The sequence below is a fragment of the Tamandua tetradactyla genome, chromosome 1, assembly GCF_023851605.1.
Source record: "Tamandua tetradactyla isolate mTamTet1 chromosome 1, mTamTet1.pri, whole genome shotgun sequence".
Taxonomy (NCBI): domain Eukaryota; kingdom Metazoa; phylum Chordata; class Mammalia; order Pilosa; family Myrmecophagidae; genus Tamandua; species Tamandua tetradactyla.
Window position 1 is genome coordinate 107,805,776 of NC_135327.1, and position 1,033,860 is coordinate 108,839,635.

The 1,033,860-nt window shown below is 36.0% G+C and overlaps 3 protein-coding genes, 2 long non-coding RNA genes, 1 other non-coding gene and 5 pseudogenes across 6 annotated transcripts; 6 read left to right on the forward strand and 5 right to left on the reverse strand.

Moving 5' to 3' along the window:
• The first annotated feature begins 16,849 nt into the window (after positions 1 to 16,849).
• On the forward strand, positions 16,850 to 384,961 carry CRPPA (CDP-L-ribitol pyrophosphorylase A). Its single transcript, XM_077157926.1, has 12 exons — positions 16,850 to 17,085; positions 32,602 to 32,878; positions 64,464 to 64,613; positions 136,922 to 137,026; positions 151,216 to 151,261; positions 184,082 to 184,176; positions 209,954 to 210,046; positions 210,524 to 210,616; positions 254,209 to 254,340; positions 260,690 to 260,718; positions 262,066 to 262,134; positions 384,846 to 384,961. The coding sequence occupies exons 1-12, from the start codon at positions 16,850 to 16,852 to the stop codon at positions 384,853 to 384,855; spliced, it is 1,335 nt and encodes a 444-aa protein (XP_077014041.1). The 3' UTR covers positions 384,856 to 384,961.
• LOC143678916 (zinc finger protein 667-like) lies at positions 165,537 to 170,629 on the forward strand (annotated as a pseudogene).
• Positions 170,705 to 174,750, forward strand: LOC143678929 (uncharacterized; annotated as a pseudogene).
• Positions 250,710 to 251,939, reverse strand: LOC143678942 (FUN14 domain-containing protein 2 pseudogene; annotated as a pseudogene).
• A 2,711-nt stretch (positions 384,962 to 387,672) lies between the features above and the next one.
• LOC143651704 (uncharacterized) lies at positions 387,673 to 504,171 on the reverse strand. The gene is made up of 3 exons (XR_013160161.1): positions 503,908 to 504,171; positions 393,355 to 393,707; positions 387,673 to 390,518 (listed from the first exon to the last, which is right to left on the reverse strand). It is a non-coding gene; the product is annotated as an uncharacterized LOC143651704 (long non-coding RNA).
• Positions 504,172 to 632,058: 127,887 nt separating this feature from the next.
• Positions 632,059 to 635,152, reverse strand: LOC143681146 (E3 SUMO-protein ligase PIAS2 pseudogene; annotated as a pseudogene).
• Positions 635,153 to 796,878: 161,726 nt separating this feature from the next.
• On the reverse strand, positions 796,879 to 796,985 carry LOC143652539 (U6 spliceosomal RNA). The gene has a single exon (XR_013160749.1). It is a non-coding gene; the product is annotated as a U6 spliceosomal RNA (small nuclear RNA).
• A 49,031-nt stretch (positions 796,986 to 846,016) lies between these two features.
• Positions 846,017 to 874,481, forward strand: LOC143651707 (uncharacterized). Its single transcript, XR_013160162.1, has 3 exons — positions 846,017 to 846,223; positions 873,802 to 873,961; positions 874,304 to 874,481. It is a non-coding gene; the product is annotated as an uncharacterized LOC143651707 (long non-coding RNA).
• A 7,695-nt stretch (positions 874,482 to 882,176) lies between these two features.
• MEOX2 (mesenchyme homeobox 2) lies at positions 882,177 to 957,058 on the forward strand. The gene is made up of 3 exons (XM_077122438.1): positions 882,177 to 883,025; positions 942,108 to 942,280; positions 955,659 to 957,058. The coding sequence occupies exons 1-3, from the start codon at positions 882,512 to 882,514 to the stop codon at positions 955,881 to 955,883; spliced, it is 912 nt and encodes a 303-aa protein (XP_076978553.1). The 5' UTR covers positions 882,177 to 882,511; the 3' UTR covers positions 955,884 to 957,058.
• Positions 901,161 to 907,856, forward strand: LOC143678954 (dynein axonemal assembly factor 4-like). The gene is given in 6 exon segments (XM_077155769.1): positions 901,161 to 901,230; positions 904,653 to 904,925; positions 904,993 to 905,089; positions 905,091 to 905,136; positions 905,138 to 905,305; positions 905,307 to 907,856. Coding segments are annotated over 6 exon segments (1,329 nt in total). The 3' UTR covers positions 905,982 to 907,856.
• A 33,935-nt stretch (positions 957,059 to 990,993) lies between the features above and the next one.
• On the reverse strand, positions 990,994 to 1,011,916 carry LOC143681151 (uncharacterized; annotated as a pseudogene).
• Between the last annotated feature and the right edge of the window lie 21,944 nt (positions 1,011,917 to 1,033,860).

Consider the following 1,033,860-nt stretch of genomic DNA (forward strand, 5'->3'; position numbering starts at 1 on the left):
CTGGAATTTTCTTTTTAGGAAGCTTTTGAATGACTGATTCAATTTCTTTACTTGTGATTGGTTTGTTGAGGTCATCTATTTCTTCTTGAGTCAAAGTTTGTTGTTCATGTCTTTCCAGGAACCCATCCATTTCATCTAAATTGTTGTATTTATTAGCGTAAAGTTGTTCATAGTATCCTGTTATTACCTCCTTTATTTCTGTGAGGTCAGTGGTTATGTCTCCTCTTCCATTTCTGATCTTATTTATTTCCATCCTCTCTCTTCTTCTTTTTGTCAATCTTGCTCAGGGCCCATCAATCTTATTGATTTTCTCATAGAACCAACTTCTGGTCTTATTGATTTTCTCTATTGTTTTCATGTTTTCAATTTCATTTATTTCTGCTCTAATCTTTGTTATTTCTTTCCTTTTGCTTGCTTTGGGGTTAGTTTGCTGTTCTTTCTCCAGTTCTTCCAAGTGGACAGTTAATTCCTGCATTTTTGCCTTTTCTTCTTTTCTGATATAGGCATTTAGGGCAATAAATTTCCCTCTTCGCACTGCCTTTGCTGCGTCCTATAGGTTTTGATATGTTGTGTTTTCGTTTCATTCACCTCGAGGTATTTACTAATTTCTCTTGCAATTTCTTCTTTGACCCACTCGTTGTTTAAGAGTGTGTTGTTGAGCCTCCACGTATTTGTGAATTTTCTGGCACTCCGTCTATTATTGATTTCCAACTTCATTCCTTTATGATCCGAGAAAGTGTTGTGTATGATTTCAATCTTTTTAAATTTGTTGAGACTTGCTTTGTGACCCAGCATATGGTCTATCTTTGAGAATGATCCATGAGCACTTGAGAAAAAGGTGTATCCTGCTGTTGTGGGGTGTAATGTCCTATAAATGTCTGTAAAGTCTAGCTCATTTATTGTAATATTCAGATTCTCTATTTCTTTATTGATCCTCTGTTTAGATGTTCTGTCCACTGATGAGAGTGGTGAATTGAAGTCTCCAACTATTATGGTATATGTGTCTATTTCCCTTTTCAGTGTTTGCAGTGTATTCCTCATGTATTTTGGGGCATTCTGGTTTGGTGCATAAATATTTATGATTGTTATGTCTTCTTGTTTAATTGTTCCTTTTATTAGTAGATAGTGTCCTTCTTTGTCTCTTTTAACTGCTTTACATTTGAAGTCTAATTTGTTGGATATTAGTATAGCTACTCCTGCTCTTTTCTGGTTGTTATTTGCATGAAATATCTTTTCCCAACCTTTCACTTTCAACCTATGTTTATCTTTGGGTCTAAGATGTGTTTCCTGTAGACAGCATATAGAAGGATCCTGTTTTTTAATCCATTCTGCCAGTCTATGTCTTTTGATTGGGGAATTCAGTCCATTAACATTTAGTGTTATTACTGTTTGGATGATATTTTCCTCTACCATTTTGCCTTTTGTATTGTATATATCATATCTAATTTTCCTTCTTTCTACACTCTTCTCCATACCTCTCTTTTCTGTCTTTTCATATCCGACTCTAGTGCTCCCTTTAGTATTTCTTGCAGAGCTGGTCTCTTGGTCACAAATTCTCTCAGTGACTTTTTGTCTGAGAATGTTTTAATTTCTCCCTCATTTTTGAAGGATAATTTTGCTGGATATAGGAGTCTTGGTTGGCAGTTTTTCTCTTCTAGTAATTTAAATATATTATTCCACTGTCTTCTAGCTTCCATGGTTTCTGCTGAGAAATCTACACATAGTCTTATTGAGTTTCCCTTGTATGTGATGGATTGTTTTTCTGTTGCTGCTTTCAAGATCCTCTCTTTCTCTTTGACCTCTGACATTCTAACTAATAAGTGTCTTGGAGAATGCCTATTTGGGTCTATTCTCTTTGGGGTGCGCTGCACTTCTTGGATCTGTAATTTTAGGTCTTTCATAAGAGTTGGGAAATTTTCAGTGATAATTTCTTCCATTAGTTTTTTCTGCTCCTTTTCCCTTCTCTTCTCCTTCTGGGATACCCACAACACGTATATTTGTGCGGTTCATATTGTCCTTGAGTTCCCTGATACCCTGTTCAAATTTTTCCATTCTTTTCCCGATAGTTTCTGTTTCTTTTTGGAATTCAGATGTTCCATCCTCCAATTCACTAATTCCAGCTTCTGTCTCTTTAAATCTACCATTGTAAGTATCTACTGTTTTTTCCAGCTTTTCTACTTTGTCCTTCACTCCCATAAGTTCTGTGACTTGTTTTTTCAGTTTTTATATTTCTTCTTTTTGTTCAGCCCATGTCTTCTTCATGTCCTCCCTCAATTTATCAGTTTGGTTCTTGAAGAGGCTTTCCATTTCTGTTCATATGTTCAGCATTAGTTGTCTCAGCTCCTGTATCTCATTTGAACTATTGGTTTGTTCCTTTGACTGGGCCATATTTTCAATTTTCTGTGCGTGATCCGTTATCTTCTTCTGGCGTCTGGGCATTTAATCAGATTTCCCTGGGTGTAAGACCCCGCAGGTTGAAAGATTTTTCTATGAAATTTCTGGGCTCTGTTTTTCTTATCCTGCCCAGTAGGTGGCACTGGTGGCGCTCATCTGTCTGCGGGTCCCACCAGTAAAAGATGCTGTGGCCCCTTTAACTTTGGAAAACTCTCGCTGTAGGGGGGGTGTCACCAGCCGAAGCGGCTTGGGGGAGTGCCAATCTGAATCTCCCAGCTGGCCCGGGGATCCATGCGCGGGGAGGGTCGCCGGCCTCCGTGGCTTGGGGGAACGCCTGTCCAAATTTCCCAGCTGGCCTGGGGCGCCAAGCGTGGTGGGGGGGCGCCAGCCGCTGCGGCTTGGGGAAGTTTCTATCCACCGTTCCCAGCCGGACCAGGAAGTCACGTGTTTGGAAGGGACCCCGGTCGCCGTTCTCCGCGGCTAGGGGTTCTCCGATCCAATTCACCCAGCTGCTCCGGGGGGCCACGCGTGGGGGGGGGACGCCAGCCGCCGCGGCTTGAGGGGACCGCCTGTCCAATTCTCCCAGCCGGCCTGGGAAGGAGGGAGGGAGGGACTCCGGCCGCCTGCCACCCCGGCCTGGGGAAGCCCGTGCCCCTCGGCGATCTCACCGGAGCGGGTTCTCCCAGCTAGTCAGCCGTTCCAGAATGGGGTACGCTGTCTTCTTGATCTCTGTCGTGTCTCTGGGAGCTGTTCTGAATCGTTTCTACTTCTCTAGTAGCTGTTCTGGAGGAGGAACTAAGACCCATGTGTCTTACTAAGCCGCCATCTTCTCTGGAAGTCGAGATTATTTTCTAATCTTCAAATTCATTATTTAATTTCTGAAAGTAAATAGAATGGTTTCTGGAACAGTTAATTTTTAAAAATTCACTCTATAACTTCTCTGGTTTGTGTGTAAAATAATTTCTTGGGGTTATGTGTTTGGAAGAAAGATATTGGTCTAAAGAAATGCACATCTTTGTGAATGGATGTATTTATGTTCAAACACAAAATAACTGTTTTTTCTTTCCCTCAAAGATGAAATTAAAGTCCTTGGAAAAAGAATTTAGATCATCCTGGATTTTAAAAAGAAGACTCATCATTCATATAAATATCTAAAACATAAATATGCATACACAAACATGGGAGAGAAACTGAAATGTAATTTGAATATGAGGGTTGCTTAAAACACTGGAAAAGCATTCAGCACAAACTCAAGTGTTTTCAATCTTTCTTAAATGAAGGGCTTTGAGAAAATCTGCAGGATTAAATCAATTAACGATTGATTGAATACCTCAACATTTTGAATACACATATTCTTCATGTCCATGGATTGTTTAATTCCTTCATGAACAAGTATTTATTGATCACCCAGGATATAATGGGCACTGTGCTGGCATGGGAGATATTGTGGAGTCAAAGTCCTTGTCTGCACAGAGCTTTCATTATGAGACAAATCCCGACAAAGGATCACCATTATGGACAAACTCAAAGGATCACCAGTAGAGAACAGAGCACAAAAATTGCCTTGCTGACTAACTGCCAAACATCCAACACTTCTGTGGGTGGCAGGTTGATTGCCTAGACAGGTATAAATCAAGCATTCTCTCCAATTCATGCTTTGCCTTTTTACTGATAAAAAGTGCTTGGGGGGACACAAGTTGGTACTGGTTAGAGCCCCTCAAACACCACCACCTTTTTGCTGAAGAACAAAGGCGGTCTTGAAACAGAAGGCCACCCGTCCTTAATACACTTCCCGCCCCGAACTCACAGGCAAAGCATTGTGTTAGACAATAAAGGGAATGCAACAAAAGCAAAAAACAGGAACTTCCCTTAAAGTTGAGTATAATTTAGCAGATGATGGTATAACCACAAAAAATAATAACCAGTGTTAGTATAGAGTTTTCTTCAGAGTTCATGACAAACTTTCATATATGTATTTCACATAAATTTTATTCTGAAAACAACCATGTGTGGTAGACAAGAAGATAATACTATGCCTAATTCATAGAGGAAAGAGACCGAGCTCAGCAAAAATGAGCAACTTTTCCAAAATGTCATAGTGGCAGGGGTGGAGCAAAACTTAACTTAGTTCTCACTTATGAACTTATGCTCTCCACCACATCTTGTTCTTTTCCATGAGAATGATAATGATATATAGCTCCTCATTCATTCACTGAATGTTTTCTATTTGCCAGCCACCATGAAGTGCTACTGATACAAAAATGAACTGCCATCTGCTCTCAAGGTGTTTATACACATTTAAATAGCATGGTATAGCTTACAAAACTTTTTTCACAAAAATGATACAATCATCACTACATTCTAGGCAATATACTATTATTAGTTCTCATTTGCAGATGAGGAAACAGAGGCTTAGAGGAATTTAATACCTCACTTAAGTGAGTTACTTAAGGTCATGAAGATAATTGGGTCCCAGGAAGATTAACTTATTAATTATTAAAGTGAGTACAAAACTGTAGAACATTGGCTCCAAACTTTGTTGGACATGTTTCTCTCACTAAAAACTTTTGAGCAAGCACTGGCAACATACAATAATTTTTTTTTTAAGTAGTATACATGTGCTATTATATAAATGTGCTAAATACTTCACAAGACTCACAAAAATTAAAATAATAAATTTCAAATGAAAAATAAATACAAATAGAAGATCTAATATTACTTACTATACCATAATAGATTTGGTGCATACCCTTAAATGTGGTGCATACACATTTTCTTTTCTTTGATAAGCACTTGTATAATAGACCGTGAATTTTAAACAAACATTAAAATGGGAACAATGTAGGTGGGTGATATAATGAAGATGATACTTGCATTGGGTTGTGGGTATCTGTTACATTATGAGTGAAAAATCAGCAATCTAGAAAAATCTGAGCTTTGGACTCCAATCTTGAAAGTCTCCATGGAATCCATGAGAAACGCAAGTTTTTCATACTCACATTTACGAGTTTGCTTCTGGATTGCACTTCTTAGCTTTTTTGAAACCAATCATCAAAAAGCTTGAATGCAAAAAATTGTAAACAAGAAAATTTTGAAAATGAATGTCTGTTCCATGTGCACAAAAAGGACACTTAGACTTTTATTTCATTCATGTGACAATCACACAAAATTCAATTAAAAAGGGAGTCTTTGAAATTTGGTAACATTTTATTTCAATTTCCAAATAGCTATTAATATAATTTTTGCTGTTGCAATAATCACACCACTCGATCAACACATTTAGTTTCCATTCATGGAGTAGAGATAATTTCCCTCCCAATAATGAATTTAGTTGAGCTCCATTTTAATTATTTCTAATTTGTACAAATTCCCTCTTCACAAAAAACATTTTCCAACTCAAATTTAGGGTAATACTGAAATTCAATTTTTTATATGTTAGCTCAATAAATAGTTCTTATTAGAAAAACCAAGCACATTGTAGTCCATCTTTTCTTTGAGGGACCTAAAACACGTAATTGGATTTGTATAATCATTTTACAAAAAGTACCAAATCTAACACAGGCACATGTGTGTGCCCACAATCACTTACACCCAAAAAAACCACCCCTTGTCTTCCAAAATTAGTTGACAAACAATGGAATACTAAACAAAACTATCCCTTGTGTTACCTGACTTCAGGAGGCAAAATTCACAGCATATTTTTTGTGTATCATTCCTCGTGCCTCCTAGAATTTTGCAACATGGTAGCACTGGTCCTTGAATATTAAGTAAGGACAAATGATTGGGGAAATGAAAATATGGTGTTTGCAAGAGGTAATGTTTCATTATTATATTAAGGATCTTTGAAAATGAATGGGACATAGTTAAGAACTTTAAAATAGCTTTCCAAAGTCCAACAAAAAAGACAATTAGAAATTGAATCACTATGCAATTTTGGGAATATTTCATCATAAATAGGGAGTGCAAGTTCAATTTATTAACTTATATTGCATTTTCAGTCAATAATTGTTATGGCTTATATAAATATTTTTTGAAGTAACATAGCCAGAAAATGTTGAAATCGAGGCAGAAAATGAAAATAGAAGTATTTGGAGAAAATAATTAATTTGTATTATGTGATGATGAAGTAAGAACTGACATTCAAGATAAAAATAAGTCTTAATTTCTGAAGCCTTCTTCAATTACCTTATCATTTCTCCAGGAATATTTGCTCTAGGAGATATTGCTCATTGTTCATTGAAGAAGATAGTGTATTGTAATATTTTGCCAAAAGATGCATTGAAGAATTGAACCTCGCTTTGCAGGATATTAAAAATGAATTGGGAAAAAAATGAATTGGAAACACTGTCTCTTCCTTAGGAGGTAATATAGATCAGACACATGGGGGACCATGGCCCATAACTTACTTCCTTTGCCAAGACACTAATTTTAGGATCCATATCAGTCAAAGGAAGGCAATGCTAGTCTTTGTTTCAGAAAGCAGTTGTGAGACCTGAAAGAATTACTGATGTGAAGTACAAAACACTGTGTCTCAGTTTTTCTGAAGTGTTATGGCAAATAAAGCACAATGGTTGGCTTAAACAACAGGAATTTATTGGCGCACTGTTTCAGAGGCTAGCAGGCTTGCTTCCTCTGGGTTTGGTAGTGTGCTAGCAGGTTGGCAATTTTTGGGTTCCTTGGCTTTCCTGTCACATGGCAATGTCTGTTCCTGTTTTTCTTCTGGGTTCCTGCTGACTTTTGGCTTCCAGTCCCTCCCCATGATTTTTTTCTTACCATGGCTTCCTGTTTCCTTCTCTTTTCTGGTCTCCAGTAATTAGGATTAAGATTCAATCTCATTCAGTTAGGCCACACCTGAACTAAAAATTACGTCTTCAAGAGATCCTGTTTACAAAGGATTATACCCACAGGAATATAGATTAAGATTGAGAACATGTCTAAAGCGGTGTGCCTAATTCAATCTCCCACACAATACATTGTGTGGTACATAATACAAATCAGCCATAATTATTTAACAAGCCTTTATCCCCCCAGAGTAGAAATAGACTTATCCTTTGATTCAGTGCTCAACCCACCATGCAGTACTGCCCTCCATTTCCCCTGATTGATTATAAAACTAGGCCAGTTTCTGTCTTTGCATATAATCTAGCATGGTAACTACTAACAGACATGCTCCTTAGAATGCATATTCAAGCTCCAGACTCTGAGATTTCAGTACCTTCAGCTGAAAAAATCCCACAGATGATTCTAACGTGTAGCCTTGTTGAGAACTACTAATTTAGGTTATGTGCCGAAAAGGACCAGAACCTGCTTCCTATCTCCAAAAGTTCAAGTTTATCATGATAAAGCTGCTTGTGGCATAGTTTTTGCTGCTATTACTATATGGGCTTTCTTTACTGCCACTTACAGTAGATTCAGATGCTGAAATATACCAGGCAATGGCAAAAGTCAATGTGATCCCCAACCCTACTCCATCTGACTTCTCCCATCTGTTAGTGGTTTCTTCCACTGTTTCCTGGCCTGACACATTTACTTATTTCTTCAGAGGATGTGTAACAGAAGAAGGTTCCTACAAAACAGGACTCAGTTCAGTTCTAGTTCCAAGGTATGAGTAATCAATTAAAAGTTCAAATGTGGCATACCTGTTTTCAAATGAGAAGACTAACTCAGACAAACAAGGTTGTTGAAGCAGGACCCTATGGACATACGAATTAGGGAAAATACACTATTTCTCCCCACTGATACCATCTGTGGGTTTTGTTAAAAGCTGACAACCAGGTTGTTTTCTGTTAAAGCAAATTTGTGTATCACCAATAAATATTTGGCTCTTTGGTTCCCTTTCCGAAATGGTACAGAGTTTCAGAAATCCCTCGTTGGCTCAGTCTGTAACTGTAGGAGGAGGGTAAAGCCGATATCACTTTGTAAAATTTGCTCTTTTTAGAATAAGTGACCACAACATATTGTAATACTCAGAGCTTACAATTTTCAGCTTTGAGGTAATAGAAGCTACTTTCCAAATTGTTCATAGACTTTCGAAGGGCTTAACAGCATTTTCATCTTTGTTAATGCAAATATTTCCTCCTTTTTAATTTTTTTTATTTTAAATTGACCATCATGAAAAATAGTTTGAACTCTGATTAAAGTTAAATTTAACATGTATGATATAGTAAAAGATTGAAAAAAGAATACCCCAATAATAAAAACTCTCAGTGATGCCATTTCTCCATTTAATAAAGTGCCAGCCCACACAGTGTGGTTCTGAGGAGGGCTCATTTACAAGTGAGACCAAAAGGTTGTCACATCTTGGAAATCAGTTCTTGTTATATCACTTAGAATATGTAACAGTATGGTCTTCAGTAACAGAAGCAATTTCTTAAACATATATTCTCTTTCTTTGTTAATATTTCAACCCCAGTTTTGGCTTTTATGATGTAAAGAAGAGGGTTTTTGTCAGTTATTGATGGCTTTAAGCGAATAATGTATAGAAACAAATGATCCCCCAAAGCAGATTGGGCCATGCCAGTTCCCTTGTATTTCCTTGTCCTTTTCCTCTCTTTGGAGAAAGCCAAGGGAATAACCCTTTGAGTCCTATGCCCTACTAGTGGCCAGGAATCTGTGGAGACTGTGTCCCCTCAGTAGATGTTCTTGCTGTCATCTAAAGATGTGCAGATACCCAAACTGTTTGCTAGATGGCTGTAGATGATTGTTTGTAAGGATGGTCATTACAAGTCCTCCCTTCCCTGTAAGTACATGCCATTCCCATCAGGATGAGGCCTACTTTTCCTCCTCATGAATCTGGACTAGCCTCATAATTTCCTTTGACCAATGATGGAATGATACAAAAGTGACACTGGCCCAGTTCTGGGCATAGAACTTAAGAGACCTGGCAGAATCTGCTTTTGCTCTTTTAGAACCCATTTACCATGTTAAGAAGTCCAGGATATCTTGCTGGAGAATAAGGTCACATGGATAAGTACTAAGATACCTCAGCCAACAGCCAGCACCAGGACCCCAGACCTATGAGTAAGTCCATCTTAGACGCCTCTCAAGCTCCAATTGAACTGCCCCAGCTGACCCCAAGTGAGAGAGATGAGCTATTGACTATGAGCCCTACCCAAATTCCTGATCTAAAGAATGGCAAGCAATAAAATTGCATTGTTTTAAGCCACTGAGTGTTGAAATGGTTTGTTATGCAGCAACAGACCACTGAAAAAGTTATAGAACAATATAGTTCTTGTTCTCCAGAAGCTTAATCTGATTTAGCAATTATATGATACATTTACCTTTGGCCACCCACTCAAAAAAAAAAAGAATAGTAAGTGGTTGTTCTGCTTTGTTTTTATTTTGTAAGTAGATTGTTATTAAGGTTAGTCTCTCATTGGCCTCATGTTTAAGGGTGTATTTCTTGGCTTCTTGATATTATTTCTAGGTTTTGGGAATTTCCAGGTTAGAATATCACTCTGTGAGATTATGGAACTGATATTTATGGAAATGGAATTGTTTCAAAAGGGTGTAACATATTGAACTAATATCTGTTGTTATTCCTCAGGATAAAAGAGATGATCACATTTTCCTTGAGAGCCAGCTTTAGTAGGGGCAGGAGGACATAGTGTCATAATGTTCTTGAGCTGGCTCAGATCGTACCAGCAGTGCTGATAAGGACGGGAAATAAGCAAAGGCCAGGCTATGAAACATCTCAGGGTAACTCAGGTCTTACACGTCACAGGAGTGACACTTACAGACAGTCAAGTGGTAACATCCTGTTTCTATGTGATTAATGCTTTCAGAACAGTTTTCTAGCCAATTAAGCAGAGATCAGCCTTTGGTGACTCCACCCTAGCCAGTCAAACTGGAGTTCTGTTCCATCCTGTGCCAAAGAGACAGGAAATTTCAAATGGGAGCCAATCATATGGATGACCTAGGTCAATGGAGTAGAGTCGGGGAAGAGGGCTGCCAGGATTTGGGTATATCCCACGAACCATAATGCAGTTCTTCTAGGCAGTGAGACAGATTTGGAAAGCAACTCACTCATGAGGTGGCACTTCCTGTCCTGGTCAGGACTGACAGGACTAAGTTCACCAGCAAAAACCATAAATGACTCTTTTTCAGCAGAACTGATGTTGAGACACCCAATTTAGAAGAACGGTGGGGAGAAAAGAAAAAGGCTCAGGAAGGCCAGGGACCAGGAGTACCAAAGATAAGTATAATGAGATTTGAATATTTGCCCAGAATAAATGTTTACTAGTTTTGGGCATTTTTTTGTTATATTATAGCAGTGAGTAACCACAGATTTTTATGAAATTGAGAGAGAGTAATTGCTGAAGAAAGATTTGGCAAAAGGTGAAGTTTTTCCTTTATCGTTCGTTAAGCTCTTGAGTTCTTTTAAGGAATAAACAATTAGATAGGTGGAAAGGAATAAGAAGTTGGGGTGAGGAGGGCCAGCACAAACCTAAAATAACTTTTTTCTTTTGGAAATAGTTTTGAGCATCCTAATTTTTCCCAAGACAAAGTGTAATTTGATCTCCTTGCATTTAAGTTTATAGTCATTGGTAAGTTTAACATTGCTTCACTTACTTATTCATTTTTTCATTTATGTCTTAAGCCAATTAGTGGTAGTCATGATCACAAATGGAAGTACTTATTTCTATTCACATACGGCACAAACAACACAGTGACCTTATTTCTTCTTTGCATCTGCCACAATTCACTTCTACATGGAACATTGTCTTTTTGTCACCACTAAGTGCTTTTTGTCCAAACCAATTTGGCTCTTTGCTCTCCTAACTGGATCACAGAGTGCCTGCCCAAACTCTACATAATCTTTTTTTTCTTTTTCTTTTGGCTAGCTCAGTGAGTGCTCCATGCGAGAGGACAATGAGACACTCTTCTTCAAAAATTGAAAGCTTGTTCATATCTTTTGCACTTCACTAGAGACTATTCTCAGCGTCTCATTCTTCTCTTTTTCCTTCCTATCCTAGCTTCCCCTCTCCAAATCCCGACTTCACCATAGTCCTGGCTTTGAATTTCCTGGGAGAATTTTCCTCTTAAAGCCCATTTTTACCCCTATTAATTTTGTTTTAGTAATGAGTTAAGTAAGGTTATAATGTATAAGAATGTCTGTGGCCAATGTTTTTCCTTGCAGAAATAGCAAATCCCTTCTTTTTCTAGCTGCTGCTCTTTGGTGATTCCAGATTTCCTCCTTCTATGAATTATGAAGACTGGCCATCACCAATTTCAGACCATTCATTTGCTTCCCAAACAAATCTTTCCCTTATTGCCCCTTGTTCTAGTTTGCTAGCTGCCAGAACTATAACAGAAATGGAATGGCTTTTAAAAAGGAGAATTTAATAGGTTGCCAGTTTACAGTTCTAAGGCTGAGAAAATGTCCCAATTAAAATGAGTCTATAGAAATGTCCAATCTAAGGTATCCAGGGAAAGATACCTTGGCTCAAGAAGGCCGATGACGTTCAATGTTTCTCTCTCAAGTGGAAGGGCACATGGTAAACACAGAGTTTCTCTCTCATCTGGAAAGGCATATGGTGAACACAGTCAGGGTTTCAATCTCATCTGGAAGGGCACATGGTGAACACGGCATCATCTGCTAGCTTCTTCTCCTGGCTTCCTGTTTCATGAAACTCCCCTGGAGGCATTTTCCTTCTTCATCTCCAAAGGTTGCTGGCTGGTGGACTCTGCTTCTTGTAGCTGTGTCGTTCTGCTCTGGTCTCTCTGAATCTCTCTTTCTTCAAAATGTTTCCTCTTTTATAGGATTCCAGTAAACTAATTAAGACCTACCCAAATGAGTGGAGACATGTCTCCATCTAATCCAGTTTAACAACCACTCTTGATTAAATCACATCGCCAGGGAGATGATCTAATTACAGTTTCAAACATACAATACTGAATGAGGATTAAAAGAAACAGCAGCGGGCGGGCCGCGGTGGCTCAGCGGGCAAAGTGCTTGCCTGCTATGCCGGAGGACCTCGGTTCGATTCCCGGCCCCAGCCCATGTAACAAAAACGGAGAAACAGAATACAATAAAACAAGAAAATGTTTAAAAATGTTTCCCTTTCTTCCTTCCTTCCTTCCTTCTATCCTTCCTTCCTTCTCTCTGTCTTTCCTTTAAAAAAAAAAAAAAAAAAAAAAAAAAAAAGAAACAGCAGCCTTTACAAAATGGGATTAGGATTAAAATATGGCTTTTCTAGGGTACATACGTCATTTCAAACCAGCACACCCCTTATGTATTGTTTCTGGAGTTACATATGGGGCATCCCTCAAATGAACTGTATGCACTAGTTCCAGATGTAGAGCAGGGTTTCAGGCAACAATTTCAATTCAATTTAAGCTGATGTCAAGGATATTGTTTTTAGTGGCTCTCAGAAAGGTTGCTGAATTATTAAATAATAGGTCTGCAGAAATTAAATAATAGGCCTGCAGAAATATGGTTCTTCACCTTCCCTTCCATCTTTCATTTCTGGCACTCTTCCCTTGTGTTTCCCTCCTTATGAATTCACGAGGAAATAAAACAGGCTGTCATATGCAGAAATAAAACAGGATTTCTCATGCAATTTTTACATGGCATGTTTGCTTTAAGTTCTGAAATTAAATGCACTGAACTGGGATATAATTCATTTAAATTCAGTGTTTATTAAGTTTTGTCTACACTTACATTAGAGTCACTTAAGAAGGTCTATTACAATGCAGATTTCTGGGTCCTACTCCAGACATACTGAATCATAATTTCTGACAGCAGGTGCCAGGAAAAAAAATGTTATAAATACTATATACACACACACAAAATATTCAGTTCCCCCAGATGATTCTTATGAAATGTTAAACTACAGAATCACTAATTATGTCAAATTTATCATTCAGCCCTAAAGCTAAATATTCATCATTGTTCCTTTTTTCAGCCACACAGGAAAAACAAAACAATGTAGACAGTTGAGAGTTGGTAATTAACTTTGCAAGAAAGAGTGAGAAATGAAAGATTTTAAGCTTGTCATAGGATGCTGTTTAGTTTGAACTATCCACAGAAAGACCTCAGTTTTGTGTGTCGTCTTAGGTATGAAAATGAGTTAAAGATCAGAGTTTAATAAACTGTACCATTTATACAAGATCACAATTGCAAAACAGAAGTTAGAATTCATTAGGTGAGAAATTCTGAATTGCTGTCCCATGGTAGAGCAATAATTTATTTAGATTTTGATTTCAACAGAATAGAACCATTTAATCATTCATTAGTGTTTGTGAGCCACACCCCAGCTAACCTCTAGAAATGCTATTAAAACAATAAGTATGGTTGGGAAGGAGAGAATGACTAACAGTACTAATTATACTTGAATTAACACAGGAAATATTTCTCCTTCACTAGCCTAAATAGGTCTAAAATTCCATAATAATAAAAATAATAGTAATAGTAGTAGTAATAATAATAATTCTCCAAAATAAATCTTTTAGGGAACACCAACAGGTGAAAACTAAAAAAATGCAAGGTTCCAGGCCTTTCAGATAAAAAGATAACACTTCCATTTAATGTAAACTTCCATATATGTTACAAATTTAAAGACAAAGTGAGGTTACAAAACTGTGGCGTGCATTTAACAAAGCTATGCATTAAACATTCACAATACAATGCAACACATTTTGTTATTCAGAATGCAATGAAAGGGTTTATCAGAAAAATTCATACTGCATTGAGGGTGGTAGGGTCTGGTAATAGGACATGAGTAAAGTTAAATGAGCAATGTTTTCTTTCCTCAATAACATCAATGTACCTTTGTTTGCAGATAATAGTCAAGAGGTAAATTTGAGTCTTTTCCTGAGTGTGAAGCTGTATGTACTAATTTCCTGTTGCTGCTGCAACAAATTACCTCAAATTTAGTGGCTTTAAAAAATACAAATTTATTATCTTACAGTTATGGAGGTCCATATATGAAAATGGGTTTGCAGTGCTGCTTTCTTTCTGGAGGTTGTAGGAGAGAACCCATTTCCCTGCTTTTTCAGTTTCTAGAGGCTGCCCAATTTCCTTGGCTTGTGGTCCTACTTCTCTCTTTTAAGGGCCCTTGTGATTACACTGAGCCCACCCAGATACTTCAGGATAATCTCCTCTCCTGAAATCTTTAACTGAATGATATCTACAAAGTCTCTTCAGCCATGCAAGGTAGTACAGTCACAGATTCTGGAGATTTCAGTGTGGGCATCTTTGGGAAGTTCTAATTCTGTTTATCACAGAAGCCCAGACTAAAACCCACACCAACCTCACTGTGCACACCTTGCATTGTAATATAGCTGGAATTTGTTTTTTCGAAGTCCTTCCAACTGATTTCTTAGGATGGTTATGACCAACCCATCCCAGAGGATCTATTTTCTTGGGTCTGCACATTCACATGTCTGTTGTAGAGATGTTCTCATTGTGTCTACTGTAACTTGGTATAAAGTAACATGGGAAACCACATCTTTTACCCAAAGGATGCATAACATAGAACTAATTATATCTATAAGAAAAAGACGCACAGAGGAAAATGTTACGTCTCATACTTTACATATGAATATGTTGTAGTCTGTTATTTTTCAGTTCAAGTTGGTTAGACATTATTTAAGTCAGTATGTTCGATCTAAGATTCATAGGGAACAGAGCAAAATCAATGTATTTGTTAAAAAACAAAACCAAATCAATAAACTAAATTATATTATGGCAAAAATGTGTCAAGGTTTAATGATGTAAGTTAATATAATAAGCAATTTTGTATTGCTACATGTAACATATAGCAATTAATATAAGAAGATCTTTATTACTATGTTCTTTTTTGCTCAAGACTAAGAAAATGAAGACTAAGTATGGCTTTAACTTCACCTGCAGATAAAAAGGAGAGTTTAAAAAATCATAATTAATAGAAATAATAATTTCTATTTGTCCTTTGCCCTCACAGGTAGACTCATTTATCTATGAGGTTAGTCAAGAGACATTAATAGGTCTCCTATAGGCCAGACATGGGCCAGTTTGTAGTGCTATAATGTCAAGTATAAAATGAGGTCTAGTGTTCAGCTAATTCACTGACATGGCAAATTTCAACTAGCAAACAAGCTAAGCATTACTTAGAATAAAAGTAATAAAAGAAAAACCCAAAGTGCTTTTGATAATACAAACTAAATGATAAAAATAGGATAAGAGCAGAAAATTTGTATTTTAATTTTGCATACTTCAAACTGAAAAATAGGTAAATATATGGAAATTGGGAAATTATAAGCAGATAATATTTTTAATGCTTATAGGATTAAAAAATGAATCTTATATTAAACATTGATGGGTGAAGACTGAGAACTAAGAATTAGCATACATTTAGTTATATGTATTTTAATTAATTTATTCAATCAGCATTTCATTTAATAAGAATTTATTGAGCCTCTCATATTTCTGGGAGGGGGGGCGGGCACACAAAGTAAACCAAAAAAGGAAAAGCAAGGCCCCTTTCTTATGGAGGCCACAATCCGAAGACCCAATACAGGAGTACACTAGCATTCCAAATACTTCCGTCTATTTTCATGGTAAACACTGTCAACAAGGCTAGCAGGAAGTCAGGGCAAGGTGTGCTTGGGGCCTGGAATTCAACTCTGGTTGTACTTCTGCCCCAGGGCCTTAGGTGGCTCTGCCCTTCAGCTGTGAGATCTTTCACAAGTTAGTTCAATTCTCTAACCCCATTTCCTCCTCTGTAAAGTAAACGCTAACAGTTGGTTGTCGTCTGGATTTATTCAGCCCAGGTCTCGGCAATTACTAGTATTAGTGCTCTGGCTCTTTGGTTCCGAAACGTGCCCGCTCACTATAATCACCTGGGGGTCACTTATCAGAACAACTGAATCCCCTTCTGCGAGGGCGGGAGGAGGGCACCGGCCCTTGGTGAGCTGCCCAGGTGGTTCCACCGTGCACACGGGTCTGGAAATCACCGCACTCGGACTTAAGAGATGTCTCCCAGTAAAACTAGTTCCTCTACCTGTGCTTAGAGAGGTGGGACCCCAGGCACCTGCAGCTTACTTGAAGCCCGGGAAGGCTGCATACCCCCCCCCCCGCCCCCCCGCCCCGGCTCCCGTCCGAGATCTGGAGTCCAAACCTGCTTCAAATATCTATGGGCGGTGGGGGTAGGAGGTGGCCGACCTCGTGCCAAGGTTACGACACCCTGAGATATTCAGGCATGCTGATACCCTCCGCTGCGGCGACTGCGTGCCCGCCTCAGGGCAAGTGAGGGCCGGTCGGGTCCTCCCGGGGCGCAAGGCTGCTGCCCGCCGCGGGTGAGCCCTGCGGCCTCGGCTGCGGCCCCGAGCGTCTGCGCGGCGCCGGCGCGGCTCTGCCTGTCCGCCCTGCGCCCTCCCCTCCGCGTTCCGTCTCCCGAGGCCCCGACTGCGGCGCGAGCGGCCGCTGGGAGCGCGGGTCCTGAGCGAGCAGGCCCGCCCGCCGCCCGCCGCCATGGAGTCCGGGCCCTCGGGGCCTGGGCCTTGCGTGCGCGGCTCTGGCCGGGCGGCCTCGGTGTCGCCCTCGCCCTCGAGCGGGGCTTCGGCCGGGCGCGGGTGCTGCTCCGCGGCGGTGGCAGCCGTCCTGCCAGCGGGAGGGTGCGGGGAGCGGATGGGCGTCCCCACCCCGAAGCAGTTCTATCCGGTCCTGGAGAGGCCGCTCATCAGCTACACGCTGCAGGCGCTGGAGAGGTAACGCGGCGCCCCGCCCCCGCCCTGCCGGCCTCGGCCGGCGCAGTCTCTGCTCCGGTTGCCCCAACTCCCGGGACTGCTGGCCGCACCCCGCAGGGGTCCCCGCGGCAGATTGGATCCCCTTCCTCTCAGCATTTCCGAGCCGGGCAGCCCTGGTTCTTTGAAAGACGGGTCTGGAAACCGGAGCCGTCCTCCAGGCCCAAATCCCCATGTGGGGACAGGCGGGAAGGGGCGCAGGCCTGGGGGATGGGACAGGCGGGAAGGGGCTCTGGAATCTTGAGGGTCTGGCGCAGGCCTAGGGGTTCCGCCCCCACGCGGCCTTCTGAGGCCTCGGGAGGAGGTGCTGAGAACCTCACTCTCTTTTACTATGAGTTTTACATCTAGTTTATGAGTTTGGGTCATTCATTTCATCCATTCATCCGCAAACACATTGAACACCTCGTATGGTACAGACTAGGTGGAGCAGAATTTAATTCAAACCTTTTAAGAGTGGAAACAGACATACACGCTTTTGATTCTGGTATTGAGGTCTGTACATCATGTGTTGAAAGAAAAGGGACTGTTTCATTGGGGAGTTAAAGAGTGGGGTGTGAGGACTAGGGAGCAGTAGTGAGGGGCTAAGGCGGTGAAAAGACACTAATTAGTTAATTTTGTTTCGATTTTAGAACCCAGTAATTTGGTAGCAGGATTACAGAGGTGCACACTGGTGTTGTAAGGTGTTAAAACTTCATTTGCACGTCAGTGGGGGAGCTGTGATGGGATGTTCAATAAACCTTGAATTGAAATGAACACTTTGTATTTCAAGATAGGTGGCGTCCTTCAGCTTGGCCTTTGGCTAATCTAATGAAGACCTGGCGAGTAGTCCAAGGAAGCTAGCTGTTGTCTAGAAAGCAGCTTCCTCCCCCACTCTACATATATCCCAGAAATGACGAGCTCAAGTTGTTTCTTGTATGATTTTTTTTACTTTCTGATTACTGGCCTTTGGAAAATGGAAGTTAAACCATAATCACCCTTGATTTTCGTTTTGTGATTGGGTCAGTGGTTACATTAAAAAGGCCTACCAACATTGAAACAGTTCCAGTTGCTCTTTTCTCTCACTTCTGTCTTCCACTCTCTGGGTACTGGGGGATCGTTGAAACCACTATATGAATCATGCACCACAGTAATCCCATATTGTAGACATGTTGACAACATAGTTCATGTATGCAGGTACTCCTGTGGGACACAACGTCTCTTTGCCAGCAGAATCTTCTACATAGTGATTAGATATAGGGGATTGCAGTAATTTTCACATTTAACCTTCTCTCCCCATGAAAAACTTCTGAATTAATTTGCATTTTTGCCTCTCATTAATTTTTGAGGCAGCCTGAGATAGTTAGGTACTAAAAAAAAATCACTTCTAAAGTAAAAGTATTTTGGAAAGGCTTTGTTTATGGAAGAAAGGCGAGAATACTTTTTCCGTTTTTAGATAATTGGTAGCAGCAATCATAAAATCTTAACTAATAGCAATAGTGATCAAAACCTACATTCTGAAATATGTCATGGCTCATTATCTTCACTACTATAATGCCTGAAGAATCATAGGGAATATGATTATAGTTCAGGTATGTCTCAGGAAATCTTTGGAAACCCTGCATTATAGGTATGTATGGGTGCTTTTTGGCCTTTTGCCAGTTGAAACCCTCACCCTTTTAGTAAAAAATGGATTCCACAGGCCATTGATAGTTTTCCTATTGCGTGGTGCCAGAGGCCTAGTTCATTTCATCCCCAAAGATAAATTAGGCAAGTTAAAACAAAGAAAGGAAAGGAAATGGAAACAAAATGTTCTGTAAAAATCTAACTTTTCACTCTCTGTGCTAGAGGATGTTAGTTTTTCTTGCCCAAGTAGGAACTGTATGTCCAGAATTTGAGTTCAGACAAAGCTCATTTTTTGTGTTCCTGGTACGCAGGGGATTTTCTTTGTTTAGGTTTTTGCCATCTCATAGAGGGCTGTGAAATCAATGTGAGTAATCTCTTGTTTTTAATTACTACTAACTTGGAAACTAAAGACACTCATTGAAGAATAATAACCCTTCTGGGTTTATTTGTGTCTTTTGGAATTTTGGATGTTTCATTATATTTCCAAGGAATTAATTAGGGCCTAGGAAAGAGAAGGGGGTCATCCCTGAATGTTGGCTCCGAACTCTTACATTGGAAGAGAAACTTGATCAGTTTTGCTTCTAGGTTATACATTGCCATTTAAACATGTGTTTATTTCCACTCATTTGCTCACGTAGTCAAGAATAAAAACATCGAGCCATTCAAGGGAAAAATGAAGGAGGGAGGAGGGGAGCACTTAAGAGACATCTACAAAACTCTGGAAGATAGAAAGGAGATAGAGAAGTGGTAAAGATTTAGTAGTCCCGAGAAAGCTGATCTATGAGGTTTTAGATAGAAGAGCTGAGAAGGAGCAAGTTGTTTGGAATCGCAGAATCTTAGAAAAGTTCAGGAATTAGTGGCACCATGTACCTCTGAAGGTGGGGGTGGCTGAAGAGCTGAAAAAAGACCGAAAGCTTCAAAGGGAACAATTAGAGCCCAGGTCGTCTTAGAACACTGGAGGCTTATTCTATGGTTTGGAACCAGCACAGTTAATGGCCAGAGTGTGGTACTCTGGAAATAGGAGGATTAAGAAAGAGAAACTGCATTTTGGGATGGTGAGATCCTCAGCTCCTAAGGTAGATGACTCAAGGGAGTTTTTTACTCTTCAATCAACGTGCTACATGTGAAAGTAGCTAGTCTTATTATCAAGAAATTGGAGGAGATGTTGAAAGAAAACTCATTTCATGAATTGACTGGGACTTCATGTTGTTTGTCCATTTTTTTCCTTTTGGTGAAATTGGGAAATTACAGGTTTTTCTAGTTTAGCCAGTTCTACTTGTGCTTTATAACATTTACTAGAAAAAATGATTATCAATTTAAATGAGATTCAAGTATATCTCTGTACCCTGACAAATCTGAGACTTGGTGGCTGAAGGTGCCATCCGGGAAAATGAAGCCTCAAAAGTCTATCAAAATTAGGCTGTATTTGTATATGTATTACAATTATCTGTCTTGTGTATATTTGTAGATGTATATGTATATATGTATCTATGTTTATATGTCTTTATTTTTAAGATTATGCAACTGATAATTAAGATTTGTGCATTATGGGTGTAAATGAAAGGATTAGATGACAACTAATTTCTCAGCCATACTGAGAGCAAGGTCCTTTCAGAAACTAGCTAAAAATGGTGTTTCTAGGATTTTGAATGTTTCATTTTGGCCTTTTAGAGGGAAGTGATATATAAATTATTGAACCACAGCTTATAATTTGGAGAATTTTAATTTTATTTTACTGAAGAGTAAACTGAGGTCAGGGGTATTTGTCTATTAGATAACCATTATTACTTTATGACCTGAGTTTTAAAAGGACATGTCGCTCTGTTCTAGTTTGCTAGCTGTTGGAATGCAATATACCAAAAACGGAATGGCTTTTAACAAGGGGAATTTAATAAGTTGCAAGTTTACAGTTCTAAGGCTGAGAAAATGTCCCAATTAAAACAAGTCTATAGAAATGTCCAATCAAAGGCATCCAGGGGAAGATACCTTGGTTCAAGAGGGCCGATGAAGTTCAGGGTCTCTCTCTCAAGTGAGATGGCACATGGCGAACACAGTCAGGGCTTCTCTCTCGGCTAGAAGGGCATATGGTGAATATGGCGTCATCTGCTAGCTTTCTCTCCTGGCTTCCGGTTTCATGAAGCTCCCAGGGAGGCGTTTTCCTTCTTCATCTCCAAAGGTCGCTGGCTGGTGGACTCTCTGCTTCGTGGTGCTGCAGCATTCTCTGCTCTCTCTGAATCTCTCTGAATCTCTTTTATAGGACTTCAGAAACTAATCAAGACCCACTCAAATGGGTGGAGACATGTCATCCCCAATCCAGTTTAACAACCACTCTTGACTAAATCACATCATTCAGGGAGATAATCTCATTACAGTTTCAAACATACAGTATTGAATAGAGATTATTCTACCTTTATGAAATGGGATTTATATTAAAACATGGCTTTTCTTAGGGGACATACTTCCTTTCAAACCAGCACACGCTCCAAGAGCAGAAATCATGTGACCGTATTATTGACAGGGACATAAAGCTTTGGCCATTAAATTGTAGAATGAGTTCACAATTGATCAACTCATGTATCTAAATTTTACTCTTAAAAAATGTGTTCTACGTGTCTGAAGTGGCGAGTAAAAATCTGTCCCAGGAATCTACCTTATGGTTTTAAAATATCAAAGGAATGAATGTATCAATAAGGAGGGTTGGTTGACCTGAAATAGCTAAAAAACAGTTGGAAATGACAAAAAGCAAAAGAGAGCCAACTTTGACCACGATTATTCAAAGTGCTTAGCAGGAGGGGAAGAGTGTTCTTCTGGCAATAGATTTGAACAAATCTGCCTGGGTCTTCCTCATAGTTCAGGAGGTTTCTTCAAATTTTCTTAGGTGAAGGAAATGCTTAAAACAAGTCATTCCTTTTTTATGGTTCCATGCATACCCAAAACCTTCTTATAATTTGGCTTCCCATATGACTCTTCTGCAGGAAGATGTGCTATCCTATTGATAGAAGCATTCCAGTCATTGTGATAGTAGTGTATATTATTCCATATCAGTATGTTGGCATCCTAGTTCATGTTTCAGTTTTAATTCGTGTTGATGTGTGTGAGTTAGTCTCTTTGAATCTAACTCCAGATGAATAAAAAAACAAATCAGTTTTGTAGGTTTGTACATGCTTATGTTATGGAAACTGAATCTTGTGAGTGCATTGCTTTCTTGGCTTGGTGTTGGAAAAATAAATGGAGCAATTTATTTTTAAATTTTAAAAATTAGAAAAAGACAATTGCATAGGTCTCCATGGTATGTGTTTCAGTGTATTAATTTATGGCTTAATTTTCCTGCATTGTTTTCCCCTTTGTCTTCAATTGCTGTTTTTTTCTAATTAAAAAAAATTGTTCTACTTTTTCTTCTGAAAACCATTGCAAATTCTTTTTCAATAGTTCGGACTAGCTGAAAACCATTGCAAATTCTTTTTCAATAGTTCAATATATTTTTCAATAGACTAGAAATAAATATATAAATATCAGTCCAGACAAGAAATGTTGATGACATAAAGTTAGCTAATGATAGTGGCAATGATATAGGGAAGACAAGAAATATTTAGCGGTAGAATTGACAGGTCTTTGTGATTAATGTAAGGATTCAGAAAGAGAAAGGTGTTTAGGATGTTTTGTATTGAGTGTTAGGACAGTAGATGAAATTGACTTACAGATAGGTTAGTCTTAAGGCATCATTAATAAAAGAGTCATGTTCTAGTTAAGGGAAGAAGAAGGCCTATGTTCTACTTTGCTAGCTGCCAGAATGCAACACACCAGAGATAGATTGGCTTTTAATAAAAGGGGATTTATTTCATTAGTTCTTCAGAGGAAAGGCAGCTAACTTTCATCTGAGGTTCTTTCTTACGTGGGAAGGCACAGGGTGATCTCTGCTGGCCTTCTCTCCAGGCCTCTGGTTCCAGCAGCTTTCCCTGGGGTGATTTTTTTCCGCACCTCCAAAGGCCTGGGCTAAGCTGTGAGTGCTGAGATGAGGTATGCTGAGCTGCTTGGGCTGTGCTATGTTGAGCTCTCTGATTTAAGCACCAGCCAATTAAATCAAACATCATTCATTGCAGCAGGTACGCCTCTTAGCCAACTGCAGATGTAATGAGCAACAGATGAGGTTCATGTACCATTGGCTTATGTCCACAGCAACAGAACTAGGCATGTTCACCTGGCCAAGTTGACAACTGAATCTAACTACCACATGTCCACCCTTTGTCAACTTGGCAACTACATGCATCACCTTAAATAATATTAAGGTGCAAATAATTCTCCTGGCTGTGGACCTATGAATCTCAAAACAAGTTATCTGGAGCCAATATGCAAAGGAGGACATTCATAGGATGCAGGTTTTCATTTCCATAGGGAGAAATTGGAAGGAACACAGGGGTCACAAGACCCAAACAGTTCGGACCTGCAGGGCAAACACCATTGGATTCAAAGTCTGAAAGTCATTTATCCTTTAGCTTTAGAAAGTGGCAGTCCCACCCTTTCCAAGGGCCTATGCAGTGGCCTGCCTCTTTCTGAATCAACCTCGGGGAACATTGAGGAGACCACTTTTTTCTTGGCTCCACTCTCTCCAGGCATTGGGACCACATCTGGGCTCTCTGTCATTTCCGGGGCACACGCTCAACCCCTCCAGGTGGTGGCAGCCAGGCTCTCGCCAGTCCTCCAAGGAGCATGCTGTACCTTCTCCAAGGCCTGAGGCTACACAACTCTTCCACTGCAACAAGGTGGGAGATTCATCCTTGCCCTTTAGGGTAAACTCACCCTCTCCATGTATACAGGTGGGTTCACTCTCCTAGCTGAGGTTTTTGGCTTCAGACCTGTGCTTCCATGGTTCTCACTCTGCAAACTCCAATTTGTCCCTTTTGTGTCCCCTTTGTCCAGATTGGCAGTGGTTCTGTTTATACCAACAGTCTCTTCAAGCACTCCAGGACTTCTCCATTATTCTCTTCACAGTTCCTCAAAAATCTTCCCCTTATCCATTTAAAAAGCCATTCCAACATATTTGGTATTTGCAAACTGCAGCAGCACACTGCTCTCCCGTACTAAATCTGTTCTAGTTTGCTGGCTGCCAGAATGCAACACACCAGAGACAGATTGGCTTTTAATAAAAGGGGATTTATTTCATTAGTTCTTCAGAGGAAAGGCAGCTGGCTTTCAACTGAGGTTCTTTCTTATGCGGAAAGGTACAGGGTGATCTCTGCTGGCCTTCTCTCCAGGCCTCTGGGTTCCAGCAACTTTCCCTGGGGTGATTTCTTTCTGCACCTCCAAAGGCCTCGGCTGAGCTGTGAGTGCTGAGATGAGGTATGCTGAGCTGCTTGGGCTGTGCTATGTTGAGCTCTCTCATTTAAGCACCAGCCAATTAAATCAAACATCATTCATTGCAACAGGCACGCCTCTTAGCCAACTGCAGATATAATGAGCAACAGATGAGGTTCATGTATCATTGGCTCATGTCCACAGCAACAGAACTAGGTACCTTCACCTGGCCAAGTTGACAACTTCATGGACCAGCATAAGGAGACTAGAGAATCAGGAACTATCCCTTTTTAAGTTTTTTTTTTTAAATTTTTTATTGTGAAATATAAGAGATGTACAAAACAATAAATTTCCAAGTACACTTTTTTTAACAAGTAGTTATAGGACAGATTTTAAAGTTTAGTATCAGTTACAGTTCCACAGTTTTTCACTTTTTCTTCTAGCTAATTCAAGACACTGGAGACCAACAGAAATATCTGTATAATGATTCAGTAGTCATACTCATTTGTTAAATCCTATCTTCTCTGTTATATTCCTCCTTCTTTTCAAATAACATATACATATATAAAAGCAATAAATGTCAAACTACATCACAATAATTAGTTGTAGAACAGATTTCAAGAGTTTAGTTATGGGTTACAATTCCACAATTTTAGGTTTTTATTTCTAGCTGCTCTAAGATACTGGAGACTAAAGAAATATCAGTATGATGATTCAGCACTTGTGCTCATTTGTCAAGCCTGACCTCTGTATTACTCCACCATGACCTTTGATTGTTCTCCCAGTCTTTAGGGGAATTTTGGCTATGCCCATTCTAACTTTTCATGTTGGTAGGGGCTGTCAATAATATGGAATAGGGGGATGGAACTAGTTGATGTTCTGGAAGGGCTGGCTCCTTTTGCATTTTAGGACGTATCTGATCCAAGGACCCATTTGGAGGTTGTAGGATTCTGGAAAGTTACCCTAGTCCATGGAACTTTTGTGGAATCTTATATAATGCCCTAGGTATTCTTTAGGATTGTCAGGAATGGTTTTGGTTGGGGTTTGGCAAGTTACAATAGGTAGCAGTATCTAACTGAAGCATATGTAAGAATGATCTCCAGTGTAGCCTCTCGACTCTATTTGAACTCTCTCAGCCACTGATACCTTATTTGTTACACTCCTTTTCTCCCTTTTGGTCAGGGTGGTAGTGTTGATCCCATGGTGCCAGGGCCAGACTCATCCCTGGGTGTTATCTCCCACACTGCCAGGGAGACTTTCAACCCTGTATGTCATGTCCCATGTAGGGGGGAGGGCAATGGTTTCACTTGCAGAGTTGAGCTTAAAGAGAGAAATACTACATCTGAGCAACCAAGGAGGTACTCCAGAGGTGACTCTTAAGCATACCTATAGGTAGGCTGAAGTTCTCTACTACATACATAAGCTTCATGCTTCACAAGAACAAGCCTCGAGATCAAAGACTTGGCCTATTGATTTGGGTGTTCCTAATATTTGGCACAGTATCTGAGTGTTTCCCTAATGGTAAAGTTTAATAGTTCCAGATTTTTTCTCCCATCCCTCAAGGGGCTTTGCCAATACTTTTTAATTATCTGCCTAATATACTCCGGGATGTATCCAGGCATGATATTAAGTATACAGGATTACAGGCCCTCATTCCGATTCTGGGTTCCCTGTATTTGGATTGTTTAAATGATCTATCCAGACAGGTTGGCAGCTCCATATTTTGCTACTAAAATATCAGGGTGGGAATGGAGATATGGCATTCTACAAATTGTGGCCAAAGTGTAATTCAGAGGCCAGATTTCCATGAAGGCTGTGATGGAAGGGAGCAGCTGTCATAGCCTTCAGGGCCAAACTTCTTCAGCCTGGCTAAGGACACTTTAGAGGTATTAGTATGGCTTGCATGTCCATCTGTTCTTTAATGTTCTGTTTTCAGCATATCTTATTAAACTGATCCGAGTATTCCTGTTAGCAGTAGTTATGCTACTCTGAAAAAATAACATCTGAGATATATTTCTTCCTCAAAATGTCTGTAGATGTAATGAGGCTTAGGGGTAGCTTTGTATTTGCCTGTGGAATGTGCTAGGAAGGAAACACTCAGGACAACCTGATAGAATCGTGTTGAGCTACAGGAGTTAATGGACTTAGCTGCAGTGAAAGAGGTAGACCAGATGAATTTATTCAGCAAATATTTGTTCATTAGGTACTGTGTGAGGTACTTAAGGTCTTTTTCCATCCATGATTCTATATTGCTTAATTTTGATACTGTGAATGTCTTTGAATTCTATGACTAGAAAAGAATTTGAGTAAGTCATTTGAAATATAAACGGTACTTATAGAGGTTTGTGGATATTAGAGTATTCTGGGTTGCTGAACAAAATAGAATGATGAGTCTGTTATCTTTTGTGAGTGGTCTAAAAACAGTTTCCAAACTTTTTTTTTTTATTGTAACCTGTGATAAGAGATATTTGAAAGAAAATTTCATGAAAACAATGCTATCCTTCTTACGTGCTATGTATTCTAATTTTTGTGTTCAGTTTATTTCTATTTCATTTACTAAAAACTCTTGATATAAACTTACTAAACTGATTTAATGGCATATTAATGAACTCTGAAATCTTCAGTTTGAGAAGCAATTGCAGTTTGAGAAACACTGGTTTAAATCACTGGTTTCACTTAGAGCCACATACAGTTTTTTAAAATCATCTAAGGTCGCAGGTATTATTTGCATCTACCTAGACTGCTCTCTATTTTATAGAGTGTAGAAAATTGTTTTATAGCTATTTTAAGGCATATCAGTAATACTGGGATTTACCTTTGGGGGTTCATTCATTAATTCATACAACAAATATTTGAATGGCTGTTCTGTGCCAAACAATATCCAATCATCTTTCTTCCTCTTAATTCTTCTGTATTTTAGGATTTCATTCAATGTATATTTTCATTAGAAATAGCAGCATTATAGCTTTAAAATTTGTTTTTAAGTGACTTTTTTCTGATGAAATATACTATTAAAAGGGACAAGTGAATAATTTAGGGTAAAAATTAATCTCCTGCATTAGTGATTTAGTTGGGCATTTACTGTGGAAATTCATGAAGAACACCCAAATGAGAATAAGCAAAGACTATTTATTCAGTGCTTTCTATAACAAGGGGGTCAGTTACCATCACTTGCCTTTGGCAGAGACTCAAGGCTGGCAGAGGAGGAGGAGTGCTTTATTAAGGAAGACTTCTGGTATTCTCTATTTGGAGGCTGTTGGCCTGGAGAAACTGGAGGTGGGCCAATTAGAAGGGGGAACATTCTGTCATTGGTTAGGGGATCATATTTGGCTCTCTTTGATTGGTCCTAAATTACAAGTGTTAAAAACTGAGAGAAGCAGTCAGTTATTGATTCAGCCCAGGCTATTTTAAGCAAATTGTTACAGGGATTGTAGTTTAGATGCCTGTACTGGTGGTTGTAGATAATAGTTTGGTTTTCTGGAATGGTTGCTTAGATTGTGGGTCAGAGTTCTAGTTTTATATGTTGTTGGCCCTTGTCTGTTTTTTTTTTTTTTTTTTTAATTCAGTCTCTCGGTACTTATGACTTCTCTATTGAAAACTGAATGTGATATCAAATTAATATACAGCTGAATATTTTTTACAAGTAACCGTTCCTCTTAAATTGATGTGATGGTTAGATATTGCAGGCAAAATGCTCTACACAGTTCATGACACCTAACAAACATTCCATACATGTTAACTGTTGTTTCACCTGCTATTATTAAAAGCTTTTAAATACTGGGTCCTGGAGTGTAGTCTTTGTTTTCTATGAATTGGCAGCCTAGTAGGGGAAATGGAAAATTAAACAGTGTGATGATTGATGAGACAGAATACTATGGAATAGAAAGCAGGGATGTGGCACAAAGAATGGCGGTCAGGAAAAGCTTCCTGGAAGAGGCCACAGGTGAACTGAGAGCTGAAGAACAAATAGTATTTAGCCAGGAGTAAGTGGGGATAGGGAAAGAGATAAAGTTGGGACTGTGTTAAATGACAAAGAAAGCAGCATATGCAAAGTGATGCACTTTGCTAGTAGGCTGAGATTAGGTCTTGAAGGAGTTTGTTCTAGAGTTTACAGCATATGCCATTACATTTGCACTTGAGGAAGACCATATGGAAGTGGTGAAAATGGATTGTGTAGGGGTAAAATGTGAAGCAGGAGACTAGATAATTGTCTGGTATAATCATTTAGGGCCAGAGGACTGCCTGGATTATTGCCATGGCAGTGGAGACAAAACATGGGGGAAAACCCACATTTAGGAGGGCCTGAAGAACTGCCACTTGTTACTTACTAAGGACTTTGCTTAAGTATAGTGCTGTAAATTCTACCAACTGTTAAATTTGCAATGAAAGAGTTGGGGGATGGTGGCCTACAAAACAAAGAGCAGCTCACATTCCATTTAATTCCAGAATCCTTTTTATTGCCTGTAAAGATTACTACATATTTTGTTATTTGGAATTCTGTGAGTATTATTGCATTGTTTTTGTTTGCTTGTGATTGAAGTCCCCAGGGGTTGGATAAAACATAAAAGTAATTCTGGCCTTCAAGGGGTCTTAGAATTTAGACATAGGAATAAAGAAATAAAGAAATAAAAATAAAGAAATAAAACTGCCAACAAAACCACACTGCATAGGGGAAGCTATTTTCATTAAAATTTTTTTTCTCATTGTTAGTCATTAATGAGTAGCTAACTAGCTATGAGGAGAGCTTCTTTTGTTGTCATATTCCTTGAGGCTATGCTTTGTTGTGAAATGTTACACTGCTCCTGGTAGGTGAGATGGACCATGGTCATTTATTCATTCAACAGATATTTATTGAGCACCTACTAGGTATTAGGTGTAAAGCAATAGACAGAGTACACATTGTCCTTGCTATCATGGAGCCTACAATTTAGATGAAATAAAGTAGAACAATGAATTTTCATGACGGAAAAGGGTAAAAATATGCTTTCTATTTCATGTCCTTTAGTAATTAAGATGATGATGTAGAAAAATAAAGTATAATGTATTTATATATTCAGCTATCTTTCTGATTTGTTTCCCATGTTATATAGGAGTCTGTCTATAGGTGGTTAAGAACATGGACACCAGAACTAAACTGCCTGGATTTAAGTCCCAGCTTTGTCACTTATGAGCTGTAAAACCCTGGGAAACCATTTTGTGCCTCAGTTTTCCTACATATAAAAAGGGGTAATTGAATCAAATTCATGGTTTGTTGTGAGGATTATATGAGTTAGAAAATGAAAAATGTTTAAAACATAGTATGAGCTTAATTATTGTTACCTATTGCTACTTTATATATGTGGCACTTGGTTTATTTTGTGACTCTTTCCTACTGACTCATATAGATTATTTGCCTCTTTAATAATCTCGTAAATCCCATTTTAAAACTCCATCTGATAGACTACTGTTCTAGTTTGCTAGCTGCTGGAATGCAATATACCAGAAACAGAATGGCTTTTAAAAACGGGAATTTAATAAGTTGCTAGTTTATAGTTCTAAGGCTGAGAAAATGTCCCAATTAAAACAAGTGTATAGAAATGTCCAATCAAAGGCATCCAGGGAAAGATACCTTGGTTCAAGAAGGCCAATGAAGCTCAGGGTTTCTCTCTCAAGTGAGAAGTCACATAGTGAACACAGTCAGGGCTTGTCTCTCAGCTGGAAGGGCACATGCGAACATGGTGTCATTTGCTAGCTCCTCTCCTGGCTTCTGGTTTCATGAAGCTCCCCGGGAGGCATTTTCCTTCTTCATCTCCAAATGTTACTGGCTCATGGATACTATGCTTTGTGGTGCTGCAGCATTCTCTGGTCTCTCTGAATCTCTCATTCTCCAAAATATTTCCTCTTTTATAGGACTCCAGTAAACTAATGAGTGTAGACACATCTCCCCTAATCCATTTGACAACCACTCTTGCTTAGGTTACATCTCCAGGGAGATGATCTAATTACATACAGTATTGAATAGGGATTATTCTGCCTCTACAAAATGGGATTTTGATTAAAACAAGGCTTTTCTAGGGTACATACATCCTTTCAAACCAGCACAGCTACCATCGTTGTTTTGTCAAGACTATATGCAGCAGCCTCCTACCTAATCTCTCTGTATCCTTACTTCCCTACCCAATCCATTCTCTACCTTATAGCCAGAATAAAATTTATATTCTTGTATTATTCCCCCACTGCTACTTTAACAAATTATCACAAACTTGGTAGTCTGAAACAACAAATATTTATTATCTTGAAGTTCTGTAGTCAGGAGTCCAGAATCAGTTTCATTGAGCTAAAATTAAGTGTTGCATTTCTTCTGGAGGTTCTAGAGGGGATTCCATTTCCTTGCCTTTTCTAGCTTCCAGAAGCTGTCCTCATTTCTTGGATTATGGACCTGGATCACTCTGACCTAAGCCCCCATCCTTACATTTCCTTCTCTCACCGTCTAGCCTCTCTGTTATAAAGACCACCATGATTTTGTTAGATCCACTTGGATAATCCAGGATACCTTTTCCATCTCAAGATCCTTAACATAATTATATCTGTACAATCCTTTTGCCAAATATAGTAACATATTTTTGGGTTTCAGGAATTTGGATGTGAACATCTTCTGGGGTCCATTATTTTCTACCTACCAGGGCTCTCATGTTGTCATAGAACAGTGCCTAGAACATGGTGAGGGTGGGGAGTAATTTTTTTTTTAATGGAAAGATAATTCTGTGCTTAAAGCCTTTTCTCTTGCTTCCAGTTGTTATTAGGGTTAAAGGCTAAGACCCCTATCATGGCTCGCCTAGTTCTCCAGTCTCTTCTTGGGCATCTCTCCCCTTTGTTCATAGATCTCCAGGTCCACTTCCTTCTAGGCCCTGAGGACCTTGCTGTGATTTCTCCTGGGACTATCCCTCTCTTCCTCCAAACCTCTTTGTCTGCTTACCTGCCACTCACCTCTTAGATCTCAGTGCAGACTCCACTTTCTTACTGAATGTCATCTTGGTCTGTTTCATGTTGGTTGGGTACTCCACATACATGCTCTCCTGGATCCTGCTTAAAATCGAAGGCAGTTTTCCTATAAAGTAGTTCTTGGTTTTGTTCACCAGTTTAGTATTTTGATAGTCACAAGCAGAATAGGGTGTTGACTTGTGATAAGGGTTTATTTAAAATAGTAGGTAGGAGATTAACTATCGACTGAAGAAACCAATTGTTAATTTTCATGTTTCAGTAAAGAAAGTAGATAGTACTTTTTTATTATTCAGTAGTTTTCAGGTCGGTCTTCCATCTCTTGAAAAATGTGTTCAAGCAATTGAAACACAGGGAGCCCAAAATAAGAAAGAAGCCCTTTAATCCTATATAGCCTAATGCAATGCCTGGATACATCCTAGAGTATACTAAGCAGATAATCAAAAAGTATTGGCAAAGTCCCTTGAGGGATGGAAGAAAAAAATGTGGAACTACTAAACTTTACCATCAGGAAATCTGATACTGTGTCAAACTTTAGGGAAACTCAAATCAATAGGCCACGCCCTTGATCTTGAGGCTTACTCTTGTGAGGCTTATGTAGGTAGCTGAGAAGCTTAGCCTACCTATTGGTATGCCAAAGAGTTACTTCTGGAGGACCTCTTTTGATGCTCAGATGTGGCCTTACTCTCTCTTAGCCCAATTCTGCAAGTGAAATCATTGCCCTCCCCTGTACATGGGACATGACAGGTGTGAGAATCTCCCTGGTGGCATGGGAGATGACTCCCAGGAATCAATCCGGTCCTGGCACCATGGGATCAATTATTCTATTCTGACCAAAAGGGGGAAAATAAGTGTAACTAATAAAGTATCAGTGGCAGAGAGAGTTCAAATATAGTTAAGAGGCTACTCTGGAGGTTGCTCTTACATAAGCTTCGATTAGACCTTGCTACCTATCATAAACCTGCCAAACCCCAACTAGGACCATTCCAGCCAATCCTAAAGAACACCTAGGGCAATATATAAGATTCCACAAGGGTTCCATGCACTAGAGTACTTTCCAGAAACCTACAACCTCCAGATGGGTCCCTGGATCAGATAAGTCCTGAAACTAGAGGCTCCAGCCTCTCCAGAACATCAGATTGTTCCATCTCACTATCCCATATTAGTGACAGCCCCTTCCAACAATTAGCTTTTGGAATTCAAAAGTGCTTTGAGTTATTCCTATTCCATTAAGGAAAATTACTTTAAAAAATTACTTTTAAAAATCATATTCCTATTATATTCTTGCAATCTCCTGATTAGTGTTCTCATTGTTCAAATTTAACTTTTAAATCAGAAATATTTGGGATATATATATTGAAATGCTCAATCAATCTATACATAGAGTGTGAAGAGCATCTACATCTATATATAGGGTGAAATACTGTTTTTTAATTTTTTCATCAGCTGGAACCCTAAAGCATAAAACTTATTTAGTTATAATTTTTAGTGTCTAGCTCCCTATGTAGATATACTGGTATTTACTAGAAATTCAGTTTTTTATTAGCTTAACTTTATATGTTGTCTGTGATTCAATTTATATGAAATGTATATATATTTTCCTTTTAGAGTATGTTGGATAAAGAACATTGTTGTGGCAGTAACTGAAGAGAACATGGAAGCAATGGAGGGTATTATCCAGAGGTACCAGCATAAAGACATCTCACTAGTTGAAGCTGGAGTAACCCGCCATAGGTCAATTTTCAATGGACTAAAAGCACTTGCAGGAGATAAGCCCAACTCTAAGCTCTCTAAGCCAGAAGTAGTGATTATCCATGATGCTGTAAGACCATTTGTTGAGGAAGATGACCTCCTTAAAGTTGTCACAGCTGCTAAAGAGCATGGGGTAAGTGTTTATACGTCTAAGAATGGTTAAAATAAATACTATTCATTTGCTGAATTTTTATGGATTTTTATTTAAAAGTCAAATTACTTAAAATAGGCATTATAATTTGTTTTAGGAAGTATCTAGTATTATAGATTGTGAAACTGTTCTGAAATATGTCTTTTGCTTTAGTCATTTATTGTAATATAATATGAGCTATTTGGAGAAGAATATAGTAATGATATCATCAGAATATTTTTATGAATGGAACCTTAATTAGTAAAATTAAATATGTAATATTTCAGTTTGCTACAGCTGCCAGAATGTGATATACCAAAAGTGGGATGGCTTTTGCAGTAGGGATTTATTACTTCACAAATTTACAGTTCTAAGCCATGAAAATGTCCGTATTAAGACATCAAGAGGAGGATACCATCTCTGAGGAGAGGCTGCTGGCATCTGGGGTTCCTCTGTTCCATGAGAAGGCATGAGGCTGGCATGTGCTGCTTCTTTGCTCCTGGGTTCTTTTGCTTTCAGCTTTTGATTCCAGTGGCTTTCTTTCTGAGCATGAGTGGGTCTTCTGTTAGCATGTCCAGGACATTTCTCTCTAAGCTCTCTCTTTCTGTGTTTCTGTCTTTTATCCTCTCATAAAAAGCTTCAATAAAGGATTAAGACCTACCTTGAATTGGGTAGATCACATTGCAATTTAATCAACCTATCCAAACGATGCCATCCACAATATGTGTGCACCCACAGGAATGGATTAAAAGAGAATGGCCTTTTCTGGGGTACGTAACAGCTTCAAACCAGCACATGCAGTTATCCGAACATTGTCTAAGTGATATCTCCGAAGTCACTTTGTGGTCACATTTTGTGTTGTGAATTTTCAGAGGTGTTTTATTTACTAGTGCGAACAACCATAAAATATTTTGGCATACCTTATAGTGAATCACCTTGAGAGGACAACAAAATAAACATAGGATTAAAAAACACCTATTGTACCTTCTTGAATGTGATTTTTTTTATATTACCAGGTAAAATTCTATAAATAACATAATAGATACTAGTTTGCAATTTAAAATTTAGATTTAGTGAGAAAAACTTATTGCATTGGGTGGTATAGTATAATATAAATGGGTTGTAGAATGACAGAACTAGGCCGATATCAGTTTTTATAAATACTAATGGCATGGTGTTTTCCATTTCCTCAACCTCTTTTGGCTTATTTTCCTTAATTGTATAAATATATAAACCAGTATTTACTTTATAAGGTTTTTAAGATTGGAAATTATGAATGTTAACTATGTAGTAGAATGTTAAGTATATTAAAACACCTAAACAAAATAATTCCCCTTAAGGATTTCAGGGCAATGGAAGGAGCCATCTAAACCTTCCTAGCCATCTGGGTTACCAGAAAGCTATAAATATCCATCTGGGAAAGGTAGCCTATGATTTTTCTATAATTATCCATGTGGATTTGGATTTTCATAGTCTGGAAATTGTCACTTTGTTTACATATGACTTCTAAATGGTCTTTTTATGTAGTGAAAATAGTGATCCAGGAATCATTAGTGATTATCAAACCTTTCTCCTGGCTCTTGTACTTCTGTGACTATTGGCTTTTTTCTCTTCTCTTGGTTCCTCAGTTGTGGTAGAGGTAGAGCCATCTGTTACAGGGTAGAGAAAAGGAATGAAGGAGCAAAAGCTTGATAACTTGTGGGAATTTGAGTAGAATTTTACAAAATTGAAAGAATTCCTAGAGGAAACTGTAATTTGGGTAGATATTTGGAAATCCTAATACATAATATATTACCCCCCAAATTGTGACTATTTGTCCATGTTAACTTTTGGGAAACTCTATCACTCAAACTCACTATATGTTCTAGTTTGCTAGCTGTTAAAATGCAATATAACAGAAATGGAATGGCTTATAAAAAAGGGAATTTAATAAGTTGCTAATTTATAGTTCTAAAGCCGAGAAAATATCCCAATTAAACCAAGTCTATAAAAATATACAAATTAAGGCACCAACAAGAGGTTCCCTTCACTCAAGAAAGGCCGATGAAGTTCAGGGTTTCTCTGTCAACTGGAAGGCACCTACCTGGCAAACATGGAGACGTCCACTACCTTCTTTGGGCCTCTTCGTGAAGCTCCCATAAGGGCATATACCTTCTTCTTCTCCAAAGGTCTCTAGTGGCATGGGTTCCCTGCTGTTCTAAAGCTTCGCCAAAATGCTTCCTCTTTAAAGGATTCCAGTAAACTAATCAAGACCCACTTGGAATGAGTGAAGTCACATCTCCCTCTATTCAAGCATTCATACCCACAAGTGGGTGAGTCACATCTCTGTAGAGATAACCCAGTCAAGTTTCCAACCTATAGTACTGACTAGGATTAGAAGAAATGGTTGCTCCCAAAAGATTGATTAGGGTTAAAACATGGTTTTTCTAGGGTACATAAATCCTTTCAAACCAGCACACTATAGTAATCACAAATCCTTAAAATTTTTTGTTGTTGAGCATTATATTCAAGAGAGAGTATTTTCAAGAGATTGCCCATAAGTAATTTTTTTTTTGGTAGTATGTCTGAAAAGGCAAGAGAGGCTTTTCTCATACTCCACTTAATATTGCTAAGGATACCGTTTTCTTTTTACATGTGATTTAACAAAACATTAAAATGTACAGTATTTACTTATTGCTTTATTAATGTTTGTTACAGATTTGTGGGAATTCCTATATCTGATTTTTTAAAATGTTAATCAGAATATAATTTGTAGGATTCAATCATATTATGTATCTTAAAACTAACATAACATAAAATCTGTGAAACTTTCTGATTAGACTAAGAAACTGGTTCAAGCAAAATCTTGTTTTGACATAAATGTCAGAAATCTGGTCTCTTCAAGAAATATTGCTTTGTTTTTGATGGTGTTAAGTGATAATTTTCTTAAAGTAAAACATGAATTTCAGACGGATAGTAAATGAGCATATGTTAAAGATTTTATTTAACTGAATAATTAGGGAACCAGGCAGATGTTACAGTGGTTCAAAATTTAATGCAAGTATAGTTTCTTCATGACTCAGGTATAGCTTGAGGTAACATCTGAAAGCAGGGACATGAGCAGATATTTTCACACTGATATTTATAGTGGCATATTTACAATTGCTAAAAGAAGGAAGCAACCCAAGTGCCCATCAACAAATGAATAGATAAACAAAATGTAGTGTATACATATGATGGATTATTATTCAGCAGTTATAAGGAATGAAGTCCTAAAGCATGTGACAACATGGATGAACCTTGAGGACATTATGTTAAGTGAAATAAGTCAGACACGAAACGACAAATATTTTATGATCTCATTGATATGATCTATAATAATGATACGTAGACTCATAGACATAAAATATAGAAAATAGATTACCAGGATAAAGAATGAGACTACAGACTGGGGAGCATTTGCTTAATATGTGCAGAATGTTTAGAGTGAACTGAAACATTTGGAAATGGACAGACCTGGTGGTAGCATGGTACTGTGAGAATAATTAGCAGTGCTGAATGATGTGTGAGTGTAGTGGAAAGGGGAAGTTTAGAGTCATATATGTCACCGGAAGGAAAGTTGGGGGTTAAAACGTGGGAATGTGTAACACAATGAATATTGTGGTGCACAATGTCCATGATTAACTGTACAAATATAAAAAGTTCTTTCATGAACTGGAGGAGACGTATGACACTATTATAAGAAGTTAATAATAAGTACATTTTCCCTGTATACCCGTCTGTTGCAAACTATGGAGTATAGTTAATAGTAATATTTTAATACTCTTTCATCAACAGTAACAAATGTGCCACAATAATATGGGGGCATAAACAGCATGGGAGGAGTAGGGTTTTCTTTTTTCTTTTTATTTGTTTTCTGGAGTAATGAAAATGTTCTAAATTTGATCATGGGGCTGAATGCAGAACTATGGTATAACACTGTGAACCTGTGATTATATACTTTGGATGGTTTCTATGCTGTGTGAATGTATCTCAATAAAATTTCTTTAAGAATTAAAAGAAAGAAAAAAAAAGTGAATGCAGAGGATCATAAATTTATATGCAATATAGAAATGTTGAAATAAATTCACAACTAAGCCAAACTAGTTTTTTTCCTATGGGGGGGTTCAGTTGAACCTACAGTAGACAAAGTTTATCTGCAGGAATATATCAGGCAGGAATTATGTTGCATTGCTATGTTATCTACAATTTGCAGAGTTGTAAAAGAACTTTGGTCCTGATTTAAGTTCTGACTCTAAGAAGCAATTTTGTTCATGACAAAGCAATGAGTTTTGATTATTTAGTGGACCATTTTTTACTTATTTTGACAGTGATTTAAATGTCCAGGGTAGCTGCTGGGCTGCCATAGAATGAGATAAACTTTGATCTGTTTCTGATGATGACAAGGCTACAGTGTAAAAAGCTTTTTCTTTTGCTTATTTTATTTTCAACTACTTACCATTGTATATCTTTTCCAAGAATTATCTTTCAAATGAATTTGGGGCAGGGGTAGGTCAAGGGGAGATGATTATATTTTGGGATTAAATTAATTAAAATTTATTACATATTCAATAATAATGTTCCTGACTATATTAGAATTAAAGTAAAATAGTACTATCTAATGTCCAGGAATCAAAGTTTAGTTTGTAAAAAAGGAGGCTTCCCTATTCATTTTTTGGTGCATATTCTCTTTTAATGGTGCATTGGAGAAATAGAATAATTTGGACAGAGGCTTTTCTAAAATACTTATGTTGCTATATTTGATAAACTGATTAATATAGTCTTCATTTAATCTATTTGTCAAAAAAGAAGATTGAAAGTACTGTAAAATTGTGAACTATTTAAAATCTCCTAATTGCCAATCATTAGTGTTCTAGTTTGCTAGCTGCTGGAATGCAACATACCGGAGACAGACTGGCTTTTTAAAAGTTTTTAAAAATTTTTTTAATTTTATTTTTTATTTTTTACATGGGCAGGCACCGGGAATCGAACCCGGGTCCTCTGGCATAGTAGGCAAGCACTCTTGCCTGCTGAGCCACCATGGCCCACCCGACAGATTGGCTTTTAATAAAAGGGGATTTATTTCATTAGTTCTTCAGAGGAAAGACAGATAACTTTCAACTGAGGCTCTTTCTTACGCGGAAAGGCACAGGGTGATGTCTGCTGGCCTTCTCTCCAGGCCTCTGGGTTCCAACAACTTTCCCTGGGGTGATTTCTTTCTTTATCTCCAAAGGCCTGGGCTGAGCTACAAGTGCTGAGATGAGATATACTGAGCTGCTTAGGCTGTGCTACATTGAACTCTCAGATTTAAGCACTAGCCAATTAAATCAAACATCATTCATTGCAGCAGGCACGCCTCTTAGCGGACTGCAGATGTGATGAGCAACAGATGAGGTTCATGTATCATTGGCTCATGTCCACAGCAACAGAACTAGGCACCTTCACCTGGCCAAGTTGACAACTGAATCTAAATGCCACAATCAGCTTTGAAGATACTGTTCTATAAACATTTATTTTTTTTTTTATTTTTTCTTTTTTTTCTTTCTTTTTCTTTTTTTTATTAATTAAAAAAAGAACAAAACAATTAGAAATCATTCCAATCTACATGTACAATCAGTAATTCTTAATAACATCACATAGTTGCATATTCATCATTTCTTAGTACATTTGCATCGATTTAGAAAAAGAAATAAAAAGACAACAGAATAAGAATTAAAACAATAATAGGAAGAAAAAGAAAAACAAAAACAAAAACAAAAACAAAAAACCTATACCTCACATGCAGCTTCATTCAGTGTTTTAACATAATTGCATTACAATTGGGTAGTATTGTGCTGTCCATTTCTGAGTTTTTATATCCAGTCCCATTGTACAGTCTGTATCCCTTCAGCTCCAATTATCCCTTCTCTTTTTTTTTTTTTTTTTTTAATTAACGGAAAAAAAGAAATTAACCCAACATTTAGGGATCATACCATTCTACATATGCAATCATTAATTCTTAACATCATCACATAGATGCATGATCATCATTTCTTAGTACATATGCATTGGTTTAGAAGAACTAGCAACATAACTGAAAAAGATATAGAATGTTAATATAGAGAAAAAAATAAAAGTAACAGTAGTAAAATCAAAACAAAACAAAACAAAACAAAACAAAAACCTATAGCTCAGATGCAGCTTCATTCAGTGTTTTAACATGATTTCTTTACAATTAGGTATTATTGTGCTGTCCATTTTTGAGTTTTTGTATCTAGTCCTGTTGCACAGTCTGTATCCCTTCAGCTTCAATTACCCATTGTCTTACCCTGTTTCTAACTCCTGCTGAACTCTGTTACCAATGACATATTTCAAGTTTATTCTCGAATGTCCGTTCACATCAGTGGGACCATACAGTATTTGTCCTTTAGTTTTTGGCTGGATTCACTCAGCATAATATTCTCTAGGTCCATCCATGTTATTACATGGTTCATAAGTTTATCTTGTCTTAAAGCTGCATAATATTCCATCGTATGTATATACCACAGTTTGTTTAGCCACTCTTCTGTTGATGGAGATTTTGGCTGTTTCCAACTCTTTGCAATTGTAAATAATGCTGCTATAAACATTGGTGTGCAAATGTCCGTTTGTGTCTTTGCCCTTAAGTCCTTTGAGTAGATACCTAGCAATGGTATTGCTGGGTCGTATGGCAATTCTATATTCAGTTTTTTGAGGAACCGCCAAACTGCCTTCCACAGTGGTTGCACCCTTTGACATTCCCACCAACAGTGGATAAGTGTGCCTCTTTCTCCGCATCCTCTCCAGCACTTGTCATTTTCTGTTTTCTTGATAATGGCCATTCTGGTGGGTGTGAGATGATATCTCATTGTGGTTTTGATTTGCATTTCTCTAATGGCCAGGGACATTGAGCATCTCTTCATGTGCCTCTTGGCCATCCGTATTTCCTCTTCTGAGAGGTGTCTGTTCAAGTCTTTTTCCCATTTTGTAATTGGGTTGGCTGTCTTTTTGTTGTTGAGATGAACAATCTCTTTATAAATTCTGGATACTAGACCTTTATCTGATATATCATTTCCAAATATTGTCTCCCATTGTGAAAGCTGTCTTTCTACTTTCTTGATGAAGTTCTTTGATGCACAAAAGTGTTTAATTCTGAGGAGTTCCCATTTATTTATTTCCTTCTTCAGTGCTCTTGCTTTAGGTTTAAGGTCCATAAAACCGCCTCCAGTTGTAAGATCCATAAGATATCTCCCAACATTTTCCTCTAACTGTTTTATGGTCTTAGACCTAATGTTTAGATCTTTGATCCATTTTGAGTTAACTTTTGTATAGGGTGTGAGAGATGGGTCTTCTTTCATTCTTTTGCACATGGATATCCAGTACTCTAGGCACCATTTATTGAAGAGACTGCTCTGTCCCAGGTGAGTTGGCTTGACTGCCTTATCAAAGATCAAATGTCCATAGATGAGAGGGTCTATATCTGAGCACTCTATTCGATTCCATTGGTCGATATATCTATCTTTATGCCAATACCATGCTGTTTTGACCACTGTGGCTTCATAATATGCCTTAAAGTCAGGCAGCGCGAGACCTCCAGCTTCGTTTTTTTTCCTCAAGATGTTTTTAGCAATTCGGGGCACCCTGCCCTTCCAGATAAATTTGCTTATTGTTTTTTCTATTTCTGAAAAATAAGTTGTTGGGATTTTGATTGGTATTGCATTGAATCTGTAAATCAATTTAGGTAGGACTGACATCTTAACTATGTTTAGTCTTCCAATCCATGAACACGGTATGCCCTTCCATCTATTTAGGTCTTCTGTGATTTCTTTTAGCAGTTTTTTGTAGTTTTCTTTATATAGGTTTTTTGTCTCTTTAGTTAAATTTATTCCTAGGTATTTTATTCTTTTAGTTGCAATTGTAAATGGGATTCGTTTCTTGATTTCCCCCTCAGCTTGTTCATTACTAGTGTATAGAAATGCTACAGATTTTTGAATGTTGATCTTGTAACCTGCTACTTTGCTGTACTCATTTATTAGCTCTAGTAGTTTTGTTGTGGATTTTTCCGGGTTTTCGACGTATAGTATCATATCGTCTGCAAACAGTGATAGTTTTACTTCTTCCTTTCCAATTTTGATGCCTTGTATTTCTTTTTCTTGTCTAATTGCTCTGGCTAGAACCTCCAACACAATGTTGAATAATAGTGGTGATAGTGGACATCCTTGTCTTGTTCCTGATCTTAGGGGGAAAGTTTTCAATTTTTCCCCATTGAGGATGATATTAGCTGTGGGTTTTTCATATATTCCCTCTATCATTTTAAGGAAGTTCCCTTGTATTCCTATCTTTTGAAGTGTTTTCAACAGGAAAGGATGTTGAATCTTGTCGAATGCCTTCTCTGCATCAATTGAGATGATCATGTGATTTTTCTGCTTTGATTTGTTGATATGGTGTATTACATTAATTGATTTTCTTATGTTGAACCATCCTTGCATACCTGGGATGAATCCTACTTGGTCATGATGTATAATTCTTTTAATATGTTGTTGGATACGATTTGCTAGAATTTTATTGAGGATTTTTGCATCTGTATTCATTAGAGAGATTGGTCTGTAGTTTTCTTTTTTTGTAATATCTTTGCCTGGTTTTGGTATGAGGGTGATGTTGGCTTCATAGAATGAATTAGGCAGTTTTCCCTCCACTTCGATTTTTTTGAAGAGTTTGAGGAGAATTGGTACAAATTCTTTCTGGAACGTTTGGTAGAATTCACATGTGAAGCCATCTGGTCCTGGACTTTTCTTTTTAGGAAGCTTTTGAATGACTAATTCAATTTCTTTACTTGTGATTGGTTTGTTGAGGTCATCTATGTCTTCTTGAGTCAAAGTTGGTTGTTCATGTCTTTCCAGGAACCCGTCCATTTCATCTAAATTGTTGTATTTATTGGAGTAAAGTTGTTCATAGTATCCTGTTATTACCTCCTTTATTTCTGTGAGGTCAGTAGTTCTGTCTCCTCTTCCATTTCTGATCTTATTTATTTGCATCTTCTCTCTTCTTCTTTTTGTCAATCTTAATAGGGGCCCATCAATCTTATTGATTTTCTCATAGAACCAACTTCTGGTCTTATTAATTTTCTCTACTGTTTTCGTATTTTCAATTTCATTTATTTCTGCTCTGATCTTTGTTATTTCTTTCCTTTTGCTTGCTTTGGGATTAGTTTGCTGTTCTTTCTCCAGTTCTTCCAAGTGGATAGTTAATTCCTGCATTTTTGCCTTTTCTTCTTTTCTGATATAGGCATTTAGGGCAATAAATTTCCCTCTTAGCACTGCCTTTGCTGCGTCCCATTAGTTTTGATATGTTGTGTTTTCATTTTCATTCGCCTCGAGGTATTTACTAATTTCTCTTGCAATTTCTTCTTTGACCCACTCGTTGTTTAAGAGTGTGTTGTTGAGCCTCCAGGTATTTGTGAATTTTCTGGCATTCCGCCTATTATTGACTTCTAACTTCATTCCTTTATGATCCAAGAAAGTGTTGTGTATGATTTCAATCTGTTTAAATTTGTTAAGACTTGCTTTGTGACCCAGCATATGGTCTATCTTTGAGAATGATCCATGAGCACTTGAGAAAAAGGTGTATCCTGCTGTTGTGGGATGTAATGTCCTATAAATGTCTGTTAAGTCTAGCTCCTTTATAGTAATATTCAGATTCTCTATTTCTTTATTGATCCTCTGTCTAGATGTTCTGTCCATTGATGAGAGTGGGGTATTGAAGTCTCCAACTATTATGGTATTTGTGTCTATTTCCCTTTTCAGTGTTTGCAGTGTATTCCTCATGTATTTTGGGGCATTCTGGTTCGGTACATAAATATTTATGATTGTTATGTCTTCTTGTTTAATTGTTCCTTTTATTAGTATATAGTGTCCTTCTTTGTCTCTTTTAACTGTTTTACATTTGAAGTCTAACTTGTTGGATATTAGTATAGCCACTCCTGCTCTTTTCTGGTTGTTATTTGCATGAAATATCTTTTCCCAACCTTTCACTTTCAACCTATGTTTATCTTTGGGTCTAAGATGTGTTTCCTGTAGACAGCATATAGAAGGATCCTGTTTTTTAATCCATTCTGCCAATCTATGTCTTTTGATTGGGGAATTCAGTCCATTAACATTTAGTGTTATTACTGTTTGGATAATATTTTCCTCTGCCATTTTGCCTTTTGTATTATATATATCATATCTGACTTTCCTTCTTTCTACACTCTTCTCCATACCTCTCTCTTCTGTCTTTTCGGTTCTGACTCTAGTGCTCCCTTTAGTATTTCTTGCAGAGCTGGTCTCTTGGTCACAAATTCTCTCAGTGACTTTTTGTCTGAGAATGTTTTAATTTCTCCCTCATTTTTGAAGGACAATTTTGCTGGATATAGGAGTCTTGGTTGGCAGTTTTTCTCTTTTAGTAATTTAAATATATCATCCCACTGTCTTCTAGCCTCCATGGTTTCTGCTGAGAAATCTACACATAGTCTTATTGGGTTTCCCTTGTATGTGATGGATTGTTTTTCTCTTGCTGCTTTCAAGATCCTCTCTTTTTCTCTTTGACCTCTGACATTCTAACTAGTAAGTGTCTTGGAGAACGCCTATTTGGGTCTAATCTCTTTGGGGTGCGCTGCACTTCTTGGATCTGTAATTTTAGGTCTTTCATAAGAGTTGGGAAATTTTCAGTGATAATTTCTTCCATTAGTTTTTCTCCTCCTTTTCCCTTCTCTTCTCCTTCTGGGACACCCACAACACGTATATTTGTGCGGTTCATATTGTCCTTGAGTTCCCTGATACCCTGTTCAAATTTTTCCATTCTTTTCCCGATAGTTTCTGTTTGTTTTTGGAATTCAGATGTTCCATCCTCCAAATCACTAATTCTATCTTCTGTCTCTTTGAATCTATCATTGTAGGTATCCATTGTTTTTTCTATCTTTTCTACTTTGTCCTTCACTTCCATAAGTTCTGTGATTTGTTTTTTCAGTTTTTCTATTTCTTCTTTATCTTCAGCCCATGTCTTCTTCATGTCCTCCCTCAATTTATCGATTTCGTTTTTGAAGAGGTTTTCCATTTCTGTTCGTATATTTAGCATTAGTTGTCTCAGCTCCTGTATCTCATTTGAACTATTGGTTTGTTCCTTTGACTGGGCCATATTTTCAATTATTTGAGCGTGATCCGTTATCATCTGTTGGCGTCTGCGCATTTAGACAGATTTCCCTGGGTATTGGATCCAAAAGTTTGGAAGATTTTTCTGTGAAATCTCTGGGTTCTGTTTTTCTTATCCTGCCCAGTAGGTGGCACTCGTGGCACACGTTTGTCTGCGGGTCCCACCAGTAAAAGGTACTGTGGGACCTTAAACTTTGGAAAACTCTCGACGTCCGGGGGGTTTGCTAGCCGAAGCGGCTTGAGCCGGCCCGGGGTCCGAACGTAGGGAGGGTTGCTGGTCGCCGCAGCCTGGGAAAGAGCCCGTCCGAATTTCCTAGTCGGCCCTGGGCGACAAGCGTGGTGGGAGGGCACCAGCGGCAGCGGCCCGCCCGAGAGAGTGCACGTTCCCCGGGAGTCACGGGTTTGGAAGGGGCCTCCCCCACCCGTCACCGTTCTCCGCGGCCTGGGGATTTCCGATCCAATTCTCTCAGTTGGTCCGGGGGGCTGCGCGTGGTGTGGGCGCCAGCCGCCTTGGTTTCAGGGGCCCGCCTCTCCAATTCTCCCAGCCGGCCCGGGAAGGGGGAAGGGAATAACTCCGGCCGCTTCCCGCCCCGCCCGGTGAGGCCCGCGCGCCTCGGCGATCTCACCCGAGCTGCTTCTCTCAGCCAGCCAGCCGTTCCAGGATGGGGTACGCTGTCTTTTTTATCTCTGTTGTGGCTTTGGGCGCTTTCTGTATCGTTTCTACTCCCCTAGTAGCTGTCCTGGAGAAGAAACTAAGATCCGCGCGTCTTACTAAGCCGCCATCTTCCAGGAAGTCCTCAATAAATGTTTTTCTATAAACATTTATTAAGGAGTCTTTTACTAAAGACAATTCAGCTAACTGAAATTGTAATTATATGGTCAGAGTATTTCTGTTGTACACTGTCAGAATTAGCTTGGATGCAATGCCTAAAGAGGACTGCATGTTAGTACCTGCTGTATGGATGGATCATAAGTATTGTTCAGTTTTTCTTTTTAAGCTAAACAGTAGAAGTGAGGTTTGGTATTCCACACTTTGTGATTTATATCTGTGCATTTATTTGCGAAAATACTCTGATAGATTAGCCTGACAGGCAAGTAACATTGTGGGGCTGAGTTGTTAAACTTAAATTCAGTGTTTATTAGGTAGGCTAATACCCAAGAAGACTGTTGCATTTGATAACTTGGTAATGAAGCTTCATATAGTTAACTTCCCACAGAGCTGTATTTCAGAGGCAGCTAACCAGCCTTGTTTATTGTCATAATTTTGATACTCTGAATTTCAGAAAATTCCAGTTGCATCCTGGAGTATTCATTACATTTTGTTTCTGACCAGAGGTCTGTGACTGTGGAACACAGCAATAGGGCACATGCCTGTTAGCATTAGAATCTTTCTTCTCTATGTATTTACTGAAGATGGCTATGTGAGTGATAGAGGAAAGAAAGGAGAGCAAAAAAGCTATTTCCACTTGTGATTCCTTTTCAAGGCCTATTGTTGTAGGATCTCTGTAGTTAATTTTTACCTTGTGCTTTCAAGTCTCTTCATAGTGTACCACTTTTGAATTGATCTTTTGATTTTCATATGCAAAGTTCTAATTCTTGGATTTATAAATCCTACCATAATGACATCTTCAATAAATGATGGTTTCTGCTCTTGAAAAGCTAGTTTTCAGTAGTCAAGATAGGAGCCCACAAATACGGGTTTTAGAAGCCTTTTTCTTTTCCCAATAAATATTTAAAGCATGCAGAGAAAAGTATAACACATCTAGGTATAAAGAATAACAATAAATTATTGTTGTTGTCCAATAAATTGAATACCTCCATGTCTATCACTTGGAATAAAAAATGGAACATTACCAACAACTTTAAAAGTATGTTCCCTCCTGTTTCTTTCCTAGCTGCTAAACCAAAACCACACAATCAGTTGGCTTAATAACAGAAATTTGAATCATGGTTTCAAGTCTTGTTTCCTCCTGAGGTCAATATGTTCTCGCTGGCCAATAGTCTTTGGGTTTCCTTGGCTTTTCCATCACATGGTAATGCACATAGTGGTTTCTTCTGCTTCTTTTCTGCATTCCATTGACTTCCAGCTTCTGGTCATCCCTGTCTGGGCACACCTTAGTTAATAACATCTTGAAAGGCCCTGTTTACCAATGAGTTTACACCCACAGGACCAGGTGTGAAGACCTGATTCAATCTCCAGCACCTCCACAATCTGTTTCCTCTTCACAGATGGGTAAACATAACCTTGAACTTTGTTTTTATCGTTCTCTTGCTCTTCTTTTTAGTTTTGTCACATATATCCTGTCATGGTCAGGTTCATGTGTCAACTTGGCCCAGTGGTGGTGCCTTTTTGTCTGGTTGGGCAAGAGCTGGCCTGTCGTGATGAAGACATTTCCTAGAATTAAATCAGGATCAACTCGGCTACATCCACAGCTGATTCCATTTGTAATCAGCCAAGGGGTGTGTCTTCTGCATGACTGATGCCTAAGCTAATCATTGGAAGCCTTTTAAGGAGGATTCAGAAGAGACAGGCTCTCTTCCTGCTTTGGCCCGTGAGCCCCTCCTGTGGAGTTCATCCAGACTTTCCATTGGAATTGTCAGCTTCACAGCATGCCCTGTGGATTTTGGATTCTGCATTCCCATGGTTATAAATTTTATATTTGTGAGTGTTTCCTGTTGATTCTGTTTCCCTAGAGAACCCTAACTAATACAACTTGGTACCAGGAGTGGTTCCTAAGAAACAGAATCTTAAAAATGGGTTTTTATGAGTAGTTTTCTACTCTAACGGACTCAAAGGCACTAAGGACTCTGATTCCCATAATCAGAATGACATTCCCAATCCATGGAGTGTGTTGGCAAAATAAATTGTCAAATTATCACCATTCAGTTCTCCTAATGCTTCGTGTGTATGAAGCCAGGCTCTGGGGGATAATGTTTTTGACACTTTTACGGAGTTTTGTGGAAATAAGAGGTATAGAGATGTTGGCTGGTTGTTGTTAGAGACCCTGGATACATTAAGGAGTGAAAGGGATAGGCTTAAGATTTCAAACCAGAAGCTTAAGCACTGTCTGACAGATGTAGAAGTTTCTATGAGTATCCTGAAGGAAGATCTTATTTCCTGCAGAAGTAGACTTGAGATCTCTGAAAATCAGACTCAGAATCGTATTGTTAGAGTAGCAATTTTACAATTTAAACTAAAATCTCTATGTTGCATGGTGTCTGCTGTTAAAGTGAGGGCATTGATTGGAAAGGAGTGGGACCCTGAAAAATGGGATGGTGACATATGGATTGATAATGATGTCTGAGGTGAGGTTGAAACCCTAGGTCATGCTGAGTCTTCTATAGATAACCCTGTAATAGTCTGCCCTGAGGATATAGCTGCCCCACCTCCAGCCTGCCTTGAAGAGTTGGCCACCCAACTGCCTCCTGAAGGGATTAGCCCTAGAGTGATCAATCCTGTTTCACCAGATGAAACTGCAAATGAATGCCCTGAAGCAAATGGCTTGAAAAATATTTCTAATTCTTTTCATGACCCACCCCCACCACCCCTCATTTCTTCCAGATGTATAACTAGACTAAAGTCCCAACAGGCCCCTAATGGTGAGGTACAAAGTATCACACATGAGGAGGTATGTTATACTCCAAAAGAACTGTGTGAGTTTTCCAATTTATTTAGACAGAAATCGGGGGAGTATGTGTGGCAATAGATTTTAAGGGTGTGGGATAATGGTGGGAGGAATATAAGGCTGGATCAGACTGAATTTATTGATATGGGCCCACTAAGCAGAGATTCTGCATTCAGGGTTATAGCTCGAGGGGTTAGAAAAGGTATTAACAGTTTGTTTGGGTGGTTGGTTGAAACATGGTTCAAAAGGTGGCTGACATTACCTGATGTTGAAATGCCAGAACTGCCCTGGTATAATGTAGATGAGGGGATCCAGAGGCTTAGAGAAATTGGAATGTTATAGTGGATTTATGATGCAAAGCCTGCTCTTACCCCCCAAGAATGTCCGGAGGATGCACCTTTTACCAGAACAGTGAGAAATAAATTTGTTGGACTAGCACCATCATTCCTGAAGAACTCTGTAGTTGCACTTCTATGTAGGTCAGATATTACTGTAAGAATTTCTGTCACTGAGTTGGAACCTTTAAACACAATGGGGATGACTGAATCCTGAGTTGGCAGAAGCTAGGTGGCAGCACTTAATCGCCAAAGACAGGTTAGATGTGGCTGTTATAATAGACAGCAAACTCAAAGCAAGAGTCAAACTTATATGACACAGAGATTTGTGACATTGTCTAGTAAATCATGGGGTACCTAGAAATACAATAGATGGCCAGTCTACTAAATTCTTGTTTGAGCTATATAAACAAAAGAGTTCTAGGTCAAGTGAACAGAAGTCTAACCTGAATTACAAAAACACAGAGTCGTGGCCCCTTAATCAATTTCCAGACTTGAGACATTAGCCCCTTGAATGAAGGGGAAGCCAGGTCCCTTTGGAGGAGAACCCTGTTATACTTCCGCAAATTTATACTGTTAATCTTTCTCCAAGCCTTCCTCAAGGAGACCAATGGCCTCTCACCAGAGTAACCATGCATTGGGGGAAAGGAAATGAACAGATGTTTGGGGGTTATTAGACACTGGTTCAGAAGTGACATTAATTCCAGGGGACCCAAAATGTCACTCTGGACCACCAGTCAGAGTGGGGGCTTATGGAGGCCAGGTGATCAATGGAGTTTTAGCTCAGGTCCATCTCACAGTAGGTCCACTGGACCCCCAGACCCATTCTGTAGTTATTTCCCTAGTTCCAGAATGTATAATTGAAATAGACATACTGAGTAACTGGCAGAATCCCCACATTGGATCTCTAACTCGTGCAGTGAGGGCTATTATGGTGGGAAAGGCCAAGTGGAAGCCACTAGAACTGCCCCTACCTAGCAAAATAGTAGATCAGAAGCAATACCGGATTCCTGGAGGGATTGCAGAGATTACTGCCACTCTTAGGGACTTGAAGGATGCGGGAGTGGTGATTCCTACCACATCCCCATTCAGCTCTCCTGTTTGGCCTGTGCAGAAAACAGATGGGTCTTGGAGGATGGCAGTGGATTATCGTAAGCTCAACCAGGTGGTAACTCCAATTGCAGCTGCTGTTCCAGATGTGGTATCATTACTTGAGCAAATCAATAAATTCCCTGGTACCTGGTATGCAGGTATTGATCTGGCAAATGTTTTTTTCTCAATAGCTCTTAGTAAGGACCACCAGAAACAGTTTGCTATCAGCTGGCAAGGTCAGCAATATACTTTCACTGTCCTACCTCAGGGGTATATCAACTCTCCAGCCCTATGTCATAATCTTGTCCGCAGGAGCATTGATCATTTTTCCCTCCCACAAGACATCACACTGGTCCATTATATTGATGATATCATGTTGATTGTACCTAGTGAGCAAGAAGAAGACTTACTGATAAGGCATTTGCATGTCAGAGGATGGGAGATAAATCCTACAAAAATACAGGGGCCTTCCACCTCAGTGAAATTTCTTGGTGTCCAGTGGTGTGGGGCATGTCGAGATATCCCTTCTAAGGTGAAGGGTAAGTTGCTGTATCAGGCCCCTCCTATGACTAAAAAAGAGGCACAATGCCTAGTTGGTGTCTTTGTATTTTGGCAACAATATATTCCTCATTTGGGTGTGGCCCATTTATTGAGTGAACAGAAAAGCTGCAAATTTTGAGTGGGGATCTGAACAAGAGGAGGCTCTGTGACAGGTCTAGGCTGCTGTGCAAGGTGCTCTGCCACTTGGGCCATATGATCCAGCAGATCCAATGGTGCTGGAAGTGTCAGTGGCAAATAGAGGTGCTATTTAGAGCCTTTGGCAGGTCCCTATAGGAGAATCACAACACATACCCTTAGGATTTTGGAGCAAAGCCTTACCAACTGCTGCAGATAACTACTTTCCTTTTGAGAAACAGCTTTTGGCCTGCTACTGGGCCTTAGTAGAGACTGAGCACTTAACCATGGGCCACCAAGTTACCATGAGACCTGAGTTGCCTATCATGAGCTGGGTGTTGTCTGACTCACCAAGCCATAAAGTTGGGCATGTGCAGCAGCATTGTATTGTAAAATGAAATGGAAATGGTATATGTGAGATAGGGCCAGAGCAGGTCCTGAAGGTACAAGTAAGTTACATGAGAAGGTATCCCAAATGCCCATGGGTTCCAGTCCTTTCACAGTACCTTCTCTTTCCCCAGACCAGAGCTAAGGCCTCTTGGGGAGTTCCTTACAGTAAATTGACTGAGGAAGAAAAAACTTGGGCCTGGTTTATAGATGGTTCAGCACAATATGCAGGTACTACCCGAAAGTGGACAGCAGCAGCACTACAACCCCTTTCTGGGGTGTCCTTGAGGGACAGTGGTGAGGGGAAATCCTCCCAGTGGGCAGAACTTCAAGCAGTGCATCTGGTTGTTCATTTAACTTGGAAGGAGAACTGGCCAGAGGTGTGTTTATATACTGAGTCGTGGGCTGTTGCTAATGGTTTGGCTGGATGGTCAGGGACTTGGGAAGACCGTAATTGGAAAATAGCTGACAGAGAGGTCTGGGGAAGAAGTATGTGGGTAGACCTTTCTGAGTGGGTTAAAAACATGAAGATATTTGTGTCCCATGTGAGTGCACTCCAGAGGGTGACTTCAGCAGAGGAAGGTTTTAATAATCAAGTGGATAAGATGACCCATTCTGTGGATACCAGTCAGTTTCTTTCCCCAGAAACTGTCATCGCCCAATGGGCTCATGAACAAAGTGGTCATGGTAGTAGGGATGGAGGTTATGCATGGGCTCAGTGACATGGACTTCTACTCACCAAGGCTGACTTGGCTATAGCTACTACTGAGTACCCAATCTGCCAGCAGCAGAGACCTACACTCCGCTCCTGATATGGCACCATTCCCTGAGGTGACCAGCCAGCTATTTGGTGGCAGGTTGATTACATTGGACCACTCCCTTCATGGAAGGGGTGGTGATTTGTTCTAACTGGAATAGACACATACTCTGGATGTGGGTTTGCTTTCCCCGCGTGCAATGCTTCTGCCAAAACTACCATCCATAGGCTTACAGAATGCCTTATCCATCATCATGGTATACCACACAGCAGAAGACACTTCACAGCAAATGACATGCGGGAATGGGCACATGCTCATCATATTCTCTAGTCTTACCATGTTCCCCATCATCCAGAAGCAGCTAGATTGATAGAATGGTGGAATGGCCTTTGAAAACTCAATTACGATGTCAACTAGGTGGAAATACCTTGAAGGGCTGGGGTAATGCTCTCCAGGAAGCTGTATAGTGCTCTGAATCAGCATCCGCTGTATGCTGCTGTTTTCCCCTAGCCACAATACATGGGTGCAGGAAACAGGGGCTGGAAATGGAAGTGGTACCACTCACTATTACCCCTAGTGACCACTAGGAAAATTTTTGCTGCCTTCCCCTGTGACCCTGACCTCTGCTGATCTACAGGTTTTGGTTCCAAAAGGGGGAGTGCTTCCACCAGGAGAAACAACAATGATTCCGTTGAACTGGAGTCTAAGACTGCCACCTGGTCACTTTGAGCTACTCATGCCCCTGGATCAACAAGCCAAGAAGGGAATTACATTATTGGCTGGGGTGATTGACCTTGACTATCAGGGGGAAGTAGAACTGCAAGTACATAATGGAGGTAAAGAAGAGTTTTTCTTGGAATATAGGAGATCCCCTAGTGTGTCTTTTAGTACTACCATGCCCTGTGATTAAAGTCAATGGAAAACTGCAACAACCCAGTCCTGGCAGGACTACCAATGGCTCTGAAACTTCGTAAATGAATGTTTGGGTCACCCCACCAGGCAAAGAACCACAGCCAGCTGAAGTGCTTGCTGAGGGTAAAGGGAACATGGAATGGGTAGTGGAAGAAGGTAGTGATAAATATGAACTATGACCACGTGATCAGTTACAGAAACGAGGACTGTAATGCTGTTTTGTCCATGTTATACAGTTTAACTTGTAAGATATGAAGTTTAAGAATGAATATTACCCAAGGACTTGCACCCTATTCTGGAGAGATTTAATGTGTTTCCAGTTATATGCAGGACAGTTGCGTGTTGTTCGTTGACAGAAAACAATGTGTGTTTTATTGTTTTTTTTGATTTAGAAATTCGGTATGGTTTAAGGTGATATGTATGTGATTTATTTAGAAATTCGGTATGCCAAGTTGACAAGGGGTTTACTGTCATAGTCAGGTTCATGTGTCAACTTGTCCAAGTGGTGGTGCCTGTTTGTCTGGTTGGGCAAGTGCTGACCTGTCTGTTGAGATGAGGACATTTCATAGAATTAAATCATGATCATGGTAGCTGCATCCACAGCTGATTCCATTTGTAATCAGCCAACGGGTGTGTCTTCTGCAATGAGTGATGCTTAAGCTAATCACTGGAAGCCTTTTAAGGAGAATTCAGAAAAGACAGGCTCTCTTCCTACCTCGGTTGTCAAGCCTCTCCTGTGGAGTTTGTCCAGATCCTCCATCAGAATTGTCAGTTTCACAGCCTGCCCTGTGGATTCTGGACTCTGCATTCCCACAGTTACGTGAGACAGTTTTATAAATTTTATATTTGTGAGTGTTTCCTGTTGATTCTGTTTCTCTAGAGAATCCTAACTAATACATATTCCTAAAGAATATATTGTTTCTCTTTGTATGATTTCTGACTTGTGCTTTGTTTATTCTTTGTCATCAGCTTTTTTTGTACACTATGTTTTGGGAAAATGTATGCATGTGAATCTGTGCAGCTATAGTTCATTCATTATCACTGCTGTATATATCACAATTAAATTATTTTATAGTTGTTAGACATTTGATTTCTAGTTTCTTACAGTGCAGTGCAAACATTGCTAGTGTGGACATGACTATCCATGTCTTCTGGTATACATATGCAAGAATTTCTATAGAGTCATGGTATATGCAGGTCATCAGCTTACCATATATCCAGATTTTAGGCTATGAAAGGAACTTGAATATCCCTCTGAGATGGAAAGCCATTGGGAGATTTAAAATAGAGGAGAGACACAACCTGACTTGCAATGAACGTGACCACTCTTACTTCCTTGTGAAGAAGACAGTATAGAAAGACAACAGTGAAGAAGAGAGACCAAATGGGAGGCTATCAAGTTGGTCTGGGAGAGGGAGGAAGGTGACATGGATTCAGATTATAGAAGAGGAGACTGTGAGAAGTGGATATGCTTGGCATATTTTGAAGGAAAAGCTGAAGGTACTTGTTGATATTTTGGATGTGGATTATGAGAGGGTTGGAGGATTCAGGGTATTTTGACAGCAATAACTGGAAGAATAGGATTGACATTTACGTAAATGGAGACTATAGAAAGAGCAGGTTTCTGGCGTGCAGAGTGGGTGAAACCAAAACTTCGTGTGTATTTTGAAATAGTGTGCATTAAAATGAATGGAGATGTCAAATAGGCATTTGAATGTATAAATTCAGGGAAAAATTCTGGGCTGGATATATAAATTTTAAAGTTCATATGTTGATGTTATTTGAAATCATGCGACTTATAGAAGTCACCTATGGAATTAGGGTAAATAGAGGAAAAGTCTGTATCAGAGCTGTGGAATATTTCATCATTTAGAGTTTGAGAAAATAAGTACAATACAGAGTATGGGAAGATGAGGAGGGTTTGTTTGAGGGTGGTTTCTGGAAGCCAAGTGAGAACTGACTGAAGAAGGCTAAGAACTGTTCATTGGATTTAGCAATGTGGGGTCATTGTCGATCTTGATAAATCCATTGCTGTACAGTTGTAGAGACAAAATCCTGATTGAAGTGGGAGGAGAGAAGAATTAGAGATATGGAGTAGTACAGACAATTCTTTCAAAGAGTTTTGCTTTTGAAGTCATGTGGAGAAATTTGGTATTAACTGCAGGAAGATGTATGATCCCACATTCTCTCTCCTTTTGTTGTAGCAGCTTTATTAAATATAATTGTATATATAATTACATACAGTTTTTCATGTCTATAGTTTTGCCTGTTGTGTAGATATGTCATATAAATGGAATCGTATAATATGTGCTCTTTTGTGACTGATTTCTTTTGCTCAGCATAATGTTTTCAAGATTAATACATGTTGTAGCATGTATCAATACTTGGTTTATTTTTATTGCCAAATATATTCCATGATACGGACATACCAGATGAGTTAGTCTGTAAGCTGCTGGAATGTAGTTTACCAGAAATGGAACAGCTTTTAAAGAGTGTCCAAATTAAGGTACCAACAAGTTGTTGAAAATGGGATGGTATGTGGACAAAATGCAAACAATGCAAACTAGGGTCTGTAGTTAACAGTAACATTGTAATATGCATCCATTAATGTAAAAAAGGCAATATACCAAAGATAAAAGACAATAAGAGGGGATATAAGGGAGAAGTATCGGATTTTTTGTATTGTTGTTCTTTTTTCCTTTTTATTTTTTATTCTTCATTTTTTCCCCTCTTCTTTCACTGTGGAAAAATGGAAAGGTCCTCATATCAATTGTGTTGGTGAATGTATAATATGTGATTGTATCAGGAACCACTGATTGCTTAATTAAGATGGATTGTAGGGTGTGCAAATAAAACTGTTAAACACAAGAAACAGAAAGATACAAGTGCTGCAGAAAATGTAGAGAGAGAGATTTCCTATTCACTATTGGTAGGGAAGTAGAATGGTGCAGCCCTTCTGGAGGGCTGTGTGGTGGTTCCACAGGAGGCTAAGTACAGGATTGCCATATGATCCTGCAGCCCCATTATTGGGTGTATATTTGAGATAACTAAAGGCAGGAACACGAATGGACATCTGTGCACTGGTGTTTATGGCGGCAGTATTCACAATTTGCAATGGATGGAAGTGGCATAAGGGTACATCAACTGATAAAGGGCAGGGTAAACTGTAGTGTATACCTACAAAGGAATATTGAGTGGGAGCAAAAAGAAATGAAGTTGTGAGGCATGCCACTAGGTGAATGAACATTGAGAACAGTATGTTGAGTGAAATAAGCTGGAAAAAAAAAGACAAATATTAATAACATCGCTAATATGGACTAACTATAATGTGCAAACTCTAAAGAATTGACTATCATAGGTTATCACGGAAAGACTTATTGTAAAGATTCCTAGGTTGTAAACTCTTACAGCAGTCACATCTGTTCATGTGTTATAACTGTTATTTCCAAATTCTGAGATGCAGAGCTCTTGTGTAGAACTTGGTCATTCCCTTGAACTTTGGGTATCTCTGTGACACCTGAAACTCAGTGCTAGAGTTTTGCAGCTATGAATGTCAGCATTACCTCATACAGCAATAACTGAAAAACAGGTTACATTTCAATCAGGGATATGAATGATGCTGACCTAGTCAGGGTTAAGATAAATCAGACTAAAGGGTAAAGGATGGTATTGCCTGTGTTTTAAACTTCAACTTCTGTGTGAGACCAAAGGAAGAGATGTTTATTTGGTGCAAAATTTATATTTTCTGTAGCACACCATAATTATATGGAACCTTTAATAGGGAGTGCGATCTTGTTAGTGTGTACAGCTTAGTGTGATGCCCCAATAGAGTAATCTGGGTGGAATGTAGAAAAGTATTAGCAAAGTCCCCTAGAAGGACTGGGGAAAAATGTGGAAATACTAAGCTCCCCTACCTGGGGAATTCCCAATATTCTTACAAGCAATGAGTACTACCAATTGAAGAGGCCAAGCCCTTGATATTCGGGCGTGCCCTTATGAAACTTTACCCTGCAAAAAAGAAGCTAAGCCTACATATGATGATGCCTAAGAGTCACCCCCAGAGAACCTCTTTTGTTGTTCAGATGCAGCCTCTCTCTGTAAGCCAACTCTGCAGGTAAATTCATGTGCCTCCCCACTGCATGGGACATGACTCCCAGTGGTGCAAATCTCCCTGGCAATGTGGGATAGGACTCCTGGGAGTGTAAATCTCCCTGGCAACATGGGATGTGGCCCTGGGGGATGAGTCTGAACCTGGCATCATGGGTTTGAGAAAGCCTTCTTGACAAAAAAGGAGAAGAGAAATGAAACAAAGTTTCAGTGGTTTAGAGATTTCAAATAGAGTCAAAAGGTCATTTGGGAGTTCATTCTTATACATTCTATAGATATCCCTTTTTAGTTTTCAGCTCATTTTTTTCACAGTGAAAGAAGAGGGAGAAAAATGAAGAATAAAAAGTAAAATAAAAAGGAAAAGAATAACAAAACAAAGAATCCGATGCTTCTCCCTTATATCCCCTCTTGTTGACGTTTATCTTTGGTATATTGCCTTTTTTACATTAATGGATGCATATTGCAATGTTACTGTTAACTATAGACCCAAGTTTGCATTGTTTGTATTTTTTCCATATACCGTCCCATTTTCAACACTTTGTGATGTTGACATTTATTTGTTCTTCCCCATGTAAAAAACATTCTTATATTTGTACATTTAATCACCATCATTTTCCACTCTAGATTCCACTAAATTATACAGTCCTAGTCTTTATCTCTTATTTTCCTTCTGCTGTCATATCTGCCCCTAGCCTTCTTCTTTCAACCATAGACACACTCAGACTTGTTTGTGTACTTACACTATTGTGCTACCATCTTGTAGTATTGTGGTATCTATTTATGGATCTTAACAATCTTATTGCACATTTTGTGCTGCTTCAGCATCAAACCAATCTCTACTCTCTGTCTGCTGATAACCTACCTCTTTTCTCCACTTTAACTCTCAAAATTCATTCATTAATGTTAGTTCATATTGATTAAGAGCACATAGTATTTGCCCTTTAGTTTTTGGCTAATTTCACTCAACGTAATGTCCTCAAATTTCATCCATGTTGTTGCATGCATCATGACTGTATTCTGTACCCTTACTTATAGTCTTCATTTCTACACTCTTCTCCAAACCTTTTTCTATCTTGTCTTGTTCCATCTGCCTGTAGTGTTCCCTTTAGTATTTCTTATAGAGCGGGTGTCTTGTTCACAAACTCAGTGTCTGTCTGAAAATATTTTATACTCTCCCTCATTTTTTGGCGGGGCAGGGGGGTGCATGGTCTGGGAATTGAACCCAGGTCTCCCACATGAAAGGTGAGCATTTTCCCTCTGAGCCACTCCCTCATTTTTTCAGGACAGTTTTGCTTGATATAGAACTCCTGGTTGGTAGTTTTTCTCTTTCCGTATCTTAAATATATCTTTCATGCCTTCTCACCTTCATGGTTTCTGCTAAGAAATCTGCACATAGTCTTCTCTTGTATGTGATGGATCACTTTTCTCTTGCCGCTTTCAGCATTCTCTTTTTTTCTTTGACATTTGACAATCTGATTAGTAAGTGTCTTGGAGCAGGTCTTTTCTTATCCATTCTGTTTGGGGCATGTTGTGCTTCTTGGATCTGTAATTTTATGTCTTTCATAAGAGATGGGAAATTTTCAGTGATTATTTCTTCCATTATTCTTTCTGCCCCTTTTCCCTTTTCTTCTCCTTCTGAGACACCCAAAACAAGTACATTCATAAGCTTCCTGTTGGCATTTAACTTCTTGAGACACTGCTCATATTTTTCCATTCTTTTCCCTATCTGTTCTTTTGTGTGAAGGATTTCAGATATCCTGTCCTCTAGTACACTCCTCCTTTCTTCTGCCTCTTCAAATCTGCTGTTGTAAATATCCACTCTCTTTTTCATCTCTTCAGTTGTTCCTTCATTCCCATAAGTTCTGCCATGTATTTTGTCTAACTTTTAAGTTCTTTTTTGTGGTTGCTCAATTCCTTCTTTATGTCTTTTATCTCTTTTGCCATATCTTCCCTCAACTTATTGATTTTATATTTGATTTCATTTAGTGTGTTCATTTTAACATATTTAATTAGTTGTCTCAATTTCTGTATTGGCGTTTGAAGTTTTAGTTTGTATCTTTCACTGGGCCATATGTTTGTTTTTCCTAATATGACTCATAATTTTTTACTGGTGTCTAGGCATCTGATTTCCTTGAATAGTTTATTCTGGAGGACGTTTTCACTCAACCATGGTTTTTCTATTGGTTGGTGTGGTAGTTAGATTCAGGTGTCAATGTGACCAGGTGAAGGTGCCTGGTTATATTGCTGTGGACATGAGCCGCTGGCATGTGAACCTCATCTGTTGCTCATTACATCTGCAGTCGGCTAGGAGGCGTGCCTGCTGCATGAATGATGTTTGATTTAATTGGCTGGTGCTTAAATGAGAGAGCTTGACATAGCATAGCCCAAGCAGCTCTACATTTTCAGGCAGTTCCCTCCAGCCTCTCTGCTAAGCCTTAAGTAAAAAAGGTGATATCTATTTAATGCGTAAGAATAACCTCCAGGATAAACTCTCAACTCTGTTTGGAATCTCTCAGTCATTGACACTTTATTTTGTCTCATTTCTCTCTTCCCCCTTTCGGTCAGGAAGGTTTTCTCAATCCCTTGATGCTGAGTCCCAGCTCATTCTAGGATTTCTGTCCTACATTGCCAAGGAGGTGCACACCCCTAGGAGTCATGTCCCACGTAGGGAGGGGAAAGGCAGTGAGTTTGCTTCTCATGTTGGCAGAGAGAGAGAGGCCATATCTGAGCAATAAAAGAGGTTCTCTTGGGGGTGACTCGTAGGCCCAATTTAAGTAGGTGTAGCCTATCCTTGTGGGATTAAGTTTCATCTGAACAAACCCCAAGATTGGAGGCTCAGCCTCTTGCTTTGGTTGTCCCCACTGCTTGTGAGAATATGAAGAATCGTCCACTTGGGGAAGTTGAATTTCCCCCTTGCTCACCATTCTTCCAAGGGGACTTTGCAAATACTTTTTTATTCCCTGTTCAAATCCTTCTGGGATTTATTAAGGCATCAGTCTGGACAAACCTACAAAATCTCATGCCCCTCTCAAGGTTCCAAGCACTTATGGTGTTCAGTTAAACTGTCCACATAAGTTATATTGGGAAATGCACTAGTCTAAATATAAATTTTGTACCAGATATTTAGTTTCTTAAAAAAATAATTTCCGGCTTTTTAATATTTTCTCTTTGTTGAAACATTGTGTCATATTTTACTTCTTTAATTATTACTTGCTTTAGTTCTTTGAAAATATGTATAATAGTTGATTTGAATTATTTGATAAATTTAATATCTGGGCCCTCTCACAGGCATTTTTTTATTGCCTGTATATCTCCCTGTGAAATATACAGGCAATTTCTTTGTTTTCTTGTCTCATGTTTTTTTTTTGTTGTTGTTGAAAACAGTACCTTTCAGATAATACATTTTATCAACCCTAGATGTTGATTCTCTCTCCCACCTCCTCAGGCCTTGTTGTTCTTTGCTCATTTATTTGTTTGTGACTTGGCTAGTCTATTTTAGTGAATTTTCTTTCTTCTGTTGTGTGTAGCCCATGATGTTGCTCCTGAGAGGTCCGTCTTGGTATGTGGACAGTCACCCTGAATGATAGTCACTATAGTAGTATTCTCTGACTATCTTACTGTCACACTGTCTGCCTCTTTTCTTATCAAACATAGCTGCTAAACTCTACTAATGTCTGATTTGTTGCTCTTTTTTTTTCATTGACCGTCCTTTGGGCTATAAATTATTCCATAGTCTGATCTAATTAAATTCCTGCTTCTTTGTAGGTTATTTGTTTATTTATTTCTAAACTTTTTTTTATTGTATAATATAACATACATACAAAGAAAAGAAAGAAAAAAATAGTTTTCAAAGCACTCTTCAACAAGTAACTGTAGGACAGATCCCAGAATTTGTCATTGGCTACCATATCATCATCTCAGATTTTTCATTCTTATTGCTCCAGACTATAGGAGGCTAGAAGGAATAAATATATTTTTATCATCACAGTCGACTTTTTTCTTTTTTGTGAAAAATAATATATATATACAAAAAAAGCAGTAAATTTCAGTGTACTGTACAACAATTAGTTGTAGAACAGATTTCAGAGTTTGGTATGGGTTACTATTCCACAATTTTAAGTTTTTACTTCTAGCTGCTCTAAGATACTGGAGACTAAAAGAAATATCAATATAATGATTCAGCAATTATTCTCATTTGTTAAACCCAACCTTCTCTATATAACCCCACCATCAACTTTGATCTTTCTCCTACTCTTTAGGGGTATTTGAGCTATGCCCATTCTAACTTTTTCTTGCTTGAAGGGGCTGTTAATAATATGGGTTAGGGATATGGAACTAGCTGATGTTTTGGAGAGGCTGGCCACTCTGCATTTCAGGACTTATCTGGTCCAGGGACCCATGTGGAGGTTGTAGGTTTCTGGAAAGTTATTCTAGTGCATGGAACCTTGGTAGAATCTTATGTATTACCTTAGGTGTTCTTTAGGATTGACTGGAATGGTTTTGGTTGGTGTTTGACAAGTTATGATAAGTAGCAATGCCTAACTAAAACTTGCATAAGAGTCAGCTCCAGAGTAGCCTCTTGACTCTATTTGAACTCTCTTAGCGACTGGTATCTTAATTGTTACACTTCTTTTCTCCCTTTTGGTCAGGATGGTATTGTTGTTCTCATGGTGGCAGGGCCAGACTCATCCCTGGGAGTCATCTCCCATGCCACCAGAAAGACTTTCACCCCTGAATGCTATGTCCTATGTAGGAGAAGGGCAATGATTTCACTTGCAGAGTTGGGCTTAGGGAGAGAGTAAGGCCATATCTGAGCAACAAAAGAGGTCCTTCAGAAATAACTCTTAGGCATACCTATAGGTAGGCTAAGCTTCTCTGCTACCTACATAAGCTTCACGAGAGTAAGCCTCAGGATCAAGGGCTTGGCCATTGATTTGAGTGTCCCTAATGTTTGACACACTACCAGGGGTTTCCCTGGTGGTAAAATTTAATAGTTCAATAATTTTTCTGCCATCCCTCAAGGGACTTTGCCAATACTTTTTGATTATCTGCTTAATATACTCTGGGATGTATCTAGGCATTGCATTAAACTATATAGTGTTAAGTTAGGGCCTTATTCTTACTCTGGGCTCCCTGTGTTTCAGTTGTTTAAATGAGGTATGCAGACAGGTTGAGTTAGATTATGTGCTACAGAAAATTTAGTTTCCGGACAAAATAAATCTTTCTTTCTTTGGTGTCAAAGAGTAAGTGAGTTTTAAAAATATAGACAATGTCTTCCTTATCCATGTGTTCTGAATTACCTTAATTTCAACCTGGTTGGCTTTGTTCTTATATCTAAATACCAGGTTATACATATATAAAAGAGCCTCTCAAAATCCAGAAATAACAATTACTGCTCCAGACTAAATCTGATGTTCTGGAGAGGTTGGCCCCTCTGCATTTCAGGACTTATCTGGTCCAGGGACCCATCTGGAGGTTGTAGGTTTCTGGACAGTCTAGGCTCCTGTTTTCTTATAAGCATTTTCTGAATGAGACCATACAATATTTGCTCTTCTGTTTCTGGCTTATTTTGTGTTGGGGTTATTTTTGGGGTTTATCCTTGAGTTTTGTTCTGATCCCCGGAGGCCTTTTTGAGCTGTTACTACTGTTCCTGGTTCCTTGCTGACCTAGTTTATCTTCTTAGTTTCATGAAGTTACCAGCCTCCTCTTAATTGCTTACCACATAACTCTGTTGCCTTTGGAGTGCCCTTAATCTTGAGCTTCCCCACATTCTGTTTCAAATTGAGTTCACTTGGGAAGAGCTTCATAGCATTTTGACCTTAGAGTCTTGTCTTAACTCCGGTAGCTCTCTGTATTACTACTTGGTGTTCTACTTATTTTGGAGTGACATCCTGGTTTATTAGCAGGGTTTTTTCTTGCCTCTTCTGGTCTGGAACCTCTGCCACATGAGTGAGCTGGGTTAAGTATAATCAACACCCCAGTATTTTTGGCCTACTGTCTCTAATTTGGTGTTCCATTCTATGGATGGGGGTTTGGTGACAATAGAGCCCCCTCTTGGGCACAGTCACTTGAAAGTTATCCTCTGTAACAAGGAACTGGGGTGGGGATGGAGAATGCTGGCAGCTGTCCAGGAAGATATTGCAGCCTATCACTGTGAGCTGGAAGGTGAGGGAGTCCCATTTTCTTGGTTATAGCACCCAGAGTGCAGTTTCAGTCATGTGTGGCTAGATGGGGAGAATAAGGGAGGGAGTTAGTCCTGGATCAAGTACAATAAATGGTCACTATTCTCACTGAAATTTAGTAGATTTTCTTGAATTAATGTTTCTTCCTTTGATTAATGCTCTTAGGACATTTTTCAGAGACTTAAGTGTTTTTTAAACATTTTTTTTTTACCAGTTTTTTTTTTTTGCTAGGGAGAGAGCCTATAGAGCTCTTCAGTCTGCGGATTTGGAAATTTCATGTTCTTTATTAAATATTTACTTCATGGCCTGGAATAGGGTCCAAATAGTGTCTATAACTAGTTGTAATGGAAATGTAATCATTTTTCTCTCTTAAACAATGTGTGTATATGTGTTTCTTTCCTCTCATGTTCTATCCCCAATTGATGGACGCTGGGATTGACCATTTGGATTTGATCCTTCCCCATTCTTTTACCTACTTGACATCACTCCCTCCCTAATCCTAACCATAACCCTAACCCCTGGTGTCTCCTTATTTTGAATTTTTATGCCTGGTGTGCTGGATTGAAACTGTTGTATAACCCAGAAAAGTCATGTCCTTTAATCCTGATTTAATATTATAGAGTGGAACCACTTGATTAGGTTGTTTCCATGGAGATGCAACACACTCATTTGTGGGTGTGACCTTTTGATTAGATGGAGATGTGATCCTGCCCATTTAAAGTGGATCTTGGTTAGTTTACTGGAGTCTTTTCAAAGGGGAAATATTTTGGAGAAGCCTCAGATGCAGATGCTGACATGGACGTTTGGAAATGCAGGAGCCCCAGGAGATGCCAGGAGCTGAGAGAGCTGATAACTAGAGCTGACACAGACACAGACATTTAGAGATACTTGGATTACCAACAGAGAGAGCAGATGCTTAGACATGAATGTTTGGAAATGCATTGCCCATCAGATGTCACCACGTGCCATCCCATGAGATGGCAAGCCAGAACCCAGAGTTTTGCTCCAGGGAACCCAAGTGAAGGCTGAGAGATGCTTAGAGAGGAATCCACTGGAATCAGAAGCTGGAAAGCAATGGAACCAGGAACAAGGACCAGCAGATGTTAGCCATATGCCTTCCCATGTGATAGACATTGGCCTTTCTTTGGAGTTAAAGTATTGGTCTCTGGATGCCCAGTTCAGACATTTTTAAAGCCTTAGAATCAAAACTTATAACCTAATGAATCCCCTTTATAAAAGCCATTCAATTTCTGGTATATTGCATTCTGACAGCACTAGCTAAGGAAAACACCCAGGCTCCTAATTTTTACTTGAACTACTGGAAATGATAGTTTGTAAACTGTCTCCTTGGCTCTTACATTAGCTTTGATTTTCAGCCAGCCCCTTGGACTTTGTAAACTAGTTTGTGTGTTGCCTGTCTTCCTCAGATGTTTGTCTCCTCAAGATCACATTGTATTTGGGTGTTATCTTCATGTGCTGCAATCCCCATCTAACAATCATGTAAAAGAAAGCACATTCTTGAGTCAATATGATAAGAATTTCTTTAACTGCCTCCCAGAAGACCCATATTTTAATCCAACATCACAAAGGCAGCTGGTTGATATTGACCTGGAAGACTGCATTACAATGAGACTCCATTAAAGATAAAGGGAAAAACTGTCAGGCATGGAAGTTTCTCTTTTTATAAAGTTTAAATGCATCTATTAATGAGACAAAGCTTTCATGAGAGCCATCAAAATTAATGGACATTTTGCCTAAGGGAGTGTTTCATGGAGGCTATGTTTGAAGAGAACTCTTTTTCACAGCAATTAGAGTAAGACATAAATTGTATTTTGTATCATTGTTGAGTCTTTTTTTGGGGTCTTAGGGACTATGTCTGTTTCCTTAATTAATAAGTAAATGAAATCTTCTGAAGGCACATTAATTAGTACATGTCAATATGCAATGCCTCATGACTATTTCATAATAGTCTTTTTTTTCCTCTTTCCCTCTTCAGGGAATACCCAGTTGTACTTCAGCATCCTTCTTTAGTCTGTGATGAAAAGTTTTGAACCTATGATGAAAAAGATAAAAGAATTATTCCCAACTCTTAGTATATGTAACTATAATACAATGTGGTGGTTGTATTTTTTTTTTCACCTGAAATGTTTTGATTTGTGAACCCAACACAGTTTCAAACATTTCCTTGAGATGACTTTTTTTTGAAGCTATGAATAAGATCTTTGAAATTGATATAAAGTTCAGAGTTTTCTTGAAAGTATTCTCTAGGTAAAGAAATATGTTACTTATGCCTCTTTTTCATTTGTTTTTTAGGCAGCAGGAGCAATTCGACCTCTTGTATCTACTGTTCTCTGTCCATCTACTGATGGTTGCTTAGACCACTCACTAGATCGTGCCAAACACAGAGCAAGTGAAATGCCACAGGCTTTTCTATTTGATGTGATCTATAAAGCATATCAACAAGTAAGTGTTCAGGCTTTTGAAAAAGTTGCTGTATTGGGGATTCCCAAGACTAACCTCACATTTGGAGATTTGCTAGTCATGGGAGCAAACTATAGTTGTACTCACAAACGAGATCTGCTACAGTGAAGTAATAAGGGGTGTGCAGTTGGATCATAAAGGAAAAATACACACATGGAGTCTGGAAGAATCGATGTGCTGGCTTCCTTATCTCTTCTCCCTCCCAGGAAAAAGTCACATATTTCACACTTTCCCCTAGCAATGAAAATGCAACTTTGTTGATATTTCTGTCCAGTGAAACCCATTAGAAATTCGGTGTTCAAGGTCTTTGTTGGCTTTTGAATTAGTTTCTGTATTGGTCAGGGTTCTCTGGAGAAACAGAACCAACAAGAGATACCTATAAGTATGAGATTTATAAAGGTGTCTCAAGCAACCGTGGGAATGAAAGAGTCTAGAATCCACAGGGCAGGTTGTGAAACCAGCAGCTCCAATGAAGGGTCTGGATGAACTCCACAGGAGAGGCTTACTGGCTGAAGAAGCAGTGAAAAAGTCTTCAGCTGCTTGAATTATCTCATTGGTGGGAGACCGTGCCTGAGGTGACTCAGATGTAATCAGCCACAGATGCAATCTATTGACTGATGATTTAATACACCAGCCTTCCAGTTTTCAACCAGTCATAAAATATTCTTGCAGCAACATTAGGCCAGTGCTTGCCTGACCAGACAACTGGGCATCATCATTTGGCCAAGCTGACACCAGAGCCTAACCATTACAGTCCACCCCTTGCCAACTTGGCAGCTATACAGGTTACCTTGGAGCACACTTAAATTCCAAATTGAACACAATAACAGACATATATGTTTCACCTAACAGTGCTCAGCTGTCCTGCATACAACTGGAAGCATCCTATATCTCTTCAGAACAGGGTGCAAATCCTTAGGTAACATTCACTCTTAAACTTCATATCCTATGAATATGTACTATACTATATATACATATATATATAAAATGCTGCATTTTCATGCATGTATCACATATATATACATATATACATATACTATAACATGAACAGTACAACTTATGTCATATGATAAAAGGAAAATAAGATATTTGCTATGTACAAATGCGGACATATTCATAATAAAACAATTTTTTGTATGAATATTTGGAGGAAATATTCATACAATCACACTCCTCATTTCTGTAACTGGTCATGTGGTCATAGTTCATATTTATCACTACCTTCTTCTACTACCCAATCCTATGTTCCCTTAAACCTCAGTAAGCACTTCAGCTGGCCATGATTCTTTGCCAGGTAGGGTGACCCAGACCTTCATTCCTGAAATTTCTGGGCCATTGGTAGTCTTGCCTGGATTGGGTTGCTGCAGTTTTCCTTTGACCTTAATGGTAGTACTAAGAGATGCCCTAGGGGCTCTCCTGTATTCCAGGAAAATTCTTCTTACCTCCACTGGGTAGTTGCTATCCTATTTCTACTTGATAGTCAGCATCAATTACCCCAGACAACACAGTAATACCTTTTCACGCCTATTGATTTAGTGGCATGAAGCCCAAAGTAGCCAGGTGGCCGTCTTAACTTCCAGTTCAGTGGAATCATTGTTGTGTCTCCTGGTAGGAGCACTCCTCCTTTTTGGAACTTAGACCTGTAGACCAGTTGAACTTAAGGGACAGGAAGTAAAAATTTTCCTGATGGATTACTAGCAGTGATGGTGAGTGGTACCACTCCCATTTCCACCCCTCGATTCCTGGACCCATGAATCCTGAGTATGGGAGAAATAGCACTGCATAGTAGATGCTGATTCAGAGCATACACAGCTCCTGGATAACATTGCCCCAGCCCTGCAAGGTATTGTCGCCTAGTTGGTGCTATAATTGGGTCTTCAAAAGGGCTTTCCACCTTTCTATCAACCTGGCTGTGTCTGGATGATGGGAAACATGGTACAACCAGAGAATTCCATCAGCATATGCCCATTCCCACACTTCATTTGCTGTGAAGTGGGTTACTTGATCAGAAGCAATACTGTATGGAATACCATGATGTAAGATAAATCCACAGATGATAGTTTTGTGGAAGCATTGCATGCAGGGAAGGCAAACTCATATCGAGAGTGTGTGTCTGTTCCAGTTAGAACAAATTGCTGTCCCTTCCATGATGAAAGTTGTCCAGTGTAATCAACCTGCCACTAAGTAGCAAAGCTAATCTCCTTGGGGAATGGTGCCATATCAGGGATTGAGTGTGGGTCTCTACTGCTGGCAGATTGGGCACTCAGCAGTTGCTATAGCCAGGTGAGTGTGGGTGAGTGGAGTGCATGTTGCTGAGCCCATGCCTAACCTCCTTCCCTACCACCACACTCACTTTGTTCATGAGCCCATTGAGCAATGGTAGGAGTGGCTGAGGAAAGAAGATGACTTGTATCTGCAGGACTGATTATCTTATCTACCTGATTGTTAAAACCTTCCTCTGCTTAAGTCACCCTCTGGTGAACATTCACATGGGACAGAAATATCTTCATGTTCTTTGCCCACTCAGAAAGGTCTATGCATATACTTTCTGCCCAGACCTCACCAATTTTCTAGTTATACTCCTATTAAGTCCCTGACCATCCAGCCAAACCATTAGCAACAGCCCATGAGTCAGTATACAAACATACCTCTGGCCAATTCTCCTTCCAAGCAAAATGAACAACATGGTACAGTGCTCGAGTTCTGCCCACTGGGAGTATTAACCCTCACCAGTGTCCTTTAATGACATCCCAGAAAAGGATTGTAGTGCTGCAACTGTCTACTTTTGGGGATGGACCCTGCATATCATGCAGAACCATCTGTAAACCGGGCCCAAATTTTCTCTTCCTCAGTAAACTGACTGTAAGGAGCTCTCCAAGAGGCTGTAGCTATGGTCTGGGAGAGAAAAGGTAACATGGCAGGAGTGGAGGCCATGGGCATTTGGGCCACTTCCTTATGTAACTTACTTGTGCCTTAAAGACCCAACTTTAAGTGGTTTAGATAATACCTAGCTCATGATAGGCAACTCAGGTCTCACTGTAACTTGGTGGCCCATGGTTAAGTGTTCTGTCTCTACTAAGGTCCAATAGGAGGCTAAACTCTCCTTCTCAAAAGGAGAGTAGTTATCAGCAGTGGATGGTAAGGCTTTGCTCCAAAATCCTGATTGTCCGCCTTGTGATTCTCCTATAGGGGCCTGCCAAAGGCTGCAAACAGCATCCCTGTTTGCCACTGACACTTCCAGCATGATTGTATCTGCTGGATCATATGGCCCAAGTGGCAGAGCAACTTGCACAGCAGCCTGGGCATGTTTCAGAGCCTCCCCCCTCAAAATTAGCAGCTTTTCTGGTCACTCAGTAAATGGTCTGTAGCAGCACACCCAAGTGAATAGTATGTTTTCTCCAGAATCAAAGGATGCCAGGCAGGCATTGTGCCTCTTTTTTGGTCATAGAAGGGGCCAGATGCAACAGCTTATCCTTTACCTTAGAAGGAAAATCTCAACATGCCCCACACCACTGGACACCTAGAAATTTCACTGAGGTGGAAGGCCCCTGTGTTTTTATTGGATTTATCTCCCATCCCCTGACATGCAAATGCTTTATCTATAGTCTAGAGTAGTTTCTATTACTTACTTGTTATGTCCAATCAACATGATGTCATCAATATAATGGGCTGGCGTGATGTCCTTTGGGAAGGTGAAATGATCAAGGTCCCTGTGGACTAGATTGTGACATAGGGTTAGAGAGTTGCTATATCCCTGAGGCAGGACAGTGAAGGTATACTGCTGACCTTGCCAGTTGAATGCAAACTGTTTCTGGTGGCCCTTACTGACAGCTATTGAGAAAAAGCATTTGCCAGATCATTGACTGCATAGCAGGTTCCAGGCGATTTATGAATTTGCTCAAGCAGCGATACCACATGTGAAACAAGAGCTGCAATTGTAGTCACCACCTGGTTAAGGTTACGATAATCCACTGCCATCTTCCAAGATCCATCTGTTTGCTGCACAGGACAAAGGGGAGAGTTGAATGGGGATGTAGTGGGTATCACCACCCCTGAATCCTTCATATCCTTCAGAGTGGTGCTAATATCTAAAATCCTTCCAGGAATCTGTTATTGCTTTTTGATCCACTATTTTACTAGACAGTGGTAGTTCTAGTGGCTTCTGCTTGGCTTTTCCTATCTTAATAGCCCTCACTCCATGAGTCAGAAAACCAATATGAGAATTCTACCAGTTGCTGAGTATATCGATTCCAATTATGCATTCTGGAACCTGAGAAGTGACCACAGAATGGTTGCAGGGACCCACTGGACCCACTGTGACATGGATCTGGGCTAAAACTCCATTTATCACCTGACCTCCATAAGCCCCTCTTCTGACTGGTGGATCAGAGTGACGTTTTGGGTCTCCTGAAATTAGTGTAACTCTGAAGGATACTAGTTTTGAGCCAGTGTCTAATAATCCCTGAAATATTTTATCATTTCCTTTTCCCCTGTTCGCAGTCACTCTGGTTAAAGGCCGTGAGTCTCCTTGGGGAAGGCTGGGAGGAAGGTTAACAGTGTAAATTTTTGGCATGTAAAAGGGTCCTTCCCCAAGGGTACCTGGCCTTCCCCTCATTCATGGGTTTGTGAACTGTCTCAAGTCTGGGAGTTGATTAAGATGCCCTGACTCTCTGTTTTTGTAATTCAAAGTAGACTTCTGTTCTCTTGATCTAGGACTCTTCTGCCTATACAGCTCAAATAAGAATTTAGTAGACTGCCCATCTGTTTTACTTCTAGATACCCCATGATCTATTAGCCAACATCAGAAGTCTCTGTAAGTCAGATTATTTTTTTGCTGCTTTGAGTCTGTTGTCCATTATGATGGTCACACCCACCTTGTCTATGGTGATTAACTGTCACCATTTGGATTCTGCCAACTCGGAATCTGATCATTCCTATTGTGTTTAAGGATTCCAGCTCAGTGACAGCAGTTCCCACAGTAATATTTGAGCTACAGAGAAAGGCAACTACTGAGCTTTTCAGGGATGATGGAGCTAGTTTCACAAATTTTTACTCAAGGTTCTGGTAAAAGCAGTGTCCTCTGAACATTCCTGGGGTGTTTGAGCAGGTCTTCCATGATAAATCCACTCTAAGATCCAATCTCTCTAAACCTCTGTGTCCCCTCATCTGCATTATACCCAGGACAGTTCTGACATTTCAACCTCAGGTAATGTCAGCCACCTTTTGATCTGTGTTTCACCCAGCTCTCCAAACAATTAATGCCCTTTCTAACCCCTTGAACTACATCATTGAATGCAGAATCTTTGCTTATGGAGCCCATATCAATAAATTCAGCTTAATCCAACTTTATATTCCTTTTGCCATTATCCCATCACTTTAATATTCATTCCCGTACATATTCCCTGGATTTCTGTCTATATAGATTGGAAAACTCATGCAGTTATTTTGAAGTATAGCATACCTCCTCATGGGTCACCCCTTGTACCTCACCTTTTGTAGTCTATTGGGATTTCAGTCTCGTTATAGGTGTTGAAGAAAAGAGGGGTGATGGGGGTGGGTCATGAAAATAAATATAAGTGTCTAATTTCATCTAATGAAACAGCATTTGTAGCTCCAGACAGAGGAGTGAGGGCTGTGTCCCCAAGAGAGGTGGTTATAGGGTTAGCAGGTACTGAAGGGTTAATCTTTTTTTTTAAATTAATTTTTGATTTTTTAAAAAAATTCCAATAAACACCAAACAAACAAACATTCTTAACTTTTGATTGTTCCATTCTACATATATAATCAGTAATTCACAATATCATCACATAGTTGCATATTCATCATCATGATCATATTTTGGAGCATTTGCATCTATTCAGAAAAAGAAATAAAAAGAAAACAGAAAAAAATTCATATATACCATACCCCTTACCCCTCCCCTTCATTGATCACTAGCATTTTAGTCTAAATTTATTTTAACATTTGTTCCCCCTATTATTTATTTTTATTCCATATGCTTTACTCGTCTGTTGATAAGGTAGATAAAAGGAGCATCAGACACAAGGTTTTCACAGTCACACAGTCACATTGTGAGAGCTATATCATTATACAATCATCTTCAAGAAACATGGCTACTGGAACACAGTTCTACATTTTCAGGTAGTTCTCTCCAGCCTCTCCATTACATCTTGACTAACAAGGTGATATCTATTTAATGCATAAGAATAACCTCCAGGATAACCTCTTGGCTCTGTTTGGAATCTCTCAGCCATTGACACTTTATTTTGTCTCATTTCTCTCTTCCCCCTTTTGGTCGAGAAGGTTTTCTCAATCCCTTGATGCTGAGTCTCAGCTCATTCTAGGGGTTTTATCAACCTTTGATGCTGAGTCTCAGCTCATTCTAGGATTTCTGTCTCATGTTGCTGGGAAGGTCCACATCCCTGGGAGTCATGTCCCATGTATACAGGGGGAGGGTGGTGAGTTTGCATGTTGTGTTGACTGGAGAGAGAGACCACATCTGAGCAACAAAAGAGGTTCTCTTGGGGGTGACTCTTAGGCTTAATTTTAAGTAGGCTTGACCTATCCTATGTGGGGTTAAGTTTCATATGAACAAACCCCAAGATTGGGGGCTCAGCCTAAAGCTTTGGTTGTCCCCACTGCTTGTGAGAATATCAAGAATTCCACTTGGGGAAGTTGAATTTCCCCCTTTCTCACCATTCCCTGAAGGGGACTTTACAAATACTTTTTTATTCATGAAGGTTTAATCTTGTTAGGTGAGGTTGGGTGGCAGATTCATCTTGTCAGACTGTAGGATGGGAAGCTCTTTCCTCAGGGCAGTCCATTACAGGTCTATCTAGGAAAGGCTCACTAGATTCCAGGGATTCCATCTCTCCATCACCATCATTATTAAGCCATATACCCCCACCCCAAGTTTCAGGATCTCATTCTTTTCCTATCAAAGCCCTGATTTTAACAGCAGATACCCTGAAAGACTGAGATTGTAGTTTATGTTGTAAATCTGCTCATCACACAGTGAGGCTCAGTGTCTGCTTTTCACAGATATCAAGTCTGTGACCACAGGAAGTGATTTTCTTTCAGGACAAACATGGAAACTTTTACATCATCCATATGGCACTTAAGTTGCAAATTTGAAACCTTCAGCTCTTCCCTTTCCCTCGTCACTATCTAGCGTATCGAACAACAACCAGACGACATCATTATATGTCTTAATTTGACAAAAGTGTCAAAATACTCTTACCCAGAGCCTTGCCTTCCATAATTGTACAATTAGCAAAATCTAATGGTGATATTTTGAGTATCTCTTTTGCGAACTCATGCCATGGGCTGTCAGTGCCATCTTGATTATTGGAAACAGATTCGTTAGTGCCTCTGAGTCTAATCAGAGCAGGAAACGAATTGTAAAACCCCATTTTTAAGATTCTGTTTCTCAGTAACCACTCCCAGTACCAAGCTGTATTAATCAGCATTCTCTAGAACCAACAGGAGATATCTATAAATATGAGTTTTATAAAGGTGTTTCACACATTCATGGGGATGGAAGAGTCTTAAATCCATAGGGCAAGCTGTGAAGCTGGCATCTCCTATGAAGGGTCTGGATGAATGCTACAGGAGAGACCTGCTGGCTGCAGAAGTAGTAAAATGTCTCTCTTCTTCCTTAAATGCTTTCACTTGATTGGATTATCGCATTGGTTGGAGACATGCTTGAGTTAATCACAGATGTAATTAGCAACAGATGTGATCAACTGACTGATGATTTAATATACCAGCTTTCTGGTTTATCAACCAGGCACGAAATATCCATGCAGCACCAGTCAGGCCAGTGCTTTCCTGACCAGACAATTGGGCAACATCACTTGGCCAAGTTGACACCAGAATTTAATAGTCTCAGTTTCCCAGCTGCTAAAACAAATACTATGCTTTGCAGTGGGCTGGCTTAGCAATGGAATTTATCAACTTTTGGTTTCAGAGACTAGAAGGCTTTCTTCCTCCTAGGGTTAGTAGCTTTTGGCTAGCCGGCAGTCTTTGGGGGTTCCTTGGCTTTTCCATCACATAGTAATGTACACTGTGGTGTAATTTACTCTTCCTGGGTCTGTTGACTTCCAGCTTCTGGCTGTTCCCACGGCTTCTTCTCCTTGTGTAGTTTCCTCTACTTATAAGGACTTCAGCCATATTAGACTATGTCTAGTTAGACTCAGAGGTACCCTCACTTGATTGGAATACATTTTGAAAGGTCCTGTTTACAAATGTGTTCACACCAAAAGACCAGGGGTTGAGACCTGAACATACCTGTTGTAGGGGATGCAATTCAATCCTCAACAGTCTACTCTCAGTATACATGCAAAATACATTCATTCTATCACAATATCCCAAAAGCCTTAAGTCATTTCAATAAGGAGGCTAAGTATTCTTACTGAATTGATACTTCAGTATATATGACGAAGACTCACTGGAACTGGCTATAGACGTGGCCCATCCAGGGGCAAAATTCCCTTTTGTCTTTGGAGCCTAGAAAACAAATTCTCTGCTTCCAATGCACAAAGACAGTTTTCCACTGCAGAAGGGAAGAGTTAGAGGAAAAACAGAGATTATGGGTCTCAAGTCTGAAATCCAGCAGGGTAACCATCGTTAGAACTCAAGGTCTGAGAGTTATCTGTGGTTTGTTTCTTTGTTCTCCAGGCCTGATGGAGCAGTAGCCCTACCCCTTTCAGTGCTTGCACAGTGGCCATGCTGTCCCCAACATTGAAATGTAGGTCTCACCCTCTCCCAGCTTTGGGATGATGGTCAGGCTGTTTGTAAACTTTGGTACACAGACAGGCCTGACCATCTCTGAGCAATGGGGAGGCAGCACTCACACTGAATAACAGGGCACAAGGCCCACCCTTTCCAAGTGTAGGGGTAGACCCACCCTTTCTACACATATGCTGGCCTTGTTCTCTTGGTCCAAGGATATCTGTTCAATCCAGATCTTTATTTCTATGGTTCTGCTCTTGAAGTCATTCTTTCACTGTGTCTCTTTTTTGTCACTTTCACTCCACACTGGCAGTGGTTCCTCTCATACAAAGTTTGCAAAATCCTTGTTAGTTTTGCTTGTAGTTTAAGCAGGTTAGACAATACAACTTTCCGTAGATCCTTCCTGGGTAACTACATTTCCAGTCCTGACTTCTGGAGCTGTTTTTGGTCTAGTCTCAGGGCCCACCATCTGGATAGGTTTAGAATTTTCCAAACCATAGTTGCTGGTTTCTTTGTGCATAACAGTTTACTCTTCAGTTTGTCACTTTCCACTCTCATTACACTATAAACTACAAGGAGAAACCAGACTTCACCTTCCATACTTAGCTTGGAAATCTAGTTAAATATCCAAGTTCGTTGCATTCAAATTCTGCCTTCCATCCAATATGAGAACACAATTTTGTCAAGATCTTTGCCACTTTAAAAATAAGGATCACCTTTTTTTCAATTTTCAATGACATTTTCATCATTTCCTTCCAAGATCTCATTGAAGTACCCTTTTTTGCATGTGAAACAAATAAAAAAAAATGCAGTTTTATTCAGTGTTGTAGTTTTTCTTTTAATTCCCACCTGTCATTATTTATTTATTAGAGAAGATGTGGATTTACAGAACAATAACGCATAAAATACAGGATTCCCATATACCACCCCACCACCAACACCTTGCATTGATGGGGAACATTTGTTAAAACTGACGATAGCACATTTTTATAATTGTTGTATTATTCAGAGTCCATGACTTAACCTCAAGTTGACTGTTTATGTAGTGTAGTTCCATGGATTTTAAAACAAAAATGTATTCTGTCATGTATAAAATCTAACATTTCTTCTTTTAATCATATTTAGATATATATTTCAGTGCTGTTCATTGCATTCACAATATCGTGTTACCACCACCATCATCCATTACCAGAACATTTCCGTCATTCCAAATAGGGAGTCCGCACATGTTAAGCCTTAATGTCCCATTCTTTATCCCTACCGCATTCCCCGGTAACCAGTATTCTAGATTCTGACTCTTTGAGTGCTTATTCTACTTATTTCAAGTCAGTGAGATCATACAATATCTGTCCTTTTGTATATTACTTATTTCATTCAACATAATACCTTTAAGTTTCATCTGTGTTGTCATGTGTCTCTCATTCCTTTTTATGGCTCAATAATATACCTTTGTACAAATATACCACAATTTATTTTTCTACTCATCAGTCGATGGGCTCGGAGGTTGCTTCCATCTTTTGGCAATTATGAATAATGCTACTGTGAACATTGGTGTGCAAATATCTGTTTGAGTCCCTGGTTTCAACTTTTTTGGGTATATACCTAGTAGTAGGATTGCTGGTTCATATGGTAGTTGTATATTTAGTTTTCTGAGAAACTACCAAGCTCTCTTTCACAGGGGATGCATTATTTTACATTCCCTCCAAGCTATGAATGACTGTTCCTGTTTCTCCACATCCTCTCCAACACTTTAAATTAAAAATTTAAAATTAAGGCAACAAGGAAAAAAATCTACAAATTTAGATAGCAAAAGTTCTTAAATTCTAAGCATTAAACACTAACTTAGATACCATTTGATTAGCTGTCATAACTGAATATCTCAAACTATCAGGTAGAAAGTTCTTAAAAATATCCACATTGCTATAATAATGATCGATGTTGCTAAATATTTTCCTTATTTCAGGAAAATATGAAGGTACAGATATTTTTACAATTAACATATGAAATGTTAACCCCTAAAATAAGCTTAGTTAGCTTATCCATAGGGATATTTTAAAAAATTTCATCATGATCTGTGGTAACAACCCCCCTCTCATTTCTGATTCTGTTTGTTTGTGTCCTCTCTCTTTTCTCCTTTGTTAGTCTAGCTAGGGAACCATCAATTTTATTGATTTAGTTTTGTTAATTTTTTCTATTATTTTATTGCTCTCCAGTTTGTTTCTGCTTAAGTCTTTATTATTTCTCTTCTTTTGGTTGCTTTGGGGTTAGTTTGCTGTTCTTTCTCTAAATTCTCCAGGTGAGCGGTTAAATCCTCAAGCTTTGCTTGTTCTTGCTTTTTTAATATAGGCATTTAGGGCAATAATTCCCTCTCAGCACTGCCTTTAGTTTTGATATGTTGTATTCTCAATATCATTCATCTCCAGATATTTCCGGATTTCTCCAGCAATTTCTTCCTTGCCCCACTGATTATTAAGAGTGTGTTGTTTAATCTCCATATATTTGCGAAAGCTGTGATTCTTTGGTGATTATTAATTTCTAACTTTATCCCATTGTGGTCATAGAAAATGCTTTGGATAATTTCAATTTTATTAAATTTATAGAGACGCAGTTTATGTCCCAATATGATCTAGCCTGGATAATGTTCCATGTGCGCTACAGAAGAATGTATATCCTGGTGTTTGGGGATGTAATGATCTATATATGCCTATTAAGTCTAATTCATTTATCTTGTTATTTAGGTTCTCTATTTCCTTGTTGATCCTCTATGTGGTTGTTCTATCTATAGCAGAGAGTGGTGTATTGAAGTCTCTCACTATTACTGTTGATATGTCTATAGCTCCCTTCAGTTTTTCCAATATGTGCCTCACGTACTTTGGAGCTCCTTGATTGGGAGCATATACATTTATGATTGTTATTTCTTGCTGGTGAACTGTCCCTTTTATTAATATGTAGTGTCTGTCTTTGTCTCTTATGGCATCTTTACATTTAAAGTTTTGCCTTTAAATGTAAAGATACATTACATCTGTTTTGCCTGCTATTAGCATAGCTACTCCTGCTTTCTTCTGTTACAGCTTGCATAGAGGATCTTTTTCTGTCTTTTCACTTTTAGGCTGTGTCCTTGAGTATAAAATGAGTGTCTTGTAAACAGCATATAAATGGATTATGTTTTTTGTTCCAGTCTGTCAATCTGTATCTTTTAATTAGTGAGTTTAGTCCATTAACATTCAAAGTAATTAAAAAGTTCTTGACTCTACCATTTTGTCCTTTAGTTTTTATTTGTCGATACGTGCATTATTTTCCTTCTCTCTCTTTTCCTTTAAGTTACCTTTACTCATATTCTTCAATTCTGTGGCCTTCTCCAGACCTCCCTCTCCTGTCTTTTTTTATCAGCTGACAGGGCTCCCTTTAATATTTCTTGTAGGGCTCATCTCTTGTTGACTAGTTCTCAGTCTTTATCTTTGTAGATTTTAATCTCTCAGTTTTGAAGGATAACTTGGTTGGATCAAAAATTCTTGGTTGAAAGCCTTTCTCATTCAGTATCTTAAACATATACCACTGCCTTCTTGTTTCCGTGGTGCCAGCTGAGTAGTCTGAAATCAGTTTTCCCTCGTACGTAGTAGGTTGCTTTTCTCATCCTGCTTTCAGGACTTTCTGTTTCTCTTCAACACCTGACAATCTGATTAGTATGTGTCTTGGAGTGGGCCTGTTTGGATTTATTCCATTTAGAGTGTGCTGGGCCTCTTTGATTTGCATATTCATGTCTTTTATGAGGGTTGGGATGTTTTCTCCAATTATATCTTCAACTAACCTTCCCAACGCTTTACACTTCTCTTCTCTTTCTGGGACACCAATAATTCTCATATGTGCATGCTTCTTATTATCCATCATTTCCCTAAGATCCAGTTGCATTTTTCCCCATCTTTCTTGCCATTTATTCTTTTGTGCACTCTAGTTCTATTGTTCTATCTTCTGGCTCACTTATTCTTCCTTCTACTTCTTTGAATCTGTTATCATGTGTCTCCAGTATATTTTTTATTTGGTTTACTGTATCTTTCATCTCTGTGAGATCTGCCATTTTTCTATTTAACCTCCTGAACCCCGGACATACTGGGAGTGAAGTTAGGCTGGTTCCCACCAGAGGGAGAGAAAATTTAAGAGAAAAAAATATAAATGAAATGGAAAAATAAGAAGTAATATGTGAAATAAAGATAGAAAATAAAATTATAATAATATAAAATATCTATAAAATTCAAAAATTAATGAAAAGGATAATTATATTAGTAATAAAAATGTATAAAAAGAATATGTCTTAAAAGGGGAGAGTGTTAAGAAAAAAAATAAAAGAAAAATAAGGACCTAGGCAGATAGGAAGTTAGCTTGCCTGCATGAACCCCTTTTACCCAACAGGCTCCTCCTTCCTCAAGCTCTCCCCTCTGTTTGGTGCAGTCGATCTGCACTTACCGCATCTGGCCCTCAGAGGGTGCTTGAGGCTCCTCCTTCAGCTCCGCCCCTCCTGGCCAAAGGTAGTTGGGCTCAGAAGAGGGTTTGTTCAGCGGGGCTGCTGCTCAGCAGGGCGCTGTTCAGAAGAGGGGCTGCTCAGCAGAGGGACTGCTCAGCAGGCGGGCTGTTCAGCCATGGGGGGCTCCTCAGCCATGAGGGCTGCTCAGCCATGAGTCATTGCTCTGCCAAGGGGCAGCCTGCAGGGAGGTCTCTGCCACGGGGTCTAGGGAGCTGACCAGTGCGTGGCAGTCAGCTGATCCGCATCACTGATGGGCCTGCCAGACATTGCAACTGCAACTGGCTGGCTATTCCTGCAACAGACCCGGTGATCACTCCCCTCACCTAAGGCCTGCCCGAAGGTTGACAATGGCCTGCCTCTGGGCTCCCACATGGGTTTTGTCCACTGCAACCATGAGGAAAGGTTTCCCCAGCCCGCAGCTCTGGAGGCTGGAGCAGAGGAGGGTCAGTTCCTCCCTATTGCAACTCCCCTGTGCACCGCAACCCACCCGGTGGAAATCCCGTCAACCGACCCATTGCTCTCCCCTGATCCTCCTTCCCCAAACTACCCAAAGACCCTCCCCAAAACTACCTAAGACCTGCAGACCTGGACATGTTCTCCCCATCTCCTGTTTTGTTTTCACGAAGCAACAGTGAACTTGCTCCACTCGGCTCTGCCATCTTCTGCGAAATCTATAATAAATTTTAAGATTAGAAAGTGTGTGTCCTCCAACTTTATTCTTCTTTTTCAAGATGACTTTAGCTATTCAGGGCCTCTTACTCTCTTGGGTAAATTTGATGATTGGCTTTTCTGTTTTTACAAAGAAAGTTGTTTGAATCTTGATTGGGATTGCATTGAATCTGTAAATTGCTTTTGGTAGTATTGATATCTTAATGATATTTATTCTTCCAATCAATGAACATGGCATGTCCTTCCATTTATTTAGGTCCTATTTGATTTCTTTTCGCAATGTTTTGTAATTTACTGTGTACTAGTCCTTTATATCCTTGGTTAGATTCCTTCCTATATATTTTTCTTTTAGTTGCTATTGTCAATGGAATTTTGTTCTTGATACTTTCTTCTGACTGTTCATTGCTTATATGTAGAAAACACTAATGATTTTTGTGTGTTGATCTTTTATCCTGCACTTTGATGAATTCATTTATTAGCTCTAGGAATTTGTTGTGGATTTTTAGGATTTTCTGCATATAGGATCATATCTACATAGGGAACCTATTACTGCTTACTTTCAAATTTGGATGCCTTTAATTTCTTCTTCTTGCCTAATTGTTCTGGAAAGAACTTCCAGTACAATGTTGAATAAAGTGATGCAGCAGACATTCTTTTCTTGTTCCTGATACAGGGAAAGCTTTCAGTCTCCATTAATAGGATGTTAGCGTGGACTATTCATATATGCCCTTTAGTATGTTGAGGAGGTTTTCTTCATTTCCTCGTGTTCTAAGTGTTTTTTTTAATCAGTTAAGGGTGCTGTATTTTGTCAAATGCTTTTTCTGCATGAATTGAGATGATCATGTGGTTTTTTCTCTTTCATTTCATTCATGTGATTTATTACAGTAATTGATTTTCTTATGGTGAGCCACTCTTGCATACCTGGGATAAATCCCACTTGTTCATGGTGTATAATTCTTTTATTATGCTGTTGAATTTAGTTTGCTTGTATTTCATTGAATTTTTGCATCTATTTTCCTAAGAGGTTTTGGTTTGTAAGCTTCTTTTCTTGTTTCTTTATCTAGCGTTAGTATGTGGGTGATAGTGGCCTCATAGAATGAATTATATACTGTTTCCTCCTCTTTTTTGAATGAGTTTGAGCAGGATTGGTGTTAATTCTTCTTTGAGCTCTTGGTAAAGTCCACTTGTGAAGCCATCGGTTCTGGGAGAGTATGAAAAACTCTGTAGATTCGTTTTCCTTATGTAGTGTGGATAGTAAGTTGTACTTAGTGTTGAAAGTGTAGAGAACAATACTACCGATTTTTTTCATACTCTCCCCCTAGTTCACACTTGTTCTTTGGGAACTGTTTCTCAACAAGATAGACACATCTATCTTTCCTGTGTTAGACAGCTTTTTAAAATATGTAATGTGGGTTCAATTCAATTGCAAGTGTCCCTAAGAACAAGAGAAGACAAACAAAAGATGAGACAAAGAGAGGACACAGCCTCAAAGACTAGAGAGAGGCATACCAAAAGCTAAGAGTGGTTACTTCCTTTCTGTGGTTAGGTCTGAGTTCATGGCATTGCACTGACAAAATATGATCTTGGGAAATTTTTGTTTTGGTCTGGAAGATTACTGGAAATCTCTTTTATGTTTGTGTTTTTCTGGTTAGAATGTTATAGGTGGAGAATGGAATGCATGGGAAGAGAAATACAATAGAAACGGCTATTCTGTAATAAATTGTAGGCAAAGGGGCATCTTGGAGTTGTCAGGGCTGTTTTTTGATTCATCTTTTAAAATCTTGATCTCATTTTCACAGAATATAGGCAAGAAAGGCTGACTTTTTGAGTTAGTAGAAATGAATTGAGAGACATAGTTTCTCTGCTTGAGCTTTTACTGCAAGACTCTGTATCTCAAATTAGGTACTGACTTTGGGAGGACAAGCAGTAGAGCTCAGGAGTTTTAGGAATTTTTGATAAGTTGCTCAGATGGACACTGAGGAATTATAACTAACTGACAGTAATCAAACTCCAGACTTTCCACATGACAAGAGCTGGTGGACACAGTACCCAGGCAGTCCTTGGATGTTCTGCTCTTCCACAGATGACAGAGACATGATGGTAGTACCTGTGATTATATGCACTAGTGATGAGTCTATATGGCAAGAGCTGGTGGACACTAGTACCCAGGCAGTCCTCTGACGTTCTGCTCTTCCAAGGACGACAGAGACGTGATGGTAGTACTTGTGATTGCAATCTTTAACTTTCATATGCACTGATGATGAGATGATACTATTGGGGGAAGAAAGAAAGTTCAAAATAAGGAAATTTTCCCTTTAATCCTTTAAGTTATAGTTTCCCTTTAATCCTTTAAGTTATAGTTTAGTCTAGAATCAGATGAAGGAATAGGTTAAATTTTGATTACGTTTAGTCCTACTGATTTTTAAGTTAACTTGTATAATGTATGCATTAGCATGTGGGTGGTTGTTTAGCACTTTATAATCAAACCAAACTGATTCCTAGGCCATCTAAGAATTTCAGCTAAGCATATTTGCATTTCTTTTACTTTCATAAAATTATAGAATGATGGGAAAAGTATGGCGAGATACTTTGAAGACATTTTTTATTATGAAAGTATGTGGATATTAAAATAATTCAGACAGCTGATTTTATTTTTTATTGAGAAATGTTCACATGCATACATTCCACATGTGATGTGTAATCAGTGGCTCACAATATCATTACATAGTTGTATATTCATCACCATGATCATTTTTTAGAACATTTGCATCACTCCAGAAAAAGAAATAAAAAAGAAAAAAGAAAAAACTCATATATACCCTACACCTTACCCCTTCCTCTCATTGATCACTAGTGTGACCATCCACCCAGTTTATTTTACACTTTGTCCCCCCCTATTATTTATTTATTTATTTATCCATATTTTTACACAACTCTCCATACCCTGGATATAAGGAGCATCATACACAAGGTTTTCACAATCACACAGTCCCATTGTAAACGTTATATCTCTACACAGTTGTCTTCAATAATCTAGGCTACTGGATCACAGCTCAACAGTTTCAAGTACTTTCCTCCAGCCACTCCAATGCACCATAGACTAAAAAGGGATATCTACATAATGCATGAGAATAACCTGCAGGATAACCTCTTGACTCTGTTTGAAATTTCTCAGCCACTGACACTTTATTTTGTCTCATTTCTCCCTTCTCTGTTTTGGTGAAGAAGGCTTTCTCAGTCTCTTGATGCTGGGTCCCGACTCATCCTGGGATTTCTGTCCCACCTTGCCAGGGAGATTTACACCCCTGGGAGTCCTGTCCCACTTAGGAGGGAGGGCACAGACACTTGATTTTATTCATAACCATTCTAATATACTGTGTTTTTTCTTTTAAGCAGATGAAATATTTTTTTCCATTCTATGCCTGGATTTTATGCTATTCATTTGTGGTGAGTGTTGCTGTGTCAGTTTGGTTAAACTGGGAACTATACTTCTGGACTAGATGATTGAGATCTGGAAGGCTGAAATGAAGCAGAAACAATTTTTCTCCAAATGTCTTTTCACTGTCTGATGGAATGGCCAATAGACACAGAGGTGTCGGGGTTCTACCTGTCTTCACTTTCATAAGTACCTCATTTAGCACATCTTCCTGACTGCTAGCTCTGCTGACCAAAAGTAGTTCTGGGCTCATCACTAGACACTGGGCTGGGGACACACGATGGTGGTAGCTAGACAGAGGAAACTGTTTCCCACAGACCTACCTTGTCCTTGCTTTGGTGGGTGGGTGTGCTTTGCTTCACAGATTGCCTAGTGACTTCTCTGATCCTTCAACCTTCCCTTCTAGGTCTCATCTTTTTTACCTCCTCCCACAATTGTATAGGGTCTAACTCCTGTAATCCCTTGTCACATATAGTCCATAGTGGCCCTGGTCCATAGAGTGATGTATCATATAATTAAATTGTGGAATTATGAATAACCATTGTGTCCATTTAGGTGTTGTATGAGCAGCTCTTATTTGCTTTTTGCCATTGCTAAATATTTTCTCTGTATGGAAAAGAATACATTTTTAAAGGATACATATGTCTTTCATAAGGTTATAATTTTCAGTGGTGACAACTGGAAGTCCTTATATATTAAATATAATTGGTTAACACCTTTTGCTTTTTATTGCTAACCCAGAAGGAACCACATCTTAAGCATAAAGACCACTTCCCAGGGAAAATTCAGTAGCCTTTAGAGGAAGATAACAGAATCCATAATCTCTAAAACATGTCATCTACAGTGGTCAGGGTAGAGTTAAAATTAAATATTCAAAAAAAGTAGGATAAAATGACCCATGTTAATAAAATACTCAGTTAATAGAGACAGACCCAGATGTCAGAAAGAGTCTAGGACTTTAAGATAAGTCTGATAAATATTTTGAAGCACCTACTAGAAGAACTGGCTATAAGGGTAAGCGATGAGGAATTTTAAGGCAATTATGGAAAGTATAAGAAAAAATCAAATAGAAATCTTAGAAGAATATGACATGCCAGATAAAAATATTTTGACTGGATTGACTGTAATTAAGAGCAGACTGGAGGATGGACCAGTGAATTTGAAGATAGGTTGGGTTCCAGAAGACCGAGGTGGGAGCTGTCAGCATTGCTTCTGTTGTGCTTTATTGGTCAAAGCAGTGAGATACCAGTCCATGTTTAAGGAGAGGGAAAACAAGTCCCTAAACCCTGCAAAGAATTGTGGCTATCTTTAGTTCACCGCAATCACCATGTTGTAAGAACAAGAAATTTGAAATCAGCTCAGAGTTTCTGCTGCTGCTTAACAATAGTTTAGTAATTTGCTATACTTCTCCTGTGTCTTGAGTTTTTGTTCATGAAAGAGGATAACATCTTCCTTCCTGGGTTGTTTGGAGGGAAGTATATATGCCTAGGATACAGTAGAAAATTAAATAAAGTGACATTTAATTATGAGTAATTCTATTTTTATTTGGTTCAATATTATAAACCTAGTAAACATGCAAATATTTGTAGATAATTATATAAACTTAATTTTTTCTTTGTTTCATAATTTTGAAATAGATTTGAAAGTAACATAGAATTTTCTATCCTATGAAACTTTGTTCCTATCTGATTCCAATTATTCTTTGTTTTTCTAGTATGGATAGGGTATATATGTTATTAAACCAGTATGGTATTATCAACATGTGACTATGGTGGAATCATTGATCTTTGAAAATTATTAGAAACTCATTCAAGGGTTTTAGTGTGTCTAGAGGTCATCACGGGCAACACAGGTCATTATAATGTAACTCAGTACAAGAGCCTCAAACTACTGAAACGAGCCATGATTCCTGTGAGTGTTACCTTTGCTGGGCCAGTTTGCCCTGCCACTCTGCATTGCCTCCCTGCCCTGCCATGCTGCCATGCTGCCATCCAAACCCCCTCCTACCAACCTGTTCCCCAAGTAAAGTAGGGGCTAGAAGCAATGAGGACATAATGGGGATGAGAATGTAATATAGTCAATGAGTATAGAACTGATGGAATGGTGTGGTTAAGATATATTAGAAATTATAGTGGTAAAGACATTTGACAGATGACTCACTATAGGATATTTTAAAATATGTTCAAGAAGAGACAATTACTTTTGAAGAGATTTTAGACTTACTGCTAGTGAAAAACTCCAGGAGGTTTATTTCAAAGGCACCTGGCTTTTATGTTCTAAGCTCCAGTCATAGTTGATCCTTTAGCTTACAGAAATAAAAAAAAAAATTCATGAATCACAACATATTTGTATTCAGCGACAGTGCTTTCTTTCCTTAAAATAATTTATAAGTAACAACTGGATTTTAAAATGTAATTTTCACTGAACAAAAGGGGTAAGTGCCTATTATATGTTTTACAGCTACTTGTCCTTTACGTTGATTGTGGTTGCGATTTGTGCATCTTTTATATGTAAGCTTCAACTTTGAGCAGGCTTTTTCATCTGTTTCTGATTGCTGTGTGAGCTGGGAGTTGGAAAAAAGTGGGATTGAAAGAGAGGAGTGCACACGTCTTTTTAAGGCGAGTAGGCCTCTTGAAACTGTGATCTAAAATGTCTTCTTGGCCTGCCCCAAGGATACATTTCCTTCACTAAATTAATATGGAAGTTCTCTTTCATGTGAGGGAAAAGGGAAACTAATTCATTGTACACCCATTCTTAGGAAGGCATGCGATGTTCCTAATAAATGGTAGATGATAATCCCATTTTGCAGATAAGAAATCAAAGTACTTGCACATGGTGAGTATCTATTAGTTGGCAAAAACAAGATAAAAACTGAAGTCTAATTACGTAGCAATTATGTTTCCTGAAATTAATTCTTACAATGATATGCATTATTTTAAATACATTTTCAATAATGTTTGTCTGTAAAAATTATAATTTGCAGATATTTTGTAATCCTTATGATAAAATCTGATAATCCTAGATGAATAGATTATAGAGAATATTTTCTTAGCTGGTTAGTTGGGATTATATTCAACAATTCATTTTTATTAGCATATTTGTTTTTCCTTTTATTTATGCAATTTTCATTTTTCTGATTTAACTTTGTGGTTTACCCTAATGGTGAGTATGTTTTTGATACACCTGCCTTAGGGAAATACATGCATTTGAATATAAGGAGTAAATAGGATGATGAACTCCATATTTTCTGATGACTCTAAAGAGGTTCAAGAAACACCTTTAAAAGTTATGTGTTTAATAATACTAAGTTCCTTTCTTGGAAACATACCCTTTTCTTAGCCATAATAGTTTTTTAGGTAATAAGAGAACTGCCAAGGAAAAATCTTATATATACATTTCTAAGAATAGCTAAAAATACTAAACTGCTTTGACCAGATTTTTTGTTTTTCTTTTCCCTTAAAGTAATATCAAATGTCTTTTTAAATTAAAAGAAAAAAAAGTTAAAAGAGTAAATCTCCAAAGCCTTTTTAGCTGGCAAATATAGGTTACATCATTTATGTGTTACAGTTTTTGTGTCCCCTACCACAAAATCTTAAATGAAATTAAGAGTATCAGGAAGTCACATGGACTTTTTCCTTTCACTGGAGATAGGCTATCTTACCTAATACATACTTGATTCTAATGGATCGTGGAATACATAAATGCCTATTGTTTTCAACTATATTATTGATCATCCTATTATATCATGTCCTGCTTGTATACAAAGCACTATAGCATTATGTGGAAAATAGCTGAACAATGCATTGGGTACTGAATTTTAAATAAATTTTAGGTGTTTATTCTTACCATGACTGCATTAATACAGATCAAAGAATATTTTAAATTCAGTTTTATTCTAAAAGGAACATTATTACTATTGTATTCTCTTTGTATCATCCATCCAAAAGGATGTTGTCATATTATATACTTTTTTTTTTCTTTTTCATGGGCAGGCACCGGGAATCGAACCCGGGTCCTCTGGCATGGCAGGCAAGAACTTTGCCTGCTGAGCCACTGTGGCCTGCCCATATTATATACTTTTAATGTAATCTGGCAGTAATATGTTCTTTTCAGCAAGACATTTCTGTAAAAACTGATTTTAATTTAAAAAGTGCTTAATATAATTTAAATTATTCCTTTTTTTTTTATATTTTTCTGGGGTTGCTACTTCCTTCTTGACTCTATTTTCTGGAAGATAAAGCAGTGACATTATTTAAAGTGGTATTAAGGCTTAGTAGCATTCAGTGCAATTTGTACTCTGGTAAAGTAGATCCTGACTGAGGCAATAATAGTCTGGAAACAAATAAGACTCTCTCGTGATTTTTAAAAACACACATCCGTAAGTGCTAGACTAGAAAGAAATAGGACAAGGATTTACTATTTGTGCTATTGTTGGCAGACTTAAGTCAAGTAAGGGAAAGGAGGATATCACAGTGACATAAGAGCCACAGCATTTTGAAATTAGAGTGGTTGGGTTTTATTGTTGGTTCTTGCACTTACCATGTGACTTTATGCAGGTTCTTTAACTTGGCCATCTCAGTATCCCGTTCTGTTAAATAGGGCTCAAAGTATCTAATCCATAGGGTGGAAAGTTTGCATGCATTAACCCAAGTAAAATGCTTAGTACAGTGTTTGATATTAGAAGTATTGTCAGTTATTATTATGTACTAATATTCTCCAAAACTGTATGGCATAAGAATCACTTTTACTTGCTCACCTGTCTAGCTGTGGATTGCTGAATATTCAATGATCTGGACTGCTGGATGGCTGTCCCTAAGGCTGCAGGTCTAGCTGTGCTTGACTCCTCAGCATCCTTGAGCACAGGTGCTTAGGTGTGCTCTGTGCACATTTCTTCTGATCCTAGGCTCAGCATCCATGAACACAAGTGTCTAGGTCTTCTCTGTGTGCATTTCTTCTGGATCCATGGCTGAAGGGGCAAGAACTGCTTGGGGGAAGTCCTCACAGCATTGGCAGAGGGAAAGGAGAACAGGTGGAAAGATGTGCTTCCTTGTAAGGAACTGGCCTGAAACTGATGTGCTTTTATTTCTTCTCATGTTCCATTAGCTAGAAAAAGCTATGTGACCCAGATAACTTTAGTAGAATAAGTCCACTTCCTGACCGTGGCAAGAATGTGGATTCTACTAAAGAAAGTGAAAAAATATGGCCAATAATGTAGTCTACTACAGTAGTCAATAACTATTAGCTAATTCTTATTCTTTTATTATGCTTAATTTCCTTTTTTATTCTTTTCCTCTTCCTCTTACTGTGAACTTTCTGGCATGAGCAAAATAAGTGCTGACCTTGTAACATTCTGTGGTTTTAGCAGCATTATAAATCCAACTGACTGCTTTTCTGTTCCTCTGATGAACCATACTCTTTGCCTTATAGTCTAGTTTAATTTCATCTTTTAAGTCTCAGCTTAAATGTCGGCTCCTTTGGATTTTGCTTTTTTTTTTTTTAATTTTACTTTTTTAAATACAAAAAAAAAACACCAAATAAATACCAACATTCCTATTTTGATCATTCCGTTCTACATATATAATCAGTAATTCACAATATCATCACATAGTTGCATATTCATCATTGTGATCATTTCTTGGAACATTTGCATCTATTCAGAAAAAAAAAGTAAAAACAGAAAAAAAAATTATACATGCCATACCCCTTACCCCTCCCTTTCATTGATCACTAGCATTTCAAACTAAATTTATTTTAGCATTTATTTAAATAAATAAATATTAGTTATTTTTATTCCATATGTTTTACTTGTCTGTTGACAAGGTAGATAAAAGGAGCATCAGACACAAGGTTTTCACAATCACATAGTCACATTGTGAATGCTATATCATTATATAGTCATCTTTAAGAAACATGGGTACTGGAACACAGCTCTATATTTTCAGGCAGTTCCCTTCAGCCTCTCTATTACATCTTGACTAACAAGGTGATATCTATTTGATGTATAAGAATAACCTTCAGGATAACCTCTCGACTGTTTGGAATCTCTCAGCCATTGACACTTTGTCTCATTTCACTCTTCCCCCTTTTGGTCCAGAAGGTTTTCTCAATCCCCTGATGCTGAGTCTCAGCTCATTCTAGGATTTCTGTCCCAAATTGCCAGGAAGGTTCCACATCCCTGGGAGTCATGTCCCATGTAGAAAGGGAAAGGGTGGTGAGTTTGCTTGTTGTGTTGACTGGAGAGAGAGGCCACATCTGAGCATCAAAAGAGGCTCTCTTGGGGGTGACTCTTAGGCCTAATTTTAAGTAGGCTTGACCTATGCTTTGTGGGGTTAAGTTTCTTGTGAACAAAGCCAAGACCATCTTTGCTTTTTTTTTATTATTATTATTAATGGAAAGAAAGAAAAAAAAAAGAAATTAACACAACGTTTAGAAATCATACCGTTCTACATATGCACTCAGTAATTCTTAACATCATCACATAGATGCATGATCATCGTTTCTTAGTACATTTGCATCAGTTTAGAGGAACTAGCAACACAACAGAAAAAGATATAAAATGTTAATATAGAGAAAAGAAATAAAAGTAGTAATAATAGTAAAAAACAAATAAAAAAAAAACCCTATAGCTCAGATGCAGCTTCATTCAGTGTTTTAACATGATTACTTTACAATTAGGTATTATTGTGCTGTCCATTTTTGAGTTTTTGTATCTAATCCTGTTGCACAGTCTGTATCCCTTCCGCTCCAATTACCCATTATCTTACCCTGTTTCTAACTCCTGCTGAACTCTGTTACCAATGACGTATTTCAAGTTTATTCTCGAATGTCTGTTCACATCAGTGGGACCATACAGTATTTGTCCTTTAGTTTTTGGCTGGACTCACTCAGCATAATATTCTCTAGGTCCATCCATGTTATTACATGCTTCATAAGTTTATCTTGTCTTAAAGCTGCATAATATTCCATCGTATGTATATACCACAGTTTATTTAGCCATTCTTCTGTTGATGGACATTTTGGCTGTTTCCATCTCTTTGCAATTGTAAATAACGCTGCTATAAACATTGGTGTGCAAATGTCCGTTTGTGTCTTTGCCCTTAAGTCCTTTGAGTAGATACCCAGCAATGGTATTGCTGGGTCATATGGCAATTCTATATTCAGCTTTTTGAGGAACCACCAAACTGCCTTCCACAGTGGTTGCACCATTTGACATTCCCACCAACAGTCGATAAGTGTGCCTCTTTCTCCACATCCTCTCCATCACTTGTCATTTTCTGTTTTGTTGATAATGGCCATTCTGGTGGGTGTGAGATGATATCTCATTGTGGTTTTGATTTCATCTTTGCTTTTTGAGCTAGCTTCCTCTCACTTCTTTTCTAAACTTCTTATGTATTTCCTTCATAGTGCTTGTTTATATCTGTAATTACCTAGGTGATTAGTTTGTTTACTTTATCCCCCTTTTAACATGAAGTCCAAATAGGCAGGGTCTTTGTATTGTTCACAGTTTTATCCTCAGTGCCAAGCATGGTGCATAGCATATAATAGGTATTCAATAAATATTTGTAAAATGAGTGAATGAATTTTGATAATGATAAATGGCCACTACACATTTCATACCTTATAAGAAATAATTTGGAAGAAATCATGGAAATAGATTTATATTTTTAGTTAAAACTGATTATCTTCTCTAGATAGTCTCATCCTAATGTGGTACTTTATTGTAATCATTTATTAAATGATATAGCACTTACACATGCTTTTGAAGGACTTTATAGGATAAATAGTGTTTAGATATGAAATTGAATTTAACAATGAATAAACAAAAGGTTTTATACTCAGTGAGGTAGAAGAGTAAAGGAAATAATTTTTACTCTGGAAGAAAAAAACTGAGTAAATATTACAGGTCCAGCAGTAGTTTGCTTAAACTTTTAAAGAGTGAATTTCTGATATATAAAATTCCAGCTATTTTGTAATTTTATAGGGTATGCCATATATAATTTTTAAAAGCTAAAATTATTTTAGCCTAAAAATCCAGTTTTTTTTTCCTTGAAAAAACAAGATTTGGCAATATTGGTTTCGTAAGTCCTTCATGGGAAAGATAATTGAATATGAATGATGGTTGTCCCTGTCATATACTGTGCTTTCTCTTTTACCACTGCTCTACCTTTTTTCTGTATCTTCCAACCATTTGATTCATTTATATAACTCCTACAGGCTTTCAAATTTGTGACCACTAATTATGAGATAAGTAATACATATGTGAAGATGCTTTCTTACCTATAAACTTCCATTAAACGTACTATTATATTTTCTGTATGCCTGTATTTAGAGGGTAGCCATGTTTTTCTGTTCATTCCTTTGAATTAGTGATCTTCGTATATTTATTTACAGACAAGACTATTTATCTACTAGACAAGATATTTGGAGACTTTATTCCTGAAAAGAAAATATCTAGAATGTTGCTCCATTAGTTACTTATATTAGATATTAGTGTTTTGGACATAAAAATTTAAATGGCAAAAACTCAGGTAATTATATTTACCCTAAAGAATGTGCCCTGCTGTTTTTCCTTTGATACTGTAGTGTTTAATCCTTTCCCATCTTTTAATTACTTGAGACCATGTGTCAACATTACTTTAGAAAGATAATCACACCACTTATATCCTGCTGTCTTTTTGAACTTTCCTGTTTTTGCTTATTTCTGCTAATCAGAAAGCTCTTACTCCTTGGTTTACAGGAGACAGTTGCCTAGGAGAGTGATGGCAGATACTCCCTGGGCCATAGAATGCCACAGAATCATGATAGTTATGCTGTTTTTCAACAATTCTTAGTCAAGTAAGCATTTTTTTTTGCAGCCCAAGGAGAAGCCAGTACTGTGCCTCACAGAATATTATTGTTTTAGAATGACGTGAATTACTTTGAAGTGGCTACTCCCAGAAATAACAAATTTCATTTCTTTAATTCCACTTTTTTTTTTTTTGCAAAATAAGGATAAATTATGACAAAATAGCCTGATATGTACCTACTACTTTATAAGTAACCAATTTGGCTAAAAGACAAAATCAACTCAAAATGTTTACTTGTTGAATGAGATAGGGAGTCTGAATCTGGTATATTCAACATTTTAGGGGTGTTGATGTTTTCTTTGACACTGTAGTGTTTAAATTAAAGGTAGCTTAGGTCTTCCTTATCTACCTATATAATTTGCCTCAGCACTTGTTACAGCAGATATTGAAAAAGAGAAATGATATCTACTTGCTTGGGTGTTGAGAATATAGGACAGTGTAATACCAATTATTTCTTCTCCCATTCTTTTACCTGTATTCCCAGATAAATATTTCCTGAACCAAACATTCTTCCTCTGCTCTGGTTTACGGTTTATATTTAGTGTTTAAAGCTCGATGAATGGCTCCCTCTTCCCTATTTTTTCGGTCCTGGGAATGAATTAGTGAAGTAGGTTTGGTTTCAAGCAGGCTTCTGTCTGTAATAGCAGCCACACTCGGACCCTCCAGCAGGGGCTCATATGTCAGAGCTACGGCAGACACTCCCTAGGCCCGTCTTCTTTCGTAATCCGTCACGTCTCTGCTCTGTTACCTAGCCATCTCTCTCTCCACAGTCCCTCACTTTTTGACTTCACTCGTATTGTACTGCAGCCAGAATTGGGGCTTATCTTTTACTTTTTTCCTAAGACCAGTTTGAAGAATGGGGAGCTACTAATTTGATGGTTATAGTTAACAATTTAACTAATAATGGTTGAACCTAATAATCCACCTAATCTACCCTAATATTCTGTCTGATTTACTTAATAATTCAACAAGTAAATAATGATTGAATAGTTCAACTGTTTTAAGTTGCCTAGGGTGATGAGTTTAAATACATAAGAAATTTCATGGCTAGGTTGTGCTCTCTAATACAAAAGTATTTCAGCATCATAATATATTTGAGACAAAAAGGATTATGTGAATCTTATATTATTTACCTCCTATTTTATAATCACAAAGGTAATTTAAGAAAAACCCTGTAAAAAGTTCTATCTCTTGCTCATGTATGGTTTTATAATTCAAGGGAAATGTTTTAAAAGAGTGTGAATCAGTTAGCACGAGAAGTTATTTTTGGCAAATTTTCAGAATTACCATGTTTCCATTGTCAATGGTAATAGAATACTGTTAGATTGGGCTTTACATCAAAAACCAGAGGAAAGACTCTGAACCTTTAAATCAAAAGTGGTTTTTTTAGTTTCATCTGGGAGAAAAAACTCAAACATACTATAGTCATGTATCTTTTGAAAAACTAACATTTTATTTTGTGATCAAATATCATTGTTTAAGATGGGACTAAAACAAAAGAAGAAAATTAAAATCAGCTATGAAACTTGCCACTTAGAGATAACTACTGATAGTTTTTGTTTTATGTTTTCCAGTCTTTTTTGCTTTCTATCTTGCTCTCTCTTTCTTTCTATTTAGGGAGATAGAGTTTTTACAAATTGGGTTCATATTTTAGTGATTATAGTCAACCATCCACTTTTGTGTGTTTGACTCTTGTATATATGACATCGACACCCCTAATATGCTTAATATACCAGATTCAGACTCACTACCTCATTCAACAAGTAAACAATTTGAATTGATTTTGCCTTTTAGCCAAATTGGTTACTTATAAAGAAGTAAGTTTATATCAGGCTATTTTGTCATGATTTATCTTTATTTTGTAAAAAAAAAAAAAGTGGAATTAAGGGAAGGAAATTTGTTATTTCTGGGGGAAAAAAGAGTAGGTCACAAATTAAATGGGGAGAACAGATCACTAACTGCTAAAAGCCACATATCATGTGTTTCAATCTGACACAGTACTTAAGCCAGTTAATGTATTCAAATGTGAAGAAAAACAGTCTTTTTAAAAAAGTACAAAATATAGGAATTAAAATCAAAGTTTATATCTATACAGAAATCTCTCTATCCTCAACATGTAATTTATTTTCATTGAAATGCAATTCACATGCCATGAAATTCACCGTTTTAAAGTGGCTTTTAGTGAGTTCGCCATGTTATGCAACCATCATCTGTATGTAATTTCAGAACATTTTATCATCTGCAAATGAAATAATATATCCACTAACAGTCACTCCCCATTCCCCCTCCCCCTGCCCTTGGGAAGCACTAATAATACTTTGTCTCTATAGATTCATGAATTCTAGACATTTAACATAAATGGAATTATACAATATGTTGCCTTTTGTTCCTGTCTTGAACTCAGTAAATTTTTTTTGTAGGTACTTATTTTTAGTTCTTTTGAGCATATACTTAAGACTGGAATTGTAGGCTGGTATGGTAATTGTATGTTTAATTTTTTGAGGAACCACCAGTTTGTTTTCCAAGCTGCTGTATCGCTTTCCATCTCGGCCAACATGTACTGAGTGTTTGAATTTCTCCAGATATTCTGCAACAATTATTGTTAGTGTTTTTTATTATAACTATCCTAGTGGAGGTGAGGTGGTATTTCACTGTGATTTTGATTCACATTTTCTTTTAACTTTTTTTATTAATTAAAAAAAATTAACAAACAAAGCATTAAGATATCATTCCATTCTACATATATAATCAGTAATTCTTAATATCATCACATAGTTGCATATTCATCATTTCTTAGAACATTTGCATCGATTTAGAAAAAGAAATAAAAAGACAACAGAAAAAGAAATAAAATGATAATAGAGAAAAAAAAAATTATACATACCATACCCCTTACCCCTTGCTTTCATTTACCACTAGCATTTCAAACTAAATTTATTTTAACATTTGTTCCCCTATTATTTATTTTTATTCCATATGTTCTACTCTTCTGTTGATATAGTAGCTAAAAGGAGTATCAGACACAAGGTTTTCACATTCACAGAGTCTCATTGTGAAAGCTATATCATTGTTCAATCATCATCAAGAAACATGGCTACTGGAACACAGCTCTACATTTTCAGGCAATTCTCTCCAGCCTCTCCGCTACATCTTGAACAACAAAGTGATATCTACTTAATGCATAAGAATAACCTCCAGGATAACCTCTTGACTCTGTTTGGAATCTCTCAGCCATTGACACTTTGCCTCATTTCACTCTTCCCCCTTTGGTCGAGAAGGTTCTCTCAATCCCTTGATGTTAATTCTCAGCTCATTCTAGGGTTTTTCTCAGTCTCTTGATGCTAAGTCTGAGCTCATTCCAGGATCTCTGTCCCACGTTACCAGGAAGGTCCACACCCCTGGGAGTCATGTCCCATACAGAGAGGGGTAGGGTGGTGAGACTGCTCGTCATGTTGACTGGAGAGAGAGGCCACATCTGAGCCACAAAAGAGGCTCTCTTGGGGGTGACTCTTAGGCCTAAATTTTAAGTAGACTTGACCTATTCTTTGTGGGGTTAAGTTTCATATGAACAACCCCCAAGACTGGGGGCTCAGCCTATAGCTTTGGTTGTCCACACTGCTTGTGAGAATATCAAGAATTCAACTTGGGGAAGTTGAATTTCTCCCCACTTTCACCATTCCCCGAAGGGGGCTTGCAAATACTTTTCCAACACTGATCAAATCACCCTGGGATTCATCGGGGCATCACTCTGGACAAACCAGCAAAATTTCATGTCCTACCTGAGATTCCAAGTACTTATGACATTCAATCAAACTATTTACATGAATTATATTAGGAAATGCTCTAGTCAAAATATAAATTTTGTAACAAACATTTTTTGCTTTAGTCTCACACATAAGGTGACATTTTAAAGTATTAATTATCATCTATTTCAGCACCCTGCAATAATGACATTCCTTTGTTCTTCCTCATGCAAAAACATTTTTAAAATTTGTACATTGTACATTTCACTATTATTATACACTCTAGGCATTCCTAGACTATACCATCTCAATCTTTACCATCTATCTTTCTTTCTGATTTCATTTATGTCTCCAGCCCTCCTCCCTCTATCATTCTCACATGCAGCTTCATTCAGTGTTTTAACAAAATTACATTACAGTTAGGTAGTATTGTGCTGTCCATTTCTGAGTTTTTGTATCCAGTCCTGTTGCACAGTCTGTATCCCTTCAGCTCCAATTACCCATTATCTTATCCTATTTCTATCTCTGGATTGTCTCTGTTACCAATGACATATTCCAAGTTTATTCACTAATGTCAGTTCATATCAGTGAGACCATACAGTATTTGTCCTTTAGATTTTGACTAGTCTTACTCAGCATAATGTTCTCAAGGTCCATCCATATTGTTACATACTTCATAAGTTTATTCTGTCTTAAAGCTGCATAATATTCCATCGTATGTATATACCACAGTTTGTTTAGCCACTCGTCTGTTGATGGACATTTTGGCTGCTTCCATCTCCTTGCAATTGTAAATAATGCTGCTATAAACATTGGTGTGCAAATGTCCGTTTGTGTCTTTGCCCTTAAGTCCTCTGAGTAGATTCCCAGCAATGGTATTGCTGGTTCATATGGCAATTCTATATTCAGCTTTTTGAGGAACCGCCAAACTGCCTTCCACAGTAGTTACACCATTTGACATTCCTACCAGCAGTGAATAAGTGTGCATCTTTCTCCACATCCTCTCCAGCACTTGTCATTTTCTGTTTTGTTGATAATGGCCATTCTGGTGGGTGTGAGATGATATCTCATTGTGGTTTTGATTTGCATTTCTCTAATGGTCAGGGACGTTGAGCATCTCTTCATGTGCCTTTTGGCCATTTGTATTTCCTCTTCTGGTAGGTGTCTGTTCAAGTCTTTTTCCCATTTTGTAATTGGGTTGGCTGTCTTTTTGTTGTTGAGTTGAACAATCTCTTTATAAATTCTGGATACTAGACCTTTATCTGATATGTCATTTCCAAATATTGTCTCCCATTGTGTAGGCTGTCTTTTTACTTTCTTACTGTCTTTTTACTTTACTTTACTTTACAAGTTCTTTGATGCACAAAAGTGTTTAATTTTGAGGAGTTCCCATTTCTTTCTTTCTTTCTTCAGTGCTCTTGCTTTGGGTGTAAGGTCTATAAAACTGCCTCCAATTATAAGATTTATAAGATATTTCCCTATATTTTCCTCTAACTGTTTTATGGTCTTAGACCTAATGTTTAGATCTTTGATCCATTTTGAGTTAACTTTTGTATATGGTGTAAAATACTGGTCCACTTTCATTCTTTTGCATATGGATATCCAGTTCTCTAGGCACCATTTATTGAAGAGGTCAGGTGAGTTGGCTTGACTGCCTTATCAAAGATCAAATGTCCATAGATGAGAGGGTCTATATCTGAGCACTCTATTCGATTCCATTGGTCAATATATCTATCTTTATGCCAATACCATGCTGTTTTGACCACTGTGGCTTCATAATATGCCTTAAAGTCAGGCAGTGTGAGACCTCCAGCTTCGTTTTTTTTCCTCAAGATGTTTTTAGCAATTCAAAGCACCCTGACCTTCCAGATAAATTTGCTTATTGTTTTTTCTATTTGTGAAAGGTAAGTTGTTGGGCTTTTGATTGGTATTGCATTGAATCTGTAAATCAATTTAGGTAGAATTGACATCTTAACTATATTTAATCTTCCAATCCATGAACACGGCATGCCCTTCCATCTATTTAGGTCTTCTGTGATTTCTTTTAACAGTTTCTTGTAGTTTTCTTTGTATAGGTCTTTTGTCTCTTTAGTTAAATTTATTCCTAAGTATTTTATTCTTTTGGTTGCAATTGTAAATGGAATTCGTTTCTTGATTTCCCCCTCAGCTTGTTCATTGCTAGTATATAGAAACGTTACAGATTTTTGAAGGTTGATCTTGTAACCTGCCACTTTGCTGTACTCGTTTATTAGCTCTAGTAGTTTTGTTGTGAATTTTTCAGGGTTTTCGACGTATAGTATCATATCATCTGCAAACAGTGATAGTTTTACTTCTTCCTTTCCAATTTTGATGCCTTGTATTTCTTTTTCTTGTCTAATTGCTCTGGCTAAAACTTCCAACACGATTTTGAATAGCAGTGGTGATAGTGGACATCCTTGTCTTGTTCCTGATCTTGGGGGAAAGTTTTCATTTTTTCCCCATTGAGGATGATATTAGCTGTGAGTTTTTCATATATTCCCTTTATCATTTTAAGGAAGTTCCCTTTTATTCCTATCCTTTGAAGTGTTTTCAACAGGAAAGGATGTTGAATCTTGTCAAATACCTTCTTTGCATCAATTGAGATGATCATGTGATTTTTCTGCTTTGATTTGTTGATATGGTGTATTACATTAATTGATTTTCTTATGTTGAACCATCCTTGCATACCTGGGATGAATCCTACTTGGTCATGATGTTTAATTCTTTTAATGTGTTGCTGGATTCGATTTGCTAGAATTTTGTTGAGGATTTTTGCATCTATATTCATTAGAGAGATTGGTCTGTAGTTTTCTTTTTTTGTAATATCTTTGCCTGGTTTTGGTATGAGGGTGATGTTGGCTTCATAGAATGAATTAGGTAGCTTTCTCTCCCCTTCAATTTTTTTGAAGAGTTTGAGCAGTGTTGGTACTAATTCTTTCTTGAATGTTTGGTAGAATTCACATGTGAAGCTGTCTGGTCCTTGACTTTTCTTTTTGGGAAGCTTTTGAATGACTGATTCAATTTCTTTACTTGTGATTGGTTTGTTGAGATCATCTATTTCTTCTTGAGTCAAAGTTGGTTGTTCATGCCTTTCTAGGAACTTGTCCATTTCATCTACATTGTTGTATTTATTAGCGTAAAGTTGTTCATAGTATCCTGTTATTACCTCCTTTATTTCTGTGAGGTCAGTGGTTATGTCTCCTCTTCCATTTCTGATCTTATTTATTTGCATCCTCTTTCTTCTTCTCTTTGTCAATTTTGCTAAGGGCCCATCAAGCTTACTGATTTTCTCATAAAACCAACTTCGGGTTTTATTGATTTTCTCTATTGTTTTCATGTTCTCAATTTCATTTATTTCTGCTCTACTCTTTGTTATTTCTTTCCTTTTGCTTGCTTTGGGTTAGTTTGTTGTTCTTTCTCCAGTTCTTCCAAGTGGACAGTTAATTCCCGAATTTTTGCCATTCTTCTTTTTTGATAGAGGCATTTAGGGCAATCAATTTCCCTCGTAGCACTGCCTTTGCTGCACCCCATAAGTTTTGATATGTTGTGTTTTCATTTTCATTCAGCTTGAGATATTTACTGATTTCTCTTGTAATTTCTTCCTTGACCCACTGGTTGTTTAAGAGTGTTTTGTTGAGCCTCCATGTATTTGTGAATTTTCTGGCACTCTGCCTATTATTGATTTCCAACTTCATTCCTTTATGATCCGAGAAAGTGTTGTGTATGATTTCAATCTTTTTAAATTTGTTGAGATTTGCTTTGTGACCCAGCATATGGTCTATCTTTGAGAATGATCCATGAGCACTTGAGAAAAAGATGTATCCTGCTGTTGTGGGGTGTAATGTCCTATAAATGTCTGTTAAGTCTAGCTCATTTATTGTAATATTCAAATTCTCTGTTTCTTAATTGATCCTCTGTCTAGATGTTCTGTCCATTGATGAGAGTGGGGAATTGAAGTCTCCAACCATTATGGTAGATGTGTCTATTTCCCTTTTCAGTGTTTGCAGTGTTTATCTCACGTATTTTGGGGCATTCTGGTTCGGTGCATAAATATATATGATTGTTATGTCTTCTTGTTGAATTGTTCCTTTTATTAGTACATAGTATCCTCCTTTGTCTCTTTTAACTGTTTTGCATTTGATGTCTAATTTGTTGGATATTAGTATAGCTACTCCTGCTCTTTTCTGGTTGTTATTTATATGAGATATCTTTTCCCAACCTTTCACTTTCAACCTATGTTTGTCTTTGGGTCTAAGATGTGTTTTCTGTAGACAGCATATAGAAGGATCCTGTTTTTTAATCCATTCTGCCAGTGTATGTCTTTTGGTTGGGGAGTTCAATCCATTAACATTTAGTGTTATTACTGTTTGGGTAGTACTTTCCTCTACCATTTTGCCTTTTGTATTTTATATGTCATATCTAATTTTCCTTCTTTCTACGCTCTTCTCCACACCTCTCTCTTCTGTCTTTTCATATCTGTCTCTAGTGCTCCCTTTAGTATTTCTTGCAGAGCTGGTCTCTTGTTCATAAATTCTCTCAGTGACTTTTTGTCTGAAAATGTTTTAATTTCTCCCTCATTTTTGAAGGACAATTTTGCTGGGTATAGAATTCTTGGTTGGCAATTTTTCTGTTTTAGTAATTTAAATATATCATCCCACTGTCTTCTTGCTTCTATGGTTTCTGCTGAGAAATCTACACATGGTCTTATTGGGTTTCCCTGTATGTGATGGATTGTTTTTCTCTTGCTGCTTTCAAGGTCCTCTCTTTCTCTTTGACCTCTGACATTCTGACTAGTAAGTGTCTTAGAGAATGTCTATTTGGATCTATTTTCTTTGGGGTGCACTGCACTTCTTGGATCTGTAATTTTAGGTCTTTCATAAGAGTTGGGAAATTTTCAGTGATAATTTCTTCCATTAGTTTTTCTCCTCCTTTTCCCTTCTCTTCTCCTTCCGGACACCCACAACACGTATATTTGTGCGCTTCATATTATCATTCAATTCCCTGAGTCCCTGCTCCTATTTTTCTATTCTTTTCCCTATAGTTTCTGTTTCTTTTTGTATTTCAAATGTTCTGTCCTCCAGTTCACTAATCCTAACCTCTGTCTCTTGAAATCTACCATTGTAGGTTTCCATTGTTTTTTTTCATCTCTTCTGCTGTATCTTTCATTCCCATAAGTTCTGTGATTTGTTTTTACACACTTTCCATTTCTTCTTTTTGTTCATTCCTTGCCTTCTTCATGTCCTCCCTCAATTTATCTATTTGGTTTTTGATGAGGTTTTCCATTTCTGTTTTTATATTCTGAATTAGTTGTTTCAGCTCCTGTATCTCATTTGAACTATTGGTTTGTTCCTTTGACTGGGCCATATCTTCAATTTTCCTGGTGTGATTTGTTATTTTTTTGGTGGTGTCTAGACATTTAATTACCTTAGTTAGTTTATTCTGAAGATTGCTTTCACTTATCTTACCTAGGGTTTTCTTTCTAGATGAGTTTGTTGTCTATCTGTTCTTTGACCTTCAGTTCAGCTTTTTCTGGGCCTCTAACTTAAGTTTTGTTTAACAGAGGGTAATTTTTCAGTTCTTGTTTTCTTGTTTCTTATCCTGCTTGTAAGGTCCCTTTTCCCTCCCCACCCTTAGGAGGGTCTACATAGGTATTATAGACTCCAGCAGGTTTTCCCGGACTAAACTGGCCTCCTATCAGGGGGAAGGAGTCACCTGCATCAGTTTTCCCTGAGGGTGAGACCCAGCAGGTTGAAAGACTTTCCTGTGAAGTCTCTGGGCTCTGTTTTTCTTATCTTGCCCAGTATGTGGCACTTGTCTGCCTGTGGGTCCCACCAGCAAAAGATGTTGTGGCTCCTTTTACTTTGGAAGGCTCTCCCTGCTCGGGGCGTGGTGGAGACAGAGGAGAGTTTGTAGGTTGGCTTTAATGGCTTCAAATTGCCTAGCCCTGGGGTCTGAATTCCTTGAGAGAGGGATTCCATCTAAGTTGGGCTTCACCCCTCCCCTGGGGAAGGCACAGGTGGGAGACAGCCCTGAAAGCAGTCTGTTTCTGCCTATGCCTGGGGCAGTTGCTTCCCGAGTAGTCCCACCGCTGAATCCAGAGGCAGCCAAGCCTACATAGAAACAGCCACAAAAACCTCCGTTTCATCCCCTTTCCTCTTTTTCAGTTAGCCCAATAAGTGACCTCCACCTTGACCAGTTTCGCCTGAGCTGGGGGCGTATTTCTAGTAGTCAGAAGTTGTTTATTAATGCCACAGTTGATGTTTGGTTGGACTCAGTCCCTGCTACTGTTAGAGTCTCTTTCCTTTCCCTCCAGGAAGCTGCCTGTGGGGGAGGGGCGCCAGGCGCTGGCTGCAATAGCTTGGGGCACTCATGGTTCCGGAGAGTTACAGCCGGTCCAGCTGGTCCAGACTGGGGTATGCTGTGTGTCTGGTCACTATCGTGGCTCCGTGAGCTGTTCTGTACTGTTTCTGGTTATTTAGTAGTTGTTCTGGAGGACGAACTAAAATGTGCACATTGCTAAGCCGGCATCTTGGCCCCTTAGATTCACATTTTCTTAATGGTTACTGATGTTGAGCATTGTTGATGTGCATACTCTCCATTTGTATAGCTTTTTTTTGAGAAATGTATATTCATATTTTTTGCCCATTAAAAATGTGTTTTTATTCTTGAGTTATAGAGGTTCTTTATATATTCTGGCTACTAGACCATTATCAGATATATTATTTACAAATATTTTCTCCCTTTCTATAGGTTGTCTTTTAATTTTCTTTATAATATCCTTTGAAGCATAGAAGTTTTTAATTTGATGAAGTCCAATTTATTCTTTCTCTTTTGCTTCTTGTTCTTTTGGTACCATATCTCAGAAATCACCATTCAAGCTAAGGATCTAAAGTTTTACTCCTATGTTTTCTTGTAAGAATTTTGTAGTTTTAGTGCTTACATTTTGGTCTTTGGTATTTTTAGAGATGTGTTGCATATGGTGTAAATTAGGGATCAGACTTCATTATTTTGCATGTGTATATCCAGTTGGGTTAGCACCATTTGTTGAAAAGGCCATTCTTTCCCAATTCAGTTGTCTTGTTACACTTGTTAAAAATCAATTGACTATACATATAGGGATTTATTTATAGGCTTTCATTGTGTTTCATTGATGTACATATCCTGTCTTTATCCCAATACCAAACTACCTTAATTACTTTAACTTTTTGTAGTATACTTTGAAATAAGGAAGTTTGAACCCTCAACCTTTGTTCTTGTCTCTCAGGATTGCTTTGGCTATACTGTGTCCTGGAATTTTCACATGAATTAGGATTAGTTTGTTAATTTTTGCAAAGTGCCAGCTGGAAGTTGCAAGTAAGGATTGCAGCAAATCTATATAGATCAATTTGGAGAATGTTAGTATATTAACAGTATTGTTTTATAATTCATGAGTATGAGATGTATTTAAACTTTAGGTTCTCTTTCATTTCTTTAAATGATGTTTTGTAGTTTTCAGTTTGAAAATCTTGCAATTATTTTGTTAAATTTACTCCTGTGTATTTTTTATGCTATTATAAATGGATTTTTTTTCTGATTTCATGTTTAGATTGTTCATTGCTAGTATTTAGAAATACAATTTAGAAATCAGTTGTACTGATCTTGTATACTACAGTGTTGCTGAATTTGTTTATTAGTTGTAATAGTTTTCAGTAACTTCCCCCGGATTTTCTATGTAAAAGATAATGTATCTCTTAATAGAGATACTTTTACTTCTTTTCCAGTTTGAATGCATTTTATTTATTTATTTTTGCCCAATTCCTCTAACTAGAACTCTCGGTATAACATAAAGTAGAGGAGGCAAGAGCAGACATCATTTTCCTGTTCCTAATTAGAGGAAAGCATTTGTCTTTATAATAAAAAAAAGCTGTGGTTTATTTTTTGTTGTTTCAGATAACGTCAGTTAGGATGTAAAAGTTCCATTCTGTTCTGAATTTCTTGAATATTTTTTATCAAACTATGATATTGGATTTGTCAAATGCCTTGTCTGTGATTATTGAAATGATGATGTAATTTTTGTCTGTTCCATTAATTTGATGTGTGTTGTCTTGTTTGAGTTTTAGACATCAAACCAACCTTGCATTCCTTGGGTAATGGCGTTTAAACTTTTTATGTGTTTCAGGATTTGGTTTGCTATTATTTTGTGCATGATTTTTTTCTCTATTCATAAGGGATATTGAGCTATAGTTTTATCTTATTATGATATCTTTGCCTGGTTTTGGTTTCAGGACAATACCAATACCAGTTGCAGAGAATCCAATAGAAGAATTCCCTGTTCTGATTTTTGGAAGAGCTTGTGAAGGATTGGTACTAAGTTCTCTTTAAACATTAGTAGAATTCACTGATGAAATCATCTAGACCTGAGCTTTCTTTGTGAATAATTTTAAAAATTTCTTTTTCTTTTTTTGTGTAATTGGTCTACTCAGAATTTCTATTTATCCTCTCTTCTGTTTTGAAAGCTTGTATCTTTCTAGGAATTTGTCCATTTCATCTAAGGTATCCAATTTGTTGGCATAGAGTTGTTCATAGTGTTCCGTTATAATCCTTTTTATTTCCATAAGATATAATCCTATTTCATTTTCATTCCTGATTTTTGTAGCTGAATCTTCTCCCTTTTGTATTTATTTTCTTGGTCAGCCTAAATAAAGTTTTGTCAATGTTTTGATCTTTTCAAAAAAACCAGCTTTTGGTTTCATAGATTTTCTGTATTATCTATTTAATTTATTTCTGTTCTAATCTTTATTATATTATTCTTTTTGCTTATTGTGTGTCTTTTGCTCTTTTCCTAGTTTAAGATGGAAATTTAGGATATTGCTTTCAGATTTCTCTTCTTTTTTGGTTAATGCAGTCTGAAGCTATATATTTCCCTCTAAGTAGTTCTTTAGCTACATCTCATAATTTTTCTTTTTATTCATTCAAATTAGATTTTGTTTTTCCTAGTGATTTCTTCTTTGACCCTTTTGCTATATAGGAGTGTGAATTTTCAAAATTAATTTCTAATCATTCCATTGTAGTCAGAGAACTTACTTAATATGTTTTGAGTTCTTTTTTTTAATTTATTGAGACTTGTTTATGGCCTAACACTAGATTTATCTTGGAGAATGTTCCCAGCAGGTAGTTCATCCTGTAGAATGTTTCATGTGCACTTGATAAGAATGTATATTCTTTTGTTGTTGGGTATGGTGTTTTATAATTGTCTGTTAGGGGCAGTTGTCTTATAGTGTTATTCACGACTTCTGTTTCCTCACTGATCTTCTTTCTATTTTTGTATCAATGTCAAATGTGAGTTTTTGATGTCTCTAGTTGTTAGTGTTGAACTATCTGTCTGTTAATTTTTGCTTTATGTATTTTGGGGTTCTGGAATTAGGTACAAATGTTTTTATAATTGCTGTATTTTTTGTTCAACCTATCTGTGTATTTGAAACTAAAGGCTGTCTTTTATAGATAACATATATTTGGGTCCTGTTTGTTGATATGTTCTGCCAACTTTACTCTTATTTGGTAAGTTTAATCCATATACACTTAATGTAATTAATGATTAAGTTAGAGTTTGTCAGCCATTTGTTTAATATGTATCTTCTATCTCTATGTGTTCTATACTTCCTTCATCTTCTTTTTTAATAGACATTTTCTAATATGACATGATTCCCTTGCTGTTTCTTTTATTATATATTTAAAAATTATTTTATTAATGGTTGTCCTGAGATATCAGTTAATATTTTAATTTATAGCAACCTACTTTGTATTAATACAAACTTAATTTCAATATTTTACAAAAATTTTCTCCTGTGTAATTTCCATTCCTTTACCTCTCCTTTTTGCTGTTATTGGCACATACAATTTGCACCTTTATATATTAGTATGCCCTTCATTACTTGTTTAAAATTTTTACTCTGTTCAATTGTCTTTTAAATCAGATAGGAGAAAAATGGCTTAGAAACAAAAATAGATTTATACAGTCTTTTATGTTTACATTTATTGTCACCTTTACTGTGCTATTTATTTCTTCATATGGATTTGACTTACAGTCTAGTGTCCTTTCATTTCAGCTCCAAGGACAGCCTTTAGTATTTTTAGGGGCAGACATGCTAGTGATACATTCTCTTAGTTTTTGCTTACCTGGGAATGTCTTAATTTCTTCTTCAATTTTAAAGGATTATTTTGCTGGCCATAGAATTCTTGGTTGATGGTCATTTTCTTTAAACACTATTTCTATATTCTTCTCCTATCTTCTGACCTTCATGGTTTCTGATGAGAAATCAGCTCTTAATCTTTTTGAAACCCTTTATATATTATGAGTCATTTCCTTCCTGCTTTTGCACCCAGTAACATCTCTCCTCTTAGTTTCATACAGAAATTCAAGTTTTAAATTTGGACAATATCATTCCTTACACTGTATTCTGATATACCTTAGATCTATCCAGATCAGCTTCATTCATATCTCTTCTCAAAGGCTTATCACTTTTTCATTTTAAACAGTTCCAATGTGGATTACTGCTGACTTTCATAGCTTCAGAGCTCTAACTCTAAGTCTCAGATGTCACATAAATACCTAAGTTTTGGGAATGACCATGTTACATACAATAGCTCAGTATCTCAGAATTTAGAATTAACAGTTACGCCTCCTGAGTATATGTGACTGCTGTAAAAGTTTGCAATCTAGGACCCTTTACAATAGGTTCCAACCTGATAACCCATATCCTTGCCTTGAGTTCATTGAGTTTTTATATTATGGTTAATCCAGGTGATTGAAGAATGATAATATTTGTCTTTTTGTTCCAGACATTTCATTCAACATACAGTCCTTAAGGTTCATTCACCTAGATGCATGCTTCACAACTTCATTCCTTCTTGTGGCCATTCAGTGGTCCATTGTATATATACACCACGATTCCCCATTCCATTCCTAAGTTGTGGTACCCTTAGGCCATCTCCATTCATTGTGGATCAGGAACGCTGCTGCCATAAACACCAGTGTGCACATGTCCATTTGTGTCCCACTCTCAGTTCCTCCAGGGTTGCAGGATCATATGGCAGCTCCACCCCTAGCCTCCTGTGGAACCATCACATTGCCCTCCAGAGGGGCTGTACCTCTCAGCTTCCCTACCAACAGTGAATAGGTACATCTCTTTCTCCAAATTATGTCTAGCACTTGTTTCTCTCTGTTCATTTTTAAACAGTTTATGCACACATCATGCAATCCAGTTTACGTGTATAGACATGCCTTTGTCACCATACTCTATCTGAAGACATTTCCTTTTCTTCCAAAAAAGAATCCATACCCTTCCCCCATGCCCCCACCTGTTGACATTTAGTTTTGGCATAATGTGTTTTTTACATTCACTGGAAGCATAATACAATGCTACTGTACTATAGACCCTAGCTTGCATTGATTGTAGTTTTTCCTATATACCAGCTTTAGTAGCTTGGGTTCTCTAGAGAAACAGAATCAGCAGGAGGTAGTGTAAATATAAAAGTTATACATGTGTCTCATGCAACTTTGGGTTTGTAAGGATCAAGGTCTGCAGGGCAGGCCATAAGCTGGCAGCTCCAGTAAAGGTCCTCAGCGAACTCTCAGGAGAGGCTGGCTGGCTGAAGCAGAAAGAAGAGTTATTGTCTCTTCTGAATCTTCCTTAAATAGATTAAGCATCACTCATTGCAGAAGACACTTACCTCAGCTAATTGCAGATATAATCAGCTGTGAATGCAGCCAACATGGTCATAATTTAAATCCATGAAATGTCCTTATAGCAAAAGACAGGCCAGTGCTTGCCCAAAAACCAGGCACCACCACCTGGCCAAGTTGACACATGAATCGGACCATTGCACCATCTGTTTTCAGCACCCTTCAATGTTGGCATTCATTTGTTCTCCCTCATGCAAAAACATTTTAAAATTTGTCATTTAATCACCATCATTGTCCACTCTAGACCTTCCTAAATTATACTGTCTCAGTCTTTATCCTATGTCTTTTCTTCTGGTTTCTTATGTATCCCCAGCCTTTCTCCTTCTATCATATTGCCTTTAGCTTCATTCAGGGTACTTATATTGTTGTGCTACCATCAGATAGTGTTGTGCTATCCATTTCTGAATTTTTATAATCAGTCCTTTTGCACAATTTGTACTCCTTCAGCACTAATTGCCCAATTTCTACCCTATTTTTATCTCCTGATAACCTGTATCCTTAACTTCAATTCTCCCAGTTCTCTCATTAATGTTAGTTCGCATTAGTGAGACCGTAGAGAATTTGTCCTTTTGTTTCTTGCTAATTTCACTCAGCATGATGTCCTCAAGGTCTAGCTATGTTGTTACATACTTTAAGACTTTATTCTGTCTTATAGTTGTGTAACATTCCATCATATGTATATACCACAGTTTGTTTAGCCACTCATCCATTGGTGGACATTTGGGCTGTTTCCATCTCTTGGCAATTGTAAATAATGCTGCTGTAAACATTGGTGTGCAAATGTCCATTTGTGTCCTTGCCTTCATGTCCTCTGAATGTATACCTAGCAATGGGATTGCTGAGTCATATGGCAATTCTATACTTAGCTTCCTGAAGAACCACCAAACTGCCTTCTAGAGCAGTTGTACCATTTTATATTAGCACCAACAACGGATAAGCATGCCTCTTTCTCCATATCCTCTCCAGCACTTGCTGTTTTCTTTTCTTTTTTTGATCATGGCCGTTCAAGTGGGTGTCAGATGATTTCTCACTGTGGTTTTGATTTGCATTTCCCTAATAACCAGTGAAGTTGAGCATCTTTTCATGTGCCTTTTAGCCATTTGTGTTCCATCTTCTGTGAAGTGTCTGTTCATATCTTTTGTACATTTTTTGGGTCCATTTTTTTAAATTGGGTTTTGTCTTTTTCTTGTTGAGTTGAAGAATCTCTTTATATATTCTGGATGCTAAACTCTTATCTGATATGTGGTTTCCAAATATTGTCTCCCATTGTGTAGGTTGCCTTTTTTCCTTTCTTGACAAAGTTCTTTGATGCACAAAGTGTTTAATTATGAGGAGTTCCCATTTCTTTCTTTCTTTTTCACTGCTCATGTCTTGTGTATAAGGTCTAGCAAACTCTCTACTATTACAAGTTTATAATTTCCCTATATTTTCTTCTAAAAGTATTATGGTCTTAGCTCTAATGTTTAGGCCTTTGATCCATTTTGAATTAATTTTTGTATAGAGTGTGAGATGTGGATCCTCTTTCATTCTTTTGCATATGAATATCCAGTTCTCTAAGCACCGTTTATTGAAGAGGCTGCCTTGTCCCAGGTGGTTTGGCTTGACCGCCTTATCAAAGATCATTTGTCCATAGATGAGAGTGTCTATATCTAAACACTCTGTTTAGTTCCCGTCAGTATATCTATCTTTATGCCAGTACCATGCTGTTTTGACCACTGTAGCTTCATAATATGCTTTAAAGTCAGGTAGTGTGAAACCTCAAGATATTTTTAGCTATTTGAGGGCCTTTTACCTTCCGCATAATTTGGTTATTGGTTTTTCTATCTCTACAAAGTAAGTTTTTGGGATTTCAATTGGTATTGCATCGAATCTATAAATCAGTTTAGGTAGAATTGACATCTTAACTATATTTAGTCTTTAAATCTATGAACACAGTAAGCCCTTCCATTTATTTAGGTTTTCCATGATTTCTTTTAGCAGTTTCTTGTAGTTTTCTTTGCATAGGTCTTTTGTATCCTTAGTTAAATATATTCTTAAATATTTGATTCTTTTGGTTGGTATTGTAAATGGATTTTTTTTCTTGATTTCCTCCTCAGATTGCTCATTACTAGTTTATAGAAACAGTACTAATTTTTGACTGTTAATATTGTACCTTGCCACTTTTCTGTACCCATTTATTAGCTCTCGTAGCTTTGCTGCAGATTTTTTTCAGGATTTTCGACATATAGTATTATATCACCTGCAAACAGTGTGAGTTTTACTTCTTCCTTTCCGATATGGATGCCTTTTATTTCTTTTTCTTGTCTAATTGCTCTGGATAGAACTTCCAGCGCAGTGTTGAATAACAATGGTGATCGTGGGCATCCTTGTCTTGTTTCTGATCTTAGAGGGAAAGCCTTCAGTCTTTCCCCATTGAATATGATGTTAGCTGTGGGTTTTTCATATGTTCCCTTTATCATGTTGAGGAAATTCCCTTCTATTCCTATCCTTTAAAGCATTTTCATCAAGAAAGGATGTTGAATTTTGTCAAATGCCTTTTCTACATCAATCGAGATGTTCATGTGGATTTTCTGCTTTGATTCGTTGATATATGGTTTATTATGTTAATTGATTTTCTTATGTTGAACCATCCTTGCATACCTGGAATCAATCCTACTTGGTCATGGTGTACAGTTATTTTAATGAGCTGCTGGATTTGATTTGCAAGTATTTTGCTGAGGAGTTTTGCATCTATATTTGTTAGAGATTGTTCTCTAATTTTCTTTTCTTGTAGCATCTTTGCCTGGCTTTGGTATTAGGTTGATGATGGCTTCATAGAATGAGTTAGGTAGCTTTCCCTCCTCTTCATTTTTTTCCCCCATTATTTATTTATTTATTTATTTATTTTTAAGTATTTGACCAGGATTGGTGCTAATTCTTTCTTGAATGCTTGATAGAATTCACATGTGAGGCCATCTGGTCCTGAACTTTTCTTTTTTTGGGAGCTTCTTTATGACTGATTCAATCTCTTTACTTGTGATTGGTTTGTTGAGGTCGTTTATTTCCTCTTGAGTCACTGTTTTGTGTTCATGTCTTTCTAGGAAATTGTCCATTTCATCTACAACTGTCTATTTATTAGCATATAGTTGCTCTAATTACCTCCTTTATTTTGGCAGGGTAGTTGTTATGTCTCCTCTTCTATTTCTGATTTTATTTATTTGCATCGTCTCTCTCTCTCTCTCTCTTTTGTCAGCCTAGCTAGGGGTCCATCAATTTTATTAATTTTCTTAAAGAACCACCTTCTGGTTTTGTGGATTTTCTTAATTATTTTCATGTTCTCAATTTCATTTATTTCTGCTCTAAGCTTTGTTGTTTCTTTCCTTTCATTTGCTTTGGGATTAGCTTTCTGTTCTTTCTCTAGTTTTCCAAGTGAACAGTTAATTCCTCTATTTTTGTTCTTTCTTCTTTTTTAATACAGGTGTTTAAGGCAAAAATTTTCTTCTTAGCACTGCCTTTGCTGCAACCATAAATTTTGATGTGTTGTGTTTTCATTTGCCTCTAGATAGTTACTGATTTTTCCTCCCTTGACCCAGTGGTTGTTTAAGAGTGTGTTGTTTAACCTCCATATACTTGTGAATTTTATAGTCCTCTGCCTGTTATTGGTGTCCAACTTTATTTCATTATGATCCAGGAAAGTGGTTTGTATGATGTCAATTTTTAAGAATTTATTGAGACTTGCTTTGTGACCCAGCAGATGGTCTATCCTTGAGAATAATCCATGAGCACTTGAGAAAAATGAGTATCTTGCTGTTGTGGGGTGTAATGTTCTGTAAATGTTTGTTAAGTGTAGTTTATTTATTGTATTGTTCAAATTCTCTGTTTATTGATCCTCTGTCTAGATGTTCTATTCATTTATAAGAGTGGGGAATTGAAATCTCCAACTATTATGGCGGAGGTGTTGATTTCTTCATTCAGTGTTGTCAGTGTTTACTTATGTACTTTGGAGCATTCTGGCACAGTGCATAAATATTTGTGATTGTTATGTCTTCTTGTTGAATTGTTCTTTTATTAATACATAGTATCCTTCTTTGCCTCTTTTAATTGTTTTACATTTGAAGTCTAATTTGTCAGATATTATTATAGCTATTCCTGCTGTTTTTTGATCATTGTTTGCATGAAATATCTTTTCCCAATCTTTCACTTTCAACCTATTTTTGTCCTTGAGTCTGTTCTGTTATTAATAGCATATAGATGGGTTCTGTTTTTAATCCATTCTGCCAGTCTGTGTCTTTTGATTGGAGAGTTTAATACATTAACATTTAGTGTTAGTACTGTAAGGCAGTACTTTCTTCTGCCATTTTGTGTTTTGGATTTTATATGTCATATCTAATTTTCCTTCTCTTTTTACCTTTACTGATAGTCCTCATTTCTACACTGTCCTCCAGACCTTTCTTCCTGCCTTTTCTTATCTGCCTGTAGTGCCCCCCTTTAGTATTTCTTGCAGAGCCAGCTCTTGGTCACAAGTTCTCTCAGTGATTGTTTGTTTGAAAATGTTTTAATCTCCTCCTCATTTTGAAGGATAATTTTGTTGGATATAGACTTCTTGGTCGGCAGTTTTTCTCATTTAGAATCTTAAATATATCGTACCACTGCCTTCTCACCTCTATGATTTCTGCTGAGAAACCACACATAATCTGATTGAGCTTCCCTGGCATGTGGTGGATTGCTTTTCTCTTGCTGCTCTCAGAATTCTCTTTCTCTTCAATATCTGACTCTCTGATTAGTAAGTGTCTTGGAGTATGTCTATTTGGATCTATTCTGTTTTGAGTATGCTGTAGTTCTTGGATATGTAATTTTATGTCTTTCATAAGAGGTGGGAAATTTTCAGTGATTATTTCCTCCTTTAGTCTTTCTCCTCCTTTTCTGTTCTCTTCTCTTTCTAGGACACCCACAACATATATGTTCATGTGCTTCATGTTGTCATTCAATTCCCTGAGATCCTGCTCTTATTTTTACATTCTTTCCCTTACATTTTCTTTTGTGTGTCAGATTTCAGATGTCCAGTCCACTACTTTACTAATCCTTTCTTCTGCCTCTTCAAATCTATTGTTGTGGGTTTCCATTGTGTTTTTCATCTTTTCTATTGTGCCTTTCATTTCCGTAAGTTCTGTGTTTGTCTTTTCAAACTTTTGCTTTCTTCTTTTTGTTTGCTCAATGTCTTCTTTATATCCTCCCTCTACTCACTGATTTGATTTTTGGTGAGATTTCCATGTCTGCTTGAACATTCTTAATTAGTTTTTTCAACTCTTAGTATCTCATTTGAATTATTGGTTTGCTCCTTTGACTGGGCCATATCTTTGATTTTCCTACTGTGACTCAATTTTTTTGCTGTCATCTAGGCATTTGATTTCCTTACTTAGTTTATGCTGGAGGTTGTTTTTACTCTTTTACCTAGGATTTTCTTGCTGGATGACTTTGTTGTCTGTCTGTTCTTTGACATTAAGTTCAACTTATTCTAGACTTCTAGCATAGGCTCTGTTTAACTGATCAGAATTTTTCAGTTCTTGTTTTTCTGTTTCTTGTCCCCTGCGTATATGGAGCCTTTTTTTTTTTTTTTTTGAGGAGGGCCTCCTCAGATATTATTGACCCCAATTAGATTTCCCCAAACCAGACTGGCCTCCTCTCAGGAGAAAAGAGTCACTAGCATCAGTTTTCCCTGAGGTTGAGATCTAGCAAGTTGACAGACTTTCCTATGAAGTCTCTAGACTCATTACTTTTCCTCTCCTGCCTGGCATGTGGCTCTGCCTGTGGCTTTCTACCAACATAAAGTGATATGGTGCCTTTAATTTCAGCAGACTCTCCCTACTGGGGGTGTGGTTGAGACAGAGGTGAGGTTGTAGACTGGCCATATTGCTTCAGTATTCCAGTCCCTGGGGCCTGTATTCCTTGAAGGAGGGATTCCACTTGAGCAGGACCCTACCTTTCTATTGGGGAAGATACAGCGGTCAGGGAATTAACGCCTTTCACCTGACTAGTTACTTGGTCTCTCAAACAAGCTTAATTCTGCCTGGCCTGGGGCAGTGCTGGAACCTGAGAAGACTTCCATTTCTATCTAATGAGCTATTAAGGAGTAGAGAAAAAGCTGAAGAAAAGGTTCAGAGTGGAAGTGGCTCCTTGGTTTTGTCAATCAAGAGCACACGTTGATATGTAGGTCTGTGTATCTCCAGGCTCTATGTGCCTCCTTTTCTTGGGGTCCAGCCCTTTCATAGTATTTTGTGCTTTCCGACTCAAAAAGCTTCTCTGTTTTTTTGTTTGTTTGTTTGTTTTCTGTCAGCCCATCCTCCTCTCTGCTGGGGCAAAACCTCCTAGTACTTTTAGTGCTTATTCCAGATTTATTTGTGCCGGGGTCCTATTTTCAATAGTCACAATTTGTTAATTCCACAAATAGTGCTTGTTTGAGCTAAACCCTTGCTACTTGTAAAGTCTGTTTTCTTTCCTCTTGGGGAAACAGCCTGCTGTGACTGTGGGGTAGAGATGCTGGCCTCCGTGACTTGGGGGACTTACAATTCTGTGTGGGTCTCACCCGGTCCACCTGGTTTAGACTGGTGTATGCTGAGTATCCAGTCACTGATATTGCCCCAGCTTTTATTCTGTACTGTTCCTGGCTATTTACTAGCTACTCTGGAGGTCGAACTAAATTCCACTAAGTTGCCATACCTGCACCCCTCCCTCCACTCCTTGGCACCCCATAATTAAATTTTGACCTGGAATGAGTTGGGCAATTTTTCATTCCTCAGAAACGGAAAAATGAAAGGAAGAAGTGACATTTCTTTGAGTTATGTGATAGAAGTTTGCTGTGATATATTGTTATTTTTTTTAGGAAAAAATGGGATAAAATTAAAATGTGACAAATATGAACTGGATTGTCTTAACCTCAGGCACTGATTTCCACTCCAGTATAACATGGTTAGGTCTCAAGAGTCAAACTCTTATGGGCGTGCTTGCAAAGTAGAAACATTGTCAAATTTTTGAAGGAAAGACCTTGTAGGCTACAGGACAAATTTACTTGGTTGATAACTAGCAAGTTGTCAAGGCCTGAGTTATTTCTAAGGCTTTGCTGCTTTCTTTATGATAAATCTTATTTTTTCTCTACGTACCTGCTTAATCTATGATTTCTATTTCCCTGTAACTTCTGTTTTAGTTTGGCATACCCTTCTGTTTCTAAGGAGAGTACATGGCTTTTATGATTTGAATTTCCCATCTGAAGAATTATTTAAGTTAATTCTAGTTAAAATTTTTTGTAGATGGAACCTGGAATTTGCTTTCTTTTCTTAGCCAAATCACTCAGATTATAAACCATTGACTCTATGATGGATTGGCTGCCCAGGAGTTAGTTCTGGAAGCACAACCCAACCCGCAGTCTTTGGAGTTGGGGTGGGGAGGGTAGAAAAGACAGAAAATTATTCAAGGTAGGTGCAGCCTTATCCCTGACCTTGGCCTGGGCATTTCCTATTTTAAAAAGGGTGAGGTCAGGGGAGTCCTCCAATATCTATAGAATACTCAACTTTTTAACATTTCAAGTATACTATCTCATTTGATGATGTTCTAATCATGGAACAAAAGCAGATAAATTCAGCAAAAATTGAAAACGGAAAGTTTTCAGACACATTTGCATTGGGGTAAAAATTGAGAGATGAAATAAAATTCTCAGTGCTTTTGCAATTATGCTGTTGTATCATTATACATAGGATAATGAGGTTTAGCAGTTGGTTGTAGAAGAGCATACTTGTGTTCCAGGTCTTATTAACAGGGACTCAGGATTTATTTCCCTCCATCTGTACTAAAGGGCAACTGTCCTCAAAGTGGAAATGGCCAGGATAGTGTATGAACAGAAGGGTCTTGTTGCTGTCTAAGTGCATTGAGTGCTAATGCCCAAGGATACATGTTAAAAGCACAGAGGAGTTGTTATTTGCAAATGGCTTGTTCTCTTCATCCATGGCAGTATCCATAGTGCATACAGAAAAGTCACTCACCTCTCTCAGGCTATGTATTTACTTGTTTTATAGTTGATGAAAACAAATGAAATAATTATAACTCTTCATTGCTCAAGAATCTTAAATTTCTCAGGATAGGATTGTCTTAGTTTCCAGGCTGCTATACAAATACCTCCCAATGGCTTGGTTAAACAACAGAATTTGTCTTACGGTTTTAGAGGCTGGAAAGCTTAGTTCCTCCTGGAGTTGGTAGCATTCTGGCTGGCTGGCAGTCCTTGGGGTTTCTTGACTTTCTCATCAAATGGCAGTGCACTCTCTTTTCTCTTTTGGGTTCCATTCACTTCTGGATTCTTCTTCCTCCCTATTGTTTTTCCCTGTGGCCTTTTCTGTAGGGCCTCCAGTGTTAGTATTAACATCTATCCTGATTCAGTTGGCTGTACTAAAAATAACAGCTTCAGAAGGTCCTATTTGTGATTGGGCTCATGCACACAGAAGTGGATTAACATTACACACCTTTTCTCCCTGGGGTACGTAATTCAATTTACCATGAGGATATTACCTATTACAGAAGAAATTCTTTGTATTAGTTTGTTAAGCTGCTGGAATGTAATATACCAGATATGGAACAGCTTTTAAATGGGGAATTTAAGAAGTTACAAGTTTACAGTTCTGAGGCCATAAATACATCTACATCCTAACTAAGGCATCAGAGAAAGATACCTTCACTCAAGGAAGGGTGATCTGGGAAGGCAGGTGGCTGGAGTCTGCTCGTCGGCATTCCTAGTTCCATTGCTTCCAGCTTTTGTAGCCAGTGGTTTCCTCTCTAAGCATCTTTGGGCCTTCAGTTAACTGCTCTGGGACAAAACCCTGGGTTTCATCTCTAGCTTAGCATCTGCTAGGGCTGGAGATTTCTTCTCTTCAGTTTCTGGCTGTTGCTTAGTGCCTGGGCTATTTCTGTCTCAGTCGCCAAACGTGTACATAGGCTCTGTGGTTTCCTCAAAGGGTTTCCCCTTCTAAAGGACTCCATAAGGTAATCAAGACCCACCTTGAGTTGGTGGTGTCACATCTCCATCTAATCAGAAGGCCACACCCTTCTGTGTGTGTGATGATTAGGCATGTCACGTCTCTGTGTAGAGAATCTAATCAGAAGTTTCCTCCCTGAAGTATTGAATTAGGATTAAAAGAAATGGCTGTTCTCCACAAGATTGGATCAGGATTAAAACATGGCTTTTCTGTAATGCATACTAGTTTCAAACTGGCACATGCTTCAATCCAGGTTTTCCTGGCTAAGCCCCAAGTGTTCCCATGTGATCATTATTTATTCATGCTGAATAGTTCCTCACTAGTCTAGAATTGTCTGTACAATAGAGTTCATCCTGACCAGTGAGAGCACGTAAGCCTTAGACCATTCACTGCCTGGAATGATTTTGTGTGTGCGTGTGTATATGTGTGTGTGATATAGCATTATCATGTATGATATATATTTGATTTAAATGTGAGTAATGTGTTTAATTTTATGTCCTCATCATCCAGTTTATGAGGTGGTACTTTACCAGTACCTTATTTGATGTTCTCTGTTTGCCCCTTCCTGTTTGTGTTCCTGTTCCTGATTGTCTCTTACTCATTATTGTCCTAAATTTTGTGATAATTTCCTTGCTATTCTCTATAGTTTTATCAGATATGTAGATGTTCCTAAAATATTATTTAGATTTGCTTGGTTTTGAATGTTTTTATGAAAATCATATTGGAAATATTTTTCTGTGACTTGTATTTTTGCACAACATTTCTGAGATTCACTTATCATTGCATATATTTGTAGTTCATTACTTCTCATTGAATCACATTAATATGCTGTAGATTATTCATGGAATTCTTTCCAATTTTTGGCTGATTTCCAGCAATTCTTCCAACAATTATGTAAGTTCTCTGTTGATACACAAATGGCTTGAATCAAATCATTCAAAAATGCAGTAGTGTAATGGCAATCAATTTATGCTCGTTATTTGTGGCTTCAGCTGATTTAAGATGTGTTTGACTAGGCAGTTCTGCTTGCACTATGGGTGTGGGTCTGTAAATAGGCTGGCAGCTCTGTTCCCTGTGTTTTTTGTCTCTTTTTACCAACAGGCAATCAGGCATGGTGTTCTCATGGATTGGACAGTGTTATAAGAGGTAAAAACATCTACGTCTCTTAAGGCCTGGATTGGGAACCTGGTGGTCTGTTGTTTCTGCCTCATTCTATTAGCCAAAGGAGATCACATGACCGAGTTTAAAATTAAGATATGGGGAAGTATGAGGAACTGTAAAGTTCTATGACACAGTAAATGGATATAAGGAAAAGTTGGAACCCCAAATGCTTTATATTACAGTTCATCCTCTTAGCTGCAATTATTCTTGCGCTTTTCATATTTAAATATGCTCATACCCATCCCAGGACTGCTCCCCCTCTCAAATTCTCTTCATCTTATTATATATTCAAGGTCAAATGTGTCATGATCTACATCAGTACTAAAGTAATAACTCTTTATCTAGATAATTGTGAATTAAAAATCAAGTTATCTGTTCTTTAAACACTCAGTATGTAATTGTTGAACTAGGGTAGAATAACCAATAAACCAGTAAATAACCATAAAATAACCCAGTAAATAATCAGAATTGGAGGCAATACCAGTCACTGGTCCATAGAAATTTTGAAATCTTGTCAGGGTCCCTTATCCTGAGGGTCGCAATTGTTCCTTAATTAATTCTCCATGGGATTGGCTTCCCAGTCTGTTTTGCTTTTGTCTCTTCTCTTTGAAACACATCATCCTTGGCCATTTGTGAAAAGGAAATTGGAAAATGTACCAATAAGCCAATTTTTTACAATACTTCCTATCTGAGGAAAGATGAGGGATCAGAGATCTGTTTCTATTTCAGACATCTCAATCCCTTTAATTCCAGGCTGGAAAAACTTTTTCCAATAGAGATCTTTCAAAAACTTTGTAAGTTTTCAATGTATTTAATTCCTGTCCAGTCCATGTGCCAGGAGCCATATCCACATTTCTTTGATGCATTCCTCATTCTCTTTGTTTTATTTTCAAATTCTAATGTCTCAGGCTGCTTGATGCTATGCAGTTAAGTTTTCTATAGGCCCTTTTGTTCAAACATTACCTTATTTTTTTCTCAGAGTTTTTAGGTATAAGAGAATTACTGCAGTATTCTTGTTTTGTTCTCTGACAAGGCCTTGGATTTCATCTGTTCCCTCTCTTTTTTTCTATTTGAGAATCTATTTTCTTAGATGATGGGTGATGAGAATTTTATTTTCCAACCTGTCAAATTCTGGGTTCTCTATGTTTTTTTTTTTTTTCTCCTGATTTGTGCTTACAACTGCCAAATTCTTTTCTAAGCTCTTCTCATTTGTGTAGTACTTTAACATAATCATTTAAAGATGCCATTCTTTCTGGAAACCATTTCCTCAAGTTCATAAATTGTTTAGGTAAATTTTTAATCGACCAAGTTACTACAGGTCCTTCCAATTTTGTGCCAGTACACAGAGGTCTTTTTTTTTTTTTTTCTTTGCTTCCTAATGCCATCTTCCAAAGTCAATACTAGGTATTTTGAATTTCTTTTGTAAGGGGCATGTTTTAGTTTGCTAGGCTGATGAAAGCAGATACCATGAAATACCAGATGTGCATTTTATGCATTGGCTTTAACAATGGGATTTTGTTAGCTTACAAGCTTAGAGTTTTGAGGCTATGAAAATGTCTAAATCAAGGTGTCATCAAGGCAGTGCTTTCTTCCTGAGGTTTGGCTGCCAGCAATCATGGACATATGGTGGCATCTGTTGATCTTTCCCTTCTTCTCAGGGTTTTGCTATGTTCAGTTTCTTGCTTTCCTGGCTTCTCTTTCTCTTTGTATTCATCCTGTTTATAAAGGACTCCAAATAGAGGATTAAGATGCTCCCTGAATGAGGTGGGTCACACTTTAACTGAAGTAGCCTCATCAAAGGATCCTACTTACAATGGGCCCACTCCCACCGGAATAGATTGACCTTAAGAATGTGCTTTTCTGGGGTACATACAGTTTCAAACCACCACAGGGCATTATCTTGTATTTAAGATTTCTAGGTATAGTGTCCATACCTGTTTACTATTGCTACAAAAATGCTATGTAACAAACAATTCAAACTCAGTGGTTTAACACCACAATCATGTATTCTCATGGATCTGCCAGGATAGCTTTGTTTCTCCCTACAGATATGCAGGTTGGTTGGGGAGGCTCTCCTCCACTTATCTTTCCAGTCAGGACATCATCTTCTTATGGAGAATATCAGAGGCATAAGAGAATGAGTGGAAACATGAGAGGACACTTAAATTCTAAATTTGGAACTGGCATAAATCTACTCCTCCTCATTGTATTGGTTAGGCAAGTCATAAACTGAATCCGAAGTCAAAGGGATAATCCAATCAGCTGAAGACTTTTGAGGGAGAAGGGAAACTTTTTCACTGCTTCTTCAGCCAGGAAGCCTCTCCTGTGGAGTTCATCCAGAACTTTTCATCAGAGCTCCCAGCCTGTCCTGTGGATTCTGGATTCTTCCATTCCCTTGCTTGCATGAAACCCCTTTATAAATCTCATATTTACAGAACTCTCCTGCTGGTTCTGTTTCTCTAGTGAACCCTGACTAATACACTGGTTATAGGTGGTACAGATAACTTTGTTAAGTTAGTGACTTTTTAAAACTTTTTTTCTAGGGTATTTTTGATGATAAAAGTTTCTTGATTTAAATATAGTTTATTAGTCATTTCTTGGCTAAGAAATTCTTTCCTACTCTGAAATTAGAAAAATATTCCTTACATGTTTTCTATAAAGTTTTTGAGTATGGTTTGAGGTATAGATCACTTATTTTCATACTGATAGTCAATTTTACCAGGATCATTCATAGGATAGTTCCTCAATTTTCCAATTATCTGTAATTGCAGCTGTGTAATTCATCAAGCATTCATAAAGACATATTTTTTCTGATTATTCTGTTCCATGTGATAAAATATTAAATAGTTAATATATTATTTGAATAAAACACTTCCTCTTGCCTGACTGTTTTTCAAGAGTAATAATGAATTTTCTTTCCTTATTCATTATTTAAATTTTAGAACTAGTTAATCAGGTCTCATGAAAAGCATGCTGGGATTTTATTTAATTTGCAGTTGATCTGTAGCTCAATTTAGGAAGAACTGGTATCTTAAGATATTGGATTTATGTATCAGTGATTATAATATCTTTCATTATTTAGGTTTTTACTTATGTCTATTTAAAGTTTTATGAATTTCTCTCCAAACATCTTATACCTAGGAAATTTTTTCTTTTTTGTTGCAATTGTAAATGGTGTTTTTATTTTATAATCAGATTTCCTGAGACATGTTACGTGTAGTAAAATTCACTCTTTTTAGTGTTTGATAAGTGTTGACAAATGTATATAGTTGTGTAACTGCTGCCACAATCAACATAAAGAATATTTCCTTTACCCTCCAAACTTCCTTTGTGCCCCTTTGCAATAAATTCCCTTCCCCCACCTCTAGCCCCAGGCAATCATTGATCTGTTACCTATCTCTATATTTTCCATTTTCTAGAATGTCATATAACTGGAATCTTATACATTAAGTCTTTTGTGTCTGGCTTTTTACACCAAAGCCCAATGATTTGGGGATTCATCCATGTTGCAAGTATTAGTCTTAGTTTCATTTTATTGCAGAGTAGTATTTCATTGTACCACAGTTTATCCATTCATCAATTGATGGACATTTGAATTGTTTCTAGGTTTTTGACAGTTACACATAAATGTATGTTTTAATTTCTTTAGTATAAATATATAAAGTGCTACTACTGCGTTTATTGATAAGTGTATATTTAACTTCATAAGGAACTCCCAAAATGGTTTCCATTTTGCATTCTCATCAGAAATGTATGAGAATTTCGTTTGCTTCACATCCTCACTAACGCTTTGTATTGTCAGTTTTTTCTTTTTTTGTGATCCTGAGATTCTTTGTATGATTTCAAAACTATTAAATTAAGATTTTATTTGTGGATTAACATATGGTCTATCATTGAAAATGTTCCAGTGCACTTGAGAAGAGTGTGTATTCTCCTATTGCATAGAGGGTTCTATATATTCATTAGTTCTAGTTGTTTAATAATGTTGATCAACTGCTCTAGTTCTTTATTGAGTTTCTGTTCAAATGTCCTATCAGTGATTAAAAATAGTGCATTGAGCTTTTTAATTGTGAAATATAACATATATACAAACAAAATAAATTTCCAAGTACATTTTAACAAGTATTTATAGAACTATTTTAAAGTTTGGTATGGGTTACAGTTCCACGATTTTTTTTTTCTTCTAGCTGCTCAAAGGTATTGGAGACCCAAAGAAGTATCAGTATAATGATTCAGCAGTCATGCTCATTTGTTAAATCCTGTCTTCTCTGTTATATTTCTTTTTTGTGATGAAAATAACATATATAAAAAAGCAATATATTTCAAAGCACATCACAAAATTAATTGTACAACAGATTTCAGAGATTTTAGGTTTGTACTTCTAGCTTCTCTAAGATACTAGAGACTAAAAGAAACATCAATATAATGATTCAGCAATCATATTCATTTTTTAAACCTTACTTTCTCAGTTTAACTCCACCATCACCTTTGATCTTTCTCCCATTCTTTAGGGGTGTTGGGCTATGCCCATTCTAACTTTTCTATGTTGGAAGGGGCTGTCAATAATATGGGATAGGGGGATTAAACTAGTTGATTTGATGTTCTAGAGAGGCTGGCATCTCTGCATTTCAGGATTTTTCTGGTCCAGGGATCTGTCTGGAGGTTGTAGGATTCTGGAAAGTTACCCTAGTGCATGGAAACTTTGTAGAATCTTATATAATAAATACCCTAGGTGTTCTTTCAGATTGGCAGGAATGATTTTGGATTGGCAGGAATGGTTTTGGTTGGGGTTTGGCAAGCTATGATAGGTGGCAGTGTCTAACTGAGGCTTGCATAAGAGTGACCTTGAGAATAGCCTCTTGACTCTATTTGAACTCTCTCAGCCGCTGATACTTTATTCATTATATTCTTTTCTCCCTTTTGGTCAGGGTGATATTGTTGATCCCATGGTACAAGGGCCAGGCTCATTCCTGGGAGTCATCTCCTAGTTACCAGGGAGACTTTCACCCTTGGATGTCATGGCCCACATAAGGGGGTGGGCAATGATTCCACTTGCAGAGTTAGGTGTAGAGAGAAAGAGGCCACATCTGAGCAACAGAAGAGGTCCTCCTGAAGTAAATTTTAGACTTCTCCACATACATAAGCTTCATAAAAGCAGGCCTCCAGATCAAGGGCTTTGCCTATTGATTTGGTTGTCTGTAATGTTTGACACAGTATCCAGAGTTTCGCCAGTGATAAAGTTTAATAGTTTCATATTTTTTCCCCATCCCTGAGGGGACTTTGCCAATACTTTTTGGTTATTTGCTTAACATACTCTGGGATATTTCCAGGCATTACATTAAGCTGTACAGGATTAAAGGCCCTCATTCTTATGCTGGGATTCCTGTGTTTCAATTGTTTAAATGATCTAACCAGATAGGTTAGATTTTGTGCTACAGAAAATTTAGATTCTGGACAAAATAAACCTTTCTCCTTTGGTTTCAAAGAGTAGATGAACTTCTAAAGTACAGACAATGCCTTCCTTATACCTGTATTCTGAATTACCTTAATCCTGCCTGATTGGCTATCTCTAATTACCATGTTATACATATATAAAACAGCCTCTCAAAATCCAGAAATAACAATTACTGCTCCAAACTAAATGTGACTATTATAAGAGTTTAAAATTTAGGCCCCTGTTTTCTTATAAGTATTTTCTAAATGAGACCATACAATATTTGATCTTTTGTTTCTGGCTTATTTTGTTTCACTAAATGTCCCACAGGTTCATTTACAACGTTGCATGCATTGCAGCTTTGTTCCTTTTTGTAGCAGCACAATATTTGATCATATGTTTACACCATCATTTGCCAATCTACCTCTCAGTCAGTGCATCCTTCAGCCATCTCCATTCATTGGGCATCATGTATAATGTCCAAAGTTGACAGTCCATCAGCACTGTCAATTTTAGATAATTTCATTGTTTCCAAGAAAAGGTAACCAGTAAGCTCACCCTTACCAAATAGAAAATCCACACTTCCCTTTAATTTTTGTCCTGCCCCCTGGTATTGCTCTGATACTGTTGATGTTTTCCTGTTAAACCTAGCCCATAGCATGCAATGGCAGTTTTTCCCCTATACCCTGAAATTACACACTCTTTATACAAGATTCATACCTTTGTAGTAGTTCATGCAAGAACATATTTATATTTGTATTGTTAATTGGTAGGACACATGGGTCTATACAACCCCTTTGTATCGTGTTCACCATCAATGTGGTAATATTACCTATAGACTCACTAGTGAAGCACCTTCACATCTATCTATTCCCTTATATTTAAGGTCAACCTCATTAGCTAACTGTTCACCCATCTCTAGCCTCTGTGTAACTCTAGGTTCCCTATATTCTGTATTATAAGCCTCTGATTTTACCTTTAACATGGTCATGAAAGTGGAATCATACAGTAACTATCCTTTTGTGTCTGGCTTATTTCATTCAGTATTATGTCTCCAAGGCTTATCCATCTTGTCATGTGCTTCAGGGTCTCATTTCATCTTACAGCTGCATAATATTCCATCGTATGTATATATCACATTTTGTTAGCCCACTCTTCTATTGGGCACATGGATTGTTTCCATCTTTTGGCAATTGTGAGTAATGCTGCTATGAATATTGGTGGGAAGATGTCTGTTTGCATCACTGCTTTCGGCTCCTCTGGGTATATACTGAGTAGTGATATTGCCGGGTCATAGGGCAACTCCATATTTAATTTTCTGAGGAACTGCAAGACTGTCTTCCATAGTGGCTTTACCATTAAACATTTCCACCGGCAGTACATAAGTGTCCCAATTTCTCCATATCCTCTCCAACATTTGTAGTTCCTGTTTGTTTAATAGCAGTCATTCTTATAGGTATGAGGTGATATCTCATTGTAGTCTTGATCTGCATTTCCCTTATAGCTAATGAAAATGATCATCTATGTGCTTTAGAGCCATCTGTATTTGCTTTTCAGAAAAATGCCTATTCAGGTCTTTAGCCCATTTTAACTGGGTTGTTTGTTCTTTTGTTGTTGAGTCATATAATTTCTTTATACATGATATCAAGCCTTTATCCGATGTGTGATTTCCAGATGTTTTCTCCCATTGGATTGGCTGCCTCTTCACTTTTTTGACAAAGTCTTTTGAGGCACTAAAGCATTTGATTTTGAGGTGTTTCAGTTATCTAATTTTTTTATTTTGTTGCTTGTGCTTTGGGTATAAAGTTTAAGAAGCTACCTCTTATTACTAGGTCCTGAAGATGTTTCCCTACATTTTCTTCTAGGAGCTTTATTTTACTGGTTCTTGTGTTTAGTTGCTTAATCCACTTTGAGTTAATTTTTATATAGGATATAAGGTAAGGGTCCTCTTTCATTCTCTTGGCTATTGATATCCAGTTCTCCCATGTCCATTTATTGAAAAGACTATTTTGTCCCAATTCAGTGGATTTGGGGGACTTGTTGAAGATCAGTTGACCATAGATTTGGTGATTTATTTCTGTGCTTTCTATTCAATTCCGTTGGTTAGTACCATCCTGTTTTGACCACTCTGGCATTATAATAGGAAGTGTTTATCCTCCCACTTCATTATTTTTTTTAGAATACTTTTAGTTATTCAGGGTCTCTTTCCATTCCAGATGAATTTGGTAGGTCTTCAAAGTTGGTTATTGGAATTTTGCTTGGTACTGCTTTGAATCGGTAAATCAGTTTGGGTAGAATTGACATCTTAACTACATTTGACCTTCCTATCCATAAGTAGGGAATGTCTTTCCGCCTATTTAGATCTTCTTTGATTTTCTTTTTTTTTTGCGTGCTGTATGATGGGCATCACATTTCATTCTTTTTCCTTGTGACTGTCCCATTATTATAGCACTTCTTTGATGTCTTTTGGCATTGTTACAAGTCCTTTACATCCCTAGGTAAGTTCATTCCCAGATACTTGATTCTTTTAGTTGCTATGTTGAGTGGATTTTTTCCCTTTAATTGACTCCTCAGTTAGGTTGCTGCCTGTGTATAGAAACATTACTGATTTTTGAATATTAATTTTATATCCCACCACCCTGCTGAATTTCTTTATTGTAAGCTCAAATAACTTTTTTTATAGATTTTTCAGGATTTTCCAAGTATAGTATCATGTCATCTGCAAATAATGAAAGTTTTATTTCTTCTTTCCAACTTGGATGCCTTTTATTTATTTTTCCTGCCTCATTGCTCTGACTAAAACTTCTGTGTATAATGTGGAATTATAGTGGTGACAGAGGACCTCCCTGACTCATTCCCAGTCTTAGGGGGAGGCTTTCAGTCTCTCACCATTGAATATGATGCTGGCTATGGCTGTGGAGGAAGTTACCTTTGATTTCTATCTTTTGAAGTGGTTTTTTATCAGAAAAGAATGTTGAATTTTGTCAAATGCTTTTTCATCATCAGTCGGTATGATCATGTGATTTTTCCATTTTGATTTGTTAATGTGCTGTATTACATTAGTGGATTTCTTGTGTTGCACCATCTTTGCATTCCTGATATAAACCCCACTTGGTTGTGGTGTATACTTCTTTTAATATGTTGTTGGATTCAATCTGCTAATATTTTGTTGAGGATATTTGCATCTCTGTTCATTAGGGAGATTGGCCTTTAGTTTTCTTTTCTCATAACATCTTTACCCAGTTTTGGCATTAAAGTGATTTAAGTTTCATAAAATGAGTTTAGGTAGGCTTCCTGTTTCCTCAATTTTTTTTGAAAAGTTCGAGCAGGATTGGTGTTTGTTCTTTTTGGAATGTTTGATAAAAGTCCCCTGTGAAGCTGTCTGGCCTTGGGTTTTTCTTTGCAGGAATATTTTTAATGACTGATTGAATCTCTTTACTTGTGATTGGTTTGCTGATATCTTTTATTTTTTCTTGAGTCAAAGTAGCTTGTCATGTGTTTCCAGGAAATTGTCTGTTTCATCTAAATTGTCTAGTTTGTTGGAATATAGTTGTTTATAGTACCCTCTTATGATTTTTTTTTTTATTTCTTCAGGGTCTGTGGTAATGACTTCCCCTTTCATCTCTGATTTTGTTTATTTGCATCCTCTCTCTTTTACTTTGTCAGCATTGCTAGTGGTCCGTTGATTTTATTGATTTTTCTCAAAGAACCAACTTTTGGTTTTATTGATTCTTTCTATTGTTCTTTTGTTCTCCCATTTATTTAACTCTGCTTTAATCTGTTATCTCCGTTCTTCTAATTGCTTTGAGGTTAGTTTGCTGTTCTTTCTCTAGTTCTTCTAGGTGAGCAGTGAAGTCTTCAATTTGTTCTTCTTTTCTTTTTTCTTCTTCTTTTTTAATATAGGCATTTAGGACAATATAGTTCCCTCTCGGTACAGATTTTGCCATATCCCGTAAGTTCTGATATATTGTGCTCTCGTTTTCATTCATCGCCAGATAGCAATTGATTTTTCTAGCAATTTCTTCTTTGACTTACTGGTTGTTTGAGTGTGAAAGTTCTAATTCTGGTGGTTTTTGATTTCCAGCTTCATTCCATTGTGAATGAAGTACTTTGAATAACTTCAGTGTTTTTAAATTTATAAAAAACTGTTTTGTGCTCCAGCCTATGGTCTGTCCTGGAGAATGTTCCATGAGTACTAGAAAAGAATATATATCCTGGTGTTTTGGGATATAATGACCTATATATGTCTGTTAGATCTAATTTATTTATTAGATTGTTTAAGTTCTTTATTTCCTTGTTGATCCTCTGTTTGATTGTTCTGTTAGAGGAGAGTGGTGTATTGTAGACTCCTACTAATATTATTGGAACATCTGTCATTCCTTTTAGTTTTGCCAAAGTTTGTCTCATGTACTTTGGAGCTCCTTGATTGGAAGCATAGACATTTATGATTGTTATTTCTTTTTGGTGAATTGTCCCTTTTATTAATATATAGTGTCCTTCTTTGTCCCTTATGATGTCTTTGCATTTAAAGTCTATTTTGCCTGATATTAGTATAGTTACTCCTGCTTTCTTTTAGTTATAGCTTGTATGGAACATATTTTTCATCCTTTCACTTTCAGTCTGTTTGTATCCTTGTGACTAAGATGAGTCTCTTATAAGCAGCGTATAGTTGGATTATATTTCTTAATCAATTCTGCCAGTCTGTATCTTTAAATTGATATGCTTAGTCTGTTAACATTCAACGTTATTACCATAAAGGCATTTCTTGAATCTATCATCTTATCCTTTGGATTTTATTTTTCAGATCTGTATATTCATTTCCCTCTTTCTGTTTATTCCTTAAGTTACCCTTGCTGGTACCCTTCAATTCTGTCCCCTCCTCCAGACCTCCCTCTCCTGTCTTTTGTTTTCTTATAAGGCTGTTCTCTTGTTGATATACTCTCTCAGCATTTGTTTGTTTGTGAAAATTTTAATTTCTCCCTCAGTTTTGAAGGGAAATTTGGCTGGGTACAGAATTCTCAGCTGGTAGTCTTTCTCTTTCAGGATCTTAAATATATCATATCACTGCCTTCTCACCTCCATAGTGCCAGTTGAGTAGTCCAAACTCAGTTTTATGTGCTTTCCCTGGTAGGTAGTAGATTTTTTTTCTCTTGCTTTCAGATTTTCTGCTTATCTTCAGCATGTGACACACTGATTATTATATGTCTTGGGAAAGGCCTATTTGGATTTATGCTACTTGGAGTTTGTTTGGCTTCTTTGATTTGCATATTTATGTCTTTTATATGGGTTGGGAAGTTTTCCGCCATTATATCCTCCATTGATCTTCCTACCCTGTACTCTTCTCCTTCTGGTAAACCAATGATTCCTATATCTGTGCTCTTTGTTTTGTCCATCATTTCCCTGAGATACATTCCAAATTTTTCTGTCTTTTTGTCATTTGCTCTTTTGTGTATTCCAAATCAGTAGTCCTGTCCTCTAGCTCGCTTATTCTTTATTTTGCCTCTTAAAATCTGCTTTTGTGTATCTCTAGTATATTTTAAATTTGGTTTACAGTATCTTTAATCTCTGTGATGGTTGCTATTTTTTAATTCTTTCAAATTCCTCTTCATGCCCTTCTAGTATCTTCTTAATCTCCTTTATGTCATTAGCCATCCCATTTATTTTATTTAGTAGAGTTATATGAAAATCTTTAATTAATTCTTCCAAAGTCTGTGTCTCCTCTGGTGTTTTAATTTGTTCCTTAGTCTGGACAGTATCTATCTGCATCTTGATCTGCTTTAGTGATCTTCTGTTGCCTTTGAGACATGTAAATATCTTGATAGGGTTACTTTGGAGGTTGATTTGTTCTGTAGTCTAAAGCTTTGTATTTGCAGGATGCGTGTGAAGCAGGATGTGGAGTGTGGGGAGGGGCACAACAGTGCAGTGATGGGTTGCCGTGCAGGTATAGGTACTGGTTGGGGATTCTACACTGGTCTTGTGAGTGTGGGGCATGGGACTCAGGGTTGTGGAGGTGAGGTGTGGGGACTGTGGAGGCGGGGTGCAGCTCGGGCAGGGCTTGAAGTGCAGGGGCAGGGTGTGGTGTGGGGACACAGAGGTAGGGCATAGTGGGAGGCAGATGGAGGGGTGTGGATCCATGGGGGTTTGGCGTTGGCAGGATGTGGTTGGTGTGTGGAGTGAGGGTATTGTGGGTATCAGGGTGTGGGTATGGTGCACAGAGGTCGGGATACAGGGAGGGTAGGTTGCAGGTGTGTCCTTGTGCAGAAGGAGGTGTCTTGGGGGCCCGGATGTGGATGTGCGATTGTGTAGGGGGGTGCATAGGATGCAGGGTTTGTGGGACGTGGGTTGGGCAGGTGATGTCAGGTGGGCAGGGCCCTGGTGTGGGTATACAGGTGCAGGGATGTGGGGGAGCAGTGAATGCGTGTGCAGGGCAGGGGCTACATGCCACAGATGTGCACTTGAACACCTGCCAGGTTAGGTAGCAGACAGGGTGTGCGTGTGTTTGGGGCAGTGGGGTGGGGTGTAGGGTCAAGAGGTCAGTGCATGGATGTGTGGGTACCTGGTGGGGAGGATGTGGCTGTGTAGGTGGGGCTGGGGGGTGTAGCCCTTGTGTGTACGTGTGCAGAACTTAGGGGAGTGGGGCTGGCTTGCGCCTGTGTGAGCTGGAGGCCAATGATGTATTTAGAAGTGTGTTTTTAAACTTCTTAATGATTTATGCTTTTTAAAAATGATCTTTTTTTGCTACTGATATATTTCTGACACATTTCTGACACAGTGTTCAGAGAATGCGTTTTATGTAGTGTCAATTATTTGAAATTTGTTGTGTTGTGTTTTATGGCCTAGAATATGATCAGTTTCCAAAACATTCCATATAATTTATTATGTAGTTGTTAGATATACTATTGTATGCTTTCCTTAGATCAAGCTTGTTAATGTCTTAGTCACATCTTTTATTTCCTCAGTAGTTTTTTTTGTCTGCTGCTCTGATAAGTACTTAAAGAGGTGCTAAAATTTTCTCTGACCTGATAGTAGATTTATTAATTGTTACTTGTAGCTTGAGATTTTTTTCATTATATATTTTGAAGCTCTTATTAGGTCCTTTCTGTTCATTTTCCTGACCAGCGTACTCTTTTATCAATATGTGATGGTCTTCTTTTTCTTTAGCAAAGCTTTAGTCTTAAAGTCTGTTTTTCTTTATTATTATTGATATAGTTGTAACAGCTTTCCTTTGGGTAGTGTATGCCCCAATGGCCTAGTATTTAGGCAGATTTAATTTCTGCTTCCTTGGTTACAACTTATGTAATGACTGAAGGGCTTAAGCTGTGGAGATCAAGGAAGAGATGTTTATTAAGCTGAGAAGACCCAGAATTTCATAGATAATGTTTTAGTAGAGTTATGCTGGAGTAACCAGATTGTTAAGTGAAAGATGTTCAAGAAAAATTTGAGCATATATGAAATATGAGAACTGTAGAGAAGACAGTAAGCCTTACTTACTATTAATGAGTCAGTAGGAGGGAAAACATTCCAGTGAAATTCTTGGTTTTTAATAGTGTTTGACAATATTTGATAGTAAAGGCCAGCAGAAATGGCTAAAAATGCGTTTTTAGAATTATGGTGAAATTAATTTTTCTCTGTTATTTTTCTCAAATTGTTTGGATGCAGAAAAATAAACATCATTTTTCGATGGTGTCTGATCAACAGACATGGATGGTGTTTGTCTTTTAGTTCATATTGTATTTTGGTTTGGGCTTGCAAAAATTTGAACAAATGATATATATTTTTTTCAACTGAAAGATGTTTAAAAGCCTCATATGAATCCATTTCCATTTAAACCATGCAAATGTTTGTACACAAAGAATTCTTGTCCTTAGCCAGATCATTTGTACTTTATTACCTGAAAAGTGGGGTTGCATCTATATTATCAGCCTCATGTGGCTTAATCTGGGGTTGTTTATTTGCTGCTCAAATGATCTGATATATATTTATTTGCTGCTCAAATGATCTGATATATATATATATTAAGAAAAAAGCTGCCTACATCACTGTCTTTCATGCAATTCTACAATGCAGTGCATAATTCAAACAGTGTAAATGTATGCAAAATGCTTTAAGTTTGAATTTTGAATGATAAATTGAATGCAGGTGTTCATTGTTTACATAATTGCAGGATAGCCTATTTTGTTTCTACTTGAAACATTCCTAGTATGAATCTGTAATTGCACAGTGGGAAACTTGTGCATACATGCCTTTGATTTAGTTTTACTCTAATGCATATATTGTTCTTTGTTGGGCAAAGTTCCCAGGTTACCTTGCGGAAATAATATTGTGAATGATGTTAAGGCTGGAAGGATGTATAAACACATTATTTGTAGCTGTGGACTATTGATGATTTCTATAAAACAATGGTTCCGAATGTTTTTCTGTTATAAACTCTGAAAGTTGTGGCATCCCTTCCCGGAAAAATAATCACATGCACAAAAATATGTTCATTTACTTCATTCATGTTAACAAATCTGCCACATTGTCATGTATTGTTTATGGGGATATAAAATAATACCACCTTTATGGTAGACAATTTGGAATTTAAAAAAATTTAGCAAATTAGAATGTACATTCTCCTATTTCTGAGCAAAGAACATTTATCTAATTTTGTTCTCTAGTCAGTCCTCATTAAAGCTACTAAATAGCAGTTAAAAACAAAATATATCCAGAAGAAATAGCAAAACAAACAAATAAACAACAACAAACAATAGGAAACTGTAAAACAGTTGAATGAGTGTTAACTGACTTAGCAGATATGAGAAAGCTGAATTTTTAGTGAGTAATGGGAAAAGCTAAGATTTAAAATTTCCGGTACTGTAGAATTCTCAAAATGTTGAGGACCAGGCAGCATCACTTACCTCTGGCACTGGGTAAAGGAGATAAATAGGATTAGTTGACAGCTGTTTCAAGAGCAGCTGATCTCTAAATCTCTTTCTCAACTTTATGACCACAGGCCTCCCACCCCTACAGAGGCAGAAGTCAGGGTGGGAGTTATGAAGCATCTTCTATGGCCTGGAAAGACATCAGGAGCAGTTGAGGCCTGAAGAGCCTTGCCTGAAAACAGGAACACCACCCTTAAAACATTCTTCTGAGTGGGGAAGCCCATGATTTCTCTACCTCAGTTGCCCAAATCTTATCAGCTTGGCCTTGCCTCCAGGCCAGAGACTGGAAGAATTTTGTTCTGGGTATCTGTCCATTCCAAGTAAAAGAAATAAAAATACTAACCTCAGAGGTTTTCCATGGACATCCCAACTTGATCACCCTCAAGTGAAGCTCATGGTGACAAACCCCACCCCCTACAGTGTTAGTTTATTAGCTTTTTAATCTCCTATTCTTAAAATGAGTTGTCAACAAGCATTACCACACCATATGAGGAATGCTTTTAACATGAAAGACAGAGATCAAAACACAGAGAAATGAGCAATGTAGAGGAAGCAGAGATCATGTGGGGAAAGGAAAACTTTTAAAAAGTTATTATCATCACAGAGAAAGATATTGCATGCTTGAAACAAGAACAAGAATGCTGAAAATAAAGAGAACATTTAGAGAATAAAAATAATGTTGGGTTGCAAATAAATTTGAGGAAATCTTCCCCAAATGACAAGAAGATGGAGAACAGGAAAGAAGAGAAAATTAGAAGACCAGTCAAAGAGAGCCAATATTCAAATAACAAAATCTTTAAAAAGAGAGAAGGAGGAAAATAGAGGGGAGGAAATAGCAAAGAAATAATGCAACAAAAAAAGTTAAACATTTTTTACTTCCTATATTCCTTTTCTCTGAAAGTTGTTTTAGGATTTGTTGCTCAAAAATGAGGGGCTCAGTTAAGAAAGAAGATACAGTAGAATACAGGAGATAAACCATGACAGGGATGGGGGGAACCACCAGGTTTGTGGTATAGGGAGTTCTTAGGATGATAGCTATTTGTCTGGCAGAGTGAACAATCAGCCCATATTGAAAGAGTTTAGGGAACTCTAGAGGTGCATATTTCAGGAATAAGAAATTGGAGAGATGCCTTATATATAAATATCTTAAGAGTAGATGTAGATAAATAGTAAAGTGTTGGGGGTTGAATGAGTCATAAGTATATAGAAAAACTAAATGCATAAAAGATAATTTCTAATTCCAAGGAAAACAGAGTTGTACAGGAAAAGGAAACATAATGATATATGACTCAGCTGTGAGTAGCCTTTGCATGGTCAGTGCTAATAATGATCTAACCAAAATTTTGGTTTTGGAGTGATGGGGAATGGGAAATGTTAGTGTGTGTTGTGAGATGGGAAGGGAAAAGGACCTAACTTTTCATCTTTTATATACATAATGTCTAAATTAGAAAAATCAAGAGGCAGCATCACTAGCTTGCTGTTTTGAGCTATGGTATGATATGATAAATTATTGATCCCAGTTCTTCAGTCCTCTGAAGCAATATTATACTTCCACATATTTGCCATGGCCTCATGGTGAGTGGGGTATTTTTCCTGCTTCTTGACTTTGGATCTGGCCACCTGACTTGCTTTGGACGTTGGGATTTTAGCAGATGTTTAGGCAGAAAGTTAAAGTGTGCTGTGCTTCTTGTGCTTCTAGTATTGCCATAAGAAAAGCATACCCTGGTTGGTCTGTTCCTCCAGCTTGGGGGTGGGGGGGTGAATAGGGTGAAGGTGGGGGTGGGGGAGGGAGGGGAGGAAAGTGTAACATAACCTTGCAGTTTGATGCAGTTATCTCCCATCCTCCTATGGTGTAAGTGAGAAATGAAAGTTTATTGCTATACACCACTGAGATTTTTGTGCTAATTTGTTGTTCTGCAAAAGTTGACTGCTATAGATACACATAAATACTGGAATCATCAGTTGAAAGAAATAAAAATGATTGCTTTTGGTGAAAATGAAGTGGAGTGAAGGCTAAGGTGAATTGTTTCACATAATTCTTACAGGGATATTTGGTTCTGTAAATCATGTACATGTTTAACTGATAAAAATATGAACTAAAAATTAGGAAAATGAGAAAGCGGATTATATGATTTATTTGTGGTTGGGATTTGTAAAGGATCTAGTGGATGAACAAAGAGGCAAGGAAGTTGGGTGTTAGTAATAAAATTCTTCATGCCGACAATAATAGTGTCCTGGTTGATAAGGGCAGTCTAAGGACGTGGAGGTTTTCCAGTCAGGAGAAAATGGAGATTTCAGAGGGTGGGAGGCCTCAGTGAGCTAAAAGGACCATTCTGTTCATTGACTGGGTTATGGACATGAAGGATTTTAGAGGAGTCACTGATAGAAATGAAGTCAAGTTTTCTGGTTTTATTGTCAATTTTCATAATGAATGAAGGTAATAAACAAACTGTTAGAGTATTTGAAAGGTTGTGCACATAGACCTTGAATTTAGTGACTATGATGTCAGTATTTGGGGTATAAAAAATGATTCATGGGCGGGCCACGGTGGCTTAGCAGACAGAGTTCTCGCCTGCCATGCCAGAGACCTGGGTTTGATTTCTGGTGAATGCCCACCCTCCACCCCCCCCCCCCCCAAAAAAGATTCATGCACCTAAAATTGCAATTTGTGAAGTAGTGAAATGAATGATAGCATTAATGAAAGGGGGAAGATTGTGTCAGGTGTTGTGAATTTTGAAAGCATAGAGGGTTTTGCACACAGGAGGAAGAGCAATGGGGATCTGAAAAGCTAGCTAACCTTGCCTTTGAGCCCTGCGAATAGACCGGCTGGGAAAAGGAGCAGGCACCACTGGAGAATGACGCAAGGCAGAGGAAGTGGAGAACCTAGTAGTTAGTGAATTTGTACATACTGCAGTGTAACCGAAAGGACAGAGAAGGATGTTTGCAGTAGGATAGTGATCCATAACAAAGGGCTGAACAGTATGGGCAAGTATTTTCCATGTTATTATTTATCTTGTTTCACATTAAATATTCACTTAGTTTTGCTATTACATAGAAAAAACAAAAAAGCAATATACACGTAATAAAAAGGCTTCAACTACGTGTGATTTGGTTAGGAAACACTTTTTAAAATGCGAAGATGTATCCATTATTCCAATTATCATAGTTAAGAAATAGTTATATTAGAAGATTTTTTTAATATGCTATCTTTATTCTTCCAATTTTTTCCTAAAGGAAACTAGGTGTAAGGGAAAACAGAAGGAGAAGATGGTGTACCTAGCTACCCCCAATATCCCTTCAGAGAAAATAGAACTCTATATAACTATGAAATGTTAGCTTGCTTCTAACTACTTTTTTTTACCCCATGCACTTACAAATGTTCTTACGAATTTACTTCCATAAAGCTGATGATAAAGAGAAGAAATGGAAATTTAAATACATACATATATATATATATCTTTTATAAGTATCCACCATGTAGTTATTAGCTAAATGATAGTCTTGTTCCTTGAGAAGCTACTCCAGTCTAAGGGTAATGATGATAATCAGTATTAACATTTATTCAGCACCTACTATAAGCCAATCATCTGTGCTATGTATGCTTGCTATGCCTTTTCATGATTAATCTTCAGGAAAAAATCTTGAGGCAGGCTCACTAATACTTTCTTTTCCCATGTGAGAGAAAATAGGCCTAGAAATGCTGCTCCAGACAGTCTGAATCTAGAGTCTGCAGTCTTTTGCTGTGGTTTCCCTTCTCTTATCCAATTGTTAATTCTGAAAAATTACAAATGCATGGAAACGTTGTACCAATTTATCCTTTATCCACATTTATTGAATGTTACTATTTTGCTGTGTTCTGTTTATTTATATCAGTATAGATATATATATATAAAGTTATTTTTGCAAAATCTTTTGTAAGTTGTAGAGAAATGTATCTACATTACACTTATATTCTATCAGGGATCAGATACTGCATTTGACTACTGTATTGCTTCAGTTTTTGCAATCTAAAAAACTCTTCCTACTGTTTTTTTGTTTTATTGGAGGAGTTGTAGGTTTACAGAAAAATTATGCATAAAATACAGAGTTCCCATATATTGCCCTCTTATTATCATCTTATTATCATTAAGTGTTCTTAATGTGGAACACTTGTTGCAAAAATTGGTGACAGGACATTTTTATAATTGTGCTATTAGCTGTAGTTCATGGTTCACCTTACGGTTCACTGTTGTACAGTTTTATGGATTTTTTTTGGGTAATCTTTTTCTAGCAATGTATTATACAACCCCAAATTTCCCTTTTTTACTACATTCACTTATATATTTCAGTACTGTCAATTATATTCACACTGATGTACTACCATTACCACCATCCATTTCAAAATATTTGATTCAGACAGTTCCTGCTTGTTTTAGTAGTTGTTCTGGCTTTGTGAGTGCCTTTGAGACTTTCCAGGCAAGTGTTAGATATCTTGCCTCTAGAAAGAATCAGGGGAAGAAAGATGTTATTGCTAGGAGTCTGTGGGATTTAACCATGTGTTAAAGTGCAACTCTGCTTACTGTGCTAAAACTGTGGCTCATACTGGAGGTGCAAAGTACAGATTTATTAAATCTCATCTCTACTTATTTGACTGAAACCACTACTGATAGTACTATATTAAAAAAGAAAATATCAGGGAAAATGTTATATTACATAGTATATCAGAATAGCAGATATTAAACTGGGACTGTTTGGTCAATTTTGGACTCTGTGTATATTTGATGATTATGTTCTCCTGCTCATTAATTTCACAAACCATTATAGTTAGGATTTTTATAGCCTTCAATGAAAACAAATAACTTTGGCAAAGGTGCTAAATGTCATATTCATGGAACTAGTCTTGCCTTCCTCCAATCTTCCTTACAAGGATATGCTTTTCTAAAATGCTAACCTCTCTACTGCTCAAAAACTCAGTGGTTCTTCACCACCCATATTAACCATAGTTATTTTAAATTCCCTTCTGATAATTCTAGCCTCTGGTTCTTCTCATCTGGTTCAGTTGATAGGGACCTTCAGGGTCTGGCCTCTGACTATGGATTCACTCCAAATAATCTACTGTTTACTTCCTCTTCTGTACGTGCCAGCTGATTCAAACTTCTGCAACTGCATGGCACTTTTTGCCTTAAAGGTCCCTTCTCTCAATTTTATTAAGTCTTTAAAACAGAGATTTCCTCTGATAGACCTCTCATGCTTCACATAGAATTAAATGTTCCTCTACGGAGCTACCTCCGACGTTCCTCTTGTACTGTGTTTATCATAGCCTATTGCAAAATATTTGTTACAGATCAGCCACCTCTTCTAGACTTGATTCCCTTGAGGACACAGTATATGTCTTATTTATCTTTATATGCTGGGTACTTAATACATGGCTTAAACATGAAAGGCACTTGGCATTACTCAATTATGTTATATTATCGTTCAGTTGTTTGATGGTTCTGCCTTAAAATGTTTAAAAATGTTTATATTTTACTAAATGTATGAGAGGCCTTTAAAATTTTTTTGTCACAAAGAAAGATGAATATTTTCCATGTTTAGGATCAATCAATGTCTTTTAAAATGATATATTGATATTTTAAATATTAAGTGAATGATTACTTTGACCTGAGGATGTCTTGATATAAATAAAATAAGGGATTAGGGTTTTATAGACATGTATTTGTTCAATCAAGAGTTCTGAGAAGGTAATCCTCAGCCATTCCTTCAGGCATTTTATAAGTATATCTGGAAAAGTAGCTTATGAATAAAGGGAATAAAGTATTATATTTAGTTGATACTTGATACTATTGAGTAAGCTCACACTCTTACAATTATCGTAACATCCTCTTATTATTTTTTTTCTTTTATTTCTAGGCCGTACACCATAAGGAAGATTATTCTATAACTTAGTCATTGATTAAATAGTTTGCGGGTTATCTAGTCTCTTCTTTTTTCCTATTTACAGGTGATTATGAAACAAAAAATTTATTTTTATTAAAATGTTATCAAATGCTTATTAAACTGTTTATTAAGTTTGTTATCTCTTAATCCCTTTTTTTTTTTCCTTCACCAACCAGTGTAGTGACTATGACTTGGACTTTGGAACAGAGTGTTTGCAGTTAGCTCTAAAATATTGTCAGACAAAAGCCAAACTAGTGGAAGGATCACCTGACCTTTGGAAGGTAAGGGAGAGGTTTTTTTGCTCTGGTTGTGGTCTGTGTTTATATGTTATTTTTAAAGATACAGCTCTGAACACACAAAGACTTTCCAGATACTTTAGAAAATGGAAAAGTAGTTAGAAAATATTTGGTTTAATATTGAAAGAGTTAATGTTTCCAGGAAGAAGGTATATGTGTGTGTGTGTGTGTGTGTGTGCACATGTACTTGTGCATGTGTATCATACATTATAAAGACTAGAACATTTAAAGGAAGTAAATGGGGTTTCTTGAGTCATGAAAGTATGCTGTCATTTGTATTGCTTGATTTAAAAATGTCACTTTGTGATAATTTATTCAAACATTGCATTTCAGCTCAGAAGATTTATCTATCTAATTTTGTCTTGTTCTCTTTAAGTATATTTATTTTTTACTTTATTGCCTTATACTCAGTTGGATTCAGGCTATAACTCAGCTTTCCACAATAGCAGTTCCTTGTAGACCCCTAGGGCTGTAGTACCAACTGGACTTGGTTTAAACAATTTCTGCCATGGTGTGACCTTGTGGGGTAGGTAACTGATACCCCCTACCCTGGGTCTCACAAAGAAATGGAGATGGAAAACCTCTTTCTTATGGAAGGGATGGAGATACTATGTCAAGCAAGGTAGTGACACTGTCATACTATAGCTTCGTATTGAAGCAGGAATGCTTAGAATGATTTCCGTTGTTTGCTTAGGTAGAATTGTGTTGAATTGAACAGTATATTCCAAAACATAATTGTAAGGCTCCTGTGTGATTTGGAAATAAGTATTGTTGATTTAGAAATATTGGGCATATTCTCCTGAAACCTTTATAAAACATCCAGCTAAATCAGATTAGTAAGGACTCATTCTATCTCTATGACTTTATGAATCCATAAGCAAATTCCTCTTTGATTTCAAAACAAACAGAAAGCCCTATGACTTAATTAGGTATTCTGCATGGTATTTATGGGCTTTGGTAAATGCTAAGATCATCTCAGACATACTGAAAGTGTGGAGTTCTAATATTATAAAATATTGACATGGCTGGATTTTCAGGCCTTCTCTGGTGGAGAAAATTCATGCAATGGTATTGCTCCTTTAAGGCTGTCTGGATATTATCATCCTGGCAGGCAGATATTTTATTCATTTTGATTATTATTTTCTATATATGGCTCAGATGGTGATACATTCATTGTGAGGATTCTGGTAATTACTCACTTGATGTTTGTTAAAGAGCCTGTCCCACATCATTGTAGACCTCCTTTTGCCTGCCTGACCTAATCTGAAGGCTGCCTGAAAAAAGTAGAAGCTCTGAGATATTGCATTGCTGCTAACATGCCAGCCTTCTCTGGTCTCATTTATTGATATCTTTGAGCATGTGATTATTTGCCTCTTGCGGGTTTTCCGAACCTTCTTCAAGCTTGTACAGTGCTCTGAGATCCGCAGATAAAAGACCTGAAAGCAATGCATTGCCCATTGAATTTTCTACTCTATCTTCACACATTTATTTCAGTTTCTTTTGGTATAATGTTTGTGTTTTGCTACAAGAGAGTGTTTAGTCCTCAGACTTTTCTTAGCTTTCTGATTCCTTTCTATGTGAACAATTGTTGCTGCATTGTTGCAATGAATGCCTTTCCAGTGTCTCTCAGTTCCTTGGTCAATCCGTTCATAGGTGCCATGGGAAGACACACTCTTTCAGGCCCGAAGGGATCAACAGTTTAGTGTCACTTCCAAAATTGGGGCCCTAAACTTCAGAATGAAATTTGAACAATGATAAACCTCAAAGGGATCTTGGACTCTAAAAGGCCCTCATAATACAGTGGGCTGGGCAAAATATCTTGCAATTGCTAGTTAAAGGATTTTGTTCAGTACTACTTTTCTTCTGTTTTGGAAGTTAAAATTATTTTGAGTGCAAATATTGTAACTGTTTCAGGCTATTTCCTTCTTGTACTCACCATCCTCTTAACTGTTTATTTAGCTCCTGTTGATGACATTGTGTGAATTGAGTTTTGCATAGACATCTAATTTAATTAATTTTATGATCTTTCTTTCAGTATAGAAAATATTTGAATTGCTGTCTAAACCAAAATAATGGAATCTACACTTGAAAATAGTCTTATAGTTTTATACTATAAGTTTTATTCCAAAGATGCTGCCATATTTTATTCTGATCTGAAAAAAAAATTATTTAGTACAATTATGCTAAAAGTGATATTGGGCCTGGAAGGCCAGGGTCAAATAGCTTGAACATAATTCATAAATGAGACGTATATAGTGAAAGGCACATTTGGACACTGGCAGGAGATATTAGATTACTGCAAAACCCTAAGACAGGATCTGGAATATAGAGCAGGATACCTTTCTCTGTCCCTATGAAATCGTGGAGCTCATCGCACGGTGATGTGGGAATGACTAGGACAGCTGATGACCTATTTCAGGAGGGGTTTCATTTTATAGCGTTATATACTTAAAAAAAAAAGTGAGTGCAAAAAATAAACATTCAATACTGAAGATACCCTTCCTGGACTTGCTTGTATGGGTTCCAGAGGAAACACCAGTTTTGTTTTGTTTTGTTAACTGGTGCACACAGTGGGGAACTCTCCCTGATTGACCACAGACCTGGAGGACTGCCAGCATGGCTTCGGGGGGTAGATCAACTCTCCTGTCTCCCTGAGAGTCGTTCCAGGGCAGACATTAGTAAACAGACTATTATTTCAGAGATATTTCATGTAATCTTCGTAAGAACTTCAGTTCCTTTAATTTATAGGTTTATCTTATTTTTAATGCAATATATTTTAAATATTCAGCTTAATATCTGACTACTGTTCAGATATAATTTAATAGACTTATTTCTGAGTATTAAAACTGTCTTCAAAGAATAGATATTTATAAAATATTTATAACCAATTTCAAAAAAGTTCAACAGCTATCTCCCATTGTTTGAAAATACTTCCTTATGAGGAATTTCTAAAGTATTTCAGTCATTACAGTATTATTGCAAAGACTTATTTTGGGGAACTTTTTAACTTTTTTATTGTATAGCATAACATATATACAAAGCAAAGAAATAAAAAAGCAGTAGTTTTCAAAGTACTCTTCAACACATAGTTACAAGACAGATCCCAGGGTTTGTCATGGGCTACCATATGTTCCTCTTAGATTTTTCCTTCTAGCTGCTCCTGAATATAGGAGGCTAGAAGGCTTAAATATTTTTTTTATATCAAAATCAACTTTTTTCCTTCTTTTTTTTTGTGAAAAATAGCGTATATACAAAAAAGCAATAAATTTCAATGCACAGCACCACAATTAGTTGTAGAACATATTTCAGCATTTGACATGGGTTACAATTCTACAATTTTAGGTTTTCACTTCTAACTGCTGTGAGATACTGGAGACTAAAAGAGATTTATCAATTTAATGATTAAACATTCATGCTCATTTGTTAAATCCTCTCTTCACTGTATAACTCCACCATCACCTTTGATCTTTCCATCCCTCTCTTTAGGGGTGTTTGGACTATCTTTTCATATTGGAAGGGTCTGTCACTAATAGGGGATAGGGAGGTGGAGCTATTTGACGTTCTGGAGAGGCTGGGCCCTCTAGGACTTATCTGGACCAGGGACCCATCTGGAGGTTGTAGGTTTCTGGAAAGTTACTCTAGTGCATGGAACCCTTGTGGAATCTTATATATTGCTCTAGGTGTTCTTTAAGATTGGCTGGAATGCTCCTGGTTGGGGTTTGGCAGGTTATGATAGGTAGCAAGGTCTAACTGAAGGTTGCATAAGTGCAACCTTCAGAGTAGCCTCTCGATTCTATTTAAACTCCCTCTGCCACTAATACTTCGTTAGTTACACTTCTTTCCCCCCCTTTTGGTCAGGATGGAATTATTGATCCTGTGGTGCCAGGACTGGATTCATCCCTGGGAAGCATCTCCCACGTTGCCAGGGAGACTTTCACCCCTGGATGTCATATCCCATGTAGGGGGGAGGACAGTGATTTCACTTGCAGAGTTGGGCTTAGAGAGACTGAGGCCACATCTGAGCAACAAAAGAAGTCCTAACTCTTAGGCTTATAACTATAGATAGTCTAAGCTTCTCTGCTACCTATATAGTCTAAGCTTCAAACAAGAGTAAGCCTCCTGATCGAGGGCATGGCGTATTGATTTGGGTGTCCCTAAAGTTTGACACAGTATCTGGGGATTCCCTGATGGTAAGATTTAATAATTCCATATTCTTTCTCCTATCCCTCAAGGGATTTTGCCAATACTTTTTGATTATCAGCTTACTGTACTCTAGGATGTATTTAGGTATTACACTAATCTATATCGGATTAAAGGACTTAATCTGGGCTCCCTGTGTTTCGGTTGTTCAAATGAGCTATACAGATAGGTTGAGTTAGATTATGTGCTACAGAAAATTTGAGTTCCATACCAAATAAACCTTTCTCCTTTTCATCTCAAAGAGTATGTGTGATTCTAAAATATATACACTGTCTTCCACACCCCTGTGTTCTGAAAATACTTTCATATTTTGGGGGACTTTTTGATGGGGAAAACAGTTATTTAGATCAAAGTGTTCTAGCATCTTTGTTCAAAAACAAAAGAAACAAAACAGTTTCAATATTTGGTTTTTAATAACTATTCATGATGTTCTGAGATGAAAGATGGGAGAACCTTTAGGACAGTCTTAGTTAACATATGTAAGGTGGTGGCCAACTGGACTTGGCTCTGAAAATCTGTTGTTTTACTATATTATGTCCCAACACTGAGAGAACAACAGAATGTAGGTGTGATAGTCTAATGGGAACATACCTGGAGATAGCTGAAGGAGTCCAGGCTTGGGAGGGAGGAGAATTGACTACCTCTGTGGTTCTGAGCTGGTTTTCTCTTTTGTTGAGTATTTTTTTAGTTAGGTGCTTTACCCAGATGAAGTATTGCTCAGGAGCCCAATTGAACAAAATAGATAAAAATTGAGCTGAACTGTGTGAGACTTGGAGCCTCAGCTGCATAGAATACCACAACCTATTTTCACTTGGCTGCTGAGACTCTAAGGAGCACAGTTTAAAAACAGATAAATTAGAGGATCATGGTTATCATTTACCATTATCGGGTTATGTTTTTTTTTAAGGCAATTATTTTTCATAAAAGGGTATTGTGCAAGGTCAAAGGGAAACAACAGATCATGCTGACAGAAGAAAATCAACTTCAAATTTATTAGGGTGAATTTTTTTTTTAATGAAAAGAGGGAAAGTACAATTTATGTTACTGTAAAAGTTTGACAGAAAAAAATAACATCAATCCAGAATTACATTTTCCTGTCATATTCCTTTTGAAGTATAACTATTTTGTTTAGAAAAAAATAAAGCTATTTTTAAACATACATTAAAAGTTGGTTAGAAACATTTTCTGTAGTTTATTTTTATTAAATTAGTGTTTGTTGAGAAGTATAGTTGGAAGCATTCAAAAGGCTTTGTGTAAAAGACCAAAAATCAAAGCTGCCTTAGTCTGTGCATGGTAGGAATCCAACAGCTTATAGGATGAAGTCAGCAGAAGAAAAATAATTTTGGTCTTTCTTTTTCATACAATTATTTATGTAATATTAGAGAAGAACATGCTTTTAGGTAATAGAAGCATGCATTTTATTCATAAGACTGACTCCTACTCAAAAATCTTGTCTTGTAAGTGTGCACAGAAAGGTGTTTTTTGTGTTTGAGACAGATTTTTTTTTATTTAATTTTTTGAGACTGATTTTTAAATACCTTTAAAAGACCATCATTAAGATCTGTTTGAAAAAAATAGGATAAGATGCTTTTATAATTGGTATGTATAGTATGAACCTTTGTGTATCTGTTTTCTGTTCTTTTTTTCCAGATAATATGGGAGTTGCATTGTGAAAGTCACTAGTTTTGGTTTGAGCATGTGCTTGTTGGAGAGATAATGTAGTGATAACACATTCGATTTTAATAGCTTGATGAATGTGGGAGCAGCTTTCCATCTCTCTTACAAGTTAGCTGCTACTTGGATTCTGGATTGTAAGGTGTAGTTCTGGACCAGGATTTACCTGTCAGATAAAGGTCTAACAGAGGAATCTATTTTGGGTACAAGTGAATTGGGCCAATCAAACTGAACAAAACTACAGAATCCAGTTATGAGCTAATCTGGAGGGAAAAAATATCCAATTTATTGACACAGAAATGTAATAAACGAGGTGAAGATTTCTCATAGAGGGTTTTAGACCATTTGTATCATATTCACCGGGGTACTTGAATGATAAACGCCTAAGATCTTACAGTACTCATTCATACTGTTTCATTTTTTACTACTTCATTCAGTTCTGTGATTTAGTAGAACTAGTCTGTAAGGCAAGGTACCGGACATGTTCACATAAGAGCTCACTGGATGGAGCCCAAGAAGCCCTTTCCATAAGATAAACTCAAACCATAGTAGGTTACATTACAAGGAGCAGTTTACAATTACAAGAGGGCTGAATGTGCTCAAGAAAAATTTATCACCGTTCTTCTGCACATGGTGGTACCCTACAGGCACTTTCCATCTTATAAGGTGCAGGTTTTCCTTTTTGGGTGCAAACAGATATATTTAATTCAGAAGGAAATTCCTCTTAATGTGAATTGATCTTTGAGAATTATCATATTTTAAATAAAAATGCAACTTGGATATTTTTGTTATACAGACATGTCCTTCTTTCTTTCCTTCTACCCCTTGTTTTAGTTTGTTAAACTGCTAGAATGCAATAAACCAGAAATGGAATGGCTTTTAAAAAGAGAATTTATTAAGTTGCAAGTTTACAATTCTAGGCCTATAAAAATGTTCACACTAAGACATCCAGGTAAATATACCTTAATTCAAGGAAGGCTGATTGGTCTGGAACACCTCTGTCAGCTGGGAAGTCACTTGACATCTGCTGGTCCCTTGCTCCTGGGCTCCATTGCTTTCAGCCTCTGTTCCTGTGGGGGTTCCTCACTTTATTTATTTATTTATTTGTTTATTTATTAATTAAAAAAAATTAACTAACACCACATTTAGAAATCATTCCATTCTACATATGCAATCGGTAATTCTTAATATCATCACATAGATGTATGATCATCATTTCTTAGTACATTTGCATCGATTTAGAAAAAGAAATAGAAAGACAACAGAAAAAGAAATAAAATGATAATATAGAGAAAAAATAAAAAATACAAAAATATATATAAAAACAAACAAACAAACAAACAAAAAACTATAGCTCAGATGCAGCTTCATTCAGTGTTTTAACATAATTACATTACAATTAGGTAGTATTGTGCTGTCCATTTTTGAGTTTTTGTACCTAGTCCTGTTGCACAGTCTGTATCCTTTCAGCTCCAATTGCCCATTATCTTACCCTGTTTCTAACTCCTGATGGTCTCTGTTACCAATGACATATTCCAAGTTTATTCTCTAAATCAGTTCAGATCAGTGGGACCATACAGTATTTGTCCTTTAGTTTTTGGCTAGTCTTACTCAGCATAATGTTCTCTAGGTCCATCCATGTTATTACATGCTTCATAAGTTTATTCTGTCTTAAAGCTGCATAATATTTCATCATATGTATATACCACAGTTTGTTTAGCCACTCGTCTGTTGATGGAGATTTTGGCTGTTTCCATCTCTTTGCAATTGTAAATAATGCTGCTATAAACATTGGTGTGCAAATGTCCGTTTGTGTCTTTGCCCTTAAGTCCTTTGAGTAAATACCTAGCAGTGGTATTGCTGGGTCGTATGGCAATTCTATATTCAGTTTTTTGAGGAACCGCCAAACTGCCTTCCACAGTTGTTGCACCATTTCACATTTTCACCAACAGTGGATAAGTGTGCCTCTTTCTCCGCATCCTCTCCAGCACTTGTCATTTTCTGTTTTGTTGATAATGGCCATTCTGGTGGGTGTGAGATGATATCTCATTGTGGTTTTGATTTGCATTTCTCTAATGGCCAGGGACATTGAGCATCTCTTCATGTGCCTTTTGGCCATTTGTATTTCTTCTTCTGAGAGGTGTCTGTTCAAGTCTTTTTCCCATTTTGTAATTGGGTTGGCTGTCTTTTTGTTGTTGAGTTGAACAATCTCTTTATAAATTCTGGATACTAGACCTTTATCTGATATGTCATTTCCAAATATTGTCTCCCATTGTGTAGGCTGTCTTTCTACTTTCTTGATGAAGTTCTTTGATGCACAAAAGTGTTTAATTTTGAGGAGCTCCCATTTCTTTCTTTCTTTCTTCAGTGCTCTTGCTTTAGGTTTAAGGTCCATAAAACCGACTCCAATTGTAAGTTTCATAAGATATCTCCCTACATTTTCCTCTAACTGTTTTATGGTCTTAGGCCTAATGTTTAGATCTGTGATCCATTTTGAGTTAACTTTTGTATAGGGTGTGAGACGAGTCCTCTTTCATTCTTTTGCGTATGGATATCCAGTTCTCTAGGCACCATTTATTGAAGAGACTGTTCTGTCCCAGGTGAATTGGCTTGACTGCCTTATCAAAGATCAAATGTCCATAGATGAGAGGGTCTATATCCGAGCACTCTATTCGATTCCATTGGTCGATATATCTATCTTTATGCCAATACCATGCTGTTTTGACTACTGTGGCTTCATAATATGCCTTAAAGTCCGGCTGCTTGAGACCTCCAGCTTCGTTTTTTTTCCTCAAGATACTTTTAGCAATTTGGGGCACCCTGCCTTTCCAGATGAATTTGCTTATTGGTTTTTCTATTTCTGAAAAGTAAGTTGTTGGGATTTTGATTGGTATTGCATTGAATCTGTAAATCAATTTAGGTAGAATTGACATCTTAACTATATTTAGTCTTCCAATCCATGAACACGGTATGCCCTTCCATCTATTTAGGTCTTCTGTGATTTCTTTTAACAGTGTTTTGTAGTTTTCTTTGTATAGGTCTTTTGTCTTTTTAGTTAAATTTATTCCTAAGTACTTTATTCTTTTAGTTGCAATTGTAAATGGAATTCGTTTCTTGATTTCCCCCTCAGCTTGTTCATTGCTAGTGTATAGAAATGCTACAGATTTTTGAAGGTTGATCTTGTAACCTGCTACTTTGCTGTACTCATTTATTAGCTCTAGTAATTTTGTTGTGGATTTTTCTGGGTTTTCAACGTATAGTATCATATCGTCTGCAAACAGTGATAGTTTTACTTCTTCCTTTCCAATTTTGATGCCTTGTATTTCTTTTTCTTGTCTAATTGCTCTTGCTAGAACCTCCAACTCAATGTTGAGTAATAGTGGTGATAATAGGCATCCTTGTCTTGTTCCTGATCTTAGGGGGAAAGTTTTCAATTTTTCCCCATTGAGGATGATATTTGCTGTGGGTTTTTCATATATTCCCTCTATCATTTTAAGGAAGTTCCCTTGTATTCCTATCTTTTGAAGTGTTTTCAACAGGAAAGGATGTTGAGTCTTGTCAAATGCCTTCTCTGCATCAATTGAGATGATCATGTGGTTTTTCTGCTTTGATTTGTTGATATGGTGTATTACATTAATTGATTTTCTTATGTTGAACCATCCTTGCATACCTGGGATAAATCCTACTTGGTCATGATGTATAATTCTTTTAATGTGTTGCTGGATTCGATTTGTTAGAATTTTGTTGAGGATTTTTGCATCTATATTCATTAGAGAGATTGGTCTGTAGTTTTCTTTTTTTGTAATATCTTTGTCTGGTTTTGGTATGAGGGTGATGTTGGCTTCATAGAATGAATTAGGTAGCTTTCCCTCTGCTTCGATTTTTTGAAGAGTTTGAGGAGAGTTGGTACTAATTCTTTCTGGAATGTTTGATAAAATTCACATGTAAAGCCGTCTGGTCCTGGACTTTTCTTTTTAGGAAGCTTTTGAATGACTGATTCAATTTCTTTACTTGTGATTGGTTTGTTGAGGTCGTCTGTTTCTTCTTGAGTCAAAGTTGGTTGCTCATGTCTTTCCAGGAACCCGTCCATTTCATCTAAATTGTTGTATTTATTAGCGTAAAGTTGTTCATAGTATCCTGTTATTACCTCCTTTATTTCTGTGAGGTCAGTGGTTATGTCTCCTCTTCCATTTCTGATCTTATTTATTTCCGTCTTCTCTCTTCTTCTTTTGTCAATCTTGCTCAGGGCCCATCAATCTTATTGATTTTCTCATAGAACCAACTTCTGGTCTTATTGATTTTCTCTATTGTTTTCATGTTCTCAATTTCATTTATTTCTGCTGTAATCTTTGTTATTTCTTTCCTTTTGCTTGCTTTAGGGTCAGTTTGCTGTTCTTTCTCCAGTTCTTCCAAGTGGACAGTTAATTCCTGAATTTTTGCCCTTTCTTCTTTTCTGATATAGGCATTTAGGGCAATCAATTTCCCTCTTAGCACTGCCTTTGCTGCGTCCCATAGGTTTTGATATGTTGTGTTTTCATTTTCATTTGCCTTGAAATATTTACTTGAGTTATTTACTAATTTCTCTTCTAATTTCTTCCTTGACCCACTCGTTGTTTAAGAGTGTGTTGTTGAGCCTCTACGTATTTGTGGATTTTCTGGCCCTCTGCCTATTATTGATTTCCAACTTCATTCCTTTGTGATCCGAGAAAGAGTTGTGTATGATTTCAGTCTTTTTAAATTTGTTGAGACTTTCTTTGTGACCCAGCATATGGTCTATCTTTGAGAATGATCCATGAGCACTTGAGAAAAAGGTGTATCCTGCTTTGTGGGGTGTAATGTCCTATAAATGTCTGTTAAGTCTAGCTCATTTATTGTAATATTCAAGTTCTCTGTTTCTTTATTGATCCTCTGTCTAGGTGTTCTGTCCATTGATGAGAGTGGCGAATTGAAGTCTCCAACTATTATGTTAGATGTGTCTATTCCCCTTTTCAGTGATTGCAGTGTATTCCTCATGTATTTTGGGGCATTTTGATTTGGTGCATAGATATTTATGATTGTTATGTCTTCTTGTTTAATTGTTCCTTTTATTAGTAGATAGTATCCTTCTTTGTCTCTTTTAACTGTTTTACATTTGAAGTCTAATTTGTTGGATATTAGTATAGCTATTCCTGCTCTTTTCTGGTTGTTATTTGCATGAAATATCTTTTCCCAACCTTTCACTTTCAACCTATGTTTGTCTTTGGGTCTAAGATGTGTTTCCTGTAGACAGCCTATAGAAGGATCCTGTTTTTTAAACCATTCTGCCAGTCTATGTCTTTTGATTGGGGAATTCAGTCCATTAACATTTAGTGTTATTACTGTTTGGGTAATACTTTCCTCTACCATTTTGCCTTTTGTATTATATGTGTCATATTTGATTTTCCTTCTTTCTACACTCTTCTCCATACCTCTCTCTTCTGTCTTTTCATATCTGACTCTAGTGCTCCCTTTAGTATTTCTTGCAGAGCTGGTCTCTTGGTCACAAATTCTCTCAGTGACTTTTTGTCTGAAAATATTTTAATTTCTCCTTCATTTTTGAAGGATAATTTTGCTGGATATAGGAGTCTTGGTTGGCAGTTTTTCTCTTTTAGTAATTTAAATATATCATCCCACTGTCTTCTATGTTCCATGATTTCTGTTGAGAAATCTCCACATAGTCTTATTGGGTTTCCCTTGTATGTGATGGATTGTTTTTCTGTTGCTGCTTTCAAGATCCTCTCTTTCTCTTTGACCTCTGACATTCTAACTAGTAAGTGTCTTGGAGAACGCCGATTTGGGTCTATTCTCTTTGGGGTTTGCTGCACTTCTTGGATTTGTAATTTTAGGTCTTTCATAAGAGTTGGGAAATTTTCAGTGATAATTTCTTCCATTAGTTTTTCTCCCCCTTTTCCTTCTCTGCTCCTTCTGGAACACCCACAACACATATATTTGTGCGCTTCATATTATCATTCTATTCCCTGAGCCCCTGCTCAAATTTTTCCATTCTTTTCCCTATAGTTTCTGTTTCTTTTTGGAAATCAGATGTGCCATCCTCCAGTTCACTAATTCTATCCTCTGTCTCTTTAATTCTACCATTGTAGGTTTCCATTGTTTTTTTCATCCCTTCTACTGTTTTTTTCAATCCCATAAGTTCTGTGATTTGTTTTTTCAGACTTTCCATTTCTTCTTTTTGTTGATCCCATGCCTTCTTTATGTCCTCCCTCAGTTTATCGATTTGGTTTTTGAAGAGGTTTTCCATTTCTGTTCATATATTCAGAATTAGTTGTCTCAGCTCCTGTATCTCATTTGAGCAATTGGTTTGTTCCTTTGACTGGGCCATATCTTCAATTTTCCTGGTGTGATTTGTTATTTTTTGCTGGCGTCTGGGCATTTAATCAGATTTCCCTGAGTGTGGGACCCAGCAGGTCGAAAGACTTTCCTGTGAAGTCTCTGGGCTCTGTTTTTCTTATCCTTCCCAGTATGTGGTGCTTGTCTGTCTGCGGGTCCCTCCAGCAAAAGATGTAGTGGCTCCTTTAACTTTGGAAGACTCTTGCTGCTGGGTGTGTGGTGGAGACAGAGGAAAGGTTGTAGGTTGGTTTTAATGGCTTCAAATTGTGAAGTCCTGGGATCTGAGTTCCTTGAGAGAGGGATTCCACCTTATTTTCGTTTCACCCCTCCCGCGGGGAAGGTTCAGGTGGTAGAGAGCCACAAAAGCAGCCTGTTTCTGCGTTTGGGGTAGTTGTAACCTATGTAATCCCAGCGCTGAGCCCAGAGGCAATGAAGCCTCCATAGAAACAGCCGCAGAAGGCTCTGTTTTGCCCCCTTTCCTCTTTTTCAGTTAGCCCAATCGGCGACTTCCGCCTTGATCAGTTTCGCCTGAGCTGAGGGCCTATTTTTAGTAGTCAGAAGTTGTTTCTTAATGCCACTATTGGTGTTAGGTTGGGCTCAGTCTCTACTTCTGTTGGAGACTCTTTCCTTTCCCTCCATGAAGTCGCCTGTCGGGGAGGGTCGCCGGCCGCTGCAGCTTGGGGAACCGCTGTTCCGATGATCCCAGCCGGCCTGGGAAGCCGCATGTGTGGAAGGCGCTGAGGTCGCCGGAAACTGCGGCTTGGGGAACCGCTGTTCCGAGGCTACCAGCCGGCCTGGGAAGCTGCGTGTGCGGGAGGGTCGCTGGCCGCCACGGCTTGGGGAACCGTCAGTCCAAGGTTTCCAGCTGGCCCGGGAAGCCGCGTGTGTGGAAGAGGCTCCGGTCGCCGTGGCTTGGGGAACCTGATCCAAAGCTCCCAGCCGGCCTGGGCAGGAGGGAGGGAGGGGCTCCGGCCGTCAGCTGCCTTGGCCCAGGGAAGTGCGTGCCTCTTGGGGACCTCACCGCAGCGGAGTTTCTTAGCCGGTCCAGCCGTTCCGGAATGGGGTACGCTGTGTGTCTGGTTTCTGTCATGGCTCCAGGAGCTGTTCTGGTTCCTCACTTTGCTTCTCTGGGGCAGGCCTTCATCTCATGGCTTCTCTTGGCTCTCTCCAGGTTCTGGCTTGTTTAACATCTCACAGCAATGTCACCTGGGCTCCAAGTATCACCAAACATCTGTGCCTCTGTTCTGTGAAGCAGCTGTTCTCCAGTCATGTACATCTGCTCTCTCTGTTGGCTCTACTCTCTCCAAAATGTTTTCTCTTTTAAAGGACTCCAGTAAGCTAATCAAGACCCATCTGGAATGGGTGAAGCCACATCCCCATGAAGATAATTTAATAAACAATTTCTAACCTACAGTATTGATTTAGGATCAAAAGAAACTGCTGCCCCCAAAAGATTGAGTCAGAATTAAAGCATGGCTTTTCTAGGAGTATATAATACTTTTAAGCCAGCACACCCCTTCAGCCCCTACCTCTTATCTTTCCCCTTTCTCTCCTTTCCTTCCCTCCTCTCTCCTTTCCTACCTTACTTTGCTTTTTCCTTCACATAAAATCTTACTATTAAGTAATAGTGTTTTCAGTTTTATTTAAACACTACCACGTATTCTTTGATTATAATATTTCAGTCATTTCAATAACAAGTAACCTCTACTAATATTATAGTGTATTTAAAAATTTTGAAACAAATAAATCTTAAGCCATTTATAGAAATAGAATATATTTTTTCTTGTGAATTTTCTGATGTTGTAATTTATGGATTGTCCGTATTATGCGTTTATAGTTTCTCCAAAATCAAGAGTTTTCTTGGGGTCATTATTTTATTGTTTACACATTCCTTTCTATTCTCTGAAGTCTAATGAAGTTTATCTCTCTTTTAGGTGACCTACAAGCGAGATCTGTATGCAGCTGAATCAATTATTAAGGGTATGTTTGTCCTTGTGACTATCAGTTCCTGTTTCAAAAATTCTCATGACATTTTAAATCCCAGCAATCTCAGAGATATGAACGCCTATAGGCCAACAAGGTCTATGATTTGTTTTTTGAAAATAATTAAATTTTAATTTGCTTTTCCTGCCTGTGAAATATCACTTACTATAATTTATATCACGCTTTTTTTTAATTTAGAAAGAAAATACTATGAAATGGTCATGCAGTTTGTTATATTGAGAAAAGTATGGGACATTGATACTGCTAGAAAGGAAACAGTGAAAATTGATATTTTAATACATTTGTAAAGGTATTATATTATTTCATTTTTACTGTTAAGAGGGCTGTCCTCTACCTCCTAATATGGTCTTATCAGAAGTTCCTGATTAGATATCATCTTATCTTCTATATGAAAACATTTTTTCCCAAATTCAAGCAGTTTATTTTTTTTATTTTTTCAATTCCTTTGCAATTCTGTCAATGATTCCAACTTGTTTTTGTCGTTTTGGATATTACATGTGTGATAACCCATTTCCTGTTCTTTTTTGTTTCATTAACTTGTAAGAATATAGCTAACCAGAGGCCGTTTATTTAATAATCAACAGGATTCAGTACTGTGTTCAACACTATGCTAGGATTTTAATGAAGATGCATAAGGGACATGCATTCCGGATTCTTGCACCCTCTATCTTTTAAATCTGGGTTTCTCAAGCATGGCACTGTTGATATTTTAAGCTGGATAATTCTTTATTTTGGGGGACTGTTTTATGCATTGTAGGATATCTAGCAGCGTCCCTGGTCTATACTCACTGAACGATAGAAGCACTTCCTCCACTTCAGTTTAACAACCAAAAATATTTCCTGACATTGCTAAATATCCCTTAGGGGACAAAATTGCCCCTGGTTGAGAACCCTTGTTTTAAATAAATGGTCCAAGCAAAGATCAGTGTTTTTACTCCCAAGCAAGCAGAGTATAATACTTTACAATGTTAGTGACTGACTCCTTTGAGAATAGATTAAATGCAGAGTAGTTTGCTCTGGTTTTGATTAGGAAGTGAACTTTAAATTCTTTGACTGAAGTTGAAAAGTGCTGAATTTGAATTCTGAATGTATTAGTTTATTTTAAAATTTTGGGAAGACCTATTTAATGATCACCTGGCTTCACATTCAGAAAACTGAAATCTTTTCTCTCATGACGTTCTGTTTTCTGTTTACCCCAAAGTCTTTGTCCTTTGAGCATTAAGGACATAGTTTAAAAAAATAGTTCAAATGTTTCAAACTATTAATGTACTGTCATTGGTGTGTCTTTGTGTGTAAACAGATCATTTATAGCTATAAATCAACATTTTAACACATGTACATATCAGCTAGGCAGTGTGTAGACATTACTCTAGAGAAGTTGGCTAAATTATGATGTGGTTGTTTAAATTCTCAACATAAGGAAATATAAAACTCAGTTCATTTTCTTTACAAAGTCATATCCATATTACCTATTAAAAATGAAAGTGATCTATTTTGTCACTGGTTGATCAGTGGTTCAAATGAGGATTCTACGTATTTCAATATTGTGCCTACATATCATCAGAGGAGACGTCTTATATTGTAAAAACCTATATTTGCTTTACATTGTAATTACTATAGTGTTGGAAACTTTGTAGAGATTGCTTTATTTTTCCTTTAATTTTAATATTTAGGTAACATAGGTTCTAGGATGCATTTTTATTCTCAGGGAAAATAATCTCTGTGGCTGGAATTAAGCAGCAAATGATTTAGATCGACAGTGTCAAAGAGTATCTTTACCCTTTAGCATTTGTATTTCTAACAAGTACCTAGGAGATTCTTATGGTCAAAAACTACAGTTAAGGCCTAGACTTGCAGACCTATGACCATCTGAGAGCTTCAATGCAGAATCTCAGGCCTCACCCTAAACCTTGTAGGTCAGAATTGTATTTTAACGAGAACCCTGGCTGTGTAGTTCAAGAACCACTTCTCTAGACTGCCCATCGTAATCTTCTGTAGGTCATTTCTAAAGAATATGTTGCATTAAGAGCTTGAGTCTTATTGTGCTCTACCAGCTTCAAATGCTTGTTTTTGCACCTAGATTACTACCTTCCTTCATGATTTGAACTAAATGCTATCTCTGAGGCTGTTAGTAGAAATACTTCTGGAATTAGGAAAAAGAAGATTCTAGGCTATAAGAAAAAATTCTTATGGTACATAATATAAAAAATATTATGGTACATAATAACTGGACTAATAGGTATCTGAGCTTTCCATTCACTCATTTGCCTTTTCCTAGTAAATGTTAAAGTTATTTTACTAGGTGGTACTACTACTGTTCAGGGGTTTTTTTGGTACTTACTTTGTGCTCCACTGTTTGAAGTATTTTATGTTTATTGACTCAATTCTCTAAGAACTCAATGATATTCTTATGGAATATTCAAGGATTCTAAGCAAATATCGATTTGAGAAAGATAGAAAGTAATTTCTTAACCACAGCTGTCAACTTTAGGTAGCTTACCTATTTATAACTCTTCTCCCTTTTTTCCTTAAGCAGAACCAGAGATTTTTCAGATTCTTTTATCTGAAACATTTGGCCTGTATGTGTTTTGAAATTTGGAGTAGTTTGTATTTCTGGAGATACTACAGAGTCTATCATTCTTATGTTATATCACCATCAGGATTTGGGACTTCTCCACATAATGAAACTTATAATGCATGTACATCTATGCTTAATGGAATAGTAGACTGTAGAACCTCTAGCTAGTTCAGGTCAGTACTGATTTTGGCATTGAATATATGAAGACTGATTTTCTGGGGGTGTGGTATGGAGTTCAGAGCATTTTTGATTTCAGCATCATCTATAAAGTGGTGTGGACCTGTTTCAGATTGTAATTTAGTAAAGGCAGGAAGGAGGTCTATTCTTGTTTTCTTTTGTGCCCTCTAACATTGAGTTGAATTGAATTGTATGATATATTAAAGGGAGTATATATATATTTTTTCCTCTAGATTCTAGTGGCCTTAATTAATGGGAACTGGTGGCCCTTCCCTCTCACCCTCCCTGCTTCCAGCAAATGCTTATTGAGATTCAGTGTATCTATTCCTATTTCATATATTTTTAAAATAGATATTGTATAACATTTGGAAGTACTTTTGTCAAGGTTTAAAACAGGCATATAGTGTATGCCAGATGCATACATATTATCTCTTTTACTCCTTATAATGTGCTGTAAGGTAGATATCATTATTCGCATTTTGCAGGAGGGAAACTTGAGACTTAGGTTTGATACCTCCCTCTGAGTCACACAGTTAGTATGAGTGAGCAATATCCACTATTTAAATACAGGTCTGCCTTGTCCTTAAGTGTGACTCCGCTGTGGGGTTCGGCCGCTTTGTCCAGCTGAATTATAACTGCTGCCCATGCTGACTATTAAAGTGGGTACTGGGTTCAGTCTCTCTCCTTTAGTGGGTATACCACCAGACTTCTAAAATTCTGCCTGCCCAGTTCTGATTCATTTGGGCTAGAAACTGTGTGCTCAGTTAGCCTGATGAAAAATGATTCTGAAATTAAGAGTGAAGATTTTTTTTTTTTTTTTTTTTATTTTTTTTATTTTTTATTAACGGAAAAAAAAAAAGAAATTAACACAACATTTAGAAATCATACCATTCTACATATGCACTCAGTAATTCTTAACATCATCACATAGATGCATGATCATTGTTTCTTAGTACATTTGCATCGGTTTAGAGGAACTAGCAACACAACAGAAAAAGATATAAAATGTTAATATAAAGAAAAGAAATAAAAGTAGTAGTAATAGTAAAAAACAACAACAACAAACAAACCAACAAGCAAACAAAAACAAAAAAAACCCTATAGCTCAGATGCAGCTTCATTCAGTATTTTAACATGATTACTTTACAATTAGGTATTATTGTGCTGTCCATTTTTGAGTTTTTGTATCTAGTCCTGTTGCACAGTCTGTATCCCTTCAGCTTCAATTACCCATTGTCTTACCCTGTTTCTAGCTCCTGCTGAACTCTGTTACCAATGACATATTTCAAGTTTATTCTCGAATGTCCGTTCACATCAGTGGGACCATACAGTATTTGTCCTTTAGTTTTTGGCTGGATTCACTCAGCATAATATTCTCTAGGTCCATCCATGTTATTACATGGTTCATAAGTTTATCTTGTCTTAAAGCTGCATAATATTCCATCGTATGTATATACCACAGTTTGTTTAGCCACTCTTCTGTTGATGGACATTTTGGCTGTTTCCATCTCTTTGCAATTGTAAATAACGCTGCTATAAACATTGGTGTGCAAATGTCCGTTTGTGTCTTTGCCCTTAAGTCCTTTGAGTAGATACCTAGCAATGGTATTGCTGGGTCGTATGGCAATTCTATATTCAGCTTTTTGAGGAACCGCCAAACTGCCTTCCACAGTGGTTGCACCATTTGACATTCCCACCAACAGTGGATAAGTGTGCCTCTTTCTCCGCATCCTCTCCAGCACTTGTCATTTTCTGTTTTGTTGATAATGGCCATTCTGGTGGGTGTGAGATGATATCTCATTGTGGTTTTGATTTGCATTTCTCTAATGGCCAGGGACATTGAGCATCTCTTCATGTGCCTCTTGGCCATCCGTATTTCTTCTTCTGGTAGGTGTCTGTTTAAGTCTTTTTCCCATTTTGTAATTGGGTTGGCTGTCTTTTTGTTGTTGAGTTGAATAATCTCTTTATAAATTCTGGATACTAGACCTTTATCTGATATGTCGTTTCCATATATTGTCTCCCATTGTGTAGGCTGTCTTTCTACTTTCTTGATGAAGTTCTCTGATGCACAAAAGTGTTTAATTTTGAGGAGCTCCCATTTATTTATTTCCTTCTTCAGTGTTCTTGCTTTAGGTTTAAGGTCCATAAAACCACCTCCAGTTGTAAGATCCATAAGATATCTCCCAACATTTTCCTCTATCTGTTTTATGGTCTTAGACCTAATGTTTAGATCTTTGATCCATTTTGAGTTAACTTTTGTATAGGGTGTGAGAGATGGGTCTTTTTTCATTCTTTTGCATATGGATATCCAGTTCTCTAGGCACCATTTATTGAAGAGACTGCTCTGTCCCAGGTGAGTTGGCTTGACTGCCTTATCAAAGATCAAATGTCCATAGATGAGAGGGTCTATATCTGAGCACTCTATTCGATTCCATTGGTCGATATATCTATCTTTATGCCAATACCATGCTGTTTTGACCACTGTGGCTTCATAGTATGCCTTAAAGTCAGGCAGCGCGAGACCTCCAGCTTCGTTTTTTTTCCTCAAGATGTTTTTAGCAATTCGGGGCACCCTGCCCTTCCAGATAAATTTGCTTATTGGTTTTTCTATTTCTGAAAAATAAGTTGTTGGGATTTTGATTGGTATTGCATTGAATCTGTAAATCAATTTAGGTAGGATTGACATCTTAACTATATTTAGTCTTCCAATCCATGAACACGGTATGCCCTTCCATCTATTTAGGTCTTCTGTGATTTCTTTTAACAATTTTTTGTAGTTTTCTTTATATAGGTTTTTTGTCTCTTTGGTTAAATTTATTCCTAGGTATTTTATTCTTTTAGTTGCGATTGTAAATGGGATTCATTTCTTGATTTCCGCCTCAGCTTGTTCATTACTAGTGTATAGAAAAGCTACAGATTTTTGAATGTTGATCTTGTAGCCTGCTACTTTGCTGTACTCATTTATTAGCTCTATTAATTTTGTTGTGGATTTTTCTGGGTTTTCGACGTATAGTATCATATCGTCTGCAAACAGTGATAGTTTTACTTCTTCCTTTCCTATTTTGATGCCTTGTATTTCTTTTTCTTGCCTAATTGCTCTGGCTAGAACTTCCAACACAATGTTGAATAATAGTGGTGATAGTGGACATCCTTGTCTTGTTCCTGATCTTAGGGGGAAAGTTTTCAATTTTTCCCCATTGAGGATGATATTAGCTGTGGGTTTTTCATATATTCCCTCTATCATTTTAAGGAAGTTCCCTTGTATTCCTATCTTTTGAAGTGTTTTCAGCAGGAAAGGATGTTGAATCTTGTCAAATGCCTTCTCTGCATCAATTGAGATGATCATGTGATTTTTCTGCTTTGATTTGTTGATATGGTGTATTACATTAATTGATTTTCTTATGTTGAACCATCCTTGCATACCTGGGATGAATCCTACTTGGTCATGATGTATAATTCTTTTAATGTGTTGTTGGATACGATTTGCTAGAATTTTATTGAGGATTTTTGCATCTGTATTCATTAGAGAGATTGGTCTGTAGTTTTCTTTTTTTGTAATATCTTTGCCTGGTTTTGGTATGAGGGTGATGTTGGCTTCATAGAATGGATTAGGTAGTTTTCCCTCCACTTCGATTATGTTGAAGAGTTTGAGGAGAGTAGGTACTAATTCTTTCTGGAATGTTTGATAGAATTCACATGTGAAGCCGTCTGGTCCTGGACTTTTCTTTTTAGGGAGCTTTGAATAACTAATTCAATCTCTTTACTTGTGATTGGTTTGTTGAGGTCATCTATTTCTTCTTGAGTCAAAGTTGGTTGTTCATGTCTTTCCAGGAACCTGTCCATTTCTTCTAAATTGTTGTATTTATTAGCGTAAAGTTGTTCATAGTATCCTGTTATTACCTCCTTTATTTCTGTGAGGTCAGTAGTTATGTCTCCTCTTTCATTTCTAATCTTATTTATTTGCATCCTCTCTCTTCTTCTTTTTGTCAATCTTGCTAAGGGCCCATCAATCTTGTTGATTTTCTCATAGAACCAACTTCTGGTCTTATTGATTTTCTCTATTGTTTTCATGTTTTCAATTTCATTTATTTCTGCTCTAACCTTTGTTATTTCTTTCCTTTTGCTTGCTTTGGGATTAGTTTGCTGTTCTTTCTCCAGTTCTTCCAAGTGGACAGTTAATTCCTGCATTTTTGCCTTTTCTTCTTTTCTGATAAAGGCATTTAGGGCAATAAATTTCCCTCTTAGCACTGCCTTTGCTGCGTCCCATAAGTTTTGATATGTTGTATCTTCATTTTCATTTGCCTCTAGGTATTTACTAATTTCTCTTGCAATTTCTTCTTTGACCCACTTGTTGTTTAAGAGTGTGTTGTTGAGCCTCCATGTATTTATGAATTTTATGGCCCTCCGCCTATTATTGATTTCCAACTTCATTCCTTTATGATCTGAGAAAGTGTTGTGTATGATTTCAATATTTTTAAATTTGTTAAGACTTGCTTTGTGACCCAGCATATGGTCTATCTTTGAGAATGATCCATGAGCACTTGAAAAAAAGGTGTATCCTGCTGTTGTGGGATGTAATGTCCTATAAATGTCTGTTAAGTCAAGTTCATTTATAGTAATATTCAGGTTCTCTATTTCTTTATTGATCCTCTGTGTAGATGTTCTGTCCATTGATGAGAGTGGTGAATTGAAGTCTCCAACTATTATGGTATATGTGTCTATTTCCCTCTTCAGTGTTTGCAGTGTATTCCTCACGTATTTTGGGGCATTCTGGTTCGGTGTGTAAATATTTATGATTGTTATGTCTTCTTGCTTAATTGTTCCTTTTAATAGTATATAGTGTCCTTCTTTGTCTCTTTTAACTGTTTTACATTTGAAGTCTAATTTGTTGGATATTAGTATAGCCACTCCTGCTCTTTTCTGGTTGTTGTTTGCATGAAATATCTTTTCCCAACCTTTCACTTTCAACCTATATTTATCTTTGGGTCTAAGATGTGTTTCCTGTAGACAGCATATAGAAGGATCCTGTTTTTTAATCCATTCTGCCAGTCTATGTCTTTTAATTGGGGAATTCATTCCATTGACATTTAGAGTTATTACTGTTTGGATAATATTTTCCTCTACCATTTTGCCTTTTGTATTATATATATCATATCTGATTTTCCTTCTTTCTACACTTTTCTCCATGTCTCTCTCTTCTGTCTTTTTGTATCTGACTCTAGTGCTTCCTTTAGTATTTCTTGCAGAGCTGGTCTCTTGGTCACAAATTCTCTTAGTGACTTTTTGTCTGAGAATGTTTTAATTTCTCCCTCATTTTTGAAGGACAATTTTGCTGGATATAGGAGTCTTGGCTGGCAGTTTTTCTCTTTTAGTAACTTAAATATATCATCCCACTGTCTTCTAGCTTCCATGGTTTCTGCTGAGAAATCTACACATAGTCTTATTGGGTTTCCCTTGTATGTGACGGATTGTTTTTCTCTCGCTGCCTTCAAGATCCTCTCTTTCTCTTTGACCTCTGACATTCTAACTAGTAAGTGTCTTGGGGAACGCCTATTTGTGTCTAATCTCTTTGGGGTGCGCTGCACTTCTTGGATCTGTAATTTTAGGTCTTTCATAAGAGTTGGGAAATTTTCAGTGATAATTTCTTCCATTAGTTTTTCTCCTCCTTTTCCCTTCTCTTCTCCTTCTGGGATACCCACTACACGTATATTTGTACGGTTCACATTGTCCTTGAGTTCCCTGATACCTTGTTCAAATTTTTCCATTCTTTTCCGGATAGTTTCTGTTTCTTTTTGGAATTCAGATGTTTCATCCTCCAAATCACTAATTCTATCTTCTGTTTCTTTAAATCTGTCATTGTAGGTATCCATTGTTTTTTCCATCTTTTCTACTTTATCTTTCACTTCCATAAGTTCTGTGATTTGTTTTTTCAGTTTTTCTATTTCTTCTTTATGTTCAGCCCATGTCTTCTTCATGTCCTCCCTCAATTTATCGATTTCATTTTTGAAGAGGTTTTCCATTTCTGTTCGTATATTCAGCATTAGTTGTTTCAGCTCCTGTATCTCATTTGAACTATTGGTTTCTTCGTTTGACTGGGCCATATGTTCAATTTTCTGAGCGTGATCCGTTATCTTCTGCTGGCGTCTGGGCATTTAGTCAGATTTCCCCGGGTGTTCGACCCCACAGGTTGAAAGATTTTTCTGTGCAATCTCTGGGTTCTGTTCTTCCTATCCTGCCCAGTAGGTGGCGCTCGTGGCACACGCCTGTCTGTGGGTTCCACCAGCGAAAGTTGCTGTGGGTCCCTCAACTCTGGAAAACTCTCGCCGTAGGGGAGGTTCGGCAACCTAAGCGTCTTGGAAGAATGCCAGCCGGCCCGGGGTTCCAAACGTGGGGAGGGTCGCCGGCCGTCGCAGCACAGGAGAGCGTCCGGCCAAATTAGCCAGTCGGCGCGGGGCACCAAGCGTGGCGGGAGGGCGCCAGCTGTCGCAGCCCGGGAGAGTACACTGTTCCCAGCCGACGGGGGAGTCACGTGTTTGGAGGGATCCCCCGGTCACTGTTCTCCGCAGTCTGGGGGTTTCCGACCCAACTATCTCAGTTGTTCCGGGGGGCCTCGTGTGGTGGGGGCACCAGCCGCCGCGGCCTAAGGGGACCGCCTGTCCAATTCTACCAGCTGGCCCAGGAAGGTGGAAGGGAGTGACTCCGGTCGCTTGTCGTCCCACCCAGGAAAGCCCGTGCCCCTTGGTGATCTCACCGGAGCTGGTTCTCCCAGATAGTCAGCCGTTCCAGGATGGGGTCCGCTGTCCCTTTGATCTCCGTCGTGGCTCCGGGAGCTGCTCTGTATTATCTCCACTCCCCCAGTAGCTGTTCTGGAGGAGGAAAGGTGAGGGCGGCAAGGCTGTCGAGGCTGGTGGCGGAGGAGCACGGTGAAGGCGGGGGAAGAGGGCACCGTGGTGGTTGGAGAGCAGCCGGAGCAGGAGGGGGAAGAGAGGGGAGAAGGAGGTCGGGCGGCTCGGCTGCTGCGGGGCTTGGGCGCCGCGCGGCGGGCCGGCGGAGAAAGAGAGGGGAGAAGGAGGTCGGGTGGCTCGGCTGCTGCGGGGCTTGGGCGCCGCGCGGCGGGCCGGCGGAGAAAGAGAGGGGAGAAGGAGGTCGGGCGGCTCGGCTGCTGCGGGGTTTGGGCGCCGCGCCAAGAGTGAAGATTTGATCTTGCAATGCTTTTTTTTTTTCTTAACATATATAGTATAGTCTCCTATTCTTGGTATTTATGATGAACTATTTGATAATAGGAAACATGCAGAAAGTAGTATTATTTTCATTTGTCTTTCATATGGTTATCTCCACTAATAAAGTGTAGTTAGCCACAAATTTACTGTTTTAACATCAGAAAACAAAAACATTTTTTTTTTTTTGCTTTTTAAAATATTCTAATTGAGAAATCTTCACACACATACATGATGTACGATCAGTAACTCACCATATCATCACATAGTCGTGTATTCATCACCATGATCAGTTTTAGAACATTTACATCACTGTAGAAAAAGAAATAAAAAGTAAAAGGAAAAACTCATACATCCCATACCCCTTACTTCTCCCTTTCATTGGCCACTAGCACTTCAATCTACCCATTTTTTTTACCCCGTATCCCCCACTATTATTTATTTTTTTATCCTTATTTTTTTTACTCATCTGTTCATACCCTGGATAAAAAGAGCATCAGACACAAGATTCACAATCACACGTCACATAGTAAAAGCTATATAGTTATACAGTCATCTTCAAGAATCAAAGCTACTGGAACACAGTTCAACAGTTTCAGGTACTCCCTCCAGCCACTCTAATACACCATAAACTAAAAAGGAATATCTATATAATGCATAAGAATAACCTCCCTCCAGGATAACCGCTTGACTCTGTTAGAAATCTCTCAGCCACTGAAACTTTATTAACAAAACATTCTTAACATTACTTTTTATAAGGCCTATAGTTGGATTTGATTATTGTTCTATATTGTTTCCTCTGAGTGAAATTTAAAACAAATTTTTCTAGGAAGTCATGTGGTTAATTGGTGACAAGACACAGAGCTGACTGATAAGTTTGCAAACATCCACTTAACAAAGAAGTATTGTGCTTTTGCCACATAATTGGTTCTGCATGCTCAGACCTACCCAAACTATTAAGTGCTTACTTTTCTAGATTTTATATAAGCCATACAAATAGTTCCCAAACTACACTTGATCCAATATGCTGACCATATCTGGGCAAAAAAATCAATCTTCTAAAATTTTCTAAGAAGCTCAAGTTCCTATGGAATTTCTGCATTAAAGTTTACATTTATTTTCTGCCATCGTCCATCAGATCTTTTAAAACATTCTGTTTTGTGCCTAAAAACTGTTTAAAAAATAATTTTATTTTATTCTTTCCTGGTTATGATTGTACAAGTCCAAGCTTATGCTATAAAAAGATTCATGGTGCCGCTTTACATATGGTGATTTATATAAAAATGGAAAAACAAAATAGTCAAAATTGCAAGTGATTTCTGTTTTAACCATCTTTCAAACCCATATTAATGTTCATATAAATATCCATGTCTTTTTACAAACATTAAATAATACTTTCTATCTGTTAAACACATTTCATTTTAAAGGAAATAATTGATTTGTCTGAAATAATGTCTATTATAGGTTCAAAAATTTAGATTTTTTTTTTAGGAATACATTTTTCTTGAATGTTAGCAGTACAGGTGGATTTTTTTTTAGTTTTAAGTATTTATGAGTGGTCAAGTGATAATTTCCATAAGGCTTTTTTGTTTTTTTTTAATATATTTTTGTGGTTGTTAAGTATGCTAAGAGGAAAGCAGTTGAATTTTTTTATGCTTATACATTGAGAGAAGCTGAATATACTTTTCAATTGAGTCTGACTAAAAGGAGCAAAATAAAATCATATATGAGTAAAATTAGTTCATTTTTCTTGAGAATTAAGAAGACTTATGCTAGTGTTGTTTCATGCATATGAAGAGAGAAATGCCTTAATTTCTCAGTGATCTTTAACTTCTTTACTTAAAATCATGGCATTGAAAGTGCAAAATCTTTTTGTGTCAAGTTGAAATATGAGCAACTTTAAATCAGGTTTTCTCTGTCTACAACTGGACAATGTTCTGCATCTGTGGCATGTTCTCATCAGATTTTTCTTGTTAATGTAATGGCACCATATATGTTATTAACCATGCCTTTTTGGACAATTCACAGTGACAGCAAATGGACAATTCACAGTGACAGCTAAGATTTACTTAGAAATGTTAAATTTTGATGATTTGTCTTTTGACTATGATACTTCATTTTCCAAATTTTCACATTAATATAACTTGTTTGTGCATAATATAGTTTTTGTTCTTCACTCTCTTGAAAATAGTACTGTGACTGTATCTTATGTGGATTTGTAAGGACATTTGCGTCAAGCTTTAATTAATAAGAATAGGAAGACTGCAATACGATTTAATAGTGCTTTGGTTTTCTTGGAATCTTACTGTAAAAAAAAATCTCAATGGGCAAGTTAAATGTTTGGGTCAAGATTAGGGAAAGTAGAGTTTACTTTTTTGTTTAATTTTATAATTTCCTTCACTTGTTATTAGTAAAATAGTAATTCAAGCTGAAGCAAGTAACCCTGTCTTGTTCAAGTTTTCTAAGGTCACAGTGAGGTATTAAGCAACTGGCTAAATAAGATTTGATAACAGACAAAGCCAGCTAGTTATACTTCACTCTGATGTAGGTAGAAGAAAATCCAGAAATGACCCTTATGCCCAAAGCAATAGTATAGTACATTTTGTTAATGAGTCAGTAACCTTTGAAAATTGCCTTTCTTGTAAATTTATTTCTCAACTGTCTGAGAAAGAATATATGCATTGAAAGGCAAAAAAAAAAAAAATACAGCATCTTTACTTGGAAAATAGTTAATATGTACACATGTAAAAACGTGCAGAAGACAAGATGTCACATGTCTGCTCTTGCTTCTAGTTTTAAGGTAGGAAACTTCATCCTGTATTCAATGACTCATTTAAAAATGTGGTTAAGATCTGATAATATAAGACATCTTAAAAAAAATCTGCTTATATATCACTGCCCTCTAGTTGAAACATGCACAGTTAACAATAGAGTTAGTGTCTCTGAAGCCCATCTTGACCATTTTTAAGTTGGTATGCATATCTAGCATCTGGTTTCCTTACAGGTCTTTGTTTACAGTCCCTGTTGTCCACTTGTCCTGCAATCATAGCTTCTTGGCCGCTTTTCTTTTATTTTACTGCTTGTCTTCACTTTTCCCCCTGTTCTGAGAGTTTTCTCTTTAAAGCTGTTCAGAGAAACCTTAGGCATCTTTCTGTCGATGATACTGGACCAGGTACTTTAAGGTTCAACAATGTTGAGTGTCTTCAGTGCCACTTTAAAATATTTTGTCTGCCTTCTTATTGCTCAAATAACATTCTACTCTTTTTTGGAATGGTGCTTTCCAGATAAATGTTGGCATCATAATGGAGTCACACTGGAAAACTTGTTTTTTAATCTGAAAGCTGTATCAAAAATGCATAACATTCAGGAAGAGCTGTGCATTTACTTACTATTAAAAACATTTCACTTTACAAAAATATCTATTGTGTCAGACAAAAAATAGACTCAAGGATTTTTTGATGAAGGAACTCAGTGGAAGAGGGGAAGATAATGTTCACACTTTGAACAGATGAGAGCATGTGACATCCTTTGGATTTATACATTATTTACGTAAGACCACTAAAACTAGCTCAAGAAGTCAACAGTGGACATTGAGACCCAATAGAAGAATATCATGGTGCTGAATGCTTCTGTGATGTTTACGTTCTGGTGTGAACTTGGCCATAGTAATGATGCCCTGTTGTCTCTGCACAGGCAAGCACTGGCCTGACCATTGCTGCAGTGGCTGGCTGATAAACCAGAAGGCTGATGTATTAAATCATCAGTCAATTGATTGCATCTGTGGCTGATTACATCCACAGTCAGGAAGTGTTTCCTCACCAATGAGATAATCCAGTCAGCTGAAGGCTTTTAAGGAAGAAGACAGACATTTTTTACTGCTTCTTCCATCAACAAGCCTCTCCTGTGGAGTTCCCTGTGGAGTTCTTCTAGACCCTTGATTGAAGCTGCTAACTTCACAGCCTGCGCTGTGGTTTTAACTTTTCCATTCTCAAGCTTATGTGAGACACCTTTATAAATCTCACATTTACAGCTATCTCCTGTTGGTTTTGCTTCTCTAAAGAACCCTAACTAATACAACTTCCAAGAAAATTGAAGGCAGGTCTCTGGATTGTTTGTCCACTTGCTTATGGAAGTAGCCTAGTATTTAGGTTTATTTGTCTCTCCTGCATAGTAATTGAAAGTTCATAGTAAAGTACAATCCCATCTGAGTACTCATAAGTCTCTGGTGATGCTGGATTTATAGAGACATATTTCCAGATTCTTCTGGCTCCTCATTAACATGACAGAAGGTTTGTCATATGGTAAAATGAAGCTGTATACATTAGAAATTTCATATTAGTGTTTTATGGATTTAAATAAAAAGATGCCAAATTGCATCTATTTTCTAACCCATGAAGGAAGACTATATACTTTATGTGCACCAAGAAATCCAATGCTCAAGAAAAGAAGAGGAGCTTTTGAAAGATGAGCATATTTTCTCCTTATTCATAAATGTTCAGATTTATACATTATAACTGCTATTGACTGTGAAGAACTTAATTTAGAATAACTGGGATTGAACATTTATGAAAACACATTGTATATGAATACATGTGGTTAAACCTTGTATCTCACCAATAATGACTAAGTTTTGCATGGCAAAGAGTATTCAACCAGAGGATTGAAAGCACTGAATAAATTCCATTGTGCTTACAATTTGATTGAAACATGAGAGAGTTTCAAAGGAGTCTGACAGATGGAGATGCATTAGATTCAAAACTTTGACATTGAAGATATTATGCTAGGCGTTCTTTGATGTACCCTCCAGGGAAGATGGCTGGAATTCTGATAGCATTCTTGTTTCTCTGTCACCATCAATTCCTTGAAGAACAAATACATACAGAGTCAGAGGAGCATCTTCTTGAAAGAGGCTCCATGCATTTTCTTATTTTCTTCACTTGGAACCCGTAGTACATAGCTAAAGTATTGAAGACTCCTAAATAAAAAGACAACTGAGCTTCTGAGAGGTTGTTTCCTTCTCTGTTAATATCCATATATGCTTCAATGAATGATTTGTTTTGCTATGTGGAAACTGTTGTTTTCTGTAGTATATTGTGGACAGGGAAGGAGACAAGACATTTATGTTTTAACTTCTGAGTACCCAAGCATCTTATTTGGGGTTCTGTCATAGAGTAATCTTAACTCATACCTGATTAAGATGAGTATGTAGATGAGCGAGCTTCTTAGTATGATTTGTGATGATTTTGAAATTTAAGTTCGGTTGTCCTTACTATTTTGGTATACTATAGATAATGTTGTTCTTTTAGATTAAGCAGCTGTTGACCAAAATATGGTTTTATTTGTGATTAGAGAATTATATAACAAGTGTTTCATTGATTCTAAGATGTGATTTGTAAGAAGCAATATTATTTGTATGTACCAATAAGATAGGAAAAAAAAATTGCCAAATAAACTACTGTGTAACACTTTATTTTCATTTGGAAGTTTTACCTGGCATATGAAAATACAGGATAATTTAAACCCACACAGGAAAACTTAAATAGATGCTAGTGCTGAGATAACACAAATAGATATTGGATTATCTGACAAAAACAATAAAGCTGTGATCATAAGAACGCTACAGTAAGGGGAAACACTCTTGAAATGAAAGATAGAATGTCTCAACAAAAAAATAGAAAATATAAAGAAGGATAAATGGAAATTTGAGGATTGAACAAAAACAGTAAATATTTACTGGATAGGCTTAACAGCATAACACAGATGACAAAAAAGTGGTAGTGATCTTGAAAATAGACTGATAAAAAATTTTTCAGTGTGGATGACAGTGTGAAAAAGTGAATAAAAACAAATAAAAAACCTCAGCACTTGTGGAACAGTAACAAAAGGGCTAACATTTGGGTCATCTGTTTCTGAGAAGAAGAGGAAAAAGAGTGAATCACAAAAAAGGATGAAAACTTCCTAAACTTGGCAAAGGCATAAATCTACAGATTCAACAATTCCAGTGAACCCCAACAAAATAAACCAAGGAAATCTGCACTTAGGCACCTCATAATCGAATTTAAGTAAACATGAACCAAATAGCCAGAAGGAAATGATTCATTAGTTATGATGGGCCAGTAATTTGAATGACTGAAGATTTCTTATCAGAAACCAAGGAGGCCAGAAGAAAGTAGAAAAAGATTTTTTTCTTAGTTTATTTTTTTGTTTTTATTTTTTAATTGATGAACCAAAACAACATACAAACATGAACATTTTTAACATATGAACATTCCATATTTGGTGTACAATCAATGACTTACAATATCATCACATAGTTGTGCATTCATCACCATGGTCATTTCCCAGAACACTTGCATCACTCCAGAAAAAGAAATAAAAAGAAATAAAAAGAAAAAAAGAAAAAACTAATACATGCGTTACCCCTCACCCCACCCTTTCATTGACCACTGGTATTTTCTTCTACCCAATATATTTTAACCTTTGTTTCCCCTATTTTTTTCTATATACCACTTCCTTTCATTGATCACTTGTATTCAGTCTACTCAATTTGTTTTAACGTTTGTTCCCTTTATTATTTATATATTTTTAATTCATATTTTTTACTCATCTGTCCATACCATAGATAAAAGGAGCATCAGACACAAGGATTTCAAATTACATAGTCACACTGAGAAAGCTATATCATTATACATTTATCTTCAAGAAACATGGCTACTGGAACACAGCTCTACAGTTTCAGGCACTTCCCTCTAGCCTCTCTAATACACGTTAAACTAAAAAGGAGATGTATGTATAATGTGTAAGAATAACCTTCAGGATAACCTCTTGACTCTGTTTGAAATGTCTCAGCAGCTGACACGTTATTTTGTCTCCTTTCTCTTTTTCCCCTTTCAGTCGAGAAAGTTTTATCAGTCCCTGGGGATGCTGAGTCCCAGCTCATTCTAGGATTTCTATCCCAAGTTGCCAGGGAGGTTTACATCCCTGAGAAAAAGATGCTTAAAGTCCTGAAAAAAAGAATAAAAAAACCCTATTAACCCAGTATTTTCAATCCAGTTTAAATACCCTTTAGGAACAAGCATGAAATAATCTCATTCTCAGGTGAAGAGAAACCAAGAGAATCCATTGCCGGAATATGTCCTTTAAAAGAATGGCTAAAGAAAGCTCTTTAGATAGAAGGGAAATGATGATATAAAAAATCTGGGATCAATAGAAAATGAAGGAAGAGCAACAGAATTAATAAATATCTGAGTAAATGGAATAGACCTATAATCTTGGCTTTTTAAAACTATAATTGACAGTTCAAAGCAAAAATGATAACATTATCTGTTGATATTTTCTTTGTATTGAGATAACGTAGAAAACAATGTAAGTGGGTGAGGAAGTTACGTGGTGACACAATTTATGTTTTTCACTTACAGTGGTGAAATATTGATTGTATGTAGAGTGTAACAGATTAGATATGTATAATGTAGCGCCTAGAAAAATCACTGAGAATTATATGAAGATATATATTAAAAATGTAAGAAATAAAATTTTAAAAAGGTTTAAATAAACCAAAAGAAGGTAAGAAAGGTGAAACAGGAACAGAAAATAGGAGAAAACACAAAACAAATATTAGTTGACCTAAACCTATCACTTCAGTAATTATATTAATTGTGAATGGTTTCCAGTACATCAAATTAAAGATGAGGACTTTCAGAATGGATAATAAAATATGTCCCAACTATATGCTATCTATAAGAGATAGATTTCCAATATAATGATATAAGTAGATTAAAAACAAATGGGTAACTGTGCAGCTGCAATTGTGGGCATTGTGGGGTCAGGTCCTGGAGGCCAGAGTGCTGAATTCCTTGGAGGAAATTATTTTGTGGACAAGAATCGTGCTTCGCAAATTTGGCATGTGTGGCTAGATGCCATCAGCATGACAAACTAGAGGATGAACATAATTCAGCTTCCTGGAGCAATCAGTTTTACTTGAGGAATAGGAAGAAAAAAGCCATGCCCCTTCACCTATCTGTACTCTGCCTTGTTCCAAATATGGAGGAGCTTCAAGGGGGAGGAGAGAAAGCCTGCTGCATGGGAGGAACCCAAGTCTAAGGCACCAGAGACATTTGGAGATGTGGCCATCTACTTCTCCCAGGAGGAGTGGGAGTGGCTGAGCCCCATTCATAAGGACTTCTATGAAGATGTCATGTTGGAGAACTACCGGAACTTGGTCTCACTTGGATTTTCTCTTCGGAGGCCAAATGTGATCACTGTATTGGAGAAAGAGAAGGCTACCTGAATGGTGGGGCCAGTGAGAAGGCACTGAGGCCCTGGCTTCATTTTTCTAGCACAGAAAAACAGAAACATTTAATTTGTTGATGTCTTTCAGACTCATGGTCTAAGTTTGAGAATAAGAAATTACCTCCAAATCAATTCAACAAATCTGGGTAAAGTATTCAGCAGAAACCAATTTCTGCACAACAATTTCCCACAGGAAAAAGGGCCTGCAAAAGAAGTTCAGTCTTAATAAAATTGAAGAAAGGGCATTCATAGAAGAAATGTTTAAAATGTAATGATTGTGGGAAAATCTTTGGTGGAAACTTATCTCTAAAACTTCATCAGAACTTTCATACTGAAGAGAAGTCTCATGAGTGCAGTTATTGTGGAAAAGCCTTCATATGAAACTTATCCCTTGTTCTTCATCAAATAATTCATTCAGCAAAGAAGAGCCATGAATGTGATAAATGTGGAAAGCTTCAATCAAAGAACAACACTTATTCTACATGAGAAAATTCATGATGAAAATAAACCTTTGACTGTGAGATGCCAATGAGTCAGGGCCCATTTCTTAGTACACACCACAAAATTCCCATTGTTGAGAAGGTCCACCAGTATAGAAAATGTGGGAAAGCCTTCAATCTAATGTCATCCTTTTTGCTTCATAAGATAATTCATAATGGAAAGAAAATCCATTAATGCAATAAATGTGGGAGAGGCTTCAATGAGAAATCAGTCCTTGTTATATATAAAAGAATTCATAGAGGAAAGAAAACTCAGGATATTGAGAAAGTCTTAAGTAAGACTCAACAGCAGAGAAGTCACATGTTAGAGTCCTTACAAATGTAGAAAATCCTTTGGTAGAATTTCATCCCTTATGCTTTATCAGAGAGGCCACACTTTAGAGAAACTCTATAAATGTGATAAATGTAAGGAGGTCTTCAGACTGCTTTCAACCGTTTTTCTACATCTAAGAATTCATAATGATAAGAAACAATACAAATGTGGGCAGGCCATGGTGGCTCAGCAGGCAAGAATGCTCGCCTGCCATGCCAGAGGACCCGGGTTTGATTCCTGGAGCCTACCCATGTAAAAAAAAAAAAAAAAAAAAAAAAAAAAAAGAAACAATACAAATGTAATAAATGTGTGAAGGTCTGTAATTGGCATTTGTTCCTTATTCAACATCAGAAAATTCATACAAAGAAAAGGAAACTCTTTGGATGTAAGGAATGGGGGGAAGATGTCTTCTGGAGTTGCAAACTGTAAAATACATCAGAACGTTCATTTTGGGGAGGAACCTTTCAAATGCAATAAATGTAATAAAATTTTTGGCTGCCAATCATCTCTTATTGAACATCGGAAAATTCATACTGGAGGAAAACCCTATCAGTGTGAGAAATGTGGGAAGGCCTTTGGTCACTGACTATCCCTTACTCAACGTTGGAGAATTCATACCGAAGCTAGACCTTATGAAAGTGACCAGTGTGGGAAGGCTTTCAGCCAGAGTGCATATCTTGCCCAACATGAAAGAATTCACACTGGAGAAAAACCATATATATGCAAAACATGTGGGAATCCTTTAGTCAGTCCACATCCCTTATTCTGCATGAAAGAAGTCATCCTGGAGAGAAGCCCTATGAATGTAATGAATATGGGGAGGCATTAGGCAGTGGCTCAGACCTTATTCGACATCAGAGAAGTCATTCTTCAGAGAAACCCTATGAATGTAGTAAATGCAGAAAGGCATATAATCAGAGCTCATCCCTTATTTGATATCAGAATACACATTCTGAAGAAAAAGTCTAAGATTGTTTCAAATCTGAAAAGTGAAGGGTGATAACTACCAAAGAAGCAGCAACAGAGGGTTTGAAAAATGTGTTTGTCTGTAGCACATTTTGTATATATGGGATCATTTAATGATAAATGGTTCCATTTTGAAAGCCAAAGAGCAAAAGTTATTTGTGACTTTTGACCTGAGGATTTGAAGTCAACTGAGGCAGTGACCTTATCACAGGTCTTTAGTTTCAAAGCAACAAGCTCAGAGAATTGGATCAGTTTCCATGATGGAAGACCATTCTTCATTTCATAAGATTCACGATATTCTACTTTCTGTGCAGTTTTAAAGATACTTCTTTAGTCATATGCAACAAAATGGAATTGTGAAGTCTATTTTGTGGACAACCTTTGAACCTGATTTAAGCTCTTATGAAGAAAGAGTCAGGGTCTATTCTTCAGAATTAGAACTATCAAATGTAAGGGAATTCCTGGTCAGCAGGGTGTCACTTCCTGCTGCAAAAACTTGGGGGTGATAATAAAGAACAATTTTTAAGCAGATGAAGATGTCACTAATAATGGTGTGGAGCAATAGTCATTACTCTATGGGCTACGGGCTCCATGGATCTGAAGATCTATGATTTTCGTGGTGTGGAAATCTAGCTGGCTGAGACAGGCCATTTGGAAAGGAAACAGGATTTGCTGAAGAATGAGAAACTTCAGTGCAGGGTGAAAACTAATTCAGTTATTACTTCATTTTAAAGTAAATTTTCTAAATTTATGTGAGTGAACATCGGTATTTTCATGTAAGGGCATTGGCGTGGAATAAATGAATTATAAAATGAAAAAAACACAACAGATGGGTAAAATCATATATACTATGCACTTATTAATCAAAATAAAGCTAGAGTGGTTATTTTAATATCAGACATAGGAGACTTCAGAACATCAAAAATTATCTAAGATAGAGATATTACTTAATAATAAAAGGGTCAATTCACCAAAAAGGCATAACAGTCCCAAATATGTATGCATCTAACCAGTTCATCAAAATACACTTAGTAAAAACTGAAGGAAACAAAAAGAGAAATAGAGAATCCGAAATCATAGGTAGAGACTTAAACACTTCTCTCTTAGTATTCAATAAAAGGTCAGCAAGGATATAAATTGAACAGTACCATCAATCAACTTGATCTAACTGACATTTATATAGCACTCCATTCAAGTGCACCCGGAACTTTCTCTAAGACAAATTATATCCTGCATAATAAAGTAAACATTAAAAATTTCAAAAGAATTGAAATTATGCAAAGTGTGTTCTCTGACCATAATGAATTAAGCTAAGAAATCAATAAAAGGATGATAACAAATCTTCAAACATTTGAAAATTAAACAACATACCTTTCAATAACCTATGGGTCATTGAAGAAGTCTTGAGGGAAATTAGAAAATATTTTTTACTGAAATAAAATAAAATACAATATATCAAAATTTGTAGAATGCTGCTAAAACAGTAGAGGGAAATTTATGGCATTAATTACTTGTATTAAAATGAAGAAAGGGGTAGTACCGTAGTGACTCAGTGGCAGAGTTCTTACCTGCCATGCCGGAGACCTGGGTTAAATTCCCAGTGCCTGCCCATGTTAAAAAAAAAAAGAAAATTTTCAAATCAATGATGTAAGTTTCCACCTTGAAAAAAACTAGAAAAAGAGGAACAAAATAAACCCAAAGAAGGAAAGATAACCAGAAAGAAAAGTTAAGAGCGAAAATCAAGGAAATTATAACCAAAAATATTAGTAAAAATAAAACTAAAGCTGGCTCTTTTAAAATATTGACACAATTGATAAACTATAGTAAGACTGATGAAAAAAGAGAAAAGGTTCTTAATATTAGTAATGAAAGAGGTGGTGTCATTACAGATCCTTTAAGCCTTAACATTATGATAAGAGAATATGACAACTCTACACACTTAAACTGACAATTTTCATGAAATGGATCAATCCTGTGGAACTACAAAGTACAAATTATCAAATTTTACGTAATGTGAATCAGATAACCTTAGTAGTTTTAATTATTAAAGAAATTGAATTCATGTTTAAAAAACCTCCAGAAGAAGACATTTTCATGTCCAAATAGTTTCACTCCTGAATATTACTAGATGTTTAAAGATGAAATAACACTCATTTACATAACTTCCAGAAGTAAGAAGAGGATACTTTTTCTACCAGTTTCCTGAGGCCACTATTACCTTTAACACACAAATTGAACAAAGATCTTACAAGAAATATTACTAATGAAAATAATATTGGCAAATCAAATTAAAACTGGTTGAAATACCACCACACACCTATCAGAATGGTTAAAATAAAAAATACTGACAGTATCAAGTGCTGTTGAATATGTAGAGCAAATAGAACTGCCATGTATTAATGGTGAGAATGTAAAATGGTACAGCTGCACTCGAACATAGTTTTACAGTTTCTTATAAAATTGAACAGATGCTTACCATATGATCCAATGAGCTCATTCCTGGGCATTTACCCTAGAGAAATTAATATATATGTTCATATAGCAAACTGTATGCAGTTGTTTATAGCAGCTCTTGTCATAATTATTGAAAACTGTAAACAATCCAAATATCCTTCAATAGGTGAATTGGTAAACAAAATGTGGTACATCCATACAATGGAATGCTATTCAGACTTAACAAATTAATGAACACACAAATAAGTTAGGCGAATTCCAAAGAAATTACACTGAGTAGTAGAAGCTGGTCTCAAAAGATTATATTTTGATTCCATTCAATTGACATTTTGTATATTGTTGTGGTGGTTACACAAATCTGTTTTATGTATTAAAGTTCTTGGAATCAATCACACACACACACACACACACACACAAAGAATAGAGAGAGAGAGGGAAAGAAGGGCTTATTGGCCACCTGTCAGGAAGTATGGCAAGATGCCACCCTTGTTTCAGAGATCTCTTACAGAGGAAACGTGGGTGTTTTAATCAATGAAATATGTGATTAAATACTGACATTTGCCAATTATTACTTTGAAACGGCGAAAGAGCATTTATTCTCCCTGTCCCCCAGTAATGTCATTTTTTTCTTATATTCTTACATGCTTCACATTTGGAAGGCAAAAGTGTGTACTGGAAACTGCATAGAATCCTGGTTACTCCATAAGTGTGTGAGAATATAATTTCACTTCAATGAAATAGGTAGAAAAACTTGTAAATTGGATGCTGAGTTGGGAAATTGACTATATTGTTTTTAGATCCTGGCAATATGTAGACTCTAGAATAGGCTCCTATGTTTGAATCCTGGCTCCTCAGCTTACTAGCTGTGTGATTCTAAGGGAATTGTTGAAATCCTCTTCTGTAAAGAGAACCTAATAATTGTGCTTGCTTCAGAAGATTTTGGTTAGGATTTAATGAGTTAATATATATTTACTATAATGAAGAATAATATTACTTGTTAGTTATCCAGTAACAAGTAATCCAATAATTTGGTTAAGTTGCTGTATACCTCAATTCTTTTTTACTTAAAGAAGGTTAATAATATTTACTAACTACCTATTAATAACATTGCATTGATTAATTAGAATTTAAAGTCCTCTATAAAGTAAGTTTTTAAAGTTTATAGCCTTTTAAATAAAAGCATTTTGCTTTTATTGTTGCTATTTCATGTTTTTAGTATTTTTTCTCTTGTTGCAAGTTAATTTTAAAAATTCCCTCTATTGTTTTAATGATATTTTATATCTCTCTGTGATGTATTTGAAATCTTATTTTGTCCTTTGATAATTTCAGAATGAATAGAAGAAATACAGATGAGATGAACTGTATACTTCCAGATATATTTTCTTTTGTTTTTTCCTTAAATATTTTAAAATCATTTATTGTAAAATAAGCCACAGATGGAGAAAACCAAGCCAAACCAAATCATAGCTTAAAAAATGATATGCATATCTGGTAATATAACTCAGATCAAGATGTACAACTTTGCCACCCACCCAGAAACCCTTTCCTGTACCTTTTCTCAATTATGACCTCTTCCTTCTCAAAAGTAATAGACATTCTAATTTTATAGCAATCATCCTCAAATTTCTTTAGAACCTTATTGTTCAGATGTGTATCCTTCAACACTGTAGTTTACTCATGATCATTTTTTAAATGACAGTTTAAATGTCATTTAATTTATATGTTCACTATCATATTATTTTTCTTACAATTTATCTTTTATAGAACCCAGCCAATTTGGTCTGTAGATTGTCTCCTAATTTGGATTTTATGAGTGCATAGTGTTTTGTATGTTTATGTATGTTTTTCCGTCCTCTACAAATTGAGAGGTGGATCCAGAGCTTGATTAGTCTTAGTTTCGTCTTTAAGGCAAGACTAAATGTGGCAGGTTTTTTCATCAGGAGATTCCTAATGTCTAGTTATCTTTTATTTTATCATGTACAGATATTTTAATTCACTGGGATTGCAAAATCATGATATCCTAATTGTATCAATTGGTTTTTATATATTGGATGAGATACTTTCACACAAAACACTTTCCTTAATCTACTATTTTGTTGCCCAATGGTATAGTTCATATAGGAAAGAAATAATTTTTCATTATTTTTGTCAGTTTTCAACTTAATGAACTGATAGCTTATCTTCTAAAAGCACAGATTATTATGATTTATTATAAATTAAATAATTTGATAGATTTTTTATTCAGTGCAATTATTATTTAAGTTCATTTTTTACTCTTAAAGTATTATGTGTTATGTTTAAATTTGTCTCACTTCTAACTTAGTCTGCATTTCTGAAATAATTTTTTTCCTTTTAGTTAATAATTCTTTCTTGAGTTCTGGTACCTAATTTCTGATACCAGAATTATAATTTACACAGCTAAACTATATTGTTTTTTCATGTCTTGTATCATTACCTTAATGTCTTGTAGCCGAGTTTGGAATACTAAGTTACAGTTCTGACCACTTGGATAGACATATCTTTCTGACATCCTTTCATTGTTCGTAGAGGTGTTATTCTGCTTCTTATTCTTTTTTTCATCTTCTAATAACTATTTATGGAATTTCACACTGATGCTTTTTCCATTGCTCATTTTTTGTGCTAAATTGATTTTCTTGACTCTTCAGAAGGAAACAGTTTCAGGATAGCCCTCTTCTATTGTTTTCTTATAGTGTCTATAAAAATGGCAGCTTAGTACTGAGATTTCCTGGTCCTGTTCCCTTCTCCCACTTCAATGTGGGCCTCCTCTTTCTTTTGACTTAATTATCTCTGTCCTGTTTAATTTTGATTAAATTTCAGTTTCTCCTCTGGTTGAACTCTGTGCTAGAAGAGGACCCTGACATGCCAATTTTGAGAATACTCAGTTCCTTAGTTCCATCACATTTAACCAAATGCTCTCTTCAGTGACCCCACACAAGGCTATTTGAGTGAGTAAAACCTTTCCAGTTACATCTGCTGTTTTCAAGTTGCCCTACTCTGATTTTTGGTGAATATGTATCTTGGCTAATTTGGGATCCTGCTAATACCAGGTTGGTCAGACACCCCATTACTTTACTTTTCTTCTATTTCTTCCTGCTCCGATATTGTTATATCAGGTCTTGCATCTTTTTTTGGTTCTTTGTCTTAATTTGGCTGTATTTTGGGTGTTATGAAGATACTTGTAAGCTGTTTGTTGGAAATGCTGTTCATGTCTGTTTGAATTTTCTTTCTAGTTGTTCTATTTTTATGTGGGAATTCTTGTAGATTAAAAGCTGTGCCTGTACTGCGGTGGCCACCTTTCTAGAATTCCTTTTTCTTCTATTTTTAATGAAATTGTTTTCTAAGCATTTATATTGAATAGTGTGCAAATTAATTGAAGTTTTCTATTTAAAACTTTCTGTTAATCATGTCATCTTTATATGCAGAATTTATGTTCTTACTTCCATATGGGAGCAAGTAACTGTATATTTATGTATAGCTATATATTATCAAATGGAATTAAGGAGAAAATGTGTGTGTGTGTGTGTGTTGCATTAAGGTTCAGAAAAATATGATTCTGAAATTTTGCTAAAGCTTAGTAAACTTGGAAGTGATAGTTTTAAGGCAGATCTTATTCTTTATTTTTTTTTCCTTTAGAGAATGTAGATTTAAGAGAAATATTTTAGATAGGTTTTTTGATAGTTATACTTATGTTTTTATATTTAAAGTTATTTAGTTTGAAAGAAAGTGGCCACATAATTTTATTCCTTTCTCTGAAATTGACTTTTCTGGTATAATTTCTAGGTCTCTCTTCCTAGATATTTAGTTTCTTCCTTATATTCAGGTTTAAAAAAAATACTATTCTGCATTCTGTTTTAGAGAATTAGACAATCTTTTTAATTTAATGATATTAATATTTATTCTACAAGATGAAGTGCAGGAATGTGTCTTATTCATGACTGTAGCATAGAGACTTTATTGGTGCCCTGCGCCAAAGCTTATGAGCGGTGGTGTGAAATTATAATTTGAGAAGTGTAGAAATTTGGGACCTTGTGGGAGAGAAAGGCAAATTAATAATATAATACAATGTAAAAACTATGATAAAAATTAATTCAATATGCTGAATACTGTTTGAGTGAAAATATGGGTTAGGGTGCTTACTTCACGCAGGTATAGTTTAGACAGCTCAGGTTAACAAATCATGATTATGTGACTTTGGGCAATTTATATAACCTCTGTGAGACTCTGCTCATCTATAAAATGGCGAGAATTACCCTTATTCCTTGTTTGTGTGTGTGTGTGATTTTTAAGTAAAATAATGTATGTAAGTGTCTATTCCAGTAAACAACAAAGATGGTATTAGACCTTACCAGTGTGGATTGAGTGCTAAATAATCAGAACATATTCACTGATATCAGAATGATTGCGGCCTCTAAGGAACTGGCCTGGCTTTATTGGTACTAACTAACTCCCTGAACATCAGCCCCATGATTGACCTCTTTAGGGTTTCAGTACATGTAGATTTGTTTCCTTTTCTGAAACCCTACGCTGTAGGGCCTTTCCCCAGGATCTTTCACACTCAGTAGTGTAGTGATTGTGTCCGGATATAAGGAGAACACTGGGTATGTGCATATGCATGCATGAGAAAACTCTTCATGTATCAGAATTAAAGGTTTGCAGATGTGGGGTGTATTGTAGTTTAAAAAATCTTACCTCCCTGATGTTTTCCCCCACACCCATCAAAATACATCAAAACACTGGTCTATGTTCATTAAAGTAGATGATACTTATGGATGTCCTTATTGAAGAATTAGACAAGGAAGTAAAATGGCACCGCAGGCAGGGAAAGCATGTACATTAGTCCAAAGATCGTGTATTCAGGGAGCTGCAGGTTGTGTGGTCCAGCTGAAGAGTGAGGTGTGAGGCCCGGGATTGTCGGTAATCATGTATTGCCTCATATGGCATAAAGAAGTTGGGAATCCTGTGAAGAATTTATGAATATTAGTTCAGTAAAGTAAAATCAAGTTGCACATTATTTATTATTGGCCTATTTATTAATTACTTACAATTGTGCACAAAACTTGACTGCTTAGAAGTTCTCAGACATGGGGATAAGGTATTAACTGATAATATTGGACTTAATGATTACAGTTTTTTTTTTTAATGAAACTTGTAGACTTCAAGTCATGTTCCTGTTTGAATTTTCTCTCCATCAAGCCATGTTGAGCTGTGTGTCATTTAGATTCTTTAGATGAGTGAAATGTTATTCAGTGTAAATCAGAAAAGATAAATTAAAATGCTTTTATGGGGGGCTACCCTGCTGACATTTTATTTCACAATATTTCATTATGTGCTATGAGGTATTTATATAGGAATCTTTTAAAAATAAAATCTTAAAAATTGGGTAATGTTTAAAACTAAAATTCAGAGGCTATTATATTAATATGACATTGACAGATTAGATATTATTTAAAATTGGTTTCAATGTTTTTTTAATTTTTCCTTAGGTCTATTTTGGGAGAGAAAAATGACTAGATTCTGTGTTAGAGTTTTTAGTATTCTGGGAAGTAAAATGATTTTATGGTCTGCCTAGTGTTGTTTTTGCTTTTATTTTAACCTCAAAATTTCTAAGAAGTGCTTTATTAATAGTTAGAATGGCAGATTAAAAATCCTAGTATTTCATTTTTGTTTTGATTTCATCATTATCTCCAAGGAAATTATTAAATGCTTTGTTTACTTTGAAAAAAAAATGAACATGATTAATCATATTATGTTTGAAAAGAGTTTTGTTCTTCAGGAAAAAAATAATTTTAAATATGTTGTGTATCTCCCTCCCTCCCCAGGATAGATTGAAAGATATGTTAGTCAGTGTTCTCCAGAGAAACAGAACAGAAAGGATATATGAGATTTATTATAGGAAAATATCTAATGCTACCATCGTGGCTGGCAAGTCTGAATTCCATAGGAAAGGCTGCAAGCTGTTGTATAAACTCTGACAAAAGGCTGCAAGCTGCTGTAAACTCTGAATTCTCCAGGGGAAATGTGCTGTCTGGAATAGAGGAAAAGAAATGACCTTTTCTGGCTTCTAAAAGCCTCAGTTTTGGCTTTTAAGGCCTCCAACTGTTTGGATGAGGAGATTCCCCACATTGCTGAGGGCAGTCTCCTCTTTTGATTATTGATGGCAAGCAGCAGTGGATGCAATCTACTGATTATTAATGCAACTCCATCTGCAAAATACCTTTGCAGTAGCAGTTAGGCCTGTGCCTAATCAAACAACTGAGCAGCACAACCTAGCTAAGTTAACACATGAAATTGTCCATCACAGGGTTGTTAGTGTAACTGTGGTTTTGAGGATGTTCAGTTTATTTGAACCCTATTCCTATAGTGTCATTCTGTCCTATTCTGGACCTCTAGATATCAGTGCATAGAACAAGTATACTCATTGCTACTGTCTCTTTTGATGAAGATCTTAACATTAATGTAAATTAACATTCCATTTCACTTTAGGAGTAGAGAGATCAGTAGATTATCAGTGCTTGGTTGTGGAATTATTAATAGCAGTCAACTTCAGCATTGACCCAGGGGACAGACTAAGATATAAGCAATGAAAGAACCAGAGAATATTCATTTTAGTTTTAGAGGAATTCAAGGGTAAAAACATAGGACTGTTACTCAAGATGTGTAATCCATTTTATACATGATAACTGCATATTTTGGTGAAGCTTTGAAATTTGCAAAAAAGGTTAGTGGATTAAGTTGATATGGATTGTTTACCAAATCCTGAACTATTAAGACCATGAGGGACATTTGAAGTTGGAGATGTTATATTAGTCAGGATTCTCCAGGGAAACACAATGAACAGGATGGATATATACAGATTATAAAAATTGTATAAAATTTAATAATTACATATATATTTAAATATTATGAGATTTATTATAGGAATGGGCCATTTGGCCAAGGGATCGGCTTGTCTGAATTACGTAAGGCACACCACAAATTGGGAGCTGTTGTGAATGAAGGGTTTGATTAATTCCCCTGGAGAAACTGGCTGGCTGAAATAGAGATGGAAATTCTCCTTTTTGACTGCTGAAATTCTCAGTTCTCCCTTGATAGCCTTTAACTGATTGGAGGAGACTTCTCTCATTGCTGAAGGTGATCTCCTTTGCTGGTTTTAGATGTCATCAGCCACAGCTGCAGTTACCTGACTAAGTCCATGAAATGCCCTCACAGTAATGATCAGAACAGTATTTCATTGACCAAAACCTGGATACCATAACCTAACCAAGATGACATATGAACTTACCCATGACAGATGTGTATTAAGAATCTTAATTTCTATTCTTGTCTAGTGACTACTACTACCACAATAATTCTGTCAATATTTATTATTTACTTGTGCCTGGCACCATACGCAACTTTATACCTATTAACATATTTAATACTCATTAAAATCCCATAATGTCAGGTCTTTTATTGTTTCTATATCTCCTGCCTTTCTTTTAGATATATTTATAAACTTCTTACAGAAAATTTGACTTTGCATAGAAATTGATCTTTGGTCTGTCTCTCTTCTTATTTTACACACGGGTCTTGAATATACTACTTTTAGCATTTGTTCAGAATATGAATTGAATTTGTATAAAATTTAAAAGTTATATTTGCCTCAATTATTTCACAAGTATTATTGAATGCCTATGAAGTTCCTTATCTGTTATTGATAAATATAGATTGCATTTCCTTTTCTGATAAGTGTTTTACAATGTTAGGGAAGGCATGGATAAACTGTAAAACCCTTATAAGCCAGACAGATGGGAGTAGCAGTTGGGTGGATTTCAGTTTCTTTAATAGTTTTATATCAGAAATATTGAATTTCCTGACTGTGTAATGGGTGACTCAATACATCTTTCTCACTAAGCTCACAATCTTTCAACTACCACAGTTGAGGAAGAGAGTGTGAAAACAGCAAAATTATCCCAAAAGAGTTTTTAAATTGGGTGGGTGGGATTAATTAGCTATGGTAGGCAATTTTTGTTTTAGAGCGGAAACCTTTTATAATGTCCACGTTATGGAAAGTCAGTCCATTTACTAAACGGAGGTTTTCGAACTGCTTCCACAATAACTACTTCTGAAGCTTCATGGAAACAACAGACTAGAATTTTGTTGGGTGGGTTTTAGGCATATGTATTTGAACATATGAAAGCTGTTAAAATAATGCAGTTTAGGATCTCACAACTTTATTGTGCGATTCATGAATCAGACAGCAACCCATTCAGAAAGGAGAAGAGAATTCCACTGAGGGAGTGTAAAGGAGGAGCTTATATAGGGCAAATGGGGAAGCAGGTGAGGAAGCGTTCTGATTGGCTGACAGTATGTTTCTGGGTCTTTTACAGTGAGGAGCAGATAAATATTGATCACTATAGTGTGCTTGTCCATACTGATAAGCTGTTTCTACTGGACCAAAACTGCTTTTATCATCAGGTGGTGTTTATAAGTAACCCTAAAGGGTGTATTTCATTTGTTCAGAAAGCCCCTGCAGGTCAGTTGATTTTGTCTTCTGGAAAAGCTCTTCCCAGAAAGGTGCTTTCTGCTGGCAATGCCCAATGAAGGCGGGCATTTTATTTTACCTAACAGAAGAAATAACATCAATCTTACCCACTTTTTCAGAGAATAAGAAAAGAGAGAGCACTTCCAAATTCATTATGTCAGGACAGGAAATATAAGGTTAGCATACATAATTATATTTTTTATATATTAACAAGTAAATGAAATTAAATATATCAATTTATGGTAGCATGAAAAACCACATATATAGGTATAAATCTAAAGAAAACTGTAGAAGGACTCTATACTGAAGACTACAGAGTGTTATTGAAACTAAGAAAGACCTCAAATGGAGTATAATAAATGGGGCTTGATATTTTCTCCCAAATCCCATCAGATTTTTGTGAGTGTGTGTGGAAATTGATTGTTAAATTTGTATGGCAATGCAAAGATTCCTAAATGAAATAATTTTATATTTAAAATATCTGAAACATGGCATAAGAAAAATGCCTGTCAGATTTTTAATTGCTTCATTTTATTTGTTTTTCAGTTTTGGAGGATGGTAGTAATGGGCCCATTATAAATTATCTTATTACTATTGATTTATGTTATGTTGAGTCTGGAATTATATAAAGAAGGATTTATGATGAAACAATAAAGGAGAAATCCACAGCATATATCATGTTTTATTTTTAAAAATTGTTCTTAATTTTATGTATTATTTTACAAATATGCCAAAATGATTGTGGTATCATCACATTAATTGTTGTATTTAGTAAATTATATTGTATTTACACATTAAAATTTTTGATCATTATAATTTATTATTTTGCATGAAACATTTGGAAAACCAACTGGTGTTTTGCCGGGATATTGCAAGCCCAGATTTCTCTACATATTTAATTCCACTCTGCAAATATTTGAATTAGCTTTATTCTCAAAATCCATGCTTGTGTGATATTATCCTCTGATTAAGACTTGCGTATCTTGTATGCAAGACAGCAAGGGATCCCCTGGTCTCACCCACTGCGAGTAACACCTTATTGTTCACTACTACATCATTTCATCGTTTTCAAGTAATTCTCTTGTCTCTTGGTGATAATGTTTTCATGTCCATACTTTTCTGACCTCAATACATTTTAAAATTTTGTTTCTTTGTCTTATCTGTCTTAATGTCTTCTAAAAATCAAACAATCTCAAATGAGCATTTTGTATTTGAAGAGAACCCATTTAATTATTTTCATTGTGGTAATAGTCCATCAAGCAGAAATTTAATTGTATTGAAGTGATTAAATTTAAAGAAATGCCAAGGAAAATACCACAGTTAGCTAGAGCATAAGGTAGCACAGTCAGTGTGCCCATAGGAGACATCCAGTTGTCTATAAGAAGAATTTGCCTGGAGGTGGGATTCTAGGAGGCTTTTAGTAAATGCGGAAGGGTTGAATTGGTGAGCCAAATAGTTGTCACCTCACTTAATTACTTCCTTCCCAATATGTCCTGTTATTGCTTATTCTGTAGTTTGCTCAATGGCCAGGTTACCAACTCACAAGATGTTTAATACCTGATTATGATTTGGGTGGTGAAAAGAGGCAAGGGCATCACCGTGAGCAGGCCAGGCTGGTCCTCTTGGCCTGAAGTCAAGAGCTCACTGTCTTTGTTCAGTCGTTTTGAACAACCTGTGAATGTAGGTTTAGCATACTAGAACTTTGTTCTGTGTTCTGTTTGAAACTTAAAATTCTTATTTTTTTCTTTTTATCTCAGAAAGGATTTCACAACAGATTTGTGTAGTTACAGTCACAAAAAAAGATGAAGAACTTACAGGTCTTCTTGAAGAAATGCTAACAAATGAAATAGATGTAAGTATTCAAAGACTGAATTTTATAAATATTATTATCTTTATAGTATAAAGATATCTTCCTTGAGAAAGGCATAAACAATTATTTAAACCTATTTTTTAAAAAATGATTTTGACTTGAAATCCTTTGGTTTGCAAATACCTATGAAAAAATATACTTCACCCCCTTCTCTATTTCTCTTCTTGTTTTTCTTCCCATCTCCAGGCCAACTTCTATAGTTCCTTTAAGATTTAGAGTCAGCCTGACTTTCTTTTTTTTTCCCCAGCATGGACAAGTTTTATTGGCAGATGGTGAAAGAGGGTTAGAAAAGGATCTGGGAATGGCTCTTCTCTAAGGGAGGGCCCTGTTACTGGTCCCTGGGGAGGGAGCTCTCAACTGGACTGTTGAGCCTCTGGGCCCCATATGCTCTGAAAAACACCTTCTGGGCTGGAAGGCACCTCACTGTACAGGGCAAAAGGGAACAGCACACTGGAAGGAGAATGAGCTGTGCCTTTCCCCCTGGCTGCTTGGGTCCTGTCAGTTGTTCACTTAGATCCTTCAAGAGGAAGACTTGATAGCTTGGAGTAGTGGTACTAGGGTTCTGAGCTACCTAACTCTCCTCATGCCTTGTTTCTTTTTCCCCAAGTGATTAGCCAGATTGGGCCTTGTTAGTGGCCCAGCTCAACCCAAAATGAGTAGTCCCCATAGCATTTTAGCCACGTTTGTGGACTGCAGGCCCTCAGAAGCTGCTGAGATCACTGTGGGCTCTATCTAACCAAAAAGGCCATTTCTAGACTCATGGAAATTGGCCTAAGATGCAGACATTGGAGCTACTGCCCCTGATACATGGGCTTTCTAGACTAAGACTGGCATTATCTTTAGGGCTGTAGTGCCCAGCACATGCTAGATGCTTAGCAAAATTTGTTGAATAGATGAATAAAAGAGAGATTGAGGAGGGAGGGTGGGAGGGATGGAGGGATACATATGGTGGTAAGAGATAGGACAATCATGATATTAAAGAGGTGAATATATGCGCCTTTATTTTTCCCCTTTTCTGAATTGAGCAACTTTACAGCTAAATTTGTATTTAATATAGGGCCAAGGAGATAGAAGAAGCAGTAATAAGTGTGAGAGATTCTGTAGGCATTATTTACAACTCTTTTACCACCAAGGCCCTTTATTATTTTATTTTTATATGACCATGTTTGGAAATATTTTGTTTTCCCATCTGATTTTATTACATTATAATTACTTTTCTTGTTTATATAAAAACATGTAACTGCCAATCATAGCTTATGATCAATATTTGATGACTTGTCAGCAACATACTTGATATAATTCTAGTCAAAAGCAGAAAGAAAATGTTCATTTTAGTTAACTTTAATTTTAACATGATAGCACAGTAGGAGGAGAATAGGCTCTGACATCACGCTGTCTGGGCTTGGTTGTTGGCTTTACTGCCTGATTTCCTCCTCTGTGAATTGAAAATAATAATGTCTACATTGTAGAGTTGTTGGGAGGGTTGAATAAAATAATACATTTAAAGTGCCTAAAAATCAATACTGTATTAAATACATGCACTGTTTCCTGAAATATGTACAATGGTATGAACCATAGTCTCTGGGATAAGGTCCTAGAGTCTAAGATTTTAAACAAGCTCCATCAGGTGGTTTTGATGGCAGTTTGTACCAAATTCTACCAGTAGCATATGGAGCAACAGTTCAAAGCTGGAAAGATCACAGCCATCTCAGCTGTCTCCTAGGCAGAAAATTATAGTATTATTTTCTGTATTTCTTTTATCCACCAACTTTCTAGGCATTTCCCTCCATTACTGCAAATTTTAGTACTTTGTCTGCTTTTTGTCTCGTCTATTTAAGAATCTCCCCATGAGTTCCAATTTCACTCCTGTATCTGGCAGAATATTTATGTGGAGGCAGCCTCTCCTGTGTGACCCACCGATGTACCCCTCTACCTTAGAAACAGTGTTCTAACCTTGATTAAGCTCATTCATGCCTTATTTAATCATGCAGATGCCAGTAAGAGAGGACACTGAAGCAGTGTTTCTGGGACTTTGTCCCTCAACCAACTCTAGTTTTGGAAAGCTGGTTTCTGTGTATTGCTGAGAACTGAACTGTTGGATTCTGTGTGGCTAATTCCTTGATTGGTCTTCCCATAATTTGACAGATCCTGTAGGAGTCTGTTTAGTTATAATTATTATGTTAATTCACTTATTGTTGCTTTTTTCATGTATCGTTTTAGGAATGGAATGATATAGGATTTAGGGGTGCACTCAAAGGTATATTCCTGTCCCAACTCTGCCTTCATCCTCAGGGTTACATTGCTCACATGTGTAATTTATTCATCACCCTGGTCCTTTAGTTCTTTGTCTTTTTCATTTACTGTGAACTTTATTTTTCAGTGTGCTTCATCTACCTACCTTTGGGTCCACTTTGGATCTTGCCATCATTTTAACCATGCTGCAAAATAAATATGAAGTCTGTTTCTCACCTTCTGGCTGCCATCCTTTTATCACTTCATATCTTTTATTCACATATTTACTACATATGTTTCAATCTTCTCTCTCCTTTTTAGCCTCTTTTTATGTACATCCTTCCATATCTGCCTTAGACTCCATGATCCATCACTTTAATCACTCTTTTACTAGTATCTTCAACTCCGCTGTCCTTCCACTACACCCATTTAGTAAAACTCCATCCATGAATCAGTCTAACTTTCACTTCACTGAGCCCATACTCAATTTTCAAACTGGTGGAGAAAATTATACAACAATGCAGATTGTTGCCAATAAAAAATGCTGGTCCCCTTGCTCTAATGAGCACTAAATGTTTTAAAGCAACCATAGCATGATTTCATAGCCAGTGCCCCATTCTCCTCAGTGGATATTTTAAACTTCTCACTGTCCTCACACATATATTGGGGCCCAGAAGCAGGCCTCTGACTGTTGGCAGAGCCACGTCAGAATAACCTTGGAGGCACAGCCCCTTGGTCTCCTGTGAAATGAGGTCCAGCCTATATGCACCTTATCTAATCCGGCTTACTGTGAGAAAGTTCTGCCTCTGCCATTTCAGGCAGGTTAGTGCTCACTCTGCTCTCAAGGATGCTGACTCTGGAGCCCAAAGAGAGCTATATAGAAAACATTCTGATAAGTAATAAACAGTTCCTGGGACCAAACTTTGTAGCTTTGCAGGCATGACAGATATTTAAAATAATCTTGCTTTGTTACACTCCCTAAAGCAGTTCCCATATAAGAGCACAATAAATATGTGCATGTCAGTTTATTCGGGACTCTTGCTCCTGATGACCTTGAGTCCCCTGACCCCACTTAACTAACTTTTTGTGTCTGTCATTTCTTAATCCTGCATGGTGCCCCTTCTTCTCCCTTGTTCCCTAGGGAAATCCTGCCAACACATGTAACCCAGGGTTTCTGTTGACAGTTTGGGCTGGAAAATTCTTTGCTATGGTAGGGTATTCTATAAATTGTGGGATGTTTAGCTGCATTCTTGGACAATTGCGGCAACCAAAAATATCTCCAGACATTGCTAAATGCCACCTGGGATGGGGCAAAATCACTGGCTAGTTGAGAACCACTGGTTTATCCCTACCACTTTTCCCTTTACCTTAGCTATGGTCTTATCTCCAACCTAACTGAGTAATTATAAACTTCATATGGGAATGTCCCTATCTTCCTGACACCAAACCTTTGAACAATCTTGCACCTGTAGCCATTCTTTTATTAAAACTCATCCCTTCCCTGAACTTGAATTCCCTTCCCTCCTCTTTTCCCATTCCTTCTCCCTTCCTTCAGCATTCTAAAATATTCACGTTCCTTTCATTTAAACAACAGCAAAACAAAACAGAACAAACAAAAACCTCTCTAAATCCAAGTTTACTCTGTAGCCGATCTTCTTTAGAATAACCTACCTTCACACTCCTCAGTATATTGCAATCTGACTTCTACCCAACTCTTCCATTAGAACTTTTCTGTAGGTCCTTGGTGATCTCCCTTTTGAGAAATCCACAGGATATTTATCAATACTTACCTTATTTGATTTATTGCAGAACTTGACTCTCTTGTCTAATGCTTTCTTCTAGAGAGAATCTAAATGCATTTGTTCCATTAACATTTTGCTCTATCTTTTTTGGGATTCCTCTTCTCAGTTTCTTCTGCAGGTTTCCATTTATATGTTCTAGGTTCTGTGCATAGGTAAATGGATTTCTCTGAAATATCTGGGAGATGTTTTCCTTGTTCATGGCTTCATGTATCATCTGTTTGCTATAGACAAAAATCATTCTCTAGCTCAGATCACTCTCCTGTGTTTCAGGTTTGTATATTCAACTAGATGTCACTTTAGAGCATTCAACTTAATTGTCAGTATGTTACACCCACTGTTTTGCTTTGTTAAAGCTGCCAGAGTACAATATACCAGAAATGGATTGGCTTTTACAAAGGGGATTTACTAGATAACAAATTTCTTGTTCTAAGGCCATGAAATGTCCAAATTAAGGCATCAACAAGATGATACCTAAAACTCTGAAGAAAGTCTGATGCAGCTGGTGGACACTTCTGTCTACTGGGAAAGCACATGATTGGCATCTGCTGGTCCTTGCTCCTGGTTGGTTGCCTTCAGCTTCTGATTCCAGCGGCTTTCTCACTATGTTCTGGGTCTTAGCATTTCTGGGGCAAGCACTGGACTTTATCTCTTAGTTTAGCATCTCTCATGGTGTTTTTCTGTCTCCATGCATCTGTGCTTTCTCCAAAATCTCTCCCTCTTAAGTGACTCCAGTAAGGGGATTAAGCCCTGCCTTGAATAAGTAGGGTCACATCTCTCTGGAAACTTCCTAATCAAGAGGTCCCACGCAACAATGGGTCAGCCTATACAAGACTGGATTAAAAGAACATGGTTTTTCTCGGGGTACAGAATAGCTTCAAACTAGCACACCCATAAACTCTTATTTCATAGAGCCCTTCTCCATCTCTTAGGTTTTCAGTATCTTGGAATGTTTATCATTTACCTAGTTTTCTAAGCTACTTATTTTTGACTCATTCTCTTTCTGACTTATTCTCCAACTCTCTCCCCAAACAAATAAAATTCCCAGACATTTAAATTCTATCTAAAATATTGTTTGAACATGTTTTCTCTTTATCATCACTACTACTATGCTAGGCACCACCACCTCTTGTCTAGATTACTGTAAAAGTCTACTAATTGATTTCCAGCCTCCAGTCATAACCTTCAAATCCATTCTTCATGTGGCTGTTAAAATGATCATCCTAAATTCTATGTCTTATCATGTTACTCCCCCACTCAATCCTGCTCTTTGGCTTCCAAATTGCTCCTAAATTAATATCCAAATTCCTTGCTATGTCTTTTAAAATCTCTCGTTACTAATACTACTAATAAAAATAAAAAACATGGCAATAATAATAGTCAAACAATTTTAGAAGAAATGAGTGTACTAAAGACAACCTTTTCATATCATTTTACTATAAATATTTTAATATTTATTTCTAAGAAAAGTTTCCTCTTTTAAAATATAACCAAAGATACCATGATCAAACCCCAGTATATCAACACTGATTCCTTCATGTAATCAAATGTCCAGCACTATTCAGTTTTATGCAATTTTTCTATAGTTTTTTTCCCCCAGGTTTGTTTGAATCAGCATACCAACATTGTCCATGAATTGCTGTTGGTTAGTATGCTTCTTTAGTCTTTGTTAACAGCTTTTTCACCTTTTTTTTTTTTTTTTTGTGAAAGATACAGGGTTATTTGTCCTATAGCATTGACCACAGTAAAGTGTTACTTACCGTGTTATCCCTGTATTTCCTGTGAATTTGTATTTAGATTTAGAGTTCAGACAAACACGAAATGCTTTGTGTTCTACCATTTTTACTGCTTAGAGCTTTTGTCTTGCTTTAAAATGAACATATAAAAAGAATGTAGTCACTGTTTTTGAAATCCAGGGACCTGTAGGGCAGATCACTGTGGATGTAGAGCTGCTCATCATACCATGGGGAGATGTTTTATGACCTGAAGTGTTTCCTGTTGAAATTAGAGGAAGAGTGTAGGTAAGTTTATTTTAATTATGTGTGCTAGAATTTTAAGACATACTTCAGGGCTGAACTGAATTACTCAAACTGATGTTAAGCAATGCATAAAACACAAGAATGAGGTTGCTAAAAGTAAAACTCCCTGTACCGCCATCCCCATACGCATGCACATTTCACTGAAACTTAAATTACCAGGTTTTATTATCAGACTTGTTACATTTCCTCGTCAAATTATTAAAGAGTTTGAAGTACTTCACAGAACCCACCTACTTCCGATACAGTGATTTACAGAGATAAATCAGGGTGGTAGACAGTGATGGAAGAGAACTCTCAATTTCTTTCCTACTCTCAAGAAATGTTTAAAATACTGGGGAGATGTGTTCAGTCTTTATTAATTCCTTAATTCACCAGTTTATTTAGCAAATAATTATTAAATCCTATCATGATGTAGTTACTGGATATAGGAAATTGAATTAAAGAAGTATAGCTCTCTGTCCTTAAGCACCATAATGTCCAGTTGGAGTTAAAACAGTAAATACAAACAAATATAAAAAGATGAATGATTATGAATTGTGATAATTAATCTATGTAAGAAGGCCATGGAAAATATTTAGATGGGGAGGACAGTTGTAGTGCGTAAAAATCTACTGGCAGATGTGACATTTAGTTAAGCCTAAAAGGGTAATCAGGAGTTATTTATTTAGGGAAAAATCCAGAAAGAATGGTTTGTGAAAGACATAAAAAGCTTTGTACAGAAGTTGTAAGTCTTCTCAAATTGGAATGAAGTGTGTGGGTGGAGGTGGAGTGGTGGGAGGTGAGGATAAAAATGGAAGCAGGCCCAGATGCAACCATTATTACTACAACTACTATTGTTGTTATTATTATTTACTTATATTTGTGCGAAGATTTAAATGAAATAATAGAAGGCTTTTCGCTGAAGATAATATAACTCAATTTGCCTTTGTAAAAATATCAAGCTGGCTGCTGCTTCTTAAAGGAAAATTCTATAGAAGCATGTAGTATTTAATGTTTTTATTTATAACATTATCCCTAAAATCACATAAGCATGTTAAAGTCAATTTTCCATTCTATTATAAAAGAAATGGGGCTGAAGAATGCTGATCAATACACTAAACAAACAGGAACTTTATGGGCTTTTCATATATTTTGCTTATCCACTCCTTCCTGTTTCCTTGAACACATAATTTAATCATTGTTTTGTGTAATTACAAATGCCAAGCAGGATATAACTGAAAATCGTTTGTTTTTCTGGGTATTAGGCATGCCTTGGTTTTGTTGAGGCTATTCTCTGGGATGTAGTTTATTTTTCCTTATTACCCTCAAGATTATATCCAGTTTATGCCTCTATGCCTTTTGTTACAAATCAAAATAAATTCAATATATGACATATTAGTCCAACAGAACATCAAAAATAGCAAATGAAGAGGGAAAGCTGAAATAAAAGAAATAAAACATTAAACCATAGTAGCATCCTAAGACCTGTATAAAATCAGGTTGATTTATATGTATTTTGGTGCATTTTTTAAAACTTTTTTTATTGTATGGTATAACAAATATACAAAGCAAAGAAATAGAAAAGCAATAGTTTTCAAAGCACTCTTCAATCAGGGGTTACAGGATAGATCCCAGATTTTGTCATGGGCTACCATACAATCCTCTCATATTTTTCCTTCTAGCTACTCCAGAATAGAGGAGGCTAGAGGGCTTGAATATTTTTTTATCATCACAATCGACTTTTTTTGTGAAAAATAGCATATACAAAAAAGCTATGAATTTCAAAGCACAGCACCACAATTAGTTGTAGAACATATTTCAGATTTTGACATGGGTTACAATTTCACAATTTTAGATATTTACTTCTGGCTGCTCTAAAATACAGGAGACTAAAAGAGATATCCATTTAATGATTCAGCATTCATATTCATTTGTTAAATCCTATCTTCTATGTATAACTCCATCATCACGTTTGATTATTCCATACTTCTCTTTAGGGTTAATTTGGGCTATGACAATTCTAAATTTTTGCTATTGGAAGGGTCTGTCACTAATACAGGGTACGGAGATGGAACATCTGATGTTCTGGAGAGGCTGGGCTAGATTTCAGGACTTACCTAGACCAGGGACCCATCTGTAGGATGTAGGTTTCTGGAAACTTACTGTAGTGCTTGAAACCCTTGTAGAATCTTATATATTGCCCTAGGTGTTCTTTAGGATTGGCTGGAATGGACCTGGTTGGGGGTTGGCAGGTTATGATGGGTAGCAAGTTCTAACTGAAGCTTGCATAAGATCAACCTCCAGAGTAGCCTGTTGACTCCATTTGAACTCTCTCTGCTACTGATACTTTATTAATTACACTTCTTTTCCCCTTTTTGGTTAGGATGTAATTGTTGATTCCATGGTGCCAGGTCAGGATTTATCCCTGGGAGTCCTCTCCCACGTCGCCAGGGAGACTTTCACCCCTAGATGTCATGTCCCACACAGAGGGAGGGCAATGATTTCACTTGCAAACTTGGGCTTAGAGAGAACAGAGGCCACATCAGAGCAACCACAGAGGTCCTCTGTTGTTAACGGAAGTAACTCTTAGGCATTTTCATAGGTAGTCTAAGCTTCTCCACTACCTACATAAACTTCACAAGAGTAAGCCTCATGATTGAGGGTGTGGCATATTGATTTGGGTATCCCTAAAGTTTGACATAGTATCAGAGGATTCCCTGATGGTAAGGATTAGTGGTTCCATATTCTTTCTCCCCTCACTTAGGGGACTTTGCCAGTACTTTTCAGTTATCTGCTTAATATACTCTAGGATGTTTCCAGGCATTACAATAATCTATACAAGATTAAAGGACCTCTTTCTTACTCTGTGCTTCCTGTGTTTCATTTCTTCAAATGAGCTATACAGATAGATTGAATTAGATTATGCACTATGGAGAATTTCAGTTCCAGATAAAATAAACCTTTCTTCCATTGGTCTCAAAGAGTATGTGTGGTTCTAAAATATAGACAGTGTCTTCTTTACCCTTATGTTCTGAGTTACTTTAACCCTAACCTGTTTGGCTTCATTCGTATCTCTTAAATATCAGGTTATATATATAAAACAGCTTCTCAAAATCCAGAAATATTAATCACTCCGAACTTAATGTAAGCACTTAATGTGCTTACAATCTAGACCCCTGTTTTCTTGTAAGCATGTTCTAAAGATTACCATACCATAATTGTTCTTTTGTTTCTGGCTTATTTTGTCTCACCAAATGCCTCGCATGTTCATTCACATAGTTGCATGCCTCACAACTTTGTTCCTTTTTGTAGCAGCACAACCTTTGTTCATAAATATACACCATTGTTTGCCAATCCACTTCTCCGACAGTGCATCCTTCAGTTAAGTGCATTCATCGTGCATCATGGAGAAGGCCATGATGCATTTGGTTTGTTTCCATCTTTTGGCAATTGTGAATAATTCTGCTATGAACATCAGTGTTCAAATTCCTGTTTGTGTCTTTGCTTTCAGCTCTTCTGTGTGTGTGTGTATATATATATATATATATACCAAGTAGTGCTATTGCTGGGTCACAGGGCAACTAGATATTTAGTTTCTGAAGGAACCGCCAAACTGTCTTCCATAATGGCTGCACCATTATACATTCCCACCAGCAGTGCACAAGTGTCCCAGTTTCTCCACATCCTCTCCAACATCTATAGTTTCCTGTTTGTTTTAATAGCAGCCATTCTTATAGGTGTGAGGTGGTATCTCATTGTAGTCTTGATCTTCATTTCCCTTATAGCCAATGAAAATGAGCATCTCTTCATGTGCTTTTGAACCATCTATATTTGCTCTTCGGAAAAATGCCTATTCATATCTTTAGCCCATTTTATAATTGGGTTGTTTGTTCTTTTGTCTTTGAGTTGTATGATTTCTCCAGGAATTTGTCCATTTCATCTAAGTTGTTTAGTTTGTTGGCATATAGTTGCTCTTAATATCCTCTTATGATTTCTTTTATTCCTTCATGGTCTGTGGTAACACATCCTTTCTATTTCTGATTTTGTTTATTTGCATCCTCTCTCTTTTTCTTTGTCAGTCTTGCTAGTGGCCCATCAATTTTATTGATTTTCTCAAAGAACCAACTTTTGGTTTTATTGATTCTTTCTGTTCTTTTTTTCTCCCATTCTTTTATTTATGCTTTAGTCTTTGTTATTTCTCTTCTCCTATTTGCTTTGGGGTTAGTTTGCTGTTACTTCTCAAGTTCCTCCATGTTTATTGGTAAGTCCTTGATTTTTGTCTTTCTTGTTTTTAAGTATAGTTTTAGGGCAATGAATTTCCTTCTCAGCTCTGTCTTTGCTGCATCTTATAAGTTCTGATAAGTTGTATTCTCATTTTCATTCATCTCCAGATAGCTACTGATTTCTTGGTGTATGTTTATAACATAATATTTTAGCTAGAAGCTATAGGATTTTTCATGTTTTGAAGCTGAGCACTTTTAAGTTATTTTTACTCTAGGTCCTGTGACTCTGAGCAGAGCCAACAGCAATTCATTCAGGTAGACCATGTCGGGTATGTGTATGTGTGTGAGTGTGTACAAGACTACTGGAAACTAGCTGAAGACAATTCCATTAAATTTATTTGGCGTATTAGCCAGGTTTCCTGGTCAGTTTACTAGAGGTAAAAGTAGAATATCAATTATTGGACCACTCTAGTTGCTCAAGATGGTATTATATTCATGCTTTATTTAAAAAAGTTAAAAGTTTGTAATTGTATTTGGTTGTCATGTTTTTATAATGTGATTATTAATGAGGGAGGTAGGGTAATCTTCCCTAAATGCTACTTTCTTTACTTTTTCTGTGTGTATCTTCACCTTTTATGACTGTATATATTCTGGAGAAATTGGGACCTGTTGAAATAATTACTTTTCCTAAAGAAACCAGATGTTTAGTTCGTAAAAAATTTTCTGCCTCCTTGTCCACTTAGGAATGAGGTCCTTGCTCTCAAGTTCTAGACCAAAGAGTCAAAACAGAAACATGCTAAAAAAAAAAAAAAAAAACAGAACTGCCAACAACGTGGGCATATATTAAAAAAAAAATGCATCCTACCTCTAATTCAGGAAATTAATTGATTTTACACAAGTGATAAATATGCACAGAAGGAAAATCCTTATAAAAAGTTGGGAAGTTGGTATTTTGCCATGTCAATTATATTTATCAACCTTCAAGTGTTGATTTTAATGAACATGTATATGCAACTTGCTTTTATTTTTTAAATTGAGATGAGTTGTAGAGCTTATTCAGTGATTTTACCTTATTTTAAATTTTTCCTCAGGTTATAGATATGTAATATTTTAAAAATTTCATTTTATGATTATTATGTTTTTCATAATAATTGAGTTTCAACTCTTTTCATGCAGTATAATTCTGCTTTGCAAAACCATAAAAGTAGATTATTCAGTTGTTTTGGTGGCTTAGCTAAATATTGGCCTAGGTTTTTCTTTGTTCTAAGGAAACTGGAAAAAAATATTTCCCTCTGAGCTATGGTCAGAATAATTATCCATGACATCTTGTTACCCCAAAACTTGTTCTCCAAAATGTATAACTAAGATGTCTATAACATCTCCTCTTCTTTCTCTTTCTTGCATTGATACTTTATACTTCTAATGAATGTTCAGTGCATGTGAGTGAAACAAAGTCTATAGAGCTTAGTTTTTTTAAAGATCTTCCACAATCTATACTGAACATTTCTCTGTTGTGTTAATTTTGTTGTGGTCTGACATATTGTCTTGTTCATGCCTTGAAAATATGTAGTTTTCTACAGCCCTTTTTGCACTTATCATTTTTGTTGATTGTATACCTTCCCTACTTATAAATTTTGTTTTGTTTAAACTTAGTTTAATATTACTTTTTCATAAAGATGTCTTCATTTTTCTGGTTCTTGGATCTAAACTATTCCCTGTCAGTAGTGCCATTCTGTATGTCCTACTTCTTATTGTTTCTTATTCTTCTTATATCTCTTTTGCCACCTTATATCACTGGTCTATTGCAGGCTGCTGTGTAGATAGTTGAAACTCAATAAATAGTTGTGGTTAATGGTGATAAGATGATGAGTACCCAAGCTTCTAGAATACTACAAGCCAAGCACATTTGTGGAGATGAAGAGGCAGCTGCTGGCATACATCAGTCATGTGAATAGTTGAAAAGAGCTTAAAATACAGAATACATCCAAGAAGCTCTGATTGATTTTCCAACTAAGAAGAAAGAACTGTTTTCACACGTGTAGGAAGAAGAGCAGATAGCAGATGTTGCAGAGATTAGGTGAAGTGGAGTCAGCAAAAGTGATGAAGGTGGTGTCCAGCAGCTACTGTCAGGAAAGGAGATGGACAGTGCTGGAAGGTGAGCTGTGCAAATGGCGAATAACGATGAGATAAAGAAGATCCATAAGCAACATTTCAAAGTTTATTCTTTAGACTCTGTAATAAAATTCTGTTTTGAGATCTGAATCTACCTTTCCATATTGTCTAGAAATGTACTCCTTTAAAGATATCATGAGTATATACATGTTCATACACTTCTGAAGCAAGTCACATGATAGTGTTTTCATTTTTGCTTGAAATGTGAATCCCCCTGGGCATTTTCTAAACATTTTAGACCTATAGGTCAAACAATGTATTTTCAGTAAGTTACCTATATATAACTTATAATAGAAAGTTATATAGGATAGAAATTTTATATGTAAATATAGCAAGTATATTTCTTATTTCAGAATAAAATTAATTAACAAAAAATAGTTCATTTACCATGTAGGGTTTGAAAAATTACAATGCCAGTATTTAGATTGTACAAGTAATTGAGGTGATATTGGAAAAAACCTTAAAAATTCATCTAGCAATATGGAGCTGTTCATATATTTATAATATATATTTATAGCTGATTGTTTTCTTCTTGTTTATTTTCTAATTTAAAATTAGACTATAAAAACTAGGCAGAGAAGAAATAGAGCTTATTTAGCTGAAAATCTGTTTTTAAAATGTATCTCATCTTATTTAGCTGAAAATCTGTTTTTAAAATGTATCTCATCTAACCATTTTGAACACACCTGTCACATTTGTGTACAACGTCATGCCGTTTATAAAAGTACTATCTTATTTGATAAAGTATAAGTTTACCTTTTAGCATTTCTATTGTAAAAGGAATAGCTATATCCAAAGCCTTACAATTACTAGAATATTATTGTTCCTGTTGTTGGTCATTGGTTCGTGAGTAAATGAATAGATGATGAAGACCAAAAGCTAGGACTTTCCTTCTAACTCAAGATTTCACCTCAGTAACACTATTGACATTGGGGTAGAGATGTTCTTTGTTGTGGGAACCTGTGCACTGTAGGAGATTTAGTGGCATCTCTTTTATCTACCCCTCATCCACTTGTGACAATCAAAAACGTCTCTTGACATTTAAAAATTTCCCCTGGGGGCAAAGTTGCTCTCAGGAACTGAGTATTGAACCTGTTTTGTTTCATGTATGCTTACAATTTTACAGTGGCTTACAGCAGGATTATGTATACTTATAATTTCAAACGAATGCACAGCTAAATGTAGTAAGATATTTTTAGGCTTTAATGAACTTTTAAATAATTTCTAAAGTGTTTGGAAATGATGTTGTTGGTGTGAATTGTTACTAATGATTTCAAATTAATGACATTTTGACTAGAATATAATTTGTTATACATACTCTATGCATATTTATATAGAGAAGAGTGGCTAATTATTCTGCATATCTGGACAATGTTTATATTGGAAAAAATTTTGTAAATGAAAATCAAATTATGTTATGCAGTAAAGTTGGTAAGAATTTGAGAGAAAAAAGTTATAATGAATTCTTTAATTTTAGTCTCTCATGTTTGTAGTCTTATTGATACATGCCATAAAGATATGGGTAATTTATCTTAGATAAGACAGACAATAACTTTGGTACAGTCAAAGTTACATTTGTCTGCTGATTACTAGATGCAGGCACACTCCTCAGTAAATATAACTACTTAGATATTGTTTTAAATAAAGCAATTTGTTTATGGCCACTTTCCAATTTTCAACTTAAATGTTTTATATGTTACTACAAAAAATAGAAAGATTATATTATTGTACCTTTTTAGCATGTCATCTTTTGTCATTAGCTGGATAATATCTCCAAAATGTGCCTGCCAAACATGATTTATATGAACTAATGCTAGTCAGTTGTCATTACTACAAAATTGTCCATTAGTTTTACAGTAATAATAATCTGTATTATACTCAACAGAATGATAAACTTGGTCAGATTTGTATTTGGTAGTTTAACATTTTTTTTTTACACTATCATCCAGGTTTGTAATGCAGGCATTATCTGTATGGTAAAGTGGGAGCCTTGAATTCTTTGTGATAGGTGCACAGAGATTTGTTAGGATTAGGGTCTCATTTTCCATTCACAACCCTTGTGATTTTGCATCTGAACAATAGTTGGCCTTCAAAGAGAATCTTAATTGTGAGGGAGAGGGATGCAAAAAGGCAGACTGTTTTTAAGGTAGAACTACCACAACAAAACTACAGGAATATTCCCACAGTAGTACTACCACACCACTTCGGTTCAGTATTGGCTTAGTGTCATGGTTCAGAATTACAGGGCTCTTCTCCAGGATCAAATCTGAGGATTTGAGTTGGAAGATACTTCCTCGATACTTTCTTCCCTGTCTGGGACCTCCTAAAATGATCAGAGTTAGGAGATTGTGTATATGAACAATTATGATTTTTAATAATTAAAAGATTTTATCCTGATTAATTGTTTGTCCTGAGTTGACTGTGAGACCTGTTGTGCTGCTCACATCTAAGGATCTTTTGACTTTTATGACAACATAATGGTCCTGTGGAGTAGCACTGACGCACAATGTGCTTTAGAGTTTAAGTTATCGACCTGGGGTGTAACAGATGTGAGTCTGACTACTAGTTTTGATCCCTTACAGGCTGCATGATCTTGAACAGGTTACTAAAACTTCTGTGTCCCAATTTTCGTATTCATAACGTGAGATAATGATAATGCTTACATATGCGTAGAGATGCTGCATTATTTCAAGTGTTATGCACAGCTTCTGGCAATTGGTAAATGTTAAAAGTTTCATTTCAAGGTGGAAGTTAAATGAGGAATGAAAGGAATAATAAGAGTAAACACTTAATATAGCACCGTGTGTGAGGACGTCTCATATATATTCAAGCAAATAAAATGAATAACCTGAGATTACATGCATTAGACTTTCCAAAACAGTTATTATTGGGGACGTTCACAGCCATAGGAGCAGGGACAATCCTGCTGCATTATGCAACCATGCAAAAGGATCTTTAGGGCCAAATGTTACACTCCAGTCTTCATGCTGTGGGGCTCTTAAGCTGCATACTTAGGAGGGGCTTGACTTCCTACTGTGATAAGGGGCTGGATCCAGCAACAGTGCAACATGGACAACCTTGGATCCAGCGTTCTGCTTGCTTGACATTTATGGCTGGAAGTGTAACAAGCTCTCTTTTTCTATAATCTGCAGGCTGGGATCTAGATATTGTGGTGGCAGTTTATGAAGTGGATGACTGCTAGTATGATTGACTGGCTCAACATTTATGGTTGGGAGCTCATAGTTTATGGTAGACTATTAACTTTATTTATTTATTATCTCAACATTCTACCAAGAGTGAATGCCTTAAAGATTCCCTGTAGGGTGCCAGGAGCCTGGCCTACAGTGATGAAGACTTAGAAAAATTAACCCTTAACTGTCATAAATTAACATGGTTAATTCTCATATCAGTTCTATGAAATATTTGTTTTCTGAGTCACAGGAGTTAAGTAACATTCAAAGTCACCTGGTAAGTATGATATAGACCTGGATTCAAACTCAGGAAGTATAGCTCTGGAGTGTATCATTTTAACTAGAAAAAAGAGCTTAAAAGCTAATTGAAAATATAAAATAGATTATAGCAAACTCTCAGTGACAAAGCCTCCACAAAATTCTAAAAGTAGTCATGAAGTCAATGGTAGTTGGTAATTCATGATTTGAAAACTGAATGCTTGTTAAAAGAGCATTCCAAATGAAAATTACTGGAAAGGGAGCTGGAGAGGCTCTGGGCTCTCACCCTGTGACTGAAGGCTAGTGCCCCCAGATCCAGCACCCAGGGCTGGAGGCACCTGCATTGATGCAGTAGCTGGCGCACTGCTTTCCTGGCCTTCACATGGCCTCAGCTGTAGTCACAGAAGAAGCCCTTCTTCAAAAATTTGGATTTGAAGTATAGAAAGAATTTTAGTTGTTAGTGTGTCTACAGAGTGAAAGAAAAATGCATCTGATTCTCTCTTGTATACCCATATTAGTGCCATTGTTTGAATGGGAGGGAGGTGAAAATTTGGCTGATTTAGATTCAGAAAATGATCCAGTCAACATGTTCCATAAAAAGGTGGTTGGATTTTCAGGAACTCAGTTTTGAACTCTTAACTCATGGGACTTAAATCACAACTTTTCAGCTTTAGTAAAACTTTAACCCTGCTTTAAATATTATTTTGAATATGCAAATGGTTGGATTTAGGTAATAGTAAATCTTGCCTATATTCTTGCTTGTTGTGATGTAAGGAAAATAGTTTTTGTTTATTTCTTTAATTTTACTGGAGATGTCGGAAGTTTGTTTTAAAGTTTGTTTAAATGTTATTTGAGCCAAAATATTTACAGAACAAATTCTGTTAGTAGATTGTGCCATTTGTTGTGCTTGAGTGTGGAAGCATTAGGAATGACAGCATCAGATGATGCCATAGAGTGTTCTCATAAACAAGCTAATAGCATTTTCTACTGTGGTCTTTGTATTAAAGGTGTCAAGGAATCCTTTGCTCTATTTAGGTAAAATCCAAGTTTGTTTTCTCCAGCATGGAAAATATTGTTTGTTTCTGCTTGGGAGAAAAGCAGTACACCTGAATGAAAGAATTAGACTGAAGAGAAAACAGTCATTGAAGAAGTCTCATTTCAAGAAGGAAAGAATTGAAGGTTGCTTTTCTTTAAAGGATACAAAAAAGCTAATATTTAACTATTATCTTTTTATAAAGATAATAATTATATAATATTTAATTGTTATCTTTTATAAAGATATTTTGTGCATTGCTGCCTTAGTCTGTGGGCATTAGCTAATAAATGAGTTCATATTCATATTGGAATTTTTAATTTAATAATTGAGCAAATATATTTTAGTAATAACAGAAACACAGCAATAATAATTAACATTATGATTCAGGCAGTACACTTTTTGCACACACATCACGTATATATAAGAGCTTATGTTATCTTTATTCCTTTACTGTTAAAAATTAAGTTTAAGAAATATACCATAATTTTTATAAAGAAACAAAAACATATTGAGGTCGATTTTGGCTGAAGTCCTAACAGGGAAGAATGAGCCTAGAGATGTAATAACAAAGGAAAATGGCTTTAGGGTATAAAGATATTTGTGTTGAAAAGTGAAGTTGAATGTTTAGGGTTTGAATAGGTAGGGTATAAGAAGATTATAGAGTACCTTAATGCCAAATTAACGTGTTTTTATTTAATCTACTAGGAACTACACATACATAAATATAAAATTTATGTGATATATATGTGTATACATGATATACATTATATATGTAATTGCATGTTTAATTAGAAAAATGAAAGAAGGTCTGCTTTAGGAATAATAATCTTAAAATACCCATAGTGCTTGGAGAATGCCTTTTTGTTTTTTCTTTTCTTTTAGAATATATGATATACAAGTAAGGTAAAAATAACCCCTTGAAATATTTAAAAGTAATAGTGGCAGCCAGGAAAATATAATTCAGTGAGGATCATGCATGAAATCTCCCTTCTCTAGTACTTAAAAAAACTGAACTTTTTTGCTATTAAAAAATAGTAAGTCAAGCAAACAAAATTATTAGCAATCAAACAAGGAAACAAGGCCCAACTTCATATATGTTTCAAAAAGTAATACTCAAAATAGAAACAAACATGATCACCTGTCTCATCATGTCTTTTAAAGTCGACCCATGGATCCCCAGACATCATAAGGGTATGAAAGGCGATTCATAAAATCCAGAGAATTCTCACATTTTCAGTTGAGAGGGAATACTGAGGGGCTAAATGAAGCCCAGTGAAAAATCAGAGAAAATCCCTCAAGAGGAGAAATCCCCACAATTCTCTGCAGTATCTCAGCAAAGGCAGAAAAAACTAATAGTCCCCTTCATTTTTGCTCTCCAACTCTTAGGAAATAATTCCGAAATTATACATTTTTTCCCCAAAATAAATAAGCATAGTATACATAAAGCAGGTTAGATAAATGTGGAAAATATATTGAGACTCCACCACCCACCCTTCCCTCCCCACACAAAAAAATCCTCATACCTATTTGTTCTGTAGAAGTCAGTAAGAATCTGAAGTTAGAAAGGTGAAATCTCAAAGATGACATCCCAGGAGATTAAAGTGTGGCTGAGGAGCCTAAAACCACATTAAGACAAGGTCAGCACCATTATAGAACTAAATACATTATAAATAGGGATAGACTGCGACAAGTCAGGTTACTATGAGAGAGAGAAGCTTTCAGGAAAATTTGAGAAAGAACAATGAATGTAAAGCCATGTTCTGATTAAGCTTTTGTGTTTCCTTGTAAAGAATTCTTCAGGCAAGGACTTAGGAACAAAAATCAAAGCTAGCAAAAACACACATAAGTATACAAGTAAATTTGGATAAAGAGGAATATTCTGGCCAGCCTCTTGCATCTACATAATATTCTCTGCCTAAAAATAATGAAGAAGGGTCAGCTAACTTCTGAGTAAAATAAAGTAAAACTAAGAATTTTACCACCAGTCAAATTGTTATTTAGTTATAAAGACAAAGGAAGACATTCTCAAATATGAAAGGACTCAAGAAATGTAACATATGTGAGTACTTTTTTGAGACACTTGATTGATGTAAAATCTACCCATAAAATGGTGAATTCAGAAGTCCTAGTATACCAAGCAGTGGGTAGTGTACAATATTTGAAGACTGTGGAACAATGGCTACAAATCTGTGAAGGAACTTTTGTACTCAGATAAACTGCTGTTTGGATATAAGCAAAAATTCAGGGAACGAAAATGTTGAGCCCTTTATAAGAAAACTACTTGCTGGTGAAGTTCAACCAATAGAGCAGTGAATTAAGATGATGAATATAGAAATGGAGAATTGTGGTAAAAAGTCAATTTCCTTGAATTTAGATATGTTATGTCTAAATTGTGTGTTATGGCCACAGACTAGAATGCAAATCTAGTCAGCCTTGTCAGTGAAATTAATGATTGTTGAAAGCTAACCTGTGGTAGAAGTTAAAACATGTTTATTTTCTTCTCTCTCATAAAGTCAGTTGATACTGACTAAAAAATGAAATTGATTGTCATTAAAAGTTCAGTATCCCTCTTGTTCATGGTATTTTTTCTTAACCTAGAGCAACATTTAGAAACTAGTTGAACTCACTGGAAGTGAAGAATTATCTGAATGTCTTTAGTTTCACTACATTTCTTTTTCTTTTGCTAAAATTAAATATAGCGTATTTATTGTGGACCTCATTTTTATAAAACTCATTTATTCTTTCATTTATCTGTCCTTTTGTGCTGATAGCTAAATTAATGTATTATTCATAGATAGTTGCCTGGAATGATGCATATTTGATATTCAAGGTAATTTATCCTGTTGGGGCATTTTGGGGTGATTTTTTAAATATTTGTTTAAAATTGTCTATTATGCGTTAATTTAAAGAATATATACAATTTTTTTGAAACAAGATACTTTTCTTTAAAATTTAACCATGTCAAATTTTTAAAAGTCTATTTGTTAAATACTTGCTGGTAATAGATATGCTACTGTTCCTGTTCTCAAGGGTCCCATAACTTGTCTTCAAAAGTTTTTCCTATTATTTTTAAACTTAAAGATCAATAAGAATATCCCTCATGTTCTCATTCTAGAACTTTATATTTGTGCAAAAAGAAATTTTAATATTATTTTTCCAGAATTCATAATTCGTTCATAAGCATTTGTTGAAGTTATGATATGATTGCCTTGTTTCATGTCTGTCAAGTCAGAAATTGGCAGGGGTAGCTGTATTAATATCAGATAAAATTGACTTTAAGTGTAAAGATGTCATAAGAGACAAGGAAGGACAGTATATATTAATAAAAGGGATAATTCACCAAGAAGAAATAAAAATCATAAATGCTTATGCTCCCACTCAAGGAGCTCCAAAATACATGTGCCAAATCATGGCTAAGTTCAAGAGGGAGCAATTGACATTTCTCAATAATAGTGGGACATTTCAATATATCACTCTCTCCTGTCAATAGGACAACTGGACAGAGGATCAATAAGGAAATAGAGAATTTAAACAATGTGATACTTGTTTAAAGTTCTTACTAATATATGTATATAGATCATTACACCCTAAAATACCAGGATATACATTCTTCTCTAGTTCTTACAGAGCATTATCTAGTATAGATCATATGCAGGGACACAAATCAGGTCTTTATAAATTTAATAAGTTTGAAATTATTTGAAATACTCTCTGACCACAATGGAATTAAGTTGGAAATTAACAATCATCAAAGAACTAGAACTTTTACAAATATATGGAGATTAAACAGTGTACTTTTAAACAATCAGTAGGTCAAAGAAGTTGTTAGAGAAATTGGCAAATATCTGGAGATGAATGAAAATGAAATTATAACATATCAGAACTTGTGATATGTGGCAAAGGCAGCACTGAGAGGATATTTATCATCCTAAATGCCTACAATAAAAAAAGAAGAATGAGCAAAAATAGAGGACCTGACTGCCCACCCAGAGGAACTAGAGAAAGAACAGCAGACTAACCCCAAAGAAAATAGAAGAGAAATAAAATTTAAAGCAGAAATAAATGAACTGGAGAACAACAACAACAACAACAACAACAACAACAACAAACAATAAAATCAACCAAACTAAAAGTTGATTCTTTGAGAAAATCATAAAATCGGTGGGCCGCTAGCTAGATTGACTAATTAAAAGAGAGAGAGAGAGAGAGAGAGAGAGAGAGAGAGGGTGCAAATAAACAAAATTAGAAATGAGAAGGGAGCTGTTACTATGGATCCTGAAGAAATTGTAAAAATCATAAGATACTGTGATAACTGTATGCCAACAAGCTACACAACTTAGATGAAATGAACAAATATCTAAAACATAAGTTACCAGCAGTGTCTCAAGAAGAAATTGAAGATCTTAACAAACTAATTATAAGTGAAGAGATTCATTTAGTTATTAAATATCTTCCTACAAAGAAAAGTCCAGGGCCAGATGGCTTCACAGGGGAATTTTATCAAACATTCCAAAAAGAACTGATACCAATTCTGTGCAAACTTTCTCAAAAAATTGAGGAAAAAACATCATTACTTAACTCATTTTAGGAAGCTAATATCACTTTAATACCAAAACTTGAGAGATGTTACAAGAAAGGAGAATTACAAACCAGTTTCCCTAATGAACAGATGTAAAAATTCTCAATAAAATTGTTGTGAATCCAATCCAACAATACATTAAAAGAATCATACATCATGACCAAGTGGGATTTATACCAAGAATGCAAAGCTGATTCAACATATGAAAATCAATTAATGAAATACAGCATATTAATAAATTCATTGGGAAAAATCATATGATTGTATTGATTGATGCTGAGAAAGTATATGACAAAATTATGCATCCTTTTCTAGACAGGAATTGTAGGAAACTTCTTCAACATCATAAAGGGCATATATGAAAAATTCATACCAGCATCATTCTTAGCAGTAATAGATTCAAAGCATTTCCCTTAAGATTGAGAATGAAACAGGGATGCCATTGTCAGCACTATTATTCAACATTGTACTAGAAGTCTTACCTAGAGTGATTTAGTATGGAGAGACAAATGAAAGGCATCCAAATAGGTAAGAGAGAAGTAAAACTTTCATGATTCACAGATGACATGATCCTGTACTTGGATAATCCTGAGAAATCCACAACAAAGATAACTTGAGTTAATAAGCAAGTTTAGTATAGTGGCAGGATATAAGATAAATGTACAAAAACCAGAACTGTTTCTACATACAAATAATTATTTCAATACGGAGACAATTAAGAAAAAAAATCCATTCAAAATAGCCACTAAAAGAATCAAGTATTTAGGAATAAGCTTAGCCAGGGAAGTAGAGGACCTGTACACAGAAAACCACAAAATAGTGTTTAAAGATATTAAAGAATATCTAAACAGATTGAAAGCTATTCCATGCTCATGGATAGGAAGGTTTAATGTTAAGATGCCAGTCCTACCTCAGTTGATCTATGGATACAATGCAATACCAGTAAAAATTGCAACAACTTATTTGAAGTCTTGGAAAAGCTAGTTATCAAATTCATTTGAAGGAAACGAAACCTCTGATAGCTAAAGATATTCTGAAAAAGAAGGAGGATTAACACTTCCTGACTTTAAAGATTACTACAAAGCCACAGCCTTCAAAACAGCATGGTGTTGGCACAAAGATAGAAGTATTGAACAGTGGAACTGATTTGAGAGTGTGGAGATTGACCACCCAATTTACAGTCAAGTGATTTTTGGCAAGACTCCTAAATCTGAATTGGGACAGAATAGTCTTTTCAACAAATGGGCTTGGGAAAACTGGATATCAATAGTCAAAAGAATGAAAAAGGACCCATATCTTATACTTTATACAAAAATTAACTCAAAATGGATTAAATATCTAAATATAAGAGCTAATACTATAAAACTCCTAGAAGAAAACTTAGGGAAACAGCTTCAAGACCTAGTAATAGGAGGTAGTTTCCTGAACCTTACACCCAATGCACAAGCAACAATAAAAAATTGATAAATGGGAGCTCCTCAGAATCAAAAGCTACTGTGCCACAAAGGATTTTGTCAAAAAGGTAGGGACAGCCAACTCAATGGGAAAAAATATTTGAAAACCATACATCAGATAAAGGTTTGATAACCCATCTACATGAAGAAATCATATAATTAGACAAGGGTTTGAAAACAAATGAACAAACAACCCAATTATAAAATGGGTAAAGGATATGAATAGACTTTTTTTTGGAAGAGCAAAGACAAATGGCTAAAAAGCATGAGTTGCTCATTCTCTTTAGCTATAAGGGACATGCAAATTAAAATTACAATGAGATATCTTACACCTGTAAGAATGGCTGTCATTAAACAAGCAGGAAACTACAAATGTTGAAGAGGGAATGGAGAAATTGGAACACTTAATCACTGCTGGTGGGACTGTATAAATATACAGCAATTATAGAAGACAGTTTGGTGGTTCCTCAAAAAACTGAACATCAAGTTGCCCATATGACCCAACAATACCACTCACTACTTGGTATATACCCAGAAGAGCTGAAAGAAGTGACATGGACAGACATTTGCACACTGATGTTCATAGCAGCACTATTTAAAATTGCTAAAGGATGGAAGCAATCCAAGTGCCCATCAACAGATGAGTGAATAAACAAAATGTGGTATATGTATACAATGGATATTATACAGCACAGCAGTAAGACAAAATGAGGTCCTGAAGCATATGACAGGGTGGGTGAACCTTGAGAACATAAGCCTCAGTGAAATAAGCCAGGCACAAAAAGCTAGATATTGTATAATCTCACTATTATGACTCTGATAAAGATGACAATGTCAAGGCTCAGGTGAGTCGAATGAGTTGCTCTGAATAATAGACCAAGAAGTGATCAGCTCCCATACGGAAAGTAAACATGACTTCCTCTAATATTTTGCTCTAGTATGACTTGGATGAAGATTTTGGGGACGGATGGGAAATGTGGTGCTCTCTTGCCCACATTACCCTCCCTCCTTATCCCTTTTTCTCTCCTTCTTTTCTCCCTTCTCCTTTCCTCCTTTTTTCTCTCTCTCTCTTTTTCTTCCCTCCTTCCCTAAAGAAAAGAGGTTGGCTAGGGTCTAAGATTTTACTTTACTTTCAAGCAAATAAGTTACCCCAATGCAGTTTCATAGATACTGGCAGAAGAAATGAGATTACTGGGTTAGTAAAGACAATTTATTATTCACTAAAATGGCAGTAGTCAGAGTAACAAGGTAACACTTGTTCTCAGAGGCACAATTCTCACAAAGTGATGCTATCAGAGTCGGGTATTGTCAGGTAGTGAAGCACATGAAAGAAGAGGAATCCTTTAGTTAGAAAACCTTAGTCTTATAGAGAGACACATCTCCCCATTCTGTCCTCAGAAGAGAGACATTATTACTTTGGAATGTTGTACAGATCTGCTTTCAGAAGAGAAATGTCTCTGTGGTTACTATCTGGAATATAAACAGATCTTTTCCAGAAAGGAACAAATCTCTCTTTCCAATACTGTCGGTCATGAGAACTTCACTGAAAAGACAGTCTAAATCAAATTAGCAATTGATGCCTTTGAAAAAGTGTAGAAATATGAGGAACCTATGAAGAGTTGTCTCTCCAAAATATCTAGACAATGTGACTCTTTGAATAAACTTAATGTTTTACAACTGAGATCTGTTTTCTTCACTATTTTAGTTTCAGTTTATGGCCGATAAATAATGAAGGTTTTTATTTTTATTTTTTTAAATTGTATTCTGTTTGAATTTTTAGCTTAGTTAAGAACTTTAAATGGAAATAAAATTTTTAAATTTCATGAGAGAACTAATTTCTACCTCAAAACTATTAAGACTTTAAAATCTCATTTTCTGATAATTTGTTTAAATTATATAAAATTAAGCTACTGATTAGAAAATCTATTAGAGGTAGATAATTTGAATTTTACTTCAGAGAAAGCATTGTATTCTAGAATTGTGAATTCTAACGTATTCTGTATTCAGTGCCAGCATGAACCACTAAAATGCGAGTCCGTGTGGAATTATGATAGCAGAGATATCACTATGGCAGGTTGTTTTAGTTAAGTTTTTCTCATGTTGTTAAAAGGAGAAAATGGATCTAAGTTTATTAGAATATTAAACTACATGGAATAAAAACCTTATTAAGAGAGTTTGTATAATATATGTACCATTCCATCTAAATCTAGTCTGGAACTACATTATAATAACAGTCTACTTTGGAGGTGTCTCCTTCATTTCTTTTGTCTTATTATTTTCCCATTTCAAGTCTTCTTTGTCTCTCACTTATATTATTATGACAATTCCTTATTGCTCCCCTGATTCTGGTTATTCTAGGCTTCATAAATGTACTATATTTTACTATAATATTTAAGTTGTTTCCACAATCCTGCAACAATACTTGTCTATCCTACCTTTTTAATCATGTTCCTTCATGATTTCCTAGGATACAGTCTTTGTACAACAGATAACAGACCACTTGTGGTTTTAAAAATATCCTGTATCTTTTCTACGTAGTTTCTTTTATTTAGAAATGGTTTCTTACATCTCTGCTTGTTAAAATGATATACATGCTGCATGGCCTAATTCAAATGTCATTTTCTTGGTGGTCTGATAAACTTCAGCCCAAGTTAATTTTTAATATGTGGACCCGTGGCTCTCTATGGCATACTTATAGCAATTATATGCTTCTTTGTAACAAAGGTGTTTGTGTTCATGTTTGATCTTTCTATTTAATTTGTAACCTCTTTATCCTGTTTATTTTTTTTTCTCCTAGGATGTCAAAGTCACATCTGGGGCTCTGTTTGATGCTGGCAGAGATCTTCAACAAATCATCCTAGAGCAGTGCTACAATTTTGTTTGTGTAAATGTAAGTAGTAAATACAATTGATTGGAAGCACATGAGGACTCATATAAATATAATATGGAAGAGAACTAATTTTTCTTGTTTGAATATTTGAATTTAAATTTAAATATTTGAGTTAAGATTTTGATAAATGGGTTTTGTTATTCGATACTTTTTGGAAATTTTAATTTTTTGTCTTTTGAAATAGGGAAGTACCATTTTCTAACAAGTTAATTTCTGAAATGAGAAAAAAGTGATGTTTCTTTTGGTAATATTTTCAATTTTCTGTTTCAAACCTTTTATGAAATAAATGAGACAACAAGTTCAACATAACTAATAAGTCAAATTTTAATATTTACAACCACAGGTTACCCTTTAAAATTGTTTAAAAAGTTAAAAATTAAGATTAGATAAATATTTTTACTTTTATGTAAATTCTTTCCATTTTCTCCTTCAATTAACTTTCAAATCCTTCTGTTTTTTTTTTTTCTGGACATTTAGGTTATGAACTTTGATATTCAAGAAACACAGAAGTTATTAAGTATGCTTCAAGAGAGTAATCTTTCCATTTTATACCCCATTGTTGTTGTTTTGGTAAGTGAATTAATCCAGTTTTCTAGTCAGGCTTAGGCTTTCTTTCTTGTAACTCAATGTTTTCTATTTAACAAAATTTTATGCAATTGAGGACATTGACTCAAATTAAAACAAGAAACTCTGCTTGACTTTGTGGATTCTTGAGTTTAATGTCTTGCTATGACTGTTGACTGCTTATTCTAATAAGTACAATCATTTAGCTAAACTGACAGGTTTAGAAAACAATTTAATTCAACCTAGCACCAATTTCATTTATTTTTCTCCATTGAGTCACAAATTATGTGGTAAGTTGATTAACTGGGCAATGTGAAAAGAACTTTATTTAGCATGTTACCAGGATGCCATTGGATGAGAAATCCAGAAGTTGAAAACACTTTGAGGAAAAAATGTGATGGTAGAAAATATATTCTTGAATTGTTTCATCTTCTCTGTTCTATGGACAGCAAACGTAGAAAGAGCAACAGATTAAAGAGAACTTCCAGAAGTGTGGCTTATGAAAATTTTGAGAGACCTTTTATGTGAAAGAGTAAAAATATATGTTTGGTAAATAATTTTTGGATTGGCCTATCAATGTGTACATTAGAATAGAATATCAGAGTGCAAAGCCACAGAGGGATAGCATTAGACCAAGCTTACCAAAGTAGCTGAGGAGTAGGATCTGTGGTCTGTAGCATTTTGCTATAGAAAAGAGGTTCAGAGCAGTTGCCAAGTTTCTAAAGCTCAGAGTCATGTCATGGTTTGGCAATGTAATTCTTGTTAGGTGATGTAATGGATAAAGGATAAACTAAAGATAATGATTTGCATTCTAAATAAGTAATTATAAACTGAACAGTGCAAGCAGAAACAAATTAGCAGAAACTGAGGTTTGTTTAATTATTTCATTGGCCTACTGTATTTGCTTATAAGGTAAGGATGGATCTCTTGGGATCAGTTGGTTTAGGGAACCCAAGGCCCACATATGACAGATATATAAAGGCTTTCATTGAAGTGTTCAGGAATAGTATGGAATGTCAGATGCTGGGAAGGCTGTCAGACTCTAGAATAGACACAGGTTCAGAATTCTGTTTTTGGACATCTACAACTCTCTCCACATTTACTATCTTGGAAATCTCATTAATCCCGTGGTTCCAGACATTATTCTAGTGCAATATTATAGTGAAAAGAAGAGCTTTGAAATTGGAAGACCTTGGTTCTTGGTTCAAGAAGTTACCTAACTTCTTGGAGGTTTGGTTTCCTCATTTTAGAGATAAGGATAATAACCGTACTTCCTGAAGTTGTTGCAAGGATTAAAATATGTGAATATAAAGTACATAGCACAGTGCTGGGCTTCTTGGTATGTGTGTAGTGTGAGTTTGTTTTCTTAGTCCCCTTCTTTCCACCATGGATGAGATGATTCAAAGTTTGCTTCCCTTGACCTAATCAGATTCCTGAGCTTCAGTCCTGTATTTTCTAACATTCTCTTAGGTACTTCCATCTGAGAACCTTTCCATTTTCTTTAACTCAGTTTATCAGACCTGTCTCAAAAGCACATTTCCATCAGTTGACTTCTGTTAATGATGACACAATTATGGCAGGAACCTAGGCTGGAATCTGTGTCATCTTTGATTTCTCCTTCTATATCTCCTCTTTTGTCTTTCTTCAGAAAACACACACACACACACACACACACACACACACACACACACACACACACGCCTAATCCAGTTAGTTTTTAAATTGTTAGTTCTTTTTCATTGCTGCTGTTATATCTCAACCTGACTTATGTACTGCTTGTTTAAATATTTGATTTTAGAATTCTGTTGGCTTCTGTTGAGTTCTACTTCATGTCTCAGTGACTTTGCAAGCTTTCTTTGGCTTTCTTATGTTTTGCATCAAACTAAGGTGAAAGATGGACAGTCTTGGGTGGTGCAGCGGTGGCTCAGTGGCAGAATTCTCGCCCTCCATGCTGGAGACCCGAGTTTGATTCCCGGAGCCTGCCCATGCCAAAAAAAAAAAGATGGATAGTCTTATAGTTAGATACATCTCCCAAAAAACTAACTTGAGAGTAGTGTTTAAGTCTACATTGTAAAGTTTTTATTTTAAATTGGAGGCTTGCCAATCCATATTTTAAAATTTAATATTTGTATACCTATTATCTTCTCCTTGTATATGGAGAACCTTATAGGAAAATGCCACTAAAACATATCTAGAATCTATATTTCAAGCTGGAGCAAATCACAGCAATGGTGGCTTCTTGGATTGAGAGGCAAGTATATAGTCTCTGAATTGCTGAATGGACATGTAAATGTGAATATGGTTGACTAGGCTTTGTCCTTTCATCATTCTGAAACCATTCTCCCTGAAAATAGCCTAAAGAAAAACAGTCTTTGCATTTAGTTTTCCTGTGATTAAAAATTTGGGAGAATTATTCAACTCTTCCCAAAATTAATAGATGTATGAAAAATGTTATAATAATATCTAAATAAAGTGAAATAAAAGAGAACAAATTTGATTCTATTTATCTGGGATTCATTTGACTTTATTAAGAGGAAATGTATGCACACATACTTGTGGTAGTATGTGTATAAGTAAGAATACACATGCAGGCGTATACATAGGCATGTACTTGGAAAGATGGACCAGGCAGTTCAAAGGCCATCTTGTTTCTACCTGAATTACTTTGCTGTAAGGATAAAGCAAGAAAAAGAAAGGCCCTTTATCATGGGGATTTTTATTTTAATAAGGCTCTTGTTAAACAATGTTAACTTCTGAGAAAAATGTTCATGGGGAGGGAGTCTATTCATTTGCTTCATTAAACAGGTAGGTTTTATTCATCAGAAAATATATTTCAAAGGAATATTAAACTCCGAGAAAAATACATCCATTTTTCATTTGGGGCTATGTGAGTCAATATTTTCTGAATGCATTTATTATCAGTATTTAAAGGCCTGTTATATTTTAACTGAGATGTAGTATAGAGTTCCTTTTTCCTATGCATAGGTTTATTAACTTCTGAGATTTTTAATTCATCTGAAGAGAGGAGGGCTTATTAGTAATCAACCAGAAGCAAAGTAAAATTGTAATTATGTCCCGTGGAAGGAAGGTGGATTAGGGGGTTGTCAGGTTTTTTTCAACTGAGAGACTATCTTATCTAATTAAGATTGTCTTTTGCAGTGTCCTCACGTTTCACTCCACAAGAATGAATATTCGGAAGAAAGTTGTGCAGAGGGTCAGTTTAGCTGGGGAGTTTCGTTGTTGAAAACGTTGGACTAGGTCCTAAATGGTGTACACTGTTGTTAAGGCCTTCAAAGTGTGGATGAAGCCTACATCTGGTTGTATCATATATTCTCAAACAGATATAGAAAATATCCACAAGCTTTTCTTTAACTGTCTTTCAACAGTTCCTTGAAAGGGAAATGAAACTTTTCTCATCATGTGGAATGTCTGTCCTTGCATAGAGCTAATCACTAAAGAAATGAACAGTTAATGGTGCTGATTTCTTGGTGCATGGATATTTAGCATAATTAAATTTTATTTCAGTTCTGCAGGGGTCTTGTATACCAGAAGACCAACTTCTCCCTGGCTTTTGAAAAAAAGTGAAAGGTGTTAGTAAATATTCAATGTAAGAGGATTTTTTTAGGTAAAATTACCTGGAACTGGTAAGAGACTACTTAAAATGAATCCACGAAAATGAGGGAACAAAATTTCACAATAAAGAGTAGTAAATTTGGCTACTTGTTAAAAAACTAAAATTTTTATAGAAATTTATTTTGTCTTCTGTTTGAAAATGTTTAGATTATATGTGCAAATTGAACTTTTTTTGCATAATCTTGTGGGTATTAATATATTATTTTGTGGCATGCTTCATTTTAAGCGGTTATTTTTTTGAAAAAATAGTTTTTGACATTTTCAGTTATGTAATAAGACCCTTAATGAATCCTTTGATAATCACAATAGTCTTTTAGACCATCTAACTGGTTATCATTCTTACTTATTTATTTTTCTGTTTTTGTTAATCTTATTTTGCCAAATTCTCACAATGGCATTGAGTATGATTTAAGGATTTACCAATATCACTTTGATCAACTTAATGAAAGTCTTGTGTTTTGCTGGATGTAACTATATTTCTTTTTAGTTATATTGAATGATCAGAATTTTATAAGTTTCTACAATCAGCTAGAGACTTACTGATGGCAGTGTTGACTATTTGAGCTGAAACTGATGTCAGCATTAACGTGGGCAGAGATGGTTGGATGAGTTTGTTTTATAAAAGTTATGTGTGTGGGGCAGTGCAACGGTGGCTCAGTGGCAGAGTTCTTGCCTGCTGAACTGGAGACCTGAGTTGATTCCCAGAGCCTGCCCATGCATCCCGACCCCCCGACCCCAAATTGAGAGTTATATGTGTGTGAGTGTTGGATGACATTTTTTATTCTATGAATCTTGTAACTGTGATCACCCGGATAACACATATTTAGATAGCAAACATACCTTGTATTAGGAAAATACTCCCTAATTGGAAGAAAAAAAATTTCTCTTTTCTATTAGCAACTGATCAGTATAAAGCAATTTAAAAATTTATATTTGATTTTTTACAAGAAACGTCTTAAAAGCTTTCTTTTATAAAACTGAAATTGCATGGGAATCACATTGGAGATCCCTCCTCAGATCTGATTTCGAACTTACCTATTGTTAGTCTATCATATAAGTTATCATGGGGCTACGTTTTTATCCTGAGTTGACTGAAGTTATTGTTGATCAGCTCTTTGAGATTGGGGGAGGTTGTAATTTTGGGTCTAGTACTGCTACCGGCCTTTTCAGGCTGCATCTCAAGAGGATTATCTGCATGTTTTTTCTGGAGCCACTGGCATGTCTAATTCACTATTTTCTGCTCTTATCCTGTGTTTTATTTTCCACTACTTAAGTGAAGAGGAACAAATACTTAGAGAAATAATGTATTATATGTGTTGGAACACTAAAAGATAAAGTTCTAATATTTCTGATGGAAAGAGTACTCGTAATCAAGCATAATCCTTAACCTAAATTAGTAAAACCCAAAGGTGCTAAGAGTCTGAATTGTAGATTTAGTTCCTTGCTTAGAAATTAATAATCGGAGTGCTCTTTTTTCCCCATTGATGGAGAAGAAAGATTCCAGGAGGCAAAACTAACTGGGGCTGCTTCCACACTGAGATTATGAAAAACCAAGTATACAACCCTCAAAAAACAATCACCCAGTCCCAAAAAGTCAATAGGTAATCTAATTTATTTGCATCTAGCAAAGTTTCCATAAGTCACCCTTTGTACTACAATCAGACAAGATAGTGGACTCTGTATTTTTCAGTGAGCATAAATGATATATATATATATATAATGATTAAAAGTGGGAAGATCTTGTCAACAAATCTAGCTAGAAGTTAAAAATTGAGGAAAAAACACTTCAATTTACTTGATAAAATAGTTTATCACCTTTTCCAAAGCAAAATAATTTTACTGTAAATATCTGGATAATTCCACTAGTTTTTTACTTCCCTCTGCCTACATAGACAATCATTTTACTAATGCTTTATGAGAGATATGAATCTTTTCATGAATTTACTTTAGCAAAAAATATAAATTACCAAATGGATTTTTAATGTATTGAAAAACATAGATAAACTTTCAAAAGTGCCTGATTTAGTTACCATGAAGTAGTTTATTGATGTAACAGATCTTAATATATGATCTTTCAAATACTTTAAAATGTTTAATATTTGAACATGTCAGCAAATAAAAAAATAGAAAACTATCATCCATTGACACTTGATACTCGCACATCTGGGGAAACTGTCACAGAGATGTAAATTGTTTCCAGAAGGTTTCACAGCTTCCCAGTGGCAGAGCCAGGAACAGAATCAATCCAATATGCTTGTATCATATACATTTTTTACTTTTAGTCTTTCATGAATGTATTAAATAATAATATGGAAAAATATTTAAAATGTCCATTTACAAACATGTGTATTTAATATTCCTTCCTAATAAAGAATAAATGACATTTGGAAAAGCATAGTGATACTTTCCTTAAAAGGCTAATGACTTCTTTAGCTTCACAGGGTATTGAGCCCTTACTGAATTTCCTATAAAGATCTGTAGTCCTGTTAAAATTCTTAGCAGATCTTAGACATGTATTTGAGTCACCTTTTACTTAACTGCTTGTTCTACTCCTTTCCTCTTGTTAACCCTATTATTACTAGAGGAAAAAAAATGCGTTTTCAAGGCACAAATTTTTATAAAAGAAACAGAAGGAAACTGACTATTTGAGTTCTCAGTGTCCCTATATTGAATTTAGTTTTTGCACTCTATATGTTTCAGGACCTTAGCTTATTTGTACTTATTTTCAGTTGGGTAGTGTGTACATGTGTGTGTGTTTAATAGACAATGGATGACCTAGGACATAGATCCAAGACTCTTTCTCTTCTAGGTTTAACCTTATTATTATTACTATAAACTCATGGATACTTTTAGCTTTTCCTTTAGAAAATTATAACTTCATTACATATTGAATTTCTTTGTTTTCATGTAAGATATATTAAAACTTTCTCTTTATAGACAGGGTTGTACATAACTTCAGTAGCATGGACATATAACTGGTGATGTGTAAGAAATGATTATCATAGGATGTACCTTCCTTGTATTCATTCTTTTAATGGGTAAAGGGTATTTATTATCAGATAGAATGCTGTTCTAATGAATTATGCAAATGAAAGGAATTCCAGAGGACTTTTTACAAAGTTTTATGAATAAATTTTTCTTAATTATAAGCAGGGTTTAGAATTGCTGTGTATTTTCCTATCAAATTATTTACGCAGTTTGGTCAGATCAGCAAAGTTATCCATGGTGAATTTATTTGCCAGTGCTATTCTAGTCAATCAGTTTTTTTAAATTTAGCTATAAGTATACAGGAGGCAAAATTAATAAAAATAGCATTCTTTTTTTGGCAGCTTAGCTGAGTAGTGTTTTTGGTTATTCTGTTTTTCGAAAGATGCCTGGAAATTTCTCACTGGGTTATTTGTGATACCAAATTCTATTTTCAAATAATGGAAATAACATAGCTCAGATATGTTATAATATTTCTTTATAAAGATGAAACCACATACATTTTCGGTATAATTTATTGTTTAAAATTACATGTTGAATGATATATTACAGGATTAATAATAAATCAATAGAATTCAAATAAGATAATGTAAATGTCTAAGCCTACCTTGTCATGAAGATGGTATGGTAAGGATGCTGAAGCACAGTCAGGGTTCAGGGTACAGGTGCTGGGGGGTGCCAAGTAAGTGTCTGTTAACCCAGTGAAGTTACTTCATGTTTCTGATGACATTTATATGGCTTGTTTCTAAAAATATTTTCAATATTAGAATATATTGTGATGTCTTTTTGCTTTTGTGTATTGATTCCTTCTGCATGTATTTGTATATGGATATCATAGAGCAATGATGCATTCTGGTTCAGATTATGGCAATCATGTTAAATATGAATCGAGTGGCATTCTTATTTTGAAGCCTTTTTGAGACCTTTCTGCACTTTACTTTTTATTCCAAGATTTAAAAAAAATGTTTTCTCTTAGATTTGTTCCTTTCTTATTTATACTAGTCTTTATTTATCTAGTCTTATTTATATGGTCCAGTTTTAATTAAAGTATAGAGCTTCCCTTTTTACATTTCATTCTTCTTTTATCTACCTCTTCTTTTAACAACAGTTGCAAAATGAATTAATCAATTAATTTTTATCCACGAAGAATCTATCCTTCCATGTCCAGCTTAAGGTTTTACCTTCTGGAATGTCCAACTCATTTAAAACTTTCTTTAGGTACCAATCTAGTTAGTACCTTACATTGTTCTATCCTAGTCTCTGTACTGTTAATTGCTTAATATAGATGTATATAACATATTAAGAATCTGTGTGACAAGTACCATCACATACATGTAGCGTATTTAAATTTTTTTTTTTTTTTTTTTAGCTGTATCTTACCTTAGAAGAGTGAGGTGTTAAATATAGGCTAATTTTCCAGATAATTTTACCTTAGTCTGTTAAACAAGAAAATAATTGTTTTGCTATTTTGGTTTTCAAAAATGAGGGTTTCCATTCAGATGAGCTTAATTAAATGATCAGGGTTAGGCTGGAAGTGTTCTGGTGGCTGGGAGTTTCTGCGATCCCCAGTTGCTTTCTCTTCTACTTCTTTCCTTACCTACTACCCTCCACCCAAGGTTAGAACTTTTAGCCTGGGCTGGAAGATTAAGAGAAAACTATTTAAGGAAGTGAGAGAAAGTTGGACTGTGGAAATCTGAGCAGGGTCAGTGAGGACCAGGAGGAGTGGAAAGAAGAGCATTTTTACATGGGTAGAAGAGCAATACATAGAGTGGTCAGACTAGACCAGCCAGCGTGTCTGAAGTAGAGGGTGAATTGTACATCAGGTAGATGGAGGCTGACACCTGGTCAGTTCTGAGATCAAGGCAGACCTGAGTTTGAACTCTATAGAGCAGTGCTGCTCCATTGAAATTCATATAAAATATACATTTGACCTATCATTCTGGTTGCTGCATAGAGAACATATTAAAGTGAGCAGGGAGAGTCCTCTATGCGTTTGGCTTACTCAGGAGACATCTACAATAGTCCAAGAAACAATGGTGGTGTCTAGGGCCAGGTAGTTTTAGTGTGAATGGAGAGAAATATCTGAATTCAAGACATATTTAAGAGGTTGAAGTGCTAAAAAGTGGCATTTGATTAAATGAAAGGAGGAAGTTCCACCTCCACTTTTGTCTTAGAAAAGTGAGATAAGGAGCATGAGAGTAGAATCTTTTTGATTTGTTTGTTTCTGAAGGTAGACTGGGAGGCGGTTACCTTACATTTGTCGGCAGGTTATGATCAGAAGGATTTCATTCATAATAAAAAACTTTCTCTTTGTTTCTGTGTATGTGTGTGTTTATACAGAGCAACTCTTATCCTAAAGCATACTTGGAAAGGCAAATTAACTTCTCTAAGACTTCCTTAATATTTGAATTTTAATAGAATTCCAGATATAGGCAAAAATGAAAACTGTAACTTCCATATTACAATGCCTTTCCCCAGTCTTATATAGTGTCTACATAATAGATCATGTTTTTTTTTTAAATTTTTTTATTAATTAAAAAAAATTGACAAAACATTATGATATTCCATTCTACATATACAATCAGTAATTCTTAATATCATCACATAGTTGCATATTCATCATTTCTAGAACATTTGCATCGATTTAGAAAAAAATAAAAAAGACGACAGAAAAAGAAATAGAACGATAACAGAAAAGATTATACATGCCATACCCCTTACCCCTCGCTTTCATTTACCACTAGCACTTCAGACTAAATTTATTTTTAACATTTGTTCCCCCTATTATTTATTTATTTATTAATTAAAAAAAAATTAACCCAACATTTAGAAATCATTCCATTCTACATATGCAATCAGTAATTCTTAATATCATCACATAGATGTATGATCATCATTTCTTAGTACATTTGCATCGGTTTAGGAAAAGAACTAGCAATACAACAGAAAAAGATATAAAATGATAATATAGAGAAAAATAATAATAATAAAATATATATATAAAAACACAAACAAACAAACAAACAAACAAAAAACTATAGCTCAGATGCAGCTTCATTCAGTGTTTTAACAAAATTACATTACAATTAGGTAGAATTGTGCTGTCCATTTTAGAGTTTTTGTATCTAGTCCTGTTTCCCAGTCTGTATCCCTTCAGATCCAATTACCCATTATCTTACCCTGTTTCTAACTCCTGCTGGTCTCTGTTACCAATGACATATTCCAAGTTTATTCTCGAATGTCGGTTCACATCAGTGGGACCATACAGTATTTGTCCTTTAGTTTTTGGCTAGACTCACTCAGCATAATGTTCTCTAGGTCCATCCATGTTATTACATGCTTCATAAGTTTATTCTGTCTTAAAGCTGCATAACATTCCATTGTATGTATATACCATAGTTTGTTTAGCCACTTGTCTGTTGATGGACATTTTGGCTGCTTCCATCTCTTTGCAATTGTAAGTAATGCTGCTATAAACATTGGTGTGCAGATGTCCGTTTGTGTCTTTGCCCTCAAGTCCTTTGAGTAGATACCTAGCAATGGTATTGCTGGGTCGTATGGCAATTCTATATTCAGTTTTTTGAGGAACCGCCAAACTGCCTTCCACAGTGGTTGCACCATTTGACATTCCCACCAACGGTGGATAAGTGTGCCTCTTTCTCCGCATCCTCTCCAGCACTTGTCATTTTCTGTTTTGTTGATAATGGCCATTCTGGTGGGTGTGAGATGATATATCATTGTGGTTTTGATTTGCACTTATCTAATGGCCAGGGACATTGAGCATCTCTTCATGTGCCTTTTGGCCATTTGTATTTCCTCTTCTGATAGGTGTCTGTTCAAGTCTTTTTCCCATTTTGTAATTGGGTTGGCTGTCTTTTTGTTGTTGAGTTGAACAATCTCTTTATAAATTCTGGATACTAGACCTTTATCTGATATGTCATTTCCAAATATTGTCTCCCATTGTGTAGGCTGTCTTTCTACTTTCTTGATGAAGTTTTTTGATGCACAAAAGTGTTTAATTTTGAGGAGCTCCCATTTATTTCTTTCTTTCTTCAGTGCTCTTGCTTTAGGTTTAAGGTCCATAAAACTGCCTCCAATTGTAAGTTTCATAAGATATCTCCCTACATTTTCCTCTAACTGTTTTATGGTCTTAGACCTAATGTTTAGATCTTTGATCCATTTTGAGTTAACTTTTGTATAGGGTGTGAGATACGGGTCCTCTTTCATTCTTTTGCATATGGATACCCAGTTCTCTAGGCACCCTTTATTGAAGAGACTGTTCTGTCCCAGGTGAGTTGGCTTGACTGCCTTATCAAAAATCAAATGTACATAGATGAGAGGGTCTATATCTGAGCACTTTATTCGATTCCATTGGTCGATATATCTATCTTTATGCCAATACCATGCTGTTTTGACCACTGTGGCTTCATAATATGCCTTAAAGTCCAGCAGCTTGAGACCTCCAGCTTCGTTTTTTTTCCTCAAATACTTTTAGCAATTCGGGGCACCCTGCCCTTCCAGATAAATTTGCTTATTGGTTTTTCTGTTTCCGAAAAATAAGTTCTTGGGATTTTGATTGGTATTGCATTGAATCTGTACATCAATTTAGGTAGGATTGACATCTTAACTATATTTAGTCTTCTAGTCCATGAACATGGTATGCCCTTCCATCTATTTAAGTATTCTGTGATTTCTTTTAACAGTGTTTTGTAGTTTTCTTTGTATAGGTTTTTTATCTCTTTAGTTAAATTTATTCCTAGGTATTTTATTCTTTTAGTTGCAATTGTAAATGGAATTTGTTTCTTGATTTCCCCCTCAGCTTGTTCATTGCTGGTGTATAGAAATGCTACAGATTTTTGAATGTTGATCTTGTAACCTGCTACTTTGCTGTACTCATTTATTAGCTCCAGTAGTTTTGTTGTGGATTTTTCCGGGTTTTCGACGTATAGTATCATATCGTCTGCAAACAGTGATAGTTTTACTTCTTCCTTTCCAATTTTGATGCCTTGTATTTCTTTTTCTTGTCTAATTGCTCTGGCTAGAACCTCCAACACGATGTTGAATAATAGTGGTGATAATGGACATCCTTGTCTTGTTCCTGATCTTAGAGGGAAAGTTTTCAATTTTTCCCCATTGAGGATGATATTAGCTGTGGGTTTTTCATATATTCCCTCTATCATTTTAAGGAAGTTCCCTTGTATTCCTATCTTTTGAAGTGTTTTCAACAGGAAAGAATGTTGAATCTTGTCAAATGCCTTCTCTGCATCAATTGAGATGATCATGTGATTTTTCTGCTTTGATTTGTTGATATGGTGTAATACATTAATTGATTTTCTTATGTTGAACCATCCTTGCATACCTGGGATGAATCCTACTTGGTCATGATGTATAATTCTTTTAATGTGTTGTTGGATTCAATTTGCTAGAATTTTGTTGAGGATTTTTGCATCTATATTCATTAGAGCGATTGGTCTGTAGTTTTCTTTTTTTGTAATATCTTTGCCTGGTTTTGGTATGAGGGTGATGTTGGCTTCATAGAATGAATTAGGTAGCTTTCCCTCCACGTCGATTGTTTTGAAGAGTTTTTTGAGCAGAGTTGGTACTAATTCTTTCTTGAATGTTTGGTAGAATTCACATGTGAAGCCGTCTGGTCCTGGACTTTTCTTTTTGGGAAGCTTTTGAATGACTGATTCAATTTCTTTACTTGTGATTGGTTTGTTGAGGTCATCTGTTTCTTCTTGAGTCAAAGTTGGTTGTTCATGCCTTTCCAGGAACCCGTCCATTTCATCTAAATTGTTGTATTTATTAGCGTAAAGTTGTTCATAGTATCCTGTTATTACCTCCTTTATTTCTGTGAGGTCAGTGGTTATGTCTGCTCTTCCATTTCTGATCCTATTTATTTGCGTCCTCTCTCTTCTTCTTTTTGTCAATCTTGCTAAGGGCCCATCAATCTTATTGATTTTCTCATAGAACCAACTTCTGGTCTTATTGATTTTCTCTATTGTTTTCATGTTCTCAATTTCATTTATTTCTGCTCTACTCTTTGTTATTTCTTTCCTTTTGCTTGCTTTGGGATTAGTTTGCTGTTCTTTCTCCAGTTCTTCCAAGTGGACAGTTAATTCCCAAATTTTTGCCCTTTCTTCTTTTCTGATGTAGGCATTTAGGGCAATAAATTTCCCTCTTAGCACTGCCTTTGCTGCGTCCCATAGGTTTTGATATGTTGTGTTTTTGTTTTCATTCGCCTTGAGATATTTACTAATTTCTCTTGCAATTTCTTACTTGACCCACTCGTTGTTTAAGAGTGTGTTGTTGAGAGCATGACAAGAGAGAAAGCCATGAGATTCTGAGAGAGCAGAGAATGACATAACTAGGAGAATCAGAGAGTCCACCAGCCAGCGACCTTTGGAGATGAAGAAGGAAAACGCCTCCCAGGGAACTTCATCAAACAGGAGGCCAGAAGACAAAGCTCACAGTTAACGCTGTGTTTGCCATGTGCCTTTCCAGATGAGAGAGAAACCCTGCCTCTGTTCACCACGTGCCTTCCTAGTTGACAGAGAAATCCTGAACTATATCAGCCTTCTTGAACCAAGGTATCTTTCCCTGGATGCCTTAGATTGGACATGTGTACTGACTGGTTTTAACTGGAACATTTTCTTGGCCTTAAAACTGTGAACTAGCAACTTATTCAATTCCCCTTTGAAAAGCCATTCTGTTTCTGGTATATTGCATTCCCGCAGCTAGCAAATTAGAACAGAAGTGCTTGACAGAGAAGGCCTAGAATGTTTGAAGAAACTGTTGGTAGAAATGTGGACTCCGAAGAAACCGTTGATGAGGCCTTAGACAGAAAGGAGGCATGCGTGTTACCGCAAACTGCAAAGAAGGCAATCCTTGTTTTAAAACAGCAGATAATCTGGTAAAATTGACCAGTGGCTTTGGTTGGAAGGCATATTTTCAAAGGCATGAACTTGGAAATTTAGCAGAAGAGCTCTGCAAATTCAATGTGGAAAGTGCAGTCTGGTTTCTCCTCGCAGCTTACAGGGAATGTGACAGGAAAGAGATCAGATGAGAACTGAACTCTTGGGTACAAAGAAACCAGAAACTGAGGCTCTGGAAGATTCTGGGCTTCCAGGAGGGGAGAACCCAGAGAATAGTGCCCCACATGAGGTTTTAACCAAACATGGAACCAGTCAGCCATCATCTCAGAGAAAGCCAAGACCGGACACGGAGTTATCCAGGAAGGATTTGTGGAAATTCCTTATGTCTGATGGGCATGATCCAAGGCTACTGCATCAAAAGCCAAGGACAGTGTTGTGGGACCTGTATAGACAGAGCCCCTGCCGGTTTGGACTGGGGGGCTAAGAGAAGGGACAACCTGGAGGAAAAATAACTTCAGAGGCAAAGCCATGGAGGCTGAGGATCCGTAGGCAAGAAGCGTTGGGCCATCTCTCCCTCAATCAACAGGACAAGCAAACTCACTGTCCTCCCCCTCTCTACGTGGGACATGACTCCCAGGGGTATGAACCTTTCTGGCAATGTGAGACAGAAATCCTAGAATGAGCTGGGACTTGGCACCAGGAGATTGAAAAACTTCTCAACCGAGAGGGGGAAGAGAGAAATGAGACAAAGTATCAATGGCTGAGAGATTCCAAACAGACTTGAAAGGTTATCCTGGAGGTTATTCTTACCCATTAAACACCTATCACTTTGAACAGAGAGGCTGGAGGGAACTGCCTAAAAATGTAGAGCTGTGTTCCAGTAGCCATGTTGCTTGAACATGACTGTATAATGATACAGCTTTCACACGTGACTGTGCGATCGTCAAAACCTTGTGTCTGATGCTTCTTTCATCTACCTTATGGACAGATGAGTAAAACATATGAATTAAAAATAAATAAATAATAGGAGGAACAAATGCCAAAATAAATTGAGTAGATCGAAATGCTAGTGATCAATGAATGGGAAGGGTGGGGGTATGGTATGTATGAAATATTTTTTCTGTTTTCTTCCTGTTTCGTTTTCTGAATTGATGTAAATGTTCTAAGAAATGATCATGATGAATAGACAACTACGTGATGAAAAAAATGATCTTGTAGTTTGGCTGGATGTATTAATTAAGAAAAAGATCCTCAGGCCAGGAAAAAAAAAAAAAAAAGAGTGTGTTGTTGAGCCTCCACGTATTTGTGAATTTTCTGGCACTCCGCCTATTATTGAATTCCAACTTCATTCCTTTATGATCCGAGAAAGTATTGTGTATGATTTCAATCTTTTTAAATTTGTTAAGACTTGCTTTGTGACCCAGTATATGGTCTATCTTTGAGAATGATCCATGAGCCCTTGAGAAAAAGGTGTATCCTGCTGTTGTGGGGTGTAATGTCCTATAAATGTCTGTTAAGTCTAGCTTATTTATTTTAATATTCAAATTCTCTATTTCTTTATTGATCCTCTGTCTAGATGTTCTGTCCATTGATGAGAGTGGCGAATTGAAGTCTCCAACTATTATGGTATATGTGTCTATTTCCCTTTTCAGTATTTGCAGTGTTTGCCTCACGTATTTTGGGGCATTCTGGTTCGGTGCATAAATATTTATGATTGTTATGTCTTCTTGTTTAATTGTTCCTTTTATTAGTAGATAGTGTCCTTCTTTGTCTCTTTTAACTGTTTTACATTTGAAGTCTAATTTGTTGGATATTAGTATAGCTACTCCTGCTGTTTTCTGGTTGTTATTTGCATGAAATATCTTCTCCCAACCTTTCACTTTCAACCTATGTTTATCTTTGGGTCTAAGATGTGTTTCCTGTAGACAGCATATAGAAGGATCCTGTTTTTTAATCCATTCTGCCAGTCTATGTCTTTTGATTGGGGAATTCAGTCCATTGACATTTAGTGTTATTACTGTTTGGGTAATACTTTCCTCTACCATTTTGCCTTTTGTATTATATATATCATATCTAATTTTCCTTCTTTCTACACTCTTTTCCATACCTCTCTCTTCTGTCTTTTCGTATCCGACTGTAGTGCTCCCTTTAGTATTTCTTGCAGAGCTGGTCTCTTGGTCACAAATTCTCTCAGTGACTTTTTGTCTGAGAATGTTTTAATTTCTCCCTCATTTTTGAAGGACAATTTTGCTGGATATAGGAGTCTTGGTTGGCAGTTTTTCTCTTTTAGTAATTTAAATATATCATCCCCCTGTCTTCTAGCCTCCATGGTTTCTGCTGAGAAATCTACACATAGTCTTATTGGGTTTCCCTTGTATGTGATGGATTGTTTTTCTCTTGCTGCTTTCAAGATCCTCTCTTTCTCTTTGACCTCTGACATTCTAACTAGTAAGTTTCTTGGAGAACGCCTATTTGGGTCTGTTCTCTTTGGGGTGCACTGCACTTCTTGAATTGAATCTGTAATTTTAGGTCTTTCATAAGAGTTGGGAAATTTTCAGTGATAATTTCTTCCATTAGTTTTTCTCCTCCTTTTCCCTTCTCTTCTCCTTCTGGGACACCCACAACACGTATATTTGTGCGCTTCATATTATCATTCAGTTCCCTGATCCCCTGCTCAAATTTTTCCATTCTTTTCCCTATAGTTTCTGTTTCTTTTTGGAAATCAGATGTTCCATCCTCCAGTTCACTAATTCTATCTTCTGTCCCTTTAAATCTACCATTGTAGGTATCCATTGTTTTTTCCATCTTTTCTACTTTGTCCTTCAATCCCATAAGTTCTGTGATTTGTTTTTTCAGACTTTCTATTTCTTCTTTTTGTTCAGCCCATGTCTTCTTCATGTCCTCCCTCAATTTATTGATTTGGTTTTTGAAGAGGTTTTCCATTTCTGTTCGTATATTCAGAATTAGTTGTCTCAGCTCCTGTATCTCATTTGAACTATTGCTTTGTTCCTTTGACTGGGCCATATCTTCAATTTTCCTAGCGTGATCCATTATTTTCTGCTGGCGCCTGGGCATTTAATTAGATTTCCCTGGGTTTGGGACCCAGCAGGTTGAAAGATTTTCCTGTGAAATCTCTGGGCTCTGTTTTTCTTATCCTGCCCAGTATGTGGCGCTCATGGCGCTCATCTGTCTGCGCGTCCCACCAATAAAAGATGCTGTGGCTCCTTTAACTTTGGAAACTCTCGCTGTGGGGGAGGGTCGCCAGCCGAAGCGGCTTGGGGGAGTGCCGGTCCAAATCTCCCAGCTAGCCCGGGAATCCGCGCTTGGGGGGGGCGCCGGCCTCCGTGGCTTGGGAGAGTGCCGGTCCAAATCTCCCAGCTGGCCTGGGAAGCCAAGCGTGGCATGGGGCGCCGGCCGCCGCGGCTTGTGGGAGTGCCAATCCAACGTTCCCAGCCGGACCGGGAAGCCATGTGTGTGGAAGGGACCCCGGTTGCCGGTCTACGCGGCTTGGAGGACCTCCCATCCAATTCTCCCAGCCGGCCTGGGAGGCTGCGTGTTGGGGGTGCGCCGGCCGCCACGGCTTGAGAGGACCACCTGTCCAATTCTCCCAGCCAGCCTGGAAGGCCGCGCGTGGGGGGGGTGCCGGCCACCGTGGCTTGAGGGGATTGCCTGTCTAATTCTCCCAGCCAGCCCGGGAAGGAGTGAAGGAGGGACTCCAGCCACCAGCCGCCCCGGCCCGGGGAAGCGCGCACCCCTCGGGTATCTCACTGCAGCAGATTCTCCCTGCCGGTTCAGCCATTCCAGAATGGGGTACGCTGTCTTTTTGGTCTCTGTCATGGCTCTGGGAGCTGTTCTGTACCGTTTCTATTTATTTAGTAGCTGTTCTGGAGGAGGAACTAAGACCTGCGCGTCTTACTAAGCCGCCATGTTCTCCGGAAGTCCCCTAGATCATGTTTTTAATGCAATCTCTTCTGTAGTTACACTTCATGCTCTGGGGAAAGAAAAAATAAACAAACTTGTCCATAGATTGAATCATTAGCAGAGAAGGTGGGGAAAATGTACCAGGTCTAAGAGCTCTTCTCTTGAGATAAAAATCTATAGCTACGTAAATATAGATTACTTTTGTAGTTGTCTGGGAAGTTTGAACTGTTCTTTTATTGAAAGTGTAGAAAGATGGTGGAATCCTTGCAAAAAATCCTCTTGATCTAAATGTGGTTTGGCTTGCACGCTGTTTGCAACAAGTTTATGTGTGACTGTTTTGAAATGTATTATGATTCAGGCAGCAGGTTTTATTTTATGGGATTCTGAAACTTATGTGCATTGTATTAAATCCCTGGGATACTTGATTTCCTGATTCCTGATAAGGTGGAATGCAGCAAGTGCTGTCAGAATACTCCTAGCGGTAGGAGCTTTGGAGACCTCTTATCTGGAAATGACAGCGGTGGTTAAAGTCACCTGCCTGTCTTCTGTGATTACTCTGAGTACTATTTCCATTTCTAGAATTTGTTAAAAGGCAACTGTAAAATTCTATGTTTAGGATAGTGACTGGGTTCTGAGTGTTCTCTTCAACCAATGAGAATCCAGCTGTGATTTTGTGCCTGTTCGCTTGGACCCATTTCTCACTCTTCCCATTTGTCAGAAATGGAACTCCCACTACATTTATAGTCCTCAGAACTTACCACACTTTCTAACAGATGTGATTAGTATAATTATGCTAATGTTAGTAATAACAGGCACTTTTGAAATAATGAGTCCCTATTCTTTTCCTTTTATGTAAATGATCCCATTTAACCCTCAGAACAGTCTTGAGAGTTAATATAGATACTCTTATCCCCAGTTCAAGAGTAAATTTAGTGTTTGCTTTACTTTTTACCACATAATACTAATGAGTAATGTCAGTGCTTGCCCTTTTAAAGAATTAGAAATCTAGATTGTTAGAGGGGAAAAGAAGCTTAGAAATCATTTAATAGAATGCTCTCATTTTTCAAGGGATAATCCAGGCCACTTTCTTTGCCTGAATTTAAGATAATTCCTTTATATCAGGGTTGAAAAACTTTTTTTTCAAGCTGGGTAGTAAATATTTTTTAGACTTTATGGGCCATATGGCTTCTGTTGCAGCTAGTCAACTTTGCTGTTGTAGTGCAAAAGCAACCAGAGGCAGTACGTAAAATAATGGGGATGGCTGTGTCTTAATAAAAATTTATTTACAACAGGCAACAGGTCAGATTTGGCCTATAGACCGTTTGATTACCCCTGGTTAGATTTTCAGTCCTAAATGAAGTATTTGTCCTGTTACTGTGGTGGTTAGAAACTGCATGTACCCCAGAAAAGCATGTTTTTAAATGTTAATCCATTCCTATGGGTTGGATCCATTGTAAGTAAACTAAGATCTTGATGTAGCTACTTCAATTAAATTGTCACCCACCTCATTCAGGATGGGTCTTAATCTTCTTACTGGAGTCCTTTATAAACAGAATGAAATTCAGATAAAGAGAGAGAAAGCCATGGAATCAGGAAGCTGAAATCATTAAAACTCAAAAGAGAAGGGAGAGACCAGCAGATGCCACATGTGTCTTGTCATGTGGCAGAGGAGTCCAGAATCTCCACGGCCAGTCTTCAGTAAGAAAGCATCATCCTGATGATGTCTTGATTTGGACTTTTTCACGACCTCAAGACTGTAAGCCTGTGAGCAAATAAATTCCCATTGTTAAGAGCCAACCCATTTCATGGTATCTGCTTTAAGCAGCTTAGTAAACAAAAACAGTTGCTAAGTACCCATACCTAAAATATCTGTTAGAAATTTCTGAAGAAGGCATATACTCTCTGGTCATTAAGTCTCATGATTTAAGATATAATTTACCTGCCAATTTCTGTGTTCTTATCTCTAGGTTGCATCATTTCTGTAAATTTTGAGGGAATGTCTAAATGCTTGCAGTTTAAACATTTTGAGTTCAACATCTTTCGTCTAACAAACTTCCCTTCTAACTGCTCTCCTTTGTTTCAGTTTTGATCTCATCATATCATCTGTTATGTTGCTATTTGCAAATTTACCAAGGTACTCTCCTTATTAAAACTTATCAGAGGCCCCATCTCCTACTGTATAAAGCTTTCTTTCCTTATAAAGCCAGTCTTTAGTCTGACTCTTGTTCAATATGTCTCATCTCTCTCATTTTCTCACTGAGCAGTTTGCCATCTGATAATATAAGTATTAAATATTGTGTGTTCAAACTACTCCTTGTAGTTTGACATACGCATCATGTTACCTGATACTTTTGTACCCATGAGTTTCTCTACCTGAAACATCATTTTCCTGTTGTTTTCTTGAGTCCTACTACCCTTAAAATTTGGCATCCTTCTCTATTACCCTGATGCTTGTAGTATATCACCTTTTCCGATTCTGAATATGTAGCTATTCAGAAATTTTATTTACTTGAACTTCCCCTGATGTTCCTGATCATATTATCTCCATCCTACCTTATTCCAATGCTGCCCATCACTACTAGATGCTTTGTGATAACTGGCCATAATAAAGTGGGAGAATAAACAGAAATTATGTCTTAACTAATAGCTATATTCTGTGAAGGAGAATAATACCATTAGTTCTACCTGAGTTTTTCGGCCATTATTTATAGTGTATGAACATAAACTTTACAAATTTTAATATCTTGTTTTTATCTCATTCTCCTTAACTTTTAATTTCCCATTTTGTTTTTTAGGAAAGTAAATTTTATATTTATTTTATAATCCTAACTGTATGATGTATAGAAGTCTGTTTTTAATTTACTATGAAACATATATTTTTTAATAGGAAGTATATCTTGTCTTAATAAATGACTTCCTAAGTCTTATTTTAAATTATTTTCTGTATTTACCTGCAAAAGCAGCAACCATCTTTAAACTTTAAGATTGAAAAATATTTCTCAAGCCTAAAAGTGACTGAACTTTTGTCTTAAAATATGAATTTAAAGGGTGATATTCAACATTTTTTTGAAAGAGAAGCCCTTGCTTTGGTCCTCAGAATAAATTCTGAATGTACCACTGTATGTTAAGCAAATAAAAATTGTATTTATGAGCAGTAACTTAATTTTTATGTTCATAATCTTGCATTTGTTTATACATTCAATTAGTAAGAAATATTAGATTATTTTGATGAAGAAAAATGTTTGAAATCAAGGATTATGATGATAGTTGGAGTGTTTCCGAGTTTGTTTTTTGTTTTTATTTGTGTTATATGGTAAATTGATTGACTTATTAAATAATTGTTATATTAATAATTAGAAAATTGTTTTTTCTTGTACTTTATCGTCTTCAATTAAATAGAGTCAGGGGCCTGAAAAGTGATCAGATTTATCTCCTTCCAAAATAGAATTATTAATAATTATAATAGAATATGCCCTTGTCATAAATATAAAATCAAAAGTTGCTTTCAAATCCCCAGAATGCTAAGATTAGTATATCAACAGAATGTAATATTTCACTCATTTATTAGCTGTTGCTTAATTTACCATTCCACTATAATGAAAACATGTGCCAAACAGATGTTCCTTAGCTCTACCTATCTGCTAAATCTGAGGTCAGCACACATGTGCCATGATGGTATACTCCATTTTACCATTTTATTTGTGCTGACAAGCACAGGCCTGAATTAAAAAAACAAACAAACAAAAAAGACCATTGCAGTACTACAGTTTAATTAATGATATACTTATTATATTTTATGTTCATAAATACTGTATTAATGTTAATGCACTGATTGTCTCTAATGCCTTGAAATTCATAATAAATTAAGTGCCTTTTTGTCACTAGAAAGTGTATTAAAATAAAATGGAAGTCAAATATTTTGAGAATCTTATAACTCTTTCTATTGATAAAACTCTAAACTATGGCTATGAAAATGGCATAGTTGTTTAGTAGTTAGCAAAACTCTAGTCATGGGAATTTGAATTTGGGTGGAGGAAATTTTGGCATGGAATAGCTGTCCTCTGTGATATGGAAAATTTAATTAGAAAGCAGATAGAAAGTACTCAGATTTTAGGAAGCTCAGGAGAGGAGGGTGGGATAGAGAATGAGAATTTCAGGTAAAGATGTCTACGCCTCTTTTGAAATTTTATCTATAGCCTTCCTAGCATCTGGCTTAGCACTGGGAACTTCAGTATTACATACATTTACTTGTTCAGATTTTGAGCTAACTACATTTTGATACACTATGCGCTGACATGCTCTCAATAACATTTTTTATGTTGAATAGAACTTGGGTTCAGCTGACAGGCTGAGTTGTCCAATAGAATATAACTGGCATACAAGCCAACCATTTAGTGTCTTAAGTTTTGCCATCTTTGCCTTACTGGCATAGTTAAATCTTTTTTTTTTTTTTTTTAGCATGGGCTGGCACTGGGAATTGAACCCGGGTCTCTGGCATGGCAGGTGACACAGTTAAATTTTTTTATTGCATTTTGCTGTTATTTTATACACAGGAGAAAAAGAAAAAGCAGGGTGCAGATTTCTAATGATATATGTTATACAAATTGAATAGAGTTGAACCAAAATGTCATCATTTGGGTGCAAAAAGTATAAATCTTTATTTTCAATTGGATGCTTATGAAGAAAAAGAACAGTCTCAACTTTGTATGAAATTCCATTATCACGTTAATTGAAGGGTGAGGATTTTACATGACTTAGCTCTTTGAGGTGGAATGCTATGCTAAGTTTGATTAATTTTAGCATGATTTATCTTTTCCATCCTTTATTTGTTTCTTAATATTTTAAGTGCCCCTCTTGTAGGAATATGGATCTTAACATATATTTGTCTTGGTATATTAGTCAATATGACAAACTCTGCCTTTTAATTAGGGTATTTAGATATTTACAGTATCTTTGATTGTTGATATGGTTAAATTTGAGTCTATTTGCTCTTTGATTTTGGTTTGCCCCATCTGTTCTTTTGTTGTATTTTCCCTATTTTTCTCCCTTTTGTTTTATTTGTATAATTTTATGCTTCCATTTTATTTGCTTTGTTGGCTTATTAGTTGTAACTTTGTTATTGTACAAGTTGTTTTAGAGTTTAGGATGCACATCTATACCTTTTCAAAGTATGCCTGTAAGTGATATTTTACCACTTCACATACACTCTTAAAGCTTACAATTCCATGTTTCCTTTCCTCCTGTCCTTTGGACTATTGATATTATACATTTTACTTCCTTGCATGTTATAAAGCCACAATACATTATTATTATTTGTTTAAATAGCCAATATCATTTAAAAACATTTAAGGAATAAGAAAAAACTTAATATATTTACCTTGGTAGTTATCACTTCTAGTCTTCTTCATTCTTTTGTGTGGTCTGTTTTACCATCTGGTATCATTTTCCTTCTGCTTAAATGACTCCTTTAACAAATCTTGTAATATGAATCTGCTGGTGATGAATTCTTTCAGCTTTTGCATGTCTGAAAACTATTTTTTTTTAAAGATATTTTTGTTGGGTATAGAATTCTAGATTGACAGGTTTTTTTTTCAAGTTAGTACTTTAAAGTTGCTGTTCCAGTCCCCTTCTCTTTTTTTAAAAATTAGGGCAGTTTTTTATAGGTTTATAGAAAAATCATGTGGAATCCAGTCTATTCTTGCTTGTATTTTTTCTGGTGAGAAATCTGTTTCATTCTTATGTTTGCTCCTGTATGGAAGGTCTTTTGTTATATGTCTTAATATAAGGTGTTAATTTTAATTACTAGATTTGAGCCTTTTATAGTGTGGCTTTCTTCTTTCTTACTTTTTTTTATCATTGGGATTTGTTGAGTTTCTTGAATATGTTGGTTTATAGTTGTCATCAAATTTAGAAAAAAATTTTGGCCTTTGTTTCTTCATATATTTTTTCAGTTCCCTCTCCAATTCTCATCAGGTTATCAAATTTCATGTACATTTAGTTGCTTGAAGTTGTTCCCAGCTCAGTGTTGCTGCATTCTTTCAACCTTTCTTTTAACTGCTCTGTGCTTCTTCATTTTGGAGAATTTCTACTTCTGTATCTTCATGGTCACTTCTTCATGCCTTTAATCTGATCTGCCTTTAGTCATATGCAGTACATTTTTCTTTTTAGACATTTTAGTTTTCATCTCTTGAGGTTTGATTTGGGTTCTGTTTAAATCATCTATATCTCTACTTTTAAACATATGGGATACAGTTATAATGCAGTTTTAATCTTATCTGCTAATTTTGACCTCTGTTTCAGTTCTGGGTCAGTTTCTAGTGATGTATTTTTCCTTATTATGGACCTTATCTTCCTTCTTCTTTGTATGCTTAGTAATTTGGGGGGAGGTGTATGTTTTTGTTGATATGTAGATTTGTAGTTTTTGTCCAATTTTTAAAATTGTCAGCCATTATTAGATATTTTTTGTGCCTCCCTACACATCTCATTGGGATTCCACTTACACATATATTAGACTGTTTGAAGTTGATCCACATCTCAACTGATACTCTGCTTATTTCTTTTTTAAAGTCTTTATCTCTCATTGTTTCATTTTTATATAGTTTCTTTTTGCTGTGTCGTCAAGTTTACTAATCTTTATTTCAGCACTGTCTAATGTGTTAATCCTCTCCAGATAATATATATATATATATATATATATATATATATATTCTCACATGTTATAGTTTTCATCTCTAGAAGTCAGATTTAGGTCAATTTCACATTTTCCTTTTTCTTTGTATAATTAGTCTAGTCTTTCCTATTGTTTTTCAAACAATTGGAATACAGTTACAATAATTATCTTAATACCTTCCTTTGCTAAATCTAATCTCTGTGCCAGTTCTGGGTTGAGTTTGATTTACTAATTTTTCTCCTCATTGTTTTCTTGCCTTTTTTTTTTTTCTATTTGATAATTTTTCATCAGCTGCTATGTATTTCTTCTGAGACATAGTAAATTGGAAACAGTTTAATTCTTTCAAGTCTTGCTTTTATGATTTTTAGGCAGGACTAGAATAATGTTTAGTATAGGACTAATTATTCCCCACATCCGAGGCAAACCCATTTTAATTGTCTACCTTGAGACCTGTGAATTATGAAGACTTCCAATCTGCCTCGTTGCTACCACCACTATTTCTGAACCTGTGTATGCATCAGTTACTGTTCCATATTATCCTTTTGGGTAGTTCTTTCCTAAGACTTGTGTACTTTCCTCACATGCATGTACTGTTTCATTTTTCCTTTATTTTTTTAATTTTTATTTTTATTTTTTATTTTTATTTTTTTATTAATGGAAAGAAAAAAAAAAGAAATTAACACAACATTTAGAAATCATACCATTCTACATATGCACTCAGTAATTCTTAACATCATCACATAGATGTATGATCATCGTTTCTTAGTACATTTGCATCGGTTTAGAGGAACTAGCAACACAACAGAAAAAGATATAAAATGTTAATATAAAGAAAAGAAATAAAAGTAATAATAATAGTAAAAAACAACAACAAACAAACAAACAAACAAGCAAACAAAAACAAAAAAAACCCTATAGCTCAGATGCAGCTTCATTCAGTGTTTTAACATGATTACTTTACAATTAGGTATTATTGTGCTGTCCATTTTTGAGTTTTTGTATCTAGTTCTGTTGCACAGTCTGTATCCCTTCAGCTTCAATTACCCATTATCTTACCCTGTTTCTAACTCCTGCTGGTCTCTGTTACCAATGATATATTCCAAGCTGATTCTCGAATGTCGGTTCACATCAGTGGGACCATACAGTATTTGTCCTTTAGTTTTTGGCTGGATTCACTCAGCATAATGTTCTCTAGGTCCATCCATGAAAAGTACTCTGTTGAATACTGGGGGGACACTCTGAAGATTTCCAGATTTCTTGTTACAGGCAGTACTCTCCACTCTTAGTACTCTGCCTGTGAACTCTCCCTAGACTTTCAACTTTGTCTCTTAACTCAGGGAGCTGAATCCTGGAACTCCCCCTGCTCTGTGGCCTGGAAACTGTTTAAAGCACTGAGAAGAGGCAGATGTACAGCTCACCTCATCTGTTTCCTGTCTCTCAGAGATCACCGTCCTTCATTGCCTGATATATAAAGTCTTTAAAACCACTGCTTCATACAGTTAAATTCCTTGTTGTTCCAGATGGAAGGGTAACTCTGATCCATTACTCACTTTTGGCCAGAAACAGAAGTGGTGCCCCTGTCAATTTTGAATGTGTTTTATTTTCACCTATTTAACATCATCCACCTTTTCAGGAATACATTTTATAAGTAATAAAACTCTATAGTCTTGACCTCTGTTTTAGCTCGGACTCTATATAATTTAACCACACCAGATATAATTTTTCATAGCTAGATATTAAGTTGTAACTTTTATTCAGGGATTAAAATTACTTTTTAATCTAGACACATAAATTATGACCAGTAAAAATTGATGGGCTATTTGAGCAACAATTATGTAAACTTCTTTTTTCTAGATTAGCACTGTGCTTAAGGACTTTCAGCAATGATTGAAATGTTCTATTTCTGTGCTCTCAGTTGTAGTAGTTACTAGCTAGCTACCTGTGGCTTTGAACACTTGTCATGTAGCTACTGCAACAGAGAAACTCATTTTTTTTTTATATTTAATTTTAATATATTAAATTTGAATTTAAATAGCTGCATATGGCTTCTGGCTACTTGAGTGGAAAATGTAGTTGTAGATTATATTTTATTTGGCTATCCATTATATGGGTCAGTTCTATTTCATGATGTAGCTTCATGAGAAAAGGAAAAAAAGAGAAAAGTTTCTTTTAGAAATAAAATGTTGTTAGCATTTTATTTTTTTTAATTTTTTTTTTTCAATGTACATGTACAATCAGTAATTCTTAATAACATCACATAGTTGCATATTCATCATTTCTTAGTACATTTGCATCGATTTAGAAAAAGAAATAAAAAGACAACAGAATAAGAATTAAAACAATAATAGAAAGAAAAAAAAAACAAAAAAAACAAAAACAAAAAACCTATACCTCACATGCAGCTTCATTCAGTGTTTTAACATAATTGCATTACAATTGGGTAGTATTGTGCTGTCCATTTCTGAGTTTTTATATCCAGTCCCGTTGTACAGTCTGTATCCCTTCATCTCCAATTATCCCTTCTCTTTTTTTTTTTTTTTTAATTAACAGAAAAAAAGAAATTAACCCAACATTTAGAGATCATACCATTCTACACATGCAATCATTAATTCTTAACATCATCACATAGCTGCATGATCATCATTTCTTAGTACATTTGCATTGGTTTAGAAGAACTAGCAACATAACCGAAAAAGATATAGAATGTTAATATAGAGAAAAAAATAAAAGTAATAATAGTAAAATCAAAACAAAACAACACAAAACAAAACAAAAACTTATAGCTCAGATGCAGCTTCATTCAGTGTTTTAACATGATTACTTTACAATTAGGTATTATTGTGCTGTCCATTTTTGAGTTTTTGTATCTAGTCCTGTTGCACAGTCTGTATCCCTTCAGCTTCAATTACCCATTGTCTTACCCTGTTTCTAGCTCCTGCTGAACTCTGTTACCAATGACATATTTCAAGTTTATTCTCGAATGTCCGTTCACATCAGTGGGACCATACAGTATTTGTCCTTTAGTTTTTGGCTGGATTCACTCAGCATAATATTCTCTAGGTCCATCCATGTTATTACATGGTTCATAAGTTTATCTTGTCTTAAAGCTGCATAATATTCCATCGTATGTATATACCACAGTTTGTTTAGCCACTCTTCTGTTGATGGAGATTTTGGCTGTTTCCATCTCTTTGCAATTGTAAATAATGCTGCTATAAACATTGGTGTGCAAATGTCCGTTTGTGTCTTTGCCCTTAAGTCCTTTGAGTAGATACCTAGCAATGGTATTGCTGGGTCGTATGGCAATTCTATATTCAGCTTTTTGAGGAACCGCCAAACTGCCTTCCACAGTGGTTGCACCCTTTGACATTCCCACCAACAGTGGATAAGTGTGCCTCTTTCTCCGCATCCTCTCCAGCACTTGTCATTTTCTGTTTTGTTGATAATGGCCATTCTGGTGGGTGTGAGATGATATCTCATTGTGGTTTTGATTTGCATTTCTCTAATGGCCAGGGACATTGAGCATTTCTTCATGTGCCTTTTGGCCATCCGTATTTCCTCTTCTGAGAGGTGTCTGTTCAAGTCTTTTTCCCATTTTGTAATTGGGTTGGCTGTCTTTTTGTTGTTGAGATGAACAATCTCTTTATAAATTCTGGATACTAGACCTTTATCTGATATATCATTTCCAAATATTGTCTCCCATTGTGAAGGCTGTCTTTCTACTTTCTTGATGAAGTTCTTTGATGCACAAAAGTGTTTAATTTTGAGGAGTTCCCATTTATTTATTTCCTTCTTCAGTGCTCTTGCTTTAGGTTTAAGGTCCATAAAACCTCCTCCAGTTTGAAGATCCATAAGATATCTCCCTACATTTTCCTCTAACTGTTTTATGGTCTTAGACCTAATGTTTAGATCTTTGATCCATTTTGAGTTAACTTTTGTATAGGGTGTGAGAGATGGGTCTTCTTTCATTCTTTTGCATATGGATATCCAGTTCTCTAGGCACCATTTATTGAAGAGACTGTTCTGTCCCAGGTGAGTTGGCTTGACTGCCTTATCAAAGATCAAATGTCCATAGATGAGAGGGTCTATATCTGAGCACTCTATTCGATTCCATTGGTCGATATATCTATCTTTATGCCAATACCATGCTGTTTTGACCACTGTGGCTTCATAATATGCCTTAAAGTCAGGCAGCGCGAGACCTCCAGCTTTGTTTTTTTTCCTCAAGATGTTTTTAGCAATTCGGGGCACCCTGCCCTTCCAGATAAATTTGCTTATTGGTTTTTCTATTTCTGAAAAATAAGTTGTTGGGATTTTGATTGGTATTGCATTGAATCTGTAAATCAATTTAGGTAGGATTGACATCTTAACTATATTTAGTCTTCCAATCCATGAACACGGTATGCCCTTCCATCTATTTAGGTCTTCTGTGATTTCTTTTAGCAGTTTTTTGTAGTTTTCTTTATATAGGTTTTTTGTCTCTTTAGTTAAATTTATTCCTAGGTATTTTATTCTTTTAGTTGCAATTGTGAATGGGATTCGTTTCTTGATTTCCCCCTCAGCTTGTTCCTTACTAGTGTATAGAAATGCTACAGATTTTTGAATGTTGATCTTGTAACCTGCTACTTTGCTGTACTCATTTATTAGCTCCAGTAGTTTTGTTGTGGATTTTTCCGGGTTTTCGACGTATAGTATCATATCGTCTGCAAACAGTGATAGTTTTACTTCTTCCTTTCCAATTTTGATGCCTTGTATTTCTTTTTCTTGTCTAATTGCTCTGGCTAGAACCTCCAACACAATGTTGAATAATAGTGGTGATAGTGGACATCCTTGTCTTGTTCCTGATCTTAGGGGGAAAGTTTTCAATTTTTCCCCATTGAGGATGATATTAGCTGTGGGTTTTTCATATATTCCCTCTATCATTTTAAGGAAGTTCCCTTGTATTCCTATCTTTTGAAGTGTTTTCAACAGGAAAGGATGTTGAATCTTGTCGAATGCCTTCTCTGCATCAATTGAGATGATCATGTGATTTTTCTGCTTTGATTTGTTGATATGGTGTATTACATTAATTGATTTTCTTATGTTGAACCATCCTTGCATACCTGGGATGAATCCTACTTGGTCATGATGTATAATTCTTTTAATGTGTTGTTGGATACGATTTGCTAGAATTTTATTGAGGATTTTTGCATCTGTATTCATTAGAGAGATTGGTCTGTAGTTTTCTTTTTTTGTAATATCTTTGCCTGGTTTTGGTATGAGGGTGATGTTGGCTTCATAGAATGAATTAGGTAGTTTTCCCTCCACTTCGATTTTTTTGAAGAGTTTGAAGAGAATTGGTACTAATTCTTTCTGGAACGTTTGGTAGAATTCACATGTGAAGCCATCTGGTCCTGGACTTTTCTTTTTAGGAAGCTTTTGAATGACTAATTCAATTTCTTTACTTGTGATTGGTTTGTTGAGGTCATCTATGTCTTCTTGAGTCAAAGTTGGTTGTTCATGTCTTTCCAGGAACCCGTCCATTTCCTCTAAATTGTTGTATTTATTAGCGTAAAGTTGTTCATAGTATCCTGTTATTACCTCCTTTATTTCTGTGAGGTCAGTAGTTATGTCTCCTCTTCCATTTCTGATCTTATTTATTTGCATCCTCTCTCTTCTTCTTTTTGTCAATCTTGCTAAGGGCCCATCAATCTTATTGATTTTCTCATAGAACCAACTTCTGGCCTTATTGATTTTCTCTATTGTTTTCATGTTTTCAATTTCATTTATTTGTGCTCTAATCTTTGTTATTTCTTTCCTTTTGCTTGCTTTGGGGTTAGCTTGCTGTTCTTTCTCCAGTTCTTCCAAATGGATAGTTAATTCCTGAATTTTTGCCTTTTCTTCTTTTCTGATATAGGCATTTAGAGCAATAAATTTCCCTCTTAGCACTGCCTTTGCTGCGTCCCATAAGTTTTGATATGTTGTGTTTTCATTTTCATTCGCCTCGAGGTATTTGCTAATTTCTCTTGCAATTTCTTCTTTGACCCAGTCGTTGTTTAGGAGTGTGTTGTTGAGCCTCCACGTATTTGTGAATTTTCTGGCACTCTGCCTATTATTGATTTCCAACATCATTCCTTTATGGTCCGAGAAAGTGTTGTGTAAGATTTCAATCTTTTTAAATTTGTTAAGACTTGCTTTGTGACCCAGCATATGGTCTATCTTTGAGAATGATCCATGAGCACTTGAGAAAAAGGTGTATCCTGCTGTTGTGGGATGTAATGTCCTATAAATGTCTATTAAGTCTAGTTCATTTATAGTAATATTCAGATTCTCTATTTCTTTGTTGATCCTCTGTCTAGATGTTCTGTCCCTTGATGAGAGTGGTGAGTTAAAGTCTCCAACTATTATGGTATATGAGTCTATTTCCCTTTTCAGTGTTTGCAGTATATTCCTCACGTATTTTGGGGCATTCTGATTCGGTGCGTAAATATTTATGATTGTTATGTCTTCTTGTTTAATTGTTCCTTTTATTAGTATATAGTGTCCTTCTTTGTCTCTTTTAACTGTTTTACATTTGAAGTCTAATTTGTTGGATATTAGTATAGCCACTCCTGCTCTTTTCTGGTTGTTATTTGCATGAAATATCTTTTCCCAACCTTTCACTTTCAACCTATGTTTATCTTTGGGTCTAAGATGTGTTTCCTGTAGACAGCATATCGAAGGATCCTGTTTTTTAATCCATTCTGCCAATCTATGTCTTTTGATTGGGGAATTCAGTCCATTGACATTTAGTGTTATTACTGTTTGGATAATATTTTCCTCTAACATTTTGCCTTTTGTATTATATATATCATATCTGATTTTCCTTCTTTCTACACTCTTTTCCATATCTCTCTCTTCTGTCTTTTTGTATCTGACTCTAGTGCTCCCTTTAGTATTTCTTGCAGAGCTGGTCTCTTGGTCACAAATTCTTTCAGTGACTTTTTGTCTGAGAATGTTTTAATTTCTCCCTCATTTTTGAAGGATAATTTTGCTGGATATAGGAGTCTTGGTTGGCAGTTTTTCTCTTTTAGTAATTTAAATATATCATCCCACTGTCTTCTAGCTTCCATGGTTTCTGCTGAGAAATCTACACAAAGTCTTATTGGGTTTCCCTTGTATGTAATGGATTGTTTTTCTCTTGCTGCTTTCAAGATCTTCTCTTTCTCTTTGACCTCTGACAGTCTAACTAGTAAGTGTCTTGGAGAACGCCTATTTGGGTCTAATCTCTTTGGGGTGCGCTGCACTTCTTGGATCTGTAATTTTAGGTCTTTCATAAGAGTTGGGAAATTTTCAGTGAAAATTTCTTCCATTAGTTTTTCTCCTCCTTTTCCCTTCTCTTCTCCTTCTGGGACACCCACAACACGTATATTTGTGCGGTTCATATTGTCCTTGAGTTCCCTGATACCCTGTTCAAATTTTTCCATTCTTTTCCCGATAGTTTCTGTTTCTTTTTGGGATTCAGATGTTCCATCCTCCAAATCACTAATTCTATCTTCTGTCTCTTTAAATCTATCATTGTAGCTATCCTTTATTTTTTCTATGTTTGCTACTTTATCCTTCACTTCCATAAGTTCTGCGATTTGTTTTTTCAGTTTTTCTATTTCTTCTTTATGTTCAGCCCATGTCCTCTTCATGTCCTCCCTCAATTTATCGATTTCATTTTTGAAGAGGTTTTCCATTTCTGTTCGTATATTCAGGATTAGTTGTCTCAGCTCTTGTGTCTCATTTGAGCTATTGGTTTGTTCCTTTGACTGGGCCATATTCTCAATCTTTTGAGCGTGGACAGTTATCTTCTGCTGCTGGCGTCTGGGCATTTATTCAGATTTCTCTTGGTGTTGGACCCAGCAAGGTTGTAATATTTTTCTGTGAAATCTCTGGGTTCTGTTTTTCTTATCCTGCCCAGTAGGTGGCGCTCGTGGCACACGTTTGTCTGCGGGTCCCACCAGTAAAAGGTGCTGTGGGACCTTAAACTTTGGAAAACTCTCGCCGTCCGGGGGGTTCGCTAGCCGAAACGGCTTGAGCCGGCCCGGGGTCCGAACGCAGGGAGGGTTGCTGGTCGCCGCAGCCAGGGAAAGAGCCCGTCCGAATTTCCTAGTCGGCCTTGGGCAACAAGCGTGGCGGGAGGGCGCCAGTGGCAGCGGCCCGCCCGAGAGAGTGCACGTTCCCCGGGAGTCACGGGTTTGGAAGGGGCCTCCCCCACCCGTCACCGTTCTCCGCGGCCTGGGAATTTCCGATCCAATTCTCTCAGTTGGTCCGGGGGCTGCGCGTGGTGTGGGCGCCAGCCGTCTTTGTTTCAGGGGACCGCCTCTCCAATTCTCCCAGCCGGCCCGGGAAGGGGGAAGGGAGTAACTCCGGCCGCTTGCCACCCCGCCCGGTAAGGCCCGCGCGCCTCGGCGATCTCACCCGAGCTGCTTCTCTCAGCCAGCCAGCCGTTCCAGGATGGGGTACGCTGTCTTTTTTATCTCTGTTGTGGCTTTGGGCGCTTTCTGTATCGTTTCTACTCCCCTAGTAGGTGTCCTGGAGAAGAAACTAAGATCCGCGCGTCTTACTAAGCCGCCATCTTCCAGGAAGTCCTTTAGCATTTTATTTTGATAAAAAATAGTTCAATAAGGCAAAATACCAGTGATCTCCAATTTGTAATTGGGAGCAGTCTCATGGACATTTTTGGTACTGTACTTTTCTCTAATTACTGTTTCAATATTCACTTAAGTTATAATTTTTAATATCATGGATAATTATATGAGTCTAATATTAAATAATTCAGAAGACATTGATTCTATGTGTGTATTATTATTGGTTGTTTGATTATGAATTTACTATGGTCAAAGGAACCTGATATTTTTAAATGCTATGAGATGATTAATTCCTAAAATTATTAAATAATTATTAATTACTGAGATTATTAAATGATGTGGTATACCTAAGAGAAGGCACAGAATTATGGAAGCTACTCTAATATGACTTACATACAGAGTATACCAGCATTTCAGTCCTCTTGGTCATGTTTATGAATGCTTTTTGTTTTCTGTAAATATTCAAGATGCCTCATGTTCTCAAAATCTTTTCTTGTTTTGGCGTTTGAAACATATTAAAATATATTTTTTAAAAATTTACTTGCAAATGGTACAAAAACAGAATCAATTCCTCAATAATAATTATAATAATTTTTTTGTCAGTAATAAATTTTGTCATGTAAAATAAAACTTGACATGTCATTAAAATATATCAAGGTGATATACTAAAGCCCGTGAGGTTTTGAAGAATCACATATCTGCTTTTTTGTAACTTCTTACTTTGATCATTTATGTTCTTCAACAGTGCATCTCAAAGAAAAATAAATAAATAAAAGAAGGTAGAGTTATGTTTTAAGCAATGTTAGCTAAACAAATCAGTACCTCATATTAATCATTGTAATTACTTTATACTTCTGATTCTAAAATTTTTTATAGCTGTTCCAGATGTTAAGTTAATTGTAGATGTATGTAATCCTTAAGATAATTATACCATAATACAATAGTGGCAAAGTTATGTTCTTTTAGGGGAGCACCATCATGTGAAATCATCTGAAGAAATGCTTATTTTATGATTTTTTTAAATATTCTTTTTAAATAATGTTAAGATTTTTATTTTTATTTCAAAATTCAAAGTTCTATTTCCATTACTTTGATTTTTTAAATAACTTGAAACAAAACATGTATGCAAATTTACCATTTGTACCACTATGAAAATCATTTACCTTTTAATTTGAATTATTAGAAACATTATATAAATCTTTTGTATGGTTAATATTTTAAGGAAAAAGTAATATTTATTTTATTCACTACCTTTTGTTTTGTTAAACACTATTTTCAAAATTTTATTTTCATCCTTCTAGGTTGGCAGACATTTTATTTCATGGAGCTTTGTAAATGAGTTGTTAGTATTTTGTCTGAATTTCCACCATAGCCTGCAGCTTTTAATTAGCTTCTATTCATCAGAATTATGAGTTGACACTCATGATGACATAGATTTAAACTTGTTGTACAATAAAGTGGTTCAATTTTAGAAGCTTGTTTTTCTTGTGAAAAATAGAATTCATTAACTTAAAGAATAATGTAATTTTCATTAATAGAATCCATATAATTCATAGATAGTTGAAGTGAGATGAAAGTTTCTAAAGTTCTTTTTTAAATCCTTAAGGTAGTTATTTTGATCACCTTAATATTGGTCAGTTCCATCAGTTATTAGATTCCCCTCATATTTCTGCTAAATGTGGCATTTTGAAGATGATGAACATGAATTTATACGATTTGCTTTTCAATTCACATAGTGAATGATTTTGCAGTATCTATTATGTTAGATTCAGAGAACCTCTGGTTTATCTACAAATTTTAACTCAATAAAGTTTGAGTTTGACCATTACCAGAACTTTCATTTTGAACATCTTCCCTTTCACTTTGGTGGGCATTATTTGGGTAGATATTTAAGCTTCATAAATGAACTTTCTTCTTATTTGAATAAACAGAGTCTTTTTTTCCCTCATGCCATAAATCCTGACACTCTACTCCTGTTCTTATATTCCTGTGAAAATGAACTCTGGAATAAGATTGAAGTGTTAATTGTGTGGTTGTGGAATATTTCTGTTGTTTTAAGTGATTTTTTGCCCTGTATTTAATTATTGCCCTTTAGTTAAAGTACCTGTTCTCAAAGACAAGTCAAAATCACATTGTAAAATATAAAAAATTAGAATTCAGCTGGGACTAGGATTACGTTTAATGGTTAATTACTATACAAATGTGAAGCATGTGTAAAACTGAATGTAGAAGGCACACGAGGCACAGAGGAACCTTTTTCAACCCCTTGGTGCCAGGAACCTCTCCCACACAACAAAGCGATGAAGTTTATACACATGTTAAATGCTTAAGTAATTTACCAGTTTATGAGAATAAATCTGCTACCTTTTATTAAAATGAAGCTAAACATTTGGGGATGGGTGGGTAGGAACATATCTTCATCTTTTTATATGTATAAATGAGGAAGAGCTTTTAGAAATGGCATGTTAAATGGGAAATACTACTTTTACTGTGATTTCCATCTAGCAAATTTGTGAGCAGTTCAGAAAGATATCAAAGAATATCTACTTGATATAGCTATAACCAAATCTATAGAACTCAAGCTAATGAAACATTTTGCTACATTTTAATGTATGCTAGGCTGTCCAGGCTGTGTTTGCTTTATTAAGGCAAAGCATTTACATTTCTCCTGAGTTCTCAAGACCATTTTCAGCCCTCTACTATAGTTGTATAAACCTGTCCTGTCTTGTAAAAATGAAAATTGATTGTGTTTTCGTACCAATTGCACTTTTTCCTGGAACTCATAAGTAATTGTATTTTAGAGTTTAAAATTAGTAGCACTATGTAAAGTATATGCTTAAGTGTCATGGTATTAGAAAGAATATCTGCTGGAGGTGATCTTCATTTTTCATCATGTCATCAGCCTTTCACAACTGGTAAAAGAAAATTCTGAGAATTCTACTTTTTTAAGCTTGATTTTTTTTCTTCCAGATTATATGTTTCATAAGGTCATGATTTATATCTGTGTTTAATGGTTAATTATATCAACTTGTGTAATGCTTAGCACATAGTAAGTATTCAGGAAAAAGACCTATAATATTTCTCCTATCTCCTGCTACTTCATTTCTTAAAGTTTCTGTAAAGTAGCTTTAATGAGTTAGCATATTTTGGAGAAATAAGACAGTCTATAAATGATAGATAGCTTGCCTCGAACTCACTTTTATGTATTTCTTTAATTCCTGAACAGCATTAGCATACTGAATGTTTTTTAGTGCTATTAATTTTTTTTCCAGGAAGTATGATGTGTTTTTATCTTATAGATTTATGGCTGAAGTGAAAAACATCTAGTCCCTTTTAGACATCTCATGACTTGGTAAAAACTCTAGAAAATCATGTACCATGACCTGTAGTTCAACCTAGAGAGTTGCTGCAACACGTGTTTTTATGAGAAAAATTAGCCTCTATATTATTGGTCAATAAGTAATTATGTCCATATAACATAGAAGTGGCATGAAGTCGTATACAACTTTTCTTAGCTAAAGAATAGTTAGAAAAACTGAAATAGAATTACAGCCTCCAGAAAGAAAGGAAAAAGACTTCAACCTGACTGCTACCAGAAGCAGAAGCCTTATGGCACTGTCTTAGGAAAATTGAAAAAGAACACCTTGCAACCAGTGCTGACTTCCTAGAGCCCCACCTCCTGGCAGCTGTGATTTCTCCCATGCAAACCTTAGTGACAGCTTCATAGTGCAGAGTTCCATTTCCAGTTGTCTCAGTATCCATTGTTCCTTCTCCAGTTAGAGTGTTACTGGCATTTTCAATCTGCTGTTGTGTGTGTGTGCATGTGCATTTTATATATACGTGGAGGCTCTAATTACAAATTACAGAGGTCTTGTGTGAATTGCCCCCTGTTCTGTTTTTTCCAAAAGTCCCTTTCCCTTTATTTTATTATTATTATTTTTGTGGTGCATGGTCTGGGAATTGAACCTAGATCTCCTGCATGAAAGGCAAGCATTCTACCACTGAACCACCCATGCACCTGTTTTATTTTATTTGTTTATTTATTTATTTGTGGCATGGGCAGGCTCCGGGAACTGGCATGGCAGGTGAGAACTCTGCCATTGAGCCACCATTGCCCAACCTGCTTTATTTTTAATGTGAGATTTCATAGCACTTAAAATTTGTCAAGAAAAGTTTGTCTTATAGTAAACAAGAAATATCTGCCTGTGTATGTGCCTATTTAGATCTATAGTAAGGCTTCCCAGGTTGCGTATTGCAAAACTCACATAAACCGTGATGGGAATTGTGGTCCTTGGAGGTTAAGGTCTCTTAAGTAACATAGGTAATGACACAGATAAAAAGTTAAATCATGCTGAGAACCTTTTAACTGCCAACAGCAGTGTTGTCCCCCGTTCACTGGTGTGGAGGTGTGCAGTCATCTGGCAGCGTGGGTTTAGGTGACGGTCTGAGGTGCAGTGTTCTTTCCACTCTTAGCCAATCCAATTTCTGATATTCCTTGAGTTAGGAGAATAAGCATGGTTCTTTTTACTGTCTGCAAACCCACTGTCTTTTATAAACTACCAGCAATTTTAGGTTGAACTAGAGAATTCAAACTCATAAAAACTAATGGGCCTTCAAGGCACTAGTTACCTACCTTTGTGAAAGGATATAGGGCAGAAAACATGGTGGGGCAAAAATGGACATGTCTCTTCAGTTGGCCCTCCCACATTAGTATTGGGTTCTTTTTGTTTCTTTGTTTTGTTTTGTTTTTTTCAGCAAACATTCAGTGAATGCTGTGCTGTAGAGGTTTTCTTTTTTTAAAAAAATATATATATATTCTGGATAATAAATATTTTCATATATTCTGGATACTATCCTGTTGATACAGGATTTTCAAGCATTTTCTCTGTTTTTGTGGACTGTCTTTATTCTTTATTGATAGTGTCCTTTGAAACACAAAAGTTTTGAATTTCTAATGTATCTATTTTTTTGTTTCTTGTTCTTTTTGGTATCAAATTTAAGAAACTATTGGTGAATCCAAGGTTATAACAATTTATATCTAAGTTTTCTTTTAGAGTTTTATTTTTTAGCTCTCATATTTAGGTCTTTGATACATTCTGAATTAATTTTTTGTATATGCTGTGGAGTAGGTGTTCAAACCTATTCTTTTGCATGTGGATGTCTAGTTGTCCTACTGCTGTTTGTTGAAGAGACTGTTTCCCCCATTGAACTGTCTTGACACCCTTGTGAACAATCAAGTGACCATAAATGTAAGGGTTTATATCTGGATTCTCAATTCTATTCAGTTGATCTGTGTGTCTATCCTTATGCCCATACCACACTGTCTTGATTACTTAAGTTTTGTAGTAATTTTTTTCTCCTTATTGTCTATTTTAATATTGTTACTTGTGTTACATTCTTTTATTTTAAGTTTTAAAATATGAATGACTGTTTTCAATACCCTGCAATATTGATATTCCTTTGTTCTTCCTTATGCAAAAACATTTTTTAATTTGTACATTTAGTCACTATCATTGTATATTCTAGACATTCCTAGATTTTACCATCTCTGTCTTTATCATCTATCTTTCCTTCTGGTTTCATATGTACCCCCAGTCCTCCTGCCTCTATCATTCTCATATTCAGCTTCATTCAGTGTACCTACATTATTGTGCTACAATCAGGTAGTATTGAGCTATCCATTTCTGAATTTTTACAATCAGTCCTGTTGCACTGGTGTTCTTTTTGTGTATCCTCCAGTTCCCATGGCAGCTCAGGGTTGAGGGAAGGAGGCCACATACAGTGGTGAGTGATAGATCCTTTATTTATTTATTTTTTGCTATATGGCATGGTCACATTTCATTTTTTTTCCATATGAGTATCCCGTTATTTCAGCACCATTTGTTGAATTTTATTTTGTTTTGTTTTGTTTGTTTTTTGAGGGGGGATGTGCATGGACTGGAAATTGAACCTGGGTTTCCTGCATGGCAGGCAAGAATTCTACCATGAACTACCCTTGCACTCTTGATAGATCCTTTTATGGAAAGCACAAGCTCCAAATAACCATTTTCTTTTTTTTTTTTGATAATGGAAAATATTTATTTCTTATGTACGCTTTCTTAGTTCTGAATGCCTGAATGCTATACATGTGAAATATCATGCTAACAGAATACAAAAATACTGAAATTGGTACAAGGAGCTATGGCTACCCCTAATGTGTCGACAAGGGAAAAAGAGTACTTTAAATTTCAAAGCTTAAATCCTTTTCCATGAAATAGAAACCTGAGAGCTTCTACATCGCTACCTAAATTCACTTGTTTTGCCATTAATAAATCACTTTTGAAATAGCCATGAAGGTCATTATCCTGTGTGGTGGAAAACATCCTGTGGACAGTATCTTTATGCCTTAAATGATTCCCTAAGTTTGTCCATTTCACAATGTATTTCTATGGGCTGCCATCTTAAAGACCTTCCCACCAAATACAAGATCTTCAGCACAGCACTCACCTCAGCACGGGTTCATTCTATTTCCAAATTTTTCAATAATAGTGCTCATGTTGTCATTTTTGTTAGGATAATAATAACAGATGTGAATAGTTTTCTTTCTGTAGTCTAAAATCAACCAGTAAAGAATAAAATAGACACAGATAAACCAAAATATTTCATCCTTAAAAGCAAGTGTATTCAGTTCCTTTCCATGCAACCCATAATGATAAGGTATTTATATGCTTGCTGTTTCTTTTTCCAAATAAACAATTTGGGACAACCTTTGAGGATACATTCATCTTCTATAATGAGCCATCATATGATGTGTTCTGATAAGTATCTTATATGGGGAAGAAAGAAACATTCTTGCTGACCTACAAATTAATTAGGTAGGGAGTGTATGGTGATGTCCATTGTCTCTTCCATCACCATCAAGCTCAAGTTAGGGCCATAATACTTAGGTTATATGGAAAGATACCTACAGAAAACCATTCACATCTGCCACTTCAGGGAGGACGGCATGAGGGAAGAAGAGGAGGAGAAGGAGGAGGAGACTCAATTTCTTATTATGAAGTATAGAGGCTGCTGGCTGGAAGAACACAACTGACTTTCTGATGAATGATAGAAGAAAAACAAAAAAAAAATAAGAACAATGCAAATAAAGTCATCCTCCTTAGGATGCTGTATTAGTTAGGGTTCTCTAGAGAAACAGAATCAACAGGGAACACTTGCAAATATGAAATTTATTAAAGTGTCTCACTTGACTGCGGGAATGCAGAGTCCAAAATCTGCAGAGCAGGCTGCGAAGCTGACGATTCCGATGGAGGGTCTGGCCGAACTCCACAGGAGAGGCTCACCAGCTGAAACAGGAAGAACCTGTCTCTTCTGAATCCTCCTTATAAGGCTTTCAGTGATTAGATTAAGCATTACTCATTGCAGAAAACACACCCCTTTGACTGATTACAAATGGAATCAGCTGTGGATGCAGCTGACATGATCATGATTTAATTCTATGAAATGTCCTCATTGCAACAGACAAGCCAGCACTTGCCCAACCACCACTTGGCCAAGTTGACACATGAACCTGACCATGACAGATGCCAAGCAGAAAGCCTCCAAAAATCCCCCCAATCATAAGCATATTCTTTTTCACAAATGTTGCCACCTCCTCAGCTTTGCTTTTGACTTCAGGAGGTATTTGGTTGTGCTTAGGGATTTTCAGCTGCTCTGTGGCATTTTTCATGTCCTTCTCTCCTCACTGCCAGTCAACTTTAAAGTGTACGCGGTATGGTTTACAAGTTGAAGAAGAAAAAAATCCACCTCCCAAGCCGTTGTAGCCAACTTTCCAACTTCCTGGAATATGAAACCTGTGCACCACCAAATGACACCTCCAGTTCACAGCTGGGTCACCACACCATTCTTTTCAGCAGAGACTCTGGATTCCTGTCCCAACAGCTTGGCCACCATGGCTGTTTTTAGCTAAGCCCGCAAGGTCCAGTGATTCAAAATTTCCTTGACTTGATGCAGCCGTTTCAGTGAGCTGGTCTTGGTGAGGACACCCTCACAGGCGCGGCCGCCAAGACCTGTGATGAGTTACCCTTTGGCTGCCGAGGCCTGTGACGAGTCACCCTGTAGCTGCCATTCCAGCACCTTTATCTCTTGCAACAGCATGTGGGCCTTTAGCTTCCAGGGCCCAGCCAGAGGAGCCCCTGGTTACAAATTAAACCACACTCAGGAAGGCGTTTACAGATTTTCCTGTCTAGCTCTGGTTCACCAGTCAAATTATTCTTACCATGAGTGGTATTGCCTGGTAAAATAGCTGGAATTCCACTTTTATGAGATTTTCCGGGGATACAGAGGTAGGAGAAGATGAACTAACACAAGGTAATAGTGTCTGTTCTTTAGAACTTTATCAAATGGAAGGACGTGAAAATGTTTTCTGTTTTGCATCTTCTGAACATTTTTAGCTTTTTTTCTGCTGTCTGTTCTTTTGTTTTCTTTATGTAGCTCTATGTGTATCTTTGATTAACTGTATTTAATAGAAAGTTCCCAGAAATAGTTCATTGAATATATAATAAGTTAATATGCAATACAAATCATCATATGATCTTCTTTAAAATGGATGTAATGTATTTACTTTTCCCAGGAAGAGAATTCAGTGTGACTAGTGAAAAATACCACCTCATTTCCACGGGAAATAGACCAAACATAATGCATTTTTGGATGGGTGTTTTATTTGTAGTGGCTATTCATATTGATGATCAATGAAGGATAGGTATAAGTGCAAGAATATGAGGATGGGATATATTTTTAAATGTTTCTAGTTAAGAAATACATATAATTGGACAATTTATAATTCTTAGGGGTTTGTTTTTAAATTTGGTATTGTAGGAGAATCCACATATTTCTGAGTAATTAATATTGTCTGCCTTTAGATTTCATAATTTTTTTAAATATTCAATTTTATTAAAAATGTATTCAATTGTGTGGTTGTAACATATATATAGCATAAAATTTCCCATTTTGATGACTTATATGTGTACATGAAATATGTGATACAAGTCTGTTAATTACCATTCTAGTTTGCTAGCTGCTGGAATGCAGTATACCAGAAACAGGATGGCTTTTAAAAATGTGAATTTAATAAGTTGCTAGTTTACAGTTCTAAGGCTGAGAAAATGTCCCAATTAAAACAAGTCTATAGAAATGTCCAATCTAAGGCATCCAGGGAAAGATACCTTGGTTCAAGAAAGCCCATGATGTTCAGGGTTTCTCTCTCAGGTGGAAAAGCGCATGGCGAACACAGAGTTCCTCTCTCATCTGGAAGGGCACGTGGCGAACACAGCCATGTGCTAGCTTCCTCTCCTGGCTTCCTGTTTCATGAAGCTCCCAGGAGGGATTTCCCTTCTTCATCTCCAAAGGTCACTGGTTGGCTGGTGGACTCTGCTTCTCATGGCTGTGTCATTCTGCTCTGCTCTCTCTGAATCTCTCTTTCTCCAAAATGTTTCCTCTTTTATAGGATTCCAGTAAACTAATCAAGACACACCCAAATGGGTGGAGACAGGCCTCCACCTAATCCAGTCTAACAACCACTCTTGATTAAATTACATCTCCAGGGGGATGATATAATTACAATTTCAAACATACAATGCTGAATAGGGATTAGAAGAAATGGCTGCCTTTGTAACATGGGATTAGGATTAAAACATGGCTTTTGTAGGGTACATACATCATTTCAAGCCAGCACAATTAGATTCACAATATTGTGCTACCATCACCACCATCCATTTACCAAAATGTTTTTATTAAATTCTGTGCCTATTACGCAGTAACTACTCATTCCTACCCCACTGTTCCCTCACTCTCGGTCCCTGGTATTCTGTAATATATTTTCTGTTTCACAACTTCATTCTTTTTATAGCTGAATAATATTCCATTGTGTGTATGTACCATATTTTGAATAATTCACTGTTGATGGACTCTTGGATTGCTTATACTTTTGGCTGTTGTGAATAATGTTTCTGTGAATATTGGTGTCCAGCTATCACTTTTCACTTCTTTGGGGTATTTACCTAGAAGTGAAAATGCTGGTTCATTTTATAATTCTGTGTTTAACTTTCTGAGAACATTAACATTTTAAGTTTAACTATTTTTGTGATTTATGTCTTACATAACCCATAGAAGAAGAAAACTGTTGTAACACCTCAAATATTTGGAAAAATGAGGAAAGAATACCCTAAGATATTTTAAATTTAACTTAAAAATTATGTTTAAAAATGAATCATTTCATTTTTTCAAGAGAAAACCCTATTTAGCAGTTAAAATCATTCTGTATGGGCAGGCCATGGTGGCCCAGCAAGATGAGTTCTCGCCTGCCATGCTGGAGACCTGGGTTTGATTCCCAGTGTCTGCCCATGTTAAAAAAAAAAAAAGCTAGTCATTCTATGTAAGTGGCCCCTGGGATTTCTTTCAGGAATAGATCATTATTTATTAGAGTGTCAAATCTTACTTATTTTGAAAAAAGTTCTAAAAATATTTTACTTATTTAAGTAGTCATTCCCCTTGGATTTTATTTATATTGTTAGATTCTTAACATCTAAAAATATACATTTCTATGTATCCTAGTTACATACTGTAAATTATAAATTAAGTTGAATAAATTGCTGAAATTATATATTCTTTATGTATTTCGCTGCATCAATTGTAATAGAATATCAGCATTTTATATTTTTCAAAATTGTGTGCTCAGTGTTTACTACATCTGTATATAAAAAAGTTGATTCACTGATCTTATTAAATATTTATAACCTGAAAAGCTTAACCAAAAAGCAATACAAGTTGATTAAAATTTGCGATATTATAAATATATGTGATTTGAGCTTCTTTAATATTGTTTTTTTAAAGGTAAGCTGAGGGTTATGGTATTTTAACTCTGGTCTTTATGTTATTTTACAGGTGCATTTTTTTGATCATAAATCAATACCTTTTGGTCAGAAAATGGAAAACCAAGTATGGATCAGGGAATTTGCAATGGAAGTAAAAAAAAGAAATATTTTATTGTATGGCCTTCTCATACATTTTCCACAGGTATGTAATATGTTGGTCTCTTTAGATTATAGGTTCTGTAGACTACAATATTAATGGTAAGAACCTGATTTTGTTAAAAGTAAGGAATATTAATATTAAGGAAATTTCTGGCTGAAAGTTACTGATCTGTTCATGTGTTATAGAAGATAGAACCTCTTGACTTGGGGAAAAATAAACAAGTAAATGTTTTGGTTAGGAATAAAAAGATCAGAAATTGGCAAATCTTCATACTAAGTACAGTTTGTAGCCCCCATAGGGGGTTGGCAGATTTAGCAAATAAAAGGCACCCAGTTAAATTCGAGTTAGAGATAAACAGCAATGTTTTTAGCACAAATATGTCTCAAATTTGGTATTTGAAATTTGAAATTCAAATACAATTGAGTGCCCTGTATTTTAACTGGCAGCCCTAAGTCTATGGTTTCTTGGCCACTTGTAAAATTTGAAATTGATAGATCATTTTATTAGGTAAAAAATTGATTGTTAGTATCTTTTTTTTCCTAATATGTTATTTTAACCATTTGAAAGCAGCGTCTGGCATTCAGATAACAAAAGTAGTGCCTGACATTCAGATAACAAAAAGGCATAGTTCATAACTTGAGAAAACAATTTTGTCTTTAATAGCAACCAGTTAGTTAATCTGGTAACAAAATGAGTTAGCATTATAAATTCTTTGTGCAGAGAAACAAGCCATTTGGAGGGACTATTAGAGAAGACAGGTTTGCCCTTTGTACATGGGTAGCTTTTATCAGATTTGCAGACTGTTTTGTAGTTTCACAGAGGAACCACACGGAACCAAGCAAGTTAAGCAGTCAACTGCTTTTCTAATTGTCAGTAATAAAGTAATTTGGTAATGACTGTCTAGGCCATGGCAGGTATTTAAAACTATATATGAGTGATGAATCACAGACATTGTTTATGAAATATTTAAGGTACAAGCATATTCTCAGGTTAGTAATTAAGAACAAGGCAGGTTTTAGTTTCTTTAGATCATGGAATTGTAAAATGTTACAATTGAATTCAGTATTATCAAGACCCAAAGACATACAATATACCTTCCCAAGGACAGATAACAGTTCAAGTAAGATCACGAACTGAGGTCTGTATCCTAGGTCAGGAATCTTTCCTCTTCAATAGATTGTCTTTTTTTATGGTTGTATTCTAGGCAATTATGGTAGAAAAAAAAATTGAGTTCTTTTCCTGTGCCATGCAATGGAGTCGTGAGCATCCTATTGGTACCATGTTGTGCAGATATAAAATAGAGTTTACTGAGGGAAATCTCAATTGCGTAAAAGGGGTAGACACACACACAATTCCTGCGACTCTCATTGTCCAATGACTTAGATAAAGCAAAGATTGTTTGCATGTACTGTAGCTGACATTCCAGTAGAGTAGAGTGCTAGGTAAAATATAGGATGCCCAGGTACATTTGAATTTCAGATAACATGAACAATTTTTTACATATATGTACATCCCAAATATTTCATGGAGGTATACTTATATTAAAAATTGTTATCTGAAATTCAAATTTAACTGGGCATCCCGTGGTTTTTTGGGATAAAACTACATATTTATGGGAGAAAGTACAGTGAATATCTGTGTGGCTCTGTCTGTACCTGCGAAAGCTCCCTGATTAGAAACATAGCCTTGAAGGAAAGGAGGAGCCTTTGGAACTCACGGGCCAGTATCAGGCCATTCTAACTCTGCTAAGCCAGCTATGTAAGCTACCAAAATGAGGAAGAGATGAGCCTGCATGGTCTTTAAGATTTATCTCTCATCATTTTAAGAAGCAAATGGTAGCTTCATTAGGTATTCTTTGTTTCTTCTTAAAAATATAATAATAAAGATGTTTCAAATGGGCTTACTTTTGGCCTCAGATGCAGGGGTGTGAGTTGACTCTTACACTAACACTCTGCCTCTGATATTCTGTCTGATGCTTCATTCTAACTAAAATGGCATTTTCCAAAAGACTCATCGAGTATGCCATTGAAAACGAGGCTACAGTTAAGAAGTTTGGAAACATCAATGAATGGAATTTACCAGACTACTTTAATGAAGGACTTCTCACAAATCCTTAACCTGCTAAAGAGCGTTTCACATCTCCATTTGTGGGAAAGTGTATGCCATTTCCCATTTGTTCCTGTAACTCTTTAACCATGAGACCTTAGAAGAAACTCCTGAAAACACTTCTCACAAATATATTCTAAGAAACTGCTACTTTATAGAGTCAGTCTTTTTATACTTCAGTATGAGTTTTTCCATTTAGATGGATTGTTATTTTCAGTATTGAGTGCCTTCTTGCCCAGAATTCTGTCAGCAGTAAGTATATTTAAGCTGTAGGAAGTGAAGCTTCTGTTCATTGTCTGGTACAAAAGACTGATGCATTAATAGATTGTGCATTTGTGCTTTCCACAGTCCTGTGAGTTGAACTTTCCAGTTGTATTCACACACTGGGCTTTATTTCATTAAATCTAATTCTTCTTTTCTATAATAGCCATTAGTGTGTTTTCCTAGATACTTATTCTGCATCCTTTTAAATCTCTAATCATTGTGAAGACTTTCTAGAATTTTAACCATCCTTCATAAGATGTAGTATCAAGAGCTTCTTCTCTGGATATATGTTCAGTTTGTTGATTGTGCCTACTTGGAAGAATGCTTATCTCGAACTGCTGTTAGTATACATGCTATACATGTAGTTTCTATCTTAAAGGTCTGCCTTGTTTTATATGTGATATTTCTTTTAAGGTAGATGGTCTTTGATTGTATTTGGCCATGCCTTCATAGTGTTGACTTATATGAAGTTTATAGTTATATAGAATTACTTAAGCCTTTTCACATATTTAGTACACTATGCTGTTAAGTATTTGTTCATGTGGACTTCTTTTAGGCACAAGTGCAGAACTTTCTAACTGTGCTTATTGAATTTAAACATACTTGTTTCTTTTCCTGTTGTTTAACTCTTTTGTTATCTAGAATATGGCTTACAATTAATTAGCCCTAATTTCTAGCTTCATACGCTTTATGAATTGGGCATTTCTATATTTTTATGTACCTTTGGGGAGAATTTATTTAGAAAAGACTAATAACTAATCTTCTTCATATTTGTAATTATTCTGGTGATCAGTTCATTTTTAGTCTCTGACAATTCAGTGACAAATACATTTAACTGTATGATCTTTAAGTTTGGTTTCTCCATATTTTCTTTAACAATATTATACGAGATTTTGCTAAATTCTTTGCTCAATTCAAGATAAGCCCTATAAATAGCCACTTTTTCCCCCCAGATAACAGAGATCATTTGCTTTAATTATTGAATATACTTGGTTCCGTACCATTATCAATGTGGGAAAGCACTGATTGTTTTTTTCCAAAATTGATTTTAAAATAGTCTGGTGGCTTCGAAAGGCATACTAGTAATTTAAAATAACCTCCTTGGAGGTAGCTTAAATTAGACTCATATGTCAACAATAGGGTGGTATATAGGAACTCTATATTTTGTGCACAATTTTTCTGTAAACCTAAAACTCCTTTAAAAAAATTAGCCTCATAAATCATGTTATAGGATTAACCATTTATATAGTATAATTTTTTAACTTTATTATACAGTGCTCAGTTTCTCATGTAAATGAATGAGAAAAATCTTAAAATGTATGCTTTAGACTAGAAGTGCAACATAAATAAAGTTTGCCTTCACAATTTGTTGAATAAATTCATATCAGGTGCTATCCCTTTTTCTAAAATAACCATACAATCATAACTAGAGATAATAAAAACTAGGTGTACTAGGTGGAATAGTGATCCCTCAACTTCATGTCCACCAGAACTTTGTACTGGCATATACTTTCCTTTCAGTTATTTCCCCATTAAAAGTTATTTTAGACTTAGGTATTTGCCTTTCCTGCGTATTTTACAGGGAGAGTAAAAATATTTAAAAATTCAAAGGCATAATTCTTTAAATACAAGTTATGATAACTCTTCAACTCTGGAATGGGCTGATTCAGAAGTAATCAGTAGAGGGTTGAAAACCATCAGAGGTGCCAGTCCAGGGTGGGAAATGATCAGGAGTAGCAAAGCTGGCAAGCAGAAGATGACTGAGAGCAATATTCAACATAGGCTTTGAACACCATTGCTGGCTTTTTATTTCTTGGAAACATGCAGGATGTAGTGGGAATGCTAGTTTCATTTAAAAAGATCAGCCCATATGAGATACCTTATTCAAAATTGAAATCTATTTTCATATAAAGAAACAAGTTTGCCTTATGCTGTGTTAAGTCCCTACAAATTGATCATCATGGGAGGAGAAGGATCTTGAATTTTTGTGAATATATTTGGGAAGTCAGTGGTTTTGAAAATTGGTGGAAAGGCATCTTCTTCCAATGTCCTGATGATGAGAAAAAAAATCCTGTCTTGTTGCTTTATCTATTCTTTAGTCCTAAGGAAGTTTTCTGTTAAACCCATGCATTTTATATGCTCAGAGCTTTAGAGGTACAAGCACATAGTTTCAGGGTTAAAGTATTTCCCATAACAATTATAATTGATTGTTTCTTCCATTGAATTAGTGGCAATTTCCTTCAATTTGAAGAACTAGCTAAATGACCTTGGACACGTGATATAAGTTTTCCTGACCCTGGATTCTCCATTTGTAAAATGTGTAAGTCAGTTCTATATTAAAGCCTCTTTGGGATGGAGAAGATAGAGAAATAGAAGTTGCCCAAGCTGATGATGCCTTCATTCATCTCTCATTCTTTGACAGTGGAAACTCCACAACTGAGCCTGCTTTTTTCCCTTTCTTTCCTCTACATATGTGACCACAAATTTTGTCTGTACTATTATTTCCTTTTTTTATTGAGAAAAGAAAAACTATTACAGTTCAGAGAGGGAACTGCACTTTACTCAGATACTTTAATGAAGTAGAAGATAAGGTGACAACTAGCATCCATCACAGTAAGGCTAAGGAAAACATTAAGCCTTTCACTATAGCAGGGCTCGTGTACCCTTTTTACTCTATCATTTTCTCTTTCTTCCTTCTTCTCCCCTGAGCTGTCATTCCAATGGCTTTGATAGAGTGAGAAATATGACTTTTAAAAGCAGAGTTTGGCTCAATGAGTATTTTCACACAATAGGATCAGTGGAAAGGACTACACTGTTGGGAAAACTATAAAAATCAAGCCCTGGAACAGTGAGGGGGTGAGGTGGAGGAGCTCCACACTTCCCCCTGCTCCTGAATGTTGCTTTCTCTTTTTCTCATACAATTGTAGATCTGGAAGGCACTCAAAAAGGAATAAAGTTACCAAAGCAGGTCTGTAGATTTTTAAAAAATCATTATTTGTAAAAAAAAAAAAATCATGCAAATTATTTTGCAGACCTCCAAAATAGGTTATGGAATGATGAAATATGTCTTTTTTGGTAAAAACATTACATTAGATAAAGCTGTAAGAATTGATCTTCATCACAAGTTGTAAACCAAATCTTTCTATTTAAAGAGATCAATACATTTGTCTTTCTCTATTATAGGTTTTTTTAAGGCTTTATGTGTGCTTTAAAGTACACCTAGTAACATTCTTGACTATGAATCTTCTTTTAATTACCTTAGGTAAACTCATAACGAAGCATTTAAAAATTATGTGAGCAAGACCTAACTGAATGCCTTTGTGCCAAAAGTCCTTAAAGAATAAGATAAAACTAGTAGCAATCTTTCCATCTGAAATGGGCCCCATTTACTGTATGTGTCCTCTAAACATATACAAGTGTGCATATTCAGTTGGAGAATAAATGGGTATATGGTATCAAGTAGGAGAGCATGTATTTCTTTTTTAGTGATGTTGGAGGAGATTCAGTCTAGACACTTGACTTCATACAGTGAGCAATTCTTTGAAATTTGAGCATTATTTACCGAACCTAATACATCCTGTGACACGGAATCATGTGGCATGTGCAGCAAACATGTAACACCAATCTGTTAATGGAGGCCCATCATACCCAGTTCATGCTAACCAGGCTCTTTTTTTAATGTGGAAATGTTTATGACACTAAATACTTTTCACTTGAAACATTGTTTTGAGTTTTATTGTTTAGACTTAGACATTCTTTGGGAAAATATGAAGTTTCAGAAAACAATGTCTCTTTAAAATTGTGTAGGTTGGAAAAACAAAGCTATTTTATACTTCTGCCACCCATCTCTCCTCATCCCCCCCCCCCCTTTTTTTGGTGTGCTGTATGGCAGGGTCATATTTCATTCTTTTTTTCATTCTTTTTCTATGTAAGTATCCTGTTACTGCGGCACCACTCATTGGAATTTTGTTTGTTTTTCTGTTTGTTTTTGTTGTGTTTTTTGTTTGTTTGTTTGGGCCAGGAATTCAAGCCAGGTCTCCCATATGGCAGGTGAGAATTCTATCACTGAACTATCCTCACACCCCATCCCTTCATTCCTTTTTTAATGAAAGAAACAACTTTATATGTGTAATGAAGAGAAGCATACACTAATTTCATGGAATTGCCATGGAAAATTTTTAATAAATAAATTTATTTTGCATATATATTAGTTCAAACAGTATAATACTGCATAACAAACTAGCTGAAAACTTAGTGACTTAAAACTACATTTATTATCTCTCAGCCTCTCTGGTTCAGAAAACCAGACATGACTTGGTTGGGGGCTCTACTCTGGGTCTCTTAGAAGCTAGCAGCCATCACCAGGCTCTTCTGGGAATGGCCTGCTCCTTTGGTCATTCATCTGGTTAGTGCCATGACTCATCTCCTCCTGGGCTGTTGCACTGTGGCTTTAGTTCTTCATCAACCGTTGGCTGGAGGCTTTTCTCTGTTCTTTGTGGTGTGGGCTTCTCCATAAATCTTCTCACATCATCAGACAAGCAAGCAAGTGGCAGAAGAGAGTGCCTTCAGGAGGAGAGACTCTCAAGACAGATGTCGCAGGCTTTGCCACATACCTTCATTTTATTCTAGGCATTAGAAGCAAGTCACTAGGTTCCACCCACACTCAAGGAAAGTAATTACACAGGGCATGAATACCAGGGTGTGGGGGTCATTGGGAGACATGTCATGTACTGTCTACCATAGTAAAACCAGCAGTGCTGACATTGTAGACTAAATGCTATATTTCTTCCTCCCCACCCCCATCACATAAGTAGGGCTAAAAGTGAAAAACATACACACAGAATATTATATGCATATATATATGCACATATACATATATGTATGTGTATATATATATTTTTTTCTGGGCAGTAGCTGGAGGAGGTATAGCAGGGCAGTGTAGAGCCAAAGAAGAGGGAACTTATTTTGCGTTATCTGTACAATTGTTTGTAAAGAATTTGATTTGAGTCATATTCATATCAACCACATGAGTGCAATTAGTGTCTTATTTTCTGATTTTTAGTTTTATTGAGGAGGGGAATTATAAGAATGAGTGCAGATATGTGGACAGAATATTAAAGTAGGCATTTTCAGCTGTATCTTTCAGTTTTTGATCTTCTACTATCTGTGTCAGTCAAGTCACTTAAATTTATGTCTATGTACTGCATTATAAAATGTCCATATTCTTTTAGATACTAACCTTAAATTAAAAAAAAAACAATTTTCAGTTTAAATCATGCATTTAAAAAATAAATTCTCAAAAGACATAGCTCATTATACAGTGTTTTAGTTTCATATGCTTTAACCTAAAAGTTTGCATTTTAAACTTCCTTTCAAATCTTTCCATTCACTTCCAAGCTTGTTCACCCAGTTATTTTCTGTATGTCAGAAGCCTATTCAGTACTCCACCTGTATTGGACACCAGGGGTGAGTACAAACTTCAAACAAGGTTTCATTCCTCTTGAAACTTATAGCCTCATAGATGATACATTTTAGTAACTTGGCATATGTTTTAAATACAATTCCCAAGACTGGGTTATATATAGATATTCTCTTTCTTTTTCTGTCAACTTTTTAAGATGAATTAGCTGTAGAGGGTTTTCTTTAATAAAGGTGGCTAGACAATGGTCATTGAAAGAGTTCAGAGGAGAGCGGGCTTGGCTTGTTAACTCCACTTGCCAAGCCATGTCACCCAATAAATAGCAACTACTGTGTGGCATGTAGAGATCTATAGTACTTTTATTATATAATAATGCTATCCTGAAGAATTTTTATAAGAAGTTGTGAGAAAAGATCAGAATGAGAAAGTCATTACAAAGTGGGAAAATTAATGCATTATCTTGAAGTTATTGAGCTATGTATTAGCACATTTTGTGTATCTAATGTATCATAACATTTCCAATTACATATGTAGTTGGATTTCATTGCATAACTATTAACCGAGCAAAAACAGTGAAAGTAGTTTTAAATATATAGTATAGAATATTGGGAATTCTTTTAATAGACTTAGGACAAAATATCATTAAATTGGCAGATATATACAAAACCAAGATATTGTAATAATCAAAGTAATGAATTACTTAAACATACTTAGTATTATCCCTTATCTATTATTTATTTTAAATAAATTCATAGCACAATAATAAGAAATATATGTCATGAGCATTACACATTACATTTACTTATTTGGAAGTTGTCAGTTGTTTTTAAATCCTCTGTTCCTGTCCCTAAGTCTACCACATATTTTATCATTTGTCTTCTATTTTGCTCTTTCTTTTCCAACATGCCCTCACTTCCCAATGTCTACAGAAGGATGTGATATTCAAATGCATTTTAATATTAAAGACCACATGTATCCTTTGACATGGATATAGTGTCAAGAGAGAAAACAGTTTTTTGTCTTTCTTGTTTTGTTTTATTTTATGTGTATAAGACTTCATCACTGTCCCAATCATGTCATAACAGAACATAACATTTTGATGCTATTTTAATTCTCCTTTATCTTATAATTATGGGTTATATTAATTTGGGAAGACATGTTTATAGGTCTGTTATATTATTCCAATTCAGGATAGTATATGCAGTATTACAAAATAATTGTTATAAAATTGTGATATTGCATTTGAGAAGGTTGAACCTCATTTTGTTAAATGCATTTAACCTAGAAAGTTTTCGGAAGAGTTTACAGAAGGCAGAGTTTCTATAGCCATATGCTATAGCAAGTCAAGAGGATGAGAACTAACCAGAAGCCAGAGAATCTGACATCTGGGTTTCTACTGGTAATCTTCAAGGAAGATATTTTTGTGAACTTAAGACATGGAAAAATATCACTGGGTGTTGTCTGATTTCCTTTAAACTCTTTCCCTAGTAAAACTCCTGCTCTATTACTAATGTCAATGAAAAATTGAAAATAGGATTTAAGTTCAATTTTTGTTCAATTTCTGCTGTTTAATAGTAAAATATAGGTACCACAAACAGGTTGGTGGACAAAACTGAGTAATTAGTTCCTGGAAAACTGAGAATTTTCTAATGTATATGGCATCATTCCAGCCCTTTGAAATAAAATGTGTTATATATATATATATATATATATATACTGCTTGCAGCGGTTTTATATAGACTTTCTTTAAATAGCATTTAAAGGAGGGGAATATCTTTCTCTTTTTATTTCATTTTATGGAACACTAATTCTCCAAACTGCAGAAGCAGCTGTACAAAGAGGTTTAAAACTGTAGGGTTTAACTGAATCAAGTAGAGAATAGCATACACATACTGGGGGACTTGAAAGGTTGTAGCAGGCTGGGAAGTGAAACTAGATAGGAGAAATGTGGAGGTAAAATGATTGTTTTAGGATTTGAAAACAAATTTTCAAACTGTTCCAAGTTTGAAATATTGGGGGCCTGTTGGTGGCCTATTGGCTCTTGAATATTATGTTATTGAAATCAAGGATAACTGATTTCCAAAATCAGGTGCTATCTAAGGGCCGATTTCCTTATATATTGTTCTCCATGTTTAGTGCTTAGAAAAAATAATCAGTTAAAAAATTAGAAATGTGTTCATTGTCTCTTTCGAGAATCCTATCAGCATTTATGATTATGATCACAATGGAAATATAAAGGTACCATCTCCATTGAGAATCAGAGAAAAATGAGTGTTGTTTGGTGTGTAGGTTTGTCTATTAAAAAATGATGTGGTTTATTAGTTTTACGTCTACTTCATTACTCAATTTTGACAAGTGGTAAGGAAATATATTTTAATTAAGTTTCAGCATCCTCTTAGTGAGTATGGAGTGACAGTTATAAACCAATACTATTAGAAAATGAATTGGTTCAATAACAAACATCCACAGTAACTTCTATTGGAATCATGTGTTTTAAGGACAGAACAACACAGGTGTCATACAAAGACTCCATCATTCTTAATATACCTATCTCATTGTTTATATTTTGCATGTTTTTAATGACTCCATCATGCAATAACCCTATATCAAGAAGAATATAAGGGATTACCTTTAAAAGGAGTACCACAGTTTTTTCAACTAAAATTTTATACAGTAACCTTTTGATTTTTTGCTGTTTTTTTTTTTCCAAAACTTACAGCTCCAAATGTGTATTTATGCCCCAAAGGCTTCAAATTATTAAAATTAACAACTAGGCCACAGATCTTATGTATGAACACATTGTTCAAAAAAGGGGTTCAGGAATACAAAAAAAAATAAATGCTTACTTTTCAGCATGTTTAATTTTTTAAATTGTTTATCAGAAAGACATTTTTATTAGAATTCTTTAAATTAAGATGTAAAGTAAGGAAGTTTAACTCTTTGTTCATAGACTTGCAAGCTACAATTGAGGGAATGAAATGTATTAAACTAGGGACCACTAAGTTAATCTATATACTGCTCCTTGGTATGTCCTTACATTCAGTTTGCAGGTTTGAGCCAATTTTGCACTCCATTCTTATTATAAAGTGAGGTAGCAAAAATAACATTTTGTGCCTCTAGTGAGAATATGCTGTTGTGAAAAGATGCCAATTACCAAATACCAAACTAAATACAGAATTCTGTTGTTTCATATATGAATATATACATTTGTGGTTTTATAATGCCACCTGCATTATACTATGTATCTTCCGTTTCTTGTGGAAAGTCAGGTTGTTTCTTGCTTGTCTGCTGCTTAAGTATCTTAGGTAGATTGACCCCATCTGCTTAGTTTTGAATTTTAAGTAAAATTAATGAGTTTTACTAAATATAGTAGGATTCAAATTTAATTGTGCCTTATTCTCCACCACCTAATCCCTTTTTCCCTTTATTAAACTCCTGACTTCATATTTAAGATGTTTTGATGCAATTAAAGGATATGGGCTCTTCAGGTAGGGTGATCTTTTTTTTTTTTCTTTTTGATTTAAGAAAGCTCAGCTTTAGTACAGACTTACTATTTTCCTGACCCTCATAAAAAGAAATACATGAAGGGCCTAATTAAGAGGTTGATACAAATCTGGTTACAAAATTCTCACGTCAGATTGTACAGAGGAAAGGCTTGATCCATAAATATAACTTTTTAGATGAAAAGCTTATATAATTTTTCCAAAATAGCCTGCTCAAAGAGCAGAAATTAAAACTTCAGTAACAAATTTTTCTGAACCTTGATAGCAATTTCAATAATGAAGACACTGTGTTTAGCCTAAAATTTACCAGTTTAAGCAACTGTGTAAACACAGTTTGAGAGGGTGGGCCACGGTGGCTCAGCAGGCAAGAATGCTTGCTTACCATGCCAGAGAACCTGGGTTCGATTCCCGGTGCCTGGCCATGTTAAAAAAAAAAAAAAAAGGAAAGAAAAAAAAACACAGTTTGAGGAGGGGAGTTTAGTAGTTTCAACCAATGGCTTGGCCAATATAATTTCAGAATGACTTATTTATGTATTCTAAAATCATGTCTTCTGTATTGTGGTTTCTGTTTTACTCATAAACTGAGCCATGAAAACAACATGAAGAGAACACAGATTTTCTCCCCAAACATACTTTCTCAGTCAAATAAAGAACAGCTAAATGCTTTCTTTCTATGCTTTTATTTCAGTTTTTGAGTATGTACATGCATTCACATGACTAAAAATACAAATAGTGTAAATATATTCACAAGAAGAAATCTCCCACAGACATACAATATTATTAGTCTCATGTATTTTTCTACAGCTGCTTTAAATGTATACATACTAGTGCATAATTATTCCAATTTACATAATTTTTAAACCCAAAGTATGGCATACTATATATAACCTCCGAATTATACTTTTATACTTTTAAAGTATATTGTGCATTTTAAAATATTAGTACCTAGAAACTTCCTCACTTCTTGTTATTGCATAGTATTCCATTTATGTATGGGACAAGGCTATGTGAAATAGTCCCTTAAAATTGGTGATGTTGATTGTTTCTAGTATTTTACTTTTAAACATTGCTATAATAAATAAACTTTATATGTATCTTTTCTCATTTGTGGCATATATCTGAGGTACAATTGAAGTGGAATTGCTAGGTGAAAAGGAATGTGCATTTGTAAATTTGGTAGCTGTTGCCAAATTGCCCTCCATAGAAATTATACCAAACTATATCCCACCTGTTATATCTGAGTGCCAGTTTCCCCACCCTTGCCAGACTAGCAGGAAAAAAAAAGTATATCTGAGGTTTTAATTTGCATTCCTATTATGTGTGAGGTTGAATAACTGTTCATATATTTAATGGCCATTTGTATTTTATTTTCTGTGAATTTTCATTGGTGATTTTTACCTTTTTGTATTAGGTGGTTGATTTTTCTCAGAACAATTTTTAGGATATATATATATATATTTATTTATTTATTCACACATATACATACATGCACACAGTTAAGACACATACTAAGAAATTAGTCCTTTATCTTCAATATATTTTATACTTTTTCTTGTTTATCATTTTTCTTTTTAATGTGTTATGATGATTGTTGCCATGCAAAACATTTTAATATTTGTAAATCCAAATTTATCATTAAACTGTCCTCCAAGAGATTTGGATTTTGCATCAAAATTTGAAAGTCCCTCTCTATTCGAGATTAAAAAATAATTCTCCCATGATGTTCTAGCCATTCAGTGTGTCACTTTTTACCTTTATGACTAGGATTCATTTGGAATTTTTCCAGTATACGATCAATTATTTTCCCTATAGGTAGTCAATTTTCCCAACACCTCTTTACAAGATAATGAAACTTTTCTACATTGATTTGAGGTGGCATTTTATCATATAATGAATACCTTCATATATTTTTATTTCTGTATAGACGTTTGCTATTTCTCATTTATGTGCATATTTATTCTTGCTCCATTACAATGTTTTAATTGGGTTATGATATGTTACAATATATATTAGACTACCGCTTACCCTTTTTTTGTAAGAATTTTTTTCTAATCAGGAATGTTGGTTAGATTATTTTATAGCTTTACAACATTTCTTAATTTTTTGGTATCTTTAATTCCTAAGTATATTCCTTTTTGATTTTGGGTGATTATTCTTTTAACATATTGTTTTAGTTTGCCCTAGCTGACAAAATGCAATATACCAAAAATGGTTGGCTTTTACAATGGAGATTTATTAACTTACAAGTTTACAGTTCTGAGGTTGTGAAATAGCCCAAATCGAGCTATCAACAGGTGATGCTTTCTCTCCAAAGACCAGCTAGTGGCAGTCTGGGACTCATCTGTTCCTTGTCAAGGCACGTGGCTGGTGTTTACTGGTCCTCCCCTCTTGGGTTTTCTTGCTCTCAGTTTCTGGCTGCTTATCTCTCAGCTTCTCTTTGTGCTTCTCTGAATTTCATCTCTTACATAAGTGGCAGCCACCTTAGGATATCTTAAGATAACTTATCAGTCAACTAAGCTGTTTTGCAAAAAAATTCAAAATAAAATCACAAGACTTTTTAAAAAAATGTAAGAAGCATGTACATTTAAATTCCTAGTATTGTGAAAGCTCAATAAATTGGCATATCATCAATTCCCTAAAACAACAATGCAAACCACAAAGACACCTGGGGCATACCTCAACTGAAATCACCTAATCAAAAGGTCTCACCCAATATAGGTCCACACCACAGGAATGGATTATCTCTAAAGCATGATTTTTTCTGGGGTACATACAGCTTCAAACCATCACATATACTATTGAGTGTTATTCACTAGCTTCTTTAATACTCAGATGCCTTTATCTGTTTCATATGCTGTTTGGTCTATAGTATTTGGGGTCGGGTTGCATGAGTGTATGTTTAATTCTGTTTCATTGTTGACTTGAATTTATTGAGTATTTTCTTGTACCTACCGATACATCTCTAGAAAGCAAGCTGGAAGATATATGCAGTTGAACATTTTAATATCTGAATATTGTAAAAATTATTACAATGCAAAATTTCTATCATATGCATCATCATATTTAATTGAGCAATACTTTGAGTAATTAATATCATTACTATAGTATTTTATGGGTGAAGCAAGAGGCTCAGAGTTGTTAATTAGCCTGTTCAATTCACACAGTGTGCCATAAAGCCAGAGTACAGGCCTATTACAGAAAGAAATTTTAACAAGAAGGGGTCTGTTAAGAATAAATAATTCTCCCATAATATTTAGTCCTCACTGTGTTTGTCCTGTTTCTGCATGTGTGAAGACTTCTTAAAATGAATGCAGAGATTTCTAATATGATGAGTTTAGGATGTTGTTGCCAATTTTTCTGTTTTTCTGTACCTTGATGTCACTTTAAAGGAGAAAGGAGGCATATTAGCATGGCCTTTCACTATCTTCAACCAATAGTTTTTCTGATATTTGTTGATTTCATTAATTTAATGTCCTGTAGTCTCATTTCTCTAATGTCTTGATTCTTGCAGGAAAAGACTTTACCTTCCTCCTTAAGTTATCTCTTAGAAGGATGATGAGCTCTTAGATACCTCTAAACAACTCTATTTACTCTTTTTCTATTTTATATATTCATTATTCTGCTTATTCCTATTGTAAAGTTTTCCTCAAAGCATCATGGCTGAGTATAACTTAAAAATGTCTATTCATTTTTAAAAAGAAGTTCAAAGAAAATCGAGTTTTTACTTGTATTTTGGGTCCTTGATATTAAATTTAAGCATTGCTTTATGCAGGGAAAATGGATTTATTTCCTTGGTTATTATTGGAATTAGTTTTTTATTTTCTGTTTCTGGGGGAGGAAATGTACTCATTCTGTACATTAATAACTTAAACTCATTAAATGTTGTGTTTTTCTTCATCTCCTCTTCTTTCAGCTTAAAAGATGCAAGCTAATCATTTTAATTAAATTATTTTGCAACAAATTTGATTTCTAAATGTGTATGTGTTGAAATTATTTGTCTGCATTCTTGGATAGAGTTAGCATAAGAATAGTGATAGAAAAAAGTTTAGGAAAAAAAGCAGAAACAAATGACCAAGAATAAGATCCCTTTTTGATTTTCAGCCCTAACTCTTTTTGTTTGTTTGTTTTCATTTTAATTTATTCTGTGTAGTTTAAAGTGAAAGTTAAAACATCACACAGACAAACCACAAAAGCTTTAGATATAGTACTAAGTGTTTTAAAGCAAAAACAAGGGAGAGGTAAATGATCATTTTACAAACATTCCTCATCTCTCATTTACATCTTGTTACACAAAGATATTATTAACACACACAAGTCTAATTCTTTATCAAGATAAGTAACAAGATAACAATGCATTATAGCACAGCATAGAATGTTTCCTTTAAGAAATTCCAGTAGCACTATTTGTTGAATGCTTATGCTTAGGACTGACTTGGAGGGTAAATGTTAAAACATTCTTCATTAAAAAGGCAATACATGGACACTAACAAATGGGAAATATAACTTTTATTAGTATAAAATAAAATGCTACTCTTTACGCTTTAAGTTAAAAACTGTAGGACACTTTAAAAGTAGATGATAAAGGTGCTTTAATTCTAGGGCCTTTGACAAAGCACTACTTTACGAGTTGTTTGAAAGTCTATAACCTTTGTGTACTGCTTATTGGCTTTTTTGGGAGGTGGGGTGAGGTGTGGAGGGGTGCACAGGCCAGAATCAAGGCCGGGTCTCCTGCCTGGCAAGCAAGAAGCTCATCGTCAGTATTAACTCTTGATGAATCTTGAGCAAAACTTTTTTTGATATCTGGGTACTGAATGTTTCTGTTTCAGGTTTCTGCATGTTTTCTCACATTATCATGTGAGCATTCATTGTCTTTGTGGTTTGCATTGTTGCTTTAGGGAATTGATGATATGCCAATTTATTGAGCTTTCACAATACTAGGAATTTAAATGCACGTGCTTCTTACATTTTTTTAAAAAGTCTTGTGATTTTATTTTGATTTTTTTTGCAAAACAGCTTAGTTGACTGATAAGTTATCTTAAGATATCCTAAGGTGGCTGCCACTTGAATAATTTTATGTGCCTAGGAATCACATTAGGCATCAACTTACATATTTAATTTAATTTATATATGCAGAATCCTTTTACAATTGCCTAAATATTTAGAATTTGTAAAATCTGCATGCCCTGCAGAAAATATTTAATTTAGGTCATGAATATAGTATTTATAGATGATCATTTAAAATGCTAATATTATTATTAAATAATATTCCAATGTAAAAATATTTGAAATACTATATTTTAGATTTAACATTTCCAGTTTCTAGTGTAAGAGAATGCCCTACAAGTTCTATAACATTTAACAACGTATAATTATGCTGAAGCATGAATTTGAATCACTTTAAGAAATGTCTCTTATTGAATGTGCAAGCCTAGCCAGTTTGCTTTTGCATATGAACTCATGTGAGGTGTTATAAATTCATTTGTAGGAAAAAGTGTCCATAGAAGGAAAGCTAGCTGCTAATACTTCTTTTGGAAATTTACAAATCTTAAGATGATGATTTTGGAAAAAGTTTGAGTGGGATGTCAGATTGATCAATGGCTTACGCCAGTGAAATTTATGGAATTCTAGAACTAGACACACTATTAGTGAATCTGCCATAGTGAATTCTCTAGCCAGTGCAAAAACACTTATTGAAGTGAAAGAGAAGCCTTTACTGAGTTTAAAGAGAAGATAAGTTATGGTTTGAACCATATGCATAGGAAAAATGCACTTGTACATGGAAATGTGATGCAGGAGAATTTTATTTTAATGTTAATAAAAGTGATTTTAGTTTTTGTTGATGAAACTAGTAGAAGACGTAAGAACATCAGTTAAATGCTTACTTGTTTTATTGGGAAATTTTATGCTATGATGCTCTTCTGGGTTAAAAAAAAAAGCTGAAGTTTTGGACATTATCAAAGCCACTGCTGTACATTAGAAATAATTCAATTGAAAAATGCTAATTTTCAATAGAAAGTAAAATATTCTTAATTTGATATCTAAAGATCTGAAGAAGAAAAGCTTTCCTGAATTGTAATTTTGTTTTTTTTTTTCATAATAAGTAACACTAAGAGATGTAGGTATCTCCTTTTTTAATTTAACTTTTTGAGGGAAAATATATTCACATGACTTTAAATGAAATTGTATACAATGATACTCACTAGTAAGTCTCCTGCCACTGTGCTCCCGACAGCCTAGTCCCTACCCCCACCTCAACAGTAGCCTCTGTTATTCCCAGGTGTGTGATTTAATTTCATAACTAGATCTTCCTTTCTGTGCCCTCAAGCTCTCTTTAAATTCACAATGGTGTATTCATGATGTAGGTGTGTCACATCATATTTACCTTATAATGTTTGACCTGGGGTTGGCTAGGTTTTTTACTTTTTTCATAAGGGTTTCCCAACTGTGTTGTCAGATGAACAAAGTGCCTGTTGTGTTTCACTAAAACCTAATTTTCTGCATTTGCATTATCAACAAGATGGGCTTTTTCTGTATATTAAAACAATACATATTATTATAAGTTATAGAAAGACACATTACTATGGAAATAGTAGCAAAACCCTAAGAGTAATCTAGGTGGCTTCCATATCTCTGCTCTTCAAAGAAAATGAAACAGTGATTGCTGCTTTTGAGACAAAAAATTTGATGTGAGGGGAACAGATCTTCCCACCTGATTTTGGCTATAATTGAATCCTGGAATTCCGGAGTCTGAAAGCAGAGTGACTGCAAAATACTCAGGTTTGCGCCTCTAAAAATCAGAAATTCAGTCAGCCACATTATTTGGAAAACCACCACATTTGTCCTGAAAGTTCTTGTGTCAGCATCTGCAGCATTTCTTCTGCCATTCTAGTTTAAGATAGTCCATTAACATTCATCACATATCTTATTTTCTTCTTTTGTAAATACCTATTTAAGTGAAGCTGCTAAAGTAAGAGTATTTGCTAAAATCAGCAGTTCATAGCAGTTCTGTGCCACGCACTTTCATGTACACTCTCATTGAAACTTCAGAGCAATCCTGTAAAGCAGATGTTAATAACTCTACCATATACAGGTAAGGAATCCACACCCAGAAGTTGAGGTAATTTCTCACATCAGAAACCACTAAATAGCTGAGCTGGATTTTGATCCTAAATGGACTGCCATGCTCAAGGACATGCTCAGTGAGGATTCAGTAAACAGCTTTTTCAATTAAAACAAAATGTTTTTTTACATGTGTGTGTGCATATGTACAAGTATATATGTATGTGCATATGTAAGTATATATGTATACATATTCATATGTATACACATACATACATACAAAATATGAAAGTCATGTTACATTTTTGCATACACATACATGCATACAAATATGAAAGCCATGTTACATTTAGTGCAAATTGTACATGAAAAAGCCATGTACATTTTGCATGTTACATTTTACTTGGAAGTGCTGATTTATTTTAAAAATCCAGTTAGTTTATATTTTCATTTAACAGCATTTGGCATATGGGAGACAATTGGATGAAATAGTCTGGAAGTGCATAACACCAGGTTTAAATGAAATATTATAAGAACTGTATTATTGTCAAAGCCAGTGAGGTAACCAGGTAAATAAGTATTATTTAAATGCATAAATTTATATAGAATTGGTATGTTATTTTTGTGAGATTATTCTCCAATACTCTCATATTTCTACACATCTTGTGAGAGAAGTACTGACTACCTATGTTATGGGCTTGTTTCATGTATATTTGTATAACCCACAACCTTGGAAGATACGGTGTTCACTCTGGACAGAAGGTATATTTATTTGCTGTCCAATATAATAAAGATAATATTTCTCTTCATGGAAAAGTTTGGGTAGGATTCCATGCAGCCTCTTTTAAAAGATTGAGGCTTCAAATGTTTGGAGTTCCTTAAGTGTGATGCCAACCTACTACATGAGTAGAACCATCTAGACCTCCTTGTTTCACCCCCTTAGATTTGGGGTCACATCTCATGAGAACATAAAGCTCTTGCTGACTACTGTGATGGGAGTAGTGAAATCTTTTGTCTCTGACCCAGAAGTCTTGTATCTTTTGCCAGCATCCAGGAAAATGTTAAAAGTTAGCTTATTAGTAACAATGTAGAGTAAAATCTCAAACCCTTCACAGTTCTTGACAGTCATTAAATAACTTATTTTGTTTTCATGTTAACTGGCTCAGAATACCTAAATAATATGTTCTATTTATTTTAATAAAGACCTTAAACTGTTTCTGTTTCTTTCTTCAATATAACATTTTGAGTAACAGCACCTATGACTTTATGAATCAGGTTCTTCAAAGAAAAAGAACCATTAGGGTGTGTGTGTGTGTGTGTGTGTGTGTGTGTGTGTGTACATTCAGAAACTTATTTTATGGCTCATGTGATTCTAGGACTGGCAAGTCCAAAATCTGTAGAGCATGCTGGTAGGTTGGAAACTTTCCTTCACTTTCATGCTGACTGTAACCCATTGGAGGAGTCCTGCCCACATTTTTGAGAGTAATCTCCTTTGTTTAAAGTAAACTGATTATAAATGATAACATCTATAAAAATAGATTCACAGCAACATTTAGGTTAGTGTTTGATTAAATAAGTGGATACTTTTAGCCTAGCCAAGTTAACCAACCATCACATTTGCTTTTCCCTGCTTTCTGGCCTCAAAAGCTTCTTATCCCTAAGAGAATATTTGACATCTTTTCAAAGATTGCTGGCAAAAACACTCATCCCCGGTCAAAGAAAGAGATATTTTCTATTATAGAAGATAAGGAAAACAGGTGGGTAAGAATGAGAGAGTTTGTTAGAAACTAAGTGACTTTTCAGAAGTTTATTTTTCTTGCTCATTTTTATTTGTTGAGTGTTCTTCCAAGCATCATCACTTTTTATTCAATTTTCTGACTGAAAGAGTTTTATTTTATGATCTGGTCTCCTCACTTTGGCTAGTTGGGATGGAATGCTACCAGGCATGGGAGTTGGAAGAACCTTTCCTTGGTTAGGAGATGTGGAAGAGGGATGAACCAAAGGAATCATGGGCATGGTTAAGTTTGTAAACCAAGAAACTTTTAGTTCCTTCTGGTGAGTGAAAGCAAGAAATGGAGCGAAAGCGTAGAGTCTGACCCATAGTTTGGCAAGACTTACTGTGCAGTATTTATTTTTTAATGAGGGGGGTTGGTGGTGCATGGTTATAGAGGGCTTGGAGAGCTGTACCTAGAGAGTGATTCCCCAATACAAAGTCATGCCAAAAGAAGAAGATTTTTTATAACAGGGAATCCACTGCCTGGCTCCATGGTGGGAAGGAAGATGCTAGGGTTGTTTTTTTGGTCATGGGCAAAAAGGGTTTTGACCACTGTACTTCCTCAGACCCTTTATTCTGGCTAGAGTGATGCTAAGCATGCCACAAATTTTGCTCAGCATCATTCTAAAAGTAGGGCTGAAGCCTTACCCTGCTCTTCTGGGAAGTGTTGCTCAGTGCAAATGGAATTGGCACTGGCTGTGGCATTATCAAGACCCAGGTAGATCGTTTCCTGGTCTGGGCTGCCTTCTTTGCCACGGAGATCTTTTGGGTAGAGACATATTTTCTGAAAGTTTTCTCTTTTCTGATACATGTAGTAACCTTTGTGTTGATAGAAAGATTGTAGCTCTATGACATGTTACTAACATGACATGATTAAAAGCTTTATAACCAAATTTAGGAAATGCTTAAGAAGTAAAGGGGTGTTGTTAAACATTATAAGGGAGCTTGAGTCTTGAAAAATAAGTACTAACAGACGTATTGAATTCTAGAGACCCATATATATGAGAGAAGAGTGTCTCTTTGGGGATGAAGTCGGAGCAATTTGGAAAACACCCTTCCTTGAGACCGTTTGCTTGGGCAGGGTAGGCTCTGTGTCCTAGAAAGAGCCAGTATGAGAGTGAGCTGCTCACCCATTTGTGGAAGCCTGTATGCATGTGTGTATCTCCCAGTCTTTTAGGACATTTGGATCAAAATCCCTCTATCCTCAGCTGAATCTGAAAGGTGTGATAGGATTCTTCCATGGCTAAGAGAAGGATTCCAGAGTAACTTAACTTAGTGTTCTCTCTGTTCCTTTCTACTTACTCTAGCTCCTCATCTGCTTGCTAATGATTTTTTTTTTTTTTTTTTGTCCTGGGTGAAAAGGATTTTAATTTCACCCACAAGGCTCAAAATGATGATCCTGGTAAAATGTTACCGTCGATATATTTCCATTTTACAGAATGGAAATATAGAGAATGTTCTGAATTTGCGGAGAGAGATGGGAGAGTCTTGCTGAAGTGAGGAAAACAATGCCATATGAATTGGCCCCGTTCACATGGAGTTGATGAACACACAGAGCAGAAGTGCCCTAAGGTATTTTTGTTCTGTAGTGTACAACAGCAGTGTGACTTTATCGGATTTATTAAGACTTTTTTTTTTTAAACAAAACTGATATTTAGCTCCTTTTATATTTATGGGATTTATACTTGAACATTTATTCAGTTTCTTCCTGAGCTTATTTAAACAGTAACTTAAAATACAGTGGAATTATTATCATGCAGTTTGTATTTTTTAACCTATGGGTATTGCATGGTTGAGTTCATCTGTGTATCACCAATTGGAAATGTAGAGTTGTATATTGAAGCAGGTGTAATTTAGAAGTAAAATAACTTTTTCTACATGCAATATGTAGAATATTAGTTCTGTAAGTTTTTAATAAGTATTTCATGAAAAATTCCCATAATTAACTTACTTGGAGAAATAGTAGGTTTCTTTATAAGGGCTATATAGAAAAATCAATTTTATTTTATATCCTAACAAAAAAATTGAAGTTAAACAACAATATCACGTTTATAGTACAATACTATGAGAAAACACAAATACTTAAGAATATAAATTTACAGAAGTGTTCAAGATTTCTATGCTTAAAACTACAAAATATTAATGAGAGAAATTAAGTAACACCTAAATAAATGAAAATATTTTACACGTTCGTGGATTTACAAAATGAGTTCTCTACCAGAGCTATAATTCAGTACAATCCTGTTGAAAATCCCAACAAGCATTTATATTTGAAAATGATTGGTTGATTCTTGAATGTATGTGGAATTATCATGGATCTAGAATAGCTGTGATTGTTTTTTAAAAAAATAACAGTTGTATGAGTCACATTAATATATTTAAAGACTTTTACAGCCACAGATGCAAGACCATGTGGAATTGGTATAAGGATAAATAAATAGAGGACGCAACAAAATAGAGAGTCTAGTAATAGATGCATATTTGTATGGTCAGTTGATTTTTTGAACAACTTTATTGAGATAAAATTCATATACCACATAATTCATCCACTTAATATATACAGTTCAATGGCTTTTAGTTTGCCACCATCACACTGTCAATTTTAAAACATTTTTGAAAAGATATCTTGTACTTTTAGCTGTCAACCTTCACTCCTTATTTCCCCCGCATCTTAAGCAACCACTAATCTACTTTCTGTCTCTATAGATTTCCATGTTCTGGGCTTTTATATTAATGGAATCATACAATATAATATGTGGTAATTTTTGATTGGCTCTTTTCATTTAACATAATGTTTTCCTGATTCATGCATGTTGTAACATGCATCAGAACTTCATTCTTTTTATGGTTGAATAACATTCTATTTTGTTTATCCTTTCATCAGTGATGGGCTTTTGGGGTGTTTCAACCTTTTGGCAATTATGACTACTGCTGCTATGATGATTCATGCACAAGCTTCTGTGAGGCATAGGTTTTCATTTCTCTTGGGTAAATGTCTGAGAGTAGAATTGTTGGATCATAGGTAACTTTGTTTTATCACTTAAAGAACTGTCATACTGTTTTGGAGATACAGCAGTGTATCACCATCACTTGTAACTGTTCTTTTTGATAGGCAATTAATTTTTGACAACAGTAAAAAAAGGAAAGAATTTTTAGCAAGTTGTGTTAAAACAATTGGAAATATGAATGAGAAAACATTGAGTTTCAACCCCTATCTTTCACCCTAAGTAAAAATAAATTCAACATGATCAGAAAAATTAAAAGTATGAAGAAACCATAGAACCCTAAAAGTACAATGTGATATCGTTTTTACCTACCAGGAAATGAAAATTAAAAGGCTGACAATACCAAATATTAGTGAATATGTGGAGCAGTTAGAACGCTAACAGATTGATTGTGGGAGTGCAATTTGGTACACTTAAACTATTTGCTTACTTTATTTTTAGTATAACTAATATACATGAGTAAACAAATTGTAGCATATTGATACAACAGTACTACCCAGCAATAGAAATGAAACTACAGTTACACACAACAATAAAGTTGAATTTCAAGAACGTTGAGCAATAGGAGCCATTTACAAAAGAGTACATACTCTATGATTCCTATTATATGAAGTTCTAGAATAGACAAAACTATTCTCTGGTAATAGAAATCAAGGCAATGTAAAGGTATAAGAGAAAACCTTCAGGGCTGAGGGGATGGCATAATTTTTAAGTGAAAAGTGAAATACTTTTCACTTAAAATCTGTACATTTTGTAGCATTTGAATAATGCCACAAGAAATTGTTTCCTTAAGGCATGATTTATCACACTGTATATGTTGCCTTTGCCTCTCTAGGAAAGCATGTCACTAGCATTGTTTCCAAAATTTAGGTGGCCTTACAATGCTATGATTGTGGGAAATCTTGCAGATTTCAGTTGAGATACCAGAAGCATTATAGGCAAAAAAGCATTGTTCATTGAAGTAGGACGGTTTAGAGTTTGTAATCAAAGCACATAAGCCATCTTTTTTTTTTTTTAAACCATCATCACCAACCATTATCAGAAACATAGGCCATTTTTACTAGCCATGCTCACAACTAGCAGTCATGTCAGTGAAATGAACAAGGTCATTTTCACTAATGTCCATGGCTGAGGAGAGCCTTGCTTCTCACCTTCTTCACCTGGACCATCCCTCATGGAGGAATTATACGTATAGATACATAAATTTCAGGACAATGATTCGATCATATTTACTAGTGGGAGATTCTCTTGATCCTCAAGATACTCGAAAAGATTTCATCTCTTTCATACAGATGAAGGATCAGAAATACCTAGATGGTATGATTTATCTAAGGTTTAATCTTTTAAAAATATTTGCTGTGGTAAGCATTATTTTATAAGCTTGGAAGCCATTATTGAACAAGGTACACAGAATCATTGCAGTGTGGAGCTTGCGTTGTATTGGATGGGAGACAGTAAAAATAATACAAAAGAAACTATATAGCAAGTTCAAAAATGACAAAAAGAGGCAAGTACTAGGGGGCAAAATGAAGTGAATCAAAGTAAAGAGGAGTTGAGAGTCACAGTTTATCTCATTGGGAAGGTAGCATTTAAGCAGAGGGGTGAAGGAGCTGAGCGAGGGAGCCTTGTTCCCACCTTGGAGGGTGAAGCTGGAAGCGCAGTCAACTCCAGTACGAGCCCCATGGCCTGATAACTAGTACTGCAACCCTCCTCTTAACTAGTTCTTTACTCTTTCAACCAACCAATAAGTATTGAGCATGGTCTCTTTGCCAATCTGTGCTGAGCAGTGGGATAAAACAATAAAAATACAAGCAGTGCCCAGAAAATCCTTAGTTCCTGCTCTTTTCACGATAGGAATGATTCCTAAACCAGGAGCCCTAAAGCCATTACAGGGGTCTTCAAGTCTGCTTTTCTCTTAGTATTTTCTATAGACAACAAATAACTATATTTTCAAATATATATGGATGTTTTAATTGAAAAGATAATTTAAAGGCATTGCTAAATTAATAATTATTGCTATGAGTTATTCCACTGATACATACTGCAACTTCAGCTATAATCATTCTGGGTGGTACAGTCCATGAACGATTCTAAAGTTATAAAGGATCCTCAGTCTTACAAGTGTTGGTAAAACCTCTGCTGTAGACTATGAGATAATCAGATGGAGTTGGTTCTGAAGGCTATACTAAAATTTGCAATTTCTAAAGAGAGAGACTGAAACTTTTCAAGTAGGGGAATAGCATGATCAGACCTGTGTTTTTCAAAAGATTTCTTTTCATTGCCAGTTATACAGTGGAAGCCAAATGGAATAAATCTACTGAGGAATGCTTACTATTTATTATAGTTACTTGATTCATTTTGTAACCTATGATCCAAGCTGCTCTTTTTTCCTATTGCTCAAAACAGCTTCAAGTCCCAATTGTTCTGCATAATACATTCTGTAAAGCAGTATTTCCAAGTTAGAGGTGTTTTTTATTAAGTCAACAATTTGAAATAGATTTCTAGCTTAGCCCTGCCTAGACAACTTGATATGAAACATTGACCACAATTAAAACAGATGCAGTGAGGTTCTGTGCACATGCTAGCAGATGGGCATCTGGTTTATGTGTCTGCAAACTGCTTTGACGTTTATGTTCCAGTGAACTTTCATTCTAGCCTCATGTTTGAAAGGCTAGTCTTCAGTATTTGAAGTTACTTGCTTTTCAATTTGGTTTTTATCGACCACAGTGAACCAAGGAATCATTGTATGAGAGAGATTGAAATATATATTTGCCATCTGTAGTCTTCCACTGATAATTAATATTGAATTGTTTTAAAATAGAGATACACATACTTTTGAAGATAATCAAGGGAGAGAAAGATGGAAATCAGAATATTCAAACTTTATTTTTTTATTTCCTTATTATTATTATTTTTTTTTACCTTTTTTTGCTGTATGGTATACATATATACAAAGCAAAGAAAACTTGGTTACAAGATAGACCCCTGTAGTCATGGTAGTCATGGACTACCATACAGTCCTCTCATATTTTTCCTTCTAGCTAATGCAGAATATAGGAAGGTAGAGGGCTTAAATGCTTTTTTATCATCACAATCGACTTTTTTTTCCCCTTAACAATAGCATATATACAAAAAACTGTAAGTTTCAAAGCACAGCACCACAATTAGTTTTAGAATGTATTTCGGGCTTTGACATGGGTTACAATTTCACAATTTAAATACTGGAGACTAAAAGAGATATCAGTTTAATGATTCAGCATTCATATTAATTTATTGAGTCCTATGTTCTATGTATAATTCTACCATCACCTTTTATCTTTCCATATGTCACTTTGGGGTTGTTTGGGCTATGGCAATTCTAAATTTTTGATATTAGAAGGGTGTGTCACTAATATGGGGTAGGGAGATGGAACTATCTGATGTTCTGGAGAGCTGGCTAGGTTTCAGGACTTACCTGGATCAGGGACCCATCTGGAAGTTGTAGGTTTCTGGAAAGTTACTCTAGTGCCTGGAACCCTTGAGGAATCTTATCTATTTCCCTAGGTGTTTTTTAGGATTGGCTGAAATGGTCCTGGTTGGGGGTTGACAGGTTATGATAGGTAGCAAGGTTTACCTAAAGCTTCTGTAAGAGCAATCTCCAGAATAGCCTCTCGACTCTATTTGAACTCTCTCTGCCACTGATACTTTATTAATTCACTTCTTTTCCTCCTTTTGGTCAGGATGGAATTGTTGATCCCTCGGTGCCAGGTCAGTATTCATCCCAGGGAGTCCTCTCCCACATCACCAGGGAGACTTTTACCACTGGATATCATGTCCCACGTTACCACTGGATATCATGTCCCACGTAGAGGGGAGGGCAATGATTTCACTTGCAGAGCTGGGCTTAGAGACACTGAGGCCACATCTGAGCAACAACACAGGTCCTCCAGAAGTAACTCTTAGGCATAGCCTGTAGGTAGTCTAAGCTTTTCCACTACTTACATAAGCTTCACAAGAATAAGCCTATGATTGAGGGCATGGCCTTTTGATTTGGGTATCCCTAAAGTTTGACACAGTATCAGGAAATTCCCTGATGTTAAGGTTTAGTAGTTCCATATTCTTTCTCCTCTCCTTCAGGGGACTTTATCAATACTTTTTGATTATTTGCTTAATATACTCTAGGATATTTCCAGGCATTACAATAATCTATACAAGATTAAAGGACCTCTTTCTTATTCTGTGCTTCCTGTGTTTCATTTGTTCAAATGAGCTATACAGATAGGTTGATTTGGTTAGGCACTACAGAAAATTTCAATTCCAGGTCAAATAACCCTTTTCTCCAGTGGTCTCAAAGGGTATGTGTGGTTCTAAAATATAGGCATTGTCTTTCTTACCCCTATGTTCTGAATTACTTTAACCTCAACCTGTTTGGCTTCATTCTTATCTCTAAATATCAGATTATATATATAAAACAGCCTCTCAAAATCCAGAAATAATAATCACCACTTTAGACTTAATGTGTCTGCTCTAAAAGCTTTCAATCTAGGCCCCTGTTTTCTTATAAGCATTTTCTAAAGGTTACCATACCATTGTTGTTTTTTTGTTTCTGGCTTATTTCGTCTCACCAAATGTCTCACAATTGTTCATTCAAATCGTTGCATGCCTCACAACATTGTTCATTTTTGTAGAAACACAACCTTCGTTCATAAGTATACACCATCATTTGCCAATTTACTTCTCCATCAGTGCATCCTTCAGCCACCTGCATTCATCGAGCATCATGAATAGTGCCCAAAGTCACACAGTTCATCAACATTCTCAGTTTTAGACACTTTCATTGTTCCCAAAAGTCAGAAAACCAATTAACACACCCTCACCAAGCAGGAAGTCTAAACCTCCTCTTAACTTTTGTCCCTCATCCTGTTATTTATCTCTGCTGTTGCTGTGGTAGTGCTGATGGTTTCCTTTTGAACATAGCTCATAGCCTGCAATAGCAGTTTACCCCCTGCACTTAAACACTGTTTATACAAGAATCATATCTTTGAAGTAATTCTTACGAGAACTCATTCATATTTCTAGCTTATAGTCAGTGGGACATGTAGGTCTGTACAATCTCTTTCAATCTTGTTCATCTTCAATATGCTCATATTACTTATAGACCCACTAGAGAATCACCTGCACTCCTATTGTTCCCTTACATTGGAGTTCAACACCATTAGCTAACGTTTCACCCATCTCTAGCTTCAATGTATCTCTAAGGCCCCTATATTCTATATTATAAGAATATACCTTTATACTGGTCATAAAAGCGGAATCATGCAGTATCTGTCCTTTTATGTCTGGTTAACTTCTCTTAGTATTGTATCCTCAAGGCTCATCTCTCTTGTCATGTGATTCAGGACATCATTTTATCTTACTGCTGCATAATATTCCATCATATGTATATACCACATTTTGCTGATCCATTCATCAGTTGACAGGTATTTGGTTTGTTTCCATCTTTTGGCGATTATGAATAATGCTGCTATGAAGATTGGTGTGCAAATGTCTGTTTGTGTTGTTGCTTTCAGCTCTTCTGGGTATATACCAAAATAGTACTATTGCTGGGTCATAGGGCAACTCGATATTTAGTATCCTAAGAAATGACCAAACAGTCTTCCACAGAGGCTGCAACATTATACATTCCCATCAGCACTGCATAAGTGTCGCAGTTTCTCCATATCCTCTCTGACATTTATAGTTTTCCTGTTTGTTTAATAGCAGTCATTCTTATGTGTGAGGTGGTATCTCATTGTAGTCATGATCTTCATTTCCCTTCTGGCAGTGAAGATGAGCATTTCTTAGTGTGCTTTTGAGCCATCTGTATTTGTGCTTCAGAAAAATGCCTGTTCATATCTTTAGCCCATTTGTCCTTTTGTTGTTGAGTTGTGTGATTTTATATATATAGGAAATCAAACTTTTGTCTGATATGTGATTTCCAAATATTTTCTCCCATTGACTTGGCTGCCTCTTCACCTTTTTGACAAAATTTTTTGAGGTGCAGAAGCATTTGATTTTGAGGAATTCCTATTTATCTATTTTTTCTTTTGTGCTGTGGGTGTAAAGTTTAGGAAGCTACCTGGTGTTCCTCGGTCTTGAAGATGTTTCCCTACATTTTCTTCTAGAAGCTTTATGATGCTGGTTCTTATATTAAGGTGTTTGATCCACTTTGAGTTAATTTTTATATAGGGTGTAAGATAGAGGTTGACTTTCATTCTCTTGGATACTGATATCCAGTTCTTCCATGCCCAATTATTGAAAAGACTATTTTGTCCCAGTTCAGAGGGTTAGGGGACCTTGTCAAAAATCAGTTGACCATATTTGGTGGTCTGTTTCTGCACTCTCAATTTGATTCCATTGGTCAATGCTTCTTTCTTTGTGTCATATACCATGCTGTTTTGACCACTGTGGCTTTATAATAGGTTTTCAAGTCAGGGAGTGTTAATCCTCCCACTCCGTTCTTCTTTTTTAGGATGCTTTTAGCTATTCGGGGTCTCTTTCCCTTCCAGATGAATTTGGTAGTAAACTTCTCCAAATCTTCAATGTAGACTGTTGGAATTTTGATTGGTACTGTTTTGAATCTGTTGAACAACTAGGGGAGAACTGACATCTTAACTATATTTAGCCTTCCTATCCATGAGCAGGGAATGTCTTTCCACCTATTTGATCTCCTTTGATTTCTTTTAGCAATGTTATGTAGTTTTCTGTGCACAAGTCCTTTACATCCCTAGTTAAGTTCATTCCTAAGTATTTGATTCTTTTCATTGCTATTTTGAATGGAATTTTTTCCTTAACTGACTCCTCAGCTACCTCACTGCTTGTGAATTGTGAAATTGTTACTGATTTTTGCACATAGATTTTATATCTCACCACCTTGCTGAATTTGTTTATTAGCTCAAGTAACTTTGCTGTAGATTTCTCAGGATCTTCCAAGTATAGTGTCATATCCTCTGCAAACAATGAGAGTTTTACTTCTTCCTTTCCAGTTTGGATGCCTTTTATTTATTTGTCCTGCCTGATTGCTCTAGCTAGAACTTCTAGCCCATTGCCGAATAATAGTGATGACAGTGAGCATCTTTATCTTGTACCTGATCTTAGGGAGAAGGCTTTCAGTCTTTCTCCTTTGAGTATGATGCTGGCTATTGGTTTTTCATATATTCCCTTTATCATATTGAGGTAGTTACCTGTGATTCCTATCTTTTGGAGTGTTTTTATCGGAAGAGGATGCTGAATTTTGTTGAATGCTTTTTCAGCATCCATCAAGATGATCATGTTATTTTTCCCTTTTGATTTGTTAATGTACTGTTAATTCTTTTAATGTGCTGTTGGATTCAATTTGCTAATATTTTATTGAGAATTTTTGCATCTATGTCCATTAGGGAGATTGGCCTGTAGTTTTCTTTTCTTATAGTATCTTTACCTGGTTTTGGTATTAAAACAATATTAGGTTCATAAGATGAATTAGATAGAGTTCCTTTTTCCTCAATTTTTTGGAGAAGTTTGAGCAGGATTGGTTAGTTCTTTCTGGAATGTTTGATAACATTCCCCTGTGAAGCCATCTGGGCATTTCTTTGCAGAAAGATTTTTGATGACTGATTGAATCTCTTTGCCTGTGATTAGTTTGAGATCTTCTATTTCTTCCTGAGTCAGTGCAGCTTGTTTGTGTGTCTCCAGGAATTTGTCCTTTTCATCTAAGTTGTCTAGTTTGTTGGCATGTAGTTGTTCATAGTATCCTCTTATGACTTCTTTTATTTCTTCATGGTCTGTGGTAACACACCCCTTCTCACTTCTGATTTTGTTATTTGCATCCTCTCTCTTTTTTTCTTTGTTAGTTGTGCTAATGGCCCATCAATTTTACTGATTTTTGCAAACAACCAACTTTTGGTTTTATTGATTCTTTCTGTTGCTCTTTGTTTTTCCATTCATTTATCTCTGCTTTAATCCTTGTTATTTCTCTTCTCCTATTTGCTTTGGGGTTAGTTTGCTGTTCTTTCTCAAGTTCCTCCAGGTTTTATGAAGTCCTCAGTTTTTGCTCTTTCTTGTTTTTTAATAAGGGCATTTAAGGTAATAAATTACCCTCTCAGCACAACCTTTGCCACTTCCCATAAGTTTTCATAAGTTTTATTCTCAGTTTCATTCCTCTACAGAGAGCTACTGATTTCTCTAGCAATTTTTCTTTGATCCACTGGAGTTTAAGAGTATGTTATTTAATCTGCATGTATTTGTGAATGTTCTCATTCTTTGGTGGTTATTGAATAGATCCAACTTCATCCCATTGTGATCAGAGAAAGTGCTTTGAATAATTTCATAATTTTTATATTTATAAAGACCTGTTTTGTGCCCCGGCATATGACCTATACTGGAAAATATCCCATGAGCATTAGAGAAGAATGTATAATCTTGTGCTTTGGGGTGCAATGACCTATATATGTCTGTTATATAGACATATATATAGGTCTAATTCATTTATGAAGTTAACTTCTCTATTTCCTTGTTGATCTTCTATCTGTTTGTTCTATAGAGGAGAGTGGTGTATTGATGTCTTGATATCTCCTAGTATTATTGTTGAAACATCTGTCACTCCCTTCAGTTTTGCCAATGTCTTTCCATGTACTTTGGAGCTCCTTGATTGGGAGCTTAAACATTTATGATTGCTATATCTTCTTGGTGAATTGATACTTTAATTAGTATATAGTGTCCTTCTTTGTCTCTTATGATGTCTTTACATTTAAAATCTATTTTGTCTGATATTAGTATAGCTACTCCTGCTTTCTTTTGGTTACAAATTGTATGGAAAATCTTTTTTCCACCCTTTCACTTTCAGTCTCTTTGTATCCTTGTATCTAAGATGAGTCTCTTATAAGTAGTATATAGTTGAACTATGTTCTTAATCCATTCTACAAATTTGTATCTTTTAATTGGTAAGTTTAGTCTGTTAACATTCAAGTTATTACTGAAAAGGCATTTTTTGATTCCACCATATTATCTTTTTTATTTGTTTATAAAGATCTGTATATTCTTTTCCCTCTTTCTCTTTGTATTCTTTAAATTACCCTTAGTGGTAATTTACTCGATGCCATCTTCCAGACCTCCCTCTCCTATCTTTTTTTTTCAGCTGCCACAACTCCTTTTAGTATTTCTTGTAGGGCTGATCTCTTTTTGACAAATTCTTTCAGAACTTCTTTGCCTGTTAAAGCTTTAATCTCTCCATCAGTTTTGAAGGACAGTTTGGCTGGGTACAGAATTCTTGACTGGAAATGTTTCTCTTTCTGGATCTTGAATATATCATACCTCTGTGTTCTTGCCTCCAGGGTGCTAGTCGAGTAGTCTGAACTCAGTCTTATTTGATTTCCCTTGTATGTAGTAGATTTCCCTTTTATGTAGTAGATCTTTTTTGCCATTTGCTGTTTGGAGTCTTTGAAGTCAATTATCCTGTGCTCCATATCACTTATTCTTTCTGCTGTCTCTTCAAATCTGGTGTTGTGTGCCTTTAGTATGTTTTTTATTTGGTCAACAGCTTTTTTAATCTCTGTGATTTCTGCTATTTTTCAATTTATTCTTTAAAATTCCTCTTTGTGCTCTTCAACTGTGCCTTGATCTCTTTTAAGTCATTTGCTGTCACACTTATTTTATTAAGTAGAGTTGTATGAACATCTTTGATAATTTGTTCCAATGTCTGTGTCTCCTCTGGTGTTTTAATTTGGTCATTAGGTAGGGCTATATCTGTCTGTATTGCAATATGCTTACTGATCTTCTGCTGTCTTCATTGTATGTAAATATCTTGATTGATTTACTTTGGGAGTTGATTTCTTTCAGTAGTCTAAGGCCTTGTGTTTGTGAGATGGTTGCACAGCAGGGAGCATGGCATGGGGTGGAGCACTAAGTATGTGCTCCATACTTAGTATGGGGCAGGTATGGGTGCAGGTTGGATATGTTATGCCAATGTTTTGTGAATGTGGACACCAAGAGGCCAGGGAGGATGTAGTTGTGTGGGTACACCGGTCTGGGGGACGTAACGCTGGTGTGCACTGGTCTAAGGCACGGGGCCCTTTGTGTGCATGCGTAGAGCTGTGGCAGCAGGTCGGCGTTATGCCATTGTGGATTGGGGCCAGATGTGACCTGGCTGCACAGGTCAGCCAGCACTTCCTCAGAGCTGGGATGTGAGGCTGAGAGCTGTGCCCATGCACGGGAGCTAAATGATGTGATTGGTGGCCCATGTGCATTCGTCAGCCTGGGAGTGCCGCAAAGGGATGCAATGAGCTCAGGGAGGGTGGGGTGAGGGTGTGCAACACTATGGGTGGGGGTGGGGGTGGGGGTAACCTAGGTATGGAATTTAGTGTCCACAACCTTATGCACTGGCAGCAGCCTGCAGGGAACAGGGAGTGGGAGGTAGTGCTTGGGAGTGGTGCAGGAGAGGTGGGTTATGCTGCACTTGGGGTTGGGGTGTGGGGCAGGTATGTGCACTGGGTCTGTTGGGGTTGGGGTGCCTATAGTGTGAGGAATGGGATTGGGTGATGGGGTTCAGGTGTGTGGGGTGAGTTGCTGGACATGGGGCTGTGTTGGTGAGGGTAGCACACCCAAGGAACGTGGCCTGGCTTACTTCCTAGTTCCCTGTTCCCTTCCATGCACTCCTGTGGGCTCCATGGCTCGGTGCCTGGCTCCAGCTTTCTGCCTCTCAGTTCCTCGTCTTCTGCAACCAGGGCTGCTGTATGTGGTGCAGAAGTCTCTCCCAGGTCTTCCGCACTCCCAAATTGCCACCTCAGTCGCCCTTCTGTCTGTCTCATAAGTTTTTTGTGTAGCAGGACTAATTTTGAGCCACTCTAGTCAGCCATCTTCCTGGAAGTCTCCTCAGCATATTCAAATTTGACAGTCTAAAACATTTACAGGTTTTTGCAAACAATTTTCCAAGATTGCAATTTAGCTTGCACACTTGCACTTGGGTTTCTACATAATGAGTTCTGTATTCTACTCCTTTTCAGTATTTCCTTCCATTCTGGAGAGCCATTCCTCCATGTTGGCTGCTGGTCTCAGACTGATTTCTTCACATTAACTAACTAAATGCATACTCTTGATGAATTAGCTTAGAATATGTTAATTTGATCTTTGATGTTGCTGTCAGGCACACTATCAATATGCAGTTGTCGCAGTTATTTGCATTTGTGTTTAATACAACCTTTGTGGTACTAGCAACATGATGAATATTCATCTTTTGGCAGGATTTATGCCCTTGGCGTTGCTGCTGATTCATATTTTCCATGCATGTGGGTATGTGGTAACTCTTGCTTGAACAGCTAGATGTTTGCTTGCTAATGCTTCCCACTTGCCGGATGGTAAATATGCAGCTGTAAGTTTATAGAAAATATTGTAATCTGGGTAGAAGTTAATGTACATTTTGAATTTTCCTTGTATACTTTTTATCTCTGTGAATATGAAATGAGATTCGGCCACAACAAAATGGCTTTCCTGTGCCTAATTTGGTCCTGGGAGCCCTGAGGTTAATATATTTCCATTGACTTTATTCTTCCTTTAGGGATATCTGCCCTCAATTACTGGTTGTTAGTGAGGTTAAGGTGATAGTCTTGGCTACACTCATGCTGAGATTAACTCTATTCCTTCTGACCTATATCTGCCAAAACAAAGAAACTGGAAATATTGAAATCTGTTTAAGGTGTTTCATATGTGTCCCTCGACCAGGGCCTCTGAAGATGCTGAATGATGTTGCAACATGGTAGGGTTCTCATGGAACCAGTCATTCACCCTGTATTTTAGATCTCGTTTCTTTTTTTCTTTTTTTGTTATTTTCATTATAGGACCTGAATAAATGGTCCTAAGGAATTATTTAATTCCTGTCTATCCCAAATCTCCTTAGAACTACTGAGTTATGTGTGTACTTACCAAGTTGCAGTCATATTTCTCTTTATATTGAACCTTAAATGTTTTTGTTAAGTTTTGTGTATCTGTAGTTCCTGCATGGCATCTTTAATTGTGCTGAACGCAATTGACACTTGTTGCTTGTTGAACGATTGCCTTGTATTTTTTAAGGTTACCAAAAAAATTGAATAGTTGAAATATTAAAAAAATACTTTCAATAAGCAGAAAATGTTTGATACTCATTAATTATGTAATATCATATGTGGAGGCTCAGACTTGTTAGTGATTAATCATGCCAATCCTTTTTCCCATACTGGCAGAGTTAGATTATGAAGAGGCACTTAACATAACCCTGACCAATCTGACATAAAAAGAATTCTGCCGGAGGCTTATTTGAAAGTTTCCTTGATTGTGAAAAAGAAACAAAAACTGAAGGTCTCCTTTCTTTAGCTGTACACCATGTGGTAAGATGTGATTTCAGAAACCACTGCTGCCATCTTGCTGCCAGCCATGCCAATGGAGCCAACATTAGGGATGGCACAGCAGGGAGAGAGAGAGAGAACATGGGATGTTGGCGAAATAGTTGAGCTGCAAGATGATCACCTTAGAATGTATTCTATGTCTGACTTCTGTAAAGTGATCTAATGGATTTCCTTTTTGTATAATCTTATTTAAATAAGGAATATTTGTTTCCTGCAACCTAATGCAAACATTCTTTCTGGTACAGCATTTGGTATCAGGACTGAGATACTTCCAAGAAAAGATTCTAAAAGTAAACTTTCATTAGTGGAGGAGGTAGGAAGGAGAGCAGTTCCAGAACCTTTTGCCTATAGGAGACTGAAATTTTCATACTCTTAGACCAGATCTCAAGAAACTCCCTAATTGTGGTGACAAGTTTGTGGAGTTGATTAGATGGAGATGCACTGGAAGCATCTTGGTCTTATGAGAAATTTATATCCAAAGAAACAACAAGCCTGGTAACAGCTTGTAACCCATAAGGCAAGCTCCCAGGATTTTTAGCTCTTTGAGGAGATGACCTCGTAAGTATAAGTGCATGGCTCCCTGAAAAGGCATTCTGCACATACTTCTCTCAATGTGGCCATAAGAAAATTGAAAAAGGTGGGTCTTTCCAAAAGCAGAATCATGGGTTTCCATGAACATAGTCCCTTCCCAAATGTGGAAATCAGTACTTTCTGGTTTAGGAGTATAGGATATGAGGGTACAGTGGACCAGTGATTACTTTGTATTGATTTCAGAAATTTTATTGTTGCTACTTTGGACTCCATCCTTAATTGGTGTGTAAATGTGAGAAACTAAGTATCTTATAATTGAGATAGTGCTTTGATAGAATTGATTTTATATTATATACATCCAAACTGATATAATTTGGACCTGTTGGAGAAAATGGCTCTTATCTGGATACTCTGTACATAGAGTTTGATGCAGTGACCAGGTGGGACTTTCGGTAGTCTCTTTTTCAGGAAGGGTTTGATGCATGTTCATCCTGTGGTCAGTTCTGAAAGTGTATGAGTGGCAACAAGGCTGTGTGTAGAATTTGTATAACTAGAGGAGGTGATAACATTTTGTGCTGCATCCAAAGCAGTGATGTGTCCCTTTTTCTTTCCTGACAGGACCCAGAGTTTGTTCAGCTCTCTATACCTGTGACATAGTCATGTGCCTAAGGGAAAGCCAAAAGATATTCCTTTGTTCCAGAGATGGAATAATTGGTCAAATAATCCCACCTCCCTTGCTATTGATTGGTTCAGGATATAACTGAATTTTGGCCATTGGAATGCAAGAAGACGTTTATAGAGGCTTCTGGGAAATATTTTTCTCACTTTTAAGAGAAGCCCAAGGGAAATCATTCTCTCTTGCATTAGCTATGAGCAGGGAAATCCACATTGCTTTTATATTATAAAAAAACACTGGCCTTAAGAATAAGCTGACACTACAGACAGAAGCACTAAATATTGGAGTGAACCCGGATCTGTGAGATGTGGAGCTGGTGTTCTGGCTATAAAGCTCTTGAGACCCCTGTGTTTGGAATTCCTGCAATATGAGATAATAAATACCCTCATCCTTTAAGCCAGTTTGAGCCAGCCATTGTGATTTAGGAATTTCTGTTACTGGAAGCTCAGAGGTCTTTACTGATTCAGACTTTCATTGAGTATTTAGAGAAAGTAGCTTAAAAAAACCTAAAGGCAGTTTTATTATTGTGTTGACTCAAAGTCACTGGCACAGTCCATACATGTACACTAAGCAAGGATAAAGATATGTCATCAGACCTTTCTTTGTCTTTTTTTTTATCTCGAGGTAAAGCAGTGTGCAGAAAGTAGAGGGACTTAGGGTAGATAGAAGATGCCCAAAAGGGGAGGAGGAAGACAAAGTGGGAATCGAGAAGCTAGGGATGGTACTTCACTAATAAAACTTGGTTTTAAAAAAACAAATAAATATAATTCAATGAGCACGAGTTTCCTTTTCTTAAAATGAGAGGTTTGGATTAGGTGCTCTGTGCAGCCCCTTTTAGCTCCAGTGTTCCAACATTTTTTTGGTTAAGTTAACAGTGGAGTTTTGCCTTGGATTATTTATAAAATGCTTCATTTATTTTACACTTTGTTACAAAGAAACTTTGTTCCCAATAGACCACTTTATAGGGGATGTTACTGAAATGGTGTTTGTGAGTTGTAGCAACAATCAGTATTTTTGTAATTTTTAAATCATTTTTCTGTTTAAAAAAGAATTTCACTAGGGCTTGTTTACCTAATAGTCCTCATTCCACCCCAAATTCCTAATAAACCTTTTTGTATCTTATAGATGTTGCTAATTAAAATTATTTCAAGTATACAATAGTTGATAAAATTCTCTAGAATAAAGTATTTTTGTAGTTATCCCTATTAATGTTGCTTAACACTAATTCATTGACCAATTATAGAAGAATCTGAAAACTATATTTCAGCCAGATTCCAAGAGATATTTTATGAAGCAAATAAAAAGCATGGATCACATATGTTTGTGTGTATTGTTCAATGGTACCATCTCTTATAGCAACTGAACATTAGGTTTACAGACTAGGAAATAAATATTGATGATAATCACTGTTAACCTTGCTCTCTTGCTCATTAGAGATTAACTGCATTGTTTATGTCTATGTATATTAATTGTATGTGAAAAACTGTGTAATTTATTTTCTAAAAAACAGGAATGTTTGATTTAAGAAATGATTTATTTTTGTTAAAAATATAGTCAGTGCATTTTTAAAGTTTTTTTTGACAGTTGACAATTTTGTATTTCTAATATTTATAGATGCTTTTATTTCTTATTATAAAAGTATCTCAAAGCTGTGGTATGTGTGCAGGAAAATATTTACACATAGGTTGTAGAATATCAGTATCATATCTTCACGATAATTTAATATATTTACGGTGTTTTTTGTTGTTGTTATTGAAAAGGTGCTCCCTTTTTAACAAAGGGAATGTCATTTTGAAAGAATGTCCTCTGACAGCAAGGTTTGGATAAATTTGCAGTGAAAACATCAATTTCATGTTGCTTGTTTTGCATTCTTTTTTGTTTGCTTTGGTGCTGTGTATACTGCATATATGTTTTGTTTATGCTCTGAAGTTGGAGATCTGGTACATAAATCATATGAAGAGTAACAAATTCAACAGTTTGTCCTGTTTAACATCGTGTATAGTCTTCCACCAGTAAAAATGGATGTGATAAGAACTATTGAATAATAAGATGGATCCTATTATTTTATTAAACATTTTAAATGGATATTGATTATGGTTATGAATATATTTTAAATTCATTTGGAAGGTAAGTATGTTTTTAAAGATCTATAATTAGAATACAATGATTTTTTTCTTTTCTAAGAAAAAGTTCATTTTAAATTTAAACATAACATATTCTTAAAAATAGTTCCCTCATGCCTCAACTTCATTCTGTATAAAATATAAATCAAAACATGTTCAATCATATAATCTTTTCTTAAGTTTTCTTAGAATTAGAATTAATTGGAATTTCTGTGTCTTGACTTTAGTGGAGATCAAAATACACTGAGGTTTGCTTATAAAGGTTTTAAGTTTGTGTAATAATTTTTTCAACAAAAATTGTATTTGCAATTACAATGTAAGGTATTCTAATCATTTTGTATCACATCTCTTTCCAATTCTTAGAAATCACAAAAGATTTTCCTTTTTGCATCAAACTACAGAAATGACATTTGTGGCAGTTTAAGAACACAAAGCCAACTTTTTAAATCACATTTTCCAGGGAAAATATCAGTTTTATAATTTTTTTTTTTATCTTTTATAAGACATGTTTAGATATAACTCCAGTAAGTAATACAACATTTTATTAGGGGAGTTCAAGTATACCATTCAGTGGGATTATTTACACTCACAATGTTGCTGTACCTTCACCACCATCCTTTACTGTAACTTTCCCTTTATTCCCAAAAGAAGCCCCACGCACATTTTGAATTAACTTGCCATTGCCCCTGCTCTCTATACCTGGTAACCTGTACTCTACTTTCTGTCTCTATGGATTTGCATATTCTCTGACATTTTCTTTGTGTGTATATGGGGCTTAAATTTTACATCCTAAATCTATAACAATCTCATTTACTTTGCTGTCAATCTAACAACTTCTATAGCATACATAAATTATGTATCTATATCCCTCTTTCCTACCATTATGTAGTTCTAGTCATAAGTTGCATATTTATACATTATGAGTTCTAAACCATTGATTTATCATTACATTTTATGTATTTGACTTTGTCCTATAGATCCTGTAGGAAATAAACTGAGTTACAAATCAAACATATAATAGCACTTGTTTACAATATTTCATGTGAAATATTGTAATCTTTATGGGAGATATTTTTTAAGGATTTTTTTATTGGACAACTATAGGTTTATAGAAAAATTATGCATTAAATAAAAAAGTTCACATATACCACTCAGTTATATTTCCTTCTGTGGGTTCAGTTAACTGTCTAGTGAGTTTTCCTTTTGACCTGCAGAACTCCCTTTAGTGCTTCTTATAGGACCAGTCTAGTGGTAACAACATCCATCAGCTTTTGTTTATACAGGAATGTCTTAATCCCCCCCTCATTTATTTATTTGTTAAAATTTTTGTTTTAGTAACATATAAACAACCTAAAATTTCTCCTTTTAAACATATTCACATATATAATTAGTGCTGTTAATTACATTCACAATGTTGTACTGCCATCACTGCCATCCATTCCCAAAACTCTATACATTTTAAGCAGTAATTCCCATTTCCTTATCCCTACCCCATCCCCTGATTAACTCATATTTTGTTTATTCTCATTGTTTGCTTATTCTGATTGTTTCAAACCAGTGAGATCATATGATATTTGTTCATTTGTGTCTGCCTTATTTTACTCAACATGATACTTTTTAGATTCATTCATGTTGCTTCATGTACCAGAACATCATTCCTTTTTATGACTCAATAATGCTCTATCCTATAGACCACATTTTATTTATCTATTGGTTTATGGATGGTTGGGTTGCCTCCATCATTAAGCAATTGTAAATAATGCTGCTAGTACTAGCGATACGTAAATATCTGTTTGATTTCCTGCTTTCAATTCCTCTGGGTATATATCTAGTAGTAGTAGTAGTATTTCCTGTTCCTATGGTAATTCTGTACTTCACTTCCTGAGGAACTGCCAAACTGTCTTCCACAGCGGCTGTACTATTTTACATTTCCACCAGCAGTGAATGAGTATTCATATTTTCCCACACCCTCTCCACCATTTGAATTTTTTTTTTAATAGTAGCCATTCTCGTGAGTGTGAAATGATACCTACTTTTGGTTGTGATTTGCATTTGTTTAATAGTTAATGATTTTGAGCATCTTTTTATATATATTTTGTCCATTCATGTGTTCTTTTTGGAAAAATATCCATTCAGGTCTCTTGCTCATTTTTTAATAGGATTGTTTGACTTTTTGTTGTTGACTTGGAGGATTTCTGTATATATTCTGAATATTAAACCCTTACCGAATATGTATTTCCAAATACTTTTTTCCATGGAGTAGGTTGTCTTCTTACTTTCATAATAAAGTTCTTTGAGGTACAGAAGATTTTAATTTTGATTAGGTCCTATTATCTATTTTTTCTTTCATTGCTTGTGCTATGGGTGTATAGACTAAGAAACCATTGCCTAAAACAAGATCTTGAAGATGCTTTCTTATGTTCTTTTCTAGGAGTTCTGTAGTCTTCTTTTTTTTTTTTTTTTTTTTTTTTACATGGGCAGGCACTGAGAATCGAACCCACATCCTCTGGCATGGCAGGCAAGCATTCTTGCCTGCTGAGCCACTGTGGCCCACCCTGTAGTCTTCATTCTTAATTTAGGTGTTTGATCCATTATGAATTAATTTTCATGTATGGTATGAGATAGCAGTCCTCTTTCATTTTTTTGGACTCAAATCTCCCAGCACCATTTGTGGAAGAGACTGTTCTTTCCCAATTGAGTGGATTTTGTGGCCTTGTCAAAAATCAATTGGCCATTAGTGTAAGGGTCTATTTCTGAACTTTCAGTTCTATTCCATTGGTCTGTATATTCATTTTGTGCTAGTACCATGCTAGGTTTTTTTTTATTTGTTTGTTTGTTTTAGTACCATGCTGTTTTGATCAGTGAAGCTTTGTAATAAGTTTTAAAGTTAGGAAATGAGTCCTCTAATTTCCTTCTTCCTTTTCAAGATGGTTTTGGCTATTCAGGACTCATTACCCTTCTAAGTAAATTTGATGTTCACTTTTATGTTTCTTCAAACAAGGTTGTTGGAATTTTGATTGGAATTGGACTGAATCTGTAGATTGTTTTGGTTGGAACCTTGCTGATTTTTTTAAAAGATGGTTTTACTGGATATAGACTTCTTGATTAGCAATTTTTTTCTTTCAGCACTTTAAATAAGTCTTCCCACTGCCTTCTTGCCTCTGATTTCCTATGAGAAATGGATACTTAAACTTTTTGAGGCTGCCTTGTATGTGAAACACTGCTTCTTTCTTGCAGCTTTGGGGATTTTTTCCTTGTTTTTGGAATTTTGCAATTTGATTATAACATGGAACAGTATGAGACTATTTGGGTTTATCCTGTTTAGAGTTCATTGAACATCTTAGATGTTTATATTTATGTATTTCATTAAATTTAGGAAGTTTTCTGCCATTATGTCTTTGAATAATCTCTCTGCCCCTTTCTCTTTTCCTTCTGCTTTTGGGATTATTATAAAGCACATATTGTTAGCTTTATGGTCTCCCTTAGGTTCCTCAAGATCTATTCACTTTTCTTTTGTTCTGTCCTCTTTCTGCTCCTCAGACTAGATGATTTCCATTGTATTATCTTCAAGTTCACTTATTTTTCTGCTAGCTCCAATCTGCTGTTGAACCCTTTTAGGGAATTTTTAATTTCTGTTACTGTGGTCTTCAACTTTGGTTCTTTTTGATAATTTCCATCTCTTTTCTGATATTTTCTTTGCATTCATCTAGCATTTTCTTGATTTCCTTTAATTCTTTGTCCATGCTTTCTTTTAGCTCCCTAAGCAGTTTAGGACCCATATTTAAAGTCTTAGTCTGGAATTTCCCATATCTGATCCTTCTTATTGATGGTTTCTAATGCTTTAAGCTTCTTCTTTACCTAGGCCATCATTTCCTATTTCCCTGTATGTTTTGTAATCTTTTGTTGATACCAAGACATTTTGATAATTTAGTGTTATCACTGGAATTTAGCTTCTGTTCCTTGTGATTGTATCCAACTAGTATTATGACAGAGCTTTCCTTGAATGCCAGTAACTAACTGAAATAAAAATAAAGAAGGGGAAAAAGAAAACATCTTTCCAGTCTTTTCAGGGTGACCTATGTGAGTGCTCTCCTTTAGGTCTTCTTCATACAATGAATTCAGGGAATAGCTCCCAACCAAAGCATAGGGAGCTATTCTGTGCATGGTTCTTATCTTGAGTATGTACCTGGTAACCCTAGGAATTTCCTTATTTACATGTTTAATTCTAAATATGTAGGCATTTTCAACATATGTCTCAGTTGTTGATTTTGTTTTATGATTCTACTATAGTCAATGAACATACTTTGTATGATTTCAATTCTTTTAAATTACTTAAAGTTAGTTTTAGGAGACAAGATATGGTCTATTTATGTGTATGTAAAAGAATGTGTTTTCTGCTGTAGTTTGGTGGAGTGTTCTGTAAGTGCCAGTTAGGCCAAGATGGATGAGTATGTTGTTCAGGACCTCTGTGTCCTTGCACATCCTCTATTTGTTTTACCAGTTGGTTACTCAGTAATTTTAATGCTTGCTGGGGCAATTGTGGCTTTGTCTATATTTCCATTCAGTTCTATCAGTTTTTGCTTCATGTATTTTCAAGTGCTGTTGTTAGGTGCTCACATTTAGGATAGGCAGTATCTTTCTTTGTCAATTGAAAGAAAGACTTTTTATCATTATGTAAGACTCCTCTTTATCCCTGGTAATTTTCTTTGTTCTGAAGACTTCTTTTTCTAAAATTAATATTGCCACTTAAATTTTCTTTTGATTAGTGTTTTGATTGTTTGATTTTTTATCATTTTACTTTTTAGCCTACTGATATTTTATTTAATATGTGTTTCTTGTGGACAGCATGTTTTATATTGCTTTGCTTTTTTATTTCAAGCTGACAATTTCTGCTTTTTTATAAGGTGTGTTTGGATCATTGCATTTATTGTAATTATTGACATGTTTAGATATAGATCTATCATTTTATAATTAGTTTTATGATTGCCCACTGTTTTTCATTCTTTATTGGTTTTTATTTTTATAGTTTATTTTTATTGATTAGTTTATTGCAATGTACATACCTAAACATTATAGTCTACTTAAATTTAACATTTTATTATTTGAATTGAAATGTAGAAACTTTACTACCATATAGGTCCCTTTACCCTTCCCTCTTTATGTCATAATTGTCATATGTATTACATGTATGTACATTGAAACCCAGCCAATACTATTATAAATTTTGCTTTTTACAGTAATTCAGATTTTTTAAAACCTAAGAGGATAAAAATAGTCTATTAAATTTTCCCAGATATTTACTAGTTATTTTGCTCTGCCTCCATTCCTGATTTCCAAATTCTCTTCCTGATGAACCTCCTTTAGTATTTCTTTTATAGCAGGTCTGCTTGCAAAGAATTTCTCTTAGTTTTTACTCATATGACCATTTTGTTATTTTGCCTTCATTCCTGGAGGATATTTTTACTAGATATAGAATTCTAGGTTGACAGTTATTTTCTATCATCACTTTAAGAATTTTATTGTATAATAATATACAATAAATATATAAAATATATTATATATAATATATTATTTTATTATATAAAATATAATATAAAATTATATTTTATTGTTAATTTTGTTTATTTTATAGTCAAACTATATATTATAGTTTGACTTCTGTGGTTTCTATTAAGAAATCTGAAGTCATTCAAATCATTATCCTCCTATAGATAATGTATTGTTTTTCCATGGCCACTTTTAAGATCCTTTTTTCCTTTTAGCTCTTTAATTAATGATGCATATAGCCATACTTTTCTTTGAGTTTGTCCTGTTTGGGGCTTTCTGGGCTTCTTGAAGCTGTAAATTTAAGCTTCTCACCAAATTTTGGAAATTGTAATTTCCTAAAATATTTTTTTTCTTACCAATTTCTTTTTGAGTCTTTATGGATAAGGATGTAAGATATTTTGTTTTATATTTTTTTGAGGGTCTATTCAGTTATTTTCAGTCATTTTTCTCTCTTTTGCTCATATTTGATTATTTTTATTGGTTTATCTTGGCATTCACTGTCTTTTTCCTCCTGTATTCATTCTGCTGTTGAGCTCATTCAGCCCATATTTCAGTTCTTGTATTTCATATTATTAAGTTCTAAAATTTCTCTGTATTTCTTTTTTTATAAATTGTATTTCCTTTGCTGAGAATGTCAATTATTCTATTCAGTTCAAGAATTTTATTGTTATTTTATGTGATATGATTGTTAAATCTGTTTAAAAGTCTTTGATAATTCCACCACCTAGGTCACTTTGAAGTTGGTGTCTATTGATTATCTTTTCACTTAAGAGTTGAGATTTTTCTGTTTTCTTGTACGCTAGATAAATTTTTTTTTTTGTAATCTGGGAATTTGAATATTATGAGAGTCTGAATTCTGTTAAAATCCTATAAATAATGTTGAATTTTTTGTTTTAACAGGCAATCCATACAGTTATGTTGAGATTACAGATTCTGTCTTAGCTCCTGTGAGTTGTGGTTTTAATGACAGTTTAGATTGTAAAGACTTTCAGTGGTATTTGGATGCCCCGCATGTGTGCCATCAGTGCCAATGTGTGGCCTGAGCAGTGATCTATATCACCCGTCAGTTCTTAGATCTTTGCAGTATTAAATTAGGTCAGTTCTATACATGTGTTTTCAGAGTTGAGCTGGGATGCCATATGTGGGTTTAGGGGCTCCCTTTTCTTCTGCTTTATTTCCTCTATGCTTTCCCTTCTGTTTTCTGGTTCCGAGGGACTTCTTGTATGAATTTATAGCAATAGAAGACTGAAGATTTAGAATTGTTGATAAATTTGAAGAAATCATTATAAAAAAATTCAAATGAAATTTGTATACACATATTATAACCAAATTCTTGATGATATACCCATTAAAGACTGCATTTGATTTTTTAAATGTTATTGAGAAAAACACCCCCCTCGAATTGGTAAGCTCATGTTGTCAATAATGAGAATTATTTAAAAATTTTAATATTTAAAAAATATTTTAATAGTTGCTTTTAAAGCAAAATCTCGTTTTGGACTGTATTTTAGATATGAGTCATATTATTGCTTTGGATGTTGTCAGAGTTTGGACGCATTGGGTTTGAGCAGAAAAAGTTCAACAAGTTTTACGTCCAAAATGACTCAAAGGTAAAACAATTTCCCTAGTAATTAAAAAAATTTTTTTCATTGGGCATATTTTTCTGCCCAAAGAACATCATTAGAATCCTTTTCTCTTAATATGATGACGCTTTGAGAGGCAGAACTTGAGGTTACTCACTGAAAAGAAAGTATAGATCCTAGTATCTTCAGGATACACATGATGTACAACCCCACCCATCTCTAGTCACAGTTCTTTGTAAGAGAAAAAAGTTGGTAATTTAGGATTCCATCATTCCCACAATAAGTAGGTCTTTTAGCTATAGCTCCTAAATCACCCCACCATTTTATGAAACGCACATGACCTGCATCTTCAATGGGAGAGACACTTTCCACCTAATTTCATATAAAAACTTAGATCTAAAAAAAAATACAAAAATCATTGTGCTTCTGCATTCCAAAGGAAACTATTTCAAGTTTTCCTTTTTCTTCATTTCATATCTTTAAACATTTAAAACATTTACATAATCATAATGATTTAAAACATTGTTTTCTCATTATTGCCACTTTGTAGTGGCAGTAGGGAAACAAGGAATGTACTTGCTTTTTATTTGATTTAAGAAAAATAAAATAATAAATATAATTGAAAAGGAGTGGCAAGCTTCCATTAAAAAAAAACTAGAGAATTTCATGTGGAAATTCTGTGCTGAAACAAATTGTGCTCATAATTCATTGGTCCTTTGGTGGGTGTAGGTGCAAGGGATAAGATGAAGAAAGGTATAAATTTTGGTATCTGGTATTTTTATTTTCAATGAGATGAAGAGGGAATTAGAACAATGCAGGTACTTAGAATAGGTGGTTGTTCTCTTGGACTTTCATATCTTTTTAAACAATATATATGAAAATATTGAAAATGGAAACGTGTTAATTGAAACAAATAATATATCAGGAAATTGTGCCTTTTTATTCTACTGTCAATGTTTTTTTTTTTTTTTTTTTTTTTTACATGGGCAGGCACTGGGAATCGAACCTGGGTCCTCGGGCATGGCAGGCAAGCACTCTTACCTTCTGAGCCACCGTGGCCCATCCTCTACTGTCAGTGTTTTACTAATTTTAAATTAAAATACTTTTTGAGTACTGTGATTTGGGGTTATATTATGCTCAAAATCAGTTTAAGGCTTCTATATAGCAAGCTTTTAAATTATTCCAGTTTTTAAACTTTCTTTTATGTATGCACACAGATTCAATTCATTAACTTTCTTGTTGAATCTTTGCCTCTGAGAAACATTTTCACTAGTTTCCAGGGACTGCCTGAAAATGCAGCACATTTCCACTGAGCCATATGAGCATGTAACTATGAAGAATTTCCAGATGTTGCTTGAAAAATAGCCATAAAAATTACCTCCTGTTCTCTCAGTTGGAAACCTTAGGTATACCTTCTAATCAGATAAAAAATGTGTGGAAATGTTTTACAGTTTAGTTGCTTTACCCCCAAGAAGTAGGATAAAAATTATGTTATGTTTTCCTTTGATTTTAAATAAAGCTTTTTGCTAAATGATGTAAAGGTTACTTTGAGGTCCTGTTTGCAGTGTATTCAATTTAAAGATATAATTCTTCTAAATAATTTAAAATCCACTGACTTCTCTTTAAAGAATTTCATTTAAACCTCCATGCTTTACATTTTTAAAATTAACTGTTATGCCATTGAAATATTTTGGTTGGTGGGGTATCTTATTTCAAAAAAATCAGATCAGAACTGGGTACAAACGTTTACCTTCCTATAATTCTGTATTACTTTGAGCATCAAATTCTCTATCTTTAAAAGAAGAAGATTGGACTAGAGAGTCAAAATCTAAGATTTCTTCAGGAAAAGTTGTCATTTATAGAACCCAATCTGAAAGAAAGATTTTGTGTTTAATTATGGAGTTACCAAAAATAGTTCATTTAATACTTTTTCACTGTGACTAGCCATAAAAGACAGGTGACTTCTGTTTTATTGATTCTCTTTTAAAAAATATTTTATTGAGAAGGCTTCACAAACATACAGTCTGTACATGTTATATAATCAGCGGCTCACAATACCATCATATAGTTTTGTATTCATCACCATGATCATTTTTAGAAAATTCACATCACTTCAGAAAAAGAAATAAAAAGAAAAAAGGAAAAACTCATATATCCCATACACCTTACCCTTCTCTTGCATTGACCACTAGTATTTCAATCTAGTCAATTTTTTATCCTTTATTCATACCCCCATTATCTATTTATTTTTTATCATTTTTTTTAAACTTATCAGTCCATACCCTGGATAAAAGGAGTATCAAACACAGATTTTCACAATCACAAGGTCACATTGTAAAAGCTATGTTGTTATGTAATTGTCTTCAAGAATCAAGGCTACTGGAACACAGCTCAACAGTTTCAGGTATTTCCCTCTAGCCACTCCAATACACCATAAACTAAAAAGGGATATCTTTGTATTGCATAAGAATAGCCTCCAGGATAACCTCTCAACTCTGTTTGAGATCTCTCAGCCACTCAAACTTTGTCTCATATCTCTTTTCCCCCTTTTGGTCAAGAAGGCTTTCTCAATCCCTTGATGCTGGGTCCCAACTCATCCTGGGATTTCTATCTCACATTGCCAGGGAGATTTATAGCTCTGGGAGTCATGTCTCACATAGAGTGGAGGGTAGTGAGTTCCACCTGTCAACTTGGCTTAGAGAGAGAGGCCACATCTGAGCAACAAAAGAGGTTTTCTGGGGGGTGACTCTTAGGCATAATTATCAGTAGGCTTGGCTTTTCCTTTGCAGGAATAAGTTTCAGAGGAGTGAACTCCAAAATCAAGGGCTCAGCCTATTAATTGTTTGTCTCCACTGCTTGCGAGAATATCAAGAATTCTCCAAATGGGAAGGGTGAATATTTCCTCCTTTCTCCCCAGTCCCCTAAGAGCACGTTGCAAATACTTTTTTATTCTCTGTCCAGATTACTCTGGGATGTATCGAGGCATCACCCTAACATGTACAAACCAACAAGATCTCATGCCCTATTTAAGATTCCGTGTATGGTGTTCAGTTAAACTGACCATACAAGTTAAGTTAGGCAATGTGCTACCCAAATTATAAATTTTTTTTGTATGCTGTATGATGGGATCACATTTCATTATTTTTCCATGTGAATTTCCTGTTGCTGCACCATTATTTGTTAAATTTTTGTTTGTTTTTGTTTTTATTGCTTGTTTTTTTGATTTTGGGTAAGTGCATGGACCAGGAACAAAACCCGGGTCTCCCATATGGCAGGTGAGAATTCTACCACTGATGTATCCTTGTAGCCCCCCCCCCCAAAAATTATAAATTTTGTACCAAATAAACATCTCTTCCTTTGCTCTCACACAGAAGTTGAAGTTTTAAAATATGGATGTTATCATCCTTTATCCTGTATTCTGATTTACATTAGTCCTATCCAGATCAGCTTCATTCATATCTCTAGTAAACATCTGATCACTTTTTCAACTTTTTTAACAGTTGCTGTATAGGATAATGCTGACTTTGATAGCTTCAGAGCTCTGAGTCTCAGGTGTCACATAAATACCTGAAGTTTCTGGGAACGTCCAGGTTACTTACAAACATCTCAGTTTCTCAGAATTTAGAAATAACAGAACTCCAGAATATATGTGGCTGTTCTAAGAGCTTGCATATTGATTGGCTCTTGGTTGTAGTGAATCCTTTAACAAGGTTGGCAAGCTACTTTCCATAGGCCAAATCTGCCTATTGTCTATTTTTTTTAGCTTAAGTTATCTTGGAATACAGCTTCAGTCTATCACTGCTTTCATGCTGCAAGGACAGAGTTGAATAATTGTGACAGAATACATACAACACACAAAGTAAAAAAATTCACTATCTGTCCCTTTGCAGAAAATTTTTGCTGACCCCTCCTTCATAAGATGAAATTTGTCAGTCTTGACCTTTGCACTTTCCCCCTATACTTGAGGTTATGGTGTAACTCAGTTTCAGTTTTCCGAGTTACATCAGGATGATGGTATCAAGCATTTATTTGCACTGAAAGCATATTTTAAATGTATCATTGATAGTACTCTTAAGAATTTAAGCCTTTGCTGTTGTTGCTATATTCAGAGGTGTGTTTTTTACTGCATGTGATTTTATGTTTTTACCATCGGAAAAATTTCCAGCTTAATAATCAGCCCATTTTGCCTTATTTTTGTTGATTACAATCCTTGTGTTCAAATTGGAAACTCCATTTAAATATTCATTTCTTAATACTTATATGTACTTCATCTATTTACATTATATTTATCTTCACAAATTGTATGTTCAGAGGGGTACGACGGTAAGTGGCAGAATTCTCACCTGCCGTGCAGGAGACTTGTTCAGTTCCCAGCCCATGCACTTTCCAGACAAACAAAGAAACCACAATTGTGTATTTAGAGAAAAACAATTTTTGTTTACTGCTTTTTGCAATTTTATTTTATAAGATAATATAATTTTCTTATAAAGATGAATTAATGGGTGTTTATAGTAGAAGTATCATAACTTGGGAATTCTCAGAGATATTCTAACACACTTACATCCTTTTTTTTTTTTTGCATGGACAGGCACCAGGAATCGAACCCAGGTCTCTGGCACAGCAGACGAGCACTCTGCCTGCTGAGCCACCGTGGCCCACCCACTTGCATCCTTTTTAAAATATTATGTAATAGTGAAGAAATAACGTTTTGATTGAACTAAACATTATCTAGATTTTAATATTTTTTTAAGAAATATTTTTATTGAGAAATCTTCTCACATATACAGTCCTACCACATATAGAATACATATTTGCATATTCATTGCCATGATCATTTTCAGAACATTTGCGTCACTCCAGAAAAATAAATAAAAAGACGAAACTCATTCATCCTATATCCTTTGCCCCCCTCTCATCGATCACCAGTATTTTAATCTACCTAATTTTTACCATTCATCCCCCTATTATTTATTATCCTTATATATATGTGTTTTACTCATCTGTCTGTACCCTGGATTAAGAGAGTATTAGACACAAGGTTTTCACAATTACATGGTCACATGGTAAAATCTATATAGTTATACAGTCATCTTCAAGAATCAAACCTACTAAAACACAATTTGACAGTTACAGGTACGTCCCTCTAGTTGCTCCAATACACCTTAAATTAAAGAGGGTTATCTATGTAATGCGTAAGAATAACCTTCAGGGTAACCTCTTGATAATTTGAAATCTCTCAGCCACTGAAACTTTATTTTGTCTATTTTCTCTCATCCCCCTTTTGGTCAAGAAGCCTTTCTAAATACAATGGAGCTGGATCCTGGCTCATCTCTGTGAGTCAAGACCCATGTTGCTAGGGACATTTACACCCCTGGAAGTCATGTCCCATGTAGGGGGTGGAGGGCAGTGAGTTCACCTGCCAAGTTGGTTTTGAGAGAGAGGGCACATCTGAGCAACAAAAGAGGTTCCCTGGGGGTGACTCTTAGGCATAATTATCAGTAGGCTTAGCTTCTCCTTTTCAGGAATTACCTTCATAGGGGCAAATCCGAAGTTTGAGGGTGCAGCCTATTGGACTGGTTGTTCCCACTGTTTGTGAGAATATCAAGAATTTCCATGCACTAGGGTAACTTTCCAAAACCTACAACCTCAGGATGGGTCCCTGGGCCAGATAAGTCCTGAAATGCAGAGGGGCCAGCTTTTCCAGAACATCAACTGGTTCCATCCACCTTTGCCATATTATCGACAGCCTCTTCCAAAATGAAAAATTTAGAATGGCCATAGTGCAGGGAGACATTGTAGAATCTTATATAATGCCCTAAGTATTCATTATCAGACTATGTGTTTATTCAGTACTTAAAATATTAGCACCCCTGTTTAAAAAAAATAAAAAACTGTATAGAAATGACTCATGCACCCAAATTCCGTCTTTTCAAAACTCTTATTCTTGGCCTAAAGTACTGTCACTGCAAAAGAAGTCTCCTTGCACACTTCCTATATTATGGGAAGACCTGATCTCTGCTCCTAACCACCTTTTTGCCCGTAGCCATTCTTTCCTTATGGCATATGGCCCACTGCTTCTAACTTTTCCCACTGTTGAGGCTGGAGCAAACCTCTGCAGCTCCTTGACAGTCACTCTTGCCCCATGCGCTGCATACTGACTTCTGGAAAACGAGCTCCAGGCTCCCTAGAGTGTTACCCTGCTCATACCTCCTTGTGTGGGGAAGTTCCCCAGTGTCTCTACTACCTTATCTCTGGTGGGAGAGGATTTGGGAAAGATTCCTTTTAATTACCAAGGTAAGGGTGTAGGAGGTTGATGAACAGCCATACTCTGCCAGTTTGGGGAGGGAGGTAGAGAAAGCATTATTTGTAACCTGGGATGAAAGAGTTGGGAATGAAATAACATTTCAATAGGTAAGGAAAACAAAACAAAACAAAACTCGTGTGCTAGTATCCTAGTTAACCTTTATTATGTGTTTAAATAAGCTATTTGAAAACATACCGTGATTAGCAAAAGGGTTTGGATGAAGGTGGCCATGCCTGACGATAAGCAAATGTACTTAACATGAATGTGTTATGACCCTTACAGTGTATATAAGATATAAGACCCACTGATAGACAGCATTGTTTCTGACAGAAAATGCATCCCTTCTTCTCAACAGTTGTTTTTGGGAAAATACTTTTAGATTAGACTCAGTTACTGAATTGGAAGAGTAATATTAAAATCAACAAGAAATTCTTTAAGCAAAAATTGTGTAAGAGAGACAAGTAATATAAAAGGATAGTAAATATATTTCCTTGTGTAAATTTTAATATGAATTAGGTTTTTTAATAACAAATGGCCAGTGCTGACTTACATAAAATGTCAAAGTAATATTTTAAACATTTTTCAATGTTGTACAGGTGCTTTTTGAAATACAGTAGTGAGATATTTAAAAAAAGAACATATGAATATCCTATACCCCTTATCCACCCCCCCGATTTTTTCCTTATTTCTTACCTATCTGTACACTGGATAAAGGAAATGTCAGTCACAAGGTTTTCACAATCACATTGTCCCAGTGTAAAAGGTAAATAGTTACACAATTGTCTTCAAGAATCAAGGCTACTGGAATACAGTTCAACAGTTCCAGGAACTTCCTTCTAGCTACTCCGATACACCATAAACTAAAAAGGAATATCTTTATAATGCATAAGAATAACCTCCAGGATAACCTCTTGACTCTATTTAAAATTTCTCAGCCACTGAAAATTTACTTTGTCTCATTTCTCTCTTTCCCCTTTTGGTCAAGAAGTTTTTCTCAATTCCACAATACCTGTGTCAGGCTTGTCCTCAGGAGTCAGATCCCATGTTGCCAGGGAGAGTTAACCCCCTGGGAGTCAAGTCCCATGTTGGGAGGAGGCCAGTGAGTTTACCTGTTGTTCTAGTTTGCTAGCTGCCAGAATGCAACACACCAGAGACAGACTGGCTTTTACTAAAACGGGATTTATTTTGTTAGTTCTTCAGAGGAAAGGCAGCTAAGTTTCATCTGAGCTTCTTTTTGACGTGGGAAGTCTCAACCTGTTTGGCTTCATTCTTATCTCTAAATATCAGATTATATATATAAAACAGCCTCTCAAAATCCAGAATAATAATCACCACTTAGACTTAATGTGTCTGCTCTAAAATCTTACAGTCTAGGCCCCTGTTTTCTTATAAGCATTTTCTAAAGGTTACCATAGCATTGTTGTTTTTTTGTTTCTGGCTTGTTTTGTCTCACCAAATGTCCCACATGTTCATTCACATCATTGCATGCCTCACGACACTGTTCCTTTTTGTTGCAGCACCACCTTCATTCATAAGTATTCACCACCATTTGCTAATCTACTTCTCCATCAGTGCATACTTCAGCCACCTGCCTTCTTTGGGCATCATAGAGAGAGCCCAAAGTCCATAGTATATCAACATTCTCAATTTTAGATAATTTCATTGTTCCCACGAGACAGAAAGCCAATAAACACACCCTCGCCAAGTAGGGAATCTAAACCGCCTCTTAACTATTGTCCCTCACCAAATTATTTACCTCTGCTGTTGCTGTGATAGTGCTGATGGTTTCCTCTTGAACATAGCTCACAGCATGCCATAGCAGTTTTCCTGTATGCGGGACTTAAACATTCCGTTTATACAAGAATCATATTTTTGAAGTAATTCTTACGGGAACTCATTCATTTTTCTAGTATGAATCATTGGGACACGTAGGTCTATAGAACCCCTTTCAATCTTGTTAATCTTCAATATGGTAATATTACTTATAGACCCACAAAGAATCACCTTCACTCCTATCTATACCCTTACATTGGAGTTCAACCTGATTAGCTAATGGTTCACCCATCTCTAGCTTCTCTGTATCTCGGTGTCCCCTATCTTCTGTATTATAAGCCTCTGATTATACTTTTATGCTGGTCATAAAAGTGGAATCATACAGTATCTATCCTTTTGTATCTGGCTAAGTTCATTCAGCATTATGTCCTCAAGGTTCATCCATCTTGTCATGTGCTTCAGGACGTCACTTTGTCTTACTGCTGCATAATATTCCATCATATGTATGTATCACATTTTGTTGATCCACTCAGCTGTTGAAGGGCATTTGGTCTGTTTCCATCTTTTGGCGATTATGAATAATTCTGCTATGAACATCGGTGTGCAAATGTTGTTTGTGTCATTGCTTTCAGCTCTTTGGGTATATACCAGGTAGTGCTATTGCTGGGTCATAGGACAACTCGATATTTAGTTTCCTAAGAACCGCCAAACCTTCCATAGAGGCTGCACCATTATACATTCCCACCAGCAAGTGCATAAGTGTCCCAGTTTCTCCATGTCCTCTCCAACTTTTATAGTTTACTGTTTGTTTAATAGCAGCCATTCTTTTAGTTGCGAGGTGGTATCTCATTGTAGTCATGATCTTCATTTCCCTTCTGGCAGTGAAAATGAGCATTTCTTCATATGCTTTTCAGCCATCTGTATTTGCTCTTCAGAAAAATGCCTGTTCATATCTTTAACCCATTTGTTTTTTTAAGGTTGAGTTGTCTGATTTCTTTGTATATACAGGAAATGAAGCCTTTGTCTGATATGTGATTTCCAGATATTTTCTCCCATTGACTTGGCTGCCTCTTCACCTTTTTGACAAAATCTTTTGAGGTGCAGAAGCATTTAATGTTGAAGAATTCCCATTTACCTATTTTTCATTTATTGCTTGTGCTTTGGGTGTAAAGTTTAGGAAGCTACCCCATATTACTAGGTCTTGAAAATGTTTCCCTATGTTTTCTTCTAGAAGCCTTATGGTGCTAGTTCTTGTATTTAAGTGTTCTACTTTGAGTTAATTTTTGTGTAGAGTGTAATTTAGGGGTCCTATTTCATTCTCTTGGCTATTGGTATCCAGTTCTTCTATGCCCAATTATTGAAAAGACTATTTTGCCCCAGTTCAGAGGATTTGGGGGCCTTGTTAAAAATCAGTTGACCATAGATTTGGTGGCTTATTTCTGCACTTTTGATTTGATTCCATTAGTCAGTTCTTCTGTCTTTGTGCCAGTACCATGCTATTTTGACCACCATGGCTTTATAATAGGTTTTAAAGTCAGAGAGTGTTAATTCTCCCGCTTTGTTCTTCATTTCTAGGATGCTTTTAGCTATTCGGGGTCTCTTACCCATCCAGATTAATTTGATAGTAAGCTTTTCCAAATATTCAATGTAGGCTATTGGAATTTTGATTGGTACTGGTTTGATTCTGTAGAACAACTTGGAGAGAACTAACATCTTAACTATATTTAGCCTTCCTATCCATGAGCAGAGAATGTCTTTCCACCTATTTAGATCTCCTTTGATTTCTTTTAGCAATGTTATGTAGTTTTCTGTGCACAAGTCCTTTACATCCCTAGTTATGGTTCATTCCTAAGTATTTGATTCTTTTAGTTGCCATTTTGAATGGAATTTTTTCCTTAACTGACTCCTCAGCTACCTAATTGCTTGTGTATTGTGAAATTGTTACTGATTTTTGCACATAGATTTTATATCCCATCACCTTGCTGAATTTGTTTATTAGCTCAAATAACTTTGCTGTAGATTTCTCAGGATCATACAAGTATAGTATCATATCCTCTGCAAACAATTAGAGTTTTACTTCTTCTTTTCCAGTTTGGATGCCTTTTATTTCTTTGTCCTGCCTGATTGCTCTAGCTAGAACTTCTAGCCCATTGCTGAATAATAGTGGTGACATTGGGCATCCTTGTCTTGTACCTGATCTTAGGGAGAAGGCTTTCAGTCTTTCTCCTTTGAGTATGATGCTGGCTATTGGTTTTTCATATATTCCCTTTATCATATTGAGGTAGTTACCTGTGATTCCTATCTTTTGAAGTGTTTTTATCAGAAAAGGATGCTGAATTTTGTTGAATGCTTTTTCAGCATCCATCTAGAGGATCATGTGATTTTTCCCCTTTGATTTGTTAATGTGTGCTATATTACATTAATTGAGTTTCTTGTGTTGAACCATCCTTGCATTCCTGGTGTAAACCCCACTTGGTTATCATGTGTAATTCTTTTAATGTGCTGTTGGACTCGATTTGCTAATATTTTATTGAGAATTTTTGCATCTGTGTTCATTAGGGAGATTGGCCTGTAGTTTTCCTTTCTTATAGCATCTTTACCTGGTTTTGATATTAAAATGATATTTAGCTTCATAAGATGAGTTAGACAGAGTTCCTTTTTCCTCAATATTTTTGACAGAGTTTGATAAGGATTGGTGTTAGTTCTTTCTGGAATGTTTGTTAAAATTCCCCTGTGAAGCCATCTCACCCTAGGCTTTTCTTTGTAGGAAGATTTTTTTTTTTTTTTTTTTTTTTTTTTTTTTTTAAAGGAAAGACAGAGAGAAGGAAGGAAGGATAGAAGGAAGGAAGAAAGGGAAACATTTTTAAACATTTTCTTGTTTTATTGTATTCTGTTTCTCCGTTTTTGTTACATGGGCTGGGGCCGGGAATCGAACCGAGGTCCTCCGGCATAGCAGGCAAGCACTTTGCCCGCTGAGCCACCGCGGCCCGCCCTGTAGGAAGATTTTTGATGACCTATTGAATCTCTTTACTTATGCTGATTTGTTGAGATCTTCTGTTTCTTCCTGAGTCAGTGTAGTTTGTTCATGTGTCTCCAAGAATTTGTCCATTTCACCTAAGTTGTCTAGTTTGTTGGCATATAGTTGTTCATAGTATCCTCTTATGATTTCTTTTATTTCTTCAGGGTCTGTACTAACACACCCCTTCTCATTACTGATTTTGTTTATTTGCATCCTCCCTCTTTTTTTCTTTGTTAGTCATGCTAGTGGCCCATGAATTTTATTGATTTTCTCAAAGAACCAACTTTCAGTTTTATTGATTCTTTCTATTGTTTTTTGTTCTCCCATTCATTTATCTCTGCTTTAATCTTTGTTATTTCTCTTCTCCTGTTTGCTTTGGGTTAGTTTGCTGTTCTTTCTCAAGTTCCTCCAGGTTTGCTGTGAAGTCCTTAATTTTTACTCTTCCTTGTCTTTTAATATAAGCATTTAAGGCAATAAATTTCCCTCTCAGCACAGCTTTTGCCACATCCCATAAGTTCTCACAAGTTGTATTCTCATTTTCATTCCTCTCCAAATAGCTGCTGATTTCTCTAGCAGTTTCTTCTTTGACCCACCTGTAGTTTATGAGTGTGTTATTTAATCTGCATATATTTGTGAATGTTCTTGTTCTTTGGTGGTTATTGAGACCAGCTTCATCCCATTTTGATCAGAGAAAGTGCTGCAAAAAAATTCAATATTTTTGTATTTATAAAGACCTGTTTTGTGCCCCAGCATAGGATCTATCCTGGAAAATGTCCCATGAGCGCTAGAGAAGAATGTATAACCTTGTGCTTTGGGGTGCGGTGATCTATGTCTGTTAGATCTAATTCGTTTATGAAGTTATTTAACTTCTCTATTTCCTTGTTCTTCTGTCTGGTTGTTCTATCTATAGACGAGAGTGGTGTACTGATGTCTTGCTGTCTCCAGTATTATTGTCGAAACATCTGTCACTCCCTTAGTTTTGCCAGTGTCTGTCTCATGTACTTTGGAGCTCCTTGATTGGGAGCATAAACACTTATGATTGTTATATCTTCTCGGTGAATTAATACTTTAATTAGTATGTAGTGTCTATCTTTGTCTCTTATGATGTCTTTACATTTAAAGTCTATTTTGTCTGAAATTAGTATAGCTACTCCTGCTTTCTTTTGGTTACAAATTGTGTGGAAAATCTTTTTACATCCTTTTACTTTCAGTCTATTTGTATCCTTTTATCTAAGATGAGTCTCTTGTAGGTAGCATATACCTGGACTATGTACCTTAATCCATTCTACCAATTTGTATTTTTTAGTTGGTAAGTTTAGTCTGTTAACATTTGAGTTATTACTGAAAAGGTGTTTCTTGATTCCACCATCTTTTCTTTTTTATTTATTTATAAAGATCAGTATGTTCTTTTCCCTCTTTCTCTTTGTATTCTTTAAATTACCCTTAGTGGTACTCTTCAATTCTGTGCCCTCCTCCAGACCTCCCTCTCCTGTCTTTTTTTTTTCAGCTGCCACAACTTCTTTTAGTATTTCTTGTAGGGCTGGTCTTGTTGACAAATTCTTTCAGGACTTCTTTGCCTGTGACCACTTTAATCTCTCCATCAGTTTTGAAGGACAGTTTGGATACAGAATTCTTGGCTGGAAGTCTTTCTCTTTTTGGATCTTGAATATATCGTACCTCTGCCTTCTAGCCTCCAGGGTGCTAGTTGAGTAGTCTGAACTCAATCTTAATTTGATTTCCCTTGTATGTAGTAGATTGTTTTTCTCTTGCTGCTTTCAGGATTTTCTGCGTCTCTTCAGCATTTGAAAGACTGATTAATATGTGCTTTGGGGAAGGCCTATTTGGATTTATTCTGTTTGGAGTTCTTTCAGCTTCTTTGACTTGTATATTTATGTCCTTTATGAAGGTTGGGAAGTTTCCTCCCATTATATCCTCAACTACTCTTCCTAGCCCTTTAATCCTCTCTTCTCCTTTTTGGATACCAATGATTTTATATTTGTGCTCTGTGTTTTTGTCTGTCATTTCCCAGAGTTCCCATTTAGTTTTTTCCATCTTTTTGCTATTTGCTGTTTGGAGTTTTCGAAGTCAATTTTCCTGCCCTCCATATCACTTATTCTTTCTTCTATCTCTTCAAATCTGGTATAGTGTGCCTTTAGTATGTTTTTTATTTGGTCAATAGCTTCTTTAATCTCTGTGATTTCTGCTATTTTTCTATTCATTCTTTCAAACTTCTCTTTGTGCTCTTCTACTGTGTCTTGATGTCCTTTATGTCATTTGCTATCCCATTAATTAAGTAAGTAGAGTTGTATGAACATCTTTAATTAGTTGTTTCAATGTCTGTGTCTCCTCTGGTGTTTTAATTTGGTTATTAGGCAGGGCTATATCTGTCTGCATTGTGATATGTGTAGTGATCTTCTGCTGTCTTCATTGCATGTAAATATCTTGATTGATTAACTTTGGGAGTTAATTTTCTTCAGTAGTTTAAGGCTTGTGTTTGAAGAATGATTGTACAGAGGGAGCAGGCATGGGGTGGAGCGCTCAGTATCATGATTTGTTTCAGGGTAGGTATGGGCACAGGTTGGGGATGTTACACTGATGCTTGTGAACTTGGGCACCCAGCAGCCAGGGAGGATGTAGCTGTGTGGGTGCGTAACCCTGGTGTGTGCTGGTCTAAAGCACAGGACCCTTTGTGTGTATGCATAGAGCTCTGGCAGCAGGTTAGTGTTACACCTTCATGGATTGCAGGCAGATGTGACATTGCTGTGCAGGTTGACACTTTCTTAGAGCTGGGAATTGAGGCTGAGGGTTGTGTGCATGCGCAGTTCCAGAACTGCTGTAAAGTGCAGTTCCCAGAGGTGAATGAAACAATTGATGTCCCATGCGCATGTCTGGGCCTGAGAGTGCCATAAAGGGATGCACTGAACTCAGGGAGGGCAGAGTGAGCCTGTGTGATACTATGGGCTGGGGGTGATGGTAACCTTGGTATGGAATTTAGTGCCCGCAACCTTTATGTACTGGCAACAGCCTGCAAAGAACATGGATGGGGGGATAGTGTTTGGGATTATGCAGGAGAGATTTGGGTTGCACTTGGGGTGGGGTGTGTGGCAGTTATGTGCACTGTGGGCTAATGGGGTAGGGGCGCCTGGGATGTAGGGAATGAGAAAGGGTGATGGGGTTCAGGTATGTTGGGTGTGGGGTGAGGCATCAGTCACACGGCTGCGCTTGTGAGGGTAATGCATCCAAGGAACATGGCCTGGTTTACTTCCTAGTCCTGCACTCCAGTCTGTGCACTCCTGCGGGCTCCGTGCCTCTGCACCAGGCTCCAGCTTTCTGTCTTTCCATTCCTTGGCATCTGCTACCAGGGCTGCTGCATGTGGTGCAGAAGGCTCTCCCAGGTCACCCCCAATCCCAAATTGCTGCCTCAGTTGCCCAACTGTCCCTTCTCTAATTTTTCTTTTGAGCAGGGCTAATCTCGAGCCACTCCAGTCTGCCATCTTCCTAGAAACCTGAGTATGTAGTATATCTCCTCATTTTTGAATGAACAGTTTTGCCAGTTATAGATTTCTTGGTTGGCAATTTTTCTTTCTTTCTTTTCTTAAATATATCATACCACTGCCTTCTCACCTCCATGATTTCTCTTGAGAAATCCATACACAGTCCTATTTCTTGTATGTGATGATCTCTTTTCTCTTTCTGCTTTCACAATTCTCTCTTTGTCTTTGATATTTGACACTCTGATTAGTAAATGTCTTGGACTAGGTCTATTTGGATCTATCTGTTTGTAGCGTGCTGTGCTTCTTGGATCTGTAATTTTACATCTTTTGGAAGAGATAGGAAATTTTCAGTGATTATTTCCTCTAGTATTCTTTCTGCCCCTTTTTCCTTCTCTTCTCCTTCTGGGGCACCCATAAAACATATATTTGTGCACTTTATATTGTCATTCAGTTCCCTGAGACCCTGCTCATATTTTTCCATTCTTTTCCTTATTTGTTCTTTTGCATGTAGAATTTCAGATGTTCTGTCCTCTAGTTCACTGATCCTTTTTTTTCTCCCTCTTCAAACCTGCTTTTGTAATTCTCCATTGTGTTTTTCATCTTTTCTATTGTGTGACTCATTCCCATAAGCTCTGGCATTTGTCTTTTCAAATTTGCATGTCTTCTTTATGGTCACCCAATGTCTTCTTTATATCCTTCATCTCTTTTACCATGTATTCCATCAAATCATTGATTGGATTTTTAAATTTATTTACATGCTTATTTGAACACCTTTAATTACTGGTTTTAACTCCTGTATCTCATTTAAAGTGTTAGTTTTTTCCTTTGATTACCTTCTCAGATTTCTCATTAGTAGTCTATGAAAGTACTACTGATATTTGCATTTGATCTTGTACCCTGCTACTTTGCTGAATTTAGTAGCTCTAGTGGTGGTGGTGTACATTTTTCAGGGGTTTCTGCATACAGGATCATGTCAACTGTGAATAGGGAAACTTTTACTTCTTGCTTTCCAATTTTAATGATTTTATTTCTTTTCCTTACCTAATTGCTCTAGCTAGAATGTCCAGTACTATGTCAAATAACAGTAGTGATAATGGGCATTCTTGTCTTATACCAAATCTTAGAGGGAAAGCTTTCAGTCTTTCACCATTGAAGTTAGCTTTGGGTTTTTCATATATGCCATTTATCATATTGAGGAAGTTTACCTCTACTTCTATTCTCTTAAGTGTTTTTATTAATAAGTAATACTGAATTTTGTCAAATGCCTTTTCTGAGTCAACTCATATGATTATGTGTTTTTACACCTTCATTTTATTGATATGATGTGATTTTCTTATATTGAAACACCCTTGCTTACCTGGGATGAAACCCACTTGTTCAAGTTTGCTACCTGCCAGAATGCATTATACCAGAAACAGAATGGCTTTTAAGGAGAGGAATTTAATAAGTTGCTAGTTTACAGTTTTAAGGCTGAGAAAATGTCCAAATTAAAGCAAGTCTATAGAAATGTCCAAGCTAAGGCATCCAGGAAAAGATACCTTGGTTCAAGAAGGCCAGTGAAGTGCAGGGTTTCTCTCTCAAGTGAGAAGGCACATGGCAAACACAGTCTAAGTTTCTCTCTCATCTGGAAAGGCACATGGTGAACACTGTCAGGGTTCCTTTTTCATCTGGAAGGGCACATGGCAAACACGACATCATCTTCTAGCTTCTCTTGGCTTCCTGTTTCATGAAGTTCCCCGGGAGACATTTTCCTTCTTCATCTCCAAAGGTCACTTGTTGGTGGACCCTGCTTGTTGTGGCTATGTAGCTCTGCTCTGCTCTCTCTGAAACTCTCATTCTCCAAACTGTTTCCTCTTTTATAGGACTTCAGAAACTAATCAAGACCCACCCAGATGGGTGGAGACACACCTCTACCTAATCCATCTTAACAACCACTCTTGATTAAATCACATCTCCAGGGAGATGACCTAATTACACTTTCAAACATACAATACTGAATAGGGATTAGAAGACATGGCTGGCTTTACAAAATGGGATTAGGATTAGAACATGGATTTTCTAGGGTACATACATGATTTCAAACCAGCACACCACTTGATCTTTGTGTATTATTCTTTTATATTGTGCTCTGGGATTTGATTTGTAAGTATTTTGTTTAGGATTTTTGCATCTATATTCATTATAGAAAATGATCTGTAGTTCTCTTTTCTTGTATCTTTATCTGGCTTTGGTATTAGAGTGATGTTGGCCTCACAGAATGAGTTAGGTAATGTTCTCTCCACATCAATATTTCAGAAGAGTTTCAGAAGAATAGCTATATTCTTCTTAGAATGATTGGTAGAATTCACCTGTGAAACCATCTGGTTCTGGGCTTTTCTTTCTTGGGAGAATTTTGATGACTTTTTCAATCTTTTTGCTTGTAATTGATCTGTTGAAGTCTTCCATTTCTTGTAGAATCAGTATAGTTGTTCATATATTTCTGGGAATTTGTCTGTTTCATCCAGGTTATCTAATTTCTTGGCATATAGTTGTTTATAGCATCCTCTTATAATACTTTTTATTTCTGTGGGGTCAGTAATAATGTGCCCTCTCTCATTTCTCATTTTATTTATTTGCATCTTCCCTCATTTTTTCTTTCTTAGCCTTCCTAAGGGTTTTTCAATTTTATTAATCTTTTCTAAGAAGTTACTTTGGTTTTATTAATTCTCAGTATTGTGTTTTCATTATTTATTTATTTATTTTCTGCTTTATTCTTCACTATTTGTTTCCTTCTGCTTATGGTCGGGTTAATTTGCTGTTCTTTTTTTGGATTGTCCGAATGAGGTTTTTCATTTCAGCTTGTTCTTCTTTTTTAATGTAATCATATAGTGTTATAAATTTCCTTCTTAGCATGGCCTTTGCTGCATCTGTAAGTTTTGATGCATTGTGTTCTCATTTTAATTTGTCTCAAGATACTTATTTCCCTTTCAGTTTCTTCGGCCTACTGATTGTTTGAGTGTTATGTAACTTTCATCTATTCATGGATTTTCCAAATCTCTGCCTGTTATTGATTTCCAGGTTCTGGTCTGAGAAGATGCTTTATATGGTTTCAGTCTTTCTAAAGTTATTGAGATTTTTTTGTGACCCAACATGTGGTCTATCCTGGAGAATGGTCCATGAGCACTTGAGAAGAATGCATATCCTGCCCTTTTCTTGTGCAGTGTTCTGTTTGTCTGTTAGCTCTAGTTCATTTATCATATTATTCAAGTTCTCTGTTTCCTTATTCATCTACTGTCTTGATGCGTTGTACATTGATGAGAGTGATACTTTGAAGTCTACAATTATTATTGTAGAAGTTCCTATTCCTCTCTTTGGTTTGGCCCATGTTAGCCTCATACATTTTGGGGCACTCTGGTTCCGTGCATAAATATTTATGATTTTTTATTTCTCCTTGGTGGATTGCCCCTTTTACTAATATATAGCATTCTTCTTCATCTCTTATAGCAGTTTTGATTTAATTTTTTCAAATATTAGTATAGATATCTTTGTTCTTTTTTTTTGTTACTGTTTGTGTGGAATATATGTCCGGTCTTTCGTCTTCCACCTCTGTGTGTCCTTGTGCATAAGGTGAATATATTATAGAATGCACATAGGTATCATAGATATGTCATACTGCTTTTACCCATTCTGTCAATATGTTTCTGTTGGAGAATTTAATCCATTAACAATCAGTGTTCATACTCTAAAGGCAGTACTTACTTCAACCAATTTGTCCTTATTTATTTATTTATTTTTGTATGCTGTATTGCGAGGTCACATGTCATTCTTTTTCCATGTGAGTATCCTATTATTGTGGCACCATTTGTTGAATTTTTGCTTGTTTGGTTTTTTGTTTATTTTTTGAGGAGGTGCATGGGCCAGGAATTCAATAGAGGTCTCCCGTGTGTCAGGCTAGAATTCTACCACTGAACTACCCTCACACCCCTGTCCTTTGGTTTTTATATGTCATCTCTTATTTTTGTCTCTCTTTTAATTACCTTCACTGATAACTGATCATCTTTATGTCTACACTCTCCTGCAAGCTTCTTTCTCCTCTCTTTTCCTTTCAGGCTGCACAACTACCTTTAGTATTTCTTGAAGTGGGGTTCTCTGGTTGATAAACTCTCTCAGTTTCTGTTTATCTGGCAATATTATAAACTCTTCCTCTTTTGAAGGACAGTTTTGTCAGATAGAGAATTCCTGGCTGTAATTTTTCTTTTTTCAGTACCTTTAATATATCATACCTCTGCCTTCTCACTTGCATAGTTGCTGATAAGAAATCGGCATTTAATCTTATTGCATTTCCTTTTTATGTGATGAATTGTTTTTCTCTTGTTGCTTTCAGGATTACCTTTATCTTTGGCATTTGACATTCTGTTTAGTGTCTCAGAGTAAATGTATTAAGGTTTATTTTGTTTGGCATATGTATTGCTTCTTGGACACGTGTATGTATATCTTTAACAAGACTTGGTAAATTTTTAGTCATTATTATCTCAAATGTTCTTTGTCTCCCTTTTGCCTCCTCTTCTCCTGAGAAACCCATACTGCATATGTTTGTGCACTTTCTGCTGTCATTCACTTCCCTGAGATGCTGCTCAATATTTTCCTTTCTTTTCTGTATTTCTTCTTCTTCTTTTTGTCCCCTTTCCCTTTTCTTCTTCTTCTTGGGACCCATGACACATATGTTTGCATACTTTCTGCTGTCACTCATATCCCTGAGATACTGCTCAATTTTTTTCTATTATTTTTTCTATCTGTTCTTCTAACTGTATAATTTTGATTGTCCTGTCTAGCTTGCTGATTGTTCTGCCTGCTCAATTTGCTGTTATATACCTCTAACATATTTTTAATATCTCTTATTCCTTTCATTCCTATAATTTCTGTTATGTTTCTTTTTATATTTTCAAATTGTTCTTTATGCTCACACATTATCTTCTTAATATCCTTTGTCTCTTTATGTATATTTTCCTCCATCTTCTTGAATTGATCTAGTATATTTGTTTGAACACCTTTGATTAGTTGTTCCAACTTCTGAGTTTCCGCTGAAGTTTTAATTGGTAGCCTTGACTGAGCTCAGTCTTTCTGTTCCTAGTATGGCTTGTGATTTTTTGCTATTTAGACATTTGATTCGCTTGATGGGTTAACTCCGAAGATCCTTTTCTCCCTTTTGTGTGAAGTTTTATTTTATTGTCTGTTGGCTTTGTAGTAAGGCTCTTCTGTAATGTTTTGTCTAATTCATTCTATACTATTAGAATAGCTCATGTTTAACTGTTCATATTTTCTCATCTGATTCTTTCCATGGGTATATGGTGCAATTTTTAATGTTTCACTTTTTGTACAATTGTTTCACCTCCAGGAGAGATCTTCCTTTTCTCTTTTCCTCCTTTGGGAATCTTTATCTGTTCTGTTTTTTTTGTATGTGGAATTTTCTCCCCAGCTCCTATGATTTGTTTAGTTTTTCACCCTACTCAGTGCCCTGTTTTCCTTACACTTCTCAGTTCTGGAACCTATCCTATCTTACAGCAGTTCAGTTTAACCCTACCTACCCACCCCTTCCCTTTTTTTTTTTTTTTTTTTTTCCTTCTGTGAGGCTTCCCTCCCTCTGGTTTCTTTCCCATAGTGCATCCCCTTCAGGGAGCCAGATGGGGTCATTTCGGAAATTTCATTCACTTCAGGGAAGTCTGTTTTACGTTTAGGTGTTCCAATCTAGAGAACTGGAACTAGATTGGTCACATCAGTTCTTAGCAGCTTTTCTATAGTCTTCTCTCCCTCACTTCTCCCACCCCCCAAAAGCCCTTTTGTATGGAGCTCCCTGTTACTATTCAAAACAGCCTCATTTCCTGATATTCACAGAAGTCAATGATGTGACACCAGGATTTTGAGAAGAGAAAGAATTTATTGCAAGTAGCTTAGTATGTAGATAGGAGGTAAACCTCAGATCTGTTTCCCTGAGTAGAAGTATTCCATTTGGGGAAAGTGGCCTTAAGGGAGTGGCTAAGGATAGGGTGAAATGATGTGGGATAATGGGCAGGCTAAATTGGACCATGCTGTTCCAAATCATCCTATTTCATACATTGCATGTTCAAAAATGGCGGCTTAGCACGATCACTGGGTGTGGTTTCTACTTTTGTAATTAGGGAAATGTGACTTTAGGTCTGGGCTTCTCCTGACTGCACATGTCCTAGTTGATAGAGCATGTTAGAACCGGCTTGAGAAGGTGCAGCAAAGGGAGGGGCACCATATCTTTTCTTGTGGTGAAGCAAGCTTCTTCTAAATAAACATAAGGAGTTGGGAGCTCAAACAAAGGAAATGGAAACTTCAGCAAACCAGTGTGGGGCTATGTTATAGCAAAAGTAAGTTGTTTGGCAGTGTTTTCAATTCCATACTGGGTCTCTATGCACTTAGGTCCCTATGCCTGAATATGCATTGCATTCTAACTCTTTGCTGTGATTTGGTAAACAGTCTCTGTCTGTGGAAAGAGGGACCTGGGGCCATGCTGCCTCTGTGTGGTTCCCAAGTCTCATGGGACCAAGTGAGGTGGAGGGGAAATGGGAACTGATCAGTGGTAGAGGATAGACCTCTCCTACCTGAGATTTTTCTGTACCTTTGAGTCAACATTTGTGGAGTCATTCTTCAGTCTCTACTGTCCTCCAAAGTTCAAAGCAAATGCCATTTTCCTTTATCTCTGGGGAGGCTTTTTCATGGGATGTTTATGTTTCCATATTGATTATGTCACTCCCTGGGATTGTTACTGAAAAATAGTGGGTGCCCAACAAGACCATGCTTTTAGTGTCCTCAAAATTAGTCAGAAGAATTTTAACTAGGTACAGTAGACAGCAAGGAGACTTGGAGGGTCTTGAGTATGCCAATATGTTTTTAACTGGCTACTAGTGGAGTTGTAAGATCTACTTTCCTTATGATCTGTTAAAAGTAGTTAAGCTACAGCAGAAACATTAGAGATATTTATGCAGCTCTCTACTAATGCTGTAAAAAAAAAGAACTCATTTAAATAGAAATGTTTATCCATTGCATCCTTTTTTTCCAAGACGCTACAAATGAAAATAGGCAATACTGGTATACCAAAGCCTGCTAAGTATTTAGAAACACAGGTTTAACTTTGTGTACGAACAAGGACATAGTAACATTGGAGAGGCAATGAATGAAGGAAGGAGCCTTAAAAATGTTCATATTTAGACAGCATGAGATCAGGGAAATTCTGCTCCTTCTTCCAATTAAATGAAAGTTAAAATAAGCTTTTGGAGCTATTGAAATTAAGGAAAAGTAAAGATAAAATAGCTAGACCCTCATGACCTGGTTCAACTTGAAGATGTTACAATGTGAAGACCAAGCAGTCGAATCTGTTAGCCTATGAATGGTCCTGCAGGTGCACCTGGCCGGGGCTCTACAGACGTGTATGTAGTGAGGTTTGTCAACAAGATTTACACTTTCCATGAGGTTTGAGCATTGATAGATTTTTGTAGCAGTGAAAATGTAGAATGGCTGGGGGAGAAAGGAAAAAATGAGCTGGAAGAGAGTAATTATGGCATTTTCAAAACCTCATTCTAAATATTTTATAAGGAAAAGGCTATTTTTGAATTTGCAATTTCATATGGGTTCCATCTGACAAAATGATCATAAGGAATTTAGTTAATGGGTGACTTCTCACGTGTGGTGGTCTCATACGTAGATTGCTGCTGGGGCCTATATTGTCTTATGTTCTTTGACAACAAGAATGTGTTTATGGTATTGATCTAGTTCCTGGAACTGATGGTGGCTGAACATATTTTTAAAATGTGACTGCTTTTTCCCAGATGTCAAAAATTGAATATTCAGGATTAGTGCATAAGACAAATTAAAATATATTAAGCTCCTAGTATGATTACTAGTTAATGGGTATACTCTAAACAGATCATTTAATCTTTCAGGGTTTCTCCTTTATTGTATATAATGATAAATAATAAATTAGGTCTTTCTTAAAATTTAAAATATCCACAATTGTTGGGTTTTTCTTGGAGAGTGATGCGTGGAGAAGAGTTGTACATCTCAATTTTGGGCAAGACAATGTATAAGAAAATAGACTCATAAGATTATTCTAAAGAAAAGTTACTTCCAGAAGTTTGCTAGAGCAGTAGAAAAGGTGTAGCCCAAATCCCATGGTTTCTACAAATAAAACTCTAGCACTGTTATACAAATTATTTTAATAATGCTAGCCTTGAAATGCATGCTAAATTTCTGAATCCAAAAATATGAGCTATATTTTAATAGACTTATAAAAGTCAGTATGTAGATAAATGTTCTGTTGAATTATATTCAAGAAAAAGATATAAAGTAGACATAGCTTGCCATAAACCCCTCCACCCCAAACTAAAGAGAAGACTATCCCATCACTGGGATAGATATTTGAGTGCTGAATTTGCATTTGGATCCCTGTCCCTATAATTCACTAAGGGCAGGCATGATTAAGAGTTTCTGCTTTGGAGTCTGACAGGCTTGCATTCAAATCATTGCTCAACTCAAGTTATTGGTTTAGACTCTCCATGCTCTCAGTTTCCTTATCTGATAAAAAAAGTTTAATCATAGGAATGGTCTAATAATTAAATGAGATAATGTGTATATAGAGATGAAGTGAGGCACAACAAAGTAAATATGACTAAAATTCTCTGCCTTTGTGCAAAGTACATAATTTCTTTGAGTGTGAATTTCTTAATTTGTAAAATGAGAATAATACAGTCTCACAGTCTACTTCATATGGACTCCTGTTGAAGATTTAGTTCAAAAGCATGTTGGAAATAGTTGCCAAGGAGGAATCAAGGATGATACCCACATGTTTTAGTCCCCTAGGTGCCCACACATATTGTGCAGAGGGGTGGATTAAGGAATGGGAATTCAGTGGTTCATGATTTTGAAGCCAGGAAAAAGTCCAAATCTAGGCGTCATCAAGATGATGCTTTCTCTCCAAAGACTGTAGTGTTTATGGACTGGCTGCTGGCAACCCGTAATCTCTGGCTCTTCTCACTGGGGAATATACCTGGCAGCCTCTCCTGACCTCTGCCTTCTCTTCTGGGGCCTTTGGATGTTCGGCTTCTGACTGCTCCCTCTGTGACTTTTCTCCCTCTGTTTGAATTTGATTCTGTTTATAAGGAACTCCAGTAATAAGATTAAGAACCATCCTGATTGAGGTGGGCCATATTTTAACTGAAGTAACCTCAACTGAAGTGACCTCATCAAAAGGTCCTATTTACAATGGGTTCACTCCCACAGGAATGGATTAAGCTTAAGAAAATGTTTTTCTGGGGTTCATATAGCTCCAGAGCACGTGACGATGTTTCTAACTGGACCTCTGGTAGACGATGGGATTCTTCATTACAATCCTGACACATGGAGGCAATCAATTTGAAATGGAAGTGGTTCTAGAGCAACAAAGCTAGTTTGAAAGTCACATGGAAGACACATACTGTCACTCGTCTCTTTCAGCATAATGTAACTAGAATTTCCGCCTTGTCATAGTTCACACTTGTCATGGAAGACATGTTATCATTTTCCCTGCTACCATTCATTTGTATATGATATTTTAAATGTACTTCGTGATTACTACCCTTTCTTCCTGAGTCAGGGCAAACAGCTGTCTCCACTTGTGACTAGCCTATGGACCCAGCTTTGTGGTGGTCTAATTGGTTGAATTTGGGAGTGGCCTGAGTGATCCAGACATTCTGGGCAATTCATATTTTTGAATTGAAGTGAATGTTATGCATTTAAACTGATTTATTTCCTCTAAATAAATGGGTTTGTGTCCATTATCATCAATTCATAGTTTCCACAAACACGATTTTTCCCTTGAAAAGGTTGAAACTGCCTTTATATTTGAATTTGCATTTTATTTAAATCATATTTGTGTGAATGAAATAGAAGTAGAAACATATTTCCTTACAGGTTGATCATGTTTCATTGAATGTATTTGGCTAGGAGCTTGTTTAGGCGGTTGCACTTGAGGCTTCTTGTTGACCAGAGGCTTTTATATATGCAGGCACTAGCCAGTCATTTGGTTCACATTACTAGACAGTCACTTATATTTAGTAGAGGTAGCCAGTAGTGAGATGAAGATCCAAAGGCTAGGAAGCAGTGTAGCTAAGGCTTCATAGTGTAAACTTGAAGCTAGACTTTGGAGCTATGTGATGATGGAGCCTTAGCATGATAGTATTGAACTAGGGAAAACTCTGAACACCACACGAGAAAGCAGCAAAGCCACTGAGAAGTGAAGAAGAGTTATTGCTGTGGCAGACTCGGAGGACTTCTGTCCAAAGTCTGAGCCCCAAATATCCTTTGTCTCCAGATTATATAGGCGGGAGTTACTATGGGAATAGATGGGGGAGGGGGAGTGTTAAGCAGAACTTGTAGGGTGGGAGTTACTATGGGGGTGGATGAGGGCAGTGCTATAAACCCTGGCTCTTAGCTGATTTCTTTTGTCTGGAATGCAGGCATGCATGGGCATGCCTGGAAACAACTAAGTAGATGCAGCAGACATTTTGTTTCACTACCTCTTTCAGAAAGCATGTTTTTACACATTAATGAAAGTATACGAATTCATCAAGTCATTTTAGTAAGGAAATACAGCAATAATTCTGAGACCACACTTATGAACTACCTCAGTCAGTATTGATAACCATTCCCATGAAAGCTTAGAGACCACATTATCTTGTTCAGTGGCTGTGCCGCCAGCTAGCATTGCAGGGCCATGGGCAGCCTATGTAAATCTCTCTGTGCTTTTCTTTCCACATCTTTGAGATCATAATAATAATAACACTACTTTCTCATAGGTTTGTTGTGAGGATTAAATGTGTTAACATGTTAAATGTTTAAAACTATCCCTCATAAAGGGCAAAGAGTTAAAGAAATAGTATCTGTTATTACTGTTGTAATTATCATTATCATGACACGAATGCCAGCATTATCAATGTATAGGTAATTGAAACCATAAGATTTGATATAGTGTTCCCAGTAGACAGTGTAGAGGGAGAAGAGAAGACAACCTGTGACAAAATCACGAGGAAGACAATATTTCAGGGATGGGCAGAGGATTGAATACTCTCTGAGATGTAACCAGAGAAGAGGAAAACCAGGAAGGGTTATATTGTAGAAACCAAGGAAAAAGGGTATTTCAAGAAAAAAGAATTGATTAACATTACCAAATACCAAAAAAAAAAAAAAACAACCCACAAAAACAGAAAGAAAAGGCAGGTTGCTACATTTCACGCCTCAAACAGCACCATAGCTTGTCATCTATGTAAATAGAGCCCCCTGCCCCTTATTCATATATTACAAGGTGAAGGACATACTAAAGTTGACAGTGCAGATGATTTTCAGATTCTCAAAAGATGTTAAGTAAGATAAGTATTTAAAGGATTCATTTGCTCAATTCAGAATATTATTGATGTCAGGTCTCAGAAAACAAGATTTGACATACAAAATGGATTCTGTGGCATGGGGACCCCTACAGTTTCTCTGCCTCAGCAGCTCCTCTGACAGGACCTGATGTTCCAGCAAGATAGTGAGAACAAACATGCCAACACCCCACCCGTCAGAGGCCAGAGCCGATAACTATGAGCGTGAAGTTATGATCTGCACCAGCTTGACACCTCCCGGTGATACCTGCAGCTGCGTGTTACCCCCACCCCTCTTAGTGCGTTTTTTTCCCTTTAAAACCACAAGCTGTCAGAAAGGGAGCTGGAGCCATTTTTCCTTTCCTTTCACTGGCAGATTTTGCTGGCTCCCACCTGCCTGTTCTCCCCTTGCTCTCATTCTGTTGCTTACTATTCTAGGAATGAAACACACCAAAGACAGATTGGCTTTTAATAAAAGGGAATTTATTTTGTTAGTTCTTCAGAGGAAAGGCAGCTAACTTTCATCTGAGGTTCTTTCTTACATGGGAAAGCTCAGGGTAATCTCTGCTGGCCTTCTCTCCAGACTTCTGGGTTCCAACAACTTTCCGTGGGGTGATTCCTTTCTGCATCTCCAAAGGCCTGGGCTGAGCTGCGAGTGCTGAGATGAGGTATACCGAGCTGCTTGGGCTGTGCTACATTGAGCGCTCTCATTTAAGCACCAGCCAATTAACTCAGACATCATTCATTGCAGCAGGCATGCCTCCTAGCCGACTGCAGATGTAATCAGCAACAGATAAGGTTCATGTACCATTGACTCATGTCTGCAATAACAAAACTATGTGCCTTCACCTGGCCAAGTTGACAGCTGAATCTAACTACCACATGTCCACCCCTTGTCAACTTGGCAACTACATGCATCACCTTAAACAATATTAAGGAGCAAAAAATTCTCTTCTAGCTGTGGACCTATGAATCTCAAAACAAGTTATCTGGTGCCAATATGCAAAGGAGGATATTCACAGGATACAGGTTTTCATTTCCATAGGGAGGGATTGGAAGAAACACACATGTAAAACCTGCAGGGCAAGTGCCATTGGATTTCAAAGTCTGAAAGTCATTTATCCTTCGTCTTTAGAAAGTGGCAGTCCCACCCTTTCCAAGGGCCTATGCAGTGGCCTGCCTCTTTCTGAATCAACCTCGGGGAACATCAAGGAGACCACCTTTTTCTCAGCTTCATTCTCTCCAGGCACCAGTGCCACCCCTGAGCTCTCTGCCATTTCAGGGACACACACTCAATCCCTCCATGTGGTGGCAGCCAGGCTCTCCCTAGTCCCCAGGGAGCGTGCTGTAACTTCTCCAAGGCCTGAGGCTGCACGACTCTTCCATTGCAATAAAGTGGGAAACTCATCCTAGCCCTTTAGGGTAAACTCACCCTCTCCATGTATATGGGTGGGTCCACTCTCCTGGCTGAGGTTTCTTGGCTTCAGACCCGAGCCTCCATGGTTCTCACTCTGAAAACTCCAATTTGCCCCTTGTGTCCCCCTTTGTCCAGATTGGCAGTGGTTCTTTTTATACCAACAGTGTCTTCAAGCACTCCAGGACTTCTCCATCATTCTCTTCATGGTTCCTCAAAAGTCTTCCCCTTAGCCATCAAAAAAACCGTTCCAGTATATCTGGTATTTGCAAACCGCAGCAGCACCCCACTCTCCAGTACCAAATCTGTTCCAGTTTGCTAGCTGCCGGAATGCAACATACCAGAGATGGATGGGCTTTTAATAAAAGGGGATTTATTTTTGTTAGTTCTTCAGAGGAAAGGCAGCTAACTTTCATCCAAGGTTCCTTCTTATGTGAGAAGGCCCTGGGTAATCTCTGCTGGCCTTCTCTCCAGGCCTCTGGGTTCCAGCAACTTTCCCTGGGTTGATTCCTTTCTGTATTTCCACAGGCCTGGGCTGAGCTGTGAGTGCTGAGATGAGGTATGCCAAACTGCTTGGGCTGTGCTATGTTGAGCTCTCTCATTTAAGCACCAGCCAATTAACTCAAACATCATTCATTGCAGCAGGCACACCTCCTAGCTGAAGGAGGTGTAATCAGCAATTGATGGGGTTCACATACCATTAACTCATGTCCGCAGCAACAAAACTAGGTGCCTTCACCTGGCCACGTTGACGACTGAATCTAACTACCACACTTACTCTTTAGCAATAAACCTGTTAAGCTTTAACTTGCTGTCTCATGTGGAATCCTTAAGGACCCTATGCCTAATAGTTGTAAAGGGGAAAAATGGTGACTTGACAAGAGCTATTATAATGTAACTGTCAGGTAGAAACCAAATAACAGTAAATTGAAGTCAGATTCAGAGCTAAGAAATTTGAGGACAGAGAGATGATGCCTGTAAAAAAGGGGAAACAGAAAGTAGGAGCTAAAAAGAGTTCTTGTCTGATGGCTAGCATTTTTTCTTTGAAATAAAAAGATGAAAGCTTTACATCATTTAAGGAAAATGATATAAAAAACAATTCTCCATACAGGAAGTATTGTGTGCTCCTTTATATACTTTATAAAATTTTATCATAATAGAGCCAATCTTGGACCCATTCAATTGTGGTTTCTTATTTAAAAAGCAATAGGCTCTCATCATTTCTTATGCTAATGTAAATCTTTAAGTGCCCAGGACATATTGTTACATGACTTTAGCATGGCAGTGTTCATTGATAACTATCTCCAGGAAGCAAAAGTCTGTTTTACAAAAGGAAGCCAGATTATTGAGGACCATTAGAACAATACCAGAGATGATGGTATAGAGCTCACAATTTTTTTTTTTCACTGAGTAAACAAGATTTGAAAATGCCAGGAAACAGTGATTCAGAAAGTAACTCTCTTCACCTGTTTATTTGTAATCCTAAAGCTCTTTCTCTTTTTATATTTTCCTAAAGAAAAACCGGTTCTCTTAATAATAGACCTTTTTTTTAATGAGGGCCTCTTTGACAATAAACATAGAAGAGAAATGTCACAGTATTCATTTCTATATTAAGTTATAAATCTGTTTGATTGAGGCAAACCAGAACTTTTTATGTTGAATGTAGTTAACTTGAAAATTAGCAGAAACAAGACCTTAAATAATAATTCTACCTTGTATTTACACTCATAGTTCTTTCTTCTAAGGAGCTGGAATTGCTTTAATAAATAAATAATCCATATTTTACAAAAGAAACTGGCAGTCTTCTTAGTTGTGTTTAATGATTCAGAAGTTATATTAAAACTTCAAAAAAAAATTTAATGTAACCCAACAATTTATAGAAAGTATCAACCTGGTGGGATTTGCACCAGATGGTTCTTTTTTTAGTATCTTTGCATTCCTCTTTCTATAGGGCCTCATAACAGGAAATTTTATCATGTCCATTCTGCATAAAAGTTGATTTATCTTTTTTAGCAAATCACTTACAAACAGATACACCGTTAACTTTTTTTAATATCAAATTTTATAGAGTTTGGTATCCAACAGCTTTTGTAGTTTGGAGGATGTTTCTTCTCATTATAAATATTAATATCCACTAGATTTTAAATATCTTTTTTGAGGATTTAACAAAATTGGATAAAAATGTAATTTGTATAGGAATATACAAAAATTTGCAGTTTTCTAATGCCTGATACTGTATCATTTCAGGTAAAGGGGTAAATGGCTTAACAATATTCAGAAATTCAGTATTTTCAAAGTGAGGTTTTAGGTAATGGGTAGCTACTGATGAAGGTCAAACCATAGAGTAATGTGTTCGTATTTGCTTTATAGAAAGATAGCTCTAAGAACTATTTCGTGGGTGAATTGAGGGAAATGAGAGTAGAGAGAGAGCATGAGCAGAAGGAAGCAAAGCCAGTCCAGAGGTAAGTGAGTCTGAGACTCAGCAGGAGTGATGGGGAAGGAGAGTACAGAGTGGAATCAAGGGTCATTTAGAAGTAGAATTGACAGGTCTCAGAGAGTGAGAGTCCAGTGGAGAGTGAGTAGTCTAATGTGACTCAGATTTCAGGCTTGCTATCAGGGTCAGTGGTGGAGGTATTGTGTGAAACCAGAAATGAGGTTCTGCAAGAGCCTCCAGAAATGTTAAGTGGAAACAGGGGCTGCAAGCCTCCGGGAAGGTTACGTGGAAACACAACAAACCGGGATCAAGGCTCTGAAGTTACAGAAAGTAGGTTTTATTAGTCTATGGCCATAGGGCTTAGCCAAGTAGGCTCTGAAAGTCTGAGCCCCAAACAGGGGCTGACACAAGGTTTGTATAGATAAGATGGCTCGTTAGAGGTAGGGTATTCCTAATATGGCAACTGGCAATGTCTGAAGATGATAGGCTGCATGCCTGCGATCAGAACAGGAAGGATTGCAAAGCTGAGTTTACAGAAGCAGATGAGTGGTTATGGGGGAGGGGCTCCTATGGAAGCCTCTAATCTTTGCTTAGTTGCGCTTTCAGCTTTCCTTGGGGCTGGGAGATTTTCCAAAGAGGGAGTAGCTTGAGTAAACAAAGAGGGGTGAGGGGCCTTCTTGCTGCTGTGGGGGGGGCGGGCTGCCTGCTACAGAGGTATTAACTAGAATAGGGACTGGAAGAGAGGGAGCAGCCAGAAGGAAGAGCTGACAAATGTTTTATTTGAAATATTTATTTAATTTATGATTTTACTAGTATTATTACAATAATGTTCAGAATGTCTTGGTTTTGCCTTAATAAATAGAGATTTATTGCAGAATTGAATTGTTTATTTATAGAGTCTTTTCCCAACTCTTTATGATCTTCCAGGTACTTTCATGAACTTTAGTTGTTTTTCTTCTTCATTATCTTCAAATCAGAATAACAAGAATAAGCTTATGAATTTCACTTCTTGGCTCTTTGGAAAAAAAACTACTTGTGCTCCTAAAGATTTCCCAATACCTCAAAAGTAACAGAAATATTTTTTTCTCTTTCTGAGACGCTCCCTGCCAAGCAGTCCTTCAAGCAGTCCTTTCTGAGACTGCTTGAAAATACTAAATGACCTGGAAGGCACAAGCGATTAGATTTCAAATAGTTTACTTAATGAAAGGTTTTCCAAATGTAGTTGTTACAAATGGGAGTGGTTTTTGAATCACTAAACATCTATTCTGTGTGGCATAAAACACAGATCAAATTGGCATTATTTTAATAAAAAATTAAATTATACAACACTTGAAGAAAGTATATTTTTGCTTGATGTTTTATTCCAGTATTGCTGCTCTTTCTGCCTAGTCTTTATTATAATGGTGGAAGTTGGAGAGTTCACAATTAGGTGGAGGTAATGTCACTTAGAATAAAAATAGTCATTAGTACATAGAAACACAATTTATCTTTCTGAAGAAAAATTAATTTCTCAGAGGTTCAGTGTCCGGCGCTGTTCCGTCTGGCTTCCGATTATCCCCGCCGCCGAGGGAGGGAAGGAAAAGGAAACAGGCACGGACACAATACTCACAGTCGATTCGAGTGCTAATCTTTACTGGGGTTAAGCTTTCATTATCTATAACTTTCCCCGACCGGGTGAATACATCCCGCGGGGGAGCGACCTCTGTGCGGCCGTCAGGCACGGCTCCTTGTGGGTCGTCTCCTCTCCCCGTCCGGGTAACGCCTTTATATACAAAATCCAAACCCAATGGGCTAACGCCACGTATACAAGGGTGATTGGTAGACAGGGTTGGCGGGCGCGTACGTCATACACGGAGGCAGGATGCGGGCGCCATCTTGGCTCACTCGATGGGCGGGGGGAACTCTAGGGCAGGCTGCGGCGTGTCCACTAGGCCAAACCCGGAAAGCGGCTCTCTACATCTCCCCCTTTTTGTTTTTATAAGAGGCATGGTCCGTAGACTGTATTCTTGTACCCAGTGTCTCTATTGATGATGGTGCTCCCGTGGGCCTGAGTGGCTCACAACATAGTTTGGTGCTTTGGGGAGTCTGGACTAGGCTCGCGTCATCACACGACGGAGCCTCTGGCACCGACCAGAATGCTCACCTCATATAGAGACCGGAGAGTCCGTGAACTGGATACCACGTGACTCCTCCCTGCAGTGCTCTGCCTTGCAACTGGGTCAAGCGGGGATCCTGAGAGCGACAGCCAGGGCAACGAAAGCGCTGCGGAGGCCTCGGTGCAATGGCTAGAGCCAAGTCCAGTCTGGCCAGGACTGTGACCGCGGCTCCACCGTCGAGGCGGCTAGGCGCGCAAAATTAACAGCCTCTGGCGTCTGCTATATACGGGTAGTGGCCAGGGAGTCCGCAACAAACCTTGCCGACAAGAGCTTTGCCCCAGGTGATTCAGATGAGCCATCCATCTGGGAGGGATGCACACAGGTATTCGAATGGGATGACATAGCTAACATAAATCTGGACCTTGGAGGTGAAGGGGTTAGTAAAGGCGTGACGACATTGGACGAGGTCAGCTCACTGAGCTCCCTCTGAGTAGTTCAGCAAGGGCTTGATGGAGTAGGCGTGAGGGTCGGTGGACCAAACCCACCAGTCATCACCTAGGCGGCGCGGGCGAGGCGAGGACATGCACCGGTGCCACTGAAACTCCTGCATCGTGGTTACCTGAAAAAGGTCATGCTCACATGGGGGGAAGAGGGGGTCGGGAGCGTCCCAGTCTTCAGCACACGAACACACGACGGGTCGGAACCCTGTAAGATTGAGGCATCGCTTCGTCTCGTTTTTTTCCAGTAAGCCTTGACAAGAAAGGGAAAGATCGGTCGCATTGAGGAACTCAAGCAGCACACCTGAAGGCACACGACCACAACCTGTAGGACAAGTCTGGTTAGACCGAGTGGAACAGTTAGCAATGGAGAGGTTGGCAAAAGAGAAAATGAGTGTATCATCGGTAAGCGGAAAGGTCTCATTAAAGGTGAAAATTGACACGTTGCGACTAAAACCCATATGAGTAAGACCGGGCGTATAGGTGTGTGTATAGAATCGGGGGGACATGGGGGAACCCTGTCTGATTCTGGGCGTGGGCGCCCTTGCCCAGTAACATGTCGGCATTCCATCCACCACGCCTTACTGCCGCGTTTCTTGCTGCCTGCTCTTCTGCTAATTCCTCAAACCACGCCTTCCAGTCGATATATCGACCTGGGGGCAAGCAGGCGCGAGCAAGCTGATATATGTCTGCAGGCGTATGGTGTAGGGCAGAGAGGTTCTCGACCATGTTTAGGGTAAAAGGGGCATTTGGGCCGTATTGGTGAACAGCCTGTCTTAATTCTTTCAGAACCTTATAATCATAACCCTCATATTGATTATTACCGGAGGGATTGATAATGACTGGGTACATGGCGGCTGGCTGACTAGCGCTCAGTGCGCTAAAGGGATTCCATTTCCAGAAATGCCTCCTTCTGCCAACCAACGGTGGATGATCTTGGGGGCCTGCGTACGCGGGCGGCGCAGGTAGGCAGAGCGGCCCCTCCTCCGACCAGCACTCGGGGAATTCCGGGTTCCCTTCCGGGTTTTGTAACCGAGGGTCATGGAGGTTACCCGAGCCGGCCACTAGGGGGAGTCCGCTGCGGGGATCAAAGGCGGAGGCATTAAAACTCCTCCCCGGAAGCTTTCGCGCGGTTGTGGGCGCTGGTGGGGCAGAGGGCTGTGAGGGCTTCTCTAGATCAATCAGTGGGGGCTCATCTGGTCCTTCGCTCTCACAATGCTCTGACTCTGAGTCAGAAGTATCTGAGCTAGCATCCGGCTCCAGTGGCTTGCCCTTACACGAGCCGCCCGTGGAGGATGCTGACCGGGACTCTCGTAATGCTTCTCGGGCTTGTTCTAAGACAAGGGTCGGACCGAGGCCCGTCGTGGCCTCTGCCTCAAGACACGCGCGGACGGTTTCCCATATGGGGACTAAGATTGGGTCCATGCATAAGCCCGTCCTACGCGCCCGATCAATATCGTGACCGAGCTTTATCCAACAAGACAAGGTAAGACCTCCGGTGTGCTTAAACCAGGGAGCAAAGGTGGCTACATCCTCAAGAAATCGCAGGAGGGAGCTTTTTCGCACTAAAATGCCTCTCTGCTTCAACAGTGTCTTCAAGGGAGATAATAGGGGTGAACTTTCAGACTGCCCTATTCTTGCAGTCGGCGCTAGCTTCAAGCGTGCTCGATGACGTCTATCGAGCCCTTTCCCCGGGGCGGCCTGAGAACCCACGGGCCCTAACCCTCACGTAATAAAAAGCACTCACCCCTTCACGGTGATCAGGCGCGAAGGCCGGCCGGAGTCCGTGCACGGTGCTGGAAAAGGTTCCCCGTACGGGCCACCACTTGTCCGGCGCTGTTCCGTCTGGCTTCCGATTATCCCCGCCGCCGAGGGAGGGAAGGAAAAGGAAACAGGCACGGACACAATACTCACAGTCGATTCGAGTGCTAATCTTTACTGGGGTTAAGCTTTCATTATCTATAACTTTCCCCGACCGGGTGAATACATCCCGCGGGGGAGCGACCTCTGTGCGGCCGTCAGGCACGGCTCCTTGTGGGTCGTCTCCTCTCCCCGTCCGGGTAACGCCTTTATATACAAAATCCAAACCCAATGGGCTAACGCCACGTATACAAGGGTGATTGGTAGACAGGGTTGGCGGGCGCGTACGTCATACACGGAGGCAGGATGCGGGCGCCATCTTGGCTCACTCGATGGGCGGGGGGAACTCTAGGGCAGGCTGCGGCGTGTCCACTAGGCCAAACCCGGAAAGCGGCTCTCTACAGTTCAGGTTCTTCTTCTCCATAATAGACATTATCATTTAAAAGAGAGAAGACTATTTGAGAACACGATAAGTTGATGTGATATTGAGTTAATCTTGTATGCTACCTGCCTACTACCTATGATGTGCTGAACAAGCAAAGTTCCTTTGTGTGAGTGAGAAAAGGTTTAGAAAATATGACTTGGTAAATATTTATGTCTGTACATCTGTTTACTTACAGTTTGCTTTGATTTATACAATAAATACAGCTGAAAGTTGTCTAAATGAAGTTTCTGAATTTAAAAAATAGTAAATTATATGTCTCAGGGGTCAGCATACTTTTTCTGTAAAGGGACTAAGATCATAACTAGTGTAAAAACTTCACAGGCCACATACAGTCTCTGTTGCATGTTCTTTTTTCCTTTTTTTACCAACCTTTAAAATATATATAATATATATAAAAATATAAAAAACATTCTTAGTTCACAGGCTATATAAAAGCTGGTCATACAGGAAGATTTGGCCCATAGATCATAGTTTGCTGAACACTGATTTATATTGATATAGTAAATAATAGTTAAAATAATGCATAGGTTTTATATACACACACACTCACACACACACACACATAACTGATGAAAAGACGTTGTAGAAAAATCTTTCTGATAGTCAGACCTTTAATAGTTAATCTATTGGATAAACCAAAATGCACTGTTAGTTTTACTTAAAGCTAAGTGTTAAGTCAAAACCAGGCAACCACCAGTGAAGTGCTGCGCTGCCCTGATTATTTTGGTAATCTGTGTAATCCCAATTAAATGCAACATAGTACGTAAAGAGTATATATGCAGAATTTAGGCTGAAGAACTTTGATTATGTTTCTGAAAATTACATTGAACTTTCTAGTAAACAGGGAATAATTTAAAACTGAAAAGTCATTGAAAATAAAAAAATGAACCTAGTCCATATTTCTGCAGCTATTTGGAAGAAAACTCTATAATTACCAAGATTTTTATTGAGTTATTAATATTGAGGCTACATGGATATAAATAGCACTCTTAGAGGCCAAAATAGTGTTTTTTTTATCATGTATTCCCACTTTGGTTCATATATTTAACCTGATTTAGGAAAAGTCAGTTTCCTTCTTCTTTTCTGAGTCTACAAATAGTTCATATAGATTTTGAATTAATATGTAGAAAATTATCTTAAATTGAAAACTAACTAAAAGCTTCAGAAACCATCTTTAAATAATCATATCTATAACCATAAACCAAGACCATGCCTTTCATTTGATATACCAAGGACAGAATCAATGAGATGAATTAGTAACTACTTTATTTGCAAATATGGAAAGAAAATAGCTATTAAAGTACATTCTGCTGTGTTTAATCCCACTTTCACGACATTTCAATCCTAATAATGCCAAGTCATTTTATAAATATATATTGAAAGTAATTAAAGATCTTGTAAACAATGGTAATGTCACTTTTAATTCATGGTAAGGCAAATGAATTATTTGTCCAGTGGAAGTCCAGTTTAACATTTGTAAACTCTCACGGGGAGGTAGTTATTGATTATATGAAACTATTATGATTCTAAAGAAATACTTTTGATTGTTTTCTCCTTTTAAAATAATGTCAAATTTATATTATGTATTTTATAAACTATAAAATACAGTTCATAGAAGATAAACTATATATAGCTTATCTATATAACTACATAAACTAAATCTTATAAAATACCACTAACTTTTGCATTTTGTTTTTATGTGTATCAAATCAATGCCTCACATATTTGGTTATTCTATGAAGTTTTCTCCCACTTGTTTCTTGACTAAGATATAAAATATTTCTCTATTTGTATATATATATATAAGATAAAACTTGTATGGTTTAAGATAGTTCTATCATATTTTCTTACTCTGAAAATATTGAGTGTTTTTGTTATTACTGTTAGTAACTTATTCAGCACATTTATATTGGTTAATATCATAACCATTCTTCTATATTTGTGGTGATTTTAAAATTATTTAGGAGGAATAGAGTACTGATTCTTTTCCTGCTATTTTGAATTTCTTCAGAATCTCAAATGCTCTCAAGAATTCATGTTGGATATTAATTTCTTAGTATTTTAGAATGAAATATTTTCACTTATTCATTAAATGATAATGTTTTCTTACCAGGAGTCATTTAATATGTTGTACATAATTTCAACCCACTCTTAAATATGTCTTAGAATATTTATGGCAATTCTCCACAATATTCTCTACTCTTATTTGCCTAGAACAAAACTTATGTTCAAAAATATTTCATTGCTTATATCATGTCATTGATAAAATCAGTCTTTTTATATTGTCATAAAGCAATTACAGTATAATCACAATATATTATGAACAGGAAGATGAGATAAAATATATATAGTATTGTTTCCAATTGTTAAAGAATGTGTGTATATGTATATGAACATATAAATATGCCACATACAGGATAAACATGCTTCAAAATGTCTTGGCAAGAAAGGATTTTATTGATTATTTTACATTTTAGTACTTTTAAAATATTTCCTTAGCTTTCTACCATGAATATGTATGTGTATAATTAGATAAGTATCATAGCACTGTATATAACTAAAATGTTAGCCACTGACTATAACATGGAACAGGCAAATAGTAGTTCTGCTCCCCTGTGAACAATATGCCTTTATTTTCAAATTTATAATTGCTTCTTCAGTTAAAATCTCATCTTAGACCAAATTTCCTTTACGTGATTATTTCAAACAGTTTTGAGCCTGAGGCCAACAGCAAACCCATTCTTTTTCAAAAAGGATCCCTTTTCTCAGTTTACTAATTGATTTCGGTAACCTGGTAGTTTCAGGCAATGGTTTCTGTTTTTTTTTTTTTTTTTGAAGCTCCTTTATCTTATACTTTTCATGAACCAAAATATTATCTGCCCAGGCAGAAACAATAAGTCAGCAAATAGATGACTTGTCTTTGGCTTAGTCTAGCATTTAATCACAATGCCCTCTGCATTTCCTTTGTCTCATTTGTGCTGTTCTACCAGTGAACCCTTCTGGGTGTCTTAACAGAATTCTAATAGGCAACTATTTTTCAATTTTTAAAAAACGTAGTAATTGGAAAACAGCACCTTTAGTGTATTCTCTAATATAGTGCTCACTCAGTAAATGTTCATGACTGAGTGCTTTAAATCATTCATATATATTTTTTATAGTGTTGTTCTTTTAATTCTAAAATCAACAAAGTAGAATGTCCTTCTTTTTCTATACCAGATTTTTAATGTGAGGTGAAAGGAGTCATTAAGAGTTGGGGCTTATACTTAGGGCCATGGTATTCCTTCGTATTCAATCCCAACGTCTAGCCTCTTTAACAGTGGAAATTTATGACAGTTATTACTTTGCTGTCCTCTGCTGGGTAGCCATTCTATTAATCTTAAGGGTTTTCTCCTTAAGATGGGGGTGGGGGGGAGTGGAAGGTTGTTTTTTTTTTTTTATTAATTAAAAAATAAAGAAACAAAATAAAACATACATAATCAGTAATTCACAATATCATCACTTAGTTGCATATTCACCATTTCTTAGAACATTTACATTAATTCAGAAAAAGAAATAAAAAGACAATAGAAAAAGAAATAAAACGAACACAGGAAAGAAAAAAAAAAAGATTATACCTACCATACCCCTTACCCCTCACTTTCATTGATCACTAGCATTTAAACTAAATTTATTTTAGCATTTGTTCCCCCTATTATTTATTTTTATTCCATATGTTCTACTCCTTTGTTGACAAGGTAGATAAAAGGAGCATCAGACACAAGGTTTTCACAATCACACAGTCACATTGCGACAGCTGTATCATTATTCAATCATCCTCAAGAAACATGGCTACTGGAACACAGCTCTACATTTTCAGGCAGTTCCTTCCAGCCTCTCCATTACATCTTGAATAACAATATGATATTTTTTTGATGCATAAGAATAACCTCCAGGATAACCTCTCGACTCTGTTTGGAATCTCTCATCCATTGACACTTTGTTTCATTTCCCTCTTCTCCCTTTTGGTCGAGAAGGTTTTCTCAATCCCTTGATGCTAAGTCTCAGCTTGTTCTAGGATTTCTCTCAATCCCATGATGCTGAGTCTCCGTTCATTCCAAAATCTCTGTCCCACATTGCCAGGAAGGTCCACACCCCTGGGAGTCATGTCCCACATAGAGAGGGGTAGGGTGGTGAGACTGCTCATTGTGTTGGCTAGAGAGAGGGGCCACATCTGAGCAACAAAAGAGGCTCTCTTGGGGGTGACTCTTAGGCCTAAATTTTAAGTAGACTTGACCTATCCTTTGCGGGGTTAAGTTTCATATCAACAAACCCCAAGACTGGGGGCTCTGCCTATAGCTTTGGTTGTCCACACTGCTTGTGAGAATATCAAGAATTCAACTTGGGGAAGTTGAATTTCTCCCCGTTCTCACCACTCCCCGAAGGGGGCTTTGCAGATACTTTTCCACTCACTGATTGAATCACTCTGGGATTCATCGGGGCATCACTCTGAACAAACCAGCAAAATCTCATGTCCTACCTGAGATTCCAAGTACTTATGGCATTCAATCAAACTATCTACGTAAGTTATATTAGGAAATGCAGTAGTCAAAATATAAATTTTCTAACTAATAAACATTTTTTGCTTTAGTCTCACACAGAAGGTGACATTTTAAAATATTAATTACCATCTATTTTTAGTACCCAGCAATAATGGCATTCCTTTGTTCTTCCTCATGCAAAAACATTTTTAAAATTGTACCTTGTACATTTCACTATTATTATACACTCTAGGCATTCCTAGATCGTACCATCTCAACCTTTAACATCTATCTTTCTTTCTGATTTCATTTATGTCCCCAGCCCTCCTCCCTCTATCATTCTCACATGCAGCTTCATTCAGTGTTTTAACATAATTATATTACAGTTAGGTAATATTGTGCTGTCCATTTCTGAGTTTTTGTATCCAGTCCTGTTGCACAGTCTGTATCCCTTCAGCTCCAATTACCCAATATCTTACCCTATTTCTATCTCCTGATGGTCTCTGTTATGAACAAAATATTCCAAGTTGGGAGGTTGTTTTAATGGTTAAGATAGATTTAAAAAATTTTAGTGTAGAAATAAATTTATTAGTCCTAAATTGAGGGAAAATAAAACTATTAAATAAGTCTTAGTTCCCTAATTTTTCAATTGAAATTGTGTATTATAGGGGTTTTGATAAATCTGTCATTAAAAATAATTTTGCACATTTGGTTAAAATCTTTAGTGTAATATAAAAGTAAAAGGTTTTAAGTAGTTATGGCACAAAAACACTATGATTATTTCAAATAGAAAGCTCCAGTTTTATTGTATGTATAATGTGGAATGGGGTAAAATGAGCTTCTAGTTCTACTTGACGTATCTGTGTATAGGAGGCTAAATGATAGCTTCTGTGGATTACATAAATGTAGTTAGAATTTAACTGTAATTTTTAGGGATTCAATTTGTTGGCTACCCAGGGAACGATTTCAGTTTATGGATGCTACATATCTATATAAATAAATTGTTGTTTTGCTTGAATGTAACCAATGTGCTTTTCTAAATTTAGAAGAAGTGAAGAGTGTGAGGTGTGGGCTCAATACCAAACACACTACTGTGCACATAGTCATGCAGTGTTGTTTATCAGAGTTTCTAGGATCTTGTATTAGTTTCCTAGGGCTGCTGCAACAAAGTTGCACAAATTCCTTGGCTTAAAACCAACAGAAATTGATTCAATCACATGTCTGGTGGCTGGGTGTCCAAAATCAACATGTCGGCAGGGTCATGGTCCCTCTGAAGGGTAAAGAGAAGAATCACCCCTTGGTCTTCTCTAGCTTCTGCTGGTTGGTGGCCATCCTTGGTGTCCTTTGGCTTGTAGCTGCCTCACTCCAAATTTGTGTATGGCCTTCTTCCTGCTATGCTTCTCTGAGTCTCTGTCCAAATCTCCCTCTCCTTTCACTTATATATACACCAGTCATTGAATTCAGGACCCACCCTAATTCAGCAAGAACTCATCATAACTTGATTGCATCTGCAAAGACCCTATTTTCAAATAAGACCACATTCACAGGTACCAGGAGTCAGGATTTGAACATATCTTTTTCGGGGACACAGTTCAACCCACTAAAGACCCTAATGAGAAATTACTGGTAATGGCATGACAAGAACATATGCATATTTTCTATGTATTCTTGCAGAATGCTGCTCTGGATATTGTGTTCCATAATACTATAATAAGCTTGGGCTGCCTTTCTATGCTGTGTCAGGATAAAGTGCAAATGTTTCTACTTTTTCACTGTTTACATCCTTTACATTATGTGTGTCCTTGACCAGAATGTGCTTGGCCTGCTTACACACAGCTTCTCTAGAAAGCACTTAAAAATATAGATTCCTGGATTTCATCCCAGGTGAATTTGAGACAACCCAGTTCCTTCTGGAGCACCAGTGACTTTGTGAATCAAACCGTATGTTATCATAAGTTTTTAAATCCCATGTTTGTTCTTCTAAAATTTGGTTGTATGTGATATTAGCATTATATCCTGCTATTGATTTCCCTATGTTAGATTATATTACAATTGCAATGGTCCTTACTAAATGCTGCTTACAACAATAAAGAGGCTTCATGAAGGTTAAAGAGTTTTCATCCTTTCTGAAGATTAAGTGGAAATGAAATGAAATGGAGAAATTTTAAAGCTTGGGAACAGTTACTTTCAATTTAAATTTTAGACTGTAGTGATCCTTAACACACAATATTCTTTTTCTGGGTAAAATTGTTTTCAAGCCTAAAGGGTACATTAAGTTGTTTCAAAAGCTGAATTGAGAGAGTTTTATGTTTGTTTACCACTTGAGGTTGTTTTCTCTGTCCATGAAATGAAACATTTGCCATAGACCTTAGGTATGGTTTATTGCTTATTGGCTTGTTTTACTGTGTAGTATATCAACTAGTTTTATTGTATTGGGCAGGATTGTTTATTTAAGAGAGTCTTCAAGGGCATTTAACAAATATTAGTTGACAAGGATGAAAAAAAAAAAAGCCGTGTCCTTACTCTCCATGTCTGCATTAGTACCCTCTCCTAGGCCATGGTGTTACATATTAGGAAAGCAGAAATAAGAACGGTGGTTACTTCCAGAAAAGTCCTAATTCATTGCTTGCCAGCCATTTTCTACTGGACTAAACCTACTTAACCTGGGCCACATATTTATTATCATCTGATTTAAGTTTTTCTAGACTCAAACATGCTTTAATTCTGAGAAGAGCCACCCCTCATTATCATGCACAAACAAAATTTCTTGCAACTTTTGTATTAACACCATTAACTACTACAGAGAAAAATCTCTATACGTATTACAGAGTAGCTTATGGATTTATGTATAAGATTTCATTTTCCCCTCTCCTTAAAACTCTATATCTTGTCTTGCTGTTGGCTTACTTCTCTTATGATGGGAAATTAATCTATTGTTACTATAATGATTGCTTCAAATGTCAGTCACTGCTGAAATAGATTGTAATGGTCTTTGAAGGAGAGCCTTGTGCTTTGTAACTTCTTTAGGATACATGGCAATTGAAATGAACATTATCTATCCATAGAATAATAATTCCTATATAGTTACCCATAGTATACTACTTTTACTTTTTTTTTTTTTTCGTGGACAGGCACCAGGAATTAAACCCAGGTCTCCGGCATGGCAGCCAAGAACTCTGCCTGCTAAGTCACTGTGGCCCACCCTTTTACTTTTTAATCACAGTCAAAATATTTCCCACCAGCCAAGATTTGTAATATCTTACTATTATAGAGAGAAAAAGAATCAAGTTCAATGAAAATGAAAATTACAATGAAAACAGATTCTTCTTAGTTTCTGTGTAGATTATATTTTTAAAGGAAAAATACATTATGTCCGATATATTGAAAATATAAATATATTTCATAACTTAAAAGGTACTATGTAAGAAATGTCATTGGGAGAGATTAGATGTTTACCTAAATAATTGTTATATGAAGTACATAAAGGGTGAGTGGACTTGACAAGATTGAGGACAGGAAAAGACACAGATCATTTCTGCTTGGGGTGGTTGAGAAATGCTCCATGGACTCTGTAGCAGATTCAAATGCACAAAAAGTGAAAATCTGACAGCACAAGTTAAAAGAATGAGGGCAGGAACTAAGCTAAGTCATCAATGTATTATTTATTGCTAAAGGTGCTAAAGAGTCTGGCAGGTAGTTGGCACTTGAGAAATATTTGTGAAATATGACTGAATGCTGAATTTTACCTAAAGCAAAATCTAAATAATGAGAGTAGTAGGAGATTTTTTTTACATACATTTAATTTTAATAATCCATGACATCCCCCACTGGGACCTGTGATTGGCACAGGGAATGAGGCAGGTATGTTTCTACCTTCAAAGAGCTTAGAGTACAACTTATTTTAGGTAAGAAGAATATATATTTTATTTTTCTCAAGAGAGAAGTTCTGGTCCTTGATTGATTCTTTTTTTTTTTTCTTTTTTTTTTTTTTATTAATTAAAAAAAGAATTAACAAAACAATTAGAAATCATTCCAATCTACATGTACAATCAGTAATTCTTAATAACATCACATAGTTGCATATTCATCATTTCTTAGTACATTTGCATCGATTTAGAAAAAGAAATAAAAAGACAACAGAATAAGAATTAAAACAATAATAGAAAGAAAAAAAAACAAAAAAAACAAAAACAAAAAAACCTATACCTCACATGCAGCTTCATTCAGTGTTTTAACATAATTGCATTACAATTGGGTAGTATTGTGCTGTCCATTTCTGAGTTTTTATATCCAGTCCCGTTGTACAGTCTGTATCCCTTCATCTCCAATTATCCCTTCTCTTTTTTTTTTTTTTTTTAATTAACGGAAAAAAAGAAATTAACCCAACATTTAGAGATCATACCATTCTACACATGCAATCATTAATTCTTAACATCATCACATAGATGCATGATCATCATTTCTTAGTACATTTGCATTGGTTTAGAAGAACTAGCAACATAACCGAAAAAGATATAGAATGTTAATATAGAGAAAAAAATAAAAGTAATAATAGTAAAATCAAAACAAAACAAAACAAAACAAAACAAAAACCTATAGCTCAGATGCAGCTTCATTCAGTGTTTTAACATGATTACTTTACAATTAGGTATTATTGTGCTGTCCATTTTTGAGTTTTTGTATCTAGTCCTGTTGCACAGTCTGTATCCCTTCAGCTTCAATTACCCATTGTCTTACCCTGTTTCTACCTCCTGCTGAACTCTGTTACCAATGACATATTTCAAGTTTATTCTCGAATGTCCGTTCACATCAGTGGGACCATACAGTATTTGTCCTTTAGTTTTTGGCTGGATTCACTCAGCATAATATTCTCTAGGTCCATCCATGTTATTACATGGTTCATAAGTTTATCTTGTCTTAAAGCTGCATAATATTCCATCGTATGTATATACCACAGTTTGTTTAGCCACTCTTCTGTTGATGGAGATTTTGGCTGTTTCCATCTCTTTGCAATTGTAAATAATGCTGCTATAACCATTGGTGTGCAAATGTCCGTTTGTGTCTTTGCCCTTAAGTCCTTTGAGTAGATACCTAGCAATGGTATTGCTGGGTCGTATGGCAATTCTATATTCAGCTTTTTGAGGAACCGCCAAACTGCCTTCCACAGTGGTTGCACCCTTTGACATTCCCACCAACAGTGGATAAGTGTGCCTCTTTCTCGGCATCCTCTCCAGCACTTGTCATTTTCTGTTTTGTTGATAATGGCCATTCTGGTGGGTGTGAGATGATATCTCATTGTGGTTTTGATTTGCATTTCTCTAATGGCCAGGGACATTGAGCATCTCTTCATGTGCCTCTTGGCCATCCGTATTTCCTCTTCTGAGAGGTGTCTGTTCAAGTCTTTTTCCCATTTTGTAATTGGGTTGGCTGTCTTTTTGTTGTTGAGATGAACAATCTCTTTATAAATTCTGGATACTAGACCTTTATCTGATATATCATTTCCAAATATTGTCTCCCATTGTGAAGGCTGTCTTTCTACTTTCTTGATGAAGTTCTTTGATGCACAAAAGTGTTTAATTTTGAGGAGTTCCCATTTGTTTATTTCCTTCTTCAGTGCTCTTGCTTTAGGTTTAAGGTCCATAAAACCGCCTCCAGTTGTAAGATCCATAAGATATCTCCCAACATTTTCCTCTAACTGTTTTATGGTCTTAAACCTAATGTTTAGATCTTTGATCCATTTTGAGTTAACTTTTGTATAGGGTGTGAGAGATGGGTCTTTTGCATATGGATATCCAGTTCTTTAGGCACCATTTATTGAAGAGACTGCTCTGTCCCAGGTGAGTTGGCTTGACTGCCTTATCAAAGATCAAATGTCCATAGATGAGAGGGTCTATATCTGAGCACTCTATTCGATTCCATTGGTCGATATATCTATCTTTATGCCAATACCATGCTGTTTTGACCACTGTGGCTTCATAATATGCCTTAAAGTCAGGCAGCGCGAGACCTCCAGCTTCGTTTTTTTTCCTCAAGATGTTTTTAGCAATTCGGGGCACCCTGCCCTTCCAGATAAATTTGCTTATTGGTTTTTCTATTTCTGAAAAATAAGTTGTTGGGATTTTGATTGGTATTGCATTGAATCTGTAAATCAATTTAGGTAGGATTGACATCTTAACTATATTTAGTCTTCCAATCCATGAACACGGTATGCCCTTCCATCTATTTAGGTCTTCTGTGATTTCTTTTAGCAGTTTTTTGTAGTTTTCTTTATATAGGTTTTTTGTCTCTTTAGTTAAATTTATTCCTAGGTATTTTATTCTTTTAGTTGCAATTGTAAATGGGATTCGTTTCTTGATTTCCCCCTCAGCTTGTTCATTACTAGGGTATAGAAATGCTACAGATTTTTGAATGTTGATCTTGTAACCTGCTACTTTGCTGTACTCATTTATTAGCTCTAGTAGTTTTGTTGTGGATTTTTCCGGGTTTTCGACGTATAGTATCATATCGTCTGCAAACAGTGATAGTTTTACTTCTTCCTTTCCAATTTTGATGCCTTGTATTTCTTTTTCTTGTCTAATTGCTCTGGCTAGAACCTCCAACACAATGTTGAATAATAGTGGTGATAGTGGACATCCTTGTCTTGATCCTGATCTTGGGAAAGTTTTCAATTTTTCCCCATTGAGGATGATATTAGCTGTGGGTTTTTCATATATTCCCTCTATCATTTTAAGGAAGTTCCCTTGTATTCCTATCTTTTGAAGTGTTTTCAACAGGAAAGGATGTTGAATCTTGTCGAATGCCTTCTCTGCATCAATTGAGATGATCATGTGATTTTTCTGCTTTGATTTGTTGATATGGTGTATTACATTAATTGATTTTCTTATGTTGAACCATCCTTGCATACCTGGGATGAATCCTACTTGGTCATGATGTATAATTCTTTTAATGTGTTGTTGGATACGATTTGCTAGAATTTTATTGAGGATTTTTGCATCTGTATTCATTAGAGAGATTGGTCTGTAGTTTTCTTTTTTAGTAATATCTTTGCCTGGTTTTGGTATGAGGGTGATGTTGGCTTCATAGAATGAATTAGGTAGTTTTCCCTCCACTTCGATTATGTTGAAGAGTTTGAAGAGAATTGGTACTAATTCTTTCTGGAACGTTTGGTAGAATTCACATGTGAAGCCATCTGGTCCTGGACTTTTCTTTTTAGGAAGCTTTTGAATGACTAATTCAATTTCTTTACTTGTGATTGGTTTGTTGAGGTCATCTATGTCTTCTTGAGTCAAAGTTGGTTGTTCATGTCTTTCCAGGAACCCGTCCATTTCCTCTAAATTGTTGTATTTATTAGCGTAAAGTTGTTCATAGTATCCTGTTATTACCTCCTTTATTTCTGTGAGGTCAGTAGTTAAGTCTCCTCTTCCATTTCTGATCTTATTTATTTGCATCCTCTCTCTTCTTCTTTTTGTCAATCTTGCTAAGGGCCCATCAATCTTATTGATTTTCTCATAGAACCAACTTCTGGCCTTATTGATTTTCTCTATTGTTTTCATGTTTTCAATTTCATTTATTTGTGCTCTAATCTTTGTTATTTCTTTCCTTTTGCTTGCTTTGGGGTTAGCTTGCTGTTCTTACTCCAGTTCTTCCAAATGGATAGTTAATTCCTGAATTTTTGCCTTTTCTTCTTTTCTGATATAGGCGTTTAGAGCAATAAATTTCCCTCTTAGCACTGACTTTGCTGCGTCCCATAAGTTTTGATATGTTGTGTTTTCATTTTCATTCGCCTCGAGGTATTTGCTAATTTCTCTTGCAATTTCTTCTTTGACCCAGTCGTTGTTTAGGAGTGTGTTGTTGAGCCTCCACGTATTTGTGAATTTTCTGGCACTCTGCCTATTATTGATTTCCAACATCATTCCTTTATGGTCCGAGAAAGTGTTGTGTAAGATTTCAATCTTTTTAAATTTGTTAAGACTTGCTTTGTGACCCAGCATATGGTCTATCTTTGAGAATGATCCATGAGCACTTGAGAAAAAGGTGTATCCTGCTGTTGTGGGATGTAATGTCCTATAAATGTCTATTAAGTCTAGTTCATTTATAGTAATATTCAGATTCTCTATTTCTTTGTTGATCCTCTGTCTAGATGTTCTGTCCCTTGATGAGAGTGGTGAGTTGAAGTCTCCAACTATTATGGTATATGAGTCTATTTCCCTTTTCAGTGTTTGCAGTATATTCCTCACGTATTTTGGGGCATTCTGATTCGGTGCGTAAATATTTATGATTGTTATGTCTTCTTGTTTAATTGTTCCTTTTATTAGTATATAGTGTCCTTCTTTGTCTCTTTTAACTGTTTTACATTTGAAGTCTAATTTGTTGGATATTAGTATAGCCACTCCTGCTCTTTTCTGGTTGTTATTTGCATGAAATATCTTTTCCCAACCTTTCACTTTCAACCTATGTTTATCTTTGGGTCTAAGATGTGTTTCCTGTAGACAGCATATAGAAGGATCCTGTTTTTTAATCCATTCTGCCAATCTATGTCTTTTGATTGGGGAATTCAGTCCATTGACATTTAGTGTTATTACTGTTTGGATAATATTTTCCTCTAACATTTTGCCTTTTGTATTATATATATCATATCTGATTTTCCTTCTTTCTACACTCTTCTCCATACCTCTCTCTTCTGTCTTTTTGTATCTGACTCTAGTGCTCCCTTTAGTATTTCTTGCAGAGCTGGTCTCTTGGTCACAAATTCTTTCAGTGACTTTTTGTCTGAGAATGTTTTAATTTCTCCCTCATTTTTGAAGGATAATTTTGCTGGATATAGGAGTCTTGGTTGGCAGTTTTTCTCTTTTAGTATTTTAAATATATCATCCCACTGTCTTCTAGCTTCCATGGTTTCTGCTGAGAAATCTACACAAAGTCTTATTGGGTTTCCCTTGTATGTAATGGATTGTTTTTCTCTTGCTGCTTTCAAGATCTTCTCTTTCTCTTTGACCTCTGACATTCTAACTAGTAAGTGTCTTGGAGAACGCCTATTGGGGTCTAATCTCTTTGGGGTGCGCTGCACTTCTTGGATCTGTAATTTTAGGTCTTTCATAAGAGTTGGGAAATTTTCAGTGAAAATTTCTTCCATTAGTTTTTCTCCTCCTTTTCCCTTCTCTTCTCCTTCTGGGACACCCACAACACGTATATTTGTGCGGTTCATATTGTCCTTGAGTTCCCTGATACCCTGTTCAAATTTCTCCATTCTTTTCCCTATAGTTTCTGTTTCTTTTTGGAATTCAGATGTTCCATCCTCCAAGTCACTAATTCTATCTTCTGTCTCTTTAAATCTATCATTGTAACTATCCATAATTTTTTCTATGTTTGCTACTTTATCCTTCACTTCCATAAGTTCTGCGATTTGTTTTTTCAGTTTTTCTATTTCTTCTTTATGTTCAGCCCATGTCCTCTTCATGTCCTCCCTCAATTTATCGATTTCATTTTTGAAGAGGTTTTCCATTTCTGTTCGTATATTCAGGATTAGTTGTCTCAGCTCTTGTGTCTCATTTGAGCTATTGGTTTGTTCCTTTGACTGAGCCATATTCTCAATCTTTTGAGCGTGGACAGTTATCTTCTGCTGCTGGCATCTGGGCATTTATTCAGATTTCTCTTGGTGTTGGACCCAGCAAGGTTGTAATATTTTTCTGTGAAATCTCTGGGTTCTGTTTTTCTTATCCTGCCCAGTAGGTGGCGCTCGTGGCACACGTTTGTCTGCGGGTCCCACCAGTAAAAGGTGCTGTGGGACCTTAAACTTTGGAAAACTCTCGCCGTCCTGGGGGTTCGCTAGCTGAAACGGCTTGAGCCGGCCCGGGGTCCGAACGCAGGGAGGGTTGCTGGTCGCCGCAGCCAGGGAAAGAGCCCGTCCGAATTTCCTAGTCAGCCCTGGGCAACAAGCATGGCGGGAGGGCGCCAGCGGCAGCGGTCCGCCCGAGAGAGTGCACGTTCCCCGGGAGTCACGGGTTTGGAAGGGGCCTCCCCCACCCGTCACCGTTCTCCGCGGCCTGGGGGTTTCCGATCCAATTCTCTCAGTTGGTCCGGGGGCTGCGCGTGGTGTGGGCGCCAGCCGTCTTTGTTTCAGGGGACCGCCTCTCCAATTCTCCCAGCCGGCCCGGGAAGGGGGAAGGGAGTAACTCCGGCCGCTTGCCACCCCACCCGGTAAGGCCCGCGCGCCTCGGCGATCTCACCCGAGCTGCTTCTCTCAGCCAGCCAGCTGTTCCAGGATGGGGTACGCTGTCTTTTTTATCTCTGTTGTGGGTTTGGGCGCTTTCTGTATCGTTTCTACTCCCCTAGTAGGTGTCCTGGAGAAGAAACTAAGATCCGCGCGTCTTACTAAGCCGCCATCTTCCAGGAAGTCTCTTGATTGATTCTTGTACGCAGATTTTTTAGCAACTGTTGCATAGATAGCAGTGATCTCATGAAGACCATGCAGCGTAGAGAGATATGCAGAGAAATGTGGGCAAGTGTGATTGGGAAGATAAAACTGAGTATTGTTATAACCACACATTTATATTAGGCTACTGACAGAGGTTTCATCTGACAACATGAATCATTGGGCATTTATAAAATGTCATAGAGGTGGGAGGAATGTAACATGTTGGATGAAATGCTTTTATGGGCCCAGGGAGTTTGCCTCTTTGTAAGGTAGGGGGAGAATGAGGAGTTTGCCTCTTTGTAAGGTAGGGAGAGAATAACTCTTGTGAGGTCATCTGAGTTTTAGCATTTCAAGTATGATGATAATAAAGTTCATTGGGTTCTATTAAAATTTATATGATAGTAAGCTATGCTCAAGATTTTATTATACTAAGATACATAAGGCCTTTTCCCTCAATTTCCTATAAACAAATCTTTTACTACTTTAGTTGTTATTTGAAGCCCTTAGCAAGGGACCATTTTTTCACTACAGGTGGCTTTGATGATAAACACAGACACTGATGGCAACTTATAAGTATGTGGCTATCTGGGTAGACAGAATAGAGCTCGCTGCCCCCAGTGTCCACATCCTATTCCCTGGAACCTGTAAATACATTACCCTAAATGGCAAAGGGGAATTAAGATTTCAGGTGGAATTAAGACTGTTAATCATCTAACTTTAAGATTGGGAGATTATCCTAGATTATTAGGGTGGGCCCAATGTAGTCACAAGCATCCTTAAAAGTAGAAAAGGGAGGCAGAAGAGTAGGAGTGATGAAACATGTGAAAGACTCTTCCAGCTATTGCTAGCTGTGAAGATGAAAGGGGTCACGAGCCAACGAATGTGGACAGTCTCTAGAAGCAGGAAACAGGTACTTAGAGTCCTGAGCCCAATGAAACCCTTCTTGGATTGCTGGCCTACAGAACTGTAAAATAATAACTTTGTAGTAGTTTGCTACAGCAGCAAATAGAAAACTAATACTTAAATGTTCACTACTGATAAGGATAGTATATAAGTTCTTGTTAGGTGTTTGAAACAAACATTGTATTAAACAGAGTTGTAGAATAGGAATTCTGTAGAACACATTGTCAAAATTATTAGAATTTAATCTTTTAAAATTAAGTCACTATTTTGTTGCTTTTTGGAGTAGGAGTATGTATAATTTTATATAAAAGCCTTAGGGTACTTTAGATGAAAATAAATTTAGAGATTAAGCAAGAACAATTTTAATCAAAGGTGAAATAAGGTGTTTTAGTTTGTAATGCAATATACCAGAAATGGAATGGCTTTTAAAAAGGAAGTTACAAGTTTACAGTTGTAAGTCCATGAAAATGTCCAAACTAAGGCATTTGGGGAAAGATACCTAGATTCAAGAAAGGCTGATGGGTCCAGAAGACCTCTGTTAGATGGAAAGGCACTTGGCGACTTCTCCTGGGTTCTCGTTTCATAAGGATTCCCTGGGGATGTTCTCCTTCTGCATCTCCAGAGACCTCTGGCTGCGTGTGCTCTCTCAGCTCTGAAGTTTTTCCGAAATGGTTCCCTTAAAGGGCTCCAGTGAGCAACCCCATCTTGAATGAGTGGAGACACATCTCCACAGAAACCATCTAATCAAAAGTTAGCACCCATAATTGGGTGGGTCACATTTCCACGGAAACAATTAGAAAGATCCTACCTAGCCATTTTGAATGAGGATTAGAGAACTTGGTTTTTCTGGGGTGCACAGCAGATTCAAACTGGCACATAAATTTGGAAACATAACTCAGGGATTCCAAAGGGAGCTATACATAATTCTAAATGTTATTATGGAATTAAAAATATATATCTCAAATGTGGGAAATCATGTCTGTAGGTCATGATCTTGATGAAAAGATTTCCCCAACCATTTGAATAGTTTTGAAGTTCCTAAAACTCACAGTACAGTGTGTGTATGTATGCATACGTGTGTGTGTGTGTGTGTGTGTGTGTGTATTTCAGCAAAATCTGAATCATTTTCTCTGGGTTGTAAATAGTACCATAAGCCCAGGAACCTTTGGTTCCATTTTGGTACCAAGGGCACATCTCTTACATAAGAGATTAAGTGAATATATGTTTTTTTTACAATTTGAAACAAAGTATCTGCAAAATGCATTTTGATTCTTAGATCAAATGTGTAGTTAACTTTTCAAGAATTTTAAGGGCCCTCTAATGAAGCCTGTCTTTGAAGAACTGTCAGCTGAGTATCTTTTCAGAAAGTTTACATACCTTTGAAAAGCTTTAATTTTGCCTTTTATCCCAAAACATCCAATACGTCTCATGGAGCATTATTTGGAAAATGCTGTCACAGAAATTAGCACATGAGGAAACTGAAGCTTAGGGAGTTTGTGGCATGTTGATGGGGAAGGAGCTCACTGAACTTTTATACTTAATGAAATCTACAATTCATTTCTTTCTTTCTTTCTTTGCATTTTGTAGACAAAGAACCTGAGAGGTTTATTAAACATTTTAGATTTTAGAAACATTTCCTTGTATCGTTTTACTTGTATAACTTCCTTTTTCTTTCTTATTTACTCTTATTATAATATACAACTGGATTCTAGCTAACCTATTTTCAAAAATGTTCTCTAGTGTAAGTTATGTCTGAAATCACTTACTTTAAGAGTACATCCTAAAATTTTACCGGGCTATATTTGAAAATCATAACTCAGATGAGGTTCAAATGTTCTACCCATTTCACGCAATGATATGTATATATTAGAAATTTAATTCAATTCGGTATGTAAAGTCTCCCAGACATGATTATGTATCAGCCACCAAATCAGTTTCCCCTGGTTACAAATAGTATCATAATGACACCTCCCAGGAACTGTCAGTTCCATTTGGACATTAGAGGCTGTGCTCGTTTGAAAGGAAGTATGCCCCCTAAGAAAAGCCATGTTTTAATATAAATCCCATTTCATAAAGGTAGAATAATCTATTCAATACTGTATGTTTGAAACTGTGATGAGATCATCTCCCTGGAGATGTAATTTAGTCAAGAGTGGTTGTTAAACTGGATTAGGGGATGATGTGTCTCCACCCATTTGAGTGGGTCTTGATTAGTTTCTGAAGTCCTATAAAAGAGGAAACATTTTGGAGAATGAGAGATTCAGAGAGATTCAGAGAGAGCAGAATGACATAGCCATGAGAAGCAGAGTCCACCAGCCAGCGACTTTTGGAGATGAAGAAGGAAAATGCCTCCCAGGGAGCTTCACGAAACAGGAAGCCAGGAGAAGATGCTAGCAGATGATGCCGTATTCGCCATGTGCCCTTCCAGATGAGAGAGAAACCCTGACTGTGTTCACCATGTGCCTTTCCAGATGAGAGAGAAACCCTGAACTTCATCGGCCTTCTTGAACCAAGGTATCTTTCCCTGGATGCCTTAGATTGGACATTTCTGTAGACTTGTTTTAACTGGGACATTTTCTCAGACTTAGAACTGTAATCTAGCAACTCATTAAATTCCCCTTTTAAAAGCCATTCTGTTTCTGGTATATTGCATTCTAGCAGCTAGCAAACTAGAACAGAGGCCAACACCTTGAAGACCCGGTTTTGCCTGGGACAGCACTTAGTCTTTATGTTTTAGCTCGTTTGATCCTTACAATAAATCCATATGAGAGTTATCACCCCGGTTTTATAGATGAGGAACCTATAGCATAAATAGACTCCCCTATTTATTAAGGGAACCACTGTTCTGCTAGTTACCTGAGTACCTCCAATAACATCACTGATAATTCACCCTTGCCTACAACCAGTAACTAAATGCTTGTAATTCTAATTCTTCTGTTTTTTTCTTGCATTTCATACTTCCTTTCTCTGTTGTTATTGTGACTACCATAATTCAGGTTCAGCTGGGATAGTTTCCTAGTGGTCCTTCTAGCAGTATCTTTTCTGAAAGTGGTCCTATCTCCCACAGCTAAAATATCAGACCAAGTTTCCGGATACCAGTGCCCTTGCCATTGCCACCATATTGTGCTGCCAGGAAGAGAGAATGATGCTAAATACTTTATTCTTTACACGTGGTTCCAGAAACCCATGGCTAATTATGCCCACATCAGGGAGAACAGACTAGTAAGATTCCTTTGATCAGCTGAGTGGCCATCATTGGAGGATTCCTTTGGATTGAGCAGCAGTTGCATCTAAGCAACTTTGTTGCTTCTCTTCAGGTAATCATGAACTGGTCTCCAGGGACAAGCACTTTCATACCTTAAGCAGATCTCATAGTTCATAGTTTTTTTTCCTACTATACTTTTCTGGCCCTATATTTCCATTGACACTAGCATTGAAGTTGTTGTGAAATAGAAGTTTGTCGTTCCCTCGGTGTGTTATGACAGAAGTTTTCCTGATTGATGGAAATTTTCACCTTCTAAATACCTGGAAGCATACATTTCAATTTCTTTTACTTTCAAGTGTATCACTCCTAGAGAGTAAAGCCCTCTGCAATGAGTTGTTTGTTTTTTGTTTTAGTTCTAAGTCAGGTTGCTGACGGTGGTGGTATTGGTAGAAATGATTACAACATGTTTACTTTGTGTGTGCTGCTTCCCATGTGCCAAGCACTATTCTTGTTACTTTTCAAACATTAACTCAGTAAATTATAAAACATAGAATATCTTTTCCTTTTCTAATTATTTTTGAAAATTCTAATAATTTTCAAATTATTTTTCTTCTGTGAGCTTTAAATACAGTGTGAAACTGCCAAGCCTACCTGGTTACAAATATTTCCTTTAATTGATTTTTTCATTGATATATTTCAGGCATTTATTATTCATCCTTAAATCACCTTGATGAAATTTTATTACATATTTTTAATTGTACATGAGTAAACCAAATTATAGGCGAGGTAGGGTTTAGATTCATTACTTTTTGCTCTGATACTTTTGTGATGCATTAATGTGCTAGAAATCTAGAAGTGCTTAAAACCTCATTAGAATTTAACACAGGTTATACTTTAAATTATATATAATTGTTGAGGAGATGTATACAAATATATATTCATAATGTAGATGTTACATAATGTAGATGTTTCAATATTAAATATTTTAATATTACTACTACTTAACACATACTATAGATGGAATTCTCTAACAAAAAATGTTAGAGAATAAATACAATCCTAGTAAAACTCATATCACAGATTTTACTTTACTTCAAGAAATAGCGATTGTTTTGCTCAAAATCAAAAAGTTTTATCAGAATTTTACATTTAAATTTTACATTTTAAATTAATGCAGTCTCTTTAATATAATATAGAACTTTAAACCTTTTCACATTGAAATGAGTGTTTAAGTTGAGTATTCAAACGTGGTAGATAATACATGCAAATTTTGTACTCAGTGGAAATCTAGGTTTGCCTTAAATTCACTCATGCAAATTGTCACTGGATTTTTTTCTTATCATGCAATCTCAAATGTAGTTAAAAAATCTTCCTAACTCTCTTAAGAATTACTAGCCTGAGGATAAAATTATAGTTAAAGGTAGAATACATATAGTGTTCTGTATGCCCTTTATAATGAAATGTTTAAATATTTATCTTTACATAGCTTACTTAAATCTCTTGTGTTTAATAGTTCAGATTTGTTATTCTTTGTAGAAAACTATATCAAAAGTTTTATACTTCCATTAGCTCATTTAGGGTCTATTTTATTAGCTCATTCACATAATTTAAAGAAGAAAAATATGAAAAAAGTTAGTTCTTTCTATTTTGTATAAAATTCAGGTGTCCAGTTCCAATTTACTACTTTTTAAATGTATAATTAAAGCCTATATGTCAAATATTTTACTTTTTAATGGTATATAATGTGGTCTTCTTTTTCTCATTAATAGTAAAGTAAAATACAGAGGCTTTGCATGAGCTCTGCTGTTGTAGCACAAAAGCAGCTATAGACGAATTGTAAATGAATGGATGGTTATTTTCCAATGATTCTTTAGTTAAAAAAAAAAAATGAGAAGGAGTCTCAATTTGGTCTGGAGACTGTCGTTTGCCAGTCCCTGGACTAGGATAACAGGAAAGATGCAGGAAACAGGATGCTCATTGGAAAAGTAGGGAGGACCAACCAAGGAAAGACTTTTAACCTTAGGTGTACTGATGTGCAGAATGGTCTGTATTGGTTCATTTTTCCTGGGAAAGGATTCATACTTCCCCTTAGTGCCTGAAACATAGGAGGTACTTATACATATTAATTTAAAAAGTATATGAATGAATTCTCAGCAGTTCATGAACCCCCAATTTTAAGAACCATTCTGTTCATAAAAGTAGCAGAAATGTTTTAATCAAATTATTCTGGATTTTTGAAACAGATATATAGAAGAAGCTGGAATATTTTTGATGCCCACTGAGCTTTTCATTTCCCAAAGATTCAAAACTCATGAAAGTTTCACAGTGAGTTAGAAAGGGTGTTCTAGATAAACCTGAAAGAATTACATAAAGGCTGTGGTTTTCAAGCTTTGCTTTACAGAAAAAATTGACAGATTGTCTTTGGAGCTTCTGTACATGGACAGTGGTCCATAGAGGGAAAGTTTACCTGCTGCCCCTCTACCCTAGTTCTTCAACTGGGACCATTCAACTTTATGATTTTTTTTAATATCTTGGTATAGTAATTTTCATGAATAAAGTATACAAGACTAAACTTATTTAAAAAAATAATATAAATTGATAAAATAAATATGGTACTTAAATTTCTTTTTACTCTAGTCTATATAGTATCCATTTGAACATATTTTAGCAAAAACAGTAATTATATGTGCCTTTTTCTTTTTTTACAAGTAATCATAATGGTGGCAAAATTATAATAGTCTTAAATTCAGTTATGTCTGTGGGAATCAAGACTGACTGGACCACAAGTCTATTGACCGCAGCCCTGCTCTGCATTTGCACCAGGTCATCTGCCCTGGAAAGGCAGTAAAACTCTGCATGGTTAACTCTGGAATGTCAAAGCAGAAAATTATGCCATGAGTCTAAGTTAGGAATATTTAAGTTATGTTTACTCTTAAGTTATATGTCAGATTTCCAGTCTTGGTAAACAAAAGAGATGCATTTCCTGTTCCTTCCTACCTGTTTTGATAATTTTTTGTTGAGTTCCTATTGTATGCAAGGTACCAGGGCTCTGAAGGCAAATATAGTCTAGTTGCAAGAAAAACAGAAAAAATATCCAATTAATATTAATTTTCATATCATAATTTAATTTAAAATATTTTAATATTACTATTTAACACAAAAAATCATTGTATAAAGGGTTTTAACTTTTTTCCCCAATAATGTAAAGTAATACAAAGTATAAAATGAAGCAGTGATAAAATGAAGCACTGATTTTAAGAATTATCCTCATAAAATGTTACATTTGATTAGACTTCTCATTTAAACCTTAAAAAAATTCTAGTGTGGACCAGGCAAGTTCAGGGGTAAATAGGTCAGGTTTTGTTGTCTCTGTTTTGCAGATGAAAACAGGAAAATTTAAAATCAGAGCAGCTAAATGAGTTACTCAATATCATAATGTTCTTGATTGGAATGGAATGTCAATTTCCTCATCGTTGTATACTTTTCAGTTCTCTACACTGCCTCTTCCTCAGTGCTGATTTCATGGCTTTTTTATATGAATGAGCTATTCATAAAGAGAGTAAATAGGACCTTTGACATGGTTAATAGATATTTTAATGATTCTTCCTTTCTCCCTTTGGTCAAAGTACAAGACAATTAAAAAAAAAAGAATTCACTATTTTTTCTAATAATTCCCTAATATATGAACATTTTTACATCACTAAAACAGTTTAGTAGAGTCACCAACTTATATTTTTCCTTGTGTTTATGTTTTGGAGCTTATGTGGGATTTTAGTTTTAATAAGTTCACACCTCATTGATGGTAGATAAAACGGAGCATAAGTTAATACAGATAAATACAGACTTCAGTATAATTTGGATAACCTTATGATGTTTAATTAAAAGTCTTTAAATGACTAAAAAGTTCCTGGTTAATTGTTTTTGAAGGCACTTCAAACTTATTTCCTATATTTCTCAAACTACACTCAAGAACAATTTCAACTTCTTGCCTCTACCCAACATTACCTTTGTCAGTTCTGCTTTTTCATAGCCAAATCCTTTTTTTTTTTAGATATTCTAGAAATTTAAACTATAAATGATTGTCCTACCTGAAAGATTATTACTTAAAGTGGCAAATAAACAGCAGACATTCTCTAGAAATGATGATCTTGTTTTACATAAATATCTTCAGCTATAAACAGTTCAGTTAGTGAAATATGTCAACTATATATGAATGGTTGATGTAGTTTATGTTCTGTTCACTTTGCTGATTTTCACAGTATGCTGGTTTTATTGCGGTCTTAATATTTATGTATCTATATTTTGTCACTTCAAAAATGCATAGAGAGTATGGTGTAAAAATATTTTCCCTACAGAATGTTTTCTTGCACTTTTAATAAATCATTACTAGATTAATGTGTACTCAATGCCCATATTTTATGCAAGTTTCTCAGATTGTAATTGCAAGCAGGCACAATACAATTCATCATGGGTTGTTTGTATACTGCGGACAATATGGTAATGAAAAAGCAAAGGTCATAGCTATCTTTAATTCTTGTTCAGAATTATTTTTTTTAGGTCTATTTTCATGATACTTTCTGTATGTAATGCTTATAGAAAAAAAATAGAACCACCAAAACAGTGGATATTCTAATGAATAACTCAAGCATATGATCAATCTAGAAGAAAGGAAAATTAAAGCTCTGGTGGGAGTAAGATGTTTGACAATTGAATTTTAATATTATTTAGTATCCTTAATCATATAGTAAGAAAGGGAAATTTAATGTAGCTGTCTCTGAAATTCAGCCCTCTTTTGGGTGTTTAGTTTTGAATACTATTTTCTTTGGTACAATTATCATTGAATTGTAAGCTCTTTTAAGAATACATAAGTATACGGAATAAAGATCAAAAGTCTCCTTTCATTCACTTATTCCACTCCTTTCCCAGTGGTTAACCATATTCAAAATGGATGAAACTCACATCGCTAGAGTTAAGGCTCTCAATTCTTTCTGAAAATGGATCTTGATCCTGTTGTCTGTAATGCATTGTGTCAAAAAATTACCTTGTTCTAAATTCAAGGCCTAAAGAGCAGCAATCTTGGATATAGGGAATACTTTTAGCAATCATAACCTAGATACAAATTTTAAAATATGATGTATATGCATGTGTATCTAATTTTTATATATATGTATATACACACACACATATATATGTATTATGCACATTTTTTCCCTAATTTCCCTTACCCTCCTCTCACTCAACCCCATCAAACACTGGATACCCATTTTCCTCAATGAAACTGTTTCTGAGAAGGGCTGATGTTCCATCAATTTGATGCAATAAAGACAGTTCTAAAAGAACCCATAGAAAATAAAAAGGTTTGTCTCCAACACTAAACTATGATTTCCATAAGAATAAAGGCCTTATGTTGCTTAGAAATTGTTTGCATTCGTTTTACTCTATTTCAGGATGTACATATTTGAAGTAAGACTGGCTGGTAATTGGGTGTTTCTTGACCTTCAGAAAGGATAGAACATAGAGTCACAAAAAGAAGATTATTTTAAAATTCAGTTGGATTGGATTTACAACTCAGGGCCATCACCTATTTGCTCTGTACACTTGGATGAGACACTTAGCTCTTCTAAAGTCTTATTTTTCTCATATGTAAAGCTAAGTTAGTATTCATAGCATGTATATTAAGTGTATTAAATATATGTCTATTTAAAACACTTGTTGTAAACGAGTGCAAGAAATCTTAGTTCAGATTACACCTAAGTATCTTGAATGGATTCTTATACTTTTCTAATATCAATTTCTGATTTATAGTAAAAGATTTAATACTCAATTTTATACTTATGTGCCCATGGTGAATTATGAATTTCATTTGTCATTTAATCTACTCTTCTACATTAATTGGTTTCAAGTATCACATAAGTCCTTTTTTATCTATGAAGATAAAATTGAAAAATTATTAAAAAATAAGTCTAAGAGTATGAGAATTTAAGAGACAGAAAAAGAGCCAAGTGAAAAGAAAGCAATATGCTTCTCAACTGTTGTTCCTGAGAAGATGTGAGTGCTTCCATCTGCCATGGACATAGAAGGAAAAATGGTGCATAAATACATTATAAAAGGCACTGTAAGAGTTTTCATGTTTCAGAGATAAACAGATAATCATTACCATATACATGTTAAAAATAATATGGAAATAGTTTTTCATGGGAGATTAACAAACAACTGAAGCCAGAAATGTTTGTGGTTGCTCACATGGAAATGGCTTCATTAGATGAATGTACTGACTGGGCAAGAAGTAGTCAGTAATTTGTGTAAGCTGTTACTTTCAAAGTTCAAAATACTGAATAGGGTGGTTCTGATTTCAGATAAAGCTACATATGTTTGTAGAAATATCATGTCTCTTTTGGATTTTGAACCATTTATGAGGCAGCATTATTATTTTTAATGGAAGAGAATAGCCTTCCCTTTCGCCTTATTATCCAAGTGTAATTCTCCTATACACTTGCTTAAGTGTTCAAACAATCTTGTGGATCGCACAAGGGACAGGAGAATTATTTCTGGTGGTCTTTGAGTCTGTAATTGCTGCCAGCTGAGGAAATGAAATTCCAAATAATTGAAGATACTTTCACAAATAACTCCATAACTACAATACATAAAGCTCAATATGTATAGCTTATATAATAACATCCTACCTAGCCACAAAATATTCTAGGGCTAGTCACAATGAGGTCTTCACAAAGGTACATCTTAACCTTTTGCTTGACATTGTATTTGTTAAGGTTTATTAAAAACTTCTGTCTGTGTATTTGAAATTATGCTTGTTTAAAAAACCTTTTGCATATTTTTCTGTTTTGTTACAATCTGTTCAAAGACCTCATAACAAAAATGATAAAAACATGATAATCCAAAAGGTAGAAAATCTTCCATCTTTTCCCAATACTCACTAAGGTATAGTGAAATAATATGGTTTTGAAATATTGGCCAAGGGCTCTTAATGCTATTTATTTTTAAATAGTGTATTTTACTTTATGGAAATCCAATATAAAAACCCCGGCTTGAAAACAGGTATATTAAAATTATTCTTTACTTTTCAGAAATGTTTCATACAGTGCTCACTTAAATTGTATCCCCTAAATACGGGACTTCTCATAATGCCTTTGCTTTATGGTTTAATTGTGTGCAACATTTTAGTAATATTTCTAATATTTGATAAGGGAAAAATTGCATGTGATCTGGCTATAATTTAATAATAATTACAAAAGTAAGACTTAGAAATATGGGGATTGCCCATATTCTCAGACTTTTTTGGATCGTTTACTCCTATTTTTGTTTCTGCCATTAAACTTCAAAAAGGTTCTTGCAATTATTGATTACTGTTCTCCCTAGACTTAGGTTTAATAGAAAGAAATAACCCCAACATTTCTTTTCACCCTACCCCTAACTTCATTAAAGTATATACTCCCTTCTCTTATTTTCCATTTTTGATTAGTATTTTCCCCTTACTCTGACTAGAAAGTTACTCTTAATTCTGATCTTCTCCCTCAAGCTTTTTTCATTATTATGCATGTGAGACCTGCCTGCTTCAATCCTGTCCTTATCACTCTAGTCAAGCTCCTCACCCTACCTCTAAAATAATTGCTTTTTCTACCTCTAACCCTTTGGTTCTCAACCAGAGCGTTGCTCCCCAGGGGATATTTAATAATATCTGGAGACATTTTGAGTTGTCACAACTGGGGAGGGGGTACTATTTACATCTAATGAGTAGAGACCAAAGATGATAAATACCATACAGTGCAAAGCTCAGCCACCTATGACAAAGAATTATCTAGTCCAAAGGGATGATAATGCTGAGATTGAGAAGCCCTGCTCTAATCCCTCTTCAAACATTTTCTCCTCCAGATTATTCTTTTCAAAATATTATTTTGTCATAAATCATCTGATGAGGCATCTTCAGGGGTATTATCTTGAATTATCTAAATCTGCTTGACTGGTTTTCAGATCTTGCACAACTAATCTAACCCAGTCCTGTTGCAGTTTGGCCTTCTGCAGCCTTTGTTAGTCAGGGTGTTGTCTTCAGTCATCCGAGCATGGCAGTTCAGTGCATCTCCTGCATTCCCTCTTCTGTGGAGTTCCTCTCATTCTGACGTCCTTCCTCAAGTCTCAGAAGTCTCAGCTGCCCATTGTAGGATGGTACTCTTCCATGTATTTGTCATCATCTGTAACCTATATATTACTCATTAATGATTTATTTCCTCATTTCTGTTCCCTTGTCATTTAAAATTATTTTTAACAATGAAACCTATTTTGCAAGATATTTAGAATGGAGTGGATTCTGTTTTAACATGATCATGAGACATGGTCTTGAAAAGTTGAGTGAGAAGCATCGATCTCCTTGATTTTCTGCTTGTATCCTAAGAAGTCTTTAAGGCATTGCCAGAGAGCTTTAGAATGTTATTCCGTGTATTATTCTTTAATTTGGAGGTATATTTTTGCCATAAAAATCTTTAGAAAATATTGCTCTCTTTAGGTCAAAAACTACCAGTTAATACTTTTGTATTTCTCTTAGCTCCCTAAATATGCATAATAGATGTTTAGTAACTGTATGAATGGAATAACATGACTAAGTCATCAAAAATGTAACAGGAAGCAAAGTAAACAGAGAACAGAATCTTATCCAGGGCAGAAGATACATAGTGTAAAAGGGGTGCATAGTTAAATGGTTGTCCTTTCTCTAAAAATTCACTTAAATTAATAAAAAAAAAAAGTAAAAGCAGAGGTGATATCTTCTATCCTGAAAATAGGAAACATCCTCAAATTAAAACCCAAACTCCTAGGTATACCTTCCAGATATTAAGCAGTTTGGACCTAATTTTAAAAATATAGAGATTTGTTACTTATCTTCCATAACTAAATGTGCTCCTTGGCAGTATGCAAAGGGAGAAGAAAAGGTTCTAGGGATCCTCTTAATTACTGCAACTTGGCATGATGGGTCAGTGTTGGGAGGATGTGGCTTGCCCTTTGGAAATCCTTTCCTCAATTTAGGAATAGACAGTGCAGGACAGAAGCAAGGATTTGCAGTCATGACATTTTTCTTTTTATCAAGTTGTTTAATTCTGTTGTAAGGATTAAATTAAATAAAACATTCAAGGCAGAGACAGCTAGATGTCAGTCTTCCCTTTTCATTACAGAAATCCGTTTATATAATGAACAATGATGCACTTAGAATGAATGAATGCATGCTTACCTACATACATACATATGTACATCCATAACATATTCCCCAGCCAGTCTGATGGGGTGGCTTCTATGATATACCTGGAGGCTTTCTGGAGTTTTTATGTAAAGGTACCCTTTTGCCTTCTTTCTTTTTTCTTCCTGCCTGAGTGGTACACGATATTGCACCATTAACGAAGCATAAATAATGAATTCTTTTGTTTCTTAAAAGGACATCAACCATTTCTAAAAACCACAAAAACACAAAATAGCTGTTATTTTAAACACTAAAATGACTTCAATATTGTGTTCCTCCCTCTTCTCCCCCCCGCCCCCATACACACATATACATGCACAAAACTCTTACCAAGAGTTTTAGTCAGGACAACTGGTTTTTGGAGGGGAGAGATGCAAAGCATATTATAGATGGAATCTGAGATGATATGAGGTAGTATGTGGAAAATTTTTGTTTAAAGTTCAGCAGTTACTTATATGATTGTGTTGACCCATATTCTTATGTAAAGCTAGGGCAGCAACCAGGAAAGACCTGAGCATTAAAATTGTGCTATTTGTGAAGCTTTTCTGTTTCTTCTGGACTTTGGAATTGGAACTCAATAAGAAATGGGAAGGGGTGGGAGATGAAATTTAAACTTAGAATAGGGAAAGAGAAAAAGTTCCATCCTGTAAGAATTCCAGCAACAAATAGTACTAGAAAGTTAATTTGCATTCCTTACACATTCACTCAAAATATGTAGCGAACATTTACTCTTGTTCATTGTGACACACACTCAGGACTCAGTGCTGAGCATAAACATACATGGAAGATGGTATCATAGCCTGCAGTTTCAGGCCAGGAGAGAATCATACTGTGATGGTTTATTTCAGGTATCACCTTGGCTAGGTTATGGTATCCAGTTGTTTGGTCAAGCACTGTCCTGTTACCTGTTGAGGGTGTTGCACAGATAGATATTCATCTATAATCAGTTGATTGCATCTACAATAAGCAAAGGAGATTCTTCTTAGTAATGGAGTGGGTTCTCCTCATCCAATCATTTGAAGGTCTTAAAGGTCACTATTCATTTAAGTCAGAAGAATAATTTCTGCCTCAACTGAAGCATTGAAATCCTTACTAATACACACACTAACTAATATACTTTTGGGTCAGAGATAGCTAAAAAGGAAAATGAAGAACAGAAGATGAAAAGCAACTTTTCTACCCAAGTAGAGATCTGAAGGAGAGTAGTTAAGGGGAAGAAAGAATTTTTCTAGAGAAAAGGAATAATGTATATGATGCCCTTAAGAGATTAGGGAATTTGACAAATTCAAAGACTGAAAATAAGCCTTCATTGAAGTTAGATTAGAGAGAGAAAGGGTTCAATGTCATTTTTCCCTAAAAAATAATGTCTTTAGTCATACAGATTAAAATTGGATATACTGCTAAAACTTTGATTCTTTTACTTTTATGGGTTATCTGTAATAAGTAAGCAATATATAATGGTGTTCCTGGTTTAGCACTGTACAACATGATTGCAAAAAATTTGGATATTATGCATTTAATCATAAAGTAAAAACATTTTATGTCATCTATGGATTGTTTACTACTATAAGTTCCTATACTCTTCTTACTTCTCTTTAATTTATTATTCTCAATCATAGAAGCTTTGTTTTTATTTCCATAACTATCATGTTCTCTTATAAATGCATATCTTAAAAAAAGTTTTGTCCATTTTAGAATTCTAAGGTGTTGTGTTATTGGACCTATTTTTTCCTCTAGCCTATAACTCACAACCTGGTATGTATTTCTCCTTTTTTTTTTTTTTTAAGAACTACTAAGTATGGTCTGGCCCAAATCAATTTTTCCTGCCAATGTTTTCCTTTGGTTTTGTATTGTCCTCTGGTTTCTCTTCTTATATGATGACCTTTGCTCTCTGACTCTCGTGCTTAGCACAGGTTAACAAACTTTCCATGTAAACATATCTCTGAGTCTTCTAATCTTATACTTGCTTTCTTAAAGTTCTATATATCACTTTGAACAAAGAAGAAAAGATGGTATTCTTAGTCAGTGGTTACTGTTTGAGGACATTGAGATGAATTTTGATAAACTTCTACAAATGATTCTTTGTTCTTTTGCTATATAATACTTCAGAGCATCAAAACTAACTCCTTTGTAACTATAGTTGAAGAACATGGCAGCCTTAAAAATTACATGAAAGTCATTATTTATTCTGGAAATCTGTATGAAAATTAACATAGCTGTTTCATCAGTCAACAAAAATTGAGAGTATTAATAATAACATTAACTAGAAAACTACTGAATGAGTAAGAAGATTGTGACTATTATTTGAAAAAATCCTACAAATTCAGTCTCAAATTAATTATTTTGAGTTACAATTAATAATTTTTATTATTGTTTATAATCTGAAAGTGTCAGTACTTTACCTGAGGTGACTGCTTTTAGCCATGAATTCTTACTTAGCAACATTTACTTATAACCAGAAGGTAAGAGAAGTCTGCTTTATTAATCCATTTCATGTGGTATGAGAAAAACTTAAGCAGTTTACACTTCAAAATCATGTATGAGAGTTTTATTAAGCCAGAATCTGGACAAATTAACAAAATGTATGCACAAGATGGATTAAACTCTTCTGTCTTCCACTCTTCACAAGAATCTAGTAGAAAGTACTTTTGTTGGAAAATATTGTTTATCAATTCTTGCTATAACTTCCAATTGACCTAAGGTTTATGAGTCAACAGAAATGCAGCAAAAAATTGGTAGACGTTGTCTTCTCAAGCCATCATTGACTAGTCTATTCTTTTTCCAATTATTTATGCTAAAAAAAACTTCCAAATATGGGATATACTTTGGGATGTCTTGATGGTATTCCATTGGTCTATTTTTCCTTTACATCAGTTACACTATTTTTATTGTTAGGGCTACACACTATGTTTTAATGGACCATTTTCTCCATTTCATGGCTAATTCTTCTACATTTCTCTCTGAGATGGCCTTGAAAATTATCTTCTTATGTTCCATAAAATTCTGTTGGGATTTTGATTGATATTGCACAAATATTTTACATTAAATTGGAGGGAAAATTGTCATATACATTTTTGAGTTTTTCTCTCTAAGAATATTGTCTGTCTCCCCAGTTCTTCATGCCTCATATGTGTTGCACTAAAAATGTATATCTTATTTTTAACATATTATGTATTTACCTTTCAATACTTAATTTTGGTTTCTGTATGCTTTGTTTTGGTTTTGCTGTTGTGACTACACTCTTTTTATTTCATAACTGATTATTGGCAGTGTTTTAAAGACTGGTAAATTTTGTGAATAGTGAATAGGTTCCTTAACTATCTTTAATTTTAAAATTGGTTATTGCTAGTATATAGAAAAGCTAATACTTTTTTTATAGGTTGTACTATTATTGAACCACTTACTGAACTCTTTTAATAATTTCTTTACATTCTCAATCAATTGCATTTTTAATTTAAAAAAGAAGGGAGATTTCTGTCTTTCCAATATTTAAACCTCTTATGCTTTCTCTAACTTAAGAGAAATTCTTTAATTAATGAAGCAGGATTCTCCTTCTTTTAATTTTTCCTTTTTGTTATCTTAATTAGGGAAGGATATTAAATAGTATCAAATTCTTTTTGGAATTGAATTAAAGTTCCTATTTTGTTTCTTCTTTAAATTTTTAATATGTTAAACCATAATGATCAACATTTTAAGTGTTGACTCAAACTTGAAATCCTGGCATAACTCTTCTTTTTCATAAGATATTAAGGGCAAGAGAACATTGTTTGCATATTGTCACAATTTTTAATTAACAAAATGCTCATATGTTTACATCATTACTATATAAATATCATTTATTGCTGAGTCATGTGACACCTCACTATTATAATTCCTTCCCCTGTAGAACCCTGGGAATTAATCATTGCTTCGGTTTTCTTTGCTTTATTCATTTTATATTTCGTATTATTCATGATAGAGCCCTAATATTCATTTCATTATAAATACATCTTGTAACTTATCATATCTGTCATCTTGTCTCTTCAGTTTATTTCCCATAATTATACTTTCTGTGTTTCTGGGGTTTTGTTTGTTTCTTTTTTTCTGTATTCTTGAAGTAATCTTGGGCTTGATTGTCCATCTCACTGATTTAATCCTCATCTGTGTTCATTATCATGTTTTAGTTTTAGTTTCAAAAAAGGAACTATTCTTGCTTTTTTGGTTTTCCCCTTACGCATGAAAATAAGAGATTATATTTTAAGTGCCATTTCAGGTATTCAGTTATTAAGTGGCTTTTGAGAAGAGGTGATTAGCAGGTAACAGCAGGTTGATTGTTGTTTAAGTCAAATTGAATTCACATTTTTTGTTTTTTTATACTTATTTAATTAAAATCTTACTTTGTAAATTTTTCGTCCTGAAGAAAACCTTTACATATTTGTCCCTCAATTTGTCAAGGCATTATTCTCAAAAGTAGAGAGTTGTAAGGAAAACAGGATCCATAAATTCAGAATCTCTTTTAAATCCCCAATCGATGGATTTCCATCGGTTTTAATGTGACTCAATGACTTCTTTCCATGCCTCTTAAGCACTATACAGCTCAGTATATAATCCATGTTTAGAGTTTATCATCACCATGATATCATGTGCTATTTATTGAGTGGCCTAGCATATTGGGTGGTCTTTTGCTAAAAGCTATGAAGCCATTAATGAAGACTGTGCCTGATGTGGAGGAGGATGTTGTGGACAGAACTCTGAGTTACTACGGTGTTGAATCTTGTTTTTAACAAACAAGGTAAGAAAGAATCTAGCAAAGTTTACTTTTGGTCTTATCTGAAATGTGACCAAAAGATGACCCTTATGGCTTATCTATAATTGATATTCCTCTTCTAAAACTGAAACTGATTCCCTGCTGTTTTATGCATTCTAGAAATCAGCAACATATCAAGCTACAGGAAATGGTAACTAATTTTTTGGTTTTGAAGGGAAGAACAATTTTTAGAAGGTTTAAATGTCAAGCATATTAAAGAATAGCATTTATTGGTTATAATACAATCTTCCCATACCCTGAACTCCTTTTTTGATTAATAAACCTATTAAATAATGTTATAAAACATTGAAAGTTCTTTGCACTGTCTTAGGTTGTCTAAAAATTATCTGAGTAAAATGTGCCTCATTAGAAACAAGGAATTTTTTGTTCTTTTAAACAAATCTATTTTGTTTCTCCTTTAAAAAAATACACTTTATTCCTCTATATACCATATATAATTAATGTCATAAGGTAGCATACTATAAGAATGCACAAAGAAACTGTCACCCACAATGGAAATAATTATTATAAATCAAGATGTTCCTCCTGCATTGATTATTGACAATAGCTTCTCCCGTAACAGTTACAGTACTCCCCCATTCTTCCTTTCCTAAACTTTGCAAGACTTATCCTTTAAAAATTGAGCAATATAATGTTCAGAAGAATGTCATTGTAAGCTACAATTTTCATAGGTTTTGTGTGTGAGTGTATTTTTTTTGTTCCTATAAAGATAAAACTAATTTCCAAGATAGTGCTTAAATCAAACAAAACACATCTGAGCAGGTTATGTTTCTCTGTGCAGGTTTCACTTCCATTTTTTTCAAATCAGAGATTCTATGAGAATATATTTTATAAGAATGATATGTATAATTGTTTATAAGAACTTTCTTGTCTTTGAAGTAGAATTTACTTTTCAATGTCTTTTAATTATATTCCTATAAAGATCTTCTGTGATTTTGCTTTCATAATTTAGTGTTCAATATTCAGTAGTGTCTCTTGCTCTTTTCATTAGAAATGTGTATAATCAAGAGGGACATTTTCTTTCTTGTAATTATTATTGCTCTTTGGTAGTATTTTAATTATTTATAGTCCTCAGACGTTTATTTGTCCTTTAAAGGCCTTCCAATTCAAATCAGGATGAATAAACAATTAAAAGGAAGAAAGGTCTTGTAGCCTTTCTTTTCCTTTTGATTGTGTGTGTTCTATATAACACTTAAATTGTTCTTTATGAAATTAGTATATCCAGGAAACTGGAAAATTATGCTTTAGGCTGAGTGAATGGAAAACATGTTAACATTTCCTTTGTAGGGTTTCCAGGGTGCCACAGGAGATTTCTAATGTGCTGCTTATTTGCATTCTCCCCAGATCTTTTTCAGTTTACTATAATGTTGGAGCAATAATTAAATATTGCTTAGCCTTCTTATGCCCTACACCTCACTGAAAACACGTCTGCAGAGAAAGCAAATGTTCATTTCTCAATATAAAACAGATCCTCCAGATATGCCAAATCCAACCAACCATGACAGTGAAATCAATGCATGTTTTGATTCAAATTTTTTATTTTTGCCTTTGCTTTAGCAACTTGACCCTAGTTTTTGTGGTTTCTCATTTTTTTTTTGCAGAATAGTTCCTGAAATTTCCAAGGCCCCCTTCCTATCTTTGCAATGTGTATATGTGATGATATAAACTCCACATTTTGACTTAATAAATATTTGCTTTACATATGCTACATCTGTTTTTCAGAACTCCTTTTCTGCCCACTCCATCAATATTCACTGGGAAATGCTTGCTCTTACCTTTTGTCTGGATATCATAAATTCTGGATTGATTATTGTTCCAATTTATTAGTATTGACACAAGAGATTTAATTCTCACATCAGTTTGTATTCAGATCATGAAACACAAATTAACTTAGTAGTATTTTTTGTAGTTGAAGGAGGCAGGAATATGCCTACTATGAAGGTGTAAATGTATGTTAGACCACAGAACAAACCTGCTACTGTTGAATCATTTAAATCTTGAAAGGGACTTTTTAAAATTTGATATTAATCTGAGCAAAGAAAAAGAAAAAAGAAAGGCTCTAAATTTTAAGAAGGCATTGGAAAGCACAATATTAAGGATAGGAATGTCCTATCATAGTTGGTTAACTGCATGGCATCTGTGGATTCTGACTCTTGTAGGAAGTCAGGGTTTTCAGCCATTTTTATGTGACTTTGGGCAAGTTTTTCAACCTCTCTAGGTTTAAGATTCTAAATAATGAAATTACCTCATAAGATTTATGATGTTTTTTTTACCTTTTATTTGTTCCTATTACACACTCCTGGTGATTATTTTTGAGCTGTATATGCATATTTATTTATTTTCCTTTTTGTTAACTTAAAATCAATGGCAGTTATTTTGGAAGAAGTTGTAGGACATGTCTTTGGGCAATTCGGTGCTATTCTTTAACTCTGTTTATTACTGCAGCACATTCCAAGGTTTAGGGATATGCATGACATTCTTTAAAACCTACCTTTGTAGAATTGTTAGTCACATTTTTTGCTTTATAACCTATTAAAAACAATTGTCCTATCTTTACCTTTGTTTAAAATATTTGATTTTTCTGCAAATAACCTGTAAATATTAATAGGTGGCAAGGCATGACCTTCTTTAAGACCCTTTTCTCTGTTTTCTTAATTCTGCATCTCCTGATTTCTTTCTTTAATGTATGTGTGCTCCTTGTTGGACTCCTTGCCAGCTCCTTCCCTTCTGCTAGATCACCAAACAGCTGAAGATTCCTAGGGCACTATCTTGAATCATTCCCAGGTAATTCCAATCCCATTACTTTAAATATCCTTCATTTGCAAATGACTCCTTTCCGTGCTCCATCCTCAGGTATGCAATTGCCTACTTGATATCATCTCTTGAGTGTCTTTCTGGTAGCTCATATTTGTCCAAAACTGACTTGTTGATCCCCAATACCCAAAATGTGCCTCTGGTGAATTAACCTTTATAACTTTTGTAGTGACCCTCTCTATCTGTAATAATGCTTTTTTAAAAAATATCTATTAATATTAATGTAGTGAATCAAGCTTTCTTTAGGTCGGTTCTTGTCTGATACATCATTTTGAATTCCTGAACATTCAACCATTTGTGTCCTTGTGTTTTGTGTGTGGCTGTTATAAATATCTATGTGCATTTAGTTTTGAATCCAATCCGACAATCTCTTCCTTTTCACCAATGAGCTCAGTCCATTTGTATTTATTGAAATTAGAAAAATATTTCAACTTGTTTCTGCCACCTACTTTTTTACTTTCTGTCTCATGGGTTTTTCTTATATTTCATTTTGTTTTTAACTGTTTCATGGAGTTTTTTTGTGTGCATGTTGCTTTTCAGTGACTTTTTCTTTTATTATTTTTAACCTTTCATCTTAAAATAACTTTAGACTTGCAAAAGTTTACAAAATAGTACAAAAACTTCCTGTTTACATTTGACCACAAGTCTCCAAAATCAGGAAATTAACGTTAATTCAACACTACTATCTAACTTGCACATCTTATTCAAATTTACCAGTTGTCTCAGTGTTACCTTTTTCTGGTCCAGGATTCAATCCAGGAAAACACACTACCTTTTTTTGGTCATGTTTTCTTTCTGAATTTGCTTTAATCCAGGACACATCCTCAGTTTTTGTCTTTCATTACTGTGATGCTTTTGATAAATACTGACCTATTATTTTGTACAGTGTCTCTCAATTTAGATATTTCTGATGTTTTATTATGAATAAGTATAAGTTATACATTTTAGACAGGAAAACAATAGAAGTGTTACTGTGTTCTTTTCAGTGCATTATATCAGGGTGCCCTGGATGCAGAGGATGTCTGTAAGTTTCGTTGTTGTTAGTGTTAACTTATTCCTTGTTTAAGATGCTGTCTGCTGGGTTTTGCCACTGAAAATAAGTATCTTGTGGGGAGATACAATGAAACTATGTAAATTTTCTGATTCTTATCATAGTTTTACACACCCATTCTTGTATGCATTGATGGTTCTTGCCAGAAACAGTTGTACAGTTATACAGTAGTTCTTGTCAAATGGTGATTTTCTATTTCCATTGTTCTTTCTAAATTTATTAGTGGGAATTTTATAGTTAAGGACATGCTTTCCCTTCACCATTCATTTATTTACTTATATCAGAATGGACTCATGGATACTGGTTTTATTTTATGGATTATGTTCCACTAGTTTCATTACTTTGTTGCTCTGTTTGTTCCAGATTTGGCCATTGATAGCCCCTTTGTGTTGGCTTTTGCGTCCTTTCAAAATGACCTCATCAGATTTTGAACACCTTCTTGGTTTTTGGATGTTTCAGGCTCATTTTGTTCTTTTCCTCTCCTAGAATTGGAATTGGCAATTTCTTCTAGAAACCCTAATTTGTTTTATTGGAAAATGGTGTTTAGAAACCAAGATCTGAGCACTAAGGGTGCTCATTGCTACTGGGGTGTTGTAAGGTCTTTCAGTTGACAGTGCTAGTATATACATGTATGTATATATACACAGATATACATATATATTTCTGCATCTCTACCTTTCCATATATGTATATATGGGTGTGTTTATATAATATATATAAAACAAGCTATCACTTCATATAGACATCTCCAATTCCAATCTAATATCATTGAGATTTTTCTAGTTTTCCTCCTTTTCTTACATGTAACTTCTTTCTCCAACCATGAGAAATTTGGCTCTCATTGTCCACAGTAAATTTCCTTATTTGCTTAAACCTAGAATACACATTAATGTAAGTTCAGAGTTGCTAACCTGTTCCTCTAGGAAAACAAATTTACTAACTAGAGTAAAAAATTAGGTTATTTTCTTTACCACTCCCTTTAATTTGGTTGTTATTTAATTATTACATATTTGGGGTCATTTGATATTGTTAGTATTCTGTTTTGAATTACCCCCATATCCTGTTTTTTGTGTGTGTGTGTGTCAAACATTAACATGGCTCTGAAAGTCAGAATTATTTAAAAATTCAACATGAAATACTGTTTTATAGTATTCTTTTCCTTAGTTCTTAGTGTGAGGAGTGATTCTGTAGTTAAATTACCTTAAATCTCATTTTCTGACTTTTGTGTAAGTGATCTGTATAGATTTGCTGTCTCCATTCCTTGTGGAATTTGGGTTTTTGAACATAGCTAATGCAGTGCTGCCCTCTTCTGTCAGTTTGGCAAAGTCTGATTTCCTTAATTAATTTTTCTTTTTGATGGTGGACAGGGGAGTTGTGTGTCCTCTAATTTTTTAGTTCTCTTTTGTATTTCAAGACCCTACAATTTTCCCTTCTACTTCTTTCTCCTCCACAACAAATTGGCAAAGATTGCTTCTTCCTCCCTTTGTTTTCCTTCCGCTAACAGAAGGTGGCCCTTTTAAATCAAGAGCAATTTTAATTTCTTTTCCTATAGTCACACTGATCATTCCAGCACACCTTTGAATATTTCCACATTAAAAGGAGGCTTACCTTTTTTGTTTGTTTTTTGCAGTTTTAATGAGATATACTCACACAGCATACACTATCCAAAGTATACAATTACTGGCTCACAGTATCATCACACATGCACAACATGCAACCCATGATAAATTTTAGAACATCATTACTCCAAAAAGAAATAAGAAATAAAAATTTAAAAAGCCCAAATATTCCCATATCCCTTGTCCTCCCCATTATTGACCTATAGTTGAAGTTCATGTTACTGTTTTTTCCTGCAAACAATTTTGAAAATTTAAAAACAACAACCATTTATTTCCATCTCCACTAGGGGACAGTGTGTCACCATTGGCTTTTACTTCCCTGTCAGCAAAATGTATACAAAGGGAAAATTTAACCTCAAAGTAATTTTGATTTGATATTAATACTGATATTAACTATCCCACAAATGTAAGCAGGTTGTTAAAAGATTTCTAAAGTTTCCAGCTTATGATTTGTGTATATCATATAGGGATGATATATATGATATGGATGGCATATATTATAGATATGTATATGTGTGCATGTATATATAACTTTGCAATTTTTACATTTTTAGGGTTTTTGAAATTTAGTGGCATTTAGAAAATAAATTTTTCATTAGTTTGCCAAAACAAGGATGGCAAAAGTAGAAGTACAGTAAATAGCACCTAAGTAAATAGAGATATATTAACATCAACTTTAAACGTCCTGAATTTCAAGATGGTTCTGTGACTCATGGAACTCAGTTAAGTTTTGGGTACGGAATTTGCTGAGACAATGTAATGTTTATATTTCAAGAAGGGCTGTGTGATCTCCTGAGACATCTAAAGCCTAAATATGTATATGTTTTAACTTTATAGTTCTTTTAACAGAGCACATTGTGTTTTTAGGCACAATCTGTATGGAGGATGAATATCTCTAAAAGATTTCCTTTCAGATTGTCTATAAAGATTTGGAAAACAATGACGTTGTAGCTTTTCCTGCTATTCTTTGAGACAGTATTCTACAAAATCCACATAAATTTGATTCTGTCTGTGTAAATTTGTTTACATATCTTTAATTCCAGTACTGAGGGCTGGTAGTATAATGGTAGATATTAATGTTTTAAATAAGTTCTTCAAATTTAAGTACACTGGTAATAGTTTCTCCAAAAGTTGTTTATTGAGAAAATTGAAAGGGAAAGTTAGTAAGAAATTTCAAAGACATGAGGCATTATAGAAAATTGGCTACTTGTTTACATTTGAGGTGCTACTTATTAGTAATTGACATCTGGAACTGCAGGATTTACCTTGTGTCCAAATTTTCAGGATGAAGTAAGAAGGAAAGAAAACAAGAGCTGCTATGAATTATAGAGGTGCCACTGTCATCTCAAATGTTCTGTGAAAATAAAAGATATCCTATTTTTTCTGTTTTCCCATAAGCTTGCCAAAAACTTAGAATTTCCAAGAGAATTTCTGCATTGACGTTCTCTTCATTACTCTACTAAAGACAGTAGATACGACCATCATAAGGAACAATCATCCTTTCTCTCCCAAAATAAGATGCACAAAAAAATCAGTAAAGTTCATTCTTTTGACAAGACTTAATTACTATGGGATAAATTTAGGACTACTTTATGTGATTGAAAGATAATGGTAATTAAAGCTTTTTCTTTGATATCTTTGATCTAAACATAGTACATTTCATCCTAATCTTGAGATTACAGTGATGGTGCAATAGCCAAATATGATGACCCTTGGTGAATTCTAATCTCAATTCAGTTTGAAGATGTGGAAAGTTACAAACATCTATTTTATATTATTATTTTGGTTCTATATTCTTCCTAATGTTCTTAAAATCCAGCTGCTAGGAAATCCCAAGATCTCATGGTGGTTAAAATTAAGTAAATATAATTTTTTTTGTTGTTACTTTTAGTTTGACTTCAACTATATTTTTCTTAACTTCTAAGCCAATGGAAAGCTGACTTGGTGGGTTATTAATGATTCTTTTTTGACCTTTAATTGAGGACTAGAATATTCAATCAAAAATGTTTTCTTTGTATAGATTTTGAAGATTTTTATTGAGAAAAATATTCGTTAGAATTGTGGATTAGTTTCTATTATTGATACATGTGGATTTTATAAGATAAATCAAATTTAGTTCCCTACGTTTAAATAGTTTTGAAACTAAATTTAAAAATAAAACTTGCTAAAAAAAAAAAACTTGTTTTTCTTCTAAGGAGAATGAAATCTGTTCATTATGGAAATTTTGAAAATATACCAAAATAAAAATTAACACAAATCTGTTGTCCAAAAATAACTGCTGTTATCATTTTGATAGTTTCCCTCCCAGTATTTTACGAGACCTGGCTACTAAAGAGTGTCCTATTTTCCTTTTGGTGGGTTTCTATTACCACAATATAGTTATAACCAGGAAGATTGAGCTCTGTATTTTCAAAAAGAAGTTATGTCCTTTTTGTTTTATAGCTAGTTTGCAATTAAAAATTTTTTTTCTAAAATTTTATATTGTTATGAGGTGAATAGATGAAGTAAAACAAGTGATTGTTTTATGATAAAGTTACGACAATGATTTTAATTTAAAAGAAAATGGTAATAACATGTTACATCAGTAAATATTTCTCTATTTTTCTTTAAATTCAGAAAATACTATGCTTTTGATTTTTATGTGTGGGTATATAAATATATGTTTACCAGTTTATGCTTTATAGCTGGTGGGCTGAAATCAAGGTAAGCCGGAAGTCACAGAATTTGTGCTGCTGAAGATAAATAGTAAATTAACTGCTGATAAATTTAATATCAGTAATTGTTTCTTTACTTTTTACTGTGGGAATTTGTACTTCCACTATCCTTGCAAAACCTTTTTGGATGTTTCGATGTACCACATTGTTAGATTTACCACTATAAGAATTAGTTTTCTCTCACTGTTCATAAGTTAATCTTCTCTTCTGGACTCAACAGTTTTGCCTCTTCTTTCTCTCATTCTTTGGTTTTACTTCCTTCATAAATTATTCCAGCATTGTGTGATGTTACTATCCTGTGAATTTGCTTGTCCACTTATGCCCAACTATAGCAATATTATTATTGTCTTGTCTTATACATATTTATAATCATCACATTATATTGCCTTTCTGGGAATGGGTTGACATTTTTTCTTTTTGCTTCATGGTGTAGATATTCCCAGGTGACTTGGTTGCTGGGGTAAACCGTGTATGATTTTCTAAATGTTCCACACAGGTTTCTTGGTGGTGTGGCAATGAGTAAGGAAGTAAAGGAAAATGGTATGGTAGTATGATCTTAAGACATTAAGATGGTCACAGTATAGTTCATCTCATTTTCTCTCTGTGCTTCAGTTTGGATTTTTTTAACCCTGTCTTCAAGATCACTAATCCTGTCTTCTGCTCTTTCCAGCTCTTCATAAACCCATCCGATGAATTCTTAATTTCAAATGTTATAATTTAAATCCTAAAATATTACTCTTTGTTATAGACTCCAATTCTATGATAAAATTCTCTACCTTTCCGTCAGTGTTTCCATCTCTTCCACTATTTTCTTTAATATATTAATCATGGTTATTTTGAAATCACTGGTAATTTTAACAAGGCATTTCAGGGTCTGCTTATATTATTGTTTTTATAAATTATAGGTCATTTGTTCCCACTTCTTTGTCTGTTAATATTTTATTGTATGCTATACTTAAGGTGGAAAGTATTATAATATCTCTAGATTATTTTAGCTTCTGCCAAAGAATATTAAAATTTGTCCTGGCAAACAGTTGTACTGCTTAGAGATCAACTTGATCTTCTAGAAGTTACGTGTATGTGTTTATGACAGGGCAGCTTTAGTTCACTTTTCCCTTTATTCCCCGGCCGTGGGGCTTGGCCTTTCCAGCATCAACTGAAAGCTGGGGGTGTCTACCAAGTTATTTTCATTCTAGCTGGACTCCGAACTAACCTCCTTGCACAGTGCAGCCTCTGACATCTCTGCCTCAGCGCTCCAGCTTCCCAGAAATTATTCTCTGCTAGAAGTTATTGAGTATCTACTTGTACATCCACAGCTTAGGAGTTGTAAAAGGATTCAAGGGGAATGTTTAGCAGTTTGGGGACTTATCTGCTACTTCTTCATCTTGGAGACCTTGCCCTCGCAATCTGATCCACCTTGACAGCTGTAAGTTGTCATTTGTGTGTTTTCTATCCAGAAAGACTGCCATACACTGCTTGGGAAATATTTTTTCTTCTTCAAACAAGAAATCTGGAGTGAATTTAGGCTAATGGGCTTTCCTTTTAAGTACGGTAGTCATGCTTTGATTATACTTCATAGCCAGCAAACAATTTATATATAGTTTTCCAGACTTACTGGCTATTTATGGCAAGAGGGTGATAACAGGTACTCTGTTAAGGCTGAAAGCAGTACACACCATAAAAAGAATAATTCTAACAGCTTTTATTATAGAAAATTTACTAGCTTTCAGTATTTTACATGTCTTATCTGATTTAGTTCCCACAAAAATCTGTGGCCCCATTCTCAGATGAGAAGACTAAGGTGTATAAAATGTATTAATTTGCCCAAAGATCACTTAAAACACTCTAGTGTCACAGCCTGGATTTGAATCCTAGCAGTCTGACACTAGAGACTGAACTCTTATTAACAGCATAATTTGTTAAAAGAAAACTGTAATTTATTACAGTGTATACAAATGGGCTAGTGTATAGTGTACACAAATCACAAATAAACTACCTTATCTCAAGCTTTTTAAATTCTTGTGCACAAGTATTTTTAAATTAAGAAAAACATTTTTAAATTGAACCATGCTTACTGTTTAAAATAATAGATTTTATTATTTAGACCATCATTAGATTTACAGAAAAATTGAGAAAGTATTCCTATATGCCTCACCATGTTTTTGCTATTATTAGGGGAAAGTATTGTACTTCCTCTAGTATAGTACATGTGTTAAAATTATTGGAACAATATTGATGTATTATATTTAACCAAGGTTCATCTATTCAGATTTCCTTATTTTTATATGTCTTTTTTTAATTCCAAAATCTTACCCAACATACCATATTACATTTAGTTGCCATGTCTCCTTTAGGCTCCTCTTGGCTATGACAGTTTCTTAGCCTTCCTTTATTTTTTTTGTTTTTGCTTTTTGTTTTTCAAGTCCAAATCTCTTTATTATACTGTTTTCATAAATGAAATCAAAACAAAGAAAAATTCAGTCAAGTGCTAAAAATAGCACTTAATACTGATGGCCTTGACAGTTTTGTGGTTTACTGGTCAGGAAGTTTGCAGGATGCACCTCTGTTGGCATTTTTCTGATGTTTTTCTTGTAATTAGACTGGGTTATGGGTTTTAAGAAAGAAAACTGCATCGGTGAGATGCCATTTTCATCGCATCATATCAAGGATGCATACTATCAACATAATTTATCCCTGTTCATGTTAACCTTGCCTACTTACTTTTTTTTTTAATATGCTATGTGATGGGGTCGGGTTTCATTATTTTTCCATGTGAGTATCGCGTTATTGCAGTACCGTTTTGTTTGTTTGTTTTTTGGGAATTGTGTGGACCAGGAATTGAACCCAGGCAGGCAAGAATTCTACCACTGAAGTACCCTTGCACCTCACTGCCTACTTACTTAAAAAAAAAAATTTATGAGAAATATCCACACATGTACACTCCTACCATATTTTATAATCAGTGGCTCACAATATCACACAGTTTGTATGCTTTCCTGTGATCATTTTTAGAACATTTGCATCACTCCAAGAAAAAGAAATAAAAAAGAAGAAAAAAAGAACTCATATATCCCACACCCTTTACCTTACCTCATTGTATACCCCATTGTATTTCAATCTACCCCGTTTTTACCCGTTATCTCCCCCTATTATTTATTTATTTTTCATCCTTTTTTTTCACTCATCTCTCCATACCTTGGATAAAAGGAGCATCAAATGCAAGGTTTTCACAATCACACAGTCGCATTCTAAAAGCTATATAGTTATACAGTTGTCTTCAAGAATCAAGGCTACTGGAACATAATTCAATAGTTTCATAAACTTCCCTCTAGCCACTCCAATACACCATAAACTCAAAAAAGGGTATCTATATGATGGGTAAGAATAACTTCCAGGATAACCTCCCCACTCTGTTTGAAATCTCTCAGCCACTGAGACTAAATTTTAGTCTCATTTTTCTCTTCCCTCTTTTGATCAAGAAAGCTTTCTCATTCTAACAATGCCAGGTCGCAGTTCATCCCTGGGAGTCATGTCCCACGTAGGGGGAGGGCAGTGAGTTTACCTTGCTTACTTACTTTTTTTGTTTGTTTTTAATACCATTTTCTTTTTTACTTTTTTTATTGTATAGTATAATATATATACAAAGCAAAGAAGTTAAAAAGCAATAGTTTTCAAAGCACTCTTCAACAAGTGGTTACAGGACAGATTCCAGAGTTTGTCATAGGCTACCATATGATCCTCTCATATTTTTCCTTCTATCTACTCCAGAATATAGGAGTCTAGAAGGCTTAAATACTTTTTTATCATCACAATCGACTTTTTTTCCTTCTTTTTTTTTTTGTGAACAATAACATATATACAAAAACAATAAATTTCAAAGCACAATACCACAATTAGTTGTAGAACATATTTCAGACTTTGACATGGGTTACAATTTCACAATTTTACATTTTTACTTCTAGCTGCTCTAAAATACTGGAGACCAAAAGAGACAACAATTTAATGATTCAGCATTCATATTCATTTGTTAAGTCCTATTTTCTATGTATAATTCCACCATCACCTTTGATCTTTACATACCTCTCTTTGAGGTTGTTTGGGCTCTGGCAATTCTAAATTTTTGATATAAAAGGGTCTGTCACTAATATGGCATAGGGAGCTAGAGCTATCTGATGTTCTGGAGAGGCTGTGCTAGGTTTCAGGACTTATCTAGACCAGGGACCCATCTGGAGTTTGCAGGTTTCTGGAAAGTTACTCTGGTGCCTGGAACCCTTGTGGAATCTTATATATTGCCCTAGGTGTTCTTCAGGATTGGCTGGAATGGTCTTGGTTGGGGGTTGGGAGGTTATGATAGGTAGCAAGGTCTAATTGAAGCTTGCATAGGAGCAATCTCCAGAGTAGCCTCTAGACTCTATTTGAACTCTCTCTGCCACTGATACTTTAGTAATTATACTTCTTTTCCCCCTTTTAGTCAGGATGGAATTGTTGATCCCATGGTGCCAGGTCTGGATTCATCCCTGGGAGTCATCTCCCATGTTGCCAGGGAGACTTTCACTCCTGGATGTCATGTCCCATGTAGGGGGAAGGGCAGTGATTTCACTTGCAGAGTTGGGCTTAGAGAGACTGCAGCCACACCTGCACAGCAACAACGGACCTCCAGAAGTGACCCTTAGGCATGCCTATAGGTAGTCTAAGCTTCTCCGCTACCTACATAAGCTTCACAAGAGTAAGCTTCATGATCAAGGGCATGGCCTATTGATTTGGGTATCCCTAAAGTTTGACGCAGTAACAGCATTTTCTAATAAAAGGAACCAGGGTTCCTTGGAGAAATGACTGATCCTAGGAGCTGGGGCGGGGTCTGTTCAAAACGAGCCTGGAGCATCTTTTTTTTTTGTTTAGAACCACCAAAAGTGGGTATCTTAGCCTAATCATAGGTATATTTAAATAAAATATCCATATAGCCATTGTATGTTGCACACTACATTTCATAAACCAATTTAAAATTAAGGCAACAAGGAAAAAAATCAAATTCAGATAGCAAAGTTCTTAAATTCTAAGTGTTAAACACTAACGTAGATACCATTTGATCAGCTGTTAAAACAGTGAATGTTCTCAAAATATCAAGTAGAAAGTTCTTACAAATATCTCCATTGCTATAGTAATGACTAATGTTACTAAATATTCTCCTGATTTCAGGAAAATATGAAAATACAAATATTTTTACAATTAACATGAAAATCCTAACCATGTATCTATAGATTTTTTTCCTTCCTTGCTTTAATTTTAAATTGGCTTATGAAACATATTGTACAAACAGGCTTTGTGATTATTACTTAGATTTTTTTAAATATGCCTACTTACTTTTAACACTAAAAATTATATCATATTTGGAACGCAAAGCAATATATGGCCTATATATATATATATATATACACACATGCATGCATATATTTATATACATATACAAACATATGTGTAAATGATAATAAAATCTCCACCTATACTGTCTCTCTGCTCCCTGCCCCCAAAAAGATTACAAACACTGTTTTAAGGGAGTTTTTATGCATAGCCACTGATAACAAGAAAAGCCTTTTAAAAATGTGTTTAATAGCACTTTGGTACCTGAGACATCAGTATTTTTATGGAGACATGGAATTTTGAAGTGAGTTTGATATCCATAAATTGAATATTTGATCTTTGCACATACTAGATTACTCTGAATGTTTGTGTGACTCAACATCTTGCTTAATCAGTTTTTAAATTTCCAATATTTTTTTCAGAGGTAGAATGATTGAGTGAGCTAGGCAGTAGGGAAAACAAATATGCAGGAGAAGAATACCGTTTCTTTTCAATAAATTCTAATTCTTTAACTGATGCCTATAGTAATTTTAGAAGTAATTTAACCCTTAAAAGAAGGTCTTACTTAAATTCTTTATTAAGTTAAAAAAAAAAAGTCACAGTGCTATCAAAATGAGCAGAGACAATTTATACTAAAATAAAGAAGTGTGTCTTTTCTTGACCTAGGATCTTAAACTGTTTTTTTCCCCTTCATTTTCCTATTTCTCAGCCAGTTCTTACCTTCTTTCCTAGGAAGTTTCCAAATAATAAATTCTAAGAAACCCCACCCATTTAATTCCAATATTTGGCACATTTATTTTCTCTTTTACTCTAATACAAGTGAACATGTACACAAATAAAATACAAAAATTTTAAGACACATAAGGGAAGGTAGAAACCTATAAAAAATAAAGATATTTGTCACTGTGCTGCATTATGACATATATAAATTGATTTTTTTTTTTTTTTTTTTTGCATGGGCAGGCACAGGGAATTGAACCCAAGTCTCTGGCATGACAGGCAAGAACTCTGCCTGCTGAGCCACCATGGCCCGCCCTATACAGTGATTTTAAAGGGTTATGCAAATAGCCTTTTTCGATTTAGTTTTAAAGGGGAAAATTTAATTATCTTCATCTCTGCTGTGTTTCAGTTTAATAAATGAGGTTTGGGAATAGACATAAATTATAGACCTGGCAACATTATAATTGACTGATCATTAAGAATGAAAAATGCATATCAGTAATTGTTTTAGATTTTGCTCAGTTTTAGTTTATTTATTTCTATGTTTGTGACTGATGTGGCATTCATGATATCTATTCCCATATGAGTGAATCACATCTTAAATCCAAGCATATTTGGCTTTAGAATGATTTATTTATATTTGATTTAGGTCTTGTGGTATTAAACCAGTATAGCATTTGAAACCCAATATTGAAATGTCATATATAACCCACTCGTAAGATGCAGAGTCCTTCACCTCCTTGTGGGTGTTCCTGAGCAACACCCCTTAGAGTATGAACAGGGAAATTGATAGAAAGATATCTTAAGCAGAGGTGGTCTCTTCGCCTCCCTGTAGACGAAAAACCAAGGTCCAGGCATAGTGTTAGTAATAAGGCTTTCATAATGTTCTTCTTTGTACTATTGCTAGATTTCAGATTCAGCTGCAGATAGGGATGAGCAAAGCAATCTAATAGTGGTCAGTGGCAACAAACGAGTTAAACTGGCAGAGTATGATATCTCTATAGTAATCAAAACATCCTTTGCTTTGAACATTATAATTTATGGAGTGCTACCATGTGTAAGGCATTGAGCTAAGTTTTCCATATTAAAAGATGAAAAACTCATTATACCAAGAAATTAATTATTTTGTGGAATAGATGGCCAACTAAAAAGAATATTAGAATTCACTGTTAAAAATCCTATACTAGAGGAATTCACAGTATACTGTGAAATATATAAGGTCAACCTGACCTATACTGGGGTGGGGGATAGGAGTCAGAGTAGCTTCCAAGAATCAGCGATACCTGGTTTGAACTGAGAAGAGCAATTAGGGTCAGCTAAACTAGAAAGGGGGTGGGAAAGCTTTTCTGACAAAAGGATTAGTTGATAGAATGGATGAAGTTTGAGAAAACAGCTTGTTTTGGGCAATCTTAAACAATTCTGTGTGGCCTGGAGAATTGAGTGAGTTTAAGGAAATGGCAAAAATGAGACTGGGAATATAAAATACTCAATATATTAAAAGGCAAAAGGTTTAGACTTTATCCTGAAATCTAAGATGAGCCTTTGAAGGATTTTAGACAGGGGAATGATGTGTTCAGATCTAATTTTAAAATAAATGTTTTGGCTACTATGTGAAATAGACTAGAAGGGGCAAGACTGGAATTTAGAGAGAGTATTTATGATATTGTTTACTTCAGGACAGATTTGCTATGCTGACAGTAATGGCATGTATTCAAGAAATATTAAAAAGGATGAAGAAGAAAGTCCTGGTGATATATTGGATAGTGAGTTAAGGCATTAAGGATTACTTCAGAGTTTGGAGATGGCTTGCCATAACCCTCTTTTTAAACATAGCACAGTTCATAACCCAAAGACCTTAAAGACATTAGCTCTGTTTCTGCTTTCCCTTTCCCCTCATACTGTCATCTGCTCACACTCTCATCCCCTCAAACCATCAAGAACTCCACATACTTAGAATAAAGAGATAGTCATAGACAATATGATTTCAAAGGAAAATATAAATTTTAGCAATTTCTGAGATAACTCATTTCACAAATTTGCCTGATTCTTACTTTAAAAACAATAAACAGGGTTCCATCCCCCCAACACCAGTACTCATGAATAGGCTATAATATAGCCTAGTATTAGATAACACGCAGAAGTAAGATGAAAAAAAGTGCTTCATTGATGAAATGTTAACACTTCAGTGAAGAGCCAGACTAGCCAGAAATTGGATTAAGGGAAAATGTTTTGTTTTGTACTGTTAGCATTTCAACTTGTGTCCATCTTTTTCTTGATATCATCAGCAGATATTTCTTGTCTATAATGAAAAGCATTTGCAGAATCATTTTCCCCTTTATTTCGCAGACTGAGTCCATTCCACTGGCTATGGTCTGAGTTATATGGAATGCTGAATCCAGAGAGCAGTAGACTGTGAAAGTGATCCTAATCACATTTAATTTGTAACATATATTCTTTCTAAAATAATTATTGTTTCAATTTTTCTTTTCAGGATGAGGTGAAGCTACAAGAGAGTTTAAGGCAAGGTGTCACCATTATTGCAACCTTAATAAAAGAACGAAATTCTGGACTTGTTGGTCAGCTACTGGTAGTATAAAGAACACAGAGAAAGTTAACTACTATGTTTTTCAAAATATTTACCTAAGTATCTCTATTGTGCTTTCCCTTATTGTTTGGTAGAATAGTTGTCTTATATGTCTTCTTACAATTTGTAGAATGTTAAGCTTAGATTATAAAAGTAGATCAATATTTATACCTGTGAAATAAAGATTTTGCTTTTGTGGATATCAAATATAAATGTTTGAACCAGAATGTGGATATCAAATATAAATGTCTGAACCAGAAAAGGGATAAGTAAAAACTAATAGCCTTTGCATAAAGGCATGAATGGTCAAGTGGAAATAATAATGGGTGAGGTATTTCCCTGAAGAAATGAGAATTATAAATCTTCAGCTATTGTCTCTATGTTAATCAAAACACAATAAAACCAATGGATAAGATTGATAATTATTCTTAATTCCAAATTTTTCCTCTCATCATACCATATTTTGTCCATAACATTAAAGAAATAACCAAGAGTTGACAACAAATGGAATTCTTTACTCAAATATCTCCACCAATGGCCTCACACTACCCTAGACCTCTAAGGAAGATGTAATTTCCTTCTACTTTTCTCTTGTTTCTAAATTGTATGTTTTCCTAGGTTTATGAAATATAACTTTGACTTACCTTATTTTAAAGGGACTCTGATTTTTCTAAATAAATTTGAAAAAGGACTGGAAAGCTATACCTAAAAGTAAAGTTATTTTGGTCAATCCCAGGTTAGGCTTCTAAAAGGGAGGGAGTCCATTTAACATCATAAGATAAATTAATTATTTTTTTGATACAGAAACTGCTGCCTTTTAAAATCAAGTTCTTATTCTTTCAAGTTTCCAATGGTACATACAGCTTTGATATTAATGATTTTCCTTTATATTACATTTTACACTGATGCACATCCAGGCATTAACAGTGCCTTTTACTCTCTATTTATGCATCACATTTTATATAAATAACTTGGCTCAGATTGCCCCAGGGCTGAGGCTGCACTTGGAAATTATGAAAGTTGCATGAAATGTTTTCAGTTAAAGATAGACCTTGAAAATTTACGTTGCTGGGATTTCTTCTTAGCATGTTGGGTGATTTTCCCTATATTCCTCAAGAATCTATTTTAGTAGGACAGTTTCATATTTTACATTTAGCTAATAGTGAATAAATAGTATAACATGGGCATGAAATAATTATTGCATTATTTTCCTAAATGAAATGTGCTGTTTGAATGTAGACTTGAGTCTAAATTCCTAGGCCCACCACTTTTTCTCCCCCTCTCATTGTAATGGTTAGGGTCATGTGTCAACTTGGCCACGTGATGGTGCCAGGTTGTCTGATCAGGCAAACACTGGCCTAACAGTTACTGCAAGGACATTTCATGGACTTGAATCTTCAGTTGATTGCATCTAACTAATTACATCTATGATCAACTAAGGGGAGTGTCTTCCACAGTGAGAGAAACCCATCAGTTGGATTTAATCCAGTCAGTTGGATTAGGTTAGACCAGTGCTTGCGTGACCAGACAAATGAGCACCATCGCATGGCCAAGTTGACACAGGAACCTAAACATCACTCTCATTGTTAAGAAATATATAATAAACCAGTAAATTCAAACTCTTAGAGGTGAAACTATATGGGAAATGAATGGTTTGTGGTTAGTATTGTCTGTGTTTCTGTTAAAGTGGTCAGCTGTGTGTTGAAAAGGTGAAGTTTGCAAAGTCCATACCATGTGCTTGCTGAAGTCTTCAGGTGACTTTATTTTAGGACCATGAAAGTGCTTATAAGGGCTGAAGGGGAAATGCTACCAAGACTTTAAAGAGAAAATGAGTGTCTCTAAGTGAAAGGCAGGAAACTTAGGAACACTGACAATAAGTTTTAAGCTTGCCTCCCTGTATAACACTGATTAGTGTCAAGGGATAAGCAGAGAGAGAGGCTGTGGGGAATAAGCCAGAGGCCATGAATGAGCAAAGAAGGGATGAACAAGGAGGGAGGACTGATCAGTCCCAAAGACCAGATGAAACTAGCATTCATTGTTAAGAGATCAACTTTACAGTTACTATCATTGCTTCTGCAAAATGTAATTTCTATAGTGAGAACTGTCCATTCTCACTTTATTTTCCAAAATCTATTTTAAAATAATTGTACCTATGTCTCAGAGTCAGAGTTGCTGAAGTTACTTTCTAACTATGGAAAGATGAAGTTTTCTTTTTAAATTTATGCCACTTAAATGCAATTTTAACTTTTAGATCAATCAGAGTGATCAATAGCTTGATTAAGATATAGTATCTTTTTCATTTAAAAAAATGCTCAGTTTGAAAGAGGAGTTACTGAAAATATACTCATCTACAGAAAAGAGTCAGATCTCTTTATTCCACCCAGAGCCATTCTTATTGTGGTCACTTCAATCATTTTTCATTGGTTTAACATGAAAACTCATCTCCTTACTATCTTATTATAGTTATAACTATAAATTTTTTTTTCTCTCTCTCTGTCTATATATACACACACACACATGTACAGTGATCATTTAATAAAAATAAAACTGCAGAAAATGTTTTCTTATGTTAAAATCTCTAAATTTCACTTGTTTTAATAAATTACACTATTTTTGTTAAAATCATTGTTAAGAAAACCATGTAGAAGAGCGATTGAAGTTCTTTTAAGTTTCATTTCAAAATAAACAGAATAAATGAAAATATAAATCATTTTTTAGGTTTTGTTAGTATAGTTTAAGCAACAACTAAATGGTAACAAAATAGAAAGAAAATTCCATTTAGGCCACATATATAGGTTTGGAAAAGAGTAATGTTATGTATAACCTCATGATCAGCCTAAATCTTTTAATAATGTTAATATTCCCAAACTAGAGCCAAGAATGTTTGGTCTATAGCTGCTTCTCCCCGCTAATTTATTATAGCATATTGTATTTATCTTAAATTCCGGATTTATGGTATAACTTATGGATATTCCCACTGGGATCCTCAAAGCTCTTAATTTGTTTACATTTCTTGGCTTCACTCCAGATTTATGTGAATAGTAACTGATCCAAGAAACAAACAAGAGGAAATGTCTTTGAATAGCATTCTTTTACTATCAGGTCATACATATCTCCATTCAGTAAAACAGGCAACTGAATTCTTGAACTGGCAGTTCAAGAATACATTTTTGAAACTCAGGTGGGATTAAAGAGAATGATTTTCTATCCAAACAAGAAAAAGGAACATGAACTTAACTGGGTCTTAAAAACATGCAGGATGGGAAGAAATTCCTCTAAACTATTGAAAAAAAAATACAAAACAACTTAGTAACAGATTTTATCTTCTATTTCCTCCTCCTCAAAGGGATGTTTTGTTATCCACTTACAGCAAAGAGCTTGCTTTCAACCACATTAAGGCCTCTGATGTAAAGGGTAGGAAAGGGGGGTTAAAAACCCTTGCATACCAATAAACCAACCAATTTCAATAGCCTATTTTATAATGAGGTAGAACAAAGAACATAATGGGTAGCTCCAAAATGGCAAAGCTCCAGAAGCCTCATTCAGTTAATCTACTAGATGCTTTGCCAAAACTTATCCAAATAACCCAATTATTACAGTCTACAGAGTAGTGGAAATTCTTACAAAATTGGCTTCCACGTGGAATCTCAAATTATATCTCCATTCGGCCCACAACAATCACTAGGATTGCCTTCTTGAAGCTTTGCCTCTGGGCTCAACTGCAGTTGTGCAAAATGGAAAATGAGGGACGCATCCAGGTAAAATTCTGGAGATAGATTTAAGACACATTTTTTTAAACCTTAAGAAATGAACTATTTGCGGTTTTATTTGTGATCCAGTTCTCTGAAAAACTGTCAACTTTTAGAGTAGAGGTCAGGAATACTGGATTTCCAAACTAACTTTAGCTTCCAGTGTGTTGGGTGATCAGGCTCTTTAATTTTTGCATCTGTCTTTTTCCAATTGTCATATCAGAAGGTTGATACAGACCTACCTCATAGAGACCCTGCAATGATTAATTAAGGTTAAACTGGAAGAAAAAAATTGCATTTGACAAGCCAGGATTCATCTAGGCTGCTAAATAGACCCAGATGTTTTAACAACTGTTCAGATTATTTGGTAGCATCCTCACTAAGTAGAGAATTAATTTGCATACTGCATTTCAGCTGCCAAGACATTTTTTAAAAATAAAGGTTTCAAGTGTTTCATATATGAAAGGAAAAACAATCTAGCTCTTCTAAGGCCTAGCTCATCATACTGGGAACCATTTACCCAAGAATTTTCTTATAGAGAAAACGGTTGACATACGTGCTTAGCAGTGTCATGACAAGGAAAGATTACATACTTTCTCATATATGGGCATTTATCAAGACCTTCCTGTCTCTTGTTAAGATGGTGAATGAATTTCAACTTCTCTTTTTATGTCTTGTTATGGTACCAGGGCACAAATGACTATATATAACTGGTTCATCTAGAACTCTCTTCTACTTTTCTATTTTCTACTTTCTGTATAAAGTGTGTCTGATCATTCACTGACTAAGGAAATTCCAACAATTTTGGAGCTCACAGAAATGGTATTATTAAAAATCATTTGTGAGGATAAATCTGGGTTGATTTCATTATACAAGCAGATTCAAGAGTGCTACAAAAATATGCTGGGACTTAGAAAGGGCAAAGGAAAAACTTGAAAAGTAATAGGCTTTATCCATTTTCCTTCTATAGCTATTAAAGAAAAAAAAATTGAGATTCTCATCTTTAAGAGTCATTCTTTAGGGGATCTTAAAATATTAGGTTCTGTTTTGTGATATTGTACACCATAATGGTTAGGAATACAGGCTTTGAAGATAGATGCCTAAATTTGAATCCCACTTCTCTCACTTACTGCTTCTGTGACTTGGAACAAATTATGTAAAACATATGTGTCCTTGTTTCCTCATCGGTTAAATGGTGAAAGGAAATTTTCCTGTCATAAGGTTATTGTAAAGAATTTTAAAAAGTTAAGTACATGTAAAGTACTAAGAACAATATCTGGTACTTAGTGAATATACAACAAATATTACACTATTTAACTAAATATTATTTTAAATGCCCATATTTTAACTCAACATTTAACACCAAAGAAAATTACACTTCTTTTGAAAACTTTTCTAAGTGTTCAGGTCTACTTTTATCCTTTAATAACTACTGAATAGGGAACAAGGCATTCACAGAACCTTCTAATACCTTGAGATCACTGTTCTGACCAACAATTCTCCTTATACAAAAGCTTTCTGCTCAGGAAAATGTGTCTCCGGACACATCCGAGACTTTTAAGGGCAGATGACACACTGCCACGACCTTCTTTCCTTGGTTAACAATTAGTATATAATAAAAACACCCAAAACTCTCTGCCAAAAATGATGTGCATTTTTTTAGCTCATGGTTCAAGATCAGCCGAACTGTGTGCTTGCTGGCTCTTCAATCTCAGTTGGGCTTGTTCACGTGTTTGTGGATTAGCGGAAGGTAAACTGATAATAGGTTCTTGACTTCCTTATGGAGATAGGAGACAAATCTGGACACGCTCTTCTCATGGCAGTGGCAGAACTAGAAGAGAGTAAGCAGAAACACACAAGATCTCTTAAGGATTAGTCTTAGACCTAGCACATGCCACTTCTGACTCACCCTGTTGGTCAAATTAGGTCACATGTTGAATCCCAAAGTCAAACCCCCATGGAAGCGAGGAGGTGGGAAAGAATATTTCTGAACAATAATTTAACCCACCACACCAAGGTAGATGTTGTTAAGTATATAGATCACATTATTCTTTTCCACTGTGCTGAGGATAGCTCTTGTACTGTTAGATGCCCCTGTAATTGCTTGGTAACTTGCTAGCATGAAAGGGAAGAAGAAAAAGTCTAAGACTTATGTCTAAGACTTATTCTTAGACTTTTTCTGCAAAATTTTAATATTCTTTATAGTATATAAATATTTGGAGCTCAAATTTTATTTTTCTAAAATAGAAAGCATCAGATTGTTATTTTTTTAGAATAAATATATTTTGCTATTCAATTGTGACTGAGTTAGTTGAAATAAAATGATGTATAAATGAAGACAAGCTGGGCCTTGCATTTAAACATTTACATCCATATCTTAAACATCAGTTCAGATATGTACATTTACATTGAATATCAGTGAAAACTAACATTAAATTTTAAAATATCAATAATTTAGTAGTCAGTTACTTATCATGTTTTATAAACAGAACATATTTAGATTATAGTAGTTTGTTACTTTTCATTAAGAAATACCTACACATTGAATTATTCGGTTTTGAGACTAAAAATGGACAAAGGCACATATATAAATGTGACAATACCAAAAAATTCCTTGCTAGTCAATTATAGTCCACTTATTTTAGTATCAAAGAACCCTTTAACCCTTAAGCCATTGTTTCGCACTGTAACTATTTGTAATCTATAAATTGCCTTTATAATTAATAAAGATTTAATGGTTCTTTCTCCACAGAGCAGCATAAGTCAGTGAATACATTGAAGGACAATTTAATAGATTGGAGACTTTTCCCAAGAACTTTAGTGATACACAGTCTTTTCTTAGAACTCTAGAATTGGTATATGACCTGAAAACCATGTTAGAAGAGATAAGGAGTAATGTGGCATTCTCTGCTCTTTTGCTTATTTTTGATCTAGACTTAAAACTTAAATATAAAACTTCCTCTTTTCTTAAGAAAGAGAACTCCAAAGTTAATTTCACAATTCTGAATCTTTGAACTTTTCCTTTCAGCTTTCTTAGAGTGTGTGTGGATGTGTGTATGAAGAAAGAGAGGGAGAGAAAATAATGTATGAAAGTAGAGAAAAATTGTTTTTTTCATGTGAATATTTTCTTGAAAGAGTTCTAAAACAATTACATTTTGAGTTTGTGCTATCTTATAAAAAACTTGTAGAAAGTAGGTGTTACCAATTTAGTTGTTTATCTGAAAATAAATTGGGAAAACAAAATAAATACAATGTGGTACACATTTACAAATAATTAACAATATTCGTTGGCAATGCTTATCTGAAAATAAATTGGGAAAACAAAATAAATACAATGTGGTACACATTTACAAATAATTAACAATATTCATTGGCAATGCAGATTCAGCACTGTGGGAGTTACTGTGTTTCTAGGTGAGTTCAGACAGGAGTTAGTTTTTAAATGATCATATAATGCTTATGTTGGTGTCTTCTCTGGTCTGTAATATAAAACAGGTTACACTTCCATCTTCTGTTGAAACCCAAATTCTTATAGAATGAACCTGTATGATTTCTTCTAGACTCTAACCCTACTCACAGTACCCTCGGCAGCAGTTTCCTGCATGCCTAGCACAGGCCCCTCAGTTTTTCATGCCTTTCTCTTTTGTTTTGCCATCATGTGGTCACCACTGTTGCTGATGATCCTCACAAGCATTCTGCTGGGTGCTGCAGAATGCATCCAGAGTATCAGGCTGGGATGCTCTCCCACTCACTCACTCAGAGAACTTGATCTCAGATGCATGCATTGGAAGGACTTAGAGGCTACACTCTCCCTGAAACTGAAGTAATCTCTGTTGCTGCAAGGATAGGTACTGACACCAGAGAAAAGCTAAGGTAGTGTTGTGTGAAACAGGGACAACACTACGCAGAAACAGAATAAACTGGGGCCGAGGCTCTGAAGTTTCAAGAAGTAGATTTTTAATTCATCCATGGCCATAGGGCCCAGCTGAGTAGTTTCTGAAAGTCTGGGTCCTGAACAAAAGATTAACATCAGTTTTTATAGACAGGATGACACGTTAAAGACAAAGTAAACAATTGGCTAGTTTAAATCGGGAAGGGTGTGAAGCTGGGTTTACAGAAGCAGATGAGTGGTTCTGGGAGGGGTGTTGAAGGTCAGGTGGACTTGGGAATTGCTTCTCTTTCTCAGGGATATGGTGACAGCCTTGCCACCCTAGAGTAACGTAAACAGCACTACTGAACCTGGTGAGGTGGGATCACAGCATACTGGGGGACCTTCCTTTAGGGTGCATACAAAATAATGCAGGTCTGAGAACTGCCTGGCATGAATACTAGTTATAGTTTTCACCTTTTTTCCAACATAAGTGGTCTTGAGGCATGCCTGGCATGTGTCATTCGGGGGCTTATGACCAAGCTGAGCAGAAACAGGACTGAGGCACATGGTGCTGACTATGGGGAGTGCCACCACATGGACATGCAATTAGCTGCAGGGAAGGAATGGAGACACACACTCTGGGCAGTAGCTAGGAAGGGGGAAGTTACCTGGGTAAGAGGGATCCCACCAAGTAAGAGTAACAGTTTTCGGGAAGAACTCCAGGAGACCTATTTCCAGGAGGGCTAAAACTGCTAAACGAACACAAAGAGCAAGAAAAGACAATTAGTCCACAGACCCAGCAGACTGGGATGTCCATGTGCTGATTCCTCAATCTTCGACCATGTGTAGATCAGTCAGCTTCCAGGGTGACTGAAGCAGGACTCGGAGGTCTCCTCAGGCTTTGGCCGTGCATTGACTGGCTGCTTCCGGTGAGCTAGAGGAGGGCAATGACGGTACTTCAGGCTTCAGTTGCGGGCTGGTCAGCTGATCTCGGCTGCGATGGAGCAGGGTGCAGTGGCTCCCAGAGAATGATGCATGTCAGGTGTTCAGGATCAGGGATGCATCCCAGGGGTCATCTGCGGTGGCCCTCTTGCCCCGAGAGTGGTGGATTCACGATGATCTCCGTGGCTCTGACAGCTGTTGGGGTCACTAAAACAACATGGTAAGGACCGCTCCATTGAGGCTGGAGGGAGTCTTTTTTTTCCAGTCTTTTACCCATTCCAAAATCCCTGGTTTAAACTAATGCAAGGGAGGGTAGATGCTAAAGGGTTCAGGTACTTGTTCCAACACCTTCCCTTTTAGTTCGCCTAAAACTTTTCCTAACTTTGACCATAATTTCCTTTTCCACAAACCTTCAGCAACTTACTATATTTGTTCAGGCTTTGTCCTACATTTTCCTTATTCTGTAGCAGCCATTTATTTTATCTTAGGACTACTCTCTTTTTCCTTTTAGTAAAAATGCATCCTTTGTATCCTTCATACTTAAGTCATTACTTCAAGCAAACATTTCACCATATAGAATAACTATCAAAATCTAATTTGTCAGAATAATATTAAATACTTAAAGTGCTTTTGTTAATGCATATTTGAAACATCAGTATACAATTTTTAAAATAGGAATTAATGGCACATATCAAGAGTTTTTCAAAAACTGTAAGGATAAAACTTGCAAGCAAGGAGTTTCTCAATATTAAACAGCTTCCCCAATTTAAAAATATGAAGCATAAAACCAAAGGGGGGCCACAAATTTGGAGTCAAAGATAATGGGATATTGCCTAATCCCTTTGGAAAAAAGGGATTAAATGAGGGTACAGAGATGCCAAGGGAACTGGACGCAGGTTTTCTGCCTTGCCAGGAGTAGGAGCACTATTTACTTTACAACTACAACTTGCTTTACATTTCTCTTTATCTTATTGTATGACAAAACGTTAATACTTTTTTGGTTGACCCCAGCTTCCAGCAGGGCTTGGAACATGTCTCTGCAGGAAATTCTGTTATTCGTATTGGAGAACCATTTCCCATTATATCTTTTGGCCTTTCCTTGCCCGTGTCTCCCACCTCTGCTATTTTATTTAAGACAATGTTAAGTGAATTGCCTGTTTCTCCTAATAATAAAGTCATTTTCAAGTGTTTATATGCTAGAGGTGCTGCTTTAATGATAGCATTTCTCTGTGAATTATTGACAGGGAGCAGGTGGTATGTCGGCCTCTCTCAATACAATTACTGACTTCATAACTTCCTTTTTAAATTTCTGCATAGCATCTCACAAAGTGTACCAGGATCGATTATTTTGTAATCACATAGTGTCAGCAGGGCATTGCTTATTACACCTTTGTGCAGCCAGTGCCAGCAAGTTAGAACTTTTTCTAGTCTGCCAACTAAACTTCTGAAAAGCAGATTGTATAAAGGGATTGGTGCTAATTCCTACAAGTTTTATGCAATCAGCATAGTTCAGCACCACTCCTACAGCCCCTGCATCAGTAATTCTGACCATCTAGGTAGTTAATTCCTTACCAGTTTTCTGAATAAAACACCTAAGAATGTCAGTTATTTTTCATTCTTTTATAGTGGTTTTGAAAGTAACCTGATTGCCTGTTTCTCTTTTTTTTTTTTTTTTTTTTGCCTTTGTATTGGGCCAGCTCCTATTTTGGAGGATATTTACCCATTTTTTTTCTGACAAACTTTCTCCTCTAAAATATTCCTATTTTTTCATCATCAGCCTCATCCCACACATCGCCATCCCACTTATCAGGGTCCCAATCAGCAGTGGCAGTGGCTAGTACCATATGTACTTACCTTCTGTTCACTTTACCTCATCTCTTTTTATATTTATAGTGAACCACATGGACTGCGGCCCTCTCAACTACTGACTGATAATTACAAATTTGATTTTCCAAAGCAAAATTTTTATTCTGCAGCATGGACAGTTTTGCTTGTAATTCTGCCAATCCGTTTTCATAATTCATTTTTTCAGAGACTGCTCATCTCTCTGTTCACACATTTTTCTATATTCCATTCACAAAGCCCATCCTTTTCTATACACTCCAATTATTTCTTTCCCTTTTTCTAGTGGAACGTTTTCTAGACACAGAGCAACCTCAATAGGCTCTCCCTGTTTAATTCTATTCCCCCAATCTTCAGGGGTCCTGTCCATTTTTCCCATTCCTTTGCAAGTGAGGAGTAAGATAAATCATCCCATCCTGGGATTTTTTTGGTTTTTTACTTTTAGCTTAGAGGACTTTTTCAAAAATGACATTATCTCCTAATCTATGTCTAAAGCTTATGGCTCACTATTAATCTATTTCAAGTAAAATTTGAAGAGGGACTACTGACCTAAAAAATCTTGAATGTCTTATAGCATTAGAAAGTACAAACCAGAGAGACAAATCATTTAAATCCAAAACATTCTGCACACAAAAAGGACAAGAAACCAGAAACTTTAAATTTATCAAGAATGGTCCTAATAAAGCATTACAGTATTTAGAAGAACATAGTCCATATTTTCTGCACAAATTTTCTAAAGCTTGCCTTACTGACCTTCACCAGTATAAAGCTGTGCTGAAATGCGAATCCTGCTCACAGCACCAATTTTGTCACTCAAAAGGCAATGTGATATTTGTGGCCATTAATTTATACGTTCAGATTCACGGACAACACAGACTTCAGTGATATAAAAACAGATTTTATTAGGAAGGTTATTAAAGAAAATGTAGTAATTTAAAGAGTCTTCAAAAATGATGCATAGTTACATCACTAGATAAGATGGCACCAATACCTCAAGAGAAGTGCTGGAGAGTTTCAGAAGCAGCATTCCAACTGTCATTAGTGAAAATCCAGAGCAATCTTGGGGACAGCATTCAGAATCTCCTTAGTTAAGATCCCTAGCAGAGCATAAGATTCTGATGAGGTGCTCTCCCTGTCTCATAAGATTCTTTTCTCTTTTCTTCTCCCAAGTTACTCCTCTTTCTTTCTCTCTTGCATGCGGTCTTTTCCTCTTTCCTCTTTTTATGATATTTTCACATTAATGGCCAAATTCCTATTAGCTTATGTGACTGGGCTCAGTTTGGTCCTGTGGGAACTGGCTAAGGACCAAGAGCAGTTTCCTGGAACCTACATGTTTTAATTAAAGTACGCCTCCTTCTGGGAGAATAGCCAGTCCTCCCAGCTAAAGTGCACATTTCAATTGTTTCTTACCAAGGTCACCCAATGGCAGCATCAGTTGTACAGAACAGACTCTCTTAATAAGATAAGTTTTAAAACCCACAGATGTTCTCCTCTTACTTTGAAATGTGACAATTTTAATTTATAAGACAGAGTAATGATAAGCCATAATACAAGAGAATTTCTCTTTATCCTCCCTAAAAGTGGTCCACTTTAATTCACACAGTTTCCTAAGTTGGCCAGGGGTCAGCTTGACTCCCCAGCCATCCATAAAAGCTTTCTTAAAGTTAGACACCATGCAGTACAACAGTCTTACTGACTTCCCCTCCCATATTGGTGGTGCCAACAATTAGAGAGCTTACAGACGAACAACAAAGGGTTTTGAACAAACTGTCACTTCGTTCAGTCTGGCTGCTCCCCTAGTGGGGACACTGGGCACCTCTTGGCTTTGGTGGTCCAGTATAACGCTCCGGCTGCCCCCCTTTTGAGTTGCCCATCCTGAGCCATATGAGGATCACCACGAAATTGCAGAATATGAACTCGTTCATGACCTGGTGCACAGTTCCTGTGGCCCAGGACTTCCTTTTATTCACACAATCACACTCACACACTCCAACACCTCTCCCACACTGCCCTTCCCGAAACCAGACCTGAAGACTTCTGTTTCCCCTGGTCCTTCAACTGGAGACCAGTACTTGGAGAGTCACTGGGAGGTGATCAAGCTCCCCTTCCACTTAGGCTCCCCTAGCCTTTTGAGTGGACTGAAACTGATGCACCCAGGCACTTACCCATCAGACAGATGTACTCCCAGAAACTTGGTTCCAGAAACTGTCCTGGAGGACAGAAACTGTCCTGCCCAGGGAGGTCAGGAATCCAAGAGAGGGGGGAAAGCTCCATTGCTGGCACTGGATTCTGATGGGTCTCCAGTCCAGGCGATGCCTCCACCATGGGCGAGGGAGGTGAAAATGTCACCGGCCTCTCAATCCCAGATGAGCCCCCAGAAATGTTGTGCAAATCAGGAACAAGGCTGCAAGCCCCCCGGAACATTATGTGGAAACAGAACAAACTGGGGCTGAGGCTCCAAAGTTTCAGAAAGTAGGTTTTTATTCATCCATGGCCATAGGGCTCAGCCAAGTAGCCTCTGAAAGTCTGAGCCCTGAACAAAAGGTTAACATCAGTTTTTATAGACAGGATGACACATTAAAGACAAGGTAAATGATTGGCTGGTTTAAATTGGGAAGGGCACAAAGCTGGGTTTGCAGAAGCAGATGAACAGTTATGGGAGGGGTTTCTTTACAGGAATTTGTCTTATCTTGCCTTTGTGCAGTTTTACCCATTCTCAGAGCAAGCATCTAGTTAGGTGTAGTTCTGACTGTTTAGAGGAATTTGGGGAATTTTTAAAGAGGAGGTAGTTTAAATGTGCAAAGAGGGGTGAGGGGCCTGCCCTCAGCAAGGGACCTGCTTGCTAACGTAGGTTTGCCATTCCCATCAGACCTGTCCCCACTTGGCTCACTACCAGAACTGCTTTGGATCCCTGGATATTTGAGCCCAACTGTCCCTGGACCAGAGAGAATGAACAATGCCTCCTCCCAGTTCTACCTCCATCCCAAGGACTTGCCTTATTTCCTATATCAAGATTACATACTCCCCAGAATGCGTAATAGCACTGTGCTAATTTGAAATGATGTGTGTACCCCAGAAAAGCCATATTTTAATCTTAATCCCATTTTGTAAAGGCAGCCATTTCTTCTAATCCTGATTCAGCACTGTGTGCTTGAAACTGTAATTAGATCATCTCCCTGGAGATGTGATTTAATCAAGAGTGGCTGTTAAGCTGGGTTAGGTGGAGATTAGTTTGGGTGGGTCTTGATTAGTTTCTGGAGTCCTATAAAAGAGGAAACATTTTGGACAGGGGTTTCTGAGAGAGCAGAGAATGACATAGCCATGAGAAGCAGAGAGTCAACTAGCCAGCGACCTTTGGAGATGAAGAAGGAAAATGCCTCCTGGGGAGCTTCATGAAACAGGAAGCCAGGGGAGAAAGCTAGCAGATGATACTGTGTTCATCATGTGCCTTTCCACTTGAGAGAGAGACCCTGAACTTATCAGCCTTCTTCAACCAAGGTATCTTTCCCTGGATGCCTTAGATTGGACATTTCTATAGACTTGTTTTAATTGGAACATTCTCTTGGCCTTAGAACTGTCAACTAGCAACTTATTAAATTCCCCTTTTTAAAAGCCATTGCATTTCTGGTATATTGCATTCCAGCAGCTAGCAAACTAGAACAAGCACTAATTATCCATCCCTTTTCAGAAAAGGGATGCTCCTGTGTCCAGCAAATTAAACACAAAATGGTGTGATATTGATATATTTCCCAAAGTCTGCATTTTATAGTCTTACCCTTAGTCAACCTATAAGACGCTAGTGAAAAAAAAAAAAAACAGAAAAATATCATTTTTAACTAAAATATCTCAATTTAATTGGGAAAAATATTTTATGAGGCATGAATAAAGAATACCATTTACAAAATAAAACAAGTATGGGTATGTAAAAGACAGACTCGGCCTTTTTCTATATAAAGTCTCTGTGATCTTCATTATGATAATGAGTATCTAGGGGAAAACTAATTAATAATTACGTTTAAATTGGGTTTTACTCTTTGTCAAATAATGTTCTCATATCTGATGTAAATTTCTAGGGAACTTACAATTATCCATATTTTACAGAAGAGCCTGAAGCTCATGGAGGCCAAGTAAGGATCATAAGATCACACAGCTAGTAAGTGGTAGGGCCAAGACCCAAACCCCATGTTCTTTGTATCCTCCACACCATTTCTCATCAACTAAGATCTAATTGTGATCATAAATAATTACCAAAAAAATGACAGATAATAGATCTGGCAGTTAAAAAAAATGGTCTACTTATTCAGTTGTGTTCCAGTTTTGTTTTTATTCTCATTCCTCCATGGGAGTCAGGCCAGCTGGCACAGTTAGTCAATAGCAGCATATGTGCGTCTCCTCTTCATTAAGATGAGGATTAATTATGCTGTGTACGAGACCAAATTCCGTTCTCTAATTAACATATTTATTGAGTATCTCTTATGATGGAGACCTGTTGATCCTGTAGACATTCTACAAAGAGATAAAAAGCAAGATTCCCACTTTCCTGGACACATTTTCTGCAGATAAGATAAATAAGTGAAAATTATGACAATGGAAGTGTTATATGGTACAGGTGATGTGAATGGTAATTTTAGACAGTGATAAGAATTTGAGGAGAAAGCTGTATCTAGCAATTGTGTTAGTCTTCAAGATTTGGCTTGGGCTCATACTGAATGCTTTCCTTAAATGTTCCTACAGGGCAGTGCACCGTTCTCTGGTATTTGCGCAGCATCAATGGATACCTTTGCTTATGGATCACATTGGACTGAAATGAACTCTACATAGCTCTGTTCCCATCTAAGGTGTAATCTCCTTGACCCTAAGTGCTGTGTTTTACCTCTCTGGTTAACTGCAATTTTCATTAAATGTTATAGTAATCCACTAAAGTCCCTTTAGGTGTAAAATTTAATTACAGTCTAGCAACAGTATCAACAGTCTTTTATTGAGTCTTTATCTGTTGGCATGTAAGCCCTTAAGGAATTTACAGCCTTGACTAGCAAAGGACACAGAATATATAAATCAAGTGATATCTAGGAATCATTTGAAGCATATGGAGTATGTAGTTTATAAATTCTCACTTCATAAATTTATGTATCCAAAAATAACTAATATTCTTTTCTTTAAATCAACTTAGCCCTGATTTTAAGATCTGATCCTGTGGAGTTGGAAGAAAATCCTCCTTAGGCTTCTCTCACATCAGGAATCTATAAAGACCATATGCTCTTAAGGAGCCTTAGAACATCAGCACCGGCCCCTAATCCTCAGCCATCAGGCCACACGGCTGACCTTGCAGGCCCAGCAATCAAGGGCAGCCTCCCCAACCTGGTCCCTGAATTCCTGGGGCCCATCATCCTCTTCCAGATCTCCAGGTCTCTCTTTTTTGCTTTCTCCTCTCTTGCCTCAGAAGACCTTTCCTCTCTTATCCAGGGACTGTTAGTACAATCTAATGGTTTTTGGGTTTTACATCAGAACCAGAAGCACCTGTAACTTTGGGTTCTTCCTGCTGCCCTCCCTGCCAAAATCCCTGAAGGAAGGAACCATAAAACCAGACTATCAGCTTTAAATATCAGGGGAGGGATGAGCAAAGAGAGCAAAACACAAACTAACAACATAATAGTCCTGCCTTAGATATAATAAATATTTAAATGAATGAGGCAGGTAATGAATGCCACTCCTTTCAGAACAGTTTTCTGGTCTCCCTTGGCGGTCTCCCTACCTCCCAGTGAATATCACATGAGCTCTAATTGTCTACTCAGCATAATTTTATAATTAGGTATCTTACTATTCAATTAATGTTACTAGAAATCTGAGCTCATATTTTCTCTTCCAAGCTTGATTTGTTCCTGAAATTCAAATTTAGGCAGTAATAGGAGTTCAGAGGACAGAGTGGTGTTAGTAATTGCCTTAGTCTTCAAGATTTGGTTCTACATTGTCAAGTCTTTGACATTGTTACCACTATTCATTGCTCTCTTCTTTGGGAGTTTTGGACTCTTTTCTTTTTCTTTCCTCCCCATGCAACCAAATCATTTTTCCTTAAAATATCCATTAATTCTCAGCTTTTTTCTTTATTTCTTTTGCTGTTGCAGGCAGTCCCTGTTTGTTAAAACCACTTCCTGTGGCAGCAGGCAGGCCCCTGTTTACTCAGGCCAATTCCCTGCTGAAAAATCTCCCAGGCCCTGAGGATGGTCAATAGGCAGGGTAAGAGAAGTCCCTGTGAGACTCCCCCCAACCGTTCATCTGCTTCTGTTAAGCCCAGCTTTGTGCCCGTCCCGATTTAAACCAGCCAATCATTTACCTTGTCTTTAACATGTCATCCTGTCTATAAGAAACTGATGTTAACCTTTTGGTCAGGGCGCACTTTCAGAGGATACTTGGCTGAGCCCTGTGGCTGTAGACAATAAAACTCTACTTCCTGAAACTTCGGAGCCTCGACCCCAGTTTGTTGTGTTTCTGTGTAACATTCCAGAAGGCTTTAAGCCTTGTCCCTGTTTCATGCAACACTGCCACCACTCAAGTTTATTCCCGCATCACTGCAACTCACTCCTGCCCTACCTTTCACACACTCAAGCAAATCACTTATCATTTCCTGAACCCAATGTGTGCTCTTTTCCTGTTCTTTTGCTGAATTTACTGTTGCCTGATGTACGCTATTGTTGTATCTTTTCCCATACATTTACTTTGTTTCTTCTTCATCTGTACTTATGCAATGATGGGCCTCAATGATAAACCTTAACAGTATTTTTACCGCTAGGCAACTTAAGAGTAAAGGACATGTTTTATACATCTTTGTGTCCTTAGAATCCAGAATAATAAATGCTCATGACAGCAAGGAAAAACAGCAGGCAGCTAGGGAGGCTGACTACTGATTGAGTCCATCTTCTTCCCCTTCATAAGCCATGTAAATAATGCTCTCCTCATCTACGTTCCTGACTGGCAGTCTTCAATGACTCTCTACTTACTTCTATAGCAAGTAAAACCCACCATTTTGCCCTTTACTGTCCTCCAACATTTTAGTTCACCTTGTTTTGCACAGCCTAGTTTTACCCTATAGGCCAAAATGCACCTCTAGTTGAGTTATACATCTTGCCTTCTTGACCACAAACCTGCCTACCCCCTCCCTGCTGCTGCATTTTGACTTGTTTTCTTGCCCTTACCTGGACACGTCACCTGCCCTCTACTTATTCAATCACAACTCTTTCTATAATATTCATTCCTGTTTCTGCTCTATTAGTTACCTACTTTGACCTCTCTTGATTCTTATTGTCCTTATCGACCATAAGCTCACTACTTAATAACTTAGCTTACATGCCCAGTTGAGCAATACACTAATTTGTGTAGCATCTTTTCTCCTCAACTTAAGGACAAACATCATGTCTTGGTTTATAATTTTATGTGCTCCAAAATCTAGCATTACTCTGAACACACAATGAGTATTTTATAGGCAGGTGGAGCAATAAATATTAATCATTAGATGGTTGTCTCCTTCGGAGAATATGGTAGAAGTGACCTTTACTACCTGTTGACTATTTTAGGCATTGTGCTAGATGCTTTACACAATGTATTTCATTTCATCTAATTGAGATTGTATGCCCTGTTGTGTAATATAAAATGTTCAATCTTTATGCAAAGGGAGGTATTTCTTTGGTAATTTTACTTCTTAGGTCCTGTTATAGTGATAACCTGTGATTTTATTTAAAAGTGGGTGCCTAAATATATAGGAATTTAACTACATTCTCATGCAAGGAAGGAGGAAAGAACAGAAAGGAAGGAAGTCAATTGTCAAAGCATTTATGAATGGCCACTTAGCACCTGATCAAATGAATACTCTCATGAAGAATACTTAAAGTCCTGTGGTAACTGGAATTTGCAACAGGCTTTTAAAACACACTTAATCTACTTTGAAGCTTACTTTTTCTTCTTCAGCCCTTCCCTGGGGTATACAAAGAATTCAAACAAGCATTTAAAATTTTTAAAAGTATCTGCTGTTTTAATGGAGGCTAAGCTCCATCTGGTGGTAAAATTTGCTTTTCTTATTTGGACTTCAGCTCAGGCATCAAGATCCATTCAGAGGGGAAACAAATTCTGTATACATCTATGCATGCATACACACACACACATATGTATTGCATATGTGTGTGTGTTTTGCAGGTTTTGTGTTTCACAGAAATTAGGGGTATATACTTCTAAATTGTTTAACTGACATTGACATTTAAAACATGACATTTAAGACACAGTCTGAACATTATAAACATTTCGTGTTGTTCAGGTGCTCAGTAATGACCAGAATAATCTTATTGTGATAATCGCAAATCACAACTATCTAATATAAAGGTAGTTTTTTGAATGGACTTAATTTATGTTTTGATAGTAAAGAAAGTTTACCTAGGGGCCTCCATGATGTAATATAAAATTAAAAATAGAATAGAGAAATGTTTGAAAATATTAACTCATACACAAATATTCCATAGTCCGCTCCTTTACTCAATATACAAGCGTGTTCGTTCTCTGTCATAAGCATGTGAAAGCATTGTTACATATACCCCTTATGTTGAGTGACATTCTATGACATTTAGCTTTATACAGTCTAGAAAACTAGCCAGAGTTTACAAACTGGAAGCCCTCCAACTGTATTTACCCAGATGTTTTTTCATATTTATATTAAAAATATGAAATACTTGCCTACATCTGAAAATTGAGAAATTTCATTATAAAAACATAGCTATCAGAAAAAATATATATATATAGCTATGGGCAATAAGGGACCTTTTGCTTGCAGCATAAGTCATCTCAACCTACGCAGGAACTACTCCTTTTTAAATGGGTACCCACTCTAATTTTCCTTAGGCCTCACTAACTCTCTAATGCATCACACTCTACCTGCTCTATTCTTTCCTGCCTGGCTTCTGTAGGCATTAACATTTATGACCTCTGTTGTTAATTTATAATGTCTGTCTCTGAGAAGTTCATAACTTAGTAGAGGAAGATTTGAAAAGGCCCATCATTAATAATCAAAAATATAAAGGAAAACCCAAAACAAAAGGTACAAAATTGCTTTCTCTATAATTGTGCACACTGTGCCAGTACTGGAATATGTTCTTCACGGTGGTTAAGATATGTAAGGGAAAGAAATATCTTTCCTAAATTTCCTAAAATGTGATTGGTACAAATTTTAAAGGTTTGGGTGTCTTTAAACTACAAACCCTTGGACCAGGAAACATCTGAAGCCATATTATTTATTTTCACTTTGAGATCATTTTAGTTGTTTTAGCCATCATCACATCCAACAGCTAATATCATGGAGGAAACTGGACTCCAGACAGAGTGACTTGAACAAGCTCACAAAGTTCATCAGTTTAAGAGTTAAGGCTAAAAAAATCTAAACTCCAACATAAATGCATTTGATTTCTTCAACCTATCAAACCACCTCCTGAACAGTTAATTGTATCACTGAGCTAATGTTGCTTGGGCTTCCAAACCCATAAGCTCTTATAATGATGCGCCTTCTTTTTCATGCTCCACTACTGTTTTTATTTGCATTTTGTATCTCCCTTTAAGGGGACACCCTGTCTATGATTAATAATTACCATATTAGGATTACCCTCACCAACTGTGGTAGGCAGAATAATAGTACTCCAAGATGCTCAGGCCTCAATCCCGATAACCTGTGAACATGTTACCTTATGTCACAAAGAAGAATTAAGATTGCAAATGGAATTAAAGTTCTTAATCATTTTACCTTAAAATAGATTATCCAGGATTAGTTGGGTGTTCCCAATACAGTCACAAGGATGCTCAAAAGTCGAAGAGGGAGGTTAAAGAGGAGAGTCAAAGGGAAGTGTGACTGGAAGAAAGGTACAGAGGGATGCTTTGAAGTGAGAGGAAGGGGCTCACGTGCCATGGAATGTGGGCAGCCTTTAGAAGCTATTCAGTGGAAGGAAACAAATTTGCCCTTAGAAACTCCAAAAAGGAATGCAGCCCTGCCAACCCCTTGAGATCCATGTCAGCATTCTATCCTATAGTACTATAAGATAACAAATTTGTGTTTTAAGCCACCAAGTTTGTGGCAGTCTGTTATGACAGCAATCAAAAGCAAATATACCAGTGAAGTTTTAGCTGAAATTTGCTTGCTGAAGCTTTTTTATAGCAACAACATTCTTTTAAGATATAAAGTTATAATTTATATCTTATTTATATTTATTATAATTATACGACATAATATTTAGAGTGATGTAAGCTTCCTACCTCTCCCTTCTCTTATACTCTCCCTTCCCTTGAGAATCATTACTCTAATCTATTCCTACCCTTGTGTAGCAGGGAGAGAAGGTCATGACTGAAGAATTATGACCTGACAGTGGGACAGTGGCCAGGAGCCAGTAGTTGGGGAACAGGAAACCTATGGAAAATGAAGGTAGTAGGCATCAAAAGATAGACTTTCTTTTTCCGCGATTCCCATAGCCTCTGCATGGAATATTTAGATTAAAAATAGCATTTGGACGTATTAAATGTGGACATATAATAATTGGATGAATAAAGTTGACTTTGCTCACAGGTTATCTAGTGTGTGTGTAGAGAAGCCGCAGAGAGTGGTATTATAGATTTAAGGGCACCTTGGTTCAAGTTTATAGTATATGTAATACTGAGAATAAAGTAAATGGAAAGTGTAAGATGTATTCCATCTGCTACATGCAATTAAAGAGTTGAATGTGAAATACTTAGATATTAGGCTATTGATAATTTATAAATATAGGTGGATTTAAGCATATATCAAGTGTTTTAATGTAAATACATGGCAGAACATCCTCTCCAATTTGCAAATGCTCAGAATATCCTCTCCAATTTGCAAATGTTCTTGTTGTAGAAAAAAGAAATCTTCATCAGTCCTTTTCTAGGTTTATCATTGAAATAATGCTTAGAAAATAAAAGCATGAATTCATGAGGCCCTTTCATACCCCTACAGTTGATTTTCTTGAGAATGCAGTTTGTATTATAATCACTTGATTCACTCTCTTGCTGTTTCTTCTGAGTTGCATGCTGTTGGTTAGAAAGGTTTTTTTTTCTCTTGCTTTTGAACCAGAAAACTGCTGAACCACTTTGCAACACGCTAAGAAATTGATGCTTTTAAATTTTTTCCATGAGGTTATGACACAGTAAGACCCTTTTACAGCCGATGGATTATCATTGATGGGAACATTGGCTGTGTGAAACGATGAGTCACATAGATGAGAACCAACCACCAGGCCCAGATATTCATGGAAGCAGATCTCGCAGTACACTTCTAAGAATCATATGCCAGATTTACAAGAAGATTGGGGATTTCAGTCTGTGGTAGATTGAATTGTGTACCCCAATTTATATATATTCTTAGTATTAACCCACATTCCTGTGCATTTGAACTTGTAAATAGAACCTCTTGAAGTGTTATTATTTTATTAAGGTGTGGCCCAACTGAATGTGGGTGGTCTTAATCCGTATTCCTGGAGGCCTTATTAAGAGAAGAAAGCAAAAGCCAGAAGTTGGAGAAGAAGCCGGAAGTCTGCAGAAACCAGAAGGACTAATGAGGGGAGAGAACATAGTCATGTGTTGGAGGTAAGATGCAAGCCAAGAACTCCAAGGCCTGCCAGCAGCCAGCACCAGAAAGTGGCAGATCTCAGGAGAAAGCAAGCGTTCCTGATGCCCTGCCGAGACCCTGTGCTTATTTCAGTCTCAAAACCGTGAGCTGTTACATTTCTGTTAAGTCAAAACTAGGTTATGTTAGCATACATTATGTTTTGATAGCAGGTCTGGCAAACTAGGACACAATTATAATCACACTTAAATAATTATTAACATTAAATAGGCCAGTATCTGATGACACTTTAAAGTGAATATCTAGGTGGATATACCTATAGAAAAATGAAGTGTTTGTTTTCTCCCTGTTATCAACCTATGAGTAATTTAAACCCATCTCTATAGCTCCACTTAGTTGACTTTATATTTTTATTTCATTTAACCACAATTCTTACTACAGCTTTACCTTGTGCTTCATAGAGTGTAAACATTTCCCCTAAGCTGCAGATGATTCTAGAATTTAAAGTTGAAAATGTTTTAATACTGCAACTAAATAAATGTTAGCTTACTATTTCAACTAATGCTCATTCAAATAAGTCAAATTATGTTCCCACACAGATGGGAACTAATGGAGAAATAACAAAATGGCAATTTCTAAGGGATTTTTAAAGATTTATGCAGGGTCTTCCCCACAATAATTGATATTTTAGAGTCTACCTACCCCCTTCCCCACCTTTCCACCCCTATTTATAAGGACCTGTGAAGATGGTTTTTAAATTACCAATGTAATGATTCTCACACTTCAACATCTATATAGAAAATCAGCTAAGGATCTTGTTACATATGTTGGATATCAGACACCACTCCTAGAAATTTAGGTTGAGTAGATCTTAGGTCACGCCATAGAAACTGTGTTTGTAAAAATTGATACCTAAGGGCATGCCTTGAGTAATGATGCCTGAGATTGCCTGGTGTGCTTTTATTATTTAGTTTTTATTATTTTACTATTTAGTTGTACAACATTAATGCCTGCCTTAGCAATCTAATGTACAAAGAACCTAGTTGTCCATGTTCTAAACAACCACCTAGTTGTCCATGTTCCAATACCTTTCCTCTGCCTGTCCCCCCACCCCAGAAATTGTGTAATGATTTTACCCGTCTCTGAAGAGACCTAAGGCAGATAAAACTGGACAGTTGGCGTTATTATAGAAAAGGTTCCAGAATTCCTCTCTGGTGTAGCTCTCTGCATTTGAAAAGACAACTTTCTTTTCTGTGGTACAGCAGATCTGGAGTGTTCTAAACAAATCTGTGGAATATAACTCTGGCTGGCCTCCCTCTTTCTTGTAAATGTCCCCTCCCCCATACATAGTCCCCGATTGCCAAAGTTTTTCCCATCATCCACCTGAAGGCCTGCCCTAAGTCTCATTGCTCTCCATACCTTTCCTAACTCCCCTTTCCAGCAAAACTCTTCTTTCAGCAGCAGACAGCCTGAAAGGCAAATTATTCTTGGATAAGCTGTAAATGGGAATTAATAAATGTTGGTGAACCCAATCATTAGACCTGGGATTTCACCAACAATAAGCCTAGTTTAGACATCTGCTCAGCCTAGAGTTTGTGCTAGCTCACAGGGCCAAAGAAGAGGTTTTTCCTTTCCTTAAGGGGAGTAAACATAACTGTGTGTGTGTGGGGGGGGGGGGGGGGGGCGGTGAGGGGTGGGGGTGGAGGTTGGCAGGGTAAAGAGGGAGTTCCAGTAAGACGCATATTAATTGGGAAGATGAATTTGAGAACCTGGTGGAATAGGTACCCCTTGGTCCCTTTACGGTGACTAAATGTGTCCCTGCTACTTGGGACACCTTTTTGCTTCATCCTTCTGGCTGTAAATTGAGGTCTTTTAGGCTCCACATAGGGCTCCTCTACCTTAGCAAAGCAATCAGTTTCACTAGATCCTCCATACAATAGATAGTATTTTTGTAGTTTCATACAAAATGAAAGATAAGTTAAAAATTTAAATAAATAAATATTTTTGAGTACATTTATCTGCATTAATTTTACTATTGGGTAAAACACTCAGCTTTGGATGTAGTGGCCAATGACATAGGAATACAAAGAAGTAACCATTCTGTGTTTGTAATAAGATGGATTATTAATAATGCCTTCTTATTTTCTTGCTCTTGTCTAAAACAAATAAGTTTTTTTTAAGTGGCTTATCAATATTACTGTTTTTCACTTGTTTAGTAGTGATACTCTTATGCTGAGATATTTTCTAAATATATTTTAAGTATGAGAAAAATGGAATTGTGATTAAAATCTTCCTAGCTTCCTCAAGAAGGAGGTACAAGAAATGAATGTTTACAAAGGGAGGAATATGGAATTAATCTAAACATATCTTCCTAAATTATTGGTTACCCCAAGACAGAAACATAGCTTTCTTGAAGGAATGAGACCTATATGAAGCATAAGCTGGATAACTGATTTTATCACAGAAACAGTTGACCAGACAAACTGAAAAGACCATTCCAATTCAGGATCTGGAGTCTTTGAAAACTCAGGATGCTTTTGAGTGTGCAAGTTAAGTTGCTGAACTTGCCATTTAAAAAATGCCCACTAGGAGGAGTATAACATCATAAATATTTCCTTTCATTTGTTGCCTGACTTCTCGGTAAACTATCAGGAAAGTAAGATTCGAGAACAAATACCTAGATTGATATTCCTTCTAAAATTTTTCTAATTCAAATAGTGAATATTCTGATATGTAATGGAAAATTGTGCTAATAAAAATTAGTGTAGTATGTAGTGTGTAACAATGTTTTTAATTTTATATGTGAAGAATCCAGAATAAAACAAAATCATTGTGTGAAAATAGAAGCCAGATCAGTTACGTTATTTGTAACTAACAACATAAAGCATCTGTGAACTTGAATATGCTTCACAAAATTATTAGATATACTGTTAGCATTGTTTTATTTGCCATGAAGAAAAGTCATATATTTAGCTGTTAACCTGCAACTTTCTGTTATAGACATTTAAGATAAATTATTTCACTGGACAACTGGTTTGGTTTTATAGTGGCAAAATAAAATGCTTAATTCTGTTTTTTTTTTAATTGCTATCTGCCTTAGGAAAAAGAAAAATGAGTATTTCTCAAGAGTACTATTTATAGTAGGATGGCTGTGTTACATTTTTAAAATTCCCATTTTCATAATTCCATTTAAAATTATGTTTTTGTTTTTTGAAGATGATTGTATAATGATGTAGCTTTTGCAGTGTGACTGTGTGATTGTGAAAACCTTGTGTCTGATGCTCCTTTTATCTACGGTATGGAGAGATGAGTAAAAAAATATGATAAGAAACAAATAACAGGGGAGATAAAGGTTCAAATAAATTTAGTAGATTGAAATACTATTGGTCAAATGAAATGGAGGAGTAAGGGGTATGAAATGTATGAGTGTTTCATTTTTCCTTTTTTTGCTGGAGAGATGCAAATGTTCAAAAAAATGATCATGCTGATGCATACACAACTATGTGATGATCCTGTGAGCCATTGACTGTTACCATGTCAAGAATGTTTGTATGTCAAGAATGTTTGTTGTTTACAATAAAAATATTTAAAAAATTATCATGTTTTCCCTTCTTTCTCTAAATAATTTAGAAACATCGACAAATTCTCATATATCAATTCTATTTTGGACTGAACTTTTTATATTTGAATATTTGAAGAAAAATGAAAAATAGCATAATTATTTTTTAAATATTGAGCAATAAAACAACTTTTTTTGAAGTTCAAAAGTAAAATCTTTGTGAAAAATTGATGATATTAGAACTTTTTATGGTAAAATATATTCTAAAATTGAATCTGCATGATTTTCATGAAGGAAAAAGAAGTACACGTGTGGTTATTTCAAATGTATTTTTTATGACAAAATTTTATTTCACAACATCTTAACAATTTGAGAAATATTTTAAATAGAGTTTCTTCTTAAGTTACCCTACTGGCAGCCTCAATGGCCACAGAAGACTTTTCCCTAATTCCTCTAGTTCACTGAAAATTGTTAACTTCTATTGAAATGGAAATTTTTTTTGCCTCCTTTCCACTACTGTTCACAAAACAAACAAAAAAGCCCAAAACATTACGAGTGATGGGTCAACTTTAAAACGACTCAGTTATTTTTATTTTACATCACCTGCGATTTGGGGTATGAGGGAATTCTTGATCTTAACCCTTTAGTTTCTTTCTTTCATCATTCTCTGCTAGCCTAGATGATGCTGTGATTAGGTCAGCCCTTCCATTTTTCTCCATTTGTAAATAAAACCATATTTCCTACCTACCTCACAGGCCAGGTTTATTTGCTATATTTTTGTTTTATGTTCATAAAAATTAATTATGAGATTAGTACACATTTACAAACAGTCCAGGCAATGTAAATGGTACTGAAAGACAAAAATTAGAGGGTAAAATTTTGTTCTCCTTCCATAGGCTATGCTAGCCCTCAGTGTTTTTATCCCTCAATTTTAATCTGTCCAGATATTTCTAGCACATGCAATCCTGTGTATACCCAAGTGTTATACATTTACATTTCCTTTATTTTTTTATCAAACTGAAATCATAGAAAAATACTCTTCTGAGATTTATCTTTCCCATTAACAATGTATTTTGAAGATTCTGTATCAATACCTGTAGAATTACTTGGTTTTATATGTTTGCATAAATCCCATATCGACTTAGCCTCCTGTCTCCTATTGATAGACATTTCAGGATAGTTATGTCAGGTTTTGTGCATTTCCTATGTTTTTATAATTAAAATGTTGCAGATCCTGAAAACATTGTTATTATTTACTCTTTGTTTGGCCTATTTCCACAAAGATTCTAAAATAGCTGTGCTTTATGTTGTTTGGTATGTCTGAAAGATACTTGCTTTTATCTACAAAACATGTTGGTTTCCATCTATCAGATTTCAAAACAAAAATGCTAATTTCTCTGAGTGTTTGTTTTCTAGAAAATAAAAGAATCAACTATCTCAATTATTCGGGTGGAAAAATCTTACATATAAGATTGGAGAAAAAAAAACTCTCAGTTGATTACCAGAATCACAGTGACTGCATAAAAGATTATTCAAATATAAGATAAATCATTGGATGTTAATGGTTGTTGTTCATCAAATTGAGTGATTTGGTAAAAAATGTAATAGGCGTACACTGTATTCTGCAGTAATTAGAAGCAAATGACTAGATGTGCACAAAATAACATAAATATATCTTAAGAATACTCCATTGAATGATTAAAAATAATAAACAGTGGATCAAAATCTTTAATAACTTTTATTATTAGGTTAAAAATCAATAAGATTTACTTTAAAAACATATACAAAAACACCCAATATTATGAAAGATTCATAGGAATTCAAGGATGTCAATTATATTAGTATAGTTATATAGGGAAAAGTGAAATGGGATTGAGGATACAAAAGAGAATCAACAGGGTAGGCTACGGTGGCTCAGCAGGCAGAGTTCTTACCTGCTATGCTGGAAACCTGGGTTCAATTTCTGGTGCTTGCCCAGGCAAAAGAAAAAAGAATCAACAGCAAATGAAACAGAAAAAAAAAGAATGAGAATTTAGATGGTATTATTTTTTGCTGTACTGAAGTTTCATTTTTTGTAGAAACGAATGGTTCATTTCCTATTACACTTTATAAATTGTCTTTTTCTTTGTATGTTTTTTCTTCTCTCAAATCAACATTTGCTGGAATGACAGAAAAGATACAATACTAATATTCCTCAAAAGCAGTGATGCGAATTAGTATCTAGTTTCACCTCTGTGACTGTGAGATCACTATAGTTGGGAATTACCTGTATTGTTCTTATAATACGACTTCAAAGCAAGGACATGAGAACAGTATAAGTAGCTTGCTGCTTGAACTCTTATGCCTGGCAACCTTGAGAGATGTTCCGAGAACTGGAGCTGAACCACACACAGAGTAGGTCGAACTATCCAATGGACAAAGGCCAGAGCCAAGGGAAACTAAAAATTGCATCCAGAGTGAATGATAAAAACAAACAGCTAAAACTTGCATAGCACTTATGTACCAGACATAGTCCTAAACTCTTAATGCACGATAACAGTTCAATCTTCACAACCAAGCTATGAGGTTATAGACGAGAAAACTGAGCCACAGAGAAAGGAAGTAATGTTCCCTTGGTCATTTTACTGGTAAATGGTGGAACTGGGATTGAAGACTGAATATAGAGTTTATGTTCTTACTTATTGAATAGGGTAGGGAGGCAATCACAAAGCTTTTGATTTGCAGAGGTAGCAAGAGATATTAAATTCAAGGAACTGCAGGAAGGCCTCACAAACTGGGGTTGATAGTCAGGAAGGAGTTGGGTGAATACCCCTAGAGGCCCCATTCCATGCAGGAGAGCAGGGATTTATTGTGTTGTGACCTTGCGGGTGGGCAGCAGCACGAGCTAGGGAAGCCCTTTCGCCCATTTATATAATACAAACTTTAATCTCCTTCATTTCTGGAACCATAGAGCGGATTTCAGAATAATAAAATTGGCAGTGCAGAGGCAGACAAATCAGGATTCTCTAAATGTGATATTCTTTATTTTGGTGGGGTGTGTCTCCTTTTTGGATGAACAAAAACCCCAAACATTATAAGCCGGATGTTTGAATGCTTTTAAACCTTGTAATTTTGTAAACTGTCTGCTCTTGACCCTTTCCCCACACTCCTTCCCCAGCTGAATATCAGGATGCTTTTGCATTCAGTTTCTTCATTTCTGTTGACTTTCGAATTAAGGTAGGTGATTTTGAGCTTGTTTCCTCAGCAAGGTGATAGCAAAAGCATATTTATGGTGGTTGAAGAATTTTCATTTTCTTTAGACATCTAGGACGAGTAGTGTATTTTAAATCCTGCTCTACAGGATATCTCCCTTCTGCCGAGATAATAAAATTGATCAGATGTTTGGAGGTTAAATAAACTGTTGAGATAATCTGGCAGCTGCCTGCTGGCTGTGGTTTTCAAAAGCAATTACTCACTCTTGAGTTAACTTTGAATTCTACACCTTAATTGAAAAAGCTAATTGTGGGCTATTGCTCTTGATTTAGCATTTGATTTGGCAGATTAGAAAGTAAGGGAATTTGTGGAGAGGAAGAGAAAGTATAAGTGTTGCTGAGCTCAAATTCCTGTTTATATGTGAGTGTTTTCACATACAGCACATTGTATACAAGCTGAAGAAAAAGCGGCTGGAGTAAAGTTTCTATGGCTTCCATCTGAGGCTAGTCTGCAAAACCCTTATTTTCCCCCTATATTTTGTTTACTTGCTCTTCTCTCTCTTTCTGTCTCAGAAGTGTATTGCTAAAAATGTTAATTTCTTAAATCTCATTCAAATGTGAAATTTCAGGTAAAAATTTTAAAAAATATTATATGTCTTCTTGAGAGGTTGATTTCTCAGTCTTGGAGATGCTAATGGTAGAGTTTGCTTTTCATTTCCTCTAAAATATATTGACAATTTTACTAAAATTCAGCAATAGATAAGGATTGTTGATATGGGTGGTCCAAAGAACAAAGCAAGCCTATACTGGAATATTGTGGTTCTTAATGCTTAGATGAAAGACACCAAACATAAAGCTAAATTTTCCATCCAGGACAATTAGTAAGCAGCAACCGTAAAATTGCCAAAAAACAGCTGTCAGAACTAAGCTGAGAAGTGTGAATATTTGCATTTCTGCAGTCTCGTTCCCATCTAAGAGCAAATTCAGTTCTTTCTTGTTGACTTAGCACAGATGATACTTTGTATTTTATAGAAATATACTCTTCAAATTAAAAAAATACATATATGTGTCTATGTGACTTCTCTGGACTTTATGTTCTAAGATCAACTGGAAAACTGTGCTGGGAATTTCCTGTGAATCAGGTAAAATATTGATAGCCTAAATTATAGTTGATATGAAAGACATGATTATATGAATATAATAATTTTACAAGATGCTTCAGAATGCTAGTTACATGTCATTTGGAAATCCAATTTATTTTTAGACTTTTTTGTGGAATGTGATTTTGACTTATCACAGTTCTGTTGATATCATCCTTGACCTCATAAATATAATTTAATCTCTATGCATCAGCTTTCTGATCTGTAAAAATAAGATAAATATTCTTCCCACACACTTTGCACTCAGAGCTCCTCTGCTGAAACAATAACAGGGTTTTAATATACGAGTTTTGAGTATGACTTCAGAACCCAATGTTCTTTTTATCAACAAGAAGGGGCTGAATTTATTTGGTGTTTCAGTTTCAAATTTGAAGATGCTATGGATCATGGAAAAAAGAAACAGCTGCTGATATCAAGATGATTATTTTGGAATATAGACATTGGTGGAAATATCAGCTACCTGCTACATGATTTCCAAGAATCATTTTTGTGATCCCAATATTCACAGATGCCCTTACATAAAAATGACTCTTAAAAAGAGTGGAAGAGACCTTGCAAATGTGAACAGTCTTCAGTTAAGAACATTTCATTCTTTCAAGATATTTTTATAACAAAACCTATTTATACACTCTTTATTGCTAGGGCTATACTCTTGGCAAAATACATCTGTTTAGAAAGTAAAAAATAAGATGACTTCTGTGGTGAGATGAAAAGAAATCTGGCCCTTAGCCTGTGAATGCAAAGATTGAAGAAAAAAAGTTATGCTTGTTAGATAATTTCTTTACAGGCAGCATTTATAGACAATGGAGTAATACTTTAGGCATGGGAAAGATTCAGGCTTGACGAGAGGAAAAATAATTTAGTTGCACAATGATTTTTAAAATTACCATGAAATTGTTACGGTAAATAGTGGAATGTTTCCTTCTGATGCTCTTAGAATAAAGGAAAAGCATATTTGAAGATTTGAGACTCTGTGCTTCAAAAACAAAAACAAAAAATCAGAGATTCCAGTTGACCAAGATGGCAATGTAAGATGATCAAGGGTTCATTCCCCCCACAGAATCATTGCACAACTTGCAAAAACTGGCAGAGCCATCTTCCTCAAAACTCCAAGTAAATAGTTGAAAGGTTGCAATAACTGCCAAGTGCCAAATCAAGAAATCACAGATTTAAAAAGCAGTAGAAGAAGCTTGTGGCACTCTTGCTGACTCCTGACCCACCCTCTACCCAGCACAATGCACAGCCAGCTTGCAATCCTGGTGTGGGTCACTGATGCTGTTTTGAAGGGAGCAAAGTAACTTCTATATGTATATCATGGTACCTGTATGTAAGTGTCAATCTATTGGGAGGCAGCCTGAAAGACTGAATCAGATACTCACCTCTGGCTTATCTTTCCAGAACTAGCACTGCAAGCAGAAGCAGCTTGTAAGCAGCTAAAGCTGTGTAAGAAATAAGTTGAAGCAGCATGATTCAAAGAATTGCCTACCATAAGTTATACAATAGAATATCCAGTAAGGGGAAAAAGTCTGTTTCTTATGGAGCAAAGATGACATTTAAACTCCTGTAAATAGAGGAATTCCTCAGGTCATGAACAAGCACTAGCATAGGATAAGACATAAGCTCAGAAAAGATGGAGAGGACCCTCCATTTCATTTTTGCCTCAAGCTGATCTTCTTCATAAGAAAGCTAAATCTAAAGTTGTGAAAGGTGTTTTTTTGCCTTGGTTTCTTGTTTTTTATCTTCTGGTACTCAAGGAAACCTGTCAAAACACTAGCCGGATACCAAAATAAGGAACAGACTAAATCCCAGGGTTTAACACTTTAAAATATTAAAATGCAACAAAAGATTACGAGACAAACAGAGACAAATGATAGCTCATCCAAAGGACAGATATAGATCCAGAAATGATTAAAGAATACCAGACCCTGGGCATGCTGGACAAAAAATTTTAAAAAACTGATCGTCAATATGCTCAAGGAGATAAAGGAAAACATCAAGAAAGAACTAAAAAGATATTAAGAAAACAACAAAGGAGCAATGTGAGAATCTCAATAAAGAGAAGACATTTTATAAAGGACTAGGCAGAAATACTGAAGTTAGAGGCTACATAATGATTGAATATAAAAAAATGCATAATAACTGAAATGAAACCCTTTCCAGAAAGCTTCAACAGCAGATTGGAGCTGGCAGAAGAAACAATCAGTTTCTTGTCTTCAAAGACCAGACAACTGAAATAACTCTGGCTGAGGAGCAGAAAGAAAAAAGAATGAAAAAGGTGAACTGAGCCTGAGACCTGTGGGACACCATCAGGCATATCAATAGATGTGTTTTAGGAGCTCAGAAGAAGAAAGAAAGGGGCAGAAGGAATATTCACAGAAATAATGGCAGAAATCTTCCCCAATTTAACAAAAGACATGAAAATGCATATTGAAGAAATACAGTGAAACCCAAAAAGGAAAAACTTGAAGGGAGCCACATCCAGATATGCAGCACTCAGACTGCCAAATGCCAAGGATGAAGAGAGATTTCTGAAAGTTGCAAGAAAAACAAAATGTATTATGTATAAGGGGGTCTCAGTAAGATTAAGTTCTGTTTTCTCAACAGAAACCATGGAGGTAAGAAAGCAGTGGGGCAAAAGCTAAAGTACCGGAAAGGAAAAAAACAAAACAATTGCCAACCAAAAATTTTAGATCCAGCAAATTTATCTGTAAAAAATAAGACATTTCCAGAGGAACAAAAGCTGACCTGCCCTATAAGCAATGCTAGAGGGAGTTCTTCAGGCTAAAGGATAGGACACTTGACAGCCTATCGAACTGGCTTAAATAAAAGCATCTGGTAAAGGTAACCATATGATTATAAATGCTAGTAATATTATACTGTATTTTCGGTAAGTAGCTCTACTTTTTACTTTCTACAGATTCTAAAATGTGAATACATAAGAAGCAATGGTAATTCTTATGGTTTAGGATATGCAATATGAATACATAAGAAGCAGTGGTAAATCTTATGGTTTAGGATATGCAATGTATAAATGTATAGTTTGTAACAAGTACAAGTACAATAAAAAGGTGAGGGATAGAGGGGTATAGGAAGAGTGTATGTGCTTACTACTGAAGTTGGTATCAAATACAACACGAATGTTATGGGTTTAGGATGTTAACTTGAAGCTACCGTAACCATAAATAAAATATATGAAATTTATGTACAGAAATGGGAGGGAACAAAAAAAGTAGGCATATCAGAAGAATGGAAGGTCAGAGCAGGTATATGAATTACAAAAACCAAAGAACAAAAAGGCAGAAGAAAGTCCTGGATTATTAGTAATTACTTTAAATATAAATGAATTTAACTCTTCAGTCAAAAGGCAGATATTGGCCACTGAATAAAAAGGATGACCCAACTATATGCTGTTTAAAAGAGACTCACCCTAAATAGAAAGACATAAATAGACTGAAAGTGAAAGGATGGAAAAGAATATAACATGCAAATAGTAGCCAATCTCAGATAAAATAGGTATTATCCTATTGTGAGAGACAAAGAAAGTCACTATATACTGATAAAGGGATCAATTCAACAAGAAGACATAACAATTACAAATATATATGCACAATTATAAATATTTATGAAGCAAATATTGGCAGATTTGAAGGGAGGAATGATGGCCCTACATTAACAGTAGGCAACTTCAATACACAACTTTCAATAATAGATGGAACATCTAGACTGAAGATTAAAAAGGAAATAAAAGAATTGACTGATACTATAAATCAAGTAGGCCCAACAGACACATACAGAACATTTTACCCAATAGTAACAAATACACATTTTTCTCTAATGCACACAGATCACTCTCCAGAATAAAACACTTTAGGTCACAAAATAAGTCTCAAATAAATTCAAAAGCATTGAAATAATGCAAATGTCTTCTCCAACCACATTGGAATGAAGGTAGAAATCAATAATATAGAGAACTGCAAAGTTAAAAAATACGGAGAAATTAATGCAATCTTAAGCAATCAATGAGTCAAAGAACAACTCTCCAGGGAAATTAGAAAATATCTTGAGGCAAATGAAAACAAAAACACAACATAACTAAACTTATGGGATACAGCAAAGGTGGTGCTGAGAAGGAAATTTATAGCTCTAATACTTACATTAAAATGAAAATAATTTCTCAAATTAGAAACTTAATCACACAACTGGAGGATCTAGGAAAAGAAGAGGAAATTAAATCTAAACTAAGCAGAAGGAAGGAAATAAAAAAGATTAGAGTGGAAATAAATGGAATCGATAATAAGAAAATATAGAAGCAAAAAAACAAAAGTTGTTTCTTAGAAAAGATCAATGAAATTAAAAAACCTTTCATTAGATAGAAAAAGAAAAAAAGAGCAGCCGCAAATAACTAAAATCAAAAAAGTGATTTTACAAGGATACTATAAACAAATTAGATAGCCTGGCTTAAATGTACATCTTCCTAGAAATATATAAACTGCCTACACTGACTCAAGAAAATATAGATTTCAACAAACCAATAAAAATTAAAGAGGTTGAAAGAAAAATCCAGAACAAGATGGCTTCTCTGGTGAATTTTACCAAATATTCCAAGAATTAGCACAGGTTCTGCTTAAACTCTTCCAAAAAATTGAAGAGGAGAAAATACTCCCTAACTCAGTCTATGAGACAACATCACCCTAATATGAAAATCAAAGTATAGATACAAGAAGTAAAGAAAATTGCATACCACTATCCCTTATGAATATAGATGAAAAAATTCTCAACAAAATACTAGCAAGCCAAATTCAATAGCACATTAAAAGAATTATTCACCATACTCAAGGAAGATTCATCCGAGTTATGCAAAGGTCATTCAACACAAGTCAATTAACATAATACACTAATTGATGAAGGAAAAAAGAATTCACATAATATGCTTATCTCAACTGATGCAGAAAAGGCATTTGACAAAATACAGCACCCTTTCTTGATAAAAATATTTAGAAAAGTAGGAATAGGAAGAGATTTCATCAACATGATAAAGGCCATATGTGAAAAACCCACAGCTAACACCTACTTGATGGTGAGAGAACGAAAGCTTTTCAGCTAAAATCAGGACTAGGATGCCCACTATCGCCTTGTTATTCAACATTGTACTAGAAATTCTAGTCTAAGCAGTTAGGCAAGAGAAGGAAATAAAAACCATCCAAATTGGAAAGGAAATAGTAAAACTTTCCCTATTTGCAGGTGACATGATCCCATATATAGAAATTCCTGAAAAAAATCAACAAGATACTACTAGAGCTAATTAGCAAAGTGGCCAGGTACAAATTAACATGCAAAAGTCTGTAGTGTTTCTGTACATTAGTAATGAGTAATCTCGAGGAAATCAAGAAAAAAATCAAATTTATAGTATCAACAAAAGACTCAAATATCTAGAAACAAATTTAACCAAGGATGCAAAGGACTTATACATGAAAAATTACAAAACATTGCTAAAAGAAATCAAAGGAAACCTAAATACATAGAAGGGTATTCCACATTCATGGATTAGGTTAAATATTGTTAAGATGTCAATTGTACCCAAAGTAATTCAATGTAATCCCAATCTAAACTCCAACAACCTTCTTTATAGAAATGGAAAAGTCAAACATCGAATACACATGGAAGGGTAAGGGGCCTTGAATAACTACAATCACCTGAAACATGAAGAATAGAGTAGGAGGACTCACACTTCCTGATTTTAAAACTTGTCACAAAGCTACCGTATTCAGAACAGCATGGTAGTGACACAAAGACACACATATAGACCAATAAGTTTGACTTGAGTGCTTGGAAAGAAACCCTCACATCTTTGGCCAAGTGATTTTTGGGAAACTGGATATATATATATATCCAAAAAATATATATATATGCAAAATAATGGACTGGGACCCCTACCTGACACAATAAAAAAGTTAACTTAAAATGGATTAAAAACCTAAATACAAGAACCAAAACTATAAAATTCTAGAAGAAAACATAGAAAAGCATCTTCAGAACTTTGTATTAGGCAATGGTTTCTTGAACTCTACACCAAAACTATAAGTTACAAAAGAAAAAGGTAGGTAACTGGGACTTAAAATTAAAAACTTCCTTGCATCAAAGATTTCATCTTGAAAATAAAAAGACAACGTACAGAGTCAAAGAAAATATTTGGAAATCACATATCTGATGAAAGTTTAATATTCAGGATATAAAGAATTCCTGTAACTCAATAACAAAAAAAGACAAGTCAATTTAGAAAAGGCCAAAAGACTTGAGGAGCCATTTTTCCAAAGAAGGTATGCAAATGGCCACTAAGCACAGGAAAAGATACTTGATATTATTAGCCAGTAGAGAAATACAAATAAAAACCACAATGATAACCATTGTGGCTACTAATAAAAAATTCAAAATTACAAATGTTGGAGATGTAGGGATATTTTCCTCTTTTGGTTAGGAATTTAAGATGGTGCAGTCAGTGTGAAAACAATCTGATGGTTCCTCAGAAAGTAAATACAGAATTACCATATGACCTGGCAATCTCACTTCTATAGATATATATCCAAAGGATTGAAAGCAGGGACTTAAACAGATATTTGTGCACCGATGTTCATTTGCATTATTCACAATTAACAAAAGATGGAAGCAATCCAAATGTCCATCAATCAATGAATGTATAAACAAAATGTGGTATATTCATGCAGTGGAATATTATTCAGTCATAAAAAGGAATGAAGTTATGGTACATGCAAAATCATAGATGAACCTTGAAGATATCATGTTGAGTGGCATAAGCCAGACACAGAACGACCAATATTTACATGATCTCACTAATATAAATAATTAGAATAAGCAAATGCATAGCGTCAGAAACTAGAATACAGGTGCCAGGAACTGGCATGTGGGTAGGGAATAGTGATTAAATAATTGAAACAGAGTTTCTGTTTGGGTGATAGGAAAGTTTTGGTAATAAATGGTAGTGATGCTAGCCCAACATTGAAAAATGCAATTACCAGCACTAAATTATATATTTGAATGTGATTAAAAGGGGAAATTTTATGTTGTATATATGTTACTAAAATTTAACTTTAAAAAAACATAGGAGTGTTCAACACAGTGAACTCTAATGTATTCCATAGGCTATAGTTAATAGTATAATTAAAATATTCTTTCATCAATTTTAACAAAGCTACCACACTAATGCAAAGTGTTAGTATTAGAAAGGTGGTATTTGAGAATGTTGTACTTTCTGCATAATTTTTCTGTAAACTTACCTACTCTAATAAGAAAAATAATGCCCTTTCTAGCTCCCTGTTATAATAGACATTTCAGAGCACTCACTAGAAAAAAGAAGTAGGTTTACACCTCATATACACTATCCACTTTTGAACTTGGACCTGCACAAAATTCTGATAAATCTGTTTCTCACCTTAAAATTTTGGGATAATGATAATACGCATCTTATTGGGTTACGGCAAAGATTAAATGAATTACTGTTAACCGATATTAGATAAAACTCTCTGATACATACTCACTATTATTGTTCCATTATGCAATATCTATGTTTTTGGAACTAATGATAACTGAGATTTCACTAAATTATTATAAAAGAACTATAGACACAAAGTTGGCATGAAAATATAAGCTTTGCAATCTCCAGGAAATTTAAGAACAATAATTATGTAAATCCAATATTTTAATGTTAATTACATGGACTTCTATTTAGTTATCTAAGCATGTAGAAAAAGAAAAGTGAGGGTTAAGAAATTATAGTTTTAGGAATTCTTTCACCCCATTAATAGACTTGCCATTTTGATTCAACGTATTATAACAGAAAAAGTACAGGCAAGAATAAATTCTTGTCTAGAGATAAATCTACATATTATTTCTATATTAAAATCTACATATTTCTAAATTAAAATTTAATTTTTGATTAAATTACAATAAAGTCCATACCTTTTCAAGAAACATGAAAGAATCAGAATTGCACTGTTGATATAAATGTAAAATGTTTATAACTACAAATGACTATTGGGTTTGGATTTGGCTTTGTAGTTAAATTCCACACTCTCAATTTCTATAGCAGTACCAGATGATATTGGGGGAGGGATGAGGATGGGGTAAAAAACAGGTCATGTATTTCTACTATTTGGCATACAGATATTTCAGTTTCTCACCACTAATTCTCTTATGTTACCTGAATTTTTCCCTGCTAAAAAAATTGTGTGTGTGTGTGTGTGTGTGTGTGTGTGCGTGTGTACACGTGCGTATGTCTCCCTCCAGAGAATTCCCAGAATGATGTGCAGGTCACTAGCTACTACCTGTGGTAGGATCAAGTTCATGGAGAGTGCAAGCCAAAGCAGCGGCAGGATTGTCGGCGTGTCAGGTTACTTGGTCCATCTGCTCTCAGCTCTGGTGGAGGTTTGATTATGAGGACTGCATTTTGCTCTGCAGACATATACTTGAGTCTTATTGAGATAATTTGCTGCAAGAAATTCTGGCTACTGCTCAGGTGAAACAACTTTGTTTCCATACGGTTTCATTTTACAGGAGGTGAGATCCAAGAACTGCTTTTTAATGGGAGAAGGATTTCTCCAAGATGACTTGCTAGGATTTCTTTGTTCAATCTAGTTCCTTTCATTCGAGTTGACTGAGGGACATCAGCTAGGATTCTTGTTTCACCCTGCATGCTTCTTGTCAACTATCTTGCCTGTCACAGTCTGACTACACTGGGAAGTTTACAGTCTTCCAATGGAGTCTGCCAGACCTAGGTGTTATGCGCCATACCTCCAGGGATCATTACCATATGGTATTTTAGGAGAGGACACAGTTCATTTCAATGCAATTCAAATGAGCAGATTTCTTTTCTTTATTACACCATTGCATTTGGCGGCAATCCACCAGAGGCAGAATCTAACTCTCAAAGGAATGCTGTGCCCACTCTGTCCATTTAACAGGACATTTGGCTCAAAACTCTAGTCGGTTGATCACACATGTGCAACAGATGTGTGAGCATGCGTAGCAAAATAAAAAATAAAATATCCCAGCACTGTACTGTGGGAAATGTAGCAGAACTACTGGAAAACACGGACACAAAGAAGTCTGGTACTAAAACTTTGATTTTTCTTGTTGCAAAGGCAATGTTTCTTATTAATCTTTCCCTCCTTTCTTAGGAGGAAAGGTTGGGTTTCCATTATTATTTTGCAGTGATAATTCATGTTACACTGGTGAGGAAGCTCTGTTCATTTTAACAGACCTCATCTTATGAAGATATAACTCTCAATATTTTGACCAGACATTTTTGGTCCCCTGCCTCTCAGGAACTGAGTATTGGCACACTTCCACTGAAAAAGCCACCCATTTACAAGAGAGGATATCAGAATTATACATCCTTTCATCCATGCCCCACAGCCTTACATGGAAAGAGAGAGCACCAGCTGTTTTTCTCATGGTGAATAAGGGTTACTTGGGGAAATCTCTCTTCCTGTTTTTATAAGGACAACTAAATTGTTGCATAGCCAGTTAATTTTGGTTAGGTCAACAGCACAAGGTTAATTATTAGAATCTTCCTTATGTGCCTGTGTGAGAATAAAAGATTAACAGGAACCAAAAGAAGAAAATGAAATACAGGGACTTATTCTAGAAATGTTATTTATTTGGTAAATATTTATTTTGTTTTTATTTCATTTGAAAAGATTCTATACTTACTCATCTTTGTCATCTAGGAAATTGTGCAAGAGGAGTTTGAAAACCGGAGTGATATGAAATTAGTTGGATTCAAAAATATTTTATATTAAAAATATTCAGGAAAAATATATCACTTATAATGGTAAAAATTTTTAAAAGCAAGAACGATTGGCTAACTTATGAGATAAGTTTGAAATTATTGTTTTCCTGCTTTCTGTTATACTTCAATTTGTTTTGAATAATTTGATCCTTGTTTTAAGCTATATTATTTTAAGTTACATTCTCTTTCTAATCTTGGATTTAATTAATACATCAAAAGACACATGGGCTGATTTCCTTCAATGTCCTATAATGTATTTTAATCTAGCTACATTTTATTATATAGCCTCAGAACAAAGAAACCATATTGTTGTTCATATATTCTACTTTTGTCATTTGGATTTGGTCAGCATTACATATGGAAAGAGAAACCCACCCTGTATTGTTGTAAGGATGGTTTTTCATTCATATCCTTGTTGCTGTTAATAAACGTCTCAAAGAAAAATATTCTGCAGCAGCCACTCATAAAGAAACAGAAAATGGCAAAACCACAGCATAGAAGGAAACCTATGTGAAAACACTGGTTGTGTCTTCCTGGATACAGAAAACAAATAGAGCTTTTGAAAGAGCTTGCCAATATATGCCTGCCAAATAAAATATTGTTTTATGAAGTCAGGAAAAAACTAATTTTAAAGGTTATTGTAGGTTATTTGTGGTCACTTCTGGTGTGCATAAAACATGATGTCATCCTGAACTCTTCTCTATTTATATTTCAGTCTTAGAGGTCTTTTGTCTGAAACTTCATCTCAGCTACTAGAGACATCTAAAATACTCCTATTATTCAATACTCATAAAAATACAGACTGAAAAAAATAAGAGTAGATGGAAAAAAGGCCCCAGAAAAGTCCAGGCAATCATTCAGGCAGATCCATCTTCTGAGATCATACCTACAGTGTAGATATCTTTTCAGTACACATTTGCTAGAGAACTCCTCAAGTGACTGGAAAGTAGCCATGTGTCCAAATGGCTCTTTTGGAAAATTACAGCCCTTTGAGTAGGGGTAGATGGACTCCCCACCAGAGACATCTCATCTGGGGAAGGGGAACTAAGGATTCCTTGAGCAGCCCAATATCTTTCTCCCTCTAGGTGGATCACTGCCTATACTTCCCAGATATTTTTCACCTTACCTACATGAACTTTTGCAACAAATTATCTTCATGACTGTAATAGGACTGATTTTTTTTCTCTTTTTGGGTATTTTTCTGCCTGGAAAATCCCTTTTTGTGGAGTTAATCCTCAGTGAACTAGGAAATGACAAATAAACACTTGGTGAAGACAGCCTAGACGGCCAGTGAAATATTAGCAAATGGAAGTGGGGGGAGGTGAGGAGTCCCTTGCAGGGTGGGGGAACAGCAATTGGATATTGGAGGCAGAGCATACAGAGTTACTGAAATGCAAAAGAAAAGCAAGTTTATATTGGAATATTGACACTTCGAAAAGTCATATCCAGTTACCAAGCTGACATAATTTTCACCATACTTAAATTAATTCAGAAAATATTCACTGAGCATTTTGATGTGCCACACATACTGTTTGGTGTTAGGGAGTCATCAGTGAATAAAGAAAAAATTCCCGCCCTTGTGGGCCTCAATCAACAAAAGAAAGAAGAAAGTTATATAGTATAGGGTAAGTACTACAGAGGAAAATGAAGCAGGGAAGAGGATCCAGAGTGCAGGGATGGAGGAATTGTGATTTTAAATTTGGTGATCCAGTGGCACCTCCCTAAGACGACATTTGAGCAAAGCTTAAAGTTTTGGAACGAATGAACTGCATTGCTGTCTTCAGGCATTGACACAGCATTTTCAGGTAGAGAAACAGAAAATAAAAGAGCCCTGAGCCCATCACCAGGGCAGGTGATATGTTTGAGGACAGCTTGACCAGTATGTGTCAGCAGCATGTATGTGGATGGTATATTAACATCATATGCACAATCATGTATGAGCAATTGCATCCCATCCCATACACACAGTTGCCTCAAAATGTCACTGAATATGAAGGGATATAGTTCACAATTCAGGTTTTGAAAATCTATTATTTGCATGAAAATGGAAAGTTTCAGCGAATCCAATGAGCTGAAAGATGATTCTGAAGTCACCACCCTAAATCAGTAAGCAAGATACAGGAAATTAAAACTTGGATAGTCATCACCTCTTTATCACAGTTCCCTACAACATTGCACATCTGTTTGCCAACATGAGATGTATAAAGGTCTGATCTTTATTTTCCACGTTCCTGGGAGGCCATGTGTTGGGAGAAATCTCTTGAAAAGAAAATTGAAAGAAGGGCTGAATTAGAACTAGCACCAGGAAGATAAGATGGGAACTATCATCTCCTATTTTCCTCTTTTAATTTTAGGAAGAAGAGAATACATTTTGGCCCCTTGGCAAGGTTATGTACCCTCTCTGACAACACATCTGGAGAGCTGTGTTCTTTTGACTGTATAGGTAGCAGACCATTCAATGAACTGAGAGTGCATCAGCTGCTTCACTTTAGGAAACATGTCATTTCTATTCCCAAGTGAAGAGAAGAAAAGAAAGCTTTTGCCCTCTAAGATGCTCTTCAGTTTTAAAGTCTGAAAATAATAAGACAAACAAGTGAACTTTGTATGAGGTTAGCCAGGGATGAATGGGACTGATTCACGAGGTGAGTCAGATTCTCGGCCAGCTTGTCCTGTGTCATTCCAAGGTTCACTGGGTGAGCCTCAGGCCTGCAGCATCAATGTGTCTCTTTGGGTGTGTTCAGATTATGGGGAAGTGTTATTCAAATGCCTATACAGCCCTGAGAGGCCTCTAAATTCCAACTGTACTTTGACTATAAATTAGCTTCAATGATTTCAGGGACTCTCAGCCACCTCTTTCTGGTCTCCACTATTGATGTGATTCAGCTCACTTATAAAGATGATTATAAAATATTTTACAAGCTATTGAAAAACTTTCTGTAATTCATCTCAGGAAGTTATTTAGGTTCTCTTCATCAAAAGAATGAAGATAGGTTTCATTATACTTCATGATATTGAATAGTATATCTAGACACAGTAGTCAAGACACTGAGTGGAGGATATAAGTTAAGACTGTGGCTGCAGCAGCCACTATTTGTTCAAAGGATAAAAGCTCTGTCCAAGAGTCATATTTTATATTGGCTTTGCTTTATTTTATCTATTCATTCATTTATTTAGATGAAAGGGATTCATTCACATAAGGTAAAGAATGCCTGGTTCAGGAAGGCTGAAAATAAAATAATAGATCTCTGGCCCATGCATCTTTCATCTTTCCACCACAGTCCTGTTTCCAAGAGGTAACCACTTTTAATTTTTAATATTTTGTTACTGCTACCTCTTTTTCACAACTGAAAATAATATGATAATAATGATGGTTTTGCTTTATCAAACTCCAACATTAAGTATGGATTTTCCAATCTGATGGATGGTGCTATAGCTCTCTCACACGACTGTGAACATTTCTCTCCCACCTGTGCTCAGACTTGGATAATACAGTGTTAATTTTTTTCTAAGTTGTTATATTAACATTAAAATAATATACTTAACCATTCTTTATCATTTCATCAGATATAGTCATTTTTGTCCTCACAATTATAAAAAGTGAGAATATTGATGCTGATAACTTTCTCTCTCCTCCTTTTTCCTCCTCCCATCTCCCACTGTTGTCATTTGGATATTTACTAACATATTTTCAAGGTTTATAACATTTACTTCCTGTGTAGCCATAATTTTGACTGTTGGGCTTGACTGATAGTATAATTTTAAAAGTTTAAATAATTGTATATTTGATCATATAAACAATAATTCTCCAAAGCCAAATGTTATGCTGGAAATATTTTCTTTCATTTAATTATGAGTAAGATATCACACCTCTGTGTCACTTGAAAGAAAAAGCCACTCAAAAGGTATCAAAATTATTTTTTCTTTAATTCAGTAATACCTTGATACAATGCTTCATTTTAGTCTATTATTTTTCCTATGATTTTTCATTCTCTGTGAAGATTCTACTAACATTTCTCTTATTTTCTATTGTAAGACAAAGACTTTTAAACCCTATTATTAGTATCTTTCAGCTGCTTGTTCGTTTTTCTTTCCATTTACATATTATATATATTTTAAACAGTTTCTAAGATCACGGAATTAGATTAATCATAATTCTTGGTTTATGATACTCTGTCATCATAGGTATCCATGTATTTATTTATTTACACTATCATAAACCCCCATAATGAAATTCAAGAATTAGAAGGTTAATATGTTTTGTCTGATTTTGAACTTCATAAACAGTATATCACATTGTATGGTTTTGAGACTTGCTCTTTTTCTTAGCATTATGTTTCCTAAGCTGCATTCTCTCTCAGCACATGTGGTTTTTGTTAAGTTATTTTTACTAGAGTATAATTCTCCATTGTGTGAATATACTATAATTTGTCATCCTGATGATATACATTTAGTAGTTCCATTATTTTTCTATTACAAAAATTGCTAAAATTAATATCCTTGTACATGCTTCATGGTTCAAACATGTAAGAGTTACTTTGAATATGCTCATATTGAAATTGCTAGGCCATAGAGTATGTGATTATTCATCTTCAAGTGATAATGCAAAAATGTTTTAATGTGTGGTAGAACAAATACATACTTTAACAGTAATGTACAAAAGATTATAGTAATCTACATCTTCTCTAATGCTTTGTATTAAATTATTTTTTAATTTTCCTCATTTGAATGGATTCAAATGGAGTAATAAGGAGGGTGTGATTTGCATTTGCCTGATATTTCCAGTGCTTTTAAAAAGCTGACTTTATTGAAGTAATTGTAACAGTAAAATTCATCCATTTTAACAGCACAAAAAGATGAGTTTTGAAACAGGTATACAGTCATATACCTATCATCACATTAAGATATAGATCATTTCCATCATTCCAGAAAGTTCCTTGCCTCATGTTGCTTTGTTGTTAACCTTTTCCCCATTCTAGCCCCTGGGCAACCACTGACCTGGTTTTTTTTTTGGGGGGGGGGGGGGGGGCTGGGGGGTGCATGGTCCAGGAATCAAACCCAGGTCTCCCACATGAAAGGCAAGCATTCTACCACTGAACCCACTGACCTGGTTTTTTTTTTTTTTCTAAAAACATTTAGAAAAGTTTTGTCTTTTCTAAAATTTCATTTAAATGGAATCATAAAGTATATAGTCTTTTCTGTCTGCTTCTTTCACTTATCATAATGCTTTTAAGGTTCAACCACATTGTTTTATGTATCAGTAGTTCCTTTTGTGTTTTTTTTAATATTTCAAAACAAATCTTATATTTCACGTTTCATGTCTTTTTTAAATTTTGTATAATAGTAACATAAATGCAACTCAGAATTTCCCATTTTAACCACTTATAAGCTTACTATTCAAGGATATTAATTACATTCACAATATTATGCTACTATCATCAACATCCATTACTGAAACTTTTAAATTTTAACTTTTATTTCTATCATGTATACCATATGAGGTATGAGGTCAGGGTAAGGTTAATTTCCTCCATATATATTTTCAATTGTCCCAGCACATTTTGTAAAAAGACTACCCTTTCTCTATTAAATTATTTTGGCAGTTTGTCAAAAATCAATTAGCCACCTATGTATGGGTCCATTTCTGGGCTCTTCTCTATCATTGATCTTATACTTTCTCTTGATTATTGTAGCTTTGGTGTAAGTACTGAAAGCAGATAGTATAAATTCTCCAATTTTGTTCTCATTTTCAAAATTGATTATTATATGTCCTTTGCATTTCCATTAAATTTTAGAGTCAGCTTGTTAATTTTTATTAAAAAGACTACTAGAATTTTGGGGGTTAAGTTGAATTTATATATCAAATATGGGAGAACTGACAACAATATTGAATCTTATGATGATGAGTACTTTGAATGCATTTAGGACTGTATTTTTTCATGCAATATTTTATAGTTTTCAATGTATAGGTCTTGCACATATTTTGTCAACTGTCTCCCTAAGTATTTCATTTTATTTGATCATATTGTAAATGGTATTATTTTAAATTTTCAGTATCCAATTACTTGTTACTAATATATAGAGATAAGTACTATTGTACTTAGTATTTCTGGTAGGGTTTTAAATTATTTTTTTGGCAGATTCCTTAGGATTTTCTATATATATATATATATATGACAATATGATCTGTAAATAAAGAGTTATACTTCTTCATTTTAAAAGTGCAGCTTCTTTCCTTCCTTCTTACCTACCTACTTCCTACATACCTATCTGCATAACTACCTACCTCTCTCTTTCTCTCCTTCCTTCCCTCCCTTCCTTCTTTCATCTAAATATCTACGATCTGCTTATTTTTATTTATTGCAGTGGTTAGAACCTCCAGTAAAATGTTAAATAAAAGTTTTCACGAGTACATTTGTCTTTTTTCCCAGCCTTGGTGGGAAGACACTCAGTCATTCATCAAGCATGATGTTAGTGGCAGGTTTGGCATAGATGCTTTCTATCGGGTCAGGAAGTTCTCTTCTATTCCTGGTTAGCAGAGAGTTTTTGCCATATATAGGTGTTGCATTAATAAATACTTTGCATCATCAATCGGTTTTACATGATCAATTGAGAAGATGCTGTTTCTTTTTTATAGAATATTTATGTGGTGATTGTTTGATTTTCAAATGTTAAACCAACCTTTGAAAATAATGTGTATTCTGGCTTTGTTGGGAGCATTTTCTAAATTAGGTATTAGGATAGTACTGGCCTCATAAAATAATATGAAGCAAATTTGTATAATTTGAAGCAAAAGTTGTATAAAATTGGTTTTACTCTTTCCTTAAGTGTTTGGTAGAATTTGTCCATGAAGCTATCTGGGCCTCAACTTTCTTCTGTGAGAAGGCTGGCGATTGCACATGAAATTTCTTAATATGCATAGCACTATTTAGATCTTCTATTCTACCTGAGTGAGATTTGATATTTTTTTATCTTATAGTTTGTCCCTTGCATCTAAACTGTCAAATTAATTAGTATATATTTGTTAACAATATTCTTATTTTAATGTATGTAGCATTTATATGATATCTTATTATTCATGATACTGGTATTTTGTATCTTCTCCATCTTTTTTTCCTCTAATGAATCTGCCTAGCAGTTTATCAACTTTACTCACCTCCTCAAAGGTTAAGCTGTTAGTTTTGCTGATTTTTTCTATTGTTTTCCTATTTCATATAACTGATTTCTGCTATTCTTATTTCCTTCCTTCTGGTTACTCTGGTGTTAATTTGCTCTTTTACCTAGCTTCTTAATGTAAATGTGTGGATCAGACATTGGCAACCTGTGCCACTTAGGCCAAACCTGGACTATTGCCTGCTTTTGTAAATAAAGTTTTATTGGAATTCAGCCCCACTAATTTGTTTATGTATTGTGTATGACTTCTTTTGCATTACAATACCTGGGTTAAGTAGTTATGATAGAAAGCATATGCTCGGCAAAGCCTCAAATATTTATCACCAGGCCCTTTACACAGTAAGTTTGCGAGCATCTGGTATCAATCATTAATTTGAGATCTTTCTTCTGTTCTAATATAAACAATTAATGCTATCAATTTTTGTCTAAGTACTGCATTTGCTTTATTTCACACATTTTTATATTGTCTTCTTTTTAATTTTGTTCCAACTATTTTCTCATTTCTCTTTTGTATCTTTTTTGTACCATTGATTGTCTAGAAAGGCAGTGCTTAATTTTAAAATATTTTAAATTTAATTATTTGTGGGCAAAGAACATATTTGGTATGATTTATATCCTCTTACATTTAATGAGTCTGGTTTTATTGTTAGAATATGATCTTCATTGGTGAATGATTCATGATTACTCGAAAATAATGTGTATTCTGCCTTTGTTGGGAGCATTTTCTAAATATCAATTGGGTCAAGTTGTCAGAATCTTCTATAACAATAAAATACTACTAATAATAATTCTTCAATTATTTTCTATCTACTTGTTCTATAAATTTTTTAGAGAGAAGTGTTGACATAGTTAATAATTGTGGAGTCATCTATTTTTAGTTCTTATTTTATCAGTATTCAAGCAGCTTTAAGCTTGAAGATGCATATATATTTAGGATTGATACCTTCTTAATTGACTCCATCAGTATAAAATATTTTTCTTCATCTGTGGCAATAATTCTTGTTTTAAAGTCTAATTTTTGTTATAATAAAATGTTACTCTAGTTTTCTTTGGATTAAGGTTTGAATTCTTCCTTTTATGTTAATTTTTATTTTTACATTTATTTAAAGTTTTCTTATAGACAGTATATAGTTGAGTCTTGTTTTTTTATTCTTCTAATTTCTACCTTTAATTGGAATATTTAGAATTAACACTTTATATAATAATGGATGTGACTTAAATTTGCTATTTCATTGGTTGGCTTCTATTTTTACTTTTGTTCTTTTCTCTCTTTTTTTTCCTTTTTTCTGAATTTTTTTTATTTATTAGAAATATTTTAGGATTTTATCTCCATTTTCAGATATTGACTAACCTTTGTTTTACTTTATCATTACTTCTCTAAAGTTCAAAATATTTTAACTCATACAAACTATGTTCAAATAAAGTTATACTACTTTGTGTAGAGCGTAAGAATCTTATAATAGCATACTTATATTCCCTGCCTAGCCCAATCTTCTGTATTCTCAGTATCTTAACATTTTACTTCTTTATGTTTAGTAATTTGGTGGTTTTCGGAGCTTCTTGGAACTATGGGTTTATAATTTTCAACAATTTTGAGGGGAAATTGAAATAATCAGACATTTCAGAATTTATTGGACACTAGTTTGATTTGAAACTAACTCCAGAAGACCAAAGCATCACTTTTGTCGATCAGTTAGCATAGTGGCTTATGGAGGTCAGGTGACTAATGGAGTTTTAGCTCTAGGTCCAGGAAAATACCCATCCTGTGGTATTTTCCCAGTTTAAGAATGCGTAATTGAAGGCTATATATACTCTAAATAAACATCCATTAGATGGTGGTATTTTCCCTCCCATGTTCAGGATTCATGGGTCCAGGAGTCAATGAATGGAAGTGGGAGTGGCACCACTCACTATTACATTTAGTGATTTACTAGCGAAGTTTTTGCTTCCATTTTCCACAACCTTATGCTCTGCACAGAAAGGGAGGGAACCATTTGCCAGGAGATACAACAATGACTTCATTGAACTGGAATTGAAAACTGCTACCTGACCACTTTAGGCTCCTCATGTCTCTTATTCAACAAAGAATGGAGTGACTGTACTGGCTAGGGTGATTGATCCTGTGAACCAAGCGGAAATTGGGCTGCTATAAATAACGGAGGTAAAGAATAGTATGCCTAGAATACAGGAGATCCTTTAGGGTGTCTCATAGTTCTGCCTTATTTTATTATGAGTGTGTTTGTGTGTGTGTGTGTGTGTGTGTGTGTGTGTGTGTGCTGGTTTGAAGCTGTTATTTACCCCCAGAAAGGCCATGTTCTTTTAATCCATTCTGTTATGTACCCCCCAGAGAAGGCCATGTTCTTTTAATCCATTACGGTGGATGCAAATCTGCTGTGGCTGGGGACTTTTGGTTAGGTTCTTTCAATTTGAGATGTGACCCACTCCCCATTCAAGGTGGGTCTTAATCCTTTTACTGGAGACCTCTATGAGAGGACAAAGGACAGGAAAAGCCAAGAGAGCATACAAAGAAAAGCCCTAGAGAAGTTAAGAGAGGACCCACAGAAGCTCAGAGAAGAGACCACTTGAACCAGAAGCTGAAAGCAGTGAAACTCGGGAGAAAAAGGCAAACAGATGTCAGCCATGTGCCTTGCTATCTGACAGAGGAGCCATAGATGCCAACAGCCTTTCTTCAGAGAAGGTTATCTTCCTCCTGGTGCCTTGATTTGAACATTTTCACAGCCTTAGAACTATAAATTTTTAAGTTAATAAATCCTCATTGTAAAAGTTTAACCCATTTCTGGTATATTGCATTCCAATAGCTTTAGCAAACCAAAACAGTGTGTATGTATGTATGTATTTACATATATATTCACACACATAATATGTGGCAAACAGCTTTGTTTTCTTTCCTTTTTCATAATTTTACCAAATAATATATTAGTAATAATTAACCTCACATCACAGTGTATAAGTTACAGGATATCTAGGTGAAGAATGAATATTACCCAAAGTCTTTGCATCCTTTTCTCAGGATAGGGTTAATGAGTTTTTTTTATGTATGCAGGTTAGTATCATGTTAGGCAGAAGGATGGCTTTATTACTGTCTTTATTTGGAGATTAAGTATGGTTTAAGGAAATGTATATTGGTGCCAATATGGTGCCAGCGTTGGGTTATGATGTTCAGTTTTTTGTGTCAACACAAATAGGCTATAAAATAGCTAGTTATTTAATCAAACACTAATGTAGGGGTTGCTGTGATGGTGCTTTATATAGTTAACATCTACAATCAATTGACTTTAAGGAAAGGAGATTACCCTTGAAGATGTGGTTTGCCTTATCTAGTCAGTTGAAGGCCTTAAGAACAAAAATGGAAGTTTCCCAGAGAAGAAATTCTGCTTCAGTTATGCAATATCAACTCATACTTGAACTTCCAGCTTGCCAGCATCTCTTAGGGATTTCAGACTTGCTAGGTCCCACAATTGTATGAGATAATTCCCTAAAATAAATCTCTAAATTCATATCATATATACATACACATATACATACAGATACATGTATTTATTTATTTATCATCTATCTATCTATCTTTCATCATCATCTTCTCCTATTGGTTCTGTTTCTCTGGAGAATCCTGACCAATCCAAACTTTGTTGTGGCATATGGTTAATTTGCTTTATCACTTGATCCTTTAGAGTCCTGCTTTTAAGCTTTCTTAAAATTATGCTGATTTCTGATACTTAATATATTAGTATTAAAAGTCAGGCATTGAACTTTTAATTTTTTTATTAAAGAAGTTAAAGTTTATTTGCAGTCTGCTTTGTTGTCCTTAGAGTCCTTTGCCTTTTATTCATATAGTCAATCCTTTTTAAAAATTTTAGTCAGTTTAGATATATTTATTCTGTACTCCTTGTTTATCCATTCAGGTCTGATTATTCTGTTTGTTGTTTCTGCTAATTGTCCCTCATGGTGCTTGATTTCCTACATGTCTTGTTACTTTTGAATAAGAGTTCATATTTATATAGAAGATAGTCTATCTATGAATTTCTTTTAAGGCCTCAATTTAAATTGGTCCCTTTAGAAAGGATACGCTGTTTCTGCCAGGTGCCTATAGTTATTACTAATGTTGTATTAATCCAAAATAAATTTATGGCTCAAAATTCTTCAAACATTCCAAGTGTGCCAGTTTGAAGCTATTATGTACCTCAGAAAAGCTATGGCCTTTCATTCGTTATTGCTGGGTGGGATCTTTTTTATTGTTTCCATGGAGATATGACTTACCCAATTGTGGGTGGTAACTTTTGATTAGATCGTTTCCGAGAATATGTGTCTTGGCCCATCCAGGGTAGGGTTGCTTACTGGAGCCCTTTAAGTGAGAACCATTTTGGAAAAAGCTCAGAGCCAACAGTGCTGTTAGAGCCCACACAGCCAGGGATCTTTGAAGATGCAGAAGGTGAACACCCCCTGGGAATCCTTATGAAATGAAGGAATGTCTTTTTACTATTTATTTAGTCCTCAAATATAAAAAGAATATTTTTTTTATATGTGTCGTCTACCAGCACCAAATTTTAAAACCAAAAGGTCTCTTGTTATGATGAGCAGCTGGGTGGGATGGTAGTGTGGGGTGGAGAGGTGGGTTGAGGGTGGGAAATTGAGGATTGTGGGGACCAAGTTCACCTTTATACTAACAAATAAGATGACACTGTGTCTTCTCCATTTTATGTAGGAAAACTAACTATAAGACTTTCCATGTTGGATCAGCTCTAGGGCTTACTCATGTCCCTGGAACTGTGAAACCTTGAAAACTTTAGCTCAAGGTTACCTGGGTTTGGCAAACGTATTAAAGGTGAAAACAACTTTAATGCTTAGTTTTTTCACTCAGTTTTTGAATTCCAATAAGCTTTACCCTTTAAAGCAGATCCACAAATTTAACTAATTCAATCTACATTGCATCCAGCAATTTTTGCTATTTTCAGGCAGAGGGCGTTTCAAAGTAACTTTCAAAAGTATTTGGGGTGCCAAACAGCCAGAAAAGAATTTTGGTCATTAGATTTTCTAGTCTACTACTGACTCGCTTTGCATTCTTTTCACTGCAATGAATTTATTCTTTGTTTTTTGTCTTTGTTGTTGCTGGTACTGTTCTTTTAAACGGGTTGTTGGAGGAAAGGAAGGTAAATATGTAAGCTCAGCCAAATTCCTTAAGATACCAATTCTAAAGAGTCATGTTTTCAGAACTCTAAAAATTTAATTTCCAAAATATAAGGCAGTAACAAACATAAAAAAAAAACATGTAATATCAATTATTTTTCATTCTTTGAAAGACCGTAAATAGGTTAATAAAAAAAAGATTTTATATCGGACTAGATATTTGAAAGTTTAGCTAATCTCACATTACATTAATGTAATTAGATACTTTCATGCAATTATATACCTAATTTGTCCTTTCAATAAATTAAACAATCTTTTTGAACATGTATTAAATACCAATCTCTGGTTAAAATATTCACAGAAAGAGTACTTAATTCCAGAATCTGAGTATCTTCCTTTGAAATATACTTAAAAATGAGAATGTATATCTCTTTTTGAATATTATGTATATGTTAAATAATATTTGAGGTTAGTAACATAAGTGTAGATTTTTTTTAATGTGTTAAGTAAAAGTGTCTAAATATGATACCCAACATTTTGTTTTGCTATTCTTTTAAAAGTATTGGTATGGGAGAGATTTCCAGCCCCTGTTCAGAACTCATGTACGAAAATTTTTTAAGAAGAAAGGGAAATATTAGACTATATTCATGATATGCCAAATAGTAAAATAAATATACACTAGATAAGAATAATTCTTTGTGGTTTGGCCCTCATAGACACATTCTCTGGCCAGTTGACAACTACTCTCTTGGGAAGTTTGGACATCAATTTTTTTTGGCATTTTCCGCTCTAGAATGGGCTTAGCTATAGCTGTAGCTATGGCAAATACCAGAGTTGGTGGACATTTAGGAGATAAGACAAGAGGGAAAGACTAGGAGTTATTTTTTTTGGACTAATGTCAATCTGAGTTTGGAAAACATTTGCTCAAATTTTATGTTTGGGAGACTGTCAGGTCCCCTGTAGTTAGATTTAATCAGTGATCCAGGGGACATCTACTGTGCTAGCATTAAAACAAGACAAGCAAGAAACATCTTTCACAAAGTGTTTCTTTACTAAATTAGTACTCTCGTGTGACTCACAACTAAAATTCAGTACACTTGACCCTTACTGTTGAAATTGAACGGCATTTCACATTATGAAAAAGGTTTCAAATCCAACTGGCTAATCTTTGGGCATCTATAATCATTTATACCTATTGTTTGTTATCATAATGACTGCAATAAAGTTCCTGTGGAAAGAATTCATAAATCAACTGATAGCAGTACAGAGATGTAATTTTTCCTTGGAATGATAATACAGAATATTATCAAGAGCTTCTTGGTTATGTCTCGTGGTAAAACTATGTATATTTGGAGAGTTATGGACAATAATTTGTAATCACTTTATTCCATTATTATGTTTTGACTATTAAGATCAGTATTAGGGTTTCAGTTTTCTTAACTATGAATTTGGATGAGCAATTTGAAAATATGCAGTCTGTTCTATGACCAAGATAAAGCACTTCTTAGCATCTTATAGAATAATACGATTTCTTCATTATTTTTATATAATTATATATTAGCTGCCCTTTTCTATCATATGAATGGACTGTGGTTGATTTGCTTTCCTCATGGAGTTATACCCTTAAGAATACCTAATTTAAGACATGGGCCAAGGAAGGTAGAGTCTCACTGTTAAAGAAATTGGATAAAAAGAATGTCTTTATTTTAGTCTGAATTAATATTCAAAATAATCTCTTCAGATTTAGAAAGATGAAATCACAAACATAATTTTGCAATGTTTCAGATTGTAATCAATAAGATACAAAAACTCATTAATGTACTAAAGTTTAAGAATGATTTACATTTTTCTGTTCCTTATAGCAGGCTCAAGGTTTTCCTTCTAAGGTTTGATCTTAAAGGCTTTCTTATAAGAGAGAAAAAAATAGCTTGAATTTAACCTAATATACAAAGAATCATGTTTAATCTCAGGTATGTCCATAAGAATGTTTTGTTCTAAATTTTCTCATAGAATCCTACCTTCTAACATTGTATATATGTATATATGTATAACACACACACACACGCACACACACACATTTGTTTTTATTTTCATATATCTCCCATCAGACTGCAGGCTTCATGAAGGCTAAGGAACATTCTTATCTGGGACATAAAAGTCCCTATGACTTTTATAGTGTCTGTTTCAGAATATGCTTTAAATAAGTATTTAGTGAATTTACTAAATGTGAAAATTATTTTTTGGTTGGGAGAGAAGTTATAACTGATGCTCTAAACATATGTACTCAGAATATTTCTCTCCCACAAAGATGACTAAGAACAACAGGGAAAGAATAATCAAGAGAAAATACAGGTATACATGATTATTTGTTTTTTTAAGCTTGCAGCTATTTGCACCCCTACCTATAAATTCTGCTCTTATTTCTTTAGGCTTTGGGTATGCTTACTCAACCTTATTTTTGTGGTTGTGCTGGCCTGATTCGTAATGGCTCCAGAGGGACTTAAAATAAGGTAGGGGTTGGAAGAATAGAAGACAACTGGATTTTTGCCACCAATCTCCATTGTTCGCTAACCCTACAGACCATTTTCCAAGACTGTGGAAATAAGTGATGAGATTAGAGGAAGAAAGTACAAGCCAAATATCCTATAAATCTGGAAGAAAAGTCCTCTGGTCCAAGCAAAAATTATTATGATAGTCTGTATCTAGCCTCATAAAACTCCCTAAGGTAAACATATAGTTCAGAAAAATGATTATCTCTGGAAAGGTCTGTCAGTTTTCAGCTTTTAAGAATGGTTTTTCCTGGGTGGGATATAAATAGTTCTTTTCCTCTGTCTTCTCAATTGTAACATTGTGATGCCTCTGACATAACTTAGCTCATCAAAAACAAGAAAATGAATGTGAAATTTCACTATATTCTAAAATGCAATATACATTTGGGATATATTATACTTATGTATCAAGGTAAATGTCAGGAAGCTCAAGAATCCTGACATTTAGAAAAATGTTTTGGAAAGATAATAGCAATAGAAATAAAGAAAATGGTAGGTGAAAGGGAAAAAGAAGTAGGTACAAAGTATTAGAAAACAAATCCCCAACTGAAAACCTGTAATTGAGAGGAAAGAAAACCACCAAAATTATATTTCTTCAATAAAATTTGTTGTTGCTTAAGATTGTCAGGAAGTGGCTTACAGGCCTGAGGAGACCCATCACTAAAAGGTTTTGGGTTATTTTTCTGGGATATTAACTGTTGGAAAGAATCGTGTTTCCCATAAAGGGCATGTTCAGGTCCCAACCCTTGGTCCTATGACTGTGAACCCATTTGTAAATAGGGCCTGTATTAGTTTCCTTGGCTGCTCAAGCAAATACCATGTAATGGATTGGCTTAAACACTGGGAATTTATTGGCTCACAGTTTTGAAGCTAAGAGAAGTCCAAATCAAGCTCTATTCAAGGCAATGCTTTCATCTGAAAGACTGGTGTTCGGGGGCTGGCTACTGGTGAGCCTTGGTCCTGGGCTCCTTTGTCACATTGCAATGCACATGGGGACTGCCCTAGCCTCTCCCTTCTCTTCTGGGTTCTTTGACCTTTAGCTTCTTATTTCCCACATATTTTCTCTTTATCTGCCTGAATTTTATCCCACTTATAAAGGATTCCAGTAATAGGATCAACATCATCATACTTTCCATTTAAAATAAATGGATTTCATCTTGCTTTTTAAAAAATGTATGCCTTTTCACTTCAGGAAAGGTGTTTTTCAGAACAAAATTTAAATTATACCATGAAGCACAGACTCGGACTTGACTATGATTCTGATAGTAACAGCATGAGTACAGAAAATGAGTGTTTCTAACGTGGGATAAGGTAAGTGCATGTGTTAATTTCTTGTGATAATAATGCATTATTGGAAGCACTTCTAGTTATTCATATAATGAAAAAGTACATTTATGGAGGGAGAGAAAGCAGATTAATTTGGCCATGGGAGGAATTCAAGAGTAAAGCAGGAAATGTGGAAAAGAAGCAATTGGGAGAGCAAAGTGAAAAGAATTTGAGAAGGAAAGTGTGTTTTTGTCATCACTCCTGCTCTCTGATTAAAGATGAGTTTTGCCTTCGTGTATTAATACGCAATTTATTAAGTCAATATTTTAAACTTTCATATTTAATTGATAATTTATTATTTATAGTATAATTACTAGCCCCCTTCCTTCAAGTCTTTGTTCAAATCTCACCTTGTCAGAGTATACTGACTCTTATAATTCTGTGACCTGTCACCCTTCCTGGCCTCGGCACTTCAGAGCTCACTTCCCCTACTCTACCTGTTCATCTTTCCCTTCAATTTTTCACCTTACTGTATGCTTTGCAATTTTTTATTTATTAATATTTTTTATCTGCCCACAGGAGTGGGCCTGCCCCAACCCTCCAGAATGTAAGCACCTTGAAATGAGTCTTATTTTCAGGACTTTTTTTTTATACACCCGCCTTATATTTTACATAATTTTGTGACAGATGGTTCGTGTATTGAGGTAGGAGCTTGGTGGCTTGTATTTTCTTCTCATTGTATCACTTGACATGGAATTACATATTTTTAAAGAGCAGTTGTCATTACTTGACCTGATGTTTGCCTCTTGAACAATCTCTATAATATAGTTTAGCAAGATGCTAACAAGTCTCAATGAAACACATCTGCTCTATGTTGTCTCCAACTTTTGGTTCCTTCATACTTGCAAAACTGTCATATTACTGGAAACATGACTGCATTTGAAATTAGTTCACTAAAACAGTAGTTGCAGATGCTCCACTAAGAGTTTAAATGCAAAATTGTCAGCCAAAGAAAATGGCTTATAACTGCCTGACCATCACTGCAAGCCTGCAAAAGTTTTCTAGCAATGAGGGAATTGGGGCTCCCTGCTGCTGATACAAATGACTAAATTGGAGAGATTTCTTAATGTGTCTGCTAACCAGTGGTGTGGATGTGTAACTGGATGCTGGCATTGCAGTGCAGGTGGAAGTGGAAATCTGGGAGGTGATGAAAGATAATCTACCTTAGTAGAATTGGAGAAACTCAAGGGATTGGATCAACAAGGTACAATCTTGTTGTTCTTCTTTATCATTTGAATAATATTTTTCTATACTATAAAATATAAGGCCAATACTTCCCAATTTAATTGATGGTTCAGTCTGTCATACGTGATTCACATGTTGACTTTGGGTTAACGCCTCTTCCTAGTCAAGAAATAGTAAAAAATTTTCTTTTATTACTAGAACTATCACCTGGACATCCATTTTTCTATTTGAGATGAAATTTTAAATATTTAGCAAATTGATGAATACTTCTTTCTTGGTTTGGGGGGAAGCAGAATATCATGAATAGAATTTTCCTACATTCTTTACCACTGTGTTAATAGATAGTTGAAGGATAAGCAGCATCCTGGATTTTTCAGAAGCCTACTTACACTTAGGTCAGATTATATGGTGATTTGCAGTGTAACTATACTAGTATTTCTTTATACCTGTACACAAGAAAGATTTCTTTTAAATAATAAAATCAATCTGGGGTTGCTCAAGGGATTTAATAGAAAGGCTTGGAATATGGAAGTGATAATATATATTCAGAAGGTCAGAAATTCTCAGTACAGTGAATGGGTCAATATGCTTGTTCATAACATTGCACTCTCATTAATGTGAAACAAAGCCATGCAAGGAAACTAAGTTAAACAACTGTACTTACCCTATCAGACCAAATAAAAAATGTTCTTAATCACAACTCACAATTTTCAATTTACAGGATTCACTCTGACATGGTCTTTTTGTTACATATGTTTCTGATTGTGTGATTCCCAAAACACTTGGTAAGAAGTGACCTGAATGACAAGTAATACCAATATTTCCATGTTTATAACACATTTCATTTAAAAATCTCAATGCACTACATAGTTAATATTTTTATATAAAATCCTAAGTAAAACATTCTGAACTCATCAGGAATTAGACAAAAAAAATTGAGAATTTACAAAATTAAAGATGTAGATCTTAACAGACAGAGAGTCAATCTATTTGGTAGGACAGATTAGAAAGACAGCTTTTGCAACATTCCTGGAAAGTTAGTGGTTTAGGATTCATAGGCTGTGACCCTCCAATGAAGACAGCTGATGTTCACACATAACACTGAAGTCAGGATGCTATACTGCATCCAAGCTGTTTCCGTGAAAGAATAGGCCCTGGCTTTCTGGCCTACTTTCTCAAGGCTGGAGAAGGCATCTTACTTTCTCTGAAAGTTGATTTCAGACCAAAACTCCATCAGATCTCCTGTCCTGACTCTGGGTGGTCTTGGGTGACCCAGTTTAGCTTGAAGCAGCCCTGGGAAAATAGATATGGCTAAATCAAGTTTAATGGCTGCTCCTGGGTGGTCCTTCACAGTTATTAATGTGTTGGTCTGGGGCCATCATAGGAGATTCAGAGAGGTCCAGGAATCTAGGTTTGGACAAAAGTCAGTCTAGTAAAAGTGATGATTCCTTTTGAGCATCTTATTAGAATAAACTGAGAAAACTAGAGTATTTCTGGGAGGATGTACACAGGTCATGCCAAATACATGTCACCAACTCTATGCTGCTAATCTTGGTTAGAATTTTTCAAGGACCAATTCAAGATGCCTTGTTGCCAGATTGACCACTAACTGCGTTGTGTTAAGGCAGAAGGTCAGATCTTTCCAGGAAATTGCCTTATGGCTAGGAAGACACAAATTTGCTCTTATCTCTTTAAGTCTGTGGATTCTCTAAACAATGTCAACCTTTAATTATATACACATTAATAAATTGGAAATGAAGTGTGGTCAACATAAAAATTATGTGTATTTCACTAGAGAAAACAATGTGATATCAAGGAAAGAGTCTGTTCTTTGAAGACAGTTAACTGTGGGTTTCAATTCTCACTGCACCATTCACTGATGTAGAGAATGGCTGAGAGAATTGGGGCAACCTGGATAAACTCTTATCTATATCTATACTATTTTACTGTTCTGAGGATTATGTGAAGTTACTTAAGGGGCCTGCTTAGGTCAATATTTGGCACATTATAGACACTCATAAAATGCTAGCCTTTATTTCCCAATTCAACTTGTTCTTTTTCTGGAAGATGAACACACTTTTAATAGAAATGTCTGAAAGGAACCATGTTTGAAATTTTTACAATCATTATGAATTACATAATATAAATGCATATGCAATCATTATATCCTGATATAGTAGGGTGAGAAGGAACTTTTTGAAATTTAAGTTAGATAATTATAAGCAAAGTTAGAGGATGCATGTCTACACTGTGGGGATAAAACATTATGGAGCTCATCCCAAGGGACGGCATAGGCAAACACTAACAAAAGATATTTGAAAGGTGTTCAGACATATTTGTATGTATGAGTCTACAGGGAAAAGACATATTGCAAGGGTTACAGAATTTGGTGGCAAAACCATGGTATTTGGGGTCAGACAGACTTGGGTTGATACTTAATTTCTTACCTTCTTTCCTGAACAGGGTTCATCCTGTGCAAAAGAGGTCAATATTATCTGCCTTGAGGAATTGTTGTAAGCACTGGATAAGTTGTAAAGTGCTTAGTAAAGTTCTTGAAATTCAAGTTAGATAATTATAGGCAAAGTTAGAGGATGCATGTCATTACACTGTGGGGGAAAAATATTATGGAACTCATCCTAATGGGGTGGTACAGGCAAAAACTAACAAGGGATATTCAAAAGGTGTTAGGGCAACTTGGTTAAGCTCTTATGTATATCTATACTGTTTTATTGTTCTGAGCACATTCTCAGTGCTAAATAAGTACCATCTTACAGTCCCTCCACTTCCCACTTTAAAGCCTTCTGGAGCTATACTGGGGTCTCTGTTTGTAACAAAATTTTGAGCAGCTAAAGTATGGGTTTAGGCCATGCTGACAATTGTTTTCCATATCAAGAAGGGGCAAATTCAGGCTTTCTGCTCTTGGCATGGAGGCCAGTAAACAGAAACCCAGGCTAAGGATCAGGAAATGGAAGTTCCCAGTGCCCTCTATATCTCTTATGGCACAGTGCATAAGAGCCTTAGTGAGAGTTCCTGGTTTTTATTGTTGACAAGGAGATAAGGGGGAACTAGAGAGATGGGCTGGATCCTCAGCATCCTGAGCCAGAGAGAGATTCGGAAACAGACAGGCTGGCAGGCAAAAAGGAAAGTAAAGTAGGGCACTCAGAAAAGGCCCCTTATAAGACAAAGCTTCTGAGGAGCAGGGACTGCTTGAACTGGGATGGAATCCTATTAAAGAATAAGTTAGATCATATCACCACGTTGGATAAATCCATCTGTGGCTTTCCATCTCAGAGTAAAAACCCAAGTCCTTATAATAACCCATAATACAGTGGACTATTTTAGATACTTGATTCAAATTTGGACATGTAAAAATAAAAGGAAATATATTTTATTTACAAAAGTTGTTTATATGATTGGCCAGAGAAACTTTAATAATTTAAAAAGTGTGGAGAATTTAGAAGCCAAATGCTTTATAATAACCCAATTAAATTAGGAATATCTTATAAAAAGCTAACCATAAAAAAACTATAACTATTTGGACTTTAGGGATCACACTGTACATAATTATTGCATCATACAAAAAGTCAAAGTTCATATTTCAGTAGCAAGAAAAATAAGTCCTTTTAAGGAAAAAGAAAGGTGTATAATATTCAAAAATGGGAATGAGAGAGGAGATATTACTACAGATGAGATTAAAATAACAAGGAATTTCTAAAAACAACAAATAGCAACAAATATGAAAATTTAGATGAAATAGATGTTTTTCTAACAAAATTTAAATCTTCTGAATTATTGCAAGTGAAGGTAAAGAAAACCTTAGATAAAGTAGCAATCATAAAAGTGATTTACAGAACTAAAAATCTATCATAATAAAGTTGCTGGGATGATATATTTTCACAGCTGAGTTTTATCCAGCCTTTAAAAAAAAGATAATTTCAAAGTTATTTAAACTACCATCATCTACTGGAAAAATCTGTAATATAAAATCTTATAAAGTTAGCATAACAATGTATAACACAATTTCATATGTAAATCCAGATGCAAAAAGACTTTGTAAAATACAAGAGATATTTAGTATCAATTTATCCATATAATTATTTATGACAATTTATAAAAGACAAAATCACATGGTAATATCAATAAATTGTGATAAGAGTATTGCATAAAATTTAATGAATATTTTATATAAAACTTCTATATCATGTAAGAATAAAAGTAAACTACCCATTATGACAAAAGTCATTTACCCCAAATCAATATTAGTTATAATTTTTAATTACAAAACTCTCATTTCAATTAACATGAAAAATTAGGTGAGAATTTCTACTACATTCATTATTTTGGTGATTATCATGAATGTAATAATAAAGAAATATTAAACTCAGTATAAAAATTGAAGTGTGTTTTTTTCCTAGTGATAATAGTGTATGCCAAGGAATCTAAAGAGTGTTTGTTAAGAAAGACAGAAACAAGATAAATACTTAAAAACAACAACTTTGGTCTATATTATGTGTAAGAAAATGGCAATGAAATTGGAAAAATACTGTATTTATAATAAAAACCATAATATTCTTTTAACTTTCAAAAGAAAACACAGAATCCATTTGAAATCTTACTGAGGGACATAAAACAGTATCTGAACTATGGGAAAACATATTGATCTTGGATAAGAAGAATCAATATTGTAAAAATTCCAATTCTTCAAGATTATTGTGTAACTTTGAGACACTTATAAATACAACTTCATCTTTTGTTGATTTTGGAACCAGATTCGATATTAAAGTTCACTTGGAAAATTATGTCTGAGAATAGCCAAGAACAGTTTGATATAGGAGAATGAGAACCTGAGGAACTTGCTTTATACATTATTGTGCAAACTATAAAGACACTATAATCAAATAACTATGGTATTAATCATATGGATCCATGAAAATGAATAGAGAATGTAAAAATATATGTCTGTATATGTGAAAATTTAACACATGACAACATTAGCATTTCTATTCAGTGGGAAAAGTTCTTGGTCTTAGTCCACATTCTGGTGGGTGTGGACCCATTGTAAATAAGATCTTTTCAAGATGTTACTTCAGTTAAAGTGTGGCCTGACTGAATCAGGTTGGGCTGTAATACAGATTACTGGAGTCCTTTATTAGCAGAGTAAAAGATGAAGAAAAAAGCCACAGGGGGCAACCAGAAGCCAAAGAGATTGCCCAGAGATTGCCAGCCAGCCTGAAGATGCTGACCATGGAAAGCAGCAAGCCTTCTAGCCTCTGAAAGCATGAGAAAAGAAATCCCTTTTGTTAAGACAGCCCATTGCATTTGCTTTAGTAGTGAGGAAATGAAAATACTAACAACCAGCTGTTCATCCAGAAGAAAACAAAATTGGACCCACTTGCACTATACTTGCATGACCACCATGATAGTCACTAACCACAAATGCTATTAAAGTTAAAATTAATTAAAAATTAAACTTTAAAAATTCTGTTTTTCAGTTGCATTACGTACATTTTTAAGTTCTAAATAGACACATGTGGCTAGTGGCTACCATACTGGGAAGTACAGTGCTCTAATTTGAAAGCTGCCAGAATGTGATATACCAGAAATGGAATGACTTTTTAAAAAGGGGATTTTAATAAGTTGCAAGTTTACAAGTCTAAGGCTATTAAAATGTCCAAATTAAGGCATCCAGGGAAAGATGCCTTGGTTCAAGAAGGCCAATGACAAACAGGGTTTCTCTCTTAACTGGGAAGGCACACGGCAAACATGGAGACATCTGCTAGCTCTCTCTCCAGGCTTTTTATTTCATGAAGCTCCCCCAGGGGCATTTTCCTTCTTCATCTCCACAGGCCTCTGACTGAGTAGCCTCTAAAGCTTTTTTTCCAAAATGGTTCCCTCTTAAAGGGCTGAAGTAAGCAAACCCCACCTTGAATGGGTGGAGACACATCTCCATGGAAACTATCTAATCAAAGGTTACCACACACAACTGGGTGGGTCACATGTCCATAGATAATCAAAAAGCTTCCACCCAGCAATACTGAATGAAGATGAAAAGACATGGCTCTTCTGGGGTACACAGCAGATTCAAACCAGCACATGGAGATTATAGAATATTGCCATCATTGCAGAATGTTCTATTGGACACTACCTATTGTACATATATAGATAGATATAGACATAGACATATGGGATATGTATCTCTAATTGATTTAAAATTTAAAAATAAAAAATTTAGTAAAACAGCAAAGCTATCTAGGCTTTGAGGTGAACCTCTTAACCAATGCCAGAAATGTAGAAGAGATAAGATAAAGAGATACATTTGATATAAAAATGTTATAACTCCTATATGTGCATAGATACCTATATCAGCTAGGGTTTGTTACAAACTGAATCATGTCCCTCACAAAGATACATTCATGTCCTAACCACTGGCTCTGTGGATGTGAAACAACTTTTGAATAGGATCTTTGAAGATGTTAACAGTTAAGGTGAAGCCAAATTGAATAAGGGTGGGCCATAATTCAATAAGATAAAAATCTTAAAAGCAGAGGAAATTTGGACATGGTCAGCAGTAGAAGACAGAATAAGACAGATGGTCACATGACAGAGACAGATTTAATTATGGATCAGTGGCAAGCCATCATCAGAGCACTACAGACTTCAGAGAAAGCCTAATCCTAACATAACCTTGATTTTAGACCTTTTGTACCCAAATCTGTAAGAAAGTAAATTCCTACTGTTTTAGCCAGCCAGTCTGTGGTATTTGTTACTGCATTCCTGGTAAACTAATGCAAGGTTCTTGGTTGAGAACATTAAAATCTACTTTAGCTGGATGTTGCAAAAAAGCAATTTGGAAGGGACAATGCCCAAAATCCACATTGAGGGACTATGTCTAAGAAGACACCACTGTTGCCTGTATGGAACACAAATAATACAGCTCACTACTTCACTTTGAGCACTTCCAAGATGAAATTTTATGCAGGCAAATCTGAAAGGAGACTGGGCACATGCTTTTGCTCTAACTGCAACAGAGCTTGCTTGGAAAAGCAAATTTCTACTCTCTGGTTCAGGGAGACAGGATTCATAAGTGGAAAATTTCCCACAAAGAAAAATGGTGTCCAATAGATCCTGGAACAGCCAAACAGCATGGCAAATATCCACTGTACTAATATTAATGAAGTCAGCAGGTAAATGAATGATATTGGGGGGAAAAATTTGCAGTCCAGATGAAGTTGAACATTTAATGTCTATGATATAGAAAGAGTCTTTACAAATTATTAAGAAAAAGACAGACAACCCAACAGAAAAAATATATCAAGGATACAAATAAAGAATTCACAGAGGATAAATTAAAATTGCCTAGTCCTAAAATGACAACATATCAGTTTACATGCAGCACACTGATGAAAATTTAAAACATCCTATAAAACTATCACTAATGTCTGTAAAGAAAATTATATACTCTTTACTGCTGGAATTATGAATTGTTCCCACCTTTTGGGAAAGTAATTTAAGAAAGTCTATTAAAATAAAAAAAAAAACATAACCTTCAATAGAACAATCCCATTCCTTACCAGTAAAAGCACCATTATATAAAAATACATATACAAGGATGCTTATTGTAGTTTTGAATGAATAGCTTTCAGTTGAAAAAAATTATGATACATTCACATTACTGTGTATAAAAAATTAATTACAAAGAGTGGTAAGAGCTATGCTATTTGACTTGGAGTGATTTTGATAATGAGCTGTTGAGTGAGAAAAGGAGAATACAGAGGAAAAAATCCAACAATTCCAAAAGTAAACAAACCTGCTTAGAAAAATCAAAGACACTGAATTTTTCACAAGAGTGACTGGTAAGCTGTGGACATGAAAGGGGGGGTGAACTGAAACAGGTGATGTAAGTTGAGGAGAAAGAAAGTATGCCAGTATGAAAGTATTATGTATCCTAGAAAAGCCATGTTTTAATCCTGATCCAATCTTGTGGGAGCAACAGTTTCTTTTAATCCTGATTCAAAACTGTAGGTTGGAAAATTTCGGTTAGGTTATGTCCATGGAGACGTGGCATGCCCAATTGTGGGTATGATCTTTGATTAGATGGAAATGTGATTCCACCAATTCCAGGTGGGTCTTGATTAGTCCACAGGAATCCTTCAAAAGAGAAAACATCTAGGATAGAGTTAGAAACAACAGAAACCTCAGAGCTGACAGAAAGAGAGCCTACAGAAATATCAAAGCTGACAGAAACTTCAGAGCAGAGCTGACACAGATGCCAACACTTGGAGAACAAAGGTATGGGTGTTTTGGAGATGCTCAGAGCCCAGCAGTCAGCAGTCATTGTCATGAGATATTAAGCAAGTCAGAACCTGGAGAGAGCCAAGGGAAACCAAGAGATGAAGCTCAGCCCTGGAGAAGCAAAGTGAGGAACCCCCATAGGAACAGGGGTTGAAAGCAACAGAGCCCAGGAGCAAGAGACTAGCAGATGCCAGCCACGTGACTACCCAGCTGATGGAAGTGTTCCTGACCCATTGGCCTTCATTGAATTAAGTTATCTTTTCCTGGATGCCTCACTTTGGATATTTTTATAGGCTTAGAACTATGAACTTACAACTTTTATTAAACTCCTCTTTTTAAAAGCTGTTCCAGTTCTGGTATATTGAATGCTAACAGCTTACAAACTAACACAGGAAGTCTGGAAACAAGATTGGAAAAGCCAAACCAAAACAAAAATCACATTAAACACACATATATAAGCCCCATTATATAAAACTACTTATATGATTTATATATTACAAGAGTTCAGCGTAAGTCTCTGGACTTCAGGAATGTCTAAAATACATTATTCAAAGAGTAATATGTAGAGTATGATTTATCTTAAAAAAAATGAATACTTGTTTGTGTGTGAGCATGTATGTTTGTATGTGTTTGTACCAACAAGGAGGAATCTGTGACAGGACATGCACTGGTCTGTTAACATTGGCTTTTGCAGAAAGGGTGGAATTGGAAAGCAAAGAAATTTTTTACTTATTACACTAATCCTAATCAATTCTGAAGTTTAGAAATACAAAGACAAAAACAAAAAAATTTAAAAATATATTAATATCTTAGAACGTGTGACAAGGGGAATAAGCAGCATGGTAACTAGAGAACAGTTGGAGATAGCCAACTTAGAAAGGGTCATTTGGGAAAGCCTCTCTGAGGAGGGTATCTGAGCCTAGACCTGAGGATAACAAAATTTCTTGTGGACAGCTGGGCAAAGAACATTCCAAGGGGAGTGAATAGTGGTTCATAGACCTGTTGGCTCATTTGATGGAGAGAAAGGCAGTCTGCTGTTTAGGGATAAGTGGATGGGTTGTGCAAGGAAGTCCAGGAGGACATAAAACAACAACAACAACAACAACAACCTTTATAGACTTCTGGGAAGATGGTAGAATAGGATAGGCTGAGTTCACTCCTATATTTTGGAGCAAATAAAGAAAAGACAGAAAATGACTGGGACAGCACTTCCAGGGTATAAGGAACCAGAGAGGGACTGGTTGGAAGTACCTGAATGAAAAAGTGGAGAAACTATGATTGAGAGGATGGAATGAGTTTACTCAGTCATGACTACACTTGGGGTAGGCTGTGTCATGCAGGCTAGATCAGGTGTCAAAGGTGTGGCATATTCAAAGTTTCCCTCTGAGATCTTTCCTCTCTGCTCTGCAGCCAGGAGCTCCTCTGTGGGAATCCAGAAGCCAGAAGTCTTGGTTTATATTCACACAGAAACCTTGCTGCTGGGGCACTGTGACTACTCCCCACACTTGAGGCTGGCTGCTGTGGTGCCTGGTTTTGGTGATTGGGCAGTTCTCCCCTTAGGAGGAGTGGACTGCAGAACAGAGCCAATTTGATAACTGGCCAGTGAAAGAGGAATTCTGGGTCCTGTTACCTCTATCCTCTCTCCACGGAGGCCTGGAGCACTCATGGCATGCACAGGCAGAGAGACAGGGACAAGTAAGTGAGCCACACTGTGTCACCAGGCACTCCTAGCTGGCTGGGGCAGGAAAACTTGAAATTCTTAGCCCCACAGCCCAAGGCATTCCATGGGGAGCCTGGGAATCACCAGACCATTGTGCCCACAAGCAGTTTCTCTGCCAAGGTGCATACTGCCCACCTCCCATCCCCCAGTCCTGAGGATGCCACTTTCAGCATGCATGGAGACCTGCAGCCTTGACTGGATTTACACCTGGTCTTGATCATGCCCAGCTAGCTGATGCAGTCGGGTATGGGCAGGTCTGAGCGGAGGAGGGGGCCCAAGGGCATCATCTACTGGGAAGACAGGGAAAGTGCACTCTGGCAAAATGCCCATCCCCCTAGCTTTTAACAGATCTTCAATTACAGTTGCACCTCCTGCATGAGGTCCCAGCCTGGTTTGGCAGGGAATTACTGACAAGTCAAGTGCCAAAGGAGAACTTCAATGCAAACCCAAGGGAAAACAAAATATTAGATGAGCAAAGGAAAACAACTTTCAAAATAAACTTACTAATATAATTAAATGTCAAGAAACCAACAATAAAAATATCATAAATCATACAAAGAAAAACATTATAGCCAAGCCAAATGATCAAATTAAAATGCCAGAAGAGACACAGAATTTGGAACAATTAATCAAAGATGTTCATACAAATCTCCTAAAGAACTTCAATGGGTTGGTAAAGACCTAAAGGATCTCAAGAAGACACTAAAAGAGCATAAAGAAGAATTTGAAAGAATAAACAGATAAACAGCAGATCATGGAAATGAAAGATACCATAGATCAAATTAAAAATATACTAGAGACACACAACAGCAGATTTGAAAGGCAGAAGAAAAAAGAAGTGAACTAGACAGGGCAACTCTGCACAAAAGAACACATAGTGAGGGGGTGCAAGGTTAGTTCAGTGGTACAATTCTTGCCTGCCATGCTGGAGACCTGGGTTCAATTCCTGGTCCATATACCTTCCCAAAAAAAAGGTAAAAAAAACAGAAAAATAAGAACTGGATCTCAGGGAAATGATGGACAACAATGAAGTGCATAAATATATGCACTTCTGGACATTGGTGTCCCAGAAAGAGAAGAGAAGAATAAAGGGCTAGGAAGATTATTTGAGAAGATAATTGAAGAAAACTTCCTAACCCTTTTAAAAGATATAAATATGAAAACCAAAGAAGTCCAGTGAATTCCAAATAGAGTAAATCCAAATAGACCCAGCCCAGGACACATACGAATCAGACTGTCAAATGCTGAAGAGAAGCAAAAAGTTCTGAAAGCAGCAAGAGAAAAGCAATTTGCCACATACGAGGGAAATCACATTAAGACTAAGTTAAAACTACTCAGTGGGCACCATGAAGGTGAGAAGGCAGTGGATATGTTTAAGATTCTGAAAGAGAAAAACTGCTAGCCAAGAATTCTTTATCCAACAAAGCTATTCTTCAAAAGTGAGGGAGAGAATAAACTTTTCACAGACAAACAAATGCTGAAAGAATTTGCTTAAAAGAGACTTGCCCTAGAAGAAATACTACAGGGGGTGTCAGCTGAAAAATTTAAAAAAAAACAAAAGACAGGAGAGAGAGGTCTGCAGGAGGGCAAAGAATTGAAAAGTATTAGTAAGGGTAATTTAAAGTATAAAAATGAAAAAATACAGATCTGACAAATAAAAACCAAAGGATAAGATGATATATTCAAGAACTGCATTTTCAGTCATAACTTTGAGTGTTAATGAACTAAACTCCTGAATGAAAAGCTACAGATTGGCACAATGGATTTAAAAATATGGTCCATCTATATGCCGTTTACAAGAGACTCATCTTAGCCCAAGCATACAAATAGATTGAAAGTGAAAGGATAGAAAAAGATATTCCACACAAGCTGTAACCAAAAGAAAGCAGGAATAACTATACTAATATAAAACAAAATAGACTTTAAATGCAAAGATGTCATAAGAGACAAGGAAGGACACCACATATTAAGAAAAGGGACAATTCATCAAGAAAAAATAACAATCATTAAACGTTTACGCACCCAATCAAGAAGCTCCAAAGTACATGAGGTAAACACTGGCGAAACTGAAGGGAGCAACAGAAGTTTCAACAATAATAGTGGAAGACTTCAATACACCACTCTCCTCTACAGACAGAACAACTAGACAGAGGATCAATAAGGGAATAGGGAATCTAAACAATGTGATAAATTAGACCTAACAGACAAATATAGATCATTACACCCAAAACACCAGGATATACATCCTTCTCTAGTGTTCGTGGAATGTTTTCCAGGATAGATCATATACTGGGGCACAAAACAGGTCTTAATAACTTTAAAAAGATTGAAATTATTCAAAGTACCTTCTCTGACCACAGTGGAATAAAGCTGGAAATCAATAACCACCAAAGAACCAGATCACAAATAAACGGAGGTTAAATAACACCCTCTTAAACAATCAATAGGTCAAAGAAGAAATTGCAAGAGAAATCGGTACATGTCTGTAGATGAATGAAAATGAGAATACAACATATCAAAACTTATGGGATACAGCAAAGGCAGTGCTGAGAGGGAAATTTACTGCCCTATTGCCCTAAATGCCTATATTAAAAAAAGAAGAGCAAAATCAAGGACTTAACTGCTCACCTGGAGGAACTATAGAACGAACAGCAAACCAACTCCAAAATGAATAGAAGAAAAGAAACAGCAAAGATTAAAGGAGAAATAAATTAACTGGTGAACAACAAAACAACAGAATCAATAAAATCAAAAGTGGTTCTTTGAAAAAATCAATACGATAGATGGACCCTTTGGTAGGGTGATAAAGAAAAGAAGAGAGGATGCAATAAAATCAGAAATGAGAGACGGGAGGTCATTACCATGGATCCCACAGAAATTTAAAAAATTATAAAAGGATACTATGAAAACTACACACTAACAAACTAGACAATATAGACGATATGGGCAATTTCCTAGAAACACACAAACAACCTATACTGACTTAAGAAGAAACAGAAGACCTCAACAAACCAATCACAAGTAAAAAGACTCAGTTATCAAAAAACTTCCTAAAGAAAAGCCCAGGGTCAGATGGCTTCATAGGGGAATTTTACCAAACGTTTCAAAAACTAACACAACATCTCTGCTCAGAGTCTTCCAAAAAAATAAGGGGAAAAAAGACTAACTAATGAAGCTTTCCTTGACAGTTCCAGCCAAAAGAGCTCTTGTATATATAAAATTTCTAATTCCTATTTTTCATGTCAGTTATTACACACATACTTATACAGTGCAATGCACCAGGCACATGTTTGATAAATTCATTTTTGTCTTGATGAACATTTACTGAGAAGTATATTAATATGCCACCTCTGCATAGTGAATATATATACCTAAGGAGTCTCTTCCTGTCTCACAAGTGGGAAAAATAGCTACAAAGAACTATTGGTACTTTTTCTCTCATATGAATAAATTATGGCACTACAGGCCTGACTGGGGGATGAACCGGAGGGAGAAGTAGAATTCTGACTCTCTTACACTTCAGAGGTTATATCTCTAAACTGTGGAGTCCTTGCATGCAGGGACTGTGACATATTGATATTTTACTCCCAATACCTGACACATGGTAGGAATTGAATGAGTGAACTTTTGTTAATGCATTTATGAAGGAGAAAAATCTAGGTCACAGCCTGATAAGGAATCCCTCAACAGTGTACTGAAAAGAGCACAATCTCTTTTTAGTGGGGATTCCAATCAATCAGCACAGGCAGGTACACACCAAATGTTCTGATTACTTAGAGCCAGAAACTATTTCCTCTTTGTGGGTTTAAGTTTAATTATATTTAAGGAAGTTTCAGATTACATTGGTCACTTGATTCCAGATCATGACAAGATGACAAAAGGAGTGGCATTCAGTGGCGTAATGCCTCCATCCCATCTTTTTGGTTTAGGAAATTAGTTCCTCGGCTTTCTTTCTGTTTTTAAATGTTGTCAGGTAGCAAGAAAAAGCACACTTCATATAACCCCAACCATAATTAACTGTAGGACATTTTTTGAGATGAAATATACCTAACATCTTTGGCTGATGCAAACAGTTGTGGTGTAATAAGTTTACATATATGTAACCAGTGGGGAAACTGAGACGAGAGTTTGGCATTTAAATTGAGGCACATTATTGAATAAATACCCAATGCTGACTTTAGTGTTATGCCCAAATATTTTAGTTTGCTAAAGCTGCCAGAATACAATATATCAGAAATGTATCAATTTTTATAAAGGGGATGTTTTAAGTTACAAGTTAATCATTCTAAGGCCAGGAAAATGTCCAAACTAAGGCATCCAGAGAAAGATACGTTGACTCCAAAGAAAGGCCAAATCTGTCACACAAAGGCACATAGCTGGCATCTGCTGATCCTTGTTCCCAGTTCCACTGCTTCCACTGTCTGACTGTAGTTGTGTCTTCTCCAAGTGTCTGTGAGTCCACACTTAAGCTGCTCCAGGTAAAAACTGTGGGCTTCATCTCTTACCTTAGGATCTCCCAGGACTGGAGGTTTCTTCTCTTCAGGTCCTGGCTATTTCTGTGAGTCCTTTCTTACCTCCAGGACTATTTCTGTCTGGATCTCCAACTATCTGAGCTTTCTCCAAAATATTTCCCCTTTCAAGGATTCCAGTGAACTAATCAATACCCACCTTTAATCGGCAGAGTTGCATCTCCATCTAACGAAAAGGTCACATGCACAACTGGCTGTTACACATCTCCATGGAAGTAATATAATCAAGAGGTTATGACACAATTGGGTGCAACACATCTCCATGATCAACCTAATCAAAAGATTCCACCCTACACCTTACACCCTAATCTGAATCTGGATTATAGAACATGGCTGCCCCTACAAGATTGTCCAGGATTGAAAGAACATGGCTTTTCTGGGGTACATAACAATCTCAAACCAGAATACCAAATCAGGAATCTATTTGAATTATTGAACATGAAATGCATTCCCTTACTAATGAGTGAAGGATGCTGGAAAAAATAATTTTGATGAATTAGGTCTATCACTTTTAAATTTAGCCCCATCATCCAATGCATTTTTAACAAAAGGTATTTCTAAAAATGAAGAAAATGTAGTCTATAATGTTGAATTTAACTATTCCTCTCATTTGTTTTCCCAGTTTGGCTTAAATTGGTTTACAGATTTATCTATAATGCACTGCACATGAATATTTTTTTCACTGCATATTTTACAACAGCTGTGATCCTGATGGGTATTCAGTTAACCTAAGGCCCCTCTGTATGCAAGCGGGCACCAAGTAGCTCATGGACTGAGGGCTGAAATGACAATAAAGTGAGCAAAACTGTGCAGCTGAGGGCCAAATGTAGGATAATATCTAGCAGTTGGCCACTATGGGGTTAACTGCTGGTGTTCTGGTAAGTGTAAAAAACTCCTGAGGTCCTGCTCACAAACACAGCCAAAATTTGAACATTTCCATTGGGTCAAAGTAAAAACTGCCTCTGCTTCCTTTTAAACTTTTCATTATTTGGAGGAGACCAATCCTGATGTAGTGTCTAACACATTGATTATTATAATTATATATTTTTGGATAATTATGTCATACTTTTCCAGCATGCTTTAAATCTAAATAAGTGATCCTTGCAGAATATCAGCTTCTTAGTCTCTGGGGCTTCAGCCACTAGTGCCTATGACTTTATAATTTCCAGATTTGCTACATTTAGTCTGGGAAGAGTTTTTACCTACATTTTTTTTAGTTAAAGAGCCATCCATTTTGTTGTTTTAAGCAAATGAAATAGTATCACTGCAATGTCAGTCCAAACATGTGTAATTAACATGGAAAATATGTCTGAGCCATATTGGTCAAGATAGATGACTTCCTTACATGACTTATAAACAGAGGCACAAAGCCAGGTTGTCAAAACCAAGCTGTATACCACAAAGGTTTATCTGGGAGGACTTTCAAATTACAAAAGAAAAAGAAAAGACAAAAGCAGTCTGACATAAGCTCTTAAAGAGAACAGCTTTCTGGTATCTGTACAAAAATAAGCTTACTGTCCCCTTTCGACATGTGTTTCTCACACTGCAAAGGTCAAAACAGACATCTGAATCCTGAAAATCATCAGAACAATATAATGGTGCATGTCAGAGCTTTCAGATTATTCTGGTTGGAAATAGGTCTCTAACCTTTTAAGTTTTAGTGATATAGTATTCTTTTTGAAATTCTCTGATTAGTATCCTAGGCGTTAAGAATTCCAACTCTATCCCTTATGTGTTTTTCTGAGTCTGCTGAAAGCCACCAGCTTTGATCTTTGTCTAGTGTTGTTTTCCTAGCTAATTATCCAATAATGATACTAATTAGGCAGTAGAATGCTCCTGTTGGAGCAGAGAGGATTTACACCCAGATATTCTGCTTCATTACTGAGCAAAATGTGCTCATCCTGAGTGTCCTTAAAGATGCTATGCACCTTCAAGTTTACCCCAATTTTGGATTAATGCCATCAGTTAGAAATTAGATATGCCAAGAACCTCTGAGAAAACCCTACTTGTGACGGAACTGTATCCAAGAGGTTTAGTTACTAAGACACCATAAGTAACTCAGGTAAGGAAAATCCAGTTTGATCATAGTCCTACAATAAGACATCCAGCCCAGGAACTATAATGAACTGCCCATACAGAGTTTACTAGGCTTACTTATTTTTTAACAATTCACTGGAAATTTTTCCTGACAAAATCCCCCTGGATCATTTTTGGTGCTACACCAACCAGATTCCTGACCACTTGGCTCATGGAAGCTCACTGTAATGAACTGAATTATGCATTTTCTAATAGCAAAGGTCTTAAACATGAAATTTATTAAATTATCAAGCAGCTGGTGTGTGTGTGTGTGTGTGTGTGTTTGTGTGAGGGGGACGGGGATTTGGGTCAGGGATATCTTGTGTGACTGTTCCAAAAGGAGAAATTGCCTAAGGTTGCCTGAGGCAAGATGTTCATGAAGTAAACCTGCCAAAGAGGCCAATTTTACTGGATTGCAATGAAGTTTTATATGGATTTTTGATATCTGTCAAGGAAGGGAGTCAGTGTTCTGACAACTATATACATACTCACGTGGGCAAGAAAGGAAAGCAGGCTGAATTGCATGGGCTGCCCAGGAACTGAAACAAAACTGGGCAGGCTTCATTTATGCTTGGGAATGTGATAAAGGAATGAAAGCAGAAACCTATCTCCTTCACTCATAAGCTTTTCTTGGCATTAGACACATGCCAGCATTAGAGAAAACATTCTCTAACTTTCTTTTCCTCCATTTCACTCTACTGATAAAATCTGACAAGATTGGTGGGATAGATTGATAGGATATATTCCTTTCCCATCTTTCCTCTACTAGGTACCTTGCCTAGGACTCAAGAATGGACACCTCTTTACTAGGCCACAATCTTCATCTACGTCTAAGGGAAAGTCTCTCTTTAGGATTTTGGCTGATGGCTCTTCCATTAGAATGAGATAGTTTCAAGGGCTTAGAGCTACCTGGCAAAAGCCCAGCAGTTGGGTAGTTTACTCTGGCTATTTATATAAGCTTGGCTCAACTCTAAACATTATAGCTTAGGAGCAATCATTGCTACCTGGATTGAAGATCTAACAAAAGAATAGAAAAAGAATTAGGAACCCTCAGAATGATAAAGTGAAGAATTTATCAAAAGAGAGGATGGATTCTATCTTGCAGCCATAAACGCAATTTGATTTTATTTAATACACAGCCTACTGCTATCATTCATGTAATAACCAACAAATCAGTAAAATCTAATGGATTCATTCATGATTTTTAAAAAGTTGAAAGTGAAGGGTAGTAAATTACTGTACTGCTTATTTTCATCCAAAGTTAGCCCGAGGATGTGTTGTATAACCATGGTGTCTATCTACGGGTATATCATTGCACATGCACATATCATGGGATGAGTCTGTCACGCTTAGTATACCCAATCCCTTGTGAAATACTGGACATTGGAAGTTGGTAGCTGCAGCAACCACAGCATATGCTATAAGCATTTCAACTGTTAAAGTATCTGACACTTGGCAGGTGCATTTAAGAAGAATGACAGCTTTTGGCAAGTTCATCTTATCCTTGCACATGAAAAATAAAGAGAAAGGGATCTTTTAAGTCTGTCAGAAATAAGCAACAGGTGCTTAAGTCCTTGTGATGCACTTTAATAGGAGTGAGTATATTAAACAGTGTGAATAAGCAAACAAAATTATAACAAGTTTATAATGAAAATGATGACTCCTAGCTAATTCAGGTCCAGACTGGTTCAAAGACCCTGGGACCAACAACACACCTTAGGACGGATTGCACTCTTTAAAAATAACAGAATACATAAAATATTTAATAGTGTGCCATTCAGTAGTAAAAGTCCTTTAGGGATTCTAAAGTTTAAGGGCTATTCTTTTTCAGATGTGAAGCTTTAAGGGATATCCCATATGTTCAGAGCTGTGGAGTTTCCAGTATGTTCTTATCTAAAATCTATGTGCCTTTCTAAGGAGCTGATTCTGTAAGTATTTTATCATATTTTAATTATCCTGACTCATGTGACTGGCTGGTGCATTAAGACTCCTAATTCTCCTAATGCATTTATGATCTCTAATGTCAAGAACAGTAATTCCTGAGACACTACTGTTCTAGAAGCTACCAATGATGATGGTATGCTTCAAACTCTTTTATATAATTATATCCCTTAAAATATTTTTTGCATGTTTTTTTGTTTGTTTTCAATATAGCAAAGAGTACAATAGAGCTGTTTTGATAATCGTAGTAACACCGTCTCAAATGTTTAGCCTCTAGAGCCTGATATGCCAGTTTCAGAAACCTGTCTTTAAATCTTGACTGAGTCTTGGTTTGATTAATTCACCTCTCTAAGCCTCAGTTTCTTTTTCTGTAAAGTGGAAATAATAAAACAAATATTTAATTCACAGACTGCTTTGAGGGTTAAATTAGATTATTCAATTATTCAACTTAGTCTGTCACATCGTGATTTAAAAATGTTAGCCACTTTAAGTTTTAAGAGTAGATCTCATTGAAAATAAAAGAATGGCAGGGGATGGTGATGGAAAAGATCATTTGATATTTAGACTTTTCTAGATGCAAATTCTAAAATAAATCCAATTTTTCTTTATTATGATCTTGAGCGTATTTGGTGAACCAGCAGCATGGACATTGCATGGGAGCTTGTTAGAAATGAAGAATCTCAGGGCCCACCCCAGATCTACTGGATCAGAATCTGCATTTTAATAAGAACCCAGGTGATCTGTATGTACATTGAAAAGTCCTGGCTTATATAACTAAGGTCCTTACATATCATTCCAAGTTCTCTTGATCCCCACCCCCCTAATTTTAATCATGTTTATCATGTCTATCTCGCTATCATGTGCATTCTGGTCAGTACAAATATTTCCTTTTAAAATGTCTGGCTCTACAGAGCCTTCAGAATAAGTGACACTTTACTGATGTGTGTCATTTTAATGTTTTCTATTATAAGCTAGGTCCCAAATAGGCAATACTGATATCCCGTCCTCCATCCTTTTCTCACCCAGAAACACTTTACTACTTCTATCATCTCATTCCCTGATTCTGGTTGCCTGTTTCTGAAGAAACTAAGGTAGATTTCCCATTTTCATCTCGATTTTGAGGTTGAAATACTATCTATGCTGTTTTTTGTTTGTTTTTGGCAGGCTCTGGGAATCTATGCTGGTTTTTACTGGAGAAATATAGGAGAGATATGGATCATTTCATAATCCTACACATTATTTTTCCTTTTATAAAAATCAAGAATTTGATGATATCTTGAAGAAAAAGTTTTAAGAAAACACTTAAAAACATACCATGCTGTATAAAAGGAAGACAACTGAATTTGAATAAATTGAAACAAATGAATTAGCTCAAATTAATCAAATTAATAATTAAGTAAATATTGGAGAATAAATGATGATTCTAAGGTTCTCCTAAATACACATATTTTTTCTCCATTAACACTTTAGAGTTCCATACTGTACTTTATTTCTTTGATGTTTAAGACCATCATTTTAATTACAGGGATATTTTCCATACTGATCTTTTTTCACTTATAGTGTGAGCACTATCTCATAACAAAGATAGCTTAAGAATACATGTTAACAAAATCAAATACTACAAATGAATTTTATAGGTCTCTGTGTGGCTCATTCGCACCTCATGAATCCAGAAGTGTCTATGAATTTGAAAGATTGCTGCTGGTAGATGATCTCATCTGCCATATTCACATAGTCTCTGGCTACGCTTTTTCCCCCCTGTAAATGGCTCCCTAAACTTAGGGTGGCAGTGCCAAACTTTCTAGACAGGAGTAAATTACTGCTACCTCTCCCTTCCTTTTTTTCTTCATGTATATTTTATGCTGTGTGACGAACTGAAACATTGAGTAATGGATGATATTCATGGATTAGGGACTGTTTATTGTGTTTCCTTCATATTTGGGGAATTTTATATGTCTCAAATACTGAATTATATGATACTTGAGATCAAATAAGAGGGCTGTAAGTTTTGCATTTGTGAGAGTGAAGCTTTGGTTTTATAAAGGCAGCTGCAAATTAGACTTTAATTGCTAACTGAAAGGAATGGCTGCAATATGTTGCCAGGCAAAATGTAAAGAAAAAGAAAATGGAAAGGTCAAACTAGTAAAGTATATATTTCCTCTGACATAGAGGATAGAATCATTCACTGAGCTGACACTCCTCCCAGAAACTCACTTATTTTCATGAAAGATTTTTTTCCAATTTGGGAGGGAGAGAGATGATGCTGACATACCAGCCATATGACTTAACTATGTTAATGGGGGGGTAACACCGCAAATACCTTTCTCCTACTTGGATCATTTTAAATTTACAACTTTTATAATCATTTATCAACTTACTTCCTACCTTCCTTCTATTAAAAAATTTTTTTTGAAATTGCTCTCAGAGGAACCAGTTTTCTCTTTACTGATCATGTTCATGCTCCATGGCAATTCTTTATTTTTAATCTAAAGACAGAGGCAGTCTTATGCTATGAAACAGACTGGGTGGCAATTAAAGACAAAGTTGCAAAAAAGCCAGTGTTGATAAAACTCTCTATAATTCCTTTCTTGAATGTTCTTATCATTTAAGGCTTGTTGTTACATTGCAATTGAAATGTTCAAGTTCAAAAAAGAAGGAGATGAACATTTATTGTCTACTATGTGCTGGAAATTTTCTATATGTGATGTCTTTTATTCCTCCTAACGACACTTTGAGTTGTTACTCTCTTTAATTTGCAGGTTAAGAATGAAATTCAGTGAAATTCTGTAGCTTGGCAACATTGTATAATCAAGAATCTGTGAGACTCCAAAGTGTTGTTTCTCTCTCATTCTATTCCATATCATGTTCCCTCACTCTTAATTTTTCAAATAGAGAGGCAATGAGGGCCAAAGAGGCTAAGGGACTAAATCGCTGCCCAGGTTTGGACTGGTAACAGGTCCACTGACTCTCAATTCATCCCACTATACCATCAGGAATACAAAAATGGGTATCAATGAGACTGGCCTTAGTACTAAAATTCACATTAAAAAATACATACAAAAATTTGCTATGTTCATATTTTGATGAATGGAACCTATTAAGGTATTTCTTGTCTCTTACTGAAAAAAATATTAAAATCTCTTTTGATTCCCTGTGTCTCTCTTGATTTCTTTTTCCCTTTAATGTCATGAATTGATCAGACCCCACAGATGACTGTTTTTCCTAAGGAATTTTGTGTACAATTATAGACAGCTTTCCATGTCTTCATGGAACTGGAACATACGTCAGATTATGCTGTGGCAAACCCCAAATGTTCAGCATGGAGTTTCTATCTTCAACTATTAAGGTGGAATGTCCTAAAAAATGTGCGTAACTGTTCAAACAATGAGACTTATGTTATTCATATTTTCCTCTCTTTATCTTCTTCTCCTACTCTAGAATTGGCACACAGTAGAGGCTTGCATTACAATGAATGTGTCTACATATTTATGTTAATTATTCTTCTTATCAACATAATTTACTTAGAATAAGGACTCAATAGATGCTGAATGAATAGAAATAGATGTTTTTCATATTATTACTTTACTTACAGATGAAAATACAAGATTTGGTAGGTGAGTTATATTGGGGAGAAAGTACTGGGGAAAAAAAAAGTATATCTCAATAATGTGTCAAAATTTCTTAGGACTCTTGCTGTTACAGATTTGTTCAAAACCAAAACCAAAACCCACCACTACCTCCTCCACAACAAAATCTGAACATTTTTCAGCTTAGGAAATCTGCTTTCAAGGTGTTCAGAAAGGAAGCGATATATACCACCCACCCAGGCTAGCTTGGTTTACTCATCGCTCTTCAAATATATCTTGTGCCTTCCCTTCTCTGAACGTCTTGAGATGTTTCTTCTAGAGCACTGTCCTTTTTTCTCTCCCTCTACCAGTCATGCTCCTACACATCTCTCAACATTAGGCTTAAATAGTACCTACTCCATGCAGCTCTCTCACAAATCAGATGCCAGCAATTCATAATGCCCTCCTGTGCATAACTGTAGCAAGTGAATTACAAATCTTTTGCTGCACCTAACACTACCTGTACTAAATTTGGAATATTTATATTGTATTATCTTCTTGACTTATTTTCTGTAATTTCACAAAGTATTACCTTCATTATTTATTTTACTTTTTTCATATGGCTTTAGTCATAATGCTTTCCTGATTTTCTTCTTCCCTCAACAGCCACTTTTTCTTGGTCTCTTTTTCTGGTGTTGGCTCATCTAACCAATCTCTTAACCATGGAGGGAAACTCAGGTCTTGGACTTGCTCCACTCAGTCTCTTGGTCATCTCACTGAATCCGCTGGCTTTGAATACCATCTATTTGCTGCTGACTCCAAATATATATGTCCAGCCTGAACCTCTCCTTTCAACCCCAGATACTTATATCTGCCTGTCTGTCAAAACATCTTTACTTGAATCTTAAATAAGCATCTCAAATGAAAGACATCCAAATGTAAGCCTCAATTTATTCTGACCAAATCTGCTTCATGTCCAATATCCCCCTTCTTCATAAATGGCAACAAATACCTTGATTCTTCTCTTTCTTTCATATCTCACATACAATCTATTAGTAAAATCTGCTGGTTCTACCTTCAAAATATGTTTAGAATCTGACTGCTTCTCACCAATCCACTTCTATGACCCTGGTCCAAACCATGATCTTCTTTTAACTGGATTATGAACTGGTTTCTCTGTTTCCATATTCACACCTTCAGTCTACATTCAACAAAGCCATACTTACCTAATCATGAGATTAAAACAAACTCAGATACAGTCTTGTTCAATCCCTTTAATAGCTCCCATTTCACTCATGGTCAAAGCCAAAGTCTTTGTAGTGGCCTTATATAATTCGGAACACTATTACCTCTAAAAACTTATTTCTTTACTTTCCACCTCACTAATTCACCTATAGCTATACTGACCTCCTTTCTTTTCTTCCAAAGTTTCCACTACTCCCCCCTCCTCAAGGTCACTGCACTTGCTTCTCCCTCTGTCAGAGGAGATTATTCCTCAAAAGACCTACATTGCCTGCTTTGTCACTTCTTTCCACCTTTGCCCAGATTTCCTTGTGTTTTAGTATATTAAAGCTGCCAGAATTCAATATACCAGAAATGGAGTAAAAGGGAAATTTTTAAGTTGCAAGTTTACAGGTCTAAGGCAGTGAAAATGTCCAGATTAAGGTACCAACAAAAGGTTACCTTTACACAAGAAAGGCCAATGCCATGTGGAACATCTCTGTCAGCTGGAAGACAAATTGGGGATGTCTGCTAGGTTTCTCTCTAGGCTGCTCATTTCATAAAGCTTCCCTGGAGCATTATCTTTGGCTGTGTGGGCTCTAAAAGCATTTTCCAAAATGGTTCCCTCTTAAATAACTCTAATAAATGACCCCACCTTGAATGGGTGGAGACACATTCTCCATGGAAACCACCTAATCAACAAGTCCCACCCACAATTGGGGAGGTCACATCTCTATGGAAATAATAAAAAAGACCCTGCCCAGCAATACTGAATGAGGATTACAGAATATGGCGTTTCTGGGGTACACAACAGTTTCAAACCAGCACACCTCGTATCACCCAATTTATACAAATAAAACAATCCCTGATTATCATATTTTAAAAATCAAACTACCCCCAGCACTCTCTACCCTCTTTCTTTCCCTGATTTTTATATATTTTTTCCCAGGGTCTATATTTTAGTCCTGCCAAAAGGGCTTGGCCCAGATTGGGACTTCAATAAACACTTTCAGATTTTTAAAAATTCTACAGTGCCTTCCTTCCCAGCAGGTGCTTACTGGGAAGGTGAGTTTTTTCCCTGTTTGAATCAATAATGTGAAGCTCCAACTTATACTTAAAATTTGAGTAGGGAACATAGCTTTCTTCCCATTTCATGAATATTTCACAGTTAAGAATTGAAAGTGGTTGTATATCAGAAACAGGTGTGTTTCATCTGTGTCTAGTAAAATGCTAGGTTTCAAAGAATGGAAACTTTTGGTTGCCCATAGCAGAAAGAACTATTCACACATATGTAACAGAGGATACTGATCCAATGGCTATGTCTGTAAGACTATAGACTGTGCTGTATGACTATGAAAATGCTCATTCAAATTCTATAAGGGCACCTTTGAGCATGTTTAACTTATAAACTTATATTTAACCTATAAAATACATTTTCCACTAAAAATGTTCTTGTCACAAACAAAATTAGACAAATTTTTTCAAACATAGAAGCCAGAAAAATATTAGGCATGGTGACCTTCTATTTCCCATCTCGATAGTTTTATATCCCCCCCCACCAAAATAGTTAATACATTAAAAAAAAAACAATACTTTTTCTTTGAGTGAAAGGAAAAGAATTTAAAGAAATATTCATACCATAAAAGATGTTTGGTTTTGCTTTAGCGTTCTTCTTTGTTTCTCCTTTACTTTTTCCTCTTTTCTTCTCACCAAGAAGCTTATGGCATGAAATTTCATTTCAAAGATGGAAAATAGGACATGGAATCCTGGAAAAACTTAACAGCAATTATATAAAACAATCTATCATGGATTTTGTGGCTCTCAGACATCAAGCATAATTTCTCTTGGGCCTGAATATTTTTGCCCTCCAACTGGCCCAGTGCCCATGCATACAATCATCCTCTTTGCCCAAGAATGATGCTATAACTGAAATAGACAACACACAAATTTTAAGAGTCAGTGAATTCTGGTTCAATGAATACCATTCTCAATTAGGAGTCATAAACTTAGGATCTAGAAATAGCAATTCTCATCCTCACTCCTAAAAGCACTAGCTGCAAAAAGTCCCAGATACAGTTCTGAACTAAACAAATGTCTTTCAGAATGTACAGTATAAGCACAAAGAAGATTTACTGGCAAAAGTATGTTCTGCATACATATTTTTTAAAGAACAGATTGGCAAGAGTACCCTCGATTCCTGAGTATAGACTCCTTTGTCTCTTTTCCTTAACCAGCAAGACCTCCCTAAGATACATGCTAAAGAGACGTTCTCATTCTCCTGGGCCTATGATGAATGACTTGGGAACTATCCAAGCAGTAAGGCGGGGATTTAGCTGTTTCCTTGACTCTAGCCCCATTTATTTATGAGAAGGTTGTGAGAAGATTTGCAGGGAAGTGAAATATTCCATAGTGTGGCTTTTCATTCAGACCTGTGCTTAGGAATTAACATTGTTGTCACTGCTTCAGTGTTCAAGAAAAAAGATTACTTCTGCAACCCACATAGTGTGCAAAAAGAGAAAAAAATGCAACAAAGTAAAAACCAGGAGTTCTGTACTTGGATACTTCTTTAAGTTGCTTAATTTATCATCACATCCCTTGCCCCCAAAAACTTTTTAAAAATCCCTTCAAGCCTAATTTCTTCTTTTCTATATTTTCTCTTTTCCTACTCTTTCTTTTTCTCTTTCCCTCTCTCCTCCCTCCCTCCCTCTTTCCCTTCTTTCTCTCTCCCTCTCTCTCTTTCTTTTTCTTGATAATAATGGTTAATAATCCAATTACCTCACAAGGATCCTCAAAGGTACATATCATTAACTTGCCCATTTGGTGGAATAGGAAAACAAGACTCAGAAACGTTCAAAATTATTTACAGGGAAACAAAGCTTATGTGGGGTAGGGCTCAGTTGCCCCTCTCTGACTCCAAAGTCCTGTGGTAAGTACTATATCTTCCTGCTCCCTACCTATAGAGAAAATCTTCTGTCATTTGTTCATTGGTTCATTGTAGCTCTGTAAGCAGGCATTCTATATACCAGAAGCATTATGCATTCCCTAACATATTGGTTTCTACGCTCTTCTTTCGCTACGGTAGCAGAATCCTTCTCAGTAAGGAAATTGCTTACTTTGACATTAAATAATCCTAAAGAAGTGGATTTAAATGACATGGCAAGCAGAACACAAAGTCCTCTATTAAATTAGATAGCTATATTCAATACTTCTCTTGCTTTTTTTCATTTCTACTTTTACTTTTCAGGAGTAATCCAAAGGAAGTCCATCTTTCTGATATTTTTCAACATATTATTATAGAAATTTCCAAGCATACAGATTTTTAAAGCGAACACTCATAAAATCACCATCTAAATTCTATAATTTTGCTGGCTTTAACTTTTCAACTATTTACCCATCAATCTATACCCCATCCATCAATCTACCTTATTTTTCTGGTGCAGTTCAAAGCAAGTTGCAGATATCAACAATCTTCACCCCTAAACACTTAGTATGCATATCATCAACTAGAGGTCTATTTTTTAGGTAAATTTATATAAGATGAAATGCATAAAACTTGTAAATTTTGGGGATTCATGACAAGCATATACTATACATCTGTGTAACTAAAATCTCTTTCAAGAACAGAATTTTACCATGCCAAATCCTTTTTGATCTTTGCCTCCCCCTGACCTTGCCCACAAAGTCCTTCACTGCTTCAGTTTTTCACAACAGATTAGTTTTACCTATCTTAGAACTTCATGGTGATTCAATAAAATCACACATTATGGACTCATTTGTGTAAGGCTTCTCTCATTCAGCATAATGTTTTTTCGAGATTTATCCATGTTGTTGTGTATTTGTGTTTTGTTTCTGAATGATTTCCAATTTATGAATACAGTTTATCCATTTTTCTGCGGATGAAAATGTGAGCTAGTTTTCAGTATATGGCTTTTAGCAGTAGAGCTGCTATGAATATTCTTGTTCAAATCTTCTTCATGTACATGAGCTTGCATTCCTCTTGGATAAATACCTAAGAGTGATATTCATGTGTCATAGAGTGTTTGTTTAACAAAGGAAATGCCAAATATTTTCTCAAAGTTGTTGTACCATTTTAGACCCTCATCAACAATGTATGACGATTCTGTTGGCTCCACAAGCACATCCATACTTGGCATTTTCCGCATTTTTAGTTTTTCTGGTGAGGGTGTAATGGCACCCACTGTGGCTTCAAGTTACAGCTCCTGATGACAGATGACATCGAACACTTTTTCATTTGCTTATCAGCCATTTGAATACCTTCATTTATAAATTGTTTGTTCAAAATCATTTGCTCTTTTTTTTTTTTTTTTTTTTACATGGGCAGGCATGGGGAATCGAACCCAGGTCCTCAGGCATCGTAAGCAAGCATTCCTGCCTGCTGAGACACTGTGACCTGCCCAATTGCCCATTTTTAAAAAGGGATTTTTCTTTGCCTGATTTTGAAAACCAAGAATTACCTAACCCAAATGAAATCACTAAAAAACTATTATTTTCAGATAATTAGTTATCTGAAAAATTCATAGAAAACCACCCATTCTGTACTAGTGACAACAGATAAAGCAGGTCAAAGTATTATTATTAAGTGTGGTCTACAATTTTAAAGATGAAAAAATATTCTATTGCAATTACTCTGGGGCTGATATGGGCCTGTTCTCTCTGGAACAGAACAGTTACAAATTAGCCTGAGTTCTGTCAAGCTTTGTTAAATTTTCATTTTAACTCTCAGAAACCTTAAGATGACTATGTGACTTGGTTAAAGCTTCTTTGAACCTGTCCTTCAGACCTGCCACCCTTTCTCAACCATTCAGTATTCCTTTATAAAACTAAACTCAATCGTTATCCTCCATGTTACTTAAAACCTCTATAATATCTATGGTCAACCGCTGAACTTAACAGTGGAGGATCAACTTAAGAAGGAGCAGAGGGGTGATAAATACATTTCCCTTATTATCATAAATTTGGAAAACTTATGACCACATGCATTCACCGAGGCAGAAGGGCAGAAAATTCTCTGTCTCTTTATTATTCAGCACTGTGCTGTTCTACGTTCCTTTAGTGAAGTGTGACAGAAGCAATACATCAGACTTCTGCTATAAAATGTTATCTAAAAGCAAAAAGTAGACCTGTTGGACAGATAGAATTCTACACTGAGCCCTGGGATTTATGATAAAATTCTATAACCAAATAAAAAATATCTGTGACTGCATTTATGTGAAGCAATGGTGCCATTCTTTGGCTGGTGTAGGTAATCACAGGTGCACATTCTTAGTCATACTAGAGATATGTCCCAGTAGACATTTTGGGATCTGTTTTGAATTTAAAGCAGAAGTTCTAAGACAAATTATTTGCAAATTTTTCTTTTTCAGAGAAAAATACAGATTGTGAAAAACCTTGGCAATATACAGACTGTGGTTCAAAAATAGTGCACTGCTTGCAAATATACAAAAACAAACTCATGTCTTTTATACATTACTTTTTTGTTGTTGTTGTTTCTTTTTTTTTATTGATTAAAAAAAGAATTAACAAAACAATTAGAAATCATTCCAATCTACATGTACAATCAGTAATTCTTAATAACATCACATAGTTGCATACTCATCATTTCTTAGTACATTTGCATCGATTTAGAAAAAGAAATAAAAAGACAACAGAATAAGAATTAAAACAATAATAGAAAGAAAAAAACAAAAAAAACAAAAACAAAAAACCTATACCTCACATGCAGCTTCATTCAGTGTTTTAACATAATTGCATTACAATTGGGTAGTATTGTGCTGTCCATTTCTGAGTTTTTATATCCAGTCCCGTTGTACAGTCTGTATCCCTTCAGCTCCAATTATCCCTTCTCTTTTTTTTTTTTTTTTAATTAACGGAAAAAAAGAAATTAACCCAACATTTAGAGATCATACCATTCTACATATGCAATCATTAATTCTTAACATCATCACATAGATGCATGATCATCATTTCTTAGTACATTTGCATTGGTTTAGAAGAACTAGCAACATAACCGAAAAAGATATAGAATGTTAATATAGAGAAAAAAATAAAAGTAATAATAGTAAAATCAAAACAAAACAAAACATAACAAAACAAAAACCTATAGCTCAGATGCAGCTTCATTCAGTGTTTTAACATGATTACTTTACAATTAGGTATTATTGTGCTGTCCATTTTTGAGTTTTTGTATCTAGTCCTGTTGCACAGTCTGTATCCCTTCAGCTTCAATTACCCATTGTCTTACCCTGTTTCTAACTCCTGCTGAACTCTGTTACCAATGACATATTTCAAGTTTATTCTCGAATGTCCGTTCACATCAGTGGGACCATACAGTATTTGTCCTTTAGTTTTTGGCTGGATTCACTCAGCATAATATTCTCTAGGTCCATCCATGTTATTACATGGTTCATAAGTTTATCTTGTCTTAAAGCTGCATAATATTCCATCGTATGTATATACCACAGTTTGTTTAGCCACTCTTCTGTTGATGGAGATTTTGGCTGTTTCCAACTCTTTGCAATTGTAAATAATGTTGCTATAAACATTGGTGTGCAAATGTCCGTTTGTGTCTTTGCCCTTAAGTCCTTTGAGTAGATACCTAGCAATGGTATTGCTGGGTCATATGGCAATTCTATATTCAGCTTTTTGAGGAACCGCCAAACTGCCTTCCACAGTGGTTGCACCCTTTGACATTCCCACCAACAGTGGATAAGTGTGCCTCTTTCTCCGCATCCTCTCCAGCACTTGTCATTTTCTGTTTTGTTGATAATGGCCATTCTGGTGGGTGTGAGATGATATCTCATTGTGGTTTTGATTTGCATTTCTCTAATGGCCAGGGACATTGAGCATCTCTTCATGTGCCTCTTGGCCATCCGTATTTCCTCTTCTGAGAGGTGTCTGTTCAAGTCTTTTTCCCATTTTGTAATTGGGTTGGCTGTCTTTTTGTTGTTGAGATGAACAATCTCTTTATAAATTCTGGATACTAGACCTTTACCTGATATATCATTTCCAAATATTGTCTCCCATTGTGAAGGCTGTCTTTCTACTTTCTTGATGAAGTTCTTTGATGCACAAAAGTGTTTAATTTTGAGGAGTTCCCATTTATTTATTTCCTTTTTCAGTGCTCTTGCTTTAGGTTTAAGGTCCATAAAACCGCCTCCAGTTGTAAGATCCATAAGATATCTCCCAACATTTTCCTCTAACTGTTTTATGGTCTTAGACCTAATGTTTAGATCTTTGATCCATTTTGAGTTAACTTTTGTATAGGGTGTGAGAGATGGGTCTTCTTTCATTCTTTTGCATATGGATATCCAGTTCTCTAGGCACCATTTATTGAAGAGACTGCTCTGTCCCAGGTGAGTTGGCTTGACTGCCTTATCAAAGATCAAATGTCCATAGATGAGAGGATCTATATCTGAGCACTCTATTCGATTCCATTGGTCGATATATCTATCTTTATGCCAATACCATGCTGTTTTGACCACTGTGGCTTCATAATATGCCTTAAAGTCAGGCAGCGCGAGACCTCCAGCTTCGTTTTTTTTTCCTCAAGATGTTTTTAGCAATTCGGGGCACCCTGCCCTTCCAGATAAATTTGCTTATTGGTTTTTCTATTTCTGAAAAATAAGTTGTTGGGATTTTGATTGGTATTGCATTGAATCTGTAAATCAATTTAGGTAGGATTGACATCGTAACTATATTTAGTCTTCCAATCCATGAACACGGTATGCCCTTCCATCTATTTAGGTCTTCTGTGATTTCTTTTAGCAGTTTTTTGTAGTTTTCTTTATATAGGTTTTTTGTCTCTTTAGTTAAATTTATTCCTAGGTATTTTATTCTTTTAGTTGCAATTGTAAATGGGATTCGTTTCTTGATTTCCCCCTCAGCTTGTTCATTACTAGTGTATAGAAATGCTACAGATTTTTGAATGTTGATCTTGTAACCTGCTACTTTGCTGTACTCATTTATTAGCTCTAGTAGTTTTGTTGTGGATTTTTCCGGGTTTTCGACGTATAGTATCATATCGTCTGCAAACAGTGATAGTTTTACTTCTTCCTTTCCAATTTTGATGCCTTGTATTTCTTTTTCTTGTCTAATTGCTCTGGCTAGAACCTCCAACACAATGTTGAATAATAGTGGTGATAGTGGACATCCTTGTCTTGTTCCTGATCTTAGGGGGAAAGTTTTCAATTTTTCCCCATTGAGGATGATATTAGCTGTGGGTTTTTCATATATTCCCTCTATCATTTTAAGGAGGTTCCCTTGTATTCCTATCCTTTGAAGTGTTTTCAACAGGAAAGGATGTTGAATCTTGTCAAATGCCTTCTCTGCATCAATTGAGATGATCATGTGATTTTTCTGCTTTGATTTGTTGATATGGTGTATTACATTAATTGATTTTCTTATGTTGAACCATCCTTGCATACCTGGGATGAATCCTACTTGGTCATGATGTATAATTCTTTTAATGTGTTGTTGGATACGATTTGCTAGAATTTTATTGAGGATTTTTTCATCTGTATTCATTAGAGAGATTGGTCTGTAGTTTTCTTTTTTTGTAATATCTTTGCCTGGTTTTGGTATGAGGGTGATGTTGGCTTCATAGAATGAATTAGGTAGTTTTCCCTCCACATCGAATTTTTTGAAGAGTTTGAAGAGAATTGGTACTAATTCTTTCTGGAACGTTTGGTAGAATTCACATGTGAAGCCATCTGGTCCTGGACTTTTCTTTTTAGGAAGCTTTTGAATGACTAATTCAATTTCTTTACTTGTGATTGGTTTGTTGAGGTCATCTATGTCTTCTTGAGTCAAAGTTGGTTGTTCATGTCTTTCCAGGAACCCGTCCATTTCCTCTAAATTGTTGTATTTATTAGCGTAAAGTTGTTCATAGTATCCTGTTATTACCTCCTTTATTTCTGTGAGGTCAGTAGTTATGTCTCCTCTTCCATTTCTGATCTTATTTATTTGCATCCTCTCTCTTCTTCTTTTTGTCAATCTTGATAGGGGCCCATCAATCTTATTGATTTTCTCATAGAACCAACTTCTGGTCTTATTGATTTTCTCTACTGTTTTCATATTTTCAATTTCATTTATTTCTGCTCTGATCTTTGTTATTTCTTTCCTTTTGCTTGCTTTGGGATTAGTTTGCTGTTCTTTCTCCAGTTCTTCCAAATGGATAGTTAATTCCTGAATTTTTGCCTTTTCTTCTTTTCTGATATAGGCATTTAGGGCAATAAATTTCCCTCTTAGCACTGCCTTTGCTGCATCCCATAAGTTTTGATATGTTGTGTTTTCATTTTCATTTGCCTCCAGGTATTTACTAATTTCTCTTGCAATTTCTTCTTTGACCCACTCGTTGTTTAAGAGTGTGTTGTTGAGCCTCCATGTATTTGTGAATTTTCTGGCATTCTGCCTATTATTGATTTCCAACTTCATTCCTTTATGATCCGAGAAAGTGTTGTGTATGATTTCAATCTTTTTAAATTTGTTAAGACTTGCTTTGTGACCCAGCATATGGTCTATCTTTGAGAATGATCCATGAGCACTTGAGAAAAAGGTGTATCCTGCTGTTGTGGGATGTAATGTCCTATAAATGTCTGTTAAGTCTAGCTCATTTATAGTAATATTCAGATTCTCTATTTCTTTATTGATCCTCTGTCTAGATGTCTGTCCATTGATGAGAGTGGGGAATTGAAGTCTCCAACTATTATGGTATTTGTGTCTATTTTCCTTTTCAGTGTTTGCAGTGTATTCCTCACGTATTTTGGGGCATTCTGGTTCGGTGCATAAATATTTATGATTGTTATGTCTTCTTGTTTAATTGTTCCTTTTATTAGTATATAGTGTCCTTCTTTGTCTCTTTTAACTGTTTTACATTTGAAGTCTAACTTGTTGGATATTAGTATAGCCACTCCTGCTATTTTCTGGTTGTTATTTGCATGAAATATCTTTTCCCAACCTTTCACTTTCAACCTATGTTTATCTTTGGGTCTAAGATGTGTTTCCTGTAGACAGCATATAGAAGGATCCTGTTTTTTAATCCATTCTGCCAATCTATGTCTTTTGATTGGGGAATTCAGTCCATTAACACTTAGTGTTATTACTCTTTGGATAATATTTTCCTCTGCCATTTTGCCTTTTGTATTATATATATATCATATCTGACTTTCCTTCTTTCTACACTCTTCTCCATACCTCTCTCTTCTGTCTTTTTGGTTCTGACTCTAGTGCTCCCTTTAGTATTTCTTGCAGAGCTGGTCTCTTGGTCACAAATTCTCTCAGTGACTTTTTGTCTGAGAATGTTTTAATTTCTCCCTCATTTTTGAAGGATAATTTTGCTGGATATAGGAGTCTTGGTTGGCAGTTTTTCTCTTTTAGTAATTTAAATATATCATCCCACTGTCTTCTAGCCTCCATGATTTCTGCTGAGAAATCTACACATAGTCTTATTGGGTTTCCCTTGTATGTGATGGATTGTTTTTCTCTTGCTGCTTTCAAGATCCTCTCTTTCTCTTTGACCTCTGACATTCTAACTAGTAAGTGTCTTGGAGAACACCTATTTGGGTCTAATCTCTTTGGGGTGCGCTGCACTTCTTGGATCTGTAATTTTTGGTCTTTCATAAGAGTTGGGAAATTTTCAGTGAAAATTTCTTCCATTAGTTTTTCTCCTCCTTTTCCCTTCTCTTCTCCTTCTGGGACACCCACAACACGTATATTTGTGCGGTTCATATTGTTCTTGAGTTCCCTGATACCCTGTTCAAATTTTTCCATTCTTTTCCCGATAGTTTCTGTTTGTTTTTGGAATTCAGATGTTCCATCCTCCAAATCACTAATTCTATCTTCTGTCTCTTTGAATCTATCATTGTAGGGTATCCATTGTTTTTTCTATCTTTTCTACTTTGTCCTTCACTTCCATAAGTTCTGTGATTTGTTTTTTCAGTTTTTCTATTTCTTCTTTATGTTCAGCCCATGTCTTCTTCATGTCCTCCCTCAATTTATCGATTTCGTTTTTGAAGAGGTTTTCCATTTCTGTTCGTATATTTAGCATTAGTTGTCTCAGCTCCTGTATCTCATTTGAACTATTGGTTTGTTCCTTTGACTGGGCCATATTTTCAATTATTTGAGCGTGATCTGTTATCTTCTGTTGGCGTCTGCGCATTTAGACAGATTTCCCTGGGTATTGGATCCAAAAGTTTGGAAGATTTTTCTGTGAAATCTCTGGGTTCTGTTTTTCTTATCCTGCCCAGTAGGTGGCGCTCGTGGCACACGTTTGTTTGCGGGTCCCACCAGTAAAAGGTGCTGTGGGACCGTAAACTTTGGAAAACTCTCGCCGTCCTGGGGGTTCGCTAGCCGAAGCGGCTTGAGCCGGCCCGGGGTCCGAACGCAGGGAGGGTTGCTGGTCGCCGCAGCCAGGGAAAGAGCCCGTCCGAATTTCCTAGTCGGCCCTGGGCAACAAGCGTGGCGGGAGGGCGCCAGCGGCAGCGGCGCGCCCGAGAGAGTGCACGTTCCCCGGGAGTCACGGGTTTGGAAGGGGCCTCCCCCACCCGTCACTGTTCTCCGCGGCCTGGGGGTTTCCGATCCAATTCTCTCAGTTGGTCCGGGGGCTGCGCGTGGTGTGGGCGCCAGCCGCCTTGGTTTCAGGGGACCGACTCTCCAATTCTCCCACCCGGCCCGGGAAGGGGGAAGGGAATAACTCCGGCCGCTTGCCACCCCGCCCGGTAAGGCCCGCCCGGTAAGGCCCGCGCGCCTCAGCGATCTCACCCGAGCTGCTTCTCTCAGCCAGCCAGCCGTTCCAGGATGGGGTACGCTGTCTTTTTATCTCTGTTGTGGGTTTGGGCGCTTTCTGTATCGTTTCTACTCCCCTAGTAGGTGTCCTGGAGAAGAAACTAAGATCCGCGCGTCTTACTAAGCCGCCATCTTCCAGGAAGTCTATACATTACTTTTTTGACATTGGGCACAGTGAAGGGAAACATTAAATTTCACTAATATGAAATAGGAAGTTCAGCAATGAGCACATGTCAGACAAAGCAAGGACTAAAGATTAGAGAGTTCAAAATTCAAACTCAATATTGAAACTCAACCATGATATAACGGTAGCCAGAATATTTATAAATATGGAAATTGACTATCTGAGGCAGATCAGCTCTCAGTATTTCAAAGATAAATATTTCAACTGCTTAGGTTAAAATTGAGAAGTGGTAATTCATTTTTCTTTTCACGTCAATTCATATTCCTGCCTCTCCATCACTGTACATTTCCAACCATTACTTGAGGCAGGCAACAAACATACATTGTCTACACTCTTTTCTTTTTTCTTTTCAACCCATGCAGGGTGGGAAAGAAACGAATTTGGAATATTTCTGTATCCCTCAGAAAGAAGCAGATGTAATATTGTAAAGATTAGCCAGAAATAAATACGACTAGAGAGAAAATTCAACATCCCTCGTGGAAAAACCAGTCACTCAGCCTTTTTCCTCGCATCTACTTCTATCCCCTTTCCATCTGGTCTATTGGGCATGACTGCATCAAAGAGAATTTCCAGCTTATACCTCTTTTGGAAACTGACTGGGCCTAATAGGGTCTGAAGTCAGATATGCATATAATGAGGCAGCTATTTACCATTATGGTTCTAGGTTTCACCCTGGTCTGGACACTTATCTTGCAAAGTCTGCAGCAACCTGGTCAAAGTGATGGTCTTCATCAGGAAACTAATAGTTGAGGTGGACTTTGGTTTCTTCTTCAGAGCTGTGCGCTCCACATAGAAGGTGGCTACAGTGACTTAAAATGTGATTAGACTGAACTGAGATGTACGGTAGACTGAGATTTCAAAGACTTTGAATGAAAAAGGTAAAACCTTTCATTAATATTTTGTAAAATATTGACTACATACTAAAATGTTTTAGCTATATTGTGTTAAATAAAATCTATTAAAATTACTTTCACTTTTTAAAAAACTTTTAAGAGTAGCTATTTGAAAATTTAAAATTGCTTTTGTGCTTACATTATATTGGTATTAGAACATATTGCCTAAGAAGTTAATTTGATCATTTCTCTTTCACCCTCTTGATCACACCTTAAAGTTTTAATCTTTAAAGCTGACACTCAGAAGGCAGGGGTTAAAGGCAGCTCTCTATATTGTGTGTGATTATATACGAAAGAGATGATTCCACCTACCCTTTTAATCTATCCAGCTCTTAAAGCCCTCCTTAAGGGAAAGTGAAACGTGAAAATCGAAATGTTCATTCTTTTTTTGACTTTTTTTTTCTTTTTTTTTTTTGTGGCATGGTAGGCACTGGGAATCAAACCCGGGTCTCTGGCATGCAAGGTGAGAACTCTGCCACTGCGCCAAAAGTTAGAGTCGAAAATCTAGTTACCAAATATTTGGTGCAGATGAATTACATGTTCCAAAGTAGGCATAGGCCCTGGTTAAACTACTGTTCTATAAAGAACTTTCCAACCAGTGTGCCTCAGCAATGGATTGCTGATTTAGAGCAAAATATTATCTCTAGAGGGACCAGAGGATGTTTGGGTGGCTGACAGCAGCATTTAGCTATGAACAACCGTCAGACAGTCCATGGATGATGGTCCCAAAGCACCTGATCTGAGATAAGGCCCTTGATCTCTGCAGCCATCTGACAACCTGCGTAGTCTTTCTCCATGCCTAAGAAAGGATTTTATACATAGACATTTATTCAGGGGTCAGGTTCAGATTGCACTCGTAGTAGGACACTATAAGATTATAGAGGAGTTCAGTTTCCAGAGACCCAAAGACCATGGCATAAAGCATGTGAGGTAGGAAAGCTTTGCAAGGATGCCTAGAGGTCCTGACTCTGAGTGCCAGCCCCAATCTCTTGTCTTCACACACATGGGATACTTATGTCTGGTTTTGACATCTGTGTCTTCTAGACATTCAAACTTGTTTCATGTTGACTTCTGCATTAGTTACGGTTCTCTAGATAAACAGAATCAACAGGAAATATTAATAAATACAAAATTTATAAAAGTGTCTCACATAACCATGGGAATGTAGAGTCCAAAATCTGTAGAGCAGGCTGTGAAGCTGACATTTCCAATGGAGGGTCTGGATGAACTCCACAAGAGAGGCTCACTAGCCAAAGCAGAAAAAGCCTGTCTCTTCTGAATTCTCCTTAAAAGGCTTCCAATGATTACATTAAGCATTACTCATTGAAGAAGACACTCCCCTTGGCTGATAACAAATGGAATCAGTTGTGGATGCAGTTTGACATGATCATGATTTAATTCTATGTAGCAACAGACAGGCCAGCACTTGCCCAACCAGACAAATAAGTACCACCACCTGGCCAAGTTGACACATGAACCTAACTACGACAACTTTCCAACTAATGTAAATCAGACCCTAGTTTGAAATACCTTTTATGAAAAAGCTCAATTGGATTAAAAATTATTTTGCCTTCAGAAATTCCATCATAACATTTTTCAGTGAAGACAAAGAAGAACTCTTCAAGCTTAAATTCTGGTATTATGGTTTGCACATGAACATCAACTCAAATTTCCTTCTGGAAACTTGATAAGATTTAATTTGGAAGTATAATATAAATTCAACATCTAATATTTTCTCTTATGCTTTGTGTCTTCATAATTATATAATATTAAGAAAATGTAATTTTTTTCCATAACGACTTTTATAGCCATTCCTAAATCTCTTATAATTTCTCTGATGAGCAATACAAATATTATCATTTTCTTTTGTATTCCATGACAAGAAAAGCACGAGGAAGTTCTGCTGCAAGGCACTTTGGTTATTTGCCTTGCTTTTAAAGTTATTATCTACTGATAACCTTCGACCCCCTTTACTGATGAGTGAAAACCTTCTTCTATCATGGGAAGTTACAAGGACAACAATGGGTATGTACTGACTGTGCACTATATGAAGAACTATAAGTGATTCATAAGATAGTTATATAATTAACAGCAGTCATAGTGCTATACAGGTACAACTATCTAATATTATCTACTACTTGTTCCTCACAGAACTTTGAAGCTAGGAGCAGTGTGGAAGGTAGACTTTTTGCATTTCTGTGTTATGGATAGTTCTTCAGTGGCCTCTAATGTTCTTGTCTGCTCCTCTGGCGCATGCTGTGCCTTCCCTCTTTAATATGGTACTGCTTCAAGAAGGTTTACAGGAACTCAAATGCTTTAAAAGACCTTCAAAATATATAGAATTTCTTAATTTGTACAAAATACGAAGCCCATGAATACATGCAATTTGTAAAATTAAGCAAGTAGGATGTGTAGAAGAAAATTCAGAGCCCCTTTTTCTAAAACCCAATCTCATACCTCTTGTCCCCCAGGAACCACCCCTTCTCTCCCTCCCCTCTCCTCATTCCTCTCCCTTTCCCATTCTCTCTTTTTATCTCACAGATCATACACAGACTTTCTTTTTAGCTTCTCAAATTTTATCAACTGCAATTTATGGACAAATGGATATATAATCATTTTATGCCACAAAGATTTGAAACAACTTTTAAAATAAACATCAAAGGACAAATTCATGTCTTACTGAGTTCTACAGTTCAAGTAGATTTACAGGACATCAAAAACAATAAGTGCTATGCTTTACCAATTTCAAGGTAATACTGGGGGGAGAAACATTTTGTTATTAGAGAGTATCATTCATTGGAACACATTAGCCAGAAAGTTGGGGCACTTTATCACAAGGACTGGAGGGCTGGTAGCCCTTCAGAATTTCTTTGGGGACTTGATGAGTGAGACAGACTTCCTTGATTTTTCTCCATCTTCCTCCATCACCCTAGTCCAAACTGGAGTTGCAGGACGGTGCCCAGCAGCTGCTGAGAGAGACCCTCAGCATGGAGAAAGAAGTGGTTGAAAGCCTTCTGGACCCAAAGGAGAGAGTGTATTAGAGGAGCACTGAGTTACAGCAACTTGTAGTTGAGCTTCAGAAGGTCAGAAAAAAGAATACCTGGCTGAGACCAATCTCCTGTGGCTCACTAGGGAGCTGGAAGAGGAGGAGATAGAAGCCGACCTCCAGAGTAAGGAGTGGAAGGTTGACAAAGCCATGACCATCATAATCCTGTCAGCTGCATTTGTGGCTCAGTTTTATTGCCAGATCCCATTCAGTGAGACTGAATGGGATTAAGACTGTGAATACCAGAGCTGATCAAAGGCATCCATACAGCTCCAGAGTCGTCCGGACCCACCCAGACCATCCACTGGACAGCATTCAGCTCACCAAGAAATTCATAAGCAAGCTCTCTGGAGCTTGGTAGACAAGGAATGGCAGCCATGAGCTGCATGAATGCCATGGTTTTGCACGCAGGGGAAGAAGCTGGTGGTGGTGGTGGGTGGTGGGGACCTCAGGGATATGGAGAGTGTACAATTAAATATATCTACTCTCCATAGAATAGCCAGTTACATCACACTACACTTTACTTATTATGACCCACAGTCTTACATCATCTGTCCTCTGCATCTTCTATTCTCCTCCTTGTTCATTATGGTTCAGCCACACTGGGCTTCTTGTTCTTCCTCTATCACTCTTAACTCCTCACAGACTAGGACCTTTGTACTTGCTATCTTCTCCATCCATCAGATTACCTCCCAGGTCCTTACAATGCTAGCTTTTTCATATCGATTGCATTGCAGCTCAAATACCGCCTCACCTGAAAGGCTTTCCTGACCATCCTACCCCAAATAGCATCCCTACTACAAATCCTCTCAGTATTATGTTTATATTATTTATGGCACTTATTGCAGTTTTTATTTATTTATTTGTATGTGTGCATTTATGTGTGTTTTCCCATAAAGATAGTGATGTTATCACTCTTATTTCTCCACTGTATTTGCAACATTAGAACAATGAGCAACACTAATTAATGAATAATTCTTACAAAAAAGTGAGTAATTCTTACAAAAGAATTATGGAGGGTAACATAAGATCTTAGATCCTAAAGATTTTCAATTTCAAGCATATCCATTATTATCAAGTATAAAAGATTCCAGTTTACCTGAAAATCTCTCTTTAGTAACTATCTACCTCATCTGCTTTTTCCTCTTCTTTACCTCCCAGGGACCTTTTTTTGTGTGTGTCAGGGAAAAAAAATCTAGTTTGGCAGCAACTCAGCCAATCTTTGCTATAAACTGTCTCAAGCTTCATGTTCTTCCACCTCAAGTCTCGTTTACCTGGAATAAAAGTGTCCATTCAATTAGTGTCCATGATCCTCAGGGAAGGGGCAGAGGAAAGCAATTTGATCAAAGTGACAAAGGAATGACCAAAAAGACAACTCTTCCATAGACATTTTGCATTTTTCAAGAAGTACTTATTAATCCATACATTTTCTCTAATAGAAAAAAATTAGGAGGGTTATTTTTGAGTATCCTTGGCTCCCATACATCTGAGCTCTGATCTAGAAGAAAAGGATTTAGCAACTTGGCATCTGAAAGATTGCCAAGTTCTTGTTTAAAGTATACCAACTGACATGAACCCCAAATTAAAGTGCCACACAATATTACACTCTCCCTTTTAAATTAGACATGCATTAAATAAGACTTACTAATTTTCACTTCTTATAAATATTATACTGGCACATTTGATATGTAATAAGCATATACCATATAAAATAATCAGTTTACCAAAAGCGATGTTGGACATTTATTAACATTTTGTTCACAGGCATTATGCTCATGCAACCTTGATATATTTGTATCAAAATTCCACTGGCAGAGTTTTGCTTTTGATCTGTGAGCTATTAGAAGCCCTATTACTACAGATGAAAGGAGTTGGAAAGTTCTATATCATAATGCAGCGTGATCAGTAATTCACAGAGCAGGTAATTTGCAATGACTTGCCAAGCCTTTGATTGCACCGGGTTTATGGCTATTAGCAGTTTCCCCTTTCAAATTTGTATGGTTCCATACTTCCTTTTTGACCTCTTTTTCATCATTTATGGTCCAATTTGGTAGTGAAAAAAACATAACTGCTCACCTAGCGCATGGCTGTCATTCAAACCCCAGTGACTTACTGAGCACTTTGACATCTGTGATGATGAAAAAAACATTAAGCAGGTGTACAGAACACTAACCAGGTTCCTGAAACAATGCTTTATGGGATTCACAATGTACCTCTGGGCTATAAACCGATACAGACTTGATTTTCTCTATCAATTTAATCTCAGTGGTCAAACTCCCATTCAAAGAAGGAGATACAGTTTTCACTAAAACTGAAGTTAAATAAAAGCCCCAATAATAATGTTAATGTAGGACCTCATAGGAACAACTGAAGGGCAGCGATTGCCTGCCACTAAAATAATATGAAAAGAGGGATCACATGTTTACTTTGAAGTTATGTAATTAGAAATACTGCTTGATACTGGATTATATAAAATTTAAGCCCTATAAAATGTCTTTAGCAATGAAAACTTAAAGCTAAATGGCATGATTTAGCCCCTTAGCTGTCTGAATAATATGTACACCATGTGAAAGAAATATCCTATTATTTTGCGGAGGTTTTTCTTTGCACATTTAAAATTGGTCATCTGTTGTACAGGTGTGCAGCACATCTTGGTGTGAGTTAGTCTGCCCTCATGTGCAGTTTGTCTGGGAGATGTGAAAACCTACAAAAGTCAACATATTCCAGGTCTCCAATTAGTGTGTTTGGAGAAGCATTCAAAGTCAGTATTGCTGAGCACAGGGAACAAGCGGTCAGTGATTTCCTGGTTATAGAATCCAACTCAGTATTGGTTAGACTCCTCAGAATCCATGATTCAGGCCTAGAATCATTTTCAGTCTAAAAGGTGGAAAAATGTCTCACACGTACAAATTCACAAATACCAAATGAGAAAATAGACTGTTGCTAAGATTCTCCATTTCCTGTCATCATTCCAGCATAAAAAGAAAATACTTATGCCCATAATATAAGAACAGCCAAAACTCCACTTTGACCTTCTGGATGTTTAACATATTCAGGAAATTATCTGAAAAATTAAAACTCTTATAATAGAAAATTTTGAATTGTTCCATAAATTTTTAAGTGCTGGCTTCTAACATATAGCATAAAAGTTGCAGCCAATTATATACAATTTAGAAATGCTTTATTGTAATGAAAGTTCCCAGAAAAGGAATTGCAAGCAAGGTTGGTAGATATGCTTGCAGACTCATGCATGTATGTACATGATGACACTTATTCATGTGGAATAAATTCATTTGAAGATCAAAAGGAAATAACAATCCATCCATGAATAGTGACACCGAGCATTTTGCACAGAAAATTCTCTATGTCGTTTCCAGCCAGAACTGGGCACATGGCAAGCAGCAGCAGCATCTATGATATCTATGAATATGAATAATATATAGCCATAATATTCCATGCTTGCCTAGTAAAACAAAATGATATGGACAGCTTGGCTTCTCCTTACATTTCTTGCTATTTTACTGTAATACTTTCATCCCCTTTCTATAATACCTATTTCATACTCAATACACTGTATAAAAGCACCTCACATACATCTTCCTCCTGGTCAAATGCTTTAGACATAGAACAGTGAGGTGAAGGAGCCTAAGACCGGAAGTTCAATTTAAAAACAAGGCAATGGAGATGCTTTATGAGTTTTACAGGGATGGCAAGAAATTTTATATCTGCTCTGCCCTCAGGCTGGTTGTAATTTCAGTGTAGAGTGGAATCGTTCCTGAGAAATTATTGATCTTGACTTTTACCAGGTCTGCAGTAAAGCAAAGGTAACAAATAATGTCATGCTTGAAGTTGGCGAAAAAAATATTTGCAGTTGTGATTGTAAGCAGGAGCAAAACTCAGAAGCCTTGAACCCAAACCCAAAAGAATCCTGAGTTTTTCCAGGATCACATAATATTTTTATTTGTTTAGTTTTACTGATGAGATTTTTTGGTTAGTTAACTAGTACTTCCTGCTAATCTGTCTTGATATTTTATCAGGTATTACCTAAAAACACATGCTTATTTTGAGTACATGTGCTGACATCTACTTCAATGTATCATTCTTTATTTATTGCAAAACTTTGCCTTTGCAAACTTTGTCTTTGCTTTCATCTTTGCAAAGATTTTGTATGATCCTTTGGTGTAGGTTATTTAGAAAAATAAATGAATTGATGAGGTATAACCTTCAAGAAACAAATGTAGGCCTCATTAAAAAAGTGCAAATATAAACCAAATGAAGGAGAATAGGCAGAAATAATTTACTTACATGTGCAAAACTAGTGCATCATATTTCCTTTCTTTAAGAGTTCATTCAACTCTGGCTATAATTATATATTTGCATTATAATGTGAGATCTGAATGAATTCCTTCCTGGAGTGGAAATACCAGGGAAAATCGTTTCAGTTTATGAAATTACACTTAGCAGGTTTATTTGCTCTCTTTTAACTCGGAACCCACAAGTTTTTATTAAGGCTATGGTTCATATTTCAAATAGCAAGAAATCTTCAGGTCTCTCCCTTTTCTTCTCCCTCAAAATAAATCTACAAAGCACCTGGATTTAGAAGAATAACATAGATATATTGGCCATTAACTCTGAAAACTAGCAAACACTTCCATAATAAAAATAAATAGTGTATACTATAATCGATGAGGAGGCAACATCCCGCATTGTTTATTGATTCATAAGGTTAAGATTAAAGTGGGACTCTTGCCTGTGTTTATCAGTATTTTTTTTAAGCAGTAAGTGAACCTGGAATCCCACAAACCAATCAATAAAGTTTAAAAGCTTCAGTGAATCTAACCCATAACAGGTCCTTGTTTGGAGAACATGCTCAAGAAACACATGTGCCTTTAAGAGGTCTTGAAAGACTTTACACCCATGGACCATTACCATTTCCAAACACCCTGCAGCATTACCAGCCCAACATGTGCTGACTGTATATCACTATGACCCTCTCACTAAAGCTCTTTTGACTGGAGTGCTTTTAATACCCACTTTCTCAGCTGAGCTCAGGAGTGATTTGTTTTACATGCCACATTAATCCTTTCCACATTTTCTGGATGAGACAACCACAATTCCACTTGTGAGGTGTTTCTAAAACATAGTTATAGGAATAAAGCAGCAGGGTCCCAGACTTGACAACTTCCCTCTAGGCAGCTGACAAAGTGGGCTATCGTGCCTAGGTTTAACTCTTAAAACCAGCATTTGTGCCCAACCACTAGGGTGGGCCAGCCTTCTAGGCTAGTAGGAGGCCCCATTTATTGAAAGCAATTTACTCTCAATTAAAACGCTGTGGGAATCTTCAGAGACATAAAGCTTTAATACATATTAGTAAAAAAAAAAAAAAATCATTTATAAGCAAAAGAATAAATGAGAAAGAGCAGTAGAACCAAAAATATATAAAATGCATCTCAGTAAAACCAAAGAAAGTTTATACATCACACCTTTGTAATTGTAGGAAAATAGGAAAAGAGTTTTTTTTTTTTAAATAAATGGGCAATTAGTGTTCAAAGCACAGGCTTTTATTATGTGGTAATTTTACAGTTTTAACTTTAAAGATAACTCTCCCCCTAACTACATTCCAAGACCAATGAACTTCTGTTACATGCATTTATGAACTTTTCTATATGTTTAATGTTCAGTGAATATAAGTTAAGGTAGATTTTCAAAATTTTAAGTTGTCAACAAGGCTAACAGATTGGACCAACCAATTGTTTTAAAAAAATGTTTTACATGTCAGCACTTGGTTAATTTTATTAACTTGTTAGTATTATGCTCCCAATTTTGTGTGTGAAAATCTAACTGTACAAGCAACTCGAGGCCTAAAATAATTCCTTTATTCAATCCTAATTTATTGTTCTTCACTCATAAATTTTATTCTCAGTTTCAATAGTCTGAAGGAAGCAGTAAATCAGAATGAGGTGAATTTTACATAATTTAGATTGAGTTCCTTAGTTTCACCTGAGATTAATCCGATTCATTCCTCCTGCTGTCATTGTCATATGGTTGATAGTATGTCTCGAGCAGGAGATCACTGGAGTCCCGAGGCTTTTTTTCCCTTAAGGTTGGGATATCAGTTACACACGTTCAGGAGATAAATCATTTACATAAATTATGTGGGGAGTGATATAATGTTTATAAAATATCTACTGTACATAAACGAAAATCACTCTACTAGCTATTTCTTGTCTCGGATTGTCTTTCTAAGATAATCAGTAACATAATTCTAATTGTTTTTCTGAAGAAGCATTACTGAGGACATGTGCTGAGGTTTCAATCACCCACATTGAAACTCCATTTTTAAATTCCTAGTATCCTTTAAAACAAAAACAAAAAAATCTGAATGAGTAAAGAAAAGAAAACACTGTAATCTTTCCTTCAACATATCTTGTCTATTGCTTTCTCTGTATACAGCCCAACATACCACAGAAATTATGCTTTAAAAATATAAGGTATACTCAAATGTAGAAATTAGGATTAATGCTGAACAGACCATCTGCAAAATTCTGACCCAATTTTAAGTTTAAGAACAATTGTTTTGAATTAAAAATTACATAATTACTTAGAAGTTTTCAAAGTTATGTTTAAATTAATTTGTCAACAATTGATAGAGAACAGTGAATTTATTTAATCCATATATGTGTTTTAAAATTGACTTTAAAATGATTTTTTGGCTTTTGGAACTCATCTCAATGTCAAGAATCATTTCAAAATGAGTGAATGTTCTCAAGAAAGAAAAATCCCTGCATGTAATGTTGATCATTGCCTTGAACTTTATTCTAAATAATCTGCTTTCAGTATCTTTAAAGGAAACCCTCTAGATTATTTTCTTTTTTTGTAATTTTCTGTTTCTTTAACTGGATCTAGAATTCCTTGGACAGCTTAGAATTGTAAAAACACTGTTTCTACTCTGCTTGCAGCTGAGTTTGGGTTCACATTTAGTTCTATCCACTAAAATTGCCCATTCCTCTTTTGCCATTGGGCATTTTTTCAATCTTACAAAACCAAGTCCTTATTATAGGCCTGCTGGCCAACATTCCAGGTAAATGAATGTTTTAAAGAAAAACAGTGGTATTTTTCAAAAGCCTGACATTTAAAAAATACATGTCTAGAATTGAAGCCTTCAATAATTTTTCCATGCCTATATGCTACAAGAAGTAAATGGTTGCACAAATGAATACATCTGGGATTATTTTCAAGCTGTTATTTCCCACCAGGGAAAATATTTAGAAATAAGACTCAGTCTTTGTGCTGGGACTACAAAGAGGCCAGCCATCTTGATGCTTTTCCAGATCGTTTAATGATTTCCCTCATATCGTGTGGTGGCTTTACTGCCCTACTTCATATGGCTTCCCATTTACCACTGGTAACCACTTATGGTGGGTGTGTTCCAATTTTCAAATCTGTTTTGTGGCATTTACAGCTTGCAGCTAACAAGGCCATTCAGTTTTTTCATATAAAATATTAAAAAATATACTTTGCCATGGTATTCCAGAGGAAATTATTCAAAATTAAAAAGCAGCCTCACCAAAGGATAGAGTGACCCTGTATCTAAACTATTAAGTGAGGGTAACTATAGTTCCAGAGTCCAGGAGATGCAGTATTTGGGGGTATATGCGTGTATGGGATGTGTGTGTGTGTGTGTGTGTTTGTGTATATATGCACATACACATATATATAGTATGTATATGTGTTCATATATATATTGCTATATTTTGCTAAATAATAAATACAAAAGGCATGATAATCCATACATCTTAGTTTGTAACCTCTAACTTTGTAAACACACAGCCTCCAAAAATATACATATGTATATTCTAGTGTTATTCTTATTATCAATTTGGATTTGAGAGATTTTAGAGTTTTTGACTTCCTGTGACTTTATGTAAAATGAAAATTATTTAGAGGTTGTAAGATACAGAAATACATCTAGGAAACTTAAAATTTCTAGAACCAATTCCAAATTAAGCCATGAAAATAGATATGAACATTCAAGTAGTCATTTTACTGAACATATATTTAAAGAGATAATGGTAATCATGCTTTTGTTGCACATTTTCAGTGCAATATAAATGAGATATTTAATACATTTTCTAATTTCAAATAGATTCAGCTCATAACTGTATTTTGATTTCTTATATTTAAAATGTACCTTAATAAGCTAAGAATTTTCATCTGTTTAACTTTCATTAAAAGTCACTGGAGGGCAGGCCACAGTGGCTCAGCACCCAGAGTTCTTGCCTGCCATGCCAGAGACCTAGGTTTGATTCCCAGTGCCTGCCCATGAAAAACAAAAAGAGTCATTAGAGAATTCTTACTTGCCATGCAGGAGACCTGGGTTCGATTCCCACCCCATGTACTTCTCCCCAACAAGCAAACAAACAAACAAAATTCAACAAATAATGCTGCAATAACAGGATACTCACATAGAAAAGAATGAAATGTGACCCCCACCATACAGCATACAAAAAAAGAGAAAAAAGTCATTAGAGATTTTTAATTATGACCTAAGTCTAAAAGAAAATAAAATCTTCTGAAAACATAACTAATTTTCTTGTTTGGTATTATTATCAAGAACTACAAAATTTAATTTCATAATATCTTACAGGAACAAAATTTTTTGCAAGCTGTAATTGTATGAAGAACCCACAAAGTGTACAAAAAACCCACAAAGGTGGAAGATGAGTTGGCTGCAAATGATGAGGAAATGCCACATCTAGAATTCTGTGAAAGAGAAAATTCTCAACCATAACCCATGGAAGTTGAGAATGATAAACCTCACTCACCACTGAGAACTACTTTTATATTATTAAACATGAAAGCAAACCAATTTCAGCACATGGACATCAATGAAAATATTTACAGAGCACAAGGCTACAAAGAGAAACTAATTTCTCCTGAAAATAACTTGGGGGAGCCAAGTTCAACATCACTTGAATGAATGCTGTAATGTGTGCATAGACATTATTTGAGCTCTTAAAGAGATTTACATTTTAATAGAACGACAGCCAGTTAACAGATATTCATATCTAGAGTAATTGTGCTTGCTATTTAGCAAAGAGTACAAAACATTTTACTCAACCAAGTTATCCTTTATGCTAACCATGTGTTCATGTGGACAACTAAACTAACGTTAGGTAGTTTTGAATTAATAATAATAATAATAATAATAATAATAACAATAACTTTAAGAGCAACAGAGAATTTACCAATATGAGGGCAACAGTTCAGGGAATCCCTTAATCTCACCCTTAAAAAGTAACATATATATATGCATACACATACACAAATTCATGTATAATATTTCCAATTATTCCTATTTATTGGTATATATAGTATATACAGTATACTTCATACTATATAATTATACAATTATAATATAATTATATTTCATACATGATACACATTTTATATTATTATTATATAAATAATAGTGTTTATTATTGTTTACAAAAATTTAATAAAATTTTAGGTCCTACCCTGCAACTCCTAACTTCCACCTAATAATTCATGAGGCCACTTCATCTGCCAATATATAGAGCTATGCCCCAATACTTGTAATATTGGATTTCCTTAATAAAAATGATAATTATTTAACCAATTCTTTATCAATAAAATACTTAAGAGTGTTTCCAAATTTTAAATAATAGAAACAAATTTTCAATCAGCATTCTCAAAAACAATTTTAATCACTTGGTGTTACATGGTTACAGTGTAAATTTTTGCAAATATCATTATCAGCTCAATGTGGGTGCATGTGATACAATTTTATAGCTGCTATCAAACACTCTCCAAAATACTGTTGTAACTGTAGTAATTTATATTATCAAGAAAATTGTCATACGTCTAATTACTCCTCTACAAACCTGAGTATTTTCATAATTTACTTTAAAAATAAAAATTGTTTATGTTTTTTAAATAATACATATAGTACATGCTCATGTACATATTTTCTAATAATATAGAATATTTAATAAAATACATGATACATAATAAAAATTATATAATACTACTTATATTACACATATATATATAAATTTAAAAGTCAATTTTCACTATCTTCCATACCTTTTGCCCCCTAATGATTTCAGTCCTCTTTCTTTTTTTTCTTTTTGTTTTCTTTTCAGTCCTCTTTCTACCACTACCATCTTGCATTTCTGAAAAGTTCTCTTTGGGCATTTGATGGTAACATAATACGTTGGTAACATAATATACTTATTATTTGTCATAAATGGGCTCTTAATCTATATTTTGTTCTGCAACATCCTTTCCTTGCCTTACAAATATATCATGTTTATCTTCCTGTTATTTTTCAATGACTGCATATGCAATGTAGTATGTTAATTGATTTATTCTTTCCTGTACTGAATAATAGTTAGGCTATTTTCAGGTTTTCACTATTTCAAAAATTACTTTACTTAACCCCACTCAGAAATCTTTGTCACATATACATTTCTGAAGAATAGAATTTTTAAATTGGAATTGGGGTCAAAGAATATGCACAACTGAAAATTTGATAAATACTGCCAGGTTGTCTTAATAATCATTGAATACATTCGTTTACTTCAGAGTTACAATATTCCATTGTTTATACTCATAATTTTTTTTATATTGTTGATGTGAAGAATTTGATTATATGTTTTTAAGTCATCAGATATCTTTGACTTTGAACTTCCAATTGAAGCAAATTTGCTAAAATTTCTTTTGTGTAGTTATTTGGTTACATTCTGATTTATAGAGCATTTTTTCCTCTATTGTAATTCTTAACCATTTAGCTATTATATTTTCGTCTTCAGGTTTTTCCTTTTGTTTATATATTTCAAAGTTTTTTTGAATTAAAAAAAAAATTTATCAATTCTTTTCTTTTTTGGCTCCTGAACTTCCCTACCTTAAAGATAAAGGATAATTACACATAATTTCTTATAGTATGTTTACTGTTTCTTACATGTATATTTTAAGTCCATCTGGGTTTTATTTTGGTGGGAGAATTGAAATAGATGCCCAGGTTTATTTTCCAGGTTTATTAATTTTTCCAAATTGTGAGCCAGTTGGCCCCAAACCACTTAGTGAATGACATGGACTATTTAGAAATGCCAACTTTTACATACATTATTTTCCAAGTATGCTTGCTTCTTTTTTTTTTAATAACAATATGTTTTTTTGTATCAATACCAAACTTTCAAATCATTTTAACTTTATAATACACTTAGTTTTATGTAGGACCAGGTCTCCCCTATTCCTTATATTTCAAATGAAATTCTTACCTTTATTCTTTTTTTATTTGAGACAAAACAGAAACAAATACTATTCTCATCTGAAAATGCACTGACTTTTAATATTAATTTAGGAAGAACTCATATTTTTAAATATTAAAATTTACTATCTGGAAATACAATATAAATTTTCAAGACCTTTTTAATGTTCTTAAGTAGATTCTTATAATAATATTCATGGGGGTATTACATACTTCTTTTAAATTTTATTTATAGGTATTATATGTTCTTATTCAATTTATAAATAGGATATATATTTTATTTGTGATTACCATTGATAAAAGAAATTAATTTATCTTGCAGTGATGACCTTATTGAAATTTTATTATTTCTAATATTTTAACTAAAAGTAATTTTTTCTAGAAAATTATCACATAATCTACTGTTTTAATTTGCTAAAGCTGCTGGAATGCAATATACCAGACATGGATTGGCCTTTACAAAGGGGATTTATTAAGCTACAAATTATAATTCTAAGGCCATGAAAATGTCCAAATTAAGGCACAAACAAGAGGATACCTTCTCTCAAGAAAGGCTGATTTTGGGGGTTTCTCTGTCACATGGAAAGGCACATGCAACGTCTGTGTACTTCTCTCCTGGTTTCTGGATTCAATTGGCTTTCTCAGCTCCTGCATCTCTAGATATCTGTGTCTGAGCTATCTCTAAAATGCTCCCCTCTAATCGACTCTGCTAAGCTAATTAAGACCCACTTTGAATGGGCGGGGTCACATCTCCAACTAATCAAAAGGTCACACCCACAATTGGGTAGGTTGCATCTCCATGGAAACAACCTAATCAAAAGGCCCAACCCAAACCATAGGACTGCCCCCACAAGGTTTGGATTAGGAATACAAGAGCATGGCTTTTTCTAGGCTACATAACAGTTTGAAGCATATCTATATATAATTATTTTTGCTTCATTCGTCATTTTATCAGGTGATTATTCATTTACATTGAGATGGAGAGAAATTTTCATCATTTAATCTAGTGATATATTGAATTATATTGGCAGATTTCCTAATACTAAATATACTTACTTTCCTTGAAAGAAGTTCTCAAGATATTTTAATATACTTTCAAATTGTATATGCATTATGTTATTTAGTATTTCACCTTGTAAGTTAAATTACAATGTAATTTTTCTTTTTGTATGCTACTTGTTTGTTTTTAAATCACAGTGAAACCTTCCACTGTGCTCTGAAACACTTACATGGCAAACAATTTTTTGTTGTTTGTGCAAATTTCCACAAATTTACCAATGAAACTGTGCCTGCTTTTCTTGTTAGCTAGTTATTTAATAAACTTTTCTGTTTCTTTCATATATATTGCCTCATTTGATTCTCTACTTCTTCAATCAATTCAATAATTTATATTTTCTGTAAAATAATCTATTGATACAGATTTTCAAAATAATTCTTGTTACGCCAAATTCTCTACTAGAATTTTTAAAATATCTTCTGTCTGTAAATATTTTCTCCTCTTTATTTTTACTTTTGTGTTATTCTACCTCTCTCTTTTTTTCTTGATTCTTTTAGTTAGTGTTTTGAATCAGAATTTTTTTGTGTTCAATTCCATTATTTTTCTATTAAAACTCTGCTTTTGTTTTATTAAATTTCCCTTTAGGTTTATTTCAAAGTCCTTTGAAATTATTTGAATTAGATACTTACTCCATTTCTTTTTATTTCAGTTTTTCTAGTTGCCTCTCAACTCCTATTTTCAATTTTTTGTAAACAAAGCTACTTTAGGTGGATGCATTTTTACTCAGCTAAATGACAATATTTCTTTTAGATCTGAACTTTGAAAGGAAATGTAGAAGCTTTACTCCCACTTCCTGCAAAAAACAATTCCAACATGTTTGTTCTTATAAAATATTATAATGTTAACTGTTGATCATGACAGGGAAAAGCAATTAGTTAAGTTAGATAGTTTGAAAACATGATCATCTTTAATTTATATAATATATTGCAAAAATCATTTCTAAAAATGTCCTCCTAAAACACATCATTTTATGAAAATAATTGTCTGCAATGAATATAAATTTGCAAACTATGTAACACCACAAAGAAAAAACTAAACTTATTGGTTATTCAATTACCTAAGTAGAATCTTTGCTAACATTTGTGACATAATAGAATCTATGTCACAAATTTTATTTTATTTTATATTGCTTTATGATCTGATTTATTTTTACTAAACAAATGTCATTAACATTTCCCTGTGTATTTAAGGTGTGGTCTCCACCATCAATTTATTGAGTTAATATTACCAGTATTTGATTGTATTGTAGCATAAATGTCTTCTATTTACTTCATATTACTGGACCTCTACATCACTTACAATCTAAATAAAGAAATATTTAACAAGGAAAATGTGTATAGCAAATATTAGGCATTGTGTGCTATGGCTATGTAAGTCAGTCGCTCATTTTTAGGGAATGCTGTACATGTAATAAGTATCAAACATAGCATTCTCTCACATTGAGAGAATGTGAGAGAAACTAACTCTTCCTGGAGAAGTTTGTTGCTTTTTTTAAGTTGGATATTTAGGCTGAATATTTAAGATGAGGAGGAGCTTGCCATGAGGCCAATATGGAGGCTTATAATCCAGAAAGAGCAAAGGGATTCACAGTCACAGAGGCATAAAAGAGCATATTATGTTGTTTGAAAAACTGCTGGGAAGTAAAACAAATTTGAGGCTGAATAACACAATGCGATGCTAGAATATTGGACTATGGCCTAATCCTGACGGACATTTCTGCCATACTAATGATTTTGAGGCAGATAGTTTCAAAGTATTTGGGATGTGAGTCCTATCAGAAGCGATGAGTGACTGAATGTCATGAAGATTAAAAAAAAAGTTGAGAAAGGATAAAGGAACTCTATTTCTACAGTGACTGGGAACCTGATAGTGCAATGAACAGAAACGGCAAATACAAATGGGCTTGGAAAAGATGACGAAGTCACTAAATGATAAATATTTGTTGCAAACAGAGCCAGGCACTATGTTGGGTTTAAGGAATATGACATGGCTCCCCCACTCATGGTAGTAGCAGGGGAGAGACAGGAAGGCCCATTTTTGTAATTCAGTGTGGTAAGAGTTTTCAGTAACAATTATGAGATCCAGAATTTGGCGTTCTTTTGTTCTGTGTTCTTAGGCCATGGAAGGATTCTCACATATGTGTAGGCATGATAGAAACAACATGTGGGAATCTGCCCTATAGTGACATAGGCATGGAACATGGCAAAAGCACTGGATGTTCTTAGGAAAGTGAGTGGAAAGGAGGTTGGTAAATAGGAGGAGCTAGAAAATTGCATTGAGTGGTGGAATACTCAGAAGATAACTGGATCCTTTCTCTAAATCTGGGGTAGAAATAGGCATTAAGATTTCTTATACAGAAGCCCTGGGCTTGGGATATTTTTGATTTCATAGTTTATCAGATTTTAAAAAGTAATATAGGGGGTGTGAGGATAGTTCAGTGGTAGAATTCTCGCCTGCCATGCAGGAGATCCGGGTTTGATTCCCAGCCCACGCACTTCACAAACAAAGAAACCAATAAAAACAAACACACAAACAAAAAAAATTCAACAAATGGTGCTGTAATAACGGGATACTCACATAAAAAAGAATGAAATGTGACCTTGCCATACGTCATACAAAAAAAAAAGTAACATGGTATTCACACCCTATAAAATGTAGTATTCTTAGCAGGATCTGGGGCAGCACCCTGTAATAACCCAAATATGATTTTAGCGGTGAAATGTATGAATATTCACATTACGTGAGTTCCATAAATGCTGTTTTGTCATTTTAGGTGAGGTTTTGTTGCTGATTAACTGCACAGGGGGAAAAAAGGAGCTTTGTGGATTTCATATTACTCTGGGGAGTAATACACTTTTGATGATGTTTAGACTAGTGCAAGTGCATAAAATTGTCCAGAAAAGATAAGGAATTAGAGAAGAAAGAAGAATAAGAGAAAAATAAATAAGGAAAGTAAGCATTTAAAGGAGAGGCATAGGAACTATATCCATTGAAGGAAATCCAGAGGGGTAAGCCTGAAATATTAGAGTGGGACATTTACAGACCAAGCATAATAGCACAAACAGATGTACAAACAAGGAAATAAAAGGAACCTATAAACATTATGATGGAAGAAAAACAAGGCGGTGTGGTAGAAAGTGCCTAAGAGCCGTTTTAGAGTGGGTGGTCCAGGAAGGCCTCTGAGAAGTTGTCATCTAAGTTAAAGCTGGATGTCCCAACGGAGCAAGAGGGTGAGGAATGGTCTAGGCAGGTCCTGAACATTTTTAATCCCATGACCTGGACCCCTATGGCATTCTGTGGAAGCCTGTGGACCTCTATTCAGGAAAAGGTTTGTCAGTTTGTAACGGAAAATACATAGCAAATGAATTATACCTAAATACTTCATAAAATATGTAGAATAAAGAACATTTGCATTTGTGATGTAGTATAATATATGCATTTTTAATTAAATTATTAAAATCAAGAGTTAGCAGGTGGGTCTAATAACTCATAATATGATTAATGATGTATGAAAAAAATTTCAAGATACATGCAATAACTGTAATGTGATATGAAAACACTCGTGATTCTAAGTGGTGACAAAGTCACACATATTGCTAATACAACTGTGGAACATAAATGAGGAAAATCCTAGATAAAGAGGTAAAACTTCCTATCCAAGTTCACATATACCTGACCCAGGGTAAAGTTTGTGGATGGTGGAGACTTAAATATGTTTATAGACTGAAAGGAGAAAACAGTGGATAGGAAGAAACTAAGAAGGAAGCACAAAACACAGGATACCCTTTAGGATCCTGTAGCCATCATCTTCAACACTTAGAAATAATGCTCCAATTCATTTGCTGGATGGCATGGAAGGCTACCAGGTTTTAGTGAGTCTCAAAGCAGGAAAGGGTTCTAGAGCTGGTCTAGTATGTGATGCATGCAACCCTGCCACTTCAGCCATACTGCACTATAGAACCAGAAGCACCTGTGATGGGATAATCAAAACATTGACCCTGTGGTACTGAGACCAGAGGTAACTGTGGTAGAAGTATTAAAACATAGACTCCTAGGCTTATGCAGCAAAATCATGTTTTTGCTGCACAGAAGTCTACATCTATTGAAAATCTGCTCCTGATAAGCTATGGAGCCCTGGAAGGGATTGCACTTCTGAGCCTGTGATATTAAGTGACTCAGCAGCCAAAACTGCCCTTCATGAACTAAGTCCTCTAAGACACCTTAAGTCATATGGGCAGATGGATCATCATAATATGAAAGTGGTCCATCTAGAATTAGGTATGAGCTGGAATAGAGGGAAAAAGAAACTGCACAAGCAGATGGCCCAGATACCCAGACCACCTGCCACTATTAATTATGTTCAAATCCCACCTAGGGTAGCACTGAGGATCCTGTAAAACCTGCTGTTGGAGGAGAATGCCCCTTACTAATGGATTCACGAATGGGTTGGCACCAGATTTTGATGTGAGCTAAACATGATGGCTGCTTTACTACAGACCCAATCAGAGATGTAATTGTTAATTTCAGGTGTCAACTTGGCTAGGTTATGGTATCCACTTGTTAGGTCAAGCAAGCACTTGCCTGATTGTTATTGTGAGGGTTGTTTTGTAGATTGATTTAAGTTATTAATCAGTTGATTGTACTGGTAGCTGATTATATAAACAAGCAACAAAAGAGATTGCCTTTAGCAATGAAAGGAGTCTCCCCATCCAATCAGTTGGAGTTCTCAAAGTGAGAAATGAGGATTTCAATAGTTAGAAAGAATTTCTATCTCTACGTCAGCCAGCCAGCTTCTTCTAGGGAATTCAACATCACTTTCATTGAAATTTCAAATATGCAACCTGCCCTACAGAATTCGGACTTGCCAGTCCCCATGAGTATGCAAGCCAATTCCTACAATAAATCTCTTTATCTATCTATCTATCTATCTATCTATCTATCTATCTATCTATCTATCATCCATCCATCTATCTATCTATCTATCTATCTATCTATCTATCTATCTATCTATCATCTATCTGTCTATCTACCTATCTTTCTATCTAGCTACCTATCTACCTAATCTATCTATTTGAAGATAGGCTACCAGTTCTGTTTCTCTGGAGAACCCTGACTAATAAAAGGGGTTTCCCTCTCTCAACAGGCAACATTGAGAATAGGAAACTGGCATTCACCATGTATGGAAAGAGAAATGGGCCAAGATGGCTTGTCAGGGTCATAGAAGAAAAATAATGGGAACTTGGGTTTGAGAATGTCTAGAGAATGGCATGTATTGGACTTATGGGAATAAACTAAAAGTGTGAAGACATGTGATTCACGTGTTAATTCCCATAAAAGAGAATCTGTTACAGATGAGGCAGTAAAAAATTAAGCTGATAGAATGACTTGACCAAGAGACACACCATAGGTCATCTTAGTGCTGACATAATGGACCCATGGAGAATTGAGAATGAACCCATGTGTGAGCTCTGCAGCATGGGCTCCCAGCTACCAATGCTAATGTATTGCTCCTGCTGAATGTCAAAACTGCCAACAAAGAGAATGATTCTGGTCCACTGGTATGACACCACCCCCCAAAGAGACCTACCAGTGATTTACCTAATACATTGAAGACTTCCACATTTAATGGAGCAGCAAATCATCTTTACTGTAATAAACACATATTGTAGATATGGGTTTGTCTTTCATGCCAGCAAAGCCTTCTCCAGATCTACTCTCAACAGAATTTACAGAGTATTTGATCCACTGACAAGTGATACAAATGATTTTTTGGCTTTTAAAATAACATTTATTTTTTTTCAAACTGTTAATTGTGCAATATAGAAAAATGAAAAAAACAAAAAAAAAAGCAAAGGACACAAAGGTCATCCAGAATCACAAGCAGTTTACAATTTGAAATATCCTTCTAGGTCCTTTATATGTATATAAGCAAAGGAGCATACTTTTTTTTTTATGTGGTCGAGATCACACAGAATATATCATGCTTTTTCATGACTAATTATCAATTCAAAATCCCAAGGCCATGATATTGTGATAACCAAGAAGACACATACCAACTCAGGGGAAAGAATGTATTCCTGCCATTCTTGGGGACAAAAATTTCATAAAAGACAAAAATAGATATTGGCAGAGTTACAAATACTGCATTCCCTTAATGCTCAATTTAAAATGAGACCTAAAGCAAGAGTACAATTACTATAAGGTGTTTAAAAGAATTCATTATCAGATCTATATTGAAATGTCAGCAAGAAGGTATATTTCCACTGAACTATTTTACAATGTTTTCCTATGGTGCAGCAAAGAAATGCACACATACAATTGTTACCTCAAATGGAAATACTAACACATCTGCATACATCCTTTCCCCTGGTCCTCCTTCTGCCCCTCTGCAGCCAACTTAATGAACAAGACCTGATGCATACTTCTCAGGTGGTATAACAATTCCATGTCAAAGATGCCTCTTATCTATCAATTTAACAAAAAGATATTTATACATTCACTAATTCACTAGCTCTACTTTTCATCATAAAATGTCACCTCAAGACATCTAAAAAGCTTAGATGTTGTGAAATAAAGAATGAGCATTATCTGTAATAAACATAGGTATTTTACAAAAAAATGCACATAGAACTATGGTCATAATCTAAGACTGTCTTCTAGATTAGAAATACTAGCAAAGAGCCTGTCCCTTTGCCCTTCCTCTCCTTTTTTCCACCATTTCATGATTAAGTACAGATATACATCTAGCTTTAAGACATGGATTAACAAAGTTCACTCCCAGAAGAAAGTCCTTCCTATAAACTAAAACAAGGACTTTTATATAGGGATTATTTTACTATCTCTATTTTTTAATATACTTTGGACATTAGGACTTATCCCTTAATACACTGCAATAATTACAATGCTATATAGAACAATGGGCAGATAATCTGAACCTGTCTAACAACACATGGGCAAAGAACCCTTCCCTCTGCACTTCTTTCCCTGCCCCCACCACCACCCCATCAGCAGACTGCTCTAAGATATCTAGTTTAACGATGTCACTTCTCAATACAGCCATTACCATGTATTATTGAAAAAAAATTTTAAGTGTTATTTTACACTCTACTTTTAACACATGTTGTATACTTCTAAGCCTCTGGAAAGACTAGATGCTTCAAATAAGAGCTTAAATTTGTCCACAATACACACAGTAGCACTGAATAAACCACACACATGTATCAAAGGATATAATCTGAAAGTATTTTCTATACAGGAACATTCTATCCTAGAGCCCTTCCTCCTTCTCACCTCTATCAACCCAGCAGTTGCAACTACATTGTTTAGACGGGATTTTAACACATTTGTTTCCACAAGTAAAATTCTGTCATTTTCAGAACAAAGTCTTCCCTATGAATTTTAACACAAAAATGTACAAAATGTATTAGCTAGCTAACTGTACTTCTGTCATGCACTGGCAACTTCTTTAACATCTAGAAAGACTAGATGAAATAAAATAAGGACTCATTTGTCCATTATATATATATATATATATATATATATATATATATATATATATATACACACTATATACACAGTAAAGTAAAACAAAATGAGCAGAACATAGAATGATGGTCTATCTTCCCTAACTAGAGACTTACTGGCATAGAGCTTAGGTACTTTCTTGTCCCTCCTCCCTGAGACAGCACAAATATAATATATACTGCTCTTGAGGTGGTTTGGCCATTCCATTTCCAAAGATATTTCATATGAATTTTACATATTTATAAAATGTGTTATTTTATTTTACTATCTCTACTTTTAAGATAATTAGTGCATTACTATACATGTAGAAAGACTGGGTGTTTCAAATAAAGACTTAAATTTGCCCACTGTACACACAATAGTGTTGAAAAAACTACACACATGTAACACACATCTGAAAGTGTCTTCTAAATAGAAATATTCTGGTAAGAGCCCTTCATTTCTCATGATTCCTTCTCTCCACCACAAACCCAGTGGTTGAGTTACAAGCACATGTGTCGCTTAGATGTGGTTTTACAATTTCATTTCCAAAAGTCATTTTCAAAAGACAGCCTTTCTATGAATTTTAACACCAAGTGTACAGAATGTGTTAGTTTAAAATTTTACTTTAGTCACACACTGGCAACCTTTATAATATCTAGAAACTAGACTCATTTGTCCAATATATATTAGTATATGCTGTACAGCAAGGTTAAATGCACGTAACATACAGGGCAATGGATGATCAGAAATTTTCTGGTGCACTCTAAAAAAAAACCTTCTGCAATTTCTTTCCTTTCATTTCCCTCAAACTAATAAACAAGTACCGGAGTACAATGTTCAGAGATGGTTTAACAACTCCATTCCCAAAGAAAATATTTCCCACCAATTTTTAAAACCTATTAGTGATATTATCATACTACCTCTATTTTTAAATGCATCAAGTTCTTCTAAACATTTAGAAAGACTAGGTATTTAAAGAGAAACTTACTTACCACTACATGCATTGTATTATTAAATAAAACTACACACAAATAACAAAGGTTATAATCTGAGCTATCTTCTAAACATGATAATCTTGGCCGCAAAGCATTCACCACTCCTCACTTCCTTTTCTTCACCACCAGTTTGGCAGTAAGTTCATGCAAGTATAATGCTTAGAATGAACAAACTCATACCCAGAAGTCATTTATAGAAGACAAGCTTTCCAATGAATTTCAATACAAGGTATACAAAACTATGCTAATTGTACTAACTCTACTTCATACACTGGCAACCTCTTTAACATCTAGAGACTAGCTGCTCAAAAGCTAGGACTCATCTGTCCAGTATATATATACTATATATGTAACCAAATAAAATGCACAGAACATACAGAAAAAGTTTTGTCTGAAATTCTCCAAGTATAAGCACACTAGCATATTGCCTTTTGCAATTGCTTAAATCCCACCTCCTCCAAACCACTGAATTAGTACATAGATAGTAGTATGCTGTTCTCAGAGATGGCTTAACAATCCCATTTCCAAAAGACGCTATTTCCTATTAATATGAGCAAAACGATATTTACAAAATATTTTAGCACTTCTACTTTTAACATACACCAGGGACTTCTAAACATCTACACAGACTGGATGTTTCAAATAAGGACTTAATTTGTCCACTGTACATAGCGCAGTCTTGAATAAACTGCACACATGTAACGACAGCTACACTCTGAAAGTGCATTCTAAATATGAATGTTCTGGCCTAGAACCCTTCCCTTTAATCCCTCCTCCACCAACCCTGTGGGCTATAATATTCAAAATTTCAGAAGACAATCTTTCTTAGGAATTTTAACACAAACTGTGCAAAATATATTCATTTACTAATTCTATTTTTGTCATATATTGGTAACCTCCTTAATCTAGAGGACTTGGTGTTGTAAATTCGGACGTTTGTCCATTATATACCCAGCAAAGCAAACCCAAATGCACAAACATAGGGACAATGGTTAATCTTGCCTCACTATAAAATCTTCTGGCCTAGAACCCTTTGTCCTTTCTTCTCCCTCCTTCCCCAAATCAGTGCACAAAACATATACTACTCATATGGTTTGGTCATTCCAAAACCCCCCCCCAACATTTCACTGGAATTGTAACAAAAAGATATTTATGATGTGTGTTATTTTACTACCTGTACTTTTAACATATGCTGTGCACCTCAGAGGATCTAGAAAAAGAAGATATTTCAAAAAAAGTACTCAGCATTGCCAGCTACGTAGAGAGTAATGAGTGCAATGCACACACAGAACAGGGTTATAATATGAGTGTATCTTCTCAACACTAGTGGTCTGGCATAGACCCTCTTCTCAGCCCTCAGTCTAAACAGCAAGCGCACAGGTGCAAGGCTCCAGGTCATTTCCAATTTAATTTCCATTTAAAGTCATTTTCAGATGTAAAAATCATTACTTTTCTATTATTTTCCCCCCTAACCACTGGGTATTAACAAGACGTGTGCTTTTCCAACTTTATCATAAGTTAGCAACCTCTTTATATCTAGAAAGCCTAGATGTTGCAAAAGTTCTCCTTTAAACAGTTGGGGGAAAGTTGAGTGCCCCTTTTTGGTTCTATATGCCCAATCTTCTATAAACAGCCAGTAAATCGTACCAAAGAGTGATAAGATTGGGAAAATGTGGCACGTTATTCTATTTCTCTCTTCCACTCTCACGCAAGGTCTAGCAAAAGAAAGACAAACCCAGACTGGCCACTGACCCTTAACCAGTCGACGGGGCTCCACTGTCCCTTCAGGCCCGTGGAGGCCTTTGCACACCAAGGTCGGGAAGACGCGGCATCTCTTCCAGTTAGGACCCAGTGGTCGCCCTGGCCGGGTGTGCACGGCTCCGTGTCCACGTGTTGGCTGACGAGTCCATGCGGACGTGCCTCTGGCGCTCTGGCGTCCCACGGCTGCGCCGCGCCGGAAGCCGCCGTCCTTCTCGCCACGCCCCGCAGGCCGTTTGGGCGGGAAAACCCAGCGCGGGTTCCAGGCCGGAAGAGGCCGTTGGCCGCCGCCATCACGATGTCATGAGGAGAGAAAGGACAGGTTCCGCCGCTGCCTGGGGGCTCTGGCCGGGCCAGTGGGCAGCTGCGGTGAGGACCCTGGGTATCTTCCGGACGGAGGCCCCAGGCCGCCTTGGGCCGGGTCACCCACCTGCGCTGCGCACCGAGGCCCCGAGGCTCAGAAGAACAACACAGGCCCCGCTGGGCTTGTCACCACCCTCCCTGCGGGAACTCGATCCAAAATAATTTTGATAATTGTTTCAGAGGCACTGAGGCAGTGTGCACAGGACCATGGGATCTCTTTACTGGTTCTCTCCCATAACGAGGCCACACAGGAGGCACTAGTAGGTGAGGCCAGTAGATTGGCCTCTTAAGATACATGACGGCACCGGTTTGGGAAGAATCTCCTCCAGGGCCACGTGTCCTCAGGACTGGATATACCCTCAATCAAAGACCATTACATCCACTGGGTAATCAACGGTAGAAACTGGATCTAGGGATGTGATGGAGGAGTGCCCAGTTACTGTCACACCCAATGACATACTTGGGAAACATGTGCTTCTTGGTGCCACACACTGAGGGTCCGTGGACACGGAGCTCCTCCACCAAGGTTCACAATAACAGTCCCATTGAACCACATGCCACTGCTGCACTTTTACTTCAGGCTTATTGGGCCAGAGATCATGAGGGAAGCAAAGAAGTGCCTATCTTGTAATGGGTAAGTGGCACCAACTCCAAGGAAAGGTCAGGCTTCCACTACCCAGAGGTGTCATAGTGGTAAATGGAAAAGTAAATCACCATGGCTAGTGAAAGGTGTAGTGGCCTATGTCTCAAAGCCCACAGATATAAGGGTCTGCAGCACCCACCAGAAGAGCCTCCTTGAATGGGAGGAATATTTGGATAAGGAGAACTGAGTACAAGTACTTCCTTATGACCAGTGTAGTGGCAAGCAGGGAAAAATTTATCTCACTAGTCCTACTCCTAAATCCCCTAGAAAGACAAAACAGAGAGGCACACTTGTTATAGGAAGCAAGTGGACCGAGCGGTGCAAGAAGTAGATTTTAGTGGATATTGTGGGTTTATGAATCTCAGCACTGTAAACATTTTGGGCCAGATAATTCCTCGTTTAGGGGGTCATCCTGTGCATTGTACAATATTTAGCAGCATCCCTTGAGCTATGATACCTTCATAATGCAACATACCATGAAAATATTAAAAAGAAAGAATGTGCTCTAAATATGCTCATAAGGAAAGATGTACAAGGTTCATTGTTAAAATAAGATAGCAAATCACAGAGTGATAGGTGTATTTTGATGAAATTTATTACAGAACAAAATAATATATGCATATGGTGCTTGTATATGTATATAGATACATACAGGATATGTGGTACTCAACTTGGCTGTTGAAGAGTTGTTCATGACTTACTAATTGTACTCCACTATTGTTTGAATTTTCTAAGAATCTATTTGTGTATTACTTGTGTGATTAACAAAAACTGTAAAAATAAGAGAAAAGGCAAAACAATTGGCCCTAAATAACTATGCAATTTACAGATGGAGATTAAGCAGGATCAAATTCAGTAGTAAGGTGGAAAGGAATAGAGACCCTTCTTCCTTTGGGAAAAAGAGAAATATGTATATCAGATAGAAATTACTCCATAGTTTAAGAGGATAGATAATTTTAGGTTTGAGAAGAATGTAAACACCTAGAACAATCTCTGGGTGAAATGGGAATAAGTACAAAAGTTGCACAAGCCAATGTCATTTATCTGTAATGATATTTGTTAATACAAGTAAGCCTATCATTTTTCCTGTCAAGTATTTGTAGTTAAGGTAGTTAATAAGAATAACTAAGAGAGTGCTTGGATTGAACAGAAGATAGGAACTGATAATTTAAAAAGTATAATGAACGTAGGTCCCTACTCAAGAGCCAAGAAATTGGAGGGTGTTATTAGAACAAACAATGGAGTCAATTTATGATAGGGGAGAAAATGGATATGGATTGGCAGTGAACTTATAAGATGAGCTGCATTCCTCAAAAAAATGAATTGAATTAAGTAAGGATCTGGGACAGATAAGAGAATTAAAAGTTGTCAAAAACTATAAAGAGGGAACTCTGGAAAGATGGCTGAATAGAGTAGCTTGAGATTAGCCCTGCTCCACAAAAAAGCTAGAGAAGGGCAACTAAGGCAGCAATTCAGGAGTGTGGCTGAACTGGGAGAACCTTCTGCACCACATGGGACAGCCCTGGTTGCAAAGGTCGAAGAACTGAAAGGCAGAGGGCTGGAACCTGTGCAGAGGCACAGAGGCCACAGGAGTACACGGATGGGAACCAGGGACTAGGAAGTAAGCCAGGCCCGTTCTTTGGGTGCACTACCCTCACCAGCACAGCCCTGTGTCCAGTGACTCATCCCACACCCCACACACCCGAACGCGGTCACCTGCTCTTATTCCCCACACTCCAGAAACCCCCACCCCACCAGCCCCGAGTGCATGTACCTGCCCCACACCCCCACCCCAAGTGCAGCCCAACCCACCTCTCCTGCATCCCTCCCAAGCACTACCTCCACCTCCCTGTTCCTTGCAGACTGTGGCCAGCTCATAAAGTTGCAGGCACTAACCTCCATATCTATACTAAACCTGCCCCCCTGCCCATAGTTTTGCACAGCCTAAACCCCTCCCCCCTCCAAGCTCTGTGCATCAGTTTATGGCACTTCTAGACCTATGCATGCACATGGACCCCCAACACATCATTCAGCTCTGGGAACTGCACTTTACAGCACTCCTAGAACTGCACATGCATGCAGCCCTCAGCCACACTTCCCAGCTCTGAGAAAGGGCCGACCTGTGCAGCCTCTGATCCATGAATATGTAACGCCGATCTGCTGCCACAGCTCTATGCATGGACAAAATGGGCCGTATGCCTTAGACCATGTTATGCATCTCAAACTGGTGCACCCGCACAGCTACATCCTCCCTGGCCACTGAGGGCCCGTGTTCACAAGCATCAGCATAACATCCCTAAACTGCCTACACCTGCTCTGAAGCAAATCACTGCACCAAGTGCCCCTCCCTGTATCCTGCTCCCTGCTGTACAACCATCCCACAAACATAAGGTCTTAAACTACTGAAAGAAATCAACTCTCAAAATAAATCAGTTGAGATATTCACATGCCATGAAGACAGCAGAAGATTACAAAGCATATCACAATACAGACAGCTATAGCCCTGCCTAATGACCAAATTAAAACATCAGAGGAGACACAGATGTTGGAACACCTAATCAAAGATGTTCATACAATGCTACTTAATAAAATAAGTGGGATAACAACTGATGTAAAGGAGAGCAAGAAGACAGTAGAAGAGTAAATGAGGAATTTGAAAGACAAAATAGAAAAATAGCAGCTATCACAGAGATTAAGGACTCTGTTGACCAAATAAAAAACATACTGGAGGCACACAACACCAGATTTGAACAGACAGAAGAAAGAATAAGTGATATAGAGGACAGAATAACTGATTTCGAAGACTCAAAACAGCAAATGGCAAAAAAGGTGGAAAAAATGAATTGGATCTCAGGGAAATGATAGACAAAACAAAGCACATAAATATAAGAATCATTCGTGCCCCATAAGAAGAGAGGAGTAAAGGGCTAGGAAGAATAGTTGAGGACGTAATTGGGGAAAACTTCCCAACCCTCATAAAGGAAAGGAGCCCAATGAATTCTAAGCAGCATAAATCCAAGTAGGCATTCTCCAAGGCACATACTAATCAGCCTGTCAAATGTTGAAGAGAAGCAGAAAATCCTGAAAGCAGCAAGAGAAAAACAGTCTACTACATAACAAGGGAAACCAAATAAGACCAAGTTCAGACTACTCAACTAGCATCCTGGAGGCGAGAAGGCAGTGGTATGATATTCAAGATCCAGAAAGACTTCCAACAAGAATTCTGTACCCAGGTAAATTTTCCTTCAAAATTGAGGGAGAACTTAAAGTTTTCACAAACAAAGAAGTCCTGAAAGAATTTGTCAACAAGAGACTGGCCCTACAAGAAATACTAAAAGGAATTTTGCTGGCTGGAAAAAAAAAAAAAAAACAAAAAACAGGAGAGGGAGGCCTGGAGGAGGGAACAGGAATTGGAGCGTACCACTAAGGGTAATTTAAAGAATACAAAGAGAAAGAGGGAAAAGAATACATAGATTTGACAAGCAAAATTTAAAAATAAGATGGTGGAATCAGGAAATGCCTTTTCAGTAATAACTCAAATGTTAACAGACTAAATTTACCAATTAAAATATATGGGTTAGCAGAATGGACTAAGAAACATAACCCAGCTATATGCTGCTTACAAAAGACTCATTCTACACACAAGGATACAAATATATTGAAAGTGAAATATGAAAAAAGATTTTCCATGCAAGTTGTATCCAAAAGAAAGTAGGCGTATCTATACTGTATCAGACAAAATAGACTTTAAATGTAAAGACATCATAAGAGACAAAGAAGGACACTTATATACTAATTAAAGGATCAATTCTCTAAGAAGATATAACAATGATAAATTTTATGCTCCCAATCAAGGAGATCCAAAGTACATGAGTACATTGGCAAAACTGAAGAGAGCAATAGATGTTTCAACAATAATAGTAGGATAGTTCAATACACCAATCTCTTCTATAGATAGAACAACTGGACAGAAAATCAACACAAAAATAGAGAAATTACATAACTTGATAAATGAATTAGAACTAATATATAGGTCATTATTAGACCTAATATATAGGTCATTTTACCCCAAAGCACAAGGATATACATTCTTCTCTACTGCTCATGTACATTTTCCAGGATAAATCATATGCTGAGGCACAAAACAAGTCTTTATAAATTTAAAATTTAAAAACATTGAAATTATTCAGAAGAGTTTCTCTGATCAAATGGGATGAAGCTGGATCTCAATAACCACCAAAGAATGAGAACATTCACAAATATATGGAGATTAAATAAAGCACTCAAACAGGTGGGTCAAAGATGAGATGTCTAGAGAAATCAGCAGCTATTTGGAGAAGAGTGAAAATGAGAATACAAATTATCAGAACTTATGGGATGTGGCAAAGGCTGTGCTGAGAGAGAAATTTATTGCCTTAAATGCCCATATTAAAAAACATGAAAGAGCAAAACTCCAGGACTTAACAGCATACCTGGAAGAACTTGAGAAAGAACAGCAAGCTACCCCAAAGCAAATAGAAGAGGAGAAATAACAAAGATTAAAGCAGAGATAAATGGGAGAACATAAGAACAATAGAAAGAATCAATAAAACCAAAAGTTGGTTCTTTGAGAAAATCCATAAAATTGCTGTGTCACTAGCAAGACTGACAAAGAAGAAAGAAAGGAGAGGCAAATAAGCAAAATCAGAAATGAGAAGGGGTGTGTTACCACAGACCCTAAAGAAATAAAATAAATCATAAGAGGTTACTATGAACAACTATATGCAAACAAACTAGACAGCTTAGATGAAATGGACAAATTCCTGGAGATACATAAAGAGGTTACATTGACTCAGGAAGAAATAGAAGGAATCAACAAATCAATCACAAGTAGAGAGATTCAACCAGTCATCAAAAATCTTCCTACAAAGAAAAAGACCAGGGCCTTTGGCTTCACAGGGGAATTTTATCAAAAATTTCAAAAGGAACTAACACCAATCCTGCTCAAATTTTTCCAAAAAAAAATTGAGGAAAAAAGAAACTCTACCTAACTAATTTTATGAAGCTAATATAATTTTATTACCCAAACCATGTAAAGATGCTATAAGAAAGGAAAACTACAGGCAGTCTCCCTAATGAACAGAGATGCAAAAATTCTCAATAAAATGTTAGCAAATCGAATCCAACAACACATTAAAAGAATTATACACCATGGACCAAGTAGGGTTTATACCAGGAATGCAAGGATGGTTCAACACAAGAAAATCAATTAATTTAATACAGCACATTAACAAATTGAAAGAGAAAAATCACATGATCATCTAGATAGATGCTGAAAAAACATTTGACAAAATTTAGCATCCTTTTCTGGTAAAAACACTCCAAAAGATAAGAATCAAAGGTAAGTACCTCAAAATGATAGAGATAATATATGAAAAACTGATAGCCAGCATTGTACTCAATCAAGAGAAATTCAAAGTCTTCCCCCTAAGATCAGGTACAAGACAAGGATGCCCACTCTCACCACTATTATTCAAAATTGTGCTAGAAGTTCTAGCTAGAGCAATCAGGTAGCACAAAGAAATAAAAGGCATCCAAATTGGAAAGGAAGGTAAAATTTTCATTATTTGCAGATGATATGATACTGAGAAATCTAAATACTGAAGATTCCTAGACATCTACAGCAAAGTTACTTGAGCTAATAAATTCAGCAAGGTGGTGGAAAATAAAATTAGTGTGCAAAAATCAGTAACACTTCTGTACATAAGCAATGACCTGGCTGAGGAATCAGTGAAGGAGACCATTCCATTCAAAATAGCAACTAAAAGAATCAAATACTTAGGAATAAACTTAACTAGAGAAGTAAAGGACTTGTACACAGAAAGCTAAATAAAATTGCTAAAAGAAAACAATGGAGATCTAAATTGGTGAAAAGACATTTCCTGCTTATGCAAAGGATGGCTTAATATACTTAGGATGTCAATTCTCTTATGTACAGATTTAACATAGTACCAATCAAAAGTCCAACAACTGACTTTGAAGATTTGGAAAAGCTAATTACCAAATTCATCTGGAAGGCAAAGAGACCCTGAATAGCTACAAGCATCCAAAAAAAGAAGAACGAAGTGGGAGGATTAACACTCCATTTCTTTAAAATGTATTATAAAGCCACAGTGGTCAAAACAACATGGTACCGGCACAAAGATAGAAGCATTGACAAATAGAATCAAATTGAGAGTGCAGAAACAGACCACCAAATCTATGGTCAACTGATTTTTGACAAGGGCCCCAAGTCCACTGAACTGGTACAAAATAGTCTTTTCAATATTCAGCATGGAAGAACTGAATATCAATAGTCAAGAGAATGAAAGAGTATCCCTGTCTTACACCTTACGCAAGAATTAACTCAAAGTGGATCAAACACCTAAATATAAAAACTAGCACCATAAAGCTTCCAGAAGAAAATGTAGGGAAACAAATTCCAGACCTAGTAATAGGAGGTAGTTTCCTAAACCTTACACCCAAAGCACAAGCAGCGAATGAATAAATAGATAAATGGGAACTCCTCAAAATCAAATGTTTCTGCACTTCAAAAGACTTTGTCAAAAAGGAGAAGAGGCAGCCAAGTCAATGGGAGAAAATATTTGGAAATCACACATTGGACAAAGGTTTGATTTCCTGTATATACAAAGAAATCATACAACTCAACAACAAAAGAACAAACAACCCAATTATAAAATGGGCTAAAGATATGAATAGGCATTTTTCTGAAGAACAAGTACAGATGGCTCAAAAGCACATGAAGAGATGCTCATTTTCATTGGCTATAAGGGAAATGCAGATCAAGACTACAATGAGGTATCACCTCGCACCTATAAGAATGGCTTCTGTTAAACAAACAGGAAGCTATAAATGTTGGAGAGGATGTGGAGAAGCTGAGACACTTATACACTGCTGGTAGGAATGCATAATGGTGCAGCCACTATGGAAGACTGGCGATTCCTTAGAAAACTAAATATTGAGTTGTGCTATGACCCAGCAATAGCATTACTTGGTATATACACAGAACAGCTGAAAGCAACCACACAAACAGACATACATTTGCACACTGATGTTCACAGCAACATTATTCACAATTGCCAAAAGATGGAACCAAACAAAATGCCCATCAACAGATGAGTGGATTAACAAAGTGTGGTATATACATATGATGGAATATTATGCAGCAATAAGACAAAATGATGTCCTGAAGCATATGACAAGATAGATGAGCCTTGAGGACATAATGCTGAATGAAATTAGCTAGACACAAAAGGAGAGATTATGGTTCCACTTTTAGCATAAAGGTATACTCATAGGCTTATAATACAGAATATAGGGGACATAGAAGCTAGAGATGGGTGAACTGTCTAGCTCATGAGGTTGAATTCCAATATGAGAGAATAGATAGGAGTGTAGGTGGTTCTGTAGCAGATCTATAAGTAACATTACCATGTTGAAGATGAACAAGATTAAAAGGGATTGTATAGATGTACATGTCCCACTGATTAAACTAGAAATATGAATTAGTTCTCACAAGAATTACTTCAAAGGTATGAATCTTGTGCAAAGAGTGTTTAAGTCCAGAGTACGGTGGTGGGGGGGAACTGCTGTTGAATGCTATGAGCTATTTCAAGAGGAAACCATCAGCGCTACCACAGCAACAGCAGAGGTAAATAATGGGGGGAAGGGCAAGAGTTAAGAGAATATTTAGATTTCCTATTTGGCAAGGGTATGTTTATTGGTTTTCTTTCTTTTGAGAATAATGAAATTATCTAAAATTGAGAATGTTGATAAACTGTGGACTTTGGGCCCTCTCCATGATGCCCAATGAATGCAGGTGGCTGAAGGATGCACTGATGGAGAAGTAGATTAGTGAATGATAGTGCATATTTGTGAATGAAGGTTGTGCTGCTACAAAAAGGAACAAAGTCGTGAGGCATGCAACGATGTGAATGAACATGTGGGACATCTGGTGAGACAAAATAAGCCAAAAACAAAAGAACAAGAATGGTATGGTCACCTTTAGAAAATGCTTTTAAGAAAACAGGGGCCTAGATTGTAAGCTTTTAGAGCAGACACATTAGGTCCAGAGACATGATTATTATTTCAGGATTTTGAGAGGCTATTATATAACCTGATATTTAGAGATAAGAGCAAAGCTGAACAGGTTGGGGTTAAGGTAATTTAGAACTTTGGGGTAAGGAAGACAGTGTCTATATTTTAGAGCCACACATACTTTTTGAGACCAATGGAAGAAGATTTATTTGGTCTGAAACTGATATTTTCTGTAGTGCACAATCTAATTCAACCTATCTGTATAGCTCATTTGAGCAATTGAAACACAGGGAACACAGAATAAGAAAGAGGTCCTTTGATCCTTTATGGATTATTGTAATTCCTGGATACATCCTAGAGTATATAAAGCAGATTACCAAAAAGTATTGGCAAAGTTCCCTGAGGGATGGGAGAAAGAAGATGAAACTATTAAATCTTACCAACAAGGAATCCCCTGATACTGTGTCAAACTTTAGGGACAGCCAAGTCAATAAGCCATGCCTCGATCATGAGACTTACTCTTGTGAAGGTTATGTAGATAGTAGAGAAGCTTAGACTACCCAGAAGTGTGCCTAGGAATTACTTCTGGAGGACCTCTTTTGTTGCTCAGATGTGGTCTCACTCTCTCTAAGCCCAACTCTGCAAGTGAAATCATTGTCCTCCCCCCTACATGGGACATGACATCAAGGGGTGAAAGTCTCCCTGGCAACATGGGAGATGACTCCCAAGGATGAATCCATATGTGGCACCGTTAGATCAACAATTCCATCCTGACCAAGAGGGGAAAAAGAAGTATAATTAATAAGGTATCAGTAGTAGAGAGAGTTCAAATAGAGTTGAGAGGCTACTCTGGAGTTTGCTCTTTTGCAAGCTTCAGTTGACCTTGCTACCTATCATAACCTGCCAACCCCCCACCAGGACCATTCCAGCCAATACTAAAGAACACTTAGGGCAATATATAAGATTTCAGATTGCATGAACTAGAGTAACTTTCTAGAAACATACACTCCCCAGATGTGTCCCTGGTCCAGATAAGTCCTGAAACCTAGCCCAGCCTCTCCAGAACATCAGATAGTTCCATCTCCCTACCCCATATTAGTGACAGACCCTTCCCAATATGAAAAATTTAGAAATACCATAGCCTAATAACTCTTAAAGTGAGGGATGAAAAGATCAGATGTGATAGTGGAGTTATAAAGGGAAGGTAGGATTTAACAAATGAATATGAATGCTGAATCATTAAATTGGTATTTCTTTTAGTCTCCAGTATTTTAGAGCAGGTAGAAGTAAAAACTTGAAATTGTGGAATTATTACCCATGACAAACTCTGAAATATGTTTGTATTAGTTAGGGTTCTCTAGAGAAACAGAATCAACAGGGAACATTTACAAATATAAAATTTATAAAAGTGTCTCACATGACCACGGGAATGCAGAGTCCAAAATCCTTAGGGCAGGCTGTGAAGCTGACGACTATGATGGAGGATCTGGATGAACTCCACAGGAGAGGCTCACCAGCCAAAGCAGGAATGGAGACTGTTTCCTCTGAATCTTCCTTAAAAGCTTCTCATGATTAGATTAAGCATCACTCATTATAGAAGACACTCCCCATGGTTGATTACAAATGGAATCAGCTGTGGATGCAGCTGACGTGATCATGATCTAATTCTATGAAATGTCCTCATTGGAACAGACGGGCCAGCACTTGCCCAACCAGATAAACAGGTACCACAACTTGGCCAAGTTGACATATGTCCCTGATCATGACAGTCCACCCCTTGTCAACTTGATAGCTATATATATATCACCTTAAACCACACATTTTTTTCTCTTACCTGACAATACTCAACTGTCCTGCATATACTGGAAACACATTAAATCTCTCTAGAATAGGGTGCAAATCCTTGGGTAACCTTCATTCTTAAACTTGATATCTTACAACTTAAATAGTATAACATGAACAAAACAGCATTACAGTCCTTGTCTCTGTAACTGATCACGTGGTCGAAGTTCATATTTATCATTACCTTCTTCCACTACCCATTCCATGTTCCCTTTATGCTCAGCAAGCACTTCAGCTGGTCGTGGTTCTTTGCTTGGTGGGGTGACCCAAACTTTCATTCCTGAAATTTCAGAGCCGTTAGTAGTCCTGCCTGGATTGCATTGTTGCAGTTTTCCATTGATTTTAATCACAGGGCATGGTAGTACTAAAAGACGCCCTAGGGGGATCTCGTATATTCCAAGAAAACTCTTCTTTACCTCCATTATGTAGTTGCAGTCCTACTTCCTCCTGATAGTCAAGGTCAGTTACCCCAGACAATAATGTAATCCCCTTCTTGGCTTGTTGATCCAGTGGCATAAGTAGCCCAAAGTGACCAGGTGGCAGTCTTAACTTCCAGTTCAGTGGAAACATTGTTGTTTCTCCTGGAGGAAGCACACCCTGTTTTGAACTAAAACCTGTAGACCAGCAGAGCTCAGGGTAACAGGGACAGGAAGCAAAAATTTCCCTAGTGGATCACTAGGGGTAATAGTGAGTGGTACCACACCCATTTCCACCCCTTGGTTCTTTGACCCATGGATTCCGGCTATGGGAGAAGCAGCACCATACAGCAGATGCTGATTTAGAGCATATACAGCTTCCTGGAGAACCCCAGCCTTTCAAGGTATTGCCACCTAGTTGGCACTGTAATTGGGTTTTCAAAAGGCCATTCCACCGTTCTATCAATCCAGCTGCTTCTGGATGATGGGGAACATGGTAAGGCCAGAGAATTCCATGAGCATGTGCCCATTCCCGCACTTCATTTGGTGTGAAGTGTGTTCCTTGATCCGAAGCAATGCTATGTGGAATACCATGACGATGGATAAGGCATTTTGTAAGCCCACAGATAGTAGTTTTGGCAGAAGCATTGTGTACAGGGAAAGCAAACCTATATCCAGAGTACGTGTCTATTCTAATTAGAATAAATCATTGCCCCTTCCATGAAGGGAGTGGTCCAGTGTAATCAACCTGCCACCATGTAACTGGCTGGTCACCTCGGAGAATGGTGCCATATCGGGGGCAGAGTGTGGGTCTCTGCTGCTAGAAGATTGGGCACTCAGCAGTGGCTGTAGCCAGGTCAGCCTTGGTGAGTGGAAGTCCATGTTGCTGAGCCCATACATAACTTCCATCCCTACCACCATGACCACTTTGTTCATGAGCCCACTGGGCAATGACAGGAGTTGCTGGGGAAAGAGGCTGACTGGTATCCACAGAACGGGTCATCTTATCCACTTGATTATTAAATTCTTCCCCTGCTGAAGTCACCCTTTGGTGTGCATTCACATGGGACACAAATATTTTCATGTTTTTAGCCCACTCAGAAAGCTCTATCCACATACTTCTTCCCCAGACCTCTTTGTCACCAATTTTCCAATTATGGTCTTTCTCAAGTCCCTGACCATCCAGCCAAACCATTAGCAACAGCCCATGAGTCAGTATACAAACGCACCTCTGGCCAGTTTTCCTTCCAAGCAAAATGAACAACCAGGTGCACTGCTCGAAGTTCTGCCCACTGGGAGGATTTCCCTCATCACTGTACTTCAAGGACACCCCAGAAAGGGGTTGTAGTGCTGCTGCTGTCCACTTTTGGGTGGTACCTGCATATTATGCTGAACCGTTGTAAACCAGGCCCGAGTTTTCTCTTCCTCAGTCAATTCACTGTAAGGAACTCCCCAAGAGGCCATAGCTCTGGTCTGGGAAAGAGAAGGTAATGTGGCAGGAGTGGAAATCATGGGCATTTAGGCCATTTCTTCATGTAACTTACTTGTGCCTTCAGGACCTGCTCTGGCTCTACATCATATATACCATTTCCATTTTACAATAGAGTGCTGCTGTGCATGCCCAACTTGATGGCTTGGTGGGTCAGATAACACCCAGCTCATGATAGGCAACTCAGGTCTCATGGTAACTTGGTGGCCTGTGGTTAAGCGTTCAGTCTCTACTAAGGCCTAGGAGCAGGCCAAAAGCTGTTTCTCAAAAGGAGAGTAGTTATCTGCAACAAGTGGTAAGGCTTTGCTTCAAAATCTGAAGGGTCTGCATTGTGATTCTCCTATAGGGGCCTGCCAAAGGCTCCACACAACATCTCTATTTGCCACTGACACTTCCAGCACCATTGGATCTGCTGGATCATATGGTCCAAGTGGCAGAGCAGTTTGTACAGCAGCCTGGACCTGTCGCAGAGCCTCCTCTTGTTCAGGTTGCCACTCAAAATTAGCAGCTTTTCTGGTTACCTGATAAATGGGCTGGAGTAGGAAGCCCAAATGAGGAATATGTTGTCGCCAAAATTCAAAAAGACCAACTGGGTGTTGTGCCTCTTTTTTGGTCGTAGGAGGGGCCTGATTCAGCAACTTATCCTTCACCTTAGAAAGGATATCTCGACATGCCCCACACCACTGGACACCTAGAAATTTCACTGAGGTGGAAGGCCTCTGTATTTTTGTTGGATTTATCTCGCATCCTTTGACACGCAAATGCCTTACCAGTAAATCTAGAGTAGTTGCTACTTCTTGCTCACTAGGTACAATCAACATGATATCATCAATATAATGGACCAGTGTGATGTCTTGTGGGAGGCAGAAAGGATCAAGTTCTCTGTGGACAAGATTATGACATAAGGCTGGAAAGTTGATATACCCCTGAGGTAGGACAGTGAAAGTATATTGCTGACCTTGCCAGCTGAAAGCAAACTGTTTCTGGTGGTCCTTGCTAATAACTATTGAGAAAAAAACATTTGCCAAATCAATAGCTGCATACCAGGTACCAGGGGATATATTGATTTGCTCAAGCAATGATACCACATGTGGAACAGCAGCTGCAATTGGAGTTACCACCTGGTTGAGCTTATGATAATCCACTGTCATCCTCCAAGACCCATCTGTTTTCTGTACAGACCAAATAGGAGAGTTGAATGGGGATGTGGTGGGAATCACCACCCCTGCATCTTTCAAGTCCCTAAGAGTGGCAGTAATCTCTGTAATCCCTCCAGGAATCTGGTATTGTTTCTGATTTACTATTTTTCTTGGTAGGGGCAGTTTCTAGTGGCTTCCACTTGGCCTTTCCCACCATAATAGCCCTCACTGCACTAGTTAGAGATCCAATGTGGGGATTCTGCCAGTTGCTCAGTATGTCTATACTAATTATACATTCCAGAAATGGGGAAATAACTACAGAGTGGGTCTGGGGGCCCAGTGGACCCACTCTGAGACAGACCTGACTCCATTGATCACCTGGCCTCCATAAGCCCCCACTCTGACTGGTGGTCCAGAGTGACATGTTGGGTCCCCTGGAATTAATGTAAGTTCTGAACCAGTGTCTGAAAATCCCCAAAATATCTGATCATTTCCTTTTCTTTCCCCAATACACAGTTACCCTGGTAAAAGGCCATCGGTCTCCTTGGGGAAGGCTTGGAGGAAGATTAACAGTATAAGTTTGTGGCAGTGTAACAGGTCTCTCCCCCAAAGGGATCTGGCCTCCCCTTCATTCCAGGATTTCTGGGTTTGTAAACTGTTTCAAGTCTGGAAATTGATTAAGGGGCCATGACTCTGTGTTTTTGTAATTCAGGTTAGACTTCTGTTCACTTGACCTAGAACTCTTTTGTTTATACAGGTTGAACAAGAATTTAGTAGACTGCCCTTCTATTGTATTTCTAGGTACCCCATGATTTACTAGTTAATGCCACAAATCTCTGCATGTCATATAATTTTGACACCTGCTTTGAGTTTGCTGTCTATTATAATAGCCACGTCTACCCTGTCTTTGGCTATTAAGTTCTGCCACCTGGCTTCTGCCAACTCGGGATCCTGTCATCCCCATTGTGTTTAGGGATTCCAGCTCCGTGACAGCAGTTCCTACAGTAATATCTGACCTACAGAGATGTGCAACCACAGAGCTCTTTAGGGATGATGGTGCTAGTCTCACAAATTTATTTCCCACTGTTCGGGTAAAAGGTGCATTCTCCAGACATTCCTGGGGTGTAAGAGCAGGCTTTGCATGATAAATCCACTCTAACATTCCAATCTCTCTAAGCCTCTGGATCCTCTCATCTACATTATACCGGGGCAGTTCTGGCATTTCAACCTCAGGTAATGTCGGCTACCTTTTGATCCATGTTTCAACCAACCATCCAAACAAATTGTTAATACCTTTTCTAGCCCCTTGAGCTATAACATTGAATGCAGAATCTTTGCTTAGTGGGCCCATATCAATAAATTCAGCCTGATTCAGCCTTATATTCCTCCCACCATTATCCCACACCCTTAAAATCCATTGCCACACATATTCCCCTGATTTCTGTCTATATAAATTAGAAAACTCACACAGTTCTTTTGGAGTATAATGTACCTCCTCATGTGTGATACTTTGTACCTCCCCTTTAGGGGCCTGTTGGGACTTTAGTCTAGTTATATATCTGGAAGAAATGAGGGGTGGTGGGGGTAGTTCACGAAAATAATTAGAAATATTTTCCAAGCCATTTGCTTCAGGGCCTTCATTTGCAGTTTCATCTGGTGAAACAGGATTAATCACTCAAGGGCTAATCCCTTCAGGAGGAGGTAGGGTGGCCAACTCCTCAAGGCAGGCTGGAGGTGGGGCATTTATGTCCTCAGGGTAAACTATTACAGGGCTATCTAGAGAAGACTCAGCATGATCTAGGGTTTCAACCTCACTCCCTACATCATTATCAATCCATATATCACCATCCCATTTTTCAGGGTCCCACTCCTTTCCAATCAATACCCTCACTTTAATGGCAGATACCATGCAAGACTGAGATTTCAGTTTACATTTTTAAGTTACTACTCTAACAATAAGATTCTGAGTCTGATTTTCAAAGATCTCAAGTCTACGGCTACAGGAAATAAGATTTTCCTTCAGGATACTCTTAGAAACGTGTACATCTTTCAGATGGTGCTTAAGCTCATTTGAAGCCTTAAGCCCATCTCTTTCATCCCTTAATGTAGCCAGTGTATCTAACAACAACCAACCAACATCTCTATACCTCTTATTTCTACAAAACTCTGTAATAGTGTCAAAAACATTATCCCCCAGAGTTTGGCTTCGTACAAGTGAAGCATTAGGAGAATCGAATGGTGATATTTTGACTATCTCTTTTGCCAACTCACTCTATGGATTGGGAGTGTCGTTCTGATTACAGGAATCAGAGTCCTTAGTGTCTCTGAGTCCAGCCAGAGTAGAAAACTATTCATAAAAACCCATTTTTAAGATTCTGTTTCTTAAGAACCACTCCTGGTACCAAGATGTATTAATTAGGGTTCTCTAGAGAAACAGAATCAACAGAAAACACTTGCAAATATAAAATTTATAAAAGTGTCTCATGTGACCATGGGAATGCAGAGTCCAAAATGCTTAGGGCAGGCTGTGAAGCCGACGACTCCAATGGAGGGTCTGGATGAACTCCACAGGAGAAGCTCACCAGCCGAAGCAGGAATGGAGCCTGTGTCCTCTGAATCCTCCTTAAAAGCTTTCCATGATTAGATTAAGCATCACTCATTGTAGAAGATATTCCCCTTGGTTGATTACAAATGGAATCAGCTGTGGATGCAGCTGACGTGATCATGATCTAATTCTATGAAATGTCCTCATTGCAACAGACAGGCCAGCACTTGCCAACCAGATAAACAGGTACCATAACTTGGCCAAGTTAACACATGACATGTCCCTGACCATGACAATGTTCTACAACTAATTGTGATGCTGTGCTTTGAAATTTATAGTTTTTTGTGTATATGTTATTTTTCACAAAAAAAAAAAAAGAAGGAAAAAAGTTGATTGTGAGATAAAAAAAAAATTTAAGCCCTCTAGCCTCCTATGTTCTGGAGCAGCGAGAAGGAAAAACTTGAGAGGATCATATGGTAGCCCATGACAACCTCTGGAATCTGTTGTCCTGTAACTACTCGTTGAAGAGTGCTTTGAAAACTAATGCTTCTTCATTTCTTTGCTTTGTATATATGTTATACTATACAACAGAAAATCTTAAAAATGATAAAAACGCTAAAGAAAGAAGGTATAATAGATTACTTGCACAATAGTTACTGGATAAAACTGACGACAGAAAAATTAATCTAGAATTCTTAATACAAAAAATTTAATGTGGTTTATCTATGTTGACCCTTAATAACAAGACAGAGAGGTAAATTTCTTTGTGTTATTGCAATTAGAAGTTTTTGTCTGAACTTAAATCTTTTTGTGTAAGCCTAAGTCAGTAAAATGCATTGGGAAAATGCGTTCTTGGTATTCTACACTTATTTTAAGAAGATAATATGAGAAGGTCTTGGTGAATGAAATATATCTCAGCATCTCAGTGATTGTGATAGAATCTGCATGACTGTGAGATAAAGATCTCTTGTACCATCTTTCTTGAATAGAATGTTTCAAGTTAGATTTTCTTAATCTGAAAAGCATTCTCTGCTTTGGACAAGGGGAGTCACTTGTTTCTCATAGAACTTTTCCCCACATAAAGTGCTAATATTGAAATAAGTCATTTAGTTTTCTTCAAAAGCAGTTAAATAACAGCTTCAAAAATAGCCATTTGTTATAAGATTATCATGAGATGCAATATTTACTTCAATCCTATGTCATAAATAAGGTTAATTTAGAAACTACCATTAAAAAATTATTTTTTCTAGATCAGAAGTAAATAGTATTATTTTACACACCAATCTTTGTTCCCCATATCAAAGCCTCTGCCTTGATATACTGTAAGAAGCAGTATCTATTTATCTTATTATCAGATAGCATTATCTCTTAATTATATATCAACTTTGTACATCCCTACCATCAGGGAGTTTAGCCTTGTGCTCCAAACTGCTTAAACAAGCATTAACAAAGGTTCCTGGTCTTCTTTGGGGTTATTTTCTGTGGAATTCACATCTACTGACCTAATGATTTGAAAATATAAATTGTGCTTATTTTATGACATTCTAAAACAGCAGGGTTAAATGCTGGGCTAGTCGCCAGCCACTCAGCACCTATACTTTCGTGTTTGGCTGCCAGATATATCCACATGAATTATTCTGGAGCAGAAATGTGCAATGGTGCCATTCTGTAAAACAGAAATGAATTTTAGGTTTTAATGTTTTGGTGATGGATAATGCAAATCTGTTTTACATGCATACAAAATACTGTTAAAGAGTAGATTGGGTTTCACTTGCTACAGGGAATTTTTCCCTTTTTCTTGGAGGACAGATATACCCTGTACTAGTTAAATTCCTTTTTTCTTTCCTTAAGAGGACTTTGGAATATTTTTCTACAACTCCACCAGAAATCAGAAGGGTGTGGTCTTAGCCATTTTATTTCTGTAGAAGATAGTTATATATATAAAGAAATCATATTACTATGCTTAGACAGTTATCCAGTTTATTCCATGATGCCAGTTTATACTGGAAACTTTTCTCCCCTAACTTCTGTCTGGACACCAAACTGAGGCATGGTGGTTCATTCACTTCAGTCATCTTAATGACAGAATGAGAGTTTCACAGGCTGTGTAGAGCACTGTGGGGGGTCTACAGAGAAGAATCATAGGCTCACACTCAAAGCTCTTAGTCTAGTTGAGGAGAATATAGACAAACACAGAGGTAAACTTCATTAATAATATGTATAATTTTAAAATATAGGAAGAACAATAGCAAGAGAAATTTCAAGCAAGTATATACTCAAAGGAAACACTGAATGGTTACAGAAAAGCAAAGCTGGGAGTTTTAGAACAAGAAGAGCCACTGTCTCCAGAAAAAAGTGTTGGGGGACAGTTTTCAGAGAAGGCAGGTCCTGATCTAGATTTAAAGAAGGTTGGAGATTCCCTAGACGTAGAAGGAAAGGACTACTATAACCTATGAAATGAATTTCTACAAAGACAGAGAAGTGAGGATCTGTATTTATATAGAACACATTATCACTTGCCTAGTTTGATTAGAGTTTGTATTTTATTTTTATTTTTAAGATATAAGAACAAAATAAAGGTGGGAAAAGAAAATAGGGTTCAGATTTTAGCACACTGGAAGTACAAAGCCAAAAAACATGGACTTTATCTTATTGCCAATAAGGAAAGAATAAAAGACTGTTGGAGAGGACCACACAAAGACAAACAGTATTTTTGGAAGATTTGCATATTATGCAGGATAGAATGAATGTAAGTAATTAGACATATCACTTAAGATGAAGTGCTGAATGAAGTTCTGTGAGACAACCAGAAAAATATAAATGCCAATACAAGGAAATTATGGACAAAACAAAAATCAATAGGAACTGATGTGTGACTTTGTAGGGAGGGAAGCATAACCAGTTGGATGATGAAGAAATGTGCCCATGACAGAATCTAGCTTGTATCAACAAATATTTCTAAAACATTGAGAGCTAATAAATACAAGATGTACCAGTATTCAGGACATAGATTTGGTAGTGTAATCACCAAAGCAGAAAAGATGAGAGGGGAGAAATTATTGGATGTGGGCTGGTGAGGGACAGGGATCTACTGAATGATAAAGTCCATTTTAGTTTGAGTTTAAAGCAAATTGAACTAAAATAGCTGAGAAAAATCATATCAAATGTTTTATGGTTTTTGGCATTAATGGACAGGACAAAGTATTTTCCTACACATTTCAGTTCAGGTAGGGTTAAAGTAGATCTATCTGCTGGCAGACTTTTCATCATGTTTTACTCATTTTTGTGACAACATTCTATTTCAATATTAAATTGCATTTGTACTCCCTACGTATTTCCTTTTCCCTTTATTCTAAGCAGCTGATCTCTGTCATTCCTTTCCTTGGGGTTTTTGAAGGCAGAAAATAGAAGCTGCATGATGTAGACTCTTCTTATAATGAGTCCAGCAACAATGTGTGGGTGCTGTGGGAGCAAAGAAGAGGGTTGTGATTCTGAGAAGCAGATTTTTCTGGGATCCAAGGAAGGAACAGAGATCCATACATCACAAAAGCCTCTGAAACTTGGCTAGAAAGTTGACTTCTGGATTCCCAGCTTTCCCAAAGATACCTAACAAGGGGCAACACCAGGGCCTCTGAGAGCAATAAGACGTTATTCCTCTCTTCAGCAACCAGTGTCAATTTTCAGCGTGTAACCAGAGAGATTTCCGATTTGTGAACATTGAAATCTTCCTACCACTATGTGTAAGTGAAACCCCCAAATTGATGGAGGTTGAATATTCCAGTAGCTTTGCAGGATAGGAACTCAGCGTTGAAATTAGTTTGAGTAAATAAAAGAGAAATGCAATATTTCTTGCACAAAACTGTATTATGATTTATCAATGAAAACAGGCAAGTTGTAGAACTCAAGATGCAAAATTGTAGTTGTTTTTTTTTTTCAGTTCTTTATTCTAGATATAGCAGCTTCTCCAAATTTGTTTCATGCTTGCAATTAGTGTTACAATGCTCTGCCAAATTAAGGACCAAGTGGTAATATAGTTTGAAAATATTTACTAACAAACAATAGCAAAACTTTTTTTGATACAATTAATTACCTTTATTATTTTTTAATCAAACACACCCTTCTACTGCCTCTCTCCTCCTGACACCCTGGTAACCTCTAATCTGCTTTCCAGCTGTGAAAATTTTCTATTTCTATTAATGTCATTTTAAATAAATGCGTAAAGTTTCATATATTTTTAAAAAGTTTTTTTAAGTAAGATATATAACCTGAAATTTCTACTTTTAACCATATTCAAACATATAATGCAGTGCTGCTAATTATTCTCACAATGTTGTGCTGCCATCACCATGATCCATTACCAAAACTTTTCATCATCCAAAATAGAAACTCTGAATATTTTAAGCCTTAACTCCCTATTATCCGTATCTCCACCCCATCCCTTAGTAATGTACATTCTAGATTCTGACTCTATTAGTTTGCTTATTCTAATTATTTCTATCTGTAAGATAGTATAATATTTGTCTTTTTTGTGTCTGCTTTATTTCACTCAGCATGATGTCTTTAAGGTTCATCCATGTTGTCATATGTATCAGAACTTCATTCCTTTCTATGACTGAATAACATTCCACTGTGTTCATATACCACATTTTGTTTATCCTTTCATCAGTTGTTGGACACTTGGGTTGCTTCCATCTTTTGGCAATTGTGAATAATGCAGCTATAAACACTGGTGTGAAAATATCTGACTGAGTCCTTGCTTTCAAATCCTTTGGGTATATATCTAGAAGTGGGATTGCCAGGTTGTATGGTAATACTCTACTTAACTTTCTAAGGAACTGCCAAACTGTCTACCCCAGCAGCTGGGCCATTTTATATTCACAACAGCAGTAAATGAGTGTTTCTATTTCTCCATGTCCTCTCCAACACTTGTAATTTTCCTTTTTTGTAATAGTTGCCATTCTAGTGGGTGTGAAATGATATCTCATGGTGGTTCTTATTTGCCTTTCCCTAAAATGCAAATCATTGCATTGCTGTTTCTTGACTTTGTATCCAGCTCTCGATATAACAGAGAACGTCTTGAGTATCAGGAGCTAACAAAATCAAGCAAAAAAAGAGCTTTCACTATCTTTGCAAATTGGTTTTATGTTGGCTGGTGCTCTCTATTAGCATTCAGCTATCCTATAAGGAAGGTCAGCCCAAGGCACATGCCAAATGCAGCCTTTTCTGGGCCCTTGTTTTGTCCTGGGCATATGCTTGTTAGTGGGTTTAGAGATTCCCTGTTTACAGGAGTTTGAGTGCCCCCTCTATTTCCCAAGAAACAGATTTTCTTACTCTCCTGGGGGGTATTCTACCACAGGATTTAAAGCAGGTAGACCTTTGCCTTAGGCCCCTTTCTTACACTGCTTTAGTTGTCTTGAACTGCTTTTGCCTGAAGGGCAAATTTGTGGGGACAGGGTGCGCACCAAAGAGAAGTTTCCTATGCTGGTTTGAAATGATTTATGTACCCTAGAAAAGTCATATTTTAATTGTAATCCCTTTTTATAAAGGCAGTCATTTCTTCTAATCCCTATTCAGTACTGTTTGTTGGAAATTTTAATTAGCTCATCTCCATAGAGATGTGACTCAATCAATGTGGGTATTAAACTTGATAGGTGGAGATGTGTCTCCAACCATTCCAGGTGGATCTTGATCAATTTTACTGGACTCCTTTAAAAGAAGAAGCACTTTGGAAAAAGCTAGAGAACAACAAGAGAGAAAGCCAGGAGAATCTGAGAGAGCAGGCAATGCTGCAGCACCGCAAAGCAGAGAGTTCACCAGCAAGAGACTTTTTGGAGATGAAGAAGGAAAATGCCTTCCGGGGAGCTGGAGAGGAAGCTAGCAGATAACATTGTGTTCTCCATCTGCCTTTCCACTTGAGAGAGGAACCCTGAACTTCATCGGCCTTCTTGAATCAAGGTATCTTTCCCTGGATGCCTTAGAGCATACATTTCTACAGACTTGCTTTACTTGGGACATTTTCATGAGCTAAAAACTGTTAGCTTGCAACTTATTAAATTCTCCTTTTTAAAAGCCATTCCATTTCTGGTACATTGGATTCCAGCAGCTAACAAATTAGAACATTTCCCAAGTCAGTTTTTCCCAGCTGGAACCAAGCCAGAGATTGACTAAGGAAGGACTGGCCAGCATGTGACAAACTGCCGAGTAGAGGATGAGGGAGGGACCAAGAAAAGGTGCCAGGAACTTCTGTGGGTTTCCAAAGCTGCATATCCCCAACAAATGTAGTCCTTCAACTGTCCTCAGCAGCTCTGAGAAAGCATACTGTCTTTAAGTCTCCTTTACTACCTTTGGAATGGGTTAGAATAATGGCCATCTTCAGAGCAGGACCCCAACAATCCAAAGTAGCTAATACACAAGCAGTAATTGTTGAATGGACCATGTTTCCCATCCTCAGATCTTGGGGAACTAGATATTTATGGGCCTCTTTGGCACAAACAAAGTACACCAGGGGCCTGACCCCTCATCCATCTGCTGTGAGAGTAGGGGATTTGCAATGGTAATTGCCATGGAGGGAGCAGTTTACTGGTATTTATTGCAATTTCCTAGCCTGTTTCCTCCTGCTCTTCACTGGATGCTATACAGTTTCTAACGGACTCCATAAATTAAAAATAGTAGATTCTGGCAGTTCTTGCCTGCTTAATGGTTGTCCTGATGAAGGGACAGATTTCTTGAGCTTCTTACTCCACCATCTTATAAGTAATATAAGTCATCTCTTATAAGTAATATTATACAATCTTGTCTCTGTATGCCTTATTTATTTCACTGAGCATAATGTTTTTGCAGTTCTTCCATGTTGTAGCATATCTTATAACTTCATTATTTCTAATGGCCAAATAATATTCCATTGTGTGTATGTACCACATTTTGTTTATCCATTCATTTATTGCTGTTTCATGGGTTGTTTCCACCTTTTCACTATTGTCAATTATGTTACTATAAACATCTTTGAGATATTTGAGGCCCTGTTTTTACTCTCTAGGTATAAACCTAGAAACAGAATTGCCAAGTCATATGACAATTTTATATTTAACTTTTTGGTGGAACACCATATTGCTTTTCATAGTGGCTGCACGATTTTATATTCCCATCAACAGTGCACTAGAGCTCCAGTTTCTCTACATCTTTTCCAATACCTATTTTCCATTTTTTTAATAATTGCCATCATTGTGGGTATGAAATGGTCCAAAATTTTTTTGATATTATGTCAGGGCCCATCATCCTACACTGTGAGTGTGGTATTTGAACTATGTAGGACCATTTCTGCAGGAAATTTTTCTGCAAGTTTTGAATAGCTTAGTCTTGGAGAAGAATAGTTGAATGTTTCTGGTATTAGATCTGAGGTCACATGAGATTCCAGGCAACAGCAATTCTCTTTCTGAGCAGAAAGCCCTTGGAGAGATACCACTGCTAACCTAGACCAAAGTAGTTTGAGACTCTCACCTTCTCTTCCAAATGGTTCTTGATCATTAATATTGTTAAAAAAACTAATTATATATGTTTCAATATGTTTATGCCAGGCCCTCTTAATTCTGAAATATAAGCTATATACTAAATAGCTGAAATATAAGCTACATATTCAACAACAATACAAAATAAAACTATAGGATGAGGTACTTTTCCTATGTGAAAATAAATGTTTTTATTAATTTTTCTACCTTAAATTTAAGAAATTCTCATGAAATCTCTGTCCCTGTTTTATATATCATTCACTGCTTCTTTTGATTATTCTATAGCATTACAAAAATGACTAATAAAATTTGTATTGCATTATAATTGAAAACTTAATTACACTGGGAAAATTAGAATGTGACATGTGAAATGATTTGAAATCTTAATGTAAGTGACCCTAGTCAAGCCTGAAAAGCTATTACTACTATTTATTTTAATTAATGTCTAAATCTCATTTTTGATAACTTTAGCAAGCCTCATGACTGTCAACATTTGCCATTTACTTTTACTTTTTCCCAAATTATCTGTGACATTTTGATTTCCATTTAACTAGTAACTAAGCTTCCATTCTTGTAGGTGTTGCTTAATAGATACCACATGTAAAAGGCTATAAGTAAACAATACTACTGCAAACCCGGTTAATAGTACAGTGCAAAAATTGTTGCTATGGTCCGTATTATACAATTAAGAGCAAACCATTTTTGAAGCAATTATCTGAATTTACCAAAGAACACCAGAGGCCATCATGCCTCAGGTGAGGAGTAACATTAATTTGTAAAAATCTCCCTTTGAGTAAGGAAGTATTAGCAAAACTGTGACAGCTGCTCATTTTACCATAGAGCCAAATGCTACCAACAGGAGGGAATACTTAGGAGACCAATTTGAATTAACACACTTGGAAAGTTAGTGAAAATATAAACACATATGATGTTAAAACAAAACAAAAAAAAAGTGAAAGAACCGTATATAAAATTCTTACTTGGAGCCACACTTTCTTTTTTAGATTTTTCCTGATACTTTCATTCCTGGAAATTCTATCCGGGCCCATGATTGCGATGAGGCTGCAGACAATGATAGCTCATCAAAGTGCATGAGCTTTGTGTCATTGAGGATTTTAAGCAAAATGTGATTACTGGCCTGAAGATCAAGTACATTTCTTGAGACTGATACAAAATAGAAGTAATTGCCTCTTTGGGACTCTTAGCTCTAAAGGAGGCAAAGAAAGAAGCTCTCATATGTTTATTTAGTGTGGAAGAATCCTGGACTTAGACTATGAAAGAGAGATTCAAAAGAGAGTAAGGAAAAGGGCTTAATCAGATTTATAGAGGCCAGAATTAGTAATTAATATAAAGGGAAAATTTTCAAGAAATTGTCTTTCTTGGATCAAGAGGTCCATGCTACTTGTATTAGCATCAGAAATTGGGAAGCTTGTTACACGACAATAAATCCCAGAAAATAAATATTTTCTGTGTGTTGTAGCCTTTTTATTAGGGGATCCAGAACATTGGCTTGTAGAGTTTATTCCCTAGGTAAACTTTGTAATTTCTTTTTACTTTATGTGCTCTTCATATGTAAGCAAACAGTAAACACCAGTAAATGGCAGGTTTTGTGCTAGGCACTGGGAATGCCCAAGTAGTTCCTGCCTTCAAGGATTTTCCAATATGTAATAGCTACGTAGTGGTTTAATTTTGAAGATAACTTTCACTGATTTTTAATTGTTCTAGTATTCTGCTTCTTTGAGTGCCCCTGGGTGACATGATCTTGGTATTGATGGCAATAATTTTTTAAAGGGTGGTGATTCTTCAAATGTAAGGAATACATTAAAATAATAGATGTTGGTGATGCCCGCACAACACTATGGATGTAATTACCACTGAATCGTATACTTAAAAGTGATTGAAATGGGAAATTTTATGTTGCAAATATTTTACTACAATAAAATTTAAAAACAACTAAAGAAGAAGAATATAATGATCACTCATGTTCCCCATTTGACAAATATTGCTGTTTAACCATATTTGATTCAGATTCTTTAGAAAGAGTTTAAAATTGAAGGCACCTTTATAACTATCTCAAATCATTGCCTTATCTATCCAAAAATAAACTCTAGCCTGATATACATAAATGTATATCCTTCCTGTCTCAATTTTGGTAGTCTACTACTAATTTGTAATATCTGTAAATGACAGTATAATAATGTATGATTTTGTATATTATGTAAAATGGTATCATTATTCATAGATTATTCTTTGTCTTTTTTATTCTTTCTATTTTCAAGATTCATATATATATATATATATATATTTCATTTATTTTAACTGTTGAATAGCATTGCAAGGTACTTAAGTTTCCAAGTTACTGCTATTACAAACACGGCTATCAGAAACATGTAATTATACACATATGCAAGATTTCCCTAAAGTATTCTTCCCAATTTAGGAATATAAATTTGGTCCAGAGGGTTTTAGGCATCAAGTTATACTCCCTCTAGAAGTCTTCTTTCCTCACATCCTTGCCAAAACATAGCACAAAGAGACTTTTAAATTTGTGCTACCTAGTGATCAATGAAGGTGGGGGATGTGGTAAGGGATATGATATGAGTGAATTTTTTTCTTTTTCCTTTTTCTTTTTCTGAATTGATGGAAATGTTCTAAGAAATGATCATGATGATGAATATACAGCTATATGATGATATTGTGAGTTATTGATTATATATCGAGAATGGAATGATCATATGGTAAGAATGTGTTTGTATGTTATGTTTAAAAAATAAATTAATGAATTTAAAATAAATAAATAAAAGGAAAAACATTTTTACTACTCTGAAAGATAGGTTTAAAGCAGTTATCAAATTTTTAAATTTTTATGTCCCTGATTGGAAATGCAGCTGAGCATATTTTCTATAATTATTGGCCGTATACATTTTCTGAGAATTGCCTGTTCAAATACTTTGTTCATTTTCTATTTGACTACTTTCATATGTCCAAAAATTAACTTGTATGAGATTATATGAGATAATAATAATATTTGTCAATTATATGCATTATTTACAGATTATAAATTATATACCATTTCTCTTATGTGTTTATATAAATGTGTATCTTATATTATATATGTTATGCATTTTACGTATCCATTCTACTGTGGTGGGCATTTGATATGTTTCCAGATGTTAGTTTACAAAAAATTGTTATTGTGAAAAGTCTTGTACTTGATTTTTGCTCATTTGCTTATTAGGTGGTTATCTTTGTAACCGAATTACAGGATTTCTTTATATATTCCTTTGTGTAGACCTTTGTCTACTTATGAATGGCATATCATCTTACTAAATGATTTGCCTTTATAATTCTCTGAATAATATCTTTTAATGCACAAAGTTCTTAATTTTAATGAAATCCAATTTCTCAATATTTTACGCTTTGCTTTGTGGGTGCATATACACAGACACTGTTTAAAAAAGTTTTCTGTAACTTAAGACCATGAAAATATTTCCCTATATTATTCTCTGGAAACTTTAGTTTTGTATCTTTTATATTTAGATCAACAATCCACCTGAATAAATTTTTGAGTATAGTGTGAGATAGGAGCCATATTTCTTTCATTCTTCTTCTTTATTTTTTACGTGAATATTCAATTGATCCAAGATGACTTATTGAAAAGATTACGCTTTCAAACTATTCTTTAATGTGACCTATATCACAAAAAGTTATCCATATCTGTATATGTAAGCTTCAAACTCTCTATTGGGTTTCATGTGTCTAACAGATTCTCTTTGCGCTAACTGCACATGGCCTTCAATACCATTGCATTACAATAAGTCAGTATTTGATAGGGTGAGTTTGCTTATCATGTTCTTATTCAAGTTTATCATGGCTATTTTTGGCTTTTGTATTTCTGAATAAATTTTAAATCAATTTGAAACATTCCACAAAAGAAAGAACTGCTGGGATTTTATTGGGATTGCATTGAATCTATAAATCAATTTTCAGAGAAATGATGATTTGCCAATATTGAATTTCCCAATCCATGAATATGCCTTAACTTGCCCTGGGGGGTGGTACCTTTTAAGTTATTGTTAGAATTTTAAAAATATTTCTCTGTAGAACTCTTGCCATGTTTTGTGCAATTTATATCTACATAGTTGTTATTCAGATGATATTTTAATTGGGGTATTTCAAAATTAAAATAATTTATAATTCAGATATTTTTGTATATTGACCTTATATCTAGCAACCTTGCTTTACTCATTTATTAATTTTTAAATTTGTAGATTCTTTTGAATTTTCTGACCATGTAGAGTGACAACTTTATTTCTTCCTTTCAATTCATATACATTTTATTTCTTTCCTTAGCTTATTGCAATAGGGAATTGTATTTGTTTGTTAAGCGGTCAGAATGCAGTATACAAGAAATGGAACAGCTTTTAAAAAGGGAGTGTAATGAGTTACAAGTTTACAGTTCTACTGCTAAGAAATGTCCAAATAAGGCACCCAGAAAAAAATACTTTGGCAGGGAAGGTTGATCTGGGCAGGCACATGGCTGGCATCTGCTGGTCCTTCTTCCCGGTTATATTCCTGGTTACGTTTCCAGCTTCTAATGCCAGTGGTTTTTCTCTCTAAGCATCTGTGGCCCCACTTAGCTGTCCAGGAAAAACTCTGGGTTTCATCTCTTAGTTTAGCATCTGCAAAGGTCTGAGATTTCTTCTTTTCAGGTTCTGGCTATTTCTATGAATCCTTGATTAGTTCCCGGGCTATTTCTGATTTGAGCTCCAAACATCTACATCAGCTCTCTCTGTTGGCTCCAAGGATTCTTCAAAATACTTCCCCTTTTAAAGCACTCCAGTAAACTAATCAAGACCCACCTTGAAAGGGCAGGGTATCCTCTCCATCTAATCAAAAGATCACACCCACAGCTGGGCTTGTTACATCTCCATGGAGATAATCTAATAAAGTTTTGGCCCTACAGTATTGTAACAAGAATATCCCTTTTTGGTGGTTCTAAGTGTTGTTTTCTTAAATAAAAATATTTAAAAAAAGAAAAAAAATGGAAGAAACGGCTATCCTCAAAAGATTGGATCAGGATTGAAATGGCTTTTCTGAGGTATGTAATAGCTTCTCATTGGCACAGGAATCCAATAAAAAATGTTGAATAGTAATGTTGACAACAAGAAATTAGATAGAAAACGTTCACTATTTTATAATTTTTTAATTTTTTCCATGGATTTTTATAGATAAATTTTATTAAGGAAGGAAGATGTATTGTATTCAGAGATTTATAGTAGTTTTTACTATGCATGAAGGTTGAAGTTTGGCTAATTCTTATTCTGCATCTAATAAAAGATTTATGTGAATATTTTCTTTATTCTATTAATACAATTAAATACACTGGTTGGTTTTCAAATGTTGAATCAACCTAGTATTACTGGAATAATCTCATCCCGATTGGGATATCTTATTATTTTTATGTTTTTGCTAGGTATTATTTGTACATCTTTTTTTAAAAGATGTTTGCATTTGAGTTTGTATTATTTTTAATCCTTGCTTTACATCCTTGTGTATGATCAAAACTTGCTTTTCTTTTTTTCCTTGTATTTCTGTCAATATTTTGTCCCTCAAAATTGAATCTATATTATTAGGCATTTAAAATTGCTATATCTTTTGGATCAACTAAGCCTCTTACCACTGTGAAATATTCCTTTAATCTCTAGTAGTGCTTTTTGCCTTAGAAACTAATATCTAATAAACTTATCTTTTTATGCTTAATGTCTGCTTTTCTATTTTTTATTTTTAACTACTTTTAGCCTCATTTTAGGTGAGATTTTTATAACAAATATATGCCTATGAAAAAATTTGTACCTATACGTTCAAAGCAGCTTTATTTGTAGTAGCCAAAAACTGAAAGCAACCCAAATGTCCATCAACAAATGAATGGCTAATCAATTGGAGTGTGTCCATACTATATAATACTATTCAGCAATAAGAAACACAATGAATTATTGAGATGCAGCAGAATAATCTAGAATTCATGGGTGTCTTCATTGTTAAATGCAGTGACCATAAATAAAAGTACAATTAATTATGAAGACATTTGACATCTAAGAATAGAACAATCAAACTAAATATTGCTGTCTTACTTATAGTACTCAAAGAAAAAAATGTGGTGGGGAGCAGTAATGTTCTCCAGACCCCTTAAGGGCATTGACCTTTTTAAAAATTAATTGATTAATTAGTTTTGTAATAACCACTTTGAAGTTTATTTTACAGCACTTTATTGTGACATCATGTAACTACTGACTAGGACTGTTTACAAATGTAATTCTTGGCCTTTAAGACAATTAAAAATCTTTAAGTACTAAAATTTTATATCATGATTTGTTTAACTTAAGAAGTGTTATGATGGTGAAAACTAATAGTAGAAGGAAACCTAAAGCAAAAGTATAATGATTTCCCCCAAACTCTTACATCAAAGAGAGGATGGGAAGAAGTAAAGAAGAGGAAAGGAAGGGAGAAGAAGATGAAAAGAAAAAGAAAAGGTCAGACAGGCAAGAAAAATTAACTTTTTTTCCATTTTAGAAAGGAGGGAAACTCTGAGGTCTCAGCAAATAATGCAGTTAACTGAGTCAGCTTATATTAAAATGTCTTCTTTACATATGATTGAATCCCATCATGCATTTCATATTGCTAACAGCACCCTGTTGAAACAGCCTCATCATTGACTGAAGTCTTACCATATTACCCACGTAATGAAGAACTCTTGGATCCATCATTTTGGCTACTTGTTGATTTAGTTTTTGTTCTAGTTTGCTAGCTGCTGGAATGCAATATGCCAGAAACAGAATGGCTTTTAAAAAGGGTAATTTAGTAAGTTGCTAGTTTATAGTTCTAAGGCCAAGAAAATGTCCCAATTAAAGCAAGTCTATAGAAATGTCCAATCAAAGGCATCCAGGGAAGGATACCTTGGTTCAAGAAAGCCGATGAAGTTCAGGATCTCTCTCTCAAGTGAGAAGGCACATGGTGAACACGGTCACGGTTTCTCTCTCAGCTGGAAGGGCACATGGTGAACATGGCATCATCTGCTAGCTTTCTCTCCTGGCTTCCTGTTTCATGAAGCTTCCTGGGAGGTGTTTTCCTTCTTCATCTCCAAAGTGCTGGCTAGCGGACTCTCTGCTTCATGGTGCTGCAGCATTCTCTGCTCTCTCTGAATCTCCTTCATTCTCCAGAATGTTTCCTGTTTTTTAGGACTCCAGAAACTTATCAAGACCCACCCAAATGGGTGGACATATGTCATCACCTAATCCAGCCTAGCAACCACTCTTGATTAAATTACATCTCCAGGGAGGTGATCTGATTACAGTTTCAAACATACAGTATTGAATAAGGATTATTCTGCCTTTACAAAATGGGATTTTGATTAAAACATGGCTTTTCAAGGGTACATACATCATTTCAAACCAGGACAAGTTTTGCCAACAGAGACTGGCTCATATTCTTATGCATGTCATCACCTTTGAAAAGTCCTACGATACCACCCATCTTTTTTACCATCTGTGCAAATTTAATATATTGTATCACAAGTTCTTGAACATCTCTCATTCAAGATGATCCTCTTGGTACTCTTTGGATTCTTCCTGGTTGCTTACTAAAAACATTAGCACCATCTGTACTGTCAAATTCTTGATCATTGATACTATCCATTGTCATCATTAGTTTTTTTAGCCTTGCTGTTGACTCCTGTTAGTGAGTCCTAAGAATACCTCTTATAATACTCTTTCCTAAGCAAACTTGAAACTTGTACACATAAACCTTAATGTACATACTTCAAGTTTCAAATATTTTCTTTGGATGCTAAACAAATAACAATAACTTGGCTTTTTTATCTGTAGTGCCCCATGGATGCAAATGTGTATTTTGTTTGTGATGATAATCTCCTCACATACAATATTGATTATTTTGGGTGATTTTAAAGTATGTTCTATTTACATTAAAGAAAATCTGACACTAATTACATCAATATTGCTTTAAGCAAAATTGATATGAATAAAGAATTATAGTAAATTGATTTCCCTCCCTTTTTTTTTTTTTCAAATTTTTATTATATGTTCTTTGCTTCCAAACAAACAGGACTCTCTCCCTCTGGCTTCTACGTCAGAGAGGTTTGCTCTCCTTCCCCTCTACTCACTCCAGCACACGCCCTTCAGAATTTTTAGGGCAAGAGGGAAAAATCTCTATCCAAAATCAGAACTCCTCCTTGAGGTAACACACATTTGCTCTTGTCAAATGCTTTCAGGTTCTCCACTCTAGGCATATATAGGATGCACTCACTGGCCCCTTTGTGGCTGTGGGCCATGTGACTAGTGCTGTTCAATGAATTGTGAGTAGAAGTGATGGGTACCACCCTGGGGGTCTGAGCACATAATTGCTGCTACAAGACCCTCCCAGGAGTCTTTTTACCTTTTGCAATAATGCAATGATAGGTTCGTGATGTGAGCAAAAGAAAAAAACAAACCAAAGTTTTTGTTGTTTTAAGTCACTGTGACTTGGAGGTTGTTTGTTACCTATCATGACTAACACAATGTGGTAACATATATTGTATTGTCCCTGTGGCATTCTAGAGACATTGCTTTATTGTTTGATTTGGAATCCATGGTAGTGAATCTAATGGTGGAATTTATGCCATGGCAAAGAGACCAGGAGTTCCTATCCTGGGGAATAACTGAGCAAATAGAAACCTTATATGCTCTACAAAGTATGTTATATAAGCAATTATGGATTCAGCTTTCTTACAGGGTTAGTTTCTGTTGCCAATTTAACTGAAAGATATTTTTGCGCTTTTTGGTTTCTAATTGAGAATGAAAATACAGAGTGTCAAATGAAGATATCTTTGCCCAATCCCCTTCATCTTACAACATTTTCTTAGTATTTTGATTCTCTAACTCCACCTAAAACCTTAGGCAATTGATGGAAGCCATTGATTACAGAGTCCACTACTTACAGCATAGCATTGTGAAAGGATTTCTTTCCTCTCACTTTTTTAACAGGTGCAATTAGTGTAAAATGAATGTTAGAGGAAACTACTTTGCAATTATTAAAACACTTAGAAATAAAATCCTAGCACATATTAATAAGTGACCTAATAATTACTGAAAAACTCTCTGAAGTTTAAGCAGGCAGAACACATTATAAGGGTGATGACAGTGGCTCACCAATACTTCTGTAAAAAAAATGACTAATAGTATTGGAATAAGAATAAAGATTTTAGATTTCTTTTGGGATGGAACACACACAAGCCCAATAACTGGTTTTGGTAATAGACAAATCAGCTATAACTTCTTAATATGAAAGCTGATTATCTGCCAGAAACTCAAAAACTTTCTTTTTATTAATGATTTTTCAAAGACACTATCAGTTCTTTCCTATTAAATAAGGCAAAATGTCAAATCAATAGAGAATTTAATGTATTTATTTTTTAAAATGCAAGCAGAAGGGCATCTGATGTTTTACAGACATTCCAACACCTTCAGGAAATTTGAACTCACACCAAAGAGTCTGATAGTCATTTGAGTCTCCATCTGTATTGGAACACATGTGCACACACAATGCACACTGAATCACTCCAGTGGAAAAAAAGAAAATCCCTGGTCTTAAATTATAGAAGCCTTCCACAATTCTTCCTAACCACAAAGCATTTGGCAATTTCAAACATCAGGGTGACTTAAGATGATCTAGTCACAAAGCTTCCTTTGGTGCCAGAAGCTACAATACTAAGCCATAAGCAACTGCCACTCCAGGGCTTCAGTGACTGTAAACTAAATGGTCCAGAAGAAACTTAAGACTGAGGGACATGTTGGGGAGCAAGTTTAGAAGGAGACATTACTTGTTCCGACTTGCCTTCGACAGCCACTTCTCAATTTTTTCTCAGTTTAATTATTTGCTTCATGTCATCAGCTTGCTGCCAAAACTTTGTGCTAAAAGCATTCATATTTCTCGTGTAATCAGAAATATTTCTTCATTTTCAAATCACATCTATTGTTTATATAAAATGATATTTAAATATATATTCTGGGAGTAAAATCATTGGACATTTTAGATTTTGTTGGATTGAATTCCTTATTAATTAAATTGTATCTTAAAAACTTATTAAGGGCTAACACATAATTTTATCATGGTAGGTATGTGCTATATTATATGGATTATCTAATTTAATCTTTACCTACTATTACTATTCCAGTTATACAAATAAGAAAACTGAACCTTAAAAAGGTTGTTAATTCCAAATGGTGTGGAAACAGTCAGAGAACCTGAGATCAAATCTGGGTTGTACCATTTAAGCATCATTCTGTGTTGCCCTATGAGATGCTCCTTTTCTAAAATCTTATTTTGTCTTGAAAGGAGGATCTGTATATCTTTGAAAATTATCAGTGCTCAGATCAGGATTTTCATTCCAAAGAAAAGGCAGATGGTTTAGTGGTTGAGAGGACAGAGTCTGGAGCATTCTTCAAATGCCAGGACCACTATTTTCAAGCCATGAAACCATAGGTGAATCGCTTACCTTCCAATGGCTTTAGTTCTGCACCATATAGCTTTGTTGTAGACGATAAATGAGTTGATACTTACAATGCTGTCCAGCATATAATATATAAATGTATGTATGTGTGTATGTATCGTTGTTATTTCATGTGGCCCTATCAGTCACATGAATAAATCAGAGATAACAGATAAGTGTTCCCAGTTCAGCCACCTAAACAGCATAGAAAATCCTTTCCAAGAGGTTAAATAAAAAGCTTCACTGCAGCTGTGAGTTACAGAAATCCCAGTCCAGAACAAGACTCGATGAAAAAGTGACGGTATGCTACATTGACTCAGAAACTCTAAACTCAAACTCTGCAAACCTCCTTCCTTCCCACCTCCTCTCCCCCACCACCCTGCCAAAAATCACATTTATGACATAGTAATCCTGTTCTGAACTTCATCTTACATTTCAACAACTCTTTGGGCCATCTCAGTTGATACAGTTCAAATTTCCTGCTGGTCAGGTAGCACTAATATCTGCATTTCCCTTTTATTCCCTTCACATCATCCCACAGCTTTCTTCATTGAGGAGGCACTTCTACACTTAAGGTGAAAATTGAAACTATAGAACAGCAGTGGGGCAGCTAGGCCAGGAGCATCGAAGGACTCATTAATCAGAATCCAGAACTGCCACTGATTAGGACTCTGGGAAGTGGGGCACTTTCTTACCCAAGAGTGAACGTGGAAGTGCTTGGCCTTTCTCTTCTTTTCTCTTTTCCTGTGGTGCCTCAAAAAATGTGCAAATTCTGGCTCCTGGCCAGCCCAGGGATTTCTTTGTTTAAGGGAAAGTGTAAAGTATTTTCACATTAAATGAAGAACTTCAGACATCTCCAGGAATCTGTCCTTTGAGGGCTTGTTAAAATTCAACAAAGACCCATTTATACTTTAAGAGAAACTCTTCTTCCTCTGCTGGGTTGCTTTGGGGATTTTCATTTCTTTCTATAACAGAGTTCTATTTTGTCTTGGCTCCCCCTCTCAGAGGAATTATGGACAATTTTTTTAACCCTCACATCTCTCTTGTTCTTATTTAAGCTAATTTGTGCTCTTAGTATTCATATAACAAAAACATAAACTAACTAAAACATCTGAGTTGATTTTAACTGCCTGGTACTCAAGTCAGAGGTGACAGGAACATTTATTTTTGATTTCCCAAGTTGAAAGAGATTTACTTAGAAACTGGTTTTCTTTGAGTTAGTGATTCCTCATTCCCAGTTTTATAAAGGCCCTAAGTATCTTCAATTTTCACAAGGGATGTAAGGAAATAAATTTGGGAGGAAATATTCAAATGACAGTTAATTCCCACCTCCTCTATAGATGTGTAGATACCTGTAACTTGCTTCTTTGGGTATAGAATAAAACATATTATTCATAAGAGTATTCTGCCTTAAAAAGCAGTTTTGGACTCTCCCTTTTATCTCTTCTAATTAAGCACTTAAATTTTTTCTCTGATCCCTTTTAGCACATTCATTCACAATTAATTCTGTGCCACAATATCTTGTAGAAAAAAAAGCATTTCTCATTAACACTCTAGACTAGCAGTGCATTTTTAGGTCTTCATGGGAATAGCACCTGCCTGAGATTTAAAAATCATGGTTGCAGCATGAACGTTTTGTTCCACATGTCTGCATGGCCTCCTGCAACTGTATCAGTAACCGTCTCAGAATCGTACTCACTGGCATACTAGATTCCACAGCTTCAGTGAAGCATAAGAAGGATTTATCTTTAACATTGTTGAAGAATTCTTCCATAATACCGAAATAATAATTAAGTGAGATTATTTCCTGCCTAATGTATTTCATTAATTCATCTGGGATAATGTTAACTGATTATGGCTTGACTGTGGATATTTCTATCACTCCATAATGGAGGATATAAATAATGTCACTTAAGTAATTTAGTTGACTTAAAAACTATTTAGTTTAAAGCATGTGGCAGGCCTTCCAAGAGCATTTGCAAATTTTAAGGTTGAGGAAAACTTAAAAGAACCTTGGAAAAAAAAAACCTTAGAATACTATATACCTAAAATCTATTGACCTACCTATCTATCAATCTGCAGCTAGCTAGCTAGCAGTCAACCATTTCTCCCAAAGGAAAATGGTTCTTCCTTGAGGACATTGTTTCCCCCAAAACTCTCTTAATTAGTAAAAAAAAAAAGCTCTTTTTATCTCCCACACTTACCCTTGGACCCGGAGACAGGGCAGATGAGCTGGCTCCTCATTGACACATGGAGGCAATCTTCCCTGCTTTTTTCATGGATTCTTCAAGCCACATAACATTCATCGCTCCCTTTTAAAATCACATCTTTGTGAACTCCATTTCTTATTTGCCCACCTTACATTCCTGGCCCATCATTATAATAACTCTCCGTTCTTTCTTTGCATCTGTCTTGCACAATTTCATAAATGGTTAATCCATGGTTAAATCCATCTTTCTGCCTACTGCACATCTGCTCCTGTACAGCTAAACATGGCAGAAGAAAAAAATAGCCATAATGATTGTCTTCCTTAAATTTATGACCTCTAATCTCAAGTGGGCTCTTAATGCTGCCTGGTAATCATATTATATTTCCTTAGTCCATTCATTCTCCCACTCTCCCTGAAACAGATTTCCTACTTTTGCCTCTCTTCTCAAACTTCCGATACTTCCTCCTAAATATGGACTCCCAGCTGATGACCTTGCTTGCAGAGAAAATAGAAACAATCAAAATAGAACTTCCACAAGCTCCTGCCATAATAACTAACCAACTACTTGCATTTGTTCCTTCAATAAAGGATGACTTATTTGTTTTCCTATCCAAAGTCATGAGACTATTTGCTTTCTCTCTTACCAAGACATTGTTCTCTCTTGTACCAACTTTCTACTGGATCATTTGTATCAACTTACAAACATGCTCTTATTTTTCCCATCTGAAATAAAAAAGGAATTTTATTGACCCCATTCTTCCATTCAGTTACCACTGTAGTTCTCATTCCTTTTTAAAAGACTAAAAACCTTTCAAAAAGTTTTCTAAATTCACTGTCCCCAATTCTTCTCCTACCTTCTTCTCTTAATCTTCTCCAGTCAAGTTTTGGAACACACCACTCTAATGAAATTGCTATTATCAAAATCGCCAGAGACCTCCATATCACTAAATCCAAAGGTCTTTTCTGGTTCACAATCTTACTTAACCCATCATGAGAATTTGATTCAGCTATCACTCTGTTCTCCTTGAAAGTTTCCTCATGTGGATTCCAAGACACCACACTTTCCAGATTGTTTTTCATCCAGTTACTCTTTGATCTCCTTTGGGTATTGCTCTAATCTCTCTGACCACAAATCATTGGAGTGCCCCAGGCCCAGTCCTCAGACTCTTCTCTTTTCTACTTAAACTTCGTATTTTGGTAATCTCATCTATTTCATGGCTTCAAAAACAATTTCTATGCCGGCAATTCCCTCTTGGATATCTCTACCCTGGATCTCTCTTCTGAACTCCAGACCAGACCTCCTCATTTAGATATCTAATTGGCACCTTAAGTTTAGCAAGTCCAAGATCACTCTCCTGCTATTCCCCATAAACCTGCTCCAGGCAGAGTCTCCCACATATTGGTAAATGGCAGCTCCACATTTGTATTTTCTCAGGCCCAAAACCCTAGAGTCTTATGTACTCTCACCTTCTCTCACAAGCCTACTTCCAGTCTGTCAACAAGTACTGCTAACTCTACCTTTAGCATACATCTAAAATCCAAAAACCTTATTCTCCTTTCACTGCTATTAATTCTGTCCAAGTTTTTTTCTCCCTGAATAATTGTTATAACCTCCTAACTACTCTCCCTATTTCTGTTCTTGCTTTCTAATGGTTTATTACTGATACACCTGCCATGTAAAGCATCAGTTCAAATATGTCACTCTTCTAAATAAACCCTCCAATAACTTCTCATCTCAGAGTAAATGCTGAAATCCCTGACATTGGCCTATATAATCTGGTCCTGGTTAGATCTCTATAGTCATTTCCTACTGTTGCTCCATTATGTTCATATAGGCCATCTTGCTCTTCCATTCACAGTCCATACACAATCTGCCTTTAGAACTTTTGTATTTGTTTTTCCCTCTATAGAACATTTCCACTGTAAATCCATATGATTGACTTCCTGTCTTTCTTTATAGCTATATTTAAATATTCTTCTACATGAAGCTTTTTCTGGCCCCCATATTTAAAATTCCATCCTCTATTCCTCTTTCTTCCTTTTTCTCCATAACACCTCTTAATACCTAGTGTTTGATATATTTGACTTTTATTTTATCTGTTTCCTATCTCCTTTTGGAAAAATATGTGCTTCATTCTGTACCCCCTAGAATAATGCCTGGAATGTAGTTGTCATCAGTAAACATTCCGTTAAATGAAAAATGAATGAATGAATGAATGAATGAATATTACAATGCTCCCAATTACTGCGTGGCCAAAGCCATTATTGATTTCTCAGGGGAAAAAATGTGACTTAAGAAAGAAAGAGGGAGAAAAAAATTCCCTTTAAATAAAAAAATAGGATAGTATTTCCAAGAACTAGAACATATGTAAAATTTTCTATCTTATACAGCCACGTGACTTACATGAGAGTCACTTATTAAGAACATTTCTTCTTCAAAAGAGTTTGATGTTAAAATGAAGTAAGTGTATCTTACAATACTCAACAGTTAAGTACCAATTTATATAGAACATATAATTCACAAGACTGTTAGCAATAATATAAAGATAATAAGATGATTTAGTATATCTTTCTTTGTGATTTTTATTAATATTGTGGTGTTATTCTTTTATGGACTAAAATGGATAACAAAAGATTTGGGACCAAATGAAGTTCCATATGAGGTGGAGAGACCTGTGCCCTATGATACATATTTTGAACTTTGATTTTATATAATATCCTAGACAATTCCATTAGTTTTTGTAGTCTTTTTTTTTATTGTACTGTTATTATAGCTCGACTGTATATACTTGCAAGGTTTTTGTACCACATTGTTCATCAGTCTGTGCTGTCTCTCCTGCTGGTAACTATTGAGTTACTTCTGAAGTCCTAATCTTTCTCTCATTGAGTGAAAAAGCAACCGGAGACAGCTTGAATTCCAAATGCTGTCCAAAAAAGGAAAAAAAAATGCACACATACAAAAAAAGCCATCAAAAACCCTAAGGCTGAATTAGCTGAGGGAAGAGAAGGGAAGTGGAAAAGAGCAGCACAGGAGTTCATGGGCCTGGCTTTTTACCATGCTTACTCTTGGGGCCACATTAGTGGCCTTGCTTTTGTGCCAGCAACCGTGCAAGTCATAATTAGAATATGGAATATTGCAGAGAAAGGGGAAAAGGCCCCATCTGTGCAGTCACTTTAACTACAAGCCCAGAACCTGTTTTACAGCTGAGTCACAAAGACTGCATTAATACATGTGGTTAGTCCCTTCTCTATATATACTGTAGATTCATTGTGTCTGCTTTTCCTAGGTGGAGCAAATACAGACATACAATATTTTGTTCTTTTTTTGCTGTTACACTTCCTTTCTTTCCAGCTGCAGCAAACCCCTTCCTAAGCCATTCTGTCTGTACTGCTCTGCACGTTGACACCAATCAGCTTGCAAGTGAGCAGGGCTGTCAGCACTGAATATTTTCTCCTCCATTGTCACTGGTCTAATGACATCTTCTGGTTTATGGGCTTTTCTCTCCAACACCATCATAAGCTAGAATAACTCACTCAGTCTGGGTGTTAGGCACCTCTCCTATAATTCATGCCAAGTAAAGGAAATCCCTAGACTTAAGGACAAATAATGTAGCATATGTACAGAGTATTGTGCAGTCTCCATGTATAAATTATCCATTTAATATAATGAAATAAAGCATTTCAATCTTGCATGGTACTTTATTACAGATAAAGGAGTAATTAGGGATGAGAGACCCTAGTACAATAGGACCTTTATTCCTAAAATCATCATGGGATCAAGTCCTAGTTTTATATAGTTAGGATGATTTGAGTCTAGTGTGCTATGGGAGCTTAATAAATGATTGTTAATTATTATTTAAGCACACATGTTGACTGAATCATGATGCTAATGGGTCTCTTTGGGAATATTCATTGGATAATAACAATTTATCTAGACTTGTTATCAGAATATGATTAAATGTACTTATTCCACTCTCAATGTGAAAATGCCACATCCATTTTTTCTGTTTCCAAGGGCCAGGAGGAACCAGCACATAGTAAGTAGGTGCTCAAAAAATATTTTTAAGAGTTAGTCTGAATTTATTGGATTTTTAAATAATCTCAATTGGTTTTGTAGATAAACCCAACTGAAAGCTGTGTACTGGCTGCCCTAAGAATAATTGCTTAGGAGTAATATCTCAGGGTTTTGTTGAGCAGTTCTTGTCTTTGGAATTTGTTTGTTATTTTCTGCTAGAATGGGTTAGGCCCTTAGAATCAGAGGTGAGTAAGCTTCATGGCATAGTGTTATAGAAGAAATGTCTCCAGTGTATTTGTTTACCTCTTTAACTGGTTGTTTCATATCTAAATCTTTTAGATTTAGTACATTTTGTTTTGTTTTGACCTTCTCTAAAATGATAATTTTAACAGAGCTATTTGTTAAAAATGAGGTATAATATATTTTAAAGTTAGCATCATTCTCTCAGTATTGGTTAGTGAAGAATGAAATGCAGTGGAGACATGGGATCATGAACCACATTCACAATAAAGAAATGTAGATGTGAATGATTTAATGCGGAAATCACCACCTAAGAGTAGCATAATGACATAAAAATGGAGCTAAATAACAAAAGAGAAGAAAAGATAAGATTAAAAAAATTATGATTAAAGCAAGGTTTGCTGAGTTATTTTTACAAAATTGTAAATAGATAGATGCTGCTGTGAAAAGGCTCATTTAAATTATAATGTCTGTTATGATGTTAAATTTTTGAAAACTGCTTTGCTTTCTTAATAGAGGTAGAAGTTTAGTTGGTTAATGCCTGAAGACTGAGTTTAGGTCTTTCTTAAATATCTAGAATCATCTGATTATTTATATTTCAGGTTTTCTCAAAACCAATTTTATAATTTTGAAAGAGAATTTCTTAAAACTTCAACCATGTCATATGTGGAAATTATTTTGTGCTTTTTAAGGAGTCACATTCTCATTTTTGTCCCTTAGGAGATAATAAATGTCAAAGTCATAACTGGGACTGAGATCATTCAAGAACTTATCATATGCAGGCATTGTGCTAAGCAGGCTTCTTTGTTTACATTAATAAATACATCATTTTGAATAAAAATTTCCGACATTTTTCTTTAAAGCTGGAAAGTCAAATAGAAAAAGAAATTAGCCTGCTTTTGAAATTCAGTTGACTTTCTCTTTTTTAAACTATTATTAATATCTGGATTTTAGTATAATTTGCATTATTGGAGATAGGACAAAACGTATCTGGCATATGAAATACAGACAGGGTCTTTGTTGGTTGTTTGCATAGACATCAATGGCAATGGCTGGAAAGTAACAGGAGCCAACTGCCAATTGTCAATCTCATTTTAACCATGTTATCAAAGGGTCCTTCTCTATTTACATAACACATCCTAGGTTTGTATGACAGACAGAATGTCGTATATTAACTACAAAATTTCCTCTTCCTATGAACACAGTAAGCCTATATTTTCTAGCCTCCTTTCTAGTTTTGTTTCAACCTAGAGTGGAACTGTTGTTGCCTTGCTCATTCCCTCAGAACTCTCTGTGTCCATCCCTCAGTTTCCACACACCTCACTGCTAATGGTCACTCCTTGACCTTCAGAGATTTGCTTTAGGTACTAGCATTGTCTTATCTTTAAGATATGGAAATGTCTGAGAATTTTAAATCTCACTTCCTCTCCCCACACCCAGTTCCACAACCCATAGCTAAAGATGGAAATGCTCCCTTGCTTGTCTTTCCTGCTTCTTTCTCTCAGCCATTATTGGTTTTTTCAACAATTACCTCCTAAATAAATCACTAGGATTTAAATCCTTACAAGTCTACTTCTCAAGAAACTCAACCCAAGGGCCATGTGTTTAAGAAGGGTTTAAGAGCCGGGGTGCTTCTTCCATTTCTTTTCTCCCTTGGCATCCACTTTGGCAGACATATCTTAGAACCGTCCTATATTGCTGAGTCACTGTTTAGAGGTGCTTTGCTCCAGAGAACCTCTCAATCTCTTCAGACTTTTGTGAAGTCTTTTTTATCTAAAACCAGGGATATGACAGGGTTTATTTGTTACTGCTCATGGTATAGCCTAGTCCAACTAATAAAAGCATTTTTATTGAATTTGTATATTTATATCTTATCACCTTCACTAGACTTGAAGAGAACGTATGTGACTCTATATCTTTCTTATTTTTTAATTTATTTTTATTTTTTTAATTGTGACTGTATATCTTTTATACTCCCTAATGCCTAGAGCATAATAAATGACCTATAAATAAAGAATAGTAGTTCAATGCTTAAGTGAATTAATGAAAAAAAAAGGAATCAAGGCTGTTATAATTATTTTTTTATTAGAGAAATTGTGAGTTTACAGAATAATCATGCAGAAAGTACAGGATTCCCATATATCACCCCATTATTAACACCTTGCACTGTTATGGCACTTTTGTTAGTACTGATGAGAGCACATTTTTATAATTGTATTATTAACTGTAATCTGTGGTTTAACTTAGGGTTACTTTTTGTGTTGCGCAGTTTCATGTTGTGCAGGTTTGAAAGGATCATGTACCCTAGAAAAGCCATGTTTTAATCCTGATCCATATTGTGGAGGCAACCATCTCTTTTGATCTCTATTCAACACTGTAGGTTGGAAATTGATTAGACTATCTCCACAGAGATGTGACACACTCAATTATGGGTATTAACCTTTGATTAGAGGGAGATGTGATTCCACCCATTTCAGGTGGGTCTTGATTAGTTTACTGGAAACCTTTAAAAGAGGAAACATTTTGGAAAGAGCCCTGAGAGAGCCATGATAACTACGAGAACCCATGCAGCAGACAGCTTTGGAGATGAAGAAGGAAAATGCACATGGGGGAGCTTCATGAAACAAGAAGTTTGGAGAGAAAGGTAGCAGATGTCACTGTGTTTGCCACGTGCCTTTCCAGTTGAGAGAGAAACCCTGAATGTCACTGGCCTTCTTAAACGAAGGTTTCTTTACCTGGATGCCTTAGATTGTAGATTTCTATAGCCTTGCTTTAATTTGGACATTTTCATGGTTTTAGAACTGTAAACTTGGAATTTAATGAATGCCCCTTTTTAAAAGTTGTTCCATTTCTGGTATATCACATTCTGTCAGCTAGTGACCTAGAACACATGTTTTTTCATGTTTTTTCTTTTTAAATTTTTATTCTCATAGCACAGACACAATATAACATTTCCCTTTTCAACGATACAATATTCATCCTATTTCATTCAACATGATGTCTTTAAGGTTCACCATGTTGTCACATGTATCAGAACGTCATTCCTTTCCATGATTGAATAATACTCCATTGTGTGTGTCTGTGTGTATATATATATATATATATATATATATATATATACACCACAAAATGGTATATATATATATATATATATATATACCACATTTTGTTTATGCATTCATTGGCTGATGGACACTTGTGTTGCTTCCATCTTTTTGCACTTGTGAATCATGCCACTATGAATATTGGTGTGCAAATATATGTATATATACATTTGGGTATTGCTCTAGTTTGCAGGCTGCTGGAATGTGATATACCAGAAACAGATAGCTTTAAAGAAAGAGAATTTATTAAGTTGCAAGTTTACAGTTCTAAGCCTGTGAAAATGTCCAAATTAAAGCAAGGTTATAGAAATGTCCAATCTAAGGCATCCAGGGAAAGATACCTTGGTTCAAGAACACTGATGACATTCAGGTTTTCTCTTTCAACTGAAAAAGTACATGGCGGACATGGTGACATCTGCTAGTATTCTCTTCAGGCTTCTTGTTTCATGAAGCTCCCCCAGGGGCGTTTTCCTTCTTCATCTCCAAAGGTCTCTGCCTCTGTGGGTTCTCATGGTTAATATGGCTCTCTTGGGGTTCTTTCCAAATGTTTCTTCTTTTAGAGAAAACCTTTTAAATGTTTTCAGTAAGCTAATCAACCCACCTGGAATGGGTGGAGTCACGTCTCCCTCTAATCAAAGGTTAATACACACAAAAGGGCATGTCACATCTCTGAGAGATAATTTAATCAATTTCCAACCTTCAGCGCTGAATAGGGATTAAAAGAAATGGTTGTCTCCACAATATGGATCAGGATTAAAACATGGCTTTTCTAGAGTACATAATCCTTTCAAACCAGCACAAGTATATACCTAGAAGTGGGATTGCTGGGTCATAATACCGTCTGTATTTAATTTTCAGAGGAATTGCCAAAATGTCTTCCACAGAGGCTGTACCATTTTACATTCTCACCAACAATGAATGAGTGTTCCTATTTCTGCACATCTTCTCCAATATTTGTAGTTTTCTGTTTCTTTAATAGTAGCCACTGTAGTGTGTGTAAAATGGTATCTCATTGTGGGTTTTCTTCTTTCTTTTTTTTAGCATGGGCAGGCACTGAGAATCGAATCCTCATTGTGGGTTTTTTAAAATTTAAATATCTATATTTTTTCAGCAGAAGGAGCATCTCAACAATCCAAATAGCAGGCCCTCTCTTCTAATAACCTGGAAATAGTTCATATAACTCAGCAAAGTATGTTATATAACAATAACCTCATAAATTCTCATGGTTCTAGGATAGAACTAACCAAGGCTTCTTTTACAAACAGTCCTTATAAATACACTGCTTGATTCAGAAAGGTTGAGTTACAAAGTCTTATAAAAAGCTGACCAAATTTATTTTTCACATATTATGTTCTTTTCTTGGCCTCTGATCTTGGGGGAAGTTCTGGCACATGGCTCTAGTTCCTGCTCTTTAGATGTGCTCCCTGAGTGGAGAAATCCTGGGTACTGTTTCCTTTGTTCAGGTGGTTAATTATATTTCAGGGTGGTACTCCTAGGGCAGAACACTTTTATAGCTACTTACCTCCAGTCTTCCTTCTTCTTTGCCAACCCATGTTGCACTTGTGGTCAGTAAACCCAGACTCTGGAGAGGTTAGTTTCCCACCCAAACTGCCCACTCAGCCTGGGAGCTTGAATTTGAATTTGCTTTTCCTTTCAATTTCATCTTTTTTCCATTTGCTTTTCCCCTCCTCTGGTTCTCATTGAATTGAACCCAGCATGACTTTCCCTTAGTTAACTTCTGTGTTGTTCTAGGCATTAATATCATTGTCAGCACAGTTGTGTGAACAAGTTTTATTGGTTATTTTGAGCTTCTTCTGCCAGTAGGAAGATTAAATCTACAACAGCAATCAAATGCATTGGAGAACCATTCATTCCATATTTGTATCTTGCCAATTCCATTGAAGAGGATTTCAACTTATTATTTCAAAGAATATTTATAATTTCTGAATAAAAATGTTAGTAGAACATGAATCAAAAACATGAAAAAGAAATTATGAGCCCATCACCCAGAAATAAGAACAGTTAAAATTCTGATTTTTTAATTCTATTATTGCCTTAACATTTAGATATAGTTATATATACATAAATGCATTTGCATAACACACCCACATATGTTCACTCTTTCATTCAAAATTGGGATTATACTATATATGTAATCCCATAGCTTTTAAATCTAACATCTTATGGAAATTTCTAGTCCTTGATTTTTGTTAGATGGTATAATTTTTTTCTTTTTAATTTTCAAAGCTCTTTTTGAACAAGCAGTTACAGAACAGATCCCAGTGTTTGTCATGGGCTACCATTCCATCTTCTCATATTTTTCCTTATAGCTGCTCCATAAGCTAGAAGGAATATTTTTATTATCAAAACCAGTTTCATTTCTTTTTGTGAAAAATAACATACACAAAAAAGCAATACATTTCAAAGCACACCACAGCAATTAGTTGTAGAACAACTACAAATCCAAGTTTGGTATGGGTTACAGTTCCACAATTTTAGGTTTTTACTTCTAGCTGCTCTACAAGAAGACTAAAAGAAATATCAATATAATAATTCAGCAATCATACTAATTTGTTAAACCCTACCTTCTCTGTATAACTCCGCTATCACCTTTGATCTTTCTCCCACTCTTTAGGGGTATTTGGGCTGTGGCCATTCTAACTTTTTCATGTTGGAAGGAGCTGTCAATAATATGGGATATGAGGGATGGAGCTAGTTGATGTTCTGGAGAGGCTGGCCCCTCTAGGTTTCAGGACTTATATGGTTCAGGGACCCATCTGGGGGTTGTAGGTTTCTGGAAAGTTAACCTAATGCATGGAAATTTTGTGAAATTTTATATTTTGTCCTAGGTGTTCTTTAGGATTGGCTAGAATGGTTTTAGTTGGGGTTTGGCAAATTATGATAGTATTCTAGTTTGTTAGTTGCCAGAATGCAATATACCAGAAATGGAATGACTTTTGAAAATGGGAATTTAATAAGTTGCTAGTTTATAGTTCTAAGGCTGAGAAAATGTCCCAATTAAAACAAGTCTATAGAAATGTCCAATCTAAAGCATCCAGGGAAAGATACCTTGGTTCAAGAAGGCCAATGAAATTCAGGGTTCCTCTCTCAAATGAGGAGGCACATGGTGAACATGTTCAGGGTTATTCTCTGTCTTCTGGAAAGGCATGTGGTGAGCACGGCATCATCTACTAGCTTTCTGTCCTGGCTTCCTTTAATGAAGCTCCCCGGGAGACATTTTCCTTCTTCATCTCCAAAGGTCGCTGGCTCATGGACTCTCTGCTTCTTGTGACTATGTCATCCTGCTCTCTCAGAATCTCCTGCTTTCTCCAAAATGTTTCCTCTTTTATAGGATTCCAGTAAACTAATCAAGACCCACCTGAATGGGTGAAGACACTTCTCCACTTAATTCACCTAATTCATTTTAACAACCACTCTTGATTGAGCCACATCTCCAGGGAGATGAGCTAATTACAGATTCAAACATACAGTACTGAATAGGGATTAGAAGAAACAGCTGCCTTTACAGAATGGGATTAGGATTAAAACATGGTTTTTTCTAGGATACATACATCCTTTCAAATCAGCACAGATAGTGGCAATGTCTAACTGAAGTTTGCATAGGAGTAGCCTCTAACTCTATTTAAACTCTCTCAGCCACTGATACCTTATTTATTATACTTCTCTTCCCCCTTTTGGTCAGGATGGCATTGCTGATCCCACAGTGCCAGGGCCAGATTCATCCTTGGGAGTCATCTCCCATGCCACCAGAGAAATTTACCCCTGGAAGTCATGTCCCACAAAGTGGGAAGAGTAATGATTTCACTTGCACAGTTGGGTTTAGAGAGAGTGAGACCACATTTGAGCAACAAAAGAGGTCCCCCTGAAGTAACTCTTAGGCATGCCTGTAGGTAGGCTGAGCTTCTCTGCTACATACATAAACTTCACAAGAGCATGCCTCAAGACCAAGGACTTAGCCTATTGATTTGGGTGACACTAATGTTTGACACAGTATCAGGGGTTTACCTGTTAGTAAAGTTTAATAATTACATTTTTTTCCCTCCCATTTCTCAAGGAACTTTGCCAATACCATTTGGCTATCCTGCTTAATATACTCTGGAATATACCTAAGCATTACATTAAACTATACAGTATTAAATGCTCTCATTCTTATTCTGGGCTCCCTGTGTTTAGATTGTTTAAATGATCTATCCAGGCAGTTCGAGTTAGATTATGTGCAACCGAAAATTTAGGTTCTGGACAAAATAAACCTTTCTTCCTTTGGTCTCAAAGTGTAGATGAGGTCCTAAAATATAAACGTCTTCCTTACCTCTGTATTCTGAATTACCTTAATAGAGACCTGATCAGCTTCATTCTTATTCCTGAATACCAGGCTATACATATAAAAAACAGCTTCTCAAAATCCAGAAATAATAATTACCACTCCAGATTAAATGTGATGGCTATAAGAGTTAAAAATTTAGGCCCCAAGTTTTCTTATAAGCATTTTCTAAAGGAGACCATACAAGAGTTGCTCTTTTGTTTCTGATTTATTTTGCTTCATCAAATATCCCACAGGTTCATTCACAATGTTGTACGTCTCGCAACTTTGTTTCTTTTTGTAACAGCACAATATTCCATCATATGTGTACACCATCCTTTGCCAATCTATTCTCAGGTATCCTTCAGCTACCTCCACTCATTAGGCATCATATATAATGTCCAAAGTCAACTGTCCATCAACACTCTCAATTTTAGATAAGTTCATTGTTCTCAAGAGAAATATGGCCAATAAACACATATAGTGGTGAAGGGTATTGAGAGGGTTAGAAATAGGGTCCAGATATTTGCTGTACAAGACCTTATAAATGTTACTTCTGGGTCTAATCAAATAACCCCAAATATTCACATTCTCGCAGAATCCTCTGAACTTTAATCTTCGAACACACCCAAATCTTATGGCCAGTAAGTGTGTTGACTTGTTAGATATGGACATTCACTGCAACTGTTAGCCTACTGATTTCTGATAATATATAATGTAACCAGACCTATGACGTGAAATCGTATCTATTATGTTCAGTTTTTGCAACTAACTTTAATGCACATTTTCTCTAAGTTTACATCTATCAGTACCGCTAGGTGTTTTTCATTTCTTGTTATCCTTGGAGTTTCATTTTGAGAATTATAGTATTCTGACAAGCCCAGTCTAAGTGAGGTATCTAGGAATTAGTTCATGCCTCCCGTTTTTGCAACTGACCCACTTGCAAAACTTTCTGGGTTTTGACCAGTTCCATTAGATTTCATTTTCATTTATTTTAATCAAATTTTAAACAGTTACTCAAATAAAAACAACAATAAATCAAAGCTGTTAAAATGGTTACATAAACTTTATCAGCCATGATGCATCTGTCTAGTATTTAAAATTTTTGCTTGAATACATTTACAAATGAATGTCTGCACCACTATGATACAAACAACAGTGGATATTCTTGGGGTAAAATAAATGATTCAGGGAGAAACTATCGTTTTTTAAATTTTTTTATTTTTGTTTTTCTGAGAAACTATTTTATGACATTGTTTTTACTGGTGGTTGTTTACCAGGGTTTCTGTTTAGTAGCCCTTTTTGAGGTCAAGATTGTAATATTCAGACTAAATTGATCATTTAAGCATTTAAACACTTGGATACAGATACAGCTCATATTACAGGGCTTTTCCAGCACATGGAGTCTTCAAATTTCTCTTTATTTGTTTGTTATTTTTAACAAGACCACAATTTGAACATTATCATCCTCATTTAACCAATAGGAAACAGACTCATTAGAACTAAATAAATAGTCTAAAGTAATTTAACTGTTAACAAGAATCAAATATTCTGACTCAAATTTGTATTCTTTCACTCTATTCTAGGATCTCAAGTTATTTTTATCACAGTCCACTTAGATGCATATGATTTACTTAACCATCCATTCACACTTTCAATATTGGTTGGGAGAAGAGGGGAGATTGCAATGAGAGTGTATTAGTTAGGGTTCTCTAGAGAAACAAAATCAACAGGGAACTCTCACAAATATACAATTTATAAAATTGTGTCACCTGACCACGGGAACGCAGAGTCCAAAATCCGCAGGGCAGGCTGTGAAGCCAATGATTCCGGTGGAGGGTCTGGATGAACTCCACAGGAGAGGCTTGCCAGCAGAAGCAGAAAGAGACCCTGTCTCCTCTGAATCCTTCTTAAAAGGCTTCCAGTGATTAGTCTGAGTATCACTCATTGCAGAATACACTCCTCTTGGCTGATTATCAGCTGTGGATGCAGCTGACCTGATCATGATCTAATTCTATAAAATGTCCTCATTGCCACGGAGAGGCCAGCACTTGCCCAACCAGACAAACAGGTACCACCACCTGGCCAAGTTGACATATGAAGCTGACCATGACAGGGAGTAAAACATCATAGTTCAAGAAAAAAATTGAGGAGTTTTAAAAACAAAATTTGTTTATTGATAAACAAGAAGAGCAACTGAAAAATAAAACCAACTCAAGACTAGCACAAATGGTTCCCTGATACGAAAGCATCCTTCTTGAATATTACAGAATTTCTTTAAGTATGTGGCTGCTACATAATAAGAACTTTGCAAAATTGCTATATTCTGTTAGGAGCCAATCTTCATAGTAGAAAAAAAACTATTAGCAAATCCCAGTGGTGTGTTGATTTTTGTTTATGAATATTGCATTTTAGTAATGCACAATAACTCACTCCAAAAGTGATCCTCAGATACATATAAAAGAATACTTGTGTGAATTTGACCATCATTTGGTCAAGAGCAGAAGGAAAAAATTATTTCTGGGATTAATTCCAACCCATTAGGAAAACCCTTCCTGCCCAACTGAGGTCCCGACTTGTGCGATGAAAAATCATTGAAATGTGTTCTTTACATTTAAAACTCTATTTTGGGGGATGAACATATTAAGACAAATCACCACTTCAACCAGAATAACTTGAGCTTTATGACTGTTTATATACAGTTATCCCTTCCACGTCACGGCTTTCCCCATCACGGTTTCAGTCTTTTCAGGCTGGCCTAAGTAATCAAATGAGAATTTGCAGGCGGGGTGGGGCGGAGAGTTTGCGGAAGCCACAGACAACACGCAAAGGGCAGCAGATGACACAAAAAAGTTAGAAATGTGCAGAATTGTTGTTAAAAAGGCATTCCGATAGACTCTGGTATCATACAGAAAAAACTAAGTTCTTACATGATACCCTAAAGGAAATTGAAGGTGAAAGGTCTATCCCTACTGATTTTCAGGCCAGTAAAGTCTGGTTTGAAAAATTTATATTAAGTTTAGCCTGCGTAACGTAAAAGTAATGGGAGAGACAGCTACAGAGTGTCCTGAAACCCTGAAAAAACATTTTTAGGCAGATTTTCCAGATCGCAGGCAGAGGTACCAAGCCCCTAGTTCTTTTAAGGTAGAAGGAATAACTATTGGGATTTAAGGAACTATTTAATTGAAAAAAATTGTGTAAAGGACTTAAAAGCCAGTTCTTTTTTTTAACTTTTTCATGTCATGTTACTTGTACATCATTGTATTTAATCAGTAAACACGTTAACAGACCTGCAAGTGATTTGGAAGGGCTTTTTATCAGGTTTTATGTATTTCATTTATCACTAATAAAAATGAAAACAAAGTCAAGTTAATTTTTTCAAAAGTTCCAGTGAGAAACTTAAATGGGCAAAACAACCTGAACTGTTTTTCTAGCAGTTTTGATGTATAAAATGATATTTCAAGCATTAAACTGCAGGTCTTGACTAGGACATGCAATTTCATCGTCAAGACTTTTAAATGACAATATATTCAAATTCTTGATAGTCAACATCAAAAATAGATTTGGACAAGAAGATATAAGCAAATATCAGAAGGCTATTTATCACATTTGTGATTGATGGAGACTCCTTTCTTGCTAATAAGCAAAATTTTGATTATATGAGAATAATTTTACAACTAATAGCTTAACCTTTCCTTTTTTTGATGAATGTGTTGTTGACATGTCTTGTGATAATTCTAAAAGATTAAGAATCCAGTCAAACTTTTTTCATATAAAGCAATTGAAGATAATGATGAAACTTTTCCTTAAGCAAACACAAATGTGGCTCTACAACTATCTCTACTGAAGTTTTTAAATCTCACTTTTGCAAAATTGAAATTCACTTAGAATTCATAAGCAAAGATGTACTTTTCCACTATCCTTACAATTTTCACTTTAGTGATGTGTGTAAACTGCTTTGAAAGTAATAACTGTGTTGTAACGTATCTGGAAATTGCAAGTCATTAATTTTTTCAATTCTTCTTTTAAGTCATAAACTCTTAAATCTCTAACTCTGAACCATCAACACACTTTGAAAGAAAACATCAGAGGGCTATTCTGATCTCAATATTTTTTGTACAAAGCTGAAGATGAAACTGAAGCAACTTGAATTTATTAGAACTGTTGTTTCACTAACCTCATTTTTTGTGCAATCTATGTTAACCTCACTTATACATGAGGAATTCTTTGTGAGTAATAATGAGTTACTTAAATCCCATGAATTCCAGTGTAAGGAATAAATGTAGAGAAATTTCAGCTTCCTGTCTTTGCAGCCACAAAATCAGTACATGCACTATATTTCCATGATAGTTTCAAAGTGTTCATATATTACTTGTTTATTTTATCTCCAGGTGTTTGGCTGTTTCTTCTAAGCACAGAATTCTATCCAGTAACTGAATGTGGTTACTAAATTTGTGGGTTCTTCCTTGGTCATGAAATCTTTTCAATCTAATGCTAGTCTGGATATGTTTTTCCTTTATTTTGTTTGACATTGCCAATACATTATACACTACTGTTAAACAATGGCAATGTCTTTTTTTTTTTTGTTTATTGAGAAACAAAAATAATCTCGAATAATTTCATGCAAGATGGAAAAAAAGAGTTCCTATAATTATGAAAAGCATGTTGACCATCACCATTTGTTGACGTTAGTAGATTCTTGAGCTTGTGGTGATACAGAAATAACTTACAAAAAAAATATTAAAAAATAAACCAACAATTTGCCCCCCCAATTTTTCCTATACAAACATTTACAATTAAATTCTGCCAGAAAGTACATGAAAAGATGCTCAACATCATTAGCCATCAGGAAAATGCAAATCAAAACCACAATGAGATACCATTTCATGCCCATTTCACCCACCATTTCACACCCATTCTGTTATTTAAAAAGCAGAAAGTAACAAGTGTTGAAGAGGATACAGAGAAATAAGCACACTCATTTATTGTTGGTGGCAATGTAAAATGATGCAGCTACTATCGAAGACAGTTTGGTGGTTCCTCAGAAAGCTAAGTATAGAACTAATATATGACTCAGCAATCCCACTACTAAGTATATACCCAAAATAATTGAAATCAGGGATTCAAATGGATATTTGCATACCGATGTTTGTAGTGATATTAGTCACAAAAGATGGAAGCAATCCAACTGTCTAGAATCTGATAAATGGATAAATAAAATGTGGCATATGAACACAATGGAATATTATTAACCATAAAAAGAAATGAAGTCCTGATGCATGTGACAACATGAACCCTGAAGACAGCATGTTGAATGAAATAAGGCAGACACAGAGGACAAATATAATATGATTTCATTGATTTGAAACAATTAGAGCAAATTAACTCATAGAGTCAGATTTTAGAATATGGGTTACCAGGGGATTGGATGGGGATAGGGAATGGGAATTTAAGGCTTAAAATGTACAAGGTTCCTGTTTAGAGTGATGAAAATGTTTTGGTTATGGACGGTCGTGATGGTAGCACAACATTATAAATGCAATTAATAGCACTGAAATACATATCTGAATATGATTTAAGGGGGAATTTTGACTATATATCAATGAAAATTATCATTCTAATACTTCCTACTTATAATAATGTACCGTAAAAATCCAGAGAACTGCACCACACACTGAGCCCTACATTAAGCCATGGACTTTAATTGGTGGTACAATTATAAAAATATGCTATCAACAATAGCAACAAACGTTCCATACCAATGCGAGGTGTTGGTAGTGGGATGGTGTATGGAAATCCCGTGTTTTATGCATGAATATTCTGTAAACCCACACCTTCTCTAATAAAGAAAAAAATTAATTTACAATAAATTTTGAACAAAAGACATTTTGTGCTACGGTACCAGTATAGTTTCATTTTTTTATATTTTCCATAAAAATAACACACTTAGCTGAAGAAAGTAAGAACTACTGAAGAAGACAATTGTAAATTTAGATAATCTTCATTATATTAACCAATTAATAACAAACCTTTTTTTTTTTATTTCACTACTTAGTTTGTAAAGTGAATGACTTTCTCAGGTACAATCAAAGATGCTAATAACAATGGGAAAATAAAGTCTGTAAATTAAATCTATTTATATATTAAAAACATGAGGAGAGGATAGGCCTTCACAGTTTCAGAGAACCTATTAAAATATTATATTCATGAAAATGTTTTAAAATAACAATAAAGAAAAAATTGAAATTTCAGTAAGTGGAAAAAATAAGAAGTATTTCCTATTTTTGATATGATAACTTTCATTTGAGACCACACTTACAATTCTGAAAAATTTGTACATTTAAATATTAAGTTAACCTCAGGGCATCCTATATAGTTGTGTATTAGGTAAATGGTGATTTTAGAATTGTGCTGTATCCAACATGCACAATTATACATGGAAGTCTTGTTAACACTAAATATTTGAAAAAAAAATCCCCTTTCACGAATTTGACTTGACAAAAGTATAAATAATTTAGTCAAAAAATTGTGTTTTATTTCTCAAACAATAATTCACTTGAAATTTTGTCAGGAGTCAGACTTCAACAAATTATTAACCTCAAAGCCAATAAACAGATAAGTAAATAAAATCAGTGATATACTATTTGCTTTTTTACTGTATATTATTAAACTGTTATAAGACTCAGGCATTCCTTTTGTATTAGGAGAAAAAGTAAATTGTTTTGCTCAAGCTAAACAAAGCACTTCAATGATGATGATGAATAAAGCCCAACTAAAGTATTAATGAGACGGGAAGATCAGGGCAGCCACTATATGGAGTAGCTATCGGAATTGCTCTCTTATAGCAGATGCTATGGGAAAATTATAACACATAAAAAATAATTATACAATTCAATAATTTAATATAGGGAGCCATATAAATTAAACCTGTATGTTTTCAGTGATTATAAAATTGTTTTAATAGTATCACCTGTAGCCCATTCACAGCACACAAGTAAGCCAAGACACATGGGTTGTGAAAATTTGCACTACCTGATATTCCCTGACTTCAACTTGGCATGCTCTTAGATAGCATGTGAATTGACTAGAATATTCTCTGCCTTCTAGCAGTTTTCAAATTAATAAAGATAATATGGACAGAAGGCCATGGAGAGGATTTAATTTAACCCTCTATGATTTCCCCATTTATACCATTTTGATGGATTTATTGAGTGTTTAATATGTTCTAGGCATCATCTAAGAGCTTTACCATAATTACTAAAAACCAGTGTGATAGGTATTATTATTATTCTACTTACACATTATAAGGAAACTGAAGAAGAGTTTGTCCATGATTGCAGAAGCAGACAGTGTGGCTCAGTGTTTACTCTCTTAACCAAAGACTCATAATGCTGCTCTCTTGCTTGAAGTCTTCCAAGGAATGAAAAACTAGCTCACCACTGCGATACCCCTTCTTTTTTTCAGACTCTTCATCTCCATGCTTATTTTTCTTCATGTTGAGCTTATATCTATTTCCTAATAATTATTTCTCAGAAGGCCTGTCCCCTATTAGGTAATGGAAAATAATGCCTCCTCCCCCTGCCTCATGGCTGTATTTGAGACATTTGGAGACGACTCTTGTAATTGCAGTTCTCTCTTTAGCTTTAGCACATTCCATTATTTCTTTGTGGAGTGTTATGGTATTCTTAAACCTCACCAACAGTTCCTCTCTAGGCATCAGTTTTCCTCTTAGAGAATGCAGCCATTACTTTAACCTACAATTTCATGCATACTTTGACCACAATAGAGTGAAGACATATATGACCTCCTCCATTCAGAACACTACAAAAACAGCAGATGAGACAAAATAAGGAAATAAAATATTTGAAAATGTACTCTTAGAATAAATAATAGGAGACTTCAAGATCTGGCTTTTAAATAGGGCTTAGAATGGGTGGCTCTTTGGTTTGCATGAAACATTCAATCATTACAAATTGAACAAATATGGTTAAATCATGTTCAAAAGAAGAGTCTGACTCATTCCTAAACTCCTGATTCTCTGAAAACAAAACATGTAATATTCTAGCAATATGATTTTAGTGATATTGGGGTGAGACCTTTAATTTTCAATTTTCAAAACATTCTTGATAATTACACTGAGAATGTAAAGTCATTTATAAAGAAAAATGACCATATTTGATCAGAAAGTTTAGAATTTGTATCTAGCTCCACTGTTAGTTATTTGATAACTTTAATGTCTTCATTTATAAATTGCGATGAATGTATTTATTTCACAGAATTAAAAGTGATGTTTCATAAGAAAATTCTTTGTAAAGTATAACGTATATTCAAATGTTGGTTGTTAACACTGACATTGTTTATATTTCCTAAAGACTCTTTCAAATGTGTGAAGTTCATCAGTATTGTAAACAAATGTTAGGCTGGGGATCTCTGAACTATACTGACAACCAAACATCAAAGTCTTTGTTTCTTCTTCTATAGTAATAAAATTGTAGTTAATACAGTTCCCATACTTCTTTACAGGGTAGATGTGGCCACATGTCTCATTTTATGTGAGCAAAAGTGATATGGGAAACATCCGGACACTGTTAAGACCAGGCAGTGCTTCTATCATATTTTCATTCCCCTGCCCACTATCTTCAACTTCAACATGGTGATAACATATGAGGATGCCACCTTGGGAAGATGTGAGAGAAAAAACATGAAAGAAACCTGTGTCTCTGAGTCACCCAGTGAATCAGTGCTGTCTGTTGACCTGGACACCCCACCCTGTACTGTTTTGAGGCGAGAAATAAAGTTTATGTTTTATAAGCCAGTGGAACTTTGGTGCCTGCTTACTATAATACCTCAAATGATAAAATCTCAAATAATAATAATAATAAGGAAACTATATCCATGAGATATCACCATGTTTTCCCTATGATCACAGAAGATTCATAGGAATCATTAAGAAATGTTCTAAATAATAAAATCTCCCAAATTGGTAGCATAGAATAAATAGCATTAATAACCTGTTGGTGAAATGATCAAGTAGTCTGATTTTTTTATACTGTGATAATTGTATACTTACAGAACAATTGCAAAAATGGTACAGAGAAGTGCATGACCCTTTACCCAACTTCCCTTTATGTTAACTCTTCTATAACCATAAAATGTTTATCAAAATTAAGAAATTAGCCTGATACAATAGTATTAAACAAAGTAAAGATCTTATTCAAACTTAACCAGTTCTTTCACTAGTATCCTTTTTCTGTTCCAGGTTGATATCCCAAAATCCCACATTACATTTAACTGTCATGCCTCTGTAGCTCCAAACTGTGACAATCCTCAATCTTTTATTGTCTTTCATGACCTTGACATACTTGAAGAAAGTGAGTCTGTTATTTTGCATTTTTGAGAAGGTCTCTCAATTTGAGTTTACCTAATGTTTTCTCATATTGAATTGAGGCTATGAAATACTGTGAAGAAGGACCACAGAAGTTGTGTCCTTCTCAGAGCATCAGGGTGCTTGAAGTTGATACTTCTTACTGGTTATGTTAACTTTAATCACCTGGTTACTGTGGTGTCTGCTAAGATTTTCCACTCTAAATATACTATTTTTCCCACTGCAGTTAGTAAACACTATGGAAGAAAACTATGAAAATACCTGTTTCAGCTTTAGTGTTTGCCTACTCATTTCAGCATCCATCTGTGGATCTTGCCTGGGGCAATTTTTTCTGTGTTGTTTTAGTGGTGATTTTCTATTTTTCATCATGATTTCTACCTTCATTAATTGAAATTCTGTGAAGAAGAATTGTTATCTTTACCCAGTCATTTAGGCATTAATTAATTTATTTAGATTAGTGTGGACTCACATTTAAAAATTTTTTGGAGGGTGGTGGTGGTTGTAATCTCAATTGCCACAACTGTTTAGTTGTTCAAGTTACTCCAACTTTAGCCATTGGAAGATCTTTCCATTTGGCTCCTGTGCCTTTTGATGTGCTGCCATCATTTTTTTTTCCATTTCCTTATTTTCTGTTACCACATGAGCTCCAGACTTGCCTTTATATCTTGGTTCCTTCACTCTGAAATCAACCTCTTTTCTCAGGAATCCTGGTTCCTTTACTAAAGAGTATCATTTAGAAACCAATATCTAGATGTTAGATTTGCTAATTGCTACTGGGGATTCTAGCTCCAGCTGCTTGATAAAACTAGGAAATATATGTATGTTTCCTAATCCATGCAAACATATGCATCCATAGTTATTTCTGCATCTTTCTAGCTATCTATTTTTAAATGATTCAGTATTGATATCACCCACTCCAATTTACCACCATAAGGTTCATCCTAACTTTCCTCATTTCTTTATTTATAACTTCCCTCACTGCCAGTGGGAAACCCAGTCTTTTTATGTATAATCTAGTTATGTATTTGTTCAGTATTCAAATACAAATAGAATAAAATAACTTCAAAATTCCTAACCCATACCTCTGAAGGAAACAAATTTACTTTGTTTCAGTTCCTTTTGTCTCCATTCCCTTTAATGTGATTATCTGATCCATATGTAATAGTGCCCCCCGACATCATTTAGGATGATGCCCCATCATCATAGATGATTTATTTTTTAATTTACACTCAGTAAAATTTAATTTTTGTGGTATATGAATCTGTGGATTTTGATAAATGAGTAATGGTTTGTCCACCATAAAATTTCCATATAGAACACTTCCATTATACAAAAATCCCTCTAAATTACACATTTATAGATACCTTCTTTTTCATTTCCTGACCAATCTGTTCTTCCTGCTATAGTTTTGCCCTTTCCAGTGTTATATAAATTAAATTGTACAATATGTGATCTTTTGGGTCTGCCTTCTTTCATTAGGCAAAATATATTTAAGATTCATCCATGTTGTTGTGTGAATCAAGAATTGGGTCTTTTGGGCGGGCCGCGGTGGCTCAGCGGGCAAAGTGCTTGCCTGCTATGCCGGAGGACCTCGGTTCGATTCCCGGCCCCAGCCCATGTAACAAAAAACGGAAAAACAAAATACAATAAAACAGGAGAATGTTTGAAAATGTTTCCCTTCCTTCCTTCTATCCTTCCTTCCTTCTCTCTGTCTTTCCTTTAAAAAAAAAAAAAAAAAAAAAGAATTGGGTCTTTTTTTTGTTTATTAATATTTTGTTGTAGCTTTAATGTTCATAGGTGAAATTGGTTTGTAATTTTCCTTTATTATTATGTTTTTGGCTAGTTTTATACCAGAATCATAAAATGAGTTGCAGAAAATATCCTAACATTGTGTGTTTTAGAATGAATTTTTTAAGATGGAAATAATCTGCTTCTTAAAATTTGGTGTAACTCACCTATAATATCATTTGAGCAGATCTGTGAGAATATTTTATGTTCTTGAATTTATTTATTTAATGGGAATAGGACTATTTAAGTTTTCTATTTCTTCTTGAACTCACTTTTTCTAAATTATATACATTATACATTTGTCAATTTCCTATACATTTTCCAATTTATTGGCATAAAGTTGCTTTCAGAATTTTATTTTTTTACAGTTCTTATTGAAAAATATATCATACACAAATATAATGATATGAGCAGTTTAAAGAATAATAGTAAAATCGATTCCTGTGTACCCACGAAACAAAACAAAAAGGATAAAATGGTTAAAGTAAGAACTGCCTTTACAGTAATAACTTTGAATGTTAATGAATTAAACTCCCCCATCAAAAGACACAGATTTGCAAAATGGATTAGAAAATACAATCCCTCTTTATGCTGTTTGTAATACACTCATCTTAAACAAATGTATAACGTATATAATGCAACATGCAAATAGGTTGAAAGTGATAGGATAGAAGAAGATATTCCATGCAAGTAGTGGCAAAAAGAAAGCTATACTAATATCAGACAAAATAAACTTTAAATGCAAAAATGTTATGAGATAAAAAAGGACACCATATAGTTCATAAGGAGCAATTCAACAAGAAGTAATTAAGAAAAAAGAATTTGGTCATTTTTAATGCTGAGTAATACTCCACTATAGGTATGTACCATAGTTTGTTTTAAACATTTGCCAGTCGAAGTACATCAGCATTGTTTCCAATTTTGGGTGATCATAAACAAGGCTTATATAAACACTCATTTACAGTTATATGTGAATATAAATTTTCTTTTTTCTTGGTAGATACTTAGGAGTGAGATTGCTGGGTCATATGGTAGGCATATGTAAATTTTATAAGAAATACCCAAACTGTTTTCCAGAGTGGCTTACTTATTTTTCTATCACACCAGCAATGTATATACATTCCTGTTTTCAGCATCCTTGCCAGTATTTGGTATTGCCATTTGTTTTGATTGTAAACATTATAAAAGGTATGTGATAGCATCTCATTTTGGTTTGAATTTCCATTTCCCTAGTGAATAATGTTCTTGAGCATCTTTTTACGTGCTTGTTTGCCCTTCTTAATTCTTCTTTTGTGAAATATCTGTTCAAATCTTTTGCCATTTGAAAAAATTGTTATTTTTTAATTGTTGAGTTTTAAGAGTAGTTTGCAGTTTCTAGATAAATGAGCTTTATCAGGTATATACTTTTCACTGATATTTTTTCCCAGATTGAGGTTGTCTTTTCTGTTATGGGAATTTTTCAGAACAAAATTTTAATTTTATTAAAGTTCAATTTGACTTTTTTTTCTTTTATGGTTTTGACTTTGTTGACTGATTGATTATACTTCAGTCACAAACTCCGCCTGACCCAAGTTCATGCATATTTTATGTTTTTTCCTAGAAGTCTTATAGTTTTACATTTAACATTTAGATCCATGATCCATTTTGATTTGAGTTGGTATAGATTGTGAGGTTTTGGTCTAGGTCCATTATTTTGCATATTGCAAAGGAATTTGGTTTTAAAATTATTTTTAAAATATCAGCAATGAAAGGTAAAAGTAAGTATTAAGATACTTTCAGTTCAAGTGATAATCTGCCTCTTAATTACTTTCCAACCCTCAAAAATAAATGCAGTTAAGGAAAAAGGGGTATTGGTAAACTCATATGACTGTAAATCCCAGAAGTTTGTGGCTCCAGGATGGCTGGGTCTGTGGGCTTGAATAACATCATATATACTTAGTCTTTGAATCTCATTTTCTTGGTGCTTGATCCCTTTCCCAAAGGACTCCTCCACTTGATGGTATCCATACTTGCACAGCACTTTCAAATCTAGTGGACAGTTAACTTCTCTTTCCTAGTATTTCCAAGTAAATTCTGGGTTTGGGCTTTATAAATCTGGCTTGGGTTACATGCCTATCCTTGAACAACTCTCTGTGTCAATGTGATGTAGGTGATTTAACAAATAGTCCTGTATCTAAAAGGTATGTCAGACACATTCCAGCTACATGGATGAAGACTTGAGTATGGGTGGCTCCCTAAGGAAGTTAAGGCGCTAATAATATCAGAAGAGGGAATGGATGCTGGACTGGTAAAACCAATGAATGTCTACCACAAAGGGACCCAGTTTAGTGAAGTTGAGTGGAAGAACACTGAGGTGGAATGAAGGAGACATGAACTGCTTTCTCAGCTTTATCATCAAGGAACCATGAGTAGAAGCAATTACTTGTTTTCCCTCAGTCTAATAAATGTGAAGAGTGAAGCTACTAGAATTCTTTGCTAGTATGTCCTTATATAAATTACTATAACCATTAAACTCTAGTAACTAGCATATAAAAACTTAAGAAGTTAAAAACCTATTATTCCTATTTCTCATGAAAACAAAGTTTACTGGGACATTTGAATCAATTCTGTAGATAATCAGAACATTAGAAGTGAGAGAATAGCATGGTTTTATGAGAGTACAGCAGAGTGGATGCTGGTTGAAAAGTAAAAATGAAAGGGAGAAAAAAGGGGAAGTAGTTTTCAGTGAACCAAAACTTTTAATTAGAATAACCCAAAACTCTCTTCCTTAAAAATGAATTATTGTAGGGTTTTACAAATTTGTATCCTGTAGTATCTCAACTGATGAAAAAGATACAAGAAGAGATTAAAACTAAATTTGAAATAAAATTAACTCTATATACAAAAAGAATTTCAAATGCAAGCCTAGGGGAGATTTTAGGACCATCTAAGGACCGTCTAGATTTTACACTTGCAAGTGACCTTAGGGAATTCCTGAAAATAACTCACCTAAGGTTTGTTTATTGTTATTACAGAAATACTGACGAATATAAGCAAATATAGTGTGCATTGTGGGCAAAATTGTCAAGGAATGATAGGATATAAAACCTGAAAGAGACCTAGACATCTGAACCATCTCCCTCATCTAACAGATGTGGAAAGATACCCAGTGGAAAGTAGTTTGCTTAAGATCATGTAGTAGGCTAGTGATAAAGCTGGAATACAATAAAAGGTTTCTTGCTTGGCCTTCAGCCTCGCTTTCCTCCAAAATCTTCAAATATCCTCTGTCCCCATATTTGCTCTTTCCCAGACACAATATAAGGAATTCTAAGTTTTATCTATTCACCTGTAAGGGTAAATTGATACCAAATGGGTAGGGGAGAGAGAAAAAACAGTATATTTGAGGGTTCTTCAGTTTATTCAGAGACTATCATTCAGCAAATGAGACTACAATTGATTGCTTTTATTCAGTCCTCTGGGAAGGATTTCTCAGCATCTAGTCTGTGTCAGACCCTGAGCTAGGTACTGAGATTACAACAGTAATTAAAATAAAAGTCCAGTGATCTTTATGTTTAATTTATTTTGAAAAATATATTGTAGGAAAACAAAGAAGAGAGATGTTTCTATTAAAGAGTGTATTAGCATTTCTTAACATAGGTACATACTCACCACCTGGGTGTGTGTTTGATGAAACATGACACTAGATGGGCTTCTTTTATGGTGAAGAGATAATAATCACTTTTGATCCTTGTATCCCGAGTAAAGAGATGCAAATACAGCCTTTTTTTTTTTTTAAAAAAGTGAGGCATTAATGTTGAGACAATGAGATGCCATCTGGAATGACAATTTATTGAAAAGAAGGGAGCTAAAAAATTAGCATCATCATTAAAGAGACTGAAACATGAATAAAAATAAGAATGTTGTTCTAGTTTGCTAGTTATAGGAATGTAATATATCAGAAACAGAATGGCTTTTAAAAAGGTGAATTTAATAAGTTGCTAGTTTACAGTTCTAAGGCCGAAAAAATGTCCCAATTAAAACAAGTCAATAGAAATGTCCAATCAAAGGCATCCATCCAGGGGAAGATACCTTGGTTCGAGAAGGCCGATGAAGTTCATGGTTTCTCTATCAAGTGGAAGGGCACATGGCAAACACAGTCAGAGGTTCTCTCTCATCTGGAAAGACATGTGGTGACATGGTCAGTGTTCCTCTCTCATCTGGAAGGGCACATGGCAAACACAGCGTCATCTGCTAGCTTCTCCTAGCTTCCTGTTTCATGAAGCTCCGTGGGAGGCATTTTCTATTTTCATCTCCAAAGGTCGCTGGCTAGTGGACTCTGCTTCTCGTGGTTATGTCATTCTGCTCTGCTCTCTCTGAATCGCTTCCATTATCCAAAATGTTTCCTCTTTTATAGGACTCCCAAATGGGTGGAGACATGTCATCACCTAATCCAGTTTAACAACCACTTTTGATTAAATCACATCTCCAGGGAGATGATCTGATTACAGATTCAAACATACAGTATTGAATAGGGATTATTCTGCCTTTATGAAATGGGATTTAGAAAAACATGGCTTTTCTAGGGGACATACATCCTTTCAAACCAGCACAAATATCGTATTAAATTTTAACAAATAAATCACTTACAGTCTTGTTCAAAATCACAGACTTTGACTTGAGACTCAAGGCAGAATAGGGAAATACGCAGATAAATATTTTTCAAATTGCGTGTATATCTATATAATATATTAATATGTTCATGAAAATTTTCTGAATCTTTATACATTATTCTATATGCTATATAGATGACGTGAGAAATTGAGAAATAAAGAGGAGAATGATTTCAAACTCTTCGAATTAATTCAACATCAACACTAATTTTTAGAAATTGTCAAACTGCTACCATTTTGTGATCTATTAACAAAATGCGTTTCCAAGATGCTGTAAACACTTTCCTGCTGCTATTGTGAGTTTTTGTGAATTATATTTATGATAGTTCCTTCAAAAATTATATTTTTTAAAAGCATAAATGTATATGAAAATTGCACATGAAAAGTAATCTACTGGAGTTATGTTAACTGAAAAAGATACAGAACTTGATAATTCTCAATACATTAATAAGATCTGTTTGAATATGAATATCCACCTGTTGTATTTGACTGTGATTTGTGTAATCGTGTCATCCTCCACCTTGAACTCTAACTATCATCAGGAACTAGAAAGGTGCTATTTTGGGTGGAAATAGATCAAATATTACAGCACATTTTCTGCTGACAAGAAATCAAGATCCTCACGAGATATTGAGTGAAAAGGTCTTATATTTGGAAGTGTCAGAAAATAGAAATATCACAGGACAAGGAGGTCTAAATTTGAAGAAAAGTATGTTTTTTTTTAGAAATAGAAGAGAGAGATATCACTAAAATAAAAATAGAAACAGAAATCATGCTAACAGCACAGACACCCTTACATAGTCACTTCTCAATCTCTAAGAAAGCTTCAACTAAAATAAATTATTTGTTGAAAACCTGGAGATTTTAGACAGGAAATGAGGCTAAGATAATAAGTGAAATTCCAAGAAAACATAGGTATCTAAGAAATTTATGGTATCAACCTTCTTTTTTTTTAACCATGCTATGAAGGAAACCATTTAATCCTGTATTAATTAATTCCATCTACATTAAAACATGCTTTCTCTTAACTTCAGTTTACATATATATGTACATACGTATATATATATATATACACATACATGCATATATGTACATATATGTATATACATACGTATATACATATATGTACATATATATGTATGTGTATATATATATACACACACATACACACACAATCACTATAACTACTGGCTGTTTTTTTAAATATTCTTATAAAACCCAATAAATAACAACTATTGGGATTCAAAAACATATGCTACAAGGATTTTTGTACACAGTTATCGAAAACTTTCATTTAGAAATTCTTTCATGAACCTCATAGATATTAATTTATGAATTATTGATATATTCTAAAATTATTTCCTATTGCACCTGCTACATGATCACTTGGGACAGTGGGCAGCAGAATATACTGTACATTACCAAAGTGGACTAAATGAAAGGTTTAAAAGTTACAATAAATTTTCTTCCACTGGATTACTTACTTCTTTTGTTCTTGCTGATAATTTATATTTTTGTGTTCAAATTTGAATTGTGTTTAGTAGAATAGGGAATAATCTTCACATGCAGGTAGGATTTGCTCTCTATTTTACCTCCTAATGATTATTAATAATAAAATTTATTTTTGCTTAAAAATTTATTACTGATAGCGTATGTAACAAATTTATGGATTTCAAGACATTTTTAGATTAATGTATTTTACTGTTAATAATAATTAGAGGATAATCAAGGTAATATGTATTATGACAATCTCATCCCCTTGACTTCTTGAATACAGTGGAGAAAATTCTAGAACTGGTGGCTGAACCTGGTCAAGGCTATGCAGCATCAGGCATGTGAACATCAACTGACATGGGAACGAATGTTGAAAGGAGGCTTAAATGTAAGTATATCAAGGCAATTTCAAGGAAGGTGATACCAGTCATATATTTCCCCCCTAAAATATCCATTTTTAAACTAAATGTTCTGCTTTGTCTATTGTGGGTCTGAGGAATAATCATGAAGTCACTTTGGATTCAGTCAATGTATTTGATGCTGTTTAGAGGTAATAAGAGGTACCCTCTTTTCCATTTCACACCAGCCTCTTTATTTAGTGTTTGCTATATTCTACAGTCAACTTCTACAGCTGCTAATCTTATTTTAACATCTTTTTTTAAAAATGCTGTTAAGGTTCTAAGCCAAAGCCATCAGATGGAGAAGGTAAAAGAGACTTTAATGTTATTAAGCTGACACCTAAAATATTTGATTTGAGAAATTCTCTCTACTCTATTCCTTTTGTAGAACAACAAAATGTGGCAAATGAGGAAAACAAGGGTAATGTCAACTCAAATGATACATCTGGATACAAAATTGAATCATGGCACATGGAGGCACTCTGTAAACCTCTCTTCTACACTGAATTTCAAATGTTAGACACAAGGCAACAACTGGCCAGCATTTTCTGATTCCTTGTAAACTGTCACTAAATAGAGCTAAGAGGTCTACTACTGATTTTATTCTCCAGAAAGAAAACCACTTAAACTGCATGTCTCATGTTTGTACTCACTGTGTAAGCATTTGAATATCACTTTGTGTGTATATGTAAGAACTCCTTATATTGGTATACTTTTAAGAAAAACCTCCAAAAATCTGAACAAAGTGTCCAAGTTTGTAAAACTGGGTTTTAGTTAACTTAGTTGAACTTAAAAGTGATACTGTGAAGAAAAGAGCAACAAAAATGTTTCCTTGTGGTTAGGTACAATTGTTTATTAGGTTTGATAAGACCATACATACAAAAATTTGACAGTCGGGCGGGCCGCGGTGGCTCAGCGGGCAAAGTGCTTGCCTGCTACGCCGGAGGACCTCGGTTCGATTCCCGGCCCCAGCCCATGTAACGAAAACGGAGAAACAAAATACAATAAAACAAGAAAATGTTTAAAAGATGTTTCCCTTTCTTCCTCTCTTCCTTCCTTCTATCCTTCCTTCCTTCTCTCTGTCTTTCCTTTAAAAAAAAAAAAAAAAAAAAAAAAAAAAATTTGACAGTCTTGACACCTGGCATATGAAAGATGGAATTCCTGAATGGAAATTATTTTTATTGAACTTCTCTGAGAGTTTGGCTGGAAAGGAATATCTTTTCTAAAGCCAGTATATTTTCGGCGCTCCTTCAACTGGCTGAAAAATGAGGTACTGAATTCTTTGCTTAATGGGAAATCTACTGTTATTTTAATACATATTTTTTGGAAACTTCTCTAAAAAAAATTTCTGTCATCACTTTTCCTTTGTGGAAAAAAAAATGACACCAGATGGAAAAGAAACTGTTATAACTCTATATGTATAGAGTAATGTTTTGAATTTAAAGATGAACTAACGCTAAACTCCATTTAATGATGAGAAATATTGAAAACAAATATGCATACAAGTTTATATGCTTATGGTCGCTATGCAAAATATCATGTTATGATCTGTACTTGGGCTGTGTTTAGGTAAAATCAAAGGTGTTTATAACAAGCATAGTAAGGGATTTTTATGTGGCTACATTATTTATCTTACTGGTTCTACTGTGTGATGCCAACTGACCTGTTATTGTACTTCAGTTCAGATGTTTATATATGATTCCATTGAAAGAACTGATTTCTATTCTTCCATCTACTGCTTAAAAAAAAATACAAGACAGAGACGCAAATAAAAAGAAGTTATGAATCACAATAGCAAAGATGTTGAAAAGTGAAAGTGCTTTTCTTTTTGTCTATCACTGTATCACATGAATTTTTAAGTTATGCAACCCATAAAGAATAATTTCATGATTAAAAATAAAAAAGAGGCTACAGATTAATTGAGCAAAAAAGTATAAAAAATTCTTTAAAGTATATTTAGAGCCCAGTGGAAGAATCTATTGAATTTTTTTGTATGCTGTATTCCCAGGGTCACATTCCATTCTCTTTCCACATGAGTATCCTGTTATTGCAGCACCATTTGTTGAATTTTTTATTTGTTTTTTCTTTCTTTCTTTGCTTGTTTGTTTGTTTTTGGGTAGTGCATCAGCCAGGAATTGAACCCAGGTCTCCTCTACGGCACGTGAGAATTCTACCACTGAGCTATCTTTGCATCCCCTAGAACCTGTTGAATTAAAAAGTTCTAAGGCATGAAAGTATTTTCTGAATCTAGATTACTTGCTCTACTCAGCCCAACACTAGGAGCCATATGGAGCCCCTACTTGTGAGTCAATTTGTTTATCCTCATATGTTTGCCTCTTTAACCATTGAGTATATTCCACATGAGCCTAAGGTGGTAGTAAGTAATGGAATAGGATTCATGAACTCAGAAAAATGAGCTAAGTCAAATGCCATCTTAGACATGATTAATATCTACTATTTGACCATTTCAACTGACAGAGAACTCACTTCCAATTGAGGTCCATTTTGTCTTTGATCCAAACACAATCTCCGTCTTCTGTTTGCTCATTTTTCTTTGGCACCACATGAGATATTTATCTTCTGTTCCATGTGGAAGTTTTGAACACATGAAGATAGTACTCATTACTCAGCTTATATGTATAACTGAAGGTTGTATTCTGCTGGATAAACATTCTCAACTCTTTATGTCATTAAAGAAAGTGTGAATTGGGTCATGATTGTTCTTCATCTTAATTCCACATATTTAAATGAATTCTTGCTCATCCCAATGCATTTTGAATTGTCTCATAACACACTCCAAACACATTCCAATTTGCGTAGAGGAGGGGGCACTATTACACACCTCTCTTACTTTTCATATATACTTTACATCTACTAGTGCAGTTCCAAATTGCATTTATATTACCTGTGATCAGTAAAGATCATATGACCTTCAGAACTTATAATAAACCATTCTTTCTCTCATACTGCTAATCTGGATTCATCAACAAAATTATCTCCTTTACCATTAATAAACTTTCTCTCTTCGTGTGTGTATGTGTATGTGTATATTTATTATATATGCAGACACATAGTCACATGCATGCACAAACAGGGAAATTCTCTAACAATCTAAAACAATGAGGCATGAGAAAAATAGTTTTGAATGGATACGATGAGTGTTCAATGTTCTTCACATTCTCTGGAGGGTAGGTGGCACTGTTATTTATTTGGCGATTGAGATTTCTCTCCTTTTGCTTGCAAATGCTCTGATTGTTTACTAATTTACATGTAATAGAAAAAAGCACTAATACCTTCACTTGTAGTAGAGTTCTTTTTCCATTTGAATTTTTATGCTTACTAGTTTTCAACTTTATGTTATTTTATCTAAAGCTTCAAATGATAGCAACAAATAACCTCTCGTATATCCCCCTATTCCACTACTTGGTTCAATCTCAAACTCCCATTAAAAGGTGGGTATCAAACTTCAGCTCTGGGATCGCAGGCAAATGCTTCAGAATTGTCCTTAGTAATTGCAAAATAAAAGACTTAACAGTGGTGAGAAGTCTCCTCTTTTGTGATTCTTCACTGAAGTATTTATACTTCTGCACACAAACGAGACTCAAAAACATTCACTTTACACCAAATATTAGAGGAAGAGGAAGGGTTAAAATCAATGAGTGATTTTGGCTCTCACCTTTCAGAATATATCTGGGCATAGCCACATATTATTCATTGCAATCATTGATTTTGCTATATTCACCCTCAGTAAAAGGTGATTTTAATTAAAATTTTCCTTATGAAGGCATGTGGGAAGGCCAAGAAATATTTCAGTTTCTTTATCATTTATCATTCATTCCAAATGCTATCACAGCATTCAGATACATTGACTACTTGGACAGTGAAATTAGAATAAATATATATATATATATGTTATATATGTATATATATACATAAAACATAGATATATATGTATATATATAAGATATATATCTTGTATATAGCATCCCACTTGTAACTGGTGTGTGTAGATCATGAGGAGCCCTTGCAATTGTTTTCCTTTCAGTTTACCATTCATATAATGGGGTAAATTCATGAGAAAAAAAAAAAACCTGGTCTTAGTATCTTATTTACCCACTTTCATCCAAGAATGGAGGATTTAAAAATCAATTTAAATTTAAAAGCCAACTGAGGAGAAATTGTGTGTATTTTTCTAGAGAGGAACAAGAAGGAAAGAAGTGGCAAGATACATGGCAGTGTGTCCCCAAACTGGAAATGCTGTGGCCCTAGCAATTCATGCTGGTGTGACAGGATGTTAGAATGACACTCACACTCATGTTGACTCAACTTCAAAGTATGCTCCAATATGAGACTTAGATACCAGAGTGGTTATGAGACAATATCATATTCATGCAATAGTATTCATATAAAATATCTGAATACAAGTTTTGCCACTCCAAGAACTCTCAATGGATGAAGGATATAATAGGAGTTGAGGTGTGTAGAGAGATTTCTGAGGGTAATATCTTCTGTAACCAACATGGTCAACCCCTACCAAAGGCACATAGGTCTGTGTCATTTGCTTATGCCTGGTGACATGGAGAACTAAGATATGTATGTCCCTGAAGTTGGGGTCTTATCAGACAGGGATCTCACTTCCTATCCATGAGCACTAGAGAAAGTCTAGCTGCTTGGTGGCAGAGTCAGCAAAGTGCTTCAAGAGACCATTCTCATTTGCTCAATGCGTATTAACAAATAGAAAATGAAATCCAAAAACCTTGTAGTCTCTCTTCAAATATTCTGGATTATGTACAATCCTTGTGACCTGAAAAGCTACCAAATGAGAGACTGAATTTCTCACCAGTGACTCAGAGTGGGACTTGTTTTGATTTAGAAATACATAATGTTTTTACCCCTAAATGTTACGGTTTTATTAAAAGAAATAGTACTTCATTCTGAAAAGTTTGTGGAATAGAATGAAATGCACAGTAGTAGTTGAATTAGGACCTACACTGAGTAAAAAGCCTGTTGGATAGGCATGAGTCAATAGTGGGTCAATATCGAGTTAGAATTTTCTAAAGGCCATTCATATACAGGCTTGAATTTCTGTGCATCTTCTTTCATGGCCTCCTATGACATTTCTCTCTGTCTGCTGCACAGTTAGTTATAAACAGTACAAACATTTTAAGGGCATTTTAGGAAATTTTTAATCTTGTTCCATTATCTGTAATGGAAAATTCACTGACAGTGGTTATTTCTGATCCTTAATAGATAGAGTTTTTATGCCTCTAGAAATTTACTATATTTTTATGGCACTTCCAGATGAGTGAATTTTTCAGCAACCATATGGTGTGGTTGGCTCTGACTTTATCAAATTCTAATAACCTTCAGAGTCTGTGGAGCAGCTTGTTCATTCTGAACTTTCTTAAGCCTTACTATATTGATTGAGGTCTTTGATACGTCAAGTTGATACGTCAAGTGACTGACGTATCAGTTTCAGTCACTGTCAGGAGGTTTAAATAAGAAAGTTTGAAAGTCATCCTTTAGTTGAACTTTATTTTGCAAAATTTACTTTCTTCCAGCCATAGGCACAGCAGATTTATGTCATAAGTTTTCATTTTCTTTTTAAATATTTCAGAATATACTTGTTGTTCAAGGCTGTACATATGAGTGATTGAATTTCCTGAGATAGTCTTCTCATTTTTGTATATGCTTTGAACATCAGAGCATTTTCTTTCCACCATAATCTCAGAGCTTATACTTAACTAGAAGTCTTTGAAATGTGTTTTTTTTTTTACAATTATTTCAGAATTTAGGGTAGCAAAATATTAGATGCTACTATGAGTTTGCTTTTTTGAGTAGAACTCTTCTGTATTTTGATTGATGTAACAATTAGTTAATGAATATCTACTATATACCCAATGTATCACCTGCTCTGGAGAAATTTAATGATGAAAATTGGTAAAATTTATTGAGTGGTTCCTACACTCAGATGCTATGTTAATTTCCTCAGATGCTAAAACAATGGGTTGGCTTTACAACAGAAAGTTATTGGATCACAGTTTCTTGCTTCCTTCTGGGGTCAGTATCTTCTGGCTTGACAGAAATCTTTGGGGTTCCTTTGCTTTTCAACTACATGGCAGTGCACATGGTGGTATGTTTTCCTCTCTCTCTCCTGGGTCCCATTAACTTCCAGCTTCTGGCTGCTCCTGGTGGCTTCTCTTTCTCTCAGTGTGAATTTCATTCTACTTATAAATCAGTAAACTGGATTAAAGTCCAACCTGTTTCCATTAGACTGCACCCTTAAATCAAGTAGTATCTTCGAGAGATTCTATTTGCAATGGATCCACAACCACAGGACCAGGAGTTGAGACCTGAACATGCCTTTTGTGAGGATATGGTTCAGCATTTTACATGACAGATATCAATTAATTCTCACACATAAAAAATGGATATTATTATTATTTTCTTTTACCATTAAAGGAAAATGAGGCATGGGTAAATTCAGTCACTTCGCCCATGTGGCAGTAAATGTCACACAGATAGCAAATATTAAATTCAAATTTAGGTAGCTGAATTTTTCTGAAATGCAGAAGACAAGATGAATAAGGAAAATTTTAAAACAATATTTTCTGGTGAGAGAAGAATTCAGCTCATGAAAGGCATAGTGAGTCTTGCAAACAACTGATCATTTTAGAGACAGTGATGATCATTGAGAGAAGTTAAGTGAGGGGCTATCAGAATTGGGTGCCATTTCAGAAGCATCTGTCTGATAATTGTGTGGTAAACTGGAGGCAGGAAAGGTGAGAAGTTAAGTACTATTTCAAGTTCCTGGATTGTGCTGCTGGATTAGTACTGTATTTATATGAGGATATAGAGGAGAAGTGAGGAAGAAAATGAACTCAGGTTGGGAATTATGAATTGCAATGGAGGGAGAGGGGGCTAGAGTAGAATTTAACACTCAGAAAAGAGATTGCTCTAGAGATATGGATGGAGTAAATGTGGCCAAGGAAGTGAAGGAGATTACCCCCTGAGCATGGTAAATTATCAAGAGAAGAATGTCAAGGACTTGAGAAAAACTACATTTATGGGAATACCAGAACACAAGGACTCAACAATGTTGACTTAAAATAAATTTGACGACTTCCGGAGAAGATGGCGGCTTAGTAAGACGCGCGGATCTTAGTTCCTCCTCCAGAACAGCTACTAGGGGAGTAGAAACGATACAGAACAACTCCCGGAGCCACAACAGAGATAAAAAAGACAGCGTACCCCATCCTGGAATGGCTGACTGGCTGAGAGAACCCACTCCGGTGAGATCACCGAGGGGCGTGGGGTTCCCCGGGTGGGACAGCAAGCGGCCGGAGTCCGTCCCTTCCTCCTTCCCGGGTCAGCTGGCAGAATTGGGCAGGTGGTCCCCTCAAGCCGTGGCGGCTGGCGCCCCCACCACGCGCGGCCCCCCAGACGAACTGAGAGAATTGGATCGGAAATCCCCAGGCTGCGGTGAACGGTGACTGGGGGGGTCCCTTCCAAACACGTGACTCCCCGGTCCAGCTGGGAAAGGTGCACTCTCCCGGGCCGTGGTGGCTGGCGCCCTCCCGCCACGCTTGGCACCCCGGGCCGACTAGGAAATTCGGACGGGCGCTCTCACGGGCTGCGGCGGCCGGCGACCCTCCCCTGGGCCGGCTGGCACTCTTCCAAGCCGCTTCGGCTGGCGAACCGCCCCCATGGCGAGAGTTTTCCAAAGTTAAAGGACCCACAGCACCTTTTACTGGTGGTACCCGCAGACAAACGTGAGCCACGAGCGCCACCTACTGGGCAGGATAAGAAAAACAGAACCTAGAGATTTCACAGAAAAATCTTTCAACCTGTTGGGTCCAACACCCAAGAAAGCTGACTAAATGCCCAGACGCCAGCAGAAGATAACGGATAACGCTCAAAAAATTGAAAATATAGCCCAGTAAAAGGAACAAATCAATAGTTCAAATGAGATACAGAAGTTGAGACAACTAATTCTGAATATACGAACAGAAATGGAAAACCTCTTCAAAAACCAAATCAATAAATTGAGAGAGGACATGAAGAATACATGGGCTGAACAAAAAGAAGAAATAGAAAAACTGAAAAAACAAATCACAGAACTTATGGAAGTGAAGGATAAAGTAGAAAAGATGGAAAAAACAATGGATACCTACAATGACAGATTTAAAGAGACAGAAGATAGAATTAGTGATTTGGAACATGGAACATCTGAATTCCAAAAAGAAACAGAAACTATCAGGAAAAGAATGGAAAAATTTGAACAGGGTATCAGGGAACTCAAGGACAATATGAATCGCACAAATATATGTGTTGTGGGTGTCCCAGAAGGAGAAGAGAAGGAAAAAGGAGGAGAAAAACTAATGGAAGAAATTATCACTGAAAATTTCCCAACTCCTATGAAAGACCTAAAATTACAGATCAAAGAAGTGCAGCGCACCCCAAAGAGAATAGACCCAAATAGGCGTTCTCCAAGACACTTACTAGTTAGAATGTCAGAGGTCAAAGAGAAAGAGAGGATCTTGAAAGCAGCAAGAGAAAAATAATCCATCACATACAAGGGAAACCCAATAAGACTATGTGTAAATTTCTCAGCAGAAACCATGGAAGCTAGAAGACAGTGGGATGATATATTTAAATTACTAAAAGAGAAAAACTGCCAACCAAGACTCCTATATCCAGCAAAATTGTCCTTCAAAAATGAGGGAGAATTAAAACATTCTCAGACAAAAAGTCACTGAGAGAATTTGTGACCAAGAGACCAGCTCTGCAAGAAATACTAAAGGGAGCACTAGAGTCAGATATGAAAAGACAGAAGAGAGAGGTATGGAGAAGAGTGCAGAAAGAAGGAAAGTCAGATATGATATATATAATACAAAAGGCAAAATATTAGAGGAAAATATTATCCAAACAGTAATAACACTAAATGTTAATGGACTGAATTCCCCAATCAAAAGACATAGATTGGCAGAATGGATTAAAAAACAGGATCCTTCCATATGCTGTCTACAGGAAATACATCTTAGACCCAAAGATAAACATAGGTTGAAAGTGAAAGGTTGGGAAAAGATATTTCATGCAAATAACAACCAGAAAAGAGCAGGAATAGCTATACTAATATCCAACAAATTAGACTTCAAATGTAAAACAGTTAAAAGAGACAAAGAAGGACACTATATACTAAAAAAAGGAACAATTAAGCAAGAAGACATAACAATAATAAATATTTATGCACTAAACCAGAATGCCCCAAAATAAGTGAGGAATACACTGCAAACACTGAAAAGGGAAATAGACACATATACCATAATAGTTGGAGACTTCAATTCACCACTCTCATCAATGGACAGAACATCTAGACAGAGGATCAATAAAGAAATAGAAAATCTGAATATTACTATAAATGAGCTAGACTTAACAGACATTTATAGGGCATTACATCCCACCACAGCAGGATACACCTTTTTCTCAAGTGCTAATGGATTATTCTCAAAGATAGACCATATGCTGGGTCACAAAGCAAGTCTTAACAAATTTAAAAAGATTGAAATCTTACACAACACTTTCTCGGATCATAAAGGAATGAAGTTGGAAATCAATAATAGGCGGAGTGCCAGAAAATTCACAAATACGTGGAGGCTCAACAACACACTCTTAAACAATGAGTGGGTCAAAGAAGAAATTGCAAGAGAAATTAGTAAATACCTTGAGGCGAATGAAAATGAAAACACAACATATCAAAACTTATGGGACGCAGCAAAGTCAGTGCTAAGAGGGAAATTTATTGCTCTAAATGCCTATATCAGAAAATAAGAAAAGGCAAAAATGCAGGAATTAACTGTCCACTTGGAAGAACTGGAGAAAGAACAGCAAACTAACCCCAAAGCAAGTGAAAGGAAAGAAATAACAAAGATTAGAGCAGAAACAAATGAAATTGAAAACATGAAAACAATAGAGAAAATCAATAAGACCAGAAGTTGGTTCTATGAGAAAATCAATAAGATTGATGAGCCCTTAGCAAGACTGACAAAAAGAAGAAGAGAGAGGATGCAAATAAATAAGATCAGAAATGGAAGAGGAGACATAACAACTGACCTCACAGAAATAAAGGAGGTAATAACAGGATTCTATAAACAACTTTATGCTAATAAATACAAGATAATTTAGATGAAATGGACAGGTTCCTGGAAAGACATGAGCAACCAACTTTGACTCAAGAAGAAATAGATGACCTCAACAAACCAATCACAAGTAAAGAAATTGAATCAGTCATTCAAAAGCTTCCTAAAAAGAAAAGTCCAGGACCAGACGGCTTCACATGTGAATTCTATCAAACATTCCAGAAAGAATTAGTACCAACTCTCCTCAAACTCTTCAAAAAAATCGAAGTAGAGGGAAAACTACCTAATTCATTCTATGAAGCCAACATCACCCTCATACCAAAACCAGGCAAAGATATTACAAAAAAAGAAAACTACAGACCAATCTCTCTAATGAATATAGATGCAAAAATCCTCAATAAAATTCTAGCAAATCGTATCCAACAACATATTAAAAGAATTATACATCATGACCAAGTAGGATTCATCCCAGGTATGCAAGGATGGTTCAACATAAGAAAATCAATAAATGTAATACACCATATCAACAAATCAAAGTAGAAAAATCACATGATCATCTCAATTGATGCAGAGAAAGCATTTGACAAGATTCAACATCCTTTCCTGTTGAAAACACTTCAAAGGATAGAAATACAAGGGAACTTCCTTAAAATGATAGAGGGAATATATGAAAAACCCACAGCTAATATCATCCTCAATGGGGAAAAATTGAAAACTTTCCCCCTAAGATCAGGAACAAGACAAGGATGTCCACTATCACCACTATTATTCAACATTGTGTTGGAGGTTCTAGCCAGAGCAATTAGACAAGAAAAAGAAATACAAGGCATCAAAATTGGAAAGGAAGAAGTAAAACTATCACTGTTTGCAGACGATATGATACTATATGTCGAAAACCCGGAAAAATCCACAACAAAACTACGAGAGCTAATAAATGAGTACAGCAAAGTAGCAGGTTACAAGATCAACATTCCAAAATCTATAGCATTTCTATACACTAGTAATGAACAAGCTGAGGGGGAAATCAAGAAACGAATCCCATTTACAATTGCAACTAAAAGAATAAAATACCTAGGAATAAATTTAACTAAAGAGACAAAAAACCTATACAAAGAAAACTACAAAAAACTGTTAAAAGAAATTGCAGAAGACCTAAATAGATGGAAGGGCATACCGTGTTCATGGATTGGAAGACTAAATATATTTAGGATGTCAATTCTAACTAAATTGATTTACAGATTCAATGCAATACCAATCAAAATCCCAACAACTTATTTTTCAGAAATAGAAAAACGAATAAGCAAATTTATCTGGAAGGGCAGGGTGCCCCAAATTGCTAAAAACATCTTGAGGAAAAAAAATGAAGCTGGAGGTCTTGCGCTGCCTGACTTTAAGGCATATTATGAAGCCACAGTGGTCAAAACAGCATGGTATTGGCATAAAGATAGATATATCGACCAATGGAATCGAATAGAGTGCTCAGATATAGACCCTCTCATCTATGGACATTTGATCTTTGATAAGGCAGTCAAGCCAACTCACCTGGGACAGAGCAGTCTCTTCAATAAATGGTGCCTAGAGAACTGGATATCCATATGCAAAAGAATGAAAGAAGACCCATATCTCACACCCTATACAAAAGTTAACTCAAAATGGATCAAAGATCTAAACATTAGGTCTAAGACCATAAAACAGTTAGAGGAAAATGTAGGGAGATATCTTATGAAATTTACAATTGGAGGCGGTTTTATGGACCTTAAACCTAAAGCAAGAACACTGAAGAAGGAAATAAATAAATGGGAGTTCCTCAAAATTAAACACTTTTATGCATCAAAGAACTTCATCAAGAAAGTAGAAAGACAGCCTACACAATGGGAGACAATATTTGGAAATGACATATCAGATAAAGGTCTAGTATCCAGAATTTATAAAGAGATTGTTCAACTCAACAACAAAAAGACAGCCAACCCAATTACAAAATGGGAAAAAGACTTGAACAGACACCTCTCAGAAGAGAAAATACAAATGGCCAAAAGGCACATGAAGAGGGCTCAATGTCCCTGGCCATTAGAGAAATGCAAATCAAAACCACAATGAGATATCATCTCACACCCACCAGAATGGCCATTATCAACAAAACAGAAAATGACAAGTGCTGGAGAGGATGCGGAGAAAGAGGCACACTTATCCACTGTTGGTGGGAACATCAAATGGTGCAACCACTGTGGAAGGTAGTTTGGTGGTTCCTCAAAAAGCTGAATATAGAATTGCCCTACGACTCAGCAATACCATTGGTGGGTATCTACTCAAAGGACTTAAGGGCAAAGACACAAACGGACATTTGCACACCAATGTTTATAGCAGCGTTATTTACAATTGCAAAGAGGTGGAAACAGCCAAAATGTCCATCAACAGACAAGTGGCTAAACAAACTGTGGTATACACATATGATGGAATATTATGCAGCTTTAAGACAGGATAAACTTATGAAGCATGTAATAACATGGATGGACCTAGAGAACATTATGCTGAGTGAGTCTAGCCAAAAACTAAAGGACAAATACTGTATGGTCCCACTGATGTGAACGGACATTCAAGAATATACTTGGAATATGTCATTGGTAACAGAGTCCAGCAGGAGTTAGAAACAGGGTAAGATAATGGGTAATTGGAGCTGAAGGGATACAGACTAGATACAAAAACTCAAAAATGGACAGCACAATAATACCTAATTGTAAAGTAATCATGTTAAAACACTGAATGAAGCTGCATCTGAGCTATAGGTTTTTTTTTACTATTATTATTACTTTTATTTTTTTCGCTATATTAACATTCTATATCTTTTTCTGTTGTGTTGCTATTTCTTCTAAACCGATGCAAATGTACTAAGAAACGATCATCATGCATCTATGTGATGATGTTAAGAATTACTGATTGCATATGTAGAATGGTATGATTTCTAAATGTTGGGTTAATTTCTTTTTTTCCGTTAATTAATAAAAATAAATAAATAAATAAATAAATAAATAAATAAATAAATTTGAGCAGCAATAGCAGGAATCCAAGGCTAATAGTTGTCATGAAAGCCAAGAAAGAGGGTGTTTTAGGACACAGGACAACTGTTATGCATACTTAGGAAAGGCTATGTATCTGACTGAAAAATTTCCATTGGATTTATTACCAGTGCAACTGCAGGTGATCTTGTGTGAGTAATTTCACTGGAATAGCGGAGTCAACAGAACCAGCTGAATTTGAGGAGAGAATGGGAGGGATGTGAGGGAGTATAAATAATAAATGTAAGAAGTTCTTCTGCACAGGGCAAGAGTTAAAATGAGTGCTGGCTAGTGGGAGCCATATAAAAATGGGGCCACTACTCTTAAATAAAAGGTAGCACTAATAAATTTTGGCAATAAGAAGTAAGCAAGGACGGTTTAATGTAAGGATAGGTGAATATATTTTTCAAATAAAAAATCATCAAGAAGCTGAAATTATCTGGAATGCGTCAGCAGATGATAGAAAGATGGGACTTAGGGATCTTGGAGAAGATCTCTTTTGTGGAAAGAGAGAACAGCTAACTAGGGAAATGTAAAAGATTTACTATCAGTGTTGAGAAGCAAGTTGAGACAATAGATCATGGCATTATCTGTATTTTTTTTTTTAATGATTTTCTCTGTATAGGTGAGTTAAGAATTCATTCTAGAGGAAGTTAAATGTGTGACTAAGATAAATAGGTCTGAGGAAATAAACCATTTTAACTAGATTAAGTAGTGGCAGAAATAAAAGTGAGAAATATTTATTAAGTACCATTATTTACAATATATAAGGGATACCTCCTGTTCTAGTTTGCTAGCTGCTGGAATGCAACACACCAGAGATGGATTGGCTTTTAATAAAAGGGGATTTATTTTTTTGTTAGTTTTTCAGAGAATAGGCAGCTAACTTTCATCTGAGGTTCTTTCTTATGTGGAAAGGCTCAGGGTAATCTCTGCTGGCCTTCTCTCCAGGCCTCTGGGTTCCAACAACTTTCCCCAGGGTGATTCCTTTCTGCATCTCCAAAGGCCTGGGCTAAGCTCCGAGTGCTGAGATGAGGTTTGCTGAGCTGCTTGGGCTGTGCTACGTTGAACTCTCATTTAAGCACTAGCCAATTAACTCAAACAACATTTATTGCAGCGGGCATGCCTCCTAGATGAACTGCAGATGTAATCAGGAACAGATGAGGTTCACATGCAATCGGCTCATGTCCACAGCAATAGAACTAGGTGCCTTCACCTGGCCAAGTTGACAACTGAATCTAACTACCACATCTCCTAATCAAATAGTTATGGCTATTGACTTCAGTGATAGTAGTTGGGATAGAAAATAAATACTCATACAAATGTATCATTACCAATGGTATTAATTTCTATGAAAGAAAATTAAAAGATGCAGTAAGAGACTCAGACAACACTGGGAGTAGAATGTTTTAGGCTGGATTCCCTGGAAATATACTTTGAAGAGGACAGTTTCATAAAGAAGACTTACTATGGAGTGCTCTCAGGAGAGCTGTGGAGGACATATGGAAGCAGGTAGAGATTGAGGGAGAAGTTGAGCCACAATGTATTTGCAACTGCAGTCTCATCTGATCCTATGGGAAGCCCAATAGTTGGGATGGTCCTAAAAAGCTGTTTCAAATTGAGGCAAGGGGATCAAACTTTATAGCTTCATGTCTCTCTCCTTCTTTGGCAGGCTTATTACATACTGGTAAGGCTGTGACCTTTTTATTTTTATGACTTTTGATATGGGGGTAGGTTAAGAGAGAGGTGAACATTGTCTTATAAGGACCTGCTTCACTTGAAGGCTTGCCATGATCTTCAAGTCAGGGGCATCCTCTAAATTCTAATAAAAAAGGCACTGACCACTTTTACAGTCCAACAGTTTTCAGAGAAACTTGGAAATTAAAAATTTCCAACAGCATTTATCCAGATATCCCTATTCCAAATCTTAAGGACCCACTCCTTTTCTATTTAGGCTCTGGCCTTGGTATAGAAGATCTGCCAGGCTGAGAATGCCATCTTATCTGAAACACTGTTATTCTTGGGATAAAGCCATATATATGATTCTCTGTTCTGTCTTCCCTCTGCTGCAGGAGGACAAGTTGCTTTAAATGATGCCCAATAAAGCCTTGTAGCTTTTACATTTTGCCTTAAATAGGTGGCTAATCAATTATTATCCTCTCTCTTCAGTGAATCAAAAATATTTTTATCAACAGCCACCTATTTCCAAAAGCCTTTTAGCTGCCCATTCACTGATCCCTTTCATTTGCCAAAGATAGTATATTAGCTATAGCCACCTTCACTGGTATCCCATCCCAGTTTCCCACCAGTGAGTGTTTTAACAGTTACCTAGCTGGAGCATCCCAGGGGCAATCTATAGATCTGCGCACTAGTGGTTCATCCTTATGAACCAGACAATGAGCAGCTCAGCTCCAAAGTCTCACTTTATAGTATGCTTCTTAGCATCACTCTTAATAATAAATTCTTAGTTTGGGTTCCCTGGAAACAGATGCTGAGAAGAAGAATTTTGTTCAGAAAATTTATTGGGAATGACTCTAAGGAGATATATACGTAAGGAGTAGGAAAGACAGTATTGGACAGATGGAGATGTTGCTTAGGCAATTCAACATGTAGAGGTGGAGTTGAGATGTCTTAAATTGAGGCAAGGGACCAAGCATTTTTATCCCCACATTGGAAAGGGTTAACCCTTGAAAGAGGTAGTTCCTTGGAGCTGTGGGCCATTTTCTAGTGAAAGACACAATCGTTAGCAGTCATTAGCTGATATTCTCAGGAGATTGCATCAGACTTGAAGAAGGGATCTGGGTAGAGAGTGCAGTATTTATTATAAGAGGATTGAAAGTAAGGCTTTGTATGTGTGTGTGGGGGGGTGAGTAAGAAATATGTAGATTAAGACCTTAGGCAATAGAAAGGCAAAAAGTGAGAGAAGACTAAATGTAAGGGTTCTGGGTTAGAAAAAAGCATGTCCTTTCAAAGTTCTTCAAGAAGCTGTTTTTAGAGTGAAGTGAGCAAAGAAGGGAGACACAATGAGTCTGGAGAGGAAGGCAGCAGGTTGATGCTGTAGGATCCTTTATGTCCAATTAAGGACTTTAAGTTTTAACTTAATGTAACGGGAAGCCTCTGAAGAACCAAGCGTCAAGTAGTTTAAGGAGTCAGAGAAACATAATTAACTTTAGTTTCCTAACAAGATGTCTCTGGGGGCGGGCCACGGTGGCTCAGCAGGCAAGAATGCTTGCCTGCCATGCCAGAGGACCCGGGTTCGATTCCTGATGCCTGCCCGTGTTAAAAAAAAAAATACACAAAGAAAAAGATGTCTCTGGGGCAATATTGATAAGGATTTGGAGAGGGAGCAGAATAGAACCACAGAGGCCTCTTAGTGATTAGAAAGTTGAACAGTAAAGAAGATACAGTATTTATGAAAGAGTCCAAATCTATACACCTAATGGCAAATTACATATAAATACTGAAGGGGAGGGAAGAGTCACAAAGATGCACAAACACAGTGTTCTGGCTGGAAACCCAGGTGGGTTGGTGAGGTCTAGGAACACTGGAGGTGGAGGTTTAAAGATCTCAAAGAAGTTACAGTGAGTTAGCCCCTGGATGCCTGATGTGACATCCAAGCAGTTAGAAATACAGATAAGGTACTCAGATGAGACTAGTTCAGAAAAATAAATCTGGGAGCTTTTAGACTGTAGACTGTACTTAACACCAAAGGAAAAATGTGAGTTTACATATGAAAGGGGTGTTGAACCTGATCAGAGATTGTGGCGGTTTGAAGGTGTACGTAAACACAGAAAAAAATATGTTCTTAATGTTACAATATTCTTGTGGGTGTGAACCTATTGTAAATAGGACTTTTTGATGAGGCTACTTCATCTAAGGTAAACCACCTTAATCAGGATGTGTCATGTGGTAGTTAGATTCAGGTGTCAACTTGGCCAGATGAAGGTGTCTAGTTCTATTGCTTTGGACATGAGCCAATGGCATTTGAACCTCATCTGTTGCTGATTACATCTGCAGTTGGCTAGGAGGCATGCCTGCTGCAATGAATGATGTTTGATTTAATTGACTGGATGCTTAAATGAGAGAGCTCAATGTAGCACAGCCCAAGCAGCTCAGCATACCTCATCTCGGCACTTGCAGCTCAGCCCAGGTCTTTGGAGATGCAGAAAGGAATCACCCTGGGGAAAGTTATTGGAACCCAGAGACTGGAGAGAAGGCCAGCAGAGATTGCTCTGTGCCTTCCTGTTTAAGAAAGAACCTCAGTTGAAAGTTAGCTGCCTTTCCTCTGAAGAACTATACATTTTTAACTAAATAAATCCCCTTTTATTAAAAGCCAATCAATCTCTGGTGTGTTGCATTCTGGCAGCTTTGGCAGACTAGAACAGGTCGTAATCCTATTACTAGAGTCCTTTAAAGAGAAGGAAATTCAGACAGAAAGAAAGCCACAGAAGCAAAAAGCTGAAATCAACAAAATCTGGAAGAGAAAGGAAAGACCAGCAAAGGCTGCCATGTCTCTTGAATGTGGCAGAGGAGCCAAGGATCACTGGCTTCCAGTCTTCAGGAAGAAAGCATTACCTCCATGAAGCCTTGATTTGGACGTTTTCCCAGACTGTAATTCCCACTGCTTAAGCCAAACCATTTCATGGTATTTGCTGGAGCAGCCTAAGAAACTAAAATAGAGATAATGAAAAATATTTTCAAGTTGGGCAAAGGACCCAATTCTAAATATTCCTCTAGTAGTTTCACCTTCTCCTCTATGTTCCTTTATTTTACTCTGCCTCTTCCCACTCCTAATATTGTCCCTCCCCTTGGTTAGTCATAGACCCTATCAGTTTGTGGTATTTGGCTGCAGACTGCTACAAGAATTCCATAGGAATCGTTTGTCATTCAAAGTCAGGGGATTCTATAAATGCTTGTGTTTAAATCCAAATGTTCGCTCCCAGTCTAATATGCTTCAAAAAGCACCTTTTCTTTCCAAAATTATCTCTTTTAGTTTCATTTTTCTTCAGTTCACAGAAAGATTTTATTATTTCCATTTGTCTTGTCTTTAGAACCAGTCTCTCTTCCTTTTGAACAAAGATGTGTTTTAGGATCTGTGAGCTCCTTGAGTGCAGCAACCACATCTTATTTATCTTATAGTTCCAGTGCTTAATACAGTGCATCATACATAAGCAGTGTTCATCAAATGTCTACTGTGTAAATAAATGGTTGGAAAATGAATAAATGACTGGGAAGGTGGCATAAAATCAGGGAAAGTTATTAAAACATCAGAAAAAAGGAGACAGTGACTTTTTATCAGAGTCATTAGAAAATTATTGTACCAGGTCAGTCATCTGTGTATCCTTCTCTTAACTCCTGGGAGAGGTAATGGGTTCAGAGTGCTGTTACTTATACCATATACATTAAGCTATTGAGTAAAATTTTTAAAAGAGGCATGTTTCACAACTCTGTAAAAAAGTGCACATGCTAGAATTCTAGTGGGGATTTAAAAAAAAAACAGCTGCGTGACAAAATTAGAGGCAACACTAGGAATGCCTGAGATTACCAAAAAAGAAAAAAGAAAGAAAAAAAGAACAGAGAAGAAATGAATCATTTGGCATAATAATGACTAAGAAAAGAAGCAAACATTTTCTATTAGTCAAATGTCAAAGTATGCAGCAAAAGTCAAAGATGCTAAACACAAAACAAAATCAAAGCAATATTACTACATGCAGGCAGAAGAAGCATATTCACCAAACGACAAAGGTTTTGCCAAAGCACAGATTTTAATTCTTCCCCATGGTCACCAGCAAACTGACAGCAACTCAGATTTCAACATTTACTTACTAAAGATGATAAATGTGTCAGGAATTTTTATCATATACAGTGAGGGAAAAGAATTCAATAGCTGAAGACTGAAGAGGGTCATTGGGAAGAGACCGGATAGAGCCTTTTGGGAAATTGAGGTGCTGTGTTTGAATAATCTGTATTTTCTGAAAACCAGAAGTTGAAACTTTTCCTTTTGCCCCTTTATCAAATGAATTTCTTTTTAAAAGTATAAATATGTTTATTAATAAAAAATAAACTAAGTAATACTAGCTTGAGCAAAACAAATTTATGCTGCAGGATTTCATGTATTACAAACCTTGTGAAATCATAAATGAAGCCTTATTGTTTTCTATTCCCATCAAATGTTTTCTGGGGCATTTTGAAGGGAATGTTTTCATCATTCAAAAGGAAAATGATTAATTTGCTCTATCCATTGCCAAATGAATTCAAAATTTATTTAAGGATAGCCTTAAGTTTGCATATGTATGTATGTGCTTGTGTGAGAGATCATTTCTATTTGTGATGTACCAATAATTTGATTGAACATTAATGAAATTTTCTATAAACTTGCATGATAGATTTGTTTCCTATGTTCTCCCTGAAGTCACCACAAAAAAATTGCAACCCAAAGTTACATCCTCTCTTGCAGCTTTGGTTTAAATAGTAAAAAGACTTAATCTGCTTGGTTTCTTAGACTCTAGGTGATATCTAATATATTTCCATTAGACTGAGTACTACCTTTTTCTTTTAGAGCAAGTGACTTATTCTATGAAGTATGTTGTTTTCTAATTTTCCTTTCTAGCATTTTTGTAAATATTACTCAAACTCATTTACTTTGAAAAAATTAGAATTTAGGAATGTCTATTTTTCTAAAATACATTATAGATAATTCAGTAAGTATTTGCATATGTACAGTACATATATACATATTTTTATACTCAGTATATATGCACTTAGATATTGCCTATTTTCAGATCCACAGATGTCTAGTTAGTATAGAATTTTAGGTCTTTAGGAATTTTTTAGGAAGATTAAAATTTTGGTTTGAGATAAAACTTCTAGTTTTGGTTTACTTTTATAATATAACTATTTAAAAAATATATTGAAATTCTCTTTATCATTTATGTTATAATGTGATTTTTTAGTATGGAAAAATTCAAGCACATGTTAACTTAGAAAGAACAGTAGAACAAACCCTCATTTCTCCATCATCCAGCTTCAACAATTATTATATTAAGACTGATCATGTTTCATACATACCTCTACATCAAGATCCCTCAAAATTATCCTGATTAAATCCCCTACTTTATATCATTTTGTTCATAAATATTAAATAGTATTGAAAGATACTCTTTTCTTAAAAAGATAAGGAGGGAGTAAAAAAATTAGTAAATCAAATATTTCTGATCCCAGCCATGCAGCTATGGGGCAGAACCATGGTAATAAACAGCCCGAAATCTGGCCTTGAAGGAAAATCTTAAATGTTAAAGTTGTTACATTTTAATCATTTTAAAATCAATGATCAAAGTTATTGGAAATGAAGCTCAAGGTCTGTTCAATGTGAACAGAAAATTCTGTGAAAATGAATTATGCACGTTTTGGAGGTTTAAGATGACTTTTTTTCACATGACAAGATGTTTAGGAGTTTAGATATCATCAGTTCATGTTTAGTCCTTTGGCTTTTGGACTGAACACAAATAATTTCAATGCAAGACAGAAAAAAGGACCAAGCAAGAACTCCCAAATTATATCTATTTTCATTCAATGACAGCAACAAAATATTATACTCACTTTGGTCATTTTCTAAGATTTCAAGACCTCACTTTATATGTAATAAGTTACTTAAATTCATTCACTGTTCTTTCAACCAGTCATTCATGTATCATGGATCTATTCATGTACCTACTCATTCAATAAACATTTATTTTAATCAGACACTAAGCAAGGTGCTAAGGCTACATAGGTGAATTAAAAATCTATGATCTCTGCCCTCAAGGATTTCAAGGTTTAGTTGGGAGCAGATGTGTAAATAACTACCCATGATAGTTTCCTGTGGCTGCCGTGACAAATTGCCATGGACTGGGTGGCTTAAAACAACAGAAATTTTTCTCACATGGTTCTGGGAATGAAAAATCTGAAATCAAGATGTCAGCAGGGCCATGCTCCCTCCAAAGGCTCTAAGGGAGATACTTCCTTTTACTGCTTCTGGTGACCCCAGGTTTCTTTGGCTTAAGGAGCATAGTCCCTATCTTGATATGATCTTTTTCTTTTCTCCCCGTGTGCCTCTCTGCTTCTTTTCTGCTGCTCTCTTCTCAGGACACTTGTCATTGAATTTAAGGCCCACTAGGATAATCCACATTGATCTCCTCTGGAGATCCTTAACCTTGTCCACGTAAGTTCACATTCATACGTTCTGGGGATTAGGATGCAGACATATCTTTTTGAGGGCCAGCATTCAACCCACTGAACTATCCAGAACATGATTTGCACTATAGTAGGGTATGAACCCAGGGTTCTGTGAGAGAGGTGTGAAAGTACTATAAAGAAGGTGACATGATGAAGACTGAAGATTGAACTGGAGCTTGCCACACTGAGTTCAGATTAGTAATAGTGTCAGAGAAAGTGGAAATGCCATCTACAGGGAGATATTATGTGCAGAGGCACAGAGACAGGCAACAACAGAGCTGTGTAGGGAGTGATAAGAAAGTCAGCATTCCTGAAAGGGAGGTCTGATGGAAATGACAGCAGGTACATCTGAGATGTTAGACTAACTGGGTTATAAAGGGGTTGATAACCCAAAGAAGAAAGCATTTGTTCTTTATCTTATTCACAAAATTCTTAAAGACAAGACCAGATTTGTCTTTCAAAATAGGTCTCAGTAGCAGGGCTAAGAATTTAGGAAAGAGATACTATGGCAGGGGATTATCAGGCTAGATTCAATGATATCTTAATCTGAGGCCTCAATAAAGAGGAAAGAGATGAGAAAGGAGAGAGATTTTAGACACAGTAGACAGCATATGATAAATAACTGATGTTGGTGAGTAGAGAAGGATGTGAGGGTGACTCTTCCATTTATGGCTTCAAGACTTGGTCAGTTTGATGACATTTTCCAAAACACAGAATTTTGGAGGAAGAGAGTGGTTTTATGTGGGGAATAGAATCTTATGAATTCACTTTTGTACATGTTTAATTTTACAGTACCTCATACCTAAGTCCTCAGTCTGGCAGATCAAATGTTTTTTTGCTTTTGAGCAGTAAAGAACTCTGAAATAGGAAACTTAGGCTCAGAGAGGCTTTGAGGAAAACCTTCAAAATTACCTTCAGAATTTTCCACATGGGTTCTGTACCAGTTTGAAGCTATTACTACCCAAGAAAGCCATGTTTTAACCCTGATCTAATCTTGTGGGGGCAGTTGTTTCTTGTAATCCTGATTCAATTCTGCAGGGTAGAAACTTTTGATTAGATTATCTCCTCAGAGACATGGCCTGCCCAGTTGTGGGTATGACCTTTTGATTAGATGGAGATGTGACTCTGCTCATTTAGTTTACTGGAGTCCTTTAAAGGGGGCAGCATTTTGAAGAAACCTCAGAGCAGATGCAGGTGTCTGGAGGACAGAGCTGACAGCGACACAGATGGTTGGAGATGCTTGAAATGCTGACAGAGAGAGTAGATAGATGCCTAGACATGGACATAGCCCAGCAGACATTTCCATGTGCCTTCCTATGAGAGATTAAGCAAGCCAGAACCCGGCTGTGTCCTGGAGTAACTAAGTGAAGGCCCACAGATTCTTAGAGAGGAAACCACTGGCATCAGAAGCTGGAGGCAACGGAACTGGAAACAAGGACCAGCAGATGCCAGCCACGTGCCTTCCCAGGTGACATAGGTGTTCTGGACAGCATCAGCCTTTCTTGAGTGAAGGTAACCTTGCTGCCTTAATTTGGACATTTTTATGGCCTTAGAACTGCAAACTTGTAACTATTAAATCCTGTTTTTAAAAAAACATTCCATTTCTGTTATATTGCATTCTGGCAGCTTTAAGAAACTAATACAGGTTCCTTCCCAGTCAGTTCCTGTCACAGATGACAAGCTTCAATAGATCACATGGCCATGGAACCCTAAATGGAATTGAGTAAATTACCAAATATTCAGATGCTTTATTGATTCACATAGGAGAGAAAATATTTTCCCTTTTTGAGAGGGTAGAAGGAGGAACCAACCAGGTTCCTGCTGTAGAGTAGCAGCCTATAAATAGATTATAGAAAGAATTAGACCATAAGCCTTCATCAGGGAGGAGGTCCTGAAGTGCACAGAATGGTGCTTTATCACCTCTTATGTTTTAAGTCTTCAGATAAACTGATGTGAAAGAAAAAATCTCATGTTCCAACATAAAAAATAAACATAATATCACTGTGACAGGGACTGATTCAGTATGGAAACATTGACTGTAGAGGCATTCTGGCTTACTTCAAAGACTTTCAATAACTGCCAAGAAAGTTTATTTGGATAGTTTCAGTTTCATGTGTTTAATCAACTAAAAACTCAATCCAGAGTTGAGAGTGTGAAATGGCATGTCTTCCAAAAAGGGTATGCCTGTGTCCATATTTTTGGGATATGAGTGTGTTTGTGTGTACACATGGATTTCTGAGCATGAGCAAAGGAATTTATAGGTATGTGTGCTGTAAAATTTGTTCTGCTTTATATCATTCATTTCTTTAATTGTTCCCACACTCATAATCTTCACAGCTGTAATCATATCAAGCCTATATTTCTATGATTTCTGTAACACTTTATCAGGTCCAGATCTTACAAAAGTATGTTGCAAAGGCATTTTGTAACTATTGATAAGACCTCAAAAGAAGAAAAATAAAACTGCTTTCCCTCTGTTTAACAGACTTCATTCAGACATCATTCATTCACAAGCCTTTTCTAAGGACTTCTTTGTCCTATTGCTGTTTCAGCATACAGTGAGTACTAGTGAATCTGTATTTTCCAATTTAATGATACAATAAAAGCAAAATAATGTGTTCTTAAAGGAATATATCCCTTAGAGTATTTTTGTTGTTGTTATAATAGCCATTCATAGATTAATGCATTAATTACAACGTGAAGACTATCACCTCCTGTATCATTAACTTTCTGAAGTAGAACATTTTTGGGATTTAAATCATGTCCCCCACAAAAGACATGCTCAAATCTTAATCTGTGTTCCTATGGGTTTGACCCCATTTGTAAATGGGACCCTTGAAGATGTTATTATTAGTTAAGGTGTGAAGTCATTTGTGAATAGGATCTTTGGAGGTCCTATTTAGATAAAGCTAAATTGAATCAGAGTGGACCTTAATCCATATGGATTTATAAGTCTTTGTATGTATGCACATGTATACATATGCATGTATATATGAAAGAAAAATTGAGAAAAAGTATATGCATCAAGTTATCAATAGGGTTTATGGATGGGTGGTGGGAATATGGTTGTTTACCATTTTCTACTTTTTTGTGTAACTTAAGTTCAAATTTTTCTTTTATGAATGTGTACTGCCTTTGTAGTAAGAAAATAAAGCTTTATATGGAGAACAACTCTATGAAATAGTTACTCTGTCATCTTATAATAAGCAAATAGGTTAAAATAGAATATAAAAACACTAGAAGCATATTGTCCTTCACTGCACAGTACACCAAGGGATAATACAGTTTTCTGATTTCTTGCAAATCTATATTGCTGAGTGTCACAATTCCTTAGGATGGCAATATTTTATTTCTTTTCTTTGCATCATATTTATGAGGTTTGGTTAAATTTCTCTGTCCTTCTCTAAACTAGTGCCACCAAAACGGACATGGAATGAGAACATAATGACACTTGTTATAAAAAGAAAGCGTTCCTCATCTGCAGAGATGCTGCTACTGAGGCACTGTGAGCAAGACACGCACTCAGAGTTATATTTTTGCAAGTGTGGATGTGGGGCTGAGTCACTCCTACTGTCAGCTGATCCCTCTTATGGTCAGCAGAAAACATTTGCATGACAGCTGGTTGGATTCATGGGTGGAGGCAGCATAGGCAGAACCCTAGTGTTTGTTTTTGCTTTTATGTGAGATACTAAAGAAAAAACATCACAGTCTTGGCATCATTAATAATCTATACTATAATTCTGCTAAACCACACGTTTATATGTATATTTTAACTGGAACCTACTTCACTGTGGCATACCAGAATAATTTTAAACTTAATTTATATAAATAAATTTAAAATTAATATATATATTAATAACATTAATCATACTGCCATTCTTTTAATAATTTATATTCTTTACTGAATTAACCATGATTGCTTATTATATTATTAAAAATAAATAATAATTTAAAACCTATTTTTTGTTAGAATCATTTATATTTTAGCACAGCTGCATACTAGAGATTGAGAAGTTAAGAAGATACATCTTATCAAGAAGTAGTCAGGTTGTCCCACATGAGTTTGGCTAATTTAATGGCTTCCTCCCTTTTATTCCCATGGTTATAGCCACCTCTCACCCCCTGCCCTTCTGTCATCCCCGAAAAAGTTTGCTACAGCTAATTCTCTTTAGCTCAGTGATCTGCTTTGTACTCTTTTCCCACCCACTGCTTTGAAACTTCTCCTTCTCTGATCTGGTGTTCCCCTATTTGTCTAGTCCCTTTGGATTGGCAGTATTGTAGGATGATTTGCCTGGCCATATCCTCAAGACTTTGATTCTCAGGTGGTCAGCTTTTAGGCTCTACCTCTAGCTGCTTGTGGGCAAGAAAGATTTTCTAATGCTGAGTTCAGCCAAGGTTTCTGGGATCCATGCTTTCCTTAGGTTCAGTGTCCCAGCCCTGGCTTCTCTGTGAGAGAGCTAGGATTAGCTATGATTTTGTAATTTTGTGAAAGTTTATTTGCTTGTTTGTTCATTCATTCTTAATTTGGTATTAACTGTCCCCAGCAGAAGGATAAGACATGGCCCCTGTTTTTAAAGGACTTAGAATGTAGGTGGATAAATAAAACGTGACAAAGAAAAGATCACAGGCCAGGCTGTGGACATAGACTCATTGTTCTGAACCAGGGATATGACATTAATATGTTCAATTTACACTTCACATAAGTATGATAAGTTATGTCAATTGTTTTAGAAAAGATTGTGGATAATTTTTTAACATCAACAGTCATTTTTATACTATACTTCCAACGACCTTCCAAAATATATGCATTGATTCCTGATGGAAACATCTCAGTAAATATATGTACAGCTATTAATTCTTATTTTTTATTCCTTTGCAACTCCTCTAAAACCATGAGCAAAGGATTACAGACACTGTATTTTCCTTTACAGGCAAGACTTGCCTCTTCTACTTAGATGTTTTGTAAATCTGTGTAAACTACTCACATTTTCAACATCTCAAGTTTTTCAATCATGAATTGTGATCAAGAGCAACTGGCTGGACAGGTACATTCTTACCTGGGGCACTGTAAGCCAAGTGTTGATTTGGCTAGTCCTCAAACTGTCCAGTATTAACAGTGTAAGAAACCACTGAACTAACAGTTATTCATTGTTCTCTAGCTTGCATTCTTTCTGGGTGGTTGAAATTCCCTGTTTCTGAGTTTATTAGAACTAGAAACTGAGGCACCTGAGAGGTGGGATGATAGGGATAGAGTCATGTTAATATCATAAGGACATCAACATATTGTCACAAAGTTAGCAAATGATGCTAGCATGGCATCCACAAGTAAATTTGTCCCCTGCTCCCCAACATTGAACTAATCTCTAACAACGGGGGAATTATTTAAAAATATTACCATATGTCAGGGGCTATGATTAAAATCTCTGCATGTATTAATCCCATTTAATCCTCCCAACAACCCAGTGATGTAGGATAAAATTTTATTAAAAATTTCCAGGGAAAACTAAAGTTCAGAGAGCCAAGTACACACAACTATCAAGTGTAAGTCCTGGGTTTTGAACACAGTCGATATGATTCTAGAACCAAAATTTTTAACCACTTGACTGTACTTTTTTCCTAAGAAGAGCTGGGGGCAGGGTGGGGGAAGTGGTAGAGATAATTGAAAGTATCAAGTGAAATGAGACACCATGGTTGTCTCAGAGACATATAGTAAACACTCAGCATTTAGAAGCCCCCCTCTCCTCTTTCTGCTCATTCTCTAGGTGAAAACGTTTTTTATTCTACTGTTTGGAGGTTCAAATCAGGCAAATTATACAGGAAGATACAAATTTGAGGTAAACTGTGGAGGACAGGTTACTAACTACTCAGGAAAGGAAAGGGAACAAGCATCCATGGAATAACAGGCATTGTATTAAGTGTTTTCACTTATAATATATTGTTACTATATATTGTGGACTTGGCCCAGTTTTAAAATGTGGCCTTGGTCTTGGCCCAGTTTTACAGATGGGTCATTTGAGTCCTTCAGACTTACCCAGTTGTATTACTTTTCATACTAATGATACAAAGATATTGTCCCTGCCTGCCCTGTGTCCTCTGCCAAGAAGGAAATCAGATTAGAATATATTAATTACAATAGAAAGGAATAAATAAAGTTAAAGGAATGTATACTATAAGATATATTTATAGAGACTTTAGATTTACTTATCTCAAAGCTGCAAGTAAAGGTAGCAAAGATATAATAATGAGATGCCACTTAGTTTTGGACTTCTCATCAGTAGAAAACTGATAAATTAATTTCAGGTTGGAAATAAATTCTTATTGGCAGGTAAAATCATTTTTAAGTTAAAACTTTATTCAAACAACCCAAGGAAACTGTCAAAATGATATTTCCTGCAGTCTCAGGTAACTCTCTCCACCAAACTACCCTGGTTTCTGCTTTAAAACAGGATTTCCTCAGGCTTAACCAGGTAAAACTTCAATAGTCAATTTTCTGTAGTCTGAGGCAGTAAACTCAAAGCTATGACATTTTTATCCCATCAGGCTGTTCCAGACACAAGTTCTACCTTTTGACAGGATGCCAAGGAGTTAACCATTAAAGTAATGTTTCTGGCAGCACAATATCTGGTTTATAAAATACTCTTCACAATAAAACATAACATTTCACTTGAGTCTTCAATTGCCTTTTCTTTTTGATTGTCTCTGAACAGACACGTATTTGATTCACAGGATGCCCTTAGTTCTAATGTTCTGAAAAACACATTCTGGGACAAAATTTTTTGCTATTTTAAATAAGCTTTGTAATAGAAAACATGGATTATATTAAGAAACACAGTAAAACCTAGTGACTTCCCAAGACATCCATAAGTGATCAGCTGTTTTAAGAAAATGTAAACCAATCACAAAGGGAACCCACCCTAAGAAATCAACTCTCAAACATTCTTGTATCAAATATAATAGGAGGAAGAGCTGAAACTAACAAACTAATTCCATATGGAAGTAGAAAACCTATGTCCAAAGAAATGTTAAAGTCTTTATCAAATGCTAATGAAACCAAAATATGTGGAGCGGAACAGTGCCATTCTGAAATGACATTATCCATATTGAATGGAGAGAACTACAGTCATCTCACTGATAACTGTAAACAAGAGTTAAAAATATTATGAAACTAAATGAATATATGCATTCTATAAGGATGAAAATCAGTGCAACAAAAACTAATTTCATTCAAGAATATTATTAGAAATTTGCTTTGTCTCATAAAGAAATGTTTTATTGAATTTTCTTTGTCTTATAAAGCCATGTTTTATTAATTTTCATCCTCAATTTCCATAGAGTGAAATATCATATATCCCCTCCCTTGCTTCCAAAGCAAGAAAACATGCCCATTCTTTCCACTGGCATTATACTTCACTATTTTGCCCCCAACATATCACCTCTTTTACTATGTCCAGATCAACAGTATCAAAAATGAAAACCAGTTCTCCTCTCTTATAAGCATACATAAGGAAAAAAATAATTTAAAAATAAGTAAAATTTTTTCATATTCGGATCTGGGGCACTCTAAGAAAGGTATTCCAACTGATGGCAGACAGCCATTATGAGGAAACAACTGTATATTTGCATGGGGACAGAGCCTTTGTAACTCTGAAATAGCTTCCACAAAGAACTCATATATAAATTTGGCTTACCTCAGCAATGCTTTTCTTTTTAATTACACAGAATTCTGAAATGCATTGGTGTATGTAAGGGCAAACTGTGGCCCTGAGTAAAAAATGTGTATTTAAAAGGGGAAATGTGGAAGTAATTATTACCTTGATGTATTTACCAGAATCCACAGAATGTATTCAGCATGTCTCGCCTGGGTATTGAGAGCTTCTCAGCACACCTTGGGTTCTAAAAATTCAGGCTTTAGCATCATGTGAGCCAGGAGTTAATGATAAACTACCTTTATCCAGGCATTGTTGCCCTGGAAAGCCTCAGTAAGTCAGCCTGCTGTGATGGACTGAAATAATTATTTCAAATGAACATGTCACACTCTTGCTGACTTTGGCTATTCTCTGGTTCAAAATTGACAAGTCAGTGTTACAGGCAGACATGTTAGAGAAATAAACAGGAACTCTTGTTTCCTTCCATTTAGAAGCTAAAAAACAAGACAAAAGAAAAGAGTGCTAAGTAACTGCAAAAAAAAAATCTGATAAATTTCTTGATTGCTGTTAGGTCTTTGAAATTATACTCAAGACTAAGACAATATCCATTTTACTTGCTAACCGAACTTAAAAGAGGATCTGGGCAGTATTAAAGTGTCCAGATCCCCAAGAGTGGAAGATTATGTGAGAGTTCTAGGCTGGCTAAGATAGGTATTCTCTATTCAGCAAACCAGCCTGAAGCAGGGAGAGCAAGCTAAGCAAATCCAAGTTGAGACCTTGAGGAAATGCTCAAAGCAAGGAATTAGTTAAACCATAGGCAAATCCCTAATTCAGAGTGGCAGGGGCAGAGGACAAGTTGGTCAAGGACAAATTGGGTCCTAGACAGAAAGCAATATTGAAACAGGCAGATCTTACACAACATGGAGAGTCCCCTACGATTTCAGCAAGTATCAGTGTATATTTAGGGGTTATATTAAGAGACCACAGGTGCGTAACCCATGGTTATATTGAGCCAACAAGGGTATATGATCAAGAAATCTAAGATTTTGCAGTTGTCTTTGCTTCAGGAACAATAGAAAATAACCATTGCCTCTTCCCAGAAGAGTACTTGGACATACTTCTACTACCTCTTGTTTCTCTGAGATCACATTTTACAGCTTCTCTAAATGAGCTAATAGTATGGATAATAAATAAAGTAGAAGAATTTGGGGTTTCCAAGTTCCACAAGGCCTTGCAAGAAGAAATCCATCAGAAGGAAGTAAGGCTCGATGGAGTCTTGAAGAACATATATTCATTTTCTGCTGGGGGACAGTTGTTGGAAATATCTTTCCAAGTAAGGGAAAAAAAAGCATGTGCAAAGAAATTAGTATGTTGGAGTAACTTCTTATGGGTGGACCGCAGATTATTCATACAGTAGTAGCAGGAGAGGAGTTTAGAAATGTTCAGACAGAGGCCAAATTATAAAAGAGATGATTATCCCTTGTTAAAGAATTTAAGCTTTTGGGTAGTGAAGAGCTATTGAAGCTAACATGAGAGCTCACAGTCTAAATGTAAGTTTCAGAAATTTCACTCTGGCAACAATGTGAAAAATAGTTTGGAAGTGGGAAAAACTGAAAGGAAGGTAAACCAGATGGGAACAGGTTATTGCAACAGGTCAAGCAAGAGAAACTGAGATTGTGAAATAAGAAGTAATATAGAAGAACAGAGAGGGAAGGGGCTCAAGGATATTCAGAAGAAAGAATGGCAAGAATTAGTATGGAAATGAAATGGGGCTTCAGAAGAAGTGGTGTTTTTTTGTGCCATTGTTTTTGTTTTGACTGGCAGTATGGAATAAAGGAAGAAAAGCAGATTTGTTGTGGGGAAGAAAACAAGTTTAGTTTTAAAAATTATGGGCCTATATGACATAGGGTGGATTTCCTTTGGATCAAATGGAATTGTGGCCATGATGTAAACTTTCAGAACGAACTTCTATTATTCAGGTCACTCTTTGTTGCAAGTGACAGAAATGTAATTCAAATTATTTTAAACCAAATCAAGGAATTTAATGTACAGCTGAATTCAGAGATACAAAAATTGTCATCAAGACTTTATATCCTTGCTTCTGTTTGGCTTCAAATGTCAGAGAAGTGCTTTCCCTGAAGCAGCGGTATGGTTACTGACAGTCTTAACTCTATATACACATGATCTGAGAAAGACAACATGCTATTAGCAACTTCTGCCTCAGAATTCCTAGACTCCAAGTATGGTTTGTCATGAACTAATCATGTTACCAAGAGATGAAATACTTGTATTATCCAATTTAGAGTCACCTTCCCAACACTGAAGTCAGGGCCCAAATAAAGCCCCATGATTGACCATCCCCTGAAAAAAACAACATGAGGTGGAGAGGGGGGAGCCTCTATGGAAAGAAGATTTTGAGTGGACAAATTATTTCAGAGTAAAGCTCAATCTAACCATAATGGGTGTAAAATAAATCCTCTGCCTTTCAGTATTTGAAGAGCTTTATACCAAATTCTATATGATAAGAAGCAATAACAGTCTAATTGAAATGGCAATTCAACAACTAGAAGTTTTTCTTGCAGGTGTGATTGAATCAGTTAACTCTTTCACTGGGGAAAGTGATGAGGCTAACCTTAAAGTTGATTCTGCCTTGAGATCCTGCCAAGAAGGGCTCCTGAGCTGGACCCTGTGCAATAAGTGGTCCTACACATATCTCAAGCAACAATACAGACTTTTTTTCTTTTTGATTTTTTAAGAATTGGGCAAACAATCAGAATTACTTGCAAGAGAGGTCTGATTAGAAGGCAATCTTCCTGGACAGAGTATTCAGGGCTCAGAGAAGCTAATGTGAGGGGATAGGGTAGAGGAGAAAATCACAGCCTCTGCCCTAGAGGCAAGGGAAAGGGGCTGAATTTGTTTAAGCTGGCTGCCTCAAATCACCAAAAGTGGGTGTTTAGCCAGACTGCATTTCCCAAATAATTGAATTCCATCTCTCACCCTGCTGGGGTGGTATAGTATTTGGAAGTGATTAGAACAACCTGGAAATTCTGAGTTGGAAAAAGGAGAGTGGGAGGAGCCCTTGCCCACTCTTCCTCCCTACGAAACTTGAGAGGGTCAGCGCCATTCTGGGCTTGGATAAGTCCAGTGACTTCCTAGACATCCTGGGCCCTGGACTAACCTCTGCCTTACCCTGTTCTTTCAGATCCAGGTTGTGGTTTAGGCTTACAGGGAGCTGTGTGGCCCTGGGTGAGCAGTATTCCTCCCCTTGAGCCGTGGCTGTGACAGTGAACATGGCAGCAGGCCTCTGGGGTCCTAGCCGAGCACCAGACAGGGCTGCTGGCTGTGGCTTGATTTATAACTTTAAAATATTCAGACACATAGTATGTGTGCTGCAAATATTATAGCCAAGTCTGTCTCTAGTATTTACCCAATCAAAGCTTTCAAAGTTTTAAATAAATAACAAATTGATAATGAACCTAATTTACCTAATTTTGATCCTGATGCAAAGAGAAATGTCTATGGTTTCCAGAAGAGAGTTTACTGATACTGAAGGAAAATGCACTCCCAGCTTCATTAGATTTGCCTTTTTTTTTTTTTTTTTTTTTTTTTTTAAAGAAAGACAGAGAAGGAAGGAAGGATAGAAGGAAGGGAAACATCTTTAAACATTTTCTTATTTTTATTATATTTTGTTTGTTTGTTTGTTTTTTACATGGGCTGGGGCTGGGAATCGAACCGGGGTCCTCCGGCATGGCAGGCAAGCACTCTTGCCCGCTGAGCCACCGCGGCCCGCCCTAGATTTGCCTTTTAAGCAGATTTTGCCATCCCTGCTCATATGGAATAATCTCCCATACAGAATACTTTTACAGTGGCTTTTATACTATATTTGGTTTTACTTAATAGGTTTTTTTTTTAAAGCTTATATCTGTGTATTATTTTTATAATTCTCTTTTGGTACCTTTCTCATATGGAATGAATTTTTCTGAAATGCAGATGAAATTCGTAACATTTCACTTATAGGAAAAAAATGGTTTGACCTATGAGAGATTGTTGGACAGGAACAAATTAGTTTCTTGTTTGGTGTAGCTTTTCATTCACTTTTTATAGCACACTGTGAGTGATCATCTTCCTTCCCTACCAATTGCCAACTTGTGTTCCAGCTACAGAGCAGCCAGGGACATCCCCACCTCAAGGGGCTAATTCCCTGACACAATCCCTTCTTCACAGGATTCTGGACTGTCTTCAAAGGCTTTTATTTTACCGAGGCTCTTGTCAAAGCCTGAAAATGTGAAGGGACAGTAAATATGCAATCTACTTTAACTTGCAATGTTGTTTTAACTCTAAAAATTGTCCCAAGACATAGTAAATTTACTAAGTGTTATATTAATGGATAATAGAATAAACATAAAAGTAAAATATGAAAGAATAATTGTCTTATATTTGACTGGTGTTAGTTTCCAATATGGCTGACTGCATTAAAGTTCTCAAAGCTATCTGAAGTCTGTAGATGTTTTTGGTTTTTGTAACCTCAAAAACAGATGTCTAAGAAGCCTTACCGTACTTTTCTACAAATGCTGTATAGGAAGAGTGTTTGCAGAGCACAGATTACCTCAGCTCTGTTCTGTGAGTCTCTGTCTTCAGTTGTATTCTTTACGGTCTGTGGCACATAAACTTTTTATAGAGAGTGGGAGGAGACAGTAGCTGAAGTAAAATTAAGTGTCTTACCATGAGAGAACTTTTATTACAACTTCCTCTGTGACTGAGGAGAACCAGAAAGAACAGAAAATCTATGGCCTCAGAATATGCTTAAGACATGTCTAACCAATAGAAATACTTAATTTTGATAACCTTTGCAGGGAAAAAAAATCCTTTCTAGTGACTATTCAGTACATCCTAGGTGTTACCAAAATCACATAGAATTTGGATGCAGATCAAACTGGATCTTTACTAGCTGTTGTCCGCAAAGGTCTTCCCTCATCTATAAATTGGGGAAGAAATGTCAACCCAATAGGGGCACAGAGTCTGGCATGTTATATCATCTGGCATATAGTTAGTTATACATACACACACATTTTTATATATATACATATATATGTATGTATATGACTATGATTCCTCATTTCTTTGATAATTCAGTAATAATAATTAATATTATTCCAATAAATAGTACTTGTGCCCACTTTTTTCCTTCACCAATAAGTTTATTTGAAGAATCGTTGCGAAAGTGGAAAGACAAACTGAAAATATCAATATCAAAAAGTACGTTATCATTAGTAAAGATGAATAACACCATTTCTGGTCTAGTAAAAAACAGTTTATATCTCAATTTAAGATTTTTACAAAACAATCCACACACAATTCTCAGATCATGTAAACAAAACAAAAGGGCAGTTCAGTAGAATATTATAGTTCTTCTGAATTTTCCAGTTGTTCTTACTGTAGTTATGTAATATTAACTGAAAAGCTGGTAGCCCTTAGAGCAACAGTCAGGAATTGACCATGTTCAAATACATTCTGTCTGATACATTAATAAAGGTGATTTTACATGAAAAACAATCTTTAGAGTAGACAAGAAAATGCAACCAAGTAGGGAATATTTGAGAAATTATTGTAAAACCAGTCATGATTATAACACAGGTTCCAAATTCAGCTTGGGGAATGATTACCTGAGTTTCATCTAGTGCCAAAGAGGGCCTCAATGATTAAAGTAGCAATTCATTAGTGATCCCGATGTAATTAGCACTATGCTTCTATTTAATTAACAGCTGAAATTTAGGTCTTGGAATAGCACTTAATGCTGTAAGATTATAGTTTGATTTTTTTGGTCTTTATTTTATTACTTATCTATCCAGTACTGGATAAAGTGAGTGTCAGTCGCAAGGTTTTTATAATCACATAGTCACATGATAAAAGCTATATAGTTATACAATCATTATCAAAGATCAAGGCTACTGGATTATTATTATTCAGCAATTTCAGGTGAATTACAGTTCAATGATTTCAGATATTTCCTTCTAGCTATCCTAATACACTAGAAACCAAAAAGAAATATTATATAATGAGTCAATGGTCATAATTCTTTGTTAGAACCTGTTTTCTTGGTTATCTTCTCCATCTCATTTGGTCATTCTCTCAATCTGTAGGAATATCTGCGTAATTTCCATTTTAACATCTGCATACTGGAAAGGCATGTGATCTTTTGGGGTAGAGGAATGAGGTTGATATTCTTGGAGAGACTGGTACCTCTGGGTTTCAGGGCTTATCTAGCATGGGAACAATCTAGAGTCCTTGAGTTTCTGAAAAAATAAACTTACTCAGAAAAACTTTTATATAGTCTTAGATAAAGCCCAGAATATTCTGTAAGTTTCTCAGGAATATTGTTGATGGGGGCCTGGCATACTGGGGCAGTTTTGCAATATCTAGCTGAAGCTTACATATGAGCAACCTCCAGAATTACCTCTTGACTCTATTTGAAATCTCTTAGCCACTGAAACCTTTGTTTTTTTTTTTTTCCTCCCTTTTGGTCAAGAAGGCATTCTTAATCTCACAATGCTAGGGCCAGACTCATCACTAGGAGTCATGTTCCACATTGCCAGGGAAGTTTATACCCTTGGGAGTCATGTCCCACCTAAGGGAGAGGGTAATGAGTTTATTTGCAGAGTTGGCTTAGAGAGAAAGGCCACATCTGAGTAACAAAAGAGGTCCTCTGGGGATGATTCTTAGTCATAATTTTAAGTAGGCTTAGCTTCTTGCACCCACTTTTAAGGCGGCAGTTTGAGGTACTACAGAGATGAAAACATAATTAATCATTATAATTTTATGTGATATAATTGAATATATTTTTACTAATATAAGTACTGACAGAATTGACCGTAACATACACTATTTCCTCTCTCCATTTCACTAAAACTTTTGTCTTTGCTTAATATTATGCATAATAAAAATATACATATTCATATATTAAAATCTTCACTGTTTCATTCACATTTAGTTGTCATTCCCCTCCCCCTGCCATTTTATCGTGTATTTTTTAAACAGGTTTATTCACAGGCCATACAATCCATCTAAAGTGTACAATCCATATCATGCATTATTAATCTTTCATTTCTGAACACCTAAATTTTTTCCCTGTATTTAGTAATACAAACAAACACATAATACAAACATAAGCATAATATAAACATAATACAAACATAACACGTTCCAATGTGAACTCGCATAATCCTTTCTAGCCTCCTATCCCAAACCAGCTAACCTTCTTGATTTTATTTTTGTTAATGGTACTATTTTCTCCATGTCACCTAAATTTGGATTCTCCTCCCTTTCCTTTAACTTCATAGCTGGATGTTTTCTAGGTTATTAAAGTATTAAAACAGTTCTATGTACTTCACACACACATACACACACACATACACACACACATACACACACACGTAAAGAGTATGTGTTGAGGGCTTCCTATATCAGGTACACATAACCTGTGATAAACATTACAGGAACAATGTTTCATTTACTCTAATCTTTTAATAATCTCATAAAGTAGTGTTTCAGTTTCCTAGGCTGCTCAAAGCAAATACATGAAATGGTTCAGCTTAAGCAACGGGAATTTATTTACTCAAGGTTTTGAGGCCAGGAAAATGTCCAAATCAAGGTATCATCAACGTAACGCTTCCATCGCAAAGACTGGCTGCTAGCAATCCTTGACTCCTTTGCCACATGGTAAGACACATGGTGATGTTTGCTGGTGATGTCTGCATGGTGATGTCTCCTTTTCTTTCGGGTTTCATTTATTTTATCTTCTTTCTTCTGTAGCTCTCTTTCCCCTCCCTCTGTATTCACTCTGTTTATAAAGGGCTCCAATAATGGGATTAAGACCCATCTTAATGGGTCCTCCTTAACAGAAGGATCCTCATCAGAATTTTTATACCCACAGGAATGGATTAACTTTGAGAATATGTTTTTCTGGGGGTACATACAGCTTCAAACCACAACTAGGTACTATGATTATTTCGGTTTTTTATATAAGAGAAGTGTTTCTTGAATTTGTCTAAGCCCACACAACTATAAAGCAAAGAGCTGGGGTGCCAAGCCAGGTCAGTCTGATTCTAGAATCTGCACTCTTGACCACTTATTGCTTCTCACATCTATTTTATTCTTCCTAATTATGATTTCATTTCCCTTCTTGAACCCTATTACCTCTATTACACTTCCCCCTTAATGTGTTTTTTCCATGTGGTTGCACTTAAATGCACTTTATACTTCACCACACGGTTTATCCTCCTAAAACATAACTGTGATCTTGTCAAACATCTACTTAAAAATTTCCACTGTTTCTTATTACCAATTTCCTTTCCACTTTTTCTTCCATTACCATCCAACAAGTTCATTATAATTCAGCCATACTAGACACATGTGGGTCCCTAAAACACTGCATTCTTTTCCTTCCCCTTGCCATTTATCATGTTATTCTCTTTGACATGGAGAGCCCAACACCATCCTTTATCTTATCGATCAATAAAAGATAGGTTGAATGAACAAACAGATAAATATAAGAAGTAAAAATTAAAAATTTGTGTTCACCATAAGTACATGGAATCTCAAATAGGACATGAGATTTTAGTTTGTTTAGATTAGTGATGCTCCAATAAATCCCAGAATGATTTGGACAGTGAGTGAAGAAGCATTTGCAAAGTCCTCTTGAGGGAATGGGGAGAAAGGAGGAAATATTCAACTTCTCCATTTGGAGAATTTGTGATATTCTTGCAGGCAGTGGGGACTACTAAATAAATAGACTGAGCCCTCCATCTTGGGGTTCACTCAGGGGTCTGTCCCTTAGAAACTTATACATGCAAAGGATATGAAACGTTTACTTAAAATTAGGCCTAAGAGTCACCCCCAGAGAACTTTTTTAGTTGCTCGGATGTGGCCTCTCTAAGCTGACATGACAAGTGAACTCACTGCCCTCCCCTCCTATGTGGGACATAACTCCCAGGGGTGTAAAACTCCCTGGCAATGTGGGACAGAAATCCCGGGATGAGCCGGGACCCAGCATCAAGGGATTGAAAAAATCTTCTTGACCAAAAGAGGGAAGAGAGAAATGAGAAAAAATAAAGAGTCAGTGGCTGAGAGATTTACTCTAACAGAGTAGAGAGGTTGTCCTGGAGGTTATTCTTAAACATTATATAGATATCCCCTTTTTATTTTATGGTGTATTGGAGTGGCTAGAGGAAAGTACCTGAAACTGTAGAGTTGTGTTCCCGTAGCCTTGTTTCTTGAAGATGATTGCATAATGATATAGCTTTTACAATGTGAATGTGTGATTGTGAAAACCTTGTGTCTGATGCTCCTTTTACCTAGGGTATAGACGAATGAGTAAAATATATAGATAAAAAATAAATAATAGGGGGAACAAAGGTTAAAATAAATTGAGTAGATGGAAATACTAGTGGACAATGAGAGGGAAGGGTAAGGGGTATGGTATGTAGGAGGTTTTTCTTTTTTCTTTCTTTTTCTGGACTGATGCAAATGTTCAAAAAATGATCATGGTGATGAATACACAACTATGTGATAATATTATGAGTCATTGATTGTACACCATGTATGGAATGTTTCTATGTTAAGAATGTTTGTATGTGTGTGTGTTTTTTTTTTTTTTTTTTTTTTTTTTTTTTTTTTAAGGAAAGACAGAGAGAAAGAAGGAAGGAAGGAAGGAAGAAAGGGAAACATCTTCTTGTTTTATTGTATTCTGTTTCTCCGTTTTTGTTACATGGGCTGGGGCCGGGAATCGAACCGAGGTCCTCCGGCATAGCAGGCAAGCACTTTGCCCGCTGAGCCACCGCGGCCCGCCCTGTATGTGTGTGTTTTAAGTTTTAACAATAAAAGTATTTTTAAAAAAATTGTGTTCAGTCTGAATCTCAAAGTGAGTATCATCTAAAATCATAACCAAATAAATGTTTCAACAAATGTTGACTCAGACAGTCTTAAAAGGTATTAGAAATTCTCTCCCCATTAGGAAGTGTTGCTCAAAGTCATTTGCTGCTTCTATGCATGATCATTTAGGATACATTTAGCCTCTAGACAGTGTGGTCTCCTGATCAACAGCCTAAGTATCACCTGGGGAAATGTTAGAAATTAAAATTTTCAGGCTCTACTCCAAGCTACTGAAACAGAATCTCTGGGAGTAGAGCCCAGTAGACTTTGGTTTTAATAAGCCCTCCAGCTGATTCTGATGTTGCTGAGAACCACCACTCTAAGGCTAGTTTCTCTAAGTAAACCTTGTAGGTTGGATTAGGTTGTTTGACTATTTGCCCCTTTTGGTTCTTATAGCTCAGTAGCATAGGCAAAGAGAACTCTAACAAGACCTTTTCCCTTGGGCAGTCTAGTTTTTCCAAAAATAACTTGTCCTGTCAATGGTTTAGAGGACATGTGTCTGGAGAAAATCGACCATTCCAAGAGAAAAGGCCTGCAGACATTACACGTCAGGGTCCCTGGATGAAACAGTCCAGTAAGAGTGCTCCAGTGAAGTCTACCAATGCATAAGCCCTGCCCCCTTGATCAGTTTCTTTGTGCCATATGTGAGATGACTACCAATGTTTTTAAAAGAAACCCTAATGGAAAAGAGAGTAAATAAAACAAACACAAAGAAAATAAGTAACTTGGATGAGACAGAGGCAATGTGGAAAACAAAGCAAACTTTTCAAATATCTGAAACTTCTACATTAAAGGGTTAACATTGAAATTGGTTTCTCCAATCTCTCTGATGAGATACCCCAAATGACAAAGAAGGGTGGAGCGAGACGGGTAAGGGAAAGAACTGGTATCTTCAGATATCATCACGACAGGACTTAACCACACTCCCAATCTATTTCATGGACTCTAGCAAAGATATTCGCTCTGGTTTATATCCTAAGAGATAAGCATACCCACCTATATACAAAGCACATTCATAAAATATTACATCTGCCAGGATCCTTTCACTATAATACTGATTTTACATATGTGAGAATTAAGGCCCAAGAGTTTTAGGTGACTCATGATCATTCACTAGGCATCAGATGCAGGTTTTCTCAGGGTCAAGTTGCTGCATGTTCTGATATACTGAGCAAGCTCTTGGATCATTATGTGTGCCTCGTTCTTCCCTGCTGTGAGCCAGAATTTATTCAGCTCTTTTCTCTTATCAGGAGAACTGTGTGGAAAGTTTAATGAGTAACGCATTTTGAATCCTTTGCAATAAACTTAAATGGATTATAAAGACCCAGCGGAATATCATTTATAGTCAGCTGTAGCTACGTAGGACATGTAGGTAGTCAAGTGATCTCAGGTGTTAACTTTAAATAAGTGTAGAAAACAAAATTCCCTTTGATCTCATTCATAATCTCCTTATCTCTGTGAATTTAATAGTTTACATGAAGTTTTAGGGCAGAATGAAAAAATGCATATTTAGATGTTTATTCTATAGATGATTAATGACATGATAGTAGTAGTGAAGATATTAGACCTCCAAATGTTGTGAGAATTAAAGTTAAAATGTTTTTCCTTTATACAAAATATTGGTTTTTCCATTTTAAATGTCATTTAAAAATAATCAAATGGGTAATCATCACAAAATAGATATTCGGAAAGTATCCCATATTAAATGGTGGCCATTTAAAAATAAAAACTAAATTCTTACAGGTACATGCATTTAGGACAAAGAAATTATTCATCAATGTTTCATAGTAAGTTGGGGTTTTTGTTTTCTCAATGTTTTGAAGCAGTTTGGCGAGATACTTGTATACTACGGGGTAGAGGGAGGCTACCTTTGCCATCAGTTCTACAGTTTAAAGTAAGATCCTGAAACAAACAGTGGCATTTACTCACTTAGGTGGGATCAACCTTGGCTGCCAAATGGAATGGTACATCTACAAAAGGAAAAGTGATGGCATTTACATCATAAATCAGAAGATGTCCTGGGAGAAGCTTCTCCCGGCTGCTTGTGCAGTTGTTGTTGAAAACAACAGTTGATGTCAGTGTCAAATACTCCAGGTATATCAGCCATTAGGCTGTGTTGCAAGTGCACTACTGCCACTGAAGCTACTCCTATTGCCAGCACTTCATTCCAGGAAACTTCGCTAACAGATCCAGACAGCCTTCCATGATCCACATCTTCTGGTGTTGATTGATCCCTGGGCTGATCACCAGCCTCTCACAGAGAGGATATTAACCTGTTGACCATTGTTCTATGTAAAACAGATTATCTTCTGTGCTATATGGATATTACCATTCTGTGCAACAGCAACGTTGTTCACTTAGTGCATTTGATGTGGTGGATGCTGACCCGGGAAGTTCTATGCTTGACACTGGGTCTCCTGTAAGCAACCATGGGAGGTCATGCCTGATCTCTGTTTCTACAGAGATTCTGAAGAGATTGACCTGGAAGAGCAGGCTGCGGCTGAAATGGCTGTGACCAAGGAGAAATTTTAGGGTGAGTGGACTTGTTGCTGCTCCTGAGTTTACTGCTACTCAATCCAAGGTCGCAGACTCGGGTAAAGGCAAGCAGGTGTCCTCTATGCCCACACAGCATTTCACGAATGAGGACTGGAGTGCTTGGCCTACAACAGAAGACTGGCCCACTGCTCAGGCCACCGAATGGATAGAAACAACCACCAAGTGGGCTTAAGCTGTTCTTTCACAGGCTTATAAACAGAAAATGGAATTAAGTTGATGGAGGTTATCAGGTTTTATTAAAAAAAAGTACTTTCTAGACAAAATATATTATAATCAGGGAGGGGAAAGTAATCATATGCTGTCATTTCCCATTGGATTTTATTTCTTAAAGTTAAAAAACAAATGGCTATCAAACAACATCAATTTAAAAAGAAACACACAATGGTTATAAATCACAGATCAAAACAGGGCAGAGTTCAAACACTGAACAAAATAAAAATATTCTTCACCTCAAAGGGCCATTTTTCCAAAGAACTAAATTAAAAAGATTTCCTCACCCACTGTTGGTGCTGGCATGAAGGCCATGACCTGTTTGTTTTCCTTCACCTCTCCATGCTCCAATGCTCCTTTTTAGGCTTTGCTACCAGCGATGCTAACCCCTATCCTCCCAGAGACCCTTTCATGTAGGGAAGGATTTGGGGCAGGCCAGGTTGCCAGTGGCTCAGTGCCCCAGCAGGACCACAATGTGGGGAGGCAAATTTCCTCTAGGTGTAGGCTGTGCCCGTATGCCTGGTGCCAAAAGCATGTGGGATCCATTCTCACCACTGTCCTCTCATTCATTGCACAAACATTCTTGGAAAGTCAAGTTCCAAAGCTAAACAAACAACAGAAATAAATTTTGCAACAGTGCACATTGAGATTTAGAGTATGTTTATGAGGATGATTTAGGGCAAGATAAACTCACTAATATTCACAGACAGTAGCCACAGCAACATTATTAGACTTAGTAAACCTAGACTCATACAGATATGGCATTCTAATTTGAATTGATACTGCACAGAAATCCTTATTTTAAAGGAGCCACAGAGTTTCCTGTAATTTTGTTAGCATTTATTTTCTAATCACCAGACCATGAATGCTACTGGACACTTCTCATTTGAGGAGGGACTCTCTCCTCAGATCTTTTAGTATTTTCAAGGTCTGTGAAAGCGAAACATATTGTGAAGCCTGAGAAGCATATTTCTTCAAGACCCACTATCACAAAAAAGTGCGTTAAGGACTAAGGTTATAAGGTCTCAGGTAAGCAAAAGCCTCACAGGTTTACATTTAAATGGACAAATATTTTTCTGTTCGGGGACGGAGTCTATTACTTCCTTGAGAACTTTTTCCAGTTTTTAATTCCACCTATATTCAAAAAGTCTATGCTCAATTCAGTGGCAACTTGAAAACGTGTGACAAATGTATAATAAAATGTAACACCTATGCTCACACTAAAGGCTCTAAAGGAAAATTAAATCTTTCTAAGTCGGGAAGCTTAGGCAGTAATTTTTTTCCGTACATTCCTGCATGTGTTCCAGGCTCTGGAATGTACTGAGGAATGCATATGGAACAATTGGTGTAGATATTTTTCCTTCAATTTTCTTCAGATTTTATTGCACTTCCAGGGAAAAATGAAATCACTAACCTATCTTATCCATAGATTTAAATAGAAATGGAATAGAGTATTTGATAATTAATGAAATATATTGCTTTCTATGTCTAGGAAGAAAAGTTTTTTGCTCCTTGAGAAAAATCAAATATGGTTAATGCCAATTATAACAAAGGTTTCAACATACTGGTTTTAGGGAAGCTGCAAGACTGGAAATCAAATCATATCTCCCCTGTGTGTAGTGAGGTACCACACTGCCTTATTTATCGGGTATTTTTAAATGATAAGGGCTCCGCGTAGAAGAAATGTCCAGATACTTAAATCTTGCTTTTTTATGTATACGTTGAAAACTTAAAAAAACAGAAAAACAAAAGTTTTTCCAAATATTTCACATTGTCTTCATATGCATATATCTTGAAAATAATGTAAACAAGTTCAAAACTGAGTTCAACCACTTATTAATTATATAAATTTGGCAAGTTAGTAAAATATAGCTCAAGCATTTACTGGCTATATAATTTTGGCAAAGTAGTTAGCCTCTGTGTTCTCATCTGTCAAGCAGAGATAATTATACCTATGTCACAGTTTGAATTAGCTAATCTATATAAAACACCTCATAAAACACCTACCACATAGTAGTCCTACCCAACATAGTCCCTGGCCAGGCCTGTGAACTCTGCAGCCAGACAGTCTGGATTTGAAAGTTGCTTTTGCTGCTTCCCAGCAAGTAAATTTGAGTCATCTTTCTAACTTTGCCTCTCTATGCTTCAGTTTCCATATTTGTAAAGTACAGATGATAATAATACGTGAAGATTAAATAAGTAATTCATGTAAAGCCCTTAGAACAGTAAGTAGTATATAAAGCCAGTGTTTAATAAAAAAGACTAATATTAATAAATGTTTTCTGAAGCTTTTCTGAGTAACTGCAATTTTGATAGAGATTGGGTATGTGTGTGTGCACTCGCATGCCTATGTGTGTGTTCCTTTTTTTCCTGGCTCTTTATATGTAGGCTATTACACTAATATCCCCAGATATCAGCCATAGTAAGTTCTATAATGTCAACATTCATTTCTGTGCTTTTGCATTTTCAGTGTTTGTTGCTTCTGTTTTTCTTCCTAGCTTCCTTGTGCAAATGTCACAGTGATTACAGACAAATACTGAGGAGAAACTAAGGTTGCGAGAAAGTGAGAGGGCTGCACAGTGGTGGCCCAGCAAGAAAATTGGTGACACTGAGGCAAGTAGTGAGAGAAAATATTAGCAGAGGATGAAATGGATATTTCCACACTACTGTGTAAGATTAGATTTGTGCAAGAAAAGTCTGCCCTGGACTCTTCTTCTGGACATGCCTCTTCATGGAGCAAGGAATTAGATGGAGTTAACAGGACACACCCACTTGAAGTCCATGTTCTTCTATGGGAGCCAGGTCTGAGAATACAGTATAAGCCAGGGGGCATCAGCTAGCATTCCCCACACCTCTGTGAACTGTGAATCTGCCCTTTTTGGTAGATATGAACTGTGAATCTTCCCTTTTAGGTCATTATGAAGATATATCTATATTATATATATCAAAGTAGAAGGATAAAAAGTATTTTATATAATAGTTTGCTGGCTTGATTTAGCATTTTAAATGTTAGACCATAGTATATTTATACTTCTGTTCCAGCTGTTGCAAATATTGGAAGTATGTCTCTATAATCATCTTTTTCCTAACTGGAATGCTTCTGATGAGTCTGAGAATTTAAACTTGAGTACATAGGGTGTAGTTTCATTATAGAATATGGAATAAGAGTGACCTTAAAAATCACAATGAGATACCACTAAACACCCAATAGAATGGTGACATCTAAAAAGACTGACAATACTAAATGTTGGTGAGAATGTAGAACCACTCACATTTGGTAAGAGTGTAAAATGGTTATACCACTTTGGAGAAAGTTCTGTTGGTCTCTTATAAAATTAGACATATACCTACTATATGAATCAGCAATTCTACTTCAAAATATTTAACCAAAGACGATAAAAACATATATTTAAAAGTAGACATATTTACAGTAAATAAAAACTGGAGAAAACCCAATTGTCCATAAATAGAATAACTGTAACTGTGGTATATTTATATAATGGAATACTACTATAGAAATTGAAAGGAATGAATTAATGACAAACAATATATGTGAACTACAATAAAAATTTGCTGAGTAAAAGAAGCATTATGAAAAAGAGTTCACATTGATTGATTCTATTTATACAAATTTTAGAAAAGGCAAAACTTAAAAATAAAACCAGAACAATGATCGCTTCTGAAGGTGTATGCGTGTATGCATGTGTCTAATAGCAGATTTCTTGGAAATAAGAGGGTAGAAATGCTTGTAGCTAGTGAATTGGAGAGTACCATAATTTGCTATTCTGTCACATTTCCATCATGCTGTTTCCCTGAGAAGTGGTTGACTATCAGAGGAAAATGACCTGCTGCAACCTATGAGGCCTTTCCGCAAGTACCAGTGCTGCGGACCATAGAAAGGAAACCAGTGACACCAGTTGCACACAAGTATCCCTTTTCAAGGGATCATTTGGTCTTGAATAATGAGGAAAACAGGTGTGACAAATACAGACTAAAGATTATAAAGGACTACCTGAATGGTTTAAATTGGGAAAGACTCTGGGGCTTCAACCCCTAGAAGGGGGTTGTTTTAGTTTGCTAGCTGCCAGAATGCAATATACCGGAAACAGAATGGCTTTTAAAAAGGGGAATTAAATAAGATGCTAGTTTATAGTTCTAAGACCTAGAAAATGTCCCAATTAAAACAAGTCTATAGTGTCCAATCTAAGGCATCCAGGGAAAGATACCTTGGTTCAAGAAGGCCGATGAAGTTCAGGGTTTCTCTCTCATCTGGAAAGGCACATGGTGAATATGGCATCATCTGCTAGCTTCTTCTCCTGGCCTCTTGTTTCATGAAGCTTCCCGGGAGTCATTTTCCTTCTTCATCTCCGAAGGTCGCTGGCTGGTGGACTCTGCTTCTCATGGTTATGTCGTTTTGTCCTGCTCTCTGAATCTCTTTCATTCTCCAAAATGTTTCCTCTTTTATTGGACTCCAGAAACTTATCAACACCCACCCAAGTGGGTGGAGACATGTCATCATCTAATCCAGTTTAACAACCACTCTTGATTAAATCACATCTCCAGGGTGATGATCTGATTACAGTTTCAAACATACAGTATTGAATAGGGATTATTCTATCTTGATGAAATGGGATTTTGATTAAAACATGGCTTTTCTAGGGGACATACATCCTTTCAAACCAGCACAGGGGTGAACACTCAAACTTGTCTGAGGTTGAATTTTTTTTATTGCTTCCTATTTATTTCAGATTTTTTCTAAGAATATAAACACCCATGTACATACATGCATATGTACTTATATATGTATATGTATATATATATATGCATACCTATAAATATATATACCCATGTAAGTCTGTAACACTTTTTAAATGAAATGGTAAAATATGTGCAGTTCATAGTTGCCCTTTTCAATTCACACTATGTTTTGGACACAAAAAATGCCAATATATGAAAATTTACTTCATTCTTTTTTTAAACATTTTTATTGTGAAATATACTATATATGCAAAGGAAAGAAAGAAAAAGCAGTAATTTTCAAAGTACAATTCAATAAGTAGTTACAGAGCAGATTTCAGAGTTTGTTATGGGCTACTATTCCACTATTTCATTTTTTCCTTCTAGCTGCTCCAAAACACTGGAGACTAAAAAAAAGTGTCAAATTCAGCAGTATTACTCATTTGTTCAATCCTATTTTCTCTGTTATAACTTCTCCTTCTCCTTTGATCCTTCTCTCAAACTATTGGGATCTTTAGGCAATTACCTGTTCTGTTTCATTTTGGAAAAGGGTATTGATACCAAATGATAGGGGGATATAATTAGTTGATAATCATAGAGAGGCTGGTCCCTCTGGGTCTCAGGATTTATCTGGCCTAGGGACCCTCTGAAAATGATAGGTTCCAGGAAAGCAAACTTAGTGCATGAAAGTTTTATAGAGTCTCAGTTCGAGCACTAGGTATTCTTAAGAGTTAACGGGAGTGATGTTGGTTGGGGTATAGTAAACCACGGCAATTAGCACTATCTAACTAAAGCTTGCATAAGAGTAGCCTCCAGAATAGCCTCTCTATTTGATATCTCTCTCAGCCATGGAGGCCTTATTTTATTACACTTCTTTTCTCCCTTTTGGTCAGGAAGGTGTTGTTGATCCCATGATGCCAGGGTCGGACTCATCCCTGGGAGGCATGCCCCATGTTGTCAGGGGAACTCCCTGACTGTCATGTCCCACATAGTGGGGAAGGTAATGATTTTACTTGCAGAGTTGGACTGAGAGAGAGAGAGAGAGAGAGAGAGAGAGAGAGAGAGAGAGAGAGAGAGAGAGAGAGGCTACATCTGAGCAACAAAAGAGGTTTGCTGGAAGCAACCCTTAGGCCTTGTTATGGGTAGTCTTAGTTTAACACTACAGAAATAAATTTTATAAGGGAAAGCCTCAAAATCAAAGTCTTGGCCTATTTTATTGGGAGTCCCCAGTGGTTAAGAGGGTACTTGGGGTTTCCCAGGGAAAGTTTAATAGTTTCCTCTTTTTTTCGTTCAGACCCTCAAGGAACTCTACCAATACTTTTTAATTATCAGCCCACCATAGTATCTGGTATTACGTTAAGCTATACAGAATTACAAGGCCTCATTCCTGTTCTGGACTGCATGTGTTTGGTTTGTTTAAATGAGCTATCCAGACAGATTGATTTAGATTGTGTGTTACAGAAAGATTGATATTGAATTTTAAGCTCTCCTGGTAGGTAAGGCCACATTCAGAATAAATGTAATTCAGAAAAATGAAGTAGTATTCTTCATCTTCTACATTAATTTATCTTAAAATTTAGCCCAGCTTTAGAGGGATTAGGTTTATGTGTGGGCCCAGATGGCAAAAACCATGACAAATATGCATGGAAGTTTTACAGAAGTCAGTGTCAGCGCAACATAAAGAATATTTCCTAAGGGAGCCATAAAATCAGAAGGGGCAATGTGTTCATCAGCTAATGTACATATTCTGGTCCACTTAAAATTTTATTTCCTCTTTGTAAATTAGTAAATGATATTCTAAGACATTAAGGAAAACAAAAGACACAACAGGCTACTATTTTGAACTTACCTAAGCCAATTTGATTATGTAGAACTATATGGCTCCTTTTGTAGATTTTTGTAGCTCCATTTGGTATGTTACAATAAAAACAAGTCTCAGCATGAGTTCTGCCATACATACATTTATTAACAAGCACATAGAAAGTTGACAAGTTCTTTGTTCTTTTGAGCACTCTTATAATGATCTTTTTTAAAAAAATATTTTTGTTGCAGTATCTTCATGCACATACAGTCCATTCAAAGTATCCAATCAATGACTGACAATATAATCACATAGTTGTGTATTCAACACCACGATCATTTTTAGAACATTTGCATCACTTAAGAAAAAGAAATAAAAAGAAAAAAATCATGCATCCCATATCCCTTACTCTTCCCTCTCATTGACCACTAGCATTTCAATCTACCCATTTTTTTTTACCCTGTATTCCCACCCTATTATTTATTTATTTATTTGTGCTTCTTTTTTAACCCATCTATCCATTCCTTGAATAAAGGGTGTGTCAGCCACAAGGCTCTCACAATTATATGGTCATATTTTAAAAGCTGTAAGTTATACAATAATCTTCAGAAATCAAAGCTACTGGAATACAGTTCAACAGCTTCAGGTACTTCACTCTAGCCACTCAGATACATCATAAACTAAAAAGGGATATCTATATAATACATAAGAATAACCACCAGGATAATCTCTCAATTCTGTTTGAAATCTATAAAACAGTGAAGCTTTTTTTTGGTTTCATTTCTCTCTTTTGGTCAAGAAGGCTTTCTGAATCCTATAGTGATGGGTCTCTGTTCATCACCAGGAGTCATGTCCCACATTGCCAGGGAGATTTACACCCCTGGGAGTCATGTCCCATGTAGGGGAGAGGGCAGTGAGTTCACCTGCTGAGTTGGCTTAGAGAGCCTACATCTAAGAAACAAAAGAAGTTCTCTGGGGGTGACCCTTAGGCATAATAATAAGTAAGCTTAGCTTCTCCTTTGCAGGAATAAGTTTCATAGAGGTAAGCTCCAAGATAGAGGGCTCAGCCTATTGAATTTGTTGTCCTCCCTGATTGCAAGAGTGTCAGGAATTCCTCAGATGGTGAAGTTTAATATTTCCTCCTTTCTCCCCAGTCCACCAAGGAGACTTTGCAAATGCCTTTTTGTTCTCTGCCCAAATTACTCTGGAATGTATCGAAGCATCACCCTAACCTATACAAACCAACAAGATCTCACACTCTATTCAAGATTCCGTGTAATTATGGTGTTCAAATAAACTGACCATACAAGTTAGATTAAATAACGCATTACCCAAAATACAATTTTTGGACCAAATAAACATCTCTTCCTTTGGTCTCACACAGAAGTTGAAGTTTTAAAATATAGATCGAATCATCCTTTACTATGGATTCTGATTTACCTTAGTCCTATCCAGATCAGCTTCATTCATATCTCTAGTTGAAGTCTGTTTGCTTTTTCAGCTTCTTCAGAGCTCTAACTGTTAGTCTCAGGTGTGACATAAATACCCAAAGTTTCAAGAAATGACCAGGTTATACACAAATAGTTCAGTATGTCAGAATTTAGAAAGAACAGTTATAACTCCAGAATAGCTGTGACTCCTGTAAAAGCGTATAATCCAGACCCCTTTACAATAGACCCCAATGTGATAACCCATGCTCTTGGCTTCAATTCTTTAATTTTTGTATATTATCATTAGTTCAGGTTAGTGAGGCATGATAATATTTGTCTTTTTGTTTCTGACATTTGATTCAACATATTGTCCATATTCATTCACCTAGTTGCATGCCTCACAACTTCATTCCTTCTTGCAGTCACTCAGTAGTTCATGTATGTGTACATCACAGTTCCCCCTTTTCCATTCATCAGTTATTGTACCATTAGGTCACGTCCATCCATTGCAAATCATGAACACTGCAGTCATACAACTAGCGTGCAAATGTCCATCATGTGCTCACTCTCAGTTCCTTCAAATATGTACCTAGCAACGGGGAGGCAGGATCATATAGCAATCCCACCCCTGGCCCCCTGTGGAACCACCACACCACCCTACAAAGAGCCTTCACCGTTTGAGCTTCCCTACCAATGATAAAAAGGTACATCTCTTTCTCCACAGTTTCTCCAGCACATCTTTCTCTGTGTTCATTTTTAAAGCTTTATTTGCACATCATATAATCCAACCTAAGTAAAAAATCAATGGTTACTGGTACAATCACATAGCAATGCCTTCGCCACCAAAAGTTATGAGGACATTTCTTTTTCTTCCACAGAAAAATTCCATACCCTTCCTCCATATCCCCTTTTTGTTGACATTTAGTTTTGGTATAATGCCTTTGTTACATTCAATAGAAGCATATTACAGTGTTACTGTTGACTATAGACCCTAGCTTGTATTGATGGTATTTTTTCCTCTATACCATCCCATTTTCAACACCTTGCAATGTATTCATTTTCCCTCATGCAAAAAAAATTCTTATATTTGTACATTTAATCACCATCTTTGTCTGTTCTAAGCATTCCTAAGTTATACTGTCTCAGTCTTTATCCTCTATCTTTCCTTCTGGTGTCATACATGCCCCCAGTCATTCTCCCTCAATTATACTCACATTCAACGTCATTCGCTGTACTTATATTATTGTGCTACCATCAGATATTGTTCTTATAATGATCTTAAACAAAAGGTTCCAGTAAGTCAAATTAGACAATATTCCAGTGTCAGAATCACATTAGGCTTCTAGTCCAAATGAGGCTTCGTTTCCTGAAGCCTGCCCATGGAAAAAAAAAAAAATGAGGGCCATAACTCTCTGCTGTCATCTGAAACCTAGGGCACCATTTTTGAAAGTTTTAGCTAAGTCAAGATACTTATACTCCATTCAAACAAAGGCAGTGACCACTTTAGACAATAGTCATTCATTACAGAGAAATCACTGTAACTTTCTTCAGGCTGATTGCTATACCATTTGGTAGTGAGCTAGTTAGGATAGTTGAATTGGTTATGATCATCATTCTGCAGTGTATGATTCTGATGACAATTTTCTGAAAAAGTAATTAACTATCCTGGGATATGTTGTCTTGATTACCATCCTGCACATTTACTAAGTGTCACTAGGGCACAGATTAAAACTAATATACACATGTATATCAATTTGAACTGAACTAATCTCAGTCTATTTATAGAAAATTTATCTGTAATGAGTTCCTTGTTAAGGGCTCAGGTAGAAACTGAGGTCAGCTGCTATGGTCTCCACTGGAGAAATTTTCTTCACTGTGTCCTTTTGGTCCTCATCTAATTCTAAGATTCTCTGTTTTTACTGACTGACACATATAATTAGTGACAAAAAATAGGAAAAAAACTTGGTTCTCCTTTTGATAAAGATGTCTCATTAGGGCTGGCTGCAAGTTTAACAAGATGTTCAACGTATTTATAGTCATTTCTGTTTAAATCTTATAGTTCAAACACCAATCCTTTTCCTACTGAATATGTAAATCTTTCCTTATTATCATTCTCTTTTTTGGTCCCAAATTTAGAAAGAGCTGTGATTTTTATTATTAAATGTATAATCTCACATGTTTTCTTATTCTGCAGGCAAATTGCAAATTACATTTTACATGAAAATTTTGGCTCATAAATAGGGTATAAACTTTCTCTAATATTTAAATGAGAAATATTTTTGTGATGTTCATTAAGGGTACAAGTGAGGCTTTCAGTTGCTCCATAGCCCACTATTTACACCGTAATTTGGGATATTTGTAATCTGTCAGAAAGGCCATATAAAAATCATCTTTTATTTTCCTATATGTTAAAATTTACGAATTTAAAAAATTTTTCCCAACAAGATTAAAAGGTTATTATATGTATATTTATTCTGTTCCATTAATTTAAAAATGCAAAATTAAGCATGGTAGTTTTAAACCTTAGAATAGAAAGGAAAATAAATACTATGGCTAAATAATATCCTTGGTAAGGTTATAATTTCAAAACAATTAAAATTCCATTAATTTTCATGTGAAATTTAAATTTCAGTTCTTTTATTAGATAAAAAAATTATGTGAAAGAATCAAACTTATAAGTATCCTAAGGTAACTGTCTCATTTCTTTACTGATGAACCTTCTTGTTGTCATCACTTTCAAGTTTCAGGGAATGTGAAAACCAACAAAAGGAACAAGCTGTTCTGTGGTATTAGAGTTGATGGTTCTATGGAAACATAACAGGATCATTCCTTTTCATAGCCAACTATATATTCTCAATAAGGACTGCTAAAAAAAGGCCAAACCAAATGTTTCCTTTCTGGGGTTTTGAGGCTTACGGTTGAGAAATGAAGGCACATATTTAGTGGATTGGCCTGTTGGAATAAAAAACTACTGCTCAGGTTTTGAAGAGTTGGGTGAGTGGTGAATTGAAAGTCCAAAGTGTTTTTTGTTTTGTTTTGCTTTCAATGAATATACTTTGAGTAATAAATTACTAGATTATAAATTGAGTAATATATCTAATTTAATTTTAGCCTATCAGGTAATGTGGAAATACAGTTACATCTTAATGTCTGTACAAGGCTTTGAAACAGAAATCCTACGTTCACAGCAGACTACAGTTATCTTGAGGGCAGAGGCCTTTGCCTATTTCTTTTTATAACCCAAGAGCTGAGCCAAGGGAGTGATTCTTGAATGGGAGCAATCAATCAATTCCTTAAGAAGGCAACTGTTTTCTATAGATATCTTGAGCAAAAGGACTGGACCAGTGAGTGGCAAAACACAATTTTCCTTCTAATTCTATGTCTTGCTAACAAGCTTCAAGTTCCTCATTTGTTACTTAGAATAATGATGCCTACCCACTTCCCTTAAGGTTTTGTTTTAAGGGACCAAGAGAGTTACGTGTATAAAGATGTTTTTAAAAACTCTGATGGGCTAGGCTTCCGTAAAGGATTATTATCACTGAATCCTATGGAGTAGAGCCATCTTTGGATTCCAGGATTAAGCAAGATGGTGTGTCACTTGATATTCCCGACCACAGTAGGTGAATCTTAGCAGTAAGAGCTCCATAATGTGATTACATTTTTAAAATTGAGGTGTAACAATGCAATAAATACACAAATTTTAGGTGCATAATGTGATGGCATTTGACAAATGTATATAATCATTTAACCACCAGCCTAACAAGATAAAAATTTTTCCATCAGCCTAAAAAGTTCCCTGCTGACCCATATCAGGCAATCCCTATCCCTCTAGCACTTTTACAGAGCTACTGTTATTTCTATCACCATAGTCTAGTTTTGATGTTCTAGAATTTCATATAAATGGAAAATACAGTGTGCACATTTTTGCATCAGACATCTCTTGCTCAATCAAAATTCCTCGAGATTGAGTTGCCTTTATCAATTTTTTTAATTGCTGAGAAGGGTAAAGATATCATTATATGTTTGTCCATTCACTTCTGTTAGGCATTTGGGTTGTTTCTGTTTGGGTCTATTATGAATAAAGCTGCTATGGATATTCTTGTACAATTGCATTTTAATTCCTCTTGGGTAAATATGGAGGAGAGAAATTGCTAATTATTAGGTATGTATCTTTTTAACTTTATAAGAAAATGATAAGCATTTTCTAAGTTGGTTGTAACATTTCAGATGCTAGCACTGCATGAGAATTCCAGTTTTTCTGCATTCTGTCTAACATTTGAAACTATTTGTGTACAGTAATGTATATATTATTTTATAATATACATTATTATATAATATAACATATTATTTAAATATAATAGTAAAATTACTAATCTATATTTTAGTTTTAGCAATTTCAGTGGCTGTTAAGAGGTACCTCACTGTGGTATTTATGTACATTTCCCTGATGATAAATATGCAACATGCTTTCATGATTAATGATAATCATTCATACATCTTTTTGAAGTCTCTTGCCCATTTTTAATTGTAATTTTGTCTGCTTATTGTTATTTTGTAGTTCTTTGTATATTATTGATAGAAGTCCTTTGTGAGGTATATATTGTGAGTGTTTTCTTCTCTCTATAAGGTTTGGTTTTTCATGTTTTTAATGATTTCTTTTGTTAAGCAAAAATATTTAACTTTGATGAAGTACAGTTTCTCAATTATTTGTTTTATAAGTAGTGCTTTTTATTTCTAATGTTTGTCTACATAACCTTGCAAGGATGTTCTTTCATTTTTTTCTTCTAGGAACTATATATTTTTGGCTTTTACATTAGGCTGGCAATCTGCCTAGTGCATGTATGGTGGGAGATATGGGTCAAAGTTTATTTTCTTCCCATATGTTTATCCAGTTTTAGTGTGCCATTGTTTGAAATGCCATTCTCCCCTGTCCCCAATTAAATAGTTTCACATATTGTAAAAAATAAATTGACTATTGACTAAAAAATAAATTGAGTCTATTTCTGGAATCTACTTTAATCTACTGATCTTTTTATATATTCTTATTCTAAAACCACATAACACACTCTTATGTACTGTGTCTTTATAGTAAGTGTTAAAATGAAACAGTGCCAATAATTTGACTTTGTTCAATTAATCAAGATTATTTTGGCTATTCTGGTTCCTTAGCAAGTGCACATAAAATATTTATAAATGTTATATAGAAAGGACATATATATATATATATCAACATATAGAAAAGACTGCTTGGATTTGTTATTGTTATTTAACTGTATATGTAGATAATTTTAGAAATAATTAGCATTTGTATAATATTGAGTCTACCAACCCATACTTCTCCATGTGTTTAGGTTTCCTTTAATTTCTCTCAACAATATTTTGTAGTTTTCAGCATAGACGTCCGGTTCATCTTTTGGTAATTTATTTCTAGGTATTTTATGTTTTTATGCTATTGTGTAAATAGCATTTTAAAAATTGCATTCTCTAGTTATTAATTGCTAATATGTAGAGGTACAGTTTATTTTTCTATAATGCCTTCTGTACTGTGGTCTTGCTGAGTAAATGAGATCTAGTCGGTTTGTATGTGTATGTATGTGTGTGTGTGTGTGTGTAGGTGTCTTTGGATTTTACACATACGTTCATGCCTTCTGCAAATTAGCACATTTTTACTTCTTTTTTTCCCAATCTTTAGCCTTTTATTTCTTTTTCCTGCCTTTCCGCACTGAGTAGTACCTGCAGTGCAACGCCGAATAAAAGTGGTAAAAGCAGATGTGTTTCTTGACAATGTTAGTGGAAGGTGTTTAATACTTGTCCATTAAGAATGATTTTTATCTATAAGGTCTTAATAGAAGTGTCCTGTCAGAATGAGGAACTTCCATTCCATTCCCAGATTGTTGAATATTTTTATCATAAATGGGCGTTAAAGGTTGTCAAATAATGTTTTACAACAGTTGAGATTCTCATGTTTCTTCTATTTTATTCTTTTAATGTGACGAATAATTACATTGAATTTTAAATTTTAAATCAACATTGCATTCCTGGAATAGATTTGAATTTATCATGATGGATTGACATTTTAATTAATTGTTGGATATGGTTTACTAACATTTTGTTAAAATTTTTTGCATCTATGTTTATGAGGGATTCCGTTAATTTAAAAGATATAGGAAAATCCAGTTTTTTTCTTCTTGTGTTAGTTGTTATAAATTTATATTTTCAAGGAATGAGCTCATTCATGTTTTTTGACATGTGATTGGTCTTTGCATCTGTAGAATCTGAGGTGATACTCTGTCTATTCCTGGTATTGGTAATGGTGTTTTTTTTTTTTTTTTTCATTTTCTTTGATCAGTCATGCTGAAATTTTTATTTTATCAATATTTTTAGAGATCAAAATTTTTCTTTCATTGGATTTCTCTATTGCATATTTGTTTTCTTTTCTGTATATCTACTATTTCCTTCCTTCTACTTACTTTGTGTTTAATTTCCTCTTTGCTTTGTAGGTTCTTAATGTGAAGCTTAAATCATTATTAGTAAAGTTTTCTAATATAATCATTAAGCTATGATTAATATTTTAATTAATTATTAAAAGCTACTTTTCCCTTTTTCACCACTGTAACAGCAGCCCCCAAATGTTTATATTTTGGTTCAAATTATTTTCTAATGTCTATTTGTTGATCCATGGCTTATTTAGAAATGGGTTACTTAATTTCCAAATATTTGGAGATATTCTAGATATTCCTTTTGTTATTGATTTCAAATTTAATTCCATTCTCATGGAATTACATTAAATGAATTAAATCTCATTTTCATTCTCATTAGAGCATATTCTGTATATGATATCAAGGTTTTGAAATAATACTCACACTATGTCACAGTATATGTTCTATCTTGGTTACCATTTCATGTGCAATTGAAATGTATATATATTCTGCAGTTGTTGGGTTTATAAATGTTTAGTAGATTGATAATGTCATCCAAATATTCTATGTCCTTATTTTCTTTTTTTGCTACTTATTCTATTGACTCATGAGAAAAGAATGCTAGAAAAGCCATAAAATTCCCACTATTATTTGGATTTGCCTATTTCTTCTTTAGTTCTGTTGATTTTTGCTTCATTATTTAAAACTATTTTATATTAATATTTTAAATTGTTATAGCTTCTTGATGAACTACTTTTATCTCTCTTATTGTTTGTCTGGTAATACTTCTTGTCTACTTTATTTGTTATTAAATAGCTACACCGACTTTCTTATGATTATTGAATGCATGGTAGCACTTTAGCCATATTTTTCCTTTTAACCTTTTGGTGTTTTTAAATTTTAAGATCATCTTTTTCAAGCAGCATTTACTTGGATATTAAAAAAAATTAACCTGAGAATATTTGCCTTTTAATAAGAGTGCGTAGGGCAGGCCATGGTGGCTCAGCAGGCAGAGTTCTTGTCTGCCATGCTAGAGACCCAGGTTTGTTTCCTGGTGCCTGCCCATGCAAAAGAAAATAATAATAATAAGAGTGCTTAGTTTAATCACACTTAATATAATTGCTGGCACTATTGAGTTTAGTCCATTCTACTGTATTACTATTGTCCTGTCCTCTATTCTTTTGATATTCCTTGCTTGTGTTCTTTTGGAAAAATCAAATATTTTCAAGTATTCCATATTATGTTTGATTGACATTTTTAGCTTTTAAGTTTTATTAGAGAAGCTGTAGGTTTACAGAAAAATCGTGCAAAAATACAAAGTCCTCCTATACCACACCCCGCATGCACACAGTTTTCCCTGTTATTAACACTTTGTGTTGGTACGGTAACTTTGTTACAATTGATGAGACAATAGAATTGTAATTAAACTACTAACTACAGTGCATAGTTTGCATTAGTGTTCACTGTGGTGTACAGGGCTATGTTTTTTAAAACTGTTCTAGTATCATATATACAACCTATTTGTGAATGTAATGAACACTACTGTATTATATATTTAAATGTGATTAAAAGGGGAAATTTTGTGGGTTATTAATTTCTATTTCGTTACTTTCTATTTTTAGTTATTGCTTTGTAGACTAGAATATCTACATGACTGTCTTTTTTTTTTTTTTTTGGCATGGGCAGTCTCTGGGAATCAAACCCGGTCTCTGGCATGGCAGGCGAGAATTCTGCCACTGAGCCACCATTGCACCACCCTACATGACTGCTTTTTGAATTTGAACTTTTCTTTTATATGAAATCAGTAGGAGAGGTATTTAACTTTTGACATTAATATTATTTGTATTCTAAACTCATATTATGGAGACTTTGGAAGGTAGGGTGTTTTCAGAGTGATTAAGTGAAGAGAGGAGGATATTTCTAACATTTGTGCATGGGGTAAAACCAAAGCTCTAGTCACATTATTTGTATTAAACAATATACAACTCTCTAATAAAAAAGAATAAAAATATTAATATTTTATTCAAATAATCTTATATTAATTTCAGACAGGTTATATAGAATAGTGAGATTGCATCTATAAAACTATTGTATGCCTGAAGCAATAGCTTTTAAAAGTACCTATCTCACTTAAAAATATATTTGACTGCAAGCCATTTAAATTTACATTTGCTTTCTGTTAATATATGTTACTTACAGTTTGTTTTTATTTCATTGGTTCATTCATTCATTCATCCCTTCATTCGTACAAGAATTAGCTCAGTTTGCTATGAAACTTCACCATGGTCACTCAGGAAAGCTTGACTCCTAAGGAGAAAGCCTGGAACAGTTAATGTTTCTTTTTTGTTCCTTCAAAGTAAAAGGATGCCTGGCCTAAATTAAACTGGGAGTGCTTTTTGAAAAGCATACCAATCTTTATGGGACTTCAAGCTTAGCATTTCAGGCACAGTATTTCAAACTAAATCACAAGAAAAAATTCACCACTATATTACTTCTTTTAAACAATTCAGCATGGTGCATTTTTTCCCCTTTTGGAAATGGGATACAGCTGCTTCCTGGGCCATGCTCATAATTGAGGTTTATTTTGGTAAACTGAGGCTTTCCTAAAGATCACTGTAAAAATGTGCAAAATGTTAAGTCCCATTATCCTAAATACTTATTCACCTGTAAGAAAAACATAAGGAGAAAATTTATAGGGAAAAATAATAAAATACAACTTTCTAATTCATAGTCTTATGAGTTTTGTAAATTCAGCATCTTGGTTTTAGACCAGTAAGAGCAATTGAAATCAGATTTTTATTCTCATGTGAAAGAACACTCTTTACTGAATAATACTTCACAATGTAAGAAGAGTTCCGTGAACTTCAAGTGTTTGGATACAAGTGTATTTTACAACCAAACTTTTTCAAAAACATTTACTAAATTCAGAGGGACCAGATTTTTTTTAGCTTATTCATTATTTTACAAATATTTATGCCATGATGCAGATCACCTTAGTGTTTCTTTATATATTTTTGTTCTTTCTAGTTTAAGGAATTGCTTTACTGTTCTTTTTTTCTCCTTGTGGCAAAAGTAACAAATAATCATTAGAAAAAAAGCTACAGAGAAAGAATAAAAGGTAAAGAATTTACTAAATCACCTGCTAGAAAATAATTTCTGTTAATATCCTGCTGTGGTTTATTTCAGACTTTTTTATACATGTATACACATACCCAAAAATATGTAAGCACCAAACTTGCACATACATAAATATTTAAAAAAATATATAACATATATAAAAATATATATCATTGCTTATTAACATTTACCTATGCTTTCCAAGTATGTATTGTTTTATGCTCTACTTTTTCTTTTAAAAAAGGTTTTAGATGTGTTACATATCTATAAATGTATATTAAAGTAGTCTTTTATGCCCATTTCACTGGAACTGTTCTATGATGAGATCATCACTGCCTTCTAATTCAATGTGCAATCCTCATTCTTTGTTTTCCTTGATCTGTTAGCAGCCTTGAACTGAATCTGTCTCTTCTCCTTGAACCACTAATTCCACTTTGCTTCCAGAACCTCTCCTGGTTATTCTTCTAGCTATTCCTTTTTGGTCTCCTTGGCCAATCTGTCTTCAACTCCAATCTCTAAACAGGATCATTATTAGATTTGATCCTCAGACTTTTCCTCTTGTTTCTCCATACCCACTGCTCTGCTATTCACATACAATCTAATGCATTTAGATAACATTTACACGATTGCATCTCCCAAATATGTATCTCCTGCCTGACCTCCTCTGAATTCCCAACTGATCCATGCAGTTTCCTACTTGATATCTCTATTTGAAGGTTTCTTAGGCATTTCAAATTTAAGATTCAAAACTTTCAAAGCTGAAGTTTAAAATGGAGTGTCTGATATTATTTGCCAAACCTACTCTTCCTTATCTCTGTAAATGACATCCCACTCTTCCTGTTATTCAAGAAAAAAAAGTATCTTGAAATCATTTTGACTTCTCTCTTTCTCCAATAGCCCACATCTGATCCAATATAAAATCCTGATGACTTTCCAAATAAGCCCTGAAACTTACCACTTACAATCTTCACTACTACATCAAAGTCCAAGCTGCCATTCTCTCTTATTTATTCATTTCAGAAACCTCTCATCTGATCTCCTTGCCACTAACCTTAGTTCATTCTACTCTATTTGTAACATTGCCGCCAGAGTGATCTTATTAAAATATAAGATTGATCACATTACACCCTGGTCCATTCCCTCCAATGATTCCCTTCTCAGGGGAAAAGCCAAAACCTTTCAGTGGTACTTCCTTGCCTCTCTGACCTCATCTCCTACAACTTGCCTTCTTATTCAAGCCACTTTTCCCACACTGGCCCCTTGCTGTTCCTCAGGGGACTTGGAATTTACTGGTGCCTCTGTATAGGATTGTATTCCTTCAGCTATTTGGGTTATCTCATCTACTTCTGATCTTGATCCAAATTTCACTTTCTCAGTGGAGTCTTCCTCAGCCATGCTAACTAAAATCCCACCATCACCTTTATCTGCTTTATTTTTCTTCTTAATGGAATCATAATATACCCTCATCACGTACTTATTTATTGTGTTTTTGTCTGTCTCTCTAGCTAGAAAATAAGGTTCAGAAAGGTAGGGATTTTTCTCTGTGTTATTCATTTCTTTATTCCTAGAGTATAGAATAGTACTTAGAATATTATAAGCACTTATGGTGTTAGGAACTTGATGTCTCAGTGTTGTTTTACACTCATGCAACATTTCTCATAAATCTAGATGGTGCTATCTCTTTCAGCAATCACACACACAGGCAGCTTCTATCACAGTGCTGTAGCACCTACATTGACCACACAGGGCAATTTCCAGAAGTTCCTCAAATCTTTTTACACTGACATGTAGTCTTTACTTTTGCCAGACTCTGATTATACTCTTCTGTTGTGTCACCATTTCCTAGTAAGATCCAGTAACATGACTGCTATTAGTCATTTCAGAGAAAAACAAACAAATGTAACCCCATAGCTAAATAATCATCTTTACTAAAGAAAATCACTTGTAGATCCTCTCTGTCACTAGGACTTCAAGGATTTCCTAGAGAAGTGTTGGGTTAGCCATTATTTAGGGAGGTATAGGACAGTCAGAAGTGTTGCTATTCAATGGGCCTTTAAAAAGTCTTTTATTATTATTATTTTTGCCTTTCAGAAAATGTATTTATTTAATGTTTAAGATGGATAGCTGTCATGGTTCATCAGTGAAATAAATGCCACATACAAAGAGATTCAAAGGATATTGGTTAAAGGGGAAAGAGAAAAGTTCTTTAAAAGCTTCTAAGGAGCTCTAAATACAGTTGCATTCTCAGATATTAAAATTCTTCTTTAAAAGCAAACCAATTTCCAACTTCCCACTAAAATTGAGTAAAAATCTGGAAAAAAGACCCAGAAACTTACATTTTTATTCCTGCCACCTCTCAGAGAGTTTTTGTCTCCCTAGTAGTAAAAAGGCATTCTTCTTTATGTAATAAGTGCTAGGTGCTACAGTCCTGCTATCAATAGGCTCTGTGCATTGAATGCTGATAGTACAGGGGTTACAGCCATTTCATCTCTCACCTTGTATCCTATAGATGTAACTGGCACATATCTGCACAAGAATGACAGGGATTAAGGGTGCAATATGGAGGTAAAGTAGAACAAACCATAAGAATTCTAAGGTAAACTGAAGGCAAAACTGCACCCTTCTGGTTTAAATAAGTTAGTCCGCCACAAAGTGTGCCAAATGTAGCCATGAAATAAAAATTTTGTAGTCTCCAAGATCATTTTTTCAAGAGTTGTTTATGTAAAAATCAGTTAATCCTTTAAATCTAAAGTGTTCATTTCCTTGGGATTAACTAGAAAAAGGGAAAGAAAATCCAAACCTGGCAAATCTGATAACATGCTTGATATTGGGTGTAGTAGAATAGTACTGAGTTGTCTGTTAATGAAGGCAGAATAGCAGCAGGATCAACCAAAGTCCCACTGGAACCTTTACAGAAGATGGTTGATAAACGAAAACCCCTTTGAGCTGCTGTGTTTCTGATATAAAGATGCATTTCCTCTTGACAGGAGGGTCTTCCTCCTTACCAGAAGAGCTTTCTATGTTAGGTTGATTATATCCACCTTCTTCTTGTTAGCCTCATCGGCTATGGTCACTGAACAAGGCTTACTGAGGATACTAGAAGTTTCTAGTTTTGTACGTGGTTGGCTGGATACTTTTCTAACTTTCTTCTTCGGTCTTATCGGGTACCAAGAACCATCTTCTTAGAATTTGATCTCATCCGCATCATCACAGTCACTGAGAATTTTCACAAAAAGCCTGTCTAATATTAGACTTTCATAGACATTCTTTTTGTCACACACAGGACAAATCCAGGTGGGCTTCTCATTCATTTGTAGATAAAGGGAAGCATCAAAACACTGCAAATGTATACAAATCACTGCATGGCGTGGGATTGTCAGTCTCATTTGTCCTAAAGGACACATGAAGGACATCAAGGATACCTGAAGGCTAGTTTTAGCAATTTCACTATCAGGATCCGTAGTAAATTTTTCTTTAATTAATGCTCTGGAATGATCAGGGTTTCTAATACCTTTAATCTTTAACCTCTGTGATAACATAGCTGATGTGAGCTGCAGTACAAGATACACAGACACAGAGTGATTGTTTCCAACTTCTGATGTCTATGAAATGGAAATCTGATTTGGCACAACTGAAGATGTAATATTCAAGGGGCATCCAGAGTACTTCTGTTCAATGCCATTTTTGGGAGGTGGTGCATAACCAGGCAAAGGAAACAGCTGCCCATTTACTTTTATACAAGTCTTTTGAGATAATTCTCTTTTTGAGGGCAACTTGTCTCTGCCAGACAAAGTCTCAGCTGAACTTGGACTGTATAATCTCTCCTACCATCTGGCAAAAAATCTCTTAAAATGCATATCTCTCTAACTTGTTGAGGTGTCAGAGAAAAAAAAAACAACTACTATTGGAATCATTGAGTACTGCTTTGAACTAAACTCGTGGGCTTAATGAGAACATCAAAGATGTCATAAAAAGGCAAGTTTTTTAGCTGCACATCAGGACAGACAGGAGGAATTGGGGGAGATGGTGGCTGCAGCTCAAATGTGAGTTTTAATATCTTGAGGCAGAACAGAGCCAACAGGAGAAGGCGGTGAGTGAAATGTGTAACTGAAGTGGAAGGCAATGAATGGATTCCAGCTATAGCCAAGTCAGGTTCTACAGGTGATGAGCTACCATCCAAATGGAAAATTGATGATCTCATTATTGTGGATACATTAGAAAATCCTGCACGAGTCCGTGGGTATCAGTATCTATACAATTCTCTGATTTGAATCTGAACCGCAGGGCTGCAGCCACTCTTCAATAAATGCAGAGCTCTCATTAGGATGTCATGCATGCGTCCACTTTTATTCCATCCAGCAAAGTCCAGTAAGACTTGGTAGTTCAGACACGCTTAAATTAGAAACCAGATTCCTCAACTCCTCGAAATTCGCCAGTTTATAACACCCTGGGTCACCGCAGCCGTCTCAAGTAGGATCTTACCCTGGGCACAGCAAAAGACGCAGTCAATAGGAGAATTTTCTAACTGATGCCTCTTAGTCAAGAGTCAGTCATAATCCGGGTGGGAGCCAACATCAACCTGTCTTCTTGTTAGATTTGTTCTGGATACATTCGTAAAATAGGGATCCTGCCACTCCTGAACATTAAATTCCTCTACGTGATAACTTGTGATTTTAATTGAAATTTCATTAATCTCTGAAACGTGTACCCTTTTGTATCTAGCCCCTGTAATCTTCCTGTATAGATTACACACACATGCGCTCTCTCTCTCTCTCTCTCTCACACACACACACACACACACACTTTTTTTTCTTATCTAGATGTTATATCTAATTTGTCAGTGTAGTTCAGGTTTCTGGGTATTCTATAAAAGGATGGCTTACATATACATTCAAAATTGTATTTTAAGAAATCCGTTTCTTCCCATGACTAGAAATAGTGGTTAAGTTTGTCTGGTTAAAAATTTCAATTAATATGGTAGTTAAGACTATACAGGGAGCAATAGTGGCAGGGAAATATAATTCTGTATGGGCTTTCGGTTTAGCATGGTCCGGCATAAAAAGCAAGCATTCTACCACTGAACCACCTGCGCACCCAAGAGCAGATTTTTTTTAAAACAGCTTTTCTCAATTTTTTTTTTTTAGTTTCAGGAAATTATTTAAGACCCAAAGGAATTGGTATTTTATGTGCATTATTTTTTGGTATATATTTAACAATATTTGTCATATTAGGAATTTAAAATGAGGAATTGTTTAGATCCTGATTTTATTTATTTATTTAAAAATAGAAATGGTGAAACCACTGCCTGTTAATATAAAGAACATAATCTTATGAAAATCTCTGTTTTTAAAAGTGTTTTTAGTGAGAAAATGGCAATGCTTTACAGTTTTGTAAATTTCTTTAATATATGACTTAATAGATGATAACTGGATTTTCATAGCTGCTTCTGGATCCAACCTGTTCCAATATTACACATTACATAGCCTCTGGTAAGCTCCACTGAACACTTTTGAAAGAATGAGAGTGAGAAAAGACAAATGACATCATAAAATTATTCTGAAAATAGTTTTGACCTCACAGACCTTCTGAGTTTCTCTCTGGCTCCAGACCCTATGTCGTACTAAAATAAAGGGTCAATATATTCCGTCATTTTGAAAAGCACACAATAAAGGACAAAAATTGGAAAATTGATTTTATTAACCTTGTTTTATAGTACTTAAGACTGAAAAGAAGCTACGAAGTGTAACATTTCAGTATGTTTGTTCACTTTTTTTTTTTTCTTTCACATGGGCAGGTACTGGGAATCAAACCTGGGTCCTCTAGCATTGCCGGCAAGCATTCATGCCTGCTGAGCCATCGTGGCCTGATACTATTTGCTCACTTTTGATGAGCTTCGTTCTTTGGTTTACTCATTAGTGCCTTCAACTGCATTATGAAAGGTTCCTTCTTTTCTCTGTAACCTGCCTAGATAGCAGAGATTCTTGGTCTCACCAGAACAATTTTCTGTGCTTTAGATTGAGTTTATCACATCCATAAATATTTACTAAAAAAAAAAAAAAAACAGAGACAAAAGGACATGAGTTCCTCACCTATGAAAGCTGAAGTGGTTTCAATCCTATTTATTTTTAGTCACTTTGATTAAGTCAGTTGCCAGTAATTATTTCTCAGGAATCTGTGATTATATCTTATTAAAGTGCTCACATTGCCTCTGGTTCTTGATTTTGCCTTCCCAAAATCAATCCCTGAGTTTAGAAAAAAATGAAGGTAATTTCAGGATATCTTTTACAGTTAAAACTACTTTTGAGATTTCTTGTAGGTCCCCAGAGAAATCACAAAGATTTGTCTTTTCACCTTATAAAAGGAGAAATGTTAGCAAATTTACATTTACTTCATGTTATTGCAGCGGTTGAATGGGAAAAGTTGTCAGCTCATTAGAGACACTCAGCCTTCTCTAGATAATATGTGTATAGGTACAATATTGCTAATATAAATATTTCAGAAATATGGGAAACCCCTGAAAAGTTGTCAGTGTCCTCACTGTCCATAATATGTTTTCCCCCTAATCAAAATTTAATGAAGCAGTTATTTATGACAGAGAATTTTATTCTCCTTTATTTGTATATTATTGATTATAGTGATGATATTGATTACGGTAAAAATTAGTAACATCGATTAAGTCTCTTCCATCTGTAGAAAGTTTTGATTCATTTGATGCTTGCCTAAGTCTCTGCCATAAGCTACGGGCCAGAGATGTGTTTTCAAAACGGAGAGAAATTTTCCAAGCCTTTAACTAATTGACCCTTCAAAGAATAGATTTTTAGGTATAAGTTTCAAAGTTAACATCACTTAGATGTCCCTATTAGTGGACTCTACTGTGAAAGAAAATCACTAATCCAAAATTCAGTAGAATAAGAATAAATTTCCTGGAACTGAATAAACTGCTGAAGAACATTCTATTGTGATTATCTGTTTGTGATATTGTTGGAGTTTTTCAGTGGTCTATTTTCTGGCTATATGAGGACACCCTTCTCTTTCATCTTAAACCATCTATAAACCATTTATAACCCACAATCACCTAGTAAACTCTTGTAAACCGAAATAAAGCATTTAAAAATAATATTTGACTCTCACTGATCCCCACAAAATTCAGAAACTTAGTTTTACCTTAACTTTTTTATGGCAATATAGTTCGACTTGTACAGATTCAATAAGAATTTGCATTCCAGGGACATGCCTGTGATATCATATTTGAGAATGATGCTCCTTGAGTAAGGTTGGACAAGTCACTTATAAGAAAAAAATTGACTTTACTTGTAGAGCTGATGCCTCCAAACTTCCCCCAAGAGAACTGGCTCAAAGAGGCCTATTTTTACCTTAATTGATATTAAAGTCACTTCCTGGGACCTTAACAATTTGGAGGATCTTCAGAAGAGATAAGTATTGCAGGTGAAATCTGAAAATGGGGAATATTTGATTTGGCTTCTTGGCTTTGGGATAGAAAAATAAAGGCTTTTTGAAAATAAAATCTGAGATTCCTTGTGAAAATATCCAAGCAGAAATTAATTTACATCCTTAGTTACTGTTTAAAATTCTATGAGTAGAATCACAAGATAAACTGAAGAAGTCTATCTGATAAATTAACTCTTCTTGCATCTATTTAATAATTAGGTCAAATTTAATGGGCCTTTTTTTGTAATCATAAATAATCTTTGAGATTATTATGATCACAAGAGGGATGGACTGTCAGAAAAATAGTGTGAAAGACAAACAGGCAATAAGTATCACTTGCTGTTCTTTCTACTGCATCATTTTGGATTATCTGTGACATTCATTGTTTTGGAGCTATTTTGTAACTCTGCAATTTGTAGAAAACTAATAACAAAGAAAATTATTCTTGCACCTGAAAAATGCAGGTGAATTTGTCTTGTGTACCCCCCAAAGCCAGTTTTTATTGCATCTATTAAAATTAATCTAATCATTTCTGATTGCCTACATCCATGTTTGTTCTTTGGCTTCTCTTTTGATAGGTTCAACATCTTGGGTACACGGGTAGTTCAGTGGTTAGAATGCCTGCCTTTCATGCAAGAGACCTGGGTTCAATTCCTGGACCATGCACCCACCCCCCCCACAAAAAAAAGATTAACATCTTATTGATGCTCTCATTTATTAAAAAGATAAATAAAATATTTTTAGTGTGTTAAACAATGAACAAGATATTAAAATTGGTATCTGTTAAAGCTATTCACCACTTTGAAAAAATAAAATCTCAAGAAATTATTGGATATCAAAGTGGGAAAATTGCATATATTGATTTATTTGTTTATTGTCTATCCTCCTCTAGAATACTAGCTTCATCAGTACAATGAGTTGTTCTTTTGTTCAGTGCTATTGTCTCCAGAAAATGGAACAGTGACTAAAATAAAATAGATGCTCAGTAAATGTTTATTGAAAGAAAAAAAAATAGAATAAACAGATTCTAAGAGAAGGAATTATAATTTTCTTTACACGATTGCATCAGAATCAATATTTAAATTATTATCCATAGAAGGAATTTAAAAACTAATCAGTATCATGGGTTTAGCCATTGGTTGGTGAAATCAGTAATTTAAATAACCACTTGATAAAAATTAAGCCTAGATATTATAATTTATATATATTATAAAGTTAAATATAACATTTTTAAGTTAAATTTTTACTCTATACATGCTAATTTATGTGCTCAAAATACAATCAAATCAAAGAGTTTTATAAAAAATAATCACCTGAGACAGAAAAGTTTCCCTTTAAAATCAGGGACAAGACAAGGATGGCCACTGTCACCACTGTTATCCAACATTGTACTAAGGAGTTCTAGCTACAGCAATTAGGAAGAAAAAGAAATAAAAGGCATTCAAATCAGAAAGGAAGAAATGATATTTTAACTATTTGCAGACAACATGGCCCTATATTTAGAAAGTCCCCAAAAAAGTATGACAAAGCTCCTAGAACTAATAAGTTCCACAAAGTGGAGGGATACAAGATCAATACGCAAAAATCAGTGGTGTTTCTATACACTAGTAATAAGCTACATGAGGGAGTGTTCTAGTTTGCAAACTGCCAGAATGAGATATAACAGAAACAGAATGACTTTTATAAAAGGGGAATTCATTAAGTTGTGAGTTTACAGTTCTGAGGCCATCAAAATGTCCAAATTTAGGCAAGGCTATGAAAATGACTAAACTAAGACACCGACAAGAAGTTACCTTCTGTGCTGGTTTGAATCTGGTGGACCCCAGAAAAGCCATGCCCTTTGATCCTCATTCAATATTGCTGGATGGGAGCATTTTGAATGTTTCCATGAAGATGTGACCCACACAATTGTGGGTGGTAACTTTTGACTAGATGATTTCCATAGAGGTGTGTCTCCACCCACTGAAGGTCTAGTTGCTTGCTGAAATCCTTTAAAAGAGGAAACATTTTGGAGAGAGTCCCTTTTTGATACAGCCACATGAAAGCCAGCAGACACTGTCATGTTTGCCATGTGACCTGATGAAAGAGAAACGTTGAACGTTGTTGGCCTTCTTGAACCAAGGTATCTTTTCCCAGATGCCTTAAATTAGACATGTCTATGGACTTGTTTTAATTGGAACATTTTCTCGGCCTTAGAACTCTACACTAGCAACTTATTAAATTCCCCTTTTTAAAAGCCATTCTGTTTCTTGGCTATTGCATTATGGCAGCTAGAAAACTAGAACACCTTCACTCAAGAAAGGCTAATGAAGTTCAGGTTTTCCCTCTCAGCTGGAAAGCCACATAGCAAAATCTGCTAGCTTTCTCTCCCAGCTTCCTGTTTCATGAAGCCTTCCCCCCCACCCCAGGGTATTTTCTTCTTCATCTCTGAAGGTCTCTGGCTTCATGGGCTCTTGTGGCTCTAAAGCTTTTTCCAGAACGGTTCCCTCTTAAAGGGCTCCAGTAAGCAACCCTACTATGAATGGGTGGAGACACATCTTCATGGAAACCATCTAATAAAAAGTTACCACCCACAATCGGATGCATGATACCTCCGTGGGAACAATAAAAAAGATTCCACCCAGCAATATTGAATGAGAATTAAAGGACATGGCTTTTCTGTGGTACACAAGAGATTCAAACCAGCCCTGGAAATATTCATGAAAAAAATTCCATCAGCCCTGGAAATATTCATGAAAAAAATTCCATTTAAAATAGCAACCAAAAGAATCAATTATCAGGGATATGAAGGACCTGTACACAGAAAACTACAAATCATCATTAAAAGAAATCAAAGAAGACCTGAAATAAATGGAAAGACAGAGTTCATGGATTGGAAGGCTAAATGTCATTATGATGTCAATTCTACCCAAGTTGATCTAGAAATTCAATGTAGTACCAGTTAAAATTCCAGTAGGCTATTTTTCAGAAATATAAAAGCTAATTATCAACCTGAAAAAGAAATAGGTGGGAAATTTCATGCTTCCAGACTTGAAAGCATATTATAAAGCCAGAGAGGTTAAAACAGGCTGGTACCACCATAAAGATAGACATATTGATCAATGGAATCAAATTCAGAGTTCAGAAATAGACCTTTAGATCTATACTCAATTGATTTTGACAAGGCTCCAAAGTTTACACAACTGGAAAAAAATAGTCTCTTCATTAAATGATGTTGCAAGAACTGGATATCAACATCCAAGAGAATGAAAGAGGAAATCGTAGTTCAGTGGTTAGAATGCCCACCTTTCATGTGGGAGACCCAGGTTCGATTCCCAGACCATGCATCCCCCCCCAAAAAAAAAATTAGAGAAATGGGACCTTCTTAAATCTGAATATTTCTGTCCTTCAAAGCACTTTGTCAAAAGGGTGAAAAGGATTCTGTCAAAAGGGTGAAAATACTTGAAAACCACATATCTGATAAGGGTTAGATAGGCAGAATATATAAGGAAATCCTACTAATGCAATAATAAAAAAAACAAACAACCCAATTAAAATATGGACAAAAGGCGTGAAGACATTTTTCCAAAGATGATATACAAATGGCTAAAAAGCACATGAAAATATTTTCAGCTTCACTAGTTATTAGGGAAATGCAAATAAAAACCATAATGAGATATCATTTCATACTTAATAGTAGCTGCCTTTAAACAAACAGAAAATACAAGTGTTGGGGAGGATGTGGAGAAATAGGACACTTATTCGTTGCTGGTGGGAATGCAACATGATACAACCACAGTGGAAGATGGTTTGGCAGTTCCTCAGAAAACTGAGTATAGAGTTGCCTTATAACTTCATAAACCTGCTATGCAGTATATACCCAGAAGATCTGAAAGCACGAATGTGCACTGACACTTGTACATCAAAGTTCATGGTGGCATTATTCACTATTGCCAAAAGATGGAAAGAACCCAAGTGTTCATCAACAGATGAATGGATAAACAAAATGTGGTATATACAGAAGATGGAATATTATTCATCAGTAAGAAAGAATGAAGTCCTGAAGCACATGACAACATGGATGAATCTTGAGGACATTATGTTGAGTGAAATAAATTAGACACAAAAGGACAAATGTGGTATGACCTCATTAATATCAACTCATTATAATATGTAAACTTAAAGATATAAAATATAGAATATAGGTTACTATGAGGTAGAATGAAGCTAGAGAATGGGGAGTGGTTGCTTAATATGAGCAGAATTTTTAACTAGGTTGAGATTAAATTTTTAGAAATGGATACAGGTGATGATAGCACATTATTTGTGAGTATAATTAGCAGTACTGAATTGTTGGTGAATGTGGTGGAAAGGAAAAGTTTAGAGTCTAGTATGTCACCAGAAGGAAAGCTGTAGGTTATGTGTATGGGAACGTGTAACAGTGAATCTTGTGTTGGATGATGAATATGACTAACTGTACAAATATAAATAAGTTATTTCATGAGCTATAACAAATGTATGACACTATTGCAAGAAGTTAAGAATAGAGTGGTATATGGGGAAATGTATCTATTGCAAAGTATGGACTATAGTTACTATAATATCTTAATATTTTTTCATCAACAGTAACCAAGGTACAACACAAATAGCAGGGGTAAGTAATGGAGAGGAGGGAAAGGGCTGTGGGATGTGTATTAGTCAGGGTTCTCTGGGGAAACAGAAACAACAGGAGACATCTATAAATATGAGATTTTATAAAAACCTTCTCGACCAAAGGGGGAAGAATGAAATGAGACTAAGTGTCAATGGCTGAGAGATTCCAAACAGAGCGAGAGGTTATCCTGGAGGTTATTCTTACGCATTAAGTAGATATCATCTTGTTGTTCAAGATGTAGTGGAGAGGCTGGAGGGAACTGCCTGAAAATGTAGAGCTGTGTTCCAGTAGCCATGTTTCTTGACGATGATCGAACAATGATATAGCTTTCACAATGAGACTCTGTAAATGTGAAAACCTTGTGTCTGATGCTCCTTTTATCTACTGTATCAACAGAAGAGTAGAACATATGGAATAAAAATAAATAATGGAAACAAATGTTAAAATAAATTTAGATTGAAATGCTAGTGGTAAATGAAAGCAAGGGGTAAGGGGTATGGTATGTATAATCTCTTTTTTCTCTGTTATCGTTTTATTTCTTTTTCTGTTGTCTTTTTATTTCTTTTTCTAAATCGATGCAAATGTTCTAAGAAATGATGAATATGCAACTATGTGATGATATTAAGAATTACTGATTGTATATGTAGACTGGAATGATATCTTAATGTTTTGTTTGTTGTTAATTTTTTTTTAATTAATAAAAAAAAAATGTCTCACGCAACTGTGGGGATGCATGAGTCCAAATTCTATAAGGCAGGTTGTGAGCTGATAGTGCTGGTGAAACTTCAATGAATCCCCCAGGAGATGCTAGCTGGCTGAAGCAGAGAAAGTGATTCTCTCTTCTGACTTCTCCATTAAAACCTTCAGTTAATTATGGAAGATACTCTCCTTGGCCAACTGTAGATATAATCAGACATGGATGGAATCAACATGCTGATAGTTCAATAAGCCAGTCTTCTAGTTTATTAACCAGTCATGAAATGTCTTTGCAGTAATGGTTAAGCCAGTACTTGCTTGTCTAGGCTACTGGGCACCATTTCCTGGCCAAGTTGACACATGAACCTAATCATAACAGGAATAATTTTTAAAACAACAATCACCCTATTACTAGGACCATACAAGCTAAAATAAGATATAGTTGGTTATCCATTTTCTTCCATATCCCCTACTTCTCTTTCCAATGCTCTTCTCCTCCTCCTCCTCCTTTTCCTCCTCCTCCTCCTTCTTCTTTTTCTTCTTTCTTGCTTTCTCTCTCTCTTGTCTGTCTCTCTCTCTCTCTCTGTCTCTCTCTCACAGGCACACAGTGTATTAGTTATTGCATTTCCCTAATAATTAGTGAAGCTGAAAATATTTTCATGTGCTTTTTAGCTATTTGTATATCATCTTTGGTAAAATGTCTTCATGCCTTTTGTCCATATTTTAATTGGGTTGTTTGTTTTTTTATTATTCCATTAGCAGGATTTCCTTATATATTCTGCCTATCTAACCCTTATCAGATATGTGGTTTCCAAGTATTTTCACCCTTTTGACAGAATCCTTTTCACCCTTTTGACAAAGTGCTTTGAAAGACAGAAATATTCAGATTTAAGAAGGTCCCATTTCTCTAATTTTTTGCGGGGGGAATACATGGTCATGGTCATTAGGCTGTTTGGCCTTTTGGTCCACCTGTTGAAATATCCCTGCATTCTCTGTATCAAAAATTATCCTTTATCCCAGTAGTCTTTACAAAGAGGTATCATATCCCTGTGGGTGTACCAGTGCTATCAAAGAGTTTTCAAAGGGTTCTCACCACAGGTGATGTTAATGGTTTAGATAATTCTATGGCAATCAATTTCCTAAAATTGATCTGTCTGAGAATATGTCTGTGGTCAAGTCAAACTGATTTTTCTTTCCTATTTTCCTTACCCCAATTGTCATACTCATACTTTTCAAATAAGACAAAATGAAAATAAAAAACGTTAACATTGAATATTGTATTATTGGGATTAAGTAATACACAAAAAAGTGGTCCAAATATGAGCATAATATTCATTTTAGAAGCCTGAGTTCTCCATTAATACACCATTTGGAATGTAATTAATTTTGTAAGTATATAGCCTCACAAACTTAAAATATATTCAGGTGTTTCCCAGATGTAGAAATACTTTAGTTTAGAAGACTTGCTCTATCTTATTGGCATGAGGCCATCTGATAATTTAACACCTATATATAATGAAAGTTAATAAAAATCTCCAAATGGTTTGCCAAATATTTCATTATATTGTGGCTCAAATAGTGTCTACTAAAAGCATTAATCTCTGTTATCTTTGTTCTTTAACTATTGCTAAAACCGATCAAGACTGGTTTTAAACCTAATTACCTGCTGGCTTTGGAAATGTGTGCATTAATACCCAATGAAAGATGTAATTTTGGGGGGTGGTTTATTCAGATATTTTCAAAATCTCATGCATCTGGGTATAACGTCCATCAGAGTATTCTTTTCCACTCATGGAGTTGAATATGGGCATGGAAGCAGGGGCTTTCAAATGTAAGATCAAACTAAAAGTTCATGCAAATTATTGGCTTTTATTTTAAGGTAGGATAGAAGTCAAATATACCCTCAAAAATAAATAATTAGTGTGCAGTCTAAATGCTGAAGAAATATTTAAAAGTAGTACCTGCAGAGAAGAAAAGCTAAGCAGCTTTAAATTGACCTCTTCCTCATAAAATTCCAGTAATTTTCTAGTTCTCATATTATCTTATTAATCAACAGCCTTGGCATGCTTGCTCATTCCTCCCTTATTGAAACACTTTACTTTGCCTCTGAGACATTCATCTCTTTGCTCTTTTCCTATCTTGCTAACGTCTTCTTCTAGTCTTCTTCCCTGTGTTGCCTTCACAATCCCTAACTGCTGAACACTGGTGGGCCCAGGGATCTGTCTTAAACCCCTCCTATATTTGTACTAAGTCACCAAATTAGTTCACCTTGTCCCACAATTTTCAGTACACTTATATTCTGATAGCTCTCAAATTTACTTCTTGAACCTCTTCCCTGAATTTTCTTTCTTTCTCCCATAATCCATACCTTGTTAAACTCCTGAATTTCTCTCAGCAAAACATTGTTCAATAAATGATTGTTTTCAGTCTGATTGGTTTGATTTTCTTCCTTTATTTTCTTGTTAGGGCTCCAGTGTCCAATTAAACCTCATCATCTTGAAATTCACTGGCATAGTTATTATTTTCAAAAATACTTAAAGTATGAAACGCACATTCCATATTTGCTAAGTATAACTTTCATCACTAAGAGAATTTCCATGTTCAAATATGAGCTTAGATTTGATCTATGCTTTATGAAATAAATCATTATAAAATTTCCATCTCAGTTGAGTAAGCATTTCTTAATTTGAAGTTTCTCAAAAAGAGTAACTATTTCCAAAAAGAAGAAACATAAACATGGGAAATGAGAAGATTCACTTACTGAAGTACCTTTAAAAATAAACACCATTGCTTGCTCTCCTGGTCTTATATGAATTCCAACTGACATTAAGGAGGATGTGGAGACCACCTAGACAATGGTTTTCATAAAGTTTTGTACAAATAAAATTTTATTTCTCTTTTGTATATATCTAGAGAAATAAGGTAAATAAATGTAACTGACAAGGAAAACTAAGTAAGAGTTTATATATGAGGCATTACCTTCTTCGTTATTTGTGAATATTGAAAAACACAATATTGCTTTCATTATAGGTATGAATCATTTCTAAACCTTCAAAGTTGGCGTCATAACCCAAAGAAAAATAGAAGTTTCTATTCCTTTTTTTTTTTAATGTGAAAAGTTTAACTGCTTGACTACTATATATCTGGGCATAGTTCTCCTCAAGTTTATTCTGTTTGGGGTTCATTATCCAAAGAATGTGCATTCATTACATTTGGGGAGATTTCTGCCATTATTTCTTTGAACATTCCTTCTGCTGCTTTCTCTCTTTCTTCTCTTTCTGGGACTCCCATGATGTGTATATTGGTACATTTGATGGTGTCCTACAAGTCTCTTAAGCTCTGAGTTGTCTGCTCCTTAAGCTTATATCCGGCTACTGATATGACAGATTTTCTGGAATGCCAGGAGTTAATCAAAACATAGAAACCAAATTGTTTCTCAGGGAACCAAATTGTTTCTCATCTGTCAGCACGGGACTTCTCTGCCCTCAAGACAAGCTCTACTAGGGTGAGTCTGAGACATATTCCCAAGTTCAGTCTTTCAGACTTCCACCTGATAGATTGGTGCTGACATACATGCACTCCAGTGTGCACAAGGGGTCACTCTGCTCCCTGTGAAGTAGGACCAGGGACCCACAATGGGAGTTCAAACTGGATCTACCCTGTGCTGTGAAGGAGTGGTTGAGGGGCTAGCAAGGGCTTCCGGTTCTTCTTTTTTATGGCTTTTGAATCTGTGTTTTCTTCATTTGCACTTGCCAAGTGAATGCAGGCCTTTAACTCTTTTTCATTGTTTTGAGGAAGGTTAATGTCTTTAAGATTCCTCTGCTTGGCCTTTGCCCAGTGGGGTTGGAACAATGGCAGCACTCAGAGCCAGGCCCCTAGTGATCTGAAGTAGCTGATCAAAGAAAGGTAGGTCTGTGATCATACCACACACCCCTGGAGATTGGAGGACTAGGTCTTTATGACCCACTCTGTCACCAGCAAGCTGTGCCAGGAGCTGAGCACTAGTCTCCACTGCTGCCTGCCACAAGGCTGGGAAAAGGATGGTAGCCACTGCAAGGAGGGTGAAACTCATTGGTGTGTATCACAATTTGCCAGCCTCTTCCTCTAGCTCCTCCCTGTATGCTGGGCAGTGTTCCACTAGACTCCAGAGTTTCCAAATATTTAATTCAGGCAGTTCCTGCCAGTTCAAAAGTTGTTTTGGCAGAGGAACTGATTCTTGGAGCTTCCTACTCCACCAGGTTCCTACAGTCCTCTTCTCTATTCATTTTTTTATATGTAGTTCACTGAGCAGTGCTAAAGCAACTGGACAATCAGAAAGGCAAAATCCAAACCATTTTCTTAAAAGTGATTTATTTCCATTCTCATGAGTTTTTTCTGTAAGGAAATCAATCCCTGATACCTCTCCACTATCAGGTCTACTTCATATGAAGTCTGGAAAATGCCACAAGTGGAGTGTATTGTGAATAAAAGAAAAAAATTATAGTAATAAATAACAGAAGAGCCAAAATTTGTCTCTTTGGTTATAGCAGGCACAATGCCTTCTTTAACTACGATAGATTAAAAACATAAATAAATAAGTAGCTGGGCATAGAGCCATTTATCATTAGGCTACAGTCGATTTCATAATTTCTTAACCCTTTTGAATTATTATTTAAGCAGATCCTGTAACAGCATTTATTAGAAGGTCTCATGAAGTAATGAGTTAACCTAGTCCAAAACATATTATGTTCATATTCACTGATCTACTTTTGTTCAAAAACATCTTTTATCATCACAATGCACATTTTCATACCTAAAAAACCATTTGGTGAATTTGGAACAATGTTCAGATGAATCTTTTATTGACATCAGTTTTGGCAAGTTACTGGTTTTGCAGTAGTACTGAAATCCTGGACTATCCAAGAAATGCTGGGAAATTTTTCTGCTTCTGAAAATATGAAGGAAAAGGATAAAAAGCAGAAAGCTTTACTCTAATAGTCTCACCATACTTCAAAGCTGCTTTTAAATAGGGAATTAGAGTTTCATCAAAAAGATGTAAAATTTTGAAGAGCCAGGTATTACCAATGTTTTTTGCAATAAGTTGTTTTAGCAGCTCAGATAAACTGAAAATCACTTTAACAGCTAGTTTTGTGCCATCTAATGATGCAGTTAAAGTGATATATTATGGATCATGTAATGCATTTGTGATTGTTATATTATCTTTACAATGATCTAGTTCTTATTTGGGAGAGTCTAATCTAATTATTAGAAATAAATTATGTAAATCAACCTAAAGGTCAATGTCTTAAACATTCACTTCCTTTAATGCTTTAAAACACATATTTGCATATGTTAAATCAATTGGGGTATTTGATATTTTATTAAAAACTATTGAAATTTTGCCAAGTAAGTAAACTAATCGAAAAAAGGAATAGTTAATGATTGCCTATTTTTTTTTTGATTTTTAACGTTTTTTATTGTATGGTATAACATATATATAAAGCAAAGAAATAAAAAAGCAATAGTTTTCAAAGCACTCTCCAACAAGTAGTTACAGGACAGATCACAGATTTTATCATGGGCTACCATATGATCCTCTCATATTGTTCCTTCTAGATGCTCCAGAATATAGGAGGCTAGAAGGCTTAAATATTTTTTTCTTCACAATCGACTTTTTTTCTTCTTTTTTTGTGAAAAATAACATATATACAAAAAAAGCTATACATTTCAAAGCACAGCACCACCATTAGTTGTAGAACATAATTTCAGAATTTGACATGGGTTATAATTCCACAATTTCAGGTTTTTGCTTCTAGCTGCTCTAAAATACTGGAGACTAAAAGAGATATCAATTTAATGATTCAGCATTCATATTCTTTTATTAAATCTTATCTTCCTTGTATAACTCCACCATCACCTTTGATCTTTCCATCCCTCCCTTTAGGGGTGTTTGGGCTATGACAATTCTAAATTTTTCATATTGGAAGTGTCCGTCACTAATATGGAGTAGGGAGATGAAACTATCTGACATTCTGGAGAGGCTGGGCTAGGTTTCAAGACTTATCTGGACCAGGGACCCATCTGGAGATTGTACATTTCTGGAAAGTTACTCTAGTGCATGCAACCCTTCTGGAATCTTATACATTGCCTTAGGTATTCTTTAGGATTGGCTGGAATGGCCCTGATTGGGGTTGGCAGGTTATGATAGGTAGCAAGTCTACCTGAAGCTTGCTCAAGAGCAACCTCAAGAGTAGCCTCTCGACTCTATTTGAACTCTCTCTGCCACTGATACCTTTTTAGTTACACTTCTTTCCTCCTTTTGCTCAGGACGGAATTGTTGATTCCTGGTGCCAGGTCTGTATTCATCCCTGGGAGTCATCTCCCATGTCACCATGGAGACTTTCACCCCTGGATGTCATGTCCCACGTAGGGGGAAGTGATTGCCTATTTCTTAATGGCTTCAAAATTAATTCTGGGCATAGTCAGTAAAGGACACAAATCCAAAGCTGTAAGACAACCTGCTTTGGACAATGGAATCTAGCTAGCGCTCTGGTTGAAATCAATAGCAAAATAAATACATATACTGATTGGTCAATTGGATAAATAGTCCAAAGGGATCTTTTTATCTTTGGTAATGAAAGCGGTTGGCTCTGGATGGAAACACCTGCATTTTTAAAGATAAAACTTGGAAACATATGTCAAGGAATTTATTCATAAAGTCTATCTGGAGACAGAATTATTTTATTAAAGGTGGTATGCCAAGGGCTTTTGTGACTTCCAGTTCTTTTATCATGTTGCAGTTTTCCTACTGATCAATTGCCTGTTCAAATTCTCACTTTTTTGTCCCCTACCTCCCCCACAGATAAGGCAACTTCATTTCTCTTAGAAACAGCTCCATTTCCTATTCTGTGGCTAGGTACCCTGAACTACAGAGCTTCTTAGACCTCCATCAAAAGGTGCCATTAATTCTAAGGTACTTGACAATCACGTTCTATTTCAGTGACACTGAGGAAGTGAATAGAGATTGCGGACTTCTCTGCAGCTACATGATTTTCTATTTTATCTCTGGAAGACAGTAAAGATATTGTGTACTTCTGGAGTCTGGTTAAGGCAGATTATGTGAATTTTTCCTTTCTCAAAGTGGCATAGTTAGATACAAAGAACATAGGTATTAAATCCCTCACAGCTGAATAAAATTCCAGCTCTGCCTCAATGAGCTATATGATTTTGGGCAATTTTTTTAACTTCTCTGAGCCCCATTTTTCAATGAAATCTGAGAAATAATTTAAAAGTTTCCCTTGGTAGTATTGAGATTATTATAGGAGATATTTATTAAATGTCTAGCTCAGTGAATAATATATAGTTGGAACTCAGTAGGTAACAGTTCCCTTCCCTGTTCCTGCTCATGTGGTTAAAATGCTTATATTGTTTCTCCTAGAAATAGAGTCCTAATTTCAAGAAAACATCATGTATTAATAGAATAGAATGAGTTTTGGCACAATAAAGACCTGAATTTAAATTTCGCACTCTTATAGCTTAAATAGGTGACTTTGGACAAGTTAAATTAGTTCTCTGAAACTATGTCCTCATCTGCAAAATGTAAACAGCACCTACTGAGTCTGGTAGTTATTAAATCAAATGTTTTACCGTATCGAGCTTGCTACAGGGCCTGAAGTAATGCGGCATAGCATGCATTTAGCAAGTGGTTCTTTTCTCTACTCTGTCCCACTTTCAATAATTACTTAAATAGCTGTTAATAGTCAGTGAAGACAGTTCTATATTATAGAAGAATTGTATAATTATAGTGTCAGCCTGTGTGACAGTATAAATATGATTTAGCTATAATTAAGGGTATATCTAATTGATCATCCAAACAAGAACACTTCTGAGAATGAAAGAGGGCACATATGGTCATGCTAAACTATATTCATAAGAGTAAAGGATAGGCAGTACAATTTAGGATAGTCTGGCAGTTTCTTTATTGCATTTATAACTAATACCAACTTCCAGGGGAGGCTGCTTTAAGCCAGGATCCTCAGAAGCAGACCTGAGATGGGCATTCGTGTGCAAGTGATTTCCAAGAAAGAGCTTCATTGCTTCCTTCCGAATTTCATCCTTTTTACTTGGTAGAAGGTAGAATAGAAAAATGGTGTCAGTAACTGGAGGCAATGTATCATGACAACTGAGGGGGAGAACAAAGCTCCCATCCAGCTGTGGATGAGATCAGGGAAGCATGAATTAGGGGATTTTGGCCCAGAGGGAAGAGTAGGATTAGACAGATGGAGATGGAAGAAAATGAGATGAGAATCAGATCGTAACCTTATTCGACATACGGAACTCAAATGTTTTCTTTACACTGGGCACAAAATATAAGCCTATCTCCTCTCCACAGACTAAAAGGTCATGCAAGGTCATGACCTCTCTAACCTTTTCTCATTCTTCTGCTTCTTCATTATGCTAGAGCCACACTGTATTTCTTGGAGTTCCTGGAAGAGGCATGTAGACTTTTTAGGACTATAGAAATGTTCTATATCTTGATTGGATTGGTTGTTACATAGATGTATTTATCTATGAAAACCCATCAAACTATGCACTTAAGTGCATTTTATTTATTTATAACTCAACAAAGTTGATTTAAAAAATAATGAATCTCCTATTCAATCACAGAAGCCAACAATAAAGTAGAATTGACTTTACAGATATTTGTTTTAAAAAAAATTTTGTAGGAATTTATCAGTTCTTTAAAGTGAATTGATAAAATTGTGCTGCTTTGGTATATAGAAACTGATGTTTTCAGACTTCAAACATAAATGATTGGGCATGGGTAATAGTGGAATTTGGCAAGGAGCAGATATTATGATCTAAAAATGGACGGTGGACAGAAAATTCAGTAGGGAGATATCAGAAACTTCGTTCTCTGTTTTCTACCCAGGAACAGATCCAGACAGCTGTAGGCTATGTAGGGGGCCTTTAAAATATAGTTACAAAACTTCTTTTTTTTTTTCACTTGGTTTGAGTTAAAGTAATAAGTCAGATCCCAATTCATCACACAAAACAAAACAAAACAAAACAAAACAAAAACTTGGCTTTGCTCTTCTGATTTGAGGAGTTATACTTGAGACTATTTCAAGGATACTATTCAAGCAAACGTCTTACAACCCACATGGTACACAAGTAAAAGACATCCTAAAGGAAATAAGGCAAAACAATATGACAAGGAAAGTATATGCTTTTGAGAAAGAACTGTGAACTGTAATAAAATGACATTACCAGTAGCTATTTGTGGTTTTTTTTCTTTTTTTACTGTGGCCTTGATTAAGAGGAAAGGGAAGAATTTGTGCACTTGGCTCACTACCCCCCAGGTTTTTAGAATTATGTAAGAATAATAGTATTTCCCCACCCATTCCCTGAGGAGCTTTTAAGACTAGCATCTGTGAGGTGCATTTCCTAGATAAATGCAAACTGCCCTTTGACTCTCTTCAAGATAAGAAAACAGTGACCCTTTCAACCAAGTTATTTATGACATTCATATAATGTGAAACAGTACTTAGGCCTGATAGCAATGCCCCAAAGTATATACAGGGAAGGGAGTTAAGATTCTCCCTCTGCTACTATCCAGGAGAGGCTACCACACATGTTGAACAATGCCCAAGGCTCATTATAAAGTTTGATGAATTTAATACAATTCAAATCAGAGAAGACCTCAGGGGAACATGCTTAGAAAAGAAAACCAGATGAGGCTCCGGTTTAAAGCATCCAAGGAGCAAGTGTGGAATGCCCTGCGATCTTGGGGATTTTTGGAAGCATGAGAAAATGTGATTTATCTTCTTGGAGAATTAACATGCGAAATGCGTTGGTGGCATAATATTGAATTTCACATTTTACAATGAAAGTTCCCAGTTAGTGAAGGAAAAAAGACCGCCGTATATTGGAATATGTCACCTTCCCTTTCTCTGATACTGCCAAAGTAAAAGAGGCCAAAAGAAAAAAAGAAAAAAATGCATGCAATGCTAGTTAACCGTGTGGAAGAAAATAAAGACAGGTATATATGTCTGCTTGCCCAGGAGCTGTCTGTTGATTTTCTTAGAGTGGAATGCTATTGCTAAATGATGCAGTTGAGTATTGGATTAGGGCGATGTGGCAGGGAACAAGGATTTTCTCCACAAAAATAGCAGAGAAAGAGAAAAATAAAACAGCTTGTTATTAATATATATATATATATATATATACACGAAGTTTCAAAATAAACCCAGAAATCAGAAATTAGAAAATTTTATTGGTTAAACTGATCACAATAAGTTATCCGGATTTAACTTGGAGTTACCAATTTGATGCAGTCATGGTAAAACCATGACCTCATGTTCCCTTGAGGGCTTCTCTGATTTGAATTGTATTAAATTCATCAATTTGTGACATACACACTGACGATGCTTAGGTAGAGATGAGACTCAGTGTCTCTTAGTGAACTGACAAGGGGGCCAATATATCCATTAGCAAAATGGAAGGATTTTGCTGGATTTTGTAACATCTTATGGAAACATTCACAGAATATGTTGTTGATCATTTTTATCACTATTACCTTATTCTAAAAATTTTAATAAAGGTCAGACTCAGAGCAAGTATTCCCGAAGTAAAAGAGCAAGTACTTTGTTTTCAGCAGATTCTCTTTGCCAGAAATAAAATATGGTAAAAGTAAAATCACCTGAAATTCTATCACTCAAGTAGAATCATGAAGAATACTATCACAAAATAAGATCAAACCTTGTATTTAATTATGCAAAGTATTTTTCTTTTTTATATAAAATAAACAGCTTTTTATAACAAAATATGCAGACTAAAATAATTTTTTATGTCTGCCTACTATTACTTTATCTGGATACACCATGATTAATTAATTATATGTATATAAGTTATTTCTATTTTGTTCTGTGTTTAAAGACAATACTGAGAAGAATATTCATGTAGATATTTGTTAGTACAATTGTCAAATTATTTCTTTAGTATATATTCCTAGAAATGGAATTACTGGAGCAAGAGGCAAACATTTTTCATTTCTATTATCTGAAGAAATAACAAAACTAAAGAATTTAGGGTAGAGCCGACGATTTAAATTTCATATTATATAATAAATAACATATCAGAATTCCAGTTTGTGTGATAATTCTTCATCTTCACTTGTTGGCATTAACTGGTAGAAGGAAATAGGAGTCATCTGAGAGAAATTAAAACACAGGAAGCCTGGAGTCTCCTACAATGACCTTATTAGAAACCCAAGGAAAAATGTGTGTCATATACACAAAATAACTCAACTATAGCTCATGTTGACAAGATAGAATAGGAAAAGTGGGACAGGCAGAGATTGTTGACGGGAGGGGAAAAATCACCATTAAAAGAAAGCAAGGAATGCACAAACCATGACAGTTTAATAGCTAAAAACAAAGTTGTTTTACTGGGCAAATAAAAAGTATATTCTAGATTTAATTGACAGACCAGATATAAATAAGTCATCAGGGACCCTGGATTGTTCAAGAAACTTAAGGGTGAAACTTTTGGCTAAAATGTGCAAGATAAACTGACTTGTGGTAGCAAAGACTAATGGTTTCCAGTGCAAAGTGTCCTTTGGGAGGAAAGTGGAGGAAAACCTAGAAACTTCAGAGCGGTGATTCGTAACCCCATACTTGTCAGGATGGCAGCAGTTGAAAAGAATGATAGTATCCCAGATTCCTGGTAAACCATAACCTTTTGGAACACATGTAACATGGCCCTTAAAAAGGGAAAATAATGCCGCATTAATTAATTTAATCACAATTATGATTTCCTATTGATCAAGCCTCTTAAACAATACATCTTACCCCCTCCTCTCTTTTTTGTTACTGCTTTCACAGCTCAGAGAATTGGACTGATTTTTCAGGTAATCTGTAAACATGCCTGCCTGCCTGCTTCCAGATTCACCTTCCATAATATATCCTTTATCCCACCATCAGAATGATCCCTCTAGCATAATCTGATTTATTCTCTTCGCTGCTTACAAATCTTTAATTGTCTATACTACAAGCTAAAATGGAAATTCCCCACCATTGCTCAGATGTCTTCCCATCTTCTTCATAGCTCCTCTCCTGAAATAAATAGCCTGAATATCCATCACCTCCCTAGAATACTTATGCATGCATGCTTCTGGACTTAGCTCTTGCTTTTCCTTTTCAGAATGTACCTCCTGTCCTGACCATCAAGTAAATTGTCTTCAAAGACTCCACTTAAGTGTCCTCCATGTTTAAAGCTCCATGGGCATCCATCCATTCAAGACAGAGTTAAAGGTTTGTTCCTTGGTAATCCTAAGAGCACTTAACATAATTTTAACAGAGAAGCTTGTTGAGAACAGAAGGGGCTTTCCTTCTATGTATTCTTATAATATCACAGAGTTTAGTACATAGCAAGTGCTCTAAATCTTTAATGCATTAATGAATCTCTCTCAGAGGTGACAGGGACAAAAGAGAAAGTAATTTTATTTCTACCTTCAAAAAGACTTTGAAAATGTGTATCTATAGGTGGTCAAACAATAATTTTTAAAATCTTGGTTTCCTTGTTATTATGGAAAATGTTTTGTCTTAAGTACGGAAATGGCTTAATGACAGGAAGCAATGTGTAGGAATAAATGGTCATTTCTCTACTTAGTAAAGTGTTAGTGTCAAGGTTCCCCAGGGACTGATGTTGGAACACAATGTCAATCAACACGTTAAATACATGCCTAGAAAAAAGGGCAGAGAGAATCCTTTAAGTATTTTTTTCCCTTATTGCCAAGGTCTTCTATATAGTGAAAAATGAAGCTGATAGGCACAATGCGTAAGAATACAATAAAGTATGAGAATAGAGAGTAATAATGCTTTGATGAAGTGATATAAAATATAATAGAGTTAAAGAAAAATCCATTTTTCTAATCTGAGTACGTATTTTATACAAAGTCCTATTTGGGGAGTTGCAGGAGCTAAAAAAGGTGAAAAGAGGAGTGATTGTAGTTACTTCGAGACATGAATAAAAATATGAAATTATGTGAAACACATTATGCCTTAAAGCATGAAGTTATGTAGATGTTTGGAGGGATAAGAGATAGTTTTTAGTTGAAAGACAGGAAAGTTTCATGAAAGATGTGTTATTTGATCTGTTGTTGATTTTTAGGTATGATTTTAAGAGGTAGAGATTATCAAGGAAGGTTTTTTAAAATGAACAAATGAGAAGATATGATAATTATAACTTCATAATTTCAATTTGTGATAACTGAAATAAGTTAATTAACAACAAAAACAGGAAATTCAGAAAGTTAATTTGAAGAGAGAAAATGATAAGATGAGGTAGGTTTGGGGCAAAATGGATTTGGAAGCTATTACACTCTGAAATTATTTATGGTTACCTAAGAAAAAGATCACGGAAGCTGGAGAACACCTCAGAAGTTTGCTGCAACAACAGTAAGTTTCTGATACTAAATGCTCTTGAAAATAAGAATTTTATCATAAATAAAGAATTTATTAGAAATGTGGGGTCCAACTGTTAAATAAAGCCATGGTGCTGCTACTTTTGAATAATCCTTTTATGTTAATCACCTTTTTTTTTTTTTTTTACATGGGCAGGCACCGGCAATCGAACCCAGGTCCTACGGCATGGCAGGCAAGTATTCTTGCCTGCTGAGCCACCGTGGCCCGCCCTCATGTTAATCACTTTATAGTTTACAAATTCTTTCCCATACATGACCTCATATCAGTTAAAAGGGATAGGTGCTGTCATTCTCATTTTAAGAGTAGAAGGGCTCAGATCTAAGTAGTTTGAATAACTTAATTCATACTTGAGTATATGGTAAAAGAACAGTAAGCCCAGGGACAGAACCTAGATTTTCTATAAGCTACTCCACTGTTCTATTACCTAATACTCAAGGAAATCTAAAGAACTGGAAAATATTCTAAAGAGGATGACTAAAATAATCATGAAAATAAATTCTTTAGAGGGAGAAACTAAAAAAAGAGTATGTAAATTAGAAACTGAGTTTAGAAAGCAGAGAATTTTGTTAATTTTATAAATGATATGAATAAAGTGAGGTGGTCAAGATGACTAGAACTAGAAGACACTCTAGACTTGTCAGCCACATCTGTTCTCTAGACATCCTTTGCTTGACCTTCACAAGTATTTTAATATAATATTTTAAATAATTGCCAGAAGTTAGCAATTGGAAGATTTTATAGAAAGAGCCTTATTTGAAGCTTCTTTTGAAAATAAGAAGCTCTGAAAAAAATAGACGATGGCTTAATAGAACACTAAACCAGAACTGAATGCTGGGGCTTTACCCTTTAAAAAGAAAATGCATTCTCTGTTTCAATACACTATTCCCTAATACACATTACTAGGCTACACTCCTCCTAATGCATTAAACCCAGTCTGCTTCACGTAGTTATAGTGCATGGTAAGCATCTGATTGTTAGATACTGCTCTAGGATCTAAGCAGAAATAATATTTAAGGTGCCATTTAATGCAGATACCAGGTAGGCAGTTATACCCGCCTTCAAACCAATTCTCTGAGTATACCCACAGAGAATGAACATCGAATGTGATTTCAAAAGACACATTTACCCACATAAATGGACTTTCATGTTACTGGAAGAGCCCCAGGGTGAAGATCTAAATACTCTTGCTCAGACAAAACCCAAAGCAAACAAAAACAAAAGACATGATCCTGGCTCTTTCTGAAGCCAGGTTCTTGATTCTTCTGCAGATTTCATGAGAGTTATTCATTTATTCAGCAAATATTTACTGACTGCTCAGAAGGTTCCTAGTACTATTTTAGCTTCTGTGAATGGAGCAATGAATAATGTGGTCTAAAATCCTTGGCTTTGTGAACTCATGTTTAAAGGGGTAGACAGAAAATAAACAATATAAATAAATAAATATACAGTATGTTAGGGAATGGGGGCTGGGAACAAGGAAAGGATTATAAGTTAATTAAAGGTGGGAAGGGTCATGGAAGAGCTCATTGAGAGGCAGTCTTCCTTGAAGAAAGAATAGGGAAAATTGTGAAGTATATGGGGAAGAGGAGTCCAAGCCATTCATTGTATGATATTTCTTTTATGCTTGTTAGCTACTGTACTGACAACCAACAGATAGTAAACTGTTTTGACCCATGAGTGTGGTGTATCTGATGAAACAAACCTATGGTATCAGAGTTTTTTAAAATGATATATGCTATTATTTTAGTGTGGTACAATGGTGACTCAGTACATGAATCCTTACCTGCCATGCCAGAGACCTGAGTTTGATTTCTGGAGCCTGCCCATGCCAAAAGAAAAAAAAAAAGATATATGCTATTATTTTAATATGTCAGGAGATGGGCATAAGGAAGTAATGTAAGATATAATAAGTTCAGTATGCAAAGTTCTTTTAATTTTTTTTGCCAACTATAAACTGGTTTCAAGATTTTCTTTTCTATTTTCCCTTTTTTTTGTAAATTATCAAAAACCTATATGCCCAAAGTAAACTATTATTACTAGAAAATTGTAGAATTAATTTGGACTTTCTTTTTAAAGTGAAGCAGGGAAAAAGAAAAGTTTAAACTTTATTCTCATGTTTTGGGATTTGTCCATGTTTCTTAGATTAATTACCATTTTTAAAAAAGGTGACAAAATTACTATTTATTTGGAGTTTAGCATGAGCCAGATATTTTAACATTTATTTTGCCTAATAAAAAATTATTTCACAAATGAGTGCATTGAGATTCAACTTACACCAGTTTGTACAGCTAAGGAAGAAGTCTAGTCAGCCTTCCATCTCACTTTATTTTAAAGTTGGGTTACTGTATTATGAGAAAATCAGAAGTTTGTTAGCGATTATATGGTGCATAACTGTGTAACCACAGTGGCTCCTAGTTAAGGTTGCTCTTTAAAATAACACTAAGAGAGAAAGTCACAATATGTTCAGCAGCATTGTGTGATGCTGATGGAAATATATGAAAGGAAGATTCATAAATTGCTAATGAAAAAGGTTTCTGTTATTGGCCGATATTCTTCTCAAAGTCTATCTGAGTGCCATTGCACACCACTCCCTTCTTCCAGAAGACTTCTGGAAAAATTCCCAAAGAGCAATTCTTATTGATGGAAAATTACAGAAATTAAAAGAAAGAAAGAGTGGAAAAAAGAAAAAGGAGAAGGAGTTCCCAATGGGCTCCATTGTGCTCAGGATCCAGCAACCGAACACTGATCTCTGCTAAAGAAATGCCGAGCCTACGGTGCTTGGAGGAACATAGAGCACTCTCACGTAACTGTTCTGATGAGGTGTCACCTATTTCCATCCAAAAGCTGTTGTAATATGATAACACCTTGGGGATAAGGCACTTTTCTGTCTATGAAATTATTGAGTGCAGGCCTTATTCACCTCTCTACATAGGCTTGAATGCTCAGAAATCTGACTTCAGACCCTGAAGAAATGAGAGGAGGCATCCAGCATATGAAAACCTTCCATCTGGAAAACTCCTTAAAGGAAAATAGATGAACTAGATGATCCAATGAGGTCTCTACATCTTTAATTTACATGATTCTGCTTAGGAAGTGCTTTGGAATTTTCCTAAGCCAAGGCAGATTCCACTGCTTTCCATGAGGGAGTTGGTGGAGGGGAGTTGGCATCCAAACAAGGAAGGGAACTGTCCTTGACTGCTAGAGAAAGATGGAAGGCCTACAGGAGGGAGAGAGTATGGGTAACTGATCTCACACAACCTTATCTTGGTGAAATACCAAATGACGGGAAGAGAAGGGCAAGACTGCCAATTTGCTGACTCTCCTAGCAAGGGAAAGGTCACTGAAACTGTCCTCTCTGTAATTATCTGTTAAGAAATAGGTTCATTTTCTGCTTTAGGACCCAAGGTCTGTTTATACATAAAATGGACAATTAAGTAAATCCTTTTTGGTTTTCAGACACTTCTTTAACTTCAGTTACTAATCTGCTTGTTGTTAAATATCCATAAGAGATAGAGACAACAACCAGCTGTAGGTCTCAGTGGGAGGAAAACAGAAAAAGATCTGCAGTATGTGGTAAATAATACATTTTTCTGGCATAAAAGGAAGTGATCACTCTCTTGTCCAAAATATTGCTTAGAATATTAAAAGAAAATTTTTCGGTTTCAAATATATTTGAATTTAGGAACACAAAGCAAAAGCTCTTGCTATTTCATCTTCATAGCTGCCAAGATTATTGACTCTTAATGAAACTTTTGCGGCAGAGCCAGTGTTTCAAACCAAATCTGTCTTCCCCAAAATGAAGTATCTTAACCAGTACACTGTACCACTTAGAATAAAAAATGTAGCATCTTTATTTGTTTGCTTAGCAAACTTGGTTGTGTCACAAGTAAAGGTAATTTTCTTTTAAAAATAATCACAAATCTTTTTGTTTTTAATTTCTGTCTCTAGAACTTTAGATCTTTGCTTGGAATTTGTCAACATTCCAATTTTAAGAAACATTAGTTTCTTAAAAAGACATCTAAGGCTCTGCCCCTGCCTTCTAGGAATTTCCCATTCTTCTGTTTTGATGAAATCATGTTACAGAAAAACATTAATTCATATTTTATATGTTTCTATTCCTCTAAAAAATGTTTCAATGATAAAAATATATTTTCTACAAATCCATGAAGTGAAATATTTATTGAAATAGAATATTTGGCTGAAAGGGACAGTGGCATTTATCTAACTTTATATTCTTAAACATCTTGCTCTGTATTCCAGAACTTAAAAGAATGGGGGGAAAAAAGTAATGTTTAAGAGATTGAAATTATGAAATCTGAGGAATACCTAAAAATTGCAATTCAAGGATCAATAGAGCAAACAGCATGGACTATAGTTAAAAGTACAATTATAAAAATGTGCTATTGTCAATTGTAACAAATGTTCCACACAAATGCAAGATGTTAATAATAGGATGGTATATAGGAATCCTGTATTTTATGCATGATTGTTCTGTAAACCCACAACTTCTTTAATAAAGAAGAAAAAAAAAAGAATCAGTTAAGTAAGTGAATCAAAGTCCTAGTGGAGGCACTGTTGCTATTTCCATGTTGTCTTTCATGATTATGTTACTGATAGAAAGTGGCAGCTGTGACTGATTTTGAAAACATTAACATTATGCCCCTGTGTTTTTTCGCTCTCTATGTGGCAAGATCCATTTTCTTGGCATAATACTATGAAGAGTCTTGAATGGCCTTTGCTTGATAAGGATCAACTAACTCCCGACTGTTTCCTATGGAAGCAGAGAGCAGCTCTTGCCTGCTGAGACTCCTCTGATATATTCAGTTCTGAATCTCTACCATTTAGCATGCTGCCTTGAATATAGTAAGGCGCACTCTATATTTGTTGAATATTGACTCACCAAACCGAATGAATCAATGAAGTTAATCCATGTAGAAACAATGTCATATATATTTTTTCCTCTATCACAGAGCCACCAGCTATTTGGAGAACAGTGACGGTAGACCTGCATTTGTATAAATAAGCATGCTCTGCCACTAATTATGTGTACGGCCCTTGTACAGGGAATTTCCCTCTCTAGACCCTGGTTTCCTCATCTATAAAGTGAGGGGATTACACCAGATAATTTCCCAAAGTCCTTCCTGTTATTCCATACAATGATTCGTGTGTGATGACATAACACACACTCTAATATATTTTTTACAGTGTTGGGGGTTACTCCTCCTCACAAAGGACATGAATCAAGTTTAATAGGCAAGTAAAGAGTAATGCAAAAGTAAGGGTTGTCTCCCATTCACAGCCAGATTGGCATTTGTGTGTAGGTTTCCAGAGGTTGAAAGAGTAAAAGTGGAACTAGGACAGGAGAGAAGGTTGTTGGTTTTTTTTTTTTAAAAGCAGGAAAATATTTTATTTAGATCAAGGAACTGGATAATGGTTGGTTTTAAAGGAATGACAGTGCTATACATATTCGTAAAATATTAGTGACTCCAGACCCATTGAATTTCCACACATCTGTTAAACACACAAAAAAGAAACCCAATGATCTAACAGAAAAGCACATTTAAGGATAGCATTTGGTTTGCAGACATATCATTTCGTTTGCCAGAATTAAGTTATTGAAGCTTTAGTAGTAATTGCTGTGACTGGGCAGAGCAAGGGGACTGATATACATTTGTGGTGGTATGTATACACATGTATTTGCGCCTCCCAGGCACACATTAGAACCTGCTATTTATTTCCTGAATGAAACCTAAATTAGGTAGTGATATCCTGCCATGCTGCTGAGAAATGGATGCGCAATGTGTTCTTGCTTAAGAGAGACAATGAGTAGTCAGCAAACACAGGAGCATTAAACTACTATTCCTCAATTTATTTTTAGTACAGTTCCTGCTAAAAAGTCTTTCAGAAAAATGAGGACATTCAGAGAGATATTCCTCAGTCTTTATAGACCTTTGTATTTATTAAGAGCCTGCCTGGTATGCTGTGCCTAGACTCCTGGACTTTGAGCCTCTTTCACAGCTTTATTTCCCTCAGGCCCTACTTGGTCAAATCTCATCAGCTTTGTCATCTGTAAAATGGGTTTAATATTTACATCATATAGAATGGGTATGAGGATCAAATGAGATTACAGTGTGGGTGTGTAAAGAAACAGTCAGAAAGGGGATGAAGAGGTCCCTCTTAAGTCCACACTATAAAAAATGACTCTCTTTTATATTACAGTTTGAAATTCTCACAAGTTTCATAGTCCTCTTGTTTTTCTCTAGGCAAATATGAATATTACCTCCTCACAATAGGTCACAATGTCCCTTACCCATGTTGTACTGTAATCACAATGATAAATTGCCACTGCTAATACTTCACTTTCCCACACAGGACACCTGCCACTTTCCTTACTTCTAGATAACAACTTATAACTAAATATCCCTGGGTGGGCAAGAAAAGTGTATTATAATACTTGAAGCACACATATCCTGAATAATTGAAGCTGATTCTGAAATCAGCTATGTAAATTGTGAAAAAAATGTCCACTTTAACTTGTTCTGTAATAATTTACACATTGCAAATGTCAGATGAAGTATAAATTGAAACAAAGATAAAACATGAGTGCCATTTTCCCAAGAAAGCCACTACAACATCAGATTGCAGTCCACCAATTTCAATGCCTCTACATCTGATTTAAGAATAACTTTATAATGAGTGCATGGTAAAGGGATGTTTTCATTAGCTCCTCACACACTTCTATACTACAACTTTTTGATGTCCAACTGGAAGGATAAAACCATTTCCAAGATGATAGGATTGATCTGGACTGGCAAGAAGGGAAATCACCATATCCCAAACATCTACCTTCCATCTTTTTATTCCCCATCAATCTAGCATTTGTTTTCATTGTTGCTGGTGGGTTTTTTTTTCACATGGGCAGGCACCAGGAATCGAACCCGGGTCCTCAGGCATGGCAGGCAAGCATTCTTGCCTGCTGAGCCACCGTGGCCCGCCCGGGGTTTTTTTTTGTTGTTTGTTTGTTTTGTAAAGCTCTTTCCAAACTGTGAATTAGAGAATGAAAATCAGGTTTGTCTATTTTACCTCTTGAAAGTTTTGATGACCACTTTCAATAACAAACAGTCATAGCTGAGAAATACTGCTCATTTATGTCTCCCAATGTAAAGCCATACCTATTTTCTCACAAACTATTTGCTGCTGCTCTTGACCAAAAATTCATGATCAGTAAAACCAGTGCTGTGAGTTCTGCAGTTGATGAGTCCTGCTGGTGAGGTTTTCAGCCTCCTCTGTCTTAAGCTTCCTTGATATAAAAAGTATCTTCTGTTAGTGAACCCTCCCTCTCATCTATGGACAATTGCCTTAGTCCCAACCAGATTAGCTTCATTCTTATCTCTAATTGAAGCCAGATCTCTTTTTTTGTTTGTTTCTTTGATGGTCGTTGTATGCAGTAATGCTGACTCTCAGAGCTGCAGAACTCCAATTCAGAGTCTTATGTATCACACAGGTACCCAAAGTTCCAAGGAAATACCAAGTTATACACATAACACAGCATCTCAGAATCTAGAAATAACACAACTCTGAAATAAATGTGACTGCTAGAAGAGCTTACAATCTAGTCCAAAATTTTCTTATAAGTATTTTCTAAAATGGACCATAGATACATATATTTTTTTATTTCTAGCTTATTTTGCACAACATAATGACCCCAAGGTTCATTCACCTTGTTGTATGCCTCACAACTTCATTCCTTTATGTACCCACACAAAAATCCATCATATGTATACACCACGGTTTGCCTTTCTGCTTCTCAGTCAGTGTATCCTTTGGCCACCTCCATCTATTGGGCATCATGGATAAGGACAATTGAATTTTGATAAAGCAGTCAAGTTGACTTAACTAGGATAGCACTGTTTCTTTAACAAATGGTGCTTGGAGAACTGATATTCATATCCATGAAAGAGAAAGAGGACCCATATCTCACAACTTATACAAAAATTAACCCAAAATGGATCACAGACCTAAACATTAGGACAGAGACCATGAAATTTTAGAAGAAAATGTAGGGAAATATCTTAAAGATTTTGTGGTAGGAGGTAGTTTCCTACACCTTATGCCCAAAGCATGAGTAATGAGAGAAGAAATAGAGATAAATGAGATCTCAAAATTGTATTCTTTTGCACATCAAAAGACTATGTCAGGAAAGTTAAGGGCAGTCTATGCAATGGGAGACAATATTCAGAAATCGTATGTTGGATAAGGGTTTATATACAGAATATATAAAGAAGCCTACAACTCAACAACAAAAAGAGAAATAACCCAATTGAAAATATGGCTAGACAAAAGACATGAATAGCACTCCACACACCCCCTGCCCCAGTGACACCTCAGGCCACCTCGAATGGTTACCAAGGACTACTTGTAATGTAAAGTCAGGCAGAAGTGCTTTTCAGGACCCTATTCTGGAGCTGTCACTGTTTTTTTGAATAAAGTCTGAGATACTGTGCTATTTGTATATAACCTAGTCATTTCTGAAACTTCAGTTATTTATGTGACACCTGAGACTCAGAGTTAGAGCTCTGAAGCTATTAATGTCACCATTACCCCATACAGCAACTGTTAATAAAATTGAAAAAGTGATCAGACTTTGACTAGAGATATGAATTAAGCTGATCTGAATAGGAATAAGGTAACTCAGGGTAAAGGATGAAATGGCCCATATTTTAAAACTTCACCTTCTATGTGAGACCAAAGGGAGAGATGTTTATTTGGTTGAAAAATTTATATTTTGGGGAGCACATTACCTAATTTACCTTGTATTTTCAGTTTATTTGAACAACCTAATTACATGGAATCTGAGATCTTGTTGGTTTGTACAGATTAGTGTGATATCCTGATATGTCACAGAGTAATTTAGGCAGAGAACAAAAAAGTATTTGGCAGACTGGGGAGAAAGGAGGAAATATTAAACTTCACTATCTGGGGAATCCCTGATATTTTTCAAAGCAGTGGGGACAACCAATTCAATAGGTTGAACCCTCAAACTTGGGGTTCATCCCTATGAAACTTATTCCAGCAAGTGAGAAGCTAAGCCTACTTATAATTATGCCTAGAGAGAACTCTTTTGTTGCTCATATGTGGCCTCTCTCTCTAAACTAACTTGGCAGGTAAACACACTGCCCTCCCTGATATGTAATACATGACTTCCAGGGGCATAAATCTCACTGGCAATTATGGGAAAGGCCTCCCAGAGATGAGCTGAGACCTGGCATCAGGGGATTGAGATTGACCAAAAGAAGAAAGAGAGAAATGAGACAAAATAGAGTTTCAGTGGCTGAGAGATTTCAAACGGAGTTGAGAGGTTATCATAGACGCTATTCTTATGCATTATATAGATATCCCTTTTTAGTTTACAGTATATTGGAGTGGCTTGAGGGAAGTACCTGAAACTGTTGAACTGTATCCCAGTAGCCTTGATCCTTAAAGACAATTGTATAACTCTATAGCTTTAAAATGTGACCATGTAATTGTGAAAACCTTGTGTCTGATGCTCCCTTTATTCAGGATATGCATAGATGAGTGAAAAAGTAAGGACAATGAATAAATAAATAATAGGGGACAGGATAAGGGGTAAAAAAAATTGAGTAGCTTGGAATACTAGTGGTCATTGAGAGGGAGGGTAAGGGGTATGGCATGTATGAGTTTTTTTCTTCTTTCATTTCTTTTTCTGGAGTGATGCTAATGTTTTTTTATTTTTATTTTTTATTTTTATTTTTTTATTAATTAAAGAAAAAAGAAATTAACACAACATTTAGAAATCATTCCATTCTACATATGCAATCAGTAATTCTTAACATCATCACATAGATGCATGATCATCATTTCTTAGTACATTTGCATCGATTTAGGAAAAGAACTAGCAAAACAACAGGAAAAGATATAGAATGTTAATACAGAGAAAAAAATAAAAATAATAATAATAATAAAAAAGAAAAGGAAAAAGAAAGAAAAAAACAAAAGACAAACAAACAGACAAACAAAAAAAAAACTATAGCTCAGATGCAGCTTAATTCAGTGTATTAACGTAATTACATTACAATTAGGTATTATTGTGCTGTCCATTTTTGAGTTTTTGTATCTAGTCCTGTTGCACAGCCTGTATCCCTTCAGATCCAATTACCCATTATCTTACCCTGTTTCTAACTCCTGCTGGTCTCTGTTACCAATGACATATTCCAAGTTTATTCTTGAATATCGGTTCATATCAATGGGACCATACAGTATTTGTCCTTTAGTTTTTGGCTAGACTCACTCAGCATAGTGTTCTCTAGGTCCATCCATGTTATTACATGCTTCATAAGTTTATCCTGTCTTAAAGCTGCATAATATTCCATCATATGTATATACCACAGTTTGTTTAGCCACTCGTCTGTTGATGGACATTTTGGCTGTTTCCATCTCTTTGCAATTGTAAATAACGCTGCTATAAACATTGGTGTGCAAAATGTCTGTTTGTGTCTTTGCCCTTAAGTCCTTTGAGTAGATACGTAGCAATAGTATTGCTGGGTCGTATGGCAATTCTATATTCAGTTTTTTGAGGAACCGCCAAACTGCCTTCCACAGTGGTTGCACCATTTGACATTCCCACCAACAGTGGATAAGTGTGCCTCTTTCTCCGCATCCTCTCCAGCACTTGTCATTTTCTGTTTTGTTGATAATGGCCATTCTGGTGGGTGTGAGATGATATCTCATTGTGGTTTTGATTTGCATTTCTCTAACAGCCAGGAACATTGAGCTCTCTTCATGTGCCTTTTGGCAATTTGTATTTCCTCTTCTGAGAGGTGTCTGTTCAAGTCTTTTTCCCATTTTGTAATTGGGTTGGCTGTCTTTTTGTTGTTGAGTTGAACAATCTCTTTATAAATTCTGGATACTAGACCTTTATCTGATATGTCATTTCCAAATATTGTCTCCCATTGTGTAGGCTGTCTTTCTAGTTTCTTGATGAAGTTCTTTGATGCACAAAAGTGTTTAATTTTGAGGAGCTCCCATTTATTTATTTCCTTCTTCAGTGCTCTTGCTTTAGGTTTAAGGTCCATAAAACCGCCTCCAATTGTAAGTTTCATAAGATATCTCCCTACATTTTCCTCTAACTGTTTTATGGTCTTAGACCTAATGTTTAGATCTTTGATCCATTTTGAGTTAACTTTTGTATAGGGTGTGAGATACGGGTCCTCTTTCATTCTTTTGCATATGGATATCCAGTTCTCTAGGCACCATTTATTGAAGAGACTGTTCTGTCCCAGGTGAGTTGGCTTGACTGCCTTATCAAAGATCAAATGTCCATAGATGAGAGGGTCTATATCTGAGCACTCTATTCGATTCCATTGGTCGATATATTTATCTTTATGCCAATACCATGCTGTTTTGACCACCGTGGCTTCATAATATGCCTTAAAGTCCGGCAGCATGAGACCTCCAGCTTCGTTTTTTTTCCTTAAGATACTTTTAGCAATTCGGGGCACCCTGCCCTTCCAGATAAATTTGCTTATTGGTTTTTCTATTTCTGAAAAATAAGTTGTTGGGATTTTGATTGGTATTGTATTGAATCTGTAAATCAATTTAGGTAGGATTGACATCTTAACTATATTTAGTCTTCCAATCCATGAACACGGTATGCCCTTCCATCTATTTAGGTCTTCTGTGATTTCTTTTAACAGTTTTTTGTAGTTTTCTTTGTATAGTTTTTTTGTCTCTTTAGTTAAATTTATTCCTAGGTATTTTATTCTTTTAGTTGCAATTGGAAATGGGATTCGTTTCTTGATTTCCCCCTCAGCTTGTTCATTGCTAGTGTATAGAAATGCTACAGATTTTTGAATGTTGATCTTGTAACCTGCTACTTTGCTGTACTCATTTATTAGCTCTAGTAGTTTTGTTGTGGATTTTTCCGGGTTTTCGACATATAGTATCATACCGTCTACAAACAGTGATAGTTTTACTTCTTCCTTTCCAATTTTGATGCCTTGTATTTCTTTTTCTTGTCTAGTTTCTCTGACTGGAACCTCCAACACGATGTTGAATAATAGTGGTGATAATGGACATCCTTGTCTTGTTCCTGATCTTAGGGGGAAAGTTTTCAATTTTTCCCCATTGAGGATGATATTAGCTGTGGGTTTTTCATATATTCCCTCTATCATTTTAAGGAAGTTCCCTTGTATTCCTATCTTTTGAAGTGTTTTCAACAGGAAAGGATGTGGAATCTTGTCAAATGCCTTCTCTGCATCAATTGAGATGATCATGTGATTTTTCTGCTTTGATTTGTTGATATGGTGTATTACATTAATTGATTTTCTTATGTTGAACCATCCTTGCATACCTGGGATGAAACCTACTTGGTCATGATGTATAATTCTTTTAATGTGTTGTTGGATACGATTTGCTAGAATTTTGTTGAGGATTTTTGCATCTATATTCATTAGAGAAATTGGTCTGTAGTTTTCTTTTTTTGTAATATCTTTGCCTGGTTTTGGTATGAGGGTGATGTTGGCTTCATAGAATGAATTAGGTAGCTTTCCCTCCACTTCGATTTTTTTGAAGAGTTTGAGGAGATTAGGTACTAATTCTTTCTGGAATGTTTGATAGAATTCACATGTGAAGCCATCTGGTCCTGGACTTTTCTTTTTAGGAAGCTTTTGAATAACTGATTCAATTTCTTTACTTGTGATTGGTTTGTTGAGGTCATCTATTTCTTCTTGAGTCAAAGTTGGTTGTTCATGTCTTTCCAGGAACCCGTCCATTTCATCTAAATTATCTTGTATTTATTAGCATAAAGTTGTTCATAGTATCCTGTTATTACCTCATTTATTTCTGTGAGGTCAGTGGTTATGTCTTCTCTTCCATTTCTGATCTTATTTATTTGCATCCTCTCTCTTCTTCTTTTTGTCAATCTTGATAAGGGCCCATCAATCTTATTGATTTTCTCATAGAACCAACTTCTGGTCTTATTGATTTTCTCTATTGTTTTCATGTTTTCAATTTCATTTATTTCTGCTCTAATTTTTGTTATTTCTTTCCTTTCACTTGCTTTGGGGTTAGTTTGCTGTTCTTTCTCCAGTTCTTCCAAGTGGACAGTTAATTCCTGAATTTTTGCTTTTTCTTATTTTCTGATATAGGCATTTAGGGCAATGAATTTCCCTCTTAGCACTGCCTTTGCTGCGTCCCATAGGCTTTGATATGTTGTGGTTTCATGTTCATTCACCTCGAGATATTTACTAATTTCTCTTGCAATTTCTTCCTTGACCCACTCGTTGTTTAAGAGTGTGTTGTTGAGCCTCCACGTATTTGTGAATTTTCTGGCACTCCGCCTATTATTGATTTCCAACTTCATTCCTTTATGATCCGAGAAAGTGTTGTGTATGATTTCAATCTTTTTAAATTTGGTAAGACTTGCTTTGTGACCCAGCATATGGTCTATCTTGAGAATGATTCATGAGCACTTGAGAAAAAGGTGTATCCTGCTGTTGTGGGATGTAATGTCCTATAAATGTCTGTTAAGTCTAGCTCATTTATAGTAATATTCAGATTCTCTATTTCTTTATTGATCCTCTGTCTAGATGTTCTGTCCATTGATGAGAGTGATGAATTGAAGTCTCCAACTATTATGGTATATGTGTCTATTTTCCTTTTCAGTGTTTGCAGTGTATTCCTCACGTATCTTGGGGCATTCTGGTTCGGTGCATAAATATTTATGATTGTTACGTCTCCTTGTTTAATTGTTCCTTTTATTAGTAGATAGTGTCCTTCTTTGTCTCTTTTAACTGTTTTACATTTGAAGTCTAATTTTTTGGATATTAGTATAGCCACTCCTGCTCTTTTCTGGCTGTTTTTTGCATGAAATATCTTTTCCCAACCTTTCACTTTCAACCTATGTTTATCTTTGGGTCTAAGATGTGTTTCCTGTAGACAGCATATAGAAGGATCCTGTTTTTTAATCCATTCTGCCAGTCTATGTCTTTTGACTGGGGAATTCAGTCCATTAACACTTAGTGTTATTACTGTTTGGATAATATTTTCCTCTACCATTTTGCCTTTTGTATTATATATATCATATCTGATTTTCCTTCTTTCTACACTCTTCTCCATACCTCTCGCTTCTGTCTTTTCGTATCTGACTCTAGTGCTTCCTTTAATATTTCTTGCAGAGCTGGTCTCTTGGTCACCAATTCTCTCAGTGACTTTTTGTCTGAGAATGTTTTAATTTCTCCCTCATTTTTGAGGACAATTTTGTTGGATATAGGAGTCTTGGTTGGCAGTTTTTCTCTTTTAGTAATTTAAATATATCATCCCACTGTCTTCTAGCTTCTATGGTTTCTGCTGAGAAATCTACACATAGTCTTATCGGGTTTCCTTTGTATGTGATGGATTGTTTTTCTCTTGCTGCTTTCAAGATCCTCTCTTTCTCTTTGACCTCTGACATTCTAACTAGTAAGTGTCTTGGAGAACGCCTATTTGAGTCTATTCTCTTTGGGGTGCGCTGCACTTCCTGGATCTGTAATTTTAGGTCTTTCATAAGAGTTCGGAAATTTTCAGTGATGATTACTTCCATTAATTTTTCTCCTCCTTTTCCCTTCACTTCTCCTTCTGGGACACCCACAACATGTATATTTGTGCACTTCATATTGTCATTCAGTTCCCTGATCCCCTGTTCAATTTTTCCATTCTTTTCCCTATAGTTTCTGTTTCTTTTTGGAATTCAGATGTTCCATCTTCCAATTCACTAATTCTAGCTTCTGTCTCTTTAAGTCTACCATTGTAGGTATCCATTGTTTTTTCGTCTTTTCTACTTTGTCCTTCACTCCCATAAGTTCTGTGATTTGTTTTTTCAGTTTTTCTATTTCTTCTTTCTGTTCAGCTCATGTCTTCTTCATGTCCTCCCTCAATTTCTTGATTTGGTTTTTGAAGAGGTTTTCCATTTCTGTTCGTATATTCAGCATTAGTTGTCTCAGCTCCTGTATCTCATTTGCACTATTGGTTTGTTCCTTTGACTGGGCCATATCTTCAATTTTCTGAGTGTGATCCATTATCTTCTGCTGGTGTCTGGGCATTTAATCAGATTTCCCTGGGTGTGGGACCCAGCAGGTTGAAAGATTTTTCTGTGAAATCTCTGGGCTCTGTTTTTCTTATCCTGCCCAGTAGGTGGCACTCGTGGCACACGTTTGTCTGGGGGTCCCACCAGTAAAAGATGCTGTGGCTCCTTTAACTTTGGAAAACTTTCGCTGTAGGGGAGGGTCGCCGGCCTCTACCGCTTGGGGGAGCGCCTGTCCAAATTTCCCACCCGGCCCGGGGTGCCAAGCATGGTGGGGAGGCACCGGCCGCCGCGGCTTGGGGGAGTGCCTATCCACCATTCCCAGCCAGACCGGGAAGCCTCGTGTTTGGAAGGGACCCCGGTCGCCAGTCTCCGCAGTTTGGGGGATCTCCAATCCAATTCTCCCAGCTGGTCCAGGAGGCCGCGCGTGGGGGGGGGGCGCCAGCCACCGTGGCTTGAGCGGATCGCCTGTCCAATTCTCCCAGCTGGCCCAGGAAGGAGGGAGGGAGGGACTCCGGCCGCCTGTCGCCCCAGCCCAGGGAAGCGTGCGCCCCTTGGCGATTTCACCACAGCGGGTTCTCCCAGCCAGTCAGCCATTCCAGAATGGAGTACGGTGTCTTGGTCTCTGTCGTGGCTCCAGGAACTGTTCTGTATCGTTTCTTCTTCCCTAGTAGCTGTTCTGGAGGAGGAACTAAGACCCGCGCGTCTTACTAAGCCGCCATCTTCTCCGGAAGTCCGCGAATGTTTTAAGAGTGATCATGATGATGAATACATAACTATGTGATGATATTGTGAGCTAGTGATTGTATACTTTTGATGGACTGTATGTGTGTGGTGGCATCTCAATAAAGATATTTAAAAAAAGACATGGATAGACAATTTTTCAAAGAGGAAATATAAATGGCTCAAAAATATATGAAAAGATGACTGACTTAACTAACTCTTAGGGAAATTCAAATCAAAGCCACAATGAGATATCATCTCACACCTATTGAATTGGCATTATCAAAAAGACAAAAACTGCAAGTGCTGGAGAGGATGTAGAGAAATAGGTAAACTTATTCACATTGGTAGGTATATAGAATGGTGCAGCTACCCTAGAAGGCAGTTTGTTTGTTCCTCAGGAAGCTAAGTATAGAATTGCCCTATGATCCAGGAATCCCACTACTAGGTATATACATAGAAGAACTGAAAGCACAGACACAAATGGACATTTGCACACTGATGTTTATAGCGACATTATTCATGATTGCCAAGATATGGAAGCAACCCAAATGCCCATCAACAAATGAGTAGATAAACTGTGGCATATACATACTATGGAATATTATGCAGCTGTAAGACAGAATAAAGTCATGACACATTGAACAGTATGGGTGAACCCTCAGTTCATTATGTTGAGCAAAATAAGCCGGAAATAAAAGGATAGTTATTGTGTGGCCTCATTAATATGAACTGATTATAATAAGCAACCCAGAGAGTTAAAGTTGAGAACACAAGTTATTAAGAGATAGAAATAGAGTAGAGATCGGGAATTTGATGCAGAAGGAGTACAGAACATTCAACAGAACTGGTTATAAAGTTTCAGAAATGGATATCTCAATACTGTGCAATGGCAGCACAATATTGTAAGTATAATGAAGAAAGCTGAGTAGGTTATGGTTGAAGGAAGGCTAGGGGCATGAATATCACTAGAAGGGAAGATAGGGTATTTTGCTGGTTTGAAGCTGGTTATGTACCCCAAGCCTTGTTCTTTTAATCCAATCATGTGGAGCCAGACCTGTTGTTTGGTGGGACCTGTTGATTAGGTTGTTTCCATGGAGATGTGACCCTGGTTGGGTTTTAATCAGCTTACTGGAGTCCTTTAAGAGAGCCAACATAAAGGACAGAGAAATGAAACCAAGACACACAGATATTTGGAGATGCTGAGAGAGCCATTTGAAACTGGAAGTCCAGAAACAGCAGACATATGATCCAGCAATTCTAGTACTAGATATGCACTTAAAAGAACTAAGAGCCATGTGCTTTCCCATGTGACAGAAAAACCCTGGACTTGATTGGCTTTTCTTGAGGGAAGGTGTCCTCCTTTTTGTGCCTTAATTTGGACATTTTCACAGCCTTAGACTTATAGCTTGTAACTTAATAAATCCCTTTATAAAAGCCAACCCTTTCTGGCATATTTCATTCTGGCAGATTTAGCAAACCAAAACAGCAATAAAAACTGGGGCTGTATAACTTAGCATAAGCTAGAGTTTTAGCTTCTCCTTTGAGGGACTCCTGATTTAATAAGCGAAGCCCTTAAACTTGAAGTTTGCCCTTATGAAACTTACCTTTGCAATGGCAAAGCTCAGCCTACTTATAAGTATGCCTAAGAGTCACCACCAGAGAATGTTTTTTGTTGCTCAGATGTGGCCTCTCTACCTAAGCAAACTCTGCAAATAAATCACTACCCTTCCTCCCATGTGTGACATGTTTCTCAGGGGTGTAAGTCTCCATGGTATCATGGGACATGACTCCCAGGGGTAGGCATGGCCCTGGCTTCATGGGAATGAGAATGCCTTCTTGACCAAAAGAAGGAAAAGAAATGGAATAAAAGTTTCGGTGGCTGCAAGATTTCAAATAGGATCTAAAAGTCATTCTGGAGTCACTCTTATGCAAGCTTCAACCAGGTATTGCAAATTGCCACAGTTTTCCAAGCCCTCACCAACAGTATTCCTAAATACTAAAGAATACCCTGAGCTCTATCTAAGTTTCTATAAATGTTTTATCTAGTAAATTTATTTTTTCAGAAACTTGATGCCTCCAGATTGTTCCTATGCCAGATAAGCCCTGAAATCAAGAAATACCAATCTCTCTAAGAATATCAACCAATTTCATTCCTCTATCACATAAGGTCAACACTTTCTAGACCAAAGAGGTTAAAATGGTCAGTTGTTCAGATATCTCTGAAGAATGAGAGAATGATTAAATGAAAGGGATAAGATATAAGGGAGAGATTAGGATTTAACAAATGATTATGCTCACTAACTCATTATGTAGATATTTCTGTTTGGCTTCTAGTGTATCAGAATAGCTAGAAGGAAATATTGGAAACTGTTGAGCTGTAATCTAGTAGCTCTTATCTTTGATAATGATATATAGCTATATTGCAGAAAAAAAAAAAACAGTCAGTTCCCCATGTTTATATGGATCTGCTTCTGGTGTTTTATTCTGTTCCACTGATCTATATTTTTATCTCTGACAGTACTGCACTGTCCTAGTTAACTTACCTTTACTGTAAGCCTTTAAATTGGGTAGAATGTAATACTAGACATAAATAAGGGTAGGGGAGACAAGGGGTATGGAATATTTGAGATTTTCCTTTTCTTTTTTTTTCTGGAGTAATGCAAATGTTGATCATGGTGATGGGTAAACAACTATGTGATGAAACAGTGAACCATTGATTGTACACTTTGGATGGACCGTATGTGTGTGACTATATCAACAAAATTACATTTGAAAAAAAAGACAGGGATTCAAACATGTGGCGACTCACAGCAAGCCACAAATCCTCTGATGACTTTGACAACATTCTAGAGAGGGCCTTTAGCCTCTTTTAGGCTCTTCTAATCCACTAGGCACACAGTTTTGGTTTGCTAAATGCTACCAAGATGCAATATACCAGAAATGTAATGGCTTTTAAAAAGGGAATTTGTTAAGTTACAAGTTTACTGTTCTAAGGCTATAAAAATGTCCAAACTAAGGCATCCAGATAAAGACACCTTGACTCAAAAAAGTCCAATGTTTGTCACATGGGAAGGAATGTGACTGGTATCAGCTAGTCCTTCCAGCTTCTGATCCCAGTTGCTTCCTCTCTAAGGTTCTGTGGGCCTTCACTTAGATTCTCCAGGAAATAACTGTGGATTTCATCTCTTAGCTTCACTTCATTCTCTCCAGGTTCTGGCTTACTTACCGTTTCATGGGAAGGTACATGGCAATGTCTGCTGAACTCTGAGTCTCCAGACATCCACGTCTAGGTGTCTGTTCTCTCTGTCGACACTCTAAGCATCTCTAAGTGTCTGTGTCTATGTTGACTCTGAAGCAACTGTGCTTTTCCAAAATGTTTCTCTTTTTAAAGAACTCCAGTAAATTAATCAAGATCCACCTTGAATGGGTGGAGTCATATTTCCATCTAGTCAAAAAGCCACACCCACTATTGAGTGGATAATATCTCCATGGAAACAATCTGGTCAAAGGGTCCCATCCTACATATTGAATCAGGATTAGAAAATCAAGGCTTTTTTGAGGTACATAACAATTTTGAACCAGCCTATAGCAATCACTATTTGTAATCCCATCATCCAGTAAGTAATATTGCACTGGCTATTGATACAGATTCTTTGAAGACCTCCTGATCTCATTGTTCTCTGTAGTCAAGGCTGATTTGGCTGATTCAAGTACATAGGTAACTATTTCAAATCTTTGAGGGAAAATCTTAAAGCCACTTGAAAAGATAATTTGAGAAAGGAATATCCAAGAAACCTGTTTTTCATACTGTTGCCCCTTTATTCTTCATCGGAAATGTCTTGGCTGTTTTTGGCTCTTTGCATTTCTTTATTAATTTTAGGTTCAGCTTGATAATTTCCACACATACACAAAACCCACTAGGATTTTGACTGGGGTTGTGTCAAATCTATAAATCAATATGGGAAGAAATGACATTTTTACAGCATTGAGTCTTCTAGTTCATGCACATGATATATCCTCTCATTTATCTAGATTGTTGCCAATTAATTTCAGTAATAATTTTATAGAGCTCTTGAATATCATTTTGAGATGTTTTCAAAGTATTGATTTTCCATGCTATTGTGAATATGTGTTATATAAAATTAAATCTTATAAGATCTTGTGGCTGGTAATTAGAAATACAATTAATTTTTGTTGGTATTGACTTTACAAACAGCAAATTTGTTAAACTCACTAAATCAATTTTAATAATTCAATTATCATTCTTTTGGATTTTCTAAGGATAAAATCATGCCATCTGAAAGTGAAAACATTATATCTTTATTTCTTATTCTTCCTTTTTATACCTCCTAGTACTTCCACTAAGGTGTTGAATAATCGCAAAGGAAAAAAGACTTCCATATACCTTAAAGGCCTTTACAATTTGTGGTGGATTCAGTAGTGTCACTCCAAAATTTAGGTCCAGTCAGTACCTCAGAATGTGACCTTATTTGGAATAAGGGTCTTTGCAAATGTAATAGTTACATATCTTGAGTTGAATCCATCTTGTATTTAGGGTGGGCCCTAAATTCAATGGCAAGTGTACTTATAAGAAGAGAACAAACACACATATTCACACACACACACAGAAGAAGGCCATGTGAAGATGAAGGCAGAGATTTGAGTAATGCATCAACAAATCAGGGACACCAAGTGTTGCCAGGAACTACTGGAAGCCAGGAAGAGGCAAGAAAAAAGTCTTCTTAGAACCTTCAGAGGAAGCCTGACCCTGTCAACATCTTTACTTCAGACTTCTGGTCTCTAGAACTGTTAAAGAATAAATTTCTGTTATCTTAAACCACCAGATTTGGAGTGATTTGTTATGGCAGTCTTAGAAAATTAATATGTGGTTCACTTACAGAAACTAAATTTAAATACATAGGAACATGAATTAAAATCCAAAGCAATGGATTATAAATCTCAAGTGAAAAGTACAAATAGAAAGTGTGTGTAATTGTAATGCCCCCAGCCTCATTAGTTAGGAAGCCTAAATTTGGAAGCTTTTGTCTCTACATGCATAATAGTAGAAACCTACTTCTGTCTTCAAAAAATTTTACCTGGTTATTTCTGAGTTTCTGAGGGCTATCTGATGTATGCAAAAATCTAAGAGCTCATATTCTTTAATTTTTCTCTTTGAAAGTCAAATGTAATTGAGCCATCTAGGAAGGCTGCTAGCACTAACTCCAAGACCTCCTGAAAACTCAGGGCAGTGTACAATGCCACCTCCTTCTTACCAACTCCTTTCAATAGCATGTAACAAAGTGTTCCATGACTAAAAGCATATTTGTTAACTGCAATCAAAAGTGAGAGTCCTTTCTATATACCTCTATCTCCTTAAAGATCCTTTTAATTGAATTCTTAAATATATGAGTTTATATAATTAGCCTTAAAAGATAAAATTTGCAGTAAGAGAAATAATCATTTCAATAAAAATGCTCTTTAATTCATTTGTTAAACAGATAAAAACAAAATGGTGAAAGATCTTTTTAAACTCTGTGAGAATTTGAACATTACCACTTGGAAACTCTAAAAGATATGGCATTTATGTTTTGCCAACCATTTATACAACAATATTTTAACCATCAGAATTTAATGCTGAAAATATGGATTATGTGAAATTTTAAAAGAAATATAATGTAGAATGCATAATGACAATTTAGATTTAGGAACTGCTCCTTTGTAAAATACATATTTCAATATAGCCATGTCTGTCATATTTATTTTTGTATCCCTCCTAATAACTCAGGATCAGAATATGGTATGTGATCAATAATATTTCCTAAATTAATTTTTAAAAAACATATTTAAGTGGTTGATGATTAAATAAACTATGTCATATGATCCATGGATACAGTGGCTAGAATTGAAAAATCAATTTATAGAATGCATACAAAAGGCAGATAAGAGACCAAATTAATTACCTGATATTATCTCTTTATGCCTAGGCTCTAATCAATAATGTAAAATTTTATTAGTAATTAATAATTCATACCATATTTCTACTGTTCTTTTAAAAATCTGAATTTTGTTACTATTCCCAATTTTATTGTTAAATACCAATGATATTCTCCTGTGACTATTTAATGCTTGATTCTTAGAACTCCCTACAACCAAATAGGTTATTGAAAGATGCCAGATTCACCAGACACACATATCTTCATTATCAGAAAGTACAACAAAATAATTCCAACTTAGTCATAATAACATAATAAACCAAATAACAAGAGGTAGAGGAAACAATACTGGAGGTCCAAAAAGAGACTTAGACATATGAGTCAATGTATATTATTCTGATTTTATTTTTAAATTATGAAGCTAAAAAAACTTTTATTCAGTCCATCAGACAATTCTTAGGAAAGGAACTAAGTAAGGTTTAAAAGAAATTTTCCAAACTTTCAGTATAAATTTAAACAAAATTGGTATAAATTTTTAAATGATTAGCATAAAGCTGAAGGAAATAATTCAATGAAATACAAGTCAGTTTAATTTTTATTCAGTCTACAGGTTTCTAAAGTAACACAACTTTTAATGAGTTCATACTATTCACTCGTTCATTCATTTGTTCATTCTCCAAATACTAATCAAGTATCTATTTTAAGGTGTTTAGTAATAGTTTAATGCAATTTAGTAGTAGTTTAATGTGTTTAATTTGTAAAGTAGTTAACCCAGTATAAACATCCCCATAACTACTTCAATAATCTTATCTTGGCACATATATAGCCAAGAGATCATACATTTCTTGTTCTAGTGCAGGAAAATGGAGGCATCCATTAACTTAGCGGATGTCACAACAATCATTTCTCTTGAATGCTCATTGAAAAAATCAATAAATAGAAGTAAATTCTGCTGTCAGTTGATAGAGGTTATATATATATTAAAAAGTGTCTGGAAAAATGTAGAAATGACGGATCCCAAGTCCTCTTTCTGGACTGCCTTAATTAGTTTAAAGAAGAAAGATCTATCCTCATGGAGAAAATGTGATGGTCACAAAGAATTGGCTCCTTCTCAGTCTTGGGCACGCTACTGCAAATTAATAAGCTGTTGAGGATATAACATGACTTCCTGTGCAACATTGGTACAACAGATATACCTCATTTCATTGCACTTTGCTTTATTGTGCTTTGCATATACCGTGTTTTTTGTTTTTTGTTTTACAACTGAAGTTTGTGGCAACCATGCTTGGTGCAAGTCTATAGGTTCCATTTTTCTGCAGCATTATTATTAATATGCTATAAATGACAAGTGATCTTTGATGCTCCATACCACATCCATATAAGAAAATGAAATTTAATCAGTAAATGTTTTGTGCATTCTGACTACTCTACCAACCAGTTCTTCCCTATCTCTGTCCCTCTCCTGGTACCTCCCTATTCCCTGAGACACTATAATATCAAAATTAGCCAATTAATAACCCCACATTGGCCTGTAAGTGTTCAAGTGAATGTAAGTGTCACATTGCATGCCTCTCTCTTTAAATCAAAAGCTAAAAAGGCCCACTGAAAGCCGAGATAGACTGAAATTTAGACCTCTTGCATCAAACAGTAAGCCACATTGTGAATGCAAAGGGAAAGTTCTTGAAGGAAATTAGAAGTGCTACTCCAGCAAACACACAAATGACGAGAAATGTAAACAGTCTTATTGTTGATATATAGAAAGTTTTAGTGGTCTGGATAGAAGATCAAACCAGCCACAACATTTCCCTAAGCCAAAGCCTAACACAAACAAGACACTAACTCTCTTCAATTGTGTGAAAGCTGAGAGTGGTGAGGAAGCTGCAGGAAAAAAGTCTGAAGCTAGCAGAGGTTGGTTCATGAGGTTTAAGTAAAGAAGCTGTCTCCATAACATAAAAGTGCAAAGTGAAACGACAGGTGTTGATGTGGAATCTTTAGCATTTTATCCAGAAGATCTAGCTAAGATAATTGGTGAAGGTAACTACACTAAAGAACAGATTTTCATTGTAGAGGAAAATAACCCTATTGGAAGAAGATGCCATCTTAGACTTTCATAGCTAGAGAGGTGAAATCAATGCTTCAAAGTTTTAAAGGCCAACTCTCTTATAAGGGGCTAATGCAACTGGTGAGTTTAAGTTAAAACTAATGCTCAATAATCATTCTGAAAATCCTAGGGTCCTTAATAATTGCACACTTAATAGATTACAGTATAGTCTAAACATAACTTTTATATGCACTGGGAAACCAAAAAATTTGTGTAACTTGCTTTATTGTGATATTTGCTGCAGTTATCTGGGACCAAACCTACTATATCTCCAATGTACGCCCATAATGAACATGCTGGTTGTATAGATCAGAGCAGTCTACTTTTTAAGATGAATATTTGTCATTGTAAATACTTGTAAATTAATAATTTAGTTTCTAGTATTATATATTAATCTCATGATCCTAGTCACGATGACCTTTTGCTTTTTCTTTATATATAAAGAATTTTAAACACAAAGCTTGACCCTGGCCATGACACCAAGATTACTAGACACAGGAAGTATTCCACCTCCCAAGAGTATCCTCACCCCATTAGTGCTAGCCCCAAGCATCTGGGAGCAATTCCAGTTATCTTCTAAAGCTTAAAAATTGCTACAATCCTGATTTTGTAATTTGCAATGTGTTTGTTAAAATATTTTGTCAAATTTTAAAATTTATCTTCAATAGTGATTTGGATTTTTTTTCTCATCTAAACATTGTATAATTATAGGAAAATTGAAACTATATATTTGATTCTTTGGGCTTTCAAATTTTGATACCATGCCTTTATAAATTAGCCTATACTGATAACAGAGTCAAAAATACAGACACAGACCTGATGGGAATATTTACTGATGCTTACATTAATATATAAAAATAAGAAGAAATTGAAGTGGAAAAACTACTGAAATAAATTCACCATTCTTTGGATAATACAGTAGAAGTTTTTTTTATGATTTATTTTCCCTTGAAACATATTTGTCTTTAAGTTACTTTGATGTGTAAGACTAGAGTACTTTCACATTTGTTCGTTTTTCTTTCAATAAAACTATTGCTGCATTGTTCCTCCTAATATTTTTCTCTGCGTTGGAATGCTTCTTGAAGTTTTCTTTTTATGTTTAAGTTTCATATTCTACAGAACTTGTTTGCCTTTCTAGTCTGCTGCCAGGAAGTTAAAGTAATAGTAAAGCTTTATTGAAAAGTGGAAAATAGGAAAATTTGAAAATTGGAATCCTACGCCTTTCCTCTTTTCTAAGAAAATGTTTTTGTACCTGCGTGCTTTGAGAATTTGACATTAGTCATTTTTTTGACCTCGCAAAAGGATGTGAACTGCATCTTCTTAAATAAGATATTTTTAATTGCTAGTTTTTGTTGTATTCTTTGTGCAAAACTGATTGAAAAAAATTCATTCTATCCTGATTGTTTTTGCTTCTATAAGGAAGTATATATATATATATATATATAAACTGTATCAATCCTTGTACCTTTTTTTGTTAACATTTCCTTAAATGTGTTTTCTCCAGATGTTGGAAGTAAAAAAGCCCTTGTTATTTTTTCCATTGTCACTCTTTACTACTTTCCATAGGCAACATATTGTGCAAGCCAAGGACTGGAGGAAATAACAGACGTGTGAGCCCCAAATTATAGGCACAAAAATAACTTTCATAAAATAGGTTTTAAATGACACCACTTTCCAAAAAGCCAGCTCTAATTGACTCAAGCCTAGAAAGCAGTAACTAAGGGAACATCAGACCCACATCCACTGATCCCAGAAAGAGTTCTATGGTGTGGCATTAGCTGGAATGATGACATTCCCAGCTTGCTGCCAGCACATTCCAAGAGGCAGGCCGGGTATTTTGGTACCGATCAGGTCAGCCTCCTCAGTATTATCGTATTGTTCAGAGGTCGTTGAGTAATATTTTTTGTGTACAAGCAACGTGGAGAACGCCGACTCCGTTGCTCACCCGCAACAGGTAGAAAAAAAAGACAGCGAAAGAAAATGGGAGAAATAATAGGCGAGGGTTGTGGTGGTGTTTCTTTGAATGCAGACAGAATCCCCAGTCCGGGCTTACTGACTGGAGCAGCCGCGGGTTCCTGCTGTTTGCAGAATGTTACAGATGGCTGCCTCGGCAGGAAGCCCTCCCCTTTCCTTAACGGGGCTCTGGGGAATGCAGGGGGCCTGGAACCAGGACTCTCCTTCCCTTCCAAACCTCTTCTCCAAACCCCTACTGAGTAAAAAGAAAAAAAGAGAGAGAGAGAAGAAGAAGAAAATATGCACGTCCCTGGAAACATTTCTGCCAGTCTGTGTTTTAGTGGAATGTTGAATTAACCTCTTCATTCCCGATTAGAATAGCGATTTATAACTTTGCCGGCATCTCTTTAATTCTTGAATCATTTCCACCACGAGCTCATTGAAGTATGGTACCATTTGGGTTGAATTATAAAGGCATTTTGGAGTTACGCAACAATTTCAAGTAAGCGAAAGCAGGTTTGAGTTCTTAAATAATTTTAGCACATCAAATAGTATAGTAGTTGTGTTTTCTGGTTTCATTTCTAAAAATCACATTTTGAAATTTTTGTTTATTTCATAGTTTTTTCTATGATTTTTTTTTTTAAGTATGAGTTAAGAAACTACCCTGTCTTTGTTTTGGGTCTATTTAAGGAATGGTTAATTTCATAATGAAATGTCTTTCACTTATAATTTTAAAGAAATTTCATTATGGCAGTCATCCATTTATTATGGCAGTCATCCATTTATAAAATGTAAAAGCCTACTATATCTGTTTATTAGAGCATCGTGTTTGTTAAAGATAATTTTTAATTTGTACTTTTTAAAGTTAGAAATTCCACTACTATATGTCTCTGCCCCAAGAGGAAGCATAAACCAAATAACTGATACTAAAATATAAAATGCAATGTGATTTCTAAACTTCTAATTGCCATCACAGAAGAAGCAAAATATAGAAAACGAAGACTATTCTTATTTTGATATATTTATATTACATTTATTGAATTTAAAAATAAAGCCACTGACCATCCAAACTCTATATTGCAAATGGTAAAATAGGTATGTTGTCACATCAAAAGGATCACATTTTTAAATCAATCACAGTTATACTCCACACAAAATAAACAAATAATAATAAAGGCTTAAAGAAGGATAACTATTAAAAATGTAATTAAAGAATTAACAAATGGGAAAGTTTGAAAAACAGAACTCTGTAATTTCACATTAAGCTATGTCCAGATGTTCTGTAACTGCCCTTACCCATTCATTGATTAAGTCACCAAATATTAACTGACTGCCTTCTGACTTTCAAGCACTATGCTAAATCCCGAGATTTAATCCTGAGTAAAACACTTCTTTGCTCTCAAGGAACTGGCAGGCTAGTGAAGGACATGACAGTCAGAGTTACCATCACTTTCTATCTAAAGTTCTTCTATCTAAACATTTAGCAAGGCTAAAGGAAAACATGTCACAGGCAGCCAGTTCTCACTCAGACAGACTTCTTGGTGGTTAAAACTGGCATCCATTCTGGTTGGTCACTGCATCTGTTCCAGTTAGTTCCTAAGAGGAAGCTTTATTGAACATTTTGAATAACATGTCTGTTTAGGTACAATAGAAACTTTAAAAATTTGATATCTCTTCAAACAATGTTTGAAGATTTGTATCTACCTTATATATGTTCTATATGTCCATTTTTGGCAAACAAACAAAAGACATAAGGGAAAGTCAAAAATCATTTTGAGAAATGGCTTTCTTTGAGGAACAGAAAGAGAAATGTGAGGAAAAGGCTATACATGGGAGGAGAAGACTTCAGATGTTTTGTTCTCACCGTGGACATTGTGTGCAGTAGTGATGCTTGGAGCCTCCACAGTCTTGCAATCATGAAGAAAGCAAAGGAAATGACAGAAGTGCTGACTTAGCACCCTGCAAATCTGAGCTGATCACATAACCTATATCAGTACTGTCTAACTCTGGACTTCTGAAGTGAGATATATTAATACATTTTCCTTGTTAATGCTACTTTTATTTGGGAAATCTGTTCCTTGCAGTCAAAAGCATCTGAACTGAAATCATATATTTAGAGGAAGTGGGAAGACTTTTATTTCCTAATAACAAAAATTGAAGCATTTATTTGTTTTTCAAATAAGGTGTTTTGCAAATATATTTAGTTCATGTGAGTTCCCAAATCATAAAACTTCTTGGGAGGCTATATTACTCTATAAAGTCTAAATATTAAAATTAAGTATTATTTCTTGGATAAACAGCCCTCCTTCATTCAGTCTTGGATTTCAGAAGTTTATGTCACTTTAATACCTAACTTCAGGTGACTTTCAGCCTGCTGGTTTTAAGGTCACTGATGAGGTCTAGAGTCATTCCTTGAAATTTGCTCAAACACATCATAAAATACTCAATGTATTTGCCAACACATTGAAATGAGAACCCGGCCAAAATACAAGTTTCCATCTCTGTGTTTAATTGTGTGTATTTGAAGAAAATATGTATGTGAGAAAAAAGTAAGGCTATTGAGCAAATTAGATCCTGTTCGTATCAGCTCACTTGCTGTATCATGTTCGCAGTGTGCAAATCAAAACTCTGAAAACAGAAGAGTCCAGAAAAAGGAAGTACTCTATTTTCATGGCATCTTTTGTCTTCCAGCCTAGAACTTTCTTGGCTAAAGCACAGGTGGTTCCAGTTCACATGAATGCAGTGGTAGATTTAGGGAATCTGAATAACTGATGTCATATAGTTTATTGCTAAATTATTTGGACTTAGGGGTTTTAAAAAGGTGCATCAATTTCCTAAGCACAGGGAAAAATTCCATAATTACCCTCAATAAAAAGCAAACAAAAAAAGGGTGTGTGTGTGTGTGTGTGTGTGTGTGTGTGCTTTGTGGGAATGAATGATCTCATTATGTTTTTTCTTGGACAGCTGAACAGAAAGAATCATAATGGGGATACATGGAAGTGGAAAAAGAGCCTAAGTTGCTTTAGCATAATAGATAAAACATGAAGTGTGTTTCAGGAAAAAAAATAAAGTAACACTGGAAATGCCTTAAATGTCCACATATGTAATGGTTAAGCAAGGCCCAATGCGCTAATGATGGGCCATTGCTGCATGCTGCAATGCTGCAAAGCCAAGCCATTCCTTTACATTGCCCCCATCCAAGTCCATTAAGAAATAATGGTTATAAGATGAAAGTCTTGTGAGGGTTTCAGTGAAAATGTTTGGCACACCATGATGAAAAGTCAACAATCTGCTTTTAACGAGAGACACTGGAAAAACGTTGGTTACCATACCACTGAAAATATTAATTCTCCTTAATGGCAGGATGTAACATAGCTTTTTATAGTTTTTGATCCATGTTATAAATTTGACTAAGACAAAGGGGATACTCCAGCTTTTACTCACTGACAAAAATATTAGCTGTTTTCCAGCCCTAAAAGGTTTGGCCTTTAGTAGCCTTTGTAATACACCAGAGGGCCAGATTCATATCCTCAGAGTGACAGGCTGAGTTGTTGGGAGGCCTGCATGGAGAGGAGGGTGGGGACCTGGGGCCGGGGCATGAAGTAAAGGTTTGTGTGCCCATAATGTGAGAAGTTTTTGTAAAACTTTCAGAGACAGAAAACAAGGGAAATTATTACAAGTCCCAACTCCCAGCATCATTGCCAGAATTCCAAAATTTGCAAAGTTCGTTATATTAGGAAGATAACAAGCCTTACAAACCATGATAACTCCATCATCATAAGTCTAATTATATGCTGTCCATTTCAAGTGCATGTTAGAAAAAGTGTGTTTTTCCTATGCTTTAATTTTCCTCCTCATAATTGCAAATTTTCAGATTTTAAGAATGAGAGAGAATGATGAGGGGGGAAATGGTCCCCTCATTAGCTCAGAATATTGAATTTTGTCTTTGAACTTACATTTCAGAATATTGCCCTTGTTCAAAATCTGCATGTAGTGTCTTCTCTTAGTAAAATATATATACCTATGTAACAAATATAACTTCAGAACCAGCCTTTAACATTTAACCTTAATGCCTTTTTTTTTCAATCTTGCCAATGAATTTTTTTTTCCTCAACAGTATTGAAAGTAAAGGGATTTTTTGAATTGGATAACTGTGGGGACACTTACTAGAGGAATAATTAGTTGTTGCTATGATGGAAGCACATAACTGTAATTGCTAAATTTTAAGTTTATTCTTGAAGGTTTCAACAACATCAAGAAGCACATAAACTGAACATATATTAATATATTTCTGTTTCTTCTACTTTAGATTGCAATGTGAACCCTATATCTTAGAACAATGATTGAGGCAAAGATGAAGTGTGAACTTCATGTACAGGAAAAATATAAAATAGTTTAACTGCCAGAACATCTTAAATACTTTTTATGAATAGGAACCTGAGTAGAGTGAATTATACTTTAATGTTGCCTCTTTATACTAGCAGTTTTTAAGATTTCAGGAGCATAAGAATCACTTAGTTGGAATGGGAGCTTGTTAAAAATTCAAGTTCCCAGACCCATAGATTCTGATTCAGGAGGTCTGGGATGGGGTCCAGGAATCTGCATTTTAAGCAAATTTCTTCTTCCTTACCCTCAATATTATTGCCATTGGTCCTTTCCTCAACTTTAAGATAATACTGCTTTAGACCCAATGAAGAATTAAATTTTGTAAAAAGGGGGTTGGACTTATTCAGGCCCCAGTTGGTTTCCCTGTTACAGGGAATAACTTTGTATATTCCAAAGAAGTGTGGCCCGTCAATAAAACCCCTTTCAATGCAGATCTTCCTTGTTGGCTTGACGGGCACCTGCAGGGAATGTTGTAAAAAGAATTTAAATTACAGAGGAATGATTAAATTAAATTAACTTCAAGGTCACTTCCAACCCTGACCTTTTTATCATGAGTCCCGTAAATTTCTAGTTTAATTCTTTTAAAATATGTTATATGTAATAAAAGAGAAAATAGGTGATAAAGCACTAAATTGTCTGTTCCTTTTCTCTATTTTTCTTAAACAGCATATGTTTGAGAGCCAACATCATAGACCTTTTTTTAATTGTCTGCAGTTGTGTCAGGTTAACTATTCTTACTCTTCAGTCATTTGGCCTATCTTTTATTTTATATGAACTTTTGCAAAATACCTATTGTTTTATAGTGTGCACGCACATTTAATTTGCAAATATACTTCTATGTTATAGATTTCATTCTCTTCCGTATTTACCATTCAGAATTATGACTTTAAGGTCAATTTACATTTCCCTGGAGAATCTGGTTTCAAGTGTCTAATTGCTCCACATTCTCCATGCTACGCATCCTCTACCTTTATGCATCCATTCTCTTGGGGATGGAGTTCCAGGTTGCCTTTAACTCCCTGCCACTAGAACGACACTACAAGGAACATCCTCTTACAATGTTCTGAGCATATCAGTTTCAAGGCAGATATTACCAACTGATATCAAAAACAAACAAGAAACAAAACTTTAACAAAACTGAATCATTTGGGGTTTCACAAGTCCTGTCATTCACTTGGTACCATTAGGTATACCCAAAAATCTATGATTACTTTATGGGAAGTGTAGTTTACTCTATGAAAGAATTGCTATGATTCTTTTTTATAGGGCACTCTAGAGTCAAAAATTGATCTAAACAAAAAGAAAAGAAAAATGTTTTCTTTTCGTGGTTTATAAAGAAAGAAAATATATTATTTCTTTCTCAAAACTTACTTATACTAACTTGACTAAAAACAGTCTTTTTTCTTCTGTGATTATTTGGAAAATAAGTCCAAATGTATACTATGGTCTGAATCAAATTAGGTGATTTAACAGAAATCATTCTTTTGTGTCATTAGTAAGTTTTGAGTTTTAAATTAAAAAGTTGTATTTCAAATTGACATATCTTTTAATGAGACATATGTAGTTTGTCTATTATATTCATATTTATTGAATGAATTTTCACATCCTTGCATTTAATGAAGTATCACTATAATTTGATTTATCTGGTGTCTTTCTCTTTATACGTGAAGTTATAGTGCCAGCAAACACCCAAAAGCTGCTGTGCAGAGATCAGCAAATATTTTTAAAAATTTAACAGAAATTTAAAGGAACTTCCAGAACATACCCCCTGAACGCATCTTCATGCAGCAATTTTTGCTGTTGATTTCTGCACACTTTAAACAGTTGAATGGCTAGAATGATGGTTTGAGTAGCATGTTCCAATATAATGAGATTTCACAATTTATTTTAACAAATTGCAAAAACATTTTTATTAAGCTTTTCAGTGACACGGGAAAAACTTGTTTTTAATGGAAATAGATATCTCAATGTACATAGGAGGTCAATGTGGAAATGAAATTTAACATACAAACAGCCATTTCATATACTGCCTCAAAGAAATATAGAGTTATAGGAAAATAAGGATAATTTATTCTCTTATTTCATTGATTGAGGTTTGATATAGTTTCGCGTTTAGGCAGTATTCCATCTCCTGTGATTCTTTAAACCTATGGTATCAGCTTATTTTAACTGTAAAATCTTTCTCAATAGAAACCTTCCCAGTGCAGTAAGTAAAAATGAGTAAGAGTAAAATTGTTCTGGTAGGGAAGTGGGTGTACAGCACACCTTGATTGAACCCACCCAATACCCCACAAGCTGTCTACCTCCCTGCCCCCCAAATCTGAATAAATGTTTGGGTTCCCTGAGGCTTAGTTTATAAATTACTAATTCTAAAAAGTAGAGTGAAATGTATTGTGCTCTGTTGCACTGATTAAAAACAAAATTAATCTCACTGTGTTTTGAGAGTAGAAGAGGCTGAAAGGGCAGCTATTATAGATTGAATAGTGTTTTCCAAAGGATATGTTGAGGTCCTGATACCCAGTACCTTAGAGTATGAGCTTATTTGAAAATAGGGTCATAGTCAAAGTAATTAGTTAAGTTAAAATGAGGTCATATTGGAGTGGGGCCCTTAATTTGGTGTGACTGGTGTCCTTATAAAAAAAGGAGATGAGGCATGTAGACACAGACTAGCAGGGAGGATGGCCATGTGCAGGCAGAGGCAGACTGGAGTGATGCATCTATAAGCCAAGAAATACCAAAGAACCCCCAGAAGTAGAAGAGAGGCATGGCAAAGAGCCTTCCCTAAAATTTTAGAGAGAACATGGCCCTACCAACACCTTGATTTTAGACATCTAGTCTCCAGAGAGAATAAAGCGAGAGAGAAATAAACAAACAAAAATGAATAACTAAATATATATATATATATATAGCGCCACTAAGTTTGGTAATTTGTTATGGCAGCCACAGAAACAAACACAGTAATTTTGCCTTGAGGTTGGTGCAGACTCAAGTAGTTTCTTGAATGAATCCTATGTGCATGGCACATTCTTTTTAAAAATTTTGCAATCCCTACCACTGGGTTATGCACAAACAACTCACAGGGACAGACTTGATTCTAATATGTTGAACATCTCATAGCTAACCATTGACAGAGAAGACTTTAATGGCAATTAAAAGTAGTGAAAATTCTTCAACTTAATCCTCATTTTTCTATAAAGTTGGTGTGATTCACTCCATTGTAAAGATGAGGAAACTGAAGTTCAAAGAGGGGAAAAATGCTTTGTGGTAAAATTTAACATCACAACACTCATGGGTATTTAACGATACAGAATATTCCCTCTTTGATTATATTTACATGTACAAAACACTAAGTGATTTAAAAATCTTGGGAACCTTCTGAAATAGATTTTATTTGTGGCATTCATATGAAAATAAATGTATGTCTGGAATCCCAAAGAAAAACAATGTTTTATTGCCTTATTAAAAAAACACAATAGTTATTTTCAAAGGGAAATAACAGATAAACATTGTTTATATAAGAGCAATCCAGCATTACTTGGCCTCACTCATGTTTGTTGATAAAGCCAAAATGAACTTTCACTTAGATATACTTTGAAGCCCAGCTTCTGGCCTGATTCCAAGGGTGGAGTGAAGGAGAAATCTGCCAGCAGCCAGTCCTAATTGTATTCAGGGACCCGGGCTGAGTACAAAAGACTACTTTTCTTTCCTTACACAGGTTTCCAAGGGATGGCAAGGTCTCTTCTGACTGTAACAGCTTCTAAATTTTCTCCTTTCTAATAGGCAGACAAGAAGGGTAAGAGCTGTGATAGTACTATTTAAAATCTTTATGATAATTGGGTTATTAGAATGAATTTCCTTGATAGCAACTTAATACCAATATCTAGGTCCTTAATGAGTATAGGAAGATTCTCTGTCACCAACGTTATATCCATGTTATTTTCACATTATTCTCTAGTCAACCCTGGAGACTATGTAAGGTCAGGGTTGATTTTTAATAGGGCTGATTTTAAATACTCCAGGTAAATGTTATGTAAATCTACACAAATGTCTTCCAAATCCAATTTTCATCAGCCTGCCGAAAGAGCCCTGGAGTTCTATCATTGCACTGATATTAAAAAGAAATTCTGATCATCTACATAGTTTTAAATAAATATCTTGAATCTCTAAGAAAGTGATAAGAAATATACAGCATTACCCAAACACATTTGATCTTAGAATCCTTTGGGCCAATGGCCACTCATTTTGTTTTGCTTCAGAACTTAGAATCATTTAGATGATGTGAAGAAGTTAATCAATAAATAAGCTATGGTGGGAAGGCACTCATTAATCTGATCTCAGTTCTGTAGTCGTTCTCAATCTTGGTAGCAGAATAGAATCACCTGGCGAGCTTTAATAATTACTGCTCCCCAAACTCACATCACACCAATTAAATCATAATCTATGTAGACTGGGTGTGGGTGATTTTTAAAAGTTCCCCTGGTGCTGCCAGGTTAACAATTATTGAGCCAAATGAGAATTTCTATTTTTTTTTTTTAAAGTCACATATGTCTCTTTAAAGTTTCAAAAAAAACAGATTTCATTTATCTAATGATTGACAGGAACGTTGGTCCATATTGAGATCACACACAACAGATAACATTGCTCAAGGCTTCTTTGGGCATGTAGCTTGGTTTCGTGTAGTTTGTTAACCATTTATAACTTTGCTGAACGGAGTATTGGTCAAAAGTCTGGGAGCTTGTTAGAAATGTAGACTCTCAGGCCCCATCCCAGACCCACTGAATTATAATGTACATTTTAACAGAACCTCCTTTCTCCGGGAGATTTGCATGCACATTCAAGTTGGAGAGGTATCAATATAAAATTTCAGTACGGGAAAATCTTTCAAAGTTAGGGATTAAATTGCTTTTGTGATCTAATTTTGCACTAGGAAATGTAACAAGTGTCATATTAAGAAAGGGGCAGGAGGACATATCCCCCAAATTTGTAATGTGTAGGAAGTTATCTGAGTGGGGAGATTTCTCAAGATGGTTCACTTTAGTTGCTAATTCTTTTCATCTGACACCTAGTTTCATTTCCTAATAAATGTGCTATCTTTTCACATATGCTTTCTTTCTTTGGCACTACATTGCGCTTTTTAATCCTATGTGAGAAAATTTCAGCATTAGGCAATAGAGCCAAATATCAAAGAATGAAGGGACTCGGCGACTGGTGACTGGGGATCTTAGCAGAATATTGAGTTTCCAACACACATCATAGTACAGACAACTGGGTCACATTGAATCATAAGCAAAATATCTTTAACTTGTATGTGTGATTAGTCTGCCTCTCTTCAATGCTGCATTTAATTTCAGTCACAACTGACCCTTCTTTGTAACTGGGGCCATGTTGGAGAGAAACAGGCAAGTAAACTCTCTTTAGGAGATCTGGGAATACTTGCTGATATTAAAAAGCAAATCCCTGCTAAGGCTTTGTTACAAAAACTTTTGATGCATAGGAAGGCAGAAACGCTTTAGTCAGAGTGCTCATGCCTTGCACATTTTGAGTGGACTCCCAATGAATGAGAGTTTCGTTTTTACCCAAACCCTCTCCCCTTCCTCAGCATTCCCCTAAATAGTCAAAACTTAAAGAAAAAAAGAAGTGAACACTTACATATATATGCCAGATACTAAGCGCTGCAGATGTATTAATTCATGAAATTCTCTCTCTCAAACTCACACCCACACACGAAACATTGGAAAATTGTAGCACAAAGATTTTTTAATCAACTTTTTTTTAGAACAGTTTCAAAAAAATTGTGAGGCTAGTACAGAGTTTCAGTATGCCAGTACCCAGTTTCCTCTATTATTTACATTTAATGTAGGTATGGTTACAATCAATGAATTAATATTGACACATTATTATTAAACTGAAGTCCGTACTTTTTCCAGTTTCCTTAGTTTTTTTTACCTAATGTCCTTTTTCTGTTGTGAGCATGAGATTTTAAATGTGCAAGTATCTTCCAAGAGGACAAACTAGTAGTTGGTAGCACTCAGATTTAAAACCAATCTAACTCCAGAGGCCCAACTTTTAAGCACTATTCTACATTGTTTCATGAGAGAAAGATGAGCCCATTAAATCGAACATCTCGAAAAAAATTGACACCATTTAAAGGGGGAGAAAATGGGTCTTTGCTATAATTCTGGGAAAGCCAGTGTAATCTGAAGAAGCATCTTGATGTTATGGAAAGCACATATGTAGGGTTTGTGGTCAAACAGGCCAAGTCCATCTCTATTACTTATAAATAGTTAGGTATCAGTTTTCTTTCTGCAAAACAGGCATAATGTCAACATTTAAGGGCTATTGAGAAGAATTTTGTAAAGGAGGAGAAACCATTATTCTCTGAGCAGTTATTACATGCTTATTTCTAAACTAATTAAGCAATATTTTTTCATTTTCTTCTTTTTCACATCCCATCCCCATATTAATCTACTTCTCCTATTTGTAAAAGAGGAATTTCATTACTGAAAGGTGACAAAAATGTAGGAATGGTCACACAAGGGAAAATTGTGGCATTTATCTCTTTGCATGGAAGAAGCTAGATGGCTTATCTTCCAGCATAATTTTCTCATCAAGTCTTTATGACAGCATTGCAGGACTTGATCCAAATTAACATTTAGAGATGCTTGCTTCACTTCTACTTTTATGATTTGTTATCTCTTCACGTTTGTTTCAGGATATGTAAATAACTTATTTGCAAACTCCAAAAGAATTATTTTATACATAAGGATTAACTCAATATTTTGAGCTTTCTTTCCAAGTTTTGGCCTGGTTTTCCAAAAGAGTTGGCTCCTAGTATGCTCCTACTGCTGTCTGGTGCCTGTAACAGCATTGAGAGCAGGGAGTTCATCTCTCATATAGACAACATGGCTTTGGCAAAAGAGATGAAATGTCTGTCCAACCAGGAAAAAGCAATCACACACTCACTCATGTTCATGCCACCCACATCCAGAAGTATGATCCTGGGAGCTGCCTTTAGAATTATCATTATGTTCTGTTATGGATACTGGGGCTAAGACACATGCATATTCAGCCATGTCTCCAGTCCTGTGAGTTGCTTTTCCATTGCTATCATGCCACTTCCCTTTCCTTTCTGTCTCTGTTACTGCCTCTATATCTCTCAATATTTGTACACTATGAGTATCAAAAATCATCATTTATTCACTTTAACAAAATGTGTAGAATATATAAAGCCACAAAAAGGGCTTTGAAATTCAGGTGTTTTGATTTTTTTTTGCAGCACAGACCCATCCACTATAAAAATGCATAGTCTCATTTAAATTTACAGATACTAATTTTTAATTTTTAAAAAAACTCTGAGTATAAATAGAAATATGCTTTAAAGATTCTGAATACTGAGTCTTAGACCTGCCATGCACATAGCCCTCATCACGCTTCCCAGCTCTGAGAAAATGCTGACCTGCACTGCTAGGTTGTATCTGCCCCAAACATGCAGAGCATAACAACAATCTGCTGCCATAGCTCTACACATGTGCACAAAGGGTTTCATGCCATAGACCAGTGCACATCAGGGCTACACTCCTCAGACCAGTGTATCTGCACAGCTACATCCTCCCTGGCCACTGGCACCCACATTCACAAGCACCAGCATAACATCCCCAACATGGGCCTATATCCTGCCCTGAAATGAATCATCGCACTATTGTGCCCTGCCCTGTACTTGTTCTCTGCAGCACATCCATTCCACAAACACAAGGCCCTAGACTACTGAAAGAAATCAACTCCCAGAGTAAATCATTCAAAATATTTACCTGCAACAAAAACAACAGAAGATCATTAAGCATATCACAATGCAGACAGGTATGCTCCTGCCTAATGACTAAATTAAAACACCAGAGGAGACACAGACATTGGAACAACTAACCAAAGATGTTCATATAACTCTACTTAACAAAATAAGTGGGATGACAAATGACATAAGGGAGACCAAGAAGACAGCAGAAGAGCATAAAGAGGAATTTGAAAGAATAAATAGAAAAATGGCAGATATCACAGAGATTAAAGACTCTATGGACCAAATAAAAAACATACTAGAGGCATACAGCACCATATTTGAAGAGACAGAAGATAGAATAAGCAAGCTAGAGCACAGGACAACAGACTTAGAACACTCAAAACAGCAAATGGCAAAAAAGATTGAAGATTTTGAATTGGATCTCAGAGAAATGATAAACAAAACAAAGCGCACAAATATAGGAATCATTGGTGTCCCAGAAGGAGAAGAGAGGAGTGAAGGGCTAGGAAGAGTAGTTGAGGATATAATGGGGAAACTTCCCAACCCTTATAAAGGGCATAAATATACAAGTCAAAGAAGCTCAATGAATTCCAAATAGAATAAATCCAAATAGGCCTTCCCCAGGACATATTAATCAATTTGTCAAAGTTGAAGAGAAATACAAAATTCTGAAAGTTGCAAGAGAAAAGCAATCTACTACATACAAAGGAAACCATATGAGACTGAGTTCAGACTACTAAACTAGCACCATGGAAGTGAGAAGGCAGTGGGCATGATATATTTAAGATCCTGAAAGAGAAAGACTTCCAGCCAAGAATTCTGTACCAAGCCAAATTGTCCTTCAGAACTGAGGGAGAGATTAAAATTTTCAGACAAACAAATTCAGAAAGAATTTGTCAACAAGAGACTGACCTTACAAGAAATACTAAAGGAAGTTCTGCTGGCTGAAAAAAAAAAAAAAAAAAAAACACAGGAGAAGGAAGTCTGCAGGAGGGCATAGAATTGAAGCATACCAGTAAGGATAACTTAAAGGATGAAAAGAATATATAGATCTGACAAATAAAAAAGACAAGATGGTGGATTCAAGAAATGGCTTTTCAGTAATAACTTTGAATGTTAACAGACTAAACTTACCAATTAAAAGATACAGACTGGCAAAAGAGATTAAGAAATATAATCCAGCTATATAGTGCATACAAGAGACTCATCTTAGACACGAGGGATACAAATACATTGAAAGTGAAAAGTTAGAAAAATATTTTCCACACAAGTTGTAACCAAAAGAAAGGAGGAGTAGCTATAGTAATATCAGGCAAAATAGACTTTAAATGTAAAGACATCATAAGAGACAAAGATGAACACTATATACTAATTAAAGGGTCAGTTCACCAAGAAGATATAACAATTATAATTTTTTTTTGTGCTCCCAATCAAGGAGCTCCAAAGTACATGAGACAGACATTGGTAAAACTGAAGGCAGCAATAAATATTTCAACAATAATAGTAAGAGACTTTAATACACCACTACTCTCTATAGATAGAACAACCAGACAGAAGATCAACCTGAAAATAGGGAAGTTAACTCAATAAATGAATTAGACCCAACAGGCATATATAGGTCATTGCATCCTAAAGCATAAGGATTTAAATTCTTCTATAGTGCTCATGGAACATTCTCCAGGATAGATCATATGCTGGGGCACAAAACAGGTGTTTATAAATTTAAAACACTGAAATTATTCAGAGCACTTTCTCTGATCACAATGGAATAAAGCTGGATCTCAAAACACCAAAGAATGAGAACATTAACAAATATATGGAGATTAAATAACATACTGTTAAACAGTCAGTTGATCAAAGAAGAAATTGCTAGAGAAATCAGTAGCTATCTGGAGATGAATGAAAATGAGAATACGACTTATCAGAACTTATGGGATGCAGCAAAAGCTGTGCTGAGAGGGAAATTTATTGTCCTAAATACATATATTAAAAACCAAGAAAGAGCAAAAATTGAGGATTTAACAGCTCACCTGGTGGAACTTGAGAAAGAACAGCAAGCTAATCCCAAAGCAAATAGAAGAAGAGAAATAACAAAGATTAAAGCAGAGATAAATGAATGGGAGAACAAAAGAACAATAGAAAGAATCAATAAAACTAAAAGTTGGTTCTTCAGAGAAAATCAATAAAATTGATGGGACACTAGCAAGACCAACGAAAAGAGAGAGAGAGATAGTGAGAATGCAAATAAACAAAATGAGAAATGAGAAGGGGTGCATAACCACAGACCCTGAAGAAATAAAATAAATCATAAAAGATACTATGGACTGTATGCCAACAAATGAGAGAACTTAGATGAAATGAACAAATTCCTGGAAACACACAAATAAGCTACAGTGACTCAGGAAGAAATGGGAGAGCTCAACAAAATAATCACAGGTAAAGAGATTCAATCAATCATCAAAAATCTTCCTACAAAGAAAAGCTCAGGGTCAGATGGCTTCACAGGGGAATTTTATCAAACACTCCAAAATGACCTAGCACCAATCCTGCTCAAAGTTTTCCAAAAAACTGAGGAAAAAGGAACACTACCTAACTCATTTTATGAAGCTAATATCATTTTAATACCAATACCAGGTAAAGATGCTATAAGAAAGGAAAACTACAGGCCCATCTCCCTGAAGAACATAGATGCAAAAATTCTCAATGAAATATTAGCAAATCAAATCCAACAGCACATTAAAAGAATTATACACCACAATCAAGTGGGGTTAATACCAGGAATGCAAGGATGGCTCAACACAAGAAAATCAATTAATGTAATATAGCACATTAACAAAACAAAAGGGAAAAATCACATGATCATCTAGATGGATGCTGAAAAAGCATTTGACAAAATTCAACATCCTTTTCTGATAGAAACACTCAAAAAGATAGGAATCAAAGGCAACTTCCTCAATATGATAAAGAACACATATGAAAAACCGATACCCAGCATCACACTCAATGTAGAGAGACTGAAAGCTTTCTCCCTAGGGTCAGGAATGAGACAAGGATGCCCACTGTCATCACTGTTATTCAACATTGTGTTAGAAGTTTTAGCTAGAGCAATCAGGCAGGACAAAGATATAAAAGACATCCAAATTGGAAAGGAAGAAGTAAAATTTTCATTATTTGCAGATGAAATGATACTATACTTGGAAGATCCTGAGAAATCTACAGCAAAATTACTTCAGCTAATAAACAAATTCAGCAAGGTGGTGGGACATAAAATTAATGTGCAAAAATCAGTAACGTTTCTATACACAAGCAATGACTTAGCTGAGGAATCAGTTAAAGAAAAAATTCCATTCAAAATAGCAACTAAAAGAATCAAGTACTTAGGAATGAACTTGACCAGGGATGTAAAAGACTCGTACACAGAAAACTACATAACATTACTAAAAGTAATCAAAGGAGATCTAAATAGATGGAAAGACATTCCCTACTCATGGATAGGAAGGCTAAATATAGTTAAGATATCAATTCTACCCAAATTGATCTACAGAGTCAACACAGTACCAATCAAAACAGTACTTAGAACAATCTATGAAGACTTGGAAAAGGTAATTACTAAATTCATCTGAAAGGGAAAGAGAACCCATATAGCTAAAAGCATTCTAAAAAAGAAGAACAAAGTGGGAATATTAACACTCTCTGACTTTAAAACCTACTATAAAGCCACAGTGTTCAAAACAGCGTGGCACTGGCACAAAGATAAAAGCATTGACCAGTGAAATCAAATCAAGAGTGCAAAAATAGACCATTAAACCTCTGATGAACTGATTTTTGACAAGGCCCTCAAACCCTTTGAACTGAGACAGAATAGTCTTTTCAATAATTGGGGATGGAAGAACTGGATATTAACAGCCAAAAGAATGAAAGTGGACCCCTATACAAAAATTAACTCAAAGTGGATCAAACACCTAAATATAAGAACTAGCACTATAAAACTTCTAGAAGGAAATGTAGGGAAACGTCTTCAAGACCTAGTAACTTCTTAAATTTTACACCCAAAGCACAAGCAACAAAAGAAAAAATAGAAAAATGAGAACTCCTCAAAATCAAATGCTTCTGCACCTCAAAAGACTTTGTCAAAAAGGTGAAGAGGCAGCCAACTCAGCGGGAGAAAATATATGGAAATCACATTTCAGACAAAGGATTGATATCCTGTTTATAGAAAGAAACCATACAACTCAACAACAAAAGAACAAACAACCCAATTATAAAATGGGCTAAAGATATGAATAGGCATTTTTCTGAAGAGCAAATACAGATGGCTCAAAAGCACATGAAGAGATGCTCATTTTCATTGGCTGTGGGGGAAATGCAAATCAAGACTACAATGAGATACCACCTCACACCTATAAGAATGGCTGTTATTAAACAGACAGGAAACTATAAATGTCGGAGAGGATGTGGAGAATTGGGATGCTTATGCACTGCTGGTGGGAATGTATAATGGTGCAGCCACTATGAAAGACTGGCAGTTCCTTAGGAAACTAAATAATGAGTTGCCCTATGACCAGCAATAGCACTACTTAGCATATACCCAGAAGAACTGAAAGCAACAACACAAACAGACATTTGCACACCAATGTTCACAGCAGCATTGTTCACAATCGCCAAAAGATGGAAACAAACCAAATGCCCATCAATGGGTAAGTAGATCAACAAAATGTAGTACATACATATGATGGACGCAGCAGTAAAATGAAATGACATCCTGAAGCACATGACAAGATGGATGAGCCTTGAGGACATAACACTGAGTGAAATTAGCCAGACACGAAAGGATAGGTATTGTATGATTCCACTTTTATGACCAGCATATTGGTGGCTAGAGGATTCACTGTTTGAGAAGTAGATTGGCAAACAATGGTGTATATTTATGAACAAAGCTTGTGCTGCTACAAAAAGGAACAAAGTCATGAGGCATGCAACAATGCGAATGAATATGTGGGACATTTGGCGAGACAAAATAAGCCAGAAACAAAAGAATAACAGTGGTATGGTCTCCTTTAGAAAATGCTTATAAAGAAACAGGGATGTAGATTGTAAGGTTTTATAGCAGATATATTAAGTCCGAAGTGGTGATTAGTTTATTACTTCTGGATTTCGAGAGGCTGTTTTATATACATACATATATATATACATATATGTATGTAATATTATATATATATACAAAACTTGATATTTAGAGAGAAGAATGAAGCCAATTAGGTTGTGGTTAAAGTAATTCAGAACACAGGGGCAAGGAAGACCATGCCTACATTTTAGAACTACACATACTCTTTGAGACCAAGGAAGTAAGTTTTAATTGGTCTGGAGCTGAAATTTTTTGTTGTGTGTAATCTAACTCAATTTATCTGTATGCTCATTTGAATAATTAAAACACAGGAAGCCTAGAATAAGAAAGATTTCATTTAATTTTGTATAGATTATTGTGATACCTGAATACATCTTATAGCATATTACGCAGATAATAAGAAAGTATTGGTAAAGTCCCTTGAGGGGTGGGAGAAAAATATGGAAGTATTAAACCTTACCATCAGGGAATTCCCTGATATTGTGTCAATCTTTAGGGACACCCAAATCAATAGGCAATGCCCTCGATCCCGAGGCTTACACTTGTGAAGTTTATGCAGGTACCAGAGAAGCTTAGACTACCTATAGTCATGCCTAAGAGTTAGTTCTGGAAGATCTCTTTCATTGCTTAGATGTGGCCTCACTCTCTCTAGGCCCAACTCTGCATGTCAAATCATTGCCCTCCCCACCACATTGGAAATGACATCCAGGGGTGAAAGTCTCCCTGGCAACATGGGAGATGACTCCCAGGGATGAATACGGCCCTGGCACCATGAGATCAATGTGCCATCCTGACCAAAAAGGAGAAAAGAAGTGTAACTAATAAAATATCAGTGGCAGAGAAAGTTCAAATAGAGTTGAGAGGCTACTCTGGAGATTCCTCTTTTACAAACTTCAGTTAGAGTTGCTACCTATCATAACCTGCCAAACCCCAACCAGGACCATTCTAGCCAATCCTAAAGCATACCTAGGGTAATATATAAGATTCTACAAGTGTTCCATGCACTAGAGTAACTTTCCAGAAACCTACAACCTCTAGATGGGTTCCTGGTCCAGGTAAATCCTGAAACCTAGAGGGCCCAGCCTCTCCAGAACATCAGATAATTCTATCTCCCTACCCCATATTAGTGACAGACCCTTCCAATATAAAAAATTTAGAATGACCATAGCCCAAACACCCTAAAGAGAAGGATGGAAAGATCAAAGGTGATGGTGGAGTTATATAGTGAAGGCAGGATTTAAAAAATGAATATGAATGCTGAATCATTAAATTGATATCTCTTTTAATTTCCAGTATCTTAGAGTAGTTATAAGTAAAAACCTAAAATTGTTAATTGTAACCCATATCAAACTCTGAAATATGTTCTTAACTAATTGTGGAGTTGTGCATTGAAATTTACTGCTTTTTTGTATATATGTTATTTTTCACAAAAAAGAAGGAAAAAAATCAGTTGCGATGATAAAAAAAAATATTTAAGCCCTCTGCTATATTCTGGAGCAGCTGAAGGAAAAATCTGAGAAGATCATATGGTAGGCCATGACAAACTCTGGGATCTGTCCTATAACTACTTGTTGAAGAGTGCTTTGAAAACTATTGCTTTTTTATTTCTTTGTCTTGTATATATGTTGTACAATAAAAAATTAAAACAAAACAAAACGAAATATCATACAATATAATAATCAGATTTAAAAAAAGGATAGAATTAGAGTATGACCATTTTGCATCCCCAGTGAACTGAGAACCAGAGATTGCTAACATCAGTAAAGAGAGGCAAGCAGATACATGCATTCTGCAAGAGCGCCCAACTCCACCGCTCGTCTTGCCAAAGGAACAACCCCAAGTGTGATGAGGCCACTGGGTCTCACTGCCCATTTGACAGAAATATAGAGGACAGAGGAAAGTTCTGCAATGTACACCAAAAAAAGCAAAATACAGGCCACGGGACACTCAGCAGGTCTAAGAACCTGACTTCTTCAACAAAACAACTGTAAGGAAAAGAAAGAGTTAGAAAAAAAAGCTTGCAGAAGAAAAGTGACCTAAGGGATATATCAAGTTTTTAAAAATGGGTAGGACTGGGCTGTGAGACGGTGGCTCAGCAGGAAGAATTCTCACCTGCCATGCAAGAGACCTGGGTTCGATTCCCGGTGCCTGCCCATGCCAAAAAAATAAAAATGAAAAATAATTCAAAAATGGGTAGAACCAAACTATTGTGTCTGAAAGCATATTTGAGTGATAAAACTATAGAGAAATGCAAAGAAGTAACTGGTATAAAAATAAGAGTTGTAGTTATTCTTGGAATGAAGAAGGAGCTAAAATTGAAACTGGGTACCTGGAAAGGCAATCTAGGTACTGCTCCTTGATGATTCACTAAGCCACACATTTCTCTTGTGTGATTTTTCTGTCTTCATTTTATTTTTCACAATAAATAGATTTAAAAAGAATCTTAAAAAAAATTCTGAATACGTTTCCACTTGGAATACCAGCTATTTCATTCTCCATATGAAAAGAAACCCTTCTATATCATACATCAATGGATTTAAAAACAAATCCAGAAGTATCTGAGCCATTCAGAATAATAGCCTTTGAACTCCCCAGAAAAGAGATCTGAGTAGTACTCAACAAATGCTTGTCCTATAATATATGAATAAATAGAGAAAACAAACAAAAAGGCTTAAATTTGGATTTCATTAAGATATTTTACATATTCTTTAATAATGTGGTGATGCAATATATTTTCTTCATTTCCTCTTGTGTTATGTTCATACTTCAGGGCATTTTCATTAACATCTCAAAAGGCTTAAGCTAACTCCACAAAAGAGGGTAGGTAATTTACCTGAAACCTAAGGGCCTGTGTGAATCAAGATTGATAAGAAGAGAGACCAAGAATTCCTGTGCATTCTAGTTAGAAGGATCGCTTCATGGTCAAGAATGTTGGCTCTGGACAGAGACAAAATGAATTGTCTAGATCTGCCACTTTTTAAAACTGTATGACCTTGGAAAATTACTTGTTCTGTCTCTCTATTTCCTCATCTTAAATTGAGGTAATTCTACTACCTACCTCATAAATTGTATGTAAATAAGTTAATGTACATTAAGTGTTTAGAGACATACTTAATAAATGGGGTTATTATTATATGTTAGGTACTAAATACTATACTTTTAGAATTATTTTAAATATTTTGTCTCCATTTACTCTCCTGACACATCATTCATGGACCACTATTAGTCCAATTTTATGGATGAACAAACAGCATTAAGTGAGATGAGAAATCTATCCATGAGGACATCATTAAATGGTGGCAGACAATGTAATTGGACTCAGGGTTATCTCACTTCAAAGTTTGTTTCACCATCCGCCTCCATGATGAAGCAATTATTTTCTTCACTAGAAATGGCACTATTTAAAGTCATTCTAAACACCCTTTAAATGTGCTCTAATTTTCTTAAAATGTTTTATTTTCTTATGAAAAACTGTTTGATTAAGCCCTCTTTAACTGGGCTGAATTTTTCAATGAGTATTTTAGATTTTTTTCCAAGAATGTATAAAATATCTTAATAAAATCCAAATTTAAGGCTTTTTGTTTTGTTTTCTCTATTTTTTCATATATTATAGGGCAAGCATTTGTTGAGTACTACTATTATATAATTTTGAAGGGCAAGTTAAAATTAAAAAAGTGTTAATGTTCATTCCCTCTTCTCAAGGCAATATCTGCATCAAAGAAATGAGACATCTCCTTATTCAATGCATTGCAAAACATTCAAAAAAATATAATTAACTTCTAACCTGATTAGCACAGAAAAGAGAATACTATGTGTGCTGGGGTGATTTTAGAAAACTGCATAACAGAAATGAATCTTTGGCTAGGCTTAAAATAATGAAGAGGATTTATCTGCAACATACAAGGATATTCCAGACCAATGGCACAGTATGAGGGAATGTGTATGTAAAATAGAGTTTGTCTTATTAGGAACAAGGAAGAAACAGTTTTATTAGAACAACAAGAAGAAAAATGTTGAAGAGCTATGTGAGCTGGGGCTGAAAGACGAGGTAAATGATAAATTTAAACGTTTGCATTTGATTCTGTGTCCACTAACAGCTTTTGAGCCATGGGAGTTATGTGATGAGATCAACATTGTAGAGAGATTTCTCAATGATTTAGATTTGATAATAAATTATTTTTTTTTTTTTTTTTAAAGGAAAGACAGAGAGAAGGAAGGAAGGATAGAAGGAAGGAAGAGAGGAAGAAAGGGAAACATCTTTTTAAACATTTTCTTGTTTTATTGTATTTTGTTTCTCCGTTTTCGTTACATGGGCTGGGGCCGGGAATCGAACCGAGGTCCTCCGGCATAGCAGGCAAGCACTTTGCCCGCTGAGCCACCGCGGCCCGCCCTGATAATAAATTATTTTAATCCCTTGTTTAAAGTCGGTGGATAGAGAAAAGATGGGGATGGGATTATACAAATCTGAACAGTCTCAATGGAGTAAGGGTGTGTCAAATTCCAGTCCAAAATTTGTTGCTTATAGTTTAGGGGAAGAAATAATGGAGGCCACTAAAATTCTGAGTGCAGGTGATGGAAGGCTAAAGCACTGTGGTGGGAATGAATAGAAATATTCTGAAGGAATGGCAAAGACTTTGGAGGACAACACCAAAAAAATCACACAAATCTCACCAAGAATCTACTTCCCCTATGGATGAAATTATTAGAGTGCAACAGTTAGGTCAGTGAAAAATGAATGCATTTTAAATGCAGAGAAATGCATTATAAATGCAGAGAAACTCCCTTTTCAGTGCTGGAAACTGGAGAAAGAAGTCCCTCCTAACAGAAACTGAAGAATTTCTGCTAAATATATTGAAAATAAAACCTATCTTCTACCACTTCCCATCTCTTTCTCCCCACCCCCAATATAATATTCTATATATGAAGGAAAAAGTATATGAAATCCAGCAAAACTTATTAATATTCTCTAAGTTAGAAGGGTGAGATCATCTCAGGAAAATTCTAGAGGAAGACCTATCTGTGAAACTAGAATAGGGAGTCATGAAAAGAAAAAAAGCCTATCAGGAAAAGATGTGTGAGAATGGAAAATATGGTTGTTGAATTTAACACCCTAGTAGAAGTGATAAAAATAATATCTGACACCACAGAAAATAGGACAGATGAAATAGAATGTTACAAAATGGAAGTCAAGGTTTATAAAGTCTTTCAGAAGATTACAAGGTTAAAATCTCTCAGAAGATTACAAGGTTAAAAATTATAAAAGAAAAATTAAGATATATGTATGACAAAACCAAGAAATTCAATATATATATAATAGAAACTTAAAATAAGGTAGGGGAATTGGCATATTAGTAAGAAAAACTAAAACAATTGAAAAAATGTTCTTGAGTTGTAGAAGAGTATTTCCAGAGTATAAGAGACTGTCAAGTTTCAGGGAAAAAAAAAAGACAAATTAATTAATACCTACACATAACTCGGTGAAGTTTTTTGAAATTTCAGATAAACTTTTAAAAATACTGCAAACAACCAATATGAAAATAGTTTAACTGCCAGAAAACAATAGTCATATTTCCAGAATTTGTCCAAAATCTGATGACCATCCAAATGCATTTATGTGTGAGACAATAAATTGACATGATTAGACATGTGAGGGCTTAGGAAGGGCCACCCCTCTCCTTTGCTAGAAAATGGTTACTCAAATACATACTGATTGAAGTATAATGCAAGATTTAAAGAGTTTGGAAATTCATGCTACAATAGACATGGTAGTACACAACAAGAAACAGAAAACATAGAACTAAGTCTAATAGTTTCAGGGTCTTATACAATAAGGTGTTTCCAAATGATTCTTACATTACTGCATACATACTGTAAAAATAATAATTTAGTAAATCTGTACATATCATCAAAGACTTGGAAAATTAAAAGGAAGATAAGAAATGAAAAACTGAGCTACAGTTATCATGTTTATAGGGAAATTCTTTTCAATTATTGACATTCATAATTAGAAAAACTTTCATTTAAATATTTTAAAGAAAAAGGGATAGATTATGTAGCTATAGCAAAGTCTTGTTTGAATCTGGATACTGTATGTGGGACTTCATGGAGCTCTTCTTTTTATTTTGAGTATGTTTAAAGATAGTCATATTAACATGACGCTAATGTAGTCACATAAAACTCTTCCAAAGAGTATTTTCACCCTATGGATAAGAATGCAACAACTGGAAATGAACTCAAAGTATTATTACATTATTAAGAAGCAAATACTAAAGAATTTTACAGAGGTTAAAAGTATTGTAGTAACTAAAATGTAACCACAATTCCATAGACACAGGATGAAACCTATCCAAGTCTGTAAAGAAAAAAAGCAAAGAATGCATGGTCTAAATAGCCAAAGACAAGAGTGCAGAAGAGCAACCAGAACAAAGCATACAGGATGACAAAATTGAACTGAAATCAGTTTAAAAATATATGGGGTGCACAGGTGGTACAGAGGTAGAATGCTCGCCTTCTATGCAAGAGACCTGGGCTCTATTCCCAGACCATGCACACCAACCTCCCCATCCCCAAAAAAGAAAAAATATATGAATAGGTTAAATTTCTCTATTGAAATTTGAAACAAAATCAAATTATCCCTTTGCTATTAAAAAAAAGACACTCATAAGGAATGATAGAGGGAAGTTAAAAATAAGAAGGATGATGAACTAATGCAATGACAAGATGTAGTACACATCATTAAAATAAAAAACGAATTACACTACAAATAATCAATCACTTAGAAAGGTTTAACATAGAAATTAAAAAATAGGCAATAAATAGAAAAAGGGAATTCACAAAAAGTGTCTAAGTGGCACTTCATATATTAAATAATATCTGTTACTACAAATAATAAAATTGTACAATAAAAATGAGGTATTTTTACCTACCAAAATATAAGCTGTTGGAGGAATCAGGCATTTTTACATAGTTATTGGTGTGATGTAAATTTGTATAACTATTCTCAGGGACAATTTTGAAAAAATGTCCAAAGTTTTAACAATATATATATAGCCTTGGAATCAAGACTCTCTACTAAGAATTTATCCTGAGAAAGTAATCATGAATGAACACAAATATTTGGGTGAACAAAGGTACACTTAAATTCATTGCTTATAATAATGATAAATTGGAAACATCTAAATTTTCAGCAACAAGAGGCTTCTTAAATCAAGTCTAATATGTCCATAGGATGAAATACAGATTAATGGAGAAATGTCTATCTATTATTAATTATCTATCTATTTATCTATCTATCATCGTGTTGATGATGATATTTCAAAATTCTACTGGATATGTTTTTCATCTCTGTCCTCATCAGATTACTTCATTTGTTCCAAAAAATCCACTATGCACCATTAAGAGTACCAACTATGCATAACTGGTGTAGTATGTGGGCCTCAACCTCAGAGTGATCAAGACTGAGAAGTTAACACTCACTTACTCCAGTGAGGGTGGTAGCATTTACATAATCCCATCCTCAACTTCTTTCCTCTCATCACGTTTAAGTGGGAAGAAAGGGATTAAAAAGATTAAACCTAAAATCTTTAAGAATTTCTTTCATTTGATTGAGGCTAGCCGGAATATACATTTTTTTTCACTAGGCAAATAATTTGCTTGGATTAAAAAAATAAACTGAGTTTAAGTTGCATTTCTTACTCAGCCACATTTTTCATGGAAGCATTTATACTTGTTGCATTGAAATGTTGTTAATGTAAAACAATCCACTCTTCTCACTGATTAAAAAAAATGGCTATTTTGGGGTGGTACAATTGCACATCCTTTCTAGGTTCTTGGATGCACTTTTTCTCCTACTAAAAATTTCTATAATGGACTTTCATATTAAAAAACATTACTCTAAAGGAAAAGTAAAATAAAGGGATGGATTCAGAAAAATATTGGTGACTTTGCTGTTTAATAAAATATGAAAAATAACAGATTTGATTAATTGATGTAATTGAGGTATTGAGCTTAATTTATTTGTCAAATAATGATAGATTTAGAGGGTAAAGGGAGAGCAAGGAAAAAGAGTTGATATTAATAATAGATGAACAAAATTAGTTTGAATAAAGTAAAGATGAACAAATTAGTTTTAAACGTGTTGAGTTCCAGATGACTGAAATTTTAGATAAAATTGAATTAATAGTTGGAGATAGAAAACATAAGGTGCAATTGGACAAAATCCACCTTGTACCATCTGTATGTACACTCTAAAGCCTTTTGGTTCCAGGAAACTCTATATTCTTAAATAACATTGAGAACCTCAAAGAACTTCTGCCCATGTGAATTATTTTTATCAATATCCACCATCTTAGAAATTAATACAAGGGAAACTTTAAAAAAATATTAATTTGCTTAAATATTAAGAAACCCATTACATACTAACAAAATAATATGTTTTATGAAAAATAAACATATACTTAAAGAAAAGTGGTGAGAAGAATGTATTCCTTTACATTTTTGCCAATCTTTTTGATGTACGGTTTAATCAAATACAGTTGAATACCATATCTGCTTTTGCATTCAATCTGTTGCAGCATAGTATTGTTTTGATTGAAATATATAAAAAGATCTTTGTTCACATAAATATATAATTGGAGAAAGAAGGAGTACTGTAATAACTTTTTTCAAATAATTGTCAATATTTTTCTTTGACGCTACACCAAAACTCGACAAGTGGTAGTCTCTTAAAGTTAATCGGAATGTGGGATCTAAAACTGTATCAATGAATTATTCTTACTCTCTTACATTAAGATCCATTTGTTTATCTTACACATTGATACTCATCTATGATTTTGTTACTTCATGCTTTGGTCATTTGGAAAATAATGGTTCACTGATTGATATAGCTCTTCCAAATGTTGACATATTTTATTATAAACTCTAAAAGAGTCAAATTCATTAAGGTCACCATCAGTCTCATCAGAAAAGTGTTTTAAGTGTCTGGAAAATGCCAAGCTCACAATAGTGAATAAAAATTTACCAAAATTCTAACTGCTCTGAAAGCTTGAATTTTATCACAGGCCACAATTACTACGTTGTTTTCCTTGAAGCGCCAGCTCACTTTGCTTACTTTCAAGGAAATGTCTGCCTAATACCCAAGACTGAAAAACCACAGTTTGACTATCAATAATTATTTTAAGTGAAAATGTTCCATGAGAAGCAGGTAATTCAGTTCATATCTGAAAAAATCCTCAAGTCAACCACTGTATTCTGGTAGGCAGCAGAATGGCTGTGTGCATGCATTTCATCATACAGAATATGAAAAAGATATATGCTCAGAGGTTGAGATTAACAAAATTAATCTTTATAATATGTTTTCAAGGGTCTTCTTAAGTGAAGCTGTCATTTTTCTTTTTTATATTGTGTGGGGTAGTGAAGGATACAACAAATAGCAGTACAGTTTGGTGATACTTATGATTTGCCAACAGTTTTACCCACCTTCAGTATACCATCAGTGCAGATGTCATTACAGTAGATAAGGCAAATAATTTCTTCATACATGAAGAAAAACATTTTTTTAACTTTTTTAATTGTATAGTATACCATATATACAAAGCAAAGAAATAAATAAGCAATAGTTTTCAAAGCACTCATCAACGCGTAGTTATAGGATAGATCCAAAGAGTTTGTCATGGTCTACCATACCATCATCTCAGATTTTCCTTCTAGCTGCTCCAGGATATAGGAGGCTAGAAGGCCTAAATATTTTTCTATCATCACAGTTGACTTTTTTCCTTCCTTTTTTTTTGTGAAAAATAACATACATACAAAAAAGCAATAAATTTCAATGCACAGCACCACAGTTAGTTGTAGAACATATTTCAGAGTTTGACATGGGTTACAAGTCCACAATTTTAGGTTTTTACTTCTAGCTGCTCTAAGACACTGGAGACTAAAAGACATATCAATTTAATGATTCAGCATTCATATTCATTTTTAAATCCTATCTTCACTGTATAACTCCACCATCACATTTGATCTTTCCATCCCTCTCTTTAGGAGTGTTTGGGCTATAGCCATTCTAATTTTTTCATATTGGAAGAGACTGTCACTAATATGGGGTAGGGAGATAAAGTTATCTGATGTTCTGGAGAGGCTGGGCCCTCTAGGTTTCAGGACTTATTTGGACCAGGGACACATCTGGAGGTTGTAGGTTTCTGAAAAGTTACTCTAGTGCATGGAAATCTTGTGGAATCTTATATATTGCCCTATGTGTTCTTTAGGATTGACTGGAATGGTCCTGGTTGGGGTTTGGCAGATTATGATAGATAGCAAGGTCTAGTTGAAGCTTGGTAAGAGCAACCTCTAGAGCAGCCTCTTGACTCTATTTGAACTCTCTCTGCCACTGATACTTTATTAGTTACACTTCTTTCCCCACTTTTGGTCAGGATGGAATTGATGATCCCATGGTGCCAGGTCTGGATTCATCCCTGGGAGTCATTTCACACATCGCCAGGGAAATTTTTACCCCTGGATGTCATGTCCCATGTAGGAGGGAGGGCAATGATTTGACTTGCAGAGTTGGGCTTAGAGAGAGTGAAGCCACATCTGAGCAACAAAAGAGATCTTCCAGAAGTAACTCTTAGGCATGACTATAGGTAGTCTAAGCTTCTCCGGTACCTACATAAGCTTCACAAGAGTAAGCCTCAGGACTGAGGGCATGGCCTACTGATTTAGGCATCCCTAAGGTTTGACACAGTATTAGGGGATTTCCTGATGATAAGATTTAATAGTTCCATATTCTTTCTCCCATCCCTCAAGGGACTTTGCCAATACTCTTTGATTATCTTTAAATATACTCTAGGATGTATCCAGGCACTACAATAATCTATGAAGGATTAAAGGATCTTTTTCTTATTCTGGGCTCTCTGTGGAAGAAAAACATTTTCACCTTCAGACCCACTGAAAGAATCTTAGATATACCTAGGACTGCACTTAGAAACGCATGCCCCTAATGGCGTGGCTCCTCTCTAGCTCTTTGGCCTCCTCTCTCTCCACTCACCTCCTTGCTTAAAAAGCTCTGACTACTCAGCTTTCTTCAGCCTATTCAGTTTTCAAAAATCTGTTTTCAAACCTTTGCACTTGATACCCACCTTGACTGGATTGCTTTATCCTCGGAACTCGTATGGCTACCTTCTTTTAACCATTAAAATGACATCTCCTAGAAGGCCTCCCTTGATCCAGATTTAATTTATCCTTTTCACATTTCTGATGACTTATTAGCATACAATCCTGTTTTATATTTTAAGAGCCCTTATGATTTTAAATGGTCTGGTTAACATATTTGTATATATGTTTATTATTTGCCTTTTGTCATTTGAATGTAGACTCCAAGAAAGCAGGGCCCTTATCTGTCTTGTTCACTATTTTATCTCCAACACTTGTAACAGGGCTTGGCGTAGCTTACAGGCCAAATGAATATTTGTTAACTATATGACTGAATGAACAGGAACCCAGAAAAGGGAGGGATTAAATTTGATTTGAGGAATTAGTAACAGTTGCCATCACTGTAAAAGGAATTAGAACCATATATAATTAGGATTATATTATATACTTAGGATTACTATTAACCTTGAAGAAGAAAAAGAACATTCTAAAAAGTCTGCTGAGAAAAGACACTAATGCATTGAAATATGTGGCATCCTATGAACCCTGTAGTTATACTATTTTATATGGAGCACAATATAACTAATGAGAACAAGATGGGTAAGAGTTGAAGGTAGATGAGATTGTGTTAAGTATTGTAGAATCTTGAATGCTTTGTTACATGTCTTGATCTACAAATCAGTCCATTATTGAAATACAACTACTGTATTGAAATCTGGATTATAAATCATAAGAAGGTAGAAATTTTATTCTTTTAACATACTCAGCATATTTCATTAGCTCTTTTTTCAGGATTAGAACAGATATTTTCTGAAAAAGTTTGCAAAGAAATGCAAGATGAGGCATTGTAATATTAAGTCTGACCTCCTAATTAAAAGGTCTTTTTGATCATTAGGAACACTTTTTTCCCTTTTGGATAAATTATTGGATTCTCTGGAAGTAAGTAGAATAATCACAAATTTTACCAAAAAAGCTGAAAAGAATAGCTACCTGGACCCAATGTTTTTTCAGTTTCTCAAAATGGAGCACTGAATTTGAAGCTTTCCAGCCTATAACTTGTGCTGGGAATCACTGCTTACATTTGCACTTAGATTCTATGGAGCTTACTAGTGGTCCTTCAGCATTAATGTTCAGCTCTGACAAGGCCTTAATGAGATGAGTTGAAGATAAAGAAAATATCAAAGCGTGCAAAAAATTTTTTTGTTGTTTAAAATATTTCTGACTCAATCTAAACTTCACCAATTGCTAAATGCTTTGTCTTTGTGATTGTTGGATCAGATAGGAGTTTTATCCAAACTATTTATCCTAATCAGCAGTTGGAGGAGAAGAATGTTAAATAAACGATCTTATTTTGATTTTTTCCTCTGGATGTTTATCAGGCTGTTGACAAAACCCAGAGAATGTTTAATGACTTGGTGGGGGAACTTGAAACAGAAGTGGGAACTGTTCTCAAGGAGACTCACTTACTACTTTTTTTCAGTGCAACAAAAGGAAAATGATGACAGGCCACCTCTTGGTACCCAGTTTGAATTAGAAAATTCATCATGCTCCTTGTCGAGAGTTCAGTTCTCTCACATTGAATTGAATAAACATTCTCAATGAAAGCCAGAAAGACACAGATAAAATTCAGATGTCTTTATAAAAAAGAAATGTTATGCAGGGGATCGAAGGGGAATGGCTCTCCAAAGTCCACACACGGACTTATGCAAGGTTGTTCATGGTGTGCCAAGAAATAAGGCATGTGGCCTCAGCACTACATTATGACTGAAACCCTATGGGCACAAATTTGAGAGAGTTATCTCTTAGAAATGTAGTGATAAACAAGCAGCTATAACATTAACCAAGGAAGCAGTTTGGATTCACATCCATTAAAGGAATTACTGGGGTTATTCCATTTTAAATCCTTATTAATCTTTTTATATCTTGGGTAACACTAATTCCCTAATGTATGCTATTTAAAGCTTAGGGAAAATGCATCCTTAAGGATCTATTGCCAGCAAAGAAGCTGCTTTCAACATCTGGGAATAAAAATCACCACCAAATATAGATCATTGGGTCAACTTGCTTTGGGAAATGGTGAAATTAAAAACGTGAATTACAACATTTGCATGAGCTTGCTGGCTTCACCATAACTCATTTAGAGTCTATTTCTGGATCTGTATTCTGACTGAGAAAGTGCAGATGTGATTGGCGTAAGGTTTTCTTAACTGCAGAAGTCTGGAAACATATTAGTTAACCAGTCATTTGCCTCAGTGGCCTCTCAATTTATACCATTTTTATCTCATTGATATAAAAACCCAACCAAAGTAACTTATTTCTTATTTCCTAACTAACCTCATCATAAGTATTTAGAGTTTGAAATTTCTATTGTGTTGCTGTTCTCTCTTTAGAGCAATTAAAACTGAGACCAAATTTCTTTGTACCTATGGTATGATGCATCTTTTTGATACAGCTGTATCAAAAATGGTTCAACCTTACTTAGCCCAATATTTGTATTCAATAATGATACTTCGAACCTCTCTCCTTGTGTATGTGTGCGTGTTTAATCAGAAGTGCTTTAATACTGTAGTCCAGATTTTGCTTTTTCTCTTACTGAATGCTTCCCCTTCTCATCTACACTTCTGCCAACAATAGCCAACTATCCTCATTTACCATCCACCCCAATCTACTGCGTATTTTCTGAGCCCAACAATTAAACAGAAATTGTTCTCCTTGACAATAATGACCTCCTCAATGCCAACTCCAGTAGCCATCTCCTGCATCATGTTCGTTCTACTATTCATCCTACTTGAAATGGCATTTCTTGAAATGACTCTTCTGGATATCTTAATTCCTCTTTCTTTTCTGGATCTTTACTTTCTTCCTTATCTGTCTTCTTTTTGGATCTCTCTTCTTCCACTAAGCTTTAAGTTCCCTGGGATTCATTTCTGCTCACTAATTTTCCCACTTTCCTTACTTTACTTTCTCTGGTCATTAAGTTTCGTTCTCATCATTCATATATGTTCTCATTATTCATATATATATGAATTTGAACTTTCCCACCAACTCTTCTTCTCTTTCAATGTTCACTAATTGTATTGCTACATGATCAGTTTTAGAAACCCAAGAGTTTCTAGAACTTCTTCATCCTTCACCCTCCTCCTCATCCCATGTCCAGTCAAATCCAATTGACAGCTTTATCTTTATCATTAGACAGCTTTATCTCTGAAGTATTTGTTTAATTTTTCTCCTTCCACCCCCACCCTAACCACAACTTTTATAGATCAGGCTTTCATCTTTTTATTGATGATGGTTATAGCCTCCAAAATGATTTTCTGCCTCCAATATTGTATCTTTCAAATTTATCTCCTACATTGCTATCAGCAAAATTTGAAACAAAAAGTCTTGCTATAGTCTACTCTACTTAATAACCATTAATGTATCCCTAGAGCTTATGGTAAAATAAAGTACAAGAGCATAAATATATAGTATATTTAAGTATTTGTAATCAGGAATTTGGGATTCATTTCTATATAACAGAAAATCCAAAATGATAATAGGGTAGCTTTGAAAAAGAGAACTGTATTCCTTTCTCATATAGAAGTCTGGAGCTAGGTAAATTTTGGCTGATGTAGAGGTTTCACAAAGTCATCAGGGATCCAGCATCCTTTTTTTCCTATTCCTCCATGCTTAGCACAGAGCATCAAGATCGTTTCATGATCCACAATGGTTACAGGAGCACCAGTGATCTTATCTGTATTCCAGGTAGCAGAAAAAGTAGGTAGAGGGAGGAAAAAAAATGCATCTTAACTTCTAAGGATTTCTTTCTCAAATTCACATACAATAATTAGAGGATTTTAAAAATGGGTCCCAATTATTCAGCTATTCTTATTTATATCTAATAAAAAAAGTTCAACAGTAATCTTTCCTCAGTTATTGGTTACATTGCTTTCTTCAAAGGATTTGTTTTGAGGATTAAATTGCATTATATGTATAAAGTGACAGGACAATGCATGATGCATAAAAGATGCTAATTTAACCATCTTTTTATTGTTGTTAATAATAACACTCAAAAATGAGGGAAAAAACAGAAAAACTTAGCCTGGAATTTATGCTAAGAATTGTTTATCCTGGGCAGTTTGAAAGATCTAAACATCTTGTAGCTATTTGACCAAAGTTACCCTTTCCTCTCTAGCTAGCTGCAAAGAAGTGATCTGGAAATGAAAAAGGAAGGGGGTGGATGGAACTTAAAGCACTGAAGCATCTGGAGAGGAGTGAACAGTAGTCAGCTAAAGGTTCAAGCCTAAAGGACTCCTGTGCTATCCACTGAAGAAGCATAGAGGAAAGTAAAGGCAATATTAAATCAAACCAACTGAAGTTCCCTGCCCAAAATGAACTTAGAAGTTTATTTGGTACCCTCTGCTAGAATATATGCATGCTTTCAATCATTTGATGTTGTGTGGCAATAGGATTTAGCATTCAGCCCTTCTGAAATAGTCAATTTAGGTAGTGTAATTAATAAATAAGTATTAAATAATAATACCTTTATATCTTCTTACTCAGTAAACTAATATTTTGTGGGAATCTTGTTCTAATAAGGTCTCCATCCTAGGTTTATTATAAGTAATACATAATTAGTAAAAGATGGTGAAATGACATACAAAATGATGAATACAGGACCTATTATGTTTTAGGATTCTAATAAATAGCTGTTGTTATATAATGATAAATTTTGTCATGTAGTACTATTTATAAATTTGTTTTCTAGGAGAAAATGTTTCGTATAATATTTTTATAATAGGATGTTGCTTCAGTTTGCTAAGGTTACCAGAATGTAATACACCTGAGATGGACTGACTTTTATAAAGGAGATTTATTTACTTACAGGTTTACTAATTTGAGAAGGCACATGGTGATATTTGCTGGGTTTCTCACCAGGCTTCTGGGTTCAGATGGTTTTCCCTGGACCAGTTCCTTTCTGCATCTCTAAATGTCTGAGTCTGAGCCAACTGTAATCTCTGAGCTGGCTCTGAGCTCTGAATTGTGTTGTGCAGTGCTGGGCTGTGCTGAGCTCCATTGCGCTGTTTCTCTCACTTCCAACTCCTCCTTCTAAGTGTCACCCATTGTGGAAGGCAAGCCCCTTTAGCAGACTGCAGATGTAATCAGCCATAGATGAAATTCACACGCTGATGATTTAACTCCACAGCAACAGAGCAACTGGCACCATCACCTGGCCAAGTTGATACCTGAACTTAAGTACACAACTATTAAGACATTTTTAGTTGTTCTGGAGTTAGTCAAGAGGATAAAGAGCTTAGGACAAAGAGCCAGTCCTGGCACATTCTTAATAGATCCAAACGTCTTCTTAAAAACACAATGACATATTTAATGATAAAGGATTGTCTCCAATTTACAGATGGCAGATAGATAGATAGACAGGATTATAAAAGATAAACAATTGCTGAATCTAGGGAGAGAAGAAATTTACTTGTACTATTGTTGAAGATATTCAGAAATTTAGAATTATATCTAAATTTAAAATTAAAAAAAGTTCTAAAAATTTAGGGACCAGATCCCTTTTGAAGTCTTGTTGGGAAGAAACAAAATCACCTCTGCTATTTCCAACCATCCATTCATCACTTCTTCCCCCACCAGCCTTTATAAATAGAAAGGAGGAAAGAATCATTGAAATCATGTTTTATTGTGTTAGTAAGCAATTCTTAACAAATTCTTCCTTATTTTAGGATATAAGGGTTGAATAGAATTCTCCCTACTTCAAATCTTGTGAGGGGTTCCAAAAAAATCACTTGCAACATTGTGAAGAAGTGGAATGTCTGGCATCTCATTCTCCACTTAGATGTCTGCTTCAGCAGAGGATTAGTTGATCTGCTTTCTGTGCTCTTTTAGTTGAGGGAGAAAAGAACTGGAAGGTGAAAGCAAAGGTGAGAGAGAGAACAGCCTACATGCTTCATATGCATTTTCAAAGTCAAATTTGTGGACTTATAGGTAAATTCTTTTGGAACTCTGCTGAAAATCTCCACCTGCACTTTCCCTGACATGGGAGAACTACTTCCTATTCCAACAATTCCCTCAGCTAGGAGTGGGGCTGTGATAGTTGGGAGTAGCGGCCCCTACTACACTAAAAAGAGATTAAACCAGCTTTACAATCTGGAGAGGGAATATGAACTGGAATTACTTATATCCTCTTCATCTTCCAATAGAAGCTAGTTCCAGAGCAACAGCAAAATATCACTGAATATCTACTTATACCTGATTTTAAATACAAAATAGCAGAAACAAGCTAATCTGGCCATGATACCATGCACAAAAAAAATTACACTACTCTTTGAGGAATGGAATTCATAATTTATGGAAATGAGACTTTAGATTCTTGGAGTTTTTATAACTATATTCCACTTTTCTTAGTGTAGAGTGAGATAATAATAATACACATTCCACTATTAATATTCTTTAAACACTCATATCATGCCCCAAATTTTTTTGGCTACTTACTAGCTATAATGTCCAGAGCCCTAAGATGGCATTAAAGGCTCTGTGAAACATAAGGTTGTCTCCTTTGCCTAATATTTCACTATTCCTCACATGAATTATCCACCCTAGCCTGTGATTTCCTTCTTAAACTGTCTCTGGCATTTGTCTTCTCTTTTATATTCCCACAGCTGACACTCTAGTCCATTCCATTATAACCTCACATCTGGATTATTGCAGCACCCTACTTAGGTAGTCTTGTCAAAGCTGTTTTTAAACTATACTGCAGGCTGCTGCCAGATAATTCTTCCTAAAACATGATTTTTACCATATCCTCTGACTAAAACCCATCAATTATTCATAATTCTCAAGAATCTCATCATTTAAAAAATTCTCAACTTTTTAAGATCTTTCTATACCTAGTTCAACAACTTGGCAGCTTTTCTCTACTTTCCGAATAAACTCCCTATCTAACAGATTTCTGTTTTCACTATCCTTTGCCATGTGCCTTGCACTGCCACTTTTTTGTAATATTCCTCATCTTATCTGTTCTTTCTTTTACCTTTAGAAATCTTCCCCATCTTTCAAGTCCAATATTTTTCTTTATGTAGACTTCCAGAGCATACATATTCAACTGATGGCTTCCATTCATGACTTCCTCAAATTTTATTATCTTCCCTTTAGAAAGGGAAAACATGGACTTTGTAATGACAAGATCCCAGGTTTGAGATCCAGGTTCACCACTGACTACCTGTGAACCCGGGTATTGCATGTAAATCTTTCTGAACCTCATTTGCTTCAACTTAAAAAATGGACTAATATATTTACATGCAGTTTAAGAGTGTAGTCTTGCATTGCCAAATGAAGTACAGTAGTATGAAAAGCAGGGATCGTATCTTATACATGGTATCACAACACTCAGAACTATTCACAGTGGCTGTACATACACAGAGACTTCCAGTTCAGTAATCTTCAAACTGGGGTTTGTGAATTTGGGAGCTACAAAATATTCTCCAAGAAATACATGGACATGGAAAGCTTTAAATAATAGGGTGAATTTCCAGATCTTCAACTTCCATATATACTCTTTCTTAAGAGCTATCTAGTAGAGAAGGAAATCAGTAACCCTATTTTGGTTTTGAAAACAGAAAGGTTGAACCTTACTTGTACCATTACCCCAGGGTGTTAAAACCTTCAGCTAGCTGAACAAAAAGACTCAATCCAAAATATACTTAAATCTTGGTGTTATGAAAATGAATGACACTAATTTTGATTAGTAAATATATTTTGAACATCAATGTCTTCAAAATTCTTTGCAATCAGGAAATTTTAAGTAGAATAAAATCAAGTTTAAGTCATGTTAAATGATTAATCACCACACCATTTTTTTGGAAATAACTCAGAAAGTGTTCAAAGAATTGAATGACATTGCTAAAGCAACATTGTCTCTTTTCATTGTTCTTATTTATGGGTACATGCTTCCTCAGAGATTAGATTTATATCAGTGAAAAATGGGTAATAGTTCTTGAAACATATCCTCTTAATGATACGTAATATTCATCCATGGATCAAGAACTAACTTGAAAAAAGAAGTTTCATCCATCTCATTAATGAAGCATTGTTAAGAACCTTTACTTTTAATGTTTAATAATTATTTTTAATAATTTGTAATTCATGTTAATTGGATCAATTATAAGATAATAGCAATAGTTACAATTTTGAAAAAAACACTTTAACATGTAGAGCCTTGTGATACAAAGAAAAGAAGGAAAAACAACTTTCAATTTCGATTTGTATTATTATAATAGAGAATTATTATAGGGTAACCAATAAAATAATTCAAAACTAAAATTACATTACATTATGATAAAATAGCCTGTGATGGAAATGAGTTAAAAAGGAGTTAGCACATACATTTAAAGATATATTATAATTGATATAAAATTGCTTTAGCATTTATACTAGATTAAAACATTTAAAATTGTAAGGGGACTGTTTTGGTGTCATTTTTAAATATCTCAGAAATTATATCTTTCTCAAGTAGTATTTAAACATATAGTAAAATATTTAGATGTCAACTTAAAATATGCTGAGATATATACTTAAAAAAATCTTTTAGAAGGCATTAAAACAAAAATTTTTAAGGAACAAAATTTTAATTCCATGCATTCATTCTCACAAAATAATCCTGGCAATTACATAAGACTCTAATATAATATATATATATATATATAACCACATATATATTATGTAATAATTTATATATTAGTCACAGCAAAATAAACAACTTTACTTGGTAAGTCATACTAATATCCTCTTCCAGCATCTGAATTATTCTTCCTGCTTTGATGGAGAAACTAGGATGATATTTCCCTTCCTGTCATGAAGTACTAAAAAACCAGACAAAATATGTAAAACAATTATTTGAGACACTGGACGATAGTCATCACAGGACTATGATTTTGATGTTAAAAGAAGCTAAACTAATATTGTGAGCCTTATGATTTCTGTGGCTTCCTGCTGAGAGGAACTTCTAGGACATGATAGCAAAAGGGAGGAGAACCATAAACATAAAGTGGTGGTTTATCTCAAGAGGTAGAGACCAGAATTTAAGGGAGGTAAAAATAGCAGGAATTTTGGGTGGGGCAGAGCGCCAGAAAGGAGGGAGGTATTCAGGGAAAGAATTCCAAAACCTGCATATGGCACCTTTGAGTCTGTTGCTGAATTCTAAGCTGTACATACATAGGAAAAAATTCACTGGATTAGAAAAGGAAGATCAGAGACCTATAAACTAAACAAATTTCAGAGCTATACAAGGCTGGGAAACATTTGAGTTTTGGCCAGGCAGAATGGAAAATGTGCACTGAATACCTAGGACATTCCGTAGAGTTTGCAGAAGGACTTAGTAGTAGAACTAAAGATTGCTAGAGCAATGGCTACAATAAATGTACACTAGTAAAGCTTAAAATAACCCCTGAAAGATTTAAGTTGATCCATAAGCAATTAACTATCTGCTAGACCAAAGTCCAACAGTCTGCAAACAGATAATAAAAAATCTAGTTTTCAACAAAATAAAATGCACAAATGTCCAGCATTCAATAAGCATGACTAAACATGTCCCATAACCAGGTATAAAATCACTAATAGAAAAAGACCTAGAAATAACAGAGAAGATGAAATTAGCAGATAAGGATTTTAAAAGAGCAAGAATAATATCTTTAAGTATTTAAAGGAAAACATGAGCATAATGAAGAAAAAATGGGAGATATTAAAAAGAATCAAAGGTTACATCTATAAATGAAACATACAATATCTGAGATAAAAGTTTTAGTGGATAAGATTAAAAGCAGATTAGACCCTGCAGAAAGAAAGATCAGTAAATGTAAAAGCATAGCAATTGAAACAACAAAACGTCTGCCAAGAAAGATGTCTGAAAAAGATATAAAATGTCCATCTGGGACTTATGGGAGAAATAACAAAAGGCGTTGTTTGAGTCCTTGAAGTGGGAGTCTTAAGAAATACTGGAAGCAATAATGGCTGAACATTTTCCAAATTCAATGAATACAGTGATAACACTGATCCAGGAAGATTAACAACCCCAAAGGAAGATAAACACAACATAAACCACAATGTGTTAGTTTTCTATGGCTGCTGTAACAAATTACCACAAACATAGTGACTTAAACAATGCAGATTTATAATTTTATATTTCTGTAGGTCAGAAATCTGACACATCTCACTGGGCTAGAACAATGTGTTATCAGAGCTGCATTCCTTTCTGGAGATTCTAGGGGTAAAACCAAAGTTCTTTCTCTTTCTAGCTTCTTGAGACTGTAAACATTCCTTGGTTTGTGGCCCCCTTTCTCCAGTCTCAAAGCCAGCAATGCTGCATGTCTCTATGCCTTGCTTCTATAGTCACAGCTTCTGTTGACTCTCCAGTTCTCTCTTACACTTTTAAGGGAGCTTGTGATTGCATTGGGGGATATTTGAATAATCCAGGACAGTCTATTTTACAGTCATCTGATTAGCCATTTTAACTCTATCTGCAATCTTAATTCTCCTTTGCCATGCAACGTAACATATTCAGTGGTTCTGGAAATTAAGGTGTGGACATCTTTGGGTTGACATTGTTCTGCCTACCACATACAGAAAAGTACAAAGAAAAAAAATTAAAAGCAGACAGGGGAAATAGGCACATTACATACACTGAAACAAAGTAAGAATGACAGCAAACTTCTTATAACTTTATAAGACAGAAACAATGAAATTGCATTTTTAAAGTGCTAAAGAAAATAAGGTCAACCAATAAAAACACCTTTCAAAAGTGAAGATAAAATACTTTTTCAGATAAAAATATGGAAATAATTTGTTGCCAGAAGAACTGAACAAGTAATGTTAAAGAATGTTCTTCAGATAAGAGAAAAAAGAGGACATAAGAAAACCGGTATCTAGAAATTGGACTAAGAGCACTGGAAACAGTAAATGTGTGGATAGATAGAAAATATATATTTTTTGTTTTAATTTCTTTAAAAGATACTGACTCTATAAAGCAAAGTTTTAACAATGAATTCTAGGGTTTATAGCATGTGTAGAAAAACACATGCAAACAATTGAGTAAAGGAGAGAAAGAGGAAAATCAAAATTTTGGGATATTTCTTATAATATACCTGAAACTGGTATAAAGCACATCTTCAAATCAAAGACTATTACCAAAGATGTAGAGGAGTTTTCATAATGGTGGAGTCAATTCATATAGTATATATCAAGAAGTTATACTGATATACCTAATGATAGCTTCAAAATATATGAAGCCAAAAATAGCAGAAATTGCAGACAAAATAGACAGATGTCACAATATTAGTTGGAGATTTCAACACTCCTCTTGCAATAACTAATAGAACAATTAAACAAAAATAGCGATAAGAAAATAAAAAGGCTTCAACAATACTAATGACCAACTTGATCTAACTGATATTTATATAGAAGAATTCAACCAACATTAGTTGGATATACATCCTGTCTTGGTCAGGTTCATATGCCAACTTGGCCAGGTGGTGTTGCTTGTTTGTCTGGTTGGTCAAGTTCTAGCCTGTCTGTTACTATGAGGACATTTCATAGAATTAAATCATGATCATGTAGGCTGCATCCACAGCTGATCGATTGCATTTATAAAAAGTCAAGAGGAGTGTCTTCTGCAATGAGTGATGTTTTATCTTATCACTGGAAGGCTTTTAAGGAGGAGTCAGAAGAGACAGTCTCTCTTCCTGCTTCGGCTGGTGAACCTCTCCTGTGGAGTTCATCCAGACCGTTCATCAGAGTCGTCAGTTTTTACAGCTGCCCTATGGATTTTGGACTCTACATTCCCATGGTTATATGAGACACTTTTATAAGTTTTTTTTATCTATGGCTATTTCCTGCTGATTCTGTTCCTCTAGAGAACCCTAACTAATACACATTCTTTAAAAATACTCAAGGAACATTCACTGAGATAGTCCATATGCAGGGCCATTGAAACAATACAGCTCTATATAAGTCAAACCCATGGGTCAAAGAAAAAACCAAAAGGGAAATTAGAAAGTATTTTGGAAAAACTGGAAATGAAAATAAAACACAAAAAATTTTGTTGAAAACAATTAAAATAATGATTGATGAGAAATGTATAGCTTTAAATGTGTACATTTAAAATAGCACAAAAGTTCTAAAATCAATCCCCCCACATTTAAACTTGATGAACTACTTAAAGAAGAGCAATTTAACTTGAAGTAAATAGTGGGAAGGAAATTTATGTTTTCTTATATATAAGAGCAAAATTCAATGAGATATAAAACAAATAAATGATTTGGAAAATCATTTAGAAGATGAGGCGCAAAGTTGGAGGACTTATAATACCTGACTGAAAGACTTATTATAAAAATACAATAATCAAGAGATTTTTGTATTTATATAAGAATAGAATATAACTCAATGTATAGAAATAGAGTGCCCAGAAAAAATCACATACAAATATATGATAAATTAATGTTTAATAAATATGCCAAGGTAATTTAATAAGGAAGAGGTTTCTCCTTACAACAAATGGTGCTGCCATTTGAAAAAAATGTTCTTCAACCTTATTTTGCACTATACACACAAAATTAATTTCAAATAGATCATGATATAAACATAAAAGTTAAAAATTCTGGAAAAAATAATAGGAGAAAATCTGAGACCTGGGAATAGGGAAAGGCTTCCAGGGACAAACAAAAATATAAACATAAAAGAAAAAGATCTATAATTGGACTTTAATAGAGTTAAAACCTTTGTCCACTGTTAAGAAAATTAAAAGATAAGATAGGAGATACATTCTGAAAACATGTTTCTGACAAAGGGCTGGCTTCCAGATTATAGAATTCCTAAAACTTAATAATAAGACAAAAAACACCATTAAAATGAGAAAAGATAAACCTTTTAAAAAAGAAGATATGTGAAAGTCCATTAAACATGTGACAAAATGTTCAAGATGATTACTATAGGGAAAATGCAATTAAAAATCACAATAAGATAGACTACACACTCATATAGAATTGCTAAACTTACAATGACTGACAGAAAATTTTGTTTCACCCATGAATGATTAACTAGTACAGGAATTGTCTTCTCTATGTAAATGGAAAACTGGACAAAGTGAAACAACTGTTTCCAGACATTGAACAAGACTAGGATCCTTGAGGCAGGGAAACACAGAAGGCCAGCCCTATGAATGTTTACTATACTTCCTAGAAGCAGTTTTCAGGCTGCAGGGTAGAAAAGATAAGCCCAGTTGGCACCTGGTGGCCTCACAGATTTACAGATCTTACAAGACAGACATCAGAGTTTGGGTCAGCCATGGTGGCTGGAATTTGTGAGTTAGACTTACAGGAAAAGGAAGCCACACACACACAGACGGGGAGAGAGAGAGAAGTTTTACTGAAGCAATGTACAAGCTGATTCTAAAACCTATATATAAATTCAAAGTAGATTAGATACTATCAGTTTTGAAATAGAAATAAAATTCAAAGTTAACATACTACCAGATTTCAAGATGTTATATAAAGCTACAACAATCAAGACTGATATTAAGCATATGAAAATAGATCAGCAGAATGGAATAAAGAGTTCAGAAAGAGTCCTGTGTATATAGGAACAATTGAGTTTTGACAATGTCAAGATGTCAAGATAATTCAATGGGTAAAGCTATGATTGATAGCCTATTAAACAACTGCTGATGGAACAACTGAATAAACAAAATAAAAAGAGCCTCAACCCTTACCTTATACCTCAGAGAGATTAGAGACCTGAATGTAAGAGTTAATATAATAAAACCTCTAGAAGAAAAGCAAAACAAAGCTAGATAAATACAGATAGATACACAAAACAATTCAAAAGATAAACTTCATCAAATCTATTTTTAGAAAGAAACTGTTTAAAAAAATAAAGAAAAAGTAAGCCCCAGGCAGGGAAAATATTTCCAAAACAACCATCTGATAAATATCTCATATCTGAAACATATAAAGAACACTCACAACTCAAGGGTGAGACAAAACTAATTAAAAATGGGAAGAAAATTTGAATAGACATTTCACTACAGGGGTACACAAATGAAAAGTTAACACAACAACAATATTATTCTGAGGCATTAGAGAAATGAAAACTAAAGCCACAATGAAATACTATTACTCAAACACTAGAACAATGTCATGTCTAAAAAATGCGCTCAACCCAGTGTCAAAAAGATTTTTTCAAACTTAGTTCCAGATTTATATTAAGGTCTATTATCCATATTGAATTGAAGTTTATATTTTATATCATAATAGCCAATTGTTCAACACTGTTTATTGATGATATAACTAACCTTTATCCATTGAACTGCCTTTGCATCTTTATCAAATATCAGTTGTTGGTATATGTTTCTGGACTATTTATTGTATTTCCTTGATTTATTCATCTATCTTGATGCCACTATCATCCTTTCTTGGTTACTGTACATTTATAATAAGTTTTGAAATCAAGTGTTGTTAGTTCTTCACCTTTTTTTTTCTAGGATTACATATGTGAATTTATCAAATTGTTCCTCCCTCACTCCCATTCAAATAATAATGTATCTATATTTTTAATCACCATGTAAATTAAGAAACTGATTTAAATTAATAGTTCTCTTCATTTCACTCTGTTTTTTTTTAATAGAGAAGTTGGGGGGTTTCAGAACAATCATGCATAAAATATAGGATTCCGTGTATCACCCTATTATTAACACTTTGCGTTGGTGTGGAACATTAGTCCTTATTCTTTTTTGACGTTGTTTTGGTTATTCTTGGTCACTTGTGAATAAATTTTAGAATCAGTTTGTCACTTTCCACAAAAATAGCTTTCTGGAATTTAGATTGAGATTGCTTTGAATCTATAGATTAATTTGGGGGAGAATCAGCATCTTAAAATATCAAGTCTTCCAACTTTCGTAAAACATGTCTCTCCATTTATTTAGCTCTTCTTCAATGTGCTGGTTTGAAAGGATTTATGTACCCTAGAAAAGCCATATTTTAACCCTAATTCCATTTTGTAAAAACAGCCGTTTCTTCTAATCCCTATTCAGTATTGTATGTTGGAAACTGTAATTAGATCATCTCCATGGAGATATGACTCAGTCAAGTGTGGATATTAAACTTGATTAGGTGGAGATGTGTCACCACCCATTCCAGGTGAGTCTTGACTGGTTTTACTGGAATACTTTAAAAGAAGAAGCACTTTGGAAAAAGCTACAGAACACCAATGAGAAAGCCACAAGATTCTGAGAGAGCAGAGAATGATACAGCCATGAGAAGCAGAGAGTCTACCAATCAGTGACCTTTGGAGATGAAAAAAGAAAACGCCTCCTGGGGAGATTCATGAAACAAGAAGCCAGAAGAGAAAGCTAGCAGAATTCGCCACATGCCCTTCCAGCCGAGAGAGAAACTCTGAACTTTACCAGACTTCTTGAACGAAGGTTATCTTTCCCTGGATACCTTAGATTGGACATTTCTATAGACTTTCTTTAATTGTCCTTAAGACTGTAAAATTGCAACTTATTAAATTTTCCTTTTTAAAAGCCATTCCATTTCTGGTATTTTACATTCTGGCAGCTAGCAAACTAATTTCTCTCAGTCATGTTTTGTGGCTTTTATTGTATATGTCTAGTACATCATTTTGTCAGATTTACCCCTATATATTTCATATTTTTGATGCTGTTGTAGATGATATTTCTTTAATTTCACTATCCAATTACTTGCTGATGTTATGTAAAAATACCATTGACTTTTTTATATTGACCTTGTATCCTCCATCTTTTCTAAAATCTTCTATTATTTCTAATTGATTTTTTGGAGATTCTATCAGATTTTCTATATAGATGATCATGTTACCTGTGAATAAAAGCAGTTTTACTTCTTCTTTTCCAATCTGTATGCCTTAGTTTGTTTTGCTCACTATAAAAACAGGAGCTAGAGGTTGGTGCTACAGTGGCTCAGTGGCAGAGTTCTCACCTGCCATGCCAGAGATCCAGGTTCAGTTCCTGGTACCTGCTCATGTAAAAAAAAAAAGAAAAGAAAAACAATAGAATGGTATGAATTGACATTCATGTCTTATTCCAGATCTTGATAAAGGGGAAGAAGTCAGTCTTCGCCATTAGATAAAGTGATAGCAGTATGTTTTCCTAGTTTTAAGACTATTTCTACTTAATATGACTATTGATAAGGTTAGGTTTAAGGCTTTCATCATGATATTTGATTCTATTTCCCCATCGTAGTTTTCCTTTCTTTTCCTTTAAATTGAGTATTAATGATTTCATTGTATTGCCTTTGTTGGCTTATTAGCTTTAATTCTTTTTTTGTTGTTATTTTAGTAATGTTTCAGGGGTTATAACATTATATCTTTAATTTAAGCTAGACTTCCAAAAAAGTTGGTGTTCTAATTTGCTAAATGCTGGAATGCAATATACCAGGAATGGAATGGCTCTCTAAAAGAGTTTGGCAAGGGTTACAATTTCACAATTTTAGATTTTTACTTCTAGCTGGTTTAAAATACTGGAGACTAGAAGAGATATCAATTTAATGATTCAGCATTCATGCTCATTTGTTAAATGCTATCTTCACTGTGTAACTCCACCATCACCTTTGATCTTTCCATCCCTCTCTTTAGGGGTGTTTGGGCTATTACAATTCTAAATTTTTCATATCGGAAGAGTCTGTCACTGATATGGGTTAGGGAGATGGAACTATCTGATGTTCTGGAGAGGCTGGGCTAGGTTTCAGGACTTATATGGACCAGAGACCCATCTGGAGGTTGTAGATTTCTGGAAAGTTACTCTAGTGCATGGAACCCTTGTGGAATCATATATATTGCCCTAAGTATTCTTTAAGATTGGCTGGAATGGTCCTGGTTGGGGGTTGGCAGGTTACAATAGGTAGCAAGGTCTAACTGAAGCTTGCTTAAGAACAACCTCCAGAGTAGCCTCTCAGCAGAGAGGCTACTCTCTCTGCCAGTGATACTTTATTAATTAAACTTCATTTCCCCATTTTGGTCAGGATGGAATTGTTGATCTCTTGGTGTCAAGTCTGGATTCATCCCTGGGAGTCATCTCACACATTGCCAGGGAGACCCTCACCCCTGGATGTTGTGTTCCATGTAGTGGGGAGGACAATGATTTCACTTGTAGAAACACAGCCACAAAAACCTGTTTCCTTTTTTTCTTTTTTTTTTTTCCATCAGCCCTCCCCCTTGGAGTTGGGGCAAAAATGAGTGATCTCCGTTTTGACCAGGTTCAACCTGAGCTGGGGGCCTATTTTTAGTAGTCAGAATTTGTTAATTAATGCCACAATTGGTGTTTGGTTGGGCTCAGCCCCTGCTGCTGGTAAAGTCTCTTTCCTTTCCCTCTGGGAAGCAGCCTGTGGGGGAGTGGCACCGGCTGCCGCAGCTTGGGGAACTCACAGTTTTGGGGGTCTCGCAGCCAGTCCAGCTGGTCCAGACTGGTATATGCTGTGTGTCCAGTCACTGACGTGGCCCCAGGAGCTGTTCTGTACTGTTTCTGGTTATTTGGTAGTTGTCGTGGAGGACGAACTAAACATGTGCAATGCTAAGCCACCATCTTGGCCCAGACCTCCCCCTGTTTTCTTATAAGCATTTTCTAGAGGTGACCATACATTGTGTTCTTTTGTTTCTGGCATATTTTGTCTCACCAAATGTCCTACATGTTTATTCACATTGTTGCATGCTTCACAACTTTCTTCCTTTTTGTAGCAGCACAACCTTTGTTCTGCTGGTATACACCAATGGTATACACCATTGTTCGCCAGTCGACTTCTCTGTCAGTGCATCCTTCAGCCACCTGCATCCATTGGGCATCATGTAGAAGGCTCAAAGTCCACAGTCCATCAATAATCTCAATTTTAGATAATTTCATTGTTCCCAAGAGAAGGAATACCAATAAACACACCCTTGCCAAATAGGAAATCTAAACCTCCTCTTAATTCTTACCCCTCCCCCCATTATTTACCTCTACTGTTGCTGTGGTAGTGCTGATGGTTTCCTTTTGAGCGTAATTCATAGCATGCAATAGCAGTTTTCTCCCTGTACCCTGTACTTAAACACTCTTTGTATGAGAATCATATCTTTAAAGTAATTTTTGTGAGAACTAACTCATATTTCTAATGTTAGTAAATGGGACATGTAGGTCTATACAACCCCTTTCCATCTTGTTCATCTTCATGGTAATATTACTTATACACCCACTAGAGACCACCTTCACTCCTATCTATTCCCTTACATTGGAGTTCAACCTCATTAGCTAATGGTTCACCCATCTCTAGCTTCTATGTATCTCTAAGTCCCTTATCTTCTTATATTATAAGCCTCTGATTATACCTTTATGCTGGTCATAAAAGTGGAATCATACAGTATCTATCATTTTGTGACTAGTTAATTTCACTCAGCATAATGTCCTCAAGGCTCATCCATCTTGTCATGTGCTTCAGGATGTCATTTTGTCTTACTGTTGCATAATATTCCATTGTATGTATATACCACATTTTGTTGATCCATTCATCTGTTGATGGGTATTTGGTTTGTTTCCATCTTTTGGCAGTTGTAAATAATGCTGCTATGAACATCAATGGGCAAATGTCTGTTTGTGTAATTGCTTTCAGCTCTTCTAGGTGTATATGAAGTAGTGCTATTGCTGTGTCATAGGGCGACTTGATATTTACTTTCCTAAGGAAATGCCAAACAGTCTTCCATAGTGGTTGCACCATTATACATTCCCATCAGCAGTGCATAAGTGTCCCAGTTTCTCCACATCCTCTCCAACATTTATAGTTTCCTTTTTGTTTAATTGCAGCCATTCATAAAGGTGTGAAGTGGTATCTCATTGTAGTCTTGATCTGCATTTCCCTTATAGCCAATGAAAATGAGCATCTCTTCATGTGCTCTTGAGCCATCTGTATTTGCTCTTCAGAAAAATTTCTATTCGTATCTTTAGCCCATTTAATAATTGGTTGTTTGTTCTTTTGTTGTTGAGTTGTATGATTTCTTTGTATATGCAGACATCAAACTTTTGTCTGATTTGTGATTTCCAAATAATTTCTCCCATTGAGTTGGCTGCCTCTTCACCTTTTTGACAAAGTCTTTTGAAGTGCAGAAGCATTTGATTTTGAGGAGTTTCCATTTATCTACTTTTTTCTTCTGTTGCTTGTGCTTTGGGTGTAAAGTTTAGGAAGCTACCTGTTTTGTACCTCAGCATATGATCTATCCTGGAGAATGTTCTGTGAGCACTAGAGAAGAATGTAAAGTGCTTGTGCTTTGGTGTGGCATGACCTATGTATGTCTGTTGGGTCTAATTCATTTATGAAGTTATTTAACTTCTCTATTTCCTTGTTGATCTTCTGTCTGGTTGTTCTATCTATAGAGGACAGTGGTGTATTGAAGTCTCCTACTATTATTGTTGAAACATTTATCACTCCCTTCAGTTTTGCCAATGTCTGTCTCATGTACTTTGGAGCTCCTTGATTGGGAGCATGAACATTTATGATTGCTATATCTTTTTGGTGGATTGACCCTTTAATTAGTATATACTGTCCTTCTTTGTCTCTTATGATGTCTTTACATTTAAAGTCTATTTTGTCTGATATTAGTATAGCTACTCCTGCTGTCTTTTGGTTACAACTTGCATGGAAAATATTTTTCTATCATTTCCTTTTAATCTATTTGTATCCTTTTGTCTAAAATGAGCCTCTTGTAAGAAGCATATAGCTGGATTATGTTTCTTAATCCATTCTGCCAATCTGTATTTTTTAATTGTAGGTTTAGACCATTAACATACAAAGTTATTACTGAAAAGGCATTTCTTGATTCAACATCTTATCTTTTTCTATTTTATTTGTCAGATCTATATATTCTATTCCCTCTTTCTCTTTCTATTCTTTAAATTACCCTTAGTGCTACTTTTCAATTCTGTGCCCTCCTCCAGACGTCCCTCTCATGTCTCTTTTTTTCAGCTGGCAGAACTCTTTTAGTATTTCTTGTAGGGCCAGTCTCTTGTTGACAAATTCTTTCAGGACTTCTTTTGTCTGTGAAAACATTAATCTTTTCCTCAGTTTTGAAGGACACTTTGGCTGAGTACAGAATTCTTGGCTGGAAGTCTTTCTCTTTCAGGATCTTGAATATATCATACCACTGCATCCTCACCTCCAGGGTGTTAGTTGATTAGTCTGAACTCAATCTTATTTGGTTTCCCTTGTATGTAGTAGAATATGTTTCTCTTGCTGCTGTCAGGATTTTCTGCTTCTCTTCAACATTTGACAGACTGATTAGTATGTGCAATTTCTTTTGTCTATCATTTCCCTGAGAACCAATTCAATTTTTTTCCTTTTTTTTTTTGCCATTTGCTGTTTTGAGTCTTCAAAGTCAATTATCCTGTCCTCTATATTACTTATTCTTTCTTCTATCTCTTCAAATCTGGTGTTGTCTGCCTCTAGTATGTTTTTCATTTCATCAACAGAGTCTTCAATCTCTGTGATATCTGCTATTTTTCTGTTTATTCTTTCAAATTCCTTTTTATGCTCTTCCACTGTCTTCTTGGTCTCCTTTATGTCATTTGCTATCCCACTTATTTTATTAAGTAGAGTTGAATGAACATCTTTGATTAGTTGTTCCAAAATCTGTGTCTCCTCCAGTGTTTTAATCTGGTCATTAAGCAGGGCTTTATCTATCTTCATTGTGATATGCTTAGTGATCTTCTTCTGTCTTCATGGCATGTAAATATCTTGACTGATTTACTTTGAGAGTTGATTTATTTCAGTAATCTAAGGCCTTGTGTTTGTAGGATGGTTGTTCAGCAGGGAGCAGGGTACAGGGTGGGGCACTCAGTGTGGTGATTTGTTTCAGGGCAGGTATAGGCACAGGTTGGGGACATTAAACTGATGCTTGTGAACATAGTTGCCCAGTGGCCAGGGAGGATGTAGCTGTGCAGGTGCACCAGTCTTGGGGGTGTAACTCTGATGTATGCTGGTCTAAGGCATGGGGCCCTTTGTGCACATGTATAGAGCTGTGACAGCAGGTTGGCATTATACCTTCAGGGACTGGAGGTAGATGTGACCTGGCTGCACAGGTCAGCACCTTCTCAGAGCTGGGAACTGAGGCTGAGGGCCATGCTCATGTGTAGTTCTTGGACTGCTGTAAAGAGCGGTTCCCACATCTGAATGATATGATTGGGGGTCTGTGTGCACGCGTGGGCTTAGGGGTGCCATAAACTGATGAACAGAGCTCAGGGGGCATGGAGTGAGGCTGTGTAACACTATGGACAGGAGGGCAAGGATAATCTGGGTATGGAGGTTAGTGCCTGCAGCCTTTATGCACTGGTAACAGCCTGCAGGGACACGGAGGGGGAGGTAGTACTTGGGAGGGGTTCAGGGGAGGTGGGTTGGGCTGCACTTGGGGAGGGGGTGAGGGGTAGGTATGTGCACTGGGGGCTAGTGGGGTGGGGGCTCCAGGAGCATAGGGAATGGGAGCGGGTGATGGGGTTCAGGTGCATAGGGTGTGAGGTGAGTCGCTGGTCATGGGGCTGTGTTGGTGAGGGTAGTGCCCCCAAGGAACACAGCCTGGCTTACTTCCTAATCCCCAGCTCCCGTCCATGCACTCCCGCAGGCTCTGCGGCTCTACGGCTCTGCGCCTCCGCACCAGGCTCCAGTCCTCTGCCTTTCAGTTCCTCAGCCTCTGCAACAGGGCTGCTCCATGTGGTGCAGAAGGCTCTCCCAGGCCAGTGGTACTCCTGAATCACCCTCACTTGCCCTCCTGTCCCTTCTCTAACTTTTCCATGGAACAAGGCTGATCTCGAGCTACTCTATTTGGCCAGCTTCCTCTAGTTAAAAAAAAAAACGACTGTACTTTTTAAATTGGTGCATTTTATTGCATGTAAACTAGGCCTCAATAAAATTAATTAAAAAAATTAATTGATCTGTATATTCTTTTCTTGATTGTGATGTTTTTTATAGCACTGGATTACGTATTTGAATATAGTTAAAAGGGAAAATTTTAGGTTGTAGATGTGCTACCAGAAAAAATTTTGAAAACAACAACATAGACTATGAAAATAGTGTACCCTAATGTAAACCATGGACTACAGTTAACAGTACAATTATAATAATATTCTCTTATCAATAGTAACCTAATGTACTGCACTAATGTTAATTATATGGAAATTATAGGGAATTCTGTGTTTTCTGCTAATCAACAACTTCTTTAATAAAAAGTATGCTACTACAAAAATTGAGATTTTAAAATCTAAATCTACATAGTTATTGTAGTTCTATAATGCATGAATTGCATTACAATATTCCACCATTTCTGGTGTAATAAGCCTGCTGTGTTAATTTTGGATTGGAAAACTAAAAGATTTTTTGTTTTATTGATTAAAATAAAGAAGCATGCCCTCAGAAGGTGGCTTTTATAAGCCAAAAGTTATTTCCTGATATTCCAACATTCCCTGTTCATAACCCCTTAAAATAATAACTATAAAAAAACATAAACTGTTTGGGTATTTAATCAAATATGCTAACTGATTGTTAATCCTATATTTCTAACATGCTAATGGCAAAAAATCAAACACACAGAAAACAAATTCAAAATATAATAATATAGCAGAAACACTTATTTTTAAAACAATTCCACAAATAATGCTATCACTAAATTTATTCATATTTTTATAGTTTGATACTGACTTATGCCACCTACTTCAAATTTGAGGCATAAACTCCCCACTACTAACCTCATTCCTTCTAGATTCTGGAGGATAATTTTAGCATTATACATTTCCATGTTCTAATAATAGAGATCTTTCTTGTTTTTTATTGCTCATTGCCCAGAATCCAATGTAGTGCCTGTAAATAGCAGTATCTTGATAAACATTTTTTATCTTATTTGAATGAATGGATTAAATGAAGGCATATCTCGAAATATACTTTATTTGGGAAGTCTTTACAGAATATATAGCTGAAAGTGTCTCTCCCCTTTTCTGAATTTGTGTTCAATTTACACTGTCTATACAATTCAGTTGGTCTTGTCTGATATGGTTTTCTTCTCCGAAGAAAATCCAAAAGCAATCAGCTTTCCTCTGTCACATGGTCAGAGTCTGCTCATTCTTCTCTCCCAGGATTTGTTGCTTTCAGGTTCTGGCACTTTCATTTTCTGTGGGTCCTTTCTTGCTTCTCCCAGGACTTTTCTCTCCAAGCTCTCTCTCTCTCTCTGTGTGCTCTTTCCTGGTATCTCTTTGTTTTTAATTCTTTCATAAAGGAATCCTTAAAGAATTAAGACCCACCTTCAATTGTTTGGGTCACATCTCAATTGAAACAACTTAATCAAAATGTCTCACCCACAATAGGATAATAGATTAAAAGACTGTGGCCTCATCTGGGGTACATAACAGCTCCAAACTACCACAAAGCATGTACCAAATTCTCCTCAAATTCCTTGAAACAAGCATTCATTCATTCAACAAATATTTATTTGAAGTTCTTAAGCTACACAACAATTATTCTCCTTCAGATCCTTATTCCAAGGTCTGGTCCATTAGAAAATCGAATGCTTTAAAATCATTTGGGGAATTTTAATAAACAAATTTTACTTGAATGTCAGGATCCTCCCTACCAACTAGTCTTAGGATCAGAATTTTAGTGTTGAAATTCAAAACATACCCTTTGTTTTCAGAATGGGATTTTATATCCAAGGACTGGAACATGGAAAATGGTTTTATCCCCATTAGGAAAAATGAAAGAGAAGACCTAGTAGCAAAAGTAAGTCAACCTAACATAATGAAACTAGGGACAGATAATAATCTCCTGATGAATGATCTCTATGAATTTCAGTAAATGAAACAGAATAAAAGCACTTACAGGCAGTTTCCTGCATGGAAACCTGGTACACAGTAGCTAGTAGCCTCAAGGTGAGGTTGAGGAATCTCATGTGGAAACTAGTTGAAATGCAAAGACCTTAGCCTACTTCAACAAGCTTGGGGCCCTGTTTTCTTTATTACCTTCCAGATGATTCCAACACAAACCACAGTCTGCCTTAAAGACATGATTTACCTTTATTTTTTCTTAATGTATGTAAAAGAGTGTCATGAAATTATTTATTAAAAGTCTAAAAGAGCTCTTTCAATCAGTGTGCATTAAAAATCCTAAGTGTTTTACACACACATACACACACAAACAGCAAAATAGCCTCTGTGGAGAAGGACTAGGAACAAGAATAGCTCCCTTCCTTAGAGGACCTCAGGTAGTGACTGAAGCTAGGACACCAGAAAAAAGCTGAAGATCAACTCTGAGAAAAGGAGCCAACTGGTAAATGAAGGTGACTTAATATTGAGTTACAGGATTTCTTAACTGGGATTGTTTAACTTCTCTTAAGATCATGCTTTGCACAAAATGTATCAAAGTTAGGAAATGTGATTCTAATCTCCTGATGCCCAGAGAAGCCCAGTAGTCTATGTAAGAAGAGTATCAAGTTTTGTTGGCAGGACTTTCTCTCTTCTATGGTTCTATGCAATATGAAGCAGAAAAGTCAGGTGTTGATAGAACTGAGTGTGGAGGAGGAGTCCTCAACCATAAAATAAAAATTGAAGTTGAGAGACTATTCATCATATGTAAACAGATTGGTTATATTACTATCTGCAACTTGATTAGTTTGCTTATCATGAATCCTTATTAGGTATATTATATTTCCTGTATTAGTCAAGATTCTTAGATTACAAGCCACAGAGCATACCTGACTTATCTGAGTTTAAAATGGGTGTTATTGAAAATATACTTGAGTAGCTAATGGAATAGAAGGGACTTCTAAAGAAACCAGAACAACTGAAAGTACTGTGGAGTCTAGAATAAGAATCTAACTCAACTAAGACTATTTCTACTTTTCATTGTGTCAGACTTTTCTAATAAAGAATATGATTTCATTTTTCAATATTTGAGTACAGACAGGTTTTAAGCCTCATTTGTCCCTGCTTCCCCCATGTCCCCTGTGGTGGTTTGAAGTTGTATGTACCCGAGAAAAACATGTTCTTAAGGTTAATCTACTCCTATGGGTGCAAACCCATTGTGAGTAGAACCTTTCGATGAGGCTGTTCAGTTCAGCTGTGACCCACCTCATTCATGATGGGTCATTCCTATAACTAGAGTTTTTATAAATAAGAGAATGAAATCCTTATAAATAAATCCTTATGAATAAAAGAATGAAATTCAGACTGAGAAAAAAGACAAAGAAGCAAGAAGCTGAAATCAAAGAAACCCAGAAAAGAGAGAAACCAGCAAATGCCACTGTGTGTCATGCTGTGCGGCAGAGGAGTCAAGCATCTTTGGCAGCCAGTCTTTGGGAAGAAAGTATTGCCATGACGATGCCATGATTTGGACATTTTCTTGGCCTCAACAGTTAGTGAATTAATTCCTGTTATTCAAGTCAACTCATTTCATGGTATTGCTTTGAGCAGCATAGGAAATTAAAACATCCCCCATCTGCAAAAAATGATAAGAAAGCCCAGTATCCGTCCTTCATTGCTGGTAGGAATTTCAAACCAGGCAAGCTCCTACCCATGTGCAAGAATTCATCCCAGACCCTGACTGCCATAAAAATCCCAAACTGCCTCATTTCCCTGCTCTCCTAGACCATTTTTGGACTTGCTTGGGAGCCACCTTGCTCTCCCTAGAAAGTCTCATTATGCAAAATGAGTAATAAAACTTTTCATACTCCCTTTGGTGTGTTTGTGGTACATTAGTCTTGGTATTCAAACCAAATTTTGAGTGGGGTCCATCCTGTTTCCACAGAGTATCTACAACAATCGGTTATATAAGCAGGATGTCCAGACAATGACTACCACCACCAGCGAGGTTTTTTCTTGCTTTGACCAGTTAGTAAACTGGTTTTGTTATCTGTTGGGAAGCACATATTTTGAGCTATTCCTTGCTGTAAACCTTGGGCTTTGAGCTGTGCTGTTTTGGGCTATATTTGCTGAGTTCTACAAAACCTACGTTACAGATTTAACTAAACTGAAGTTGGAAATTTTCAGTAAATGGCATTGTGGACAGAAGTTTAGAATTTTGGCCCTTATTTAAATGGTCCTGGGTCATGTGTCTTGGTCCAGACTTATCTATGTGTCTTAAAATGAAATCATGTGTTCCAAATCCCATTATAAGCTGTGACTGATATAGGCTCAGGGGATGGCATGCATCCTGTTGGTTGTGCACCTTATATCTCCACCAGGCAGTGACCACATCCTATGGAGCACTCAGGTGAAAGACTTACACCTTTTATGGCAAAGAGTCCCAAAGGGTGGGCACTCTTAGAAGAACAGTAATTAGAAAATGAAAAGAAAAAAAAAACAGTTATTGAAGGTGGAGAACAGTTGTTTTGTGGCATGTTGAGGACCACACTCCTAAAATCAGATGGTATGCTAGGAGATTACAAAATGTTTTTGCTGTTGCTGCTGTCTAGGCCTCTCTCTCTCAAAAAAAAAAAAAAAAAAAAAAAAAAATCCTGGTCCTCAAAAACTTATGGCACACAACTTTTATGATCAGGAAAAGGATTATATCTGAATATTGGGTGAGCCAGTTCTCAATGTGTACAACCCTGACCAATGCCATATCTGGGAGGATGGGAAAGTGTTTTTTCAAGTTTGATTACAGAGCTATCCCTGTGGTCACAGAAAGGCACATCTATTACCACAGGGAAAGGACAGAGCATGTGCTAAATTGACAGAAACAATAGTTGCCTAAGGCAAGTCCCTGGAATTTCTCTCTGCAATAATGGCAATTTGGTGGTTCGCAGTATTCCATGCTATTTAATTTGGATTAGAGACAGTTTAGAATGAAACATTTATGCAGCCCTAGGGTCAAGTAAGATTTCTCTAGAGAAGAAGCACTGTAGTGACTCCAGAGCATGGGTCTGGAATCAGAATCCAGAGTTCAAATTCTGGCACATCTATTAGCTCGATTTGTTGTAGTAAGTTACATAAGTTTTGGAGCCTCAGTTTTCCACATCTATAAAATGAGATAATTACATCCACTCCCATAATATTTGGGAAGATTAAGTAAGATCGTTTCTATATAGTACCTGGTTCTTATTTGCCACTTAAAAATGTTCATTCCCTTCTCTATTTCTTCTTCCTTCCACTCTATCCTTTAATTTCTGCTGACTGGGTTTAAAGCATCTCCCAAAATACTATTTGTGCTCTTCCCCAAAGGATTCTCTTAAATATCAAATTAGGTCCAGATTTTCAGAAGTTTGCATAATATTTGTAAAGGAACCATGGAAACACATTTGTCTGGCCAAATGACCCTAACCTTCCCAGGTCTAACCAAGCTATAGCATTGGGAAACCTTCCTCAGCCTCGCTGTGCTAAGCAGATGTATTTCTTTGTGATTTAGAAATTCACCTGCTAACTGCATAGCTCAACTCTACTGTATTTATTCAGAAAAGTCTTCCAAGATCTCCTAGTTTAAGTCAGTTCAGACACTATATAGGTCCTCATGTTAACATGCACCTCTTTTTTCTAGTGCTTACAGCAACTCTAAGTTTGTGGGTGTGTGACTTTTAAATTTAGATATATCTTTCTGAATGAAGGGACAATAATATTTCCTTTTGTTTATGACTATGCCATTAACACCTAGCCCAGAGATAAGAGATAGAGAACATTCCAGAAAGAATCAAGTAACTTTTCCCAGTTGTCACTGGGACTCATCTGTACCCTTTGCCTTCTTGCAGTTTATCAACATTTAATTGAATTCTAGGAGCTATAAAGCCACCTTTGTGCCCTAGCTAGCATAAGTTAGGTTTCTCTATCACTACCAATTGAAGGTCTTCCTTCTAATTATTTACTCATTAATTTATACGTACACATGCTGAAAACAACTTAAAGAAGAAAATATCCCAGGCAGCCTTCATTTTTATTTTCATAAATGAGAGAATCAATTTGCAAGAAGTGGAAGTTGGGGTAAAAATCTCTGAAGATGCATTTCACTCAAGGTAATGGGCAACGTGGTGTAGTTCCTGTCCTACAACCACAAAAGAATGGAAACGTAAGGTAATGATTGCCTTTCAGGGCCATGGATTCAGAGATTAGCCCTCAGAAGATTTGTGCTAGGAGATTTATGCACTGTCTACCACCTCCTATTTGGAACCCCCCTTTGACTTTTTCCATTAACGTTTTTCTTCTTTTTGAAGTGTTGTAATTCAGCCTCAGTGTGTGGTCTGGCTTCATTCTCTCTCAACCAGAGCCTGGAAGAATTGAGCCAAATTGTGGTGGGCCAATGATATAAATTGCTTCTATTTTCTACTTTAACAACAATTGTTTTTATTTTAACTTTAAGGCTGGAAGGTTTCTTTCGGGGTGGTGGTGGAAGGTAGGTGTTAAATATCTATAATATCCTAAAGCGATAAGTCCATGAGAAATAGCACACCAAGAGGAGAAATAATTTCACTTCTATTTCTTGATTTTAATATGTTTTTTGGAGCAACTGCTTCCATGTGATTTGTCTAGAATCATCAAATTGGTATGTGCCACAATTTTACCACCAGAAACCTCTTTCCTCTCCTTTATAATGTACTTACTTCCTTTTAGATTCTGATTTGGCCTTAAGTTCTTGTCTTTCCATAAGTCAGCCCCTTCTTGAACTTGAATCAACTCCCTGACAACACATTTTGAATGAGTTAATGGGGAATATATCCATGTTTAAGACTTACTGCTGTATTCATTGCCTTTTGATTACCCATAATGGGATGATTACAGAAGAGAAATCTATTGTAGAATGCAATGTGATGCTTCTGTTTTCTCTCACCATGTTGAAATTTATGTTCATAATATAAATTATGTAATAAATGTAGTAGTGAACATATGGCCATGAAACTGAAATTCATCGTGTTACTCTGACGTTGAAATATTACACAATCCATATTTGTTTTCACTGCCTCAACTTTTAAAATCTGCTAAATTGCACAATGTTGCCTGTCTCCACCTATATAAAATTAAAGAGTTATTGTCTATAATATGATTCTAAAGTCCTCTGGCCCCAGATGCACCACTTTTTATAATAAGATTAGACATAGATAAATAATCAACATCTTTTATTCATTATTTACCATACAGTTCAATATTCACCTTAGGTTAAATTCACAAGTTTTGCAGCACTCTTACATACCCTGTCATTGCACAAAAGTAATTTGCCCACAACTCACATTCTTCCTTTCTTTCCATATTGATTATATCTGAGGTTGTATCTTCTTATATGGCTGATATATTACTGTCTCTCAGGATCTTCACCTTTAATTCACTCTGAAGCTACAACTTGAATTTTAATTTTTACAATAATTATTATAGCTGTTTCTATTTGACTATTGATTTGTCTATTCATGTAACTGATATTTATTGAGCACATAGTATGTGGAAGGCCTGGAGATACACTAGGAATCAGAAACACAGAGACTCTGCACATGGTGTTTATTTTGGGGGTGAAGGTAGGTGAAGTTATGAAGAAAAACAAAAGAGAATTGTGGATAGGGAGAAATAAGGTGGATACTGATCTCTCTAAGGAGGTGACATTTGAAAAAAAAGCTAAAATGGGTGAAGAATCAGGCAGGTTGTGTGAAGACCTGGAGAAAGTGCATTCCGGGTGAAAGGAAGAGTAAAGGTAAAGGGCCAAGAAGGAGTAAGAAGAGCCCAGCAAGGGATAGAATTCCAGAAAGTTAGGCAAGGGCTAGTTCCCATAGGGTCCTTTAGTCCAAAGTAAGTCATTTGGATTTTGTGCAGCATATGATACCATTGGAGGTTCTGAGTAGGGGAAACTTCTCTCTTTTTGGTTTCTAGTCCTATAGAGGCCTCTCTGTTTCTTTGAAGGAATTGTGAGAAAAAATCAATCAGGTGTATATTCAAGGTCTTTTTTATTCAGGACACTGGGATCAGTTCGTAAGGAAATAAACAAGAATCAGATTAGCAGGCTGGCTTCCAGAATCTTATTATTTATTAGAGCAGATGAATCACATACATGTAAAGAGGTGCTACATATCAGGAGGGTGTGTATGCCAAATTAGTGGTATGGAATATAAGTCACCCCCCCCTCCCAATCTCTATTTGTTCTTCAAGGAGGCAGAGTCCTCAGTACAGCTACTCTTTACTGTCAGACTTCTTTAGCTCATCTAACAGTTGAGGCTCATCTACTTGTTGCCAATAGCATTAGGTTTTTTTCCTTTGTCATTCCTGTATATTATTCCATCATACAAGCATACACAAATTGTTGATGGACATTGGTGCCCTGTTTTTCTATTATGAATAATACTTCTATGAGCATTCTTATTGGTGTATAATGGTATGCATTTCTCTTGAGTACACAATTAGGAGAGGAAACATTGGGTTATAGGATATGCATAGACTAAGCTTCATTTGTATGCCAGTTTTCCGAAACGATTATATACATTTACATATCTACCTGTGGTACATTAGCACTCCAGTGTTCCATAGGCTCAGCAACGCGTGTGGATATCTCATTATGATTTCCATTTGCATTTCCCTGGTCACTGACAAGATTGAAGCAAATACACATATTTGTTAGCCATCTGGAAAGCCTCTTTTCTGATGTGTCTGTTTTAGTCTGTGGCAAACAAAATTAAATAAGTTGTCTTTTACTTATTAATTTACAAGCATTTTTTATTTATTCTAGGTATATCCTTACCAGATATGTATTGTCTTCTCAAACTTTGTGGCATGCCTTTTTGCTCTTTAAATGGTGTCTTTTTGTTGAACAGAATTTTTAAAATTTTAATAAAATCTAATTTATCAATCTTTTTCTTCCTATTTAATACTTAATGATTTAGGAAATTATTTTAAGAAATATTTAAAAATATTTTCTACAAAATGGGCATGATAAGCTTTTCTTATTATTTTCTAGGATACTTACGTTTCACTCCTTTAAGTCTATAATGCATGGGGATGGAATTTTGCACATGGTGTGAAGTAGAAATAAATTGCTACTCTTTCCATAAGGATGCAGTTTACCCAGAACCAATTACTGAAAAGATCCTCCTCTGTTCAGTGCATTTTAATGACAAATTTGTTGTAAATCAGTCGAACACATATGAGTGTGCCTGCTTTTGGACTTCACATTCTGTTGCCTTATTCCATTGTTCCCTCACCAGTTTTTTTTTTTTTCTTTTTTCATTACAACAGCCTTAAGAAAATCTTGATATCTGATTATTTGAGTCCTTTAAATTTGTTCTTCCACTTTGTCTTTGTTATTCTTGACTCTGCATTCTTATACACATTTTGAATTACCCTGTTAACTTAAAAAAATCCTCTTGGATTTTGACTTAAATTGCACTGAAACTATAAGTCGATTTAGGGAAATTGACATCTTAACAATATTGAATCTTCCATCTATGACCTGGGGTTTTCCTTCATTTAAACAGATTTCCCTTGATTTCTCTTATAATGTTTTTTAGATATCTGTAGAGAGATAATGTAACTTGTAATAGATTTATTTCTAGCTATTTGATAGCTATGAAACTTTTAAATGAATTATTTTTCAACTTTCATTTTCTAAGTGTTAGTAGCTAGATATAAAATGCAGTTGATATATATCTATATCTATAGATAAATATTATAAATATTATAGCCAGCGACATTGCTATCTTATTTTATTAATTCTAATAGTTTACCTATAGATTTCATGGATTTATATATTTTACGTCCTTGTCTTTGTGCCTCAGTCTGTAATTATTTTTACTAATCTATATTCTGATTCACTAATTCTGTCTTCTGAAGTTTCTAATATGCCATTAAATCTATCTTCTAATTCTTAATTTCAATTATCTAAACTTTCCATTAGATTTCTTTTTAAGGAAATATGTTCTTTAGTAACATTTTCCATCTTATTTATTTTATTGAATTCATTAATCTAAGTTATTTTAAAATTCATGTGTAATAATCCCAAAATTTGAATCACCTGTGGGTCTGTACCTATCATCTGTTTTCTCTTTGTTTTTGTTGATTTGGTTATGTTTCTTGATATACCTATGAAGATTTTATTCAATGCTGGACAGTATATATATATAAAAATGTAGAGTCTGGAAGATATCTTCCTCTAAAGAGGATTTGATATGTTTTTCTAACATATTAGAGTACAGACAGATCACTTACACCCAGGCGAGATTGTACTATTTTTAATTTGTTCTTACACCTTAAATGGTTTTTTTGAATGTCAATTAGCAAAACACTTGGGTGTTTAAATGAGATTTTTTTCAAGTCTTTTTTTTTAATGTGGGGGATCTGAACACTGCTTTTTGTCTCTCTGACACGCTAAGATTTCCAAAATCTCTGCTAACCTCTTTAGCTTTTGAGCAGAATCTTGGCGCCCTCACAATCAGTAAATGCTTCTAGTAGAAATTTTGTATAAAATTTCAGGCTCACTTTTCTATCATTTCCTTTTTTCTGTGACCTTGGCCTCTCAAGTTATAACTGTTCTGGTCACCCTGAAATCCAATTTAGCTCTTCCTAGCCACAATTTCTAGACTGCTGCTTTGTGTTTAGGTGTTCTGTTCAGGACGGGAATTGAAAGCCAAGATAAAAAACGGGGAGGAAAATGTAGGGCTCACTGATGCAGTTTCCTTCTCCTCAGGAACTTGGTTCCTCAATTTCTTGTTGTTCTGGCTAATTTCCACTAATTTTCAATGATACTTCTTTAGTATCATTTAGATTAATTAAAATCTTGTTTTTGTAGATGATCTCAATGGGGAGTTTAAGATAACATCAGCTACTACATTATAGCCAGAAACCCAGAGTTATAAATCCAGCTTCAAATCAATAAAATAATATTGAGAAACATAGTGAAAAAGTAAAAGCCATTTATTATTCTGCTATTTTCAATTTTTTGACATACTTTCTTGTAATTTTACAATCCCAATGCATAGCATATAAAAAACTTCATTATCTATCTAACTTTAATTACTCTTCCAGTATCTTCCCCTACTCTATTTCTTAAGCCAAACTGAATTTCCAAGGTTTCAAAAATATTTTAATCTATTTCCTCAAATTTTCATTTTTCATGTTCTTTTATAAGCTAAGAATTAAGCTCCTCAACTAGTAGTCCATTAATACTTGTATGCAGCTAACAAATTAAAGGCATGATAGTATGTGGATTCCCTTAGCCTCGGGTAGCTAGTCAGAGCCTGGGGTGGCCAGAGGATTCAAGAAAGTTACCTTTGGCTGAGAGTTATTTCCCTATTTCCTACAGTGTGTTATAAAAATATTATTATATGTGATATGATTTGAACAAATTTTGGAAGTGGTCACTGAGAACATTATCCCTCCCCACTCCTCTACATCCCCATATATGAACAATTTTTGCTCTGTTAAAGCTTCAGTTCTTTATTTAAGACCCTGCTCAAGTGCAGTCTCCTTTTGTTCCACCTTATTCATTTTTATGACTACATAATTTTGTAATTTTGTGGGTTTTGATATTGTACCAAATGTATGGCTTTTGAAGTTAGAAAAGCTAAATTTGAATCCTGCATGAGGTCTTGTGGTCTTTGGTAGGTTTTCTCTGGGTGTCAGTTGTCACATCTGTAAAATGAGGGAAATACTACCTACCGCATTATTTTGATGATACTTATTGAGTGCATATTTTATACTAACCTCTGAGCTCTAGGCATTAGGTTAAGAGAGAATGTTTATGAATGCACATAGCAACAGCACAGAAAACAACACATTATAGTTATTTAATTTTTAATTTTCCTTTGTATTTATCTTAATAGACTGCTAAGTGTTGACAAAGGAGTAGGTCCAATTCTCAGAGATTCTAAGTTTTAGAACCTGAGTAAATATGCAAACTGTAACTTTCAATATTAGGTCCTCTACCTCATGTTGTACTGTCACTTGTGAACAATCTTCTTTAACATCCTTTACTCATGAGATTCATTAATTTGAGAAGAGAAGATACAAGTCATATGTGCATTAAGTTTGCCTCCCAATTCATGGTTATCCATATTTCGGTAGCCCATTCATCCAATATACAGGGTTGTCAAGAATGCAGGCCCTGGGTCAGGCATACCTGAGTTTGAATCTTGGCTCTACCATTAACTAGATATTCATGTGCAAGTTAGTTAACCAATGTGGATCTAAGCATCCTTACCTATAAAATTGATGTAATAAATGGCATATGTGTCAGCATTGCTGTGATGATAGAAAGGGATGCTACATGTAAAGTCTCGGTGCTCTGCATACAGTTAAGTGCTCAACAATTACTGGCTATGTTATTATCCCAACCTTAAGCTTTTTGCCAGGAGTTTGTATAGCCAAGAAACAATTTAATTCTATTCTCCATTTTCCAGAGTCCTCAATCCCAGGTGAGGGTGTTGGAAGAGGTTTTCTTCCTGAAATGTGTTTGGGCAGTCTAGTTACTCCACATAAATCAAGTACCCCCTTGAGGTTCCCCAGTTTTTAAAGCATGGGAATGTGGGCAGTCTTGGCTTCCTTGCCTTTGTCCGGTGTGTAGGACGTCCTGGCAGTCCATTCACTTGAGCCTGAAGTTTGGCCTTGGGGGTGGGTTCTGTTCACTTCCTCCCAACTAAGTCTCAGGCCAGGAAAATGTTGTAATAAAGTTTCTTCTCTCCAGCAAATCCCCAGAGGTTCTGTCTCTTGAACAGACATTCAAAATACTGCTTTCCTGGGATGTTTTTTTAGTTTAGCCAAAGATTAAAGTCTTTAAATCAGGTGTCTTAATAAATGTGTCCAACACTTCTATTCATTCCTTATTTGAACCCACGGTTAGAGGTTTGTTGATATTTAACCTGCTTCAGAGACCCATATTCTTTTCTTTTGTAACCCTTAATCCATGTTTGTTTGTTATTTTTAGGAGGGGGTGTTGGTTTGGTTTTAGGCTCTTTGGTTACTTGCTGACTTTTCCATTTACATGTTTAATCTTCTTTTGCTTTATATTTTAACATATGTATTGGAGCACAGTGAGGTTTCTTTTATACTAACATAAAAGCAGAGAAAAAAATGCTTTGGACCAAGAACAAAATATGCAGGAAATAGACGTGGAAAAGACCCATTTTAAGTTTAGCTGGTAAAAGCATAAGCTCTTTGAGGGAGAAAGTGCTTCCAGAGGACAGCTACAGGAAAAGAAGAGAACACCATGGGCCCAATCACAGCCCATTTTTGACTTGTGTTTTTGAGTGCAGTGTGAAAAACGGAAGCAAAAGTGGTATTAAGTCAGCTTATTGTAGAGACCCATACATCATGAAGCAGAAATTTATAAATACACTGGGGAATTCATGCGATGTCACAAATGGCTATACTGTCTTTCAAAGGGTAACCATTCAAACAAGCAGTTACCTATAAACCCTGGAATCTGGTATCCAGGATTTGTTATTTTCTGGTTGAAGGCACAGGACATGGCAGGGGGCATGCAAAGGATTACCCTAAGTACACAGAGGTGACCCTGGACGATTTAAATACCGCTTCTAAAAGAGTTCAAAATGTGTTACAGCTTATGGTTACAGAGGAGAATATTTTTTGCTTCAGCTAAGTGCAGCATGAATTTCTTAGGTCAAAGGAGAAAATCACATACACCAGAAGTCTTTTTCTTCTCCTTTTTACAAGGAAAGTTCTGACACATTCTTTGGATCACTGGTGCTGCTCCTAGAGACGAATGCAGTGAGAACTGAATTCCCTTAGGAAAAGTCAGGGACTTCTAGAACAAGGGCTTTTGAAGGGGTCTTAGATGGATATCAGAATTATCTTTGACTGTGAATTCGGCAAGCCCGACTCTTATTTCCTCCATCTGTATTTCCTTCTGCCTTTCCAATCACACATCCTACAGGAGGTCTAGCATGTATTCTATTCTTACAAAACACCTAGAAAGGGTTTGTTAATTAAATGCATTTGAACCATGCCCAGTGCAGTGGAGGCTCAAAATACATCTGCCAAAAGCTTTAGACCTAGACTTGCCGTCCATTTCCATCCTCACCTTCTACCTTCTCTTTTCCTTTTAATATGTTTAAAGAAACACGTGATTTTCCACTTGGGAAGGTTACTGACCTTTCTCCTTAAGTGTACTTATGTGAGGTTTTATATTCCTCAAAGTTTGACATTTCCTGAATTTTCATTAACTCTGAATGCTAGGAAATTATCACCTAGTGAAATTTGCTAAATCAAAGTAGTCACGGGCCTCTCTTAAATACCTGCTCTAAAATGCTTGTGGAGGTTGGCAAGTTAATTGCTTTTTCTCTATAGTCCTTCCTATAGAGCAGTTGCAACACAATACTGGGAAGACTTCCAGAATGATTTCATCAAATAATATATGGATATTTCAAAACTGGAGTCCTAATGATATCTTCAGACTGTGCTTACTTGGGATGACTATAATGAAGGATTCAAAACTGACAGTAACTATTTCTATAACTTTCAACAGCAATCCCATAGATATTTTGCTGACAAGTGAATGGTAGTTTTTTCCAATAGCTTTAGTAATAAAGTTTATGAACACCTTATTTAACCGTATTACAAATGATATTAGCATTGAAATATTTTTATGTTAACCACATATTTGACAGATAACCTTGTTTATTTTGATCTGGTTAAAGAAAACTAAGCTCAGATATTTTCTTCCTCTTTTTTTTAACTGCAGGGCCTTATGCTGTTGATACTTGCTCAATAACCAATGTAAAGAAAATACTTTTCTACCCTTTGAACCTCATGTGATACAAATATTTCGAACAAAAATACAACACAGTCAAACCCATACACACCAGCCTATTTTCTCTCAAGACATTTTCTGTGCTTATATTCTCAAGCTAAAAATATAATAATTACAAGATAAATGTCACTGAAATATCTATTTATACATAAACTACATTCCATCAAGTAGTAATAGACACCATTTTGGACTTAATCTACCAATCCAAAAGAGTGGAAATCCTTATATTAGTTACAGGTTTAATGCCAAACATAGGAGATGATAAATGAATAAATGTTCCTTTAATTGTAATAGCACTGACTGAAAGTACAATTTTAAGAACTGTGAAAACCTATATATATCCTCAATACAATATGTGACTACATATATTGTAAATGATACATTTTGCAGCTGTTATTTTAGTTCCTTATTTTGTAATTTATAAGCACTATTGAAAGGCTAGAGCTAACAACTGGTTCTAAGACCTTTCTTTTTGACTGAGGATTTAGTCCTTGGTCAATTCTCCTTACAACTCAATTAATTATTATGAGTTTATCTATATTGGCTGTAAGATAAATGGGAATCTGGCTGAGAACCATGTGCCACACCAAGCACCTGTTACCAAATAATTGAGTCGAAAGTGTTGATGAGATGCAGATGTCCCAGAGAATGGTGAGTCACAAATACCCAAAGAGCCTGTGTGACTAACCAGGGATAAATGGCCCCTGGAATGGATGGCTTCCTTGAGCTGAATCTGTCCACACAAACTTAGCCTCGTGTTTCAGACCACATATCCCACAAATGTGAAATAACTAAGGCATAGGAAGTTGTACCTGGGCGTTTTATGCTATATGCTATGTTGCTTTCTCTCTTGTATATTCTTTCTTAAAGCTAAAAATTTGGTACTGGGTGAAGTCTATTGTGTTTAATTAGTTTGACTGTCAATACAAATCCAAGACTGCTCCTAGAATAGCAGAGTGAACATTGCAACAGTATGCAGTATTTGAATCACTATCGAATTCACCCTTTATCTTTCACTTGGATAGGCTTGGGTTTACCTCTTTTTAATGAAAGTTTGTTCATTAAGCTATGTCATGGCCAATGCATCCCTTAGGTACACTAGAGAAAGAGCTGCTCCTGAGAGCTCATGGTAATTATTACTTTACGTGGGTAAGGGCTTCATATTGGCAATTATTAGAACTATAGAGGGAGCATATGTAGGAAATTAGGCCTTAAGTGAAAGCAAGGAATAACTAAATAAAAGTCAAATGTGGAGAGTGTAAGGAAAGGAAAGATGATCCAATGCTTACGTGGTATTTGTAAAAAATAAGGTTAGATGAAGAACTGAGACAAGAGCTAAGCAAAGTTCTTATGCAGGTAAGTCTCCTAGTTTAATAACCCCAGGCCTTGTGTTAGGGTGGTCTAATCAACCAGGGTGACCCCGAGGACCCTTAAAGAGAGGTTTTCACAGAGTATGCCTTCCCTGAGTTATCTCCCTTACCAAAGAATCTGGGAATTTTCATCATAAAACCAGACTATAAAATCAATTGTTTTCAAGTAAGAAAAGATGTTAGTAGAATTTTTATAGGCAATGGGTCTCATATATTAACACAGGCTAATAATGTTTCCTATTACAAACCATAATTGGCCTCTGAATTAATAAGTATGAAATACTGACGTATTTTTTATCTTTGGAATATATGAAATAAATGTGAACTATTTTACTAGACTTAAAGCTTTTACATCTTCTGGTGATTAAAGGCAAGTGAAATAGAATATTTCTTTTTGAAAGTACAATTTTAAGAACTGTGAAAACCTATATATATTGTCAACTGCTTAAAAATGGACTAAGATTCTTTTTCCAATTTCTTTCTACTCATGCCCTAATTAGATAGAGTAGATTAAACATAATTACTGAATGACAACAGTGCAGTCAGCATACTGCTCACAGAAATATTGTCAACATTAATAAGGAAAACTATGGTTTCTCCATTAGGGACATAATGTTTTGTTAGAGAAAAAATTTAAGTACAAGTTAAGTAGACAACAATATAAAACTGTATGCCAAATTTGGTGCAAGCAAGCGTATAAAGTGTAATGCTATTGTAAGTAATATTAGGAAAATTTTGCAGAATAGTGGAGGTATCAAGAGATAGTACAACCAAAAAAGCAGAGTTTAAAGAGAACAACTTAAAAAGACAATTTAGGAAGCTTGGTAACAATCACTGAAGAGATCCTTGCACAGATTATTAAAGATCCTTCATGGTAATTTAAAAAAAGAAAATTTTAATCATTAAGCAATGACACGGGCTCTCTATTCTCTGCTGCTTGATGTGTGAGAATCTTTAGAGCAGAACCTGATGTTCCTGTTTAGAGCAGAACCGGACTGATAATTCATGTTTATACAAGTACAACTGCAGCCTATATGCTTAGCACATTGCATGCATTACAATTATTCATTCTCACAATAAGTCTATGATATAGGAATTGTGATATCTCCATTTTACATATGAGGAAACTGAGGCAGAGAGTGAATAACTATCTTGATTATCAGCAAAGTAGTAAAGTTAGTTTCCAGAGCAGGGTAATCTGACTTATAAACTCTATAACATAAAATGTGTTTGACAGACTTCTGCTTCTGGCTAACACAAAGTAGTTTTATCAGATTAATATCTCTGCTTAAGACAACACAGAAGATGAATTAGATGAAAAATGAATAAATCAATTAACAAAAGCAATCAATTGAAGGAGTTGGAGAGCAATTAAGGAGACCTAGCAAAGAAGAGAAATACGTCAAAATCATATATTTGCCACTACAATTTCTTCTTGAGACATTTGATAATTGGAAGAACTGAGAATAGAGACTGAGCAGAAAACATCAAGCAAGAGGCTTTAGCAATCACCCGGGGCTCAGGAGATCAAAAATTGGAATTCAGGACCACCAAGACAGACAAGGTCTGAGAGGTCAAGATCCCAGATAAAAAAGGGAATTACAGAGAAATGAGCTTAGCATTCTGTGTATAATTTCCTCTAAAGGGATTTCCTGATCCCAAAGCTACCCTTATGTGGGCCAGATTTCAAGCAACGAATTAGAAAATAACTGATGAACTATAAATTCAAGCATATATTTTGGCACCATCATAATGTTAGAAAAATAAAACAACAAAAAAAGGAATTTATTGCCCATCAAGGTGAAGGGTGACTCATATGTTGAGGTCTTATAAAAGATTCTTCCTAAATTGAAGGGCGTGCCAGAAATAAACCCTTGAAAAGACTGAAATCTAATCTCAAATTACTCATTTTCTTAACTGAAACAATATAACACACCATATTCTAATTCATTGCCAGATAAAGATTGTCTCAAAATCACAAGAGAAATATTCCATAATTTTTTGTAGACAAAATTTTGAATGCCAATAAAAATTTATCAAGCATGCTAAAAGCTAGAACCAAAACTTGAAAACTAAGAGAGGGGAAAAAAACAGACAATAGAAATAGACACACATGTGATCCAGATATTGGACTCATCAGACATGGATTTGAAAATAATTATGATTACTTTGTTTGAGAAAAATAGATACAAAAGGATGAATTTTTCTGTACAAGTGGAATCAATGAAATTGAATCAATTTAAATTCTACAACTGAAAATGCAATAATTTGAGTTAAGTATTAAATAAATAGATTATATTATATAGATATACAGATTAGATAGTATAAAAAAAGGACTAAGGAACAGGATAATAGATTAGAAAATATATTCACATTGAAAGCTGAGAGAGGAAAGATGACCATGACATGGAGGCAGAGATTGAGTTATGCTGCAAGTCAAATGACACCATAGATTTCTGGTAAGCCACTGCCAAAACCCGACAGATTTCAGAAGCATAGCCCCACCAAGACCTTGATTTTAGACTTCCAGTCTCCAGAACTGTGAGGCAATAAAATTCTTTTATTTTAGGCTACCCAGTTTGTGGTACTTTATTATGGCATCCTGGGAAACTAAGACATATGTTTCTACTGATATCTGATAAAGTAGAATTTATAGCAGGAAGTATTTCTAGACACAAAAGGGGCATTTCATAATGATGAATCATCAATCCAGCAGGAATATATGACAATCCTAAATTCTTCTGCACCATCATATTGGGAGATGTTTAGCACTTTCCCTTCAGAAACTGACAGAAAATGCTAGCAAAAATTTGTAAAGATATGGAATTATGGAAATGAATTTAATTCACATTAGTGTGAATTTTACTTCACATACAACCTCTTCAAAATATGAATTCTCTTAAAATGTATTTTTCTCTCCCTTCCCTCTCACCTTCCCTTCCTCCATCCCTCCCCAATCCGATCTATCAGAAAATCCTGTTGACTTTACCTTCAAAGTACATCCAGCACCAAATTCCTCATCACAGCTACTTCTACCATATTGTTCTGAGTCACAATCACACCTTGCTTGTATGACGACCATAGCTCTTAACAAGTATCCCTGCCTCTATTCTTTCTGTTCTACAGTATAGTGCCAGCACAGCACTGATTCTTTTCAGTCAAATTATAATCTAGAGTCCTTGCTGTAGGTTATAAGTCCTATTTCTACTTCTCCAGGGGAATTACCTACCCTTTTATGCTCCACTCCATCCTCATTATGTGATCTCATTATATTATTACAACACACCAGGCATACCGCATATATATAAAGATCTATATATATATATTTATTTTTCACCTAGAATTCTCTTCCCACATATCCACTTGTTTAGTTACCTTTTCCCCTTCAAGTATTTGTTCAAATTTCATCATTTCAATAAAGCCAATTTGGATAGATTTTATTATATCTACTTACCCTCTCTATTGAAAGGTTAGGCTTGGCCGTCTTGGCCATCTGACTTGCATTGTTTAATAAGAAAGAAGCAAGGAAGAAGCTTTCAGAGAAAGGTTGTGTTTTGCCATATTCCTTTCCCCTCTACTACTAAGACCAAGTACATTTGTCCTTGTCGCATTAGACAGAGAAGATAAAGGATAAATACCATAAACAAAGTTCCTTGCCAACCCATGCTACACATGTAGGGCAAGTGAAGGAAAAATCTGCTTCTATAAACTACTAGAATTTGGAATTGTTTGCTACCACAGCATAACCTAGTCTGTCTTACATACCTTGACCAACATTTTCAACTCCGCATGTGTCATCCCTTCCTTTGCCTTCCCTAACTTCATTATCTTGATTTACTTTATTCTTTATTCCATAGCAACTATAAATTTCCATCTTTGGGAAAATCAACCTACTTGAGTCTCTTGTACACCTGTATATCTTTCTGGGTAGGCCAAGAATCCCAAACTCCAATCTACTCTTTGCCTTGGCCATTTCTCAAGGTTGTGTTTGAAGCAAGCCACGTTGATGAATGACTTAATGTTACTCTCCTAGACAAAAAGCAGGTTAGCTTATTGCTTGTAAAAAAAGAAGGGTTGGCAAGATGGCAGCATACTTGTTGGAGATACTTCCCTGTAGGAAAAATAATCAGTCTCTACAAGAAGCAAGGGAAAGCAGCTCAACCAAGCTCCAATGGCAGTTTTGGTTAACAAATTTGGACTGCTGAATACAAGCTCTGAGCACAGATAAATCTAGAGCAGGTAAGAAAGGAACCCTGAGGTCTCTCAGCAGAGAGGAAGTGGAGCTGAAGGAAAATTAAAAACAGAAGCTTTTTGAGACAGTTGAGCTCAGAATACTGGAAAGAGGCTGTGCCCCAAGAAAAGAGGCACATAAAGCCAGGTACCAACTCTGGCTCTTGACTGGTGAAACTTGGGGGCTGGGGATTGACTCTGAAGAAGGAGTGCTTCTTTTTTTTTTTTTTAGTAACTATTCTAAGTAGCTCCTTAGAGAAAGCCTCAGTCTGTTTCAATTGTCAGCACTGATCCAGGCAGGGGCAGAGTTAAATATGTCTGGGAGACAAATTAACTAGTAAAGTGAAGAAGATCATTCTTTAAAGAGTATATCTTCCCCAAGAGAAGGGAAGCAGGGCCCAGCTCAAGTGGCAGCTCTCATTCAGAGAATTCAGACTCCAGGGGCTAGAAAAGCTTAAGCCTGACTTCTACCTTGGCATCTATCTCAACTGTACCCCTGGCAGGGACTGGGTCTGCTGAGAATTAAAGAGATGCACCGTTTTATGCCTGTAGGGAGCTGTAGGCTGACAAGTGCCACCTGCCGGGCAAGATAGGAAATGCACAGAGTCAAGAGACTGTGGGACTCCTCCTCAGGGACACTTGATGTTGATTATATCCTCCTCCTGAGACCTGGGCCTGTATTGTCTGGAAAAATCTGGATGGGGTCAATCATGTCTGGGGAGACCCTCCTCAAAAACAAAAACGTTTCCATATAGTCAGGGTAAGAGCCTAAAGGGAGCAGTACAAGCAGATAGGAAAAGACAGGAGAGAGGGGTTTGGAGAAGAGTGTGAAGAATATCCATAAGGTAATATTTGAATATTTTGAATTTTTGAATATTCAAAACAATTTTGAAAGGCAAAATAATAGAAGAAAATATTGCCTTTGCAGTAATAGCATTAAATATTAATGGATTAAAATCTGTACTCAAAACATACAGATTGACAGAATGAATTTAAAAACAGGATACATCTGAATGCTGTCCACCTGAGACATACATTAGATCCAATGACAAAATAGGTTGAAAGTGAAAGGTTGTAAAATGATATTTCATGCAAACAACAACCAGAGAAGAGTGAGAGTAGCTATACTAATATCAGACAAATTAGGCTTCAAATGTAAAACAATTAAAAAAGACAAAGAAGGACACTATGCAGTAATAAAAGGGACAATTCATCAAGAAGACATAATAATCATAAATATTTAGGCACCAAGCCAGATTGCCTCAAAATAGATGAGGTACACATGACAATACTGAAGAGAGAAGTAGACACATCTAGAATAATAGTTGGAACTTCCATACACCACTCTCCATCAATGCATAGAACATTTAGGCAGGGGATCAATAAGAAAACAGAGATTTGAATAATACAATAAATGAACTAGACTTAACAGACATTTACAGAACATTACACCCCACAAAAGCAGGATACACAGTTTTCTCAAGTGCTTATGGATCATTCTCCAAGATAGATCACACGTTGGGTCACACAGCAAGTCTCAATAAATTTTAAAAGATTGAAATTATATAAAACACTTTCTCAGATCATAATGGAATGAAGTTGTAAATCAAAACAGATGGAAAGCTGGAAAATTCACAAATATATGGAGGCTAAACTACACACTTTGAAACAACCAGTGAGTCGATGAAGAAATCACAGGAGAAATTAATAAATATCTCAAGGCAAATGAAAATGAAAACACAACATTTCAAAACTTATGGGGTGAAGGAAAGGCAGTTCTGAGAGGAAAATTTATTGCCCTAACTTCCTATATTAAATTAGAAGAGCAAAAATTGGGAATTAACTGTTCATCTGGAGGAACTAGATAAGGAATAGCAAACTAACATCAAAGTAAACAAATAAATAAATAACAAATATTAGAGCAGAAATAAATGAAATTGAGAACATGAAAACAATAGAATCAATAAAAGCAGAACTTGGTTCTTTAAGAAAATCAATAAAATTGATGGACCCTTAGCTAGGCTGACAAAAATAGAGAGAGGCATTATGCAAATAAATAAAATCAGAAATGTGAAGGGAAACATAACTACTGCCCATGCAGAAATAAAGGAGATGAGAGAATACTATGAGTGACTATATGCAAACAAACTAGACAAAGTAGACAAAACGAACAGCTTCCTAGAAGAGGATTGAACAACCAGCATCAACTTGAGAAGAAATAGATGACCTCAACAAACAAAGCACAAGAAAAGAGATTGAATCAGTCATCACATTTCCCAAAACAGAAAGGTCCAGGATCAGATGACTTCACATGTGGACTTTACCAAACATTCAAGAAAGAATTAGTAGCAATCCTGCTCAAACTCTTCAAAAAACGAAACTGAAGAGTTAGGAAAACTACCTAACTCATTTTATGAAGCCAACATCACCCTAATACCAAAGCCAGACAAAGATACTACGATAACATAAAATTACAGATCAATCTCTTTAATGAATATAGATTCAAAAACCCTCAACAAAATATTCACAAATAGAATCCAGCAGCATACTAAAAGAATTATATGCCATGATCAAGTGGAATTTATTCCAGGTATGCAAGACTGGTTCAACAAGTGAAAACCAATTAATATAATACACCACATAAGGCAGTATGACAGTGGCTCAGTGACAGAATTCTCACCTGCCATACTGGAGACCTGGATTTGATTCTTGGTGCCTGCCCACGCGAAAAAAAAAAAAAAAAAGAAAGAATAAAATATACCACATCAATAAATCAAAGCAGAAAAAGCACATTATCACCTTGATTGATGCACAAAATTCAACATCCATCTTTGATGGAAATACACCAAAGAATAGAAGGAAACTTCCTCAACATGATAAAGCGAATATATTAAAAACCCACAGCTAACATCATTCTTAATGAGGAAAGGCTGAAAGTTTTCCCTCTAAGATTATGAACAAGACAATGAGGCCCACTGTCATCATTGTTATTCAACATTGTGCTGTAAGTTCCAGTGAGAACAATTAGGCAAGAAAAAGAAATAAAAATAGGTTATCAGAAGATAGAAACAGGGTAGAGATTGGGTATTTGATGCTGAAGGCGTGCAGAATGTTCAACAGGATTGATTGTAAAGATCCGGAAATGGATAGCACAATACTGTGAGATGGTAACGTGATATTTAAATACACAGAACAAAGCTGAATGTGTATATGGTTGAAACATGAAGGCTAGGGGTGTGTATGACAACAGAAGGAAAGATAGCAGATAAAACCTGGGACCACATAACTTAGTGAAACCTGGAGTGGACAATGATGTTTATTTAATATACAATTTTAGAATATTTTTACGTAAGAGAGAACAAATGAATGTCAGTATTGCCAGGTGTTGAAAATGGAATGTTGTGTTGGTTTGAAAGTATTATGTGCCCCAGAAAAGCCATGCCCTAATCCTAATCCAATCTTGTAGGAGCAGCCATTTCTTTAATCCTGGTCCAATGCTGTAGGCTGGAAATTTGTGATTAGATTATCTCCATAGAGACATGACACTCCCAGTTGTGGGTGTGACCCTTGGATTAGATGGAGATTATTTTACTGGAATCCATTAAAAGAGGAAGATATCTCCATTTTGGAGATAGTCAGAAATGACAGAAGCCTCTAAGCCAACAGAAAGAGCTGACACAGATGATACAGACACTTGGAGAACAGAGATATAGATGTTTAGAGATGCTTGGAATCCAATAGACATTGCCATGAGATGTTAAGCAAGCTAGAACCTGAAGAGAACCAAGGGAAGCCAAGAGATGAAAGCCAGCCCCAGAGAAGCAAAGTGAGGAACTCCCACAGGAACAAAAGCTGAAAGCAATGGAACTCAGGAGCAAAGGACCAGCAGATGCCAGTCATGTGACTTTCCAGCTGACAGAGGTGTTCTGTACCCATTGACCTTCCTTGAATTAAGGAATCTGTCCCTTTATGCCTTAGTTTGGACATTTTTTATAGGCTTAGAAGTGAAAAGTTGCAACTTATTAAATCCTATTTTTATAAACCATTCCAGTTCTGGTATATTGCATTCCAGCAGCTGGCAAAAAATCACAACTTTTATATGGAAAAAAAAATGGAAACTAGGGTATATAGTTAACAGTAACAGTGTAACATGCTTCCATTAATTGTAACAAAAGCAATATACCAAAGCTAAAAGTCAATAACAGTTATTACCAATAACAATGAACTAAGATAAATGACACTAAAGGGTAAAGGATGATATTGGCTGTGTTTTAAAACTTCAACATCTGTATAAAACTAAAGGAAGAGATGTTTACTTGATGGAAAATTTATATTCTTTGTAGCACACTGTCTAATTTAACCTGTATGGTCAGTTTATTCGAACACCATAATACTTGGAACCTTGAATAGGAAGTGAGATCTTGTTTTATACAGGTTAGTATGATGCCCCAATACATCCCAGGGTCATCTGGGCAGAAAATTAAAAAGCATTAGCAAAGTCCCTGTTTCAGCTTGTTAATGCTCCCAGAATGCAATATACCAAAAACAGATTGACTTTTACAAAGGGGATGCATTAGACTTCAAACTTCCAGTTATAAGTCCATGAAAATGTCCCAATTAAGGCATCCAGAAAAAGATACTGTGTTGGCTTCAAATTGTTATATGTACAGCAGAAAAGCCATGTTTTTAGATCCCAATCCATTCTTGGGGGGCAGCCATGTTCTGTTAATCCTGATTCAATATTATAAGGTGAGATCTCTTGATTAGATTTTCTCTGTGTAGATGTGACACCCCAATTGTGAGTGGGACCTTCTGATTAGATTACTTTTATGGAGATGTGGTGCACCCATGTGGGTGTGGTCTTTTTGATTGGATGGGGATGTGACTTTACCTATTCAAGATGGGTCTTGATTAGTTAATGAAGTCCTTTTAAAAGGGGAAACAGTTTGGACAAAACACAGTTGCTTCAGAGCCAACAGAGATGCAGACATTTGGAGACACTTGGAATGCTGACAGAGACAGCAGACACCTAGACATGGAAGTTGGGAGATGCAGAGCCCAGTAGATCTCACCATGTGACTTCCCATTACATGCTAAGCAAGCCAGAACTCAGAGTTGTGTCCTGGAGGGGCTAAGTGAAGGCCCACAGATACTTAGGGAGGAAATCACTGGCATCAGAATCTGGAAGCAATAGTACTGGGAACAAGGACCTGCAGACACCAGTCACATGCCTTCTCATGTGACAAACATCAGCCTTTCTTGAGTCAAGGTATCTTTTTCTAGATACCTTAGTTTGGAAATTTTACAGCCTTAGAACTGTAAACTTATAACTTAACAAACTCCCTTTTTAAAAGCTCTTCCATTTCTGGTTGCATTCAAGTAGCATTTAACAAACTGAAATAGATTTTGAAACCAGAGAAGTGGGGTGCTGCAGTTTGCAAATACCAAAAATTTTGAAATGGATTTTTACATGGATAAGGGTAATATTCTGGAATAATTGTGATAGGCTTAAAAGAAAAGGCCTAGAATACGTTGAAGAGACTGTTGGTAAGACATGGACTCTAAAGGTACTTATGATAAATCCTCAGACAGAAATGATACTTGAATTATTGCAAACTGGAAGGGAGGTGATCCGTGTTTTAAAGTGGCAGAGAATTCGGAAAAATTGATTACTGGTATTGGATGGACTGCAGAATTTAAGCCACAGATGTGTATATTTAGCAGAAGAAATTTCCAAACTAAATGTGGAAAATGCAGCCCGGCTTCCTCCTTGCAGCTTATAGTAAAGTGCAACTGTAAAGAGATGAGTTGAGAACTGAGCTTTTGGGTACATAGAAACCAGAAATTAATGGTCTAGAAAATTCTGGGCTTCCATAAATGAAGAACCCATAGAATAATGTCCCATGTCAGTATTTAATCAAACATGGAGTGATTCATCCGTTTCAGAAAAAGCCAATATTGGAAATGGAGTTATCTAGAAAGGATTTCTGGAAAGTCCTGTTGTCTGATGACATTGATCCCTATGTGCCAAGTCGAAAATCAACAATTTTTTTGCAAGATCTGTATGAACAGAACCACTGAAAATCTGGACTCAAAGGGATACACTGAAGGAAAAATGACTTCTAAGAAGTCATAGAAGCTAAGGTCTGAAGCCAAGAAATCTTAGGCCGAGAGAGTGGAAAGGAAAGCAGACCCACCCATCCACATGGAAAGTGTGAGCCTGCTTGGAAGGCAGAGGGAGGGCCTTCTGCTTCATTGCTCAGGAAGTTTTGCTACCTCAGGCCTCAGAGAGGGTGGATCAAATTTCCCAGTAATTGGGGAGCCTGGCAATTGTTTTGAGGGGGCTGAGCATGTGCCCCATGGATGGCAGAGAGTCTGAATGCTGCCCAGTGCTTTTGTGAGGGTTCAGCCATGATAAAGGTGGTTCCCCAGTGATCCCCAGTGTTGCAACTCTCACCCTAACATTTGCAGAGAACAAGACCACTGTGTAAGCCTTGCCACTTTTTAAAGCCCCAAGGAAGATAAATGACTCTCCGAGTTGAAATCCAATGGAGTTTGCCCTGCAGGTTTTAGCAACTGTTTTCCTTTCAGTCTCCCCCTACGGCAGCAGGATCATGAATGCTATTACTGTTTCTCCTTTCTATATTGTCAGCAGATAGTGTGTTGTGAGTTTTACAGGTTCAGAGCCAGAGGAAAATTTTGCCTTGAGACATACCATGCCTGTAATTGACCTTGGTGAGATTTTGTACTATTTCTGACTTTGTATTGTTACTGAAATGGCTTAAGGCTTTTGTGATATTGGAATAGAATGAATGCATTTTGTATAAGGTAATAACATGTCTTTTTGGAGTCCAGGGGTTGGAATGTGCTGGTTTTACTCCAGAAAAGCCATGTTTTCTATCCTGATCCAATCTCATGGGGGTAGCAATGTTCTATAATCCTGATTCAATATTTTAGGGTGGAACATTTGACTATATTGCTTCCATGGGGATCGACCCATTCAGTTGTAGGTGTAATCCTTTTTATTGCATTGTTTCCATGGAGATGTGACACACCCAATTGTGTCTCTGTCCATTCAAGATGGGTCTTGATTAGTTTATTGAAGTCCGTTAAAGGGGGAAACATTTTGGAGGATTCTGAGACACTTGGAAAACAGTTGCTTCAGAGCTCATGGAGACACAGACATTTGGAGATGCTTGAAGTTCCAATCAAGAGAGCAGATACCTAGACACAGAAGTTTGGAGATGTGGAGTCAAGGAGCCATTGCCACATGCCTTCCCATGAGATGCTAAGCAAATTAGAATCAAGAGTTGTGTCCTGGAGCAGCTAGGTGAAGGCCCACAGATGCTTAGAGATGAAATCACTGGCATCAGAAGTTCAAAGCAACAGAACTGGAAACAAGGGACAACAGATGCCAGCCAAGTGCCTTCCCATGTGACAGATATCAGCTTTTCTTGAGTCAAGGTATCATTTTCTGGGTGCCTTAGTTTGGACATTTTTATGACCTTAGAACTGTAAACTTGTAACTTAATAATTCCCTTTTTAAAAGCTGTTGTATTTCTGGCATATTGCATTCTGGTGGCATTTAACTAAAACAGATTCCTTGACTTTGCAGAAAGGCCACCTGCATCTGGAATACCTTTGTGACCTGGGAAATATGTGACCAGTGGTTGATGCTCCTTGCTCCTTATTCATTGCTTTCAGCTTCTGATTCCAGTGGCTTTCTCTCTAAGTGTCCGTGGATCCTCACTTTGCTTTTCTGGGGCAAACTCTAGATTTCATCTCTTAGCTTAGTATCTCCAAATATCTGTGTGCTGGTTTCATCTCTGTGCTCTATGTGTCAGCTCTGAGCTCTCTCTCTCTCTCTCCATGAGCTCTTTAAGGACACCAGTGAAATTAATTTAGACCCACCTTGAATGGGTGAGACGTATCACCATAGTAATAATCTAATCAAAAGGCTCCACCCACAACTGGGTGGCCAATATCTTCACAGAAACAACCTAATCAAAAAATCCCACCACAGTAAGTCTGCACTTACAAGATTGGATTAAAAATGTTATGGCTTTTCTGGGGTACATAACAGTTTCAAATCAGCACAGTCCCCTTGAGAGACTGGGGTAAAATGTGAAAATATTAAACTTCCCCACCTGGGAATTCCTGATATTCTTACAAGCATTGGGTACTACCAATTTAATAGATCAAGCCCTTGATCTTGAGGCTGGTCCTTATGAAACTTATTTCTGCAAAGGAGAAGCTAAACCTACTTATAATTTTGCCTAAGAGTTACTAAAAAAGAACCTCTTTTCTTGCCCAGATGTGCTCTTTCTTTTTAAACCAATTGTACAGGTAAACTCACTGTCCTCCCTGCTATGTGGAATATGTCTCTTAGGGGTATTAATTTCCCTGGTAATATGGATATGGCTACCAGGGATGAGCCTGGACCTGGCATCATGGGATTGAGAAAGCCTTCTTTTTTTTTTTTTTTTTTTTTTTTTTTTTTTTTTTTTTTAAAGGAAAGACAGAGAGAAGGAAGGAAGGATAGAAGGAAGGAAGGAAGGAAGAAAGGGAAACATTTTCTTGTTTTATTGTATTCTGTTTCTCCGTTTTTGTTACATGGGCTGGGGCCGGGGATCGAACCGAGGTCCTCCGGCATAGCAGGCAAGCACTTTGCCCGCTGAGCCACCGCGGCCCGCCCGAGAAAGCCTTCTTGACTAAAAGTGAGAAGAGAAATGAGGCAAAATAAAGTTTCAGTGGCTGAGAGATTTCAAATAGAGTCAAGATGTCATTCTGAAGGTTATTCTTATGCATTATATACATATCCCTTTTTAGTTTTTTGTGTATTAGAATAACTGGAAGGAAGAAACTGAAGTTGTTGGTCTGTAATCCAATAGCCTTGATTCTTGAAGATGATTGTATAACTATATAGCTTTTATGGTGTGACCATGTGTTTGCTAAATCCTTGTGGCTGACACTCCCTTTATCCAGTCTTTATCCAGTGGGGACAGATGAGTAAGAAAATAAAGACAATAAATTAATAAATAATAGAGGGAGGTAAGCAGTATGTGATTTTTGTGTGTGTTCTTTTTATTTTTATTTTAATTATTTTTTCAATAATGAAACTGTTCAAAAATTGATTGTGGTGATGAATACACAGCTATGTGATGATACTGTGAAGCACTGATTGTATTCTTTGGATGATTATATGGTATGTAAATATATCTCAATAAAATTGTATTAAAAAGGTGGGTTCCACAAGCTCAGTATTCTCAGTTTCGATATAAACTAATGTATGTACCACATCCATCTAGGACAATCTGCATCACTCCCATGGGAGTTGAGAATCAGGAGCAACCACATAAGATATGCTAATGCTTCTGATGCTTACTGCACTGTTTGTAAAAGAGAACCTTGTCTCCAACATAGGAGTCTCATTACTTCTGCCAACAACCTTGGAACCATAATGGTGTAACTGACATATTAGCTTGCAAATTAGTAAAGTTCCAGACCTTGCAATTATATTATGACTTATTAATTATGTTTATGATTTATGCTTTGTCTCTTCCCACTAATGTGCAATTTCCTTGAAAGTGTAGATCTCTGTTTTGTTTCCTGATTTAACTTTAGCCACTAGGTTAAGCTTGTTACAATATAAAACACTCAATAAATATTTTGAATAAATGAAAGAATAATGAACAAACCTCATCACAAAAGTTAAGTACCTAACATTAGATGTATTTGAGTCATCATGTTGGGAATAGAAGCTATATTTGACAATTTCTATGTTTCCTTCTAATTTTAAGATTACATGACTTCCTGTTATAAGCAACCAGTACTATAAGATATTTAAAAGGAAGATTTAAAATACAAGGCATATCTTCAACATATTGTGAATCCTGACTTAAAGTAATATAATTCTGGGACAAGATGGTATGATTTTTTTCATTAATTAATACACAGAAATTTGTCATTCACATACAATCAATTTATCATGAATGTGTGTGTGTGTGTGTGTGTGTGTGTGTGTGTGTGTGTGTGTGTATGAGACTGTTCACTGAAAAAACTGTAAAAATGGTTGGGATTAAAATAAAATCCAACTTGATATATTTTATAGAGTGTTGATAAATTCGAAAAGGGGATATGATTTTTTCAGTTAAAAGTGAGTTATTTTGACACTTGAGGAAGTGATGCGAAAAATTCATTTTAACCTTGGTGAATGGTAGCCAGTAGAACAAGATTGTTGCAGATATTTTACCTCATGGGAGTAGGTGGATTTGATAGGTGGAAGGAAGACATTAGAGCTCATCACTTGGGTAGAGTGGGAGGAAATTAAAACTCAGTTGAGGTCAGAACATCTATGAGAAGGAGGAGGATTTTGGAAGTGACTAGATAATGTTCTAGATAGATTGGTTAGTGGGTGAGGTACTACAGGATACTGAATATGTAAAAGAGTAAGTTCAGTCTAGTAACTCATTATATGGAGTCCAATTAAGTAAAATGAAAAAAAAAAAACCAAACTAAAGACTTTTTACTGGGATAGAGGAAAGTGTACCAGGTAGGAAGGGACAAATATTATTTCCTGATGTTCTTTTGCAATTACCTGGAAAGCTATGTTAATATTTCCCAAAATATTATAGTCAGAATCAAATTACCTCCAAAACATAGGCCAGGTAAAAACCTATTAATAGGCAATCAATTATTTCAGACGTCGACTTTTGACAAGGCATAACTGCTCCTAAAAGTGTGAGAACGTTTCAGTTAGTTTACCTTATAACTTTTACGACATTCGCTGTCATAATCTTCTATTCCAAAAATTGAGAGAAAGCTGAAAGAATACAACATATTTCAAATTTCCTCAGAAACAGTGGACTGCCATGATAACACTAATTTAAAAAATAGAAGGGAAGAAAAATCGTATTATCTGATCTCTTACAGTGAGTCTTATTTCCATGACAGAGCAAGGTTTTCCTCCAGCACTTTCAGAAGAAAGAAAGAAGGAAGGAAGGATGGAAGGAAAGAAAGAAAAAGAAAGGAGGAAAGAAAGAGAGGAAGGTGTTTCAGACCATGGTGCATAAATAAGAGCCTTATGACTATCAGCAACTGATGACATCAATAAAGAGATTAGTTACAAAATGTCAGACTAATAAAATACTTCTAACTTTTGTTTCCTGATTAAATCCCCTAAAAGAGAAGAAGAGTATTTAAAATTGATCATTAATCTCAACAGCATTGGGAAACAAAACCAACTGCCTTCCGTACAGCCATGCTGCAGGCCATGCAGGGCACCACTTTAAAGGTACCATACATAGTATTCCAGCCCTGCACCACTAGATCAGAAATTATGAAGGCTTGTTTAGAGATAAAAAGCAGACAGAAACAGATAATCCGGGAAACAAAGCCAGTGCAAAAGTGGCACAAAACACAAGACACATTTTTGTGGGAGAAAAAGCAAAGTTAACTGAACATAAGAAACAGAATGACAGCTCAAAGGACCTGTTGGGTGATTAATCATCAACTTCTCAGGCATTACTGGACTGTTTAGACTGTCCACTTTATCCTGCTTTCATTGAGTAGGAAGAAGCAAAGGCATTTGGACACTGCACCAGGAAAATAGCACTCTAAAAAGAGGCAGTCAAGAAGAAGAAGAAAAAAAAGGCAGCATCCCCATTTCCAGAAGATTGTACTTGACTTATGAATATACAACCCATTTTCCACAATCAACCATGCAAATTCCTATAACCAAAATAGTTTTGACAAAATTCAAACAGGCACTCTCAAATCAATTATGAGCAGACAATAATGAATTGCCATATTTATGAAGAAAATTTAACAAGAGTACCATAGAAGGAAATTTTCCAGATGAACTTTGGCAACTTCAAAGTGAATAACAAAGCCTTGAGGTTAGTTAATAAGAAACAATTACAGATTGAAATGTCGTGGTAAAATATAAAATTCTGAAGATAAAGAGAAAAGCTAAAAAGTTTCTGGAAAGACAAGAAGAAGAATTAGATTGGAATCAACACCAGATGCTGTAGCACATGAAGCAATATCTATCAAGTTCAGGGAACATGGTTGTTAATTTATATGTTATTCTTTTTTTATTTTTTATTTATTTATGAAACATAACCACATACAAACACAGAAATTCTTACCATATGATCATTCCATTCTTGTTATATAATCAATAACACACAATATCATTACATAGTTGTATACTCATCATCATTATCATTTCTTGGAACACTTGCATCAATTCAGAAAAAGAAATAAAAAGAAAACAGAAAAGAATTCATACATACCATACCCCTTATCCCTCCCTTTCATTGATCACTAGCATTTCAATCTACTAAAGTTATTTTAACATGTATGTTATTCTTATTCCAGTTAAACTATCATTTATGGAAAGGGTAAAATAAAGGCATTGTAAGACATGCAAATATTCAGAAATTTTACTACTCACAGACATTCCAAGAAAAAAGATTAGAAGATTATTTCCAGCAAGATTTTAAATAAATCCAATAAGTAGAATTAGAAGTGGTGACATACTGTAAGAAAGACACTAAAAGTTAAGTCCATGTCATTATTGGTTTTCAGTGTAAAATATAATAAAATATGATTTAAAATACAGAGGCACTGAACCTAGAAAGAAGGGGAAATGCAAAAATGGGAAAGTAAAATATGCAAAGCTTTGAAAAGGAGGAAGTTGGTTTGAAGGAGAAGCTTGCTTAATTCTAGACTTTAATAGAATAATTAATATAGATATATACAATAAAATTAGATTATCACTAGAACACCAGAAATGGATGAATAATCTCACAACAACTTCAGAAAAAATGGGGAGGAAGTTAAACATCAAAAGACAGAAAAGGATAAAGGAACTATCAAGAAATACAAGTATAAAATGTAATACACGACTGCAAGAAGACATCCAAATATATCAATAATCAAAACCAATATTAGTATATTAAAATCTCTTATTAGAAAGATTACAATTCCCAGATTGTCTTATATTATTCCAAGAAAGTGTATATTTGCAATATATACATACTGCTAACGCTAAAGGAAGTGTTTAAATGAGAAGTAATTTAAAAGGAAAATGCAAAAGAAAGTAGGCAGAGCAATGATCGTAAATATATGAAATACATTTCAATGTGAAAATCATTAAATGCAACAAATAGAAATAATTTTTTCTGACAAAGTACACTGCACCAGGAAGATGCCTCAGGTATTAACCTTACCATTTTGAAGAAGTACTAGGAGATTTGAAAAATAAAAATGTCTAGGAACTTTTCAACAAATGATAAACATGATTATATACAAATAGTCTTTATTCTATAAATAAAGCACTTTTTTTTCAAAAAGTTGGGAAATTCACAAATTAGTCATGTCCTAAGCCACAAAGAAAATATTTATCGATTCCCCAAATCAGAAATCATGCAGTTTACATTCTCAAAACAAATTCACAATCAAACAAAATATTTGCATATTAATTTTAAAATAACAACTAAATTTTCAGGCTAAAGAAGAAATTAAAATAAAAATGAGAAACACTTTAGAAATGGAAAAAATGTGAGTACTGAAAAAGAAGGATAAACAATAAGACAGCCAGTCAAAGTTACACTTAAAAAAAAATGGAAGGAGATATAAATATGGAACAGGAAGAGCCAAAACTCCCATTATATGCAAATCTTATTTCTTCACAGGTATACAAAGAATAAACTGAAAAACCACCATAATAAGAAAGTTTAGAAAGATAACTGTATATAATATCAGCACCAAATATTTCTTTGAGAAAAAATGGAGAAAAAACTAAACAACAAAAGACAGAAAATGACAAAAGAACTATTAAGAAATACAGTAAAATGTAATATATGGTTGCAGGAAGACATCCAAATGTGTCAATAATCAAAACCAATATTAGTAGATTAAAATCTCTAATCAGAAATATATTCACAGATGGCCTTAAATAATTCCAAGTCCCCAAATTACAAATTAAAACTGTAATGAGAGGGCATCCAGTTGTCCAACATGGTGATATAAGATGCTCCAGGTTGCTGTTGCCCCACAGAATCTCTGGACAACTAGCAAACTGGCAGAGTTTCCTCAGAGCCCTGAGAAACAGTTAAAGAGTTGCAGTAGCCAAGTGAATGTTGAATCAAGAAAACACAGACTTAAAAATGGTAGAAGAATCTTGTGGCCATCCTTACTGCCACCCTCAGTTTTCCTCAGTGTGGTGTGTAGCCAGTCTGCACTCCCATTGTGGTTCCCAGTCCTGTTCCAGAGGGAATACAGTAACCCTTATGCATTTAACACAGAATCTATCTGGTGGCAGTCTGAACGCATAAACTAGGAATCCCATCTCTGGCTTCCCTTCTGAAACTAACCCTATAGGCAAAAGCAGCTTATGGACAGCTAAAGCAGTGTAAGAAACAACTAAGCCGAAATGAGCAAGGGCAAAGGGTCACCTACTTTAAGTCATATAGAGAACCTGGGGGGAAAAGAAAGTTTATTTCATAGCCAGTGTAGGGGGCATTCAAATTTCTGCAAGCAGGGCATCGCTTAAGGCTGTTAGCTAGCACGATCTCAAGACAAGATGCAGGATCACAAAAAACTGAGAGGACCCTGTACTTCACATTTGCCTCAAGCTGACCTTCTTGATAGGAGGGCTAAATCCTGAAGGAGAGTAGCAGCCAATGCAAAGCCAATTTACAAAGACTGTGAAAGGTGATTTTGCTTTTGTTTGCTTGTTTTAACTAGTTCCTGGCACTCAAGGAAATCTCTGTTATATAACTTAGTTGGATACAAACTTAAGGAATAGCCAACTCAGGGACTAAATCTCAAAGTTAGCATTTTAAAATATTAAAAATTATGGTGTACAACAAAATATTACAAGGCAAGCAAAGAAACAGAAAATGATGATCTAGCCAAAGGAACAAGATAAAAATTTAGAAACCATCAATGAAGAAGACCAGATTTGGACATATCAGAAAAAGATCTTTAAAAATGATCCCCAAGTAGATAAAGGAAACAGAGAAAAAAAGTATATCAGGGAAAAAAAAGTGAATGAAGACTATGAGAATTTCAGTAATGAGATAGAAATTTTTAAAAAGAAACAAACAGAAATAGTAGAATTGAAGACCAACAATAATTGATATGAAAAATTCTTGCTGGTTTTCAACAGCTTTATTGTATCTGGCAGAAGAAAGAAGCAGTGCACTTGAAAAGAAGACAGTTGAAATGATTCAGGCTGAGGAACAGAAAGAAAACAGAATGAAAAAAGTGAACTGAGCCTAAGAGTCCTGTGGGATACCATCAAAATGTAGCAATATACTCATTAAGATAGTCACAGAAGGAGAAAAAAGAGGAAAAGGCAGTGAGAATATTCAAAGAAATATAGATGTGAACTTTGTCAATTTAATGAAAGAGATGAACATATACATCCAAGAATATCAATGAATTTCAAACAGTATAAAGTGAACCAACTGAGACACATTATAATCAAACTGTCAAAAGGCAAAGACAAAGAGAATCCTGAAAGCTGCAAGAGAGAGCAATGTGTCATGTACAAGGGAGCCTCAATAAGATTAAGTGCCAATTTCTTCAGAAATCATGAAGGCAAGAAGATAATGTAGCAAAATATTTGAAGTGTTGAAAGAAAACAATTGCCAACCAAGAATTTTGTATCTGGTAAGACTACCTTTCTCAAATGAGGAAGAGAGTAAGACATTCCAAGATAAACAAAGCTCATCTCCACTAGAACTTCCTACAAGCAATGCTAAATATCAAATCAAAAAATAATAATCAAAACCAATATTAGTAGATTGAAACCTCTTATTAGAAAGATATTCACAGATTGCCTTAAATGATTCCAAGTCCCCAAATTACAAATTAAAACTGTAATGAGAGGGCATCTGGTTGTCCAAGACGGTGATATAAGATGCTCCAGATGGCTATTTTCCCACAGAATCTTTGGACAACTAGCAAACTGAGTTTCCTCAGAGCCCTGAGAAACAGTTAAAGAGTTGCAGTAACCAAGTGAATGTTGAATCAAGAAAGCACAGACTTAAAAATGGTAGAAGAATCTTGTAGTCACCCTTACTGAGACCCTCAATTTTCCTCAGTGTGGTGTGTAGCCCTTCAGACTGAATGAAAAGAATACTAAGTAGTGGTTCAAAGAGGCATAAAGAAATAATGATCTCAGTTAAAGGTAACCACATGGGGAATTATAAATGCCAGTTCTATTGTATTGTATATCTTATTGTATTGTATTTGTTGGTATGTAACTCTACTTTTTAGTTTTTACAGATTGTAAAATGCAAATGCATAAAACAGTAATGAGAAATCTATGGTTTGGGACATACAGCAAAAAGATAGGAGGAAGTTGTAGTATAGGAACAGTGTATGTGTATGCTATGCTTTTTAAATTAAGATTTGATTTATTCAGAGAACACAGCTAACTTTCTTTTTGGCATTTTTAAACCTTTCTTATTGTGAAATATAGCATATATGCAAAAAAGCAATAATTTTCAAAGTACATTTTAGCAAGTAGTTTAGAACATATTTCAATGTTTTGTATGAGTTACAATTCCATAATATCAGGTTTTTCTTTCTAGCTCCTCGAAGATATTGGAGATTAAAAAGAAAGATCAATAAAATGATTCAGTATTCCCACTCATTTTGTTAAATTCTAACTTCTCTGTTATAGCTCCTCCTTCTCTTTTGACCCTTCTGCCAATCTTTAGGGATATTTGAGTTATCCCCATTCTAACCTTTTTCATATTGAAAAGGGGTGTCAATAATGTGACATAAGAGGATGGAACTGGTTAATTTCTTGGAGAGACTGCCCCCTCCAAGTTTCAATACTAATCTGGCCTAAGAACCTACTGAAGATTTTAGGTTTCTGAAAAGTAAACTTAGGGCATGAAACTTTTGTAAGATCTCAGATAGCGCCCTGGGTGTTCTTTAAGGTTAGCAGGAATGATGTTGGTTGGAGTTTGACAAACTGTGTCAATTGGCAATATCTAACTGAAGCTTGCATAAGAGTGGCCTCCAGACTAGCCTCTTGACTCTATTCAAACACTCTTAACACTGATACCTTATTTTTTTTTAATTATTATTGTTTTTTAAACAAAACAACATACGAACATGAACATTCTTAACATATGTGTATATGTTATTGAAGTTAAGCTGGTATCAAATCAAACATGGAAGAACTCTGCTTTCCAATTTTAAAACTGATTTCAAAGCAAAGTAATCAAAACAACATGGCTCTGGCACAAAGATAGAAAAAAGACCAGTGGAATTGAATTGAGAGTTTAGAAATAAATCCCCATGTAAATGGCCAATTGAATTTGACATGGGTTTCAAGTGCACATATTAGGGAAGGAAAAGTCTCTTCAATAAATGGTTCTGGGAAAACTGGATAACTATAATAAAGAAAATGAAAGGGGACCCTTACCTCACAAGATATGCAACAACTTACTCAAAATGGATCAAAGACCTAAATATAAGATTCAAAACTATAAAACTCCTAGAAGAAAACATATATAAGTATCTTCAGGACCCTATGTTAGGCAATAGTTTCTTAGACTTTACACCGAAGGCATGAACAACAAAAGAAAAACTAGATAATGGGACTTCATCCAAATTAAAAACTTTTGTACATTAAAGGATACTAACAAGAAGGTGAAAATATAATCTACAGAATCGGAGAAAAAATGAGAAATCACATCCCTGATAAGGGTTTAATATCCAGAATATATTAAAAATTGACTCAACAACAAAAAGACCAACAATCCAATGAGCACATAGGCAAAATACTTGAACAGACATTGCTCCAAAGAAATATACAAATAGCCGATAAGTATGTGAAAAGATGCTTAGCATCATTAGCCATCAGGAAAATGCAAATCAAAATCACAGTGATATATCATTTCACACCCACTTGAATGGATACTATTAAAAAAACTGAAAATGACGTGTGTTGGAAAGTATGTGGAGATATAGAAACACTCATTCTCTGTTGGGTAAAATTATAGACCCCTGTGGAAAATGTTTGTCGGGTTCTCAGAAAGTTAAGTATAGAATTACCATATGGCCTGGCAATTCTCCTTCTACTCATATGTTCTAAAGAATTGAAATTAGGGACTCTAACAAATATTTTCACATGGATGTTCATAAAGGCATTATTCACAATTGCCAAAAGACGGAAGTTACCCAAGTGTTCTTCAACAGATAAAAAGATAAACAAAATGTGGCATATACATGCAATGAATGTTATTCAGCATTAAAAAGGAATGAAGTTCTGACTCACACTACAACATGGATGAACCTTGAAGACATTATGTTGAGTAAAGTAAGCCAGATACAAAAGGACAGATATTGTACAAACTAAAACACAGGTTACCAGGAGCTGGGATAGGTGTAGGGAATGAGGAATTACTGCTTAATTGGTATGGAGTGTCTGTTTGGTGTGATGGAAAAATTTGGGTAATGGATGGTGATGACGGTAGCACAACATTGTGCATGTAATTAACAGCACTTAATTATAAAGAAGAATGTGGTTCAAAAGGGAAATATTAGGCTGTATATATAATACTGGTATAAAACAATTTTTTAAAAAATGCAATGAACTGCACACATCATCAGTGAACCCTAATGTGAGCTATGGACAATAGTTAATAATTTCATTATAATAGCATCATTTCATCGATTGTAATGAAGGTACCACACTAATATTGAGATAGGGTATATTGGAAGTCTGTATTTTCTGCATAAACCTACAATTTTTTAATACAAAAAAAGTCATATATAAAATCCAAAGCTTTATATGTGGATAAATATCATTGGAATAAAGGCGGGGATATAAGAAGGATAAATGGAAGATAAATTTCTGAAAGTTACCTGTTCCCTGTTTAATAAACTAAGGTAGTTCAGGAATATGGACTGTTTACTTCTACCACCAAATCCAGAAGCAATGCATTACTATTACAACTAATTATACATTCCTATACATTATGGATATATATTATGAGTATATACTCTAATAGCAATCAGTTCCTGAATGGAACCCATAAAAATCAGGCTGAAATGTAAAAAAAAAAAAAAAAACATAAAAATTGGAATGAGAAAGAGAACAGGTGTTATAGTAACAACTATAACCAGAGCAAAATCTTAGTATAAATATAATAAGAATTAGTATAGTCTTATACAATCTTAGTATAATATAATAAGAATTAACCTACATATATGGAGAAAAATTCATACAAATCTGAATAACTGGAAGGGCAATCCATGTGCTTATTTGAAAAGATTCAATGTCAGTTAAACATTAATTCAATACAAATTAATCTATGAATTCAATTGCAACAGAAATCAGTTTATGCTTTTTAGGGAATTTGACAAGCTGATTGTGCCAGTTTGAATCTATTATGTTCCCCAGAAAACCCATGTTTTAATCCTATCTTGTGGGAGCAGCATTTCTTTTCTTTTCTTTTTTTTTTTTTTTTTTTTTTTTTTGGCATGGGCAGGTGCCAATAATTGAACCCGGGTCTCCAGCATGACAGGCGAGAACTCTGCATACTGAGCCACCATGGCCTGCCCGAAAGCATTTCTTTTAATCCTGATCAATACTGTAGGTTAGAAACTATCAATTAGTTTATCTCTACAGGGACGTGATATACCCAATTGTGGATGTGACCTTTTGATTAATGGAGATGTGACTACCCCCATTCCAAGTAAGTGTGTCTTGATTAGTTCACTAGAGTCTTTAAAGGGAAAACATTTTGGAAAAATGACATAAATGACAGAGCCAACAGGAAACTTCAGAGTAGAGCTAACACAGCTGCCAACACTTTAAGAACAGATGCCATATGTTTAGAGATGATTGGAGCCCAGCTAACATCACCATGAGCCTTTAAACAAGCCAGAATCTGGAGAGAGACAATGAAAGGCAAGAGATGAAAGCCAGCCCTGGAGAAAGAGAGTAAGGAACCCCCACAGAAACAGAGGCTGAAAACAAGAGAGCCCAGGAACAAGGGACCAGCAGATGCCAGCCACATGACTTCCCAGCTGACAGAGGTATTCCAGACCCTTTGGCCCTCCTTGAATTAAGGTATCTTTTCATGGATGCCTTAGTTTGGACATCTTTATAGGCTTAGAACTGTAATGTAACTTATTAAATTCCCTTTTTTCAAAGCCATTCCATTTCTTATACATTACATTCTGGCAACTTACAAGCCAGTACACTGAATTTCAAAATTATATGAAAGACAAAGTTACTCCCCCCAAAAAGTAAGAAAGAAAAAAAACAAATCTGAATAGCTGGAAGGGCAATCCATGTTCTTCAGATTCCTCATCTAGAAATTAAGATAATCAGAGTTCCTAGCACTATTACATAAGATAATCTAGGTATGGCCTTCAGCAGAGTGCCTGACAAACAGTTCAATATGTCATGGTTGTCATCATGTTTACTATTCTATTTCTATCACCTGGGATGGCAAGTACCCTCCATTCAGTGTTCTTATTTTCAGAAATATGCCTAAATCCTGTCATTTCCAAGGCATCTAACATTATCTGAATAAAGCCTTAATTAACGAGTAGAGTCATTCTACATCCCTCCCCCAAACACACTCACTGTGAGGAAATATTAAAGAAAACAGAGGATTTCTCTATCATTATTCCAAATGAAGTTTCCTTAGCCTACAAACATGCCAGTGTACAGTTTGAAACATTCTTTAAAAACTGTTTCCCATGTTCTTTTCAGTCTCCAGAATTTGATGGGCTTAATTCAAACTGTGTGAGATGATAACCCCTGATTGTACTAACAACATTGATTTATTGGCATCCTGGTTACTAACACAGAATATATTTTGGTTATAATTGTTACAAATTGATACTTTGTGTCTTTAAAATTTCATGATTAAGTTATAAGAATGGAGGAAAGTGAGAAAGTTCTAGTAACAATTTAATATCCAACTGGACATTTCCTTTTATTTCCAATGGACCTAAATAAAAGAAATGATCTAGTGCATTTTCAAAATTGCATGTATTTAAATAATGAAATGAGATTGTTCTGAATACATGGCATCTTTATAAGATGAAAGACAAGGTTATACCTTTTCTGTTATCCAAGCAATTCAGAACTGCTCAGTTTTGTCATCCTGGATTGGCTTAACAGCTAAAATAATTTCTGAAATCTGCTTTATGAGATTAGCAGTGCCCTCTCCCTTAATTTGTACAAAAATAATTGGAAAGGCACATGTACCAGCTTCCAGTTTATACGAGTTCATTTATTTGAAATCCCATGAGCTTCTCCAATTAGAAAACAAGTTTTTTAGTTAATATCCTTCAATTGTTAAAAACTTGCGTCACTACAAGAGCATAGTGAAACGTAAAGGTCCCAGCACACTGGCAGTTGATTGTAAGGGGATGTGATTGTTCCACATTTAGACTGGAAAGGGTTAGGAACTCTGCTTCCCAATGTGCTTAATGAATGAAAGGAAAATTGGACCCCTGAGCCAGAGTCAATGACCTAACGGAGTGAAAAATGTTCACAGGTTAACAAGGGCAACTGTTCCTTGCCATAATTCCCAGTGGAGGTGAATGACAAAAGGTCCAATGGACCTCTGTCTTGGTATTATTTATTAATCCAGTTTCTTCCTAGGAAAAATAACTTGACATGGCTTCTGGAAGATACTAGCGTCAAATATCTTCTGCTGTATCTTCTCTTTTGCTAATGATTCACTCACTCAATAGGTTTTTTTTTTTTTAACAATTCACCTTGATATGTTTAATTTAAATGTACTAACAGTTTATAGTCCTATATAATTTGAAATATTAAGGTCATAATACAACTTACATGTAACAGATGAAGTTGAAATCAGAGTTGCTAACTTTACAGTATACTTAGCAAACAGATTTTGTTATCTAATCAGTGGAAGTGTCTGTGGAGAATTTTTTTCCCTTAAAGTGGGAATTAGTTCAAGTTTTTGTTTAAAAATATTTGTTTCTACTGAACTTAAGGGAGTGTTCATAGCCACAGCCAAACCACAACCCCTACTCATGTTCACAGAGAGAAAACCTCTGATTGGCTGTTGGTGAGTCATTCCTATTGAAGAATCTTATCTTAACACCTGCCTTATCTTTAACATCCTCTTCAGCTTCTTGTAGAAAACAATAACCAAAAAGGAAAAAAAAATTATTTGGGACCAGTCCAGTTTTGAAACACCTGCCTTAGAGATAAAGACTGCAATTTTAGGTGTTTGTAATGTCTTTACTCTTGGACTGGAATTTGTTCTGCATGCCGTGACCATCTGTTGACTTCCTCAAATATATACTTCGGCTATTCCTTACTTCAGTCTAGTAGATTACAAAATGACAAAGCTCTCTCTATTACCATGGAACAATGGAACAATCTGAGTTTCAGAAAATCTCTGAAGTTTGGCTTCACTGTAAATACATTGTATGAGTTGAAGAAACATTATAACATCATCTCTAATGAATCAGTCACTAATATTTTATGACTAATTCCAGTCTGATACTCATAATCTTCAACTCAAAGTTAAAGAGGATAGCCCAGGTTTATGTGACCACTGTGAATCAAAACAGAATCATTAAAAAAAATATTACGGACAGGAACTACACAGCTGGAACCCAGAAGCACCAGTTTTACTTGGGTTATTAAGAAAATTCAGTTAACTGTATCAAAAATATTTACTCTACCTCATTTCTTTCCCTTGGTATTTAGAAGTGTCCCACATTGGTGCCATTGAAGAGGTCACTATAAGGGCAGAAATTTGTTTTAAAAACATGAGTTAATTTGGTTCGCAAACATCACTAATTGCAGAGCAATTGCATAGCAATTACATAGCTTATGCTGTTGTATTAGTTATATTAACTTTTTAAATGTGCTTTTTCTCTCTGTGCATTAATGTTGTAACACTAGATAGTCCTTGCTGAGGCTCACTTAGCTGATTGGCCTCTCTCCTTAGAACTCCAGGCAACAACACAGCCTATCTGGGAGGAAAGAAACTGTAGGCAGGGTTCCTAGGCAAAATTGACCAGATTCAATGGGTTTGCCTTGCAAAACCAAATTAAGTGATGGCAAATGTCATAGCATGAAAAATAAACCTTTTTAAAACTAACTAAATAAACCCCCATAAGGTACCTCATGAAGTTTTTTTTTTAAACTTTTTAATTGTATAATATAACATATATACAAAGCAAAGAAAGAAAAAAGCAATAGTTTTCAAAGCATTCTTCAACAACTAGTTACAGAACAGATCCCAGAGTATGTCATGGGCTACCATACTATCCTCTCAGATTTTTCCTTCTAGCTGCTCCAGATTATAGGGGACTAGAAGGAATAAATAATATTTTATCATCACAATCAACTCTTTTCTTCTTTTTTTGTAAAAAATAACATATGTACACAAAACAATACATTTCAAAGCACAGCACCACAATTAGTTGCAGAACATATCTCAGAGTTTGGCGTGGGTTACTATTCCACAACTTTAGGTTTTTACTTCTAGCTGCTCTAAGATACTGGAGACTAAGAGATATATCAATTTAATGATTCAGCAATCATATTCGTTTGTTAAGTCCTATCTTCTCTGCATAACTCCACCATCACCTTTGATATTTCTGTCCGTCTCTTTAGGGGTATTTGGGCTATGGCCATTCTAACTTTTTCATGTTGGAACGGGCTGTCAATAATATAGGGTGGGAAATGGAACCCTCTGACATTCTAGAGAGGCTGGGCCCTCTAGGTTTCAGGACTTCTTTGGTCCAGCAACGCATTAGGAAGTTGTAGGTTTCTAGAAAGTTACTCTAGTGCATGAAACCTTTGTAGAATCTTAGGTGTTCTTTAGGATTGGCTGGAATGGTTTTTGTTGGGGTTTGGCAAGTTATGATAAATAGCAATGTCTAACTGAAGCTGGCATAAGAGCAACCTCCAGAATAGCCTCTCAACTCTATTTGAACCATCTCTTCCACTGATACTTTATGAGTTACACTTCTTTTCCTCCTTTTGGTCAGGATGGAATTGTTGATCCCACAGTGTAGGGCGGAACTCATCCCTGGGTGTCATCTCCCATGCTGCCAGGGAGAGTTTCACCCCTGGATGTCATGTCCCACATAAGGGGGGAGCAATGATTTCACTTGCAAAATTGGGCTTAGAAAGAGTGAGGCTACATCTGAGCAACAAAAGAGGGCCTCTTGAATTAACTCTTAGGCATACTTATAGGAAGGCTAAGCTTCTCTTCTAGCAATGTAAGCTTTACCAGAGTAAGCTTCAAGATCATGGGCTTGGCCTATTGATTTTGGTATCCCTAAAGTTTGACATAGTATCAGGGGATTCCCTGATGGTAAAGTTTAATAGTTCCATATTTTCTCTCCCATCCCTCGAGTATAACCAATACTTTTTGATTATCTGCTTAATATATTCTAGGATGTATCCGGGCACTACATTAAGCTACACAGGATTAAAGGCTCTCTTTCTTATGCTGGGCTCCCTATGTTTCAATTGTTCAAATGAGCTATACAGATAAGTCGAGTTAAATTATGTGCTACAGAAAATTTAGATTCAAGACAAAATTAGCCTTTCTTCTTTTGACCTCAAAGTGTGTATGTGTTCTAAAACATAAATGAGTCTTCCTTATCCCTATCTTCTGAATTACTTTAAACCCAACCTGATCAGCTTTGTTCTTATCTCTAAATACCAGGTTATATGTAATATTTTATAATATACATATAATGTAATATATAATATTAATATATATAATATACTATATAATATATATATTATATGTAATAATATAATAAATAAATAAATAAATAAATAAATAAATAAATATATATATATATATATATATATATATATATATATATATATATAAAATAGCCTCTCAAAATCTGGAAATAATAATTACCACTCTGGACTAAATGTGTCTGTTACAAGCGCGTACAATCTAGGTCCCTGTTTTTTTATAAGTATTTTTTAAAGGAGATCATACATTAATTGTTCTTTCATTTCTGATTTATTTTGCCTCACCAAATGTCCCATGGATTAATTCACATTGTTACATGCCTCATAACTTCGTTCTTTTTGTAGCAGCACAATATTCGATAATATGTATACACCATCGTTAGTAAATCTATTTCTCAGTGCGTGCACATTAGGCATCATGTATACTGTCCAAAGTCCACAGTTCATGAACACTCTCAATTTTAGATAATCTCATCATTCCCAAGGGAAAGATAACCAATAAATATACCCTCACCAAATAGGAAATCTAAATCTCCTCTTAACTTTTGTCCCTCCCCCCATTATTTACCTCTGCTGTTGCTGTGGTAGTGCTGATGTTTTCCTGTTAAACATAGTCCATAGCATGCAATAGCAATTTCCCCTGGTACCCTAGACTTAAACACTCTTTGTATACAAATCATACCTTAGAAGAAGCTCTTGTGAGGACTAATTTATATTTTTAGTGTTAATCAGTGGGACACATAGGTCTATACACCCCCTTTCAATCCTGTTCACCATCAATACGGTAATATTACTTATAGACCCACTAGAGAACCACCTTCACTTCTACCTATTCCCTTATATTTGGGTTCAACCTCATTAGCTAACCGTTCACCCATCTCTAGCTTCTATGTATCTCTAAGTCCCCTTAGAGACTGTCTAAGAATATTTGTTTGTCCATTGCTTTCAGCTTTTCTGGGTATATGCCAAGTAGTGCTATTGCTGGGTCATAGGGTAGCTAGATACTTGGTTTCCTAAGGAACTGCCAAACTGTCTTCCATAGTGGCTGCACCAATATACATTCCCACCAGCAGTGCATAAGTGTCCCAATTCTCCACATCCTCTCCAACATTTATAGTTTCCTGTTTGTTTAATAGGAGCCATTCTTATAGGTGTGAGGTGGTAACTCATTGTAGACTTGATCTGCATTTCCCTTATAGCCAATGTAAAGGAAAATCTCTTCATGTGCTTTTTTTTTAACATGACAGGCACGGGGAACCAAACCCGGGTCTCCAGCATGGCAGCGAGAACTCTGCCACTGAACCACCGTGGTCCACCCTCTTCATGTGCTTTTGAGCCATCTGTGTTTGCTGTTAAGAAAAATGCCTATTCATATCTTTAGCCCATTTTATAATTGGGTTGTTTGTTCTGTTGTTGTTGAATTGTATGATTTCTTTAGATATACAGGATATCAAACCTTTGTCTGATATGTGATTTCCAAATACTTTTTCCAATTGAGTTAGCTGCCTCTTCACCTTTTTGACAAAGTATTTTGAAATGCAGAAGCATTTGATTACAGGAGTTCCCATTTATCTATTTTTTCTCTTGTTGCTTGTGCTTTGGGTGTAAAGTTTAGGAAACTACCTCCTATTCCTATGTCTTAAAGATGTTTCCCTACATTTTCTTCTAGAAGTTTTATGGTGCTGGTTCTTACATTTAGATGTTTGATTCACTTCGAGTTAATTTTTGTATGGGGTGTTAGGAAAGGGCCTTCTTTCATTTTTTTTGTCTATTGATATCCAGTTCTCCCATGCCCATTTATTGAAAAAACTATTTTGTCCCAGTTCAGTGAATTTGGAGGACTTGTCAAAAATCAGTTGACCATGGATTTGGTGGTCTTTTTCTGCACTCTTGATTGATTCCATTGGTCAATATTTCTATCTTTGTGACTGTGCCATGCTGTTTGACCACTGTGGCTTTATAATAGGTTTTAAAGTCAGGGAGTGTTAATCCTTCCACTTTGTTCTTCTTTTTTAGGATGCTTTTAGCTATTAAGGTCTCTTTCTCTTCCAGATGAATTTGGTAACTAGCTTTTCCAAGTCTTCAAAGTAGGTTGTTGGAATTTTTATTCAACTGCATTGAATCTAGATCAATTTGGGTAGAACTGACATCTTAACTATATTTAACTTTCCTATCCATGAGCAGGGAATGTCTTTTCACTTATTTAGATCTTCTTTGATTTCTTTTAGCAATGTTATGTAGTTTTCTGTATAAAAGATCTTTACGTCTCTAGTTAAGTTCATTCCTAAGTACTTGATTTTTTTAATTGTTAATTTGAATGGAATTTTTCCTCTAGTGACACCTCAGTTAGGTCATTGCTTGTGTATAGAAACATTACTGACTTTTGCACATTAATTTTTTATTCCACCTTACTGAACTTATTTATTAGCTCAAGTAACTTTGCTGTAGGTTTCTCAGGATTTTCCAAGTATAGTATCATGTCATCTGCAAATAATGAAAGTTTTACTTCTTCCTTTCCAGTTTGGATGTCTTTTGTTTCTTTGTCCTTCCTGATTGCCCTAGCTAGAACTTGTAGCACAATGTTAAATAATAATGATGACAGTGGGCATCCTTGTCTCGTTCCTGACCTTAGGGGTAAAGCTTTCAGTCTCTTTCCATTGAGTACAGTGCTGACTATTGGTTTTTCGTATATGCCTTTTATTATTTTGAGGAAGTTACCTTTGATTCTTATCTTTTGAAGTGCCATTACCAGAATAGGATGTTGAATTTTATCGAATGTTTTTTCAACATCAATTGAGATGATCATGTGATTTTTCCATTTAGATTTGTTAATCGGTTGTATTACATTAATTGATTTTCTTGTGTTAAACCATCCTGGTAGAAACTCCACTTGGTCATGGTGTATAATTGTTTTAATGTGTTGTTGGTTTCGATTTTCTAATATTTTGCTGAAAATTTTTGTATCTATATTCTTTAGGAAGATCGGTGTGCAGTTTCCTTTCTTATAACATCTTTACCCAGCTTTGGTATTAAAATGATATTAGCTTCATAAAATGAGTTAGGTAGTGTTCCTTTTTCCTCAATTTTTTGGAAAAACTTGAGCAGAACTGGTGTTAGTTCTTTTTGGAAAGTTCGATTAAATTTCCCTGTGAAAGCATCTGGCCCTGGGCTTTTCTTTGTTGGAAGATTTTTGACGACTGATTGAATCTCTTTACTTGTGATTGGTTTGTTGATACCTTCTATTTCTTTCTGAGTCAGTGTAGCTTGTTTGTGTGTTTCCAGGAATTTGGCCCTTTCATCTAAGTTGTCTAGTTTGTTAGCATATAGTTGTTCATAGTATCCTCTTATGATTTCTTTTGTTTCTTCAGGGTCTGTGGTAATGCACCCATTCTCATTTCTGTTTTTGGTTATTTGCATCCTTTCTCTATTTTTCTTTGTCAGTCTTGCTTAATTTTGTCAGTTTTGTCAATTTTACTTATTTTCTCAAAGAACCAACTTTTAGTTTTATTGATTTTTTCTATTGTTCTTTTGTTCTCCCATTCATTTAACTCTGCTTTAATCATTGTTATTTCTCTTTTTCTGTTTGCTTTGGAATAGTTTGCTGTTCTTTCCCAAATTACTCCCAGTGAACAGCTAAGTCCTCAATTTTTGCTCATTCTTATTTTTTAATATAGGCATTCAGGGCAATAAATTTCCCTCTCTCAGCACAGCCTTTAAGTTCAGATAAGTTGTATTCTCATTTTCATTCATCTCCACATAGCTACTGATTTCTCTGGCAGTTTCTTCTTTGACCCACTGGTTATTTAAGAGTATATTGTTTAATCTCCATATATTTGCAAATGTTCTTGTTCTTTGGTGCTTATTAAGGTCCAGCTTTATTCCATTGTGACCAGAGAAAGGGCTTTGAATAATTTCAGTGTTCTTAAATTGATAAAGACCTGGTTTTTGCCCCCAATATATGATCTATGGAGAATGTTCCATGACTTCTAGAGAAGAATGTATATCCTGGTGTTTTGGGGTGCAATGACCTATATATGTCTGTTAGGTCTAATTCATTTATCAAGTTGTTTAACTTCTCTATTTACTTGTTGATCCTCTGTCTCATTGTTGTATCTATCGAGGAGAGTGGTGTATTGAAGTTTCCTACTATTATTGTTGAAACATCTATTGCTCCCTTCAGTTTTGCCAATGTCTGTCTCATGTACTTTGGAGCTCCTTGATTGGGAGCATAAACATTTATGTTTGTTATTTCTTCTTAGTGAATTGTCCCTTTGATTAATATATGGTGTCCTTCTTTATCTATTATGATGTCTTTACATTTAAAGTCTATTTTGTTCAATATTAGTATAGCTACTCTAGATTTCTTTTGGTTACAACTTTCATGGAAAATATTTTTCCATTCTTTCATTTTCAATCTATTTGTATCCTTGTATCTAAGAAAGAGTCCCTTGTAAGCAACATGCAACTGGATTATATTTCTTAATCCATTCTATCAATCTATATCTTTTAATAGGTAAGTTTAGTCCATTGACATTCAAAGTTATTATTGAAAAGGTGCTTCTTGAATCTACCATCTTATCTTTTGGACTTTATTTATCAGACCTATATATTCTTTTCCTTCTTTCTCTATTAGTAGTGTTATATGAATATCTTTGATTAGTTGTTCCAATGTGTGTGTCTCCTTTGGTGTTTTAATTTGGTTATTAGACTGGGCTGTCTGTTTGGATTGTGACATACTTAGTGATCTTCTGTTGTTTTCGCTGCATGTAAATATCTTGATTGGTTTACTTTGGAAGTTGATTTCCTTTAGTAGTCTAAAGGCTTGCATTTGTGGCATGGATGTGTAGCCAGACGCAGGGCATGGGGTAGGGCACAACAGTGCAGATGTAAGCACAGGTTGAGGCTGCTACGCTGATGCTTCCTTGTCACATCTCCTGGTCCATGTGCTGAGGCTCCGGGCTTCTACATTAGCCTGTTTGCACCAGCCAAGATGGTCCCTGGTTCTCTGCTTCTCAGTTCCTCAGCTTTTGCAACCAGGGTTGCCCTGTGTGGTACAGAATATTGTCCCAAGTCACTTACACTCTGGAATCACCATTTCAGTTACTGTCCTGTCCCTTCTCTGTCACAAAGTTCTTTTAATGTTTTGCTTTCTGGGAGTCAGCTGGTACTAGCTTAATGAGAAGGACAACAACAACAAAAAAAGGCAAGTCAACAAAGGGCAGAAGAGAAAATGTCAGAGATTGTGGTTAAAATTGTGATGGTAATGAGTATGTTCAAGATTTCCTTTATAGTAAAAGGACAAGCCTCAGACCATAAGTGTTATTGAAGATATGAAGAAATTGGAAATCTCATTCATTGCTCCAAATATCAAATAGCTCAGTCACTTTGGAAACCAGCCTGGCAGTTCCTCAAAAGAAGAACCAGATGGCCCACCACTTCCACTCTTAAGTATGTAAAGGAGTGGAGAACATATGTCTGCACAAAAGCTTGTACAAAAATGAATAGCCAAACTGTGGAAACAACTCAAATGTTCCTCAGCTGGACAAATGAATAAACAAAATGTGGTATATCCATCTAATAAATAGTAATCAACAATAAAAATAAATGAAGTACCAATATATGGATAATCCTTTAAAGCATTAATCTAAGTGAAAGACCATTTATTGTATTATTCCACTTAAATGTTCAGAAATAAATCAATAGAGACAGAAATTAAACTAGTGCTTGAGTCTGGAGTAGTGGTGATGCAGAGTGACTAAAACTATAGGAATCCCAACTGAAAAACAGATTTAGGCAAAACCTGCTGTTTATCAGAATTCCTGTTTCTCCTCTTATTAAAATTCTTACCTGAGTTTGTCTTAAAGGCAGTTGAACTTATTGGCAAACTCAGCTGCCTTTGGAGCATGTGCAAACAGACACATGCTTTTGCCCCTTGAATGACCCCTGAGACACTAGGAACAAAAATCACCATCCTCAGAAACAAGATTATGGGGATGAGGAGTCATCAGAAGCAAATAAAATGCAAGGGGGTCCTCAAAAGAAATCTAAGATGTGGGCCAATGGTGTATTACCATACATAGACAGTCCTATAAGCAACCAACCAGAATATGCTAACCTGAATCCTTGTCACTGTCGCAGCCTCCCTCCATTTCCATCCTATAAATCTTTCTTAGTTCTTAGATTGAGGAGATTTGAATTTACTTCCTGTCTCCATGCTGGTCGGCCTTGCAATAAAACTCTTTCTTTTCCTAAAATCTTGATGTCATAAAATTGGCCTCCGAGTGTCTGGCAACGAGTCCTTGCTTGGTAACATGACAACTAATAGGTAAGGATTTCTGTATAGGGTGGTGAAAATATCCTAAACATAGATTGTAGTGTTGATTGCACAGCTCTGTTATACCAAGTATACTAAGAATAACTGAACTGTACATTTTGAATCTGTAAATTTTGTTTTATATGAATCATTTCTTAATATGGATGTTTAAAATATGGCATATCCCAAGAGTGCATTGAATTAATGCAATTATGTTTGGTTCACAGATAACGTGTCTAATGGTACTGTTTATCCAGATATGAATCTCCTGAAAATGCAACCACACCTCTGGCTCCTCCTTCTAATTTCAAAATGTTATGGCAAATGCTTCATTTCCCTCTCCTGTCTTTTTGCAGTGGCTTGCTGGCAATCCACGGTGCTCTCTGCCGCAGTCATCCTATGGCCTTCTCCTCTTTGTCTGCCTGTGTCTCCTCCCCATTTTGTAGAAAGACACCAGTTATATTGGATTAGGGCCCATGCTAGTTCAGTTTGGCCTTAACTAATAGTATCTTTAATTTCCCTAATTCCAAATAAAACCAGAGTCATAAGAACAGGGTTAAGACTTAAGTCTTTTTTGGGTGACACAATTCAACCCATAGCAATGTGAAAGATCAAGAATAATGGATATTACAATCTCTGAAATAACGTATAAAATTAATGCAATGCAGAAACTAAATGGCATACGAAAAGAAATTTCTGTTTACCTAAAAAAAAGGGGGGGGGGCATGAAAGGAAGAAAAAAATAGTTGGGCTGTTTAGAAGATAAATAAGAAGATGACACATTGATATCCAACCGTATAAAATTTTCATTAAAATTAACTGTGTAAACAGTGAAATTAAGCAACAAAGACTGCCATATGGATAAATATTCAAGATCAACAAATACTCTGCCTACAATAAGAATCCTCTAAAATCTCTTAATGTTTGGAAAATTAACATTGTAACATTGAAATTCACCACATTAATAGAACTACAGAGAAAATGCTTATGATCATCTCACAAAATACAAAACTGCAGCTGATAAAATATAACACCCATTCATGATTTTAACACTGCTCAGAGATCAAGAAATGAAAGGAACTTCATTAATCTGATAAATGCCATTTACCCCTAAACTGGACTAGGCAAAACTTTCTTAGAATTTTGCTGCATTTTGACACTCTTTCTTAGAACCCTCCTTCATTCCTTCTCTTCTTCATGAGATGACAGACCCCAGTTCTGAAGGCTGTTCCCACCTTCTGTGGCTCTCCCCACCTTTATTTTTCCCTTTAATTTTTGCCAATAAATATACTGCTCACCTAATCCCATTTTATTACTTGCTTTTCAGAGGACCTGAGTTATGAATACATAGTCCCGCAAAAATAGTTGTGCACAGATATTAATAACAGCTTTAGTTAATAATTTTCTAAAATATTTCCCAGAATGGAAACTATCTGATGCCCATAAATAGAAAAACTGGTAAAAACACATTGTGGTATATTTCTACAATGGACTACTCAGCAATAAAAAGAATGCTCTACCAATACATGCACACAATGATAGGCAAGTCATGCACATAAATTTATATATGATATGATTCCATTTATTTGAAGTTCAACAACAGAAAAAACCAACCTATGAGATGGAATCAGAAGAGTGGCTGCTTCTGGAATGGGGTAATCAAGAAACCTTGACTCAAGAGTGAATCATGGGATATACATCAGAATAATCTTTACCTTGATTGAAGACTTGAATTGGTTCTCTTCAGATGGAATTAGGACAGTAATTGGAGAGCATAGGTTGGTGCATTTAGGTAAGTAACAAGAATGCTTCATATAAATCATAAATCCCAAATATAATATTCCATCATAGAAGCATAAACACATGGAATGATTTTCTTTTCTGAACAGAATGGTCTGTCACTCTTTTCAAATCTTTTAAGAACTTTCCAATGCAACGAATATAACAAAAAGAAAAGAGCCACTTAGAGGAGTGATAAAATAAATGCATCTTTTGGGAAATGCTGGTTTCCTGATTTCTTCTTTTGATGCTATGCAAAAGTAATATCAGCAATATAAAGACAAATAATCATTGAAAATTCCTGCAATTAAGGTAGCATTAATGTATGAAAGATGGTTAAAACATATCCGTGGTTAAATTTCTAATATGGACAATAAGTACTTAGCTTGTTACAGATCTTATTGGTAGCTAAAACTGACATCAATAAATATTAAACTCACAGATTGGAAGAAGTTCCCTGGTTAATAGTATCCTAGAAAAATTGTTGTGTATTTACCTAACGATCCTGACTTTCATATGAAAAGACAAATATCATTAAATAACTTTTTCTGATGTTACACTAGAAAAGCCTGCCAGGAATATATACTTTTCCTTATATAAGGTTAAAGAAACACATCAGGATTAAGACAACTAACCCAAGGATTAAATATCTTCATGAGATCTGATTAATCTCTTTTCCTTCTCCCTCTAATTATGAGGATTTCATAGGATTCATTATCTTCATTCTGAGACATTCCCTCCATGAGGAATTGTATTATGAGACTTTATTTCAACTACGATAAGTCTGTATATATTGGTGTGTGTGTGTGTGTGTGTGTGTGTGTGTGTATGTGTGAGTGTTTGTGTGACACATCTGCACTTCTAGGTCTGATTTCCACCATTTCTTTATTTGCATTTTTCTGGTTCTAACGACCAGGATATCTCCAAAATGAACACACAGAGAGATGACCAGGTGTTTCTTCCTTACTCCTAGTTTCTTCTTTTATGTCACAGATACTCCTACTCTCCGAAGTGTAAGTGTAGTTAATGTTTTATATGCTTAAACAAATTTTAATATAAATTTATAAATTCCAAAAGAATTTCCAATTGATGCATTTCTTTCCCACGTAGTCTTCTTAGGTTGGACACTTACGAGTCAAAGCCCTACAATATTTGAGAGGCATTGTTGCATATGGTTAAGAAAACAAATGTCAGGGCCAAACTGCCTGGGTTCAAATTCCTGCTTCACCCCTTACTAACTGCTTGAAGGTCAGCAAGATTAACAACCCTCGGCTTGAGCTTTCTTATCTTTAAAATAGGGACATGATAGCAACAATGCTGATCTCATAGATTATAGTAAACATGTTTATCAACATGGAGTGCTCACAGTTCTTAGAATTATTTATATGATTTGCCGTCTCTCATTATGAACATGTTTATACAGTCTTCTTGCTGTTAAATATTAAACAGCATGTTTATAGCTTTCTCCCTGCTTAAAAACTTAGCATGACTTCACATTTTTGATCATATCATATTTGAACTCATCACTTTAACACACAATTCCTTCCAAATGCCCAAATTTAGTCAAATGCTTTTTTCAAAGCTTAGCATCTTTACTGTATGCAGCCTAATTGAGAGTAATATGGTCTCCTCAGAACAATTTTTTGCAGATTTCTTCAGCCTAGTTGATCCTTTCTGCAAACTTCTAGGTTTTCTACAGCAGTAATTATGTCCTACTCACTGACACTTGTTGCATATACTTACATTGTTTAACTTTTTAAATGTTCTATCTTTGAATCCCTAACATCATGCATTATAGATGGTAAAAGTTAAATATCTGTTGGAGAAATTTTATCTCTCAAATTTGGAATCATGAGCTGACTCAGAAATATCCCACAAAATCACCAAAATTTTAACACTAATTTTCCATTAAAATATATTTTAATATTGCTACATGATACTCCACAAAGATTCTATGCACAATTTTATTTATATTTTTATACATGCTAAAAATATTGATAACAAGATATCAGATGCGAACTTGGCTGAGGGATATTCCATAGTGGAAGACTAGATTGAAATGCAATATTTTAAATGAGGCATCTGTGGGCAGACCAAATTAGGAACCCCAGTTTAGACATGTGCTTAATAGTAATCCGCATTGCTGTGGGTATGAACCCATTGAAAATAGGAACCCTAGAAATGTTATTTTAGTTTAATATGGTCAATATGAATGAGGGTGGGTGTTTTCTCTTTTATTACTGGAAGCCTTATAAAGAGAAGAAACTATAATCCGGAAATTGGAGAAGGCCACACAGGAAGACGGTGGAAGTCAGCAGAAACAGGAAAAGCAGACACAAGAAGAGAGGGAGCTCACCATGTGAAGGGAGGTAGAGATACAATGCAAGGCATCCCAAGGGTTGTCAGCAGCCAGCACCAGAATGCTATAGACTCAGGGATAAAACAAATCTTGCCAGTATCTTGATTTTGGACTTTTTCTAGACTCAAAAATATGAGTCAATAAATTCCTGTGATTTAAGTCAAAACTACTCTATGTACTTGTGATAGCAGCCTGGCAATCTAAGACAGCATCTAAAAATCATTTAGACAATATTTAAGAACTTTATCCATACTAAGGACATAAAAGGATCAATATTTGGAAATAAAATAGATTTATTTGGAAAAAGCTGAGTTCTGAGTTTCTGCCTCTGTGGAGAATTTTCAGATGCTGCTTTTAATTCAAAAGAGAAGAGTTTTAAGGAGATTAGGGAGAGATCTTAACACAGGTTCCCTGCAGTTTGAAGAACACAATGGAATGATATTTGATGCATGTGTGAGAAGTCTGAAGTCCAAGAATGTGGCTCAAATGACTTGTGGTAACAGAATGGAGGACTGTAGCTTGTGATTAGCTTGTTAAGACAAAGGAGAGGGAGGATTCCTGTGTACGCCATGTGGGTCAGGTACTAAAATGGGAGCAGCACCTCACACAGAGGCATCAGGAGGTGGACTCCACACCTTATTCCAGGGCTAATGAAAGGAGTTGTAGGAAACCAACCAGAATAGAGACACACTTGACATTGTCTGGGATTCTATCCCAAATATTTTTTGTGTTTATTTTTATTTTTTTCTCATTGGCCTGTCACGAAAAAGTTTGCTGAATCCTATTGTAGAAACAAATCAATTATATTTCTATAAAGAGCATTAATTGCTTATTTCTGCATTTATTTATTTTTTAAATTTTATTTACTAACACACCAGCATACAAGCAAAAACAATCTTACCATATGATCATTCCATTCTACATATATAATCAGTAACTCACAATATCATCACATAGTTGTATATCATCATCATGATCATTTTTTAGAACTTTTGCATCAATTCAGAAAAAGAAATTAAAAGAAAACAGAAAAAAAATTCATACATACCATACCCCTTACCTTTCCCTTTCATTATCACCAGCGTTTCAATCTACCGAATTTATTTTAACATTCTTGAAGATGATTGCATAATGATATAGCTTTCACAATGTGTCTATCCCAAAGTTTAATTTTAGCCTTTTAGTGGCTCTACTCCAGTCTATGACAGGATTTCTCAACCATGGCACTACTGACATTTTGGACCTGATAATTCTTTCTTGGGCAGGTCTGTTCTGTGTATTTTAGAATGTTTAACAGCACCCACAACCTTTGCCCACTAGATGCCAATATAACCCGTCCACAGTTGTGACAACCAAAAATGCCTCCCAACGTGATGACTGAGTGCCATGGTCCATGCAACTGCAGGAGAAAGACCCAGCAATGTGGTGTTTGCAGGCCTCCTTCAGGTGCACATGCGTCCAAAAGAGTTAGTTATAAACACTTCATAAGTCCATGTTAAGTTGTCCTCATTTTAAGTTTGTAGCACATTTCTATTCAAATATGTGCTTTTCTGTTCTCCTGTCTCTCCTCTTTCCCTAGAAAGGTCAGACACTGTTGCTGGCAAGCTGAGATAGAGTGTAAAAGTGCTGTGAAAGAAAAGAGTGAAATAGCTGATCTTGACCCAGATCACAGTCTTCCCAATGTGTATATCTGAGCTGTGAAGGGGAAAAAAACCTCAAAATAAGGTTTTTTATTATATGATACTATACATTTTAATTGACAAATTCAGACTGAATTTTGCAACATAGGTAGATAATTAAACTTTAGTACCTAAAACTGATCAGAAAAGTCATGGCACCTCATTGAGGACAGGGCAAGAACTAGCTCCACAGGAAAAAATCAAAGGATCTGTGGGAGATAAAAATAAATCTATGTATAACATTCAATAATTTGCGTTTGTTTTTGACATTACAGTTACATATTATTTATTTTATTTGTATATGGCAACACGATGGTATGGAAAATGCTTTGGCTTCGGAACCAGAAAACTAACTTGGTATGATTTGTAAGGTTGCTTTTCTTCCTAAAATTCTGTGATCCACAGCATGCATTCTTTATTGATTATGAGCTCAATTATAATAAAAATTATACTTTTACTTGTTTTCTATCCCCATATTTTCTGAACTATAAACTTTCAGAAGAGGTGAACTGAGAGATAAGATAGACCATTATATAAATTCAATATTTTAGATGTTTATAATACTCTTTACTTTTTTTATTAAAAAAATTAACTAACACAACATTTAGAAATCATTCCATTCTACATATGCAATCAGTAATTCTTAATATCATCACATAGATATATGATCATCATTTCTTAGTACATTTGCATCGATTTAGGAAAAGAACTAGCAAAACAACAGAAAAAGAAATAAAATGATAATATAGAGAGAAAAAAATACAAAATACAAAAAATATATATAAAAAACAAAAAACAAAAACAAACAAACAAACAAACAAAAAAGCTATAGCTCATATGTAGCTTCATTCAGTGTTTTAACATAATTACATTACAATTAGGTAGTATTGTGCTGTCCATTTTTGAGTTTTTGTATTCAGTCCTGTTGCACAGTCTGTACCCCTTCAGCTCCAATTACCCATTATCTTACCCTATTTCTAACTCCTGATGGTCTCTGTTACCAATGACATATTCCAAGTTTATTCTCTAATGTCAGTTCACATCAGTGGGACTATACAGTATTTGTCCTTTAGTTTTTGGCTAGTCTCACTCAGCATAATGTTCTCTAGGTCCATCCATGTTATTACATGCTTCATAAGTTTATTCTGTCTTAAAGCTGCATAATATTCCATCGTATGTATATACCACAGTTTGTTTAGCCGCTCGTCTGTTGATGGACATTTTGGCTGTTTCCATCTCTTTGCAATTGTAAATAATGCTGCTATAAACATTGGCGTGCAAATGTCTGTTTGTGTCTTTGCCCTTAAGTCCTTTGAGTAGATACCTAGCAATGGTATTGCTGGGTCGTATGGCAATTCTATATTCAGCTTTTCGAGGAACCACCAAACTGCCTTCCACAGTGGTTGTAACACTTGACATTCCCGCCAACAGTGAATAAGTGTGCCTCTTTCTCCACATCCTCTCCAGCACTTGTCATTTTTTGTTTTGTTGATAATGGTCATTCTGGTGGGTGTGAGATGATATCTCATTGTGGTTTTGATTTGCATTTCTCTAATGGCCAGGGACATTGAGCATCTCTTCATGTGCCTTTTGGCCATTTGTATTTCCTCTTCTGAGAAGTGTCTATTCAAGTCTTTTTCCCATTTTGTAATTGGGTTGGCTGTCTTTTTGTTGTTGAGTTGAACAATCTCTTTATAAATTCTGGATACTAGACTTTTATCTGATATGTCATTTCCAAATATTGTCTCCCATTGTGTAGGCTGTCTTTCTACTTTCTTGATGAAGTTCTTTGATGCACAAAAGTGTTTAATTTTGAGGAGCTCCCATTTATTTATTTCTTTCTTCAGTGCTCTTGCTTTAGGTGTAAGGTCCATAAAACTGCCTCCAATTGTAAGATTCATAAGATATCTCCCAACATTTTCCTCTAACTGTTTTATGGTCTTAGACCTAATGTTTAGATCTTTGATCCATTTTGAATTGACTTTTGTATAGGGTGTGAGATACGGGTCCTCTTTCATTCTTTTGCATATGGATATCCAGTTCTCTAGGCACCCTTTATTGAAGAGACTGTTCTGTCCTAGGTGAGTTGGCTTGACTGCCTTATCAAAGATCAAATGTCCATAGATGAGAGGGTCTATATCTGAGCACTCTATTCGATTCCATTGGTCGATATATCTATCTTTATGCCAGTACCATGCTGTTTTGACCACTGTGGCTTCATAATATGCCTTAAAGTCCGGCAGCGAGAGACCTTCAGCTTCGTTTTTTTTCCTCAAGATACTTTTAGCAATTCGGGGCACCCTGCCCTTCCAGATAAATTTGCTTATTCGTTTTTCTATTTCTGAAAAATAAGTTGTTGGGATTTTGATTGGTATTGCATTGAATCTGTAAATCAATTTAGGTAAGATTGACATCTTAAATATATTTAGTCTTCCAATCCATGAACACGGTATGCCCTTCCAACTATTTAGGTCTTCTGTGATTTCTTTTAACAGTCTTTTGTAGTTTTCTTTGTATAGGTCTTTTGTCTCTTTAGTTAAATTTATTCCTAAGGATTTTATTCTGTTCGTTGCAATTGTAAATGAAACTCATTTCTTGATTTCCCCCTCAGCTTGTTCATTGCTAGTGTATAGAAATGCTACAGATTTTTGAATGTTGATCTTGTAACCTGCTACTTTGCTGTACTCATTTATTAGCTCTAGTAGTTTTGTTGTGGATTTTTCCGGGTTTTTGACGTATAGTATCATATCGTCTGCAAACAGTGATGGTTTTACTTCTTCCTTTCCAATTTTGATGCCTTGTATTTCTTTTTCTTGTCTAATTGCTCTGGCTAGAACCTCCAACACGATGTTGAATAATAGTGGTGATAGTGGACATCCTTGTCTTGTTCCTGATCTTAGGGGGAAGGTTTTCAATTTTTCCCCATTGAGGATGATATTAGCTGTGGGTTTTTCATATATTCCCTCTATCATTTTAAGGAAATTCCCTTGTATTCGTATCTTTTGAAGTGTTTTCAACAGGAAAGGATGTTCAATCTTGTCAAATGCCTTCTTTGCATCAATTGAGATGATCATGTGATTTTTCTGCTTTGATTTGTTGATATGGTGTATTACATTAATTGATTTTCTTATGTTGAACCATCCTTGCATACCTGGGATGAATCCTACTTGGTCATGATGTATAATTCTTTTAATGTGTTGCTGGATTCGATTTGCTAGAATTTTGTTGAGGATTTTTGCATCTATTCATTAGAGAGATTGGTCTGTAGTTTTCTTTTTTTGTAATATCTTTGCCTGGTTTTGGTATGAGGGTGATGTTGGCTTCATAGAATGAATTAGGTAGCTTTCCCTCCACTTCAATTTTTTTGAAGAGTTTGAGCAGAGTTGGTACTAATTCTTTCTGGAATGTTTGATAGAATTCACATGTGAAGCCGTCTGGTCCTGGACTTTTCTTTTGGGGAAGCTTTTGAATGACTGATTCAATTTCTTTACTTGTGATTGGTTTGTTGAGGTCATTTATTTCTTCTTGAGTCAAAGTAGGTTGTTCATGCATTTCTAGGAACTTGTCCATTTCATCTACATTGTTGTATTTATTAGCGTAAAGTTGTTCATAGTATCCTGTTATTACCTCATTTATTTCTGTGAGGTCAGTGGTTATGTCTCCTCTTCCATTTCTGATCTTATTTATTTGCATCCTCTCTCTTCTTCTTTTTGTCAGTCTTGCTAAGGGCCCATCAATCTTGTTGATTTTCTCATAGAACCAACTTCTGGTCTTATTGATTTTCTCTATTGTTTTCATGTTCTCAATTTCATTAATTTCTGCTCTAATCTTTGCTATTTCTTTCCTTTTGCTTGCTTTGGCGTTAGTTTGCTGTTCTTTCTCCAGTTCTTCCAAGTGGACAGTTAATTCCTGAATTTTTGCCCTTTCTTCTTTTCTGATATAGGCATTTAGGGCAATAAATTTCCCTCTTAGCACTGCCTTTGCTGCGTCCCATAGGTTTTGATATGTTGTGTTTTCATTTTCATTCGCCTTGAGATATTTACTAATTTCTCTTGCAATTTCTTCCTTGACCCACTGGTTGTTTAAGGGTGTGTTGTTGAGCCTCCACGTATTTGTGAATTTTCTGGTACTCTGCCTATTATTGATTTCCAACTTCATTCCTTTATGATCTGAGAAGGTGTTGTGTATGATTTCAATCTTTTTAAATTTGTTGAGACTTGCTTTGTGACCCGGCATATGGTCTATCTTTGAGAATGATTCATGAGCACTTGTGAAAAAGGTGTATCCTGCTGTTGTGGGATGTAATGTCCTATAAATGTCTGTTAAGTCTAGCTCATTTATTGTAATATTCAAATTATCAGTTTCTTTATTGATCCTCTGTCTAGATGTTCTTTCCATTGATGAGAGTAGGGAATTGAAGTCTCCAACTATTATGGTAGATGTGTCTATTTCCCTTTCCAGTGTTTGCAGTGTATTCCTCACGTATTTTGGGGCATTCTGATTCGGTGCATAAATATTTATGATTGTTATGTCTTTTGTTTAATTGTTCGTTTTTATTAGTAGATAGTATCCTTCTTTGTCACTTTTAACTGCTTTACATTTGAAGTCTACTTTGTTGGATATTAGTATAGCTACTCCAGCTCTTTTCTGGTTGTTATTTGCATGAAATATCTTTTCCCAACCTTTCACTTTCAACCTATGTTTATCTTTGGGTCTAAGATGTGTTTCCTGTAGACAGCCTATAGAAGGATCCTGTTTTTTAATCCATTCTGCCAGTCTATGTCTTTTGATTGGGGAATGCAGTCCATTAACATTTAGTGTTATTACTGTTTGGGTAATACTTTCCTCTACCATTTTGCTTTTTGTATTATATATATCATATCTGATTTTCCTTCTTTCTACACTCTTCTCCATACCTCTTTCTTCTGTCTTTTCATATCTGACTCTAGTGCTCCCTTTAGTATTTATTGCAGAGCTGGTCTCTTGGTCACAAATTCTCTCAGTGACTTTTTGTCTGAAAATGTTTTAATTTTTCCCTCATTTTTGAAGGATAATTTTGCTGGATATAGGAGTCTTGGTTGGCAGTTTTTCTTTTTTATTAATTTAAATATATCATCCCACTGTCTTCTTGCTTCCATGGTTTCTGCTGAGAAATCTACACATAGTTTTATTGGGTTTCCCTTGTATGTGATGGATTGTTTTTCAATACTCTTTACTTTTTGGACATGAAATTTTTAAATAGCATGACAAGATTTTGACTGGATATATCTGTCTTAGAATCATGGCTTAAGTTCCCTGAAATTATTAATGATAAACATTCTTAAATTCCAAAGACACATTTACTCTCATTTTATACCTGAATGTTTTACTAAGAGTAAGACCAAGCCTTTTTATGATGTTGGCCCCAATACTTGGTAAAGACTCAAAATAAGAAAGGTGTTGGCTGAAGTACTGAAGTGTATATGAATTAGAGAATCCTTGCAAGAATAGTAAGGGGAAAACTCAGAAGATCCAAAATGAGAGAGTGGGGATAGCCTAACAGAAGGGGAGATAGCATCTTTTTCTGCATGCCAAGGTGCATAAATCCGTAGGTCAAATACGGTGCTACCTTTGCATATATTTGCTAAGGGTTAGGGGCTAAGAGAATGTTGCTGGGTGTTGGGGGCATATGTCAAGATAGAGACTGGGACTGTTTCCCCTACAGAATTTTGAAAGTATGATATTGGCTGCAGTAGTTGTCTGATGGTAGGGGTGGACAAAGGGAGAGACATGCAGTGGGGCAGCCTGCCCAACTTTCATTGCTATTGAAAGGATTCAAGTTTTCTTAGAGACAAATAGATGTGGAAGAAGGTGGCTTCCATCACAGCAGTATGAAGCTTTGCATATTCAGTGAGGGGAAGGAGCTAAGGGTATTTTGGAAGTAATCCATTCAAATTCATAAACCAAATAGAGAGCTGTGTCATGAAAAGCTCTTAGATACCCATCCTGCAGTGACACACACATAAAAAGAATAATACAAAAGAAAAAAACAAAAAACCCACCTTGATACCCAAGAGAGCGTCTGGCATCCTGGTATACAAAGGTACCAACAACCAAGGGACAACTACAAAAGCAGTACCATCTATGTGAAAAAAATAATGGTTGTACTTTTCTTCTATTTGTCCCTTCTCCATCAGTCCTATAGCCCCTTGGCCTAGGAGAGCATAGAGTCGTGGGCAAGAGCCATGAACAGGAAATGGAGCAGCTCTGGGCTGATAGATACTGATACACTTCTGTGTATCTATACAAATATAAATTATACATATAGATAGATATATAAGCATGTGTATATCAACATGGGTGTGACATGCACACACATATATAAACACCTTCACTGAGATACAATTCATATACCACAAAATTCACTTCATATACCACAAAATTCACTATTTTAAAGTGGAAAATTCAGTAAATTCATAGCATTGCATATCCATCACAAATATCTAAATTTTGAACAATTTCATCACATAGTCCCAGACCCATTTGCAGTCACTTCTCATCCACTTTACCCTCCAGCTCCTGGCAACTACTCATCCACACTCTGTCTTTATGAATTTGCTTATTCTGGACATTTCATATAAGTGGAATCATATATTATGTGATTTTTTTAGTGATTAGAGTCTTTTACTTAGACTTTTATTTTCCCCTTCACCTGGCATGCTTGCCTGCTGAACCCCTTCTGTTCATTCTTCAAGTTACCACTCAAGTAACAGCTCAAGCCTTTTTAAAACCCGTGATGTAATATCTCTCATATCTCCATTGCATTGCCCATTCCTCTATTAAATTACTTTCTGATACTTTAAAATTACTTTTTACATTGTATATAATTGATGGTTGTGATCTCTGTTCCCACCACTTTGAGTGTTGGGATTACAACATTTCAATTCTGTAAACCCTGTACTTAGAACAATGCCTGTCGCATGTATGAACCACTTGAATATTTGCTAAGTAATTGGGTGAAAGAGCTGAGAATCATGCTCAAGGAAGTTTGGAGGGAAAGAAATGGTCATATGGAGGACCATGGTATTGGTTTTTTTTAAGTAGAGAAGAATACATCCTGTATAACTTTTATTTTTCCCTTTTCCCACAAGTAGCAGATAGCTTTGTTCCTTTTTCTTCCCTTGTGAGAAAAATCCTCTTTAGTTTAGTAATGCCTCTTTTTACACCAAGAGCTAATGTTTTAGAGCTCAAAAGAAAAGTCTTGGCATGGGCAAGGATGGGAAGAGAATTATGCAGCCAAAATATTTCTCTTCGCTTTTTCTTTCCAGCTCTGAGAAGGAAGAAAACATGCAACTGAATATTATATTAAGCATTAAACAAGGAAAACATTCTCTCTCTATGATGAAAGGATAATGGTGCTATTGTGATGATGTCAGGTACAATAAAATAAACTAAATAAATTATAAGTAATCCCATTTGTAGGAAGTTATGCTGGTTGACATGTTGTATCTTTTCCATTTGTAGTTTCCCAAACTTTATGATTTCTTTCCAATCAAAATTGGTGTTGGTAAGATGAATAAAAACCTAAGCATGGGAAAAGGTTCATGGATAGCTTCATGTGGTGTGCATGGAAAATAAAATCCTCTTCAGGAAAGAATCCAAATTACTAACTGGAAAAGGGTGGGAAGAATAACTCATGTCAGTGAAGAAAAATTTATGAATAACCAAAAGGTCAGAGCTTTGGATATTTGTAAGTTAAGGTGTATTTTGACTTGTCCTGGGGAGATTCAAAAACTTCAATTGAACTGAATTACTTCCAATAAAATTATTTGGCTCAAATAATTTTTTTTAATAAAAAAAATATGGAACACTTCACGAATTTGCGTGTCATCCTTGCTCAGAGGCCATGCTAATCTTCTCTGTATCGTTCCAACTTTAGTATATGTGCCGCCGAAGCAAGCACTGGCTCAAATAATTTCCTATTTCATTACCTTGCTTGCCATAGGACAAGTGAAAAAGACCAGTGCAACTAACAGGCCAAATTACACAATATTTTTGGGAGACCTTGAAACATGACAGTGTAAGCTATATTGCATCCATGTTTCTCTTGATATAGCATTATTATAACTAAAAATTAGTTTTTCAAAACAGAGCAAACTTTACTCAAACTTTTTCATATACTTATATACTTATATACATATAAATGTAGTGTAATTTATCTTTCAAGAAATAAATTTATGCATGACATCAATTTTATTGATTAGTTTAAAATTCAGAATTTAAAAATGTAAAGAGTAAAATGGTCTTTTCTTGTTCTTAAAAAATATTGCTAATCAATTTAAAATAACATGAATGCAAATATATTACTTTGGACAAGTTATTATCCATCAGTTATCTGGTATGGGGTAAAATAAGCGCTAAAGACGATCTATATGATATATAATGGATTTCTCTTTCCCTTGCATGAGCTGACATATCAGGTTTGTTTTTTAGCAAGTAATACATATTGTAATCATAAATGTGTGATAGAAAAAATAAGAATTCTTAATAAACCCACAATGCAGAGGTAATTATTGTTAGTTTTTTTAGAAAATATATTTTTATACATTTTCCTGTATGGAGAGAATCATACAAAAGTGATGTTTATGTAAACTTTTTATAAAGTTTTTTTAACTTAAACCATCAATAGCCTTTTTCTAGTGCCCTAAAATTTCTTTGACAGTATCAATCCTTGTACTCTACTTAAACAAAATATTCTACCTTGCCCCAGAGGCAAAACTTGCTAGTATTTCTACACAAAAAGTACTATTAGTTCTCCATTATACTGAGGAAAGTGAATTGCCCAGAGCTCAATTTACTTGTCCATGCTCATCCAACTAGCAAGAAATCATTGAGGTTTGATCATAAGCTATGATTTTATGTTCTGCTCACCTCATCATGTTTTTATCATCCTTAATATAAAAGACAAGATATAAATTTTAGTATTAATTTCTAAATAAACATTGATAGAAGTTATATGATTTTAAATCTTAGCTATCATTAATATGACTTGTAGGTAACTATTGATCTAAATGTCATCACGTACAGATGAAGTTATCTGCAGAAATGGAATAAAGTTCCTATTTTTTGTTTGTTTTTCAATTTCGGAAGCCAGGAATTACATTATTCCTCAACCTGTCATCACATCTGCTTCTTGCGTTCTAGCTTTTAAAGCTCTGAGTCCATTCTTTCTGCCTTCCCTCCTCACTTCCTTCTCTTCTTCCTTTTTCATGAATGTTTTTGAATGCCCACTATGTTCCAGATAATGTGCTATACACCAGGGATCTAAGAATAAAAAATAAAAAATAGTAGGGACTATCTTGCCCCTTGCAGCTTAAAGTCCAGTGGTCTCTGAATTAAGAATCAAATAAATGAGCCATATTTGAGTCAAAATAGAGTGACCAACTCTAAGAATAGCATTGTAAAAGAACAGGAAACCAACCATGATGGAAACAAGATGTGGCTGCCCTACAGAAAACTTTTGGCCCAGGGACAGGGTAGGGTACAGGGGAGATCAACCAAGTTATCACTGAGAAGCAAAACTCCCATACAATAAGCATGGATTTTAAACTTAAATGATAATGGGAGCTAAGGAGTAGGTAAAAATATCAGGAAGTTCCGGCAAAAAAAAAAAAAAAAAAGAAAGTGAAAAGATGAGCTCATAAGTGAGAAAGGCAGGTACTCTAGGGTCAGTCAATACTTGGAATAGTGCAGAGCTTGTATCTGTAGATTATGATTCTTAAATTCAAAAGAAAAAGAAACTCTAGTCAGTTTTAGTTTCTGGGCTGCGGTCAGGCAAGAGAATGATGTGTTTTTCCTAGAAGATGGCTATGGTACTAGCTAAGCTAGTCAAACCAGAGGAAGGTTTAGGGGCAGGTGTTGAGAGGACAAAGTAGAAGCAGCAGTCCTGGGTTACAGCAGGACTGAGTTGATTCCTGTGGTTTGGATCTCTATAATATCATCACTGACCCACCTCAATACCCACCTCAGCATTGGCTGTGTACCTGGGAGAGGCTAGGATCTAAATTGGTTTTCAAGTGGTCTTAGCTAGATGGAGAGAAGATGATGAGTCCAAAATCAGGCAGATCATTAAAATAAACAGGGATGGCAGAAACAAAAAGAAAAATAAGATTTGGAAGAAGACCCATGGGGCTTTTCTTCCTTTCTTTAAACTTCTGAGTGACTAATTTGTCCCAGGAGACCACAAACATCAATTACTCATTCCGAAACAGTTTAGAACATTTTTGTGTGTTTTTTAAAAAATATTTTTCTGTCATTTTGCTTAGTTTATATAAGCAGAGTTTAGATGTAGGCCCTCTGAACATTTTTATTATATACAGGATAGTGTATTTTTGAATTGAGTAAATTTCCATTAACCTCTGTTTAGGCCTCCCAGGGTCTTGTTCTGAAATGTCAGAGAAAAGAAACTTGATACCACTGAGGCCTAGTATAACTTATGGAGTTCTCCAAGCTGGGCTATTCTAGAGGAGGATAAAAAGAGAAAAGAGATTCAAGAGGAGATACTGCACAGAATAGTCAGCAATAGGAGGTAAGCAACTTTTGTTTGATTTAGGGGGGAGAATGCTAGTATGACATATATTATAGCAAGTGTTTACAGTACAGCTGCCACTATTTTATAGTATATTTTTGTGGCTAAAAGCATAAAAACCAGAAATTATCTCTGGAGGTATGACTGGCTTCTAGTCTCAGATGTGCTACTTAATAGCTGTGTGGTGTAGTGAAATTACATATTTTGTTTGCTCATTAGTAAAAGGAGTATATAATAATAAGACTAAACTCATTGGGTATTGACAATGAGAAGAGTATAGATATATATTTCTGTTTGTTTATTTGTTTGACCAGAACATTGCAATTATTATTTTATCATCATCATCATCATCATCATCATCATCATCATCATCATCATCATCATCATCATCATCATCATCATCATCATCATTTGTGATTCATGATGTCCTGTGGGGTTTTGACTGCAAGTATTCCTTAATATGGCAAAAGAGAAGTATGTGGATTTCTTGCTGTTGTAACCAGAACCTGACAAAATCAAGTTGAGATTTGCAAAACTTGTCATTCTAAATGCTTTACATTTATTAACTCCTTTAATTCTCATAACAAACACATGAGGTATAGAGTATTATGTTCTCATTTTATAGGCAAAGAAATTAAAGAGAGAGAGAGAGGGGTTAAGACTCTTGACCATATAGCTAGTAAGAGGCAGAGCCAGGATATAAACCCAGGGGAACTAAAGTCAAAATCTGGATATTAATCATGCATAATAATCTAGAGAAGAGAAGAAAAGGGGGGCAAAATGACCGATAACTCTTTTCCAATGAGAACTGGACCTTCAGGAAAGAGTAGACAACATGTGACATGAATAGCTGGTTATAAAATATTTTCAATTAAAACTTTTATTGAAATATTAGAGGAGGAGATTAAAAAAATATACAATCATAGAGCCCAAAGCACATGCATGCTAATTCAGTAGCTCATTGAATTTTCACAAAGTGGATACACCTACGTAATCTTCACCCAGATAAAGAGCCAGAACTTTTTCAGCACCTCAGAAGCCCTCCTTGAATTCCCCCAATTCTCCATCCCACCCAAAATAATCATTATGTTGAGATCTATCACTGTACATATGTTTTGTGTATTTTGAGATTTATATAATTTTTATAAGGTATATAATGAATGTAAGGTGAACACCATATATAATATGAATTCCATTAATATATGATTCAGAAAAGCATGATATTTGTGCTTTTTCATGTCTAATTTCTTCCACTCAGCATTATGTCTCTAAGAATCATTCATGATACTGTTGTATAGTATTCCGTTATATATCTTGACCTGTTTTAGTTTCCTCACTGCTCAAGGAAATGCTCTGGAATGGGTTGGTTTTAAACAATGGAAATTTATTGGCTAGCAGTTTTGAGGCTCAGAAAAGTCAATGTCAAGGCATGATCAAAGCCATGCTTTCTTCCTAAAGACTGGCATTCTGGGGCAGCTGCTGGTGATCCTTGGTCCTTGGTTCCTCTGTCATATGGCAGTGCACCTCACAGCCTCTTCTGGCCTCTTCCTTGTCTTCTATGTTCCATTGACTTTCAGTTTCTGGCTGCTCTTTCTGTGACTTTCTTTCTATTTATATGAATTCCATACAGGTTTAAATCCCATCCTGATTGAAGTGGGCCACACCTTAACTGATATAACCTCATCAAAAGGTCCTACTTACAATGGTTTCACACCCACAAGAATGGGTTAAACATAAGGACATGCTTTTCTGAGGTACATAGTTCCAAACCACCACTCTCCCATAACTTTTGTTGCCCCTTTGCTGATGAACATTTGAGTTACTTCTGACTTTGGTTATAAAGAATGCTGCTATGATCATTACTAGATATGTCTTTTGGTATCAATAGTCACACCTTTATATTAGATTTATACCTAGTAGTGGAATTCCTGAGTCTCAGCATATGATACTCAACTTAAGTAGTCATTCCATCATTTTCTCACTTTTTTTACTCTTGCTACTTTGAAAATAATATGGCTTTCACTCCTATTACTTTGTTTTAAAGAAAACTATGACTATGCTATTTCTAGTTATAGATTTTCTTTGAGTTTTTAACTCTTCTAGTTTTTAGTGCTTTTTGAATGTTGAGCTTGATGTATTTCAGTCATTTGGGAAATTTTTTCAGCCATTATTTTTTGACTACTGCTTCTCTCCTAATCTGTTTTTCTTTTACTTCTGGAACTCAAATTGCATTTGTTTTATTTTGTCACCATGCCCAAAAATCCTTCATCCTATCTTTTCATACATTTTCTCTCTTTTGTTCTGCATGATTCAGCCTGTATATTTCCATTTATCTAGCTAGATTATGTTTATGATATTAGAATGATTAGCAAACATTCTACTAAAGACTTCTCAGTATAGTTATAAGAGCTTTGAATTGAAAAATTGAAAAATTATAAAGATTAAAAGGTTAAAACGAACAGATAAATGATAAGGCTGATTATAGTAAGCTATACATGCAGATTATATATATATATATATGGTGTATTTCTTAGGGGAAAAGAGGACATTCATCCATAAATGGGAAATTCCTAAGGCCACATGCAGACACTCAGTGTTTAGCTGTGAACCAACAGATAGGTTCTTCCAAAGTTCAATGGGCACTTAAGACTGAAAATGAAGCAGGCCACTCCACATAGCAAAATAATAACAGTTTACTAGGGAACTTACAAACCAGGAAGCTGGTCCTAAGCAGCCTCCAGACATTCAGAATAATGGTTTGTGCTACCCAGTGGGGTACAGAGTAAGAACAAGGAAGACACAGAACCAAGTTGGGATTTGCAAGATCATAAACATGTCTCTTTGAAGTTACTGATATACAGCAGGAATTGTTCTAGTAAAGATAGCTATTGTGTTTAGAAATGTGCATGTGCCCTTTAAGATGTGCTTACAGGTTTGTTTGTTTGTTTTGTCATTTTATCTAGGAATTTATGGCTTCTCTGGTTATAGCCTCATGTCCAGGAAAAGATATGCACAGGAAAGACAAGGCCTACATTTTAACGTTAGGCTATACTTTAGCCCATTAAGCTGGGTAAGCGCTGATGGGAAGCACTCAGACCAATCTGAAAAAACTGGAAATACTCTTAAATATGTAATTACTGAATACTTTTATTAAAAAGGTCACAAATAAGCTCAACGAGCAAAAGGAAAACAAAGAAAAGGAACAAATAAAATCAAGAAAACAATAAATGAACAGAAAGATAATTTCTAGAAAGAAATAGAAGTCATAAAAGGAATCAAATAGAAATAATGGATTTGAAGCACAATGACAATAACTGAAATTTTAAAAAAATTCCCTAGAGTCATTCAACAGTACATTGGAGCAGGAAGAAGAAAGAAGCAATGAACTTGGAGACAAGACATTTGAAATTATTTTGTCTGAGCAGCAGAAAAAAATAATGAAGAAAAGTGAACAGAGCTTAAGGAACCTGTGTGATATCATGAAGCATAACAATATACACATTATGGCAGTTTCAGAAGAAGAAAGAAGGAAAAGGCAGGGTGAATATTCAAAGAAATAAGGGCTGAAAACTTCCAGATTTAAAAAGGATATAAATATATACATCCAAGAAGCTCTATGAATTCCAAACTGGATAAACTGCTACATAATTATAATCAAGGTATGGAATCCTGAAAACAAAGAGTTCTGAAAGCCACAAGAGTAATGTCACATAAAAGGGAGCTTCAATAAGATTAAGTACCAATAGCTAATCAGAAATCACAGAGGCAGGAAAGCAGTAGGATTTCATATTTAATGTGCTGAAAGAAAAAAAATGCCAACCCCAAAATCTACATCCAGCAAAACTGTCTTTCAAAAATAAAAGAAAGAGTAAGACCTTCCCAGATAAGCAAAGGCTAAGGGAATTTGTCACCATTAGACCCATCCTACAAAAATTTTAAAGAAAATGCTTCAATTTGAAAGGAAGGAAAACTAGACTTATGAAGAAATAAAAATCTCTGGTAAAGGTAACTATATGGGCAAATATAAATTCTAGTAATATTATATGTTTCATTTCTAACAATACTTTTTTCTCACAGAATCTAAAATGCAAATGCATAAAAGCAATAAATCTATGGTTTTGATATGCAACTTATAAACTTATCATTTGTGACAAGAACACCATAAAAATGGAATGATACAAGGGTGTAGGAACATATTTTATATATGCTTTTAAATTTGTATTAAATTAAATGAGGTTATTGTAGATTTAGGATGTTAAATGTAAGCCTCATGGTAACTACAAAGCAAATATCAAAAAATATATACAGAAGGAAGTGAGAAGGGATTCTAAAGGCTTTATTACAAAAGATCAACTAAATACCAAAGGAGGCAATACTAGAAGTATTAAGGAACAAAAAAATTGTAAGACTTACAAAAACAAAATAGCAAATGGCAGAAGTCTGGCACTATCACTAGTTACTTTAAATGTAAATCGATTAAACTCCAGTCAAAAAAGCAGAGATTGGCACAATGGATAAAAAACTTGACCCAAGTATATACTGTTTGCTGGAAGCTCAGCTTAAATTCAAAGACACAAGGAGTTTGAGAGTGAAAGGAAGGAAAAATAAATTCCATGCAAAGTGTACCAAAAGAGAGTGGGGTGGTTATATTAATATCAGACAAAATAGACTTCAGGTCAAAAACTCAAGAAAGAAGGACATAATATATTGATAAAAGGGTCAGTTCATCAAGAAGATATAACAATTATAAATATATACACAAAAAATATAAATCCTAACAAAAGGGCCCTAAAATATATGATTCAAATATTGATAGCTTTGAAGGGAGAAAGCTTCGGTGCTACATTTATAATAGGAGACTTTCAATAATTGATAGAACAGCTAAACAGGAGATCATTAAGGAAGGAGAGGATTGAGCAATACTACAAACCATTTAGACCTAATGTGTGTGTGTGTGTGTGTGTGTATACACATACATAAAACATTTCATCCAACAACAGCAAAATAAACATTCTTCACAAATGCACACCTGATTTTCCTCTGAGATAATCCATATGTTAGGTCACAAAATAGGGAGCCATAACTTTAAAAAGTTTAGAGGCATATGAAGTAGCTCCTGTGACCACAAAAGATAAAAGTCAATAACAGATATTAAATAATATAGCCTTAACCAGTGTATCAAGGAAGAAATCATGGGGGAAATTAGGAAATATCTGACATGAATGACAATGAAAACACAACCTACCGAAACTTAGGGAAGTGCTGAGAGAAAAATTTATGGCTATAAACACTTATACTAAAACAGTAGAAAGATCTCAAATCAGCAACTTAAATTTGCACCTGGAGGAAATAAAAAGTAAAAGAATAAACTAAAACCAAGCCAGAAGAAAGATGGAGATATTAAAGATTAACGTGAAGATGAATAAAACAGAGACTAGGAAAACACTGGAAAGAATCAAGAAACCAAAAGTTGGTTCTCTGAAAACATCAGGAAAATTGACAAACCTTTAGCTAGGCTGACAAAAGAAAAAAAGAGAGAGGACACAAATTACAAAAATCAGAAATAAAAGGGCAGACATTAATAAAGGCCTTACAAAATAAAAAGGATTAGAAGAGGATAATAAGAATAATTGTAGATGAACAAATTAGGTAATCCAGATGAGAAGGAAAAATTTCTAAAAACACACAAAATATCTACACTGACTCAAGAAAAAATAGAATATCTCCACAGACCTATAAAAATTAAATCGATTGAGTCAGTAAACAAAGCACTCCTAGAAAAGAAAAGTACAAGACCAGTTGGCTTCACTGGTAAATTTTACTAAACATTCAAAAAAGAATTAATATAAATTCTTCTCAAACTCTTCCAAAGAATTGAAGAGGATGGAATACTTCCTAACTTATTCTATTAGATCAGCATCATCCTAATAGCAAAGACAGATAAAGGTATCACAAGTGAAGAAATTTACAAATATTCCTTATTAGTGTAAATACAAATATCCTTAACAAAATATTAGTAAATCAAACCTACCAGCACATTAAAAGGATTACATACCATGACCAAATGATTTTTATTCCAAGAATGCAAGAGTGTTTTAATAAAAGAAATCAATCAACGTAATACATCACATTAATAGGATAAAGGGGAAAAACACACACTTGATCATATCAATCAACACAGAAAAAGCATTTGACAAAATTCAGCACTCTTTCTTGATAAAGCCCCTCATAAAGCTTGTAATAAAAGAGAACTTCCTCAAAATGATAAAGGGTATTTATGAAAAACTCATACCTAATGTCATATTCAATGGCGAAAAGTGAAAAGATTTCCCTCTAAGATCAGGAACACGACAAGGATGCTCGCTTTCACCATTGCTAGTCAACATTGTCTTGGAAGTGCTAAGCCAGAGCAATGAAACACGAAAAGGAAATAAAAGCCATCTAAATTGGAAAAGTAGAGTTAAAACCATCCCTATTTATAGACTACGTGATTGAATATGTATAAAATCCCAAAGAATCCATAAGAAAGCTACTAGAGCTAATAAATGAATTCACAAAATGGTTGAATACATGATTAACATGCAAAAATTAGTGGCATTTCTTATACCAGCAATGAGAGAGCCAAAAAGGAAGTCAAGGAAATAATTTCATTTACAATAGCAACTAAAAGAACAAAATATCTAGAAATTAGTCTTATCAGGGATGTAAAAACTTTTCCATGGAAAACTAGAAATCATAAATCATTGCTAAACTATAAAAAAAAAGACCTAAATAAATTAAAAGATATTCGAAGTTCATGGATTGAAAGACTTCACGTCGGTGAGATGTCAATACTACCCAAAGGCTTTACAGATTCAGCACAATCTTAATCAAAACGCCAACAGCTTTCATTGCAGAAATTGAAAAGATAACCGTTAAATTCACATGGAATGTTACCACACACCAAATAGAACAAAGTTGGAGGACTCATGCCTCTGGATTTCAAAACTTATTAGAAAGGTACAGTAATCAAAACAGCATGGTTCTCGCACAAGGACAGACATATAGACCCATGGAGTAGAATTGAAAGATCATAAATAAACCCACATATCTAAGACCAATTGATTTTTTTACAAGGGTACCAAGTGTACTCAAAGAAGAAAGAAGAGTCTCTTCAACAAACGGTGCTTTAAAAACTGGATATCCATATACAAAGAACGAGGGTGAACTCCTTTATGCCATATACAAAAATTAATTAAAATTGGATTAATGACCTAACTTTAATAGTTAAAACCATAAATTTTTAGTAGAAAACATAGGAAATATCTTCAGGACCATTTATTAGGAAATGGATTCTTAGACTGTACACCAGAAGTAGGGTAGCAAAAGAAAAAAAACAGATAAATGGGATTTTATCAAAATTTAAAACTCTTGTGCATCAAAGAACATTCGTAACAATATGAAAGGACAATCTACAGAATTCAAGAAAATTTTTGTAAGCCCTATTTCTGATAAGGATTTAATATACAGAATATATAATGAATATAACTCAGTAAAAATGATAATTAAAAAATGGCAAAAGACTTGAAAAGACATTCTTCCAAATATGTACAAATAGACAGTAAGAACATGAAAACATGCTGAATGTCCTTAGACAATTAGGTAAGTACAAACAAAACCACAAATGAGGTAAGATATCACCTCTCCTACTAGAATGACTTATTTTGAAAACCTAAAACAAAAAGTGCTTGTGATGCAGAGAAATAGGAACCCTCATACACTGTTTGTGGGAATGTAAAATGGTACACCAGGTCTGGAAAACAGTTTGGCAGTGTTTCAAAAAATTAAACATACACTTATCATATGACCCAGATATGTCACTTCTAGGTATATGCCCCAAACAATTGCAAACAGGGACTTGGACAGGTATCTGTACACTAATGCATTGTGGTTGCAACTTTCCTGTAAGTTTCCAATATTTTCAATATGTATTCTTTTTTTAAAGATAAGATGCAAACTAAAAACAAAACAAAAAACATGATTCTGCATGTTTTACACTGTGGGTGTAAAAACAGCTGCATTTTGCCAGGCAAATGATTTGATGTAGGTGGTCTGTTCAATACACTTTGGGAAACATTGCCTCGAGGACTTGTGCTAAGAGAAAAGCAGCGAGGATCAGAAGCAGTATCACATGGAAGTTTGATCTGATCAGGGTAGGATTTAAGATTTTGCTTCATTTTTCCAGACAGCATATTTTACATTTTTTTTTTGCTTCTCTTTTCCAGACCACATATTTTACATTTGTTTTTCTAGCAGTTTCATCGTACTCTGACCATCATTTAAATTTAGATTTAACCAATTTCTCACAATGCCCACAATATTCTTCCCTCTGAAAAGTTTTGATAGGCAAGATGAGCTCTACTTCATTGCTTCTCTTATTTAATAAACTACCTATTTTAGCTCTATTGTTTCCAGTTGAAAAATGACCTCATGCTCACTGGCACATGTTCAGTGGTTATACAAGAAATGTTGATATTTTGTCTTTCGTGCATTGAGTCAGTCTTCTTTTCTCACTCTCTCGCAGTTCCGCCCTCCAATTTCTTTGAAGCCATTGTCCATTTGACATGAAAAATGTACTTATAGTCTCATGGCTAATTATTTCAAGGGGAGGTAAAAAAAAATCTCAAACATGGCATGATTAACTCCATCTGCTTCTGCTAAAGCAATTGCACACTTCAGAATTTCTTTGCAATGACAACTTTTCAGCAATTTACTTTTGTTAAACATCATATCTTCCAACGCTGACTGATGTTTTAATTATCTTCAGAGAATTAACTCTGCCCCATGCCATGTCTTAAAGATCATAAAATTTTCTTATGAAGTATGCAAATGCATTGTCTTTGTTAATTTATGTTAAATCACTATCATCTCATTTATTATTGCTCAAGTCTTCAGCTCTCTGGTTTTCAACTCCCTTCAAAAAGTGAATGTCCCATTGTGGTTGACTGTTTCATTCTGCATCTGAGATGAAAAAGCTATAGCTGGGCTTGAAGCCATATTGAGGAGTTTGCCTCACATTATTGATATATGACTATTTCTTCTGCTGCTCAACTTCATGTCAGGAATGTTTTTCTTGTTGCTATCAAAATGGATTCTTTGCAATAAAGGAATTATGATGGAACTGGTCCTGGATGTGCCACCCAGAAGTTATATAACCTTGGGTAGGTTATTTAGATTCCCTAACTGTTCCATCCCAGCACAGCCCCAAGACCAAAGAACACACTAGGCAGAGCATTACCAGGAGTTTTAACTAGGGATTTACTAACAGGAGAAGATCCTGCCCAAAGGTGGCTAGTCAGGAAATGAAAGTCACTGATCTGCACAAACAAGAAGGGAGTGGTTTATAAAGTTCGGCAGAGTCTCATGAGATTTGGTTACAATGGAATTTCAGCAGAGACACAAGAGTTGGTTAGCAACAGTGATTAGGGGAAGAGATTTTTAATGTATTTGACAAAACATTCTTACCCCCTTGGCAGAAGTCAACACCTTTAATGTCTGCGTTCTGGTGACACAGGCTGCTACATGCTTATGGGAGGGTCCCAACCCCTGGGTTGCTACACTCACCTTCAGATTTCTCCTCTGCTGGTGAGGATAAATGATGCTGGAATCTATCTAGTAGGGCCGTTGTCAGGATTGAATAAGATAAATCATCTAAAGTGTTCCACGTGTCTGACACATAGAAACTAATAAGTGAGAGAGTATTATTTCTGAAGATGTGTACTCTTCAAAAATCTGAGAAGTAACTAGTGGTGTAGATGAAATTATCTTGCTTGGGGTGTAAATAAATGTTAATGAGCAGGGATTTCCTAATGTGGCTGGAGTAAATAGAATTTTAAGACAATAAAAATGACTTTGTAATCTTTGTTTTGCTTGAGCTCTAAAATTAAATTGCTTGAGGAAAAAAATAAGGAGACACAATAACAACAATATTATTTCTTTTTTACTAGGCCTAAGATTTAAAGAGATGGCAAATGGCCAGGCCAGAAGCTATCTAGTCCTTGATAATTTTCCCCTATCACATTATTGCTAAAATTTCCAAATTCTTACACTCTTTTCTCTACCTAAGAATTTAATAGTAAAGTATTGCACTCATATTTTTTAATGTTTCACATATGATGTTTTTACATACTTTAGGTAATATAACCCTAAAGCCTTGGTTAAGATCCTTCAAAAAACTGGTACATATGTCTTAAACTTCAAAACAAAAGTACCATCATCCCTTCACCTGGTTTGGCTACAGAAAGGCCTTAATACTTAAAGTCCAAGAAGGAAGCCACTATGAATAGCTCATGCTGGTAATTCAGTAACTTGAGAACATGGAAGCGTGTGGTAGACAGTGATCTCTCTTCAGTTAGGAACTGGGAGGCCCAGGAGGGTTGTGGTGTGCATGGGTGAACTCTGTTCAGCCCTCAACCATCGCAGGGACTGCCTCACCCAAGGTCAAGTTCCTTCCCAAAGTGGCCTACCTTCTCCTTGAGGCTCCCCTGATCACCTTAACTAAAAGCGCAATTCTCTTTTCTCCTAGCACTGCTCACCTCCTTCCCCTGTTAATTCTTTGGAAAGCATCTCTATCTGATATATTTGCTATTTTAATTTATTTATATTATTGTTTGTCCTCCTCATTAGAATGCACACTCACTGAGGACAAGATATATTATGTGTTTTCTTTAATGCTAGAAGCACTCAGAAGAGTACTTGGCATGTAATATTTGCTTAATAATTATTTATTAAATAGTCAAGAATTGTGGAGCTAACATCCTACCTTCTGGGAAAAGGGATAAAATATGTAAGGATTCATGAAAAGAAACAAAAGGCATTACTAAGGCCTCCTGACCTAAGCTGTGTTTTATAATTTAGATCTTTCCAAACATCTGTTTCAGTGATAAAAGGTGATTGTCTTTATTAAGGAAGCCCTATTTTATTTCTCACTTGGTTATTGATCTTTGAATGTTCACTTCCTTAGTCAAAATCTGAGAGTAAATATTGTGGCCATCAATACAGCTTCGTCCTAAACTTTATGGAGCTGTTTAAGAGCACTTGGCTATCACTTTGTCATTTGAAAAAAATATGTCTGTGTTCTGCTTCCTAAATTTGCCTTCAAATCATTGGCATATTTGTTCTCTGTCATCGAGTCATTTTACTTCACACCCAGCCTCTCTTTTTATTTTTTTAATATTTGATTTCATTTATTTGCATATGGGCAGGAGGTAGCAGGAATTGAACCCCAGGCCTCAGGCATGGCAGGCGAGAGTTCTGCCTGCTGAGCCACGGTGGCCTGTCCCCAGTCTCTCTTTTTAAAAAGAAAAAACTTTTTTTTTCCGATGGGATTTTCACTCAAAACCTCCCCCAAACACTACTTTATAAATTTTCACCTCCATCCATACTCTCAGCTCCAGGACAAGCCAACTATTGGAAAGTAAAAGCCTGCTTCTCTGTCCAACTAAGACAAGAGCACACCCAGCAGTTTCCCCTCATTGTGGGATAGAAAGCTAGCCTAAAATACCCTACTTAAAAAAAAAAAATGAACAGCTTTATTGAAGACTATTTTTCATGTCATGAGACTTAACCAAGTATACAATTCAATGATTTTTAGCAACATTACCCAGTGATGCAATGAGCACCCAAATCAGTTTTTTAGAACTGTGTTAGTATAGGGATCCCTAGAGTAACAGAACCAACAGGAGAGGTCTATAAATATGAGATTTATAAAGTTGTCATGCAACTGTAGGAATGGAAGAGTCCAAAATCCACAGGACAGGCTGTAAGGCTGGCTGCTCCAATGAAGGGTCTGGACGAACTTCACAGGAGAGGCTCACTGGCTGAAGAGGCAGTGAAAGAGTCTCTCGTTCCCTTAAAAACCTTCAACTGATTGAGTTATCTTGTTGTGGGAGACACAACTTGGTTGATTGCAGATGTGATCTACCACAGATGCAATCAACTGACTGATTATTTAATATACCATTCTTCTGGGTTTTTGACCAGCCACAAAACATCCTTGCAGCACCAGTCAGGCTAGTGCTTGCCTGGCCAGACAACTGGGCATCATTACTTGGCCAAATTGACACCAGAACCTAACTGTCACAAGAACATTTTTATTTTACCAAAGAAATCCCTCTTGCCCATTTATGATTAATCTCTATTTCCATTCCTAGCTTCAGACAACCCTAATCTACATTTCATTTTCATAAATTTGCCTTTTCTGGATATGTCATAGAGGTAGAATAAATACAATCATATAATAGGTGGCCTCTTCTTTCACTTAGTCTACTGCTTTTAAGTTCTTCTGTGACAGAATATGTGTCATAGTCTATACCTTTTTAATGCTGGATTGTATTTAATTGTATGGATGTATCACCTTTTGTCTATTCATTCACCAGTTGATGGACAGTTTTTCACTTTGGGGCTATTATGAATAATGATGCTATGAATATTTATTTGTGTGGATATATGTTTTCCTTCACTTGGGTAAATACTTAGGAGTGGAATTGCTAGATCATATGGTTGTGTTATGTTTAACTTTCTGAGAAAATACAAACAGTTTTCAAATTGGCTGTACCATTTTACATTTCCACTAGCCATGAATGAGGGTTTCCATTTTGCGACAACTTCACTGACATTCCTTACCATCTGTCTTATGTACTATTTTCATTTTAAACTGGGTGTGAAATGTTATCTTCTGTTTATATTTTTAAATAGCATTTCCATGGAGCTGGGCACAGGGAGAAGGGAGAAGTCCTAGTTAAAATGTCACAAAACTTTTACTCTTCTTATAAAGATTCAGTAATTCTTCTAGGATAAGCACTATTCTGTTTGTTGAAAGCCTTTGGTTAATTTCCAGCATCCTGAATAAGTTGACTTTGCCACTATTTTCATTGCTTTTGTGAAGGAGCAGATTTATGGATGAACTCACCCCACCCTTCCAGTAGTACTGCCTCTTATCTAAAATATTATTATGATGAGTTTTTCTGTTATTTTAACCTTATAAAATTCATTCTTATTTGCAGATTTCTTAATTCTTCCCTTTTATTTTCTTTTTTCTTATCTGATTTCTTAATATTTAAAGTTTTCTCCACTTGAAATGAATTCTGCTAGAAGCTACCCAGTTGTCTGACCAACATATATTAAATAATACTTCTCTTCCCTACATGCTTGTCATTAGTTTTTGTCATTTATAAACACTTTTCATGTTTATGTTTTTATTAAAAGTAATACATTTGTTCACAAATTTTTGAAAAATACAGAAAAGTTAAAAGAGAGAAAAAACATTGCTTGGCACTCTAATGCATCTAGGCACACTGCTTGCTCTTACATATTGACAGCTCTGGGTATGCTGGCAGACACACTGACCATGTCACACATATTGGTAAGTTCAAACACATAGACCTTCCTAGACAACCCTAAACTGACAACCCCAGGCATACATCCATTCCCTCCTCCCTCTTTCCAGCACCCACGAAGCCCCCCTGGCTGCTCTGCCCAAGTCATACACCAAGAAGGAAGGGAGCAGGTAAGAGCTCTCCAAATGTTGGTGGACCATCTTCTGTTTATATTCTTTCATCTGCATGAAACTTTTATGCTCATTTCCCCAAATCATGTCTGGGCATTGTTTCTATGTTATCACTCCAGCCAGCAATGCATGCCTGCTAATTTTAAAATATTGACATTGACAGGTGACAGATAGGTAGTGACAGTTTATAAGAATTTTATGTTTCTAAGCATTTGTTTACTTTAACTATTTAATGTAAACTTGGCATTTTTTCAGCATGTAATGTTAAACATATGCTACTGATTTTGAACTCAGTATAATGCATACAAGCATTTATGAAAATCATATGCATTTTGGAGTGTCCCAGGGATGTGCTTTGGAAGAATATGCTTATGGGTTCTAAAATATTTATTTAGTCAAAGAATATTATATATTGTTTTTACCAGAATTTAATTATTGGCCTTATTTAGACATGACTATGGAATGGAATGTTAAATATACATGCACATATATGACTAATTAAACATGATTAATATTGTCAGTATTCTAGAATGGTACATATCCTGTAAGTGAACTTTGTTACATAACTGTTGCTGTTTTTTGGGGGGGCCCAGTGTGATCTCCACAGTGAACAAATTGGGCATGATCACCTCACCAGGATGGACTCCAGCCTACAAGACACTTATATACTTTTTCCTCAGACACTTGACTTTTTGATCTTGGTTGCTCAACAGCTATGGGGACCAAAATGTTGGTACATTTTATAGTGAATCAAAATATGATCTCCCATATTTTTTTTTTGCTACAATGCTAGCTTTCTTCATCATGTTCATCATTAGTGAATGTTTTATTCTTTCAGCATTGGCTTATGACTGTTATGGCCACTATATGTAACCCTTTGCTCTATACATTTGTGATATTCCAAAAAGCAAGCTGGTTGCTGGTGGAAATGTCCTATCTCTACAGTACCTTTTGGTCTCTGCTAAATACCATAAAGACTTTTATTTACTTCTTCTATAGATATAATATCATTTGTTATTTCTACTGTGATGGTCTTCTCCTGTTATATTTGCTGTGCTAAGGCACCTGTGACATTGAGTTGACAATATTGATCTTTTTAGTGTTTAATTGGGTGTCTTCTCTCCTTATCATCCTGATGTCCTATGTACTGATCCTTATGGCCAGACTCAGGACAAGTTTTGCAAAGGGCGGGCAAAAAGTTTTTTCTGTATGTGGATCTCACCTGACAGTGGTAGTTGTGTTATTTTTTATGTATGTGAAGCTCAATTCCAGCCACTCCTTTGATACTAACAAAATGGAGTCTGTATTTTCTATCATAGTTATACCCATGTTGAATCCCATAATTTACACTTGAGAAATAAAGAGGTAACAGACTCCACTATTTGGGCTCCTCCTCATTGTTTACATGGTCTCAGTGGAATGGGCAAGAATGAATCAATAAGAAGTATAAAAATTACTTCCTTGCTTTCAAACCAAAATCCACCACTAAAAGTAAATTTCTATAATGGCCTTGATGGACATGCAAAATCTAACAGCACTGAATGAATTTCTTCTGATCAGGATCAACAAGCCAAGAAGGTAGTGATAAATATGAATTACAACCACATGACCAGTTACAGAAATGAGGACTGTAATGCTGTTTTGTTCATGTTATAGTATTTAAGTTGTAGGATATCAAGTTTAGTGTAGAAATGAATGTTATCCAAGAACTTGCACCCTATTCTGGGGAGATTTAATGAGCTTATATATATATAAACTCAATGATGCATCTATTCCTTCTGTTGTACTTGCCTCTGGGGATGATTCTTAGCATGTATATAGGGCAGTCTAATAAAATATAGCTTGAGTTCTCAATTTTGATTCATATCTCATGACATTTGCAAGTCAGGCGATGATTTTCTCTAACTTTTGTGACGACACTAAGTAGATCTTCTCAAGAATATCGTTTGGTTTCTATAATAAAACATTCTTAGATTTTGTTTTCCCAGATCTTCAAAGAATTATTTCTTCTCTTGGGTTATGGAATTGTGGATAAGCCTTGTGCTGAGCTTTTTTTGTGTACACAGATGTCTTCATCCATTAATGGGGAGATTCCTATCATGGGCTGCAGATTTACCGGCAGACATGGCTGCTCTTTGCAAGGTCCCTTCAGAGGGCGTAAGAGTATAGCCAGTATCCATCTTAATCTATAAACACATTGGATAAAATGCTACAATTCCAGTGATGCCTAACAAGTACTCATTTGTTACTGAGGCCATGCTTTATAGTGGTAGAAGCTTCTTCATTGACTATTGGGTTCACATATCACTGTGTAGTCTGTAGCTTTCCTTTGTAAAAGTTTAATAATAAGTGAAAGATGCACTTAAGATATACTGGTCCTAGAGCTCTCTGTCTTCTTATCTGTTCTGTAATTTCTTAAGATTTTCAATCCGAGTATTTATCATAACATCATATCCTCTGTGCCCTTAGAGATTTTTATGAACCTTAGTAGACATTTCCTAATGAATACAAAAGAGATGAGCAGGCCTTTAGCACCCTGCAGTGGAGGCTCTAGATGGTCTTAGCCCATGGCGCCCCCATCTCCTAAGCTGCAATGTTGACTGCTAACAACATAGGCCCCTCTTCTGGATAATTCTCTGGGCCAGCAGTCCTCAAACTCTAGCATGTTTCAGAATCACTTGAAGAGCAATTTAAACACAGACTTACCAAATTAGGCATTTTACTATTTCTCTTGGCATTTTTAAGTGGTACAAAAGGACTCCAGTCAACTCTCCTTGGAGTTTGAGTAGGAAAGGGATGGAAAGATTGGGTTGCAGTGGCCGTTACTGGCCTACACAAAAATGATACGTAGAAAATAGAAAGGAGAGGAGGGGAAGAAAAGGGAAGAGAGAGAAAAGAGAACATGAATACAAATCTACATAGATTCCTAATAATTTTCTAGCTCCTAGTTTAGCATCTCTTGAGACACAACAGTACTCCCTGTATATGAATGCTGTGAAATAGTTTTGATTTTTGCCAACAAATTTCTTCTATTTTAGCTGGCTAGAATTTTTTAATGCTTAAAATATGTAAAGCATTTAAGTATTAAAACATTTAACACTGCAGTAAAAATGAGTTTTACTTTTTTATTTTTACAATTGTTCCCCAGCTAAGACAATCCTCTATCACAATGTTCTATTCATAAGTTGTAGGTATACAGTAACTGTTTAAAAGATAAATAAATGATGTACAGTTAAAGGTGTTTGGTTTGTTTTAATATATAAGAGAAAGAAAGAACTCCATGAAATGCAAATGGCAACTCAAAATAAAGAGGATATTGTTATAAAAAATGATAGAAGAATTTAAAAAATCATGATAGTCTGAAGCCATTTGAAGAAGGATTTCTTTAAAGTGTAATCCCTAGGCCAGCTGCATTAACATGACTTGAGAGCTTTGCAGAAATGCAAATTCTTGGGTTCCAACCTATACCTACCAAAACCAGGAAATCTGTAGGTGGAGCAAAATACACAAAGAATGTTTTAACTGGCCTTCTATATGATTCTGATAGAAATACAAGTATGTGAATCACTGAGTTAGACCATAGTCAGGAAGCTGACCCAGGATAGCTGAGAATCATAAAGAGATCAGTCAATACAGGATTCTCAAAAAGGCAGAGAAATGTATCATGTTTTAGAGAAATTTACAATAAAATATGTTTAATAGTAAACATTTTGTTCCTTTAGAAAATAAACATTAATTATTGAAAAATTCTCCTGTAGGACACATTAAAAAACTAAACTTTTATTGAATTCTTATGATAAATGCTTTGAAGAAATTTTCTCATTTACATTTGCATATTGAGACATTTTATTTGTAAAGCATCATTAAAATTAAATAACCATAAAAATCCATCATCTAAATTACACAGAGATTGGCTAACTCAGCCCTCAATATCTTTCCAATGGTGCCTTTCACAGTATTGAACTTTGAGCACTTTGGTTCCAGAAAATAGTGGCAGTTAAGAAGTCCCCCTACCCTTTTGTTTTCTGAAATTCCCTGCCTTTTTGTGTTCCACATAAGGGCTTACTAAAAAGAACTACCCTTCCACATATGGCTCAGATAACACCCTATTCTTTCTCATGATTCCCCTAACAGTAACCGATGACCCCTGTTTACCTATGACAAAGCCACATACACACACTCCAAATTCCCATTCTTTGTCTCAGAAATGATTAGCTGAACTGTTTGTACCCCCAAAGCACTAGACACAGAGATATACATCTTGTCAATAAGCTTAAGTTACAAGTTTACAGTTCTAAGGAAATGAAAATGTCCACATTAAGGCACCAACAAGGGGTTACCATCATTCAAGAAAGGTTGATTGGTCTGTAACACCTCTATCAGCTAGGAGGTCATGTGGCTAGCATTTGTTGGTCCCTTCTTCCTGGACTCCATGCTTTCAGTCTCTGTTGGGATGGCAGTTCCTCACTTTGCTTCTCTGGGGCTGGCTTTCATCTCTTGGCTTCCCTTGGCTCTCCAGGTTCTGGCTTGCTTAACATCTCATGGATGTCTGCTGGGCTCCAAGCATCTCCAAATATCCATGTCTCTGTTCTCTGAAGCAACTGTTCTCCAAGCGTTTACACTTGCTGTCTCTGTTGGTTCTGAGGCTTCTGTCATTTCTGTCTCTCTCTCCAAAATGTTTCCTCTTTTAAAGGATTCCAGTAAACTAGTCTAGACTCACCTGGAATGGGTGGAGTCACGTCTCTCTAATCAAAGGTCACACCCATAATTGGGCATGTCACATCTCCATGGGATAAGCTAATCAGAGGTTTCCAACCTACAGCATTGAATTAGGATTAAAAGAAATGGCTGATCCCACAAGATTGGAAAAGGATTAAAATATGGCTTTTCTGGGGTGCATAATACATTCAAACTGGCATACCCTCTAATTACAAAAAAAAAAAAAATCCCAACTTAATCACCCCATCTACCATTTTTCTTCTCTTCTTTTTAAAAATCTATAGCAAAGCCATCTGCCAAGGCTCTATGATTTGGAACTGGGTTATCTTCCCAATTGCTATACCTGAATAAAATCAATATTCTTATTTGTTTGTCTTTGAAACCCCTCTTAGCATATTTAGACATATTTCCCCAATTTTATGAAAAAGTTTTAAAGCCCTTGTAACTTTAAGTTATTATGAGTTTTTCAACCTTAAATTCTGATATAAAAACTCAGAGCATAATAGCACTATTTGGCATCCAGTTGTGTTATCCCATGTCTAAAATAGTTAAATCATACATTATTAGTTGCAAGAAGCAAGTCATATTTTACTGTCAATTTATATAAATCTGTGTTATTATAACAAGCTACTGTTCTTCAAATGTGGCTTTTATTTTGTTAATTTTAATGGAAAATTATTATACTAATAAAGTTGCTTTCCAATATTTAACATATAGTAAAGTTATAAATAATATCATTTTATTATTCAATCCAAATTTAATACCCTATTTTCACATAGTCTGAAATAAATGCATTTTAATAGAAAATTAAACATCTTAATTCTAGTTATACATTCTTTCAAAATATTCATAAGTGATATCTCTGGCAATCCTCTGTTTTGCGAACCAAGGCCTTTGGTAATAAAATTCAATTATATTCCATTCTTAGCAGTATAAATCCCTGTAAAAGGATGTTAAGATGGGAATCCTTCTGTTTCAATTTTGGCTTAAACTTCAAATTCCGAGAAGTAAACAATAGCAAGCAAGTGCTTCCACATTCCACACTGGAGGGATATACTGTCTATGTAAGACTGGCAAAGGAAGCAACTAGGAAAACAGAAAGGATTGCGGATTTTTTTACAATATAAAGGTTTTGAGATTGAAGAAGTTAAGAGAAATATATATTTTTTGGATAAAGTTGTATAACTGCTATGGCATTTTTTCTTATCCCCACTCATAGAGGCAAGAAAGCAAGGAGGGGGTTTCATGTAGCTATTCAAAGATCTTGATATATATCCCCTGGAGCTGGGTAGAGAGCATAAAGGTGCCTGAGGAATTAAAGATCAGAGAGAGAGAGGCAGAAGCTGAATGTGTGTGTGTGTGTGTGTGTGTGTGTATTTGGGGAGCTGCTATACACTTCCCTGCAGTGATATATAAGTGTATCCTGTGTTCCAGAATTGGACCAAATGAAAAGGAGTTAATTAGGAACAGATTTAAATGGATTTAAATTCGCACCAAGACCATGTGCAGGATTGCTATTACCCCAAACAAAGGGTACACCTTCAAAAACTCAAGACTTGGGGAGGAATTTTGGGTTGGGATTGGGGGGGGGGGGGAGTGGAAAAGATGTATCATCTGAGGAACAGGCATTGCAGTAGAACACTCCATGAGGGAAAGAGTGAAATAGGAACATTTGCCGAAGCAAGATCACAACAGTACTAGGCAAGTAAATTATTTCCTGTCTATACATCTCTTTTCTTCCACTCCTTGAGTCCTGGAGGGGAAAATACTGAGTTAGCAAGTTGAGGTTGAGGGAGTGGGGAAAATGAATCAATGGTGTCAAAATAGGTATGCTTTAGACACATCTTTTCCACTACAGGCTCCTACCTAGATAGTTGCAACAAAGGAGGGGTGGAGATAGATTGTTAATTCTAAATGAGGTTTGGAGTTTTGACTCATTACAATGAGTTTGGACATTTTAATTACAGATGTAAGATCAAAGACATGAGTGCTGCTTTAGTTGTTAACAAGTATTAAGAAATAGATACATGGAAAGTTTTGAAGGGTGAAAGGGGGGAGATGGGATACAATTGTTGCTGTTTGTAGCACATGAGGACCTATTCTTTCAGTGTAAAGTTACAGGAAACTGCTGGTGTTTAGCATCATCCAAAACTTGAGCCTTATCCACTACTTCAACCATTAACTCCCTTCATGAACATACCCATTAACTTCAAGACACAGCTTAAGTAGCATACCATCTAAGACATCTCCTATAATGGTCCCAGTTCTCAGTGATCATTGCAGAAGGTGCAAGAACACAGATTTCTGGCACCTTCTACTTTTAATTTGGTATAAAATATCTTGTTTTAATTTTTTTTTACAGTTTTAATGACTTGTAATTGACATGCCATCAAATATAAACTGCATCTTTTAAGGCTTTAATAACCATTCTATCTGTCTGTCTATCTATCTATCTATCTATCTATCTATCTATCTATCTATCTATCTATCTATCAATCATCTATCTATCAAGGCATCATCATAATCAAAACAATGAATTTATCCATCAAGCCCATTTCCAGGCAATGACTAAGTTACTTTCTGTCACTATAGATAGTTTACATTTTCTGGAATTTTATATAAATATAATCTTTCTCTGGTGTCTTTGTATTCATTGTTCATAATTATTTTGAGATTTGTTCATTTTATGGAGTATTTCAATAGTTCATAATTTATTTTTATTGCTAAGAATCACTCACAGATATGCCATTTCTTCACCCATTCACCTAATTATAGGTGGACTGTTTTCAATTTGCTATTATAAATTAATCTGCTGCAAAGTTTTGTGAACAATTTTCATACAGATGTCTGCTTTCATTTCTCTTGGATAAATAGGTATATGTTTAATTTTTAAAGAAATTTCCAAACTATTTTCTCAAGTGGTTGCACGATTTTTACATTCTCAGCAACAGTATATGAGAGTTCTAGTTTTTTAACATCCTCACAAACTCTTGTTATAATCTGACTTTCTAATTACCTCGTTATGGTTTTAGTTTGAATTTCCTTAATGATTCATGATTTGAACATCTTTTCCTGTGTTTATTTGTCATCAGTTAAAGAGTTGTAGCTAATAACTCTTGAAAAGACATAAAATGGAAACATAAAAATACTCAACCCAAAAGAAGGCAAAAAAAGAAAAGGAAGAAAAGGAATAAATAGAAAACAAATACCAAGGGGATAGCTTTAATCAATACTATCAGTAATCATATTAAATATAAATGACATAAACATTCCAATTAAAAGGCATGGATTGCTAGAGAGAATAAAAAAGCAAGATCTAACTATCATTGTGTAAAAGAAACCCACTTTAAATATAAAAATAATAGATTAAAATCAAATAAATAGACAATATATATCATACTAACACTAATTAAAGGAATGAGTGGCTATATTAACTTCAGACAGTAGATTTCAGAGCTAACTATTTAACAGATGCAAAGAGGATAATTTCATAGTGATAAAGGGGGTCAATTCATCAAAAGAATGTAACAATCAAAAATATGTGTGCCTCAAATAATGTCTCCAAAATAAATGAAGAACAAAATTATGCTTCTTTAAGAAAAAATATAGAGTGGGAAACTATAAGACCTATTTTTAAGTAATGCATGGATCAAAGGAGACATAAAAAGGTAAATTAGAAAATATTTTGAACTGAATAAAAACGAAAACACAACAGAATTTTTCAGATGCAGATGAAGTAGTAATTATAGAGAATGAGTAGCACTTACCACATATATTAGAAATCACAAATAAATAATATAATTTTCTGCATTCTAAAATAGCTAGCAAAATTTGAGGGCAAGCAATGGTGGCTCAGTGGCAGAGTTCTTGCCTGCCATGCAGGAGACCCAGGTTTGATTCCTGGAGACTGCCCTTTGCAAAATAAAAAGCAAAATCTGAGAAAAGGAAACCCAAATTTGGCAGAAGAAATTAAATAACAAGTACAAAAGTATAAATAAGTGAAAACAGAAAATATTGGAAAAAATGTGACAGCTGTTTCTTTGAGAAGATCAATAGACAGGTAAATTTGATAAACTCTTTAGCCAGATACTGTAGGGAGGTAGACTTGTTTTACTACTGAACTGAAAGCATGATTTATTATTGACAATTCCTGGATGTCTGGTTTTCGACACTAAGACAACATAAGAGAAGTAGAATTTGGGATGTGATGTTTAAGATTAAAAACTTCCCTGCTGACACCCAGGATGAGTTTCTTTACTGATATTTGCAACTGGCCTAACTGTTTTGACAAACCTGGCTTGATAACTTAGAGTATCCATGAACACTTTTAAGGAGCTCTCTTAAAGCCAAAATTCCTTGCACAGATCAGCTGGTTCAAGCATGGTATGTATGGTAAGTGAATATAAATAGTGAATAAATTAGTAACCTAAATATATGGAGAGATATAGTGTATTTATGTATTGCATTCATAAATTGAAAGATATGATAATGTCTGAAAAGTCATGTTTAGATTAATTACAATCTCAAACAAAACCCCAGCAGGGTTTGTTGCAGAAATTGACATCTGAAATTTCTGTGGAAATACAATGGACCCAGAATAGCAATAAATCTCCGAAAAAAGAACAAGTTTAGAGGCCTTTACAACACCTTATTTCACAATTTTTTATAAACGTATAGTATCAAGACAGTGAGGTAATGCTATAAACATAGAAAAATATATCAATAAAATAGAATAGCAACCCAGAAACAAATCAACGCATTTTTGGACAATTGATTTTTGCGAAAAATTTCAAGGAATTTTAATGGGGTAAACAAACTTTTTAAATAAATGGTGTTGGAACAATTGGATAGCTATTGCAAAAAAATAAATGTAGATGGTTATTTCATATTATACGAAAAAAATAACTCAAAATGAATCATAGGACTAAATGTAAGAGCTATAAAAATAAAACTTTTGGAAGAAAAAGTAGCAAAAATTCTTAGGGACCTTGGATTTGTTAAATAGGTTAAAATATGAAACAAAAAGCAAGAAAAAAATCAGCAAATTATCCATCATCAAAATGAAAACTTTTGCTTTTCAAAAGACATTGTTATTAAAATAAAAAGCAAGGACAAAGCATTAGCAAAACATATATCTGAAGAGTGACTTGTATCCAGAAAACATAAAGAACACTTCTTATGAATTATAAGAAGACTAACAAACCAATCTGAAAATGAGCAAAAGATTTTCACACTCTTGTTTTGATTTTCATCTTTTTTTACATGGGTAAGTCCTGTCAAAGCCTACACTTCTTTAAGGTATCAGCACTAGTCACAGTTAATAAAGATGTTTTACATATATCCAAACACCTAACGAATGATTAATTGAAATCTGCTACCATAAAATTTATATTTTTCTACAGTCTTCATGAAGGTTATCAATGGAATAAACTAACTTTAATGTTCAGACTACTGAACATATAGCTTAGCAATGCTATAACTCACTTTCTGTTCAATTTTGGTGCCTTTGTTGTTTAGTAGTCTAGACATAGAGTGTGTTTCTTAGACATGTTTATAAATGGGTTGGAAAGGTGGTCTAAATAAAGGTGTTACTGAAATACAAAGCATCTTTTTGTTATATATTGTTATTATTAAGAAAAGATTCCAAAAAAGGGCTTCTGGCAATGAGTCATATATTCTGACAGATGTTTTCTACAGATGAGAGCTCAGCTCCACCTTTTCCAAAAATGTAAGTTTTAAAAGGAGCAGTCTTTCTTCCAGAGCCCCTAGGAAATAAATTTTAGTGTAGACCCTGTTTATGAAGACCGCTCTTATCAGAGTTTGAAGCAAAATGGCAAAGGTCTTTACTGGTGAAATAAATGATTTGATTCTTCCAACATATTTTACCCCTAGATAAAACAAAGTACCGCCTTCCAAGAGAATTTGAGAAAGAAGAGGACAGGGAACAAAAAGAAAATGAATTTTGCCTCATGAATGTGAAATTGCACATGAAGACAAAGGTTCTTTGCATCCTGAAACATGGAAGAGGTTTAAGAAATTACCAGATCCAATTCTCTCTTTCTTAGATACAGAAACCAAGGGCCAAAGCAAGTGGGTGTCAGAGCCAGGATCAGAAACCATAAGACATGGTTTTACTTCTTGTGCAGTGTTCTTTCCATTACATCTTCTGAATGACAGGAGGAAATAATTTCTGACAACAAAATGATGACCACTTAGGTCAAATAACTTTCCAGACATAATATAGCTAGTAAGTGGCAATGTTGGTACAAGAATCTAGGTAACTGGGACTCCGAAGTCCATGATTTATACTCTCTCACTTTATTCTGGATATATTGTCATAAACCAATTAAAATGTATTGCTAGTTCAACATTTGAATTTCACAAAGGACATTTTTCTCTTTTTCTTATCACTGTGTTATTTAACGCATCATAAGTGCACAATAAATATTGGATAAATGAATAAAGGTATGACTGTCTCATTCATTAATTCATAACTATTGATTGACCTTAATGCACATAATTTTAACTTGAATGCAAACCAACCATGTATACTACACAACCATAAAAAGCCCATATGTACAGGCTATAATTCTCTGGTAGCAAGAACATATCATCTATGAATCTTTCTTAGAAATCTGTTTTTCATTCATTGAGATGCCCTGTAGTATTGAAACAAGTTTCTAGCTGATCTGCTTCACTCTTAGGGAACAAAATACAAGCAGGGTACAAATTCATTTTAATCTGTGTGTATGGTTATGCTCAACTCAGAAAACTGAGGATATGAGTGAAAGAAAGTTTCCTTTCTACAAATAGCTTTATCTTGATCCCAAAGTAATTTGGGGTCTGCTCCTTCAGCATTTTTCCCTATAATTCTACAACTATGTATTTTTTCCTTTTTTATTTCTTTTATTTGCTTTAAAACATTTTCTCTGAAATCTTATTATTGCCTCCAAATCCCATTAAAATTCCTGTTATGTTGATAATCAATAAGAAGTTGGGAGATGATATTTTGAAGGCAGGTAACATAGTTTACCTGTTTATACATATGTCATATAAGTGGTAAAAAAAAAAAACAAAACTGACTGTGCCTTAAAAATACAACATTTAAAGAACTGTACAGAATATAGGATTTCTGGCAAGCATAATCTCGTTTCTTTTATTCATTATAAATACTTCAATTATGTCTGCTAAGCACATTTCTAATTGCCTTTAACATACTGCAATAATTAAGAATAGAGTACAAGGCAAAGGGTTTTATATGACTTTAAAGTCTAGCATGTGTGTGTTGTGAATATGTTGTAATCATATGGACACTTAGATAAATGAAGTCTATTTCTCCATGTAGTCCTTGCCTAATGTGCAATCTTGAAGGTATCAACCTATGTTTGTTTAATGTGTTCTTAAGTATTCCAAATATAATTGTTTAAATTATATAGTTAAAATATATTCAAATGGAAGAATAAATTTAATTAAGCCTTAAAATACTCCAAAGAAAGATGATACTACAACATCAATAATAAGTAGCTCTTGCAAATAATTTTTGTAAAATTTGGGTGCACAACAGACTTCAATGAGAAAATGAATAAAGGATATGAAAGTGCAAATGAATAGAACAACACACCTAAATAGCAAATAAACACTTAAAATGATGATCAACCTCATGAATTTAATAAAATCAAAATGATGTAACACTTTTTACCTCATGACAATTCAAAATAACATTCGTTGCTGGCAAGTATGTGGTAAAAAGTAAGTAATTTGTTGGAAGTAGAAAAGGTTTTATAGAGTGGTTACTTCTGGGAATGGAAATGATCAAATTAAACATGAGAATGACTTTACTGTGTAAATTAGAAAAAAAAAATTGTGAGATTATTGGTGATTTCTCCCAATCACAGTTTTTGTGTTAAGCTCTTGCAAATAATTTTTGTAAAATTTGGGTGTGCGTACAAAATTTTTTAAAAAGACAAACCTCAATAAGAAAGAAAAAGACGGTGACATACTGGCTATTAACCTCTAGATTTATAAATATACATTATATCCTGTCCATTAAAGCAATGAAGACATTCTGACTTTATGGGGGAACCAAAGAAAATAAGTATTTGGACTGCAGCCCAGGTAGAATTAGCCACGCAAGAAATGGCTGGTCTCCAGAAATTAAATTAGATACCTATGATTATGTTCCTCTGAGAATCAACCTGATCTAGGCACAATTCTTTCCCCCATCAAAAACAGCACACTTTCTAATTTTTCTGCTGCTCCTAATGCTACCACTATTTTTTTTATTCCATGAAAGTCAATATTTAGAATAATCTGGAACTATTTTTTTTTCCCTTTACCAACTTAACCCAAGTCCATGTGTCTTCATTTCCTTCTAATGTCTAAAATAACCTCTAATTTATCTTCCTGTGTTCTATCAACCCTTCGTGGAAGTGTTAAGATAATCTTTCTCAAATTAAACCTTTCTTAGACATTCTCTACTTTTCCCCCAAACACCAGCTGTGATGAAATGTGGTCATTCAGACAGCCACAACCCCCAACTCTCCCCCCAAAGAATTCTCGGGTGATTTGCATTGTCATTAGACTGGATACTTTTCCAGTTTATCAACTCCAGAGAACAGAGTGGTGAAGATCATGGACTCTAAAACCAGACTCAATTGGTTTTGAAATTTTCATCCACCACATTGCAGCTGTATGTATGATTTTGGACATGTGATTTAACCAAGACTTTTGACTGTGATTTAAGCCTAGGTTTCCTTATCCATAAAGGAGGATAAAAAAATATTTTTTATAAGTCTCTTACCAGAGTATGCATGCAACCTTTTAAAAATATACTGAATGCTTTATGCACCTGAAGAGCATTGTGGTACGAACTGTAAAAGTCATAAAAGTTATTAACTATCAATATGTTTTCCTTATCTTTCAAGTTCTCCTTATTTTTCCTCCATCGCTTAGCCTGTGGTTCTTTCTATAGTCTGGCCTTTTAGGTGAAAAGCCTTCCTTGGAAATGTGTCAATCATAGAGTAAATTCTTTCTTTGAATCTCTTTCACCAAAAGAAATGCAAAGTGGGTGGGCCATGGTAGCTCAGCAGGCAGAGTGCTCGCCTGCCATGCCGGAGACCTGGGTTCGATTCCTGGTGCCTGCCCATGTAAAAAAAAAAAGCAAAGTGAAATTCATCTAGATATCTATATCTGCGTTCTAGAACTTTTTATTATTCTTATGGTTAAGAATAATGCTTTCTTCTTTTTCCCCACTGGTACTGTTACCAAGCAAGGGCTCATTGCCCAATGTGCAGAAGCCAATATCAGGACATTGAAATTTGGAGAAAAGAGAACTTTATTGCAAGGTCAACCAGCATGGAGGTAGGAGGTGAGCTCAAATCTCTCTCTAATCCAAGATTTATAGGATGGAAACAAAGGAAGGTGAGGACAGTGATGGGGATTCAGGTTGGAGTACTTTGGTTGGTTGTTTATCGGACTGTCTATGTATGGTAGAAATATGCCAGTGGGCCACACTTATCTTCTTTTTGAGGACACCCTTGCATTTTATTTTCTTCCACCATCTCCTCAATTCCATAACCTTGGTTCTGAGGAAGGTGATTTTTGTTCCTAGTGTCAAGAGGCAAGAGTGCAATGTGTCTGTCCTCACATGCTCTGCTGGTGGCTGAGTTTGACTGTAGCTAAGTTTGACTCCTATAAGACAAACTCAGAAAAGAATTTTAGTAATATGAGAGGCAGATATTCTGATAAGCAGCAGTGTTGGTCTGAATACGTTTTTGTAGGTGGTGGGTTTCTGTTTGTTTGTTTTATTTTATTAATTTTTTTTAAATTAGCACTCTTGACTATCTGTCTAGGTTTCAGTATGTTATACTATTTTCCAATTACTAATGTTTATAAAAATTGCTAGTCTGTTCAAAGAGGCATGCATAGAGTTTGTATGGAAAATTTGGAATAATTACATCTCATATTCAAAAAAACATGCACACAAGGATAGTGCTATTTTAACAAACCAAAGTTTTCCTAATTTAGCTAAAGAAAATGATTTATTGGATGGATACGAGGTAATCTCCCAGGAACTAAAAAGTCAGCAGATGACTCTTGTCTTTATTTTTTCTGTTACTCATTCTCCGGAACCACATGGTATCCAAGTTATACCCTTTAAGTCAAATACTCAAAACACTTTTATTTTCCGGCAGATGCTTTGTTTAATTATCAACTTACACAGAGCTGAAATTGACCAACATCCCTCAGAATATATAACCTTAAGGAGTCAGTGTCTACAGCTTTTTAATATCTCCAACACTGTTAGTATGAATTATTAAGAAAAGAGCCGATTGACTATTGGCCAACCTACAGACTGATTAGCTTCAAATCAAATGCCTATTCTTGTCCCTTCAGTAATGGCCAGAGATGTAAATTTTCTAGATCCAGTGCTCTGTTAGTGGATACCTGCACCAGAGCAGCTTCTCTTAAAGGGTGCATACACAAACTGACTGGCTCATCAGCCATCATTCCCTTTCCCTAACTTGCACCCACCAATACTCTAATTAATATTCTAAGAGAATCATCAGTCCTTCCATAAATGATATTAACTGATTAGGCAGTCCTCATAACACCAGTGTTCTTAGCCCTTCTATTGTTATACCACAAATAGCTAATTGTTCTTTTTTTTTACTAGTGCCCTGTTGTGTTAATACTAGCAATATATGTTTAACAATTAGCAGTCATCTAGGATCTCTTCAGATCATTCAGTGTAAGGGAGAATTAAGTTTCAGTTTCCCAAAATGGGGATTTAATAAGAAAGTGTTAAAAAATAGAAATTAGTAAATCTGTTCCCTGTTCTGTTCTGGACCTCTTTTACCAAAAAAAGTCCCCTGGGGAAGGTTGGGACTTTATAAAACCAAGTTTTGAATTGTACTTCAGTACCTTCTTTGCAATATAATGTCAGATGTTGAAGGTGAGGAAGCCAAGGATATGTTCTCTTCATATTAGTTCCCACGGTGTTGTCTCCAAAGTAAAAAATACAAGGAAAGCACCATCTTTTCAGTGGTACCATTCATTTCACATTTGACCTGTCAGTATATAGTGAACATGAAGCATCCCCGCCCTGGAAATACTGTGCAGAAATAATATGCAAATTGAACATATGGTCAGACCATGAAAAAGTCAAGTGTGGAGATGGTCTGGTCTAGCCACACATTAGAATCAACTGGGAGGTGTTTTACAGTTGCCTAAAATCCACCCCCAACCAATTTAATCAGAATGGGGTGCGCCCATACACAGATATTTTTTTCAAAGTTACCTGGGTTTATCCATTCATCAGTTAATGGATACTAACAGATTATTAGCCAGCCATAAAAGGAATGATGTTCTGATTCATGTGAAAACATGGATGAACTTTGAAGACATCGTGCGGCATGAAATAAGCCAGTTACAGAAGGACAAATGTTGTATGATCTCATTGATACAAAATACTTAGAATAAGCAAATTCATGGACTCAGAGACTAGAATATAGTTTACCGAGGGCTGAGGTGGAGGTAGAGAACGGGGAGTTAATGCTCAAATTGTACAGCATTTCTATTTGGGATAATGGAAAACTCTTGGTAATGGAGGGTGATGATAGCAGCACATTGTGAACAAAATTGACAGCACTGAGTATGTGTGTGTATGTGCTTAAAAAGGGAAATTTTAGGTTATATATAGGTTAGTAGAATAAAAATATATATTGTTTTGCGTTCACAATAAACTCCTTTCAGGAACTAAAGTTTCTCATTTGATGAAATTCCATTTATATATTGTTTATTTTGTTGCTTGTGCTTTGAGGGTAAAGAATAAGAAACCATTGCTTAGCACAAGGTCCTGAACATGCTTCCCTACATTTTCCGATAGGAGTTTGATCATTCTAATTCTTATATTAAGGTCCTTGATCCATTTTGAGTTGATTTTTGTCTGTGGTGTGAGGTAGGGTCCTCCTTTTTATCTATTTTTTTTTTTTAATTTTTGTGAATAGAGATCCAGTTTTCCCAGCACCATTTGTTGAAGAGTATTCTTTCCCAATGGATTGGTTTTTGCCATCTTGTCAAAAGTCAATTGGCCATTGGCTGAGAGAATTCAAACAGAGTTGAGGGGTTATCCTGGAGGTTATTCTTATGCATTATACAGATATCTCTTTATAGTTTATGGTATATTGGAGTGGGTAGAAACTGTTGAACTGCAGCCTTGATTCTTGAAGATGATTGTATAATGATATAGATTTTAAAATGTGACTGTGTAATTGTGAAAACCTATCCCTTTATCCAGGGTCTAGACAGATAAGTAGAAAAATAAGGACAAAAAAATAAATAAATAGGGGGGGCAGGGGTAAAAAAAATTGGTTAGATTGAAATACTAGTGGACAATGAGAAGGAGGGGTAAGGGGTAGGGAAGTATGAGTTTTTCCTTGTTTCTTTTTGTTTCTTTTTCTGGAGTGATGCAAATGTTCTAAAAGTGATCCTGCTGATGAACACACAACTATGTGATGATATTGTGAGCCATTGACTGTATACTTTGGATGGACTGTATGGTGCATAAAGATATCTCAATTAAAGAATTTAAAAATCAGTTGGCCAAAGCCTCCACTTCACCCTCTAATGGTGGCCCAGAGGTACCACATGACTATACTAACACATCTCCAGAATCTAAGGACAGTGACTCAAACTTATTTGCATACCCACAGTGCATATCAAAATTTTTTATTTTTCTCTGTTCATACATTCTGAGAATTAGATAGCAAATATATATATATATATATATATATCCATAGGACTGCAGAACACGAACAGCGAACCCTGGAGTAAGCTATGGACTATAGGTCATAATGCAATTGTCAAAATACTCCACCAATTGCAGCAAGTGTCCCACACTAATGCAAGGTGTTAATAACAGGTTAGTATATGGAAACTCTGTATTTTATGCATGATTTTTCTACATGCTTAACCTACAACTTCTCTAAAAAAATTAAATTAAAATAATAATAATTTTTAGAAGTTATCCTGGTGATTCTAATGTGTGGCCAGATTTGAGAGGCATAAGCCAGCCCTTGGGGAAATAAAAGTTATTAGGAACACATGGAAAGCAGATTCTTGCCAGCTGGCTGTATTTCTCCAAACCTTGAAATATAAAAAAATAAATAAGGAAAAGAAAACTGGAAAAAAATCAAGGGAAACCTAGGTATCTGAGAAATCACAGAAATGAGGGATTTGTGGGCAACCTAGCTGCTTCAGAGGAAAGCCTGCCACTCAGTCGTAATTCCTAGAGCTCTGTCCTCCTCAGGCTTGGGACAGATAGCATTAAATTCAAATTCCACTGTCATTATAAATTGCATGCTTAGTTCAAATACAAAGTAAAAAAAAAAACAGCATATTTTTCTTACTGGAACATTGTGTGTAGCTAAGATTGTTGTCATAAATCATGCCTTTGAAACTAAGATTTTTCAGGGACTATTTTCAAGATGAACGAAGGGGAAGGACACTGAATGACAATTGAGATCTGGTGAGTTATGCTGTCATTCCTTCAAAAAAGTGACCTTGGACAAGTCTCTTAAACTCCTGTCAATTTCTTTGTTTTTAAAATTACTGTATTGAGCTGTCTGTTTATTGTCATTCATTCATTTAGTCAATGAACCTATATCGGAGGTTGATAAAAGAGATTAACTGTCTCTTTTTTCAGACCTTGTCTTCAATGCTAGACTTGCTAAAAAGGTCAAATAATGTTTTCTACCTTTAAACATCCAATAGTCTAGTGAATGTAAGTGGTTACGTTCAATGTGAGGATAAAGCCTGGGGAGCTGAATAGTGGCATTGAGAGGTCAGGAAAGCTTTCTTATGAAAGTATCATTTTTGTAGGCATTTCGCAGGGAATGGGGACATCCAAAACATAGGGAGTGGGGGATGCATCATGAAAATAGAGCCTTTGAAAGAATTTTCTTTAATTCATAGTGGCTGAATTTTAGTTTTGAAATGGAAAAGGGGGAGGTTAAATCTAATCAGAAAGAACTTTTGTTGGGGGTCAGAGAGAATTGTTATGTAGCCATGGGATAATGAGACCAGAAAGGCCAATCTACTAATTAACTGAGCAGAAGATCAGTGGAAGGATGGTGAGATTGAAGGAAGAGAGAAATAAGTTAAGGAATGAAATGGAGGAGAAATTATGAGACCTGAACTATGTTGAAGAGATGGAAAGAATGAAAAATGAATTCAAAACCTCCAAAAAATAATAAAGTTTTTAATAGTAGCTATAGTTTTCAGAGTAATTGTACTTCCAAACAAATACACAAATATTTAAAACTTTGCAACCGAGTTTTTATTATCCTCTTCCAACTATCAGTAATAAGAGTATATTCATTTGAGTGTGAATAAACCTATAGGGATGTTGGCTATTAGTACTGTGTTTGAAGATACCCACAGACGTCTGAATAGCTCTCTACATCTTTACTTATCTCATCTCTAATACAGCTCTGGGGGTTTTCAGAAAAATAGAGTGTAATGTCAATTCTGTACTTAAACTGTAAGCATCAAACCCTTGGGAACTGTCAAGTTATCAGTCTTTACTACTGCAAACATAACACGGTTTAAGTAGAGCTACTTTAAGTGGTTCAAATTACATTTAGGTAATATTTTGAGTGAGATGAAGATGGAGAGATTTTCACCCAAATGTGCATGTGTATGTGTGAAATCAACCAAGGATATAAAAAGCTTCCTTTCCAAAAAGGAAAAGGCCTTTAAATTGCTGGTGTTTGAACAAGTGCAAACTAAATATTCTTTCCTCCTAAAAAAAAAAAAAAATTTGGAACATTTGTGACCCTTCACACTTCATGAAATTTTTAAAGAATTTACCAAATAGAGCTTTATGATCCTATGAATATTCTTTTCATTCATTTCATTTGCAATCTATAATGGAGATTATATATATATATAAAGAAATAACTTGAGACAATTAGCCAATGTGTAAAATTTTTATTGCTTATGCTTATTAAGCAAATTATCATTTCGAATCTTCAGAGTAGATCCAAGTACCAACGCCAGTTAAATCACTCAGGGAAGCATCTTGGAAACTTGCTTTTCTTCAGTCTCACAGTTTGAACTGTTCTAAAATTCCTTTTCTACTTTCCTAATGTGTAGCAGAAAACGACAGACATATTGGACCCCAGATGGACATTTATTTCTAACAATTTCTCTTTGTCAGAAGAAAAAAGGAAGAGCAAGAGAAAGAGGCAGAGGAGGAGGGTAATATGAGTATGGAGCCAACTGTCTGCTGGTTTTGTTAAGAACAGCTTATACTATGTGCCTAAGAGAGACTTCAGTGTCTTTAAACTAAAGCAGGGCTCCAAAGTAAAACCTAAGCATGCTTTTCATTCCACAGATCCCAAACTAAATGCCAATACAAGAACATCTTGTCATAATGCTTTAGCGATATATTTACTTTCAATTATTTAAAGGTACTAAAGGAAAAAAATGCAGATTAACTTTTTAGACCTTTAAATTTCAGGCTCAAATCTTTCTGGAGTTGGGACACCATGAGAAGGTCAGTGATGCAGGAAATCATAAAATTATTCACTGCCTGAGACCTCATCACAATCAGAAGTACAAAAACAAATGGCGAACATATATTGTTCTGGAGAAATGTTGCTAGTGATTAAAATAAGTTGATTTGGCAAATAAGTGCTTAGCTTAAAAGCTGTATTTTGCATGACATATAGCTCTGCACACAGTGATTCATGGATTATCTGACTAGATACCTTTGAATAACCGAAAACCATCTATAACACTTGTTATGAGGTAACAGAAAAAAGTATATAATGATGAGCGAAAAGTTAACATTTTTCTTATTAGATGTGACCAAATCATGCATGATTCCAGAAATTGTTTCGATTATTTACAATCAGAGGTCTTTTGTTTTAGAATTACTCTTTTTCCATCGTACTTTGAACTGTGACTGGTAGATGGCGCTGTCAGGATGTGATTCGTTGTTATAGATTAAAAACATTCCTCTACTCTTCTCTCAGAATTTCTAACGCCAGTTTCTAATTTGCCATGGCTGCTGTGGAATGGTCTTAGGAATTAAATATACTGCAAATTAATTTCCCAGGTGATTCTCAGAAAGGTTATTATATTTCTTTTGGTGAAATGATGTTGATTGGCTGTTGCTCCAGGCAATTAAACATCTTAATTTGGGGTTCTTGACAGACTTTCTCTTCTCCAACACTGAGGAGTTCAAGTTTTCCTTTTTTTTTGGTTGTTCTTTTTGTGTTTTTTTTTTTTTCCCCCTCTGGTGCCAGATAATACAGATCTGGGAAGTGGAGGTTCTTTAGGAAACAAGGCCTTTTTTATTTGTACTCGTAACTATTTCCATTTCCAACGAAATTTCCATTCCATAGCATCTGAACCTTTAAAATCGCACAACGCTAAAAAATAACTGGGTGATGCAACATTCTCTTATTTTGTCTTTCAGCCATATACCTGTAGGATACTGCCATTTTAATTTGCTTGAGAGGCTCATGAATAATTTCAAAACATAAAAGACGGGGCTCTAAAGTTTATAGGAAAGGAAGTAACTCAGAGGGGGGAAAAAGAGTAACAAAACAAGGAAATACATCTTTCAGGTCCAATTTCCTTACTTGTACACTCAGCCATTTTTATTGTCCAATCAACACAAGTTCAAAACATCTGACCACTGGAAAAATAGGGATTTTCCACATCTACATATTATGAGTCATTTTGAGTAACAATATCAACAACAACAATAATAAAACACTTCTTCGAAGTTCACCCCTAGATCTGCTCTGCTATTAGAAATTAAAACCAAATTATCTCAAGGAGTTATATCCTGCTGTTTTATGATCTAAACTTGAGGCATTAAAATCTATAATATTACAATATAAAAATAGATAGTTTCATTTTTTTTCTTATCCCTTTGATTTTAAAGTTCATACTAGGAGATCGCAAAAATTTTTTTTTGTAACATATATAAACATAGAAAAGAGATAATGTAAAGAAGAATTTTTATCTTCTTAATTAATATATCATTAGAATCTTTTCTTTGCTTTTGGAGAACTTTTATGTCCAATTATAACCCAAGCGTTCAAAATGTATGGTATCGCTGTGGAAGTGTGACTCAGTAAAATATGTCATCTTTAGCATCTGCTATGTTGAAAGAAATGTTACACAGTGTGAAATGTTGATTCATATTCACTGCTGAGAATTATATGGAAGTTAAAATTCCCTCAGGGAGACAAAAATTTGGGAACCCAAATATATATCCTCCTGACATCAGGACACAACTGTGGGAAAGAATGAGACTAACCATCCCGCTTCTGCTTCTCTGTGTAGGGAGAGCCATCATCTTTTTTCATTTATTTTAAATCAGGCCAATGGGTATCACACATTATGTTTTTTCTTGTTCTTTCTCTTCTGTAATAGTGCTTATTTTGGGAAAAAAAATGTATCTATATACACATCTGTGTTTGAATTAAGTATATACGTGTAGAAAATATATTTACAGCTAAAAAATCCTGAAGTCTAAATGATCTCCGAACTATTTGAAGGTTTGTCATCATAATAATGGTGATCTTAAGTCATGGTACATTTAAAATGCCCTCACCTACATCAGCCCCAGTACCACAAAACTCCAGTGAGCTTTTCTCCCCCATAAGCATTTTATGTTCTCCCATATTTGGCCTGATTAATTTGTCTTTTTAAAAGGAGACATTATTTAGAGCAATAGATATATTACTTACGGAAAAGAAAACTGGAAATGTGTCTCTGAATAAATGAAATTTTGTGGGAAAATGCACTCCTCTCAAAGAGACTTCATAGTTTCCAAGAAAAGAGCAAATTTATATTATGAACATCATTAGGATTGCATTATAGCCAGATAATTACTATGCAGACCATAGGCTCATATCATATTGTTAAATATCTCCAACTTTGATGGTGATTTTGTAGATGGAGATGTTGGATAAAAAGGGGACTCTTCATGTTCTATTAAGTTTAAAAAACTAAACATTTAAGAATATACATCACAGAAATTTAAATATTATAACATGCTTTGTTACAATACAGAGATATTTAAATTACATGAGGTAGTTATTATAGATGTCAGCATTTACTTTTTTGTGGTGGTTATCACTGAAATGTTTCTTCATATTTCACTATACTTAAGGCTGGACTTGGAAATAAATTTTCTGGTGTGGTGTCTTTTCTAAATAGAGGGATTTTTTTTTTCTTAAATTAGGAACATATCTTATAAATTTTGAAATAAATATTAGTGGTTTGCATAGGAAGGAAATGACTTTTCAGATCATAACACTTCATCTTTCTTATTATTTCAACACTATATAGTGTTCTCCCAATTTATATTCCATTTTGATGTATGTCCATGTGTTTGTGTGTTTCTGTGTGAGAATATATATGAGAGAAAATTTTTCATTGTCCTAATAATTAGGATATGAATTATCTGTACTTTAAAGAAAACTTTAACCCAGAACATGTTATCAGGGAAATAATATTAAATGAATAGTGGCTATGTAAATCACTGAAATGCATCTTTGCCATTTTCTGGAAGAGAACAGAAAGCTTCTAACTGAGTTGAAAAACAAAATAACTTCAAAATATACATTTCAATCCCACCTGTATTCAGATAGCCACATTTTAAGGTTGCAAATTGAATATATCCTTAGAGTGCTTAATCTATATTTGGTGAGTGAACTAATAGGATCAATTCTGTCAGTGGTGATTGTGTTTGCAATGTATGTTTGTACATAAAAAATAACTGTATTGTATTAATATTATAAAAATTACATTTAATAATATTTTTGAAGGGAAATTCAGGCAAAAGTATATGTTTGGGTGCCAGGCATTCCCTAGCCCTGGTTCTGGAATGGAGTTCTCTACCTGGTCCCAGTACTTGGCATTTTCTGAGTTTTAAGGGACTGTGGTGGCTCCAGGCTTGGGCCAACGGATCCAGGGGGCCAGGAAAGAAGTGGAAATGTGGGCTAAAGGAAGGCCTTCTTAGGAGCACATTTCTCTCACTAGGACTCTTCCTGTCACCATTTCTTGGGTTCTTCTGGGCCTGAATTGTCTGTGTCATCACCTCCCTCTGGCAAGGCCTGTTTCCAAGGGGCCCCTTTGCTCTCTGCCTCATTCCATGAATAGAATAAAGTTGACAGCTTCATTTCTGCTCCCCTGGTCTTGAAGGAAAAGCCCACTGATGTTCCTAAGAATCTTCATAGCTATTAACAAATGGGAAGAAAGATGATGTACAAAGGCTTCCATTTTTGTCTATCCATATTTCTCTTTTTATTTTTTTTGGATATAGAGACACAAAAGCATACGCAAATAATAAGAGCTGTCAAAATTTGTGGTGCCATTCCTGCGGAGGGAGTATCTTAGAAGCACTTTGACCCATAGTGAATCCATAATCACTTTACTTCTTTTAGAGCATAACCTCTGAAGGGAAAAGAGGAGATGAAAGCCATACCCCAGAGAAGTTGGGAGGAGGAGGGAGGTAAGGGTTTGCCTCCTCACTTTCATTATGAGGCTCGGAACAATCAGTCCCGCATCCCTAAATGTTGTCCTGGCCCAGAATTTAGATAAAGTTAGAAATGTGACTAGGGTTAAGAGGACACAATGGGAATTGCTGTAGTTAGTACGTGCCTGTGTTTGTACGGAAGTGTGTTGTTCTAGGAAACACAGATTTTGAGATAAGATAGAAAGGAAGAGAATGTAAAGGGGAAGGTAGTTTGGAAATACCCTGCAATATCATTTTTGAAGGGGAAAAGGCTTTCCAGATCCCTAGGCTGGAAGGAGGACTGTTAATTCCTAGCAACCTTTAGACTAAAGGGGTATACTGAGACTGTGTTCATGCAAATTCAGAATGTATCCCCTCTCTTAATAGTATGCTTATTTCCTTAAAAAATTTAGCCTTCTTTGTCTTCGGGCACATTAAGTCTTATCCCACAATGTTAGCAGAACATGTCAAAAGTGTGTGAGCTTCCAAGTATAACACTAAAATTATAACACAGCATGTCAGCATAAATCAGTCAATCTCCAGATTGGCAGAACCAGGATATAGCAATCTCAAACATTTTCACTTGAAAAGTTCATGATTTTCCCCATGTGACACATTAAATTTTATTTCTTAAAATTTTCATTTCCACCTTCTCTTTTTCACACTTCCAGCCCTAGCCCTGTCCTCAAATTCTAAGGTAACATTACTAAGAGACATTTGTTAAATTAATGTTTCTTGTTAACATAGAAATATAGATTCTCGTATATGCAGTAGAAGTGAGAGGTTTTTTCCCCCTCAAATAGACTTCTTTAAGGAACAGAGATCCTATAGTACTAACTTTCCAGTCAGTGTCAGTTTATATCTAAGGGTATCACTCCATCCTCAATTTAGTATTACTACCTAGTTCATTGTCAGTTCTACAACAGTATAAATACAAATACTTTTTAACAATTCTTCCATTTTTTTTAATTAGAGAAGTTATAGGTTCACAGAAAAGTCATGTGAAAAATACAACATTCCCATTCCCATGTGCCCCCCATTGTGGACACTTCACACTAGTGTGCTACCTTTGCTACAATTGATGAAAGAATATTAAAATAGTGCTATTAACCATAGTCCATAGTAAAATATACATAGTAAAATATACATAGAAAATATACATTAGGTATATTTTCCCATATACCGTTCTATTATTAATACCTTGTATTAATGTTGCATCTTGGTTAATTCATGAAAGGACATTCTTATACTTGTCCTATTAACCCTAGTCCACTGTCCACAGCAGAGTTCACTGTGTCATACAGTCTCATGTTCTATCTTCTAACTTTCATTCTGGTAAAATACATGACCCATAACTTTTCAACAACATTCACATTCGTAATTCAGCACTGTTAATTACACTCACAATTATGTGCTACCAGCACCACATCTACTTCCAAACCTTTATAATCAACCTAAATGGAATTTTCGTACAAACTAAGCACCAGTTCCCCCATCCCTACCCCCAATACCCCTTGGTAACTTCTCTTTTCGATTCTAACTCTATGTGTTTATTATAATTAGTTCATATCAGTGAGAGCATACAATATTTGTCCTTTTGTGTCTGGTTTATTTCATTCTTCATAATGTCCTCAAGGTTCTCCCATGTTGTCACATGCATCTGGACTTCATTATTTTTTTTACAGCTGAATAATATTCCATTCTATGGATAAACCACACTTTGTTTATCCATTCATTGGTTGATAGACTCTTGGGTTGCTTCCATATTATGAGCCATTATGAACATTGGTGTGCATATATGTATGAGTCCCTGCTTTCAATTTTTCTGGCTATATACCTAGTAGTAGGATTGTTGGGTCATATGGTAATTCTATATTTAGCTTCCTGAGAAATTGCCAAACTGTCTTCCACAGCCACTGTGCCATTTATGTTACCACCAACGAGTGCTCCTATTTCTCCACATCCTTTCCCATGCTTGTTATTTTGTTTTGTTAATAGTAGCCATTCTAATGGGTATAAAATGATATCTCATTGTGGTTTAATTTGTATTTCCCTAAAAGCAGTGGGATGTGGAACATATTTTCATGTGCTTTGTAGCCATTTGCATATCATGTTTGGAGAAATGTCTGTTCAATTCTTTACCTATTTTTTAATTGGGTTATTTGTCTTTTTACTGTTGAGTTACAAGATTTCTTTAAATAATCTGAGTATTAAACCCTTATTGGATATGTGGTTTCCAAGTATTTTATCCCATTGAGTAGATCGTCTTTTCACTTTTGAGACAAAGTCCTTTTGGTGAATTAAAGTTTTTAATTTTGAGGAGCTCCCTCAAAATCATCTATTTTTTTCTTTCATTACTTGTGGTTTGGGTGTAAGGTCTAAGAAACTATTGCCTAAAACAAGATCCTAATGATGCTTCCTTATATTTTTTTCTGTGAGTTGTGTAGTCTTGGCTCTTATATTTAGGCCCTTGATCCATTTTGAGTTCATATTTGTATATGGTGTGAGACAGGAGTTTTGTTTCATTCTTTTGCATATGGATTTCTAGTTCTTTCAGCACCATTTGTTGAAGAGACTATTCCTTCTCAATTGAGTGGACTTGGCAACCTTGTCAAAAGTCAAATTGGCCTGGATGTTAGGGTCTATTTCTGGACTATCAATTCTATCGGTCTATGTATCTATCCTTGTACCAGCACCATAGTGTTTTGATCACCGTAGCTTTGTAATGTGCTTTAAAGTCAGAAGTGTGAGTCCTCCAACTTCATTCCTTTTCAAGATGCTTTTGGCTCTTTGGAGCCCCTTACCCTTCCAAATAAATTTGATAACTAGCTTTTCCATTACTGCAAAGTAGGCTGTTGGAATTTTGATTGAGATTGTGTTGAATCTATAAATCAGGTTGAGTTGAATTGGCAACGATACTTCATCTTCCAATCCATGAACATGGAAGGTACTTCCTTTCTTTAGGTCCTCTTTGATTTCTTTTCACATTGTTTTGCAGTTTTCTGTGTAGAAGTCCTTTACATCCTTGGCTAAATTTATTCCTAGATATTTGTTTTTTAGTTGCTATTGTACATGGGATATTTTTCTTGATTTCGTCTTCAGATTGTCCATTACTTAGTATAGAAACTTATGTATAGAAACATTACTGATTTTTGCATGTTGACCTTGTACCCCACCACTTTTCAGAATTCATTTATTAGTTTAGTTTTGTAGTCAATTTTTCAGGACTTTCTACATGTAATATCGTGTCATCTGCAAATAATGAAAACTGTACTTCTTCCTTTCCAATTTGGATACCTTTTATTTCTTTTTCTTGCCTATTTGCTTTGGCTAGAACCCTCCAGTACAATATTGAATAACAAAAGTGACAGTGAATATTGTTCACTTGTCTTGTTCCAGATGTTAGAGGGAAAACTTTCAGTCTTACACCACTGGGTATGATGTTAATTATGGTTTTTCATATATGCCTGTGGTAGTTAGATTCAGGTGTCAACTTGGCTAGATGAAGGTGCTTAGTTCTGTTGCTGTGGACATGAGCCAATGGCATGTGAACCTCATTTGTTGTTGGTTACATCTGCAGTCAGTGAGGAGGAGTGCCTGCTGTAATGAATGATGTTTGAGTTAATTGGCTGGTGCTTAAATCAGAGAGCTCAACATAGCACAGCCCAAGCAGTTCAGCATACCTCATCTCAGCACTCACAGCTCATCCCAGGCCTTTGGAGATACAGAAAGAAATCACCCTGGGGAAAGTTGTTGGAATCCAGAGGCCTGGAGAGAAGGCCAGCAGATCGCCCTGTGTCTTCCCATGTAAGAAAGAACCTCAGTTGAAAGTTAGCTGCCTTTTCCTCCAAAGAACTAATGAAATAAATCCCCTTTTATTAAAAGCCAAACTGTTTCTGATGTGTTCCAGCAACTAGCAAACTAGAACAATGCCTTTTAACACGTTGAGGAATTTTCCTTCTATTCTTCGTGTTCTATATGTTTTCAGCACATTGCCAGGGAGGTTTACACTCCTGGGAGTCATGTCCCATGTAGAGAGGAAGAGAGCAGTGAATTAGCTTGCTATGTTGTTTGAAAGAAAGGTAGGCCACATCTGAGCAACAAAAGAGGCTCTCTGGGGGTGAGTCTTAGGTCTAATTTGAAGTAGGCTTAGCCTATCCTTTGCGGATATATGTTTCATATGAACAAACCCCAAGACTGAGAGCTTGGCCTATTGATTTGGTTGTCCCCACTGCTTGCAAGAATATCAGGAATTCACCAAAAGGGAAAGTTGAATTTCCTCCTTTCTTGCCATTTCTCCAAGGGGACTTTGCAAAAATTTCTTTATTCACTGTCTTATGATCCTTTTTATTTCTGTGGGTTCAGTAGTAATGTTCCCCCACTCATTTCTGATTTTGTGTGCATCTCCTTTTTTTCTTTCTCAATCTAGCTATGGATTTTTCAATTTTGTTAATCTGTTTAAAGAACCAACTTTTTTTGTTAATTTTACCTTTTTTTAATTTTCAATTTCATTCGTTGCTACTCTGTTGTTGTTTCTTTCCTTCTGCTTGCTTTGGGGTTAGTGTGCTGTTTGTTTTCTAGTTCCTTAAGGTGTGCAGTTATGTGCTTGATTTTAGCTCTTTCTTCTTTTTTAATGTAAGGTTTTAAGGCTATAAACTTTCCTCTCTGCCTTTGCTGCTTTCTGTAAGTTTTGATATGTTGTGTGTGTTCTTATTTTCATTCTTCTCAAGCAATTAAATGATTCACCTTGCAGTTTCTTCTGGGATTCATAGATCTTAAAGACAATGCTATTTAACTTCCAAGTATCTGTGGATCTTCCTGTTCTCTACCTGTTGTTGATTTCCAGCTTCTTTCCAATATGGTCAGAGAAGATGCTCGGTATGATTTCAATCTTTCTAAATTTACTGAGGTTTGTTTTGTAACCCAACATGTGATCTATTCTGGAGAATGATACAGGTGCACTTAAGAAGAATGTATATCCTGGTGTTTGGGGGATACAGTATTCTGTGTATGTATGTTAGGCCTAGTTCACTTATAACGTTATTCATATTCTCTGTTTCCTTGTTGACCTTCCATCTAGATGTTCTATATATCGATGGGAGTGGTGTATAGAAGTTTCCAAACATGATTGTAGAGGTGCCTATTTCTCCCTTCACTTTTGCCAGGATTTGCCTCATATATTTTGGGGTACTGTGGTTATGTGCATAGATATTTATGATTATTAATTCTCCTTGGTGGATTACGTTTAATAATACACAATGTCCTCCTTTGTCTCTTATAACAGCTTTAGACTTAAAGCCTATTTTGTCTGATATTAGTATAGCTACCTCAGTTCATTAAGGTTATTATTTGCATGAAATGTACTTTCCCATTTTTTCACTTTCAATTTGCTTATGTCTTTGGGCCTAAGGTGAGTCTCTTGTAAACAAATATAGTGGGATCATGCTTTTTAATCCATTCTGCCAACCTGTGCCCTTTGAATAGAAAGTTTAATCTATTAACATTCAATATTATTGCTGTAAAGGCAGGACATATTTCAGTCATTTTGTCCTTTGGTTTTTATAGTCGTATCTTTTATATTTTTTTGTCATATCTTTTTGTGTCTCTCTTTTCCTTTATTGCAACCTCTTTTTCTGTATAGTTGAACTTTTGTTCTTGTTTCTGTTTGTGTATATTTTTAAAGCACCCTGGAGTTTAAATTGCAGAACCTACACCTAGAACCTACTAATTTGAAAAGACACTAACAGCTTCAATAGCATGCGTGTTTTCTGCTCCCATATTCCTCTATTTCCTCTCTTTTTGTTGTTTTTGTCCTACTTGATCACTTTATGTTTTGCACATACATTATCAGGAAATATGCCTTTTTCTTGTTCAATTGTATTCTAATTCTTACATGAATTAAAAGGTAGAGTTGCATATTGAGGACACATTAGTATTGGGTTTTGCAATTACCCATTCAGTTATCCTTACTGATGATCTTCATTTCTTCACACTAGTACAAGCCACTCTCTCCTTTCTTTTCCTTTCAACCTGAAAAGCTTCCTTTAGTAATTATTGTAAGGCAGGCCTTTTTTTATGAGTTCAGTTTCTGTTTATCTGTTAATATTTTAAACTTTCCTTCATTTTGAAAGATAATTTTTCCACATAAAAAATTTTTGGCTGGCAGTTTTTCTCATTCGGTACCTTTGATATGTTATAACAATGCCTTCCCACCTCCATGGTTTCTGATGAGAGATTGGCACTTAGACTTATTGATAATCCCCTGTATGTGACAAATTGCTTTTTTCTTGCTGCTTTCAAAGTTCTCTCCATATTTTTGGTATTTGACATTCTGATTTGTTTGCATCTTGCGGTAGTTCTATTAGGATTTATTCTGCTTGGAGTATGTTGCACTTCTTTTTTTTTTTTTTTTTTTTTAACATGGGCAGGCACTGGGAATTGAACCTGGGTCCTTTGGCATGGCAGGCTAGAACTCTACCTGCTGAGCCATTGTGGCCTGCCCATGTTGCACTTCTTGAACACAAATATTTATGTCTTTCACAAGAGAATGGAAATTTTCAAATATTATTTCTGGAAATATTCTTTCTTCCCACTTTCCCTTTTCTTCTCCTTCTGGGACACCCATCATACATGTTTTTGTACTTTGCGTTGTCACCCAAATTCCTGAGACTGCTCAATTTTTTCTATTTTTTTCTCTATCTATCTTTCTGTGATTTCAGCTATCCTGTCTTCTATTTTGCTGATTCTTCTGCCTGTTCCAATCTGTTCTTCTATGCCGCTAGTGTATTTTAAATCTTTACTATCATGTCTTTCATCCCCATAATTTGTATTGTGTTTCTTTTTATACTTTCAAATTCTTCTTTATGTTCACACATTGTGTTCTTAAAATCTGTCATGGTCAGGTTCATGTGTCAACTTGGCCAGGTGGTGGTGCCCCGGTTGTCTGGTCAGGCAAGCATTGGCCTGTCTGTTGTTATGAGGACATTATATGGACTTAAATCATGACCATGTTGGCTGCATCCACAGCTGATTGCACAGTCAGCTAAGGGGAGTGTCTTCTGCAATGTATAATGCTTAAACTATTCACCAGAAGGCTTTTAAGGTGGATTCAGAAGAGACAGTCACTTTTCCTGCTTCAACCAGCCAGTCTCCTGAGAGTTCATTGAGGACTTTCATTGGAGCTACCAACTCGTGGCCTCCCCAGTAGATCTTGGATTCTTACATCCCAACAGTTGCCCAGTCAGCCTCTCCTGAGAGTTTGTTGAGCACCTTCATTGGAGCTGTGAGCTCATGGCCTGCCCTACAGACCTTGGGCCCTACATCCTCATGGTTACATGAGATACTTTTATAAATTTTGTGCTTTACAGATGTCTCCTGCTGATTCTGTTTCTCTAGAAAACCCTGGTTAATACAATATATTTTATCTATTTATGCATATTTTCCTTCATCTTGAAATGATTTAGGAGAGTTCTATGACATCTTTAATCAGTTGTTCCAATTCTGAGTCTCTGATGAAATTTTAAGTTGTTCCCCGATGGAGTCATATCTTCCTGTTTCTTAGTATGACTCATAATTTTTTGCTGATATTTATACATCTGATTACCTTGATGAGTTAACTCTAAAGGTTCATTTCTTCCTCTTCTCAGGGGTTTTGTTGCTGATTGGCTTTGTGTTAAAGCTCTTCTTTTATGTTTGGTCTAACTATTCTAGACCTTTAGAATAACCCATGTTTAACTGTTCAGATTTTCTCAGCTCTTCTTCATCTGATTCTTGTCCTGGATATGTAGTACAATTTTTAAGAGTTCAGTTTTGATGCAACTATTTCATCCCTAGGAGACAACTTCCTTTCCTCTGTTCCTTCTCTGGGCATCTTGATCTGTTCTATTTATTTTTGTGCTGAGTTTTCTCCCCAGCTACTATGATATATTTAAATTCTCTCCCTAATTTGATGCCCTGTTTTCCTTACACTTTTTGTTCTGGGACCCATCTGTATTACAGCAATTTAGTTTAATTCTCTCCCTTTTTTTCTGTGAGGCTTCTCTGTCTCTGGCTTCTTCACTATTAAGATGTCCTGTCCTGGTGATCCAGATGAGGTCAATCCAGGAAAGTGGATATTTCAGTTTGATAAAGTTGTCAGAATGCAATATACCAGAAATGGATTGGCTTTTACAAAGGAAATTGTTCACTTACAAGTTACAATTCTAAGGCTGTGAAAACATCCAAATTGAGGCACCAAAAAGAGGATACCTTCTCAGAGGAAAGGCCACTGGCATCTGGGGTTCCTTTGTCCCATGAAAAGGCACATGGTGATGTTGATGTCTGCTGGTCCCTTGATACAAAAAGTCTCTGTTGGCATTTTCTTTCTCTCTTAGCTTCTTTTGATTCTGTGTGCTCTCTGAAACTGTCTCTCCCTTAAAGGACTCCAGTAAATTGATTAAGACCCATCTTGAATAGGTGGGGTCACATCTCCACAGAAACAACCTAATCAAAAGATTCTACCCTTTTGTGAGGTCTAACCTCACAAGATTGAATTAAAAGAACATGACCTTTTTAGGGTACATAGCAGTTTCAGACCAGCACTGCGGCTCATTTCAGAAAAGTCTGCTTTGTCTTTAGGTGGTCTAGCCAGCTAAAACTGAATTGAGTGAGGACATAACAATTCTGCCAACTTTTCTGTTTGGGCTCCCCTCCCCCACTCTTTGGGAGCCCTTGTATTGCAGAACTCCTCATCAGTTTGTATTCCATCCTTGTCTCTGTAAACTTAGACCTCTGTGCCTGGATATGTGTGGGTTCCAACTTGGGGCTGTGAGTTGCTTTACAGTCTCTGTCTGTGGTAGGAGGGACTCAGGCAGGAGCCTCTGTGCAACTCCCAGCTGCATGGGGCTAAGTGAAGAGTGAGAGGGATGGGAACAGTCTGGTTGTCCAGGACAGAATTTTTCTACCTGATAGTTTTTTCTGTTTCTTCTATTCAGCAGTTGTGGAATCGTTTCTAGTCTCTACCATCCTACAGAGTTCTAGGCAAGTGGGATTTGTCTTTTTCTTCACTAACTCTTTGAGGAGGACTTTCAGGAGGTGTCTTACTTCACCATGTTGATGATGTCATTCAAACACAAATCCCTTTGAATCAATAATTACTATGATCATGTAATTGAAAGGATTATTCAGCTAACATTACCTGACTTAAAATGGAAATTTTTCATAGATTAATAGTCTAGTCTTAACTATACTTTATATTATACATAGCACAGTATATATAAACCTCCAGAGGATGATTCACTACTTCAAATTTCTCTCATAGTACAATGGCTTTCCTCAGAGAGTTATAATATTCCATTTACTGGTTTGTGGATTCATTTGCTCTGAGTTATTTCTGGCCAGTGGAAAGCATGCAGTTAACTTTTGGCTATTTTTCAAGCAGGTGTTCTATGATTTTATCAGAGATTGTTTCTGTAGGAATAAATCTGTGTATTATCTGTCTAGCCAAAACCAGTGCATACCCACATGAAATCAGTAGGTGATTAGGAAACATATAAAATGGATCAGAGGTTGAGAGGAAAGAGAAAAGGTAAATCTGCTTATTTTAATAATATATGTAGGACAGAAAAATATTTCTTATAAATCTCCCTTTCTCTAAAAAGAATAAGTTATTCAAGTAATGCATATGGGGAGCTATATTCAAGAAAATCTTGATCGATTCAACTTGTTTGCATATGTACTTAAATCTCTTCTCTGTATCACATAATTTTGTTGTCATTGATTTCCATTTCCCTCATTTCTTAAATTACATTTCACAATTTTTAACATCATCTTGCTGTGTTTGATTTAGTAAGAGATGTAAATATGCAGTTCTCAAAGTGCTGGAAAGTTTTCTATTTACCTCCTCGTTATATACAAAAAATGAGTATGTAAATGTACACATGTGCATGTACACACACATATAGACACTGCAACTTTTGACTTTTTGTCCTGTGAGTTCACAGTGGAAAGGACATCACTCACCTGTTGAGGAAAAGGCATTTAATGCCTTACAATATCAAGTAATAATTCTTAAAGACACTTCAGGTCATGCATCTTTTCTAAGGAAAATGTGCATTTTCATTTTAAAAAGTGCTTAGTTGTCTTCTAAAGTAAGCCACTAGACTGAAAATCCTTTTCAGTTGTAGTGCTTGAATTGGGTATACAGTGATCGAAATGTAAATTGTTATAATTTAGAAGCTGAACATGTTAGATATTTATTTTCCTTGCTCTTCTTTTTCTCATTATTTCATGAAAATAAATGACCTGGGTTCCTTTATAGGTATTATTACATCCTTATTTGCAGACAGTAATTTTTTGCTTGTTTGTTTTTGGATGGGCAGGCGCCAGGAATCAAACCCAGGTCTCTGGCATGGCGGGCAAAACCTCTGCCTGCTGAGCCACCGTGGTCCACCCTATAGACAATAATTTTTAAATCTAGATTTAGGTGTGAATTTTTCTAATAAGTAATAGTGAAATCACTAGTCAATGGAATTCAGTAAAATACAATTTAAAATATTAGAAGGAATGTTTTCAAAGTATTTTCTACTGGTCTCTACAAATGCACTATGTTATCTTTATAAAGTATAACTTTGTTCATAGATACATAATTAATTCTTGACTATTTGACCTTGACAGCTATTGTTTTGATACAATTTTAATGTATTTCTCAAATAAATGTAATGCAGTTTTCAAAGGTTTCTTATCTCGAAAAGTCAGGTGAAACAAACAAACAAAAACAAACCTTAAAGTCTTAGTATTGTTTCCTTTTAAGTAATTGAGTTAATTGAATTATATTTTAAAAATTAATGCATTCATAAGGCACCCTTTTCCCCAGGTCTCCAGGTCCTTTATAGACATAACTTTAAAACTATTATGTCCCCAAAGCCTTGTCAATACTTCAAAGGAATTTTTACTAGTGATCAATAAAAATAATTATTAAAGTAGATAATTAAGCTTAACTTCAGTTTATAGATGAGAATGTGAATGAATTTTGGACAGTTTGACTACTTCTGGATTTTTAGCACCATTAGAGCAAAGCTATAAAAGAGACCTTGGAAATTCACATATTACCTGAAGGCTTTATTTAGCTATAAAATTATTTTCTGCTACATCATTTTTTTTTTAGAGCTCATAACCAAGATAGAGGAAATTCTGTTTGATTTATATATTGCTTTCTTTGCTCATCCCTGCATTTTTCATTCCTCAAACTGCTACTCAACAATGATAATGTCTATAAGCATATAAGAAAACAGGGGTAAAAATAGATCTAAAAATTAAGCATTTAGAATTGAGCTAAAAAACTAGGCAATCGAATTTAGCACAGATTTTAAAGTTGAAAGTTTACAGGCTTTATAATGGATTTGTTACTTAGAGATATGAATCAAGTCTGATTTCTAAATGTGGTTGAACTCCCTTTTAATTTACGTAAAGGTTTTCCATAGCAATTTTTTAATTTAAAAAGTTTTCCATTTGATTTATTTTGATTACTTTGTTTTAATTTTTTTTCTGTTATATGATACATAGTCTTTGAAATTGAAGCAACCAGTTCTGTTTCAAGTATATTATCTGTAACCACTAATATCCACTCATAGACTTGCAAAATAGAACAAAAACTCCTTAAGACAAATATAAATATGAATTGGGCAGATGACTAGACACATTCTTTCCTACTGTGAGAAATAATATAGAAAGTGTTCAATATGTTTTAGTTAAATTAATAAATGGACATTCCCAAAGGCTACCATAAATAAAACCAAAAGTCTTCATTTAACATATGAAAGTTCTTTAACCCAGTAAAGTTGAAAACAATGCAATTTTTTTTGTTACCAATAGTGAATTTTATGATGGTAAAATTTTTTATCAATAAAACTCGAAATATGATATTCTAGGAATCATTCTATTTGTAATTCTTTAAAAATCCTTCTGCTAGAGGAAATACAAATGGCCAAAAGGCACATGAAGAGATGCTCAATGTCCCTGGCCATTAGAGAAATGCAAATCAAAACCACAATGAGATATCATCTCACACCCACCAGAATGGCCATTTTCAACAAAACAGAAAATGAGAAGTGCTGGAGAGGATGTGGAGAAAGAGGCACACTTATCCACTGTTGGTGGGAATGTCAAAGGGTGCAACCACTGTGGAAGGCAGTTTGGCAGTTCCTCAAAAAGCTGAATATAGAATTGCCATACGACCCAGCAATACCATTGCTAGGTATCTACTCAAAAGACTTAAGGGCAAAGACACAAACGGACATTTGCACACCAATGTTTATAGCAGCATTATTTACAATTGCAAAGAGATGGAAACAGCCAAAATGTCCATCAACAGACGAGTGGCTAAACAAACTGTGGTATATACATACGATGGAATATTATGCAGCTTTAAGACAGAATAAACTTATGAAGCATGTAATAACATGGATGGACCTAGCGAACATTATGCTGAGTGAGACTAGCCAAAAACTAAAGGACAAATACTGTATGGTCCCACTGATGTGAACCGACATTAGAGAATAAACTTGGAATATGTCATTGGTAACAGAGACCATCAGGAGATAGAAATAGGGTAAGATAATGGGTAATTGGAGCTGAAGGGATACAGACTGTGCAACAAGACTGGATACAAAAACTCAGAAATGGACAGCACAATACTACCTAATTGTAATGTAATTATGTTAAAACACTGAATGAGGCTGCATCTGAGGTATAGTTTTTTTTTTATTTTTTAATTTTTAATTTTTTGAATTTTTTTCTCTCTATTATCATTTTATTTCTTTTTCTGTTGTCTTTCTATTTCTTTTTCTAAATCGATGCAAATGTACTAAGAAATGATGAATATGCATCTATGTGATGATATTAAGAATTACTGATTGTATATGTAGAATGGAATGATTTCTAAATGTTGTGTTAGTTAATTTTTTTAATTAATAAAAAAATAATAATAATAAAAAAAGATAATGACAGTTAGTGCAATTCATGATCCTAGACTGGATCTAATAAAAAAATATTAGTGTACATCCTATTCATAAAAATTCCCAATAATAAAATATTGAATCCCAGTGATAAAGATCATATTCTTGGATTCCCTCATATTTTAATGGAATTATATTGATATATATTCACATACCATATAATCATCCAAAGTATGCAATCAGTGGTTCACAGTATCGTCAGATAGTTGTGCATTTGTCACCACAATAAATTTTTGAACATTTTCATTATTCAAAAAAAATTAAAATAAGAATAAAAATTATAAACAACCCCCCAAAAAAATAAAAATCCTTCTGCTGCTGCATGTAATGAGAACTATTATAACCACAATTTTCCTGTAGTACTGTAATATGAATGGTCTTTTTCTAAGTGGCATTTCCATCACATGGATTGAGTTTTAAACTATTTTTTTCAATGGCCAATCAGACATTATAACATAGTTGTGCTACTGACTTGGTATGTGTTCAATGTCAAGCCTTTTTTTTTTCTAATGAAAAAAACTTGAGAAGATTGTAAAACCATTAAAAAATTTAAACTTTTGGCTCAAAGGGACTTTCTGCAGTTAGGCTGCTTTTAATTTTCTCATTCTCTTTGGTGAACACCTGCTTTTCCTTGGATATTGAACCAATGTACAACTCTTTAGATTTGTTTTCAGTGTTTTTCTCCTGGAGTTCAAATAATAATAATAAATTTTTTAAATGTTAAATATTTGAATAAGAAAAAGGGAACTATTTATAGTTGGACTTTATGTATTCAAATGTGTACTTGTAAGATATTATTCTAAAATATTATGCATTTGCTTTCTTAAGAGAATGGAATATTACCTAGAGAAAGAATCACTTGCTCTCTTATATTGAGAATGCTAGAGGTTCTAGAAAAGTAGTTTAAAATGTAATGGTCTGATTCTGTTAACAGTGTGATTCTAATTACTCATTTGTGGACACCTCGTTGAATAATCATGCCTCTAAAGTCAGACACTGTATTATCCACTTTTGTACATCAACTCCTGGTACAGAATCCAGCACACAGTAGGCACTTGAAATATAATGTTAAATTGGATTGAAATAGCCATCTTTTGAAATGCAGTCTTTTATCATCAACTAACTTTTGAGCACCAACTTTGTATCATGCATTCATCTAGGGGCATAAGCGAAAAAGGTGAAAAACAGTCCTATCCTCAAAAACTCATAGCCTAATAGAGAAGAAAGATAAAAAAAATATGTGGTAATAATTGGCTGTGGCAAGTAATATGCTAAAGCAGGGTACTCAATCCTGGCTTCATATTAGAATCATCTGAGAATTAAAAAAAAAAAATTCCGTGTCCAGGCTCTATCTCAACCCAATTGAATCAGAATATTTAGGAATGGTTTCATGACCTCAGTGTTTTGAAATGGTCTTCCAAGTGGTACTAATATATAGGAGGTTGAGAAACACTGTGCTGGAAGTAAACATGGTGCTATATGGTGTTCTTAACTCAACCTGGAAGAATCGGGGAAACATACCTACAAAAGGCAATGCTTAACTTAAGCTTTAAAGAAAACTGAAGGATTAGTCAAATGAAAACATGGTTAAGGGCATTTTTGGCAAAAGAAAAAGAAATGGCCGAAGGCTAGGAAGAATATGACACATTTAGGAAAACAAAATGAATTAGCATGTAGGGTATGTATGGGCAATTCTGGAGCTATTAACATACAAAATTATGTATGCTAAATGCAAAAAATATTGTAATTAACTCTCCAATATTGGCTTTCTGTTCTAGAAAATCATGCTGCAGTTATTGATAAAGCTAGCACAGTATTTTCATTTCTTCTCTAATGATTGGCTCAGGAGTAGGTGGGTCTAAGCAAGTTGAAATTAATGAGAAACTCTCTCTGACCCCTTGGAAAAGAGAAGCAACATCTCCTATTAGATGTGTGGTGGGAAGCACATCCCCCAGTTACTGCTGGGTGCTCTGTTACAGCCAAGAAAGAAGCTGGTTTGAGAATAATTAGCTAATTGATACAAGGATGAAGGCAGAGCCAAGAAAACCTGAGAAGTTGAGCTGGAAAGGCCCAGAAGCCACTCTATCTCTGACTTATATGAGATTTAAATGTTCTTATTAAAAGACTGTTCTATTACTTGCAGTAAATTCAACCAACTAATTAATCAGTGAAAGGATTTTCATTTTGAAGACAATGAAGGGCCATTGTCACCATTTAGGAAAGGAATTTTAGAAGAAGAGAACAATATTGTGCTATCTTAAAATGGGATCTTCTTATATGCCAGACATTGTGTGTGCGTGTGTGTTTACTTTATATTTGTATTAAAAATCTTATAAAAATTTGGGATTTATTTTTTTGGCAGCAATATTTAGTTTGCATATGACAAAGCTTAAAACCAAAAGCAGAAAACTGCAGTTATTTTGCAAACTCAGGGGTGGAGACAAGTTTTGAACAGAAAGAATGAGTCAAAAGATGTTTAGGAGCTGGAATTGTCAAGATTTGACAACTGGTAGAATTTTAAGGCTAAAACCAATGGAAGAGTCTAGAACTGTTTATTTCTTAGAGTTCTTCCTCATGCCCAGGGGGGAATGGATTAAGCTAAGTGGGAAGCATTGACAATTTGGCAATGGTTTTCGTCATGAAGTTAACATGAGCAGATCTGTTGTTGCTAAGTTTTCAAGGTACTGTAGATTTCTGGTTACACAATGGGACCTAATAAGGTCCGTGCCAATGATTACAAATTGTAAAAGCAGAAGATTTTTACTATATAAAATCTCTGAAATTCCAGGAAGGGGAAACCATGAAAGTGTCCTATTGAACAGGTATGACAAAGACAAATGAAATGTACCATACCTATATTACTTACTTTCTCAGTGTGAATTCTAATGGATAATAACTTTATATTATGTCTTATAGTTAAATTTTTATTTCAAAGTTTGTAAAAATATTGTTCAGATTGTTTAGTGACTTTATTCTTCCAGCTCTCATCTCGATTGATGTTTTACATATGAATTCTCCTTCTATAGAAATATTCATAACCTATAGTAAGTGAAGTTCTAGGGGTATGCTTCATTTATGAAAGATTGATTTTTCTCATATATTAATTTCTATAGCTTTATAGTCTACATATTTATATTGTACATATCACCTATGATTAAATCTATACGGAGATCTATGGATATTATTGAATGATGTATTTAAAATCCAGACCAGGATTTTGTATCTCTCCCATTTCTACAATTTTGAAATATATACAGTTTGAATTGCAGATCTAAAACAGGTGCATCTAAAGGAATGTGGCTAGAAGCCAAATTGATTTTCTCTTAAGAATTTTGAAATTATTCAAAAGAATTTCTCCTCTGTCTCCTCAAGAGCTATTAATCAGGAAGTCCTGATTAATAGCTCTTGAGGAGACAGAGGAGAAATTTTCAGGTCAAATTTTACTGTGACTCAACACAAAAGCAGCATTTAAATCAAATCAAATATTCAAGGCTATGTTTAAAATTCTTGAATAAATAAGAGGTATGCAAATGATGCTTATGGCCTGCCTAGTGCTTGAGGGACTAGCAGAAGTACAGAAGAATAGCTAACAATGCTTAAGCACTTGCTGTATGCCAGGCCCTGCTCCCTTTACCTGACATGGAATACCTCATAAAATCCTCAAGCTGACATGACCAGGTATTATTATGCCCATTTTACAGATGAGGACATTGAGGTGCAATGAGATGAAATAACTTGCTGAGGATCATGGAGCTTGAATGTGGTAAAGCTAGGCTTCAAATCCAGGAATTTTGACCTGCTGTTAAGTCCTTTGCTCCCAGTGTGTTAAACTGCTGGTTTCCCAGGGAGTCAGTATAGGTAAAGCAAGCAGGGCTGAAACAACCAGCATGACATACTTTCCAATTTCACAATCTGTTATAAAGGCTGTAGGTACTCCGAGGAAGTGGAAAGACAAGAAAAGCCACACCATGAAGGCAATGGATTAAGGTTTGGAGGTATTGGACATGAGTGTGGTCACTGCCCTTGAGAGCTATGTAACTTCGGGTGAATTACTGATATGTCTTTGGTAAATTGATCTAGAAATAAATGTCTTCTTAGGTAAGGGTGCTTTGAGAAACAGAGGTGATATATGTAGAAACTGAGCAAAGACTTGATTTGGACTTCCTGGCAAAAGTGAAACGTGTACTGGGCCTTGAAGGATTTAGAGAGCAGGAAGAAAAGGGGAGTGAAAAAGCAAAGGAAAGGATATATTTCTGTATCTCCATCCTTTATCTATTTAGTGACCATGACATATATATACTCCTGTATCTGAAGGAAGAAGACACGATAACTTTAATGAAATTCAATTTGTGGAGATTTAACTGAATTGAATTAGATTTCTATAGTCTATTTAGGGCAGGATTACTTAATTTGCTTTTTCATTCAAAGCATACCAGATATAATTTCCTTAAAGTTCAAGAACTTTATGTCTATGGTGTAAAAACAAAAACAAGTCCTCTTGGTCAACATACATTTCTCAGCAGGCAAATAATCAGCTAAAAGTCATTTAATTCACCAGACTACCATGTCTGCCTCAATATGATGTCACTTTTCCAATAAGAAGATGTAAAAGCAAGATTTTGGCCATTTGGGGTATGTAAACTTTTGGAGATGTAGATAAATAGCCATGTGTCCCCTTATAGTATTTAATGATCCCATTTTCACAAATATAATGAAGAATTTATACTACATAAAATAATATATGATTGGAAATATTCTTCTCTAGGCTCTACTTTAAGGAATACTTTTGTTTACAATCAATAAGCATCTTCAATATTAGCATGTTTGTAATACTTGAGTCACTTTTTGAATCATCTGATACAGATTTTTAGTGTCTTGCTGATTTATTATTTTGCAGCACAATGCCCAACATAAAACATAATTGCAAATATCCAGCTGTACAAAAGGATATAATGCTTAGGTACAAATAGGAGATGTGATTTCTTTTTTTTTTTATTATTAATTAAAAAAATTAACAAAACATTTAGAAATCATTCCATTCTACATGTACAATCAGTAATTCTTAATATCATCATATAGTTGCATATTCATCATTTCTTAGTACATTTGCATCGATTTAGAAAAAGAAATAAAAAGACAACAGAATAAGAATTAAAACAATAATAGAGAAAAAAAAACCTATACCTCACATGCAGCTTCATTCAATGTTTTAACATAACTGCATTACAATTACGTAGTATTGTGCTGTCCATTTCTGAGTTTTTATATCCAGTCCTGTTGCACAGTCTGTATCCCTTCAGCTCCAATTACCCCTTCTCTTTTTTTTTTTTAATTAATGGAAAAAATGAAATTAACCCAACATTTAGAAATCATATCATTCTACATATGCAATCAGTAATTCTTAACATCATCACATAGATGCATGATCATCGTTTCTTAGTACATTTGCATCGGTTTAGAAGAACTAGCAACACAACCAAAAAAGATATAGAATGTTAATATAGAGAAAAAAATAAAAGTAATAATAGTAAAAACAAAACAAAACAAAACAAAAACCTATAGCTCAGATGCAGCTTCATTCAGTGTTTTAACATGATTACTTTACAATTAGGTATTATTGTGCTGTCCATTTTTCAGTTTTTGTATCTAGTCCTGTTGCACAGCCTGTATCCCTTCAGCTCCAATTGCCCATCATCTTACCCTGTTTCTACCTCCTGCTGGATTCTGTTACCAATGACATATTCCAAATTTATTCTCGAATGTCCGTTCACATCAGTGGGACCATACAGTATTTGTCCTTTAGTTTTTGGCTAGACTCACTCAGCATAATGTTCTCTAGGTCCATCCATGTTATTACATGCTTCATAAGTTTATTCTGTCTTAAAGCTGCATAATATTCCATCGTATGTATATACCACAGTTTGTTTAGCCACTCGTCTGTTGATGGAGATTTTGGCTGTTTCCATCTCTTTGCAATTGTAAATAATGCTGCTATAAACATTGGTGTGCAAATGTCCGTTTGTGTCATTGCCCTTAAGTCCTTTGAGTAGATTCCCAGCAATGGTATTGCTGGGTCGTATGGCAATTCTATATTCAGCTTTTTGAGGAACCGCCAAACTGCCTTCCACAGTGGTTGCACCATTTGACATTCCCACCAACAGTGGATAAGTGTGCCTCTTTCTCTGCATCCTCTCCAGCACTTGTCATTTTCTGTTTTGTTGATAGTGGCCATTCTGGTGGGTGTGAGATGATATCTCATTGTGGTTTCAATTTGCATTTCTCTAATGGCCAGGGACATTGAGCATCTCTTCATGTGCCTTTTGGCCATTTGTATTTCCTCTTCTGATAGGTGTCTGTTCAAGTCTTTTTCCCATTTTGTAATTGGGTTGGCTGGTTTTTTGTTGTTGAGTTGAACAATCTCTTTATAAATTCTGGATACTAGACCTTTATCTGATATGTCATTTCCAAATATTGTCTCCCATTGTGTAGGCTGTCTTTCTAGTTTCTTGATGAAGTTCTTTGATGCACAAAAGTGTTTAATTCTGAGGAGCTCCCATTTATTTATTTCCTTCTTCAGTGTTCTTGCTTTAGGTTTAAGGTCCATAAAACCGCCTCCAGTTGTAAGATCCATAAGATATCTCCCAACATTGTCCTCTAACTGTTTTATGGTCTTAGACCTAATGTTTAGATCTTTGATCCATTTTGAGTTAACTTTTGTACAGGATGTGAGACATGGGTCTTCTTTCATTCTTTTGCATATGGATATCCAGTTCTCTAGGCACCATTTATTGAAGAGACTGTTCTGTCCCAGGTGAGTTGGCTTGACTGCCTTATCGAAGATCAAATGTCCATAGATGAGAGGGTCTATATCTGAGCACTCTATTCGATTCCATTGGTCGATATATCTATCTTTATGCCAATACCATGATGTTTTGACCACCGTGGCTTCATAATATGCCTTAAAGTCAGGCAGTGTGAGACCCCCAGCTTCGTTTTCTTTCCTCAAGATGTTTTTAGCAATTCGGGGCACCCTGCCCTTCCAGATAAATTTGCTTATTGGTTTTTCTATTTCTGAAAAATAAGTTGTTGGGATTTTGATTGGTATTGCATTGAATCTGTAAATCAATTTAGGTAGGATTGACATCTTAACTATATTTAGTCTTCCAATCCATGAACACGGTATGCCCTTCCATCTATTTAGGTCTTCTGTGATTTCTTTTAGCAGTTTTTTGTAGTTTTCTTTGTATAGATTTTTTGTCTCTTTAGTTAAATTTATTCCTAGGTATTTTATTCTTTTAGTTGCAATTGTAAATGGGATTCGTTTCTTGATTTCCCCCTCAGCTTGTTCATTACTAGTGTATAGAAATGCTACAGATTTTGGAATGTTGATCTTGTAGCCTGCTACTTTGCTGTACTCATTTATTAGCTCTAGTAGTTTTGTTGTGGATTTTTCCGGGTTTTCGATGTATAGTATCATATCGTCTGCAAACAGTGATAGTTTTACTTCTTCCTTTCCAATTTTGATGCCTTGTATTTCTTTTTCCTGTCTAATTGCTCTGGCTAGAACCTCCAGCACAATGTTGAATAATAGTGGTGATAGTGGACATCCTTGTCTTGTTCCTGATCTTAGGGGGAAAGTTTTCAATTTTTCCCCATTGACGATGATATTAGCTGTGGGTTATTCATATATTCCCTCTATCATTTTAAGGAAGTTCCCTTGTATTCTTATCTTTTGAAGTGTTTTCAACAGGAAAGGATGTTGAATCTTGTCAAATGCCTTCTCTGCATCAATTGAGATGATCATGTGATTTTTCTGCTTTGATTTGTTATATGGTGTATTACATTAATTGATTTTCTTATGTTGAACCATCCTTGCATACCTGGGATGAATCCTACTTGGTCATGATGTATAATTCTTTTAATGTGTTGTTGGATATGATTTGCTAGAATTTTATTGAGGATTTTTGCATCTATATTCATTAGAGAGATTGGTCTGTAGTTTTCTTTTTTTGTAATATCTTTGCCTGGTTTTGGTATGAGGGTGATGTTGGCTTCATAGAATGAATTAGGTAGTTTTCCCTCCACTTTGATTTTTTTGAAGAGTTTGAGGAGAGTTGGTACTAATTCTTTCTGGAATGTTTGGTAGAATTCACATGTGAAGCCATCTGGTCCTGGACTTTTCTTTTTAGGAAGCTTTTGAATGACTAATTCAATTTCTTTACTTGTGATTGGTTTGTTGAGGTCATCTATTTCTTCTTGAGTCAAAGTTGGTTGTTCATGTCTTTCCAGGAACCCGTCCATTTCATCTAAATTGTTGTATTTATTGGAGTAAAGTTGTTCATAGTATCCTGTTATTACCTCCTTTATTTCTGTGAGGTCAGTAGTTATGTCTCCTCTTCCATTTCTGATCTTATTTATTTGCATCCTCTCTCTTCTTCTTTTTGTCAATCTTGATAAGGGCCCATCAATCTTATTGATTTTCTCATAGAACCAACTTCTGGTCTTATTGATTTTCTCTATTGTTTTCATGTTTTCAATTTCATTTATTTCTGCTCTGATCTTTATTATTTCTTTCCTTTTGCTTACTTTGGGATTAGTTTGCTGTTATTTCTCCAGTTCTTCCAAGTGAACAGTTAATTCCTGCATTTTTGCCTTTTCTTGTGATTTCTTTTTAAATAAATATTTAAATACAACTGAGGGCCCTACAAGGGTTTGGACTCAAGGATTTCTAGGTCTGTATATCTGAGCTGCCTCACCCGTGGACACTTGATGACACCCCTCCCCCCAAATAGTCATATATGCAATCAGCAGAGCCGATGGCCAAATGTGATCATAATGATCCTCTTTTCTAGAGCTTTCCTTAGCCCTGTCCAGAATAAAAACAATAGGAATTTCTTGAAGGTTATTGGTCCATTATGATTAAGTAAGGATTCTACATGATTCTCTTAAGTGACTTTCTTAGGTGACTTTCTTCAATTTTCCACACAAGACTAGCACAGAGCCTTCACCCATGCCTCTGAGAACATTGCATCATAAACCCTTGAGGAAGGCTTGACCACCTTCATCCCTGAAAAGCTTCCTCCAGTAACCAATAGTCCCATCATACATGATGTCAGCTCCTTTTTATTTGTTTTTTAACTTTTAAAATTAATATAACACATATACAAAGCAAAGAAAGAAAAAAGCAAGTTTTCAAATCACTCTTCAACAAGTTGTTACAGGACAGATTCCAGAGTTTGTCATGGGTTACCATACCATCATCTCAGATTTTTTTCCTTCTAGCTGCTCCAGAACATTCAGCTCCTTTGTTTTTTGTTTTGTTTTGTTTTTTAACATTTTTTATTGTATAATATAACATATATACAAAGCAGAGAAATAAAAAAGCTGTAGTTTTCAAAGAACTCTTCAACAAGTAGTTACAGGACAGATCCCAGAGTTTGCCATGGGCTATCACACAATCTTCCTTCTAGCTACTCCAGAATATGAGGTTAGAGGGATTAAATATTTTTTATCATCAAAAATCAAAGTTTTTTCCTTCTTTGTGTGTGGAAAATAACATATATTCAAAAAAACTATAAATTTCAAAGCACAGCACCACAATTAGTTGCAGAACATATTTCAGAGTTAGACATCGGTTACAATTCTACAATTTTAGGTTTTACTTCTAGCTGTTCTAAGATACTGGAGACTAAAAAAGGTATCAATTTAATGATTCAACACTTCTATTCATTTGTTAAATCCTATCTTCTCTACATAGCTCCACCATCATCTTTGATCCTTCCATCTCTCTCTTTAGGGGTGTTTAGGCTATGGCAATTCCAAATTTTTGATATTGGAAGGGGCTGTCACTAATATGGGGTAAGGAAATGCAACTATATGATGTTCTGGAGAGGCTGGGCTAGGTTTCAGGACTTATCTGGACCAGAGATCCATCTGGAGGTTGTAGGTTTCTGGAAAGTTACTCTACCGCATGGAACCCTTGTGGAATCTTGTATATTGCCTTAGGTATTCTTTAGGATTGGCTGGAATGGTCCTGGTTAAGGTTTGGCAGGTTATGATAGGTAGCAAGGTCTTCCTGAAGCTTGTGTAAGAGCAACCTCCAGAGTAGCTTCTCGACTCTATTTGAACTCTTCTGCCCCTAATACTTTATTAGTTACATTTCTTTTCCCCCTTTTGGTCAAGATGGAATTGTTGATCCCACAGTGCCAAGTCTGGACTCATCCCTGGCAGTCATCTCCCATGTCACCAGGGAGACTTTCACCTCTGGATGTCAAGTCTTACATAAGGGTGAGGACAATGATTTCACTTGCAAAGTTGGGCTTAGAGAGAGTGATGCCACATCTGAGCAACAAAAAAGGTCCTCCAGAAGTAACTCTAAGGCATGCCTAAAGGTAGTCTAAGCTTCTCTGCTACTACATAAACTTCACAAGAGTAAGCCTCATGATCGAGGGCATGGCCTATTGATTTGGGTGTTTGACACAGTTTCAGGGGATTCCCTGATGGCAAGTTTTAATAGTTTCATCTTCATTCTCCCATCCCTCAGGGGACTTTGCCAATACTTTTTGATTATTTGTTTGATAAACTCTAGAATGTTTCCAGGCGTTACAATAATCCATACAAGATTAAAGGACCTCTTTCTTATTCTGTGCTCCCTGTGTTTCAGTTGTTCAAATGAGTTATGCAGATAGGCTGAATTAGATTATGCACTACAGAAAATTTCAGTTCCAGACCAAATAAACATTTCTCCCATTGGTCTCAAAGAGTATGTGTGGTTCTAAAATATACACACTGTCTTCCTTACCCCTGTGTTCTGAATTACTTTAACCCAAAGCTATTCAGCTTTGTTCTTACCTCTAAGTATCACATTGTATATATAAAACAGCCTCTCAAAATCCAGAAACAGTAATCACCACTCCGGACTTAATGTGTCTGCTCTAAAAGCTTGCAATCTAGGCCCCTGTTTTCTTATAAGCATTTTCTAAAGATGACCATATCATTCATGTTCTTTTGTTTCTGGCTTATTTTGTCTCACCAAATATTCCACATGTTCATGCACATCATTGCAAGCCTTACTTTGTTCCTTTTTGTAGCAGCACAACCTTCATTCATAAGTATACACCATCGTTTGCCAATCTATTTCTCTGTCATTGCATCCTTCAGCTACTTGCATTCATCGGGCATCATGCAGAGGACCCAGAGTTCACAGTCCATCAACATTCTCAATTTTAGATTATTTCATCATTCCCAAGAGAAAGAAAACCAATAAATACACCCTCGCCAAACAGGAAATCTAAACCTTCTCTTTACTCTTGTCCTTACCCTCATTATTTACCTCTACTGTTGCTGTGGTAGTGCTGATAGTTTCCTTTTGAACAAAGCTCATAGAATACAATAGCAGTTTTCCCCCTGTACCATGGACTTAGTACTCCTTGAACAAGAATCATATCTTTGAATTAATCCTTGTGAGAACTAATTCATATTGCTAGTGTGAATCAGTGGGATGCGTAAGTCTATACAACCCCTTTCAATCTTGTTCATCTTCAATATGGTTTTATTACTTATAGACCCACTAGAGAACCACCTTCACTACTATCTATTCCCTTACATTGGAGTTCAACCTCATTGTTTAATGGTTCACCCATCTCTAGCATCTGTGTATCTTTACATCTCCTATCTTCTGTATTATAAGTCTATGATTATACCTTTATGCTGTTCATAAAAGTGGAATCATACAGTATCTGTCTTTTTGCTGGTCATAAAAGTGGAATTATATAGGACCTATCCTTTTGTGTCTGGCTAATTTCACTCAGCATTATGTCCTCAAGGCTCATCCATCTTGTTATGTGCTCCAGGACATCATTTTGTCCTACTGCTGTATAATATTCCATCATATGTACATACCACATTTTGTTGATCCGCTTGTCTGATGATGGGCATTTGGTTTATTTCCATCTTTTGGCAATTGTGAATAATACTGCTATGGACATTGGTGTGCAAATGTCTGTTTGTGTCGTTGCTTTCAGCTCTTCAGTTATATACAATGTATGCTATTGCTAAGTCATAGGGTAACTCGATGTTTACTTTCCTAAGGAACTGCCAAGCAGTCTTTCATAGTGGTTGCACCATTATGCATTCCCATCAGCAGTGCATAAGTGTCCCAATTTCTCCAATTTGAGTTAATTTTTGTGCAGGGTAAAAGATATGGGTTCTCTTTCATTCTTTTGGCTGTTGATATCCAGTTCTTCCATGCTGAATTATTGAAAAGACTATTTTGTCCCAGTTCAGATGACTAGGGGGCCTTGTCAAAAATCAGTTGACCATAGATTTGGTGTTCCATTTCTGCACTCTCAATTCTATTCCATTGGTCAGTGCTTCTATCTTTGTGTCAATGCCATGCTGTTTTAACCACTGTGGCTTTATAATAAGTTTTAAAGCCAGGGAGTGCTAATCATTCTACTTTGTTCTTCTTTTAGTTTTTGGATGCTTTTAGCTATTCAGGGTCTCTTTCCCTTTCAGATGAATTTGGTAATTAGCTTTTCCAAATCTTCAAAGTAGGTTGTTGGAATTTTGATTGGTACTGTGTTGAACCTCTAGATCAGTTTGAGGAGAACTGACATCTTAGCTATATTTAGCCTTCCTATCCATGAGCCAGGAATGTCTTTCCACCTATTTAGATCTCCTGTGATTTCTTTTAGCAATCTTATGTAATTTTCTGTGCACAATTCCTTTATGTCTCTAGTTAAGTTCATTCCTAAGTACCTGATTCTTTTAGTTGCTATTTTGAATGGAATTTTTTCCTTAACTGATTCCTCAGCTAGGTAATTTCTTGTGTATAGAAATGTTACTGATCTTTGCACATTAATTTTATACCCCTTTACCGTGCTGAACTTGTTTATTAGCTCAAGTAACTTTGCTGTAGATTTCTCAGGATCTTCCAAATATAATATTATATCATTTGCAAATAATGAATTTTACTTTTCTTACCAGTTTGGATGCCTTTTAATTCTTTGTCCTGTCTTATTTCTCTTGCTAAAACTTCTAGCACAATGTTGTATAATAGTAGTGACAGTGGGCATCCTTGTCTTGTTCCTGATCTTAGGGGGAAAGCTTTCAGTCTCTCTCTCCATTGAATATGATGTTGGCTCTCAGTTTTTCATATATTCCCTTTATCATATTGTGGTAGCTACCTTTGATTCCTATATTTTGGAGTATTTTTATCAGAAAAGGATGCTGAATTTTGTTGAATGCTTTTTCAGCATCAATCAAGATGATCATGTGATTTTCCCTTTTGATTTGTTAATGCACTGTATTACATTACTTGATTTTCTTGTTGAACCATCCTTGCATTCCTGGTAGAAACCCTACTTGGTCATGGTGTATAATTTTTTTAATGTGTTATTGCATTCAATTTGCTAATATTTGAGAATTTTTGTATCTATGTTCATTAGAGAGTTTTGGCTGCAGTTTTCCTTTCTTATAGGATTTTTACCTAGTTTTGATATTAAAATGATATTAGCTTCAGTGTGCATGGTAGTTTAGTGGTTAGAATGCCCACCTTCCATGCAGTAGGTCTGGCTTTGATTCCTGTACCATGCACCAAATATATATATATATAATATTAGCTTCATAAAATTAGTTAGGTAGAGTTCCTTTTTTCCTCAAGTTTTTGGAAAAGTTTGAGCATAATTGGTGTTAGTTCTTTTCAGAATGTTTGATAAAATTCCCCTGTGGAGCAATCTAGTCCTGGGCTTTTCTTTGTAGGAAGATTTTTGATGACTGATTGAATCTCTTTACTTATAGCTGGTTTGTTGAGATCTTCTATTTCTTCCTGAGTCAGTGTAGCTTGTTTGTGTGTTTCCAGGAATCTGTCCATTTCATATAAGTTGTCTAGTTTGTTGGTGTATAGTTGTTCATAGTATCCTCTTATGTCTTTTTATTTTTTCAGTGTCTGTGGTAACACACCCCTTCTCATTTCTGATTTGGTTTATTTGCATCCTCTCACTTTTTTCCTTTGTCAGTCTTGCTAGTGACCCATCAATTTTATTTATTTTCTCAAAGAACCAACTTTTGGTTTTATTGATTCTTTCTATTTTTTTTTTTCACTGCTTTAATCTTTGTTAGTTCTCTGCTTCTATTTGCTTTGGAGTTAGTTTGCTGTTCTTTCTCAAGTTCCTCCAGGTGTGCTGCTAAGTCCTCGATTTTTGCTCTTTCTTGTTTTTTAATATAGTCATTTAAGGCAATAAATTTCCCTCTTAGTGCAGCTTTTCCTGCATCCCATAAGTTCTGATATGTTGTATTCTCATTTTCATTCATTTCCAGATAGCTACTGATTTCTCTAGCAATTTCTCCTTTGGCCCACTGGTTGTATTAGAGTGTGTTATTTAATCTTCATATATTTGTGAATATTCTCATTCTTTGGTGGTTATTGAGACCTAGCTTCATCCCATTGTGATCAGAGAAAGTGCTTTGAATAATTTCAATGTTTTTAAATTTATAAAGACTTGTTGTGTGCCCCAGCATATGATCTATCCTGGAGAATGTTTCATGAGCACTATAGAAGAATGTAAAGCCTTGTGCTTTGGAGTGCCATGACCTATATATTTCTATTGGGTCTAACTCACTTATCAAGTTATTTAACTTCTTTATTTCCTTATTGATCTTCTGTCTGGTTGTTCTGTCTATTGAGGAGAGTGGTATATTGAAGTCTCCTACTATTATTGTTGAAACATCTGTCACTCCCTTCAGTTTTGCCAATGTCTGTCTCATGTACTTTGGAGCTCCTTGATTGGGAGCATAAACATTTATGATTGTTATATCTTCTTGGTGAATTGACCCTTTAATTAGTATATAGTGTCCTTCTTTTTCTGTTATGCTGTCTTTACATTTAAAGTTTATTTTGTCCAATACTGGTATAGCTACTCTTGCTTTCTTTTGGTTACACCTTGCATGGAAAATCTTTTTCCATTCTTTCACTTTCAATCTATTTGTATCCTTGTATCTAAGCTGAATCTCTTATATATAGCTGGATTGTTTCTTAATCCATTCTATCAATCTTTATCTTTTAATTGGTAAATTTAGTCCATTAATCTTCAAAGTTATTACTGAAAAGGTGTTTCTTGAATCCACCACCTTATCTTTTTAATTTTTTCAGATCTATATATTCTTTTCCCTCTTTCTCTTTGTATTTTTCAAATTACCCTTAGTACTACTGTTCAATTTTGTGCCCTCCTCCTGACCTCCCTCTCCTGTATTTTTTTTCAGCCAGCAGAACTCCTTTTAGTGTATCTTGTAAGGCCAGTCTCTTGTTGACAAATTCTTTCAGGGCTTCTTTGTCTGTGAAAACTTTAATCTCTTCCTCAGTTTTGAAGAACAATTTGGCTGGAAACAGAATTCTTGGTTGGAAGTCCTTTCTCTTTAAGTATCTTGAATATATCATACCCCTGCCTTCTCACCTTCAGGGTGCTAGTTGATTAGTCTGAACTCAGTCTTATTTGGTTTCCCTTGTATATAGTAGATTGTTTTCTCTTGCCACTTTCATGACTTTCTGCTTCTCTTCAACATTTGACAGACTGATTAGTACGTGTCTTGGGGAAGGCCTATTTGGAGTTTTCTGTTTGGAGTTCATTTGGCTTCTTTGACTTGTGTATATTTATGTCCTTTCTGAGGGTTGGGAAGTTTTCCCCCATTATATCTTCAACTACTCTTCCTAGCCCTTTACTCATCTCTACTCCTTCTGGGACACCAATGATTCTTATAATTGTGCACTTTGTTTTGTCTATCATTTCAAAATTTTCCATCGTTTTTGCCATTTGTTGTTTTGAGTCTTCAAAGTCAGTTATCTTGTCCTCTATATCACCTATTCTTTCTTCTGTCTCTTCAAATCTGGTGTTGTGTGCCTATAGTATGTTTTTATTTGGTCAGCAGAGTCTATAATCTCTGTGATATCTGCTATTTTTCTATTTATTCTTTCAAATTCCTCTTTGTGCTCTTGTACTGTCATCTTGATCTTCTTTATGTCATTTGCCATCCCATTTATTTTATTAAAAAAAGTTGTATGAACATCTCTGATTGGTTGTTCCAACATCTGTGTTTCCTCTAGTATTTTAATTTGGTCATTAGGCAGGCCTGTATCTCTCTGCATTGTGATATGCTTATTGATTTTCTGCTGTCTTCATGGCATGTAAGTATCTCGATTGATTTACTTTGGGCATTGATTTCTTTCAGTAGTCTAAGGCCTTGTGCATGTGGGATGATAGTACAGCAGGGAGCAGGGTAGGGGGTGGGACACTCAGGGTGGTGATTTGTTTCAGGGTAGGTGTAGGCGCAGGTTGGGATGTTATACTGATGCTGAGACCCAGTGCTTTTCCAAACTGCATGATCTCTCATTCTGTATTTTATCCCAATACTTTAGTACTAGTTTGCAAAATAGTAAAACAGTTTATTTCTCCTGACTGTATATGCTTAATCTCTACAACTTAACAATTTTGCTTTTTAAGTGATCTTTAAAAGACTTTTTTCAGCATCCCAAACTAATTATACATTTATTATTTGTAATTCTGAGATCATTTCCTAAGATAAATTTAAAAATCTTTTGGCAAATTTATTTTCCCCTTTTTTCATACTTTTAAACACAACTTAATGGAATAATTTATGTAAGCCATGAAAACCTAGTATTGAGAGAGTTTGTTTCAGATTGTGTCTTTTCAAATAGTGGTTTGTGTTTAAATTAAAATAATTGAGAGAGTGATCCATAGAAGATTATGTTAGCACTCAAAGATTCAAAATCTGACTTCCAATTTCCTATATATATATTTATAATAGAATTATGAGGGCCAAGAAGAAAAGCTGAACCAAAAGAAAATCTCTGTAACAAACCCTAGCCAGTTGTCACTTCAAACAAAAATCAATAGAACCAAATGTTGGCAAGTACAAGAAACTACGTATCCTTTAAAACTTACTGCAGTGAGGATTGACCCTATTTTAAAGTATATGCACATATATCTTTTCAAGGTATATATTTTTTGTTTTCTTAACCTACATTTTTCACTATAGAAATCAAATTTAAAATTGACTTGATGATTTTCATCTGGGCTAAACACAACATTAGAATACACATGGTTTATATGTGTATCATCTCTCAGTTAAACCTGTAATACTTGTGTTCAAGAAATATAGGAAGTGTTTTCATTTTAAGTAGCAATTCCTGCTCCATATTAATATATATTGACTAGAATTGTAATATGATTTTATGGCCCATCAATAATATTACTTGAAGGTTATTTAATTGTCAAAACCTATGATATTATAAAAACAACAATTGTGGATCTAATCTGCATTTTGTAGTTGTCTATGAACACACCTATATTACATGCCTGAAAAAGAGAAATTTCCCTTAGTAAGAAACAATGTAAATATGTTGTATGTATGTACACACACACACAAACACGCACTTTCAAGGTTCAAGGATGGGACCTGAAAAATGAGATCTTAAATTGGGTATTTTAAGATACAGGACAGGTGTACATAACACATCAAGTAAGAATATTTTAATTGCTGCTATTTTGATAATTAAATATAATTTACAAAGGTAATAGATAAAGAAGGAGAAATAAAATGTAATGATTAATAAAATCCAAGTACTGTACACATCCTACATGTTCTCAATCTCATTTAAGCCCCACTACAATTTTCTAAATATAGGAAGGAAACTGAGACTCGGAGAGGTTAAGTTATTTCCCAATTTCACTTGATGGTAAATAGTGGAGCAGAAATTCAATCCTTGGTATGTCTGATTCTACGACTCAAGAGGAGCATGTACTTAAATGTCATTCTTATTCCAGTTTTCCATGAAGAATTATTGTCAACCAGAAACATAGCAAGGATAATTTATAAAACTACACAAGTAGTGTGTATTCATATTCTTGACATCTCCTTTGGAAATGCTGGGTTGATGGTAAATTTTATATTGTAAATTTATTGCATTCACCTTTGGACCCAAGCCATATCTGACCTATTAAAAGTGAGATATATGGCCTATTTTAGAGCCAAATAGTCTTATCACTGGGAATGTTAACACAACTGCAATGTGTCAGATACAATAAAAGTTTTGAATGGGAATGAAAGATGTTGAATAAAAAGAGGGGCACACTATCAACACATCAGATGAAAAGTATAAAATGATTCAATTTTACACCTAATATGCATTTTTACATCTGCAAATTTTAACTCTCTTCTCAATGCTGCAATTTTTTTTTGCCAGATACTTTTCAGTTTCATCATCATTTTACAATAAAAAATTTATATCCACTGCACATCATGGATCAAACTCTTCATTGTGTATAGGATAATTATTCTGTGAGAAAATGTCGGCTTATGTATGGTTTCTTTCAGCTCAAATTCTTTTTTTTTAAAAAAGTACAAGAATGGTGATGCTTGAGCGGATGATGGGACTTCTAGATAATATAATAATTTGTAGCCAATGGAAAACACTTGCTATTCACTTTGCTTGAATGTGAATCATAGTAGTTCTACAGTGTTCTAGTTTCCTTGGATACTTCAGAAAATACCATGAAATGGTTCAACTTTAACAATGGGAATTTAGTCACATGGTTTTGAGGCTGGGAAAATGTCCAACGCAAGGCATCGGTAAGCAATGCTTTCTTCCCTTAGAACTGCTGCGCTCTGAGCTAGCTGCACTGATCTGGGCTCCTCTGTCACATGCCAAGACACATGGTGCTAGTTCCTGGTCTCTTCCTTCTCTTCTGGGTTCCAGTTCACCCTCTTGCTTCCTGTGGCTTTCTCTCTCTTTGTCTCAACTTTATTCTGCTTATAAAGGACCTTAGTCATATGATTAAGACCCTGATTGAGGAGGGTCATACCCTAACTGAAGTAATCTCATCAGAATATCCTACTTACAATGGGGTTTACAACCACAGGCATGTTGTTGATTTAAGCTTGTTCTTGGGCTACATATGGCTCCCAATCACCATGCATACTAATATATATTTGCAAGGAGCCTTTCATGAAGAGTTGCTTTCAGTTTGCCTTGGTTATCTATGATAGAAAGAATAATCTATTTTAAAAAATGCAGCAATGCATTATTTCACATGTACATTTTGCTATGAATTAGGGCAGTCCATTTTCTTCAGCCTTCAGATTAGTTTTTGTAAGATGTAAATGTCTATGAATTGGGACCATTTCAAAACTCTGGGTCAAATTATCAACAGTCAAAATTAACTACATAATTGAATCAAGTGTAGAACACTGGTTTTGGTTCATTATGTTTTTCTCCAACTGAAAAGCATGCATATTAAAAATGAGCATTTTTTTAAGAAAATGTAAATGCAATAGTAGCACTGAGGTAGAAGACAACTGGGAAATTTGTGCCAATGGTAATTAAGTGATATATTACAAGTACCTCAATATATACCCTTCAATCATTCCTAGATAAAAATTATTTAAGTGCATGCAAAATGCAGCGAACTTCTGTGTACATATATATACATGAGTTTTTGTGCATGAGCTTGGCAGTTGTGGCTATATTACTTGATAACTTTAGTTCTTTTAAGGTTATGGTTGCATAAGAATCCTCAGCAAAGGCAAGCACAGAGCAAGGAGTGGTAACATTTTGACTGCTGATGGCGGGCTGGGTGCATCTCCGGTTGGGATTTGGAGGAAAGAGTCATGATGACTAATATACACTCAGATTACTAAAGCTTTCGGTTTTCTTCTTGTACATTTGAGCTAAACAGCTGTATTGGGTCTATTATCTAAGAAATTCTTAGAATAACTTTTCTCATCAAAATAGAACTGTGCCCATTTTTCTTTATATGTGTCATACTTTAATAAAGAACTTTGAAAATATAGCATTGTGTTACCATTTAAGGGTTATGCATCTAGATCTTTGTGAATTCCTATATTTATGGATATCATTTATTTTCATAGTTTATCCCTCCCCAGATAAATAAAATATGCAACTTAAAATGTGAATGAACCATTCAGATTCTTAACGAAATTAAAAAATTAATCATAATGAAATAATAGCTAACATCAATGATGTTTTAAAATGAATCAGGCTTGTTAGCTGTATAAAATTTAAATTTTGTGCAGCTCATTAAGAGATCACTTTATTATGGACTTTATAAATCATTCACAATTAGCAATAGCTTCTGATTCATAATTTTTAAAAAGGTTTGAATGAGATAAGCTCTAAAATCTTCTCCAAATCTAAACTTCATTTTTAAGTTTATATTTCAATGAACCTTCACCACAATTTAAGCTCTGATAATGCCAGTGGAATTATAAAAGTAAAGATAGCCATAATGGTATCTGAGTCAAGGGAGAGAATGGGAGTGATAGGATGGGGAGAGGATGTTTCTTTGGTGCAAATGGATGTTAAACAATGTTTTCTTCTGCAATATATTCAGTATCATGTAAGAAACAGGATTGCTTTGTTTGTATCTTAGAAATGTGAATGCATCTGTTTTTGCATTGTGAATTAAATAAAATGTATTTCCTTAATTCATATTGACTGGGAGAAAATGCAATGAATTCTGCTCAGTATGTGAAAATCCCAAGACCCTAAATATTGTAAATGGCTCCTTACTTTAACACTGTAGCAGTTTGTGCCTCTTCGGAAATAGAAAGTGTCATGTGATACTCAGAACTTTTCCTTGTCATAACTTAATATGAAAATACCTTCTACTGCTCTGACCCTCACAGAAAATTAAACCCTGCCATTGCATAAAAAAAAATGTCACTCACCCAATCTCCACTTTCACACATGACAGAAGACTTAGTTTCATATTTAACATAACTCAAACCATTAAACATATTTGTCCAAGACAACACCTTGGTTTATACCCCAGACAGTGCCAAGCAGCCAGTGAAACCCTCAGCCACAGGTGTAATGTGCTCCATATGTTTCATCTTACTGCACAGGCAAACAATCAGATCTTTCACATTTGAGTTGGCTCAGGGCAATTCCAAATTGGAGATAGTACAGAAATGCAGTTTTAGAGTAATGGATGTTACTCAATCGTAAATCTCATTAGAAAGAGGAACAATAGTTTCTAAGGCGAAGACATAGCAAAGAAAAGCAGTGCATGTAACAAGAGCTACTAGTCAATTAATGTATCTATGATGATTATGTCAATACATGATGAAGCCATTTAACACAGGAAATGTTCACTAAAACCACAGAAGTTTTAACTACTTTTTAGGACTTATTTTATCATTTAGAAATAACAGTGATTGTCATTTTCATGATTATAAAAGTGAGATACATTCATTATACGAAAGTATAAAATCATTCTGGAACATTTAGAAAATAATACAAATATCCACTAATACCACCAATAAGAAAAAGTTAAACCATTGTCATTTTTTAGTTATCCCTACACACAATATATGCTGTATGAGTATGTATCAAATATACATAATGAAGTATGTACGATATGGGTATATTTGGATCATGTTTTACATGTTTGTAACCTGATTTTTCCTTAGCATCATATCGTGACTAATTTCTCACATTCTTATAGTTTTTAGAACATGATTTTTAACAGTTGCACTATACTTTATCATAGTGATTTACTATGACTTATTCAATAAACTTTCTATTGTTTGATGTATTTTCAATACAATAAATAACACTGAAGTGACATGATTATTTATCATTTTGGGGTATATCTGATCATTTCCTTTGGAGAGATTAATTCATCTGGAATCTCTTGGATTAAATTTAGCCTTTTACTTACTGTGAATTTCTTTCTGGAAATCAGTTCCAATTACACTCTTTCCAGCGGTGTATGAGATTTCTTGTTTTCCTAAAATCTTTGCCACCAAATCATATATTTCTTTAGAAAAAAAAAAAAAACCTTGTCAATTTGGTAGGTGGAGAATTTATATTTTTAGTAGGAGTAAGATTGCAATATTTTTATATATGTTGATCATTCGTGCTTCTTATTTGATCACTTAGCTATTCATACCTTTTGCCCCTTTTTCTACTGGGTAATCTACTTCCATGGTATTGAATTCGATGAGGATTAAATACTTTTTAGAGAGCATTATGTAGCACTGTACTATTCATGCACAATTCACTGACTTTAGAGAGCTGTTCTTCACACAGCATTTTTAATTAAAATTTTGACTTGTGATCAATATGAGGGTATAATTTTAAATTTTCCTCCACTCAAATTATTTCTACACTCATTTTTTGGCAATCTAGCTTTATATAGAACAAAACCTGAGGGAATTGATGACTACACACACGGAGACAGAAATAAAGGAAAATAACGTGACTCGACTACTTGCCCTGGAAGTATGCTTGTCGAATGAACCAGAAAACACAGGCATGGAATTTAAGGGGCCTTTTTACTGGCAGGATTTTTATTTCTTTGGGGAGATCTGTGGTTTTCAAAGTTGTATCTCCAGAAATTTGTGATTCTGAATAGGTGCCATATATGAGCTTGGGTTAAGCTTTGCTTCTCACTGTCCACTTTACGTAGTTGTGTTTTACGAATAACTTCATTTGAAAGAAGGAGGGGTTCCTGTGATAATTAAGGTTTAGAAATCACTGCTCTAGATATAATTTTCACTATCATAATTTAAGGTATCATTAATCCAGAGGCCTTGTATTGCCTATAAAAAGCCCTTCCAAGGCAATTTTGAAGAATTTATTTATATCTAGACATTCATGCCATCTTTCAAATTATAATTATATTATATTGTAATATAATATATTGTAATATTTTAATATCTTGAGATATCTTGCCCTAAGGCAAGAGTCCATAAATTTTTGTTGAATGAGTAAATAATATGCTAATGATAAGTGATCCTTCATTATCTCAACATTTTGTTATAGAAAGATCATATGGTTAGGCTACACATATTTTGGTTGACTTTTCTGCCTGATTCAAAATAAGATTTTTTAGAAAAAGCACTCAGCGCATAAATCCTAGAAATTGCAGTGACTAACACAAACTCTTTATTATGGCCCAAAGAGCTATTAAGTTCTAAGGAAGAAGCTGTATGCCATTGTTTAGAGTGCTTTGGAATGAATTTCTATTGCTATTTGGTGTCTTTATTTTAGTTTTTGTTGATCTAGCCTTGGTTCAAATAGTTAATCAAGAGTCCTTTAACAATAATAAAAATATATTTAAAAATGTATATATAGGATTATGTAATACAAACAGCCCTACTGTAAACGGTGAAGTATAGTTAATAGTACAATGTTAAAAAGTTCTTGCCTGAATTGTAGCAAATGTACCACAGTAATGCAGGGTGTTAATAATAGGTTGGTATATGGGAACTCTGTATTTTATTCAAGGTTTTCTTGTAAAACTACAACTTCTCTAATTAAGAAAATCAATTTACCTCAAAACAAAACAGAAAAAGCCTGGTGTGAGAGAAACATTTACTGCTCACCAAATAGCCACATGCTCCAGAACATTTTCCAGCCCTCTTGCAAATATGAAGAGCTTTATTCTGGCCCAGGAGCTGTGAGCAGAAAAGACATGAATTGTCTCTGTATCAAAGTATATATGACCAGGTATGTGATCCCCTCTCTTTCTTTGCCCCTGCTGTGGTGTGTTGGAAGCACATGTTGAGATGACTGATCCAAAAGATCGATTTCTACCCTGGAGAGCCAACCATCTTGCATCTGAATTTGTTGGAATAAGAACTTAACTTCTACTGAAGCAATAAGAGAGAAGTTAACTTCTTATGACAGAATTGTCTAACCTATCCTAGATAACACACCTGGCTCTTCTTTCTAGGTAAGACCTTTTCTAAATGAACTGTTCCAAGCATAGCAAAAGTTAATAAATGATGATGCTTCTGGTGCACAGAAGAATAACTGATTGTCTTCAAATAAGATATTTTGCTGTTTCAGGAATTTCCTGTTTCCTTGAGATCTTGTTCTGGAGGTTTCCAGGTGTGGTACCACATTGTGAAGGTCCTAATCATAGGGTCAAGAGGATCAACTTACAGAGAAATTTCAGCTCCTACATCATTTTGACATATAGATATGTAATTGGATGCCTATTTGTGAGGGGAGAAATAAAAGAAAAAACGTGTTAAATGACATCCACTGTATCAGTACTGTCTAGGAGAAATACAATGCAAACCACACTTGTAATTTTAAATTTCTAGTTGCTACATTAAAAAAGGACAAGAGAGCCAGTGAAATTAATTTTAATAATAGATTTTATTTAACCCAATGCAATAAAAAGTTGTCCATTTAAAAATTTAATCAATATAAAACAATACTTTCACATGAAGTCAGAAATTGAGTTTGAATTTTATACTTAAAGTGCTTCTTAATTTGGACTAGCTTCACGTAGTGTGCTTAATAATCACAAAAGCTTGATTTAGACAATGTAGCTGTAGACATAATGAAGTTTTTCAACATTATTGAGATTATCTATTAAGAGAACAGTCATTAGATCAATCGGCATATTCACGGCATTGTCCAATTTATTCATTATAGTATTCCTTTGAGTTAACAAATGAATACCCTCACAGTTAGAAAGTGGCAGAGCTGGGGTTCAAACCAGTTCTCTCTCACCACTCTGTCCAGTGATCTTTACCCTACACTAGACTGACCCTTTCAGTATCATGATATTTGGCCTCTATGTCAATCTTGTATCACTGGCTCTATTGCATGCAAGTCAGGCCCAACCTACCTCCTCCAAAAAGCAAGGAGGACCATCAAGTATTCCTAATATTATGCAGTTTTTATAATATTCTATGCTATTTTCGGTATCTTTTCTAAAGATAACACTTCACCTGCTACTGCTCATGCAACATTTTATAATTATTTGCTTGTCTTTGGCCCTGCAAGAGTGATTCCAAGGGGTCGATCCCTGGGCCTGGCCATCTGCCTTGGTTAGGTCCATCAGAGGGTGGTATGACACATACTTTGGAAGATCTGATCATAAAAGTCCAAAGGGACTCAGCTTTTCATTCTGATCAAACCACATCATTAACTGCATGATGTAGAAAACACGAGTTCACAAAAAATAAAACTTGGAAGGGGTGCACTGGTGGTTCAGTGGTAGAATGCTCACCTTCCATGTGGGAGACCTGGGTTCGATTTCTGGATCATGCACTGAAAAAAAAACAAAATAAAACCCTGGAAGAATTCAAGCCTCTCATAAGCTATTGAGATGTGCTACTGGCCCACACATGGTAACTGTTATAGACAAAAAGAGAAACCATCATCTTGGAAAGTCATAATTGTGCTTTTTTATTTCTCTGTATTTACCATATCAGGGAAATACTCTTAAAATTGTTTGCAATAAGTGGGGAAATTATTGTATTTGATGACAGGTCAAATTCATTTAATTTAACCTCGAATATGTCTTCATAGAAACATTAAGCCCACTGTACCCAGCACACTTAATCAACTTTAATAGGTTATTTTCAGAAATTTTGCTGCAGATCACTTTAGATGCTCTGGCTTAGAGGAAAAACTGTCAATTTCCCATTTCTCACGAAGCCAATTTTCAACACCAGTAATGTATTTTGCTGTATTCTCAAGATTATTTTGGCCTCTTCAGTCACTGCTTTTATTCCCTAAAGCATTAGTTATTAATAGCCACCAGAATTAGTCATTAGAAGTATGGGATTGCCACTCTGCAGTTTTAGGGCAAGTGCATGTAAAAAGAATGTGCCAAAAAGGGCTTCCTAGTCAAATTGTATAAGAGGTTTCATCTAGTATTCATATACTCTGATGTACTGTAGACAGCGCTTTAATTGCAGATTACCTTGTTAGTGAAAACTATGGTTAGTTATAATAGTAGGAAGAATTGCTGTGGGCTCAGAACTGGTACTCCTCTTGCGTTCTGCCTAGTATTGGGGTCTACAGGAATTCCTTGATGTGGACTTCGAAGTGCTCAAATACTCCAGGTTGCAGATGGTCCCAAATCATGGACTTTTTTCCCCAGTCACTGACAGCTGTTGAAAACCTGCTTACTCCCTTCCCATATACTATTACCCCAACTAAGTAGAAATTATCCTCTAAAACATAATTAAAATGTAGGGAAAAAAAAAACAATTGAGTACAATGAGTTTCATGTTACAAACTTGTAAGATGAGAAGGCAATTCAGAACTTCAGACATTCAGTAGCCTGCACATGGCCAGACACTGACCACATTTTTATACAAATTTCACATTATGCACATGTGATTATTTGAGACTATTTCTCAGAAGAATATTTTGTTATTCTTATTTCTTTCAAAAATGTATATGCCATATGTTTAAATATAAACCTTTCTGATTGTTTTTTTATCCTGTTTTTAAAAAAATGTACCTGTATCTTTTTAGCACTATCAAAAGTGTGTGTGGCTTATAAATTACATATTTGTGTTATCAAATACAAGTTCACGTCTCTGCTTTTCCACTGCTGAACACCATTTACTGTTTTTCCTTTGGCCTATTCTGATTTCATATCATCTTTCTAATTTCGAAGGTCTGTTGAAACATGAGCAGACAGTTATTACTTAATCATTTTCATTCTTATTTTGATCAATTTCCATATAGTCATTGCCTCGTACAAAAATGCTCCATACCACTTCTCAAAATCCTTTAAAAATTCTATACCTGAATTAAGGCATTAATATTAAACTCAAAATATTTTATTGTAAGAGATCATATCTTTGGCCTTAACTTTCCATTTTGTTTGGTACACAAATTACAGCATTATTCCTTTATTCTTGTAAACAAAAGCGAAGATATCAAAGACAGCTGGCATTTCTTTGGTGAGTCTGAATCATACTATTCGAGTGTGCAATTAAATATTTTTTGGCAACTGTACTAAAAGAGGTTTTTAATGATTCAAATCATAAACCCAGATTAATAATATTAGAGCTACTTTAAGAATAAAGTATATACTACAAATTTATGATATATAAAAAGTAAAAACATAAAAGCATAACCTATCATATTGTCAAAATTATATTACTCATATTTAACTCAAGTTGGAAAACTTAGAAGACTAAAGCTTTACCTATAATTCCCATCTTAAGTTTTAAATTGAGTTTTGTTCTCTCATATTTATTAACTTGTTCTAAATTCAATCCATTTAAAATTATAGCACTACTTTTTTATGTCATGGGAGAAATAAATGGCTTATTTTTATATATTATGGTAGAAAGGTAATGCTTATGGGTTTAATGGTATGGAGTATAAAATAAAATAGATAATGTTGAATTGTAGAATTGCATTAGTGTGCTTGTACATCTTACAGTTAGATATGAAAAAGAGGCACTATTCCACTGCAAAACTTAGAAATGTATAAATTTATCAGTAAAAATAACATAGAGGGTAAATTCAAATATAGTATTTGAATGTTAATTATTCCCCATGTGTGTCATTACAGGGCAACTTTATTAAATAACTGGATTTAAAACAGGTGGAACAAAAGGAAGTCTGGGTAGAAGTTTTTAAAAATTTTAGAGAAAGTCAATGTCTTCCCAATTTTAACAACCCCTGAAAAAAAAAATCATAAAATGTAGCTGGAAAGCAATTGGAATTATGGAATTGGATTTTGATTAAACCTTTTATATGTAACTATATATCCTAATCTGTATTGAAAGCTGGTTTTCTGAAGTATTTTTAAAGCAGTTCTAATTTTTATAGGTTGTCTTTTGTCACTTGACTTTTAGACAAAAGAGTTATATTTAATACTTACTACACTATCATTTATTACAAGATACTTGATACATGAATTGAGGAAAGTCACCAATTTTGAAAGAATTTTAAATCTAAATGTAGGAAGAGATAGAAACTAAAAAGACAAAGTAAACTGGATATTATCTTATACCATTCAAAAATGTTTAAATATTCACTTCTTGTATATGCAGAAATGTAAGAAATTTTATTGCGAAAGTGCCAATTAGTGTTATGCAAAAAATAATCGCTAATGTAAAGTTGATGAATAAAAGTATATTAAATCACAAAACAACATGCATAAGCAAAATTGTTCTGTTAAATTTTATAATGCATAACTCCCAGAGAAAGGCAATTCCTTATTTTGAAAAATAGAGTGTATCATAAAACACATAAATTGCCACTGGATGTTTGACGTATTTGTCAAATATAAGGCATTTTCAAAATGCCTTACTTCAAAAGGACCAACTAAAGGCCATAAATGTTATTTCTTGGGAAGGTATAGCAGAAATAGTATTCTTATCTTCAATAACACTTTCAGAGACCAATTCCAGTTTCAGTTTAATGAGCTACACTTAAATTCATATTTCATCACTATATGTTACAAAAGCAAACATTTACCTATCAGGTAAAATGCAAAGTATAGTTTTATAATGCCTGTTGCTGGAGATCATTTTTACTTTAAATATTTTAATTCTCATTATACCTCAAGTTGCAAACAAATAAAAGAATTACAACTCTTACGGGAGTCACCATGAATATAAAATAAACTGTAACTTAAATTTTTCAGGTTGCTTGATATGCATTCTAATCCCTTAAAATAAAATAGTCCTAATTTTAAAATATTTCTGCCTTCACTATTTAGTATCATTTCATTTAAGCAGGGGGCATAATAGATATACACACATCAACTATGAAGTACCTGTTTAAAATCATTTTGATTATGCTTCCTACAAGAGCTGAGCAGCTTATGTTTTCCGTACACACATTTTCTTTACAACAGGCTAACATATTAAAATCTTGCATGAAATTTTAATATTTTTTGTTTTACTTTTTTCAGGAATGTTTGAATATATGGTAAATATAGGATAAATTCTTTCCCATATATAGTTTTAAATGAATGTTGCAGAAATCTTATAATAATTTTTACCATTTTGATCATATTAGCCATTAGAGGTAAAAAGGCATCTTTCAACAGTGGGTTTTTTTTTTTTTAGGTATGGAGGGGCCCTTTAACAGCCATATAGGAAATGCTAGGAACATTTTTCCTGTCATTATTATAAATATCTTAGAATTCTCTATAGCCTAGAAAGTAAAAATCATTAATCTTGTTCCCACTAATCTATGAAATGAGGATTAAAAAAAACTTTATGTAATAACATATATTTAGAAATTCAGAGAAAAGTCATATAATTTTTAAATGCATCAATACTTTGTAATTAGTATTTTAGTCCTTTTTATAACTCATACTTACTTTTCAAATAGAATTTTTCTTATGTATTTCATTGGAAATCTGAACTTTGTAATTTTTATTGACATTGAATGCTTTATGTCTTCAATAAAAAGACATTCCTTATGAGCATTGTTTTAGTTGTGTGTCTTTAAAAAAGACTCCTTGTCTTTCAAACATTTTTCCTCTCCAGACTCCTGACTGCACAGTTCCAGAGACTGAGACAGAGTGTAGAGATGTTTCTGGACATGTTGTTAACATCTGACACTTTGAATGAGAAAAAAGCCAGCACAATCACCAACAGGTTCAAGGAGACATGACAACTCCTGGAGGTGAAAAGTCTGTGTGGTTGCTAGTTGCTAGTCACCTGCAACACACTGGTTAAATTCAATTTCATTCATTTCTCAGTTGCTCGGCTCCTTCTAAACCACGGTAATGTAAACCAAAAGGATCATTATTGATGATATTATTGGTGTTGTTGATCAAGTTTTTCTTTAATCAGTCTTTTCTGACATTTTTCACAATGCTTTTAATAGACAGCACTATATTTTATAAATTTCTCTTTCGTTAAAGTCTTTAATGCTTTCACCCAGAACCCACAGAAAAGCTACTGGAGTTGGGAAGTTTTAGTGTTGCTCTTTGTACTTCAACTTTTAATATCAGAGCACACATTGAAACAATAAACACAATAAAAACTCAAAAAATATTCCGTCGTTATTGGAAGAATATACCCCCTCTTTTTACTATGAAAGAGCCAAGGACATAGGGAGTGGCAGAAGAAATAGTCTTAAGACCTGAGCCCCGGCCGCCGTCTTCCGCGTGCTTAAAACCTTTAGAAACGTGCGACCTGAAGAACATCCCCGGTCCAAGCCTAAAACAATGTTAGATTCTCGAAATATCGGTCAGGGAAGTCTTACCGTCAAACGCTTGCAGCAGGTCCAGCTCAGAAGGAGACTGAAAAGCTGAGCAGCTGGTGAACAAAAGTTTTCGCTTTTTTTTTTTTTAAACCAAGTCTGCAAAACTAATTTCCCTCAAAATAGGGCTCAATTTCCGTTAAAGAAAGCAGCGCTTACAAATCTCAGGATTCCTGATCACCCCCACCCCACACCCCTAAGCAATGGAAAATAATTCGATCTTTCACGTGGATGTTAAAGTTTATTGCGACGCCTCTATACTGTAGTAGGACTTAAAAGGAAAAAGGAGTCAGGCTGAAGCTGGAAGGACTGCAAAAGGGAAAAGGTTCTGCCTTGGGGACACCGCTAAAGGTTAATCAATACTTTTTCATAACTCAAACCAGATGGCTGGAGCAGTTTGCTGTCCCCATTAATTTCATTAACAGCTTCAAAGTTCTGGTCACCGCCCTCTGGACACCTGAGACAATGAAAATAACCCGGCGCCTTTGCTAGTGGCTCGCTCGAGGCCGCGGGCGAGATATGTGACCGCAGATGCTATCCTGATGCTACAAGTGTCAGGGGACCCGCACTTCAGGCAGCTCAAGACGCGCCGCTCGCTTGTCTTGTGCAAGACTCGGCCCCAGCACACCGGGTCGTCCCCTATGTAAGTGGCAGTATTAGAGGCAACACTTGGCCCTCTTTGGAAGGAAAATCGAGTCCAGCCCTCGCTCGCCGGTACTCACTGGTGGCAAGTTTTCTGGCATGCAAAATTATAACCAGTAAAACCTGATGCTCTTAAGTTTAGGGAAGGGGAAGTGGGGTTTTGGAACGCAATATTTCTCGATAAATGGATCCATAATGGGGGGGGGAGGGTAGGGAGGGGTGCGAGCAGCTGATTTATTTTGAGAGGATGAGAAGGTGGGTTGCAAGAGGGGAATTGGGCGGCTCAGGCTCCCGAGGGCAAAGGCTGGAAATGTGCACATAATCAAAACGTCTCAAGTGGCCGAGACGTGAGCGCTTCGGAATAATCCCGACCCGGGAAAAGTTTTTGGTGGACAAGTGGTTTAGGGAATTGAGCGGGTCCAGGACAGGGTGGAGGTGGGCGTTTGCGAGGAGCGGGGAGAAGGGAGGCCCCACCCGGCCTCGCAGGTGAGGAGGTCAGGACCTGTGTGTCTGCAATGTCTCGGGCCCACGCTTTCCTCCACCTTCCCCAGGCCTTCTCCTGCAGGCACCGAAGACAGCCTTTCGCGGCCGGGCGCACCTCTGCAACCTCGGCCCCGGCGTCGGAGCCCGTCGCCACCCAGCCGGCGGGACCAGATGCGATGGGGAGGGCGCGGTTGCGTCCGGGGCGCAGGGCACGAGAAATTTTGCAAACTCAAGTTTCAGAGTACGAGCCCAACTAGCGCTCACCTTTTCCCTCAACCCTATCGGCCTTTCCGTGTTCCTCAAAGGCTGGGCGCCCCACCCCCCTCCCCAGCTTTTCCTGCAGGTGACAGTTCCTACGTGACACTGAAAGAGAACTGGGCGAGTGGGGCACTGGGTGCTGGCCTGGAGCTGGCTGGCGTCACGCGCCTTTGCCGCCGGGAGCTTAGCGCAGAGCAGCCGAGCGTCGGGGCTGCGGCGGGGCGGCGGGTCTGAGCGCGCGGCGGGGGCCCAGCCCCGGGAGGAAGTGAGCTCCGAGCGCGCCGCGCTGACTGAGCGAGCGGTTTGGAGGGAGTTTGCTTGTGGTCAGCGCCGGGCTCCTGAGCCAGCCCCCAGCTCACATTACACTCTATTTATAACCTCCCAGAGCCGCTTCCCCCTGAAAGCGGTTCTCTGGGACCACCTTCTTTTGGCTGAACCTCTCCTCCTCTAGACCTCTGAGTGGTTCGAAGGGAAGCGCCCCCAGGTCCAAGCGTGTAAGCGTAGAGAAGGCTGGCCGCTAGGGCTCGGCGCCGGGGTTATCCACGCTCTGCAGAAGCGTGTGCTGCTATTGCTTTGGGAGGGGGGGAAAAAACCCCACTGTCTCCAGTGAAAACCGACAGAGGCTGGTGGAGTTCGGAACCTTCGCGAAGTCTTCCGCCTGGAAGCCGAGACGCGCATGCTATGGAACACCCGCTCTTCGGCTGCCTGCGCAGCCCTCACGCCGCGGCGCAAGGCTTGCACCCGTTCTCCCAGTCCTCACTCGCCCTTCATGGAAGATCTGACCACATGTCCTACCCCGAGCTCTCCACTTCTTCCTCCTCTTGCATAATCGCGGGATACCCCAACGAGGAGGGCATGTTCGCCAGCCAGCATCCCAGGGGCCACCACCACCACCATCACCACCACCACCACCACCACCAGCCTCAGCAGCACCAGGCTCTGCAGACCAGCTGGCACCTCCCGCAGATGTCCTCGCCCCCGAGCGCGGCTCGGCACAGCCTGTGCCTCCAGCCGGACTCCGGAGGCCCCCCGGAGCTGGGCAACAGCCCGCCAGTCCTGTGTTCCAATTCTCCCAGTTTGGGTTCCAACACCCCGACGGGTGCAACGTGCGCGCCGGGAGACTACGGCCGCCAGGCGCTGTCGCCTGCGGAGGCGGAGAAGAGAAGTGGCGGCAAGAGGAAGAGCGACAGCTCAGGTAAGCGCACCAGTTGTGAAGGGGGCGGGGAAACGCCACCAAAGATTTCTCTCAATTAAAGTGGAGCGGCCGAAAGATGCAACCTGTCTTTCCTTGGCGTCCCCGCCGCCGAATCCAGCCGGGCTGCTCTGGTTGTGTCAGCAGCAGGCGGGGAGGCAGGGGGCCAAAGGCACACGTTTCTCCCAGGACAGAACGTACGCAGACAGCCAGCTGCCCTGAGCTCTCTCAGGTTCCCAACTAGTTTACCAGAGGGTCGAGAAAAAAAGGACAAGTGTCTGTGTGAGAAATCGATTTGCGAACCGTGTCCTTCCTTCGGAGGGCTAGGGAAAGGGAGTGTCCCCGGGATGCAGCGTCTGCTGGAGACTGCGAGTGGGTGCCACCCTTTGACTTCTCCCTTGCAAGTTCCCCACTCAGAGTGGCTCGATTTTTCCCACCGTTAACTGGAGTTCCGAATTATTGCACAATATTTGGAACTTGCAATGGAACTTGGCAGAGCGCATGAGAAAAAAAAGTTCAAGGTTTTTTTTCCCCCTTAATTCTGATTTCAGAGTTCTTTAAATAGCACCCTATTCCAAATGGCAAAAATTTCCCCTTGCTTGGGAAGGAAAACAGTATAGGAATTAGAAGATTAAGGAATGTGCAGATATGTAAGTAAATAAATAGATGTTCAGACTCTGAAGGAAAGACAATAATAGTAGTTCATATTCATGTGGTGCGAATGTGAAGACGCGGAGTTTCGAAAGTGAAAAGAAATCCTCCCCAAATTGAGTGTTATCCAGGGCAGGCACTGGAGGCGAACAGCAGCTCGGTAGTGCTGGCTCCCTGCGGGCCCAGGGCTCCTGTGCGCAGATGGGCGCAGAAGGCGCTTTTCTGCGCGCGGGTGTTGAATAGCCACGCAAAGGAGCCTTCCTGAACTCGGATGCTGGAAGGTACAACTGCCAAGTTCATTGTAGCAATCCAGAAAAACGCCAAGTTCTCCTAAAAGCTCTTACCAATCTGTATCCTTCTGAAATCGAGTTTACAATAAAGGAGGTTCTAAGTTGTATTTCTGCAGCTGCCATGCAACTTGAGTTCCATCTTTTCCGAAGCTGTCATTTGTTTAATATAATACTTGCATATTTTTCTCCCTTTGTGGGATCGGTTTAATAGTCTTAGAAGGTAATCACAGCTAATGGTTTGAAGTGTTGCAAAATTTTAATTGGTTATAAAACTGTAGGTGCGACCCCCACACCCATGCCAATGAGTGAGCCCCGTACTTCACACTCTGCAGCGATGGGGTCGATTGTTCTGCTTTAGTATGGGATGTGTTCTTGGGTCATAATCTCAAAATCTGGCTTTTACTTTCCAAGGTCAGGGGTGAACTTTTAATGTTCCTTCACGATTTAGCTTATATCTAAGAAAGTTACTGGTAGTGTCACTCATTTTAGTGGATTTCTTAACCTTAAGTGAAACTCTATTAAGACAGTGAGTTAAAAGCCTAATACGTAACAAGGTTTCCATCATCATCAGAGGGAATAAAAAAGGCCACTTTTCATTATCGTTTTCATTACTTCCCCCCAAAATAAGAATATGAATAAAAGTAGAAAAGGCCATCCAAAACATTCAAAAATCGGTTGTGGTGATGAATGCATAGCTATATGATGAGACTATGAACCAGTGATTTTACACTTGGGATGATTATAAGGTATGTGAATAAATTGCACTAAAAGGCCACTTTTAGTATGTAGGGACCATTTCATAGATGGACCATTTGGTATCAGTGTAACTTTGGGAAGCTAATCCCAGTTCAGATTGATCAGAATACTTTGCAATTACTAGGAGCTTTTACTGTTCATTTTACTTCCTGCTGTGAGAAACCTGTATCATAGATTGTTCTTTATGCATGCTGTATTAACCTAAGATTTTTAGGTCAAGCTGAGTTTTCCTACAGACACATGTTATTTTGGTTGAGGTAATTAGAGAAAATGGGATCTAAAAAATGGTTCCATTAAATTATTTAACTGACAACTTTCTTAAGAAAATTAGATAATTCATCATTGTATTCCCTTTTGGCAAGAGATAACCACATAGCGAAGTAAAACCTAGTCTTATGTGCTGAAGCTGATACCTAAAAAACTGGAGAAACAAGTTTGTATAACTTACATAAAGTATTGATAAACTATAGCTTGAATGGGAAATACAATTTGTCATCACCAAAGATAGGCTCGCTATAAACTTAGAGTGAGCATTTTTTAATGGAATATTTTGAAAGAAATTTTGTTGAAATAAAAGAAAATAACACAAGGTTTCTGGTTAAATATCTGTGTACTCATTGGAAGTGAAATTTAATTTGCCAGTTTCACTGAGTTAATAGTTTTAGATCTTGAGATCGATTTAAATTCAAGATATTCTTCTCTTGTGATGTTATTACTTTTGATCTTGCATGATTTGTGTTCAAAGCTATTTCATTTCATACTAATATAGAGACATAGTGATCTAGCAAGAACTAAAAGCAAAATAGAAAAAATTATTATAGTTCTAGTATGTTATTAACACAACATTGCCTATAGCATGATTTTAATATATCAACATTTCTAAAAAATTGTTGAATTGATTTCTGAACGTTGATATTTAAATTTATACTTGGTGAAAATCACATCATGACTAGTAGAGACCATGTATATTTTGCCGGACAATTTATGTTTACCACATATTTGTATTTGAAAGTAAATGCAGTGTGTAAATGCACGGCAAAGTTGGAGCCAATTTTTTAATTCTAGCATCCAATAACCAGATTGTATGCATAACCGTGTGGAATTCTAATACGATTTTAAATATCAGAGACTCTTTAAAAACAATACAAATACTTAGAAACTTTACATTTTTATCCATAGAAACGGTGCAAAGACTACAATACAACATGTAACATTTTCCACTGTGCGTTTTCATGCATGTCCTCTTCCCAAACACATAAACACAGACATACAGACTTAAGCAAATTAAATCTAAAACCAAATAGTTATCGATAGTAGGCTTACATCATAGTTTTTTGACAACTGAAAGTAACCAAGTTTAATGGAAAAATATGCCCTCATTTTTTAAATGTGCTAAATATTTTTGCAACACGGAACCCGCCATGCTTTCCAGTATCATTAGCAAAGCCAACATCTGCCACGTCTTCAAAGAAGCTCTTAAAAATCAAAACTTTACAGCTGTAATTTACAGCTGTAGTTAAAACAATCAATACAAAGTAGGTGATTCTGAAAAATGTCTATAAATAGTGTGAATTACTTGGCTTCAATTACATTTGATTGTTCTCCAAACTATATAGCAATGAGTACAAACTAAAAGAACTAAAATTGTTTGATCAATCTAACTTAAGCTTTTATAAAGGCGATATGCAGTACCAATATGCAGCTATTTTCTATTCAAATTAAATCAATGAATGTAAGTATTCATTTCATTTTAAAAATAAAAATAAACATTATATCAAAAAGGGAAAGAATGCTTTGGGGAAATTGATTTTACAAGGTTTTGAATCATATTAGATTCTTGTAAAATTGCAAGTATTTTATTACAGCTACCAGATCATAAAATGTTTGTTGTCAAGTTATGTCTGCCTATAAGTCTGGCTATACAGAAAGACAGCCAAGTAATACATTTAATAAGCTGGAAATTAAACCAAGAAGAATGTTTTATGCCCTTAATTCAGGTATTATAACATAATTTTTCTTAGATATCCCAATGATCATATTTTCTGAAAGAAAAAAGTGACTGACTTACTCACTTCTGAGTTATTGAATTATGGCTTTGCAGTTCTTGCTTTGAGTGTTAAAATAGTAAAGTCTACTGGATTTGAAGATTATGGGAAAATATTGAACATTTTAAATATCTCAAAGCTATGGAATAAAAAAATACTATTTCCATTCTTTTTCTTGGAGTGGTAGATTAATTTTAGGTGTGAACATTTTTCTATTTTGACCTGACATAATACAATTCCAAGTACTACTGATGCATATGAATATTCCCAAATGATTTCACTCAAAATTCAAGGGCAGCAATTCTTTTGCATTAAGATGTTCTATTGTAGAAAGTCAACAATGAATGTAAGGAAGAATACAGATAAAAACAGGAATGGTTTCCAGGTCTGCATAAATCTCTTTATGTATAGTTCATTTGGGGAAAAAAGTGGGAGGCATAATACCACTAAAAATTTCATTCCAATTCAAAGCCCACACTAAATATTTACAAATTTAGTCTTTGTCTGCAGTAATTATCAATGAAAACCATTATGTTGGTACTCAATAAGCTTATTTCCACAAATAAAATAATAAAAAAATGAATCACCACCTTGTGTCCCTGTGTTTGAAAACATAGACCCTTTATCATAGTGCTGGAATTTATAATGATTGATGATATTTATTATAAGAACTAAACATTCTAAGAAATTAATTTTAAACAAAAATGAGATAGCAAAAGGATCAATCCCCTTCTTTAGACTTAAGGAATTTAGGAGACTAATTCCATATTTAATAGAAGAATTAGATATTTTTTTATTTGAGAATCCCTACATATAACTCTATTCCATGTATTTGGCCAGGTAATGCTTCCTTGCTTGGGCAGTTTTATTCATTTACTATATTAAATGGCAGCTGGAAATACAAAACTATGATGTGAGGCTTTTAAGTTTTCATTTCAGGTGAGAAATAATAATATAAAACAACCAGTACAACTCTGTAACTATACACTTCAGTTATGTACTTCTAAAATTTCAGAATGTATTTCTTTTCCAACCACTGCTATAAGCGTTGCAAACACTGCAAGGGATTAATGCTAAGGATGGTGAAAGATCAGCAAAGAAAAAATTCATAGGAAATTCTTAATTAAATTAATTGAGTTAATGCTTGTGGATGATTTATCCCTCTATCCCAAATTTTCTGTATTTTTACCATATTGAATTTGTAATAATAAAACATTTTGTGGGGGAAAATATATTAACACATGAACAGATGCTATCAGCAGAAACACTTTTTCCCTTGACTGTAATCATAAAATGAGAAGGATTAATTCTTGAGGGGCCAGTTACCTTGCATCTCCTGGCTTATGGTGTTGGTGACTGATTCCAACAGTTACAATCAAAGGAAAAAGAAAGAGATGGAATACAAAGCATAGACCATAGTGCACAATTAAAGATGAAGGTAGGTATGATGTCTGTCCTATTTAACATATTAAAGCAACAAGACATTTTTTATTGTTAAAACTTATTTATATATGTGTTTTAGCTATTAATATGTTTTATTTATTAGTAATAAGTATTTTGTAAAGATTATAAAGATAATAATGAAGCACCAGTGTTTTGCCTATTTTTGTTATGATGCTCTCATTAAAATTTCCTCGAAGAGCTATATTGAACTGAAGCCTACAAACAGAAATAGCAGCACTGCAAAGCAAAGTTAGCTGCAAAAATCTCTGTGCCATCATTCAGGTTCAAAAATCTAATAGGAGACAACCTTGTAGAATATTTTATTTCTCTCACGTAGTCAAACTTGTAATGGCAAAGTTCATCTAGATCTCTAATCACCTACAATTCGCGTTACCTATGTTGAGGCAGAATTAAGCTAAATCTGTTTTCTTCAATAGTTCTGCTTATTTCACTTATATTTTAAAAGTGTAGTTTGTTTATTTTTCCTCTATAAGAAAGTTGTGTCAGATGATATTTTATAATACAGAATAATCAATAATATATCTATGTATCCACTTGTATAAATTTCAGGTCTTGTTTTTATATTTAAGAATAAGTATTTCTATTTAAACTCTTTGCTTACTTATTATTAAATTAACAGAAAGGTACTTGGTAAGATTATACATTTAAAACTCTTTGCTTATGTATTATTAAATTAACAGAAAGGTACTTCGTAAGATTATACATTCCTATGTGACCGAATGGGTGAATTGTTAATTTTCCTTTATATTTGAGAATTCAAATATAATAAAAAGGTCATTATTCATGAAACCTTCATTTATAATATTGCATTTGCCACAGCAATATAATACTTCTGAGTTTATACATCAGTTATTCAAATTATTTGTTTTTTTGGAATATTTGTTTTCATAGGGTGATGAAAATGTTTTATGATATGTTTTTTGGCCTGTTACGTGTGCATATGGACAAGAATAATCAGGTAAAATCTGCACTGTGTCTATATATTTTTGTGAAGGGTTCGTATGGAAGAAAGGAAAAAAATCTTTCAAAAATGATCAGTTTTACATTTGCTATACAGACTTAAAAATTTATATTAGAGCTCTAAGTGATCTTTATTGCTGTGCTATTTCTTACATTTAATATTAACTAAAAGTGCAATGATTCTAAAACATTTGTAAACATTGGTAACAATTCTTACATCCTTAGAAATTTTACTTATGTAGCAAATATAAATTGGCTAGCTAATAACTCCTAGTGCTAAAAACTTTAAGGTATTGATCAAAGCTTTAAATTCAAAAGTCATTGTTCTTAAAAATTTCATAGATTTCCTTCAGTTTGAATGCTCCAAATATATTTAAAGGATTTGTTGTTTGTCTCTATAAGCTTTCCTTAAGATGTGTAGGCATGTTTTTTGAGACAGGGTATAGTGATTGAAATTATGAATGTGAGGTACTTATTTTTCATGGTTTTTATTTTTTACTGTTTTATTAGAAAAGTCAATGGCAGAAATAGGAAAAGAACAGGGAGGGTACAGAAATACAGCAACTTTATTTAAGGCACACTAAAATAATCCATTTATATAAAGTCTTGATATATACTATATAATAATATGTATTAATAATTTATATATATGTCTAAACTGTAGATAGATTGATAAAACTCTAAGTTGAATTTCTTGGTTGTGGTAAATTAGACTTAGAGCATCCACATTAAAGACCATAAAATGATGCTAAATGTTCCCATTACAAAATAAAATATGAAGCTTGAAGCAAATACAGCTGTGTGGAGAGTCCAGCAGGCTGAAGCTGGTCATTATGGTAGTCATAAAAGTCAAACTTGCCAAATCCCCTGCAGTTTTTATTTTCTTTTGTTTTCCTCTTCCCTTAGCTCATTATTCTCCACAGGCTTCAAGAGATTCTCATAATGGTACAAGGAAAAAGAAGCTGCCCGGTTATCTTACAAGACTGTGGGCAAGAAAATGAGGGCGATGAGTCACCTCTCCTCTCGGGCTCTGTAGAAACCTAGAAGAGGGTTCTAGGCTTAGGTTGGCAGATGTCAGGAGAATTTTAAAGACCTGGAAGTTTACTCTTTAAAAATATCAGCTTAAAGTTTTGCCAGAAATGACACAAATAAAACTTATTTTTGCAAAATGATGGTTACTTGCAAACACTGTGGTGAAAGTCCTTGTCAGCAGTGCGGCTCCTTTCCCGCTGCCTCGTCCGCACAGGGTCATTTTTGAACGATTGTTGTCAGCTGCCTGAAAACTGAGCAGACTAAACTCAGGTGCACTCTTATTATTCGAAAAGAGTTTTTTTATTTTTAAAAAAGGCAGAAACGTATAAAATGAATGAGGAATACAAAGTAAATCACAAATAATTGATTTTATTTTGATAGCTAAAACATGCAGTTAGAAAAATAGAATTATACCATAAAAAAAAGTAACTTTTTCTTGGGAACTAAGAAGTAATTTATTTTGGATATTGTAGGACATCAATAATTTAGCAAAAGGCTTTCACACTTTACGAACTATCTAAAGGGTGCATTATTACTGACTGGGTAGACTGAAATTGTGGCACATGCTAATATAATATTTTTCACAAGTTAGATAAGATCTCAGTATTTTGTTACTTTTAACAATGGAAACATCCCCCTGTGACAGGCTAGTTTTACATTGGAATTCTTTTTAATATAAATGGATCTGGATACATTAAACTTAGCCTCTAGATGTAAAGTATTGAGACAGATTGGCATGTCAAGAAAGCCCGAGTTTAGGCATCTCAATCAGGAAATCCCACATTTCCAGGATGACTTACTACCATTTTAGGCTCCACCCTAAAAGTTCAGGGAATTGAAGATACCTTTCCTTCCAAAAGGGTTCTTTCTTCCTGCATGTGGGGCTCAATCACATTTATTCTTGGATACTCAGATGTTCCCAGAAAATAAAAAGAAATGGCAAAACTTTTTTCTTTTTTTAAATTGTAAAGATTTAGCATATTTCTTAGCCTTCATCTCAGGTAAGGAAATAGGTGGCACACTGGAAAGGAAGAGGGTTTGATGCTGACTATTTGATGATGGGAAGCGTGCAAGGAAGCAACAGGAAATGATGGCTTACCCAATGTACGTCCACAATTGGAAAACATTAACTCCTCAAGGCCTGAGGGAGGGAAATGGAGGTAGCTTTTACCAGAATCTGTCAAAAGCAGTAAGACAGAAGAAGCCTTCCGGCAAAGTTGTGACTCAGGTGGAGGATTTTAGATGATGTCAAACTGGACCCAGTAACCTGTCTTCATGTCTTCCAGTCTCCTTCTGTTGCCTCCAATGGTCAGTCACCACCAGAAGCTAGAGCAAGCGGCTCAATGGGTAGAACCCGTAGAAGTCCATAGAAGGAGGCCCGGCCACAGAGAGAAATGTGGAAGGTAGCTCTGGAAGAACACAGTATCTTGGGTTAGACCATGGCCATGTCTCTCACTAGTTGTGTCCCTTTGGCTGGTAATTTAACTTCTGTGTCCCTAAGTTTCCTAAAAATTAGACTGAGTTCATATAAAGAAACAGTGCAATATCTGACCCAGGAAATGTTAGTTATTATTTTTATTATATATCATTGTAGGTCAAACTATATGGTGGGTATACCCCATTTGAAAACAATGTCTTATGAGAACTGTTTATTTGTACTTTACTGTAGTGTTGCATAAAAAATTCCTAAACATTTGAAATAATATGCACTCTTTCTAGAATCGAAACACGAGTGGCATTTTCTTGAAATATACATAAGTTCTAGACCAAACTATGCAAAAGGCTTCAGATAATTTGAGATTCTCATTCTGAAGCTTTTTGAAAAAAAATGTTTGGAATGTTTTCTTAATCTTCGTTCTCAGGTATCTGTGTCATTTTCTTATCAAAATCTGTCTTCTAGCGAGGTATGTATACAGAGGGGTATTTGAACAAGAGGGAAGAAACTGAAACTGAAGGAATTCAAACATAATGATGAAATTTCAGGTCTCAGCTTCAGCTGTTAACTAGCCATTTGGGGCATTTTCCTGCTAGGTTATAAACATTTATTGCAGAAAGAATTTATGTACTGTAGCTCTTTGTAATTTTTGGTGGTTCCATTTGGCAAACTTCCTGAATGGCAAATATGCAAATACCACTAAAAATTTATTGTAGCCTACATAAAATGCATATAAGCAGTTTTCTTTTGCTGATTATTTATTTTGACACTGAAAATAGTTTACTTATTTGTTTGCTTTTGTAGTTATTTATTTATGTATATTTAATGACATCTTGATAATTACTGCTTAGATTAGGGTAATAAGGAACAATACAGCTCCCCGGAGTGGCAAATGCTGGGCAATTGGCTAGGTAGGGTCTCTACATTTAGCTTTGTGACTTTCCTACACCCACTGCATGGTGTGTGGTATCCAGGTACGTACTTAGGAAACATTTTGTATTCTTATGTGTGATGGTCCTTGGCAGCTGGTCTCTGATTCATAGCAATTTAACCCCACAAGTGAGAAAAATTCAAAGGAATGGTGATTTTGTCTCTGCTAGGTCCTGGAAGAGCTGGCGGGAGCGGGCGGGTAGATAGAGGCATAAGAATAAGACTTTAACCGTTCAACAGTTCACAGCAGCGCCAGGAAGGCCCGACTGCACGGAACTGGCTTGTTGTTCTCAGATATTAGTGTTGGCTTAGATGTGTCAAAATTTTCTTAATGAGTTGTAGTCCATGCTGTTTAAACAGCTCATTAGAATGAGAATGATCAAGACACTAGAAGGGGGCAGAACCCATCATTCAGTTCAATGAATGTATTTCCTAGCTGAGGGAATGTGCCAGAGAAGTTAAGTAATGTCTGTCCATCCAGCCAAGTAGTGGCAGCTAAGCTTCCACATCCTGGCTTCAGCCTAGTGCCCTTAAAAGAAACATCTCCTTCATAAAATATTCTGAAACCTTAAGTTTTTAGTGCTTCTCGGGATAAAAATATTTCAGCATCATTTGAAATATCAGCCACTGCTTTTGAGGGAACAAAATGGACTTTGAAAAAAGTGTTTTACTTTGATATGAACTACCTATCCCTGAATCTCATTTTGTGCTCGCCTTAGCCATTTCTCATCCTTGTTTTATAAATATATACACTGATATACTTTTTTATATTCAGTTTTCTGATTTTATTATGATGTCATTTTTGTCATCAGTTAGCAATGGGCCTGAATATTTTGACATCTCATATAATATACCATAGCATTTTAAAGTTTAATATCTGGCATTGAGCTGATGGACTTGCTTTGATTAAGATATTTATTGAAACAGAATCACATTTTGGGTACTCATTCGTGAAATGAAGAATCTGGTGCCTGTTTTACAAATTTTAATTTAACACGAGTACATTTTCTTGGATTGATTTTTACCTATAGTGCCTTTGCCTTTTTGAATTATGTTAAAATAATAAAGGAAATAGCTTCAAGTAGACATCAAGCAACCTCCCCTGTCTCAACTCATTACCTTATCTCCATTCTTATATAAATATTGATCCTTTCAAAAAAATTTGAATACAGACATTGCTCAAATGTATTAATGATTGACCATTTTCCCTATGCTAACCAGACCTCGTGTCTGGTTTCTCCTTTTCTCCTGCCCATCAACCCTGTAATCTATAAACACCAGATCCATTCTGTTCTTTCTCCACATAATGAAATATCTATCCCATGGAACCCTCCAACGCTGACCTCTGATGCTTCCTCCAGATCTTCAATTCCTACTAGACCCTCAAAACACACAATGAAACATCAAAAAGCAGTTGCCTCTACCACTATATTTTTAACTTCTCTTCTTTTATCTAAACACAACACCATTCCAAGCGTAATAAAAATAATGCCTGTTAAACTTAATTTTCTTTCAAAATACCTCACATTAATGATTCAATGGGTAATTCTCATTTTCCACTGGACTTATATTCTGGCCTCATTCATGTTGCTTCTTCTTACAAAGCATGACTCAGACCATTCCCTTCCCCAAATATCTCTATTTTTGTCCTATTTCTACTTTTGTATCTCACCCTTAATTTGTTCCTATCTCCCTGGGACTCCCAAATAGCGGTCTTCTGAGCCTTGTTATCTCTTTCTTGTTCCCTAATGGATCCCTCTCCTGTTCTCAGAATTCTACATTCACCCACAGTTGTTCCGCACTTATGATATGAATATATAATTAAAGGTTTTGATGCATATGGTGCATGCCGTGGTTAAGGGCTGTCAGATTTTGACTGCTGTGTGAAGTTGAAGTTTTGGTTAATATGTTTTTAATATAAGAAATAAATATATTTAAAGCACTACTTTTCTGGCAAAGTGATCTTTTCATTTAGTCTTTAGAACACAATACTGTGTTTAAAATGCTTTTTGGTGCTGATACCTAAACATATATATTTCTAGCTACATCCAAGGTGTCCCCACAAGGTTTTCTGCACCACTTATTTAGTCAGGAGCCCCTAGACCTGCTCTGTCTTACTGACTGTCTAAATTCCTTTGGTAAGAATTTAGGACTACAGATTAATGGGCTTCTGTCTATAATCTTCAAACTAAATCTTTAAAGGTTTTTTCCAACCAGCTGGACCAGTTGTTGTTGATACCTGTGCTGTTTTTGTTTTAACCAATCTTTACTTACTTATACCTATCCTTTTCTTGTAAGCTTTTTATTTTGAGATAATTGTAGATTCCCAGGTGGTTTTAAGAAATAACACCTGTATATCCTTCACCCAGTCTCCTCCAATGGTAATATCTTGCATAGCTATAATTTAAGGAAAGGAAACTGACGTTAATACAATCCATCTTCCTTACACAGATTTCACTAGTTTTACAAACACCTGTGTGTGTGTTTAGTTCCATGCTGCCTAGCAATTTTTATTTTTTATTTTCTTTCCAATCCAAATGAATTATTTGCATTAGATTCAGCTGTTGACACCTTTTCAGATCTATTTATCCTACACTAGTACATACATTCCCTTTACTATATTGATAGCTCTATACTGCAAAATAATAACTTGCATTTTGCTTTGTAGTTTTCTTTGTGGTCCCTAGTCTCTAGCTTCTGATTTAAATTATGAGGGCCTCCAAAGGAAAGGAAGTGTCTTATTTTTCTTTTTATGTGGTGTCTAGCATAAGATTAAGTACACAGAGTGCTTAGGAAATCCTATAGTTGGATTTAAAATGTTTTATTAATGATGAATGAACCTTTAGTGTTAGGGGTTTTCTGAGGTTCTTGGTTCCAGATTTCCAGTGGTATGGCAAATTCAGAGTTGTGTCCAAAACACAGAAAATCTCAGTATCCAACTGAAGCCTAATTATCCGTGTTTGTGTCTCACTGATCTTTTCTCCTGTGATGAAATAATAGCTAGCTAGTTTATTTATTTATTCTTGACTATTCAGTATAACAATTAAGCAAGTCACTAAAAATAGCATCATTATAAATGAGTGGGCAAGATCTATTAATAGAGAAACACACCAACATATCCCCAATTAGTTTTACCCCCCTCACTGCAGTTCACCTATACACTGAAGCAGGAGCTTTGCTGGCACAGCTGGTATCTTTTTTCTGATACGTTAGAATGAAAAATGAGAAAGAGAGAGAGAAACAAAGGTGGACAAGATAAAAAGTAGGTAGGGCTTAGAGAGGACAAGTCAATGAAAGTAGTCAAGAAATGGTGGGAGGGAGGAGAAAGAAAGAAAGAAAGGAATAATACTATAAAGAGATTGGAGAAAGAGTTTGAGGATTTGGCTTAGGAGACATTCCAGGACCTCTGTAAGGTAGCAGAGCTTTGGGGAGCTTGTCCCCAAAGAGGGGACATGAGGAATGTTTCTGACTTATATATTGGTCCCCTCTAAAGTTCATCCAGAGGTGCAAGTAAGGGTTAGGTTTCTTTCTTTTTTTTTTTCCATTTCTTTTTAAAATTTATTTTTAAATCACTTTTTAAAAAAATTTTAACTTTTCATTTTGAAATACTTTCAAATTTACAAGACAGTTGCAGAAATAAAGCAAACCCATCCAAGGAATGCCAACACACTCCACCCCCCAGGTAGCCAGACACCAATTTAAAAATTTTGCCTCTTTTAAAGTATCTTTCCATCTATCTGTCCACCAATCTATCAGTTTCCTCTATCTGTCTACCTACCTACCAGTATATCAGTCCATTTTCTGAACAGTTGAGAGTGTATATGTCCAATTGATATTTATGGATGCTTCTAAAGTGAAATACAATTGATTGTATGGGATATATTCACTATCTTGGGATTCATCAGGACAAAAATAAATATGCATTTATTAAAGAATTTAATAAATTACCATAATTCAGCAAAAACACTTACATATTAAAAGGTAAGTTGTCTATGTTTTTCAAAAATTCGGTAACTGTTAAACCCAATATCTTGTTAATTAATATGTGGGAATACCACTTTCCATTATTTTTAGATGAGGCATGAGCTTCTAAAAACATTTGTGTGCATTTATGCTATGCATTGTTGAGCTTTTGAACATTACATATAGTCAAGTGGCCATAGCATTTAAAATTCCAAAGGCTAACAAAGGTAATAAAAATCACATAAAACTTGGTCATTGGACAATTGTTAAAAGAAAAAAAAAGGAGGGAATAGTAACCAGTCTGCCTTGAAGTATTAGATAGTGCCAAAAGACTTGGTGATTTGAAAAAGAAAAATAGGTAATTTTCAAATTTTAAAATAGGCAATTTAACTGAAGAAATAAAAATTCCTTTTCCTGAGGGCCTTGACACAATGATGCTGATTTAATCGACAAAGCCTATTTCTGTATCACACTGTTTTGAGTGTGACTGGTTAACCCTATTCAAACCAGGCTACATGATTAGAGACCGTGGTTCTGAGATACTGACAAAGACTACATATGAGGTGGCCTAGCTAAAACAAGGAAACAGCCATGTGAATTAGGGGTGGCTAAGCTCACGAAAATCAGCTCGCACGCTTCCAAGCTTAGTCACATAAAATGTCTGATGAAAGTAGAATCTGCAGTGAGCCTGCTGAGGCAAGTGGGTTGGCATTTATGTCTATGAAAGAGTTAAACTCTAACATGTTGCAATACATTTTGACAAATTTTATTTTAATTCTGTTATCCATGACTTCAATATCTATTACATTTCACAAACTCCTCTGGTAAATAAGGATTGATAATGGTCAGAGTCTCCATATTTATTGACTTTTTATTAGCATGATATTACAAGATGCTAATTCTCAACACTGACTTCACATCGGATTTGGGCACTTTTTTAAAATACTGCCTCCCCATAGATTGTGTTTAAGTTCGTCTAGATTGGAGCTGGGCATTTAAAAAAAATTATGAAGGAAAAATCACAGCATTAAAATAATGTAAAGAATAGTATAATGAGCCCCTGTCTACCCATTATGTTCAGTATTTTTCAACATATGATAAATCTTGTCTCTTTTACACACCTCCTCCTCCCTCACCTTGTCCCAATTATTTTGAAGCAAACTTCAGTTATCTTATTATTAAGATAACTGGACACTGGTATTTTTATAAAGCTCTCCATGTCATTCCAATGTGTAGACAGGATTGCGAACTGCCAGTTTAGAATAACCTTGTTTCTGGATAGAAATTTCTGAGAAGCAGGGACCCTGCATTTCTATATTTGTCCTTTTCTGCACAGTGGAGAGCCATGTCCCCCATGGTTGCTCAACAAACCATTACAGACTTACTAGAAATAGCCACTGGAATAGCTGCGATTATCACCACAGATGGCTATTGAAATTTTCATTTAAATTAAGTAAAATGTAAAATGGTGTTCCTTGGTATCAGCAGCCTCATGCCGAGTGCTCAGTAGCCACATGTGGCTAATACATTGGATATCCAGAGCTAGCACATTTCCATGCTCTAGAAAGTCCTGTAGGATGGGACTACTAGAGAAAAGGGCAAGCTTCCCTGCTCTTCAGCTACTGCAAGACGCATCAGAACATATACCTCCTAAAGTAGAGAAAGAGATTATGTGGATTAAAATACCACAGGAAGCCAAATACAATCAAAAGTTGAGGCATATCTCAAAGTAAAGTGTAAGGAGCATTATCTTACTAAAGAAATTTAGTAGAAGTTGGGAGAAAATGTTTGCTTTGCTCAAGCAAATATTTTTTAAAATAAAACACATTCATGGTTTTCAAGAGGCCAAAGTGCTTCTTAAATGAAAAAAAAATGATTAATTAAGCATGATGTATGAATTTAGGATTGGGAGTTATCGGAGTAACATCAAAATTAACTATTCAATAGGCAAAGTGTAGATATACATCAAAATGAAGTAAAACACAACACAGCCATAGGCAAGAGTGTAAAAAAGAAAAGCGAATTTTGGAAGAGTGAAGGCAAGCAATAAAAGCATATTCAAAAATGTAAGGTCAACTAGGGAGATTCTTCTAGGCCTCTTGAGGAATAGGGAGGAGAACATTTTTCTGGGAAAGGGTGGGGAATGAGCCAGGAACAGGGCTAGATTTTCCAAGGGGAAAGTATGAAAATTTAATAGAATCAGAAAATGGCAATTAAAGACTTAGAATTATCAACTTTTAAAGCCTCTTAGAAGACTAGAACTTTCAGAATATCTGGTCTGAATGTCAGGAAGTCAGGTAGCTGGCAAACAGAACCGCATGGTAGAAGGGATTTTTAACTTTCGGGGAGCAAAATGGGCATAAAGCATCATTTTGGCATTAGAAAAGAACAAATGCAAGGAAGATCAAAGTATGGAGCCTCTCATGCCTATACTATGAAAAATCTGGGCCTGTTTGACTGTGGCCACACATGACACAATTAAGTGACCATAGATGCAGAGCTTTGAGTATGTGGGAGGCAAGAGGCTTTCCATCAGTGCATTTGTTAAGAGATTAATTGGGAATTAATTGATGATTGGACTACTAGCTATTCGTGGTAGAAAAGGCAATATTCATACATGTTAGGCAGAGATCACTGGACACATTAATGTTAGAATTTATAAGTTTCGAGTTTGCACTCAAGTATGAACAAGTAGACAAATGTCAAATGCATTCATTCAGGCTATCTTAGGAACGCTGAAAACACACATGCATGTGATAGCTCTGGGCCAAACACACCAAAGTGTCCAGGCAATTCTCATTGTTTGTAAGGGTTTGGAACAGAATCAGGCCAGACCAACTATAATTAGTAATAAAATTTTAGCGGCTATGTAGATGAAGGTTAGGAAAAAGAGTTTAGTCATTTCCAGTGAGCAAGATTGCTGAGTATGCTTTTGTATTGAAACTTTGCTTGTGTGAGCCTGCTGGCCACTGAGGTAGAAAGGGTGGCTGTGCTCATCTATGATATTAATGTTAATTGTTTTTTACTTTAGATGAATACATCTGATTTTTCCCAATTAAAAAAGTGCTATTGTTTTTTCCATGAACACAGTAAGTAGTGAGGTTATTTTTTTAATTTGCATTAGTTCACATAAATAGACAGCATGTAGAGGCACTAAAGTAAAATGCAAATTCCTATACTGTGAAATTAGGTGATATCCTAATGGAATGGTTTTACCTTGAAAGCTCAGAACGTGAGAAGTCAAGCGAAACCAATAGGACATTCAAATATGTTATTCAAAGGAGATGAAATAAGTGGATCCCTGGTTTAACTGCACGCTGAAGAGGTGTTGAATCAGGGCGGGGCCATGTAACACAAGCTCACAGGCAGAAATATTATAAAAGGATTTCCTCAGGAGGCAGTGGTGTTATTCTCGGGTCAGATGGGAATATTTTCTCACGTTTTCTCTATACTTGCAACTAAAAAGAAAAGCTTTCTTATTTTGCGCTTTCACATGGGATTACACTTCATTTTGAATTGCCTAACTATTAACTGTAGGAAGCAGCATTCATATTTGAGATCAAGCTGGACTATAAGCAAGTAGCTCAGAAAAGAACTATTTAGATTAATGGTAATTAGTGTTAAATTGTAGATTAGAATCCCCTCTCCCCTGCCTGAGATGCACACCAAGGTGAGAGGTAGATGTTTATGTAGCCTCAGAACTTCCAAATTTAGACATAATTCACTAAATAATTAATTACTCTGTGCCAGGGACTTGGTTGTATGCTATGGGTACACGAAGGGAAATAGAACACCTAGAGTCCTGGAAGGTCCACGGTATAGGACTGAAGACAAGGATGGAAACAAGAGGCTGCAACAATATGATAGAAGATATAGTGCAATGAGGCTGATGAAAATATCCAGAGAATTCCAGGAGGGTGTCACAAAATCAGCGACGTCTGCCTCTATTCTTCTCACCTCTCACTTTCTGCTTCTGAAATAATGAATGCACGACAATCTCTTAGACTGTGGATGGTATCAAATTATTCTTGGAGAAAAATATAAGGAAGCCTGTAAAACAATGAGGTTATTAAATGCAGGGTAGGTTTTGGATTCCATGAATCATGCAAAACTCCATTCCTAGAACAATCTTATTCATGTCCTCAATTTGTACCATTTAACCATTCCTTTCTTTCATGCACCAAGGTTTGTAGGGCAGTAATTGATCCTAAATAACCCAATTTTGTAAATTGAAAGTATTTTTCCTAGGACTTGATTTGCTAAAATCACAATGAAAAGGAAGAAAGCTTGCTAGTTGTTTAAATATATATGCTGTATTATTTTGGCATGAAACAGATGTCACCTTGACCAGGCAAGGAACGATTAGGCCCATGGAAGACACTGTGGAGGACAGTGATAAGCATGACTGTGATGTGATTAGCTCTCTTATACTTGAAGGGCTGACTTTCAAACTACTTGTGAAGCATGTGTACTGTCTTTTAGAACTTCCTACGTTGCTTTTCTTTGGTCTTCCTAGCATTTCCTACTTTCTCTCTATCTTTATTATGAGAGCTGTTAAGACTCTCTTCCAGGCTATTTTGTAATGTTAGAATTGTAGAGGATTGTACAAATCATGAGAACCACTACCCTCACCCTCAATCTTAAAGAATATAATCTTAAAGATAATTTTCAGGCTCAGAGTGGTACCTTTGAGACTGCATATGCAGAGCTGAGATTAACTTCCTACTCAGGAACCTTCTATTATTTCTATAACTTGCAGTTTGAAATTTTTATCCTATTTATCTATTGAGAGGTCAAATAAATTGAAATTTTCCTTTGATGGTAGCACATAAATCTACTTTCCCCTGATAATATTACTATTTAATTACTGTTGCCCATTTGATTGGATTTTTTTTCTTTTCTAATTGAATCTGAAAGGAATAGAATTTCCAAAGATGAGACCTCAGTGTCTGCCTTTCCTGTCTTCTACCTTCTGGTAAAATTGATCATTTATTGAAAAGGAATAACTTGGAACATTCTAGAGTTTCTGTCTATTTAAATTTACTCTGAAAATTTAAATGAACATAAAATAATATTTCGTCAGTGATTAATATGGCAATTAAATATATAATGCTGTTATATTTAGATGCATTTCATGATTAAGAGTTTGAGGGGTTTAATTGTGTGGCAAGTACTCTGTCTAAATGCCAGGCTCTTTCTTGAATCCTTACTCTTCATCACTTTTTGTTTTTAATATCCCTTCGATTATTTTCCAAGAGATATTCAGTGTTCCAATTCCTGGGAAGTTACTAATGCATCATGTCAGCTTTTACTCTTAATTTAGGATAATATAAGTTTTCTTTGCTCATTTTTCACCTAAGAATTATGGAAATGTATGTGGAGGAAATCATATAAACTCATAAATTTAACTATCTTGAAGCACATGCATTCGATTTGCCAAAATGTCTGACATTGTCTTGAGAATTTAAAGTGTGGTTAGAAGGATGTCTGAACTGTAAGAAAAGGTTTGTGTATGTGTGTGTGTGCATGATGTCCACTTAACTAATAAATCTGTCATCACTGACTGGTCTTCATTTCCTCTGAAATAAACAAATCACTGTTAAGTCCTGTGAAGCAGGAGACTGCCAGGAACACAAAAGTCACTTTTGCTTCATCCTCTGAGATAAAGTATTTAATAAGTGGAAAGGAGGTGGAACTGAAGGAGCCTTTAGGTCTTCACACCTGCTAGAAATTCCAACAGAGTTCCATAGAGTGAGAAGTCAAACAACTTCAAACCTTGACATTAAGCAAAAGTGCGGGGACCAAGCCAAAATGAAATCTGTACGGCCCTTGGAAACTTCTTACGTAGAAAGCCTGACATGTGAAAACACAAGAAATTTGAAGAGGTCTGTGGCCACCAACCAAATTAACCTTATAGTTGTTTTAACTTTGTTTGATATTCTACCTTTAATCAAATGGCAATTGGTGCTTACATAAGAACTTTTATTTGAAAGATGGCATCATAGTTAAGGAATAAATATCAAGCCTTGATTGCTGAGAACCTTTTTCGTTTGTTGCTTTGTTTCAGAAAATCAGAGTTGTGCCTCAGTTTTATTGCTCTCAAGTGAAAATAAAAGTAACTGCAGATGCATTCCATCTTCTTTTGGGGGCATCCTCATCCTCTTTAATCAGCCACTCACTAGGGAAATTCAGTCAGATAAGAGGCAGAACAAAAAGAGGAGCCAAATGCCTAAAAGCTTAGAGTAATCAAGAAGCAAATGAGACACAAAATAAATAGACAGTAAGAGGCAAACTGAAAGTGTATCATAAAGTAAATTTAAGTGATGGTGCTTTGCTATTTTCCTTAAATTTTATGTTCATTCCTGGGTTTTGATTAAGGAATTTATTTGCTTCAATAACACATCAGATATTGCTTAACCTGTCTTCTTTATAGCAGTTATTAGCACACATATCAAAAACCCTCTAGTTTATGTTTGCTTTAATAATCATAATACTAAAAAGAAGCTTCTTGACTTGAATTACAAGCTTTTTTTTAACTGAAAATTTTCTCCATATCAATGATAAACTTCTTAATAAATAAATGTTTTTTTTCAGACAAATGATGTTGAAAAGACCAGGAGTTCAATTAGGGAGATCAAGAGAGCAAATTGTCTTGCCTCTTTCAGTAGTTCAGTGACTGGAATGATGTAGTTACTGGAACATATTTTCTTCTGCTTCTCACTGCCTGCCTTGTACTAGTTCATACAATTATTCATAATAGTCCTGGCTACTAAAATCTTGCATATTCATGTTTTTTCTTTTAAAAATAACTTCATTTCTATGCCATTCATGTATTTTAAAGATTATTGTAGAATTATTTTTTTCCTGACATTAACAAATTCGGCCAAAGATGAGAGTCCTTTTTTTTTTTTTTTTTTTTGTAAATTGACTCTTCCTACTCATCAACTTCCGTCCATGATTTTATAATCACACTGGTTTTCAGAGGTCTGATATTTTTAAACAAAATATAGTTTGTGACTATGAAAGGGTGTCATACCTGTTTGGTCAGTGTGGCCTTGGTCCCTGTGTACTTAAACGAGACAGCTGATTTCCCATCGACAGTTACAGCTTTGTTTATAAATAGATGTGGGAATAACCACTATGATAGTACATTTAAAGCTTGAGCTATCTAAATCTCTGAATTACTTCTTGAAAAAGTATAGCAACTTTTTAGCTCTGGGGGTCCTGTCCCACCTTAGACTTTGGCCTCCAGAATAAGAGAGATCTATTGTAGGTTAGGCCATTGCTTCTGACTGTAGGAAATAGTGATTGCTCTAGTGGAACCATGCTTTTAAATGTTCAAATGTATCGCCTTCAATCACAAGGCTTCTTGAGTGGTTTTGTTCCTTATAAATCCCAGGATAAAATACAAATGTATTTCTAGAAGTAGTCCCCGTCACTGCACTGTGTGGATATTAAGGAGAACATGGAAAATGTTGAAGGAATGGGGGCTTGCGCCATTGTTCTAAGCCAAAAATACTGAAACCTGGCTTATAACACTATGGAAATGGAAAGTCAGCTTTTTCCTATAGGAGATTAATGTATTACCCAATCTTGAAAAATGACAATAGTCTGGCAACTGCAAAATATGTTTAATTTCCCCAGCCCTTCTGTCTTTATTTCTTTATTTTTAATCTGTTGTCACTTGAAAAATCCTGTTCTGCTAACATTCTAAAATCTCAGTAGAGTATTTGTTCAGCTGATGTTTTTTTTAATGCTAGACAAGCACACTGGTGTATATTCTTTTAACTGATTATTAATAGATGTGATTCAAGATTCTTTTACGTATCTACTTAAATTGCTTTTAGTATAAGTAAATGGAGAACTGAAAACCACAAAATTTCATATACTTCCCTACAGAACAGCATTGTGTATCACATTAACATGGGCACACTTCTTTGTAGAACACAAAGTTGTTGAATGTAGTCTTTATCTGGTTTTACACATTTTTTCTTTTAAAAGGCACATAGGAGTAGTGGGGCTGATTTTTGTTCTAGTCCTCTTTTAGCATCACAAGAGGCAATAGAATGGAGTGGTTTTATCCTTTTTAATTCCAGGATATAAGAATGGTTTTGCCGGCAGGTTAGCGATTACAGCTGGCAGCAGACGCAGAATGCAGTCTTTCTCTCCGTGCCCCTCCGAGGCGCCTGCGGCAGAGATACGGACGTGTTCTGCACTGAAAACTATCTGAAGGTCAATTATCCTCCATTTGTATTTGAAGTGTTTCTCTGTGCCTCCACTGACGATGCGAGCAGCAAAGCCAAAATTGGGAATGACGCTATTATCTTCACCTTGTATAAAAAAGAAGCGGGCGTTTGGGAGGCCCTTTCTGTGTCAGGTGATTATTCTGAGGAAGAGCACGTAAGGCTTCACTCTACTGCCAAGGAGTGTGCTACACCAAAAAGTTGACAAACAGATGATGCAAAGAATAAGGGAAAAATCTATTTTACAAGCACAAGAGACAGCGAAAGAAGCTGCGGAAGCAAAAACTGCAGCAAGGCGGGAAATATGCGCTGAATGTCATGATGAAGATTGAAGAACAAGAGAGGAAAAAAAATACAAGATATGAAAGAAAATGAACGGATAAAAGCAACTAAAGAATTGGAAGCCTGGAAAGAACATCAAAGAAAAGTTGAAGAACAAAAAGAAATTCAGAGAGAAGTGAAATTAAGTCAAGAAAAAAAGCAAATTGAAGAAGAAAGAAAAAAATTACAGCATAAAAAAAGTCAATAGAAACTTGGCTTCTGGAAATCTTGCCACAAAAGGGAGAAATTCAGAAAATATATTTTTTGATAAGTTTAATGAAGACAATGCTCCTGCTCCTTGCTCTGTTGGCAGTATTAAAATCAACTTTACTCCTCGAGTATTCCCAACTGCTCTCCGGGAATCACAAGTAGCAGAAGAAGAGGAGTGGCTACATAAACAAGCAGAGGCACGAAGAACAATGAATACTGATATTCCTGAACTTTGTGATTTAAAAGAAGAAGAAAAGAACCCAGAATGGTTGAAGGACAAAGGAAACAAATTGTTTGCAACAGAAAACTATTTGGCAGCTGTTAATGCATACAACTTAGCCATAAGACTAAATAGTAAGATTCCTTTGTTGTACTTGAATCGGGCTGCTTGCCATCTAAAAATAAAAAACTTACACAAAGCCATCGAAGATTCTTCTAAGGCGTTGGAATTATTGACACCACCTGTTGCAGGCAATGCTAATGCAAGAATGAAGGCACATGTACGACGTGGAACGGCATTCTGTCAACTAGAATTGTATGTAGAAGGCCTACAGGATTATGAAGCTGCACTTAAGATTGACCCATCCAACAAAATTGTACAAAATGATGCTGAGAAGATTCGGAATATAATTCAAGGAACAGAACTAAAATCTCAATGATTACTAGAGACAACTTGGTATTGTTTTAAGTTTTACAAAAATAACTGGAGACATTTGGAATCTCTATACATACTATGGCTGATTGGGCAGTATCACTTCCTGTTCAGTACTCTAGTTCTGTAAAGAGCAAAATATCACAAATCTGTAGAAAACGTAATATTTGACTTGAAAGGTTTCTGAATTTGAAAAAACAAAATAAGAACAATCTATTTTAATTCTTTGTTTCTTTATTTTAATACATAGTTTAATTATACTTTTTTTCTTACTGAATTAGAGTTTACTCTTGTAACCAACACAGTATTTGTTGGTGTGATAGGTACTAGAACTTACTGATTAATTTTTAACAAAATAGAATTTTTAAATAAAAGATCATGTTTATACAAAAAAAAAAGAATGGTTTTGCCTAAAAATAAGATGAAATAGTTAAATTTGCAAAGTTTTGCCTGGCTATAAAACTGTTTTCATTTATTTTACCTTATTTAACTAGATTCCTTTGCAGAATGCTATCTTGTACTATGTGATTAAATATAACTATGTTGATAGTCACACCTACACATTGCTACCCCAGCCAATCATTATCTGTTATTGGAAAGTTTGTCAATTAGCTCAGGTAGATAGAGTGATGCAAATAATACCAAAACCACAAGCTTAATGTGTGCTGGTTTGAAAGGAAGTATGCCCCCTAAAAAAGCCATGTTTTAATCAAAATCCCATTTCATAAAGGTAGAATAATCCCTATTCAATGCTGTATGTTTGAAACTGTAATCAGAGCATCTCCCTGGATGATGTGATTTAGTCAAGAGTGGTTGTTAAACTGGATTAGGTGACGACATGTCTCCACCCATTAGGGTGGTCTTGAGAAGTTTCTGGAGTCCTATAAAAGAGGAAATGTTTGGAGAATGGGAGATTCAGAGAGAGCAGAACAACATAGCCACAAAAAGCAGAGTCCACCAGCCAGTGACCTTTGGAGATGAAGAAGGAAAATGCCTCCCAGGGAGCTTCATGAAACAGGAAGCCAGCAGATGACACCATATTCACCATGTGCCCTTCCAGATGAGAGAGAAACCTTGTCCGTGTTCACCGTGTGCTTTTTCAGATGAGAGAGAAACGGTGATTGTGTTCGCCATGTGCCTTCTCACTAGAGAGAGACCCTGAACTTCATTGGCCTTCTTGAACGAAGGTTTATTTCCCTGGATGCCTTTGATTGGACATTTCTATAGACTTGTAATAGGAACATTTTCTTGGCCTTAGAAATGTAAACTAGCAACTTACTAAATTCCCCTTTTTAAAAACCATTCTGTTTCTGATATTTTGCATTCCGGCAGCTAGCAAACTAGAACATAGTGTTTTTGACGTTGGCTTCTTATGGAGAATAGCTTTTTTTCAGAACTATAGAGTGCTTCCCTAAATAGCCAGTCATATAAAAAATGCATTCTGTGTTACACAGGGAGCTATGTGAGTTTGCATAGCCAAAAATGGGAAACCCGTTGAATAATGCTGCTTTGATCTAGGATAAGTAGTTCTGTCTTTATATATATTACATATCAATTATGTATACAAATAAATGGAACATGGTGAAAATATGAGAAATACTCTACAATTGAATCAACGCCATGGTTGGTCATAATGTTAGGCTAGTTGATCCAACTACCCATTTTGCAGTGATTAGATCATTTACCAAGTGCATGTTAAGTAGATATCCCATTGGCAAAGTGCTATATACTACTAACAGTATGGGTTTACTTAAAAAAAAGTGAAAAATATTCCGAAAGCTCAGGTCCTACATTTTATGCAGGTGCCTATTTGCCCAAGGCAAGTAAGTGAATGAGCTAATATATTAATTAATTAATGGGTGAATTGAGATGCTTTGAATCTCTCTCTCTCTCTCTCTCTCTCTCTCTCTCTCTCAAAGTAGCAAACCATGCTTATTTACTTATCTCTCAGAAAAACAGAGATGAGGCAGACATATCTTTATGCAAAGTTTCTCAGCTATTGATCATGGCAAGTTTGAGAAGGAAATAGCCACTGACCAATAGAAAATACTTGTGTATTTCGTTATCAAAATCTTTACATCCTGAATAACTGTTTATTTCCCCTTCTCTCCCAATTTCTTAATTTAGAAACCCAATTTTTCACCTATAGCATTACAATTACCAAGGGCTTGGTAATTTACCCCAATATTCCCGCTATACTTACTTTTTAAATAAAAGTGTAAACAAGGATATAAACATCCCTAATGAGCACTTGTGGTGTGCCAAGCACAATGCTGAAACCTTAAGGAGGAGAGACCAGTGGTTCTCAGATGGGGCTTGCTTCCCCCACCAGGGGACATTTGTTAATATTTGGAGACAAATGGTTTCTCAGCAAGGGGGTAGTTAGGGCCAAGGATGTTGCTAAATGTCTCACAATACACAGTACGTCCCCCCCACCCCCCACAATGGGGATTGATATAATTCAAAATGCCAGTAGTTTCCAGATTGAGAAACCCTGGGGCTGGGTAGGAAGAGGCGGGAGAATCAGCGTCAGGTTCTTGCAGCTTTGGGCACACCCCTCTGCTTCTGCCCTCATGAAAACCCTCAAGTGACCATACTCCCTGAGCTCACTGTGTTGGCTTGAAACTGTTGTGTACCCCAGAAAAGCCGTGCTCTTTAATCCTGATTCAGTATTGCTGGGTGAGAGCTTTTTGATTAAGTTGTTTCCAAGGAGATGTGATCCACACAATTGTGGGTGGGGCCTGTTGATTAGGTGGTCTTCACCCATTCAAGTTGAGTCACTTCCTGGAGCCCTTTAAGAAGGAGACATCTTGGAAAAGGCTCAGAGCTGACATACAGAGAGACTTTTGGAGATGCAGAAAGAAAACGCCCCCAAGGAAGCTGTTTGAAACTAGAAGTCAAAGGACCAGCAGACACCAGCCATGTGCCTTCCCAGATCAGCCTTTCTTTAGTCAACATATCTTTTTCTGGATGCCTTAGTTTGGACCTCTTTATGGCCTTAAAACAGTAAACGTGTAATGTAATAAATTACCTTTATAAAAACCAACCCATTTCTGGTATATCGCATTTCCAACAGCGTTAACAAACCAAGACATGCACTGTCTGTGATCTTTTCCCATTTTTTCTCCCATTCTCCAGCATTCTCCATGTGCTAGGCTCCAACCTCAGGTATGTATTAGCTTCTGAAGGACTTCCTGGGCTGCTTAGTATATTTATGATATTGATCTTGCCATTCCCTCTGTGTGGAATACTCATTTTTTAAGCTCAGCTCAAATGTCTCTTCCCCTACAAAGGTATCCTTAATACACTCAGGAAAGGTACTTACACCCTTCCCTTCAGTCTCTTGTAGCTTGTTGCACATACTTTTATTATTATTATTGTTGTTATTTTTAAAAGACAGTTTTATTCAACCATAATATAGTCCATCCAAAGTGTCCAATCAATGGTTCTCATTATAATCACAGAGCTGTGCATTCATTACTGAAATCAATTTAAGAACATTTTCATCACTTCAAAACATAAAAATCTCATACCCTGTAAGCCTCACTATTACTGATGCTTAGCGTTGGTCTGGTATCTTTGTTACAACTGATGAAGGAATATTACAATATTACTGTTACATGTGGTCCATAGTTTGCATTGTTTATATTCTTCCCCTTATACCACCCTATTATTAACACCTTGTAATAGTGATGTACTTTTGTTCTAGTTCATGGAGGAACATTCTTATATCTGTAACATTAACCACACTCATCATCCACAATAGGAGTCACGACAGGAATGACATGGCCACATATTTCATCCTCTAGCTTTCCCTCTAGTGACACACACCACCCTAAACTTCCCCTTCCAACCACAATCACACCCATAATTCCCTCCTGTTAATTACACTGACAGTAATGTGCTACCATCATCTCTATCCATTTCCAGCCAAACTTATTAAGCAGTCTGTGCAAATTAAGCCTCAGCCCTCCATTATCTCCCCTCACTCTATCTTCTGGTCACCCATACTCTAGATTTGAACTTCATGCTTTTATTTCTGAACTAGTAATAATTTATTAAATTACTTATTAACCCGAATGTCCTAAATCTGAATGCAGAGACCAAATCTGTAACCTCAAGTGTTTAGGACAAACACCGGCACAGAATCTGCTCAAATGTTTGATAAAAGAATAAAATAAATACCTGAATAATTGTAGCAAGATAATGAAGGCCTACATTTTACTATGTTGCATGGAACTTTTTAAAATAAATAAGCTGGTTCCTTTTTACTCTCCAGTGTTTAAAATTCTGGAGTTAGGCTCTGCAGTAGACATTAGACATCCTTTGACATACAACAGACGTGGATATGGAATTTGCATTCCATATGCATACACCAGACTGCAAGGTCATTTCCTTTTCGCCTACTACTAATCCCTATACTTACATATAAATACTTGGAAATTACTTGCAAAGAGATGCAACATTATGGCCTCCATAAAACTCATATTTTAAAATAACATTGCATAGTTCATAAATAAGCTAAATAAAATGTAAGTAAAGTTTTGGAATTCCACTTCTAGGAAGATATTCCTTCCACTAAGTACAACTAAGAACACTGGACATTATACATGTATAAACGTCATCTTTAGCTAAAAGGTGGCTAAAAGAAGGCAGACGGGCCAGAGTCTTTGACACCCAAGAAATGACATGGCGCTGAGTTCCCTGGCTTTGTTTTCTGTCTCAAATGACTCAGATTTGGAGCTGAAGACTCCAGCAAACTGAGCATGCCAACAGACATAGAAAAGCTAAAACAGAAGTTTGATCTTTCTAGGCAAATGTTCAGGAAAGGGGAATCCTTGCCAAACAAACGTTTAGACAATAACCAATTTGCTCTAGCAGATGCCATGGAAAAAAATTGCGTCCCCATCCCCAATTTCCACCAGCAAAAGCTGAGTGGGGAGCCGAGGATTCCACCCTCATCAAACTTTCAGGAGATGCCCCATCCTTGCCCAAGCTGGGTAGGAAACCGGGATTTTCATCTTCCCCAGACATCGAGGTGTGCCTGCCCTCTCCACCCACACAGGTAAAGCTTATACAGGGAGCCTATACTCCTACCACATCTGATGGTGCTTAGTCACCTTCCCCTGCCAACTGGGGTGGTATTGGAAGAGAACTTGCGGAGGGTTGGGACTGGCACATTGCCAGCAGTAGCCAGGCCACCTCCCCTCCCACCTGGAAGCAGCCCTCCTCCAAGCAGTGTATCCTTACCAGCGGCCTCATATGCAGCCAGAGCCCCTCCCCTCACCTGGCAGTGGCTGCGAGCCCCTCCCCAACTTGGGTGTCAGTTGAGGTTGAGTGGGATGTTGGACTTCTCCTCACAAGTGACAGTACTGAGGCAGCTCTCCATCTTCTGGCATGGCAGTGCCAATGGGGGCCAACTAAAATAGAAGATTTGAATAAGATCCAGAATAGCCTACTCTAATACCCAAAGTGTCCAGGTTTCATTTGAAAATCACTTGTCATAATGAGAGCCAGTAGATTGAAACTTGGATGTAAAAAAGACAGTTGTGATACACTAAAATAGAGATGACAGAGACATAAGAGTTATCTGACAAAAATTTTAAGGACCCATCATAAGAATGCTTCAGTGGATAATTGTGAACACTTTTTAAACAGAGGAAAAAAAACAGAGGACATTTCAACAAAGTAGAAAGTTTCAGCAAATAAATAGGCGCTATGAAGGAGGAACAAACAAAATTCTAAAAACTGAAAAATACAGTAACCTAATATCAAGTGATGGGACTACGAACTGGAAGGAGAGGACAGAGGAAAGAATCAGTGAGCATGGCAATCTAACAATAGAATTGATCAATCTGAATAATTGAAAATAGACTCAAACAAAACAAAATAGAGTTTCAGAGACATGTAGAACTATAACAAAATGCCTCACATTTGCGTCGTCACAGTTCAGAAGAAGAGAAAGAATGTGGGGCTGACAAAATACTCAGAGAAATAATAGCTGAAAACATCTTAAATTTTGCAAAAGGCATACACCTGTAATCTATAGTAAATATAGATAATTCCAAATAGAATAAGCCCAAAGAAACCCAAGACACATTATAGTAAAGATTCTGTGAATTATAGATCAGCAAACACAAATATTTTGAAAGCAGTGAGAGAAAAATGGCATTTGACCAGTAGGGAAATTTTTGAAATGGTAACAGACTTCCCACTGTAAACCTTGGTGGCATAAACAAGGTGGCATCATATTTTTCAAGTACTGAAAGAAATGACTAATGAGTTTGCAAACAGATAGGGAATGATAAAAGAAAGAAAACTGGAGTATCAAAACAAAAAGAGGGGGAGCCAGGGTGGCTTAGCAGGTTGAGTTCTCACCTGCCATGCTGGAGACCCAGATTTGATTCCCGGTGCCTACCCATGCTAAAAAAAAAAAAAGAAAGAAAAAGAAAGAATAATGGAAATTGTAAAGTTATGGGTAATAGCAATATGATTTCCTTCTGTTTAGAGTTTTCTGAATTATAATTTCTATATAAAGCAAAAATTATAACACTGTGATTCTAAATGTATGCAGAAGAAATATTTGAAAGAATGATATAATTAGGGTAGGTTAAAAGGACATAAAGAGAGGTGAGGTTTCTATACTTCAGTCGATCTGATAAGATGAGAACACCAGTAGACTAATTAGTTAACAAAATATAATGTTATTCTTAGAGCAACCACAACAAAAAGCTACACAATGACATACACTCAAAAACAGTGCAAACAAATTTAAACTGAATTTTAAAATATTCAAATACAAAAAGAATGGCAGGGAAAACAACAGAAGCAACAAAAACAAAAAAACAGAGGCAACAAAGACCAAACAAAAAGTAAAATGACAAATTTAAGCCCTAACATATCAATAATTACGTTAAATGTAGATAGTCTAAATGCATGCATACCAATTAAAACAGAGATTGAAGGAGTAGATTAAAGAACATGATCCAAACGTAGGTTGCTACAGAAACACACTTCGAATATAATGTTGAATATAGGTTGAAAATAAGAGTTGGAAAGAGATACGTTAAGAAAACTTTAATCAAAAGAAAGCAGTGACTATATTAGCTGTAGAGAAAGTAGAGTTTGAAGTAAAAAATTATCCGAGACAGAGAGGGACATTACATAATGGTAAAAAGTCAATCAACCAAGAAGCATAGCTGTCGTAAATCTGTATGTACCAAATATCAGAGTTGTAAAATATGTATAGAGAAGATGGATAGAGCTGAAAGGGGAAATAGAAAAATCTATAAATTGTTATCTCTCAAAAATTATAAAGTAAGAAAAAATCAGCAAAGGACCTAGAAGAAGATCGACAACACCATCAATATTATCAACCAACAGAACTTAATTGACATTTGCAGAATATTCCTTCCTAAAACAATAGGATACACTTTCTTTTTAAGTGTTCGTTGAACATTTACCAAGGGGGACCATATACTGATCCATAAAACAAACCTCAAAAAATTTAAAAGAACTCTAATACTCCAGAATGCGTTCTTGGACAACAATTGAATCAAAATAGACATTAATTGCAAAAAGATAATAGGAAAATTTGTAAACAACACATTTCTAAATATGTGGATCAAAGAGGAAGTCTCAAGGGATATAAAACTGAACTGAACTGAAATGAAAATAAAAATATATCTAATTTTGTGGGATATAGCTAAAGCAGTGTTGAGAGGGACATTTATAGCACTAAGTGGACATTAGAAAAGGAGAAAAGTCTCAATAATCTAAACTCCCCATTCCAATATCCTAGAAAAAAAAAAGAACAAAATCAACCCAAAGCAAGTAGAGGAAAGAAATAGTAAAGATGCAAGAAAAATTAAATAAAGTTGAGCATAGGAAAGCAACCAAGAAAATCTATGAAATTCAAAGCTGGTTCTTTGGAAATGTCAATAAAATCGATAATCTTCTAGCAAGACTGACAATGTAAAAAAGAGATCAGACACCAACGACCAATATAAGGAATGATAAAGAGGATATCTCTATGGACACTGCAGACACCAAGAGTAAAAAAGAAATGCTACAAACAACTCCACACAAATAAATTTGACAGCTTTGATAAAAGGGGCCAATTTCTTGTAAAGCAAATACAACTCAGCCAACATGTAGAAGATGATTTGAATAGCCCTTCATCTATTAGGGAAATTGAATTTGTAATTTAAAATCACCAAAGGAAAGAAATTTCCAGGTCTAAATGGTTTCATTTGAATATTTTACCAAACTTTTAAAAATGAATTAACGTCAATTCTACACACCCTCTTCCAGAAAATAGCAGAGGAGGGAGTACTTTGCAATTCATTGTATGAAGCTGGTTTTGCTGTGATACCAACATTAGATAGTATAAATAAAGGAAAACCTGCAGAGCAATATCTATTCATCATGAATTACATTTACAAAAATTATTAACAAAATATTAGCAAATAGAATTTAGCAATATTTAAAAAGAATTATATAACATGAACAAGTGTATGTATTACAAGGGTGCAAGACATTCACTATATGAAAATCAATCACTATAATCCACTGTGTTAATGCACAAAAAATAAAATTTTTATCATCATACCAAATGATGAGGAAAAACAGTTCGACAAAATTCAACATACAATTGTGGTAAAACTTCTTGGAAAACTACAACTGGAGGGGAAGGAACTTCCTCAGCTTGATAAAGAATATCTAAAAAAAACCTACAGCAAACTTTATATCAATGCTAAACTTATTAACTGCATTTATGGTGACTACATAAGGAATAATCTTGTTTGATGAGAGATAAATAGATAAATAGATGAGAGAATGATACTGCAAATGTATCAAACAGCAAACTATGAAAACTGGTGGATATGAGTCTCTGGGGGGAGGTCTGATGGGAATTACCTGTATGGAGTTTGTAGTACTTTTGCAACTGGCCTGTGAGCTTGAAATTATTTAAAAATTTCAAAAAGTTAAAAATAAAAACAAAACAAAGCCCTATAGCTAACATTTGTCAAAAAAAAAAACTGAGTAATATAATAATCAATAATCAATACAATGCCTATATTGAAAGAGAAACTGCTCAGACAAGGAGAGTGCAATGTGAAGTAAGAGTCTTAAAATAGTTCTTAAAACAAGTTATATTGGCTTATAAAGGCAATTAGGGGATTTCCACAGGGGAAGTTACAGTAATTGCTGGGCATTTAGGTTCCAAACAAAGGGTCTTAAAAAAGGTGAGGTGGGGTGGGGCGGGAAGGGCAGTGATCATAGATTAATTATTCAAGTATATTTTTCTATTTCTCCTGGACTATTTCTACTAGACTGATACCAGCTTATTTCCAATTGTTGCTTACCCTGCAACTTTTGCAGGCTATTACTCAATATGTGTCATTTTTTTTTGGAAAGCCCCCAGTTTTATTTTTAACTCTTTAGAAAGTCCCTGTTACTTCTTGGAAAAGGGGTCAATTCTGGCAATAGCAATGTAGGCAACTAATTTACTTTACTTAACACATTGAACTTAATGGAAAAAGATGAAATGCTTTCTCCAAGGCAAGGATGTCCATTATAACCATGCTTATTCAACATGATAGTAGAAGTTCTAGCCAGCGCAATAACGAAAGAAAATAAATAAAATACATATTGGAAAGGAAAAAAATCATCTGTCCCTGTTTGATGCATGTGTGCAAATATATAAAATCAATTATTCCTTACATACTAGCACTGAACACCGGACACTAAAACTAAAAATGCAAAGCCATCTTCAGTTATTAAAAAATTGAAATTCCTAGGTGTAAATCCACCAAAATATGTACTGGACATATACGCCGAAAACTACAAAAATGCTGATGAGAGAAATCAAAGGTGATATAATTAAATATAAGGACTTACTATATTTATGTACTGCAAAATTCACCTAGTAAAAATGTCAATTCTCTCTAAACTGAGACACAGGTTTAGTGAAATTGCTGTAAAAAAAAATCCCAGCAAGAATTTTTGTAGAAATAAGGTTTTCCTGAAATTTGTATGGAAAGACAAAGGAATGTAAATTTTTAAAAAACAGTCTTGACAAAAAAAAAAAAAAGGAAAAAGTGATAGAAGTCAGTGTGCCCAATTTAAAGATTTATTGCATAATTATGTTAGTCAAGGATATGTAGTACTGGCCAAAGGAAAAGTACATAGATCAGGGGGACAGAATAGAGAACCCAGAAATAGACACACAGAAATTTACCCAACTGATATTTGACAAAGATGCAAAAACTAATTAAATAGAGGAGGGTTAAACTTTTCAACAAATGGTGCTGGAAAAATTGAACATCCATAGATTAAAAACAGACAAACAACAAGGACAGCAACAAACCACCTTAACCTAAACATCACACCTTTTATAAAAATTACCCAGTGTGGCTACAAACTTAAAGGTAAAACATAAATCTACACAACTTCTGGGAGAAAATCTTTGGCACCTTGGAATACAGAAAGATTTCTTAGACTTGACACCAAAAGCATCATCCACAAAAAGAAAAAGTGATAAATCAGTCTTAAAGTTAAAATTTTGGTCCTGTGAAAGACCCTCCATTTTGGTTTCCCAGATGCTGAAGTAAATGCCATGCAGTAGGTGGCTAAAACAACAGGAATTTATTGCCTCCTGGTTCGGGGGCTAGGAAAAGTCCAAAATCAAGGTGATGCTTTCTCCCTGAAGTCATTCTAGAGCTGACTGCCAGTGATCCTTGGTCTTTGGCTTTGCTGTCACATGGCCATGCACAGGGCAGCCTCTTCTCCTTTCTCTTCTGAGTTCCACTGACTTTCAGCTTCTGGCCGTTCCCTCAGGCGTCTTCTATGTGGCCTTCCCTATAGGCTTTCAACGGTAGGATTAACATACATCCTCTGGTGCACAGGTGGCTCAGTGGTAGAATGCTCACCTTCCATGTGGAAGACCTGGGTTCGATTCCCAGACCATGCAACTAAAAAAAGAGACCCATCCTGATTCAGCTGGACCATACATTAACCGATGTAACCTCATCAAAATGTCCTATTTACTAGGTTTCACAGCCACAGAAATGGAATAAGTTTAACAGTATCTTTTGCTGGGAGCACGTGGCTCTAAGCCACGATGCCCTTTTAAGATGAAAAGACAAGCCACAGAGAGGGAGAAGTGTTTGCAAACCAATAACCAACAAATGACTAGTATCTAGAATGCATAAAGAACTCTCAAGTCTCAACAATTAAAAATAACTAATTAGAAAATGGACAAAAGACATTTCACTAAAGAGGTTGGGCAGATCACAAGTAAACATACGACAAGTGTTCAAAATCACGTGAGATATTGCTACACACCTTACTAGGATGGCTAAAATAAACAAAAAAAAACATACCACGTCTTGGAGGGCTGAGGAAAACCTAGTCACTCTTACATCTTTAGGAGGAATGTAAAATAGTATAGCCATGATGGGAAGCATTTTGGCAGTTTCTTAACAAATTAAACATGCAACCTGCATATGACCCAACAATTATATTCTTGGACATTTATTCCAGAGAAATGAAAACTCATATTTAAGCAAATATCTGTATATGAATGTTCATAGCAGCTTTAAATATAATAGCTCAAAATTGAACCAGAACCCAGATGCCTTTTAGCCATGCAATACTACTCAGTAATAAAAACAAAGAAACTACTGACATATGCAATGATGTAGATGAATCTCCAGAGAATTCTGGTGAGTAAAACAAAGTCAATTCCAGAAAGTTACGTATATGTATTTCATTTATATAACATTCTTGAAAAGATAAAAATTCTCTGGAGAGCAGATTATTGGTGGCTCAGGCTAAGCTAAGGCTCCGAGGCTCAGCTAAGGCTCCGAGGATATTGGGTGTGTCTATAAAAGAGCAGCATGTGGAATCTTTGTGGTAATGGAAATGTTCTGTATCTTGACTATTGTGATATTGTCCCAAAATTTTCCATGATGTTCCCATTGGAAGAAACTGGGTAGAGGGTATTATATTCTATGTATGTACACAAATCAATAATGATCTCAAAATAAAAAGTTAATTTAGGGTGGTGGCTGAGCAGACAGAGTTCTCGCCTGCCATACTGGAGACCCGGGTTCAATTCCTGATGCTTGCCCATGTGACAAAAAAAAATGTTAATTTACTAAAATAGAAAATTTCTGAAATACACTAAAAAGTTTGATATGATGAATTAGTCATTCTTTAGAAGATCTTTACATGTACTATATGATGTGCTTATTTAGCCATTTATACACTTATTATACAGTTTATACTCATTATAGATATGTTTTCTTCCAAAGTGGAAATATCAGTGTTGATTTCAAAATGGGAAGTACTCCTTTGGTTGAGAATAGGTCTCTTTACATGATTAGTGTTTCCAAATATGTTGCAACATATGTTTCATGCTTTTTGCCATATGCATTTTACTTAAAATATTGCAAACTGCTAAGTGAGAATATTGAGATTTGCAGGTGTAATTATATAGGAATATTATACTTTGTGACAGGGTTCTCAAGAGGCATCCATTAACTATCCTATAACTCAGACATGGCTAGTTCACCTAGTGTAGTTTCTCTTGAGCAATAAAAGGCATGACATTGGGGTGTGAAGGTAGTTCAGGTCTCCATGCAGGAGACCCGGGTTTGATTCCCGGTCCCTGCACTTCCCCAAACAAACAAAGAAAAAACTCACAAACAAATAAATTCAACAAATGATGCTGCAATAATGAGATACTCACATGGAAAAGGATTAAAATGTGACCCCCACCATATAGCATAAAAAAAAAAAGTAACGTTATTCGAAAATGTATTCTTAGAAAAGTAAGAAGAAAATCAATTTTTATATAAAGAAATTTACTGAGAATGCTATAGCTTTAAAGGAATTGGGCCCTAATACCCTATCATCTTAAAAGATACTTTTGATTAAAAGGTGTTATTTTGCAAGCTGTTTTGGATCCCTTGTTGGCAAAGAGCCTAAGGCTGAGGAGAAAATGTGTTAATCATTGACTAGGTTCTAGATCATTCCCTCTACCTAGAATATGCTTGTTCACGTCCAGTTGTCTTATGTTAAGGAAGCAATTCCACTAAGTAATCATGTCAGGCTGTCAATGCTGTGGTTAGATATAGAATTAAAGACCCTGAGAATTTTGAAATCTGAGGGTCTTTAATATGCCTTAGGAGTTTTTAGATTGGGAAGGTACAAACCATTATGTGTTGCTCATGAACATATTTTCTCTTTCTTCTGTACTCTCTCAGCAGGATCTCTTGATATCGGTTCAAAATGGAGTGCTTGGGTGAGATTTTAAAGTTTAATGATTAAAAGCATAGACCCTGGAGCAAGGCTCCTTGAGATTAAACCCCAAACTAAACCCCAGGTTAAAGCCTTGTTGGCTTTGTGAACTTGCACAAGTTCAATAAGTTTGCTGTGCCTCAGTTTCTTCCCTGCTGAAATGAAGGATTAATTGAGCCAATACATGTAAAATGCTTGGAACACAGCCTGACATATAATAAACACTATGTAGATTTTAACTATTATGTCAACATTACAAAGTCTATAGAAATTGCATTATATTCTTACAGACAAGTTTTGGAATTGTCACAGAGATAATTTAGCTTACTGTCTTTTGGCCATTGTAATTCTTCTAGAATTAATTGATTGTTTTTTGTTGAATACCCACCATGCCCCACTGCTGGTGATGATACATAAAATGGTCTCTGCCTCTAAGGAACTGCTCTGGGCTGGAGAAATTCTAAGAATACCAAAGGAGCATGAGCATTTGCATGGTTATAGAAAGGAAGTGTATATCACATTTCATTTATAATTAAAATTAGGCATCTCAACCGACTTATGCTTCTACTGTTTTAAAGCCATCAGTGACTTTTTATTATTGACACAGCATACATAGGCAGGAAATCAAGGAACTCACAAGCTGGTCCAACTTTGTCTTCCCCCTTGGCTCCATCTCCTTGTTTCCAGCAGCTTAGGTAGTCAGCATCCCTAGCACATTGCGTGTGCTCTCTCTCAGTTCTCTGTTCACTCTGAACTGAGTGCCGCTCCCCTTCTTTCAGGCAAACTCTTCTCCACTTCCAGCTCCTGACTCACATTTGCCTTCCCTTGGAGACCTTTACTAATGGCAGGCAGAATGAATGCCTTTTTTCTCTTTCCCCTCAAATCTCTGTGGAAATCTTTCCACTCTCATAGAACTTTCTTCATTTTTTTGACATTTCTGCAGTTTGTTTTTATATTTCAAAGTTTTTAAAAGTTTTAAAAATACGAAGAAGAGAATGATGGGCATCCCTGTGTTTTTTTCCTCTCTCTCTACCTCTCCTCCCCTTTCTCCACCTCCTTCCTCCTATGCTGTGAGTATTGTGAGCACTTCAGGAGCAGCACTCATTTCTTACTTAGCTTTGTGTCCTCTGTGTGTAGCTGGACATAGGAAGCACTCAGTAAGCCTGCTGTGAGCAGATGTGTTCCCAGGAGATGGAAGGAGATTGAAATCTTCATGGACTAGAGTCATGAGACCAACATAAACTGCACATAGAACACTCACCATGGTATATCAGGAATATACTATTAGAAGGGAGAGTGAGAACAAATTGAGAAGTATCTAGAAAACAGGTGAAATGTTTAGATTGAGCCAGGTGATTATGGCAGTAATGTTAACAAGAAACACTGCAACCAACTCAGGTGTTAGTGGCCATTTCATAGGGTTATTACGCAGACTGACAGGTTGTGGGGAATGAAGAAGAGTGGAAAGAATCAAAATGCTTGAGCCTGAAAATGGGAACATTGTTGTGCCACTGATGGAGAGGTTGTGAAGGAAGCTAGTTTAGTGTTTGTGAAGAATTTAAATCAAAACCTGCTAACTTACTTGTAAGGGTGGTGAGATAACCAAGTGGGGATGCTGAGAAGACAGAAGAGTGGGATGATTAGACTCACCTGACATCCACTCTACATAATTGCTGATCCTCAAAATCTTTCATCAGTAGGGTCATCACTATCTGGTCATCACCTTTGAAGGTTTGGAACTTATTATTTTTTTTTTTGCAAAATATACAAGTCCAACCCCATCCCCCCCTAATTTCCGCAATGTTGGTCTTCTTTGTATGAAGGACTTCTGCCTCACTTGTCCATCAGATTCCAGGCTCCCTGCTGCAGTAGAGCCTGTCCTGTGCCCCCAGATGGCTTGTCAGCATTGCAATGTCCTGATCTACCATTAGCATCTCATGATCCCAGAGGCTGGGCTCCCCGGCGTTGGCCATGCCCCTTCCTCCTTGCTGAAACAGAATGATTTTCTGTTCAAAAATATGGGAGGATTTCCCTTGGCCTGCCATTCGAGGTACCACATGGTCTCAACTTGTTTTTCCAAGATAACTACTATCATGGCTTGCACATGTACTCCACATTCTAGGTTTTCATCTTTCCTGTATCCAGCTAGTAACTTCTGAAGTTTTTAGTCTTATTTTTTCCTGTCGCCTTGGAAAGCCCTCTTCTTCCATCTCCCATTTTAGAAGGTTTGCCCTGTCTTTAAAAACCATCATATATATAATCTGTTCATGAAACTTTATTAAATCTCAATTTTATGTGAGTTTTCCTTTGTTGGTTATTCATAAGTGCTTGTATCTTTCTTCTAGCAGTAAGTCTATTCTTGAATATCTTTAGCTATTTTTGAATTTTTTCATCCCTGATCCTGATATCTCATCCATCAACCCAAACACTGACACATACACTCCACTTCTATGAGCTCTTTAGTGAAGTTACACAACATGTTACCTGCCGGTTTGTTTCCTAGTGATTAACACAGAATCTTGCATTGTAGTTATTCAATAAATATTTGTGAATGGAATATATGGTAATTAGACTCTTGAGAATTGTGAACTGTTTAAAATATAAAAATCATCTATAAAAAAGGCAGACGAAGCATGGCCCATGGAGGAGGAAAGAGTGGAGGAAACAGATGAGGAAGCCCAGAGATGGGGACTTGCTTTAGTTATTCAGTGGGCAGGTCCTCCCCAAGATAGCTAGAAGACAACTTAATTTCATGTAAATCGCCTGATATTAATCATTTACAATGTGAAATATTTTTGCTCCTCTTTTATAGCTGTGTAGGTGCCAAAGGAAGAGGGAATTCCCTGGGTAAATAGGCTTCAGCCACAAACCTCTTTACTTCCTCTGGTGATGAATTATGGTGCAAGGCTCTCAACAAAGGACCCTTGATTCAGATCTTGAAGCACCAGAATATTCATGCCAGGGTGCTTTTGCAGCATCCTAGTTCGTATGAATTTTTCTCAGAGTTGGCTTTTACTTCTGGCAATAACTCTTCAGTTCTGGAACTTCAGGTCTAGTCAAAATAAACTATTGTCTCAGGTCTTTATGTTTCCTGAAGCACTGTGACATGTTTGTGGAATGCAGAGACAGTTTTATGTGAGACTTTAGTGGTGACAATAAGGGGCCCAGATGCCCTGCCCTGGCCTGCTGTCCTCTCCTCCAACGTTCGGGCAGTAACGAGACAGCTTCCAAAGACAGGGCCAGCTGAAACTTGCTAAATGCAATTGGTAATTGTAATTTCTATACTGTGTGATAGAATCCTCACTTTCCAAGCTTTTTGTTCCCTCATTGTTAACAGCATAAAATTATTTTTTAAATGTATAGCTGGCTACATTTTTAAAGAGAAAAAAGGCATTCCCCTATAGCACAATTATATGGTCTAAAATTATCTTAATTTTTACTCATTAAAATGCTGCTAATAACATTTTACCTTTTTTAAGTAGTTGTGTTTTATCTGTTAACATTTGTTATCCACGCTACTAATGATGATGATTTAGAGAAGAAAATATAATTAAACTGTATGTCTTCTTAAATACAAAGGAGACAAAACTTTCCCTAGTCTTGATTTTTTTTAAATGTGTATTAATTTAATTTAATAAACATGTCATAAGGATGGATTTGAATGCTATGGGAAAATCTCTAAACTGATAGGATCAATATATTAATAGTCCGTATTTTGTAGGCTAAGTCTCCCCATGTCAATGAATGGGTAAAAGGAAATCCTTCTGTGATTGTTATATTTCCAATATTTGAGTTTGTCTTGTGAGCTCTACAAGACATGGTTTATGAACTGAGGAGTTTAAAATTAGAAGAGCTCTGAAATCTTCTTCGAAAAAGATGGGCTAATGCATGCATGATAACCCTAGAAAAAGGGATCCTGTTTTCAACTTAATTATATTTAAAAAATTCTATTGTTTTATAAATGCTTATATTCTAAAATGAGAAGGCTTTTCAGGAAAATTTCAGTAATTTCAGGAAAATTGTAGTAGTAAAACTTTTCATGATTTTGCGTCGCTGTTGTTAACTATTATAAACAGCTATAAAGTTTCAGCCTTATAGTTATTGCCCCCAGTATGTAATGACTGTTCACAGCAGCTTTAGTTTCATGTTCCATAAAATTGAGCTTCCTGTCTTTACAGTTTAGACTCTAGATCATGATCCTTGAAAATTTGCTATTTTAATGCATACAATTGCTTAGGAAAGGAAATAGTGTAATATGAGAAGACAAAGAAATTGAACCATCAAAGTAGGTTCTTGCATAATTCTCAGAATCTTAATGCTTGCTTTTAGGCTTAGCTATAGAATTTGTTAAAACATATTTTTAAGCTATAAGTCTGAAAGTGTCTTGCCTTTTTGATGTGGAAAACATGGGGTCCTCACTAAGATAATACTAGCTTGGGTTCATAAGACAATCCTGTAATATAAGTAAAAATGAGCAGTGGCAGTCTTCTCGCTTTTTGTATGTTTGATTCGCACAAGCCTGTGGATATTGCATGAAAATTTCTTTTTCTCTAAAGAAACCTAAATTAATATTTTGGGGAGGATAACTGTCAGAAAAGATGTTATTTAAACCAATAAAAACCCTCTTCCTAGAGAACACTTGAAAACATAAGATAAGGAATTTTACTAATAGTTGATCCTTGTTTATGAACATTAGACAATGTGTAAGCTTTAGCCATGGTTTGTTTAACATAAGAAATATATTTGTTACATTTGTTTCCCATTGTGTGTGCCCATCTATATAAACATGCAGAATCTGTGACTAATCCTGTGTAAAAATTGCATTTCATAAGGCAAATATATTTCCACATATGCACTTCAACACATTCAACATAGGACCTTAAGAATAACCAAATATCAATGAAGAGAAAAGCATTTATTACAATCAATTACTACCTTTGCTACAGGAAGAATGAAAACTGATTCATTAATTCATTCATCATTATTTCATAACTCTGAATGTTAGTTTTATGTCAGTGTGACTTTTTTTTTTTAAATGAAAATGCTGACGCTCTTCCCAAATTTGTGATTAAATGTTGTGAGTTTATGGATTATAGAGCTTTCTCTTCCCATTATGAAACTATTCTCGTGTTCTATGGAGTAAGTACTTTCTTTTAATAAGACATTGCTTTATAATGTTTTTATAGTTAAGCACATGATAGAGCTCTGTTTTAAAATATTAAGCATTTAAAATGTAGTCAATTAAGTACAGTATTTCCAATAGTCCAGCGCATTAATTTTGTGGCTTTCCTGTGCTTAGTTATACATTGTCAAACTTAACTGTAAGATTTTTTTTGCTACAACAAGGTTCTCTTCTTCAGTTGAGAAATAGTGTATTGCAGAGAGGAAAGAAGAAGAAATAGAAAGCTGAAAATGTCACTTTATATTGAGGTCTGGCGAGAGAAAAAATAACAATTTTACTGTGAAAATATATTTTCATGGTGCTATAGAAATTGTGTCTCAGATAAAACTGTATATCTATTTATGGGGCAGTTTATGTAGTACCTTCATGTCTATTATCTCATTTGTCCACTTGAGAAACCTATGAGGCAGGCAATAAAATGAGGATAAATGGGTTACAACTATTAGGTAAATTAACAGGGACCAAAACTGAGTTTTATGCCACGTCTGCAAGTATTTTTATTATTCCACAGCTATTTCCATTAAGCTTAGTTCAGATTAATTAGCATTTATCCTGTAGCTTCTAACATGGAGCTTAATCTGAAAACATTTTTTTTTAATTTGTAGCATTTTGTGGAAGATTCCTTTTGATGTTACAATTAAACACAAGCTTTTTGGAAAGCTTCCCTTTAGTACTCCCATAAATGCACTCAAGCAAATACTTAAATGCACATGACCCAAATGTGCAAAAAATACTAACGCACATTCCTCAGAAAACAAGGTTCATCTATGTTTTTGTATTAATGTCCTGTTTACTATGTTTTGGGGGGGGCCCAGGGTGGCTTGGTCCGGGAATCAAACCCAGGTCTCTCGCATGTAAGACAAGCATTCTACCACTGCCTTCTGTTTCCTATTTTTAAGCCAACTCTTTCTAGAGGCAAGGGACTTTGTGTATTTTACTTCCATTGCCCCAAATTTCAAATAGTATGGTGTTCCAGAGACTACTGAGAAATGCTTCTATCTTTGATGACAGTCCCTGGACAATTCAGGTAGTCTTACTTCCAAGGTGTTTTTTCTTACCAATTCCTTCCATTTTTCTTCATATTAACTCAGATAATTTCAATGGAGAAATATTTTTAAGGCAAAAATAGTTCAAGTAGTCATCCTAAAAGAAGAATATTATTGCAGTTGTGGGAAAATTTGTAGTTTCTTTTTACTGGTATGAGACCATGTCTATATGTTAGGCCCAATATTTGGATATCAAAAGGTGGTTCTTTTCTGCTGGACATGTTTTTTCTATGCTTTAGGTTTGACGGTTATTATTTCATTGAAATAATAAAAGACTCAAACAGGGGAGCCAGTGCCTTTACACCGCTATGTTCTATAATTTGCTTACTACATGTGGCATATCCATTTACAAGACCTTTTTCTCTTATTTAGAGCAACCACCACCATTTCCTTTGCCTACAATGACATCAGCATAACCTTCTGGTCCGGGATTTGCCCACCTTGGTGAAGTGATGTCAGATGGAAGGGACAAGAAAAACTATTAAAACATTACAGACAAATGTCATTGGTTCTGTAGATGAACTTTAGAATTCCACTTTAAATATTATTGGCTAGTCATTAAGATCACTCAGATTAATTTATCATACCATCTTAGATTATTCTAAATATTTTTCTTTCCTATCGGCTATCACTATGTTGATTATTATCCATCATTTTACAAATAATTCTGAATGCCAGGATTTAGTTTGTGAAATAGTAAGGTGTTATAGTAGTTTGCTGGAGCTGACTATTAGAAGCTGTAAGGAGCCAATTGTTAAATTTTCAGGAAGATAGAAAGTCAGTTGATATTACCTTAGTTTAGTGGTTTGAATTTTGCTATGGTGAGAATTTTATGTCATGGAAAATTTCAGTTCACTCTAATTCCTACTAAAAGAGGACCACCAAAAATTTGTGTGAATTTGCCTAAATACATATGTGATGACAAAATGTTTTAAAGGTCTAAACTCTAAATATATATATGCATGCCACCCCCCACAAACATACACTTTTTATTTTGGCTTACTTTGAAAGTAAAAGGCAATATCATTTAATTATACTCAGAAAAACAATGTAAGCTTTAAATTTGACTCACTTAAGTGGCACAGCTATAAAAGACAATACGAAGGAAATAAAAGCATATAGACTTGCAAGACCCATTTATTTTTGAAAAGGAAACACACTTAACCCTTGTTGACTGGTCAAGGAAATTATGAGCACAGTGAAGTTTTTTAAAATACGTGTAGATATAAAGAACTAGAAAATAAAACCAACTCTTCAATGAATTGGTTTCATTAAAAAAAAAGATGGATTTCACTCAATGCTAGGTGTGAAATGATGGGTGATTCAAATAAAATTAAAAGCACTAAATGTGATTTAGAATAATTAGCTAATTAAATCTTACTCAAAAATCCAGTTTAATTTTAACGATATTATTAATAATAAATATATATTATTGAATAGATACTACAACTCAAGTATGCACACTTAAATTCCCTAATTTTTCTTTTTAAAACCATCATGTACAGATTATGCATTTGGGGAATGTAAATTTCAAAAGGCTCAGAAGACCACACAGTTAGTAAATGGAAACAATGGATTTCCGAAGCAGGTCGGCTTGCTCTAAAGCTCCTGCTATTTTCCCTGAGGCATTCTTCCCTCTAAATGTATAAAAGTTGTAAGTAAAACTATAAAATTTATAAAGCTTTAGTTATCACCACAATTCTGTTAATCAATGCAATATTTTTTTAAATGCATTTTGTTGATAACATATATTTTGCACTGAAAAGTTTTGTATGATAAACAGACATTTTACTTTGCACATGTGTGCGTACATTGGAAAATTATATTTTAGGAGTAAATTGTGCACTCCTTCCATGGATTGCAGCATAGGTGATAAGTACAATTAAAAAATGTTTGTACTTCAAGCTTCTTCCATTCCTCAGTGTGATGGAATACTGAGTACCATCTAATATTGAAACCTTAAGAGCTTTTGGAATATTTAAAAAGTTACAGGCTGTGCTTATGACATGAACAAACTGATAAATGGTGAATCTTGTCGAGTCCTTCAATCTAATGCAAAATTATAGTCCATTAATTATCTACAGGACAAAAGCTGCACATTTGCATAAAACTTAACACTACATCATTCATATCCTATCTTGGCAGAGATTAGAAATAGATGTAGAAGATTGTTCATATCTAATATAATGTTAAATTAAGTATGATGTTTTTATTTTTTTAGACTTCATTGAAAATTATCTTTCCTAGCATAACTCGTTTAGCATAGGATTCAAGTTAATCTCTAAAATATCATGGATGCATAAATAATAATTGCATTTTAATTTCTCAAGTTTCTGTATCAAATATATAATAGCATTTAATGCTTTCAAAGAAGTACTTAAAAGAATTCCTATGCAGTTAGCGTTTCTTAAAGTTTTCCAAATATTTCATACCATACATGGGATTAAGGAAGGCTTTATTGGTTAGAGGGTTAGAGTCTGTTAAACACGCGTCTTTCTATAACTGTTTCCCAAGAAACAGTGGTAGTGCTATTACTGTAAGTTTTTCTCACAAAGTACTCTAACCAAGATGCAAGATAATCATCCAAAAATATCAAAATGTATCCCACAACTGCAGTGACATCAGATTTAAAATTACTACTTGTCCGGGACTTCTCGCTCAGCGTCAAGCCCCCGGCCGGCGAAGGGGACAGAGGAGAGAGAGACAGACGCAGACAAACCGACTTGAATGGCAGACACGAATCCGTAACACGCGGCGGTTGTGAGCACAGACCTTTACTGGAGCTAAGCTTGCATTCTTTGTAACAGGTTCCGCGCGGGCTAAAATACCCCACGGGGGAGCAACCTCTATGTGGCCGTCAGGTACGGCTCCCTGCGGGTCGTCTCGCTTTCCCCGTCCGGGTAACGCCTTTATATACAAAATCCAAACCCAATGGGCTAACGCCACGTATACAAGGGTGATTGGTAGACAGGGTTGGCGGGCGTGTACGTCATACGCGGAGGCAGGATGCGGGCGCCATCTTGGCTCACTCGATGGGCGGGGGGAACTCTAGAGCAGGCTGCGGCATGTCCACTAGGCCCGACCCGGGAGGCGGCTCTCCACATCTCCCCCTTTTTTATTCATTTTGACCCAGTGTCTCCATTGATGAGTGAGCTCCCGTGGGCCACTCAGGCCCACTACATGTTTTGGTGCTTTGGGGAGTCTGGACTAGGCTTGCTAGGCACCAACCAGAATGCCTCCTCATATAGAGACCGGAGAGCCCGTGAACTGGAAACAACGTGACTCTCCCTGCAGTGCTTCGCCTCGCAACTGGGTTATGTAGGGGGGCAGGAGAGCGGCAACCAGAGCCGAGAGCGTCATTAGGTGTCTCTGTGCAATGGCCGGAGTCTAGTCTGGCCAGGACCGTGACTCCGCCGTAGAGATCATCCTTTAGACAAAAATTATGACTTCTGGTGCCGCCTTTTACACCCGGGACACGGCCATGGGCTTTGCAGCAGATCCTGTTTTCGAGCGCCCCGCCCTAAGTGGCCGGGACGGGTCATACAGTGAGGGGAAGGACTGGGTAGCGGGACGGTCGTTGCCAGGAGCATCAGGGGCGAGTGACATAGCCAACATGGTAGTGACACGTAATTGCTGCTGTGTCTGGAGCAAGCGTTCTAACAAACATTTAACAGTGACTAAACCCACTAATAGTCCCACTGCCACGAGGATCCAAGTAGTCAAATTGGGCCAAGAGAACCATGAGGTGACTCGGTTCCACAGACTTTGTACAGTCTCGCCCAGTTTGGAAAGGTCGAAATCAACGGGGGTCAACTTGATATCCCCAAGCACTCGAAGGTCTGAATCCACCTGTTGGGAGAGGTTAGTAAAGGTAGGGAGGTTTTAAAGCTGGTCCCCTTTCTATACGATAGAAGGGTGACTAGCGCTCCTGTTGTCATCTTGTCGTTCGTCGCCATCATCAGCAGAGTTGGAGACCGGATCTGGTGGCTCTGGTTGGAGGCTTATCAATTTTCTGGGCAACAGTTCCTTGGCGTCCTCGAGCGACGTCACGGTTCTCACCAGTCTTTCCGGAACCCACACAGGTTGACGTCCTGGTTCCTGGGGAAAAACACAAACAGAGCCTCTGGCCCAGCTGAGCACTGGGTCAGGGCCTTGCCATTGTCCTGACAGGACATCCTTCCAACGGACTAGACCTCTATGTGGAGGACTCGGAGTAGTGTGCTGAAGAGCAGGTGTCATTCCTAGTGAATTTTCATTTAAAAAATTATATGTAAATAAGGCTACAGACAGTTGAGCCTTCGGGGACAGGCCGTGGCCTATTCCCCCTTTCTGTTTTTTGAGCAAGTCTTTAAGAGACCTGTGTGCTCTTTCAATGATTCCTTGCCCTTGAGGGTTGTAGGGGATACCATGTTTTAATTGCACTTCCATATTTGCACAAAATCTTTGGAAGGCTTTGCTGGTGTAAGCGGGTCCGTTGTCTGTTTTTAATATTTTCGGCTTACCCCAAGCTGCCCAAGCGGCAAGGCAGTGTGCAATTACTTGGTGGACTCTTTCTCCTGATTCGGCAGAGGCAAATAAAACTTGAGAACAAGTATCCACTGACACATGCAGGTATTTAACTTTACCATACTCTGAGTGATGGGTGACATCCATTTGCCAAATGTCTCCCGGGATGAGACCTTTAGGGTTAACCCCAACTGAAGGGACTGCTCTTTGTTCTACACAATTTCCGCACGCTCGGACTATATCTCTAGCTGTCGCACGTGGTATATTAAACCGCCTAGCTAGGGTACCTGCATTGATGTGAAATCTGTCATGGAATTCTCGGGCTTGCTGATATGGTGTCAGCGCAGGGAAGATGTGTGGCTGTCGAGTGGCTACATCTACTATGTGATTTCCTTGTGCCATGGGGCCAGGCAGGCCTGTATGCGCTCTAATGTGAGTTATGTAGAAAGGATGTTGTCTGGCACATATTGTCTCTTGAAGTTTGATAAAGAATGGTCTTACTGAGGAGGAATATTTTATAATGCCCACCGTCTCTAAAATATTTACAGAATTTACGACATAAATCGAATCAGATATAATATTTAGGGGATCGGTAATTTCTTTCAGGACTGTAATAATGACCTGTAATTCTACCCATTGAGGTCTCTGTGGTTGGAAGAACACTGTTTTGGGAGTACTCCCTTCCACACAGTATGCTCCTGAACCGGAGCTGGAACCGTCCGTGTACACGGTGAGGGCGTTCACTAGTGGCTTGGGTGAAGTCACTCTAGGAAAGATTACTGGGTGTCGGGTAACGAATTGCAAGAGGGGATCTTTTGGGTATTGGTTGTCAATACTTCCTAAAAAGGTACACCGGAGAATGGCCCATTGATCTATACATCCAGTAAGTGTCTCAAGTTGCTGGGAAGAGTAAGGTACTCTGAGGTTTTTAGGTTGTTGGCCAAAATGTTGTACGGCCCTTTTTATGGCTTCTAAGGCCAACTCTGCAATCGCCGTAGGATAATGCTCTAAACTCTTCTTAGGAGAAACTCCGGGGTGGACCCAGAGTAATGGTCCCTGTTGCCACAGCACCGCCGTGGGCTGTAGCTCTGTTGGCAGTAAGCAGGCTTCAAAGGGCTCATGGGGGTTTATTCTTTTTAAAGCAGCGCTACTGAGTGCCTGTTCTACTTGATATAGTGCTTGACTCTGGCGGCTTACAAGTGGGCGGCTCACTTTCACAGGAGCCGTCCGCTAAAAGGGTCTTTAAGGGAGCTAACAAAGGTGAACTTCCTGACTGCCCCATGCTTGCAGTCGGCACTGGACCTTAACCAATCGGGGAGCTCTCCCGACTCACTGGGGCTACCTGAACGCCCACAGCCCTTAACTCTCACGTAGCAGAAAGCACTTACCCTCTCACGTTGATCAGGCGCGGAGGTTCCGCCGTGAACCCGAGAAGCACGTCCTCACCAGCTCGGGGAGAGGCAGCAGAAGAAGGTTCCCCGTACGGGCCACCACTTGTCCGGGACTTCTCGCTCAGCGTCAAGCCCCCGGCCGGCGAAGGGGACAGAGGAGAGAGAGACAGACGCAGACAAACCGACTTGAATGGCAGACACGAATCCGTAACACGCGGCGGTTGTGAGCACAGACCTTTACTGGAGCTAAGCTTGCATTCTTTGTAACAGGTTCCGCGCGGGCTAAAATACCCCACGGGGGAGCAACCTCTATGCGGCCATCAGGTACGGCTCCCTGCGGGTCGTCTCGCTTTCCCCGTCCGGGTAACGCCTTTATATACAAAATCCAAACCCAATGGGCTAACGCCACGTATACAAGGGTGATTGGTAGACAGGGTTGGCGGGCGCGTACGTCATACGCGGAGGCAGGATGCGGGCGCCATCTTGGCTCACTCGATGGGCGGGGGGAACTCTAGAGCAGGCTGCGGCGTGTCCACTAGGCCCGACCCGGGAGGCGGCTCTCCACAACTACTTGTCATTGTGTGTGTGTTTATGTTAAGCAGCTTCTATCCCCAAATTGATTGTAAGCTCCTTTAGGACAGCTACTGTGCCCTACTGTCTGTGTATGTTTTACAGCATATTACACAATAAACTGTTCACTTGTATATGTGACACACCACACTTTTGCCGTAGAGCCTGGACTCTGTCTCCACGGTTCTGTGTTACAGCATCAATACAGTCTGTAAATGACACTTTATTATTAAGTCCTTCAGGTTCAAGAAGATCTCCAGTTCCAAATTCCCTGTCTCTGTGCACACCGGTATATCCTGCCCTTCACCGTCATATCCTTTTATATTAAAGAGGAACTCTAAAATCAGTCTCTCTGTTCTCAACTAGAGAATAGCGTTTCTATATTATATGGTTCCTCTTTTCTTCTCTTCTTCATAACATTTTGGACCATTGAGCCCATTCTTGTTTCACTGCTTTCTGTCACCTACCACCTTGGACTATACATTCTTTATTTTGTAGCCTAGAAGTTCCTATCATTTTGCCATCGAAAATCCTTTGTAATTATACAATTTCATCCCCCTAATCATGGACCCTTAATTTCAGTTTTTTTTTTTTCAAGTAAATTGCATAGAAGTTTTTCCCAACTGAAAACACGTAAGAGGGAGGTAATTGTGATGATCATGATGACAGTAACCATAATAATAATAATAACCGCACTACTCCTACTAATAAAACGAGTACATTTTAGGGATAGGCAGAACTTCTTTGTCATTTTCAAATCATTATGCTCAAAGATGTTTAAAACATCAGACTTATTTTCTATTTGGGGGGAAATTATTAAAGCATACAACACATTAATTTAATCTTGAACCATTGATTTTATATTTATTTCAATTTATTTTTTAGAAACCAACTCTTACTTAATCAATGTGGAAAGAATTTTAGTTTTAGAGGATACTTAACCAGGATTCTATAAATGTAAGTTCTAAATTTTTAGACTTGTCATAATTGGGAAAATCCTTTTGCAAAAACAATCACAAATTCACCATAATGCAGATGAGTCATGCTGAAAGCTGTTTTCCCTCTTGACAGTGCAGCTGCAACAGAGAAACAGGTCACAAGGCATTAACTCTATCAGCAGCAGTCACAGGGAACCCGCCTTTAGTACTTGTGCCAGAACCTGTTTGTTTGGCATGTTAATTTATTTTATTTCTTTTAGAAAATATTTATGATTTTTATAATTTTGTACTCTGAAATTAAAGCAAAATCAATTTCTCCATATCATTTGCAATAAATCTCTCCATATGATTATTTCTGAAGTTAAAAGAAAGAACCCTAAGTGATTTACTTCTCAAATCATCCATGTGAAGAGTTGTGTAGCCAATATTTCCAAGAAACAAATAAGAAATAACAGTACTGGAAAGTGTGGGCTAATAATTATTGTTTAATAAATACCTCTTGACCTGATTTTTTTTTTGGGGGGGGGCGGTGCATGGTCTGGGAATTGAATCTGAGTCTTCCGCATGAAAGGAGGGCATTCTAACCACTGAACTATCTGTGCACCCCTGATTTCTTTTTAACCCCTGCAGTGTGCTAAACATTGTGTATGTTCTCATATTGAGTGAGAATGTGACTCCTATTTACCCAAATTTATATACCTGGCTTCCAGAACTCTTTAATAAAGAGGAAACACACACACACATACACACGCTACCCTCAAGCATACTATCTGACTTTAGTTTATTGAGTAAGCCAGGTTTGGTAAGAATTTATCAAATTTCCCTATAAAACTTTCAGAGGAAACAAAAATTTCTTACATCGATCCCTCAGGGACTTGTAAAATGTCACCTCGACAGTTTCATTGGAAAATCATAATTAAACCTTCTGTTTCCTTCATAGACTAGCCAAAAATAGCATAAAGATCCTTTGAGGAGCTCATCGATTTTTGAATGTAAAGGAAATCTCTGCTACTCATAGTATATATTCTAAACTTCCTGACTTTTAGTTGAGCTCCTTTTTAATAGAATAAAATTTTCTTACACTTTACTTTCTAACTCCTGATCTTATCAAATCTATTTTTTTTCCATTACTGAGCTCCATGGATCGCTGTCTTCCCCTGAAAATTGCTAGACCTTCCGATTAATTTTTTCAGTGCTCAAATAAGGTACAGAAATGTATCAATGTCTGTTTCTTCAGCTGAATGGCACTTGAGACCTAGCACTGTTGTGTGGCGGGGTATGAACTCTCATGAGCCCTTTGACTGTTTTGAGGCTCATTTTTCTCACTTATAAATAGAACAAGTGGAAATAGGTGACTTTCAAAAAATCTCTTTAAGTTGAAAAATCTGTAAGTTTTTTGGTATTAAGTTTGGTATTAACATACCAAATAGTATTGGTATGTTAATATTTCTTAATCTAATGAAATAAGTTATTTATTCACTTTTATGTTCAGTGATGTGTTGCAAAGCGCAATACTCTCCTCTTAAATCTATTGATAGTCTCACATGCCGAGCATGATGACTTATAGGGAAATGGCAGGCAATTTCTGTTGTGATGCAAGATGCACAATTTTGCTATTCTGCATGGTTAATTCCCTTAAATTAGTAAAAACACATATTCTGCAGTTATGTGTTTAGGTAAATTAGTATTCACAAAACTTCTTTCCTGAGCAATTATTATCTGCAGACGTTCTGGCCATGGGCTTGGAGGTGACAGGGTGTGGCCATAGTATAAAGGTGGCATTATTTATACATCAGAGATTGACAACAACTTCAGAACCAAGTTGGTCATTATTAGAAAGAATCTTAGTGACCTGGAATTATGAGCAGCTTGTCTCAAATATTATGTCTCTGCAGTGATTCTCAGCTGGGGGTGACTGTGCCACCAGGGGACATTGGCAAATTCTAAAGACACTTTTGATTGTCACAACTATGATAGCATTGCCAGAGTTTGCAAATGACAATACAGAATACCAAGGCAAATTTGAATTTAAGATAAACAGTGAATATTTTTTAATATAAGCATGTCTCATGAAGTATTTAGACAGACTTATGCTTAAATAGTATTCATTGTTTGTCTAAAATTTGAATTTAATAGGGCGTCCTGTATTTAATCAGACAATATTACAATAAAGTGTGTGTCTGGGGGTGACAAGTAGAGGCCAGGGATGCTGATAACACTTTACAGTGTACAGAGCACATTTCACTTCTATCCTCCACAAGCAATTGTCTGGCTCAAAATGTCAGCAGTTATAAGTTTTAAAACTGATCTGTATGCAAACTGTTCCTTCCCCTGGTAGAACATTTAACTTCTCTGGCTTTAAATTTATGCAATGATGATACTGATTTGGTATTTTTCTATTCAGACATATTAAAGAGATCATTATAGATATAAAATGGAGATATTACCCACCCCCATCTGCCATCTAATTATAGGAAAGAATGTATAAAAATGCTTTGAAAAGTTAATGTAAAGCAATTTTGAGTGACTCTTTTCCTCTTTTAGCTGAAGGCTATTTAAATTCCTGTACCAGAACAAGGCCAGTTTGTGCTATTTTTTGAATCATAAACCATGACCAAAGCATGAAAATCAATATTCCAGCAAAGTTTCAGATTTAGGTGCTTAGCACTGGGAATACAATGATGAATAAGGCAAATCTCTTAGTCTTAAATTACTTAGCATCTAGAAGTCAGAGGAGCAAAGTAGGCATGAAAATAACTGAAAAGTCCAAAAATTAATAATAGCCGCTGCAATAAAATACAGTAAAATCAATATGGTGAACTGCTGAAAAAAATAGCTCAGAATCATGACATAAATTGGAGCCATCGCACCCTGAGAAGAAACAGACTTATCTTCCAGAATATGAAAGGAAACCTATGGATGGTTCTTTGCATGTCCAGTGGAGTTACCAAGCTGCTTGGGAAGTCATTACTGAATTCCTGGCACCCCATTGCAGAAGCTGTGTGGCCTTGTATTGTGTGGGTAAGAGATCCATGTCCTTTTTCCCTTCTGAGAACTGTAAATTAGAAATGTCACAATGCCTTTGGCTACTGCCAAGGTACCTAACATCTCTAATAATTTCTTTTCCTATCCATCCCTCCAAAGATAGAGTGTCACCATGTAATTCCCAGCCTATTTACTGTAAAAAGGGCCTGTGGGAGGTGAGTGGGGCATGCACTAGAGGCTTGCAGCCTTGTCATGGCCTTGCTTATTGTTCTAAGCTATTCACATGCAAGTGTAACCCCATCATCATTATTCACCTTCTCAGCGAATAAACATCTTGAATAAAGCTAGACCCAACAGATGGCATCACACATTGCTACTCTAGAGGAGGAAATAAGACACCCTATAGTGGCAGAATGGGGTAAACATTGCAAGAAAGGAATAAAGACAGTTTGATGGCATCCTAGAGGAAGAATTGATTCTTTAAGCTTATATGGTCAGGGAAAACATAATAGAAGGCTGTATGTCAAGAAAGTCTTTGCTAGGGATTCCCCATCCCATTGAGGTGCAAATAGTTTTACTCCCGAAGGTTTTTACCAGGAGGTGCCATCCAGGCCTCATGCTAATCTCTCTGTAGTTTGGAATGAAGAAGAGGCATAAAATCAATTCCGGGCATCCATGACCAGATTCTAAACCTAGAAATGTGTAGCAAGATCTAATACTGGAGTTGGTTTTGTTTTCATATTAATAGCTTTAAACTTGGAAGTGAGAAGAGTTAACTCTTTGCTAGGTTTGACTCAGGTTAAGTTGCATGGTACTCCCATTTTGTACATCTTTGGTCTCTTAAATTTTTTTTACAAAAATTATGTTTTTACTAAATGTACTTGGAATTGTGCAACTTTAATCAAAGCATTACTTTTATCAACATGTGTTAGTTACTTGTAGATTTCGCATTGTTTTTATGTCGTGGAAAAAACACCATTGGATTGACATCTTCTTACTATTAGGCAGAACTACATAGATTAAAACTAGAAAAGGCAAGATAATAAAATAAAACAGAAACAACTGTTAAAATCGATTTAAAACAAAGGGACTCCCTTAAAAAGAGGCTACAAAGTAAAATTGAATTCATGTGTTGATGGATATCAAAGAAGTAGGGAATTGAAATGAGTATGGTCTAGGTACCTATTTTAAATTCGTTAAAATTCCTCTAACTGCCGTCATTTCAAAGTTATGGAGGAGAGAGGAGGAAGCAAAGAGAAAGCCTCTAATATGATATTTGCCAGTTCATCCCAGGGATGCACAATGAAGGCCAAGGAAAGAACATTACCTACTCTGAGGAAACATCTCTACCCAAACGTCGATCATTTTAGGGACTTGAATATTATGTTTTTAAGTAAATTCTGATGTATATGCTTTCAAATTGTTCATATGCACTTCAGCCTAAGTTATTAAATTGACACCAAGTTAAAGAACAATCCTGGGTATTTATGGCTTTCTTTACCACCCCCCCCCCCACACACACACACTTGACTTTGTCTTAATCCATTCTTTCTCTTTAACAACTTTTCAAAGCCTAGGCCCTAAGTTTAAGATGGGGTATTTTTGGAAATAAGCCTTTTCCAAATTCTTTCATTGCAAAATGTACACACACACACACACACACACACACACACACACACACACACATATATATATATAATGTTTATATATGGAGAGAGACAGCATGTCAGTTTTAATACATATAATATATATATAAAGAGAGAGAGCATTTCAGGTGTCACTTTGTTTAGATAATAAAATGTTAAATAACTACAGAATCCCATATTAAACCATGATGAATCTTATTTTAAGATTTAGTCAAATAAAAACAAGCTTAAATTTATTTGGGCAAAAAAGTCATATTTGTAAACTAAAACTGAAGGGCAATTACACAAAGTTCTCAGTGACACATAGTTACTGCTTTGGTATAGCCCGCCAAGTAAGAGCTTAAGTTCCCCTATCAGAAATAAGTAGGATATAGTCTATAAATTCGTTGTTCTACACATGCAATTAGCTATACAAATATAATAAAAACTAGACTATTTGTACTTCATGAAATTGGGAAGTGAAAGAACATTAGACAATTCCATGAATAGATGAGGAGATGGTATAGAGTGAGGAGGCCAGCTGATGAAAATCTGAGCACTTTCACCAGTTGGCAATCACTCATCAAGCAGGTAGAATAATTTTTGCATATTGAAGACAACTGTTACCATTTTAATTTGATAAAACACTATAGAACTTCTTTTTTTTTAGTCTGTGAATTTGGGTTTGCTTTTTAAAAAGGAGAAACTATTATCATAGCTATGATTTTTTTTCAAGTCAAATGTGTAAAATTAATGGATTTCTTTTCAGCGTTAATTTCAATTCTAGATACAGCACCATGGTTTTCAATCCTGTTTTTTCTGTCTTATCCACCTCAGGGTATAATAGACACATTCATCAGGAATAGTAGCCCACTATGACCGTAGGTCTCAAATCCGGAGAGAGGATTGGCAAGAGGATTTAAAAAGCCCTGGGGAAGACTGTTTTCTTTGAAAAAAAAAACAAATTATTCTCCAGAGGCTGAAATGCCCACTCATTAAGAAGCTGGAGTAGTAAGTTGGATGTATTCCCTAGAAAGAGGCAATTTCCTGTTTAAATGTGAAAATTGCTAGTATCAATAGGATTATTCTATAAATTTTCCTGCCTCCACCCACAATCCTTAAGTTTATGTAATGATGGCTATTAGCTCCCTGTATCTATTACTTATGCAGCTTTGGTAGTAAAATAGAATGGCTTTCATTTTGAGCAGCTTATAACACATTGGTTCAAGAAGTTGCAAAGGACTAAAATATGCTGAGGCAGCATTTGTTCTTTCTTCAGGATATGAAATAAGAATCCATTTTGGTCTAAGTTATATAGCTATTTCTTTACATTTTGATATTATGCAGTCCTGGGTAAATTATGTCCTTCATTTAAACAGCTGAACTTTACCCAGTGTAGCCACAACCATACTCAATCATACTTTAATAGTTCTAATTTGCTAAAAAGTATGCTGTGCCACTAGTGAAGAGACCAAACCTTACATTACTTGTCTTCAATAAGACGTTATTATCTTCTGGCATCCTATTGCACTAGGGGAAATATAAAGTCATATGTGGAGAAATTCTAAATGCTGCACAGAAATGATCCTTGAAGAGCATTTTTTTTTCTCACAGAAATGTTGCAGACTTCCATTCGCATAGTCCTGGGAGCAAAAGGCAAGGGGACCCAGACTGCTGAAAATATCTGAGCACGGAAGTCAGCATTTCTTTCATGTGGCGGTGGGCGTGAAGGTGCACCCACATACTCACTACAGTATCTGAGACAAAAAGCAATCATCATACTTTGTGTTGGAATATACTGTGCAGGTGGCGACATTTGTTTGTACTGCCAGGTTCCCCGGCAACATCTATCTACCATTTTGTATAAGATATGAGAGGTGGAAGAAATCCGAGGGAGTTTTGTCTCCATTGAAAGAGCTTGGAAATAGACAGAAGCTGATGTGAAATCGCCAAAAGCAGGTTTTCCACCAAAGTAAAGCTAGTCAAGCTAAATGGAAGAGGTCACCCTATGGTCTGAGGGCCAGTAAATGACAGGCTTCAGAAACCATAAGAAAAGAATATATATATATATATATATATATATATTTTTTTTTTTTTTAACAATCCAAGTTTGGGGTGAAATACACATCCAATAAATGCAATTCCAAGAGCAATGCTTTCAAAAGGAAAGGAAAAGGGAGAATTTCTTAGGTAAAAACCACAGCAGAATCATAGATGGAAAGATAAAAGTGTCAGCAAGATTAATTGATACTGGTGTTACTTCATTTTTATTGACATATTCTTCCTTAAGTGATGATGTCAAGAGGCCTGCAGCCACTCTTTGTCATATTAATTGCAATTTAATTATTCCATCTGTGAGTATAGGAAATGTAAGTGTGCACAACTCATGCCATTTTAGTCACTGGATTTCACCTTGTGAGCAATTTTGGTCTGGAATTGAGGCATTCAGTATGTTGCTTTTGGATTTAAATGTTGAACAATAGCTAGATTGTTGTTTAAATCTGGTCACTGGATGTAAAAATCCTCCTGTTGCATAGTCCCAGTTCCAGTTGGAGTATATATAGACCCATTACATGTGACTTCATTTTTCCGAGTCTTGGCCCATGTTTTGCATGTTTGTGTTTTGTGAAGTATTTTTGAATACAACAAGAGTTAAAGAAGATAGGTTTTAAAGGAACAAAAATAAATACAAGTTAATAGAATTCCCTCAATGTGAATTTGTTCATTCATGCTTACATAAGGGAATGTGCTAACCGTGAATCATTCAAATTGAATTGCTCATGAGAAAAATGCCCTGGCCTTGCTGTCAGTTGCTAGAGTTGCTTTACAAAAGGGAAAAGAGCATTGTCCTCACATAAACAATAATCAGCCACAGATTTCAGACAGAGCATGGCTCCAAACTGGCAAAAATTCTTTAGATGCATTATTTGAGCACAAGGATACTTGAGAGATAGACTTTTCTGGATATTCTGTGCTGTGATTGAGTTTGCAATCTGCCAGAAAGCTGATGGAAAAGTTAAAAAAAGATCTAATCATCTGCAAGTTTTTCTCGCACAATGGAAGAATAGCTAAATGCTTCCAACAGTGTGGATGTTGGCAAAGCTTTAGCTAAAGTAAGGGATCATGTTACTGCAATTTCCCCTGAAGAGCCAGGTAAGCTGGCATCATGGCCTACCTGAGAGCTCACACATCATGCATAACTTAACTCACCTGAGCCCAATGGCTTTTTGTAAAATGTAATCAGCCTTTTTGTGCTGGATGAAGCCCTTCCTGCCTGCCAGAGTGTGGAGGCAGTCAACATGGGTGTAAGTGACGTGCCCAGAAATGTGGTCCGTGAAACCTGGAGTATTTGAGGCCCTGCCAGTGCGCTGGTCTGGGAAGTGTACTCTGTGATCCATCAAGGGAAAAGTAATGGGCAGGGTGTCAAAATCTTGATGCGAATCTATTGCTACTACTGCTACTAGCCCGAGAAAACCTTACATCTGGTCAGCTTAGATTCCGGTAAGGGTCAAAACAGAATTGTTTACATTAGCAAGTCTTGTCTAGTGGATTTCCATGTCTACAGGGCCCTCTTGACTTCGTTTAGACTTCTCCCAGCAGACTGAAAGGAAAAAAGTACACTGAAAAAAAACAGTTTTTTTGTGCTTCTTGCCGTATTTGTGCATCAGTGGGTGAAAAAATCAAACAGATATTTTGTCTAAAAGGATCTTTCACAAGCCATACCACATTAGTTTCGTGACTAAACAAAATAGAAAACAATTAAAATGTTCCCCTTTGTAACCTTTGGTTATACATCATGTTTTCTACATCACTTCTCTCATTTGGGCCCATACAAGGATTAATTAATTGTATTCCCCTGATAAAGGCATCACTGGTTGTGTGCACAGGCTCAAAAATAATTAGAATAGAGAAATAGTTTTTGAGGAGTTACAAATACTACAGCCACTTTACAGATATTTATGTATGCTTAGTCTGAGCTTGAGCTGGCTTTTATGGTCCAGTTGCATTTCACTGACCCTGAGCATTTGGATTGCTCATATTCACATACCGAGGTGTCACTATTGTTTACAATTATTCTATTCACTCAAACTTAGAGCTCAAGTATATGGATCAAGCAATTTATTAGGCAAACATTTCACATCTAAAATTTTTTTCTAGGGAAGACGTTGTTTGTGTTATTACTATAACGGCATTAAGAGCTGTTAAAATTTTTGTTCATTTTTTCATAAAGAAAAAAGCAGACAATTTCTTACTTAGGCTGTGAGTTAGCTAAGGAGAGATGAAAAAGTAAATAAGAGGGCCACCGTGGCTCAGCAGGCAAGAATGCTTGCCTGCCATGCCAGAGGACCCGGGTTCGATTCCCCGTGCCTGCCCATGTTAAAAAAAAAAAAAAAAAAAAGTAAATAAGAAATGCACCTCATCCTGTTGAGGTGAACTAATCTAGTTCTCTTGGTCTCTTTATCTCCCCTGTTGAGCGTAGTACCTAGAAAAGTAGTTACTTACCAAATGGTGCTAGTAGGAACAATTGAATGTGTTTGAATGAATGAACTAAGTTTTTCTTATATGTTTTCTTTTTTTTCAGACTCCCAAGAAGGAAATTACAAGTCAGAGGTTAACAGCAAACCCAGGAAGGAAAGGACAGCTTTTACCAAAGAACAAATAAGAGAACTTGAAGCAGAATTTGCCCATCATAATTATCTGACCAGACTGAGGCGATATGAGATAGCAGTGAATTTGGATCTCACTGAAAGACAGGTAAAGCAGGAAACTACTATTATACAACATTGTCAGTTGTTTTTGGGTTAGCAATCTTCATTTGTCATTCTTGAGATAATCTCAATCTGTGGTTCCTAAATCCCAGATATAGGATAAGGGCACTATATCACAATGACACTTTTTTGCCTAACAAAATGAGAAAATAAGGATAACATAGTTGATATTTTAAAAGAAAATTACATGTATTTGGTTTAGAGAAACATCCCTTCTTCTGAGATTATTATCTGGTTTTAAAATATTATTTCTTTTATAAGATTATGGTATATGGTGAGCAAATTTGCTCGTATACATTTTCTTTTCTTAAATTCATAAGGACTTTATTAGCTTATGGCTTTGAAGCTAAAAGAAAGTCCAAATCAAGGCATCATCAAGGCAATGCTTTCTCCTCAAAGATGTGGAATTGTGGGGCTGGCTGTTAGTAATCCTTGGCTCCTCTGTCACATGGCAAGGCACAAGGTGGTGTCACCTGCTCTCTCCCTTCTCTTCTGGGTTCAATGATGTAGCTTCTTATTTTCTCTTTGTTTGTTTATATTTTAAAATCCCCTAACTTGGCTACCCTGTGTTAGTTCCCTGTATTCCTCAGGATAGAGGGTGGTATGTTGCAGTAACAAATTAATCCCCAAACCTCTATGGTATAACACAAAAAATTTCTTTAGTTGCTTACTCTATGTACTAACTTTACAAGGCCAGTACTCCACATACTCCTCAGGGACCCAAGTCTGACTCTCTGCACTTTGGCACATGATCTCAAGGTAATCACAGGAGATGGGAAAGAGATGGAGGTTCATGCATTGACTTTTGAATGGTTTTACCCAGAAATGACCCATTTCACTTCCGTCTACAAACTAAATTCCAAATAATAGGCACATTTTCCAGTTCAGGTCAAGGTAATTGGGAAATGATGAAAGTAAAGGCTTGTAGGTCGTTGGTAAATATCTCTGCCCCAATACCCAAACTCTTCTTTGAAATTGTATTGGTCTCAGAAATTCAAAATTCTGTTATACACTCATTTTGAGAACACTTTGAAATTTCTAATGATTTATGGACCCCAGTTAACCCCTAATAATGCATTTTAAATTAATCCCTTTTTAGGAACCTCTCTTAGATTTTATTTGAATGGCAAATGTTTTGCTCCAAAACACACAACTTCCTTCTTATGTGGATTCTAACTTATCCTAGGAAAATCTAGCTTACTGATGGTTAACAGTTGCTGATCTTTAGAAAAACATTCCTGAAAGGCAAATGCAAACATCTCTGTGGACAGTGCAGTTGTGATTGGCGCTCTTAGGTCCAGTGCCTCATTTCCTCCTTCACGGAATGCACCTCCTCCAGGGATTCCTTTGGAACTAAAGAAATATCAACAGGGTGTGGACAAATGAGTACATATTTTAGGAGAACAAGTTACTTTATCCAATTTCTTAGTCATCTGCGTTCCTCTGCTAATGTCTATATTTCAGATTTGGGTAGGATATTTTTGGGTAGTGGATATATATACCAAGGATTACTTTTATGTAGTTTTATTTAATGGCAATTTATATTTTATTAAATATTATGCCTAGTACTTAAGTTAAGGAGCAAAACATTTTCCTTCCCTTGAACTTCACGTTAGAGCTACCTCCATAAGTGTGCAGCATTTGGCATGGTGGAAAGCAGATTCCAAATTCTATATCATTGGACATCTGCTTTATTTTCATTCCACTTTGTAACTGGTAGCAGGAAAAAAGGAAGGGGTGGTATTACACATTAATATCCTTACGTAGAGTTAGTGAACTCCAGGAAATGTAACTGTGTTTGGTATAATACATGGAGGAAATAAGAAACTAGGGTTTGCTTCCAATATACAGGAATGATGGAAAGTGAATACTGTGCCCTCAGCCAAGAGAAAAGTAGAGATTCTGTAGTTGCTAATTTGGGGATGGTGTATAGTTATATGTGATTATCCAGTCATAAAATAGAAGCTTCACTTTTAGTCTAAAGAGAATTTCTTTTTAGAAGCAGTTCAATAAATCTTGTTTGGGGATTTTGAAAATATTTTGGATATTCCTTCTTTCTTCCTAACTGACTTGCCATGCTTAGAAAAGAATTATATGCAAGAAGTATGTATATGTGTCGGTATGCACACAAACACACACATCAACTATTTTAATATTTGTTTTAAAAAAGATTTCACTTTTCTATCAGGCTTTGCTGTCTGACAAACCACCTTCATCTTAGCAGATTCAAACAACAACCACCGTTTTATTTTCCCACAGTCTTGTAGGTCAGGGATCTGGGCTGGCGTAAGTTGGGTATTTCTACAGGTCTTTCCTAGATCATTCATGCAGCTGTAGTCTAAGCTTGGCTAAGACCCCATTGGTCTAGGTAGCCTCAGCAGGGACAGCTTGTCTCTGTTCCCTGTGGTTTCATCTTCTAAGTTAGCTTGAGCTTCCTCCAGTGGTAGCAGAAGCATTTTTAGCAGCACTAAGAGGGAAAATTTCATCTGCAAGGGCTCTTCAGGTCTTTGCTTCATCATATTCACTAAGGTTCCATTAACCAAAGCAAGTCATATGGCCAAGTTCAGTGTCAGCGTAGGAGGAAACCACCTACTGGTGTGGATCCAGGAAGGTGAGATTCACTGTAGATCATTATTGAAACAGTCTAACTCAACCAAAAAATTTGAGAGATGATTATTTTTTCAAATACTGAAAATTTGATACTGCGCAGATTTTAAAATTCCATATATCTCTCATTGCACTTTTGTAATTTAGTATGAAAGGACATGCTATGCATGTGGAATCAAAGCTCCAAATCAAATCTTAGTCTTTAGAGATTTACTATGGATTAATCGGAAAGAATTGAACTGATATGAGAAAACATTTGAATAGAAATGCTAGATTTGCCACTTAGAATCATGTATTTCTAGGCAAGGATCCATCTCCCTGAGTCATAGAATTGGAATTCAAACTACCTGCTCTTTCTTCCACTCAGGTTAATATGTCATAATGGACATCAAATAATTTTAACGCAAAGTATGAAGAGAGGAAGGGAAGTTTTGCGATGCAAGCCATGTTGAATTATTTTTTATGAAATAAATATTTATTGAGCTGGGTGCTGAAAATATGTGTGTCAAATTCAAGATAGACAAGTCTCTGCTAGAATTCAAAGAAGCAAAAAACAAACTAGTAACAATTGTGATGTGTCGAATGTTGCAAGAGAGGAATGACAGGATTGTATGAGAGAATGTTCCAGGTTATGCTAAATGTTCATTAAATTCTTACATTTCTGTGCATATGTACTATCTTAAATTAACTGTCTAAAACTTTATTTATATTTTTGGACATAATTTATCAGGAAAATTTTATTTATGCTGTCATTCATCAGTTGTGTCATCCTTGAAGATCTGAGGACATAATCCTCTAGGGAGTCAGGGCTCTAGTCAGCTCATTTGCTGAAGGCTAACCTTTTAAAGTTGTGTAGAAAGTGTTAAAAACTGAACCCTTCTATTCATCGACTTTAAATTGAGGTACAGCTATTCCAATACTTCAATTTTGCATTAAAGTTGTATATGCTTATCTATGCAATCTGTATCTCAACTCTTTTTTCTTAAATAACATATCCTTTACAGGATTTCCACATGTAAAATATTCTGATTATACATATGCACTTTCTTTCACTTCCATTCTGCAAGACTTACCTTCCCAGGCTTTAAAATAACATGAGATTTAGTAAAACAATTTAAATTTATACACCAAAGAATGTATACAGAATCCTTTAGTGTTCAATATGTTCCTTAGCGTTAATATAATTCCCTGAATTTCCTAAAATAGTTTTTTTGACTTTGTAAAAATGTTTTAAGATTCAAATACAGAGATAAAATTCATACATAAAAAATGTAAAGTGGAAAAAGAACAAAAATAAATAATTTTTCTATAGCAGAATTGTTTTTCAGAAATAATTTCATCCTTAATGGAAACTTATTATTTTATAATCAGGAGTAGCGTTCAGACGTATTTTCATCAAGAAGTTTTATGTGTGAATGTGTGATGTGTCGAATGTTGCAAGAGAGTATATGTGTGTGTATAACAGTTATATGTGTATACATCCAGCTTTCCATTCAGAATTCTTGCCACACATTTTATCATGGATCACACATGTGATTTCCAATATGTGACTAGCTCTTCTCTTAGAAGGAAAAGAATAATATGTTAAATCCTTAAATATCCCTCAGGACTAGAATGTTTAAAATTCCCATGTGAAGAATGGTCATGAAATCTCACAAAAGCTGAAATCTTAGGTTCGTGTCTTCCATAATGCAGTGTCATTGCAGCTCAGGTAAGTCTATAATTCCCTTTGAACTCCATGCAGCCAAGGAAGAAGAAGAAAAGAAGGACAAAAGAGATTCAGTTTACAAAGTAATTCCATGTTAGCACATAGGCATTAAAGAAAACTATTTCATATAAATAAAAATGGAGCCCCTAGAACAAAACTGACCTTCAAATATTGCTCACTATTTAATGCTATTTTGTGGTGCTATTACCACTCCAGTAATATTCAACCTTCTATGTCCTGTATGACACATTCTAATATACTGTTCTCAAACAACAACTAGCAAATCTCAATTGGCAGGCCTCTTAGAATATTTTTGAATAGCAGGCAGTTTAAAGATCCTCCTGTCCCAAGGTATTTATAAGGTGGATAAACTTATTCTGGCTTTTTGTTCCATCCAGTTTAAACTTGGAGAAAGTTTCCACCAAATGTTTAATATCTCACAGTGGGATAAAGAATGAAAGCAGCTGCATTAGCATCGAAGAGGAGTGACAAAAATGGGCATTTTTATGGAGTTATGACTGCCAAATACAGAGAGAGTAAGAGACCGTTCCATTTCACAATATCTTTTTTACAGAACTTACCAAAGATGCAAAGCTGTGGATTTGTAAACTAAGATTTCCGGAATAAACAGACCAAATTCATGATACCTTTGCCAGGATAAACGGAAAATCCCACCTTATTCCATTCAGAGGAATTAAGAGGAATTATGTTTTATTTGTTACTTATAAATCACTAAATGGCCCAATGCCAGGTATCTTCTAAATAGCCATCCCTTTTGTTGGATAACTAGAAAGGAGACCTTTGGATGTACCAAATAAAATGTGGCTTTGTCTTTTGCCCAGCTTTTAAAACAATTCCTCTCCTTTGCAGATTTATCCTGATAAACTTATATGAAAAATATCATCATTTAAATAATGGATTATGTTTCCATGACTAGATTTATTGTTCAATAAAGCTAATCTAAAGCTACCTGAGTGGTCAGTGATTTTAGAATAGTTTTTCATTTCTTCATTGTAGTAGTAAATAAATACCTCATAACAGCCAGATGTTTCCTTTGCCTAATTGCTGGTGTACCTGATTATCTTGGAGCATTTTGCCCCAAAGTGGAAGCATTGGCGTTGGATGGGACAGAGGAGGTGATGGTAGCAAACGGGATGGAATTTTGGTTCAGAATGAAAAAAGAGCTACTCCAGAGTAATTTTTTTTAAAAAGCAGTGCATATCGAAAATATGTGGGGAGCTGTAAAATCTAGCCTCAAAACTGCCTTACATTCTAGAAATGAAAATTTATGCTGTAGGAAAAGCAATTTAAGAAAGTTCCATAATAAAGTAAGACTGTAACTAGCAGAGCAATAGTTCAAACTTCTTTGAAATTAATTTTCAGAAATATCTCCTGTACAAAGTAAAAGACTAAGAAATAAGCAATTAATCTCTAATGCATTATAAATGTAAATGCATTCAAGTTTGAAATAAAATAAAAAAAAACCTTAGTGGTGTGCAAAAGTAGTTAGAATTCTCTCCTACCATGTGCGAAATCTGAGTTCAATTCCCAGTGCATGCACTTCCCATAAAACAAATAACAAACAAGAAATTCAGCAAATGGTGCTGCAATAATGGGATATTCACATGGAAAAAAATGAAATGTGACCCCACCATACAGCATACAAAAAGCAAACAAATAAATAAATAAATAAATAAACCTTAGGGAAAAAGGACCTAATCTTACTAAACTTGGACTTAAGAATAAGGAATCCATTTTCTTCTAAAATAATATCCTTTCTTTCTATATATAGACCAAATAGTCTAGAAAATATTGAAATTTGCTCTACAGATTCTTCCTGTAAGATGTTATAAAACTTATGTACTGTAAGGATAAATCTTTCATGTTTTTAGTCTGTTAATGAATTTCCCATAATTTCTTCCATGATTTTCCTCAATTAAGAAACAAGCATATTCATTCATATTTAATTCAATCAACAGATCTTCAATATAATTCTGGAAAATATCATGCCTTGCATCACAGGATCATCATTTAAAGTGCGATGTTAGAGAAAGAACATGCTATGCTATGAAAGAACACCCATGTCCTTTCTTTATACTAATTTTGTATGCATATAATTTTGTTCACATTATTAAAAATAAATCTAAAACTAAGAAACTCATGGAAATTTCAAAAAGCATAGAAACTTTGTGTTGACATCTTCAGTTATAACGGGAATTTCTATTAAGTTCAAATACGTATAAAGAAGCATATATCTATGTGCTATGATGTCTATAAAATAATAAATACAGGCCTAAGAGAACTGATACTTTCTAGAGAATTTGACTATTAAATACATCATGCCAATTGGCTCCTATATTCCCATGGCTGCTCCTGAAAAACTCAGAGATGCATTCAATTTAGGACAGATTTTGAATTTCAAGTACCTTTATATGTTCTAAATTTTTATGATGGGTAGGTTTTAGATAAATTATTTTTGAGCCATTTCCAGTTAATGAAAGTACTGGCTATTGTTTTGTGGATAATGTGTAATCACAAAATAGTAATAATGGTTTTCATAAGTTTTATAGTAATCTTGGCTCTAAAGAGTGAGTCTCTAAATCTAAGATGTGAAAAGACCAGTATAGTATGCTAGTGTCACCCACATTCTGATATAGACCTTAAACAATCAGAATTTTTATTAAATTGAACTAAGGAAATTGTCAATATCCTACTATTCTTAATATGTAAAAAAATGATCAATTCCTATGTTTCAACCAAATAGTTATATTTGATGGATACTATTTATTTAGAGGATGGATAAAGTAGAAGCTGCTAGTCAAAATGATCAGTGATATGTATTAATAATTGTAAAAAAATCTCCCAGAGAGTAGGCAAGATGCTGAGAACAATGGCTATTATTCTGGTGGTCTCAGTAGTTTGAACAAAGTAACATCACGTGGTGAAACAGAATACACAAATCCAATGACTTCAAGGATTGCTAATGAAGAATTTTTTAACACATGAAAAAAGGATCTAATTTAGTTTTAACATTTTCCCTCAAATTTGCCAAAGTCATTTATTTGTGATGCACTTAGCTAAACAATACCCCACATAAAATAATTAAAAGTTGTATTTAATTTCCTTTCTTGTAATAAGAAAGATTAAGATTAGTGAATTTTTTACTGTAAATTGGTATTGATGAAATAGGCCATTTGAACTGAAATTCATCAGATATGGCAGAAAGAAGGATAATTGTTAGAATTGATAACTACTATAACATTTCTAAAAGACTAAATTAAAAGAAATCAAGCCTCCAAAACTTCACTCATCATGTAAATGTTTATTTTGGGTGCATTTTTGCAAAGAAGAATGCGGTACATGAGAATGGTCTATAATATTCCCTATAACAGTAAAATGCATTATGAATAATTTAATTTGTTGTCTCTCAAAACAGTTATTTCTCGCGAGAATATTTTGTTTGCTCATGCCAAGACAGGAGATAATGCGTGTTCAAATTATTTTTAATTCAATATAGTAAATTTTTATGACTGTATTCGTGAGCTTAATTCTTTAGCCTTCTAAAGGGTGAAATAACAAGAAAAGAGGATTCCAAATTGAAAATTGTAGTGGCAGGAAATCATTATTTGGTCATAACTATGGTGCTAAAATAGCAGATAAAGGTGGACACAACCCTATACAGAAGAATTCAGTCCTTAGTCTTCAGTTATGACTAAACATCCAGACAACCACCTCCAACTCCACGTTTCACCATTGGAGAAGCAGCAAAGTAAATCAGCTGTTAGTTCCTCTGAGTTTCTGAGAAATAGCCAGGGCTTCCTTCTCTTAATGTGATATTCATCTGTCCATTTAAACAGAAAGAGTAAAGAATCTTTTTTTTCCCCCAATTTTCATCTTTACCTTAAAGCATTCTCAGTTGTAATTCTTGAGTTCAACTTCTGACTTTGCCACTGAATTACTTGGGTAAGTCTTTCCAGGCCCTATTTATAGTGGGTTTTACTAGAGTGACTGCCATGACCAAATTTAATCAACGGGAATGTGATTAAATCTGCAAATTGTATTTGCAGAATTACTTTTTGCATGTTTTCACATGCTAAAGATGCGAATAAATATTTGTTAGACAGTGTCTCCAGTATTTCATGTGCCCAGATAAAAATGGAAACAGTTGGAAAATTAAATGTACAAATGCCAGATGTTTAAAGACATCTGGATATATCACTGAAAATTTCAGTTTTCATCCAGATGTCTGGAGTTATGGTTGTTTGTTTCTTCAAAAGACAGACACTTATGGTATTATATAAATATGGGTTCTGGCAATATGTAGATTCATCTTTCTATCCACCCATTCGCCTTTTTTTACCCTTTGACATATACACTCCTATTTGATGTATTTCTCCTCTGATATATCATGAACTCAAAGAGGACAAATATCATGTCTTGTGAATTTATACATGGAAGGTTGTAATTTGAATGACTAAATAGCGAGAGCTTGAGTTTTCCAGAAGAAAGAAGTCACTGGCTATAATAATTGTGTGGTGCAGTAGCAGTGTGGGATATTGAAAGTAGAGGTGAGGAGTTCTATGCTACTTCATGGACCCTTAGAGAAATCCCTTAATAGGGAATTAGCAGTAACACCAACTAGAATAGCAAACAGTTTAAGGATATTGTGTGAAAAATGAAGATACCTCATCCACATGTCATTCTACCTCAAAGACTTTGAAACAACCAGCTCTCTTGCTATTTATATGTCTCCCTTTTCTTGACTGTGAATGTCTTGAGGGCAGGAACTATGTACATTGATGTATGTATTCTTTACTCCAACACATTTCGTCTTCGATGTACCCGATATCTACTATAGACATTCAGCAATAGTTTTTAATTTATGAATGAATGAATGCACAGAGTTCCCAAGTCACCAAGGAAATGTGAGAATAGTGTCACTTTAGTTTATAAATACAGGCTATTATATGAAAAATACTGGTAAGTCTTAATCAAAATAACTTGAATACCTATTTAGAAAATAAACAGTCAAGCATTTGAATGATTGTTTTATCTATCTTAAAAACCAAATCCAGAACCTTCTTTTTATATCTAGCAAATGATGGATATACCTTTTTTCTTTATACAGCCAATTAATTGATGAAGTGATACTAAATTAAACTACAAAGTTTCATTATTTATAATTCTGCTGTGGTGTTATTATTCTAGTAACAATATTGGTTTATAATCCAGATTTATCTTTGTAAATTTCTTTTGCTAATACTGTGGTGGTAATAGAAAAACATGCTCTTTCCAAAAATCTTCCTCTCCTTATTTAAAGACACTGATATTTTATAGTATATATGAAAAAAAAATCTAGGCATACAGACTTTTGAAGTTCTGCACTTTTCTAAAAGTTGTACCCTAATATATCTGTTGCTATTTTTGTTCCATTTCTAACCTCATAAAGTTCAAATTTGTAATCTAACCCTTAAAGAAAAGAGTATGCAAATGTGTTAGTATAACCAAGAATTATTAAATGCTTTCAGATATGTGTGTGTGTATATCACACATGCACACTTAGCTATGATTGACAGATATGAAGTTCTTTAAATAATTGAAAATGGTGAAATTTGACATGGTAAATCTATACAACCTTGCGAAATAGATTATACTATTTCGAAAATAAATATCATCTTAGATTTTTCTCATTTAGAATGGCACACAACAGATTTTATACTAGTATGCTGTTACTGTCCCTTTCCACCAGAAAAGAAAGTAAGTGTAGATTTTAAGAAATCTGTACCTCCCATTTTCCTGCCAATATTAATTTGACTAGTTATTTCAGCTCTTGGTGACAATGATGATGATAAGGACTTATGTGTTTGTTTCCTCTGGAAATGTCTGTGGAGAAAAACTCTCTTTAGAGAATATTGAGAGGCTTATTATTCCAATATAACAAATATGAAAATTGAGACAGATTTCTCAAATTCACATAAAAACTAAGAAGTGAAGCCAAGAATAGGACCCAACTCATGTGGAAAAGATCTAATGCAACATCTAATGTCAAGTTTGCAAAGGTAATTAAATTGAGTAGTATAATTACCTAAATTATAGTACAGGAAAATAGTGTAGGAAAATAGTGTCATATTTGCAAACCTAATTATATTGAGTAGGAGAATTACCTAATGATAGTAATCATGTGGATGAAGCCCACATACTTTATGTTTTACTTTTTCATCCTGAACCCTTAAAAATATGAGTTTGGAATATAATAGGAAGAAAAAACAAAACGGAAGCTGTTTTTAACCCCAACTTTAAATCCTGGCACCACATTTTCCCATCTGTGTAATCTTAGGAAAGTCACTTGACATTCTCAACTTCTTCATTTATAAAAAATGAATAATGTTAAAAATTCTGAAAAAATTGTGAAGTATTAGAAATAATGCCCATATCACCAAGTAGGGTTGTCTAGCTCTAACTAGGTTTGCAATAAAAGGCAACTATCCACTATTTTCTTCATTAAGTAATAAGAACACATGAACACTCATTGACTAGTTGCTTTTGAGTTTTTAATTTATCCTTTTTACTACATTCTATTGTTTTCTAATATTGTAAAAAGGATTAATGTATGTATGGAGAATGTATGATATGTGATATCAATTTAGGTCCAATAGTCAGCTCAGTGAGAATCAGGAATTGAGAAACTTCTTAGTTTGGCTATTTTCTGATGCAAGTGGCTCTGGAAACTATACTAGTTTTGATGGACCATTGCAATTTGAAGATCAGTGTAATATATACATTTTTGGAGATTTAATATATCTCTTAACTATCCTCTAGTGCTGAATATTTACAGAAATGGAGAATGTCTCTAAAATGGGGAATATGCAAGAGATTCCTGAGAAAGAACAACAGAATAGGACTATCCTTCCCAGATATTAAGACATAAAATTATAATAATTAAGACAGTGTGGGATCATCACAGGGACAGGACCATTGACTAGGGAACAGAACATAAAACATAGCAACAAACCTCTGCCCATATGGAAATTTGATGCATGATGGAAATTCACAAGCAATCACTGGGAGTGGTTGGACTATTTAAATATGATCCTGGGACAGCTTGTTATCCATGTGGAAAAAAGTACATTTAAATCTTTTGTTCACATTATATACTAAAATCAGAACTTCATGGATTCCGTGCTTCAATTTGAAGACAAACCTGTAGAACTCTTAAAATAAGCCACAGAAGAAGATCGTTTTGACCTTAACAGAGAGAATAATTTCTTAAAGAAGATATACAGATGTTAGCCATATAAGAAACAATTGATAAATTGAAATACTTAATATTAGCACTTATCTGATCAAAAGATAGATGAAGGAAAGCAAAAAGACAGGCCATAAGTTGAGAGAAGACAGTAATAACCATATAGCTACAAATAATTAAATTAGCATATTTTATGAAACTTTTATAAAGTCTGTAGAGAATAATATTAAAATAAATGCAATAAAAATAAGGCATGTAGGGACATTTCTCAAAAGAAGAAACATAAATAGTCCATATTCACTTGAAAAGATGAATAAGAACAGGTTGAGAGAACATTTATAGTCATTGTGTTGGCAAACTGTTATGACTTACAACACCAAATGTTGGGAAAGATGTGGGTCAACAGGGACACGTATACACTGGTGTGAGTGTGAGTGGTGTGTGTGTTGGGGGAACGGGGGCATTAAATTGATATAGCTTCAGAAAATAAATTTTCTGTATTATCTTGTTAAGTTGAATAGTCATATGCTCTACGATCCATCAATGAAACTTCTGGGTTTCAAACCAGTGAAGTTCTATCACATGTTTATGAGAATGCAAATGGTTTTGTAAAAGAAAAAAAATAAAGAAGACAAATTGTAATACATTAACACAATAGCATAGTATTCAGTAGTCAACATGAATGAATATAGGAATGAATCAAAAACAATTCATTCTGATGAGCCTAAAAGACAAGCAAAAGTGAACAGTGCATATTTTAGGATCAGATGTTGTGATGAAAGCTACATAATTTTTGTTGTTTTGTTGTTTTTTAAAGAAAGGTATGAGGAAGATACATGCAAAATTCATGCTTGTGGTATCTTCAGGTGGGGTAGACGGACAAGTGCAGTATGAAAAGAACACAAGTTACAAAAATGCGCGATGTGAAAGGGACACATAACCAGAAGATGCGATTGTGCCAATATTATTCTGATGGATAATGGATGATCATTTAATGCATGTATATTTTATTTATTTTATGACTTGTGTGTACATTAAATGTACTAGGCAAATTCTATTAAACTTTTAGAAGGAAAGCATTGATACAAATTGATGTGAATTATGAAATACGTAATCTCAGTTGTATCACTTAACTAAAGAATTGAAGAGAATGGTTATTCTTGACCATAGTTTTAGGAAATGATTAGAATAATCTATTTGCAAAGTAAAATGGAAGTGCTAAAAGCAAAAAATAAAATTAAAAAAAGTACTCAGAAGATGGGTTCCCTGTGAGCTGCACTAGTCCAGTAAAACTTGGTGAAAGCAGCAGTTCATTGTAATGGCACAGAAGGACCTTTCAGATGTCTCTTCATAAGTACCTCCCTGAGCATATTTTAAATTGGCTCAAGAAATTGACAGCTCTATATCCAGTCAAAGGACAACCTGGGGGAAAATCGTTTGACCAAAACAAATATTAAAATGTTAGTTGTAATTGTTAGAAGCTCTTTATAGAGCCAATTATCTTTGAGGAACCTTGCGTGATAATGTTCTTTCGTCTTCTCCCATTTGTAATATCATATGTTATAACAACAAAACATAGTAGTTCCAGAAGTCTTAAGATTATCATCATGAGCATGGAACCTGATTACATTCAGTTTTGATCTCTTCATATTTGCTCCTTTATAGTGTCCTTGTAAAAGCCTTTGAGGGATTATTTTTCACTGATGACCAAAAAAGGAGGGAAAATGTCCATTTAATTTTCTTTCTTTTCTTTTCTTTTCTTTTTTTTTTTTTTTTGATGTTTGTTTCCTTTCTTTGTGAAAGGTGAAGGTCTGGTTCCAGAACAGGAGGATGAAGTGGAAGAGGGTGAAAGGAGGACAGCAAGGAGCTGCAGCTCGCGAGAAGGAACTGGTGAATGTGAAAAAAGGAACCCTTCTCCCCTCAGAGCTCTCGGGGATTGGGGCAGCCACCCTCCCGCCCCCAGGGGACTCGCTGGCACACGAAGACAGCCCCGACAGTGACCACAGCTCAGACCACGCGCACCTATGATGCCCGCAGAGGGGTCGCGCCATTCTCAGGAAAGAAACGTGGTGGTGAAGAGCCGTGCCCAAGCGTCCTTCACACGGAGATGACCATGGCAGCCATGTCAATATTGTTAAATCCAGGCACCTCAGTCTGGTTTTCGTGCTCTGTAGAGGGGTCACCTGAAGGTCACTTACTAAAGATGCCTCCGCAAGAGGAGACGGATAACGTGAACTTGCTCTCCAGAATATTCCAGAATATTCCAGATACATGTGATCATGATTATGACATGGGCAGGCATGTGTTTGCTTTTGCTTGCACTGAAAATTAAATTGCTATCAAGAGCAAACCATAAGACATTTTTTGTTGTTGTTCAAGGTGCCTCAACAGTGAAGATGCAGAAGATGAATTTGCTTTGAACATTCCAGATGTACATGGTCATGCTTATGACAGTGGGCAGGTATTTGCTTTTGCTTGCACTGAAAATTAAATTGCTATCAAGAGTAAACCATGAAACTTTTATCCTGAACAGCCACAGTGCCTGAAATCCCTCTTAAGTGGATAAGAAATGTATTTTAACTCTGTATATATTATTATTGCCATTTTCCTGTCTTCACTAATTTTAGCAACACATTCATATTAGCTGATGAAAATTGGCACTCCTGATGACAACCAGCTTCTTGTCTCTTTATACATTTTGTCATCCCAAAGACAGTCATTACCTGCTTACTTGTGTTCAAGTAGAGAAAAACACAGTAGGGTCTGAGAGAACATATTCTTGTACCACAGACAAAACAAATTTTCTGTTGCATTTACTATCAACTGCTGCTAATACGTTATTATAAAACGTACCTAGCTCCTCAATTCTTCCTATCTTGTAGCTTGAAAAAGTTTTTTAGGATCATAGGCAAATCAGTTACCTTGCAGCAAGAACTTAGTATGACAGATGTCTGATTTCCTTCTATAAAATGTTAGCTATAATGAATATGATTTACTTAACAAGAAAATGGACGCCCCCATTGACAATGCTGTTACACAAATTGCGAAGCAAAGTTGATTCCTTGTGTGAATAGACAACAATATTCTGAACGTCTTAAATTCAGTAAAAAGTCATTATTTTTTCATATGTGATTTTGTATTCATACAGAAGAACCTTTGTATTTTGTAAAAAAGTGTTTAATAAATGATCCTTTGTAAATAATTTTCGTCTCCCTACTGTGATTTTCTAAATTTTGCTCTTGTAATATAAATACCTAGCAAAGTGCCAAATTCATCTGCTTTTGTGTAAATCTAGATTACCATAAATTACTAATCCCCTACACTATATCTTTTTAAAACATTTCTTAAATATTTTTGTTATGACAGAAATAAAGCAATCCTCAGGTAATCAAAAGAGCTTCTCAGATTTGGTATATATTAAGTAATGTCCTTAATTCGAAGAAAATGTCGAATGTATCCTTGATATGCTTTACAAAATCAAAGATTAAAAAGAGTAAAAGCTAAATTAGTCACCAAGCACAGGCAAATAAAAATGATATACTTTTAAAAAGCTAATCACAATATATATGAACTAATCCAATAGTATTATTTAAGTCAAACGATCCAGAATCATAGATGTGAAAAACAAGCCGCATAAAAATAATTAGAATCCACACACCTGATGGAAATGATCACTGTAGACCCTTAGAGGTCAAGGATTATGTTAACAATTTATTTTGTGTCCCACACAACTGCACATGCATTGGATGCCTAAGTCTTATTTAATATAAACACTTTATAACATTGCTTTTCATTTGCTAAAAATTTAACCCCAAATACTGGAAACATTGTCAGCTGCCAGCCTCCCTCCCACAACTAATTAGAAATAGTAATAGAGAAAAATTATTTAAATTAGATTAACTTGATTTGATCTTCTTCTAACATGATATAAAGTATTCAGAAAATTAAGTAAATAATTAGATTGTTTGTAGCATATTTTGCCTTTTATTTTATCACAGCAGTCATCCAAAGTTCTAAATTAACTTTGAGGGGAGATCATTGAGATAGAAGTTTCAAGTTATGAAACATACACTTCACACAATCCTTCGAATGAATGCAAAGTATATTTGTTTTGATTTGTACTTGGGTAGACTAACTGTCTTATTGTAGAATAGGATTTAAATTCAAAACATCTTGCAAAGTCGGAGAAATTGGAAGATAGAAGTCAAGTTGAATTGATTAGCGATGAGTGGAGAATAATTCATTTGGGCAGCAAAATAATTTCCAGAAATCAGAAGGAAAGGGCCACTTAAGAGTAGCTGAGAGAGCAAATGGTTGTAGCCAAATAGAAAGATATAAGAATTACAATGTAGTATGATAAATGCAGTAGGAAAAAGTGATTCTGTGTAGATAATGCATTTAGGAAATGCGAGGCATTTGGGTCACAGACCCCACCCCTATTGCAGAATTGTCAGCTATCCTAAAATGAGGTTGTAAAATTAACTCCCAAGTACACAGACTCACCAGGCAGGAAGTACATGACTGGCCAAAAAGGGGCATCATTTGAACCATGAGACATAAAATTATCCATCATGTAATATGTCGAAACATGCTGGCACATTGACCACACACAAGTAAATGAGCAGACCAGATTCATTTTAAAGAACTTTTTTCTTTTTGGAATAGTTTGTCTCCTGTCTTAAAAGAGGTGCATAGGTTAGCTTGATAATGCCTCAACATCCCTCTAGAATTAAATTCCTGTGCAGAAGCTAAGATATTTTCCTATACTTTCTGGTTTTAATTTACTCCAGAAAGAACAAAATCTAAATGAACCATACTCGTTTTTATTCTATGCTGGGATTCTGGCATGCCATAGTATCTTATTACATAATGCCCATTTCACATCATTCTGCCTCAGACCTTTAGGTCTGTGGAAATTTATAACAGCATGAAAGTGCCTCTCTGAAAATAGTGTGGAATCATGGTTAGGGTGATTTTTCCAGTGGGATCCACAGGGATGAACATTACAAAGTTTTCTCCAAAACTGATGTACATATTTCATGCCATTAACATGACCCCAATTAACCCTTACTCCCCATATTTAGCTAAGGTTTTCAGCCTATACTATCCCCTCCAGAGTTTATATATAAGACCTGGGTTTGCCATTTTGTTTTTCAGAATGAACTGAATGCATTTAAAATCATCCTCTCCGCCACCCCCACCTCACTGCTCCCTACAGTTTTAACATATTCCTGAATGACATTACGTAAAATGAATGCAGGAGTGACCTGTGGAACTCAATAAGGGCTTTCTTTGGCATAAACGGAAGGGATTAGAGGGTAGAAAGAAAAGCAGAACAAATTGTAGACATAAATATTTTAGGTTTTCATGCTGCTGGTTTTCAAGGACAGAGTTTGTGATATATATTATTACTGGAAAATTTACAAAAGCAAAATCTAGTCTTCTCTTCAGGGTGGTTTAGAAGGAGCTTAGACCTAAGAAAAATCAAAAGCAAGACAGCACAATATCCTGGGTTATTGAGTAGAAAGGTTTACAGAAACATTTTTTCACCTTTATTTCCATATATATGCAGGATGGTGATTTTGAAGAATAAGTCGCTTATGCCAGATTCTATTGACTAATAAGATGGTGTTAAAATAATTCAGTTAATATTTGGGTAGAGTGGTATTTAGATTACAATATAATGTCTAAAATATCAAATATAAATATTTAATTAGTAAACGCCTTCATCTTTTTCTTTGAACGATTTTGGGGAAAACTGTGTTTTCTTGTCAGCTCCCCTTGTTGAATTCGTTCATCAAAAACCAGTCAGGCAGTGTGATGGTGGTTCAGTGGCAGAATTCTGGCCTGCCATGCGGGAGACCCTGGTTCAATTCTCTGTGCCTGCCCATGCAAGTATAAATAAATAAAGGTAAAAAGCAATCTACATATGAATGATATGTTGATTAATCATGACTTTTCCTTTATCTGATAACTTCATGTATACTATTAGAATCCTCACATGACCCTGCTTACTAAAAGCAATTTCTTAGATAGCTTCACAAGCCTCTTTAAGTAGATCTAGGAATCCTCATTAGCAATCATATTAAAATATTTCCTTAAGAGAAATGCTTTTCTTTGTGCTGAGTGAGTGCACAGGGGTAAAAAACACTTAAAAAAATTTTTTATAAGAAATAAAAATTTGAAACTATTTACATAAATGCATTTTTGAATAATAATGGAAATGTAGTATGCACGCTACTCTGTAAGCTGCTACTTTTGCTTAATAGAAAATAAGCACATTAGCTGCAGTTATCTTTCATATGACTGTAGCGTGTATTATTGAACAAATTCCGTCATTGGATATTTTCTTTTTTACCCCCAGGATTTCCCTAAAGAATTTTGGAACAAACCCTCTTTTCCATATGTCTTTGCAAACTCCAATTTTTCCCATGGGGAAGTTTATGAAAATAGGATTAGATTATATGGTCCAAGGACTTATGCTCATTGTTAGAACTTTTGGTATGCATTTCCAATTTCCAATCTAAAATTACAAATCTACACTCGTCATTGTCCATTTCCCCATTTTTATGACAATATTAACCATTAGAATTATTTTTGATTTTTTGTGAATATGATGGAAAAGTATGTTTTTATTTCCATTTGTTTGTGTTCTAATGTAGTTGAACATCTTAATAAGTTTATTAAAATTCATATTTTTAAATTAAATGTTCATATGGTTAGTATATTTTGCAGTTAGGATGTTTGGTTTTCTTAAAAGTTGGTAATAACTTTTTACACATTAAATGTATTAAATTATCTACATAATTTAGATAAATTTTGACATAAATTGTCATGTATTACATGCTTCTAAAATTATAGTTATCAATACCTTTTTAAAAATTATCAATTTCATTACTTTGATAAAGAATCTAGGGAAACACTTTTTTAACAGTTGTTATGGATGTGCAAGTATTACAGTCTTTTTTTGTTATTTTCTAGAGAGGCTTGTTTAAAAAAAGCAACGGGCAATTAGTATAAGAAATCAAACTAATTTTTAAAAAATGACATTTCTTAAATATGTTATCAATAGACTCAATGAATGCAGATTTTATTCTACTGACAGTGAATGTTGTCATCTTACTTAAGCAAATTGAATGACCAAAAATTAAATAATTACTGTATTTTAACTTAATAAGAGGTTGTACTGATGATTTTCAATGGTGGCATATATAGTTAATATTAATTTTTCTAGGGTTTTTGATTTGGGCAAATTAATGATTATGTACAAACTTAGGAGTCTCCATTGAAACATATTTTCTCCCTCAATTGCTAGTAGCATATTAAAAAAATAGAGAATGAAAAGCCCTTTTTGTGGAGTAGATAAAACCAGCAAGAATAAAAATTGCAAGCATTTTCCGGTCAATTGCAAATTTACAAATTACATTTCTTCTAAAAGTTACCAGCCATGTCTTCAATCAAGCCACATATGTAGCTGAGAAACACTGAATGAGGCAGTTATGAAGATAAACATGTACCTTTAAAAAGTGCCATTGTGGTAAACTTTCTCTGATTGTATCAGAAACACACATGGAGGAGCGGGCAGAAGCGTGGTGATGGAACCTTTTAACAAAAACATCATGTCTTAGGAAGAAAAAAACATATTTTGAGGAAAAAATTTTCTCGGTCTTTCATTTTAGAAGAGAGCAATCAAAATGGGCTCCAGATGTACGAAAGATCCTGTGTGAATTCTGAAAGTTATTCGTGAAATTACTGGTGATAATAAAATTCATTATTTAATAAAATTTTCCTAGTGCTTGCAAAGCATTACATAAGTTGCTTTAATGTAAGCCAAATAGAAAGCAAACAGAACGTCATTTCTCTTTCTTCATGGACACTTCCGTTTTTGAATTTTTTTTTTTTAATGACAAATTTTAAATTACTAAAGGACTACTTTATGGAGAATCTTCTACACCATTTTGATATCACAGAATTAGTAAATCAAAGAACTTATTCAAAAGAACTTTACCTGAAATCTGATTTTCTTTTCAGGTTACTTTGGCCATATTGTGATTAATAGTAAATGCGATTCATTCATTTATTCATTTTTTCTTTCATTCTACACATATTTGAGTACCAATTAGGAATGATGTGCTGCTTCATCCTCATTCATGTTTTGATTTCTGTGAACATGTTCCTCAATCTTGGAGCACATTTGGAACCACTCCTGTTCAGCATGTTTGTGTCATCAGTTCAGTTCAACTTTATCTGCTCAATGCACAAACCTTTTCCATCCTCTGAGTGCTGGGAAGCAGCATCCACAGCTGCACTGGAGCACCTTGAAGAGAGGAGCACTTCGCCATGGCCGGCTGACATTTATGACCTGTATATTCCATTTCTCACTATCAATATTTTCCTGCTAGTCAGTTTTCAAGTTATGGTGGCAAAACCAATATTGATTTTGACCATTTACATTCAATGTTTTGGAATTTATTTTGAATATTAATTATTCTTTTGTTTTTTCTTACCTTAAATACATATATTTTAAACTAACAAGTTTCATTAGACTATCACAGGACATTTTATTAGATCATAGGGATCTAATAATTGATTTTTCTTGAAAATGATTATTTTGGGTTGAGTTTACCTACACTCTTGTGTATCACTCTTCCTAAGCAATACCCAATTATGTAAAACAATTAGAAGTGACTTTTAAAGATATTCAAAATATTTTGATGAACATAGTCAAAGTTAAAAAGAGTAATCTGTGGTAAAAATGAAAAATTATTTCATTAATAAAGCCATACGAAATAATGAGTCTATTCCCAACAGCATTTGAGGTTCTAGGTGGTTTCCTGGAGAGAAGGACAGACGAACACAGTTATTCTGTGCTGCATGCAGACAACTAGCTAGAAACTGTTGAGCAGGGTGGGGGTAGGAAATGAGCATATGCAAATAGCTATCCTCTGTTTCTATTCTCTGCTATAATCAATTCTCCAGACTGAGGCTAGTCATCCTTTAAAATGAAACCAGATTACCAAGTAGTTTATGCTGATTTTTGCAAATGTAAAATTCCAAGTGAAGGCTGTGGTCCACAGAGAAATATTCACATATATTTTACAAAGGCAAAGCAGATCATGTCCCTCCTTTGCACAAAATACTTAAAGGGTTTAGAATAAAAGCCAAACCCTACCTGAGCCCAATACACTTGTAAGATGTGGCCGTAGATTGTCCAGCATCTTGTCTGCCAGCCCTTTCCCTGAACGGTCTCAGGTTCAGCCATTCCTGTCTTCCTCTGACTCTTGCCTCCACTGAACCCACTCCTGTCTCAATTAGGCCTTTGCAATCCTGGTCCTTCTTCTTAGAAGGCTCTCCCACCACACATATGTAGATTTATTCCCTCACTTCCTTTAGATCTCCATTTCCTCTTACAGGCAATCCCTGGTCTTCTTAAGGGAAATGACACTGCCTGTCACGTTCGATTCCTTTAAATAATTTTTTTTTCTACTTGGCTATTAGATATCTGATGATTTAGTCCCCTTATTTAATGCAAGTTTCATGAGTGCAGAGACTTTCTCTATTTTATTATTTGCTAGTCTCTAGCCCTCAAAACAGTCCCTGTCAGTCCTACTACCAGCCCACATACTGAATTTGTGTGAATTAGAAAAGGGTACCTCTTCCTTAAAACACTAGACTGCCATTGCCTGGAGACCATATAGTAAGTAAAAAACTATATGGTAGTTGTGAAATGAGTGACATCCCCAAAAGGTGTCTAGTGCGTAAATTGCACAATTATAAGAATCGACTCTGAGTGTAACAGGTTGCAGGAGTAAATAGATATATGTTGATTCAATGAATGGGTGAAATGACATGAGATCCATTCAAAGAAACACCCATAAATATAAGTCAGTGTAGTTATGCAATGGAGCCTTGGAACTTTTTTCTTTTTAATGGGCTGTTATATAGGTATCCCGAACCAAAACAAAAATCTAGTTATGGTTTTTGAAATTGCTCTAATAATACACCAGGATAGCAGAGAACAAGTAAAAAGTAAAGTTAAGGAGAAGAAGTTTTAACAGATGTTCATATATGGTTTGTGAGAAAAAGGAGATTTTTCCTTCTACTTGGATGCCTGTCTTGAAATTCTCACAACTTTTTGCAGACAGCTTGGCTGGTTTCCAACATACATCGTTGCTTGTCTGGTATGAAGAATGGCATCTGTGCAGCATCGAAGACTTTTCTTTAGAAATGGACTGCTAATTGTGCTCTGGGCAGGTGCTGTTGAAGTGAAATCAGGTGTCAAGCTTAGAATTGCCTAAAATGAATCTATTATGTTGAGAAAGAATGGCATACCATATTGTAAAATCGAATTTCAGCATGGTACGTAAGCATTCCATTTGGTGGGGAGCTGCAGAGGTCAGATCGCATAGCACAGCTGTAAAGCTTCCTGACTACTTCCACTATCAGCCGTGAGCTGAAACTATATGTGAAATCAAAGACACAGGCTACATGAAAGTCATAGGTTTTCTCATTAAAATATCTTTCCCATCACGTAATTTTCTGAAGAGTCAATGAAGAAGGAACAGTGAGTTAAAAAATGTGACTATCAATTCCAAAAAAGATAAATAAATTTAGCACTATATTAGTCTTTTTAGTTATTAAATGGAACCCATTACGTAATTGGAGTAAATCATCCTGAAAGGGGTTTTTAGCTCCCTGAAGGGCATAATGGCCAAATCCCTTTCTTTAAATAGTTAGCTACATAGAACTATTATAGGCTATCTTAATTTTAGCACAGATTCAGGATGGCATACACATATGATACTGTGCTAACTCATATCAATGTAAAAAAAAAATTTTCGGACAAATTTTAAAGATTACATATTCCCCTATTGCTGTACACAAATATCTTCATCATCATTATAAGAATCTGCTATTGCTTGCCAAGTGTCATCTATTTGCTATTTGCAGCACAGTTAACGTGTAACGTCATTCAACCCTTACAGCAGCTTTATTAATTAGGTTCCAATCTTGCCACCAGGTTTCTGATGAGGTCATTGAAGTGCAGTGAGTGAACAGGTCTTCCCCAAGGTCACATACCAGTAAGTGGCCAGAGCTGGAATTTATTTCTGGACCTGTTTAACCCCCAAGCCTGCATTTTATTCACCCCGAAAGTGGCCTCTTCTCAAAAGAAGTATACTAGGTAGAAGGATTTCCCTTAAGCCCTTCTAATTTCAAAGGAATGCCATTAAAATAGCAAAATATAATTTACATACCGCTTTGCCACAGTTAAAGTTTCAGCTACTATAGCCAATGCAAACAGGGCCACACGCAAGAAGTTTCAAAGGTCCCTCTCTCACTGAGTATCTAGAGGGTCTGTTAAAGCCAAGAGGCCGGAAGCTTAATCTGATACACAATTCCAGCCAGCCTAGTTACCTTATACCCCGTTCCACGGTGCACTTGAGAATCAAACAAGAAGTGGAAAGTTGTTGCTCCTGGACACAAGACTATGAATAGAAAAACTGGCAGCTTTAATATCCAGGGAGATTACAGAAAAACAAGAAAAAAGTAATTTGGAGTTAGTTGCCTTTACAATGAAAAAAATCTCTGTATTACAGTAGAATTTGGTTCAGAAGATGCATAAAGTGAATCATTTACTGTAGTGGAAACGTGTTAGGAATCCAAATTCTCAGGCTCCACTCCCCAGACCTTACTGAATCATAGCTCTGGAGATGGGACCCAGCAATCTTTTTCAACAAGTCTCCTTGATGATCCTGATGACAACTACATTTTCTGAACTACTGATTTATCATACATTTTCATGAAGAAGCCAAGAGTTTATGCATCCTTTTTAAAAAGATCACCATAAAAATATTTAATCTATAAAAGTTTTGGCATTTAATTGAGTAAAACTTTTTTGAATGGAAAATTAAAGTATGTTGGATGAAATGACTCTTCTTTCCCAAGGCTGCACCTATATTAATAGAGGCAGGTACAGAAACCAAGAAATCTGTCTGGAGGTGTCTGATGTATTATTACAATATTCAAGAGAAATAATGGCCCTTCCCCTCAACAGAAATATATGAAAACACTTTACCATAAACACAAAGAACTTAGTTTCTACTAAAAAGGATGTGTTTGTTATATCTAAAAACAATTTCTATTTCTGTCCAAAGCCTTGGTGATTGGTCCATTTGAATTGGTATTAGAATGCAGACCTTCAACCTACTTCTAAAAAGTTGCATACCCATATATGCTTTTCTGTCAATTTATAAACTGTAATTAGGGCCCTCCCCTTACCCGCTGTATGCACCAGTTGTTTGATTAGTTCCTGATATCAGAATTGAGAACACACATTTGAAACACAAGACATGGTGAAAAGATAGAACTGCCATTGTTCATCAAATAAATGAGTGAATGAATGCTGGTACTTGTGGAAAAAATAATGCTATTGAAAGAACGATGATTTTTAAAAATCAAGAATATTTGATATTGTCAAGCTGTGATTAAAAACAATTTTTGAACATTGTTGGACATGAAAAAAATGTTTTTAAAATATGGTAGTTATTTTAAGAGGAGCTCTCTCAACTCATCTTTAATCTTACTGTGGCTAGTAAAAATCCAAGCTTCTAAAATGTTAATATATTGAGGCTACCTTTATGATATGCTTTAAGTATCCAAAATCAAATATTTTAAATTTGAAAATAGCTAAGTTTACCAACCCATCCAACATGAATCACTTTTTAAAAACTTCCACTAGAAAGTTGTAACTGCCTAAAATGTATATCCCCTCTGATCTAAAGCACTGGCACTGGTTTGTAAGCTTTGGAATGCATGAGGGTTTCTGTGGTAGAATGTACACTTTCCGTGCAGGAGACCTGGGTTCGATTCCCAGGCCATGCACTGCCCCCGGCCGAAAAAAAAAAAAGCAAATCTCAATTTATAAGCTTCGGGGAATATATTCTCTTGCTGCCCAAAGGATAAAAAAAAAAAAAAAGAAAAAAAGAATTTTAGTTTGGATCAGTTCACATTTCCACTAGCAGGAAGTACACATACTCACACACACACACACACACACACATACATGTGTGCATGCTTTCAGATTCATAACTAATTGCTATAAAACGGAAAACAAAACAAAAACTAATCTCTGCCAGAATTAATGAATTCAAGTGTTAAAACCCAATTTGGGCACAAATACCGGGAGAGAAAAGGGAGTACGCAGATAGCTACACAGAAAGCACAGCAGGTATCGTCCTCCCCACATCAGCACGGAAAAGCGATGCTTGACTAAAGTGCGTAATAAAATCTGTGCTATTCAGTAAAATCTGTACTATTCACATACTTTAATGGAGCTGCTATTGCATTTTTTAAACTTTTTTTATTGTATGATATAATAAATACACAAAGCAAAGAAATAAAAAGCAATGGTTTTCAAAGTACTCTTCAACAAGTAGTTACAGGAAAGATTCCAGAGTTTGTCATGGGCTACCATACTGCCCTCTCAGATTTTTCCTTCTAGGTGCTCTAGAATATAGGAGGCTAGAGGGCTTAAGTATTTTTTTTATGATCACAATCGACTTTTTTTCCTTCTTTTTTTTGTGAAAAATAACATATATACAAAAAAGCTGTAAGTTTCAAAGCACAGCACCACAATTAGTTGTAGAACATATTTCAGACTTTGACATGGGTTACAATTTCACAACTTCAGCTCTAAAATACTGGAGACCAAAAGAGATATCAATTTAATGATTCATCATTCATATTCATTTGTTAAATCCTATGTTTTCTGTATAACTCCACCATTACTTTTGATCTTTCTATCCCTCTATTTAGGGGTGTTTGGGCTATGGCAATTTTAAATTTTTTATATTGGAAGGGTCTGTCACTAATATGGGGTAGGAAGATGGACTGTCTGATGTTCTGGAGAGGCTTGGCTCTCTGGGTTTCAGGATTTATCTGGACCAGGGACCCATTTGGAGATTGTAGGTTTCTGGAAAGTTATCATAGTGCCCAGAACACTTGTGGAATCTTATATATTGTCCTAGGTATTCTTTAGGGTTGGCTAGAATTGTCCTGGTTGGGGGTTGGCAGATTATGATAGGTAGCAAGGTCTAATTGAAGCTTGCATAAGAGCAACCTCGAAAGTAGCCTCTCAACTCTATTTGACCTCACTCTGCCCCTGATACTTTATTAGTTACACTTCTTTTCCCCATTTCGGTCAGGATGGAATTGTTGATCCCACGGTGCCAGGTCTGGATTCATCTCTGGGAGTCATCTCCCATGTCACCAGGGAGACTTTCACCCTTGTATGTCATATCCCACGTAGAGGAGAGGGCAAAAATTTTAATTGCAGAGTTGGGCTTAGAGAGAGTGATGCCACATCTGAGCAACAACACAGGTCCTCCACAAGTAACTCTTAGGTATGCCTGAAGGTAGTCTAAGCTTCTCTGCTACCTACATAAACTTCACAAGAGTAAGCCTCATGATCGAGGGTATGGCCTATTGATTTGGGTGTCCTTAAAGTTTGTCACAGTTTCAGGGGATCCCCTGATGGTAAGGTTTAATAGTTTCATCTTCTTTCTCCCATCCCTCAGGGGACTTTGCCAATACTTTTTGATTATCTGTTTAATATACTCTAGGATGTTTCCAAGCATTACAATAATCCATACAGGATTAAAGGACCTCTTTCTTATGTGCTCCCTGTGTTTCAGTTGTTCAAATGAGCTATACAGATAGGCTGAATTAGATTGTGCACTACAGAAAATTTCAGTTCCAGACCAAATAAAATCTTTCTTCCATTGGTCTCAAAGAGTATTTAGATGCTGTCTTCCTTACCCCTGTGTTCTGAATTACTTTAACCCAACCTATTTGGCTTCGTTCTTACCTCTACAGGTTATATATATAAAACGGCCTCTCAAAGTCCAGAAATAGTAGTCACCACTCTGAACTCTAAAAGCTTACAATCTAGGCCCTTGCTTTCTTATAAGCATTTTCTAAAGGTGACCATGCCATTCTTGTTCTTTTGTTTCTGGCTTATTTTGTCTGACCAAATGCCCCACATGTTCATTCACATCGTTGCATGCCTCATGACTTTGTTCCTTTTTGTAGCAGCACAACCTTCGTTCATAAGTATACACCATCGTTCATCAATCTACTTCTCTGTCAGTGCATCCTTCAGCCACCTGACTGCTGCATTTTAAATTGCCCTGCCCTTTTGCAGTCCTGAAGTAAGTTAAATTAAGAAAAAAAAAGTGGGAGATTTTACTATTTCTTCTGCAGCCATAAAAAAAACACAAAGATACCTCAAGAATATATAGTGTCTACTAAATAATACTTAAAACATAAGAAATCTTTACTCTCAATACAATTTATACTTCTCTACAAAGTTTAGCCCCCTTCCAACTTCATACCTACCATAAAAAGGAAGGTGGAAGAAACAGTATCAGGAGAGAAGGGAAAAATCAGCTTCTTACTACCTGCTCACCCTCTGCCCTTTCCTGATCAGGCCACCCTTCTAGGAGAGTGTGGATTCCACAAAATATTTATCACTTCAAAATCACTCCAATACTGATGAATCTGACATTCAAACACACATAGTATGATGAAAATAGTCCAAAAAATTCTAGGAATATAAGAAGCTTAGGTCACCTCTGGGTGCCTTAGTACAGTAGACAAGAAAAGAGAAGGCCATGATATTAGCGAATGTAAAATGATGTGGAATTAAACATATCGTTAAGTCATGTAGCCACTATGATTCTAGATTTCCTAAAAAAGAGATTCCTCGATGCCAAAAAACTCCATGATATCCATTTCTGATAGAATTATCTCTAACAGTTCATCGTCTATTATCCTGTTCTGACAAACATTAGCTAGAGTCTTGCAATTCACCCATCTTCTCAACCTACCAACCAATTCTGGGCTTCAAGGAGAGATCAAAGGATGAATAATTTTACAGAGTAAATAATTGCAATATATGGTATATAATTATCATGGTGAATTATGGGGACTGTGAATTTTCCTATGTGCAATTTAATTTTTTAATAGCAAAATACTCTACATGTATAGGTACAGTGAGTGACTCAGTAGCAAAGAACAAGGATTCATTTTTAACTAACATGGTTACAATATATACAATCCAACAAAATTATATAAGAAAGGTAATCTTGGATTATATCCAAAGCACCTCCATGAAGGATTACTTTTATGATTGCCCAAGACGATTCTCTAACTTATACCATGGTATATGATTGTTTGTCTAGAGTGATCAATGCCATGCTATGTGTGTATCTTGAATTATAATTGTGTTTAATTAATTTATTGTCTTTGTTTCCTAAGGTTTCTGTACTAAAGCACCCCAAAAGACAATAGAACTTTACTGTCTCTCAGTTCTGGAAGCTAGACTTGAAATCTCCAAGGGAGAACCCTCCATGCCCCTCCCTATTTCTGGTGGTGGCTAGCCTTCATGGTGTGCCCTGCTTCAGTTGTCATGTGGTGCTAAACCGTCTGTATATCTGTGCTCAAACTTCTCTTCTTCTAAGGACACTCCTTTGTAGTACTGGCCCACACTTCTCTGATATGACATCATTTTAACTTTCTTAATTCAGTCTGTGAGGACTCTATTTCCAAGTAAGATCACAGTCGGAGCTACTGGGCGTTAGACCATCAACATATCTTTTGAAAGGACACGAATCTATAACATTTACAATATCTCTCTTGCTCATGGGCACATAAAAGTGTTCTCTTAAGAAAAAAAAATCCTCCTATAGATTTAGATCAGATACAGGACCCCAAGATCTGTTAAAGAATCTGCCCAGTGGATTTTTGTGAGCATGTGATTCTGGGGCTTCCCCAAGGGCAGCAGTACAGCAGGTTGCTCCAAGGACTACTTTCTGTTATCAGATCAAAGCCTTTCAGCACCTTGGAGAAGTTTTTTTTTTTAAAAAAAAGGAGGGGGGTGTGTGTGTGAAGACCCATCTAATTTATAAAATAATCTATCATTCTTCTGCACCCAATATATCTCAAAGTTTTAGTTGTTTGACTAGACGTAGCTGGTCCTGAGAGACCTCTTCTCTAAGCTTAGTATTTTAGTCCTTCTCCCATTTTTAGCTCCTCCAGAGCTGCATCCCCATCCCTGTCATAGGATAGACAATGGAAATGAACATCATCAAAAGAAAGGTTTCCACTCTAATTCTCACTGTTTGCTCGAGACTCCCCGTCTTTATCTTCTTATGAACAGCTGCTAGATTGTGACATTTCCTACATATGAAGAGAAAGGCTTTAGGTCCAGAAAAACATCAACAATGCGTAGATTCTATACATCCGATAATGAAAAGGGATAAAAACATTCTAAGAAAAAAGGAATATGTCTAAAATGTAAAGAAAGAGCTTGCTGTGGCACTGCTAAGTGCAGAATGGCAGAAACCTTAAGTATTGCCTAATTCTAGGGAAAAGTGTATTTCAGACACTCCGTGCTAAAGAGGGTGCCCAGGTCACCTGCAAGTGAGAGTGAAGCAAACCCCACATATGTATATCAAAAATCAATCAAAGAATCATCAGCTGCCAACAGCAAAAAAGCATTCTTTCATTTCTGCCCAGTATTAGGATTTTTAAAAAATTTTGTGCTTTGAGTTCATCTTAAAGACTCTTAGAAAACAAGGGCCTACTTTATTATTTAGTAGGACATTACAGTGATTTTATATTTTCTCTTTCATTCATTTCATTTTGGTATTCTTTCTTTCTCCAAAATTTCATTTAGCCAAAAAGGTTTCTGGAACAAAGCTGTGTATAAATAAACATTCTTTTTAAAAATATGCCAGTTGGTGAACACCTACTCACCTCTGGCCAATATTAAATTGTAACATTTTACAACACTTTCATGTTTTTCTTTTCTAAAACTGTTCCCTGAAATTGCTATTGTCTACACTTAGGTTAACATCATCCAGTCTTGTCCATGTGAATTCTAGATGCATCAAAAGGCACACGTGAGATGGGTTCTCCAAACCTTAATATATCTCTGTACATATTCCCTGACCCTGAGAAGAATGTGATCCTACAGAAGAAGCCAGGGTCAGGTCATAAGAACGAACCAGCTGATAGCAAATTCTTCATGCTGGATCATAGGCTGAAATTAGAGGGATGTGGGAAGATTGGCCCTCAACCCCTTTAGAAAGTAGATATTGCACCATTTAAAAACTATCACATCGAAGCCTAACCTTTTAAGACACATTTTTTTCTAGATTATCGTATGAAACAAGCCACTCAGTGGTAAATTTTCCACCTGGTACAGGGAATGAGACAAGAGAATACAGAATATTTGCTTTCATAAGTAGCAGAAACATGCCAGGGAACTGGGTGGGGGTTGAGCAAAGAGGGGAAGTCAGCTATGAAAGACATAATTCTTGCACCTTATCATTTCACCTTACTGGCTATGCAAGGCTTATATAAATCAGTATTTTACAAAATACACTTTTTTCTGATACTTCCTTGTGTTTTTATTTAAAAAATGATTCCCTGTTGTTCAGCATCTTACTCCCAGTTTTCAGCGAGGAAGCACTAACATGCCTTGCATTGGCCACTATGCTGGCTTCCCCTTGCTTAAGATGAACATTTCTTCACTATTGTTTCTACCTGGTGCCTAATTTCACTTACTAATACCTCATCAGTCAGTGAATTACCTTTGGCTTTAGGAGTGGCTCTTTTTCTAAGATGTCAACAAATCTAGTTTCTGGAAATTGGGCACCATTTCAGGTATTATTCTCCCTTATGCGGTGAGTACTTTTTTGCAGAAATTGCCAATTAAAGTGGTGTCCCTCTCAGTCAAAATAACATTTTAGAAAATACTCATATATGCTACACAAATATTGTGGGCCCTATTAAGGGACACAAACTTTGATGTAGCTCAAAATGTAACCAAATGTATTTTCTCCATTAATTAGTTTTATAAGAAATAACTAAGGAAGCAATTTCACTAATTTTAGGTCATATCGGGATGGTTGATCATGGCTATAGGTCTTACCTGCCTTAACCACTTTTTGTAGGAAAATGAATTCACCTTCTTTTGAGGTCAATTGCATGATAGGTAAATAGTAAGGTATCACCCTGGCTTATCCTCAGCGACTCCCCCAAACACCTAACGCTCCAGTTCTATTGTAATCTTCCCACACGGTGCATTCATAGCTCTAAACCTGTGGTTTGGGTTTTGTTCTGCTGCTAACATTTTACTAATGCTCCAAGATTTTTGTCAAAGTTGATTTTTTTTTGTAGTTTCTTATGAATATTTTCCTGGCAGAAGTCACTCCTCCTTTTGCTTGGATACCCTTCCCTGTCAGCATTTTCCAGGCAAGCATCTGGTCTTCTTTGAGATGCTTCTCATGTGAAGCTTCTCTAGCGTTGCACAGGTTTTCTCTCACTGGAGATCTGTCCGAGGGAAGGACACGCCTTGAGCTGACATTAAGTGGCTGAACCAAGATTCTGGAATAGTCGGTTGGACTCTTTCACCACTATTCTGAACATGGATATATTCAACAAAAATGATTGCCTAAATTAATCATTTGGCTTTTCTACCTAAACTAAGATGGAATCATTTTCCCTTCATGAAATGCTTTGTAACCTTTCCACCCATTCATTCCTCATCTGTGTGCAATAAAGACATTATTTTTAGATCTCTACTACCCTTTCATTACCATAAGAAAAAATACATTTATAAGGTATATGTTGGGGTTGAATGTAAAAATAAAGTGCACTTTTAAATATACATAATTCATTTCTAGATAGATCAAACATTTTTCATAAATAGTTCTTCCTTATAAGGTCCAGGAATGATTTATAAACCACTCTTTCTCAATGGAAATTATTGAGATTTATTGGAAAAAGATTTTCATGTACATAGGTTGAGAGAGAGGTAGAGAGAAAGAGAGAAAAAGTAAAAAAATATATAAATTATTTATATTTATCCATGTTTTTCAAATTTTATTAAAACACATTGCATATCCCCTATGATTAAAGGAGACAAGAATGTCTTCTTTACAAACTAAAGAGGAGAATATATTTTCAGCATATTTTGGTAGCATCAAATTTCTTTGTTGAAAAGATAAAGATATCCTGAGATAAATTTAAAATCTGCTATGAGACTTATGAATTCTACTTCAAATACATAAGTAATGCTTAGATTTCATTTCTGTAAATTTGCACTTATGAATTCTACTTCAAATACATAGGCAATACTTACATTTCATTTTTGTAAATTTGCTTTCCCTTTATGCATTTAGGAGCCTTTCACCACATATCCATTTCAGACGAATAGTAACAGGTGGCAAAACATTCATGTCACGCATATTCCACTGCTAGTGATGGCAAATGCAAAGAGTCAGGTCCAGACTTATAAAAAATATTGTTTTCCTAGACACTTTTCCTGTAACAGGACACATCTTCCCTTGGAGCAAATCCACAGATACTTCAAAATGTAATAAATCCCCATTGAAACTTATCAGCGCTTTCTTTTCCTACACTTACTTCTCCTGTGTTATGTCCTGCTCCATGTGCAGCATTTTCATCCTCCGAGATGCAGAAGTTAGAATTCTAAGTTAAGATCGGCTCCTTCCTCTGATTCCTTCCCACTCTTCACCCTCTGTGAAGACTTCCTCCAGGCCATCTCTTCACTCCATCTTTGCAGTCACTACCTCAACACAGACACTCGTTGTAGTAGGAGGCCCGGGTTGTTTTCTCTTCCTCCAGAAGGGACTGACATTTGATTCTGGTATTCTTTTAGGATAGAGACATATCAGCTTCATTCAACTAAGGAATGAAGTAAATTGAAGCTGTGCTTTCGTGCATCATGGGCTGATCTATTTCTGATTCATCCTCGTTCCAGGTTGTAACTCTTTAGGTCTATCTTCATTGTAGTTAAATAGAAGTCTAATTTTTTTTTGCGCCCTAACTCCCACGCACCCTTAGCTCCATCAGTTTATCAAAAGTTCTGCTGAGCTTCACAACTTGTCAGTTATTTCTTTATGCTCAGTCTTTTAGGCTCTCAGATGGTTCTTTGAAGTTAGCAACTGACTTGAAGGAAAAGCCACTTCAAGTGTCAGGATCGCCAGTGCTCATTTCCTTTCCTCTCAGCCCCTCTGCTTAATGAGCCCTCCTTACCTCCACAGCTCTAATGCTTTCAAAGCAAGTTTTTAAGTTTAATTTCCTATATTTTCTAGTTTTTCTCAGTGGAAGGGTTACTCTGCAGCAATTTGTCTGCCATTCATGGGAGTTCATGCCTAAAGCACTCTACGCATTTATTCAATCATTACAAATGCTTATTGGGCATCAATGCACTTGGTACACAATACTTAATAAAACACTTATCGCCACAGTTTCCATCATATTAAAAATAATACATTGTAAGTGTCTACTTATAGGCCTTGCTTACTTTTTCCAAATCATGAATGCAACATTCCATCTTTTTCTTGTTTTGCATTTTCTAATTACATTTACTTAGGGCCATGTATGAGTATGTCAAAACAGAGCTTGTGTATGGTAAAATGAAGTACAAGCTCTAATAATACCCTCAAAGAAATTATGATGAAACTGAGAGAGAACAGAGAGGAACATAATAAAGATTTTAGTTTAACACATCTATTTTTTTGGCACTTTTTTATTAGAGAAGTTTAGATTTACAGAAAATCATTCAGAAAATAGAGAGTTCCCATGTACCGTCCTCATACATACGATTTTCCCTTTTATTAACACTGCCTTAGAGCAGTAATTTTGTTAAAATTGATGAAACAATATTATTGAAATTATACTATGATGTAAAGGCCATAGTTTACATTAGAATGCACTGTGTTTTTGAGTTTAGGATTTCTTTTTAACATTTATTCTGTCACATATATACTCCATAAAATTTACCCTTTAAGACTATATTCAAATATGTAATCTAGTGTGCTAATTCCACTCACATTGTGCTACTATCACCACAAACTATTACCAAAACTTTTCCATCACCCCATACAGAACCTCTGTACAAAGTAAGCCTTACTTCCCTATTCCTTACCTCTACTCCAGCCTCTGGTAATCTGTATTCTAGTTTCTGACTCTTTGAATTTGCATGTTCAAATTATGTCATATCAGTAAGGTCACACAATATTTGACCTTTTGTGTTTGGCTTATTTTATTCAACATGATGTCTTCAAAGTTTAACCACATTGTCATATGTATCAGAACTTCATTTTTTTTTTTTTATGATAGATGGCAGGATAATATTCCATTGCATTTATATGTTTTAGAGTCCTACAATGTTCTAGCAAATATCATGGAGTAGGTTGGGTTAAACAATAGGTATTTATTAGCCAAGATATTTGAGGATGGAGAAATTTCCAAATCCAGGCATCATAAAGGCAATGCTTTCTTCCTGAAGACTGGCCACTAGTGATCCACGGCTCCTCTGCCACATGGAAAGGCACATGGCAGCATCTTCTGGTCTTTTCCTTCTCTTTAGAGTTCCATTGATAGAGATCTTGGTGGCTCTACCTGTGGCTTTCTCTCTCTTTGTCTGAATTTTGTTTTCCCATAAAGGACCCCAGTAATAGGATTAAGGCCCATCCTGAATGAGGTGGGTTGAACTGAAGTAGCCTCACCAAAGGGCCCACTTACAATGGGTTTACATATACAGAAATAGATTAAATTTAAGGACATGTTTCTTTAAACCACCATACTCCACTCTCTGGACCCCCAAATATGTGTTCTTTCTACATGTAAAATACATTAATTGCATCACAGAATCCCAAAGGCCTTAAGTCTTTTCAGGAATAATGTTTAGGACAAAGTCACATCAAAGTTGGTTATGCATCCAGGGGTACAATTCTTCTTTGTGTGTGGACCTGTGAAACCTAGAAAACAAGTTAACATCTTCGAATAAGCAATGGAGGGACAGGCATAGGATAAACATTCCCTTTCCTCTAAGGAGAAGTTTGGAAGGAAAACAGGATTCTTGGGTCCCAAACAATTCTAAAACTCAGCAGAGCAGATTTCATTAGATTTCAGGGTGCAAGTGTCATCTATGGACAATGTTTTGTCCTCTGAGCCTGATGGAGTGACAGTCCCAACCCTTATAAGTGTTTGGGCAGCGGTCATTCTCTCCTCAAAACCTGGGGTGATGACTGCATCATCCTTGAGCATTGGGATGGTAGCCAGGCTCTTGTGGAAGGCTGGGGCACAGGTTCCACCCTAGTTAAGAATTGGGGTGGTGGTCAGACTCCAAATTCCTTGGTCATAGGCTTCAGGTTCTGAGAACACTGTGGTAGTAGCACACTTCTTGAACAATATGGTGGAAGGTCCACCCTTTCCAAGTGCTGGGGCAGAAACACTCTTTACACACGCGTGGGTGGGCTTGCTATTTTAGCCCACAAAGATGCCTTCAGTCAAGATCTCAGCTTCCGTTGAAATGATTTTTCCTTCAGTCTGTCCCTTTTCAGTCCCTTGTAGTCCAGGTTTTTCCATTCATACAGAACTCACACACACAAAACTAACACAAAACTAAACAAAAAATTTGTTAGTTTTATAAGTAGTCAACAAAGGTCCAAACCATCAGAAAAAAAGACCTTTCTACAGATCCCTCCTGGGTAAGTACATTTCTAATTTCACCTTCCTTGGAAATTGAATAACTGATTCCATATTCATTTAAACCCTCACATGGAACACTATTCTTTGGGGACTCATTTTCCAGAAGCTCGGAATTTTCCAAACCATCAATTTCTGGTTTCATTGTGGCCAGAAATTCAGTTCTTGGCTTATCCCTTTTCTCTTGCATTTTACTATAAGCACCAAGGAGAAGCCAGGTGGCACTTTCCACATTTAGCTTGGAAATCTCTTCAGCTAAATATCCAGGTTAATCAATCTCAAATTCTGCCTTCCATCCAACATCAGAACTCAATTTTGCCAAGTTCTCTGTAACTTTAAAACAAGGATCACCTTTCTTGCAACTTTCAATAACACATTCATCATTTCCATCTGAGACCTCATAGGAAGTAACTTCAGCATCCATATTTCTACAAATAGTCTCTTGAAAGAATTCTAGATCTTTTCTTTGAAGCACTCACAATTTTTCCAGCCTCTACTCATTACCAAATTCCAAAGCCATTTGCACATTTTTGGCATTTGCAATTGCTGCACCCTACTCTCCTGGTAACAAATCTGTTCTAGTTTTAGTTTCCTGAACTGGTTAAAGCAAATACCATGAAATGGTTTGGCTTAAACAATGGGAATTTTTTGTTCATGCTTAGAGTCTGGCAAAATGTCCAAATCAAGGCACCATAAAGGCAGTGCTTTCTTCTTGAAGACCAGCTGCCAGCAATCCTTGGCTCCTCTGTCACATGGCAAGGCACACAGCAACATGTGCTGGTCTCTCCTGTCTTTTCTGAGTTCCATTGATTTAAGCTCTTGGCTGCTCCATCTTTGACTCTCTCTCTATTTGTCTATATTTTATTCTCTTATGAAGGACTCTAGTAATAGAAGGGATGAGGTGGGTCACACCTGAACTGAAGTAGCTTCATCAGAAGATCCTACTTACCATGGATTTATACCCCCTGTAATGGATTAGATTTAAGGACATGATTTTCTGGGGTACATGTATCTTCACTACAGTAAAGTATAATACCACATTTTCTTTATCTTTTCATAGGTTGATGGACACTTGGGTTGTTTCCATCTTTGGACAGTTGTGAATGATGCCACTAACAACATTTGGTGTGCAAATATCTGTCTAAGTCCTGCTTTCAATTATTTCGGGTATACACTTAGAAGTGGGATTGCCAGATCATATGGTAATTCTGTACTTATGTTTCTGAGAAATTGCCAAATTGTTTTTCATAGTAGATGCACCATTTTGCATCCCCACCAACAATGAAATAGCATTTCTCTTTCTCCACATCCTCATCAACACTTGCTATTTTCTACTTTTTCATAGTAGCCATTCTAGTGGGCATGAAATGAGATCTCAATGTGGTTTTATTTTGCATTTCCATTATGGATAATGATGTTGAGCATCTTTTCATGTGCTTTCTGGCCCTTGTTTATCTTACCTTATTTGCAGACATGTTTGTTTGAGCCCTTTGTCCATTTTTTATTGGGTTGTTTGTCTTTTTATTGAGTTGTAGTATTTATTTATGTATTCTAGCTATTGAACCCTTATTGGATATGTGGTTTCCAAATATTTTCTCACAGTCTGTTTGTTGTGTTACTTTCATGATGAAGTCCTTTGATGTACAAAAGTTTTAAATTTTGGTGAAATCCCATTTATTTATTTTTCTTTTGTTGCTTGTTCTTTTGGTGTAAAGTCTAAGAAAGCATTGCCTAACACTAGGTCCTGAACGTGATTTCCAGTGTTTTCTTCTAGGATATTTATAGTGCTGGTTTTTATACTTAGGTTGTTGATCCATTTTGAGTTTACTTTTCTGTATGGTGTGACTAGGGGTTCTCCTTCATTCTTTTGCATGCGGATATCCAGTTTTTCCAACAGCATTTGTTAAACATACTATTCTTTCCCCACTGAGAAGACTTGGCACCCTTATCAATAATCAATTTGCCACAGATGTGAGGGTTTATTTCTGTATTTTCAATTCAATGAGATTACATGTCTTTCATTATGCTAGCATGAGGCTATTTTGATTACTGTGGTTCTGTAATAAGTTTTAAGATCAAGAAGTGTGAGTCCTCTGAATTAATTCTTGTTTTTCAAAATGATTTTGACTATTTGGGAGCCTTATCCTTCTATATAAATTTGATAATTGGATTTTCCATTTCTGTAAAGAAGGCTTTTGGGATTTTTATTTGAATTTGCATCAAATCTGTAAATTACTTTCCATAGAATTGATGTCTTAACTATATTTAGTCTTCCAATCCATATTAGTCCATAGAATATCCTTCCATTTATTTTGATATTCTTTTATATGTTTAAACAATGTTTTGTAGTTTTCTGTATATAAGTCCTTTACATCCTTGATTAGCTTTATTCCTAGATGTTTGATTCTTTTCATTGCTATAGTATATGGATTTTTAAAAATTCCACTTCAGATTGTCCATTACTTGTGTATAGAAACATTACTGATTTATATATGTTGTTCTTTTACCATATCACTTTGCTGAATTCATTAGCTCTAGTAGATTTTTGTGGACTTTTCAGGATTCTCTCTGTATAGGATCATGCCATCTGCAAATAGGGAAACTTTTTCTTTACAATTTGGAGGTCTCATTTATTTTCTTATCTAATTTCTCTGGCCAGAACTTCTATTCCAATGTTGAATAACCTTTGAGACAGTAGGCATGCTTGTCTTTTTCTTGATCTTAGAGGGAAAGCTGTCAGTCTTTCACCATTGAGTATGATGTTAGTCTTCTGCTTATGCCTTTATTATTTTGAGAAAGAGTCCTTGTATTTTTAGTTTTCTAAGAATTTTTATCAGAAGGGGGTGCTGGATTTTGTGAAATGTATGGCATCTATTTTAAGACTAGAAATTAAGACATGGAGTGACATCTATTTAGAAAATGCCAAAGAATTTTCATCATCTCATTATTAGTAAGAACAAAAACACCCAGGACTAATAACCAATTATAGCAAGGGTGCTGGAGAAAAGGTTAATAGAAGTCAATAGCTTTCCTACCTAAAATCAATGAACTCTTGGAATTTGAAAGTAAAAACACACCAGTATTTACATTAGCATCAAAAAGGCACAAAACATGTCTGTAAGTAACTGGAAATATATTTCATGACTTGATATTGTTAAGAAGCAATTCATCACATTGGTCTATATACGCAATGAAATCCCAAAAAAATTCCAGCAAGTTATTTTTTGGATATCAACAAACTGACTTGAAAGTTTACCTAGAAAGTTAGAAGGCATGGAATAGCCAACACAATACTGAAAAAGAAGAATAGAGTTGGAAAACTTACAATACCTGATTCAAGACTTACCATAAAGCTATTGTGACCAATGTATTATGGTACTGATGAAATAGTAGACCATTTGGTCCAAGAGACAAAATAAAGGACCAAGGAATAGACCCAATTAAGTATAGCGAAACTTATATTTGACAAAAGAGCAAAGGCAATTCAATAGAGAACGGACAGTATTGTCAACAAATGGTTCTTTAACAATTGGACAGCCACAGGCAAAGAATTAATTTAAACACAGAGCTTACACCTTCATAAAAATTAACTGAAAATGGATTACAGACCTAAATGTAAACCATAACACTATAAAGCTTTTAAAATATTACATAAGAACATCTAGGTGATCTTGAGGTTGGCATTGAGTTTTAAACAAAATCTGAAAAGCCTGATCCATAAAGGAAAAAAATAAGTTGGACTTTATTAAAATTAAAAACTTCTGCTGTGCAAAGCAATTTGTTGTGGAAATGAAAAGGCAATCCATAGTCTGGGGGAAATATTTATAAGATACATATTTCAGAAAGGACTTGTATCCAAAATATGCAAAGAGGGTGGGCCACGATGGCTCAGCAGACAAGGACGCTTGCCTGCCATGCCAGAGGACCCGGGTTCGATTCCCGGTGCCTGCCCATGTTAAAAAAAAAATATATATGCAAAGAACACTTAAAACTCTATAAAAAAATAAACCTGATTTTAAAATGGGAAAAATATGTCAACAGAAACTTCTCCAAAGAGATACACACGCGGCAAATAAGTATATGAAAAGATGCTCAACATCATATGTCATATGTAAATTAAAACAATGAGATACCACTGGACAACTAATCTAATGTCTAAAATTCAAAAAAAAAAAAAAAAAAAGCAGACAACACGAAATCCTGATAAGGTTGTGGAACAACAGCAGCTACTCTCATTCATTACTGGTGGAAATATCAAACAGTTCAGCCATTTTGCAAGACAGGTTAGTAGTTTCTCACAAAGTAAAACAAAATCTTATCATTAAATTCAGCAGTTGTGCTCCTGGGTACTTAATTGATTGGAAAACTAATATCCACACAAAGACATCACACAAATGTTTATAGCAGCTTTATAATTGTCAAGAACTGGACAACCACATGTCTTAAAACAGGTGAATACCTTTAAAAAGTGGTACATACATACAATGGAATATTATTTAGCAAAATAAAGGAATGAGCTATCAAACCATGAAGACACAGAGGAAACTTCTATGTATAGAGTTAAGTGAAAGCAGCTAGTCTAAAAGGCTATGTATATATTGTATGATTTCAAATGTATACTATTATGTAAAAGGCAAAACTATATGGAAGAAAAAATCAATGATTGCCTAGAAGAAAAGGGAGGAAAACAAATGAATAGATGAAACAAGGGGATCTTTAGAATCATGAAACTATTTTTAGGGCCATAAAACTATTCTGAATGATAGTGTAACATCAAATGCAATGCAAAGAATAATCTTAATGTAAACTATGGAGTAGGGCTAATAGTACAATTATAATAATATTTTTTCATGAGTTGTAAGAAATTATCAAAATAATGTTCAACCCACCTCACTTAGGATGGGTCTTAATCCTATTACTGGGTCCTTTATAGGAAAACAAAATTCAGACAGAGAGAAAGCCACATGTGGAGCCACCAGGAGCTGAAATCAATGGAACTCTAAAGAGAAGGAAAAGACCAGAAGATGCTGCCATATGCCTTTCCATGTGGCAGAGGAGCCGTGGATCACTAGTGGCCAGTCTTCAGGAAGAAAGCATTGCCTTTATGATGCCCAGATTTGGACATTTGTCCACCCTTAAGACTCTAGGCTAATAAATATCTGTTGTTTAACCCAATCCACTCCATATTTGCTGGAGCATCGTAGGACTCTAAAACATATAAATGCAATGGAATATTAGTCTGTCATAAAAAGGAATGCTATATAAGATATAGCATTTGCATTATCTACAATCCTTATTTAAAATATTTTGCTTTTGATTGTCCTGCATCATTTTCTGTATTTAATTGAGATCTAGTTTATAACTTGAATTCATGTATGCTCCTTCCCCAAATCATTTACCAGCAGAAGAATTTGGGTGTCTTTATTTGATGTACGTTATACTAAAATGTCCTCATTTTTCCAATCTCAGACCTGTCCCTGGTGGTCTATACTGCGTCTCTGTCCCCATAATGTGGGCCTGGCCAAAGGTCCTATATTTTCTCCTACTGTTTCCTCTCATATCGGACTCTCATTTGTTGACTCCATTTGCAAATTCCACATAGCTGAATGTTTATCTTACCATTGTAATATATTTGAATTTCTGAGCTGGAGCTTAGAAAATTCTTTGTTTCACCTTTTACCACAAAACTCAACATGAATATATCATTGTTTTCTAAAAAGCGCATGTTCTCATTTGGGGCAGATGCATTCATATCCTCACAGGAATTCAAGCTTGAATTCTTGGATTAATTACTTCAAATGTCTTCTTTCCCAATATTCATTGTTCCATTAGAATATCTCGTTTGCCCATTCCTTTTGTCTGATTCCATCCCCAGGTTCTGAGCAGCTCACTTCTGAGGCTGTTTTGGAACCTGCTAAATATCAGCCCACTTCTAACTTCTATCCCGTTCCATCCATCCTATGAAATTCTGCCAGTTTGATTTTCTGATAACAGTATTTTCAAACATCACTTTTACTTCGAAAATCTAGAATTCGTAGTTTGGCATTGATTGTCACAGATTGGCCCTCTTAAACTTTCATAATCCGACTCTTAGCTACATTTTCAGCTTTCCCTCTCACTAGGAGAAAGCCCTGCTGTAGCAAAACCGACTTGCTGAATGGCTCACGAACTCGTGTCTGTGACTTAAGACACTCAATCCCAATTAATATGCTTTACCTACCCTTTCTCAATCCCATCCAGAAGTCAGCAGTCTGCTCATATTTCACCTTCACTCTGAACCACTCCCTAACTGCTTACTCTTCTCAGTTTCTATAGTTTTTATTGATTCTAATGCAAAATGTTTGCATTTTATTTTGGCTCTTCTTTCTTTGTCCTGTACCCACAACACTATTCTAAGTCCTTGTGGAGGTTGGGAAGAGAGGTTTCCTGTTCCTGGTACAGATAATGGTTATACTTTGCATGCAGAGGTTAAGTGTTTCCCACGCTGAATGGGGACCGTGAAGTCAGGAAAAGTTCATAGGAGAAAATGCCACAGAAAAGTTTTCTCTTCTGAAGTAAAAGCAGCATGGTTTGACATTTACTCCTTCCAAAATACTTACTGAGCACTTATTAGGTGTAAGAAGTGGAACTCGGCCCTGAAACACCAGCAATGAAAAAAATGCTTTATAGTTTCCATTATTTATTGGTCTGGACATATTGTCTTAGGGGCCGGAATTAGCAGCTCTGATAAAAGCGATAGCTTGGAAAATCAGGCAAATATACCTCCAAAATCTTTTTTGGCTTTCTTAACATTTTGGACTTCATGCCATTTTGAGAAAAAAAACATATATTTATCAGGAATAAATAGTGTAAATATTTGCAATGTTAGGAAAAAAAATCTCAATATTTCAAAGCAGCAAGAGCGTTCATTGAGGGAAAAACTGTTTAAACTAGAGCCATATGTGCTCTTCTCCATGTGGTCATGAGATGCCAAGGAGACAGGCCTTTACCTCTGCTTTATACATCAACACAGTGGAATTTTAGCAGGCAGGCCACAGTCGATGCCAGTTTTGCCTCAGTGAAATCTAGAGAACAGGCCTTCCTATTTTAAGAAGCCATAATCCATGTGGACAGAGTCATCCAAACATCTCCATTTTCAAAATTTAAAATGTCAGAGTTTTCTTTCAGCTCCCTCTCATTGGCTTTGAAATAGGCTAACGCTTAGTGGCAATGCTTAAAAATTAATAAGCTTCATAAAAGTCATACTCTATTGTATTTCAGTTCATCCAAAGTTTCATGGGATCTTTATATTTAAATTCACAAGAAACCTCTTTTGCAATGCTTGTTTGCAGCAGGAGCTATAAAAAGCATGCCCTTTAGATTTTGGTTGGAAGTTAGAAACTAGCTCATTTCAACTTTTTTTAGGATCAGTACCTGTGCTCTGGTTATGTAATGAAGATTGAAGAAACCCAACAGGCTTTAAATTGGCGCCTTTAATAATTATATGAGATGGTTGTCTTCACAAAGATGTTAATATCAACCTCTACACAAGAAACACAATTATGTCAAAAACTTTGAACTCTTCTTGATATTTGTAATAGAACTTTGCAGCAGTACCTAATGTTACCTACTGCCTTCACTTAATGTAAGTTTAATTATGAAAATATTTATCTTTCCTTTTATATAGCAAAGAGTTCAAATACCCATAAAACAAAGCTCAATATCCTAAGAATCCATTGGCACTAAGTATAACATAAAATCACAGTCCTGGGATCACACCCACAATAAACAATTCTCACAGGACACAAAGGGCTCAACAACAGTTGTGCTTACACAGCCAACCCAAAGCTCCAGTTCCAAGTTACTATCTTAGAATGAGTAGTTACCTCACTGTGCGCTAATAAATGCTGTTAAATGAACATCCTGAAAGAAAGGTTTACGATTCAAATGTTACGAGTTTAAGAAATACAACGAAAGACTCCACTGTTTCCTTTAGATAAAAGCCTTGCCTCAGTCATCAATGCCTTTTTGAATTTAGTTCTGGTTCATAAAAGCAGTGGAAAACTGTTTGCAACTTCAGCTCGGGTTGGGAAGGTTCCTATGTTGCACGCACAGTCTGTGCTGGTTTATCCAGGGTATTTCTTTTAAAACAAATTTATTAGAGTAGGTTTATGAAACAATCATGCATAAAATAAATAATTCCCATTCACCAACCCACCACAAACAGTGGTATTGGTGTGGAAAAGTTATTACAATTGATGATAACACATTTTTTATAATTCTACAATGTTTTTGAACCAAAGTTACATTTGTTAAAATTGATGAAAGATTATTAAATAGTAATATAACCATTGTCCATAGTTTACATAGGGGTATTTTCCCCCATTCCTCACCTGTTATTGTTATTATTATTATTATTTTCATGTGTGTCTTTATTTTATTACTCATCTATGCATACACTGGATACAGAGAATGTCAGTCACAGTTTTTATAATCACATGGTTACATGATAAAAGCTTAGTTATACAATCATCACAAATATCAAGGCTACTGGATTACAGTTCAACAATCTCAAATATTTCCTTCTGGATACTCTGATACACTAGAAACTAAAAAGAAATATCTATATAAAGAGTTGGTAGTCATAATCATTTGTTAAATCTTAATTTCTTAGTTATAGCTCCTCCCTCTCATTTGATCATTCTCTCAATCTTGAGGGATATCTGAGCAATGACCATTTTAACTTCTTTATGCTGGAAATCAGGGTCAATCTTATAGGGTACAGGAATAAAACTGGTTGATGTTCTTGGAGAGACTGGTACCTCTAGGTTTCAGGGCTTATCTGGCCTAGGAACAATCTGGAGGCCTTAAGTTTCAAAAAAACAAACTTACTAAGTGTTCTAGTTTGCTAGCTGCCTGAATGCAACATACCAGGAATGGAATGGCTTTTAAAAAGAAGAATTTAATGAGTTAACAGTTTATAGTTCTAAGGCCGAGAAAATGACCCAATTAAAGCAAGTCTATAGAAACATCCAATCAAGGCATCCAGGGAAAAATACCTTGGTTCAAGAAGGTCGATGAAGTCCAGGGTTTCTTTCACAAGTGGAAGGGCACATGGTGAACATGGTCAGGGTTCCTCTCTCAGCTGGAAGGGCACATGGCGAACATGGCATCATCTGCTAGCTTCTTCTCCTGGCTTCCTGTTTGATGAAGCTCCCCGGGAGGCATTTTCCTTCTTCATCTCCAAAGGTCACTGGCTAGTGGACTCTGCTTCTTGTGGCTATGTTGTTCTGCTCTCTCTGAATCTCCCATTCTCCAAAGTGTTTCCTCTTTTATAGGACTCAAGAAACTTCTCAAGACCCACCCAAATGAGTGGAGACATGTCATCACCTAATCTATCTTAACAACCACTCTTGACTAAATCACATCATCGAAGGAGATGATCTGATTACAGTTTCAAACATACAGTATTGAATAGGGATTATTCTGCCTGTATAAAATGGGATTTTGATTAAAGCATGGCTTTTCTAGGGGACATACATCCTTTCAAAACAGCACAGGGGTGAATACTCAAACTTGATTGAGGTTGAGTTTTTTTTTATTGCTTCCTATTTATTTCAGATTTTTTCTAAGAATATGACCAATGGGGGCATCCCCCATATATGTCGTTATACTTGTCCTGGTTGCAGTAAGCTTTAGTTTGATCATATGGAAAGCAGGCAAATGGCCCCCGGTTGCTAGCGACCGATTTGGAAGTTATGGGGATGGTTAAAGATTGGTTACAGCTCGCGAAAGGGCAGTTTCCTGCAACAATTATATGGCTGGTCAACTTGCCATTTTGGTTAACAGTTTCCCAGATTTTGAATTGCCATATATAGGAAGTGCCCTCAATGGGGGTTAGGAGGATGAATAGCACGAGTGAGGTGGATGCAAGTGGGCCCCAGAGGTCGACAGGTGTATGGGCTCTCATTCTGTTTGTATAGCTTGACCCATGATAGGTGGTGCCAAGAGGGGTCACCTAGAAGTTTTATCACCATAGGAATGGTAAGAACCACCGTGTGTGGGTAAGTTCACCGTGGTTGGAGTGGTCCAGGCTGGAGCTGTTTAAGGAGTATTTCGTCTCCTGGCTGGAGACCGTGGGGAGGATCAGCGGGGTCGGTTTCCCCAGGTTGTGGCAGGAATTGATCGATTGGCATGTTTCTGCAGCAAACGCCTGATTAAGGACAGATATGGTAAGTAAGAACCCAGAGGAGGAAGTTGCACAGGCAGATGGTGATTGAGTAGGAACAGGCAGCTGTACATGAGCTCAAAAGAGCTTAAGAAAGTAGGTGCTTGTGGAGCAGTGCGTAGTCGGGCAAGGGCCAGCGGAAGGAGGTCGACCCAGGACTGTCATAATTCAATGGCTAGTTTGGTTAATTGCGTCTTGATAAGTCCGTTAGCTCGTTCCACCTTACCCGAGGATTGGGGTCTGTATGGGATATGCAGTTTCCAGCCTATTCCCAAGGCAGACGAGGCCTGCTGGACCACCTGAGAAATAAAAGCTGGGCCATTATTGGATTGAATGGAGGTAGGTAGTCCAAAGAGGGGAATGATTTGTTTTAGGAGGATGTCAACTATCATGTCAGCGGTTTCCCGTGTAGTAGGGAAAGCTTCTATTTAGCCTGTCAAGGTGTCAATCATATTTAGCAGGTATCGGAATTTTTTGTGGGTGGGCATGTGTGTGAAATCAATTTGCCAGTCCTGCCCTGGAAGGTGGCCCCTTAGTTGATGGGTTGGGAAAGTGGAGCGCAACCCTCCTTGGGGATTTGTTATTTGGCAAGTGGGACAGGAGGAGAAGACTGACGTTATGAGGTGAGTTAGGGATGGGTGATGGAATAAGGGCTGGAGGAACCGTGAGAGGGCCCTGGATCCGAAATGAAGTGACGAATGTACCTAAGAAAGAATATCGGGGGCCTGTTTGGTTGGGAGAGCCACCTTGTTATTGAGGAAGATTCAACCCTCCGGTGTAGTAGAGCCTCCCTGTGCAAGGTTTTCACGTTCCCTGGAAGAAGAGGTGGGTTGGAGGGAGGGGAGAGTAAAGAAAAGAATTGGTGCTGGAGGTTTAAAGGTGAGGGATATTTGGTCAGTTACCATGCAACAGCATCGGCCCAGTTATTTCCACGGGTGATTTCAAATTTACCTGTTTGGTGTCCTTTGCAATGGATGACGGCCACCTGTGACGGTAATTGAAGTGCTTGAAGCAGGCATTGGATAAGCCTAGCATTAATTACAGGTGAGCCTTTGGTGGTCAGGAACCCTCGCTCCTTCCAGATGGCTGAGTGGCAGTGTGCTACCAAAAAAGCATATTTGGAGTCTGTGTAGATGTTGGCGGATTTATTTTCAGCTAAGTGTAAGGCCCTGGTGAGAGCAATTAGTTTAGCCTTTTGGGATGTGGTTCCCTCTGGAAGCCGTACTGCTTCAAGTATTTTGGTGGGAGAAACTATAGCGTATGTAGCCCTGCACTTCCCCCGTTGGTCTATTATTGAGCTGCCGTCAATAAAGAGGGTGAGGTCTGCCTGTGACAGGAGTGTGTCTGAGAGGCCTTGGCGCGGGGAGGTGAACTCTTCCATGATTTTGGTGCAAAGGTGAGTGGGCTGTGGAGAGGGGTTTGATAGGGGGCTGCGAGGGAGAAGAATAGCAGGGTTGAGGCCAGGTGAGACAGTGTGATATCCAACTTTTCTAGGAAGAGTAAGTGAAATTCCTAGAAATGGGAAGGAGTGAGCAGAGAGAGATTTGTAGGATAAGAGGTCTTGTAAATGGTGGAGTGACAGTATTGGAGAGGCCTACTCAGATTAAGTTTAAGAGCTCTATGAGTTAAGGTGGTGGCCACAGCCAGTGCTCAGAGACAGGGAGGCCACCCACGGGCAGTGGGGTCCATTTGCTTAGACACGTAGGCCACTGGAGTATAAGTTGGTCCCAGGGGTTGGGTTAAGACTCCCACCGCTATTCCTTGTTTTTCATCAGTGAAAAGGAAGAAGGGCTTGTCAGGGTTTGGAAGAGCGAGCGGGGGAGTACGATGTAAGGCATTATGGAGAACTAGAAATCTTTGGCTATATTAGGGGGTCATTCAGGGGTCCCGTGGGCGTCACCTTGGCTGCTTCGTAAAGAGGCTTTGCTAGGAGGGAAAAGCCGGGGACCCAGTGTCAGAAGAACCCCACAAAACCTAGGAAGGATAAAATTTGTTCAGCATTTTCTGGAGGTTGGAGTTCTCAGGCTTGCTGTCTGTCTACTGTTAGGTGTCGGGATGTGGGCGTGAGGCAGAGCCCCAGGGAGGTGACGGTGGAGGAAGAGAGTTGAGCTTTGGCAGGGGAGACTCGATATCCTTTGTTAGCTAAAAAATTCAATAGGGTGGTTGTAGCCTTTGTGGAAGTTTCTTCAGAAGGTCCGCAAATTAATAGGTCATCTACATATTGGAGAATGATACTGGGAGTTAGATTGCACCCTATTAGGCCCCTGGCTAGGGCTTGGCCAGAGATATGGGGGCTGTCGTGAAACCCCTGAGGTAATACCGTCCATGTAAGTTGTTGGGCAGCCAAAGAGTCCGGGTCTTTCCAGATAAAGGCAGGTAAATTGTAAAAGGCAGGGTTTAGAGGGATTGTAAAGAAGGCATCTTTGAGGTCTAGGAGAGAATAATGAGTGGCGTGAGGGGGGATGTGTGAGAGAAGAATATATAGGTTGGGAACTACTGGGTGGATGGGGATGACAGCTTCATTAATTAGTCAGAGGTTTTTAGACTAGACGATAAGAACCGTCAAGTTTTTTGACAGGCAAAAATAGGGGAGTTATATGGTGAGTTAGTGGGCATGAGGAGTCCCTTTCCCTTGACTGGTTAATGATGGGTTGGAGTCCTTTTTGATATGTTGTGGAGATGGGAAATTGTGGCTGAGACGGGAATGAGGAGGGATCTTTTAGCTGGATGAGAACCGGTTTATGATGGGAAGCTATTAGGGGAGTTGAGGTATCCCATACCTCTGGGTTCATTAGGTGAGGTGGTAGAGGAGGTAAGGGAAGGGTGGAACCCTGGGTGGAGGTGGAGGCCACACATAAGGGTAATAGTAGATCCGTTTGAGGTTATTGTACCTAGTGAAGTGAGACTCCTAGTTTGGTGAGAAGATCCTGCCCCATTAGTGGGCTGAGGCAGGAAGGCATTACTAAGAAAGAGTGTCTAATGGGGTAGCCTTCTATTAAACATGTAAGTGGTCTGGTAGTTAAGGGGCATGAAGGACGACCATCTATGCCCATAACCATGACCTGGGAAGGTAGAAGTTGACCCAAGTAAGAGGGGAGGACGAGGTAGCCCCCGTGTCCACTAAAAAGGATGTGGACTTACCTGCTACCTTGATTGTTACCCTGGGCTCGACAAGGGTGATCAGGGTCGCTGAGGTCGGGCATCATCAGTCATCGGTGACCAGGCCCAGGACTGCCAGCGGTGGGTCAGGGGTTGGAAGGACGGCCCCTCCAGGCCATGCGCTGAGGGGCAGTCACTTTTCCAATGTCCCTTTTTCCCACAGAGAGGGCATGGCCCCTTGGGTGGTCAAGGATTGGGGCACTGGTGGGACAAGTGTCCGTCAAGGCCACATTTGAAACATTTTCCTGGTGGCGGATTAGTTGTAGCCGGCTTCTTGTTAGTTGAAGTGGGCTGCAGGGCCGCAATCAGGGATTTTAAGTTCACCCTTCGGCGGTCCTGGGACTCTTTCTCCGCCCTCTCTAATTCATCACGAGTATTAAAAATTTTAAAGGCCGTGTTTACCAGGTCACAAATAGGGGCCTGTGGACCATCCTGGATTTTTCTAAGTTTGCGCCTTATATCTGGAGCTGACTGGGATATAAAATGTGTGGCTAAGACGGTTTTACCAGCCTCCGAGTCAGGGTCTAGGCGGGTATATTGGGAGAGGGCTTCTGTGAGCCGGTTTAGAAAAGCAGCAGGATTTTCTTCAGGACCTTGAGTAATCTCCCTTAGTTTATGACTTTATGGGAAGCTTTTTGCATGCCGGCTATGAGGCATGTAAGCATTTTGTCTCGCCTAATCCATCCATTTCTCCTCACTGGAGTGTCAATTTGATAGTCCCACCCTGGCTGTTGATCTGGTACTGCCTCGGCCCCGACTGGTGTGGTGTGGTCGGTTATATGCACCTGGTTAGCATGAGCCCTGGCTGCATTGAAAATGTGGTCCATTTCATCTGTAGTTAGGGAAGAAGAGCAGATTATATGAATGTCATGCCAGGTAAGGTCATAGGCATTAGTCAGATACTGGAATTCTTTAGTATAGGTAGCTGGATCCTTGGAGAAGGAGCCCAATGATTTTTTGATGTGAGAGAGATCAGCCAGGGAGAAGGGAGTGTGTACTCGAATTAACCCTTCAGGTCCTGCAACCTCCCTGAGGGGACAGAGTAACGTACTTTTTGAGCAGGTATGGGAGCTTACAGGTGAGGATGGCAAGGTTGTTGAGGATGCTGAAGGATTAGGCAGTGGCAGAGGAGCCGGTGAAGGGGGAAGGGGGCATGGTGGTGGTTGGAGACCGCTGGGGTAGAAGGAGGAAGGGAAGGATAAGATGGGGCTGGAGGGCCGCTGGCCGAGAAGGAGGAAGAGGAGGGCAAGATGGTGGCGGGAGCGCCACCAGAGGGAGAGGAGGGTAGAGCGGGGGAGAAGAGGATAGTTTCCCTAAATACGGTGGAGGCCCTGGTTATTTAAAGGAAGATGAATCGAGGGGGTCAGAAAAGGAGCAAGTTTCATTGGACTGTTTGTCCAGGAGTGAGGGCTTGGGGGTTTATTTGGCTAGAAGAGCCTGAGCCATAGAGCAGGAAGTATAGAGAGAGGGGCGGGAGGGCAGAAGAAAAAAAGCCTGGACATAAGGAATTTCAGCCCATTTGTTGTTCCTTTGGCAAAAGTTGCAGAGGTTTGTAAGGATATTAAAATTGAAAGTCCCATCCTCAGGCCAATGAGAATCATTGTCCAATTGATATTGCGGCCAAGCCTTTTTACAAAAGTAAGTGAGGCATTTTGGCCAGATGTCTGGAAGTAAATCCAGTGTTGATAGGTCAGTCAGGAGACAACATAGCCGGGTAGAGGGTTTGGTTTTTCAAGGATTTGCTGCCCATACTGATGGGTCTGAAAGGAGAAAGGACTGGCCCAGGGGGTGTTGGTGTCCCAAAGCCCTGAGAGAGTCCTTAGAGCTCTTACAAGTGGGGGCTCATCTCCCCAGGGGATGTCTCACCCTGGTTTGAGGCCTTTTCAGGTCCTGGACCTGAAAATTGGGAGGGAAATGAGAAGCGGGGCATCCCCGTGACTTTTTGAGTCCCCGGAAAGGGTATGAGGTTTGCGGGCAATCCCGTTCACGTTCACCTCAGCCCTCAGAACAGATCCTGATGTGAATTCACGATTTAGGAGGGTAATTTATGGACAGACTCTCTCGGAACAGTGAGACCCGACAGCAGGGCTAGGAGGGAAGGGACTTACCCAATCTGTGGTGGGTGTGGCGGTGGGCCGAGGGATCCCTTGTCACTGGATATGTGGAAGAAAGAGGAGAGAGGAGGCCAGGTCACCCCTGGCCAGCAGGTGGCACCCGTGCTCCCCTCCCAGATTTTGGACACCAAAATGTAAGGTTTAGGAGGTGAAAGAGAGAAGAGGCAGACCAAAAAACCTTAGAGTGAGCGAGTTTATTTCTGTGCTCCAGGGCAGAGTTCACAGAACTCAAGGTAGGGAGTTGTGAGCTCACCTCTGGGTCCTGGTGCGGGCGGTTTTTAAGCAAGGGGGTTAGGTGACATTTAGAAGGGGCAGCACATTTTACACAGCTCGAGTCATGGTGACCTTCCCTGTTCTCCCCACCTAACAGTGAGTTTATTTGCAGAGTTGGCTTTGAGAGAGAGGTCACATCTGAGCAACAAAAGAAGTTTTATGGGGGTGGCTCTTAGGCATGATTATAAGTAGGCTTAACTTCTCCATTGCAGAAATGTTTCATATGGGCAAACCTCAAGAGAGAGGGCTTAACTTATTAAATTCGGAGTACCTAATGCTTGAGAGAATATCAGAAGTTCTAGTGTGGAAGTTTAATAGCTCCACATTTTTTTCTCCATCTAGTGGACTTTGCAAATACTTTTTTATTTTCTACCCCAAATACTCAGAAATGTATTAGGGCATTACATTAACCTGTATGAAGTAAAAAGATCTCATTCCCTATTCTAGGTTCCATGTATTTAGGTTTTTAAAATACACTGACCAGAGAGATTAAATTAGATAGTGTGCTACAGAAAATTTAAATTTTGGATAAATTTTATCTTCCTTTGATCTCACACAGAAGTTGGAGTTTTATAATACAGACAATATCATCCTTTACCCTGTATCCTGATTTACTTTAGTCCTAACTGGATCTGCTTTATTCATATCTCTAATTGAAATCTGATCAGCTTCTTTAACAGCTGCTGTATGGGGTAATGCTGACTTTCAGAGCAGCAGAACTCTAACTCTTGGTCTCCAGTGTCTCACAGATAACTAAAGTTCCAGGGAACTACCAGGTTATATACAAAGAACTCAGCACCTCAGAATTTAGAAGTAGTAGTTAAAACTCAGGAATAAACGTGACTGCTGTAAAAGCTAACAGTCTAGGAGCCTTTACAATAAGGCTTATTGAACATTCTGTACTCCTTAATCATCAACTGCCCATCTCTGCCCACCTTCCTGCTCTTGATAACCCATGCTCTCAAATTAAACATTCAGAGTTTGCTAATTATAATTAGTTTATATTAGTGAGACCACACAATATTTGTCCTTTCACTTCTGGCTTATTTCACTGAACATAATATCCTCAAGGTTCATTCACTTAGCTGCATGCTTCGTGACTTCAGTCATTTCTGACTGCACAATATTCCATCATATGTATATACCACAGTTCACCTTTCTGCTCATCAGTCCATGTTCTCTTAGGCTGCCTCCAGCCATTGGCAATTGTGAATAGTGCTGCCATAAATGCCAGTGTGCAGATATCTATTTGTGTCCCTGCTTTCAGTTCTTCCAAGTATACACCTAATAATGGGGTTGCAGGATCATATGGCAACCCTAGCCTCAGCCTCCTGTGGAAACTGCACTGCTCTCCAGGGAGCTGCACCACTCTACTTCACCACCAACAGTGAACAGGTCTGTCTCTTTCTCCACATCTTCTCCAGCACTTATACCTTCCTGTCTATTTTTAACCAGTTTTATTATTTTATCACACATCATACAGTCCAACCTAAGTGAACAATCAATGGCTCCTGGTGGATTCACATAGTTAAACGCTCACCAACACAATCTACATGTGAACATTACCACCACAAGGAAAGAAGAGGAAAAAAAGGAGAAAAAACAACAACAAAAATCCTACACCCCTTCCTTATATCCTCCTCTTACTGACAGCTTTAGCATATTGCCTTTGTTACACTTAATGAAAGAATATTACCATATTACTGTTAACTATAGACTCTAGTTTAGATGAATTGTATTTGTTCCATATACCATCCCATTTTTTAACACCTTGCAATGGTGACATGCATTTATTCTCCCTTATGTAAAAACTTTCATATATTTGCATATTTAATCACCATCATTGTCCACTCTAGGTTTCACTGTTTTACAGTCCTGATTTTTTTCCCTCTATCATTCCTTCTGGCGTCATACATGCCCCCAGCCTAACTCTTTTAAACATAGTCACACTCAGCTTTGTTCATTGTACTTACAATATAATCACACAGAATTGTGCTACCCATTTTGATTCTTTACAATCAATCTTGTTAAACCTTTGATACTCCTTCATTATCAAATTACCAATCTCTACACTCTTTCTATTGCCTGATAGCCTGTGTTCTCAACTTTAACTCTCAGAGTTTGCTCATTATAGTTAGTTCATATTAGTGAGACCATACAGTACTTGTCCTTTTGTTTCTGTCTTACTTCACTCACCATGATGTCCTCAAAGTTCATCCACATTGTTGCATACATCATAACTTTATTCTATCTTACAGCTGCTTAATACTCTACTGAATGTATATTTCACAATTTGTTTATCCACTTATTAGGTTTTTGACATTTGGACTGTTTATATCTTTTAGCAATAATGAATAATGACACTATAAACATTGTGTACAAATGCCTATTTCTGAACGCTCAATTTAATTTCATTGATCAGTGGTTCTATCTTTATGCCAGTACCATGTTGTTTTCACCTTTGTAGCTTTCTCATATGCTCTAAAGTCAGCCTGTGTGAGACTTCCCACTTCGTGTTTCTTTCTCAAGATATTTTTATATATTTGGGGCACCCTGACCTTCCAAATAAATTTCCTCATTGGTTTTTCTATTTCTTCAAAGTAAATTGGGATTTTAGTTGGCATTGCATTGAATCCATAAATAAATTTGGGTAGAATTGACATCTTAACTATATTTAGTCTTCTAATTCATGAACACAGTATGTCCTTCTATTTATATAGGGTCTTCCATGATTTGTTTAAGAAACACTTTGAAGTTTTCTGTGTATAGGTCTTTTATGTCCTTGGTTAAATTTATTCCTAGATATTTCATTCTTTTGGTTGCTATTGTAAGTGGAATTTTTTTCTTGGTTTCCTTCTCAGAGTGCTTAACACAAGTGTATGGAAACACCACTGATTTTTGCAGGTTGCTCTTGTATCCTGCCATTTGCTATTGTTTATTAGCTCTAGTAGCTTTGTTGTAGATTTTTCAGGGTTTTCTAAGTCATCTGAAAACAATGAAAGTTTTACTTCTCCCTTTCCAATTTGATTGCCTTTTATTTATTTTTTTCTTGCCTAATTGCTCTAACTAGAACTTCCTGCACAATGCTGAATAACAGTGATGACAAGGTACACTGTTGTCTTGCTCCTGATCTTGGAGGGAAAGTGTTCAGACTTTCCTCTTTGAGTATGACATTAGCTGTGGTTTTTTTGTATATTCCCTTTATCATGTTGAGGAAGTTCCCTTCTATTCCTGTTCTTTGAAACATTTTCATCAAGAAAGTGCTGAATGTTGTCAAATGTCTTTTCTTCATCACTGAAGATGATCATATGGTTTTTGCTGTTTGATTAATTGATGTGGTTTATGACATTAATTGATTTTCTTGTGTTGAACTGCCCTTGCATACCTGGGATAAAACCCACTTGGTCATGGTGTGTAATTGTTTTTAATGTGCTGCAGAAGTTGATTTGTAAGTATTTTGTTGAGGATTTTTGTATCTATATTCATTAGAGAGATTGGTCTTAATTTTCTTTTCTTGTCTGGCTTTTGGTATTAGGGTGATGTTAGCTTCATATAATGAGTTAGGTAGTTTTCCCTCCTTTTCAATGTTTTTGAAGAGTTTGAGCAGGATTAGTACTAATTTTTCTTGAATGCTTGATAGAATTCACATGTAAAGCCATCTGGTCTTGAACTTTTCTTTTTGGAGTTTTTGGATGACTAATTCAATCTCTTTACTTATAATTGGTTTGTTAAAGTGTTCTTGAGCCAGGTTGGTTGTTCATGCTTTTCTGGGAAATTGTCCATTTCATCTAGTTGTTAGCATATAGCTACTCATAGTATCCTCCCATTATCTTCTTTATTTCTGCAGGGTAAGTAATTATATCCACTCTCTTGCTTATGATTTTATTTATTTGCATCCTCTCATCTTTTCTTTGTTAACCTAGCTAAAGGCCCATAAATTTTGTTGATTTTCTCAAAGAATCAACTTCTGGTTTTGTTGATTCTATTGTTCATGTTGTCATTTTCATTTATTTCTGCTCTAATCTTTGTTATTTCCTTCCTTCTGTTTGTTTTGGGGTTGGATTGCCATTCTCTTTTTTTAATATAGGCATTTAAAGCAATAAATTTCATTCTCAGCACTGCCTTTGCTGCATTCCATGCTTTCATATGCTGTGTTTTTTTCATTTTTATTTGCCTCAAGATATTTAATGACTTCTCTGTAAATTTCTCCCTCAATTCACTGGCTGTTTAAGAGTGTGTTGTTTAGCCTCCATATATTTGTGAATTTTCCAGCTCTCTGCCTGTTACTGATTTCCAACTTCATTCCATTATGATCCAAGAAAGTGTTTTGTATAATTTCAATCTTTTTAAATTTACTGAGACCTGCTTTGTGACCCAATCTATGGTCTATCCTGGGGAAAGATCCATGAGCACTTGAGAAGAATGTGTATCCTTCTATTGTGGGGTGTAATGTGATGTATATATCTGTTAAGTCTAGTTCATTTATTGTATTATTCAAGATCTCTGTTTTATTATTGATCCTCTGTCTAGATGTCTATCCTTTGATCAAAGTGCTGTATTGAAGTCTCTAACCATTGCTGTAGAGGTGTCTACCTCTCCTTTCAGTGCTGTGAGTCTGTGCCTCAGGTATTTAGGGGCATTCTGGTTTGGTGCTTAAATATTTATGATTGTTATGTCTTCTTGAAAAATTGTCCCTTTCATTAATATATATATATATATATAGTGTTTTTCTTTGTCTCTTTTAATTGTTTTACATTTGAAGTCAAATGTATTTGATATTACATAGCTACCCCTGACCTTTTTCTGGTTGTTGTTTGTGTGAAATATCATTTTCCAGCCTTTCACTTTTAACCTTCATTTGTCCTTGGGTCTAAAGGAAGTATCTTGTGAACAACATATAGATGGATCCTGGTTTGTTTGTTTTTTTAATCCATTAACATTTAATGTTATTACTGTGAAGGCAGTACTTCTACCATTTTGTCCTTCAGACTTTATATTTCATATCTTATTTCTCTCTCTCTTTTTAGCCCTTTAGATACTTTTACTGTTAATCTTCCTTTCTACATTCTTCTCCAAACCTCTCTGTCTTGTCTTTTCCTGTCTGCCTGTTGCACTCCATTTAATATTCCTTGTAAAGTTCACAAATTCTTTCAATGTCTGTTTATCTGTAAATATTTTAAACTCTCCTTCATTTTTGAAGGGCAGTTTTGCTTGATATAGAATTCTTGGTTGGCGTTTTTTTTCTTTCAGTATCTTAAATATATTACGTCACTGCTTTCTCACCTCCATGGTTTCTGCTGGGAAATCCACACTTAGTCATATCGAGCTTCCCTTGTATGTGATGAATTTACTTTTCCCTTGAAGCTTTCAGAATTCTCACTTTGTCTTTGGCATTTAATAATCTAATTTGTAAGTGTTTTGGAGGCAGTCTATTTGTATCTATTATGTTTGGAGAATGATGCACTTCTTGGACCTGCAATTTATGTCTTTTATGAGAGTTGGGAAATTTTCAGTGAATATTTCCTCACTTATTTTTTCTTCCCCTTTTCCCACTCTCTTCTTCTTTTGGACACCCATAACATATATACTCATTTGCTTTATGTTGTCATTCAATTCCCTGAGGTCCTGCTCTTGGTTTTCCATTCTTTTCCCTACCTTTTCTTTTGTATGCGGGATTCCAGATGTTCTGTCCTCTAGTTCACTAATCCTTTTCTTCTGCCTCTTCAAATTTGCTATTGTGCATTTCTATTGTATTTTTCATCTCTTCTACTGTGTCTTAAATTCACATAAGTTCTGTCATTTGGGTTTTCAAGCTTTTGAGTTCTTTATTAAGGTCTCCCAGTGTCCTCTTTATATCTTTAATATCTTTTGCCATAGTTTCCTTCAACTCATTGATTTGATTTAGAAAAATTTGTTTGAACATGTTTAATTAGTTGTGTCAACTCCTGTATCTCATTTGATGTGTTAATTTGTTCCTTTCACTGGGCCATATTATGACTTACAATTTTTTACTGGTGTCTGGGCCTGTGACTTTCTTGATCAACTTATTTTAGAGGTCTTTTTCTTTTCTTTGCCTTGGGTTTTCTTGTTGATTGTCTTTGTTCTCTAACTGTTCTTTTCCATTTGGTTAAACTTATTCTAGACTTCTAGCATAATTTCTGTTTCACTGATCAGGATTTTTCTACTCTTATTTTTCTGATTCTTGTGCTGCTTAGATGGCAGTTTGTGAGTGCCCTTTTTTGTGTACAGTTGTTTCACCCCCAGGAATAAGCCCTCTCTTATTCTTTCTTCACAGAGAATATTGATCTGCTGTTGCCTTTGTTTTTGGCCTCTATATGTTTTTTACACTACTTTTATTGCCTCTAGCACTATTTACTTTAACATCTGGCTATGTTAGGAGTTTCTCCCCAGATAGAATTGACTCTAGTCAGATTTCCCCAGGTGAGAGCATCCCAGGACTCATGAAGGGGGCTTAATTAGCATTAAGATTCACCAGGGATAAGACCCAGGAGGATGCTGGTCTTTCCTGTGAAGCCTTTTAGTTCTGTGTTTTTCCTGTCCTGTCCAGCAGATGGCACTTGTCCCCACTGTGTAAAACAGTGCTGTGGTTTTGATTCTCAAAACACTGTGTCCCTGCCAGGGTCTTGATTGAGACAGAGGCAGAGGCTGAAGGCAGGCTTTAAATGATCCAGTTCCTGGAGTCTGAATTCTCTAAATAACAGTCCCTGTCTGTGTGGGGACTCCCCTTTTTCTTGGGAGGGGAAGTGGGTGAACCACTCTACCCCCTGTTCCTTGCAGATTGAAAAAGTTACAGGACCCTCAAGCAGCCCCCATCCCCTTTTGCTAGGAGCATATTTGAGACAGGTTGGGCTCTGCTTTTTGTAGATTGAAACTACTGCTGATATCCCAGTCCATGGGGTCTGATTTCTCTGAGTGAGAGCAGCTAGTTGAGCTGGACCTTGCTGTCCTTTAGGGAACCATCTGCTCCACCTGATTAGTTACTTTGTCTCTCAGCCCTGGCTTGGGGACAGGTCTGAAAATTGAGAACGTCTGATACTTTCTTTAATGGGCTGCTACAAAAGAGAGAGAGAGAAAGAAAAAAGAAAATCTTCTCCTAGCTGATCCCCAGCCCCCCACATCCACCAATCAGTAGTTGGAGTTGGTACCCAGATCTGTGTGCCCCTTTTCTTGGTGCACAGCCCTTTTCCAATCTTCTGAGAGCAACCAACTTCAGAAACTTCTGTTTTGTTTGTTTGTTTGTTTTTGCCAATCCTACTTCCTTCCTACTGTGGACAGGGCTAATATAGATCTCTGGGTTTCTTCTTTGAGTTGTAGATTTATCTGTTTGGAGCTGGTATTCAGCAGTCTGACTTTGTTAATCAAATCTGCAGCTGGAGCTCGAAGCAGCACTCCTATTTTTGCTCCTAGTAGAGAGGGTTTCTGTTTTCCACTGGGTGTGACCTGAGTCAGCTTTTTGTGCTGGGGGTGTGGGGGGGTGGGAGAAGTTATAATTCTGTACTGTGATTTATCAGTCTTGGCCCTTCCACTCATTCCAGGCTGGTATACAATGTGCATCTGTTCACTGAAGTCTCCAAACAGTTGTTCCAGACAGTTTACTAGCTGCCCTAGAGGATGAATTAAATCCTGCATCTCCCCATTCAGTCATTGCGTCCGATCTTGTATCTAGTGTATTTCTAATGAGAGAGAAATGCATACTTTTTTATAGCTCAGATGCTGCTTCATTCAGTGTTTTAACATAATTACATTACAATTAGGTAGTATTGTGCTGTCCATTTTTGAGTTTTTGTATCTAGTCCTGTTGCACAGTCTGTATCCCTTCAGCTCCCATTACCCATTATCTTACCCTGTTTATGTAAGCTTTTGAAAGAGTAAGCTTTACAATGTATACACATTCAAGAGAATGTTCACTTCATATATTCATGTAACTAAAAAAGCAATTCTCACAGGTGAGTTGGTGGCTTTTAATTTTTAAAAGAGCCATAGCTTTTGGTGTTTGTAAAGATTAAAACTGCTCCACTTGAATCTCCTCAACCAAGTTCATTGATAGACTTTATTTTACTATTAAGATCCACTCATCTAAATCAGTTATTAATATTATTATTTTTGTCAGCTTCTATTCTATTTCCTTCCCTATAGTGCAGGAAATTTATTGTTATACTAAAAGGGTGTGACTTTTAGAAAAAGAAATTTAAAATTAAGCATATTAAAAGTACTTCTCAATTTCTAGTTAGGGGATACTTTTCATAAATTGTAAATAATATCTATTTTAAAAGCTATTTCTAGTACCTCAAGTGCAAAAAAGAGAAACATATTGTTCAATTAGTCTAAATAACTCTTCAGTTCCCTCATCAGAAAACTCCAATTTGAGGATCTCAGGGAATTTTAAATGGGCACATTTAAAAAGGAACACAAGGGAATTAGAAGCTTCACATAGAAGTGACAAGTGTAACATTTTCTTTAGTGTGTTCTTTCACCCAAGACCACTCAAAGGTATTTATTACTGAAATCAGAGGCAGGCTTAGATAAAACTTGTTTTTGTTGTTAACAAGACTGGTTGTGGTTAAATGCACTGGATACATTAAGGAGTGAAAGGTGTAGGCTTAAAGGCTTCAAATGAGATGCTTAAGTGGTGTCTGACAGATGTAGAAGTTTCTATGAGCATCCTGAAGGAAAATCTTATTTCCTTAGCCTAGACTTGAGATCTCTGAAAATCAGACTCAGAATCTTATTGTTAGAGTGACAACTTTACAACATAAATTGAAATCTCAATCTTGCATGGTGTCTGTCACTAAAGTGAGGGCATTGATTGGAAAGGAGTGGGACTATGAAAAATGGAGTGGTGATTTATGGACTGATAATGAGGTCGAAACCCTAGGTCATGATGAGTCTTCTCTAGATAACCTTGTAATAGTCTGCCCTGAGGACATAGCCACCCCACCTCCAGCCTGCCTTGAAGGGTTGGTCAGCCAACCTCCACCTGAAAGGATTAGCCTTAGGGTGATTAATCCTGTTTCACCTGATGAAATTGAAAATGAATTCTTCAGATGTTCAAGAGGAAGTTGCTATTGTTGCATTGGTTTTAATATTTGTACATAAACACTGATTTTTTGCGCATCAAAAAAAATGAATGCCATCAAGCAAATGACTTGGAAAATATTTCTAATTTTTTTCATGACACACACCCACCATGCCTCATTTCTTCCAGACCTATAACTAGACTAAAGTCCCAACAGGTGAAGTACAAAGTATCACACATGAAGAATATGCTATATTCCAAAAGAACTCTGTGGGTTTTCCAATTTATATAGACAGAAATCAGGAGAATATGTGTGGCGATCGATTGTAAGGGAGTGGGATAATGGTGGGAGGAATATAAAGCTGGACCAGGCTGAATTTATTGATATGGGCCCATTAAGCAGAGATTCTGCATTTAATGTTATAGCTTGAGGGGTTAGAAAAGGCATTAAGAGTTTGTTTGGATGGTTGGTTGAAACATGGAGCAAAAGGTGGCCAATATTACCTAAGCTTAAAATGCCAGAACTGCCCTGGTATAATATAGATGAGGGGATCCAGAGGCTTAGAGAAATTGGAATGTTAGAGTGGATTTACACACAAAGCCTGCTCTTACATCCTAAGAATGTCTGGAGGATGCACCTTTTACCAGAACAGTGAAAAATAAATTTCTGAGACTAACACCACCATCCCTGAAGAGCTCTGTAGTTGCACTTCTCTGTAGGTCAGATATTCCTGTGGGAATTGCTGTCACTGAGTTGGAATCCTTAAATACAATGGAAATGACTGGATCCTGAGTTAGCAGAAGTCAGGCAGCAGCACTTAATCACCAAAGACAGGGTAGATGTGGCTATTATAATGGAGAGCAAACTCAAAGCAGTAATAAAAAAATCTGACTCACAGAGATTTGTGGCATTGGTTAGTAAATCATGGGGGTATTTAGAAATACAATAGATGAACAGTCTACTAAATTCTTGTTTGAGCTGTATAAACAAAAGAGTTCTAGGTCAAGTGAACAGAAGTATAACCTGAATTACAAAAACACAGACTCACAGCCCCTTAATCAATTTCCAGACTTGAGACAGTTTATAGATCCAGAACTCCTGGAATGAAGGGGAGCCCAGGTCCCTTTGAGGCAGAACCCTGTTACACTGCCATAAATTTATACTTCTAATCTTCCTCCAAGCCTTCACCAGGAAACTGATGGCCTTTTACAGGATAGCTGTGCATTGGGAAAAAGGAAATGATCAGATATTTGGGGGATTATTAGACACTGGTTCAGAAGTGACATTAATTCCAAGGGACCTAAAACATCACTCTGGTCCACCAGTCAGAGTGGGGGCTTATGGAGATCAGATGATTGATGGAGTTTTAGCTCAGGTCCATCTCACAGTGGGTCCACTGGGCCCCCAGATCCATTCTGTAGTTATTTCCCCACTTCTAGAATGTATAATTGGAATAGATATACTGAGCAACTGGCAGAATCCCCATGTTGGCTCTCTAACTCATGCAATGAGGGCTATTATGGTGGGAAAGGCCAAGTGGAAGCCACTAAGCTGCCCCTACCTAGCAAAATAGTAAATCAGAAGCAATACTGGATTCATGGAGGGATTGTAGAGATTACTGCCACTCTGAGGGACTTGAAGGATGTAGGGCTGGTGATTCCCACCACATCCCCATTCAACTCTCCTATTTGGCCTGTGCAGAAAACAGATGGGTCTTGGAGGATGACAGTGGATTATCACAAGCTCAACCAGGTGGTAACTCCAATTGCAGTTGCTGTTCCAGATGTGGTATCATTGCTTGAGCAAATCAATACATCCCCTGGTACCTGACATGCAGTTATTGATCTGGCAAATGCTTTTTTCTCAATAGCTGTTAGTAAGGAACACCAAAAACAGTTTGCTTTCAACTGGCAAGGTCAGCAATATACTTTCACAGTCCTACCTCAGGGGCATATCAACTTTCCAGCCCTATGTATCTTGCCTACAGGGACCTTGATTGTTTCTCCCTCCCACAAGTCCATTATATTGATGATATGATGTTGATTGGACCTGTTGAGCAAGAAGTATCAACTATTCTAGACTTATTGGCAAGGCATTTGTGTGTCAGAGGATGGGAGATAAATCCAACAAAAATACAGGGGTCTTCCACCTCAGTGAAATTTCTAGGGGTCCAGTGGTGTGGAGCATGTCGAGATATCCCTTCTAAGGTGAAGAATAAGTTGCTGCATTTGGACCATCCTATGACCAAAACAGAGGCAGAACACCTAGTTGGTCTCTTTGGATTTTGTCAACAGCATATTCCTTATTTGGGTGTGCTACTTTGACCCATTTATCGAGTGACCAGAAAAGTTGCAAATTTTGAGTGGGGACCTGAACAAGAGGAGGCTCTGTGACAGGTCCAGGCTGTTGTACAAGCTGCTCTGCCACTTGGATCAAATGATCCCGCAGATGCAATGGCGCTGAAAGTGTCAGTGGCAAATAGACATGCTGTTTGGAGCCTTTGGAAGGCCCCTATAGGAGAATTACAACGCAGACCCTTCAGATTTTGGAGCAAAACCTTATCATCTGCTGCAGATAGCTACTTTCCTTTTGAGAAATAGCTTTTGGCCTGTCACTAGGCCTTAGTAGAGACTGAGCGCTTAACCTTGGGCCATCAAGTTGCCATGAGACCTGAGTTGCCTATTGTGAGCTGGGTGTTGTCTGACCAACCAAGTCATAAAGTTGGGCCAGTGCAGCAGCACTCCATCATAAAATAGAAATGGTATATACAAGACAGGGCCAGAGCAGGTCCTGAAGGCACAAGTAAGTTACATGAGGAAGTGGCCCAAATGCCCATGTTCTCCATTCCTACCACTACCATCTTTTTACCTGATCAGAGCTTTGGCCTCTTGGGGAGTTCCTTACTGTGAATTGACTGAGGAAGAGAAAACTCGAACCTGGTTTACAGATGGTTCAGCACGATGTGCAGGGACCACCCGAAAGTAGACAGCTGCAGCACTACCACCCCTTTCTAGGGTGTCCTTGAAGGACAGTGGTGAGGAGAAATCCTCCCAGTGGCAGCACTTTGAGGAGTGCACCTGGTTGTTCATTTCACTTGGAAGGAGAAGTGGCCAGAGATGCATTTGTATACTAACTCATGGGTGGGCCGTTGCTAATAGCTTGCCTGGATGGTCAGGGACTTGGAAAGACCATAATTGGAAAACTGGTGACAAAGAGGTCTGGGGAAGAAGTATGTGGATAGACCTTTCTGAGTGGGCTAAAAAATGAAGATATTTGTGTCCCATGTGAATGTACACCAAAGGGTGACTTCAGCAGAGGTAGATTTTAATAATCAAGTGGATAAGATGACCCGTTCTGTGGATACCAGTCAGCCCCCTTCCCCAGCAACTCCTGTCATTGCCCAATGGGCTCATGAACAAAGTCATCATGGTGGTAGGGATGGAGGTTATGCCTGGGCTCAGCATCATGGACCTCGCTACAGCCACTGCTGAGTGCCCAATCTGCCAGCAGCAGAGACCCACACTCAGCCCCTGATATGGCGCTATTTCCTGAGGTGACCAGCGGACTACATGGTGGCAGGTGGATTACATTGGACCACTCCCTTCATGGAAGGGGCAGCAATTTGTTCTAACTGGAATGGACACATACTCTGGATATGGGTTTGCTTTCCCTGCAGGCAATGCTTCTGCCAAAATTACCATCTGTGGGCTTACAGAATGTCTTATCCATTGTCATGGTATTCCACACAGCATTGCTTCTGATCAGGGATACACTTCACAGCAAGTGAAGTGTGGGAATGGGCACATGCTCATGGAATTCTCTTGTCTTACCATGTTTCTCATCATCCAGAAGCCGCTGGATTGATGGAACAGTGGAGTGGCCTTTTGAAAACTCAATTACAGTGCCAACTAATTTTCTGGCAATACCTTTAAGGGCTGGGATAAGTTCTCCAGGAAGCTGTGTATGCTCTGAATCAGTGTCCACTCTATGAACTATATGGTTCTTTTTCTTCCATAGCCAGGATCCATGGGTTCAGGAACCAAGGGGTGGAAATGGGAGTGGCACCACTCATTATTACCCCTGGTGATCCACTAGGAAAACATCTGCTTCCTGTCCCTGAGACCCTGAGCTCTCCTAGTCTACAGGTTTTAGTTCCAAAAGGGGGAGTGCTTCCACCAGGAGAAACAACAATGATTCCATTGAAGTGGAATCTAAGACTGCCACCTGTTCACTTTGGGCCACTCATGTCCCTGGATCAACAAGCCAAGAAGGAGATTACATTATTGGTTGACTATCAGGGAAATAGGACTTCAACTACACAACGGAGGTAAAGAAGGGTTGTTCTGGAATATAGGCGATCCCCTAGGGTGTCTTTTAGTACTACCATGCTCTGTGATTAAAATCAATGGGAAACGGCAACAACCCAATCCCAGCAGGACTACCAATGGCTCTGAAACTTCAGGAATGAAGATTTGAGTCACCCCACCAGGCAAAGAACCACAGCCAGATGAAGTGTTTGCTGAGGGTAAAGGGAACATGGAATGGGTAGTGGAAGAAGGTAGTGATAAATATGAACTATGACCACATGATCAGTTACAGAAACGAGGACTATAATGCTGTTTCATTAATTTTATACTACTTTAGTTGTAAGATATCAAGTTTAAGAGTGAATATTACCCAAGGACTTGCACCCTATTCTGGAGAGATTTAATGTGTTTCTGGTTATATGCAGAACAGTTGAGTATTGTTAGGTGAAAGAAAAAATGCATCTTTTATTGTCTTTATTTAGAAATTAGATATGGTTTAAGGTGATGTATATAGCTTCAAGTTGACAAGGGGTGTGCTGTTATGGTCAGGTTCATGTGTCAATTTGGCCAAGTGGTGGTACCTATTTGTCTGGTTGGGCAAATGCTGCCTGTCTGTTGCAATGAGGACATTTCATAAAACTAAATCATGATCTCATTGGCTGCATCCACAGCTGATTCCAATTGTAATCCACCAAGGGGAGTGTCTTCCGCAATGAGTGATGCTTAATCTAATCACTGGAAGCCTTTTTAGGAGAATTCAGAAGAGTCAGGTTCTTCTTCCTGCTTCGGCCGGCGAGCCTCTCCTGTTGAGTTCATCCAGACCCTCCATCAGAATTGTCAGCTTCACAGCCTGCCCTACAGATTTTGGACTCTACATTCCCATGGTTATGTGAGACACTTTTATAAATTTCATATTTACAAATATTTCCTGTTGATTCTGTTTCTCCAGAGAACCCTAATAATACATATATATATTGAGAGAGAGAAATTTCTGAAAATAAAAAAATAGAGTATCATGAGATTGTCCAAGAGGGAGCTGATGGAAAAGTTTACCAAAAGGCATGACAATTAGAATGACATAAGCCACATTCTTTGTTAGAAGAAAATGGAACATTGCAGTGAAAGTCTGAGAGAAAGAAAACAACTAAAATGATAGTTTTTTAATTGCATAAATATTAATGCTTGTAGTAAAAAAAAATTGAAAAATAAATTTCCATAAATTCCACTACCCAGGATATAAGTATTCTAAAGAGTTTGGAAATCCTTTACTATATCTTTCTATGCATTAACACATGCATAAAAACACAAAAATAAATTGTATTTATACTGAATTATATTAAACATTTTCTTTCCTTTGGGTACATTTCTGATTTTTTTTGTCGTTACTTTTTCTTTTCTTCTTCACTTAGGTACTCTCCCTTACAGCTAGGGGATATATCCTTTGTTCATGCATTAAGATTATAGTCACATATGTATCCTAATTTATAGAATTTGACATTGTTCATTTGATAAAGCATATAAAATTATATAATATATATTATTAAGTAAAATAAATATATAAATATTGTATAATAAATACATTATAAATATATTGAATAAAATAATATATTATACAAGTAATATCATACAAATATGTTGTGTATATATATATATATATGATACTAGGTAAACTTATTTTATCATTCAATAAAGCAGCAATATCAAAACAACCTACATAGCTCCTGTGCAATCTTTTTTTTCTCATTTCAAGCTTATTAAATTAAAACCTTATTAGTACAAGTTATTCAGGTTGCAGATTATCAAAAGACCAACTCAATGAAGTCCACATTAAACAAAAAAGGGCAAACATGCAATACCTCCCCCCACCCAAAAAAAAAAACACATAAAGAAGATTCATCAACAAGTCTCTTAAACTTAAAATTTGAGACAGAATGGAAATAAGTTTATACAACTCACTTACTCACTTTTGTCTTCATCTGTGCCAGGGCTTCATTCATGATTGCATTTATTTTTATCATGTACCTGGTCATATTCTTGACCCTTTGATGTTTGTTTTATTTCTTTTTCCACTGAGGATCTGATATTCTCATCCTCCTTATATTTCAATGTGTCACTGTCTTTACTGTTTTGTTTTATTTTGGAGAATGGACTTTGATCTCTATCAGCCTTTTCTTCCCTGTATTACTTGAGCTATTATGATCACGATTTTTAGAATACATTCTTTTCTCACCCTCTGAATTTTCTTTTCTGTGTGAACTCTTACTTTCTTGGTTTCTATATTTTTCTTTGTTTCCGCTTTGACTTCCTTCTTTCTCTGAGCTTCACGAATCTCTCCTCTTCCTCCTCCTATCTTAACTTCTTGATCTTCTAGTGTTGCTGTTCTCTCGCTGCACCGTGCTTCCTCTTCTGTACTCCCGTTCTCTGTGTTTATGGTACTCTTGGCTTCTGCTGCAATCTCAGTTTTGGCTTCTAGATTGTGCTCTTCTGCTCCTGTCCCTACTTGTGCTTCATTCTCTTGCTCTACTATTATAACTGTGTTTGCCTTTAGTTATAGCATGTTCTCTGCTCCTAGACTGTGAACATCTATCCTTACTTTTACTATGATCATGCTCATTACTTTTTGATTCAACCTGTTTAGACTTCTCTTTACGCCTACTCCTTTCCTCATCTTTCCCTTTAGGATCAGACTGCTTTTCTTTTTCTTTAACATTTACATGATCCCTTTCTTTACTCCTGGACCTCATCTTCTTTTCTTCATGTCTATTATGCTTTGAATCTCTTTCCTTACTCTTTGATTTCTCTTTGCTCTTGCTCCTACTTTTAGATTTGGCCCTTTTCTTCACTTTGCTTTTATTATATGTATCATCTTTGTCTGAATTTCTGCTGATATCTCTGTCTTTGCTGTTAGATTTATGACCTTTAACTTTCTTTTCCTTTTCACTTTTTCTGTTGGGATTTTCTTACACATGCCTGAGATCAGTAATTTTTCTCTCTTTTACTCTAACTGGGCTTCTTTGATTTTCTTTTATTTCAGTTAACTCACTCTTATCCCCTTTGATACATCTTTCACCACTTGATACCCTCATTCTTTGTGCTCTGTGCATCTCTTGCCTCCAAATGTGGAGGAGTCTCACCATGCCTGAAATGATCCCTTGATCTGGATCTGGAAGGAGTTTGATATCACCGTAGTCCTCTTCCTTTAATTTTCCTTCCAGACCTGGTAACTGAAAGTTGCCTCTGATATGAAGCAGGCTGGGAGTTAGGTGGATTATACTCTTTCTCTCTCCCACTCTCTGTTTTCACTTTCTTTTTCATCAGGTTTAGGAGGACTTTTTCTCATTAGGAACCTATTTTCAGGAATAGGAGGGATCTCTTCTGGATGGACTGTAGACTGGGGTTGTGCTTCGAGATTTTCAGCCTCCCTTTCACTAGATGCACTTTTTTTTGCTTCTTCTTTTCTTTCTTGTGTTTGTGGGAGTTTTTCTGTGTTTCTTTTTTCTTTGTTATTTTTCTTCAGAAACACTTTCAAAATCAAAAGAATCACAATAGGACTGAGAATCATTTGAGCTATCTGAGTCATTAGATGATGATGATGATGATGATGACTTAAGCCTTTTCTTTTCTTCTTGCATGGCTTTAGACTTGGGAATGAGCCTTCCACAGCGAGTATCAGTACCTCTGCAAATGGTTTGCTGGCTGCATCAGTTTTCTGGTTTTCTATCTCTCTCACAACTTCTTGACCCAGAGATCACTTGCCCAAAAACAACAGGATGGCCATCTAAATGAGGAGTTGGTTTAGCTGTTATGAAGAACTGTGAACCATTTGTATCTTACAAATGGCCATCAACAAGAGAAATTCCTTGTTATGTTTAACAGCAAAGCTCTCATCTTCAAATATCCTCCATAAAAAGATTCTCCCCCTCATCCATTTCCTTCACTGGAGTCACTACCTTGAACCATAAAATCCTTGACAACTCTGTGAAAAACAGACAACTTTTATAATGTAACAGCTTCTGGGTTGATTTCCCCGTACCCTTTTCACCTGTACAAAGACAAGGAAAGTTCTCGCATGTTTCAGGGCATATATCAGAAAATGATTCAAAGACCACTCTTCTAGCAGGATGATTGTTATTGGCGATGTCAAAAAAACATCAAGGACACTGAACCTTTATTCCCGTGACTCCAATCTATTTGATCTGTGAAAAAAAAATACTCTTAGGCAAACAGACTTGTGTAAAACAGCAATGATTTTTCAGAAACTTCTTTAAGTAGAGAAAGATAAAAATCAAGAGCTGATTGAATCCATTACATCCCACACTGGTGCAGTTTCTTCTTCACAGGGCCCAGTCTTTTAAAGCGCTTCAAATCTACTGCTGCTTAGAAAAGGTGCTAAAACTCACCAACCACCTCCCTCCCCCAGAGCTCAAATACATCCTCTTGTACAATCTTAAGGTATCAGTTTTTTATTTAAAAAACTTTAGAAAAATTACGAGGTAATATTATAAAGGATCCGGCACACCGTGACCTAAAGACTCCATTAGAGAGGTGTCCGTTGTTCTAATAAGGTTTCCCATAACTATCTTGCCAATCCATGATATCAGGTGTTCCCAGTTTTTAGGTATCTTTCGTTTGCTTCAGTCTGAAATAATTTCTCATTTTTTTCTTGCTTTTCATGACCTTGACAAGTTTGAATATTACAGGCCAGCTATCTCATAGAATGTTTGCAGTTTGGGGTTGCCCATTGTTTCTTCAAGATTATACTCCGAATATGCATTCCTGGCTGGCATGTCACATAAGCCATCCTCACCATCATCGAAGTACAGTGATGATTTGTCCATCTCAGATGGTGTCACATTGACTACTTCAATTAGAAGTGTCCTATCAGGATTCACCACTGTAAATTCCGTTTTTTTAAAAAAAATTTGTAATTAATAATCATTTTGTGGGAGGAAACATTGAGACTATGTAAAATCGTGTTATTTGTGCCACATTTCTACCTATTTTTGCATCCAATCATATTTTTTCCCCTGAATTTTTGTGCTGATGGCTACCAAATAGTGATTTAAAAATTTCACCATTTTTTTCAACATATGTCATTTACCATTCTACCATAGGAACAAACTTGTCTTCTCCTTATTTATGTATTCACTTACTTCTTTATGTCAGTATGGACAATATGGGTTAAAATGCACTTCTAAAGTTTTTCATTTGATGTTCATTGGAATTGTCCCTGAGCTGGCCATGGGAGCTGCTTTAAGCCAGCTTCAGTGACTTTTGAGTTATCGCCATCATACTTTTTGTACTTTCTTACTTTCTGGTGCAAAAGATAGTCTAGGCTCACCTTGTCTTTTCCTGCGCCAGCCATGGAATTGGCCATTTCTCCCAGGAATACTAGTTCTCAAAGAAAGAATATTCTTTTCTGCATATTTTTCTTTTCTGTTTGAGAATTCTATTTTAGAACCAAGACCTGTAAGCCAGGTGTGCTCATTGTTCCTGCAGCGCTGCTGCTTCTAGGTCCGCTCAATGTACAGAGCTGGGGAGAAAAAGGAAAAAAAAAAAGCAAATAGAAGACATATAACACGATGATAGATTTATACCTAATCATAGCAATAATAATGTCAAATGTAACTCTTCTATACACCCTAATTGTTAAAAGGAAGCACTTGTTAGATTGAATATAAGGACCCAATTAGGTACTGCTTAGGGGAAACACACAAAAAATATAAAAACACAAAGAGATCAAAAGTTAAAGGACAGAAAGTGATGTGCTATGCTACCACTAATCAAAAGAGAGCTAAGATGGCTATATTAATACTAAACAAAGTTGATTTCAGAGAAAATATATAGCCCTGATAAAGAAGGCAATTTCATAAAATTAACCTGAACATTGAGATGACATCGCAACCTTAAAATATTTATTTACCTAACAACAGACCTCAAAATATTTGAACTAAAACCTCATAGAACTTCAAGGACATTAAAAAAATCCAAAATTACAGCCGGATTTCAATGCTACTCTCTCAAAAAATAGATTGAATAAGTACATGGAAAATCGCTAAGGATATAGAAACACAAACCACACGATAAACCTACTTGGTTTACTTGACTTATAGGTCACCTCATCAAACAGTACCAGAATACATATTCTTTTTAGGTACACTGGGAAAGCTTACCAAAATAGACCATATTTGGGCTTCAAAGTTACTTTAAAAAATGTAAAAGAATTTAAGTTATACGAAATAAGTTCTCTGAACGAAGTAGAATTGCACTAGGAATCAATAACAGAGAAAGCTCTAGAAAATGTCCAAATATTTGGAAAAATGACACACCTATAAATAACTATGGGCCAAAGAAGAAAACAGAAGGGGAATAAGAAAATACTTAAAAATGAATGAAAATGAAAATATATCAAAATTTCCTCTTCATTCATGGATGAAATTATCATTTATATAGATATCTATTTTTAACTATAAAAATTGCTAAAATTATTAAATAAGTTTTAGCAAACTTTTAATATAAGACTATAAGATCAATTTTATTCATCTCTATACTGTCAAGTAACAATTAGAAAATGAAATTTAAAAGTGAATACCATTTGCAATAGCATCAAAATTTATGAAATACTTAGGGATAAATCCAACAAAAGCTAGACACAGAACACTATAATACATTGTAAGAGAAAGTGAAGTCCTAAATAAATGCAAAGATGTGCCAAGTTAGTGGGTCAGAAACTCCAAGCTGTTTACATATTAATTCTACCCAAATTGATCTACAATTTCAATGCAATCCCAATTAAAATCAGTCAGGTTTTTTGGGTAAATTGGCATACGAATTTTCAAATTCACATTTTGACCTAGAGTAGTAAAAACGACTTTGAAAAGAAGAACAAGTTTGAGAATCAACACTACCTGATTAAAATACTGATTGTATAGCTATCATAATCAAAAAAGTGTGCTGGTCTAAAGACAGAAACATAGATTAATGAAGTAATGCAGGGTCTGGAACTAGGCCTACATGCATACAGACAACCGGCTTATAATAAAGGTGCAAAGGCAGTTCAGTGGGGAAAGTATGGTCTTTTCAGCATATAGTGCTGGGACAATTGAATCCAAATCCAAAAATAAAAAATACTGAACTTTTACCCATACTTATACCATAAGGAAAAATGGATTGAAAATGTAGTTTGACTTAAATATAAAACCTAAACCTGCAACTCTTCTAGAATATAAGAGAAAATATTTGTTCTCATGATGTGGTAGTTAGATTCAGTTGTCAACTTGGCCAGGTGAAGGCACCTAGTTCTGTTGCTGTGGACATGAGCCAATGGTATGTGAACCTCATCCATTGCTGATTTACATCTGCAGTTGGCTAGGAGGCGTGCCTGCTGCAATGAAGGATGTTTAACTTAATTGGTTGGTGCTTAAATGAGAGACCACAACGTAGTATAGCCCAAGCAGATTGGTATTCCTTATCTCAGCACTTGCAGCTCAGCCCAGGCCTTTGGAGATGCAGAAAGAAGTCACCCCGGGGTAAGTTGTTGGAACCCAGAGACCTGGAGAGAAGGCAAGCAGAGACCATCCTGTGCCTTCCCACATAAGAAAGAACCTCAGTGGAAAGTTAGCTGCCTTTCCTCTGAAGAACTGACAAAATAAATCCCCTTTTATTAAAAGCCAATCCGTTTCTGGTGTGTTGCCTTCTGGCAGCTAGCAAACTAGAACACATGGGTTAGACAAAGTTTTTAGATATGACACCCAAAACATAATACAATAAAGAAGTTGATAATTTTGACGTCACCAAATTTAAAAACTTCTGTTTTTCAAAAGACACTGGTAAGAGAATGAAAGGACAAGCCACAGACTTAGAGAAAATACATTCAAAGTATAAATCTAATAAAGTTCTTGTATCAAAATTTACAAAGAGTTATCAAAACTCAATAAAAAACAAAACAACCTAAAGAAAATGTGGGCAAAATATATGAGCAAACAGTTGACCAAAGAAGATATGCAAACGGAAAATAGGCAGGTGAAAAGATGCCCAATAAAAAAAGTCATTAGGAAAATGTGAAATAAGACCACAATGAGATATCGCCACACCCCTAACTGAATGACTAAAGTTAAAAAAGACTGACTACACCAAGTGTTACCAAAGATGTAGAGGAATTGGAATTCTTAAGCAGTGCTGGTAATATTGTAAAATCGTACAACTATTCTGGAAAACACCTTGGCAGCTTCTTAAAAAGTTAGACACACATTTATCTTATGATGCCATTCCACTACTATTTTCCCACAAGAAATGAAGGTGTATGTTCCTACATTGAGGTGTGCACAAATGGGGATAGCAGCCTTATTGGTAATGGTCAAAAACTGGAAATAATGCACATGTCCATGAACAGTTGTTTGAATAAACATTATTCAAAAATCAAGAGGAAATAAAACCTATTAATGCACACAACAACTTGGATGAGTCTCGAGTGTTGAGTCAAAGCAGCCAGATATAAAAGAGTACATAACGTATTATTTCATTTTAGAGCATGCAAACTAATTTATAGTGACAGAAAGTAGTTCTGTGGTTGCTTAGGGATGGGGTGGGGTATGAATACGGAAGACTCAGAGGTGTGGGACACAAAAGCACACAAGGAAAATAGGGCAGAGATACATGATTATCTTGAATGTGATAATGGTTTCTTGAATGTAACATGGGTATAATTTTGTACTTCAAAGATGTGCAATTTGTGGTATGTCAATTATACCTTAACAAAGTTGTTAAAAAAAAACCTCAAAACATTGATCTATGTTGCTCTTAGAATGACTCTCTCATCCATGCATGATTTTGTAACATCATACATTGGTCATTTGGAAAATATTTGTCACTGAGTTATGCTGTCAAGCTCAAAGTGGAGGATAACAAATTTTCCAAGATTATATTTTTCGCTTGGAAGCTTGAATTCTCCTTAGATTGTCAGGTTTACTTGGGTTCATTTACTTGAAAATGTCTTCTGAATAACCATAGTTTGTCAGTTGTTCTTTTAAGTCAAAATGGTTTCCATAAAAAAAAAAAAGTGACTATTCGAGCTCATGACTCAGGAGCTTTTCCTCGAGACATCCATTATCCTACAGTATGTGGCAGATGGGATTTATTTGTACTTCCTATTTTCTCGCTCAGAATAGAAAATAGATGTGTACCCAATGATTGAGATATAATCAAATCAGCCTTTCATTGCTTGTATATTTGTTTGGTTTTAGTGCCTCAGCAAGAACATTCTTAAATGCAACTGGCTTTTTCCTTTCTTTCCTATTGCCAGTGTGCAGTGGTGAAGAATATAATGATTCTAGTACAGTTTATTGTCAGCAGCAGCTTCCCCACCATTGTTTTTGAATTGTCAGTGTCAACATAGTGCAAAAAGCAAACTATGTCATAGTACTTTTTTCAAAATATTTTTGACCTTTCAGTCCCCAAAAGGGTATTGGGCAATGGCTGGGATTTTCAGACCACATTTTGAGAACCACTAGATTTGATGCATGATTGAAAGATAGGAGAAGAAAAATTGAGGTTGTGTTAAAGGAAAATATTGCAAGAGACAAAGGGAATTAAAAGCACCTGGAAAAAAAAAATACTAAAAGCAGATCACCTATATTATGTTCCAAATATGAAGCAAAGAAAAATGTGACATGATTTTAAACAGTTGAAAGTGCTTTAACAAGTATGCCAGTATTATTTTCCTTGCTTTGTCCAGGGTTCCTGACATTGGATCACAGAAAAAGAAATTTCATCCTTGTATATTTTTTGGCCAGCAGTGAAACATATTTAGATAGTCATGTAATTCCTATCCTGTTTATTTATTTCCAAAATTTAGAGTGGACACATCATGCAAGACTTAGTTGAGCTTGCAGAACAGATTCATGTATCCTCATCAACTGTGAGAAAAAGAGAAATCATTAAGGATGGGGTAATGCAGGGGAAGTTGGCAGGACAGGTGGAGGAAAGAACATGGGTGCTAAAGAACAGAAGACAAGAGACATTGGTTGAAATTTGATGGAAGCAGGGAAGCAAATTTAAATAAAATAAAGTTACAACAGTAATGATAGGATGAATAATAATAATGCATAGTGACATTTAAATGAGGAGATGTGGAGAAGCGTGATGGCATACTACATCTCCAGGTTCCAGGGCAAGGCGGCCAGCAGATAACTGTCAAGTTTGATAAAAGAAGATAAATTATAATCGTCATGAAAATAGCCACTAATAGAATTTAAAATATTTTAGAAAATAATAGCATTCTGTTTCTAGGTAATAGGACTGAGGTAAGGTTGCTTTTCTATATGTCTTCTCTACTGCTTGGTTTTGAAAAATAAATGCAGTTATTACTTGGATAAAAATAATTACCTTCTCTGTAGGTTAACTCATATGAGTTGCTCTCATGATAACGATACCTTCAGATTTTAGAGTTCGATCTCCTTGGATTTACAAGCTTTGTTCTTTATGTTCTAACGCGTAGTACAATGACAAGCATATGGTGGGTGCTTGAAAAATTTCGAGTGAGTGAGTATGTAGATGCTGAGGTAATGCTGCAGGCTCAGGGAACACTGTGACACCCCTTAAACAACACCATCTTAGACAGCTTCTTGACTTTTTCTACCATCATTCAAGGGAATGCTGGTTGCACTACAGTTTGGGGTGAGGGCCCCTCTTCAAGGGATGTTTATAGACTCTTCTTTTTGTCTCATCCATAGGATGGAATGACATCATCCCCGCGTTCCCTGCTGAGATCGCTGGATGAGCAGAAGGGCCTCAGTTAATAGTCACTGAATAAAAAATATCCTTGAAGGTTAAAATTATTTCAATGGAAAAGAAGAGGAAACAGAATTATAATTTTTAAAGACGCTTTTGCAGAGTTATACTGGAACCAGTCAATGATTTGAAAACTACATGGGACCAACCCTAGAGCCTGGAGATCCCCGTTATGCCCTCGAGGGGCCCTAGGAATCAGCCTATGGCGTTTTGTCTTCTAATTAGTCTCATTTTGTTTGATTTCAGGAAAAAGAGTCTATGTTTGATCATTGTATGATCTTCAAGTTTCCATCCCTGCTTAGCGGATTTGTTCTTGTCAGCTGCCTTTCCAGGCCATGCTGCACGTGCTACAGCCCTCTGGGTACCAGTTTATTGACTTTGAGTAACTGATTTTCCATAAAGAAACTTACAGGAAATTGACATACAATGAGAGCAGCTCTTATTTTTAACATTGCTAAGACCTAGAATCTGACAGCCTGTATTTTGTTATGTAGCATGTTAAGTAATAAGATTCAACTAAGTCTTAGTGTTGACTTGGAAGTCATGTCAAGGAACATGGTTTAGTCATGACAGCCTAATCCAAGCATATTCCGTCCTCAGTTACATACTGTCAGTACTGTGTGGTTGTTAAGTACAACATGTGCAAGTATGAGCACACACACACACACAGACACACACACAGACACACTCCAACAAAAGAGGAACCATATCTAGCTCAGTTGCTGGCAAAAATGCAGCTTTGGTTTTGCATACCCTGCACTAAGCACTGGTGCTACCCTTGGTAACCAGGCTAATAATAAATGTCAAATAAATCCCCATAAATAGACCAATGCCAGTTCTGATACAGTCTGCAATATAATTGGAAAAATGATGTAGAAGTCATTGTTTCAAGGATGTTCTTTTTTGTTAACTTGTTTTAATATTTCAAGATAATGTTAAATGATAAAAATAAATTATGTTGGCTCAGTTCTGGACAGCATTTCAAATCCAATGAGTGGTGTCTGATTTCACATTGTTCTGTCTAGCCTCTCTCCAACTTGCACTTTATGAGTTTTGTTTAGATCAGGCCCAGAACTCACAGACTCAAACAGGAAGCATCTGGGGATTGTCTGTTTTGAAGCATGGATGGGTAAGGGACTGCTTAGACAATCAAGGTTATTGCCTGCTCTTCGAGTTGGTCAAATTTCGGATCCCACTTGAGTTTCAGAGACACCAATAATACCTTTATATAATTCATTAATTTCCATCAAATAGAATTTTTAAATGTATTTAATATAAAACAACCTGAAGCTTTTTGCTTTTTGATTTATACCGCAATTTTTAATAGTCCCATTGTTTGGACCAGACTTCAGTATTTCTAGTTTTATCTTCCAGGCAGGATAATAAAACTATATCCTTCCTCCTTTTCTGCCCCTCTTTTGCAGTAACTTCTGCTAGGCCTCTGAGCACAGTATACCCCAAGAAGGGGTTCACATAAGTGCCGTGAATAAGACTGCAGGCTTCTCAAACGTTACTTCTGAGTCTTAGTTGCCTTTAAAACAGAGTGACAATCAGTGAATGTCCTTTTAACTGGGGCTTATTAATTATTCACTTTTGTCACTTTTAGAAATTATATATACAGTTTTGAATAATTCAGTTATTCTTACTGAATGCCAGTTCCCTTGTTTGTGAAATGGAATAAAATACGCCCCATAAGGTAAGATTAAATAAGATAATACAATATTATTTGGACTTTATTCATGTATCAATTTTGAAAATTTATCCAGACCAATTCTTTAGTAAATATAAGAACTTAAATTAATTGAATTTAAAAATTGATACCAATATTTAAAGAGGAAACTTTATATTATAAACATAAGTACTTCCCAGTATTACTTTCTGTAAATAGATGACAATTACAAAGGGAACACAATGAAAATAAAAGATCATGAGTCCTCCACTTTGCTGGTCGGTTGCGTGACCCTGTAGCCTGAGCCCCACTTGCAGAGGACATGGATTGGCCCAGCCGTGTCTACAGCACAGAAGTGAGTACTCTGAACAGCAAGGAGCAATCAGCACCATGAACTTCCTCAGTGGTCTTTGTGGGAAGACCGAACAAATATTCCTTCTTTACCTCTGGAACCTTTTCAAGTATCATGCATTGGCCTCATGACCGTGGTCCCAGGAAAACATGGAACGAGTATGTCTCTCTTTTTTTTCTTTTTTTACATGGACAGGCACCGGGAATCAAACCCGGGTCCTTGGGCATGGCAGGTAAGCACTCTTACCTGCTGAGCCACCGTGGCCCACCCAAGTATGTCTCTTAATTCTTACCCTCTTTTACTTAACTTGGTGTTTTGAAGAGTTCTGAAAAGTAAATCTAAACCTCTTTCTTCTCTTCCTTTCCTTTTTCTATAATGAAGTTTTAAGACATTATAATGCTTAATTGTTGTTCTATTCTTATTTTTTAAACTAAAAATGGTGTATAATCTCTGTCAAAACTGTCAAACAATTCATCGGTGTCTAAAGCAGGTGTCATAGTGTTGCCGTGGTTTCAGGTCAAACTCAGACTGTTGCCTGTTTTTGTAAATAAATTTTACTGGCACGCTGCTATGCCCACATTTTAATAGAATGTTTATGGCTGCGCCCGTGCTACAATGCAGAGTTGTGCAGTTGTGGTAGAGAACGTAAAGATGGTTTGCAAAGCCTAAAGTATTTATTAACTTGTCCTTAACAGAAAAAAGTTTGCTAAACTGTGTTCTCAGGTAGACTATGGGAGTCTCCACCTCTCACTACACATCAGTTCTAACCCACAGATAGCCAGTGTTAGTGGTCTGATATATTGTCTTTTAACTTCATATGTAATTTCAGAACCTCATTACTTTACAGCACTGGTTTTCAAAAGCAACATTTCCTTCTATTAATTAAATTCATATAACTACATTAATAGTGAAAATGATTAATTATATATTATATTATTATTCATTGTATATTATATAAATGTGTATTTTAAGAGGGTTCCCATGATTAATAATTTACATTAATTTCTGTTTCTTTTCTTGGGCCTTTCATGACCATTACACAAACTTCTCCCTCTCTCCCTTGAACTCTTTTGTACCTATTGAAAATGCTGCTCATATGCAATAGAAATATTGTTTTTTCCCTGTTCCAATTCCCCTCTCTAGGTAGTTTGTAAGTGATGCCTACCTGGTTCATGAAAAAATAAACTCCCTGAAGGGATGGATTTCTTTTATTCCAATTTCTTGTAACAAGTTCAATTGAGACTAAATACTACCTATGACAGAAATCTTTTTATTTCAGTCTGTGACAAAAATAATTGAAATGAATATTGGACCAGTTATACCAAATGTTAATTCAATTTATGTAGACACATTATTCATTCAAGTGAAGTGAACATGATGCCCATGACTAACTGCCTCACAAAGAAAGAATGTCAACAGATTGTTTAGCAAGAAGAAAAATTCAGATATTAGTGTTTCACACAATTAAAAACTATTGCTCAAGATGGGCTAAACTCAGAGTCCTGAGGATATGTTGGCTTGTCAAAAAAAATTACCACATATCTGTATCTCTGAGTATGCTGCCAGTCATAGTCAGTGTTTCAGAGGTACAATAGTAAGTACATAGACTGGTAAATATGCCTTCTGAGAAAGACAACTTCTAGAAAGTGACAAATTTTCTCAATAAGTATTACAAATAAATTTGACAAAAAAAGGGTTTGTTGGCTGATAGTTTAAACAAAACTGTCAAACTTTCCTTATCTTAAAAGAACATTAAAAAAATAATAATAAAGAGAAGAGAAGAAAACAGACCAGTACAAAGCATACATTTATTGGATTAAAAGAAAAAAAATAGGAGAAGTCCAGAATTGCTGTGTCATTGTGCGAGGCCTGTCTGCCTGGAAGTTGGAAGTGATGTGGGTCTGGATCTTTCCAGATGTCTCACTTTGCTCTTGGGCATAGAGGTCTCCGCTGCTAAGGCATGGCACAGTCCACTACCCATCCCCTAAGCAGAGAGCATGAAACAGGGCACTGTACAGTCCTGGAGATGGACACAGATATTGCAAATCAGGTCATACACGATAAAATCTATAAAATTGAGAAATATTAGAAAGTTGTATATTTCAAATATTCTCAATTCTTTATTTCATGCATGAAAACTGATATGCTAAATTCTTTGTTCGAAAACAGGAGAGAAAGTAGAATCTACAAAACTTGGAGATTAAATAGATGTGAGAATTGAGAAAGTGGGAGGAATGAGGGTTTATCTGGATTCTAGACATATCGAAACTCTGAAATGTAGTACCAGCCACAGAGATAGGGATGTAAGAAAAAGACATACCGGGCTGAGCCCCCTCCCTCCTTTGCTCCCCCCTCCTCCCCCTCCCCCCCCCCCCCAAAAAAAAGAAAAAGACATAGTTTTGGGGGTAGAGCTAAAGATCACCAATGATAGGCTCAACTCCGAAATGTTATGTCCTAAATATACGCATAATATCCATGTGGAGATATTCAGGATCTGTTAGTATTCAAGGAAGTCAACTCTAAGGTGGGCATATTCTAACTGTTATGTAAAGAATAAGAAGGATTTCAGTCAGAGGCAAAAATAAGCTTAAAAGTGCTGAGGTATGGTTGAGACACTGACAAGAGGACATGAGGAGTGAAGTGGGGGTTTGGGGGGAATGCAGTGAGGTTGTCAATGGGACAAGGTCAAGTCAAGGTTAGTCAGGTGTGGGGTTGTGCACTCACTTTGTTCCAAGAGCAATGGAAGTCCATGCGGTGTTTTAAGTTGGAAAAAGTACTGATATGATTAACAGTCTAAGAATAGTTCTCTAGTTTCTTTGTGGGTAATGGATTCAGTGTGTTGGCGAGAAAGCAAGGAGGAAAGTTAGGAGGTAATTATAATGGTCCAAGAGAGACACAAAGAATAGTTTGAAGCTAAGCAGTAGTGGTAGAAATGGAAGAGTTGGATTTTGAGCAGTAGTTTTCAATCATGTTTCAGTGCAATTCAAATTTAAAAATATAATCAAAACATCACTGTTTCTGAATATGTGTGTTTGTGTGATTATCTGTAAATGAAATAAAATTTCAGGAAATGATACTTAATTTTATAACTGGTAAAATACTTTGATATTTTGGAATAATTTTATTCTTTTCTTTGTTCTACTTTATTTTTTAAGCTCTTTTCTGAAATTATTACCCTTAAATTTTAAATTGCTTTTAAAAATTCTGCTCATGGCTCACTATATTGTTCTTACAGCCCACTAATAGTTTGCAGTGTCACACTGCTTTGGAAGTTGGTGTTGAGCTAGATTTGGGATGTAAGAAAAATATAAGCATCCTGGCTGAGTCCCAACTGTAGCTGGGCATTGCTATTTGACAGAACAACTGAATGATCTCCAGAAACCCAGTATGACAATGAGGGGGTTTAGCAGGTTGGATAATTCATCTTGGATTGGTGTGATTTGTTTGTGATAAATACAAATAAAGGTGCTATGTATGTGTGTGTAAGAGTATTTTCATGGAGATATGTTTTCATTTCTTTTAGGTAAATACCTAGAAGTGGCATGGCTGGATCATATGGTAAGTGCATGTTTAATCTTTTTTTAATGACACTGCCAAATAGCTTTCTATAGTGGTTTGAACCATTTTACATTCCTACCAGCAATATATGAGTTCCAGTTCCTCCACATCCTCATCAACACTCAGTAATATCACTCTCTTTAATTTTACCCATTCTAATAAATGTGTGGTGGTTTTAGCTTGCATTTCCTTAATGATGTTGAACATTTTTAAAAGTACTTATTTGCCATCTGAATAATCTTTGGTGAAGTTTTTCTCTAAATCTCTTGTCCGTTTTTCATTTAAAGAAATCAAATTGCTTTTGACTTTTGAGTTTTGGAGTTTGTTGTATAATCTGGATCCAAGTCTTTTATTCAATATATTATTTATAAATATTTTTATCAATCTAGTCTGTCTTCTCATTCTTCTTGCCGACTTTTGAAGAGCAGATGTTTGTAGTTTTGTGGTAGTGTTCAGAAGGTGGGAGAAGTGCTGAAGGAGTGAGGTTTTGGATGTGTGTTTGTGTGGTTCCTCTTTTACCATGAAGATCGGTATGCTTTAGGAGTTTTTTTTGTTTTTGTTTTTGTTTTTTTGTTTTCCTGAGGATAAAAACAGCAAGCAAAGCATAAGGTTCCCAACTCATTGTTTTAAACAGGACAGGTGAGAATGAGGTACAATAGCATTCCAGTGGTCACAGTAAAAATGAACAGATGAAATTTTTCAGATGCTTCTAGTTTCTGGCATAGGTGATGGCAACAATACCTCAGTCATCCATTCTGGGACAAACAAATTCTTGCAGCATCATGGAGTTATCTAGCCCCAAAGGACAGAATTTAATTTTTTGTTATATCAGGAAGTTGAGACTGACCTTTCCAATAAGAAGTGACCCCTACCTCTCCTCAGCATATTTCTAAACTTTTTGAAGAAGGAGGATATGGGGAAATGATGTAGAAATGTGTTAAGAATTTTTTTTCTCTAATGCTATTTTAGCCATTTGTGTCTTACACCCCAAAATGAGGTCTTAGGCATCCCAGACATGTATTTGAAGTATATAACAGCACAGTTGTTTATTCAAAACACTGAATAATTAACACTCCCCACCTCGCCTTAAAAAAGCTTAGTGTCAAAGTCAACTACAATTCAAACATCTGAAATTTGTTTACTTGGGGAGATAGTAGTTAAGAATTAAAATAAATGAAAAATACATTGGTTTATTTGGATCAGGAATTGGTGCCTGAAAATGCTTCAAATTTTGTCTATTGGCACCATGAGACAACTGACCACAGTAAATATTACCCTTTAATTATAATCTATGCCTTGTGAGTGTAATTAAAATTTACAGGTGTATCCTGATAAATAATGATCAAAATGAGACAGCCTCTATCTAGAGAATTGCTTTCTTCATTTATCGAATAATCTGTTAAGGTTTCAACATTCTTTATCTCATTTCACAAAGAAATTACAATGTTTTGCACCATACCAATGCCTTCAGTAACACACCCAATATAGCAAATTAAAATAGTGATAAAAATTAGACAAAGAAAATATGGGCAGGAATCACTGTGGACCCAGGAGTGACTTTAGAATGCCACCCTTTGAATCCTATACACTTATTAGATTTATACCATACATTTGGCACTAAGCTACCTATGAAACCATCTCAAGTGGGAAACATGATTGGGTAAATGATTCATAGTAACCATAAAATTACATAACCCACATGCTGCTCAGAAGAAATGTATTATTCTTGGTACTGAAACTGGAGAGAAATTCCTAACCACATATCCTGAGAATGATAAGAACTGGATTTATGTCTACTATGAATTGCTTCAACTCTATTTCATAAAAGAAGGGTCATAGGCCCTTTCATCAGCAGACAGCAGTTCCTGTGATGGGTACTTAGATAAAGGGCTGCGTCTGGTCCACTGGTGTTATTAGAAACACACTCTTCTGTGTAGTACAGAATTTTTCTACCTACCCAATCCTGCCTTTTAATTGTTCTCAAGCTTAGAAAAGCTTTATATAATGATTTTTCCCCCCAAATCATGGGCATTAATACCATTACCAAATAGATATTACTTTTTCTCCAGTGGAGGAATGGGCACTGCAGAGACCCAAGTTAGAGCTGCAGTGCCACAACTGTTCTCAGAGGTATTCATGAGCATTAGGTTAACATGATTTTTTGGTGTAAATTATGATTGGAAAATTACAGAATAAGCATAAGAAAACAAATGTATTTACTGCTGGACTTTTCAGAATATTTAAAATACTTAGACATGAGATTAATCTCTGAGAGATATTTGTGTTTTCCAAACTTATTTTCCAGAAGAAATCCTTTCCTTTACAGAACAGCTCATGAGTTATTTCAAGAAATACTCTTGAGATCTTCTGCATTCTTTTATTCTGCAATATGTGTTTGGATTAACTCCAACATTGACTCAAAATCAATCCTATAAAGAGCAAGCAACATACAATCTGACACTGATACGTGAGCAGCGCTTTGGCACTGGCTACTGTTAAAATAACAATGAGATGTATTAGCTTGATGGGATTTTAAAGAAATATCTTCTGAAATACTATTTGTTTTTTATGCTCAGAACTCAAGTGTATGCCATAAATTTCTTTAAAGATCATGGTCTACCTGATCTCTGCCTTCTAAGTCGTGGAAAGGACTTTGGCCAAAAGTAATAAACTCTGATCTAAGAAAACAGAGAGATTGATTTAGGTTTCATATGTGGCCATTTTCTAATGAAAAAGTATTAAATATGAAGGAATCAAAGACTTTAGAGACAATATAAAATTTTTGGCAACAGGCAGCTAGATTCGTAAGAATTTCCCCTCAAAATATACAGGAATGAAATTGTATTAATACAGCATAAATAAGGCAGCCATTGAGATCTGGAAAAGAAAACAAAAAATAAAAATAAGTCTGGCTATATCAAGAGCTGGCGAACATGCAGAGCTGAGCTGTCATTCGAATGCTGGTGGTAATTCAAAATAGTTCATACACTTTGGGAATCAGTCTAGCAATTATTTAATCTTAAAACACACTTGTCATCTGGTATATTAAAATATGAATGGGATATTTACTTCCAATTACTTCTATAATGGAAGTATTTAATCATCGTATTGTACCAATTATATTTCATGATTTCTGTATTTGAACTACAAAATTTTGTCACAAACGTAAAATAAATATAATAGACATGGTTTGTAAGTTTAAAATGAGTATTGTTCATTCTATTTCTCTGTATGCAAAGAATGTGGCTGAAGAGTCTGTACATAGAAACCATCCTTTTGTTTGGCTTATAGTTATTCTTGCAACTACTTTTTCTTTCTATTCATAGCTAATTCGCCTATTTTGTGCTTTTAACTCCAGATTTTATATATTAACTGCTGGAAACATTTCTACTTAGATGTCCATAAATATGTCATATCATGATTCCTTCTTGGTGACAATCTGCTCTTCCCCCAGTCTGTCCATCTTAGTAAGTAACAACTACTTTCTTTCAGTTGCTTCAACCAAGCCCTTAGAACTACCCATTGCCCCCTCTTTTTGTCTAACTCCTCTCACCCAGACTGAAAGCAAATCTTGCCAGTTCTACCTTCCACCTGAGACCAGAATCTTTCAACCTCTCATTACTTCCACTGCAACCACCCCAAGAAAAGTCACTAACAGCCCATGCCTGGATTGCAGTGATTACTTCTGGCCAGTCCCTTTCCTTACGATCTCTTCCCAAAGTCTCTTATTCACACAGAAGCCAGGCTGATCATTTTAAAACCTAAGTCAGACCATGTATCTCTTCTATTTCTCCAATACAGTTCTCTATGTTAATTAGAGTATCATTAGATGCTATAGCAAATAAACCTTAAACAATAATAAAATCTAAAACACAAAACACATCAGAAGTATAGTTCTTGCTTATATAATATTCTGACTGATGAGTGGTTGTCTCTGAAGTTGTGAGTCAGAGACCCATACTTCTATTTTGGGAGCTTTGTCATTTCATCAAATTTTAATGAGGCTGTATATAAAATTATACATGGAGTATGAACTCATCTTTGTAAAAATGTGCATAGAAAGACACAGTAAGATAAACATTAAAATATTAGGGTGTACGGGTGGTTCAGTGATAGAATACTCGCCTGACCTCAAGACCCAGGTTGGATTCCCAGACCATGCACCCCGCCAAAAAATATTAATGAGGCTCTAATTTCATTGGTAGGATTGGAGGGATTATGATGATATACTTTTTTCTTAAATGTTTTCTGCATTTTAATATATTTCTTCTGTGAGCATACAATATTTTTATAATCTAGGAAAAAATAATCTTTTTACGATAATAACATAAGAGTAGATTTCATATCTAATTCCCTGAAATGGATTCTAATGACTAAAAGGGAAGGATATTTTGGGCAGGGAAGGACTTTATCAGTTATAGAAGGAAGTGTGACAAATGAAATATCATTTGATTTGAAGGGGTGAAGGCTGGAGATGTGGCAGTACCAAGGAAAAGGTGAGGTTATCCCTTGTTGGAGACCCCTTGCAGTTTTCTTTTATGAGCTATTTGTTCCTTATGCTTAATAAAAAGACCACCATTCAATAAGCCATTTATCCAATCCAGTTTCTTAAAGCAGAGTTTGTTCTCTCTCTTATAGGGGGTGAACTGCTTTTCTGCCTGTGGTAAAGATTGGTTGTGAGAACGATGTCTGAGATAGGTACACTCTAATCAGACCCTATGTTAGGTTGCAAGCTACTGGAATGTGATAACCAGTATTGCAACGGCTTTTAAAAAGGGGAATTTAATAAGTTATAAGTTTATAGTTCTAAAGAAATAAAAGTGTCCAAGTTAAGGCACAAACAAGAGGTTACCTTCTCTCAATAAAGGCGGAGGGGTCAAGAACCCCTCTGTCAGCTTGAAAGTCATGTGGCTGGAATCTGCTGGTCCCTTGTTCCTGGGCTCCGTTACTTTCAGCCTCTGTTCCAGTGGGGGTTCCTCACTTTGCTTCTCTGGGGCTGGCCTTCATCTCTTGGCTTCTCTCGCCTCTCTCCAGTTTCTCTCTTGCTTAACATCGCATGGTGATGTCTGCTGGGCTCAAAGTATCTCCAAACATCCATGTCTCTGTTCTCCACATGTCCACATCTGTGTCAGCTTTACTGTGAAGTTTCTGTCAGCTCTGAGGCTTCTGTTGTTTTTCTGTTTCTGGCTTTCTCCAAAATGTTTCCTCTTTTAAAGCATTCCAGTAACAAATCAAGACCCACATAGAATGGGTGGAGTCACATCTCCATCTATCAAAGGCCACACCCACAATTGGGCGTGCCACATCACTATGGAGATAATCTGATCAAAGTTATCAACATACCTTATTGAATCAGGATTAAAAGATTAGCTCAAGGTTAAAACATGGCTTTTCTGGGGTACATAATATTTTCAAACCAGCACAGACCCATGTTGCCTTTAGGGCAATGCGGCAGAGGAGGATGGTGTGATCTAGAATGGAGGAGAGTATAGGATGCCTCACCAAATAGACAGCTTCTAGGATGAGAAGCTTTGCTCTTAAACACAGTTGCATTTGTCCCAATTACCAAGTCATCCAGAAGCAAAAGATAAATTTTCTGATTGGATGTCCCTCAACAGCAGGCTACAGACACGCTTTGGACTCAAGAAATAGAAATCATAGGAAGAAGATCTTCAACAGTCTTTTAGTGTGACCGAGGTAGAAGCCAAGGAGAACAGAAACAAGAGAAAGTAAGCTGCAGCAGTTTCCACTCACTGAACAGTACGCAGTCAGAACTTGTCAGAACTCTGTCCTCTGTATTCTCCAGCTAAACTGATAAGGTAAATCTTAAATCCAAAGTGCTGCACATACCTGGAGGGAACCCAGGAAACATTCAATCACCTCTTTTGGGGGAAATAAGAATAGCAGGCATAAAAGTCACCTGTACCCATTCAAGGATAAACAAATTGGGGATGAGAAAGGGGAAAGAAAATACCAAAAGTAGGTGAAAGAACATGTTTTTGAATATTATTCCCTAGAAACCAAAACTAGGTTTAGACAGTTTTATGCACCCAAATAAGTTAAATAGGAAATAAATTTGAAGAAAAATGAGGTTATACAATAAGAAACAGAGATAAGAGGTAAGATGAGAAAGTTAAAGGTATTTGAGGAAACAAAGAAGAGCCAAGAGGAGGAAAGAATTGGGGAAGAAAAATTTAGCCCAAGGATGGACTTGAGAAACTCAATGAGAAAGTATTAGAAAACACAACAAAAGATGAAAATGAATAGAAAATGTATGGATTTGGGAGACCAAAGGGATTTGAAAAACAGTTAAATCACATTTGTGTGGAAAAAAAAGGAACAGAAATGACAGGCCAGTATACAAAGGCAGAAAACTTCCCTGAAACAAAAGAGAATTCAAATCTGAGGTTTAAGGAAGTTTACAATTTCAAGATATTCTTAACAAAGAATTAGCACACTAAAATAATTTCATTTTAAGGGCACAGAAATATTCTATGAGCATCAGGAAGCTGAAATGGGTAATCTACAAAGGAAAAAAATACATATCATGTTGAACTCAGATTTCTGTGAACTATTACATGCCCAGAGAAAATGAAGAATTGTAACTAGAGTTTCTCTCACTTCACTTCCTTTACAATTAACACCTAGCAGAAAATTGTTTTCACCTTATTTACAATTTTATAAACACTAAGGCTACGTGCTATCATATGCATACAAGATAAATAGATGCATAAAGGAACACTATAATGAAGAAGACTCCTTATAATTACTAAAGACTGTTAAGTGTTCTGCAGTCATAGATTTATTGGCTTTCATTTCCAAAAACTCACTTCATTCCCTAATTGTGGAAACGCCTCTGGATGCTTTAAATGTTTTTCCTTTGCTAGCTGAAAAGGTGGCCAAAGGAACAGTTTTTCCTCCCTCGTTCTGGTCCACTCAGTAGGGGAGGCCCTACCATGGGCTGATTCTCCAGCATCTCGCTGTGGCAGGTCATGGCAAACAGCAGCTGCCCCCTCAGTCCTTTAGATGATTTTGTAGTAAAGCGCTTCTAATGAAACACTTCCCCATGGACAGCTTTCACTGCCACCCTACTGGGCTGATTTCAAGGAGTTCTGCTTGCATGACACCACGCTGACTCCTGGCTTACCAGCGAGCCACGGCTAAGCCTTCTCCACGGCTAAGGTCTGCACTCAGGCCGGAAGGGGTCGAGAGGCCCTTCGTTAGGTTCTCCAGTTCAGCCCTGGGGGTAGCGGCTGCTCTTTATAGCTGTTATTCCTTTATTGTTGGAGTTCCCTGGATTCTATTTAGCCACTCCTTCCTTATGCTAGGCCTCTCTTATAGCTGATAATTCTTTATGGCCACCTTTCCCGGTTCCAATTAACTGTGTGGTTTCTATCTTCTGATTAGACTGTTATCAATGTCTCCACAGGTTCCCAATCACTTGCTTTTGTTTACTTTTGTTTTTCTTTTCACTTCAAAAGCTTTTGATGTCCTTTTGTGCCTCTTTATTTGCAAATGAGAATACTAAGAGTAATAGGCTCTTCATGGCTTTCATACTTAATTAGATAAAAGAAGGCATTCTTTTGGTGAGGAAGCTCTGGACAGAGTAGACACGTCTGGAGCTAGCTTATGGTTCTGGTATAGGCCCAAAGCCCTCTCTTTTGTCCATCTTGGTTTCACCTGACAGGTTTCAATCCAAAGTGTTTTCTCTCTTGAATTTTGAGGTGATCAGTTTTTTAACCAAAGATTTTATATTTAACCAAGTTATTCTTCACTGCATAGGCAAGAGGAACTTTTTAAAAGATATGGAATTACACATGTAAACTTCCAACAAAAAAAAAAAAGCAAAAAATGAAAGAAAATGAATTGAAATCTATTTCAGTATGAAGCGTGAAAAAAAATCTCAAGAATGAAAAAGGTAAGGAATAGAGGGATTGGTAATGACCACTGAAACCATTTAAACATAGCATAAAGTTTAACGTATGGTATATATGCTCATTTGTTCAATGCAGTTATTGGGTTTATTATGATTGCAACTTAAAGGCCAATATGACTCGGATAAAACATTTACTACAGACATAAGAATATATATATACAAATAATTATAAAAAATACTTAAAGACAGTAAAACAAAATCCTTTGCAACAAAAACTAAATAGTAAATCAGAAATGAAGAAATACAAATGGCTAATAAATGTATTGAGAAGTTCAAACTCATAGAGAGAACAAATTAAAACAAGATGCCATTTTTCATCAATCAACTAAAAAGTGTAAAGGATATATGGTAACCAGTGATGACATGAGTGTGAGGTGAAAGACAATTTTGGAGGGGAATTTGGCAGCAGATATCAAAATAATAATTTCACATACTCTTCAACAACAAAATTCCACTGCTAGGAATCTATTCAACATAAAAATATGCATACATGCACCAGATATTTATACCAGGATGTTTATTGCTGCACTATGTTTGTTAGCTTGAAATGGAAAATTACAACTAACTGTCCAGCTATGAAATGACAGGTAAATAAATTATGTGCTGGCCTGTTTTTCCCCACAGATCCATTCCTCTCCTTCTCCTGCACTGCTGTGTATGGCAAGTCCTGCCCCATGCAGACTTCTTTGCCTAGCCTCTTCCACTGATGGCTTTTGAGTCATTTAGAACAAAGGGAAAGTACTGTGGTGAGACTGGAGGGCTGGAAGAAAGGAGAAGCCAAAGCACTTTTTTCCCCTTTCCTCTTTGCTGCAGGTAGGTACTGCTTCTGGCACTGATTGGATTTGCTCTATGGTCCGCACTTCTGCTGAAGAGACCCATCTTGCTTCCACCTTGCCCTGGGTGATTCCCACCACTGGGCTCTGACTAACACAGGTTTTTCCATTTGTTCCTATAGTTTAAGGATGCTAGTGCCTTCCTATTGTTATTAATCTGTAGATTGCCTCTTTGTTCCTGCTTGGCTTTTCAGTTCATTCATCCTACCTGTAACTAATTTTTTTGTATAAAATATGCTCTAATTTGAAATATTTAAAATTATTTCTGTTTTCCTGGCTGGAATATATACAGACACACATGCACAATTCTGCAGCTGTTTAAAAAACCATATACTAGGTGTGCCAGTTTGAAGCTGTTGTGTACCCCAGAAAAGCCATGGTCCTAAATCCTGATTTAATGTTGTATGGTGGGATCATTTTGATTAAGTTTTTTTCCATGGAGATGTGACCCACTCAATTGTGGGTGGAACTTTTTGATTAAGTGGTTTCCATGGAGATGTGTCTCTGCCCATTCAAGGTGAGTCTAATCCACTTACTGGAGTCTTCTAAGAGGAAGCCATTTTGTAAAAAGCTCAGAGTGGACACAGACAGAGGTGGTTGGAGAGGCAGAATGAAAATGCCCCTGGGGAATTTGTTTGAAACCATAAGCCAAAGGGCCAGCAGATGCCAGCCATGTGCCTTCCCAGCTGACACAGGTGTTCCAGATGCCATCAGCCTCTCTTGAGCCAAGGTATCTTTATATGGATGCCTTAGTTTAGACATTTTTATGGGTTTAGAACTGTAAACTTGTTACTTAATAATCCCCTTTATAAAAGCCAACCCATTTCTGGCATATTGCAATAGTCAGCATTAGCAAACTAAAACCCTAGAAGAAAGAATGCTCCTGATAAATTGTTAACTTATGAGGGAAAATTGCTATTCCTTATGTTTCATATGGTCAAATAAAAAAAATAATCAAACCGTGTGTGCATATATAACTGTATTTATATGAACGTAGTCATGATAACAACAACTAACCTTTGTAGAAATAAACTGATATGGGAAAAATACCCACTAAAAGGAGAGGTTATTCCTGTGAAGTTGAAGGGAGGGGTATTTCTGTCACTTTTGATTTTATGTACCACTTATTTGATTTTTAATCTTGACATGCATTACATTTGCAACTTGAAAAAAAAAAAAACCACTGTGCCTAATATAATTGCTTTTGTTAAACAAATGTATATATCCATATGTCTTTATTTGTAATGAGAACTGTCTGAAAGTAGTCAGTTCTGCTATAAAACTTGTTTTGAAAATGCAAGTTCATTCCAATACAATTAATATATTAAGGAATAATTTGGATATACCACAAATTTTGCCTTTGCTTCTGTGAGGTTTTACCAGTAGCAGATGAATGTCTCAGACTGCACCCATCTGTAATGAAGTGTTTGGAAATATAAAGAAATGAACACACATGCTCATACATATATAGCCTCAAACACCTACAAGCTGCCTCCATTCTTGGAGGTGTTATGAGCGCAGCCATCGCATGTGAGTGCCTGCTTTCTTTCTGTTTTCAGATCACCTTCTTCCACCATTTCACGATAACTCAAAAGCTGCAGTTCTTCCAATGCCCCTTCCACAGGCAAACCTCAGGTCTTCTTTTGAAGGTAAAATGCTGTATTTATTATCGTATTTCTATATTTCTTAACTATATAGCATGTGTATAAACTGTGCTACCATTTTTATTAGGCTCTGATCTGTGTTCCTTACAGGTCATTAGGAAGTGCTTATGTATTTTACCCCTAATCCCATTTTCCCTCCATAATCCCTGGGATTTTATAGCACAGTTTTGCATAATGTAGTGATATTTAGGAAAGCTTATATCACTTTATAGCAGAAATGACTGTGCATATACCAAAATGTTAGTATCTATGGGTAGTTAGTTGCTGCTCATCTATGGCTTCAGTTTTAGTTTTGATTTTTTTTTCCTAAAATAATCATTCCTTCATTGTTTAAATATGTATAAACATTTTTTTTTTTTTTTTTTTGCATGGGCAGGCACCGGGAATCAAAACCAGTCTCCATCATGGCAGGAAAGTATTCTGCCACTGAGCCACCGTCACACACCCTAAATCTGCATAAACATTTTTAAAGGATGAAGTGAGAGTTAAAGGTTAATCACAGCTTGTGTAGGTGAAGGGGT

Coding starts and splice junctions, on each gene's coding strand:
- CRPPA (XM_077157926.1), top strand. CDS start 16,850: ATGGAGTCCGGGCCCTCGGGGCCTGGGCCTTGCGTGCGCGGCTCTGGC. Junction 17,086..32,601: donor ACGCTGCAGGCGCTGGAGAG/GTAACGCGGCGC, acceptor TTTTCCTTTTAG/AGTATGTTGGATAAAGAACA. Junction 137,027..151,215: donor GATCACCTGACCTTTGGAAG/GTAAGGGAGAGG, acceptor TCTCTCTTTTAG/GTGACCTACAAGCGAGATCT.
- MEOX2 (XM_077122438.1), top strand. CDS start 882,512: ATGGAACACCCGCTCTTCGGCTGCCTGCGCAGCCCTCACGCCGCGGCG. Junction 883,026..942,107: donor GAGGAAGAGCGACAGCTCAG/GTAAGCGCACCA, acceptor CTTTTTTTTCAG/ACTCCCAAGAAGGAAATTAC. Junction 942,281..955,658: donor TGGATCTCACTGAAAGACAG/GTAAAGCAGGAA, acceptor TCTTTGTGAAAG/GTGAAGGTCTGGTTCCAGAA.